The sequence below is a fragment of the Phascolarctos cinereus genome, unplaced genomic scaffold (assembly GCF_003287225.1).
Source record: "Phascolarctos cinereus isolate Bilbo 61053 unplaced genomic scaffold, phaCin_HiC Scaffold_4;HRSCAF=312, whole genome shotgun sequence".
NCBI lineage: Eukaryota > Metazoa > Chordata > Mammalia > Diprotodontia > Phascolarctidae > Phascolarctos > Phascolarctos cinereus.
The window spans coordinates 470071758-471104372 of NW_027555847.1; the positions used below are offsets into that span (position 1 = coordinate 470071758).

Genomic DNA, 1032615 nt, shown 5'->3' on the forward strand with positions numbered 1-1032615 from the left:
TAGGAAAAGACTGGGCAACAACTAGCATCAGTATAGCTAGACAGTCAAATGAAGGGAAGTAACATGAAAACTAGAACAGGCTGATGCTTTTAATAGTCTGAGAAGTAGTAAAGATAGATATTATTCATTCGAAATTAGTTCAATTCAACAAACATCACTATGGTGCCTACTAAATGCAAGGGACTATATAAGTATCTGATAATATTTTCCATTTGTACAGATGAGGAAAGCTTTGGCAAGAAAATCAAGCTTTGTCAAAACAAAATAATAATTTTTATTAATATTAATGAAAATAAGACTGATGTCTAAAATAAATATTGCATTCTCTAAATTAATTACACTTAATTAACAAACAACTTGGAAAATATCCTTATGGAACTCTTAAAAAAGGTATATGTTAGCTGAGACTGGTGGATCGCTTGAGTTTGGAAGTTCTGAGTTACAATGGGGGTAAGCTGTTTGGGTGTTCATTTTAAGCAATCATCAATATGGTGAGCCCCTAGGAGCAAGAAAGCAAGACATGAGGAGAGGAAAGGAGTGAAGAAAAAAAGAGGAAAACAGAAGGGAGGGAAGGACCAAAAATAAAGATACATCTTAGAAAACAAAGGTAATGAGGAAGAGATGTATACTTATTTATTACATATGCTCATAGATACATATCTTAAAGAGACCACAGAGTCTAGCAAGCCCAGTTTCTTTCTTTTACAGATGAGGAATGTGAGACCCAGAAAAGTTAAATGACTTGAGGCTTAGATGTTAGTGTAGTTGGCAGTTAACATCCTGTGATCCTTTAACTGTGGACTAAGCTATAATTATTAGTATAAGTGCTAAGAATAAAGAGTTATTTCATAAGATCATAGATTTAGATCTAGAAGGGCTCTCAGAAGTCATGAGAAAATGAGGTTCATATACCTGAAGTGATTCACCCAAGGTTAGACAGGAAGTGAGTGGAAAAGTGTACAGCTAGCTGGTGCAGTGGATAGAACACTGAGCTTGGAAACAGGAAGACTGAAGTATGCAGCATAGCACTTGGCACATAGTACTATGGGTGATAAACAAATAATTAATTGATTGAACCATCACCATTATAACCTACAGTAATATAGTGCCGTTCTTATAATATGTCATCAATTAAAATCTTAAATAATGAAAGATGAATGGAAGAGGAAATTTAAATTTTTCCTTTGCTCATAATACATTTGTGTCCTTTTATTATGGCACTAAAGTAAGTTCTTTTTATAGCTCCTTACAAGAAAATTATCAAATCAAAAGATCAAATGAGGTAATTATAAACCACTTAGTACAGTGCCTGGCACAAAGTAAGTGCTATATAAATGTTAGCTGTGCTATTATTATTAAACTCTGTGAATATCTTTACCAGTGCTGTCACTAGTGGATGCTTGTTGGGACAATGATGCCTTGATTCAGACTAATTGATCCTGAACAAGGCCACAGAAGTCATATCATTCACACATCTATAGCAACTTTACTATTGATTGGATTGAGTTCTGGTATTTATTTTCTGGGCTCTTCCAGTATTCTGCATGGGAGGTAAATAAAAAGGTATTGACATATCAATAAGAGAGATAATACCGTTTTCCCAATTCAAGCATCACTTGACCTTGGACCCTCTGAAAGTTATAGAGGAAAGGACATACTTTAGAAAAAGAGCAAAATCACTTCTCTTAGTTTTAAGCCAGCTCAGAGACAGAATGTATAATTCCTTAAAGAGGATAGCCTGAATTTTTTCCACTTGAAATAAACAAGAAGCAGGTAAAAAAGGAAAAACAAATCTCTTTACATATGTGCCTGAGATATTCCATGAGATTAAATGTTGAAAAATTTTGGAATGGAACCATTTCAATGCAAAACACACACACACACAACACACACATTAGTATAGATCTATGCCCCAAAATGAAGCACCAAGTAGCTAATTCGTTTTCTGATGACTGTACCTTACTTTTCCGGCTTTTCTACACAAATTTTTGAGAAAACTGTGAAAAGAAAATGTCTTTGTGAACATCTTCTTGAAGATATTCAGTGCACTTAGGGTTTGAATCTATGCAGCTTAGTATATATGTTAGGGATTCTGTATTAAATTGGATGGAATATTGAGACTGGCAAGTCTGAAATCACAAAAGAATGGTCTGAGCAGGAGAAGATGACCTGTGAGGGCCAAGTAGAATTCCATCCCTCCTTCCATTTTAAGGACAGCATTTATGGCTCCTCCTTCTAGGCCACTGGCAGCAAGATGCTGTGAAGGATAGGAAAAAATGTAGTCCCAGTTTTCAGGAACCTTACAATGTATCTATATAGCTAGGTATAACACATGAGAAAGAAGTATAGAATAGCATAAAAAAGAATATCATTGAGTGCTAGATTGTGGAGTCAAGCCTTTAAGAGTTCCTCGAACATGGAGTAAGCAAGAAAAAATGTCACAGTAGAGCTTGAGCCAGACTTTGAACATTTAACAGGATTAGAGTAGTTTGCCAGAGTGAAGAGAAAGACCAAAAAGGGCAATATGAGCATGCGGTAATCCTGGGAAAGTGAAGAGATTGCTCCAACTAGAATATTCACCACTAATGTGAATGTGAAACAACATTGGATGTGGTCAGCAGGACCATATGATAGAGAGCTTTGAAAGCCACACAGAGTTTGTATTTGATATATAGGAAATAGTTCACTAAAGTATTTGAGCAAAAAAGTAATGTGATGAAATGTATTCAGATTCAGAATGGATTGAAAGGAAGTTAGAATTGAATAAAAAAATGTTAGAAGATCATTACCATAATATATACAAGAAGGTAAGGAGACATTGACTAGGGCAATGGCAATGGAGAGAGGGTAGATACCAGAACCATTTTGAAGGAAGATGTGATAGGATTTGGAGACTGACCAAGGAGCAGAGGAATAAATCAAATATGATGCCACAATTTTTAATAAACAATTTGAAAAATATCCTTATAGAACTCTTCAAGAAAGCTCCATCTTAGCTGAAACTGATGGATCACAGCTCTGATCCACAGAACTGATGCTCTAAGTTACAGTGAAGTTAAGCTGATTGAGTGACCACATTAAGTCTAACACATGGTGAGCCCCTGTAAGTAAGAGTTATTGGGAAAGAAAATGAGGGAAGATGAAAGAAGAAAAATAGAAGGGAAGGAATATATAATTATAAATGAGAGAATGGTGGTATCATTGAGAAAGGCAGGGGAACTGGGAAGTAAAGCTGACAAAGAGTTTGATTAGATGAATTGAGTTTTTGATATCCCACTGGAAACATTTACTTAACAGCTGGAGTTCAGGTGAAAAGTAAGGATGAGACATAAATGTGTAGGAGTTACAGAGGTTGTAGCTGATTGAAGCTTATTGGGTTATAGTTTAGAGATTGCAGGCTGCAAAGAATGGAAGGTCAAATACTAAGCCATGGGAATCACCCAACAGGATGAAGGGGATAGAATGAAGGAAAGAGAGAATGAAGGATAAGAGAGGTAGGAAGAGATCAAGTCAAATGTATTAAAATGGAAAGGAAGGGAGGAAAACTAAACATTACCAATTCAATTCATCAAATATTTGTAACGTGGCTCCTATGTTTACAGCGCTATGCTAGCGTAACTCAAGTCCTAAAACCCGTTGGTATGGGACTCTCTCCTCATTTGTGGAGATGAATGGCCTGCATCTTCATGTGGGGTTAGTGAGAATAGAAGAGAAAAGAGTTTCTTCAATCTTCTTCGAACGTTCTTTGAGTCTGCTTACAGTCTCTTCAGGCTCTACAATCTCTTTGGGAACTTTTGGCTTCCAGCTTCAAGAAGGAAGATAGAAAATGCCAACCCTATTTTAGGTTGCTGAAGGAAAAGAATCTGAGAAGAAGCATACACGAGAGGAGCTGGCAATCTATCATGTCCCCATCTTCAGTTTGCTACACTAGAAATTTTGAGGAACTTCTCATTGGGTGAGATCTAAAATTATCTCTCTTCAGGGTTCAGCTGAGTTACTTCACTCCCAATGAGAGAACATTTTCACATTATATTGTCTTACATCCTTTTTCTGACTTCTTTTTTTGCTGTTAATCTTAATAAATAGATTTCTTGGATAAGTATTATGTGTGTTCATTGCAGAACTGGTATTTTGTGGGAAAGGAATAAAGCCTTAGTTATAAAGCTTGAAGTCCTGACTCATCCTTTATTGAAACAATGATTAACTAGATTAATATTATTCAAGGGAACAGATAGACATAATCCTAGCCTGCTTTCTCTCTCTCTCTCTCTCTCTCTCTCTCTCTCTCTCTCTCTCTCTCTCCCTCTTTCTCTCCCATCAGTGGTCTAAGCTTTTGTACCAAGCACTTGCTTCCCCTTCTAACAGGATTTAAAGTTTCCTGTGGAGAAGCGTAGGATAGAAAAGAATAGTGATGTCTATTCTGCCTCCCTTTGAGTCACACAATGATATACATGTGGGGGACAGGCCTTTGCAACATTATAAAGAATGAGAGAAAAGCACAGAGGGAGAAGGTGTGGGAGAGGGAAATTTTTACAGGTTTATGATTTCATTGCTGGAAAGAGTTCCCAGTGAGAAACTTTCTCTACCAATATGAAGCATACCTTCATTGCATCTTAGAGTTTTAGAGAGCTGTCTGTGCACTAAGAGGACCAGTGACTTGTCCAGGGTCAAACAACAAGTTTGTATTGGAGGCAAGACTTTAATCTAGATGGTTCTCATTCCAAGGGTAGTATTCTATTATCTATGTCATGCTGTTCATGAAAGATAAAAGGACACAGAGATACATGAAGCTGTTGTGAAACATATATTCTGGTGGGGTAGTTCGTATAGCTCCAAAGATAACTGAAATACAGAAAATAATTGTACATATGAGAGATGACATTTGAGTCAGACTTTGAAGGCTGAATATGATTACAATACACAGAAAGGAGGTAGAGGGTTATAGTGAAGGCATTCCAGGCACAGGAGAATGGCAAAAACAAGGTTGCAAAGGAGAGAGAAGGACTCAAATTATCAATGATGACTGAGAAAGAAAATAAATATGGTAATATTAGACATACACAAGAAAGTAGTAGAATACTAGGAACATACATTGTGTGATAATAAAGACAGAGTAGATTTAATTCCATTAAAATTATTAGTCAGTTACTTTGTGCTGAAAAAGGAAACAATCTCTGTAGTGAACAAGGAACTTACTCCTTGACTATAATCAGATATAGAACTAGATCAAAATCATTGATTATTAGTTAAGTCAGTTTTCATAAGCATCATGCTGGCATTTTTAGTTAACGTTTTTGTTGTTTGTTTGCTTATTTTTGAAATTGCTTAATGCAACAAAATATGATGACATTATGACACCAGGCTCAAGACCTCATATCAGTTATTATTTCTAATTTTACTTCCTCAAAGCTTCCAAAGTTCTGAAATATAACACAAAAGGGACCTGTTTCCACTCACATTTCAATCCCTCTGCACATTTTTGTAGATGATATTCACGATAAGTTTCTAGTGATAAATTTCTCACAACATTTATAGTCTACTCCTCAGAAAGCAGATGCAGTCCATAACTGATCCGGTAAAAAATTCAATTCAGATCAGATCACTAATCAATTCTTGAGATCCTTCTCTTTGACCGGTACTATGCTAAAAAATTGTGGGGGTGATGGTCAAAGGATATGAACAGACAGTTCTTAGATGAAGAAATTAGAGCCACCTATAGTCATATGAAAAAATGCTCTAAATCGTTGTTGATTAGAGAAATGCAAATCAAAACAACTCTGAGGTACCACATCACACCTATCAGATTGGCCAACATGACAAAACAGGAAAATGATAAATATTGGAGAAGATGTAGGAAAATTGGAACACTAAAACATTGTTGGTGGAGTTGTGAAGTGATCCAACCATTTTGGAGAACAATTTGGAACTATGCCCAAAGGGCTACAAAAATGTGCATACCCTTTGATCCAGCAATAACACTTCTAGGGCTATATCCCAAAGAGATCAAACAAATGGGAAAAGGACCCACATGTACAAAAATATTCATAGCAGCTTTTTTTTGTGGTGGCAAAGAATTGGAAATTGAGAGGATGCCCATCAATTGGGGAATGGCTGAGGAAACTGTGGTATATGAATGTAATGGAATACTATTGTGCTATAAGAAATGATGAACAGGCTGACTTCAGAAAAACCTGGGGAAGACTTATATGGTCTGATGCTGAGTGAAGTGAGCAGAACCAAGAGGACTTTGTACACAATAATAGCCATGTTATGCAATGACTAATATTGTTAAACTGAACCTTTCTCAGCATTACAAGGATCTAAGACATCTCCAGAGGCCTCAGGATGGAAAATGCTGTCCACATCCAAAGAAAGAACTATGGAAGTCGAATCGCTATCACATATTTTTACCTTCTGTTGAGTTTTGTTTCATTTTTCTGATGGTTCCTCCTATTGGTTTTAATTTTTACTTACACCTTCACTGATGTGAAAATATGTTTAATGGGTATGTAAACGTAAAGCCTATATCAGATTGTGCACCGTCTTGGGGAGGGTGGGGGGGAGGAAGGGGCAGAAAAATTGTCAACTCAAGAGCATATGGAAGTGATTGTTGATAAATCAAAATAAATTAATAAAATTTTAAAAAAAGAAATTGTGGGGGTGGAGGTTATAAAGAAAACAAAAGCATCCCCACCCTCAAGGAGCTTCTGTTCCAATGGGGAGAAAACATGTGGACAGAGTATTTAAAAACGTATCCAGAATAAACACAAAGTAATTTTGGTGGGGAAACTTCAGGAAAGGCCCCATGGAGGAGGAGATGGAATTGTACTTTAAAGGAAACTAGCAGATAGAGCATCAGGTCTGAAGTTAGGAAGATTCATCTTCCTGAGTTCAAATCCAGCCTCAGACAAATATTTACTAGCTGTGTGACCCGGGCAAATCAATTAACCCTGTTTGTCTCAGTTTCCTCATCTGTAAAATGAGCTGGAGGAGGAAATGACAAACAAGTCTAGTATCTTTGCTAGAAAATACCAAGTGGAGTCACAAAGAGTCAGACATGATTGAAACAACTGAACAATGGAAAGATAGGGGTTTGGGAATAACCTGTGCAAAGTCGCAGAGGTAGGGCATGGAATTGTGTGTGCAGAGAACAAGAAAGAAGCCAGTTTGACTATAATTCAGGGTATAAGGGGGTGGGCTAGTAATATGTGATCAGTCTAAAAAGGGAGTTAGGGATCAGATTATGCAAGGTTTTAAATACAAGAAAGAAAAGTGTGTAGTTTGTCCTAAAAGCAATGGTGAGCCAAAGATGCTTCTTGAGCAGGGGAGCAATGTGATAACATCTTTGCTTTCAGAATATAAATTTGGTAGCTATGTGGAAGATGAATTGGAGAGGGAAAGAAAACCAGAAGTGGAAGCCCAGAAGCCAATTAGAAAGCTATTATAGTTTGTCTGGTGAGAAGTCCTAAATAGGATGATGAATATATAAATTTAAAAAAAGATTAAAATATTATAGATGTAGAACTGACAAGAATTATCAATTTATTGTATATGAATGAGGGGATGGAGGTAAGGGACAATTGATGATGATTGAGGCTATGAACTTGGATGACAGGAAAGATGATGGTGCCCTTGACAGATATAAGGAAACCAGGAAAAAGGGTGTGTCTCTGGTGGAAGAAAATGAGATCTATTTTAGACATGTTGAATTTGAAATACCTCCCGGATATCCAGATGAAGGTCTCCAACAGGACATTAATGATGAATAATTGGAGTTTAGGACAGAGATGAGGGCTGGATATGTAAATCTATCCATTACTTACACGAAAAGATAATTGAATCCATGAAAAAGATTACTTAAAAAAATATTCCACTTGTAGAGCCTTTGAGAACTCATGGGCTCATACCAAGCAAGATAAGACCCCTAGCAGAAAGTTATTTGAGTCTGAAAGTTTCACGTGTCTTCAATCCAAGATGATTTTTGTATACTTTATTCTAAAAAAAAAAAGCAGACCATGAAATTCCTACTCTGATGCTCTTTTTGACAATCCTTAAAAGCAAGGCAAATCCTTACGATTCACTATAATTAAGATTAGATAAGTCTGGTTTAAGGAAACACCAGAAATATGGAACACTTTTAAGTGAATCCAGTTGTATTACTTTAAACTACCTACAGTGATCTTGCTGATAGGGAAAGAGGGGGAAGAATCCGGCAAAGATATCTTGGGTAATCCTTTAAGTGCTTTAATAACCAGCTAATCATGAATAATTAGTGCCTTCATTGTTTTTGTAAGGCAAGAGTCTTTCTTTTTTAATCTATTTATTTATTCATTCATTCATTCATTCATTCATTTATTCATTCATTCATTCATTTATTTATTCATTCATTCATTCATTCATTTATTTATTTTTGGAGGCAATTAGGGTTAAGTGACTTGCCCAGAGTCACACAGCTAGTGAGTGTTATGTATCTGAGGGCAGATTTGAACTCTGGTCCTCCTGACTCCAGAGCTGGTGCTCCACCCACTGTGATGAAAGTGATTAAAAATGATTAAAACTATTAATAGATTCTAATATTATCAGTTTCCTCAACTGTAAAATTGGATAAGATGATGCCAATGGTCCCTTCTATACTATGATTTTATCTCTAGATGAATATCCTGACTATATCTACTGGGGAGTAACAATGATAGAAGCTAGCCATGAGCCAGGTGAGTCATTTTGTCTCTCTCAGTCTTCATTTCCTCATCTGTAAAATGAGGTTAATAATAGCAACTATCTCATAGAGTAGGCTTTTCTCAAGACCAGATAACCTGAGAAAGCTGCTGGCCAGAATCCAGCAATGGCCCACCCATAGACAAAACCAGGAAGAATAACATCCTCTGTAAAGACCTCCTGTCACTAGAGGAGGTCTCTCCCTTCAGCATTATCTGTCCTTCCCTCAATGTCAGATGCTTTTTTGGTGATGTTTTCTCTAATGGCCTCACCCTTGAGCCCTAGGAACATCCTTGAAAAAGCCTTCTTTGAAGCAGAGAATAAAAAGTACCCTCTGTCCTTTCTCCCCTCGCACTCCACATATGCCTTTCTTATATAATACTTCTTCATGGACTTGTCTTTCCTCCTTGACTGTAAATTCCTTGGTCATCATTGAACAGAACATCACAGACTTTATAACTGTAGCTTAGATTTAGAACTAGGAAGATCTTAGATATCATCTAGCCCAATCTTCTCATTTTATAGATATGTAAACTGGGACTAAAAAAGATGAGGGTTCTTGGTGAGGGTCAGCCAGGAAATAAGGGGCAGAATGCAAATTTGAACTTGGGTTCTCTGACTCCAAACCCAGTGTTCACAGTGCCAACATGCTGAATAAGTGCGTGTCTTAATGAAATTTTTTAAAAAATCTGTAATATAATACTATTCATGTTACACTGAAGAAAAAACTCAGAGGTCATTGATAGAAAGGTAGTATATACACAAAGTATTCATAGCAGTTTGACAATAATTAGTTTATGAAATAGGGCAGGCATGCCCAGTTCTTTGGGTACTTGCCAGGAAAGACCATGACTGGCAGTGAAAATGGGCTGGCAATCACACTTTAATAACCACAAAGGGTTTGAGGGCAAATCACACAGAAAATAGAGACAAGCAGTGAAAAGTGGGTTACAGAGGTAGATAGTGGTGTGGGCACAAGGGATGGATGGGGTGATGAAGGCAGGAAGCATGGGGTAAAGATGGTGAAGGAGACAGAGAGGCAAAGGGTTTCATCCAAGTAACCATGGATTAGAGTTAGGAGCACTGACAGCATGGACCCAATCGAGATAGAAAAGAGCTTGGGATGCAGTTGTTTGAGGTATCACTTTATAAGTTTTTTTTTTTAAACAGATCACCCTATGTGTGCCACCTTGGGATTTGTTCATTAACATTTCCAAATCATCTCAAAGTTATCCATAAGACTGAAAAGTTAACATATCAACATCTGTTATCAGCACCTTTTGATGTTCTACTGGTGTGGAACTGGTGGTCTGGAATTTGTCTGGGATTTATATATCATAGGAACAAAATCCTTGATAGCATCACCTAAATAGGTTCCCTTGATTCAGCACATATCACCCGGATGTGAATTTTGATTAACATATAAGATAATCTGTAAATTATGTTCCTTTAATTTTTGAAATGGTTTGTACATGATTTCCAGTTTATCCTTTGCAATCATATTGCCTGTGATTGCTCCTTTACATTGGCTATTTAGAAACTTACTATATAGACTAGAAGGGGGAGACATTCAGGGGGACCAGAACAAGATACAATTTTAATACATAGTATAATTTTTCTGGTAGAAAAATATGAGAAACCAAATAGATACCCATTACTTGCAGAATTGCTCAATAAATTATGGCATTTAACCATTATGGAAACTATCATGTCTTATGCAGTGACCAAAAAAAAGAGAGAAATTCAGTGAAACCTGGAAGAGTTTCATGAACTAAGGCAATATAAAGGAAGTAGGACCAAGAGAATAAAATGCATTATGATTAAATAACATAAATGCAAAGCCTGACAGGAAGTTGGACTCAATCTAATTCAAATAAACAATTCCCCTCACACCCCAGAAAATAGAGGATAAAATACATTTCTCTCTTCTTAGCATCAGTGTGAACTGGTAGCATTAAGACTGTCAGATGTGGTTGTTTCACTGCTTTCTTTGTTATAAGGGAACTTCTAATTAGGTAAGGCAAATCAAGAAATGGTTGTTTTTAAAAACAATAATAACACAAAAGGTATGGGTTTTTAAAAGTTTTTTAAATTGGGGTCATAGCCAAGTTTCTCAGTGATACAATTCCAATATTAAATGAATTACAAAGTGATACCTAAAGAAACCATAGATCGACTACGAAGAAAATCTTCATCATATTTTCACCTTCAAAGAATCATTACAAACAGGCAAATTACACCACTCCTCTCTTAGCACCTCCCCTCCAAATCCCACAAGATTCATAAAGCATTTTGCTTTCAGAGAAGGTTACATAAAAGATTTTCAAAAAAAATAATCATCCTCTCTCTCTGCTAGGAAAGGAGTGAAGAGCAGGCTATTATAAAGTGGGTTGAAGTGCTTTACATATATTTTTTTGTGACAGATAATCACATTCCCCCAGTGCTTGTTCTTATTGTTTGGTTGTTTTCCAGTTCGGTCTGACTCTTGGTGATCCCATTTTGGATTTTCTTGGCAAAGATATTGGAGTGACTCTCCATTTCCTTCTCCATCTCATTTTAGAGATGAGGAACTGAGGCAAACAGGGTTAAGTGACTTGCCTAGAGTTCCACAGTTAGTGTCTAAAGCCAGATTTGAACTCGTGAAGATGAGTCTTCCTGATTCTAAGCCCAGTGCTCTATCCACTATGCCACTTAGCTGCATCCTCAGACACTTTGTGTCAGGGGCTTGATTTAATCCAGACCTCTCCTAAGTTCACATTAGATGACATCACTCTCTTAAAAACATTTTCTGGCTCACAATTCTAAATGGATTGAACAATCTTTCTCAAACAAAAGTGGCCTATTACAGTTATTCTTGTGCTGTAGGAAACAAATTTTGTTTGGAATGGATTTTCTATTTTTCATTTACATTCCTCTAAGGTGCATGACAATCATTCATTCTAAGATTGTTCTCTATTAGAAAGAAGAACCAGATCAGAAATTAAGTAAAATTAAAACTGAAATTAATTCTGGAATTAATTTTGCAACTTTGTAATTACTTTGGAAAAATTCCAAGTTTTTGGCTTCTGATAATAGTGAACATTAGGGTTTGTGAAAGATGAGGCTTTTCCTGTGCAACTCTATGAATCTTATGGGGTGATTACACCATCTTCTCATTGGAAAAACAGCAATGATAAATGACCAAGGTATGAAGATAATAATCAATCTGTCAATATTTAAGAATCTCCTTTGGTTCCGAAGTATGGACCATACATTTTCTTTCTCTTTCCATAAATTATCATCTTTCACATACTAAAAGTTTCCAACATAAGGTAATTACATATTGATTGTAGTTTAATTGGATGGGTATCATTGTTAGGACAAGTTAATTAATTATTTTTTATTAACCACTGTTTCGATTCTTCTTAGTACATCTCAAAAAGATAATTAAGTATTCTCTAAGGTACTTTTATAGTCCTTGTTTCTATCAATTACTAACAATATTTATCAGAAAATAAATCACTTTTTTCAGGTTACCTGAATACATTTTTTAAAGTCCTTCATTATTGTAGAGCAAAAGGAAATTGATTACTATAGTAATAATGCTCTTTTGATATAATGGTGCCCAAGGTGAGAACAAGCATAGTTATGTCATTCATTTCCTTTTATGACATTTGAATCTGCCTGTCAAGAGGATCTGCACCTGGAATTAAGATAGTTCCCTGACATTCACTTCTCTGAATTCATAATTTCAAGTATAATGCTATCTTTTTTGCTGGTCATGTATCTCAGTCAATTTAACACAAATCAGTTCAGCTAAAGCCTCAGGCAGCTAGAAGAGTATGGATATTATAGAAGAAACAAGGTTATTAAAATGTTTTCTTGAAAGTCAGGCAAGCTACCTTTTATTGCAAAATAGAGATGTAAGTATAAGAACCAACAGATGTAGCTGAATTTTTTTGTTAAACAAATTAATAGATCTCATTTTCCAGATTTCCAAATTGTCTCAATCTGGGGATGCTATTATTATAGAACAAGTCCTATTCATTGTTGCAATCAAAGAATTCTGATTCTCCTTGACTCATGCTGAGTCTTGGATAGATTCTGAAAATTGACTTAGCATGAAGTACTGTGGATACAGTGGCATTCAAAAAATTATAAAAAAACAGATTTCTGACTCCATTCTGTGATTTAATTATTACTTATAAAACAAATGTTATCTTGCAGAATTTCTAGCTGTTCATTGTTCCTAAAAGTCTTTATAATTCCTTCTTTATAATTATTCTTTAACTGAAATGACTTCCAGGAAATTCTTATCTAAATTCTACTTATTGTACTAGGCCAGGAAAAGTCCCACTTTCTCAATCAATCAGTCCATAATCATTTATCTCTGTATGCCATTGGTGATTCATAAACAAAAAAAGAGACAGTTCCTAACCTCAAGGTTTTATTGTTCAGCAGTTTTTTTTTTTCAGTTCTTTCCAACTCTTCATGACCTTATTTGGTATTTTCTTGGCAAAGATACTGGGGTGGTTTGCTTTTTCCTTCTCCAACTCATTTTATAGATAAGGAAACTGAGGCAAAGTTAAGCTGTCTGGGGTCACATAGCTAAGAAGTGTCTGAGGCCAGATTGAACTCAGGAAGATGAATATTCTTGACTCCAGGACCAGAACTTGACCACCACTATGCCACCTACCTGACCTAACCTCAAAGAGCTTATATCAAAAATGAGTTTTTAAAAAAGAAAGAATTAATACACAATAGATTCAAAATTATTTCATGATGAAACACTAGCTGGGGGAATTAAGAAAGGACTTTTCAAGGAAGTAACATTTGAGCTGTCTTCCAAGAAATATAAATACGGAGGAATAACATTCTAGGCATGAAAGACAATCTATGCAAAAATGGCAGGGAGCAAGTAGGTCAGTTTCAGTTGTAAGGGGAATAATGTGCAATCATCCTGGAAAGTTAGGTAAAGACAAAATTGTTAAGCCCTTTAAAAACCAAATGGAAAAGTATTTTTTTATCGTAAAGGCAAAAATCAGTCACAGGAGAGGCAGAAGGGTGACATGGTTAGTCTGTTGCTTTAAGAACATCCTTTTAAGAGCTGTGTAGAATATGGGTTGACAAGTGTGTGAATGAAGAGGGAAGGAAACTAACTGGGAATATTGCAATAGCCCAGGCCAGAGATGAATGAAATGAAATGAAAGATGGAGTCAAGATAGCAGAGTAAAGACAAGGACTCACCCAACCTCTCCCAAGTTCCCCTCCAAACAACTTTAAAATAATGCCTCAAAACAAATTATGGAGTAGCAAAAACAACCAAGGATGGGATGAAACAATATTCCAGCCCGAAACAAATTAGAAGGTCAGCAGGAAAGGTCAGTCTCACTAGGGTAAGAGGGGAATGCAGTCCAATTCACACCATTCCAGGCAAGCCAATAGCAAGGCTCTGAGTCCCAGCACAAGCCAGCATCAGACCTTGCGGCAACTGACTTTGCAGCAGCATTGACTTCCAGAACTCTCAGCCCACAGAAAGGAAGAGGGTCTGACAACCAGCCAAAAGGAGATTACAGGCATTGAGTGTAGGACTCTGTTGTACTGCCCATACCTGGTTCAGGGTTATAATCCCAGGGCAAGGAGGAGAACAAGCACACTGGAACTCCCAGCCACATGGGTGTAGGGACCTTAGTCACAGTTCCAGGATGGTCTTGTGGTTGCTCACAGACTAAAGTATAGGCCAGGACAGCAGATACCACATCTTTCCTCAGATCATATCACCTCAGAAGAACTGAAAACTTACAGACACCCAGAACTAGCTCTGAAAACAACCAAACAAAAAAAAAAGTGAAGCTTTGGACAGTGCCACCTCCACCCTGGGAGCAGAATCTAACTTTAATATAAAGTTAAAAGTCAAAAAATAGTCTTGAAAAATGAATGAATGAAAAAAAAAAAGAACCGGACCATAGGAAGTTACTATGGTGACAGGGAAGATCAAAACACAAAATCAGAAGAGGATAATAATGTCAAAATTGATATATGCAAAGCCTCTAAAAAAATATGAAGTGGTCTCAGGACCAAAAATAACTCATAGAAGAACTCAAAAATGATTTTAAAGATCAAATAAGAGAGGCAAAGGAAAATTGGGGAAAGAAATGACTAAGGTATAAGAAGAAAATAACACCTTAAAAACAGAATAGCCCAAATTGCAAAAGAGGCACAAGAATCTACTAAAGTGAAGAAGTCTTTGAAAAAGCAGAATTGGCCAAATGAAAAAAATATATGTAAAAATTCTCTGAAAAAAAATACTTCCTTACAAAGTAGAATTGACCAAATGGAAAAGGAGGTACAAAAGCTCACTGAAGAAAATAATTCCTTAACAATTAGAATTGGGCAAGTGTAAGCTAATGACTCCATGAGACATCAAGAAACAATAAGAACAAAATTTAAAAAAAGAAAAAAAAACTGAAGAAAATGTGAAATATCTCATTGGAAAAACAATTTACCTGGAAAATAGATTGAGGAGAGGTCATTGGACTACCTGAAAACCACAATCAAAAAAAGAGCCTATACATCAAATTTCAAGAAATTATTAAGAAAAACTTCCCTGATATCCTAGAACCAAAAGGTAAAACTAAAAAAAAAAAAAAGAAAGCATCTCTTGCTCACCTCCTGAAGAGATCTCAAAATTAAAACTCCCAGAAATATTACAGCTAAATTCCAGAACTCCTTGGTCAAGAAGAAAATACTGCAAGCAGCCAGAAAGAAACAATTCAAATACTGTGGAGCCACAGTCAGTATTACACAAGATTTAGGAGCTTCTACATTAGATTATGATATTCTGGAGGGCAAAGGAGGTAGGATTACAACCAAGAATCACCTACCCAGTGAAACCAAGTATAATCATCCAGGGGAAGAAAATGAATTTTTAATGAAATAGAGGACTTTCAAACATTCCTGATGAAAAGATGAGAGCTGAGTAGAAAATCTGATTTTCAAGTTCAAGACTCAAGAGAAGCTTGAAAAGGTAAACAGGAAAGAGAACATAAGGGATTCAATAAGGTTAAAATGTTTATGTTTCTACAAGGAAATTTGATATGTGTAACTTCTAAGAACCTTATCAGTTGGAATAGTCAGAAAAGACTCCACCATCTGTGGCCTGTGGGCCACTTGTGGCATACCAAATAATTTCAGGTGTCTCACAAAAAATGTAGAGGAAAACATGTTCATCCTAGAGGAAAGCATTCTCTACATTTTTTGTGGGTCAGTTGAAATCCTTTGGTTTGCTACAAGCAGTCCATGGGCCACAGGTTGTGCAGGCCTAAGTTAGAAGGGCATTTAGAAGGAGTATACATAGACAGAGAGTATGTTGACTATGATGGAATGATATTAAAAAATTGAGGGGTAAGAAAGAAGAATGCACTGGAAGAAAGGGAAAAGGAGAGGTATAATTGGGTAAATTATCTCACATAAAAGAAGTACAAAAGAGCTTTTCCAATGGGGAGGTGACTGAAGGGATGGCAGGCAACTTGAGCCCAACTCTTATTGGAATTGGCTGAAAGAGGGAATAACAAACACACTCAGTTGGGTATAGAAATCTATGATAACCCACCCAGAAGTTAGAAGGGGAGGGGATAAGAGAAGCAAGGAGGGTGAATAGAACGTAGGGTGGATAGGGAGAGGCAGTGGTCAGAAGTAAAATACTTTTGAGGATGGACAGAGTAAAAGAGAGAGAGAAGGATAAACAGGGCATACTTTAAAAAAACTTTATTTTTCTAAATGTTTCATTTTGTCTGTGTTTTCTTTCATGACATAACTAATATGGAAATATGTTTTCATGACTGCACCTGTATAATCTTTATCGAATTACTTGCCTTCTCAATGAAGGGTGAAGGGAGGGAGGGTGAGAGAGAATTTGGAACTCAAAATTGTAAAAAAAAAAAACCAAAGGTTAAAATTGTTTTTACGTGTAATTTGGAAAAATAAAATATTAAAATTAAAAAGAAATTATTGCAAACACTAAAAAAAAATAAGAAATTGCTTCCAATCTTCTATCATTTCTAGTACTAGTTGTTACTGTTGTGGTGGCACTTACTGATGTGTCACAGAAAGCTATTCCCCACTAAAGCTACTTGATCAGGGCTATATGCAGGAGTTGTGTCCTAATAGGTGCCAGAAATAATTAAAGGACTTAAAAACATTTAAGTAAGCATGACTTAAAAGCTTAAATACACAGCTGAGACTCAGATAGTGGCCAAAAGGCAAAGTCTCAATGGTCCTTACAAGGTTATAAGCCTAAAATTGTTTATTTGTTTTCATTAAGAAAATATGCTCCCATTGATACCTAGGATTGTACTGTGCATTAAGGAGTTGTTTTTTTTTTAAATCAGCTTAAATATTCTCTTCCCTCAAGCAAAATTGTTAAAATGTTTTGGAATTTCTAAAATGAAAGCTTCTTCCTAATGAATAATGAGAAACAGTTTGCAGTCATCTTTTCATCTTTAAATCCCAAATAATATAATTCATAACAGAAATTCTGGTAGTGAATGATGACAGTAGCAGCAGCAGCAGCAATGTAGTTAACAAGAGTATAAAAATAATTCATCTAATCACAACTAATGATGGATTAAATATCATGTCATTTATTCTTAAAGTGTTCATTCTACTTTTATTTCTTTTTGGACAAACCCATTTAATACAACAAATTTTTATCTAATTTAATGTTAATGATAACATAAAACTTGAAGAGAAACATAATCCTGTTGGTTCACATGCAGTTAATTAGTGCAAGGTATACACATGATAAGAAGAAACCTCCAGAATGGTTGGCACTGATGAGATTTCCTAAAAACCTTTCTTAAAAAATGCTATTACTCAATTACTAGAGAAGGAAAGGCACCCCTTGTTGCTCTATAAATCTCCCAAATAAAATTGGACTTTTCACAGTTTTATGAAGAAAGTTATAACATAATATTTAATGGCTTCTTACATCAATATGTGAACAAATATATACTGATTGGAGGGTAACAGTTTAAATTGAAAACTCAATATGTTGTTTAAAACAAAAAGTAACCAAAGAAACACATTCTTCTTAACCTTCAGTACAAAGCTTTCATATCTCTGTCCTGACAAAATTACAATGGCCTTTCTCTGTTTTGAAAAACAAAAGTCCCATGATTTCAGATAAGTGTAATATATTTCCTAGATTTAAAAAGTTGTTTTTCTTTTCTTTTCAAGAACTCGGATATAGGTTATATGCTAAAATTAAATGTAATTTCTAGTAAGATAGATCTGTCTCTTTCCCCTTAAATAGGCTATTCTTTCTGATTTTACTATTTTTGCCTGTGACATAATTCCTCACACTGTCCTTCCATGTTTATATCTTTGGATTTATAAAGTGGCTCCCCTCACTGCTCATATCAAATAAGTTGTGAAAAGTCCTAATGATTCTACTTTTCCAGTATCTTTTATGCCCATCCAGGCACAAGTCACATCCTATCAGTTCTCAGTGATTGCTCCAAGGTTGAATAAACTTCCTTGGTTTGGGATTTCTGGTACACTTTTATTCCCCCTACTTGGTACATTGTTTGTGTAGAGAGCTGAGGCTATGGGTTTAATAATCAATAGAAGCCAGCATGGGTTTGCTAACAATAAGTCTTGTCAGATGAATCTCATTTCCTTTATTGACAGGCTGGTTGCCTGGTAGATCAGGGGAATGCTGTAGACTCATTCTGTATGGATTTAAAATAGACTTGTTAAAACTTTAAAGACAAAAATGGAGAGATGTGGAATTACAGCAGTTATGTGATATGTAGTTTATTGAACCAAAGAAACCTAACAGTGTTGATTAATGGATGAATAAGAATCTAGAGAGAAGTCTCTAGTAGCATACCAAAGGGCTCTGCCGTCCCTCCTAGGTTCACATTTTTATCAATGATTTTGATGAAGACATATGCATACATACATACATATATGTATATATGTAATGTTTATAAAATTTACTGATGATGGGAAGCTAAAGAGTATGACTAGTATGTTAAATGACAGAATCAGGATCCAGAAAGATTTCAACGCGCTGGAACAATCAAATAAATCTAACAAGATCAAATATATTAATGATAAATATAAAATATAGAGTCCTGTGAATTGACAAAAAAAAAAAACTACAGCAGTATGGCATGGAAAAAATGTTGCAGGATAGAAATTTATGACAAAGAAAAAAGTTGAAGTTTTTAATGGCAAGCAAATTCTAAAGGGGAATTGGATGTGGCCTCCAAAAAAAAAAAACCTCTCTGCATTAATATTACTGTAGTTTCCCAAATCAGGGAAGTGATAATCCTACTTTACCTGAACTTGGACTAAATCTGAAACACTGTCTTTTGGGCATGATATTCTGTAATAATATTGATAGATCTTTACATAGAAGGATAATAAAAATAATCAGGGCCTCAAAATTATGTCATATAAAGTTTTTTTTTCCTGGACAGGGCACTTAAGACAATATCTTCAATTACTTAAAGATTTATTATAAAATGTGAATTGTACTTACAGAATCTTAGGTTTAGAGCTAAAAGTGACTTTAGAGGTCATTGAGGCACTCTCCTACATTTTATAGATGAAAAAACTGAGACTGGGAGAGATTAAGTGACTTCCCACAGTCACAGCTAGTAAATGTTTGAGGAAGGATTTGAACACTCATCTTACTGACTCCAAACTCAGTATTATATCCACTTTCCACTTAGCTACCTTATTCTATTTGTTGCAAGTGAGCAGAACTATGATCATAGAATCACAGAGTAGTGAGAAACTCAGAAGCCATCTAGTTCATTCAGTACATACCTGAATGCAAGAGCTTCCTCTGCAACATATTTCATGAGTCAGAAAACATTAGCTCTATTATTCTAATAGAGAGAAAGTAAAAATATCAAATTCATATTTCATTTCTGTTTTTCTTCCAAAGGAACAGGATAAGTAAAGGAAGGTGCGGGGAACCACAATAATATCATAGATTAAGAAGATATGTTCATGTGAGGAAATTCAGAAATCAGAGGAAAGAAGAGAATGCAATAAAATTTTTGGGTGAAGATAAATAGAAGCAACAATGGAAGCTATGTTTCTATGAGAATATAGAAGAGGTCACTCAGACAGAAAGAGAATAAAGATGAGTAGCTAGGTAAATACCACAAACGTGGCTTGGAGAGATTTCAAATATTTGAACATTCAGCCATAAATGACTGATAAGTAGCAACCAGAAATGTAGGTGAAGGGCAGAGCCAAGATGGCAGAGAAGAACCAAAGTTGCCTGATATTTCCCCAGTTTCCCTTAGAAACATTATTAAATCAAGCCTCTAAATGGATTCTGGAGTGATGGAATCCACAAAAAGATGGAGCAAAACAATTTTCCAGGCCAAGGTAACTTAGAAGGACTTTAGTAAAGGTCTGTCTCACTTGGTTAAAAGTGGAGCACAGCCTAGCACAGGTGGTGCACAGACAATCCAGATGCAACCTCTTACCTACAGAACAGACCAACAACTGAGGCCCCAAGATTGTGGCTCAGGAGGCCAGTGGCACAGCAGGCCAGCTGGGAGGACTCTAGTCTCAGCACAGCAGGTAAACTGCCATCCCTGGAACCCAGGGCACAACAGGCATGACCGGCCAAATGACTCTAAAGCAGTGGGCAAGCCACCAGCCCCAAACCCCAACACAGAAAGACAGTGACTAAGCTCCTGCCCCCCAGTGCAAGAAGCTTGGTACAGTACCCCCTGTGCAGCAGGTGCAGAGCTCAGCTTTTAAAAAAGAGTGAAAAACACAAAAGAGCCCTGACCAGAGAAAGCTACTATAGCAACAGAGAAGAATTAAATGCAAACTCAGAAGCCTCAAAGGGGGAAAAGTCTTTTTGGAAGAGCTCAAAAAGGATTTTAAAAATCAAGTAAGAGAGGTAGAAGAAAAATTGGGGAAAAAATGAGATTTATGCAAGACAACTATGAAAAAGATTCAAAAGCTTGGAAAAGGAAGCACAAAAACTGACTGAAGAAAAGAACTCCTTGAAAAATATAATTGCCTCAGTGGGAAAAGTCTGTTTCTGCAGAGAGAGAGGCCAGGTCTCGGCCTCAGTTCCTGAGTGAGCATGGCCCTGGAGTGATGGCTGCCTCCTGAGCTTCCAGCCCACAGACTGAGAAGGAATTGGGTGGCTGATCAGAGGGGGATTGTAGGGATCTCTTTGCCAGTGCTGAGGCAGGAATCTCTTGCTTTGCCCATGCTTGGATCTGGGTTACAGTTCTGAGGGGCGGTCCTGGGGCAAGGAGCTGTGGTGTGGTGGAGCTTGTAGTGGCTGTGAAGAGCAAATCTTCCTCACAGTTCCAAGACAGAAAAGAATGCTTGTGGTTACTCATAGACCAGAGCACAGTCCAGGAAAGGAGTAAACACCTTGCCCCTTATCATACCATCTTGGAAGAACTGAAAACTTATGGGTACCTAAAAGTATCTCTGAAAACAGCTGTACAAACCCCCAAAGCTTTATTATTTATTATATTTTTATTATATTTATTATTTATTATATTCATGCCTTGTGGTCCTTTACCGTAGAAGCTGCTAAATCTTGTGTTATCTTCATTGTTTCTGCAGTACTTGAATTGTTTCTTTCTGGCAGCTTGTAGTATTTTCTCCTTGACCTGGGAACTCTGGAATTTGGCTACAATATTCCTAGGAGTTTTCCTTTGGGGATCTCTTTCAGAGATTCTCCACATTGGAAGCAGACCTCTACCTTAATAAAGAGTTTATAATTCAAGTAATTGGCTGGGATCATGAGCAAACCTAGCAAGAAGCACCAGACCATAGAATCTTTCTTTGCTAATGAAGAAGATCAAAACATACAACCAGAAGAAGACAACAAAGTCAAAGCTCCTACATCCAAAGCCTCCAAGGAAAATGTTAATCAGTCCCAGGCCTTGGAGCTCAAAAAGGATTTTGAGAAGCAAGTAAGAGAAGTAGAGGAAAAACTGGGAAGAGAAATGAGAGTGATGCAAGAAAATCATGAAAAAACAAGTCAATAGCTTGCTAAAGGAGACCCAAAAAAATACTGAGGAAAATAACACCTTAAAAAATAGCCTAACCCAAATGGCAAAAGAGGTCCAAAAAGACAAGGAAGACAAGAATGCCCTAAAAAGCAAAATTGGCCAAATGGAAAAAAGTCCAAAAGCTTACTGAAGAAAATACTTCCTTAAAAATTAGAATAGAGCAATTGGAAGCTGGTGACTTTATGAGAAATCAAGACATTGTAAAACAAATCCAAAAGAATGAAAAATTAGAAAACAATGTGAAATATCTCATTGGAAAAACAACTGACCTGGAAAATAGATCCAGGAGAGAGAATTTTAAAATGTTTGGACTATCTGAAAGCCATGATCAAAAAAAGAGCCTAGACATCATCTTTCAAGAAATTATCAAGGAAAGCTGCCCTCATATTTTAGAACCAGAGGGCAAAATAGAAATTGAAAGAATCCAAGAATCTCCTCCTGAAAGAGATCCCCAAAGGCAAACTCCTAGGAATATTGTAGCCAAATTCCAGAGTTCCCAGGTCAAGGAGAAAATATTACAAGCTGCCAGAAAGAAACAATTCAAGTACTGTGGAAACACAATGAAGATAACACAAGATTTAGCAGCTTCTACATTAAAGGACCACAGGGCATGGAATATAATATTCCAGAGGGCAAAGGACATAGGATTACAACCAAGAATCAACTACCCAGCAAAACTGAGTACAATCCTTCAGGGGAAAAACTGGTCATTCAGTGAAATAGAGGACTTTCAAGCATTCTTGATGAAAAGACCAGAGCTGAATAGAAAATTTAACTTTCAAATACAAGACTCAAGTGAACATGAAGAGGTACAGGAAAGAGAAATCATAAGAGACTTATTAAGGTTGAACTGTTTACATTCCTGCATGGAAAGATGATGTTTATACCTCATGAGACCTTTATCAATATTAAGGTAGTTGGAGGGATAAATATATGTATGTAGATAGATAGATAGATAGATAGATAGATAGATAGAGGGCACAGGGTGAGTTGAAGATGAAGGGGTCATGTCTGGAGTACTAAATTAAGGGGTAAGAAAGGATTATACTGGGAGAAGGAGAAAGGGAGAGGTAGATGGGGTAAATTATCTCACAAAAAAAACAGAAAAGGCTCTTACAGTGGAGAGGAAACAGGGGGAGGTTAGAGGGAATGAATGAATCTTATACTCATAGGATTTGACTTAAGGAAGGAATACTATATACACTCAATTGGGTATGGAAATCTGTCTTACCCTACAGGAAAATAGGGGGAGAAGGGGACAAGAGAGTAAGTGAATGATAGAGAAGAGGTCAGATTGGGAAAGGGGGTAATCAGAAGCAAACATTTCTGAGAAGGGACAGGGTCAAAAGAAAGAATAGAATAAATGAGAAGTCAGGATAGGATTAAGGGAAATAGAGTTAGTTTTTCACAACATGTCTACTATGGAAGTGTTTTGCATAACTGCACATGTATAACCTATATTGAGTTGCTTGCTTTTTCAAAGCAGGTGGTGGGGAGGGAGGAAGAGAAAAGATTTGAAACCTAAAGTTTTAAAAACATATGTTTAAAAAAATGTTTTCACATGCTACTGGGAAATAAGAAATACAGGAAATGGGGTATAGAAGTCTGTCCTGCCCTACAGGAAAATAGAAGGGAAAGGGGATAAGAGAAGGGGGAAGAGATAGAAGAGAGGACAGACTAGGGGAAGAAATATTCAGAATGCATGCCATCTTGGGGTGGGGGAGGGGTGAGATGGGGTGAAAATTTGGAACTCAAAATCTTGTGGAAGTAAATATTGAAAACTGAAGATAAATCAATTTATATCAATAAAAGAAAAGAGAAGAAAAAAGCCAGCTCCACTAGATAAAGAGTACCTGTCCAAGAGGGGTAAAAAAAAAAGTTGTGATAATGGAGTGGAGTCATACTACTATTGGGGGCATTGAAAACTAGAAAGAAGAGCTTAATTTTATGTAGGAAGAAACAGAAAACTATTATAAGTTTTTGGATATAGGAGTGAGGGAATAAAAAGAGTTTTAAAGAAGCATTTTTCCAGTAAAGGAGTACAGGATGAATTAGAATAGAGAGGGTCTCGAGTTGGAAGCCAACTAAGACATAATTACTGCAGTCCAGACTTGAGAAAATGAAAGAAATTGCCTAGTGTGGTGTCAATATAAGTGAAGAGAAAAGATTAGCATCTACTGAAAGAAAAATACACAGAACTTGATGACTAGACATGGAAGATATATGGCTGTGTCAGAGACGCCTGCAAAGTTTTGTGGGTAACAGTATGTTACAATGGAAGGAATGCTGAGACTGAGGTCAAAGGACCTAAGTTTAAATCCTTACTCTTCTGCTAATTCTGTAACATTGGGCAAATTCTTACCCCTCTTTGGATCTGTTCAAATGTAAATGGGGAGAATGGAATAAATCTGTTCATCTAAAAAAAAAAGAATCACTCAAACAAAATCAAAAGAATGAAAAAATAGAAGAAAATGTAAAATATCTCATTGGAACAACTGACCTAGAATTGAGAAGAGATAATTTAAGAATTATTGGATTACCTGAAAGCCATGATCAAAAAAAAAAAAAAACCCAGACAGCATCTTGAAAGAAAGAAATTATCAAGGAAAACTTCCCTGATCTCCTTGAACTAGAGGGTAAAATACTCACTGAAATCATCTGTCACCTCCTGAAGCAGATCTCTAAATGAAAACTCTAAGGAATATTGTAGCCAAATTCCAGAACTATTAGGTCAAGGAGGAAATACTGCAAGCAGTCAGAAAAAACAATTCAAATATCAAGGAGCCACAATCAGGATTACACAGGACTTAAAAACTTCTTCATTGAAGGACTGAAGAGTTTGGAATATGATATTATGGAAGGCAAACAAGCTTGTAATTACAGCAAGAATCTACTCAGCAAAATTGAGCATAATATTTCAGGGGAAAAGATGGCATTTAATGAAATAGGGGACTTAAAACTTTCCTGTTGAAAAGAAACAGAAGAACAGAAATTTGATCTTCAAATACAAGACTCAAGAGAAGCATAAAAAGGTAAACAGGAAAGAAAAAAAGTACGATATTTAATAAAGTTAAACTATTTACATTCCTGTATGGGAAGATGATACTTCTACTCTTAGGAACTGTATCTTTTAGGGCAGTTAGAAGGAGTATACTTAGACAGAAGGTATGGGTATAAGTTGACATACATTACCAACAAGGCTCAGCAAGAAGAGATAGAAAGAAAAATTCCATTTAAAATAACTGTAGACAATTTAAAATATTTGGGAATCTACTTTCCAAGACAAACCCAAGAACTATATGAATACAATTACAAAATACTTTTTACACAAATAAAGTCAGATCTAAATTAGAAAAATATCAGTTGCTCATGTGCAGGCTGAGCTAATATAATAAAAATGATAATTTTACCTAAATTAATTTACCTATTCGGTGCCATACCAATCAAACAACCAAAAAATTATTTTATAGAGATAGAAAAAAATAATAAAATTCATCTGGAAAAACAAAAGATCATGAATATCAAGGGAATCGATGAAAAAAAATGCAATGGAAGGTGGCCTAACTCTACCAGACATAAAACTATATTATAAAGTATCAATCATGAAAACTATTTAGTACTGGCTAAGAAATAGAGTGGCAGATGAATGAAATAGATTAGGTAAACAAGACACAGTAGTAAATGATTATAGTAATCTACTGCTTGGTAAACCCAAAGACACTAGCTTTTGGAATAAGAACTCATTATTTGACAAAAACTGCTGGGAAAACTGGAAAACAGTATGGCAGAAATTAGGCATAGACCAACATCTCACACTATATATCAATATAAGGTCAAAATGGGTACATGATTTAGACATAAAGGGTGACACCATGAGCAAATTAGGAGAACAAGGAATAGTTTACCTGTTGGATTTATTGAGAAGGGAAGAATTTATAACCAAACAAGAGACAGAGAACATTATGAAATGCAAAATGGATAATTTTGATTACATTAAATTAAAAAGTTTTTTTCACAAAGAAAACCAATGCAACAAGATTAGAAGGAAAGCAGAAAGATGGGAAACATTTTTTTACAAGAGTTTCTGAGAAAGACTTCATTTCTAAAATACAGAGAGGATTGAGTTAAATTTATAAAAATATAAATAAATATAAGAATATCAATTGAGAAATGGTCAAAGGGTATGAACAGGCAGTTTTCAGATAAAGAAAACTAAGTTGTCTATAGCCATATAAAAATGCTCCAAATCACTGTTGATTAGAGAAATGCAAATTAAAACAACTCTGAAGTACCACCCATACCTATCAAAATGGCTAATATGACAGGAAAGGAAAATGATAAATGTTGGAGAAGATGTGGGAAAATTGGGACACTAATGCACTGTTGGTAGAGTTGTGAACTGATCCAACCATTCTGGAGAGCAATTTGGAACTATGCCCAAAGGACAATTAAACTGTGCATACCCTTTGGTCTAGCAATACCATTACTAGGTCTGTATCCCAAAGAGATTATAAAAATGGGGAAAAGACCTACATGTACAAAAATATTTGTAGCAGCTCTTTTTGTGGTGGCAAACAATTGGAAATTGAGGGAATGTTCATCAATTGGGGAATGCGTGAACAAGTTATGGTATATGAATGTAATGGAATGCTATTGTGGTATGAGAAGTGATGAGCAGGGGATTTCAGAAAACCTGGAAAGACTTACATGAATTGAGGCCAAGTGAAGTGAATAAAACCAGAACACTGTACACAGTAAAAGCAGCACTGTATGATGATCAACTATGCTTGACTTAGCTCTTCTCAGCAATTCAATGATCCAAGACAATTCCAAAAGACTCATGATTGAAAATGCTATCCATATCCAGAGAAAGAACTATGGAGTCTGAATGTAGATCAAAGCATACTATTTTTACCTTATTTTGTTTTCTGTGACTTTTACCTTTTGTTTTGTTTCTTCTTTCACAATACTAATGTGGAAATACATTTACATGGTTGCACACATATAACCTATATCAGATTGCTTACCATCTTGAGGAGTCATGGCAGACAGGGAGGGAGGGAGAAAAAATTTGAAACTCAAAATCTTATAAAAATGTATGTTGAAAACTTTCTTTACATGTAATTAGAAAAAAATAAAATACCATTTACCAAAATATATTGTTTTAGACCATTTAAAATATTTAGACACTATAAAATACCTGTGAGTATACCTGCCAAAGCAGACACAGGAACTATATAAATATAAACATAAAACTCTTTTTATACAAATAAAGTCAGATCTAAAGAACTGAAGTAATGTTTATTATTTAGAGTTGGCAAAGTCAATATAAAAATGACAGTTTTATCTAACTCATCTATTTATTTAATGCCATCCCAATTAAATTACCAAAAAAAATCTTACTGTGTTATAAAAAATAATAACAAAATTCATTTGGAAAAACAAAAGATCAGTAATTTCAAAGAAACCAGGTGAAAAGAGATGTAAAGGAAGCAAATTCAGAAGTATCAGACCTTAAATGATATTATAAGGTGAGAGTATTTTTGAAGTGTAAAACAGATAGTTTTGATTACTTTAAATAAAAATTTTCTTGTATAAATAAAATCAGTGTAGCCAAGAATAGAAGAAATGCAGAAAATTGGGGAAAATTTTTCATAGACAATCTCTCAGATAGGATATAATTGGGTTAGAATATTGCTGTGGTATGGGAAATTATGAGCTAGTTGATTTAGAAAAACATAGAAAGACTTGGACTTATGAAGGAAGATGCTATCCACCTTCAGAGAAACAGATGGCAAGTGGAAATAAGCACAGTATGGTCTTACATATATGTCTGAGTATATTTGTGTATATATGCATATGTTTATAGATATCTGTGTACATATGTCATGCTTAATTATAGCCTTCTTTAGGAGGGCTGGAGAAAATAAAGCGAAAAGCACATAACAACAAACAAAAGAAAACCTACAAAGAAGCAAAGAGAAGCTGGGCAGCTTTGAAAACAGTGTGTACTAGTTATTACATAGGCTTTCTTGAAATGGAGATTTATTGTCACATATTGAATCCTCTCATGTTTTGCTATGTACATAGCAATGTTTTTCTTTTCTTTTCTCATTTTCTTTTTCTTTAAAATAAAAAATTACCCAAAAAATGTAAGTGAAGAACTAGGAGTGAACAGTATTATTACAACAAACATAGGAGAGAGAATACAAGATAAGTAAGGTAAACTGTATCAATTGTTACAAAGGCATCAAGAAGGACTACAACTGAGAAAAAGACCTTTGATTTGGCAGTTCAAAGACCCTCAAAGACAGTAGTTTAAGTTGCCTGTTGAGGTCAGAAGCCAGACTGCAAAAGGTTTCCAGGAGACTAAAAGGACAAGAAGTGGAGACCCAAAGTATAAATGACTTTTTCAAGGATTTGAGATGAGAAAACGAAGAGAACTGTAAGACAATATTTAGAGGGGATGGTAGCAGCTAGTGAGAATTTTTGAAGTATGGAACAGATGTGGGCATATTTATAAGCAACAGAGAAGGAACTTAACATGGAGAAATCAAAGGTCTAGAGGGAGGGATGACAGTGTAAACAATCTGCTGGACAAGATGGAAAGAGATGAGACCAAAGGCATAGAGCACATATAGAGGAGTTGGCCATGGCAAGAAGTAGGGCCCTCTTTTTATCAGAAACTGTAATAAAGGAAGAAATTGTCTGGGATGTCAAGAGGTTGTCAGAGAAAGAGCAGTGAGGAGGAGAGAGCTCACAGAAAACATCTTCAACTATGAGGCCAAGTCCTCAGCAGAGAGGGTGAGAGGTGTGATAAGGTAAAAAGTTTAAGGAGATAAGAGACTGGTTATTGTATAAGGGGTTTATTCATCAAGCCAGGGATTAGTCTACATAATATTGGATTCAACAATACCTAAGATTTCTTTGTTTTTGTTTTGTTTTCTGTAATATTCTGGTTTTTTAAATAAAATTTATTTTGTCATTTTCAAAAAAAAATAACTTATAACAAATATGTATAGTCAAACAAAATAAATTCCTATATCATCTCTGTCCAAAAATGTTTATCTTATTTTGCATTTTGAATTTCTGTCATGAGGTTAACACCATAGTTCTCAACTGGCCCTCTGGAATCATGGTTGAGTATTGCATTGATCAGAGTTCTTAAGCTGTTTTTTTTGAAGTAGTTTGTCTTTTCAGTGTTGTTATTATGTATGTTCTGGTTCTTCTGCTTTCAACAATTCATACAAGTATTCTCAGGTTTCTCTGAAACCATCCCATTTCCTGTGGTGCAATAGAATTATATTATATTCAATAGACCATAATTTGTTCAGCTTTCCTCTGGTTGATTAGAACTTCTTTAGTTTTTGGTTCATTACCACTACAAAAAGACCTGTTGTAAATATTTTTGCACATAAGAGCTTTTTTCCTCCTTTATTCTCTTTAAAAATGGTAAAGCTATTTCTAAGTCAAAGGGTGATACCTAGGATTATCCCAACTCTAGGATTCAATAATAGCTAATGAGTAGCAAGGCAGAGGTAAGGTAGTGATAATGGCCATTTCCTATGACAAAAAAAAGTATGGGAACTAACCTTACCATAACTTTGTATTAACGACTAGTGTTTGGATTACCACAATAGCACACAAAACCACCAAGTCTGGTAGGATTCAATGGCCATACTTATGTTAGTCATTTTGATCTGAATCAATATTAAAGGAATTTTAATTACAACTCTTTAGGTCACAGGAATTAAATGTTTTTGTCTTTTGGGGATGCTGTTCTGCATTACAAAATGAATAATTTAAAAAATGTTCACCTGGTAAAGGTTATACTGTAGATGAATTCTTAATGGAGAAATTCTCAAAACCTGAAGGAAAATTTCTATACAAGTATATGCCCCACTGTGGGAAAGCCAATATTTTTTTCTATGAGGAAGGCATCTCCAAAAGAAAATAAATGAAAAAAAATATTTTTTCTACATATGTTCACTTCGTAACCAATTTCTGGTAAACATATCAAGCCCAAAAAGTAAGATGTATGTGAACTATTATCAGAAACAGTTTTATGTGATAGCTTTGTCCATGGAGTTCTTAAAGCATATATTAATTAGCATTTTCTGTAACTGTTCAGGGGCAGCCAGATGGTGTAGTGGATAGAACACTGGACTTGGAGTCAGGAAAATCTAAGTTCAAATCCAGCCTCAGACACTTCCCCGATACGTGACCTTTGGCAAGTCACTTAACCACTATCTCCCTCAGTTCCTCAGATGTAAATTGGGGACACATTAAATAAGAAAATGGCAAACCACTTTAGTATCTTTGCCAAGAAAATCCCATGGGCATTGCCCCTGGTACGTGTAGAGTTGGATACAACTGAATGATTCAACAACAACAACATAAAAGTTCAGAGAGGTAGTCTGAGTAGTAATGGAAAAAATATTATAGTTTGTAAAGATACATATAGATATAAAATTTCATTTGAAATGCACAGCAATATGCAATATGTACTACAGGTATCATTTCTCCCATTTTATAGGAAACCTGATGCCTAAACACATGTAACTTCCCCTTAGTCATGCAGTTAGTAAGTATAAGAGACAGCACTCAACTCCAGGCCTTCCTGGCTTCAATTCTAGCTCTCTGTCCAGCATGGAATGCTCTCCTTCACCAAGGGGATGGGGGGCAGCATGTTAGGCTTTCTTACTTTTTTTGAACAAATTGTCTCATGTGTTTCATATTTATGTGTTTCTCCAACTTTGTGATACTGTTAATGACAATGGCAAAATTGGTGTTTTGATAGATGCAATGGATTATTCTATTGTAAGGATAGGGGTGGACTGAGTCAATCAATTGTCACCAGTCCACTTAAAGCAAATGACAAATGAAAGCCCACTACCAAACTTCACAGAACAAAGATTCAGGGCCACATTTGAGGACGTAGAGGGACATACACGGCCTCGAGGGCGCAGGCTCCCCATTCCTGGCCTAGACCCTATTGAATCAATGGAACTTAGCTTTAGACAAACTAGGAAAGATCCTTGATCAATTTAGATTACTTCAAGAGCATGGGATGAATTGGAATGATTTTGCACAGGAAATACCTATCTCTGAAAGATAATTGTCTGGCTGAATGATTTACACCAACAGATATTGCAGGGAAGGGAACAAGCGTTCCAGTAGGGACTTGCTGTGGGTTGTAGCATTAGAAAAACAACAGCTGAAGGCCTCAGGGCTATATTTGGACTAGAAGGGCATAAGTAACAATTGTTGTCTCTGGACTCAGCTAGCCTATGTGAGTGGGGATTGGAAGAACAGCTGCAGAACATGTGCTACATTAGTAAACTACATGATAGTCAAGTCAATACGTTTTTTTAAATCTCTGTCAACAACTCCAAAAAATATTATTGATGAAAAGATTTTAAAAATGCGGGACCATATTAAAAGCCATTCTTAAACGCTAGTTAGCTACCTTTTTTCTCAAAAAATTATCATCTATAATTTGCCTTGATAATGGACCCTCATGACTCGTCATTCTTAAAGAAAAGCACGCTTAACAGCTAAATTTTCTTTTGAAAATTTTTACACCTTATCTTTTAATTATGTGTAGAAACAATATTTAACATTCATATTTTAAAATTTTGAGTTCCAAATTCTCTCCCTCCCCAATATCCTCTTTGATAAGGCAAACAATTTCATATAGATTATACATGTGCAGTCATGCAGAACATATTTCCATATTAGCTATGTTGCAAAATAAAACAGAGAAAAATGAAACAAAACAAGAAAAATAAAGAAAGTTTTGATCTGCATTCAGACTCCATCAGTTCTTTCTCCAGAGGTAGATAGTGTTTTCAACATAAATCGTTTGAAATTGTCTTGGATTATTGAGAATAGCTACATCATTGACAGTTGATCATCGTGCATTATTGCTATTAGTATGTACAATGTTCTCCTGGTTCTGCTCACTTCAATTTGCATCAGTTTATGTAAGTCTTTGCAGGCCTTTCTGAAAGAATCAAGCTCATAATTTCTTATAGCCTAATGGTATTCCATCACAATCATATACTACAACTTATTCAACCATTCCCCAATTGATGGGCATCACCTCAATTTCCAATTGATGCTATACATATTTTTGTACACATAGGTCCTTTCCTTTTTATTAAATCTCTTTGGGATACAGACCTAGTAGTGATATTGCTGAGTCAAAAGAGATGTATAATTTTGTAGTCCTTTGGGCATAGTTCCAAATTGTTCTCCAGAATAGCTGGATCAGTTCACAAACCCACCAATAACAGTGCATTAGTGTTCCTATTTTTCCACATCCCCTCCAACATCTGTTATTTTCCTTTTGTGTCATATTAGCCAATCTAACAGGTGTGAGGGGGTACCTCAGAGTTGTTTTACTTCACATTTCTCTATTCAGTAAGGATTTAGAGCATTTTTATATGACTATAGATAGCTTTGATTTCTTCTGAAAATTGCTCATATCCTTTGACCAGTTATCACTTCAGGAATGACTCCTGCTCTCACAAATTTGACTCAGTTCTCTACTTGAGAAGTGAGATCTTTGTCAGAGAAACTTGCTACAAAATCCCTCGTCCCAGAGTTTTGCTTTCTTTCTAATCTTTGATTCATCAGTTTTGTTTGTGCAAAAAACCTTTTACTTTCATGTAATCAAAACTAACACCTAAAGTTAAATTTGTCAGTTTCCTTTTCCAAAACATCCATAATAGAAACATAAAGACTCCCTATTTACCAAATACTTCAGAGCCAGATATACTACAAGCTTCTTAAAGATACAATATATTCTCTTTTGTTTTCCTTGTAGATCTCCACAGGACCCAATGCAGCATTTTGCAAACTTTATGTATTTAATAGACAATGTGAATTAAGTGTGGGCATTTGTAATGGATAATGTACCCTTGCTGAATATATCCCTTTCTATCCTCTCTAAGTCCCGTTCCTGATTCTCTGGATTTTACCATACCCCAGCAGCCTCCTCATCCTGGAAGTTCACTTCACCCCATGCCTTTCTACACTGAAGTACAATCCACCTTTGCCATATCTTCTGCTGATTATCCAGTTCCCTCCAGAATTTCCACGTTAAGGAAGGCTAGCTAGTCTTCCATTCCTCTCTAAGATCTACAGCTGACACTCCTGACTTTCTTTGCTCGTGCCCTTGCATGAATACTTTCTCTCTCTTACATCCTTTCACATTCCTTTATGTGCTGTCTTTCTATAATGCATGCTCCTTGAGGGGAAGGATTGTCTTTCTTTTTGCTTGCATTTGTACTCCCAGGGTTTAACACAGTGCCTGATATATAGTAAAATCTTAATAAAGATTTGTTAACTTTAATTTTATGATGTCACTTAACAGATGACATTAAGACAGTTTGTGAAACAAAATGAAACTTTAAAAGTAGAAATCTCTACTATGTCAAGACATATATATGGTCCTGATGGATCACTACTCCAAATCTGTTATACTCACCCATTCTATTTGGTGATAATGTCTAATGTTTCATATTTCAGTAACTTTATTACTAAGTAGAATCATCAGAACCCTTTCTATAATGGCCAAAGTGAATAGGAGAAGCAACTGAAATAAGTTGTCTATAGGTTGTGACTACACTGCTTTGTTGGTGCAGATAGCTCAACAACACTTTGGTTGGGTGCTGTGGGTTAGTACTTAACCCATTAACTCACACAGCCTATAAATCTGTGTATATAACATGTATGATGAACAAGTGTCCAACTGGTTACACTTCAGCAACAGACTTTCTGAAGTAATCTGCACATTTCTTAGACCCTAACAGGTTAATGACACTGAATTTTTTTGTAACTTCAAAAACATGCTTAGGCTTCTCTTTTATCTTGGAACTTCTTTCAGCACCTAGTTCCTGGAAGTGCACTTGAGGCTCGGACTTTCAACACTAATGAATTAGGAGGCAAGGCAAGAGAGGAGTGGGAGATCACTTTTCTCCCTGGGTTGCCCTTGCTTTCCTGTTTAAACTTTAAGATCTAAACCCTGGGGCCCTGGACACACACACACACACACACACACACACACACACACACACACACACACACCCCTACACACACATGCATGTGTGTGCATGCACATATGCACATGTACACACATGCATTCACACACATACCTATGTACACACAAACACATGATACATCCATACACCCTCTCTTTGCCCTTCTCAGTATATAATTGTGATTTCAGGAGCTTCAGCACCTCTCTCAAGCCCCTAAGAATAATAAAGGTAGTCAGGAAAATTAATTAGATTAGGGAAAGTGTACCATGGAGGAGCATTTAATTTTTTTTTAAAATATGCAATAAACTCAGCATCCGCAGAATGTTTTTGCCTGTTTTCTACGAAATGGAAGGGGGTTAAGGTTGAAACATGGGTAAATCTCAAGTGTAAAGTGGGAATTGTATCCACTGACCTTCATTTTCTTCAATTTTTATTGTCTTATACAGTGTCTGATATCACCCCCTAGATTAAAATTCAGAAGCTGGTCAATGCCCATTTACACTATAGGGATAGGAGAGGGAACCATTGGAGAGTTTGCAGACTAACAGCCATCTAGTAGCCTGTGGGGGGGGGGGGGTCCTGGAGCCTTTTGGAAGGATCTTCCATGCAGTTGTTAAAGCAACTCAGATGGGACCAGTTGGTTGGTGTCATGAGAAGAGTGCTGCCTGGTGGCCAAACTATCTACTGCCTTTCCTCACTGGATTTTACTAAAATGATATCTTGACTTCCTTTAGGTGTAAAGACAGCAGCACACCAGTCAACATAAACTGCTACTGCTACTAGACCACTTCAGGTGTCACATAAAACCTGCATCTGTCACAGTTCTTTTCAAGCTCTTAACAGCCCTTAATTGAACAGAGGTTACTTATCTCTCTATTATGAAAAGCCTGCTTAAATTTTCATGCAAAACAATATTGACCCATAAGCACCGAATTTAAAATAAGATTGACTATAAGGGCTAGGAGATGTTAAAATGCAGTAAAAAAAAAAAAAGGTCTCCTACCATGGCCCTAGTGCTAGGCTATTAATATTCAATGTAATTATATGATGACATGGATAAGTACATGAAGACAGTGAAAATTTGAGAGCCAGTATAACATTTAAATTAATATACTATATCTACATTTTCTAATATAAATACAATATAACTGTAGAGATTTGTCTTCAGCATCAGGAAAACCTGGGTTCACTTCCCACATCTAACATATACTGTCTACATAACACTGGACAAGTCAATTAACCTCTCACTGACTCCAGCAACTCTGCAAGGCTATAAGTCACAGAAAACTTGTCATTCTGCATTTGTAGAAGGTGTTTCCTCACTGTGAATTCCATACACCAAGGAAATCACAGGTTCAGATCAACAACAACAAAAATAAATTTCTTAAACAATATCTCTCATTTCCCCCTTTTGTTAGATTCTGATAGTCAAACTGAATGATCAATTACTAAACATATGTAGGTACCAAATTTGGGACAGCCTGCTTCACCTCTCCCCTCTCCAATCTATCCTCCACACAGCTGCCAAAGTGATTTTTCCTGAAGTGTAGACCTAACCAACTCCCAACACTCTCTCTCTCTCTCTCTCTCTCTCTCTCTCTCTCTCTCTCTCTCTCTCTCTCTCTCTCTCTCTCTCTCTCTCTCTCCATCTCTCTCTTTGTCTCTCTGTCTCTGTCTGTCTCTGTCTTGCGCACACACACACACACACACACACACCTCCTTACCCAGTAAGCTTCAGTGGTTCCCTATTACATCTAGGAAGAAACATGAACTCTGCTTGCTATTTAAAATTCTTTGCAGTCTGACTCCTTCTTGTCTTCCCAGTCTTCTTATGTAATTATCTTTCTCCACTTACTCTATATTCCAGCCATATTGAGCTACTTGATGTTTTTCACCTACGGCAAAAGAGATTGCTGTCCACCATGCCTGCAATCCTTTCCCTCTTCACCTCTGCCTGTTGGAAGACCCAGTTTGCTTCAAGTCTCAACTTAAACCCTGCCATCTCCAAAAGGCCTTTCCAGGTTCCCCCTATAGCTGGTAGAAGATAATGGATTTAAAGCACTTTTCAAACCTGAAAACACTATGTAAATGCCAGTTATCATCATCATCATTAGCAGCAGCAGCAGCTGCAGCCTGAAGTCAGCTGGTCTCCAATCTGATGGCAACTTCATTCTCTGAGCCTTCTACTATACACCAGCTGAGCTCAAGCAGTATTTATAAAGCAATACAGGGAAGGGTTATGGCTGGTAAATGGTTTTCTAGCAGTGTCTCCAGAGGGAAAAATATTATGCATAGGCACTTTTAAGGTTAATTTGCATTATTAACACTTTCTTATGTCTAGACAATAAACATAGCAATGAAATGTGCCCTGATTTATAGCCACTGCCAATTTCTGTTGTGGAAATTCTTTTTTTGTTTAACTTTTTTTTAAATTATGGAGTAAAACAAATATTCCCAGAATATAGTACCATAAAAAAGATATTGCACATGAAACTGCAAATCCACTATTTACAACTTGCTATTCCTTTTAAATATACAACAAAGTTATCATGTAAATTTCTTTTTTTTCCCATTTTATTCTTCCCTTCCCCTGCACCAGATATGGCTACCGTTAGACATAAATATGTGTATATGCATATGTATATATGTATATGTGTATATTTGTATATATGTATACATACATAAAATTATTCTACACATACTTCTATTTATCTATTCTTACTCTGGATACAGAGAAAGTCTTCCTCCATATGCCCTTAATAGTTAATTTGGGTATTTATAATAGTCAGAATGACTTATTTGTTCAAAGTCATTCTTAAAACAATATTACTATTACTGTATACGATGTTCTACTGATTCTTCTCATTTTGCTTTTCATTACTCCATACAAGTCTTTCCATGTTTTTGTAAGATCATTGAGTCCATCATTTCTCACAGTAAAAATTTTGCCATCTGCTCTTGAAAGTAATCAAAGCTGTTATGTACCTTGCATGTCCCTACATCCTGTCTCCTCCATTAGTAAGTAAGCACTTTAAGGGCAGGGATTATCTTTGTTTTTCTTCATATTCCCAGCACTTTCTACAGTGCCTGATATGTAATACATGCTTTAAAAAGTTTGTGGATTGATTGACTTATATAATCACAGAACAGGAAAACAGGCAGAGATCTTCAAAGTTAGCTAGCCCCAAACATATTTAAAGAACTATTATACAATTTTATACAAATATTATACAATTTTTCCATCAAGTAAGTAAGTGGTTATCAAGAGTCAATTCCATTCAAGTTCATTTTTAACTGCTTCCTGACAAATACTACTGGGTTTCATTCAATCCAACTAACTCAAATATTCCCACTATCTTCATCTTGCATAATAGGTTTTAGATGGTTTCAGTCTTCATATGCCTTTTACCTAATTGTGGGAACAGGGATTTCATTCACAAAAGTCTTAGGAAAAAAATGTTTAAAAGATGACTATTTGTACTGAGGTTTAAACTTTTAATCCTGCCTCTCACAACAATTATAATACATAATAGGTTTAGAAATATTAACTCTATTATTCATACCATTATCCTGATGAAAAGAATGATATGAAGACATAATAACATGAAGAAAGGAGTATGGTAGACCAAAGGAACTCTTCTCCCTTTAAAACACTGTCTTTCTCATCTTTCCATAATAATAGAATCCCCTAGATCAAGAGGATTCAATAGGTTTCTATTCTGCCTCTAGCAACAGGGTTCTCTATAGATAACAAAAATAAAAGTTCATATTTCTAAGCACTTAATTTTTTCAAAACATTTCACCAGCAGGTCCAGTCATGTCACCTAAATAGACTCTAGTGGCTAAGACTTAAACTCATACTTTCTGATTTCAAGTACAATTTTCTTTTTACTGCAGCTAGGTGGTACAGGCACTGGTAGGTGGTAGGGCACTGGTCTTGAAATCAGGAAGACATCTTCATGAGTTGAAATTTGGCCTCAGACACTTACTAGCTGTGTGATCCTGGGCTTAACTCCATTCTTCTCAGTTTCTCATCTGTAAAATGAGCTGGAGAAGGAAATGGCAAGCCACTCGAGCATCTTTGCCAAGAAAACCCCAAATGTGTTTTTTTTAATTTTTATTATGTTGCCTCTAAGATTTGAAAATATTAGTTTCTCTTATACAGCTTAGCTCTGACATATGAAAAGATATATAAAAAAGATAAAAGAGGTTTTTCACCTCAATCATACTGTTCATTTACATTTACCAGGACTTGCATGAATTCATTTTAATGGATCCATTTATATAGCTCTTGAATTTCTACAAAGCATTCTCCTCACAACAATCCGGTGAAGTAGGAAGGAAGCTCAAGTATTATTATCCCAATTTTACAGATGAGGAGATTGAAGTTATGAGAGGTTAAGTGACCTGTCTGTGATTACACAGCTAGTGTTTGGGACATGATGAATTTAAGCCTAGGTCAAATGTTCTACCCATGATTCTACTTTGAGCTTTTCTCTCTACACAATGTTCATTTTTTTCTAATTGTTCTAGCAGGCTTTCTAGGAATATTTGAAAATTTCTGCATGACAGCTATTCTATGCTTAGGTCAAACTTTCATAAACTGAAACAAAAAATTTCCAAGGACAGACAATAGCATGTAATAAAACTGAACGTGACGAGGTCTGAAATTTCTAGTAAGTTATAACCTAGAAAACTGTGGACGAATATAATTCCAAAGAGCAGTGCCAGCCTTAGGCAAAGTTTTGAATCAGGTGAAATTTGAAGTCAGCATCCTCATCCTCCCATTTTCTTTTGCTCTTCTCCCTATGTCCCAAACCTTCAGTTCTCAAACTTTTTGGTCTCAGTGCCCATTCGCATTCTTAAAAATTATCAAGGACCCTAAAGAACTTTTGTAGGTTAACCAATTTATAAAGATTATAACTATCACTATTTATCATGTTAGAAAATTTAAAATCTCAGTTATGAGAGATTCTTACTGCCAATGATTCAATGTTTTATTTTAGAAAACTTTCCATTTTCTCATCTATAAAACTGGGGTGTTAATCTTAATGATATCAAAGAGTTTTAATGAGTTCTCAGCTCTTTCAATTGTTACAGACAATACTCTGATGATGTGCAAAACACAAAGTAACATGGAGATCTTGAGCAATAGAAACATCTAGTTCAGGTAAGCTGTGCCTCAAAGGAGTTAGTGGTGGTGGTAATGATGGTGTAGGTGCTTATGTTTACTGTTGCTGCTGGAGGAGTGAGGGCATGTAGTTTGACATATTCAGGGTAGGCTTATTCATTTTTTTAAGGCATTTGAGATTAAGTGACTTGCCCAGGGCCACACAGCTAGAAAGTGTCAAGTGTTTGGTATGAGGCCAGATTTGAACTCAGGACTTCCTGACTACAGGGCTGGTGCTCTATCCACTGCACCACCTAGCTTCCCCCATGGTAGGCTATTCATAAACTATGAGATTACCCAGGACATCTAAATGTAGGTGGCAAGGATAGGTGAATGCAAAATGCATGTTGCCCAAACTATGACATGCATTAGATAGCCCATTGAGTTTGTCCTGAGAATAGGTACAAATGGACAATATACCTCAAACAGGTGAAGATGGACACCAAACTGAGCTCATACTTGAATAAAAAGAAGTCGGATTGAATCACCTTGGAGAAATTGCATAGCATTTTCAATGTTCTGAAGCTTTTTGTTACTGCAAAAACCTCTTTTTATGTGCTCTGAGTCTGCTGCAATTGCTGTGAAGTAGTGAGTTAAAGAACACTAGTGTCTCAAAAGAATAAAACTGTGGATGGCTGAAAGGGGAATGGAAACTACATGAAGTCTCTAAGTAGGATGTGACATTATTCAACAATGATTTGTGATCCAGAAATGATGATGTCATCAACCATAAAGGACACAAATCACTAGAAGATGACTGTCATGTGATGAGAGAAGAGAATAAAGAATAGACAGCATGAATGCTGTACCAGTATACAAAAAAGGCTAAGGGAATTAAAAGATGGTTTTAGCACCTTGGGTAGTTCCACTAGGGAGAATTTTTAAAAATACAAGCAGAAGAACTGCCCAAGATAAGAAGGCATGGGTTTGGGGAATTCGAGCTTGCAACCTGTACCAGTGAAATAAATCTATTGATAAAATATACAAAATATTTTGTATTGTTATTGTATAGCTTCAACCCAAACACACTAAAACTGAAGTTATTTTTGTGGGCAAGCGGAGTCAATGATTTTGATTTCATAAATTATGGGGAGATCCCAGTGTGGAGACTCCTTGTATCATTACAGATGAAATTTTCCATGACATATACTTAGAGAATTACCTGGGGCACTAATAAGTTAAGTGTATTTCCAAAGGATATAGTCTGTGTCAGAGGCAGGACTTGAACCCAGATCTCCTGACTCCAACCTTTTTTTTAACTGTGCCCATCACACTAAACAAAAAATACTTATTTAAACATATTCAGTGTTATTTTTTTTCAGATTAGAACAAATTCTCAAAGAAAAGAGTATGATTAGTCTGTTAGACTTGAAAACTGCCATATAGCTACTCATCTATAACATTTATAATGAAAATTGTTTCTACATTTCACTTTTAAACATTGATGAATGTCTTTATATAAGTTAATGACATTCAATAATTAACACATTCAGCTTTATTACAATTTCTTCCTGGAAAAAAAGATCGCATTCACTTATTCTTGTCTCACCTAAGCATTCCTCAAGGTACAGCTTTTGAAAAAACATTAATGTACCTACTTGAATACAAATAATTTATTCACATCTTGTTCCACCCACCAATTTATTGACATTGATATGTGGTATAGTCTCAGGCACTCAATATTAATATTAAAGAATGTAAAACTAGGACAAAAGTCTGTTTTACATTCACAAAGTACTTATCAATGTAAAATATTTTCCCATTGTCAAAATTAGCAATGCAGATATGCAAATATGGTTCTCTAAGGAAATGCAAATATGAGAACACTGGAATTAGAGTGTTACTATGAGTACTGTGAAACTTTGTATGGGAAATACTGACCTAGCAAAAAAAAAAAACAACTTTGAAGTAAGCAATCTATTTCTCCTCGGTTAGGCAGATGTGAAAACTAATCATATTGGACAGAAAATTTACTGATACCATAACATTAAAACAACAGAATATTTTATAATCTTTTTTCTGCTTCATTCCAAAAACCCTTTTGTTTTAAGTAATCTATTATATTTAGAAGGCATTAGATGGTAGCAAAATGACCTAGACAAGGAGATTCTATAGCTAAAACTACTAAGAAACATAGCTGAGTTTCCCAAATTAGGTTAAACCTACAGTGTGACAAGAAAACCCACAGTTTTCTCAACACCTACAATGCAAGAAAGAGAGAGAGAGAGAGAGAGAGAGAGAGAGAGAGAGAGAGAGAGAGAGAGAGAATTCAAGTTTAAAAAACATCAGAGTACACAAAAGAACCCAAATAGCCAAAGACATCACATTAAATAATAATTACTCGTCAATGACAAAACTCACAAGTTTATTTTATATATGACTATTTTATATAAATTGCTGACATGGTGAGGATATTCTTGCTTTTTTAATTTTGACAAAATAAATTCATTCATAGAAAGGAAGTGCAGTAGGACAAAAGAGTTATATGTAAATCTATAAGGTTAAAGCAGAATAAAGAATTTTTTGTCATTTATCTAAGGTGTTAAGTGGGAAAATGTGTGGAAATTGAGATTTCTTAATGATCTGAATAATTATGTGGACCACAGGTTCTCGATCTTTTTTGCTTTATGTACTCCTTGGCAGACTGGTAAAGTCTAAAGACCCCCTTTTCAGAATACTGTTTATAAATGCATAAAACAAAAGACATAGAAATACAAAGGAAACAATTTATGTTGAAATGAAGAAATAATTTTTCAAATATAGTATCATATATCTCTGTGACATCTATTGGGTATTGATATATCCCAAGTTTAGAAACTATGACCTAGTCATAGGAAGGGAAGAGGGAAGGAAGGAGAATAGAAACAGCAAGTCTTGACTTTAAGAATGATAACAATAATAACTAGCATGTATATAGCTTTAAAGTTGAGAAAGTACTTTACAAACATTTTCTTATTTTATTTGTAAGCTGTTGTCTAGAACAAGATAATCTCACGAAGTTACTAACCATAAATGTACTACAATCTAGCTGTGTGTTTAATTTGTTTCATCTAAGAGGAAATATATGTTCTCTAACCCATCTCTGGTAGAAAGAGGATTTCTTTTTTGCCATAACTTTTTTTTGCTTGTTTTTGTTTTGAGTGTGTGTGTGTGTGTGTGTGTGTGTGTGTGTGTATGCCCTTGAACAGCAGATTATTTGTAGTACTGCTGGCTTTGTGGCAAAATAGAATCAAGGGACTCTCTTTGGGAGAGTGGAGAAGGATTAAAGATGGATAAATAAATATTCTTGTTTTGAATCACAGGCAAGGAAAAAATAATACCCTCAAAAGAAACAAACAAAACAGTAACATAACAGTCTTGATTATATTTGCTCTCATCAAAGTTTATCACTACACACATTGGGAGCCACTGAAGGGGAAAAAGTCAATCTGCTGTCTTCAAAATATGACCAAAGTCCCCTTTCAGAAATCACACTATTCATTTATATAGTTCCTGCAGTGTTTACCAGACTCACCCTTGCCTTTATGTTACAATAAACACTTGTCTAAATAGCTCTCTAAAAAAATATGAATGCATTTTGTGCCATGAGGTTACTTTGCTCTGTGAAAAAGGTCATCTTACTGTCTTTCTCTAGGCAACTCTACTACCAAGTAAAGTCAAGTACAACTCTTCTATCTGAATTGTGAATGATACTTTCTGAATTAAATAGGATAACATACTTTCCTCAAGTAGGCATCTTACACAATTATTCCAGGGCATCAAAATCAAAATAATTAGGATAAAAATAAGACAGTAATTTTCTATCACAACTTTTTTTGAGGTTATAGGCAAAAATGCTCTCTTTATTCCATTGGAGGAGGGAAACTAGATGCATGAGCCTTTTAAAAAAGTTTCCTAACTCCCAAGGCTTTCTACTTCTCTGCAACATCTCCTGTTACATTGTCATGTCACAACATTAGGCATTTCTCTTTGAAATCCAAAGAGCTTGGGATAATCTGCTTATTAAACAAAGTGATTTGTTATTTTAAATGGTCATGTTGATCTACATATTACAAATGGATAGGGGCATTTCAGCTGACCATGTTATGAACCCTTAACATTGTTAGTTTTTGTTCTAAAAATTCACATGGAACAGATCTTTGTATTTTTGGGAAATATAGTACAATGATGAAATAATTATTGCCTACTATTAGGGTTGTACTGAAAATGTACTTAACAAACTTACACAAGATGAACTTGCATTTTAACAATTAACTACAAAAAGCAGTTATTTTATGTACTAATGGAATAGCATGGAAAATGTCCACAGAATATTATATGTAAAAGAACATTAGAGTAGTGACTTGTTCCAGGACTGTTTACGTCTGAACCTGTAAAAAAGATTAGAAGAATACAATAATAACAACTATAATTAATATATGCATAGGGCTTCAAAATGTAGAAAGCACTTTATGTCTATTATCTCATTTGAGCCTTACCATAACCCTTTGAGATAGATATATTGGTTTTATCATTTCCTTTTTACCTATGAGAGAGAATAGTGTGGAAACCAAGATATCTGGACAATTCTCAGTGCTGAAACTTAACTATTATGTCACCTTGAAAAGGTAACTTTGCTTCTCTGACCTTGAGTTTCTTTTTCTATATGAAAGAGATGGTAATATTTTACCTATCTCAGTGGGTTATTGTGAAGATTAATGAGGTAATGTATATTGTTGTTGTTCAATCATTTTTCAGTTGTGCCCAACTCTTCATGACCCCATGTGGGGTTTTCTTGGCAAAGATACTGGAGTAATTTGCCATTTCCTTCTTCAGTTCATTTTAGAGATGAGGAAACTGAGGCAAATAAGGTTAAGTGATTTGCTTGAGATCACAAGATAGTAAGTATATGAGGTCAGATTTAAACTCAGGTCTTCCTGACTCCAGGCCCAACACTATCTGATGGGGTATAGGCCCAAACTGAGACCTTAGCCCCTTGCTTCAAAAGAATTTGGGTCCCATTTGTTTGACATGGGAATGATGGGGTACAAGCTCTGGAAACATCCCCCCCAACTTTCCTTCAATTTCCCCACTTGATCAAGTCTCTGGCATTTGCCTGAGGCTATAATCCTCTCAAATGGCCTTTGTTATGGCCTATGCCCAATCTCCCAATTCTCTTAACCTAGCCCAGCCCTTCATTGTCTTCTCTACTTCTCACCCTTGATCCTATCTAGACCCCATTCTCTTGGTTCAGGTCTCTGGAATTCAATCTCCCAGTTACTCAAGCCTACTGGCCACTCCCATCAAGATTCTCCCTAGACCACTTCTCCTAGTCATCCCAGATTTTTTGGCCACTCTGAGATCCCTCCCACAGTCTTTCTGTATGTAAGATCCATCTTGCCTCCATTAAGGTACTCAGATTCTTAAAATCTAACCAATGGCTCAGATTCAATCTGGCCCACTTGCATTAGTGATACAAATGCTTAGATTCTTTAAGAGTCTGCCCAATATGGTAGATTTTTAATTAACTTTGTCTTTGGCTGAAAGAAGGGTTGGATCAAATTCGTTCAAGCAGGACTCATGTGTCACTATTTTGGGGACACTTGTTAACCTCAACATATCTGCTGCACAACTTATCTGCCCTCACTGGACATATGTAATGTATATACAGTGTATATAAATCTCAGAATACTAAATAAGTGCTCACTGTCTTCACTGCAGTGGGTTTGGAGGCTAGACCACAATATTCCTTCTCTCCTTGGGAATTTAGACTTCACCATCTGAATCTTTTCAGTAAAGCTTTCATCACCTACCATGTACAAGACACTGTGCTAAGTGTTCTGGAATGAAGAGATCAGTAAGATAGGGTGTCCTTGCTCTCAGAGAACATACAATATAGTAGGAGAGATAAGATGTGCAAAGAAATAATAGATTAGAATGTGATAACCATATAGCAGAAGTACTAAGGTCTATGAAATGCTATGAAAGATTGAAGAAAAAGATACAACTTCTCTACAATCATATGAGAAATAAAAGTATGTAATGCCATTCTCAGTTGATTCTCACACATTCACTCCCATAGGCAGCGTTTATAGCCGTGAATCTAAACTGTTTTTCTGCCGCTTCTCAAACTGGATTTTCCTACCTCGATCTATCTCCCCATAAGAATCCCTTTTCCTTTGTCCCTACCCCCTGCTTTTTTCCTATTAATGAGGAAAACTGGTTGGAGAGTGCTAGATTTGACTTAGTTTCTATGGTGGAAATCTTAGAATCACAGGCTATAAGGTTTGAGAAGGAGCCTTAGAAATCATCTTCTGCCTCTGTGCTTTTCTGCATGCTTACCTTCCTCATTTCCACTTCTTCAAATCCTTAGCATCTGGATTCAAGACTAATCTCCTGCATTACCTCCAGGATCAACTCTTTTTTCTAATTCCTCCAAACTGCACCCCCACTCCTTTTTAGTTCTCTCTTCATCCTCAAATTACTTCACATTTACTTTTCTGGAAACCTGTTGTAAAGTGTGGTTTCTTGAGAGTATTATAGCTCTCCCTTTTTCTCTTTATCTCCAGCACCCAGCACAATGACTTCTTCTTCTGCTATAAACTATACTTATTTCACTGTCATTCACATGGTAAGTGCTTAATAAATCCTTATTGAGTTGGACTGAAAGAGTTGAATCATTTAGGCTGTGGAAGCCTGAATCACATGGATCAATCTTGTTAACCTTGTAGCATTCTGTACACAGATCATTGAGAATTCACTCCAAATGAAACTGATCATTCATTTTCTAGGTAATGAATGGTAGTCAGTGTGACCTGACAGATAAAGTCTCACCAGGAGTCCAGAGAACCAGTTTCCATCCTGAATTTTATTATAATCTGTGCTCTATACTTTGAGCATCTCACTATACTACTTTACTACCATTGTCCCATGTGGAAATTGGTCATGTTATTTAATCACCCACAACTCTCATTTGTATTGGAAGATCTAAATGTGTTATCACCCACAGAGTAGATAATGATCCTGAAAATGAAGTATGAACTCTCTATATATGTAGAATTAAACATACTAATATAATTCAAATAGATATAAGAAAACAAGAATGTAGTTATTATAAAACTGGTGTATTCTTTTCTGGAAGGGGTGAACCTGAGTTATTACATTGGGGCAAGGAAGAGAAAGATCAATTTGTTTTCATATTCACAGGTAGAAGAAATTGACTGTAATGGCTAACTCCATTGCCTGAATATAAGAAAACCTGAAAGCTAGGTTACTTTGAAAAGTAGAATGTGAGCTCCTTGGAAGCAAAGAATTATTTTGGTTTTGGTTTTGTATATTTAACATTTAGCCCAGTACCTGGACTATTGTTGGCTCTTAATAAAGATTTGTTGAATCAAATTAAATATGGAAATATAGAACAATAGTCAACAAATGTATTTTAAGTAGGCAAAATATAGCCTTATATAAATACAAATCCTTCACAGATCCATAAACAGTTGTGAAAGATATATGAGTAGAGCTCAACATCAGCAACAAACAGTTACAAAATAGTGACCAACAATCTCTTTTCCACTATGCTTATCTACAGGTGATAAAAGATAACCATATTCAATTTTTAAAGCAAAATAAAAGCCAACCACACCTTTAAAACCACTTTTATTGTGCATCCATAGGACAAAGATTAATATATAATGAATATCAGTTTTGAATTGTCCATTTTTTTAAACTATGAAATTCTATGGCTGGGAGAATGGCCCCCAGTTACCATCTTTGTAGGGTAAACCATGTTTAATGAAACTTATTACATGGATTTCTATAGAGTATATTTCCTCTAAGTGACAGAATACAAAAGTATTTTTATCTAAGCTAATTTTCTTTGGATTAAGTATCTTACCAAAAATAAATTTGAATACTTCATATTGGCAGTGTAAGTGGTTTTCCATAAAGATTCCCAAATTTTACAAGTTGGGAAAATATTGGTTCCTTATTAGTAGGTATTGAAATTTGAATGTGTGGTAGGCTGTATTCTCTGCCTATATATATATATATATATATATATATATATATATATATATATATATATATATATATATATATATATATATGTGTGTGTGTGTGTGTGTGTGTGTGTGTCTATATCTATAGATACACACACATATATGTATATCAATATCTATATCTATATGTGTGTGTATCTATATAGATACACACACATATATGTATATCAATATCTATATCTATATCTATATATACATATATAGATATGTATATACTTCCTATTCATCAGATAAAATTATATCTGAGCTATGTCACATCTAGCAAATCAGTCCAATATGTTTCTTAATGTGAACCTTCTACTTATTCATGGTTAGCATTATTTTTAGGGCTCATTTTCTCAACTTGCTTAAGTACTCTTGGCTTAAGTCCCCAAAGGGACTAGAACATGAAGATTACCCTTCATGTTCTAGGGGTAATCCTATGAGTCGCTACACCTACTGTGGTCACACATCCCTACCGGTGCATTTCCCATTAAATATCAGGTAGTAGACTTAATTTATTATGGTACCAAAGACAGTTACTAAAATAGTACAACTAGAACAAAAACATTTTACTCATAAAACCTGGAATGCACAATACACACAGTGTCTAATGGTAGTGAGGCACACATTTAGAAGACATCTGTGGCAAAAGAAATAACTCCCAACTACTGATACCACAATAGAAGTCAATTTTCCCTTCATGGAGTCCTGAAGCTCTCTATTGAATTTTGAGGATTTCTTTCTTTCTCTATTCCATAACCAGTACTTCTTTATAACATGAAGAGCCATTTTCACTGAAACTTCCTTTCTCCAGACTCCACATTAGTGTTTCTCTTAGAATTCTCAACTCCAAAACTTGGAGCCCTCTGTTATTGTAGTATCTCATACAATAGTACAATATTGTACAATCGCACACTACAATAATACAATATTTAAATATTGTAATGAATTATAATACCATTCAATTAACTGTTGTCAGAATTCTCAACTCCAAAACTTGGAGTCCTCTGTTATTGTAGTATCTCAGACAATAGTATAATATTGTACAATTGTACACTACAATAATACAATATTCAAATATTGTAATGAAATATAATACCATTCAATTAACTGTTGTTTTCATATATAGGCTTGGGAGATTTTCTGATTCTTTCAGCAAATCACAAGATCACAAGATGCTTCTTTATGGTATCATTTGTCTTTATCCATTAGGAGTGGGAAAACTACAAGTTTCTCTGAGTAAATAATTATTCACACAGTCTTAGGAAAATTACTGAACATCTATTTATATCTAATGATGAATATAGTTTTATATTCATTGAAAGATGGATTCAGAACTTATAAAGGTATTGGGATGTAAGGTATTTCTGGTTTACACATTAAAACTTAATTATGATCATTTGTGGGTTGATTGCCTGATTTAATTGCAGTATTTAATGATTCTATATAATTACATTAATTGTGGTGAGGGTATAAAACCCTACTTACACATGTAAGTATGACTTGGGATGTTTATCTATTCTTTAATAGACTGTATATATATATTTCTAATAATCCTCAATGTCCTAAAGTATTTGCAAATTCACACACAAAAAAGTATTTTTGATGGAAATCCAAATCCACACTAATCCCAACTCTGGGGAAGCTTATTCTTTTTAAACAAGCTATTGAATTTTTTTCCTAAAATGATGGAAATTGAGCTCTAAACCATTCCTCTAGTGTTTTAGGAATTTTAATCATTTTTTGTTGGGGATTTTATTTTCATTCAGCACTGTATTCCTATTAACCTCACAACACACACATTATGCATATGCAAAATCAATTTTCAAAAATTCACAATTAGCCAGGAGTCTAACATTTTTTGTAGGTATTCAATGTCCATCAGAGTGCTTAATAAAAATTTGTTAAATTAAATTAAATCTTTCATTTTTATCCCAAAGTATATTCATAAATTACTAAGAGTGCAGGTTCAAATATACAAAATCAAGGAAATTCTAAGTCATTTAATTTAGTCAAGTTTGACAAATATCATCTTCAGCAAAACCTAAGGGACATAGCTGATGTTTTCATCATTGCTGTTGATTGAAGACAAGAGCTTCAAGGAGAATGGCAGACTTAAGAAGTGAACAGCTGGCTCAGAATATGAGCAAATGGGTCAGAAATCTGTATTTCTGAATCATGACACAAAACATATGTATAATGAGTACTTGGCCAAAGATGGAGTTTGCCTTCTAAGAGCTTGTAAAAATGAGTTTGACTTGAAACTTAACAATCTAATCAAATGTTCTTCATTTTTAAAAACCTAATTTTATTTTTCCCAATTGCATGTGAAAACAATTTTTGACATTTACTTTTTAAATTTCTGAGTTTCAAATTCTCTAACTGTTCTTTAAACTTAAAAGGAGAAGGGGAAAAGATAAATAATTACACATATCTATAAAGCTACAAACTGTAAAGAGAAAGATAGTAGAGAAAAAATAGTAGTGGAATGTCCAAAAACTAGCAAGAGACACATCCAAGAAAGGTGCCAATAATAAATTACCTGATCTCAAAAGTCTGTGCTCAAGTCCACCAAGTCTGATAACATTGAAAGTGAAATAAATATCTTAATTAAAGGAAGTATATTGAAACTTATACTGTAGTTATCCATAAGACTTGGTAAAATAGGAATAATGACTAAAATATGCATTTATAAGGGCATCCTTCTTCAAGAGGAAAAGGATAAGGCAAGGGTACATTGGGTAAAGGGAAAAAATAATGCTATATATTAAGAAGATATGGTCACATAAGAAAATTCATGGAGCAGAGAGGGAAAGTATGGCAGAGGGCACTTGTGTAGATATCAAAAACAGTACAGAGAGGAACAATATTATTAGTCAAATAGACCATTTGGATAGAAATACACAATAGTTGAGGAGTTAGAATAGAGAATCACAAGCCTGGAATGGAGACATGGTAGAATAATAAAAGCAGACTTATCTGGACAGATAAGCTGTCCTCTGTGCTGATAAGCTCTCAATTTCTTTCCAAAAAGTAAGGCTGAAACAAACACTTTGTCTTGCCTCAATGATATATCATGCTTTCAAAGGTAGAGGGCCAAAAAGGAGAACTATGATTCCAGATCTGCTTCTTACCAACAAGTGTAGAGGGCTTGTACTGATGGGTCTGAGGATTTAGGCCAGGCCGGGTTTTACTTATTGCATGTCCTTTGTCTAAGGGCTGCCTAAGTGAGAAGGTAGGCTCTCCAACCCCCACCTTTGATCTGTCTTTCCCTTGAGAACAGAAGGACCTTGAAAGATAACCAGGAAGCGAGGAGACGTTTCAGGGGGGACGATCCCCAATTACTCTTCCCATGAGAAAAATAATTGTTGATATTTGTGCCTTTGCTACTCTGCATTCTGTTCCCATGAATGGGGTATAAAAGCGCTAACCCTCTGATCAATAAACGGAACTGGTTCTGGACCTGTTACCCACCTGGTTCACATATCTCTTTATCTCTCTCATACTCGCCAGAAAATAAACATTGTCAGGGACACAGGTGCCCGCAACAAACAAGGAAGAATCAGTTACTTAAATACAAATTTTTAAAATCTTGGGGGTGATTGTTTCCATCTTTGAATTTGTTTCAGAGAAGGGAAGGAAAGACTAACATAGTTTAAATTTCATTCTAGATGTTGGAGAGTCAGTTTTGGAGAAAGGTATAGAATTCTATTGATAAAAATTCTGCAAGGGGTGTCAATCTAGGAGGGATAGAAAAAAATCTTAGGAATGATATTATGAAGATACAAACAGAAATAGTTCTGATGAAGAGGAAAAGGAGAATAACTTTAAAAGACTGATATGGAATCATATTGCCCACTTTGGATTTTAAAAAGTCAAACAAGGGTAATGTGACCTGGTCCACTAAGAACAGCCTCATACATATTAAAGCTAAGAATTAACTGAGCTTGGAAAGACATACTAAGGAAAGTGGAAAGGCCTTTTTTTTGTTTTGTTTTGCTACTTTGGGGAAAAGGGGAGGATCAGAAAAGAGACCTAATCATTTCTCAAGGGGATGAGACAATGATACGTGATGGAGACATGAGAAAATGGCTCAACTCTTATTTTGCTTCTGTGTGTATTTTTCTTCTAAGAAGAATGATTTTAGTGATAGGAAAAATTAGGAAACAGCAAAAGGGATAGAGAGGTAACCTCAGAGTAAGACCTAGGTCAAAGTCTTAGATCTTCCACATAGTGGGAGGCAGGTTGATCTTGGGTAAGTCCATCAGGGCCCCCAGAAAATTCACTAAGACTAAAAATTGTGGCAAGGAAGTTGGTGATTTGATGGAATAAAGAAAATTCCTCACTGTGTGTTCCCTACATAGACAAATCATGTTTTCTTCCTTCCCCCTCAAATTCCCATGCCCTATTCAGTTGTTATTGTTGAGATATCAAGATCAGGAAGAACAAGAGAGCTCCCTGTTCCATAGTATTGGATAAGGGCAAAGATTACCCCACAGGACAAAAGAATCTATAAATGATAGACCAGTGGTAGTTTTTGTTACCTTATAAAGATCTAGAATTCATTATTAAAAGAATAGTGATCATCTTTAAAAATGGTGAAGAGAAAGCATATCTTCAACAAATCAACTATCATTTATTAAGTATCTACTATGTGCCAGGTACTACTTTAAGTGCTGGGGATAAAAAGAAAGGCCAAAACAAAACAAAACAAAAAGCAGTCCCTGCTCTCAAGATATTCACAGTCTAAGTGGAGAGCCAACATTCAAACTATGTACAAACAAATTATATAAAGAACTAATTAGGAGCAGTCTTAGGGGAAAAGCTCTAAGAATAAGGCAGACTGGGAAAGGCTCCTTAAAAAGAAAATGAGACATCAGTTGGTTTTTGAGGAAATCCAGGGAAATGGGAGGTGAAAATGAAGAGGCAGTGAGTTCTAGGCTTAGGGCCCAGGATAGTGAAAATGCTCAGAGTCTGGAGATGGAGTATTGTGGGGGTGGAACAGCAAAATGGGAAGTGTCACCAGATGGCAGAAAGTTAGGTATAAGAGTACAGTAAAGGCAAGAAAGAGCCAGGTCACGAAAGACTTTAAAAGCTAAAGAGAATTTTATATTTGGTACTTCATTTGCTACATGAAGAGCCAGTGGAGGTTATTGAATAAGAGTGTAACATGGTTAGACTTCAGCTTTAGAGAGGTCAGTTTGACAGCTAAATGAAGGATGAATTGGAGTGGAAAAAAGAACTGAGGCAAGACCAACCAACAGGTTATAACAGTTGTCCAGCTGCAAGGTGAGATGAGGCATACACCAGGCTGACTATAGTATCAGAGGAGAGGAGGGAACTAACAGGACAGATACTTTTATTGTTCAGTCATGTAAGTCATGTCCAACTCTCCGTGAACCCATATGGGGCTTTCTTGGCAGAGATACTGAAGTGGTTTGCCATTTCATTCTCCAGATTATTTTACAAATGAGGAAACTGTGGCAAACAGGGTTAATGACTTTACCAGGGTCACACAGCTAATAAGCATCTGAGGCCAGATTTGGATTTGGATCTTCCTGACGCCAGGTCTAGCACTCTATCCACTGTACCACCTAGTTGCCCAGAAACAATAGAACTTGTCTACTGATGGAATGTTAAAGATCAGGTCATTATAGACTAATCTCATTTTCTTTCTTTATAGATTATATTTCTACATTATAGGAGTGCTGAAGACATAGTTTACCTAGATTTTATCAAAGAATCTAATAAAATCTCTCGTGCTAATTTTGTAGATAAAATAGAGAGCCATGGGCTAGATGAAAACAGAGTTACATAAATTTAGAACTGGTTGAGTGTCAGATCCCAAAGTAGATAGTAATAATTTGATGTCAAATAGAAAGGCAGTCTCTAATAGGGCATCCCCAGACTTCTGTGTTTGGCTCTGTGCTCTTTAGCATTTAATATCTACGAGTATTTGAATTGCTTAACTTTTTATCCCTTTCATTAGTAAATGAAAGGGATAAAAAGTTAAACAATTATAACATGAAAATTAACTTGGAGGGTTTTTTTGTAACTTTTGTTTGCTTAGATTTATAGCCTTAATTTTGTAGTCATGCTTTTAATTCATTTGTATGCATGAATATATTACACACTTGAGAATAAATTTAACAGATGACAATTTTATAGATAGAACTGTACAACATGCATATATGTGAATACATACAGAATATGCATATTTATAAACTTTAAAATGAGTATCCATTCAATAAGTTATAGTGTCAAAAGCTTTGAAGCCTAAGCTTATTCTAGTAACATCTATCTATCAGAATCCTTATGGCTAGGGCCCATGTCTCAGAAGAAGACAATTTTAACAAAGATGTAACCCAGGGATCAGTCACTCCACTCAGTCTATCAAATTAAGCTCTCAAACATTCCAGGGCTTATCTCAAAAATAAACCCACAATATATATTTATGATGCTCCCCAAGTACATAGGTCACCCAGACTTTTGCCAAAGGTCATAAACTGGGCATAAGGAAGTCCTCCTTTAAGACTAGAAAAGCAAACAAGGCAGGGAAAAGATTATGTGGGGCTGGAGTGCTATAGCAGAAAAAGCATCAGAACCCCTCAGTAATCTATAGTTAACTGTTTCCAAGTACCTGTTTTTATTTCTTCTGGAAACCTTGTTATTTTAATGCTACCATAATTCCTATTTTTGTTCTGATGGTTCTCTCACTACTCATAATCATCTTAGACTTCATATGATACTTCTCTACTCTTATCCCAATATTTGATTATAGTATATAATAATGCTGAAATAACCTAAACTATCTGATATCACAATTGCCTAAGTGCTACTAGACACAGCTATTCATGACTGGCTCCTTCAATTTTGAGATTATGGGATCCCTGGCCATCAGTCTTGATTGGTTAGCTTAAAAGAGAATTATCTAGATTGCTTCTGGGAGAGCCTTTGTCACTGAAAAAGAAACTGAGTCATAAAAATAGTGTCAGAACCTCAACAGTTCAGAATAAGTTACAGATAATATAATAAATAAATCCTAAAGAAGACAAAAGGGAATTTTTAAAGCTATTCTCTGATCAAAGGAAGATCAAAGAAATGAAATGGCCACTGTTCTAGTTGAAGGGAATGATAACAGGTAGTATAGAGAAGGTAGAACTACTCAGTTTGATGTTAATTTTCTTTTCTGTGCCAAGGAGAAAGATATTTGCCTCAACCTGATTTCACTGAGGTCAAATTATCAGTCCCAGATCGACTGTGTCACAGGTTCTGAAAGAACTGGAAAATCATAGAGAAGAGGAAAGATGCAAAAGCAATGACAAAATTAACTGATTTGTTGCTTGACTTTTGTTTCTGGTAAAATTGTAGTGTTCTTAACATTTCTTTCCTGTCATGGACCTCTTTGGTCATCAATGAATCCTATGAATACCTTGTCAGAATAATGTTGTGTTGTTGTTTTTAGTGTAAATATCAGTTAGAGATGAGAGGAAATAAAGAAGTATTTTATTTTCTCATCCCAGTTCACAAACTGCCTGAAATCTATCCATGCATTCCTTGGAAATCTATGGACTCGAGGCTAAGAACCCTTTTTCTAAAACATAAACATGATGATCACTAAAGAAAAGCATGATTTTTAAAATGTCATGTCAAATTATCTTAATTCTCTCTTTTTTATTGATGTTCAATTTTTCCTTCACCTAGATTTCTCCAGGTTCCTTCCTTCTCCTGTTCCCTTTTAATGAAATACCTCTTATAATAAAGTTTCTTTGTAAATCAAAATAATAAAAAGATGCAGATAAAAATTCAGCAAAAACAATCAATATCTCATAAAATCTGACATTGTATGCAGTGTTGTACACCCTTGGGTGCCCTGCCTCTTCAGAGGAGTGGGAGAAGAATCCTCCGATATCTCTTCTTTGTTTTGTTTTGTTTGTGGTTTTGTTTGTTTGTTTGTTTTTTAAGTAATTGGGGTTAAGTGACTTGTCCAGGGTCACACAGCTAGTAAGTGTCAAGTGTTTGGTCTGAGGTCAGATTTGAATTCAAGTCCTCCTGACTTTAGGGCTGGTGCTCTATCCATGGCGCCACCTAGCTGCCCCTGATATCTCTTCTTTGGAACGAAAGTTATTCTTTACAATTTCACAACATTCATTTTAAATGTCTTGTTTATTGTTCATCTCATTTACATTGCTATAGTCATTGGGAATATTGTTTTCTTGAATTGCTCGCTTCACTTTGTTCATATAAGCCTTTCCATGTTTCTCTATATTCATCTATTCATCATTTCTTACAGCACAGTAATATTCCATTATATTCAAATTCAATCCAAAATTTGCTTAACCATTCTCCAACATATAGATATCTGTTTTGTTTCTAGTTCTTTTTTATAAACAACATACATGTAATACACAGGATTTTTTCTAATTGTCAATGACCTGTCTGAGGTATATGCCAACCAATGGAATCTGTAAGTTAAAGAAAATAGACATGTTTATAATTGTATTTCCCAATTGCATTTAACTAATTCAGAGTTTCTTTAATAATGCATTAGTGTGATTCCAGCACAGTAGATAGAGCACCAGGCCTGGAGTCAAGAAGATCTAAATTCAAATCCAGATTCAGATACTTACTAGCTATGTGAGCCTGGGCGGAATATTTAACCCTTTCTGCCTCAGTTCCTCAGCTGGAAAAGGAAATGACAAATCACTCCAGTTTCCCTGCAAAGAAAATCCCAAATAGGGTCATGAGGAGTTGGGTATGACCAAACAACAACTGATTAGAAAACTGGAAAGTAGTCTAGTAGAAATTAGGTATAGACTAACATTTCATACTATTTATCAAGATAAGTTCCAAATGGATACTTTACTTAGAAATAAAGGGTGAGATAATAAACAAATTGGAAGAGCAAAGAAGAAATTACCTTTCAGATCTATGGATAGGGAAAGAGTTTATGATCAAGTGAAAAATAAAGAAGGTCACAGAAGATAAAATGGAACATTTTGATTACATAAAATTAAAAGAGTTTTTGCATGAACAAAACAATGCTAAAATTAGAAAGGAAACATAAGTGTGAAAAACTTTTGCAGGAAATTTATCTGATAAAATTCTCCTTTCTAAGCTATATAAGGAATCAATTTAAATTCCTCAGTAGATAAATAAAAATCAAAGGAAGCCAGAGGAGGTGACCAAGAAATTTCAAAAGAAGATATCCAAATTATCAATAGTCACCAGAAAAAACTCTCCAAAACACTAAAAAGCAAAGAAATACAAATTAAAGCAATTCTGAGGTTCCACTTCACAGTTTGTCTCAACCAGCTCTCCAGATTGCTCTATGTCTTCAGCAGCTTTGCCTAGCACAGGATAATTTGCCCTGGGACCTACATTCCTGCCTAATGAGTCTCTTCATGGAATGACCATTTCCTGTGGGATGCCAGCCATGCTTACTTCACTCCCCACTAGACTCAGTTTCTAAACTGTTCTACTTCCTCAGAAGCCTTACATCCTCTTCCCCACCTTTCTAGTTCCCCTTTAAAGTTTGTCTTGCCCTACTAAAATTTAATCTCTCTGACAGTAGGCACCATATTATTTTCTTGAATTTGTATTCCCAGTGTTTAACACAGTGCCTGGCACAGAGTAAGCACATAATAAATGTTCTGCCTCTAACACATATAATTCATTTAGTTGGCAAAAAATAAAGAAAAGTAACCAATTTGAGAAGGCTGTAGGGAGACAGACACATTAATGAACTGTTGTGTAATTGTGAATTAGTCCACCTATTCTGCAAAACTATGCATCCAAAAGTTACTAAACCTTGCATACACTTTGAGAAAGCAATGTCTACACCCCTAAAGAAATCAAAGAAAGAATAAAAGGACTATATGTACAAAATATTTATTGTAGTTTGCTTATAGAGGAAAAGAAATGAAAACTAAAGTGTACCCATCAATAGGGGAATGGCTGAACAACAGTACATGAATATAATGAAATACTATTATGCTATAAAATGAAGAGATGATTACAGAAAATCCTCAGAAGAGATATCAACTGAACAAGAAGAGTGAGCAGAACCAGGGAAACAACTTATATAACAATGATATTGTAAAGACAAACAACTTTGGGAGACTTAAGAAATCTGACCAATGCAAAGACCAACCACATTTCCAGAGAATGATGACAAAACCTGCTACCCATCTCCTGAGGTGATGGACTCTTTTTAGAAAGAGATATATTTAGACATGGTCAATGAAGGAATTTGGTTTGTTTGGCTATACAGATTCTTTATAAGCCTTTTTTTAACCAGAGGTGAAGAGGTAGGAGGTAGAGAAAATAAAGTGAAATAATCACTTAAAGCAATGCTTTTCCTCCTTTATAATAAATATATGTAAATTAAAAGAACATTGGGGTATAAATTCATGCTCATTACTATTGAGAAGACTAATAAAATGCAATAAAAACTAAAAATAAAAAGAACACTCAATGAACAACCTTTGCGCCTTCCCAGAATATCATTAATGAGTTGAGGTTACTTAGCAAAGTGTCTCAAAGTTTATTCCTTGTTCCTATGCCATATAACATTTGTAACAGTGACATAGATTGAGATATGACAGTGTACTTATGAAGTTTGCAGATGATACAGAACTAAAAGGAGAGCTAGCACATTGGATGGTAACAGCAGGACTCAAAAACATCTCAACAGGCTAGAACAATGGGATGAATCTAATGAAATGAAATTTAGCAGGCATAGATGTAAAGTTTATGCTTAGATTTCATAAAAGTTAACTTCAGGCTGAGGGAGATGACAGCGGTTGACAGTTTATGTGATATGGATATGTTTTGTGTTGTTCTTATTTTTTAATGAGGGTGAGCTGCAAAGTTGATATCAGTCAAGAGTATGGCATAACAATGACAAAAGCAAATATGATTGTAGGTGATTTAAGAGAAGGCAGGTCAGAATAAGGAAAGTGATAATCCTGCTCTACATTGCCCTCACCAAGCTATACTTGTGTAATTATGGCCAGTTATAAGTGTCACATTTTAGGAAAGATGTTGATAACTTAGAGTACTTCTAGAGGAGAATGACCAGTATTTTAAGGGAACTTGAAACTATTACATCAATTGGATATGTATAGATTAAAAAAGAAGAGATTTAAGGGAAACATGATAGATATTCTGCAAATATTTGAAGGTTTCTCATGCAGAAGAGGGATTAAATTTGTTCTGATTGGCTCTTGAGAATAGAATTAGGAATAATAGGTTGAAATTGCAGAAAAGCAGGTTTAGGAAATATAAGGAACTACATACTAACAACTGGAGAGATATCCAAATAGAATGGGCTCACTTTGGATGTAATGAGTTCCACTTCACTAGCATTCTTCAACAAAAGACTGTATGACCTCTTGTTATGGAGTCAGTAATGGGGATTCCTATTCAGGTCTGTGTCAGACCACATGGCCTTTATAATCCTTTCCTACTCTAATGTTCTGTGACTATATAAATATTCCTTTAGATATGAAGAAAAAATAGAAAATTATCATAAATGGAGTTTTTATTTCATTTTGTTTATAACAAAACTACTGGGGAGCAGGACTGAATATCATTTTCTATTACAACATTTCTAAACTTCCAAAGACAATTCTCAGTCACCCTTTGGAAACTGCTACAAAATGCCATTTTGTTTCAATGACAGCATCAGTCAAAAGAGACAAAGAACTCTAAATTGTGGAAGGAATATAGACAATACAACAAGCTTTCATAACTTAATACTTAGACTATTTTGTTTAAGTTTAGACAGTCTTTGAGATAATAATCACTTACTAAAGACTGCTTATCACATTGAATACTCATTTAAAAGAAGCAATCTTTATTAGTACTTGGAATAGTAAAATAGTAATTCTACTCACAGGAGATTTAATTTTTGCAAACATTTCTTATCTTCCTTAATTGTAAGCCAGCATTAGTACAGAAGACACTGGGTGGAAAGATTGGTAATTAAAACTGAATGAGTAGATAGAAGTGATAATTAGATGCTGGTACTTTAAGCTCTCAGTTGCTAATCAATATAAATTTAAGTGCAACATTATTCTTCTGATGTAATGGACAAGAGAGCACTTTATTAACTAGAATCCTAGCTCTATTCCCCATATTCGATTTGGTATTGACAAACTGAATAATTCATTAAGACATTGTTTTTCTTTCTGTTCCTTTGTAACTTTATTGTCAGGAGATTCCACATCTGTTAGTGAGGCCATGGAGAAATACTCTGGAGAATGTCTGTCATTTCCCCAGAGAGTTACCACTTACCCACACTTCCTTGTCATTCATATCAATGCTCACTAGCTTCTGGCATAGACCATTTATGTTTATGATTTTTAGCTAGCATTTGATATATTTTGAAATATGGGGTAAAGTACTTTTTCTACATTCATCATTAAAAACATAGGGTACTTGAAAACTTGTAGAAATTTCCCAAAGTACCAATTCTATCTAGCTTAATATTTTAACACATTTTTTTTTTGCAACTTGGAAATGTATTCACTTCAAAATCAGAATATTGTTATTGCTTTGTGAAAAGTTTAGAAATTCTATTTTTTTGATATAATTATTAGGTTACAGAGGCAGTATTACTTGGTCTGTGCACATGTGATGAGGAATGAAATACTGTAGTGGTTCCATTGAAATTCAAATAAGTTATTTCTGAGTGCAATCTATACATTAATAAATTTAGTTGAGATAAATATGCTCCTGACAGGCTTTGTTCTGAAGGAAATCATACTTCATATATTTGATATGTGTATTCATATATACATAAAGGGATTATATTTTTTAAAACCTTTCAGTAAACATTTAAGCATTTAGCGTGTGTGTGCACACACACACACACACACAATCTAGATATACAAACATTTTCCACCAAAGTTGAACTCTAATGCTTCTTTTTTATTGTAACCATGACCCTGAGTTCTCAAATATGATGCCAATGAGGTGTAAGCTTTCACAGATCCCACGAAGTTGGAAAGACTTTGAGTATGATCTTAGCCGTAAGTCAAGTCAACAGGTGTTTATTAAGTACTAAGATCTGAAAACTAGACAGTGAGATAAGTTGAGAAAGGCTCATCATCAAGAAATTGGTCACCAAGAGACTTTTATGACCATAATTTAGAAAGACCTTCTGTTTAGTTTTAGTGTGGTTAAAATCTACACTGATGGGAGCAATATTGATGAAATTGTGAATCATATATATAAATTCAAGGAGAAGATGAATGCGAAGATACAGAATGAAAAAAAAAGATTCTAAGGAAAATATGAATTTTTGACTACTTAGGAAATTTACACATACTTTCTTTTCATTTAAACTGTCCTGTAAATCATTCATGTTCTTTTCAGGGACCTCTGTTGTCAGGTAAAATTAAATTGGGTATCCTTCACATAACTATTTCCTATAATAGATCATTTATAAGAGGAACTACATCAGGACTAGTGTAGCTCCTGAAGGAAACAGTCATTTTTTAGAAAGTTAACTACATATCTCAAGTGCTTGGTGCTACTAGAATGATAAATGATACACATTTACTTTATGAATTCTTTGTAGTTGGTAACTGTTCCAGAGAAAAATACAGTATACTGCTAATTATCAATGAAAAAAAAACTTTCAGGGCAGCTAGGTGGCACAGTGGATAGAGTACCGGCCCTGAAGTCAGGAGGACCTGAGTTCAAATCTGGCCTCAGACCAAACACTTGACACTTACTAGCTGTGTGGCCTTGGGCAAGTCACTTAACCCCAATTGCCTAAAAAAGGAAAAAGAAAGAAAAAGAAAGAAAAAAAGCTTTCAAATCACAGACTGGCTGAGGTCAGTTCTCTGTCACTGCTTCCGTACAAGGGAAATGGTTCCAATTATTTGACCCTATAGTAGTTTTCTGTATCCTTTCCACTAGACAGCATGCAAAACCAAAAAAAGTAAGAACTACTTGTGACCAAATAATAAAGCACTATCCTGATCTTTCTTTAAAAATTGGACCTCACATAGATCCAAAAAATGACTCCTCACCCAGAATGTCCATTGATGGAAGTTCAGACACGCCCAAATAACAAGAAATACACTGAGGTGAGAAGCGTACTGAAAAAAAAAAGCAAACTTATAGATTTAAAATTAGGTATTTGTGGCAGTAGAGAACCTTGCCATTCCAAAGGATCCATGGTATCATTGGTTTTTGGAATACCCAGGAAGAATAAAAGGAATTAGAAAACCATGAAGGGTTTCTGCCTTGCTATCAGTAAATCCATATTATCATTATGAAGTCAGAGAAAGGAACTTCACTTCTTCCATAACTCACCAGTATGGGAGACAAGGAGAAAACACATACAAGTAGACAACTGCCATCACTGCTGCATCAACACTACAAATAGAGTTCACTTGTTTCAGCAGTCACTCAAGAGGAAAGGAAATGTTCTCTGGTCCATGCCAACCTTCATCTCTAGTCTGCAAGCCATTTGCATTCCATTACTGTATGTATTAGGAACTGTATGATTAGGAACTCAGCTATTATTGTAAAAATGAGCATTGACTCTACTGTCAAAGGAATCACCTTTAGACATTTACTGCCTGTGTGGCCATGAGCAAGTTATTTAGCCTCTTTGGGTCTCAGTGTGTTTTAATTCAAGGAAGGTTGGTGTAAATGTCTTCTCTGGTACCTTCCAACTCTGTATCTATTCTCTTATGAGTGTCCAATTTGAAGTCAGAACACTTGGTTTCAAACCCTACTTCTGTCTACCTACCTACCCTGTGTGACTTTGGGAACATCATAATCTCACTGGACCATACTTTTTCATTCATAATGTGAAAAAGTAGGGTATAGAAGTGACTTCACAACTTCTAAGGTCCCTTCCACCTATAAATCTGGGACTCTAAGAGAAATAGTTGGTAGTTTGTTCAACAACAAGTTATCTGTTTATATCATGTACATATTCCCAATTCTATTTTAATCTGTTTCTCTTGGATGCTGCTTCAATCTATACACATATAAGACATCAAGCCACATGTCCAAAAATAATTCAGGAGCCAAATAGATGCAAATGATTCAAATCCAAGTAAGGTAATTAGGAAAACTCATTGTCAATGATTCAACATACAGCTAGTTAATAATGGTTGTGGTTTGCAAGGAAAGACCATAGCAATAAATATCTCAGATAAAAGCTTAATCATTATTGTGACTTGAAACATAATTTATACCCCCTTCAAGTGGTTTCCAAAAAATATACACATAAGGGAGAGAAGACGTGATTTCTTTATTTTGCCTGAAAAAAAAACTATTCTAAGACTGTCAATTAAGTTATTTTCCAGTTCTGTCTTTATTAAAATTTGGGTTTAGAAATGGACAGAAGGAAGAGAGAGTAATAAATGATCTTTGGGAACCTGTGTAGTACCTTTAATGTCCCCAAAGTTCTTCCTGAAACAAAGTTCCACATAGTTAACACCATTATTCTTCCAGTGATATTATATTGAAAGTCTCCAAAGAGTAAAGCTGAGAATCACCCAAAAGGCAATGGAGAGGTCCGTGGTAGGTGTGAGGGAATTACAAAAGATTAGAGAATTATTACAAAATGGTGCAAAATAGGTCAATGGAGAAAGCAAAAGGAAAGAGAAAGGGAATAAGCATTTATTTAGCACCTACTATGTGTCAGGCACAGTACTGTTTTATAAATATCTCATATAATTTTCATAACAACCCTGTGAAGTAAGTACCCTAATTATACCTATTTTACAAGAAACTGAGGCATAAAGAGATTAAGCGACTTGCTCAGGGTCACAGAGAAACTACTTAAGATCAGATGTAAACTCAGATCTTTCTGAGATATTGCAGACAATATTCAGAGAACTAGTGGAAAGCCACCTGCAGATTAGATGGATTCCCCATAGTAAATTCACAGGAGGTTATGAACCAGAGTAAGGATATATAAGCAAGAAGGTTCTCCATTATTTATAGGAATCAATATTGACTAGATTGCAGATCCCTAGAACTACCCTATTTCTAGCTTGAGGCAACATGGTATAGAAGAAAGAAGACTAAACTCATAGTTAAAAGATTTGGGCTTAACTCTCATCTTTGCTACTTCATAGCAATGTGACATTGGACAAGTTACATCAAGTCAATAATCATTTATTAAATGCTTACTATGTGCCAAGCACTCTGCTAAGTCTGGGGAATTCACAGACAGATAAAAATTCAATCTCTGTCCTCAAATGGCTTACATTCTAATAGAGGAGTTTACTTATATAAATAAATATGTATATACAAGACATATTCAGGGTAAATTTAAGGTAATCTCAGGGAAGTAATAACATGGGGGTAGGTGGGAGAAAGGCTGAGAAAAGACTCTTATAGAGGTGGAATTTGAGATGAGTCTTGAAAGCCAGGAGCAAAGAACAAATTAGGAGGATGAGCATTCCAGGCCCAGATAAGAGTCAATTAAAATTCAAAAGATGGTGTGTGAAAGACAATAAGAAAACCAACGTTTCTGAATTTACAATATATAGAGGGGTATAAGTATAAGAAGACTGGAAAGGTAGGAATAGGCCCAGTAATAGAACTTTAAAAACCAAACAGAGAATTTTGTGTTTGGTCCTGGGAGTAATAGAGAACCACTGGAATTTATTGAGTAGGATAGGGACATGGTCAGACCTATACTTTGGGGTATCCCAAGGGTGCTGTCCTGGGTCCTCTTTGTTTCTCCCTATATACTATTTCACTTAGTGATTTCATCAGCTCCTATGGATTCAATTATTTCTATCCTGATGAATCTCAGATCTGCTTATCCAATCCTAACCTCTCTGCTGACCTCATGACTCACAGCTGCAACTGTCTATTAGACATCTCTAACTCGATGTCCTGCAAACAGCTGAAACTCAACATGTGCAAAACTGAACTCATTATCTTTCCCCTTCAAAAGCTACCTTCTTCCTAACATCCCTATTACTGCTGAAGGCTCTACTATACTCCCAGTCCCCTGGTTGCACAATGTCGGTGTCATTCTTAACTCCTAGCTATCTCTCAACCCTCCACATCCAGTCTCCTAGCAAGACCTTTCAATTCATGTTTGCAACATCTTTTGAATACATCCCCTTCTCTCCTCTAATGCTACCACCATCCTAGTATAGGCCCTCATCTCCTTACTTCTGGACTACTACAATAGCCTCTTGCTTAGTCTGCCTATTACACATCTCTCCCCATTCAAGTCCATCCTCTGTTCAGAAATAATGCAATTTTTTTCAAACATGTCACCTCTTCCCACCCCCACCTCCCCCACACACAAACACTCAATAAATTCTGGAGCCTTGAGGGAACTCCAGGGTTATCAACATGAAGCAAATGAAGACCCAGCAAAAGAGACAGGCAGGAAGGAGAACTAGGAGAGAGTAGTGTCATGAAAACCTACAGAGAAGAAAGTATGAAAGAGAAGGCTAATCAACAGAATCAAAAAGATGAGGATTGAGAAAAGGCTGCTCAATTTGTCAATTAAGAGAGCATTGTAACGTTGGAGAGAGAAGTTTCAGTTGAATGATTAGGGCAGAAGCCAAACTGCAGAGCATTTACAACAGAGTGAAAGGAAAAGAAGTGGAAGTTTGAATTTTAGATGGATTTCTCAAGAAGTTTAGTATTGAAAGGAAGGAGAGATAGAAGATAAAACCTATCTAGATGGTTTGATGAAGCAAAGATTTTGTTTTTATTTTTGAGAATGGGTGATATGTTGGGTATATTTGTAGGCAGCAGAGAATTCAGTAGATAAGAAGAGACTGAAGATTAATGAGATTAGAGATTATAAAAGAGGCAATCTACTGTCAAAAATGAAACAGGAAAGGATCAAAGTTTCATATAGAAGTCATTGCATTGACAAGAAGGACTGCCTTGTTACATAAGACAGGGGAGGAGAAGATAATCATTTATCTCTTTGACTCTTATTTTCCTCATCTGTAATATGAGGATAATGGTACTTAGCCAACTTAACCTCACAAAGTAGTTGTGAAGAAATGATCTAGTTAACTGAATGCACAATATGAGCTAAATAGTTATTTTGAAATTTCTAGTACTATACGCCTCCTGTTGGATGTAGATTTTTGAGTTTTTATCTCACAGATTAAGTTACAGCACTTACAAATTCAGCCTCCCAGTAAGCAGCATCGCTTACTTCCAAATTCACTAATTGTTCATCTCTAAATAATTTTTATGTGTTGCAATGAAGGCAACAAAATATTAAGGTTATTTTGCACTTTGTTAAAACTGTTAGACATATTTGTTATATATTTGTATATTCATATTACTTGACACAAATTTTCTTTCTAGTCTCAAAATGTGTGAACTCTACTTGTTCACATAATTAATTAGCACAGCCAGCTTTAACTATATTCAATTCAATTTTCAGTTGTCCAAAAGACCAATATTAATATATGAGACACAAATTTGACTTTCTTGGATTGTTCTCCAAGACTAAGTAATGAGACCATATCAAGGATAGTATTGGAACAGCTGAAAAGTGGAATTTCTGGTAGCTAGATGAAAACACTTTTTTTCTAAGAGAGTCATAATGATGCATTATGACATTCCTTATACATGTTAGTCCTAAAGGAAATTTTTGCCATAACAGAAGCAAATTCTATCATGTTCGGCCAGGTGACTCTCTCTGTATGTCTGCAAAAGTAACCGTCTTATTTGGAAAATGAAAGTGAAATATGCACAGTATCATAAAGAAATTAACCAAATGTATATTGCCTCTGTGCATAGCATTAGAAACTTTCAGAGCTGGCCCTCAGTTACTATTTTTCTATTAGGATTAAGAAAATCCTGGAAATAAGGACTTGCTCATTCACACAGAACAAGAAGCAAAATATGACATGAGAGTAGAAAAGACTGATGACTTCATTTATTTTTAGAATATTTTATCAGGGAATTTCTAGTACTTATAATGGAGATTTAAAATATGTGGAGTTATTTTTAGAAGCATATATTTACTTGAGCTCCTCCCGCTCTCCTCATTTTTACAGGTCCAAATCAGCTTTTTCATGGAAAATCAAACTATACTGCACTGGAACCCTTTAATTTCATTTTATAGAGATCATTTGTGGTGCCCTTCATATATAATATTGAGGTGTATTTTTTTTTCAATTTTTCCAATAGGTTACATTGAAATATTCTCACTCTCTTAATGGTTCTCATGACAAATAAAAATATATTTAGAGATATATAGATAGTCTATGGTCATGAAAGAGGTATCCATTGTGCAAACAACTTGATTACAAAAGGTTTAAACCCCAAAATTACACAAATGTATTGCACATGCTAAAATCAGTCGGGAAAACAAGACACGATCTTGGGGCTCCAGCACTGAAAAAGTCTACCCTTGAAATAAGAATCTTGAAGTAAGTAATATTACAACTAAAGACCTTTTTATCCTTCTAGCAAAAAGTGATGCACATGATTTTGATGCAATACAATCTGATATTGCTCTGTTTCCACTTTTAAAGAACATGGAATCAACTAAAACAGTATTTAGAATGCTATTTGTTGATAATATTTATTTTTGTTCTCTGAGTCTGCTTGATTTTTAAGGCCAATAAAACAACATATCTGCACAGGCTATTAAGATGAAGATCTGTGACTTATCTCACCCACTCCGTAGTTCTTGAGGAAACCAATAGCACTGAATATGAAATCAATTTTGCACACCTTTAGATCATATAATTTATTTCTAGAGTTGTTGCCAAGGATGGGTATAACATTTTCATTTCATTCTAATCTGCAACTTTTAAAGATGACAAGCACACATGAATTACAATGGAGCAAAATGGAAAGACTATTACCAAAAAGTGTGGCTCCCCCATTCATCTTGACACACAGATGTAACACTTCAACAGCTAATCACCTTGGGATTTTTCTTCTATATCTATCTTGTTATGAGCTGACCTATTAATTTTAATGGCTTGCTGGACTCACATTGAATGGTTCCATGAAGATAATGAACAGTAATGCACTTTTCTTTTCATAATTAACAGCTTTGTAAGCAAAACAAGTATTTAAACTTAATATATATTAAAATGTAAGAAAATGATGTAAATATTTCCATTTTGTTATTAAAATTTTATCAAACTTCTAGAAAAGCTTTGAATATAGCCTTAAAATATGCCAAATCATAGATTTATAAAGGGAATGTATCATCATTACTAAATACATTTTGTCAATTTAAAAATATCCATTTCTCTTTATGATCCATGTTTAATTTTTTACTTGAGAATTACACTGAAGTTAGGCAAAAAGTTTAAGGCCTCTGAATCACAAATATACTTTAAGCTTTAGTAGGTTAAAGTTACACTAGATCTTTTTGGACACCTTTAATTACAATGTGGAAATATACAGGAGAGATTGGAGGGAGAGACATAAGAGAGAGAGATCGAGAAAAAGAGACAGAGACATGTAAACAAAGACCAATACAGAGAAACAGAGACAAGAAGACAAAGAATACAGACAGACAGACTGATAGTTGCAGGAAGTCAGGGAAACAGACAGAAATGGAGGAGCAGAAAAAAGAAAGAGCAACTGAAGTAGAGAGATTCTCTATAAAATTTTTCAGTTTAAAGCAACATCTTGGTAGTTTGTCAAGAGCAACTGACATTAATAAGTGACCACTGAATTACATACCACATGGTATCTATCCATGGAACCTAAAGGATGGAAGTGGTGAGACCTTCTGCTATAGCCCCACCTTTGTGGTTGTTATTCAGCCATTTCAGTAACGTCCAACTCTTTGTGACCTCATTTTAAGTACTGTTTTGGTTTTGTTTTGTTTTGTTTTTGGCAAAAATACTGGAATGGTTTACCACTTTCTTCTTCAGCTCATTTTTGCAGATGAGGAAACTGAGGCAAAAAGGGATTAAATGACTTACCCGGGGTCACATAGACAGTAAGTATCTGAAGCCAGACTTGAACTCAGTAAGACAAGTCTTCCTGACTCCAGGCCCAGTACTTTCATCCACTGAATTACCTAGCTACTTCTTGGTCCCACATTTACCTAAAAATCCCTTTATATCATACTCAATAAGCAGATATCCAGCATTTGTCTGAAAACCTATAGAGAAGAGTTTAGAACCCAAATGTTGCAAGCCAGCTCATTCTACTCTTGCATTGTGCTGATTGTTAAGAACTCCCCCATCTTCAGCGCTAAGTGTAAAATTTCCTCTTTGCAACTTTGAATCATTGTTCCTCATTCTGCATTCTTGAGTCAAGCAGACAGATTCAATACCTCTTTCCTATGAAGCCCTTCAGCTACTTGATGACAGCTAACATGCCTCCATAAGTCTTCTTTTTACCATGGTAAACATCTTCAGTTCCTTCAAACAATCCTTTGATCCAGGATGCTCAGGGCTGACCAGAAAGTCAGTTGCTAAATCTCTCTACTGGTCATTCCTTTATGGTTATCATAGTTACTGCCGTGTTATTGCTATGACTATCATTTGGTCAATTATCATAGGTGTTACCTCTTTATGGACAATTCCTCCATTGAAACCTTTTAGTTGCACTTGATCAATATGTTTTAAAAACTGATTTTTCAAAATATATATTTGAAGAGTAACATGATTTCAAAGACTTCTATCATCCTGGTTGCTCCCTTCCCCACTATTGTCTTCTGGTTTGTCAAATGTCATTCCTAAAATGTAACACCAAGAACTATTCACAATACCCCACATTTGATATGGCCAAGGCAAACAATTGTGTAATTAAAGTATCCTTCATTCTGACTGGACACTACACCTTTTTTAATATTGCCTTTTTGGTAGCTGTATCACACAGATGACTCATACTGAGATTGCAGTTCATTAAAAATCAGAGATCTTTTTCAGATGAACTGCCATCAATCAATTCATCAAAATATGTTCATTAAGTGGCAGACTCTATGTTAATGATGTGAGATTCAGAGATAAAAATGAAATAATCCCTGCCCTAAATGAACTTACATACTATTTGTCTATCTATATAGTCGAGACTGTCCCATCTTGTACTTGTGAAATTGATTTTTAAAATAAAAATGAGGCTTTACATTTGTCCCTTTTAAATTTCAACATATCAAATTCTATGTTCAGGTATAGGTAAACCCTAACTAATGGTTATTTCTTCATAAAACATATAACAATGCAAATCTGAGGGCTATAGTGGGAGACAGTGTGGTACAATGGAAATAGTATTGGATCTGTGACATAGGACTTCATTTTGATTCCTAGATGTAACACTCGCCTAGGTGAGGTTGGGAAAACAATGACCTTTCTGGACCTCAGTGTTCTAATTTTTTTTTAAATAAGAAGGATGGGGTTGGTAACCTTTGAAGACTCTTCCAACAGAAAAGCTGTAACTCTATACAAGACAACACTATTGGTATTAGTGTATTAGTTGGTTCCATTACCCCAGTATTTTAAATGAAAGCTATATCTTTGGATGGCAGAAATTAATAATAATAATAATAATAATAATATATATACATATACATATATATGTGTGTGTGTATATATACATATATATGTATATATATTTAAATTCTTCTATCAATCAATAAGCACTTGTTAAGTGCTAGGTGGTAGAGTGGATGAAGCACCAGGCATGGAGTCAGGAAGACCTGAGTTCAAATTCAGTCTCAGACACCTACTATCTGTGTAACCCTGGGCAAGTGCTTAACCTTATTTGCCTTAGTTGCTTCATCTATAAAATGAACTGAAGAAGGAAATGGCAAAACATTTTAGTATCTTTGCCAAGAAAACTCCAAACAGGGTCACAAAGAGTTGTACCCAACTGAACAATAACAGTAAATGCCTACTACATGAAAGGCAACACTTTACACACTAGGAGTACAAAGATAAAGTTGAAATTACCTCTGTCCTCAAGCAGCTTACATTGTGTCAGGAGAAAAAATATTTTTACACATACAGAATATATGCAAAATAATTACAATGTAGTTTGGGGAAGGAAGCGACTTCCCCAACTACAGGTAGGAAAGGGAAAGCCTTCCTGGAGAAGATAGTAATTGAGTTGAGTCTTCAACCTGAAGTCTAGAATTACAAAATTCCAATGGGTGAGGAAGGAGGGAATTGTAGACATGAGAAACAGTGCAACAGCAACAGCAATGAAAACCACAGAGATGAAAGATGGGGGTGTTGTATGGGAGGAATAGTAAAAAGACTACTTTGGCTGAAGGGTAGAGTGCAGGAAAGGGAGTAATATATTAACCAGGATGGAAATTTGGTCAGAGGGTAAGATCATGAAGAACTCTAAATTCAAAAGAAAGGAATATAGTAGAGATCTTTGATTATATACTCTGATTTGAATAAATATTAAATAGAAGCAATATAATAAATATTCCATTTGAAATAAATAAAGGCTTTTTAAAGCTCTTCATTGTAAGTATAACTGAAATAGGGTAGGTACTCAACAAGCTGCCTATGTCTACATTGCACTGCAATTCTCTTCTTAGCGACTTTGTCCCACACTATTTTCTTGGCTCTCACTGAAGTTCCCCTACTAGCTGTTGTTGAAGTGCTATTCTTTGTTCTCAATTCTCTTTTCTCTACCTAGCCTACACATTTAGATACAATATAGTTCTTGAGAGAATCAATTCACTACTTGAATGAGCTAACAACAAAGGAAAAATGTTACTTTCATTCTCATCTCAATGTCATGGAAAGTTTACCACAATTTTATTTGGGAATTTGGGCTGAAGTAGGAGATGAATAATTGTGGGATTTTCTAAAAGAACTATGTGATAAAAATTTCAAAAGCATTGCTAAAGACACAGATTCCTGACATCCCAATGTGTGCTGGGAAAATCTAAGTTGTAGGGCACCATTTAACAGCGTAGTAGAAAGAGTACTGAATTTGGAGTTCTATCAGTATCTGAACACTCACTCTAAGGAGAACGCACATGATGTCATGACATTCAGTTGACTTTGCAGAAGTGGCAAATCAGTATTTCTCCCTGGCTACCGCTCATAAACTGTAGTTACCAATGGTGCAGCATGATGCCAGGCAGATGGCCTATTGCCTCCTGGGATCACCTGACCCTAAAGGCACCAAAAAGATAATAAAACAGCTTTTATCCCACCGTAGTGACTATACTTTAGAATCAAACAAATAAGAAAAGGGAAAATATTCACTCTTTAAGATACTGCTTTGTTGCTGAAATATACTAAATGACACCCAAGGGGCTTGGAAAGTTAATTGCATTCTACTAAACAACTAAATTGTAACCTGAGAGTTACTTTTTCTATTAGGTAGACAGAATAATAAAAATTGGGATTCATATAGATCTCTAAAGCTTGAAAAATACTTTATATGTGTGTGTGTGTGTATGTGTGTGATTTCATTTGAACCTCCATATAAATTATACACAAGTATGATTATCCCCCTTTTACAGTTGAGTAAACTGAGGCTTGCTTAGCTTAAACAAATTCTCAATGATCACTCAGCCAGTTAGTCCCAAAGACAGGACATTAATCCCAAGTCTAGCATTTGACACATGATGTCATAATACCATGCTGATGCATCATGTCTCTGTGTCGTACAGCTGTATGTATTAATTTCATAGAATCCTGAAGTTGGGAAGGATCTTGCAGGCTATCCAATCCAATATCCCATTCAAGTAAAAAAACATATATATAACATCTACACAACCGACAGATGATCCTGACCATTTAGCCTCCGCTCAAATACTTTGAGTGATGAGGTTTTCATTATTTAACAAAATAACCTGGGGCAGCTAGGTGGTGCAGTGGATAGAGCACCGGCCCTGAAGTCAGGAGGACCTGAGTTCAAACGTGGCCTCAGACAAAAAACTTGACACTTACTAGCTGTGTGACCCTGGGCAAGTCACTTAACCCCAATTGCCTAAAAACAAAATAAAATAACCTGTTCCGGTTTTTTTTTTGTACTGCTAATTTTCAAGACATTTATTATCTTGAGTCAAAGCAGGTCTTTACATAATTTCTACTTACTGTTCCATCCTTCAAAGTGACACAGAATGTCTAATTTTTCTTAGGTACTACAGTACTTCACTTAGCACAATATAATAGAAAATACACTGAACTGACAGTAAGGAGACCTGAGTCCTAATGTCCTGTCTGCTACTAACTAGATTTTGTTATTGTTGTTGTTTTACTCTTGGATCAATCATTTAAATTCTCAGCACTTCAGTTACCTTATCTATAAAGTAATAATATCACAATATTAGATCGAATCTCTAAAGTCCCTCTTTTCAAAAAGTTCATAATATTGTTTCAGCTGATGCTTTATTAACTTTTAGTTATTTGGACTAGAGAGGGGTGATGGAAGTTTAAACATTTATTAAGCACCTACTATGTGCAAGGAGCTGTGCTATTTTATTATTGTTCAGTCATTTCAGTTGCGTCCTACTCTTCATGACCCCATTTGAGGATTTCTTGACAAAGATACTGTAGTGGTTTGCCATTTCTTCTCCAGCTCATTTTACAGATGAGTAAACTGAGATAAACAGGGTTAAGTGACTTGCCCAAGGTCATACAGCTAGGAAGTGTCTGAAGCTGGATTTGAACTCAGGAAGATGAGTCTTCCTGACTCCAGGCTTGGCACTCTATCCACTGCTACCTAGCTGCCATAGGCACTGCTAAACACTTTATAAATATTATCTCATTTGATGCTCACAACAACCTTGGAAGGCAGATGCTATTGTTCATAGTTGAGGAAACTGAGGAAGACAAAAGTTGGGATTTGCCCAGGATCACACAGCTAGCTACTCAGTGTCAGAGGCTGGATTAAAATAATTATCTTCCTAACTCCAGGCTTAGTGATCTATCCAATGCACTACCTATATACCCCTACAGCTGTTAACTTTCTTGAGGGGAAAGTGTCAAACTGGGAAGTTAATATTTCATCTTAGAAATAATACTGAGTCATTGGAATTTATTGAGTATTGGGGTGACATTGAAATGTCACTCTCTCTCTGTCTCTATTCATATATATATATATATATATATATATATATATATATGGAAAATCACATTGGCAGCTGAGTGGAGATGGATTGGAAAGGAGAGTCTTGAGAGAGGGATTAAAAACAGTAAGTTATTGCAATCCTCCAGGTAAGAGGTAATGAGAACCTGAATTAGGGTGGTGGCTGTGAAAGCAGAAAGATGTATCTAAAGGATTTCATAGTGAAAGAAATAGCAAGATTTGACAACTGATTAGATATGTGTGGTAAGAATGAGGAGTTAAAGATAACATCAAGCTTGCGGAACTGTGCGACTGAAATGATAGTAGTTCCCAGATAGGGAGGTTTGGAAGTGGGACTGAATTTTGGGGTGGGGAGGAAGTGAAAAGTTCATGAGTTGTGTCTTAGAGTTGTGTCAAGTTGCCTATAGATATCCAGTTCAAAGTGTCCAATAGTATAATAGTCCTCATCAACTGAAAACCATAAAAATACAAAAGAAAGATTTGGTCTGAATACATAGTTCTAGGAGTCATCTATATGGAAATGATAATTTAACCATAGGAGCTGATGAGCTGGATCACCAAGTGAGACAGTCTATAGAAGAAGAAAAAATGAGGGCCCAGGAAAGAGACTTAAGTTAAAGCCCTTGGGGGACCAAGGGAGTGATCAAAGTGGGTAGGAGGAAAATAAAGTTAGATCAATGTCATAAATCCTCAGAAAGGAGATAGTATACAGGGAGGCCAGTCACTAGTGTTAAATGTCACAGAGATATCAAGAAGAATGACAATTGAGAGGTTCTCATTAGATTTGAGGGCAGCTAGGTGTCCAAGTGGATAGAGTGCTAGGCCTGGAGTCAGGAAAAGTCATGTTCCTGAGTTTATATCTGGCCTCAGACATTTACTAGCTGTGTGACCCTGGGCAGATCATTTAATTCTGTTTGCCTCAGTTTCCTCATCTGTAAAATGAGCTGGAGAAGGAAATGGTAAGCCACTCTAGTATCTTTGCCAAGAAAACCCAAAATAGGGTGATGAAGAGTTGGACACAACACAACAACAATATTAGATTTGGCAATAATGAGATCATTGGGAATTATGAAGATAGGTTGCTTTGACTGGATTTCCCAATATTTTTAAACATCTTCACTTGACTGCTAAAGCACAACTTTTTCTTCATCCTTTGGAAATTAGTCATAGTCAGGAACTTTGTTAAAATAGCTAGAATAATAGGTTTGAGCAAGGTGTTTCTAATGACTATCGTGCATACTCCCACAGAATTTCCGATGTGGACAATTTTGGAGGGGAGAATATCCCCATGAATTCATCACTATAGCTAACTTTTGTTATGGAAACTCCCTCCACTGATACAGACTAGTAACAGAGTTGACATAAATTAAAAGGTAAAATATATATCACAAACTGAAAAACCTCATAGGTCCATGAATCAACCTTTTAAAATAAATCAGAAAACAAAATCCACTGAACACCTAATTTTAGCCTGTCTTTTAAAAATCATATTAAGACCTCTATACCTTTGTAAAAAGATAAAGGAATATGTACAACTTTTGTGTATTCTGTAATACTTTTGAAAGGAAATCAGACCACTAAGGAAAATCCTAAATTAAAAAAATAAAACTTAAAAAATTAACAAACAATTACCTCTATTGCTCAGTAAAAACGCATATTGACTGTTGGGTGGCCTCCTATTCAGATTTTTCATCTATAAAAATAAAAATTTAAAATGAATACATGTTTTTATAAGCCTTAATTTCTAATACACATTTATCATCATACATTCTTCAACATAACCTTGGAAGGTAACAGCACAACTCTGTTCCATTTCAATGTCTGACTTTTTTTCTCTGATTCAGTGTTATTCTAGTGATGACCATGATCACCATGACCACTACCATGATGAATATCACCATCACCATCTCTAAGGCTCCTTCAGAGGTCATGTGCCAGAGTGAAAAAAGCCCTCACTCTGGAGGAGCTGGATTCAAATCTTTGCATTATCACTTATTACTTACACTCTCTTGAGTTATTCACATAACCTTTTGAATTTGTTTTTGTTGTTTTTCAGTCATTTTCAATTGTGTCTGACTCTTTGTGACCCAATTTGGGATTTTCTTGGTGGAGATACTGTAATGGTTTGCAATTTTCTTTTCCAGCTCACTTTACAGATGAGGAAACTAAGGCAAATATGATTAAGTGACTTCCCCAGGGTCACACAGCTAGTAAGTATCTGAGGGTGGATTTGAGCTCAGGAAGATGAGTCTTCCTGACTCTAGCACTGGTACTCGCTCTATCCCCTGCACCACCTAGCTGCTGATTATTTTTCTTCATTTACGAAAGAGGAGTTTAATAGGATAACTCTAAAGACCCATCTACCTCTAACTCTATGAACCTATGCCATCATTAAATAACTTTAAAATTCTAAAGTTCATTCACATATATTCTTATTTGATTTTCTCAACAATACTACATGGTATTATCATTATTATTATCACTAGTGTGATTGTCCTCATTTGATAGTCAAGGAAAGCAAAGCTTAAAGAAGTGACTCATGCGAACAAATTTTAGACGGGGCAGGGGCAGGAGCACAGATTCCAGAATTTAATTGACCAGGAAAGAATATTCCAGAGTGGCCTATCTTGGAGAAGGGAATAGAATCCAATTAGTTCAAAATACCACCAACAAGAAAAAAAAAAGAATAGAACAGAACAAAATAAAAGCCCAAACATTGTAATCCTTAGAGAAAGTATTGTGGGTAGTGCTTTATACAGGAACAGTTAGAAGGTACAGTGAATAGAGTTCTAGACTTCAAGTGAAGCCCTCAGTTCAAATCCAGCCTCAAACACTTACTATCCATATGACCTTGGGCAAGTCACTTAACCTCATATGCATGATAAGAATAATAATAGCGCCTCCCTCCTGAAGTTGTTATGAACATCAAATGAGAGTATATATAAAACACTTTGTAAATCTTGAAGCCTTTATATAAGTGCTAGCTATAATTATTTCCTAGTCTTCATGGCTAGATCTTCCTCTGCAAATAAAAAATAAATTATGAAATTAAATAGAATTTGAAAATAGCTGCAATCTTTCTTTGAATCTAGTTAAGTTCCTACATTGGAGAATGAATTGTTGCTTTAAATGAAAACAACCACATAATAGGAAGATAACATAAATTAAGACAGAACATAAGCCATTTTAATGAGAAATGAGCTCTTTAACATTGTTTACTTAGCAATAATAACTGTCCAACCCAAAAGATGTATTTTTAAATGCTCTGCTTTAAATGGAACAAACTATAAATAGATAAGTAGAAAATACTTTTCACATTTGGATTTTGTTTTTGTAAATGAGTTCATTTAGTAAATGATTTAATTCTTCTAAGATGTTCATTGTTTAAGCTTATATAACTATACAGTTATTATAGATTTGATAGGTAATTTAAGATAAACATTAAACTTTTTATGTCTTAACTCTTTTTACATGTAAAATCACTTTTTTAAAGATAGAGATATAAAAAATACATTTCTGTTTATTTACACACTCTCATTACTTCACAGTTAGGATCTTAATCCATCTTGCCCCTCTTTAGTGCCCTTGTAGAACATTGAAGTCCATTTTCCTCACATTCCTCAGTCAATAAACGTTTATTGAGTGCTTACAACGTATCAAAAGGAACTGGGCATCAAATGCTTCTTAATTATTTCAGCAAATGTTTATTAATGACCTACTATGTTTCATTTAAGAAGCAGCACTCTTTCAAAGATAGAATTTAGGCTTCAGAGTCAAGAAATCTTTGATTTTCCTGTATACGAGCTTGGTGATCCCAGGCAAATCACCTAACCTCAGTGCCTCAGACAACTCTCAAAATGAGTTTCTGATCTTCCAGGAATACAAATATCAATCCACAGGTCCAGACAGAAAAAAAAATGTGTTCCATGCGCTATCCTACTTAACTTGACTTAACCTATAAATTCTCTAGGTTGGTCAGTTCTTTCCTGGTCTTGGCATTTTCTACTGGGCCAATTGATTCACATCAAGACATCTTATTTAGAGTCTTTAGAGAGAGAAACTGAGCTAGAGATAGGTGGATATAGATAGATAGATATACACGTATACATGCACAATTATTCTATATATAATTCTATTTATCAATTCTTTCTCTGGATATAGATAGCATGTCTCTTGATATGTCCTTTTTAGATAATTTAGATATTTATAATAGTCAAAATAACTTATTCACTCAAAGTTGTTTTTAAAACAATAATGTTGTTACTGTATACAATGTTCTCTTGGTTCTGCTCATTTCATCTTCATTATTTCATGTAAGTCTTTCCATGTTTTTTTTTCTAAAATCATTAAGCTCATCATTTCCTACAGAGCAGTAGTATTCCATTACAATCATATATTACAACTTTTTCAGTCATTCCCCAATTGATAGGCATCCCTGCAATATCCAGTTCTTTGCCACCACAAAGAGAGCTGCTATAAACATTTTAGAACATATAGGTTCTTTTCCTTTTTTTCCTAATTATCTTTGGAAATAGACCAAGTAGTGGAATTGGTGGACCAAAGAGTATAGGTAGTTTAAAAATTCTTTAAGCATAATTCCAGATTGTTCTCCAAAATTGTTGGATCAGTTCACAATTCCAGGAACAATGAATTAGTGTCCCAATTTTTCTATATCCCCTCCAATATTTGTTACTTTCCACTTCCATCATTTTAGCCAATCTAGTAGGTGCAAAATGATATCTTAAAGTTGTTTTAGTGTGCATTTCTCTAATAAATAATGATTCAGAACATCTTTTTCAAATGACTATGAATTTTTTTGATTTCTTCATCAGAAAATTGCCTGTTCATATCCTGTGGTAGTTTATCAATTGGAGAATGACTCATATTCTTATATGTTTGACAAAGCTCTTTGTATATTTTAAATATGAGACTTTTTTCTGACAGACTGTATTCTTTAAGTAATGGAGGTTAATATATTCTTTAAGTAATGGAGGGATTGGTGAACAAGGGCCTAGTCCTTAGTGAATGCATAACATTCTCTATCTGCTGCTGATCTATGTGGAAACTTGGAGAGCTGTTTTCTGGGTGTGTGTGATAGATGGGCCTTTCCCCTTTTCACTTCAACAGGTATTTTCTGTTTCCTGCAGGTTTATGATGTGTTAAAAAAAATTTCAATTGACTTCTGAGCCAGAATTGTGTGAGTATACAAGATTTCCTAATAGACAAAACTTCTTTCTCTTCTAGCAGCAAGTGAAGCAAGAGCGTTTGTATGCCCATATACAAAAAGGGAAGGGTGTAGGTGGGGAGGAGAAGCAGCAGAAGCTGCAGGAGTGGAAGCAGCAGCTGTTACCTTATACCCACCTCTTCCCCTCAATATGTCTATGGCCATGGACATTAACATAGAGCCACAGTACCTCTTATCTCTTTCTGTTTACTCTTTCTTGAACTCAGATAAATTATTATTAGAGATTGAACAGACAAGATTATGAACTTTTGAGGTCAAATACCAAAAAAATCATCAGAAGTTCAACAACTGGAGTAAGTTGCAGAGTCTGATTTTAGTAGTAGTAGCTGAACTGGGTAAAGAGCTAGTCCAGAAGAGTGACCTGCTTCATCAGTCCAAAAGTATGTCAAAATGTTATCTGAGATAACATGTCCTGAAAGAAAGGGAGTGACTAATATAGAGTATGCACAGTTTTATAGTCCTTTGGGCACAGTCCCAAATTGTTCTCCCGAATGGTTGGACCAATTCACAACTCAACCAACAGTGCATTAGTATACCTATTTCTCACATCACTTCCAGCATTTGTTATTTTCTTATTCTGTCATGTGAGCCAATCTGATGTGTATGAGATGGTATCTTTTCATTTTTCTAATTGAGTGATTTAGAGCATTTTTTTTTCACGTGATTATTGATAGCTTTGTTTTCTTCCTCTGGAAACTGATTGTTCCTATCTTTTGACCAGTTATCAATTGGGGGAATGGATCTTACTGTTATAAACCTTAAGCCAGTTTTTTGTGTGTGTGTGTGTGTGTGTGTGTGTGTGTGTGTGTGTGTATTTGAGAAATGAGGATAATTTTTAAGGAGTCATTTTCCATAGCATATTTTGTTCTTAAAAAAAACCTCAATTCTCTTTTCATAATTTTCTTCCATTGTTTTCATTTTTCCTCATTTTCTCCCTTTACTCCTCTTAATTGATATTTTAAATCATCTTTTGCTCTTTCCCCCCCATCTCTTTCTTTAACTCTTCCAGGAATTCATTTTGGGCTTGTGTCTAAACTGCATTTTTCTTTGAAGTAGAGTCTTTGAAGTAAAGACTTCTAGATTCTTTTCCCCACCATTTTCTTCTGAGTTTGTGTCTTGAGCTTCCCTGTCACCACATTTTTTTATGGTCAAGTTGTTGGGTTGTTTTTTTTTTTGCTCTTTTTCTCCATCCTATTTCTTGACTTTGAAATTTATGAATTGGGGAAATACTTGTATTGTTATAAATTTGACTCACTTGTCTATGTATTTGAAAAATGAAGCCTTTATCAGAGAAATTTGATGTGATTTTTTTCTGTTTGCTGTTTTCCTTCTAATTTTGGCTATATTGGTTTTGTTTGTGCAAACCCTTTTAATTTTGATGTAATTAAAATTATCCATTTTACAACCTGTAATGCTCTGTTTCTCTTGTTTGGTCATAAATTCTTCCCTTATCCATAAATTTGACAAGTAGAATATCCCTTGCTTCTCTAATTTGCTTATGGTATCATCCTTTATATCTAAATCATGTACCCAGTTCGACCTTATCTCAGTGAGTAGTGTGAGAAGTTGGTCTATACCTAGTTTTTGCAAAACTGCTTTCCAATTTTCCCGAGAATTTTTGTCAAATAGTGATTTCTTGTCCAAAATCTTGAATCTTTGGGTTTGTCAAACACCAAATTACTATGGTCATTTACTATGTATTGTGTAACTAACCTACTCCACTGATCCAATGCCAGGTTGTTTTGACAATTACTACTTTGCAATACAGTTTGAGATCTGGTACTGCTAAGCCAAATTGCTTAACATTTTTTTCCATTGATTTTCCCAATATTCTTGGCCTTCTGTTGTTCCAGATGAATTTTATTATTATTTTTTTCTACCTATATAAAATATTTTTGGTAATATGACTGTTTTTGGCACTGAATAAACAAATTAATTTAGGTAGAATTGTCATTTTTATTGTATTGGCCAGACCTACCTATGAACGTTTAATATTTCTCCAATTGTTTAGATCTGACTTTGTTTGTTTAAAAATGTTTTTTAATAATGTTTATATAGTTCCTGGGTTAGTCTTGGCAGGTAGACTCCCAAGTATTTTACATTGTATATAGTTATTTTAAATGGAATATCTTTTTCAATTTCTTGCTACTGTTACATAGAAATGCTGATAATTTATGGGAATTTATTTTATATCTTACAACTTTGATGAAGTTGTTAATTATTTCAACTAGTTTTTTAGTTGATTTTCTAAGATTCTCTTAGTATAACATCACATCATCTACAAAAAGTGATAGTTTTGTTTATTCATTGCATTCAATTACTTTTTCTTCTCTTGTTGCTATAGCTAACATTTCTAGAACAACAGTCAATCCTTGCTTCACCCTTGATCTTAACGGGAAGACTTCTAGTTAATCTCCAGTATACATAATATTTACTGATGGTTTTAGATCAGCACTACTTATCATTTTAAGGAAAGTTCTGCTTATTCTTATGCTTTCTAGAGTTTTTAATAGGAACAAGTTTGCCTTTTATCAAAAGCTTTTTATGCATTTATTGAGATAATTGTGATTTTTGTTGTTTTTGTTACTGATATTTTTAACAATACTGATAATTTTCCTAATATTGAACCAAATTCTGTATTCCTGGCATAAATCTCACTTGTTCATGATGTATTTTCTTTGTGATTTATTACTGTAATCTCCTTGTTAGTATTTTATTTAAATTTTTCATTAATATTTATTAGAGAAAGTGATCTGTAGTTTTCTTTCTCTGTTTTTGCTTTTCCTGGTTTAGGTGTCAGCATCATATTTGTATTGTAAAAAGAATTTGGTGGTACACCTTCTTTGCCTATTTTTCCATATAATTTATGTAGTATTGGAATACATTGTTCTGTAAATGTTTGCTAGACTTCATTTCTAAATTCATCTGGTCTTGGAGATTTTTTTTCTTTGGGAGCTCATTGTTGGTTTATTCAATTTATTTTTCCAAGATATGATTATTAAGCATTCTATTTCCTCTTCTGTTAATCTGGGCAATTTATATTTTTGTAAATATTCATCCATTTCACTTAAATTGTCAGATTTATTGGCATATGATTAGGTAAAATAGCCCTTATAATTGCTTTAATTTCATCTTCGTTGGTGGTAAATTCAACCTTTTCTTTTTTGATAGTGCAATTTGGTTTTCTTATTTCTTTTTTAAATTAAATTAACCAATGGCTTATCTATATTGTGGGGTCTTTTCATAAAACTAGCGTCAAGATTTACTTATTAGTTCAATGGTTTTCTTTCAATTTTATTAATGTCTCCTTTGATTTTCAGGATTTCCATTTTGGTATTTAGTTGGGGATTTAAAATTTGTTCTTTTGCTAGTTTTTTTCTTTGTTAAATGCTCAATTCATTGTTTTGCTCTTTCTTTTATTCATGTAAGCATTTCGATATGTAAATTTCCCCCCCCCCCATTTCTGTTTTGGCTGCAATTCACACCTTTCAATATGTTGTCTCATTTTTGTCATCCCCTTCAATGAAATTATTGACTGTTTCTATGATGTGTTCTTTGAACCACACATTCTTTAGGATTAGATGATTTTGTTTCCAATTAATTTTTAATCTATGTTTTCATATTGAACATTGTAGTCTGAAAATGATTCTGCTTTTCTGCAATCTTTTTTTTTTTTACCAAGTATCTAATGCCCATATAATTTTGGGGGCAGTGACAGCTTTTGCTATTGCACTACCATCATTACTACCTCAAAGGCCTACAGCTAGTGTTACTGTTGCATTGTGCTACTATACAGCCCAAACCCCATATCATAGACCTCTTTTTCCAAACTCCTAAATTGTCTCATCCCAATCTTTTGCTGGTTATGCAGCTCAAGAAATTGATTTAATGAGTTATTTTAGAGTTGTTTGGAGGAAGATGTTTGGAGAGTTCAAGCATTCTAATGCTTCTTCCACTCCACCATCTTGACTCCAACTACAACTTATCTCTTTCAAGAGGACATTTGAAGCTTCAAAATCCATATAATAGACACTGATGATATTAAAGATTATCTTGTCTCTCTTCTAGCCTTAGGACTGATGAAACCTTCCAAAAACTCATGAAAATTCTATCCTATTTTAAATAGTTCCAAAGAAATAGATGCAAGTGCTCCACAATAACCTATTTTGATATTTAACAATTCTTTCTTACTGATAAGAAAGTCTTCCTTATGTAACCTAAAATCTGCATGCTATAGCTCAAGGCCATTTCTTTTTATTTGGTTCTTAGTGGATAATAGGTTCATATACTTGACAACTATCATTAACCATATGGAAGTTTCAACTTTTGATTTTTCTTTTCCTGGATAAGAAATCCAAGTTTTTTTTAACAGTATTTTGCTCCTCACAAAGGGCTGTTGCATGGGTATATATGTGTGTATACACACAAATGTGTATTATGTGTATGTATGCCAACATATACCAGATTTCAAAAAGTATTCTTATGGCTGAAATGCTTAGAAATAGAGTAAAACAATGTTTTTTGTAAAAAAAAAAAAAGGAGGAACAACTATCATAGATAAGGTAATTCTGAGGGGAAAAAAGAAAAGAAGTTCTAAAGAAGGAAAAAGAACATTTTTAAAAGAAAGCTTGGAAAGCAGGAGTCACAAGTTTTGGTACGAGGGGAAATAGAAAATTATTAGTATATAAACTATATTTCTCTGAAAACATTTTCTCATGTTGCAGAATAAAAATTCAATTCTAATTAAATGTTAATTAGATGGTAAAATGGGATTTTATTCTATTGTCAATTTTCCATTACATTAACCTTCTCATCAGAACATTGTTTTGTTTTCTCAATTTTCTAATGAAAAAACTTCATAAAACATTCTGGTATACTTAAAAAATGTAGATGTTTCTACAGTGTCCTGTCTTTGAATTTCTCAGAGGAAAAGCCAACTAAAAACAAAAATCATTAGCTACAGAAATTATTATTTTAACCTTGGTATTATCTCACAGAAAAGAGTCATTTCCAGTTGAAAGAATATAAAATGTATAGTTATGTTGAACAATAAATCAAGTTGAACTCTAAACTTGCTCATTCCTAAAGAGGAAAGATGTTTTCTATACTCCTCAAGCCATATGAAATCATTTCGTCTTTTAGGGAAAGTTTGAGTATGGCATGAAGATAGGATAATTGTTTATTTTATCTAATTTCTTTGCATAATTCTCATATTTAAATAAACTTAACTAGCATGGTCAAGAATTATGGTATTCTGGTTCATTAAGCATTCTGATTAATCAGAGAGTGAGTCAATAGATCCATCTCTTCAAAAACTTCAATGACTCTCCATTACCTATAGAATAGATTCCCCTGCCTTAAATTTCTCCCCAGTCTAATCAGTCCTCTATTCAGCTGTAAAATTGATCTTCCAAAAGTGCAAGTCTGATTTTTCACCTCTCTTCAATAAATCCCTATGGCTCCCTATGACTTCCAGTATCCTATATATTTTTTGTTTGCACTTAGTTACTTTGCAACCTCCTTGAGGGCAGGGACTGCCTTTTGTTTCTATTTGTATCCCTAGCACTTGACCCCAGTGCCTGGCACGTAATAGTTGTGTGATAAATGTTTATTGATTGACACCATTGTTTGCATGTTGACTTTTACCTCCTTTTGAGGAGGGCCTACTTTTCTTTTCTTTTTTTTTCTCTTCTTAATATAAATTTATTTATTTTTAGTTTTCAACATTCACTTCCACAAGTTTTTGAGTTCCATATTTTCACCCCATCTCCCCCCTTCCCCCACCCCAAGATGTCATGCATTCTGACTATCCCTTCCCCTACTCTGTCCTCTCTTCTATGTCTCTCCCCTTCTCTTATCCCCTTCCCCTTCTATTTTCCTGTAGGGCAGGATAGACTTCTGCACCCCATTTCCTATATTATTTCCCAGTAGCATGTGAAAACATTTTTTTAAACATATGTTTTTAAAACTTTAGGTTTCAAATTTTCTCTCTTCCTCCCTCCCCACACACCCTCATTGAAATGGCAGGCAACTCAATATAAGTTGTATGTGTGCAGTTATGCAAAACACGTCCATAAAAGACATGTTGTGAAAAACTAACTCTATTTCCCTTAATCCTATCCTGCCCTCCCATTTATTCTATTCTTTCTTTTGACCCTGTCCCTCCTCAGAAATATTTAATTCTGATTAACCCCTTTCCCAATCTGCCCTCCTTTCTATCATCCCCCTGCTCTCTTGTCCCCTTCCCCCCCATTTTCCTGTAGGGTAAGACAGATTTCCATACCCAATTGAATGTGTATGTTATTCCCTCCTTAAGCCAAATCCTATGAGAATAAGATTCACTTATTTCCTCTCACCTACCCCCGATTCCCCTTCCACTGTAAGAGGCTTTTCTTTTCTGTTTTTTTTTGTGAGATAAATTACCCCATTCTACCTCTCCCTTTCTTCTTCTCCTAGTATAATCCTCTCTCATCCCTTAATTTTATTCTCCAGATATGACCCCTTAATCTGCAACTCATCCTGTGCCCTCTATCTATCTATCTATCTATCTAATCTATCTATCTATCTATACATACATAGAATTTCTTTCCTCCAACTACCCTAATACTGACAAAGGTCTCATGAGTTATAAATATCATCTTTCCATGAAGGAATATAAACAGTTCAACCTTAATAAGTCTCTTATGATTTCTCTTTCCTGTTTACTTCTTCATGTTCCACTTGAGTCCTGTATTTGAAAGTCAAATTTTCTATTCAGCTCTGGTCTTTTCATCAAGAATGCTTGAAAGTCCTCTATTTCACTGAATGACCATTTTTTCCCCTGAAGGATTATACTCAGTTTTGCTGGGTAGGTGATTCTTGGTTGTAATCCTATCTCCTTTGCTGAGGAGGGCCTACTTTTCACCTTTCCTTATATCCCCAGCATTTAGTAGAGTACCATATATTAAGAATATAGTAGTCATTTAATATATTTTTGTTAATGGTGTTTGTTGACAGATTGATAGAATGAGTTCTAACTCTTTAGTCTGACACACAAGGCCCTCCATATTTGACTCAAAACCATTTTATCTCCTGCTGTCTCCTCCTTTGCTTGCTATATTCCAACACAAAACCTCTGCTCTAGCCAGACTAGGTTTGGGGCATTGCCCATCTCTTTAGGAAATAAGAGTCCCACTATGTTTGCTTTCTTATGACCATCAAGGTTAAGTGTAGACTTTTAAATATATAACAATATAACTTTTTAACACTTTATTATACATTTAAGCACTAAAAACACATTTCAATATACAAAATGTATAATAATTGTATAAGAAACTATGAACTTCTATTATGTAGAGTTTGGGGCAATACACACACACTTATACATACATACATATATACATATATACATATATATATGTGTGTGTATATGTGTGTGTGTATATATATATATACATATATATATAAATATACATATATATATATAATTTAAGAAAGAAGTAACAAAATTTCTTTGTGTCCCTTCATTTAACTTTTTGTTTTCTTCTTTATCTTTTTAAATATTTTATTAATTCTCCTTTTTCCCATTTCTCTCATAACCCATTAAGTTACTCATACATACATACCCTCCATAATAACAAACATGCATAGTTAAGTAAACAAATCAACACATTAACCCTGTCTGAAATTGTAAATCTCGTTCTTTGCTCTAGTCTACCATTTCTCTGCCAAGAGGAATGACATTTGTACATACTTAACCTTCTAGCTCAGGAAAGTCTTCCATTGGCTCTTATCCTTTAAAAGTGGTCAACCACAAAGATTTTGAAATAGTATTCAAAAATAGCAGTTCCTTCTTACTTTGTTTTACTGAGGCAGATATTACTAGGACTGCAATTACTCAAAGGTGCTGCCCTAGAGAGGAAGAGTCAAAGGGCCTCTGACATATTTCTCTAAGGGTTGGTTGTTCTGGCAAGGGCTGAAACTTGTAGGACACAAATTCCAATCCAACCTAGGCATAGAAAGTGTTCTGGCTTCTCAGTGCTGCATCTCCATTCATCAATTAACACTCATCAATTCTCACCCCAACCAAGACCAGTTGTAAATTTGTAAAAAGCCTTTCCTTAACACTCCCATGACTCTCATAGAGAGAGGAGACCCTTCTTTTGGGGAGGCCAAGTGAAGAAAAGGAAACAGTGCTTCTGTCCCTGCTGGAGGACCATGTATTCCTGGGGACACCCTTCCCCAGGGAACTTGTCTTTTCAAGGAAATTATGCCTTCCCCTGATTCTATCTTCACCAAGCTCCTAAAATTAACAGATCAAACGATCATATATTTAGAGACAGAAAAAAAAATTGGAAATCATCTACTCTATCCCATTTTACAGATGGTGAAGGAGAGACTCAGAGTCATTAAGTAGCTTGACCAAAGTTACACAGTTATTAAAGAAGCAAGCAAGGATAGGAACTCAGGACCCCTGACTTAAAATTCAGCCCACTTTCTACTGTACCACTCTACACTCCATTCAAAAGAGAAAAAAAGAGTTGAGAAAAGATATGTTGAAAGTGTGTTACACTCTCCTGTTAAGGAAGGGGAGGGTATAGGTACCTGTAGGGGCTAGGTTACCCCAAAGAGGCAAAAATGCTTCTTTAGGATTTGGGGCTCTCCTCTGCCTCTCAGCACAGTTTTCCCAGGGTCAAAGATGGGAGGTTGGGAAGGAGACCCTTAGGCAGGGCAGGAGAGAGGGATCCAACCATTGATGAAAAACCTTTCTGAGGATGCCTCTGCCTCCTCCATGCACAACTTAACTTCATCTCAAAGGTTTGTTTTTCCAAACTTCTTAAACTTTCCAAGTATATGGAGAGTGGGGGAATGATGAGCATAGATGCCAGACAGAAGAACCAAAGGGCCCACTCACCTCCCACTTGGCTAATTATACCAAATCCTAAGACCACAAAGACCTTCTCACCAGAGCTAGAACTTGTGACCTGATAGAAGATAAATTTTAAAATCTGACTGAAAGGGTCTTCCTAGTGCATGAGGTAGGAAAATTGGGTTCTGATTCCTAAACCAATATTGACTGCAGATCTTTTTTCTGCCCTGCAAAATTAGTAGGTTATACAAGGCAGTCTGTAATATCATTCAGTCAATAAGCATTTGTTAAGTGATTACCCTGGGCCAGGTATTGTGCTAAGTACTGGGAATACAAAGAAAGGAAGCCACAAGTGGCTTATAATTTAATGGGTAAACACCAGGTACATATATAGGTACATACAAGATACATGTAGAGTAAACAGAAGGCAGTCTTAGAAGTGAAACACTAGCAGCTAGAATTAATTCCTTCAGAAGGTAGTGTTTGACCTAAGACCTAAAGGAAGCCAGTGATTACAAGCAGTGGATATAAGGAGGGAAAGTATTCCAGGAATGTCTTGATCAGCTCTAATGGTCTGTGAATCTTTGAGATATGGTCTGTATTTGACTCTGTCTCTACCATCACTTTTGGAAAGAGGTGAATGAGTCTTCCATTGTTTTCTTGGACTAGTAACTTTCCTCCCAGTGACCTGAATTTCCTTCTCTGAAAAAATCAAAGCATTGTACTTGATTCCTGAGTTTCTGGTTAGCTCTCAAATGATACATTGAAAGTTCAGTGGGGGGATGTTGGTTTCAAGCCCTTTTTTAGACCCATCTCCAAAAGCATTTCTCTGTTTGCTGTAAAAGTTACTTATTTTATCTCCACTCCACAGAATGTTATATGTAAAGAGACAATTAGCCTCAGTGTCTAGTTATGAAGAATCATTTGTTTGAATAGGAAGCTACCAAATGAGCTGCTGAGGGGTAGAAATGGGGAATGGAGACAGAAAGGTGGGCAGCTTCCTCATTAGTTGCCTCATGGTATCCTTCTGGGATCTTGGTCTATTCCCATTGGTAATGTCCATTTACCACTTCAAACTAAGATTGTCTTTCATGTGACTTGTTTTGTGGGTCTGACCTCAAATATAGCTAGGCCATACTCAGGGCTTTGACTGGGGAATATCAAAATATTAAATCTTATTTTGGTCTTATTAGATATTACTACTTTGAAAACCAATTCGCCTCAGGCAAAGTTACTGTTCAAGCAGTAAGATGTTTTCTTCAAAATACTTTACCATGTCTATGTTATTTATTTGTACAGAGAGATTAAAAAAGAGAATTCAATAGCTAGTCTGTCAGAAAGGTAAATAGTGTCCTGTAGTATGATGAACACTTCACTCATTTCTCAAAGCTGTATCTGCCTAGTGACTCAAATGTACTTTCCCTCAGGTTTAGATTGTACTCTTCACTCCTAAAGGTTCCAATACAGAAAGACTTAAATTCTATGACTTGCTCCTCTATTCTGTACATAATTCTACATTTAAAATATTTTAAATCACATTTTAATTCTATACAAAGAAATAATTTTAATATGAAATCTTTATTCTGTAATTTTATATTTTGATACAATGTGAATGCTATATTCCCTCCACCTATGCAGATGATTAACCTACCCATGCCCCCTCGTACACTTTGCCCCAAAAACTCTCAAAAAGGAACTAATGTACTAGAGGCTTTCTAGCATGCCTTCAAATATTATTGGGGTCACAGGGGAGGATCCATATAGTCAACTGTATTTGATAGTAATACCTTCAAGTGGAGGCTTTAATAAACCCCTTAACAGGGAAGTGGTTCACATGTACTAGGTTTCATGGTATGCCAAACAGCTGTGTCAAAAATCACTTTACAAAACTATCTCTTATTTTTAATAGAATGTGTCAAATTTGAATAAAATACTTTAGAACTTTATTTCAATTCTAATTCAAAATTATGTTTTTAGTATAAAGATTATGTGAATTTGGAGAGTATTATCATCAAAATAGTACATATATTAATACACCCCAAAAATACATATATGTGTTGAGAAGACATAAGTCATGCAAATGCTATCACATTACAAGATTATATTTTGCTATCATGGGTGTATTTTGTTTTCACCTTTTACACTCAATACTTCCTGATAAAAGTATCTCATTCATTCCAAATGTCAAAATCTGGGTAGATAAAATATTATAATGAAGCAGGTAGAACTTGAGATTGCCACAAATAGAATTGTTACTTGTCTGATCTCATAACTTCCTCATGCTACAAAACTTTTTATTCTTCTATGCACATAGCATATTCCATCTTTCAATATTTCAGTGGATCTCTTTGATGTGGGTACTTTTACCAGTAGTGCAGATCCCAACCTGTCCATGCCTTGTTTTGTGTGATTCATAACAATGCATTCCCTTAAGCCCTTCATAAGGATCCATCCTATGCATCCTTTTCTAGCATAGGAATCCTGAATGGCATATTTAACAATTCTTCTTGAGACCAGCAAACAAGATATTCTTGTCACTGATGGCATAGGGATAGAAAGTCTCACTGAGTTAGAATATAAACTCATTTAAAAAATCTTAAGGGGAAAGATAATGAAAGAGAGGCATTATGGAGCAGAGCACTTAGAATTTAGAGGAAGACCTGAATTTGAATAATCTCAACAAACATCCTGGAGGACTCTGGACAAATTACAATCTCTCTAACCCCATTTTCTTCTTCTGTAAAATAGGGCATAGTTTAGAGCAGGACTTCACATGTGAGGTACATACCTCACATGAATACAAAAACTATTTATATATGTATATGTATATGTATATGTACATATGTATGCATTTACATATATATACATATATATTTACATAGAGTATGTGGGTATTTCTGTATAAATACTGACTGAACTTTAAAGTAAGGTATAAATGTTCACTATTATTATTTATAAGCAGTATTGCTGCAAAATGGCATAATGAATAGAAGCAACATTTAGCATCAGAGTAATCTGGTTTCCAGTCTTGATTCAAACCTATATGACCTGGGTAGATCATTTAAGCTCTCAACACTCTAGAAAAGTCACTAACCTTTAAGTCACTGAGTCACTAAGACTAAGAATCTAATCTTATAGAAATTCCCTACAGAAATAAAATCACAGGTCTAGACATGTATCTGCCTAAATTTATGCAGGTAGTTGTGTATGTGTAGCCACATAAAACAGTACATAACATGGAAGAAAAATGTTCTGAAAAAAGTTTGATATGAAATTCAATCAAGCCAAATCATTCCAGGTAAATTTAAAGTAAGCTTGAGTAAAATACAAGCAGATTCCCAAGAAAAAAAATGACATACCTGTCAACATTTCTATAACATCCCATCAAGGAGAGTGAAACAATTAACATCTAGAGTCTAACATTTCAGACTCAATATGGCGTAGGAAAAAGAAGAAATGACATTTAAAAAAATAGGATTAATACAGAGACAAGACAAGACAAAGGATATATGGAAATAATCCATGCTACAGGTGGAACAATCCTGAATGCTTTAAAATTTCATGTTCTAATTTTTATTATGTTTTTGTCTCTAATATTTGTCTCTCCCTGAGACTTTAAGCTCAGAGGCAAGTATCATGTTTTCTCACTGTATCTCCCATGCACTTAATACAGGGCTTTGCATACAATGTGTTTTATAAAGTTTTGCTGACTATTTATATATTGAATACATTTAAATAGATATGCCTTCTTAAGACACGACTGACCTAAAATTCATTGTCACCTCTGCAATGAACCACCTCAATAAGTTCTTTGTCTTCTTCCAAAACTTAAAATGTTGGACAGTATTTTATTTTATTTTTAAATTTTATTTAATATTTTATTTTCCCCAATTACATGTAAAAACAATTTTAACATTTTTTCTTCAAATTTTGAGTTCCAAATTCTTTCCCTCTGTCTCTTTTCCCCCTTATTGAGAGGTAAGCAATTTGATGTAGATTTTTCATATGTAGCCAAACACATGCCAAACATATTTCCATGTAAGTCATTCTGTGAAAGAAAACACAGACAAAAAAACCCAAGAAAAATAAAGAAAGTAAAGAAAAAGTATATTTGATCTATATTCAGACTCTACCAGTTCTTTCTCTGGAGATGGACAACACCTTTCATCATAAATCTTAGAGAACTGTCCTGGGTCATTGAATTGCTGAGAATAGCTAAGTTATTTATAATAGATCATCATATAATATTGCTGTTACTGTGTACAGTATTCTCCTGGTTCTTTTAATTTCAGTTTGTGTCAGTTCATGTAAGTCTTTCCATGTTTTTCTAAGAGCATCCTGCTCACCATTTCTTAAAGTACAATAGTATTCTATCACAATCATATACAACTTGTCCATCCATTACCCAATTGATGGATATCCCCTCAATTTCCAATTCCTTGCCATCACTAAAAGAGCTGCTATAAATACTTTTGTGCACAAAAGTCCTTTTCCTTTTTTTTTTTTATCACTTTGGGATACAGACCTAGTAGTGCTATTGCTTGGTCAAAAGGTAGTCATGGTTTTATAGCGTTTTGGGCATAGTTCCCAACTGTTCTCTAGAATGGTTGAATCAGTATACAACTTCATTAGGGTTTTAATTTTCCCATACCCCTTCCAACATTTGTCATTTTCCCTTTCTGTCATATTAGCCCATCTGACAGGTGTAAGGTAGTAGCTCAAAGTTGTTTTAATTTGCATTTCTCTCATCATTAGTTATTTAGAGCATTTTTTACCTGACTTTAGATAGCTTTGATTATGTTATCTGAAAACTGTCTCTTCATATCCTTTGACCATTTATCAATTGAGGAATGGCTCTTATTTCTCTAAATTTGCCTCAGTTTTCTATGTTTGAGAAATTAAGCCTTTATCAGAGAAACTCACTGTAAATTTTTTTTCACAGTATGGATTAACAGTTATATATTCTCTCCATCCTATTTCTCCTATTTTTCCTACTCTCTCCCCATTTACCCTGTCTATTCTCAAAAGTATTTTTCTTCTGACTTTTACTTCCCCCAAACTATCCTCCTTCCTATCAGCTCCCCCATTTCTCTTATTCCCTTCCCTTCCTATTTCCCTGTATGGTAGGATAGAGTTCTATATCCAACTGAGTGTATATATTGTTACCTCTTTGAGCCAATTCTGATGAGAGTAAGGTTCATGTTCTCCTCTACCTGCTTCCCCAATTTTTCCCTCCACATTAAAATCTCTTTCAGGTTTCTTTTGTGTTAGATAATTTATCGCAATCTACCTCTCCCTTTCACCTTCTTCCAGTGCATTCCTCTTTCTCATCCCTGGGTTTTCTTTTTTATATAACCATACCATCACATTGAAATCACACCTCTACTTGCTGTCTATGTATACTCCTTCTAACTGCCCTAATAATGAGAAGTTTTTAGGAGTTGTAAATATAATTTTCCCATGTGGGAATATAAATAGTTTAACCTTATTGAATCCCTTATGATTTCTCTTTCCTGTTTACTCTTTTATGCTTCTTTTGCATCTTGTATTTGAAAATCAAATTTTCTATTCATATCTCTGGTCTTTTCATCAGGGATGCTTGAAAGTATTCTATTTTACTGAATACCCATCTTTCCCTCAGAAGGATTATACTCAGTTTTACTGGGTAGGTGATCCTTGGTTATAATCCTAGCTCTTTTTCCTCTGGAATCTCATATTCCAAGTCCTTTGATCCTTTAAAGTAGAAGTTGCTAAATCTTGTGTTATCCTGACTGTGGCTCCACAATATTTGAATTCTTTCTTTTTGGTTCCTTCCAGTATTTTCCCCTTGATCTGGAAACTCTGGAATTTGGCTATCATATTCCTGGCAGTTTTCATTTTTGGATCTCTTTCAGGAGGTGATCAGTGGATTCTTTCAATTTCTACTTTACCCTCTGGTTCTAGAATACCAGGGCAGTTTTCCTTGACAATTTCTTGAAAGATGATGTCTAAGATCTTTTTTTGTTTGTTTTGTTTTGTGAGGCAATCAGGGTTAAGTGACTCACTCAGAGTCACACCGCTTATGAGTATCATGTGTCTGAGGTGTGATCTGAACTCAGGTTCTCCTGACTCCAGGTGTGGTGCTCTATCCACTGCACCACCTAGCTGCCCTGCCTCTTTTTTTTTAATCATGATTTTCAGGTAGTACAATAATTCTTAAATTATCTCTTCTGGATCTATTTTTCGTGTCAGTTGTTTTTTCCAATTAGATATTTCACATTTTCTTCTTTTTTTTTTCATTCTTTTAATTTTGTTTGATTTTTTTCTTGATATCTCCTCCAGTCATAGGCTTCCACTTGCCCAATTCTAACTTTTAAGTATTGTTTTCCTCAATTGGCTTTTGTACTTTCTTTTCCATTTGGCCAATTCTGCTTTTCAAGGCATTCTTCTCTACATTGTATTTTTGTGCCTCTTATTGTTTGGCCTATTCTGTTTTTTAAGGTGTTATTTTCTTCAGTATTGTTTTTTGTGCCTCCTTTACCATGCTGTTGACTCTTTTTTCATCATTTTCTTACATCATTCATTTCTCTTCCCAATTTTTCCTCTACTTCTCTTACTTTATTTTTAAAATCCTTTTTGAGCTTTCCTATGGCCTGAGACCAATTCATATTTTTCTTTAAGGCTTTGGATTCAGGCATTTTGACTTTTTTGTCTTCTGAATGTGTGTTTTGATCTTCCTTGTTACCATAGTAACTTTCTATGGTCAGAATTTTTTCTGTTGTTTGCTCATTTTCCAGTCTATTTCTTAACTTCTAACTATGATAAAGTGGGGCTCTGCTTCCTAAATGGAAGAGGTACTGTCTTAATCTTCAAGTTTTGGGGGTTTTTTTGTGCAGCTGTTTTCACAGTTAATTCCGAGGACCTGTAAGTTTTTGGCTCTTCCAAGGTAGTATGATCTAGGGAGAGCTGTGTTTACTGCTCTCCTATACTGTGCGCTGGTTTGTGATCAACCACAAGCCCTGGAACTGGGACCAGTATCTCTGCTTCTCTGTGGCAGTGAGGTCTGCTATGCTAGTGCTCCTCTTTGCACTGAGACTAAGACCAATGGCTATGACCCAAATCAAAGTATAGGCAATGCAACAAGTCCTACCTCTGGTGCCAGCAAAGGGACCCCTGTAAATATCCTTCTGACCCATTGTCTGATCCCCTTACTGTTTGTGGGCTGAGAGGTCTGGAAACTGCCACTGCTGCAACTGATTCAGTTGCCCTGAGGCTTGCTCCTAATTTGTTGGGGCCTGCACTGGACTGCACCCTAGTGCAACAGACCTTTCCTGCCAACTTTCTAAGTTGTCTTGGGTTTGGAAAATTGTTTCACTCTTTTTGTGGGCTCTGCTACTCTATAATTTGTTTAAAATCATTATTTAAAGGTATTTGGAGGAATTTGGGGGAGAGCTGACCTGAGTTCCTGCTTTTACTCAGACATCTCAGCTCTGCCTCCTTGGCTATATTTTATAACTGATACAAGCATGTGTATTAATGTGTAATTTAATTATCGGATAGCCTTCTTTTTACACATCACACTCACAGTTATAAGAAAAAAAAAGACAAAAAGTCATTAACATTTCAACCCTTGTGCCAACCCATCCACCTCTGTGCAAAGTCACCAGCCTTACTTTCTCCTCCAGAGCCATCTGGGTCCAGTGGCTAGATATTGATCAGGACAACTTAAGAAGGCCCAGGATGCAGTCCACAATACACAGTAGTAAATTATCATAGTAATCTAGTGTTTGATAAACCCCCAAATCTAATCTATTGGGGCAAGATCTCACAACTTGACAAAAATTGCTGGGAAAACTAGAAAGCAGTTTGGCAGAAACTAGACAAAGACCAGCATCTTACACTGTATACCAAAATAAGGTCAAATGTGTAAATTACTTAGATATAAAGGGTAATATCATAAGCAAATTAGGGGAGCATGGGAAAATGTACCTGTCAGATCTATGCATAAGGGAAGAGTTTATGATCAAACAGGAAATTAGAGAGGATCAAGGGAAGTAAAATGTGTAATTTTGATTGCATGAAATTAAAAAGATTTTGTACAAACAAAAACAATGCAGCCAAAATTAAAACATGGGAAATTGAGGGAAATTTTTTCAACAACTTTCTCTGAGAAAGTTCTTATTTCTCAAATATATAAAGAACTGATTCAAATTTATTAAAATAAGAGCCATGTCTTAATTGATAAGTAAAACAACTAAACAATCTTTTTTAAAAAGAATCTGAGTTTGAAATTTTCTCCCTCCATCCTACTCCAACTTCCTTGAAAAGGTAAGCAATTTGATATTGATTTTACATGTGAAGTCATGCAACATGCATTTCCATAGTAGCCATTGCAATAGAAACTTTATTTTCTTATACAAAGCATAGAGTATCCTTGTGTCACTTTACAATTTAAAGGGTGTTCAAATAACTGGTCTACACTTTATTGTAGAAAAAGAGAATTAGAAGGTGACCACAAAATGATTGTTGCAGTTTCTATGAGATTATCACACTTCACAGAAGGAATAAAATTCTTGTCCAGCCTTGGATCCCAATATAAGCCCTAGAGATTTCTCCTTTTGTTTTCACCTTTCATTCACAAATATTATCCAACTGCATACAAAAATATTTCCAAACTAATATCTTTATAAAACATTCAAAGTAAATAGCAGAAAGGTTTCCTATCAAGACTAAGAGTAGTTCTAGGGGTTTGGAAGTTTCTGGTGCTTCCAAAGTGGTGTGATCTGGAGAGAGGTGTGGTCACTGCTCCCTTGTAATTGGAACTGATACTGCTCCTCAGGGACCTGCTGTCTTGTGACTGAAAGTTTTCTTTTCATCCTAGAATTGTGACCCAGAAAATGGTATAGGCAATGGAGTTGCCTGGCCTATATCCTATACTAGTACAGGGGTCCCTTATAGTCTCTTTCTGGTCAGTTGCCTGATCTCCTTGCTGTCTTTGGTTTGAGAGCTCCAGAAGCTGCTGCTGCTGCTGCCGCTGCTGCTGCTGTTGGCACCTCCAAGGTCCACAGCTAGCATTGCTGCTCTCCATGGTCAGAGCCAGCACCCACCCCAATGTTACAGGCTTTTCTTTCTACCTCCTAAGTTGGCGTGGGCTGGAAAAATATCACACCTTAAACTTTTCTTGGCCCTATTGTTCTAGAATTTGATTTGAGGCATTATTTTAAAAGGGCTCAGCTATAGTGCTTTGTCATACAGGCTCTGTCTCTGTAAGCCCCCTCTGAAATAATTTTAAACTCTGAGGCCCTAAGCTGCCTGAGTCCTATTGTGTACAAGACACTTCTCTAGGCATTCAGACAAATATGTGTGTGTGTGTGTGTACACATATACATGTACATATACATATATGTGTGTGTATGTATATATATACATATATATATACACATATATACACACACACACATATATATACACACATACACATATATACATACACACACACACACATATATGACAATCCCTTAGGTCAATGAATTTATATTCCTACAGGGAGGATACTGCACATACACAGATAATTAGATACTATGTTTTGGATTTTTGTTTTTGTTTGACAAAGGAGAGTGCACTAACATCTGTGAGAACATGAAAGGATATGGTGCCTTCCTTAGTGAAGGAAGATAAATATTCACAGAAAGGGAGAGAATATTTCATATCTGGTAAATGACTTCTATGAAACAGACATACAAGACAATCCAGTAAACTGTTAATAATCAAATATGTTTGGGATTTGAAGAGTATTAAGACAACCAATGTAACTTAAAAGGTCAGTTATTTATTTTATATATTGTTCTTCAGTCATTTCAGTTACATCCAACTCTTTGTGATCCCATTTAGGGTTTTCTTGGCAAAGATATTGGAGCAGTTTGCCATTTCCTTCTTCAGCTCATTTTACAGATGAAAAATAGATGAGGCAAACAGGATTAGGTGACTTGTCCAGGGACACACAGCTAGTAAGTATCTAAGGCTGTATTTGAACTCAGGTTTTCCTGACTCAAAGGCAGCCATCTATCCACTGCATCACCTAACTCTTACTTTGCATATATTTTATATTTATCTGTGTACATGTTTTGTTTCACTTGGAAAACATTAGCTTCTTGAGTGTTTTCTTTTTTATTATATATCTCCTAAGAAGTCATTTGTGGTTCTGCTTTTGGTACAGAGAAGTTTGAACAGATAGCTAGATAATTTAAGTTTACCTTCAATACTGTATCATTCTTCAAATTCAGGTTTATGATCTATTTCCCAGATCTGTAGTATACTTCATTTGAGGCTTGATATCAGTAAAACCTTCCTAACAATTAGGGCTGACCAAGAAGAGAATGGACTGCCTCATGAGGTGGCAGACTCCTCCTAGCTGAAGGTCTTAAGTGGGGGGTAGAGAACTACTTATAAGGCATATATACAGGATTTTTCAAAAGTCCTAGTGATTTTGTAAAGTCTAATCTATGTTCTGTGCAATAGTACTTTAAATACATGAGGACATCTGTTTTGTTCCACCAGTCTTCTCTTCTTTAGACTAATCATCCCCATATTTTAGAGTGGGAAGGGACTTTATTCATCATCTATTCCAACTTAAATACAAAAAAAAATTTCCACACGCTACTTTATGTGACTGTTTGAAGTCCTTCACTAAAGGGCAATTTACTACCTCCTGAAGCAGCTCATTCTACTTTTAGACTGCTCAAATTGTAAAGAAGTTATTTCCCCATAGAAAACAAGGCTAACATGACTTTTTGCAATTTCCATTTATCATGCTGGTTGCCCTCCTCTGTACTCTCTCCAGCTTATCAATTAATTTCTTAAACTGTAGAACTCAAAACTGAACAAAAGAATCCAGATTTAGTCTAACCAAGGTAGAGGGCAGAATGAGCATCACCATGTAATTGTCAGAAACTATTCTTAATGAAGTTCAGGATTGCATGTTCTGCCTGCCACAGAGTAAAGACCTAGAAGTAATAGTAATATCAAAGATGCAAATTTAGACTTGATTTAAGTGCAATGTGTGTATTACTCATTGAAAAGTATATCTTTGGGGTGTCAAAACCTGTAGACAAAAGGCCTGAGGTGAAGCATGAATAGATATTTCTGGAATCTTGTCCAGCCTTTCCAAATGAGACTGTGATTCCTATCTTGAGTGGAGCCATAGATGGCTGGCTAACCTTTTTTTTTTCTATGAGACATATGAGGATTAATGAACTAGATTATTGAATCCCCTCTAAATATTACTGTTTTAGGGATATGACTTTTTTAGGTTCGAAAGGCTCCTTTCTTGGTCACTTTCTTTTAAAGAGGAAGAGAATTTCAAATTTATACCTACCAGCATGGTCTCTTCTCATTAGCTGCTAGTTACAGAAAAGATCATCACAAATAGTTAATAGTAAGTAAACTGCATGCAAACAAATATGGAAGAAAAATCAGATTTCTACATAATAGATTACATAAGAAAATACATGAAAGTTAATTGGCTCTTTATTTTTTAAATTAAAATGTAGCTATTTGATGAACAAAAATCTATTTTCTCTGCTCCATACATCATTCCTCATAAGGGGAAAAAAACAACAACTCCTGTTACAAATATGTTCAGTCAAGAAAATTAATTCTCCATTTGACCATGTTATGTAGATAGATATAGATTATAGAGATAGATTTCTCAATCTACATCTTGAATCTATCTCTCCCTGTAAGATGGTATACATTGTCACAAACAGTAGAATAGTAGATCAACCACTGAAATAGTGGCTGACAATTCCATTGATCAAAGTTCTAAAGTTTTTAGAAATTGTCTTTACAGCATGGTTGTAACTGGAACAACAACAACAATAAATAATAGTTATCATTCATGTAACACTTTAAGGTTTGCAAACTGCTTTACAAATATCATCTAATTTTATCCTTACAGCAACTCTTGGAGATAGTTGGATATAGATGAGGAGCTGAGACAGGCAGTGGTTAAGTGATACTCAGGATAACATAGCTAATAAGTTTCTGAGACCAGATCTGAAACCAATTCTTCCTGACTCTAGGTCCAGCACTCTACCCACTGTATCAGCTAGCTGCCTTATTTTCTATGAATTATCCTCTTGATATTGCTTATTTCCCTCTGTATAAGTTTATGCAAGTCTCAGGGTTCTCTGAAAATATATACATCATTCTTTAGAATACTGTAGTATTCTATTATATACATATACCACAATTTGTTTAGTCATTCTTCAACTGGTGGGCACTTAGTTTCAATTCTTTGCAACTACAAAAAGAGTTGCTGCAAACATTTTTTGTTTATGTGGGTCCTTTACCTCTTTCTTTGTTCTCTTTGGGGGTTAGATTTAGTAGTGTTATAACTGGATATACAAAGAATATACATAGTTTAGGAACTTTGGGTCCCAGTTTCAAATGCTTTGGTTGAACAATTTACAGCTGTACAACAGTTCATTAATATGTCTTCTTCTCCCAAGGGTCCTGCCAGCGTTTGTCATTTTCCTTTTTTTTGTCAGTTATTCAAACACAGGTTGGACCATATGGCCCCTAATGTCCTTTGTAACTGGATTCTGTAATACTGTGTTGTCCAGTATATGTGTAGAAGAAAATTCCCCTAAGATAGGGGGTTTTGATATTTTATATGTCAGACCCTTTTGACAATCTGGTGAAGACAGGAATTTGGGAAACCCAGGGAAAATATATGGAATTGGAAAATGAAGTGTCTTGTGCAAGGAAGAGAAAGAAATCTAGTGGCATTGGATTCAGAGAACCTGGGAAATATAGTAAGGTATAAGAAGATTGGAAAGTTATGAAGGGGACAGGTTATGAAGAGCCTTGAATGATAAACAAAAGATTCTATATTTTGTCCTAGAGGTTACAAGAAACCATTGAAGTTTATTGAATGGAGGGTGAGGGTGAAATGGTCAGAGGAGGAAGATTAATTTGAGAGCTGAATGAAATACGGACTGAAATAGGGAGAGAGAGTTGTGACAGAGAGACCAATTAGCAGACTATTGCAAAAATGCAGCAGTGAGGTGAGAGGAGGCCTGCGCCAGGGTGATCACAGTGTCTAGAAGGCACCAATCACACACTAGGATTGTATTTTTCAATGCATTGCTTTCCATCACTTTACTTGAGTAGAAATACCCAAAGACTATTCTCTAGAAAACAAATTCCATAAAGGTTTATATTCACTGCCACTGTTGTTTCACTTTAGACTGAAAAATAGAAATTTCCTCCTAGGAAATCCTCTGTGTAAAACACTATACTCTCACTGCCATCAATAAAGGGAGTGGGAGCAGAGCCTGATGGAAGACACAAAGTACCTTGGACTTAGCCAATCTTCAGACGTCATCCTTTTCTGGTTCCTACACCTCATTGATGTATCCAGAAGTCTACAAATCAGTAAATTATCTCCTAGCTGATAGTATGCACAGACAAACTTCAAGCTTCACTGATTCCTTTTGAAGGGCAGTTTGAAGCTGGTGCCCTTCCAGATAAATGATTTGGACAAGTGGATCAATGGAAAAAAGTAAAAGGGGGGAAATACAATGTTCTGTATGATAGTTTAAGACCCATTGTTAAAGAAAACCTTCCAACATAATAAACCTGCTTCGAAGTTACAGCCTGATGAAAGAGAAAGAGTGGCAATCTGGGAAATTTGAGGGTAAAGGAGGAAATTTTTCAAAGAAAAATGTATTTTTTTTTGCCTTAGGGAAGAAGGAATTGTGATGCAATTATACTTTCTTTGAGCCCCTTGATAATTTCTGCCTTTTCTTCTTGGCTCAGAACCTAGATGTGATCCTAGAGTCCTTTTATTAAGGACATTTGTTCTGTGAAGTTTGGATTCAGTCAAAGTGCTGCACTTGAGGACCTAGAGGGCTACATGTAGGCTCTAGGCCACAGGTTCCCCACCCACCTAGTATCATCTCTCTCTCTCTCTCTCTCTCTCTCTCTCTCATACACACACACACACACACACACACACACACACACACACACACACACCCCATATCTGATTAGTTTCCAAATCCATGCTTTCTTCTTTCATATTTGCCTTCTTCTCTCTTCTGATACTGCCATCACACTGCCCTCATCAAATCACATCTGGACTGTTGTAAGGACTACAATCCATCTCCCACTCAGCTAACAAACTAACTTTCCTAAAGCATAGATCTGACCATGGCACACCTCTATTAAGTAAATTCCGGTGGCTTCCTATAACCTTCATGATCAAATATAAAATACTCTGTTTAGATTTTAGAGTTCTTCACAACTTGGTTTCTTTGTACATTTCTAGTCTTCTTACATTTTACTCTCCTCCATATACTCTGTTGTCTAGTGATAATTGCCTCCTTGCTCTTCCTCACATGAGATACAACATATCTTTTTTAAAGTTTATTTTATTTTTAATTTATGAAATAAAACAGGCAATCCCATAACATAGTATAGTAAAAAAGATGATTGCACATGAAACTGCAAATTTATTATGTACAACTTGCTATTGTTTTAAAATATATAATAAAGTTATCATGCAAATTTCTTTTTTCTTTTTTTCTTCACCTCCCCCAGAGATAGCTTTCATTAGATACAAATAATTATGCCTGTGTGTATACACACACATATGTATATATGTATGTACACACATATACATATACACATAAGCATATATAATATGTAAAATTATTCCATATATTCTGTTTTTTCTCTGGATGCAGATAGCATCTTTCTTTATATGTCCTTTATAGTTAATTAGGGCATTTATGATAGTCAGAATGACTTATTCACTTATATCTTAATTCCAAGCATTTTCACTGACTGTCCCTCATGCCTAAACTCTCCCTCACCATCTTTGAGTTATTTCTTTCTGCTTTTTTTATTTGATTTTTATTTATTTATGTATTTATTTTTAGTTTTCAACACTCACTTCCACAAGTTTTTAAGTTCCAAATTTTCCCCACATCTCACCCCTCTCCCCACCCCAAGATGGTATGCATTCTGAATATCCCTTCCCCTAATCTGTCATCTCTTCTATCTCTGCCCCCTTCTTTTATCCCCTTCCCTTTCTATTTTCCTGTAGGGCAGGATAGACTTCTGTACCCCATTTCCTGTATTTCTTATTTCCCAGTAGCATGTGAAAACATTTTTTTAAACATATGTTTTTAAAACTTTAGGTTTCAAATTTTTTCTCTTCCTCCCTCCCCACACACCCTCATTGAAAAGAAAAGCAACTCAATATAGGTTATACGTGTGCAGTTACGCAAAACACTTCCACAGTAGACATGTTGTGAAAAACTAACTCTATTTCCTTAATCCTATCCTACTCTCTCATTTATTCTGTTCTTTCTTTTGACCCTGTCCCTCCTCAGAAGTATTTACTTCTGATTACCCCTTTCCCAATCTGCCCTCTCTATCATCCCCCTGCTCTCTTGTCCCCTTCTCCCCTATTTTCCTGTAGGGTAAGACAGATTTCCATACCCAATTGAATGTGTATGTTATTCCTCCTTAAGCCAAATCCTATGAGAATAAGATTCACTCATTCCCTCTCACCTTCCCCTTTCCCCTCCACTGTAAGAGACTTTTCTTTTCTGTTTTTTTTTGTGAGATAATTTACCCCATTCTACCTCTCCCTTTCTTCTTCTCCTAGTATAATCCTCTCTCATCCCTTAATTTTATTCTCCAGATATGACCCTTAATCTTCAACTCACCCTGTGCCCTCTATCTATCTATCTACATATACATACATATAATTTTTTTCCTCCAACTACCCTAATACTGACAAAGGTCTCATGAGTTATAAATATCATCTTTCCATGCAGGAATGTAAACAGTTCAATCTTAATAAGTCTCTTATGATTTCTCTTTCCTGTTTACCTCTTCATGTTCCACTTGAGTCCTGTATTTGAAAGTCAAATTTTCTATTCAGCTCTGGTCTTTTCATCAAGAATGCTTGAAAGTCCTCTATTTCACTGAATGACCATTTTTTCCCCTGAAGGATTATACTCAGTTTTGCTGGGTAGGTGATTCTTGGTTGTAATCCTATCTCCTTTGCCCTCTGGAATATTATATTCCATGCCCTGTGGTCCTTTAATGTAGAAGCTGCTAAATCTTGTGTTATCCTGATTGTGTTTCCACAGTACTTGAATTGTTTCCTTCTGGCAGCTTGTAATATTTTCTCCTTGACCTGGGAACTCTGGAATTTGGCTATAATATTCCTAGGAGTTTTCCTTTGGGGATCTCTTTCAGGAGGAGATCTGTGGATTCTTTCAATTTCTATTTTGCCCTCTGGTTCTACTATATCAGGGCAGTTTTCCTTGATAATTTCTTGAAAGATGATGTCTAGGCTCTTTTTTTGATCATGGCTTTCAGATAGTCCAATAATTTTTAAATTCTCTCTCCTGGATCTATTTTCCAGGTCAGTTGTTTTTCCAATGAGATATTTCACATTGTTTTCTAATTTTTCATTCTTTTGGATTTTTCTACTGTGTCTGATTTCTCATAAAGTCACTATCTTCCAATTGCTCTATTCTAATTTTTAAGGAAGTATTTTCTTCAGTAAGCTTTTGGACTTCCTTTTCCATCTGGCCAATTTTTCTTTTTAGGGCACTTTTCTCCTCATTGGCTTTTTGGACCTCTTTTGCCATTTGGGTTAGGCTATTTTTTAAGGTGTTATTTTCTTCAGTATTTTTTTGGGTCTCCTTTAGCAAGCTGTTGACTTGTTTTTCATGATTTTCTTGCATCACTCTCATTTCTCTTCCCAGTTTTTCCTCTACTTCCTACTTGCTTCTCAAAATCCCTTTTGAGCTCTTCCAAGGCCTGGGACTGATTCATATTTTTCTTGGAGGCTTTGGATGTAGGAGCTTTGACTTTGTTGTCTTATTCTGGTGGTATATTTTGATCTTTTTCACCAAAGTAAGATAATATAGTCTCTTTTTGCGCTGCTTGCTTATGATCCTGGTCAATTACTTGAGTTTTAAACTCTTTGTTAAGGTACGAATCTGCTTCCAATGTGGAGAATGTACTGTCCCAAGCTTTGGGGGTTTGTACAGCTGTTTTCAGAGATACTTGTAGGGACCTGTAAATTTTCAGTTCTTCCAAGGTGGTATGATAAGGGGAGGTGTTTACTCCTTTCCTCCTGGCCTGGCTGTGACCACAAGTACTCCTTTCTGTCCTGAAACTGTGAGGAAGGTTTTCTGTCCACAGCCACTACAAGCTTCACCACGCCAGCGCTCCTCCTCACCCCAGCGCTGCCGCCCAGAACTGTGACCCAGACCCACACACGGGCAAAGCAAGAGATTCCTGCCTCAGCACTGGCAAAGAGATCCCTGCAATCCCTCTCTGATCAGCCACTGGATTTCCCCTCAGTCTGTGGGCTGGAAGCTCGGGAAGCAGCTGCCCCCACACAGGGCCAAGCTCTTGGGGAATGGAGCTGAGACCCCACCTTCCTCTGTGAGCACCACAGAAACAGACTTTTCCCACTGACCTTCTAATTTGTCTTTGGCATTTGTGGATTGAGAAGTCTGGAAACCTCCACAGCTACCCAAGATTCAGTCCTGTGAGGCCTGTTCCAGGTTCACTGCAACCTGCATGCCCATGCCACGCTGAGCTGCGCTTTTAGCCAGGCATGATATACTTTTCTGATCAACCATCCAGGTTGTCTTGGGCTGAAAATTTGTTTCCTTCTGTCTTCTTGTGGGTTCTGCTGCTTCAGAATTTGTTTAGAGCCATTTTATGGGTATTTGGAGGGGTTTGGGAGAGAGCTCAAGCAAATCACTGCTTTCACTCAGCTATCTTGGCTCTGCCACCGAGTTTTGACTTTCTTGACTTCCTTCAAGTTTCAATTAAAAGTCCCACTTTCTACAAGAAGCCTTTCCTAGTCTTTAATTTTAGGCTTTTTTTACCTTCTGAGATTATCATATATGCATATGTATACAAACACACACACACACACACACACACACACACACATCTTCAGTTCTTCTGATAAACTGTATATAACTAATACTCTAAAACCTGAGCAAAAACTATATCATTTTGGGAAATACTGGTGACTTTGATATTAGCCAATCCAAGAACTGGGATTTGGATGTAAATCATGCTTCTGTCTTTAACCTAATGGGATAAAGGAATGTGATACTTAAGTATATTATACTCCTTAAGAGTCCATGGAGCACAAATACATAAAATAACATGATCTCTCAGTACTTAAGTCACCAAAATCAATAATTTGATGTTTTGTGAAGTTATTTAAAGAGAATTTTTCATTATTTCAGAGATCTGGATTTGTTTCCTACTTGCAATCAACAATTTTGTGAGGGAACTACTCTTTAGACTGTAAAGTGCACATTTGGCTCAAAATTTAAATATGGGGGCTCTCTTCAGTGGCATATTGCTTTTATAAGAAACTCTTCAGTGACATCTCTTGATTGAACCAAATTTGGCACACATCATGTTTCATGTGTAAGGTCACTAGTGTATGAGACTACATCATTGTATGCCATAGAAATTTTAAAAATCAGTTTCTAATATCAGTGTTGTCTATAACATACAAGCAGACACATCTTTTCAAAAGTGTAAGTAGAACATGGACAATGTATGTCACAATATTTGCAAATTTATTCAAACATAATAACACCTACCCAGGCTATAAAGGATAACACTAATGTCTTGCTTGCAGATGAAATGACATTGAGTGGAGTCTCTAGGGGTAATCTATTATTGTTTTCCATAAAAAAAGGTGACTAGGACTTGGTGCTGCCTCAGGCATGGAGAAGTAGTGATTTGACAAAGGCAAGTGTGTGTGTCAGAGGTGAGACTTGAACCCATATCTTCCTAGTTTTAAAGCCAATCTCTCCACTATATCACAAAGCCAATTGGACATTCTATAAATGTGTAAAATAGAAAAGGAATATATAGCACCAATATCAAGAGCTTGTAGTCAATCAAATCCTTGCTATGCTCAATCTTATCAACAACTAGTCATAAATTGCATTACTGAAGAAAACCTAATAGTCAACAGTCATCAGTGTCTATCATGAGTTAAATACCTTAAGAATGTCTGTAGTCCCTGGAATTACTCAGTGTTTGTTGGACATCTTGCTTGGGTTCTAGATTTGTTCCGTATCTCACTGACATCCTGATTATTGATCATGAGCATAGGGAAAGACTTCAAGAAGTCTTTGTTGTTCTGAAACTATATATACTCAAGTGAAAAAAAAGAAAGAGGAAATCCAAACTTCATTCTGTGACTGCCATATCAGCAATGTTAAGGTTTGCTCACCCTAAAATAAGGCACATTATAGCCATAATACATTTATTTTAAAAGCAAGGCAATATATGCCTTCCTGGAGTCCCTCAATAACTACCCTACTTTTATTTATTCACACAAGATAATCACCGCTGAATTAATCACCTTCTATACAATGGCATTCTATGGCATTTGACTTGTTAGGATTAGTATACATCCATGTATGTAAGTTAATAATAGCTAATGAGGTAAGTTAATAATAGCTAACATATTTGTAGCACTTTTAGGTTTGTAAAATGCTTTATAAATACTAGCTCTTTTCATCCTCACAACAGCCCTGGGAGGTAAGTGCCATTTTTATCCCAATTTTACAGATGAGAGAACTGAGGCAGAAAGCAATTAAGAGCCTTAACTATAGTCACATAAAGTCAGAGGTAGTTAGGAGTGCTAAATCTGGAATCAGAAAAAAAAATTGAGTTCAGATTCAACTCCAGATACTTATTAGCTGTTTGCTTTATTTTCCTCATCTGTCAAATGAAGGTAAAAATAGTACCTACCTCCCAGGGTTGCTATGAGGATCAAAAGAAATTAATAGAGACTTTAAAGCAAACTTTAAAGTGGTAAACAAATAAACAAACAAATAAATGGATAAATATTATTATTATTATTACAGATAATAATTGTTTGAGGCTGCTTTTGAACTTAAGTCTTCCTGACTCCAGGTCCAAGGCTCTAGCCACAGCACCATGTAGCTCCTTATTAATTAGCTATTGACTTCTGAGTCTGTGCTAGATAAACTTATGAGTTTTACATTGATGCTTTCCTTACCTTATACTGCTAGCCACAAAACACCAGATGTCCCTGAAGCATCAGTGGCTTGCCACTACAAGAACAGTCTCTCAAAAAAAGACATCTACATACACTTGCTGTTGTCATGGGATATGCAAAGCTAGAGTCTTTTGCTCATTGTTTATGACTACATACATTTAGAAGAATGGAAGAAGAATAGCAGATACTTTGCCCCAACCTAAAAATCACAATAGATCTAAATTCTGTTGTATCCCAGGCACTAGAAACTTTGATGGTGGAAGTCTCCAGGACTTGCATCTATAGACTCATCATATAGGTCACTCAGTACAATTCTTCAAAAGCATCTATTTTTCCATGGAAAGTGTCCAAAAACTCTTAAATCAACAATCTGGATTTATTTTGCAGGATTATTTCTGGGGAAGATATTCTTTATAGAGGTAGACCTCTCAAAATAGTTCAAAGAGCTCCTAATTCTATGAAAAACCTCTGCTGTAACAATTACAGAACTATACCTGTCAAATAAGTCAGGCAGACTTACCTGAAATATTGTTTCGGGGAAAGGGAAGGTAGGTAGGAGTTTACTCATCAAATAGATCATAAGGGGAATTCTTTTCAGATATAAATTAGATGGCCATTGATATCCTTTCCCACTCTAACATTGTACTTTTACACCACTATAATTCAAGAAACCTGTGAACAAAACAAACTTACAAAACTTATCTATCAGTATATATTGAACAACCAGTTCAAAGGGATAAGAAACAAGCTCATAATTCAAAGGGTAAAGAATAATTGCCTTCAAGAAATGTACGGTTCCTTTAATGATCCAAAATTTCTCCCTGAAACAAAGGTACATGATTTTCATACTAATCATCTATCACTGTTTTTCTATGACTATGGGTCATAGAACATTATTGTCTCTGAACAATTTAAAATGGCTAATCACTGGCTGGGTCATGAAGAAGCATATGGTAAGTGTAAGTAAACTACAATATACTACAAAGAACTTCAAAAAAGAACCAAAGTGATTTCATCAGGGGACATGTGATTGAAAAAAAATATGGGCTGTTCACATGATGAGAGCAAGAGATAACCAGCAGACAATCGTGTGCTCTATCAGTATCCTCAACATATCAGGAGAAAGTGAGTATGGCAACAGCACGTTGGGCGGACGCTCTCTGACAAACTTATGGGAGGACGTGGACAAGAGATCATGTGTCTATTTGAGTAATTGAATTTATTTGGAGAAGAACCTTATTTTTAACCTTGTCTCATCACTAGACTATTGCTGCAGTCTTATAACCTCCAGTCATTTCCTCTAAGTAGTTTCTCAGTACCTACTAAATATACTGCAATATAGGTCAGGAAAAAAAAAAAGCTAAGAAGACAAGATAGGTTGGGGAACTCTCTCTTCCTAAGCAGATCAGTCACAGCTCTTCATATGACAGTGTTAAGTGTTGCCAGGGAAACTGGGTCTAATGTGCTCATAATGATGCCTTAAAGCAGATCCAAGAACAATGCTTACTAGATTTTTGGTTAAAATGTAATCTATGATTTAAAAAAAATAGTATTGCCTAATTATCCATTGTATGCTTTCCAGACTTTACCTTGGTCATTTCCATTTTCACTTATCTAAAGATTGAATGACAAAATATTTTGGATGATATTCTTTCTGTGTCAAAGCTTTACTGATTTTACAACCAATTTACATGCCAACAAGTTTTTACAAAGTGTCTACTATGTGCTAGGTATAGTGTTAGGTGCTGGGGGTAAGAAAACAAAAGTGAAACAATTTCTAACCTTAAGAACTTATATTCCATTCATGTATATGAATAAATACAAAGTAATAAGGAGGGAGCACTGGCATAACAGGGAAGGAAATCAAGAAAAATCTCATGTAGGAGTGGTCTTTTAAGCTGCAATTTTACCTAAATCATTCCCTGACTATATAATTAAGGGCATTAAGTCAGACTTTGTATAAAGTCTAGAGTGCCAGAATTGTGGCTTTAATATTCTGAAAAACCACAAAGGTTTTCTTCCCTAAATGACTCAACAATAGAACCTTCTCAATGCCTCTGGTGTTGACTTCTCAGAAATACTTTTTGAGAATTCAGGGTGAAACATAAATATAATGAAACAATCATTCTTTCTCTCTTGTACAACTGTTGAAGTGAGTCCTATCGTATCTCAACACCCACTGGCATGATTCAGAAAAAAAAAACACAAAAAGTATCATTTTTCTAGTTGAAAGATTATATTGTTTAAAGGGAAGGGCTCATTAATGTGTTCCAAGTCAAGTCTATAGAGCAGTGTAGTGACTATAGGCCCTTTAATTTTTGGACCTTTTGAGGTAGTGTAATTCATGGTCGTGGCTGACTACAATGGTAACACTTTAATTAATCTATTCCTTAGTGATCTAACATCATTGGAAAGTGTCCAACTTAGTTTCTACTGTCTCCAGGAGGCCTTGGCACAAAAGAAATTCTGGTTTCTCTATGTGAAATGCAATGCAGCCCAATAATGATTTATTAAGCACCTACAGTAGCTGTGTCATCTTGGGCAAATCGCTTGACAAACCAGGCTCCCAGTTTTCTTAGCTATAAAATAAAGGGATTGGATTAGATGTTCTCTAAGATCTCAAATAAATAGTTCAAACATTTTAAGTTTCTATGAAATCCCCTCTGTGTAGAGCTGATTCTTTTGAGTTTATTATTCTGTTCTTAGATTACATTAAGTATTTATATCAAGTAAGAATTTACCACCTACAAAGCACTGTACTAAATGGCAGAAGCAAAAATTAAGCTTTCAAGGAGTTTGCATCTAAAAGGAAAAACCAACACATGATAGGACCTGGAAAGCAGGAGGAAAGAAAAGGAAGAAGGTAGAAAAATAGTCTAGCTGATTAGAAATGAGCATGGCTTGTTAGGGTACTTCTAAAATGAATTTCAGAGATGAGGAAGAGAAACTCACCAATTGAAAGAAGAGAAATTGGGAGTGGAAGTGGGGAAGCTGAGCCAAGTACTTGATTCAATGATAAGATTAGATTACTTTTGCCAAGCATCTTCCTTTTTCTTTATCTCTTGGAGATAGCACAAAACGAATTGAGCAAGTTTCTGTTGTGATAAACCACTAAACTGAGTTTCTAGTCTATCATTAGATGAGTCTTGTGGGAAACGGGGTTCAGTCACTCCTTGGTAAGGTTAGGGGGTTAGTCCAAGCATGCTGCCACAGCTTACTATTCCCCTGGTAGCATACGATGCAGAGTTCTGCTCTCCCTTAAGAAATAAAACTTAACTGAAGTGAGTGAAAGAAGTGGGTGCATAGTACCCTGTAGAGACACACACATATCCAGAAGCCAGAACAACCCTTTTATGCAGTTAGTTCCTCTTGTCACTCCCTTCAGAGCTAGAATTAGTCTCAGCTTTTTCGGGTTACAATCTTCCTGACACTCCCACTATATATCTCTTTCATATGCTTCCTCTCCCCTTAACATATGGATTGTGCCTAATTTTGTGCTATTGCTCCCCCTGAGCGGAAAAGTTAAAGTTCATGAAGTTAGTTAAGCATGGTCAGTAGTTAGGACTCGATGTCAGGGACATGAACTCTCGCGTTCAAGCTGTGTTGCACGTTTCATTCTTTCTAACTTCCTCGAGTTAGGAGGCCCTAACTACCATTCTTGCAAGACGGGATGTGCTTATCTGCTAACGTTGCATTCCTTAGCAAATTCCTAATATGGCATTATCTGTGGAAGCAGGACTCCATATGGCACTAGCTTCTTTATCTCACAGTCCTTCTATTCTAGTGTCTACCACAGTGCTGGGCACACAGTAGATGATTAATAAATATTTACTGGTTAGTTGATTGATTGATCTATGATTCTTTTCCCACCAGGAAAAGTTCAAAACTTAAAGGTCACTTCCACAGGCCACCGAGAAAAAATGTTGATTTGCCCTGCAGCCATGGCTAACCTTTTAATATAATGCTACTTTTTCTTAGAAAATGCTGCAGTCTTAAAATACTTTCTGTAGTCATAAAGGCCAGCTTTGTTGAAACCTTTCTCATCTTGTGTCTGTTGCTGATATCAACAGGAGGTAGAAACACTGAAGTACAGTCTTAGGAGCTAGGGATGATGCTACTTGAATTTATAGCATGCTCCCCACCCCATAATAGTGTCACTCTACACTTTTCTCTGGTTCAATCAATCAATTAATAAGCATTAAGTAAACACTGTATACCAAGAAAAGTGCTATGAAAAACATGATGGAAGTGCACTAGGTCAGTGTAAAAAAATTAAAATGAAATTGAAATCAGTTATTCAAAGGAATAAAAGGAATAGGAAGAGGCTATTCATTTTACTAAAGATTTTAATTGCAATGATTTTAAAATTGCTATATAAGCTATAGACTGAAATTTAAATTAAAAAATATGCTTGCAAAAAAAACTTTATAATTTCACCTTTGAGGCATTACTACAAATTTTATCTTCTTAATGGACTTTTGTATGCTAATAGGCTTATGCCACATTAAGTAATGCATTAATGTGTTTTAATGTTTCCATCCAATGAAATACAACATAGTATATCCAGAAAACCATCCATTTACTCATTAACATGGCTGATGAATATTCGCTTGTGTCCTTATACTCTTATGGGATGAAAGAGGGCTATGTGAAATATCTAATATACACATACAGCACTTTTACATATATGTATATATGTTGCATATATATGTTTATGTTTGTTATATATTTTTTTCCTATGGAGAAGAAAATAAATGAAAAAAATGCCCTAGGGTTTGCATTATCATATACACACCGTTCTTTGTTCAATGGCACTGCAAAGTAGCTAGAGCTAGTTAATCACCTTGCTGATTTCTACTAGGCATTATAGAAAAGCCATTCATTTCTACATACAGTTCTTTTCAGAGGTTAGACAAGTGAGCAGACTAATTTAATATTTCTGAAGGAAAGACAAGGCAGCAAATATTTATTAAGCTAAAAAAACTTACTACGTGCCAGGCACTGTGCTAAGCTAAGAATACAAATACAAATGCAACCGAAGCCTCGAAATCTATTTGCTTAAAACTCTCCTTATTGGCAGAGATTGAGCCATGTCTTTATGATGAATGGAGTTGGTGAGATCTTCTTGAGAGAAAAGACATTTTAATTTTCTGACTTTCAGCTTCAAAGGAAAAGACACTAGGTTCTAAAATCTCTCCAGATCCCTGAAGGGGAAACAAGACTCTCCCCCTTAAAAGAAGTCAAAATATAGAGAAGCCAGCACTGATTATGTCCTTATCCCAGCTTACTGAATAGAAACTTTAAGGAATTTCCCTTTTGATGAGAGCTGAGAATCTTTCTTGGTTTAGTTGAGTTATTTCATTTCTAGTGGGAGAACTCATTCATACCGTGTTGTCGGATAAATTCTCATATGTATAGCCTCTATGATTTCCATTTTGTTATCGACATGGATAAATGGATTTATTTACTATTTTCTATGTATTCGTTGTGGAATTGGCATTTGGTAGGAAGTCAAGCCTTGGACATATAGCTTGAGACATTACTTTCCCTGCCCTTACCCTTCCTGGGTCACTACCTTGTTGTGGTGGAAGGGCTTTCGTAACTCAGTGAAACTATGAGCTATGCCATGGAAGGTTACCCAAAGATGTACAGATCATAATGGAGAGTTCAGATGAAACACGATGCAATAGAGAAGGAAATGATAAACCATTCCAGTATTTTTTCCATAAGAAAACCCTATGGATAGTATTAAATGATTAAAAGATATGACATTGGAAGATAAGTCCCTCAGGTCAGAAGCAGTCAACACATTGCAAAGGACAATTATAATTAGCCCCAGAAAGAATGAAGCAGCTGAGCAAAAGCTGAAAAGACGCTCAGCTGTGAATGTGTCTGGTGACTTAAAAAAAGTCCAATGATGCAAAGATGTCATAGGAACATGGAATGTAAGATCTATGAACCAAGGTGAACTGGATGTGGCCAAACAGGAGATGGAAAGTTTAAATATCAATATCTTGGGTATTCATGAACTTAAATGGATTGGAATGTATAAATTTTATTCAGGTGATCATTAAATATACTACTGTGTGCAAGAATCCCCTAGAAGAAGTGGAGTAGCCCTCATAGACAATAAAAGGGTAAGAAGAGCTGTACTGGAATATTATCTCAAAAATGACAGAATGATATGTGTTTGAATCCAAGACAAACCATTCAACATCACAATAATACAAGTCTATGCTCCATCCACTTATGTCAAAGAGGTCAAAGTTGATCAGTTCTATGAACACTTGCAACTTCTAGCAACAACACCTAAAAAAGATGTCACATTCATCATAGGGAATTGGAATGTTAAAGTAATTGGAATAATGTACAAAGAATATAAAATGAAGCAGAGCAGAGAGTAATAAAGCTTTGTCAAAATAATTCACTGGTCATAACAAAGACTCTTTTTCAACAACCCAGAAGGTAACTCTACAGATATACATCACCAAATGGTCAATATCAAAATCAAATTGACTATATACTTTGCAACTAAAGGTGGTGACACTCTATACAGTCAATTAAAACAAGACTTGGAGCTGATTGTGACTCAGATCATGAGATTCTTACTGCACAAGGAAAACCATCAGATCATATATGTATGACCTAAAAATAACACCCCTTATGAATGTGAAGTGGAGGTGGTGAATTGCTTTAAGGGACTGGATCAGGTGGATAGAGTGCCTAAAGAACCATGGACAGAGGTTCATAATATTGTATAGAAAACAGAAAAAAAAATGCCAAAGAAATAGAAGAGTGAGAAAGCAAAATCGCTATCTGAAGAGGAAAGAAGGGGGAAAAAAGTAAACAAGAAAGAGAAATACACCTAAATGAATGCAGAATTCCAGAGAGAGCAAGGAGAGATTAGAAGGTTTTCTTAAATGAGCAGAGCAAAGGAATAAAATTATAAAATAAGAAAGACAAGATCTCTTTAAGAAAATTAGAGCTATCACGGGAATGTTTCATACAAAAATGGGCATGATAAAAGATAAAAATGTAGGGATTTAGCAGAAGCAGAAGAGATTAAGAAAATTTGGCAATAACATACAGAAGAACTATACAAGAAAGATCTTAACATGATTGATAACCAGAAAACCACAATAGTCTGATTACTGACCTAGAGTCATACATCCTAGAGAACGAAGTGAAGAGGGCCTTGGGAAGCATTGCTAACATTAAGGCTAATGGAGGTAACAGCACCACAGCTAGAGCTATGTAAAATCCTAAAAGTTAATGCTGTCAAAATATGGCACTCAACATGTCAGCAAATTTGGAAAATTCGACAGTTGCCACTGGATTGGAAAAGATTGTTCACATCTCAATCCTAAAGAATTTCAAAGAATGTACAAATTACCAAATAATGGCTCTCATTTCACATGCTAGCAAGGTTATGCTTAAGATACTGCAAGCTAGGTTTCAGCAATATCTTAACTGAGAATTACTAGAAGTGCAGGCTGGTTTTTGAAGAGGCAGAAATACTAGCGACCAAATTACCAACATTGACTGGATTATGGAGAAAGCAAGGGAGTTTCAAGGAAAAAAAAAATATATATATATATATATATATGTATGTATGTATGTATATGTATGTATGTGTATATATATATTATATATGTGTATATATTATATATGCATATATGTGTGTATATATATACATATAAATATATATATATATATATATATATATACTGTATATGTATGTGTATGTGTATATATGTGCTTCATTGACTATACTAGCCTTTGACTATGTGGATCACAACAAAATGTGGCAAGTCCTTAAAGAAATGTCTCCTGAGGAACCTGTATGTGGATCAAGAAGCAACAGTTAGAACTGAACATGGAATAATTGATTTGTTTAAAATTGGGAAAGGATTATGACAAAGTTGTATATCATCACCTTCTTTATTTACTTTATATGCAGAGTACATCATGTGAAATTTACACTGGACAAATTGAAAGCTGGAATTAAGGTTCCTAGGAGAAAGAGCAACAATCTCAGATATGTAGATGATACCACTCTCATGGCAGAAAGTGAAGAAAGAATTAAGAAGCCTCTTGGTAAGGGTGAAAGGGAAGAGTCTAAAAGCTTGCTTGAAGCTTAACATTAGGAAAAAATAAGATCATGGCAACTGGCCCCATCAATTTCTGGCAAATAGAGGAAGAAGAAATGGAAGCAACATCAGATTTTATATTCTCAGAATCAAAGATCACTGTAGGTGGAGACTGCAGGCATGAAATTAAAAGACGCTTGTCCCTTGGAAGAAAAGTTACAGAAAATCTCGACAGCATGCTAAAAAGTAGAGACATCATCTTGCCAACAAAGGTCCATATAGTCAAAGCTATGGTTTTTCCAGTAGTAACGTATGGCTGTGAGAGTTGAATTGTAAGGAAAGCTGAACACCACACAATCAAGGCTTTCAAACTGTGGCGCTGGAGAAAACTTTTGAGAGTACCTTGGAGAACAATGTGATCAAATCATTCAATATTTAAAAAAATTAATTTGGACTGCTCATTGGAAGGAAAAATACTAAAGCTGAAGTTTAAATACTTTGACCACATAGTAAGAAGACAGGACTCATTGGAAAAGACCTTGATGTTTGGAAAGATTAAAGGCAAAAGGAGAAGGGAATGGCAGTAAATGAGATGGCTATATAGTGTCATGGAAACATGAGTTTGGACAGACTTTGGGAGCTACAGAAGGATAGAAGGGCCTGGCATGCTATGGCCTTTGGGGTCATGAAGAGTTGGACATGATTGAACAACTGAAAACAAAAACACAACTTCCCCATTAAAGGATAGCTTTCAAGAGTCAGCTGGAACCTCAAAATTATATCTCCCAGACTAAGAATATTTAAGGGAGCAGGTACATATAATTGTAGCCTGGTACCATTTCTCTGAGGAGAGCAAAGTGGCCCCAACTGCCTGATTGCCCTCCTAGCAAAGAAAAAATCTCCTTTGGAGAAGAGTGGGGGAAAGAATTCTAGAGCTATCTATTCTTGCTTCTCCATCTACACAGACCTATGTGAATACATATAACTTATATAAGCAAAACACACACAATACACACAAAAAAGCACACAAGCAAAAAAAAATAGCCTCTTGCCTTAAAAAATTCATATTCTAATAACTGAAGACAACACACAAAAGATGAGGTGATGGGGAAGGCATATCCAGGAGATAAGAAGCAGGGACAATAGAGGACTGAAGGGGTTAGCCATACTGGGGCTCTTCCTAAGAGGGAGGCGGGGGGAGGAACTCACCAATGGCAGAAGGGTGCTGGCATGACAGACATATTTTCCAAGGTGAGAAGACCACAAGAGCAGATGGATTTTCCAGGGTGAGGAGACCCAAGACACTCACAGAAATTCCAGGATGAGACAGCAGCTGGGGCACATCGATAAAACCCAGAAAGTCAGAAGTAGAATAAGAAGGGAAAAGTCCTCAGCCCAAGAAGGTATTATCTCATCCTTCCCTGAACTCCTCTAGTATTTGGTTATACCACTCTTGTGGCACTTGGTACATATTACTTTGCAACATAATTATTCATGTATATTTTAATCTCCCATACTGGATTATTAGGTCTTGAGAAACTATCTTATACATCTTTTTATTCCCTTATAGTACCTTGCACATAATAGGTCTTCAATAAATATTCATTGAATGAATAAGTGAAAATCAAAGATCTCTCTTAATCAAAATCAAGTCTAGTCAAGGTCAATATTTATTGAGTGTCTGGTACATGTAAAGCACTGAGCTAACTACTATAATTAGTGATATAATAAGACTGGAGAAAACGGATATAAAAAGTTACATAAATACAAGGAATTATTAGATTTTTTTCTATATTGATGTTTTAATCAAGTAAAATGAAATTACTACATTGAGAATACAGGACTCATTTAATAAATTATTCAATGAAATCGTCAAGCTGAAAAAGATTCTAAGAAGTTACCAGATTCAGTGCTCTGTGGGCAAGAGTATATTCAGTGATCTAATGATACCGATGTCGTCACTGTTCTTCACATAAAACACTCCATCGAGAACTTGTCACTTTCATTGCCTATAGTCTATGCCCAGAATATTCCTCCTTATCTTAGCTTCATGGCTTCTGTTATCTATATCAATATCACGAATTCCATGAAGCCATTGTTGAATCAGGAAGAAGCTTTATTAACGACCTGGGAAGGCCGGGTGTCCTTCATGTGTAAGAGCATGCACTTGGGAGTACGTGTAGCGACAAATGCATACCTTTTTGGTCCCTATTCTCCATTTGAATTTCCTTCCTCTGTTTCCCCATTTGCTGGGTACTATAGAGGTTACAACCTATCCAAAGCACCCAATTTCCCCACTTGAGTCTCTGCTCCTAATTACATCTCCTACTCCTTACAATTTTGCAACCCCTTACTTGGGAATTCCACTTTTTATGTTAACCTCAGAACTGATTTTCCCCAGGTTAGTCTATTCACCATCGAGAGTGTTTTCTTATTCTAATATGACTCCCTTTTGTTCAACTGTCACCTAGCCCTCAGACAGCATTCCTTAAGGTTTCCAACTCAGCTTTTTGTGGAAATAATAATAATAATAAAAAAGCTGTTTCTCTGACTCCAACATCGGATGCAGAAGCAACATCCATATATTCCATATCTTCCCTTGGTTCCTTCAAGTCATAGTTAAGAATTTCCTGATCCTCCCTGATTCTGGCACCTTTCCATTATTGATTGTTACCAATTTATCCTGTATATAGCTTGTTCATACATAGTAGTTCGTTTATTGTCTCCCTTGTTAGATTGTAAACACTTTGAGAGTAGGATCTGACTTTTTTATTTCTTTGTATCCTCAGGGCTTGGCAGATAGTAAAGAGCTTAATAAATGTTTATCAGCTGACTGATTGATGGTATCTATTGATAAGAATTTGTTCTATTTTTTAAAATATCCCACTACAGATATATTGGCTAATCCTAGTATATCAGACAGTCTAGTAGTTTCTTCGTTGTTGTTTTGCTTTAAATCTGAAGGCAAAAGAAGAAGCTTTTCCATGTCCTCCTTATTCTTAGTACTTTACATCTCAGATTCGTTCTAATTTGTCTATACCTCGTTTGTACATAGTTGTTTCCATATTCTTTTCTCATTAGGTTATGCGCTCTTGAAAGCATGGATTGTCTTTTGCCTTTCTTTATATCTATGGCACTTAGCTCAGTTTCTGCTTACCTAGTAAACATTTATTAAATGCTTGCTAACTTGACTTGAAAATAAACAATAGATGTGAAGAAACACCTGGCTGAAAATAGTGACCTATATTAAATAATGGATTTGACTGTTGCATTGCTCACAAGATATCTACCTCTTACAATTTAATGTAATGAAAAGGACTACTTTTTCCATATTGTATACCAAATATCAGCAATTTTAAGGAACTTAATTACCAGAATATGTTCAATATGTTCAGAAATAGTCTGTGGTGTATTTAAAGCCAGTAGGTACAATACTTCATTGTTAAGAGCCATTGGTGACATAAACACAAGACTCATAAAGCATCTTTCAAGCACTAACCAATGCTTCCCAGCCTTAGACATAGCCAAACTACTGAAAGACTTCATACTGCATCTACATACTCCTAGCCGACACTTTTCCTGGGATTTCAGAGAATCCCAATAGGATTCAAGGGTCCCAAGGCAAGTCATTTAAAAATCTTAATCAGTAATCTGTTCCTCTGGCCAAAAAGTGTGGAAAGACAATCTGCAACATTCAGGTGGCAGAAACCTGTCTCCACAGTGTGTGATTCATTAACTAGGACTACTTAATCAAGACAGATATCTTCAGCTCTCTTTCTGGCAGCATTTCTCCTAGACTGTTACATATTGTGCAAATTGGAAAGGGCCCTCTGTCAAGTCCATTTCGAGCAGAAGTTGTATCATGCTTGGCTGATTCTTCTCATGTGCGGGAGTTCCTGAGAAACATTATAGGTGAGAAGCAGATTCAGGGGCTGGCAATTTCAGAGGGTTTGAGCTGTTTGACTTGGAAACTCTCCCCTTTCTGCTATTTATGTCATGATAGCCCTGGGGATCTGGATCTATCTCTTTAACAAGGAACTGTTTTCAGTATAGGTCAGCATCAGATTCCATTTCCCTTTGAAAGCACAATAAAAACAGTTTAAAAGCAAGATTAGGTTTCCTATTCTTTCCTTATGATTGCTTGTGGCATTCTGTATTGTCCTCAGAGCAACACACATTAAATGCTCACCCCTTGCATGACCTTCCAGGACTTTTAAAAAGTAGAGATACAGAAATGGGCAATAACTTTGCCTTCTCTTTTCCTAAAAAATAAGTCAAGGCAATTTTACTAATACTAGGGTAGTATGACACTATGAGAAAAGCATTCATTTAGACTACTGACATTTTTTAAAGCAGTCCTTGATCTTAAGAAGCTTACATTCTACATACTAATGCTGACCCAGAGAGTGAATAGACCTTGGGTTAAATTACAAGCTCTGTCACCTCAGGCAAACCATTTCCCCTTTCTGAGCCTCAATTTCCTCACTTACAAAATGAGCAGATTGGACAATATGGTCTCTAAGGGCCCATCTATCTCCAAAATTCTGTTGCTATTTATTTCTTACTGAAAAATAATGTGGGATTTAATTTTTTCTTCTCTGAAGCAGCTGAGGATGGTAAATGACAAAATCCATACCCAAGATGCTGTTTATGCAAATTGCTTCCTACCTTCATAAAGCTGAAACTTGCAACCTGATATAAATACAAGTACTAATGTATGCAAAAGGGATTTTTGTATTACTCAGGTCAAATGTAAGCTCAAGGAAGGAATCATCACAGAAGTTACTGAGTTCATAACTTGAACAATGACTCCTTAGGTAAAGCAAGTGCTAAAATCACCCTTTTCCCCCCCTTTGTTTTACTATAAAAGTACAGTGTGTCAATTTATCTCAGAATCCTAAGGTGAAGTGTTAAGAGACGCTGGCATCAGCAATGATTATGTCATTGGCAATTACATATTCTGCTGTCATGGGAGAACAAGTTTCTGTTCTCTGAGCTGAAGCATAAAAAATGCAAATGTGAGCCTATTTTTGTCTACATTTAACATATAATGGAATAAAATGTCTACTTTGGGCTTACGTGGCACTTTGCACCTTATCAGCCACCATTAAAATGCATTAAATGGCTTTAATAATGACGCACAATTGACCTGCACCAGGCTTCAGCATTCCTAATCATCTCTAATTTCTGTCTAAAGATGAAGAACTGCCTAATTACCCAACTACTAACTTCAGGTCCTTTGAGTATTAAAAAAAAAAAACCCTAAAAGCACATTAATTAGTTTCTTCTCTCTATAATGAACTTATGCATTTCTTGATGAAACTATCATTGAAACAAATCCATATTTTCCCATATGTGGGACTGGGACATTGAAAATTATTCATTCTGATAGGTCAGTTATATCATATGCTGATCTTCACATGGATCCCCTTATAGTATAAGATGATAATTCCAAGGAAAGCCAATAAACAAAGTGAATTTTCATTTTTCACAGAACTTTATATAACATTTTTTGATGCTCATACCTTCATTAATACATCAGAATAGCTAGTACCTGTAGTTTCTGTGACAGGAAATTGGCAATATTTTTGTTCACATTTCTAAAATACAATACTTTGAAAATATAGCTAGGTTTTGATTAGTGTGAATAATGAATCAGCCTGAAGTGGTAGTGTTATTCAACTGCATATTTCCATTGGACTGGGACTAATTACCACGTTTTGTAAAATTACGTCTTTGAATAGTGCAAATTCAAATGCACAAAACTACTTAAGGGAATTTATTATTTGCACTAATCAAGGTATAGCTGTATGCTTAGATTAATTTATTGGCTACATTTCCTATATTAATCCTAAAAACAGCAAAGGAGATAATTGAATTGAACTTATGTTCTCAAGTAACACAGATTAAAACCGCTCTAAGCCTGAAAAAATGGACTTCAGCTGGTGGTTAACCATCCAGTGTTGATTCTCTGTGAACACATCTAGTCTGGACTTCAGATAGAACATAATTTGTCACCAGGCCAATATACTTGAAATTTTTATTGTTGGGGAAGACCTACCAGAGATGTACTCCATTCTACCTGGGTGGCATAGTGGATAGAGCGCTGGGCTTGCAATCAGGATGACTCATCTTAATGAATTCAAATCCAGCCTCAGAAACTTACTAGCTGTATGACCCTAGGCAAGTCACTCAGTTCTGTTTGCCTCAGTTTCCTCATCTGTAAAATGAGCTGAGGAAGGAAATGGCAAATCACTCCAGTATCTTTGCCAAGAAAACCCCAAATGGTGTCACAAAGAGTTGGATACAACTAAAACAGCAAGAACAACAAAGCCTAAAAAAACACATGACAATCTCTATGCCATAAAGAAGCATCAGAGAAGGATGTTAGAAGCTTTTTGCTGTTTTATGATATGTTATTAAAACCAAGGTCCAAATCCCACTAGCATCTGGTTTAGCCAAAGAACACTTACCAAATTATAATCTTTAATGTATGATTTTAACTTTTAAAATGACTGAAGAACAAAAATTATTGGAATTGAAGAAGGAAGAGAGATAATAAAGAGAAAAAAGGATTTAGAGTCAGAAGGAACTTGATTTCCCACCATGGAATCTCACTATGATACTTCCTCAAACTGTGACCAGGTCTTTGCTATCTCTGACCCTCAATTTGTTCATCTGCAAAATGGGTGTAATAATTCCCAAAGCATCTACTTAACAAGGTCATTGTGAGGTAAGAGATATGGATGTTCAAAAAGCACTTTTCAATTTTTGTTTTGTATGAAATGAATTGAATAGGACAGTAAGCTATAACGTAGTGGAGAAATTGTGCAGCACTTTATGTATTTCCATGCTGCTCACTAGCCTTAAACCCTAGGAGGCAACTAAATGGTCCAGTGGGTAGAGTGCTGGACTTGAAGTCCTGCATTTTAATCCAGCCTCAGACACTTATTTGCTGTGTGACCTTGAGCAAGTCATTTAACTTCTCTGCATCACAGTCTCCTCATCTGTAAAATGAGGAAGTTGGGCTCTGTAGCCTTTAAGGTCCCTTCCAAGTCTAAATCTATAATTCTCAGATTTTCTCTCTCTTTTTTTTTTTTAATCATCAGTACCAGCCAGTGTGTGTCCATTAACAGCATACACCTTCCTGGTAGGCACAATGCTAAGTGTTCTCCCAGTGTTGCTGTCTAGTTTATGAATCCTCCAATGTCACTATCTCTGAAATATGAACATTACAGACGACTCAAAGGGAAAGGGATAGACACATTTCAACCATTTGCTATCTGCAGTAAGTGCCGTGAGAAGTCATGAAAGAAAAATCTGACAAGAAAAGGAAGTGGGTAACAAGAGAAATGGACAACAAATGCATATCCTGAATGGTGTGTTGAAAAAAATTGTTAAAGTATCTAGGAAATATAAGCCCCCTATTCAAAGAACCGTAGTGGCTCCTTTTTATCTATAGAATGAAATATGAAATTCTCTGTTTGACATTCAAAGCCCTTTATAGCCTGACTCCTTCCTACTGTTCTGATTTTCTTACACCTTACTCCACTCCAAGTAATCTGAGTTTCAATGACAGTAGGCCCTTTGCTTTTCCATCTTCCAAATATTCTTTATAGTTTAACTTATTTAATTTGGTAATGTATTCTTTTATCAAGAAATGATTCAAAATGGACAACCAACAGATTGTGTCAGTATGATGGAGTTGTTTAGTATGACATTCATCAATGAAGTGATGGTGATAGTAGTAATGATGATGATGGTGATGAAGATGATGATAACAATGATAATAAAGAGAGAGCAGAGATTTTGTTACTCTTGAGAATGCTTAAAAAGACAGTGGTATAGAATAAGACAGGTTACCAGGTCCATTTGGTCTTTTTTCCATCTTGGCCTTAAATGTATAGATATAAATATATAGAGAGATAGATAAATAGAGACATAGTAACTAGAGGCATGATGGTGTCTAAAGGAATCTTTCAGCAAAGCTCCAGTTAGCCCCTTTGGTATTCTGCTAACTACACAGAGTATTTAAAGGTACCCAAGGCTAGTGACCTAAGGATATAAGTTAAAACGAATTTTGGATAACAGAAGTTTAGCCTGAGGTACCTGGAGCCATAGAAGGACAACATGGTTTTTAAAAGATTAACTTAAAAATGTTCATGAACTTCTATAGCTGGATAAAGGTTGCTAGCTGAGGAGATACCATAAAATAAATAAAAGTGGAAACTGAGGCTACCAAACTACCAAGCTAAACAGAGGTCAGGCCACTCCCCAGGACACACAGACCACCAGACTGTATCAGAGAGCATCAGCGACAGACACCCAATGGAGGTCCACTGTAACAGTAGAGGTGTCCAACAGAGGATGGACAAGACACAGCAGAGCAGCCACGGACTCCAGTTCAGCTGAGAAAGCAACTTGTCTGAAGACAGCACCTGAGGATATAAGTGGTTCTGTAGAGCCAGAGGTTTCTGAGAATGTTAGATGTGCCAGGAAAGTATATGCTCTGGCCTTACAACTAGAAAAAAAATCACCATATTGATCAGAAACAGAATTCAGATTTCTAGTGTTAATTATGATGACAATACCATTCAAGATCAGATCTTAGAGACCATTTCACCCCTTTTATTGATGATGAAATAGGTACCCAAAGGTATCAAGTCAAAGACTCATAGCGAGTTAATGGCACAGGGAGTACTGGGATATAAAGATGTTCTCTCTGTGTACAGAAGCATTTTTGTAATTCTCTGAGTAAAGAACTACAGGTATTATTTTCCACATTTTATAGACGGGAAAACTGAGTCTGAGAAGTGATTTGTCCATGATCATACAAGTAATAATGGTCAGAAGTAACCCAAGTCATTAATGACTCCATGTCTAGTGGCCTTTCCATTCCACTGCAGAGCCATGACATCTGATCCTTTCCCTAAAGGAGTATAATTTGCATACTAACAACCCAGAAGATAGTCACAGCCAAAAGAGCAATGATTGAGTCACAAGGCCCGGATTTAAATTTTGGTGACATTATTTATTTTGATTCTATTACGGCACTCGATGGTGGCCCATACAGAGAGCATGAGGTGGTCAGGAAGGACTACTAGCACCTCTGATGTGAGGGCTTGCTGAGCCCTTTTCAAGGATGCTTATCTACTTTTAGTGTCCACCTTCACCCAACTCTCACTTGTGGCTCCAAGTGGGTGTAGCGTGCGCAGCAGCCGCACCCCAGGACACCAACTTGGCATATGGGCTAAACCGGGTTGACGGTAGCCAAGAGACTTCCAACCTGTTGGTGAGTTAGGGGAATGTCTACCCCAAGCATGTGAAGACTTTCCCAGATGGAATGGGTAGATGAGAACAATTTGTTCCAATGGGTATGAAAGTATCTGAAGCAGGTGCTGTGGCATACTTAGAGCTTGGGCAGGCATCAAAGATGCCAAGGTCACCCACTGCATCCTGGGCCATTGCCAATTGTCTTGACTTTTGTCTTGCCACTGGACTTCAATGACTCAGTAAGAGGGAATGAGACTGACAACTTTGTGCAACTCTGCCTCATTTAAATACCATTCATGGGTGAGTCAAAACACACGTGTGATGACATTATCTTCCTCAAAAATGGAGGATGAGCAACAGAAAGACTTGGGGAAAATCTCTGTATCAATTCTGAAATCTTTAAAATGAATAGAATGGAGTAGGATCAGGGCTTCTTAAACTTTCTCCACTCTCTACCTCTTCAGCACTTCTGAAACTGTGAGCCCCGACCTGATAAGGGGTCGTGACCCACAGTTTAAGAAGCATTGGAAGTGGCAGCTAGGTGGCAGTGGATGGAGTACTGGCCTTGGATTCAGGAGGACCTGAGTTCAAATGTGACTTCAGACACATGACACTTACTAGCTGTGTGACCCTGTGCAAGTCACTTAACCCCATTGCCTAGCCAAAAAAAAAAAAGAAGCATTGGACTAGATGACCTCTGAGGTCCTTTCCAACTCTATATCCATAACCATATACATTTCTTAAAAGCCTGTCTGCTTATTAAGAAAACACCCTTGTGAAAAAAAATAAATGTTTAATTAGTATAAATTAATCCCGATGAGTCTAAGTATGATACATTTTCCTGCCCTCTCTCCCTTTCATTTGTCTATTGGCAATGAACAAAGTGCCTGTACCCTTGGAAGCTTAAGAGATTGTGTGAGCTCTGATGATTTCTACCCTTTGCTGGTGGAGGTTGCGGTGAGAAAATTAGGAAAGGGATTACAGGATCTGTGCACCACTTCCCAATTTAATTTCCCCCTAGTTTTCCTTCTGGACAACATCTGGAGCAGTTTGCTTACGTGTAAATGGTCATTTTTTTCTCTCTCTCAGTCTATCTCTAGCTCTCTCAGTCTGTTTCTAGCTGTTTCTATTTCTCTCATATTCTCTTAACCTCTACTTTTTCTTCTTTATAATTTCACAAAATTACTTTGCGAATGACTTGTGGTGGTTGTTGTTTCCCTTTACATTGTTTCAGACATTATATATGGTTTTCTTGGTGCTATTTACTTTACTTTGCATCAATTAATGTGGCATTTCCCTGCTTCTTTATATTAAATATAGTCATTATTTCTTACAGCATAGTAATATGCCATTACATTCATGTACCACAATTTATCTAACTATCCCCTAATTCATAGTCATCTACTTTGTTTCCAAATCTTTCCTACAACAAAACATAACTACTTTTATTCATATGAGACCTTTCTTTATATAAGTGATTTCCTTCAGGGATATGCCTAGTAGTAGAGTCTCCTGATCAAAGAGTATGAATATTTTAGTCACTTTATTTAAATAATTCTAAATTATTTTCCAAAATGATTGAATTAATTCACAGCTCCACCAACAACACATTAGTGTACCTATCTTTCCAACAGCCAATCAGTGTTCTGTTCGGTCATGTAATCATCTCTAACTCTTTGTGACCCCATTTGGAATTTTCTTGGCAAAGATACTGAAGTGGTTTGCCCTTAATTTTACAGATGAGAAAACTGAGGCAAATAGAGTTAGGTGACTTGCCCAGGGTCACACAGCTACTAAGAGTCTGAGACAGATTTGAACTCAGGTCTTTCTTATTCCAGGCCCAATGCTTCATCCACTATACCACCTAGCTGCCTCAGCCAATGAGTAACATTTCAATTTAAAAAAAGGAATACAGGGGCAGCTAGGTGGCTCAGTGATAGAGCACTGGCCCTGAAGTCAGGAGGACCTGAGTTCAAATCCAGCCTCAGACCAAACACTTGACACTTACTAGCTGTGTGACCCTGGGCAAGTCACTTAACCCCAATTGCCTAAAAGCAAAAAAGAAAAAAAACCCAAACCAACAAACAAAAAAGGAATACTGGGTTAGAGATACAAGTATGAGCAAAGGTATAGATGTAGAAAAGAGAAAAATGTTCTGAAAGGCTTTAAAACATCAAGATACAACTAATTACCTAACAGGGAATAGCATAGGTCCTGATTTAAAAAAAAAATGCCGATTAATCGTAAAAAAATGTAACTATAAATTTCTACTTCAAATTTTTGTCTGTATTGAAAATATCTGTATTTTTAGCAAAACCACTTGTATAGTGTATGTTTTAATTTTAAAATTCAGAATCTATTTTTCCAAAATAAATCTATTTAAAGCTTAGAAAAACGTATGGATAAGAAAACATCTCTTTCTTTTCTTCTTTCTCAAGAAAGCAAAGATTGCCCATACATTTTTCCTTTGCTTTGTGAAAATGTGGTCTGCTCCAGGCATTCCAAGCTACATCTCTAATATAACCACCTATTCTTCTTTCAAATCTGTATTGTATGCCCACTTCCTCTAAGAAGCCATTCAATTATAGGTTCTATATTGAAGGCTTCCCCCTAAACCAGAAAATGCCCGTTAACCTCACACCTGTGAGACCTTAAACCACAAAGTCTGTTTTACGCCTGAATTTTATGTCTTTGATATTGTATGAGTTCTAGTGAGATTATCCATTAGTAATATTCCATTTTAGGATAGAAATATTTTATTTCATATTTTATATCATGTCAGCCATTTAATTTCAATGAGGAAATCCCTTCCTGGCAACTTAACGGCTATGTCAAACTTTCTGCCTCTAATAATTTAGCAAAATTTTATCTCACTATTCATTCACTAAAGTATTTGGCAAACTTTATTAATGCTTCTAATGAAATAAAATTTCTTTGAAAGAAGTTAAAACCTAGATAGTAATTGAAAAAAAAACATTCCTTTGCTAACGTTGCGTATTAGGTATGCACTGAGCAGATACTAAAGCAGAATTATTTCAATAGAATATGAAAGGAAACATGCATTTGCTAAACATCTACTATGTGACAGACTGTGTGTTCAGTACTTTACAAATATCCCATTTGAGCCTCACAGCAACCCTAGGAGGTAAATATTATCATTATAGCACCATTTTAGAGTGGAGAAAAATGAGGCAGGAAGCAGTTAAGTGACTTGCCCAGAATCACAGAGCTAATAAGTGTCTGAGGTCACATTTAAACTCAAGTCTTTCTGACTCTAGGCCCAGCACTTATCCACTGAACCACCTAGCTTAAACACCTTTAAGACAATAATCATTTCATTTCTGTCTTTGTCCCAACCATACCTAGCACAGTGTTTGACATATACAGCATGATAGATAACTCATAAATATTTATGGAATTGAATTTGTTACACTGAATCCTACATTGACATTATTCAATAAATTTTAAAGCTGTGATACATTCAACCTGAGGACTAAGACTGCAGGGAGGATTTGCAAAACACGGTTGCAAAATTTTTCACTACTACATCTTGCTGCCTCAGGCCATTTTTACACTAGGCTTTATTTTGTGAGTTTATAGTTCTGGTCTTGCAGATAGCAGACTAGTATATTTTGTGACCTAGGATGTCTATACACTTCAATTGTTTATGTAGTGGAGAAGAGGTGGAAGAGACCTCTGCTCTTTTGGTTCAACCACACCACATAATGTTATAAATCTAGCTGATTCTCAAAAGGATAAGAAAACAGATTCCCTTAGACTGGAATAAAGTTAACATAAGGGAGAACATTGTACACAGTAACAGCAATACTGAATGATCAACTTTGAATGGTTTGGCTATTCTCAGCAATAGAGATCCAAGACAATTCTAATAGACTTGTGACAAAAAATGCTATCTGCCTCCAGACAGAGAACTGGCAGAGTCTGAATGCAGATCAAAGCATACTTTTTAAATTTTCTTCATTTTTCTTGGGGGTTGTTTTCTTTCTTTTTTTTTTTTTTTTGGTCTGGGATTTGGGTTGTTTTGATTTTGGCACTATGGCTAATATGGAAATATGTTTTACATGACTTTCACATGTAGTATCTATATTGAATTGTTTGCCTTCACAAGAAGAGGGTAGGGTGAGAGGGAGAGAATTTGGAACTCAAAATTAAAAAAAAAAGTTTAAAAAAATTACACGTAATTGAGAAAAATTGTTTTTTCTAAAAAAAGGAAGCAGTAAAAAAATTAAACTTACTATAAAGTAAGTGTTTGTTGTTGATTGGGTCATTAATAATGTTTTCAAAATCAGGTGGAAGTGCTTACTTTTTATTTCTTGAGGACATAAATGTTCCTTTTTTCCTGCCATATCTCTAAAAATAAACCAATTAAAATGGAATAATATCATTTTTTCAAGGAATCATTGAATCTTAGAGTGGGAATATATCTTACTACTAGTCCTCTAATGATCTACTCACGCAATATACCAAGTCCTCCTCCTCCTCTTCTTCTTCTTTACCTCTTCAACTGCTGCTGCCTCTCTCCTTCATCTTGAGGTATCACGGTAAAGTGGACTCTTGCCCTTGGAGTTAGGAATAACTGGCTAAAAGTCCCACCTCTGAAAATTGCTAGGTATTTGACAATGGACCTCTATAAGCTTCAGTTTGCTAATCTGCAAAATGGAGACATTAATACCACTAATGCCCACACAGTAAAGTTTTATGAGTTTCAAACGAGCTTATATATATATATATATATATACACACACACACACACATATGAAGTGCTTTAAAAATTGTAAAGTGATGTATAAATGCCAATAATAACAACAATGGCACTTTATGTTTATCAGTATCCCTGACAGAAGAGCACACACGTCTGGTTTGATAATGCCAATGACTCACTACCAAACAAAGCTGTCTATATTTTTTTTTCAAGATTCTCTTTTTCACTTGGTAGATTAAAATCTCCACCTCCTCCACCACTCCCTACACACACACACTCAATCCCAACTGCAGTTTGATTAGGGATAATAATAATAATAATGGAAGAAGAAGAAGATGAGGAAGAACAAGAACAAGGACAGGAACAAGGAGAAGGAGAAAAGAAGAAGAGGAGGAAGAAGAGGAAGTTGAGGAGGAACAGGAGGAGGAGACAAACAGGTAGAGGAGGAGGAGGAAGGTGGTAGTGAAGTAGGAGGAGAAGGTGGCAGGATGAAGTTAAAGCTTACAAAGTCCTGATCATGCATTCTCTTTTTTGAGAGGGGGTTAAAATAACCCTATTAAATAGGTATTACAACATTTTCTCCTCCTTTTAAAGACAAAGAAACTGAAGGTCAGAGAGGTTAAGTGGTTGGTTTACAGTCACACACAGTTAGAGACAGGACTGAAGCCCAGATTTCCTAGCTCTAAGTCTAGTGCTGTTTCCACTATACTATGCTGTCCTCAGGAGGGAAGACCAAGACCCCCAAAGTATGTCCAAAAGACTAGAACCCTCTCAATGAGACCCATATTTATTGAATTGCTATGTTATCTCACACAGACATAAGCACAGAAGGGTCTTGGGTGAATGAAGGAATAACGTCTACTATTCAGGATGTGAAACAGTATTAATTCTCCCTATTTTTTAAGACCAAAAAGAGTAGTAGTATCATAGGACTAGACATGAAATAGACCATAGAAGCCATCTAGTCCAGTTCCACTTTTTGCAGATGACGAAACTGAGGCTGAGAGAGGTTAAGTCCAAAGTTACACAAGCAGTTAAAGGCAAAAGGGAGTATACCTGGGAGTATACTCAGTTAAATAATCCTCATTCTTCGACAGAGCAATTCCTTCAGAGCTATTCATAGAGATTTCCTCAGACCCCCATACTTCATCCCACCTGGCTAGATAAGCCCTCCCTGCTTCTTGATCCTGCCTCAGGCTTGGCTTGCAATTCAAACCTATTGTCCTTGTTGCTACCCTGACCTGTTTTAACATAATTGCCTTAGCATTGCCTGTATTTGAATTCAGTTCTGACCTCCATGTGTCCAGCAACATCCTTAACTAAGTTCTTCCTTCACCACAATCTCAGCTTGAAAAGCTTGCCTTGTTTGCTCTTCTGACCCTGAAATTTCCCCAATCATAATCACTCAATCTGCTTTGTCTAATATCTGTCTAGTTCTTTACTCTGACTGTCCAATTACATCTTTTCCTTAATATTGTATTCAGTACTACTCCACCTAGAACCTGTTCTACCTGACCTCTTGGCTTAGATATCCTGTAGCCCCACTGGCTACCTTTATCAGAACAGTTGGATTTGACTCATCATAAAAGAATAGAGACTGTTACAGCTATACTCAAGACTCTACCAGAAGAAGAATATGGCTCAGTGAGTCTGGGTCCCCTCACTAAATAAGGAGAATAATTCCTTACTACCCCATGGATACAACTTGAGCTTGTCCAATCAGGCCTCTCTTCTTTGCCACAAAATAAGCATGTGATCAGTACCCAGGAGAGCTACTTACCAGGTTTTCTTGCTCCTGTTTTTATCTGTCTGACTGTTGTCCCTCTGATCCCTACCTATGGTGACTATGTCTGTTGCTTTAGTACGGCTGGTACTAATACACACCTTATTTGCATATATCTGTGTATTTGGCATTGTGGACACATACATAGCATGATACAAGGTAAAGAACTCTAGCCCTAGAGTCAGAACATCTGGGTTCAGATCCCACTCTGATGTTTGGTACCTATGTGAGCTTAGACAAGTAATTTCACCTCCATAAGATTTAATCTGCTACAGGCTCCTTTTTGCTAATCTGCAAAATATCACAGTTGGAATAGATGAACCTTTCAGGTGCCTTACTGCTGTAGATGAATGATCCAACAAGGCTATGAAATTGTGGCCAGCAAATTTCTCTACTGTATAATTGGTGGCTGCCCCATTCAAATTGAGCTACATGTTCAAACTAATCCCTTTCTTGAATACTTATGGAACTTCACTGCTGAACTTTGAGGACCTCCAAAAGAAGAAGGCCACTTTTAGATGAAGCAATTTCTTCAAAATCACAAGATTATCCTAGACTATACCTAACTATTCCTTCGTATATACAGAACTTTGTTTGTAATAGAGTTGCTCTCTAGTTGGCCAGTTACATAAGCACCTCCATAATTTCATAAAAAATAAACTAACCAGAAGCCTTGCTATAAGCTCATCAAAGTCCATTTAAATATATATATTGATGCCATTTGGCCTTTGTAATTCATTATCTATTTTATCCATTAACTCATTAATGCCTCATTAAGGTCTAGGCAATATTTTGTAGAAAGAACCACACATCCTTTAACCATCTTTGCAGCAACTAGAATGTCAGAATCAACAAAGTAAAGGCAAGCTCAATCAAGGGGATTTACTACTCCTTCTTTGCTCTATTTGATATCTTATGGAACCTATAGAACTGTCACATAATAATATATTTGAATGGTATCCCTTATCTACCCTCAAGTGGACTCTAAGAGAAGTGATTTTACATAGATAAAAGATTTTATCTTTTTAAATGACTTTATAAGATAGAGAAGAGTGAGTCTGACTTTATTCAGATGAAGTTCTTGGGTCACCCTGCAGTTCATCCACATTAAATGAAATAGTTCATGTAGCCCTAGAGTGAAAATCTTCAGGTTTTATACTATCCAACACATCCCAAGGTTTGGCTGGTGTCACTGACAACTCATTTCAAAATTTTGCACATTCACTACCCTGGCAGAGGTCAAAAGCTTCTGTTGTGGTTGTCAATAATGGGAGAGGGGGATGTATTACTAAAAGTAAATAAAGAACAGGGCTTGCAGCCCAGGCTTGGAGTGGGTAGGAGAGGGGTTTCATCACTAATGTTTTCCCAGGTGATACTACTGTTCTAACCACACCCATAATGCCAGGCATTATTTTTACTTCCAGAACCCACTCTCCCAAGGAAACACAGACATTAGATAAACTTCCTTTCTGAGCCAACTGAAGCCCCAAGAGAATCACAGACTCATCATGCATGAAGATGGAAATTCAAGACTCCCTATATCACCGTAGCAGCATAGACAGATTGAGTATAATCTTGCACACAGACTACCCAACTCAGTACCGTGTCTCTGAGGAGCGGTGCTGAGTTAATTTCAACCAAGACCTATTTTCTGCTCTGACCCATGTTAAGCACATTGTAATCCCTCATTGTTTAAAATGTCCACTTGTGTTCCACTTGCCCCCTTTGACCACAGAATCATAGAATCTTAGGATATCTAATTTAATGAATTTTTATTAAGCATCTAATGAGTGTTCAGCAATGGAGGATATAATAAGGAAAAAAGGAAATAAAGTTTACATTCTACCATTCTACCATGACTGTTTAATGCCTATCTGAATCACAGATCCCATCCACAATACCCTTGAAAATATATCCAGTCCCTACTCAAAGATGTCCAGTGATAGAGAGATCATTCTACTGATGAAGAAATCTGTTCTAGTTCTAATTCAATACATTGAATACAGACAGAAGGATGACTAATTCTAAAAAGCAGCATTGCTTTAGATGTCTTTGACTTAAAACATATTAGTTCATAACAGTTTTCTAGTCATATGTCCCATTGCAGATCATAACAACAAATTTACCTCCCTGTGTTATAATTTCAAGTTCATTTTATTTCCTACATATCATACCAGTATACATATGTAAATAATACATGCAAATTGGGCTCTAGCCTTTGAAACAATGGACCTGAGTACAATTTTTTTTTTAGACTGGGTATCTCTCATATGCAACTTTCTTACTTCATGCCTTCACCAAGGGAAACCCTGGGAGTATAAATATCTAGCTTATTTTCCTTTCCCTGAAAAAGATCCTTCACTTCTCTTTATAAATACTCAGTGAAAGAAGGCATTAGATACAGTACAAATATTAATTAATCTAAAAGAAAATAAAAAATGAGCTCATCAGGAAAACTCTCCTCTTTTCAAAGAGTCAAGTATACCCCTGTCTGGGCATATCTACCTCTGTGTGTCTGTCTGTCTCTGTCAGTCTCTGCAGCTATCTCTATCTCTGTTTCTGTCTGCTTTTCCTTCCTTCCTTCCTTCCTTCCTTCCTTCCTTCCTTCCTTCCTTCCTTCCTTCCTTCCTTCCTTCCTTCCTTCCTTCCTTCCTTCCTTCCTTCCTTCCTTCCTTCCTTCCTCTTCCTTCCTTCCTTCCTTCCTCTTTCTTTTTCTATCTTCTCTCTCTTGCATGCACATATACACATTCTCTCTCTCTGTCTCTTTCTCTCTCTCTCTGTCACACACACACACACACACACACACACACACACACACACACGTACGCATTCCTCTCTTCTGCTCTCCTCTCCAAATTCTTTGTCTCTTTCTCACATCAAGTCTCTCTTTAATTATGTCTCCAACTGTTTCCAGTTGTTCAGTGAAGAAACCACAAAGATACACACAGCTTCTCTCTAGGTCTTCATAGAATATAGTGTCTTCATGTCTTATACCTGAAGTCCACATTTTCCTCCTTATATCTGGAAGAATTCCCCTATGGACAAGGAGGAAAGGTACCTGAATAATCAATACGAATACACATTATCCATGGCCTTCTTCCTTGTTATTTTGTCCTGATAATTACTAGGTTATTTTTTCTATTTTATTAATTTCTAGGTCACACTTTTATAGTATCTGGTTTTAGTTTTATTTGGACTTTTTTTCCCTATCTCTCCCTCAAATTGCCAATGAGTTTACAAAATTGATAAATCCTGTTGGATGCTAAGGAAGTGGGAGTGACTGGAGAGAAGAAGATATCACTGGGTTCCAATTTTCAATATTATCCTGGCAGAAATTATCTAGCCACTTCATCCAATTCAATAAACCACTGCTGTGACAAAGCATTTGGGCATACAGGGTAGGGTTGAAAAATTTTGTTCCTTCTACGTTATTATCCATTGGAGCTTTGGGCATTTACTATATCAAATATAACATGACTTGTGTGAAAATATTTATATAGCATGAAGAGTAGATTTGTTTTAATGTAAAGTTATTCAGTTATAAAATGCCACACTTAAAAGTGTCCCTGGTTGCTTCTCCTTTGTATTGTACCAATTGTACGTGGTTGCTTATCTTTCCCATCCTTAGTCCCGTCTCTGCAGTAAACAGTACGTTATAATAAAGTCACAGTATGTAACACAAGGATCTCCATGGGATTATCATGGGGCTCAGATTCTTTTTCTAAAATTCTTCAGTTCAATTGTTCAAGATCAAGTCAAAGAAGCATTAATATGCTTCTATTCTGTTAAAGGTACTCTGTTGGTTGCTGAAATACAAATACAAAACAAAACAAAAAATAGCCCCTGTCATCAAGAAAGTTGCATCATATAGTAAACATTCAGAAGTTTTGCAAGAACTGTTATCAGTATCCATTTGGCCTATATCAACATTTTTCCTAGTCCAGATATCAATGGCCAATATATTATTTCATCCCAATGTCAGTACCACCAGCAGCTGTTCTTTCTAATAAAAAAAAAAGTCAAATGAAAAAAGCAATAGGTCATATTCAAACTCAACTTTGATTTCATATTCTCTAAAAGCTGCCTCCTGGAAGAAGGCATACTATGGCCAAAGGGGAAACTCTTGTTGACTAATACCTTTGACTCAAGTAATGACTTTTCTCCAATAAATAAGAAAATACATTTTATTCTTCTCTCTGCTACTTGCTGAGGTTGTTTCTTAACATAAGTAAAATTTAATTTGAAAATATAAGCAATAACAAAAATGGCTTTAAATTTATTTTTTTTTCTCCATAGGACATTTGGTTTGAGTAGGTAAGCAAAAGATTTCTCAAAGACTTCAGTAAATCTACCATTCATCCCCATGGCTCCTGAATTGGCTGCACACTGTACAGTTGATTCCTGAACTGCTGTGTCCTCTGACTTACCAGTATTTCCTGCCAAGATCTGATTAGTTCTAAGTTAAGTGGCTGCTTCCACAAAGCTGGGTTCAAAGTGACCTTTATGGCTTCTCATAAAGTCTAATAGCAACCATAGACAGCTAAAAATAAATGAGGCACACGACTTGGGAAGTGGCCATGTTGTGTCATTTTCCCCAGTTTCAAAACATGTCTTTAGACCTTTGAAAGTGTCAGAGCTGTCCACCCATACCATCCACATAAGCCCTGATTGCTTAATTCACCTGCCTACACAGAATTTTAAAGCACCCGAGTGATTTATTCTTTCTAAAACCATTCTTGTACCAAGATCTACAATTCTGTTATAAACAATAGTTACAATGAAGCTTGAACTTTCATAAAGTGTCTTAACATAGATGCCTAAAATTTAATAGTGTACCCCCAATTGTCTCAATCATGACAATAAGCCACAATGTGTTTGGTAATATATTACAAATACTGATTTCCACTAGGACCACATAGCCACAAAGGCTGCAGGGCAGAACACACAGGTATTGAGTCTAGAAACCGATAATTAAGCTACATAGTCCACCCTTCACCCCTGCTGGCTTAAAAGGAACTGCAGTGGGAGAGAGGAGAAGCAAAATATTTGGGAGCTTTGGCAATTCACTATGAAATGACTAATGAACATAATTGCTGAACTTTCTGTTCCTGTTTTATAGGTAGAGCTGTAATGTTCTTACTTACTAAGGCTTTTTAATGGTAGCATATCTCTGTGTTGAACATCGAAATACTACAAAATTTGAGCATTACTGTGGTGATAATTATCCACATTTTGGATCTTTAGAAATGAACATTGTGTCATTTAGGTAACTGTAACATTAAGTCCTTGAGATCAGTGGCAGCAAATTGCATACTAGAATACAGAAAAGCTTGGGGCCAAATATACAACTTGAAAATGTAGTCACATTCTTCATTATCAGATAAAAAGGATTGATTCATAAAAGTCAAAACCAAAACACTCTAACCTCAGACTAAATGCTTATTCTTATTCTTTTTTCTTAATTTGAGGAAAATTGAATTTGAAAAAAATAAGCAATAATGAAATATGCTATATAACAGAAGTTAGCATACTGTAGTAGAAAGAGACTTGGATGCTGAAGACCTAAATTTATACCTTTTTGCTTATTAGCTGAGTGACCTTAGGAAAGTCAGTCTGTCAATAAGCATTTATTAAGCACTGGAGTAATTTATTGTCAGGCACTGGGCTAAATACAGGGGATACAAAGAAAGGTAAATGACGGTCTCTGCTTAAAGGAGGTCAAAGTATAATGGGGAAGACAACATGCAAACAAACCAGATATATGCAGAATAAATTGGAGTTAATCAACAGAGGAAAAGCATCAGCATTTAGCTGGGATTTGAAGAAAGACAGAGAAGTGAGGAGGGAGAACACCTGAGGCATTGAAGCCAACCAGTAAAAGTACAGGTAGCAAGGAAATGGAGTGTCTTGTTCAAAGAACAGCAAGAACAGGGTCACTAAATCAGAGCTTATGTAGGGGTGAGTAACAGGGAAGAATATTGGAAAGGTAGGAGGTGAGCAGATTATGATAGACTTTGAATGTCAAACAGAGGATTTAATATTTCATCCTAGAGGTAATAGGGAACCACTGGAGTATATTGAGTAGGGGGGAGAAGGGCAACATGATTATACTTGCAATTTAAGAAACTCAACTTTACAGTTGAGTGGAGGATGGTCTGGACTAGGGAGATGAGGCAGAGAGCCTGACGAGGTAGTTATTTCAATAGTCCAGGTAAGAGGTGATGAGGGCTTGCCCCAGGATGGCAGCAGCGTAAGAGGAGAAAAGGGGAGGATGTGAGAAGTGTAGTGAAAGTAAAATTGGTAGGACTTGATATTATATTGGATATAGAGTGGGGAGTGAGGAGGTGAGGCTGACACTTTGGTTGGAAGTGTGGGTGATGGCACAATATTGGTACCCCTAATAGTAATGAAAAATTCAGAAGAGGGGATGGTGTGAAAGGAGAGAAAATGAGTTTAGTTGTGGACATATTGAGTTTAAAATGTCTATAAGACATTCAATTTGAGATGTTCAATAAACAGATGTAAGGCTGGAAGCTAAGAGAGAGGTTAGTAGATAAGTAAATCTCAGAATCATGAGCATAGATAATTGAATCCAAGGGGGCTGATGAGATGACCAATCATAATAATATAGAGGGAGAAAAGAAGAGGGCTTAGGAGTAATACTTAGTGGGACTATTCTATATGACAATCTAGCAAAGGAAACTGAGGAGTGGTCAGAAGTAAGACGAGAATCAGGAAAGAGAAATGTGATAGAGAGAGAAGAGAGTATCAAGCAGAAGAGGGTGATTAACAGTGTAAAAGGAAAAGGAGAGGAGGTATTAATCATGGAATTCTTTCTTAAGGAGTTTATCCATAATAGAAAGAAAATATGGGGTGATATTTAATAGGGATGGATAGATCAAGAGAGTTTTTTTGATAGGATAGACATGGGAATATTTGTAGGCAGTAGGGAAGCAGCCAATAGATAGGGAGAAATTGAAGATTACTGAGAATAGGGATGACAGAGGTGTCAATTTGCAGGAGAAATTAGGATGGAGTGGGATCGCATGTGCATAGAGAACAGTTTTCTCTGGCAAGGAGAAGGACCAACTCTTCATGTGAGAGAGGGATGAAAGGAGGGATAGTGGCATACAGTATTTGAATGAGGTGAGATGAGGAGGGAAGAAGAGGGGACTATTGGCAAGTAGCCTCAATTTTTTTCAATGACATGAGGTGAGGTTTTTAAGTCACCTACTATTTTTGAGTCTATTTTCTCATTTGTAAAACACTAGTAACCATTCATTCAGTAAATACATATACATATATATATATGTGTGTGTGTGTGTGTGTGTGTGTGTGTATATATACATATGTATACATATATATACGTATATACATATGTATACATATATACATGTATACATATGTATACATATGTATATATACATATATATACATATACATATGTATACGTGTGTGTGTGTGTGTGTGTATATATATATATATATATATGATTACCTATCTCCCTCACCATATTGCTGTAAGGATAAAGTGAGATGATGGCAGTATTAAGCATTATAAGTTACAAAGTGTTATAATATTATGATCATATTTTATCATGCCCTTTTATAAAGAGATCTACTTCATAGCAACCCTTAAAAAAGAAAAAACAAAAAATGGCCCTCAGTTGTATGCAATCCCTGTTCACATCTGCAGTGACAATGGTTGAATGGGGGAAAGGAAACAAAGGACGATAAAGATATGCTTACTAGTAGTAAATTTAGGGTATTTATTCTGAATTAACTGTTAGCCCTCTAAATGTGAAATCTTTGTCCAATAAATGATTGTAGATGTAATACTGCAGGACCTATCTTGACTTTCTCACTATAAATGTATATAAAGATGGATCATAGGTTCTCCTTGGAGAGGCAAAGAAAGGAGTTGGTGGAATCAGTTTTATCATGAGCCTCGTAACAACAAGAAACATTATTTCATGGAATCAGGTCATCTTGTACTGCAATAATAATGATAAATAATTTCAACGTGACTACTATGAAAATATTTGCAGTTTGTGCACCCACATTAGTTGCAGAGGATGAAAAAGTAGAGAAATTCTATAGAAAAATTCAACAAGACTCTAAATTATATTTATATATATTCTTTGATACTTGGTGACTTCAATGTAGAAGAAGGAATAGAGGAGGATGGCCAAAATTATTGGAAAATATGAATTGGAAATAAATGAGAGAGGACAAGGAATTGTATGTTACATGTATGTTATGTGCCTACATACAATAAATATTTTCTTGTGGAAAAATAATAAGGCTCAAGATACAGTAAGCATCAAATATTATCACTCAAAAAATAAAATTGATTATATTTTAATGGACAGGAACTCACTCATTACTAAGGTGAGTCATTTCTGAATCAGCTATCTGTGCACTGTCTGAACACCAATTAATAAGATCATAATATCATAGACTTGTTAGAGTAAGTGGACAAAGTAGTTCAAAGCTAAAATGAAGAATAAAAATGAGAAAAAGGAATAGCATGCAATTAAAACAACTCCATCCTGAACTATTTAATTACATATTAAAACAATTGCATCTTGACCAATTAATCATAAAAACTGTGATATTATGAAAAGCCAGAGATATTTACTACATAGTTTAGCTGATGTAACTCAATTGCCATAATAAGACCAAAACTTATTCGATGAGTGTAAAGCTCTGACAGCATCATTTTAGAATATGAACTAATTTGTAAAATATTAAGGAGAAAAATTTTATATTAATAATAATAACTAGCATTTAAATAGTGCTTCAAGTTTGGCAAAGTGCTTATCTCACCCAATCAGGACACTAGATGATTCTGGGCAAAGTTAACTCAGAAAATAGAAAAATGGAATAGTAAGACCAATTTAAAGAAAATGGTGAAAATTCCAACTAAGCAAAGTCTTCAAAGATGTTTAAGGATGAACAGAGGAGGACAACAACTGGAAAACAAATAGGAAAGATATGCAAATATGTTTTTTTTAATTCCACCATCAAGAACAGAGGAGTCATCACAATTTCATTCTAACATCTGAGTCCTAGATTATAGAGGAGATTGGAATGGAAACAATGAGAACAAAGATGGGAAATGCACCTGAATCATACCAAGTAGAGAGAATATCATTGCTTAAGGCAATACAATTTTGAGGGCATTGAGAATTTGATGTATTCATATTATATATTTTTTAACTATATGAAGGAAGGGGAAATAACAAAGGATTAGGACATATATTGGGCCTTAATAATACCCAAAGAGATAACTGAGAGAACACCAAGAATTGACCTGCATGCCAACTTTCCCATGGGTATCAATTTTTTGTTTGAATGGAATACACATGCATAATTGTCAGTTTTATGACATCATTAGAAAGGGATAGGATTTTTGCAAGGGATATTCCACTGTTAAAAGAATCTTCATCATTAGAAAATTGGAAATAATTAGAAAATAGAAGTGACTAGAAAATCATTTGTTAGAAAAATCTTAGATGCAAAGAAAACTATATTCCACTCTATACTTATTGTTGATTTATGGGAAGAGACCTCTTTTCCATACACCTAGTTAATTTAAGGTTCCATGACAGATGAAATAGATTACAACACAAATGATCTTGTTCAGTGTCCCTGTGATCATTTAAAGCAGGTGAAGCAGAAAGCAGGAAGACATATGTTTGCCAACAGTGATCACCACTACCACAAAGAAAATCTATCATAGGATTCAAGTTGAAGAGAGAAATTCCCTTAAGATAATGAGGTCTTGCAGATCCTTTTGTTTGTGGTTGACATCTTGCTTGTTGAATCAAGCCCAAAAGCAGTGCGGAGTCCACTGTAAAAGCTTCATAATCAATCAAAGGGCTTTGTCCTGACTATTCACAGGGATTAAGCATGTATATTGTTCAGATTATTACATGCACTTAGCTTCACAACACACGGAGCCCATGCATCAGTATGTGTGTCTATACAATCAAAATATGTGCATAAATATCTATGTATGTGTGTGTGTATATATATGTGTATGTGTGTGTGTGTGTGTGTGTGTGTATGTGTATGTATGTGTATATGTCATCCAGTTGTTTTGGTAATATCTAACTCTTCATGACCCCATTTGGGGTTTTATTGGCAAAGATATTGGAATGCTTTACAATTTCCTTTTCCAACTAATTTTATAGATGAGGAAACTGAAGCTAAATGTTGTTAAATGACTTAACCAGGATCACATAGCAAATAAGTGTCTGAAGTAAGATTTGAACTCAGGAAGGTGAGCCTTCCTGATTTCAGGCCAGGCTATCTATCTATCTATCTATCTATCTATCTATCTATCTATCTATCTATCTATCCATCTATCTATCTATAATGGACAACTTGGTCCAGAATTTAATATTATACAGGAAGAAGAGGAAAACAAGCTGGATTATTTTGGGGAAATTTTACAACGTATTTAATGACTCTAAACTTCTCCCAGAAACAAAAGTCTATTTTTAAATTCCAGCATTCTACCAGTGTGATCTGGCCATGAGTCATGGAATATTATCATATCTGAAATATAAGAAGTGCATGAGAGTGAGCAGACTGCAATGCAAAACAAAAATAGGGAACTGTGAAGAAGAATTGAAATAAAGGATATAATTACAGAAGTGTATGATGGAAAGAAAGATGGGCTGGTAACCAGAATAACCATTGAACAGCCCAGGTTCTTCATTAGTATCTTCTCAATGTCAGAAAAAATGAGGAAGATATGAGCACAATGAGTGTACTGCCTGTGGCAGATTTATTAGAGGACTTGGACAGTAGTAACACAGGATGGCCAAGCAACTAGTGGCTGTCGCATAGCAGGTACTTCATAAATGCTTCTTGACTTTATTTGATTTGCCTTGACATGGCTGGATTATAATCTGTATGATTGGAAGGGACATCCATTTATCCACATCGATGGGATTACTGAGTATTTGATTATATAAAAAGAAGTGAAAAATATTTCCAATGGCAATTTTTGATTTATATTGAAAATATAAAACATTGAACAGGACATCTTTGAATAGGGAAATTAAAGGGCTTGTGTTCTGGTAGTTTAATGAATGCATGTGATAAGAAAGAATGTACTTCAATAAGAAATTATGTTATATAAAATAAGTGAAAAAAGAATGTCTTGAAATAATTAAAAACTTGAATAACAATCTATGTTTATGCTTTCAATGCTTATATTCCTTTTCACTGAGAATATAAATCTAATTTTCCCAAAATTCATCCCTCCTCCAAAAAAAATCCATTTAATCAGAATGATCAATGGCTAAATTTTTTGAATACCTAGTTACATCTTTCTAATGCCTCCTATAACTCCCCTGGTCACATATCTTCCAAGTACCCATTCCAGAAAAGCTAATCTTAACTTCACAAGTCAGATTGTTTCTGTGACTGACAACCCATCTCAACTTTTGACTTCAGTAATATATTCCTTTCAGGGAATATGACAAAGAATGTGGGCAGGCTATGCCACACTGGCTGTGGCTGTTTTGATAACCTCTCTCCCATTCAGAGCATCAATAAAAGGAGCCTTGTAATTCAGTGCCACTAGATCAGAAATATCAAGAGCTCTGAGAGTTCCTTTGTCCAGAAGTCTCAGGGTTCCTGCACTGGTGAGCCAACCCTGGGTCTAACCATATGTGACAGAGAGATATTCAAACAGCTTTAATGAATTCAGGAAGCAAGAGACTAGCACTTTTGTTACAGTGAAAAATCTTGATTAGAATTGTTTCCTTTGCATTGGTCTTCATGGATACCTTGCATTCAGAAGGTTTCCCAAAGCTTTCCTGTAAAAATATGCAATCCCTCAAGTGCTATATAACATTCTAAATTCCTCAGAGTATGAATTTTAAAGCAAATTTTAAAGTAAAAATACCCTCTCTGCTTACTAAGATTTTGTCTTCGTGAGTGTTGGGGGAATGGGGAACAGAAGGATATCTGGTAGTTGTTCTTTCAAAATTTAAAATAGCAAAAAGCTCACTTATTAGTTACTGGTAAATTTGAGCCAACAGTACAAAATCTTGAATCACACGTGGTGCCACTGATTCCTTAATTAAATGTTAATTTAATGTTTCATATTGTATTGTACATTAATTAACAATTGGTAGTGTCATAACTTTAGAGCTGGAAGTCATCTTAGGGATAATCTAGTTTAGCTCCTTCATAAAAAAATAAAGAAATTGAAACCCAGAGTGATTAACTGATATATAGATTAAATGATGTTTAATACATAACAAAATGAGAATTTGTACCCTGATCCACTAATTCCTAATACAGTCCTTACTGTTCAGCAGATATTGCAAATAGTACAAGATGTAGAATATATATTTAATCATTCATTTAGCAAAGAATTTAGTACCTCCTGTGTCAGAAACAATGTACAAATGGAAGGTACTCTCTCAAAGTGAAGGTACTAGCAATGATAGGAATGAGGAATGAGGGGGGAAGAGACCAGAACAGGCCTCCCGCAGAAAGTAGGAACTGAGCTGAGACTCAGGCAGAGGTGAGGAAGAAAATCATTTCAGGCATGCAATGCCATCTCTGTGTATAGGTGAAGTAGAAGGAAGGAATAAATCATGGGCACTGAGTAAATTAATATTTATGGTGAAGTTCTCTAGTATGAGGGCAGGAGGTACATTGGAGAGAATGGCTATAGACAGGCACTGAACTTATTGAGGAAGAAAGAAAAATATCCTGGGGGTTGATAGATAACCATTACCAGGATCTAGATGAGGTGATACATTTGAATAATGTGGACCTCAAAGGATTACTACACATGTTGAAGTATTTATTTCTATTACAAGCAGTTTAAGAATTTTTCCCCTCTCCATAGAAAGCTACAACCTTCCATTTTTCTCTATTGCCATACTATGACTTTTTTATATTTAGATCATTGATCCATTTGGAATTTATTGTAGAGTACTGCAGTATATGTTTGTCTGATCCCATTTTCTATTCAAATACAATCCAATTTCCTGAGTATATTTTGTTGAATAATGAATTCTTTCCCCAGTAATTTGATTTTTTTTGTTCAGTCATTTCAGATGTGTCTGATTCTTCGTGACCCCACTTGGGGTTTTCTTGGCAAAGTTACTGGAGTGATTTACCATCTCCTCCTCTAGTTCATTTTATAGATGAGGAAACTGAGGCAAAAGGGTCAGGTGACTTGCCCAGGGTCACACAGCTATAAGTATCTGAAGCTGGATTTGAACTCAGATCTTCCTGACTCTAGGCCAGGCACTCTATGTCCTGCACCATCTACCTGACAAATTTGTATTTCAGGATTTATCCAACATTAGGCTGCTGTATTCATCTATTTCAAATGTTCAATACTAATCCAATGATCTACTTTCCTAAAATTTTGTGGCACCACATAGCTTAAAAAATTACTATTTTATATCTAGTATAACTTGAGATTCTGTGGTGCCATCTCTTTTTCCTTCCTACTTTTTTCCATGATTTTCCGTAATATCCCTTACATTTTGTTCTTTCCTGTGAATTTTATTGAGTTTTCTAGAGCAGAGGTGTTAAACAGTGGCCCATGCACAGTATCCTCTGGGTCAAACTATATTAAAATGTACTTGGGAAATTTATGAAAATAAATTAAAATACAATTGAACATAGATAATGTTGATCTGTGGGTTTTTAAGTGTTATAGTAATAAAAGACAAGATAGGTCATTTTGATTATATAAAAATAAAAAAGGCTTAAACAAAATTAACGTCACTAGAACAAGAAGACAAGATACACAGGGGAAAAATCCTCAACTTAAATCTCTATGATAAAAGACTGCTATTGAAAATCTAAATGAAATTAAACTTTTTTTTAAAGATTAAGAACCATTCTCTAGTAGATAAGTGGTCAAACATTATGGACAGGTGGTTTTCTAAAAAAAAAAAAGAGAAAGAAAGAAACCCAAACTATCAACAGCCACTTGAAAAAATGTTAAACTGCACTAATAATAAGGGGAAAAATGCGAATTCAAATATATCTATGGGGAAACTTTTTGTTTATCAAAATGACACTGAAGATAAAGGATGACAAAAGACGATCCTAGTGGGATTGGCTCTGAGAATAATCAAAAAATAATAAATTATGTGCCCAATGATTGAAAATGGTTAAATAAATTGGAGTATATTAATGTAATAGAATATTATTGCTCTTTAAGGAATAACTAATAGGAACACAAAGCAACATGGGAAGCCTTATCTGAAGTGATGCAGAGTGGAAAAAGAACCAAAGTTTTACATTCTAAATTCAACCATATGAATTCACAGCAAATAAAATGGACAATGTTAATGCTACTTTGTTAAAGTTAATGAACATAGTCTTCATTTCATAGTCAAAAATAGAATCATTGACCACCATTCTTAATGTTGTTTTGCTTGACAACTTTTGCAGCCAGAGATTGCTGACTCTTTCATTTATCCCATGATTGGTGGTGTTGGGGAAATATTTTTAATACCATAAAATGAGAAGGATGGAATACACAATCTCTAAGGTCACTTCTTATGATCTGATTTTCCTATGATAAATCACAGATGTGAGTACTTTCTAAATCATGGTGTAATAAGAAGAGCACTGGATATGCAATAGGGAGACTTGGATTCTAGTCCTTGTTTTTGCCACTAAATAGCCCTATGGTCTTAAGCATGTCACTTAGAGTCTCTGAGATTCAATTTATTCATATATATTGAGGGCTTTAGACTAGAAGATCTTTAAGATACTTTCTAGCTTTAATATTCCATGATTTCCATAGTAAATTATATTTAGACTGATTTACTTTTTCAATAGATAGTGTGCTTTCAAACTTAGTAACACATTTTTCCATCTTTCTTCTCTAATGAGGTAAGATTCTAAAGTATGTAAATGGAACAAACCAGTATGCCTTTGATTCCAATTTACAATAAACATTGATACACAGCATCATTAATACATGCTGTTAACACATGCTTGCCTGGATTACTTATGAAGGAATTGCATTCGAGCATTTCATGCCAATCAATTAACAAGTATTTATTATATGCCTCATATGTGCCAGACAGGATTTTTGGTGAGGGTGAGAGGAGGTGAGGGAAGCTTGAATTTGTAATTTTGTTAGTAGAGAGATCTATGGGTAAGGAGATTTCCTCTGCTCCTACAGATGAAGACCCATTATACAGCTTAATAATATTAAATGTCCTGGGCACCGAGAGGTGTCATAGACTAGACCAGAATCCAAATCATTCTGACTGCCTTCTATCTATCATAATCCAATTGCCCCTCAAGCACTTGGTTTACATCTATGAAAGTAAGACTGTCATTTTTTTTCATGAAAATCAGAGAATAAAACGAAGATTCCACACTAATACTTACCAGAGTAAAATAAAATATTATCCCAGTCGATGAATCACCAGGTTGTTGTTTTGTTTTGTTTTGCTTTTGCAACTTCTCTAGTAACTTATCTAAAAAAGACTTAGGTGAGTAGATAACAAGTCTGTTGCCTATATGAGTCCTGAGAGCACTAATTTAAGCAGCTACCACTGACTGCCTTTTTAAGAGTAATCTAATAATAAAATGAGGTAAATGACATTTCTGGACAAATAGAAATGCATACAAATTAAGAGGAAAATTTATACATAATTAGCAAATAATCACAATGTTGTAAAGTGAAAGATTCTCAAATCTTTTATTTTTTTTTATTTTTGGCTAGGCAACAGGGTTAAGTGACTTGCCCAGGGTCACACAGCTAGTAAGTGTTATATGTCTGAGGCTGGATTTGAACTCAGGTCCTCCTGAATTCAGGGCCAGTGCTCTATCCAGTGCTCCACCTAGCTGCCCCTCAAATCTTTTAAAGAATGGGATCTCCAAGCTTTCAGTCTAAAAGAAATCCTATTTAAGCGTTTTTCTTACAGAAAGCCTATGTCCATTCATCACTTCGAATTTAGGAGAACAACAAACATATAGAGGATGCTCTCTGACATAACTCTAGGATTGAATTCCATTTATACAAAGAAAATTTAAAAATTTGAAACAATTCAAATTGATGAAAAAAAAATCCAGATATCAAATTTTGCAATTTGAGTAATAATGGGAGAAACATTTTAGTGTTAAATGGAAAGTAGACAACTGATCTTTAGGATTTACCCTTTCAAATGTATTTCATTATGGTGTCAACATTTCCATATCTCTACGCCATAAGGACAGAAGTTGGGGGTAGACACTATAAAATATTCAGTATACCACTATTGAGAATGTATGCTTGAGTTTAAAGATTTTATTTATTATTGTGTAGCACAGTGGATATAGTCCTGGAATTTGAGTAAAGAAAATCTAGGTTTCAATCTCACCTTTGATTCTTACTACCTGTATGATTCTGGGAAAGCCCTTTATCTGCTCTCTGCCTCAGTTTCCTCATCTGTAAAATGGGGGGTAGTGGTAATACTTGCTAAATAAAGAGTGGTTCTGGAGTAAAAGAACTTGGATTTAAAATCCCACCTCTGATGCTTTCTAGCTGCCTGGCCTTGGGCAAGTCAACTAACTTCCCTAGGTCTCAGTTGTCTCAACTATAAAATCAAGAGACTGGATTAGATGGCATCTGAAGTCCTTTCCAGATCTCTGTAACTGTGTGTGATACTATGATCCAAGATAATACAAAACATGCATCTTGCACACCTTAAAGCACTCTGTAAGTATAAAATTATTCCAAAATTGCTTTTCTTCAATTGCATTTTTTCCCATGTCATGTGCCTCAAATGGCAAGCCCTTTTAACACAATGTTAAAAGCAAAGTGAATATGCTCAATTTGTGCAATTGCCTCTTTTGAATTCTCTTGACAGTGACTTTGGTTTGGTTGAACCAGGAAGTTGCTTAATACTGGTATCTTATAAGAACATTAATGAATTCTTATCTACCCTTTTCACAAATGGAAATCAACATTGTCAAGAAAGAGCACAAATTGAGTGTATCCACTTTACCTCAAAAGCCGCATGGTTTGAAAATGTTTTAAGCTAGAAACTCCACTGCTTCCATCTCACAGTTCTGATCTTATGTCATGTATCTGACCAATGCCTGTTTTCTGAGAAGATTCTATTGGTTGGGCACTGAAAGAAGTAGGTAATATAGATACTGGCACAACATTATTAAAACTCTGATGCTGATCAAACACTGCTCCAAGGAGACAGTCTAAACCTGGACATGGGAAAAAGGGATCAATAAATGTGACTATAACTAGCGTTGGGGTGAGCCTATAACACTTCTTAATGAACCATTACATATCAGATAACAAGCCCCTTTTACAGTATGCTTCACTAGATACACATATTTTTGCCTGTACTATTACCATAATTTACTGTAATACCAGATTGGAATGTATTAGACCAAGTGAACACATACTTATATAATAAGGTAGCATCAGATTCATCTGAGCTATAAAAATAAATAATAACAATCATGATGATCTTTTGAAATCACGCCAAGAAACATCTAATTTCTGGAAGCATAAAAAGGTGAAATAAACCACAAAATAAAGAGAATTGATGAAAATTTGAGAGAAATAACCTTCAGTACAGGCTACTCTTGTACCAAACTACAAGAAAAACCAAAATGCAAATAATGGGAAAAGGGATGAAAATAAAACTTCACCTTTCTGCCTCCACTTTTGTATAAGTTCCAAAAATATTTTTAAAGGTGCTAAATCATACTCTTTTCTAATATGCTTAATAAATATAGCAGGCGGCAGTTTCAGTTGCACCAGAGAAATCTCCAAATCTCAACAATTTGATCAGGACTAGAACCCAAGCTTTTTTTATTCCCAAATCAAAATCTGCCTCAAGTACATTGTACAAAGTATGCCTCCACTGAATACATGTGGATACTTAGTCTTTCCAAGGTAAAATGTTTATTTTTATGTCCACAAATATGAGTATCAAATGGATCATTTATTAAGAATCAATACAAAAAAAGGAATTCATATACAAACAAATCTATAATTGAGAAGGTAAAGTTAATGTCCTTTGATAATGATCCTACCTTCCTCCAATATGATATAGGAGTTTAGACCAACTGGACAGAGTTAGAATTTAATGATTATAGCAACGTTAGTCCTATTTCTGAAGTATATATAGTGGTATATGTTTCTTTTCATATTCCTTTACTAGTTGTGATATAAAGCTACACTGAAGTTTCAGCTAGAATACAGGCAGTTTCCACTGCATTAAAATGAAAGGGTTTAGTATTGGAATCCAAATGGGAATATGCTCTAATTACTTCCTTTGAAATTTATATGATTTTCAGTCAGGGCGTGTTCCTCATCTTGATGAATGCTCTTGCAATATTGATCCAACTGAGGACTCCCACTGATCTTAACAGAAACTCCCTATGGTTTGTTCCTCAACTGAATCATCTCTAAAGAATGTGGAATAAAGTAAGTCAGTCAACAAACATATACTAAATTATTGTTATGGGATAGTCAAAGTGCTAAGCTATAGGGATACAAAGAAAGACAAAACAAAAATGGTCCCCACTCTAAAGAACCTCATATTCTAAAAGAGCAGACAACATGTAAACAACCATGTATGTCCAAGATATATACTGAGCAAATTGAAGGTAATTACAGAAGGAAGGCATGAGTGTGAAGGGGACCAGGAAAGACTTTTAGAAGAAAGTAAAATTTTATCTGAGGTTTGAAGGAAGTCAGGGAGGGTAGGAGGTAGATATGAGGAGGAAGGGTATTTCAGGCATAGGGGAAAGCAGATAAAAAGGCATGGAGTTTAGAGCTGGAGAATGTTGTGTGAGGAACAGTAAGGAAGCCAGTGTCTCTGCATTGCAGGGGAAACTTTACAGAGTGTAGAGGGGAGTAAAAGACAAGAAAGGGGCAGGATACAGAAGGGTTTTTAAAGCCAAAGAGAAAACTTGAGAGCCACTAGAGTTTATTGAATATGAGAATGACATAGTTTGACCTGTACTTTAGGAAGATGATTTTGGCAGTTTAGTTGAGAATGGACTGGAATAGGGAGAGACTTCAGGAAAGGAGACCAAGCAGAAAGCTGTTGTAATAGTCCAGGCATGAGGTGGTGAGGTTCTGAACCAGGGAGAAGGCTATATCAGAAGGGAGAAAGGGGAACATATACAAGAACTATTGTGGAGGTAAAATTGATAGGATCTGATAACAGATTTAATATGGTGGGTGAGAGTGAAGAGTTGAAGATGACTGCTAGGTTGCAAGCCTGAGTGACTGAGAAGATGGGTTTGAGTGGAAAGATAATGAGTTCTGTTTTGAACATGTTGAATTTGAGAAGCCTGAGGGACATCCAACTTGAGAATTCTAACAGAAAGTTAGAGCTGTGAAATTGGCAGTCTGTATGAAGGTTAGGCTGGATAAGTATATATGAGCATCATCTGCAGAGGAATGATAGTTAAATCCATGGAAACTGATGAGATCACCAAGTGAAAGAGTATGGATGGAGAAGAGGACCCAGAACAGAGACTTGGGAGCCACCCACACTTAGCAGGTGAGACCTGGATGAAGATTCGGCAAAGGAAAAAAGAGAAATAGACAAGAAGAAGAAGGACCATGAGACATAAATGACACTAGAACCTAGAAAGGAGACTGTGCAGAAGAGGGTGATAATGTCAAAGGCTTAAGAGAAAACAAGAAGGATGAGGATTGAGGAAAGGCTATTAGATGTGGCAATTAAGAGATCACTGGTAACTTTGGAGAAAGCAGTCTTAGTTGACTGATGAGATCAGAAACCAGAATGCAGAGAGTTAAGAAAAGAGTGAGAGGAAAGAAGGGGAAGCATGTACTTTTTGTATGTAACTTTCTCAAGGAGTTTAGCCAAACAAAAGGAGGAGATATATGGGATCTCAGAGAGCAGGAATGGGTAGATAAAGTACAAGGTTTTTTGTTTTGTTTTGTTTGCCTGTTTGTTTGTTTTAAGAATGGGGAGGTATTAGTATGCTTATAGGCAGCAGGGAAGCAGTTAGTAGACAGGGAGAGACTAAGAGTAATTCAAGAGTAAATATGATAGAGGGAGTAATCTGCTGGAGATAATGTGGTGGAATGGAATCATATATGTAGAGGGGTTTGCTTTGGAAAGGAGAAGATGAGAGAGGGATCAAGGAGATAGTGGGGAGAAAGGTAGGAAGTTACATATGAAAGTGTTCAAAAATTAATTTTAATCATGCTTGCTAAAATCACTACAGCTTTACAACCAATGACTTTGGTCTCCAGATTCCTGCTCAAAAGGAAAAGAACATATGTCTGCCTCCTGTCCAGTTCTAGGCTTCTCATTTAATCAGTGGAATGATGTCAATGATAGGAGTGAACTCTTCAAAACTACTCAATTACAGACAGAAAAACATTCATACAATCATTTTATTCCTTGTTTTGTTTCATTCTGGAAAATGAGTTAGTGATGGTGTTGGGGGACAAGAAGGGAAATGAGGAAGAAAAAGAAATATCAGATCTTTGGAATGGGGAGATCTATGTTCCAAGATTCCAAGACCTACTCAGTCTCTTTCATAGGACTTGAGGTATAGGAAGGAACTACACTGAGGAGCACAGCAAAGGCTGTGCAGAACCAATAAGAGAATGGTATTTTGGATTGGGATCCGCTGGATCTTGGGGGAGGAGGAAAAGTAGAGTGGATAATAATTCCTGATACTCCTCCCCTCATAATACTTCATTTATTGTAAGATTGGCCTATTGATTGGTTGATGAGTATTTTAAAACATTTAAACTGAGTAGAAATAAAGAAAATTATGTACGAAATAGCAAGTCCTTAAGCAAGAAAATCAGGACCATATACAATGCAAAAATATATTAATCTATCTTACCTATCATTGGGCTAGTGAATACTATAGCAGATAATGCTGAGTTTAGGGAGATGTGATTCAGAAACTCCATTAGTATAATAATAGGTTTGTCTACTGGCACTGTTTCCCAGCTACACTGCATTAAATGTCATTTAACTGTTCCAATAAATTTAGGCTCATGGGCGCAATTGATAAGCATTTCTCTCTGCATAAGAACGAAATGAGCTAGCACAATAGATGGATCAATACACAAAGCAAGGGTATAATGAGTCATTAATGTGTTGAGGACAGAACCAATATGAGAAATCATTATTAAGTTAATTGCTTTGAAATTATAACATTTAGAAAATTATGCCTAGAATTAATAGTTAATTTATGATGGTGATACATGAAATCTCCAATTAAAATGGAAAAAAAGAAAACCAAAACAATAGAAAAATTACATTTATAAAGAACTGTCTTGACAGATATAAGCATGCAAATATCATTGCTGCATTGTATTTGAAAGGCTAAATTCAGTACTCTCAATATTTGAGCTAGGCTATAGCAAAGACTGAGAATTAGCAATAGGGCTCACTACAGAATAGTAATAGGCTCAATACAGAATGATTTGGTATGAGGGGAATTGAACCAGAATCTTAACAAAGCATTTGTGCATCCTGGGCAAGGTTTGAAAATCACAACCCCCTACATCTGCTCCTCTGTATTTTACAATCCACTGGGGACCTTGGGCTTTCAATGTAACACATGAGGCTTGACATCACAAAATACACCCATGTGCTTTGGAGAGTGGGATTTCCTGGCATTCAAAATATGTGAATTTATAGCAAATAACATTAAATATGGTCCATTATTGCACCCACACTAAGTGCTTCATCCTAGGCAGCTCCTACCTGGCCTATCTCTTTTCCTGGCTTTGCTTTCAACTATTTCCAAGTGAAGTCACAGCAAAAATGTACATTAAACTGTATATATTTAATAAGCTTGATTTATACAAAGAAACTGCCACAAAGAGATGCTAGTATCTTGAATTTTACTCCTAGATCAGGAAAGGACACAAAGTCCCAAAGCTTCCAGCAAATAACCAACTGAGAGAATAATCAACTTGCTGCTTTAGACTATCAACAAAAAAATAGAATTTTGCATTTCATTCTTTCTGGTAGGATATTGCCATTTGCCAAATTGTTAATCTTCAAAGTTCCTATTGATGATTAGTGAACAGACACTTCAGAATGGTTTAAAATATGCCTTGTTTCTCTGTTGACTCTGTTAGGGATTAGTCCTTCCTTCCAAGTATCCTGAATGGAAACAGAGTTGTCTGTAGACCTTGTTAAAAACAAGTTAAAAGGACCTGAGTGCTATGTTTAGCAAAGTCATTTAAATTAAGTAAATGTTGTTGATGCTAGCATTGTATTTTGAGTAATAAAATAGCACCATACTCCTTCCTTCCTTCCATATTCCATGCTTTGAATTCAACCTAGAATAAAAAGGTAATGACATTTTGGCATAATGGTACTTGTTCTTGTCATTATCCTTCCTTCCTTCCTTCTTTCCTTCCCTGCTTCCTTCTTCCTTCCCCCCCTTGCTTCCTCCTCCTCATCTTTCTTCTTCTTCTTTTGATATTATTGTTGTTACTGAAATTGCCACCAAACAGTAATAATGCCACCACACATTTACATAGCACATTGTTATTTACAAAGCAATTTCATCTCCATTATTTCACTTAAGCATTATAACAACCCTGTCAATATTATCCTCTTTTTATTCATGAGGAAACTGAGAATCAAAGCAGATAAGTCAAGAAACACACACACACACACACACACACACTGTGTGTGTGTGTGTGTGTATGTGTGTGTGTGTGTGTGTATACAATTTCTAGGACACTCTCCTGACTGTTATTTTCCTTTAATGTGGAAGGAGTCAAAATCTGTAGAGGGCACCCCAGAAGGTTTAGTGCATCTTTAAGATTTAGTAATTTAATGATGCCTGCAAAGCATAAGGTCAGGCATATTCTACTACATTGGAAAGGCTTCAGGTATGGTCTTGGTCCTATTACTGGTATATTGTCAAGGCACCAGCTTTGAGAAATAAGGTGAAACTCATCATCTGTAGGTGGGACATCAAGAATATGTTGGCTACAGAGTCTTTTAAGCTAGCATTCTCACAAAGTTTCTTGAAGGTGAAGCTCTATTAGATCTGTCACGATGGAGAAATAAAATCTGTATATAATCAGCAGCAAAAGCTGCTTATGGGGAAATGATCCTATTCTGTTCTACTTTGTATTCCACCACTATTGCCACTCTAATCTCTGGCACAGTGCCTTGTACCCAACGAACAAATTATTTAAAATTATTTTGATGATGTTAGTTAATAGCTAAAATCAATTAAAGTAGGGTTTTCTTTTTTTAATTCAAGATGAACATGTACAATATGGTCTTGTTTACACTGTTAATTTACTTATCAGACTCTTTCATCATAGTACAGAGGAAACTTTAGCCTAGCCCTAGTTAAATTAACAAAATCTGGAACAAATAATTCTGACATACTGAACAACTGAACATCCTTAGAGTAATATTTACTGATAGTCTCCTCCAATCTCCTCTAACCCAAAGCAAGAATGAAAACAAAACAAAAAACACAACCCACATGTCATCTTTTACATAAAGACTTTTCTGACCTTCTCTCCTTCTAGTTACCAGAATTTTTTCCTTCTTGAAAGTATTTTTTTTATTATTTTGAATTTACATTGGCTTCACTTATTTGTGTAAATGTTCTATCTCCCCTAAAGAATATAAACTCCTTGAGGTCAGTGAATTTTACTCATTTTGTAAAATTGAAATTCCATTTTAATAGAAATTTATTTTTCCTCCCTCCCACTCCAATCCACTGGAAAAGGAAAAAAAAACACATTTCTTATAATTAATATGCATAGTTAAACAAAACAAATTCCCTCATTAGTTGTGTACAAACAATGTGTTTAATTCCATACCCTGAATCCATCATCTCTCTTTCAGGATGTCCATAGGATTCTTCATCACTAGTCCTCTGGAATAATTGGTGGTTATTGCATTGATTATAGTTCTTACAGCTTTAAATTTTGTTTCCCTTTAAAGTGTTTTGTTATTGGATAAATTGCTTTCCTGGTTCTACTCATTTCATTTTCACCACTATAAAAGACTTCAAAATCTTCCATTTTATGATGTTAATGTTATAGTATAAATTCTCCTTCCAATCATACTTACTTCACTTTGTATCAGTTCATGCAAGTCTTTCCATGGATCTTTGAAACCATCTACTTCCTCATGTCTTATATCTTAATATCCCATCACATTATACTTGGCAAAGTATTTGAAATACTGGCCATAGCAATAATACAAGAAAAAGAAATTGAAAGACTTTTGTTTTTTTACATCATTATACACACACACACACACACACACCACACACACACATCATTATAAAACAATTAGATACCTTGATTTTTCAAAATTCAGGCATTCAGAAAGAATCGTGCATCTCCTGGGTGATAGGATGGGGGCCCCTAATTTTATAATTGTTGGTCTCCTTTGCAAAATGAACCTTCATAGCCTATCAGTAAGAATCATTCCAAACCTATCTTATTCCCTGCTACTCCTCCCACTTTTATAGCCTGCTTTTCTTAACCATTGGCTAGCATTCTTTTCAGTTGATCTTCTCTTTCACTACCCTGATCCACTGTCATCTCACTGAATATATTAGATCCTGAATCACAGAATTATAGATTTATGGTTATAGGGGAACTTAAAGGTAAGTTAGTTAAATGCTTTCATTTTTATATATGAATATGATATCATATTACATAGGTAGTAGTAAATAGAACCAGAACTCAAATTTCATCTGATTTCAAATCTATCATTATTTCTACTGTAGGAAACTATTATTATTATTATTAGTTATTGTTATTATTATTATTATTATTACTAACAATGGCTAACATTTATATAGTGCTTTAAGGTTTGCAAAGCTCTTTGCATGTATTATCTCATTTGACTAGCCATTAAAGATTAGCCAGCCCAATCACACTCAGGCCCAAAGAAGATAAATAGCTATCCAAAGTCACACAGCTAATTAGTGACAGAGACAGGTTTCCTGATTCCCAGTTCTCTACTGCTTTCATTCTGCTATGTTGCATCTCATTAAGCCAGAGGCAGGAATGAATGAATGAATTAAAAAAATTATTAAGTACTCATTATATGCCAAGCATTGTGTGAAGCCTAAGAATAAAAATATAAAAAGAAAAAAATGAGGTGGTCCCTGCTCACACTCTAATTAATTGAGGAACGCAATGAGTAAAAGACAGTTCAACTGAGACAAGATGGAAAAGCTCTGAAGACATAAAAGTTAAGTTGCAGGGCAGATGAAAAGGCCCAGGGAACCTTAGATTACATTGGTAGGTCATATGACAAGGTCATGGTTCTGGAAGATGTTGAAGCTCAGCAGATGGGATAGTAAGGCTCAAAGGACCTTGGAAGGCAGTGGCATGGCATATAGTAAAGCCCCTATTCCCTGGAAAAAGTGTTGTTGATGACTCCCATCTCATCTAAGCCATATTAGCAATCAAGCATACTGAATGAGTTTGGGACTATTGGCAGATACTAGGAGAAGGATCAAGTTGGAGAGGAAGGAAGAACACTATGCTGTCCTTAGAAAATAATTGTCTAGAAATATTTTCTCTATTGTATCAGTTCCAGTAAAATGAAAGCAGGAAGTTTGGGGGTCCGCAGACAAATTATAAGGATTCCCAATGAAATTCTGTGGTCCAAATGATGAAGTAGCTCTGGATCCACTCAGATGATTTAGGTAAGGGTATAAACCCAAGAAGCAAGCTGGGAAGATTCTCTTGGTCCCTTGGAAGTTCTTGAAATGAAGTATATCCATAGGGTAAGAAAGTAGAATAATACCATTAACAGCATTATGTTTAAATAATAAGAAAAGTGTAAGTGACCTCTACAAGCTTATTCTATAGCTTTCATTAAGCTCCATTTCAGGCAATATTTTCCAGACTAGTTAAACAATTCTTTAAGACAACTGTGAAAAATAGCTATGCAGCAGCTGTTATCTAAATATCCCTATCTAAATCATAGTTTTGGCCAAACCACATTTTTCAGTCAATGATCCTCCATCTCCTTTAGGCATTTGTTAAACTCCTGTTGAAAAATTTAACTGAACTAAATAGGACCCTGTATTTCAAATGCAATCATATAACCAGTACAAATAATTCTTTGGTGTTCAACACAGACAAAAAAACACCATTCTTAAAGGAAAATTGCCATTTTGATGACCCAGGATTTTTAGTTTTTAACCTTCCGATAAACCACAGTGCCTTAAACTCAAAGGAGAATCATAATCTCAGTGGCATAGATACCGTCTGCTGAAGCAAATCACAACAGTTAAATGCCTTCTTTATATCTATCTGTAAATTTCCTCAATAGGAAACTTACCCAATATGCTAAAGTGCTTCATTTGACTTTTTCCTTGGGGTATCTATCAATTATCTCTTACTTTCACAACATGAATGCCTCATCTCCCCTTCAGTCAATATGCCCTGAAATTTATGCTACTCACATTCAAGTTATTATTGAAAATGCACTTCATTCTACACATATCTGACATGCATTCTCCATTGCTCTTTAGTTCAGTTACCATTTTAATTCTGCTGAGATGATGTCCTGTGATTGGCGGTGAGAGACCAGCAGAAGTATGCCAGTCCTAAAAAGCTGAAGTTTGGAAGAAACAAGAAGCTTGGCATCACTAAAAAGACTGGAATTCCTAAAAACACTTCAGTTTCCCAAATGATATCCATCCAAATCTCCCATAATATTGTCCATCTACAGCTACGATAGATACATATATGTGTGTATGTAGCTGTATGTATATGTGTCATCTATATATGTATATGTAATATACACACATATACATATATTCATATTATACACAATATATGTATGTGTATTTATATTATGTACATACAAAAGTATCCATGTATACAAATGCATATGTGTGTATGCATACATGTACATATTATATATGTGTATATGGCATGTTATATATAATGTGTGCGTGTATATATAAACACACATATGCATCCACTCATACATATACACATATATATTAGCTCAATGAGCTGCCTATCCAATTGCATGGTGCATGTGAATGGGGAGAGGATGTTTCCTAATAAAACTGACAGACAAATCAATAATATCAGGCAAGCCTTCTTCCCCAATCATAGATTGGTACAGTGGAAGGAACACCTGAGTCTGGAGCCAAAAGTCAGAAAACCTGGGTTCAAATTCTACTTCTGACATTTACTATATGTGTAACATTGGCCAATCCCCTTAACCTCCTCAGGCCTGAGTGTCTTCATTTATAAAATATAGGGGCTGGACTAGATGACCTTTAAGGTTGCTTCTAGCTCTTGGTCTATGATCCTATGTGCCTTGCCATATTTCATTCTAAATAAAAAAGTAGATGTATGCTAACATTTTATAAATGTGAGAGAACTATGTATTTTCACAAACAACCTTCAATAATGGGCCACTATATTTATCTATAAATCTATCCCATTGGAAGTTGTAAGCCATCACAAGTGTTTCTACAAGTCACTATAGACTTAAAGGATTCCTAAAGGATGCACTAATGTTCTAAATGAATGACCTGTCTTAGAAAGAGAGAGATCTGGATTGTGATGAAAAAGCCTCTACCTTGAAATACTTTGGAAGAAAATCCAGGGATATGTTGATCTTGCAACTCTTGTCTCTCATAACATAGAGCTTGTGCTGGGACTCTGTGATGGAGTTGGGACAGGACAATAATTCTTGACTAAATTATGCTAGTGTTGTACATTGTCACACATAGACTAGACCTTACACTCCCAGGGATCCCACTGCCATACCATGGAGATGAGAGTCAGGTGTCCTGACCATGGGGCTGTTATAACAGGAGCTGCCTGGTAAATATCAACTCAGTTCAAAATAGAAGAGATGTAAGTAGGCTATCTTCCTTATAAATTAGTTTCTTGGCTCAAAAAACATATCTGAGTTGCTCTTAACCAACACTAAAGCAAGTCCCTGGTGACTTAGGATTACAGCTACAGCTCACATTCTTCTTTATTCACACATGTTTGGAACCATATGGTTTCAAGACAGATGGATGTTTTCATCTGGAATCCTCTTAAGTAACTGAAAAACTCATGTGTGGCTAGAATTTTGTACTTTTCCCCATCATTTCCACTTTATGTTTCAAATCCATTTTGTCCCAATCAATTAATATTATCTTGCTCAAAAACTGGCTATATAGTTCCATACTAATTATTAGGGAAAGAGCTTCATAGATGCTTATGACTCACAAATTCTTTTATCTTCTAAATCTTGAGAAGTCAGACATAATAGTCAGACAATAGGTTAACAGATTACGTAGACCAGAAAACTATGCATATACACATTAGAACTGGAAGAAAAGTGGACTTTAATGCTTTGAGTCCAGATGCATAAATGAACAATGCCTTTCATGGAAGCACATGAAATTCTCACATCTTAGGTGCAAAAAAATTGAACTTTCAGTGTCACTCAATTTATGAGTGAAATGTGGAGAAAATTCCTGAAAACAGAACAAACTTTTTTTTTGTTGAATACAACCCCATGTGTCAAATATTCCCATTAGTAATATATACTAATTTCCTACTGAGCTCCTTATAATTCATAGTAATTTTCAAAAATTTGCTGACATCTATGCCCCTGAGAACTCCCTTTTCTAAGGAGAAACTGACTTACATCATGATATAGTATATGCGCCAGTTAAATTCCAAAACTTAAAAGAACTGTAGTAAGAATCAGATACTTTCTAGAACTGAGTCAATTAGAATTTTATAGATAAAACACTAATAATATGCTACATCAGTTATTGGGGAAAACACTGGAGAGGCAGTCAGATCACCTTTGTTGGAAACCTCATTTTCCTCTTCAGACCCTGTGTAACTTTGGGCAAATTACTCAATTTCAAGACTCAGTTTCTTCATCCATGAGTCTAGGTGGAACAGTGGATAGAGTGCCAGGCAAGATTCAATTTCCTGAGTTCAAAGCTGACCTCAGACACTTATTAGCTGTGTGGATCTAAGCAAGTCACTCAACCCTGTTTGCCTCAGTTTCCTCTAAATTCCGGTCAAATGAGCTAGAGAAGGAAATGGCAAACCACTCCAGTATCTTCATCTATAAATTGAGGGGGCTTTGATTTAGATGCTGTCTAGGGTAATTTCCAGCACCTATGATTCAGTGTGAACCCTGAAATAAAAGTTGTAGGAAAATCCATCACTTCTTTGTTTTAAGTTTAGAGTTCAGATAGATCTGTGTACTCTATAATTTTTTTTAAACCAGACCAAAAGGAACAGCATTTTACAGAACGAAACTTGAAGATTTGTACCTTTTGATATTTACTAAAGAATGATTTTGTCGAGGATAAAAATTTTAAGTTAAAAAGTTCTTCAGTATTCCACAGTCCAGAAATGCTAATTTCCCACATATCTGAATGACACCAACTCTCAGGATAATCTTGGAGCAAACAACAGCACCCTTTTAAATGTCGACATATGGCAAATAGATCACTCACATCTCCTAAGAAGGAAATAAAATGATACGCTTTATTATGGTAATAAACAAAATTTCTTCATAATTAGCTAAAATCCTATACTATAGTAGTCCTTTAGCTCTATAATGCACCCTATACAAGCAAGATATGGAATTATCTTGTTAAGTATGATTTTTTTAAGGGCAGCTAGGTGGCTCAGTTGTTAGCATTCTTGGCCTGGAGTCAGGAAGACCTGAGTTCAAATCCAGTCTCACATAGTTATTAGATGTGTGACCTTGGACAAGTCAGTTAACTCTGTTTACTTCAGTTTCCTCATCTATAAAATGAGCTGTAGAAGGAAATGGCAAACTATCACAGTAGTTTTGCCAAGAAAAACCCAAATGGGGTCACAAGGAGTTGGGCACAACTGAAATGACTCAACAACAACAAAAAGAACAAAGTCTATAGTTTTAAAGATATTATCAGGAAAAGAAGGAAGAAACAAAGTAAAAATTATTAATAGATCCAACTTAAAATGAATTTATGTGATAAGAGGAACATATAGATATTGGTAAGAAGTATATACATTTATTTATGTATATAGGTACACATATATATGAACATGCTATATATATGTGTGTGTCTGTGTGTATGTATTTTCATGTATACATAGAATGTTTTTTCTCACTATTAGGGAACTAGATACTAAATATATAAATATAGGAAACTTGATACTAAATAAATATATAAATAAATCAAAGTAGTATTCCACCTTGCAACCAATTGTTCTCAGCTCATTTGTAGTATCTTCTACTGTTGAAATCTGCTTACTCTGTATGAGAGTATATGAATGAATAAATGTATGAATAAGTGGAGCATTTCTTAAGTGTTTAATAAGTGAAAAGCACTGGAAGTGCAAACAGAAAAATAGGACATTACCTGCTCTCAAGGAGCTCATATTCTAATGGGAAGACAATACATATGGTAGGTTTCAGACGCAAGTCAGATGGAAAAGTCCAGTATTATTCGGGGGCAAACAAAACATGGTAATACCTATTCTTTAATCATTTCCACTTATAAAATCATAATCCATTTCAGAAGTTGAATCATTTGACAGGGCCAAGGACTTTTATGTTAAGTATTGTCTTGGGGATGTGGGAGGGTCTTAAAAATGGGTCTATAGCACCTGCAGGAGCAGTTGCTAAGTTGCATGTCTATAGGCACTGCTACTCAGAATGTTGGTTACACACTCACCTAAAAGCATGGTGATTCCTTTTTTTTTTTTTAGGCAATTGGGGTTAAGTGACTTGCCCAGGGTCACACAGTTACTGAGTGTCAAGTGTTTGATCTGAAGCCAGATTTGAACTCAGTCCTCCTGACTTTAGGGCTGGTACTCTATCCATTGTGCCACCTAGCTGCCCCAGCATGGTGATTCCTAAAGCTCTATGGTTCACAGTCTTGGGCTTTTTCCATCATGATCTGTGAAGAAACAGTGCTCTGGCTGATGATAGTGGTTTGACTTACTTGGCACGTGCTTCCTTCTATCAGTCCTTCAGGATATATATGACAGAGATGAGGTAGTTCAATTTTGATATAAAAATTCAGTCACAGCCTATAGAAAAATTGAGAGGAGGACAAGCAAAATAGCTTCTAAAGTGCCAAAGTTACAATGCAGAAGACTAATATCATATATTAGATAAGGTACAAAGGATTTCACCTTAATAAACAAAAGTTTCTAAATTACCATTGGTTGCTTTCAGAAAAGCCTGTAAAGACTTATGAGAACTGACGCAAAGTGAAATGAGTAGAACTAGGGGAATAATGTACACAGTTAATAGTAATATTGCATGATGATCAACTGTGAATGACTTTACTATTCTCAACAACACAATGATCCAAGACAACTTGAAGGACTTATGATGAAAAATGCTGCTCACATGCACAGAAAGAACTGATGGAGTCTGAATACAGATTGAAGCATACTTTTTAAACTTTCTTTGCTTTTTTTTGGTCTGTCTTCTTTCACAACATGAATAATATGGAAATATGTTTTGCATGACTACACAGGTATAACCTATATCAAATTGCTCGCCTTCTCAATGAGGGGGGTGGAGAAGGAGGAGAGAATTTGGAACTCAAAATTTTAAAAACAAATGTTGAAAATTTTTTATGTGTAATTGTGGAAAAAGAAAATACTAAATTTTTTTAAAATTACAGTTGGTCCCAGAGAAAAAAGGCAAAATATGTCTTCTGAATTCCAGATTACCAGTTTAGGTCTTTTCAGCTCTGTCTTTCTGTCTGTCTCTGTCTCTTTGTCTCTCTGTGTCTCTGTGTCTATCTTTGTCTTTCTCTGTCTCTCTCTCTGTCTCTGTCTCTCTCTCTATCTCTGTCTCTGTCCATCTCTCTGTCTCTCTGTCTCTCTGTCTCTCTCTCTCTCTCTCTCTCTCTCTCTCATCCCCAATGTCCTCATGCTCTCTCACTATCAAAGTCCTGAAGCTATTCCCATTCCCCTTTCATTCTAGTATCTTCCTTCTGTTGGTTATTTCCAACCTGTCTCTATAGCTTGTCTGCACATAGTTATTTATGTGTTTTCTCCACCCATTAGCCTATAAGTGCTTTTCTTTATATCCTCAGAATTTAGCATGGTGCCTGGCACATAGTAAGTGTTTAATAAATGTTTATTGACTAGGACTGACTATGTATTGACTAATTGACTGGAGAAAGAATATGAAATCCTTTCACACTAAAGTGTAAGTGGTTGATTAATCAAAATGTTACGCTACTGAGGGGACTTGCATTTTAGGCATTAAGTGACTAAGGTAAAGGAATTGAGAGCCTATTTTAGAATTTCAGTGTTGGACAAACAGGTAAGGAAGGAAAGATTTGGAGTGAATAAAATGCTCTTCCTAAAACCCTGGTATCATATTACCAAAGAAACTCTCTCCCGAGAAGGATGTCTCTGAAGAATCATGTCAATATCACTGCAGCCAAAATGAAAGATGACACACTGAGTTGATAAACTTAAATAAACACACATACCTTCCAAATAGAACATCACCCTCTCCCTGTTGTCTTTTGGCTTTCACCCTACCTAATTTCCAAGTATGATTCTAAAAAACACAATTCTTCAATCCTCAAGTGGACCTCAAATCTCACTGGTGTGGATGCTACCTCTAAAACTGCAACTTGCAGTGCATGCATGCCTTCTTTTCCTGTACTATTCTTGTCCACATCCCTCTATGAAAAGTATCCACAAAGGGGCAGCAGTGCAGAGTAAATAAGGGGCTGGATTTAGAATCAGGAAGACCTGGGTTCACATCCTATTTTTGCCATTTATTAGCTCTGTGACCACAGGTTAAGTCACTTACCCTCCCTGGCCCTCAGTTTCCTTATCTGTAAAATAGGGATAATAAGGATAAAGGAAAAGAATAAGCATTTATATAGAACCTATGTGCTAAGCACTTTTCAAATATTATCTCATTTGAGATAATAACTGTAGTAATTGTTGTGAGGATCAACTGAAATAGTATAGTACATCAAACATTTTAAGTATTACAATATTGTTATTGGGCAGCAAGGTGGTGCAGTAGATAGAGTGCCAGGACTGGAGTCTGGAAGACTCACCTTCCTGAGTTCGAATTTGGCCTCAGACACTTACTAGTGGTGTGAACCTGGATGAGTCATTCAACCATGTTTGACTCAGTTTCCTCATCTGTAAAATGAGTTGGCAAAGGAAGTGGCAAACCACTCCAGTATTTCTGCCAAGAAAATCCCAAATGGAATCAGATTCAGACACAACTGAAATGACACAAAAACAACAATAACAATAATAATTTACAATATTGTTATAATAGAAGTGCTTAATAATGCACTAGAAACCATGAGGTTGTAGGCTGCTAAATCTCACAGAATTTTATTTTCATACTTACTGCTATCTAGATGCATCTCTACTATCTGGCACCTTTGCAGCTGATTTTTTAAGATAAATACAGGACTTTCTATTTATTCTTATTAATACTTTTATTCTATTTTATTAGCATGATGAGCATATAACTCTGGGTCCTATGAGTCTGTGCCCCTAGGCTGTGAGCCATGGGATATTTTATCAAGTTAGAAAAGTTTCAACTGTGAGCCCAAGACTGTGCCTGCCATCCAAAGGGCAACCTAGCTCATCACCTATGGGTTGGCTCCTATATGGTGAATTACGTGACATGACGAGCCATCAACAAAAGGGAAAAGTGACTCAGTTCTGTATGGCAACTCTCCAATTCTAGATGATGGAGAATGGCAGAAGAGGGGTCCAAAAGTGTTAAGTGTTCAAAACTATCAATAAACACTAGTATTGGAATTTCAAGATCTTTGCCAAAAACCAGTGACTATACAGACAAATAGAACTGAATCACAAGCATCTTAATACCTTATAGTAAACAAAAGCAGAAGACAAAAGGAGACAAAGTGGAAGGACCGTTCATAGGTTCACCTGGGATGGCTAAAGGAGTTGACAACATTAGTTTTATTGAGCACCCAAAGACAGTAAGAATCCTCATTTCATGGCTCACTTGTTAATTTGGTCCTGCAATGATACAATACACATCATAAAAGTAACTTCCACTTATGTTGCATCATCACTTCCCCAGAACGGAGAGGTAAAGGAATTCTATGAGCAGCCTGATAAAATAATCCTCCAAACTAAGTTGACATACATCTTGATACTTGGTGACTTTCACATAAAGGTGGACACAAGGTAGAACAGTGAAGAATATACTGAAAAATATGGTTCAGTGAAAGATGCCAAAGGTTTGTCAACTATTCAGAAGACTTTCCCTTGGATATCACAAATATTTTCTGCCAGAAGTGAGTCAGAATGTGCTGGGTATGGTTAATTAGTAAATAACTCCACCAAAAAAAAAAAAAAAGGAATTGGGCCATTTCTCAGCCATGTTTCCTGTACTCTGGTCATCCTCTTTATCCCCCCTCACAATAGAATATGTACTTTGCCCCAAGACTCAAGGGTATGATAAGCAAAATATCACACACTTCTATTCATTTCCAAGCCATGCTTCCACATATGGATCCCATATTCTCTGCTTTTCAGTTCCCCTGTATACCTATTTTCTTCCATTAGAAGAATGTAATATACTGCTGTGTGACCCTGGGCAAGTCACTTAACCCCAATTGCCTTAAAAAAAAGAATGTAATATACCATGGATTTGAGGGCAGGGACTAACATGCTTGCTTGTCTTTATATATCCACTGTATAATACAGTGCCTGGTACACAAAAAAAATGCTTAATAAAAGCTTTTTCTTTCATTTTTCCATTAACAGATAGGAATGACTTGTTGCTGATGTGGGAATCATTTCTAAATCATGTCTCCTGTGTATGATCATATCATTGACCAGTTAGTGCAAATGAAAAAAAATCAACTTTAAATTAAAAGAAAGGATAAAAATGAAATATGAATAATTGCAAATTGCTCCAATCTGACATTCAAATAAGCTGTTGACATTGAAAAATGGGAAATAGATAAAGGAAAAAAACACTGATTCAGATTTTCTCCAATTCTTATAGTATATCAATCAACTTAAAAGAGTTGCCATATGGAGGAGTTCATAAGAGGTCAGAATGCACCTTAGCCATCAAACACTTGTTCTTCCTGCCCTGCAGATAGATATGGCATCCAAGTATACCACCAGTTTATAATATGAAGTAATTAATAAAACAAAACAGAGGCAGGAGATTAAAAGTGGCATCAAGTCACACATATAAAAAAGCAGGAGAAGAAAAATCAAGCCTGAAAAAGCACATACTAAGCCTTAAGTTAGCCAAATGATCTGTAGGAAGGAAAAACAAGGAGTATAGGAAAATGGGGAGATTGACCATCTGTTTTTGTAGCAAGCTCCTTGAAAGCAAGGATCATTTCTCTTTTGTCTTTGTATTCCTAATCCCTTGTATATAACAATAGCTAACATATATATTGCACTTTTAGATTTCCAAACATTATCTTATTTTATCCTTACAACAACTCAGGGAGGTAAGTGGTATTATTTTCCCCACTTTACAGATGAGAACACTAAGGCAGACAATGACTTGTTAAAGTGACACAACTAGTAAATATCTGGGGCTGTGTTTGCACTCCTGTCCTCCTAATTCCAAATCCAGTGCTCATACACTTTACCACATTGTTGCCAAGTACTTAATAACAGATCTTTGAATTGAATTGAATTTCATCGATTTCACAGTGAAGTGGATGCGTTCAAAGAATGAAGTATGAGAAAGACAACAGTCGGATAGAAAGGCTTTTCGAACTGCCAAAGGCTTTTTAAAAATATTGTTCATATTTAGTCTTCTGCAGTTAACTTCCATTCTCATCAATGTAAAAATTCATTCACAATTCTTAGGAACCGTTGGCTTTCATTACAACATCGTAAGGTCTTAGTAGGTGGCAATCACCAGTTCAGTTCTTTGTGGTGCTGATATTTTAAGTGTTTTTACACTTATTCAATTACCACCAATTGATCCTCCATTGAAGTCCTGTTTTGATGCTTTTCGTGGTAAGAAGGCAGCCCTGAGCTCCTCAAGTCCTAGCATGCCAGCTATACATAAGCTTTGGCAGGTCATACTAAACTGGAAAGGCTTCAACAAAGGCTTCAGGGATGGATTCTGTTGTCTAAAGACTCACTCAGCTAAATTAAAGAGGCTCATTAAAAGAAGTTTAGCCAGTTGGTTATGATTGTTTGCCCACGGTACATCGTGAAGAAAATCTGCTAGAGCAGAGAGGCATTAGATTCTACATAGATGAAGACAGACGACATGCCATGAAGATGATAGAAGCCTGAATTGTGGAATAAATGTTCCAAAAAGTCTACTGATGAATTTTAGGTCATTTTAAGTGCTGATAACTACAGGTAGTTTAGGGGATTTTTTTTTTTTTGTAGTTTTAAATGATGCATTTTACTACTTGAGGAAAGAATAAATTCTCATTTTTTCTCATGGTGTTATTGAAAGAAGCATTAAATAGTCAACAAACCAATGGATAAGGCTTGGTTCTTATTTCCACTCCCTCTCTTGTAGCTATATCATATGTTTTTGTAATAGATTTATGTTGTTGAAATTCCAGAGATGTTTGGAGAATGATTACAAAGTAAAATAGCAGAAATGTGAACCGATTGATTACATTGAGGGTGGAGGGATGAGGGAGCCATAAGAATCAAAGGTGACAGGCTTTGAGCCTAAGTGAAAGGGAAGATGGTGGCAAAGGCATTGAAATAGAGGATTGGGGGAAGAGTCATGTTTTTAGGGTGAGATGACAGTCAAAATTAGAAGCATCTAGCTGATACCATTGCAGAGAGAGCTTTGGGCAGATTTATAGAGCCCCGGATAGGCTACAGTCCATTTTAAGAAAATCTTGTATTGTAGAGAAGGCCTTGAATATTCTACACAAAAGAAACTAAAAGTTGCTTTAAAAAAAAAAAAGATTGGCCCCCAGGGGTTGAGTCTGCATCAATGAGCAAAATAATCTATGAGGAACTATAGCATCATTTATTAAAATTTACAAACACATTTTACCCAAGCTAAAAACCATGTCCCTGTATGAAAATTGCTTCTTACAATTATTGAGAATTTGTAATGACAATTAGCTAACTTTTTTCTGTATTATTATGGAATTCCCAAGAGAAAATACTTTCTCCTCCTATCCTTCAAAACTCAGATAAATTCCACCAAAGTGTCTGTAGTCACTGAAGTTTTGAGGATAAATTTAATAGACTTGTCTGTTTTCAAATAGCCACCAACAATTATAACAACTATAAAAATGAACATGTTCCTAAATGAGTTGAATATGAAGGAAATATTTCTTTGTTTATAACTATAAAAGAATAGTAGCAATACTGGAATTATCTTGTTAAGTATTTTTTTTTAGGGGCAGTTAGGAGGCACAGTGGAAAAAGTGCCTGGCTAAGAGTCAGGAAGACCTGAGTTCAAATCCAGCCTCTGAAAATTACTTGCTGTGTGACCCTGGGCAAGCCACTTAATCTCTTTGCCTTGGTTTCCTCATCTGTAAAATGAGCTGGAGAAGGAAATGGCAGACCACCCCAATATCTTTGCCAAGAAAACCCCAAGAAGAAGAGTTGGCCATGACTAAAATGACTCAACAATAGCAAAGGTCATTTTAAAAAATGCATTCCATAAGAACAAAGTACATAGTTTTTAAAAAAAAACACTATCAGAAAAAGAAGGAAGAAGCAAAGTGAAGATCAATGTTATAATTCAGCCCAAAAATGCTATTGCCCAAATTTCCTTTCTTACTTACCATTCGATCATCATGTCACTGGCCTCTGAAAACCTTGTAACTGATTCTCCTTTTCTTCTACATATGGCTCATTTTTGGCTTCAAAAGGTTGTCTCTACTGTTCTATTTCTCATCACATTTCCTTTGTCTCTTATTAAGCATCCATCCACTTGCTTTGACCCAGTACAACTAACTTCCTCTTGACTTCCTTTGGCTTTTTTGTCTGGCTTTAACTTGTCTTCCAGACAAATTCTATTTTATACCAAGAACAATCTTTCAACATGTATCTGACAAAATATGTTCTTCTCTTAAATTTGACACTTCTAAGACATTTATTCCAATTAATAAGTAATACTCACCCAGGCTACAATCCTGGGTAAAGTAAAATCCAAAGTATTCAAAATGCATTTATTTAAGCCAGTGATAATCACAGTCATCAAATCACCCAAGAATATGATGCTGAAAAGGACAGGAAGATGGAGATAGTGGGAATTTTGCCAAGTGATAGAATTTGAGAAAACCACCAGGTTTGAATAAATCACATTACAAATGAATCACTAAAGTGGAGCAAGTACTTGCCACAGTGAACATCAATGAAATGACAACCACAACTCAGAGACTAAACTACCCAGTACCTTCAAAATAACTTACAGGTAGAAAGTGTTCTATGGTAATGAAGCACTTGACATATATGCTCGCATATGGCTATCATGGCAACTCTTTGAATTAATACAAATTTCATTATTTCATTTTATGGGGCAGAAAACTAAGTCTCAGAGAAGTTAAGTGATTTATCCAGGTCATATCTTTTAATTTCCAGAGCTCAGATCTCACTCCAGGGTCAGTGCTATTCCCAATGTACCATATGCTTTTTTAAAACTCCTTTTATGTGAAACATCCAAATAAATATAAACATTTAAATTATTTTTCTCTAATTAGATCTAGTATAGAAATTTGGTCAGTAGGTTTACATAAAATGGACTCTCACAAGGATTTTTGTTTTTGTTTAAGAGAAAAAAAACAATCTACTGTGGACATAAGGAATATTCTCTTTGGATTATTTAAAATGAGGTCTTAGGAATTCTGTATATAATGAGAAAATTATTTTTCATGTAACTTGTCATTCCCACCTGTACACTTCAATTTCCTTCCCCACGCCATGGTAGTGGCTCTTTGTGTGTGTGTGTGTGTGTGTGTGTGTGTGTGTGTGTGTGTGTTGAAGCAATTGGGGTTAAGTGACTTGCCCAGAGTCTGTTATGTGTCTGAGTCCAGATTTGAACTCATGTCTTCCTGACTCCAGGGCCCAGGCTCTATCCATTGCACCACCTAGCTATGCCTCCCCATGACGTGGTAAGGAAGAGAATCAGTCAAAAATGTGGGCTATTTTTCTTCTTTAGTGGACTCCTTGTATGCCTCACATTTATATCAACCAGACATTTGATGCTTGTTTGCTGTCCCCTGGCTGTGCACACCCCAGGGCATTGCCCTTCTGGAAAGGAACTCTTATCCTAGATCTCCCATACTTCCCATCAATATTTATCTTGCCTGGATCCCCTTCCCTTCTGGCGCCTGTTTACTAATGCCTAAGGTGAACTAATTAATCTATACTAATATTCTAATGAAAAGACTGCTCTTTCTCTTCTATTCCTTTCCCCCTAACTTCCAACACATGTCCAGAGTTGTTCTTTTCTCTTGGGTAATCTTTTTAAACCATACTTCTGATTTCATTCATACAGGTAACTCCAGTTAGGAACCTTCCTCTCCTAATACAAGTCAGAACCTCAGACACAGCTTGGTGGAACAATGGATAAAGCACTAAATGTAGAGTCAAGAATAGGTCCAAGTTCAAATCTAGCTATTTACACAGATGCTAGGAAAGTCATTTACCTTCTCTTTGCCTCAATTTCTTCTTCCATGAAAAAAGGAGATAATAATAGCACCTACCACCCAGGGTTGTAATTTGAAGATAAAGTAAGATAATATTTTAAGGTATTTTGCAAACCTTAAAGTACAATATAAATGCTAGCTATTATCATAACAGGCACTGAGATGTTAAGTGACTTGCCCAATGTAACCTATGTCAGAGGCAGAAACCCAGTTAGATCTGATTCTGAAGCTAGTTCTCTATGCACTGTGCCACATTGTATTGCAAGTGGTGTATTTACATTTTGAAGATGACTTTCTAGAGTCAATAATCTTGACTTTGTTATATAACACAAGGAATGATTTTAATGGTGAAAAATTCAGGCCAAGTAGAAGAGTAAAATGGCTTCATGGTGGACTGGTAAGAGATATGCTTTTGGAAATACAAAGCTTCCCTCATAGCACCTCTTAAAATGCCCTGTTTAAACAGCTCCCTGAACCACCTGTGCAGAAATTAGGGTAACCATAATGAGAAATGACAGAAAAAAATTCTGCCTAGTTATTTTTGCATTGGGCAATGCAATCTGATTGAGTTATACATGCTTTTCTATCAACAAATGACTTCCTCCACATAACTATCTGTTCAGTGAGAAGAGCATGACATTTTCCACTTTCTGTAAGCATCTGAACAGTTTCTAGAAACACTTTGGAATGCCAAAATCTATGTGAAACTGCTTTTCTTTCTTATCTTGCTAAAAAAACAGATTTCATTGCTTAAACTGATAATGTTGCCAGACACAATTGACTGTGATGTGTTGAAAAGAATTGAATAATTTGTATAATAGAAAAAAAATGGAAGAACCAGAAGGAGGAAATCCTAGAATCATAATTTTAATTCTTGGAAGAGTCTTAGAAATAATTTATATTCACTGTTGTATTTGACATTACTGACCACCTTCTTCTGTTTTATTCTCTCCTCTCTGGGCTTTTGTGACATTACTATCTCCTTGCTCTCCTCCTGTCTAACAGCTCCTTCTCAGCCTCTTTTCCATATGCGAATAATTCCCCCTAACAGTGAATGTTCCCCAGGGCTCTGTCTTTTGCCCCCATCCTTCTCACTCTCCTCTGTCCCTGTTTAGTGACCTTTTCAGCTCCCATGGGTCCAGTTATCATATCTATGTAGATGACTCCCAGATCTATATTTCCAGACTCAGTCCCTTTAATCTCATCACAAATTGCCTATTGAGTATTTCAGAATGGATTCCCAAGAGAGATCTCAAACTTAACATGTCTAAAACATCTTTTCCCCAAAACCCACTCCTCTTCCAAACTTCATGTCAAAAGCATCCCATTCCTTTCTCCATTTTAATTTATTATTCTGAATTTAACAAACACTACATAAAATAAGCATTTTAATATAAATAGTTTCCTAGGTTCATAAATGCAGTACTGTCCTTTATTCTGCATCATCTATTACTCTAAGTAACTAACTGGTTGTCAGATATTGGGATTTTTAACTCTTTACATCAATAGGATTTGATTCATTCTCTCTACTCCCCTAGCTACCAGATCCTCATCACTTCTTACCTAGATCATTTCAACAACCCCTGATTGGTCTCCCTGCCTCAAATGTGTCCCCACTAAATCAATCCTCCACAGAGATGCCAAAATGATTTTCCTTAAGCCCTGATCTGACCACGTCAGTCCCAAATCAATAACTTCCAGTGGGTTCCAATTGTCTCTGACATAAAATATAAAGTCAGCTTTTTAGCTTGTAAAGCCATTTATATCCTTGTCCTAACCTATCTTTCCAGCCTCATTGTACGTTAATTCTCCTTCTACATTATCGTATCAGGCCAAACTTGCCTGGTCTCTGTTCCTCATGCATGATGACCTCCCAAGTCTCATCTCTACTCCTTGTAATAGCTGTCTCCCCATGCCTTGAATATCTTTCCTTTTTATCTCTGCTTTAAAGAATCCCTCTCTTCCTTCAAGAAGTTATAACACAATTGTCTAGATGAAGATAAAGCTATAGCACAACTGTCTAGATTATGTCTTTCCCTCCCCCTTTTACTATTAATGCTTTTCCTCTCAAACTGCCTAATATTTAACTATTTTGCATTTCTTTATATTTATTCTCCTAATATTTGTTCTTTATAAATGTAAATATGTACTTGCTGTTTACACACACACACACACACACACACACACACACACACACCACACTTAGAAGAATGTAAACTTCTTAAAAATAGGGAGAGATTGACTATCAAAAGCAACAAAAAGGTCAAGGAGATAAAGACTGACACAAAGATAATCTTTATTAGGAGGCACAAAACCATACACATGGAATCCTTTGAAGTTTGATATGAGTATATCAACTAAAAGTATCATTAGTTATATCTATTCATTGAATACATAAAGGAGCAGTGTGACATAGCTGATAGAAAGGTGATCTTGGGGTCACGAAAACCTGGGTTCAAATTCTACCTCTGACACATTGGCTGTGTGACCATGGGCAGTGCTCTAGGTATCTGTCTATGGCCATAAATATTACAGACTATGCTAACCTATTGGTAGAAGATATTACTTACCAGGGGTTCCCTATACCAATGAAATCATAGGTTTAGTCCTCATCCCTAATTGGAGGTCATTCATGGCCTCTGAGAAAGCAATTTCAGTTGACAGAGACAGAAGAAAGATTATAAGGGTTCAAGGAATGAATGGGAGATGAGATATTAAAGGTAGGAAATACAGACTTATTTTCAGAAGCTTGGCATTGAAAAGAAGAAATAAGTTAGGAGCTAGGTAGATCAGAAAGACCAAGGGAATACGTTTTTTTTTAGGATTGGGGAGATTTGTGCTTTCTACTCAGATGGAAAATTTTAGAGGGAGAGTTTAAAGAAGACAGACAATGATTCAATGACTGGTAGAGCAGTCCAGTAGGATTTAGAAATAATGTGGAAATAAAGGACAAAAGTAACAAGGTTATCCATAAAATAGAAAACAAATACATCCTCTGAAACCAAAAAAGAGAGAGAGAGAGAGAGACAAGATGATGGACAAAAATACATAGAAGTTTTCAGGTAGATAGGAAAAAGTTATGGGAGCTCATGACCTGGATCATCTCAACAAAACAGAGGCATCATAGTCTACAGACAGAGATGAGTCTAGTTTTGAAGAGAAAAAAAGATACAGAACAGCCACTATGTGGATGGCTGTATGGAATCAGATTTATATATTTGTGTGTCTGTATGTGTATATGTATATATATATATATATATATATATATATATATATATATATATATATATATATACATATACATATATATATATGTAGGTATGTGTATATGTATATGTGTGTGGATATGTAACCATGTGTGTAATACATATATATATTTACACATGCATGCGTACATACATATGCACATACATATCTACACATATGTGTGTATACACACATATATAGATATAGACACAGAAGATTGTGATCACTTCTGAGAAGCTGCTAAAGTTAGAAGGGATAAATTTATAGTGGAGGTGGTTGACCTCTCTAAGTTCCCCAGCAATGCTCAGTAGCCCATCAGTGTCACAGGAGAATACAGACAGTTGGAGTCAAAAGGCATTTACCACAAAAGGACAAACAGATAGGAAGTTCCACTGAAGTACTAAGTTTCATCATTGAAACAGCTAAACAGGATGGATCAGTAGACTGGTGAAGTTAGACATATGTTAACAGACTAGAAGACTAGATGGTGTTAGGTGAAGATGAGGGCAAAGAGTAAAAACTTTAATTAATGAATTTCTCCAAAATAATCTTTCTAATCATGTTTTAAAAATCCAGAAAGACCAAAATTAGTATTAAACATATTGTGAAAAGTTTAATTTTTGCCGCACAAACCTGTGGTAATATCATAATGTTTAAGGTTAGAATTCTTCAGTTTATATTTTGTGAATTTTATATCCTATAAGGCTGAAAAGTAGAAACTCAATGTGCAGTTATTAAAACTTCAGACAATGAGATGGAAAGTCTAAGTCAGTTCATTGCACAGTTTAAGAGGCTCAAGGCAGCAAGAATATGCCAGCCTGAGTAACTCTAATCTAAACTGAAGAGATTCATCAGCCACCACAGAGCTAGATGGTCTTGTTCTTCTCTGACCGACTATATTTTCCTTCTGCTATTAAATAATGAATTGAAACTCTCACCACATTAACCTACAAATTCCAAAAAGAGTCACAAATTTAAGGCAATTTAATCTACAATTAAATAGCATGATTTCAACTTGGAATGGTCCACTTGGGTATCATGAAATATAGTTAGGGATGAGGAGACACCTTGTGAGGGGTTGGATCATATTAAAAATGCATGAAGTAGGTAGGGGATGGGAAGGCTGGAAATTAAGTCTTCAGTCATAAGCTGTATTTCAAGAGTTGTGTGAGAACTTTAGCAAATTAGAATGAAAAGATCTCACAATATGAAGCATATTCAAGTTCATTATACATACCAAGGGATAATCAAGGATTTTCACACATTTCACTTTTAATTGTCACAGAACTAGTCTTCAAAGCCCACAGGTGCTTGCAAAGGAATCACTTAATCAACCCCTGGAGAGCATATTTTCACAACTTCTACCTTGTCCTAATTCTAAGTTTCTTCTTTTCAACAGACCAAAAGTTCCCTCTTCCCCCTCCAAACACATGTAATCATTTGGCTAAAGCTTTCTGTACTCTCATTTCCTTAGCTGGTATTTACTTCATGCTTAGCTTTCAGGGGCAGTTTCAGCAATTTTCAAAATTGGCAAAAATGTATGCTTTCTTAAGAATATTGCATAGCCAAGAGAGGGGAAAACCTCAATTAACAGGTATAATTATCTCTATCACAAACATTAAAAAAAAAAAACCTTACTATCATCAAGCAAATGAGTAGCAGGAAATCTTGGGAATTTAAGACCAAAGAGCATTATTTTATGGTCAGATTAACCTTCCCCATAATGTTTTTCTTAATCAACATGCACACCAAGAATAGAATGAACTCAATCCCAGACACAGAGAACAGGTAATAAAAATGCCTAGAGTCTAGAGATCAGGTGTCTTGTTCAAGAAACAGCAAAAGGATTTCTTAGTACATCTCAGAGCACAGGAATCCAGATACAGCCATTGGCTTCGGCTTATCTATCACTATTGAAAAGTAGGATCAAGTAAAATTTAAAGTGTTAAGGAAAATAATTGTTTATTCCTGGAAAAATACAGTATAAGAATTAGAATTAGGAAAAAGGGTATTCAAATCCATCTTCTGGTATTTATTAGCTGTGTGACCTTAACCAAGTAACTTAATTGCTCTGAGCATCAATTTCCTTATCTGTAAAATGGAATTAATTGAACTCACAGAGTTTTTCTGAGAATCAAATGAGACAGAGTATGAAAAGAACTTTGTAAATGTTAAAAAAGAAAAATGCCAGGTATTGCCACATTTCAAAACAACCTGTTCTGCCTAGTTATTGGTAATAAGTCTATAAAAATAAAATATTGAAAAGAGGAAAACTATATATTCAGTATTTCTTACAGAAAACAAACATCCACTTTTTAAATACTAGCTCATTGGTTAGTCCATCAAAAGTATCAGTTAAGCACTTATTATATGCCAGATATTATACTAAGTTCTGTAGATACAAAAATGGCAAAAAACAGTCCCTGCCCTCAAGAAGTTCACAATATAATCTCACAACAAGAAAATATGTACAAAGAAGCTACATACAGGAAAAAAAATTTTAAAAAATAATTAACATTAAAATGGCACTAGAATGAGTAGGGATGGGGACAGAATTTATTTAGAAGGAAGGATTTTAGTGAGAACTTAAGGAAGCCAGGGAAGCCTAAATCTCCTAGGAAATGGTGTGTCACACCTAAAACTACCATCGGAGGAAAAATACAACCAAATTTCTTAATAATCATTTCTTAAACATATTAGCCATTTCTCAGCACAGAGGATGGAGCTCTGGGACTGGAGTAAGGAAGACTCATCCTCTTGATTTCCAATATAGCCTCAGGTACTTACCATGTGACCCTGTGCAAGTTGCTTAACCCTGTTTGCCTCAGTTTCCTCATCTGTAAAATGAACTGCAGAAAGAAATGGCAAACCATTCCAGTATCTTTACCAAGAAAATCCCATATGGGGTGACAAAGAGTTGGACACAACTAAACAACAAGGCCTGTCCTATCATACCCTTCTTTTTTGCTCTAGAGCTGTGATTTCACCCATGTAGGAAACATCCATGTAGAGTTAAAAACCATGTATTAAGTGCTTGCTATGTGCAAAGCATGGACAATATATAGAGAAAAATAGCTAGGGAGAGATTAGGCATTGGTAAGATAGTTGGAAAAGAAGAGCCCCTAATTCTATTTGTCAAGAGAACTGCAAAAAAATCTTCTAGTCAAATGGTTATCAATGAACCAGGAAATAGTCCATATGTAGTTCACCTCTTATTTATTCTTGCCCTCTCTCTGAAAACTTCATTAAAGAGAGAAGAAGAAAAAAAGCAGTTGTTGCTTCCTTTTTGGCCAAATGCCATTAAGAAGAGAAGAGGAATAGGGAGGTAGGAAGGACTAATGACTGTGTTGTGTTTTGTTTTCTGATAAATAGTTGGCCCAAATCAGATGCACTTCATTGTCTCACATGATCACTTGGACAGCCTAAAGAGAAAATACTGTCAAATTTTCCTTAAATAAATGGCCTTTCTATGAGAATTTTGAACATATTTGTTCAAATTGTCATTTAAATTTGAATGATTTGGTGGGCTGTAAGGAAAGAGGCAATCCAACCAAGCATGGGAAATGATTTAGTTGTATACAGGCCAACAGATTGCTATGGCATCTGGTAAATCTGCCACTTTTCATAGCTATAGTGTGAAGACAGGAACTTTTTAAGATGCAATCCAGAAAACTCCCAGTAAGATCAAAGATGGAGATTCAACTAATACCTTCGAATGAATCCTCATTAGAATCCAGCTTTAGAATCCTCAGCCATTTGTGACCAAATGAAAGGCTACATCAACATCATATGCAGGTAGTGCTCTCTAATTCAGTTTTGTGAAGGGATTCAGAGTAGAAAGACAAAGGGCGAATATCTTGCTCAATTAGTACTAGTGACAATTATAACTTTTGTTTTGTATTCCTGAACCCAGGAAATCATGCTTCAGTGAAATAGGCCACATGTGAGAAAGCTACAGCTAAAAATCTGAGGTTTTGTCTTATTAAGCTAGTCATTATTCAATTCAACTTTTCTCAACCCTTTTCTGTGTTTCTGCCCCCGCCCCCAACCATTCTTCCATTTCCTTTGGGTCCATGTTGCTGAGTGTTCCCAACTTGAATTCATGAGCACATAAGTGATTCTCTATGCATCTCTCCTTTCTCATCCTTTCCTTCCTTACTGCCAGCCCTACTTCACCACCCCATATGCCATCCCCAAACTGCCTGCCTCTATAATCTTCTCTGTGCCATTTGCCTCTACGTACTCCATGCCTTATTAAAGTGTGATTACAGCCCTACTTCCCACTGCCATCGTGGTCTTTCCCAGCAAGTACCTAAAGAACCGGGCATTCCTGTCCCAATTCATACTTCCAAAAATTAATTAGCAATTCATCATTCAAAATAATAAATCAATAGGGCAGCATTAATGTCAATAGAAATAGTCTGGAGAAATCACAAAGAAGATTGCAATACTTTGCCCTCAACTGATGGCATCTGCAGGCTTTTAACTGGGGTAGAGGTTGACCAATCTCTGGGATTTCTGTGATCAGTCATTGAAGTGAGGGAGGCAAGCTTGTTTCCATACTTTCTAGAATGAGAAGTAGCTGTGTTAGAGACTGAAAAAATATGCCTATATCCTTTCTAAACACTAATCCTAGGCTTTTGAAGAGTATCTCCCCTTTAGGACAGCTTCCTGAAATATTAGCTGCTTGTTCATTCTCCTTCTGAATTGACTACAGGGAACCAGCTGTGTCTTTTCCTTCTACAAAAACAGGGTCCTGTCAAAGAGATCAGTATCTGAAATATCCAGAGTGACCTTGCTGCCCTTCTTAATGAGTCATTTAACAATAAAAACAAGGACTACAAAATTATCACAGAATTCTTTCTGCTGTCCACTCTTCTCTTGGATATATTACTGCGCATTTCTCCAATGTCACTATTTTCCTTGGGGGTGTTTCTATCAAGCCATAAACCCACTGAACAAAGATCATGCTAATTTTATGTTCTGCACAGAATCTAGTGAATTACAGGTGCTTAATAAGGATTATTACTATTGATATCTTTTTGATAAGGCACATGAGCTTCACAGTCAATTAAAGTTAAGTCTTCCAGGTATTTACTTACTGAAAGGAATCATACAAGTGTTCTGCTTCTACCAAATATATTTCAGGCAATAAAAAACCATTTCCTCTGCAATTTTACACACTCCCAATCTACAGTCCCCATGTCATCCATTCTACACCACTCTCCAGTGGAAAATTGGCGAAAAGGATAAAGTTGAAGGACTCTAAAGAAGAAATAAAGAGCCATGTGACTTTTTTTATTGGTTGGGGTTTTGAAAGAGTGATAACGAATTTAACAAAAAGCATAAATCTTTATTGTAGTCAGATAAAGAAAATGCCTAGATCAACCTCCAGGGTCCTAATGTGTGACAATATAAACAGTAAAGAAGTCGGCTCTTGAAGAAGCTGCAATTCCTAATTATTCCTCAAGTGCACTACTGAGCATTTTATATGGGTTTTGTCATCTGAAATGAACAATAGGCTGCTTGATTTCACATTCTTCAAGTCTCAAAAGCCTAATTAAAATGGAATATCCCAGCCTTTGTCCAACTGACTATCCATTTCAGTTCCTTAAAGTAATATCCCATTGAGATCTTACATACTCATGCTTTTCAGCTTAAAAACTGTACCTACTTTGGATAATCTCTCAGGGGATAAAGATAGTCTGGTAAAGAATCTCAAACTACCATTGTCTTTCCTATCTGACTAATAAAATGTTTGATGCCCTATGTTGCAAAATGGTAGATGGGGACAATATTTTTTAAAACACATGCCGTTCCTTCTCTTACAGAAGGCTCATTAAGAGAGAATGAGAGTAAGGCTATATGGTGATTGACAACTATAAAGGGCTGTTTGCCTCTATGTGTACATATATGAGCAGGTGTGATTATGTACGTGCATTTAGTCAGACCTTATGTTCAATTATAAGGATGTTTAATGTAAACTGAATGATAAAAATGGGAAAAAAATGTATATTCTCAACCACGACAAAGCTATGCATCACTAAAAATATCAAATCATTTTCACTAATAATATGCATCATTTTCGCACTTTAATATGTAACCATAACACATATTCATTTTTTAATGAAGATTCATTTTAACCCCCTTCTCATAGCCAAGTACCAATATTAATCTCTTTAGCTAACTTAATTCATTGTTGCCATTTCTCCATCTATCATTCTCTTCTATCTTTAGCATTGTTACATGTCTCAGGTGACATGATGAATGATAAGAAGATGGTGGTAGGGATCATAGTGTGATTTGATTTAGAGATAAAAGGGATGTCAATTAACTACCTGAAGCCCAATGACTTCACTTTGTAAATAAGGTAACTGAAACCCAAATATGATAAGGATGGCCATAAGTTCCAGAATAGGGCATAAAGGACACAGACTCAGCTGAATTAAGTGGCTGAGTGGGTAGGTTTCATAGAATAGCCTGAAGGAATGAATCCACATGGCGTAAGTTGGCTTTATGCAGAATGTAATTTTAAAATATTGTTCATTGTCATTTAACAATCATTTACTTAATGTTTACTATGTGTCAGGCACTGTGTTAATGGTTAAAAACACGAAGAACGGCAAAAAAAAAGTCCTCACCTTCAGGAAGCATACATTCTAACTGAGGAGACAAAATAGATGTAATAATGAAATTGAAGTGATGTTACATATATAATCTGCACTTTAAAGCCAATTTGTGGGGGCAGCTAAGTGGTGAAGTGGATAGAGCACTCACCCTGAAGTCAGGAGGACCTGAGTTCAAATCCAGACTCAGACCAAACACTTGACACTTACTAGCTGTGTGACCCTGGGCAAGTCACTTAACTCCAATTGCCTAAAAAAACCAGCCCATTTGCTTTCCTTATTAGTGGAGATTGACTGTTCAAGTCTTTATGCATGTGAGGGGTGGAGTTTGAGAGCTTGAGAACTGGCTTGTAACTTCAAGAGAGGTCAATCATTCCAGATGTTTAGTCTCTGAAGGGAGAAAAAGATTCTGGGAAGAAACTGACATGGAGACAATCCTGAAGCCTCTAATGTGTACCTATCCCTAGAGTACTTCATTACAGACTTTAAGAATTTTCCCTTCAGTGAGATCTGGGATTTGGTTGAACTCTTAATTGAGCTGAGTTATGTCATTCCCTAAAAGAGAATTCATTCTCTCTATGTATTGTCTGGTGTTATCTTCTCCTATGTATAGTTTCTCTAATTTCTGTTTTGGTATCAACTTGCAGAAATGGATTTCTTTGCTATCCGCTATATGTATTCATTGCAGCACTGGCATTTGGTAGGAAGAAAGTGAAGCCTTGGAGATTATATATATATATATATATATATATATATATATATATATATATATATATATATATACATACATATATATGTGTATATATATATGTATATATATATGTATATATATAGTATATATGTATATATGTGTATATATGTGTATATATGTGTGTGTATATATATGTATATATGTATATATATGTATATATATGTGTGTGTGTATATATATATATGTATATATATATACATATATATATATATGTATATATATATATATATATATATATATATATATATATAGTTTGGGTTACTCTATTTCCATTAACAGATAGCAATAAAGAGCGCAACTTACACCCAAAAATATTTTCCTTATACTAAAAATATCTAAGAGAGCAGATTGATATAGATAGTAGATAGTATATCAATAGTATAGGTAGTATGTGAGAAGAGTAGAGTGACCAGTCTCTGGTCTCAAACTCCTATTTCCCCTCCTGGCAAGAATCAAAGTCTTACTTTGAGACTCTAGAAAATATCTATTCTTGCCTTCCAGTGAGCCACATCTAGAGAAGACTGATGTAGACACATATAACTTACATGGTCAAAACACAGCACACCCACACATAGTTTACATATAAAATTATGCATATAGTTATTAAATTTTACATTAAATGTTGAGAGATGATTAATTATTATCAAATTATCATTTGATAATGAATAGTTACTAAGCACCAAGTGTGTGCTTAGCACTAAGCTAGATAACATGGGTGATAAAACACAGCACTACGCCAAGAGATGACATGTGGTTTGAAAAGATAACTAATTGCATAAGGCAATTTTCAATAAGTGTCAAATGAATGGTAAGGACCAGAAGAGCACGGGAATTATGCAACAACAACAAAAATGTTGTTTTTGATAACTGTTCTGGGTTGAACCTGACTTAAGCCAGTCCTCTGGTAGTTCAGGTTCAATGCTGTAACAAAATGAGACACACTCAGGTGCCATTTAACACTTAACAAAAGGAAATTTGCTTGGCCAAAGTAGAAGGATCTTCAGGAAGGATAAGCATTTAGGAAATCTCAAGTTGATTCAGGTAAGCAAGCCCCTTTGCCTGAGCTGCCAATAATGATCCACCAGCTGAATATCACGGAGCTCCTGGATCTCTGTCCCACTTGCTATTTAGATGAGACTATAGCCCCCTGAGTCAATTAAGTCTCCAGGATGGTCTCAATACCTTTTAAGGAAAAACTAAGCTAACTTGTCTAGGGAGGCTGGGGTTTAGGGATAACAACTACTTTTCTCAGATTTTCATTACTTTCAGGACAGTCCAAACTTCAAAAAGTCTTTCTCCTCCATCCATGTTGCCAGTGCCTTCCCTTTAAGATTATCATTTACACTGTATATATCTTGCATGTAAATAGTCATTTGCAGATTGTCTCTTGAGGGTCGGGGCTATTTTTCCCCCTTTCTTTGTATCCTTAGAGCATATCATAGCACCTGGTTTAACAGGAAGTACTTAATAAATACTTTTTGATTAACTGAGTCTCTAACTAGACTTCTAGGTGCCAAACAATACACTTTTAACATTCAATCTAAAAAAAGTAAGGACCAGTATTGTGCAATTATGGCAGGTAGGTGGCACAGTGGATAGAATGTCAGTCCTGCAGTCAGGAAGACATCTTCCTGTGTGACCCTGGGGAAGTCACTTAATACTGTTTGCTTCAGTTTCCCCATATATAAAATGAACTGGAGAAGGAAATGGCAAACTACTCCAGTATCTTTGTCAAGAAGACCCCAAATGAAAAAAAGAGAAAAAAAGACCTCAAATGGGGTCACAAAGAGTCAGACATGACTGACACGACTGAGTAACAACAAAAGTATTGTGAAAGTTCAAGACAGCATAACTGGGAAAGAAAATCCTCCAATTAACTGTCTCATCAGCTTAAATCCTTTAATATTATTTTCACTTGGTGTAATGTATTGATTTTAGAATGATAATGGTGACGTAACAATCAAAATTACAGCTGTATTTTTAAATTTACTTAAAACTCAACAGAAAATTTATTCCTTACTCCTCCCATGGAATGAACAATCTTAGCTTCATACCAAAGTTCAACTTTCCTCCTGTGAGGTGCCCAAGTAACATGTTGGATTATTTGTAAATGTTGCATCACTTTTTAATTTCCTCTATATATATCTTCAAAAAGGATTCATGTGTATTTTGACTTAAAATAAGAACTGTGACTAGCTTTCAAGGTTGGTCTCCTCCCACCTCCATTCTTCTTTTCTGAACTTTGTTTAGTAAGCCTTATCCCTTTCTTCTCTAATTCTCTCACCACAGTTCTGGGGTTTAAGTTCATTCAAGGATGTAGAAACTCATTTAGAACAAAGATTTTGACCAAACTTGAGTTCAAGGAGCACAGTTTTGTTTTGTTTTAAAGACAAGATTTGTAAAGTAGAGGCAACATGAACATTAAAAAAACACAATATTTGTATAGACATAATATAGGGAAACTTGTTGACAATCTAATGATCAATTTGATTGTACCTTTCCTCTCAAGTTCTATAACCACACACAGAGAAAGTAATTACTTTCCGATTTGTAACAGGGTGCAAAACAATATATTGGGAAGCTGTGTTTGGTGTCCCCATGAACCAATCTGCCCCCACACTGGGATAATGATTAAACTATTGTGAGTATCAAACAAGATTGAAGCACCTGCTACAACACTTTGAAAAAGAGTTAGCCTGTTCAAATCCTGTCAGTCACTAATCAAAGAAGGTTGCTGAGTTTCCTAATGCAAAATGCTCAAATTAGAATTCCCAGGGCAGTACCTAACAGCCAAGTAGCCTGCCCAAAGACCTGATAATTTCAAATGTAAAGATGGATGTTCCATGCCTTCTCAACCCCAATTAATGTAACCAACAAGATGCTCTATAACCTTAATATCTTTATCAGGTGAAACCTCCTCCTTGATTGATTCAGCAGAAGTGACTGGGAATTGTTCACACTTGTCTTAAGGCTGTAATTGGTTCTAGTAGCTCAATCAAAAAGTTATTTGAGTATCATATTAGTTACATTAATTGGAGCCAGAGTATTAAATTCCTCTATTGAGAAAGTAAAATGTAACAAGACACTTAGAGCAGTATCAAGAGGGAAAATAAACAATAAAAATTTCTGTACATTTCTTTACATTCCTGAACAATATTATTGTAAACAGCACCCTACAGTACTACAGTGCTCATTTAAATGCATCACTGTGGCTTATACGTTATAAATAGAAGGAAGAAATATGACAAATAATTAGACCTGACTTTTCTCTTTTGACTGACCCCACCCAAAGCAAATTCATCCAAATGCCAGCACCTCTAAAATTAACATGAATACAGATCATGTCTGCATGTGGAAAGAAGTGATGGTTTAAAAAAAAATCTATTTGTGCTGAAGCCTCCAGTGGAGGAAAGTATCATCTAAGGAACTGCACTTTCAATTCTGAATTCGTGATTTGAGAAGCATTTAGATATGCAAAGATAATATAAGAACCAGTCTCCCTGGGACCCAAAACTGTTTGAAGAGTTGTGGTGCATTTCAGTTGGTGTCATATGGGGCTCTCTTTCCCTGGTGCGGAACACTGAACTAATCCATCATGAATCCATTTACTGTAAAACGGGTCTATGACAGCTCCTTAGTCTGAGCGGCCCCATCACACTAAAACCTCTACTTGACAGAAATATTGAGTCAATTAAAGCAGAAACTTGTGAGAAGGGAGGGAGAGTTTTCTCTCCCTTACAAAGAGTACTCAGGCTTAATCTAAAAAGAGAATTTCAAAGTGCTATAGCTGAGAAGTAGAGGAAAGATGGACGGGACCAGCTCCTGACGGATTCTGAACAAGCTGATGATGAACAGTTTCATGATAGTACAATAACAGCAAAGAGGGTGCTGGTCAGGGGAGGAAATAATCAAGTTTAAACAAGATAACTGACCATGTCATTTCAATTGCCAATTCACCTTTAGAAAGCATTTACAAGGTATAGTCTAAGACTGAAAAGCATTGTAATCTTGCTCCTGAACATAAGCATTAAAAACATTTACTAGGCAGTAAGATTTGCATGATACAGATAAGCAACCCTTGAAGAACATTTTAATTAGGAAACTAAATTCTAAACACTGATTAAGTACAATCTATTATGTGACTAAACATGACAATTCTTGAGATAGACCAAATAGCACTGTGGAAATAATATTCAACTAGAGGGGAAAGTATCTGGGTTCTGGTCCCTGCTCTGTCACTCTGACCTTGGATGTGTCACTTCAAGTCTTAGCTTCCTCATCTTTAAAATGAAGAGGTCAGAGTAGCTGATTTCCTCTCTGCCTCCAACATTCTATGATTTTTTTTTCAAAACATGGTCTAATTGCTACTTTTCTTAGGTGCATGATGAGAAAGAAAAACACATTCACAAAGAAATTAAATGAGGATTAGAGAGCGCATGCTAACTAGAAGTTCATGTGGGATCAGCGTGGGCAGAGTCTCATATCATTTGTCATATTTGCAAATCACTTTGAATACCTGCCCCCCGCAAAAGGACATTCCAAGAATCTGGGCCATGAGTGTCTGAAAAAAGTTGACTGAAATCACATCTCCATGCCAATTTGGAAAAGGTGTTAAAAACAAAAGGGATCTAATTTATCAGGAATGGCTACAATGCAATAGACATAGATATAAAGCAAGCACAGAAAGTACTAACATACTAGAGAACTGTATGACACTCTTTCTCATAAATATAGTATTAAATAGGACCCTAAGGACTGATACTTGAGCTTATGTTTGAGGGATAATTGAAGAGGGTACAAAGGAATATTACCAAATCAGGAAATCAGGAGCATTACAACCAAAAGGAAAAAACAGGCTCATATAGACTTAAGAATCATATATTTAGAGCTGGAAGGGTCTTAAGGATCATTTTGACTAACCTCTTCATTTTACAGTTAAGAAAACTGATGTCTAAAGGAATGAAATTAAGTCAAATCAACAAGCATTTATAAAGTGATTAGTACATGCCAGACACTATGCTAAACTCTAGGGATATAAAGAAAAGCAAAAAAAAAAAAAAATTAATCCCTACCCTCAAGAATCTCACAAGTCAAATGGAGGAGACAAGATGCAAACAGCTATCCACAGACAAGCTATGTACAGGAAAAATTGGAAATAATCTTAGAGGTTACCAAGTAGTCTTTTATGGTCCTTGAGAGTGCCTTTAATGAATTACTTGAAAAGCAAGTTTGGTCAATCAAATAACCAACACATATTTAACACCCACTATATGTAAGTCACTGTGCTAGTTACTATGGAAACTGCAAAGTGTATGGTTTCTGAATTTGGAGCAGTTATACTTTAGCAGGGGAAACAAGATCTAAAGACATGAAAAATAAAGTAATAAATTTAATGTTGAGTAATGGTTTAAGACAAAATAAAAGATGCATACAAAGCAGGAAGTACATAATCAATTACCAGCTAAGTTGTATGGATCATAAAGTCTTTGTTTCTAAGGTTATCTTCCATCCACTCTATATAGACCTTCTTTTTACCAATTTATGTATGTGGTGGCTCCTCCATTAGAATGTACAGTTCTTTGTATTCCAGAACTTAGCACAGTGCCTGGCACCTAGTAAGTGTTTCTTACATTCTTATTATTTGATTGATAAAAGTTGTTCTAGAAACGCAAGGAATAAAACATCATTTTTAGATGAGATCAGGAGAGACTTTATAGGCATATAATTTTTGTTTATACTATTATCTAAAGTACATTATCACCAGGGTTGGGACTTAGAATGAAGTAAATAATTCTTTCTTCATAAACCATTAATTATGTTTTCTTAGCCACTAAAAATTATGGAGTTTCCAAAATGAAATCTAGCCTGATGTCTTATTCAGTTCTAGGTCCCATTCATTGTCTATCTGCAGTGTTTATCCAAGATATAGATAAATATTGATGGATCAACCCCATGGATTGTCAACCCAACTGCATTTCATAGTATGGACAATAGGCAGTCTTTGTCCATTTGCTATTTTTCTATATGGATAGCTAAACTGTACATTTAAAAATTATTATAGAAACACTTCTAGATCTCAATTTGGAATTATATAATAAAAAAGGAAGGAAGGAAGGAAGGAAGGAAGGAAGGAAGGAAGGAAGGAAGGAAGGAAGGAAGGAAGGAAGGAAGGAAGGAAGGAGGGAGGAGAGGGAAGGAAGGAAGGAGAAGAGGGAAGGAAGGAAAGAGGGAAGGAGGGAAGGAGTAAAGGAGGGAAGGAAAGAAGAAAAAAGAAAGGAAGGAAAGAGGGAAAGAAGAAAGGAGGGAGAGGAAAGAAGGAAAGGAGAAAGAAGAGGGAAAGAAGGAGGAGAGGAAGGAATGAGGGAGGGAAGCAACAAGGGACAGAAGGAATGAAGGAAATATTTATTAAGCACATGAAATGTGCCGGGCCCTGTGTTAGACACTATGAATATTACCTCATTTGATCATCACAACAGCCCTGGGGGGTAGGTGCTATTATTGTTTCCATTTTCAGTTTAGAAAACTGAGTCAAACAGAGGTTAAGTGACTTGACCAGGGTCACACTTTAACTCAAGTCTTCCTAATTCTCAGCCCAGGGATTTATCCACTGTGCCACCTAGCTGACAAGTACCTAAATTGAACATTTACCCTTCGACCAAGCAATCTCACCATTGGGCACCTATTCCAAGAAGTCAAAGACAGAAACAAAAACCTAATTGGATACCAAAAGATTTATAGCAACACTCTAGTAAAGAGCTGGAAACGAAGAAGGTGTCAATCAATTGGACAATGACTGAAAAACATGCAGCATGTGAAAAGAGTAGAATATTACTTTGCAACGAGAAATGATAAATATGAAGAATTCAGAGAAACATGAGAAAAATGTGTATGAATTGATGCCATGCAAAATGAACAGAGACAGGAGAACAATATAGGCAATGATTACAAAAATGTAAAGTGAAAAAAATCACTACAGGGAAGCTGGACTCTTTGAGTCACTAAAAAAAACAAAAAGCAAAAATTCTGGAGAACAGAAAGTGAAAGTACCTCTCTCTTCATAACAGAGAGTAAGGAACTACTGTTAGGACAGCATACTTCATATATTATTATATATGATCTCTGTGTTGGATGTTTTTCCTTAATTGTTGTTATTTGCCTCAAGGTAAGATTCAATTGAGTGGGGGGAGAGGGAATTGAAATAATTGTGATATAAAGACAAAAGCCATCAGTAAAATACATATTTAAATATTACTATCATTGTTGAGCTATGACTCGATTCAGACAATACAGTGCCATCCATAAAGAAGAGTGTCTGGAGGACTTTACCATGTGTAGGTAACCTTGCTTTCTTCATGTCTTATTAGATATTAATAATCAGAAATATCAAAATATCCAGTAAGGCTAAATATCCAGAAACAGTAGTTGCAACCAGAAAACATATTAAAAACCACAACTCCACCTTAGTGTACTATCATCCAAGAAATATTTCCCTAATCTTTTGTAAAGATATCATATGAAATTTTTTCAAATGCCTTGCTGTCATCCAGATGTACCATAATTTGACAGCCCACTTATCTACCACTTCAGTAACTTTATTAAGGGAAAGCAAATGTGTTAGTTGGGCATGGGGTGTTCTAGTGAACCCTTGATGCCTCCTAGTGATCAAATGTTTCTCTTTCAAGGTTTTGATGAAACCTCTGTTTAGTAATTGATTCTGATGTTTTCCTGAGGCCTGTGGTTGAGCTCACAAGTATTTACTTTCTGTAATTCACCTGTTTCCTGTTCTGAAAGCCAGAATATTTTCCCGTCTGCTCTGCTCCACAGGACTCTATCCCAATCCTCCTCTTTTCTCTCTGTAAATATACTATTTCACTTGGCAATCTCACCAGCTCCCATGGATTCAATTATCATCTTTATATGGATGATTCTCAAATCTATTCATCCAATTGCAGTTTTTTTTGCTAACCTAAATTCTAAGTGAATTTCCTACAGACATCTTAAACTAAATATGTCCAACACTGAACTAATTTCCCCCTCCAACCCCTTTCTTCCTAATATCCTGTTATTCTTAAGAACACCACCAACCTCCCAATAATCCAAACCCCAACCTAGGTGTCATCCTTGAGTCTTTACTTCCTCTCTCCTCCCCCTCCCCTATGAATCAATCTGTTACCAAAGACTGTCTATTTAATCTTCGTAATGCCTTGTCTCCTCTGACATTGCCACCCCTCTAATACAGGTCATCATCACTTAATGCTTGGATTATCACTAAAGCCCATTGGTTGGTCTTCCTGACACAAGTTGCTCCCCACTTCAGTCCATCCCATGTCACTCCCCTGCTCAATAAATTTCAGTGGCTCCCTATGACCTCCGAGATCAAATACAAAATCTCCTTTTATCATTCAAAGCCTTTCATAGCCTGCCCCCCCACTTCTCCCATCTTCTTATGTTACATGCTCACACACACACACACACACACACACACACACACACCCCACCCCCACCAACTCTGTGATTTTTGGCCTCATTGCTGTTCCTCAAACAAGAAGCTCTATCTTGTGGCTCCATGCATTGTCACTGACCTGGTATTCTCTCCCTCCTTGTCTCTGCTTCCTGACTTCCCCACCCTCCTTCAAATCCCAACTAATATGTCATCATCTACAAGAAGCCTTTCCTTTTTCTCTACTGATTCCAGTATATCCTGTATATAGCTTGTTTGTACATAGTTGTTTTCACGCCATCTCCCCATTAGACTATGAGCTCCTTGAGAGCATGGAATCCTTTTTTTTTTTTTGCCTTTTTTTGTGTCCCCAGAGTTTAGTATAGTGACTAGCACATAATAGATGCTTAATAAATATTTATGAACAAAGAATCTCTACTTTTTTTGTCATCTCTGTTATCCTCCATAGTTTGTTAATTGATAAAGTATTTCAATGATCACATCTTTATGTCTTGCCAATATTCTGTGATGTCGTGTGTCTGAAACATGGGACAAATTCATGTAATATAGCTATATGCTTATATACTATATCTATACTAATTGGGGCTTCAATTTCATCTATCATAAGTTTATTCTGCATTTTCCAGTTTGAAGATTATTTGCCTTGATAGAGAAGACAGAAACAAAACAGAGACAAGTAGTTTTGTCACTTCAATATTCAACAATGCCAGTTTAACCCTGTAATAACAAAAGGCATTCATTTTTGTAATTTAACTAATGTAGTGATGAATATAATTTTAAAACTTTGAATTAAAATATTTTACCTTCTACTTCTGATTTATGCTAAAAATAACATTTTCAACGGAAAAGATGCAATCTTTGTCCTTTTGAAAATTGTAGTGCTTTCAATATTAGTTTTCAAATCCCTAGCTATTTGAGTTAGAAAAAAAAACATTTCACTATGAACTACTAATTCTCTCCACTTAGTTTGAAATCTGACAGGCATCACTTAAAATAAGGTATCAACTAGCAGATATTGTTTTCAGGGTGAAAATGCTTGGTAGATTTTTTTAATTTGTTGGAGAATCTGAATTTATTAATATTTTCAAAGATTTGAGGAAGCAGAAAATGGACATAAACATATCTCTGTGACTAATTTGTACTGTTTCATAATCTAATGAATTCATATTTTTCCACAACACATGTCATTTTTGTGGGAAAGAAATAAAGCTCTGCCCCAGTTCTTTCTAACCTGATAGTCTAGGCACAATGGGTTATGGCCATAATAGCCAGACCCACAAGAATGCATTTCATATGAATTTGTCCCCAAGAAACCAAAAGGCTGGCACAATGAAAAACTGATATTGATAGTATGAGTTTCTTGTGTCTTGTAGTCATAAGACCTGAGTTTGAGTCCTGCCACAGAAATGTACTAGCTACATCATGAACCTAATAAGCCTCAGGTTCTCCATCTATAAACAGACACTAATTCTATGTCGACTACCTATGGGGCTGTCAGGAATGTGCTTTGCAAATGTTAAAGTAAATTAAGATGTCAGTTACCATTCCTATTATCATCATTTTCTGGATCCATAAAATAAAAGATGGCCTAGGAACAGTATTGAATCCTAGAACTAAAGTATTTGAAGCCATCTTTATCATTATGAGGAACTCTAAAGTGCTTCCAAGCATTTAATGAATGTTTCCTGATTGATTCATACCCCCTTTTTAAAGTTTTTCATAGTTAGAATTGTTATATCACATATTTAAGCCACCAAAAGCTGATAATTAGATATATTTTTGTATACGTGTGTGAGTGTGTGTGTTAATTTGGGTACATTTAAAGTTTATTACTAGCCAGGAAAAGATTAGTATAAGAATATATATTTAATATATCAGCATATTATATATAAGGATATATGAATATATTTCTATATGCATATACATATGTGCATATGTATGTTAAACCGTAGGATGCTAATTATTTTTTCTTTGAACTCTTTGAATAAGTTATTTTACTGTTACATATGATATATGTTATATATGATATTATATATGGTAAGTTCTGTATAATGACATTTATGTATGTATATGTAGTTTACATGTATATGTAGTTTGTTCAAAAGGAATGGGAAGCATGTATAATAAGGCTTTCAAGAGCATTATTCTGATGTTGTTGCTCAGTCATTCAGTCATGTCCATCTCTTTGTGACCCCATGAACCATAGCATGCCAAGCTTTTTTATTCTCCACTATCTCTCAAAGTCTGTCCGAGTTCACATGTTGCTTCCATAAAACTATTTATCCGTCTCATCCTCTGTCATCTCTTTCTCATTTTACCTTCAATCTTTCCCAACATGAGAGTCTTTTCTAATGAGTCCTGTCTTCTCATTATGTGGTCAAAGTATTTAGGCTTCAGCATTTTTCCTTCCAAATAATAATATGAATTAATTTCTTTAAGGATTGATTGATTTGATCTCCTTGCTGTCCAAGGGACTCTCAAAAATCTTCTCCAGCACCACAATTCAAAAGCATTGATTCTGCAATGTTCAGCTTTCCTTATATTCTAAATCTTACAGTCATACATTAATACTAGAAAAAATGAAAGCTTTAATTATATGGACCTTTGTCAGCAAGGTGATGTCTCTGCTTTTTAGTATGCTATCCAGAATTGCCACAGCTTTTCTTCCAAGGAGGAAGTGTCTTTTAATTTCATGGCTGCAATCAGTGTCTGCAGTGATCTTAGAGCCCAAGAACATAAAATCTGACATTGCTTCCATTTCTTCTCTCTATTTTCCAGAAAATGGACCAGTTGCCAAGATCTTAATTGCTTTTTCTTATATTAAAATTCAAGCCAGCTTTTACATTCTCCTCTTTCAGACTCATCCAGTGGCTTCTTAATTCTCCTTCACTTTCTGCCATCAGAGTGGTATCATCTGCATATCTGAGATTGTTGATATTTCTCCCAGCAACCTTAATTCTGGCTTTTGATTCATTCAGCCTGGCATTTTGCATGACGTACTCTGTAGATAACTTAAATAAAGAAGATGACAATATACAGCCTTATTGTACTCCTTTCCCAATTTTAAACCAATCAATTGTTCTATGTTTGGTTCTGTTTCTTCTTGACCATCATATAGGTTTCTCTGGAAAAAAAAAAAGATCACCTGGTAATCACATCTCTTTGAGGATTTGCCACATTTTGTTCTGATCCACACGGTCAAAGGCTTTAGTGTAGTCAATGAAGCAGAAGTAGATGTGTTTTTTTTTTCTCGAACTCTCTTGCTTCCTCCATAATCCAGCAAATGTCAACAATTTGGTCTCCAGTTTCTCCATTTCTTCAAAAATTAGCCTGCACTTCTGGTAATTCTCAGTTGACATAACGCTAAAACCTAGCTGGCAGAATCTTAAACATAACCTTGCTGGCATGTAAAATGAGTGCAATTGGTTGGTAATTTGAACATTCTTTGGTATTGCCCTTCTTTAAGATTGAGACATAAACTGATCTTTTCCAATCCAGTGTTGAGTTTTCTAAAATTGTTGATATCTTGAGTACAGCACTTTAACAGTGTCATCTTTCAGGATTTTAAATAGTTCAGCAGGAATCCTGTCACCTCCACTAACCTTATTTTAGCAACGCTTTCTAAGGCCCCCTTGACTTCATTCTTCAGGATATCTGGCTCCAGATCAATAACCATACCATCATGGTTATCAGTGACGTTAAGGTTGTTTTATATTTCTTCCATATATTCTTGCCACCTTTTCTTAATCTCTTCTATTTCTGTTAAGTCCCTATCATTTTTTGGTTTTTATCTTGCCCATTTTTGTATGAAATGTTCCCTTGATATTCCTTATTTTCTTGAAGATATCTCATCTATTTCATTCTATTGGGTTTTTTTTAAATTTCTTTGTATTGCTCATTTAAGAAAACCTTATTATCTCTTCTTGCTATTTTCTGGAATTTTGTATTCAGCTGGGTATATCTTTTTCTTTCTCTTTTACCTTTCACATTCTTTCTTTCCTCAGTTATTTGTACAGCTTCAACAGTCATTTTGTTTTCTTGCTCTTGTTTTTCTTTCGGATTTTGTTGTTGTTGTTGTTGTTGTTGTTGCTGCCTCCTGTACATCATTGCGATCTATTCATAGTTCTTCAGACACTCTATCAGATCCAGTCCCTTAAATCTATTTGTGACTTCCATTTCATATGCATAAGGGATGTTATTTAGGTAATACCTATATGATCTGATGGTTTTTCCTACTTTCTTCAGTTTAAGTCTGAGTTTTATAATAAGAATTGCATGATCTGAGCCACATTCGGCTCCAGGTCTTATTTTAACTGACTATATAGAGCCTCTCTACCTTTGGCTGTAAGTACATAATCAAGCTGATTTTAATATTGAACATCTAGTGATGTACATCTGTAGAGTAGCCTTTTGGGTTACTGAAAAAAAAATAGTGTTTGCTATGACCAGTGAGTTATCTTGATAAAACCCTATTAGTCTCTGCCTTGCTTTATTTTGTATTCCGAAGCCAAAGTTGCCTGTTATTCCAATTATCTTTTGATTTCCTACTTTAGCATTAAAATCCCCTATGATGATTGTAACATATCTTTTTTATGTTATTTCTAGGAAATAAGCAAGTCTTCATAGAACTGATCAACTTTGACCTCTTTGGAATCAGTGGTTGGAGAATAGACTTGCATCACTGTGATGTGGAACAGTTTGCCTTGGATTTGAACAGATATCGTTCTATCATTTTTGAGATTATACCCCAGTAAACACAAATGGTTCTTCTTAGGAATGAAATGAATGGTCTAAAAAATTGTGTGGACCAACCGGCTTGAGAAGACATATTCAGAAGAAAGAAGCAACGGCACATGACTAAAGAAAAACAGAAAAGATCGACAAAATCCTAGAAAGGTACATCCAGGCTGAGTAAGCTCAAAATTAGTTTTAGATGGTAAGGGCATGCAGGGTAGCAAGGGGGCTTGAAATCCTGCTGTAGGTCTTAGATATCAGAATTGGACCAAAGAAATCACAATACTTAAAGCTAATGGATCACTGTTAATTTATGTAATTGGGATGTGTCTATACTGTCTAAAATAGTATCACCCAGAAAATAGACACTAAGGGCCTTACTGACAAGAGACAGAAACACATTAGATGTTTTGTATTAGCCTATCATTTTGCAGGGAGTAAACTTTTCCCATTGGCTATGTAGCCAAAAGCTGGCTCAAGCATAACCCTGCTATGGGCCATGTGGTCCTGAGAACTAAACTGGGACTCGGCATTTTTTTTTCATTTGCTCTTTTCGTTTTTAAGTGCTGGGAATGAAGATTCAAATCTGGGGCTGAGCTGCATGAATCCAGCAGTCCAGGAATCCAGGCCAGATGTTGTAGCCCAGCGGGAGGAGGAGTCAAGGGATACTCACTCAGTGGGGATTTGGATTTGAATTTGATGGACCTGATGGACAGTGTAGAAACTGAATTAAGTTGCGATCCTAATCCTTTTCCCTCCCCAGTTACTACAGTAGTATAGAGGGATTATGCTCCCCACACTTTGGGGAAAATGTTTACATGTTTATTCTTGCTTTATCTTTAGATTAAATATTCTTTTGTAATAGCTAATCTAATATTAAATTGTCAAATGGAACTGGAGTACTAGTCAGAGGGTCATTAAAACTGTGGGAACTTTCCAAACCCCTCAGCATAGTGAGGAACCCTGTGGGAAGCAGGAGGATGTAACAGGCATGGTCTTCAGATAGCGGGATCTTAGTAAACTATGTTACATGTCAGGCCTTCCCCTTTTACCATATGATGCCACCTGCTGTGAGTGAGTTCTTCACCCTCTGACATGAATTCAGGAAAAAATTCATTCAAATCATGCTTAGGCAATTTTAAAGACATGAAGAATTCTTAAAGGCTGCTCCCAGACATGTACTAAGACAATACAGAATGTCCCCAATTAATTGCGTGCCAGCTTTCCTGTCTCCTGAAAACAGGTCCCTTAGCATCTTCCACATGAGTGATGCTCTTTTAGATGGTTTGGGAATGCACCAAATTTCCATTACATTTAGATAAAGGAGTTATGTCTGTTACATTTCTCTAGTTAGTATATTTAATAAGCATTTTTTTAGCACCTTCCATGACCCAGAGCCCAAAAGGAAATAAGCTCTTCCCTTAGGAAGCCTATATTCTCCTGTGAGATACATACACAGATAGGTAAAAGCAAAATAATTTGAGAAGTGAGAAAGCACTACACAGGAAAGCCCACATGCAAACTGAGTTACACTTTAGAAGAAGGTAAGCATTTTGAGAGTCAGAGGTGAGGGAACAATATTTTTCAGGCATTCAGGTAAGCGTGAGTGAAGACAGGCAAACAGCAATGCAAGAAAAGCTAGCAAGTTCATTTGACTGGAAATGAGAGAAAGAGTATATTAAGGGAATAATATGAAGAAACACATGTGACTTTTGCAGCAATCATGGGTCTGCACAAATAAGTCAATGAGTTTGTTGTATCAGGAAACTGCCCCAAATAGGCATCAAGCATTCTACAGTGACCAATCATGATAGGAAATCTCTATGTGATATAACACTGGAGATAGGCAAGCACGTCAGATACAAGGAGAGGGAAGGCCCACAGAGAAGTCAAAGCTATGAACCAATCACAAATCGTTTTGTCCGCTATGACCCAGGCCACAGGAGTGGGGGAATCTGCTGCCTCAAGGCCACATGTGACCCTCTAGATCCTCAAATGCAGTCTTTTGACTGAGTCCAAGTTTTACAGAACAAATCCTTTTATTAAGGGGATTTGTTCTGTGCAGTTTGGATTCAGCGGGCCACCCCCTGGCCCAGGAGATGAGGCACATGTGTATAGTGGGAGGAGGGTTGTGGGGAGCTATCCTTTATCAATACATATATCATATAAGGATATGATATGATATTATATCATATCATATAAGGATCAGCTGAATAGAACGAGAATGTTTAACCTGGAGAAGAGAAAATTTAGAAGATTTCTAGGACTTAAACCTGAAGGGACCTTAGTGGTCACCTAGTATACCACTCACCTCACATTTTGTAGATGAAGAAGCTGAGGCCCAAAGTGTGTTAAGTGATTTTCTTGCTCCCAGTCACTCAGGTAACAGAGCTAGAATTCAAACCCAGGTGCTCTGATTTTAAATAAATAAATAAAGTGTTCTTTTCATTATACAGTTCTGCAAGTAATGGCAATGAAATAATGCTAACTTGCAGTTACTCAAAGGTCTGTCATGTGGAAAAGGGATTAGATTTGTTTTGTATGACCCCAGAAGGCAGAATTAAGGACAGCTAGGTGGCTAAATGGATAGAGCACTGTGCCTGGAGTCAGGAAGATTCCTCTCTGAGTTCAAATCCCACCTCAGATACTTACTAGCTGTGTAACTCTGGGCAAGTCATTTGACCCTGTTTGCTTCAGTTTTCTCATCTGTAAAATGGCCTGGAGAAGGAAATGGCAAAGCACTCCAGCATCTTTACCAAGAAAACCCCCAATGGGATCACAGAGTCAGACACAACTGAAAAATGACTAAACAACAACAGAATTACACACAGAGAGGCAAGGCTTTGGTTCATTGTGATAGAAAACTTTCTAATCTTTGGAGCTTACTAAAAGTGGAATAAGCTCCCTCATGAAGCAATAAGTTCAACATCACTAGAGATTTTCAGTCACAGGCAAATGAGGATTCCTTTAGGTAGGTACTGGTTCAATTAAATAACCTATAAGGTCATGTCTAACTCTGAGACCCTGTGAAAGTCAGAACTTTTACCAGATTGTCATTAGTGGACAATTCACACAGACAAATAAGTCAAGATTTATGGTAGTTTGTTTTTTGAAATATTTCAGAGTTAGAGAAAATCAAATGAGAGGGAGTATGGCATAGACTGCTGGCCTCTAAACAGAAAGACTTGAGTTTGAATCTTGCCTGTGGCTGTGTGACCTTGGAGAAGTCAATTTCTCACTGTTTTAAATGACTCTACAAGGCTGTAGTTTGTAGAGAAGTTGTTGACTGGAATTACTGGAGAGAGTTTCCTCACATGAGAGTTCCCTATTATTCATGAAATTACAGGTCCAATTCTTGTCTCTATCATGGAAAATGAAATAATTTGAGAGGTATTCAATTTCCTTTCATTTAAAGGCAATTCAGAGGCAGAATGTGTTCTATAACAGAAATATAAATGGGTCACATTCTTTTTTCTTCTTCTCAATTTTATTGAGTACCTTGTATTCTCATTTCCCATACTCAAAAGTATGAGGTAAAAGAAGAAACCCAAGAGAGATTTTAGATTTGCTAGATTTACAAATCCAGCAGAGATTTCTACAATTGTTAGCCTTGAAAATTCAAACCTTTGATCAATGAAGCAAGTCATGTCCTCACTTCCATTTCTGAACACATATTTACAATAGCAAAATATTCTATTGATTTTTTTTTCCTCCTCAATATGTTCTAGCACATTTCCTTCACGATAAGGTAAAACATTCAAGATTAAGCCAAAAGCACTTGAATTTCTTTGCATTGTTTATTGGACTAGGAACTTTCAAAATCCAAATTAAGGCAAACTATCCTAGAAAGAAAAGCATGTTTCTCAAGATGCAGAGAGGCATTGTGGTAGAGTGGATAGAGGGCCAGTTTGGAATACAGAAAATTGGGGATTAAAGCCCTACCTCTGGTTCAGCCCGACTGTGTGACCCTGGACAACTCACTTAACCTTTCACTGCCTCAATGAACTAAGATTATAAATTGTAGGCGAGCTGCACCCATCTGTATCAGTGATGTAGAGGGAATTTCCATACCAGGAGTTTACCCTAATGAAAGCATAGCTTCAAACAAATAAACAAATCAAAACCCCTCAAAAATAGGGACTAAAGAGTGACATAGGTAGAAATATTATACTTGGATACTTAATTTAAGTAATGGAGTTGCTTTCCAGCAGCCCTATAAACCCTATTCACATTACTGCCTTACTCAAATTCAGATCATTCTTCTATTTTCCACCTATATCCCAGGAACTGCTTTATAAGCTGCCGCAATTTTCCCATGAACTAGCCCACCTGAACCCTTTTATCTTTCTGATAAGACTTCACATCATTGGTATGGAGAGATTTCTTATCCTCAAAAGGGATTAAACAGCTCAGAGCAAATACTGATTTGAGATAATTCTTTTCATAGCAGAACTGAAATCTTTGTTGAAAAAGACTCCAATATTACTACTTCTAATACTTTTCAAGGCAAAGAGAATTTGTCCTGGTGCAAGCTAATAATGATTTTGCAATACTTTTCCTACAATTGTGGCAGAATTTAAAACAAAGTTGTATCCAAAAAATATAGTACTGCACATGCCTGTCCATCTACATAGACCCTGGTACCCACATACATCTATTTAATGTTGTTTCACAATTACTTTTAAGATTTTAAAAAGGTATATACATAAGTATACACATACATACAGGGCTAATGATAGCACTCACATCACAGGTTTCTTATGAGGATTAGACGAAAAAGAAATGTGTCTGTAATACATATTAAATATATACTTGTTTATGTATAATAACAATATATAATTATATAATCTACATATAATATATAATTTCATGTGCATATCTCTATGTATGTAAGTAATATAACATTTCATCTGATTCTCACAATAACCCTGTGAAATAGGTGCTATCATTACTTCTAATTTTTAAAGATGAAGAAACAGATTCAGACAGGCTATGCCTTGCCCAGGATCACACAGTTAGTAAGTGTCCAAGGTAGGATTCAAACTCATGTTTTTCTGAATCCAAATTCAGAAATCTATACACTGTAGAATAATGAAAAGTGGATTAAAATAAAGACAGCATTAAAGACAGCTAATTTTGCTTTTTACCTATTGTAGATATAAGAAACTAAACAGGACACTAGAGAAACAAGAGGCATCTGAGAGAGTTGTATGTAGCAGCTATAATCTACTCACTAAGGATCACCACATAACATTTGTCACTCACCAGGAAACACCCAGAATCTATGTGAACACCTCTGTATTATTAATCTTGCTCTGTGAAGACACCAGGTAAGACTCAATTACAAAGATGATAAATTTTGGCTTCTAATTTTGCCTCATTATGGACAATATCTTCTTTAATATAGCCTATGATGATATTCACTTTTTTGTCTGTCTTATCAAACCATTGTGCTTGTAGCCCAATAAAAACCTCAAATCTTTTTTTTTGCTAGAACTATTACTTACTATGCCTTCCCCATCATATACTCGTGCTGTTGATTTTTTGTGAGTGTGCTCAAATATAGGATTACAAATTTATATCCCTATTAAATAGAATCTCCTAAGACTTGGACTATCACTCAGTTTCAAGTTCCAGATTCATTGATGTTCTATCCATTTCAGAATCTTACCTAAATAATGGTTTTTGTGGCATCAGTGGTTTGACTGTAAGAATGTATAACCTTTAAGAAGATTCATTACCATAATGCAATAAAAATTATATTCAATAAAGTGCAATAGAAACATAGATTAAAAATTAATTGGAAGCTAAATAAATAATCTAATCCTAAAGAATGAGTGAAAAAAAATCATAGAAATAATCCATAATTTCATTAAAAATGACAACAATGAGATAACATACTAAAATTTATGAGGTATAGCCAAAGCAGTACTTAACGGGAAAATTTATACCTCTAAATGCTTACATCAGTATATTAAAGGAAGAGAATATCAATTAATTAGGTATGCAACCAAAAAAAAGGAATCAATTAAAAATCCCCAATTAAACACCAAATTGAAAATACTGAAAATCAAAGGAGAGATTAATAAATTTCAAAGTAAGAAAAACATTGAAGTAATAAATAAAACTAGGACCTGGTTTATGAAAAAAGACAATAAGATGGGCAAATAATTGGTTAATTTGATTTTAAAAATTATTAATATTAAAAATGAAAAGGACGAACTCACCACCAAAGAAGATGAAATTTTAGGAGCTATTTTGTTTAATTATATGCCAATAAATCTCACAATCTAAGTGAAATTGATGAATATTTTAAAAATATAAATTTCTCACATTAACAAAAAAGGAAATAGAATACTTAAGCAACTCTATCTTAGAAAAAGATATTGAATAAGCCATAAGTTAGCTTCCTAAGGAAAAATCCCCAGACAGATGGATTCACAAGTGAATTCTATCAAACTTTTAAAGAACAATTAATTCCAATACAATATAAACTATTTGGAAAAATAGTCAAAGAAGGAGTCCTACCTACCAATGTCTTTTTATGACACAAATATCATGTGGGTACCCAAAGCAGGAAGAGCAAAAATAGAGAAAGAATACTACAGGCCAATTTCTCTAATGCAAAAAAATAATAGAATACAATACAATACTAGCAAGGGTGGCAGGTGAAAGAGGAAAGCAAAGGTTTGATCTTCTAAATAAATACATTAAGCAATGCATGTCAATTGCCTAACAAATCTTGACCAGACTGATTCCTCAGCTTATAGCCGAACCCTTGAATGCAGGGGGATTTCTATACATTAAAAACAATTAATCAAATAAAACCAATTAATTAAAAGGAAACAATACAGCATTAGGTCATCTGATTTCTAGTTGTATGAAAGGCTAGGGACTTTCCAAGTTGGGAGGGGATAGCAAACAGGTACAATTCCTTGAATTCAGGAAAACAGGTGTCCCATTTCCCCCAAATGTCTATAAGCAAAGGAGCATGGAAACAGTAAGTGATTGATCACTATGGGACCAGTTTTCAGATAAGAGATATGGGTTGCTTGAGTTATATTATTGTGAGAAAACTCCTTGCATCAGTCTCTGAATCTGAATTTCTGGTCAGCATAACCTATGTACTTGGTTAAGGGTCTTCAAATACCAGGGAGAAATGGCACCATTTTCCAGTAGCAGAGCTAGGTTCAAATGATGTAATAAGATTTTCTCCCAATTCCCATAATTGAATAAAGTTTTCTCACAAGACCAAAGTTGGACTAGACCCACAGAAAGGGAGATGACATAAACAAATTTTCTGAAAAGAGAACGTAAAAGAATTTCTGGATTTGGTTTTAGATTCAGTTATACGAAGTCATGGGGCAAAAAGAAATTCAGCAACTTCCTCTCCCATAAAAAAAAATTGCCTCTGAAAATAAAAATATATCATTTCTTTCTTAGTAGAAAAAAAATAAATGTGACTAAATGTATGTATTGCCTCTTACTGAAGTCCTTCCACCTCTCTGAGAATACATGTTAAGTTCTGAAAATTTCCACCCCCAAGATGACAACTGTGCTTTTTTTTTGCTTTTTTTTTTAACATTTGGTATCTAATATATATGGTTTTCTCTTTAACTAACACAATAATATCTGTATTATAGGCACTTGTTAGAGGATCCAAATGTAGATTTAGTACATTTTACAACCTGCCAAGAGCTAGCTTAAAGCACCTTATGTTTGAAACAGTCTAATGGCCATGCTAACTATACCTACATTGAATTTCCCTAGATTCTATTACCATTAGACACCATGAGGAAAATCCTTAGACCCAGCCACTTGCCGAAATGTCTTCATCGAGTTATGATTTATTGCAATGTCCTCTGCTTTTATGGAGTGCTGTCATGAGAATTATCCATTGGAACAGCATTTATGTATCTTTTGTAAAACTTTAGTCGAAGATATTGACTATTACATTTCTCAACATCCTTTATAGAAGGACCCATGTGAAAAATTCCTACTTGAGTTTCAGGGAAAACATTTTCGTCTGTAGATAAATTTGTGTTCTTTCTCATACCTGAAAACTCAAACTATCAACTCATTGCCATTTTGCCTTGACTGCTAGAAAGGCAACACTCAGAGAAAAAAGTTTAATTATATTTTTCAGGAATCCTTGAGACAATTATTAAAAAGCAATTTATTATCACAAAGAAAGGGTATAATGGAAATGCAAAGTTCTTGAAATCACATTATTTGTCCAGTTTTAATAACCTGTTCATTTCAGGTATGTGGTAACATCTTCTCCTCCTTTCTTCTGCTGGTTTCTGCTTTGCTTTGTCCTTCAGTTTTTAATTTTCCCTCTATTTGAACTTGTAATCTACTCCTCAAAGTAGGGTATAAATCACAGATCACAGGATCTCCAATTTGGAAGAGACCTGAGAGAACATGGACCCAATGGAGAATGCCCAAGAAAACACAACTACCAACTAGTCATCTAGAGTCTGCCCCATCACTGCCCCTGAAAAATATGCCAGGCCCCTTGCCTGGGGGCTTAATACATATAGCCATGAAGCATGCAGAGATCACATACTCAAAAGATTTTAATAGATTAAGTCTCTGAAGACTTAGAGCGTTGAATGACAGGACGAGAAGAGACCTAAAGATCATCTAGTGCAACCTGTCTCATTATGGAGCAGGATCTGATAATGAGAGAGAAAGAGAGAGAGAGAGAGAGAGAGAGAGAGAGAGAGAGAGAGAGAGAGAGAGAGAGAGAGAGCTGACAAAGGAAACAACTGCATAATTTGAAAGGCAGAATCATTTTGTTAGAGTATTTACATAGAAAAAATTTCCAAATATGAACAGCAAAAAGCATTTTATCAATTTAATAAATAAGTAAAAACCTGAATTGTGTGGAATCAAAGAAATTGAGTCTAATTTAATTTCTCAGTTTTTACACATATACATGTATGTGCATACATAGACACAAGCACAAATGAAAGCACACACACATATACATATGCATATTCATATGGACACAAACACAAAGCAAATTGAATTGTCATTTTATTGATTCTAATGGAGAAAGCACTGTTTTCCTTGGAAATATAGTTTTAACAAAACCTAAACACAATGTAGTCCTGCCCAAAATGAGAAACACAAAAATAGTGAAGATGAAAGGAATAATAACAAAAATGGATAATGTTTATCTAATTTGAAAAAAAATTAACTTTCCCAGTAAATATGTTCTGATATTGTATTTTTTAAAATTTTACAGTGTATATCTTTATGATTTTGTTTTTACTTTCAACAAGATCACATTTTAGGCATATGGCTTACATTTAGGGGTACTCTATGTTTGGACAAATGTATGGAAAGCCACAAGTGAAAGGAACTTACAAGTACCTTTGGGAAGGTTTGTGCCAAATATATATACACACACATATATACATGTATATATAACATATGTTTCATGTACTGCACATATGTGTGCATATTTATAGGTTATAAATTTATATGACAAATAAATGTTATATATGAACATCAAATATTTTAAATCAATTTTTAGAATAAGGTGCAATAAAGCCAGAATTTTAAAGGAGAAATAGGCATTGTCATTTAGTAGTAGCTATCAATGTTTTCACATTTTTATATTTCAGTTTCATCTTTTTATAAGGCACATAACTTTCTACAAATGAATTTTGGATTATATGTTTATAATTACATCTTCATGAACACAATTCCTAAGATGTGAGTTTTCAGTTTTTCATTTTAACAATACATTTTTCTCCAATACAGAATTATAACACCTTTTTGAACCTGGATACTTTTTAAGGCCTGAGGAGTTTTAAAGTGTGTGTATGTCCGTGCATACATATAAATACACACATATATGTACGCACATACATATATATGCACACATATATAGATATAGACAGATCTGCATGCAGATATCTGTACATATATATACGCATATGTACATATACATATATATGACATATAGTGCTTACTATGTGCTAAGTGCTTTGCAATCATAATTTCATTTGATCCTTACAATAACCCTGGAGGGTAGGTTCTATTATTATCCTCATTTTATAGAAGAGGAAACTGAAGTAAACAGAGGTTAAGTGATATGTCCAGGCTACACAGCTAGTGTCTGAGGCCAGATACGAACTTAGGTCTTCTCAACTCCAGGCAAAGTACTTTATTCACTGTGCAGTGCACGCACGTGCATGTGTTTGTGTGTGTGTGTGTGTGTGTGTGTGTGTGTGTGCGTGTGTGTGTGAGTGCATGTGTATATGCATGTGTGTATGTTTGTATGCATGTATGTGTGTGTATTTGTGTGCGTGTAGTAAAGTATGTGAGTCTTATTCAAGACTGATTTAAGAGTATTGAAAAGTTCTAATATTTTTAAGAAATAAAAGAATTTTTAAAAATACAAAGCATTCTGTATTATGCATATAGTTATATAGCCACACTAATTTATGCTCAGAAATGTCCTTTGTATCTTCTCACTAAAGAAATGCAGAAATAATATTTCTCTTTGTTTTTACTGCATCTATAACTTTAATAGAGAATTCCTGTTTAAGACACTCCTTCTGTTAATGCAGATGGGCATCTAGTCCACCACTTTTAGTTTCCAGAGTTTCCTGGGACACTGAGTGGCTCCGTGACTTGCTGAGTCTCATACAAACAGTATATATAAGAAGCAAGACTTGAACATATATCTCCCTGGGTCTCTAGCCACTATACCATGTTGCCTCTCAGATTTTTGTTAGCTAACATTTATGTTGTGCTTTATTTTTTACAAAGGCTTTCCTATACTTTCCATCTTATGAATAAACTCACAATAAAGCATTAAGTGTTCACCGTGTATCAGGCTCTAAGGATATAAATATGAGAAAATGAGACACCCTCTTACATTAAGGAGCTTCCATTCTAATAGGTGAAAGCACCACGTGAAGAAGAAAGAGATGATACCAGTAGTATGTACATGGCAGTATAGTTTGGAAATGGATGAGAAGTGATGTGGAGGTCTCTGTTCCATACAAGATAAGTCAAAAGTTGACCTCTCAGAGGATGGTCTCAGAAACAAAGAATTCAAATGCATAAAGGAATTTAAAGATCATCTTACTCAACTCCTCATTTTGCAGAGGAGGAAACTGAGGTCAGGAGTGTCTCGCTTAAGGTCACATAGTATTTGGCAGAGCCAGGGAGTGAGCTCGGTTAGAATTGTGACTATTCCCCATCAGCCTGTTGTTTTTGTTCAGTCATTTCCAGTCATGTCCAACTCTTCATGACCCCATTTGGGGTTTTCTTGGTAATGCTACTGGAGTGGTTTGCCATTTCCTTCTCCAGCTCATTTTACAGATGAGGAAACTGAGGGAAATAGAGTTAAGTGACTTGCCCAGGGTCACAAAACTAGTAAGTGTCTGTAGCCAGATTTGAACTCAGGAATTTGAGTCTTCCTGACTCTAAGCCCAACATTCTATCCACTGTACGTCCTACCTGCCCTATCCACCCATTTACCTATAATTAAATATAAAATTCTAAATGCATGCTTACACAACAAATCAACACCTAATCTAATCAGCACCCCTGCATACCTTAGAATGCTAGTAATATGATTCAGAATTTTCTAAGTATGATATTTTCTATTTTCAATATTTCATTTCATTCATGATTAATTTTTATACTAGAAAGATACAGCTTAGGAATAAATACTGACCAGCCTATGACTTTTTAGCACTTTTTACACAAATACACAGTTCTTATTTGTATATGGAGAAGCCATGAGGAAAAAACATTTTTCTCCTTGTAAATATTTCATGATGGGATATAAAGAAATTTGGAGTATTGAAGGACTGTGTTCCATATTAATTTAAATTATTGTGGCTAACAGCACTTATAGTACATTTTCCAGAAATGGTTAAAGCATTTTGTAGGCTCTCTGAAATAGTAGATACTGTTGTACCCACACCTACTTGGTGAATTAGTGAGTGTTTTTCAAAAGGTATTTTAAGGTTTAAAAGGTGATTACCTAACTTTCTTTGAGCTAATTGCAAGACTTCAGTACACATACAGAAATAGAGAAAAGCTAGCACTTGAAAGTAAGATCATTTATTGACCTTCTTTCAGGAGTACATGAAAAATGTATTAACAATGCAGTAGAACAAGAAAAAAAAGGACGATGGTATATACATAAGTTGGAAGCAAATGGTTTTTTATATTCCTTTCAATGAAAGGACCAAATGAAGGCTTGACCTAAGACTAATAGAAAAATAACATCAATAGTTTTCCCAAGAGGGTCTAAGAAAGCCTAGCTAGTACAAAAGGAGATATTTTTTATTGAATGAAAGAAATGCTGTCCAGCAAAGTCTTTTTCTGTTGCCACATTCTACTATAAAAGTTAGTCTGTCTTCTTCAAGGTTATTCCAGAGGAACTCAAACTTTAGGAGCTCACACAGAGAATGTAGCAAAGTCTCAGTTAGTGAGAATGGTAAGTTCTCTGAAGTAGTCCCATTATTCAAATTTGCACAATATATTTCCATTGGGCTAGAACTAATTACCATTCATATAAATATAACTTCAAATAGTGCATCCACCTTGCAGAATTCATGATTTGCACTAGTTAGGACCTAGGTGTATCTCCAACAAGCTGTCAGAGAGACAAGTTTTAACTTGATTTCAGTAACTTCAAGGTCACATTTAAACCAACCTTGGCTTGTTTTTCCTGTTTTTTGTTGTTGTTGTCGTTCATGCCAGGGATATTTATTTTAAAAATGCTCCTCTTCCTTTTGCTTTCCCAGTGGCAAACTAGCCACATGTCAATGAATACTGTGTGACAGGTCCTTTAATTACTAACATGCACACTGAGTGATGACATATTTAGATAAACACTGAAGCCACTTCACATAAAGCAATCTGATTCATCCTCCTCCAAAGTTAATTGCAAAAGGGTTTACTATGAGCTACTATTAAAAATAAGAGTCTGTAGAGAGGGTTATTCAGGCAATCCTGAAGAATGTGTGATTAACATGAGCAATCACTAAGAAAACATTTTCATTAGACACCTACTTCACTATCACTAACCTCAATACAGAGGAAAGTTAAATTTAGGAGAAAGGTAAGAACAGATGCCTCCTCTAAATTTCTTCCCCACTCTTTCACATTGGTGCTCGGTTGATTGTTGGTTCTCCAAGTCTAGGCCAATAAAGCACAAAATATAACAGGCCTAATTAAGCTAATCTAATGGTAATACATCCCTCTGTACAAATGACCCCTTCCGTTTGAACCCAGATACAGTTTGGGAGAGACCAAACCCAAGAAGGTATTGCTAATCTGATCTAGTCTTCAAGATCCAAGGTATTCTTCCAAACAGACACCCTGTTGGTCAGAGGGGTATCCTAGGAAGAGAATAGTTTTCATTTTACTAGCTTTATAGCTTCTGTATATAAAGAGGTGGCATGGGTAGGCAATATGGGAACCATACAATTAATGTCCCTTCTGCCAACATAAAGGAACATCTTTGGTGGCCAGAAGGTAAGTCTGTACCTGTTAGACTCCATCTTGCTGATCTTCATTTCCTTTTGCTTAAACCTCCTTAGAATACCCACATAAAACTAGGACTATAAAACCCTGACTTCAAAATTTTGCTTTATTACTCACTGGAGAAGAGTCCACTTGATTTATGGATTCAGATTCATTATCTGATCTAATCAAGTCCTCAGTACTAGCTTTTCATCAGGTAGAGAGACACTTTAGAAAAACTGGTTTTAATCTGCCTTTCTAGGGTGAGTGGCCAATAGCCACTGGATTACTATCTCCAGGAGAATATGACCTACAATACACTTACGATTACAAACATCTCCACAAGTCAAGGCAGAACACTCAATCCATATCAATAAGCAACAGAATGCTTCCATAAAAGTAGCTGCATAAACTATTCAAAATTTGTTAATAAATCTTGATTTGAATCCAAGAAAAAATTGCCATTCTGAGTAACTGAATAACTTAAAACCTATTTTCTCAAAGTGTTCATTTGTTTAGTCAGTTCAACTCTATCTGATTCTTAATAAACTCAATTTTGGATCACCTTGTCAGAGATACTGGAGTGGTTTGCCATTTCCTTCTCCAGCTCATTTTACACATGATGTGACTGAGACTGGCAGGGTTAAATGACTTGCCCAGGGTTACTTAGCTAGTGTCAAAGTCCAAATTTGAGCTCATGAAAATGACTCCTCCTGACTCCAGGACCAGCACTCTATCTACTGTGACACCTGGTTGGCCCATTTTCTCAATTCCAGAATATAATAAGATTTTAATTATGTAAGAGATTTTTGTTCTCAGTGTTCTTCACAATCCATGCTGATGAATGCAAAGACACATACATTTAAATTTTAAACTAATAATGTGGAAAGCAGCTAAGATTTCTTGTTTGACAATAGGGATAGGGATGAGGCTATGATTTAATTTAATAGGGAATTCTCAGATCTAGAAGCCTCCTCTATCAATACACATTTGTACATTCTCTGCAACTTGTTAATTTAGAGAGTTGCCTAGAGCAAGAACTGAAGAGAGTGCAGAATCATACACCCAGGATGTGTTGAAAGCAGGGCCTGAATGAAGATCTTCTTAACTCCAAAGCTAGCTCTCTATACACTATGCCATGCTAGTGGCATAATAGCCTCTCATAATTTTTGACATTTAATGATAGCTCATCTTCATAAGCTTTTTTAAGGTTTACAAAACACTTCCCTTACAACTATCCTGTGAGACAGACGGCAAGTTTTATTGCCTCCATTTTACAGAGAAGAAAATTAGAGTTCAGAGAGTTTAACTGACGTGTTCATGGTTACAAAACCAATCTGCTTCATAACAGGACTTAAACTGTGTGTTTTTGCAATCCAGGTGAGGTATTCTTTCCATTGCATTTTCCAAAGAGTGAAGAGTTTTCTGAAAGGTTATTAAAACTTTGCCACATTTCTATACCTCAAGATTTTTTTTGTTTTGTCTTTGAGGAGTCGTGCGAAAGAGAGAAAAATGCTTGTTGAATACACAATAGGCTCACAATAAGAGAAGCAATGCTACAGCCATGGCTCTGAAATGTGGCAGAGCTATTAATTAATAAATAAAGATGAAAGTCAAAGTTAAAGAAGGTCAAAGAATAAAATGAGAGCATTTCTGCTAAAGGCACAATAAGGAAAATGGACTAGCATAAAAAGATAGCAAATCCAAATGAATTTCATTCAATTAGTAAAAATTACTATTGATGAGAAAAGTGCATTTTTTCAATTCAATCTAAAGGAAAACTAAATAATTTGAATTGCTCAGTTCAAAATTAGTAAAAATGTAATATTTACCATAAAAAAATTGAAGGGGATTCTCTTCTAATGTATTTTAACATGATTGCTGGTAATGGTAAATGACTGGCTATTTAATTTTAACACTTCTTTGAACTTTATGGAATATGTCTTACCTTTAACTTATTATAACAAATGATGAATTAATTAACTAAGTAATTTGCCAACCTAGTACAAAAAGGTAATTTTTAACATGTACAATGTTATATGCAGGTGAATTAGGAATTAATATGAAACATGTAAATATTTTATAGCATTTTGCCTTTCACTTTCATATTCAGTCATTAGACTAGACTTGGGGTCATTAGAAATACAGCAATTACTGCATTTCTTGATTATTTTTATTATACTACATGAAGTTCCTCTTAACACCCTGAGATGTCATTTGTCTAGGACTGGAGATTTGAACTCAGAAGTGGCTAGTTGCTTTCCTACTATTTAACTTACTTTTGGCTTCAATCCTTGTCACCCCACTTTTTTTTCTTCCTCTTTTCATTTTCAAGATTATTTTCTTTGATAAAGATGTAAAAAGACAGAAGCTGAGCAGTTCTTTTCTCTATTTTTTAAATATTATGCATACCATTTTTCTCATAGTAGGACTACTCTTTCCTCATTCTCTCTTTAATTCTTTCCCACGTTTGTTCTATCACTTCCAATTTGAAGATCTTTGGTAGGGAGCAAGTTCCCTTGTATTTTCTTTTTCATGTTGGAGTATCGAATCAAAAAAAATTTTCATGATTTCCTTGTGGACAAAAGAAATGTGAACCAAAGTTAAATTCAGAACTAATTTAGCAGCCAGAGACAAAGTATTGATTAATATTTTGGTGTCAACTTGGAGAGAAGTTTCTAATGTAGAGTTCAGCTTTTTCCTATTTGAGATGTTTATCACTGACTTAGATGAAGACAGATGGCATACTTATGAAATTTACAGATGACAGCTATCAGGGAGGGATGACTGTTATGTTGGCTGGCATAGTCTGGGTCAAAAAAGATCCCAACAAGCTGAAACAAATTTGATAAGATGAGATGTAATTAGGATAAACATAAAGTTCTACGGTTAGGTTTAAAAGAATCAGCTTCTTAGGTTTAGTATTAAGGTAATCATGATGGCTAGAAAACATTATATGTGGTAGGGTGGGGGAAGCACTAGACATTTGAGTGGACTGTTAGCTCAATAGTAGTCAAATGTATAACATGGCAGCCAAAAAAGAAATTATGTAAGCATAGTGTCTAGAAGAAGGGGAATATACACTGATAATATTATACAAGGCAAGACCACATCTGGAATGATCTGTTGTTCCAAGTGCCACATTTTAGCAGATTCACTGACAAGTTCTTATGGTCCAGATAAATGTCAAAATGAGAAGACTTTTTAAATCAAATCACATTAAAATCAGTTAAAGGAATTGAGAATTATTAGCCTGAAAAAGAGAAAACTGTGGCTGGGGAGGATGATCACTAATTTCGACTATTTAAATTTCAAGTGTAAGAGAAATTAGGTGCATTGTAGATGGTCTCAGAGGGTCATGGCTAAGATCAGGGCTGTAAATTACAGAAAGGTAGATTTTACATTAAAGGAGAAAGGACTTCTAATAATTAGAACTATCTAGAAAATTTACCAACTTGACACAAGGACTAGTTCTCTAAGATCAAAGTTCTTCATAGAAGTTATAGAGGGGATTAAAGCTTCTCATAGGTGTAAACTAGATGAAGATTGAATTATTCTAGTATTCCAGATCACAGAAAGCAAAAGCCTCAGGGACCTCTGCATAGGTCAGAATATATCTGGAGTACTGTTTTCAGTTTTTGGTAAAACATTTTAAAAGAGATACCAACAAAATGCCATGTGTCTAAAGGAAAACAGCCAGGCCAAGGTGAAGGGTCTGGGTATTATATTATCTGAGGAATGACTGAGGGACCTGAGTAACCTTGGCATGAAAATTTTAACCTGGGTATTAAATTTATCTTAAAGTGTTTTGAAATTTTTTTCATGTGGAAGAGAAAGAGACTTTGTGGTACAGGGGGTGGAGGGGGGAAGGAAATGGAATCAAAGAAAGGGGATTCTAATTCTTCCTCTGTCACTTACTACACATGGGCAAGTTCCTTAGCCTCTATGAAATGCAATTCTCCAGTCTTTAAAATAAGAAAATTCAACTATTTCTAAAAGCAGCATGGTATAGTGAATAGAGTTCTGCACTTGGCATCAGGGAGAGGCTCTTTCAAATCTGATGTTAGACACTTACTAGCTGTGTGACCCTGGGCAAGACACAACCACTCTGGGCTTCAATTTCCTCATCTGTAAAATTAAAGAGATTTGATGACCTTTAGAGCCCCTTCCAGCTCTAAACCTATGTTCTTTTGTTCAAACTCACTCCACAGTGTTCAAGAGAATTGATCCAGATATAGTCAACAAAAGGAGTGGCAAACTTCAACTTAACATAAAAGAAAAACTTTCTGAAAAGTAGTAGTATCCAACAATAGCATCTGGTAAAAAAAAAAAAAAAGGATACTGTAAAAATCATAAAACACCATCACTAAAGATGCTAAAGAAGATACTAAGTAAATCAAGGATGTTGTAGAGAGAATGCCTGGATTGGAACAGAGGTTGAACCAGATAACCCCTTAGGTAAGTTCTTTCTAACTCTATTACCTAGGATTCTCTAATTATGACAATATCTGGCTAAAGTGAATAAATATGAGGCTTTCCTCATAGTCCATATTTCAGTTACTAGATGGCAGTCATCTCACTGTGCTCCAATAACTCATTCTCTACCAGCCACTCTACCATCTTATTCTCTCTTCTGCAGAGTTGACATAAGCATTAGGTGTGACATTTCCAGTAACAAATCCACATAAATGCAGAGCCAATCTATCTGATGCAAGGTCCTAACCATTCTTGTATCCTGTTTCCCTCAGTATTCCAGGAAGAAAAGAAATGAAGAGCTTTTGAAGATAACTAGCTTACTATTTCAAAGTAAAAGAAAAAATTCAAAACGCTCATTTGTCAAATGACCTTAAGCAAGTCATGCAATATCTCTAGACTTAACACTAAAGCCAAAAGAACAGAATAAAAAATATCTAGATACTTAACTAGCTGAATGACTAGACAACTCATGTAATCTCTCAGGCTTTTGATTTACTCTCTTAAAAAGCAGATATTGGCCTACATTCAATTGAATTAAACAGATATTAAGGACCTACTATGCACAAGACAATGTGTTCACTGGTTGAGACATAAAATAGGAAAACAGTCATTTTCATTTTCATTTTATGATTCCATATCATACTCTTAATATTCTGAAAGAACTAAACACTGAATTCCTTGATAAAGGCATATTTGATCCTAGTAAGTAACTTAGATGAAAGAATTAAGTGAATGAGTTAAAATTGTCTTTGTCAAAATAAAATCTGGCAAAAAATCCTGATCAACACATTACAAACCTTGAAGTAATAACACCTTAAGTCTTCTTGGTTTATTCATACCCCTGTTCTTATTAGAACATGAGAGCTACTCAATAAAGAAATTAGTCATTATTGACCCTGAATATAGTTTCCTCAGCATCAGTCTCATTTAAACATTTCTTTCAAATTTCCCCTTTTTATGTAACTGGCAAAATCTCACACTAAATTTCAAGAACAAGAACATAGGTCCAAAGGTTTACTGCAAGAAAGAAACCATTTGTTTTTACATTTAGCTGTTATGAACTAGTTTATGGAATGTTTGAATCACAGTAACTCATTCTCACACAATGTAACCTACTGGGAAAAGAGATCCACTTAAACGATTGGGATAACTTGAGAGTCTGGCACTGAATTATTTTTAACTGAAACTAGACTGTAATTATTGTTTAAAAATGAAATTGCAAGGGAAAAAGCTATGAATATTCTTAATGTTAGGTCTTCAGAAAGTTGACAAGCTAGAGATTGTTCTGTTTTCTGACACCTAAAAATATCCTTTAGGATTCACTGGTATCTCTTTGTTATTCATGTCAAGGTCTCCAAATTCATAGCCTTTATGAGATTTGGGCAACTGTGACTGATGTGACAAAACAATAATGAAATCTGGATGATTAATACACTAATCTTTCTTGAATATTTCTCTTTTTGGAAGCAGGTGTATGAAATTATTCTATCACTGTTGAAATGTTTTAACGTACTTGAAGATCTTAAAATGATAAAAAAAAAGTTTTTCCGTTCCAGATTTGATTTAGAATGCCTTCTTATACAATAATATATTTATATATCGCAAAATACATGCTTGTATCCATTCTATATTTCTTTCTCTCACTGTCTCAAACCAATTTATGTTAGAGAGTAAGTTTGGAGGGATATTTTAGTTTCTCACAGGAACTATCTCACCAAGAACTGTATCAATAACATCAACAAATATTGGAGGGGTCTCAGTACAATGCATGGCTTCTAATGCAATGGAAGTCATAGAAGAGAGATGAGTACAGTTCCTAGCTTGGAGGACCTCACTACCTAGTATAACTGACAAACTGTAAGAATAATAAGAAAATCCACACTAGTCAATGAGTCTAATAAAAGCTGCATTCTGCTGTAATATAATTAAAACCATAGTCTGACATTAAGGACTTGGAAATCCTAAAACATTTTTTACAGCAACATGAAGCTTAACATGCTGAATAAATAAGATAGAGCAGAATCTCACATGGGAAAGGAAACACAATCAGAAACTATTAGGATGGAATAGCAAACTCAGAAGAGCAGAAAACTCAAAAGGTTGGTAACCACAGAGGTTGTCTCGGATATCCTGGTATGACTATGCTAGAATTTTTATAAATGAAATTCATAGCAGTCACTGATTCTAAAGGTGATATAAAAACTAAACAGAAAGTCATGAACTTTTTGACAGGTTATTCTACTTCTATTGTTTGGAACAGAGTTTATTTTCTTCATAAATATCATAACAAATGGTGGTTAAATTCTCAGGCTACCCTGAAAAAGTTTAACCCACATTATACTTGAAGCATACTTGTAATTGTCTTATTTTGAATATAGCTATCATTTATAACATTGTCTCCATAAAAACTAATTCTAGGGTCAAACTTGGAATACCCACAAACTCAAATATTCCCCGTGAGAATTGCTCTTTTTTTTTCTTTTTTTAATTTTATTAATTTATTTTGATTTATCAACAGTTACTTCTATATGCTTTTGAGTTTGAAAATTTTTCTCCCCCTTCCTCCTCCTCACCCTCCCCAAGACAGCGCACAATCTGATACAGGCTTTACATTTATATACCCATTAAACATATTTCCACATTAGTGAAGTTGTAAGTAAAAATTAAAACCAATAGGAGGAACCATCAGAAAAATGACACAACTCAGCAGACGTTAAAATAAGTGATAGCAATTTGACTTCCATAGTTCTTTCTTTGGATGTGGACAGCATTTTCCATCCTGAGTCCTCTGGAGTTGTCTTAGATCCTTGTAAAGCTGAGAAGGGTTCAGTTTAACAATATTAGTCATTGCATAACATGGCTGTTATTGTGTACAAAGTCTTCTTGGTTCTGCTTACTTCACTCAGCATCAGACCATATAAGTCTTCCCAGGTTTTTCTGAAGTCAGCCTGTTCATCATTTCTTATAGAACAATAGTATTCCATTACATTCATATACCACAACTTGATCAGCCATTCCCCAATTGATGGGCATCCTCTCAATTTCCAATTTTTTGCCACCACAAAAAGAGCTGCTATGAATATTTTTGTACATGTGGGTCCTTTTCCCATTTGTTTGATCTCTTTGGGATATAGCCCTAGAAGTGCTATTGCTGGATCAAAGGGTATGCACATCTTTGCAGCCCTTTGGGAATAGTTCCAAATTGTTCTCCAAAATTGTTGGATCATTTCACAACTCCACCAACAGTGTTTTAGTGTTCCAATTTTCCCACATCTTCTCCAACATTTATCATTTTCCTGTTTTGTCATGTTGGCCAATCTGATAGGTGTGATGTGGTACCTCAGAGTTGTTTTGATTTGCATTTCTCTAATCAATAAGGATTTAGAGCATTTTTTCATATGACTATAGATGGCTTTAATTTCTTCATCTGAGAACTGTCTGTTCATATCCTTTGACCATTTATCAATTGGGGAATGGCTTGTGTTCTTATAAATTTGTCTTAATTCTCTATATATTTTAGAAATGAGGCCTTTATCAGAGAGACTGGTTGTAAAAATTCTTTCCCAATTTTCTACCTTCCTTCTAATCTTAGTTGCATTGGCTTTGTTTGTGCAAAAACTTTTCAATTTAATGTAATCAAAATTATCCATTTTGCTTTTCATAATGTTCTCTATCTCCTGTTTGGTCATGAATTCTTCTGTTCTCTGTAGATCTGATAGGTAAACTATTTCTTGTTCTCCCATTTTACTTATGCTATCAGCCTTTATATCTAAGTCATGAACCCATTTTGACTTTATTTTGGTATATGGTGTGAGATTTGGGTCTATGCCTAGTTTCTCCTCTCTTTTCCCAGCATTTTTTCAAAGAGTGGGTTCTTATCCCAGAAGCTGGGGTCTTTGGGTTTATCAAATACAAGATTCCTATACTCATTGACTACTTTGTCTTGCGTATTTAATCTATCCCACTGATCCACCTCCTTATTGCTTAGACAGTACCAAGCAGTTTTGATGATTGCTGCTTTATAATACAATTTAAGATCTGGAATTGCTAGGCCACCTTCCCCTGCATTTCTTTTCATTAGTTCCTTTGATATTCTGGACCTTTTGTTTTTCCAAATGAATCTTGTTATTATTTTTTCTAACTCTATAAAATAATTTTTGGTAGTTTGATTGGTATGGCACTGAATAAGTAAATTAGCTTAGGTAGGATTGTCATTTTTATTATATTAGCTCGGCCTACCCATGAGCAACTGATGTTTTTCCAATTATTTAGATCTGATTTTATTTGTGTGAAAAGTGTTTTGTAATTGTGTTCATAGAGTTCCTGGGGGGTTTTTTCGGGAGGTAGACTCCTAAATATTTTATAGTGTCTACAGTAAGTTTAAATGGGATTTCTCTTTCTATCTCTTGCTGTTGGGCTTTGTTGGTAATATATAGAAATGCTGATGATTTATGTGGGTTTATTTTATAGCCTGCAACTTTGCTAAAGTTGTTTATTATTTCAAGTAGTTTTTTACTTGATTCTCTAGGATTCTCTAAGTATATCATCATGTCATCTGCAAAGAGTGATAGCTTTGTTTCTTCTTTGCCTATTCTAATGCCTTCAATTTCTTTTTCTTCTCTTATTGCTAAAGCTAAGTTTCCAGTACAATATTGAATAACAGTGGTGATAATGGACATCCTTGTTTCACCCCCGATCTTATTGGAAATGCTTCTAGCCTGTCCCCATTACATATAATGCTTGCTGAAGGTTTTAGATAGATGCTATTTATTATTTTAAGGAAGACTCCATTTATACCTATGCTTTCTAGTGTTTTTAATAGGAATGGGTGTTGTATTTTATCAAAAGCTTTTTCTGCATCTATTGAGATGATCATGTGGTTTCTGTTGGTTTTGTGTTGATATGCTCAATGATGCTGATAGTTTTCCTAATATTGAACCAACCCTGCATTCCTGGTATAAATCCTACCTGGTCATAGTGTATTATTCTTGTGATAAGTTGCTGCAATCTATTTGCTAGTATTTTGTTTAAAATTTTTGCATCTATATTCATTAGAGAAATTGGTCTATAATTTTCTTTCTCTATTTTGACTCTTCCTGGTTTAGGTATCAACACCATATTTGTATCATAAAAAGAATTTGGTAAGACTCCTTCTTCACCTATTTTCCCAAATAGTCTATATAGTATTGGAATTAATTGTTCTTTAAATGTTTGATAGAATTCGCATGTAAATCCATCTGGCCCTGGAGATTTTTTCCTAGGGAGTTCATCAATGGCTTGTTCAATTTCTTTTTCTGAGATGGGGTTATTTAAGTATTTTACTTCCTCTTGTTAATCTGGGCAATTTATATTTTTGTAAATATGTATCCATTTCACTAAGATTGTCAAATTTGTTGGCATATAGTTGGGCAAAATAATTCCTAATTATTGTTTTAATTTCCTCTTCCTTGGTGGTAGCTTCGCCCTTTTCATTCTTGATACTAGTAATTTGGTTTTCTTCTTTCTTTTTTTAATTAAATTAACCAAAGGCTTATCTATTTTATTGTTTTTTCATAAAACCAGCTCTTAGTTTTATTTATTAGTTCAATAGTTTTCTTAATTTCAATTTTCTTAATTTTTCCTTTGGTTTTCAATATTTCTAATTTGGTGTTTAGTTGAGGATTTTTAATTTGTTCTTTTTCTATTTTTTAGTTGTATGCCCAATTCATTAATCTCCTCTTTTTCTATTTTATTTATGTAAGCATTTAGAGATATAAAACTTCCCCTAAGAACTGCTTTCGCTGCATCCCATAGGTTTTGGTATGTTGTCTCATTATTGTCATTCTCTTGAATGAAATTATTGATTGTTTCTATGATTTGTTGTTTGACCCAATCATTTTTTAGGATTAGATTATTTAGTTTCCAATTATTTTTTAGTCTATCTTTCCATGGCCCTTTATTACATATAATTTTTATTGCATCATGATCTGAAAAGGATGCATTTAATATTTCTGCCTTTCTGCATTGGATTGTGAGGTTTTTATGCCCTAGTACATGGTCACTTTTTGTGTATGTGCCATGTACTGCTGAGAAAAAAGTATATTCCTTTCTATCCCCATTCAGTTTTCTCCAGAGGTCTATCATACCTAACTTTTCTAATGTTCTATTCACCTCCTTAACTTCTTTCTTGTTTATTTTGTGGTTAGACTTATCTAGTGCGAAGGGGGAGGTTCAGGTCCCCCACTAGTATAGTTTTGCTGTCTATTTCTTCCTGTAACTCCCTGAACTTCTCCTGTAAGAATTTGGATGCTATACCATTTGGTGCATATATGTTTAGTAATGATATTACTTCATTGTCTATGGTGCCTTTTAGCAGGATGTAGTTTCCTTCCTTATCTCTTTTGATTAGATCTATTTTTGCTTTTGCTTTGTCTGAGATCAGGATTGCTACCCCTGCTTTTTTACTTCAGCTGAGCATAATATATTCTGCTCCAGCCTTTTACCTTTACCCTGTATGTGTCACTCTTTTTCAAATGTGTTTCCTGTAAACAACATATTGTAGGATTATGGTTTTTAATCCATTCTGCAATCCTTTCCGTTTTATGGGAGAGTTCATCCCATTCACATTCACAGTTATGATTACTATCTGTGTCTTTTTCTCCATCCTTTTCCCCCATTTATGCTTTTCTTTCTCCTTTTTCCTTTCCCCCTTCACTAGTGTTTTGCTTTTGACCACCCTCCTTCAGTCCCTCCCCCTTTTATTATCCCTTTCCCTTTTCTTCCCCTTTACTCTTACTGCTTCTTCCTCCCTTCTTTCCCCCTCCCTTTTCTTCCCCTCCCTTTTCTTTCCCCTTTTCCCTCCTACTGCCTATAGGGCAAGTTAGATTTCTATACCTAACTGATTATTATGCCCTTCTTGAGCCAAATCTGATGAGAGTAAGGTTCAAACAATGCTCCCCCCCCTTCTTTCCCTCTGCTGTAATAGGATTTTGTGTCTTTTCCTGTAATGTAATTTACCCTTGTCTGCCTCCTCCTTTCTCAGTACATTTTCTAAGATCAGATTGATCCACTTATTTGGATCCATTTAACCCACTTGATTAGATTTTTTTTTATCATTACATCAAAGTCAACTAATATCCACCCTCTTTATGTATACTCCTTTAACAGGTGTAATAACAATACAGTTCTCAAGGGTTGCAAGTCTCATATTCCCTTGTAGGGGTTTAAACACCCCCCCTTATTAACAACATATTGTATCTTTCTGTCCCATTTACCTTTTTAAGTCCTTCTTGAGTCCTTTACTTGAAGATCAAATTTTTTGTTGAGCTCTGGTCTTTTTATCAGGAAAGTTTGGAAGTCTCCTATGAATATCCTCCTCCCTTGAAAAATGATGCTCATTTTTGCTGGGTAATTGATCCTTGGCTGCATTCCAAGCTCCTTTGCCTTGGAATATCATGTTCCATGCCCTGTGGTCTTTTAATGTAGAAGCTGCAAGGTCCTGTGTAATCCTGACTGTGGTTCCATGATATTTAAATTGTTTCTTTCTGGCTGCTTGCAGCACCTTCTCTTTCATCTGGTAATTTTGGAATTTTGCTATTATATTCCTTGGTGTTGTCAATTTGGGATCTCTTTCAGGTGGTGATTGGTGGATTCTTTCTATGGTTATTTTCCCTTCTGGTTCTAGGACTTCCAGGCACTTTTCCTGATTTTCAGGTAGTCCAATAATTTTTAAATTGTCTCTCCTGAGTTGATTTTCCAGGTTGGTTGTTTTACTGATGAGGTATTTTATATTTGCATCTATTTTTTCATTTTTTTGTTTCTGTTTGACTGATTCTTGCTCTCTTATAGAGACATTAGTTTCCATTTGTCAATTCTAGTTTTTAACAGATTGTTTTCTTCTGTTATTTTTGTACTTCCTTCTTCAATTGCCAATTGTGTTTTTAGGGACTTGTTTTTCAGTGTACTCTTCTGTTAGTTTTTGTACTTCCTTCTTCAATTGACCAATTGTGTTTTTTAGGGACTTGTTTTCTTCAGTCTATTTTTTTTTTCAATTGGCCAATTGTATTTTTGAAGGACTCTTCTACCTTTCTCATTTGACTATTAAAATCCTTCTTGAGCTCTTCTAAGAAGGCTTTTTGGGCTTCAGGCCAGTTCATATTCCTTTTTGTTGTTGCAGATGTGGGTTTGTTGACAATGTTGTCCTCTTCAGAATTTCTGTCTTGATCTTCACTCTTCTCATAATATGAATCTATGGTAAGTTTCTTTTTATTTGTGGTGTTTCTTTATTCCCTGGCCTTTAAAGAGATTGAGCTCTCCTGCTGGGGGCGGAGGGTACTGACCCAAGCTTCTTGTGTTGGGAGCCCAGGTCTTGGTCACTGGCTTTGCGTGCTGGGGGCCTCTTATGCTGGCAATTGGAGGCTGTAGGTTTCTGGCAGCTTACCTCATGTTGGGCTGGACTCAGCAAGGCTGGAACTTTCAGGCAATTCTAGGTTGCCTGCTTTTCCTTTCTTTTAGCTTTCTTCATCTTCTTTTAGATGGGTGCTGGAGGGTGTTTATCTGCCTGGGTCCCCCAGCAGTGTCGTCTCCCTCGCTTCTGCTAATGCACTGGGAGATTCCTTTGCGGTAGAGTGCCAAAGCACCTGGTCGTTTTCTGAGCTGGTTTCCACCAGTTCCCCCTGCCCTCACTGAGGCACTTGGAGGTCCAGCTGTTGGTGTTTGCCCGTTGTACCACCTGGGCTTCAGGATTTCTTCACAATTGGAGGCTGCAGGGCTCCGACAGCTCACCTGGTGTTGGGTTGGAATCAGCAAGGCCAGGGCTTTAGGAACCCTTTAGGTTGTTTTCTTCACCTCCTTTCAGATGAATGCCTCAGCCTGCCTGGGGCCCCTTGTAGTTCTGCCTACTTTATTTTTGCTGAGGCACTGGGAGACACATTTGCTGGGCTGCTGCACTGCTGCTCCCCATCTTTCTTCTAGTTCAGGTGTTCCAGGGTATTTTTTTTTCTGGGGTGATATTTTCTGGGTTTTTCAGAGGTTGATAGGAGAGAGCTACTACCTTTTCACTCCTCCATCTTGGCTCCTGGATGCAGAACTCTGAGAATTGCTTTCTAAAAGTACTTTCTAATACCTAGTTTTCTACAAAGCTATTTACATCTTTTGCAAAACAGTAACAGAAATAAAATCTGCACTTCCCTTGTAGAAAATCCAGGGTGGGTGGTGCGGTGGAGCTAAGATGGTAGAGTAAAGGCAGGGAACCACCTGAGCTCTCCCTTAAGCCCCTCCAAATACCTTTAAAAATGACTCTAAACAAATTCTGGAGTAGCAGAATGCACAAAAAGATAAAGTGAAACACATTTTGAGTCAAAGCAACCTAGAAAGTCAACAAGAAAGGTCTACTGCACCAAGCTAAGAGAGGAATGCAGCCCAGCACAGGCCATACCAGTGCACACTGGGCCCCGGCAAACCTGAAGTAGGCCTCAGGGAACAGAATCACTGACAGCAGTAGTGATTTCCAGACTTCTCAGCCCATAGACACCAGACAACTGAAAAGGTCAGAAGGAAATGTCTATCAGACCTGGGTGAGAGAGGAGCACAGTCCAGTGCAGGATGCACCAGCCCAGCCCCAGACCCAGCAAACCAGGAGCAGGCATTGGGAGTGACTGAATGAGTGGTGGCAGTGGCAGCAGCAGCAGCAATGGCAGTGGCTGCTTCTGGAGCTCTCAGCCACAAACAGTAAGGGGACCAAACAAGTGGTCAGAAGGAAATTACAGGGGTCTCTTTGCAGCACTGAGGCAAGACTCTGTTGCTTTGGCCATACTTGGATCTGGGTTATAAACCTCAGCAGCAGTCCTGGGGCAAGGAGGAGCACTATCACAGCAGAGCTCACAGCAGCAATGCAAAGGGAACCCTCCTCCCAGTTCCAGGGCAGAAAAAAGTGCTTGTGGTCACTCACAGACTAGAACACAGTCCAGAAGAGGAGTAAACACCTCTCCTTAGATCATACCACTTTGGAAGAAATGAAAACTTACAGGTCACTAGAAGTATCTCTGAAAACAGATGCACAGAACCCTTGAAGCTTGGGACAGTACACCGTCCACACTGCAAGCAGAGCCCTACTCTAACAAAGAGTTAAAAAGTCAAATAATTGGCTGGGAAAATAACCAAACAATGGAAAACAACTCTGACTATAGAAACTTACTTTGGTGACAAGGAAGATCCAAATACACACTCTGAAGAATACAACAAAGTTAAAGCTCTCACATCCAAAGCTTCCAAGAAAAAATATTAATTGGCCTCAAGCCACAGAAGAGCTCAAAAAGGATTTTGAAAATCAAGTAAGAGAAGTAGAGGAAAAATTGGGAAGAGAAATGAGAGAATTGTAAGAAAATCTTGAAAAATGAGTTAATAGCTTGGTAAAGGAAGCCCAAAAAATACTGAAGAAAATAACACCTTAAAAATAGACTAACCCAAATAGCAAAAGAGGTCCAAAAATCCAGTGAGGAGAAGAATGCCTTAAAAAGCAGAATTGGTCAAATGGAAAAAGAGGTCCAAAAGTCACTGAAAAAAATAATGCCTTAAAAATTAGAATGGAGCAAATGAAAGCTAATGACTTCATGAGAAATCAAGAAATCATAAAACGAAACCAAAAGAATGAAAAAAAAGAAGATGATGTGAAATATCTCATTGGAAAAACAACTGACGTGGAAAATAGATCCAAGAGAATTTAAAAATTATTGGACTACCTGAAAGTCATGATTAAAAAAAAAAAGAGCCTGAACATCATTCAAAAAAATATCAAGGAAAACTGCCTAGATATTCTAGAATCAGAGGGAAAAAGGAATTTGAAAGAATCCACAAATTACCTCTTGAATAAGATCCCAAAATGAAAACTGCCAGGAATATTATAGCCAAATTCCAGAGTTCCCAGGTCAAGGAGAACATATTGCAAGCAGCCAGAAAGAAACAATCCTAGTATCATGGAGCCACAATCAGGATAACACAAGATGTAGTAGCTTCTACATGAAAGGATTGGAGGGCTTGGAATATGATATTCTGGAGGGCAAAGGAGCTAAGATTACAATCAAGAATAACCTACCCAGCAAAAATAAGTATAATCTATGAAAGGAAAAAAATGGATATTCAATGAGATATAGGAATATCATTCATTCTTGAGAAAAGACCAGAGCTGAATAGGAAATTTGACTTTCAAATACAAGACTCAAGAGAAGCATGAATAAAGTTAAACTGTTTTAATTCCTACATGGGAAGATGATATTTGTAACTCATAAGACCTTTCTCATTGTTAGAGTAGTTAAAAGGAGTATATACAGACAGAGGACACAGGTGTGAGTTAAATATGAAGGGATGATATCTAAAAATAAAATTAAGGGGTGAAACAGGGGTACACTGGGAGAAAGAGAAAGGTAGAGGTAGACTGGAGTAAATTATCTCACATAAAAGAGTCAAGAAAAAGCTTTTAGAGTGGAGGGGAAGAGGAGGGAAGGTGAGAGGGAGTGAGTGAATCTTACTGTCATCAGAATTGGCTCAAAGAGGGAATAACATGCACACTCAATTGGGTATAGAAACCTATCTTACCCTACAGGAAAGTAGGGGAAAGTATATAAGAAAAGAGGGAGAGGTGATAGAAGGGAGGGCAGATTGGGGGAAGGGGTAGTCAGAAGCAAAATACTTTTGAGAAGGGACAAGACAAAAGGAGAGAGAGTAGAATAAATGAGGTGGGATAGGATGCAGGGAAATACAGTTAGTCTTTCACAACATGAATATTATGGAAGTGTCTTGCTTGACTATATGTGTATAACCTATTTTGAATTGTTTGCCTTCTCAATGGGGGAAGCATAGGAAAGAAGAGAGAGAATTTAGAAATCAAAGTTTTAAAAATGAATGTTAAAATTGTTTTTACATGGAACTGAGGAAAAATAAAATATTAAACAAAAATAAAAATAGAAAATCCGTGTTCTTTTCTTATACTCAAAAGGAAAAAAATGTACCAAAAAAAAAAAAGCATTATGCATGGTCTTATAGGCAAAAAATTTTAAATTTATGGAAGCACAAAATAAATTCATAACTCTAAAGTTAGTGTGTATGTTGTTATACATAAAAATATATCAATATTTTTTCATACTTATCTTTATATAACCTCATTATCTTTATTAAATGATCATGTATTATGCATAGGAAAAGAAAATGAGTCTTGCTTTCTAAGGAATGACAAAGAATTTGTATATTTAAATGAGTTTGGTCTCCTTCAAAGAAGTTACCTGGTGAGCAGGGAATGGTGTGCTATCAACTATTGCTCAAAATATTTTAGACATCATGCAGAATTGTCTTCAAATCCAGTCTATGAATAAAAAAGAAAATTGTCATAACTGATTTTTAACCAAAAGTACTTTTGTCTAGCTTTATCAACCACATTATTTTGGCTAATTCCAAAAAGTGAATCAACCTTCAAAAAGAAGATTTTCTCACTACTGAGCATATTTAAATGATATAATTTAGGTTGTAAACAATTATTCACAAACAATAGCTCAAAACATGTTTTGAGCCATGGCACCATTTTTAAAATAAGTATATGGTCTTCTAAAGGGGCTAGTATGGACAGGACAGCAATCAGCTAGATGTATAAGTTCTGATGTGTTTGTTTACAGATATTAATTACTTCATAAACATGTATATAAAGCTATAGCAATAAATATCACCTGTTGCATAAACTGAGATTAAAAAGAAAATTTCCTGTCAAGAACCAGTTCATGCTGACTTAAGCTATATTCTATAGCAAAGTATATCCAATACTGGAGTAGAATATGATCTCATCAACATGGGTGTTCCTTCCCAAAGTGGAGATCATAACCTATTCATTTTGGTCCATTCAGTATGCCTCTTATCACATAGTCCCATGAACTCACAACAGGGGGCACCCCAGGCAATGTATTTCAGGCTGTCCTCACTTTGTCTTGCCATCCACAAGGGTAATAATGGAGCACATGAGATGAACATTGGTTATCCCTTGTTCATACTATGTGACCTGCTCATTTTTTTGTGCTCAGACATTTCCTTGACAAAAACCATTTAAGCCACTTCCATGGTGATTCTGTCTGTAATGTGTTGAAGCTTACTTATGCCACCAGGTACTTGATCATTTATCTTCCCTAAATTATCTTATAAAGTAGTCCTGAGAGAATTTCTTTAATGTAATTTTCAACTACTACTAATAAAAATTGTTCAATTATTAATTGTGTGGTTTCAAATATACTTAACTATTGTGTATTACCAAAGACAGAAGAAAACTATTGAATGCTATGAAGTCTGCCAGATCTGAATCCTGACTTACATAAGTACTCTGCTGGCAATCAATAGTGTACTCTACCCCCACAGCAACACTGTTCTTTGGCTCTAAATCCCTTATGAACAATGACATATTGCATCAGGTTGCAGTTTTAATGTGGCACAGCTGTTAAGAACTGGAAAATGAAAGCATCAGACAGATGCATTTGGATCCAGCAAAGATAGTCCTATAAAAAGGCCTCGTGGTGATTTTAGCTCTTGTTCACATGAAACTGCCCTACTAGGGTTGCCCAAATACTGGCCAACTCAGGAAGGGGTTTACAGGAGCTACTCAGAAACAGAATTATATAGACATGCTATACACAAAGGATCAAAGGTCTTTAAAATCACATTGGCAACCACTGATAGAAACATCATTATTGTGACCATCTTCAAAGTTAAAGGTATAATGGATTTGCATCTATGCTGGCAGGTTCTCTGTAACTGTAACTGAATATAGTATAGAAATTCTCTGGATACAATAGTGTTAAGGAAAGATCCTAAACAAATGTGTGGATTTCCCCTCATATTTGGGAATATATGCTTGTGTAGGAAAGGAGGGTGATTCAGGAAGTTAGCCTGGGGTAACAGGATTTTTAACCTCATCCACTGGATAATAGAATGGAATGGAATTTCCTGATTATACACAAAAATGGACACATTTTTCATAGTTTCACTTTCAAAGTAAATATATTGTCAGAAAGGGTTAAAGTACCAAAAAATTGTGCCCACATATCATTTCATGATGGCTATAATTCATTTTTACCACTTAAGTAGACTGAAACCTAGGACTTTTTGATTCCTAACATAAAGAGAATGTAAGATTTTATGATGCAAGCTTTTCTATACAAACTATGTGTTTACTACTTGTTGGGAAATGTTGACAATGCCTGTGGAGCTATAAGGAAGATTATTGTTATTATTTAGCATTTGTGTTGTATTTCCTATTTTAAATGCTTTATTGTCATTACATAAGAGACTTGTGAATTAAATGGAAGATCTCATATATAACCTAAAACAGAGGTGGGGAACCTTCATGACTTTAAAGATAGAAAATTCCTAGAGAGTGTGACCCAAGTATCTTTACAGTTTAACTTACATGTAGCAAACAGTGTTCATATTCTCACACTTCCAAAATGTTTTTTTAAATGTGGATAAATCAATAAATCAACATCTTATTCCATTCTTTAATTATTCCCGTTAAATAAGCTGAGCTAGGTACTGTAATTTCTCAAAAATCTGTATTTCTTCTCCATATCTGAGTTGTTTTTTATCTTTCAAACATGTGTTCCATGTAATTTGATTACTTCTCTCTACTTTCTTAAAAGTGAACACACACACATTCAAAGATACACTTATACACACATTACTAACTAATATTATGAAATTACTTTCTTCCAAAACAAGAAGTCAGAAGTGTTACCAGGGGGAGATAAGCACTTAATATGAATTATGTGAGTGTATCATAGCCAAATAACTGGATACTACAGACACTAGCCAGCTAAATGTGAAGCTCTCAAGTTTTCCCAGTGCTGAGCATGACATATCTTATTAAATGGGGCTTATTGTAACCAGTTAAATTAAGGCAATAAGTATAATTAATCTTGAATTTTATACCAAATTGGCACCACTTCACAGCTACCTGGGTTACTTTGTGTGTATCTGGCTCTATAAATGTGCCCAAATGGTGGTTTTGGGGTGGTGGGAGTAGGGAAGGTGCTTATTACTGAATAAGTAGCATATCAAATAGAAAGATTAATGTGAATAAGATACAAAGCAGTCTTGTTTTAAAAGTACAAACATTAAGCAATTCTAAGAGATCCTCCAAATCAATAATGACTCACTCCCTTGTATAAATATAGTATTTTCTGTTACTAGGCATGTTAATACCTTCCTCACTCTAGTCTGTCACAAAGAGCTAAACAAAGCAAGAAGCTTCCTTTGAAATCAATGGAAATTGTTCATATCAATTTTGCAGGGCCTGGAATAACCTGAGAATGAGTTTCCTCAGGCATTGTTTATGTGTGTTGGACAAATGTGGCAATTGTATCTTTGAATTCACTCTCTTTTATCTATTTATAATCTGAAAGATAGTTGAACTGTTTCTATATAATATTTTAAGCTTGAAATTGTTTTTAATTTCCTCATGTTCAAAACAGAGAAAAATAAAATATATGTAATTTCACTATATTTCTGAAAGAATTGAAACATTTATGACAAAAACATTTATGAAAAAATATCTGTTGCAACATGAGACTCTAGACACATAATACCTTTAGGTTCCAATTTAGAATGATACAATTAGCAATATCAGAATTTTGAATGATCTTAAATGTCCCCAAAATATATTTTTTTACAAGTGGCAGGTAGATAACACCTGGAAAAATAACATCTGCTTCTGCCAAAAGTGGAATAAACCATTTCAGGTAGGTGTTTATTACATCACTGAAAACTTTCCTGATAATTCCCAAACTGTCCACCATGCATTGTGAACTCACTTTGATTCAGAAGAACTTCCCCTAATTTTATCTTTTATTTTATTTTCTAGCAGACACAATTAAGGGGAAATAATTTTTTCAAAGATTAGAAGAAAGTGACACACTACCCATGAGGAATGAGCCAAACCTTAGGACTGAGTCAATGAGTGGAAGAGATTCCAAAAAAGATTGAAAAAGAGTTCATACATACTGTTTGAGGTTTTGCTGAAAAAACTCAGGATGTTAGTTTGGGGAAGAGGAGATTCAGAGGGAACCTGAAGTATTCAAGTATTGAAGAGCTGTCATTTAGGAAGGGAATTAGAATTTATTTCTTGGCTCCAGAAGGCAGATCTAGAAATAAAGGGTAAAACTCCAAAGAGATGAATTTACACTTCATGCAACAAAAAAAAGCTTCTCACAACTAGGGCTGTCCAAAAGCATAGGTAGTAAGTCCTTCCTCACTGGAAGTCTTCAAGAGGAGGCCAGATGATCATTTTGGCTTTGTTTTAAAGGAGATTTATGATCAAGTAGAAGCCTACACTAAATAACCTGTGAGGTCTGTTGAATTTGAGATACTATGATTCTGTTGGTTCTGAAAAAATTGGATACAATAGATAGTAGATCTTTTAACTTTCTCTTTCCATCCTCAGTGTCTCACACACTGTAGACATTCAATAGATACTTATTGGATTGAACTGGAGGTGATTAAAGCAGCATACATCTTCTTATCAAGTTACAAAACATCAAATGTCCCCTGACTGTAACTGTACTCTGAATTGTGGAAGACAATGCATCTTTGTCCATATCTATACGCTCGCCAAAAAAATCATTTTGGAACAGAATAAATAGGTGTAAATGAGTTAGGGCCAGTGCACTAATAAATTAAGCAATTTTTAGCAATAAAACATTTTATATTTTAAAGACCTCTAATTGATATATTATGCCATCAGGGGACTGGGAATAAAAGAAGGTCCCTAACAAAACATTTCTCTTCTGAAAAGAAGACAAACAAAACAATCCTCTCTTGGCTAGCTATGTGGGTAGAGGTAGATTACACAAAGATGTTACGGGTGGCATCTTCTGAAGGCTATAAGACTTGGAGCTCTGAGAAGGCAGAGATTGCTTTATAGCTTTTCAAGCTCTACTGCAGTGGTCTTTATATGGTAGGTATCAAGGTTTTGATGAATGAATAAATGGCTCTTAGGACAATATCACAGTTACAGTTACCACCAAAGGAAAGGATGGAATTGCAAGAAATAGCAGGTTGGTCACTCTAAATAACAGCAGCTAAATGCCAAATTATATCTTATCTAGTGTTAGAATCTTGCTGTGTCAATGTGTCTTGTCCAGTAGGGTGCAGTGAAAGTATTGAGACTTTAGCAAATCCTGTTTCAACCTGAGATCATTCTGGAGAAGGAAGGAATAGCCAGGAGACACCTTTTAAATTACCCTGGCCTATAGGTATCCCATTGTATTATTTAGCCTTAAAATATGCCTTGCCCTATTTTCTTGTCCAGTTATGCTGATAAGTTTTAGGAGAAGTAAAGAAAGAAAACTCAGGACAAGTATTTTGGAATGTTAGAAAATGTCTATCTTTTGTAGGGACAGCCTCAGAGGTGGTAGTCCTCTCAGTAACTCATTCTAATTCCTGATAATACTTGCAAGCCACCATGTTTTCCCTGATACCTAATCAAAGTCTGTCTACTATAATTTAAATCTGTTTCCTCTTGTTTTCATTTATTTAGGGCTAAATCAAAAACATTCCCCTTATATCCTTTCTTTTTTATTTGAAGAGTGTTAGACTTCTAGTTCATCCTCTGAGATAAAAATTCTCTATCCTTTTTTTTAAAAAAATATGTAATTCTCTCCTCTGAACATGTCCTAAATTCTCTTTCAGTTCAGTTCTGTGATCAGTGGTAATCACTTTTGAGAAGAGTAACTTTCTACTTATTCCATTCTTGTTTATACATCCCATCCTAATGCTCATTTTCAAATAACAATATTGCTGATCATGTTTTGCTCATTGTGACTCAGATCTTTATTTCCTATACTTTGAAATGGCTAGTATACCGGAGGCATTTGTAAATAAAGATTTAGACTAATTCTACACTTTGTTACTTTCCTAATGGTCTTTGATGAATGTAGCAGAAAAGAATAAAGTGCATCCAGTTTTCTATCATTATTATGGACACTTAGATCACCTTTTCTCCAATGCTCAGGGATTTTGTCTATAAAGATTATTACAATTTAAGGCACTGTCCCTCCATTTTGCTTTATCCTGGACCAACCAGTCTCTAACTTTATCAGTCTCTCCATTATTGTCATTCTATCACTTTAGGTTGTCTATTTACAGAGCTTCTCCTGCCAATTGAGGCATGGCTACTCTTCATTAGTTCTCCATACAAGGACTAGTCTAGCATTTGGAAATAAATGATCACTACATTGTAGTTAAAATACCATGAGAATAATTTTGATGCCTGTGAGATATTTGCCCTCCATGCTTTATCTTGCCACTTAAGCCAAGAGGAGTACATAGGTATTACAAATAAGTCTTATTTCAAATCTAAATCTAATATTAATCATCATAACTCACTACAGAAGAAAATTTTAAATTTCAAAAATTAAGGGTATTTTTGATGTATGAAATTTAAAATAGGCTTTTCTCCCTGAATTTTCTCACAGTTGCTAAACAACCAAAATTGTATCAAATGTAAAAAGAGAAAACAATTTTATGTTGAATACAAATAAATGTTCAGAGTTTAGATCTCAAAAATCTTTGAAATGTTAGTACCGTCTCATTCTTTGTCTAGTCCTGGTCATATGAAAGTATTGTATCTATTTTCTAAATATTACTATCCAGAAAAATGTGTCTTCCCTTAGAATCCATGCAGAACTTTCGCAACTCTAAAACCAGTCTGTCATCCTTAAAGGAAAGTGTTCTACAAAAATCAATATTCTGTTCTTTGGGTTGTCCTGGAGGAAAATAGAGTTATTGAATCATGAAATGACTTTTCCCTCCAACCAAAGCCAAACAATCCTCTCCACTCTAATGGAAATGCTATTAGTAATAAAAGGGTTAACAGAAATATGGATAAATACACTTTTAGTTTAGTAAAAAAAAAAAGTATTAATAATAGACTGCCAATTCTATTTGGTATGATATAGGCATCTGAAATGTTATAAAACTTTGTCTTATACTAGCGAAATGCTTTAACAGAGCCCAAATGTGTGAAAGGACTCATCCCTAAAGGATCACTCCATGTGTATATTTTCAACCACAGTTCTTTTTTAGATCAAAAGACTGTTCCAATTTTTGTAAGCTTCCTAATGGTTCAGTGACTGAATCTAATGGTCCCCCTCTAACTGGGCCTGCATTTGTCAATGGCAGAATTGCTCCATTTAGACCTTTGACAGTCATGCACTTCAAGGACCAGGGAAGGATCCTTTCACAAATGTTAAAAACCATTCACGACATAAATTCTAAGGGAGAAAAAAATTTTGTTGTTGTTGTTGTTAATGTAGTAGCCTACAAAGTTATTAGTCCATATTTAGAGAATGGAAAATTCTTGTCAGATATAGTTTGCCAGTTTATGAAAACAGAGCATGACAAAAAAAAGTCATGAAGCATTCTGCCTGCTAAAGATTGATATTTCATTTTTTTCTCCAAGATTATTTGGGGTATTTCCTGGGAGATTCCAAAAATAAAGTTCAGCTCTGCCAAATACTCTCAAATACCACTAAAAGGATACAAAACCACATTCTCACAATAAACATACAAAGATTTTTGTCTCTTAGTGCTGTAACCTTCTAGATTATACAATGAAATGTTCATATAGCTTAATGTATGAAATAGAGCTAGAAGGGTTTACAATCATTATCCTTTATAGTGAGGTTGGACCTATACATACACAGAATAGGCACTGCCTTTGAAGCATTCATTCAGTTCAGTAGGTATCATAAGGTATTTCACATCCTAAAAGATTGATCATCCATACTTCTGCTTCTTTAAAATATCAAATCTCTATCTGTCCTTCTCTAGAAAGATTGTGTGCTGTCTTGGGGAGGGTGGGGGGGGAGGAAAAGGGAGAAAACTTTTCAACTCAAAAGCATATAGGAAAAAAAAATTTTAATTATTAAGAAAATAAATATTTTTCCACATTAAAAAAAAGAATATTTTAATAATGAAACTTTTAAATCTTCATTCAAAAGAAAATAAAATATCCTTTTAGTGTTATGTGGACCATTAAATCAAAACACAATATTGTGCCAGTAGTGAAGGTTGATCTTGAATCAAAAATTTGTATATTTTAAAGACTAAAATAGAATAAGATATGATCACTGCTTGGCTTTGTTGCTTAAAGGGTCAAAAGTCTCCTTTTTCTAAACTATAGAATGTGAATGTTACCTAGAAACTGTCTTTTAAAGTGTGTCCTCTGATCAAACATTAACATGACTCAATACCTAAAAATAAATAACATAGAGAATAAAGTCCTTACTCTTTTCTCCAGAAAGAATAATTAAATATATTCCATAAATGATAAATTACAAGTTTTTTTTTTAAGTCATCAACCTAGGGCCCAGAAGAATCAGTATAAAGAGGCAGTTTAATCTTTATGATCATTGATTACTTGACATCCATGTAGAAGAGCTAATTAGGTCCAATCATGAAGGTCATCTCGTGATCTGAACATCAGAGTCTGATCCCCAGTTCATTCATAGGAACCAATCAACAACAAGCAGATAGTAATGACTTTATGACATACTTGATTGCACTAGATTCAAACCAGTGACCTAGAGGTGAAATTTGTGAACCATTAACAATTCTTAACTATTTAGTCCCATATCAGCAATCAGTTTCAAAATACATGGACATTATAATGTCATTTTGTTTTCTGTAGAAATAATATTTCACTTGTCTTGAAAAATAACAATTTCATTATTTTAACTATACTTTTACAAGAACACTCATATCTTGATTCTGTGAATTTTCACTAATGGTATGAGCATACTTGCAAATCAGAATTACAAAGAAAAACAAGAATCACTGACTTCATAGAATACCAGTCATTTGGTGGGAAGTATGATGGTAGGGTAAGGGGAAAGATTAGAGTGTTGTTTTCTTTTATTGTTCTCCCTTTAAAAGGACATGTTCCTAGGATACATTAATAAGTGAATGAAATGTGAGTTAGTAATCTTTCCATACTCTACATTAGATAACAAGGCAAGCGTAGTATTAATAAATTGGCTTCCTTATGCCCACACCTGTCCCGGAGTCCTGAAAGGCAGTGGATAAAGCATTCAGTCTAATTTGGTTACCAGGGTTTGAATTCTATCCTCCATTCTTATTAGCTATATGACATTGGGCAATCTCTCACCTACTTAGCTTCCTCATCGGTAAAATGGAGATAGTAGAAATTTACTACTTACATAAAATAAAGACAAAACAGGAAATCTTAAAAATTAGAGAAGTAAATAAATTGGAAAATAAAAAGACTATAGAACCAATGAACCAAAATTATAAGCTATTTCTTTGAAATGACTAAGTGATAAATCTTTAACCAACCTGATTAAAAAGAAAAGGGAGGATAACAAAATTAAAAATGAAAGGTGAAATAATTATACTTCCTTCCTGGCAGGGTTTTATAAAGAAATCACTTTATAAAATTTAAAGCATTGTATAATTACGGGTTATTAACATAGCATCATCCACAGAAAAGAAGATTAGACCCACTAATATGAAGATGTACACTTGCTAGCCTCCATCCCGGTGAAAGATAAAAGATGAACAAGGAAGAACTTTCTGATAGCATATGGGAACAATAGTTAGAGCAAACTACTACTTCTAGGTATTATGAAATCTCCTTCCCAGAAATATTTAAGAATCATATAGACTGTCATCTGCTTAGATGAGGCAGCTAAGTGTCACAGTGGTAGAGGGTTCAATGGAGTGAGGAACAACTACATTCAAACCCTCATCTGGCATTTCCTAGATGTGTGACTCTGGGCAACATCTTTTAGCCTGTTTCTCATCTGTTAAAGGAGGGAAAATAATACCCTCTGCCAAATGGGACTGTTGTGAGAATGAAATGAGAAAAACATACAGGCAGGCAAAGAAACAAGCATTTATTAAGCACTATCTATGTGCCTGGCATTGTGCTAAGTGCTAGAGATACAAATGCAAGCAAAGAGAAAGACAGCCCTGCCTTCAAGAGCTATAGAAATGTTAGCTATCATTATTATTAGATGAGTTAGATACAGTCCTGTCTGGAGATAGAGGGATGTCTATATAGTCCCTTCAATTATTTGAACAGTGTCACTAAGAATTTATTTATAACTACAAATTATAAAAATGATCTTATATTCCATCATATGTTAAATATGATCAATTAAATTCTGCTTTCAAAATATAAAAGCATCATTTTACCTATCCTCTTGGTGCTAGGTAATTTCCTAATTTTACTCTGGAAATCTCTATAAAATCAACCATCTAGCACTCTAAATATTGATCTACTACATTTCGGTCATTAATATAGCACAGACATCTCCCTAATTCCTAGTGGTAATTAGAACATGGTGTCATCAGAAATGTTATGATTCATCACCCACTTTAATGACTTTATTCTCACTTCTCCCCAAATTAAGAATATGATAGTTCAACCCTGTTTCATTGCCTCATATTAACCAAAGGTTTATGTGTCTATAGAAAACATTCATAATAATTTGAACACCAAAAGAAGGAGATGGGAAGAGAGAAGACATACTTTCATTAAGATGAGCAAGTTTCAAGTATTTGATTCAGGTGTGAAATCAGTCAAGAATGCTATTTTTTTAAACAGGCCCCACATACAGAAAAACTCTCTGACGCTGACCCAGCATTGCCATTCTTATCTTGCACCTGCTTCTGTGAACAACAGTTCATCCAAATCTTGCAATCAATGCATTTGTCAGTGCCATTAACCATGGCCTTTCATACCCCTTTCCCCTCATCTTCCTTTACTAATGGACAGATGCTTCATCTCCAAATCAATGAACTGGTGATTCTTTCACCAACATCAAATGGTGCAGCAATTTATCAGTTCAAGGATTTTACTTTCTCTAATTTATCAAATCTAGCGAGCCTCAGTGCCATTAGCTAAACATTTATTATTATATCCCTATAACATATGCATTCAGCAACAATGGCTTAAGATCAAAATGTCTCATAAAGGGTAATTAGTAACTAGCTATAATTGCATTTTACTATACTGTGTAAAATCTGGGAGATGAAAAATTCAAATTAAATATTGTGCACTATATGTCATTTGTTTTCAACACCATTTAATTGGCATATTGATTGCTAATCAATTTTGAAATGTTATTTTTTAGTCTAATGACCATATTCTTTTCTTAATGCCTGAAGATTTATATATATTACACTAATTAGTGTTAATGGGGATTATAAACATAAATTTTTAGCACATCAAAAGAATAATTAATCTCTTAACATTACCAAAACATTCATCAGTCTCTTAATTTATAATATGAAAAAATATCCTATTTTGTTATCATCTAGCTCCTCTCCAAATTTACACAAATTACTTTAACAACTTTATATAGCAAATTAAGTCAGAGTTAAACAGTAAAATCAAGTTTTAACAGAGTTAAACTGTAAAAGTATAGAAACATGTATTGTTTTCTTTCTTGCCTTCCCATTTGAGTTATAAACTTCATCTCAAACCTAATGAAATTGTTAATTAATTTCACTTTCAAAACAGAAATTGAAATTTTCAAATGATTGTGACAGTTTATAGTTCTGCCAGTAAAATTGATATGAAATAGATGGAATTTGTACATCTTACAGTATGCATGTTTTTACATAAAGTCATGTCATTATTTCAAATGTTTAGCTTTTTAAAAAATTCATCTTCTCTCTGGACACTTCTGAACGGACATTGTTACACAACATTCCGCTTTATGTAACAAACTTAAGAGAATATGATTTTTGTAGAAAGACAAAGAGACTAATATGCCATTGGCAAAGCTTTGAATTGTTCCAATTATTCTGGAAAGTAAATTGCAATTACCCTTTAAAAAGATGGTGGTGACGGACCGAAACACCAATACCCTTTGCCCCAACAACACAGCTACTAAGCATTTACCTCTTTTGGAGTACCTACATATTAAAAGAAATTATTCACATGTAAAAAATATTTATAGCTACACTTTTGACAGCAAATAATTGTAAATAAAGTAGATATTCACCTATTAGGAATGGCTGAACAAATTATATGAATGTAACAGAATATGATTTCCCTTTAACAACAATAAAAGAGAGGATAACCTAAATAGAACTGTATGAACTGACAAAGAGTTGAAGTGACCACAACCAAAATAAAACATGGGAGATGAAAAATTGAAATTAAGACATTGTACACTGTGTCATTTGTTTTCAATACCATTTAATTGGCATGTGCAGTTCTAATCAATTTTGAAATGTTATTTTTAATCTAATAGCCACATTCTTTTCTCAATGCCTAAAGATTTACATATAATGACTATCATAACATAAAGGAAAATATCTATGAAAAACAATTACTCTGTTCAATGCAGTAAATAATTATAACTCCAAAAGACTAGTGATGAATCATGTCTCCCAATTTTTAGTGGAGAAATGATGGACAAAAGGAGGACAAAATGTATATTTTCAGACAAGCCCAAAGTGTGAATTTGTTTTGCTTGACTGAATATGTTTATTTGTTAAAGGAGAGGGCTACAATTTGGGGGGGGGGAGCAAAGGGGAGTGATGGAAGAGTAAAATGAAAAAAAGAGAATCAATGAAGCTTTATAAAACACAAATGAAAGAAACAAATTCAGGAGACAGAATCAAGCAGGGCAATGTTGGCACTATTGTGTAAAATTTAACATGTACTTTACCAAAAAATAAGATACGCATAACAGAAATTCATGGATTTATCTAAAATTCTCCTTTTCTTTTTGCATATTATTGATGTTTAAGTTAATCATATATATATATATATGTGTGTGTGTGTATATGTGTATATATATATATATATATATATATATATATATATGCATATGTGTGTGAATGAATGGATAAATGAATGAATGGATGGATAGCAACCTTTCCTAACCCAACCCTCCCTACCCCCAAAAAAGAACACTAAAGATGACTAGTTTGAGAATCAGAGGAGCTAGATACAAATACTGCCTGGCTAACATTTCTATAGCATTTTAAGGTTTGTGAAGCATTTCACATTAAAGTTATGTCATTTAATCTCCTAACCACCTTGGGAGGTAGGTGCTATTAGTATCCCTATTTTACAAATAAAGAAGCTTGTGAAGTGTAAGTGTCTGAGGCAAGATTTGAACTCAAGTCTTTCTTTAGGCTGACTTAGAGAAGATGAGGTCAGTTTCAGACATGTTGAGTGCTGATGGAACATACAAATGGTGGAAACCAATCAGAAGTTTGAAATCTTAGGATTTAGAGATTAAAGGACATTAGAGATGATGTACTCTAATCCACTCTATAGACATGGAAATTAGCACAGATATGACATGATTTGCCTAAGGTGACATAGGAAGTAACAAAGCTTGTATTCCAATACACATTCTATGACTCCAAATCTGGTATTTTTAAAACCACAATACAGAACTCTTGATCTTCCTTCTCCCCCCAAATTCTCTTCTCTTCTTAGCTTTCCTATCACTACCTAGGGCACCACTATCCTCCCAGCCCCTCAGCATCACACCCTCATTATCATACTGAACCCTTCACTCACACTCACCTCATATACCCTTGTGTTGACAAATCTTGTCATGTCTACTTCACACCACCTCTCTTCTCTTCCCTCACCAGCTGCCACATTGGTGCTGCCCCTCCTCACCACATCTGAATTACTGCAGTAACCTCCTGGTTGGTCTCCTGCCTCAGATCTCTCCCCACGCCAATCTATCTCCCAATTGTTGTTGGTGGTGTTCAGTTATGTTCCATCTTGGTGACCCTATTTGGGGTTTTCTTGGCAAAGATACTGGAGTGGTTTGCCATTTATTTGTCTAGTTCATTTTACAGATGAGAAATTGAGGCAAATCAGGGTTAAGCAACTTGCCCAGGGTCATATAGCTACCAAGTGTCTAAGGCCAGATCTGAATTCGGGTTTCATGACTTCAGGCCATGCTCTATCTACTTCACCACCTAGCTGCTCACTCAAAAGCTAAAGTGATTTTCTTAAAACATGGGTCTGGCCATGTTACCCACAACCCTCAATAAAATCCAATGCTTCCTATTACCCTCAGGATCAAATGTAAAATATTTTGTCATCTAAGCTCTTCAACCCATCCTCTTCCTATGTTCCCAGTCTTCTCACATTTTTTTGACTCCCATCCACATACTTTATGATCCAGTGACACTGGCCTACCTATTTTTTTTACATATGACACTCTAGCTCTCTACTCTTTATCTTTGAATTGGCCGAACCCCATTTCCAGAATGCTCTCTCTCTTCACTTCTGCCTCCTGGCTTTCTCAGCTTCCTTCAAGATTCAGATCAAATCTGAAACTACCTTCTGTAGAAGGTTTTCCTGGCTCTTCCCTCCTCCCTCATTGCTTCCACCTCATTGCTTTCCCTCTAAAATTACCTTCCATTTGCCCTGAACACATTTTGTACATACTTAATTTTCTGTGTGTTGTCTCCCTCATTACAATGTCAGCTCCCTCAAAGCAGAGATCCATGTTTTGCATTTCTTTTTATCCCCAGTGCTTAGCATAGTGCTTGGAAATTAGTAAGCCCTTAATAAAAGCTTAAATATAGATGAAAGGATTGGACAGAAGGCATAAATTATTGCTATTATTATTTCAAATAATAATAGCTAATGCTTATACAGTGCTTTTAAAGGCACATTACACATAATATATTTTTATTTATTAGTCTATTCTTTAGCTATAAGCAACAGTAGATATGAGCATTATGCCTGGAATCAGGAAGACCAGAATTTAAATCCATCCTCAGACATTTACTACCTGTGTGACTCTGGGCAAGTCACTTTACCTCTGACAACCTCAGTTTCCTCATTTGTAAAATGAAAATAATAATAGCACCTACCTCCAAAGTTGTTGCAAGAATCAAATTAAATAATAATTGTAAAGTACTTAGAGCAGTACCTAGAACATAGTAAGTGCTATGTAAATATTAGCTATTATTATTATTGTTATCATCATCATCATCATCATCATTATTATTATTATTATTATTATTATTATTATTTTGCTTATCAGAGTTCCTGGAATATAACAGATGTTAATAAATGCTTGTTCTCTCCTCAAACCTATAGATATTTGGAGTTGGAAAGGACCTCAAAAGTCATCTGGTACAAGCTACCATCTAATGTACACCCATTTCACGTAGTTATTCTACTCCTCCTTGGAGCAGCCGATTCTATTTTTGAATGGCTCGATCATAACTTTTTATATTGAATCAAAACTTCTCTTCTTGTAATTGTTCCTAGTTCTGCTCTCTCAAGCAAAAATCTCTGTCCCTTCTTCTTTTTGATCGATTTTAAAATATTTAATATCACTGATTATGCCCCTCCCTACCCAAGTTGTCTTTTTTTTCATAGTATACATTCTTACCAGGATACAGTAGCAAGAATGCTCAATTTGAAGCCAGGGGACTTATGTGTTCAGATTCTAACTGTGCCATACATTACCTGTGTGACCTTTGCCAAGTTACCTATCCTTTCTGAGCTGTCTCTTCATCTATAAAATGAGGAGAGGGGCCTAGGCTGATTGCTAAAGTCCCTTCCAGCTCTACATCTATGATCCTATGGCACAATTTCTAAATCTGTTATTACCATGATTATTGTCCTTTACAATGAGGTTCATTTGTTCCAACTATACTCAGAGCCCAGAACTTAAAAAGATAGGTGTACTTTTGACAAAAAAAAAATGAAGTATATAATAATAGCTAACATTTAGGTAGAACTTTCAGGATTGCAAAGTACATGTGAAGTAGATTGTGTAATCAATCAAGAATCATTTATTATATACCTACTAAGTGCTGCACTAGGACAACCAAAGTCATCAAAGTTTAGATTCTATTGGGAGAACACAAAATGTCTACATATAAGAACATACAAAAACACATGTATATGCAAAAAGTGTTCAGTTTTACCTGTTTTACAGATGAGGAAATGAGGCTCTGTGAGATTAAATGTCTCACCATTGTCACACAGTGCAAGAAGCTCATAATGACAAACAAATTTCTCTTCCAAAGTCCTGAGAAAGGTCACTGCTGTCATCTATAGACACCAGCCAAATCTATAGGATTCTAGCTTGCCTGGATAAGCCTTATTTCTCCACCTGGATATCTAATCTCCCCACCACTCTGGGGATGTCAGTCCATGGCCCAGTTTTTTCAACCATTACCACTGAAATATTTCTGAAGAGTATTAGGTTGCTTTTCCACTCTAACCCAATTTTCATGAGTATAGTTTCTTTCTGTTTGGGGTTTTTGATCCAAAACTAGAATTTCATCAATGTGGATAGCATCTGGTAAAGAAACTCCCACCAATGCATATCAGTGACTATTCCATAACTTATAGTTTTAAAAATTTGCATAGGTCATGAAGAAATTAAAATACCTACCTTATACAGCCAGTATGCGTCAGAAATGAATCTTTAACTAACTTCTTTGTAACCCTGAGACCAACCTTCTATCCACTACCCCAAGCAGGCACTCTCCCTAAGAAGGAGTTAGTTGTTCAGTCATATTTGACTCTTTGTGACCCTATTTGGGGTGGGGGTCACAAATACACTAGCAAAGCTACTGGAGTGGCTTTCTTTCTCCACCTCATTTTATAGATGAAGAACTGAGATAAATAGGGTTAAGTGACTTGTCCAGGGTCTTAGGCCAGATTTGAACTCAGAAGATAAGTCTTCCTGACTCCAGGCTGGCACTCTTTTCACTGTACCACCTAGCTGCTCCTAAGTAGGAATACAATCAAGAGAATTCAACCTTTTTTTGCCATTTCATAGTTCTGTACTGCTTTCAATGTTATTAATATTTTTTCTACTTTATGGCACTTTAAGGTCTAATGATCACTTTTCTCAAGAGAAACCAATAAAATACATAGTACAGATGCTATTTATCCCCATTTTAGAGAAAAAGAAAATTGGGTTGAGAGAGAGAGATTCATGTCATGATCACAAAGCTGGTAAGTATAGAGGAGCCAAGACTTGAAGTCAACTCTGCTGAATCCAGCTTCCAGGCCACTCTACCAGACCACTTCTTTAGGACTTTCCTCATAAAGCCTGTTGACATACTATCATTTTTAAAGGTTTCGGAGTTTTATTTGAATGTGTGTTGACACCAGAATATTCTAGAAGTTGTGTTTTTCTCTCTAAAAATACCTGGTTTCAAATTATTTCCTATCATTTTCTTTTTGCCTGTAAAGGTCACTTACAGAATAAGATTCTAATTAATTGAAGTTTCAATTTAGTTAGATTCAGGTTTATCAATTTTATGTTAAATTAATTTAAATGATTGCTTATCACTTCATGAAATGATTAATAAATGTGTTTATTAATTAATACATTCCTAGAAAAGCTTTCCTTTCAGCTATGTGGCACAGTGGATAGATTGCTAGAATGAAGACCAGAGTTCAGACACTTGCTCTGTGACTCCAGACAAATCCTTCAGCCTCTCTTTGCCTCAGTTTCTTCATCTATGACATGTAGATAATAACAACACCTACTTCTCAGGGTTGTTATGAGGATAAAAATGACATAATATTTGTAAAGCACTTTGTGAACCTTAAAGCATTATATTAATGCTATTATTATTATTATTACCATCAAAATTATTATTATATACAGAAAGCATATCCCATGGCACTTCAGATGGTTCAGAACTTTTGATGGTTCAGAACCATCAGAACAGATGGTTCAGAATATAAAGACTCATCAAGTTATCTATTTAAATGATAATATTGATTTCAACATTACAGGACAAATCTTTTACAATATAATCACAAATGGAAGTTCTTAAGGATTATTTTGTTATTAGTAGTAGTTATAACATTTTTCTAAAGTAATATTCATTCAATCAATAAAATATTTATTGAGCTATGTGAAAGGAAGGCCCTTTAGTAAGGATTGAGATACAAAGATGTGTAAGATATAGTCCCTGTTCTGGGAACTTACCATCTAGTGGAGGAGACAAATAGGTGTATAAATCAGTATCATGAAAGACAGACTGTAAGCACCATGGGACAAACAAAATTCCATCAGAATTCAATATTCTATAAGCAAAGTCCATATTTAATACATCAAGAAAGATGCAAAGCTGAGTTTAGCATATCTGGAAACATGGCATATCTAGAGAGCCTAGAATAAGATTTTGATATCAAGTACACATGGAAGCATTATACTTTATCATGCTTATAATTTCCAGAGCCATAAACTTGTTTATTGTCTTTAAAATAATTCCTAGGGTTTGCATATAGAAGAGTAAATGAATTAAAAACATAACATGTATATGGCATCTTAAGGTCTGCAAAATCTTTATATACATTATCTCAATGGAATCCTCACAACAGCCCTATGGCATAGGTACTATTATAATCCCCATTTTATAGGTGCAGAAAGTAAGGCTCACAGGAGTGAAATGACGTCTAGAAGTCACAAAGCTGGAACATTCGTAAGGAACATAGATTTAGAGCTAGAAGAGACTTAAAGCAACATCTAAGTCCAATCCCCTGATTTACACTTGAGGAAACTGAGGCCCATGGAGGTTAAGTGGCTTATCACACTGCGGGAACATAGGGATCACAGAGATCAGAAATCTAGAGCTAGAAGATACCTCAGAAGCCACATAGTCTATAACCTCCTCATTTAACAGTTGAGGAAACTGAGGCTCAGGAAGTTTAAGAGACCATCCAAAGTCACACAGGTTCTGTCAGAGGTAGATTTTAAACCCAGGCCCTCTGACTTTAGAGTTAATACTCTTTTTACTGTCCTCTGTGACCTCCAGTTCCTGGGATTCAAAGCCAGGCCTTCCTGACTCTTACGTTTAATACTCTATCAGGTGTGCCAGGTTACTATCACACAAAAGAGGAGAAACAAGATCCATTGGAAACACAAATGCTTTTAAATGAAAAATATCAGCAACTCTACATAGAAAAAAAAATGTTCCCTTTGAAGCACAGAGCTTTCTTGTTGCTTCATGAGCTGCCAAACATCCAGGGAGAGGTGAGCACTATATTCCATAGGGCTCAGGCAAAAAAACTGCTATTGCAGTAAAGGTTATCCAGACCTCTCCATGCACATCCTTATCATGTTATTCCAATATTGTGGAAGAGGAAAGGTTGCTTGAGAATTGTTCCATGTGTGGCATGAAAAGCAAGGAAAAATGGATGGTTTCCTTTGTGCATAGAGAGTGGGTTGGGGGAGCATCACTTTCCCTTTTTGATTGGAGGAGTTTGTTTTTATTTGTTAAATAAAAGAGTATCATCTCTTTATTTGTATAAGGGCATTTGATGTACCTGAATTATTTTTGTCACTCCAAATTGATTTTCTTAAAATATTTTGTGTTTCCACCTTTTAACTTAAATATTGCCTATCCTCAGTAATATGTTCACCTCTCAAAAAAATGCATTCAAAGTTCAATAAATCTTCCTTAGTGATAACAATGTCTAAGCACCAAGTTCTGCCTGACATGTTTTATAACTGTGACCTCTTCCATGTTAGACAAAGACCTCATACCCCCGCTGTGGTGACAACTCATGTGACCATAAATTCAACAACACTGCCACCAAGACCCCTCAGAACACCTGGCTCTGCTTACTGGATTTTACTTAAAACATGTGTGATATGGGTAACGTTTTTTTTTTTCATTGCATAAAATATCATCCAACAAGAATCTATTAAGCACCAGCTTTGTGCCAAACACTGTACTCTAAGTATACTTCTGTATCTAGAAAACAAATTTCTAGATTAGCTATATTTGACAGTAAACTAATGACATTATAAAATGTGCCCCAAAAGAAGATGTATATATCAAAGGAATTATATGTTTAGAAGTTGTTAAATGGTTTGATCTAAAAAGACTAAAAGTTGTGAAATGGTTGGTGGCAGTTTTCAATAGAGTAGGTGAAATGAGAATAATTGGATTTATTCACAATTTTTCTTCATTGCTTCAAAGTAATCATTCCCATAAAGTTAACCACGTAGGTATGTCTTCATACTCATAAGATATCCAAAGAAATGTAACCTTTTGACAATTATACATAGGTTGAGATCTGGAGTGAATGAGACCATGGCTACCTAGTCTGATCCAATGGGCTCCCAAGTATTGTTGGTATGGGTTGAGTAGCATTTGAGGTAATTATGCTGTTTTGCTTTTTCTTTAACTTTTAGAACTTGCTCCTCTTCTGTCTTTCTAAGGGTCATTGGAGTTAGCTCCATAGTCAGCAGGCAAATTCTCCTCAGCAAATTTTTCATTATAGGCTGATTATCTTCTACCACTATTCAACACTTGTACACAACTACCCCATCCCTTCCAGTGGTATGTACTCACAGAGTTCAAACTGATGCTTATATAAATCTTTTTTTAGAGGATATTTAGGAAGATAAATCTGATGCATTAGAAAACTAAACTACACTGCATCCCAGAGTCAGCAGTTCAAAAGAAGCACAGTAATGCAAAACTAAAAGAACCTCATAGTCAAGATATCTGAGTTCTTTTTCCCTAGACCTGGTTATATCACTTGCTAGTTAAATGACCAGCAGCTAGGTGGTGCAGTGGATAGAACTTCAGGCCTGCAGTCATGAAGACCTGGGTTCAAATTTGGCCTGAGATATTTTCTGACCTGGGCAAGTAAGGTAAACCTCCATTTCCTAATCTGTAAAATGAGCTGGAAAAGGAAATGGCAAACCACTCTAGTGTCTTTGCCAAGAAAACCCTAAATGGGGTCAGGAAGAACGGGACATCATTGAACAACAACAACCAAAAAAAAAGTTATATGACCTTGATCAAGTAATTTGATCTCTGATTTCAGTGTCTTCATCTGTAAGATGAAAAGTTAGGACCTGACGATCTCTAAAATCCCCTCTTTCCAGTTATAAATTTCTATTCTACTAAAAATCACTTTCCTATTCTATGCTGCTATGGATTTTCCACATCATTGCTCTTCTCTACTAAGACATATAATCAAGAGTTGACTGCATTATCTGCCTTCCAAGTAAGCACCCTCCTCGTACTGAGAAAAGTAAATTTTGTCTTTCTTATATCCTTTTCCCTGTTAAAATAGAAATAATCATGTTTGAGTGAAACATTTTCTCACAGTGAAATAATTACACACAATAGGTCTGATTTAAAATTTGTCAGGCAACAGAAGGTACTTTGTCAAAGATTAAGAAATATGAACCACGCTATCAAATTTCTGAACATCCTTGCACTGTTTATACATAGTAAAGAGCACATCAAAAAGTAAGACTACAGTCTCCAAAAAAAAGGGGAGAGGGAGAAAAGAAAGCACTCTGAAGCAGTAGAAAAGTGAAAACCTTTTAAAACACTCATGGGACTGAGGACTGTTAAAAAAAACAGTATTATTTTTATCCCTTAGTTAATGAGCCATACAAGGGGTTGCTTTTGCTCAGTAAAGTTCATCTTGACATCTTTTTCCTTGGGAAAAAATATGCAAACTTTAGCAAAAGAAATTATTAAATCACAACCTAAATTATGTTAGTTACATATCTATTGAGTTGGGTTTTTTGGTTTGTTTTTTTACACACAGTAAAACACTGAAGAAAAGCTGTAGACCATGCTGTGTGTCTGCTCATGCATCACCACAAGAAGTGTGTAGTTAATGCCTGGCAAAGAGGGTCACTAACCTTGACCTCAGAAAAGTGACTAAGAAAAAAAAAACGGCAAAAAGAGTGTAGGTCCCGGTATACTGTGTGCTAAACGGAGTATTTAGAGATAGACAGATAATTTTACTCTATGCCGTAAGAAAATTGCAGTTCTTTTTTTCCCCCAGATCTTTCAACTATCCATTAGCCTTGCTTTCTCAAAGAAGCCATATCCAAAAGCTTGCCCTGCCTACTTTGTTCTCTCTTTAAAGACAACTGTAAATCCGTCTGTGTAAAATAGTAACATTTGAACTAAAACAAAACAAAAGGGAAGAGAAGGATTCTGTAACGCAGTCACGCAAAAAAAATCCTCCTTCAGCGGTCTGAAAGACTTTCTAACTATCTTTTAACCCAAGTCTGATAAGAATCATCTCACCCTTTCAATAGTTACATAATGGATGTTTCCTCTCTCTCTCTCTCTCTCTCTCTCTCTCTCTCTCTCTCTCTCTCTCTCTCTCTCTCTCTCTCTCTCAGAATCTGGAGCAATAGTACCTCACTTTACAGTCCCCATTACTCAACCCATGCAAAACTGTTACTTTTCAAAAGAAAAGCCCGCAACACGACACTAAACTTTCATATTACTATAGAGGATGTGGAAGTCTTCAGGCTCTAAGCGAGGGGTGGGTTCAAGCACTCACCAGCCACAGCTTGCAGCATCCCCGGAACAACTGGGGGAGCTCAGTGGCTGAGTGGCCGCCCAGGAGGGAGAGAGTGCTAGTTCCCAAGTGCATTGGGGGGGGGGAGACTGATGTGGGGTGGAGATTCAGGTTGTGCCCTGGCTTACAGGCTGTAGCAGAGGGTGACGGGCGGCGAGTCCCGGGCTTCCCGGCAGTTCAGCCACCGGTGGGGGAGCCGGTGGGGGTGGGGAGCCCGCAGAAAGAGCAATCACTCAATCCACACACTAGCTCGCAAGCTCGCTCTCAACGTCCTGAGTTACAGCGCAAAGAGGAGAGCTGTTGGGGGACTGGGAGCTGCAGCCCAAGAGGGGCTCTAGGGACTAAAGGATGGAAGGGTCGAGGCGCCTCTGTGTCGCCAGGCAAACTGATAGTGCCCAAAGGAGATCCTAGGAAGAGACTAGAAGTAGGTGACTTAGTCGGTCGGTGCTCACTCACCAGCTGCAGAGTACAGAGGAAGATGAGAGTGCAGCGCCCGGTGCAGCATCCCATGGTGACTGGCGGCGTCCGAGCCCGAAAGAAAGCTCCGAAGCTCCGGCGGGCGTCCTTCCTTCCTTGCCTTCTCCAATGAAAGCCCCCCAAGCCTGTCCCGGCTCCTGCTGCTGCCCTGGCCCCCACGCAGGGGCGAAGGCTCACTACCTCCAGGCAGACCCCACCACCTCTGCAGCCTCCAAGCTCTGTTTCTTTTTCCTCTTTCTGTTTCTGGGTTTGGGGGCAGTGGTTTCTTGGCTAAGGTGGGGGGGGGGGTGTCTCTCTTCTCCTTTGTTGTAGTTTCTTGGGACTAAGCGAGCTGAGGTCAGTGCAGCCCAGAGGACTGGAGCATCTGGCTGGGGTCCCTTCCTCCCCACTGTGCAGGTCTACTTCTTGAGGAGGGGGAGCAGAGGGTGGGAGGAGGTGGGGGAGAAGGGAGGCTACAGATGGTGAGTGGGTGAATGTCTGTTTAGGGGAGGGCTATATAGTAGGTGGGTGTCTGGTAAGTGGAGTGGGTTGACGGGGCTCTGTGTGTGTGTGTGTGTGTGTGTGTGTGTGTGTGTGTGTGTGTGTGTTAAGGTGGGAAGGAATGAATGAAAGACTGTAATCAGAGAGGACTAGCTAGTCTTGTTCAGAATATCAGAAGTGTGTGTGTGTGTGTGTGTGTGTGTGTGTGTGTGTGTGTGTGTGTGGTGTTAACGGATAGTGGTAGGTAGTGGTGGTAGTGAATGAATATTAGTGTAATTGAAGAGATGAAGTAGATAGATCTGCCTGGCTCTGGGATTCTGTCCATACATATATGCCTTGTGAGGGAGATGGATGTGCCTGTAAAGTGATGGGAGTATGTGTAGGGAATCGGTTAGGCGGCTGCCCATTGGGGTAGAGAGAAGGCAGTGGTGACTCTGGAGAGTTATAAATTGAGGGAGGTCGGTCAGGGGAAACGGGTCAAGGTAGGTATTTTTCTACGGGAAGAAGAGAGGACAGCAGCAAAAGATGGTAGTTTGGGTAACTGCCTTATTGGGAAAAGAGTCATGTCGGGAAGTGGGAGATTGCTGACAGAAAGGTGGATTGGATCAGAGCCTGAAAGGGGGAGCAAGCGAATGGCTGTGGACCAGAAGATACGGAGAAGGTGGAGGGTGCTACTATGGGTACTGTCATTTCAGCAGTTGACGGCCTGGAGGGCGCTGATGATATAGGTTCACGGGGAAAGTTGAATGGAGTTAGCTAGGAGACTAAGAGGACCTTAGGGAGCATGAGAAGGCTAGGGAGAAAAACAGATTGAATATTAAGAAGAGGAGAACAGATCGGAAGATTTGAAAGAGATTAGGGAGAGCCTGCCTTTACTGACCTAGAGCCCCTCGATGTCATTACCGTGAGAGGGAGGAATGAAGGTGTTTAAGCAGCATGAGGAGTGAGGCAGAGATTAGGCTGAAGAAAATAGGAGTCCACATTCTGGAAGCTACTTTATGGAAAACATTTGGACCGAGACTATCTCTGAAGCAGGACTGGATAACTGATGGGCAGAACCCGAAGTAACTACACACATACCCTGCAAAGACATCTCTAGCTGTTTCTCTTTTATGAAACAGAGTAGGAGAATAATGCAGATGAGTGGCTCTCACTAATATTTCATTTCTGATTTCACTGGCTTTTAGTGCCATGGATGGAATTAGGGACAGGTAGCTTTTCTTTTTGAATGCATCTGAAACACACCTTCAATGCAATCACACACAAGCCAGATTCCTTAGTACTTTGCAGAGGACAGAGGCTTTCAGACAGAGCTCGACTTAGACCTCGAACACACCCCTCCCTGTTCCTGCAGTTTGATACTGATTTGCATTAGAGGATACAGAAAGAGGATTTTAAGGCTCAGAACATGAAATCTTAATTATAACTACTACCCTAGCAGTTCATTCATTTATGAGGGTTTTGTTTGTTGTTTTTTGGGAGATGCTGAAAATCTATGGTGATTACTGTGCTGTAGATCTATTTCTTTCCCAATTAACTGAGTAAAAGGGCCCTTTTTGAGTCCACAATTTAAACTTAAAAGATAGTGATTAGCTCCCAAGGAAAATCACTACAATTTCCTTTCCATCCTGTAGGGGCTCATAAATAACTGCATGATTAAGAACTGTGAAGGGGTAGAGGATGCTTACTTTCTGATTTCCTTTTCTGTCCAGTAAAAGAAAGGGGTAGAGAAGGGAGGGAGCCAGTGGAGTGGAATCAGTAGTCCTTTATGGTGTTTATGGCATCACAGTCAGAATGATGAGATCACTGGTTCTCCTAAGCTAAGGGAACAAGCCCAGCTCCTTTGGGGAATGAACCCATAAGGAAGGAAAATGGACACAGGTCAATGAATAATTTAACATAGGAAGGAGATCTGGGAGAACTGCTGCTGCCAGAAAGTGTCCAACCATTCCTTGCTACGAAAGCTACAAAAGGTGGGGGACTGAGGCATGAAAGGACCCTAAAAGAGAAGGCTTCTGTCTGTAGGTGCAGAAACCTGTTCTTCGTGTTTCAAATGTAGGGTCTATGAGAAACTGTCAAGATGAAATAATCATTTTTGTGTACTCATCACTGAATCTTTTATTTTATTTTATTAAATGGTTTGCATTAGAAAATACTGCCTAGAGAACCATAATCTCTACTGCATACAGTTTTACAAACAACCTGTTTGTAGGCATAGTTCAGGGGCCCAAAAGGTCACCCTTTCAAAATAGTCCCCACCTGGGAACTGATGTCTCTCTGATCAGAACTTCATCCTTTTGATTAAAAAGGGGTTGTAATGGAAAGAAGTCTGGACTAGGAGTTAAGAAACAGGTTCAAACAGTAGTTCTAATATTTATTGACTGTGTCACCCTGGACAAATCACCTCACCTCTCTGAGTATTTCTTCACCTGCAAAATATTGTCTGTAAAGAGAGTTGTTTGAAAAACTTGAAGAACTATAGAAATATGAGTTGTTGTTATTATTCCTGCTGAAATACAATTAACTTTGGGAGGGAATAACCCTTAGTTATTTGATATTTACATGGGGTTACAGGGAGATGTTTATAGAAAAAAAGACATTAAATACCTATCTATACCATATTCTGATCCTAATTTTACATATTTGGGTTATAAAATATGTTTTGAGACTTTTTATTGACCTCTAAGCTCTATTTTCTAAAACCACTTTTGAGTAAATAATAAATTTTGACAGTAATTGGTGATTTGGGTTCTCTCTGAGGTTGCTACAATAATGCTGCTGCTATTAGAGTCTGTCTGGTTCACCAAAGCAAGGTGTGCTTTGTGCTTTCCTGATACATTGCACTCTATAGATGTAAAGTGTTGTTGCTGTTAATATTAATATATGCCTAGTGGTCAAGAAGAGTCTTTCTCTCTAAACATGTTCTTTACTACCAAGCAGCCAGTGACAGCCACTGCTAATTTTAGCGCTATCAGAATTTTCATAAACGTGTCACACAGATCCTGCTTTGTGGCATTAAGGAGCTCTTCAACCATCTTCTGTCACTTGTATGAGATTTCAGAAAGCCTGAGCACGGCAGCATGCCCTCACAATTTGGAGTAATTTGCAGTAGCACCCAAGTGGTGGTAGCTAATGTTGCTGAAAGGAAGTGAGTGGCACCAATGTAACTTCTTGATAGATCTTGAAGTCACACAGTAAGAAAAGGAAAGGCATCTTACAGCATCCAATTCATTATAACAAAATTAAGGAGAGGGGTCTGGCTTAAGTCAGGTATAGCAAAGTAAAGAAAAGATGGGTTTGGGGAAGATTGCCAACATGGCATTGCAATACCACAGGTATTGCACAAAATATCTTTATCTGGTGGCAAACCTTCCAAATAAGTTTCTTCACAGCTATATAAAATGAAATTAGCATCCACAGACAGGTGACATTGGACTAGTCCAAAAGAAGATACCATCTGTTCCTGTCCACTAGAAACTTCAAATTCAAGGACACTGACTCATACACACGATGAGATATATTTTTTCCAAAAACAAAGGACAAAATTTCTGATATTCTCACTTGTTCATGGAGTTTTACAATGTTTAGTAGCCAAAAAAAAGTTATCTAAAACTCCATAGATATCACCTGAACATTGTATATAATTTTGTACTTAGTCAATGGCTGCTTAGTTTTGCCGAACTGTTTTTCTACCTTATTTTTATTCTTTGTTTTAAGAAATGACTTTTTCAGAGCAGCTAGGTGGCACAGTGGATAGAGCTCTGGCCTTGGAGTCAGGAGGCCCTGAGTTCAAATCCAGCCTCAGACACTTAACACTTACTAACTGTGTGACCCTGGGCAAGTCACTTAACCCCAACTGCCTTACCAAAAAAAAAAAAAACCCAAAATGACTTTCTAGGAGGTTAGGAAGAAGCAGTGAAGGACAAATTGGTGAATGAAGGTGACAAAGAAAGTTTAAATACCATTTTAAATTAAAAATAAAATAGAATTATGACCTCAAATTTGCTGCATGAAAATCCAGTCGCACAATTAACATGGCATTGTTTTATATTTACTGGTACAAATTTATTCTTCAAAAGTGAGCTTGTATTTCTTTTTGTTATAATAAAACCTAAATACTCTTTTTTAAAATATGTATTAAAAACTGCATAATTACCTAAGTTTAATACCACATCCACAAAAGGGGAAAATGAATACTTGAGACTGATTTAAAAAAAAAAAGGTTAAAGTAATCTCTCATGTGAGACACTACAATTTTATAGTGCCTCTTTGAAATTTAGTAGAACTGACATTGAGTGCTAAGTCCTATTGTTTTTCCTTAAATTTTCTAAGTCCCAAATGTATCCTCACTGAACCTGCATACTTTAAATAAACAAATTGAAAATAAAAGCACAAATGCAGGAGCTTATTGGAACAAAGTGTAGTTTACAATATGAGACTATACTTTAGTGGACTTTGAATCTTATCATAGGATATCTTGTATACTATATTGTACATGGAGATAAAGAACTCACATAAGTGTTTCAGGTTGGGGGGTAGGGAGTGTTGGAGAGGAGGGCAAATATTGGTACCTGAGATTTAATTAATATTGGGAACACCTGGTGTGAAAATGTGCTCCACTGATTATAATTCGCAACTCATCTATAATTTACAGTCTTAGATATTTAGAAATACTTAAATATGACTTAGAAAACAATTGTTATCTCAGATACTAAGAGGTTAATTGATCTGCACATAATCACAGAGCTAGTATGGATCAGAGGCAGGACTTAAACCTCATCATGAATACAGTATATATTTATAATTTCTATGTGTTGTTATGAACACATAATCATTCACAATTGTCTAACACTTCAAGGTCTGCAAAGCACTTTACATGCATGATCTCTTTGGATCCTCACAACAACTCTGTAAGGTAGGTGTAATTACTGACAGAAATTAAGTGACTTGCCCAGGTTCACACAGTTAATACAAGTTGAGGCAGAATCTGACCTCAAGTCTTCTTGATTCGAAGTCCAGAATCCTATCCACTGCACCATCTATAACAAATGAACAAAGGACACTGTTCTAGGTACTGAGGTTATAAGTACAAAAGTGATTTAGTTCCTACCTTCAGGAAGCTTATATTCAATTGGAGGAGGAGGAGCTAGGTGGCACAGAGGATAGAATGCCAGGCCTGGAGTCAGGAAGAGTCATCTTCCTGAGTTCAAATCTGGCCTCAGACCTTACTAGCTGTGTGACCCTAGGCAAGTCACTCAACTCTGTTTGCCTCAGTTCCTCATCTGTAAAAAATGAGCTGGAGAAGGAAATGGCAAAACACTCCAGTATCTTTGCCAAGAAAACCCCAAAAAGTGTCAACCAAGAGTCAGAAACGACTGGAACACTGAACAATTGCCAGGGAAGAGACTTTTGGTCAGGATAGTCAAAACATTGAAGGTGACTGAAGTATCAAATGACAATTGATTTCCATACCTTTCCCAGAAGCAATGGGAGTACTGATTTGATTATTGTTGGCAGAGCAAGAGGTAGAAAATATGCAAGAAGGACGGCAAAAAAGTGGGAAGATTATGGAAGTGGGAAGATACCAAGATATGCGGAGAGGTTGACTGTATGAAGTACCATTACACACAGGCTGGATATAGTGAGTAAGATTACTCACCAAGAAGGACAGCTGAACTCCAGGATGAAGTTCTGAAGCTCCAAATATCAATGAACAAAAGGTAAGAAAAGAAAGGCACAAAAAGGTTATATATTGGCACTAAACATACCTATAAACTACAATGGGTTGATTTTTTAACAAGTTATATCTATTACTTAATGGGTCCCTTTTTTCCCCTTTTTGGGGGATAAGCAGGTAATCAGGCAGATCCTGTCTACCCCCTCCTTGAATGCTTGCCTCTAATGAAGTTTATGTCTAGTTTTCATAGAAAACTGCTTGTAGTCTTTGGCCTTGGTGAGTAGTGGGCCACCTTAAAAACAGCGAGAGAGAACTGCCAGAGGGAAAACGGAGAACCCAGAGCCATCCAGCTGCTTCCTTTCCCGTGCCCATTTTGTGAGCTCCATGCCTTGTTTTGTTCTTGGCTAGGTGACTATACATAGTGGACGTTTGGGTGTGAATAATTCCCAGACAAAGCAATTGCATTGCTTCATATTTTTCAAACTACTTTCATATTTATTCTCATTTGAGCTTCAAAGTAATAATATAAGATACATCAGGCATAATACCCATTGCTTGGATACTTCAATGGCTCTCTAATATGTGGGAAGCTTAGTTGTTGTTTGGTCATTTTTCAGTCATGTCTGATTCTCCATGACTCCCTTTGGGGTTTTCTTGACAAAGACACTGGAATGGTTTGTCATTTCCTTCTCCAGCTCATTTTACAGATGAGGAAAATTCAGCAAATGGGGTGAAGTCCAGGGTCACACAGGTACTAAGTAGGAAGGCCAGATTAGAACTCACAAAGATGAGTCTTCCTGACTCCAGGCCCAGCGCTTTATCCATTGCAGCACCTAAGTTGCCCTTAATACATTGGAAGAAGCATAGGACATGAAGTCACAGAATCTGGACTCAAATCCTATTTCTACAACTTACTGTCTTTGTGACTGTGGGTAATTCACTCATCCTCTTTGTGCCTTTTTTGCCTTTCTAGAGCAAGGGGAAGGGAGAGAGAGGGGAGAGTATGTGGCAACAACCGTATCAAGATTTCTGGATAGGATGGAAATATGAATGAGGCCTAGATAACCTTAAGATCCCTTCCAGTTCTAATCTTTTTGTGATCTCTGTGTGATTTGTGATTTTATGGGGGTGGAGATACCCTCCACAGAAGAATATCAAAATTCCTTTGTTCCTTCTCCTCAAATGTACTTCCCATCTTTCCATTATTCTTTTGATGAAGCGCTACTCAACAAAAAGAAGACCTTGCTCACATTCTTTTAGTCTGTGGACAGTACCAATGAATCATCCCGGTTGTTTATCAGTTGCCTCCCATTCTTGATATATGCCAACCCACCTCTTTTTCCAATGCCATGGAAATTTCCATTATGTTTTTTAATGACACATCTTCAGCAAGTCCTTGTTTGAAACATTCTGCAGCCTACTTGCATCCACCTTGCATCTCTCCACTGCCCTCTGAGTTATCTGTAATTTTGATTTTCCCACGTAGTGTTGTTAGAGCATCACTGAGAGGATCTGCGTCCAGAGAAAGAATTGGTAAATAGAAGTATGTATAGAATGATTTTATATACATATATGTGTATATATATGCATATTTGTGTCTAATAGCAGCTATCCCTAGGGAAAGGGGTAAGGGAAGGAAAAAAAGAAGAAAAAAAAGAAATTTACTTGATAACTTTGTTATATATTTTAAAAGAATAGCAAGTTGTACATAATAGATTTGCAGTTTCATATATAATTATCTTTTTATTATACTATGTTATGGAAATGCTTGTTTTATTCAATAATTTTGAAAAAATTAGTGAACAATTGTGATCACTAAAACCATTGTATAGCTTCTGAAATGTGAGGAAGATGGCTCTCCTCCTATGCAATTCTGGGCCCAGTTCACAGTCCATCTGTAGCACAAAGAACAGTCCTTATTATGTCTATTTCACAAATGATGTAGCAGGTTCAAATAGTTTAAGTGAATTGTCCATACAGCTTTGTTAGTCAAAGAGCCATTAGGGCAGCCCAGGTCTATTGTATCTCTATCCAATGATCCAGTGCATATTCTACTCTTTCCCTCCAACATCCTGTGGAAAGGCTAGTAGTCTTCGAAAGGAAATTTGTTCTTAATTAAGATTGTCACTCATGTCCTAGAAGCACACAGCATGGAATATGACTTTGATTAGAAATCACATTTTTTCCACCTGTAACTCAAAGTACTACTAAATGTAGTAGGAAAGTTGGAAAAAAGAGACAAAACAATGAGTTTTTCCCTTTCAACTTGGGTGTGTATAGGTATTGATAATTCCTTTTCATCTCAAAAGAGAAAAAGTCAAAATTGGATTTTTCTTTTTAGAATTTATGTTGGTGTATTTTTTTCAATTTTCTTTCTTTACTGTAATCTAAATAAGGTCTTTCATAACAGCCTTAGAATGGGCTAGATTTCTGAGTACTATATACCTAGCTTATTCATCCTAATTTTTAAGAAATGGTGATCACCATTCCCATTTAAAAGCAAAATTGTATTCTTCATATAGCCGACAGCACTAATACACATTAACTGTGAAAGGCATCATTACCATTTTTGTATGTCTGCAAAGGATTTTTTTATCCATATCTGATGGGATGCTATTGTTTTTCTAATTTCTCAAATATTCAGGGGAAAATACAAGACAAATCCTTTTTTTCTTCTTATATATCTTTACCACCAAAATACACACTATTTTTTCCAGGACATATAATCCCTGTTCACGAATAACAACTGAAGATTTACAATAAATCCCAAAGTGTCTGGCTTTAAAGGGATATATTTATTTTTATTACAGTAAAATAAGTGATATGAAGGGATTGACCTTTGCATTTTTCAAAGTAGGATGGAGGGTGGAAAAATGAATGAATGTTATTTTCTGCCTTTTGTGAAGGAAGATGGCCATCAGAGTGTTGAGCAGTTTTCAGCCACTGTTCAGGAATGGTATCGGACATGAAAGATTAGAGTCTTTTTTCCCCTTTCATATGGCAGTAAGCTTCATTTCAGTTATAACACAATAAGAAAAACATGTTATAGCAGGATTCTCCATAATTTCTTTAAAGTTTAACCAATTAACAATATACTAAAAAATATTAATAATTTTTATTAAGCAAAAATGTTGAGATTGTTGCTCCTAATTCCTGTGGAAGTATCTAAATAAAATCTATGAGATCAGTTCCTTAAATGATCCCCAGAATATATTGATCTAGTGTTTGTGTTAGCTAGGGCTCTTTATAATGCCTCAAATCACATCACTATCTCTGAATCTCAGTTTCTTTATCTCTAAAATATTGTTTAGATAACTCTTCACCTCCATCCAGGCTGCACCACCCTATCCATGAGAACAAAGCCTGGTATTTTTTCTGCTGCAGTTTTTTTGTATGGAAACTACTGAATATTTCATATCACTTATGTTTTTAGCAAATCCTATTTTCAACATATTCTTCCAAAGACAGACATATAAATGATGTAATTTTAAAGTCTTATACATCTATCTCCCGCTAGGAAATAGCATTCTTCACTGAAAATGAAACAGTTTATATAGAATTTATGAGTTAACTAGTCTTAGGTATAATCTTTGTAAGCAAATTGAGACTGGTAGTTTTATTAAAATGCCCTGGATGAGGAGAGCACTAGGAAACCAAGAATTTTGTGCTGCATGGCAAGACCTACATATGAACCAGGCAAAGCTTGTGTAAACTTACTCCACTTTTTTGAAAGTAGAAGATTCTTAGGATTTGGCAACAAAAATTAAGTCTGAACTTCCCTCTTCTGAATATACTCTGAGGTACAGCAATATGAGGTACCCTTTGCCCTGGGATAGGAGGACAAACAGCAATAAAAACTCTCTGACACATCATTAATCAGGAAAATCCAAATGAACCAGACCTACAATGTACAATTCTCACCTTAGCCTTAGAAGAATAAATGTTCAACAAATCTCACCTCAAACACTTAGCATTATGACCCTGGGCAAGTCTTGTAACTTCTCTAAGCCTCAGTTTCTTCATCTTTTAAAATGAGTTGGACTCAATTACATCTAAGATCACTTCCAGTTCTAAATCTATGATTCTCTATTCCCTCTGCACAGGTCCAAATTTCCAACATTGTTCTAACATTGAATATCAATGTATCTCTGCAGGGCAAGTACCCTGTTAAATGGTTCCCTGTAGTTTGAACCTTAGAAATTAGTCTAGTTCTAAACAAAGAAGGCAGAGGCACAGAGTACAAGAGCTGGGAGGACCCTGAAGATCACTGACTCCAGTTCCCTCAGTTTACAATGAAGTAAACTAAAGCCAAGTGCTAAAGAGGCTTACCTAAGGTCACACAGCTAGTTATGGCAGTGGTGTTCTAACCAGAAGTCCCACATTTTTATTCTTTTCTTGTTCAAAGTTCTTCATCATTCTCCATCTGAGAAGTCAGGGCCACCAATGCAAGAGTCTAAATCTGGATGTGGTTACCATCTGCTAACCATTCTAGGTTTCCCTCCTAAGTTGTAACAGAATCTTCTGATACTGGGACCTAACCTTTATGATATCCAAAGTGCTCAACAATCTGACCCCAATCTGCTAATCAGCCTCAGCAATGCAACTAGTCTATATTATCCCAGAGACTTTTGGGAACCTTGGGACATAAGTAACAGCAGGGAACTGAACAGGGCTTCAATGACCTGAGTCTTAGCACTGCCATTATGCAGCAACTTTAGGAAAATCATTTAATTGCTCTAAAGCCCCAAAATGATAGAGAATATTATAATGTGCAGTCAGTTGTCATTTCTTCCGTGGAGGACAATTCATTCACAAATAGGTTAGACTGCACTGATGAATGCAGGATTCATGGGGCACCTCAAGGTATCTCTCAAATGCCACATAAGCAGATGGAAGCAGAGAGGAAACTTCTGACTCAACGCCTCATCTTCCTCGGGTAAGATCAATGACATGCATCAGTCTAGAGCAGAACTGCACAACTTGTAAACTTCTTTGGGGAGCAGATAGGTTAGACTAGAGACATACTGATGATGGTTGGTTGCCATGGGTCATGTAACAAACAGGAGAGAGTGTGCAGTGGCAACCCTACATTTTTCGCAGGCCACCTGAAATCCTTTGGCATGCTGCAAGTGGCCCCATGGGTTGTATGTTGTGCAGGACTGGTCTAGTGTATACCTCTGTCCCTGTAGTTATGAGACAAAAATCTATTGAGATTGCCCAATGGGAAGCAACACTTTCATCTGTTAAAATTTTTCCAAATGTAAGCAGCTAGAGAGAAATAGATAGTCCAGTTCATATGCGATCCCCATGGAACTCTCCTCTTTCTCCAGATTCTTGCTCCAGTTACCTATTCCCACATTGGTCTGCATAGGCATACTCCAATGCTGAGTATACTCATCACTTGGCTATATAGCAACATACACCCTACACTATTATTAAACACTGTCTTACTTGTATTTTTGGTTAACAACACTAAAAAAATAGTTTGAATTGCTGAATTGTAATTTGAATTACCAAATAATTAAATTTAAAAACACTAACAATCTCCCCCTAACAAGAGATCAGGAAGACATTTTGCTAACCTCTGAAAAAAGAACTTAAAATAAATTACGATTCCTGAAATTATTTCTAAATGGATCTATGAGCTCATCAATGTGGGTACTTCTTACAATCCAGATCATAACACACCTGAGCCTCCCCGTCCTGTGGAATTCTTGATTGGCAATCAGTTTCATCTCACACACCAGTGGCTTTCCTTGAATTTTCAGGGTATCCCAAAGATACTAGTAGAGCATATAGACTGGCCTTCAATCATCTCTCACTCATATTTCCAAATAGCAGAGAAAGTTGTAACCTGGAGATAAGGAGAGAGAGAGAGAGAGAGAGAGAGAGAGAGAGAGAGAGAGAGAGAGAGAGAGAGAGAGAGAGAGAGAGAGAGAGAGAGAGAGAGAGAGAGAGAGAGAGAGAGAGAGAGAGATTCTAATAGAAAACTCTCTAGGATGTCTTTCCAACTTCATGTTATCTTAGATATCTATTTCTCACTCTTTCCATCTTCTAGTGCTTACAGTAACCTATATTCCTACCAATGACATGCAGACATCCCTAGCCACCTTTTTCATAACAGATAACCCCACATCTATCTCATGCCCTCTGAAAGTTATTCCCTTGAGATATTAGTGTAATATCAATGGCAAAAACGATATAAGGTTAGTCTGGCATAGCTTGTTTGTAATGAACCTTTACCCTTCTTAATGTGCCTCTTAGCACAATGCCTGGTACATAGTAAATGGTTAATACATGTTTCTTGGCTTGACTCCTCCCTTCCTCAATGCTGACAGATAATCTAGAATTTTACCAAGAATAAATACTAAACTGACATTCAATTTTATTTTTTAAATAAATTTTTGACATCTTTTTTTAATATCACTATAATTTCCCCCAGAATCCCTCCCCCTTCAGGTACAGTCCCATATAACACAGTATTTGTAACATAAGAAGAAAAAAAAAGAGGAAAGAATTTGCATAATTGATTAATACATCAAAATGTATGACAATATAAGTGACATGCAATATTTATTGACTTCTCACCTCAGCGAAAGGGTGGAGTGGGAGTATCTTCTCATATCTTTTCTTTCTTTTTTTTAGATTTTTAAAAATATTTTTATTTGACACTTCTATTTTTTTTATAATATTTTATTTTCCCTGGTTACATGTAAAGACACTTTTTAACATTTCTTTTTTTTTTTGTAATTTTGACTTCCAAATTATCCCACTCCCTCCCTCACCTCCCACCTCCTTCAGATGGTAAGCAATTTGACATAGGTTATATGTGTTCCATCATGCAAAACATATTGCCATATTAGTCATGCTGTGAAGGAAGACACAGATCCAAAGGGAAAACACACACACACACACACACACACACACACACACACACACACACACACACAAATTCAGAAAGTGAAAAATAGTATGCTTTGATCTGCATTCAGACTCTATCAGATCTTTCTCTGGAGATGGATAGTTTTTTTCATCATAAGTTCTTTAGAATTGACATATAGTTTTAAGCATCCACCCCCTTTCCTATTTTGAAAATCAGATGTATGTCCATCTCCAATCCAGCAGAGACTGCCATTGTCAGGGTAATTCCATGTTCTCTTAACATCTCCTCATTTTTCTTGGGTTCCAATTCCCCTCAATCATTATTTTTAATTTTATGCTTTCCAGTGTGAAGTTCATTCTATATGGTTGAATTTACAGATGAGAAAATTAAGACCCTTAAATCAAGGCCTCTAAGGTCACATAACTCTGTAGGGGCAGAAGAGGAAATAGAACCCAGGTTTATTGACTCCTAATAATCTTATCTCCACTCACTACGTCATTTCCTTCTCCTGAGTAATAGTAATCAATCAATAAATATTTGTTGAATAATAAATGAAATGAGTACTTCTTTTCTGGAATCTGATGTTAAAGTTTTATAAGTGATTGGCACAATATTTAAAAACACTTCCTCTCGATTGATTCTAATTGCTAATATGTAGATTCAATTTAAGATAATCCTTTTATCTTGGTTTTTATTTTTATGCTGTTAATCTTTTCATTCCCTTGAGAGAGTTCAGGCTACATAAAGTAAATTAGTAAAAATAATTAGGCAAGTCTCAATTTTCTTTAAATTGAATTTAACTCAAAGATCTTTACAAATCACAATTTCTTTTTTATACTCAATTTATATGTGTGCATGCATACATGTATATCTGACAATTTTAAAATTATTTTTCTTAGTTCTTAAGTGTTTATCTAATTATACTCTATAATCCTTGAAAATGAGATTTGCATAAAGTAATTTAAGCCAGACAAAGCAAAGTAGAAGTACATAATTATGTGTTATTTTGAAATAAATACATTTTCAGTTTTCAGTTCTCATAACTGGATTCATTGAAGCCTGATTTCGTCAATGTATCTGAATTAATGTGGATTTTTTTGTGCACACCCTTATTTGAATCAGATCATTATAGGCAGCATTCCTTTTGACCCCTTACTACAATACCTTGAATACACTACAGCAATACAGTAAATGAAAAGCATAGTATATTGCAATTGAATTTACTTGTTAATAGACATTTTCAAGGAACTAGTAAGTAAATATTTTTGAAGCCTCAAGTTCTAATTTTCAATTCATGGTGCTTAGGAAAATTCTTGTGTTTCACTGTCCTGAAAATCATACTAACTCAACACTAACGGAGCAATCATGATTCCATCCAATAAACATGAAAAATTTTCCCTTCTCCCTCCCATTAAAATGAAATCAGTCTAATTGGATTACATAAGGATTCCCCTGCATTCAAGGACTTCAAGGAACAAAGTTCATGGAGAAAAGATAATGCAGAGCTATTAGGGGAAAATAAACTCAGAAAATATTATATTTAATCCCAACTCTACTGCAGCTGAAATATCTAAACAACTTACAGTTGATCGTGCATTTAATGAGGCTCTATATAAATGTCACTAAAGTGAATGAGGTAATGCTAAATAATTCTACTATAAAGAATAGTCTTTCTATATGACTTGTAAGATACATCTGATTTGGGTGACTAAAGGGTCTTAATATGATTTCTCCAATACTATGCTGCTTGCTAGCATTATGAATTTGGAGGCCCCCAACTCCTACATACTATTCCTCCAATTAGAATACTGTTGCTCTATCAACACTCTTGCTTTCCTTATGGCCTCATGGTTTTATTTATATTATATTTATATTATTTATTTATTCAGCACTTACGATATACAAGGCACCATAATAGATGCCAGAGATTAAAAAACGAAAAAGATGAAAACTAGCAGTCCTTGTCTTCAAGGAGCTTATGAGAATGGGAGGATAGAACATGCATATTGATAAATAAAGGAGGGAGGGAAAACTAAAAACCAAGAGGACTAGAAAAACAAAAGTTTAGCAGAGATGGTAGCATCTGAGCTGATTCATAAAGGAAATTAAGTACTCAAAAGGGAAAAACTGATGATACCCTACGATAAACATTTATATGCCTGCTATATGAACAAGATGGTATTAAATGCTGGGGATACAAATCAAAAAAAAAAAATCACCCGGTTCCTGCCCTCAAGGAGCTTACAATCTAATGAAGGAGAAAATACACAAAATGTAACTGAAAAGGGAGAAGGGCTGCGTAATGCAGAGGCATGATGATGTTGTTGCAATTGAAACCAAGTATAGCAGCTGGAAGCAATAAAGAGATGACAAGGGAGGGCACTCTAAGCCTGGGGGCCAGATTGTACAAAGTCATACAGGTGAGAAATGGAATGTTGAGTTTAGATAAGTGAGTAGACCAATGTGAATGGAACTTAGTGTGTGTAAAGAGAAGCAATATGAAATATTTAGAAGGTAGGTAAGAGATATATTGTTCAGGGGTACAGATGTTAGACTGATAGTCTGTATTTTCTACCAGAGGCAATAGGGAGGCACTTAAAGATTTGATCAGTGTGATATACTCCTAGACTGAATCACTCTTTTTTTTTTTTAGGCGATTGGGGTTGTGACTTGCCCAGGGTGACACAGCTAGTAAGTGTCAAGTGTTTGGTCTGAGGCCAGATCTGAAGTCAGGTTCTCCTGACTTCAGGGCCAGTGCTGTATCCACTGTGCCACCTAGCTGCCCCCTGAATCACTCTTCTCACTTCTCATCTACTTCTTTGTCAACAGCCTTACCACCCTGGGAAATCCTGTATTCTGAAGCCTCCATTTTCCTGATTTGTGAATATCTAGCTCATAGTTCCATTTAAGGAGGGGCCTCGGCCGTGCCCACTTCATTCCCAGCTTGACTACCACTCTCTGTGACCTGGTCCAGCTATTCTGGAAAGCAATTTTGAACTCTGGTTCCCCAAAAGCTATTAAACTGTGCATACTCTTTGACTCAGCAATATCATTACTGGGTCTACATATCAAAGAGATTAAAGAAAGAGGAAAAGGACCCATATGCACAAAACTATCAATGGCAGCTCTTTTCATGATGGCAAAGAATTGGAAATTGACAGAGTGCCCATGAATTGGAGAATGGCTGAATGTTATGATATAGGCATGTGATACAATGCTAATGTGCTATAAAAATGATGAAGGGGATAGTTTTAGAGAAGCCTAAGGAGATTTGTATGTACTGATACAAATTGAAGTGAGCAGAATCAGAAAAAGAATTTATGTACTAATAATACTGTAAAGACAAACAACTGAAAGATTTAAGAGCTTTAAACACCACAATGGAACCAACCACAGTCCCAGACAACTAATGATGAACAAGCTATCTACTTCCGGATAGAGAGGTGATGGACTCCGAATAAGATTCTAGGAGTGCCAGGAACCTTGTGGTATGGGAAAATATGGACCCAGGGAAGAGATTTTGAAACAAATCCAAGACAGGATACAGATCAGTGGTGGGCTGTAAAATCAGGAAAGTGATGGAGGGGCCCTGCCACATGGCAGTGTCCTCTCTGACACTTGTAAGAATTGTGAGACACTATGGAAAAGAGAATCCATGGGGCAACTTCTATAAGGCAGAAATTGCCTAGTGGGAAGATCCTAGAGTGGATACCTTGGAGGTTTTGATTGCATGAGGAATACAGATTATGGAAAGAGACTAGATAATTATAGAGGTCACAAATCAGGGAATGAGGAAGTAGAGAAGATAGAAAGAGAGGATGGATAACGAAGAGAGTTAAGAGAAATTCTCTCTGTGAAGGGAAGCAAAAGAAATGAAATTTAAAAACTAATGAGCAGGACTAGCTGAAAATCAGAAGAAGAAGGGAGAATCAGCTTGACTAACTAAGAAGGAAAAAAAAAGACGAAGAATTATATAACCAGATAAAAGCAGGAGATAAAAATGAAATAATAAGCAAAACCCTCCAAAGGAAAGGGATAACAAACAGGATCAATGGTGAGAAGAGAGCCAGTAGGAACAGGGCCACTTCTGAAAAAAAAAGATTAAATATAAGTAACTCAAGGAACATAGTTCTGTGTTTAAAGCAGAACATGGGGGTAAAAATCAATTTAAAAAAAAGAAACCATCTTAGAGAAAATGGAGGAAAATATAAACCTAACTTGTAACTTTAAATATGAATCAATTAAACAATACAATAAAACAACAAAAAAAAAGAGTAGCATTGGATAGGAAAATAGAGTTCCACAATCTGTTGCTTACAAGGAACACATATTTAAGAAAAAAAAAAGATATACACAAAATAAAACTGAAGAGATTGGAAAAATTACTATGTATCAAAAAGCAGGAATTACAATCATGCAGTCTGACAAAGCAAAACCAAATGTTAAAAATTTAAAAGTAATAAACTGGAAAACTATATTAGGCTGAAAGGAAGCTTAGACCAAAAAAAATATCTGTATTATATGGTCTGATTGCCTTATATGCTCTGATTGCTTTATCATCCAAATTTATAAAGGAAACGTTTGAGCTACAAGAAGACAGATAGAAGTACAATAGTGACAGGAGTCTTCAATATCTCTCTCTCTCTCTCAGTTTTGGATAACTCTAACAGAAATGTAAACAAAAGGGAAAAAAATATGGAACGGACCAAATTACTGGAGAAACTAGAGTTAAAAGACATATTGTATCTTCTGAATGAGAAGGCAAAAGAACATACATATTTCTCAAAACCATATAGAATTTTTACAAAAATTGACACTATTCTAGGAAACAGAGAATTTGCAAACAAATGTAAAAAGGTAGAAATAATTAATACTTCCTTTACATACTATACTATAACAAAAATAGTGACTGGTTCAGAGACCACAAACAAAAGATACAAACCCAAATGGAGACAAAAATTTAATCCTAAATACTGAGTTGTTCAAAGAACAAATCAGAGAAACAATTAGTAACTGTGGAAAAGAAAATGATAACGCAAAAACAAAACACCAACATTTCTGAGCTATAACTAAAACAGTCCTCAAGGGAAAAATATATCCATAAAAAGAAACATTAATAAAAGAGAAAAGGAGAGAATTAATGAATTGAATATAGATTTTAAAAATTAGAAAGCCAATTAATAAACAAACCTAACATGAGCATGAAAGAGGACAAATTAAAAAACATGGAAATTATAAATAAAGCTAAACCTGGTCCATTGAAAAGACTAATAAAAGTGATAAACCCATAGCTAAAGTGGTTAAAAAGAAGGGACCAGCATATCAAACAAAAAAGAGAAAATGAGCAAAATGAAATCACAATAAAACCAGAAGAAATAAAAAGAATAATCAGAACATACTATTCAGTTATATACTTACAAATTTGAAAAAGTAAAAGAAGTAAAAAGAATGCTTTGAAAAATATAGAATATCCAAACTGTCAGAAGACCAGATAAAGGTCTTAAATAACCCAACCTCAAAAAAGGAAATAGATCTAGCTGGAAGGAAATAATCAAGTTAATAAAAAAAAAACTCCTGGTCTTAAAGGACTCACAAAATAAATCTATCAAATTAAAAGAAAAAAATTATCAGTACCCATAATCCACAAATCATCCTCAAAAATTTAGAAAGAAAGCACTTCAGGAATCAAATATAGTAGTGATATCTAAGCCAGGGAAAGAAAAAATATAGGGAAAACTATAGAACAATTTCATTAATGAATATTGACTCAATTTTAAAAAAATCAGATTACAGCAATTTATCCAAGAAATCAGTCATTATGGTCAAATGGATTTATACCAAAGATGCAAGGATGGTTTAATATTAGGGAAACAATCAACATAATAATATTAAAAATCAAATCATCAAAGTTACATCATTATCTCAATAGATACCTCAAAAAAGTCTTTGACAAAGTACATTTTTATGCTAAAAAAAAAACACAAAACCTTCAGTGTACAGGCATAAAGGGACTTTTAAAAAATATCACAAAAAGCATTTATCTTAAATCAAAAGCAAGCATCATTTTCAATGCAGATACTCCAAAATTTTTGCAATAAATGCAGGAATGAAGCAAGAATGCCCACATTCCACACTATTATTTAATGTAGTTCTGGAAATGCCAACAACATTAATAAACTGAAAGATAGATAACAAAGACATAAGTATAGGTAAAGAGGAGACAAAACTATCCCTATCTGCTGATGATATGATGGTATACTTACAAAATCAGTATGGTTGTTTGTTGTTCAGTTATCTCAATAATGTCTGATTCTTTGTGACCTAATTTGGGATTTTCTTGGCAAAGTGAATGTTCATCAATTGGGGAATGACTGAAGAAATTATGTAATGTAATATTGCTATGCCATAATAAATATTGCGTGTAATGAATACAGAGAAGCATGGAAAAATCTATATGAATTTATGCAGAGTGAAATAAGCAGAGCCAAGAAAGCAATAAATACAATAATTACAACAATGTAATTGGAAAAAATAAACACTAAAACATCAAAGTGAATGTAACAAAATTAGTAAGATCAATTATTTAAATGAAGATATATGAGAGGACATTCTCAACCCATCCATATGTTGAGATGGGAAGTCTATAGATTTTATACATTGCACAGGTTTGGGTGCTTTTTCAATATATAGATCAATTGTACTGATTTTTTCTCTCTAAAATATATTTGTTATACGGGATAGCTCTCTGGGAGGAAGAGAGGGCAATACTTGGGATAACTATGATGACATAAGAAATAAAAGTCATCAAAATTTTATTTTTAAAAGGAAGAAAAGAAAATATAAGACATTAGAGAAGAAGCTATAGAAAAACATAGAAGATGAAGCAGGAGAGTAAGGTGAATGTAAGAGGAAGCTTAGGAAATCAGAGATATCAGACATAGATTTCCAACTGAGATAGCTGACTCATCATATGCTTTTATGAGACCATGCTGATTGGAAAAGAAAGATTGCTTTGCTTATTTATGCAAGAAAGGTTAGAGTAACACTGGAAACTCATTAAAAAAAAAAAGCTCAATCTTACTGTTATATGAAGACCCGTCTGGGCTTATTGCTCTATAGTGCCATCTACAGCCTGAGATGGGGAAAACCTCATGGAGTGCCCGCCTTACACTCTACTGACTTTTCTTATTTATGAAACAGAGGGGAAAATATGCTTTCAGTGAAAGGGGAATTGGAGCTGATTGTACAAAGGATTATTTGGGAAACTTGTAAGCTATTTGGTTAAAGGGAGCTGCTTTCACAGGAAAGCGTAAACTTTTTTTTCCTTCAATATCCTGTTAAAGGTAGCTATGATCTTAAAGAGATCCTAATTGCTCAAGAGCTGAAGAAGAAAGTGGCTTTGCCCAGAAGCAAAGTGGATGTAAAATAGAATGGTATCAGCGGGCAGAGAAGCACATTCATATGGTACAGATTATTGTTGTTGTTTTTCCTATTTGTATCTACAGTTTTGTTCTTTTAAATTGTATTTATTCAGTCATATATTATCTTCCTGAGTTCAAATCTGGCCTCAGACACTAACTATGTGATCCTGGCCAAGTCACTTAATCCCATTTACCTAAGTTTCCTCATCTGTAAAATAAGATAGAAAAGTACATGGCAAACCACTCCAGTGCCTCTGCCAAGGAAACCCCAAATAGAGTCATGAAGAGTCAGACATAACTGAAAAATGACTAAACAACAAAATAAGCAGAATGGATGGGTTAGATTCCAGGGTGTTATGAAGATATATTCAATAGAATTTTGGCAATTGCCTGGCTAGGGAGTTAGTGGGTACTAGAGAGAAAGGTCAATAATGACTCTGAGGTTGGGAACTTGGGTGATTGGGAAAATGGAGATAAATGACACAAATAGGAAAGTTTAAAAAGGGAGTGGGTTGGAGTGGGGTGAAGATAATGAAGATAATCCCATTTTAGACATGAGATCATTTGTTTAGAACTGGAAGGGACCTTATAGGTCATCTAATCCAACCTTTTCATTTTATAAATAAGGAACCTGAGGTCCAGAGCACTGAAGTGACTTGTTCAAGATTATGCATGTAATAGGTGGTAAAACTGTAACTTAAATGCAGGTACTCTGACTTCAAATCCAGGGCTTTTACCCACTGTACCACATTGACCTCCAATGTTCAATTTGAGATGTCTATGGGATATCCAAGCAGAGATCCAACAATCATTTGGTAATGTGGGAGTGGAGTTCAGACAAGAGATTAGTATTAAATAAATAGATTTTTGAGTCATCTGTGTAAAGATGATAACTAAATGATGTGATAACTAAACCTATGGGTGTTGATAAGATCCCTAAGACACCAAGAATTTATGTAAAGACGGAAGAGAAGGAAGTAAAATTCTGAGTGGATACCTATGGATAATGATACATCAGAGAAGACTGAAAAGAAGCAGTCAGGCAGATAGGAGAAGAATTAGGAAAGGACATTGTCACCAAAGTCAGGGGAGAAGAGAATATCCACGTATGAGTAGTTAACACTACTAAAAGCTGTAGAAAGCCAAGGAAGCAAAAACTGAGAGAAGACTGTTGGATGTAACAGTTAAAAGATCTTTGGCAACCTTCACTATAGCCATTTCATTGGAGTGGTGGCATAAAAAACAAGATGGCAAAAGGTAAGAAGTTGGGGGATGAGAAAACAGAGACGATGAGCATAGACAAGTATTTCCTAGCATTTTACCACCTAGACTTCCTATAAAAGTAGTAAATATAAAATTTTTCTGATTTATTTTCATCTGTTTTTAAAACTTGGGATTCCCCCCCTACCATGTGATTCAATAATTATTTTTATCCCAATGGCTGGAACCCTTTCCCTTTTTGCCTACCACCAAAGTAATAAACAAAGCAAGGGACTATGTTAAGAGTTAAAAAGTAATCATTTCAATTCTTTTTCCTGGTATCCGAAGTCCTCCACATTCCTACCTTTCCAGCCTTATCTCCTATGAGTCCCTTCTATACATGCACTCTGCTCCAGCCAAAATTACCATATGTTGAACAAACATACACTACACTCTTTCACCTTCATACCTTTGCTCAGACCATTTCCCACTTTTGGAATGCCTTCACTGCCACTCTTTTCATCTACTAAATTCCTATTCTTTAAAACCCAATTCAAATATTACCTCCTTCATAGCTGCTTCCCTGTTCCATTCTGAGGCTACATTTCTTTGGAAACCTCTCACAATGCTTTATTTTATAATGTGCTGTAATACCTTTACCCTGGAATATTGTGTATTATGTCTATATGTCTTGTTGTCTTATCCCTCTACTAGGATGTAAGCTCCTTGTGGGCAGGGAACATGACATATCTAAATGCTGCATCTCTCCCAGAACCTAGCATAGTGCTTTGTATACAGTAAGCATTTAATAAATATTTGTTGTTGTAATGTTTTCCATTTTCATTGCTTTGTGAGAAATGCTATAATTTCAGAAAAGGAAAAAAGGGGCTTGGTTTCAACTCTGTAATAAGGTAACAGCCAACTTTGAAAGCCAAATCTGATCCGCTCCCTAGAAAACTTCCTTCTGTGCTGTGAACGTGAAATCAAAAGAGAGTAGGAATGCAATGGAAATGTTTAGTCTAATCTAAAGACACCTTTTATAATCTATGTATAACATCCTTTTAAAACATTTTAGTGCTATCTCAGGTGCAGCAACCCTGATTTGCAGGTCCTATTTCTATATGGGTATATAGCTTTGACACTGAGCCTACTCACCAAAGTCCATATGACCCTTGTCTAGCATATTCTGGATAAACATGTGTTATATAATATTTATCTTTGATGAATCCCAAATCATCACCAACACAAAGCATTTGTTGTGTGCTTCATCGCCCAGGTACCATGCTAGGTGCTAGACAAAAAGAAATACTATTCCAGTTTCCCATCTGAGAGACAACACTGAATAGAAATACATGTACCAGAAATACAGATAGGCAAGAAAATGAAAATATTAAACTCAAATACAACTGGACAGCAAAGTGTCTACTAGCAAGGGGCAAGTACATTTGGAGGTGGCTGGTGAAGCAAGGCTAAATACATAATTCACTTGCATCTTAGAAGAGCAAGAAGTTATCAACTCTTTTCTAATCAAAGCATGTTATACAAATTTATTAGATTTAGAGAGAATCATAGAATATCAGGGTTGGAAAAGATCTTACTTACCTATATCTCTTGGAACTCCTAGCTCTCTTCATTGCTCTCCTCAAGTGTTTCAGTACTATTTTCCTGATTTTCCCGTTCTTTACTGCCAACCTCCAGAAGAAGACATTGTTTGTGTGTATACATACAATTTTAGGCATTTGTGAACATGTTATACTTATTACCCCTGTCCAGTAGAATATAAGCCCCCTGCAGGCAGGAATTGTTTGTCTTTATTTCCTTAGCACCTAGCGCAGTGTCTGGCATAGCATGCCAGATTGATTCGTGTAGACCAACACATACAATTTATCCATAAAGGTCATCTTATCACAGGTCAAAAAATACTTTATCCCATACTTCCCAGTCATGTACATATTCATCCCTCAAGTTGACTGATGCAGAAAACAATAATAACAACTATACAATAAGAGAGAACTATAGGTCAAAGACACACTTAACATGTAGAGGTACCATTTTGATGGTACCTCCATAATCATGGAGGAAATGTTCATTTAGACCAGGGCTAATAAAAACAGGTAGACTTTTATAGGAAGGAAATATACTTTATGACCAGAGCAAGCCATTCTCATGTATTCTTTAGGTGAACTCATTTACCTCTTTAGGAGGAGTTTAACACTCCTGTCTGGGCTTCTTTTCTTAACAGTTTTTTGTCTAGTCAGTTTCCACTAGAATTTTTTTATAGGAGAAAAAGTAATGCAGTAATGCTTTATGCCCAAAGGGCTTTTCTCAGTCCAGTGGCTATATACACTAAGGCGTTTGCTTTTATAAAAGGAGATGTAGCAGAAAAGTCTCTGGTTTTAAAAGAGCAGTGGCAGATCCCTAACCTCCTGTGAAACCTCTAAAGTTGAAACTAGAACGTGGAAGCCCCAAATTATCATACCCAGTGAATCTGTGCCTATTAACAACCAGCAGTAACCCATAGGTCCAGTAGGAAGCAGGCCCAGCAGGGACATGGTGATGACATCAATATGCTACATTAGTGGCCCTGCAGTATAGGAGTCCTGAGCTGTCCTCCGTCTGTGTATATGTGTGTGTGTGTGACATGTACTCTCTATGTATGAGTTCTTCCATGATATATATTACATATATCAACTCTTCCCACTGATGGCTTTCATATTTATTGGAGAATGGTCCTAAAGTTTATGGAGAAAATATTGTATTAATAATGTTCTATGTAATTTCATTAAATATCTTTACTTTGAAGTAACTGTATGCTCTGACTAATAAACCTAACATCTCTCCCCTAAGTGCATCAGACATTTTTGTTGGCTTACAAAAACCAGATTTTGTTGGCAACACACAGCCATTTGAATGAATCACATGGATACCACCATAAAATGCCTGTCTGTTTTACTTGCAGTGATACGCTCACCATAAGGCTGATGCTAGCAAGAATAAAATGATCAATTTGCTTATGACCAAATCATGTGGTTTATTAACCAAACACAAAACATTATTTGAACCAGCTTATCCATGTAAGAAAATTAGGTACTCTAAAGGATGCGGGTTTTTCACTTTTCTTTCTTCTTGTAGTACCCAGCACAGTGCATTGCTTACCACAATACCACCCTCCTCCTCACCACACACTCATGTAGGAGCACCTCTCTTAGTCCCAAAGAAAAGTAGATGAACAGGGAGAATCTGATTCAATGAAAGAAACTATGCCTTTAAACATGTTAATTGCTTGACCTTTTTGAAATCTCCATTAAATTTTCTCCTAGCTTTCTGTACATAGAAGACTATTCAATATAAAAACAAAAAGAAAAAGTATACCTTTGAAATGTGTATGACCTTAGAAAGCCCCATCTCCTCCTTCTATAAGGATAATGTTGAATGTAGTGTGGGGATGGGGTGTGGGAATCTGTGAGTGATTCCCAAGAATATCTTGCCTGTCTTCATCTATCCGGTTTTCTTTAGAGCAACATCTGGAAGCAAGAAGAGAAGGGTCAGGACCCTGGTTCTCTCTAGTATCAGACTCTTCTTATTATATAATTCCCTTTGAGATTAAAAAGCAATTTATCCTGCATAGATCTTGTATGTCTAACCTAGCATTCAAGCCTATTTGCACAAGACTCTCCTCATTGGTAGGAAATGATTACTTGATGCTTCATGACTACTGTGCTGGGATAGATGTTCCCCTGCTTTGCTTCTATGGTCCACACTCAATAAATGACTTCTGAGGCTGAGCCCTTCCTTCTATATTGACCCCCGAAATTTTAGGAGTATGCATCTTGCCTCAGATATTCCTGTGTCTAAATAGCTGTGATAAAATTAGATTCATGAGGCTCATATATCAAGCCATGGCTCAGTCTTCATAATATAATTTGACCTGTATCTCAGGATTCACAACCAAAACCTGTATTAGTTTTTGCACACATCAGTACACCTTGAAGAATAGGCTATTCTCCTTTGTGCTGTACAGTGTGAGAAAATAAATTAGCATAGGCTTTTTCTGACCTACCCCTCTGATACAGCTCAGCTAAAGTTTGTATATATTCATGCCAGGTGACATCTGACTGTGTATCAATGAGATTATTTACTCCCTTTGCAGCTTCTCCCCTTAAGCTCTTGGTCAGTTTTATCACTTTGGCTTGGGGGATTTCCATTGTCTGAGGCCTACTCTTGCCTATTCAACTCAAGTCTTCCAGTGTTGTTCTCATGGGGGACATGGGTTCAGAGAAAGCTAAGAAGGAGCTGATGTTTCTCTCAATGGTTTATGGTCTCATCCTTACTCATAGATGAAGTCATAGATGATAATCTCATCCTTACTCATACATGACATCTCTCAATTCTTAGATGATGGTCTCATCCCTACTCATAGATGAAAGGGAATTTTGAGAAGTAGAATTGTGGCATTGTTTCTCTATAGGAATGCCTCTTTTGATTAGAAGGGCTCCTACCACTTGAAGCAATCTTCATCCTCAGAAGATAGACTAGTATGAAATTCTCAGGAACAACTCCATGATGTCAAATCCTCAGTTATTTCTCTATCATCAAAAATCTTAGGTAGAATTGAAAAAACTTCCTGAGTTGTTTCACCTGCCTTGACATTAGTGGCCTTAATTGTACACTTTTCCATTTATTTCACTTTTCGTCCCACTATCTTTAAAATGTCTACATTTTTAAGGTCTAGGACACATCTGCTCCTTATATTTGGAAACCTCCATGTCAAGTACAAAAACAAGACAGTATCACTTAACTGCCTTAGTTCCCATATTTTCTAGAGATTGTTCTGCATGTGCCTACATTAATACACAAATAGTAATACAGGTAACAAAATTTCAGTCTGACAGCAACAATGAACTCCAAGATTAATGCAGTATGCTTCAGTAATACAACAGACATGAACACAGCAACAGAATGCCTTATCAATGACTTTTTTATGTGCCTACACATGTCAATTATACACATAGTAGCATATAGACTTCTAGGAGCTATATTCTATCAATAAATTCATCACTTTCATGACAATATTTTCAAGCCAATGTTGTTAGGACAAAGCAAAACTAGTTTGGGTAAACTCATTATACTTCCAAAAAATAAAATGAAACAAAATAAAAATTATACCTTAAACATTCTAGGATATACCTAGGAAGAAACAAAATTGTGTCTCTAAATAAAATCTGCTTCCTATGAAGAGCAAAAAGAAAAGGATCACAAAAATGTGTTTTCAAGAATGGAAGGACAAAATCTCCTTCTGAGACAAAATTGACAAAAGCAAAACTGTCAGAAACTCTAAGTCAAAGAACTATCCTGACACTCAGATTGCTAGCCTGAGGCAATACCCAGTGCAAAATGCTACATAAGAAATGGAGGTAAAGTTCCCATCACAGGAGGAAAAATGTCCAAAAAAATCCTTCCTTCAAAGTTAGTCTCAAAAAATGGTGAAATAGTAAGTCCTACACCCTTTAGAAAAAAAATAATTCCAACTTAAACTCATTAAAGGCTAACAAAAGTCTAAACAAGTCTGAAACAATATACCCCTTAAATTTGAATGCTGGGGCTTTGGGGACATTCCATACAGATAGTCTGTCTGTGCCTGATTCATTCACGTTGAAGACATTACCTATAGCCATTCAGAAATCAAGGGCCATTCTTGAGGTAAAATATTACAGACCCTCAAAAGGACAGCATAAAAAAGTTATTCAAGGCATTAAAATGTTGTGGGTTTTTTTTTTTCACAAAAATAAGTGATCAAGAATTTGTTGCTCTCCTGGAAATTATTTGAACATATAGGCTTGTGTGTTTCCTGTATAGGTTGTGTTTGTCCACATAGATTTGTCTAGATGTGGTTTACAGGATATTGTAAATAGATAGCTCTAGATTCTCCTCCATCCATTCTTCTCTAAGGGAGATTTTGATTCCTATCAGGATGGACAAAGGACATTGGAACCATGGCTGGCCACTCTGCTCTCCTCAGAGAAAGGGCAACAGGCTAGAATTATGTCAATCTAACCTTCTTATTGTCAGTCTAGAGGAAATAATTTCAGGTTTTAGCCACTCTTGATTGCTTTCACTTAAGGAAGAAGGAGTGCCCCAAGGGACAATTCCACAAGTTTGAATCTCTTCCCACCAAATACCAGTTCCACAAAGATCATCACATATAGTGAATAGTAAATAAACCCATTTCTCCAAACCTAAAGCCAAAAAGAAAAAAAATCTGAGATTATGCAGATTAGAATATGCCATACAATACACAGAATGAATGAACTATCCCATTGAGAGTACAATCTCAGTTCAACCATAAGAGTCAGAGATCTCACCCAAGGGAAACTTCCTTGAAGTATTTAGCATGATTGAAGTCCTGACTCTTCTACATGTTGGCTTCTCTGGAGCCTTTCTCTTCTTCTAAGAATCTTTCCCTTAAAAGAATCTGAAGTTATGTCTCCTGACTCAAAATTGAAAGCCAGAAGACACAGATCTCTCCTACCCTTGCTCTCTCACCTCTCTTTGCCAATTGCCCATAAAGCATACAGTAACAAAGCTCAATCAATAAGTAGAGACTGTTCTAAATTGGCAGGTTACATGTTATGTAGATGTTTGCCTATTGTCTCCCCCACTAGAATGTGAGCTCCTTGAGAGCTGAGAAAATGTTCACTTCTCTTTGTATCACTAGAATTTACCACAGTACCTGGCATATAGGCACTTAATAAATGCTTATTGATTTGTCAAACGGAAAATATACAACAAACTATAGGAAAATATTAAAGAATGAAGTTCTTCTGAGGGCAAAAAGATAGAATAACAAAATACTTTTTTTAACAAAATACTTTTAAACTGTAAAGGTTGTTCTATATTTTCCCAAATAGGAATACTTCAAGTAAAATAAAAATAGGTTTTGATGTGGGAGAAACAATCTTATTAAAAAAATTCTTTTTCCCCTTCAAATAAAATATATGTCAGTTACATAGCCCATGATATACCAAGTTAGATACACAGGGTAGAGACTGTGATTAAATAGCTTTTCACTTGGTACATTGTTTATAGATTCAGTCTTAATGATAATGCACTTGGACAACATCAATCACTGTTTTTAATTCCCTTTATTATATTACACACAGATGAAAAAGAAAGTGAATTTAAAAGAAAAGAAATTGTTTAGTGAGAGACTACCATTCTTCTACAGATTCAGAAATTTATTTATGTTGAAAGATAATATGGGATTTAGCAGCAGTGCACATTAGACTAGGAACTTCTAAGGGTCTTTTTCCCAAAATGTGAACGTACAAAATCTTACCAAGTTACACCATGGTGTAGTGGAAATAGTGCTGTTTATAGTGTAGGAGGATCTGGGTTTCCAAATGTGCCTCTGTTACTTAATTTGTGTATAGTTGAAAAAGCCATTTTATTTCCCTGGACTTCAAAATCTTCCTCTGTATAATGAGAGTGTTGGACTAAGTCATTCTAATGACTGTTCCCGATCCAGATACTATAATTTTTTTAAGTGTGATTACATAATGAGAAAGTTGATTTCTACATGAAGCACATGAAAATAGGTATCATTGCTTTATAGAACATTTTGTGCGTGGAGAACACAATGCATAAAATAAATTCTTTCACAATCCAAAGAACAAAATGAGCAGTAAAGTATTTGCTAAAAGATTCAATTTATGGTCAGTTTCTGATGGCTTCTCTTTATACTTTCAGTCAATGACTATATTTTTTTAACTTCAAGTAAATATTGAATTCCTTCATCTCCTATTCTCCACCACTCAAAATCTGTTTTCACCCATTTTCTCCTTCTTTGATTCAGTCTCAAATAATGAAGTGGCCCTTCCCTGTCTGCTTGCACCATTTCTATCCCTTCCAATCTCTTTTAGGAGCTTGCTCTTTTGTTTCTCAAAGATCCCTATCAGTGATCACATCTGTTAGTTCTTTCTGTACCATGGAAAGTAGTTTGAACCCAGCGACCTCAACTCATCAAAGGTATGTGTTTTCTTACTACTTCCCTATCTATCTTGTTTCATGTCTTTATTAAACAATTTAGTCAAAAGAAGTCAATTCTTTCAAATGACATAGCACTTAGCACAGTGCTTGGCACATAGAATGCCTTTGATAAATGTGTATTATTTTCCCTTTATTCCCCCTTCCTTGACAGAGTAAGCAGTTGTATTATCCTTTATAATCATTTCTTAAACCTAAAGGTCATATTGCTTCTTTTACTTTCCTCTTCCTCAATAAAGCTAAAAAAAATAAAAAAATAAAAAATAAACACAAAAAAACCCTTCCCTCAGACAGAACACAACTTCTATTTAGCTTTTTTCACCAGCCTAGTTCATTTTGTGTTTTACACTTATGTATAATTCACATGTTCCTTCAGAGTTCTTGCCTTTTGCTTATCTTCTGCCAAATTATCTTCCAATTCTACATTTTTGAATTCCAAATCTGTCATTCCCTTTTCCAGTCTCTAGTACTTTTGAGAAATTGTTCATTATATGTTCTAAGCTATATACTCTATTGGTCGTCTGCTTTGAGAACTTTGATTTCTGGCCTAATTTCTCCTTTAATATCTTCTTTTAAAAGTTTCATTTCACATTTGACCTACTATTAAATGACTTGGTTGTCTTTGGATTTTGCAGAATTCTCTTCTACACTAGAGATTTGGAATTCATTTCCTTCATAGCATAACACTAGTTCAATGTGTTATAGCTTTAATTTTTGTCCTCATTTTTCCTTCAGGCTTTTAAAAATTTTTTAATTCATTTTTCCTTCAGGTTTTAGCTTAGACCTAGTTTTTCTTTCTTGAATTGTTTTATCTTTCAATCACTTTCTTGAATTCCCAATATTTTGTTTCTAGCTTCCTTCTCACTCTTATCCCTTCTCGTTTCTATTGTTTTCTATGATATAGACCCTGAGAATGGGTATTTGAATCTGCTCAGATTGTGGAGTATGGAAGTTTTGCTGATTATCTGATCAGAGTAAACTCCCTAAGGAGAGTACTAACCTCAACTATGTCTCTAGTTTTCTTTTCCTCAAGCATGAAAATGCCAACACCTCTCCCTCATCTTTTTCCTTTGTATAGCTAGATAAAATCAATAGTTTCTACTTCTTGTGAAGTGTGTGTGTATATGTGTGTATGCATGTGTGTATATATACACATATGTACATATGTGTATGTGTGTATATATCTATACAAATATATGTATATGGATGCATATATATCTATATTTGTATATCTATCCATATATACATATGTATATCCACATATATTCATATGTATATATACATATAGATAGATAGATAGATAGATAGATAGATAGATAGATAGATAGATAGATAGATAGATAGATAGATAGATGGAGGAGGGGTCAGAATGAGTTGTTGTTGTAGGAGAACTAGCCAAAAGTCCCCACACCTGGACCTTGAAACATAAACCTGGAAAGTTGCTTTCACAGTCTGCACAAGGAATATGAGGTTTAGATAAGCAACTTAACCATGGAAACTCATCTAGTAAATGTCACAAGTGAGATTCAATGATAAGAAGACTGGAACAGCAGGAAGGGGTCAGATTGTGAAGGGCTTTAAAAGCCAAATAGAGGATTTTATATTTCCTTCTAGAATTAATAGAAAGCCACTATAGTTTATTGAGTAAGATGGTGCTGTGAAATGATTACTTTAAGACAATGGTTCAAAATGTTGACTTTCATAAAAAAAAAATTCAGACTTCCTTCTTGTAGTTACCCACATGACAAAAGAGCAACTTAAAAAGTGAGGTATCATTTAACCTTTAGGTAGCACTTTAAGATTTACAAAGCATTTTTCTCACAACAAATTAGACAGCATAAGTATTATTAACAGTATTTTATAAATGAGGAAAACAAGACTCAGAGAGGTTAAATCACCTGCCCGTGGTCATAAAGCTAATAAACTGGGCAAAACTGAAACTCTAACCCAGATCACTAGACTCCAAGTCCAGTGACTTTTTCCCCCATCATGTCATGATATGAAAATTGGGGTCATTCATCCAGTTGTTTGTTCTTATTTTTTTTCAGGGGGAAAGAGCGATTATGATTTCAAATGACTGTTTTAGCTCATTTTTAAAAGTCACCAGCTAGCTCTATGAATGTGAACTGAAAAGTAAACTACCCAATTTAAGTAATAATAATAACATCAAAAATTCCAAGCTACTTTTGTTGTGTCTTTATATAGCTAGATATCTCAATCAGATTTACAACAGTTCATAAAAGTGATACCTCAACAACATGAGGATAAAAGACATAAATGGAAAATGATGGTTCACTGTGACCTTCAGAAGTACTACCACCTCCCAAAAGCACCTCCTGCCACACGTCCCTCAGTATTGCTAATCACTTGCTCCCTAGGCCAAGATAAAACTTCAGATGGGGATGAATATATTCGCCTGCTATTTTTTTGCAGTTAAGGTAGTGTGAAAAAGACTGAGTGGGGTTGTGCAGTGGCTATGCTATGGAGGAGGGAGGTTGTTGGAAGGTCCATGGATAACAGGTGGAGTGGGAGATAAATAAAAAGTAGAATAATAGGGAACAAAGATGGCATATGGATCCCTAATCATGTTACTCCTTTCACCTCTCCTTTTCCTGAAGTTCTCAAAGAGGGACAGGAAAATTCTGTGCTTTTTGAACAGATTTAATTCCAAAATATCTAGAAACCTGGTCTGCAGAATGATAAAGGCAGTCCATTTTTGATGATGACTATTGTATATTGCAGAACCCAGTACCCAGTCTAGTGCTCCTTCCAGCATATCCCATTATCTCTTATCCCATAGAAAAGAACAACGTGGTAGGAAAAATGTTTTCAAAAATGTATTGTTTTTTCAAAAGAAAAAAAAAATTGAAGAAAATACTTGGGAAAGTTCCCTTTAAAAATTTCACATCAAAGCCATATAATCAAGACAAATGGTAAGTCCAGACTACAGCTTGCCCTCCTCCACCAAGAAATCTCAGTCATAGAACTTAAATGGAACTAGAGCCTATTACAAGAGCAGGTAGATAGTGCAACAGATAGAGCATTGGGCTTGGAATCAGGAAGGCTCACATTTATGTGTTCAAATCTGATCTCAGACACTTACTACCTGTGTGATCCTGGGCAAGTCATTTAACTCTGTTTGCCTCAGTTTCTTATTTGTAAAATGAGCTGGAGAAGACAATAGCAAACCACTGCAGTACTTTTGCCAAGAAAACCCCAAATGGGGTAGTGAAGAGTCAGACATGATTGAAACAACTGAACAACAAAGAACATATTACAGTCAATAAGCATTATGACCAAAAATAGTGTGCCTTCATCATTCTGTTGACATAGTTTTTAGATAATTTGGCTTAGAATTGAATACAAAAGTTTTCTGAAGATTTCAAAGCTTTTGCTTTTTCAGATTGTTGTCAGTCATTTCAAATTTCAAGCTTCAAGGTCAAAGAAGTGGGCAAGAAAGGAAATGTAAATCTCTCTACCCTGCCCTGAAATGTGGCTTTATGCCAACTGGTGACACAAGTGAAAAACAGCAAGCAATAGCATAGAATAACAGACATTACAAATAACTTTCTGCAGAAATGTAGCAAAGAGGATGAAAAGAGTAAAAGAAAATTTCCCCCCAAAAAACCAACCGGTCCTTTTGTCATAAATGTGAAAAATAATAATAAAATAGGTAGCAGAAGGGGGAAACAATAAGGTAGTTCTTAAAATTCTTTGGAATTAATCTCCTGGATTTTCATTTTCTATTCCTTTGTGAGGCATTAAATAGGAGATAGGAGGTCTAACTAAACAAGTGCTGCCATTTTGACTAAGTTGACTAATTAAATCAAATGCCTGACACATGTCTGTGAGAAACAGAACTTCCCAGTTAGCCATGGGTGTGAAAACTAGCCGACTACATCAACTGAATTGGAAAGTGAGTGGCCTGTTTAGCTCCATGAATTAAGGAACACTGTTGTACAATGCATTGGCCTGAATTATCCAGATAATTGTGCAATATTCCTTTCCATTTTGGCTGTATAAACCAGACATTAGCTGGCTAATTAAATAAGGTCCCTGTAAGAGAGAAAAGCTGGCAGAACACTTTTCATTAGAATGCCCCAAAGGCAGAAAATAAAGAGGCCACCAATGATTCTTTTAAGTCACTATCTCAGGACTCTGGAGCCAAAGCCTTCATGCTGCTATTTATTTACTTCAGCAGAATGACTTGAGAGCTAATTAACTTATGTTTGTCAAGTACTTAGATCTTTGGATGACAATTGGAATGTAAGAGTTAAGGATGACTTCCATGGAAAGCATTGAAGACGGATGTGAACAGAGGACAATCACTTTATCCAGTGACCTCGACGAGGATTTTACTAGTTGTGCTGTGCTGATATTCTGATGAGTGAATAAGAACTTCTGGGAATGAATTACCCATGACCAACGTATGTCGTCATATGCTGGGGTTGATTGCTTCATCAGAACACCCCATCACAGATACAGCAGACTATAGTTAGCGTGGGAGATAGACTGATGGAAATCAGGTAAATATGGGTTCAAACTCTTATGCTGATTTCTATAGTCCACAAAGACATGAAAAGTCATTTTACTTCATTTTTCTTTAATGTATCAACCTATAAAATGGGGCAGGGAATGAGATTTGGAGTTATAAATGTTTTGGATCAAATTCTGTCTCTGTCATTTACCAGCTTTGTAACCTTGGGGAACATTCATCTTGCCTGGGCCCATGTTTGCTCAACTATACAATGAAAGGATTATTATAGATGACCTCTAAGATTTCATCCAGTTCTAAAGATATGATCCTGTGAGCCCTAGATGGGATATGTAAAAAGTCCTGTAATACCCACTGTGCAGCACGACTAGGAGACTTAAATGAGATAATATGTATAAGGGGATTTGCAAACGTTAAAATACAACATAAATGTCAGTGGTTATTATGAACTCTGTCCTTCAGCTGAAAGTTGAATGCTAGAATACATCCCTGGAAGAGACTCAGGGTGTTTATTTTGCCAAGGTACTAACATTTACTGATGAAATGTTTTAAGTGGCTCTATTATAGTGACAGTAAAGTGAAACTGACTAAGCATTCTTCAACATGGCAGGTATCAGAAGTCTTGAGTAGGCTGTGCTGTTTTCCCTTTCCTGCAATTCACCTGCTGCTAAATTAAAAAAGACACCAGATAACATTGAACCTGACAGGACAGACACAGTGCTATCCCAGACGCTACTTAGAGTGGAAGGAAGGCTTAACTCTGAATCCCAAGTCCAGACTGATGAGAATGCTATAGAGAAAGACTGCCTACCTTTAAAAAAGGAAGAAAGAAAATGTGGCACAGTCAGAATTTTATCAACCAGGCATAAGAGGAACTCGGCAAACTCATTAGATTGGCAACGACAGATTGTAGGATAAACTGCATGACAGGAAAAGCTCTTTGTTCAAATAGGAGTCTGAACAACTCTAAATGCCCCACCAAACTGACCTGATTGCTACCTTCAAGATATCTGAAGGGCTGTCATGTAAAAAAGGGAATCATCTTGTTCTGCCTATAGCACACAAATAGGAGGAATGGGTAGAAGTTTCAGTGAAGCAAATTTAGGCATGATAAAAGGGAAAATGTTCTAAAAATGACAGGCAGCAAAGACATAGTGGAAAGAGCAATGGATTTGAGGTCAGGGGACCCAGTCTCAAATTTCACCTCTGTCACTTAACTACTTGTGTGACCTTGGCAAATCATTTAGATTCTTGAGGTCCCAGTTTCCATATCTGTAAAATGAAGGGGTGTACTAGATGGCCCCCAATTTTCCTTCTGGCTTTAAATCTCCAATTTTAGAGGGGTCTCAAAGGGTAATGGACAGTCTCAAGTGATCATGGGATAATAAATTTAGAGTGAGAAGGGAAATCCAGTCCAACCTTCTTCTTTTGCAGATAAAGAAACTGGGACCCAGAAAAGCAAAATGACTCATCTAAGGATAGTGACAGAGCTGCAATAGTAGTTTCCCCCTCACTTCAGGTTCCCCCCAAAAGATGGATGGCAACTTCTTTGGGATGTGTAGAGGAAATTCTTGTTCGCTCACACATTTTTTGTTCAGGTTTAGGTAAGACTAGATGGGAGGACTGAGATCTCCTCTAACTGACATTCTAAGATTCTGCAACACTTCCCCTCTCCAAGGAAGGGAGGACAAAAGCAGAATCAGAAGTAGTCAGAACAGGATCTAATTTCCAACTTCTAGGATGAAATCTGACAAGAAAAGAAGACTTCCGTGTAAACACCAGCCTCTAAATACTCTGCCTTTTAGCTCTCTTACCAAACACACTGGCATATTCAGCCTGACACTTTCTCTCACCAAAGCCATTATCATCCCTGCCAGAGGCACAGCTTTAATGCCAGCACTCTCTCAGTTCATGTTTGATATTGAGATGAAATGCAGCACTCATAAGTATCGAACATTTAATACAAGAAAGTTTGTTTTGCCCCAACACAACAAGGATATGCAACAAGAATATGATGGAACTTAGCTTTTCTGTTTACAGCTTCCCTCTGATCCACATGGAAATAAATATAGCTACCAGGACAGGATGAGGTGCCTCTTGTAGGGTTTCAGAATCTACTCAGTTCAAGGGGCCTGGATTCCATGTGGATGGGACTTCTATGCCCTTAGATGATGAGCAGGAGACTGGATCAGGGAAGCCAGGGTCAATCAGGTCCCAAGGGCAGCTTTGTCCTGGGCCTAACTCACATTGGCCAAAAAACACAGGCCAATCAGTTCCCAGGTCTTTTAGGTTTACCAATAATTACTATGACCCTTGATGCCTTAAAGCTAAGTCTGGTATATTTCACCCCCTCACCCAATATTCTCCAGTAACCTTAAGGAGGTTGGGGCATCCCTTGTCTCTGTCATTGGCTCAAGACCCCACCAATTGTGTTCTCCAGTTTAAGGAATCCCCTGGATCCTAGCCCCATTTAACTGTCTTGTGATTAGTCTGGTTTTTACTAAGGAATATTTACCTCAGAAGAATAACAAGAGCAAACATACAAACATTCCTCCCAATATCTAGGGAGGAGCACAATCCCCACCTCATTCTTCCTCAGTATCTGGGGAGAATAGTGGATTCTGGCTTCACTGGCTTCACTCAGTCTAATACAGCACAGTTCTAAATCCAAAGCCTTCCCTGGGCTTGCATTCTGGCACCCTAGTGTTTTGGGGCTTCCTTGATGAACTAGCAGCAACATCCAGCCTGGGATCCTGACTTTAATGTCTCTATGGGTCAATCTCCTAGGTCTGAGACTCCACTGAATAAGCCTATGCCAAGGATTGAAAAGGATACATAAAAAAGAACCAGACCCCAAGCTTTATTCTTAGAACTACAGAGCCTAAACAGAAGGTAGACCTTCCCCCAACACCCAGCTTAGTGTATGGTGTCCATGCTCTGGGTGAACAGACCTTCACTCCATGGATAACACTGAGAAGGGAGAGAGCAAGACTGCCCCAATATGACAGTTTCAAAGGTGTGGTCTGTACACAATCAGTGAAAAGAGGCTGCTCCTTCTGTGGGGCAGAAAATACAAAATGTCTTTTCCTATAAGCAGGTCTTAGCTGTCTCCCATATAGGTACCCCTATCTCAGATCATCTGAGTTGAACAAAGCCCCATTATATAAGGTAAAGCCTTCTCAGGTTGTGGGTAGAAGGACAGAAGCTGCGTTAGAGAAACACAGCTCCTATCACAATCTCTCTCAAGACATTTTTCTCTAAGTAGCACTTGTCCAAAACAGAGCTTCATGTTAATCTAATTCAATGCAAGGAACATTTATTGAATACTATGTGCAAAACGCACAGGTGCGTAAAGCAAGACAAGATCCCTGCCTACCATGAACTAACCTGCAATTGAGTCAGCAAGCCAGACTATTAATACAAAGAACCATTGTATGAAGTAGAATGGTATAAATGACTAAGAGAAGTACAAACAGGCTAATGTGATTCAGGGAAAGAATTATTGAAAATTCTCTAGGAAGGATATTTCAGAGTTAATGGACCATAAGAGAGAGCTATTTTAGAGACAGGCATTGTCTCTGTCCGGGTCTTCTTTCCTGCTGAGTATTACTCTTGTTTATCTTTAAAAAAAAAAAAAAAGTCAGGGCTTCCTGTTGATAATCATCAACAGACAAATAATCAAATAAACATGCAAAATAAGAAGTAATATCCTGAATCAATTTCCCAGTATTAAGAAAAATATAGGAATAAAAAAATAGGCTTGTGATTTAACACCTTTTACCTATTACAGGTAAGTACTTCCTCTGAAACCTGGAGTCTTGGTTGCCAAAAACAGTGAGGTTAAGTGGCCTGCCCAGGTTCACACAGCCAGTATGTATCAGAAGTAGGACTTGAACCTTGGTCTTCCTGACTCTGAGGTTGTCTCTTTGTCCACTGTGTTACACTGCCTCTTAAATAAAACATAGCTAACTGAATAACCCAATATCTATCCAACTAGAAATGTGGGGAGTAGGGTTGTGTCCTTGGTATCCTTCATTATTTTTCAACATTGTTCTCACTTTATATTTGATGAACTTCAGATAGAAATCTAGAACAAGCCTCTTTCCCACAATTGTTATCCCATGTTTAATGGTAGCAGCCAACAATTGCATAGATAAATAAGATTATTATCTTTTATAATTATATAAAAGTATTAGGATGTATATTTGAAATCATTATTCAGAATCCCTTTTGAGATACTGTGGATATGCATAAATGCCTACATCATGGGGTAGTCTTTCTGAAGAAGGATGAATACAATCGTTTAAAGGTTGGGGCAGAAGGAAAAAGGAGGAAATGGCCCTCTTCTAGTTCCATAACCAATTTGTTGATCTTTTCTTTCTTTTATTGATGAAACTGTTTAGAGACATAAATTTTCCTCAAAGTAATGCTTTGGCTATATCCAAAAAAAAAGTTGGTACGTTGTCCCATTGTTATCATTATATTTAATTACATTGTTGATTGTCACTATGATTTGTTTTTTGATCCACCCATTCTTTAGGATTAAGTAATTTAGTTTCTAATTAATTTCTAATCTTTGCTTCAAAGGTCATTTATTTAATATAACTTTATTGCATTATGATTAGTAAAAGATACATTTAATGTTTCTGCTTTTCTACATTTGTGTGTGAGGTTTCTATGCCCTAATACATGGTCAACTTTTGTAAAAGCATTCTACATAGCTTAGACTAAGTGTACTCCTTTCTATTTTCATTTAATATTCTCCAGAAGTTTCTCATGTCTAACTTTTCTCAGGTCCTTCATTTCTTATGTTTGTTTTTTGCTTGATTTCTAGGTCTTAAAGGAGTAAATTGAGGTGTCCTCCTATATAAAGATGGATAGATAGATAGATAGATAGATAGATAGATAGATATAGATATATAAATAATGGGACACACACATGCACATATACATACATATAAATACATATATATATGTATATATATAAAACTTTTCCTTTAAGTACTTAAATGCTATGTCATTTGGTGCATATATGTATAGTAATGATATCAATTCATTGTCTGTGGTACCTTCCAGCAAAATATAGTTTTTTGTATCTATTTTAGTTGGGTCTATTTTTGATGTTGCTTTGGCTGAGATCATAATTATTACCTCTGCCTTCTTTTTTGAAACATAATAGATTCTGTTTCATACCCTTATTTTGACTCTGTGTCTGTTTCAAGTGTAGTTTTTTTTTTGTAAAAGACTATTTTGTAAAACAAAAAAAAGATTGTTTTGTAAAAAAATTTTGAATTCTGATCTCCAATCTATTCTGCTATCTTCTTTCATTTTATGAGTGAGTTCATCCCATTCATATTCACAGTTATAGCTGCTAATTGGATATTTCCCTCCATTCCTAACCTCCTGTACTTTTCCTTTTCTTTCTTTCCCTCACCTCATAAGAAACAGTTTTGTTTCTTACTAACCCCTCTCCTTACTTCCTCTTATTCCTTCCTCCCTTTCATTAATTGCTTTCCTTCCTGTTTCCCTCGTTGATGAAATATATTTCTATACTCAACTGTGCATAACTGTATTCTTCCCTCCTTTGACAAGTTCAGACAAGAGAGTTTCAAATGTTTTCCTTTCCTCCTCCAGCTCCCTCTTCCTTGTTGCATAAACTTCTAATTTTGTGCCACATTTACATGAGATAATTTTCCTCATTGTTCCTTACTCTTCTCCCCTCTTCTAGTGTATTCCTCTTTCCCTCCTTTTCCATTCTCCTTTTAGGATCATCAAAACATAACAAAATCTCTCCTAGGCCCTCGGTCTAATTAGATTCTCACTATGTTCCTTGATCACAACGGAGTTCTGAGGGGATACATGTATCCTCTCTCCATATAAGAATGCAAACAGTTTAACCTTGTTTAATCCCTTGTGATTGCCGATTTAGCCTTTTATGCTTTTCTTGATTTCTGTGTTTGTGTGTCAAATATTCTACTCAGCTTTTATTATCAGGAATGCTTGCCAGTGCTTGATTTCATTAAAGATCCATGTTTTTCTTCTGTAAGACTATATTGAACTTTGCTGGATAGGTTTTTCTTGGTTGTAAGCCCATATCTTTTGCTTTCTGGACCGACATATTCCAAAATCTCTCCTTCTTAAGAATGGTCACTGCTAAATTTTGCGTGATGGGAACTGGTACATGAATTCTTTCTTTCTGGCTACTTCTGTTATTTTTTTTCTTTGATGGGAGATAACTCTCAATTTTGCCTATGATACTCCTGGTAATTTTCATTTGGTTGTTTCTTTCAAGAAAGTGACTGGAAGATTCATTCAGTTTCTTCTCTGCATTCTGGCTCTAAGAGGTGGGAAGTTTTATGATTTCTTGAAATATTACTTCTAGGCTCTTTGTGGCCATAGCTTTCAGGTAATCCAGGTTATTTTGCTATATGATACCACATTTTCTTCTATTTTTTTCAATCTTTTGACTTAGTTTTAAATTTCTTTATGTTTTCAAGAGTCTTTAGCTTCTATTTAGTTAATTCTAATTTTCAGGGAGCTATTTTTTTGATAATGCTTTGCACCTCTTGCTTCAAGCTATTAATCTCTTTGGGATACAGACCTAGTAGTGGTACTGCTGGGTCAAAGTGGTACTGCACAGTTTTCTAGTCCTTTGGCCATAGTTCTAAATTGCTTTGCAGAATGGTTGGATCAACAGGGCATTAATGTCCCAATTTTTCCTCATCCCATACCATAAGCTCTACCATAAGCTTTAAATGTATATTTGACCTGAATATGGAAGGCCACTCAAGATATTTAAAATACTCAGACTGATCTATTGGTATTGAAAATATGAGAAGTCTTTCTTTCCAGGGGAAGCCCAGTGTCATTAAAGGTGCTTTGAAATTTCCAGAAGTTTCCAAGTTTTCATTTTCAACTATAGCTTAATAAAGGAATTTTGTCAAAAGGTCAAAATTAAAAGCCCATGGCAAAAGTGATTAAAGTCCCATATCACTGATGTCTCAGAGTAGTCAGGAACAGGCCCAGTAGCCTCCAAGGCTATGCTATACAAGTACAGACTCTGATAGCTGGAAAGACTTCAAGATGAAAGCAAATGTGAGTAACAGAGGAAAAATAGAGAAGTGTTCCTGGGGCAACATCAGGAGGGCTAAGCTCAAAATGTGCTGAGGTTAAAGAAGAAAGTGAAGGATAACAACAAAAGTGGCTTTTTTAAGAGGAGGTTCAACAAAGAGTAGATGTGATGGGAACAATGTAAAGTTGAAAATGCAAGGTGGCAAATTAGGCTTGCTATCAGAAAGAAAAACTTCTAACAATTATTTTGGTTGGTGAGTCATTTTTCAGCCACTAACAATTTTTCATGACCATATTTGGGGTTTTCTTGGCAAAGACACTGGAGTAGTTTGCCATTTCCTTCTCCAGCTCATTTTGCCAATGAAATAACTGAGGCAAACTGGGTTAAGTGACTTGCCCAGTGTCATACAGCTAGTAAGTATCTGAGGCCAAATTTGAACTCTGGAAGATGACTGAGTCTTCCTGAGTCCAGGCCCATAGCTTTATCTATTGTTCCACTTAGCAGCAGCAGCAGCAGTAGTCTGTGTGTAATGTGTGTTGTAATCAGCTTGGGAAGGCACAAGGCCCTCTGTCATTGCATGTCTTCATGCTAAGACTGGTTAAACAACTGTTGGGTAGATTGTGGAGGAATTTTTTAGTCCTGACTACTCACTTTCCCCCCAAAACAGGCTTTTCTTTAGCCCGCTCTTCAGTAATCTTTTCTTTTCACATTTTCCCTTCAGTTTTATGGCCTTCTTTTCATAAGGCTGCTTGTCATCTACAGCAGGGTTAGTGGATATTTCTCCCAATTCTTACTTATTTTTTTAGCCATATCTCCACACACAAAAAAAAAGGTTAGGATTCTCCCTTTTGATTTTTATACAAAGCTCAGAATAGACTGAGGGAAATAAAAAGCCAGAAGAGACTTCTTTGGGAACACTGAGTTCCTTGAACTTTTTTTTTTTCATTTCTCCTTTAGATAGTACATAGGTTTAGTCTCCAAGGTCCCTTCTAATGATGAGATTCTGTGTTTCTGGGAAGTGTATACCTGAGATATACTGTCTACCTGTGGTCTGAAGGGCATCTTGCTCACCAATCAACTGTTTCTGATTCTTGCTTATGCAATCTGTTTCACTGATAAACTTTTTCTTTAACCACATCCAAATAATTTTGGAGATTACCAAGCAGCAAGCATTTATTAAGCACTTAGTGTATACTAAGTACAAGGCAAGGTATTAGTGATAAGATACAATCACCAAGAAAGAAACAATCCCTAATTACAAAGAGCTTACATTCTAATGGAGGAGATTTATATATAAATATATACTGAATATATACATAAATACATATATGTGTGTATTAGTTAAATAGAAGATAGTTTGAGAGGGAATGCACTAGCATTTGGGGGGGGCAGGGAAGAGAGAATCAGGAAAGATTTCATTTGGAAGATGATGCTTAAAGAAAAGAGGGTCTCTCTGAGGCTGAGGTAAGGTTTCCACCTTACCTCATTCCAGGTATGCAAGAGGGGTGGAAGATGGAGTTCTATGTGTAAGGAACAGAAAAAAGGTCAATTTGGTTGGATTGAAGAGAATTGTAGTGGGAGTAATGTCCAGTGAGGATGCAAAGATGGGCTTAGGTATTAAAAGCTAAACAGAAAATAGAAGCAACAGGGAGCCATTGGAGCAGGTTGAATAGAGAAGTCACATGGTCAGATCTGCACATAAAGACAATTACTTTGGCAACACTGTGTAGGATAGAGTAGTGAGAGACCTAAGGCATGGAGACAAAAAACTGTTAAAATACTCTAAGCAAGAAATGATGCAGTTGATCAGTCATATGTAACTGTGTGACCCCATTTGGAGTTTTCTTAACAAAGATACTGGAGGGTTTGCCATTTGCTTCTTCAGATCATTTTACAGCTGTGGAAACTGAGGCAAAGAGGATTAAGTAATTTGCCTAGGGTCACACAACTAGTGTCTGAGGCTGGGTTTGAACTCAGTTGTTCCTAACTCTAGGACTACTGCTTTATGCACTGAGCCACCCAACTGCCCAAGAAGGAATGAGGGTCTGAAATAAGAGGCCACTGTGTGAATGGAAAGGAGTTAGATGCAAAAGATATTGCAAACAAATAAACAATTATTTGCATGCATGGAGCGAGAGAGATTAAAGAGTCAAGAATAATAAGAGTAAAACACGTGAGAATGGAGAGACTGTCCTTGACAGAAATAGGAAAGTTTGGAAGAGAAGATTGGGGGGGGGGGAATAATGAGTTCAAGTTGAGTTGAAGATGTTTCTATAAGATCCATTTAGTTATCTTCACTGCACAGTGAACCTGAAGTTCAAATCCAACCTCAGAAAGCCTAACTAGCTATGAGATCCTGGGCAAATCACTTAATAACCTCTGTCTAAGTTTTCTCATTTGTAAAATGGGGATAATAATAGCACCTATCTCCCAAGGTTAATGTGAGAATAAAATAAGATAACATTTGTAAAGCATCTTGCAAACCTAAAAGTGCTATATCGATGTTGGCTATTATTATCCAGTTTGAAATGGTTTTTTTGGTACTTTGTGATGAGGGACTGAATTTGAGAGGAGAGATTGGGACTTTATAATATAGTTTGATGTCTGAAGGTCCTACTCTTCTTAGCCCAATGTGTTGGGAGCATAAAGTAGAAGTAGGCAAGACTAACAGCAGTCTTGAATGACTATGAGAAAAGATTTTTGAACAATGGAAAACCCCTGTTCAATTTGCTCTAACAGTATCCTATCAATACATTACATGTTCCAACGTAACTGAGTGGCTGTGCCCCACTGGCCCAAATCTATACTCCCCTCATTTGCTTTTTTTATTTTCCCAGTCCTAAGTAAGAGACTAGAAATGATCTGATGTGCTGATTGTGATGTGCTAAGAGAAGAACTTTTCTCCATCACAGAGACTCCGTCCTTGTGAAGGTTTCTTTCCTGAATCTGCTTATAAGAAAAACAGACTCAACTAAACCCAAATCTCCAAAGAGTAAACTGTATTTCTTTCAGTCACTGTCAATCATTTAATCGACTAGCATTTGTTAACCCTATATTATACTAGGTACTGGGGATTCAAAATAAAAGGTGTTGGGGGGATAGTTCCCACTTTCAAGTAATGGAGAATACAATTTGGAAACAATTAGGTACATATAAGGTATATGTATATAGGTCATATATCTATATCTATATATCTATCTATATGTGTGTGTATATATATATATATATATATACACACACACACACATATATGTGTGTATATACATACATATATATATATGTATATATATATACACACACATACATATGGTATAATCTGGATTCCTATGAGGTAGATTTATACCACTGGGTCTGAATTCATAGTAATTGTGCACCCAGAAGTGTAATTATGAAATGACATAAATTTAGCCCCTATTTAGATAGCAAAACTCTAAAAATGGGTTGGGGTAGAGCTCCCAGACCTGCCCTAGGGAAGTCAGTCTCTCTGTCTCTCTCTCTCTCTGTGTCTCTGTGTCTCTATCTCTGTCTGTCTCTGTCTCTGTCTATCTCTGTCTCTCTGTCTCTGTCTGTCTGTCTCTCTCTCTCCTTCCCTCCCTTTCTCCCTCTCTCTTTTGTGTGGCTCCCATTGGGAAAGAATAAGTATTTATTAAGCATTTAATATGTGCCTGTCATACCCTCTGACACTAATATAAGGACAGGGGTGATTATAGATGTTTAGGAGAAATAGTATGTGAAATCCATCAAATGGATTATCTGACGGAGTAAATTTAAGAACACAGAAATGGAAGTCAGGCTTTGGCAGCACGTAGGGCTCTTCTCTTGATGACTCTTGGCTCCTGGCCCTGGATAAGCTATAAAGCACTCAGTCACATGCACCTCACAGCTCATCCATACAGATGGAGGTCATCTCTCATGGTCTTATAGAAGAAAACTGCCAATTCGGCTATACCAGCTGCTGTCCTGCCTCCTGCTGCTGGCTGCCCTGGGACAAGGGCTGCCTCTCTTTTCTTCCATCCTTGTTCTTCTAGAGAGTCTACCTGTCATTGCCATGCATGGAAAACTTCCACCAACACCACCCTTGTCTAAGGGCTGATCTCACATTACTTTTTTCTCTTCCCAAAGTAGGAAGAACTATGAATCCCAGTAGGGTTTGTAGCCCCAGCCCTTTGCCAGGGGTTTCTTATAGAAGGTGGACTTTGAGCTGAATCTTGGAGGAAGTCAGAGAAACCAAGAGGAAAAGAGAGGAGAAGAGCAGTCCATGCATGATGGACAGTTGCTTATAAAGGCCCAGACACAAGAGATGGAATTTCATCTTTAAGGAACTACAATTAGGTCAGTGAAGTGAGATTCTAGAGTATGTGGAGGGAATGAAGGTATAAGAAAACTGGAAAGTTAGGCAGAACCTAGGCATTGAAGAACTCTACATGTCGAGCAGGAGACTGTGTATTTGATCCTGCAGGTAATAGGAAAACAACTAGATTTTTATTGAATAGGAGTACAGGGGGGTGGCAGCTAGATGGTGCAGTGAAAAAATACTGGCTTGGAATCAGGAAGAATCATCTTCCTGAGTTCAAATCTGGCCCCAGACACTTACTAGCTGACCCTGGGCAAGTCACTTCACTCTGTTTGCCTCAATTCCTCATCTGTAAAATGAACTGGAGAAGTAAATGGCAAATCACTCCAGTAGCTTTGCCAAGAAAACCCTCCCTAAAAGGGGTTCAGGAAGAGTCAGTCATGACTGAAATGACTAAACAATTACAACAAAGGTGGGGAGGTGGTGTGGTGCTATAGGGGGACTTGACATGATCATATATATATGCTTTAGGAAAACCACCTTGGTAGCTAATAGGGGATGGATTAAAATGGGGAGGAATCTGAGGCAGGCAAACCAATTAAATGGCTATTGCAGAGGTCCAGGTGATAAGGGGTGAATGAACAAATGAAAGAGAAACTGAAGGACTGAAAAGGATGGCAAAAAATATAGGGCCTTTTGGAGGGAATCAGCTTTCCTTGAAGCAGCTGAAAAGCACATAAGAGGAAGAATTACAGGCTGAAAAGGACAAAGTACAAGCTGAAGAGAACACAATGAAACAGGAACTAAGGAGGGGCATGTTTGAGCTGATTTTGTGCTGCTTGGACATAAAGGTTAGAATTTAGAGCAATGGGTGGAAGAGAGTGACAGATGTAGGTTTGATATAATGTAAAAAAATATCTATATCGTCAAGAGGTATCAAAAAGAGAAATGAGTTGATCGTGAGTTCCCTGTGATTAGAGGTGTTCAAGCATGGATAATCACTGTTTGGGATGCTATAAAGGATATTTCTGTTCACCTATAAGTTCAAGTTAGATGGCCTCTAAGGTCCTTTCTGAGTCTGAGATTTTGTAATTCAGAAGGCAGTAGACTTTTTGTCTTGATATGAAGAGAATCTCCCTGATAATTCATTTTCGCAAACTACAACAACTGCCTCTAGAGATAGTAAATTCCCCATCCATAGAGATTTTCATTTCTTTGGGATATTGTAGAGGGAATTCCTTTTCAGGGAATGAGTTAGACTAGATGATGTGTCCCTCAACCCTGCAATTCTGTTTAGGTGCATGTGTGTATTTGGTTGTATATAATATTATTCTATTGATATTCTTTGTTTTTAAATCACTTTCATTTCTAAATGTATTTATGCCTTCCCTACTCAGGATAACATACTCTCTAACAACATTTTCAAAGAAAGAAGATGATTACACAAAATCAATGCAGCTAAGTTTGACAATGCATGCAATATTACATATTTGTGGTCCCTTGATCCTGCATAGGGAAGGAAGGGGTACCTTTTTAAAAAATTATTCTCTGGGACAAACTGTATTATTATAGTTTTGATTAGATTTAGAATCTATCTTCACGATATTCTAACATAGATGAACATACTCAGGGAATAGTTTCCTTACCTGTCTAGTGGTGATTGCCTGAATCAAAGTGAGGGAAAGAAGTCTTCCAGACAAAATGTGGTTGGGTAGAATGACCTCCTTGAACCTTAGAAAAAAAATAATCATAGCTGGTATTTATATACTGTTTTAAGGTTTGCAGAGTGTTTTATAATGGCTTCTTCCTGTTGTTCAGTCTTTTCAGTTGTGTTTCACTCTTTGTGATTCCATTTGGGTTTTTCTCCTCAGAAATATTGGAGTGGTTTCCCATGTCCTTCTCCAGCTTATTTTACAAATGAGGAAACTGAGGCAAACAGGGTTAAATGATTTGCTCAGCATCACACAGCTAGTAAGTGTCTGAGGCCATATTTGAACTCAAATCTTCCTGACTCCAGGCCCAGCACTCTATCCACTGTGCTGCCTACCTGCCCAATTATAATAGCTTAAACCTGCACTAAGACTTTTGGGACACTGTATACATTTACTTATTTCATAATTGCAGCAACCCAGTTGCTATTCATATCCCCACATATAGATAGAGAAACTGAGGTTGAAAGTAGTTAGGTGACTTGCCCAGGACCACATAGCAAAAATGTCTGAGGTACAAAAGTCTTAATTGCCTCCTGGTTTTTCCTTCTATTTCTTTGCCATTATCATTCATTGAGACTAAAAAGTCTCTAATAAGATACTAGGTCTTTTCTTTTGGTTTTGTGTTGTACCCAGGATAGCACCACAAACGTGTGTCTGTTCTAAAGATACAACTGGTGAATGCTATAAATTTTCTCCCTTCAAAAATTGAGAACCATAAAGAAAATACCCCCTTCTAAAAAAAAAAAAACAGTATGACCACAGGATCTATCTTGGCTACTGTAAGGGCCTCCAAATTTGGTGTCTCCATATTGGACATCATGAGAAAATTCAGTCAACGGTGTAGAAAGATTTCCCTGAAAGAAAGCTTTCTCACTTAAATTCAGCTGAGACAGACATGCTGAGAATAGTAGAGAAGTTTTTTTTTTCCTACTGATAATTTCAAGCATCACTTAACTAAGCATGTTCTATACCTGCAGCTATGGTCCACTAATGCCGACAGGCTTAGCATGCTTTTGCTGCCAGACCCTTTAGATCAATTGGTCCGTTTATGGTTTTTTTGTTTCATTGCCCTTTAAATTCCCCATCAATGTTCTTTCTTTAGAGCATCTTTCTAAACTTAGACAGGAAGGGTACATCTATGTCTAAGGAGAATAGCTATTCTTCCTGACTAGAGGTCAAACAACAGAAAGGAAGTGGTGCCGGAAAGGGAACTACTCTCCTGCCTTGACAATGTCACTGTTGGAAGAGGGGAGATCCTATTTTTTGTCTTCTTTTTGGCAGAAAATCTATTTCCCATCTCCCAGTTGTTTGGTCTAATAGGATGCCCCCCCAAAAAAAATCATGTTTGCCAAGAGGACATTTCTTGACTCTCTCTTCCTTGTGTTCACAAAAAAATAGTTAGGATTCATGAAAAGATACTTTTTCCTCTACTCTCATTCTTAAGAATTCAATTGACCTTGGGGCAGCTAGGTGGCGCATTGGATAGAGCACTGGCACTGAAATCAGGAGGACCTGAGTTCAAATCCAGCCTCAGACCAAACAGTTGACACTTATTAGCTGTGTGACTCTGGGCAAGTCACTTAACCCCAATTGCCTAAAAATAAAAAAAAATTTAAAAAAAAAAGAATTCAATTGACCTGTTGATTCTCTTCTGATACCTGAGTGTTTCTATTTTCTTCTCAAAGCTTCCTAGATTCCAAGACAGTCTTTAACCAATGTGACACTGAAGTGAAGAACTGAGTCAAATTCCTGGAAACTGTCTGGAGTATGATTTAGATGTGAATGGTCCCACGTGTTGGGGTTACTGTGGCACAATGCCATTGCTGTCTTCCTTTTGAATTCCTTTAGTCATTTGATATCCAGTGATGTAAGGGAGGTATTTTCTCAGAGTAGCTTTGCATCCAAGCTTCACAGTTATGTTGAGGGACCATGCACTTTGTTTTGCTACAAGCAAATTTTATTGACACCTAACATAACATGTTTTCTGTCAATAAGGGACATGGGAGGATTCTGCTAAAGACTGACAACTACAGGGAGTATTGTGCCTTTCTTAAGTGAAATTAATCAAGAAGAACTTATTGGAAACCTACTATGTCTCAGGCATCAGGCTGGATGTGGAATACAACCTCTTCCCTGGATCTTGGAGATACAGACTTTGTGCTTAAAATAGCTAGTTTTAGGCATACATATTAAAGAAACTGAGATCAGTGTATTCCTATGATGTATATTCTAAAAGACTGCATTTCTATCTTGAAACAAACAAAACTGAGGGACCTGAAGAGAAGTATGCACCTCACGGTATATGGAACTCAAGTATATGCTGTGATCTAATTCCAGCTTTACTGAGACCTGATGTATTCACAGGATTATTTAAAGTTCAGTTTTCCCCAACATCATCAGTCATTGTTCAAAGATTAAAATATCAAAATGGAAAAAAAAACCTAATGCCTATATTGGACCTTAGTTTATGATATTTGTAAAGTCTTATCATAACTGTTATTATTTTGCTCCATTACCCTCAAGAAAATAGACTGAAAAGATGGTGCAGATTGCTAAAGAGATATTTAGAGGAGATTGGCCAGTAAGCACTGCAGTTTTTCATATCTTTCCATAATAGGAGTCATTCCTGCTGAGTTACTAATAGGAACATGTCTTAAGACTTGCTTTAACTATCTCCATCTAAATGTAATGAAGACTTACAAGGCAAACATGAATGTATTATAGATGCTACCTTGTTTGTAATTATTCGCCAGGTATCTCTGGAGATGGTATCAGGTAATGAAGGAGACAGAAAATGTCACACCTCAGAGACTTTCCAGGGAGCTTTGAGTGAGCCCTGATCCAGACCTATAACCTCTGTCTTTACTCCATGACCTGCTCCAGTTCTGAGACATTTCTTAGTTCAGACTCGTCCCAAATTGCTGCCTTCTACCACCTGTCCAGACTCCCTAAAGCTGTCCCTTCTCCTGCTTATTAAAAATTCAGCTTCCTGGGGCTCGCAGAACTCAATGTCACCACCTGCTAACTAGGTTGGACCTGAAGAGAGGTCTTAGAATGGTCTAATCACCTGCCTTCCTCCACAGATCTCTCTTTAGCCACTGACACTCTGCCTGGACTTCTCAATAGGAAATTCACACACTGTCATACTCTCCTAATCCCAGTGATTCTGAACTTTCCCCACTTCCTGTCATTTTACAAATCTCATTTCCCATTCCCCACTACCCAGTCCTTTACTCCTATCATCTTCAACCTTATACTCGCCTACAATGTCCCTGTCCCTGTGCCACTGTGCTTTTTGGAATGTTTGTTTCATTGTTAACATACTTATTGTTGTAATTCAGTCATTTCAGTTGTGTCCAGCTCTTTAAGATATCATTTAAAGTTTACTTGACGGGGCAGCTAGGTGGCACAGCGGATGGAGCACCAGCACTGAAGTCAGGACCTGAGTTCAAATCAGGCCTCAACCAAACACTTGACAGTTACTAGCTGTGTGACTCTGGGCAAGTCACTTAACCCCAATTGCCTTAAAAAATAGGAAGTTTGCTTGACAAAGATACTGGAGTGGTTTGCCATGTGGGGATTAAAATTGTTCAACCTACAATAAAAGAAACTAAGGAAGAGTTTTGCGCCAATGGAACTTTATTAAAAGGTCCATGGTCCCCTCTAATGAAGTGGACCTCAGATCTTCCTCACAATCTGAGATTGCCCCTTCTTCTGGGGCCCTATTTTTTATAAGTTTTGATACTACATTTGATACCTGAGCATTCTGGAGGGGTTATACAAAGTACAGAATCCCATTGCTTGATAGACCTTGCTTTATAAACCAAAAATTACATATCAGCAGGGGGATCACATGTTTGGTGAAGCATGGGGCATCTTCACTGACTAAGTGATCATAAGATGGTCACCTGCTCATGTTGGACAAAAGAGAGTGGTCCAGAGGTACAAAAATAAGTTGGGGGACTTCCCATGTAATTAAGTCACCTTTTTCACACTGGGTTAGTCACCATAACAAGGAAAAACAAGGATGGAGGGCCACTAGTTAGCTAGTGAACTTAACAATCTGTAGTTCCCAGCTCTGGGGCCTAATAGACAAAATTTATAATCACTACCCTTATGGAATCATGTCAAACAGAATAATATTGATTGGAATAGAGTAGGAGTCCAAATGAATTATTTCTCATAGTCATTTCCTTTTCCAGTTCATTTTGCCAATGAGGAAACTGGGGCAATTAGGAGTAAGTGACTTGCCCAGGGTCACACAGCTAGTAAGTGTTTGAGTCTGGATTTGAATTCATTTCCTCCTGACTCCCGGCCAGGTACTATGGCACCTAGCTTCCCCTTATTGGCATACTTGTTTTCATCTTCTTTTTTTTTCTTTTCTCATTCCTCTCATCCTCCAGCAGTAACTGAGATCTGGATCCCTTCCATTGACACTATATCTCTGCCCACCTATTCCAATTCTGGTTGCACTTTCACTTATACCCCCAACTCAATGGTCGTGATGAAGGAGTTGGAATACTCTTTCCTCCCCAATGCTACTTCCAGAATCTCCCTCTCCTGCCACCACTCAGTGACTGTTCATCCTTTGGTGTCCATTCATACCAAAATTATAACCAAATTAGAATTTATAACCCCAAAATTTTGGTAGCTACTCTTTATTGAATCCCAGGATACTAACCTTCCTTCCTCAACGAGCTGAGGCCCTGTCCTGGGTTCTCTTCTCTTTTTCTCTCATACTGTTTCACTTGGTGATCTCATTAATTCCTATGTGTTCCGTTATCATATCTATGCAGATTATTCACCACTCTTTCTATCAAGTCTAAGCTCTCTCCTAACTTCCAGTCTCACATCATCAACTCTGTATTGATATCTAAAATTGGTTGTCCTGTAGGCATCTTAAAATCATCATGTCCAAAACAGAACTTACCTTCAAAGTAGACCTCGCATATAGATCTTTGCATGTGTCTCCTCCACATGATTAGCTCCTGCAGAGAAGGAACTTTTTGGGGCCTTTGAATCCTCAGCACTTCACATAGCACTTAGCATATAGTAGGTGCTTAATAAATGCTTTTTGCCTAACTCAAAGGAATATTTACTTCAAAGGTATATAATAAGAGAGAAGGTAGAAACATTTCCTCTTAATTCCTCAGGGCCATAATCCTCCATCACCGCCTCGGGTTTTGAGGAAGGATGAGGGATTAGGTTGACAGTTTAACTCAGTTCCTAAAATAGTCCCAGCAAGGGACTCTGCATTTTGAGAGTTTCCCTGCTAGGTTCACTGCAACCTCCAACGTGGAATACTGGGCTCCAAAATCCCCTTAGCTCAAGCTCCCAGAGATTCTTGAATAAACAAGATATATTCCATATATTTTCCATATATATGTATGTATGTGTATATATATATATATATACACATACATACATATATATACATATATATATACACACATACATATATATGTATATATATGTGCACATCAAGCCTAGAGGCAAGAAGACTCATACTCCTGAGTTCAAATCTGGCCTCAGACACTTATTAGTTGCTTGAACCTGGGCAAGTCACTTAATCCTGTTTGCTTCAATTTCCTCATCTGTAAAATAAGTTGGAGAAGGAAATGGCAAACCACTCCAGCATCTTTGCCAAGAAAACCTTAAATGGGGTCACAAAGAGTTGGAAATGACTGAAAAACAATTGAACAACAACAACAAAAATATACATACATACATGACACATCCATATATATACATAAATGTGTGTTGTGCACTCAGTCATACACATACATACACAAAAATGCATCCTTCCATATATATGTGTGTATATAATAAATATACTCACATAACTATATGTACATATTGTTTGCATATTGTTTCGCCATTAGACTGTGAGCTACTTGGAACAGGTACTGTCTGATTTTTGCCTTTCTGTGTATTGCCAGCACTTGGCGCAATTCCTGGTCCTTAACAATTGCTTATTGACTGGCTGACCTCCCTGCACATAAAACTGTAAAGGACAAACAAGACAGATCAAAACTCCAAACCTGTGTGTTAGGGGCAACGTGGCCCTCAGGCCCTTCACCTCAGTTTTCTGTGTCACCTGCTGTAAGTAAATGAATCCTTCTCCTCAGTCAGAACTACAGGAAAAAGAGGGACTGTGCTTCTTAGATAGTTTTAGAGATGCAGACGGTTCCAGCTACACAGCCAATGGAAAAAGGTTACCCCCAAATGTGTGGTGGTCCAGCATAGAATGTTCTCAAATGTGAATCAGTTCTCCTGTCCCTTATGAACAGATCACCAGCACCCCCCACATGGGTGTCTCCATCTCATTAACCTAGGCATTTGCTAGATCCCCATTACATGTGTCCCCAGTGCTTAGCACAGTGCCTGGCACAAAGTAAGTGCTTAATAAATATGTATTGACTATAAAGCTCCCCATATGACCTAAGGACACCCTTCCTTTCCAAGACAAAGTGGATGCTTAAGGGTTCAAGGCATTAATGTGAAGCCTTATAAGAGTAATACATTCACAGCAAAGTAGGATTGCCTGCCACTGCATTAAAACTCCAGAGATAGGTTTGGAGGCATAAAAATCTGAGTTCAAATCCTGCCTCAAAGACTCTAGGAAAATCACAACCACCCCCAGACTGTTTCATGAACTGTAAAATTAGGAAAATAATAACACCTCACAGGATTATGGTGAAAATCTAATTAAATGACATATGTGTGTATATATGTATGTATGTATGTATGTATGTATGTATGTATGTGTATATGGTTTGCAAAGGTAGATAGATATATAACCATATAAATTATAAATAATAAATAATAAATGTAAATATGTATCTAGATATATAAGTGTCTATGTCTATGTATATATATGTGTATATATATATATATATATATATATATATATATATATTATATATTTGCAAACCACAAAGTGTTATATAAATATGAGTTATTACCCTACACTACTCAGAAATATTCTATTGGGAAAAAATCCAGGATCTACTTTTTGGACCTGTGCTTCTAACACTGGTATACCCTCCCTCAGTTACTTTCAACCTTCTGATAGGTTGCACTTGGACCTTACCCTTAACTGCTCCTTTGAACATGATTAGAAACAGTAGCATTTTTAGAAAGATCTCCTTGAGCACCCCCTGTTGTGAAAGTTTCAGCAGTACCTAGAGAGGGCTCAGCAAGGCCACTGAGTGAAGAAAGCAGACTTTTTTTATGGTCACCTTAACTGCTGAAGGACAGGCACCTGGCATTGCTACATACACAAATATGATCACAAGGCTCCTCACTAACCCTTACCTCCTATATATAATCAGTTATCATGGTTTTTGGGAGATTTTTCTGGTCACTTTCTGTCTTATTGCTATGTTTTGTTTTAACATTACAAACATTTACAGATTACACCCACATTGTGAGAAGACTCTTATAAGAAAGTAAAACAGTTAAGTAAAATTAATGATGCACTAGCTTCATCTGAAAGCGTATACAACATTACACTTCTGTAGCAAAACACCAACACCCCCAACTTCTCTATTTTTAAAAAATTAATGGAGATCTACTTTCTCTTCCTCTAACCCCCCACCCCACTGGAAAAAAAAAAGAAACTTAACAAATATGTATAGTCAAGCAAAACAAATCGCTCTAATTTATCCTGTATATATTCCTCTTTATCCTATATATAGCTCGTTTCATACATACTTTTTTGCATGTTGTCTCCCCCGTTACACTGTAAGCTCCTTGAAGGCAAGGACTTCTTATGCATCTCTTTGTATTCTCAGTGCTTAGCACAGTGGTTGGCACATAGTAGGCAATTAATAAGTGTTCATTGATTGACTAATGGTTGGATGACTCTACTACATATTTAAAAGAAATAGCAAGTTGTACATAACAGATTTGCCGTTTCGTGTGCAATTATCTTTTTTTCTATTCTACTATGTTATGGAAATGCTTGTTTTATTAACTAAGTTCAGAATAAAAAAAAAAACCTGATACCTTTCAAGAAAATATGTACTTATACGTATGTTTACATGAGCACATATATATGCATACATACATGCCATACATATTTATATATACATGCACAATTTTGTACCCTAAATAAATACATCTCTGTCATGGGTAGCACATTTCATCATTGGTCCTCTGGAACCATGAATGGTCATCTTATTGACCATAGTTCTTCACATTTTTCAAAGTTTTAAAACTGTTATTGTTATCTAAATAGTTTTCCTGATTCATCTTATTTCATTCTTCATTAGCTTATAGAAGTCCTCAAAATTGTTTATTTTTAATTTTTATATTATAGTACAAATTGTTCACTCCATACTGTTTATTTCATTCTGTATCAGTTTATAAAAGTTCTTTTATATCTTTTTGAAATCATCTATTTCTTTATTTCTTTTTATACAATAGTACTCCATCACATTGATATAACACATTTTATTCAGCCATTCCTTAATTGTTGGACATGCTCTAAGTTTCTAACTACTTACCACCACATACACAAAAAAAAAATGCTGCTATAAATATTTTTGTATATAAAGAACCTTTTTCTTCTTTCTTTGATCTCTTTTGGGTATAGGCCTAGAATGGGTACAACCATGATACTCAAAAAATTACTAAATAGTACATATGCTCTGATAAAGTTTTGTTCATTCTGCATTCACATTTCTCAAATCTTTCTCTCCATTCCTGTAGTCACAACCTTAGTTTAAGTCCTTATCACTTCTAGCCTGAACCTTGTGATAGACTTCTATATAAGTTATCTCCCTGTCTGAGTTCACTCCCCTCTCTAACCCATCTTTAACATAGCTGCCAAATGGAAGTTCCTAAAATATAGATCTGGCCATAAAGATAAGATCCTTTTGAGTAGGAATTTTTTCACTTATTATACATATATTCCTAGTATATATTTAACAAATACTTATTGATTATAGTATCATTCACCTGCTCAATACACTCCGATAGTTATCTATTATCTTAAAGCTCAAATGAAAACTATTTGGCATTTAAAGAAAACTTTTCACAAGTTAGCTTTAATCTACCTTTCCAGCTATATCATCTATCATTCTCTTTCACCTAATCTCAGGCCCAGTTTAACTTGCCACTTTGCCCTTCCTCACACATGACATTCTTCCACCTTCATGCTGCTGCATAGGTTGTCTTACATGACTGAAATGAATTCCTTCCTCACATTCACTGGTGGGTTATGGGACCTGGACTCTGAAAGGAAAAGACCATGTCTTTGAAAGCAACCCAGTCCCTGAATTTTCCCATAGATTTCAGCAGCCCAGATCGCTGGCATCTCCCCCAAGGCATCTGGCCCACCCTAGCCCAGTTAGATATTTGACAGTCCTTTCACAGTGTTCTTGGCCCACCCCAGACTATTTAGTACTCCTTTCACTATTGCATCTGGCCTACCTCAGACTACTTTATTCCTTTCACTATTGCACCTGGCCCACCCTAGGCTATTTGCCACTTCTTAATCTCACTACTATTAGTGTTAAAATAAACCTTGCCACTTTGACTGGAAAAAGGTTTGAGTGTATGAATTCTTTCCAGGTAGACACCACCCTGTACCTTGACATTTCAGAGTTCCCACTAACCCCAAACTGCATCATCCACCTCTTAGAATTGCCAGTTTCTATAAGGAATCATTTTATTATATTGTTTGGAAACATTTATTAATGTTGTTTGAGCCTAGTTTTATGTGGCTAACAGTTGTCTAACCCAAAAGTTTACTTAAAGGTGATGCTTACCCCCAGAGATGCTCCCAGGGAAGCTGAATAGCTCAAGGGAATGCTGGGATCCCACCTAGATCTTGGGTCCACCCAAAGTTTATATTTTGAGTTCCCTTAATTTGAATGTTTATGCTTACTGATATACATCTCAATGGACCTTGACTGAGACCTGGCTTCTCTACTAAATAGCTTAACTACTGATACTCTTCTGTGAAATCCTGTATAATATAAACCTGGAAGAAACTGATAAGAAAGCCTTCTTCCAGCTTTTCTCTGCCATAGACCAAACAAATTTCTTTCTAAAACCAATTCAGATTTTAGGGTCTATTCTCACAACTAATATTTCCTTCAAAGTTTAGCTCAAATGCCACCTTCTGCATGAGATCTCTCCATCTTTCTTGGGAAGTCAGGGAAGAGGAAAAAAGGGAATAAGTATTTATATAACATCCATGTGCCAGGCTCTGAGCTGTGTTTTTACAAATGTTATCTCATTGATCTTCAGAACAACCCTGTGAGGTAGATGCTGTTATTATCTTTATTGTATAGTTGAGGAAACTGAGGAAAACAGAGGTTCTGATAACTTGCCCACAGTCACACAGAAAGTATATGAATCCAAATTTGAATGCAGGCCTTCCTGACTCTAGGCCTACTGCTCTACCAGCTGCCTTTAGTCAGTGCTAAGGTAGCACATTCCATCTAATGTACAAGTTGTGAATAGGGAAGGATTAATTGAAATTTCAATGACTTGTTTTGATTTTAAATTACAAACATTTCCAGATTACCCCACTCTAAGAGCTTTCTTGTAACAAAGTAAAACAATTAAGCAAAACTAACCATACAATGACTTCACCATTTTTTAAAATTACATTTATGGGGATTAATTGAAATGAAAATATCTTGTAGGCATATACAGCTTGAGAAGCAGAGTTTTATGTAGCAGAAGCTTATTCCAGGTGAAGAAGCCTGTTTAGGATTGTTCAGGGAGAATAGCAAAGGGCCAAATAGAGAACCCCTATATATTCATTCACGGCCCCCTTTTACACATGATTCCTAGAAAGCTGCCCAGGTTCAAGGCATATTGTGGGTATGGGTACTATCCACTGAAACCATAGACAGAGCTCTAATAGATGTGTTTCTTTTATCAGTCAACCTGAAGAAACATTAGTTTAAAGAAAAAGACATTTAAGTCAATAGTATAGCAAACTGAGTTACAAGGAGTACCTTTCTGCTTGCAGGGGTACACTGTCCCCCAAGTTATTGTACCACTAGTGGGAGAGGGGGCATACACAAGGAACATGTCTAGTGCTGCTACTTGCTTTCTCACAGAGCTCTTGCAGTACTTTAGTTATGTTATTTAGTTTGATATCTGGCTTCCAATTTTTCTCTCCTCCTCAACTCCTGCCCTCATATTAGGGGACTTCAATATGCATGTTGATTCTCCCTCAAATTTCCTAATCACTCAGTTCCTCAACCTACTCATCTCCCATGAACTATTCCATCCCACCTCAGTCACACACAAAGATGGTCATATCCTTGATCTTACCATCACTCACAAATGTCCCACCTCCACAAGAATTCTGAAATCCCTTTAACCAGCCATAATCTATTAGCTTTTCACCTCTCTCTCTGCCTTCCTTTACAAAACACTACCCTTCATCCACACTGTGGCCTCCAATCCTTTAACTACTTAATTCTCTCCCAGGCCAACCCCCCTGCACTAGTCACTGTCTCTTCTTTTCCCCATCTTGACTCCTTGGTAAGCCAATTCAACTCTCTACTGTCCTGTTTTCTTGAATCCTTAGCCCTCTTCTCATATCATTGATTATGCCCACCAAGGCTTCAGCTTTGGATCACTCCCACTATTCATCACCTTCCTCCTACTACTCTTAGAGTGGGGTTAATCTGGAAATGTTTGTAATGTAAAATCAAAACAAGTCAGTGGAATTTCTATTAATCCTTCCCTATTCACAACTTTTCATTAGAGTGGAATGTAAAGGCAGCTGGTGGAGAAGTGGGGTTGGAGTCAGGAAGACCTGAATTCAAATCTGGACTCTGTGTGACCCTGGGCAAATCATCTAACCTCTGTTTGCCTCAGTTTCCTCAACTGTAAAATAAAGATAATAACAGCACCTACCTTATAGGGTTGTTCTAAGGATCAAATGAGATAACATTTGTAAAAGCACTTAGCTCAGTGCCTGGCACATGGTAGGTGTTATATAAGTACTTATTCCCTATTCCTGCTACTGAATAAAGCTGGAGAAAATCACTACAAATGTGTGTTATGGAACCTCAATTAGATCCTCACAGCTGCCAGGAAATCCAAGTATACCTCCCTTATCAACTCACTAGTCCACACTCACTATCCAAAACAGAACTCATTCTCTTTCTTCCTAACTGCCCCCCACCTTCCCTGTTAATGTAAAGGGAAACACCATCCTTCCATCCATCAAGTTCACAATGTGGGAGTCATTCTGGATTCCTCTCCATCTCTCACTTCACATATTCAAGTTGTCGCCAAAACCTATGGATTTCACCTTTGCAACATCTTTTGAATATGCCCCCTTCTCTCCTCTGACACTGCCCCTACTCTAGTGCAGGCCCTTATCACCTCACACCTGATTTATTGTAATAGCCTGCTGGTAGGTCTGCCTACCTCAAGTTTCTCCCCATTCAATTCACTCTTCATTCAGCTACTAAAGTGATTTTCCTAAAACACAGATCTAATCATGGCATCCCCCTATTCAATAAACACTTCCTATTGCCTCCAGGAGCAAATATGAAATCCTCTGCTTGGCACCCAAAGCCCTTCATAACCTAGTTCTATCCTGCCTTTCCAGCCTTCTCACATCTTACTTCCCAACACATACTCTTTGATCCAGTAACACTGGCCTCCTGGCTGTTCCATGAACAGAACACTCTTTCTCTCTGCTCCAGGCATTCTCTCTGACTGTCCCTGATGCCCAGAATGCTCTCACTCCTCTGCTCCAACTATTGACTTCACCGGCTTCCTTTAAATCCCAATTAAAATCTCACTTTCTACCAGAAAGCCTTCCCTAACCCCACATAATTCTGGTGCCTTCCCTCTGTTATTTCCTATTTATTTTGCATAGAGCTTCTTTCCATATATTTGTTTGCATGTTGTCTCCCCCATTAGATTGTAAGCTTCTTGAGGGCAGCTCCTTTTGTAATTCCAGTATTTAACAAAGTGCATGGCACATAGTAGGCACTTAATAAATGTTTATTGATTGATGGATTGATGTCACTGTCTGAGCTGTTCTCTCCAGTAAGTTAGTGTCCTCTGCTCCTCTGACTTCGCTGCCACGATTTACCATGTTGCTCTCTGCCATGTGCTTCTGCTGACATTCTTAGATGCCATCTGCTTCCCCTCCCCCCACTTCGCAGGAAAAAAGGCTCAGATCTTTCAGCCATAAAATCTCTGTTGGCTGTCAACCTAAGGCCAGCAGAAGCCTTCAGGCTTAGGTTAAATCTTTTTTTTTTAACTCCTTTTTTTTCACCTGCTGCCCCCAAAAATTTCTGCTTAGAAACTTTTATTTCAATTAAAATGAGATCATTCCTTTACCTCCTTTCTATTCCTGGGCTCATCCTGGGGAATTTAATAATAATAATAATAATAAATAGCTGTAAAGAAAGCTGAGCACCAGAAATACCTTTTAAATTGTGGTACTGTAGAAGACTTTTGAGAGTCACTTAAATAATAAGGCGATCAAATCAGTTAATACTTAAAGAAAATAATTCAGACTGTTCACTGGAAGGTCAAATACTGAAGCTGAAGCATAAATACTTTGGCCACATAATGAGAAGACAGGAATCATTAGAAATGAACCCTGATGTTGAGAAAGATTAAAGGCAAAAAGAGAAGTGGACAGACAGCAAAGGATGAGACGGACAGATAGTGTCATGGAAGGACAAACATGAGTTTGGACAGACTTTGGGAGATAGTGGAGGATAGAAGGGCCTGGTGTACTATGGTCCATGAGGTCATGAAGAGTTGGACATGACTGAATGACTGAATAACAATACAGTGCTTACTATGTGCAGGTAAAAATGTACAAAAGCTCTAGAATTGTAAAGAGGGGATTCCTTTGAACCCAAACATATCCCTTGTTGCCATGCAAATCCATTTGGGAGCAAGACCAACAAGGACCAGGTGGCCTTGGTGGAGCTGACAACTTCCTAGCAACAGTCAAAATTGCTGTAATCCTTATATACTCTTTCAAATAAAGAATTTGCAGCACAAGTAAATCATATCTGGTGAAAAGGTAGAGTTCATAAGCACATATAAATAATCATTACTCAGCATATAATACAGATATAGGTACTCATCTTTTAGGATGTATAGGATAGAAAATGAATCATTCATATTAAAACCAAATTCAGAGAGCATAAGGAACTGTAGAAGCAAAATACTCAGCACATAGAGCTAGTATATGTGTGTGTGTGTGTGTGTGTGTGTGTATACACATACATAAATAATCAAATTTCACCTTGTAGATCAAAGATAAAGGACTCACAGACCTTGTATTTAAAAGTCTAGTTTCAGGCATACATATTGAAGAATTTATATAGAATATGATATACAGCATCACTCATCTGAATTGCATATAGTAACCAAATATAGAAGTCATAGACAATGCATAATATATAGCACCATATCTGTTTTGCATACATAATCAAATATAAAGGTCATATACAAAAGCATAATATTTTAGGCCAAACATATAGTTCATACACAAAAGATACTAGCATATGTTGCAATTATAAAATTAACATTACATACACACCATAAATAAAATTTCCCTGGCAATAAATACGTATTACCTCTTTTCTCATTTCTCCTGAAGCATCCTAAGTCAATTCAGACACTCACCAAATGGTCCTGGAACTTTTACAATGATGTGTTATCACCTTCATACCCATGGTATTTCTAGATACGGTGGCTTAGGAAGTAGTCGCCCTGCCTACTCCACTCTCCGCCCATCATAGCATGGTAGCAGAAATCTTGGGAGAACTGACTTCTCAGAGAAATAGCATCAGCAGCACAGGTAGCCTGGCTTCTCAGTGCATCCATAACAGAAGCCCTAGGCAGTGTTGAGAGTGTTGTTTCTTGTCATCATCATCATCTAGATAGGACGTAGGAGCTCAAGGTAAAACTGCCGTTTTCTTGTTCTCTCTCATTTCTCCCTTTTGTAGTTCTGGTTCAAACCTTCCTATTCCTTGGCTCCCAAAAGACCTTGCACCTTCTGTACTGCCAATGTTCCCATCCCACCAGTCTATGCCAGACGTATCTGTTGCACTTTACACATAGTCTTCTGAAGAAGGACCACTCCACCACCTCTGAGCTGGAATAGCTTTTGAAAACAGAAACCCATTTGTGCAAAAGTATAGATTATAGTAAAAATAATTCTTAGCTACTTGGGAGTGTTCAGAATTAAGTGAAAGGTTCATTAGGAAGAGCTAGGACAGGAGAAGGTAGGTGGCACAGTGGATAATGTGCTGGGCCTAAAGTCAAGAAGATTCATCTTAGCTTTGTGAGTTCAAATCTGGCCTCAGATAGTTACTAGCTGTGTAGCCTTCAGCAAGTCACTTAACCCTATTTGCCTCATTTCCTCATCTGGAAAAGGAAACAGCAAATCGCATCCAGTATCTTTGTAAGAAAACCCCAAATGGGGTCATGGAGAGTCTGAAACAACTGGACAACACAAAACAAAATATATTCTGAAAGATGTGGATTAAGTTACACATATATTCTTTTATCTCTCTTGCCATTTTGTGGGATAAATGTCTTTTCATAAGTATGAAATTATATATATATATATATATATATATATATATATATATGTATGTATATGTATATATGTATATATGTGTATGTATGTGTATATGTATATGTATGTGTATGTGTATATGTATGTATGTGTATGTGTATGTGTATGTGTATGTGTATGTGTATGTGTATGTGTATGTGTATGTGTATGTGTATGTGTATGTGTATGTGTATGTGTATGTGTATGTGTATGTGTATGTGTATATGTATATGTATTGTAGGGCATACTAACCTGGAGCTGGATGATAAAATGACCACTTCCATCAGCAGGGAATACAAGCAGTGGTTTAAATCACATACGTAAATTCAAAGAAAGACCATGACACATTCCTAACATTGCTTTAACGTGAATGGAGAAGTAATGAAGGTCAGGTAGGCTGAAATACTGTTTACACTCTCTTCTCATGGGGTCTGTTTGACACAAGATAAACACTGTCTACTATTCATCTAATTTTAAAAGAAACAATGCCCACCCCCACCTTCACATTAAACAGAATCCTCAGAAGTGACTAAAATGGACATTATTAAAACATTAAGAAGAAAAGGGGGAGATGGGGTAGAACAGAAAAGTCTTATTTTCTATTAAGATGAGGTCTTTCATTACAAGACCCTGATAAAACAACAACAACAACAACATCAACAACAACATACTGACTCAAAACACTATATCACTGTTTTTCACTGGTCTTTAAAGTCAGGAACCGTAACAATTTCATATTTGTATTTGTCGCAGTGTCTAGAACTGGAACATAGAGTAGTAGGGACTTAAGAAATGTTTGAAGAAAGAAATAAAAGAAGGAAGAAAGGAAGGAAGGAAGAAATAAAGGAAGGAAGAAAGGAAGGAAGGAAGGAAGGAAGGAAGGAAGGAAGGAAGGAAGGAAGGAAGGAAGGAAGGAAGGAAGGAAGGAAGGAAGGAAGGAGGGATAGAAGGAGGGAAGGAGGGAGGGAGGGGAAGGAAGGAGGGAGGGAGGGAAGGAGGGAGGAAAGAAGGAAGGAAGGAAGGAGGGAGGGAGGGAAGGAAGGAAGGAAGGAAGGAAGGAAGGAAGGAAGGAAGGAAGGAAGGAAGGAAGGAAGGAAGGAGGGAGGGAGGGAAGGAAGGAGGGAGGGAGGGAAGGAAAGAAGGAAGGAGGGAGGGAAGGAAGGAGGGAGGGAAGGAAGGAGGGAGGGAAGGAAGGAAGGAGGGAGGGAGGGAAGGAAGGAAGGAAATAAGGAAGGAAGGAGGGAGGGAGGGAGGGAAGGAGGGAGGGAGGGAGGGAAGGAGGGAGGGAGGGAAGGAAGGAAGGAAGGAAGGAAGGAAGGAAGGAAGGAAGGAAGGAAGGAAGGAAGGAAGGAAGGAGGGAAGGAAGGAAGGAAGGAGGGAAGGAAGGAGGGAAAGGTGGGGTTAAAAAAAGAGAAAAATATGAAAGTAGCTTCATTCACCTCTTTTGTCTTGGTGTATATAGTTTGCCTATCCTCCTTAGCTATATACTTTTGGCGTAAAGACTGTGAATTTGAGAAGGAACAAAGATTAAATATCAGGAAATTATCATTTGTAGTATAACAACAAAACATAAAAAGAGTAATAAAATATTTATTTGAAAATTCCCTAGAATGTAAACAGCAATCTTTGTAGGTTGGAGGTGGGGAATTTGTTTTCTATTGAAAAACAAAAGAAAAAGAATCTGATGATCATAGGATCACAGTATTAAAGCTGAAATGGACCATGAAGTCACTGAGTCTCTTAATTTTGCAGACGAAGAAAATGAGGCATGGAGCAGTTAAGCGATTTGTTCATGATCACAAAGTTAAGTATCTGAGACAGGAGTTGAATCTAGAGCTTGCTCATTCCAAGTCTTAATAGTTTATATACTATATCCTGTTGCCTCTAACTGGGCTAGAAGCAATACTTTTTTTTAAGAGAATAAACTACAAAATGGCCCTCTCATTCAGTCTGAAAATTAAGATTAGGGAACATTAAAATATATTTAATAAATGATAAATAAGTATTTAATTTGTATATTATAGCCAGTAAAACCAGGCAGACAGAGTAATAAGGGACAGGCAAATGGGAGAAATTAAGAGGAAGACTGATAAAGGAAGGGAGAGAAAAATTCATGTAGATGGACAAAGACAGAGAAATTACAGACAGTCAGAAAGATATATGTATATGTACACACACATGTGTATAAACATTTATACACAGAGACACAGAAAAAGAAATGATACATGGACACACACATACACCCTCTTGAAAAATGAGGAGGGAGAAAATTCCTTGGGCATGGATATTTAAAAATTTTATGCCTGTAGTAGACAACCAGAGTCAGAGATAGAGAATCACACACAGAAACACAGAGATCAATTTGATGAAACAGCATGCCTATCCTGTGGTTTTTTATGACATTTAAAATTGGTTTACCCTTTGAAACATAAAATATCCCACCCTTTGGTATTAAATCATATGCTAGATAAAAATATATGCTGGATAAAAATATATGTTGAGAGTCAGATCCAGTTGGCAGGCCAGAAGTTTAGCACCCCTGATAAAGGCCTAAGCAGAATGTGTAAAAATAATGTACATTTACTATAAGAAATTATGCAGCTCAGTTATGACCCTTAAGAAACTCTTGAATATGAATCACTTCAGTAGAATAACCTAGTTTCTTTCCATTGCATACCCACAAGCCTGGCTGATGGATGTCTAGGACTTCTTAGGTGTGGGGAGCAGGGGTCATGCTGATGCTTTCTTGGATTTTGCAGCCATATGGACTCCTTAAACCATTTTCTCCTGAGGCTCTTCAGCACGTAATTGTACTAGTGGAAAATCAACAGGAGATAAGAAATATATTTTCAAACTAGTCATATATGAACATTTCTACCTAACTGACTAAGCAAATCCTCATTCTTTCAGGCAGAACTTCAACAAATCCTGACTCCAATTTACCTCTGTGGCTTAGGAAAGCTGAGCAGCATAGAATCGATGCTTTCGAATTGTAGTGCTAGAGAAGACTTTTGAGAGTCCCTTGGACAGCAAAGAGGTCAAATAAGTCAATATTTAAAGGAATTAATTCAGGCTATTTACTGGAAGGTCAAATACTGAAGTTGAAGCTTAAATACTTTGGCCACATAATGAGAAGACAGGACTTACTGGAAAAGACTGTGATATTGTGAAAGATTGAAGACAAAAGGAAAAGAGGATGGCAGAGGATGAGATAGAGAGTGTCATGGAAACAATGAATATGAGTTTGGACAGACTTCAAGAGGTAGTGGAAGATAGAAGGTCTTGGCATGCTTTGTATGGTCCATGGGGTCAAAAAAGAGTCAGACACGACTGAACAACAGCAATGGTTTCATCTCGCACCATTTTCCCTCATATAATCTGTATTTCAACCAGACAACCACTTATCCTACGTTCCTCCATCTCTGTGCCTTTGCTTACATTGTCGCCTCTTTCTGGAATGGAATTTCTCTTCCTCTCCCTTCTCACTGTAGTCATCTGAAATTAATTTCCCTCAGGATCTGAATCTGGAGCCACCTTGCTACAAGAAGACTTCCCCAATTTCCTCCCCCCATTTCCAAAGGGGAAGTGACTTCTTCCTTATTTTTGTACCCTTGGCTGCTTTTGTAGCTTCCTGGAATTATGCTTTATGTTAAAAAGTAGAATGAAGTAATGAACAAATCACTTAATCTCAATAGCTTCAGTTTTCTGTCAATTTCCAACCCAGCCTTGGGCTGTCCCATAATCCATCCAACTCTCCCTGACAGAAGTAAAACTATATTATTGTTCATTGCTGTTTTTCCTTCATCTTTGAAGAAGACCAATACGTCCTCGAAGAAGACCGTGACATCAGCAAGGTGATGTCATGACTGGCAAGTGAATTGGATTTAAGTGAAGCAGAGTTGTGCAAAGACACCAGACTCACTGTCTCCTTGGGAGCCATCTGAATCCAGTGGCCAGATATGGATCAGGACTACTGGAGATGGCCCTGGATGCAGTGGGGGACATTGGCCTTTTTAAGCTTAGGTCTTTCCCAGTTCTCAATTTGACTGAGGCAACACCTATTCAATGATTAAGGCTAGGTAAGAAATGAGTGAAGGAGGAGTTACCACATAGAAACTCCCCATCAGCCTTGCCCCTTCATCTCGTTTTCTTGACTGCTTACAAGGCTTGAATGAGATGAGAGTCACTCCATTCCTTCTGAGGGAATTGGGGGGTTGGAGGGAAGGTAGACCTAACCATCTGCCCTACTTTCTAATGCCCTTCATTCCCTAGCACTGTCATCTGATCTGCATGTGTAACCTAAGACCTTTGGGCTTTGATATCTGCACTGCATCTTTTCTCCCAACTCTGTTCCTAGCTCTCCAATCTCTTCCACCTTCATACCAATAGTAGTCTCACTCTTAAGATGTCTCCACCTATGTGGACCCTCCTATAATTGGTGAGTTCCTACTTAAGATAATTTTCTTGTAAAGATTAAGTCATCCATGCTTACTTCTCTTCTGACTTCACCCTGGCTCTCTGGACTTTTTCACTTTGTCCTCTACATGGGTACACACTCCCTCCCTCTCCTCCTACCTTCCATTTCTGGTTGGCTTATTTTTATGTGTTATCTTCCCCCATTTGAATATAAGCTCTTTGGGGTTGGCAGTCTCTCTCTCTCTCCCCTTAATTTGTGTTCCTATTGTGTAGCATAGAGTCTAGCACATAATAATCACTTAACAAATGTTATATCTATCCATTCAAAGCTCAACTTTGTTCTATGTGATGTCTTCCCAATTACAATGTGAACAGAAACTTCATCTATTTCTGTCCCCAGCACTTAGCATGGGCCTTGTCACATAGTACTTAATAAAAAAAAAAAATTTCATTCATCATCGATATAGAGCTGGAAGAGAACTCAAAGGTCTTCTGGTCCAACTCAATCTTTTTATAGTTGAGAAAATTCTGTCTCAGAGATGCTAAAATTCTCCTAGAGTCACAAAAGTGTCAGAGGTGTGATTTAAATGTAGTCCCTCTGACTCTAGAGTTAACATTCTCTCCACTGTACCACATTGCTTCTCCTGAAGGTACATATTGAGAATCAAGTGGCATCATGTATGTAAAACACTTTGTAAACCATAAAGTGGTATGTAAATATCATTTACAATTATTTGGTAGGCACCTGATCAGTTAAGTTGGATCATCTGCTGGGTCCTATTCTGATTACTGTTACTTAGGCCTTCAATGAGCACTTATATGCTCCATCCCTGAAATTTGAACTTGGTTTAAATCTTTGAAAATTGTAACTGGCATGTCTCACCTGTCCTTCCCTTACATGGGCCATTTCTCCATTTTAGATGCAAAAGATCCATTTAGAGGCAAAATTAGACTCATTTCCCAATGTAACTATCCCTCAACTAAATATTTCTTGGCCTTGCTCCTATATTCCAACAGGTGGTTTTCAATTAACCTTTAATTCCTTCCCTGGACTTTATTGCAAAAGCAAGGATAATATGGGGAAGAAAATACTGATCTGACACCCAATGAGCAAACTAAATTTCTCTAGACCAATTCAAGTCAAATCAACTAACATTTATTGAGCACCTACTCTGTGCCAGGACTGTGCTAAACACTAGGGATGAAAAGGAAGGAAGGACCAAAAAAATCCCTGCTCATAAGGAGCTCACAGTCTAACTGGAGAACCTAACATCCAAAAAACTATATATAAATTTACATACATATGCATATATATACATGTATGTATACACACATACAAATACATATGTATATATAAGTATATATATTTATATTTATATACATATATATATATATATATATATATATATATATATATATATATATATGTGATAAATTGCAGGAGAATAGTCTCAGAAAGAAGGCACTAAGATTAAGAAGAACCAGAGAAAGCCTCTTACACATGAGTCTTTAGTTGAGACTTAAAGGAAGTTAGGGAAGCCAAAAGGCAAAGATGAGGGAGAGAATTCCAGACCTGGGGGACCGTCATTGAGAATACCTAGAACCAGAAGATAGGGTGTCTTATGTGTGAAGAACACAGGTCAGTGTCAATTGATCACAGACTTCATGGTGGGGAGTAAAGTGTAAGAAGACTAGAAATGGTAGGAAGAGACCCAGTTATGAAGGGCATTAAAATCAAAAAAGGAGAATTTTATAATTTGATCCTGGAGGCAATAGGGGGCCAATGGACTTTGTTGAGTAGTAAAGTGACATGGTCAGACCTGCACTGTAGGAAGATCACTTTGATAGCTAAGTGGATTGGAGTAGGGAGAGACTTGAGGCAGGGAGACCAATTAGCAATCTATCACAATAGTCCAAGAGTCAGGTGATGAGAGCCTGCACCAGGATGGTGGCAATGTCAGAGGAAGGAAGATATGAGAAAGTATATAAAGGCAGAAATGACAGGCCTTGGCAATAGATTGACTATAGGGAGTGAGAAAGAATGAGGAATTTTGGATGACCCCTAATTTGCAAGCCTGATTGATTGGGAAGGTGGTGGTATCCTCAATAGCTATGAAGAAGTTAGAAAGTGGCGAAGCCTTGGAGGTAAAGATAGTGAATTTAGTTTTAAATGTTAAGTTTAAGATGTCTATGGGACATCCAGTTCTAGCTGTCTAAAAGGTAACTAAAGATGTGAGATTGTAGTTCAGGAGAGAGGTTAGGGCTGGACAAGTAGATACGAAAGTCATCTGCATAGAGGCTATAATTGAATTCATAGAAGTTGATGAGATCACCAAATAAAATAGATAGAAGGAGAAGACAGGGGGACCCAGAACAGAACCTAGTGAGTGGATATGATATGCATGAAGATCCAACAAAGGAGACAGAGAAAGAGGAGAATCAGGGAAGAATTAGTGTTGTGAAAATCTAAACAGAAGAAAATAGCAAAAAGAAGAGAGTAATCAGCATTGTCAAAGGCTGCAGAAAAGTCAAATAGGATGGGGATTGAGAAAAGGCTATTAGTTTTGGTAATTAATAAATCATCAATAATTCTGGAAAGAGCACTTTCAGTTGAATGTTGAGGTCAAGAAGCAGGGCCATGAAAAGTTAAGAAGAGAGTGAGAGGGAAAAAGTGGAAGTATCTGTTGTAGATGGCCTACTCAAGGAGTTTAGCCACAGAAAGGAGCAACATAGGATGATAGTCAGCAGGGATAGATGAGTCAAATGAGGGTCTGAGAGGATAGGGGAGACATGGGAAGATTTGTAGATAGTAGAGAAGCAGGAGCAATTAAAATTTTGTGAGAGAATAGGTATTATATAGGGGGCAAGATGAGATGGAATGGGATCCTTTTGCAACTAGAGATTTGCCTTGGCAAGGAGAAAGGTCACCCCTTCATGTGAAATAAGGGCAAAGAAGACAATAGCAGATACCATTTAAACAATGGGAAATGAGGAACAGGGGGAAAGAAGGAGCACTCTTCAAATATACATTTTTTTAAAATAAAATATTGTCTTTGTGGGTGGACAGAAGGGGAGCCATGGGAGTTTTGAAAAGGGATGAAATAGTTTTGAAATACTGCTGTGTTGAATGAGACAGTAAATTGATTTGGCATGTACAAAAGGATTGCTTGACCAAAGTGAGGTCCCAATTCAGGTTTTACAACTAATTTGTAACTAATCCCTAGTCAGCAAGGTTTCATGATTTTCCCCAGTAAGATTTTCCTAGTAGGTTTTCCCAGCATTACCTGAATAGAACAGAAGGCAGCAAATGGTAGGAGTAACCCATGGTTGGGGTTTGGCACAGCAAGATCTTTGATGGGATAAAGGGATGAGAGACTAGAGATAAGAGGATGTTGTAGAGTTTAACTGGTTCACTAATGGGTTAAAATGGGAAGGGGGGAAATGTGTAGCTAGTGCAGGGATGACAACCTGAGAAAGAACTAAGAAGTTGTGGTGAAAATGATGAACAGAGATTGGAGTTGAAAAACAGAGGAAGAGGTGGAATGTTGGAGTCTATATAACAATGACTTGGAATACTTGTGGGTGATGGCAAGATTAAGGATATGATCATTCAAGTGCAAGAGATGGAGAGGAGAAAAAGACTGTGAGTCAGGCAGGCACCAGATTCACTGAGAAATGAAGGAGAGGGTCCTGGAAGTCTTTAAGCAACTTCAGAAGAGGAGTATTGTTGAGTAATAGGCATAGAAGGAGATCCTGGAAGTGGTAGTGGAGAACCAGGAGTAATCCAACTCTGCCTCCATGATCAGTGAGTCAGGGGTTTAAGTCAAAGTGCAGCTAATGATGAAAAGGGTAAGTAGGGAAGCTATGTCATCAGGAGGGAGCCCCGATCTCAGTGAGTGCAAGAAAATAAAGGGCATAAGAAAGGAAAAAGGCTTAAATTGAAAGCTAGTTTGTTACCTATGGAACAGGCATATCAAAGAACACAGCAAAAGTGTTGGGTAGCTTTAGAGTGGCAGGCTGGGAAGGAGGGACGTGTATTGAAGGGGGTGAAAATAAGAGAATAGTTAGTGGGAGAATGGGATTTGAACTATGGCAACTTCAGATTCAGGATCAATGGGATGAGGTGGATGTGATAGGGTGGAATTATGTTAAACGTTGAGGAATGAGTTCAGGTAGGTTTTCTTTATACACAGGACTTCTGCCTCTGGTGGAATTGTCCCAGTACCAGGAACTGTGACTGGCTGGAAAAGGGGTAGGATTTGTGTCAGAGGGTGCTGGAAGCAAGCCTTATGGAGCTGTAGGTGACCAGAGAGGGCTCCTGGAGCAAGATGGAATAGCAAAGCAAGCCCTGAGGGACTGCAAATGACCAAAGAGGGTACCTGGTAAGTCTAACCCTCATATAAAGCACTCCATGAATTACAAACACCCAACTGTCTCCTGTATAAAAACCTTACCTTCTTTTATCCCTCACCTCAAGACCACTCTGCCATCTTGACCTCCTTTTTCCCCCTCAGGGGAGCCATACAAATGCTGTGCTGTTTTCTCTCCATCTTTCACTGCACAGAACTCAGTTAATTCCACCTCAGGCAACCTCTCATCCATAAACCCAGATCTTATTTAACCCAGTTCCTTTGTTTTCCATTCTCTCAACTTTCCCTGTCAGCTCTGACCAATCTTCTTTTTTCTAGTTTTCTCTCCTCTAACCCATTTGAGACTGAAATGCTTTTCTTCTACCTTCACTACCACTGTGACTGAGAACAAGAAGTGTCAGGGAAACACCTATGTTATGGAAAAGTCAAGGCTTCCATTATAATAAATTGAATCAGAGAAATTCTGGTATAGGATACAGTGTGCTGAACTTGGAGTCACAGTCCTGAGTTTAAATCTCAGTTCTGCCACTTTTTACTTGTATAACCTTTGGCAAGTCATTTACCCATTTGAGTCTCAGCTTCCTCATCATTAAAATGAAGTCTTAGACTAGATGACCTCTAAGGTTCTCCTCAGCTCTGGATTTATGATCCTATGAATTAATAGAATCAGGAGTTATCAATCTTGAAAGACAATGGAAATGCTTAGAAATTCCTAATTAGGGTCTCTGCCAATCACCACATACCTCCTTTGTATCAGCATTTAAGATAAACAAAAACTGGTTTCATTTTCATTTTTATTGTCTTTGTCTATTTACTAGTCTGGAAATGGACTTTAGTCTACTTTTTCATCAAAAACTTCAGCTACATTATATATTTCATAGGATTTTGTGGATTGGTTTAAAAATAGAAGTCACCATGTGTCACATTGCTCTTCTGAGAAAATTCATTCCAAGTTCCAAGGAATTGCCTTGCAAGTAGACTTTGGAACACAATTCATTTACAAGTTGAGAACTACCAACAATATTAAGCTTTGGTAAGAAAGGAAAGAAAGAAAGAAAGGAAGAAAGAAAGAAAGAAAGAAAGAAAGAAAGAAAGAAAGAAAGAAAGAAAGAAAGAAAGAAAGAAAGAAAGAAAGGAAGGAAGGAAGGAAGGAAGGAAGGAAGGAAGGAAGGAAGGAAGGAAGGAAGGAAGGAAGGAAGGAAGGAAGGAAGGAAGGAAGGAAGGAAGGAAGGAAGGAAGAAGGAAGGAAAGAAGAAATAAAAAGAAAGAAAAGGAAAAGGAAGGAAGGAAGAGAGGGAGGGAGGGAGGGACAGAAGGAGGGACAGAAGGAGAAAGAAAGAAAGAAAACTATACATTAAAATAAGATATTTATATACCATTTTCATGTTTGAATGTTTCTATATAGTGACTCTAAAGCCACCCACTTTATCATTATGTTTTTCAACCAATTGTCTTCATCAAATCTTTTTTATAGTAAAATTTTAGACTTGAGTGATTTTTCTCTAAGATTTTCTTTGTGTGTGTGTGTGTGTTTCTCTGTGTTGACTGCCTGTCTGTCTCTGTCTCTCTGTCCCTGTGTGTGTGTGTGTGTGTGTGTGTGTGTGTGTGTGTACCTTTCTGTCTTTGCTGCAGCAGTTTAAAGAGTCTTAGGGTTGCACGTCCTCAGAATCCTAGCATGGCTTTGAAATCAATGGAAGTAGGTAAATATCTCTACAAAGGCAGCACCATTGGTTTAGCATACTGTAAATGCTCATCATTGCCACTAGAACATTGTATGTTTGTTCTCTTTGCATTCTGATAAGGTACAATTTTGCTTAACTCCCATCTATTGATTTTGGAATACCAGTCATAGCAATTTAGGACTAGAAAGGGCTTTGATAGGTCATCGATTCCATCCCCCTGAATTCAAGTGGGATCATGCTTTAACCCATGCTGGAAAGCATTCATCAAGCCTATTTTTAAAGACTACTCAAAAGATAGGGATCCTATGGCTTCCTTTAGGAAGCTATTTCCTTGTTTAGTCACTCCTACTCTTAGGAAATCCTTCCCTGTATCTAATCCAAATTACCAAATGGTACATGGATTTAGAGCTTAGATCCTAAGTAACTAGTATAAATTTCCTTTCCTATTGAAATAAATTCCTATACTGAATCTGAAAAAGTGTTGTATGTATAGAGTAAACTGAAAATATCACCTCCCAGTACTTGACTTAGCTATTTTCCATCAATTACACCCAACTTCCTAAGTTACATTTATTCCACATGAAGTTGGATATCTCCATTAAGATGCTCTTTCCACTGCTTTAAAACAACATGGAGGTGATCTTGAGTTTTAAAGATAATACCAGAGAAGCAAAAACTTGGATAGATTCTGCCAAACTAATAATAAACTATATGTTAGAGGGGATCACTACTGAAGGTTTATTACAGTTGCTAATGTTTTAGGATGCAGAAACTCATAAGGACAGTAATAATGGACATTAATTAAATACATATTATATGCAAGATAATCTGCTAAATGCAGGAGATACAGTAACAAAAGGGAGTGGTCCCAGCCCTCTAGAGGCTTGCATTCTGCTGGGGGAAAGAGCCTAAGGCATAGAAGGGTTGTGATCTACATTGGTGAGCACAATTATGGTAACATGGAGTAGTGGAAAGTACACTGTTGCTAGTGTGATAGATGATTAATTGGACCCAATTATTCCAATTGGTATTAATCAGTTTGATATGATTCCATAGGGGTGGTGATTATAAGTACTGATATTAGGCCCTAAAGCTGTAAGTTCACTTGTTTAATTATAGGAAGCTAACTAGAGGATCTCCACCTTTGTTTTTCCTTGTTATGATGAACAACAACAGCACGGCAGGGGTGACTCAATTACACGGAAAGTCCCCCAGCTGTCATTATTGGCCCTTTGTCTGTGGTCATTCTTCTATTCCCCAACATGGGGAGATGATCATGAGCATATAGCCAATAAGTGACCCTAGTTGCCGATCTGCTTCTTGCCCTTCTACCAACCCATCAGCCTATGTGGATATTTTGACATGTACTTATCAGCCCAACCCCATGAGCCTGCTCATTGACTTTAAAAGAATCTCCTGGAAAGTCAAGATAGCTCTGTTAAGGTGTGCTCACTAGCCCATTTGTCCATCAATGAGATTCTGTATTTTGTGTAGACCCTCCTGGAGGGTCAAGGGCCAGGTCTACCCACCAATCAGACTCTTTATTTTTGTCCTGCTATAAAACTAAAGCCCTGGAGGAAGCGGGCATCTCAGATCATGAGAAAGGTCTGAGGTCCACTTCATTAGAGGGAGCTATGGACCTTTAATAAAGTACCATTGACTCAGAGCTCTGCCTCAATAGTTTTTCTTAGAGTTTGGACAATTCTGAAAATGCCCATACTAGAGTTAGAAAATGAGTTCAAATCTTCCCTCTGCCAATTTACTAACTTTGTGACTTTAACTTCCATAGGTTTTGATCTTCCCATCAATAAAATAAGGTGGTTAGATGAAGGCGGTCTCTGAATTTACTGCCTAATCTGTGAAGTTTTGAAGATAGAATGATTGCTATTGACCAGATCTTGGGTCAGCCCTCCTTGAATCTCCTAAAGCAGTATTAGCACCAGGACCTTTACTGCCAGAAAAATGGAAACTTTTAGAATGGGATGTATCAGTGACTACTATGGCCTCCACTGGCTGAAAGCCAGGAATGTTACTTTCATTCCTCCTCCAGAGCTCACCAAATACCCTTAAAGGGGTCTAGGGTATCTAAACTCTGCCGTTAGCTCTAGTCCCCACCGATGGTTTTCCACCAATGTAAAGGTGGGATTCCACAATTCTCTTTGGTCATAGTCAATTTTTACAAAGGAATATTTACTTCAAAATTATAATAACAAATATACGCACACACTCCTCCAACATGCAGGGCATAAGTTTCCTACCCTGTACCATCTCAGTCTCTAGGGAGAGGAAAGGAAACACATTATAACTTAGCTCAGTTCCTCTATAGCATGGTCTGAGTTGCAAGTCCAAAACTAGCTTGGGCTTGTGGATTTGTGTCATCCAAACATGAAACTATCCTCCCCAGAAGAGAAGTAAAATTGTTTCTTGTAATGTTCTATCAGATATTTCCCCACTGAGGCATTTAAGGGACTAATTTTTCCTTTCTTCCTGCTGATTTTCCTGGTGCTGGCTGGTCTGGTGGTTCAACCCTGGAGAACTAAGTTCCATTGATGAGTCTTAGTTACGGATGTCTAAGTACATTTATTTATATAGCAAGGGAAAGAGTTTGTCCTGGGATTAAATAGTTAGTAAATATGTGCATAGAAACCAAAAGGAAGACTGGGATTTTAGAGTCAGTTTTTCTTCTTCATAACAATCCTTCACCCATTTATTTTCTAAAATTCCAATAACTAGTCAGCCTTATTATCATATTCCTAGCACCCATATGAGTGACTTCTTTTGGTTAGTCTATTTTCCTACCTAAGAGGGAAATGGCATTGTGTCTTACTTGATTTTAATATCTCTACAAATGAGTCATTGAATAAATTTTCAGGTGTTGCAGCCAGAAAGGAAAATGCAATTGAAAAAAATGTGTGATGAGATTTCCTTTGTAATAGAAGGCTGGCTTCATTCTTTCTCAGAAGAAAATAAATAAGTGCAATTGATTGTGTTGTTTTCTTATAAAACATATTTTGCTCAGATGAAATATAGTACCCTACTACAGTGCTGGTTTAATACATGGCCTATGTGTACAGACATGGCCAGCACAGTGGAAGCAATGTCTAATTATGCAAAGTTGTACTGAGAACACAAAACATTCCATTTTATCGTACAGTATTAGTTCATGAATGTCATATTCATTCAAAAGGGTTTTTTTTGTTGTTAATTAAGTCCCAGGTTTTTGTATAGCACTATGAACTGCAAAGCATAGGTCACACATCTAACATCTGGTTGCAGGGCATCAATGGCAATTTGAGTCCTAAACCATTTTGACATCCTCCTTTATACCTATGCAGAAATCCATGTCCATTCTCTTACAGGATACTCTGAAATGAAATTCTGACCTAGCATTTTACCGTCTCATTCTGGAGATCCTTGAAAGAAAGCTCCTAGGCATTTGTTTTGTGCTTTTGAATAGACTGGTAGAAATCATGAGATTTGCTGATAAGGTAAATTGGGAATGACCTGGCCTTGTTATAATAGACATAATAGGATATAAATATAATATTGAATAGCCAGTTTTTCAGTAGGAATGTGAAATAGATCATTTTCTTTTTAAAAACTATTATTTCATTAAATATTTTCAAAATATATTTTCAAAAAACTTATATTAATCTTTTTTTTTTAATTTTGAGTTTCAAATTCTTTCCCTCCTTCTTGCTCAACCCCAGTACTCGAGAAGGCAAGTACTTTGGTTTCAATTACACATGTGAGGTTATGCCAAACATATTTCTATATTAGCTATGTTGCAAAAGAAAACACAAATAAAACAATTAAAATAAGGTTTAAAAAAGTATGCTTCCATCTACATTCAGAGTTTATCAATTCTCTCTCTCTAAAGGTGGATAGCATATTTCATCATAGGTCCTTTGGAATGGTCTTGGATCATTGTCTTGATCGGTGTAACTGTCTTTCAAAGTTGATCATCCTTACAATATTGCTATTACTGTGTACTACTGATTTCACTTTGCACAAACTCATAAATGTCTTCACAGGTTTTTCTGAAACCATCCTGATTATCATTTTCTATAGCACAATAGTATTCCATCAAAATCATATGCCATAACCTGTTCAACCATTCCCCAATTGGTAGGCATCCTCTCAATTTCCAATTCCTAGCCACCATAAAAAGAGCTACTATAAATATTTTTTTACAAATTGGTCCTTTTCTCTTTTTCATATTTTGGTATGCAAAGCAAGTAGTGGTATTGCTGGGGCAAAGGGTATGCACAGTTTTATAGCCCTTTGGGAGTAGATCCAAATTGTTCTCCAGAATGGACTAATTCACAACTCTACTAATAGTGCCTTAGTGTCCCAATTTATCCACATCCCCTCCAGCATTTATCATTTTCCTTTCCTGTCATGTTAGTCCATCTGAAAGGTATGAGATGGTATCTCAGAGTCGCTTTAATTTGCATTTCTCTAATCAGTAGTAATTTAAAGCATTTTTCATGTAACTATTGATAGCTTTAATTTCTTTTTCTGAAAACTGCCTATTAATATCCTTTGACATTTATCAGCTGAGGAATGGCTCTTACTTTTATAAATTTGGCTCAGTTTCCTATATGTTTGAAAAATGAGGCCTCTATCAGAGAAGCTTGTAAAAAAAAATCCCCAGTTTCCTAATTTCCTTTTAATTTTGGCTGCATGAGTTTTGTTTGTGCAAAAACTTTTGAATTTCATGTAATCAAAATTACCTATTTTACTTCCCAGAATCTCTATTACCTCTTGTTTGTATATAAACTCTTCCTTTATCCATAGATTGGACAATTACATTTTTAAGTGTTTTTTTTTTTGGCTAGGCAATGGGGTAAAGTGACTTGCCCAGGGTCACACAGCTAGTAAGTGTGATGTGTCTGAGGCCAGATTTGAACTCAGGTCCTCCTGAATCCAGGGCCAATGCTCTATCCACTGTGCCACCTAGCTTCCCCTCACAAGTACATTTTTGCATGCTCCCCTAAGTTACTTATGATATCACCCTTTATGTCTAAATCATTCATCCATTTTGACCTTATCTTAGTATATGGTGTGAGATATTGGTCTATGCCTAGTTTCTGCCAAACCACTTTCCAGTTCTCCCAGTAATTTTTGTCAAAGGTTGAGTTCTTATCCCCAAAAGTTTGGATCTTTGGGCTTATCAAATCCTAGGTTATTATTGTCATTTACTACAGCCTACTGTGTACCTCATCTATTTCACTGATCCACACTATTTCTTAGTCAGTACCAGATTGTTTTGGTGATTACTGCTTTGAAATGTAGTCTGAAATCTGAAACTGCTAGGCCACCTTCCTTCACATTTTTTTCCATTGATTCCTTTCACGTTCTTGACCTTTGTTTCTTCCTGATGAATTTCTATCTCTATGATAGAATTTTGATATTTTCTATCTCTATTTTTTGGTAGTTTGACTGGTATCACACTAAATAAGTAAGCCAATTTAGGTAGAATTATAATTTTATTATATTGGCTTGGCCTACCCATAAGCAATTAATATTTCTCCAAATATTTATATCTGTCTTTATTTGTGTGAAAAAAAGTCTACAATTCTTTTAAATGCAATTTCCCTTTCTATCTCTTCTTGTTGGGTTTTGTTGGAGGTGTATAGAAATGCTGATGACTTAAGTGGGTTTATTTTATATCGTTCAACTCTGATAAAGTTGTTCATTATTTTGACTAGATCTTTAATTTAATTCTCTAGGCTTCTCTAAGTCTACCATCACATCATCTCCTGTATCACCCAGCTATACCACTACTAGGTTTGCATATCAAAGGAATTAAAAAAAAAGAAAAAAGGATGAATTTGTACAAAAATATTTATAGTAGCTCTTTTTGTGGTCACTAGGAATTGGAAATTGAGGGGATGCCAATCAACTGGAGAATAGTTGAACAAATGGTTGAATTGATAGTTTTGTTTCTCTCGTTCCTTATTTTTATTCCTTCAATTTTTCTTTCTTGTCTTATTTCTATAGTTAGCATTTTTAGTACAATATTGAATAATAATAGTGATAATGAACATCCTTGCTTCACTCCTGATCTGACTGAGAAGGTTTCAAGTTTATCCCCATTATAGATAAAGTTTGCTCTTAGTTTTAGATAGATATTACTAATCATTTTAAGGAAGGCTCCAATGGCTCAGTGGAAAGAACACCAGCCCACAATTCAGGAGGACCTGAGTTCAAATCTGACCTCAGACACATAATGCTTACTAGCTGTGTGACCCTGGGCAAGTCACTTAACCCTATTGCCTAGTGAAAAAATAGAAAAAAAGAAAAAAGAAAGGCTCCAATGATTCCTATCTTCATCCCAACATAATCGACTCACCCTTCTTTCTGTGTAGAATCCTTCTAACTGCCTAATAATGATGAAGTTCTTAGAAGATACATATATATAACAATTTTCCCACTACTACAGTGAAATTTGGAGAATTGATGGTGTGTGGTCTGTCATAAAAGATGCCCAAAGTCACTGACCTTGTCAATGCACTTACTATATATTTTCATCAATCTAATTGGGTTAGGAGTAAAGCGAGGCCAGCATAAATGCCTTATTAAATCTTTATGTCTCCTAGTATCCAACACAAAACTCTACAATCAGTCAATCAACAGACATTTATTTAGTGCCTACTATATAACTGCTGAGTTCTGCATTAAGTACTGGAGATATAAAGACAAAACTGAAATCATCCTTTCCTTCAAGAAGTCTATATTTTTTCTTAGACACTATGTGCATGTCTAGTAAAAATAATTACAAGGTAATTGTGAGGGAAGGGTACTAGTGCCTGGGAGGATCAAGAAAGGCCTCATTTATAAGGTGGTGCTTGAAATGAGCTTTGAAGGAGACTGAGGTGAAGTGAAGGTAAGAATAAAGTATATTTCAGGCATGAGGGAAAGTCTGTGCAGATGCAGAAAAATGGGGAGTGTGATGCCCTGCATGAGAACAGCAAGAAGGTCTCCTTAACTAGATTTTAGAGTGTGCAAATGCAAATGATAAATGACAGAGAGGTTGGAAAGATAGGCTGGAGCCTGGTTAAAAGGGGGCTTAAATGCCAAACAGAGGAGTACATGGTTGTTCTTAGAGGTAATATGGAGACAGTGAAGTTTATTAATCAGGAAAATGACATGTTCAGACCTGTGCTTTATCAATATCAATTTGGCAGGATGGATTGGAGAGGGAAGAGACTCAGGGTGGGGAGATCAGTTAGGAGGCTATCCCAGTAGCCCAGAGGAGGCATGATGAGAGCATAGGGTGGTGGTTGTGTGAGTGGAAAGAAGACAGATGTGAGGGATATTATGCAGGTAGAACTGACAAGATGTGGGCAGTGATTGGATATGCAGGATGAGGAAGGTGAGGAGCTAAGGATGACATTACAAACCTAGATAACTACACATGGTAAGTATTCAATAAGATAAACATTAGCAAACTTTTAACAGGTGCAACTTTCTTGATGTGGATTAACACAGTTTAGGAATCACAGAATCTCTGATTTAGAAGGGCCCTTCAGAATTACCTATCTGAATATGAAACCCCTCTACTTAGGGACATATAACATCTTGTATGAAAGACAATAAATTGGCTTTTTTGCCTGGAGGGATCACTGAGCATAAAAGGGGAAGTTTTGTACGGTTAGCCTGGAAAGACAGATTGCAATCAGACTGGAAAGAACCTTAAATGCTCAAATGAGGAGTCTTGGAGGTAATGGGAAGCCACTGAAGGTTCTGGGGTTGGGGAGGTGAAATGGTTAGACCTGCACTTAGAATTACCAATCTTTCCATACCTTTTTGGTGTCCTGCAATTGTGATTCTTCAGATTGCTTCATGTTCCATGATGTACGGCTACATGGCTTCACTTGGGGTAGGTGGGTTAGGGTAGAGAAGGACATTAAGTGTGTACAATGAGGCTGATGATTATTCATCGATATTCAAATAACAATTCCATTATTTTTTTTTAAATGGCCCCCTTTCCAAAGCTAAAATATTATTCAAATCACTGAAATAACATGCAATAAATATGAGGCTATTAAAAATAACAGAAAGAGGTATCTCTGAGCTCTCCAAGCAGTCTCTAAACCTAATTTTGCCATTAACATTTTGGTAAGATAAAATAGATGGCCCACCTAGCAAACTTACTTAAGCGCATCCATGAAGGGAGTCAATCAGTTTCAGGTTTAATCTGAATAGCAATAAAAACTGGGCAACAAAGCCTTGAAAATTGCTTTTAAAATGAGGCTTGCAAAAAAACCCTATTTGACACGCAAAATTTGCATTGGTCATTCACTCATGCATGTGTCAGTGAACTTCATTCTGCTCTCTCCATCCCTGCCTCTTTCCAAACTTCCCATATTTCTGGGCTAAGAAAATGCGATCATCTTCCTAAAGATTAAAAATCAAAATTTCTCAGATATTTGTAAAAAAAGAACAAGAAAAGAATAAAAGGGAGTCAGAGAACATTGTGTTTCCTGTTCACAGTCCCCATCTGCAGTCTCATTAAAGATTATGCTGATGTTTTTCTTTCAAGTATTTTATTATTCCCCAATTACATGTAAAAACAATTTTAACATTCTTTTTTTTTTCAAATTTTGAGCTCCAAATTCTTTCCCCTCCTCCTTATCTTTTCCTCCCCAATTGAGAAGGCAAGCAATCTGACATAAGTTACACAAGTGTAGTCACTATACTGATGTTTTGAAGGTGCTGGTACAGTAAATAGAGTCCTGGGCTTGGAGTTTAGAAAAAGCAGGGTTCAGATCCTACCCAAAGCATTAACTAATTGTGTGATCCTGAGCAAGTCTCAACTTTCAGGCTTTGTAGGTACATTCCTAGGATTTGTGTGGGAAAGGGGAACCTGCAGCTTTGAGGTCATATGTGGCCTTCTAGGTCCTTGGGAGAGGCCTTTTGACTGAGTCGAAGTGTTACAGAACAAATTCATTTGTAAGGGGATTTGTTCTGTGAAGTTTGGATTCAGTCAAAGGGCCACACTTGAGAACCTAGAAGGCCACATGTGGCCTCGAGTCTACAGGTTCCCCACTCCTAACCAATTGCTCTGCAATCTGAGCTTTGATATACCCTGATCTGTGCCTGGAGTGGCTCTTCTGGAAGGAAGTCTAGATAAAGGGATCTTAACCTGGAGTCCATGGATACCTGATACATCCATGGATAGATTTCAGAAGGGTCCATGAGGATGGGAAAAAAGTTAGATCTGGATTTTTACTCACCTTTGGTGTCCTTTGTAACCCTACTCATCTTATTTTACCTATTTCAAGACATTATTCTGATAAGAGGTCCTTAGGCTTCATCAGATGGCCCAAACACACACACACACACACACAAAAGGTTAAGAAGCCCTGGTCTTGAGCCTTCATTTTCTTGGATGGCAGAACAACCTTTCAAATTTAATCCCTTACCTCTCCCAACACAGCCCTTCTGCTCTAGTGATGATGCAAATCAATGGGTAGGGTCCTCAAGTGGCAATACTTAGACTTGATTTGTGAATCCTGCATGAGGAACCTGTGACATACAGTCGTCCTTGCACAATTGTCATAATCTGGTGTGTTTTATTGTGGCTGTTCTGCTGAGTTTATGGGAGTTAGAGTAAAAGAAAAATGTATAGACCTACCCTTTGTGGGCTCTGCACTATACCAGTGCTGATATTTCTCTTTTAATCTAAGCATCATTATTCTTTGTGACAAGCTTGAGGTCTAGTGGAAGTTCTACACTGAAGAGGCAACTCTGAAATTATAGGAGACCCCTTTATACACATTTTAGACAAAATATTCCCTCTGCCTGTACTAGGCCTCATCCATTGATGGAATGGAAGGGAATGCTTTGAGTCATGTGCGGACATCTAAAGCTATTGATATACATAAAACAAAGTGATTCAGCCTTAAGAAATCTGGGAAAGCCCTCCCCCTCCAAGATATTTTTCTCCCTCAAAAGCCCCAAGGTAAGAGCACAATTCAATACATCTCAACAAGAAATCCTTAAATAATCACCTAGACTGCTTTGAAAATGAAACACCTCCTTAGTGAAATTCTATCACCTCTATGCAAAGGATTTTATTAGATCTTTTTCAACTTCACCATTTTACTTTTTATCAGGACTTGGTAGATATAGTCTTCATTTTTAAAATAATAATTCACATTTATAGTGGCATTTAAGGTTGTGGCTCAGTAATTGTAACGCCGGCAGGGACTTTAGAGACTCATATCTATCATAGATAATGACATAGTTTCAGGAAGAAGAGACTCACTTAAATAATAACAGAGCTAGAATTCCAACTCAGGTCTCTCACTTTCTGGTTCAGTGCTCTTCTCCTGTCCTGTGTTGCTTTTAGAAAGCACTTTCTACCCAACAAACCAGTACAGTAAAGGAAGCTCAGATAGTATTTGTTCATAGACATGTGAGCATGTAGCTTGTAAGGATCAAAAGAAGAATCTGAAAGTGATTCTCTCACCTCCAAGTCTAATGCTTTATGCTACTTTTGTTGTTTGGTTGTGTTTAATTCTTCTTAACCTCATTTGGGGTTTTCTTGGCAAAGATACTGGAGTGGTTTGCCATTTTCTTCTCCAGCTTATTTTACAGATGAGGAAACTGAGGCAAACAAGGTTAAGAGACTTGCCCAAGGTCACACAGCTAGGAAGTGTCAAATGTCTGAGGTCACATTTGAACTCAGGTCTTCCTGAATTCAGGTTGGTGCTCTATCCACTGTACCATCTAGCTGCCCCCACAAACTATTTCAATAGCTGTCTAAATAGTCCTTTTCCCCTAATTTCTCCCTACTCCAGTCTATCCCACACACAACCACCAAAATGTTTTTTTTCTCAGATGTATCTCTGACTGTGTCACTTTTCTACTTAATAAATTATAGGGATTCTCTACTGCCTCCATGATAAAATATTAGCCATCACAAACTGGCACCCAACCTATATTTTCTCCTTCCTGAACTTTGAAATCCAGTCTTCTGTTTTCCATCCCCTGTCTCTATGCCCTTTTACTGGCCATCATCCATGCCTAGAATGAATACCCTCTTCATTTCTGCTAATATAATCCTTCTCTTCCTTCAAGATGCCACCTTATATATGTGGCTACTGTTTTTTGCCCAGAAGCTATCTGATATGTAACTAATTTACATTCATTTGTAGGGCAGATAGGTGGTGCAGTAGTAGATAGAGTGCTGGGCCTAGTTAGGAAGACCTGAGTTCTAATATGACCTCAGACACTTACTAGCTGTGCCACCCTAGAAAAGTCACTTAACCCTGTTTGCCTCAGTTTCCTCATCTATAAAATGACCTGGAGAAGGAAATGGCAAACCACTCTGGTATCTTTGCCAAGAAAACTCCAAATAGGATCATGAAGAGCTGGACACAACTGAAAACAACTGAGCAACAAAAATTTATTTGTATTTGTTCCCTTCATATTTATTCCATGTATACTTTTATGTGTACTTGCTGTCTCACTGGTTGGAATATAGGCCACTTGAAAGTAGAGATTGCTTCATTCTTTATATTTGTATCCAATTTTAAGAACTTGCCTTAAATCAGTTAATCATATAGAATAGAGGCACTTTAGTGGCTCTCTATTTCCTCCACTATCGAATACAAAATCCTCTGCTTGAGATTCAAAGCCCTTCCTAACGTGGCCCCATCCTACCTTTCCAATTTTCTTATATCTTACTCCCCTCCTCACACTCTTCAATCCTATTTACATTGGCCTCCTGGCTGGTCCACAAACAAGACATTCTATCCTTTGGCTCTGGGCATTTTCTCTGGCTTTCTCACACACCTGGAATGCTTTCCCCCTTCATCTCTACCTCCTGGCATCCCTGGCTTCCTTTGAGTCCCAACTAAAATCCTGTCTTCTAAAGGAAAGCAAGTCTTTCCCAAACCCTCTTAATTCTAATGCTTTCCCTCTATAAATTATTTCCTATTCATCCCTTGTTTAGCTTGTTTCTTTATATTGGTTTTCTTTTTATTGTCTGTCCCATTAGATTGTGAGCCCCTTGAGGTCAAGGACTATCTTTTTGCTCTTTTTGTATCCCCAGCACTTAGCACACTGCCTGGCACAACCTAAGTGTCTGATAAACATTTATTGATTGATATTAAGCCCCTATTTCTAAACATCAATGTGTTAGCACAGGAAGAAGAATGACAGTATAATGAAAGAACCCTGGACTTTTAGTGAAAAAAAAAAAACCACAACCCTATCAGCAGAGAGTATCATAGATGTAGACCTAGAAACTACTTTAAAGATAGCTACTCCAACCTTTTCATTTTTCAAATAAGGATACTGAGGCCCAGAGTGGTTAAGTGATTTGCCCAAGGTCAGTATAGGTAGTGATTGGCAGTGCCAGGATTTTAATTCAGGTCTTCTGACTCCAAATCTGGAGCTCTTACTGCTATTCCATGCTACTCTCGGTTTGAGTACTGGATGTGACCTTTTCTGGTTATGTGACGTTGGGCAAGTCCCTTAACTTTACTAAGCCTCACTTTCTTCATGTGTATAATGGGTATATAAAAAAAATGCTTGCTGAATATAGGCCTGGTCTCTCTATCATTTTAGGATCAGATAAATTCAGATAAGCCCATCACTATAAGATTGGCTACATTATATACATTTTTTCAGCTATAGCAATTCATTAAATAGAATCTGCTAAGACACAGAAGAGTTGTAATTTACATCAGTGGAAGGTGTACCCATACCCAATCATAAATAATGGAGGGAACCTTGTGTAACTTATCTCACAGAATTACTATGAGAATTCATTAAGATATATGTGCAAGACTGCTTTGTAACTCCTAAATTCTTTATGAGGTAAGTAAGCTATTATGATTTGACATCCCACAGAGTTAAATGTACAGTCTCTGCTCTAAAAAAGCTTGTAATTAAAGAAAAAGCATCAATGCATATAAACATATGCTATGTAATAGTAGCTAACATTTAAATAGTGCTTTAAAGTTTGCAAAGCACTTTAGACTTATGATCTCATTTGATCATATATGTATTATCATATATCCTGATAACAAGACAGGTCTTAAACAAATACAAAAGTAGCACATTAAGCTTACATAAAACATAGTAATAAATTTCTATTGCAGAAAGGTAGTTGGAGGAAATCTAAGCTATTGTGATTTTGAGCAAGTCACTTAATCTCTCTGACCCTGTTTCCTCATGTATAAAATGATGAGATCAGATTAAATTATCTTTAAGTTCATTTCAAGTCCAAAACCCCAAGAATGAGATTCTAAGTTATAGAAAGTCTATTTTTATTTTGCAAAGATTTAAGATGATTTTCCTTCATTTTTAATTATTAGTGAAGATTTCATGAAGAAAGAAAGGTTTGAGGAGCTACTTTTTATTAACCTATAATATCATCTCAATTTCAAAAAATGGGAGAAACTTACATTTAAGGGAGAAATGGACCTATGATCTCATCAATGTACACAGTCCTCCAAAAATGCAGGTCAAAGTCCATATATGTCTGTCCATCCTATGAAACTTTTGCTCATGTGCTACCATAAGTTCACATCAGTGAATTTATCCAGTAGGATAAAGACTTTTCTTGTGTTCTGATATCAGGAAGATAACAATGAAGCACATGAGCTGTCCTTTGGTTATTTCCCACTCTAAGTTTATCATGACATCATAATCACTTATGTTTTACAGTCTCATCACTTCCACCACGGACCTCTTTACTGCCATATGGGTAGTAATCATTTTTTAAATTCTTCAGAGATACTAATATTTTAAGATTCACAGCCATACCAAAAAAAAGTAGAATATTCCCTTGTGGGTGGTTAATTCAAATTCTTTGATCTTTCTTAGGAAATTCATAAATATTCAAGGGCTAGAGGCAACCAACACCACTTTATCTGCAAAGAGAAATATGTAGAAGATTTCACCATCCATAAGGAAGCCCTTCTCAACCAGGACTTTCAATTGGATCTCTTCCATGACACTGATAAACCTTTGTTGAATATATGTCTCTGCTTTGTATCATGTCAGATATTAATCAGAGTCATCAAACAAGGTTATCTCTATTATAATTTCAAGGAATTTTAAATAAATTTTACATATGAATGGGAGACATGTTATTGGAAGAGAATATTTAAAACAGTAATATTCTAATCAACTGGCATTATGGTATCTTTTTTTCTCCACATTTTTCATTCATATAAGCTAAAAGAAGTGATCTACTATAGATCTTACTTGTTAAAATTTGCCTTTATCCTATTAGAGTCACTTTTGAGGATGCTCTCAATGTATTTTTAGATTATTCCCGTAAATATATATATATATGTGTGTGTGTGTGTGTGTGTGTATAATATATATATATATGTGTGTATATATACATATATACACACATATATATATACATATATATATACATATATATATACATATATATATATATACATATATATATATATATATATATGAAGGATTATTTTACAGTAGTTATTGATGCCTCTAAGTTTTCTTTGTGGGTTTTTTTTTTTTTGGCATTAGGAGGTCTTTGGTATCATCCTCTCTTTCATATTTCTTGTGAATTGCTCCCTTAATGTTCCAGCAACTACTTCACTTCCAACTTGGATTTCCTCTATGGATTATTGGTTTAATCCAGTTATTATTTTTTTCTTTCTTTATACTTTCTTTGTTTCCTTAGCGCCATTTCTACTTCTTCTATAAGAAGAATTGGGGCTGTGTGGTAACTTTACTATCCTTGGGGTAAATATGTTTATCATAAAAATCTATGCAGATCTTTTCCAATTCTTTTTATTTCCATTTTCATTTCTAAATGCCTTCAAGATGACTTTGCATAGTTCGTTCTTTCTTCTCATTATGACAATTGATATATGTTGATTAAATTTCTGCATGAAATTATTATACTCTCTATGTATGTCCTTTTTTTCTATTCCTCTTACCTTCCTTTCACATCTCCCTGACCACCCCCAGACTATCCCATTCCCGTGAGGAAGCTGGGTGGAAAGAACTGCTGGTGGTGCACCCTTTCTCTTTGTCTTCCCTTTTCCTCTAATTTACCCCCAATTTATGACCTTCCTATTTTATCAAGGTAGTCATGGTGTAAGATCAGAATGGTTTTTCACATCACTTAGATATGGTAGGAGTCAAAAACTATGGCATTACAATGAAATAGAAAGCCATTAGGCTTTAAAATTTGCCTTGCCACTGCGTGAGAAAGTCCTCCAGTCCTTATCACCTGCTGTGTCTGCCCTTGTATCCTCTAGACCATGGGAATCATTATCCGATGTGCTAATATGCCCTAAAGATCTCCATGCCTTGCCATCTCTCCTGCCTCAGTACTCATAAAAATTCCAGTCCTTTTTATTCCTCCTACAGCTGGATTCTTTTGTATGTGTTGTATCCCACCATTCGAGTATGAGCTCCTAAGAGCAGGACTATTTGATTTTTTTTCTTTTTGTGTATCTATTACTTAGTATAATAGGGTGTATGGGGTGTTCCAGGAGGACTAGCACCTCTGTTGTGAGGGCTTGCCAAGTCCCTCTCAGGGCTGTTCAGCCACCTTTGATGTCCACCCGGCACCCAAATCTCACCAGTGGCTCCAAGAAGCATGTGCAGTGACCACACCAAGGTAAACCATCTTAACAGATGGGCTAAACCAGGTTGAGGGTAACCAACAGGTTTCAAACCAGTCAGTGAGTTAAGGAGATGTCTACCCCAAGTATATGAAGACTTTCCTCAGGTGAATGAGTGGATGAGAACAATTTGTTCCAATGGTCATGAAGGCAGCTGAAGCAGGGTAGAGTGCTTAGAGCTTGGCCAGACTTCAAAGAAGCCAAGGTCATCCACTACATCCCTGGTCATTGCCAGTTGTCTTGACTTTTGTCCTGCCACTGGATTTTAATGACTTGGAAGACAAAATAAGGCTGATAACTTTGTGCAACTCTGCCTCACTTAAATGCAATTCACCCATGAGTCAAGATATCACCTGTGATATCATTGGTCCTCTTTGAAAATGAAGGATAAACAACAGCTTCATTCATACACTCATTTATTTCATGAGTGATGTAATTAGGTCAAGGTGGAATTATTTTAATTGTATGTCATATCTTTTCTCGTTTTATTTTTTTCTTTTATCTTTGTATTAACTTTGAGCTCTGTTCTAATAAGTTAGTGGTCTGACTATGATTCAGGAGCAAATCCCTAAATCAACACAAAAGTATACAGAAAGAAAAGAAAACCTGCCAATGGTAGGTATAAATTCATAGGAGCCATTCAGGAATGACTGTTACCCTTTTTTAGGTACAATAAGCTCTTCCTGCCATGAACACAGAATACAGAGAGTACAGGATATATTAAAAAAAAAAAAAGTTGCCCTGGAATCTCAACTACAAACTCTGATAGGGAAAAGAGAAAAGAGATAGGGTGTTCAGATCAGTTAACTATATTTTTAAGGTTTGTAAAAATAATGCCTATAGCTATCATTTGTATAGCACTTTGAAGTTTGTGAATTACTTGAGCTCCACAACAACCCTATAAAAGAGAGATTATAGATAGCAATGTTCCCCTCTTACAGAATAGAAAAGTAAATAAAGTAAATAGCCCAGGGTCACAGAAATAGTAAGAGTCAGAGATAGGCTTTAAATCTAATCCACATTCTATTCTCTCTACTACACCAAAAAATTAAGGCTACTTAACCTGGTGTAGTAGAAAAAGCATTGAATTTGAAATCAGAAAAACTGAATTCAAATCCCTGCTCCGACCCCCCACTGTTTGTGTAACCTTGGCCAAGTCATTTCCCTTCTCTCAGATTCAGTTTCCACATCTATAAAATGATAGGATTGGTCTGGATGACTTCTATGGTTCCCTCTTAGCCAAAAATCTTAAATTATGCCTATAAAACAATTAAGGTGCACTTTTAATTAGAACGAAGAAATCAGCTCTTATTTGAATAAAGTATATACACACAAGATAAATGTCATTGTCATCAGAAAAAAAATTAATACAATTAACATGTTCACCTTGTGACGAACCATAATAACTTGCACAAGATACTGTATCATACATTTAGTATATTATAGTCAAACTATAGTACCACTCACTGTCCTTTCTCATTCCATGCTTCCTGGTCTTGATGCATTTTCTCAAGGTGTTTACTGTGCCCGGAATGATAATTATTTCCTTCTTTCTCACTCATCTTTACCTCCATTTGCATAAAGGCCCTATTCGGATGCCTCCCTTCCATGAAGCATTCCTTGATTCTTCTTAGCAGAATGCATTTTTTTTAAATTTCTTATAACACATCTGTACTTTTCCTGTGAACTTAATGTGTTTTAATTTGATTTCTGGCTTTTTGTATCCTTGTCTGATGCCCTCTATTAGGCTAACAAGTTCCTTGAGGGTAAGGTCAGAATGTCTCTGTCTACTGGTTCATATTCTCCATTTTATTTTTGGTCCAGTCTGATGACGTCATCACTATAAGGAACTCCTAGGGAGGAAATTCCCATTACTAATGCAGATTAGAAAGTATTTTGCAACTTAATAGTCTTAGGATGCCTTTGCACTGGATGTTGTCCATGTCTGGAATGAACTCCCTTCTGTCCTCCATTTATTGGAATTCCTAGCTGTCTTCAAAACTCAGCTCAGGCACCTCTTTCTACATAAAGCCTTTCTTGATTCCCCCAGCTGCTGATACCTCTCACCATTCTTCCTTCTGGTATTTATTCTATTTATACTTACATAAGTGCATGTTGTCTTTCCTGATTAAATCTTTCCTTCTTAAAGGCAAATTCTATTTCATTTTTGCCTTGGAATCTCCAGTGTCTAGCATGGTGCCTGGCACATAGCAGGAACTTAATTAGTGTTGATTCTTTAGTGAGTTAACTAGTGCAGTGATTAAGTAATTTGCCCCGGGACACATAGCCAGTATGTATCAGTGATAGAATTTGAACCCAGGACTTTCTGACTCCCAGGCCAGCCCTCTATCCATTACTGCCTACCACCCCATCTCCAACTATACTACACTTGATTTGTTTTTAAGTCAGGGAACTTTCCCATCTGCTTAGGCTTCTCAGTTATGGTTTTCTTCAACCATAATAATCTCTTTTACTGTGGGAATTGCTTTGAAAGTCATAGTACTTCTATAATAATTCCATAACAGTTTCAATCTCTGTTTCCTTTCCTCCTCTGTCACTGCTTACTGAGCCATGCAAATTCCTGTGTCATGACTTCAGTTACTCTTGTTCAGAGAGACACTCGATTTTCACCCTTGAAGCCTTAGGGTTTCCATTTCATGCTGTCTGGAGTATGGCAGATTTTCCATCTCTTTAGCTGCATTGTAGAGGTCGGTATCATGCAGTTCTACCAAATTTTTTCAATCAGCAATATTCAACTGAGGAGCCAAGATTCCTTTTGACCTGACTTGGAGTTAATTTCTATTGAACAGCTACTTATTACACACCTACTATGTATTAGAATGTCTAAAGTTCAGTAAGGGATACAAATGAAACCAAAGATGTGAGCTTTTGCCCTTTTTCCAGCCTTGTTCAAGTTAGTTGTGTCTAACTCTCTGTGATCCCATATGGGGTTTTCTTGGCAAATATATTGGGGTGATTTGCCTTGTCCTCCTCCAACTCATTTTATAGAGAAGGAAAATGAGGCAAACAGTGTTAAGTGACTTGCCCAGGGTCACATAGCTAGTAAGTGTCTGAGGCCAGACTTGAACTCAGGAAGATGATACCTGATACCAGCCCTAAAGGATAACACTTTATCCAATGATCTACCTAGCGCAGGTTCACTAAACACAAGTTGTAATGGGAAAATACCTGGAATGAGAATTCTGAATAGCCAAAAAGTGCTGCCAAGGAGACAGTGTGAAGTCATGGAAAGAGTGTGTGAAAGTGGAGTCAGGAAGGAACTGGATTTGATTCAGGGCTCTGACACTTTCATTTCTCTGTGCCAGAGTTTCCTCACTATCTCACAGGGTGGCTATGTTTTGTAGAATGTAAAGTGATTATAGGAACGTGGTTTATCATTCTGTTGTTGTCTGCCCTTCATTTTCAAATGGAACCAATGATGTCATAGGGTGATGTTTTGACCTGTGCATTGATTTAACTGATGCAGAGTTGCAGTCTTAAGCCTCACTGTCTGTTCCAGTCATCAAAGTCCAGTGGTAAGACAAAAATCAGGATGACTGGCAATGGCCTGGGTTATAGTGGATGACCTTGGCCTCTCTGATGTCTGACCAAGCACTAAGCTCTCCACAGCCCTGAAAAGGGCTCAGCAAGCCCTCACACCAGAGATGCTAGCCCTCCTGGAACATCCCCATACACCCCATGGTTCTAGAGAATAGAAGGAAGAGATCATGGTGGGCTTGTGTGGTTAGGAAAGACTTATTTGAATAAAAAGTTCACTAGAGCTGATGACATCTATGTTTCCAGAGTCTCATCCAATAGTCCTAGATTCCTAGCTCCTGGACATAGGCTTCGATGTCCTATCACCTGCAATTCAATATGTCCAAAATGAAATTCATAACTTTTCTGCTCTAATCACAGCTCAACTCCTACCTCTCTTTTCTTTTTACAGTATCGCTATATTCCTGATTGCTCTGGTTCAAAACTTTGAATCAAAGAATGTTAGCAGTGAATGGAGTCTTAGAGCTCATCCATTCCTACCCCCTCATTTACAAGTGAGGAAGCTGAGTCCCAGAGTCAAAAAGTGATAAGAGAATTACAGAATGACTGAGCTGGAAGGGATTGAGTCCATCTAGCCCAACATATCCAAAAAGTGGTTGCCTAGTCTTTGCTTAAGCACCCACATCAAAAGGAGGAAATAGGAAAGAACTCACTACCTTCCTAAGCATCCCTTCCCAATTTTAGCTCCTTCTAATTATTGAGTTTTTTTCCTTACTCAATGTCTAAATCTGCCTCTCTGCAAATTCCATCAATTACTCCTACTTCTGCCTTCTTTTGCCAAGCAGATTAAGTCTAATCACTCTTCCACATGACAGCCTGTCAAATACTTGACCATATTTCCCCAAATTTTTTCTCTTCTTCAAGCTAAACATCCTCAGGGGACAGAGTATTGACACTGGAATCAGGAAGACCTGATTTCAAATCTGGTCATTGGTGCTTTCTAGTTGTATGATCCTAGACAAGTCACTTGAACTTAGTTTGTCTCAGTTTTCTCAATCATAAAATGGTAATAATAACAGCCTAAGAAAGGTTGTTGTGAGGATAAAATGAGGTAATATTTGCAAAGCACTTAGCACAGTGCCTGGCACATAGCATGCACTATATAAATGCTTGTTCCTTTCTTTTCCCCTTTCAAATAATCCTTCTCCTATGGCATGATCTGAAAGAACTTAACTATCATAGCTACTCCCTTGGTATACTTTTGAATTTATATAACTTAGAGGATATGTGTAGACACAGACATCTCTTCTCACCCCATCTTTTCAGTTTCAAACCATTTTGATTAGATTTGTAAAACTAGAGGAAAGCATGATTTTTACCAATGTTAATTAGGGCCATTTCACACCAGGTTAGGTGGCTTTTATTTTCCTATTTCAAATCATAGTCAAGAAATCCACATTCTCCTATCAGGCACCATCTTCTTAACTAGCTATTCATTTCTCAAATCCATCTTTCTCTTCCAAATACCTTGCCTTAGAAGAGAAGGAGCTGCGAAACATTACTTCTTCCCTTAAGATCTTCACTATCTTGCTATAGACTTCAGAATCCTTTGAAATTCTTTCTAAATTTCTTCCATCAGTATTATTTGTGGATTGACAAATCTTAGGAAGTTTTCTGTCATATTTAGATTGTTGTTGTTCATCCTTTGTTCTTGAAAAGGACCAATGACATCAGGAGGGTAATGATTTGCAAGTGAATTGGATTTGAGTCAGGCAGAGCAGCACAAAGTCACCAGCCTGACTGTCCCCTCCAGTCACTGGAGCCCAATGGCAAGACACAGGTCAGGATGACTGGTGATGGCCCTGAATTCAGTGCAGTCCACGGCCTTTTAAAGCTAGGTCTCCAGGAAGACAACAAACTTCTCTATTGTTTCAAAGAGTACTGAAGGGGAAAAAAACCATACCTTAGTATTACTTTGCAGGGAGCCATCAACAATTACTTATCTTTTCTTTATCTGACCCTTATTGGATAAGCTCTTACCTGACAGCATCTGTAGCTCCATAACTCCTTGGAGAACTAGCAGTTATTTCTTCCTCAGAGGACCAATCTCCCTCTTCCTCAGAAATAACCTTTTATCTCTCACTTAACTCCAAGACTTCAATGATCCATCTTCTTCCACCTTTCCTCCTTCTGACAAGATCAGTATTCCCCTCTGCCTCTTCGTATTCTCACACTGAAGATTTTCTTCCATTTTTCAAAAACTTTAGATAACTATAGTGTCCAAGTGTAGGAGCAGGATTGATTTGTACACTGAGCAGATATAAGTCAATTAACAGTGACAAAAATGCAATTATATTCTGAAGGTGGCTGCAAAATTCACCGCCCCTCAAACTCACAGGAACTGAAATCTCCAGTCATCTGTCCTTCTTGCTTGTAGCTTAAGTGGCAAATTTAGACTTGATATAATAAAAATAAGCTAACAACTAGTCTGAGCCCAAGTGGAATGGGCTGCTTTGGAAGTGAGTTCCCAGTCAAAGGAAATCTTTAGATAAAGACTGTATAATTACATATTGAATGTGCTGTAGAGAAATTCTTGTTCAGTTGGTATCAGATTATATGGCTTCTGTGGAACTTTCAGACAGAAAGATGTTGTAATTTTGTGAATATGTCCTCTTAGGCACCCAAGAGTCCATGAATAAATTACGTATCACCCCCCCCCATTCAATAAATTCCACTTACTCTCTATCATAGGATCAAATAGTTACTCCTCTGGCATTTAAAGCTCTTCACAGCCTCTTCTTGTCTTGTTTTGTTTTGGTTTGGTTTGGTTTTTTGCATTATTCTTATACATTACTACCCACCATGGCTAGTCATACTGGCCATCTTACTGTTTATTTAAGTCTTCTCTCTATGAATTTACACTGGCTGTCCCTGTGCCTAGAATGCAGATGTTCTACACACTTCAGCCTCTTGGGATCCCTAGTTCACTTCAACATTCCACTCAAGCACCACCTTTTGTATAAAGCATTTCTGGTACCCACAACTACTACTGCCTTCCCCTAAGAAGCTACCTCATATCTGTTTTGCACACACACACAAACACACACACATACGCATATATGTTATATTGTGCATATATATGTATATATATAAACATATATGCATTGTCTTCCTTTTAGAATATAAAAATAAAATACATCTATAGCATTCCTCTAAATTACTAATCTAGTAAGCACATGAATAAAAGAAATTAGGTTAGTCTTGAATAACTATTTCTTTTTCTTTTCTTTCTTTATTTACTTTGAACATCTTTTTTAAAAAATTTTGTTCCAAATGCTCTCCCTCCCCCAAGTCCCTTTCCCACCCATTCAGAAGGCAAGCAATATGATATCAATTATACATGTGAGATCATGCAAAACATATTTCTATATTAATGATATTTTTATAATTTTTAAAATTTTATTTATGTCTTCTAGGACTTAAGAAATAAAACAAGCATTTCCATAACATAGTAGAATATTACCAAAAAATTATTTTACTTAATTAGAAAAATAATAGCAAAATTCATCTGGAAGAACGAAAAGTCAAGGATATCAATGAAACTAATAAAAAAAAAGAGATGTAAAGGAAAGAGGTTTAGTAGCACCAGATCTCAAACTATATTATAAGACTGTGATTATCAAAACCATATTAACCATTTGCAAAAAAAAAAAGCATGTAAAATAAAGCAAAAAATTATACTTCAATTTGTACTCACAACAGTTCGACAGTTTTCTCTCTGGAGGTAGATAACATTTTCCATCATGAGTCCTTTGGAATTAGCATGACTATTTCTTCATGAAGATGCTGTCTTTTTGTGATAATCATTTCCTTTTAAAAGTACTCACCATGAATTCCTTTGATAATATGATCTGGAATTTCCCCAGGATATGAGGGGGAGTTCACTGGCCTTCGATTTGTTTACTCCACTTTCTTTTTTTTAAATTCAGGACATCTATCCTTTCCCAGATCTAGATTTTAAAAGCTCTCACATTCCATGATCTTTCACAGATTACTGACAATGGGTCAGTGCTCACATCTGTCAGCCTTTTCAGTATCATGAATTATGGGTCATCTGGTTCAAGTTACTTGAGCTCATCAAAGATATCTAATTTCTTTCCTACTGTCTCTCTACTCATCTTGTGCATCAGTTCCCACTTACCTCTTTTTTGTTTCACTCTTTCCAGGTAAAATACTCTTCTGCTCGGCAGTACATATAAGCAAAATAGAAATACAACAGTTCTACCTTTTCTCTGTATCTGTTACCATTGTACCATGCCATGCAACCTAAATGGAGCCCCTATGCCTTCTTTGATTCTCCTCTTTTCTATAATATAGTTGGATGTAACAGGGTGCTGCAGATGAATGCCTGATAGCTGTGTTGAAGTCTCCCAGAATCCCCCTTCCTCGATTACCCAGGTGGTTTTGCCCTCGCCTAAGGGCTAGTGGACCAAGCTTTCATTGACAAGTTAGTACCACCCACTTTATGGTATTGTGTGGAGAGGAAGAACGGAAGCTGCCAAAAATCCCCTTTTGGCTACAGACAAAGCCAAGTGATTTTAATTTGTTTTCCCTTACCCTTCCAAGGAGGTAAATCCGGACATTTGAGCCTGGTGCCTTCTCTCCACTCTCACCCCCTACCACTGGAAGGCTTAAACTATTTCTTTTTTTTTTTTTAGGCAATTGGGGTTAAGTGACTTGCCTAGGGTCACACAGCTAGTAAGTGTCAAGTGTTTGGTCTGAGGCTGGGATCTGAACTCAGGTCCTCCTGACTTCAGGGCCGGTGCTCTATCCACTGTGCCACCTAGCTGCCCCTAAACTGTTTCTTAAAAGTTTATCTTTCTGTGCTTAAACATTCCCATTGTCTCTTAAACTAGAAATCATTACAAATGCTGTTAACTACCGGCATTGTTAATTTGGAGGCAACTGGGAGAGAGTTTCCTAGAAAAGGAGAGAGAGAAATTTAAAGCTGTGATTTTGCCAAAATTTAATCTCTGTCTGGGGACTCAGAGAGAGTTTCGTAATTAATTTTTGCAGCTTCACAAGATAGAAAGAATACTTACGCTGGAGTCCACCAGGCTTGAGTTAGCAGTGTGGTGTCGGCATGGTATTGGGGTGGACTAGCCACCATTTTCTTTATCCTTATCTCAGTTTGAAAGGAAAAACTCTCCTCCAGAAAAGAAGGGTCTGAAGGAGTGACTGGGGAGGAGTAGCTCAACTCACAAAAGTGTAAGAGCAAGTGAGGCCTCCCTGTCTTCTCCAGTGGAGCAAAGCACCACAGCACTGCATTGTTCTTAGGTTAAAAACAACCACCAAAAACAAACAAACAAACAAACAAATAAATAAGTGACTGAATAAATGAATAAATAAATACATAAATAAACAAATGGAGTCTCTTCTCTTCAGCTTTCCTCATTCGTGATTCTATCTTCAATATATTTCTTTTTTAAAATTCAAGTTGATTGATGCACTGTGGTGAATTCATCCCTTCTTAGCAGTTTTATAGTATTTTATAGAATTGTGTTATGGTTCCTTTTCCTGATAACCACTTTCAAATTGAACATTGTTCATTTCAATAGAGGTGCCAAGAGATTCTCTATAGTTACCATTTTCATATCCACAAATATGTGAGTTTCCTTTTTTTGGCAATGTCAGTCCATTCACCTCCATTCTGCACCCCTCTCCTTTTGCTTATTGGCATTGAGATCTAAGGATAAAGAAATATTTTCTCACAGTGGGTAAACTCTAATCAATCCTGAGTTTCATATTATCTCTTTAGCCTTCTGAGTGCAAGTCAAAGCTTTTCTCATTCCCAGGAGCAAGAAGACTGCACTTCACATTTAAAGAACTCATTAGTTTTGTTTGGTACTAGTACATAGCAAGGAGTAGAGCACAGAAAAAAAGAAAATAATAATAACCTCTTACTTCTGGTATAGGCTCAGTTTGAACCCTCCAAGCTTAAGAAAGAGCTGAGAATGATATGCCTAAACTCAAGAGCTTTGGAATTCTAATTCTGTCTTTTGTCTACAATATTTTTAAACAAGTCACTTAAGCTCTCTTTCTCTGCCACAAAAAGTGAGATCAGTGCCGCACATTCCCCAAATTCATCTGTGGAATATAAGTAATGTTGGTAAAGAATGTAGGGATGGAAAGAAAGTCTCAAGCACAAAGTGGTATTTTCAATGTTGTGCCTCTGAGACCATCAGTCAGTTGTTCTCTCGGCTGGATTTGGGATTTGGGAGTCCTGTGAAGGCCAACTATCACATTTAGTTTCTTCACAAGTCATTGATCTAAGGAGCTTTTAGACACCGCTTAGAAATATTCAATCTTCCTTCTTCTTGGACGGAGGCTCCAGTGCTTGTAACAGACCACTCACCAGGGACAATTTGAAATGCTCCAACGTGGTGTTAATAATAATTTGAAATAGAGATGTAGGGGATTCCGAGAGGTAAAAATCATAGGCCAGTAAGGCAACCCTTCCAATTTTTCTTAATGGTAGATTATCTCTAAAAATATATTTTTCATAATTGCTGATAAAAAAAATCCAGTAGTAATTACAGTTGCCTGGAGTTATGGGTTATGAGTTATTCATCACTGCCTCCCAGTTTTACTGAAGTATCCTACAAAGCAATGGGAGTAGAGCACTTAACACTGCACCTTCTTGAACAAAAGATATTGCCTGAATAATCAATGTTACTTAGCTAACATTAAGTCCCATTCCCTATATGTGGGGGCCACATCAATTATAAGCCTCAGAAGGCTCTCAGTGTCTTTATATACATTACATGGCAGAGAGGAAGCCTCCTCTTGATCTCTACCTAGTTCTCCCATGTTCAGCACTGGCCCTCTAGCACCCCTTTATATAAACATTATCCCAACATTGTGTTTGGAGTAAGGAGAGAGACCTGGATTTGAATTCAGCCTCTAATTGCTCTATGATGATTGGGTAAGTCATCTAACCTCTCTGATCCTCCTTGAGCTTCTCACCTCTAAAATAGAAACAATAGTATCTGAGTAGCTGCCTAACAAAGGGTTCCTATGAGGCTCAAATGAGTAGGTGAAGAGTTTTATGAACCTTACTGTGCTATGTAAATTCCAGCTATAATTATCATTTCTTGGGCTTGCTAAGGAGCTTTCCGATAGAAGAACCAGAGAACATTTTTTTATGATCTTTTTCTCCTTTATATCTGCAACCCACCCCAAGGACCCCTATGGTAGCCTCAGAAAACGCTTTATGGAAGGTCATTTTTTCACCTTAAATAGTGTGCTTGTTAATAGGGCTTCATGTGTATGGTGAGAGCTGACTGATTGCCTAGTTTCTAAGGCTTCTACATTTATAATGTACAAAGGACTTTCCTTATAACAACCCTATGAGGTAGGGAGTAAATTTTTTTCCCATTTTACAAATGAAGAAACTGAGGCTTAGGTAAATCATTTAACTTAGTTGAGGTCATTTAGCTAAAAAATGACAGAACTAAGGCTTGAACCCAGGTCTTCCAAGTTTTAGGGCAGGACTCTTTCCACTACAACGTACTGCTTCTAAAACTGTAAATAAAGTCCATAGAAGTTTGGACAATAGGAGTGCTTCAATGGTATGTGCTTCTGGCATGCATATGCCTTTTTAATAATAACAACTAACATTTATATAGCATTTACTATGTACCAATTACTGTGCTAAGTGCTTTGTAATTATTATATCATTCTATCTTCACAACAACCCTGAGAGGTAGGTGCTATTATCCCCATTTTATAGACAAGAAAACTGAGGCAAACAGAGGTTAACTTGTCCAAGGTCACACAGGTAGTGTCTGAGGCTGGATTTCAACTCAGGTCTTCCTGACTCCAGGCCCAGCACTCTATGCACTTCACCACCTGTCTCTGTATTCTTGTCCATAAAGGTGACCAGTGAGGCCAAAATTTGATGAATCCAAAGCCATAGAGTGTAAATTTCTACTAAATGTATGCCAGGGCATATACTTAGGGGTATAATTAAACCTATTTTCCTATCTGAGTGGTGAGTATAAAAAAATTGGTAAACAACTTTGTCCATTCAAGGAACTTTAACAGAATTTTTCAAGCAAGAAAAGTCTGCCCTATATTGATGTTATTTTCCTGCCACAGCAAAAGCAGAACTTAGGAATTTCTGACTGTATCACCATGGGAAGAAGAGCAGAGACAGTCTCTAGATGTCTCTAATATGCCTCTCCATAACATACCTAACCATAACCAACATTTATAGAATGCCTTCAAGTGTGCAAAGCATTTTGCCTCCATTGGTTCATTTGACCCTTACAACAACCTTGGTAAGTAGGTACTGCAGGTATTATCCTCACTTTACAGATGAGGAAAATGAGGGTCAGAAAGGTTAACTGATTGGCCTACAGCACAATCTGACTTTTTAAATATTATATATATAATACATATATATAAAAACATTCTTTTTAAAAAATTTTCAGTTCCAAATTCTATCCCTCCCTCCAGACCCTTCCCCACCCATTAAGAAGACAAGCAATGTGATATCAATTATACATGTTCAATCATACAAAATATATTTCCATATTAGCCATGTCACAAAAATCAAAGAAAAATAAATCTACTTCAATTTATACAAATAAATAAATATAGAAATATATTAAGAAAGAAAGAAAGATACTCCAGTTTATACAAATATACTTCAATTTGTACTGAGAATTCATCAGTTCTCTTTCCGGAGGTAGACAGCATTTTTTTTCAACATGAGGCCTTCGATTGTCTTGGATCATTGTTATTGATCAGAGTAGCTCAGTCTTTCACAGTTGATCATCCTTACAATATTGCTTTTATTATGTACAATGACCTCCTGATTCTGCTCACTTTACTCTGCATCAATTCACGTCTTCCCAGATTTTTCTGAAAGCATCCTGCTCATCACTTCTTATACTACAATAGTATTCCATCACAGTCATATACCACAATTTGTTCATCTATTCTCTAATTGATGACCATCCCCCCAATTTCCAATTCTTTGCTATCACAAAAATAGCTGCTATGAATATTTTTGTGTATATGGATCCTTTTCATTTTTCATTTATCTATTTGGGATACAGACCTAGTAATGGTGTTGCTGGGTCAAAGAGTATACAGTTTTATAGTCCTTTGGGCATAGATCCAAATTGTTTTCCAAAATTGTTGGACCATTTCACAACTCTACCCACAGTGCATTGACACATCTGTCTTAAGCGTCAGAAGCTTGATCAGAAAAAAGAATCTCTTTACCCCTAGTTCACTATTCTATACACTAAACCACATTGCCTCTCTAAGGGAAGTCTTATTTCAAGGAAATGAAGCAAAACAACCTTTTATTTTTTTTTCTGGAAATTCAGCAGCTTAACGAGTCTGTCTTCAGGCTTTTATATGGAAAACTTGAAGCTTATGCATCTTTTTTGTTTCTTTCTGAGTATCTCTTCATTTACTCAGGAAGGAAAATAAGCAGAGCTGGAAACTCAATAGTCTAATATAGGGTAGACACTGAGTTATTAACAAAAGACATAACATATAGACCACGTAAATATGCCAAAATAAAACCAGTTTTGTTTATGACCACCTAAATACTGAGTTTTATTAACATATGATTTTTTCAGTGTAATTTCACCTTAAAATAGCTATTCAGTTATTTTTCAATAACTATTACTATACTTTAGCTGTATTTTTAATGATGAATTATATGTCAAAAATTTTTGGAATGCCAGTTGTGGCACAGTGGAGAGATTGCTGGTCTTGGCATCAGGAAGACCTGTGTTCACATACTGCCTCAGATGCTTTGTGACCCAGGTTAAGCTACTTAACCTCTCTCAGCAACAGTTTTCCTATCTGTAAAATGAAGGTTTTAATAATAGCACCTACCTCACAGGTTTACTATGAGGATCATATGAAGATAACATACAGGAAGCATAGTTATCAACCTTAAACTGCTATAGAAATGTAGCCATTATTGCTTTTATTAAAGTATGCTCAAATACCTTAAGGAAATAGAAAAGCACTTAAAGATGTCAGGCTTCCCCCAGAATTAAAGGTTTATATTTTTAATACCAACATATCATTCACTTTATTTTCAATATTGGAGTGGTCTTTTACATCAGGTCAAATATACTTAGGAGCTTATGGTGGTATACGTTGTAAGAAACTGGTCCAAATCTAATTTCTGCCAAGTTGCTTTCTATTTTTCGCAAGCTTTCTTGCCAAACAGGAAGCTATTCCCAAATAATTTATGTATTAAAGTTTATGAAACTTTGGTTGTTGAATTTGTTTCTGATTCTTTCTCATTAAATTTGTTCCACTGATGGCACTTTCCCATTTCTTTTTAACATGTAACAAAGAGTTTTGAGTATCATTGCTTTGTAATACAGTTTAAGTTCTGAAAGAGCCTCCTCCATTTAGTCATTATATCGGGAGTTCAGAAGAGAAGAGAGATCTAATACCAGAGCATATGGCCAAAAATGTAATATCTGCCAATAGGAGCCATATTTCTGTAAAGAAGATAGAAAGCACATATGAGGAAGACATATAGGTAAAGGGGAATTTGTTAAGTTACAATAGGTATTCTAAAAAGCACAACAGAACAGGAAACCATAGGAAAATAGGGATCTGAGTGAGCTGAATTGGAAAGACAAAGTAAGGAGTGGCAGAATGGAAAGGAGTTTTTGCCTCACTATGAATTATATTTATATATCATAGTATTTGCCTATCAGAAGATCTGAGCACTTAAAACATTACAAATCCAGTCCAATCCACTTCAGTTTAATACAAAAGTGCCTACTCTGTGCAGGTCACTGAACTGGTCCTGTATATGAGAGAATATTCATAGTACTCAAAGTAGAAGTAACCCTACAGATCTGTGACCCCCTAATCAGTCAGTGAATAATTATTTATTAAATGCTTACTATGTGCCAGATACTGTGCTAAATGCTGATGACACAAAGAAAGAAAAAAGACAGTCCCTGCTCTCAAGAAACTCACAGTCTAATGGGGGAGACAACATGAAACCAACTATGTTCAAATAGGATGTAGACAAGACTGATTTGGGGGTAGTCTTGGAGAGAATTGGACTAGGCCATGTGTCCAGTCCCCTCCAGCTCTAGAATTCTGTGATAGCTCATTGTACAAGTGCCCCCTGGAAGAGTATAATTGGGCTTAAGGTTTTCTGACTTCTATAATTTTTTTGCTATTTCTTAATCATCCTTCTTTACTCCCAAACTGAGTAGCATGCTTATTTGTAATTTAGGTATCTAAGCTTTCTTATTGTCTTTCCCTTTAGTGTGTGTGTATGCGTGTGTGTGCGTGTGTGTGTGTGTGTGTGTGTGTGTGTGTGTGTGTGTGTGTGTGTGTGTCTCCTGGGAGGAGGGAAGTTGGAGTAGCTTTTTCTTATACCTGGAATACCACCAAGGTTGAGGGAACTTGCAGCTATGCCCACCTCCCTATGAGAGGGTTTCCTTTCTTTCAGGGCTTCAGTTGGTATTTTGTGCCACCGTACAGAGAAAGGAGGAAAGCCAGATGAATTGTTTCCTTAAAGTCTGTCCACCTTTGCTGCACTTCTTTGATTCTCATATTCTTCTGTAACCTGGGCAGTTATTTCCCTGAACCTACTGGAATCCATTTACCTGAAATTGAGTTTCTTCCTCTTCCTTGGATCTGGAGCTGTTGGTTTGTCATTGCTTTTCCTAAGGTGGTCAACACGGTAGATTGGATAGAGCCCTGACCTTGGGTTCAAATAGCAACTCTGTCACTTACTAGTCTGTGATCTCTTAAGCAAATCAAACATCTTGTGCCTCAGTTTTCTCATCTGTAAAATGTACAGGCTAAACTAATTGACTTTTAAGGTCCATCCCAGTTATGATTATCTAAAAACCTCTCTTAAACTGACCTCTCTTTCCAAATAATGAATTAATAACCTATGTACCTTAGTTAATTACTCCTTTTTGCACAAGAAATTGTTAGCAATGGACCCTATTGACAGGATATTTGCTGCTATATTAACTCTCTTGAAGATGTATCTAAGTAGCTAATGCCCCTTTCACTGAGCTGTTTTGTGACTTGGTAGCACTGGAGGAATTATTACTAGTGGTCACTGTGACTGGGGCAAAAAATCAATTAATTAGAGGGAGGGAAACTGAGAGACTGTGACATAAAGGACAGTCTGACTCTAGAGGCAGTCATGCCAAGAGAGGATATGGCCCACTTGGGGGAAGATAGGAGGAATAGAACATTGAGTGGGTCCTAAAAGAGCTGGGTGCCACAGCACCAAAATCCTGAAGATGGTGTCTCAGGATGAGTTGGGTCACTTACCACTGTGGGACTGTGAAGCAAGGTACAGTGATGGCATGTCCTGTCCCCTGGATGTCAGTACCCTGGGAAAAAAGCCCTAAATATAGAGCTATCTTACTTCCCACTAATTATATTTATGAGAAATGAGGTTCATCAAAAAGACTATGTTTATAGATGCTAAAACATGGGAAATTCCACTTGCATAATTCTGTGTCTTGTGACTCTTCTTCATTTTACCTTTATTTGCTTCTCCATCTACTGACATTGGGAGATAGATATATATATGTATGTATAGGTGTGTGTGTGTATACCATATATATATATACATATATATACACAGACACATACATAATCCCTTTTAAGCATAAGATAATGGGCAGAAGTGATTTTTAAGGAAATTCTTCAAAGACATTTGGGGAAAACAATTGATTGAGACATACTGTTTGTGTACTCAAAAGTTTGGGAGTGTTTACAGGATCTGTTTGGATGAAAGGAAAGTGTAATCATCATTAAATAGATGCCTTGTCTGCAAGGCTTTGATACCTCAATAATCACCTAGGAGGTTAGATCATTTTTGAACTAAAATAGTCTGAAAATGACATTTGCAGCAGGAAAAGTTCACTATCTTCAACATATGATCTATTTATTAAATCATACAGATCCTTAGCTTCTCCTCCCTCTTTCTGCAGGCTTTGAGGGTATTGGGAAAACTCTTATTAGGGACTGAATAAAGAAACGGAAAGACAAGGCAATGGAGATAAATCTTTTAACAATATCCTTACTTCTTTGACACGTTTTTTGAGGGAAGGGGTTAAAAATCCTGGTTAAGTTGGAGTTTCTGGATTCCCTGCTTGTGGATGTCACAGACATTTGAGATATTTTTGTCTGACCCTATAAATAATTGGTGCCCAATCTGACCACTGCCCTCGTTTCTTGCTAGTAGTCAGATGCTGCGGACATGGGAATCATGGCTCCTCAGAATGAAATAATCATCATAATAGCAATTCATGTTTATATAACATCTTAGTTTTACCAAGTACTCTCTTTATAACAGAGAGTTGCAAAGATATAAGAATATCAACAGAGAGCTGAGAAAAGATATGACAATATCATTATCTTATTTTAAGGAGACTGAAGCCCAGAGTAACTTAAATAATAAGGCCATGGTCTCACAACAAGTGAGAAGAAGTGGAACTGAGTTTCAGGTCTGTAAAATAGGTGCCATCATCACCCCACTTTACAATGAGGACATTAAGACTGAGAGAAGATAAGAGACAGTCTCAATGTCATGTAGCTACTTCTGAGGCAGGATTCAAACTCAAACGGAGGTAGATGTCCTGGAAACATTCTAAGAACAAGAAACATATTAACTGGAAATCATTACGGCAAGCAGAGCAGGGATTTTTTCCAGTATTCTGCCTAGAGGTATCAAAGTTTTTTACAAGAAAGATAATTTCCCCTAGTCCTTTAGAGTTGCTATTAATCTGACCCACCTAATTTTACTCTATCCTCCAAATACAGGAGTCTAGGAAGAAGAGTAGGAACTTTCAGACCTCAAAATATATTACTAAAATCCAATCTCTCCCTGGATATCCAAGTCCACATCACCAAGCACTGAAAGGACATTTCAAACTGGAAAATAGGAAAACCAAAATGGCATCATAATGTTGGGGTCAGGGTTGTGTCTGGCTGCGGCTGATCATATGAACCTTAGCTCAGAAGGCTTTACCACAGGTCAGGAACAAAGAGTCCATATGAACATTTGAAGTAGAGATATCTCTTAATTTGTGCATCTCAGTTTTCTTTTGAGCAGCCCCAATTTTGCTTTGCTCATAGAGCAGTGCCTTCTTTGATTTGGGCAGTCCCGTGCCAGTGTCACTGCATGTCTCACAATCAATACCAAAGTTATTCAGAGAGACTTTCAAAGTATCCTTACGTTGTTTCTTCTGACCTCTGTGTGAGCACTTACCTTGTGTGAGTTCTCCATTATTTAGTCTTTTAGGCAAACATACATTTGGCATTTGAACAATCAGGCCAGCCTTTCAAAGATGAGCTCTCTGCAGTAGAGTTTGAAAACCAGGCAGTTCAGCTCTAGAAAGCTCCTCAGTAGACTTTCAGTTTAGTAGATAACTTAATAGCTCTTCTCTCCCACAATTTTGGAGCCTCCCAAATGTTGAGCTAGATAATAAGAACAGATAAATAATATCTAACATTTGCATAGTGCCCTAAGTTTTGCAAGGTGCATTATAAATATTGTCTCACTTTACCCTCACAAAAAAACCTGAGAGGCAGGTGCTAATTTTAATCCCATTTTACAGATGAGGAAACTGAGATAGACTGGTTAAGTGACTTATTCAGGGCCATACAGCAAATAAGTGCCTGGTGCTGAATTTGAACTCCATCCAATTCTAACCACTATGCAACCTGGCTACCTAGGTGGAAGTCCTGTTAACATCTTAAACTCAACTTGAATTCTTTATTTTCCCCCTAAATATTCCCCCCTTCCTAAACTTCCCTATTTCTGTCAAATGCAGTCTCTCTACTCTCCTCTTCTCATAAGCTTCCTATAACCCTTAACTTCTCCCTCTCCTTCTTACCTCACATATCCGATAATTGCCAAAACTTACTGTTTCTTTCTCTAAAACATCTTTTCTTTTCACTCACACAACTACCAACTTAATTAAGACACTCATCATCTCTCACATAGATTATTGTAATCTAGCCTCCGAATTGCTCTCCCTGTCTTCAGTCTTTCACTGCTCCAGTCTATCATACACACTGTTGCCAAAATGGTTTTCCTTAAGTGTAATTCTGACTATATAACTCCCCTATTCAACCTAAGCTATCCTTAATTACTATTATAATTAATGTATAATATTGTATAAAATTTTATTTTATTATTTGTTTAATATACATTGTGTCTATATTATAACATTTCATATAAATAATTAAAATGTCATATATTATTATTAAGCTAAAGTTATCCTTTCATCTTCATTGGACATTATTCTCTCTCCCATACTTTTCAATCCAGTCAAATTGGCCTTTATATGTCCCTGACACGTAACATTTCTATCTTCCATGTCTTTGAACTAGCCCTTGCCCATGCCTGGGAATCACACCCTGCTTACCCCTGTGTCATAGAGGTCCTCTCTTCCTTTAAGCACCATTTTCTGTATCACCCCTATCCTAATGCCACCAACTAGTGCTTTTCCTTCCAAACTGCCTTGTATTTAATTGTTGTTGTTCAGTCATTTCAGTTTTGTCTGATGCTTTGTGACTCCATTTGGGTTTTTCTTTGCAAAGATGCTAGAGTGATTTGCCATTTCCTTCTCTAACTCATTTTACAGATGAGGAAACTGAGGCAAACAGGGTTGTGACTTCCACAGGTTCATGCAACTAGTAAGTGTCTGAGGCTGGAATTGAACTCAGAGAGATGAGTCTTCCTAATTCCAGAGCTGGCACTCTATCCGCAGTACCACCTAGCTGCCTTTTGTACTTTTTATATATTTGTATACATTTGATATGGATATATAGAACATATATGTATACATATGTATGTGTGTACATATATAGTGTAAATATAATATCTAGAACATATATATAAACATGAATGTATACATATTGAACAAATGCAAATATATACACACATATTTCTTTATTTTCCTTGTTCTACTTTCTTTGTGGTTAGGGATTGCCTCTATCTTGGTGATCATATCACCAGCACCTAGGATAGTGCCTGGCTCATAGCAGGTGATAAAGAAATGCTTGTTGGTTGACTGATAAAAATCAGAATTGTTGAGTTGGGGTTAAAAAATTAAAAAAAAACTAAAAAGTTGATCGGGGAATAAACCATATAAGTAAGAATCGGAAACAATTGATCAATTAGATGGGATGCTCCTCACACCACAGGCAGACAGTCCATCTCAGGCCTACACTTCACAGAAGCATAGAAACTCACCATTAAAAGGACTCAGGGGTTAAACCTACGTACCATCTAAAGGAGAAATAAAAAAGAAGTTCAAGGATTTAAGTTTCCACAAAGAGGATTCTTTTGGCTTTTTTCTTAGTCTATTCTGAACATTATACAAAAATCAAAAAGGAGAATCCTGACCTTTCTTGTGGAGATGTCACCTTCCCCCCCCAAAAAAATGGGAGAAGTGTCAGTGAACCCTGCTGCAGATGACAAGCAGTCTTATGAAAAGAAGGTCATAAAACTGAAGGCAGAATATGAAAATGAGATTGCTCCATAGCAGGCTAAAGGAGTCTGTGTGAGAAAGGGGAGTTGCCAGGGTTGAGAATTGCCACCGTGACCTACTCAACAGATCTTCACACAATCTTTGCATGAGGACATGCAATGAGGGAGAGCTCAGTACCTTCTAAAGCAGCCCGTTCCACTTTGGGATGGCATTAATTGTTAGGAAGCTTTCTTTCTCATATCCAGTCTAATTTGCCACTTTGCACTTTTAGCTTTGCATTGCATCATCCTCTTTATTTGAATCCCCTCTACAACTAGCTGGTGCAGTGGATAGAATGCAGTGACTTGAGTCAGAAACATCTGGATTCAAATCCAGTCTCAGACAGTTATTAGCTGGATGACCTTGGGCAAATCACTTAAGCTCTGCTTGCTTCAGCTTCCTCATCTATAAAAGGGGGATAATAATAGTATCTACCTCTGAATTTTTGTGAAGATCAAACGAGATATAGTTTTAATGTGCTTAGCATAGTACCTGGCCTGTAGTAAGCTCTATATAAATGTTAGCTATTATTATTTCTTCTCAGCACATTTTGAGCTTAGCATTCCTAAAACCAGGAGGCTCCATCCACACTTTTGTTTTTTCCCTTGTTACCTACATAAACTTGTATCTTGAAGCCTTTCCAGTTGCCAGAGTCTGTACTCTATCGGTATGGCCTTGGAGAAGCCAAGGCCTGCTCTTCACTATTCTGAGGCATCAGTGATGTAGGCTTTAGTGAAGAAACTATTTCACCACTTCCATTTAATTTTGACCTTTTAGCAAAATTCCTTTATTAAATTATAATTGAAAACATAAATTTGGGAATACTGAATAAAATAAAAACTAGGCAAATGTCATTGGACATATTTAATGTGAAAGGACATATTTTTTCAAAATAAGGCTAGATAGAAAACCAGGCAGTGACTATATGTGAATATGTGTACATATATATGTCTGTGTGAATGTATATTCACATATGTTCACATACATATTCACATATAACCACTGCCCAGTTATAAGATATTTATGTATGACCATATGTATGTATATCTACACAATATAGCCACTGCCTGGTTGTAAAATAGTGTATGTGTGTATGTATGGGACATAGGTATTCCTTAAAATCAGAAAGGGAGAGAGAGATGGTGAGAGAGAGAGAGAAAGGAAAAGAGAAAGAGACAGACAGAGAGGGAGTGTGTAAGCTCTGGGATAAAATTTCTTAGTGTGATACCTTGTGTTAGCAAGAAATATTTTTAAAGGGGTATCTGAAAAAGTTCAAGAAAAGTACTTAATTAGATTGTTCATTAATTTTAAGGACTATACAATATAAGAGGGAATTGTGCTTTAAGGACAAGATAAATCATCCCAATTAACTGCTATGGTTATCACAGAATTATTAGAGCTAGGCATAACTTAGCTTAACATTCTCATTTTATTGGTAAAAACACTCAGGACAAGACAGCTGAAGTGATTTGCCCAATTCCCTACAAAGCCAGTAGCAGAATTGGGCCTAAAAGCCCATTCTCCTTATTCCCAAGCCAGCACTCTTTCTTTAAAAAAAAAAAAAACAGATTTGTATTTACTTAAAAGCATTGCAATTGTCAACAACACAGCTGCAACTCCTTAACAGAGACAGGAGTAGAAATTATAGAGTGGTTTAACAGGACAACAATTATTTTGTATGCTGCATCAAAGACAACTGAAGGTAAAACGAAATATGTGAATGAGGCCCTTACTAAGTGCTTACCATGTACTAAGCACAGTACTAAGCACTGGGGATAAAAATAGAAAGGAAAGACAGCCTCTGTTCTCAGGGAGTTCCCATTCTAATGAGGGAGACGACACATATGGAAGGTTTCAGCTTCAAGTCAGATGGAATGGGCCTTATCAACAATGTCGCTGCCACTGATAAAATATCAGTTTTTGATGTTGAACCATTTGACAATGCCATGTGTCTCTCATATAATTGCAAACTGATAACCAGAATGACTGAATCAATGCACAGACCCACCAAAACCACATTATTAATACAATCTGTTTTCCCATAGTCTCTCCAATGTTGACTATGCCTGCTTTCTGTCATCTTTTCCAATTTTCAAAGTATGAGCTAAAAGAGTTGTTTTCATTGACATTTTTCCTCCATCATGATTTGGCCTATGTTTTCATGAGGTCATCCATAGTTTGCAAATCTTTTGAAGCTGTTTGTAAATATGCTTTGAGCACTTATCTATTGGGGAATAGTTTTATTTGTACAAGCTCTTTGTCTTCTAAAAAAAGAGCAATTCAGCTCTTTTCTACACCTTTAGGAAGAAAATAGGTCATCATCATCATCATTCAGGTCTTTTTTTCCACCACGGAGCTGCTAAGGTAAAATTACAGTCTCTTGTCTTATCATCATCATTAGTAGTAGTAGTAGTATAATAGTCAGCATTTATGTAGTACTTTAAGGTTTGCAAAGTACTTGTCATACATTTTCTCACAAAATCCTGTACATTATGTCCTATTATTGTCTCCATTTTACAGGGAGTCTGAGCACAGTTAGGTGAACAGGGTCATATAGCTAGGAAGCATCTGAAACATAGCTAGGAAACATTGAAACAGGTTTTGAACTTAGCCTTCTTAACTCTCAAATCTGACACTCTAACTGCTATGCCATCTGATGGCTTAGGTGTACAATCAAAGCTCTTAAACTCCACTAAGGAAAAAAATGCTAGGAGGGGCTTGAGAGAAACAGGGCAGGAACAAAGGTTGCAGTTGAGGTTTGAAGTACATTATCAGAGCTAAGTACCAAATTGTTAATGGCATTTAGAAGATCTCCATGTAGATAGAGACCCTAGTGGCAAATTAGTGCATCCTGTACCTGAACAACAATGCCCTTCCCGGTGCCCATCCAAGGTCCTTTTAAACATCTTCAGTAAAGGGGAACTCACCCCTTCCTGAAGCAATTAATTCAAACTTTAGTCACCTCCTTATTTTAAGAATTGTATCCTTAAAAGAGAGAGAAAAGCATAAATGGGGGGGGAAGAATGGAGAAAAAGACACAGATAGTAATCATAACTGTGAATGTGAATGGGATGAACTCTCCCATAAAACGGAAACGGATTACAGAATGGATTAAAAACCATAATCCTACAATATGTTGTTTACAGGAAACACATTTGACAAAGAGTGACACATACAGGGTAAAAGGTAAAAGGCAGGAGCAGAATATATTATGCGTCAGCTGAAGTAAAAAAAGCAGGGGTAGCAATCCTGATCTCTGATAAAGCAAAAGCAAAAATAGATCTAATCAAAAGAGATAAGGAAGGAAACCACATCCTGCTAAAAGGCACCATAGACAATGAAGTAATATTACATTAAATTGAAAAGTTTTTGCACAAACAAAGCCAATGCAACTAAGATTAGAAGGAAGGTAGAAAATTGGGAAAGAATTTTTACAACCAGTCTTTCTGATAAAGGCCTCATTTCTAAAATATATAGAGAATTAAGACAAATTTATAAGAATACAAGCCATTCCCCAATTGATAAATGGTCAAAGGATATGAACAGACAGTTCTCAGATGAAGAAATTAGAGCCATCTATAGTCATATGAAAAAATGCTCTAAATCGTTATTGATTAGAGAAATGAAAATCAAAACAACTCTGAGGTACCACATCACACCTATCAGATTGGCCAACATGACAAAATAGGAAAATGATAAATGTTGGAGAGGATGTGGGAAAATTGGAACGCTAATACATTGTTGGTGGAGTTATGAAATGATCCAACCATTTTGGAGAACAATTTGGAACTATGCCCAAAGGGCTACAAAAATGTGCATACCCTTGGATCCAGCAATAGCACTTCTAGGGCTATATCCCAAAGAGATCAGACAAATGGGAAAAGGATCCACATGTACAAAAATATACATAGCAGTTCTTTTTGTGGTGGCAAAGAATTGGAAATTGAGAGGATGCCCATCAATTGGGGAATGACTGAGCAAGTTGTGGCATATGAATGTAAGGGAATACTATTGTGCTATAAGAAATGATGAACAGGCTGACTTCAGAAAAACCTGGGAAGACTTATATGGTGGGATGCTGAGTGAAGTGAGCAGAACCAAGAGGACTTTGTACACAATAGCAGCCACTTTATGCAATGACTAAGAATGTTAAACTGAACCCTTCTCAGCATTACAAGGATCTAAGACATCTCCAGAGGCCTCAGGATGGAAAATGCTGTCCACATCCAAAGAAAGAACTATGGAAGTTGAATCACTCTCACTTATTTTTACCTTCTGTTGAGTTTTGTTTCATCTTTCTGATGGTTCCTCCTATTGGTTTTAATTTTTACTTACAACTTCACTAATGTGAAAACATGTTTAATGGGTATGTAAATGTAAAGCCTATGTCAGATTGTGTACCGTCTTGGTGGGGGGGAGAAAAAGGGAGGAACATTTTCAACTTAAAAGCATATGGAAAAAATAATTAAAAAATAAAAATTATATATAAAAAAAGAATTATATCCTTATACTGATCCAAAAGCTGCATCCTTTTAATTAATTCTCCCTTGAGGTCCGAAACAAGGCTAGTTCATATAATATTATTCTGCATTTGCTACAAGCAAATACCATTTGCTCATGTCATGTTATGGTGACTAGATATTCGAATCTGTTATACTAGCAGACATTTAACTTTGACTTCAGTATTACTCACTAATTCTATCTTTGGATGGGCATTAAAACCTTCCCATACCCAATGCCTAGCACCAGAAACCTTTCCCTAGGCACTGGGAAATATAGTTTTAAAAAAATCCTGGACTTGGAGAGACCAGGGCTCAATTTCTGCTTGTGATATTAACTGCCAAACTTTTGACAAGTCACTTACCCTCTACAAGTCTCAGTTTCCTCATCTGCAAAATGGGTATGTAAATGTAAACTGCTTGTAATGAGAAGCAGCAGAGTATACTGTATGGAGAACCGATAAGGAAAACTTGTGTTCAAGTTTCACCTGTCTGATATAGTGACTGACTCGGGGCAAATCACTTACCCTCTCAATGACTCAATAACCCTAAGACTAAAAATTGAAGTAACAAGAAAAACTGGTATTCTAATTTGGTTATAACAATATAACATTAATATAATGACTCACATTTATAAAACCCATCAAGATTTACAAAATCCTCTTCGTACTTATTTGATCTTCACAACAATCCCGTAAGGAAGCTGCTGTTATTATCCTTATTTTATTGGCAAAGAACTCAAGAGAGGGTAAGCAATATGCACAGCATACCACAGTAAGACTCTGATGAGGGATTCAAACCAATGTTTTCCTGTGTCCAAGGCCAGCATTCTTTCCACTATGCAAGGATATCTCTATGTAGACAAAAAAAGAATAGTGGGAAATAGAATTGGAAAAGAAAATCAGAGTTATATTATTACATTTTATTTCCAGGTAAAGGAATATATATATTTCATTAAATTTTTTCCTATAGGCAGCATTTAACCACTTTTTTAACAGAGGAATAATATGCCTAGATTCATACATTATAATGATTAATCTGATAGATAAATGAAGGAGAAGTTAAAGAGAGAAAAGACTATCAGAAAAGATAGAAATTAGAATATCATTAAAATAATACAGGTGAGAGGTAATGGAGGCTAAAACTGTGGTGGTAACAATATGAGTAAAGACGTGGAGGCAGATGTAAAAGATATTCTGGAGGTAAATTTTTAAATTAAATATCTTTTTTTGCAATTAGTCATTTGTTTTTCTCTTCCCCCACTGAAAAGCAAAGGAAAGCCACATCTTTGTGACAAATGTGCATAGACAAGCAAAATTAATTCCCATATTGGCTATGTCATACACACACACACACACACACACACACACACACACACACACATACACACACACACACACACAGAGTTGGGTACAGAAATTCATTTTACCCAGCAGGGAAGTAGGAGGAGAACAGGCTAAGAGAAAGGGAGGGGTGATGATTAAGGAAGTCAGTGGATAGAAAATCAAGTGACTTGTGCAGGGTCACATAGCCAGTATGTGTCAGAGGTAGCACTTACATCAAGTGCTTGCTGACTTTGAGATTGACCCTCACTTTACTACAGCCTCATTATACTAATGTTAAAGGTTTATAAAAAGACTTCAAAGAAGTCCTCTGGTATGTTGGGTAGAGCTCCCTTACATGGAAGATACAAGAAAAGACATTAGCAAATATCACATAGGAAAAAAAAAGCATGAGTGAGTCATACAGTTCATGGATGGAGGAAGTGTTCATGTTTATGAGGTTATGGAGCCATTAAAGAATGAAACTATTACCTCTGGGAGTTGCTACTGGCTAAAAACACAAACAGATTCCAGGATTACTATAAACAAATTCACAGGTAGTTATAGCTTGCACAGTGCACTACATAGAACAAAGACAGGAAAAGGTACTTGATTTGTGATTTCTTTGGTGTAGAGAATTCCTAGATAAAGAAATTCCCTCTACCTGTTCATTTCAGCTCCTCTCTGCAACTTTATATAGCCTTATAGTTTCCAGGGGGGGACTGAGAAGTGATTTGACCAGGATTTCATTGCCAGTAGGTGTCAGAATCCAAACTTAAATCTCTCCCAGACTCTAAATCCAGCTATCAATTATTTCATAGGGGGTGTATGAGGTGATCAGGAAGGACTAGCACCTCTGGTGTGAGGGCTTGCCACCTCTTTTCAGGGCTGCTCATCCACTTTTGGTGTCCACCTGGCACCCAACTCTCACCTGTGGCTCCAAGAATCTGTAGGATTGCATTGGCCTAACTCCAGTAAAACTGTCTTGGCAGATGGGCAAAACAATGTTGAGCAACTTCAAACCTGTTGGTGAGTTAGGGGGATGTCTACCCCAAACATGTGAAGACTTCTTAAGGTACAATGGGCAGATAAGAATAATTTGTTCCAGTGGCCATGAAGGTGGCTGAAGCAGGTGCTATGAAGTGCTTAGAACATGGTCAGACATGGAGTAGGCCAAGTTCATCCACTGCAACCCAGGCCATTGCCAGTCTTCCTGAGTTTTGTCTTGCCACTGGACTTAGATGACTCTGGAAGAGAGAGAGTGACGATTTTGTGCAATTCACATGCAAGTCAAGACATCACTCCGTGATGTCATCGGTCCTCTTAGAAAACACAGGATGAACCACAACAACCACCTGACCTCTCTCAAATCACAAATTTGCTACAGACTTTACTGGAAATCCTAGAGGAAACAAAACAAGTTTTTAAGTAATCACATAAATGAAATGAGAGCTCTAGAGGAAAGAATAGGAAAGGATATGGTGGTTCTAGATAAAACAATTGGAAGGAATGGAACCAGAAAGGGAATAAGCATTTATATAGTGCCTACTATGTTCCAGGCACTTTGCCAAGTGCCATATAAATATTATACCATTGATCCTCACAGCAATCATGTGAGGTAGGTAATGTTATTACCATCATTTTACTGTTGAGGAAACTTGAGGCAGGAGTTAAGTGACTTTCCTAGAGTCATGCAGCTCATAAGTGAAGTTGGATTTGAATTCAAGTCTTCCTGACTCCAGGCCCAGCACTCTGTCCACTGTGCCACCTAGCTATCTCTAAGGCAAGTTCTTCTGGAAGGAAAATAAACATCTTATTACTAGAGGTTCAAAACCTTACTCAGGTAGGAGACTTTCAAAATCAGATTGGAAAAGGCAAAGATCAAGGATTTGATGAAATAATACTAATAAAAGAAAATCAAAAAAATTTAAAAAGAAAAAGAAAAAGAAAATCTAACATTAGTTCTCTACCTACTTCCTATTTTTCCAGCTTTCCCTCATTATACTCTAGGGAAAAAAACAATAATAACAACTCTTTCCTTCTCATTCATTTTTCCTTATCTTACATGTGAACTAAATGCATGGCTTGCCTATATCAAAAAAGGAAAATCATGGAGTTTAAAATACAATGAACTATAACCTCTTTAACCTTTAAGAATGCCTAAGTGTTAGGGCAGCTAGGTGGTGCAGTGGATAGGGTATCGGCCCTGGAGTCAGGAGGACCTGAGTTCAAATCTGGCCTCAGACACATAACACTTACTAGCTGTGTGACCCTGGGCAAGTCACTTAACCCCATTGCCTAGCCCCCCCCAAAAGAATGCCTAAGTGTCCTCAGTTGTCTCCACCAAAAGGATTGCATATTATTTTTAACCATTTCTATTAAATCTGCTTTCCCTTATGAACTCATATACATTTTTTTAAATTTTTCTACATTGTTTAACTGCTACAGTTGGAAAAGATCTATCCCCTGGGTCAGCCTGAACAAATCTACTCCCTCTTCTTCATGACAACTCTTCACATACTTAAGGGCAGTTGCATCTTCCCCAAACCTTCTTTTGTCCATACTTAACATCCAAAATCCTTCTATTTGTCTTCTGATGTAGTCTCTTACCACCTTGGTTTCTCCCTTGATGCTTTCCAGCTTGCTAAAAAATCCTTCCTAAAATGTAACTGTGTTCCAATATTATTATTTTCTTTTATTTTTATTGCAAATATGAAGAATTTCCATTATTTTTAAGATATCCCTTAGTAGACTACCCCAAGGACCATATGTGTGAGAAAATACAGTCTGAAATACAAAAAAGCTGATTTACAAATGGACCTTTGGAGCATAAGCCAATCAAAAGTAGGTACATGAACAGCAGACTGTGTGATGTACTTTCTAACCTTTGGAGCACAAGCCATTTAAGGACTTCCTAAGTAGAATTACCATTTTAGAATGACAAGATCATAGAATTCATGGCTAGAGGGGGCATCAGAGGTTATCTAATCCAACCCCTTTATTCTACAGATTATTAAATGTAGACACCACACACCCCCTCCAAGTGGCTAAGTTATCTGAACAAGGTCACACAGGTAGTAAGTGCCAGAGCTAAGATTCAAACTCAAGGTGATTGACTTCTAAACCAGTGCTCATTCTTCTTCAACAAGCTGTCTCCCAAACAAGTTAAGATTTATTAAGAGCACACTATGCATCAGATACCTTGCTAAGTCCTGGGAATACAAAAGAAAGGCAAAAAAACAGTTTCTGCTTTCAAGGAGTTCACATTTTAGTAGGGGAAGACAAGTAGGATTGAGGAGTGTCGTTGGAAGAAAGAAAGTAGTGGGACAAGGGAGAAAAAGTAATCAGCTATGTCAAGAACCAAACTCTATGGTCAGAAGATAACCCTCTGTTCACTTCTTAATTTTTCATCAAAATCATTTTGAAGTTATTACATGAAACTTTTTACTGTTTTAGTAACATTATCTGAATGCTTGATATAAATTATCGTTTTTGTAAGCAATGTTTTTCTCTCCATAAGTTTTCATGATTTTGATGGGTGATATATAGAAATGATTTTGTCTGATTATCTGTTACCTTGCTAACCTAATTTATTATTGTAGATTTTTTAATTGTTGTTAAGTAGCTTGGGTTTTCTGGATCTACAATTGTGCTTTTTGAAAATAGGTATATTTTAGCTCTTTCATTAACAATGCTGTTTTCTGTGATTTCTTTGTATGCCATATTATTTCTTAGAAATGCATCAGATATAAGTGGATAGCTCTGCTTTTAATATTAATAGCTTTCATGTTCCTCCATTGGATATAATTCTAGCTCTTATTTTTAAATAATTTTCTTATATTAAGGAGTGTTCGTTCTAATATTGTATTTAAATTTTTTTAACACAAATAAGTGTTGCATTTTTTGAAGATCTTTTCTACAGCTAATGTTATATCTTTTTTTTTTTGGCTAGGCAATGGGGTTAAGTGACTTGCTGAGGGTCACACAGCTAGTAAGTGTTATGTGTCTGAAGCCGGATTTGAACTCAGGTCCTCCTGAATCCAGGGCCAGTGCTCTATCCACTGTGCCACCTAGCTGCCCCCAGCTAATGTTATATCAATTTACAGTTTTTCTTTACAGTCACAATGCTTCTTTTCTTATTATTAATTGATCTCTGTATTTCAAGTATTAATTTACTTGACTATAATGAGTAACTTTTAAATGTAGTGCTACACACTATTTGCCTGCATTTTAATATCTCACATTGATTTTAATAAATGGTCATGACCAACTTTTTCCACCATATCTTGGTTAGATATGTATAGCATCAAGTCTTTATATTTAGGAATAATCTATGTAATATAAAGATATTTTATTCTTTGATGGATTACAGGAATTCAGATGTGAATCCATTCATTTCCAGTACCTTTCTATGGGGAAAATCATTAAAAGTCTGACCAATTTCTTCTGATGAGATTGGTCAATTTACATTATACATATGTACTTCCTATTTTATCAGTTTAGATATTCACCCATTTCATTTACATTTTCATCTTTATTACCTCTGTATAGCAGTCTGTCCATTTCACTTTCATAATTTTGGTAATATGCTTCTTCTCTACCCTCTTAAAAATAATTGATCTTATTACACTTTAGCCTTTGGAGATATTTTCAAAACAACTTATGAAATAAACATTTACTAAGTGCTTAATGTGCTAGGCACTGGGGATCCAAACACAAGAGTGAAAGAGTCCCTACCCTCAAGGACCTTACCTTCTATTGAGAGAGAAAACATATATGTGCATGCATACATACATACATACATACATACATACATGCACACATGTAAGTGTGTATGATATTTTGTGTACTCATACACACATATAGATATATACTACTTACACTAAATATACAGGGTAATTAGGAGGGAGAACTAGGAAATGGAGGGCTTAGAATAGACTTTATATAGTGTTTGAGTTGAGTCTTAAAGGAAATGATTCTAAGAGTCTGAGGTGACAAGAGAATGTATGCCAGGCATGGGGATTCATCATTCCAATGTTGGTACACATTCCTTTAAGCTTCCAATCCTCGACAAATTTAACAGATATGCCTTTGGCACTTTTATCCAAGTCATTAATAAAGATGTGCAACAGAATAGGGCGAGAATAAAGCCAAGTACCACTTGAGCAGAGACCACCTTAGGTTAACATAAACCTATTAATCATTACTCTTTTAGTCCAGTCATCCAACCAGTTACAAATCCATATAAATATACTATCAAACTATCCACATTTATCCATCTTGTCCACAAAAATATCATGACACTTTGCAAATGTTTTGTTGAATTTCACTTAAGCTATCTATGACATTACCTTGATCTAACTTACATATTCTTGATGGAACAACTCTAATCCAGCTCACCTCTTGGTACTCCATCCTATTTTTTGATCTGTAACCCAGAGGCCTTCTCACACTGGAGACACATTCACTACTGTGACTTCTTCCTCAGATTGCCAAGTTCCTTTTCTGAACCTCCATTTAAAAAAACTGCCCATGTCAATCATGCCCAACTCTAACCCAGCTCAGGTTCTTACTCAGCAGATTACTTTTCCACATTCTTCCAATACTTGCTTTCCCCCAACTGCACCCCCCATCCCACTTTTCAGCTCCCTTTTATGTATTGTCTGACCACACTAAAATATAAGCTTCCTTAGAGCAGAAACTGGTCTTTTTTGGTTTTTATTTGTTTGTTTCTTTTTGCCTTTGTATCAGTAGGACTTAGCAAGGTACCTGATGCATAATGGCCTCTTAACAAATGCTTATTGATTTGGCTTGACTTGAAATTTGGCAAGCAAAAGAAGTTGAAATTTATTTAGCAGATAATAGGAAACATTTTTATTTCAGAATAGGAAGTTTTGGGGTTTGGTTTTTGTAATTTTTTTTAGCAGAAGTATGATTCGACCAGATTTATATATGAGAAAGAGAGGTTATTCCAAAAGCAATACAAAGACTAGTTTGTAGAGGGGAGAGAATAGTGGCAGAGAGGTCTGTTAGGATATTGTTGCTATAGTTTGCATAGGCAACAATGAGAATTTGCACTAGGGGGGCAATGGGAATGGAAAGAACTGAGATCCAAGAGCTGTAGAGACTTAATCAGCAGAACCAGGTAACTGGTTGGATATGAAAGTAAAGGAGAGCTAGGTGTCAGAAATAATCCTAAGATTTTGAACATGAGGAGTCAGGCATAAATGGTGATTGACAGGCAGACAGAGTAAACTCAGAAGGAATAGCAGGTGTAGGGGAAAGATAGTAAATTTGTTTCACATGCTTTTGAGCCATCCAGGTAGAAATGTTTTATAATTAGTTGGAGATATAGCTTTAGATCTCAGAGGAGAGATCAGTGCTGAAGACAGAGACATGTAAATCATCTATGTACAGCTTAGTAGTGGAAGCCAAAGTTGTTAATATGATGGCTGAGTGAAAGAGTATGTAGAGAGAAGACAACCAAAGAGAAACATTTGGGGAATTCCCAAATTAATGTGTTGTGAAGAGGATGAGAAGACTTTGAAGGAGAAAAGGAGAGATTAGTTACAGAGGCAGGAGGAAACCATGAGAATATGGTATTTCTGAGACCAAAGGGCTGAAAATAAAGACCTATGCATTTGGTTATTGGAATGCCACTGATGACCTTAGGGAAAACAGTTTTACCAGAGTTATGAGAGTGGAAACAAAATGGCAAACAGTGGAAGAGAAAGTGGGGCACTCAGAAATTGTTGTCATTGGGAGTAGACAACTTTTTCAAGTTTAGTATAGGCATGAGGGTGAGAAATTAGACATTGACTAGACAAGAAAGCTCAAGAACAGTCTTTTTGGTGCTTGGGAGACCAAATTATGCTTTGGAACAGATGAGACTGAGTCAGTGGAATGGGGAGAACTGAAAATTTGTGAAAGAGGTAATGACAGCTGAAGCAAGGTACTGGAGGAGATGGAAGGAAATGGAATCAGCAGTGTAAAAAAAGAGATTAAATTTGCTGAAGAGTAAGAATCTTCCTATTCTCTAAGAGAAAGAAAGGAGAGGGTCAGAGATGATACAAAGTTATACAGAATCAAAGATAACTAAAGGAGTCAATGCTAAATGATCTTAATATTCTCAATAAAGTAGGAATCATCTGCTACTTTGCTACTATGAAAAGCTAAGATGCAGTTAGGTGGAGGGGGACAGGAAAAAGAAGATGCAAAGGAGAGAAGAAAAGGATGGAAAATGTGCCTCTAGGAAATGGGATAGGCGGTCACTATGGTTAGACTAGAAGGACTGTCACACTGCTGTAGATGGTCAGATTATATATCATGAGTTTATGTCAGATGAAATCAGCTCTATTCTGTAACTTGGGCACTGGAGCAACAGGGGTAGATAAATTGAATGGCAGTTGTTATCCAGGAGTGAGAATTTGTAGGTTAGAAACACAGGAAAGTCAGTGATACAAGTGAAATTTTAAAGTGTCTTTGACTTTGTTTAGAGAAGGCTGACCCTGCTGGTAAACTAATTTCAGTCTGCATGAGACATTGCAGTATGAGACAAGGGAAAAGGTATTTTGCTGAATCCAAGGGTGTTCTGGAGCCAGCTGGTACTAGCTCAGAAGAGCTGATTGTTAAATTTTTCAGTGAAAGTATTTAAACCCTCAGCAACTGGCAAACATGGCAAGTCAGGGTTATGTTAATAGTCTAGGCATAAGAAAGTGAAGAAAAAAATGTCAATAATACAAATTAAAATTTAAAGTTTATCCTGTATACATTTTTTTTCAGAGAGCTACTTATTAAACATTGCTCAGCCTACCCTAGGCTACATCTCTTTAAAGGACCATTCACAAGTACTTTGAATCTATTCTATAAAGAGGAGTGGGATTCAATTAATAGCAGATCTTAGGAAAAATCAGTAAGTACAGATGCAGTCTTTCTACTCAGTGTATATTTATAAAAGTATGCAGGAACTGGTTCCAGAATTGAATATGATACAGAGGGCAGGATGAATTGCTTCTAAGAAATTACTTAGTGCTTTTAAAGACTCCCCGAAACAAATGCCTATCTTTTTAATATCAATATTATTCTGATGATGTTGTTTGGTTGTGAGTCATAAAATACCATTTTCTCAAGAATTAATGTTGAAGGTCACCCAAAGAGAGATGAGAGGCATATGGTGGGCTTGAGTAGGCAGATTCACATTACCAATGAATAATGACAGAAAAGACCATGTATAAAAAATGCTATCATAGAGAGATGTAAAACCAAAAAAGGCTTCACGTCATGTGGTGAGAGCAAGAAATCACTAACTGATTGGCACTCTACATTCTACATAAATAGTTACTCAGTGCCAAGAAATCTAGAGAAAGATTCCTTGAAACGCTGGGTAGACCCATCTGAAGAACATCTAGGGGAGTGGCGATTATAGTTACTTAGGTTGAGAAAGCATGGATGGCTCACAATCTCCATCAATGGAGGCAGTATTCATGTTGGTGAGATCATAGATCCATTGAAGTGTGAATTAATAAAGCACTTATTTCATGTTACAATGCTCCATTTTTCAAAACCTATTATTCCCATTACACTTCTTCCTTTTATTCTTTTTATGGAAAATACTACTCTTTTCAGTAAGTACACATAGAGGACCATTGTGACACACCTTCAAAGCTTTAAAGCTAGGAAAAATCTTAAAGGCTATTGAGTCCAAACACCTCATGTTATAGATGGAGAAGCCAAGACAAAGTTAAGTGATTTTCCCAGAATCACACAACTAGTAAGTATCTAAAGCAGGATTTGAACCTAGGTCTTCCAGACTCCAAATCCTGCACTTACACCACCATGCCTCTCTACATGGCACCATTCACTTAAACAGCTATAACTTCTTTCTCAAATGCCCTTAAGCATCTTTACAATCCAAATCTTAATAAGGAATTGGAGTTGGTATCATTGGAGCGTTCTTGGAAGTACTGAACACTGATGTGTTCTACTGAATTGCCACATGTTCACTCTTACTACAGCCTTCACAGTCATATGCTTTTATATTTGTGACTTCAAAGATCCATGATTTCATTCCTGTGGATAATCACTCCTTTGATACAAATGTGACTTCTCTATGCTTTATTAGATGTTTTAATAGTTGTTGTGGGGAGAAAAAAAAATAAGAATGTTATCTCACCTGGTGGCCAACCTTCTGATGAGAAATCTCTCTAAACTCAGCTGGATTAGCTTTTAGGCAACAAACATGTCAGTTTCCAGTTCTATATCTGAAACCTTTTCAGATGGGTAGGACCAGCCAGAACTTGAGCTCTCCTGGTGCAACCTTCAAGACCTCAGGATCACTTCCACAGTAAGACTGTGAAGAGAGTGGGAATCTAGTTGAGAGGGGAGAGCAGAGAAGGAAGTTAGGGAGAAGAGTCACACACGCATACAAAATGAATACAGGAATTCATGAGGGAAACTCTTTATCTTTAATCTTAGTCAGTAGTTCAGTCAATAGAGCACTGATCCTGGAGTCAGAAAAACCTGAGTTCAAATCTGGACAAAGATACTAGCTGTGTGAGCTTCAGCAAATCACTTAACCTCTATTTGCCTTAGTTTCCTCAGCTATAAAATGGGGATAATAATAGCATCTACCTCTCACAGTTGTTATGAAGATCAAATGAGATATTTTTAAAGAACTCAGCACAGTGTCTGAAATATAATAGGTGCTACATAAATGCTAGTTATCTTCATCATTATTATTATTAGTCAATCAGAAAACATTTATGGAATGCCTACCATTTGCAAGGCACTGTGTGCTAAGCTCAGGGAATACAAAGAAAAGCAAAAGACTGTACTTACCCTCAAGGAACTCACAATATAGATAACAGAAAAAGAGAAGATGATGTATGCAATTGTTATTCTATTGAAAAGATGGCTGCAGATATAACAGTAGATAAGGAAAATGCTATTCATCCCTAACAAGCTTGCCATTTGTTAACCCCTTCAAAAGTTCTTTCACGTTTTTGTTACAAACTTGTGTAACTTCACTTGAAAGGTTTTGAGGAGAAATTAATTTTCCAAAATTACTAGAGACATAGGTTATCAATAATATATTTGCTTGTTGCTGGTAACACATTTGATGTTCATTGTGTGGACAGCATGGAATGTACCTGCTCTATAATTACAATAGAGATAGATTTATTCTGCCGCCTCATTGAGTAATCAGTCAGCTGTTGCCTTCTTGCATTTGAACAAGTTTTATTGCCAATAATGAAATCATGAAGCAGAAGATGAAGTCTGTAGAAGAGCTTGGTGTGTGTTTCATCTGCAGCATTGTTGAGGATGAGATGAGAGAGAAATTGCTTTCATACTTGCAGTTCTTGAGGCAGGATTGCAAGTACATTAGAATTATTTATATTTTGGATTTCTTAACAAAGTTGACTTAAAATTTAATAAAAATCTCCCTTACATCAAAATCTCAAGATCAATGATCCTTGGAAAGACAGTGTAACAAGGCAGATTCAAAAAAGACTAACATTTCCTTTATATAAGAGCTTCTGATTTCAAATACGTATCATTGATGGGCATAAATGTGCAAAGACAACTTATTTCTAGTTCGACAAAAAAGAAAATTTCCTGAGTCTCTTTCATTCAACTTTCTTCCCACTCCAATATATCTTCCACTTAGCTGCCTAGGTGATTTTTCTAAATCATAGGTCACTCTTCCTATTCAATGATTTCCAGTCGCTCCCTATTACCTCCAAGATCAAATATAAACTCTTTTTTTTTTTGTCATTTAACTCTCTTTACAAGCTTCAGATAACTATGTCTATATCCTAAACTCAAAACAATAGTAAATTACAGTCCTAGGAATTTTTACCCTTCCTACTTTTATAGACTTTTGTACTGTAAGACCCTCTCCCTGTTAACCTCCCTCATCCCAGATCAGATTCCCAAATAAAGGTTTAAAAAATGCTAGAAAATTTCTGGGAAACTTGAATTACATTCCAGTTATAGAAATGTATTATCTGTGTAGTCTTAGACAAGTCGTCTCCGTTTGCCCCAGTTTCCTAATTTGTAAAGAGAAAAAATAATCATGGTACCCATCTCCCAGGGTTGTGTAAGGATCAAAATGTTATAATGATTATAAAGTGCTTAACACAGTGACTGGCATGTGCTAAGCACCACATTATTATTACTTCTTTAATTGAATGTAATTATTCCACACCTGATAACTCTAAAGTGGTTTTAAAATGCCAAAGGTAATAAGATTAATGATTTTTACTTGTGATAATTTGGAAATGCAATTAATTTCATCTGAGGTTTTGTTTCATGTTTTAAATACATGATATTGTTTGTGTCGTATTTCTAAATTCTCTCATGTTGGGAAATTTAAAAGACATTGTAACAGAAATTCTATTAGGCAAAACAACTTTTTAATCTAGATGCTGTTACATATGAATTGGGCTTTTAAAAGGGTGTGATAAAAATAGGTATTTGAAAATTGTTAAATATTTAATGAGGTATATCTTGTTACAAAGCAGATAATAAGTTTACTATAATACTGAATTTTCATTTGAAATTCTTGGCTATTGTAAAAGTGTATAGGGTAGTTTAAAGACATAGCTTTGACATATTAATGATGAATCAACTATCAGGTATTTGCTGTATGTCTACAGCCACAGAATATGGGTAGTTTTCATGTATAAGTAAAGGATAAACAAAATGTTAACTGTTAGGGATACACCAGGAAAGATGTTCAAGCCCTAAGCTGTGGTTAGTGAAATTTTGCTATTTAAGGTAGAAATTCCTGGGACTGTAATTCACTATTGTTTTGAGTTTTGAATGCAGGGGTAGTTATCTGAATTATCATGAAGCCAAGAGTAGAAAATGGCATGTGCCGTAGTCTGGGAACTGCTAATGGTGAATATCTATACCTGAGAAAAATTTTGGGGACAACCATGGCACAGCCTAGGTAGGATCCTCCTGACTGTATTTCCCCATTGTGCTATTTCCTTGCTGAAAAGGAAATTGCTCCACCTGGTTAATCCTGAGCCTTGCCCTATGACTACATGATTGGCTATCAGATGTGACTCAAACAGATGATACATGACATTGTTATAACTATATCCATCTTTTTCCTTTTATAGCAAATTTCTGTAATGAAGAAGTATTGTAAGTACAATACTAAATCCATTAAATAATAGGTCTATACTGGAATATCTCTGATACAATAGGATGCAAGTATGAATATCTTATAATTTTAACCTATATTTGTGGTCAAATTATAATATGAGATGATATCCTCCTAAGGGGAAAATAATAAAAGAAAGTAATAAGACAAAGATGTAATATGAAAGTTTTCTAATTAAATAGAATGATACATTTTGAGAAAAGCAACAGGATTAGATTGTTTTCTCTAAGAACTATATACAGATATATATATATCATTGGCTTCCAAAATTTATGTATCATGAAATTCAGGCTTTGAGCGTGTTTTGATCCTAAGTTCTCAAAATTGTATTTTACACATAAATTGTATTAATAATGGTAAAGAAAGTGAAATTACTTTCCCATTATTAAAGTATCTTTCTGATAACCTTAAAGGGCAGAAGAGTTCATTCACAGTTGGGCACTCATAAATTTTTAAAAGATTCTTACATCAGGCACAGGATTTATGTAAGGTTAGAAATAGCATATGGCATATAAACTGAAATTCTCTGAAGTTTCAGAATTATCTAGGAACCTCTAGATTTGGAACCAGAGAAACAGAACCCCGTTTAGAGTTGTCCTAAGAATAAAGCTTATTGTTCAAGAAAAGATATCTAGGGACCAGATGACTACATGAGATATCTGGGAGGGCTGGTTAAATGTATGTTGAGAATGGGTCACTAGAATACAAGGAGATTTGATTTTAGTTATGTTTAAGTTTTCTTGGTTACATTGGTGACATATAAATCTCTCTTCTCAGAACTAGTCAACCTCTATGTGAGTGCTTGCCTTGTGTAAGTTCTCTGTAAAATGGTCTTTTTGGCAAACTTAATTTGGCATTCAAACAATGTGGCCATCCCATAGGAGTTGTGCTTTCTGCAGTAGAGTAGAATCCTTAGCTTGAGAAAGGACTTCAGTGTTTGGTATCTTACCTTGCCAGGTGATATTCAGATTCTCCCTAAGACCATTCAAATGGAAGCAATTCAGTTTCCTGGCAATGGTTCACTGTCCAGATTTCACAGGCATACATCGATAAGGTCAGCATAACAGCTCCATAAACCTTCAGTTTGGTAGGCAAACTAATATCTCTTCTCTCCCACACTTTCCTTCAGAGCCTCCCAAATGCTGAGCTAGCTGCAGCAATGTATGCATCAACCTCATCATCTATGTGTACATCCCTGGAAAATATATTGCCAAGATAAGTGATCTTATCCACAGCATTCAAAATTTGCCCATTTGCTATAACTGATGGTTTCACATATGGATGGTGTGGTGTTGGCTGGTGGAGAACCTCTGTTTTCTTGGTGTTAATTGTTAGGCCAAAATTAGCACAAGTGGCAGAGAATTCATCCATACTTTGTGTGTGTGTGTGTGTGGTGTGTGTGTGTGTGTGTGTGTGTGTGTATACAGGAGCAGAGGGCTTTGAATACGATATATTGGGAAGCAAAGGATCTAGAATTATAACCAAGAATAACCTACCTAGAAAAACTGAGTACACACACACACACACACACACACACACACAAACAAAGAAAGAGAGAGAGAGAAAACTGGATGTAGAATTCTATCTTACCCAACAAGGAAATAGGAAGGAAAGAAAATAAGGGAAAGGAAGTGGATTGATAAAAGGCAGAGAGGATTAAGGTAGGCAATGGTCAGAAGCAAAACAAACTTTTGAGAAGGGACAGAGTAAAAAGATGAAGAGAAGGATAAACAAAGAAAATAGGATGGAGGAAAATAACAGTTAATAATCATAGTCATTAATGTGAATGGGATGAATTCACCCTTAAAATAGAAACGAATATCAGAAAGGATTAGAAACCAGAATCCAACAATATGTTGGTTGCAAGGAACACTCTTGAAACAGAAATACACAGGGGCTAGAGGAGAATCTATTGTGCTTTAGCTCAGATGAAAAAGGCAGGGGTACCAATCATGATCTCAGACAAAGCACAAGCAAAAATAGATCTAATTAGAAGATATAATCAAATAAACTATATTTTTCTAAAAGGTATAGGCAATGAAATAATATCAAAATTTTTACAGCAAGTTCCTCATATAAAGGAATTGAGTCAAATTTATAAAAAATAATAGGCATTCCTCAGTTGACAAATGGTAAAAGAATATGAACAGGCAATTTTCAAAAAAAATCAAAGCTAACTATAATCATATTGAAAAAATGTTCTAAATCACTATTGATTAGAGAAATACAAATTAAAACAACTCTGAGGTACCACCTCACATCTATCAGATTGGCTAACATGGAATAAAAGGAAAATGGCAAATGCTGGAGGGGATGTAGGAAGGGGGGAAAATGAGACACTAATACTCTATTGGTGGAGTTATGAAGTGGTCCAACCATTTTGGAGAGCAATTTGGTATTATGCCCAAAGGGTTATAAAACTGTGCATACCCTTTGACTCAGCAATACCACTACTAGGTCTGCATCCCAAAGAACTGGATATTGAGGAGATGCCCATCAATTGGGGAATAGCTAAATAAATTGTAGTATATGATTGTGATAGAATACTAATGTGCTATAAGAAATGATGAGTAAGATGATTTGAGAAAAACCTGAGAATTGATGCAGGGTGAAGTGAGCAGAACCAGGAGATAATTGTAAACACTTAAAAGAAGTATTATAACAGTGATCAACTACAAAAGACTTATCTACTCTGATCAAGACTGCTCTGACTCAATACACTTCTGAAGAATTCATAATGAAAAATGTTATCTACCTCCAGAGCGAGGGAACTGATGACCTCTGAGGGCAAATTGAAGCACAATTTTTCCACTTTATTTTTCTTATTTTTTTATGATGTGGCTAACATGAAAATATATTTTGCATGATTTCATATGTATAATTGATATCATATTGCTTGCCCTCTCAATGCGTGGGGAGAGGCTGGAGGGAATTTAGAACTCAAAAAATTTTCAAAGAAAGCTAAAAATAAATGAATAATAAATTATAGACAGCAAAAAAACTTTCTAGAATATAAAATTAACCTGTTTTGTTGTTGCCATTGCTGTTATTCAGTTGTGTCCAACCCTTTGTGACCATATTTGGAATTTTCTTGGTGAAGGTAATGCAGTTTGCCATTTCCTTCTCCAACTTATTTTACAGATGAGAAAACTGAGGCAAACAAGGTTAAGTGATTTGCCCAGGGTCACATAGCTACTAAGTGTCTGAGGCTAGATTTGAACTCAGAAAGATGAGTCTTCCTGACTCCAGGTCTGACACTCTACCCACTGCACCACTAAGATGCCCTTTTTGTTGTTATCTTTAAAAAAAAAAAAGTCAAACGATTCCAGCACACGTATATATCAACTAGGAAAGTTAAAGCCTAAAGAGAAGCAGAAGGGAGGGAAGATGGTATGTAGAGGGGGATGAGAGTACAAGACCAGGACCTAGCTAAAGATTTCTGGACCCAGCCACTGTGTTTCTCTAACTCTGATTGAAGGACCAGAAGATTTTAACAGTCAAATCAAAGCATAGAAGTGGTTATGGCATACTTTAGATTGCTCCAGTATAACTCTACCCCGACTCCCACCCCACACACACTGCCTTGGAGCACAGTGCCTGGCCAGCCACTCTAAAATATTCAAAAACACAGCATTTATGACATATATTTCATTTAATACTGAGAAGCAGCAAAACAAGGCCCAAAATATCTTTCAGAAATGTACAGCTGGCCCTGACAAAGACTTCTATGTCCATTCATGTTATGGACCCCTTCTCAGGATGATGTTTTTTTTTAATACATAAAATGAAATACATAGGATTATAAAGGAAATCAATTATATTGAAATATAGTTTTGAAAGTATTGTTTTAAAAAAAGTTCACAGATGAGACTTCTAACATGGTGGAGTAAAAAGGTAGTTGCCCTCACCCTCCCCTATCAGCCTCTGAAAACCCAGAAAATATCATCCCATAAAAAAAAAAAACCCTGGAACAGCTGAACTAGAAGAAAGATGGGGGAACAGCAGTGTAGCAGCCCAGCAAATGGGTCTCCCAGTGCCTCAGCAAAAATAAGGGAATCAGCACTACAAAAGGCCCCAGGCAGATAAGCACCCCGCAGCATTCATCTGAAAGGAGCTGAAGAAAGCAACCTAGAGTCTTCCAAAAGTCCCAGTCTTGCTGATTCCAACCCAACACCAGGTAAGCTGTCAGAACCCTACAGCCTCCAACTGTCAACCAGGAGGAGATTCTGAAGCCCAGGTGGTAGGGCAGGCAAACATCAACACCTGGACCTCTGAGTGCCTCACTGAGGGTGGAGGAACCAGTGGAAACCAGCTCAGAAAACCACCAGGTGCCCCTGGCATTCTACCACAAAGGAATCTCCCAGTGCATTAGCAGAAACAAGGGAGGCAGCCTTGCAAGGTGCCCCAGGCAGATAAACACCCTGCAGCATCCATCTAAAAGGAGCTGAAGAAAGTTAAAGGAAAGGAAAAACAGGCAACCTAGAATTGCCTGAAAGTTCCAGCCTTGCTGATTCCAGCCCAACATGAGGTAAGCTGCCAAAACCCTACAGCCTCCAATTGCCAATGTAAGAGGCCCCAGCACACAAAGCCAGTGACCAAGACCTAGGCTCCCAACACAAGAAGCTCGGGTCAATGCCCTCTGTTCCCCAGCAGGAAAGCTCAATGTCTTTAAAGGCCAGGGAATAAAGAAACCATGAGCAAAAAGAAACATACCATAGATTCATATTATAAGAAGAGTGAAGATCAAGATAGAAATTCTGAAGAGGACAACATTGTCAACAAACCCACATCTGCAACATCAAAAGGGAATATGAACTTTTCTGAAGCCCAAAAACCCTTCTTAGAAGAGATCAAGAAGGATTTTAATAGTCAAATGAGAGAGGCAGAAAACTCCTTAAAAAATATAATTGGCCAATTGGAAAAAAAAAAGTACATTGAAGAAAACAAATCCCTGAAAAATACAATTGGCCAATTGAAGAAGGAAGTTCAAAAACTAAGAGAAGAAAACAATCTGTTAAAAACTAGAATTGGACAAATGGAAACTAATGACTCTATGAGAGAGCAAGAATCAGTCAAACAGAAAAAAAAGAATGAAAAAATAGATGAAAACATAAAATACCTCATTGGTAAAACAACTGACCTGGAAAATCGATCCAGGAGAGACAATTTAAAAATCATTGGACTACCTGAAAATCATGATGAAAAAAAGAGCCTGGACAGTATCTTTCAGGAAATCATAAAAGAAAATTGCCCTGAAGTCCTAGAACCAGAAGGTAAAATAACCATAGAAAGAATACACTGATCACCACCTGAAAGAGATCCCAAATTGACAATGCCAAGGAATATAATAGCAAAATTCCAAAATTACCAGATGAAAGAGAAGGTGCTGCAAGCAGCCAGAAGGGAAACAATTTGAATATCATGGAACCACAGTCAGGATTACATAGGACCTTGCAGCTTCTACATTAAAAGACCCCAGGGCATGGAACATGATATTGTGTAAGGCAAAGGAACTTTGATTTCAGCCAAGGATCAACTTCCCTGCAAAAATGAGCATGATTTTTCAAGGGAGGAGATGGATATTCAACAAAACAGAGGACTTCCAAACCTTCCTCATAAAAAGGCCAGAGCTCAACAAAAAATTGGATCTTCAAGTACAAGATTCAAGAAAGACATAAAAAGGTAAATAGGACAGAAAGATACAAAGTGTTGTCAATAAGGGTGGACTGTTTACATCCCTACAAAGGAAGATGACACTTGCAACTCTTGAGAACTGTATTGTTATTACACCATGTTGAAGGAGTATACATAAAGGGGGTGGATGTTAGTTGACTTTGATGTAATGATAAAAAAAAAAAAATCTAATCCAGTGGGTTAAATGGATCCAAGTAAGTGGGTTAGTCTGATCTTAGAAAATGTACTGAGAAAAGAGGAGATACTAACTTGCCCTATAGGCAGTAGAAGGGAAAAGAGGAAAGAAAAGGGAGGGGGGATAGAAGGGAGGGAAGAAGCAGTAAGGGCAAAGGGGAAGAAAAGGGAAAGGGATAATAGGAGGGAGGAGCTACTAAAGGAGGCAGTGGTCAAAAGCAAAACACTAGCGGGGGGAAGGAGAAAGGAGAAAGAAAAGCATAAATGGGGAAAGAGGGATGGAGAAAAAGACACAGATAGTAATCATAACTGTGAAAGTTGAATCACTATCTTTTTTTTCTTCTGTTGAGTTTTGTTTCCTCTTTCTGATGGTTCCTCCTATTGGTTTTAATTTTTACTTACAACCTCACTAATGTGAAAATATGCTTAATAGGAATGTAAATGTATAGCCTATATCAGATTGTGTGCCATCTTGGGGAGGGTTGTGAGGAGGAAGGGGGAGAAAAATTTTAAACTCAAAAGCATATGGAAGTGATTGTTGACAAATCAAAATAAATTAATAAAATTTTTTAAAAAGTTCACAGACCCTAGGATAAGGACCCCTGTGCTTAGGCATGTGATAGCTCCTACAGGGCTCCTTATAGAATCCTGAAGCTTCCTTTCCTCAGTATGTCTGGTTTTTCCTAAGTTTTCATATTTGTCATTAGTCATTGCTGTTTAATGGACACTACTGGGACACTAAGAAGAAGTCTACATCTTCAGGTCCTTTCAAGGTTCAAAAGGTTTCCCACTAGTCATAGGGGATAGTAGGGGAGGAAGCCAAAGCTCTTCTCCTCCCCATCATCAAATGATTCTCTCAAGGGCTTTGCCGGAACTGATCTCTCTTGGCTCACTAATGAAATGCTCAAAGTGTAAATATCTAAAACCTATAGGGTTTGAGTCCCTTCACTCAGTCTTAATACACTCCGTTTATTTCATCCAATGGCTTGAAGCTCTCTACTCTTTCTTCATTTGATTAACAAGGTTGCTCAAATTTAGTTTGATTGATTGATTGGACAAAGAAAGGTCTTATTCACACCTTCTTCCTACCTGTAATTGTTTGATTCATTCAAGAATTCTGGGTCTTCTGCAATTATTGAGGTAAGAATATGCAACATTCCAGATACATAAGTAATCTCCTTTGAAAAAACAACTGTCATGGAAAAAAACATATAGCAGAAATAATGTAAGAATTATCAGACTACCTGAAATCCATGACCAAAAAAAAAAAAACCCTAGATACCATGCTTCAAGAAATCATGAATAAAAAACTGCCCAGATCTCTAAGAACCAGAGGGCAAAGTAAAAATAGAAAAAAAAAATCTATTTGTCACTACCTGAAACCCCAAAATGAAAACTCCTAGGAATATCATAACTTCTAGGTCAAAGAAAATAAATAGTGCCAAATGAGACATATATTTTTAGACATGGCAAATGAGTGGATTTGTTTTGCTTGACACGCTTATTTGTTATAAAGATTGTGTTGTTTTTTATTTGGGAGGAAAAGAGGATCTTGCTATAATGAAGAAAGGGAGGGAAGGAAGGAAGGAAGGAAGGAAGGAAGGAAGGAAGGAAGGAAGGAAGGAAGGAAGGAAGGAAGAGGGAAAGAAGGAGAAAAGGAAGGAGGAAAGGAGGCAGGGAAGGAGAAAAAGAAGGAAGGAAGGAAGCAGGGAGGGAAGAAAGAAGAAGTGAGGGAGGGAGGGGGGAGGAGGAAAGGAGGATGGAAGGAAGGAAAGAAGGAGAAAGAAGGAAAGAATGAAGGAAGGAGGGAAGAAAGGAGGGAGAGGAAGGAGGGAAGGAAGGAAGGAAAGGAGGGACGGAGAGAAAGAGGGAGGGAGGAAAGAAGGAGGGAGGGAGGGAAGGATAAAAGAAAGGAAGGAAGAAGGCAGGGAGGAAAGAAAGAAGGAGGGAGGGAAGAAGGAAAGAACAAAGGAGGGAGGGAAGGAGGGAAGGAAGGAAGGAAGGAATGGAGAGAGAGAGGGAGAGAGGGAGGGAAGAAGTTTATTGAAGCATTTTTTATAATACACAAAAGAGAACAGATGTTCAGCAGGAAGTAGTTACAAGCAGGGCAGCTTTGAAAATGACATGTTGAATTCCCCTCATATAAAGTAAGTGCATGTAGTACAGATTTGCAATTCCATATATACTCTTTTCTGTTCTATTTTGTATATGTTTTTCTGATGTTCATTAAATTCAGAATTTCAAAAACATAAATGTATTTTGAATGATAAAATATACTTCAGGGCCATTTTTTTCCTTTTTTGACAAAAAAAAATCCATTTACTGGGTAAAAATTTCCATTCCAACCTGAAGGAAGGAAAAATGTCCTTTTGGCAAAATAGAAAGTGATGTTCCAGCTATATCAAACTGAAAGAGAGAAGGAAACATGCTTAAAATGTACTTTAGAAAACAATATCATTTGTGACCGTGGTCAGCTTTATGATTTTCTATTCACCAAGCACCAAAATTTGGCAAATGTTGGACAGTAAAGAATAGGGAGAGGGCAGAGGGAAGGCAATGAACAGATTACATATACTTTATAGTTGTGAGCAGCATAGTAACTTTTCCTTATCTTTGGTGAGCTAAGTTGTTTCTATCAATTTTCTGATATGCATATTTACTGCTTATAAAACCCAAACAACTGTTCTTTCTGTTGAGCAAGAAAGAAACTGCTACAAGCGTGTGCAACACATAGATCAAAGATTAAAGTACAAATGTTGCTTTCTGAGACGTCTCATTAGACCCTGCATTGGCTTAGATCAACTGGACAACTTACTCGGATGCTTGGATGGATCTGTCATCACATTCTTCTACTATTTTCTTAGCCTGTGCAATTCATGCCCATGCCTTTCCATAAATTTTCTATATTCTCTGGAAGTTTTCCCCCATTTCTTCAAATATTTTTAAGGAGCAGATATATTATTTGGCCAATTCATATATTTTATTCTTACTTCCTAGATGTCCCAGCTTCTTTTCCAACCATACATAGAATTGAATGTTTTATGCTGAGAATACTTTAAGAGAACATTTTGTCCAAACCCCTCATTTTACAGATAAGGAAACATCATGTCCCTAGTGATGTGTTTTATAACACTAGTTATACATAAACTAATGTTTATCATGCAGACACACACTTCCACCTACCACAAATTCTTCCTAGCCCTGCCACATGATACAATGGAAAGGGCACTGGCTCTGGAGTCAGGAGCTGGATTTAAATCCTATATTTGATGCTGTATCTGTCGCCTTGAGCAATTCACTTAAAATCCCTGGACCTAAGTTTTCTCATCTGTCAAACAAAGTGGTTGAACTAGATGGTTTCTGAGGTTCCCTCCAGCTGTCATTGCAATGATTCTGTACCTTTTCCTTAAAATCCAAACTTACCTGTTTCTGTTGCGCGCTACCATCCAACCCCAGGGTTCACAGTCTCAGTTATCATCCTCAATTCCTCCCTCTTTCTCACTCCCCATATCCAGTTGATTATCAGGTCCTATCCATTCTACACCACCCCACTTCCCCGAACATTTATCCCATGTACCTTCTTTACTCCATTCACCCCATTTCAGGCTCTCATTGTCTTTTCCCTAGACTGTTGTAATAACCTCTGATTGGCCTCCCTGCTTAACTATCTATAGTTATCTATATCCTTTTTAATCTATCCTACCAAAAATTATCTTCTTAAAGCAATTATTTAACCACATCATAAACACCTCCTCCAACTCCCCCACCCCCAACAAAAATCTTTAGTGATTCCCTATTGCCTTTCAGTTAAAATAAAGCTCCTTAATCTGATACAAGACCCTGCACACTCAAGCTTTCACATCTTTCCAGTATTGTTTGATGTAGCCCCCTTTTATAAACTCTGTGTTCCAGTGAAGCTGAAATGAAAGCCATTCCCCAAACTTTAGATTCCAACTCCTTCCTTCATGAACTTGCACAAAGTATTCCCCATACTTGCAATAAACTCTCTCATCAGTAGCACCACTCAAAAGTCATGTTTTCCATCAAAACCCAACTTATGTGTTACATTCTTCATGAAGTTTTTCCACATTTCTCCCTTTCCCTTACCCTACCATGGTTGTTATTGCTCTCTCCCCCCTCCATTTTCTTGTTATATACTTAGATGCATACATGTTGTCTCCCAGTGGTAGAATGTCAATTCCTTGAAGGCAAGAACTTTTTGTTTTGCTTTTAATTATCAGTACCTTCTATATAGTAGGCATTTAATAAATGTTTGTTTGAATTTCATTGAATTGAATTGAATTCCATTGTCTCTTGAATGGCTTTTTGATTCTTCTAAATTTGTAATAATTCATGATTCTAAGCTATCACCATAGGAATGTTAGTATCAAAGAAATAGGCTTTTGCAACAGCATACATCTTAGGATAAGAAGGATAAAGCCTGAAAACATTTTTCCTTAGATTCACTAAATATCTATGGACCCTTGTCAGTTTCCTAACACTCTTCACCTTTCTAACCAAGACCATAATCACACTGAGACATTTATAAGGACTGACCTGAACAGAGTTGTCCAGGTCCTATTGGCAACTGTAAAATTCCCCACACAGTCACAATTACTTGAATTATCATGTGCATCATAACTATTTGGGGATCTCCATTAGTATAAAATTCCTTCCCAACATCCTAACTCTAACACTCAAATTTTTATAGAATTTTAGTCCATGGAGCCCTTTTTTTCTATGTTTTAACCCATTGAAATGTGCCCTTTTCCTGATCTCATCTTACCCTCTCCCCCATCAACATATTTCCACATGCCATGCCTCATGCCTGAACAAATTCCCTCCTCATTTTCACCATGAAGCTTTCCCTGGCTATTCTTCTCTCCCCAAAGTGAAAAATAATTTCTCTCTCTTCAAGTTTTCCTAAATCAGCATCCATGGTACAAATTTAATCTACATTGCACTATACTTTTTTACATACAAACTATACACCTTTTAGGAGATTATAAATTCCTTGAGGCTGAGGGGTAGTTCATTTTTTATCCTTGTATCCCTGGCAGCCAGCACAATGCCTTGCACATAGTAAATATGAATGTTTGGGTTATACGTACATGCACACAAATACATATATCTACACAGACACTATTTTATATATACACACACACATGTATGCATATGTGTGTGTGTGTGTATATATATATATATATATATATGTACACATATGTCACACACACATATATAGCACTTTTTTTTGCTGCAATGCCCCACAGGTAGGATGTGGTAAGCCAAACAAGCACTAATTGACAGCCACACCAACCTTTCCCATTCTTTAACTCCTATTGATTCACTTATTAATTTTCTATCCAGATTCTAAGGCAATAGGGGCAAGTTCTGATATATCCTAATAAATTAATACACAAAATGTACAATCTCATTATTTATATGCCCCTACCCCAGTTTATAAATGAACCAGATAAATGCTATAAAATTTCACTCACATAGCTCTTAGCATCAAATGCCAATCTCATAAGTTTAGACAAATATCAGTGTTACTGGCTCTTCAATTTATTGAGATGGTAAAAAAAAATGCAGAAACATATTTAAATATTTCATCAAGATATTAACTATGAGAAGGATCATAGCCAGAGTAACTACTATCAGTTGCAACTTCTGACTTCTCCACAGGTATTGTAAATATGATCCCACTATTCAGGTCTCTCAGGATGGCAGTCCATTTCTCTCAGGAATTTTCTGCTGAATATCTTCTCCACAACACATTTTCTTTATTCTATAAAATTTAAAATCAATTCTTTCAAAATGCCTCTTTATTCTCTCTCAAAGGTGAACAATGACAGTTAACTCAGTCTCTCAGGATTATTCTGTTAGACCTTTCTGTCTGTGCCTTACAGTCTTTCATTGCCATTGACAATTGGCTCAGTCCAGACAAAGTCAGATTATATGTCACTAAGAGTCTATTTCTTCTTAAAAATATGGTAACAGTATCCTGTTGCTATAGCCTGTGTTGGAGGGGCTGTTAGAGCTGAGGTTATATTCATTTTATCTATCTACCATAAATTTGGTTTTATTGCCATTCTAAGAAATCTAAGCTGATGAGCTAGGCCAATTTCCAAGAACCCCAGAAGAATGCTTTGCATATACCAGTTTTCCAACACATATTGCTTTCTATGTTTTCATTCTTATTCTTTCTGTTTTCTAGGCAAGTCACTCAATGAACCTGAAGAACAAGAAATATGGTAGTAGCTTCCTAGATGAGAAATAAATATAAATGGAGCAAATAAATCCTTAGTGGCTCATCACAATCCTAGACCTTTGTTTCTGCTAGTGCCTAGCTGAACAAAAATGGTTACTCATAAAAGAAGAAAAAGGAAATTGATACTCTTTATTAGTTGATTTAAGCTAATGGTGCAATCATTAGTATGACTAATGGTAATGGCCCCTTTTGATTAATTATTTGGTGAAAGCATTCCAGATGCTTCTACTCTGCAAAAGAATTAGCAGACAAGTGAAAGGTACTTTCCTGAACACTTAAATTTCATTTCAAACACATCATTAAAGAATAAGAAAAATAAATGAATATTGTTCTAGTAATAACTATCATAGAACAGAAATCACTCTAAAAGTTTCTCGGCATCTTTGCTTTTCTATTTTCATACTGACCAAGAAAAACTTCCCAAGAGAGTATCACTCAATAAGGGTGGTGAGAAATACCATGAAGCAAGTCTCTGCTGTGCTTGCTATTCCAATCTAGCAGGCCAGCCAGCCATTTGTTTTGGGGCCCAGACATTGAGTACTTTCCTCACAGGGCTTTTACCAAGCAACTCATTCTAATCTGACTATGGCTTTGCAGTGCTGGAGTAATTAACTTCAGAGTGAAAAAACTCAGTTAATCAACGAATTGCTTTGCTTTCATATTGCCAAAAATCCAGTTTGGTTCATTGTTTCACTGAGTTGCTGCTTAGGTGTTGACTGACTGTTGAGGCCTGACAATAGGGAACTGAAATTCAAATCCCTCATTGGATATACAGTCCTCACTTTAGCATTGTCCTACATTTCCAACTGAGGCAGGTGAAAAGCTTTTGGTAGTAGACTTGTTCTACTGAGGATACACTCTTACAGGGAGTGCAAAGTCACTGCTTTGAAATGAGAGCAATGTAGTAACAATAGCTCACATTTTGGTATTTCTTTGTAAGATAGAGAGCAAGAGAAAATGTAGCCCTTTCTACCTCAATATTCTCATAGAAAATCCTGGTTCACTTTCCAGCCTATCTGAAACTTGGATATTTTCCAAAAACACTATAACTATTTTTTTTATTTGCTAAAGAATATAAAGACAGAAGTCTGTTTTGTGTGATTGTCTTACTAAAAAGGAATTGAGCAACTCTACAGTTGACCTAAATGGAATTTGGGGCTCCCTTCTAAATACTATATTTTCCATATGTGCTTGTGTATATAATGTAGATATATAGATATAGATATATATAGATATATATATTACACACACACAGTGTGTGTGTGTGTGTGTGTGTGTGTGTAAAACAAGGGCTATCAAAAACTATCAACCTAGATGGTGGAGTGAAAGCAGTGACTTGCTTGAGCTCTCCCCCAAACCCCTCCAAATACCCGTAAAAAAAATGACTCTAAACAAATTCTAAAGCAACAAAACCCACAAAAAGACAGAGTGAAGCAAATTTCCAGCCCAAGACAACCTGGATGGTTGATCAGAAAGGTATATCATGCCAGACTGGAAGAGGAATGCAGTGTGGCGTGGGCACACAGGCCCCAGCGAACCTGAAGCAGGCCTCAGAGGACTGAATTGCAGGCAGCTGTGGTGATTTCCAGACTTCTCAACCCACAAATGCCAAAGACAACTTAGAAGGTCAGTGGGGAAAGTCTGTTTCTGCGGTGAGAGTGGAGCTAGCTCTCAGCCTCAGTTTCCTAGCAAACTGGGCCTTGGGGCAGTGGCTGCCTCCTGAGCTTCTGGCCCACAGACTGAGGGGGGAATCAGGTGGCTGATCAGAGGGGGATTGCAGGGACTTCTGCTGGTGCTGAGGCAGGAATCTCTTCCTTTGCTCATGCTTACATCTGGGTCACAGTTCTGGGTGGCAGTCCTAGGACAAAGAGGAGCACTGGCATGGTGGAGCTTGTAGTGGCTGTGGAGAAGAAATTCTCCTCACAGTTCCAAGACAGAAAAGACTGCTTGTGGTCACTAATAGACCAGAGCACAGGCCAGGAAAGGAGTAAACACCTCGCCCCTTATCATACCACCTTGGAAGAACTGAAAACTTTACAGGTCCCTAGAAGTATCTCTGAAAACAGCTGTACAAACCCTGAAGCTTGGGACAGTACATTCTCCACATTGGAAGCAGACTCTCACCTTAACAAAGAGTTAAAACTCAAGTAATTATCTGGGATCATGAGCAAACCTCGCAAAAAGAGTCAGACTATCTTATCTTACTTTGGTGACAAAGAAGATCAAAACATACATCCAAAGCCTCCCAGAAAAATGTGAATCAGTCCCAGGCCATGGAAGAGTTCAAAAGGGATTTTGAGAAGCGAGTAAGAGAAGTGGAGGAAAAACTGGGAAGAGAAATGAGAGTGATGCAAGAAAATCATGAAAAACAAGTCAACAGCTTGCTAAAGGAGACCCAAAAAAATACTGAAGAAAATAACCCCTTAAAAACAGCCTAACCCAAATGGCAAAAGAGGTCCAAAAAGCCAATGAGGAGAAGAATGCCCTAAAAAGCAAAATTGGCCAAATGGAAAAGGAAGTCCAAGAGATTAATGAAGAAAATACTTCCTTAAAAATTAGAATAGGGTAATTGGAAGCTAGTGACTTTATGAGAAATCAAGATACTGTAAAACAAATCCAAAAGAATGAAAAATTAGAAAACAATGTGAAATATCTCATTGGAAAAACAAGGACTATTCCCCACATATAGCATGGGAATGTTATCTAACTCAAAGGAAGGTAGAATAGACAATTCTAGCCTCCTCCTCCCACTCTTCTCCAAGGGTGACTTTAATTCCTTACCAAAAGGAAAGTAGGAGGTTAGGGCCAGATACATGGCCATTCTGCTCCCCTCAAAGATACAGACAGTACCAGGTTAAAATTATATCCATCTGCTGCCTTAAATATTGTTGGTCTATGAGATGTGGGTTTTAGCTTCAATCAAACTTCTGATTAAGGTTCCATTAATGGGGGAAAAGGAGGACCCCAGGCTTTATATCAAAGGCTTGACTCCTACCAAATATTAGTCCCACAATGAACACACATAGTAGGTAGCATAAAGACCCATTTATCCCAGCTGAACATCAAAAACTGGAAATCAGAGAAAGTATACACATGTGAATATAGACCAGACAATACAGAGTGGAGGAGCTCTCCCATTAGGAGCAAGGTTACTCAGCTCAACCAATAAATAGAGTCCTAGATCTTACTCAAGAGGGAAGTTCCCCAAAGTCTGTAATGTAGCACCTCCCGATAGGGACATGACAGAGACTGCCAGCTCCTCTTATGTCAGCTTTCCAGAGTTTTTTCATTCATCAGCCTGAAATGGGGTTGGCATCTTTAATTTTTTATCCTCAATCTAGAAACCAGAAGTGCCCTGAGTTCAAAGAGACTTAAAGAAAATCGAAAGAGACTCAGTGACCCAAAGAAAACTGAAACTCTCCTCTCTGCCACTTTTGTCAACTCCACCCCACCCTTCATGCTGGTACAAAACATTCTTCTCCACCAATGAGGGAAAATCCCATATTAATGGACTTTGGAACTTAGATATACATATATATATACATATATATATGTATATATATGTATATATATATATATATATATATATATATAAATATACAAGCACCTATAGTCTCACAGATACATCAAAGGGATGTCATAGTGCCAATCTTGATCACGTCATCCATTCTTCATCACCACTGCCATGTAAGCTAATAAGAGTAATTATTTCATACAAATGAGGTACAAGATGAAGAACAGACACAGAATAATTAGATAAGGGAGGACAGCTGGTAGTTATGGAAACCTACTTTCTTTGGGAATGGGTTTAAGAGGGAACAATACATACATATCTAGAAGAGTATAAAAGTCTTCCAAATTGAGAAAGAAATTAAATGCTAAAGGGATAGGGAGGGGGGAGAGGGTAAGGGAAGGTTCTTTAGAGGGGGAAAGTGAGGGAAATAGGTTAAAGGAGGGCATAGAAGGTGTTTAGATTAAAAGGAATGGGAAGATAAGGGAGGGATCCTTGGAAGGAGGGTAGGTTAAGTAATAGCAAGGTAGTGGGTAGAAGTAAAGTAGAGGAGTCAGGAGGGATAGGAAATAAGAGAAACACACAAACATAAAATAAATATAAGGAGTAGAATTTGTTAGGGGAAAAGGAGCAGGGGTGGTAATGATGATCTCAGACAAAGTTAAGGTTAAAATAGATTTGATGAAAAGAGAAAAATAAGGAAACTACACTATGTGTCAGCATATTTATCAATGTTGCTTTGGACTATTTAAAACAACTAGACAGTATAATGTGGGAATATTGCTGTGATGTACGAAATGATGAGTTGGTAGACTCAGAAAAATATGGAAAGACTTGGACTTATGAAGGAAGAGCTTATCCACCCTCAGAGAAACAGACAATAAATAAATATAGTATGGTCTTACATAGATGCATATGAATTGATATATCTATATATGACTATGATTATCAATATCTAAGTATATGAGTAAGTGTATGTATGTATGGGGGTATGTGTGTTATATATATGTATATGTATATGTATATCTTTGTGTGTATGTACCTGTATGTGTAGATATATGTAGGTAGGTAGGTATATATATGTGCATATGTGCATGCATGTATGTGTGTGTGTAACCATGCTTAATTGTAGCTTTCTGAGTGAGGTGCAAGAGGAAGGGTAAGAAAAGAACAAAGTAAAAAGTGCAAAGCAGAGAACAAAAGAAAATTTAGAAGGAAGCAAAGAAAAGATGGACAGCTTTCAACACAACCCATAGTATTTATTAGATAGACTTCCCTGAAATGGAAATTTATTGTATTATGCTGTATATTTTGAATCCTCTTTCACATTCTGCTGTACACATGACAATGCTTTTTTTCTCTTTTTTTATTTTGTATTATTTTAGTTTGAGTATTTAAGTTGGTTTCATTTTTCTTTTCTTATTTCATATTTAAGTTTAAAATTAAAAAAAATCTACACACACACAAAAAAAGAATTCCTGAAAGACCTGAAGAAAGCAATGAGTGGTTAAGGGTGGGGGGGGAGGAAATGGGAAAAGAAATAAAGAAATGAGAGTGATGTAAGAATTATGAAAAGATAATTAATAACTTGGTAAAAGAAGCACATAAAAAAACCTAAAGAAAATAACTCCTCAAAAAACAGAATTTGCCAAACTATAAAAGATACACAAAAATTCACTGAAGAAAAGAACTCCTTAAAATGCAAAATTGGCCAAATGGAAAAAAAGAGGTACAAAAGCTCATTGAAGAAAATAATTCCTTAAAAAGTAGAATTGGACAAAGAGATGGTAATGACTCTATGACACACCAAGAAGCAATAAAAACAAAGTTAAAGAATGGAAAAATAGAAGAAAATTGAAATATCTCATCAGAAAAACAACTGAAGGGGCAGCCAGGTGGCACAGTGGATAGAGTACTGGCCCTGAAGTCAGGAGGAGCTGAGTTCAAATCCAGCCTCAGACCAAATACTTGACACTTATTATCTGTGTGATCCTGGGCGAGTCACTTAACCCCAATTTCCTAAAACAAAAAAAAAAACTGACAGGAAAAATAGACTGAGGAGTAATAATTTAAGAATTATTAGACTACTGGAAACCAATAGTCAAAACATCATATTTCAAGAAATTAAAAAGGGAGATGGCCCAGATAACTTAGAACCAGAGAACAGAATAGAAATTGAAAGAATCTCCTGTTAATCTCCTGAAAGAGATACCTAAATGAAAACTTCCAGGATTATTATAGCCAAATTTCAGAACTCTCAGGTCAAGGAGAAAACATCACAAGTAGTCAGCAAGAAAGAATTTAAAAATCAAAGAGGCATAGTCAGGATCATGCGAAATTTAGGAGATTCTACATTAAAGTAGTTGAGGGCTTGTGATATGATATTGCAAGAGGCAAAGGAGCTAGGATTACAACCAAGAAGTAGCTACCCAGAAAAACTGAGTATAATTCTCCAGGAGAAAAAAAGATGAATATTTAATGAACTAGAAGATTTCCAAGAATTCTTGATGAGGGGCAGCTAGGTGGTGCAGTGGATAGAGCACCAGCCCTGAAATCAGGAGGTGCTGAGCTCAAATCCAGCCTCAGACCACACTTGACACTTACTAGCTGTGTGACCCTGGGCAAGTCACTTAACCCCAATTGCCTAAAAAAAAGAAAAAGAAAAAGAATTATTGATGAAAAGACCAGAGCTGAATAGAAAATTTGACATTTAAACGTAAGACTGAAGAGAGTATAAACGGCAAATATGAAAGAGAAATCATAAGGAACTTAATAAGATTAAACTGTTTACATTCCAATATGGGATGATGATACATGTAATACCTAAGAACTTTATCATTATTAGGTCATTTAAAAAGAGTTTACATAGACTCAGTTACATATAGATTTCTATATCAATCAAATCAATCAATATAGAAATCTATATCCAAAAGAGAAGTAGGAGAGTAAAAAGATGAAAGTGGGGGAGGGTTTAATAAAAGGAAGGGAAGATTAAGGAAAACATTAGTCAGAAGCAAAACAGACTTTTTGAGGAAACACAGGGTAAAAAGAGAGACAGAAAAATAAATAGAATAGAATAGAGGGAAATGCTCATTTAGTAATCATAATTGTGAATGTGAATAGGATGAACTCACCCATAAAACGGAAGCATATAGCAGAATGGATCAGAAACCAGAATCCAACAATATGTTCTTTACAAGAAACACACTTAAAACAGAAACACAAAATAAGAGAACAGAGCAAAATCTATTAAGCTGTAACTGAAATAAAAAAGACAGCAGTAGCGATCATGATGTCAGACAAAGCAAAAGCAAATATAGACCTAATTAAAAGAAATAATCTGGGAAACCATATTTTATGAAAAGGGACCATAGACAATGAGTTAATATTTGTATTAAGCATATATGCACCAAATGGCATAGCATTCAAATTCTTAAAGGAAGTGAAATGAGTTGCTGGAAGAAGTACAGTATAAAACTATACTAGTGGGAGAACTCAACTTTCCCCTCTCAGAACTAGATAAATCTAACCACAAAATAAATAACAAAGAAGTTGAGATGAATAGAATTTTAGAAAAGTCAGATATAGGCATCTGGAGAAAATTGAAGGGGAATAAAAAGAAGTATACCTTTTTTCTGCTATACATGGCACCTTCAAAAAAGAAACAACCATGGATTAAGGTATAAAAACATCACAAACAAATGCAGAAAAGCAGAAACGTTAAAAATATCCTTTTCAGATCATAATTCAATGAAACTTACATTCAATAAAAGGCTGTGGAAACATAGAGTAAAAATTAATTGGAAACTAAATAATTAATCCTAAAGAATAAGTGGGTCAAAGAACAAATCTTAAAAACAATCAATAATTTTATAAAAGATAATAACAAGACAACATACCAAAATTTGTGGGATGTATCCAAAGCAGTATTTAGGGGAAAATTTATATTTCTAAACATGTACATCAATTTAAAAAGAAAGAGAGAAAAAGCAGATTAATGAATTGGGCATGCAACTAAAAAACCTAGAAAAAGAACAAATGGAAAATCCCCAATCATATACCAAAACAAAAATCCTGGAAATCAAAGCAGAGATTGGTAAAATTGAAGGCAAAAAAATATCATTGAACTAATAAATAAAACTAGAAGTTATGGGAAAAAACAACAAAGTAGATAAACCATTAGTTTATTTGATTTAAAAAAAAAAGAAAGAAGAAAATAAAATTACCATTATCAAAAATTAAAAAGGTGAATGCACTGTCAATAAAGATGAAATTAAAGCAATTAGTAGAAGTTGTTTTGTTCAATTATAAGCCAATAAAACTGATAATCTAAGTAAAATGGATAAATGTTTACCAAAAAAAAAAATTGCTCAGATTAACAGAAGTATCTATCTTAGAAAAATAAATTGAACCAGCCATAAATGAACTCTCTAAGAAAATATCCCCAGGACCAGATGGATTCTGTGAATTCTATCAAAAGTGAATTCTATCAAACATTTAAAGAACAATTAATCCCTATCTACATGAACTATTTTTAAAAAAATAGGTAAAGGAGTCCTACCAAATTACTTCTGTGACACAAATATGTCCCTGATACCTAAACCAGAGAGAACAAAAACAGAGAAAACAACCTAACAATTAAGAGTTTTCTGAGAGAGACCAACCAAGATAATGTAATACGAGGAAATAGTACAGCCCAGCTTCTTTCCCCCATCCCCAACTAATCCTGCAAAAACCTAAAAACAAACCAGATTTCAGATCAAGTAATACAAAGAAACATTACAAGTCATTTTTTCTAGCTCAGATCAGCATAAAGAGGCAGAAGTATATAGACACTGGGGACAGAGTCTATTTAAAAGGGAACCGTGCAGAGCCTTCCAGTAAATGGACAGTAAATAGGAGATTGGTGCTATACACTAGGATAAGAAGAGGTCAATCACAGAGTGGTCTAACATAGGGCAGGTGGCAGAAACCTATGCAAGTGTGTAGTTCTGTTTCTCATACCCTAGATCTGGGTCACAGATCCAGTGCATCCTGAAGAGGGGACCTGCACCTACCTGTGGGAGATCAGGGCAAGGAGTAGTCATAGACATGATGGGCAAAGAGCAGGAAGAGAAATGAGCAGCCACGTTAAGACTTTGACCCAGTAGTGGGGTCTTAGATTCACATCCCAATTCTGAAGCCTGCAGAGGAAAATCAGGGCAGCAAACTCAGACCAAAGAAAGATGTAGTTCTGTCATTCTGAACTTGTAGACATTTTCAGTTATTTGATGATAATCAAGGTGAGGAATACTCTACCGGAACTCTAATGAAGGGAAAGTCCACAGCCCAGACACAAGTCTAGGTCAGGAGCTTGAAAAGTTTGTATCAGGAGTATAACAATTTGACTTTGCCCTGGATCAAAAAGCTTTGGACCCACAGACAGCTTTCAGGTTAGATTGGCAAAGGTGACAAAAAATAAATATGACAGGTGTTGGAGAGACTATGGGAAAACAGATACATTAATGTGCTATTGGTGGAGCTATGAATTGGTCTGGCCATTTAGAAAAGTAATTTGGAACTATGCCCAAAATATTACTAAATTGTGCATACTCTTTGACCTAGCAATACCACTATTAGGTCTATATTCCCACAAATATTTAATAAAGATAAAAATGCAGAAAAAATATTTATAGGAAATGGTGGGGAAAAAACTGGAAACTTAGGGAATTGGGAATAGCTGAACAAATCATAATGTAGGAATATAATGGAATACTATTTCACTCTATAAATGAGGAAAGGGATAGTTTCACAGAAAGTTGAAGGGACTTGTCTGAACTGATGTAGAAAGAAGTGAACAGAACAATTTATAAAATAACAACATTGTAAGGACAAACAACTTTGACAGAGTTAGAATTCTGATTAAGAGTGACCACTGAGAATTCTAAGGGACCCATGATGAAATATGCTACCCACATCCTAACAGAGAGGTGATAGACCCAGAGTATATATTGAGACATATATTTTTTTGGACATGGTCAATGAAGGAATTAACTTTGCTTGACTATGAATATTTGTTAAATGGTTTAGGTTTTTTTTTATTTTTTCAATAAAAAGTGGAAGGTAGGAGGTAAACAGATTCTGTTCATTAAAAATTTTAAATTAAAAAGTACAGCTGTCTAAAAATCCAGTGGGCAGCCTTGAGAGCTCTTCAAGCAGAGGCTAGATGACAATTTGTCAGAGATGTTATGGTAAGTATACTTTTGAGGTGTGGGTTGGACTAAATGGCCACCAAGAACCCTTCAGACTCTGGAATTGTGATCCTTGACACTGGAAATGGATTATTTATCAAAAACACTACGTGTCACTGAAACATAGATGTGTTTCACTTTCCAAAACATCAACAATGTTGTGCCAGGAACTACTGCTAGGTTGTATACTTTATCTTCCTACACAAGTTGCTGCTATTTGAATCACAGCAGAATAGAGGGTACAAATTTCAAAACATTTGCACCTGAGGGCATGACAAGTATAGATGACAAGGGAATCGGATGAGTGTGCAAAGCAAGGGAAGCTTCTATTTCTGGTACATCATACAGGTGACAGATCCTTCCCCAACATTATCTTCATCCAGCTGTGACAATTGTCAAATCCCATTTGATCAACCTGGCTCCTCAGAACTGACCAGGGAAATAATTTTTTTTCTATATGTCATGCTGCACTATCTCCAGAAAGCAAGGATACTAAAAGAGATGAGAATGAATGAGGGAAATTTGCTTTGAAATGTCAGAAGAGGTTCAAGATGTCAGATACACTAAAGTATATCTTAACTTAGGTGAATCCTTGTGAAAATTATAGAAAGGCTGTCTTTCACTTGTTCTATTCATGAAAGGCTAAAAATAGCCTGGAATTCCTCAAAGAATCAAGAATTTATTATATATATTTTTCTTCTATAAACCCCTCAAGAACAGGAATTGTTTCATTGTTGTCTTTGTCTTTCCAAAGCTAGATGCTGAATAAGTAGTTATTGAATTGATTCCTTTTATTTTTTTTTTAATTATCATATTAAATCACATATTCTCATCCTTTTCTCTCTTTATAAGACATGGGAAAGGCAGAAATGGGTTTCTGCTCCATTACTCTTCTGTCCAGCCTTGCTGTCCACATTTTATACTTGCACTATTCATTTTTTTTAAACTCAAGCCCAAGACTTTACATTTATATGCATGGGGAATAGCAAATAGGCCAGTTTGGCAGGAAGTCTGAGGGAGGGAGGGAGAGTAATGGGAAATTAGTCTGGAAAAATAAGTTAGAGTAAATTTGTGAAAGGCTTTACATTCCAAACAAGGAAGCTTCTGTTTTAACTAGAGCAAGGAGCTACTGAAACATCTTAAGTAGAGGCATGAAATGTCCAGGCCTATACTTTAGTATTATCAACTTCACTTCTTTGTGGAGGATGGATTGGAGAGGAGAGAAATTTAAGGCAGGGAAACCAAATATGAGGATCTTGAAATAGTCCAAGAAAAAGAAGTAATGATGTGATAATGAGATTAAAAGGCAATGGATTGCTAAGATAACTTTGTGAGCAGGAGCACGAAAAGGAGAGGAAGGTTAAAGATATAGCTTCATGCAGTAAGCTTTTTTAAAGCAGCTATTATGTGCCAGGCACTAGACCTTAGGCATACAAATGCCAAAAAAAAAAAAAAAGAATCAATATCTACTATTGAGGAGCTAACATTCTTTTGGAGGAGAAGACATTAAATATATAGAATATATGACAAGAATAAATACAACATAGCTAGAGAGTGAGGGCAGTTAAGGGGATCAAGAACAGCTTAATGTAATTCAAGCTTCATACTTGAGCTGAGTTTTGAAGAAAGTAAGGGATTCAGTGTGATACAGGTGAAAGAGCATTCTAGGCATAGAGAAGACATATCATCTAAGTGTGTAAAGAACAGAGAGAAGACCAGTTTGGCTAGTAGGGCCATTCAAAGAAAACATATTTCTTGAATTTCTTCTCAGAATGTGTATGATGGAGGCAATAAAGAGGAAAATATACAAGTAAATATGGTAGGTGGAATGTTGCTATGTCTGTTGGTAATTTAATCAATCTGGTTACCATTATTTTGACCTTCTAATAGCCTCTAAAATGTCCATTTGGAGGGAATATTTGTAAATGTTTCATCTGTGAATATTTATGACAATAGTTCCAAGTCCCACAAAAACCAATATTTCCAATGTGCAGAAAATATTCTTGACTATTTTTACATTAAAACTACAGAAAATCCTACATTACCCGTTTGAAATTTAAGGACTAATATCACTGAGTTTTGGCAGGTTATTCCATGAGAAAAAGATGAAATAACTGATATGAAAGTTACAGAGAAAAATGATCACTCCATAGGAACACTTAGCATTTGGGGATGAGGCAGAGTAAACTACAATAGGACTTGCAGAAGTCACTTTTCTGGAATTCTTTGATGACAAGAAAGAAAACCATCTGTATGGAATGGTTTAGGTACTTATTCCTTGTCTTGTCAAAGATAGCCTAGATACCTTCTGGAAGTCCTTAAAATGAAAATAATTCTGTGCTTCTCTGATAAAATGATTCTCCAAAATAGATTACACACATCTTTCAAGGAGGAAAATAGGGACCCAGATGACAGTGATTTCCATTTGATAAGCTCAGTTTGGCAGAGCTGATTAGGGAATTTTTTTTCAATATTCTGCTCCCTATCTTTTAAAAATAAAATTATAAAATGAAGGACTACCAACAAAAAATAATCAAACATACAGAAAATAAAGGAAAAAATTCACATAAAATCTTTAGCATTTAACAAGTTATAACCAAGTGAATTGATGAAGAAATGCAAAGCAAATGCTTTTGTCCTGCATACTCTCCCAGGTCTGTTTGAAGTTTTGCTATCTCTGGCTTTGTTTCTTTATTTGGTTGCTCACTCACCTCTTAGAACCATAAATTTAGAGCTGGAAAAGACCTTAGAGATCATTTCATCCAGCCCTGTCATTTTACATGTGAGAAATCTGAGGCCCCAAATGTGTGGAGTTGCCCAAGGTCAAGGAAATATATTTTTTTTAAATTACAGGAGGGATTCAAATCTGTCATTTGACTGGAAATCAAGTTCTCTTTCCTTTAAAGTTCTAATTATTCTGCCAACTCAGTTGTGTCCTTTCTGGTTCCAGAGAATAGAGAATGAATGAATAATTACCTCCCTTCTCCCTCTCTTGTTCTGAGATGAGGGACTATGGGAACAAAATATTTCATACTTTGTCAGAAGAGGTTTGCTTTGTTGGTTGACTTTGCTTAATTGTTTGTGTTGAGGAATGATATAGGGAAATTATCATAATATAAAAAGACAAAATATATCACCTTTTTTAAAATGTAAAAATTGAAAATAAGGAAACTTATTATGAGAGCTTCATCAACTCCTGTCTCTAAAGAGACAAAATGGTGTAAAAAAAATCCCTGAGAAGATCAATATAAGATGTACAACTCAAAAGAGAAAAAAGCTTTCCATATGGTATTAACATATACATGAGCCCAGAAGCCTACAGCAGTTTCTCCTCAACATAGCTCTTCCACTTGCAGGGGGTTCCCAATGTGAGCCAGCCACCCACAAATCCCCTCTTCCTTTCTGCCAAATCTCAGGAACAGCCTACTGAGGACAAGGTGGGAGCAATGAGATGACAGGAGAAGAGTGGGTAGACAAGAAAATAAAGAAAATAGAACAGAACAAGACAGCTTCTACGTGTTACTGGCAAAAGGAGAGAATAGAGTCAGGAGAGTATCAAGGGGGTACCCCGAGCTAGAGCACAAAAATATGAAGCTTTGAAAGGAAGGACAGAGTTGCTAAGAAAAAAGATATAGTATTTGAAAGTCTTGATAGAAGAGATCTAGAAAGGACAAGAGAAGTGCATAGTGAGTTGTGTAGTCAAATTAGACAGAGAGAGAGAGAGAGAGAGAGAGAGAGAGAGAGAGAGAGAGAGAGAGAGAGAGAAATATAGATATAGACACATGCGTGTCTTCTACTTTAAGTTATGCGTTGCATAGTGAATTATTTTGTATTTTAAAAAAATATGATAAGAAAATGTCATTCCCCCCTTTTCTTTTTTTTTTTTTTGTGAGGCAATTAAGGTTAAGTGACTTGCCCAGAGTCACACAGTTAATGAGTGTTATGTATCTGAGGCCAGATTTGAGCTCAGGTCCTCCTGATTCCAGAACTGCTGCTCTATTCATTGTGCCACCTAGCTGTCCCTTAAAAAATCCATTTTATGTGGTGGATTTGAAATGAAAAAAGGAAGTGAATAATACCCCCAATTTATGATTCAGATTGTTTCTTGAAACAATGCATGAATATGAATCAACCAACAATAATTTATGAAGGTCCTGCTATGTGTTGGACACTGTGATATAAATATATATTCTATGTTGGGACTGAAGATACCTATAATTTTCTAAAAGCATGGGTTTGATTAGATCAATTTCCTATTCAGTAAGCTCCAGTGGATTGCCATTAGGATCAAATATAATGTCCTTTGTATAGCATTTTAAGATCTTCAGAATGTAGACTCAACTTATCTTTCTGGTCTTTTTATACATTAGTCCCTTTCAGAGACGCTATTTTGATGTTCCTTACACATTGGCTTACCAAATCCCATCTTTGTATCTCTGCATTGGCTATCCTCCATTCTTGGAAGGTGTTCCCTCATCACTTCTGTCTCTTAGAATCACTTGTTTCCTTCTGTTATGGTAGAAATTAAGATATACTAAGAGACAAAGTTCTAAACACAATTGATTTATTAGTAAGTTACCGATAAGCAGTTAGCTATAAATGGGGTCAGTGGCTTCTCTTGATGACCAAAGACTTTGAGTCTTTCCTTTTATAAAAATTATCAAGATGACAAAGCAAAATCTTGAGCAACATAGATGTGTCTTCTTCCAAATGGTTATTGGTGACATAGCCAGAATTGAAATTACATAGTTTGGACCTCCCCTTCTGAAATTCCTTTAACCACATGAGATTTAAGTCACAAGACGAAGGTTCCCAGGTGATGGAATTAGTCTGTAGGCAATGGGATTGATCTGCTGCTTGTGGGAGTTGCTTGTAATTATTGTTCAGTCCTTCAGTAACATCTGACTCTTCCTGATCCCAGGAACTATAACACATCAGGCCCTTCTATCCTCCATTATCTCCCAAAGTCTGTCCAACCTCATGTTTGTTGCTTCCATGACACTATCTGTCCATCTTATCCTCTGCTGTCTCCTTCTCCATTTGCCTTCAATCTTTCCTGACATCAGGGTCTTTTCCAATAAGTCCTGTCTTCTCATTATGTGGCCAAAGTATTTAAGCTTCAGCTTCAATATTTGACCTTTCAAAGAACAGTCTGAATTCATTTCTTTAAGTATTGACAGATTTGGTCTCCTTGCTGTCCAAGGGACTCTCAAAAGTCTTCTCTAGCACTACATGAAAAGCATCAGTTCTGTAGTGCTCAGCTTTCCTTGTAGTCCCAACTCTCACAGCCATACATTGCTACTAGAAAAACTATTGCTTTGATTATATGGACCTTTGTTGGCAAGGTGATATATCTGCTTTTTAGTAGGCTGTTCAGGTTTTCTATAGCTTTATTTCCAAGGAGCACATGTCTTAATTTCATGGCTTCAATCACCATCTGCAATGATCTTTGAGCCCAAGAATATAAAATCTGACACTGCTTCCACTTCTTCTACCTCTATTTGCCAGGAAGTGATGAAATCAGATGCTGCAATCTTTATTGTTTTACTGCTAAGCTTTAACAAACTTTAACATTAAGCTTTTACTCTCTCCTCTTTCACCCACATCAAGTGGCTTCTTAAGTCTTCTTCACTTTCTGTCATCAGAATAGTATCATCTGCATGTCTGAAATTGTTGCTATTTCTCTCAGCAAACCTAATTCCTGCTTTTAATTCATCCAGCCTGGCATTCCACATGTGGAAAGAACTTTGCATATAAGTTAAATAAATAAGGTGACAATATAAAGCCTTGCCATACTCCCTTTCCAGTATTAAACCAAATAGTTGTTCCATGTTCAGTTCTGTTACTTCTTGGACCACATACAGGTTCCTCAAGAGGCAAGAAAGATGATCTGGTACTCTCATCTTTTTCAGGATTTGCCACATTGTGTTGTGATCCATGTGGTCAAAGGTTTTAGTAAATGAAGTAGAAGTAGATTTTTTTTTTCCTGGAACTCCCTTACTATCTCCATTATCCAGTGAATGTTGGTAATTTGGTCTCTAGTTCCTCTGATTCTTCAAAATCCAGCCTGCTCTTTGGTAATCCTTGGTTCACATATTGCTGAAGCCTAGCTTGCAGAATCTTAAACATAACCTTACTGGCATGTGAAATGAGTACAATTCTTCAGTAGTCTGAACATTCTTTGGCATTACCCTTCTTTAGGACTAGAACACCAACTGTTGAGTTTTCCAAATTTACTAGCATATTGACTGCAACACTTTAACAAAATCATCTGTTAGGATCTTAAATAGCTCAGTTGGAATTCCATCACCTCTACTAGCCTTATTGTTAGAAATGCTTCTTAAGGCCCACTTGACTTCATTCTCCAAGATGTCTAATTAGATCAGTAACCACTCCATTGAAATTATCAGTGATATTAAGATCTTTCTTGTATAGTTCTTTTGTATATTCTTAATCTCTTCTACTTCTGTTAAGCCCTTACATTTTTGTCTTTTATCATGCCCCTCTTTTCATGAAAAGTTCTCTTGACATCTCTAATTTTCTTGAAGAGATTTCTTGTATTTCCCATTTTTATTGTTTTCTTCTATTTCTTCACATTGCTCATTTAAGAAAACCTTATGTCTCATTGCTATTCTGAGTTAAATTGGATATATCTTTCCCTTTTCTTCTTTCCTCAGGTATTTGTAATGCCTCATCAGACAACCATTTTGCTTTCTTCTTCTTTAGAAAATTTTTTCTTGCTGCCTCCTGGACAGTATTGTGAACCTCTATCCATAATTCGTCAGTTCTTCAGTCTACCAGATCTAATGCCTTAAATCTATTTATCACTTCCACTAGTACATATTCACAAGGGATGTTATTTAGGTCATACCCACATATCTGATGGTTTTCCTTACTTTCTTCCATTTAAGTCTGAATTTTGTGATAAGAAGCTCATAATCTCAGCCCAGTCAGCTCCAGGTCTTGTTTTAACTGACTGTATACAGCTTCTCCACCTTTGATTGCAAAGGATATAATCAATTTCATCTTGATATTGACCATCTGGTGATGTCCATGTGTAGAGTCACCTTTTGTGTTGTTGCAAAAAAGAGTGTGTGCTATGACCAGCAAGTTATCTTGACAAAGCTCTATTAGTCTCTGCCCTGCTTCATTTTGAACTACAAGGCCAAACTTGCCTGTTATTCCAATTATCTTTTGACTTCCTACTTTAGCATTACAATCCCCTAAGACTAATGCGACATCTTCTTTGGTGTTATTTGAAAATGTTGTATGTCTTCATAGAACTGACCAACTTTGGCTTCTTCAGCATCAGCTGTTGGACTTATATTATTGTGCTGTTGAATGGTTTGACTTGAACTCGAACAGATATTTTTCTGCCATTTTAGAGATTATGTCCCAGCACTGCTTTTCTCACCCCTTTATTGACTATGAGGGCTACTCTATTTCTTCTAAGGGATTCTTGCCCATAGTAGTATATATAATGATCATGGGAGTTGCTACAAGAGTTTAAATTGATTAGATTTGACCTTTTACATTAATCAAGTTTCTCTGGAAACTGGGTGATGAATGGGGTTACAAAGGTGGAGGTAATTACAAGACAAAAGCTTCACCTGTAGGCAAGTTTCTCTAGGATGTAGGTGAAGTTTGCTAAGGGAAGGAACTGGGAAAGGGAATATTAAATCTAGCTTAATTAAGTCTTAGCAAAATAGCATTAAATTCAATTTTCAGTTTTATATTTCAGAACTCAGCTCAGGCACCACCTTCTACATAAGAACTTTCCTGATCAACTCAGTTTCCAGTATCTCCCCCAATTACTTTGCATCTACTTAAGTCTATTTTGTATACACTCACACATACATAGAAGAGGTGCATGCGTGTGTGTATTTATGTGTATATGTGTATATGTATATGTATATATTTATACATAATATGAACATTATGTGTTTATGTATATGTATATAGTCTATCCTCCTTGATAAACTATAAGCTCTTTGAGGGCAAGGACCATTTAATTTTTATCTTTGTCTTCCTAGCATTTAGCACAGTATACACACACACACACACACACACACACACACACACACACACACACACACATACAGTATAGAATGAGACCACTCTCGTACCATCAGTCTTCCTTTAAAGTACCCTTCCTTTGAAACTATGATGGTGGGGAGGGGCAGAAAATAATCAACCATAATGATTTCTACAGAATGTGCTTGATACTTTTGAAGAACCTCTATCTATTTTAAGACCATTTTGGACACTTTATTGTGTTTTCTTCATGGGGCCCTATGGCAAAAGGAAATGGGGAAATAGCCAAATCCTGAAGTAATAGGATCTTCTGCAGGACCATTCATACCACAGTTTCTAACACTTAGGGCTAAGCCACAGAAGCCCAAGTATATCTACCTCTAGTTCTGGATCTCCCCAGCATGTTCCAACTTCATGCTGTACTAGACTCTGGAACCTCCAATAACTTTAGCCCACATGAAATATGTCTTGACTAATCTAATGATTGAGAACCATGTACTTGCTTGAAGCCAGTCACATGAAAGCTCTGTCAGCAGCAGGTCCACATAGGAATTCACAAAACCATAATTCCTGATAGTTCACAAAAATTAGTGGGCTAATCTTGTATGATCAACATCTCTGAACATGAATGCAGTAATAATTATATTCCATTCATTATCTCTGTCTGTCACAGACCAACTTGCTGCTACTGCTACTACTTAATATGTGTTGGAAGGTGGTTGGAGGGGGGCCAGAGTAGGAAGTGTGTCTCAAGTCTGAGGCATAGTCTACTCATATGTTTCCATGATAGGAAAATCGGTAGGGCTAGTTCAGGCCCTTCTCACCCTGCAGCAACTTTGGTCTATGGAGTTCATCATTTCCTAACACTCTTACCTGGTCAATACATTACCCTTAGTGGGTACTTAAGTACTTAAGAAATCTATGATTTCATTGGTATGTGAGCTCCTTCCACCAACACTGATCACAACCCCTCTATGTCTTTATCGGTTATTGTGACCAACCTAGTAAGTATAAAACTCTCTCACCATAGTTAGAATGGTTTTCAGATGATAGACACAAATATAAAAATAAATATGTTGATTGCCTAATACCATCCATACCTCCAGGGATGTTTGATGCACATTTATTTCAAACTCTAAAAGTCAGAAATGGGTATTTTTTAAAATATTGTTCCCATGGAAACCCCAACATCACCCTCTACAATCAGCATTTGTGTACTGTGAAAGCATCATCCAGTATCACCATGAAAACATCATCTGTGGACCAAACTTTACCACAGGGAAGAATGTTGGAAAGAGCTCTGCCACTGGAAACAGAAGGCCTGAACTGAGTATGAGGCCCAGATGTTCATTAGCTCTGTAACCATGAACACAATTTCCAAACAGTTTCCTCATCTATAAAATGGGGCGATCCTACTTGCACCATCTAGTTCACAGGGGTCTTGTGAGGAAAAAGCTTTATTAACCTTAAAAGCCTACCACATATGTGAATATGGATGAGATGTTCTGTGAGGGCCCAGGCTCATACTAATGTGCCAACATTAGGGCAGCTAGACGGTTACATTAAATAGAGTACTGGATTTGGAGTTAGGAAGACTCATCTTCCTTCCCTCCTACTCCTTTTAGGCTTTAATTTTCCTAGTTGATATATACTTGTGCTGGAATCATTTGACTTTTTTTTTTTGTAAAGGTAACAACAAAAAGGGCATCTAAGTGGTGCAGTGAGTAGAGTGCCAGACCTGGAGTCATGAAGACATCTTCCTGAGTTCAAATCTAGCCTCAGACACTTATTAGCTCTTTGACCCTGAGCAAGTCACTTAACCCTGTTTGCCTCAGTTTCCTCATCTGTAAAATGAGCTGGAGAAGGAAATGATGAACCACTGCAGTATCTTTGCCAAGAAAACCCCAAATGGGGTCATGAAGAGTCAGGCACAACTGAAAAACAACTAAACTCTGGGGACTCCCATTTCTAGTGTTTGCCACCACTGCAATTCTCACTTCCTCCCTCCGTTTCCCACTCCCTTCTTCTCTGCTATTTCTAGGAAGCTGTTGTGCTAAGAGGAAGAAGGAGTGTGTTTTTGAGTGACTTTGATGGTGTGGGTCCTCTCTCTGTGGCACTTCTCAAAATTGTTTCTGGAGTGCTGCCTCATTTGTTCTATGATACTTCTGCTTCGTGGAGCCCAGTTCCTGTCAGGAGCTAATAGACTGTCTGCCTTCTTTCTTCCTGCTCCCAAGAGGCATCACAGCCATGTCAGGAAAAGGCAACTAGAATCTTCTTATTCTTTGACTCCCCTGACCACTTTGTTTTGCCTAGCTCAAGCTTATCCCCTAGTATGTGGTACTGGGGCTGGGATTGGTTTGGGCAAAGAAGGCAAAAAACAGGGGGGGGGATTTTAAAATTTGAAGGATAAACTTCTTATAATCCCTTTTAGGGTCTTCATGGGAAACTGTGGAGCTAAAGAAACAGAGTCCAGGTGAAAGGATTTTTTTCTTTTTGGCCATCTGTTATTCTATATCTTAAGAAAAGAAGTATTTGATTGAAAGGAACCCTTCACAAAGTACAAAGTTTGTATTTTTTAAGAAAACTTGAGCTGTTAATCTAAAAAAATTAGTTGTTTTAATTTGTTTGATGAATTAATGAATGTCCTTTATGACTGAGTATTCAATAGATGTTCACCTTTTTTTAATTAAAAATAAAGTTGCCTGAGAGCACAACCTTATGAAAAATACTATGCATATCTATGAATGCTATAGAGAAATGTGAATTACTTTATGATAATAGTGAGTAAATACATCATCTCCTTTGTCAACATTAAAAAATAAATTCTATCTGCTTTATCAGAAAGAGTTCGAGTTTGTATAATGGAATTTTTGTAAAATTTCTAAATGTACTTAGGTTTTTGCCAGCCAGCATCAATCTTGGCAATGCATAAGGAGGCTTGACTTTGATATAGGATCTGCAAAGGCCTGCTTTATTCACCTCAGGACTCTCCCAGACACCATAAGCTTCATTTTGTTTACTAGATCTTCCATTATTGATATTCTCCCTGTTCTACAGCTAGCAAATTCCTGTTACTCTGATCCCTGTGATTCAGTACCATTATCTACCTAGGCAGAAATGTTTTCTTTCCTTTGTCTCATCAATCAATCAATCAATCAAAAAGTATTTATTACATTTCTACCATATGGCAGATTCTGTGCAAGGACCCCAGGGATACAAATACAAAAACCAAAACAATCCCTACTCACCAGGAGCTCACATACTACTATCATACATTCCCCATGCCAAGAAGAAGAAGAAGAAGAAGAGAAGAAGAAGAAGAAGAAGAAGAAGAAGAGAAGAAGAAGAAGAAGAAGAAGAAGAAGGAGGAGGAGGAGGAGGAGGAGGAGGAGGAGGAGAAGGAGGAGGAGAAGGAGAAGGAGAAGGAGAAGGAGAAGGAGAAGGAGAAGAAGAAGAAGAGAAGAAGAAGAAGAAGAGAAGAAGAAGAAGAAGAAGAAGAAGAAGAAGAAGGAGAAGAAGAAGGAGAAGAAGAAGGAGAAGAAGAAGGAGAAGGAGAAGAAGAGGAAGAAGAAGAAGAAGAAGATGATGATGATGAATAGATGAGGAGGAGGAAGAAGAAAAAGAAGAGAAAAAAGAGAAAGAGGAGCTTAGAAATACTAAATTCAGATATAATTGCAGCATATCCATACTCAGCCTCCCTTCTATCTCTCAGAAGTTAAACACCCTGAGGGAAGGGAGTAAAAGAGTGAATACCCAAATCCTAAGTGATGAGATGACCTGGGATGACGTTCTAGGTATGATAGGAGGTTAGAGGATATTAAGATTCTGGGAAGAAAGAGAGTTGAAGGTCAAGAGGGAGGAATGAATGTCAATGAGTTTTGGCATTCAGTCCTGAAAGATATTGTAGGTATTCAACTAATCTCATTTCACTGATGACTGATGCAGCTAGGTTGTCCAGTGGATAGAATGCAGAACTTGGAATCAGGAAGACCTGAGTTTAAATCATGCCTCATTTATTCCCTTGTTGGATGACCCTGACCAAGCCACTTAACCTCTGTGTCTCAGTTTCTTAATCTGTAAAACAAGGGTAATAATATCATTCACTGAATTGTTGTAAGAATCAATGGAGATAATAGTTGTAAAAAGCTTTGCAAACTTTTAAAAACACTATATAAATGCTAGCTATTATTATTAGGAGGAGGAGGAAGGGGATAGTTTAGAATTACTTTTCATAAATAACTTGCATGGTACTGACTTAATTATTATTTTCTAGTTTATCTTAATTTTATTAAGACTTAATTTTATTAGGACTGAACACAAGTCATTGTCAACTGCAGAAGGGTTAATTTATTATAAGAACACTATGTGTTAATTACAGGCTTAGAGTTAAATTATGTCCTATTTTCATGCAGCAGCAATGTAATCAGAAGATGATCACGTGCCTACATTAAACATTTACATTAGAAGTGCCTAATTACACTAGGATTTGTTTCGATAGCATTGGCAGATGTTCTGAAGAGCCCTGAAAAATGGCATTTGCTGTTTCATAGGAGATAGGGCAAGATGAATATTATTAGCCTGTCATTAATTCAGGACAGATGTAGGTAGAGATAAGACAGGAGATTTATTTGGTATTTGGTTGATTCTTCAATATAATTAATCATGTGTGCTTCTGGTCAGGACAGTGTTTCCTGTCTGTCTCCCCATAATAGTACAAGACAAATCCAGGAAACATCGATCTTCTCATATTGAATGTTACAAAAACGTGGATTGTTTAATCTGTGGGTTAGAGTGTCAGTGTTTAAAAAGAAGAGAGTTCACAATTACAGTTGAGAACACCTTTCCCAGAACCTTTTGCTCACCATAAAAAGGCACCAACTGAAACTATTCCTTCCTTCACAGACAGGGCACGTTGCCGAGTTCTCTTATATTCTATAAGACCTTGCTCCCTCGTTCCCTTTAAGCCCTATAAGAAGGTTATTAGTTAGAAGAGGTAGAGAGAACTGCACTCTGTCAATTATTTCCCCTCATCAAAGGAACTTTCAATTATTCCAACAGGTCTATGATCTTATGGATGTGAGTATTACCTCCATTGATGTATATCACAACCCATCTTTGCCTGTCCACTCTGTGCAAATTTTATCCAAGTCCTCCTGTAAATCTGTCACAGGCAGTTCACCAAAGCCTGAGGGCTTTTTTCATGTTCTCTTGACATTATATGTATAAGAGTGTAACACACAATTGAGCCATCCATCAGCTATCCTGTTATCTATCAGTCACTTCATAAGTAGAGGGGAGGGAGGGAAGAGATTATATATTTCTTTTGTGACTTCATTTTTACTACTTTTCCTGTGTGATTCCTCATTAGTAATGTGTTAACACCCGTGGACATGTACCATATACTTCTCCAATGCTTGTTGGACTATTCTTTGTATAATTTTTTCCCCCATCCAACCATGCTTGAGAACACAACCATCTTTTCCCTCCCTCTACCTTGACTAAAACAGACAAGAGAATTATGGAAGTATTTGAGACTCAGTTTTCTACCAACTTTTTTTTGGTAACCATCATTAATCATTGAGGTGTTCACCTTAATTTCATACAAAATAGAAACAATATTGTCGTAAGGGAACTCAGCAAGCATCCCTTTACTAACAGTCTGGTCCCAAACTAAGAGGAAAATTGGACAGAAAGAGCCCAAAGGACTCAGGGGAATCCATGCCCAACTTAACTCCTAATGAAGCCATCATATCCACCTTTAGAAAAGTTTTGCTTCCCAAGACAGATTTAGAGAATCCATGAACTGAAGAAGACAAAACTACTTTACCTGTGGGACTAGAGCCCCTTGGTGAACCAGCCCTTTGTAGAATCACAGAAACTCAGAACTGAATGGGACCCACAAGGAAGGCTTTCTAGCCCAACTCATACCTGAACATAAATTCATCTACAACATCTCTAATGAGGATCACTCTGTCTTTGCCTGAGAACCTCCAGTGAATAGCAATCCTCTGCCTCCCAAGCATGTTACTCTTTTGGATTGCTTGTCAGGAAGTTTTTACTTCATTCAAGCTGAAATCTGCCACTGCAGACTTGAAATTAAGTCAGACAACGTGCCAAACTGCCCTGGAAGTCCTAGGCTGCATTGTTTAAAAAAAAAAGGCTCAATATCAAACTGCCCCCACACCATTGTTGTTGTTGAGCCATGTGCCCCACTTTTAGTGACCCCATTTGGGGTTTTCTTGGCAAAGATACTAGAGTGATTTGCCATTTCTTTTTCCAGCTCACCTTATAGATCAGGAAACCGAGGCAAACAGGGTTAAGTGACTTGTCCAGATCACACAGCTAGTAAGTGTCTGAGGCTGGACTGGAACTCAGGTCTTCCTCACTCCAGGCCAGGTGGTCTATCCACTGTGCAACCTAGCTGCCCTCTCCACAACCACCACCATTAGCAATACAATAGTTAGCATTTTATAGTATTTTTTGTATGTAAACTCAAATGATCCTCAAACATTAGAGAACTAAGAAGTTCTCTTATTATCCTCTTTTGCAGATGAGAAAACTGAGACCCTGAAAGGTTGAATGAGGTTGAATTTCACCAGTGCCACAGAACTAATAAATATCTAAGGCAGCATTTAAACTCAGATCTTCCTGACTCCAGGCACGGAGCTCTGTCCACTGCACAATCTGATTGCCAGCACAACTAATTACTGTTGAAGCAATCCTAGCTATGGTCCCTGTGCTCAGCTCAACTACTATCTTACCTATACCTTCTTCTTTTCCAGAACCAACCTTGGCCTAATAGCCATATATATTTGTCTCTTCCACTACTGGCCCCATTCTGGTTCTCACTCATGATTTTCCCCCTCTGGCCTGCCTGCTTTGTAAAGAAGTGTCTGTGCAAGTTCTCTACTACATTCTTGTCCTGACATCCACCAGATCTTCCTTCTTCAAAGGCTTAAGTCAGATTTCTAGGTTTCAATCTCAGAACCAACTAATCAGGGTTTTACACAGTTTTCTACTCTAATTAGTCAGCCTTATCTCCTACCCAAGTGTTAATTCTGAATATTCATTTGTAATTCTTACTTGTCTACCTTCTTCCAGTCTTTAGAGAGATCTTAGCCCTTTCTTAGGATACATTTCTGGGTTAACCATGGTCAAAGGTGGCACATGCTCTTAAGTACTTCTACGTTACAGCCTTATACTTTCTTTGGCTTCTAGTTTAACCACCAGAGAGGTTCTGCTATCTGGCTCTGAGCTGAGGAGGGAAAGCATTCCAGGCATGAGAGATAGCCAGACAAAATGCCTAGATGAAGATGTCTTGGTGAGAGATAAAGAGGCTTGTTCTGGAACAGCAAGGAGGCCAGCGTCACTGGATCTAAGAGTATGTAGCAGGGAATAGCAGTAATGATGATGATGATGATGATGAGATGATGATGATGATGATGATGATGATGATAGCAGCTAACATTCATATAGCTCAGAGCTTACAGTTATCTCATTTGATTGTCACAACAACCCTGCAAAGCAGGGTCTATTATTATCCTCATTTTACAGATGAGAAAACTGAGGCAAATAGAGATGAAGCAACTTGACTAGGGTCACACAGATAGCTAGTAAGGATCTGAGGCCAGATTTGAACCCAGGTCTTCATGACTCAGAACTTGCGCTCTCATATAAGAAGATGGATGGTAGGAAGGAACTAGGTTATAAAGGCTTTGAGCACCAGATGATTTTGTATTTGATCCTGTAGGTGACAGGGAACCACTGGAGTTGATTAAATCAAAGGCCTGACATGGTCAGACCTATCTACAATACTCAAAAAATGAAACACCTGTTTGTTGCTTGCTTTTCTTCAATCCTACAAAGAAATATTGGGACTCTTTCCCACGACATACATGGCCCTGGGCTAATGCTGGCCATACAAGTCTGCCAATGTGGTGCTTACATCAATTGGAATATAGATTTCCTAATGCCTTATTTTTTCTTTGCTTCAGTAAAGTGCTATTTATGGTGAAAACAAGATTTAGTGAGGAATTACATTGGAAATTACCCTGTCAAGATGTCAGTTTTCACTTTATGAGAGACAGAAACAAACAAAAAAAATGAGCAGGGAGGAAAGCAGGCAGGTGTTCCTGTTGTAGTACTTACGTCATCATCGTCAACAATAAGCATTTATTAAGCACCTGCTAAATGCCAGACACTATGTTAAGTGCTGTTGTTCGTCCTTTGTTTTGAAGAAACCAATGATATCATAGGGGATGTCTTGATTATTTTTTGAACTGGATTTAAATACAGATAGAATTGAACAAAGAATTACTCTTTTTCCAGAGTCATCAAAATCCAGTGGCAGAACAAAAGTCAAGATGATTGGCAATGGCCCCAGATGCAACCTTGGCATCTTTGATGTCTGACCAAGCTCTAAGTGCTCCACAATGCTACTTCAGTGCCTTCATGGCCATTGGAACAAACTGTTCTCATGTGTCCGTTCTGCTGGGGAAAGTCTTCACATGCTTGGGGTAGATGCCTCAGAAATTACAGGTCCAAAGTACATCAGTTACCCTCAATCTGGTTTAGTCCATCTGCCAAGATGGTTTGCCAAGGCATGGCCACTGTTCATGCTGCAACTTCTTGGAGCCACAGGTGAAAGTTGAGTGTCAGGTAGACACCAAAGGTGGGTGAGCAAGCCCTGACATCAATGGCGCCAGTCCTCCTTGAACACCCTAGCTAAGTGCTAGGGATACAAAGACAAGCAAAAACACCTTCCCTGCTCTCAAGGAGCTCACACTCTAATGAGAGAGAAAACATGCAAATCTGAGGCCAGATTTGTGCAGCTGTGTACATACTGGATATATGCAGTGTAAATGATGTAGTCAATCCTCAATACTTAAGTGTTTAACTTTCTGACTTCAAGCATTCCTACAATTTTGTTACCTCACTTTCACCAAACATTCCCAGCTATATGTAGTAGAGAAAAAAAAATGAGAGGTACAATGCATGCAAGTTTGTGAAGTGGCTGTCATCCTATTACGTGCTTCACTGGTCTTGTTTTCCCTACTGTTGAAGAGTAAAGAGCTCCCCACGCATTCATTGCATATTTTCATTATTTGCCTTTAAAACTCAAGTTTTGCATTGCAATTATACCCCTAAATGCAAGGCTTTAGGGCTCTAAGTCCAAGTGCACAAAGTCAATGATGTGGTTTACTGAGAAAATAAATACGTTACATAAACTTTGTGCCTAAATGTCTGCATTCACAGTAGGTGGGGAGTTTGGTGTTAACAGATCAATGATTCGTTACATCCGCAAAAAGGAGGAAAATATTCATAAAAGTGTTTGTGAATCTCCTCCAGAAAAATGCTAACATAACCTTTCAAGTGTGCAATGAGGTAATTGATAAAATGGAAAAGTGGCTAAGCTTTTGAGTTTTGATATTAATTTTATTAATATTAATGTGTTGATGTTAATAATGAATGCACTAATATTTTGTTATAAAGAATTGTACGCAAAATGTGCATTTTCAGAAATCTCTAGCAAAAGATTAGCGTTTTGGGTGGTCATGGGAACCTAACTCCTGATTTCCCATAGGTTCAACATATCAACATTTGAGTTTTTTACTTGCATGACATTTTCTAGGAATGTTCCCCTTGCAAGTTGAGGATTAACTGTACGAATAAGTGGGAAGAGAGGGGACAGTAAAGGCCTCCATAACTCAGATTTAGGCTGAGTCTGATTTCCATGGAAGCCAAGCAAGAAGAGAGAGCATTCCAGGCATGGCAGACAGTCTTGGAGGAGGCTCAAAGTTATTAAATCAACAATTCTGCGTTGTAGGCCTGGCTCTGTCACTAGTCTTTCTGAACCTGTTATTTTCCATGTAATATTTGCATCTAAGACGTCCTTCCATTTTCAGTTTTCTTTGGACCTTTGGCCCAGACAAAAACGCAGGGCAGCTCATTACAGTTAAGCCTTCTAGTAGCTCCCCTGAGGAAAAGTCAAATAATAATAACAGTGGATGTTTATGTAGTACTTTACCATCTGCAAGGTAGGATCCTATGATGGGAACTGGACACACCTGTGGAGATGCACATATTATTGAGAAGCTGTGCTCACTGCTCAACTCAGATAAGTGCAACCACTGGGTTTCACCACAGATGTCCACCCCTAGTCATATGGGTCAGTGTAACATTGTTCACATCCTCTACAATCATTGCTTCTTTGGGCGCAGCTAGGTGGCACAGTGGATAGAGCACTGTCCCTGGATTCAGGAGGACCTGAGTTCAAATCCGACCTCAGACATATAACACTTACTAGCTGTGGGACCTAGGCAAGTCACTTAACCCCATTACCTAGCCAAAAATAAATAAATAAATAAATCGTTGCTTCTTTGATTAACAAGCTCTGGAAAAGTCTCTCCAGCCATAACACAAACTAACCAGCCTCCTGGCTGAGGGTTATCAAGAATGTAGAAATATAGTTCTAAAGCTGGAAGTCACCTCAGAGCCCACCCTAACTCCTTCATTTTACAGATGAGGAAACTGAGGTCCAAGAAGGTTAAATGACTTGCCCAGGATTATGCAGGTAGTAAATGGCCAAGGCAAGATGTGAACCAGGTCCTCTGACTATGAAAAGCCAGTGTTCTTTCCATTGTGTTACATTGTCTTCTATGTAAGATAATAATGAGAGCTGACATTTATATTTTAAAGTTTGCAAATCTACATATATTATATCACATTTGAGCTTCAAAACAACTCTTCTGAGGTAAGTACTACAATTATTTTTATAATTCACATTTCACAGACAGGGAAAGCAAGGTATAGTGAGGTTAAGTGACTTACCCAGGGTAATTCCACTAGTGTTAAAGGAAGAATCAGAACCCAGGTCTTGCCTGACTCTGAGTCCAACATGCTTTTTGTTACACTATGCTGCTCCTGAGTTCAGACTTTGGCAAACGAATTTGCTGTAGCACTCACTTCTGCCTGGCTCAGTTCCCAGTACTCTAACAGGCATGCCAACTATTCGGGCTCCTGCTTTGGACACTGTCCCTGGGTCTTCACTGGTAACTTATTTATTCCTGGCTTTTATTTCAGATGTTTTGAAATATTGAATCATGAATGTTTCCCAAGGCTACCTACCCTATTTCTGCTTCTCCAAATGAATGAACAAATGAAAAGGCATTTATTAAGTAACTACTCAGTGCCAGACATTAAGATAGGCATTTGGAATGCAAATACAAAAGAGAGACTTGATCCCTTTCCCTTTTAGGTTATAACCTGTACCTTCTGAGAATTAGAGCCTATCCCTGACACTTCCACTGACCCTAGCAAATCCTCCCAGGCACATTCCATCCTGACAGTGGGTTCCCTAAACAGAGCCAGCCCTTTATCCACCAGTCCTTGGCACATAGCTGCCACCCAGTGGCAGTTTGCAGCATTACACCATCTGAGTCACAGCCTGGCCCTGTGTCCTGGGAGCAGCGGAAGGAATGGAGGGTAATATTCTCACTACAGAACTGGCTGCACTTTGGAACCTCAAGCCTGCTCACTGACAGATATTCCAGTTCCCTGCCAGAGAGACTTGGCACTGGCAGCTGTATGGCCAAAGCTAGGTTGTGGGAGAGAAATGAGGGGGAAAAGGTGGGAGGGGCAGGAAGAAGGGTTTGGAGTCCAACTCTGTCACTTAGTAGGATCCTAGATAAATCAGTTCCCTTCTCTGGGCCTCAGTTTCTTCATCTGTCAAATGAGGGATTTGGAGAGGCTAATCTTTAAGGTCCCTTCCAGCTCTAAATTCCATGATCCTAAATGGATATAGTCATGGAGAATTAACTCATTCTCCTAACCCTTAATCCCAGCCAATGGCACATGGCCAGATGCTCCTCTAATTTGCCCCTTTGTCTACCCTGGCACAGACAAAGCACTTTCTACTGATTGATGTTCTTAAAGTCCCAAAGAAGTCCCTGCTGGCAACTCTCATTGCTTTTTCAAAGCAAACACACACACACACACACACACACACACACACACACACACACACATATACAATGGGCAGAAGAGGGGCAGCAACTATGTGAGGATATTTTCCTTTATTTTCTCCTAGGAGGAACGAAATATGTGAGAGAAGGGGAAGCAGCAGTTAAGTTTATATGGTTCTTAAGGAAGAATGCAATCCCTCCTTATAGGCATTTGTGTTTTTTTAGCACTTCAGATAATAGATCTGGGAGTCTAAGAAACAGGGACAGAGCACTCTTCTTGGAGTCTCTCATCATGAGTCCTTGAGACAGTTCTCCAGAACTACTTCACTGAGTTCCCAAAATACCTGTGTACTCTGCAGGTGTACACAGATAACTTCGCTAGTAAAGGACCCCTGAAAGTAAGCCTACAACACATACGTTTAAGAGGAAGGGGTGGGGTGAGGAGAGAAGGAATGTGCAGTCTTTGTCCCATCAGTTGAGTGGTTAAGTGACATAAATAGAGGTTAAACATGAGAGTTAAAGAATCTAAGATTGTTGGAACTGGCTAGGACCTTAAAGAAAATCTAATCTGACCCAATTAACAGACAAGGAAACTGAAGACCTGAGAAGTTCATCCACTTAATCAAGGTCACACAGCTAAGGATGAAGCTAGGACTCAGATTCAGACTTAGATCCATTAAGCTGGGGGCTTCTGATTCTAAGTTCAGTGTTTTTCCAATTAAAGCTCACTTCCAGACACCTGACAGGCATGATATTTACCATAATCATTATTACAAACTCATAGAACCCCAGAGAAGATGCCTTGCCACATACATATTCACGCGCACAAGCACACACACACACACACACACACACACACACACACACACATGCACGTGCACTTATGTAAACACTTCTTGTGTAGTTTCAGATCAGAGCAGGTCTGAAAGACCTGTCTTGGTCCAGATCAATAAGGGGAGATCCACTCAGAGCTTGTGAAACCCTGGGCAATGCCCAAACAGCATTGGTTAATTCTAGGACTTTTCTGGGGATTCTGGTTCCCTGAGAGATATGTAACAGGATAAAAACTAAACTCCTGGGGGGAGAGGGGGACAGGGAGAGAGAGAATTTGGAACTCAAGTTTTTTAAGAAAACAAATGTTAAAAATTGCTTTTATATGTAGCTGGGGAAAAATAAAATACTAAATAAAAGCTTTTTAAAAAAAAGACTAAACCCCCTTGCTAGAGCTAGAAGCTCTTAGTATTGTTTTATCTTTTCTTGGAAGTCAGAGATTTCTAGAAAAATTAAAGAAGTCCCAGCCTATAAGGAAGACTAAAACCTTTCTTTAAAGGTATTTTATGCTTTGATACTTAAGATAATAAAGAGATGGTGTTGTGAGTATAACCAGATATTCAGACTTTCCCTGAAAAGGTTCTGGGAAATAGCAGCATGGAATTCTGGGAGCCATAGTTATGATGGGCATCATGAGCTCCCCCTAAGAGGAAACTCATGCTGTCTGTTGGGGCTATGATTTCCAGCAGTCTAACTACCAGCAGCAAAGGTATTCTACTTTCTGATCAGCATTATGACTGCTTTCACTATGCTCTTTTATTGTTTCTTCCAGCCTCTTCCCTGTCTTTCTTCTTTCCTCCTAACTAATTTCTCATATGTTGCTTTTCTTTTCATGGAGCTAGGAAAGGATGGATCCAAGCAGTAGTGTTCTGGTTAATGTCCAACAACCATCTCTCCAGAGGAAAAATGTACCCATAACACAATGTAAGTTTAATCTGCATTACTAATAAATTACTGTACATAATTTTTTTAAGTCTGGAAATCAACAAAATAATAAAATAAGGCCTAATTTGTAGCACTGGGTAAATGTTCACAATACTCATTTATTTAACCAGCTCCACCACACACCCGACTTCAAAGGTATAAAAGAATCCAGAAGTGAGTAGAGGTGGCCAAGTGTTCCTACTTGATAAACAATTATGGAGGTCCATACAGTTAAGGGGGGATACAACTAGCTCATATGCTGTCACCATTGGGTTTCTATATTTTAGAGAAAGCAACGGCTTTCCTCACATAGAAATACAAAATTTAGAGAAGATATCTGTCTTTGTGGAGCTTATATTCCAAATCATTAAAAAGCCATTGTCCAGGACAAACTACAGTTGATTATAGTCAACTGACAGTAAATGCTTCTTTGTTTTCCAGACCCTATAACTACTGAAGCCCATTTGTCACTCCATGACTCTATTTTGACTGTTAGGCTAGACACTGGAAGAGCTTCACAGATCCCTAACACCACTCTATAGAGGATCAAGTGGCACTTGTATAAGTCCAAGTGATACGTTCTAGATTGTAGATAGTGTAGGAGTTTTGTCTGGGCTTAGGATAGAACCAAAGGCTTTGAGAACCCTAAGAGGCTGAGGAAAATTTCAGGGTCCCCCCAGAGTTTCAAATTCATTTCTGGTACCAGTAGTTAGCCAAAATGTACATGAAGTCACTTTGAAAAGCTTAAACTGCTTTATAAGGATAAGACAGCATTAGTAGTAACATAATCACAGCATTTCCGAGTTGAAAGGTACCTCAGAAATCTTCTGGTCCAAACCATAGGTGAGCAAGAACTCCCCTCTCTTAAATTGTTACCATCTTGACTCAGTGATTGAAGACCTCCACTGAGGTGGAAATCAGTCAAAGGGACCTCACTACCTCTTGGCTAGGTCTAATTGTTAGAATCATTATTGTCATTGTTCATCCTTCTTTCTCAAAGAGGACCAATGACATCACGAGGGTTATGTATTGACTTGCTCGTGAATGGATTTAAGTGAGACAAAGTTGATCAAAGTCATCAGCCTTATTTTCTCCTCCAGAGTCATCAAAGTCCAGTGGCAAGATGAAAGTCAAAGATGACGGCAATGGCCCCAGATGCAGTGGACAACCTGGGCCTTTCCAAATTAAGATAAATGCTTTATTTCTCTATCTTGAGTTACTTAAGCTACAAGGTTGTCCATGTTAATGCTCCCTCTACAAGTAACTTTCTTTTTTTTTCCTTTTTTCTAATTTTTTTAAATTTTATTAATTTATTTTGATTTGTCAACAATCACTTCCATATGCTTTTGAGTTGAAAATTTTTCTCCCTCTTCCTCTCCCCCACCCTCCCCAAGACGGCACACAATCTCATATAGGCTTTACATTTACATTCTTATCAAGCATATTTTCACATTAGTGAAGTTGTAAGTAAAAATTAAAACCAATAGGGGGAACCATCAGAAAGATGAAACAAAACTCAACAGAAGGTAAAAATAACCGATGGCGATTCGACTTCCATAGTTCTTTCTTTGGACGTGGACAGCATTTTCCATCCCAAGGCTTCTGGAATGTCTTAGATCCTTGTATTGCTGAGAAGGGTTAAGTTTAACAATATTAGTCATCGCATAACATGGCTGTTATTGTGTACAAAGTCCTCTTGTACATGTAACTTTCAACAATACTTACTTTTTTTTCCCCATTTAAGGTCTCATGACCCAAGTGTCCCCAGGAAAGATATACACGAAAACTCTCAGAAGTGATTGTCTTTTATATTTTTTTGCAAGGCAATGGGATGAAGTAACTTGCCCAGGGTCACACAGCTAGTAAGTGTCAAGTATCTGAGGCCAGATTTGAACTTAGGTCTTCCTGAATCCAGAGCTGGTACTCTATCCACTGCACCATCAAGCTGGCCTCTGAGGTGATTGTCAAGGATGCAAACTGTTACTGATATGATAACACAAAGTCATTGCTACTTAGCCCTTTGGTGCAATTAAAGACAAAGACCTCAAGCAGAATGTAGGACAACCCAATGCATTTCCCAAGGAAATACAGCGTAGGGTAGAATAAGTTCAGCTATATGGGAGAAAGGCTCAGGTAACCAGACTCCCAAGAATCACACTTCTCCACCACAGAGAGTTCACTCCTAGCCAGCAGTGTGATGGTAAATGTTTGATAACAGTCTCTTCAAAAGAAGAAGAAAAAATTTATACAAGGTATACTTTAAGGTTTAATCTGCATTATTAATATATTTTCATCACTTTCTCAAGTCTACACAATCACCAAACAATAATTTAAGCCCTGATTTATAGCTTAAATGTTCACCCTGAAAATTTAATAATCAGCTCCCCAGAGGTGGTTTGAGCTAGTTCCAACATACCCCCTACTTCTGGCTTTCTTGCTTTCTTTCCTGTCAACACATTCAGGTCCAAAGCCACAGTATCAGTGCCAACTTAAGAAGCAGAATCCAAGAGCCCTGGGCTGTCTCCTCTCCCATAAACTGGGTATAGGTGGCCTCAAAAATGGGCCAGAGGTTGACGCCTCATTAGGGCTATCAGATTGGAAGCAGTTACTGCCTTCCTGATCTTGTGTTCCCACTGCCACGGATCCCTAGTTGTAGTGACAATCTCTCCTTGTTTTTATGTGACTTTTCCCTCACTTCCATATCCCTTGCTCTTTATTTGAAGTGTTTTTCTTTTCAGTCTTTTCTCCTTTTCAACTTTAGTCTTTTAGATGTTTGACTTAGGAAAATAAGACTGTTTTCTTTGAAATCCAAATTTACCATGTCAGCCCTTTGAGAACTGGTAGTTTACGGATAGCATCTATACCCAGTGCATTCAAGAACTGTGCTTCTCTTAACACGCCAAGTGGATTTAGTATCCCTTCTTTGATGAAAGAAAAAAGAGACCCTTCTTTACCTTCTGTTGATTAGGTCCTTTCAGTGATTACTTTCCAAAGTTGTTGTACTGGCCCTCATAATTCTCTGAACTATAAAGCTGCTTATTCTCCATCTTAGTGGCCCGAAGTGACAGTGCCAGATGAACTGAAGCAAGTTTTAATGGGTTTTGTGCATATTTAACTTCTTTATATGTGTGAAATTTCTCCCCTTTAATCCAGCTAATTAAGGTAGCTCAGGTTACTCAGAGTTAGAAGATATAGAACATAGCTGGGAGAAATTAACTAACAAGTTCACAATTCGTCCCAGATTAAATTTCTCAAACACTGATGATCCTGGTAATAGTGAAATGGAGCATGAGCACCTACTATGTTCAGCATTGATGGGATTTGAAAGAAGTTGAAAGGGTGCATGTACATCCATACAGTAGTCAAGTTTTAAAAACCATTACTTTTAAAAATCAGATTAGTGCATTTCTCATTTAGACTATGCCAGTAAAACATTACAGGATTATTTTTAAACTTTTGAGTAATGCCTCTTGGGAAATGACAGAGCTGACTTCAAAATCTTTTTCATGGACCTTGGCTAGGAGCAATTCCAAACTGTTCTGCCCCTGTTTCTCTATAAACCAACCAGGATCTATGAGCCGCCATATTTGACAAGCTACTTGGAGTGAAACTGTTGGGGACTATGACTAACTCATATGCTGATTTTTAAAGTGATTGAATTATTAATGAGAAACATGACTTTGCAGAGGAAAGTAGCAGGCCTATCTTTTCTAGTAGTCAGTTTTGAATGTAGTAACATTTCTTTTCCAGTAAATGTGTATGTATGAATATGTACACATACATATATTTATTATTTATTTAGATGTGATAATAGTCATTTTCCCTTTTGGGGGAACCAAGAGGGAAACCTCTTCAAGGGGGAACCAATTTATTTCAACCATAAATTGCTATTTAAAATATAATTTAAATATAAGTTGGTTCTGCTTTTAAAAATCTTTTTATAAAAATCAAAACACAAAATAGGTAATTTAGAGAATTCTTTACATAAAAATTTTATCATTAAGATTTTTTTTGAAGTAATGCTCCTCTGGCATTTGAAATACAGGAAGGAGCCCTGAATTTGGAATGAGTAGATCTGGGCTCAGACCCCAGTTCTGCCACTTTTAACCACATGAATTAAGGCAAATTATTTAATCTCCTGAGTCTTAATTTCCTCATTTGTAAAATAAAGGGTTTGGACTAAATGACCTGGAAAATCCCTTGCAGATCTAAATCTAAGGGTTAATTTTACAAGGGTCCGATGGATACACAAATTTTTGGGAATATATTTTTCATTAGACTTATTATTATTATCACCTAAATGGCACAGTGGATAGAGAGCTAGGACTGTAGCCAAGAAGAACCGAGTTCAAATACAGCCTCAGACATTTACTGCATAAGTCATTTAATCTTATTTGCCTCAGTTTCCTAGAGAAGGGAATGGCAAAAGACTCCAGTATCTTTGCTATGATAACTGCAAATAGGGTCTCGAAGAGTCTGAAACAACTGAACAACAACCTACTTACTGTGTAAAATGAAATATAGCAACTACTTAATTTTACAGACAATGTGTGAAACTGAGAAGACTTGTAGAATTAATGCAGAGTGAAGTGAGTAGAACCATAATAATTTATAAAATAACAACATTGTAAAGAGAAGCAACTTTGAAAGATATAAGAATTCTGATCAATGCAAGGATCACTCATGATTCCAGAGGACAAATAACAATGCATGCTGCCAGTCTCCTGAAAGAAAATGGATGGATTCAAGATGTAGAAGGCAATATACATTTTTGGACAGGGCCAGGGTGAGATTTGGTTTTGCTTGACCATGCATATTTATTACAAAGACTTTCTTTTTCCTTTTTTTTGGGGGGGAGGGGTGGTGCTAAAACCAGAAGAAATAAATGCTCATGAATTGAAAAAAATAAAATTAAGAAGAAAAAAAACAGACCATATATTATTAAAACTGTAAATTACTTTGTTAAAGTTGTTGAACTAGACTAGCCTCAGATTAATTTTTATGCTTCCATCCCTCTTTTTTTCTATCTGCCATGTTTCACGACTGACCTCTACTGAGCATTAAGTAGACTGAAAACAAAAACACTTTTTAGTTCTTAAGTTAATGCTGTCCTCTGTACTAGCATTATCTCCTTTCAAATATATATAGAGGCTGATTAAAAGCTATTGTGATTTAAAGGAACAGATCTGCATTATTAGCCTGGATGACAAGCTGCCAAGAATGATAAGGAAGCCTGTGGTGTCAGGATAACCAAATTCTAAATTTAGGTCTCCTGTGATGCTTGCAAATGAGTAGATTATGTTAATATATGCAGAAGCTTGCCCATTTATCTAGATAGGGTCTGCTGAAGCTTTGGGGCTTAAAAAACAATTAAATTTTATTTGTAAAAGCACATTACATATTATTAAAAAACAGAGTTCCAATGAAATTAAGTTAATAAAATAGTCTCAAGTTAATAAAATACTCAATACAAGTGTTTTTTTTTATTAATTTCATCCTTAATACCACTAGAAATAAAAAAGTTTATTAGTATCCAAGAAAATGAAAGTAATAATAAGAAATAACATTTTAAAAATACTGAATCACACTTCTTTGTACTGAATGGAGTCTACCAATGTACATATGAATGGACCTTTTTTTCCACTTGTGTGGCTTCTTTATGTGGGCCTTCTTATATGTAGCATATGTATAAATTTAGATCCTTGATCTAGCATATCAGGATATCTCTTGTTATAAAGAGTATCCCAAGTCTTAGTTCAATTTTTAAGTTTTAATAGCTCAAAGCTGTGCTGAGACTTTTGGAACACCCTGCATATACCATTGACTAGACATGTATCATTCCAATGAAGTATCAAAAAAGCTCCTAATTTTGAAAATCTGAGTTTAAAGATCATTTTTTCAAAAGATTGGCCAACAGGGGCAATTTTTCAAAGAATTTTCTTTTCCATGGATACAGCATTCATTCATAAAGCACTTAGCATAATGCCTGGCACAAAGTAGACACTAAATAAATGTTTATTCCCCTTCCTTCCCTTAGCTAGCATGACAATGGCAAGTCAGTTAGTCACACATGTAGATTTTGCTTCCTTGCTCCTATCAATGTCCAAATAAATGGAGCCCTGTGAAAATTTGGCACCTTATCAGAAAGTTCAAGTTTTAGCTGTATTCGATGAGGACCTAAACTTTTATAGAAATGTGGAAACACACCACACTAACGGGGGGGAAAAACACTATATAATTCTCCATTAGCATACATTCTCTCCAGTGGAACAGTAGATTTCTGGATGGCTAATAAGTGCATCTGATTTTGTTCATCTTCTAGATGAGGAAGAGAGGTCTAGAAAAAGTCTCTGGCAAACAATATACTGGTCTTCATTAGTCACCAAGCCTCCAAGGGAAACTTCTTTGCTATGTAATGTATACTTAGCATTTATTTTTTCCGTACAACTAATATCCTACATTCCTATAGTATCTCCTAATTTAATCCTAATGACAATTCTATGAAATACTTAGGACAGATATCGTCATATTTATAGATGAACACATTGAGGCTGTACAACTAGCCAAAAGTCACAGCCTCTAACTCTGAGTCCAGAGCTCCTTCCAATATACTTTGTTGCTTCTCTATTCTTAAGAATCTATCCATAAGGAGGCAGCATCTACCAACAGTATGGAGCAGAAGAATTTATTCCACTCACTCCCCCCAAATGATATGCTATCCTATAGATAATTTTCAACAGATGGATGGTACAAAGATTGATTCTAGGAGTTTTATGGCTTTCATTAATTCTACCACTAACTATGCATATAGACATACATATATTTGTGTCTATGTGTGTGTGGGTGTGGGTGTGGGTGTGTATGAAAGCAGGTGCACGTAAAAAATAAGATTAGCAATTAATGCTTATCCTTCACAGGAACTTGCCAAACGAGGAAATGAAGTCAGCATTAAAAAAAAATTAGATAAAAATAAAAATAAACCAAGTAGGTGAAAAGTGCAGGCTTGTAACTATGATCATGATACAGAAAGACTTCTGTAGTTGGCAGTTGTCCAGAAAGACACAGGCTAGAAATTAGGGGTTTCTTAGGGTTTCTAAGAATGGGGACTTGGAGTGGGGATGGTAGAGACAGCAAGAGTATTTACTTCACCACAGCTGCTGATAGGCAAGTTTTTCTATACCTATCACATTTAGACGTTACATGAAATATTGACATCACTGCCATTTTGATCTGGATGCAGACATAGAGAAGCGGAGGGTTTTATGGGGAAGCATAAGGGCAGTGATACTCTTACTTTGGTGCAGTAAAATCAGGTTGTGATGGGATACTACTGTGCTGCAAGAAATGATGAGCATAAAGATCTTAGAAAGGCATGGAAAGACTTACACAAAATGATGAAGAGCCAAGTAAGCAGAACCAAAAGAACATTGTATATAGTAACAGCAATATTGCTTTAAGAACGACTTTGAGCAACTAAGTCATTTTGACTATTATAAATATACAAATTAAAAATAAAGGACAAATGAAGAAAGGCACTATCTGCATCCAGAGAAAGAACTGATGAATAGATGTATAGAATAATTTTACATACATACATATACACATATATAGATATATACATATACACATACCCACATACATACATATATATTTTTGTGTCTAGCGGTAGTCATCTCCAGGACAGGGGGGAAGAAAAAAAGGGAAAAATAAATTTACATGATAATTTTGTTGAATATTTGGAGGGAATAGCAAGTTGTACATGGTAAATTTCCAGTTTCATGTGCAATCTTCTGTTTTATTGTACTGTGTTATAGAAATTCTTGTTCTGTTCCATGAATTGAAAATAAAATAAATTTTAAAAAGAATATAATCAGTCCTGAGACTCTATAGCTCTCTATAATTTCCTCTGCCTGATAACTTGTAACCAGTCAAGTTACTACCTCATTAATAGTCAATTAAAAACCCTTATATTTAGAGTAATAGGAGGAGGACTAAACTTAAGAGTGAGAGAATCTGGGTCCTAATGCCATTTCTGCCTCTTACTACCTATGTGGCCTTGGGCAAGTCATTTAACCTCTGAACCTCAGTGTCCTTACCTTTAAAATGAGGGGGTTGCACTAGATGACCTTTAAAGTCTCATTCAGCTCTAGATTTATGAGACCATGATCCAACAGAAATGTAATACTGCTTCAGAAATAAAATGAAATGCCCACTTTTCTGACAGAGTTTTTACCAAAGGAATTTTTGCAATCATTTTTTCTTCAAGGAGCATTCATATTTATGGGGAAAAGAATATGTAGGAGCAACTGAAGAAATACAGGACAAAAGTCATCATTTCTACTCTATCCCTTGTAGTCTTTTTTTTTTTTTTGGCAAAGCAATCAGGGTTAAATGAAGGTCTTAATAAATGAAGCCCAAGAGGAATTTGTATGTCCCTAGCTTTGATGTTGAAGACCATGGTGACTGTTGAGAGAAGTTTGCTCACACCAACTTAAAGAACAAGACAAACCAAATTAGATGATGCTAATGGGAGCAAAAGGAGTTCAATAAAACAACTTTGAACTGAGGGACTTTTACTATACTTGACGACAACAGGTATGAATATGACTCACAAAAGAGCTGAAATAGTTCTGAGTTTGGTTATTATACTTACAAAAGTTCTATAAGATCTCCTCCGTGGGAAAAAGCTACTTAGAAAGCGCATTAAGTGGAAAAACAGCAGCCGAGGTTAGCAGCTAGGGAGAGTGAAACACAGTAGAGAAAACAGCCAAACAGGAGTCAGGAGAACAGCAAATGACATCAGCAGCTCTGTAGGGAAGAAGCAAGCAGGAATCTCAGAGGCAGAGAGCTACTGACCTGGGACAAATGCTAGGACTGTGAAATTTTCAACGCATTCACTTTACTCTCCCACCAGGAAATTTCTGTTTGTGGCAGGGTGGATTTTTTGTTGCTGTTGTTGAACTGTTACATACCTAACTATTCTATTTCATTAAATGTCTTTGATTGGACCTAATCCATCACTGGGCTATTCTGACTAAAGGAAAACTTGCGTGAGGTATCATAAGTTGTGATTTAAATAAACAACAACCCAAGGCATGTTTAGAAACCAGGTTTTGTTTTCAAGGTTCCACATTTGAAGAAGGCCTAGACTACATATGGGAGTATTTTAAGCAAATGCAAAATATCTGCATATCTTCTAGTACTCTCAAAAATGTTTATTTAAGGTTGATGACATACTGACATGTGCTTGTGGTAAGCATATTTTAATATGTTTTAATAATGATTGGAAATTAGCTGATGATTTATTAAAATTTAATTTGACCCTATGCAAAACTATCCTCAAAGACAAAAAAAAAGTCAGGTTATGCATACATAAGGTATGGTCATTATTTTTTTTTTCAGCCAAAGACAAAGTGTATCTAAACATTTGTGATGCTGACATTGACAAGTGGGCTTGAGCGAGTCCCAGCCATCAGCTAGCCTCTTAAAGAATCTGAACATTTGTGAGCTATTGCAAGCAGGCCAGATTTTAAGAATCTGAGCCAGGTATGGTCAATATTTATAACAAATTAAAATTCTCAATCAAAGAGACTAAAATGAAAACCAAAATAAAACTGTCTAAGGAAAAAGAAGAAAAAATGGATTCATATAATTAGATATGGTCAAAAATTCATTCTATGGCAGTTATCCTGTGACAAATTCACTTGTCTAAAAATCCGCATCTATTTTTGACTCTAATAAAGAAACTATGATCTCATCAATGTGAATATTCCCCTCAATGGCTCAGATAGCAGGCTATCTATGTCTTCTTGTCTTGTGCAGTTTTTGTCTATGTCCTCCCACAAATTCAGCCCATAAAATGCATCTATTTTAATGCCTTACCTAAATTGAAAATCCTACCCTGATGACTCTTTATAGCATGGAGGTGATCCTGTGTCCTTGAAGTATATGCCAGTCGAGCAAGTTATGGCAGGTCCTTAAAAAAGTGCAAAGGTTTTTAGTATGAGGCCAGAAACACGCTGTACGCTTGTCATCTAAAGATAAGTCTAAATCTGGAGACTCTCCTTGCTAAAAATTTGGCCAGTGAGTGATGATTTGGCAGTGTGGGGGGTGGGAGGAGGGGAGATTTCATTATTTCTAAACTCACCACCATGCTGCTAATTCAAGCCTTGATTAACTCCATTCCTTTTCTCTTTTTTTGAAGGGCTAAAGAGTAGAATATCAAACTTCCCCCAATGCTTTCTTCCCAAGAGGGCAGAAAATAGACTCTCAGATCACTCCAATCTGCATCTGTTGCCCTGCCTGGTTTCAATTCCACAGAACAAGGTGCCACTGTGCTGGGTACCCCCCTGGCGCCCTGTTCCCTGAGTCATTTTGTGTTTTGTCTCCCCCTTTAGATTGTAAGCTCATGGAGGAAAAGGACTTATTTTCTTATCATTTTCTTATATTATTTTCTTATTACTAACAATAAATAAACAAAAATAAATAATGTTTTCTTATTAATTGTATCTCCAGGGTTTAGCTCAGTGTCTGACATATCAGTGGCACTTAATATATGTTTCTTGGATTGGACTGGATTGGGTTAAGGCATGTGGAACAGAAACCTATCAGTCTTTCTACTAGCACACAAAGGCATTACAATCTGCAGAGGGGGTACCCACAACAATAATATCAATTTTTTAAACATTGAAAAGTCTAAACAAAAATAAAATTGAAAAGAAGCACCTGATAGAAATATGGACTGTTAGATCTAAAAAAGATCTCAGAGATCACCAACTATAACCCATATCCGAATAGACATGCCCCTGCAGCATAGCCTGAGTGGTCATCCAGCCTTTGCATGACGATTTTCAGTGAGGGAAAATTGCTCTCTCCTAGAGGAGCCAATGATACTTTTTGATAATTCTAAAAATGACCAAGCTTTTTTACCCCTTTTTTCAAGCCTAAACTTTCTCTTTGCAATTTTTGACCACTGTTCCTAGTTCTGCCTTCTAAGGTCAAAGAGAACAAGTCTAATTCCTCTTTGAGATGGCAGCTTTTCATATACTTGAAGAAAGCTATCACATCACTCCTAAATCTTCTCCAGTCTAAATAGTCCCAATCCTTTCAATTAATCCTTATGTGGCATCCCGGTTGCCCTTCTTTGAATCTCCTTCAGCTTATTAATGTCCTTCCCAAAATGTGGCATCCAAAACTGAATATATCCAGCCTCCATTTAAAAAAGTCAAGTGTAAGAGAAGCAACCACCAAGAGGCAGCTCACTCAATGATTGTTAGGATATCATTACCTTGGAATGAAAAGAGAATCACTGTAAGATTCCCCCTTATTTGGCTTTTCAATAAACATCTTGCTGTATGGTTATGTAAGAATCTTATATTTCTATTTCTATTAGTGTTATAAATGTTATCAGAAATTAAACTTTATGCAATGCAAAACAAGAATGCATTTTTGTTTCAATAAAAGCTAAAGCTTAAATTTGGTAGCCACATAAAAAGTTTGAATTTACAGTTTATTGCCTCTTCTGGAGTCAGTTTTCCAACCTATATTGTACTTTATGGATTAGGTCCCCAAAGGAATGACTGCTACTCTCAAAACTCCAGGGGTAATCCTAAGGAGCTCAATTTCTAGTAGTGGGAATCATTAGCCCTCACCTGTATGCTTCCCATTAACTACCAGCCAGCAGAAAATTTAGCAAAGGCATTTATTAAGGTAGTATAGTAAGAACACTTGGTAAAAATATTTCTTTCCCTCTCCCCAAAAAGAAGCCTAGGGAATGCTATAACACAAATCACACAAATACACACAGGCCCAGGGAATAATAGGGGCTCAAATTTAACAGTATAATGGAAGTGAAGTAAACTGCAAGATACACATGAAGCAAAGGAATAACTGACATTTGGTTCTTTTTGGCCTGAATGTCATTCTTTAAGTCCATAGCTAGCACTCTTCTCTAGTACAAGGGGTCATGTCCCTTGGGTGTCTATACCAATTTGTCTAAATGTGTTGTCTCCTACTGGTCTGGTCTTTCTGATCCCAGCTGTATACATTGTCTCCGATTGATACATGGTCAACTGATGCATGAGAGAGTAAAGAAGAGAGAGGCAGTGAGACAGAGAGAGACAAAGAGACAGAGAGTCAGAGACAAGCAGGGAGACAGAGGCAGAGACAGGGAAAGGGAGAAAAGAGAAAGAGAAAGATGAAGGGGAGGGAAAGAGAGGAACAGAGAGATAGAAGAAGACAGAGAGACAGAGACAGAAACAGACATAGAGATAGAGAGAGACTTCTCCTCCCAAGAGTGATTCCCTCTCAGGGCCTTGCTCTAGCTTTGGAACTAGAATCCTCAACTCCCAAAGCAGAAGTTCTTCCCCCTCCACCACTTGACTAACTACTGCTTGTGTACATAGGCCCAGAGATGTATCTGATTCTTAACAGCAAATCACAAGATTTTTTTTTCCTATATAGTATCATCATCCTTCATAATCCTGGCAAATTAATTAAGGGCTTATTCACACATTTTGCCAGGGTTGGTTGTAGAAAAATTTCTTAATATCCAGTTTACTCTGTTGATTGAATCTAGTTGTCTGGACCATCTGTTATATCAATTGAAGTTTAAATAAAACCCTACTCCCTTGCATAAATACATTACAAGCTAAATGGGTTGCTTTTAGTGTAGCAGTATTGTCTGGGGTAGGGGGGGAGTTTGAAATATTGACTCAAACTCAATATCTCAAATTTTCTTCTGATTATAACATGCTGAATATTGGCAGGATCTAATGCAAAAATGAATATAAATTTAATTTAATAAATTTTAGTTGTGTCTCAATTCCCTCCATCACAGACATATAAACATAGCACTCTTATGTTCCTTTGTCCAATATTACTAGTTTGTTTGTGTGTGTGTGTGTGTGTTGTATATCTTAGCTAACATGAACTAATTACTTGAAGAGCTTTGCTTAATTGCTCTTTATTTCCCAGTCTCAGTTGTGATGCCAAATGGACCATATTCCTACATAGCCCTAGACCCAACAAAAGGTATAGTCCTGGACAAGATAGAGAATGGTAAAGAGGAGTTAACTTATAATTTTCTAACAATTCTCTTCTTTCTCTAAAACTAGGGGCCTGATTTCCCTAGAAATGGACCCATCTAGGGCTCTCTTACACATGTAAGGTATGTGTCACCCTGCTCACTCTGGTAGCAGCTCACTCATTCTCCAGCTAATGTTAAGACCTATTGCAATGGAAGGCTGAGAAGATAATGCAATAGATGTTCATGCCCAGGTAGGCATGTTGCTAGTGTCTGCCCAGATACAAAGAGCAAAAAAAAGGGGAGGGACATCTAGAATAATCTTTAAGATTCCTATGTATCCCCAACCTCTTATAAAGCACAAAGTGACTGTCAAAATAACTTTTGTTTTTGCTTTTTTTTTTTTTGGTGAGGCAATCAGGGCAAAAGAACTTTTTATCACAAACTTTCATTATGTTTATATTTCATCTTTCTTCTTACATGAGGAAAGGCAACTTGCAAATTTATAATTTCCAAAGGAACATTTAAGTGAAAAATAATTACAACTGCAGGGTGAGAAAGATTTTTATGACACATTCCCTTCCCTAAAAAGCCATCTTCCAAAAGCACTAAAAAGAAACACCCAAAAATGTGCTATTATTCTCCCACAGCAAGCTTTAGCCACTCCTTCTTATTCTGTGTTGCAAATGAATTCTGGATGTTTTCTCCTTTCTATGCTATAATCTACTTCTCCCCTCTTTCAGGGAAGAGAATATCAAAGAAGAACTCTTAGCAAATGTTTTGAATTTACTCTGGTTCATTTTGTAATGAAAAATATCCTAGACTCTATAAATTAGTAATAATGAAGATGAGATGGCTGGGATAGAAGTGTTGATCAGTAGCACATGTTACATTTGGAACGAATTAAAATGTCATGCTTTTGTAGATAAAAAGAGAATTGTTACTACCAAAATGTGGTGAGTAGGGCACACACATATACATATATGCATATATGTCCCCACATATAAGCATGCACGTATATACAGAGGGAAATTCATTATCATTTTATTCAATGTAAGAAATAAGGATTATCACTTAGAAGCAGAAAGTGTTATTTCATTTCAAAAGCTCCTTATATTACACAAAATAATTATTTCCAAGTAGAAGAAATCATGAAGCAGACCATCTGTTGGCAAAATTTATGAATTAGTAGAATGCAAATAAGCCTCTCTCTCTAAGGATACTGAAACTATTTATTTAAACTTAAATAAATCTTCAAAATATCCTCTACTCCAAATGCAAATGTGAGTATAAATAAGAAGCATACCTTTTAGAAAAAAAACTTTTTTGACTATAATTAATGCAAGATCAATCCTAAATTACCCTGTGGTTTTTCTTTACAATAATTTTATTTTTTCTTCAATAAATAGTATTTTATTTTATTTTTCCCAATTATATGTGTGTGGGACAGTGACCACCAAAATCAAGAGTTTGGAGTCTGAATCAGAGATCAGAAAAGGTCATTATTCTTTCTCATGAGAAAGGGCACAGCCCTTGTGGCTGCTCAAGCAACGGCAGCCAGGAGCGCATCTGGCTGTGAGAAGCAAAGTTTTATAGCCCCAACGCATGCCCCCTCCCACTCTCTTACCTCTTTCCCCCATTGGCTGGGTACTCAAAGTATACAATCTAAATGCAGCAATTAGTACCCAGTAGAAGCAAACATAGCCATATTTGGGAACTAGATGTATGCCTGTACCAGGAAGCGGGAGCAACCAGGAACTAACTGCCTGTGCTGACATGGATTTTTGAGAAAGGTGAAACTCAACTGAGGGCTTAGGCTGAGGAAACTGCACTTTAGGCCATCTCTCACATATGTAAAGGTAGTTTTCAACATTCATTTTTATAAGATTTTGAGTTCAAATTTTTCTTCCTCCCTTTCCAACCCCTTCCCCAAGAGAGCAAGCAATCTGATATAGGTGATACATGTGCAATCATGTTAAATATATTTCCACATTAGTCATGTAATGGAAGAAGAAACAGAACAAAAGTAAAAACCATGAGAAAAAGCAAAGCCAAAGTGAAAATAGTGTGCTTCAATCTGCATTTAGACTCCATAGCTTTTTTTTCTCTGGATAGGGACAGGATTTTTCAGCATATACCTTTTGGAATTTGTCTTGGTTCATTGTATTGCTGAGAAGAGCTAAGTCTATTATAGTTGATCATCATAAAATGTTGCTGTTACTGTCTTTACAAGAATTCTAAAGAAAACCTTATCCAAAAAAAACTTTTGACAAATGCAAATGCTCCCCCCCAAAATGAGGAAAAGAATATTTGTTATCTTTCCTTGAGACAGAGATTTCATCCTAAAACCCACAAATTCACTAGGATTCTTTTAGTGAAAATAAGGAATTCCTAAGCTCATAATCGTAATCATGGATATGTGGAAGGGACCTTACTCTGATACTCTGGAGTTCTGTAAAAGGCACAAAATATGCAAGACTAAAAGTCCTTTTGAAGCTTGCTTTTTTGCTTTTAAAATTAATACAATTCTCTCAATTTCTTTTTCTTGACTTATTCCTACATAATGAAACCAGGAATAGAACTCTGAGGAGATAAAATGGATATTTTGATTATAAAAAAATTAAAGTCTTTGCACAAAGGAATCTAATAAAGCTAAGATTAAAAGGGAAATAACTAACTTGTGGAAGGGAAATTTGTGCAGCAAGTTTACCTGATAAAGATCTTATGTCCAAGATACATATATAAGGAACTGAATTAAAATTTATAAGAAAAAGAGCCATTCCACAATTGATAAATGGTCTGAAGATATAGACAGTTCTCAAAGGAAGAAATCATACTGACTACAGCCATGAGAAAAAAAAATGCCCCAAATCGCTACTAATTAGAGATATTCAAATTAAAGCAATTCAGGGATTCTATTTCCATCCATTAGCAAGGCAAAGATGGCAAAAAATAAAAAATAAATTAAAAAAAGGAAAATGATACATTTTCTTATCCTAAATAAAATAAAATTTTCTTCCCTAAAACTAAGAGGCTGTGGAAAGATAGAGACATTCATGCACTCCTAGAGGATCTGTGTACAACCATTTTGGAAAACAATTTGGGATAATATAAAAAAGTTACTAAATATTGCACACCCTTTAACCCAGCTGTACCATTGCTAGATCTGTACCCAAAAGAGATGAAAGAAAAAGGTAAAGGTTTTTTATGTACAAAAATATTTAAAGCAGTCTTCTCGTAGTAGTAAAAATTACTTAAAGCTAAAGGGATCTCCTTCAGTTCAGGAATGGCTGAATAAACTGTGGTGTATGGATTCAATGGAAAACTAGTGTGCCACAAGAAATGAAGAAGCAAATGATTTCAAATTATATGAACTGAGGCAGAACAAAGTAAGCAGAACAATTAATTCTATAGCATCAATATTATTTAAAAAATGAATAATTTTGAGAACATTTATAAACTGATGAATGTGAGAAGTAAGAAACTATTATATTTCCATATAAGGAAATTGAAGGAAAGTAACTCTGGGTCAGGAGCTTCAAGAACCAGCTAAAATTGGATGAAACTGGTTGATTAAAGAGGCTGGAAATTAGACAAAGGTTAAGTTTTACTTAGGGTGCTCATGCTTAATAGACTCATGAATACTAGCTTCTCCATCTCCAGACAGGGTTAGATACCATTTTCTGTATGAAGAATGAGGGGAAAACATACCAAAGGGAATATGTGATGGGCGTTTTGGGAAGTCTGTGACCTGTACTGATTTCTACCAATGAAAGTCAGATAAGAGGGACTTGTGGCAGAGAATAGGGATATAAGGATTGCTCTCGCTTCTGTAGTGTGTGTGTGCTCCTCTTGAGTTCCACACCCACTTCCTGAAGGAAGCGTATTAAAGCTTTCACTGCTTCACTCATCCTGAGTCTGTCTAACTTACCGTGTCTATTTGGGCACCAGAGGTTATTTCCAACATGAAGAACCAGGAGAATTTTTTTTTATAATAAAAACCCTGTAAAAACAACTTTGAAGGTTTTAAGAACTATGATAAATACAATGGCCACTCATTATACCAGAGGACCGATCATGAAGGGATGAATTTACAGTACAAAATGAGACATATATTCTTGTATGTAACCATTGAAGGAATATGTTTTTCTTGACTATGCATATTTGTCATTTTTTTTTCTTTTCTCTTTTTCTTAACAGGGCTGGAAGTGGGAGGGAGAAAAAAATAAATGACTACAAAGCAAAAAAGAGAGAGAGGTGGGAGGGAGAATGCTGCAGGTATGAAATGCTACAGATTCACTTTCAGATGCGGTCGCTATTGTTTTATTTAACTGTTTTACTTTGTTACAAAAGACCTCTCACAAAATGGAAGCAATCTCTACATTGCAAATATTTGTAATGTAAAAACAAAACACATGGATAAAACTTTTAAAAAATCAGTAAGATTCTTTGCAATTGCCCAGATAAGGTTAATCCTTGCGAATTTATTGTCATTATACTTTGGATCACACATGGATCCGGGAAAAGCTATCCTTTCAAATTACAGAATGCCCAATCGTTCACATTCCCATTAATGTTATTTGTTTTATACTTGGTCTATATGTACATTCTCCTTCCTAATAATGCCTCTGGGTAAACTTTTTAAAAATTACCTAATCTTTAAGGAACGAGAAAAACCTGCCTCCTGACTGCATTAATCAGAAATCATAGAACAATTTAGAGTCTCCACCCAATTCTTTACCCCGGGACAGTCTGTGATTCAATCCTACCACAAATGCCTGAGGAGGTCGCCTGGGTTTATATTAATGATCAGGGTAATTCTAGGCCTGTGGCATTAAAAATTAGGTGAGTTTCAGAGTTCCTGATGTTCATTGTTTCCCTGCTTTAGGTCAGACCTCCAGAAGTCAGATAGTACGACAATGTCATCAGAAATTCCTTGCTTCACCTTAATGGCCAAATTCTATTCAGAGAGAGAAGCTGTCTCTTGAGTAAGGGACCCTAACCTACAAGACATTTGGTACAGAATGACCTATTTACAGGACAACCCAGTTTTAAATTGTTGCCATGTTGCATTTCTCAGGGGCTGATCTAATTGGGTTATCTTGTAGATTAACTACTATCTTGAATTGCATCTGGAAAAAAATGCAAGTAAAGAGTCATTGAAGTGTCCTGAACAAAAACATTACATGTTCCTAGCAGTTTACTTTACACGAAACAAACAGAGGAGATGGGTTCTAGTCTTGCCTTAGCTACCATATGACCTTTGTGTAGTCACTGAAACTTGCAGGGTCTCAGTTTCATCAATTATAAAATGAAGAAGTCAGAATAGATAGCTATAATCTCTTTTAGCTACAACTTTCTTTCTAATTAATTATCTATGTACCCTTTGGCAATCACTTACCTCTGTGAGGCTCAATGTATCAATCTATAAAATGCAGATAATAATACTTACACTACCTTCTTTACAGTTTCTGTAATTAAAATATTTTATAAATTTTTAAAGCATTATATAGCTGTGACAAATTATTGTTGTGATTATTACAATGTCTACGGTAACATGAGTGTTTTATTGCATAACATAGCTCCATTGGGAGTGAAACTGAGAAATTTAAGCCCAACCCAGGTCATGAAGAGGAAAGTTTTATTAAAATGAATTATCTAAATAATCATCTTGAAGTTCTGCCTTATTTTATTTTGCCTCATTTTATTTTTGAAAACAAGCATATTAAGAAAAAAGTATACATTTAGCTTTACTGCATGTGAAGTTGTTTATTATTCTATTATTACTTTGCAATTATTATTCTAGTATTCACAGTTCCCCATAGCAATTATATTTAAGGTCACCTAGGAAAAAGAAACCTAATTAGACAATGTTTGAATGCTTTCCAAGTTGATCACATACTGTATGGTAAACTTGGCCCAGTTTGAAGTCTATTGTTACTCAGAGGGTTTCTTTAAATATTTTACCAAAACTTTTGAGCATTGCTTTCTAAAGTTCCTTCCAGATCTAAAATTCTGAGTCTATGCACTTTGGTTAAGATTAGTAAAAATCTTTCCTTTTCTCATTTATTTGATGTAAATAACATTTCCTTATGAAGCATTTTATTTTGAAGAGAGGAAGACAGAAGCAGAGAGTCAGACAGAGACAGAGACAGAGAAATAAAGAGTCAGAGATAAGAAGAGAGACAGACAGGGACATATACATGCAATACCAAACACAGCTTAAATCAAATGAAATATTACAGTCAAGACCCACACAATATACAGAAACATAGTATTGTGGATTTAGATTTGGAAGAGACCTTAAAGGTCATTCTGTCTAATCCCCTTATTTTACAGATAAAGAAACTGAGGCCAAAGAAGTGAAATGATTTAATCAAGGCTATACAAGCAGGAGGAAAAAAAATCTAGGACCTAAACTCAGCTCCTCTGCCTCAAAATCTAGAATCCTTCCTGGTGCACCCAGGAAAGTATACATTTATGAGTAATTACTCTACAGCCCTGCCTTGACCTGAAATTTCTTTCCTATCTCCTTGCCACGATACTTCTCCCTTCCTACTTGGCCTGAAACTCCCACCGTTAGCATCACTCCCCCGGGTTAGCTAATTAAAGCAAAGGTATTAAGCTGTTATTCAACATGAGAGGTGGCATGGCATGGTGTAGTGGATAGAGATAGGTGATAGGAAGCCCTGGCCTCAAATCTGGCCTCTCAAACCTGCTGGCTGTGCAACCCTGGGCAAGTCAAAAGGCTTCTCCTTGACTCGGAGGTCAGAGACTTCAGAAAAGTCTAACATCTGGAGAAGATGCCAACCTTCATTAGCAAAGAGAGTTTCTGCATTAGAATTCCCTTTGTCAATGAAATCAGTCAATCAGTGAGCTTTTATTAAGCACTTACTAAGGACCAGGATCTGTGCTAAGAGCGAAGAAAGGCAAAAAATAATCTCTGCTCCCAAGGACTTCACAGTCTAATATGACAGACATTTACAAATGGCTATGCGCAAACAAGATAAACACAGGATAAATTGGAGTATGGGAGTTAATCAACAGAGTGAGAGAGATTGAGAAAGGTTTTTCACAGAAGGTGGGATTTTAACTGGGACTTGAAGGAAGCTGGGAGACAGAGATAAGAAATAAGAGCATTCCAGGCATGGAGGAGAGCCAGGGAAGGTGCCTGGAGTCTGGAGGTGAGTGTCCTGTGAAAGTAACAACAAGGCCAGTGTCACTGGATGGAATAATATGTGGAGAGGAGTAAAGCATGAAAGACTGTATATCCCTATACTATTTTTAAAAAAATATTTTGTTTCTGAGTTATAGAGTAAAACAAGCATTTCCATAACATAGTATAACTTAAAAAAGGATGATTGCATATGAAACTGCAAATCTATTGCATACAACTTGTTGTTCCTTTTTAAATATATGATAGTTTTCATGTAAATTTCTTTTTTTTCCATTTTTTTCTTCTCTCCCCCCTCCACCCTACAGATGGTTACCATTAGACACAAATAGGAATGTATACATATATATGTAAAATTATTTTATACATACTTCTATTTATCAGTTTTTCTCTGGAATGTAGATAATAATGTCTTTCTTTGCTTGGCTTTTATTGTTAATTTGGGTATTTATAATAGCAAAATGACTTATTTGCTCAGTCATTCTTAAAACAATATTGCTGTTACTATTCACAATGTTCTCTTGGTTCTGTTCATTTTGCTCTTCATTATTACATGCAAGTCTTTCCATGATCCTATCCCTATACTATTAAAACATAAATATTACCTGACAATATAAAACAACCTTAGAGAAATAGACTGTTAAGTTAGAAAGGACCTTAAAGACCATGTAGTCCAATTCTTTGTTTTACAGATAAGAAAACTGAGCATCATGGAGGGAAAATGATTTGCCAACGATCATACAACTAATTAGTGGCAGAGCCCAGGTCTTATTACTACCAACCACCATATTCTCCATCAAATCATGCTGCTCCAAGGTCCAATATTGGGAAAGCATGTAACGATCTGATTGGGCCCCCACTTCTACTTCTAAAAATTTATACACATTGGCTCCAAAGGTTCACAATGCTTAAGCTCTTCAAAATAATAATAGTAACAGCAACAATAATAATAGCTAACATTGACATGGTGCTTTAAGGCTTGCAAAGTACTTTATAAGTATTATTTCATTTGATTCTCACAATTCTGGAAGGTAAGTACTATTATTAACCTCTTTTTACAGTGGAGGAAACTGTGGCAACAGAAGTTAAATGACATGCCCAGGGTCACACAGTGTCTAAGGACAAATTTGAACTCAGGCCTTATTGATTCCAGGTCCAATGCTCTATCTATTGTTGCCACCTAGCTGCCTCTAGATATCTTTAAATGAGTAGTATTCATTGGCAACACTTTCCTTTGAATGTACCCAGTATAGGTCTCACATTTTTTATATAGCTACCATCCACTACTGTGTTGGGCCAGTAGAACCTATTCTATACCAACACTGTGTTTTCTCTTTGACCAAGTGTCCAAAAGCATGAGATGCTTTCATAAGCAGATGATCAATAAGCTTTCAGTGGCCCCCACTGCTTTCACACACCTCCTTTTGTATCAACTATGGTTCAGTACAGAGCTCCATTGCATAAATCCAACTTCTGCCATTCTTTTGATAGCATGAGGGAGAGACTCTCTGTGGAGTGATGCTTGATTCCTCAAGAGACACACTCCATTTTCTTGGCCTAGATCACTTCTTACAGAACATCATCCTGCAGTTACTCTCATTGTCAATCATGTGATGACAAACGGGGCATTACAGCATTGTTCAATACTTCAGTATTTACGTCTATCAACAGCTTATTCCTAGGGAAAATCTTAGATACTCAGCTGAGTTTTTTTTTTTGCATTAATGATGCATGTCATAATTCATCTTCACTCTTTCACTTTCAACTCCTTTAACCATTTTTGCTATAGCCTTCCAAGGCCAAAGATCATCCATTATCTTTGAGAGAATATCAGAAACAGAAAGTTTTGAGTTATTCTGTCTTCTTACCATCATCCATCCACCTTCATTAGCCTATCTGCCTCAAGTAGTTCTATCCATTCTTTAACCCTCTTCTTGTCCACAAGATAGCCTTAAAAAGAAACCAAAAACTTTTGTTTATCTTGTCATGCATTGCCAGCTAAGACTCATTCTGAGCTCTAGTGTTTCTGAAATTGTTGTTATAGGATGGTGCCACTCTTTTGGATTGATCTTCTGTAACCTGTCACTGAGAAGCAGCACTGGGGAATTAGATAGAGAGATGGTTCAAAGATGGGAAGAGTTGTTTAAATCCTTCTAGACCACATTTACTTGACTCCAGGCAAGTCATTTACCCTCTATAAAACTATTAATTGAAGAAAAAAAATCATAGAATTGCTTTGGTAGGAGAAATTTATTCATCAAGAATTCCTTATACCAATGAGTTCACAGGTAAAAACAACTCTGGCCTTGCTTCTATTCTCTGCAATGTATTTTTTTTTTCAATATGAGTCGATCAATTTAATTTTTAAACAGTTTCCCCTTTTTCTAATCAGAATCATATCAGAATTATTTTTGCTTGTATGTTCAGAATTTTATGTTGTTTATTTGTCATAAATTTACATATAAGCATATAGACACATGGACCTATGCTTATTCTCTGCCTTTCTGGTTGTTTTCTCTTGCAAATCTCTAGAAACTTTCACTACTATTCTTGTTCCTATCATACCTATGTTCCTCTCAGTGTCTGGCTTGGCAGTTGTATCTGGGCTATAGTCTCCCTTCTTTTCAATTTTCAGTTTAAAGCTTTTTCAGATTAGATCAGCAAGTCTCTAGTCAAATATATTCTTTCCAGTCCTCTCTAGACACCATCTGCCTTTTTACAAAAGCTCATCATTCCTGTATGTTAATCCATATTCCAGAAAACTAGATCCTGACCTCCAAACATAATTTTCTTAGTGAACCATTCATTTCCTGTATCCTTTCTTTTTTTTTCCCATGTCCTCACTTCTAATCAGGAGCAGTAATGAAAATACCATCCATGTCTTCAAATCCATGTATATATGTAGATATATAGATGTGTATGCATCTACATATATGTATATATATGCATATATGTTCTTTGCAGCTTTATACAAAAACAATTGGTGCTTCCTGTTCTTAATATTAAAAGCAGAGTCAAAAAAGTTTTTTTTTCTTTCCATCCAGTAATATCATAATCCTTACTACCTTATCTCCAAGTAAATTAGATTGCTTTTTTGGCAGATGAGTTTTTGATTGATTCTCCTCCACCCCCAGTGGATAAGAGGGGAGATTTTCCATCCCTATTTTAAGTATTTATGGCAAAAACAGCTTTACTCTCCTTCTATACTAAATTAAAATTATACTATAATAATGCAATTTAAAGATCAATTCAGCTTATAACAGTATTTACAGCAGCTATCTTTGATTCTGTTTCCAAACCCCACAGTAAGTACCATATGTCCAATCATGAACAGATCCAAGATAACCAGCTAAATGTTAAACATTTAGGCTTTCATACCAAAATTAAATGATAGACCATATCAGGCATGCATTAAAGTTTCCTGAGCAAATAAAGATTTTTTTGTCTGGATCATAGGTTTTAACAATATGAAAATATTATAAGAAAAATCACAAAAACTTTGAGTTCATTAAAATATTTCTCCTCTATACATATTGCAAAAAGCACTTAATTTGGGCATTTGTGTCTGCCCACATTCTTGAGTCTATCAGGGGTGGGGAACCTGCAGCCTTGAGGCTAAGTGTGGCCTCACACACTTGAGGACCTAGAGGGCCACATGTGGTCGCAAGGCACAGGTTCCCCATCCCTGAATTCCACATTTGGAAGTCCTTTCCAAATTGATTGATGCTTTACACCTAGTGAGTTGGTATGTCCCTGAGTTGAACCAATGCTTCTCAGCCCTATTGTTTTGCCTGACTATGAAGAGATCAAAACAATTTTTTTCCCTCTCTGAAGTTTAATAAAATCTGACAGGCCATGCTCTAGTTAGCAAACTAGGAATTTGTACATCCTGTGTGAGGTCCAAGAACACTCCTGTCTTTCTATGCTGTCATCTGACCTTTTGCTTTTATATTCAACCTCGGTTTCCAAAACCAAAACATTAGCTAAAGTATCCTCCCAACTATCCAAGACTCACCAGCTAATAATGCCCACACTGTCACACATGCAGCATTATTTAATGAATATTTGGTCTAAGCAAAGCACTATATCATTGTAAAAAAAAAAAAAGAAAAGAAAAAGATGCAAATCTCATAAAGAAGCATGATCTCTGACTTCAGAGAATTGGAGGATGGGCATGAGCTCAGTGAAGCTAAACAGAGAACAGTTTTGGTAGGAATTAAAGGGAGAAAATGGATGATTCAACTGCAGCCATTGCATCCATCTAGTTAGAGTACTAGTTTCTATAGTACTGCTCAAGAAGACAAGAAACCTGGCATATTTTCCTAATTCAACATTTAATTGTTTCTGCACTCTTGGAAGTCACTGAACTTCTGAGTCTTGGGTTTTTCATATATAAACTGAGGACTGTCTCTACTATCTGGGGCTCTCAAAAAACAGGGAAAAATAGGAGGAAGTTTCAAGTTGCTGCCACAATCACTCAATTAACAAGCATTTATTAATGCCTTTTGCATGCCTGGAATCATGCTAAATGCTAGAGATACAAAGATAAAAACAAACAATCCTCACTACCTCCAGACTTTCGATTCCATGACCTTTCTTCCCAGTTACTGATCTTGGCTTATTGCCATGTTGATTCTACCCCTCCCTATGCAAGAACTGTGTACTCTTTATTCTTCTTTTGATGGCAGGACAGCAATCCAACCTGCTCAGCAGGTCCATGTTGGGCCCTAATTCTAGCCTTGCCAGTGGTAGGGTCCAGGTGGTGCCAGGTCCATATCTACAACAGGAGAAGTGTTCCAATGGTGGTGGACACATGCCAGAGATTTAGGGTTCTAATTAACAGTGATTAATGGTACAGAGCCACAGTAAGAGGAAATGTATTAAGGGAGCAGAGGGCATGATTAAAACCATGATCCAAGAAGGCAAGGGTATGCTAGTAAGTGTTTAATTACTAGCCCTCTGGGGGAACAAAATTCTCATGACATACTTATAAGTTTAATTTGTATCATTAACAAGTTCTTCATCACTTTCTTAAGTTCAGACAATCAACAAAACAATCAATCAAGCCTTGCTATGTAGTATTTGCTGATTTCTGAAGTACAAATGCTCTCACTAAAAATTTAACAATATGAAAGTTAACAAGCCCATGTGGAACTGGCTCCAGCACACCCCTGCAGCCAAGTGGAAAGGGAAAAATCCAGGACTGAAAAAAAGGGATCGATAAGATCACAGAATACAAAATGGTCATTTTTGATTATATGAAAAAGAAAAGGTTTGTTTTTCTTTGCAGCAGACAGCAGAACTAGACTCAATAGGAGGGAATTACAGAGAAGCAGATTTCGATTTGACTAAGAAGAAAAAATAGTTATTTAAATGTAGGAACAGAGATCTGGGAGGGATAATCTACCAATCAATAAACACTTATTAAGTATCTACTATGTGCTAGGTACTGAGCTAGGTGCTGGGGATGCTCTAATAGAATTATGATCTCATCATTTTGGATGTTCTGTCTACTGATATAGGTCATAACTCAACCATGCTTATCCTATGTGATTCTTATCCATATCCTCCTATAAGTTCATCACAGGGATGCCACTGAGCATCTTTATTTTCTCCTGACATTTCTAATATGCCAATGGGGCACTCAGGTGTCCACCTGTTATCCCTCCCCCTCACCACCACTTGACCAGTCCATTTTATTATCAAACTTTTCCCTGACAACATCTCTTACTCTTGTTCTTCATTGATTATTTATGTCAGCCTGTTCATACCCACCATGTGCTTCTCTATTGCTCTTTATGTAATATTCATTTTCAGTTGTTTAGAGACTGTTGTGTTCTATATTTCAAAGCCATAACAATAATACCAGTAGAACATTGGCATTAAAAAGATGGGTGTTTGTTTCTGTGAGAAGCTTGGGATCATAAAAAGTAGCTTAGCAATTTCCTCAAAGCAATCCTTTTTTCTTTCCCCCTCCTTTTTAATTCTGGACTCAACTAGTCTATTTACAGTATCTGATCCAGTTGTACATTCTGATGGATGAGCGCTGGTACACGTATGTCATAATTTAAACAGTAAACATTATTTATCAGATTGTTCTTTCTTCTTATAGCCAGGCCAAACTTTTTGAGTGACTGCCAATCTCTTCCAAAAGGTTCTGCAATGTTCTAGAGTTTGAAACTAGAACAATGCCATCTACAAAGAAGGGCATCTGGAGGACCTTATCATCCTCAAGTAACTGTTCTTCAACTTGGATTCTATGTTGTATCTCCATTATCACAGTGTCCAACATCCCTGGGAGTCTGTTTTCTGTCTCCCCTGATGCTTATGGTCTGAGGACCATTGAGCTGTTTCTATTATTATGTTTCAAAGAATTTCTAACGCTTTTTGTATGAACAAGAGACATCCCATTGGAAGGAAGTCTTAGGAGTGTTGCATGTTAGGGTGGGTTTTTTTCACACTACTTAATCAAATACCCTTGCATGATGAAAAAAAAAAACCCAATACATACAGAGTAGCAGCTTAGTTTAGTAGATACAGAACTGGTTTCTGAATCAGAAAGGCCTAGGTTCATGTTCTTACCTCTAATACATACCAGGTGAGTGATCCAGTGCTGGTTTCTTAATGTCTCAGTGATTTTTGTTTACTTTTCAAATTTCCACATATAGCTTTTTCAGCACATCACTTAATCAGCCAGCATTTTTTCTTTTGAAAAATGCTGAATGGGCAGGCGAGAATAATCTGTTCCAACAGCCATGCTGAAGCAGGCACTGTGGAGCATGTAGAGCTTGGTCAAACATTGAAGACACCAAGGTTATCTACTGCATCCCTGGATGTGGCCAGTCATCTTGACTTTTGTCTTGTCACAATGACTCTGGAAGAGAGAGTGAGGCCGATGACTTTGTCCAACTCTCCCTCACTTAAATCCAATTCAAGTGCAAGTCAAGACATCGCCCCATGATGTCATTGGTCCTCTTCAAAATGAAGGGCGAGCAACAATAATCTCTCAGTGCTACACTTCTACCCTTTAAGACCATACATTACAAATAAAGAGTCGATTTACATTAGCAGAGGAGGTTACTCATTAGCAACTCACAGGCAACAAAATGACATATTCTGTCCAAATTTTTTTTTCTTCTGGCATTTTACCAATTCTGATCTTAAACAAATTGGTGATCTGACTATACAACAGATGTTTCAGGGGAGACTGAAGGTGCTTACGCTCTGTTGAGTAAAGGGAAGATAGTTGGCTCCCCTTGTCAAAGAAAAACATTTAATACTAATATTGTAAAACTATTTTAAGCTCATCTTCTAGAAATAACTATATATGTATGATCTAGCATTATTCTAAAAACAAGCATTTTAGCTTAGAGAGGGATGTCCAAACCGGCATAGTCCCCCATAGAAACAGCTAGGTGGCTCAATGCATAGAGCTTTGGGCCTGGAAATAGGAAGACCTGAGTTCAAATAATGTCTTAGATAGCTACTAGCTGTGTGACAAGTCTCTTGACTTTTGTTTCCTTCTTCTCTGTAAAATGGGGATAATAACTGTACCTACCTCCCTAGGTTGTGATGAGTATAAAATGAGATAATAATTATAAAGTGCTTAGCATAGTGCTTGGCACAGAGTAGGTGGTATCTATACTTATTCCCTTCCCTCCAGCCCTTATAGGAATTGTGGACAAGGAAAAGATTATAATATTTTAAAATATAGTTTCAGGTTAACATCCCAGAATTGTAAAGTAATGAAGTCACCATCCTATTTCTCCCTAGAACATTATACTAGAGGAATTAATGAGACTCCTAGGAGTAAAAAAAAAAAAAATTACCTTCTCCCTTCTAAAGATATCTTAATCATGAAGGGTGAGTCTGATTGCCAATCAGCCAATCATGAATAGCCAAAGAAACTACCCTAAGAAGGGTTAATAAGCCATCACTTCTTTGTGGGCGGGAAAAGCAAGGATGTAAACCAGACAAGCTTTAGTCTGTGTTCATGATTTTATTCCCACCTTCAACCCAGTTCCTTAAGAAAGGCCTTAGCTTTTGTTCTACCCACTTTCCAAGGAGAAAGTCTGAAAAGTCTCTCAGGGTACAGAAAATATTATTCCCTGGTATTTCCAAAAAAAAAACTAAAAAGGAGTTGTTGTTATTGTTGTTGTTGTTGTTTTAATATGCTTTCACAGCCCTCACTAGAAGTCTTTAAACAAAGGCAGGATAATCATTGTTGGACGATGTTATAGAAGACAATCTTGATCAGGTTCACTTTAGACTAGTTGACCTCTGAGGTCTCTTCTGATTTGGGAATCTATAATTCTAAAGTCGAAGTCAGAGACCCACATAAGTAACCAGTTCAAAGAGCTAGGCAGGAAATTGTTGCCTGGGTCCACAGAAAAAGTTCAAAGCTGGGGAAAGCTGGGGGGTGGGTGCCCTGAGGCGTGGGAGGAGGTCTGCTTGAAGCAAAAGTCCTGAAAGAGTTATAAAGCAGTGTATAGCAGCTTACACAGCTGCTTCACACAAGGAAAGATTTGAGACAGCTTGCTACTTTTTGTGGTTGTGATGTGGAGTGCACACACACACCCCCCTCCTTCTCAGGCAGCCACAGTCTCTGGCCTAGGCAGGTAGAATGGTACAAACTCTGGTCGGAACTAGCTCAGAACCCAGCCACCCAATGTTCAACAGGAAAGGAAGAGAGCCTCCCCACACCACCCTCCCCTAGCCTCCTCAGTTCAAACAGCTGTAGAGAGAGAGGTGCAATGTGAAATCTCCCAAGACACCAGACCCCCTCTGTTTCTTTCTGGATGCTCAATAATATTGCCTCACCTAGAATTAATTTTTCACTTGTATCTCTATCTCTGCCTTTTGGTGGGGTAGGGAGGGTAGACAGGTGGCAGAGCAGATAGAGTGCCAGTTCTAAAGTCAGTAAGACCTGAGTTCAAATCCAGGCTCAGATATTTACTAGTTTTGTGATCCTGGACAAGTCACTTAATCCCGCTTGCCTCAGTTTCCTCACGTGTAAAATGAGCTGGAGAAGGAAATAACGAATCACTCCAGTACCAAGAAAACCCCAAATGGGGTCACAAAGAGTCAGGCATGACTGAATAATAAAAATCTTTTTTGTGGATTTGTCCCTAACTAGTTTTAACTTACCACAGTTTCCTTCCCCCACAGGCAGATCATGAAGCACAGCACTCAGACTATTTGTATCCTTATCTAAAGCATTGACTTCTGACCCCCTCATTTCAGGAGCTGAAATCAGTAAATTTCTTCTTTCCTCATTCCGTTCCCCCTTCTTCCCTCCAGGTAATCTACCTGGCCTTGGGATGAAGATACCGGCTTCAGGCCTTGAAGGTCACTCATTCATAGCCAACTACAGCAACTCCCCCCCTTCCCCAAACACACACACCCTGCTTTATGACTATCTCCTCCCTCTTTCCTCAAGGAAAGTCAGGGTAGCCTGATCACAGTAGTTGCGGCAGTTAATGTCAGCTGGGATAGTTGGGAGAGGGAGGGATAGATTTTTGACTGTCCCAGTATCACATTTTAGGAATTCCATGGATACACTGGAAAACATCTAGAGTTTCTAGAAGAGGGTGAAGGAATTAGACATTAGGCCAGTTGAAAGGACTAGAGATGTTTAGCCTACAGAAGAGAAGATTCAGCGTGTACAGAGGAAAGAAGGGAAGAGAAAGAGGAACAAGATGTCTTCAAGTATTTGAAGGTTTATCACGTGAAAAAGTTATTATATGCTTGACCTAAGAGGGTAGAACTAAAAAAAATGGGTAGAAATTGAACAGGCAAGTTTAGGCTTGATGAAAAAAAATTTTTTTTAATAGAGCTAACAATTAGAATCACTCAAAAGTAAAATGGACTGCCTCAGGAGGTATTATGAGTTTCCTTTCCCTAGATGTCTTCAGGGGCAGCTAGGTGGCACAGTGGATGGAGTGCCAGGCCTAGAGTCAGAGAGATTCATCTTCCTGAGTTCAAATCCAGCGTCAGAAACTTATAGTGTATGACTCTGGGCAAGTCACTTACCCCTGTTTGCCTTAGTTTCTTCATCTGTAAAATGAGCTGGAGAAGGAAATGGCAAACCACTCCAGTATCTTTGCCCCCAAATGGGCTCACAAAGACTTGGGCACCACTGAACAACAGATATCTTCAAGTGAAGACTAGATAACTAGTGGGCATGTTATGGAAGGGATTCCTCTTCAGATACAGATTAGACCAGATATCTTCAGAGACCTTTCTAAATGTTGAGATTCTGTGATTCTAATTAAGTGAGACCTCTGGGGCTGAATTCTCATTTATGCTCAAATGTGACAATATTGTGCTACAATACGCCATGGGAGATATTTCTAGATTGGAGTGGGATAAATTCACGTGGCGTTCTGTGTGAATCTGCCCCACTCCCAACCTCCCTGCAGTATTTGGTCTTCAAAGGCAGCTCCTATGCCAATAATTCTTCCCCATGTATCTTTTTTTTTTTAGGTAGCACTAGAGATGTAGACAATATATGCATGAAATTATTGTCAAATTGTCTTCGATCCAAGCATAGCCAAAGGTAATAGCATAAGGAGATAGACAGCCCAAAGACAGCAAAGTGGCTAGGGCTTATTGTGATAATAATTGAGAACTGAGAGTATTTTTAAGGAAGGAATGGAGGAGGTTGAACATACGGTGATTGGAGTGGTTGGTTCTGACAGCAGAAACAACATGAGAGAAGATTTCAAATAAGGAGCAGATGAATAAGAAAAAAAAATGGTGAAAGCTGGTATGCTGTGGGTATGCAGTAAGAAGAGACTTTATTCATAATTGTTTGGTCATGTCTGACTGTTCATAACGCCATTTGGAGTTTTCTTGGCAAAGATACTGGAGTGGTTTGCCATTTCCTTCTCCATCTCATTTTGTAGATAAAGGAAAAAAGGGTTGTGGCTTGCTTAGGGTCACACAGTTAGCAAGTGTCTGAGGTCAGACTTGAACTCAGAAAAATGAGTCTTCCTGACTCCAGGCCCAGCGCTCTATTTACTGTACCATCTACCTGCCTTTATTCACAATGCCACAGCATTTACCTTCTTGTATAAAGGGTTTAAAAAGAAAGGCAAAGGACCAGCAGATCTTCTTCATAGTCTTTCAGTGCTACAAAACTGTCCTGGGACAACCTCACCCCCAAAATCGCTGTAAGAGGTGACTGCAGGAATGCTTAAAGAACAACATCACAGAACTTGTGAATTAAAAGAAATCTCAGAGGCTATCCCATCCAACCCACACACAAAATGGATCTCCAGTCTAACATGCCATGCCTGAGAAGAGGTCATCCAGCTTGTCAGGGGAATTCAGCTGTTTCTCTGACCTATCCTCAAGCAAGGTCATGGATGAGATAGAAAATGGCCATGGCTGAGAACATGCCAAGATGCAAGCCTGATGGTGACCAAGAAGTTTTTAGCAGTAAAGTCTCAGGTTATGAGCCACAAGAAGTAATGGAGGGTGAGTGAGAGCAGAGAATGGTAAAAAAAAAAGAGTATTGGATTTGGACTCTTAATTCCAGGTTCAGATCTTAGCTCTGATGTATATGACCCGTATGATTTCATCTGTCCCAAACAGATCTAACAATTAGAATCACCCAAAAATAAAATGGACTGCCTCAAGAAGTATTATGAGTTTCCTTTCCCTAGAAGTCTTCGGGGCAGCTGGGTGGTACAATGGATAGAGTGCCAGTGCTGGAGTCAGAGAGATTCATCTCCTCTGTGTGACTCTGGGCAAGTCACTTATCCCTGCTTGCCTCAGTTTCCTCATTTGTAAAATGAGCTGGAGAAGGAAATGGCAAACCACTCCAGTATCTTGGCCAAGAAAACTCCAAATGGGCTCCTGAAGAGTTGGGCCTCAGTTTCCTCATCTGCAACATGAAGGAACTGGATTAGATGATTTCTAAAACAGCTTCAAATCTGATGATCCCATGAAGGCTTAATTACTAGGTGTCAATATAGTCTACAATAGAGTGGGGACACTGTCATGCTCAACACAATAAGCATACCAGCATCCTTTTAAAGCTAGGATGTGATATTAAGCTACTCTCTTTGTTTCTCTGAATGAGCCATGACCAGTGTTTCCACAGGAATAACAGCTGTATAGGGACAATTTGTTCCAAGGGAAAATCCATGATTCAAGTGACATCATTCAAAGTGTAGACAAGAAACTAAACAAGCAACAACCCAGTGAATGTGCCCAAGCATATTTATCTTCGTGACTTCTGGCAAGTCATTCAATCTCTCTAGGCTTCAGTTCCTCAATAGCCAGCATTTGGGGCAGAGATTCTTCAGGAAGAGACTGGTGTTGATTCCCAAGCCAGAAGGAAGGGATGAAGGAAATGAGCATATATTAAGCACTTATTATGTCTATACTAAGCACTTAAAAAAAAACCTCTCTTACTTGGTCCTCACAACAATCCTGAGAGGTAGGTGCTATTATTATTATTATTTCCATTTGGTGAAACTGAGGCAGAGGTTAAATGAGTTTACTCAGAGTCATACAGCTAACACTTACCTGAGGCCACAGTTTAACTCAGTTCTTCCTGACTTCAGGCCCAGAGCTCTATTCACTTCAACACCTAGCTGTGCAGCTTGTATTTGGAGTGAAGATTCTCCAGGAAGGGACTGACATGGACTCCCAAGCCAGAAAAAGGAAGTCAGGAATCAAGCAAGCAGGAAGAAAAGATGGCTAGCATGGGATCAAGCAGCACGCTGGAAGATCAACCATGAGAAAGCCTGAGCTGCCAGGCCACAGGAATTGGGGAAGCAGCAGAAGCAGAGATCCCCAGCTTCAGGGTGGTGAGAGCTAGAGCTGGCCCAGGGGCCAAGTCAATCCAGGAATGTCTTCTATTTCCTGGCATAGTTGCTTCTCCCTCTGCCAGTTATCCAGGCATGCTAGCCGTTGTTCTATAACTATTGCTCTCCATTAGATAACATTTAGCTACTACGAGACCCTGTTGACCAATAGAAATTTCAGCTGGATAACAGGAAGAGGGGAACGCAGCTACGCTAGGAAATTCATCACAGGGAAGGTCTGCACCCCTGGTGATGCTTTAGCATTCCCTGTACTGCAACTCAGGGTCAGTCAGATCTTCTGATAGGCTCTCTCATAGCTTATCTTCCAGCATATGGCTTGCTCCCATGTTGGCTATTGATCCTTTCCCCAAATTGCTTACCTCTTGAGTCACCTCTTCTGGATTGGTGGCCAAGGTCAGTAGTTTTTCCAAGTCTCTTTGCCCCAAAGGAGGGCTGTATCTGTAAAATAGACAACTTAATCTAGGTGATCTCCAAAAGTCTCTTCTAGATGAAGTCTAAAATCCTCGGTAACCAAGAGATAGACCAAAGATAGGTGCTAAAATTCAAACAAATGGTTCCAAAGATAGGTAAAGTTGAGACAGCTCTAATAAGCGGCAGATGTTAAAGTGATAATTTGACTGACAACTTCCCCAAAACAGCATTCATTGCTGTGGAGGAGATGCATTGGCCACGTCTTTACTTCCTCTTTGCTGCTATGCAGCTGCAGGTGAGTTATACATTTCTGTAATCTCAACCGGTGGCAACTAAGTGATTTTGCATGAATGTAAAGAGGTCTGGCTGGTAGGCTATGGGACTTACCTGAAACTACTCCAACTTCCAATTTCCTTTAAATTCAGTCAGAGTGTTGTTTCCACATGCTCCACTCAGAAAGTTTTCCAGGGCCTGGTTACTGTCAGCCATTCATTTCTAGATATTGTTGGCTATTTCTATCATGGTTTCTAAGTTGAACACTTCCAACTCCTCAAATGTAGGAATGATTATATAAGTCAAGGTTTAACTGGCCAGGCCTGGCTCAGGCCAGTCTGGTACCTTAGGTTTGAGATTAGAATGGATTGAGACATTCACAGTCTATTTAGTCATAGCAAAAAAAAAAAAAAACCATTCAGAACAGAGGAAGATATTCATCAAAGATACAGCTGTGACTTAACTTGAGCACAGCATCTTCATGTTGATCATGCTGTTATCTGCTGATCCAAAATTTCAGAGAATAAATAAACACATAAATGAGTGAATACAAATATTTCTTAAGCACTTACAATATGACAAATGCTGTCCTATGTGCTAAGAATACAAATACAAGCAATTTATGGATATGTCTTTATCGAGAACGTTAGTGTTGATTTGATTAATGTTCTTAGAGGTACCACTGAAAATTAGGGGATTTAGGGGTGGTAGAAATACACATTTCAGTTTTACATGGAGATGGCCTAGAACTGGCACGGAAAACATGAGATCATAAGAGGAAATGCTCACCATTGGGAGCTCAGGTTCACAAGGGTGAGACTTTCAGATCTCAATGAAAACAGAAGCTGGAATGCAGACAGTATGGCATGGATATGGAGGGAGGTGAGATGGGGATAGAGTGGGTTTGATTCTTCATGCCCTGTTTTTTCTAGTCATTGATCAGGAAGCTATGTCAATAACCTGAGACTTAGTTGCCTGAGCCAATCAAGTCTCTAAGATAGATATAATGCTATTGAAAGAAAAACTGCTAAGCCCCAGTAGTGTGGGACTCTGGTACATGTTATTCCTTCCCAAACAGTGAATGGAAAGGGAAAAAAAAACCCTGAAAATAAAAATTGTAATTTGCAGGGAATTATGTGTTCCAGGTCAAAGTGTTCTCAGTGGAAGAATTCAGCAGTAGGAAGGGAGCAGAACCAATTATCTTGGTAGTAGAATAAAAAATGTCTGAAGTATTGTTTCAATGTATCATGGGTATACTGAGCCTGATTATTAGACCAAATGTGATACATGATGCAAAAGTGGATTTTAACTTGGAGGGTAAAAAAGTGTTTTATCCAAATGTATGACAATGTAAAAACCAGTTGGAGATAAGCTAGTTGAACAAACCAGGAAGCTGAGACATCTTTAAGGTATAGATGAGTTGCCTATTATACAATCTTTGAATCAGAGATCTCAGAGTTTAAAACAACTTCAGAGGCCATCTAGAACATGAATCCTGTTTACAGTGTCTTCAACAACTGATATTTGCCCTCTTCTAGACACCCCTATTAACAGAAGACTCATTAACTTCCAAAGCAGCATATTCGATTTTTGGATAGCCCAAATTGCTAGAAGCAGTTCCCTATATCAAACTTAATCTGCTTTCCTGCATTTTCCATATATTGGTGCAAGCTCTACCATCCGGGATCAAGTAAATAAGCCTTGTCCCTCTTCCACATGACAGCTCCTCAATATTTGAAGACCCCTCTCATATGTCCCCCTTAAATTTTATTTGTTCCAAATGAATCTGCTCATTTCCTTCAATCATTTCTCATATGGCATGAGTGTCAATCCTCTCATCATCCTACCCACCTTCTAGCTATGCCACTACTTGTTAATATCCTTTAAAGGTGACACACAGAACTGAACATAATTCTGCAACTGTAAACCAACCCGCACATAGTCACTTACATCCTAGGACAATCTCTTATGATAGAATTAATATCAACCAGTATTTTTTTTACAACATGGGTAGCTCCAGGCGCCTCTTCTTTCCTTCTTTGAACAGGGATTAGCTTTCCCTAAAAGGAGACAAAGCTACCCCTGGGACCTGATTATCTCGTTTCCTTGAAGCAGTTCCTTGGTCACCTGAGGCCGTAAAAAGTCCCAGCCAATCTGGGTCTCTTGGATTTAGTAGATTTCTGAGAACCATGTAAATTGCCATGTCCTGACCTAATGACCAGATACTAATGATATGCTGGTAAATGGTTGACAATTGACTCTCCATGGGGAAAAAATGTACAGGGATACTTAAATTTAATCTGAATTAACAGTTTACAGCACTGTAAGTCTAAAGACAATCAACAAAACAATAAATTGAGCATTTGTTGATTTCTGAGGTATAAATGGTCATGTTGAAAATTTAAGAATCATTTCTCTCTGCTGTTAGACCTGGGTCTAGCACACCAGTGGCAGGCACATTTCACTATGGAGATGAGGGAAGCCACATCCAGAGAAAGTAATTGCTATTGTACCCTTATTGCATTTCTTTGTTGTGTTAGGGAAAAGTAAACCTCTTTTTGTTAATGAGCAAAAAGCTAGCAACTTGTATGGAGTGATAGGATTAGGAGTATAGGCTCACATTTGTAAAAGAAAGGGTCCCACAAGAGGTTTGGGATTAGCACATACCTGAAAGGCACAGCTATAGATATAGCTGCAGAACTTCTTCACTCCCTCAGTAATTGTGGGAGCTTGTTAATTTATTAAATGTTAGAAATCATATTTAAGTCTCATTTATATTGCTTTGTGTTTTAGATCTCAAGTATGTAAAAATTTAAATGTTTTAAAGAATGTAAAAAATTGAATCATCCTTTTTAAAATTAATTTTATTCTGACCTTGTTTAATAATTTTATATAATTTCTGCATAATTCTGTTATGTAAAGAGCATCTTTATGAGTAGTAAGCATCTGACACCTTTGTGCCATCTAATATAGATTTTCTGACATAAAAAATTCAGATTTTGTTAGTATTTTGCTGTATTCCTTTTGAGTATAATTTTAGAGTTGAAATGGTAGTTTTAAAGCAAAAGAGGATAGCTTCCTGAAAAGATGGTTTGTACTTTGCACAAAACACTTTTTTGTGGCAAAAATCCATCACATCAACAAGCATTTTTTTTAGTGTTTACTATGTGACAGACATTGTGCTAGGTACTGTTATCTGTAGCACAAATTCCCATTTGTTGAATCAGGTAGAAGCATTATTAACGACCTGGGAAGGCTAGGCGTCCCACATGTGTGAGAGCATGCATGTCAGAGGACATATGTCGATAGATGCACACCTTTTTATTCCCTATTCCCCACCCTAATTTCCTTCCTCTGTTTCCTCATTGGCTGGGTACTATAGAGGTTACAACCTATCCGAAGCGCCTAATTTCCCTACATGAGTCTCCGCCCCTAATCACAATTCCCACTCCCCACAGTTCTGTGACCTGGCCTTTATGTGGGAACACCCAGTTTGATGTTAATCTATCCCTAACCTCAGAACTGGTTTTTCACAGGTTAGTCTGTTCACCACCAATAGTGTTTTATAATATGGCTTCTTTTGTTCAATTTCCACCTAGCCCTTTAGATTGCATTCCTTAGGTTTCATGTGACTTTTATGGAAATTAAAAAAACCAGAAAAGCTAGCTAAACTGACTCCAGTGCCATCAAGTAGGGTTCAACCCCTGAATGAGTGACATGCACAAGCAACATCCCCAACCATATTTTTCACAGGCACTATGTACAAAAGTGAAATGGTACTTGCCCTTTTCTCAAAGGAGAAAAAACATGTGCATACAAAATACATATATATATACAAGAGATGATTTTGATGGGCATAATAACGAGGGCAATAAAAGCTGACAGGGTTAGTCAAGGCTTGTGTGTGTGGTGTTTGAGCTGATTGTTGATAGAATGAGACAGTTAAAGGTGAGCAGCTCAAAACAGTGCACTCCATTGTAACAGGCAAGTAAGCAATTGAATATTGTATTCATCTAGGGTTATCAAAAAAATAGCTTTTTTAAAGGTCATACCATGACACATTGACCAGTACACTTTAGTTTCTATGATAAAATATGCCCAAATTTATCAAATATTGGCCACTTGGCAGCCCTACCTCCATTCTGCAATTCAGCCATATTGTTGTTGCTGTTGTTTCATGCATCTGCTTTCAGATATGATAAAGTTTGAGGTCACAGAATCTCAGAGTTAAAAGGCACCCTAGAAACCATGTAGTTCAACTCATGTCTAAACAAGGTTCCCCTCTACAAAATATTCTTAGAAGTAGTTTCAGCTTTTGATTAAAGACTTCTACTGATAGGGAACTTCCTACCTCCTGAGACATTCTATTCTACTATTAGGTAGTCATCCTCTCCTTTATAATTCCTATGGTAAGAGACTGGTCTTTTTATTTTGAACCAAACAAACAAACAAAAAGAATTCTGTTTCTGATAGCTCATGGGTCTTAAAAAAAAAAAAGAGAAAAAAAACACCTGTCATTAGTATCATCCCTGCTTTAGGTAAAACTAATGCATGAGATAGGGGCAGCTGGATGGTCCAGTAGATAGAGCATTGGGCTTGGAATTAAGATTTATTTTCATGAGTTCAAATCCAGCCTCAGATACTTACTAGCTATATATAGCTAGTATATATAGGCAAGTCACTTAACCTTGTATGCCTCCATTCCTCATCTGTAATGTGAAAGGAAATGGCAAACCATTCCAGTATCTTTGCCAAGAAAACCCCAAAATGGAATCACTTTCAGTAGGATACAATTGAACAACAACAAATCCACTTGATAAACTTGTGTGACTATTGAAAGTATACTTTTCACCCTCACATTGGTCATTGTTTAGAGGTTTACATTGAATAGACGGAATAAGCAGCCTAGTGAGTAAATTGCTATTTATATCATGGAGCTGCACAACATATAGCAGCACTACAATTGAAAAGATTGCAGCATGCTAAGTTGGAGCCAGGGCCACACAATTGGTTGTACCCAGAGCAATGCTAGTCCTTACTCATGACAAATGCAGCTAGGGCTTTGAGAGAGGATAGTTATGATACACCAGCTCAGCTCACCTTCAAGGGAAATAGAATTGAGGAAGTATTCTACAAGGGCAGACCATTAAAGACCAAGTTCAAGTCAGCATTGTTAACAGCAAAGGCAAATAGATCAAAAGAAGTATTCAAAGGGGCAAACAAAAACAAAATTAGAAAGTACTGAAGCAAAGCACACTGGAGCTGGGAGAGAATGAAAGAGGAACAGCTTTGACTGGGCGGCTGTGGGCCCTGAAGCTACTGACAATATACTGATCTTATTTAAGAGAGTTAGGAAAGTCTTACGACTGGTACTGCTCCCATAACTTGGGCGAATAGCCTAGACTGATGATTGTAGACCTAAGAGCTTGAGTTTATTGCAATGCAGACAGAGAACTAATAGTGCGGTATAAGTACATTTAGTACTTAGAGAATGTACCTCCATTAGGGAGTTCAGAGTCCAATGTGAGGGTGATTTCAGTGGTAATATACAGAGAAAATGAGTGGAACAGCCACAACTGCACAATGAGATTTGATAAGCTTGGGGCATTCATTCACAATCTAGAGTAATTTTCAGTGGAACATGATACAAATTTTCATACAACTAGGGAAAGGAAAGGCGAGGAGGCAAGTAGAACTTACCCTAACTCTTCATAGAAGTAGGGAATCCCAATTACTAGTTTATGGAGCTGAAGAGAGGAGATTGAGAAGAGCCCTTCTAAATGATAAAAGCATGACTAGACTATATGGAACATCAATATTGCATATAGATAAACCGCATCAGGTCTCTGATGTGTCAGAGCATGACCAATATTTTACAGTGATCTGTGGCTTACAACTATGTGATCTCTTACTCATTTAAGGTTTATGAGTACAGTTGCATGACAAAAATGGTTCAGTCGCCCAATTCAACTTGGCTTAGAGACAGGAAGACCTGATTTCAAATTCTGCCTCAGACACTTGCTAGCTGAGTGACATTGAGAAAGTCTCTTAATTTCTCTCAGTATTAGTTTCCTCATTTGTAAAATGGGGGTATAATAATAGCACTTACCTCACAGACCTTCTGTGAAAATCAATAAAATGACATGTGAAAACATTTGCAAATCCTAAAGCACTAAATAAATGCTAACTACTACTACAATTAGTAATAGTGGCAGTAATAGTAGTAGCAGTAGTTAACACTTACCCTTATTGTTGTTGTTGTTAGCAGCAGCAATAATAGTAGTAGTAATTGTTGTTGTTGTTGTTTGTCCTTCATTCTTGAAGAGGACCATGACATCAGGAAGGTAATGTCATGACTTGCAAGTGAATTGGATTTAAGTGAAGGAAGGCTGTACAAAGCCACCAGCCTCACTCTCTCCTCTGGAGCCATCTGGGTCCAATGGTAAGATATAGATCATGACCTTGGCCTTTTTAAGCTAAGGTCTTCCCCAGGTCACAGTTTGTCTGAGGCAATACCCATTCAGTGGTTAAGGTTAGGTAAGAAATGAGGACAAAGAATGGCCTCTTTTACCAGATGAAAAGAAAAAAAAAATCAATCTGGGAGAGGAAGACTGACCAAAACAGATTTTGGCCAAAACAGAGTGCTGTGTACACTCACTCTGAGGCTTGGGCTGGGACCTACTGGCCAATAAGTGAGAGCCAGGGTGATTTGGGTTTAAGGCATGGTCCTTAAAAAAGAAATCTAGCTGGTAAACCCCAAGATAGCTTGTGAGGTTTCAATCAAAATTTATATTCTTTTGGGCAGAGCCCTGATAGGTAAGGATATGATTCCCTATGTGGATAGAGGGAGAGAAGGGAGGGAAGGAAGGAGGGAGGGAAAGAATGAATGAAGGAAGGAAGGAAGGAAAGAAGGAAGGAAGGAAGGAAGGAAGGAAGGAAGGAAGGAAGGAAGGAAGGAAGGAAGGAAGGAAGGAAGGAAGGAAGGAAGGAAGGAAGGAAGGAAGGAAGGAAGGAAGGAAAAAAAGAAGGAAGGAGCAGTGTTGTCTGGAACTAGTTAGCTGGGTCCCGAGTGGGGCAGCTACTATTATTCACAGATTATTGTTTGTCCTTCATTCTCAAAGAGGACCATGACATCAGGAAGGTGATGTCATGAGGAAGAGGAGGAGGAGAAGAGAAGAAGGAGGAAGAAGAGTATGGAATGACAAGAGCCTGGGTCCATCTGCATCCCATTGGAGATTCAGGATATGATGATGAGTAGAGTGGCCTCACAAAGAAGTGTGGAAAAAAGATATAAAGAGTTTACCAAGTCAGAGCTATGACAGGAAGGGACACAGGTGATCGATAGTCAGTTTACAAGCATCTTAGTTATTAATAATTATTAAATAGTATTAAGTAGTAATTAAGTAGTATGTAGTTACTCTGTGATAAGCTCTAAGTATACAAAGAAAGACAAGACAGTCCCTGCTCTCAAAAAGCTCACCATCTGATGGGAGCTGCCGCGTAAGGAAGAGCCAGAGCTATAATTGACTAAGCAAATATTAGGTCCAGGAACACAGAAAGATAGTGAATCTCAGATGGTATTTGTTGAGATTAACTGTAGCTTGAATGATATTTTGATTACTCACAAAGAAACACATGCATTCAGTTTTTCAAGATTGCTCTGACTACATTGCATTTGTTGACTAATGAGTTTCAAATGGATGTTGACACTAATATTGAATCGTGTTCAAATGATCAATGGTCAGGAGTTTCACAGTATTTGTAGCACTCCTAATGAATGGTCATCAATGCAAGGTCCAAGTTAAAGCTAGCAATCACACTATATCAATAGCTGGCAAAGATTCTTTTCCACAATTTTTTGGTCCTTTGTCAAAGTTATTAAGGCTACCATGCAGTCTTCATGATTAAAACAGTCACTTAGTTGACAGCAACTGTGCTGTCTGTGTGCAATAGAGCTCCTTAACAGAGAAGTTTCCACTGATGACCACAAGGGACAAGTTAAAAGACTTCTTTGGAAAAAAACTGGTTCTTACCACTGAGAATGAATACTTGGAGACAAGAACAACGAATGGATGTCATCATTAGATTCCCCAGGTAGTTCTTCTAAAAACTGAGACCTCACTGGGTCATTCCATCTGGTTCTAGCTATTGCACTAGTTTTCTCAAAACGTAGAAACAGACCTTTTGTTCCAGATGAAAAAAATTAAAGAGCATTGAAATATACCAAACAAAATGTTTCCAGCTAGTTACACACATACACATACACACACGTGCATACACACACACACACACACACACACACACACACACACACATATAAAACAGGTTTTCACCAAGTGTTTCATTGTCATTGTTATTCAATCATGTCCCACTCTCTGGGGACGGATTTGAACTCAAGAAGGTGAGTCTTCCTGACTCCAGGTCTGGCACTCTATTCACTGCACCAACCATTTGCCACTTCACCAAATGCACTAGCACCAAAGTCTAATGTTAAGGTAAAATTCTATGAAAATTTCAAGTGTACTATGAACAGTTTATTTAAGCAATGCCCACATCAAGTGTATGCAAGTCATTCAGTGTCATTGGCACTTCTGGAGAAAGGTTTATAGGTCTTGCTTAAACACATCTATAACAAATTATCAGCAATAGTACCATAAATATCCAAAGACTCAACATGAACTGAGAAGACATTCTGAGCAAAACACCTTCATTGCAGAATTTATTTTGCCACAGGAATTTTCTGCTTAATAGGAACCCTACTTCGTATTATATGTGTGGTACTTAGAATTAATGATATTCTGATCTGGGCAACAGTGGATATACTCAGGAAAAGACCACAGGAAGTCCTTAATTTAATTTGAGAAATATTTATTATACACCTATTTGAGTAAGGTACTGTGGTAGGCACTAAGGATGAAAAGGTGAAAAATGACAAATCCTTGGCCTCAAGGAGCTTTTCATCTAATAAGCTGTATAAGCAAGTCCATGGGGAAGACTAGGAAATTGAACTCAGGTTTTCTGACACCCACTTGAGAACTCTTTCCATTGTTCCTTAATCCATTATGCATAATCTAGTGTCTCAGGAATGATTGCCTTTTATTTAAGAAAATTGTAGTGCTGACATAACCTTAGTTGCTTCTGCCATTAATTGTCAGCTTAGGTACTACTAAGGCAATTTTTTGCCTTAGTTCCAATTCGATATGCTGCAATCCTTTCAAATGTGGTGCTTCTATAGGTGGTGCAACTTTGTGTATAAATAGCAATTTTCTCACTTGGTTATTTACTCCATTTGTTCCATATAAACCTCTAAACAGTGACCAACAGTGAAAGTGAAAAGTACACTCTCAATAGCCACACAAGTTCATCAAATAGATTAGTTTTACCTGAAGCAGGGACAATACTTTTGGCAGATTTTTTGAGCCCCTTGAATTATGGAAGTAGAATTCTCATTTTCATTCGGTCCAAGATAAAAGGGCAGTCACTTAATGAAAGAATCACAAAAAGGAGATTGTCTAGAAGTGGCATTCTCTTTCACTAGAAATCTTTAAGCAAAAACTGAATATTTTGTAGAGGTGAATCTTGTTTAGAAATGGATTGGATTAGATGGTTTCTAAAGTGCCTTTCAATTCTGAGATTCTGTGCCCACAAATTTTATGATACAGGAATATAAAGCAGGCATATAAAACATAATATCAGATTTAGACAATAGTTTAGGCATTATTTTATCACAAAAACTGGAGGTGTTCTGATCACTGTGTCATGATATGATTTTTAAAAAAGCTACTATGACTTCAGTAATGCTTTTACTTAATTTTCATTTTAATTTAATTAATTTTCATTTTTTCAACCATAATAGCATCCACATACATCTCATTTCCAGTCTTCAGCTAACATATTTTGTTTCTTCACATGGATTTTAGGACCCATTTTTGTAACCTTGTGGCCCATCACATCGAGGGCTGCAATTTGGAAACAATTGACCTAGATGACCTCTAAGGTTCCTTCCAGGTCTAAGTTCTATGTATTTATAGCAAGCAAACTTTATATTTGTTTTAGTGTTTCTTTTTATCTATTCATTGTCCACCCACAAGCACACATTCCTATATTCAGATTTTTTTTTTATGTATTATGGTGAGTTCAATTAATTCAGGTTAAGGAGGATTGCAAATTTGAATTGCCAATTTATTATGTCTGTGCTCATTCAGCTATCATAATTATGGTGGAAAAAATGGAATTGAAGTTTGGAACAGAAGAACAATTTCTTAGCAAAAAATCAATTTACTCTAATGCTTTTAAAAAGAATTGTGTAGCCAAAATGTGAGTTTTTAAAATCTACTTTCATCATTTAAATGACGAATTTAATAAATGTATGCCATTTTAGAGCATTTGGGGGGGTTTAAAAAACAGTCTGAGAAATTCATCGGACACATTGTTCTTTTTTTTTTTTAAATATGGCTCATTATCTTTTCCATTCCCAAAACACCATTTTATTTTCATTTTACCTTTGGTTCTATAGTTCTAAATATGCAATTTTTCTAGTACAAATATAGGAAGATCTACGGAGTATTTTTTTGCTGGCAGCTTTGCACAATAAATGCAAGACTGTGGTCTGGGGGGTGAAGTAGGTATAGAGGACAGTTTTCTTCATCTAGCTTTTGCTTAATTTCCTCACTTCTTCACATGCCCATCAAAGAGGGTCTTGGCAATAAGACTCATTCCAGTGTCCCACTCTTCATATAATTTCTATTCATTTGGGGGAAAGCAGTGCCCTCAAAAATGGATTTTGGAGGCACAGGCTCACAATCAGAGATTTAATGGGAGTCATAAGGAATTTTCTAACATTATTAGATAATATCTGGGACCATGGACCTAGAATCAGCATCAAACTTAATCAAAAGACTAAGTCTTCAGCTGGTACATGTTGAAAGATTTTGTTATTTCCCTAGCTAGGTATGATACCTCCAGACTTTGCATATGTACTTAAAAAGCAGTAGCCAACCTTGTCACAGTGACGCTTTCTAGCCCCTACCCCTTAGCATATAAGACCAGGGAGCAACTGATAGCCCTGAAGAGCTAGAAACCAGAAAACATTGAGACAGAACAACTTGGCAACCATTAAATCAATGAAGTACCTGGCAGAGATGAAATAACAGACAGTGAATATGTTAAATATCCTTGTCTGCACATGCCCTTACATATATGCCCTCTACAATATGCCTTGATCATCTGGTTTCCTAATATTTGTGCCTTTCTTTTATAAAACTGACCTCACAGGTCCCTGACATGTGTGCCTGGACTATATGGGTCTGTCTGAGGCTAGATTTGAACTCAGGTCTTCCTGACTCCAAGTCCAGCACTCTATATATACACCACCTACCTAGTCCACCTCATTTTTGCACGTACACTCTCTCTCTTTAAAATATTTTTAATTAAATTTATTTTCAATATGCAAAAATCTACCTTCTCTCCCTTCCCTCCTCTCCATTGAGAATGAAAAAAAACCCCTTGTTACAAATATGTGTAGTCAAGCAAAACAATTTCCATGCTGGACATATCTCTCACCCCCCCCACTCCCACAAAAGAAAAAACTGAGTGATAGGCAAATAGGAAGCAACTTCTCAGTTCCAGGGACAGAAGAGCTGATGAAGAAATTGCACACAGGACCCAGCTTGTCTCACCAATCTGTCTGTGACCTCAGACTGGGTTTTTCAGCCAAGGTCCCACAGTAAAAATTATCTACGTTCTAAATTATCTAAATCTAAGTTCTAGAGGAGTTTTATTCTGACAGCAGTGAAATGTTAGCTTATGGAAGTTAGAGCACTGAATTAATTGAAAACCTAGTGGAGTTTTAGTCTGTGTTTTCCAGGTTGTACCCATTTTAAAAAATTGGTTTGGGTAATGAGTGGAGTACAGAGGTCTTAGCCTACCATTTTGGGTCCTTCTCAAATTTATTATTTCCAGAAACTAATCTATAATTTTCAACCACTTTAGCTGATTGAAACAAGTTAACTGATTCAAAAATCAAGGGAAAAAAATCGCAGGTGAACAGAAAGAAATCAAATGTTTAAATGTTAAGATGTATTCCTCATGTCAGGCACAGATCTTCCCTAGAGTTATTACCATTAAGACTTTATGGGAGGGGCAGCTAGGTGGCACAGTAGATAGATTACTGGCCCTGGAGTCAGGAGGACCTAAGTTCAATCTGGCCTCAGACACATGATATTTAACTGAGTGACCCTAGTCAATTCACTTAACCCTAATTACTTAACAAAAAAAAGACTTTTGGGGGCAAAAAAAAAAGTCTTCCGATGGATGGACAGATCTCCAAGTTGAAAGACTCCATGGAGCAAGGGCAACCATGTCAGGTTGATGGCATTTAGGATGGAATGCCATCTGGCACTCCCATTCTGGATCACCTGAGCATGGAGCAAAATAGAAGGATGGCCTTCAGCCATTGCATTGCTTGCCTGTCAGCAATGAGCAGAGAACAGTGGGCCTGGTCATATTGGGATGTGGGGGGAGATGCTAACCAGATGCAAGAAAGAGGCAGATAAGCTGGGCCTAGTCAGGTGAACAGAGGACTGATTAAGCTGTGGTCACAGACAGTGTGTGCTATTTCCTGCATGTGGCTTCTCACTACTTCCTTTGTCCCTGGATCTGGAAAGCTGCTTTCTACTTACCTGTCCATCACTCACATCTCATTTCCTCTGTTGATCCAATGTGGGAAGATGGGGAGAAAGTAAAGAAAAGCATTTGCCTCCTTGACTAAGAGCAAAAACAGCCTGCCTTTGGAAACATTTTTTTAATCTCTTACTTCTGTGTCTACGCTGTTGAATCTGGTAAAAACAAACAAACGAATGAATAAATGAAGGAATGAACCCTACACAGTCATCTACCAGGAGGTTTTGTGAGGGGTATTCTCTGTTTCTCTCATTCTCTTTCCCTCTCTCTTCCCCCACCCCTCTCTGACTATGAACAGAATAGAATTGAGAAAGGAAAACTTAACCCTAAAAGGGAAGAGAGATTTGATTTTATTTTACTTTTCTAGCACAAGCTGGATGGAAGTAGAGACAAAGAGGGAAAGCATATTTGCTATTTTTAAAATTCAATTTTATTTTCTTTTATTTTCAGTTCCAAATTCTCTTTCTCCTTCCCCACTCCCAATTGAGAAGACAAGAAAAATAAAACCTATTACAAATATGTATAGCCATTACAAAACACATTTCTGCATTAGCCATCTTAAAAAAAAAGCCAGAAAAAGAAAGGGCAAAAAAATACACTTCAATCTGTACTCTGTCCATCAGTTCTCCATCTGGGAGCAGATAACATGTTTCATCATGAGTCCTTTTGAAATGTGGTTGGCCATTGCATTGATCAGAATTACCAAGTCTTTCAAAGTTGTTTATCTTTACAATTTTGCTGTTACTGTATAAATTGTCCAAAAATTACTGTTTATTGATAATTTTTGTTAGTAATTTGCTATCAGTAATTTTACAGAGTGCATATTTATAAATATATGTTCTGATCATGTCCCTGGACCTTTTTCCTATTGAACCTGAAGAAATACTGTTAAGAAGAAGGAGCTAAAAGATATGAAATTGAAGGAGAGAGGAGTTAGGAGGGTGTTGGTGGCATTTTTGCCTAAGCACTCCTGGGCACTGAAGTTGCTGAGATTTGCTGCTGCTGCCAGGCTTACTGGGAATTGAACACTTTCACACATATATACACACACATAAACACATACACATACACACATAAACACACACACATACACACACACACACACACACACACAATTCTTCATGGGCCTAGCCTAATCAACACATGAAAGATATTTAGAAAGATAATCATAAGATCATAGTTTTAGAACTGGAAGGCACCTTGAAAATCATCTAGCCCAATGTCCTCATTTTATAGAAAAGGAACTAAGGAAACTTAAGTGATTTGACCAAAGTCAAATATTACGTGGCAGATTTGAACACAGAAAAAAGGATTCCAAATGAATCAATCAGCATTTAGTAAGCATGCATTATGCTCCAAGGAGCAGCTAGGTGGCACAGTGGATAGAGTGCTGGTCCTGAAGTCAGGAAAACCAATCTTCGCAAGTTCAAAGCTGGCCTCAGACACTTACTCTAGCTGTGTGACCCTGGGCAAGTCACTTGACCCTGGTTGCCTCAGTTTCCTCATTTGTAAAATGAGCTGGAGAAGGAAATGGCAAATTATTCTGTTATCTTTGCCAAGAAAACTCCAAATGGGGGCTTGAAGAGTTGGATGTGAACAAAATGACTAAACAAAGTACAACAACAATTACGTTCCAGGTATTGGGCAAACAAAGCCAAAGTACATAGTTCTTGCCCTCAAGGATCTTACCTTGTAATGAGGGAGGAGAGGGGGATACATACAAGGGAGTGTTGGCCAGAGAAGAGAGTTTTGGTGCAGAGAGTCAAAGGGATTGTGATTGGAGCTATAAAATAATGCATAATAATTCCTTTGCCAGTGGCAGAGGTAGTGTTGATTTTATTTTTTTTCCCAGGGCAGAAGCAAGAGATGGAAAGTGTGTGTATGGGGGGTGGGGGTGAGGGTTTGCCTGAGGTATGGATGTTGCAGATGGAAAGTTTCCTGTGTACATTAGGCTCTGGTATCCTGGTAGATAGCTGGATGGAGTGTGAATTAGTCAGGGCCCTTTAGATATAGTGGGTGTGGGGGTGAGCTTTTACTCATTTACTCAGGTCATCCATCTATTATCTGGGATATAGGATGAATTCAGAGAGTGTGTGATTCTTTATGGGCTCAGTGAGCATATGTCATATGCAAAGTCACTCTGGGCTTGGCTGAGTTTAGTGACATGGTGAATTAAATATTTGCTCACAAACTCAAAGAAAGAGTAAATTACTGTACAAAGTCCGGGTTCAGGAGGTAGGATGTACTAACAAGAAAGAAAAGAAAAGAAAGAAAGAAAGGAAGAAAGAAAGAAAGAAAGAAAGAAAGAAAGAAAGAAAGAAAGAAAGAAAGAAAGAAAGAAAGAAAGAAAGAAAGAGAGAAAGAGAGAAAAAGAGAAAGAGAGGGGAGAAGGAAGAAAGAGAGAAAAAGAGAAAGAGAGGGGAGAAGGAAGGAAGAAAGGAAGGAAGGAGGGAAGGAAGGAAGGAAGGAAGGAAGGAAGGAAGGAAGGAAGGAAGGAAGGAAGGAAGGAAGGAAGGAAGGAAGGATGTTGGTTCTTGGATGGATTGGTGCTGGGAGTATGGAGGGGAGATAAGCAAAAAAGATTTGACTTTTAAAAAAAGTTGGTGACCCTGATGATGACTTTTGCAGTATAGAAACAAGTCTGGGCTTGATTTTAATGATGTCAAATGGTCAGTATTGACTATCCAATGTGTGCAGAAAACTATACCAGAATCTATTTGCAACAAAGTTTTTCTGTTATAGAAATTTACATATTCAATCCACACAGCAAATATGGTTATATCCTTCACCAAAGTCCTACTCTGATATGTTATCATGGTGCAATGGTGATCCTTTCTTCTTAAGGGCTATAACAGTAAAATACACATTCTGTTTGAAAGGTTGTACCAAACTAGAAATGCTTCAAGTATGCCTCCAGCGATAGACTGACTCCATCTCCTCTACCTAGAATGCCCTTCCCCCACCATCTTCACCTGTTGTTGCCCTGACTGCCCCTCAATGCCCAGTTCAGGAACCATCTCCCCAGGTCCCCATAGCTGGAAGATAACTCTCTCTTCTGTAATTCCATGGTATTTTTTGGCTCCATCTTATGGGATTTATTGTATTTCTGGTATTCGCCATTTGTGAACATATCTTAACTTACCTATGAGATAATAAACTCCTAGAGGTCAAAAGACTGTGTGTATGTTTTTATCTCTCATCATGCCTTGCTTATAGTAAGGACTAAATAAATGTTTCATGAAGAAATGAATGAATGAACAAATAAATGAAAGAATGTTAATGCCACTAACAAACAAGGAGGCCAAGAGCAAAAGCTGATTTGGTGTGAGGAGAACACCAGGTCTGGTCTTACATGTGCTAAATGTGATGGAAATAACTAAGTAGAATTGGAAGAAAATATATGTGAAAGGATAATTAAATCTAGCACCTTTGGTGTCTTTACTTCAGGACCTTTTGGGAAAGGAGCTAGGATATGTCCCCCTGGTTGTATTATTTTATCTATCATTGCTAGCATCTTTTCTCTTCTTCTTTCTTGTTAGGCTGATGCAGAAAACAAATGGAAAATGGTAGGATATGGATGTAAAGATAGGGAGAGGTTCTGTTATACATAGATAGGAATGGTGCTTCAATTTTGCTCCTTTGATGATATATGTCTTATTTCTCTAAAAATGAAACAAGGGAGGGAACAAGTAGGGAGTGTCACCCCACAGGAGAGGTGGCTAAATGTGGCACTAAAGATAATGCTGCCAAAAATAAAAATAAAAAAGTCACTTGATGTGAAATCAGTGCTCCTGTATGATTTCCCTCTTCCACCTGTCTCTGCTTTTTAGACTCATGGAGAAAATTCTACATATAAAATTTCCCCAGTACCTTGGAACCACTTCTCAAGTTAGTTTATAATGTTTCTGATATTCCATGAAGATAAAAAATTAATGAAGAAAAAATTGAGGGAAATGTATATTACATAAATAATAGTCTCAATAATTAGGTTAGTATGGTTCATATGTTTTTTTAAAAAGTATTACATTGTTCTTTTGTTTTTTTACTCTTTGTTACAAGGAATGGCCCACTGAGTAGAGATACACTTGGAAATGAAGGTGATCAAAGACAAAAGATATCAGTAAAAAATTAAAAAAAAAACAGTGCTGTGATGCCCTGAATTTTTATGAGTATGAAGAAAATGACAAAACTGGTTAAAACCCAGGCTCTTGTTCAGTTGTGTCTGACTCTTCATGACTCTTTTTGGGGTCTTCTTGTCAAAGATGCTGGAGTAGTTTGCCATTTCCTTCTCCAGCTCATTTTACAGATGGGGAACTGAGGCAAACAGGGTTAAATGATTTGCCCACAGTCACATAGCTAGTAAATGTCTGAGGCCAGATTTGAACACATGAAGATGAATCTTCCTGACTCTAGTGCTCTGTCCACTGCACCACCTAGCTGCCCTTAAGAACTAGGATTTATCTAAAAACAAAATATGCTGGAGTCAGGGAACATTTAGTTCATATATACAGCCTATATTACTGTTCAGTAAATATCTTTTTTAAAAAAATATCAACACCAAAAAAATGTAAAAAAAAATCAATACCTTCTGTTTTCATATCACCTTCAAACCAGTTTATCCCTGAGTGAGTTATCCTTTGTAACAAAGATTTTTTTTTTTAAAAAAGTGAAAGAAAAGCAAATCATCAAAACTAACCAAAACATAACAGAGTCTGACGGTATAAGAAATGTTCTTCACCGATAATCCCCTAACTCAGCAAAGAAAGCAGACATTTTCTCATCTCTTCTCCAGGGATACACATAATCATCATAATTACATATCTGCACATACATTGTTATTTTTGTATAATCTTTGGTGACACTCGCAATAGGACCAGAAAGCATTTATTAAGAACTTTGTATGTGTAATCACTGTGAAAAGCACTAGGGATAGGGGGCAGCTGGGTGGTGCAGTGGAAAGAACTGTAGCCTTGAAGTCAGGAGGACCTGAGTTCAAATTTGGCTTCAGACACATAACACTTACTAGGTCTGTGACCCTGGGCAAGTCACTTAACCCTGATTGCCTAACCAAAAAGCCAAAAAAAAAAAAGCACTGGGGATACAAAAACATCCCTGCCCTCAATGAGCTCACATTTTATCGGGGGAGACAACATGTCAATAACTGCATACTTACAAGATATATACAGAGTAGATGATGGTGATCTGAAAGGAAAAGGCAAGAAATCTTGACATCAAAAAGAAATTCACCCATGGACACTCCACTAAACCTTTTAAAACAAAAGAAGTGGTCTAATGTATCCTAAGAAAAAAATCAATCCCCAGAGTCAAAAACAAAAAAGAATTTTTTTGGTTAGCCCACAGGCCAAAAATGTAATTAATTAGAATGCACAATTTCCCCAGCATTCTAGTTAATCAAGGTTAGATTAGCCTTCAAAATATGGTTTACTTATGAAGAACATTGCTCTTTCTGATTATAAAATTATTTTGCAGTATATTGAAGTAATATCCTGAGCTATTGTACATATTATAGTGTGTTAGTTTAGATTAAATACTGCAAACAGTTGTTTAAATGAGTCATTCTCTTTCCTGTTCATCTTAAAAGGCAAGATAGCAATCATGTTTGACTGCTCAGGCTAATAAATATTTACTCTTTAGTTAAGTTCCTTCGGTTGATAATTTTGACTTAAATAAACACCTTACCACTGATCCACTGCAAGGACTTCCTTCCTTCTCCAGAACTGGGAGCATTTTTATGAAAACAGGGGAAAAAATCCCAAAAAGTTTATGACCCAATCATATGATCAGATCCAGGAAGAAAGCCAAGGGTAGAAGCAATTGCAAAAATACATGATGGATTAGGGAGTCAGCTGAGTTTAGCAGAAAGAACATTAGCCTTAGAGTCAGGAGACCTCATATTGACTCAGAATTTTGCCACTAACTACTTGTGTGAATGTGAGCAGGTTATTCAACCTTCTGCATCTCAGTTTGCACAATGTAAAAATGAAGGGTGACACAAAATGATCTCTGAGGTGCCTTCAGCTGGAACAATCTATGAACAAAAGAAGAAAGGAAAATTATTACCCTGTGAACGTATGATATTGCCATAAATTAAAAGAGGATAATTTAACATTGGAATGAAGTGATTTTTTTTTCTTTTGAGGTAACTAGCTGTCTGAATCTAGGCAAGTCATAGGGCAGCTAGGTGGTGCAATGGACAGAGCACCGGCCCTGGATTCAGGAGGACCTGAGTTGAAATCTGGCCTCAGACACATAACACTTCCTAGCTGTGTGACTCTGGGCAAGTCCCTTAACCCCAATTGCCTCACTTAAAAAAAAATCTAGGCAAGTTACTTAACCACTATCTGCCTCAGTTTCCTCATCTGTACAAGTGGGATAACAATAGTATCTACCTCCTAGGGTTGTTGTGAGGATCAAATGAGATAATATTTCTAAAGCACACAGCACAATGCCTAGCACAGAGTAGGCACTTAATGAATGCTTGCTTCCTTCTTTGCCTCCCTCCTTTCTTTTTTCTTTCCTTTCTCCTTTCCTTCCTTCCCTTTTCTTTTGTAAGAAAATATCAATTGAAGGTTCTAGTTTGACTTAATTTTCTAGAAATATGTTTGTAAGGGAGCATAGAATGTCTGAAGTACTTACATTTCATTGTTCTTTCCTTCAATGGTTGTAGTCAGACTTACAGCTAGAACATATTGTTTGATTACTTAATCTAAAAAGTTCAGAAAAAATTGCTATAAGTGTGGCATTAGTGACATAAGAAAGTAAGTAGCTGAGTGCACAAAAGGGTAGAACATGTTTCTTGTCTATATGTTACAATTATTTACAAGTGAACATTAAGGTTGCATCTCAACTAGTTGTTTCTATCCTAGGAATAAGTCACAAAAAAACTGGGCACATTTAGATGCTCAAACTAGTTGAATCAATGAGCAGTCTGTCACTCAACTTCCTTGTCTTTTGAATGTCAACAGTACCAGCCAGAGCAGATGTTCAAAAACTTTTGATAGAACAACCAATGAATGGATTCATATACTTACTTAATTGCTTATATCCTTTTGGACATTAACATCCAAGCATTCCTGACCAATCAGGCATTCCCAACTCCTGCCAAACTGTTCAGGAGCAGTGTCTGCTTTCACTGCTCCTCCTTGCACATACCTCTGGAGGCTTACAAAAGTAAATCAACCAATAAAGATGAGATAAGCACTCTTAGGCTGCTTCAAAAATGATTTTAAGAAAATGATCCTCTTTTGGAATTTTTAAGAGAACAGTTTCAGCAGAAAAACTATCACTGTAGCTGCCTATATGTGTGGAATATATTCTCTGGTTTTACTTTCTCAAAGCCAGATCAGCTATATCCTCCTTTGGTGTAGGAAGTCTTTCTCTAATGCTATTGGCTCAAGCATGCATTCTGGTGTGTTACCCACTCCCACCCCCTTTAGTCACCAGTGACCTCTTTTTAAAGGCACCTAGGTGGTGAAGCAGAAAGAGCACAAGGCTTGTAGTCAGGAAGACCTGAGTTCAAATCCAGCCTCAGACACTAGCTGTTAAGCTGGCAAGTCACTTAACCCTGTTTGCCTCAGTGTCTTCCTCTGGAGAAGGAAATGGCAAACACTCCAGAATCTTTGCCAAGAAAATCCCATTTGGGGTCAAGAAGAGTCAGACTCCACTGAAACAACAAGCACCCTTTTACAAAGGGATATTTATTTCAAAGATATAATAAGAACAGAAGTACAAATAGACAAATAGTCCCCAACTCCCAACATGTTGGAGGCATCCTCTATACCACTTTGCTCACTGGAAACAATGAGCTCCAACTTGTCAGTTTCTACATAGCATTGGCTCTACTAAACTTACATCAAATACCTACTGATGCTAAATGAGTTCCTTTCTCAGCTATTAATAGCCTGAGTCCTGAAATTGTCCATTGCTCCTCTGGGTCTTAAAACTATGGTTGCAAACCCCAACATTGACACCATTCCTAGACCTCCTAGTGGCTTGCTTTCCTGATCTTTCAAAGCATACAAGGTTGTAGCCTCCAATCTCCTTCACCTAAAATGAAAAAAACAAACATTGAGGTCAAGAACAAAGGCCCATGTTCTTAAGCCACAAGTTGGCTTCACATAGGGAGGCGCCAAGGGCTCTCCTCTTATAGCTTTGTCTCTTAAAGAGTGCAGGAAGGAACTAGGCAAAAGATGGGGGTTTAGTGGCCTTTTGAATAGATCCCAGGTCCATCTATACAGCCAATTAATCAAGTTCCTCTTCAATATCTGGTTAGTAGACTAGTTACAGAATGTTTACACATATTCTAGGTTCTTCCACAAACCATTATAATAACTCTCAGAAAGCAGGATCCCCAGCCTTTTCTACATGGTGAATTGTATCACCCAAGTACAATGATGGCTACTTGTCATCTTTTCATTATATAAGGAACTTACATGAAATCTCTGTGAATCCTGTTGACAGAATGAGTTCTTGACAAATAATATGCATCAGAACAAGATCAAAACTGATTGAATCAAGGAAGTAGAGTCAAGCAACGAGGGTCCCCAATCATCCTCAGCTCCCAATGAAGTCATCTCCACCAACAATCTGCTTCTACCCATTTTTCTGCTCCACACTGGAAATCTCCATTCTGACCTTCCATCAGTTCCACATCATGACTTCCCTGAAACTGCCCTGTTGCCTCTCCTGTTCTGTTGCCTCACATGGACTCTCTGTCCTTTAAAAGTTGCTCAAGTCCAAAGTCAAAACCACAGGAACTTGGGGGGAGACACTGGGGAGTCTGCCTTACTGTGAACAATCACTTCCTATACCCCAAGTCTCCATGGTGACAACACTTGTTAGCATGGCAAGGACAGGCTACACACACACACACACACACAACACACACACACACACACATGCACGCACGCACACACACACACACACACAATCATCAAAGAGATCACTTGATCAAAAAGCACCATTTTAAGCAGAGGTAGAAATCAAAATGTTAAGATAATCTATAGTTAATTAACTTGGCTCTGTGTGTATATGTGAATATGTGTAAGTGTCTCTGATAATTAGTTTAGCACCATAGTGATATCACAGCTAGATAAAACGATTTTTATAGTGAATAAAATAATTAGAACATAAAATAATCATCTGTAGACCCATTTAAAAATCTTTGATAAAATTCCAGAGGCAGAAAGGATGATGAAGATAGCATGTTCCTCATCTTGTTTCCTCATAATTTTTCTTCTGCTAAGTCCCTATTTTGAAATCTTCTTTTTTTGAGAAAAACTATTCAAGTCCCCCATTCCCACTTCTTTTTTAGCCCTCTGTGTGATCTTATCCTGAATAATTTTCTAAAAGCAGCCAGAGCCAAAGCTGAAATTTTTAAAAAGAAGTTCAGAAAGTCTAGTAAACTGTTTTTAAGTTATACTAAGTAGGGCATATTCCTTATATTTTGAAGGTTATACATCTGGTATGGCAACACCTATTTAGAATGTTGTTCTTACATTTTGGTGGGCCATGGTATGCCTGGGTAAAGATAGGAAACAGTTTTGTTCATACTAACCCTCTGATTCCAGTAGAGTTTATTCATTAAATTCTCAGCTAAAAAAAATAACACTTTAGAAATGAGAATTTGAAAATAAATGTACAAATTAACAGAATACTATTTCAATTAACAAAATGTATTAAATATCCATTAGAATGATGTAGAAATGAGGCATTCATTAAGTTGAAGATGAGAAGAATTAAGATAAAAAAAGGAATCCTCATATTTACCTAGGGCTTCAGGATATATAAAGTACTTTGATTGCTTTGTGGTAATAACTAGCTCTTCTCTATTTTGGGGAACAAACATAGCAGCCTGTTTCTGATCTTGATATGCCTAAAACCATATCTTTGTGCTTTCTGGAAATTTCCATGTCCCAACTAGAACATCTGAATCCTTGCCAGTCAAAACCCAACATCTCTGTGCCTATGACATCAGAGATGGGAAACCATGTAGATATACCTGAACATGAACCTTCTCCGTGCCCCCTTTCTTATAAAACCGTGTATGATTTGAATGGCCCTGGCATGAAAGACACAAAGAGGCAGAAAATCATTCCACAAACTGACTAGGAAGAGAGGCCAAGAGCTGGTGAAGCCTAAATGTGCCAAATGTGAAGACAAGCCTTTCCAAAGGACCATCACTGACCACCACCACCTCCCCCATCCATCCTTCTGCAACAGCCTAGGCTCCTCCACTTCCCCAGTAACTGAGATGCCCTGCTATGTCTTTCTTTCTCCAGTCACCGAGACCCAGTTTTTACCATTCTCCAGTTGGAGGTTGAGATCTGGGAATATCTTTTGTTCTGTGTACCTTTTCCCTTATCTTTCTTTCTCCATGTCCTTACCCCAGGGTGTCTTATTTTAAACCTTAGGCCTACCTTAATGTGAGTCAAAATACACCACTATAAATACCTGTTGTTTTACAAGCAATAGATCTCCTTATCTCTTTAGTGAAAATTTCCTCTAGGTGCCCAAATCCCTCTAATGGATAATAATAAATTATTTCATTTGAGCATCAATGAATTTCCTACAATGTATTATTATCTTCAATTTGCTGATGAGGAAATTTAGGTCTAGAGAGGTTAAGTGACAGACCCATGGTCACACAGTTATGAGATATGAGAGGAATTTTAAACTAGATCTTCCAGATTTTATCTAAGAGGGCATTCAGCAAGCATTTACTACTATTACTACTACTACTACTACTACTACTACTACTACTACTACTACTACTACTGTTACTACTAACTAACAAGCTAGCTAGCTAGAATTTATTATCTTATGCTCCCAACATTGGAATATAGGTGCTATTCTTATTCCAGTTTTACAAATGAGGTAACCAAGGCAGACAAAGGTTAATAACTTGCCCAAGGTCACACTGCTATTAAATATATAAAGCTGCATTTGTACTCATCTTCATGACTCCAGGCCCAGCACATTGTGTCACTAGTTGCCTATTAAGTACTTCATATGTAACAGGCACTGTGTTAAACACTGGAAATACCAAGGGGAGAAAAGGGCAAAACACACACACAAACTCATACACACACACCCCATTTCCTATTCTTAAGGAAAATTCCAAATGATAAAATAGACAAATTTGTTCTACAGTCAAGTGGGGTGTATTAATTTTCCCACCCATTTAAAAGAAATTACCTTTATCAGGTAAAAAACATTTCTGTATTAAATTCATCAATCGGAAATGAGTCCTCAACAAGGCACTCATCTCCCAATTGCATTTTCAATGGATGTCCTTGAAATTCTGTCCCTTCTCATCTCTACCTCTGGACTTTCCTTGGCTTCCTTTCATTCTCAGCCAAAATCCTACATTCCACAAGAAACCTCTTCCAGGTCTCTTTAATGTACTAGTGCCTTCCCTTTGAGACTAGTTCCATTTTAATCTGTGCATATCCTGTTTGTCCATGGTTATCTGTGTATTGTCTTCCTCTATTAGATTATAAACTCCTTGAGAAAAGGGGGCTATCTTTTGCCTTTCTGTGTTGACTTGGTGAGGGTTTTAATCCAGAGCAAAGTCCCAACTCCACATAGCTTGTCTTTTCTGAAAAATTGAAAAGATTGAAATACAAGTTTCTTACAAAATTAATAAAGCTCCGAGCCCCCAGGTGATTATTTTGATCACTAAACTGGCTAGGATATTTCCCACTTCATTGAATTTAATATAATCCATTATTCACAGTTGCCCTCTCTTATCTGACTCCCTATAGAAATCACCAACTCAGGATACAATTAAAATTATCTTATCTTTATCTAGGAAACATTGTTTAAAATACAAATAAGGATTAAGAAAGATTTAAAATGGCAGAGAAACTCTTACTAATGAGCATACCTCTGGTATGTGACAATAAAACAGCAGAGAGAAACAGTTAAGTAAATTCACCATTTATCCAGTGGTTTTTTTTTTCTAAGTAGGCATGTCAGTCACCCCTTGCTAGATTCTCTTAACAAACTGAGCAGCAAGGCAGGAATAGGAAAAGGTTGCAGTTATTATAAGACTTAGAGTCTTTTGAAAAGTGTGTTTCATATGCTGGTGCTGCCATTCAATCAATCCATTTAATAAATATGTATTATTATTATCATTATCAGTTATTATTTTTATGGTGCCTACTATGTACCAGGCACTGTGCTAAGCACTGTGGATATAAAAAGAGGCAAAAGATAGTTCCTGTCCTCAAGGAGCTTACAATTAAATAGGCTCTTTCTAAGGAGATTTTTTAAAAAATACATATTTATTTTATAGAATAAAACAAGCATTTCCTTAACATAGTATAACTTTAAAAAAGATGATTACACATGAAACTGCAAATCTATTATGTTCAACTTGCTATTCATTTTAAATATGTAATATAGTTATCATGTAATTTTTTTTCCTTTTTTTCTTCCCTTCCCCCCCTCATCCTAGAAATGGCTACCATTAGACACAAGTGTGTGTGTGTGTGTGTGTGTGTGTGTGTGTGTGTGTGTAATATGATTCTATTCATCAGTTCTTTCTCTGCATGCAGAGAAGTATTCAAACAGATTAGGAGAGCTTAAAAGAGCTACTTCCTTCACATGTCCTTTGTAGTTAATTTGGATCTTTATAATAGTCAAAATGACTTATTCACTCAAAGTTGTTCTTAAAACAATACTGCTTTACTGCCTACAATGTTCTCTTGGTTCTGCTTATTTCTCTCTTCATTATTTAGTATAAGTCTATTCATGTTTTTCTAACATCATCAAGCTCACCATTTCTTATAGCACAGTAGTATTCCATCACAATCACATACCACAACTTGTTCAGCCATTCCCCAATCAATGGGTGTCCCCATCTAGGGAGATTTTAAAACTCCCTCTAAGCGAAAACTCTGTCCTTCCATTCCAATCTTACAATAGCTTCATCTCTTCCTAAACTGGGAAGAAATACTATTCTTAGGGTCTATAACAATGTTGGACCCCTTACGAGGCAGACAGTCTAAACCTTGACAGAATGACTGTTACACTCAAACCAAAATAGCCTCTGACTTCAGGGAACTTATATACTGTTAAGGGAAGCAATACGTACGGGAAAATAAATACAAACTATAGAAAAAGTCAATAGAGTAATTTCTAGCAACTGAGGGGTTCTGGATAGGCTTACAGATATATATACTCATATATACTTAAGCCATACCTAGAAGGAAGGAATTCTGAAAAATGAAGGTGAGGAGGGAATACATTCCAGGTATTGTAGTACATACAGCCTTTCTGAAGGCACAAAAGGCAGGAAATGGAATGTTTTTATAGGTAACAGCCAGTAGGCCAGTTTACCTGGAGCATAGGGTACATAAAGGATGCAATAAAACCATGATGACAGGCTTGTGCTAGGATGTGAAGGGTTTTAAATGCTAAACAGGAATAATTAATACTTTTGTTACCTAACACATTATTGAGGTTGTGTTCAGGCAAATGATTTACAAAACTCAGTGTATGATGTAACTATTTTATGTTATCCTTACTTTTCTGTGTACATGTTCAGTGGGTAGCAGTAGAGCACTCTGGCTGTACACTCACTTATCATCCCTCACCATGTGACCATGTGACTTAAACAATGTTTCTAGATTATCTTTTTATTATTATTATTATACATTTCTTTGATGACTCCTGTTCTGACTCCCATTCTTCCACAAAGTTTCTTATGAGTTAGATGTTGAGCTGTACTCACATCACAGACCTACCATTGTCTTTCCACAGACCTCTTTCTGATGTTCATTTTTAATTCTTCAGAGACTCTCATAATGCTTCAGAGACTTTTTGAATGACTCTGGTTAAAAGACCCAAAGGATAGAGTCGTCCCAGATATTGACTAGGAAGAGAGGCCAAGTGCTGGTGAATTCTGAACTGCCAAGCCTCTCCAAGGGGCCATCACTGACCACCACTCCACCCCCATCTTCTTGCCGTAACCTGAAGAATCTCTCACCTGTTCTCTAACCTCAGGGAGCTTGCATTGCATTAAAGGAAGCAACGTGTATGCAGAAAAATAAATACAAAATACAGAGAAATTAGATACAAAATAATTTCTAATGTAGAACACTAGCAATGGAGGGGATCTGGATAAGCTTCCTATAAGAGATGGCACTTGAACTATATACTTATAAGGATGGATATTCTATGAGATAAAGGGGAAGAGGGAGTATATTCTGGGCATATAGTCTCACTGACCTACAGCAATGCCAAGTGATACCTGGCAGGGGATGAGCAGGCATGAGTGGATTGCTATCTGCATTGTTGGAAAGAACTTCAAATTTGATGAGATCAAAGATCCGTTTGAATATTTCAATATTTGGAAACTAGAAAACATCCATTTTATATTTTGTGATTACTTTTATTCCTTATTGGTTAAGAAATTTTCCCCTAGCCATAAATGTAACAGAATTTTTAATGATCTGGATATTGATTGTGGGTGCCTTGTTATTTCATCTCCAATCTACTATTTTGGTAATGGTGAAGGGAGTGGTCTAAAAATACTGTTGTTTTCTAACTTCTGGAGAATGCAATCCACGCATTTCTATCTTATATCACAGTCTGGAGTCCCACCAATCCTACCAAGATTCAGTGATATCTGTGAAGTTAAATTTGTTTCCTTCAATTAAGGTCTTAATTTGCCTTCTTTGTTACTTATTCTCTATGCATCTGTTTTCCATTTGAGGTTCTTTGTTTTATTGCTGACTTACTTCTTGGCTGTTTTCTCCTTAAGTTACTGGTCCTTTCTACACCTCTTCTTTCTGTACCATGCCTGTTTCTCTCTGTTCTCTAGCTTGGCATATAACTGTGAGGGATTTTTTTCCTTCCTCTCCAATTTCAGTTTTAAGCTCTCCTAATCAGATTTTCACAACTCCATTTTTACCAGTCTGTTGTGTCCACTCCACCCCTGGCCAAGAGCCTATCATGCCTTTATTTTAAACCTTGGTTCAGAAATCCAAATCCTATTCTGAGATACTATCTTTTTAGCCAGCTATTCACATCTCAAATTTGCCTTTCTCTCCCAAAGCCTAAATTTACCATCTGTTGGCAATTGTGAGGTAAACACCACTTGTGCCCGTAAGATTTTCAGGACTTTTTTCTTCCAGTTTTTCACAATACTTAACAATGTTTCTATGATCCTTATAACAGTTTAATTTGTTCCCACGTGAATTATGAGGATTCTGTATCACTTGTAAGTTTTGCCATACCTTGGGAAGTTCATGATCACATCCCAGAAACATGTCCCAGAAATACAGGAGACCTTTCTAGTTTACATATCAGGTCAAACAGACATTTTTGTACCTCTCAGCAGAAAGTCACCAACCATCACTATATGTCTCTTCTGACAATTACTGGATGAATCATCTTTTAAAGCTATATGTAGATTCACATCATCATCCCTTAGTACACAAGAAGCTCCTACCTCCAGGGTGCTCTCTCTCTCTCTATATATGAGAACAATTTCATAAAAACCAATGACAACTCCACCATGGTGAAGTATAGGTAAAGAACATCAGACTTGGAGTCCATTGGAGTGAGGAGAGACCTGGCTTGGAATTCTGCCTTTGACAGTTATTAGCTGTAATTCACTTAACCTCTCTGGGTCTCAGTTTCCTCCTGGGGATAATAATATCTATAATACCTCCCTCACAGTATTATCTCAAGTGTGAAGCAAAATAATGTAAATAAACTTATATTATCAGCTATTAAGCTATTATTATTTCCTTCATTCTTGGTATAACATTTTATCCCACCTCACTTACCCCTCATCCTCCAGCCACCTGATACTGATTAGCAGTTCCTTCTGCCTCTTCATATCTTTTTTTTTCTCCTTTGCTTTTATCCATTTTTTTTTTGCATGAGGTTCATACAAATTTTTGCATGAATCTAGACCACTCCTCACAGCTGTGAGTCCCCTCCTTCCCATGAAAATGACTGATCCTGACTGGGAGTGGACAAGATTAAAGTCTGAAGGAGAATATAATATTTGTTTCACTTAACTGAATCTTAATTGGCTCATTCATTACCCACCAGATGGGACCTATCCAAATGTGTAGAAAATTTCAAGGAATGTATACATATGAACTAAAATTTCATTTATCAAAAGAGTTACCAACTCATAGCTAATATTAATCCTAGGTCATTAATAATTAATTTGGCAAGCTATTCAATAAATTTTAGTCATTAATAAATAAAATATGTTAATTAAGAAAATATGTATTATAATGTTGATACCTAAAATTTTAAGTATAGTATAATTTAATATACTTTAATTGAGTTTACTAAAAAGTCATACAAAGTTAACCAAATATCTCACTATTTTTTTCCACCTAGTAATACTGAAATTTAATTTTCCTCATTAAAAAAAAACTCCTGAGTTTTTCTGTGCATGAACAGTTACAATATGTCATATTATAGCTAGAGCACTCAGATAGTATGGAGGTTATAGATTCTTGCTATACTTATATAACAATAAAATTAACTGACATTTGTGAAGTACTTTAAAATGAGCAAAGCATTTTACAGACATTATTTCATTTAAGCCTCATTATAACCCTGTTAAGTAGGAACTGCAGGTATTTTAATTTTCATCTTATAGAAGAGGAACTTAAGATTCAGTGACTTGTACAAGGTTACACAGCTAGTAAGTGTCATAAGCAGCATTTGAACACAGGTCTGTCCTAACTTCATATTTAACTTACTAATTAACTATCCCACATTATACTTTGAGGGAAGGGTATTTATTACTGCTATAGAAAGTACTTAGTCTTTTTTCTTTTTAAAATTACTAATTATTAAATTTAATTATTATTATTATTATTAAAGGTTAGAATGATTTTAAAGACAAATACAGGGTGTTCCCAAAGTCTTAGTGCTTAAAACCACACTAAAACTATATATTACATATATACACACACATAAATATGAATGTGTATATATTGAAATGGAATTTGTATATACATAGCCTAACAACTGCATCTTTAAAGGGAAGGAATTACCTGTAAGTAATAAGACATCTACAAATACACTGTAACTAGAAAAACTAACAGGAAATGCCATACCAAGAAAAGGATTAGAAAAACTTTGTGAGTTTGCTCTTTAGGTGGGGTATATTTATACATACACACACACACACACACACACACACACACAAAACACACACAGTCCAACATTTCAGAGTATAACATAAAATTTTTAAAAAAAACCCACATAAAATGATATGCCCAGGTCACATAGCAGCAAATATCATATCAGAATGCACAGAACTAAATTCTCATTTATCTTGTCTTCAATGAAAACCACAAAATATCTGCTAGCCTTTACATTCATTGGCTGTTACTTCAGCTCTACAGATATTTATCAAGAGCAATGGTGCAAATGCTAAACAGCCCCTGCTTTCAACGAGCTTACATCATACTGGGGGAAGCAAAGCTTACACAGATAAGCAAAAATAAATACAAAGTAATTGGGAAGGAAAAGAGGAGAGAACACTAAAAACCAGGGAAATCAGGAAAGCCAGTCCTCCTTTTTAAGGAGTTACTGAGCTTTGAAGGCAGATAAGAATTCTCAGTGATGTGGGGAAAGAGCATGCCAGTCTTCAGGGGTAGCTTGTACAGGAGATGGATTATTTTTGCACAGGTAGGGAATTTCAAGTCGGCCAGTTTGGCTGGAAAATAGACTTCATTGTGGAGAACAACATGAAATCAGTCTGGAAAGAGGTTGGGGTCAGATTGTAAATGGCTTAAAATGCCCAAAAGAGGAATACTTATTTTATTCTAGGGAGTAATAGAAAACCAATGAAGGCTCTTGAGCAGGGAAGTAAGACCTGTGCTATAGAAATATCAACTTGGCAGTTCATGCACTTCAAGTATCTCCTGCATATATCCTCTTCTCTCAGCCAGATATATTACTTTTAACCTACTTTAAAAAAAACTTTAATCTATTTAATTACAGATTTCTGATCCTCTTCATTGGTCTGACTCTAAAGAAAATTCCTACCTGCTCTCTCCTGCTCTGTGAAAATGTCCAATATGTCATCCCAAGGGCATAATCATTTATACTTCCCTGCACCTCCAACTCTTACAGGAGAGGGGCATAAAGTGCAGAGAATCTGTCTACTGAGATACAGTGTTTTCAGAGACTGCCAACACTGGGCCACTTTCCAGTTGGTGTTGGGGCCAGCCCAGCCCAGATAGTTTGGATGATCGATGTGACGTGACTCAGGTGTGACACATGGAGCTTGAAGGAGAAAGCCACAGAGACAAGGTCAATAAGAACTAGAGGGAGTTGTAGTAAGGGAGGTTTTGCCTTCTATGTGGTAAGACAGGTTTTGATAATTGATGTAGACACCTGGCTATGCCCATGCCTGGGGACAGACTTAACACAGAGTGCTCTTTCTTTTTCATATGTGGCATCAAGGTGGTACAGTGGATAGAGCTCTAGGCCTGGAGTCAGGAAGAACTGAGTTCAAATCTAGACTAGTTTTGTGACCTTGAGTTAGTCATTTAACCTGTTTGGCTCAGTTTCCTCACCTGTAAAATGGGGGTAATGATAACATCTACCTCCCAGGGTTGTCATGATGATCAAATAGAGATTATTTGTAAAGTACTTAACACAGGGCCTGGCATATAATAAATGCTACAGAAATGCTGCTATTATTATTGTTAATTTTCATCTCGAGAATGACATTTGTCTGTGGCCATAGCAGCTGATTCTTGATCTTCTGCACCAGTGTAAATAATAATGACCCCAGTGGAGAATGCTATCACCACCTGCCAAAGTGATTGTGATCACCCCCTATATGTTAGGTCATCCAGATTTAATAGCAAAAGCTCATGGAAGGCCTAGTGAGAAATAGAACAGTGAGCACAACTATAGCCCCACTATGGCCTCTTCATAAGGCAGCATTGCATAGCAGAGTACTGAACTTGAACCAAGGAAAGCTTGGGTTCAAATCTCATCTCAGACACTATGAAGTGAGCTGGTAAGTCAGTTTACCTCTCTAGGCCTGTTTCCTATACGTAAAACATACGTGATAATGATGTTAGAGATGTTAGAGCTAACTAGGATGGGGTGACCAAGGTTTTGCCCCAGCCTGGGGATCTGCCCAATGGCAGAATACTTAAAGGATCTTTAACAGTTATTCCTTCTACATTATGGGGGTTAGGAATCTGATGCCCCAATGATCTGGAAAATCCACATAAAATCCATAGGAGTAGACCCTTCACCTTCATTTTCCTTAAGACTTAGCCTTTTCTCATACGATGCCAGAAGTTACTAGGATGCCCCAACCCCCTTAATAACAATCCTGCGTTTCTGAATTTCTAAACTTTTTCTGTGTCACCTGCTGGTTTTTGCATTTTGTCTATGGCTTCTGCAAAACTCCCCCAAGATTCCCATTTAATTTCCTATGCCAACCCAGCGATATACTGAAACTGCGACAGGGAAAGTCACTATGTGGAAGGGATAACAGTACGTTCTTCTAAGGAAACAGCTTGCTCATTGCTAACATTGGTAGTCCTTTAGGAATTGCCTTGGAACTTAACTCATCACTCACAAGGGGTGGTATAGCTACTGGACAGCTCAGGAAATTGTGGATTGGGAGGGGGGAACCCTGGCCATGATCAACCCTTGGTGGGTGGTGCCTGAAATTGTGCAAGGTGGGGGAAGAGAGAGAGAGTACCATAGTTTCTAATGGAGGGACATGTTTTCTAGGAGATATTTCTTTCTCTCTGGTCCTAGACCTCTTCTTTCTCTGGAAGCTTTAAGTTTCTCAGCTTCACAGACTTTCCTGGAGTTTATGTGTGGGAGGAAGATCGAAGACATTGAAAGTGTGGAAAGCTGTCCTATGTATTGAGAGCAGGGCACTTCAGAGCCCCATGTCCTTTGGAGCCCTTTGGTGGGGCTGTGGCTAGAGAGGAGGGGAAATGCTTCCCTAGATCCAAGGGCTCTCACATAAACGTGTCCTAGAAGGGGGGGGCAGGGCAATATGTACACTTCAGGTAGAATAAGATAGGGAAGGGAGACAGCTCTTACTGGAGTCATATCTGTCCTCCTCTCTTGATCTTTACCTTCTGGAAATTTTATTTTTATGGACTCTTGAGACTTTACTGCAGAGTAGAGCCCAAGACAAGGTGTGAACCTGGAACTGGCTACTTTTCCTGTGTCATGAGTTCCGGGGGTCACTCTTTTGGAAGGATTCCTGCCTAGAAGATATGCCAAATTTTAACAACATAACTGAAAGTGATGGACTGGAAGTTAGGAGATCTGCTTTCTAATACCTGCTCTAACAACTTGGGGTCTCTGTTCTCTGCTGTGTAAAATGAGATTAGATCAGATACATCCTAAGATCCTTTCCAGCTCTAACAGTGTGTGATTTTCCCAGATTTGGTTTCCATCCTACTCCAATTCAGCTCAGTCTCAATTTCAGTAATCATTGAATTAACCTTTTTGTGATCTTGGACAAGTGATTTTTCTATGGGCCCTCAGTTTCCATCTCTGTAAAATATAGGAGTTGACCTAGATGATACCCAACCTCCCTTTTATTTCTAACATGACACTTTGAGAGTCTTTTGGAGGGTGAGGAAGAATACTACAAGCTTTCTTTCAGTCCCCTCTCCAAAAGCTTTCTGGGTGGAGGCAGGGCAGGGAATAGCCTTCCCATAATCCATCTTTTGGTATCCTATGTCTTGGGGTCTGTTTCTTCACAGTGTCCTCTTCTTTCACAATTGAGGATACCTTTTGTGCTGATTGCCCCAGCTACTGTTGTGGTGCTTGACCTGGGAACAAACAGTCTAGTTATTGTAGTTCCTGTAGCACCCTTTGCATAGGATTGTTATGCAGTTCAAATGACATAATGCTTATAAAGTACTTCAACAACTTTAATGCACTACATAAATGGAAGATATTATTATTACAGAACAGCATTATTGGAATGCAGTGTGAAAAAGAGAGCTATTTTTTATTACAGATGTAGACTAGGCAGATATTTGCATGCAGCATACCCTTGGAAGGCTAATGGAGACTTGGTTTAGCAAACACTGATATCCATCTGACAAACATTCAGAAATGGGGTTGGGGTTGGGGAAAGGGGCTGCCAGAGACCATGAAAGACTTAAGTCTTGATCCACCACCAACCTTTCCTGGATTCTTTCCACCCAGACTCAGAGCATTCTATAGCAATGACAGAAAGGACTAAGAAGACAGAATGTCTTTTTACGCTAGACAGTGTATCCCCAGCACCATTTGTATTCCATCTGTTTTATGAAAGTGCAATATACTATCCCTTTCAGGTATTGCTCTTTCATACAGAGCAGCTTATTAGTGAGCAATATTTGTACCTGTGTATCTAGGTTAGCATATTTTGGGGTCCTTTGGCTTCAAATATGTGTATGTACATTCCTATGCTGTTAGCATCAGCCTCTGGAAATCATCTGAATGATTTAGTACTGCATACAATTAAAGTCTACAAAATTAAGTGAGCTATACAAATGCTCTCAATCACTAATAATTAGAAAACTGTAAATAATTCTGAGGTACCACCTCATATCCATCAGATTGACTAAGTTGACAAAAAAGGAAAATGACATGCTGGAGGGTCTGTGGCAAAACAGGTGCTTTAATGCACTGTTGGAGCTGTGAATTGGTCCAACCATTTTGGAAAGCAATTTGGAATTATGCCCCAAAAGCTATCAAATTACCGATACCCTTTGATCTAGCCATACCACTGGTAAGTGCATATGCCAAAGAGATCAAAGAAAGCGGAAAAGGGCCCATATGTAAAAAAATATTTAGAGCAACTTTTTGTAGTGGTAAAGAATTAGAAATTGAGGGGATATTCAGCAATAGGGAAATGGCTAAATATTTTATGATAATGAATGTGGTAGAATAATATTGTGTTATAAGAAATTATGAAGTAGATGGGATGGTATCAGAAAAACCTGGGAAGACTTAAATGAAGTGATTCAAAGTGAAGTGAGCAGAACCAAGAGAACAATTTATACAACAACAATGTTCTAAAGATAATCAAATTTGAAAGACTTAGGAACTCTGAACATCACAATGACCAATCACATTTCCAAACAGCTCATAATGAAACATGCCATTCACTTCCAGATAGAGAACTGATAGAGATTCAGAGTGCAGGCTGAAGTATATTTTCTTCTATTTCTTTTTCTTTTTTTGGAGATGGCTAATGTGGAAATTAATTTTGCATGACTTTACGTATTTGTAATGGGTTTTATTTTTCTTGCCTTTTCAATGAGTTGAGGAGGGGGAAAAGAGAAGAGAATTCAGAACTGAAAATAAAATTGAATGACTTTGAGTGATGAAATCATTTTACTATTATACACAAATTAAAAATAAAGGACATATGAAGAGAGATGTTATCTGTATCCAGAGAAAGAACTGATAGATATATACAATAATTTTATGTATATATGTATATATAAATATATACCTATTTGTGTCTAATAATAGCCATCTCAAGGCCAATGGGAGGAGGAGGAAGAGAAAATAAAAGGGAAAAAAAGAAATTTTCATGATAACTTTGTTGTATATTTGGAGGGAACAACAAGTTGTACATGGCAGATTTGCAGTTTAATGAGCAATCATCATTTTTTATTGTACTATATTATGGAAATGCTTTTGTTCCCTGAATTGAAAATAAAGTAAATTTAAAAGTAAGTGAAGCATTTTCATCAGGTTAAAATTCTTTATTTTATCATATAGAACTGATCAAGTTAATAAGATCATGGATTGACTCACATGTTGAGTTTCCTTTTTGAAGTATTATTATCTAAAAATGAAGAAATTGGGAACAAATCCAGAACTTACTGCTACCTAAATTTTTACTTATGAAGAACATCAATAAAGATGCTAATCAAATTTTATCATAATCACATAAGATGAAAAAATTAAAAAAAAAATTCTCTAAAATGCAACCGTGAAGACGAATGACATATGGTGAGAGAAATTTTGGGTGGTTAGAGTACATTTGGGAGAAATCAGTTCTTTGCTGACTTCTATTTTGGGGAATTTAACCTGAATTGCTTGAATATTACTTTAATCCTCATATCCTCATTTGTAGCAAATATAGAGCTATGGGCTATGCCTGAGCAATTTAGTCAAACAACTGGTTGGACTTTTCCCCCCGCATAAGTTTGAGTAGGTACTCAACCAAATTAATTATTGGTGGGTTCTGAAGGTCATTATGTGGACATAGCCATATTTGGCAAACAGAAGTTAGGAGCTCTGGAATAGTGCTAATCTTAAGCAGAATTGTTAGATAAGTAAATTTGGCTTTTGTGCCTCCAGCTTCCAATTTCTATCTAATTCTTTTCCTTAATGGGACTGGTTCCTTCACTATTCAAAGACTCAGTGTTCTACCATATCAAGGCTCCTACTAAAGTAACTAACTCATTAACATTTAAGTGCAAATGCCTGCTATCTTAAAATGTTACCTCTCCTACAGGGATTTGTATTTTAACCAGAATCAAAAACAAACTAAAGAAAATTAATATGCTGCTGTGGCATTTGAGACTTCTCAGAACAGATGGAAGAGATTATTTGAGAGTCTGGGGCCCATCTTGTACCCCAGATATACCATCATCATGATTCTCAACAGTTGGGGAGAGTAATTAGTCAGCATAAAGAATTCTCTCTTCTTCTAAGAACAGATTCTTCTCAGCATAAACAGAAGAGAAGATAGGCTAGAATTATTGGGACATGGCAGTTAACTAACTCCACAAAGCAGGCTGGGCAAATTGTCAGGCTGGTTTATTTATAATCATAATCACAGTAAAGCAAAAATGTCCCAAATTCCCAAGTAAAGAAGAAAGTGCAGATTTCTTATCTGGGTAGTATAACCTTAGTAAACGTATGGCAAGGTAATGCAGTAGAGGAAAGGGAATATCAGCATTAAAAAAAAAAACGAAACAGAAAGAAGCATCTCTTGCTTTTTAATGAGGAGATACTTTTCATTTCCTCAAAGTTTGAGATCATCTGAGGCAGGATAAGGGAAAAAGTGGGTAAGGCCAAGGGATGCTGCTGAGTGTGGAGGGTAGGATATGTGAGGACAGGGATAATACCAAACAGTAGTCATTGACAGGTTGATGTCATCTTGGAAATACATCTCTATTGGAACACCCTATTTATATGCCCTGTTCTGTTTTACATTTTAAAATGACTAACTTGGATGAAAACTTAGATGGCATGACTATCTGATTTGCAAATGACATAGAACTGGGAGGGATAGCTAACCTATTAGGTAACAATCAGAAGTCAAAACCTTCTTGAGAATCTACAACAATGACATTTAAAAAGATGAAACTGAATAGGAAGAAACATAGAGTCCTATATTTGAGCTATAATTGGACAAATGGTTAGCGTGAAAAAAAAATCTAGGGGTTTTAGTGGGCTGCCAAATTAATAGCTATCATTACCTTCATTGTTTCCATGTCAGTAGTGTGACATGGAAGCCAGAAAAGTAAATGCAATCATGTTATGTTATGAGAGGTATGGTGTTAAGAATAAGGGAAAGATAGTTCCACTATACTCTCTCCTATTCAGACCATACTTGAAATACTGTATTCAGCTCTTGAGGCCATATTTTATGAAGGATATTGTTAAGCTGTAGCATATCCAGAGAAGGGCAACCAGGATGTGAAGAACCTGGGTAGTATACAATGACACAATGTTTCTCCTGGAAAAAAGAGACTTAGGGAGACTATGGTAATTGTAAGTATTTATGTGCAAGAGGGATTAGACTTTTTCTTGTTGGCCTCAGATGACTGAATAAAGCTTAAAAGGTAGAAATGACAAGGGCAGATTTCAACTCAACCTAAACAAATAAAGTTGTCAAAAAATGGAATAAGATGCCCTAAGAAAGAAGAGCTCTTCATTTATGTTTTTCAGAGACTACAGGGGACTCCTGTTAATTTAAGACTTTGACTAAATAACCACAAAGGTCCCTTCTAATGATGAGGTTCTGCAAATAGAGCACGTCAAGGAGCTTTGCTGCTGGAAATGCTGTCCTCCCCAGGAATTTTGGCAAATTTCAAAGAGGAGGTCTGAAAAAACCCTCACTTGATATTTCTCTCCCTGATAACTAATTTATCATCCTTCATCTCTTTTGCCTTTTGTAGCTAAACTCTTCAAAAAGGCAATCTCTAATAGGTGCTTCTACACTTTCTCTCATCTTACTGTGACAGATAAAAAAACCCAAGAGACAGAGTTTTGGGGTAATTAATCATCAATGTATTAATCAGGCTAGCTAATAATCTTTAAATTGACAGTCAGTAGTTTCTCTTAGTAACCAAAGACAAAACCTTGGAGACACTGAATGCTTTAAGTACCTTTGTAAAAGGGGATGCTTCTGACAGGCGAAATCAACCCTGATTGGTGGACATTTAATGAGGAGGTGGGCTAGAAGTCTTCAGCTCCTGCTGAGAACATGGCTTGAGCATGAGACTCAGATGCCTCCAGCAATCTAGGCAGGAGGATTAGAAATTAAATCAACTCTGCTGATCTGTCCCCCAGAGACACTGTTGACACATGGTGGATTTTTGGTCCACTAAAACTCCCAGGACTCTTTTAAATTGTTGTTAAATCATCCCTCCATCATCCTGTACTTGTGAGGTTGATTTTTTGAGCCCAAGGGTAAGATTTTACATATATCTCTATTAAATTTCATCTTATTAAATTTAGTCTGGTGCTATAGCTTGTCAAGATCTCTTTGGATTCTGCTTCTATAAACCAGTGTTCTCTCCTATCAACTAATGTTATCTGTAAAATTGATGTAAAACTATGATAGACAAAGGTCATCTATACTTTTGTCTAAATAAATGACAAAATGTTAAATAGTATAGGAACAACTATGTATCCCTAGGACAGTCTAGTGGAATAACTTCTGACACATTATCACCTAACCATTAATATTGACTAGTCTCTTGTCACTGGGCCCCACAAATCTGATTGATGAGTCCCTCACATAGCTTACTATTTCAGATTAGTTTCACTGATTCAGTTTTCTTCCCAGTCATCTTCTCTCCAGTTGTCTTGCTATACCATAGGTGCCTTCTCTCTCCTCTCCACCACCACTTTCTTATTCTGAACACAATCAAATCAATATTACTATTGCCATTCAAAAGGTTATGTCAATGAATTCCCCTATGGCTCCATTTATCATCCCTGTAACTTTCCAAATGAAACCCTGGCCATGTGCTGTTTCTTCCCACAAAAAAGTAAGTTCCTGAAGGCAATAACTGTCCTAATTTTTATATTTGTATTTTCAAACATAGTGATTGGCAGATAATAAATGCTTTCCGGATCTTTTTTCCATATCTCTTCATCTTTTATCCAAGAATTTTATTTTGAGATATTTTATTACAAGCTTTGATGAAATCTAGGTACATTATATCTATAGCATTTTCATGATCTACCAGTTTAAAACCAGTCAAAAAGAAGGAAATGAGGTTAGTCTGTCATGGTCTATGCTTGATGAAGTAATGTGGTTCTTTGTAACCACGATTTTCCTTGCTAAAAGGTAATTAATCATCTGTTTAATAATCTCTTCTAGAATCATCAAAATCAAGTTCACTGATTATATTATAATTTGCAGATTCTGTTCATTTCCTTTTTTTTGAACATTGAGATAATATTTGCCTCTTTTCCAGTCTTGTGATGCCTTTCCTGTTTTTCATGATTTTTCAAATATCATTGATAATGGTTTGGCAATCACAGCTGCCAGTCCTTTAAATACCCAAATATGAAGCTCATGTAGGCCCAATGACTTGAATGCATCAAAGGTAATTTAGTGCTCTCTTATTATCACCTTATTCATCTTGTGTATCAACTTTCCTTCTTGGTCATTTTTATCCTGTCATTTCTGGAAACAAAAGCTTCCTGTAGAGAAAAAATAAGATTTGAGCACCTCTGCCTTTTCTCCACTTTTTTAGAATTAATGGAGGCTGGTAAAGGACACTAAGATCAACAAAAGCTTTAGCACTCTATGCTATTTTTATAGGACCATGCCACACTCAATCATCCTCTGTTATCTAGCCTTGAATTCATTTCTGGTACATATTTCCAAAAAATTGAAATTGGTTGATCTAAATTCCATTTATTTCTTCTTTTCCAAATTGTTTTCCATTATGTCTTCATAATTTCATTCTTGAGAGCTCCTGATTCCTTCTGAGCTGACTTTCGTCACTGGGTCGGTCCTTTCCTATATTTGTTCTGGGCATATTAGACTATGCATGGTTTTCTTCTCTTCCATCAAAATTCCAGGAGTTGCTTCCCTTGAAGGTTCTCATCATTTCTATCATAGTAACTTTATTTACTCTTAGTGAGAATTAAATACAGAACTGAATTTACCCTTTTGCTTCCTCCAACCTTTGAATGGTGAAATCAGCATTATGGCAAGCAAAGAAATTATGTTACTGTCCTTTTGGCAAAGAGCGAATTCTTTGTTCACTGGATAGCTGAAATCTCCTATCACTACTATATTATATCTATGTACCACATTTCTTTTTGGTTTCCCAAATTTTTATCTCTTTCTGTTCAGGTGTTTCATAAAATACTCTGATGACAAAATTATGTCTGTTTCTTACTCTGCTGATCATCACCCAAATGCTCTTTACCATGTTTTCCCACTCTGTTCCCAAATTTTCTTACATGAGTATATTTTCTTAATATACAATGCTATTTCACCTCTTCATCTATGTATCTTGTTCCTTTACATAAGGTAGACTCATTTAAAGCTCCATCCCAGGCATGGGTCTTATCTCACTGAGTCTCAGTGATACCTATGGTGTCAAATTTGCCCCCTTGCATTAAAATCCCTAGTTTTTTCTTTTTGTTACTCAAGCCTCAGATATTTTATTTAGATATTTGAGGCCATTAGCTTCAGTCCATAGGCTCATTTCTTAGACTTTTGTCTCCTGTAAATGTCTGGTGTCTCAACTGTTATTCTTCCTCCTACATTTTTGCTTTCCTCTGTGTTACCTGGTTGGGTAAATATACATACATAGTTTTCTCCTTTCTCCCACCCTACTTTTAAGCCCTTTCCATTAGATCTGCAAGAATCCAGGCAAACATGATGGAATACTACTGTGCTATAGGAAATGACGAGCAGGTTGATCTTAGAAAAACATGGAAAGACTTGCAGGAAATAATGAAAAGTAAAATAAGCAGAACCAAGAGAACACTGTATACAGTAAGAACAATGTTGATCAAAGACTAACTGTGAATGACTAAGTTATTCTGAGTACTATAAATGCTAAAATCAATTACAAAGTACTTATGAAGGAAGATGCTATGTATAGTATGGTTTTTTACACACACATACACACACACACACACACACACACACACACACCCCCATACAAATGGTGGCCTTCTCTGGTGGGGCATGGGGAAAGAGAGAGGGAGACAATTCAGAACTTAAAACATAAAAACAACAAAAAAAGAATCCAGGCAAACACATTCTTGCCATATTTTATTAGATGTACTCCATCCTTGGCCAGGTGTCTGTTTTCATTCCATTTTAAGACGTTTCAGAAATACAAGTTCCATTGTCAGAGATCACCTTCTTAATCCTACTAAATCAGTTTATTTACTAAATCAGTTTTTATTTTCTGAATGCCTTGTCTTCAATGGGAAAAATGAGGAAAACACAACTTATGTCCCCAGAGTCTTCAATATTTTTCAACCACCCAAGGCTTGATAATCTTAGATTCTATTTCTTAAGCTTTCCTGACAATATTATTTGTTTCTATGTGAACCACCAGAAGTAGGTAATAGTCATAGAATAAGAAGTTAAGGCACAAAGAGGATCATAGGTTCATAAATTTAAAGCTAGAAAGGATATCAAAGGCCATGTAGTCCACCCTCTCATTTTACAGATCAGGAAGTGGAGACTCTGGGAGGTTGTGAGTTTCCTAAGGTCACACAGGTACTAAGTGTGAGAGGCAGGACTTAAAGTGGTAAGCCACAAAGCTGAGATGCACAATCAGTTTTTCTGACAGAAAATTGGCATGGACCATTTCATAATGCCATTTCATTTTGCAGAAGGGCAAAAACCAAGGGCAAATAACAATTACATGTCTCCTTCCTCATCTTCCCAATTTCTTTAAACTGAGGAAATCAGGTTCATAGGAATATTAAGGGAAGCCTAGAAAGGGGGAAAAAGTTAAAGAAGAATGGCCTGAGGGGTGCATTTTGGAATGCCAATGAACAGTCCCAAACACTAAGTGCCTAAGTGGCTAGGAATTTATGGACTGTTTGTGTGTATATGTGTCTTAAGTCATTTTTAGCTCTAGTTGTAGAATTTCCTCTTTTTGCATCACTAAATATTTCCTGCTTCTTTGACACACTGATCCAGCATCAAGGTAATCCTCCTGGATTGACAACACAAGGCATAGTATAGCAGAAAGCATACTACAGCTTTTTTAAAAAATAAATTAGGCCATTTCCACATAAGCTCAAGTAAGCTATCTCTTGGTAAGTGCTGAGTATTTTGGATCTCGACTTAATAGGTATCATTTATATGGTACTTTAAGATTTGCAAAGTGCTATACATGTAATCTCATTTAATCCTAACAGATGAGGAAACTGAGGCTTGGACAGGTTATATTACTTGTCGAGGGTCACACAGCTAGTGTCTGAGGTAAGATTTGTATTCAGGTCTTCCTGATTCCAAGTTTAGCTCACATGCTTCAAAACAACCTGCTTGAGGTATTTCTAAAGTTTCACATACCCATATGAATAGTGCATCTGAATTTAGGTTTACAAATACTCCTCTACACCCTATTTTTACCTTGGTTTTATTAAGTATGCTTATTTATTGCAAGATTACTGTGCTATGAGAGCAGAGTCATAGGAAACACAAATTTCTGCCAATCAGGCCAAGTCTGCCATGTTTCTATGTCCTTTGCATATACCTTTGCATTATAATAAATCTGTGAAACAGTAAGTGTGATATAAATACCTTCAAAGTATAAGAAAATAGAATCCTGTGAAATTTTAATGCTGCAACCACTTATGGACAATTGCTGCTTTGTTTTGTTAGACGAAAATATTTCCTAGTATTGGTAGGTTGCAGGTTGCTGCAATGAATATATAATCAATCCATGCTGTATATGAATACCTGATTATAGCTCAGTGGGATCTGCCAGCACATAAATAGGCTGATCTTCTGATGAAGTCAGCACTGTGGGCAGATCCAAGAAGAGTTGTAAAACACTTAGAACATACAGAATAACTGCAGAGATGAGATTCTATATGAATATGTGATAGTTTATAGGTATTGCCTCCACACTTGTCAATAACCCTTCTCACAGATGGAGCACTGAGAAGTGTGAGAAGAAGATGGTGCCTCTGATTCTAGTCACTTAACCTGGGTGAAGTTCATCCTTTCCCCAGGATTTATTGGATATTTCAAAGATAGGGTCAGCCATTGTTAGGTCTTAGGCCAATTAGATTTTACCGTCCTTAGTATTGTAGCACCTCCCTGCTTTCCCTGTTAGTTAAGGTTATTAGTAGAATCTCTCAAGTCTTCTAAAGGTTGGCTATGTTCAGTAGGTTTAGGTAGAAATGATGACAATATTAAAGGGAATAGGTCATGGCTAATGGAAAATGAGTCAAGCAGTATTTATCAACAATTAAGGGTAATTAAAAGCTATCTAATTGTTTCAATGTTGTTAATTTGATAATGTACCTACCAGATTTTGGTGGAAGGTTAATTCAATCCATTTTTGCATTGCTGTACTAGAGGAACTAGGAGAAGCCTACAAACTAGTATCAGAATACTATTATAATTAGGAAAGTGTTGTTGTCTAAACAGTGTTTGCTTCTACTAAAGATCTGGGAATAATTGCTTTGGGGCTAAATACATTGAGAGGCAGCCTGATAAATGCAAGCTAGGTGTAGAATTAGGAACACCAGGTCTCAAATCTGACCTCCCATTCCAGCTGTGTGGCCTGGGGCAAATCACTTAACCTGGGTGATGTTCATGTTACTCCCCAGGATTTATCATAGATACTTGTGATTTGGAGATTTGGTGTCTTTGAAGGAAATAGACAATATAATTGCCTATTTTTTAAATTTCACAAATTAACCTAAAACTTCTCTACATTTTTATTTATTTCCTAATTACTTCCCCTTACTTATACTGTTATTTCAATTTTAATTGACCTAGGCTTGGTATGCCTATTTTCATATCACTTCTTGAATATTTCCAACCAATGTTTCCTCACAAAAGTATTCCTTGGTATTAGGTAAGATATTAAGAGACACTGTTCATTATTTTAGTTCACATGGCTAGAAATTAGTAGAGATTCTCAAACCCAGATCTCTTCACTTAAGTCCATTCCTATTACCTTCATACCAACAACATTTATACTACCTATCTCACATGCTCATGGTGAATAAAGCAGTTTGAAACATATGTGTGCATTTGTATGTGTATTGCATATATGGAGGATTAAATGAGCTGACATATGTAAAACACTTTGCAAACCTGAAATCATCATATAAATGCTAGCTTTTAAATTTGTGTGTATGTGTGTGTGTACACACACACACACACACACACACACACACACACACACATATTTATATATATTTCAAAATGCTTTATCATAATCCTATGATTAGTGGGTAGCACAAATTCTGAATTTAAAGATGAAGAGATTGAAACTCAGAAAGTACATTTGTTCAATCCCACATGGCTAGTAATTGGTAGATCATGTTTCTCAAACCCAGATCTCCTCACTCAAGTGCACTCCCCTTTCCTCCATGTTGTCTTCATAGCTGATCACTCTCAATGGTATCATAAGGCTTTCAAAGAGTTAATATCCTTCCCTAAATCCCAAATTTATTATTAGAAAGTCTTAGGCACTGAGAATTATGGAATCTGATAAATATGAAGTTGACTTCCCCTTGAATTAACTACTGGGGGGAAAAACCCCAACTTTCTCAGTATATTCTCAGACGGTTTTTGTTATTTACATAAACATACTCCTAATTCCAGTTTGCTCTTATACTATATTTAAAATTACTGCTGCTCAACAGTGAAGTGTGTTTACACCTTAACTCCAAGATATAAATTTGTTTTGTTTATTTATAATACAGTCCCCAACTTTTTTCCAATCATATAATAAGCTGTTTTAGTAAGAATGACAACTCATTCTCGTTCTTTGCTATACCTTCTTTGGGTACTATGGTTTTGTGAGAGAGAGAGAGAGAGAGAGAGAGAGAGAGAGAGAGAGAGAGAGAGAGAGAGAGAGAGAGAGAGAGAGAGAGGGAGAGAGAGAAAGGAGAGAGAGAGGAAGCAGAAGAGCTCTTATACTTCAATGCATGAAATTCCAAGCTCACCTTTTATAGCTCTGGTCCATTATCATAAAATCTATTGTATAATGAAAAATATGAAAACTCTGGATGCAGCTATATTCCACTTTGCATGTAATATTTTGCTATGGCAAAAAGAAAGGAATACTCTCTTTAATTTTGACCACAGAATTTCATATATGAATAAAATTTACCTTTTCACTATTTCTGAGGAAGGTCAAGAGTACAAATGAAAAGAATCATTTTCTTTGGAAGATAGGGTGCAAATTAAAATATTATCCTCACTTGGAAACAAAGAAGATATTTGGAGAGCAGTGGGGGGGGATAAGAGGAAACTATTAATGTGACAAATTATGCCTAAGGTACCCAAAAGCATTCATTTTTTGCAAATCTCAGTGAGTCACTTGTAGATGAGTGGAAATATCTGAGAGGTACATTTGGCCTACTTCAAAAAAAACCTGCCCAATTATAGTGAGTACTGTAATGGTATGCCCCAGATACTTCTGGTTCATGCTTCTTTTCAGTAGTGTTTTATCTGTTGTTGAGCTCAAACTTACTCAGGTTTTCTGGAAAAAGAGACCACAGAAATGGAGATATACTGGATACTTGGCTTCCTTGGCAAATCTGAAGACTGGGGGATGTTCTTCCTCAACTCCCACCTATATCCCCATGATGAGGTAGGATATGTTTTTCACATGACAGACCATGTCAATGTAATATTTAATACTTAGAGCTGTGTTTCCTTCCACCCCAATACATCTTTCATATTACACTAAAATCCAATTATCTTAGGCATAGAGCCATGTTATACTTTAGGTCAAAAATCTTCAGTGACTCCCTATTGCTTCTATGGTTTGGAATTACATTACTTTTTCAACCTTAGCTAATTTTGATACGTGTTACACATGTTATGCTGTACTCACTGCTGTACTAGTATACAATGTCCACTGAATATGTCTTTGTGCTTTTGTTTATGCTTATACTTCCTTTAATTATAACATCTGTTTTCCCCCTCTTTGCTTGTTGGATTCCTATTCATCTTTTAAAATCCAATTCAAACACTGTCTCCTCCATGAAACCTTCCTTGGCCACCTGTCAATACCATTTTTCCTTCTCACAAGAGATTTTGTTTTGCAACTTTCTGACTTAGCACATATTGTATTTTATTATTATCTGTGTCAAATGTCATAAAATCCTACCCTGATGTTTTAATGTAGGATGGAAAGAACTCTGGGCTCTTAAGTCTATGCCACTGGACCACAAGCTCTAATAAGTTTTATCAAGGTAGAAAAAATTGGAATACAGGCCCACAGAGGCCTGTATATCTATTGTTCAAGCTCAGCTGAGTTGTACAGTGAAGTGAGGTTAGGCATAGGGCTAATGGAATTTTCGGCTTCAATAACTCTCAAAGACCATCAAGTCATAGAGGGTTTGTGATATGCCTTTGCTAAGGGAATATTCACACTGAAAATAATCACAGGTCTTTGAAGTATTGAAGAACTGAAGCTTTTCCCCCAAACCCAACCCTCTGTTGAACCTCCCTGTTTTTGTCAAGGGTACTGCCATTCTTTCAATCATTCAGTTTTGCAACTTGAGTTACTTTATCTATTTTGTATGTGCTTTGTACATATATTTGTACATAAGTACAAATATTCATGCTGCTGGCTCTGTCAGAATGTAACCTCCTTGAGCACAGGGACTTATTTTCAGTTTTGTATTTGTATTCCCAGTACCTAGCCCAGTACCTAGTTGAACCTTAAGTCCTCACTCTGTCATTCAACATAGCAAATCAATTGCCAAATCTTGTCAATTTTACCTCTGAACAATTCTCACCTGCTGCATACATATGCCCCCTTGTCTCTTGAGCTGAGATGGGTAGAAAATAGAGACAACCACCCTAATGCAGGCCTTCATCTCCTCTCACCTGGGCTATTCCAACAATATACAACAGGTTTTCTTGCCTCAAGTCTCTCTCCTTTCCAATCCATCACACAGTTGCCAGTAAATGCCAAGGTGATATTCCCAAAGAAGGAATCTGACCGTATTACCTCCTTGATAAATAAACTCCAGTGATCCTATCTTTAGGATCAAGTGCAAACTCCTTTGATTGCTTTACAATCTGGCTCTAACCTACCTTTCCAGGTTTATTATACATAAATTAATTCTTTTCTTTTCCTTCCTCTCATCCCCCTCCCCCATGTACTCTACAATTCAGCCAAACTAGTCTTCTTGCTGTTCCTCACACAAAATATTTCAATTTTATAGCACACGCAGGATGATTTTTAGAATGTACTCCCTTCTCACTTCTGCCTCTTAGAATCCCTATTTTCTTCCCAGCTCAGCTCAAGAGCTATTTCCTTAAAGAGGTTCCCATCACCTCAGGCTGCTAGTACCTTCCTCCAAAAATTACCTTGAATTTATTTTGCATATTTTCAGGGATGTGTATACAGCATATTGTTGCTCCTAATTGAATGGAAGCTTCTGGAGGTCAGGGACTGTTTCATTTTTGTTTTTGTAGCCCTACTATCTAGCACAGTTATACACAGATAGATAAAACATTTATTAAGCATTTACTATATACCAGGCATTGTGCTAAAAGTAGGGAAGGTAGTCCCTGAAGCCAAAGAGCTTACATTTTAATGGGGGAAGTCAACCCATAAACAGGAAGGCAGTGGTGGTGATGGCAGAAGGAAGTTCAACTGATTGGTGTTAATAGGAAGTGGTGTGAAGTCCTGGTTGTACACAAGACAAAATAAAGGATCATTTATGGGGGAGAGGGTAACCAGAGGGAGAGTTCAAGATTGGGGGTTGGAGGAAGGATGAGGATGGTGGTTAAAGCAGAGGCAGCATGGTGAGTAAATGACTAGAAAGTGGTCTTTGTATCTCTAGTGCCCAGCAGTGTCTGGAACACAGTAGGTGCTTAATAAATAGTGGTCAGTTTATTATCTTATCTTCCTACTGGATTTTTATAAAAAGTTTCATAGAGGTAAGGGCTATCATATCTAAACTTTGTATCTCCCTCACCATCTACATGAGGCTTTGCACATCAAACTAATCAAACTTTTGAATGGGTAATTTTGTTTCTTCAAAGTGAGACACTCAAAATTATACAGTTGGGAATGAAAATATGAAAGGCTGAACACACATCAACACATAACTGTGGTTCTAATAAGAAAAGTAGATCTCAAATCCTAGAACTAAGGCAAGGTTTTCAACAGTTATCAGGTGTAGGGAAAGGACCTTGGAATGTATTTACATTTAAAAGCTGAGGCCAAGTATTGTATCTTATCATCACTGTGCTGGAAAGCTATGCATCATAGAAAGCTCTCAGAAATTTAGGGCTATTTAGAAATTCTGGGTAGAACAAAACAATTATGGGCTTCCTTCAGTTCCAGTCTTAAAATGCAATGGTTCCCCAGGGGAAATCTCACAAACTCAGGCTTATTTAAACATTGCAATGCCTCCGACTATAACCCAGACCACATTCTCTCATTAGGGGAAAAAAAAAAAAAAGCAAACACTGCAGAGTCCCTCCTCCTCCCCTCCCCCCGCCCCTCATCGACCCCTCCATATATCCATCAATTCATCCATCCCCGCTGGCAAGAAGCAGAACTATGCTTTTTTAATCATGTGAGTGAAAGAGGCTGAAATAGTGCTTCCAGCACCAATCCCTGTCCGGAGCAGATTGAGGGGCTGCACAAACATCACCTCCGAGGTCAGGCACGTGTCTCCTCCTCTTCCCTCCTTCAGCTCTCCCCTTCCCTTCCAAGCGCTCCGCCTTCCACCCTCACCCCCCCCATTCCTACAGACCCGGCCCTTCAAACGCTCGCGAGAGCCCCATTTGCCACGTTCCAAAAAGCTGGCGAAAAACTGCAGAAGCGCGTGGCAGCAGCACAGCTAGAATTCGGGAGAAGAAAGTCGGTTATGCCCTTCGTGGAGAACTTCCCTTTTGATTGGTTGGAAAGTGCCGTCACTCACCTCCTCTATGTGGGCAGGACCAGGGGCGGGGAATGTGAGGGGGCGGGACAGCTGGGTTCCTGCACGCCGGCGCGCGCACTCCCTGGGACTGAGCCCGAATTTCTCCACGCGAGCGGGTGGGCGCGCGCGCAGTCAGGACGCGGGGAGGGAAGGAAACCCTGTCTGTGGTCGCGGGCGGGGCCAGGTAGCCAAGCAGCCGCAGCACCCGCAGCAGCCGCAGCAGCCGCAGCCCCTTCCCATTCTCTGCCACCTGCCTGCTCCCTGCTCCTTACCTGGTCTGCGCCCAGTAGCTCCTGAAGTTCTACCCCCTGCAACCTCGGGCAGCGCGCGCCATGGCCCCGCGGAAGAACGCGAAAGGCGGCGGCGGCGGCGGCGGCGGCGGCGGCCACAGCAGCAGCAGCCCGGGCAGCAGCAGCAGCGCGGGCGGTGGCAGCGGTAGCAGCAGCAGCAGCAGCAGCCCAGGATCCCGCAGAGGTCAGTGCTTCCCCCGGGAGGGGGCGGGGAGAGCTGCGGGAGGCGGCCTGGATGGGGCTCGCCTCTGGTCCCCCGGCCCCGCCCCTGTCTGCCCGTGCTGGAGGAGGAGCGGGAGGGAGAGGGGGAGGAGGTAGTTCCCACCCCCACCCCTCCAGGTGCGGGCTGCGGCCTCTGATGGCCAAGGGCGCAGGAGTAGCCTTTGGTCTCTTTCTCCTCTTCCTCCTCCTACTTGTCCTCCCCCCTATTACCTTCCCCCCTTTATTCCTGGGACTCCGCTAGACAGTCAGTGATGGCAAACTGGAGACCTAGTGAGAGGGGGAAGGGAGGAACTCTTTTGGGCCAGTGGTGATTCTGCGAGCTTTGCCTCTTGGGTGCGGTGGGGGGGGGAGACCCAAATAATGGAGGGCTGCGGGCGGGTCGCTTCACCTGGGCCTCGGAGTGGGGGCCGCAGGTGCGATGCAGTGTGTCCAGAGTTCCTAGCCAGGATTATAGGAGGTCTAGTTTGTAAGTAGTTGTTTGCTTGTCTGTCTGTCTGTCTGTCTGTCTGTCTGTCTCTCTCTCTCTCTCTCTCCTTCTCTCCCTCTCCCTCCCTCTCTCTCTCTCTCTCTCTCTCTCTCTCTCTCTCTCTCTCTCTCTCTCTCTCTCTCTCTCTCTCACTCTCTCTCACCACCCCCCATTAGATTGTGAACTTCTTAAGGGCAGGGGCTGTTCTTTGCCTTTCTTTGTATCCCGGGCGCTTTAGTTGGAGCTTAATACTTACTGACGTGACTGTACTGGAAGGCGCCATAGAGGCCATCTGATCACCCTCATTTTTCAGATATGGAACCTAGTTATGGATTAGGTTGAGCTGCTAACCAACTTTCTGATCCTATTGCTGCGGCACAGGTGTATCCAAAAATAGGCAGAATTTGGTGACCCAACTTTTCTGGTAAAAGACGGAGGGGGGGGGAATAGATTAAGCCCCTGTCCATCTCTTGCCTCATTTACAGGAAAAGGCTGGGAATTTTGAGAAACTTTGAGGGGTGAGACTGGTATTGATTGAATGAATTAGGAGCTTTTATTGTCTTTTTGTGTTGAAGAAAAGGTAATGTATTAACAGTTTTAGTGATAGTTGAAAATGGACTGAAAGCAGAGGGATTTAGTAAAATTCCTCTTTAAACACCAGTTTTGATGAAAAGCAATCCTTAGAATAAAACAAAAGAACAACGAAATTGTTAATGAGGTATACATTTTTGAAAAAAAAGTGTCTTTAGTTTAACTTAGCTCTCCAAAAACATGTGTTGTATTTTTATTTTAAATATTGCTGAAATGCATTTGGTTTTTTTCTTGGGATTATGAAATGATTTGCAGAAAATGGCATAAAGTAAGGGTCAGCTTTCCACTTTGCCCTCTTTCCTTTTCCCTTTCTGGCTTCCTTTTTCCCTCCCCCCACTTTAGTACACTCCTCTAGTGGAAAGAACAGATGTTTTTAATCTGTTTCTTCTATTTAAGTGGTTCTCAATTTTTTATACTTCCTTTGGATCTTAGGAAGAAAACTGAATGAAAGGAATGACTGAACTAAATGCCTATTGGATGTGTTCCAGCAAATTAAAGTGAACAGTTAACTTTTCTTGACTGATTTATTTTGGGGGGTAGGGGATATTTATGGATTGAACAGTGTAACAATCACTTTTATTGATAAGTATGAATAAATGAGATAAACATGGTGCAACAAAATCCTTGAAGAATTTTAGATACTAAGATTTAGTATTCATCTTAGGAAAGAGATAAATATCAGACTGATTCAGTTAAGATAGGGATAGAATTCCGAATTTGAAGTGAGGATTACCAGGATTTGAGTCCTGCCTCTGACCTTTACTAGCTGTATGTCTATAGGCAAGTAAGTCACTTTTCTAATTCAGTTTCTTCATTTGTTAAATGTAGATAACATTTATCATGCCACCTAACAGTATTGAGATTTAAATGACAATTATGTGAAGTGCTTTGAAAACTACATATTGTCATATTAGACAAAATAGTAAAAAAAAGTTTTGCCTGGTTTAAAAAAAATGTATAAATCACTATCCAGTTAATTGGGTACCTATTTTGGGAGATTGGAATCTGTTGTTACATTAGACATCAGATGGACAAATATAAGGATGAAGTTTTTTTACCTTATATATTTAGCAATTGTTAGCATTCAGCATTCTAGGTGTCCAGTTTAGCAGTAAGCTTCAATAGGGAAGAAAATGTTTCTACACACAATGTTTAGTGGCTTTTGCAAATATGATGAAGCTAAAAATTTTAGTAGACCCAACAGGATTTCAAGGGATATTAAAACCTTAAATGAATGTATTCTTTACATTTTTCTGGCATTTTGGAATGTCACTTAGTCTTTATTAATATTTGATTACATATACTATTAAAGACATTTTATGAACCAGAAGATAGAGTTCCATTGTAACAGAATCATGGGGATATTTTTAAAGGAAGTATAATCATGGCAGCTAGGTGGCACAGTGGATAGAGTGTAGGACCTGAAGTCAGGAAGACTCCTTGAATTCAAATTTGGCCTCAGACATTTACTAGCTGTGTGATACTTGGCAAGTCACTTAACCTCTTTTACCTCAGTTTCCTCATCTATAAAATGAGCTGGAGATGGAAATGACAAATTGCTCCAGTATCTTTGCCAAGCAGACCCTAAATGGGGTCATGAAGAGTCAGACTTGACTGAACAACAAAAAATCATGACCAGAACTTGTATGTTGCTATAGATATACCTCACTTTACACAAAAGATGTGTTCATCATAGAAGTGTCATGGTGCATTGTACGAAGCACTGGATTTGCAATTAAAAGACCTCGGTTGAAATTCTAGCTCCGCCACTTATTCCAAATGTGACTTTTGGCAAATCATTTAATTGCTTTGGGCCTCAGTTTTATCATCTTAAAATGAGACATTGTGGACTTCAAGGCATCGAAAGTCTTGTAGTTCAAGATCTATGATTTATATGTGGCACTGGCCTCCTTGCTGTTCTTTGTACAAGACACTCCATCTCTTGACTGCATTTTATTAGCTGTCTGCAACGCCTGAAATTTCTCCCACCTCTTTTCTGCCTCCTGGCTTCCTTCAAATCTCAGCTAAAACCCTACCTTTTATATTAGAACCTTTCCTGGTTTCTTTTAATTCTAGAAGATTGTTTGTACATAGTTATTTAAATGTTGTCTCTCCCATTGGAATATGAGTTCTTTGAAGACAGGTTGTTTTTGCCTTTCTTTGTATTTCCAGTGCTTACCATAGTTAGTGCTTAAAAAATACTTGTTGACCTGACTCAAGGTCATGATTAAGTGCTGAAAGGTATCTTCTATCACCTAATCTTAAGCTCCTTATTTTAAAGATGAAGAATCTGAGGCCCAGAGAACTTGTGGTTGTCGAATCATGACACAAGTTATTGGTAATTGAGCTGGGATTTTAACATGAGTCTTCTGATGCCAAATCTATTGCTTTTTCTACTATGCTATATTGTATGTTTAGTTTTTGAAACTGCATTACATTCTTCCATTTGTATAATTCTCCAGTTTCTTTAATTTCAAGCCTCACAGGCATTTGTTTCATAACATTGCTTTGTTTTGCCATGTTTCCCAATATTGTTAATATAACATTAACCAATTCTGCCATAACATTCAAAACCTCTATATTGTCATTTTGGCCAACATTCATTTTTTAATGTCTTTACCATGGGAATGAGTCTCCCCTCTCCCTATAATATTATTTTGCCTAATAGATCATGTTTTAAGGAACTAATTTAAAATGTTCTGTGCGATCTAAGACCTAACTCTCTCCCACCCCTTTCTCCATTTCTACCTAAGGGAAGAGAGAAGAAGCATTTATTGAGTGCCCACTATGTGCCAGGCATAGTGTTCAATACTTTACAGATATATCGTCTCATTTGATTCTCATAATAACTTGAGAAAACTAGAGGCAAATTGCAATTAAGTGACTTGCTGAGGCTCACACAGCTAATAAATGATGAGATCAGATTTGAACTTAGATCTTTCTGACTCCAGGCCCTGCTTTCTATCCATTGTGTCGCAAACTGCTTCTTGTGGCCTAGGGCTGATTGATCTTGAGAAACCTGATCCCAAAGGGTCAGTTTCTCTCTTTGACTTGTTTACTCTCACTTGGACTTAATCCAGGAAAATCACCAAAATAAAGCTTAGGTATAGTTTATGTCTGTTTTCTACGTGTGGTAACAGAATCTCTAACTCCTACACAGGCTTTCTGAAAACTGTGGGTTTTAAGAATGAAACAACTTTTGGTCCCTGTTCCCCCCACCCCGAAAATGCATAGGAACACACATAAAACACTTGGTTGGACCCTTCTGCTTCTTTTAGAAGGGAGCTGAACTTGAGGTTGCTTTAAAAGCAAAACCCCATGAATTCTGATTAATATCTTTCCCACTGTGCCCTCCTATACAGTCTTCTCAAGACTGTTGCCATGCAGTTGTTTAGACTCCTAGAGGATAAACTTATTTTGGGCATTATTGAGCAAACAGATCCCTTCCTTCCTTGTTGAAGTAACTCACTGGTTTTGCTCTCCATGTGTGACATTGTGCAGAAATTATAGATAGATTGATTGATTTTCCTTTCTCCGAGGAGAACAAGATGCTGTAAAATCCCCAGGGAGTTATGGTTCAGCAACATTGCCCATGATCTCCTGTCTCAGGTCTTGTGCAAGGATTCATCTATTACAGCCCGTATTTTGCTATACCTGCTAAGGCTGGTTGCACTCCTAAAGGAGGTGCCAGGTGAAAGGTGGAAAAGCCTGAGCTGGGTCTCACAGCCTAGATGGCTGGTCCTCAGCCAATCAGCAGGAAGCAGCTCTAGGCTCTGAAATCCTTTATGATGTTATGAGTGTGCATGCTAATGTTCCATGAATAGATTCTCTTCAGTTGCCTCTGACCAAATGTTCTTACCTAATAATCTTAGCAGTTTGATTAGGGGAACTTTTTTTTAATTCAATTTTATTCCAATTTTAGTTCCAATCCCCCCCCCAAGAAAAACAAAGCCCATTACAAATATGTATAGTCATGCAAAATAAATTTTATTAGGATAACTTCTTAAATTGGTGAGTCTTTTGATTATTCCATGGTACATTTGACAACTGAAGATGAGCTATGTAGAATACCTGCTGTGTGTGGGACTAGGCCACTAGGAGAGTAAATACAAAAGAAACTGATATTTCTTAACTGTCAAAGAGTTCACCTAATTATTGTTAGTAAATTAGTCATTAGGTATTTAGAATTTCTGTAAATGAGTTTTATTTATTTATGTTTCATAATGAGTTGTCTTTTTTTTTTAAAGGATATATCTGCATAGATATATAAAGAGAAGTAGTTTGATATAGTGGAAAGACCATTGGACATATGGAAGGCCTAGGTACTAGTCTTAGTTCTACTACTTACTAGCTGTATGATCTTGGGCAAGTCACTTAATTTCTTTAGGCCTCAGTTTATTTATTAAAAATAAACATGGGAATAGCCTTGTTTTGTACCCACCTCACATGACTGAATGAAAACTAAGTGTCTCTTGTGTGTTACATAATAGGGATACAAACTAGAGACACTGCACTTAAAAAGCTTACATTTTAGTGGGGAGATACAATATATACAGCAAGGTGCTAAGTGCTTTACAAATATGTCATTTGAGTCTCACATTAACCCTGGGAGGTAGGCATTATTATTATCCCTATTTTGTAGTTGAGGAAACTTAGGCACGCAGAGCTTAAGTGCTTTGCTTAGGATCCCACAGCTAGTAAATGTCCCAGATTGGATTTTGAACTCAGATCTGCCTGATGCCAGATCCATCAAACTACCTACTGTGCCACCTATCTAGGAAATGTTGCTGATGTGTGATAGGAGGGCAGATGTGGAAGGCCTGGTTTTCCGATGGATAGATGAATGACATATGAAGCATGTCTGGGGTAGCTAGATAGAGTTTGTTGAGTTTGCAATCATCCTCCAATCAGGACAAGTCAGCTCCAAGACAGTTCCTAAACTGAGTGGATTAACTTGGTTTTGGGAATGGGAGAAAAGGGAATTCTGGTCTGAAAGTTTGCTACATAGCATTGCTCTTCAGGTGCAGGGAAGAGTACAGCCGTAGGTCAGAAGGCAAGGTGCCTAGCTAGGCTCTGGTTTCCTGGAGGATGGCTGGATGGAATGTGAAGATCAAATGATTCAGAAATCATAAAGCACAATTTGTGTGTACCTTATAAAATATTGTTTTCCATTAACTGCTGTTTTTAGCTGATAGTTGGAATAAGATTATTGATCGTAGATGGGGTTGTTTAGGACCTTTACTTTTTAAGGTTCTCTCCTGTGTATCATTTAATACATAAGACATTTACTCAAAACTTTAGAAACCCACACTGCTGTTCCTGGTGCTTGTGTGATTTTTAGAATTCAGGACTGAGGGCTAATGAATAACTACGTGTCAAAATTAGATACTCAAGTAATAGACTTTCTAGGAGTGTTTATTTGGAAGACTAAACTAACAGGTGGGGCAGCTAGGTAGCACAATGTATAGAGTGCTGGGCTTAGAGTCAGGAAGATTAATCTTCCCGAGTTCAAATCCAGCCTCAGACACTTTCTAGCTGTGTGACCCTGGGCAAGTCACTTAACCCTGTTTGCCTCAGTTTCCTCATCTGTAAAATAAACTGGAGAAGGAAATGGCAAACCACCACTAACTTTGTCAAGAAAACCCCAAATGTGGTCATGAAGAGTTGGACACAACACAACTAAATGACTAAACAACAGAGGCAGTGTGGTAAAGTAGAGAAGCCCTAGATTTGTTATCAGAGCATTTGGATTCAAGTACCAGCTCTTTCACTCCCTTATATCTGTGGCCTTGGGCAAGTTTCTTAACCTTTCTCTACCTCCGCTTAGTCATCTATAAAATGAGGAAATTGAACTTAAATGACTTTCAAGCTATAAATCTATAATCTGTAATTTAAACAAATAACATTCTTATGTTTTCATCAAAATTAATGACAAGTTTCTTTCCATTTCTTTAGTTCTGCCCTCATCTAATTTAACTTTATATTTATAGATGATTTTCTGTATTTCTGGCTAGTCCTTTTCAAAACTCTTCATCAAATGAATGGACTAAAAGAAGCTCACAAATTTTTCTGCTACAAGGAATTGGACTGTCATGTCGCATTTAGCACAGGTGAAAGTAGGTCTAACTAACTCTGGTGGTGCTTAGTAACGTCAGGATTGTGGAATAATCTAATCCAAAAAATACAGAGTTACAGATTTAGAGCTGGATGAGAAATTGGAGGCTATTGGGTCTCATTCTTTATTTTACAGATTTGGAAACTGAAGGACAGAGAAGTTAAATCATTGCCCAGAGTCACACAACTAGCAAATGTCTTAAAGATTCAAACTCATATCTTCCTGATGCCAAGTCTGGGACTAAATCCACTATTCCATTAAACTACTTAATAGATGGCAAATAGAAGTATTCTGACACTCAGGGTATACTTGATCCTATCTTAAGATGACTAAGCATCCTATGTTGGTCTGGAGAAGCAGATCTAAGATGCTGTTCTATTATTCTTCCTGTGTGGTTTCAACTTCTTTCTGAAAGTTCTGGTTGTTAGAAAATGAATGTAATTTTCAGATAGATTATTTTGTTTCTTTTTGAACTGAGTTACCTAGTAAAGCAATTAAGGTAGTGGCAAAGATGAATTAGCTATTTTTTAAAGCTGATATCATAGGGTTAGTCCCAGCTACCTGGTTTTTTATATCATAAATGTATCTTTTTATTCCAATCTCAGTCCAGTTTTGTAGGCCTCAATTTTGTGCTGCCTACTGATTTGCACATTTGTTTCTTTGATGTCTGGAATTTGTTTGGTATTTGGAACATTATATTGTTTTATAGCAGCATACTTCTTAAAGTCTTTTCAGGTTTTTGCAATATAGGGGGGTTGTGATGGAAAGAGAGAAGGTACCGATGACTACACGTGAAAATGTACAGTGGAGAATAAAGTAGTACTTAGGTTTAGGCTTTTTTTGGGGGGGAGAGAAAATATAAAGAGAAGGAATTGTTTAGATAAAAATAGTGGATTTTTAAGTTCCTAGAGGACAGGACCATTCATTTTTATACCCACTCCACACCTCACTATGTTTAGCAGTATATTGTGTACAGATTGATTCATTTAATATGAATCAATAAGACAAGGGGCTGTGGAAATATAGCATGATTCCTTTGAAATTGGGTCCAAATGGCTGGTGGGAAAGCTTCACTCTTACTCCTGAGGTGATCTAGAAAACCTGAGCTAACTCTCCTGCTATGAGTAAGTAGTTCTTAGAGACTTAATAAGAGTCCCTGGGTTGCTATGAAAATCTATTTAATGGACGGAATCCATGGAAAAGGAGATAGATGTTGTAGTTCTAACCCAAGCATTTAATCAAGTCTATGATGTTTTTCTGGTGAAAGTGATGAAGAGATACTTTGATGATTTAATGACTCCTTGAATGATTGGATCCAAATTCAGTTTGATGTCAGCTTTGAGAGAGATCTTTAAAAGAGCTTCCCAGAGATTTGTGCTTTGGACTTTAGTTATTTATCATTTTTATCAGTTGAATATGAGCTTAGGTGACATGCTTTTCAAGTTTTGCAGATGATGCAAAAGTGGGAAGCTATTTTCTTCTATCTCTTTTACTGTTAACAGCCAAACTGCATGAAAAAGCTATATACATTTATTGCCTGAAATTCCTCTTCTCACTTCTTAACTCTTTGCAGTTTGGTTCCTGACTTCATCACTCAACTGAAACTATTCTCTCCAAAGTTAAGAAACACTCCCTTTCCCCATGAAATGCTCTCTTAATTGCCATATTCAGTCCTCATCTTTCTTGATCTTTCTCTGCAGCATTTGGTACTATTAACCATTCTTTCCTCCTGAGTACTCTTTTCTCTGGGTTTTTTGTGACATTGTACTTTCCTGGTTCTCTTCCTATCAGTCTTGCTGCTCCTTCTTAGTGCTCTTTGTAAGCTACTCATCTGTGTTCCATCCCCTTGTGTATCAGGGCTCTCTTTTGGGCCTTCTTTTCCCTCTGTGCCACCTTCTACTGTCATGGATTCAGATATCCTCTCTCTGCGAGTGGTTTTCAGATTGATTGATTTATGTATCCTTAATCTTAATTTTGGGTTGCATTAGGAGGGTCATTCATACCTTCTAGGAAAAGGGAAGTGACAATTCCTTTGGTCACACTTCACTTATTGTATATTGTGTTTGGTTGTGGATCCTACAATTTAAGAACACAGAGTGTCCTGAGGAGGGAAACAAGTGTGGTGAAGGGATTTGAATTCATGACATTTGAGAATAGGTTGAAGGAACTGGGTATATTTAACCTGGAGAAAAGATAACTAGAAGGTAGGGTAAGAAATGATAGCTGAGTTCAAGGATGGGAAAGGCTTCCATATGGAGAAGAAATTGCACTTATTCTTTTTAGCCCAACAAGTCAGAACCTGAAGCAATAGGTAGAAGTTGTGAGATGCCATTTTAAGGTTTAAGGTTCTTCCCAGCAGGACTGTCCAAAAGTTTAATGACCTGCCTTCAGAAGTGGTGGAATCCCTCTGGGGAAGTCTTCAGGAAGAAGCTGGACAACCATTCCTTTCTGGTGGTGGTTGGACTATATGGGTACTACAGGCCCTGCCAACTCCAAAGTACTGTGTTTCTGTGCCTAGATGGGTAATTTGCAGTTTGTGTGGGCTTCCCATACTTATTGCAAAGGATCCCTGCAAATCCTTAAACAAAAAAATGTGCCTTCTATATTTTGGGACCAAAGTAAGAGGGTCCTGAACAACCTTTCCCATCAGACCACACATGAATATGGCAAGTATAATAAGTAAATATTTATATGTGGGGAAAGCATCCTCTACAAATTCTTATAGTTAGGGATATACAATCCTAAAAGTTTGGAGACCACTGACTTAGAGGATAGAATACAAACTTCTTAGTCTGGCGTTAAAACCTTCCATGACTTGGCATGTAACTGCCTTTCCTGTCTTCTTTCACAAACCCTGCATTCTGCAAAGTGAACTACTAGCTTTTCCCTGAAAATGCCTGGAATGTGTTCCTTCAGCATTTCCACATTTCACAATCCTTGCCTGAAATCAGGGCTTATCAAGTCAGGTGCCAGTGAAACTTTCTCTGATACCCTCCTCAGTTGTCTTTATATTCTACTTATTTGTGTACTTTTTATTTTTGCTTGTGAGGGACTGTTTCATTTGCATCTCTGTATCCCAATGTCTAACACAATACTTTGCACATAGTGGGGCTTGATAAATATTTGTTGAAGTATATTGTAAACTTCTTAAGGACAAGGATAACGCTGCCGTGGCATTCATTTGTTCATCACTACGATTGTACTCCTTTAAAACAACGACATAAAAACTCTTCCTTGGCTTCTATGATACATTTTCTTGATTCTTCTCCTACTTCTTTAATTGTTCTTCTATTCTCATATGTAAATTCAAGGCAACAAGATGGAGAGAATGTTGGATTTGACATCTGAAGATCTGAGTTTTCATTCTGGCTCTGCCACTTATATATCCTGTAACCTTGGGCATTTCACTCAACTTCAGTTTTCTCAGCTGTAAAAGGAGATTATATTAGATGACCATTAAGGTTCCTTTGACCTCCCAATATGTAACCTTGTGGGCCTTCGCCTCACCTGCGGGCATTCCTATAAAAACTTAGTAACATCCCCAGCACTGCTCAAAGATCTCTAAGGAAGGGAAGCTCCTCATCTCTAGAAGCTGGAGTGGAAAGCTAAGTTTTTCCTAATATCAAGCTTGAATTGGCCTTTTTGAAGCTTTCGCCTATTGCTCCTAGTTCTGCCTTCTGTGGCTAAACAGAACAAGTCTAATCCCTTTTCCACTTGGCAATCCTTCAAATCCTTTAAAAACAATGATCGTGTCTCTCCCTCTTCTCCTTCCGTCTTGAATCATCTTTTCTCTAAGCGTATCCATTTTGTTTAGCTAGCCTTCATGTGCCATGAACTCTAGTCCTTTCACCATATTAGTTCCTTTCTTTTATTTGATTTCTGAGTCCTTCTTAAATTAAGTTATGCAACCTGGAACTGAGCCCAGCACTCCAGGTGAGATCTGACAAAGGTTATTGACAAACAGGATTATCACTAAATTCTTGTGCATTAGTTGCCACATCACATTGCTAACTCATATTGAACTTGAAATCCATTAAAACCCCCAGATTTGCTGTCCCTTACCCTCACCTTTACTCATGTTTACCCTTACTTGTATTTGTAGAGCTGTTTTTTTTTTGTACCCAGATATATTTATTCCTGTTTAATTTCATTCCCCCATTAAATTCAGACCAATGTTTCAGTCTCTCGAGATCCTGACTCTGTCATCCATTCTCTTAGCGAACTATTCCAGCTTTGTGTCATCAGCAAATTTGTTGACCATCTATGCTTTTATGCAAGTCAGTGATAAAAATGTGCAAAAGCCCAGGGCCAAGTACAAATCTGGAATATTCCACTGGAAAACTGCCATTTTAGCATAATGATTAACAACTACTTTTTGAATCTGACCATCCATTTATTTCTGAATCCATATTGTCTAATCTGTATCTCTTTATTATTTCCATGAGAATTGAACAAAAAAAGAAATGAAAAAAGGAATAAGCTAAAATTGAAATATTCTGCAAATAATATGGTATATTTTTTAGTGAATGTGATTTAATTTTTCATTATTTTCATTGTTTTTTAAAATCTTAGTTTAACATGTGCTACAAGAATTTGAATCTAGTTCTAAGTTCAGTTTATTTAGAACTTTAATTTTTAATAATTGTCGTCCCTGAAAAAAGATACATAAATCCAGATAGAAGAAATGTATTGTTGACTGCACTTTCTAAGTCATGATACTTATTTTTTTTTCAGTCCTGTTCACTAATTCTGTAAAGATTTTTGTTGAAATTTGGCTTGTAAACTTCTTCCTCGATGTCAGTTGTTTCTGAAAACTAACCAGAATGTGTACCTTTTTAATATTTTTAACATATGGGTTAAAAATGTACTGAAACTCTTTAAAATATTTTTAGAAAAATCTGTTCCTAAATTTGAGTGCCGATATGAGAACTTTTATAGATTACACAAATAGATTATTTTCAGCAAAAGAGAAATGAGAGAAGTTCCCAGGAGTAGAGAGAGTGATCAACAGTGTCAAATGTTGCAGAGATGTCAAGAAGGATAAAGATTGAAAAAAGGCCAAGGCATATTAGAGTTCCTGAAAAGTACAAAAGCAGTGTCACTGGTGGAAAATGGGAATAAGACTGTACTGAGTCTTCTCTTTCAGTAGAGGACCTGGTGCCCAAGATCCTGACTTCCAGGCATAGGATCCAATCAGAGGGCAGAGAGTACTGATGAGATGTGAGCATCAGGCAGATTCATGTGTCAGTAGTCAAGCCACTATCTGGCTCACAAGCCCTCTATTGCTGGGGCTGCCAGTGCCATAACCTTGAGGACTCTTGTTTGCTTAAATAGTGCTTTGCACTAAATCAACCATCTAGCCAACCCACTTACCCACTGGCTGAGACAGTAGAAAACATGAAGCTGAAACTCTCTTCCCTCTCATAGTGCAAAGAAGACATTGTGCACTGGACCTGTCCCACTAAATGAGATGCTGGGAATCTTACCTGGATTATTTTTGAGCCCATATTCTTTTGCTATGAAAAGCAACCTACTTGTACTACAGAAATGTGAAATAATGCATGTAATATGCATAAGACAAAATAATGAAACAAGTTTTGCTAAACCAAACTTAGAACAAGTTTTTAGGTATTTAATATTGACTATTGCAAATAATCTAGTTGGAAATGTTTTTTCCCTGTAGCTAAAGAATTTGGCAAAGTTTACAAATAGAAAATGAAAAGTTTTTTTTTTAATGGAAATGCAGCAATTTCCATTCTGCTTTAGTTATTGCGTATATTATGGAAACATTTGGAGGAAAGTAAAGGCAGACATTTGTCCAAGGTACATGTTTAAGAAATAAGGTTCTCTGTTAATCCTGTAGCTGGATTTGATTATCTTCATGAATATAGAGACATTTAGCCAGAGAAATTAACAAACAGATGATGTCACTATTGCAGTTGGAAAGATCATTATCTGGTCAGGTTGAAAGGCCTGCAGCTTGAAACAAACAAATGAAGAGGAAGAAAAATTTGGAAATGTGCAAGTGACAGTTTTACAGAATGGATGATGGTACCTTTAACATTAGACTTCCAATTACTGTATGTGATAGGGAAAATATATTAATAATGCAAAATGATAAAAGCAAACAAGTAGTTTCTTTTCAATTACAGCTTGCTGGGCAACATTTTAAAACGATGATGGACTTCTTAAATACATAGCACTGATTGTTTTATTTTTTAGCATTTATAAAAAGTCATTATAAACCAAAATTTTTGGACTTTCAAAGAAAAACTATTGTAATAATGTTCTTTTATTTTTGAAATTGTTTGCCAGGACCCTCTTCTCTCCTCTGATATTGCTAACCCCCTGGTGCAAGCCCTTGTCTCCTCACACCCAAGCTATTGCAGTAGCCTACTGGTAGGTCTACCTGCCACAACTCCCTTCTCATTCCATTACATCCTCATTTAGCTGCTTAAGTGATTTTTACTGAAGTACAGGTCTGACAACGTAAACTCCCCTGCTCAGTAAACTCCATTGGTTCCCTGTCACTTTAATTATCAAATATAAAATCCTCTGGCATTCAAAGCCTTGAGCAACCCCCCTTATTCCCCAGTCTTCAGTACTCTCCTCTACCCTCCCCCCCATGTACCCTTCAATCCAGTAATACTGACATCTTGCTGTTCCATGAAGACCCTCCATCTCTAGGCTCTGGGCATTTTCATTGGCCTGGAATGCCCTTCCTTCTCATTTCTGTCTTCTGTTTTTTTTTTTTCAAGTTCCTGTTGAAGTTGCATCTTCTTTGAGAAATCTTTCCCAGTCTTTGGAATTCAAGGGCCTTCCTTCTGTTGATTATTTACAATTCTTATATATGGCTTGTACATAGTCTTTTGCATGTTGTTCCTCCCTCCCCCATTAGATTGAAAGCAAAGATTGTTTGAAAATAAATACATGTGGTCAGAAGTTCACAATTAGACAGTTTATCACTTAAAAGCATGCAAGCATGCAGCTTCCTTGTCCTATAGTTTATGGGAGCATGACGATGCTTCAGCTGAACAGATCATTATATACTTAGATCTACAGCCCAGTTCTCTGGGTTTCTGCCCCTGTGTCTAATTGATGTTGTTGGGCAAATTCCCAGGGACTGAATGGGAGGGAGACCTCAGGGACAATTAGTCAGCCAGTGGTCTGGATTATGACCTTCCCTTATGGACCATTAGAGCATTGTGATTAAGGAAGTTTGTTAACCTTGCATACCTGGATTAGATGAAGTTTACTAAACTGATAGCTTTGTATTCCTTGCCTAAATGAAGTTGACTAAATCCATATTGGGTGTATATGAATTCCCTGATTTACTGGTCAAACATGGAGTTACTTCTGTCAGCTAGGGCATAGCAATAGACCAGTTCTTTATTACTAAATGAAGAAAAAGGAAAAAATGTGTTAAAAAACTTTTTTTTAAAGAGAAAAGGCCATCAGATTTGGCAATTAAGGTGTCATTGTTACCTTTCTAGAGACTAATTTCAGTTGACCAAGCAGTCAAGAATAATGAAGAACTTGAAAACCTTAGAGAATTGAAAGATAGTAATATCTGTGACAGAAATAAGAAAGTTAATAATAGGGGTCAGGTTGAAGGAAACATAATATAATGAGGTTTGTGATTCGGATCTCTACTTGCCCATACCTGCTTCACCCTGTGCTACTCATACAAAAGGCTGGGTGGGACTTATATTCAGGGGCATACTGGGAGCACAGAGCTGGTCTACTGAGAGGCTCTAACTTCAGTCATGAGTTTTTTTTTTTTGTGGGGGGAGAATGGAGTGCGTTGTGGAATTCAACCTCTGCAGGTGCCATGGGTGAAGTTGGGTAGTAGTTAGGTTATTACTAGGGCCAGTGCCAAGTTGAGAAGAGGAAAGTTTAAAAGCTCCTACAGCTGGGAAAGAAAGGGGGATTTGGAATGGAGGAATGTCCAGTGACAGTGGGTAAAAGGGATGTTGTTAGCTGTTTGTAACACTGTTGAATGTTGCTTTGGAATGTACAATTAGTTGGCAAATATGTGATCTTGCTTGGATAGGGCAAAGTTGAATTCTTCCTAGTCCATTCCTGTCCTCTCCCAGGGGAGTGGTTTGGGAAAGTGGTTCTCAAACTTTTTGGTCTCAGGATCTCTTTACACTCTTAAAAATAATTTTAAGACCCTGCCCCCTAGTTGCTTTTCTTATTTAAGTTATACATTATAGCTATCAATATAAACTAGTTTTGACCTTGTGAATCCTCTGAGTCTCAAGGACCTCCGTGGGTCCCAAGATCACACTTTGAGAACCACTGGTGTAGTTATGATCTTTTTTTAAACACTGTCTTCTCCTCCCTATCTTTCTTCTTTTTGTACATTTAATTAGCCAAACTGGTATAAAACTTAGTTCATATTTCAGCCTGTGGGCAATATGTGGGCTCCTAAGTCTTTGTGATCTTCTTTGCATGTATCAAATGGAAAATTAGTAGTACAGTCACAGTAGCTCTGAAACCCTAGGCAAGAAAATTTATGCTATTGAGGCTCTTCTTCCTAATTTAAGTTTTATATTTATTTCTAGCTAACTCCTAGTCTCTTTACATTTGGGAAACAATGAGATTGTGGGAAATGTTTAGATGAAAGAAGCAAGCAGAATATATTACTGGAGAGTGTCTAGAGAGGAAGGGAAAAGCAGACCATTTTTTGATGCTTACTTTAATCCTTGAATATTTGGGTAGCTTCCACTAAGAGATTATTCTTAGTCTTCTGCTCTGAAATGCCTGCAAATGCTTGATGATCCTCTGTGATCTAGCCTTTCTTTGCTGCAACCCAGCCCTCCTTTCATTTTTTTTCCTTTTCAGCCCCCCTTCAGTTGCTCTTTCACATGTTGCCTCTGTGTTGCCAAGCCTGGTTTATTACTGGGAGGATGGTGATGTCCTCAACAGAAATAGAAGAATTTAGAGGAGAAGCGGGCCTGTGTGGGAGGAAGTCATGATCATAATTAACACTGATAATAGTGTTTTATTTTTAATGGTAGTACTTTATGCAGTGCATTGTATTGTGCTGATTAAAGTCAGTTATGGGAACCAGAAGAGTTGGAGTTCAGGGCTTCAGTTAAGGAAAGGGATTGATCTATGTAGATGAAGTAGTAATGAAGGGTGAGGGACCTGCTGGAATTAGTATTACTCAAAGAGAGGAATTTCACTCAGCAGAAATTTCATATTTCTCTTCTTGCTGCTCCTTATACTATTTTTTTTAAACAGTTACCAAAGTTGTCTGGAAGGAATTTAATGTCACCCATACACATCAAAATTCACTTAAGTTCAGGAAACCTTTATTAATAGTCTACTGTGTATCCTCTGCACATAGCACAGTGTCTTGAATGAAAAGAAAAGTTAATTCTTAGAAGGAACTTAAATTCTGTCAGAGATAGTAGAATAACAACAATTTCATCTCCTGTTTTATTTGGAAAAGTTAATTAGGAATACTTAAATAGAGGTTCACTTTGCATTGTGTCATACATATGTTCCCACAGAATTTTAAGTAAATTATATTTTGAGAAATTTAATTATTTCCTCAATTTACATTTCAAAGATTATAGGATCATAGATTTATAGATGAGGAAACTAGGGCTCAGAAGGTGTTATTCTTATATTCTTATATGGGTAGTTAGTAGAAGAGCATGGTTTACACCCCGGACCTCTGAATTCAGAGTCAAAATTCTTTTCATTGTACCATTCTACCTCCTGCAGATGAATTTTTTTTTAAAAAATTAAGAACACAAATACAGGATGGGGAAGGAATGGTTGTATAATACTTGAAGTGAAAAAGACATGATAATTTAAAGAAACTGTAAACTCATTATGAATCACTGGTGTAACATGGCAGTTAAAAGCATTAATGCAGTCTGTTTTGGATATGTCGTGTTTGAGATGTCTACACTACATCCTGTTATAAATGTCCAGTAGGCAATTGGTGATATGAGACTGGAATTCAGGATTGAGACTAGGGCTGGATAAATAGATGTGGAATTTTTTTTTTTGTATAGACATAATTGAAACCATGGGAGCTGAGGTCATCAAAGGAGAGAGAGAAGAGAAGATGACAGAGCCTTGGGATATAGCCACAGTCATTTGGTGAGACATGGATAAAGATCTAGCAAATGAGACTGAGAAGTAGCAGTTAGGTTGGAGGAAAACCAAAAGGGAGCAAGAGTCTAGCAAATCTGGGGAGGAGAGAATATCCAGGAAGGGAAGGAGGTCAACTAGGTCAAATGCTGAAGAGAGGTCAAGAAAAGGATGAGGATTGAGAAAAAGCCGTTAGATCTGGCAGTTAAAAAATCCCTGGTAATTTTAGAATGAGCAGCTCCAGTTTTTAAAGTGTTCTTCCAAATGCACATGTCTGAGTATTAACCTGTTCAATAAACTCTAGTTTTCTAGTCTTCTCAGTTAAAATATATCCTCTGCAAGTTCCTGATTTCTCTTTGATGTTATTGCCTCCCCTCCTCTTTATACTTTTTATATCTTGTATGTAATGGCTGTTTGTATACTGTCTCCCCCATTAAACTGTGACCTTTTTGAAGGAACTGGGGTGTAGGAGAGGTATGTATGTAGATTTGGAAAATAGCAGTGTAGAGGACTTCTAGGATCTGATGAGATCAGCAAGAGAGGTTTTAAAGAATGGAGTGGGCTTAGGAGTTAAAACTGACACCCACACTTAGGGAGCAGGAGAGAGATGATGATCCAGTCAAGGATATTGAGAAAAAAGAATGGTCAGGGCAGGAGAACTGGGAGAGAGCATTGTCAGACGTCCTAAAGGAAGAGGAAATATTCAGGAGGAGGCAGTTGTCTGCATTGTTAAAAGCAGAAGAGGGATCAAAAACGATGAGGGCTGAGAAAAAGCATTGAAATTTGTAATCAACAAATTTTTGTTCAGGTATTGGGTTGGGAAGCTAGACTGTAAGATGAGGCTGAATGGAAGTTGAAGAAGTAGAGGCAGGGGCAGCTAGGTGGATCAGTGGATAGAGCACCACCCCTGGAGTCTGAGTTCAAATCCGGCCTCAGATACATAACACTCACTAGCTATGTGACTGGGCAAGTCACTTAACCCCAATTGCCTCACCAAAAACAACAAAAAAAAAGAGACAGTCTAAGTACAGGAGTCAATGGTTAGTGAGAGATTGAAGATGGGAAGAGTGCTATGATGCAGAAGGACAATTTCTCAGAGAAAATTTCCTTCTGACTCAGCATTTTTCACTGGATTTCCCGCATAGCTGGAACTCTCTCCTCATCTTAGCCTCCTAGCTTCCCTAGTTTCCTTCAAGTTTCACCTTAAGTCTCACTGTCTAAAAGAAAGCGTTTCCCAGTCCTTCTTAATCTTAGTGCCTTCTCACAGAGATTATCTCCAGTTATCCCTGTATATATAGATGTTTGTATGTATCCCCTCCCGATCCAGCACACTTCCCATCCAATTCCTTGAAAACAGGGACTGCCTTTTGCCTTTCTTTTTATCCTCAGCACTTAGCACAGTGTCTGGCATATAGCAGGCTCTTATTAAATGCTATTTGATGATCTGGAACTTAGAATGGGATTGATTTGAGAACTAATCTGATATATTTACTGTGATTTTTCTCAAATGTTTCTTTTAATTTAAGAGGGATTGCTTTTTTGTTGTATAAAACTCTTTCATCATTGTATAATTGTATCTGTCTAATATTTCTACAGTTTCTTCCATTTGTTTGATAAAACTTCTTTCTCATAGTTGTCAAAATTATTACTCCTTTTTTTGGGGGGGGTGATTTTAAATACTGTACTTATTTTGGTAATTCACTTGCATATGGTATGAGATGGGGATTCATATTTAATATTTCCAAAGTAATTAAAATATGACAGCCTAAGCATTAAAGTTTTAAAAGATTAATTTAAAGTTTTGCCAATCCAAACCATACCTTTTATCTATTTAAATTTAATATATACCCCCAATTACATGTAAAAACAATTTTTAACATTCATTTTTAAGATTTTTTGAATTCCAAATTCTGTTCCTTCCTTCCTTCCCTCCCCTGTCATTGACATGGCAAGCAATTTGATACTTTTAGTGCTTCTAAATCATCATTATGAACATCATTATGCATATCAATTCTTTTTACTGTGTCTTGTATAGCAGTGCTAGTTAAGCATTCTTATAAATACAGGAAGGATATAACAATATACTTACTGCCTAATTTACTGTATAATTTTCCCCCTTTTTGAATATATGGGAAAGAGGAATACAAGTGTAAATTGTTCAGGAAGTATTTAAATAATTTTCTGAAACATGAAACTCATAAGTCTGTAATATTATGATTTAAAGCAGACAGCTTTGAAAAAGAAAAGGACAAAAGCAAATTTGTTTTGCAATCTCCAGTATAATTTTACAAATCAGGTTCTTGCTCTTTTTTTCCTCTCCCTCTCCTTTTCAAAAAGTCTTTTCATTGTGGTCGATGATACTCTTATTTTCTTATTGGTCTTTTTTAAATAGGCTTTTAAAATGTTTATAGGGAATATAATAGGTAATTGAAGAGTTATAGGTGAATATTCATTGAAAAATAGAACTTAGACTTATTTTTTTTTAAATATCCCTTTACTCTTTTTTTTTCTTTTGGGCTAGGCAATGGGGTTCAGTGACTTGCCCAGGGTCACACAGCTAGTAAGTGTCAAGTGTCTGAGGCAGGATTTGAACTCAGGTGCTCCTGATTCCAGGGCTGGTTCTCTATCCACTGCACCACCCAGCTGCCCTAACTTAATATTTTTCAATTGTAACATTTACCCCTTTCTTAAAGTAGCTTTCTATGAACATTTAGGAAAAGCAAAACAAAACCTTTACATCTATTGAATTTTTCTTTGTAGATAAATTATGCTGTGAAATTCATACTTTGCCTCATTGGTTACATCCTGATGAAGATCTCAAACTGGTACCTTGTGTGACATGAATATTTGGTCTTTTGCATGTAGTCTGCTTATTGATTTTTGTGTGTGATAAAAGTTTTGAAAAAAAAATTACCATCTGGAATTAAAATTTTGGGACAGATATTAGAGGGTGAACTAATTTGATTACATATGCAGAACTTTGATAAGTAACTCTTGATTATCTTTTCTAATGGTGAAGATTATTGGGTTAGATTATGAATACTCAATTATTTGTATTTGGCTTCCGAATGTGAATTATCTTCTTTAGTACCCATCCAGGAGCAGGCATTTGCTAAGCACCTTTTATGACCAGTTACTGTGCTAGGTGCTAGTACAGACATATTTTAATATGAATGTCTAGCTGGACATTAATGGGACAAATTCATATTGTGAGGTCCTTACTCAGGAGCAACTGGAAATTAGTTCAGCATCTTCATTTTATCCACTTGCTCTTTATTTCTGGAGTTAGTGTCACCTCACATAAATACAAAATATCCCCTTTGGGTTTAAAAATGTACTTCATGGGAAGTGCTCTGATTTAGAGGGGGTAAATTAAATGAGAGAGTTTAAAAAAAAGACTTTATACCTTGCTTAATTGTGTCAATAAGAACTTTAAAAACAAGTTTCGTAATGGGATAATCAAGATTTGATTTCATAATCAGACTAACTTTACTAACTATTCTAGATAGATTTATGTTCTCTTTGGCATGAATGTACCCTCTGCAAGTTTATACTTTAACCTTCCATGGCTTATTTTTTTGTTCTTGTCTGCCTTTCCACAAATTTTCAACAAAGACATTTGGAAGCTGGCCTCTCATTCTTTTAATATGTTGAGTATTTTGGCATTACACTATTCATGTCTTGTTTCTTATTCTCAGTTCTTGCTTTGGCTTACTTCCTTTTCAGTTGGGTTATTTCCTTTTCTTTTACACAATTCTGAGCATGAGTCCCTTTTGGTAATGATGTTATGTTTGATGAATGCTTATGATTTTCTTTCAAGTGCCTCTTGAGTTGCTTGTAATTTTGGTTATAATCATTAATAACAGAGACATAAGGTATTTATTTTAGGTTATATATTTATATGCTTATAACTTTTGTCAGACATAGGGCAACTGTGTAATCCCCTTGGCAACACTTTATCTGAAACTATTGGTATGACAACTGGAAAGTGGAGCAAATCTTGAACATGTTAAAATTAATAGCTGTGTGTTACTGTTACATTTAGTACTTTAGAATATGATTCCTCCCTCCTCCCCAAGAAAAGAAAAAAACCTGGAAATTTTTCATATCTTCCTTTCTTTTACACTCAGTTATAAAGTAGACTTTTTCTATCCTAACAGTCCTCAGAGGAAAAGCCAAATGGATGAAGAATGCCCATTAACCTCACTAGCATGCAGTTAGATGGACACTCTATAGAGTTTGACTATCATTATAAGTATCTTGAACAGACACTGCCAATGCACTGAGATGGGCCAAGAATTTAGCAGGAGGAAATGGCCTAGATTGTCCTTGGGAAATTACCTAATTCTTTTAATGATCCCAAGCTCGTCCTAGAAACAAAACGCATATTTTTAATGCCAATCATTTTCTGGTTATGGTTTATGGCTGAGAGTCATGATATACTACAGTCCCTCATTAACTAAGGTTGAATGTCACTCAAAGAAAGAGGAAAGGTTCATGGAGGACACGAGTAGGCTATAACAAATCATGTAGCTGTTAACTACCAACTTCCAGGACACTTTCATTCCTATCTCAATAAATTTAGGAACTGGCTCAGTCTTTCCCCTTCCCAACTCCTGCCTTTGTATTAGGGCACTTATGTTAATATACAAACACTCTAATTTTCCAGTTCCTCAGTTTACTCATTCTGTATGATCTACCTCATCTCAGCCACAGAGGTGATCATGCCTTTGATGGTTATCACCCACAAGTGTTCCATTCCTATCTTCATGAATGCTGACATTTTCTTATCTGGTCAGTCTTTTGTCATTCCACCTGTCTTTCTTCCTAAGTCTGTTTTTTGTCCTCATAAGGACCTCCAATCCCTTCCCCATCTTAACCCTTTGGTGAACCAGTTGAACTCAACACTGAATTCTTCTGTTGAGTACCTTTCCTCCTTATCCTCTTAAAGCTCTTGCCTTGCCAAGCCTCATCCTCAGATTACCCACATCATCTACTGCCTTCACACCTATTCATGTGATACTGGATGAAGCTGGAGAAAAATCACAAAACCATGCTGATTGGGGTTACTACCAATTTTATGTTATGTAATCTGAGCTGGGCCGCTATAACAACATGATCATGTCTTAATTGGTTCACTAACCTAGTCATCACACTACCTTTCCATCTCTCCTCAAATCTGTCATAGTTCTGCCTTCTCTGCTAAAAACTTTGCTTCATATTTCATTCAATTTCAAAAATTGAGGCCATTTGCTAAAAGGTCCCACTTTTCTTCAGTTTCATGTCACTTAGACACCTTCCCCCACTCTCTCCTTTTCCTTGCCATAGTAAATTCCTCTATGTACACAATCCGGCAGATTTCCTCTTCTTTCATCCTCATTCTTTCACTAATATTCTCTCCCTGTTTACCTCCTGCCTACAAATACACCCATATCTCCCCCATCCTCAAAACCCCCTCACTTTCTTCATCCATCCCTACTAGCAATCATCCTTTTGTATTTCTTGTGGCTGAACTCCTTGAAAAGGGTGTTTATAATAGGTTACTCTTCTTGTTCTTATTCTCCTCCTCTTCCCCCTCCTCTTCCTCCTCCTCCACTCCCCCTCCTCTTCCCCCTCTCCCTTCCCCTTCCTCTCCTCTTCCTATTCCTCCTCCCTGGCTACATGGCACAGTGGATAGAATTCTGGGCCTGGTGTCAGGAAGACCTGAGTCAGAGGCGAGTTACACTCTGAGGCCATATTTGAATTCACATTGTATATGTGTGTGTATAAAATATATATACACATATATTATATATAAAATGTTGGTGATTTTATTCATTCCAATAAATTCAGTTACCACTTCTAAATAGATGATTCTCAAATCTATTTGTCCTATCCTAACCTGTCTCCTTACTGCCAGTCACGTACTTCTCCAGGTTTCATCCTCATCTCACATTCCCCATATTCAGTCTTTTTCAGAGACTTGTCCATTCCATCTTTGGAACATCTTTCAGGAGCTGTAGTGCTTTCCCAGTCACCAGTGGAGTGAAACAAGGCTGTGTTCTCGTTCCCTTGCTTTTTAGCCTGATGTTTTCAGCCATGTTGTCAAATGGTTTCAGTGAGGAGGAACACAGCATCAAGGTCTGCTACCACACTGATGGCAAATTCTTCAACTTGAAAAGGCTGCAAGCCAAGACTAAAGTGGAGGGAGTGTTGGTGCATGATTTTCTGTTTGCAGATGATTGTGCACTCAATGCAGCCTCTGACGCTGAGATGAAACAAAGTATGGCTCCATTCTCTGCTATCTGTGCTAACTTTTGCCTAATAATTAACACCAAGAAAACACAGGTGCTCCATCATCAGCCACCACACCATCCATACGTGGACCCATCAGTTACAGCAAATGGAAGAGTTTTGAATGTTGTGGAGAAGTTCACTTACCTTGGGATGTATACATTGATAATGAGGTTGACACATACATTGCCAGAGCTAGCTCAGTGTTTGGGAGGCTTCGAAGGAAAGTATGGGAGAGAAGAGGTATTAGACTTACTAGCACACTGACCTCATTATTGTATGCCTGTGAAAACTGAACGGTATACCAGCACCATGCCAGAAAACTGAATCACTTCTATTTGAATTGTCTTAGGAAGATTCTGAAGATCACCTGGCAAGATAAAGATAACCAGACACTGAGGTCCTTTCTCAAACTAAACTGCCAAGCATTCAAACTCTGCTTCAGAGAGCGCAGCTCCGATGGGCTGGCCATGTTGTTCAAATGCAAAACGTAAGCTTGCCAAAAAGACTATTTTATGGAGAACTCACACAGGGCAAGCACTCACATAGTGGTCAGAAGAAGCAATACAAGGACATCCTCGAGGTCTCTCTTAAGAACTTTGGAATTGATTGTGTGACATGGGAGACACTGACAGAAGACCACTCAGTGTGGCGTGCCCACGTCACAAAAAGTGCTGTGCTGTATGAGCAAAGCAGAACTGAAATAGCTCAAGAGAAACACAAGAAAATCAAACTTAAGAAAATCCACCCCAAAGGTTCACAAGGACTATGTGCCTGACCTGTGGTAGAACATTCCAAACTCATATTGGTCTGATCAGCCACAGTCAGACACACTAAAACTTGACTCTAGCATAGTGATGTCATTTGGATCCTCTTTGAAAATGAAGGACGAGAACAACATATATACCCACTTCTCTCCCCTGACGTTACCACCAGCCTCGTGTAGGCCCTTATAACCTGTTGCTTGGACTATTGCAACAGCTTTTTGGTTGATTTCCCTTCCTCAGGTCTCTCCCCACTCAAATTTGTCCTTCACTTAGCTATCAAAATATTCTTTCTAAAACAGATTTGACCACATCATCTTCTTGATGATTAAACTTTAATGGTTCCTTGTTACCTACACAATCAAATATAAAATCCAATTGGGCTCTTAGGGCCTTTCATAATTTGACCTACCACCTACCCTTTTTATACAGTTGTTTCCACCAACTCTACTTTTTAATGACACTTACTTGCTGTTGCTTCATAAGACACTTTGTTTCCTGATTCCATGTATTTTCATTGGCTACCTTGAATACTTGGAATTCTGTCCTTCTCCATCTCTCCCTCCTCCTTTTCCTGGCTTCCTTCAAGTTCCAGCTAACATTTTACCTTCTACAAGAAGTCTTAAAGACTTCTTAATGCTAGTGCTTTTCTATCTGAGATTGTTTCCAGTTTATCTTGTATATAGCTTGTTTGTATATAGTTCTTAGCATGTGGTCTCCTCCACTGGACTGTGAACTTCTTCCCAACAGAGATTGTCTTTTCTTTTCTTTTTCTTTTCTTTTCTTTTCTTTTCTTTTCTTTTCTTTTCTTTTCTTTTCTTTTCTTTTCTTTTCTTTTCTTTTCTTTTCTTTTCTCTGTCTTTGTATCCCTGGCACTTACCACCTGCTTTAGCTAGCACATAGTTGGCACTTATTAAATGCCTTTTCTTGATTGCAGGATTGGTTCAATATAAAGAAGACTCACTCTCACTCTCTCTCTCTCTCTCTTTCTCTCTCTCTCTCTATATATATACATATATACACACGTATATACATACACACATGCGCACACACACACACACACACACACACACACACACATATATATATATCACAAGATAATTAAAATCAGATACTGAAAAGACTTTTGACAAAATCCAGCATCTATTTTTGTTAACACTAGAAAGCATAGAAATACTTTTTCTTAATATAATAACTAATAATATAGTAGCAGTAGTGGTATTTGTATATTGTTTTCAGGTACAGTAGGTACTATTATGCACATTTTATAGAATACTTAAGTGACTTGATCATGGTTACACAGGGAGTGTCATAAGCAGGATTCAAACTCAGAATTTCCTGACTGCAAGTATGACTATTATACCATCTAGCTATCTAAAACTTTCCTGTCTAAAACCAAGAGCCAAGCATATGTTAGGAAGAAAAGTTAGAGGCATTTCCAGTAGGATCAGGGGTAAAACAAGGATGCTTTTTATTACCATTACTATTTACTGTAGTCATAGAAATCCTAACTGTGATAGTAGTAAGACAAGAAAGAAAGAAAAAAAATTAGGGAATAAACATAGGCATGGAGTAAACTAAGGATATTATAGAGCTGGTATGATGATTTATTTAGAAAATCCCCAGAGTCAACCAAATATTAATTGAAGGGATTACATAATAGAAAAAAAGATACACACACACACACGCACACGCACACGCACACACACACGATATAGTCATCATAAAAGATACAAGACAGGAGCTAGGTACAGATATGAGAACTGACAAGAAAGAGAAGGCAGAGCTGATGAACTTATTTCTTTTCTGTTTCCCTCTGCTAATGATTGCTAGATTGGAAAGACCCGATATGGCTGATGTTAATAAGGCTAAATCTTGATAATTGATAATGTAAATAAAATGTCAATTTTCTTTTCTGTGATCTTAGTCATGTACTCTCTCCTTAGATCTGAAAGGTGATTTTTTTTTCCTTGTTCCTCTAATCTACCTATATCACCTATGTAAGTTACATATCCATCTGGTGTTTATCTCAGTATGCAGTGTGAAGTGCTATTCTATATTCAATTTTTACCTACTTAACAATTTTCCCAGCACTTTTTGTCAGTGAGTCCTTACCACAGAAGCTGGGGTTTTTCATTTTATATATTTTTCATGATCATGGAAAATTGACAATTGCACAAACAAGTCCAATGATGTTAAAATTAGAAGGGAAATAGGTAGCCAAGAAAAAAAATCTTTTCAGTAAATTTCCCTGATAAAGGTCTTTTGTCTCAAGATATATGAGGTATTTATTCAGATTTATAATATTAAGATCTATTCTCTAAATGGTCAGAGCATATGGCAGGTACTTTTCAAAGGAAGAAATCCAGTCTATGAAAAGAAATTTAACCATATTAAAAAATATACTGAATGACTTAATAGAGCAATGCAAATAGAAACAATTCAGGTTCCATTTCACACCCATCAGGTTGTAAGAGATGACAAAAAAAGATAATGGCAAGTGTTAGAGGGTCTTTGGAAAAACAACCACACAAAGGCAGCTGTGAATTGGTCTAGCCATTCTGAAAGACAATTTGAAATATGCCCATAAAATTACTAAAGTGCACTTACCTTTTAACCCAACTCTACTAGTAGGTTCTTACCCGAAAGAGATAAAAAGAAAGAGGAAAAGAAACCTTAAGTACAAAAATATTTATAGCCCTTCTTTTCATAATATTATCAGACTGGAAGCTGAGAGGGTGCTTACCTTTTGGGGAATAGCTGAACACATTGTGGTATATGCATGTATTGGAATATTATTGTTCCATAAGATGTAATATAACGCATAGTTTAGAGAAACAGAAGACCTCTATGCTATAATGTGGAGTGAAGAGAGTAGAATTAGGAGAACTATTTGTACAATGCTAACTATATCATAGAGAAAAGCAGCTTTGAGATTTTTAGTATAACTATAAAACTTGAGTACAGAAGACTAATGATAAATCATACCACCCTCTTCCTGCCAGAGAGATGATGGCTTTCAAATCCAGAATGAGACATGCATTTTTGGACATGGCCAGTGTGGGTGGACTGTTTTCTGTTGTTAGTGTTTTTATATGTTATTGTTTTGTTTTCATATTCCATTGGGGGATTGAGACAGTGGGAGAAAGTGATAATAAAATATTTGTAAAAGTAAATGAGTAAACATTTAAAAATGAAATTAAGTTAGTCTGGCATGACCCGTCCTTCATGTCATCCTTGATGATGATAGTCAGCCATGGTAACTTTATATTCACAGTTTTCTTTTATGGATGTTCATTAAGTATGCATTTAGTATGTTACAAAATGTTGCCCTGTAGGGGCAGCTAGGTGGTGCAGTGGTTAGAGCTCTGGCCTTGGAGTCTGGAGGACCTGAGTTCAAATGTGACCTCAGACACTTAACACTTAACCAGCTGTGTCACCCTGGACAAGTCACTTAACCCCAATCCAAAACACACACACATATCTATCTCTATCTCTCTATCTCTCTGTATCTATATTTATATTATATATACACACACACACAAATATATATTGCCAGAGTTCAGACAGAGTCACTGGCCTATAATTTTGTAAACTCCATTTTTTCCTTGTTTTTGAAAATTGGGACGATATTTTTCTTCCTCCAGTTCAGTACCTCTTCCATCCCTCGTGTTTTCAGAGATAAAATAGATCAATCACTATGTAACTCCTTATTTTGACTATCAAGAACTAGCCTTATTAACATTAGCCATATTTGGTCTTTCCTTTCCAATTTAGCAATCATTAGCAGAGGGAAACAGAAGGGAAATAAGTTCATTTCACATCTGTACCTAGCTCCTGTCTTATTTGTTTTATGATGACTATATCGTGTGTGTGTGTGTGTATGTCTTTTTTTCTTTCTTTAAAATAATGGATTTCTTAGTTTTTCTGGCCAACCTTCCCTCATATTTATTTGACATTTTTTTGATGTTTTTATTTTTAGTCAGTTGGGGTTAAGTGACTTGCCCAGGGTCACACAGCTAGTAAGTGTCAAGTGTTTGGTCTGAAGTCAGATTTGAACTCAGATCCTCCTGACTCCAGGGCCAATGCTCTATCCACTGTGCCACCTAGCTGCCCCTGTGATTTGACATTATTTTTTCAGAACAGTGACAGCCCCCATGATCCAGTTTCTCCTTTATGGAATACTTTTTTTTTAAATAAAATTTTATTGATAATTTTTTTTCTACATCACCAGAATTTCTCCCAGTATTCCTCCCACTCTGCCTCCTAGAGAGCCATTCTATATAATAAGTAATATTTTTTTAAGAAAAAAGAGGAAGATTTTAAAAATGAGCCAAACCTAATCAGTATATTTAAAAAAAATCTGAAAATATACTGTGCTCCACTAGTCTGCTTCCCACCGCTGTAAAATAAGTGCCTTTCCCACCTTTTAACAGTTAGGCCTGTTTGCTTCTTGTTGCAGCACTCCCCCCCCCCCCGGGACTATTAGAGTGGGGCTTACCATGAAATCCCTGTTTTAATTTTTGTAAGCATTCTATCCTTTTCCTATTTGTTTAACTTATATTTCTTTGGTTCACTCTGTATTTTGAGGATACTGCCCAACTGTTTTTCTTTAAAATATTTGCAAGTGAAAATTCGTGTTAAAATTCTGTTTCTTCCCTCACAGCACACATTTGCAAGATAAATTATTCTTTATCATAAGCCATTTTCCTTAGTGTTTCAGTCTGTCATATTTCACTTTTTCCTTTATTTGCCCTCATTGATGATACAGTTCTCTTTTGTAATTCTGACTGGAGTTTCTTGGTGCATGATCTGTCTCATGCCTGCTTGTCTCTTGCTGACTGCTTGTCTTTTTATTTTTGAGCTTGGCAAAAACAATTTTAGGTGTAGTGATAATGCTTTATGTTTTCTCTGGTGGCTTCCTATAGATTCTGTTGAGCTGTGCATTACACATTGCTTCCAGTATTTGCCAGCAAATCTCTTTATGATTTTCCAAAATATGATATTTAAGCTTTTTGCTTCATTCTGTTATTCTGAGAAGCACAAGATCCCTACATTTTCACTCTTAGCCCTCCTTCTGGTTAATTATTTTTGTACAGATTTTGTTTTCCAATTTAGGTGTTCTTTGATTTTGCTCTTTTTGTATCACTGAGTTTTTGAGCTATTTCCATTCTGTTTTTGAGGGTATCTAGTACTTTGCTAAATTTTTTCAGCTTTATTCTAAACTCTGTTCTCCTTTCAGATTTTTCATTGCTTTCTAATTTCATTCTTGATCTTTTCTTTTTAATTATTTTATTAGACCTTCCATCCCCTTTCAGGCTTCTTTTGGTGATTCAGTTCTCTTAGAGGGTGTTATACGAGGTGTCTAAAATCTTTAGTGCAGTTTTAAGCTTTGGTAGCCTAACAGTTGACTAAAACTTTTGAAATGTCGTGTGTGTGTGTGTATGTAAAATATGATATTATATTCTCTTACAAATAGGATGTGTGTATTTATATATATATATATATATATATATATATATATTTACACACGTATCATAACTATATGTAGTGATGATATATGTGTATATGTATAATACTGAATTATTCTCTTGAGATTTCTCCTGACACTCTTTAAATCCATAGTGTTTCTTCATATGTTAGAAGCTTTTCTTTGTTCATTCTCTCAGTCTGTTTTTTTTTCTGTAGAGAGTTCCTTGTGATGATTTCTTTGTGTTTTTCTTCTTTTATTTGTAACATTCTTCATCTTTATCTCTGTTCTTATTCTTTAAATTTCCTCCTATTTTCTTTTTTCTCTTGTTCCACTTTCTACATGATGCTTTTCTTTATTTCCCTTCCACTCTCTAGTGTTTTGCCTTCCTAAACAATATTATATTTATTTCTGTAAGCAAATCAAACTCAGCATGCCCACAGTTGAACATGATACTTTCCAACTAAAATCCAGCTATCTTCCTTATTTCTCTTAAGGCACCATCATCTTTCCAGTCGCTTTGGTGACCACTCTTTTTGTTATCCTTTACTTCTCACTCTCAGTGCTATAACCGTAACATATAAAACATGAAAGATGACATAAATATGGACTATCAGCATAATTATTATTTTATTAACGATCAGTAAATGCAGCCTCATCTTACCTTGAGTCATTAGAGAAGGTAAAACTTTGAAGTTTCATCACAGCCTTAGATTGTTGACCATAATTGGTATCCTTTTGATTCATAATTTCATTCATGTCTTATCATCCAGTTTGATTTTTGTTCATATATTCCCAGAATCTTTATCCATTTAAGGATTTTTTTAAAGTTATCATGATAGTTGTGTTTGAAAAAAAAGTTTGAGCCCATAACTGTTCACAAAATTGTCCACAACTCTGTTCTGAGTAGAACATTTCTTGATAGTGTACAGTTCAGATTGGAAAAAAATTAAGAGAAGTTAACTTTTTAAAAACAAGCAATTAAATAAAAGGGTCAACGAGGTGGCACATTGGATAGTGCCCAGGTCTGGGAACGAAGAAGATTTATCTTTCTGAGTTCAAATCTGGCCTCAGACACTTACTAGTCGAGCGACTTTGGGCAAGTCACTTAACCCTGTTTACCTCAGTTCCTCATTTATAAATTGAGTTGGAGAAGGAAATAGCAAGCCACTCCAGTTTCTTTGCCAAGAAAACCCCAGATGGGGTCATGGAGAATTAGACACAACTGAAACGACTGAATAACAACAATTAAATAACATGATAATGATGATAATACCCAGTATTTATATGGTACTTTAGGATTTGAGAAATGCTTTACAAGTATTATCTCATTTGATCCTCACAGTAATCATAAGGATAGGTGGTATTTTTATCTTTATTTTACAGATGAGTAAACTGAGGTAAACAGGTTAAGTGACTTGCTTAGGGTAACAAAATAAATGTCTGAGGCCAGGTTTGAACTAGAGTCTTTCTGATTCCAGGTCCAGTACTCCATCTGCTGTGATACTTCTCTATCTGTAATAATAGAATATGTGCTCATTTAATTTTTAATGTTAATACACATTTCTGAGTTTTATAATTTTAGAGAAAATTATTTGCCTCCTAAATAGATGTAGGGCATATGTTAAAAAAATTAAGCATTTTTAAAGTTCTCATCAATGAGTAGATTTTATTGTTAAGAAGGAAGGAATCAGTCAACTTTAAGAACTAGTGTGAAGCATAGTAGCAGCATAGCGTATAGCATAAAAAGCTAAATTTTGTATCATATTTCAGTTCATATTCTGGCTCTGTGTCTGTTACCTATATGACCTTGGGCATATTATTAGTAACTCTGGGTTTCAGATTTTTTAACCTAAAAAATGAGGGGGTTAGACTAAATTCTCTGACATCCTTCCTGCTCAGAATCTAGTCTTAGTCTGAATTCTAGGTTGGTCTCGGATTCAAAAAAGATCTCATGTCTAGAAAAAGGAACAAGAGTAAAGTTTACCAAAGTGGCTCAAGCCAAAAACTGAAAAAAAAGGAAAAGAAGTTCTGCTAATCATTCACCAGTTCTAGTGCCAACAAAAAAGAAGTTTAGTTTAGGAAATACTTGAGTCACGCTTAAAAATAAATTTAAAACCACAGTAATCTTGCAAGGTCAGTTAGTTCTAATTTTACTAAATATAAATCCACGTAAAATACGTTCGGTCCCTAACTCCCTGGTGTAAGCAGAGAAAGATCATTTCTCTGAAAGTGACTCTCAGAAACAAAGTAATACATGGTGGTTAGATTTTTAGTCCATAGAAACCTAGTCACCATTTCAAAGCAACATGTTCAATTCTACATTTATTAAATGCCTAAGGTATACAGACCGCTGGGCTGGATAAGAGGACAAATTCTTAAAAATAATTTTCAGTATTACAAGATATAGTTAATCCAGTAGTGCCTGGCCATTTAGTGATCATTCTTTTTTAGCCCAGTTAAGATGATCCTTGTATGTCCATAACACATTATTCACTTTGTATTTGATTCTTTTCTGCTTTGGTAGGACATCTAATTTTTTGTTCCTTTAGTAGAAAATTAGGTCACTAACCTGCCACAGTGAGGCATGAGATAGGTCTAGAGTAGAGGACTACCTTTGAGTAATAATGGATTTTTAAGATGAGTAAGACTTGGTCCTTACTTACATAAGATTTGCGTTCCTTTCCAGTACCTTTCCTGCCACTTGTCTCACGTTATAGACTGCCTGTTGGAACATTTTAAATCAGCTATTCTGTAGACATCTCAAACTCTCTGTCCCTGTCTCTGAATCTCTCTTTCTGTGTGTGTGTGTGTATACATATACATATAGATGTATGTATATCTATCTATCTATCTATCTATCTATCTATCTATCTATCTATCTGTCTATCTATCTCTGTTGCTATCTCTCTCTCTTACTCTCTCTCTCTCTCTTTGTGTGTTTGTCTCTGTTGCTCCCTCTCTGTCTCTCTTTCTGTCCCTCCTACTCCTCTACTAAGCCTCCTCATTTCTGTTGTAGGTACCACAATACTTTCACAACTTTGGAATCATCTTCCACTTTTCACTCCCTTACCTCCCACATATCCAATTAATTGTCAGATCTTTCCTCATTCCACAACATATCTTGCCCACTTCTCATGAATTGAACAGCAACCACCTTAATTATTGTTCAGTTGTGTTTCAGTGACGTCTAGGCTGACCCCATTTGGAGTTTTCTTCGCAGAGGTCCTGGAGTGGTTTTCCATTTCCTCTCCATTTCATTTAACAGATGGGAAACCTGAGGCAAACAAAGTGACTTGTCCAGGGTCATACAGCCTGGTAGCCTAGAAAGTGTCTGAGGCCAGATTTGAAATCATGAAGATGCATCTTCCCAGCAGTCTAACCATTGTGCCACCAAGGTGCCCCAATTAATTACCTCTTGCCCATATTTTTTCCACTGGCCTCATCTGTAAAAATGACCTGGAGAAGGAAATGGCAAACCATTCCAGTGTCTTTGCCAAGAAAACCCCAAATGGGGTCATGAAGAATGAGACATGACTGAAGTGACTGAAAACACTAACAACAACCTAATTGGTTTCTGAGGTAAGCCAGGCCTGACAGGCTGATTTGGTACTTCAGGTTCAAGATTGGAACAAAATGACAAAGAACTTTTATTAAGCTGTGACATGGAAAAGCCAGTCAACAAGGCTACAGTGACACAACATTAGTTTGGATAGCAACTATCTTCCTCATCTCTGATCGGCAGAGTATAGTGACTTGCAGCTTGTTGGGTTGGTCTCTTTTATGCTCTCAAGTGGCTGGAAACCATATACCATCTGGACCCTTTACTTGGACCAATCAAGTCTCAGAGATGGCTTTCTTTCCTAAAAGAAAAAAAAATAGATTAGCCTGTGTGGCAAGGACCCTGGTAAATATTCTATCGGTCTCCCTGCTTCAATTCTAAAGGTATTTTCTTAAGTGCAGTTCTGACCCTGCTATCACCTGCTTAGTAAACTCCAGTGGCTCTTTATTGACTCTAAGGTAAATATAAATTCTTTTTGATTTTTAATATGCTTCTCAACCTTACCTCAACTTGGCCTTCTGTAAGTTTGATATGTGTATTATTTGTGTAATTGTTGTGATAGTTCAAAGTATACCTTATATCCTTCTTTCTTTTTCTACAATTAACACAGGGCATTACATTGTGTTAACTGATCACAAATGTTATGTGAATTAAAAACATTTCCATTTTACTTATTGATGAAATATTAAGCATAACAGATCCATATATGGACCCCTGATATGCTTCACTCTACATTCCCTTCAACAAACATTAAGCACTTAGGATATAGAAAGTATTATGCTAGCATTGCAGATACAGGGGCAAATGAGAGAGCTTTTCTATCAAGGAACATAAATTCTATTAAGGAAATGTAAGATATATTCAGATAAGTATAATTTAGGAATTGGCTGGGGTGGGGAGAGGCAAGACTAAAGCTTCTGGAAATGGTTGAGGGGAAGAGGGTGGTAAAGTGTTTAGGGTGTGAAGATTAGGGTCTGGATTCAGGAAAGTGGTAGCAGGAACACAAACTTAGCTTTAATGGAAGATAGAAATTCATGAATGTAGACAAGAGGGAGTGCATTCAGCTATGGAGGATGCATTCATTGAGCCAAAAGACTTTTTAGCTTTGGAAGGGACCTCAATAGCTCTCTAGTCCAACTAGTGCCTGAAAAGGCATCGCTTCTAACTACATACCTTACAAGGGATCACCCATCCTCTGATTGTAGTCTTCCAATGTAGGTAATCCATTATGTTTTGAACTAATCTGTTTCATTCTTGCACAGTTTCAATTGTAAGTATGATTAATACAGGAAAAATTTCCCTAATCAAGCCTAAATTTGCATCTCTTCAACTTCTATCTATTATTCCTTTGGGACCCAACAGTCCAAGTTTGTACTTTCAGGTACTTGAAGACAACCATCCTGTTCCCTTTTGCGTTTTTTTCTTCTCCTGGCCTAATGTCCTCAGGTCCTTTAGCTGATGTTCATATGTCATAGATTCTGGCCTTTCACTCTGTTTGATTCCCTCCTCTTCCAGTTTTCCAATGTGCTTCTCAAACTGTAGGACCTGGAATTGGACTCAGCACCCTAGCTGTAGCTTGGCAAAGGCAGTAGAGATACTCATCATTATTCCTGAAAGCCACAATTGTCTTAATGCAGATCATGTCGTCATTATCATCATCAACATCATTAGCTGCTATGTCAGACTATTGAATGATAATATTATTCTTGAAGCCCACTAAAATGAAATTCTTTTCCTTTTCTTTAGGTATTTTTTTTGAGACAAACATATCTAATCATACTTCCTTCATTCGGTACTTATAAAGTTTTTTAACTCAAGTATAATTCTTTATATTTAAGCCCCATTGAATTTCATCATATGTTTGAGGCTGTTAAAAATTTTTTTGTATCCTATTAGGCATTTTAGCTGTTCATACCAAGTTTGTGTGATATGTAAATTTGGTGAGTATATTATATTTGCATTTACCTAGGTCAGTTATTAAAAGGATAAATAGCAAAGGGTCAAATGCAGATTCCTGAAGCACTTTACTGGAGACCTGCCAAATTGTCTGGACAGTTCACCTCTTTCATCTTCTCTGCAAGAATGTTGCTTTATCAAATGCTTTGATGAAATTTAGTCCAACTATACTTGTAACATTCCTTTCAAATACCATTAACATTATGAAAAAAAAATGAAATAAATTAGTCTGATATGACCTGTTCTTTATCATTTTTGTAACTGTGATTTTAACAATTATTGACAAACATTTTAATATGCAAAGAACAAGAAGAGGCTTGTATAAGTTATTGTAAACTTTGGGTACATTCAGTTTGTTTTTTAAAGTTTATATATATTAATTTTTTAACAAGGTGGAACAAAACTGTTATTTATCCTCTTTTGCTCTTTTTTTCCACCTTCTGTGCATTTAAAAATGTTTTGATTTTTTTGTTATATTTATCATTACCTATTAACTTCCCTATTAACTCTCCTGCTCCCAGTAGATAGATGCCTTTCTTTTTAACAAACACGTTTAGTTTCCCCATTTTCTTCCAAACAGATCAACAAGTTGGTCAAGCCAACAGATGTGACTGGTTCTTTGGAAGCACTCCTTCCCTTTCTAGTTAGTTTGTCAGCCATCTCTTTAAGTATTTATTGTAGAATTTTCTCAGAAATCAAAGTCAAGCTTAGTGGCCTATTGTTTGCAGACTTTTCTTCCCTCTCTTCAGAAAACTCTCATTTTTTTCCTCCCCATTGAAATTTCTTTCCCTTCAGAATTTCATTCTTAAAACTTTCCCATTCTTTTACTGACTTCTGTAGAATTTTCGTTCATACTGTCTCTTCTCTGTCCCATTTGAAGTTTGCCTTTCCAAAACTTGTAAGATGTGAGTCAGACTGTGGCTTTCCCCTGCTCTATCAGAAATAATTTCTGTTACTTAAACACGTCAGCTAACAGTCCTTCCCTTATATTGAAGATCCAGAACAGGATTTGCCTTTGTTTACTCCATCTTTTCATAGTGTGTCGAGTGAGGCTAAGTAACTACTTAGTTTTTGTGTCACCAGCTCCTAGCCCTCCTTTTGACAGAGAACTTCCGCATGTCTTGATAATTGAAGTCTCTTATCACAGCTATATCAAGTCTCTGTGCCAAACTAGTGAGCTATTTCTTGAACTCCTGTTTTCTTTTTCTAAGGAGGTTGTCTTTAATATACTCAGATAATGAATCACTTCTGTTTTTCTCTGTTGATATTCACTCAAAATATATTGAGTCTTCTAGTCCCTCTTGCTTTTCTTCTGGACTTCTGCAATTTGTGTATAGAGGTTTTTTTGGCTATCATTTTTACTACTAGTTCATTGCTTGAATTTTTTTCTGCTGTGAGCTGGGTGTTTCAACTACAATTTCCCCTGCTTTATTAGCTATTTTCTGTGAGATTGAGATTAATATACACAGACATGTATTTATAATATATCATATGCATATATATACACACACACACACACACACACACACACACACACACACACACACACACACATACATAGAAACATATATATGAAGTTTTTTCTTCTTCCATCCTTTGTGTTTTTTAAACCTTTTTGATTAGATTTGCCAGATGTTAGGCAAATACATTTTTACTAGTGTTTGGTAGCTATATCATCCCTGTATTTTACGCCATGTTTTTAGAAATCCAAATCCATTTCTCTGAGACCATATTCTTAAGTAGCTCTTTACTACTCAAATTATTCTTTTTTCTCATTTATTCCTTCCAAGTATCACCAGTGAGGAAGATACTATTATGTGCTCCTCTAATCTTTAGCTTCTTTCCCAAGATTTTCTCACTTTTGGCAATAATTTGTAGGTTTCTTTTAAAATTACTGAAGAAGTGGCTACTGCAGATGAGGACTTCGTAGCTATACATGATATTTTGAAGAAATAATTGAAGAAGGTGGAAGCACTGATAAGTAGTTTTTTTTATGTTGATGAAAGAAACTTATTTTGATAAGTGATGCCTTCTAGAACTTACATTTTTAAGAAAGAAAAAAAAACTCAACCTGGATTTAAACTACCTAAGGATAGCCTAACACTCTCATTGGAAGATGTGGAAGAGAATTTAAAATTAAAACCAATGTTTATCTCTTTGAAAATCCTTATGTCCCAAGAGGTAACCACTATAAATCACTTCAAGTTTTTTGGTGGTCAGATAAGAAAACATGGCTGACTGGAGCAATTTTTGAAGATTGGTTTTCAATTTATTTTAGCCCAGCTATTGAAAAAAATATTGCCAGGACAACAATTTCACATTTAAAGCATTGCTTTTTTGTTTGTTTGTTTGGTTTTTGATTTTTAATAATGGCTCACCTCATCCAACTACATTTGGTTTACTGTGTGACAATTTCAGCTTGCAGTTTCACAGAGATGTGGATAAAAGCTCTTTGTATTTATGTATATATGAAGATTTAAAGAGATGTTTTTGTAACCACTTTATTACTTCCCAATAACTTTGAATCAAACATGTTTTTCTTATCCTTTGTTATATTATGCTAATAAACAGATAAAAATTAGTTAAAATTTTATTGCATATTTCCATTGGGCTGTAACCAGTAGCTGTATTTTACTTACTATATTTTTACTTGTTACTTTACATGTAATTTGGTTAATGTGACCACTTCACAGAATTTATTGCTCTAATCAGACCAAGCTGTTAAATTAGTAATTTTTTAAAAATACTAACAAAATAGACAAGGTTTTAGCTAATTTGATGAAAAAGAGGAAAACTGAAAAATTAAGAAGGACAAATCACCACAGATGAAGAAGAAATTAAAAAAAAGAACTATTTTGCTCAGCTATAGCCAAAAGACTGATAAGTTAAAAAGAAAATATTAATTACTTACGCAAATATAAAATAGCATTATTAACAGAAAAAGTAATTTCTGTTAGAAATTTATTTTATGATGCCTGAGCCGGAGAGAGATAATCAGAAGAAGAAAAAAGACCTAGATCAGTATCTCTAATGAATACTAATGCAAAAATGTTGGATAAGGTAGAAAGAGGCTATATCTACATATTTAAAAACTTGGCTTTTTTGTTCAAGTCAGATTTATAATGTGTAAGAAGAAAGGAATAAGCATTTATCAGATGTTTGCTATGTTACAGGCACTATGCTAAGCACTTTGCTAAAATTGTCTCATTTGATCCTTACAACAGCTCTGAAACATAGTTGCTATTATTGTCACCCCCATTTTACACTTGAGGAAACTGAGGTAGGTAGTGGTGAAGTGACTTGCCAAGGGTCACATAGTATGTGTTTGAGCTGGATCTGGATCCAGCTCTTCCTGATTCTAGGGCCAGTACTGTATTTACTGTGCCACCTGGCTGCTTAATGAATACAGTCATGTTTCTTGAGTATAGTAATGGCTCAATATTAGGAAAACTATATGACAAATTATATTAATAATGATAAATTATGTAATTAAATACAGGCATTTTAAAATAGTGTTATTGAATAATACTATAATGCTAGAAATTACATTATTGTATAAATATCTTGGAAAGAGAAATTGGAGCCATGTTGTAAAAGATATTAAATGCCAATAAAGCAATTTGTGTTTGTTCCTAGAGGTAATAGAAAGCTACAGGAGTTCTGCTGTATGAAGGAATACATTAGAGAGAAGAGATTTGAGATAGGGAGGTCAATTAGGAGGCTATTGTAGTAGACCAGGGAAAAGATCATTAAGGCCTGAATTAGGGTATTGAGTTTGTGAGTAAGAGAATGAGATGAATGTAAGAAATGTTGTGGAGTTGGAACTGGCAATACTTGGCAACTGATTGAATATGTTGGATGAGAGTTGGGAGTCAAGGAATACTTAAAGGTTCAAACCTGGGTGACTGAAATAAAGGTGGTGTTCTTGACAGAAATAGGGTATTCCAGAAGAAGTGGGTTTTTTTTCTTCAAATGGGGTTCAATTTTATAAATACATTGTTTGAAGTGCTTCTAGGGCATCTAGTTTTAAATGTCCATTAGGCATTTGCTTATGTAGGGTTATATTAGAGTGTTAAAGAAAAGAGACAGATATTTAGTTCAGATCTCCAGTCATCTCCAGCTGCCTAATAGACATTTCAAACTAAATGCCCGAGAAGCATCTCAAAATTCTACATTTCTGTTCCAGGTACCACCATCCTTTCAGGCTATCATGTTTGTACCCTTGGCTTTATCCTCAATTCCTCATTTCCCCTTCACCGCTTGTTTCTACCTTTAAAATATTTTTCATGTCTGATACCTTCTTTCATCAACTTCCCAGTTTGTCTATTTTCCTTTTTCCACTCCAGTTCATCCTTAATGCTGATGTCAAATTGTTTTCCTTAATTGCAGATTTGACCATGTCACTAACTACCCCTTCCTTCCCCACAAGAATAAACTGCAGACTACCTCTTGCCCCAGGATAAAATAAAAGTTTTTCTTCTTAGCTTTTAAAAAACTTCACAGCCTGTCCTATTGTACCTTTCCAGCCTCATTATACATTGCTCTATAGTCTATGATCCAGCCAAACTGGTTTTATCTCTGTTCCTCACACGTGGCAGTCTATCTCCTATATTCATGCCTTTGTACTGGTTATCTATCCTTTATGCCTGAAATGCAGATTTTCCTTACTTTTGTCCCCCTTTGAAGTCACAGGTCAAACACCATCTTTTACATGCAAACTTTCTTTGCTTCCCTAACTGCCAGTGTCCTCCCTCACTTGTACTTGTATTTATTCTGTATATTCTCAGTTTTGTACATTTTATCTCTTGAGAATAGACGTTTCGATATTTGCATCCGTAGCACCTAGCATACTACCCTGTTAGACACCTAACAGGTGTGTAATAAATGCTTGCTGATTAATTTGTGGAATAATCAAGCAAAGATTAGTTGAATGAGATTTATACCAGAAGCTATTATCAACATATACTTTAGGTAGTAATATTTTAGTTGGAATTTTCAGATTTAGGGAAAGGAGTATGTTAGGAGGACTGGTAAGTAAAGGTGGGAGATTATCAAGGAACTTCTTCACTATTTTGAGTTTGCATTTGATTTGCTTAAAATTCATCTTGATGCCCACAAAAGACTTATTTCTCAAATTTAAGGCTCTGTGACTGAAAATCAGTTCTAGCCTACATGAATCTATTATACATATGTGAAACAATAAATGACTTTTAATGAAGACTTGGTTGACCGTTGCTTTAGATGGTTGTAAGTAAGGTTTGTGACTTTATTGGTCTGGTTGCTTTCTTCACTAGTACAGATTACTACCCTACTCCACTTTAATAAATGGCTTCACAAGATGCTGTTACCAAAAATATTCATCAGCTGGTGGCCAACTTTTTGATGATGTGCCTCTCTAAAGTTAGCTAGGCTGGTTCTCATACAGCAATCTTTCATCAGGCTCATTCTGGATTATTAATTATATATACACATATATTTGGAGCAAGAGAGCCTGTGGAAGTTCTCCTTCCCTTTTACTTTACCACCTATGGTTAATGCATTCTAGAACAGTATTCTGTAACTCTTAACTCAGTTCTCCCTACAACTGTACAACTGTAGCCATCAGCAAGTCTAATAATGATCTTCTAAATTAGATACTAAAATAGTTTTTGGAGGGCCAACCCTCAGAGTTTCCTGGCTAAGAGCCAAGTTTCACAGCAATACTTTGTCCTGGTCTATGTTGGTTAACAATGACTTAGTGTTTAGAATCAGGGCATTGAAGAGTGTTTCTGAAAAAGAAAGAGATTGCAGGACAATTTGTTCTGTTTTATTTTCTTTGGAATGCTTGATGCTTAGGAACTAAGTTGGAAGGAAAGACCAATCAAGAAGGATATCCTATTAGGAGGAGGAGGGCTGTCTGATTGTTGGTACTGGATTTCAGAGTGAGTGATTAGTAGCATTTGGCTTATGAAGAAGAGTGACTAAAAATAACGCATGAGGAGAGTTTGTAGTCAGGTCCAATTTCGTGTTCTAGCTGAGCTAGCTGTAAGTTTGGCCACTCCTATAAAGCTGGAACGATCGAAAATCCATGATAAGTATTTTCTGAAGACATAAGCAGCATGAATGAGGATAAAGGTATATAACTAGTTGCTTAATGGAAAAGATAAAATTATGTATTTTGGTTTTGGCTGATATGTTTACTTCATTTTTTCAATTTTAATTTGTGAAAGCAAATTGAGTGCTATGTAAGGAGGGTGAATGTTTAGCATTTTCTGTTTTAAACTTACAGAGACGTTAATTTCTAAGAGTGGTTGAAATAATGAAAAGATAGATCTCTTTGTCTTGGTTATATATTTATTTGTAGGGACATAGTTCATTAGATTTTGTTTGAATATGTTACATAAATCATTATGAGGTAAAAATTAGGAAGTTGGAATCAACAAAATATACACAGCTTTTCTTTGTCAGATTTGTACATTTAAAAGGTTGATTTCTAAAGTTCCTTCCAGCTGGGTGCATGATTCTGTATGGTAGTTGACCTACTTTTTGAGGCAGGCAATATATGCAAAGAAGGGACTTAGATCATTTGATTTTAACTCAAGATTGAACACCTGCCAGTATATCTTATTAATGTTTTATCTTTTAGGACTGAATTGTTTTGTTCATCTTCCTTTACAATAATGGTTGCTTTCCAGTTAAAAAAAATGAAGTGCCTTTTCTTCAGGATATGAATATATTTTTTCTTTTTGAAGAATATGGTATTTATTTGCTTAATAGAGTAAAAAGTTATTTTCCCATGATTGCCCAAGGGAGTTGTATTCATTCTAGATCTGACCTAAAAGTTACATTATGTACCTCATTGTATAGCTTTTAAACTTCTGAAAAATGGGTCTTTTGGTTGATTGGGACACACACACACACACACACACACACACACACACACACACGTTAGTTTATTTTAGCAGAGATTCTGATACACAGACTTCATTCCTTAAGCCAATATTTTAATTCCTTTCAGAAATGGTGAAAGTGTATTAATGTATATCTAATAAAGACTACTCTACAGGAAGGAAGCTTTTTTGTGTCATGGGCCCCTTTGGCAGTCTGGTGAAGGCTAGGGACCCCTTCTCAGAATGTTTTTAAATGCATGAAATAAATTACATAGTATTGCAGAGGCAACCACTTATATTGAAATGTAGTCATCAAAAATATTAAAAACCAAATGTATGAGATAGTGATATATACTTGTTTGTTAGCACTAAATAATAAAAATGTACTTAATATAGGCAAGTTAAAGTTATATTTTATTTTAAAAAGATGATATATATATATATAAAATTATGAAGGCTGTTGTCATCTATATTCATAACTGAAGAAAATATTAAATTTCAGTCAGAGGTTAGTGAAAATCATGGTGTAAATTTTTTTCTCCCATCCTCGGGGATCCTTGGACTCTTAAGTTAAGAATCTCTGTTCCTGAAATGTGCCCTCTTGTAACATTTTACTTGTCTGGTAACCAGTGGGAGTGAAGAATTCTATTTAAGTGAATTTTCTAGATAATGGAAAATTACCATTTTAATAACTCAGAATTTTTAAAAGTATTTTGAATGGAACTCTTTCTAAAATGTATTTCGTATCTCTCATTCCTATTACTGAAAATAATTTAGTTTTTTCTTGATGTCAGTTGTACTGTGATATAATACTTTAGGCTACTTCTTCCTATATGGTAGATAGCCTTGCCTTTATTTTGCTTTTTAAGTTTGTGTCTATTTTTTTTTTACAGTTTTTTTTTCTCCCTCAGTGCCAGTGGCCATTTCTTCTTGCGCCGCTAGCAGCCTTCTTTTCTTTCCACTCCCAGCCCAATCTCCCACTTTTTAATTTGTTTCTCATGATTGGGTAGAACAGATCACAGTACCTTTGGCAAGTTAGTTAACTTCTCTAGATCCCTCGTCCGTAAAATGAGGGTTTGATCTAGATGGCCTTTGAAGTCCCTTCTAGGTCTAAATTTATGATCCTATGTTCTCTATGATTTCTTCGAACTTTACAGTCCCCTAAGACTATGTTATAGTAGGTTCTAGACTAAGAAACTAGATAGAGTCATTAGAATTGTGTCTGAAGTAAGTAACAGTTTTGAGTGAAGGCCTGAAGGGCTCAAAGGAGGAAACTTAGGGTTCTCTGTTATATCTGATTTAGCTTTGAAAAAGTCTTTCTCTTCCTGGTACTTAGTTATCTAGATAGTTAAAGTAAGTTACCATAGAACTTGTGAAATTCAGTTGTATTATTTTAGATTAACATGTTGCCATTTTTCTGACAAGTTCAAGTAACCAACCATATTTTATTTGGTATTATAAGAAGAAACTATAAAAATAAATAAAATTATTTCAAATGATAATTGATACATTGCATCACAAAAATAATTTATTGCAAGATTACCTTAAGCATCAGTCCTCTTGGTGTATTTAAAAGTTTTGTTTATAGATTTAGAAATTGATTATGGCATGAAATAGTATGGTATTCTTATAGTTAGCCAGGGGCAGTTGAGACCAGAACTAAAGTTTTACTATGCCATTATAAGCAAATTTTAGCATTTCTTTAAGCAGCAGATAACAGTATGTTCTTGAATAATTTATTGTACTTGAATATTTTATCCCAGAAAATTATTATTATACAGAGTGGAATGGGGTGGGAGGAGGCATATAAATAGATTTGTATTCATACTGTAACGTAAAATGAAACTACATCATGTTATCTTTATTCTCAGTATCTATAAAAGTGTTAAGCTCTTATTTTATTTATCTAGTATTATATTTAGTATTGATTAAACTCTGTCTAATCAGACTAGCTCTTTAAAGATATTGAGGTTCAAAGGAAACATGTATCATCTCCCCATATTTGAATGGAAGCAGGCTATCCTTGTTTAGTCATGTAAGATTGTTCATTCAATGTTTACCATTTATATATATGTGGTTTTTTTTTCCTGCTGTGTTTGCACTTCACAATTTCTTCATAGCTCTGGTCTTTTCATCCCTCATACTTGGAAATCCTTTATTTTGTTAAAGTTTAGCTTTTTCCCCCCTTAGGATTATACTCAGTTTTCCTGGTAAAGTTATTCATGGTTATAAGCCCATATCCTTTGCCTTCTGGAATACTGTATTCTAAGCTTGCTGTTCCTTTTTAGTAGTGGTTGCTAAATAATGGGTGTTCCTTACTGTGGCTCCTAAGTACTTGAAATTTTTTTTTTCTGGTAGTTTGCAATATTTTCTCTTTGACCTGGAAGCTCTGATTTCAGCATAATCTTCGGTCCATCCGTCCTTCCTTCCTTCCTTCTTACCTACCTACCTACCTACCTACCTACTTAAGCTTTCTATTTCCACTTTGTCCTCTGGCTTTAGGACTTCTGGGAAGTTTTCTTTTATTATTTCTTAAAATATGATGTGTAGGCTCTCCTTTTTTGGTTATGGTTTTCAAGTAGCACAATGAGCTTTACATTTTTGTCTCCTTGGTCTGTTTCCCAGGTCAATTATCTTTGCCTGGATACCTTAAATTTTCTTTTTTTTTTTCAGCCTTTTGATTTTATTATTTCTTGCCTCATGAATTCATTAGCTTTTATTTGGTCCACTTTGATTTACTTTGGTTTTTTTTGGGGGAGGGGTTTAGTGAGGCAGTCGGGGTTAAGTGACTTGCCCAAGGTCACACAGCTAGTACATGTCAAGTGTTTGGTCTGAGGCTGGATTTGCACTTGGGTCCTCCTGACTTCAGGGCCGGTGCTCTTATCCACTGCGCCACCTAGCTGCCCCCTATCCACTTTGATTTACAAAACAAACAAACAAAAACTCTGGCTTTATCACCTCCAGAAATTCTAGTTGAATTTGTGCGTGAGCTGCATTTTCTTTGAGGCCTTAATTATAGATATTTTGGAACCATTCTCTTCTGGGTTTGTGTTTTGAGCATCCTTGTCACTGTAATAGTTTTTTGTGGTGGGATTCTTTTTTTTTTCCTTCTCATTCTTCCAATCTACTTAATGGTTTTGGACTTTTTATTAGGGCCAGGCTTTTGTGCTCCCCTGGAGGAAATGTTTGTACTGTTTGGGATGCTGCTTTCTTGAAATATTGAACATTTTGTTTTTCCAGGATCTCAGCAACAGCTCAGGCTGAGGACTTGCAGACTTTCAGTGTTCCTATAATGCCCCACTGGGGTGCTCAGATTCTCTCTGCAGTCCACCCTGGATTTATGACCAGGAACTGGGTAGTAAATGAAAAGTGCCATTTGGCTTCTGCACAAGGTCTTGGTGTCACTGTATGGGTCTTGCTTGGTGCATAACCGTTGGTCCTTTTTCAGTCCCTGGTCACTAAAATGCTTCACAGGCTCTTGGCATATCCTATCTCCTGGCTCCATAGACCTCTCTACCTCCCTATGCCAACTTTGGTTGGAAAAATAACTCACTATGACTTTTTATTGGATTTCTCCAATTAGGGTTTGGTTTGGTGCATTTTCTAGATTTACTTGGAGGAGTTTCATTAGGGTTTGGAGGAACCTTATTACACTTCTTCCTGCTCTACTGTCTTGGCTCCCCACTTCAGCCTAGTTCTTTTTCTGTAGAATTTTGTTTTTAATAAGATTTTTTCTTCCTAGTGCTCCTTTCCCCAATGAGTAAAAAGAAACAGGGGAGAGAGAGAGAGAGAGAGAGAGAGAAGAGAGAATATTGTAACAATGATTGCATAGTCCTCTACATAGTTTCCTTGTCTAAAAATGTATATTTTTGCGCGCGTCCATTGCTGTTAGGAGATCATGTCACATTCATACAGGTGTCCCTAGATTTGGTTGGTCATTATATCAGAGTTCCTAAGCCTTTCAAAGTTATTTTTCTTTGTGTTATTGTCCTTGTGTAGATTGTTTTCTGAGATCTGCCCATTTCATTCACATCAGTTCACACTACACATGATTCTCTGAAATTCTCTTTTGTTATTTCTTATTGCACAGTGATATTCTGTTACATTTATGTACCATAGTTTGTTTAGCCATTCTCCAGTTGTCTCAGAGACAATCTAAGAGTCAAGATTTTATTTCTTTTTCTTTTCCTCCACTTCCCTCCCCTTCCCCCTTTCAAGACCCAGAAGTTTGTTTTGCTTGCAACTATTCCCTCTTTTGTACTGTCCTCTTTCTTTAACTTTGTCACCACTTTACTTTCCCTCCTTATTTTCCTGTTGGGTTCCATTCACTAAACTCTTCTTTGTCCATTTCGCTCTTGAGTGAAGTTCTTTTGATGCCCACTTACCCCACCCTTTCCTTTATACTTGTGTATTCTTCTCTCTCAGTCCAGTTATGAATAATCATAACTTCTTCCAGTTCAAATACCTTCTTAGTTTTCTCTGGATTTTTCTATATGTAATTTAAAGTACCTTCTCAGTTTGGGTCTTTACATGAAAAAATCTTTGAAGGTCATTTATTCCAATAGAGGTTCTCCCCCCTGCCCCGGCTTTTTTTTTTTCCCTCTAGGGTTATACTCTGCTTCACAGGGGAAATTACTCCTGGTTATAAGCCTGTTTCTTTTCCTTTTTGGAGTATTGTATTTCAAGATGTCCTGGGTTTTAGTAGATGCTCTGAGGTCTCGTATGACCTTGACTGTAGTTCCTTGGTGCTTCAGTTGCTTCTTTGGGTGCCTGTGGTATTTTTTTCTTTGATGTGGAAACTCTGAATTTTGGCTGTGACATTGCTGGGACTTTTCCCTTTTGGGTTTCTTTCAGGAACTGATCAAAGGATTTTTTCCCTATTTACTTTGCCTTCTGGTTCTTATCTATCTTAGCAGTTTTCATTTAGTGCTTCTTGATGCACTGTGTCCAACTTTTTTTTTTTTTATTAAATCATGTTTTTCAGAGAATCCAGTGATTCTTAAATTAACTCTCCATGACTTATTTTCCAGATCAGTTGTCTTTCATATCAGATATCTTAAGTTTTCTTTTATTTTTTTCAATCTAATAATTGGCCCTAGTATCTCTTGCTATTCTTGGAAGAAATATGAAAGGAATTTCTTTGGGTCACTTGTATTCTTGGAATATTTTATATTCAAAGCTTATCTTCAAACAACCAATTGCTAGGGAACGTAATGTACTTCAGAAATGAAAAGCTGTAGGAAAGCTTTATTTTTTCATCTAATGATGTTTCCAACTTTTTGTCTTTCAACAGAGGCAAAGCATGGAGGACATAAAAATGGAAAGAAAGAAGGACTTTCTGGAAGTTCATTTTTCACATGGTTTATGGTAATTGCATTGCTGGGTGTCTGGACTTCTGTAGCTGTTGTTTGGTTTGACCTTGTTGATTATGAAGAAGTTCTAGGTAAGAGCTGTATTATAGTTTTCCATAATTTAAAAAAAAATACAAATATGTGTTTCTGTTCTGACAACATAACTTAAATATTTAATGCTGTCTTGGGAGTATGCAATTATAAGCAAAATTTGAGTTCTAGTTTTTTGACAGGATATTTTACTTCTTGAATAGTAGTCATGCTTCTTAGAAAAGCAAATAATATTGTAGCTTCCTTGCATATAACTTGAATAAAAGTCTTACATTTTAATGACTTTTAGAAAAATGACCCCTCACATAGACAAGTTGACATCTGGTTGCCAAAGACTGCCAGATTGGAGAGAAATTTGCAGAAAAAAAGATTTTAGTTCTTTTTATGAGTCCATAGTGAATTATTAATAGAGAAAGGAACATGTAAATCAAGTGGTAAAATAAAGGAACAAAGTTAAAATAATTTGTGTTTTTTAATGCAAGTAACAGTTCTCATATTTTTATATGCATGCAGCCAAAGCAAAGGACTTCCGTTATAACTTGTCAGAGGTACTTCAAGGTAGGCTATTCAAGACGTATTTTAAATAAGCTCATATTTTCTGTCTCTGAAATTTTACTTTACCTTATTTTATTTGTCACTTAAGTATAATTCATAACATATGAGCAGTATGGCCAATTTCCTGTAAGATATATAGTTTTAATGGTTGGCTTATTTTAGTTTAGCTCATTATTAAATTTAACCTGGGTCTTCAGGTCTATAATTTTCATTTTAAATTTTGTTTAAAAAAATAGGAGTTTTATAATCTTATCATTTCTCCATTTCTTTGTGGAATTTTTTTCTTAGAAAATTTGTATTCATTTTAGGAAGTGTTAATGATAGATTACATCAGTCACTTGTCTGAGTGGAAAACCGCTCTGCATAACTTCCGTCTTTTGGAAAAAATAAGAAGACATAATAGAAACTTGAGTGGGTCATGGCTACACCACTCTGCCACTGTTGCTAGTTCCTAAAAAGTTGCAATATACCTTTTGAAGGTATTTTGGTAAATGATATAATTGACTTCAGGGCTGTTTTTGGGGAATATTTTTCAGTAATATTAAATATAGAGCATCCTGCTGAAAAGTGAATCTTTAAAGTATTTTCTTCAAATTAGAATGCTTTCTTTCCTTGAAAAGGAAAGATAAAGTCTGTGCTCATATTGCCCCGTTTCTCTTGGCTGAGTCCAAATCTTTTTATTTTTATTTATTTTTAAGTGTTAACTTAGACTTCTATTGCTTAATTGGATTTCTAAATGGTATAGATAAAGTGGTTCATTTATAGTATCAGATTCATTTCTAGGTCTTGCTTAGTAAGAAAGTGATGGTGGCTTTTTTTGGGGGGAGGGTGATCGGTTGTGCTATAAATGCTAATTTTTAAATAGAAAAATAACCATTTCTTTATGTTAGATATTTGCTTTAATAAACACTTAAGTTTGTTTGCTTGAAAATTAGTTATTTAGGATTTGACATTCCTTTTTATTTTCTGCCTAGTAAGAATTGATTGTAAAATTGAGGGTTGAAGAAATTAACAAAAATTTTTAGATTTCAAAACATAGCTTCCTTAACTATTAACAATATACTTTTAATATTGTACAGTTGGATAAGGTGCTTAAAGTTTTCAATGTTGATACAAAAATCTTCTGCTACAATTTAAAACATTTATTTTATAACCTCAAACTTTAAAAGAAATTATTACAGAATAAAGTTTATTTATTCATTTATGGTTTTCACTTTTTTGAATTAATTTGATAAATGAAAATCTGAATTTCAAAGTGAATTCCACATGATTTTTAGAGAAAAGTACATTATGACTTTTCTTGCAAAGAGAAAAATATTTAGGGCTAGAAGTACACCGGGTTATATTACAGCAGTATCTATGAATGTTGTGCAGAATTTCAATAAATGGAAATGTCCAACTATCTTCTTTTCTTTTATTCCCACACTCCTCCACCCCCACCGTGTTTTTTTTATTATAGGGAAGCTGGGAATCTATGATGCTGATGATGACGGTGATTTTGATGTTGATGATGCCAAAGTTTTACTAGGCAAGTATACCTTAATTTTAGGGTGGCACTGGAATATGCCAAAAATGACATTATGTATGGAACCTTGTTTGTGAGAAAATTTCTTTAGGATTTTCTCAGTAGACTTAGACATAGCTTATAAGTTTTTAAGAAGCCAGATAACTTGGTAAATTGGGTATAACTTTTATGTGTACTGTCTTCATCTTGAAAATACTTTTTATTCTGAACTTTTAATAAATTTCTGCTGCTTGGCTTTCAAATTAACTACATAATTGTTTTTTCTTTTTTTGGCTTTTAAAATATCTTTTATATAAGCTTAAATTTTAAATTAAAGTTTTAAAATTTTTTGTGTAAGTCTACTATAAAATAATATAGTAAATAGTAAAAACGTTACAGCATATAGGCTGTTGCATATCTTGAAGGTAAACACTTTAAATATACTATATTTGATCCCATTAAAAGCTTCAGATGACTAAACCTTTTTGTTATTCTCCCCACTTTATTCTTGCAACAGTGGTGGTGCTTTAATAGAGGGCTCTTTAATAGAGAGAGGGAAGAGCCCATTGATTATTCTTGATTTCTAGGAAATTTTGTTGATTTTTAAGTTCTTCTCTGAAAATCGTGTCAAATTTCTTAATACATTTTTTTGTCTGATGTGTGTGTGTGTGTGTGTGTGTGTGTGTGTGTGTATACACACATATCTGCTTATGGAACACTCTCATATCCTCCAGTTATATTAGTATGAAATATCTTCACTCACATCACACTCTTAATGTCTCATCATGGTATGGATGTGACTATTCACCCTCAAAACTTGTGTGGGTGGAACCTAAGCTCTGAAAGTTTTATTAAGCAGGAAAGGATGAATTGCCACACCAATGGATTATGTATATCTATTGCCCCCAAGCCAGCCTAGTTAAGACTGGAGTGGCTCATCACCACTTAGGGATAATTTTTTTTTGGAAAATGTTTTATTTAAGTTAGGCTATTATTTTATGCCTATGAAAAACTTCAAATACTACAAAATAAAATATTTTTAGTTGTAACCTAAATTGTTGTAAGTTCTGTGAATGTTTTCTTATTGATATGCAGGAAGAATCAACATTTGCTTTTTTGTGCATGTCTGTTTTTTTCATAGGAAATTCATCACCCTTTTGAAGTTTTTTAAAATATGATTTTGATAGTAGATATTTGAATTGGGGTTTTAAAAAGATATATTCTCTTGTTTGAAATATATTCGTATCCCATGTGTTAATTAGAATGATACTTGTTTATGGTCATCAAAATGTTTTATTACTCTTTAACTTAGATGAAAGTTTTAAATGCCCAAACTAAATATGTAGAATTTATAATTGTACTGTCTACTTAGTAATAAAAATATTTTCCCTTAAACAACTCTTTATTTAGTATGATGAAAAGTTAGCTTGCTATTTTAAAAGTGTTTTCAAAACTTTCATTATACACTGATTTGTTATTTTTAGAAAGAAGTTATCAAAGTACTTGTAAAATGTGTCTACAAACTCTGTTTAAAAGTTTCTTTTTTGTTGAGTAATGTTAAGAATTGTCAAACAGCAATTATTAACAAGATATTATTTCTGCTTTGTCCACATCTGTGGTAGGATTACATTTGGATTTCAAGTATCAAATTTCAGATTTGGAAATTGATTATGTAGACTTTTAAATGAAGCAATTAACAAGAACATATTTGGCCTAGCTATCAATCTCTCCTTTGTTAACTTTTTAATTTTTGCATAGACACATTCGTAAAAAACATGCAAACTACAACTTGCATTTTATGTAAGAATTTTCGTATTTAGAAAGTGATAACTAAATTGGGTGATTAAATCTCTGATTTTTTTTGAGAATGTGACTCTGAGTCACATTTCTTCACATAACTTCTTCATCACATTGCTCAAGTCTATGATGTAGTACCTCTAGAGCGTCATACAATTGGTTTTGGCCTGATTGAAGTTGAGGAAGCTAAAGATGAACCCCAGCTGCCAGACTCAACTCTACCATTTCCAGCGTTTGAAAATAGTGACATAAGATACAATTTGGGTCTGGAGACAATAAAATGCTGTTTGCTCACTTCTGACCTTATGTTACTTCACTAGGAATATCAGAAAAGGAATGATATTGAGCATGTTTACTGAAACTTTTACTGAAGTCATGGCAAAGAAAATCAAAAGTGAATGGGTCAGTAATCAGGTCAATTGCAAAGGGTAGGGCAAAAGCTGACATTTGTTTGCTGTGATAACTTTTATGTTATTGTACTAAGTATATATGTATATTTTTAAGTGAATAATTCGTAGGCTATTACAAGACCTTAATTTGATCTGCATCAGTCTTACCAGTTTTATGTAAAAGAAATAACATGCTAATTTAAATATTTTTTATACTTATTCAAAGAGTTAATGAATCATATACAGAGATAGTATGAAATAATTTCTATGGAATTCACAATTAACAGACACCCACCACGGTATTTATATGGCACCTTTATAGTTATGTAAGTGCCTGCATACATTGTCATTTGATCTTCACAACAACCTGAGGTAGGAGGTGCAAGCATTACTATTCCTCCATTACAAATGAGAACATTGAGCATTACAGAAGTTAAATGACTTGTTGAACATCACATAGCTAAATTGATGGTGTCGGGTCTTAAGCTCAGTCTTTAGACTTCTAATTTCTCTTTTCACTAATTGCTCTTTTTTTTCTACCATGTCACCCTGAAAGTCTTTTAAGGTTTATCATTCACCTGCCTAAAAGCCTGCTTCATAATTACTTGTTAGAACATCTGTCTATCCTGAATGTTATCATTCACCTGCCTAAAAGCCTGCTTCATAATTACTTGTTAGAACATCTGTCTATCCTGAATGATGAATTGCTTTAAAATATTTTATTTCCGTTTAAATTGTTGACAACTAAAATCACTTGAAATGAAAAAATTCTCTCCTAAAACATGTTACTTTGGAGACATGATAAATTCTTGAGTAAATTAATAGGAAGATATCTCAACACCAGAATAGCCAGAAGTAACGTAGGATTATGAATAACAATCCTGTTTCCCTGTGTCAAGCAACTTACAGCAATTTGCTAGTTGCTACAGTGAGTAAAGTATAAGGGAAAAGGAGATAAGCTACAAAGCTTGGGATCACTAGTTATAAAGTTCTGCCTCATATTCTTTTTTCTACCCGCTGGAAATGGGATCATAAGCATCCCAAAAATAGCACCAGGTAGTGTATGTATGGGGGTCAAGTACTAAGGTTTGTACAGTTCTAGAAGTCCTCTGGTCTAATTCTTTTCCATTGTTTCTTTCATGAGTAGCTTCTTCCCTATGTGGGTAGGAGGTGAGGAACCACTCAATATGAAAAAGGTTCCCTCTTTTTTCCTAAGCCACGCATTTCTTTGGGCTCTGGTGTAAAGAATTACAAGGAAGCTGAGCTGATGATGAAGTAGATATAGGAAGAAACTGTGTAGAGTTATCTTGTATAATAGTGTTCAGCTGGCAGATTTTGTTTATTATATCTTTTATTAGTAGAGTTTGTCATGTTAATATTAAAGGTAGTAAAGTCAGATTCTGTTTTCAAGATTTTATAGAGGCCTTTATGATTTTGCTAGTTTAGTTTTTTTAAAACAATATTTGTCAAGAAAAAAACCCCTTTTTTGCTTGTTGTTTTTGTTGGGATTAGAAATAGGGCATTGTCTAGGATGATCTACTAAACAGAGAAGGAAAATTAAAATTTTAAAACTCTTTATAAGAAACCAATTACAGGATCATAGATTTTTAGTTGGAAGCCACCTCAATGGCCATTGAATCCAACCCACCTCATTTTACAGACCAGGTAAATTGACTTCCAGAAAGGTCTAATGACCTGCCTAGGGTTACACAGATAGTAAATATTTATTTAGTAGTTACCTCTAATTGACCAGAAATACCTTGGGTTCTTTCTGATCCATTCATACATGAGTGTGGTTTGGAGAAATCTCTAGTTTTTTTTAACGTCCACATCAATAACTTCTTTATTATAGGTAATTCCTATTGTGGAAATTCTCTCCAGTGAAGTAGATCAGCATTTGGTTTTTAAATTGGAGTCTTAGGTGCCTAGGACATTGAGATGTTAACTAACCTGCTCGTGGTTATACAGATAGTACATGTCATAGACAAGACCTGAACTCAGGTCTTCTTGACTCTAAAGCCGTCCTCCATTAGCTATACCATGCTGCCACAAAAAGCCCCAAATTAATATTATGTACATTTTAAAATTTCTTTTTGCTAAAAAATGGGTTCAAGTTGAAAGCTAACTTGTTGATTGCACATAGAGATTCAGTTCAACTTGGTTCAACATATATTATGTGCCTAGATAGGCAGAGTACTGCAATATACACTTACAGAAGTAAATATGTAGCTAAGATACATAGCCCAGCTCTCAGTTTATAATCTAATGGTGAAGTTGCAAGTTCCTCATAGAGTTTGACTTCTGGCTTTTGTGGGAAGTGCTTGTAAGAGAAGGCATTGAAGAAGTGAGAAGACTTGTGAGCCCAGTAAGGAAAAGTATTTGAGGATTGGTCACTTCCATATTGGAGAAAGAGAAAAAATATACTAGAAGAAATAACATTTGAGCTAGGTCTTTTGATAAGAAGCCTGGCAAAAGACTGAGATTTAGCTGAGTGTCTAGGGAAATAGGATATTGGTAGGGTAGTGGATAGAGTACCAGCTCTGGAGCCTGGAGGACCTGAGTTAAAATTTTGGCCTCGGACACTTACTAGTTGCATGACCCTGGGGAAGTCACTTAATACTGATTGCCTCAAAAAATAAAAAAAATAAAAATAAGGATGTTTCAGATTCTAGGTGCAGAGAATGGTATAAGCTAAAACATAGAAGTGCTGACTGTGTTTGTGGAACATAGTTAAGTTCGATTGGGAGATAGAGTATTTTAAAAGGGAGTAATGTATGACTTAAGCTGATAGATATTATGGCTCATTTTAAATTCCAGGCGAAGAACTTTGATTTTGATTTAGTATACAGTGGAGGAGCTATTCAAGATTTTTAGGCATCTTAGTTGACATTATCAGATTAGTATATTAGTTAGGAAAACTAACTGTACTGGTATAATTGAAACAATGGGAAAATTGGCAGCTCCATTGAAACAGTTAAAAGTCAGTTGTGAGAGCCCAGGTAAAAAGAAATAGGAATCTAGAATGGGGGGCGGGGGTGGTAGGATAGGAAAGGAGGGGATGGATTCTACTGAATCATTAAGTAGAATCATTAAGACTTGGCAGTTAATTCAAGATAACTGAAATTTCTAGCTTGAATGACTGACAGAATGATTATCATGCACTCACCATTGATAGAAGTAGGGAAGTCAGGAAGATAAGCAGACTTTAGGGTAAAATAATATGCTCAGTTTGGGATATGTTGTTGACAAGATTTCTAAGAAGAGACTTATACCAGATTTAGCACCCAGGAAAAACATGGGTTACAAAGTACTTCTTTGACAGAAAAAAAGTGGAATATATTGTGTATAATCTTCATCAAGTCACTTATCTAACACTTATATACCTATATTTCTCTCATATTAATTTTAGATGTTAATAATGTGTAGAGAAATCATGTTCAGTAAAACCTGTAGTGCCCAGTTTGGATTAGTGAGATGGGAAAAATCCTGAGATCCAGGATTGTGACAGCTTGACAATATTTATAGGTTAATGATCATTCTTTGCTAGTATGGCTCATTTCCTCAGACATTCCATCTTGACTTAATTCTGTGTTTAGTAATGTCTATTGATAACTGTTTTTGCTAACCCTATTTAAAACCTGAACTGATTGTATTCTCATCACTGGGACATGTTTTGTGTCCAAGATTTAGAAATTGCCAGAAAATTGCCTGGTATAAGATGCTGTCATGACCTGAAGGGTAAATTTTTTGTTTAGTAGAGACTCTTTAAAATTGAAAATGGTAAGTCAAAGCCTGAAACTTTGTTTCTTTTGGTTGGTTGAAAATGATTACTTTATTAATAGTCTAAATATTAATTTTTTTCATTGGTTTAATTTAATTTTTTTATTTTAATGTGCCAGGGTAGCAGTAATTGGTGGAAAATACAGGGAAGAAGTTTAGAGAATGAATTGATTTTAATTACAGTTCTGCCTCTGATTTTTAATGTTGGGATGATTATTTAGGATTTTTCAAATTATTAATGATGCTGAAGATCATAATAGGAGAGTGAATTGTGGAGGCTAGTTTGTTGAAATACATTTATGCCTGCTTTTAAACAAAAGTGAAAAATGGGTCTGGTCAACTAGGTAAAAAGCCTTAAATAGCCTAAGGGGAAAAATTTGAGGAAATAAATTTTATAGTTATCGATGAATTATCATGGACAGGCCTAAAGTACTTGTGCACCCACCACTTGATTATTTAACTGCAAGTGATGAACTTTGTGGATTATCTTTGACATTTTTAATGTCATTTTTTGCTGATTCACAAACTAAGCATTAGTTGAAGGAATATATCATTAGAAAGACTAGTTTTGGGTTTTTTTTTGTTTTTTTACAAAAAATAAGATTGAGGAAGTAAGTTGATGCATTCAGAATCTGGTAGGAATAACTTTTTAGTTATTTGTAGTTTTGTATTGCTTATAGCACTCATCTGCTTACTGTATGGAATTGAGAGTTAATTGTATAGTGTTTTTTCTGTCCAAAATGCAGGGTTTAATCTGATGCTTTCTGTTGCAATCATTACTTTACTTTCCTAAATGGCTTTTCTGTAAACATCTGTGACCATGTACAAGATTCCTTTCTTAAATCACATTTCCTAAATTTCTTTTTTTCCACCTAACTGCTCTCCTTTATTTTCTCTCTCTCTCTCTCTCTCTCTCTCTCTCTCTCTCTCTCTCTCTCTCTCTCTCTTTCTTTCTCTCTCCCTTTATTCTTGTGTAGGCTTGACCAAAGATGGCAGTAATGAAAATATTGATTCTCTTGAGGAAGTCCTTAATATTTTAGCAGAGGAAAGCTCTGATTGGTTTTATGGCTTCCTCTCATTTCTCTATGATGTAATGACTCCTTTTGAAATACTAGAAGAAGAAGAAAGCGAAACTGCAGGTGATGTTGATGGTACGTCACAGAATGAAGGGGTTCAGGGAAAAAAGACTTGTATTATTTTGGATTTACAGAACCAGTAGCATTGACCAAAGTCTAAAATTACTGGCTTGTGCTAAACTTGAAGCAGATGCCTTTCTTGCTTTATCAGGATTGAATTTCAGGGGGGGACTTGAGTCTAATGTTTGATTTTACTAAGAATAAAGTCAACCATGTGACCTTCCTTCATTAATTGATGGGCCTTTCATTAATTTCCTATTTTGTATTAGGGGAAGTGCACTGCACAGTTGTTTTAACAATCTACAAAATAAACTTTAAAAAAAAATCCTTAGTGGTATAGTTGGTTTCTGTATGATTTTGCTTCAGTTTGTGCATTCTCCGCACTAAACATGAAACATTAACTGTGGTATTATTTTATTGTTAACATTTAATGCTTGTCTTTCTAACAGAATATTGATGATAATGGTCTTGATGATAAAATATTCTGGCATGATTGATTAGTTATACAAATGATATGCTTCTATATTGATCTTTAATATAACTATTATAATATAAATTATAACATAAAGCAATTGATACTAATTTTTATTTGTTATAATTTGTTTTAGATTAAATAATTTTTACATTAGGTTAAGATGGATTTTAATTTAAAGCTCTACATTGGTGCTTTTGAAGTATTTTTCAAAGAAAAAAATAGCCTTATAATTTTGGCATAGGTTAGTTAAAACAAATTGTCTTATGTTTTATGGCATGCCAGTATATTTCTGTCTATGAAAGCAAACTTTCATTCTTAATTTAAGATGGCAAATTCAGACCTATTAGGTGTGGATGTGATGACTTTTTTCAAATTTTATGCAAGTGGGAAAATGTGAATTTGTATCTTATATAAATGTTAAACATATTAAAATTATTCACCCACCATAATATCCAATGTCTTCCTGTATTTAATATTCATCTAGAAATATTGATATAGATATTCAAAGGCTTTTAAGTTATATATTAAAATAAGGGTCTAAAATACTTTTAGGGCTAAGTAAAATTTATTGTAGTGTTGTGAATCTTTGTTAAGGGGGAAATTAAAAACAGTTCTCCACTAGACTTTCAGTGACTTTCTTGAAATCTTTCTTAAACCTATTACTCTTAAGTTAATCTACTTTCATAATGACAGATGCACTATAGTGAAGCTAGTACATTTGTTATTTTTAAGCATTTTAGTAAGTATCATAAATCTTTTATTTCATAGATTTTTAAATAAAACCATTATAATTTGAGCATCCACTGGGGAGAAGTTTTAGAGTTTTTGAATTTGTTTTATTCTAGAATAGGTCTCCTTAGGCTTCTAAAGTATGCACCAGTGAAATGGTATTTCACTATTTTATTTTTGAAATTTTGAAAATTGTAGGATATTTAAAGTTAAAATAAAACCATACTTCAATTTTCAAATATTTAGCCAAATTATGCCATTGGGTCCATTACAATGTCTTGAATTTGTTAGTGATTATCAAATTGACATAGGTGTTCCAAAGGGAATTATTATACTAAAATCTGAAATTGTATTGGTACCCCTTGTCTTTCTCAATGGAAAAAGCATCTTAATTTGACCCCAAAATGTCCATAATTTATGAAAGAGGAAAGAGGAGAAAGGGCAATCTCAAATTAAAACCTTATATATCTGTTTGTTCCCTAGTGATCATTTCCATATTGTCTGTTCTTTGTGTAACATATTTAACTATTATATTAAATTAGCAATCTTCCCTGAATTTTATCTTGAAGTTTGTTAGTTACTAGTTAATAAAATGGCACTTAAAAATTCCTACCAAAAAAACTAACCATAATAGTAAACTGGTTGAAGTATTATTTTCCATTTTTTGTCAGCTAATTAATGTTTATCATCTGAAAGTTTGTGATAATGAAGGAGGAGGTATGAAACCTAACAGAATTAAGGTTCCATCAGTACATATTTAGGTGTTTCAAGTTCTGCAGTGATGCAGATTTTTTTTTTTAGGTTTTTTTTTTTAAATTTCATTTGTAGACTGCTTTAGGCCTTCACCATTTATTGTAGCTTTTAAAATTTAATTATGATAAGATCTTAGTCCTGAAATGTGCCCCTTGATTTCAAACTTAAACATCTAATAGTCATAAAACAGTGAGTTTAATTTTTGAACTTAATTTTAAATAACACTATTAGACCTAAGATAAAACTGACTTTTAAAATATATACGGCTTGATAAGCTTATGTATGGCAAATTATTTAATTTGTGTAATAGTAAACTTACAAATGCCTGTTAGAACCATTAATTGATTAGTGTTGCTTGCCTTGCATTGATACTAATATAAATTACATGTGCAGAAAATGATTATGTCTCATTTCTCTCCATGATAAATATAATGGCAAAAATTACATGAGAAGAAAAGTAATTTATCTGAACCCTGAATTTCTGTGACTTCCTTCAACAGTGGGCATATATAGTTTTTGATTTTGTTTTTTTGACCAGAGATGGGGGTGGGATGAGAAGAAAAGATCATTTTAAATTTGAAAGCTTTGATGCTACGTATTTTGAAATTAATAAAAATTCTGTGTTTTTACATCCAATGGTTATACATGTAATAAGTAGTTGAGACTTCTCTTCAAATTCTTTAAATCATTCTAAAAAGTAGCATATTTTGAAATTGATATCTCAGTTTTATAACTTCATATGCAGGAGTCAGTTATATATATAAAGAATTTTAGACTTTGAGTGTAATAAACAAAGGGTCCATACTTTATATAAGAAATGAAAACATTCAGAATTTTGAGTTTTGCTAAATTAATTCTCTGCTTTATTTTGTTAGATTAGAATTCTTTGTGTAGAGTTTATGGTCTGTACAATATATAATGATGTGATTCCCAGATTAGCATCCTCTTTACTCTATAAACTTAATGCTGGTTGCCTGGTGTCAATGGTGATTGAGCAGGTAGAGTTGCTACAGTGAGTAGAATGTCTGTACTCTCTGAGGCCAGAGTCTCTTCCTTCACTTTGCCCTCTAGGCCTGTCAGCCCTGTTATGTAATTGTCCTGGTTGTTCATAGGTTTTTGGAAGAGGCTATTTGGGGGAGCAGATTCTCTGTCCTGGACAAAGTTTTTCTTGGATTCATTTTGGATCTGAGTTTCCTATGCACTAACGTGAACACCAGGTATGGTCGTGTGTTAGGGGAATCTTATTTTTCTCTCATTGATGCCAAGGGAGCTTGGTGGCACAGTGTGTAGAGGGCCAGGTCTGGAGTCAGGAGAACCTGAGTTCAAATCTAGCCACAGGCACTTAATTGTGTGACCTTGGGCAAATCATTTAATCTCTTTGCCCTAGTTCTGGAGGTAATAATAGCACCTATCTTTCAGGGTTGTTGTAAGGATCAAATGATACGTTGGTTGTAAAGTGATTTGTACAGTGCCTGGTACATAGTAAATGGTATATAAATGTTAGCTATCATTATTATTACTATGTTCTAAAATTAGAACTGTCTGTAGGCAGTAGTGAACCTGTATAGCAAAGAATACTGTGTAGTAAAACCCTGTTGAGATGAGGAACAGGAGGATTGGAGAAGACGTATTCCATCTGAGCTCACATCAACACAACTTTTCTTTTAGTTACATTGGGAGAAAAAAGTGGACCAAGAAAAGCTGAGAATCTTCCTGGGGGGGTGGAGGGGCAGTGACAGTGATACCTGACCAACTGAGCAAAGATAGAGCTGCCCAACTTATTTTCTGTTTTTGTTTTTGTTTTTGTTTTTTAATTTTTTTTTGACAAAGAGAATGAGCTTCATCCTGGAAATATCAGAACAAAAATGACCTAGAGGAAACTGATATTCAAGATAACTAAGGAGATTGTAAGAAGGCACCTAGCTGCCATTAATGAATTCCAGGTACCCGACACAAGCTACAATCTAGGTCCTGAAAGAACTAGCAGATGTGATGGCTGAACCATTGTCAGTGAAAGATAGTTGAAAGATCATGAAAAATGGGAGATGTACTGCAAAAAAGTTGGAGAAGGGCAAATATTTTGATTTTCTAAAGAGAGAAGAGAACGGTGTGCTTACTGTTGGCCAGAGAGCTTCATTTTGATTCCTAAATCAATTTTAGTTTGCTTCCTTAAAAAAAAAAAAGATGGTAAGCATCTAGAGTGATTACAAATAGCTGGGGTGTTCATCAAGAATAGGTCATGCCAAAGTAGCCTTACTGCCTTTTTGAACAGGATTACCAAATTAATAACTAAAAGGGCATGTTCTATAGTTTACCTGGATTTTAGTGAAGTTCTAAATAAAATATATCATACTTTTCTTGTGGAGAAAAAGGAGAGAATGGGATTAGGTGATAATAAAATCATGTAAATTCAAAACTAGTTAAATGGCTGGACTCAAAAGAGTAAGTTAAGTTGTTCATGGTTCGTTGCCAGCATAACAGGCTGTATCTCCATTAGAGTGTCCCAGGGATCCATCCTTAACTCTTTGTTGATTAACATTTTTATCAGTGATTTGAATGGGGTGGGACATCAGTAATAAGAGTATATTGTTGTGCTCATCAGATAAAAGATAGATGACACCAAGTAGGGAGGCTTAGCTGAGATAAGGGATGTGAAAGTCAGAATCTGAAGGGATGTTGACCAACCAGAGCAGTAGGCTGAGTAATAGAATTAAATTCAGTAAGAATAAATGTAAATTGTACTTGGTGCAGAAAATCTACTTCCCAGGCAGACAGTAGATGAGGCATGATTAAATAGCAATTGTTGTGAGAAAGATCTGGGAGTTTTAGGAACTACAAGCTCGATATAATTCAGCATTGTCATGACAAAATCAAAGAAGATATTGTAATCTTGGATTGCATTAAGAAGGAAAAAGGCTGCTATGAATACAAAGGTGATAATACCATGTACAGTGTTCTTATCAGACCTCATCTGGAGTATTATGTTTATTTCTGGACACTTTAGTTTAGGAGGAGAATATCTAGATTTGGGGTTTGGCAAGGCATGAATAGTCATAGGATCCAGGATAAGGGATTAGAGTATAGAGGACAGTGTAATGTTGATCTGATAAACTGTGAGGATAAGATTAGAGAGAAAGAAAATGAAGCCAGAGATTGAGAGAGCTGAAGGATGGTAGAGAGAGTGGGAGTCTTGGTGAGAGGATGAGGATAAATAATAAGGTTAGGAAGAACAAGTGAGACAGAGAAAAATGAAATGACAGAAGGTTATGAATGGATAATGGTAGTTCAGAATTCTTGGTCATGTAAATATAATTATGGGTGATAGTGAGAACAAAGGTATGACTGTAAGTGACTGTGGTGAAGTATAGAGGTTGAGGAGATGTAGTAATTCAAAGGTTAATCTATTAGAAGGAAGATTAACACGTTTGTTAAATTCCTTTAGTATAAGAGTAGGAGTTTGGATGGAGAAAGGGGCTGCCACTAGGGTTGGTTCATATATTTAGGCAGGGCAAGTCTCAAGGAAGAGGTTGCTAGATAATGGTAGCAGAGGCAGAATCTGGAAGTGGCACTGGGAAGTGAGTAGTATTCTGATCCCCACCCTGGGCAGGCTTTTTGAAAGAGTATGAGAGAAGGCACAATCTGTATTAGATATTCTGTGTGCTGGGATTTAGCTATAGTAGTCTTTGGACATAAGGCTTTTCTAGCAATCTAGCCAACTAACAGAAGCTATGCTCTGCTGACATTGGAGAAGCGTTGTAGAGGAGGTTTTATATTGTGTATACTTTAGGAAATCTGCCATGCTTTGCCTATAAAACAAAACAAAACAAAAAATTCTATCAGATATTTTTAATGGCTGTCCTAGATTTTCCCAAGTTTTTTGGGTCACTTTTAGAGTTTTAGCAATGTTGGTAGGGAGGGCAGATTGTATGAATAACATGAAAATCACCAGGGCTATAACTAGATACTGACAGGATGATTTTCTATACATTGATATGTCAAGAACTTGTGATTTTTGGAAGTATGAGAACTGTTTCTGTCCATTTAGTTTGCAAGCTATCTATAAATTAGTTTTAGAGAATCACCTGAGATACACAGATATTAAGTGACTTGCCCATTGCTAAATAGGTAGTTTTAGATGTCTTTCTCCTAAATCTGGGTCTAGCATGTTGTCATGTGGAACTGTCTCTCTTGATTTTCCAAAAAAAAATGATTTTAATTTTATGAGTTGTTATTTTGAGAGATTGGGAAAAGAGCAATAATTTTGGAGCTGTAGATATTCTAAAAACAACACTTCTTCAAGGGAGCTACTAGTAAGAAGTACAAAGACTGAAGTTCTCACTTTTGGCAAGTATGGAGACCAGGAAGACTTTTGTAGTGACCTGTATGGAATGTACAATGTTTGTCTTTTTGCCAGGGCCAAGTACCTATATCTATGTTTGAAGTGTGGGCTGGTTTCCCTCCCAGAAGACAGTAATAAAAGAGGTGAGATATGCCTCTCCCCTTACTTTGTTATCAGGGAAAATGAAATTCTCATTAAAAAACTGGAAAAGGGCTTTGATATGAAAACAAAGAAGGAAAGAGTTCAGTAAGGACCAAGAACCCTAGTAGATACATGGTCAAGAGATAGAAACCAACAATTTTCAAAAGAACAAATGCAAATTATCAGTGACTGTATGAAGAAAAAAATGCCTCAAATAACCAAAAAATAAAGTAAATGGAATCAAATGCAAATCAAAACAAGTTTAAGATGTTACTTTATAATTGGCCCAAAGCTTCACACAGCAGGCATTTATAAATACTTGTTGACCTAGTAAATTGGCCAGGATGACAAAAAAAAACCATTTAAATCGTTAATGTTAGTCAATATGTAGGAAGATAGGGATGTGGATGTATTATTAGTAGAGCAGTAAAATAGTCCAACTATTTTGGAAATTAGTTTAGAACTGTGTTAGAAAAGTGATTAAACTATTCATACTCCTTGACGTTGAGGTCTTATTACTGGACATATACCCCAGGTTGGTAAATGATAAAGGGAAAGTTGCCTACTATACCAGTTATTTTATAGCAGAAGATTTTCTGGTAGTAAAACCAAACTAACCCAAAACAAAAAAAGCAGGAAACATGGGTGCCAATCGATTGGGAATTGACAGAACAAACTGTGATATATAAATTTAATGAGGTGTTATTGTTCTGTAAGAAGCAATGAATATGCATTTAAAGAAACTTGCGAAACTTGTATGAATTGATGCATAATGAAGTAGATAGAACCAAGAGAACAACATATGCAGTAACCACAATAATTTAAAGGAAAATAGTACTAAAAGATGCATCAATGACAGTGACCAATTTTGAATTGAGGAGTATGATGATAAAACATCCCTGCATCCTTTTGGTAGGGAGGTGGTATACTACAAGTATAGAATGAGGCATATAATACCACACATTAATAGTGTGTTTTATTTAACTATACTTCCATGTTACAAAAAAGAGTTTCATTGGTGAGATGTATTGTGATGAAGTTTTAGAAGACTTGTAGGAATGGGTGATTACTACTTCTAGTAATTCTTTTGGGCACAAATGATACTGCCAGAAGGTACCTAGAAAACATTTCTAAAAATTACAAAGTTTTTGAGGAGAAACTGGTGACCTTATGGACACGGAAAGTGTTTTTGTCATTGTGGCCAATAGGTAATGGTTTCAGAAGACTTATGGGTTTGGGAATGGAGTTTCTGGTTCCAAAGATGATTAGGGAACAAAGGAAAGAACTTATATATTCTAAAATATTTATAACAGGTCTCTTTGTGAGGCAAAGAACTGGAAATTGTGGGGATGCCCATCAATTGTGGAATGGCTGAACATGTTGTGGTATATAATTGTGACAGAATATTACTCTGCTGTAAGAAATGATGAGCTCGGTGATCTTAGACAAACACGGATAGAATTGCATGAAATAATAAAGAATGAAATGAGCAGAACCAAGAGAACATTATATATGGTAACAACAGTGTTGTTTTAAGAACAACTTTGAGTGACTAAGTCATTTTGGCTATTATAAATACCCAAATTAACTACAAAAGACCTATGAAGAAAGATGCTTTTTGCATCCAGAGAAAGAACTGGTAACTAGAAGTATGTATAGAATAATTTTACATACACACACATATTTTATCTGATGGTAGTCTTCTCTAGCAGCACAGAGGTGAGAGAGAGAGAGAGAGAGAAGAAAAAGAAGGAAAAAAAAGAAATTTACATGAACTGGGAATGGTTAGCATTGGAGAAGAGAACATTTGAAGGATGGGGGAATATTGCAGCTGTCTTGTAAGCATTTGAAAGACTCTTATGTGGTGAAGGCAGAACTAGGAAGACTAAACTTAATTTTTCTTTCTTTCCTTCATTCTGGGAGGCAAATGCATTTCCTATCTGGAAGAGATCTTATTAGGTAGCGATAGATAAAGCCTGGATTTTGGGTCCTAATACTTGCTTTTAATTGATGTTAGGTCACTAGTGGAAAAAATTTCAAGTTATTGTTGTTTTTAGCCCCATGGAAAGTAATATTCCTTTAAAAACCCATACCATAATTGAAGCAACAATTTCAAACATGGGTTGCGCCACCTACCCCACCTTATTTTCCCACTTAATTTTGCTCCTCTGTTCATGTCCTTCATTTGAACTTTCCAGTGAGGTAGCTCTTTCATCTGTCTGTTTCTCAAAAGAATTAATCTTGGCCTCATTTTTCTAATTTGTAAAATAACAGTTTAGATTATTTTTTAAAGGTCTTTTCCAGGCCTGAAATTCTAGAATTACTGGTATAGTACCATATGAGAAATGTAACTCAAGGTTTCCCTCTCTTGGCATAAAGTAGAATGGCAAGCATTCTAATTTCTATAGGTCTTTACATTTCTATAGTATTATAGGAGAAAACAATCTACTTTTCATAATTCTATTATTAAGCATAGTTTCCAGAGATGCATTTTGGTGAAAGGTAGAGGCTCTAAAGAATACATTTAGAAACTTAATCGAATGGAACATTTTAGTTTTATGATTGTTAATGTCTTTTGTGTTCACATGGAGACTCTGGACTATTTTAAAGTTTATTCTGTAAGGAAAAAATATTTTTATTTTGGAATAATATGTATAATATCAGAAGAGAGAAGATAATAAATGTTAATGTTGTAAAATGTTATAGCATTATTAATAGAGTTAAGAGAAAAGACTACTTTTTCCTTCCCAGCTCTGAGTAATTTTTGTCCTGCTGTAAAATTTGCTGAGAGACTTTTATATACAGAGCACTGTTCTTGGGGCTGGGATGGTTTGCAGAAGTAAACATTGCCTCGGACCTAAAAAATGTTTAAGGTGATATAGAAGAAAGAAATGCAAATAAATGAAAATCACAAAAATATATTGAGCCTGGATTTGAAAAACTTTTTGGAGAAGGAGAATAGTAAAATTTTGAAGTAAGGTATTTAGAAGAGAGGAGTAAGAAGTTTCTTTTATTATAAATATGTCTAATAGCTTAATATCAGTTCAATATTTGTGATGCATATTTTGCAGGTAGGAGGATAGAGAGGGAAGAGTCTGTTTAGGGGCTTTTGTTTATAAACCCCATTGTTCAGGTTGGTGAGAATTAGAGTGCCAGGCAATGGATATTGAAGGAAATTTTAGTGATAAAATTGATACTACTTAATAACTTTACATTTGAGAAATGAAGGAGACTAAAAGGAAAAAAGAACCTGGCAGTTATAGTGTCCTTGGTGATTTTTAAAAGAGCAGTTTCAATAGAACATTAGATGTGGGAGCCAGATTGCAAAGAGTTGAGGAGAGATGAGCAAGTAGCCTGCCTTGGCTGGGAGTTTAACCATGAAGGGATGTAGAAGAATAGAATTTAGTGGTCGCTGGGTGAAGTAGAAGAGTCACGAGGATGCATTTTTAGAGGGTTCAGGAGACTGTAGTATATATACAAATTGAAAGGAACCAATGGTGTTTGGAGATCATTTAATCACCTAGTGGAAATTAATCACCATTTGATAGAGATTTAAAAAGTAGAAGAAAAAGGAGATGATTCCTGTAGGAGGGAGTTGGATTAAATTTATTGACAGGTGTTTTAGCAAGGAGTTCAATTAATCTTCTAATATTGAAATAATGAGAGAACAGATGATGCTACTGTATTGAAGAGTAGGAGGAGTTAATTTATTATCACTGTTAATTTTCTTTGTTGTACCCCTTTTCCATTATATAGTACAAAAGTAAACCAATCCTACCCTTTTACAAATTACCACAAATTCCTAATTAGTGGAGTCCAGATCACTGATTTCATAATGAACCCTATAATGAAGTTTAGTATACTGGGAAATGCATTTAATGTCACTGGCAGATTACTGTATGGCAGATAGTATATGGGAGTCAGTGCTGATAAAACTCCTTTCTTACGGCTAGTAGTCTTGACCTCTTTCCCTTTTTCAGAAGTCTGCCAATGGGGCCCTGCTTTAACTAGCTGGGTTGTAGTCATCAAAATCTTTTCCTTTAGTGCCTGAAGAACAGTATTTGGCAGCATGGTACCTCATTTTAGGTAATGTCAAATGTTTGTTATAGTACATACTGTGAAAGTAGACAGTGATGTGGTGGAGCGAAAAAGAATATTGGAATCAAAGTGTTGGCCTTGCCTTTTACTTGAGCCTCAGTTTCTTTTGTAAAGGAACAGATTCCCTACTGGGAATCTCACTGGGTTCTTGTAGGGACTGTGTAAAGCCATTTTATAAACTATAAAACTGTAACTTTGTAAGCCATTGTATTATTATTGACATCAAGTGAGAGGGATGGACCTAGTAGGAGTGGAGTGACATGGAATCAGCATTTCACTGTTGAAAAGGACTTTCAGAGATGATCTACTTCAGCCCTGAGGGGCATGCATATCAATCTAGTGCCCCAAGCGGTGAAGGCATTTAGCAGGATGGCATCTTAATGCCATTATCAGGTCACTTGTGAATAGTGAACTGGTCTGGACACAGGTTTCAAGCTTCACCTCTGATGCATACTGTTTGAAAGACCCTGGGCAAGTCACGTCTCAGTACTGTAGGCAACTCTTAGGCTCTTAAGTTGCAGAAAAGGTGCTGACCTGATTGATAGAGGAAGTTTCCTTACCTAGAGGTTCCTATACCAATGAAATCACAGATTCAGTCCTGTCCCCTTTACTTGTCTGTTAACATGATAGGAGAAGAAATCTGAAGACTTTGCACAGTTATTAGGGAATTACAGAGCCAGAGAAGTATTAACCATTAATAAATCTTAGGAGAAGGATGAGATGGGGGCAGCATGGTATGGTGAACAGTAGTCTGGCTTGAAAGCAAGAAATACCTGGGTTCAAATTCTGCCTCTGATTCATTCTGCCTGTATGACAGGCAAATTACTTAATCCTTCAGTTCTCCAGGCATCTCTCTTGATTACCATCTAGAGACAGGTTGCCAGTTGCAGCAGTGGGTGGGAGTTTATATACCTGGAGGTTATCAGCACCAGTGAAATGACAGGTCTGGCGATTTTTGGTGACATAATTGAAGCAGTAAAGAAAAATTTTGTCAAAGCATTTTTCCAATGTTTTCTAGAAATCTGTCAGTTGTGGCAAAGTGGGGAGCTGTTATTCTACAATTTCCTTTTTATCCACCAAGCCTTTTCGGTGGAAAGAAGTTTAGACCTTCTTCTGACATGCACTCTTTCAAAACATAATCATAAAAAGTCATTGTTGGTGATTCCCAGCCCAGTGGTTACTTGAAGACTTGTGTCCTTCCAGGTCTTTACTTAGTCAAGTAATAGAGCTTCTCTCCTTGTCTTTTCTTGTTAATGACAGTAAAATAAAAATTTCTTAAATATTTTAGAAATGGTAAGTACTTATAAGATTTTAAAGTGAGACACACAAAATGGTGAATTTTACATTAGAGACTAAATGCAGGAGTAATCTTAGCAACCCTGTAAGTTTTTGGTGTTCATTAATTTCCATAAAAATGTATTCCCATAATCTCTCTCCATCTTGTGAATACCAACAGAGGAACCAGGTGGGGTAGCCAAGAGAAAAGCTAAGGCCAAAGGTATTTTGTTTTTTGATTTAGCTTTGTGCATATGATGATAGATTATATGCTTTAAATGCATGAGTTTTGCAAGATGGATTTTGTAAATGCAGCTACTAATGTTAAATGGCTTTTAAAAATTGATTTAAAAGATGTAGGAAATATTTAAATTGTGTAACTAGCTTTGTGAGAATTTCAATAATTGGTTTAGTGACACAAACTTAAGAATTGTCATGTTGTCAAAGGTTTACAAATGTCACTTAACCATGAAATATATATGTATACCTGAATATTTTTGTCTAAATCTACTTTCTGCAGAAAACACATTCCTCAGTGATTTGATTTCCTAAATAATCAAGTTATTCTCTTTTCTTCCTCTACTTTACATCAGAACTGCTTCAGTTGGCATTTTTTAATCATAAATTTATTTGAAAAATACATTATTTTCTATATGATGTTCATCATCTGTAACATTGTGTGACCTTTAAGTGTCTTAATTATGGAAATTCAGTGTTATGTCTATAATGTACATACTGATTCTTTGAAAATTAGAAGCCAAAATAGCCCAGTTTCCTGGCTGCATTGTATTGAATTATACTTTACTTGTGGAATTTCTTACACATATCTAAAACTTTATAATCTTTTATGCTTTTGCATGTGTTTTATGTTCATCATGGTAACATGTCATTGTATGTTAAATATAATCATTATATTAATATAATATTTGCATACTTAATATAATACTTGACATAGTTTGAAGAGCCTGAAGATTTTAAATACTGTGTGAGACCACTGTGTGATTTTGGAGAGGGGGTAATTATGAATTATATATCTGCATTTGGGGGTGTTTAAATTTATTCACTTCTTTATCTCATATGGAAAATTAGAAAAATGTCTTATTTCTCACTGTCCAGTGTGAAAAATAAGCAACATACTAAAATGTATTAAATAGAATTATTGACTAGAATTATTGTGCTCTTTTATCCAAGGTATAATAGCATATATGTGTGTGTGTTTATACACACACATATACACTTTAAGGTTTACAAAACTCCTTAAATACGTCATCTCATTTGATATTCACAACAAACCTGTCTGGTAGTGAAATTATTATTCTTATTTTATAGATGAAGGAACTGAAACTAAGGCTTAGATAAGTTAATTGACTTGTTTAGGCTCACATAGCCACTAGGTGTCTGTGGCTAGAGTTGAATCTAAATCTCCCTCATTTCTTTTTTTAACCTTGAGATGCAAATGATTCGAAAAGAAAAAAAAAAGAAAGCTAGTTTCAGAGTTAATTAAAGAGGAGCTTCTTGAGCATGTTCTGACTTCTGGCACCCATTGAGCTCAATCTTTTGGTAGTTTCTATTACCATTGATATTCCAAGTCAGTTGATAATCTTGAATTGTCAGATATAGAATGATCAAATTATTTTGACTCTGTTTACTAGGTCAGGAAAGTGAACTTAGATTTGAATATGATTTTCAATACCAAGTATCATTCTTATTAATTTTGAGGGAATTCAGTCAATCAGAATGGCCCATTCTCCAAGCCTTCTAATAATTCATGAATTTTACAAGAATAACTTGAAAGAATACTTTTCATATTGTGTTCCACGAAAACAGTCTTCATTCTAAAAGAATGACTTCTACTTGAGGTTTTTGTGATTTTGAGAAAATAGTACCTCCCACAATTTATGGAATTGACAGAGTTTTCCAGTTATTTTATGTATTGTCTGAATGCTATCTCCTACTAAAAAATCTTGATTTTATTCTTAAGAGGATAAAACATATCCATAGTCATTCTCCTGTGAAACTCTGCTAACTTCTCATTCACCGACCCTTTAAAGGTCTAGCAAGATATGCAATAGCCATAACAGATTATCTTTTTATTTCCTTTATTTCTCTTTCTAGTATGGATAATAAAGTGTTGACTTGACACATACTTAAGGTAACTCTGTTGCCACAGTTTTGTTTTTTTTTTAATTTCTTTTTGCTATCTCAAATACCAGAGACTATTAAAAGAAATTTTCAAAAAAAATTTTCGGTACTTAATTTTTCCATTTACTTGCCTGAGAGAATCAAATTTCTGTTCTTTTCATTGTTATGAAAAAATCCTATGTCTGGCTATAATACTTGACATGTATATACTGCTTTAGTGTGAATTGTCTTATGGGATTCTACAGCGTGTAATAAAATACTTTGGAGTTCCATAGAAGAAGGGAACTATTAAATAAAAATAATTCAGTTCAGTCAACACTAAGCACTAAGAAACTGTTCTAAGTGCAGGGGAAATAAAGTCAAATTAATAAAAGTTGACGTTTACACAATGCCTTATGATTACAAAGTTCTTTGCATACATTATCTACAGTAACCTTGTGAGGTGTATAGTGCAGCTGGTATCCCCATTTCATAATTGTGGAAATAAAGACTCAGAGGTGAAGGGATTTGCCTAATTTTATCCATCTAGTAAGTGGCAGAGCTGGAATTTGGGCTCATCTCTTCTGGGTGCAAATCTGCTGCTCTTCTAACTATAACATGGGGAAATATTAATTGGGAGAGAAGACCAGGTGGTTAAAAAATTATCCCTCAGTTTATAAAATAGATGCTTTAAAGACAAGATAACGTTTATCTCATTGATGGTATTTCTTTAATTATACAAGTACCTGGGGCAGCTCCATGGTACCATGGATAGAGTGCTGGTTCTGGATTCAGGAAGACTCATCTTCTTGAGTTCAAATGTGATCTCAGACACTTACTAGTTCTGTGACCCTGAGCATGTCACTTAACAGTTTGCCTCAGTTTCCTCATTTGTAAAATGAGCTGGAGAAGGAAATGGCAAATCTTTCCAGAATCTTTTCCAAGAAAACCGGAAGTGGAGTCACAAAAAGTCAGACAAGGCTGAAATGACTGAATAACAACAACCCCCCCCCAAATACTAGTACCTATATGAAACTTCAAGTCTTCATTAATATTCATTTAAGAATGTGCATATGGATGGACTAATTTATTAATTTTGCATGCTGATTCTTTTTAAAGCATTTATATCATGTTTTTGTCTTGCAAATCAAAAATATATATTTAAATTAAAGCAACTTAAAGCATTTGTTTTGCAGAAACTGTACACAACTAATTTTAATTGTTTTAAAAGAAAAAAGGGAAGGATATATACCTACATGATCAAGTAAAATCAACTTTTTGTTGAGTTTTTCACATGGGGGAAGTGTTTTGTTCAGTGCTCCTATCCTACAAATTAAGTGATGTGAATAATTTTTTTCCCTTTGATTGAAAAACCTGAAAAGTAAAAGAAGTAATTAAAGAAGAGCTTAAGAAGGGAAAGGAGAAACCAGAGTCAAAGAAGGAAAATAAGAATGAAGATAAAAAGAAGGGGAAGAAAGAAAAAGATGACTGGAAGGATAAATTTGCTGCTGATTCAGATAAATCCAAAAAGGAGTTTTCTAAGGGTAAAAAAGATAGAGAAAAGGAGAAAATAGGACTTGAAAAAAGTGCCAAAAACAAAGAGATTATGAAAAGATCAGTAAGTGGCAAGGATGCTTCTACTAAAATGGCATCCAGACATAAAGAAGAGAAAAAAGGAGATAAAAGTACTTCTAAGCTTGGAAACTTAGCAAAGGGTCAAGACAGGAAAAAGAAGAACTAAATTTTTAGTAATTCCATCAACATGGAATGTTAAATGCTGTGCCAATACTTATTATTTGTTAAATTATTAAATAATATTGTAAATTTATAATTTCTGAAACTCATTTTCCTGATCTTGTTAAACTGAGATTATGGATAATTTTTGTAATAACTGCTTAAAAACTTACTTTATTTATAGTTGTATTTACTTGTAAATGAAAACTACTGATTCCACAACGAATTTATTTATTTAAGAAATTTGTTTGCAGTATTGAAAACTTGATTTAATAACATGTCATTAATTTAATTTGCTTTCTATGTATTGAAGTATATTTTCAAGGTATATTTAGCTGCATAATATTTAGGTTATTTTCAAAATGGAAATTTTTATTATCCTTTAATCATCACATTTTAAAATGTAAAATAGCATTTTCTTTATTATGTATACAGAATGTCTATGACTTTTACACTGTAATATCTGGCATACTTATCAGTTTGTGTCATATCCCTGTGATATTCTATAAGCTCCATTGGGTGTAATTTATCATCTTTGAAAATACATTGCCTAGCATGTAGAAGGTGCTTGAATTGAATTGGAAGGTAAGTACTTAGGTATCTATGTTGGAGTAATACATATGTGAATATATTTGTAAGGTTGGTTTTTCATGAATTTCTTGCTACCAGTAGAATGTAAGCTCCTTGAGGGCAAGGAGTGTTTCCTTTTTGTCTCTTTGAATTATCTGCTCCTAATGCAGTGATTTGCATGTAGTAGATAAATAATAAAAGCTTACTGGATTTGTTGAATTCCAAAGCAGTTTAATTACGGAAGAAACAAACAGGCTGGGTTATAATAAGGCACTTCTACAGAGTAGAGATTTTTATAAAAGCTCTATTAAGCTTAAAATGATAATTTTGTATCATTTTTCACTATGTGTGCAGAATGGCATCATGTTTTGAAATGTATTGTAGTGTCATGTAATTATTGAACATTATAAAATAACTTTATTTTAACCTGTACATGAGACTTTTTAGTTCAGCAGAAAATAATTCATTTAGCTGAAGACTTTTTTTTTAAAAGAAAAACATCCTCCAAACACTGCATTGATTTCTTTTGTACATAGAGCTTCAAGTCTCTAATTATGACATATTGTAGAATCTAGTTCCTTGATGTTTGAAGGGCAGTCTTCTTAAATTTGTTTGAACAAGGAAAACTATAGTGCTCCCACCCAGAGTTCAACTTTATTTTTTGCTATATTGTAACTTTTGTTCTGAAAAGCTTAATTATATTGAATTTTTGCCATACTTAGTGGTAATTTCTAAACACACTATGATTTCTAGTTTTGTGTGTTTATGTCTGATATACAAGTATATTTCAGTGCTAAAATGCAAGCACCTAGAAATTCAGTTTATGCAAATTCTGTCTCATACATCTGGAACAGTGTGTAACTTCCATCAATTCTTAAGCACAGTTCTTCTAAAATGGGTGCTTCATAACTAATTTATAGATTAATGGAATTTTTTAAGGATTTATATATTCTGATATCAGATGGTGACTTGTTTGCTGTGTTGACAAAATATATAGATTAAGGGAAATTCAAAAGAAAGATGTATAAGTGGTAATTCATCCACCAATATTGTGATTTTTAATCTAGTCTCATCAGAAGTTGGGGAATTTTGTGTTTGTACTGAAGAATAATATTGTAATAATTTTTAGGTATTACGTAGGTGATAGATAATAGCTACTTGACAAGACATCCTAATATAGAAAATTATAGATTTTAAATAAATGAATTAAAGTATAACCTTTGCATAATAACTCATGAATATTCATCAGAGCACCACATATTAATATATTTTCAGCTTAATCATTGTTTTTCTCAAGTATCTGATGAGTACTGATATCGGTATATTCAAACAAATGCAAATATATTCTGAGATTGATTATCAAGTATAGGGCTTGATATTTTAGTTCATTTGGCTTAGTAAAATTTAAATCTGATCTTTATCAAAAGGGGTAACACATTTTATAATACTGTATTGTATTTTAACATTGCAACTCATTTGCTACCAACATGCATGGTCAGTTAAACATTTTGTTTCAGTTAATTTGCTGAGGTTATCCCTGAGGTGCACTTTTAAATCTCTCTCCTCTTTTAAAATTATTTTTATTTATGAATATATTTCTGAGTAAAATAGGTGTCTTTAAAATATTAATTTTTTATTATTAAGTATGGTGAGCTAAAAGTAATTTAATTTAAAACTGGGCTTGTTGCTTCCTGTTTATCTTTACAACCATTGTTTGGCATTTCTGCATTAGTAGAGCTTCAAAATTCTTATGTGATTATGTTAATACGCCAGTTTAAAATCATATTAAATCTGGTAATTATTTCTGGCTCAGTTTCTCCATCTCTTATTCCTTCCTTATACTTGGTAACATCTACTTTTCTTTTGACCTCAACAATAAAGCTGAGTTATAGTCTGTGAGTTATAATAATGAATATAACTCTCAAAATAGAAATGTCAATATAAAGATAATCCTCAGTGTATATTTTAGTTGTAGAATTTTGTGATTTTTTTCAATTTTGTTTGAAACTTGAAATGTACTTTTAAATAAGATTTTTATAAAGGATGCTTAGGTATGTAAGTGACCTTAGAGAAGAAACTTGCTTAATTCAGTGTGCCTCCAGAGAGAGAACTGATGAACTCTGAGTGAAGACTGAAGCAAACTTATTTTTTATATATATCAGATGGTGACTTGTTTGCTGTGTTGACAAAATATATAGATTAAGGGAAATTCAAAACAAAGATGTATAAGTGGTGCTTGCATTTTAGCACTGAAATATACTTGTATATCAGACATAAACACACAAAACTAGAAATCATAGTGTGTTTAGAAATTATATCTATAGCACCTGACTGCCATTTGTAACATTTTGTCTAGAGAAGTATACTTAAGAGCTCTACTTGGAGGTGCCAGGAGCACATCTCTTTTCCTCCCAACCTTATCCAGTCTACCTGCCACATAGTGATTGGTTAAAAGTGAAAGTAATGCAGAATAAGAGCTGGCATAAATTGTGATGGGCTATTTTCTTTCTTTTTCATATTTTTTTAAGAGTACAGAAGTATCCTCTTATTTTCCCAATTAAATTTAAAATTTTATTTTTAACATTCATTTATAAAAATGTTGAGTTCCAAATTCTCTCCCTTAGTCCACCCCCCCTCGCCCCCAAATCCATCAAGAGGGCAAGGAATATATCAGTTATAAATGTGAAGTCATGAAAATCATGTTTCTATATTAGCTATATTGAAAACAACAAAAAAAAACCCCAACAAGAAAAAGAAAGTAAAAAATAAGCTTGCTTCAGTCTTCACTCAGAGTTCATCAATTCTCTCTCTGGAGGTAGATAGCTTTTTTTTTTTTATCATGGATCTTTTAGAATTGTCTTGGATCATTGTATTGATCAGAGTAGCTATCTCTTTCATAGTTGATCATTGTTACCACTTTGTTCATTTCATTTAAGTCTTCCAGGTTTTTCCTGAAACTATCTTGCTCATTATTTCTAATGAGCACAATAGTATTCTATGATGGGCTATTTCTAATTCAGTTTTCCATCATCCCCCATTTTTTTTTTGGGGGGGGGGTTCCAGGGATTAGCATACTCGATTCCATTGTTGCTTAGAGCCAGAGTTTCTCTACTTCACACTTTCACCTTATACACATTCAATTTCTCCTGCTCTGCTGGCCTTGAATTTTTCACATGCCACCTTTGAGGTTTTCTAAGAGTTTATATAAACAGCATTTTTATTTGTTTCACAGGTCACTATGGCCAAAATATTCATTGCCTAGTGGCCAACCTAACAGCAGTGAGCCTCTATATTTAGCTGGTCTTCAGACAGTAGAAACTTGGTCTCTCCAATACTATACTTGAACCCTTTCTAGCTTGAAAGAGTCTTGAACTTTGCAATCATAACATTTTAACACCCATGATCATTTGTGTCATGATAAGCATAGTTTTCTGGAGAGCAGAGATCCATAGTGTGTTTTGGTTACAATACTGAAGAAACAAATCGAGTTTAAAAGGGTGCCCCTTTTGTGCCCCCATGCTTCCTCTATTCTTTTTTGTCAGTTAAGCTGTATAGAAAAGGCAAAGGCTAGGTAGGTGGTGGTTGTTGGTATTTTGGTTTAAAGAATACTGAAGAAATTTTATTCTGTAATTCAGAGTGAAACTTTAGCACCCTATGTCCTGGGGCTCTAACATGAGAAACAGGATTAAGCTGGGCATGTATTTGTGTGTGGAATGAGTATCAGGGAATACACAGAATGGGGACAGGGCATGCTGACTTACTGTTTTGGTGCTGGGGAAATGTCAGTATTGGAGGAGAATTGTGGAAATAGATGTTTGTCTTTCTTCCTCTTAACTACTGACACCTGTTAACTTTTATATTAGTATTGGGGTAAGATGAGAGACTGAAGTTTGTAGCAGCAAGCAGAGTAGTTTGATAGAGACCTTTTGCAACTGACATTGAGTATGACCCTTCAACCGGTTCTGAATCCATCTCTATATGGATACTATACTATCTTGTTTATTATTGAGTTGTTTTGGTCATGTCCAACTCTTCATGACCCCATTTGTGGTTTTCTTGGCAAAGATACTGGAATGGTTTGCAATTTCCTTCTCCAGCTCATTTTGCAGATGAGGAAACTGAGGCAGACAAGGTTAAGTGACTTGCCCAGGGTTATACAATTGGTAATAGTCTGAGGCCAGATTTGAACTCAGATTTTCCTGATTCCAGGTCCACTGCTCTATCCACTGTGCCACCTAGATTCTTTAGCACACAATTCTCATGGAATGTTATTAAAGAAGTTTTGTGAATATGTTGATGAAATATTCACTTTGTCCACAGCATTCACCTGTTCAGTGACAGGGAAATTGGAAAAAAAATTATGTTAGCAAAAGTTATGTCCACTTTTTGCTCCTTAGACAAATGTCTTTAGTTTGAATTTAAGCTCAGTAGCCTTTACTCAGTCCTACTCCAGTGGTCCATTTTGCTGTGGAGAGGACCCTATGTTCTTAGAGCCTGTGCTAGTGCAGATTCTAACAGAATGGACACTTCATATACAGGCCTGATGAATGGTTGCATATCTGTTACCTGGGAACCAACCTAAATTTAGGAAGGCTTATCAATAGACTGACTACAGATAGATACATTTTTTAGTCACAACTTTCAAAAAGCATTGGTTAACCTGCAGAGAGCTTTTCAGCTGGGTAGGTGGAAGGAGTGGTCACACACACACACACACACACACACACACACACACACACACAATCAGAAATCCTTCAACTCTTGGAGTAAGCATTGTAAGTATAGTGAAATCCTATTCTTTTCTTCTTCTGTAGTAATGTTTGAAAAGGTCTGTCTCCTTTCCCAGCTGGGAAGGTGGCTTATTAGGCTGCTTTTTATTCCAATAAATATTTAAGTGCCTACTGTGTGCTAGACACAGTGCTAAGTCCTGAGGAGGCACATAACAGAAAGACCTGCCCTCAGGGAGCTTACAATCTTGAGGGAGAGACTGCACACAAAACAAGGCAGGAAAGGGAGAGTGGGAAGGATGCAAGAGAATGTTGTTCTGTGGAATTGAAACCAGGCCCAGCAGCAGATGCAAAGTGGAGTGAGCTTAAGTCTACTTTTTATCCTCTATAAAAGGAAGGCATTGGGAGGAGTTTGGTGCTCCACTCTGGAGTCCTCCAGTACAAGACAAGAGGAGGCTGAGGGGAGGTAGAGTCAATCATGGCTTGAGTTAGCTTTGTGGTGAGTTTTGGAGTGTTGAGCTAGGTTGTCCTGGAAGGGAGCTGAAATCTTGGAGTTGAAACCAGGAAAGGCAGCATGTACTTCATACCTATTGAACTCTTTAAGTTGCATGGTTAAAAAAAAAATCAAGTCAACTTTCTATTATAGTCTTAAAGCGAAGGTAAAGTTTTACTCCTTTTAAGTGAATTTTAGCTACCTTTTAGTGCATTGGCCTTTCCAGGCTATTATTCCCATAGCTTTTAGGTACAGTCCTGCAGTTCCTGACTCTTAACTCCCTGGACATATCATCATCATCATCACTATTATTTAGTGTACTGCTGCTTATGGTGCAAAAAAAAAGCATATGATGTACTATGTGGTTTAATTCCTGTGAAATATGTAATTCTTGATTAAAAAAAAACACTAAAAAAGGAATGCAAAGAAATGTTTTGCCAAGATAATCATGTTGTACTAAATTTCAAATGATTAATATATCATGTCTTGTGTGCTTTACCAGTTCCTTCCATTTATAATAAAAATGCAACAAAAATATAAAGAATCTGAGAATACTAAATAAAAATATGAAGACTTGTAAACTAGATATGCAAATAAATTATTTTAGAAAATGAGTGAAGGCATTTTATTTTAAATTATTTTATAAAACAAATTGAAGACATTTTAAGGAATTTCATATTTATTGGGTCATTAGAAAAGACCTTATAGGCCTGAGCTAGTCTGACCCTCTCAATTTTTACATAAGGAAATTGAAATCTCAGGGAATAAAACTGACTTTGCCAGGGACACATGGTTAATAATCTTGCATTTGAACCTATGTCCTCTGACTGTAGAGCCAGACTGCTTTTTATTAGAGCCACATGCTTCCTCTGAAGAGGCACTAGGTGGCACAGTGGATAGAATGCTGGGCATGGAGCCGGGAGGACCTGAGTTTAAATCCGGAAGATGTTTACTGTGTGTGACCACCCAATTTCCTCATCTGTACAATGAGCTGGAGAAGGAAATGGCAAACCACTCCAGTATCTTTGCAAGAAAACCCCAAAATGGCGTTACAAAAAGTCTGACATGATTAATTGGCTAAACAACAACAAAACTTTCTCTGAAAATTTATCTGAAAGCCTAAAAATTTTAGCCTGGTGAAAATGAGGGATGAACATTGTTTAATTTTTTTTTTTTATTCTGAACTCATATACACATTAAAGAGAAAATCCAAATGAACATTTCTGTGTACACAGCATAATACAAAAAGAGAATTGTATGTGAAATTATGAAGCACTGTTCCATGTTGTGTACTTTTTTTAAAAAAAAAGTATATAATAAATTCAACATGTTACTTTTAAAAACTCATGCTTGTCTGTGCTTCATTCTGAATTTTCTTCTCAGTTATGTATTTAATAAAATGTTTAGGGGCAACTAGGTAGCACAGTGGATAGAGCACCATCCCTGAAGTCGGGAGGACCTGAGTTCAAATCCAGCCTTAGACCAAACACTTGACACTTACTAGCTGTGTGACCCTGGACAAGTCATTTAACCCCAATTGCCTAAAAAATCTTTTAAAAAATTTTAAAAATATTTTTTAAATGTTTCACTGGCTCTTATTTTTGTTCTCTCCCTCCCCCTTGATGTAACTGTCAGTGTATCCTGTAAACTCCAATTTACTCAGTTCAAAACAAAAAAAGAAATTCTGTGTAACAAGCCTAGTTACATCTACACAGTGACGATATCCAAAAGTGTATGTCTCTTTCAATTTCTTGAGTTCTTCACTACTCTCTCAGGATGTGGGTGACATATTCTATCATGGGTTCTTGGGAGCTGTGGTTGATCATAGCTCTGATGAGAGTTAATCTTTTTAAGTTTTGTTTTTCTCTTGTCATACATATTCTTATTCTGCTTAATTCATTCTGCATCAATTTGTATTTCTTAGTATTCCTTGAAATTGCCTCTTTTGTCATTTCTTGCAATGCAGTAACATTTCATTACATCCACATACCCCAATTGATCTATTCTCCAATTGATGAAAATCCCCTTAATTTCTAGCACTTTACTTTTTTCCTTTTAAAGTATCCCCTTCATAATCAGAAAGTTTGTCTTACTTGAGGCTGTTCTTTCTCAGGTATTATTCTCCCTCTTAGCAACCCTCTCTCTTTATCCCTACCTGTTTCACAGTGAAATTTGATATATTCCTACACCAAGTTTTGTGTATGTGTGTGAAAATGTGTGTTCCACTATCCTTTGCCTCTTTCAAATAAGGGTGAGGTTCATCTAATGCTCCCTTTCTCTGTGTTTGTATACTCTTCTCACATATTCCAGTTGTGAAAACACGTATTGTTACATTCCTTTTTTCCGACTTCCTGCTTTCTACAGTAATGTATTCCCTTTACTATCCCTTTTCTTTCTCCTATTCAAATCCTCAGAAAAGAACTAATCCATTACTAGGTCTCCTGTTTTTTTTTTCTTAACTTCCTCGATATCTTTTGAAGATGCTGCAATTCTGAAGGGACATGTTTCTTCCATTATTGTAGTGTTATAACTTCATCATTCTATAATCCTTCTCATTCCAATAAATTTATCTTTCAAAGTTTTGATTTTTGTAGTTGTATTTCCAAAGTTCCCAGTCAGCTCTCATCTTTTTATCAGGAATGCTTCAAAGTCCTCTATTGCATTAAAAGTTTATTTCCCTCTACCCACCCCAATCCTGATCAGGTCATACTTAGCTTTATTGAGTATGTTATTCTTAGTTGTAAGCCTATATCTTTTACTTTCTGAAGTATTGAATTCCAAGATCTCATTTATAGTAGATGTTGCCAAGTCTTGTATGTTTCTGACTGTGGTTCCTTACTAACTTAACTGTTTTCTTTCTCTGCGCAGAATAATTTTTCCTTTGATGTGGATTTTGATTATGAAATTGTTGGGACTTTTCCTTTTGATTTTTCTTTCAAGAGGGATTTTTTTGTATCTTCACTTTGATCTCTGATTCTAATTGATCTTGGCAGTTTTCATTCATGATCTCTTGATAAAGTGTTAGGACTTTAAAAAAAAATCATGGCTTTTAGGCAGTCTAATGTTTCTTAAGTTATTTCTCGTTGATCTGTTTTCTGGGTCAGTGATTTTGTTATGCCAGAGTTGTATTTTCTTCTAATTTTTCCAGTCCTTTGATTCTGTAGTAATATTTCTTGTCTCGTGAAGTCATTTATTTCTTTTTTAGTCTATTGTAATTTTCAGAAAGGTAAATCATATCTTTTCTAAGCTATTTATTCTCCTTGCAATTCTTTCCTTAACTTCATTTTTCATTCCTTTTTTTCTGGGTATTCATATAATCCTTAGGTAGATTAACTTTTTCTTTTGAGTCTCTGCTTTTGTAGTTTTTATAGAATTACTCTCTCCTTGGTTGAATTTTTGGATGTCTCTGGATCTATAAGAATTATGATCTCTAGTCATTTTCTTGTGTTTTATTCCTTTCCTGGCCCTGTTTCTAGCTCTAGGACTTCCAAACCATGCTGTCTCATCCTGGAACTTCCTTCAGTGTGTTGGGCCTACTCACCCTGGAATACCCAGACTCACCTTGCAACCTTTCCAATATGTACATTCTTTCTGTAAGGCCTGGCCCCTTTACCAGTTGTTGACTTCCTCCTAGAGTTTCCATTTTGTGGAGTGAACCCATTTGCCTCATGTCTACCTTCATCCTTCCTTTGTCTCTCCTCCATTTGACACGTAGAAGAACCTCCCCTCCCTTCTTTCTGTCTTTTCCTCTCTCTCTCTTCTTTTCCTCTCTTCCTCTCTGAATTGAGCTTTGTACTGGGACTAGGGTCCAGCTCCTGATATGCTTTTGGGTAGAGTAGTCAGCTCTGCTTGGTCCCATGCCTGTTAACCATGGTTCTCTTCTGAGATATGATGCTTGTCTTGCCACAGCTGCTTGCAGCCACACCCATTTTCTTTCAAGGCCTATTCTTGGGTTTTCAACCATGCTGGAACTTTCTTAGGGGAGCCTTTATGTTGCTGCCTCCGAATGGAACTTTGTAGACTATAGTTATCACTGCCCCTTTTCTAACATGCCTCCTTTCCTATTGCCTTTCCTGGGCAGAACTGACTTTCTATGTAGTTCTGGGGTGGATCAAACCACTTATCATAGTTTTTCAGTGGATTTCTTGATCATTATTTGGTCTTGTGTGCTATTTGTGTGCTATTTTTATTTTTATTTTTTTCTACAATAGGTATATGGGAGCTAGACTGCTTGCCTTCATTCAGGTGACCATCTTGTCTGGAAAACTCAAGGATAAACATTTTTAGAGACTATTCAATGCTGTGTAACTCTCTGACCTACATGGTTACTAGTAGTAATTAATAATAATCAAGCATTAAAAATTTCACCTCTGTGAGTTAATCTTAAAGGTTTTTAATTCATTTTATGGAACTTTTACTTTAATTTTTATTGGCTCTCAACTATGAATGAAAACTTTTAACCCAGTAACATAGGTTAAAATACATTTCTGGAATCTCAATTCAAATTACTTCCATATGTTCCAGGTTTATAGGTAACTTGGGAGGCAGAAAAATATTCTTGAATGGGATATCCCAGTGATCCCCTGCTATTTTGAATACTGAGCTATTGTTTAATTTTGTTATGTCCTATCCTTTTTTTCTGCCTGTGTTATATGCTATTTTTAAAATTTAAATGAAAAATTTTTAGACTTTCTTAATCCTATCACCTGTTTTCAGAGTTATCATAAATCTTCAGAAATTCCAATGTATTCAGAAAAACTGGCAAAAGATATAATAGAGAAAACAATAAAGAAAAAAAAAGAAAAATCTGAGGGCTTTTTAATGGTTATAAGTGAAGAAATAAAAGAGAAAATTTACTCATTGGAGCTATAGTGCTATTTTTAGTAGCTATTGCTCAGTTATCTTGTTTTTAAAAAATCTAAAATCTTCATGAAGTTCATTTCTGTAAAGGACATGCTGGTAAGTATTTACCAGCATGACACACTTATGAGTTTAACCTGCATTATTATCATTTTGTCCATCACTTCCTTAAGCTTAGACCGGGGCTTAGCAAACTATGTGCAGGAACTAAGAATGGCTTTTACTTTATAAAATAGTTACATTTTATAAAGTAAAAGCCATTCTTAGCTGTCGGGCCTTTACAAAAACAGGCCAACGGCAGGATTTGGCCTTTAGGTGTAGCTTGCTGATTCCTGGTTGTAGGCAATCAGCAAAACAATAAATGAAGTCCTGATTTGTAGGGTAATGGTTTCTGAGGTGAAATCCTGAATTTAACAGTTGTCATTTGTGGACTGGTATAGTAGGTACAACTAGGTGGTGCAGTGGATACAGCGTTGGGATTGGAATCAAAGAAGACTATGAGTTCAAATCCGGACTCAGACACTTAATAACTGTATCATCCTGGACAAGTCATTTAACCTTGTTTGCCTTAGTTTCCTTGTCTGTAAAATGAGCTGGAGTAGGAAATGGCAAATCACTGCAATATCTTTACCAAGAAAACCCCAAGTGGAGTCGTGAAGAGCCAGACACGACTGGAAAAACAACAACATTGTAGGTACAACTTGCTCTGGCACAACATTGCCTCCAGTAAATGTAGAAACTACTGATTAAGGAACATTCAACATGTCTTCCAAATCCAAAATCTTTCTTCATCCTAAGGTGCCTTAGTAAAAGGGTTTGGGTGGTGCCTTAGCAATTGATATGAAGGTAGAATTCTGAAACTGTTATTCACTGTGTACTCGCAGGAAGTCTTACCCAACCCTGCCTCCACCATGATAGTTTAGAGAGCACTGAAAAATCCTTTGCCTCACATAGCTTCTGGTTTGTGTTGGCTTCCTCTGTTGTGGTTTTTAGCATATTACCCCGTTCTACTTTCTTCACCTCATTGAAAAGGGTTGGCATTAGTGTTCTCATTCTCATCCTGTTACCTGCATAGAGGTAGGATTATTGGCTATCCATTAACAGCATAGAGCAAGAAGCATGGACTATTGAAAGGGGAGGGGAATTGGATCCACTGGGGAAGCTTCTATATCCTTATACACTAAAGGAATATGGGATTTGTTGCCGCTTGCTATGTCCTGTTGGAATATATTTTTTAATTAGAAAAATCCATAGAAGTAGAGGAAGACTCCATGACCAGAAAATAATGGTGACTTAGGTTTGGTTTTGGTTAGGGGTAAAGTAGTTATGTTGAAATAGGAATTCCTTCTTTGATAAAGGCCTTCCATGCCTTTGTCAAACTCTTCATAGCTTTTCAAGGTATGTGGTATGGTGAAGTAAGAAGGGAAGTATGAATATATAGTTATGTATATTATTCTGTGAGGATAGACACAGAGGAAGGAACAATAAAGAAAAAAAATGAATGAAACAAAACAAAAATTCTAGAGAATAAAGAAAACCAGAAATTAATAGAAACTTTTTGTCTAAATTTTTTGTTTTAGAGTTGCTGGTGAAGCCTTCGTGAATACTGTATGATACTCTATTAATAATAAATGCTGAAAGGAAGTGTGTGAGTGTGTGTGTATGTGTGTAAAACATGTATTCATCTTTCCTTTTTCCCCAAACTGAGAAGGGCCTGGGATTCCATGGGGAAATACTATAATTAACTAGAATGTAGAATGGACCATCCTAACTAGGGAGATTAAGCAACGCAGTAATAGGGAACTTGAAGTTTTTTATGCCCTTCCACAGCAACCATCAGATGTTGGGCCACTTGTAACTCTGTTTTTCCTTCTTTCTTTTTCCATATTCTTTTAAAAAAAATCTGCACTAAAGAAAAACCACCAGATAAGTCGAACATTTCCCCATAAATTGTAGAACAGAAGTGCAGAATTTGTATGTAAAATTGTGAAGCAATTATGTAGGGAAAAAAAATATATTTTTTTTCTTTTTGATGAGGCAATTGGGGTTAAGTGACTTGTCCCAGGGCCACACAGCTAGTAAGTGTCGTGTATCTGAGACTGGATTTGAGCTCCTGTCTTCCTGACTTCAAGGCCAGAGCTCTATCCACTGCACCATCTAGCTGCCCCTGTGAAGCAATTATGTAGAGTTTTATATTTTCAATATACAATCAGTCCAACATGTAACTTTCACAATTGTACCGTTTGTGATTTCTTGTGTCCTTCCTTCCTATTTTAGGAAGTCAAGGGGGCTGGGACTATATCTCTTCCTCATCCTCCTTCTTGACCTCTCCTCTCATACAAAAACCAACACAACCTTTGTAGTAAATATACATAGTAAAGCAAGGCAAAGTGGTGGTACTTATGAATTAGTATTTGTACCACTGAAATTTTCTTTACTGATTAAAAAAAATATATTGTTGCACTATTAGGTTAAAATAGTTTTTTTCAAACTTGATGCTGATAATCTTGTTTATAAATATATTTATCAGACTTAAAATTGGTGGTTTAAGAGCAATAAGTATTCTATGCATGATATATTTTTGTTTTTAAAACATTTACAGGTTTTCTATGATTTGTTGTTTTCATTGGTATTTAAGTTGGATTATTCTCCATATTTAATTACTACACCTATGATTTTCTGTAATTGCAAAGGGGAGTTGAAAATCAAATTGCTGGTTTTTTTAGATATCAGATACACATTAATACTTAATGTTACTGTAGTGGCATGCTTTGTAGGTAGTTTAAGGAATGAGAGAACATTATGATTTTATTTTGCACTTGAGTTTTCAGTGTATGACAACATAAAAACTGAAAAAAATTCACGATGTAAAATTTGAATGGGTAAGTTGAACATATGTCCCCATTTAAAAGTGCTTAGAAATTAATATTTTAAAATTTACTTATGCAGGAAATACTGCACAGTGTTGATAGTAGCTAGATAAAATTGTTATTTTGAATAGAATTTTATTTTGGACAGACTAAATGTAATTCTAATTAGTGAAAAGGTACACATTTAGGAATTTTTTTTTCCTGCTAGAGTTTTAATTTAAAACTATACATTTTTTAGGTGGAAATAATAACTCTTAGAAACTTTTCCAGATAGTCTCTAAGCAATGTATGGGAAATGTTTGTGACTTTGATCTTTTTCCTGGTCTAATATGTATTTGAATAAAGTTTTCCATTTTCACAAAAAGCCAAAGTTAACTTTATGAATGAAAAATGCAGGACTTAAGGAAAAATCTGCCTCAGCAAAGTCAATCTTACCTGGACAACCAGAGGACCACATACAACCAGAAGATCAGGCTACGAGAAAATCAGGTAAGATTGTCCTATAATAAGATCTCCCATTCCTAACCCTTACTGCATTTTGCAGTTAGGAAATTAAAGCCCAGAGGTGTGAAAATTTATTCAAGGTCACAGAGCTAGTAGAGGTAAAGTTGGGGCTGGAAGAATATCCTGATTCTTATCCCAATGGAAATTTCACTGTATTTTGCCACCATAAGTGCTTAAAATTCAAAGTGAGTTTCCTGCTTTAGTTTTGTTACCAAAATTATTTTTAATAGTATTTTATTTTTTTCCAATTACATGTAAAGATAATTTTCAAAATTATTTTGAATATACATAAATAATTTATATTTTTCTGAGAAAGCAAAATGATAAAAAGACGGAGAGTTCATCTGTGAGTGAGGAAGACCTAGTTTTGTGTCTTGCCTTTAACATAACTGACCATGTGACCCTTGGGCAAGCCTCTTAATCTTTCAGTATCCTAAAACTATAAATTGGATAACAGATGCTTATTTGCATTGGTATAGAACAGGGGTTCCTAGACCAGCATCTCTGAACTTGGGTTTTTTTTTTTAATTTTTTATTTTGTCTAGGCAGTGGGTTTAAGTGACTTGCCCAGGGTCACACAGCTAATAAGTGTCAAGTGTCTGAGGTCAGATTTGAACTCAGGTCCTCCTGACTCCAGGATGGGTACTCTATCCATTGTGCCACCTAGCTGCCCCTGAACTTTAAAAAAAAAATTTAAGTTTTAAAAGTTTTTAAGTTTCAAGTTTTTCAAGTTTTAAGTTTAAAAAATTTTAAAGTTTCTTAAAATTTTTTTTTGATAATCATTTTAATATGATTGTTTTTCTTAATAATGCTATGTATTTTATCCTTTGTGTTTAAGAACATTTTTCTTGGGTCAGCTAGGTGGTGCAGTGGATAGAGCAACGACTCTGAAGTCAGGAGGACCTGCGTTCAAATCTGGCCTCAGACCAAACACTTAACACTTACTAGCTGTGTGACCCTGGGCAAGTCACTTAACCCCAATTGCCTAAAAAAAAAAAATAAAAACATTTTTCTGAGAAAAGGTGCATAGACTTCAGTGCCTTTCCAAAGGGGTTTATGACACTACAATTAAAAGCCCCTATAAAGAGAATTTGCCAGTAGGGCACACAAATGCTCTTCCTCCTGCCTGTCCCTGCCATTTAGATTTTGTAAGATACCCAGAACCTTTATCAAAGACAGCTGCCAGTGGGCAGGGGTACTTGACTTCTTTCCTCACACTCCCCCCTGGCTCCCCATACCTCACTGGGAAATTGTCTCTCTCAACTTTACTGCCAATGCCTAATCCCTTCCTGCCCATTTATAAAATTTGTAATGTCAGTGCTTCACATGTAGGAGGCACTTAAACATGCTTTTTTTATTCGTTACTTACTGAGGTGAAATTGCAGGCCTGGACAAAAAGAAGCAAGTTATACTCTCATGGGCCTGCAGACTGAGAAGTGGCTAATATGTTTAAGAAGTGATTATTAAGAAATTTGGTTGTATCTCTCCCATTGGCAGTTTTACCACAGCACATTATTTACTGAGAGATTTAGGTTTGATGCCACAACAAATCTTCCAACGATTTGAGTGGTTAGAGTGGAAGGGGTTATTTCAGGATGTAGTAACTTTCTTTTAATAGAAGAGCATGTTGTAGAAGAGATTCTTATTCTTTTGATATTCTTTCCAACTCTGATATTTTTTGATCATGCTGTTTGGGGGGAAACTATTTCTAGCTTGGGATTAGAATGGGATTCAAGAAGAAGGTTCTAGATGAATTGGGCGTTAAAAGATAAGAATAATTTCCCTAGTTGGAGTTGTGGAGGGAGGTTTTCTAGATATAGAGAATGGTATAACAAATGAATCCCAGAATTCTGAGGTTTTAGTGAAAGAACCTGCTGAGGCAGACCTTTTGCTTTTGGATCACTAAATTTTCCATGCCTGATGCCTTAGTCTACCTTTCGGCCAAGCAGATTCCTTCTTCGAGTCAAGCAAATTCCATCTTCGAGCCAAGCAAAACAAATCGAACTCACCAGTCTGGAATTTGAGTCTGGTTACTTTAAACTCGTTGAGGCCAGCTAGCTAATCTCATTCCATAAGGAGATGAATAAATACTAGCTGTTCATCTGTCTAGTTCAGTATGTTAATGAGGCCTATTAATTTCACCTTTGTTAATGTCTTTTGCATATACCCCCTTCTCTTCTCTGACATTGCCACTACTTTGGTGCAAGCCCTGGTTGCCTCACACCTGCACTATTACAATAGCCTGCTGTTTGTTTTGCTTGCCACAAATCCCTCCCCGCTTGAGTCTACCCTCTACTCAGTTGTTAGTAATCTTCCTAAAGCATAGTACATTCCTCCCTAACCCCACCACCACTTCTCAGTAAAGTCCAGTGGTTCCCTGTCACCTCTAGGATCAAATATAAAATCCTCTGGCATTGAAACCCCTTTTCCTCAATCTGGTGATACTATTTGGAAAATAAGATTATCATTAAGACATTTTCAGAATTTATTGGCTGCTTTGCATTTAGAGACAGAGCTCCAACAGATGTTAAAAAGTTGGGAATGTATGCAACACTTCTAAGGCATAGCAAGTAATTTAGCTTGACCAGAGAATAAATTACCTGGAGTAGTGGGAGAAACTGAGAACAGTAGTAGATAGATAACGGTCGCAGATAGAAGGACATGAAAACTAGATCCGAGTTGGGAATTGATTCAGGAAGCAACGGTGTGCTCTGGATGTTACAACAGAGAGTAATGTGGTTAGATTTAATCTTAAGGATGGTGAATTCAGTAACATTGTGAATGGAAGAAATGACTAGAGGCTAGAAGATGAATTAGGCTATTCCTACAGTTTGAGTAGTAATGAGATTCCATTTCAAGTTAAGTGGCAGTGGGAAAACAGGATGTAGAAGATGGATATTATAAAAGATGTTAGAGATGTGGAATTGCCAAGACTAGTCTGCTTGATTAGGCAGCTAGATGGCTTGGTGTATGGAGTGCTAGGCTTGGAGTCAGTGACCTGAGTTCAAATCCTGTCTCAGATGCTTTAGACAAGTAACTTAACCTATCTGCCTCAGTTTCCTCATCTGTAAAATGGGGAAATAGCACCTACCTCCTATGGTCATTGTGAGGGTAAAATGAGATAATATTTGTTAAGTGCTTTGCAAACCTTTAGGCATTATATATTGATATTAATGCTGACATCATTAGTATATTGGCATTGCTGTAGAAGCAGATGGCAAATCAAGGCTTTTAACACAGGTTGCTAGGTAAATTATGGTACTTTTGGGAGAAATAAATATAAGATTATTAACCTTAGATAATCTTACATTGATAACCTCAGTAATTGATAATGATAGGGTGCTTGGGGTCCCAGCCCTAAGATATGTCTCTGGAAGCTTCCCAATTTCTCAGTAGGCCTCAGTCCTGTGAGAAAATTTTCTCTTGTTGCAGAACACATTCTCTTATCAGAATAGATATACAGGTGCATGGCCCAAGGATTTTTATCCCTGGCTGGCCCAAGGACTCTCCCTCATGCCAGATCCCCAAGGTCCATACCTCTGACACCTCCATCAGTGTCTGGTATCAACAAAGTTATCTCCACAGATCCCCTGCATTTTCTGGTCCATACATCATAGGTGCTTGCTCCCAAAAGACACTTGGACCCCTAGATTATCTAATTAGAATCCTTGGCATCCTTTCCTTTGTCCTTTTCCCATACAAGCCCCAGCACCATCCTCATCATCTTGGAGATTCTCTAAGGACTCTCACCCACTTTGGTTAAAGCATTACAATAAACTTTTTGCTACTTGACTAAGAGAAGGCTTGAGTGTGTGAATTCATTCTAGGCAACTCTGCCTTGGCATTCTTGGGGTCCCAGCATCCCCAGAGCTCTTCAATAAGGCAAACCTTTATTGCTTTTTTTTGGCTTCTTATTGGCCATTTATAGCTGTTCCACATACTTCAGAAAGAACCATTTGGAGAGCTTCCCCTCTGCTGTGGTTCCCAAGTGACTCTAGGGCCTAGTTAATTCTTCCTTCTAAAAGATAACCTTGTTTTGTATACGGCAGTTTGTATGTTATTACTTTCTTTTCATCTTTTTCCACTCCTCTCCTATTCCAAGGAGAACCTGGAATTTGTTCTTTTGCTAAATACTTATATCCTATAAGGTAGTTGCTCATCTTATTAATATTCTGTTGGAAATTAACTTTTTTAATAAGTAGATTATTTTTGTTATATTTGAAGTCTAATTCAAACATGCTAATATAAAATCTGATAATTGAGTACTCATTAACAGGAATTTGAAAAATATTTTGTTTAGACATTATGAATCTGTCTATAGTCTTTACTAGCTAATAAAATTACAGGGTAGAATTTTGGGTTATAATTAAATGTTAAATGTATTTCATTGAGTAAGACTGTGCCCCAAATTAAAAATGGAATAGGCAGGAATAAAGGAAGCTTTAATTCATTTTTAGAAGTCATATAGAAGTCTTGAAAATTTGTTTCTTCTGATAGCATTTTACCAGTTTCATGAAGTTAGCAGATCTGTTTCTCACTCTGAATATCTATTTTGTCTGTTTCTGCCTGCCTGCCAATTTGTCTGTCTGTCTGTCTACCTATTTTTGTCTAAATTTGTGACTTCACTGATACAAACAACTCCAGTGAGGAAACATTTTCTCTCAGTGTGGATGCTGTTCTGTAACTAGGACACTGAGAGGTTCAGTCACTTGCATAGACTCACATGTGTCAGAAGTGGGCCTTGAACACTAAGAACTTTTTTACTTTGAGGCTGGGTCTGTTATCTATCCCACAATGCCCCTCAGAGAAAAAAATACGCGCTAAACTAATAAGAACAAATTAATATTCTTCATTGCCTGAATATTTACAATTAAGTTTATATAAATTGACTTCATGATGAATGTGCAAAGGTTTGAGATATTTATATTTTTGTTCGTTGTTTTTTTTTACTTTTAAAAAAATAACTTTTAGAACACCAGAATGTTGAAAATGAAGTGGAAGAAGACATTCAGTTTGTCCTTAAAGAAGCGCTGCAGACACAACATGGTATGAATTAAAATTTATTGTTTTATGATTATCATATAAAGAGTATATTGAACCAAATCCCAGTTGGGACTCCTGAATTTGATCTTATTTTTTGTGATTATGTATTGTTAGGTGCAATATTTCTTAAACTAATTAGACAACCTGGAGATTGCAATGTTCTGTGAGAACCTTAGTCTGGAGATATGGAATACCTCATGATAAAAAGGGGTTGGAGACATAATGCATTTTTGCTTTACAGAATAACAGTATATAGAACTAACCACATGGACAGATTTACATTGACATCTTGGTTGTGAAACATAGAAAGCTGTTTGATTTCCTTGTTAGATGGATAAAAAACCAAGTGTTTTTCTAGTCTACACTAAAGTTGGTTCCTCAACTATCTACTAATACGTACAAACACACACATACACACACACACACACACACACACATATATATTATAAACTGTAATATTTATTTAGAGGTTAGACTTCTGGTAACCTCAACCATTTGGAACTGTTTTAAATCTTGAAGTGTTTAAAAAAAAGAAAGGGAGCCTCAGAGCAGTGACCATTTACAAAATGACTCAAGACTCAGATTGGTGTAGGGAAAAGACCACTGGTTTGGGATTAGTAGATCTCATTTCAGATCCTGGCCCTGTTAACTATCCATGAGACCATGAAAAATTCATTCAACACACTAGTTACTTAAACACCTGTGACTTCGGTATCCTCATCAATAAAATGAAAAGTTTGAACTAGATTACCTCTTCAAGCTCTAATTTTGTTATCCTGTGGCTCAAAAATTAGACAAGATAGAATGTAATTGGTGTGTTTGAAAAACTAAAGGAATGCATAGGTTCTAAAATCCTAGCCTTAGTGGTATGAAAGCCAAAGAAGCACAGGGTAAGCAACAGTGAAAGGGATGGAGAAACGAAATAAGAGAAATGAAAAAAAGTCATAGAAACTGTAATGAGGGTCAGTGATTAGTTCTGAGAGAGTCAAAAAGGGATAGGGTAAAAGAAAGATGGCTGCTCTCCACTTAGAAGGAAATGAACAAAGGTAAGAATAGCTTTTTAGTGTAAGAGACAAATAACCTTAAACTACTTAGGAGCCTTGGAGCAATTGCTGTCCTGTAACAAAGGCACCCCATCTATGCTTTGCCATTTGTGGGGGACTTTCCTTGAAAGGGCAAGTTATTGTAAGTCTTGCTCATTTCACTAGCCTTAGAGGGCATCCATGTAACAATGTAATGTCATGATGAAAATGCCCAACCATTATGAAATAGCATTGTATAGGCTTAAAATATAGTTGCAAGTTCAGCTGCAATAGATAGAGTGCCATAATCTATCATCCTTGAGCCTTAGTTTGCCATCTGTAAAATAGGGATGATGATGACCTCACAGAATTGTTAGGTTTAAATTGATTAGTGTCTATAGAGTGCTTTTCAAACTTTAATGGATTATGTAGCTATCAGCTATTCTTAGTATATTGTAGATACAAGTCAAAGACGGTGATAGATAAGCTTGCAAAGAGGTTTATGTAATCATGTCATTCTAAACGTAAACAACCACTCTCTGAGTGAAATACTATAGCTGTTAGAAGATGAGAACTGAGACCTGAGTGAGATTAAGTGGCTCCTGTTCCTAAAGCTAGGAAGGGTTACAGACAGAACTTGATTCCAGATCTCTCCTGATGTCAAGTCAAGCATTTTTATCATTACCCTGTGCTTTCTCTCAAGCATGAGAAAGTCATGTTAAGCTTAAAACCAAAGAAAGAGTTGTATATAACCTAATTAAATAGAGCAGATAAGGGACAATTTTCATCTTTTAGTATATTTGCTTCTGATATTTAATCACTCAAATACTTGAGAAGTAACCTTCATATATATATATATATACATATATATATATGTATATATATGTATATATATATGTATATATATGTATATATATATGTATATATATATATATATATGTATCTATCTATCTATCTATCTATCTATCTATCTATCTATCTATATATGTATATGTATATATATATGTATATACGAAATGTGTTGTGACACCAGAAAGCATAGCTGGGCAAATTCTTTGCAAATTCTAAAGGGAATCCCACTGGGTACCAGCATATCATGTATCTAGCTAAATTGAGATGACATGATCATGTTCTATGTGAGTGCCTCTTAGTGAAAAGTGGGAAGTGACCATTCCAATAGGAATTAATGATAATTTGATGGGGGTAAAATATTTTTTTGAGAAAATTCAGGGGATTGAGCTCTGCATTTTTAGTTTTGGTGGGTGGCTTTGGCATTTCAAAGGCAGCTGTGGTAGTAGAAGGCTCTCTCCACACAAATATATGTGTCTGTGTGTCTGTGTGTATGTATATATATATATATATATATATATATATATATATATATACATATATATATATATATATGTATATATACATATATATATGCACATATACATATACATATACATATATATGTATGTGTATATACATATATATATGTATATACATATATACACATATACGTGTAAGCCATAGATGAAGACTCACATGACCTGACGGAGGGGAGTTATTGGAATGAGGGCGCATTGGAATTCTGAGGATTTCAAGTGGCAGTATGGAATTGCAAACCTGGAATATTGGGGTGAGGACCAGGACATTTATGATATAGAAGAGACAGGTGCTGGCCTAATGAGAAGCCATTGTGGCACAGAGCTCCTCTTCCCATTTTCTCTTATTCAGATTGTTGCAAGAAAGGTTGAAGCAGAGAGCATTTGGGGAGTTGTGGTGATAATTATTGTAACAGGTTTCTCTGGGTAGCAAAACAGATTTTAATTTTTTCTTTCTCCTTGGTTCTTGTCCTTTTACTTACCTTTCCCTTTGCCTGTATCCTGTCATGCCACACTCTTATCTTTATTGGTTTTGTAGTAAATGGAGGAGGAGAGATTAGGGACAACTGTTTCCGTGTAGTAATGGGCTCTGAAACATTGGGGGATAGTGGGGAGAGAAAAGAAATGATGGGAAAAATGCCAGCAGAGGGGCAGCAGTAATTGAAGGGGAGTTCTTACGGCTGACTAATATAGGTTGATATACACAGTAAGTAGATACATGAGAGAATACCCATAGTGTCTGGTCATCAGTTTTAGACTGTCAACCTTTTACTTTATTTAAAATAGAAAATGACAAGGAAGAAGAGGCAGTTGAAGCAGTAGAAGAACAGCAAATAGAAAATGAAGAAGAAGATATTCCTATGAGAAATGAGTTAGAAGATAAACTTGAAGACTTGGTAACAGAAACACTTCATGAAGGTATAATAGTATTTCTGGTGCAGTCACTAAAATGCAGAATACAGTTTTAAAATATGATTGTATGATTTATTTTTAATCCAATTTGACATAAAAAGTACATTTTAACTGAAGATATCTTTACTTACCCCAGATTTTTGCAAATTTTGTGTTTTGCTTTGTGGAATTTCGATTTTGGTATCTTGCAATTCAGAGTCCTCATCTCTGAAAATACCACCTTCCTCTCTTATGTAATACAAAATTCCCATTTTAACCCTGCTATTCAGTCCTATAGCTATATAGTCCTTCTTATCTTTGTCTTTCCTTTCTATTATGCTCTCTGGAACCTTCCTCTTCTCCCCATCATTAAAAACCAAAACAAAGCAAAACAAACTCCCCATTATCCTAGCTTTTTTTCTTTTCATAGTCTATCTTCTCAGATTCATGGTGGGGAGGGGGGGAGAACCTTATTCTTTCATAAAGTCCCAGCATTTCTGGCTACTCCTTCTAGTGCTAGCTGCTCCTTCCATCATGTTCTTCCACATTGAGTCAGAGGAATTGTCACATCTTGTCACTTTCATATTTTACCAAACCAGAGACTTCATGTAGGAAGCCTTCAAATAAAAAAAAAACTTTAAAAAGCATATGTACCTAAGTACATATATGTATAATGCACATATATAATATATAATATGTATTATGTATATATGTTAATTATAGCCATCAATGGTCATGAAATCAGGGGCAGGAAATGTATGGCAGTGGCAAGCGCAGGTATATTTTCTATAAATTCTATTCAACTATTCAAGTGCTGAGTATAAGTTCATTATGGTGGATACTTCAGGGCCTATGACATCCTGGTTTGGCCACCAACTTAGGCTTTGATCATGTTCAAGGCATTGAACTTTGCTGCCCTTTGTTTTCCTCGTCAGTAAAGGAGGAGGGTGGGCTAGATAAAATATAAGACTCCTTTCAGGTATAAAAATTCCATTGTTCTTCTATTTCTGAGTTTATGTTTGATTCCTTAACTTACTAAGCTTATCTAGAAAGATGAGGTAGAACAAGCTCAATATTTATAATAGGGAGCAGAATTTTATGAGTGCCATCAGAAAAGTATGAACTGAGAAGTAAGGTATTTCAGAAGAAATACTCCTCAACCTCAGGCTCACAGCTTCAGCTGCATAGAGGAATCTCTACTTGGATGTCTCACTGGTGCCTCATTATATCATGCCCATAATAAACATACCCCTAAACGTTATCTTCTTCTGACATAATGATTTTTGTTAGCACCACTGTTCATCTTCCCTTGTCCTTACTTGCTGTATCTGAGTAGCTAAACAATGTTGATTCTGTTTCATTCATCTGCTTCTCTTTTTTTGTCGACCACCACTACCCCAGTATAAACAAGCGTTCCTTACATGCCTTCTAGATCATCTATGTGGATACATTTCAGTGGGGTCTGTGAGCTTAGATGGGGGGAAATTACATTTATTTTTACTTTATTTTTTATTGTAAATAAATATGTGTCCTTATTAATTAGATACTACATTTTTACTTTCACTAATCTAGGACCAAAATTTTACATTTCTTTCAATTCTGAATGTGGACAACAAACCACAGTGGTATTAAGCTCCAATAAACTGCCACAGGAGTCCATGATGCAATATAATAAGATCCTTTGTTCTAGACTATTATAGTCTTCTAATAAATCTTCCTATCTGCACCCTCCCTATTAAAACCCATCTGCTATACTGCTTTCCTTATGCATAGTCCTGGTCTTATCACTGCTCAGAAATTTTCAGTGGTTCCTTGCTGTTTATTAAGTAAAATTGAGATATTTACTTAATATTTGAGAACATCCACCAATTGGCACTGTGCTATCTTTCCAGCCTCAATCTCATTTTATGCAAAGGAGAGATCACATCTAGATGGGAAATCAGGAAAGGCTTATGAAGAAAGTCATATTTAAGCTGAGACTTGATATATTAGTAGGAACCACTAAGAAACTATAGGGTTGGATAGAATGCATGTGGAGCATTGTGAGATAATATTATAGAGTCCAAATAATAGGAAATACTACATTAGTTATTTGTCCATTTTTGCTTACTAATCATTCTTATTCCTCTTCTCGTGATTAAACATTTTTCAGTTTTTAACATTTGATCTGAGATTGGTACGGTGCAAGCAGGAGATGGTGTGGGATAGTAGAAAGGGAAAAGTAAAATAGGACTTTGAGGAGATTTATGTTCTGTTCTTGATTGTGTTATTAACCATATAATTTTCAAATTTTTTTTCTTATCACAAAAGGAAGGCAATAATTCCTGCATTACCTAGGTCATAGTATTATTAAGGAGAATCAACTGAGTATATTTTCAAATATAAAGAATAATAGAAATACAAAATTTTACCATTTGTTTTGTATTATTGTTTAACAGGCAAAGGTATTTAATATTAATATACTTTTGTAGATTTAGGTTCAAGTTACATAGCAGTTAATAAATTCATTAAAAAGCATACATCTTATTTTTCAGAAACTGAAGATAGATATTATCAGACAGAAGGTCCTGAGTCAGGTGAGATTTTATAAAGTACTTTTTTTCCCCCTGATTAATGCTAAGAAGAAAGTATTTTGCTATGAAAGTATTATGATATAAATGGAATCCATTTTTTTCGATGATTTTTTTCCTTTTAAAATTGTTAGACATTATCTATGGTCTTAGGTTAGCTTAGAGATTATGAATCACTTTTAATGATAATTTTTAAAATGTCATTTCTTAATTTTCAGATTCAAATGAATATAATAAAGATGTGGAAGAGATTGTATACAAACAGGAAAATCCAGGTTTGTGACCATCAGGTATATTAAATCATGAAAATGAACTTTCAGTATGTGCATACACATGCAGTTTAATTTTCATCCAGGCTCATGACTGAAAGATTGGGGAAGGACTCTTTTGGCCTTGAGTACTTGGGGAAGAATCTTCCACCATTACTGGTCAAGAGAATAGGTGATAGCAGGTTCTGCTCTTAGGGAACGTTTTTTTCAGTTGGAGAATTTATTGAGTTTTTCAGTGTAATGGAGACTTATTAGAATGGTTATTTGGAAAAGTACAACATATTTTAACTGTTCCTTTGGTTTGCCCTATAACATGTGAAATATATATATGTGTGTGTGTGTATGTGTGTGTGTGTGTATGCCACTGGATTAGATATGAATTGATCTTTTTAGTTTTATTGTTGAGACAACATATTCAGTCTGATTTATCTTAATTATTTCCTGTCTGTATGAAAACATTAACTTGCTATAATTCTATGATTTTGGTAGATTATTTATTATAAGACAATGGAATGATAGAGGTGAATGTTTTTCACATATTATTAGGTTCTTGACTTTATTCCAAACATTTTAAATATCAACACTAAATAATATATGCAACTTATCTTGAAGATTTTAAAAAGTTACATTTAATTTTCCTTTATAGATTACCAGGAGATTATAGAACCAGGAGTCAAAGATACGATACCGGAGTATGATACAGGTATGATAAACTACAGAATTTGTCTTGAAATTTTGAAAAGGAATCAAATTACAATTTTTAAATGATAATGTAGGGCTCTTGAAATATGCTGCTTATGTGATTTTTTTTTCAAAGCTTCTCTCAGAGTAGTTCTGGGGGTGCCTTCATTATGATGTTTTGGATTTCCAATAACATCAAAACTTCATGGTAGTTAATTTACAGTTTAACTCTAATTGAAGAAAAGGCACTTCATAACATCTCATTTCTACTTTGTATCATAAACAGCTTATTTGAGAGGTGTTGGTTATCATCTAGTTATACTAGAAATTCTTTAGCACTGCACCATATCTGTAGATTATAATGATTAAATGTATATAATTGTAAATGTGAGTTTTCTGTCTTAGTTGCTTTTAAATTACTTAATTTTCTAAATATTTATTTTAATTTTTTTTACAGAAGACACACCATACCAACACTATGATGAACAAGGTTTGAAAATTATTGTTTATATTTTACATAATAATCATGGGCTAAGATTTTTTTAAACCACTACCAGAAGCTATCAATGAAAAATGAGTGTTTCTCTGAAAAGTCATATTATTTCAACTTTTTTGTGTCCCAATACATTGTTTTGGAAATTTTGTTTGGGATTTCACTGAAGAGTCAATTTACTCCATAAGAAAAGTGATGGAACTTTAGAACTTGAAATAAGGGACCTTAAAGATTACATAGTCCAAATACTTCATTTTCATTATATTGAATTATTGATTTAAAAATTTAAAAATTGATATTTAAAAATACCAACTTTCTCACTTATTTACCAGACCTATGTATAACTTTTAGAACGTGAAAATACAGAAGATAAAAAGAAAGAACAAATAGGGACTCTGCCTGTGATTTTACTGATAATAATGAACATTCAGGTGAAGAAGATTAGTACTTTCTGCAGCTTTGAGTCAGCAAGTTGTCTAGGGCAAAGGTGTCAAACATGCAGCCCATAATATTCCCAATGTAGTCTGAACAAGATTAAAATGTAATTGTGGAATATTTAACAAAATAAACATAGGTAACATTACATTTTAAAACTAAATGCAGTTTACTGTTTAAATTTCAGTTTGATACCACTGGTCTACAGCACTGAGAGATTAAGTGATGTGACACAAACAGATTGTGAAGCCAGATCTTCCTGGCTTCGAGGATGACTTTTTATTTACTCTGCCATACTGCCTCTCAGTAGCCTAGTATACCTTCAGAATTTTTGTTACTTAATATTTAATGTTTAGAGGTGAAATATTTCTATCCCTCACACCTAGCACACTGCCTTCCCATAGTAGGTACTTAATAAATGCTTGTTGAAAGGAAATTGAATCTGCTTTTCTTTGTGGTCTTACTATTCATATTGAGCAGAGCATAATTTGGAAAACACTTATCTGTTTTGGGAATTGTTTTAACTTAATCTGTTACACAGTACTGACTAACACAGGAAGTTATATTAATGTCTCTTTGTTGTGATACAGAGAAATAGTGTGTGACTTAATTATTCATAGGTATATACTTTTTATTCTAAAATTGGTTTTGTAGTTATATATTACTTGAGCATTAGAATTCTGTCAACTTCAACTATCTGGAATTGGGAAAAACCCAGGCATATAAAAAGAAAAAGTGAAGCTCTGAGTAATGACCAATATCAAAAGGGCCAAAGATTTAGCTTAGTGTAATGGAAAGAGCAGATCTGGAGTCAAACCACATTTTCAGTCCTTTGTTACTAGTATCTGACCGTGAGTATAATTAATTTCAGCTGAACATGCCAGTCACTTAACCTCCCTGAACCTCAATTCTCTCATCAGTAAAATGAAGGAGTTGGGAAAAAAATATTTTTAAGGAGCCTTCCAGCTCCAAATCTCTGCTTTTAATTACTTAGCTATTTAGAAAATCAAAGCCACACTCAGAGGACAAAGACATACCACCATTGAGCATATTCAAAAGACTAGAACACAAACACTGAGAAAATTTTGAAAGAGGAGTCTAAAAATGTTTGGTAGTATAGTTGATGTAAGCATAGATTTTTAAGTTGACTAATTTGGGACATAGTAATGACTTATATTAATAAGTTTTGATATAAGTTTTAAATAATCAGTTAATTGCTTTATGATTATTATTCATGTAATTAAATTAATTCATGCCCTATTTTGAGATTTTATGTAAGAGTTATTCATCAGTGGTTTAGGAATTAACTCTGCTTCATGAGTTCCTGCTTGCTGAACCATGGAGGAAAACAGCTACATTTGATTAGGATTCATTGTTTGAAGATTATATGAATTATCTGGTACCATCTTGAATTTCTTTTCCCTTTCTGAAATTTTTTTCCTAACCTGGTTTGACTAGAGAATGAGTGATGGGCAGCTCCTCTCTTATTAAGTAATACTTTCATATTTTAAAGCTTTCTAGCATATATTATCTGTAAGATAATAGGATCATAGCATTTGGAACTAGAAGGGGCCTTAGAGATCATCTAGTTCTAATTTTTTTTTTCTTATAAGTGAGGAAACAGTCTTAGAGATTTGATATGACTTGCCCAGCATAGCAAAAAGCATTTGTGACATATTAATTTCTTAGGCATATTCTAGCTTGAGATAAATAAGCTTTTTCTTTTTTTTTTACATTTCTACTTTCATGGGATTCTTATTTTATTGATTCATGAAATTTTATGCATTAACATGAAAAAGATTGGAAACCATTGATATGCCTCAGCTTTTCAATAACTGTTATCCAAAAAAAAAGAAAATCTATTTACATTAAAGGACCATGAGAGATGATCATTAATAACCAAAAAAGTCTGTTATATATTGATTATATCTATGAATCAATAAAGGAGACTGAGAAGAAACAGTCACACGAGTAGAAAGATAATGCAATGTTAAAGCCAGGGAAGAAGAGACTGTCCAGAAAGGAGGGTCCAAAGTGTCTTAAGCTACAGAGAAGTCAAGAAAGATGAAGACTGAGAAGAAACCATCAAATTTAACAAGTGAAGATACTGATGGCACCTTGCAAGAGAAGAGTTTTAATTGATGGTCTCAGAAAACTCAGATTCTAAGAGACTGTCAAGTTGGAGGTGAGCCAGAGGCATTGAGTACAGACAGCTTTTTTTTTTTTTTAGAATTTTGGCTGTGAAAGAGAAGAGAGACAGAGGATAATATGTCGTAGATGTAGGGTAAAGTGAAGGTCTTTTAAGGATTGGAGTGACTTGGATATGCTTAGAGTTAGCTGGAGAAAGGGACCAGTGGGTAGAGATTAAAGAAGCATTATTGAAATGGCAAATAAGGTGAAGGGAGGAGGGTTGGGATCAAAGGATCTGGAAAAGACATTAGTCTTGTCCAGGAGTAGAGCTATTTGTCTAGAGGTTAGCATATTAGTGAGAAGAATAAAGGATGATGTAGAGAGGCTTTGGAAGTGAAGAATAGGGGAGAAGGAGGTAAAACACTATAGAATGCCTCTGTTTTATAGGTGATTTAAGAGACAAAGTCCTCTGCCAAGAGGGAGGTTGAAGATATTATTTAGAAGAGAAGGTTTGGTATAGCCTTTATGGGGCATGGGATAGAAAACCAAATATCTAAGAATAAAACCAAATTTGTAGGGATCCTACATGGTTTAGTGTCTTCTTCCTTTTGTAACTCATCCGTAGATGTGGAGGTTGTAGTTGTTTGCAAGTCACCTAGTTTTGATGTTTCATAAATGATCAGTGGCAATAGTACAAAAAAAGTGATACAAAGGTAAAGGATGGTATTGTTCAACTGCTAATTTTAGGGTAAAGTTTACAAAGGGGAGAAAGTAGGCCAGAGCAAATATGATGAACTGGAAAAGAAGGGAAGGATAAAATGACCAGAAGTAATGGTGAGAATGAAGTGACTAGGTGGCTGAGGGAAAGATGAAAAGATAAGATAATGTGATCTTAAAAAGAATTTCAAAGTTCTGGTTTGTGGAGGTGAAAGAGAGATCAGGGAAGGGCATTAACATTCTTATGTGAAGGTGAGGAGTGCACTGATAGTGTAAAGATTATCAGAGTTGTAGGAGGTAAAAGCACCTGAGAAGTCAGAATGTTTGAGGACCCATCAATATGTATAATGAGGTTTCCAAGGATAAGAGCAAGAGTTGGGGTGTAGAAAGAATGCCGTGAGATAGTTATTGAACTCCTCAAGAAAAGAAGCATAATGGCAGTGGCAGAGACTGTGACAAAAATTCTGAAGTGGTAATACAGATGGACTAAGTGAACCTCTTAAGAGAAGAAAGATTGCCTGGTAATAACCGCCAAACTAAAGTGAAGTTTGCCTACTTTGCTTCCTGGCCCAGTGGGTCTGCCTGAGAGGAGGCACACCCAGAATTAGAGAAGGTGACCTGACTACACTGCTTCCGAGGGGAACCAAGAGAGCTATGATGCATACAGAGGAGGCTTGTTAACCATGAAGTACAGTTTGCAGATAGCATAATGAAATGGGAGAGCAGCAGAGAAAATGGAATTTGAATATATAGGACTGAGAGCAAAGAGTATTAGGAGGGAGAAAGGATTTTTGCTTTTGCAGATAGCGACTAAACCAGGATAAAGATCGTGAGGAGGTCGAAGTTTTGCTTGCCACAGCATAGGGGAAGAATTAATTGATAGGAAACCCCAAATCTGAGATCCACTGATGAGTTAGCACAAAATCATTGCAGAGGCAAGACCATCAACTTTGTCACTCCACATACTAGGGAGCCAGGGTGATAGTTGCAAGGAGCAGAAGCTCTATCCAGGCATTTAGTTCAGTAAGTACTTGTTTGTCTCTTGGTATGGACTGAATTCACACCGCCCTGCTGTTCTATGCTAGGCCTGAGTCAGGCAAGTCCCCTGGTAGTTTGCATTTAACATTAGAATAAAATGAAGCACTGTAGTTAACAAAAAAAATATTTACCTAGCCTTAGTAAGAGAAGAGAATATCATGGGTCCCCAGAGGTGTTGAAATGATAATGCATTCTGATTAAAGAACCCATTTGAATTTTTTTTTCAAATTTTAGGTTTATCCATATAGCCTAGATAAACAGCCCACATCTTAGGTTAACAAATTTCTATTCCATCTTCAGTGTGATGATAGTAATAAAATTCCTCTGTACTTGGAAATGGTACCAGTTTACTTCTTTATCATCTATTTTTAAGCTAAAGAGACCTAATATCTTTAATCTGTCTTCTGTGTGATTATTTTATCATTAAATTAAGCATACTTTTGGTTTGAAAGTAACAAAATCATAGGAACATAGATTTAGATCTGGAAGAGGCTTAAGAGGTCAACAAGTATAACCCTCTTGTTTTATAGATTAAGAAACAGGCTTATCAAAAGTTAAATGCTTTACCAAAGTCACACAGCTAGTTTCAGAGGCTGGATTTCAACGTATATATTCCTGACTGTTTCTCTGATTTACCATCTACCTGTTGGCCTTATCATTCTCTAGAGTATGAACAGTAACTGTAGACAGTTGTTCATTAAGCTGAAATATGTACTCTGTGAAGTATCACATTATAGTTTACAGTTTTATAATGAAAACTGTAGGGATGATATGTGAATTTTTTTCTCCTTTTTTATAGTCTATGAGCCTCCAGAAAATGAGAGAACCGAAGCTGTTTCAGGTAAACTCTTTCTTACCCATAGTCAATGTATTGTTTGTAGTTAGTACAGTTTTGTCCAATAGTCCTTTATTAAGCACCATGTGCCAGGCACTATGCTAAGTGATAAGGATACAATTAATACAAGAAAGCTAGTCCCTGCCCTCAAGGAGTTTATAATCTAATGGGGGAGACACTGTATAAAAGCAGACAGGAACTGGGGGGAGGTTACAGGACACCATGGGCATCTTGTATCATGGAGTTAAAACCATGCAGAACAGCTGGTGCAAAGTGTAGTGAGCTGAGAGTCCAGTTTTTGCCCTTTACAGAGAAAGACTTTGGGAGAAGACCTCAGATGGCTGGGGAGAGGAGGCTGAGGGAGGTGGTATCAGTGAGGGTGTGATTTAGCAGCATGGTAATGATAATGCATTCTGATACAAGTGATGAACTTATCCTGGGAGGGGTATCTTGTATGGAGATGAAACCAGGCAGGGCAGCAATGTGTGGTCTGAAATAACTTTTTTAGAACTCGGTTCTAAGAATAGTTGGAGTGGGGAGTCAATTTTGAAACAAACAGTTCTTGGACTATTAATAAATTGTATATATGTTTCTGTCTGAATATTTATACTTAAACTTTTAAAAAAATATAGTCTTTGTGATCTTTTGCTTGTGTTCACTTAGGCTTATTCCCTCTGCCAAGTATGCTTTTCCTCCTTATCATCTGTCTAGGTCTATGTCTCATGTTATTTTCTCATTTCAGTTCAACTCAGAAAACATTTATTAAATTCCTACTATTTTAAGTCCTTATGCTCAGCACTGGAAATGCAAAGGAAACAGCTCCTTCTTTTAAGGAGCCGAGATTTTACTGGGTGGATGTGAGAGGTACATAGGTGAGTGTATAGGTTCATAGTGAAGATCATACTAATCTAGGAATATTTGAAGAGTAAGAGGACATTAATAGCTACAGGAATCAGAAAAGGCTTCAAATAGATGATACTAGAGTTCACTCTCGAAAGGTGAATGGAAAATGTAGAGAGCAAGAGCATACTGTCCCTTTCCTCCAACCTAAAAGTAACTTGTCAAAAAGATCTTGACAAGATAGATCATTGGGTCAAATCAAGGAAAACGGAAATCAGGGATAAATATAAAGTCTTATATTTGGATGTGTGACATCAGCTTCACAAGTATAAAATGAGGGAGGCATGGTTAGACAGCAGCAGTTCTGAAAAACTGAGAATTTTAGTGGACTGCAAGCTCAGTGTGAGTTAGCAGAGGGATGCAAACCCCCCCCAAAAAAAAAAATTCCAGTTCAATCTTTGGCTGCATTAAGAGAAGCAAAGCTTCCAGGAATAGGGAGGTGGTAGTATCCCATAATTGGCCCTTGCGAGGCGTCCTCTGGAATATTGGGCACCATGGTTTAAGAATATTAAGGGGTTAGCATACAGAGGAGGACAATGGGGGTGGTAAAGGGCCTTGAGTGCGTGCTGTATGAATGTTTGAAGAATCGGGCATGTGCAGTCTGGATATAATAGCTGCCTGCAAGCATTTGAAAGGTTGTATGGAGAAAGGATGAGGCTTGTTTTCTTTGGCCTCAAAGGACAGAACCCAGAGCAATGGTTAGACAAATGTAGGTTGGGTGGATGATGTAGTAACCACTAGAACTGTCCCAAAGTGGAGTGGCTTGCTTCAGGAGGTGGTAGGTTCCCTTTCATTAGAGGTCTTTAAATAGAGGTTTGTTGACCACTTGTTTGATATGTTATAGTGGGAACTTTGTTCATGTTTGGATTAGAGTAGATACTACTGAGGTCCCTTCCAACTCTCTAGTTCTGTGATTCAAAAGTAGTGCTTAGTCTGTGTGCTTCTTTCTTCACAAGAGTCCTGTGAGAGAGGTGTTATTATCTTTTTTTAAAATTAATTTATTTTGAATTATCAACAATCACTTCATAAGCTTTTGAGTTTTAAATTTTTCTTGTCCTCCCTCCCCATCTCCTTCCTCAAGACGACACGCAATCTGATATGGACTATACATATACATTCCTAGTAAACATATTTTCACATTAGTGATGTTGTAAGTAAGAATTAGAATATTATCTCTTTTTAATAGATGTAAGAAGTAGAGACTTGGAGCAGTTCAGTGACTGAGTTAATCACGTAGTATTAAGTCGTAAAGCCAGAATTCCAGTCCTGGTGTGCTGATACTAAGCTCTTTGCACCATACCATACATCTTTGCATCTCAAGAAAAGGGAAGTGGGAATAGGTGCTCACAGGCACCTCAGAGGATTAATTTCTACTGTTGGACACTAAATTTGACTCTAATTTTCATAACCTAAAACAAAATGGGAGACACATCCTACCACGTAGTTTTGCATAGCCGTCCCACTGATGGTCATTGCTTTGGTAGTCATAAGGCTCCTGTAGGCATAATAAAATGATGGCAATTTTTTTTTTGTTACTCTTGGTTATACTATATGTATGTGTGTATATATTTACACACAAACACACACACACACACACACACACTGTACTCTTGGGCTAAGAAGCAGGTTTTTGTCCTCTCTATAAACATTTATGCTTTTTTAAAGTAAAATGTTTAGAAGGGCAAAAGAAAGATGAATGAAAGTACTTACTAGGTTCCCTATTGGTATGTAGACTTTAAGGTAATGGATAGAAGAGAGCGTTTTTAGGAGGTTTCTCTAGCTCTTCAGGAGATCAGATGATAAATATATATGTATTTTTTATTTTTAGACATTGCTGTGGAAGATTTAAATGTGGGTGTAGAGGGTAAGTTAATATCCAGAGTTGTTTTTTCTTTCCATAATGAAAATCAAGTCCTTTATATTGATGATTCAGTTCTTACTGTGTTGAAAATATTTGAAAATTAAAGTAAATGCTATTAAAGCATTTTTATGAAGCGTAAAGCAAAAAAAAAGCTTTTAAAGAGAAACAGAACTACACACACACACACACACACACACACACACACACACACACAGCAGAAGAGAGAGACAGACACAGAGTAAGAATCAGAGAGACAGATGTGTAATAGATCTGACCAGTGAGTAGAATACCAATTATTAATATTTAGGTCAGATGTGATACCTATATTCAAAGAACACTATTAGAATAAACAGTTTGATTTTCATAGTAATTTGAAATAAGAATTCAGTTTAATATTTTGAGAAGTAATTTTATAAAGAAAATCATCAGATCAGTATTAAGCACTTGATTGATTTGTACCTAAATTCAGTTCTGAATTTCGAAGCAACCTCTGTAAAAATAGACTAAGTTATGGTCATATATGTTCTAGAAAATACTTTTGAGCATCATTTTTCAAAAGTAAAAATGTAAATAGTACATATGTTATTTTTCAGAATTGTATTTAAAGTTAACTGGACAGCTCTTTTGGTTGTGTTAATTACTATTTTAAAAATTATTTAAATTAATTAATATTAATAGTGACTACATAGCGCACTTGGCATGTTTCATTCATCCTAAATGTAATGCCACGAGATAGTTATTCTCACGTTACAAATGGGAAACAAGTTGATGAAACAAATAACCCTTCGACATATAATTAGTGAGAAATAGAATTTGGGTTAAATCAAAGATCTTCTGACTTGTGCCATTGTTTTTTTTTTCATTAGATGGAAGATTTGAAATTAGTGAAATAGTTAAAATTTACTACCTGCTTAATGCAGAGCATTATAACATTGAGAGATTAAAAATGTCTTAATATTTAATCAAGTCAGTGATTTATTTTCTGAAGACTACCGTAAAATATTTTCTGATAACTGTGGTTTAATTTTTTTTGAAGTCACTTTTATAATATGTGGTATTAAAAATCAAATTCATCATGTGTAAATTAAGCATTTGTAATTAATGGGGTTTTTTTTAATTTTAGAAGGAAATATATCCCCAGTAGAAGAACAGCATGAAATACCATCAGGTATGACATGTCATTATTATGTAGTTTATTTTCTTTCTGTTTATATTTTTTTAAAAAAGTCTCATTTAGAAATTTGTTTAGGAGAAGGAAAGCTAAATCATCCTTGTAAAGTAAATTGATGAAGAATAGCAATTCTTATGGTGCCCTAGCTTTGTTGGGTTTTTTGTTTGTTTGTTTGTTTTGGGAAGGCAATTGAAGTTGAGTGACTTGCCCAGAGTCACACAGCCAGTAAGTGCTGCACATCTACTTGCCCCAGTGCCCTAGCTTTAAAAAAAAAAAAAAGCAAAACACCTTTTTTTGTATTAACTAAGTGGAAGTAATATAAATCTCTGTCCGTAATTTACTACTTTAAATATATTCTATTAGTCTTTCTAAGTAAGAGCCATAGGATAATGCTCATGTACTTTAATTGTCAAAAAGTGTTGGAGTAGGATGTTATTCTTTGTGATCTCTCCAAATCCCAAAATATTTGATATTAAGTGATGTCAGAGCTGGCCCCATGCAAGGTGGATGAAGTGAAGTTTCTCCTAGGCTTGTTGGTTTTTAGTTTTGTGATTAAGTTTTTTTTGTGGAAACCTATATCATTTTCTTCCTTTTTCTCTTTCATCTTTTTTATTAAAATCATTATTTTATCTTTATTTCTCTGTGTACATTCTGTTTTTTTCTGTAAAAAGTAAGTTGATCTAGGAAAATGGCAGTATTTTTGCATTATGAAGGCAGAAAAGAAACCACATCTTTTACACACACACACACACACACACACACACACACACACACACACACACACACACGTACGTGTTCTGTGCAGACCCTGCATGGCCATTAATTGTTTGGATAAATGAAATAGTGCTTTAACTAAGTTTGTTTTCAAATGCATTCTTTTTTTTTTTCCTTTCCTTTCCTTTCCAAATTTTTTTTTTGAGATGATTTCTTCTATTACCTGCAAGTTGACATTGGAGTATGATGCTTTCTGTCCTTACCTAATGTTAGAAAAAGAATTTTTTTTTTGTTTAGTAATTGTCATTCACAGCCTTCTCTACATTTTTCTTGCTTTCTGTCATAAGATATGTTTTGGTTTCCTTTCATGTCACATGTTCAGCTTACTTTTCGGATGTTCTTTTCAGATAGTATAATTATTGGTTCAATGATTATTCCTTTCACTGGGCTCTGATATCATATTATCCTTTTTAAGAAAAAAAATCTGAATTTGGATAGAATTTTTATTTAATTCAACCTAGGAATCTTCAACAAAAAGTGACACTTCAAAAATTAATTGATAACTTTTTATATTATATTCATTTCCAAATATACCATTTTCAATTTAAAAAGAAAAAGGAAAACTAAAGTTCAGAGAATCAACTATATCTGATAGTTATATTATCATTTAGTGTGAATTTTAGAGAAGTAGTTTGTATAGTCCTTATCTATGCATTATTTTTGAAGTTCTGAAAATAAGATGTGCTTACCACAATCTACTATATGTGGACTTTTGAGGAAAAAAAGCAGACATATAACCTTCATTATCTATGAGATTATTTTTTATAATATATTACAACCGATGTTTCAAGCATTAACTTCATATAGAACATTAACTATGTTTGCCATATCTGGAAATTTAGCCAGACAGTAAAGTGAAGAACTAGTAGCTGAAGTAATCAAGAAGCATTTCATGCAGGGGATAGTGCCTGAACTGGGGTTTAAGGAAATTAGGGATTCCTAAAGATGGAGTTGAAGAGGCCTGGAGCCAAGAGGTGGAATGTCACGTGTGAGGAATAACTAGAACAATTGGTCTGGACCGTAGAGGATTGGAAGAGGAATGGGATATAAGGCTAGAAAGGTGGATCGGAGCCAGGTTGTGAAGGCCAAAAAGATGTTTGTTTTTCATTCTAGAAGCAGAAGGAGGCCAACTGGATCTTATTCATCAGGGAAGTGATGTGGTTAGACCTGTGTTTTAAGAGCATCACTTTGACATTTGCATAAGATGGTTTGGAGAAGGAAGAGAAATGAGGCAGGGAAGCTGATTTAGGCTATTTCAGGATTCTGGGGGGAGTGAGTGAGGGCCTGACGTAGGCTTTTAATCAGGTGAATGGGGAAAAGGAGACAGATGTGAGAGATGTTTCAGAGACTATCTAAGTTTTGTGCTTGGGCTGTCTTTTCTTCCCTGATATGGCTGCAAGTTTACCTCAGTCACTCATTTAATGAGCATTTGCTGCTAAAAAGCAGGAGAAAATGGGAAGGAGAGACTGTTAACTTTATGTTGTATATATTTTTATATGTAATGATTTTCATCTTTATGAGAAGGGATTATTTCATCCTTTGTACTTGTATCCCTAGTACCTAGCACAGTCCTGGCATGTAGTAGGAACTTAATAAATACTTGCTAATTGATTGGTTAATTAATTTATTAATTGATTTTCATTTGAAGAACAAACGTCATCTTCTGAACTCCTTTGATCTCTCTACCCCTTCTCAGTACATAACATCCTTTTCCTTCAGACCTCCATGATGCTTTCATGATTCTGTGATTTACTTTTTATGTGATACTATAATTAATAGTTTAAAGTATAGTTATACGTGTTTCTGTCTTTCCCTGCCACCCCTCTACCACCCCGCCCAAAACTAGTTACATGTATCGTCCTCAGTGCCTAGGACAAGGGTGGGGAACCTGCAGCCTTGAGGCCATGTGTGGCCTTCTAGGTCCTTCGGTGTAGCCTTTTTACTTTACAGAACAAATCTTTTTATTAAGAGGATTTGTTCTATGAAGTTTAGATTCTGTCAAAGGGCCACACTTGAGGACCTAGAGAAGAGGACCTTGAGGCTGCAGGTTCCCCACCCCTGGCCTAGGACAATATTCTGCAAATAAGAGGAACTATTTTTTTTATCGAAGCAATTAAATGAATCACATTTAAAATTCTACACTTTAAAAATTACTTCACCTATCTTGTTCAAAATAACTGAAAATAGGCTGTCCCAAATAAAATTCTGTTGCTTACCTGTTGAACAACTTTTGAACAAGGGCGGGAGAGGGGGAAGAAAAAAAAAACTAGTTTTGTCTCAACAGCTTGGTTCATGGCATCTTGGCCTGAGTCAAGATAATCTCACTCAAACACAAAGGAAAGCATTTATGTTTGTAATCATCATTACCTAAAGACTTTCCTTCACTTATTTCCCTTGGAGTCCCCAAGTGCCCTTCTTAGTTATCACTTTTTCTTTAATTTACAATAATATATGAAATATTCTTATGTGAAAAAGGAAGTTATCAGGGGGCTCATAAAGACTGAAGAATTCTTAATTTATAACATATGAGGTTCTTTCCAACAATCACTTTTGTTGTTGTAGTTCAGTTATTTCAGTAGTGTTTAACTCTTTGTGACCCCACTTGAGATTTTCTTGGCAAAGATACTGGAGTGATTTGCCATCTCCTTCTCCAACTCATTTTACAGAGGTGGAAACTGAGGCAAAAAAAAGGTAAGTGACTTGCCCAGGGTCACATAGCTAGTGAGTGTCAAAGGCCAAATTTGAAATCAGGAAGATGACTCTTCCTGACTCCAGGCCTGGCACTCTATCTACTTTGCCACCTAGCTGCCCTTATCATCTCTTTTACAGCTCTCTAAAATCTCACTTTGCAAAGGAGTTAGGCATGTGGAACTCTGAGCAGCTTTTGCCTACAACTAGCACTAATAATACCTTTATATGGTGTTTTAGGGTTTTTAAAGCTCTTTCCTCACTAAAGCATAGTGAGCTAGTTGGTTTTGGTAAATATCTTAGGGTGTATTTCATTTCTGAATTTTCCCTCATTCTTTTGAGTTGTATTGTTCTTATCCCTCAGTTAACACTGCCTCTTACATTATAGTTTATTATTACCCAGTAATTGCCTTTTGTGAATGGATACTAGTGTAACTGTATGTAGAGTTATAACTTTTCCATTGAAATATACTGGTTAATGCTATCATTGAAAACTTTGTTGTTCATTTTTAATTCAAAGCTGATTTTCTATCCCTTTTCTCTCTCTTTTTTTCTTGAGGCAATGGGGATAAGTGACTTGCCCAGGGTCACACAGCTAGTAAGTGTTATGTGTCTGAGGCCAGATTTGAACTCAGGTCTTCCTGAATCCAGGGCCGGTGCTCTATCCACTGTGCCACCTAGCTGCCCTCTATTCTATCCCTTTTCTCGAAAACATCTGTCTTTATTTTTTGGTGCAGGGAGCTCCAGCTGTATATCATACCTTCAGGTCAATAGCTAAATGGCCAGTTAAGGTTCCTTCAACATTGTTTTGTACCAATAACATCTTGTTAAATTCATTGTTATTATTCAATCTCGGGTAGAGTTTAAGAATTATCTAATAATAGGAATTATCATTTGGAATGACTTTTAGTGGTACTTAAAGTGATTATTCAGTCTTGCTAAGGGCCCTTGGCAAAGTAAAGTACATGAAGTATTTTTTTAGTGTTTGAGTACCCTTTTTATGCATTTTTTTTTGCTGTTCCCAGTCCACTTTGAGCCCTGACTACTTTTAACCCTTTTTGTGTAGTTTTACTATACCTATAGTTGATTACCCCTCAGTTTTTCCATCCCCAGATTATTATGTTATATCATTAGATTGTGAGCTCCTTGAGGACAAAAAACTGTCTTTTGCCTCAGTGTTTAGTGTCTTGTACACATTAGTGGCTTAATAAATGCTTATTGACTGACTGACCCTCCACGAAGTTCTACTGTGATGTCTCATTATTGCATGAACGTGGCCTTGGGAGCTAGAAGGCTTTGGACCCCAAGCTCTGATAGATTGTACCAAGCTTTGAGTATAGTCCTGGCCAGACTGTCTGGTCTCTTAGGACTGGACTAGCTAGGTAGGTGTACAGACTCATCATCGCTAGTGGTTCATTATTCAGCCATGCTAATCTGTGAGACTAAGCAAAATACGAAATAGCTCTCAGTCCTACACAGACCCCTTTTTCCTTTGGCTGTGTTGGTAACAGTGACAGAAGGTGGTAACGTAGTATAGTTTTAGGCTATCTGTAAGCATTATTTTATCTGTGGGCTCTGCAAATGTGAGGTCTTAGTTCAGGAACCAGTTGAGTGGACATATTATTAGAGGAACTGAATCATATAAACTTTAACATTCTCAATATAAATGAAATCATTCTTAATTGAAAATGAAAGCAAGTTGCAGCAAAATGGAGGGATGGCCCACAGTTTTCTTTGAAGAGGCAAAGGAATAGAGTAGGATGCATTATGTATCTAAAAGCAAGAAACATTGTTTTGTGAGATATCTGGTGTTTTCATATTGCAGTATTCATGATAAGTATTGGGGTGGGGAGAGGGTATTATGAAAATGGTTGCAGCTTATGTGTCAGCATCTGTTGCATAGAGACATTCCACAAAAGAACTTCTTTAGAACTTCCACATTACTTAGTGACTTCAATGTAAAAGTGATCATTGGTAAAGATAATGACAAATATATTGGAAAATATGGTTCAAGAATTTAGGAATGCTAGAATCCAAAGATTTCTTTAGACTACACAGAAGTCTCATGCCTGTATGTTATGCATATTTTCTTCAACAGTTGAATCAGAACATTTAGGACATGACAAACATAGAATAACATCACAAAAAATGAAGTTGATTATTTTTGACATGAAGCGTAATTATTAATGGTGGGAAGCATTCTTCAATCTGCCATTTTTTTATAATCAGGCTATTGATTCCTTAAAGTAAAAATCAAAATACAGAGCTAGCAGAAAGAATAAAGTTTAGAAATGCAGCATGCATTAAAACACTTCCATCCTGACCTATTTAAACAGATAGTTGATAAAGCAGTTGCCCTAATGAGACCAGAAGATCCTAAAAAGTGTTAGATATAACCAAGGACAACAAGTGGTTTAGAACATAAGCTCATTTGTAAGTCATATGAATAAGGATGGTGAAAAATTAGGAGCAAGATTACCTCATAAGATAGTGAGAAACATGAGGTATGTGTGTGTGGGGGGGGTAATAATTCATAGAAATCCTGGGAAAAGCTCCAACTAAGCCAAGTCATTCCAAGAGCATTTAATTATCAAACTGGAATGACAATAAGTAAATGAAAGATATATTTCCCAACCTTTTTTCCCACCATCAAAGACAGAGTCTACCTAGATGTGTTCATAGGGGGAGTGGAAATGACACTTTAAAAGGGTAATAATGAGAAAAACCACTGGAGTGGACCCAAATATTTGTAGAGAAAATCTGCCTGAATTGACCCAGGCTTGAGGAAATTGAAGTCAGTTGTCAAGGTATCTGGAGGGGAAGCTACCAAAGGCATAGAAAAAAAAAATCTCAATATCTTATCCTTACTCCAACACCGATGATTGTGAGGAACCTGAAAACTGCTGACCAATATACCTACCTTCTTATCTACATAAAATATTTATAAAAAATAATGTATATATACACAAGGGCTGCATTGATGAATTAGAAGGGAACTAATGGATTTTCATAAGCAGTATTCCATAGGAGAATGCGTCTTTATCATCACACAGTTTCTTGAAAGATGCACAGAATATCAGATGCCAGTGTACTTCTTGTTTATTAAAAACAACAAACATTTGATTTGGTCTCTTTTAAGGTTGTCCTCCAAAAATGCCTCTCATGCCTGTGACATCAAAGAATCAAAAGCTTCTGTGAAATCAAAAACCACAAAGGGAACCTCATTTAAAGACGCTCTGATCAGTAGTACCATATGAAGCATAAAATAGGGAGATTTGTGCTTACCAAAGATGTTCGCACTATTATTGAGACAGTATAACTAAGTTGAAGATGGATTCACTCTAGGTGCTGAGATGCTTAAGATGTTTGTTTGTGGATGATATTGGGCAGATAACATCAATGCCCAGAACACTTCAGAATCTAATAAACAATATCCAGATATCACTCAGAAGAATCTGACCACCTGTCCACATTGGAGAAACCAAGTGCATAATGAATATATTCTAGACTGTCATATGGAATAGGATAGATATCCTAGAGTTAATTCATCAGTTTATGTGGACAGACAATACAGGTGGACAATGAATTGGGCCCTGAATTGAACAGAAGGGTGAAGAAAGTGCAAGCTGGATTGTCTTTGGAGATTGTAAAGATATTTTAATGATCCCAAATATCTCCCTGAAAACAGACCCAATTTTTAATACCAGAATTCTTCTGGTGATGGTGTATAGCTATGGAGTCACAGAACACAACATTATCCAAACATTTAAAGTTGAAAATCATCCAGAAATAATAGAGAGATGTATTGTCAACTTCAGGGAGCTGCACCATTTTGCTAATAAGGAATTACACCCCAGGAGGATACTTTTTAGACCTAGACAAAAAGATAACTAAATTAATTTGGATAAACAAAGGGTTTAACATCTTGTGGGAAATATTGGGAAAAAGTATGAATTAATGTTACCAGATTTCAAACTATATTATAAATAATAGTCATCAACCTTCTATGATACTGGTTTAAAAAAAAAGGTTCATCAGTGGAACAGACTTGATTGGCAACAAACCAAAGTAAATAGTCAAAAAAGTAGTCCTGGGGCAGCTAGGTGGCACAGTGGATAAAATACCAGCCCTGAAATCAGGAGGATCTGAGTTCAAATCTGACCTCAGACACATGATATTCACTAGCTGTGTGACCCTAGGCAAGTCACTTAACCCTGATTGCCTCACCAAAACAGACAGTAGTCCTGTATTTGATAAACCCAAGTACACACATTATTGGAGTAAAACTCCCCTTTTGACAAGAACTGAGAAAAATGCAAAGCAGTTTGGTAGAAATTAGGCTCAGACCAACATCTTGTATTGTGTACCACAATAAGGTCAACATGGATGGCTTGAATATAAAAAGTGTCAATTGAAATTCTCTAATTTCAGCCATCCTTAACTTTGGATTGGCAACATGACATACTAAATAGAAGTTCAGCCTTGGAGTAAGAAGGATCTGGGTTCAAGTGTCATTTCTGACTCATACTAGTTTTATGATTATAAGTCATTTGTCCTCTCAGTGCCTTAGGAAATTTTGTAAGACTTTAATTTACAGTTGAATTGTTCATCTGTGCTAGTTGAGGGAACTTCCGCAAAGGTAGCTACCTACACTGATTAGGCATAGGAAGGACAAAACTAAAAAACAGAACCTTTGATTTTAGTTGAAAATTAAGGAATTCAAAATTCAGAGGCTATAGACTGATTAATATAATCTCACAACCTGTACTCTTACCTAGTTTAGCTGATATCCTCCCATAACAGATAGTTATTTGCAAGTAACTATTTTATTACAAAGTTTTCCTCTGTAAAAAGCATTTACAATTTGATATTTTTTAGTGTTTTAAGTAAATATTTAAATGGAGTGATATTACATTCTGTGTCTGGTTGGTCCTTTAATTTAGATCTCCCCTTATTTTCACAGATACTTAAAGCTTCAAAAAGACTGTCCCTACTACAGGAGGACCAGCCATAACCTCAAGGGGAACAAATGGTTATTGATAGCTCTTGTGAAGTGATTGCTAAGGAGTTCAGTATCTTTGGGAAGGAACACTAAGATATCTTAAAGGAGTGATAGCCAACTGTCATATTAGAACACCACCAACGCACACACACACACAAACATTTTAGAAGTAATTTATATCTACCTTTCTGTATTCATTTTTTTGGGGGAGGGGTGTCATTCAATGCATTCATTGGTTTTGTTCTTGTCTCTTTTTTTCTTGTAAGACTTATCTGTATTTATGTGTGATCTTCAAGTAGTTCTTTATCTTCTATTAATAATGGAGCAGCTATAGACTTTTGAAAATTTTTTAATGTATATTTTGTTGTGTATACTTAGCAAAATTTGAGAATAATTTGAGTGAACTGTTTTAAGTGTAGAATGCTTTAAAAATCATTTTATTACTGCTAAGGACTATTTTGGGAGCACCCTTAATTAGTAACACTAACAAGTATGTAAGCTGTGAAATTTCAAATTGCACTGATTTTTATCAACATGAATTTCAAGCATTCTGCTAAAAGTGCAAAAATGAAGCTTTTGTAAAATACTGTTTAACTGGCTATTTAGAAAATGGCTAAAAATATTAAATATGAAGGTTGCAGTTTCTTATACATAAGAGAAACTTATTTTTCAGTGTGTTGAAGAAAATGACGTTTTAAATATGTAGGCAAAATGTAGGCTAATTTATGAAACACATTGTTTTCCAACAGACTGATAGGATCTTAGCTGTATTTTAAATCTGCTGTTGAAATTTTAGCGCTAGAAGCTGTTGGTGTGTAATTTAATGCTTGGTTGCCTTTGGCAAGTTTGCTTAAGCTAAAAGACTTAGCTGTTGAATATACAGTGATATTACTTAGCTGTTGAATATGCAGTGATATTAAGAATAAAACTGTGAAAGTCAGTTATATCTACCTATTTTGATTAACATTTTTCTAAATTGATATGTAGTCTGTTGCATGTTGCTATTTCATACCATGTAAGCTCTTTTTTTTTCACATCATTTTGTGTTTATTTTGGCTCAAAAGCTGTTGCTTGTGGTTGAAAAACACAATAGATTGTTTTGTCTGTTAAAAGGAGGTGGAGAAAACTTCACTTGTAGAGAAACATTAGTGAAATAAGTCATAAACATGGTTGCCTTTTAATTGACCGGCACATATCTCAAGTATGTTAAATACTGTCTCTGAGAGAGACCTTTATTTTCTGCTGGAAAAAAAGAACTAAAATCTATTTTGTGTTTTTGACATGCAGTGTGCAGAGTATTATTTTAATAAGTTCTGAATGCTAACTACATATGAAATATATTCCAAAACAATAAACTATAAACTGGTAAGGAAAGCAATAATCCTCTAAAGCTGTGACATGGGTGATACAGAATTGATATGTATAATCAAAAAAATTCTCAATTCATACTGTGAATTGTAGAATATTTTTATAAAGCCATATTTTTTAAGGAAACTTGGAAGTAACATAAGATTGATGAATGGGAAACATAAATCTTTTGTATATGATAATCTATTTATGGAATACTAGAAATTGAGAATACATTACATTATGGTCAGATTTTAGTTCCTTTGTAATTCTTGATAACTGATTTTATGAACTTCATGTTTACAAGTGTGTGCCAAGCTGGGAAAGATCAATGGATTAAAAAAATAAAAATAAAATGTATATTTCTTCTGTTTAATGTCATTTGACTACAATAAAATACAGAAGAATACTTGTGCCTTTTCAGTGTCTTTATTTTAAAAAGCTCTACTTTAGGTGTATGATAAAAATTTATTAATATATATATTTCTACTTAATCTACAGAATATTATTTTAGAGAATTAATATATTTGATTACTTAAAAAGTACGCAAACTTTAGTAGTTAACAGACTTCCCGTGTGCCTTACTAATACACATTTTTACGCACTGCACTTTTAGCAGCCATTTAAAAAGTTCTGACTAGAAGTGTTTGGAATTCCCAACTTCATTACTTGAGGAAGGGAGGTGGGTGGGGAAGGAACCATAGAGCTCACAAAGTACAATGGATTCCAAATATAGCATGTTTATAATGTTTATAAGATCAATGGTGTCAAACTCAAAAAGAAATGGGACATTAAATGGTAGGGGCTGCATATTGACTTAGAAAACCATGTTTAACACTGTGTTCTATCATATATTTATTTTGTCAACTATTTTCCAGTTACATTTAATCTAGTTCCTGTGGTACTGGGGAAATGTATGTCTACACCTCTGGTGTAGATGGCAGAAGCCTAGGGAAAATTGCCCGGGTGGAACTGGGGGAGAGAAAAGTTTGGCAATGGTACACAATATTTTATTTTCATACATTTCCTTAACCATGTTATAGGGGCTAAATGGAAAGAAGCCAAGATCATAGACTGGGCTCTGCTTATATCAAATTTCCATATAAAATCAAATTCAGTTTTTCTGCACTTTAGGGGTGGAGAGAGGGATAAGGAAGGTCTAAGGTATTTGTTTATAAAGGCATATCTCAAATACTATACTGATGATAATGTGTGGGAAGGATAGAAGAATAAGGTATCCACATATAGATATAGATATAGATATAGATATAGATATAGATATCTTTATTTTACTTTTTTCTCCACCATCAATGTCCCCCAAAAGGAAAGGGCAAGATTTAGATTGGGAGTTACTGGGCTGAAATAGACCAAAATGGACTATGAAGAATTGAGGGGAGGTATAATTTTGAAGCCTTCCAAATTAGGCCTTTAATTTTACTTTTTATTGACTTATTTTACTTTTTCCTTACTCGAGCCTCAGAGAATTGCCTATACACCAAAGGCAACAGGGTTGTTATTTTTATTGGCACATGAATGCCCCATGGGTCCTAGGCAAAATTATAAAATATGCAATGTCTTTTCCCGAGTATCTCACTTCCTGAATTATTCTTACATTTCCTGTTGCTTTTTCCCCCTGCTTTTCCAGATGGTTGGTTTCATTATGCTGTCTTCTGGCTATCTACAATTACTTATCACAGTCCAGTCATTTGCCCCTAGTAAAAATGTCCTGACTGATATCAATTTTGATTAGGTGTTAATCTGATTAAAGTAATTCACACTAACATGATTAGGGTATATATCTCCCATAGGACATATTTTCTTTTTGGAGGTGTTTATTGCCAGTGAAGCTGTAATTATTGGAACCTTTTCAGAACACACTGATATTTATTTTGCAAAAATATTTGCCACGTATTCATGGCTTATCTTCATGTTAGTTGTAAGAAAATGTTAATTTGGGGAATAGATCATGAGTTAACTGTAAAACTTAGAAACTTTGAAAAAATGTATTTTTGAATTTAAGAGATTCTTGGCCATGGCTCTTGGTTTAAAAAAAAAGATTCAGCAAATTCATGAATCCTCTATCAAGTCTTCCTTGACCCTCCCATCTATAAGTGTGATACTCCTCCTTAAATTACCTTATATTTACTTATCTGTACATTTTGTATCTGTTCCTCTCCCCATCTAGGAGAATATAAAATTCTTTGAGGTCAGGAAATGCTAAGTTTTTTCTCTTTTATCCCCAGAACTGAGCACAATGCTTTGTACATAGTAGATGCTTAATAAATATAATAGGACTTGTTCTAGACTAGTTTAGCAGTACAAAGGCAAATTCAAAGCTTTTTCTGACCTTAAGAAACTTCCTAGGAGGATATAATACATACAATGATCAAATAGTGCAAAATAATTTCAGGAGGGAGAGATTGTCCATAATGGTAAGGATCAGAAGGCTTGTATAGAAGGTAGTGCCTAAGCTGTGTCTTGAGGGAAGCTAGAACTCCACAAGTTAGAGTTCAGGAGAGATACACACACACCCCCTTTTGTGTCTAAAGGAGGAAGTTGTACATAGTGAATTTGTGGTTTCATGTGTATTCATCTTTATTGTGTTATGTTATAGAAATGCTTATTTTATTTCATAAATAAGAATAAATTTAAATTTAGAAAAAGAATTAAAAAAACCTAAATAAAACCCAAAAAACTAGAGTTGAGGAATGCTTGCATTCCAGGCATGGGGGACAACTTGTGCAAAAGTACAAAGCTGGGAAAGGGAATAGGAGGGAGGCTAATTTGATTGGAATAGAGAATGTATGAAGGGAAGTAGTATGAACTAAGACATAGGTTTGAGTTAGATTGTGGATGGTCTGAAATGCCAGGCTGACAATCTCGTATATTACTAGGGATAAGGGTATGTGCATGTGTGGCTACTTTTTGTGTGTACATGTGAAATGTGTGTGTATGTGAGAGAGAGATTGACACAGACAGACATGGTTCAGATCTGTGTTTTAAGAAAATCACTTTAGGAGCTGGAGAACTATGAGACTTATAGTTCAAGTGAGAAATGATAAGCACATTTTAAAATAGATGTCCTATAGGCATCTCAAATTCAACCTGTACAAAGAACATATCTTTTCCTTCCAAACTCACCCCACTTCCAAATTTTCCTGTTTCTAGTTAGTGCAACACCATCCTGTTAGTCATCCAGGTTGGTCGACTTCAGAGTCATCGTTGACCCTTACCAGACCTCACTTCATACATCCAAACAGCTGCCAAGGCTCACTAATTCTACCACAACAATGTCTTGGATTTATCTCTTCTTTATTCCATGGCCAGTAGCCTAGTTATTCCAGCAGCCTCCTAATCTGGTCTCCTTTGCTTCTACTCTCTCTTCAGTCCATCCTCCCCATAGTTACCAAAGTGGTTTTACTAAAGCACAGATCTGGCTGTGTCTCCTTCTTAGTAAATTCCAGTGGCACCCTATTGCTTCTAGGAAATAAAAATGCCATTGTTTGACATTTAAAACCTTCACAATATGGTTTTAATCTACCTTTCCAGTCGAATTTTACAGTACTTTGTTTTATACTCTTTACTATTCATGCAAACTAGCCTTATTGATCTTCACACAAGACATTTCATCTCCCATTTCTTTGCGTTTGCGCTGTATATCCTCCAAATTTAGAATGAACCCCCTCTTCACTTCAACCACCTAGAATCCTTAGTTTCCTTCAAAGCTCAGCTTATGCACCACCTTCTACATGAAGTCTTTTCTGATCCATTTACTATATGAAGTACATGTTTTCTCCCTTGGATAGAATGTAAGTTTCTTGAGGGCAGGGAAAGTATCATTTTTGTATGTGTCTTCCCAGTACACCTTACATCGTGCTTGACATTTATGAATGCTTGTCAATTGAAGCAATAAATGACAGAGGTGTGGTGGAGGTTGGATCATTGAGACTTGTCAACTGATTGAATATGGAAGTTGAAGTGGAGTTAAGAGGCCAGGATAATTCTGATGTTATAGAAATGGGGAATTTTGAAGGGAAATAAAAGTTCCATTAGGCTAGAACTTTATAAAAGGTATAGATTTCTTTTTTTTTCTTTTTTTAAATTTTATTAATTTATTTTGATTTATCAACAATCACTTCCATATGCTTTTGAATTGAAAATTTTTCTCCCCCTTCCTCTCCTCCACCCTCCCCAAGACAGCACACAATCTCATATAGGCTTTACATTTACATTCCCGTTAAATATTTTCACATTAGTGAAGTTGTAAGTAAAAATTAAAACCATTAGGAGGAACCATCAGAAAGATTAAACAAAATTCAACAGAAGGTAAAAATAAGTGATAGCGATTCGATTTCCATAGTTCTTTCTTTGGATGTGGACAGCATTTTCCATCCCGAGGCATCTGGAGATGTCTTAGATCCTTGTAGTGCTGAGAAGGGTTCATTTTAATAATATTAGTCATTGCATAACGTGGCTGTTATTGTGTACAAAGTCCTCTTGGTTCTGCTCACTAGAAGGTATAGATTTCAAAAAATTAAAATATTGTTGTGAAATTGATACATATTGTCATGTCGATGGACAGTAATGTCTTCTGTGAAAGCTAAGTTACAACTTGTTGATTTCTTCCTTATCTTTTTTTTTAATTTTTGATGAACTCTCATTGTTCTTTTAAACCATTGTTGAGTTTATTGGAGTTTTTCCATCATCATTTCTGGAGACTTTGCAGAATTGGTTGCTTTTTTATTCAGATCCTAGGCCTGGTTCCACATCTAGTGGATTCCTTAGACATCAGAGTTCAAATAAACTATTCCTTTAATAAAAAGATATCCAACAACTGCCCCCTCCTCCAGGAAAGCAGTCTCCAAGGTGGTAAAAAGTAGTCCAGGAAGGTAAGGGTAGGCAAAAATCAAAAACAAGGATATTAAAGGATAACAGCAAAAGCAGCAACAAGCCATTGCATAGTACTTTAATGTTTGTAAAACATTAAACAGAAACTCTGGGAGATAGGTGATATGATTCCCATTTTACAGAGCAGGAAACCAAGGAAGACAGAACTTAGTCAGCAAGGAAGTTCTGTGGGGTCTCAGGAACTTCTCACAAAAGTTCTAAAACTTTTTGTGTCTTTATTGCCCAAATGATATTCTGTGACATTACATACACAAACACACACACACACACACACACACACACACCACACACACACACGTATATATGTAATGCTGGTGAGCCATAGTCAAGAAAAGCGATTTTTTTGGAGTGTTCCAGTATTAACTGATAGATTTGCATGGACCCATTCCCAAACTGTTGTATGGTCTGCCTTATACCCTATTTGTGAGATGCATAGCCAAGCTTGTGATGAGGAAGAGTTATTGCAATCTGTTTCCATGCATGAAACAACATGAGCCTACTATATTGATCCACAGCTTGACCGTTGTTTAGCATCACGTTCCTTACCTATTAAAAAAGAAAAAACCCAGCTCAGAGTGATACAGAGCAAAAAGTCCTGGACTTGGTGTCAGAAGACCTAGATGACTGCCACCCACATTTTGTGCGGCCTCTCAAATTTCATTTTAGCTTCCTGAGCTTCAGCATCCTCTGAAAATGAGTGGATTAGAGCAGACATTTTTCTGAGATCCTTAACAAATTTAACAGTCTGTTTCAGTGAAGTGGTGGCTGCAAGCACAAATTTATGTATACTAAACTCATAGAGAAATCACTTTCTCTGTATATAGATTTATTAAGCTTTAAGATTATACAGTAAAAGACTTAAATAAAAAGAGACCTGAGATGTGATGTAGTCTTAACTCCCTTGTTTTACAGATGTGAGAATTGGGTTCCAGAGAGTTTCTCCTGTAGAGCTAGTAACAGTGTAGGGCAGGCCTGCACAACCTGCAGCAAACCAAAGGATTTTGGGCGGCCTGGGAAAAATGTAGAGGAAAATATTCTTTGGAAGTAGAGGAAATCCTTTGACCTGCTGCAAGTGGCCCCTGGGTCACAAATTGTATATGCCTGGCTTAGGGATTCAAAACTGGGTTTCTAGTTTTCCATTGCAAAGGCTCCCTAGTTCAGTTTGCTTATTCCATAGCAACACAGTAGGTACTTAACTTCTGATACAACAACTTCTAATACGGTATATCTATAAATCCTGATCTGGAAGTCGGGATGCTTAGGTCTTCCTGGGTTCTGGATCCATGCTGTTAAATAATAGAGGAGGTTTAGAAACATGAATTCAGCACTTGGAAAGATGTAAGCATTGCAACAGGTGATGCTCTGAAAATTATTCCAATACTTAAATGAAGTTTTTGCTAAAAACTAAAGGTAAGGGCTAGCCCAAAAAGGATCAGCCTTTAAGAGACAACTAACTGCCTTCTTTTAAGAGGAGCATTCAGATTTTAATGAGAAACTGGAAGTATTTGAAGGCTTCTAACAAATTCCTCTAAGACCATTCAAGCTGTCTATGTTTGGAACTAAGCACATGAATTAAGGTGACACCTACTTTCCTATAAATCTTTTGTTAATATGACTGGACTAAAAGATTCTTATTTTCTGTCAAGCTGTTTTTGAATGGCAGTAGTAACTGAGGAGAAATGTCCTGGTGGAAAAGGACACTCAGATGAGCTGTTGACCATCCTGGGTACAGGTGTGTGTTGGGCTGGGGAGAAAGAACGATGTTCTTTACAAGGTTTCGATATTCAACAGTGCAGTAACAAGTACACGTGAGAACAGTTTCTTTAAGTGACTCTTTCAAGCTCATACAGGTAGTAATGAGCAGAGGCAGAATTCAGACCCTGGTCCTGACTCCAAACCCTGTATTCCTTTCCTTGTTTCCTGCTGCCCTTAAGTATAATATGACTGCAATTTGTGCATAGCTTAGACCTGTAGAGACCTATCATGCTATAGTCATGCCACCTGTACTAAAATTCACTTATGGGAATATTATGAAAATGTTCTTATGACTATGAAAAGAAATTAAACCTTGGTCAGTTGTATGTTTTCCTTTGTCTTTACGGCTTCACTCAAATTGCACGCTTATAGTAAGGGCATAGTGTTATTATTTAGTCATTTCAGTTGTGTCTGACTGTGACTGCATTTGGGGTTTTCTTGGCAAAGATACTGGAGTGGTTTGCCATTTCCTTCTCCAGCTTATTTTACAGATGAGTAAACTGAGGCAAACAGAGTTAAATGACTTGCCCAGGATCACACAGCTAATAAGTGTCTGAGGCCATATTTAAACTCAGAGAGACGAGTCTTCCTGATTCCAGGCCCAGAGCTTTATCCATTGCACCACCTAGCTGCCTCTGAGGGCATAGTATCATTGCACTTGAGTAAATTTCCTGCTTAAAAAGTTCAGAATCAAGAGAATATTTATTTACTTAAGATTCATTTTTCATGAAATTCAGTCAAGTATTTATTAATTAAGCTTCTACTATTTGCAAAGTACCTTTCTAGGTGCTAGGGGGTTGAATGAAGTCATCACTATTCACAAAGAGATTAAAAAACTATTTTTACTCATTGAGATGTTGAATGCTGAATTTCATAATGTTTCTTGTTTTTTTCTATAATCTTTCAGAAACAATTGTGAAAACAAATGATCCAGAACAAAAAGAAAAAGGTGAGATCATTTTATTTCACTTTTCAGCTACAACATATGTATTGATGTCACTATGCAGTTAGTAATACAACCTTGTGTTCATATTTTGTATTTCTAAAAAAAATTGCTTATGTTTTAATTTGGACTTGTTCTTATATTAAGTAGATACTACTTTAGAGTCACTATAGTCTCATACCGAATAATGTGATTTGGTTCAACGTTTAGCTAAATAATTATTGAATTAATATAAATATTAGCATTAACTTTTATTGATAATATTATTAATGCTAATAGCTAACAGTTATATAGCACTTACTATGTGCCAAGCCCTGTGTGCTAAGTGCTTTACAATTACGCTCTCATTTGTTTCTCATAACAACCCTAGAAGGTAGGTGCTGTTATTGTCTTCATTTTACAGATGAAGAAATTGAGGCAGATAGAGGTTAAGTGACTTTCCTGTGGTCAGACAAGCTAGTAAGTGTTTGAGGCTGGTTTTAACCTCATTTTCCTGATTCCAGGCCCAGCACCTTATTCATTGTTCTATCCTGCTGCCTAAACAAAGGATGTGTTGTTAACTATTACTACCTGTTAAAATATATGAAGAAAAATAAGAGCAAAAAAGTTAAAAACTAGGTTTATCGTATCATCACAATGCCTTTCATCTAGTAGGTACCTAACACATTCTTGTAGATTGATTACTGCATATGCCAGAAAAGGCATGCTTTGGAGACACTGATAATTTGATATTCTGATATTCATCTGTAATGTTCTACTTCTGATTTGATCACTTAACCATTTAACCACTTTACTATTGGCTCTACTGGACTCCTTGATAGTGAAAAGAATGTTGGAAAAGATCTTTCACCTGTTTAATAGAAAAAAAAAGTACTTTTTTTTTTTGCAAATATACTCTGTCATTGAAGTCCTGAACAAGTTACTTCCCCTTTCTTCAAAATGGAAATTTAATCAAACCAGATGTGAATTGCCCTCAGGCATCAATCACATTAACATTGGAATTCACTGTTGATGCCAGGCTACCATTCCATTTGTCCCATTGGGGAAATTGGGAAATGTGTACTAGATTCCTCTATGAGTTGTCATATTTGAAAATTAGCTAAAAGTGAATACTTTTTGAATGATTACAATTGAATTCTTTAATGGATTTGTTATTTCACTAATGTGTATACTCCCTCTAATGGTGCAGGTCCCAGCCCATCCTCACTTTTTGATCCTGTGTAACTCCTGTTCATGCTGTCCTTTAAATTCTTCACTGGAGGGCTACCTGATGTGCTAGATATTTTCCCCTAGGTCTCACCATACGCAAGAGTATCTTGGAATACCCATGTAGTACAAGTGCTGTTATTCCTTGTTCTTCTTTCCTGATATATACTTCTACCTCCTTTTCTAGATGTCTTCAGTATTTTTTGTGGCTTGTACTATGTCCCTGGTAATACACTCCAGTCTATTTCTCCTACCATGTCTCCTCCCTTCATCTGTGAGCAACCCACAATTATGATTTTTTTAAAGACTTTTTATAGATTATGGCATTGTATGATCAATCCTCAGAAGGATATTGGTGGTGTTTTGTTTCAGAGTGGCTTGGGGTCACTGAAAGCACTGCGTGATTTCCCAAGTATAGTTCATCCCAGTTGGTCATTCATCTGTTCACAAAGTGATTCATTGTTCTTTGGCAGATTCTCAGCAGTTTGGAGTTCCAGACTGATTTCTCAGGAAACTGTACTGAGAGAAAAGCGCTCTTCATTCAGCCTACTCTTTCAGCCAAATTTCTTTGCTGTAGGGAATATGCCTCACCTCTCAATATCAAACTGGAAGGTTCAACCCAGAGAGGAGGGGCTTTTAATTTGCAGTCCATGGAACCCTCCTTCCCCATGCAAGAAGTCCAAAGATAAATTTCATAAATAGTGTGTAACTTTGATGGAGAAAAAAATATGTCTCTTAATTTTACTAACTTCTAAATTTAGCATTTCTTTAAATTATGAATTTTTTAAAAAGTATTCTGAGAAGGGGTCTGTAGACTTCGCCAAACTGCCAAAGTGGTCGATGTCACACACACACACACACACACACACACACACACACACACACACACACACATACGTATGTGCGCGTGCACATGCATAAAGAATCTCTGCAATAGTGCATGGAGATGCAGATAACATCTTTCTTCATATATCCTTTATAGTCAGTTGGGTATTTATAATAGTCAAAATAACTTATTTGTTGAAAGTCAGTCTTAAAACAATATTGCTGTTACTGTATACAGTGTTATTTTGGTTCTGCTCATTTTGCTCTTCATTATTTTGTGCAAGTCTTTCCATGTTTTTCTAAGATCACTGAGCTCATCATTTCTTACAGCATAGTATTCCATCACAATCATATACCACAACTTGTTTAGCCATTCCCCAATTGATGGGCATCCCTGCAATTTCTGGTTCTTTGCTACCACAAAGAGAGCTGCTATAAACATTTTAGAATGTATAAGGTTCTTTTCCTTTTTTTCTAATCATCTTTGGAAATAAGTCTAGTAGTGGTATTGCTAGGTCAAATCCAGGGGTGGGGAACTTGTGGCCTCTAAGAAGTCCTCAAGTGCAGTCTTTTGACTGATCCAAACTTCCCAGAACAAATCCGCTTAATAAAAGAATTTGTTCTGTAAAAATTGGACTCAGTCAAAGGGTCGCACCCAAAGACCTAGAAGGCCACATATGGCCTCGAGGCCACATGTTCTCCACCCATGTAGGCAGTTTAATAACTCTTTGGCATAATTCCAGATTGCTCTCCAAAATGGTTGGATCAGTTCACAATTCTACCAACAATGAATTAGTGTCTCAGTTTTTCTACATTCCCTCCAACATTTTTCACTTTCCCCTTCAGTCATTTTAGCCAATCTGGTAGTTGTAAAATAATATCTCAGAGTTGTTTTGATTTACATTTCTCTAATCAGTAATGATTTAGAGCATTTTTCATGTGACTATAAATTGTTTTGATTTCTTCACTGGAAAACTGCCTCTTCATATCTTTTGACCAGTTAGCGATTGAGGAATGACTTGTACTCTTATAGATTTGACAAGGTTCTTTACATATTTTAAATATGAGACCTTTATCTGAGAAACTGTTTATAAAATTTTCCCACAATTTTCTGCTCTCCCTCTGATATTGGTTACATTTATTTTATTTGTACAAAAACTTTGTAACTTAATGTAATTGAAATTATCCATTTTACACTTAACTTTGCTTTTTATCTCTTGTTTTTTTACAAACTGTTTGTCCGTAAATCTGATATGTAATGTGTTCCATGTTCTTCTAACTTTTGTGTAATATCTCTCTTTATATCTAGGTCGTGTATCCATTTTGACCTTATCTTGATAAATGGTGTTAAGATGTTGGTCTATGCCCAGTTTCTGTCATACTGCTCTCCAGTTTTCCCAACAATTTTTACCAAATAATGAATTCTTAACTCAAAATCTTAAGTCTTTATACTTGTCAAATATAAGGTTATTATGTTTATTTACTGCTGTAAATTGTATGTCTACTGTATTCCATTGATCCGCCTTTCTGTTTCTTGGCAAGTACCAGATAGTTTTGATAATTACTGCCTTATAATGTAGTTTAAGATAGGGTACTGCTAAATGTATATCTTTTCAAAAAAGCCAAACTCAGTGATTTGATTAATACAGGGAAACTGCTCAGTTAAGAAACTTCCTCTACCTAGGGCAGCACTTATATTTCCTGGGGGACTGGACTTGCCCAGGATCATGCAGCTAATATGTGTCAAAGATGGTATTTGAAGTCAAGTCTTCCTGATTCAGAGGCTAGTTCTATTATCTACTATGCTAGTCTTACTCTTAGGCTGCCTTAAGAAAATTGTGTACAGGACTAAGGAGGTGATAGTTCAGCTGTAGTCTGCCCTATCAGACCACATCTGGAGTATTGTGTTCACTTCTAGGCACCCCTGTTTTGGAAGGAAATGGATTGTCTAGAGAGTGCCCAGAGTTAAGATCTCCAGGATGATGAAGGGCTACCTCATTAAGGATTAGTTGAAGGAGTTGAGGCTTTTTAACATGGTAGAGATTTAGGAGCATGGTAGCTGCCTTCAAGTATTTGAAGGGCTGTTATTTGAGAGATTAAGTTTCGCAGAACTAAAAATAATCACTGAAAGTTGCACCTAGGCAGATTTTGGCTTAATGTAAGGAAAAACTTTCTAATCATTAGAAGTATTCAAGAGATGAGTGAGAGTCAGCTTTGGATAGGTAAAGGTCTGACTTTGGAATGAGGAAGACTATGCTATTTCTACTACTATTTAGTAAGTATTGCTATTTCTACTACTATTTAGTAAGGATTTGTTGATTGACTATTGATTGTTTGATCTATGTCCTTGTAGGGAGATTCCACCATGGGTGTTCCCTGTACTATTTAGGTCACTGTTCTGCCCCTGGGCTAGTGACTGAACCTCTCAGTGCTCCCCCTCCACCAAACCCCTGCATTGCTCTAAGACTAAAGGTTGCGGATGAGTTTGAAATTCCAGCGTCTACTGGAAGCCTTCTGGAAGCCTTTCATTCTAGTGCCTTCCCTTGGTTAATTATTTCCTATTTATCCTGTACATAACTTGCTTTGTATATATTTGTTTGCATTTTGCCTCTCCATTAGATTGTAAACTCCTTGAAGGTAGGGGTTGTTTTTTGCCCCTTTTTGTATCCCCAGTGTTTAGCACAGTGACTGACACATAGGAAGTACTCAATGAATGTTTATTCATGGACTATTGATTGTTTGATCTAGGTCGGTGTAAGGATATTTCACACTGGGTATTGTTTAAGTCAGTTCTGCATCCTCCTCTAGATTTTCTTAGAATGTTGTGGTTTTTTCCCTCAGAGAATATTTTAAAGCAAAGGTTGAATGACTGACTGCTTTTCAGACACATTGTAGCGAAAAATCTTGTTCAGATATGGGTGGGTTATGCTTAAAGTTTCTGAAGTTCCTTCCAAATCTTAAGACTCTTTGATTACTATTCAAAGGCATATCTTGGCTTTGTGTCCAAAAACTGAGTACTTTTTGGTCATATACATATATATATATATATATATATAAATGCAGTGGTTGCTAAAGCAACTTGGCCATGGGATTGAAATATACTGATGGAACCCTTGTATTGTTTACCTGAGGATACAGAGGGCTTCTTAAAACTTGGAATGAAATGGAACCTATTGTACTCTAAAATTGCTGCACATGAGCATTTTTGCTATGTCATGATTAATGTTTTACAAAGAAAATATTTCTAGCATTGAATTTTCTTGTAGCATTAAATTTCACATTGGACAATGACTTAGTGAAACATTGACTTGATGGCATTTTTAACTTAATATGAGTTTAACACTATAGCACTTGCCATACAGACATCTCTATGCTGTGATATAGAAAGTCAATATGATTTAATTGCTGGAATATGGATATATGTGTTTTTTATTGTAAACCTGATTTCTCAAATATTACATTAATGCTAATTTGGAGGTTAAATTGTGCTAAACCAGAATGTAAAGAAATGGGGAAAAAAAATGAGCCTCTGACTTGGGTTCAAGTGCTAACTCTTTCACTTACTACTTGTGAGAATTTAGGCAAATCAATTCACCTCGTGGGTAATCAGTCTCCTTGTGAAGAAGCTGGACCAAGAGATTTCCACGGTTCTTTCTAGTTCACTCTTATTTATTGTAGAAATTAATTCACCGTGATATTTGAGACCTCTCAATTTGCTCATTTGTAAAATGGGAACAATAAAACCTTCCCTACCCAGCTCACAGTATTGTTTATAATGCTAAACCACAGAACTTTATCGAAATATGAGCTGGGTAGGGAAGAGTTTATCATTCCCATTTTACAGATGAGCATACTGAAGCAAACTGAATTTTCCATAGTCAAAAATAAGATAAACCTCAGTAATGGAATTTTACCTTGGTGCTCCAGCACTTTTCCCAGCATCATACTCAGTTAAAAAAAATTATTAAGGTATCTAAAAAAGAGAAAGGAAAAAAGAGAGTGAGCTGTAACATTTTTAATTTAAATATGGAGGTATTACTTAATAAAAATACAAAAAAGCATATCCAGTGAATCTTAGGCTTGCCAGTACAAGAACAATATGGGTGTATCACCTTGATCACCAGACTTTCTGGTATTTGAAAGCCAAGAATTAGATTTACAAAACAAACTCTTAGAAGAACTTGGCTGGTATTTCTTTGCCTGATTGAGCACAGGAGGAACAGCAAATTTGTAGGTGGTGTCCAAATGAATACTTAGGATGACTGTGTGGGCATCTACTGCAGAGTGGAATTTAGTATATAAACATCTTTCTATCTCTCTCCCTCATTCCTTTATCTCTCTTTCTCTCTTTCTCTCCATCATTCATTTGTCTGGGTACTGGAGTAGTTTACCATTTCCTTCTCCAGCTCATTATATAAATGAAAAAACTGACGCAAGCAGGGTTAAGTGACTTGCCTTAGGGTCACCCAGCTGGTAAATATCTGAGGCCAAATTTGAATTGAGGAAGATAAGTATTCCTGATTTCAGGCCCAGCACTCCATCCACTGAGCCACTTAGCTTTCCCATGCCTATCATATTCACTCCTAATCTGACTCAGCTCCCAATTTCACAGGACTACTTTTTTACTTCTTCCCCGGTATCTTTCACATTATATACACCTCCACCTCTCTGGCTTCTTTGTCTGATTGATGAGTTCCTCTTTCTAATCTCCATTTGAGGAAATAACCAACTACACTTACTTGTAATCCTTGTGAGTTACCTTCTTCCCCCAGTTTTTTGCCCTCTTTCATGTGTTGTCTTCCTCCATTGGAATGTAAGCCTCTTATGGGTAGAGACTGTCATTCTTTGTGCTTATATTTGTATTTCCAGTGTTGAGCACAGTACCTGGCACATGACATTCAATTATTAAAAGCTTTATTTAATATAATGTTCCTTTTAGAAAATAGAGTATCCTAAGTGATTCTATAAAATATTAGGCTTAAATTTAACATGAAGGAAAACTGAGGTTTGTAGTTAAAATTTTCTCCAATTTGATCAAGGTGACATACCTGAGGATAAAATTTTCTTTTTTTTAACATCTCTATTTTTGATAGTATTTTAGGACTTAATAGCAGTTGGATTGACTTACCAGTTTCCCCTGCCCCCCCCTTTTTGGTAAAGTTTGGTAAAAATCTCTAAGAACTAGAGATATAATGAAACTAGATCATTCTTAATACTTATGGTTTTAGAGTAAGTGCTCTAGGATCAAAGATGTAGAGCTGGAGGGGACCTCATAAGTTAGCTAATCCAAGTCCTTCATTGTACAGTTGAAGAAACCGAGGTCTAGAGAAGTTAAGCCACTTGCCCAGAAGAATCAGAGAATTAGAATTAATTTGACTTCAAAGTGGGGCCAAATTCTAAATATATGGCTTTAACAAATATTCTTAATTCCATACTTGAGATATGCTCATTGCTAAAGATGAAAGATGTCCCATTCATTTTAACTATTGTAATGTCAGTTCTTCTCCACTGGATGTCATGTTTTTACACATAGTGGTCAATAGTTTTATTATACACAAAAGAAAAAATGGATATAAGATACTAATCAGGATAATTGAAGGCTAAACTCTTAATGTTTCTAGTCACAAAAGTTATACTCCTAAAATTTGTTCAACACCAATCTGATAATTTAATTATTTGATTTCCTTTTTATTATGTGTATTATTGGAACTGAGAAGTAGAAAACTTAAGTTCCAGGAGTGAGGTGAGTGAGGGGTGTTCTGTGTTTTACAGATATAGTATTTTTGATCAAGCATTTTTTTTATACTTTAACACAGAAGCCTCATATTTGAAGAAATCTTATTAGGGAATCTAAGATAGCTTTACTTTTAGGCAGTTCTGTGTATACATTTACACATGCTACATTTCAGTATTAGACTTAGATTAAGCATATTACTTATAGTGATAGTTCTTTCTCTTTTAAATTATTCATTTATTGTCTTTAATAATGTAATTGGATATCATGTACGTTCAAAAAGGAGTTAAAAGGAATTCCTAGTTTCCATCAAAGAAGAATCACTTTTTGAAGAATCTATGCCCTAACTGTGCACTAGAGGGCAGAAGGAAACAAGTCAGATTTGGTGCTTGCATTAACAGAAGGGATACAGCAGAAATTGAAACCAATGTATTATTGGCTCAAATGAACAGTTTCATTCTGATAGTATATTATAAAGGCAATTCCAAATCTTCAACTTCTCTTTGAAACTTTCTCACAACTTTATTATTTCTGCTAATAATTCCACCATCCTCCTGGCTTTGAAACATAAGTTATCTTGAACTCCTTTTTCTTCTTCCTTGCTTACACACAGGAGTGAGAGAGCTCCTGGCATTTCTATGTCTAGTCTCTCTCACATCCGTCTTATCTTTCTTGTTCCCACTGCCATTAACCTAATTCAGAGTAGGTTATTGCAGGTGCCATGCAACCAGTCTTTTCTCTTTTTTTAAAAAAAAATTAACTTATGAAATAATACAAGCATTTATAGAACATAATATAATAAAAAAGATGATTGTAATGAAACTAAATCTATTATGTACAATTTGCTATTCATTTTAAATATATAGTTAAGTTATCATGTAATTTTTTTTCTTCTATTTTTCCTCCTCCCCCCCATGGCTACCATTAGACACACACACACACACACACACACACACACATATACAAGTTAATATACATGTATGTGTATGTATATATGTAAAATCATTCTGCACATACGTCATCAGTTTTTTTTTTCTGGATGCAGATAGTATCTTCCTTCATAGGTCCTTTGTAGTTAATTTGCAAATTTATAGTGGTCAAAATGTCTCAGTCACTCAAAGTTGCTCTTAAAACAATATTGCTGTTACTATATACAACATTTTCTTGGTTCTGCTTATTTCACGCTTCATTATTTTGTGCAAGTTTATCCATGTTTTTCTAAGATCATTGAGCTACTCATTTCTTATAGCACAGCAGTATTTCATCACAATCATACACCACAGTTTTTGCAGCAGTTTTTTCTCTTGCAGTCATTCTAATCATTGCTATCAGGGTTTAGTCCTATGGCAGGAGTCTCATCGGAATCCATGCAAGGTGGCTTCTCTTTGGCTATAAAATGAAGGGCCAGCAGCAAAGCCTGTCATCTGATTAGATGATTAGACATGCCTTCCAGCTCTTAAATTTCTGTGAGACAGGGAAAGGTAGAGTCGTAGAAGGTAACTTAGAGATTATCTAGCTAAATGGGCATTGTGGGGCGTGCCTAGAATCCTTGCTACTGGGGGAGGTTGAAGTTATGGATCTCTAGAGCTTGGGAGATCTGAACTGTAGTTGGATTTAAACTGATCAAGTGTCCCAACAAGTCCAGGACCAATATGGTTTGCTCCCAGGAGTTAAACTGGCCCAGTTCAGAAATAGAGCAGGTTAAAGCTTCCATGCTGAGCGTCAGTCTGATCATCAGTGCACTTCCAGCCTGGGTGAGATAGAGAGACCCAGCCTCAGAAAGGAAAAGAAAAAAAAAAGATCATCAGGCTAACCACCTCATTGTAAAGACAAGGAAACCCAGAAGAGTTAAAAGCGACTTGAGCAAAGTAATATAACTAGTTAATGTGTTCCCTAATCCAGTATTCTTACTATGATGTGACAATGATGTTATAGGATTCCCCATATCTGTAATATACACATCTTTATTCTGACCTTTGGAACAGAACATAGGTAAAACCATATCAAGTGATCACAGTTGAGCTATCACTTTTCTCATTTTGGATATGATGTTTCTGTAATGTAGCCTAGGACAGTTATCAATAGCATTTTTGGCTACCTTGTCATATTGTTGACTCATGTTGATCTCTCAATCCACTAAAATCCCTGAATCTTTTATGTAGAAACTATTTCCGTGTCTATACTTCCCCATTCTGTATTTGTGGAATTGATAGTTTTTAAGCCAACTGTAAAACTTAACAGTTAAAATTACATACCCTGAAAACCTGAGCCTAATTAATGATAGAAGAGAAATCAGTGACAAGCCATTTGCCACCAATGTGGCAAGCCATTTGTGGCATAACTCCTTTGTTAACAAACAAAACAAAACAAAAAACCTCAGTAGAATATTCAGCTTGGAACAACAGAAGCACTTTTCTACTCTTCAATCTCTCCATATCTATTGGTTCCTTCCCTGCCACCTGTAGACATTCCTATGCCTACCTTATCCTTAAAAACACTCTTATTTGATCCAACCATCATTCCTAACTATTGCCCTATATTTTATCCCACTCTACTTTCTCCCTTTTCTCAGGTAAGTTCCTTGAGAAAACCATCTATACAGTCAGTGACTCCACTTCATTTCTTCTTATGCCTTTAAGCCCTCTGAAGGCTAAGCTTCCCGTGTCATCATTCCACTAAATTGCCAGATCAAATGGCCTTTTCCCAGCTCTGATTCTCTTTGGCTTCTCTGCAGAATTTGATATTGGACCACCTTCCAAATACTCTTTCCTCTAGATTTTAATGAAACTGTTATATCCTAGCTCTTCCCATCTGTCTGACTAATACTTCTCAGTTTCCTTTTCTGATTCTTTATCAACATCATGCTGACAGTGGGTGTTCCTCAGGGCTTTATCCTGGACCCTCTTCTTTTCACTCTCTACTTTGTCACTTGATGACCTCGTGAACTTCCATGGGTTCAGTTATTATTTCTAAGTGGATGTTTCCCAGATATATATATCCATCTTTGTTCTTTCTGATGAATTATAGCATCTCCTATTGCCTCTGCTTTTTTGGTATTCCTGCCACTTAACACAGAGCCTGACACATATTAAGCACATAATAAATGCTTACTAACTGACTTGTAAATACCCCCACCAAGAACAGAAATGTTAGAAAAGGTAAACAAATACAGTGTCTATGGAAAAAATAATGAATTAAATTATCTGATGCCTTGAAAATATTTAAACAGAATGGGAGACAAAGACCTACTGAATGGTTGGACCAACAGGTTAAAAAAAAAAAAGAGGGATCATCAAGAAATGAAAAAAGTTCACCCCAGGACAAAGATAGAGACAGAGTTTAAAGAAATAAAAGTGAAATCAAAGGAGCAGAATTAATGCATCCTGGACTAAGTCTTTCAACTCCCCTGTAGGTTAATCGCTGTATTAATGGATTAAAATTGAGGAGTAGCAGGATACATAAATGAGTTGAAGGGGTGTGGGAAGATAGAGGAAATTGTGAGCTGTCTCCTCATCTAGCATTTTGAATGGTATCATCTCAGCATTACTTTTATGAAAATACACCGTGTAATAGGGCAGAGAGAAATTACAAATAAATGTAAAAAAGCACAAATGTAAAACCAGTCCTTCCTAGAGCTTTATGTAATGAAAATATTAAGCAATTCAGAGAGGACAAGCAAAATACACAGGCTTAAATAAAGACTACATAATGAAATCCCAAATAACATTTGGGTCAAAAAGCAAATAACAACAACAACAAATTAATAATTCTGTGGAAAACAATAATAATTAAGAAACAATATGCCAAAATTTGGGGGCTGTAAAAGCTAAAACTGTACTCATTAGAAAAATTATTTCTGTAAAAACAGGTCACCAAAATCTTAAAACAATATTGAGATGCATATGCATTTATCAAAATTAGAAAGCCAACAGATAAACACAAAATAAGCACTGAAAGAGAAGTCTTCAAAATTAAAAGAGAAAGAGATAAATTAGAAACTAAAAATACTATAGATATCAAAACAAAAAAGCTGGTTCTTTGAAAAGATGATAAATTAATAAACCTTTAGCCATTCTGATAAAAAGAAAAAAGTGGAAAATCGAAGTAACAAAATAAAAAATAATCAAGGTAAAGTCATAAACCCAGAAGAATTAAAAAAAAATTATCAGAACCTATTGTATACCATTATATGCAAAAAACCCCTGAGAATTCAAAAGAAGTATTATCCACAATAACATAAAATGCCCAAATTAAGAGAATACCAAATAAAGATCTTAAATAATCTAATCCCAAAAAAGGAAATTGAACTAGGTATAAAGTGCAGTGGATAGAGTGCCAGGCCTGGAGTCAGGAAGACCTGAGTTCAAATTTGGCCTAGCAGTGTGACCCTGGGCAGGTCACTTAACCCTGTTTGCCTTAGTTTCTTCATCTATAAAATGAGCTGGAGAAAGAAATGGCAAATCATTCCAGTCTCTTTGCCAAGGAAACCCCAAATGGCGTCACAAAGAGTGGCTGAAAACGACTGAACAACAAGAAAAAGGGAACAGTGAGGGTACTCTTGGTCAGGTTGATTTACAGATGACTTCTATATACTTTTGAGGCAAAAATAATCCTAAAACTGGGAAAGGATAAAGCTAAGAAAGAGACAGAGAGCAATATCATTAATGTCTATCAATTAAAAATTTGTAAGTAAAATCCTACAAAAAACTACAGCAATTTATCCCCCCTCCTTCCCCCCCCAAAAAAAAATCATTATGATCAAATTGGATTTATACAAGGGAAGCAAGAATGGTTCAACATTAGAAAAATAATTAGTTCTATTAATTATATTCAAAATACATTTAAAAAACCCCACATGATGAACTCAATAAATGCAAAGAAAATCTGTGAGAACGCTTTCATTTGTTAGTTTATTTGTTTTAATATTTGTTTGTTTAGGCTAAAAACTCTAGAAAGTTCAGAGGTAGAGGGAGGCTTTCTTATTAAGACAAGAAGTATCTACCCAAAAATCAAAGTGAGTGGTGTATGAAAGGGGGAAATAACTAGAATCTTTCCCAGTAAATATGGAAGTAAAGCAATGATTCTAGAAAGGCTAGCAATTGCCAGTAAGAGGAAGAAAGTAAATTAAAGGCATAAAGATAGGCAAAGACAGAAATATCATTATTCACTAACACCTTGATGATTTACTTAGAAAAATGTAAGAAATCAGTAAAGAAACTAATAGAGAAAATTAGTGGATTATAAGCTGTAAATTTTTTCATTTTTAAAAACTTCATTTGTAGTTTATTTTAAACTTTTTTTATATATTAAACTTTATGGTTTGGTTTGGTTCAGACCAAATACCAAACACCAAATAAGATGAGCATTATATAAAATGGAACAGAAAAGGAGGATTGTACACAAAGGTACTGCTATGTTGTAAAGAGCTTTCTTTTCTTTTTAAGTATGTCATAAATTCAACATGTTATCTTCTAAGCTGCCTTGCTTATCTCTTGCCTGCTGACATTTGTTTTATTTTATGTGCTTTAAAAAAATACTTCAATGACTTCTTTCTCTTACTTTTTCTTTTTCCTTTTGGTAACACCATTGCTAGCTTCCATCTCCTTTCCCAACTATCCACCACAACCCCTTCCAATAATTGAAAAAGAGCAAAATAAAGCCCTTGTGTGATATGGATAGTCAAGCAAAACAAATCCTCAAATTGGCCATCTCTGAAAATGTCTCATTCTTCACTTTGAATTCATTACCTCTCTGTCAGGAGGTGGGTAGCATGTTTCACCATTGTTGTTTTCTGAATTTTGTTCATGTTGTTCTGCCTCAGTTCATACAAATCTTTCCAGGTCTGTCTGAAACTATCCTTTTAATTTTTCTTGTGTTTTCTTATAACATTCCTTTATATTCATACATCATAATTTTTTCAGACATCCCCAAGTATTGGGCAGCCTTTTAATTTTGAGTTCTTTGCTATAGCAAAAAGAATGACTGTAAATAATTTTGCATCTATTTTTACTCCTTGCTCTCTTTGGGGTATAAACCTAGTAGTGGTATTTCTGGGTCAATATGAACTGGGTATTACAAAATTTAGGGGATTTTTTTGTATATAGTTCCAAATTACTTTCTTTTTCTTTTTTTTTTTTTTTTGGCTAGCAGTGGGGTTAAGTGACTTGCCCAGGGTCAACACAGCTATAAGTGTCATGTGTCTGAGCCCGGATTTGTACTCAGGTCCTCCTGACTCCAGGGCCGGTACTTTATCCACTGCACCATCTAGCTGCCCCTCCAAATTACTTCCAGAGTGGCTGAACCAATTCCTAGCTCACCAACAGTATGGTAATGTGTGCAGGTTCAAAATTAACCCACAAAAGTAAGTAGCATTTCTGAACAGTAAAGAAAAAAAAAGTCCAGGAGGCAGTAATTGAAACAGAAGTCCCATTCAAAATAACTACAAAATATATAAAATATTGAAGAGTCCAAAGAGTATTCAGTGCCTATACAGACACAATTACAAAATGCTCCTTAAAGAAATAAAGAATAACTTAAAAAACTAGAAGACTATTCAATTCTCATGTGTGTACCATGATGATATGATAAAAAATACTACCAAATTTACAGTAACAATTGTCATTCAGTAGTTTTCAGTCCTGTCCAATTCTTTATGACCCCATTTGGGGTACCTCCTTTTCCATTTGGCCAATTCTACTTTTTAAGGAGTTTTTTCTTCAGTAATTTTTGTGCCTGTTTTTCCATTTGGCTAATTCTGCTTTTCAAGACATTCTTCTCCTTATTAGATTTTTGTACCTCTTTTACCATTTGGCCTATTTTTTTAAGGTGTTATTTTCTTCATTATTTATTTGTGTCTTCTTTACTAAGCTGTTGACTCTTTTTCATTATTTTCTTGCATCACTTTCATTTTTCTTTCCAATTTTTCTTTTCAAAATCCTTTTTGAGCTCTTCCATGGCCTGAGACCAATTCATATTTTTCTTGGAGGATTTGGATGTAGTAGCTTTGACTTTGTTATGTACTTCTGAGTGTATGTTTTGATCTTCCTTGTCACCATAGTAACTTTCTACAGTCAGAATTTTTTCCTATTATTTGCTTATTTTTTCCAGTCTATTTTATGATTTTTAACTCTTAATTAAAATGGGGATCTGCCTCTGTCCTCCACTGTCCTAAGCCTCAGGGTTTTTGTGCAGCTGTTTTGAAAGATGCTTCTAGAGATTTGTAAGTTTTCATTTCTTCCAAGGTGGCATGATCTAAGGAGAGGTATGTTTATTATTTTCCTGGACTGTGCTTTGATCTGTGAGTGACCAAAAGCATTCTTTTTTTTTTTTTTCGGTGAGGCAATCAGGGTTAAGTGACTTGCCTATGGTCACACAGCTAGTGTCAAGTGCCTAAGGGCAGATTTGAACTCAGGTCCTCCTGACTCCAAGGCCAGAGTTCTGTCCACTGCACTACCTAACTTCCCCAAAAGCACTCTTTTCTGCCCTGGCACTGTGACAAGGGTCTCTGATCCACTGTGGCCACAAGCACTGGTGTGTTTGTGCTCCTCATTGCCCTGGGACTGCCACCCAGGACTGAGACCCAAATCTGAATATGAAAAGCAATGTAGTCAATAGGGTTGAATTCTTAATTAAAATATTCTATGAAATTGCAAAGGATAAAATAATTTTATTACGTGAAATTGAAATGCTTTTGCATCAGAAAAATTAATGGAAATAGGAAAGATGCAATTGACTGGGGGGAGATCTTTTTTTATCAAATGTTTCTGATAAGGGTCTGATATCCAAAATATATAGAAAAATACCAGAAATATATCAAAAGCTATTTCTAAGTGGTCAAATGATATGAACAAACATTTCTTAAAATTAAAATTGCAAAGTTGTTAGCAACTTTATGAAAGAATGCTCAAAATAATGAGAAAAATTAAAACACTTAGGTTTTACTTCATTTCCAGCAAATTGACCAAGATGACAGACAATGAGATTAGTCATTGTTGGAATAATTGATGAAAGATGGCACACTAATATGCTTTGGAGCTATGAATTATTAAGACTGTTCTTGTAAGCAGTTTGGAATTCTTCAAAGAAAGTGACTAAAATGTCCATAACATTTGACCCAGGGAATTTACTGGTAGGCATAGATTTCACAGCAGTTAATGACACAAAAGAAAGTTCCATAGATACCAAAAAATGTATTGTTTTTGTTCAGTCATTTCAGTCATGTCCAACTCTTCATGACCCCTTTTGGGGGTTTTCTGAACAGAGATACCGGATTTCCCATTTCCTCCTCCTCCTCATTTTACAGATGAGGAAAGTGAGGCAAACAGGGTTAAGTGACTTGCCTAGGGTCACACAGCTAATAAGTATCTGGGGTCAGATTTGAACTCAGGTCTTCCTGACTCCAGGTCTAGCACTCTATCCACTGTACCACCTAGCTGTCCCAAAATATTTATAGCAACATGAAAAAAAAACCACCTAGAATTAAAGTAGATGTGCATTCATTGAGAAATAGCTGCATAAATCATGGTATGGCACATTAATGTAATGAAATCTTACTGTGCTGCAAGAATTGATGAACATGATGAATAGACAGAAGCATGGACAGACTTAAATGAACTCATGCAAAGTGAAGCAAGCAGACCAGGGAAGCAGTGGATGTATTGACTATAATGATGTTAATGGGGAAAAAAAGTACTACAACAACAAAACCATCGAAACTGAATGATGTATAATTCTAGTGACCAAGCTTGGCCCCAAGGAATAGATGTGAGATGACATCTCCCCCTACACTTCGCAGAACTGGGGGTTCGTCCAATGGATGTCGGCTGCTGTGTATGACATCGGCCTTTTTGATACCTTCAGTTCTATGGAACTCTTTTTTTCTTTCTTCCTTTCTTCAAGCAATTAAAAGAGATGGCTTTTTGAGAGGATGTGGAGGGAAGAATACAGTGGAAAATACTGATAATATGAAAGCAAAAGATAAGATGGTGGTTATTATGTGAATTGTTTTCCTAGCTTTGCTAACTTTTGCTAACTTCCTACTAGTCTTCCCAAGTTTCTCTGAACTCTTTGTGTTCTTCATTTCTTACAGTGCAATAATGTTCCATTACATTAATATAAACAATTTGTTCAGCTCTTTCCCCATCATTGTGCTTCTACTTTCCTTCCAACTCTTTGCTACAAAAAAAGTACTGCCCTACATGTTTTTGTACATTTGAGACTTTTTCCTCTGTCTTTGATCTGGTTGGCAATATTACTGGGTCAAAAGGCCAAAATACAATGACTTTTTTTGTAGTTTCAAATTGTTTTCTGGACCAAAGGGCCAATTCACAGTTTTACCAATAGTGGTTGTTAGTTATGTCATTAGATAAGTTACTATATTATTAGGTATATTGGCAGGCTTATTTTCCCACAGACAATTCAATATGTATTATTTTCAACTTTTATCACCTTTGCCAATTTGAGTGTGAGCTATTAGGGAATGTCTCTTGTTCTTATATACTACTGGTTCGCTATATAACTTGTCAACTATCAGAGATTTGTTGGAAAGATATTTTAACAGTAAAATTTAATGGAGAATTACCTGTTTTTATTCAGAGAAATGGCTAACGCTTTTGGCATTACAAGATATGGGTTCTGTTAGGAAAACCCCCAGTTCCACCCCACCCCCAACCTTCCATATTATGTTTAGGATGTTGTTAGACGCTGAAATTGGGAGCTTCAAATTGTCCCTGAGACCAGCACCATATCCAGTATTCTCCTCAATGGTTTTCTCTTGGTTGTTGTTATGTGCTGTTATATTTTTTTTTTACAGAAATTTGGCATTTGCCTCAGTGACATTCACTGATCCCTTATAATGTCCTTAAGCAGGTAATAGTCATAATAATAATAGCTAGCATTTATGTAACACTTTACATTTGCAAAGTGCTTTACAAGTATTATCTCATTTGATCTTAACAACATCCCTGCAATATAGGTTCTATTATTATCCCCATTTTATATCACAATTTTACAGTTTAGGAAACTGAGCCAAACAGAGGTTAAAAAACTTGCCCAGAGTCACACAGCTAGTAAATATCTGAGGATGAATTTGAATTCAGTCCTCTTGATTCCCAAGTCCAATCCTCCTACCCATTTAACTACAACATCACCTTCCCCATTTTCTTCACAGAGTCAGAACCTGATTTGGAAGGAGTCTCTGAGGCTACCTAAAACCCCATCTTGACTGATAATCCATTCTATAATATCTCCAGTGAGTGATTATCCAAGCCTATACCTCCAGGGAAGAGAAACCTACCACCTCCTGAAGCAGACAGTTCAACTTTGGACTCCCTCTCATTGTTAGGAAGGTTTTCATTGTCTCAAACCACACAAATTTGCCTCTTTACAACTTTTACCCATGAATTCTAGTTCTGCCCTCTATCATACTGTCAAAAGTTAATTTGAATTATTGAAGAAATGATAAAAATTTGAATACCAAAAATAAATAATAATTGAAGAAATGATACAAAATGATAAATGATTAAAAAGCCATATGAGAGCAGAAGCAGTAAGGAGGAAGGATTGTAGTCCCTAAAGTAGTCAAGACTGGCCTCTGATGACTGGGATACCTGTTCTAAAGCTACAGTGGCTGACTACCCACAAACAACACATCTATGAATGTTCTTTCTATTCCAACAACTCTCTGAGAATCCAGGTGTACAGGGTGCTTTAAGGAGACCTTGGCAGGTGGCTGTCACCTGGAATATGGGCAGTTAAAGCAACTATAGGAAATGACAATACCTATAACCATGACACTTGTATTATTCAGGTGCACTGAACCATAGGAAATTCTGCATTTCAACCCCTTTTAAATAAAGGTCTTTCAGGTGCTTCTTGTTGCTAGTGTAATATACCGTAACTAGAAGCCCTGGTGTTGCTTAGAAGTGAAGGCAGAAGGGGGCAAGGAGAGTGAGGAGAAGGAGAAATTTAATAAGCATTTATATAGCTCCTACTGTGTCCCAGGCTTTGTGCTAAGTGCTTTACAAATATTATCTCATTTGATCCTCAAACAGCCCTGCAAGGTAGATGCTGTTATTATTCCCACTTTACAGTTAAGGAAATTGTAAACAGTCTCCTGTTAAAACAGCAAATAGTTGAGTAAATTGAGACTAACAGGTTCAGTGACTTTACCAGGGTCCCATATCTAGTAAGTGTCTGAGGCTGTATCTGTACTCAAGACTTCTTGAGTTGGCCCAGTGCTCTATCTGCTGGTCACCGAATGGTCAGTAAGTTTTCCTCATTATGGCATTTGGAGACCAATATAAACTCATTGTAACCAACCCAGGAAAATGATCTTGGAATAATTTTTAAGACATGCTTTTTTTTTCCTTTGTAGCTGTGAAAATAGATTACGAGATAACTGCTGTTAAAGATTTATTACAGTCATTACATTCAACAGCTACAATAACTTTATTAGTTCTTAAAATATGCCAGTAGTTATTATTCAGTTGTTTCTGCAGATAAGTTAATTATTGGAGAATTCTGACTGTCATGGAAATCTGATTTGGAGAGAATTTTAGTGAATTTAAATAAGGTCAGCATATGTTATTTCAGAAAAATAGGTAAGTTTTTTCTGTGTTAAATTATATATTTATATTTTTTATTTCCTATTTGTAATGGTTTTAACCATGCTTTGGACAAGCTGGTTATTTTTTAGACCACCTATTTCCACCATAGTGAATCCTTATTCAAACTTAACACAAGACACTAATAGTAAATTCTTCATTGTCATCAAATTCATATTCTTGTGCTACTCATTGAAAAGAACACTATGAATGATTAAGTTATTCTGAGTATTATAAATACTGAAATCAACTATAAAAGACCCATGCAGGAAGATGTTCTCCACCTCCAAAGAACTGATAAATGGAAGTACACATAGTATGGTTTTATGTGTCTGTGTGTGAGAGAGAAATGGTGGTTTTCTCTAGTGTGGGATAGGAGGGGTGGGAGATAGGAACTTAAAATGTAATAAAAAAAATTTAATGAATTAAAAAAATTTCCAAAGATAATTTGTGCTACTGTTATTATAAGGATGAAAAAAGCAGCATGTTTCTTAATTATAAAACTAAGGGGCAGCTAGGTGGCACAGTAGATAGAGCACTTACCTGAAGTCAGGAGGACCTGAGTTCAATCCGTCCTCAGACCCATGATACTCATTAACTGTGTGACCCTGGGCAAGTCACTTAACCCCGATTGCCTTACCCCCCCCAAAAAAAAATTATAAATCTAAGGCATAGCAGAACATTAAAGCTTTGCAAACTCTTCTTTTCCCCAAGTTTTGCCAGTTTTGTCAAAATCTCAGTCTGGGTTTCCTTGCTGATTGAACTTTCCTTTTAAAAGTATCACATCTACATTTTTTTTCCCCTTAGAATGATTTTAAATTTGAATTCATTACAACATATTTTGAAGAGTTAAAATGTAATCTATTCACAAGCTTTTTTTAGTTGCTGTTGCTATTCATGTCAAAACCTTAAACTTTAAGCCACTTAGCCCCCCTGAGCCTCAGTTTCCTTATTTGTCAAATGGGGTTGATAATACCTTCTCTACCCATTTAATTGAGGCTCTGAAGATCAAATGAGTCAATCAGTTAATAAATATTTATTAAGCACTTGTTATGTTCAAGGTACTGTACTGAGCACTGGGGATACAATAGTCAAAATAAAGGTCCTGCTGTCAAGGAGTTCCCAGGCAAATGGGGGAGACAGTATGCAAACAAGTATGTGCAAACAAGCCAAATGCATAATAAATTGGCAATAATTAATGGAGGCAAGACAAAATAGAATTAAGAGGGATCAGGAAAGGCTTTTTGTAAAATAGGATATTTTGGCTGGGACTTAAAAGAAGCCAGGGAAGCTGGGAGAGAGAGATGCAGAAGGAAAGCTTGTCTCTCTCTCTCTCGCTCTCTCTCTCTCTCTCTCTCTCTCTCTCTCTCTCTCTCTCAATATATGTGAATATATAATATATATGTATACACACACACATATATATGTACTTATATATAATCGATATAATATATATATAGTGTGTGTATATGTAAATAGGTTGCAAGCCAAGGTGACTGGGAAGTTGGTGTTACCCTCTACAATAATAGGGAAGTTTGGAACAAGGGAAATTTTGGAGGGAGAGATAATGAGTTTAGTTTTAGACATGTTGAATTTGAGGTGTCTAGTGGACATAAAGTTTTCAATGCCAAGTAGGCATTAGAGTTGGAGATGGCTAGAGGTCAATAGAAAGGTAAAGGCTGAATAAGTAGATTTGAGAATCACATATAAAAACGATAAGTAAATCCATGAGCACATAGAGGGAGAAGAGAAGAAGGCACAGGCCAGCCCTGTGGGGCACTCATTGTTAGATGAAGATCCAGTAAAGGAGGTAGAGAAGGAACAGTTAGACAGGTAAGAGGAAAACCTGTAAAGAATAATGACACAAAAACCTAGAGAGAAGAGAATATCCAAGAGCAAAGGATGATCAATAGTGTCAGAGGCTTCAGAGAGGTCAAGAAAGATGGGGCTTGAGAAAAACCATTTGATTTGGCAAGTAACTTTGGAGAGAGCAACTTTGGTTGAACTTGAAAGCCAGGCTGTAGAGAATTAAGAAGAGCATGAGAGAAAAAAAGGACGCAGAGACATCTATTGTAGACATTCTCAAGGCGTTTAGCAATAAAAGGGAGAAGAGGTAGGGGATGAAGTAAGCAGGGATGAATGGATCAAGTGAGGGGTTTTTTGAGGTTAGGGGAGACATGAGTATGTTTGAAGACAGTAGGGAAACAACAGCCAGTAGACAGAGAGAGATTGAAGATAAGTGAGAGTGTGGGGATGATAGAGGGGACAAATTACTGGAGAAGATAGAATGGAATAGGATCATTTGTACATTTAGAGGGATCTTCCTTGGCAAGAAGAATGGCCACTTCTTCATGTGAGACAGGTGAAGGAGGAGAGCTGAGTGATGTGAGATAAAGAGGAGGGAAGAAGGAGGAACTTTCAGTGAATGTCTTGAATTTTTTTAGTAAAATATGAGGGAAGGTTCTCAGCTGAAAGGTGGAAGCTTTTTAAAAAATACAGTGTTACTCAAATTTAGGTGGCAGTTTAGAATGATCGTGTTAGAGTAGCTGATTTCTGAGGTCGACTCTAGCTTTAACTCCTACAGTTTCAGAATTATATCATTATCCCCATGTGGGTCAGTTCATTTATGCCTCTGTTTTTTGGTTGTTTACTTCACCTTTGCCTCCAACCCACAGACACAAAAGGGCTGGTTGTTAGTCACAAGGCAAAATGGGCAAAGGAACGACAAAAAAAAAAATCCTTGGCAGTGGGTTTATTTCATGTGGTGGTTTCTTTCCCCTTAAATTATCTACTGCTTTTAACAATAAATGCTTATTATTGAAGCAGAACATATAAGCTATTCATGTTGTGAACTCTGAAGATCATTTTGACATTTGCTTTAATATTAGGTGTGTATTGCTGAAACAGCCACAGGAAAACCATGTACACTGCAACCTTTTGTTAGGGATTTTCTTTAGAAAAGGAAATAATTCTCTCATATCTTCCAATACCTTTTAGTTGCTTGGTAGTCTTTTTTTTCTAATGGGGAGAGGGGGGTCAGGGAAGGGGAAGAGAAAGGTAAAGACTTTTCTGTAAAGCCTAGTGCTATAACCATTCACTTGTATACAAAGATCTGGTCACTACATTAATCAGTTACTGTATTGTGATTGACACGGTCACTTCTGTGCAGAACTTGACTGTCCCCCATGGAGACTATAAGTTGGTCCCTTGTGCAAAACAAAACAAAGCAAAAAAACCACTTAGTGACACCTAAGCAGGGGGAAATTCACATTTCTAAAGAGCTATCTTATCCATTTTGGGTATTAGCTGAATCAACTGTTTTTAATACTAAGGATATGTTGATGGGAGAAGTATAACTATATGTTCCAGATATGTGTTAGATGCTTCCTCTATAAATTACATTAAGTGGAGATGGACCCTGCCCAGTGAAGGTATGATTCTCCCAGTTATCACTCCTCAAAAGTTGTTTCATTGTTTTTTTGTGTTTTTCGTTCAGATGAAAGTGGCCATACTGTGATTTTAAACATTGGACTTTTTGTGTGTGTGTGTGTGTGTGTATGTATCATAAGGCCAGCCAATGAGACTGTCCACTCTTTGTTGTTTTTGTTTTTCTGTTCTGTGTGATAAATATCATTAGTGATTAGACATTTTTCTTAGCCTGCCAATCTTTTTTTTTTGGGGGGGGAGGTAAGGAATTTTGAGTGCCAGTCCCCTACCATGGTTATGTTGCTTGAAGGTTTTGCTGTAGTCCTGTAAAACAGACTGTAAACAGTGTTTGAAATAAGGGCATACCATCTGTGCAGCACAGGACCTTTAATTGATATTCTTTGCATACAAGACAAAGTTGTGGTTTGATAGAGATATATTTCAGGTAATAACCTTGATTTTCATGCTCCATTGAAACTTGGCTCCTTTGCCCTGAAGGATCACTGGCTTCTTTTTGAGCTCAAACCACAATATTAGTGATGTTATTACTAATGTCATTCAGCCAGTCATGGGGTGGAAATGACATTAATTGCAAATTATAGCTTCAGCATAAACCCAGTGAACTTTGGTGAGCTTATTATTTCTGGGCCTTGTCATTCTGATTCATATGGCATCTCACTTTTTCTTTCTTTCTTTCTTTTTTTTTTTTTAGCCACTGTCGTGAATACCATGTGCATTGCATGGCAGGCTTTTTTTTTTCCCCTTTTCCCTCCACATGGCACTTTCTAACAGCCACAGGAATTGAGCAGTATTGAACACAGCAGGGTGGATGTTGTTGTGCCATTAATTGCATACCTCTGGTGGGTTGTGAAGAAGGGGGCCAAAGCCAATTGTCTTTTACCCCCTGAGAAGTATGATAATAGCTCAGCAGTGTACTTCCTGGAGCACATTCCTATGATGCAGAACCAAAAGTGAAGTGAGTCATTAGATAGGAGAGAAGAAAGAGGAATATTTTTAATTGATCTTAAGTCTAAATTATGTCACTCAGATCTGTAATATACCAATGCTACTGGTATCAGAGGTATCCTTCCCTACCTTGGAATCAGAGAGATCCAGGTTCCACACTCAATACCTCAAGGCCTTTGGGACTATAGATGTTGCTTTAAAATAAAGTGCCCAGGATACTGAATTTTACTTTCAAATTGATTCTCTAGCTTCTTAGCACTCCGTCCCTGCCGTGTGGACCATCCAGCAAAGTATTTAAAGGACTGATGTCATCTGCTGTTAGCTTTGAAAGCATTCTTCATCTTTTCTAGACATACTTATTCTAAAGAAATGCTTTCAGGTCATTAATGTCAACCACTCAAATAAACAAATGGTAGGAAAAGCATTGGAGTAGGAGTCAAAAGCCCTGTTTTCTAGTCTTGATATGGCTCCTTACTAGTGCATTTGTAAAATACAGTGTATTTATAAAACTTTCTCCCCATAGTGGGGAAAAAAGTAGCAGCTTTGAACAGAGGATCTAACTCTGTACTTTTGCTCTGTTGTGTGACCATGGGAAAATTATATAGTCTCTAGACCTCAGTTTTGTCATCTGCTGAATGGTGGCAAGCTTTTATTAAGTGCCTCTTATTGTCAGGGCCAGGCACTCATACTCGGAACTGAGAATACCAATAAAAAAAGCAAGATCATCCCTGTCCTCAAAGAAAGCTACATTCTCGCTATAAATCTCATAGCTTTATTACTACAGTTAAAATATTGAGCCCAAATTCACTTTCAGACATGGCCAATGTATTGAGAAAGGGGAAAGGTAGCAGTAATGTTAAAACAAACAAAAAACAAAATGACATGCCATATATTTTTATATTTCATATGCTACCATATATTTTATATGCCAGCTTTAAGAACAATATCTCATTGATCCTCGTGGTTTCCCAATAACCTAGGTAGGCAAGGTCTCTGAGGACAAGAAGGCATTATCTTTCTTAGCACATTTGTGTGTGATGGAGAACTATTTAAGAAAAATTAGCAGGAATGTTTCATCAAACAGCCAGCTGGGCATCCTTCCCTGCCTTGGGTGGTAAAGCTTTATTAACACTGAGTTTGAAAACAGTCAACAAGAAAGCCAAATGCTTATGGGATTTATCATAAAACTCTAAAGTCCCATTAATTTACATGTATGCCTTAAATTGCAGTGGCAAAATAATGTATTCAGCGAAGAAGGAAGTTACTTCTTTCTCCCAGGAGCCAGCTTTATTGTACTACTGGTATCTCATCCTTTAATTAAACTTGTCCAAAGATAAGATCAGCTAAAGTGTTTACTTATAAATAATTCTCAATCCCAGTGTGCAAGTTTTAAACTCTGTTAAAAAGAATTTGCCATCTGTTAAGACCCAAAACATAAGGTATATCTTTGCGTAAAAACAAGTTGTATGTTATTCATAAAAGTCATCACAACATGTATTATCAGTTTTGAGGAGATATTAATCAGAAATATTTTTGAATGCTACCACTTTTCTTCATATAACAGGTTGCTTACAGTAATTGTTTCAAGGTCAGTATTTTTGAGGGGGATGAGGAGTTAGGGAAAGAAGTATATCCAGACCTGATGCTTCATCTGTGTAGGGAACTCCCAGTGTGTAAACTCCTTCCACTAAAAAGAGCAGCAACCTAAGAGTCTTTGAAAGTAGTTTACAATCTTAGAGAGAGAGCTGTGTGGGACACTGAATTTAAGGGATTTATCTATGGTCCTACAGCTAATCTGTATCAGAGTCAGGACTTGAACTTGGGTCTTGCTGACTCCAAGGAAATCTATCTGTTATACCAAATCTCTCTGTCAATGCACTTTGCTTGGAAAAGTTATTATTTGAAACCATAAAATTAAATTATTGTTATTAAAATTAAAATATACGCATTGAAATTAAGTTTTACAGTGGGAAGTTAATGAATTCTTTTCTGTTTGTGTTTTTTTTCCATGGTAGTTTTGTTTTTAAGCCTCCCCTCCTCCACTATTTTATCCAGGGCCAGTGATTTGAACACTCAAAGCAGTTCTTAGCCATTAGTCTGAAAAGTTTAAAAATATCTTGTTCTGGAGGCTCTAGAGTAGCCAGATATAATTCAATGAAGAGACCAAGAATATAGGAATGTTAAGTTGAAAGTTACATATAAGAACCATTGGAGAGTAGATGTCCCAAATTTTTCTTTCCTCAATTTCATCTAATACTCTTGGATGCTACTTCTTTGGTTTATCCTTTTCAACTATTATCATTTAAAAATTTTCCTGATAGTCAATTCTGTCATTTTTATAATTTCCCTTCCTTCCTTCCTTTATTCCTTTTTTCCTTCCTTCTTCCCTTCCTCCCTTCCTTCCTTCCTTTTCTCTCCTTCTTTCTCTCTCTCTGCAGTCAAAGTTAAGTGACTTGTCCAGGATCACACAGCTGTTAAGTGTCTGAGGCCAAATTTGAGCTCCTGGCTCCAGGGCTGATGCTCTTTTGTTCATTCTCATATGGAAGTACTTAGAACTATAGCTCAGAATCTGAGCATCACTATTTGGATGGACCATCATGAGGCGAATCTGTTCTATCATTTTTGTCTGTGTGTAGCTAAGGAGATAATGGTTGTTTTCCCACTGAATTGAATTATAGGTTGATGCCTCATTTATTTACCCATTATCACACTTTGGTCTATAATGGAATTACTATTTTCCAAACATATTTTTCTATTTTTAAAATATTAGAAATGGTTTATGTGTCATTTTGTTGTATCATCATTGCCTAAGGACATTTGTACACAATTTTATGTTCCCAGGAAACCCAGATGTTGACTCTTAACTTATTGATTGTAAAAACTGAGAGCTTGGTCATTTTATTATGTTTACCACCACCCCTATAACCAAGAGTAGTAAACCTTTTAACATCAATTTTTTCTCTCTTAAGAGAGAAAGGCTATTCAAAGACACCCTTAGAGTTTTTCTCATCACCATCAGCAAATGGTATTTATAGGCTTACTTGTGACCATGTTGCTTTTTTAGAGACTGCTTAAAAAAAAAAAAGATAAACAGATGTGGTCTTTGCCATCTAAGAAGCAATAATCAATAATGACCAACATTAGTGCAGAGTAAATACATTTCTCACATTAGCATCCACATGACAAGCCAAAAGATAATGTAACATCAAGGGCTAAACCTAACCCTTTGAATCTCAGTTTCCTCATCATAGAAATGGGAGCATAGTGCTAAATGAACTCCTTCCCCTGCCCAGTTTTCTTCCAGTTCTAAATCTGTGAGTCTTTGTGTTATAGTAAAAGCTCACATTTATATAGCCCTTTACAGTTTACAAAGCACTTTCCTCAATATAACCTTTTGATTTAGGGAGTAGATGTATCCCCATTTTAGCAGATGAGGAAACCAAGGAAGACACAGCATGGTTAAATGACTTGCTGGCAGTTACATAGCTAATAATAACAGCTAGCATGTCTGAAGGTTTGCAAAACTCTTTATCTACATTATCTGGCTCTCACAAGAATCCTGTGAGATAAATAAGTAAGTGCCGTTATTATCCCCATTCTACAGGTGAACGGGCTGAGCAATTGAGTGGCCTGTCCAGGGTCACACAGCTAGTGTCTGAGGTGCTGTTCAAATCCAGACCTTCCTGACTTCCACAAAACCAGACTGCCATTCTTAGGAAATATTGGATTCAGGACTCAAACCCGGGTCTTCTAGCTCCAAATTCATAACAGATCTTTCAAGCGAATGGTTCTCTTTTATCTAACATTGATAATCAGATGTTTCACTTAAGTTTCTTGATATGCTGACCCTTTTTTAAGCCTTAAAAATTTAACCATGTTTTAAAGAAATCCTTTTTTTAAATAAAAAAAAACCAGTTCCCTACATTCTAACATTGAATATTTGGAGAGAATTTTCGGTTTTTTTTTCCAATTATCATTGACATAAAGTTATCATTATTTGTATCATTTGTTATGTTACGTGTGATATACTAGTATCCTTGGGACTAGTGAGTTATATAGGGCTGTTGCTCCTTACTAAGAGACCCAGATTGCTATGAATTTCAAGTTGATTATCTGTTTTACATAGCTTTTTAATGAATGGATTTTAAAAAAAACATTTACTGTGTTATAAGCACTATGTTAAGCTCTGGAGAAACAAATTCAAGTAAGGAAGGCAGTCCCTTACCCTCAAGAAGCTTACATTTTAATAGCAGAGGACAATCCGTAGAGGGGAACAATAGCTAGGGAGGAAGGTGTTGGACAGGAAGGTTAGAGGAAATAGTTCTTGGAGCCATAAAGTAATTAATTGACAGGTTTTCTAGGAATGGTAGTGATATGATTTCTCAAGTTAGCAAGTAAAAGATAGTGCTACAATGGCTAACGGGACAAAACAGGAAAATGATAAATGTTGGCAAAGATGTGGGAAAATTGGAACATTAATGCATTATTGGTAGAATTGTGAACTGATCCAGCCATTTTGGAGAGCAATTTGGAACTATGGCCAAAGGGCTATTAAAAATGCCATACCCTTTGACCCAGCAATAGCACTTCTTAAAAATGGGAAAAGGACCCATATCTACAAAAATATTTATAGCAGCTCTTTCTGTGGTAGCAAAGAATTGGAAATTGAGGGGATGTCCATCAACTGGGGAATGTCTAAACAAGTTGTGGTATATGAATGTAATGAAATACTATTGTGCTATAAGAAATGATGAGCAAGTACACTTCAGAAAAACCTGGAAAGACTTGTATGGACTGACACTGAGTGAAGTGAGCAGAACCAGGAGAATGTTGTACACAGTAATAGCCACGTTGTATGATGACTAACTTTGATAGACTTATCTCTTCTCAGCAATGCAATGATCTCCAAAAGTCTCATACTGGAAAATGCTATCCATATCCGGAGAAAGAACTATGGAGTTTGAATGCAGACTGCAACGTACTATTTGCTCTTTTTTTTTCCTTCTGTTTTGTTTCTTCTTTCTCATGGTTCCTCCTATTGGTTCTAATTCTTCTTTACAACATGACTAATGTGAAAATATATTTAATAGGAATGTATATGCAGAGCCTATATCAGATTGCACGCAGTCTTGGGGAGGGAGGTGGGAAGGGAGGAGGAGAAAATTCAAAACTCAAAAGCTTATGGAAGTGATTGTTGAAAACTAAAAATAAATAAAAAACAAAGATGGTGATAGAGATTGGGTTCTAGTTGCCCTCTCCCTTTTCCATCTTTTTTTTTTTTGCATCTAATCTAAAGGCTATGAAACTAAGATAACCAATCTTGATAAAATTGCATGATAAATAAAGGTAAAATAAAAATAAGCAGCCTTTATCTGAGGGCCCAAGGAGTTCTCATATGAGAACTGAAAAATGGACTTCTTGACATTGATTTTGAATGCCTACAGTCCTTTGTATGTACTTAATAGCAGGTTCTGAGGTACTTAACCACAAGTGGTGATAAATGCAGTGTTTCTGTATAGGATTTAGTATTTCTAGTTATTTAGCTATGAGATGGCCATGGTTAAGGATCTTTGAGGGTCCCCTCCCTTATTGCTTCTGGGGAAAAAAAAAACAACTTTTCACTTGGGTGTTTTTTTCTGTTTGTTTTTGGTTTTTGGTGAGGCAGTTGGAGTTAAGTGATTTGCCCAGGGTCACACAGCTAGTATATGTCAAGTGTCTGGTCTGAGATTGGATTTAACTCAGGTCTTCCTGACTGCAGGACCAGTGCTCTATCCTCTGTACCACCTAGCTGCCCCTTGCTTGGGTATTTAAAGGCCTTCCCACTTTGGATCCAACCTAAATCTCCAGATTTATTTTCCACTGCTCCTTCACATGTTAACATTTAAGCCAATCTGGCCTATTTACTCTTCCTCAAACTTGGCATCTCATTCCCTGCCTTAATGCTTTGCACAGGCCCTTATCCCCTATATTTGGAGGGTATTCCCTTCTCATTGCTGTCTCGGTTTCTTTCATGGTTCAAATCAAGTGCTTCTCTCATAGGGAAAGCCTTTCCTCAACCCCCTAGTTCAAGGATACTTAACATTTGTTTTTATTCTGGACTGCTTTGCCTACTGGTGAGCCCTATAGACCCCTTCTCAGAAAAATGCTTTTAAATATAATAAAATAAAATGTATAAGATTACAAAGGATGTTAATTATATTGAAATACAGCCATCTAATTATTAAAAGCTAATAAAACCTAGGTTAAGAGATTCCACTAAGTATTAGTTCACCCTCTGAAATTCAACAAGTATTTATTAAGCACCCACTGTGTACCAGACTCTATCCTTAGGTGCTGGAGATAAAAATAAAAATGAATCATCCTTTACCTCAGGGAATTTATCTGTATAAATATTGTGTCTCTTTCCTCCCCAGGTAATCTTCTTAAGGTAGGGGATGATTGTTCTTGTTTTAGAGGGTTTCATCTTTGTCTTACTATCTCTAGTGCCCAGCATGGTATCTTACATGAGCTAGGTGTTTCATAAATGCTTGTTAAATTGAATTTAGTTGAAGTGGACTAAAGGGAAAGAATGATCACTTCAGTTCTGGTGAGCCAGGGAAAATTTCATGAGGAAAGTATGATTTTAGAGTGGTCATTGAAAGACTGCAAGTAGAAATTAAGTAGTATGTCAGAGGGGATGATAGGACTATGGATCTCCTTGGACACATGTTAGCATGGAAGGGGTTTCTATTTTGTTCAGAAAGCAGATCACTTAGCCACTCTGTAATTTCCAATTTAACATATGGGGTCACATCTGTTAAAGGATTATTACACTAAAAGGAGAGTGATGTATAATTTATTAAAATAACCCTATGGGGAGACAACCGACTACATTTAATAAACTAGAATACTTGCTGGCTGCATTGAAAGCTCCCAGCTGAATCCCACATCATTTCAATAGAAGGGGCAGAGAAAAATAATTGCCCTTTATATAATGTTTACTGTATTGTATTAGTTAGTGTCTCTGAGCTGAAAAATATTTACGTTAACTGTTCCATTTAAGCTTTGAATATTGAACTCCTGCTGGTATGTGGTTGATATTTAATTCTGAGAAGAACAAAAGTCCATTATTCCCTAGCAGGAGGCGGTAGGGAAGGGTATTCTACTTTTTTTTTTTTATAAAGCTTATAAAGCTTTTTATAAAGCTTACCAAACCCCTGGTTAAGCAATGTACTAGGAGATAAGAACCTCTCACCAGAGTTGTCCAATTTTGCATTTTGTTCTTCATTCTGATTTCTATGAAGAATACCACTGACACTCTTTTCTGGGGTTAGTTAAAAATTGTTTTCAAGTAATCTCAAAACGGTATATGTTTGTATTATTTTTCATTCTTTCCCCCTCAAATCCTGAAAGGACAAACAAGTCCTGCCAGAAAGACTTATGGCTATTGATTGTATTTCCCACTACCAAATAACATGGATCTTTTCTGATAGATTCATTTCAGACCTCAGTGTGAAGGCAAACGGTAGGAGAAGTCTTGCACAATTCACACTTATAAATGAGAAAGGAAACAACTGGAGATTCTCGCCAGTGTCCCATGCTGAAAAATCTTGTGGAAACACTTGTAGATAGAGATTTTCTTTCTGTGTCCTTTATAGGTTGGATTTGCTGAACATTTAGCACACCTGCTCTTTTTCTTAAGGTACCAGATTCTGGAATCCATTGCCATTTTATATTTTACTCCACTACTTTTTTCTCTACCATTTTTTTCTAAAATATAGCTTTGCCTTGCTACCTGACAAGTTTATAGTGCACCGTTTGCCATTTTATTAGCATCTGGCTAATAAAATGATAAAAAATGATAAAATGATAAGAATCAAATAGAATGCAGCATTTCTAATTCTGAAATGGAAGATAAAAAAAAATTTGACACATGCCATAGTGTCTTTGTTGGCAGGTGTGACTAACACAATAATAAAGTTAGGTTATGCGTCTCTTACATTTTCTGAGTTTAAATATGAATCTTAAATTCAGGACTTTTTTTTCCCTTTCCTTTTGTTTACTTTGGGGAAGCAGTATAATGTAGTAGAATACTGGACTTGGTATCAGGAAGACCTGGGTTCAAATCCTGACTCTGGTGTTTGCTAGCTATGTGACCATAAGCAAACACTTAACCTTACTTAACTTCAGTTTCCTCATCTTCAAAATGAGAATAATAATAGATAATAATACCTCTCTACATCTGGGCAGCTAAGTGGCTTAGTGGATAGAGTGCCAGCCCTGGAGTCAGGAAGTCCTGAGTTCAAATCTGGTCTCAGATGCTTACTAGCTGTGTGTCCCTGGGCAAGTCACATAACCCTGTTTGCCTCAGTTTCTTCATGGCAAATCATTCCAATGTCTGTGCCAGGAAAACCCTAAATGGGGTTGCGTGAGTTCACGACTGAAACAACTGAACAACAATAACCTACCTATCTGACTCAAATGAAATAGTCTGTGTTAAATACTGTAAAGACTCAATATAAATGTTGATTATTATTATCATTATTTTCCACCCACCTTTCCACCTTTTAAATTATTTTTATTTCAATCATAAGCCTATCCATAGAATTTCTTTTTGGGTAGATTCAAGGGGAAGGGGGCTAGAAAACTTTGTTTAGTCATACCTGAAGACACCTTGTGGAGAACATAAGAATAAAAATAACTCACATGTGTATGGTACATTAGGGAGGCAGTACAGTGGATAGAACTCCAGGTCTGGAGTCAGGAAGACTCATCTTCCTGAGTTCAAATCTGGCTGTAGACACTTATTAGCTGTGTGACCCTGGGCAAGTCACTTAACCCTGTTTGCCTCAGTTTCCTCATCTGTAAAATGAGTTGAAGAAGGAAATGGCAAACCACTCAGGTGGTTTGCCAAAAAAAAAAAACAAAACCCAAATGGGGTCATTAAGAGTCAGATACTACTGAACACCACCACCAATATGGTGCTTTAAGGATTACAAAGTGCTTTTTCTATGCAAATCATTCCCAGATCAATATATCAATACCAAGTCTCTTCCCTGAGTTCTGCAAGAGCTTATTGGACATTGCAAACTGTATGGAGTTTCTTAAACTCTATGTCCAAAACAGACCTAATTTTTTCCCCCTGAAAACCATTCTATTTTAAAAACTCCCTCAATTCCATCATCTTTCCAATAACCTAGGCTCATAACTTCTATGTTATCCCTGTCTCAAGCCTTGTCCTATTTCATTACATCTTAATCAACTAATCAATAAACATTTATTAAGCCCTTAATACGTGCCAGGCCCTGTGCTAAGTGCTGGGAATACAAAAACAGCAAAAGACAGTCCTTGCACTCAAAGAACTTATGCTCATTAATGGAGGAGACAACAAGCAAAACTCTGTGTGTGTATGTATGTGTGTGTGTGTGTGTGTGTGTTTGTGTGTGTAAACATACACACACAAGCTATAAACAGGATAAGTAAGAAATAATTAACAGAGAGAAGATACTAGATTTAAGAGGAGTTGGGGAAGGCGTCCAATAAAACATGGGATTTTAGTAGGGACTTGAAGGAAGCCCAGAAGTCAGTAGTCAGAGAAGAGGAGAAAGAACATTACATGAATGTTGTTCAGGCATTGAGTCATATTTGACTCCTTGTGACCATATGGACCACAGCACGCTAAGCCTTTCTATCCTCCACTATCTCCTGAAGTCTTTCCAAGTTCATGTTCATTGCTTCCATGTCACTATCTGTCCATCTCATCCTCTGCCATCATCTTCTCCATTTGTCTTCATTCTTTCCCAACATCAGGGTCTTTTCTAATGAGTTCTGACTTCTCATTATGTGGCCAAAGTATATAAGCTTTAGCTTCAGTATTTCACTTTCTAATGAATAGTCTGAATTAATTTCTTTAGGTATTGACTGATTTGATTATTGTCCAAGGGACTTTTAAAAGTCTTCTTCAGCACCACAGTTTGAAAGCTGTGGCACTCAGCTTTCCTTCTAGTCCAACTCTTACAACCATAGCTTAGCCTTAGCTTTCTATCCAAGGAGCAAGCATCTTTTAATTTTATGGCTGCAGTTACCATCTGCAATTATCTTGCAGCCCAAGAATATAAAATCTGACACTGCTTCCGTTTCTTATTCTTCCGTTTGCCAGGAACTGATGGAACCAGTTGTCATGATTTTTTTTTTAATGTTAAGCTTCAAAGCCAGCTTTTACACTTAACTTTTTCACCCTCATCAAGAAGCTTCTTAATTCTTCTTCTTTACTTTCTGCCATCAGAGTGGTATGGTCTAAGTATCTGGAATTGTTGACATTTCTCACGGCAACCTTAATTCCAGCTTTTAATTCATCCAGCCTGGCATTTCACATAATGTACTCTGTATATAAGTTAAATAAATAAGGTGACAATATATAGCCTTGTCATACTCCATTTCCAGTCTTAAACCAATCACCTGTTCCATGTTCAGTTCTGTTATTTCTTGGACCACATACAGGTTCCTCAAGAGGCAAGTATGATGATCTGGTACTCTCATTTTTTTGAGGACTTGCCACATTTGTTGTGATCCACAAAGTCAAAAGCTTTAGTGTAGTCAATGAAGAAGAAGTAGATGTTTTTTGTTTGGTTGTTTGTTTTTCTGGAACTCCCTTGCTTTCTCCATAATTCATGAATGTTGGCAATTTGGTCTTTAGTTCTTCTGCCTCTTCAAAAAAGCAAAAACAAAAAACCCTTCACTTCTGATAAATCTTGATTCACATATTACTCAAGCCTAGCTCATAGAATCTTAAGCATAACTATGTGACATGAGTGCAATTGTTTGGTAATTTGAACATTCTTTGGCATTGCCCTTCTTTAAGATTGGGAGGTGAGCCTACCTTTTCCAATCCACTGACTGCTGTTAGGTTTTCCAAATTTGCTGACGTATTAAGTATAACTCTTTAACAGTATCACCTTTTAGGATTTTAAATAGCTGAAATAGAATTCCATTATCTCTGCTAGCCTTACTGTTAGCAGTGCTTCCTAAGGCCCACTTGACTCCAGAATGTATAGCTCTAGATTAGTAATTACACCATCCTGGTTATCAGCAATATTAAGATCTTTCTTATATAGTTCTTCTATATATTCTTGCCATCTCTTCTTAGTCTCTTCTACTTCTATTAAGCCCCTACCATTTTTGTCTTTTATCATGCCCATTTTTGCATGGAATGTTTCTTGATATCTCTAATATTCTTGAAAAGATCGTTTGTCTTTCCCATTCTATTGTTTTCTTTTATTTCTTTGCATTACTCATTTAAGAAAACCTTTTTAACTTTCCTTGCTATTCTCTGGAATTCTGTGTTTAGTTGGATACATCTTCCCCTTTCTTCTTTATCCTTCCTTTCCTTCTTTCCTCAGCTATTTGTAAAGCCTCATCAGACAGATGTTTTGTTTTCTTGCTCTTCTTTTTTTTGTTGTTGTTGCTGCCTCCCATCCAATAATATGAACCTCTGTTTATAGCTTTTCAGGCATTCTATCTACCAGACCTAATCCCTTAAATCTATTCATAATCTCTACTTTATATTCATAAGGGATGTTATTTAAGTCATACCTGTATGATCTGATGGTTTTCTCTACTTTCTTCCATTTAAGTCTGAGTTGTGCAATAAGAAACTCATAATCTGAGCTCCAAAAAACAAAACCATTTTAACTGACTGTATAGAGTTTCTCCACCTTTGGTTGCAAAGTAATCAATCTGACTCTGATATTGACCATCTGGTGATGTCCATGTGTAAAGCCACCTTTTAGTATGTTGAAAAAGAGTATTGCCTGTGACCAGAAAGTTATCTTAACAAAACTCTATTAGTTTCTGCTCACCTTCATTTCATACTCCAAGGCCAAACTTGCCTGTTATTCCAATTATATTTTGATTTCCTACTTTAGCATTCTAATCCTCTATGATGGATGTGACATCTTTTTCTTGGTGTTGTTTTTAGAATATGCTATAGGTCTTCATAGAATTGAGCAACCTTGACCTCTTTAGCATCAGTGGTTGGAGCATAGACTTGTATTACTGTAATGATATAGTGTTTGCCTTGGATTTGAATAGATATCATTCAGTCATTTTTGAGATTATACCCCAGTACTGCTTTTCTCACCTTTTATTGACTATGAGGGCTACTCCATTTCTTCTAGTGGGGATTCTTGCTCACAGTAGTGTATGTAATGATCACCTGATTTAAATTCACCCATTCCTGTCCATTTAAATTGCAGTCATGGGGGACAGTCAGAAAAAATGCCTAGAGCTGAGAGATAGAGTGCCTTGTTTATGGAACAGTCAGGAGGCTAATATTATTGGATCGAAGAATGCATGTTGGGAGTAAGGTGTAAGAAGACTGGAAAGGTGGGATAGGGCTAGTTCGTAAAGGACCTTGAATGCCAAATATAAAATTTTGTATTTGATCCTGGAGGCAATAGGGAGTATGGGGGATGACACAATAAGGACCTGCACTTTAGGAAAAAATTTAATGGCTGAATGGAAAATGACCAGCAGGAAGTTTGAGGCATGTACACCCACTAGCAGGCTATTATAATAGTCCAGGCATGAGGTGATGAGGGCTTGCTCTAAAGTGGTGGAGTGTCGGAGAAGAGAAGGGGGCATAAAGAGATTTGCAAAGGTGGAATCTACAGGCCTTGGCAATAGCTTGGATATGGAAGCTGAGAGATGGTGAAGAGTCCAGTATGACTACTAGGTTGTGAACCTGAAGGATTGAGAGGATTGTGTTGCCTTCTACAGGGAGTGTAGGGGTCAGGGGGAGGTTGTAGGGGGAAAGACAATGAGTTCTGTTTTAGATATATTGAGTTTTAGATGCCTATTGCATATCCTGTTCAAGATGACTGAAAGACAGTCGGAGATACAAGATTGGAGGTCAACTGAGAGTTTGGAGCAGTATAGGTAGATTTGAGAATCATCTGCAGAAGGACAGCCATGGAAGCTGATAAGATCGCCAAGTGAAGTAATATAGAGGGAGAAGAGAAGAGGGCCCAGAACAGAACCCTGAGGAATACATATGATTAGAGGACATGATCTGGAATAGAATCCAGCAAAAGAGATGGAGAGGTGGTCAGATATGGTAAGAGGACAACCAGTAGAGAGTCCCAAAAACCTAGAGAGAAGAGGATATCAAGGATAATAGGGCAATCTGTTGGAGAAGACAGGATGGAATGGGATCACTTGAACAAGTAAGGGTTAACATTGATAAGAAGTAAGGCTTCATCATGTGAGATAGGGGTGAAACAAGAGATAGTGACAGAAAGTATATGAGTGATAGGAGTTGAGGGGGAGAAGAGGAGGGGAAGTTCATGGCAAAAGGCCTCTTTTTTTCTGTGAAATATGAGACAGTTCTTATCTGGGGTAAGGGGAGCCATGTGAGTTTGAGGAGGGATGAAAAGGTTTGGAAGAGCCCACTGTGAAGAATGGGATAGTGAGTTGATAAAGGAGGTATAATAGGATTGCTTAGCAGTAGTGAGAGCCAAGTTGAGGTGGTATAACATAAATTTGTAGTGAACCCAGTCCATTTGGGATAGTTGTGTGATTTACTCCACCTTCATTTAACAGTATATTTGTGGAAGTGAAGGCATTGAATGGTGGAAGTGATTTAGGGCTGAGGCTTGGTTGGGAGTAATCAGATAAGAGGGCTAGAGATTCAAGAGAGAAGAACAGTGTAGAGTTGAATTGGCTTACTAAGGGGTCAAGATGGAGAGAAGAAGAGAGATTGTCTAGTGCAAGGGAGATAGCCTGGGAGAGAACTCCAAGGGATTGGAGGACATGGTGAAGACAAAGCTTAGGGTTTTATAAGAGAAGATAGAGGAAGAGGTGAAAAGCCAAAAGGGGATTTTGGAATTCTTGAACATAGAAATAGTTCAATTTTGGGTGATGGCAAGATTAAGGGTATGACCATTACTGTGTGTGGCTGAGGTGGGGTAGAAGAGTAGCTCATGGGAAGTGAATAGGTTAAGGAACTGAGTGGTTAGGGTATTAGAGGGAGAGATAATATATAAGTTAAAGTCCCATTGTATTAGGGCAGGAGTTGGGGAGGAGAGAAAACTTGTGAGCCAAGTACTGAACTCATTGAAGAAGGAAGAGGAGTCAGCTGGGGTGGGTGTGGGTCTGTAAATAACAATCTACCAGGAATTTTTTTGGGAAGTAGAGATTAATAGCATGAACTTCAGAGGAAGAGAGGTTACTGAGTGATGCAGGAAAGAGAAGAAACTGGAAGTGTCACTGGGGAACAAGAAGTATTCTAACTCCTCTGCCTCAACCAGTGAACAGAGAAGGATGAGAGAAGGGGCATGCAAGGAGACTGTGTTGCTAAGGGAAGCCAGGTTTCAATAAGAGCCAGTAGATAGAAGAAGTGAGAAATTAAAAGATATAAAATGAAAGGAAAGTTGTTGCCTGTGAACAGGCATTTCAGAGAGCACAGTGGAAGGATTTGGTGGAGTTAGGTTGAAACTTTGGGGTGTAAGGACTGAGGGGGATGTGAATAAAGAATTGGTTGGTAGGGGATGAGAAATGGGATTCAGATGATGATCTACAGGAGTTCAGTCAATGAGATGTGAAGGGTATAGCTAAGTGTGAGAATGTTCATCATTTAGAGGAGGGCACCATTCTGCTATCCAACAGTTAGGAGATTAGGCTGGAGGCAAGTGCAATATGAGAAGGAAGGTACATGATGGTCAGCCAGATGGGAGGCCCCGCTCCTTCATCCAAAGGCTGGAGATTAAGCAGGAAAAGAATATGGCAAAAGATAAAAGTTGAACTTGGCACAGCAGGAGAAAGAAGTAGCATTCCCTACCAACTTCCCTCTTCCTCTGCCCTCAGAGGACAAGTGCAGCAAGAGCTGAGAGGCCTGAAGTCCATCTTCTATATTGCTCCCAATGTGATTTTTTAAAAAAAACAAGCCTGACCATATAACCCCTCCCATTCCCCCCTCAGTATCCCCACTCCAGTGGCTCCCTCTTTCCTTCAGAAGCCAAAGTAAAATCATCTGTTTGGCATGTAAAGAACTTGACATTTTAGCCTATTCTTGCCTTTCCAGTCTTCTGACACTTTACTTCCCTCTTCGTAATCTTCATTCCAACCACACTAGCCTATTCAAATATTCCACACACACTACTCCTCTCCATTTCCCTTCTATGCTTTGCACTGCGTGTCCCTTGGGTGAAGAAATCCACTTCCTGGGCACCTCCTCCTCTTGGAGTCACTGGTTTCCTTCAGCATTCAGCTCAAGCACCACTTCATTCATGAAGCATTTTGTGGTCTCTCTAGCATCTGGGACTCCTCCCCAAATGTGTATATTGTTACATATATTACATATATATATATATTAATATATATATATATATGTATGTACATATATATTATATATATTAATATATATTATTGTATCTATCCTATATATATATTCTATACTTAGTCATGTACATATAGTCTTCTGTGATGAATGAAAACCCCAAAAGACTGAGTTTCTGGGTAATTAATAATCAATTTATTGATTAGGCTGGCCTGGAAATCAGTAAATTGATGGTCAGTGGTTTCTCTTGGTAACCAGAGATGCCAAGGGAGACCTGAAACACCTTAAATCCCTTCTTCCCTGACAAGTGAAAAATCAGTCCTGATTGGTGGACATTTAACCAGGGGGTGGGCTAAAAGTCTTTTTTGTGAGGCTTGATCATGAGACTCAGCAGCCTCAAAACATCTGGGCAGGAGAAGCCATTTCCATTCGGACCTCTCTGGCTAGTTTTCTCCTTTGTGATCTGGGTGCCCCTAAACTTTGATGGAGGGGATCAAGGAAAGGCAATTCTTTCCCCAGGCAAAGGCTTACCCAGACTGGATTCTTTTTATGCTCTAGACAGAAATTAGGTCTCCCACTTGGGTGGGGTCCAGCCCTGGGAGCATGTATGTATCTTGAGGAACCAGGAGCAAATCTCATCATTCAGCTATGCCCTCCAGAGGCTAACTGCCTTTGGGTTTTAATAGAAGTGAAAGGAAAAAGGTAGATCACAAATTAATAATTACTTATTAATATAATCCTCATTATAATATTAAATTTTCTCATCTCTCTCCTATCAGAATGTAAGCTCTGTGTGGGATGCGACTCAAATTAAAAAACACACTTAGAGGTTTTTCAAGGAGAAACAGAAAGTTAATTTTTATTTGCTATTCTCGAGAATGGGGTGTCCCTCCACCAGTAAGCTCTGATGAGGGGAGACAGATTACAGAAGCAAAGAACCAGATTAAATAACCCTAACAGGTAAAGCCCCCTCCCACCAACTGGCCAATGTTTGGCTCATAATCTATAGAAGAGAAAACAAAACAAAAGAAACTATATACATATCTGTATTTAGCCCCTTAGTTTACTGAAGTGTTGCCAAAGAAACAATTAAAAAGGTGCATTCAAGGTAGACACTGTGCTGTTGTGGCAAGGTCACCATGACCGAAATATAGCAATAGATATAACCACATGATACAAAGGAGGGGTTTCAGGAGTTTCAGACTCGGTAAACTTTGAATACTGAGATAACAATGGAATAAAAGGGGTAGGTACTTGGGGCTGGATTCCTGTAACTCAGTATTTCCATTAAATTGAAACTTAGGCCTATCGGGCTGCTACACCTGCCTTGAGTCTAATACAGTTTCTATTTATTCTTCTAAGACGTCTTCATGGGACCCCTCATCCCACTCAGCCTTACCCCAAACCTTAATTACACTGAGGAGTCTTCACTGGGACATCCCATTCAGCTCCATGAGGGCATTGACTGTTTCACCTTTGTCTTTGCCTACCACTATTGCTTGGCACATAGTAAACCCCATTTTTTTTAAACTGGTTTCCTCACAACAAATTTGGAGAGCTAGTGCAAATATTGATAATCTCATTTCACAGATGAGGAAACTGAGGTTCATGCTAAGGATAACAGCCAGTAGGTGTTAAGAGTCAAGTCTCAATCCTGTGTTTTCTGAATCTAACTGTGCTTTCTATTGCACCATACTGCTTAAACCCCCCATTCCCACCTCCTCATCCCCAACTTAAAGCCTGATAATTCTAAGTTGGAGGGGAGGGGCTTTTAGACAAGCCTAATAGATGATTAACATTTGCCTTGCTACCTTTCAACCACCCGTAGCCAGCGTCAGAACAATATGCTTGTTACTGGTAGATGGCAGAGAAAATTTTAACACCCCCCCCCAAATGTTCCCCAGTGAATTCTTGACTGTGTCTCACACAGTGCTCTGGCCTTGGCTCTTTTCTCTTCAACATACTGTCAGTGGTTTAGATAAATGCATCAATGACTTCCTTACTGAATTTACAGGTGACCAGGAAAGGGAGAACTAATAGTTGGAGGACAGAATTTGGATCCAGAGAGGCTCCAATAATGTAGCTGAATCTAGTAAGATGAAATGTAACAGGGATAAATGTAAGGTCCTCCATCCTGTAAGTTATAAAAAATAAAACATGGAAAAGACATGGTTAGGCAGTAGTTCCTGTGAAAAAGATGTCATGTTTTGGTGGTTTCCAGGCTCCTTGTGAATCGGCCAGTTGACATAGCAACCAAAAGGGTGAATGTGGTCTTAGTCTGCCTTGCAAGGCCTGATGCCCAAAGAGGGGGGTGACTGTTCTGCTGTGCTCAACTGGAGTGACCCCACCCGTGGAAGATTGTACCTGGTTCTGGGCCAGTATTTTAAGGAGGACATTAGCAAGCTGACATGTGTCCAGGAAAAGGTGGCCAGGTTGGTGAGGTGAGGGGACCAGAAATCATGCTGTATGAGAATCAGTTGAAATAACTTTGGATTTTTAGCTTGGGAAAGATAAAGTTTAAGAAAGATGTGAGCTGGGTGGCACAGTGGATAGAGTACCAGTCCTGGAGTCAGGAGGTTCTGAGTTCAAATCCAGTCTCAGGCACTTAGTATCTGTTTGACCCTGGGCAAGTCACTTAACCTGTTTGCCTCGGTTTCTTCATCAGTAAAAATGGGGTGAATAGGGGCAGCTAGGTGGCACAGTGGATAGAGCACCGGCCCTGAAGTCAGGAGGACCTGAGTTCAAATCTGGCCTCAGACACTTGACACTTACTAGCTGTGTGACCCTGGGCAAGTCACTTAAACCCAATTGCCTAAAAAAATAAAATAAAATGGGGTGAATAACAGCACCTTCCTTACGTGATTGCTGTTAGGCTCGAATGAGATAATGTATTTAATAGATTTTGCAAACCTTACAGCTATATATAAAGTTAGTCAGTCCACAAATATTTATTTAATGGCAGCTAGGTGGTAAAGTAAAGACAGCACTGGACCTGGAGCCCAGGAGGTCTGAGTTCAAGTACTGCCTCAGACACTTAAGATATGTACTGTCCATATGACCAGTAAGACAAGTCACTTAATTTAGCTGCCTCAGTTTCCTCAACTGTTAATGGAGATAATACCACCTACTTCCCAAGGTTGTTATGAAGGTCAATGAGATAATATTTATAAAGCACTTAGTACAGGGCTTGGCATATAATGCTTTTCCCTTTCCTTTTATCTACAGTGTTGAGCACAGAGCCTGGGTATAGTAAGCACTTGAAAGAGTGAAGGAAGGAAAAAGCATTTATCAAGCAGCTATTCTAATAGTTAACTATTAATAACATTAGCCAATTAACAAACTAATAAAATTAGAATGGGAGCTCCTTGATAGCTGAACCCATTTTTTCCCCTCACTACTAATAATGATAGTAAAGATTGTAAAGACTGTGCTAAGTGCTGGCGACATAAAGAAAGGAAAAAAGACAACCCCTGTTCTCAAGGAGCTCAATCTAGTGGAGGAGACAACATGCAAACAGCTAAGTACAAGCAATCTACGGGATAAATTGGAAATATTCGACAGAAGGAAGGCACTAGAATTAAGAGGGTTCAAAAAAGGCTTCCTATAGTTGGTGGGATTTTAGTTTGGAAGTCAGGGAAGCCAGGAGGCAGAGATGAGAAAGGAAAGCATTTGACTCATGGGGAACAGCCAGGTGAAATGCCTGCAATCTGGATATGAAGTATCCTGTTAGAGGAACAGAAAGAAGGCCAGTGTCACTAGGGAAGATGTTGTGAATAAGCTGCAATCTCTACTTGTAATTGTAATAGCTTATTAGCTCTCACTTAGCGAGGCTTTAAGGTTTGTAAAGGCCTTTTACAAGTATTATTTCAAATGGAAAGGTATTTTCAAGTCTCTCATGCTTTCCTATTATTTTTTGGATGATTAACCAGTTAGATTCAGATGAATAGTAGGATGGTAAAAATCAACCTAGCCATCATTAAAATGGCTTCCATGAATTGGACTAGCAATAAATTTAGTTAGATATTTTCTTTTCCTTCCACCAATCCAAATACAGTATTAATGTTGCTCCTGATTGTCTGTTATGTACAGTATGCCCAAAAATAAATGAATGAATGAATGAATAAATAAAAAAGCCCACCTGAATCTTATATTCAGAATACCATGGCCTCATCAACTTTCTGTCAGCTAATTCTGCTTTTTTAGCTCTTCCCACTTACTATGCTGAGTCCACAAAATTTTTCAATTAAGTTTGCTATTTTAGTACCTGTCGTGTAGGGATTTCTCTTTGCCACCACCATGCCTCTGTCCAAGTGTCCCTCACTTCTTTTCTGTTCCTCCTTTCCGTGAAATCTGGATTACCTCCAGAAGATGTTTTTAGTTCTTCCATCTCTGATTGACAGCCACTTTGCGTCAGTGCACTCTGCTAATTATTGTATTTATCTGAGCTTATTTTTCTTGACCATGTTTGTCTTCTTAATTCAGTTGTATTTCATTAAGGTTAAGATCATTTCCAGTCTTTATCTAGTACTCTCCCAAACACTAAAAATACTAAATAAGTGTGGTTATGGATCTTAACCAAAAGTCTGGGGAGTGTAAGAAAAGAATCTTAGAGATCATTCCAGCCCTTTTATATTCACATGTAAGGAAATAAATGCCCCAATAGGAAAAATGGCTCACACAGGGAGTTAAATGGCATACCCTTTATCCTGCGTTAATACTAAACTTCCCATAGTTTAATTTCTTTCATTAATCCTTGTACTCCCTCCATCTTGTCAGTTTCCAATTTAAAAACAACAACAACAACACCAACAACAGCAGGAGATTTTAAAGCCTTCCTTCTATTGAATATTTCCAATTTATCCCATAGATTGCTTGTACTTAGCTGTTTGCATGTTGTCTCCCCCATTAGATTGTGCTCCTTGAGAAAGGGGCTTTTTCCTTTCTTTATATTGTCAACACCTAGCACAGTGCCTGACATGGAGTGAGTGCTTAATAAATGTTTATTGAATATCTGACTGATTTTCTTTGTACTTCCATAAATCTTCCAGAAAAAGGTATGCCCGAAGTGCTGGAATTCTTTCCCTAAGTCTTTTAATGTCATGTGATTGCCAGTTCTGTACGTGAGCTGTCCTTAAGCTTATCATCTCCTTCAATCTTAACACATGACTGGTCTACCTTCTTTTACAATCATATATACTCTGTGCATCTTTTATGCCACTTCTTCTATTACACTCATCGTTGATAATAGGCTATTTAGCCTTTTCACATATATATATCTCACCATTGCACATCACCATGTTGATTCTTTGGAAATGTTAGTGTTCCATGATCATAGCCATGAAGTATCACAAGAAGATTAGTGTTGTAATTTTGTTTAGAGTATGTCATGGCAACATTAAAATTGCTGCACATATTCTCCAAAAGAAATCCAGCCTTTCTTTTCATTCTGTTCAGCTCTTGAACTAGCTCAGTGATTCCCCTGCATATCACTGTCTGGATGATAACATTCTTTAACCATTTTTCCCCCCTCAGGAAAATGAATTATTATGCGATGGAAGAGCTTGTGAGAGGAGTGAGAGGAGTATGCCATGTGCTGTCCTTGACCTCCAAATTTACCAACCACCCCAGCTCAAAGCCCCAGTGGCCTTGCTGTAGTTACAGCTCCCTGACACAATGGTTCTAAATGGTTGTTGAATTTTAATTTTAATCCTCAGTTGGAATTTTTTCAATACTTTACATTAAGGGGAAGAGATGGATAACAGCAAAACACATTAAGATCTTTTTTTTACAGAAAAAAAAGCAGATACCTTCTGAGATGTGTCTGGGGGTCATCATATTATGTCTATACTTCCCATACTCACACACCTCTACCGTACTGTATGATTATAATCAGCATTTAACATAATGGCCCCAAAGCACTTAAGACCTTCAAGTTATTAATAATTCATTCATATTCATTCTATTGTACTTATCAAGGCAGAAAAATGGATAAATATGTTTTAGGAAGGTTTTCAAAAAGAACTAAAATGATAGGTATTCTTGCTGTGTTTTCCTGATTTAGTTATTTTGGTATTCTTTTAATATTTTTTCCAAAAGTATAATATAAAAATTTGCTTGTTGCAGGTAGAGGTTTAGAATAGTAAATCATAACAGTTTTCAACTGCTTCTTTGTTCTTTTATGTGTTAGCAAATATCCTGAAGATTTGGAGAATGAATTGACTTGACACTTCACCCGAGATACACAGATTTGCAGTTGTGGGATTTAATGTCTGTCATCTCAGCAATGAGTTGAATCTCCCATTTGATCATTTTGCTTATGCTGAAGTGTCTGTCAGCCTAAATGTCAACAGAGGGAACTGCAAGTCAAGCTTGGTGTATATCTGAGTGAAAGCTGTCAGGCATAAGATCCAAAGTTTCTGACAAAACACTTCCCATATTAAAAGTTGCAACTAATATAAGTTTGTTTATAGAGAAAAATAATCCTGTATTTTTGCTCCTTTAGGATCAAACTTTAAAGGCATTTAATGTCTCTCTGTCTGTCTCTCCCTAAAGCCTCCTTTCTTTCTTTCTCTCCTTCTCTCTCTTTCTCTCTCTCTCTGCCTCCCTCTCTTTGTACACACATTTATATCTCTGCAAACTAAATGACTTAAACTTTTTTAAAAATAAACTGACATCACAGTGTTTTTGTGAGGAAAGCATTTCCAAGCTGTGAGGTGCTATAAAAATGAGTTGTCATGATCAAATCACCATAATAAACTTCAGTATTTTGGGTATAGTGGAAAGAATATTGGTCAGAATACCTCAATTTGAATAACAGCTCCAACACAAACTAGTTCTGTTACACTAGGCAGGCCAGTACATTTCTTTGAGTCAATCTCTGTAAAATAGGAATATTTGTACTTGTACTACCTCCATCACAAGGTTGTTACGGGGAAAGGCAGGCAGGCAACAAACATTTCTTAAATGCTTACTATGTTCCAGGCACTGTGCTAAGACCCAGGAGATACAAATATAAGCAAAAAGGAAAGACAGGCCCTGCCCTTAGAGAGCTTACATCCTAAAAGGGAAGACATCTCCTAAAGAGGATGCTGAAAAACAGATGTGTGTTGGCAAAGTCCAGAGTCAGAAGCAGATCAGGGAGAGGAATTAAGGATGATTGGCCTGGACCATTCCCCAAAATGATGTCCCAAGGAGGAACTCACCAGTGGGAGAAGGGGAAAGACTTTTATCTCTAACCTTATAAACTTGACATGGAGGAAAGAGCATTGGACCTGGAGTCAGGAAGACCTGGGTTCAGATACCACTTCAGACACTAGCTGTGTGACACTGAGCAAGTCCCTTAATCTTTCCCAGCCTCTGCTCCCTCATTTTTAAAATGGGGATGATAATAGCACTTACTTCACAAAATTCAGTCAATAAACTTTTTATGAAGTATCTATTATGTATCAGGCATTGATTGTGCTAAGTGATGGGGACACAAAAAGAGGCAAAGGACAGTCCCTGCCATCAAGGAGCTTGCACTCTAATTGGGGAAACAATATGCAAAAAATATATACAAAGCAAACTATATACAGAATAAATAGGAATTAATTAACAGAGAGAAGGCTCTAGAAGTAAAAGGGGTTATAACGAACAAGAAGGCTTCCAACAGAAGGTGATATTTTAGTTTGGGATGTAAAAGAAGCCAAGGAATTCAGGAGGCAGAGATGTGGAAGGAAAGTGTTCCAGGAATGGAGAATAGGCAGAGGGAATACCTTGTTTGTAGAGTGGGCCAGGAGGCCAGGCTCTCTGGATCAAACAACATGTGTCAGTGAGTAAGGCATAACACTGAAAACGTAGGCTAGGGCTTTGAAAACCAAATGGAAGATTTTGTGTTTAATTCTGAAGGCAATAGAGATCCAGTGGAATTTATTGAGTAGGGAGGTGACATGGTTGGATCTATGCTTTAGGAAAATTACTTTAGTGGCTGGGGGAAGAATTATAGTGGGGAGAGACCTAAGACAGGCACACCCTCCCACCACTAGTGCAGTAGTCCAGGCTTGAGGTTATGAGGACCTGCCTTAGAATGGTGGCAATGTCAGAGGAGAGAGAAAGGAACTTATTTGGGAGATGTTGGAAAGGTATAGTTGCAGAAATGTTACAGAGGTGTTGATAGGCCTTGGCAACAGCTTGGAGATGGGGCAGTGAGAGATAGTGAGAAATGCAGGATGACTCCTAGGTTGTGAGCCTGAGAGACTGGGAGGATAGTATTGCCCTCTATAGTAACAGGAAAGGTAGGATTGGGGGAATATTTTGGGGAAAGATAATGATACCATGTGTGAAGAGGTAGGATGGTATAATGGATTGAATTCTGTACTTGGAGTCAGGAAAGGCCTGTCTTTGATTCCCACCTTGGTCACTTAACTAGCTGTGTGACCTTGGACAAATCAATCACTTCATCTCTCCTAGTCTCAGTTTCCTTTATCAATAAAATGAAGATAATAACTGTAGTACCTCAGAAGGCTGTTCAGAGGCTTAGCTGAAATCATGTAAAGTACTTTGCAAACTTATGTGTCATTTTATAGATATTTTTCATTAGCAGTATCTCTTTTCTCTGATCCATTAGTGAAGATCTTATTGATGATGTGAGAGGGCAGACTCTCTGTGTGTCAAATGTAAAACTAGGGAATTGGATTCGATGGTCTGGAAGGATCTTCTAGCACTAAATTTTATGATCCTAAAAATCAGTAGTTATTCTGAGCAGCTTCATCTGTTTCATGTTGTCCTTTAAGAAGTAACCCACTTTCATCATCTGACCCTCAGGACCTAACTAAGAAAATCATAGTGTGAGCTTAGAAACTTTACTTTCCCCTTTCTTAGCACAAACTAGGGTTGCTGAACATGATTGTTTGCCGTTGTGTACAATTTCTGAAACAAATATATCCATTTGGCTCCATTAGGACACATTTCAGCATCTGAATGAAGTTGTCCTAGTTAGTAAAATAACTGGCTATCAATTTGAGCTATTAGAAAGGAGAATAAATAGGCTACCTCTCTTCAGTCCAGGTCCTCAAGCAAAGGCTGGCTGGCCAACCCAACTGTTGGGTTATATTGTAAGGCGATTCTTATTCCAGGACCTCTTGGGCTAGATTTGGCTTCTGAGGCTCTGCTCAACTCTAAGGTTATGTAATTGTTTGTGATTGTTAAGTCAAACTCTGAAAGAATAACCCGTGATAGTTCTTGATAGTTCATGAGTTCTTCCTGACTCACTAGAGCTGTTATTCCTAATAATTTCCTGATTTACATGCAGAGTTCCCCAGTCTAGTGGAAAACACTTCCCTTTATTGGCTGGTGAGGACATTTTAGAAGGTGAACTAGGAGTGAGCTTGTTTTTTTAAGTGCAGTGTCTAAGTGTTGGGTTCTTAATATTCTGGGGGCCACTGACTCTTTTGACAGTCTGATGAAGCCTGTGGACCCTTTCTCAGAATAATATTTTTAAATGCATAAAATAAAATTCATGAGATTACAAAATAAACCAGTTATATTGGAATGCAGTGATCCAAATGGAACACACACACACACACACACACACACACACACACACACACACACACACACACAGACACACACACTCTCATGAAATATGTTGAGAATCAGTATCATAGGCCAACTCTTAAAATTTTGTCTGTGATTTCTCTCCTCAGTAACTACTACTGGCCTTTCAAATTAGAAACGTGTTTTTTTTATCTCCTTTCAGCTAAGAAAAAGAAACCTAAACTTTTAAATAAGTTTGACAAGACTATTAAATCTGAACTTGATGCTGCAGAGAAACTACGCAAAAAGGTAGGTTTGCATTCTTGTTTAGCTCAGAAATGTATTTTTTGTTTTTCTTGTTGTTGATGATGATGATGATGTTATATATGAATTTCTGTGGTATAGTAGAAGTAACCCTGGATTGAGGGTTGTGAGACCTGAGTAGGAGCCTCAATTTTTTTTATCCAACTAACTATAAGATTGCATAGACCTCTTATTTCCTCTCTAGGCATGAAATTGCTATGAGAAAAGATAGTGTAGTGGGAAAAATTCTGAACTTGGAGGCAGGAGAAATGGGTTCAAAACCTGTTTTTAATTATTGCTAATTAACTCTAATACCATAGGCAAATCAATTTATACCTGTAACTCTTTTTTCATCTGTAAAATAATGAAGAAAAGAAGCGTTTATTAAATGCTTACTGTATGCCAGGAACTATGCTAAGTGCTTTACAGATATCTTATTTTAGAGATACTTCCCTACCTGGGAGATAGGTATTATTATTATCTACATTTTACAGTTGGGAATCTGAGGCAGTGACTTTTCCTCTAGGAAGAATTAGTGCAGTTATACATCTTGTCTCAGAAAAACACTAATCTTAGATTATGGGCAGTTTAATTAAATTTTTTTAGCGATGTTAATAAAGATAGCATTTTCTATTCAGATTCAGATTCACAATTTCAAACATAGGCACAAGTGGTATTTATTCACATAAGCTATAATTTAGTTAATCAGTGAAATAAAGCTCATACCCAATTAAGGTTCAAATAAAGTACTGGGGAAAAATATGTTGCTGCTTGTTCCCAGGCTTCTGAAGTCAGATTATATTTCTATGATTTGGGATTTAGCTGTTCATTGATGGTTCATCAGGATATTTCAGTAAGGTGGCATTTTGTTAAAAAAAAAACTCATTTGGTCATGTTTATTATGTACAATGTTAATCCTGTTGTTTGAATATGGTTAGAGAAGGCATAGTTGAATTTGTCATAAGAGGTTTTTAAGAATATTATTTTTACGGTTAAGTGGAGCAGTGGATAGAGCACCAGCCCTGGAGTCAGGAGGACCTGAGTTCAAAGCCGGTCTCAGACCAAACACTTGACTTACTAGCTGTGTGACCCTGGGGAAGTTACTTAACCCCAATTGCCTTGCCAAAAAAAAAATATATTATTTTTAATAAATAGACTTTTGTCATTACATGGAATGGATTCCCACACATCTTATATAAGAAATGAAGTGGTGGTCCAAAAAAAGTTAACTTTCACAAAAGATATGGATATTTAAATAACTATTTAGTTGGGGTTTTTTTGTAAAAATAAGTGAAAATCTGAGAGGACAATAGGTCCTTCAGTTAGCTTCTCCCAAAGTCTACTTACTACTCTCATTTGCCCTATAATCCCAAACAGCCAAGTGACTGTATTCTACTTGCTTTAAATTATCCCAGTGTTACTGGTTAATTTTAAACTTGGAAGAATATGAAAGGGAAGAGAAAGGGGAAAGATTAATAGCTAAATGAAATATTTCAAGAAGTCTTAGAATTGAGTATTTTGTCTGGCCGCAGTGTTTTTACTTTACTTTTTTTTTTAAAGTAATAGCTACCATTATGTAATTATGGTGCCCCTTTACTAATATCATCAGTGACAGTAGTTTGGATTTAATGTAGGTAAAGAAAGTCTCCATTCCAAATCCCAGACAATCCTTCTTTTGGGACAGTAGATAAAGTGCCAAGCCTGAAGTCAGGAAGACTCATCTTCCTGAGTTCAAATATGGCCTGAGACACTTACTAGTTGTGTGACCCTGGGTAAGTCACTTAACCCTGTTTGCCTCAATTTCCTAATCTGTAAAATGATCTAGAGAAGGAAATAGCAAACCACTTCAGTATCTTTTCTATGAAAACCTTTATGTGGGGTCATGAAGAGTCAGACATGACTGAAAATGACTGAAAAACTGTAACAAAGACAAATTCTATGAATAAAAAGAGAGAAAGGATATAAGCATTTGTACAGAACCTACTACATGCCAGATACTGTACTAAGCACTTTCCAGGTATCACCTCATTTTAATCCTCACAATTACCTTGGGAGGTAGGTGCTATTATTATCCCCATTTTCCAGATGAGGAAACTGAGGCATAGGTTAAATGACTTACTCGGGGTCACACAGCTTGAGATATCTCAGTGTCTGAGATAGGATTTTAACTCACGTCTTCCTAACTCCAGATCCAGTGCTCTATCCACTGTGTCATCTAGCTAACATGACTTTGAATGTATTTATGACTTCAATCACATTAACTCCTAAAGTACTGGGAGGACTTGAGTTTGGAAAATCTGTATTTATATCCAGTTGACCTCAGTGTTATTTAACTGTTGCTGCCCATTGGTTATCTGTGGGGTGGCTTCTGAGGGCGTATTGTATTTGTAGGATGGTGGAGCATTGTAGTGTTGCCCACTATGAGTAAGCAATGAGTAGGTTCTCCACACTTTTAAAGGTGATTCTATGAAAATTCTTCTTATTTTTCAAAGATCTAAAACATTTTAACAGCAAACAGTATTTTCCCCTTTGGGCCCCAAAATATTTCCCATAGGAAAGTGTTTGAAACATTAAAGCAAATCACTGGGAGACTAGTTCACTAAATGAAAAAGATGGTTTTAAAGCAAGTTTTTAGGAATAAATCTCCCTCTTAAAAATGATACACTTGGAGTTAATTCTGTCTTTATTAATGTTCTTATGTCCAACTTTAAATTCTTAGATAAAACTCTTAGATATAATTATATTTATTTTTTTTAATTTTTATTTTTTGCTTTTAGGCAATTGGGGTTAAGTGACTTCCCCAGGGTCACACAGCTAGTTAAGTGTCAATTGTTTGGTCTGAGGTCGGATTTGAACTCAGGTCCTCTTGACTTCAGGGCTGGTGCTCTACCCACTGCGCCACCTAGCTGCCCCTGATATAATTATATTTAAAGTTCATAAAGCAGAAACCACATTTCCAGCAATATTAAAGGAATTTCTCACTTTCTAGTCTGTGAATACTTATAAAGTAGGATATAAATATTTTTCAACCAGAGATAGAACTGGTGATGGGTAAAAGCTAGAAAGAAAGAAATTTTCACTCTTTAAAAGAAAATTTCCCAATAATGGTAAGGCTGTGAATTCCACTGTCGCTAGTGGGCTTTTAGTGGAGGCAGATGACCACTTGTTGGGGATATTGAAGAAAGGATTCCTGTTCAAGCATGGATTGGACTCTGCTTCCAACTCTGATGTACTGGGACATGTGAATATTGTCTAAAGTACAGATTTTTTTTTTGCTTGTGTGTGTGTGTGTGTGTATGAGGCAATTGGGATTAAGTAACTTGCCTAGGGTCCACAGCTAGTAAGTATCAAGTGTCTGAGGCCGGATTTGAACTCAGGTCCTCCTGACTCCAAGGCCAGGGTTTTATCCACTGTGCCACCTAGCCGCCCCACCAGATTTTTTATTATATGCTTAATCAACCCAGCAAAATTCCTTGACATCAACAGGCAGACCAAGTGGTAAAGGAGAACATGAACGAAATCTATCAGTGATTATAAAATGTTATTTTCCGCATTTTAATATTTCGCTTTAGGTAACAGGAAACCTACATTATGGATTAGTGATATCCAGCATGGCTTATTTCCAGCCAGAATTTTGGTGTTCGTCAGATTTGACACTGGTTAGGACACAATAAGAGGAATGATGTCATTCATGTAAGCAGAGGATGTAGGGACACAAAGATGGGGCTAAAAAAGGCTTTCTTAGCCAAGGAAAATTCCCTTAAGTGTTCCAAAACGAAACCAGAACATGCTCATAGCATCACTTGGTTATGTGCCATACAGTATTATCATTACTTCCTGGTTTCTTCTAGACTATGAATTCTCTGTAGTTTAGTCACTAGTTTTCCATACATGGCCTCTGAGAAACATATTAAATAACAATAATAGACAACATGCAATAATGGGGCAGCTAGATGGTGCATTGGATAGAGTGCTAGGCCTGGAGTCAGGAAGACTCATCTTCCTGAGTTCAAATCTGGCTGCAGACACTTCCTAGGTATGTGACCCTGAACAAGTCACTTAACCCTGTTTGTCTCAGTTTCTTATCTGTAAAAAAAAAAAAAATGAACTGGAGAAGGAAATGGCAAATCATTCCAGTACCTTTGCCAAGAAAACCCCAAATAAGGTCATGAGGAGTCAGACATGACTGAAAAACGACTCAACAACAACAACAATTTTGAAAGCAACATGGACAGAGGGTTGGTCTTAGAGTCATAAAGACCTGGGTTCAAATCCTTCTTCCCACACTTAGTAGCCATTTTAACAGAACAATTCACTTAATTTCTTTGTAGCTTGAGGCATCTCTCTAATGAGTTGCCAATGTGCATCTATGAAGGGAATTTGGACCCTGGGATTTCCCTATATTGATGGAATCACAAGTATGCTCCTTCTTTCCAAAAAGGTGACATTTTACTGTATTGCATATGAAACTTAAAATAAATTCTTCTTCCCCATCAGGGAAAAATTGAGGATGCTATGAATGCCTTTGAAGAACTAGTGCACAAGTACCCACAGAGTCCACGAGCTCGATATGGGAAAGCTCAGGTAACAGTGGATTGTTCTGTCAGTAGGCCTCACTTGCTGACTTCCATATTTTTCATGTGTTCATATTCTCTAAATTCTGCCTTTCTTCTTTATTCCCATTTCTTTAAATAAGTCATCTCTAATTTGTGTCTAGTTTGTATAAACATAAATAGGAAATGCTGGGTTTGCATATGGCTTGTTATTATAACTGTGTTGCATATTGCTATATTTACTGAAATTTTCCCTTCTCACACATTCTTCAATCACCAAGAAATTTTTTTTTCTCAGATACTTTTCTACCACCTGCTTTGAATCAGTAATTTTCAGCAAAGAAAATCCATGGGGCTTTGTCTCTCTCTCTCTCTCTCTCTCTCTCTCTCTCTCTCTCTCTCTCTCTCTCTCTCTCTCTCTCTCTCTCTCTCTCTCTCTCTCTCTCTCCCTCCCTCCCTCCCTCCCTCCCTCCTCTGTCTCTCTCTCTCTTTCTGTCTTTCCTTATTATTTGTTGCATTATAGGTCTCTGGAGAAGGGAGAAATCCATTTAGTAACAAAGATAATACAAAACCCAAATATAAATAAAGAAATTTAAAATGTATCTTAACATTAAAAACAAGAACATCAGTCAACTAGAAGCAGGAGAGTATTTCCCATTTTTTATGTAAAATACAGTATTTTCATCTTCAAGGTGGGAGGTTCTGTATTCATTATTCCATTCTAGCCTGGGTATGTTTCTGTCTACTTCCTTTTCTGTTTCTATGTCCTCCATCTTTTCTGGCCTGTTGTGCTAAGTTTATTTACTGGTGAAACTGTTGGGTGGGTACTGTGGGGAAGTATTAAGACAGTGAACTTGGCTTTGGCACCTATCCAGTCTTTTCCTCTCAAGAACCCTAGCCTTGAATATGAAACTTGAAAGCAAATAAAATCCCCCAAATAAATATCGCTGTACTTTTTCTTGCTGACAGGTATTCTGGCTCTGGCATAATTAATAACACCTTTATGCATGGAACTTTAAAACTTACTTGCTCTGAGATGAATATGGCAGAGAGCCAGGACCCAGAAGTTAATGTAATTTCTCTCATCCAGTTTTAGAAAGAAAAAATATTAGGGGAGAATTATGACTTCATATGGTGCTCCTCAACCCTGATAGCCTTGGTTTATGATGATAACAGATTCACTGTTTCTGTAGCAGTGGAGAACAAATTTGAAGTCATCATCTACACATAATATCCATAAATTATTTAAGTTTGTTTGTTGTTGAGCAGCGTAAACCATGGACAAGAGAAAACAAATAGGGTTACCAAAGTAACAAATTAAATTTGGCCTCAGACATTTATTATATTTATTATATGACCCTGGGCAAGTCATTTCACCCTGTTTGCCTCAGTTTCCTCCTCTGTAAAATGAGCTGGAGAAGGAAATGGCAAACCACTCCAGTATCTTTGCCAAGAAAACCCCAAATAAGATCATGAAGAGTTGGATATAACTGAACTGACCCAATAGCAACAACATTGAACAATTGAACACTTGAGCAAATGGGGTCCAGAAATCACCCATTGTTTCTGCTCCTTTGTGTTATAAAATCCTAATGTTGTGATCCATATTTTTGGGAGGTGGAATTAAGAGTGGTTTGAACCTGTGATGTCATCAGTGTGGAAGCTCCCTCCACTGACCTATTTGGGATAACTTATTTGTAACAGTCTCAGAGAGTTGCTTGAAGGTGCTGAAGCAGTTAAATATTTTCCCCACGGCAACACAGCCATTTTTCAGAGTCTAAACCTAGCTTTCTATCAACCATGCCTCATTATCTCTGTGATGCAACTAAAATGTGACATAAAGCAGAAATGTTAACATATTCAAAATTGCATTTTAGTAGTGAGAAATTTAAAAAAAAACCCAAACTTTAAATTATTATTGTTGTTCAGTCGTGTCTTACTTACTCTTTGTGACTCCATTTGGGGTTTTCCTGGCAAAGGTAGTGGAGTGGTTTACCATTTCCTTCTCCAGCTCATTTTTTTTTTCAGATGAGGAAACTGAAGTAAGTAGAGTTAAGTTACTTACCCAGGGTCACACAGCTGGTAGATGTCTGAGGCCAGATTTGAATTCAGGAAGATGAGTCTATCTGACTCTGGGCCCAGCACTCTTGAGAAGAGAATCACATAAAGGAAAATCATCTATTAGTTGAGTTTTTCAGGAAAGAAATTTTCAGAATGGAATTAATATTCTGACCTCTTTATCATGGGCTCTTCTGTGATATTGTGTGTCATTTTTCAGGTACAAAATGATTTCCTAGTTATAGTATGTTTTGTTTCAGTGGGTTATAATATATGTTGGGATATCTTAGTACATTTTTTTTCCTTTCTCTTAATTATATAAAAGTCTCAGAAAAGGACCTGACAAAGGGCAACATGTGATCTCAAAGAGTACTGATACCTTTTTACTCTTTAGATGAATCTGAAAATTACCACAGCTTAATCCCTCGAACACTAGAGTCACAAATAAGAATTATATGAATGTGAATTATGTAATTAACTCATTTTATGGTCTAGTAGAAATAATTTTTGAGGTAGATAATGACATATCACACAGGGAGTTTGAATGAATGACCTAATTATAGACAATATCAGTTTTCATGTAAATGGTTAGTTTTAGATTATACCATCTATTCTGTTCAACTACTCTTATCAGTAGGCTTTAGACTGATAACATCAATCTAGCATTATTAAGCTTATTTTTCAAAGTGATTGTCTTATCAGTTTCATGCAGTAGATTTTGGAGAATTAAGAACTATTCATAAAGCTAGTCTGTTTTTCAAGGGCTTGAAAGTATATGAACATGATAGTTTATAAAATGATGGAAGTTGAAAGAAATAGGTATAATTCAAATTTTAAGGATTTAATCATTTTTTTATATTCAGACTGAACTAATTAAATGATAACTTATCTCAAGAAAGGCTAACTATATAACAGGTTTCTTTACACCAACATTGCTGTAGATAAAATGACAGAGCTGAGCAGGCGTTTTCAGAATCGATATTACTGAAATGTCTTTATTTTGAGTAGGTCCTCATGGTACCAGGGTTTTGTTCTCACTTTGTAGGGGTAGAAACTTTATCGTTTCTCCAAAGTTTTCAGGGATCTCTTCTCAGTCTTCATTGTTCCTGACCTCTTTGTAGTCTTTCATGGTGTGAATCACCTTCTCCTGTCTCAGACTTTTGTGACACAGATCCCTCTTGGTTCTGCATTTGTAAAATGCTTCGTACAGTGCCTGCACATAGTAGGTACTGTGTAATTACGTATTCTCTCCCCACTAACCCCTGCCTTTCTCCTATCTGTCTGACCCTCTTTTTCTCTGTCTCCTTTGTTACATGTACATCCATGTCAGATCTGCTGACTGCGGGGTACCCCTCAAAGCTCAGTCCTGAGACCTTTTATCTTTTCCTTATGATAGTCTCACACTTGCAGTATCTCATTGTTTCTACCTTCAAAACATCTTTCTACTTCTCTCACATTAATTCAGACACTTATTTCTTGCCTCATCTATTGCAATAGCTTCATATTTTGTTTTCCTGCCTCAAATTTCTCCTCATTATAACTCATTTTCTACTAACCTGCAAAAATAATTTTCCTAAATCGTAGCTCTGACCATGTCACTCTCCTCGCCCAGTAACTTCTGTTGGCTCCCTGTTACTTCCAAGATCAAATATAATGTCCTCTATTTGGCATTTAGGAGAGCTAGGTTGTGCAGTGAATATAGTGCCAGGCCTGGAATTCATCTTCCTGAGTTCAAATCTGACCTCCAATATGTACTAGCTGTGTGACCTTGGGCAAGTCATTTAACTCTCTTTGCCTCAGTTGTCTCATCTGCAAAATGAGCTAGAGAAGGAAATGGCAAACCATTCCAGTATCTTTGCCAAGAAAACCCCAAATGAGGTCATGAAGAGTCAGACATGACTGAAAAACAACTGAACTGCATATGGCATTTAAATTTCTTCACAATCAAATCCCTTCCTACCTTTCCAGTATTCTTACATGTTACTCTCCTTCACAGCTACACTGGCCTACTTGCTGAGCCTCAAACATGACCCTCCACTTCTGTCTCCATGGTTTTAGACATGTGTAGAATGTTCTTCCCTCTACCTCTTAACTTACCTGACTTCCTTCAAGACTCATCACAAACACATCCTTCTACAGGATGAATTTCTTGATCCTCCAGCTCCTAGACTGTTTTTCTCTAAAGTTACTTTCCATCTACTCTGTATGTATGTTGTTCATGCCTTTCATGTACATATTGCCTTGCCCATTAGAGTGTAAGCTCCTTGGGGGCAGGGACTGGCCTTTCCTTGTACCCCTTGTGCTTAGCGTAGTAACTGGCACATAAGCTTGTTGAAGATTGACTGATAGCTCACCCACAGCTGATCAGGTTCTGGGAACTGATTAAAGCTGACCAAATTAAAAAAAAAACTGCTTCATAAACCATGTGCTAATTTGTGAATTTATAATGAGAACTATACTTGATGGAATAAAGAGTGATGGTCATTTGCACAGGCCATTTCCTCCTACTGGCTTTATGTCTTGTTATCCAGGTAAGTGTATTCACCTAACTGACCAAATTATATACTAGACAGTTTTTTGGTGGAATGTAATTAGAACAGAAGGGTTCAAGTATTCTTGGGGTGATTTCCATTCAGCCATGATAATTAGATGTATTATCCTCCCCTTTAGGATTATTTCTTCTTAAAAACTCAGAGTAACTCTTTCCCCTGGACTTTGCTGAACACCAACTTGACACATTTTTACTTTCCAGCTTTCCATTTTTATATTCCTTATTAGTGACCCCCAACTTCTGTCAGAGCTCTTGCTCTCTGACCCACAATTTCCAAGACAAAAATTTATTTTTACATTAGTTACATTTCAGATGAATTTGTTAATTTTTACTCTTTTAGGAAGGCCTCCAAAAATCTCTGCTGAGATATAGGAGACACCCTTATATTCTTATCAGCAGGAAGGGGAAGGAGAAAAGGAAAGGAATCATCATTAATATAGCATCTACCATGTGCCAGGAACTTCTGCTAAGCACTTTACAAATATTATCTGATTGGATCCTCATAACAGCCCTACAAGGTTGGTGCTGATATGTCCCCATTTTACAGTTGAGGAAACTGAGGCAAACAGATTAAGTGACTTGCTCATGGTCATATAGTTAATAAGTTTCTGATGCCAGATTTGAACTCATGGCTTCCTGATTCCAGGCCTACTGCATCATCTGGCTGTCTCTAAGCAAGTCAGTTAGATTATCTCTTAGGAAGGATTTTTCCAGAGAAGATTTATTTACACACATAACTATCTCCTGGATGTATGCTAATGTTGGCTGGTTTCTATTTTAAAGTATCATTTTCTGAACTTGTCCCCAAATTTTGGGGTCACAACTTATAAATTAACTATAAAAACAAATATTGGCAAAGTAGCGTGGAGGCAGCAAAAAATAGACTAGACACAGGCAGGTGTGATAGTGGACAAGGTACTGGACTTAGATCTGAGTTCAAATCTTGCTTCACATACTTACTAGATAATAATAGCTAACATTTTATAGCAATTACTATGTGCCAGGTGCAGTGCTAAGCATCTTATAATTGTTATCTTAATTGATCCTTACAACAACTCTGGGAGGTAGGTGGTATTAACTTCATTTTATAGATGACGAAATTGAAGCTGACAGAAGTTAAGTGACTTGCCCAGGGTCACTCAGCTAGAATGTTTATGAGGCTGGTTTTGAACTCAGATCTTCCTGACTGCAGACTCAACACTCTACTGTGCTACCTAGCTGCCCCCTCAGGCAAATCACTTAACCTCTCTCAGCCTCAGTTCCCTCATATATAAAATAGAGATAATAGGAATGCCTATTGGATCAAATGATGCAAAGTATCCTATTGGATCAAACATATAAAGTGCTTGGTAAGATTTAAAATGCTATATAAATTGTTATTGTTATTAATTATTTTTATACAGTCTTGAAATTAGAAAGATGCAGGCTGTGAGACCGTGGTGTCAGTGTACCAGCCATCTCTCTAAGATTTTAAGTTACATAGGAGTTTTGATTCTGCATCAGTATATTTCACACCAGCAAGTTCCCCATCTCAGTGAAATCATAAGACCGGACCAAAGTAGGGAAAAAAAGTTTTTGCTGAAAAGCAGCTTATTTCTTGTGATATATTACTTTGTAGCCTCTAATTAGTATAGTTTTTCTTCAAAGAGATAAAACATATCCTTAAAAATATAGTTTGCTAGATCAATATAAAGTCAATCTAAGAGACAATATGCAAATTGAAAGTAAAAAGAAACTAAGAATTAGATTCCTACACACACACACACACACACACACACACACACACACAATACCTTTGCAAACCCTAGCCCATTAGTGCAAATTGTAGTATGTATTATCCCTAGTTTTATGAAGATTTCATTTCACTTCATATCTCTTTACCCTAAAAAATACTGGACGCTTGTATTTGTATCTTTCTTCTGTTTTTTTTTTCCTTCCCTTTCTAGTCTGTAATATGTTAAAAGTTTCTTTTAAAACATGACCCAAGGCGGGTGGTGCAGTGGATAGAGCTCCAGCCTTGGAGTCAGGAGGACCTGAGTTCAAATGTGGCCTCAGACACTTGATACTTATTAGCCATGTGACCCTGGGCAAGTCACTTAATCCCAATTGCCTCACAAAAAAAAAATAAAAACATGACCCAACGGGCAGCTAGGTGGTGTAGTAGATAGAGCACTAGCCCTGAAGTCAGGACTACCTGAGTTCAAATCAGGCCTCAGACACTTGACACTAGCTGTGTGACCCTGGGCAAGTCACTTAACCCCACTTGCCTAGCCAAAAAAAAAAAAAATTCAACCCTAAAACATGACCCAAAGTTAATGAGAATGGATAATAATCTTTCTTGTGAAGACTCTGCGATAATCACAGAGCTGATCCTGCAATGCTAACACACTTTTCGGGTTTCATTTAGTGTGAAGATGATTTGGCTGAGAAGAGGAGGAGCAATGAAGTGCTGAAGAGAGCCATTGAAACTTACCAGGAGGTAGCTGACCTGCCAAATGTCCCTGCCGACCTGGTCAAACTCAGCCTGAAGCGGCAGTCAGACAGACAGCAATTTTTAGGTAAACACTAAATAAGTTTGAAAAATGGAAATCAGGTCAGCATGAAATGCCTGGCTTTGGAAGCATCTGAAGGTCAAATAGAGATGAAGTCTTCAGTTTTATAACTGCGTCTGGGTAGATTAGCCAGCTAATTGGATGAAGGTCACCTATAAAACTGGAGTGTCAATCCTAGCCCTTATATGAAGAGTTCAAATAGTAAGTGGAAAGGTGATCAATAGATATTAAAAATTAGAAAATTATAAACCTATAGCATCTTTACAAAAAAAAAAAGAAGACAGTAACCCTACTATATGCAAACAATTAAAACAATCATGAAGTCAGTTTTTCATTGTGTTGAAGATACTATTACCAGTCTCTCTGACCTATCTAGACTCATACTCTGACAGTTGCAGGTAAGGGGAAGCAGAAAGTATACTCAAGCTTAATTTAAGCTAGGCCTTTGATTTAATTTTATGTGACATGTTTATACATAAACTAGGAAAATTAGTTGTAAGCCATATAGTAGTTAGATAGCTGCTTTTTTGGTTGAAGGATGATATACCTGGGAAAGTTATAATAATGTATCATTGTGATATGTCGTCAGTCATATGGTTCTTTAAGGTTTGCAAAATGCTTTGCTTACTTTAACTTATTTGAATTTTTCAACAACTCTAGGAAATAAGTACTACAGATACTGTTGTCCCCATTTTACAAATGAAGAAACTGAATCCCCTGAAGTTTCAGTAATGGGCCTAAATTTGCTTGGCTTGTAGTAGTAGTAGTAGTGATGATAATAATAATAATGCTAATAATAACAATGGGCATTTGTATAGCACTTTAAAGTTTACAAAGCAGTTTACAAATATCATTTTATCCTCATCAACTCTAGGAGGTAGGTGCTATTATTATCCTCATAGTACAGGTGAGGAAACTGAGGCAACAGTGATTACATGAATTGACCAAAGGTCTGAGACTGGATTTGAGCTCAGGTCTTCCTGATATAATCCCCCAAGTTCTATCCATGTGTCATCTACATAAGAAACTCCAAAATATTGAGAAAGTAAAGAGTTCTTGGATATTTTTGTTGTCATATAAGTTCAGGTATTCCCCCAAGGTTTTATCTTTGGCACTCTTCTCTTCTTATCCTCTTCTCTCTTGATGTCCTCTCCTAGAGTGGCAGTTATTACCTCTCTGCAGATGATTTCCATATCTGTATATCTAGCCCCAATGTCTTCTGAGTTTCATTTTCTCATTTCCAGTGTACTTTTAGACAGTTCTGTGCAAACTTCATCATTCCCCTAAGAACTTGTGGTCCCCTCAACTTCCTCCTGCTGATGCTCCATCATCTTGTCCTGCACCTGGATTCAAAACCATAGCCCATAGCCAAAACCCAAGCTCCATAGCCAAAGAGTTGCCAGGTCCCATCTATTGTTCTTCTGTCTCTCACAGATATAAGATCTCTTAGCTTATCTCTCCTAGTCATCCACTCACACTGCCACCTTCTCACCTAAATTATTGTATTACCCTCCTAATTGGTCGTCCTTTAATAAGCCTCCCCTTTCAGTTCAATACAACAGACACTTAGGTCCAAATCCCTAAATTAGGCACTGACATGGATGGGAGGGATATAAAAAGATAAATGTGACACAGGCCCTTTTCATATGGAGTTCTCTGGTCCATCCTTTGCTTAATTGCCAAAATATTTGTCCTAATGTACTCATCTGACCACAGCACACTTTTTGCCTATAGGATAAAATACAGTACAAATGCTTTCATTAGAATTTAAGGCCCCTGAGAGTCTGAGTCAGAACTACTTTTTGAACCTTATTTCACTTTGCCATCATGCATTCTATCTTCTATCCATATTGGACAACTGACTGCTCATTCTGTATTCTCCTGCCTCAAAGCATTCTCATAGATTATATCCAATGCCTGCAATGTTCACACACATCTCTGCTTTTTGAAATCCTCTTCTTCTGCTAAAACGTAGACAAGATGTCATCTCCTCATGGAGTCTTCCCTAATTATCACAGCTAAAGGGAAAGGATTGTTCTTTCCTTAAATATTCTCAGAGAATTTTTCTGGATCTTTCCTTTGCACTTTTCACTTTCTACCTTGAATCATACTTATTTATAGTTATGTTGTACCTCTCTACCTTCATCCCTCCAACCCAGTTAACCTGTAAGTTGCTTAAGGACAGGGGTACCTTGTTTTGTGCCCCTATACCTAGCACTATGCCCAATGTGAAGTAAGCAACTAAAGGTTGACTTGACTTGCTTTAGAAAATATCCATTATTGTACTCAACATTTCTGTATGTTATACTTTATCTTTAAAATAAAAATCATAGCAAACTAGACCCTTGGGCTGACAGATGCTTTTGCCATCTCTTCATGCTGGACGAACAAAATGTTAAGTGAGTGTTTGGTTTTGGGTGCCTTCACAGGGATATTTCTATTTTGCCAACATTAAGATATTTAAATATAAGAAGCTAATTACTAAGATAGAATTCACTATGTCTTCTAAAGGAAAAGGGAAAAACTATGGCCAGAGGATTAGATAGGGGGAAGAAGCTGTACAAATGAGAGGCCTAGGAAGTCATATCTGTCATTCTCACATTATGTGTGTGTGTGTGTGTATCATGTGTATATGTGTATGTTTGTGTGTGTATGTATATACATATACATATATATTAGGGTAGGATAACACTTAAGTGACCCATAAGATTTTAAATTCATCTTGTGTTTCTTGACTGTCCTTGGTACCTAAATATATCAGTGTTTTAAAACTCTTACTCTTTTGTGTGTGTGTGTGTGTGTGTGTGTGTGGCAATTGAGGTTAAGTGACTTGCCCAAGGACATGCAGCCAGTGAGTGTTATGTGTCTGAGGCTGGATTTGAACTCAGGTCCTCTTGACTCAAAGGCTGGAGCTCTATGCACTCTGCCACCTAGCTGCCCCAAAACTCTTACTCTTGAGAAAGACTTCTTGCACTGTGCCAATTTTTGTTCAGCTTTTGGTTCTTTCCTAAAACTTCATATTTTCCAAATCTTTCTTTGGGTGTGTCCAGTAATAGAGTTCCTGAATGTCCTTTTCCCATTTCTATATCTTAATTCTATTCTAGCCATAACTACCAACTCCATTTCTGATTCTTGGCCACATCATGTATTATTACTCCAAAGTCTTTCTTTTCTGTACTTAGAACATGACTGGTTCTTTCACATTTGTATTTTTTTTTTGCAAACTAACCAGGCTTATTGACCTATATTCCCTTTTATTGACCTCCATTCTATTTGCTTCTGACCATTTTTCCCCTTTAGCAATACATCATATATCCGTAAAAGAAGCAATCTATAAAAGAAGCAATTTAACAAAACAATTATTTTGTTAATAGAAAGCCTGCTTTGGAGTAACTAACACCCAGGTTCAAAACTGTCTACCAAATATCAATTGTGTGACTCTGGGAAAATCACTCAAACCTCTCAGTAGGGAGTTGCCATAGGCAACTCTATAAGACTATATAATTGTAAAACATTCCTATCAGTGTTGGTAAAGTGAATTTCTTCATTGAAAGTTGTCTATATTGATGATATAATCCCAGTCTATATAAATAAATAAATACACACACACACACACACACACACATACCTATATACACATATACATATATGTGTGTACAGATATGTATACATATATGTATATATATATATAATATACGTATATACACAATGCATACACATATCTCAGTATATATATGTGCATGAATGTATATATTTGCATATAATTAGTGAAGGTATATTTCCAAAGGTTTTTTTTTCTTCATCATGGAATATGACATTAATTAGGATCATAGAGTTAGAGAATCCCAGGGTTGAAAGGGACTTTTTTAGAACTCACTTTTAGCCTATATTACTCTATATAGGCCTTCCTAGGCCTCCCATCTATGTAGCTTCTTCCCCTGACCTAATCCTCCTGTCATATATTTCCCCATCTCTTTCAAAAGACATATTGTATTCTATCTGAGAGCTTAACTTCTTTTATTTAAATCTCTTAATGTTTCCAGAATAGAAATATCCTCAGAAATGCCCCCAAATGTACCCTGTATTAGATGTTTTCCAAATCCTGCACCATCTTGATGACTCTCCTCGGGTTGCATTCTGGTTTATCGATTTCATTCTTCATATATATACACAAAGCAAACTGCAGCCATCCAGGTGTGGTCTGACCAGAGCACAGTGGGATTATTGCCGCCCTTGTTATACTTTATCTTAATGTGGCTGAGGGCTGCATTAGCTTTTTTGGCAGCCACACCGTGTCCTTGGCTCATGTAAAGTCTACAGTCTATTAGCTTTTACTCAGACCTTTTTTATATTCTTGTACTGTTTTTTTCAATATAGAAACACCATTGCTACATTTTCACCTCATTACTTATCTTCCTAAGTGCCATGATGAATAACTGTGCTTGGAAAAAGATTCCTTGCATCCTAGCCACTTCTTAAAAGTCTACAAAGTACATAATCATAAGTAACTCCTCAAACCTCATAGAAAATAATTACTTTTGACATTAGCGAATCAAGGACACTTCTAAAATGCGTTGCCGTGAATGTTGACCTAGAAGATGTAGTACATGCTCTTGCCCACCAGAGGGTAATAGAATACTGGAAAATGTGGTGTACTGCCTAAGTGGGTGACTTCTTATCATCATGAAACTGGGGACACACCTGAAACTTCAGTTGAATGTAGACTTGTAGTAATGCTTTCTCAGACTCTGTAGTGACTTGTTCGTGGAGTAGGTAGACTGGACTTTTTCACTCCTTGAATATCTAATAAAAGGGGAAAATGTGCCATAAAAATGTTGGCATATTTTTGGCAACTTAAAGGAAAATGGCACAAAATAAACCCTGAAATATGAGTGGAAAAAAGTATCAGAGGTGGGCTTAAGAACTTCTATAACTGGTATTCTGTTTTTCCATGTCTCTAGAATAAGCATTGCCATTGCAACTACTTAAACTTAGCAATGTGGACTTCCTAATAGGGAGCTACACATTTTAGAGTGGTAATAGTGGTGGTGGTGGTGGTCATTGATAAACTGAAGAATTACATTAGGAAGACCTGAGTTTAATTCCATTCTCAGACATTTATTTAATGTGTGATGCTGGGCAAGTCACTTAACCACTGTCTGCCTCAGATTCCTCACTTGTAAAGTTGAGATAAGAATAACACCTACCTTTTAGAGCTATGAAGATAAAATGAGATATTTGTAAGGTGCTTTGCAAACTTCAAAGCACTATATAAATTCAAGCTGTTATTGTTGTTATTATCAATTTGACATATGACATTAGTTGAAGGAACTGAGCATGTTTAGGATGGGGAAAAGAAAACTCGGGCAACACAGAGCAATGGATCTGGAGTCAGGAAGACCTGAGTTCAAATCTAGTTGTGTGATCCTAAGCAAATCACTTAATTTCTGTCTGCCAATAAAATGGGGATCATAATAGTACCTATCTCCCTGGGTTGTTGTGAGGATCAAAAGAGACATTTGTAAAATGCTTAGGACAATGCCTGGTATGTAATAGGTACTTAATAAATCTTTCCTTCTTTACTTTTCCTCCATCTTCTCTCTGTCTCCCTCCCTTCTTCCTTCCTTTCTTCCTTCTTTCCCTCTTACCTTCCACTGGTGTAAGCTGCAAAGAGGCCGCTTTAGCCTTGATCTCCTTCTGAGATCTTGAAATGGAAGTTATTTGAGCACTTTTGGTGTATGTTATAAAAGGGATTCCTTCACAAATGGATGGGATTAGATGGCCACTGAAATCCCTTACAGTTCCAGTTCTGTGATTCTGTGGTATTTAGTCAAACATTTTATCCACCTTCAGGTTTTATTGAATGATCTCTTACGATTTATAAAAACTGAATATACCAAGGTGTACTTCTCTTCTGTTTTCATTCAAATCAGGTCACATGAGAGGCTCCCTGGTCACGCTTCAGAAATTGGTTAACTTGTTTCCCAATGATACTTCTTTCAAGAATGACCTTGGAGTGGGTTATCTCTTGATTGGTGACAATGACAATGCTAAGAAGGTTTATGAAGAGGTAAACAAATATTTTATATCTCAACAACAAAAAAATGACTTTGCATGAATATTAAGCCCATCAGTAAACAAGCATTTATTAAGCTCAATGTGCCAAGCACTGTGCTGCATGTTAGGAATACATATTTAAGCAAAAAGAAAGGCAGTTCCTGCCCTCTGGGAGCTTATAGACATAAAAGGAAGCTGGGAAAAAAAGGGGGAGGAGAGTTGGGGAGGATGGTAGACAATATCGGCCAGTGCAGCCTCCTTAAATGGATGCTCTGGGGAGCCATCCAATCAAAGAGGGGAACAGAAGAGGAAGAGGGTACTTCTGAGGTCTGAATTCCAGGGCTGGAGTGATCTTTCAGGAAGAAAGATTTCTGCCTGGGGGGAGGGAGAGGAGGGAGAGAGGTGCTCAGTACAGCCTGTTGAAGAAATGAAGTTCTTAGATTAATTCGGGATTGTGTTATAATGCTTCTAATACTAAATATAAAGAATAAGCTCTGTTCTTTATACTAAATTATGCTAATTGCCCATTTCCTCTTCTTTTATCCTACTTTACCCCCCTAAATTCTCCTTTCTGTTGATTTCCTGATTTTAGTTGCAGACTCTCAATTGCTATCCCATACGTTATGTCACAATATTGACTCTGTGGTGTTAAAATGTTAGAACATTTATTTACTGTTGCATAAGATGCATTTATTTTTTAAAAGTAAAAATGCAAACATCAAAGTGCCCATATCTTGATTAGAGGGATTCAATGGACTTTAAAAAGACAGCACAGCAGATGGAAGGGAAATATTCACACATGGTCTATGCACACACTTCAGTACCATTAGCTGTGCCACCAGTGTATCACATAGGCTTGAAAGGACTATAATTTATTCGTCCTTCCCAAGAAAAAAAGTATAATATTTAATATTCTCTCAATAATAATAATTAGTCAGTCATTTTTCAGTTGTGTCTGACTCTTCATGACCCCTTTGAGATTTTCTTGGCAAAGATACTGGAGTGGTTTGCCATTTCTTTCTCCAGTTCATTTTATAGATGAGGAAACTGAGGCAAACAGGGTTAAGTAATTTGTCCAGGGTCACACAGCAAGTAGTTGTCTGAGGCCAGATTTGATGAGTCTTCTTTTTTTTAAATACTATTTTTTTTTCAATTACACATAAAGACAGTTTTTAATATTCATTTTAAAAAATTTTGGCTTCCAAATTTTTCTTCCCTCTTCTTTCCCCTATACCGCGCCTAAAATGATAAGCAATTTTATATAGGTCATATATGTGCAGTCATGTAAATGTATTTACATGTTAGTCATGTTGTGAAAGAAGAAGCAATAAAAGAAAAAAATGAAGAAGATGAAAGTAAAAATAGTATACTTCAGTCTGCCTTCACAATCCATCAGTTCTTTCTCTGAATGTATATAGTATTTTCCATCATGAGTCTTTTGTAATTGTCTTGGATCATTGTATTGCTAAGAAGAGCTAAGTCATTCGTAATTGATCGTTGCACAGTGTTACTGTTTACAATGTTCTCCTGGTTCTGCTCACTTCATTTTGCATCAGTTCATGTAAGTCTTTCCAGGTTTTTCTGATATCTGCCTGCTTAACATTTCTTATAACACAATAGTATTCCATTACTTTCATATGCCACAACTTGTTCACCCATTGATGGACCTTCCCTCAATTTTCAATTTTTGCTACCCAAAAAGAGCTACTGTAAACATTTTTGTACATGTAAGTCATTTCCCCTTCTTTAAGATCTCTTTTGGATACAGACTTAATTGTGGTATTGCTGGATCAAAGGATGTAAACAGTTTTATAGCCCTTTGGACATAGTTCCAAATTGCTCTCCAGAATGGTTGGATCAGTTCACAACTCCACCAACAATACATTAATGACCCAATTTTCTCACATCCTCTCCAACATGTATCATTTTCCTTTCCTGTCATTTTAGATAGTCTGATAGGTGTGAGGTGGTACCTTAGAGTGGTTTTAACTTATATTTCTCTAATCAATAGTGACTTAGATCATTTTTTGATATGACTTACAGATAATTTTGATTTATTTATTTGAAAACTGCCTGTTCATATCCTTTGACCATTTAGAAGATGAGTCTTCTTGACTCCAGGCCCTGTACTCTATCCACTGCACCTTCTAGCTGCCATAATAATAATAATAATAATAGCAAGCATTTGTTAGCCTTTTAAAGTTTGCATAGCACTTTATAAATATTATCACATTTGCTCTCCATAATGACCTTGAGAGGTATCTGCTATTATTATATCCATTTTACAGAGGATAAGACTGAAACAGGCAGAGGTTAAGTAACTTGCCCAGGGTAATAGCTAGTAAGTCTCTGAGGCCAGATTTGAACACAGATCTTCTTAATTCTAGGTCTAGCACTCTATCTACTGAAGCACCTAGCTGTTGTCTTAAACTCCATCATGCTAGGAATGTGGAAGCAAACTGTTCATGTATTAATAGGGCATTGACTGCCCATGTCAGGAAAGTTGCCAAAGAGTCTTTGGCATATTATATAGGAAATTCATATAAATGAGTTCTGCAATCCCTTTCAACTCTGTGTCAGTGCTTTCATAATTCCTTCAGGCTATGAAGGTATTATTTAGGGCATAAAAAACATTTACTAAATAGATTTTAAAGACCTGAAAAAAAAGTTAATGCCACTCAGCTATCAGATATTAATCTCTCTGAGTCTCAGCTTCCTCATATGTAAAATGAGGGAGTCAGACTAGAGGGCATTTAAGATTCTCCTAGCGCTATATGTGTGGTTGCATGGGTTCTTCTTACTTGTCAGGACTGCATATTGCTGATGTGTGGTACAGTGGACAGGGAGCTAGTCTTGGAATTGGGAAAACATAACTTCAAGTCTGACCTGTGGAACATACTGTCTGTGTGTCTGTGGGCAAGATCAAGTGACATCATAACTGTGAAGTACTTAGAACAGTGCTTGGCCCATAGTAGGTGCTATATAGACCAGCTAGGTGGCACAGTGGATAGAGCACCTGGTCCAGAATCAAGAAGACCTAAATTCACTTCTTTTTGTGGGTTGGTGGGGAGCGAGGCGGCAGCACCATGCTTAATCATATTGTAGCAAAGTCCCGATTCTGGGACTCCATTTCCCAGCTGAAAAAGATGAAGTCTTCTAGAGAAATTGTATGCTGTGGACAGGTCTTTGAAAAGTCCCGTCTTAGAGTAAAAAACTTTGGCATATGGCCACACTACGATTCCAGGAGTGGAACCCACAACATGTACAGGGCGTACAGGGACCTGACCACTGCTGGTATTGTCGCTCAGTGCTACCGAGATATGGGAGCCCATCATCGTGCGTGGGCCCGCTCCATTCAGATCATGAAAGTGGTTGAAATTCCTGCCAGGGAGGGCAGTCAAGTGGTTTCACATCTCCAAAATCAAGTTCCCTCTGCCCCACAGAGTTCTGAGTCGCCAGCACAAACCACACTTTACTACCAAGAGGCCCAACACATTCTTCTACATGCAGAGACAAGGAGGCACCTGTTTTATTTGATCTGTTGAAATAAACTTCTCAGTTGGAAAAAAAAAAAGACCTAAGTTCAGATCCAGCCTCAGACACTAGCTATGTGACCCTGGGCAAGTTGCTTAACCTGTTTGCTTCAGTTTCCTCATCTGTAAAGTGAACTGGAGAAGGAAATGGCAAACCACTACAGTATCTTTGCCAAGAAAATCCCAGACGGGGTCACAAAGAGTCAGAAATGATTCTACAACCAACAACAACAGGTGCTATATAAATGTTATTATTATCATTATTATTGTTGTTATGCCACTTGACCTCAGTGCCCCATGCACTATTTTAAGACTATAAATTGAAGAACAGTTACTGAGCTACACCATTAGAAGCACTTTTCTCACTAAGAATTCTTTACACTGTTTGATTCATAACTATTAAAGAATTAAAAAAAACTTTTCATCATTTAAGGCTAACGCTTGACTAAATCTACTTTTAATTGTTTTTCAAATTTTGCCACATATCGTTATTGTGCCCTCAAACTAATAAGAAAAGCAAATTGTAATGGCATTTTGTCCTGTATTGGGCTGTTAAGGCCTCGTCCTCCTTAAATTCAACAAAGATACATATTAATTAAGCTCCTACACCTATGAGGGCTCATGGTTAAGGTCTCAAATGCAAGATCCAGAATCAGAAGGTGTGGGTTGGAATCTCAGCTCTGCGTCTTTCTTCTTCTGTGTCACTAGACAAGTCCCTCCCTTCACCTTGCTGAGTGTGTTTCTGTCTCTAAAATTAGGGACTAGGACCAGATGATTTTCTACTTCTCTTTGGTCTCTGCATCCTAGAATCTAATGTGTGCCTTCATCCCGATTAAGAAAAGACACACATTAACTCGCTACAGAATGAGCTAAAAATGAGACCTTGATTTTTTTTTAACATAGCATTTGTAATATCTACAAATCATTTGGAATTTCAAATATATTTGGAATGAAAAGTATTGAAACTAGTCTGTGTTTGTTATAAAATCTTTCATTTAAAATTTCATTTTTGCAACTTAAGTTGCTGATTTCTATAACAGAGTTGGGGACCGTATGATCTTAAAGCCTCAGGTTCCCCATGCCTGTCCTATAACAAGACAGCAAATGTTATCTTTGCAGAATTTTGGGATGGTGGGTTTTTTGTTGTTGTTTTCAGGCCTGCTCTGCATTTAATGATGGCTAGAGCTCTCACAGAGGCACCAAGGGAAGTGTTTGCAGAAGAGCCTGGTCATCCTTTTGATACAATTGTCAGGGATTAGGGAAATATACCAAACATTCTCTTAATAGCTCGTAATGAATCTGTCATCCATTAATTTATGTAAACCTTTATGGAATGTTTGTACTTGGTCTCCCCTACTAGAGGACTGAGTCTCAGAGATACAAAGCATTTTAGTTCATCTTCAGAATCATCTGTACAGAATTATATTTAATTATACTAAATATGGAAGTAATTATATGCAGCATGGCCTAATTGTCTCTAGCGATAACTTCTGTGAAGCATCAATAGAATATGATGTTTTCATGTCACATCCCAGAGCTGTGGTTTTCTTTGGAGTAGTTGTTTTCTTTCCTTTTTCACTTCCAAGCTGATGAGCCAAAACAGAGATTTTTCTTTTCTTATCTAAAGATATCCTGATAGAAAAATGTGTTTTGTTTGGTAATAATAATAATAAAAGCAACAACAGCTGACATTGGTATATTGCTTTAAAGTTTGCAAAGCACTTTATAAAATGTTATCTCCATGAGCTTTGCTTCACACAATTTTTTAAACCCCAAAATAATTTCATTTTGGTCATCCTGTATAAAATAGTATTTTCCATTGCTTGTTCCATTGTGTAATTACTCCGGCTTTTAATTCCAGAGATGAGGAGGTGTATCTAGAACTATATAAAATATGCCTGAATTCTTGCTCATCTGGCATTTAAGAAATGTATCTCTTTGCTACGTGGACACAGAGGACTTAGGTTAGTGTTTTAGGACTCATGCGAGTTTCCTTTTGTTTATATGGATTCATAAATACTTGCACTCAATGTTGACTTCGCTTGGGTTCACTGTACTCATGTAGTTCAAAGATCCTGCAGCCTGGGTGTGGTCCAAGATATAAAAGCTGGTCATGTCACTTCAGAAGCAGAAATATAAATGAATGACAGCAATGGGGTGAGTTTTAACATAATGCTTCATGCCTGTGGCTTATTCAGTTCCATTTAACCAGTAGTTACTGAGCATGGAATTGTACCAAGTACACACATGAAGGAATACGAAAGAAATGACACCATTTCTGCCTTCAGATATTACAGAAACATTTAGTTCTGGCAGTCAGTCCTTTTAGAGTCAATTGGAAGAGCAGTCTTCACATACCTTTGCTGCTTAAGTGTGAGGCTGTCCCAATGTCCTTTTGCTCATTTCTTTTATAGATTATTTTTTCTAATAACAGGGTTGTTTCCTGATTACTTTAATATTTAATTAGGAACATTCAGAATAATTTATTTCTAAACCTAATTAATGTTGTGTGTGTGTGATAATTCCTCCATATATAATATTACACACTACTTTGGATCACAGGTTGTGTACCAAAGTCTCTCCAGTAATTAATGAAGAAAAAATAAAATTTAAAGGCATCCTGTAACATTATGGAATGAGGTAGGTTGTAGTGAAGGGAAAGTGACAATAAAATACTATTTAGAATTTTCCTTGTTTATTCTTTATTCTTAAAAAATCTGAGTCATCAGTAACTGTCATTAGAGTAGTCATTGTTCCTAATCACTAGAAACAGAATTTAAATCATATTTGCACAAGTCACATGATATAGAAATTGGACCTAATTTCAGTAACTGCCTGTTCTTTTTGTTGTGTTCCTATCAGAATTATTGCCCAGAAATATTAATGTCCCATGTGTTGAATGAAATAATTGATCCAATATTAATAAATTCTTTGATGTGTGAGAAAATTCTTTTGTTTTTCACCTTAAACCTCAAGTCCTAATGTAGTTGCAAATGCATCAGGGGCAGCCCTTAAAGTGTCTGGAAATCATTTCCAAAATTTGGATTTAACTGTGATCCTTTATTTTATTCTCTTGAAAACAGGTTCTGAATGTGACTCCTAATGATGGCTTTGCCAAAGTGCATTATGGTTTTATCCTGAAGGCCCAGAACAAGATTGCTGAGAGCATCCCTTATTTGAAGGTAACTGTCACTGCCCTTATTTTTTCATCTTGAAGTTCCTTGGAGTCATTTGGATGCCCTTGATTATGCGTTATGGATTGCTTGTCACGTACTCTGCATTGATTGATATTTGCTGCTGGGTCTTTTCATGAAGATGTGTACCCTCTCACCATGACCACCATATGCACTGTATGAATTTACCCTACAGTTGAAAGTATATGTACAAAAATGCTTACTGTAGACATCAAAGGGAGTATGAAGAAAGTATCTTAAGGAAAAATTATGAAAATAAATCAGCAACATTATTGCTTTTAGAAATGACAGCAGGGGCAGCTGGGTGGTACAGTGGATAGAGCACCGGCCCTGAAGCCAGGAGTACCTGAGTTCAAATCTGGCCTCAGACCAAACACTTGACGCTTACTAGCTGTGTGACCCTGGGCAAGTCACTTAACCCCAATTGCCTTAAAAAAAAAAAAGAAATGACAGCAGAAGATAAAAAAGGAAAGGAATAATTATTTTAATGCCTTTTAAAAATTAGTTCAATCAATGCATTGTTTCCTATAAGAAAATCAACTATAAATTACTTCAGTGGTCATTGCCATGGGATGGAGGTAGTGATATAACTGCACATATAAAATGAGGTGAAGAATTGAGGCTGTCTAAATAAACCATGCTAATCTAAAACATTCAAGTTATGTTGGCAATGTGTTTGACATGGCCAAAATTATGTTTGGCCTTGGTGACTTTGGTTAGCTGGGAAATTACGTAATGATACCTTGAATTGTTATAGCTCTTTCAAAGAGCTTAAAGTACTCCATAAAGATGATATCACTTGGATGGAGCTCCAGCCTTGAAGTCAGGAGGACCTGAGTTCAAATCTGACCTCAGATACTTGACACTTACTAGCTGTGTGACCCTGGGCAAGTCATTTAACCCCAATTGCCTCAGCAAAAAAAAAAATGATATCACTCATCCTCCCTAGGATGTAAGGAAGCATGAAACCTTCTTGAGACACAGGACTCTGTCCTGGGCTCCCTTTCCTTCTCTCTCCTGGGTGCTCCTGTCCTGTATTATAAATCCTATTGGAATTTTTAACAGACTATCCAATAAACAACTCAATATACCAAGAAAGAACTCATTATTTTCCTTCTTCCAACCCCTCTTATTCTAAACTCCTCCATTTCTGTTGAGGGTACCCCTTTCTGCCTGGTCATCCAGATTCACAAACTTGATATTTATCCTTGACTCATCAGTCCCACTCTCCTGATATATTCATTCAGTGCCAAATCGTTATTTTTACCTCCAGGACATCTCTTATATCTTTCTCCTTTCCATTCACATGACTCCCTTTTGATCTGTCCCTCATCATCTTTTACCTGGTCTCTGTCCATTCCAGGCTATATTCTATAGTGTATTTCCTAAACTATAAATCTGACCATGTTGCTCCCGTACTTAATAAACTCTAATGGTTCCCTGTTACTTCTCTGGTTAAATACTATCTCTACTGTCTCATGTTTAAAACCACTCAAAACCTGCCTGCAGCCTACCTTTCTGGTTTTATCATGCATTACTCCTCTTCTTTGTATGGTCCAGGAAAACTGGCCTCTTCCATCTTCTGGCCTTTGTGTTGACACTTCCCCACGCCTCCATACACTTCTTTCTCAACACTATCTCTTCAGATTATTTGGTTTCCTCATTTATTAAGTGAAGGTAATACTTTGGCTCCCTTTGTTGTAGGAATAGTGCTTTGTAACACAAAGGGATAGGAATAAGGACTAGACCTGGGATTTTACTCAAAAAGGAACTTCCTGGATAAGGAAACTCCCTCTACCAATGCAGATATTTACTTGCTGTAAAACTTAGAGCTTTTGAGACTTGCCTGGAACACTGAGATGTTAAGTGACTTGCCCAGGATCACACAGCTAAGTATCAGAAGTGGAACACAATCCCATGGTTTCTTCTCTCCAAGACCTACTCTCTATCTGCTACTCTGGAGCTGCCTCTCATTTTGTAAAACAAAGCTCTGCATACATAGGGGTTACATATTTACAACATTTTGTCATAAATACAACAGGGATCATTGTTTAATGGCAGCAATAGGGATAGAGACTGGCTCTGAGAATTCATTGCTTTTAAGAATTCCTAGGTAAGGAAGTGCCTCCTACAAATGCAGGGACACCTTCTTTGAGTTGCCTAGAGCATTAAAATGTTAAGTGACTTACCCAAGTTAAATGATTTGGCCCAGGCAGTTTATGGAAGGGGTGGGACTTGAACCCCAGTCTTCCTAGCTTGGAGACCAGCTATGGGCTCCACTACATAAGCATCATGCTCTCTCCCTAGGAAAGAAGATAACAGAATTTTAAAAAGAAGTCATCTCCTAAAATACGGAGAATTCAATTTCTTGAAACTAATGTCCTTTTATTCTTTTCCACTTTCCAATTTTTCCTCCTCCTTTCTGCTTGCTTCTCATTTTCAGCCAAGAGAACATGAGGTCCTTCAAGTGAAGGCTTGTGTCATTTTTTGTCTTTGTATCTTTAGCACTTAACCATGGAGCATTGCACATAGCAGGAGTTTAATCATGATTGAATTGAAGGAGGGAAAATTGAACAGAATGGTAAACAGGAAAGACCATTGAATTTAGAGTCAGAAAAACTGGCTTCAAATCTTGTTTCTACGACTTAATATTGATGTGACCTTGGGCAAGTAAATTCATTCCACTGGATCTTAATTTCTTAATTTGTAAAAACTGAAAGTGTTGGGCTAGGAGATCTCCAAGGGATCTTCTAGTTTTAAATCTTTGGTTCTATTTTGAAATGGGGATTGATTAGAGAGAAACTATCTTTTCTAAAATCCAAATTTATTTCCATTTTGTTGCATTTTTCTGTAAGTGGTTTTATCAAAAGCTCAGCATGAATTTATTTCCAAAGAAAAGAAATATGTTTTTGGCTGTCTCCATATCACTTCACACATTCTAAGGGTAATTAAGTATTTTGGTTCAAGAATAATAGTTAAAGACTGGCTGATAGGGTAGGATTCAGGGGAGGAAAAAGGGATTTGGCAGAAATATGACCAGAGAGGTCCTTTCCTGCAGGGAGGAATCTTAAATCTCTCAGAAAGGACTACAGGCTTAACTACATAATCGCTCCCACAGAGAAGTGTCTTCTTTATTTTATGACCAGCCTCAGCCCTTGTTAGTGATTGCCTTATTGTTGAGATCTGGACTGTGATGTCTATTTTCTCTGGAGTTGTAAATTTTGATTTGTAAACTAACTGCAAAGTTGAAATGAGATCTTTTTTGTCTAGCTCTTAAATGTGTGGGTGTGATTAGCTTTTTCTTTTCTTAGTTTGCTGTTCCTTTCTTAGATGTAGCTTAATGGATAAAATAAATTTATTTATTGAATTCTCTTAATTCAATATTACTAAGATTTTTTTTTGTTACTTTTTCACCAGGAGGGACTGGAATCTGGTGACCCTGGCACTGATGATGGGCGTTTTTATTTCCACTTGGGTGATGCTTTGCAGAGAGTTGGGAACAAAGAGGTAGTGATCTCATTGTTTTCTCTTATAGAGGAAGTGGTAGAAAAAAAAAGTTGATTGTAGAAAAAGAAAAACAAAAAAAAAGATTTCCAATGAAAATACTCAAAAAATACTCAGGCAATTAGGTGGTAGAGTGAGTAGAGTCCTGGACCAGGACCCAACAAACCTGAGTTCAAATGCCACCTCAGACATTCCACAAAATGAAGTACTTAATATCATATGAGAAATCAAATACATTGAAATAGCTATCAAAAAAATATTTTTTTAAATGCTTCATGATCCTAGGCAAGTCACTTAACTTTTCTCTGCCTCAGTTCCCTCATTTGGCACTTACCTTCCAGAGTTGTATCAAATGAGGTAATATTTATAAAGCACTTTGCACTCATGTAAATGGTAAATTATTATCAAGTTTATCAAGTATTTATTAGGTATTTTATAGAATTTAATTTAAGCTGGGAGGCCTTTTCAGTGTAACCCCTGGTCTAAATTTTGAGAATCCAGTTTTCCCTGAGAATTTATATTCTCATGTTTGATATCACAGTGTGTTGCCAGGAAACTGACTAAGTAATCCCAAGGTCTCTCTCAAAGTGCCATGGGAAGGTACATATGGAAGGGAAACATTGTTTTGAAGTGAAAAGTGTGTGACAATTAGCAAAAGAGGCAAAGTATTATTAATAGGAGCCGACATGTATATTGCCCCTATGTGTGACAAAGCACTTTATATATGTTATTTTGTGGCAAAGAGACATCTGACAATTAACAAAAGAAACAAAGTAGATAAAACTTTAAAGAAAACACCTTAATAGGTTTGTTTTGAAATTTTGCTGTGATAACTTTGTTATGAAATTAGATGTAGATGTCTTTTAGGAAGGATCTTTTTTTTAAAATTTTTTTTTCCATGTGCTTTTGAGTTGAAAATTTTTTCTCCCTTTTTCTCCCCCCCCCCCCAAGACGGCACACAATCTGACATAGGCTTTACATTTACATACCCATTAAACATATTTTCACATTAGTGCAGTTGTAAGTAAAAATTAAAACCAATAGGAGGAACCATCAGAAAGATGAAACAAAATTCAACTTAAGGTAAAATTAAGTGAGAGCGATTCGACCTCTATAGTTCTTTCTTTGGATGTGGACAGCATTTTCCATCCTGAGGCCTCTGGAGATGTCTTAGATCCTCATAATGCTGAGAAGGGTTCAGTTTAACATTCTTAGTCATTGCACAACATGGCTGCTATTGTATACAAAGTCCTCTGGGTTCTGCTCACTTCACTCAGCATCAGACCATATAAGTCTTCCCAGGTTTTTCTGAAGTCAGCCTGTTCATCATTTCTTATAGAACAGTAGTATTCCATTACATTCATATACCACAACTTACTCAGCCATTCCCCAATTGATGGGCATCCTCTCAATTTCCAATTCTTTGCCACCACAAAAAGAGCTGCTATGAATATTTTTGTACATGTGGTTCCTTTTCCCATTTGTTTGATCTCTTTGGGATATAGCCCTAGAAGTGCTATTGCTGGATCAAAGGGTATGCACATTTTTGTAGCCCTTTGGGCATAGTTCCAAATTGTTCTCCAAAATGGTTGGATCATTTCACAACTCCACCAACAATGTATTAGCGAGGAAGGATCTTTATTTTAAACAATTCTATTTACACACTCACCATTACAATTAATGGCATAATTATGCTCTGAACTTCTTGGGACAAGTGTTAGGTGAACTCTCATACCTGTAATGTCTGAGAGTTATGGCCAAAGGGGGGGAAACAAAACTTATTGAATGTTTCCTTTGTCATAATTACTTTTTTCTCAGTATGATGTCATTTCTTTAATCATAAATTACATTATTAATAGTGACAACATATTCTAAAAGCTAAAAAGGCAATGAGGAGTACCAGAGATCAGACTAGGCTTAGAGTCAGAAAGACTGGGGTTCAAATTCTACTAGCTGTGTGATCCTAGACAAGTAATCTTCTGTAAAATGAGGGGGTTTTACTTAATGACCTCTAAGGTCCCATCTTGCTCTACTTTACAATTCCATGAAAAAACAACTTACACTAATTTCTAAGATGAATGTGTGGGGCTACCCAGGCATGGATCAATCACTTCTTGAAAAGCAGTGGATTAAGGATCCAAGGAGGAAGCTGCACCATTGTTTATAACAATTAAATTCTGTGTCCATGACACAGACATAGCTAATTGTAACATAGCTTTGCATTTCTAAAATTAACCAAAAGCATGGATCCAGTTGTGGATAATCGTGGATTCAAAAAATCAAGGGGGTCTGTGACAGGGAATTTATCGGCAAAAGACGTGAACTGATTTGGAGTAATAGAGGTTTAGATAATTGACACCATTTTCGGTTCATGTTTCTATTTTTCTGTATCTGTGCCTGCACAACCTGCCATTCTGACAGCTAGAATATTGTGTGGTGATAGGAGTGAATTGAAAGAAGAGAGTCAAAATTGCTGACTAATAAGTATTTTGGCTTCTTCACACCTTTTGAGATGGAAATGACCCTCAGTTCCTTCTAATGACAGACAGAGGCAAGATTTTGCTGACACTATCTGTCTAACATTGAATAAATGTCCATGCCTGATTGATATAAATGCATTTGTCACACACGACACATTTAATTTGTCTTTGAACATTACAGAAACCAGAGCCAATGACAGATACAGGAAATTTATGTTCTGTTTCACAGCTTGGTTAGAAAGAGCCTTTCATTGTCTCAGTAACAAAGAAAAATTAGTTCACTACAAAAGCGTTTGTTTAAAATTTAGGATTTAGATCTTTGGGACCAATATACAAACTCAATTAACATCAATATGGAAAGTAGAGAGGTTCATTGCAAAGAGATCATGGGGAACCAATATACTAGTACAAAAACAGGCCCTTCTCTTCCTTTTCTCTGAGAATCAACTCCATGCAGATAACTTCCAATTCTATTCAAAAAACATTTTTAAGCACTTTACTGTGTGTAAGGCACTGTCCTAGGCGTTGAAAAGTCAAGTCAACAAGTATTTTATTAAGTGCCTGGCACCATAGTAAATGTAGTAAAGACAGAGAAAAAGAAAAGCAAAAATATGGTCCTAGCCTTCATAGAGCCCATTATATTGGAGGAAACAACATGCAAAGAACTCTGTATGTACAAGAGAGGTAGAGTAAATTGAAGGCAATCTTAGAAGGAAGCCACTGGCATTGAGGGAGACTGGGAAAGGCCTCTTACAGGTGAGATATTTTTTCTGAGACTTGAAGAAGACAGTCAAGCCAAGAAGGGGAACATTACAAACAAGGGGGGATATATGAAAAAGCAGAATAAGAGGATGGAGTGTTACGTTCAAGGAATAGCAAGAAGACCAGTGTAGTTAGGTCATAGAGTTGGCAGAGGGGATTGACAGATGTATTAGAAGACTGGAAAAGTAGGAAGGGGGAAGGTTATGAAGGGCCTTAAAAGCCAAACAAGATTTTATATTTGATCCTGGAGGTCATGAAGACACAGTCCATACCCTTAAGGAATTTATAATTGTCAAGATCTTTATCACCAGCTTGGACCTCTATTCCAAACTCCATATATCTATCACCAACACCAATCCCCATTGAGATTGCCTTCAATTTACTCTATTTCTCTTGTATACACAGAGCAGGGTTAAAATCCCACCTCTTCCACAAACTACCCGGTGACCTTGGGAAAGTCATTGACTTCTGAGCCAAAGTTTCCTTATCTTTCAAATGAAGGGCCTGGGTTAGATGGTCTCTAATGGTGATCCTATTACCTTCTCCTTGATGTCTGACCAGCACTTCAAATACAGTCTATTTAAAATTGAGCTTATCTTTCTCCCAAATTCTGCTTTTTTTTTTTCTTGACTTCAGAGGATCTGTCAGTGTCACTTCCTTTCACTCAGCATTGTGGCCATTATCTAAAAATCTTTTCCCTTCCCCTCCTCTCCCACATAGCTACCTAGTCCTCCATGGCACTGTGTGCAGAGAACTGTACTAAGCCCTGTGGGATATACAGAGGCTAAAGAGGAACCATTCCAGTTAGACTAGACCAAGTACTCATGGTATTCATGAAGCATTTTTTTAAAAAATTCTTTGATAACTATTTCAGTGTATTTGATTTCTCATACGATCCTATGTACTTCATTTTGGGAATCAGAAACATTATTCTGAGAAGGAGTCCTTAAGATTCACCAGACTGCCAAAGGGGTCCATGACACAAAAAGTTTAAGAACCAAACCCCTAATATCATCTGCATTTTCCTGTTTCTGGACCTTTGCAAATCCATGGAAAGCCTATTTTAATGACCTCCAGGACATCCTGAGTTGTTGAAGGCTCAATGAGTAGCATGCAAGCTCTGTCAGATCCTATCAAGCTGGAAAGATGTTAACAGCCTGTATCCAAGAATAAAACCATGTCCATTTTCTGTGGACCAGCCTGGTTAATTAAGCTTGAAGAAATCAGCCACGGCCACATAAAATTTTTAACCATAGCAGTTCTCAAAAACTATCTATTAAGTTACGTTAAGGTTTCATTCATTGTCTTGGAAGGAGTATCCTTAAATATTTGAGGTATTGAAATAGATTTGCTCATATTATTTCAAAGGAATGCCCTTCAGTCCTCTCCCCATTCCTCCCTTCTATCTGTTGAAATTCTGTTTTTCCTTCAAATACTACTTCTTCCATGAAGCCTTTCTCTATCCTAATTAGTAATGATCTTTCCCCACTGACCTTATGTAGCATTTTTATGCTTCACTCATGTACTCAATGTGTATTAATTTTATAAACACATGCTGTGTCTTATTTTATATCATAATTATGTTTAAAAATGTTTAAAAAAGAATATAAGCTCCATGAGGGCAGAGGGATATGTATTATTCATCCTTGTATTCATTCTCCTGTCATACTGCTCTGCCCATGGTAAGCGTGGACTAAAATCTTACATATGGAGTGTTCCAAAAGCTATTAAAGCTTTAAAAGACACTAAGATTTAAGGGTGCACTCTATTAAGTTGAATGGAAGACCCCACAAAGCATGAAGTGCATTTTTACACGTGTATTAATTCATGAATGTGAAATATGCATTAAATGTTATTGTTGACATTGCATTGATAGAAAATCACATGACCTTCATGTCACCAGTTATGGAGGCTGTGACATTTACTGAATAGCCACTCTGTGCCAAATATTTTTCTAAATACCAACATGGGATGGCTTCAAAGAAAAGATATGGCACTTGCCCTCTGGAAGCTTGCAATCAAACGTTTGAGGAATTCAATCTAGCAATTTTGCATAGGATGGAATGGGCGGGGGGGGGGGGGGGGGGGGGGGGGAAACAGAAGGCAGGGAAACCAGCTATGGATTGTTTCAGTTAATTAGGTGTTAGGTATTAAATACCTAGCCTGGAATTTTAGCTATAGAAACAGAAAAGAGTTGTCCAGAGTTTTCACATGTAGCAAAACTTTAGTTCATACCAAAGTGATTTTTCATGCCAAGACACACAAACTCATTTGCATTGGTGGTCCAATGTCATTCATAGCAACAAAAGTGTGTGTGTGTGGGTGTGTGTATTTTTGAGAGGGATTGTGTCAGTGTGTCAGTGAGAGGAACTTAATAGAGTAAGATAGTAATATTAATAATAGCATTATTATAGCACTTTAAGATTTACAGAGCTCTTTACCTTTCTCATTGTATCCTTACAACCACTTTGTGAGTCAGGTGTTTCTCATTATCCCCATTTTACAGATGAGGAAACTGACACAGATTAAGTGAGTTGCCTGGGGCCACACAGCTAGTCAGCATCTGAAGCAAGATTTGAACTCACATCTTCTTGACTCCAAGTTCAGAATTTTTAACTATTGTGGCCCCTACTTGCCCTGGGATAAAAAGGAATTAAAAGGGGAGTATAGAGAAAAGGAAAAAGAAAACAGCTCAAAATAAGAAAGCAAAAGTAAAATGACAAGAAGTCAGAGAGATAATGGGAGAAGAGGAAGAATTTTAAAAAACCCAAAAACCCGGTGTGAAGAGAAGCAGAGGGAAGAGGTGGAATGTAGAGAAACTTTGTTTGCTGTCAGTTCATCTGGGCATGGCATTTGAGAAGGATGAACACTATCAGAGTCTTAAACCAGTTGCTCTATGATGAAGCCAGTCAAATCAAAGTAGACAGGAAAAAAAGCATTCTCAATTTAAGATATTTTGTACTAGCTGTTAACTGCTAGGGAATAATAATGAAACAGCAACATTTTCCTCTTAGAGTAGAACTGACATGTAGTTTCTAAGCTAGAGAGGCAGAACTACAAACAGTGGTGGACTTTGCAAACAGCTGCTGCCCAGAGCTCATGTGCCATTTATGTTCAGTGGGCAAAGGATGGAGGTCCTAACACTCTTGTCAGCCACTTTCATAAATACCAGCAAAAGCATCATCAACAGTGTAATCTTCTAATAAAACAATTAGGAATGGCTCAACCAATTAACTAAATTGAATGTGACACTGTGAACTAAGCCTTTGTATTTTCCTGGTAAACACACTTTTTTGAATGAATATAAGCCTGGATCCTCTGATACAATACAGGCAGTGAGTAATGTAGGCCTGATGCCCCTACTTCAGTTACTATCTCATATAGGAAGTAAGATCTTTGGCTTCTCCCTAGTGTGACCAATCCTTCCAGGATCCATGGAAGCCTATGAAATTATTCATACTAGTGACAAAGCATTCATAAATGTTTCATGCAAAAAGTACTCTGAATTAACATATAAAGATATCTTAGAAATAATTCAACAAACATTCGTTAATTGCCATTTACTATTACCATTTACAACTACGAAGGAAGATGGGAATATTGAAACAAAAACAAAATAATCTCTACCCTCAAGTGGCTTATGTTATATTAAGAGGGGAAGAAGGGAAAGAATACAACATACGTACACATAAATAAAACTAAGGCTGTTATGTTAAGGGGAAGGGGACAACTGTAAAGTAAAATAGAGGGCCCAGAATGACTTAGGACAACTAGGTGGTGCAGTAGATAGAGCACCAAGCCTGAAGTCAGGAAGACTCATCATCCTGAGTTCAAATCCAGCCTCAGACACTTACTAGCTATGTGACCCTGGGCAAGTCACTTAACCCTGTTCAGTTTCGTCATCTGTAAAATGAGCTGGAGAAGGAAATGGCAAAACACTCCAGTGTCTGCCAGGAAAATCCTGAAATGAAGTTACGAAGAGTGAGCCAGGACTGAAAGGACTGAACAAAAACAGCAAAATGACTTCCCGTAGAAAAAATTAATTCTGAGATGCAGAGGTGAGGAGGGAGTACATTTCAGGGATGGGGGATATCCCATGTAAAAGCGTGGAAACCAGAGGTTCAGCGTCAGCTCCACAAGCAGCTTAGTATTGCAGTGTGCATGATGTGGAGTCAGAAAGACTTGAATTCAGATTCAATATGTAACCTGGGTGTTAAAATCTCTAACACCTACTCATAGGGTTGTCGTGAAGATCAAATGAATGTGTATGTATGACTTAACAAACCTTAAAACGCTATGTAAATGCTAGCTATTGTTGTTATTTTTATTACTATTATTATTTCCAGGGAACAACTAGTTGGGCAGTTTGGGTGTAATCTGAGAGGGGAATCAGGCCAGAAATATAGGCATGAGTCAAATTATAATAATAATAATAATATCTAACATTTTATATAATGTTTACTGTGTTCCAGGCAATATGCTGAGGGCTTTACAATTCTTATCTCATTTGATCCTCACAGAATCCCTGGGAAGTGGACGCTGTAATTATCCCCCTTTTACAGATGAGGGAAATGGGACAAACAGAGGTTAGGTGACTTGCCTAGAATAACACCGTTACTAAGTGTCTGAGATCAAATTTGAGTTCAGGTCTTCCTGACTGCAGGCCCAGGGCTATATCCACTGGGCTACCTAACTATGAAAGGTTTTAAGTGGCAAACTGAGAAGTTTGTACTTTATTTCTGGACGTGGTACAGAGACTAAAGATTGTTACCCAGTGGCAGACTTTGTTTTAAGAATGAGAATGTTAATTTGGCAGCTGTGTGGATGATGGGTGGGAGATGGGAGAGACTGAGATCGGGAAGATTATGCTGCTTGAATTAAGAGAATGAGACAGATTTGAAAGTTGTTGATATAGAATTAAGATTTGGCAACTTAGTGAATATGTGGGGTGAGTGTGAGTTAACTTGAGGAAGACACTAAGCTTGCAGATTTGGGTGTCTGGAAAGATGGAGAGCTTGAAAAAAATAGGAAAGTCAGGAAGACAGTTTGAAAGGAAACAGTATTTTGGACATGCTGAATTTTAGAATTGGCAGTTGGAGGTTCGGGACTAGATGTCAGGAGAGACATCAGGGCTGGATATATACATCTAAGAGTCATCTACATAGAGATGGTAATTGGACTCAAGGAAGAGAGTGTGTGTGTGTGTGTGTGTGTGTGTGTGTGTGTGTGACAGTGACAGAGAGACAGACAGAAAGAGAGACAGAGAGGAGGGAAGAAAAGGAGGAATGAGAACTATGAAAGTTGAATTGCTATTTTTTTTTCTCTTCTGTTGAGTTCTGTTTCCTCTTTCTGATGGTTCCTCCTATTGGTTTTAATTTTTACTTACAATACCACTAATGTGAAAATATGTTTAATGGGAATGTAAATGTATAGCCCGTATCAGATTGTGTGCCATCTTGGGGAGGGTGATGGGGAGGAAGGGGGAGAAAAATTTTAAACTCAAAAGCATGTGGAAGTGATTATTGATAAATCAAAATAAATTAATAAAATTTTTTAAAAAGATGTTATTTTGTATCATCTCTAATATGAATTTGTCTTCTTAGTTACTTGTCTCCTAAAAGATAAGTACAGGGGGAAAATCATTTAGGGCTCCTGATTTAAAATCCTATTCTTCTTCTTTTGGTTTTAGGATATCCTTTTTCCTACTTTTTTCATAGTAAACATATCCTTTAAAAATAGATCCCTGGTGATTCAAATTTAATGTGCCGTCAGATTTTTTAATGTTATTTTATAGTCATTACTGATATTATTTAGTTGTATCTTGTAACTCATTTTTATTAGTTTGAACAATAGAAATAAGGGAAGCAAGTCTTAAATGTTAGACAAATACAGTTAGAATAGAAAACACTTTTTAATATTTATTAAATTTCAAAGATGGACTGAAATAAATTCCTTTTTCAGGTAAAATGTTATTAAAACTCTCACTAATAATTATCTTTGTATGTTTAAGAGTACTTTTAACTCAAATATGTGGGCAAGGACAGCATACAAGAGTGACTAAAATGAATTTCCCTAATCTCAAATATTTTGCTATTTTATTTCCTAGCATGTATCATGCATATACAAAGCATGATATTCCCTTTGAAGGTGAAACCACTATTTAAAAAATAAATAATGATTTTTTTTTATTTTAAGAAGTACATCTTTTAATTATTTTTTTTCTAACTGATCCATACACTTAAAGTTGGGATGTGATTTTTAAAGTATTAGAATATGAAGGTCAACATAGATGATAAGAATTCATATATTCAGGTGAAGCAGCCAATGTATTACAGATATTGTAAGAATGATATAATTGGATTTGTGATAACTGGAAGGATAAGGATTAAATGAGGAAGCAGACATGCTTTCTGATGTGGCCAAATCTATGGAAGGTGCACTGCATGAGAAACATATGGAAAGGGCTTCTTTGAGAGCATACGGAGATGACACTATTCAATAGGGGAGATATGGAGAACCATACTTTCCAGACAGCTGTCTCTGAGAAGACCAGTTGTCTCCAAAGCACATTGTATCATATTACAATTATCTTGAAGTCACAAAATGGTTCCCTTTATGTCAGAAGAAGGGGAAGGGAAGAGAAGAGAATAAGCATTTATATAGCATCTACTATGTGCCAGGCACTTCCTTTATTATCCCAGATGTATTAATGTTGTCTGTACAGCAGCTTTTCAGTTACAAGTTCTCTCTTCTTCTGTAGACAGTATTATGTTCCTTCCTTTACTTATTTTAACCTTTTATTAGTGTGTCCCTGTTCTCCCTGACTTTCTTACTCTCACCCTTGATGCCTTCTTCTTTGATATTTCCCCTTCATCTCCTCCCCTTCAGTCCTGTTCATTAGCTTTTAAATTCTATTTTTGAGCCCCTTTCCAAAAAGCATCTCTCACTTTCCTCATTATCCATTTTCTCTTTTCTAGACTTTCATTCTCAAGATTTATGACCCCTATAATTCACTGTCTCTTTTTTTTCCTCAGTATTCTTCATGCAACCAAAGCTTCCAAGGCATCTATTCTAGGATAACTTGGTCTTGGTCTTGGGAGCTAAGTTTTCCCTCTAGGCATTGTTTACGACTTCCTTATAGGACTTGCCCCATCTGTTTCCCTTTTGCAGTGTGCTTCCCTTCAGAACAATGCCAGTTATTGCAGGTGATAGAAGACATTGCCCTGTGGTAGGGCCCTCCCCCACTGAGATCATCCTTGATTATGCAGCTCACCACCAATCTATACCCTCTCTTGTTGACCCTTTTTTTCCCTACATTTGCATGGAAATTTCCTCCCTGTGTCATTTCTACCATTCCTCCAGGTGACATTTGTCCCCAGGGGGTTTATTTCCCACCTCTCAAGACAAGTAGAATTCTTAAGCACCAGATCTCCTAGGCTTAATTCTACACCTCCCTTAACTGACCATTTCTCATTATCCATAGGAACATTCATCAGTGAAACCCTTTCTCATTTCCAAAGTGAGACCTCTTTCCTTTCCTCACCTCTTCAATTCCCCACCCCCATGCCCCAGTCCACTCTGCTGTAGGCTCTAATCTTTCTGAGACCTCAGAAGTCACCTTCCAGTCATTGCTAGATTTGATCTTGGCATATCATTCACTCTTCTCTATCCACCCTGCTCCCCACCCCTTTACATACCCTCCCATGTAATGTAGCCCCCCAAAAGAAGCAGTCACCTTCAGTCAAGGTATCTCCCAAGTTCTGTCTGTAATGCCCTTTGTCTGCCTTTTCCTCCTGTAACCTCTACCTTCACTCTGTCACCTTTTCTACATTTAGAAAGAAGTCTCTTACCAGATTCTCTGATGTCACTATTGCTATCACTGTTCTTGCCTGCTACATTTATTCATTCCTCCTGCATTTCTGTTTGGGTATTTGAGAGCAAATAATCTCTTCAGTTCTTATCTTCTTTCTAATAATGTTTCAAACTCTTCTTTATTGTTCAGTATCCATCTTATGTCCTGTATGGTTAGGGTCAGATTTGCAGGATAGGTCATCCTGGGCTGTATCCTGAGCTCTATTGCTCTTCAAAACTCATCATTCTGTTCTCTTTTGTCTAGTGGGTAAGAATAGGTTTACTTTATTAGAATGTCTTTTCTTTTGTATTTGAAAGTCTTTCTCCTAATGTCTTGCAGAACTTGTTTCTGAATTGAATTGCTAAATTTAACCACCAGGTGTCTTGCAGTTTGCAGTTGGGTATTTTTTTGGAGGCAATCTGCAAATTCTTTCAATTATAATTATATTTTCTTTGTTTAGAAGTTCTGGGAAGTTCTTTTTTATTACCTCCTTCATTGTGGAGCTAAGGTTTTGTTTTTGTTTGTACATCCCATGTTAACTTTCAGTATATTTTTTTGTTTTTTTGTCTTTTTTTTGGTGCGGCAAATGGGGTTGTGACATGCCCAGGGTCACACAGCTAGTAAGTGTCATGTCTGAGGCCAGATTTGAACTCAAGTCCTCCTGACTCCAAGGCTGGAGTTCTATCCACTGCGCAACCTAGCTGCTCCTCGAGTTCAGTATGTTTTGTTTACATAGTGATAATTCTTTTAAATGTTACAGTTTTTTACTTTTCTTCTTTTAGGTTGTCCTTCATTTCTGTGTCTTTGTATTTCTAATTTATTGATCTGTCTTTTATTTCTTTGGTAAGGTTTGCCATTGAAAATTCAAATTTTTCTATTCTATTCGTTATTTTTGATGTGCAGGACATAAATGCTGTTCTTAAAATTCCCATTTCTCTTTTAAGCCACTCAGGAACAGTGTGCTGTTGTCCCATGTTCTCCTCTAACTCCATAGGCTCCTTGGTCTTGTCAAGTATTTCCTTCATTTTGTTGTGTTTGTTCATAGATGCCTGAACTAGTTTACTAGATCTGGAGGCCTTATTTCTTTCCATTGTTACTGTTTTTTCCTGTTGATTTATCTGTTGATGTTCAAGGTCTTTAAGTTTTCTTCTTTCTGAAATCTTTGAGACTTTCATTCTTTTTGGCTACTTATTTTCCTTATCACTCGCTTCCTGATAGCCTTCTGATTGTGGTTTCCTTAGGGGCTGGATCTCAAAGTGTCTCAGGCTTCTCCCAAACTGGACAATTCATGGTCACCAGCATGACTTTTGGGTCATTGGAACTGGACCCAGCTGGATTTTGTGATCTTCTTTCAGACTTTGAGGAGTCCCTCAAATGCAGTGTCCTGTCCCAGTGCCCTGTCCTACTTCCTCTGTGTCTCAGTTCTCTGTCGTAGCCCTGGCAGTTTAGAGTTTTACAGCCTTGGTGCTTTCAGGTTTCAACCCCTAAGAAGGCTTTTGTTCCTGAAAAGTTGTGGCCAAACTGACTGTCAAGACCCAAGCAAAGTTCCACAGCCTAAAGCCAGGGGTCTCCAGAGCAACAGAAAGAGAGAGAGTGAGGACCAGGGTATGGAGTGAGTTTTGATGAAAGGCTATGTCCTTGGGTCTGCTAATGCAGCTTTGGTGTTGGCAGTAAGGGACGCAGGAGAAGGGGGCTGAGTAAGTGAATGTCAGTTCTGAGATTTGGGGGGTCTTTTTGTACCTTCTTTTGTATTCTGGGTGTTCTAGAACATGGGGACAGCTGAATTTACCTTATCTTTATCTTTGGTACCGAATTTCTGTTTTGGAGAGGTTTGAGAGGTTGTGGGGAACAGAGAAAATGTCTAGTCCGCCCTCTTGTTTGACTTTAATTTTTTTTTAATAGCCATTTGACCAGATGTTTGAAAACATATCTTAGATTTTATTTTTCTGGTTTTTTCAGGCATATAAATGGTATGAACTTGGGCACAAGAGAGGTCATTTTGCATCTGTTTGGCAGCGTTCACTTTACAATGTAAATGGACTTAAAGCCCAGCCTTGGTGGACTGCAAAAGAAACTGGTTATACCGAGTTAGTGAAGGTAAGTGCCAGTGTCCACTTAGCCCCAGATCATCTGTGATCTCAAGAAAAGATGCTGTCAGCTATGTAACATGAGGATGGAAGAGGCAATGAAATTAGGACAGATCACCAACAGATACAGAATTCAGCTGTTTAAAGATGCCTCCACTGCGAACCATATCACACTGACTGTCACTTTCTCCCTCTTTAAAAAAAAAGACATATGCACATGTGGACATGACATTCCTGAAGAATCCATATTTGCCATTAATTAGGGGAGAGCATGTGCAAGACAGACATGCCCTTGGCATTTTGGAGTCAGAAGGGAAGCACTTTCAGTGGAGTATCTCTTGCAACAGCCTGTGCCAGGTGCTGGTGATACAAACAACAATGAAACAATCTCTACTCAGAAGGAGCATGCGTTCTGATAGGGGAAACAAGAGGTACATATATGAGTGTGTTCAAGATAAACGGAAAGAGAATAAATAAAGCTAAACACCAAATAGTTAAGTGCAAGGAGTTTGAGAGGGAGGTCATTAGCAGCTGCGGGGATTAGGAAAGGCTTCATGTAGAAAGTGTTGCTTGATCTTGAAGGAGAAGGAGGATTCCATGGGTGGGCTTTGCTTATTGGCTGAGCACCTAGTAATGCTTTGGTCCTTGGAGGCTGGCTGCTTTGTTCTCAGTGATTTTCTTTTTCTTTAGTCACTTTTATCTGCCCCTTGGATGATAACACACGTATATACATACAGACTCTTCTACCGAGGTTACTTACTATTTTCTATCAGATTAAAGTTAAAGTTCACAGCTTCCATATCATTCGAGACTATTTTTTCCTAGGGCAGCTAGGTGCCACATTGGATAGAGCACCAGACCCTGGAGTCAGGAGGATCTGCGTTCAAATTCACCCCAAAAGGGGTCCTGAAGAGTCAGACATGAATGAAAAATGACTAGACAACAACAAGGGGCAGTTAGCTAGAAAAATAGCCAAAGTGATTTATCCTTCTTAACTAGAATGGGCACATTATTCTCTTCCATTGAAGCTTGCTGTTTAAGGGATTCCTTTATGAAGAGCTTAAACTTCTAAAAAAAATGGCAAATCACTAATGTTAGTCACTTAAAACCCACTTTCCTGTTAAGCTTACTTGATTATGGAAGCTTTACTGTTTAGGGCAAAGAAATCTTCTCCTCAGCCTTGCCAATCAAGTGTCCATTTCCAAATCCCATTTTCCTAGGGTTTCCCAAAATGGTACTCAAGCTCAGCTTATGTGAGCTCCTGCCTGGTGTAAGTCCTGTATTACAATGGGGAAAAAAGAGTATAAATTAATAAGAGTGGCTACACCAATACCAAATTCCCTAACATTAAATTTGCTTTTGAAACTCAGTGCTGTGTGATTTGCTAAACTAGCTATGTATGTAAAGGTTGTATTTTTAAAATTGACTTGTGACTTTTAAAACTACATACATATATGTATATATATGCATCATGTATATATGTGTATGTGCACTATATATATATTATATATATATATTTTGCACATGTGTATTATATATAGTTATAATTACTTACATAACTATTTAAGTATACACACACATGTATATGCCATATGGACTTTTAAAATTGATCACTGACTTAGAATCACCATAATAGGAGACAATTTGCTGTCAGAAAAAATCCTGGTGTTCAGTAACCATTTATTTGACAACTAATGTTGTATTAGGATGTAAAACTAAGGCAAACCATTTATAACAATTATCTTGACATTGGCACTTGAGTGACTGCTAATCAGTCCCAGAGATGTGTTTTGTGAGGAGGCAAAAAGAAAGCAATGTTCTTTAGGGCGTGAAAATAAGTTAAATGTGTGATTCAGGACAAAGAACATTGATGCTGGCATCAGAAGACCTAAATTCAAACCCTGCCTCTAAGACTTACTACCTGTATGATCTTGGACAAACCATCCAACCTACCTGGGACTCAGTTTCCTCATCTGTTCAGTGACAGATTGGAGTAAAGACCCCTTTAGGCTCCCATCAAGTTATACATCTATGGTCCTATGAATCCAACATTATCTGGGGACTTTTTTCCTTACTAAATAATCATAATTTATGCTCATTTTGGTAGCTCTTTGCATAGGTTAGCCATCAGTGCAACTGGACACAATAATTTGCAGGAGAATTTCCAAGTTTTCTCTCTTAGCTTCATCTCATTAAAACTGTGAGGAATGCATCAAAGCGCCAAGTGCCTTGGGGATATTTAGCATAGAAATTGAAACTAAGATGGATTAAGGTTTTTGCAATGAAAGAATCCCTCTTCCAGCCAGAGAAAAGCCCCCATACCCTAAGAGTGCTTTTTTTCCCCTATTTAAAAAGATTGTTCATTCATCCACACAATGCTGCTGCTAATTTCGATGTAAAATGCACACTTCACAACCATTAGAGTAACACCAAAATCACTGCATTAGCCAGTAGAAACAGAAAGCTGGCTAAAAATTCTTCTTTTGTATTTGCTTATCCTGACTCTCTATAATCATCATGTAAAAAATGATGGTGAGAAAACAGCTCTTGAAGCTTTATTTGGATTTCTCAAGGCATGTGCTCTGATGCAAGCAAACAGCATCACAGATAATTTTGTTCTTTTCTCACATTGAAGTTTTATTGCTTTTGGAATGGATCCCAGGATTACTTTGCCAGTTGTTACGCAGTGAGGAAAAATGATTGATTAAAATAGCATTTGCACTGTCATTTTTCTTCCAGAACATGGTTTTTATTAATTGAGAAATTAATTGTATATGAGTACTTTCACCTGGAAAAAAGAAGACACTGCTAACCCAGCCCATTCAGCAGTGCATTAGTAGTTTTGAAGTTAGTTCCCAAGCAGCCAATTATCTGAGTGATTTTTTTTGCTCTTAAAATAAAATGGATTACAAGAACAAAAAAAAAATGAGATTTTATGGTAGAATTTAATTATAACGTAAGATTAGCAGCTTAATGTAAAATAAATGCCCACAAAATCAAGAATAGAGTAAATGGAGTTTCTTATGATTCATATAACATCTAAATCGAGCTCTGTTAAGTCAAGTTTTGAACTCTGATACACTGGAGAAAGAATCCTTACTAAGGATGAAAGCAAAATAATGTTAAGTCATTAGGTGATCTAGTGATGGACTAGTTTATTATTCTTATTTCAGTGTACATATAACAAGCATCTGCATTCTGTTGTAAGAATAAGAATAGCAAATACTTACATGGAATCACAATGCTACCTGGAGTATATGAATGTCAAATTCTTCATCTCTGAACATAATTGCAAACACTTTTAAAACTTTCTATAGAAAAAAGTGTGCCATTTCTATTTTGGCCGATTCTATACATGGCCACTAGTAGGTCTATCCTCAAGAATGACCTCCCACATGGACCATTTCTATAATTCCTTCTTTTTTGTTCTTTTTACTGTGCCCATTGGAAGTTCTTATGTATTATCCACAAGCTTCCTTTTATTCAGATCTTTTCTGTATTTTAGCATTAATTGAAACCTAACTTTTGCCAAGATGTTGATACTACCTCCTTTACCGCTGTCTATAGTGCTAGTTATTCCCTAGTTCACTGAGCCAGGAGGAAAAACTAGCACGTTCTTTGTTTTCTACTGATATCTCAAGACATATTAAAATCATCAATATTCTCCCATTTACCTAGATTCAAAATTGTAAGAGTCATACTTGACTCTTCCCTCTCCTGTTAGCAATCCTCACCAAAATCATAGTTTGGATCATTAAAGGAATGCTTTGTGAAAGGGGAGATTGTGATGAATATAGGGCAGCATGGGAAGAACAAGTCATACCAAAAAAATCCTCATTTTCTTTTTTGGTCAGTTAGGTATTAGCTGATAAGGGACCTGATCTAAGGATAGTGTGTATGGATTTTAGCCAGGCATTGGACAAGGTCTCATATGCCTTCCATGTGGACAATATAGTGGTTATACAATTGTGTGCTTTCAAAATAGGTTGACCAACTGGATCCAAAGAGTGTTAATTATTAGCTCAATATCCATGAAGAGTCCTAAAGGAGTGGTACAGGATTTGACCTTGCTCCTCTTCTGTTCAACTTCTTTATATCTGTGACTTGGATGATGGCATAAGTTGCATTCTTATCAAATCAATTGCAGAGGTCTGAGAACGATAGCTAATAGATTATAACAACAATAATAATAGCATACATTTCTGTACTAAGTTAAGGTTGACAAAGCCCTTTAACATATATTATTTTATTTTATATTCACAACAGCTCTGAGAAGTATGTGCTCTAATTATTTCCATTTTACAGATGAGGAAACTGAATTTGAGGTTCAGTCTGAGGGTAGGTGACCTGCTCAGGGTCATGTAGGTAGGTAGTGAGTATCTAAGAAAGAATTGGAATTCAAGTCTTCCTGACCATCAAGTCTATGCTAAAATATCTTAGCAGTCTCAAACAGCAGGCTGAAAAAGTAAGGTGATTTATATGTGGCTTCAATGTGATTTCAATGTGGATTCAATATGATTCAATATGGCTTCAGTTCAAGGAATAAGCCATAGAGCTCCAGACTTACATCAATAGCTTCCAACCTTTATTTGGTAATGCCCACATCCCTTTATTTAAAATTCTCATCCCCTCTGACTTTTCATCAAATAATCTACAGAGAGATTTTTCTTAGCTTTTATTTCATTCACATAAAATGAAGAATTTATTACAGTGTATAAACCAATCTTAAATATGTAATAAAATAATAGCCTATACCAATATGTATTTATCAATAACTCTTTTACATATTTGTAACTTTGTAAGTATATTAATGTTTTTGGTACAAAAATTCTCAAAATATGGTATCATTGATGTTTTGCTACATGTAATTCTTTCTGACACATAAATCAAGATTGAAATTCTGTTTTTTGAAAACAGCTGCAGCAGAAAATCTCATTTCACACAAATAAGATGTTATAAATAGTAGGATAATGTATATCACTTTGTTTAATAAACTCTTTATTTAACCATAGCCAAAACATAAAAAGACTTTCCAGGTTCAAGTGTGTATTTCAATATATTGTAATAAGAGGAGTCTATTAAGTGGAGTCAGATCAAATGAATCATTTGTTCCTGGCAAATGGGTTCCTTATCCATTCAGATTTAGAAATATCTAGATCTTTAAAACAAGATGAGAATTGCTTCTGTAGATTGGTCAAGGGATTAATAAGCAGGCATTTGTTTTCTTTTATTTCATTTGCCGAGAAGGCATTTTTAAAAATTGTGAAACATATGAAATACTGTTTTTTACATTTGCTGTCCATGTCTTTTACTTTTTTATAAATTCATTCATTTACTGTCTTGCTGGGTCCAAGTTTGAATTTGAGGACCTTGCCTTGATTTATTTAGAGAACTCAGCTTTTCAAAATATCCACCAAATTTTCAAGTTTCTAAAAGGATTTTTAAGTGAATTTGCTTCATCTTTATTATCATTAAAATATACTTTTTTTCTGTTAGGTTAATCACCCTCCTAAGTACATTAACACAAAAAAGCCAGCATGTTTCAAAATAATTTATATTCTGCCCTCAAATATACTCTGCTGAAAATCTAGCTAGCTACTCTTGTAAGAACTTAAAAAACTATATGTAACTGTTTGGTCATATATCTTGGTACAAGTGATTGTCTGTGAAGCATGCAATGTGTCCAAATTATACAAGAGATCACATTTTAAAATAGCATTTGTAGACCTGGGTTTTACAGAATATTCTATTCATAGCCGGAAGTCCTATAATCTTTGCTATTTAAGTGTACAAGGACCGTGGTTATGGGGCAGAGGGAGACAAAATGCAACAGATGAGGGTAAGGTCCTGAATGGGAGTGATGAGACCCACAGATTTCTCATTTCTAATTTCCCATAGTACAAGTTTCAGGTGAGATGAATTGCAACTGAATATGTAGACAAGACTGATTCCTTTTCTTTATGAAACACAATTAGTTAATGGGATTCACTTGTCAGTTTGTAGAAGCAAACCACCTAGAACTAGATATTTCTACATTTGAAAGCAGTGTCTCAAACTCTGTTGGCCACAGTTTTAACATGCTCATTTAATTCACATCCCTGCTCACAAATCTTTATCCTCAAAAAGCCTACGTACCCCTGGGAGGACATAACATGTACTGAGATAAGTCTATCAGTGATTAAGAAGGAAAGATAGCAAGTACTAACGACTAATATGTACAATCTAAGTAAGGTCTTTACAAGTAAAGGTTATTTCATTCTTTATTTTCGTATCCCAAGTCCCTTATATAGTGCCTGACACATAGTAGGTGCTTAATTAAATTTGTTGTTTGACTGTTGATTGAACTAACAGGATTGCAAAAAGCTTCCCACCAAAGAAGACAGATAACCTAAGCTTTGAAATAAAATAGGGATTCTAAGAGACAGAGGTAAGGGGTGGTGAATTTCAGGCATTAGGAATAGTTTACAAAAGTTTGAAGGCAGGAGATGAAGAGCCAAGTTCAGAGAATAGCAACTTGGCCAGTCTGACTGGAATGTAGAATGTGCAAAGGGAAGCAATGTTCAGTGATTTAGAAAAGGTGAATTTGAGCCAGATCATGAAGGCCTTTAAATATTAAGCAGAAGAATTTGTGTTTTATTCTAAAGGCACTAGAGAGCCATTGAAGTTTCCGCCGTCCGTAGTTGTCCTCCCTTTCACAGCCACAACCTAGAATAAGATATATGTTTGTTAACCTTCACTTTCTCACCTCTTATTTCTCATCCCTTTATTGTCTGTCTTCCAACTGCTTCACTAAAGTGAAACTGCTCTCTCCAATGTTAAAAATAATATATTAATTATCAAATCGGTTGGCCTTGCCTCAGCCCTCATCTGTTTCAGCCTCACTGCAGCATTTAATACTGTCAGCTACCACTGTCTTCTGGACCCTTTTTCATCATTTTTTTTTCTTTTTTCCTTGATAACTTTCCTTGATTCTGTTCTCTGTTCTACCTTTTGTGTTTCTCCTTTTCAGTCTCTTTTGCTAGATCATGTGTGTGTACACATATATGTATATTATATATATATATATATATATATATATATATATATATATATATATATATATATTAAAGGGTGGTAACAAAACTGTTTTATTTGTATGTCTTTTGGTTCTTTTTAGCTGTCTGTCCATTTTTTTAAAAAAGTTTGGCTGATACTCTTTTTTTTTCATATCTATCACTTCCCACTAACCTATCCCTTCCAACCTCTCTCCCAGAGTTGAAGACTTACTTACTTTATAACATATACAAATAGTCAAGAAAAACAAATGAAAGGCCACCTCTAAGAATACAAATCTCATTTTTTATCTTGAATCCAGTACCTCATTGTCAGGAAGTGGGAGCCATGTTTCATTCTCAGTCTATGTTCTCTTTTAGTCTTTTGGTGATCTCATCAAATCCTATTACTTCTATGCAAATAGATGCCAATTCTACATATCTAGCCCCTATTCTCCTTAACTCCATTCCATATCACCAATTACTTGTTAGATATCTAAGGGAGGGCACATAATGCAGTGAAATGACCATTGACTCTGGAGTAAGAGGACACGAGTTCAAATCTTACCTTTGACATTCACTGTCTATGTGATCTTATGTAAGCCATATAATTTCCCCAAGTCTTTAATTTCCTCATTTCTAAAATGAATGAATTAGATTAAATAGCTTCTGAGGATCCTACTAACTTGAAATCTATAAACCAATGATATTCAACTGTATTCGTAGATAGCTTGAATTCATATGTTAAAAAATAGCTAATTACTCCCAAAGTCCCCTCCTCTTTATAACTTCCCTGGTTTTGTTGATGACATCATTATACTTTGAGTCACCGTGATTCACAACCGCAGAGTTAATGCTTGACTCTTCATGCAGCCTTACCTTTCAGTTTGTATCAGATGCAAAGTCTTGTGCACTGTTTCTACAATGTATCTTTCATATATCCCTTTCTTTGGAGTTTCTCCCATAGCCACCCACCCTGTTTCAAGGCCTCATCTTGCCTGATATGCTTCCTAATTACCATCAATCTACCACTCTGAATGCATAGTCTTTTCTAGTGAGATACAGCCATTGTGATTTCCCATTACCTCTAAAAGTTACGAGTAGAAATTACAGAGGGAGTATGGTAGCCTGACTGCTGACATGATATTATACATATATACATATACACTCATAGAAACACACACACACATACACACGCACACATATATACATACACACAAATGAGATATACACACACATATATTTGGACCAAGTTCAAATAGCAATTTTTTTATTTCATATATTTTTATAAATTGCTATCAAAATCCATAGCAGATACATTGTATATAATTTTACAATTTTAGTATTTACCAAATTTTAATACAACTTTTTTAGTATATTCTGATGAACAGTGAAATTGTAAGCAATTCATCTTCTAAGTTTTTAGTGCCAAGATTGCTAGCCTGAGCTTGCTACAGTCTTGGTATGATAGGAGACAGGTAATCAATACCCTTAGCTAATGATATCAATACCAATAATACCAATTGCTTATAATATTTTTAAAAGGTCTACTAATAGCCATCAAGAAAAAACAAAATGAACTTAGAGGATTGTCCTCTGAAAAGGATAGAAATTATCAAAATTGTTATGATTATGAAAAAAACAGTATGACTTTTGTTTCTATGTCCTTAACAATGGGTATCAGAGAAAACTGAAATTAATGAAACCAGATAACTGTAAATTTCACTCAATATTTTATTATTGTTATTTTTTAAAAGTTTAATATCATTATTCAAGTGCTCAGTTTGGACACATTTGCAGTAAAAATAACTATGGCTTTCTTTTCAGACCTTAGAAAGAAACTGGAAATTAATTCGTGATGAAGGCCTTGTGGTGCTAGATAAAACCAAAGGTCTCTTCCTGCCTGAAGATGAGAATCTGAGAGAAAAGGGTGACTGGAGCCAGTTCACTCTATGGCAGCAAGGTAAATACCTCCATTAACAAAACATAAATAGCATAAAACTTACATAAACATTTTGTCAAATATGAATTCTTGGCAGTTAAATAAGATGGACAGTTTGTAAAGCCGTGATTTCTGGAATCTGTTCATTATTCAGTTTGTACCCTGTTTGCGTGTGTGTGTGTTTATATGTATGTGTGTGTGTGTGTGTGTATATATGTATGTATATGTATGTATACATATATGTATATATACATACACACATATTTTCTTATGTTATATGCTGATTATATTTTTATCGAACTCTATTTCTGATTATATTCTTCTAATCACAAATTGTAAATTGAAAGGGATTTCCAGGATCATTTAAGGCTTAAAAACCTCTTTAAAAAAAAAGGTAAACCCACTTAGTTTGTTTTTGTTGTTTACATTAAGGTAAGGCATACATTTATCAGCTACTGTCACTTTTAGCAGAGAGATAGAGCAGCAGCAGATGTCTAGATAGCTGAAGTACCAGTCTTAGCAGCCTGTAATATATACCTAGAACCATTTCACTTCTTTTTCTGCCTCCATTGAGCCTTCCCCAAAGGCTTTTTTTTTTGAGACTGGGGGTCTCCCTATCTTGCCTGTGTTGGAAGTATAGTGTCCACTCATCCCGTGAGTGATTGACATGGAAGTGTTTCTCCCAGGCTGTTTCCTCTTGTTAGGTATCTTGGTATGGCCCCTGCCCTCCCTGGGGGCTCACCATATTTGTGCCAGACTTAATGCAGCTTTAGCACCAAGTCTGGCTTTAGCATTGCTGCAGCTCAGAACTCCCATACTTAAGGGATCACCAGCCTCAGCCTCCCTGGATTACAGGTGTGCTCCGACAGGTCTGGTTTCTCAAAGTCTTTTTACCACAATTCTCTTCCAGAGGTCCTTCCAATATTGTATGCATGAAAACTACTACTCCTGTGTCCAGACATAGGAGTGACACACTGCAGATGTGCTTTGCAGAGCCTTCTGCACTTTGTGACCCTATGCCTCAGACCAACCCTCTCTGCTTGATGGAAAGACACTGAGCTCAGGTGCATTTCTTACCTAGAGTGAATAGCACTAACAATAGCAGCAGCAGCAGCAACAGCAAAAAACAACATTAGCTAGCATTTATATAGCGCTTTAAGGTTTGCAAAGCATTTTATAAATATTTGAAAAACAACCCTGGTAGGCAGGTATTATTATAATCCTCATTTTACTGATGAAGAAACTAAGGCAAACAGAGGTTAACTGACTTGCCCAAGATCATATAGCGAGTAAGTGTCAGAGACTGGATTTGAACTCACATCTTTCTGACTCCAAATCTGGTCCTCTTTCCACTGTTCCCCCTAACAGTAATTGTTTGTTTTTTCAAGATTCAAGTTTGCCAGCTTTCAAATCTACTGCAATAAATGTCCAGCATCCTGGAAAATGCCCTGGGAAGTAGAAATAACGATATCTAGCTGGATTCAGGCTCTGTTACTCAGTATGTGTCCTTAAGTGATTCACTTAACCCCTCGGAGCCCACATTTCCCTGTTTGTACAATGTAGATTAAAATGCATGCCTTGCCTACCAACAGAGTGATGATATGAATAAAAATAATGCTGACTGCTTAACAGTCGCTGCTGGGAAATGATTCAGTTTCTATTCCCTCAAATGAAATAATGTTTGCAAAGGGCTTTGAAGACTTGAAAGCACTAAACGTCAGTAATTATCCCTGTTGTTATGCACCACATAGAAACACCTTTCCCAGTATTCTGCATAGGAATACATGATTCTGGCTGCTCTGGCCCTGTTTCAGTTTGACCTGAAGTGGCCAAGAGCTGTAGAAACATATACTATCTATTAGAAATGAAATAATAAAGGACGTATTTAATGAAATATGTGACTGCTCTTATATTGAAATATATGACTGGAATCAAAAGACCCAGGTTTGGAGTTTGGCAATGATTTACTGGCTGTGACCTTGGACAAGTCACTTTAACCATCTGTATCTCAGTTTGTTCATATGTAAAATGGCTTTGGTCATCTCAGTTTTTTTCTGGCTCAAAATCTATGATCATTTTTATCTTGAGACAGCATGGCAAGATCACTGGACTTGGACTAGACAATCTCAGAGTAAAATCACGTTTCTTGGAGGAAAGATGATTTATAAGAGCAGATGAGATCTATTTTCAAGAATTAGATGATAATAATGGTAATAATAATTTGCATTTATATAACAACTTAAGGTTGCAAAGAGCTTGTCATACATTATGTCATTTGATGCTCACAATAGCTGTGTGAGGTAGATGCTATTAGTATGCCCATTTTACAGATGAGGAAACTGAGTCTCAGAAAGGTGATGTTATGGTCACACAGCTTAGTAAGTATCTGAGGAAGGATTCAAACCTAGATTTCCTGACTGAGTCCAGGGCTCTCTCTAGTACACTCTGCTACCTCTGAAGAGCTGCTTTGTGGAACTGTTATTTTACTTGGCCCCATGGACCAGGACTAGGAAAAGGCAATGGAAGTTGCAAAGGGGCAGATATCGGCTTAATATAGGGAAAAATTTCCTGTCCATGAATAAGAATGGAATGTGCTACATTCCCCAATCTTGACTCTTCCAATAGAAGCTGAATGTTGTAGAGAGGGTTCCTGTTCCTATTGGACTAAATGACTTCCATATTTCCCTTGGAACTCAGATTATGTGATTCTGGAATCTGTACTATAGTGACCTGTAGAATCGTAGACTCAAGTCACAATACTAAGAACCATAAAAAATACATGATAAACTTTACTGCTCTGATTTTATCACCTTTGACTCAGAATCCTTTAATGGTTTCCAATAGCTTAAAGACTGAAGTACAAAATGGCATTCAAATCCCTCCACGATTTGTCAATGTTTCTAGTCTTAACTTCTTACTATTTGTGTATGAAACACAAACCATTTTATCTTGCATCCAGGCAAGCAGACACAGTACTTTTTGGACAGTTTGGTACATCTGTGATTTTGAGATGTTAGAACTCCCTCCAGCAGAGCAAATTACAACCTTACGTGCCTTCTCAGCCTCTTGTCCATGTCAACCCATAAATCCTACTCCAGGGGTCCATTAAATCTGCTGTTTTATGCCTTACTTGACATTTATAATCAGAACATCACTGAACAACATGATCTCTGTTGTTATGTCTTTCAAGGAATCTCATATTCTCTTAAGTTCTGCATATACGTGGTTGGAATAGACCCCTTAAGGTGGCATTTTATAATTAAATGCAGGATTTGACATAATTGTTACTTCCAACTTTGGATTAACAGAGAACAGGGAGAATTATTTCAAAATATTCTATGTAGAGATAAGCTGGCCACTGAAAGAGGAAGAAGAAAGACCTTTCTTGGGAACCCTAGGGATAAAAAGGACAATATAGTGTGAATGGAGATAGATGGACAAGTTAAGAGCAAGACTTTTGTTTACCTTTCAATGTCATATTGAAATGAGTCAGTACTGTTGGCAGTCAGGAGTTTTTTGATGCTAATAATAACAATAACAAATCACATTCCTCACAACAGCTCTGTGAGGTAGGTAGTTCAGGTAGTGGTACTGAAATTTTACAGTTGGGGAAACTGAGAACTTAATGACATTCTACGGGTCACAGAGTCAGGACCTGACTCTGGGTTTTCTGATTGCAGTCCCAGAACTCCTTCCACTATACCACATTGCCTCTCAGTTTCTTTTCATTAAATATCCTTCTCCTAGAATAGTTCATTAAAATCTTAGATACCTCTCAAAATAATTTCTAAACAGAAAAGAAAAAAGGGAACAAATGTTTATTAATCTGCTAAGTGTCAGACACTCTCTTAAACACTTAACAAATATCTTGTTTTATCCTAGCAAGAACCCTAGGAGATGGGTGATATTATTAATCTCCATTTTACAGTTGGGAAAACCAAGGCAAGCAGAGGTTAAGTGACTTGCCCAGAGTCACACAGCTAGTGTTTTAAGTGTCTGAGGTTGGATTTGAACTCAAGTTTTCCTGACTCCAGGGCCATTGCACCACCTCATTGCCTCTGAACAATGCAGAATCTGCTGTCAAATGTGTTTAGTAAGGTACAGCATATGTACCAAGTCACTAGTGACTAAGGTGAGAAAAGAGAAAAGTAATTTGGAGTTAACAGTTTGGCTATCAGTTTATTGGCATGTTATCACAATACCTGACACACGTGGATTTCCTGATTATTTTGAGTTATAAATTTGCATATCAGTGCAGATTATATTTCTTTTTTTTTTTTTGCTAGGCAATGGGGTTAAGTGACTTGCCCAGGGTCACACAGCTAGTGTTATGTGTCTGAGGCTGGATTTGAACTCAGTTCCTCCTGAATCCAGGGCCAGTGCTCTATCACTGTGCCATGTAGCTGTCCCTCACTGCGCCACCTAGCTGCCCCCAGATCATATTTCTATATCTAAAATGTATTAAGATCTCTTCTTACAGACCTAGGAATTAATCAGTTCACTAATCTCTATTGGAGAACTGATTCCAGAAATAGTTTTCAGTATAGGAGCCATCCCATATATCTCCACACAGAAGAGAATAAAAATGAATTTAAATAAATTAAGTGAGTAAAAATCATCCCCACTCCCTTTTCTAATTGTAGATGTTAAATATGGAATTCAGAGAAACGCAATATAGATGCTTATAGTTTTGCTGCACCTTGAGGGTGATTATCAGGGGGTCTGTCCTAGGTCTAAACAGTAAATACCAGATAAGACCTGATTAAAAATGGCCACCTACAGTTCCTGTGTTTTCACCTTACCTGTAAACAACCACTGGAAGGTTTGATGGTCTGAAGTTGGACTTTTTCTACACATTCTTCACGGTAGATTTGTCCTCTAGGAGAAAAGTACTTGGAGTACAAGACTGAGCAACATATACATAAGGACATTAGTTTGTATATGACCTTCCATCCTCCCCAAGAGCTGTCAGAAAGTGTGGACCTAGAAAATGAGAACATCTTTTTTTGTTGTTAGTTTTTTTAATATAATTTGATTTATTTTATTTAATTTATTTTAAAAATTATTTTCATTAATTAAATTAATAATTACATAATAATATAATAAATTTAATTAATTTATTTTATTTTATTTTAGACAATTACTAAAGCTTAAATACACAATAGAGAAAAGACAAAGAAACATATTGTAAACTTAACTATTGAAACTTAAATTCAAAATAAGAAAAAAATGTGTACACCAGAACGTAAGAGAGGATTCAAAACATGTAGCAATAAATTTCCATTTCAACAAAGCCTACATAATAAATATTACTCATTGTGTTGAGAGCTCTCCATCTTTGCTTCCTTGTAAGTTTTCTTTTGTTCTCTGCTGTGTACTTTTTTTTACTTTGTTCTTTTTTCCCCCTTCATCCCCCCCAAGGCTACAATTACACACAGATATATTTATGTATAAATATAGATATATACACAAATATACCTATATACACATACATATATACATACATACATATGTAGACCTATACTTTCCCTAACAAATTCTACTTCTGATTTTTGTTATTATATTTTTGCATATCTTTTATTTCCTATCCCTCCTGACTCCTGTACTTTACTTCTACCCACTACCTTTCCCTCCTATTACTTAACCTACCCCTGCCTCCAAGGATCCCTCCCTTATCCTCCCATTCCCATAAATCTAAACATCCTTCTATACCCCCCCTTTAACATATTTCCTTACTCTCCCCTGTAAAGATCCCTCCCTTATCCTTCCCCCCTCCCTATCCACATAACATTTATTCTTTTAGAAAACTTTTATAGTCTTCTAAATATATCTATCTATCTATCTATATAGATAGATAGATAGATATTGTTCCTGCTTGAACCCATTCCCAGTGAAAGTAAGTTTCTAGAACTAACAGCCCTCCTCCCCAGTCTAATTCCTCTGTGTTGGTTCTTCCTCTTGCACCTCTTTTGTATAAGATATTACTCTTTTTAGCTGTTTCTAAACAATTTTACTTTTTAAAGTAATGTCATACCCATGTTTACCCCAATCTTTCTTACAAACTACCCAATTACTAATAACACTCTTAGACATATGTTTTGCATTTTACATACATAAAAGGTAAACAGCCTGTCCTTAGTGAGTGCCTTGTACTTAGACTTTGGTACATATCTTATATTTCTTTTAGCTCTTATATGTCAAATCTTCTATTAAGTTCAGGTTTTTTGTTTTGTTTTGTTTTTAACGTAGTCCTGAAAGTCTGGCAGTTCATTAAAAATCCACTTTTTTTTTCCATTCATGATTGTACTTAGCTTTGCTGGACATGATACTTTTGTCCAGAGCCCCAGTTCTTTTGCGCTTCAATATATAGTGTTCCAACTGCAGTCTTTTAGTGTCACTGCTGCTAGGTCTTGTGTGATTCTAATTGTGGTACTACCATATTTAATTTTTTTCTTGTTCGTAATGTTTTATCCTTGAGCTGGGGGGTTTGAAATTTGATTGTAATATTCCTGTGGCTTTTCCTCATAGGATCTCTTTCAGTTGGTGATCAATGGATTTTTTTCCATTTCTATTTTCCCCTCTTGTTCTGATGCTTCAGAACAATTTTCTTTAATTATTTCTTGTATTATTATGTCAACATTCTTTTTTTGATCATGGCTTTCAGGTTGTCCAATTATTCTTATGTTTTCTTGATCTGTTCTCCAGATTAGTTGTTTTTCTCGTAAGATGTTTCACTTTCTCTTCTATTTTTTCATTCTTTTTATTTTGTTTTATTATTTCTTGATCTCTTATAACTTTGCAGGCTTCCCCTTGCCCAATTCTAATTTTCAAGGGGTTGTTTTCTTCCTAAGATTCGGAATCTCCTTTTCTAATTGGTTGATTTTCTTTTCATAATCTTCTTGTTCTTATTTTATTTCATTTTTTTTTAGTTCTTCCTCAATTTGATTTCTAAAATCTTGTTTAAGTTCTTCTGTGAATTTTTTTTGGGTAGTCGACCATTTGACATTACTCTTTGGGGTAGAAGAAGGTTTCTTTGCTGAAGATGAAAGATGAAACCTGGTCTTCTCTATTCCTATAGTAACTCTCTGTGGTTGTATTCTTTCTCCGTTGCCTGTGCATTTTTTTGTGGTAGTAGCTTAATTTTTGTAATCACCTCTAGTCCTGGGGTATAAGGGATGGTGCCTCTGGCCTCAGATCTTCAGTTCTCCTCTCTGGCCTGGAACTGGAACCAAGACCTCCAGCCTCCTGTAAGTGCCCACAGCCAGTGGCATCCCAGCTGCAAAGCTTCTGCACTTACTGACTGTGTGCTGGTTCCTTCTCGCACCCAGCCACATCTCTGCAGCACAGCTGGGTCTGGTGTTCCTTGTCAACAGAGATTCCCCTGAGCTTCCCTGGCTCACATGCCCAACTCCCTCCACTATGCCAGGGATAAAAGTTCCTTTGGTTAGGGCTGAGGCAGCCTCCCAACCCAGCTAACCCCTGGGCTTGCCATTTATTGTTTAAGGGGATCTAGGATTAGGCTGAAGGTGTGTACTTTCACAGGGACCAAACCTCTTCCTGGGATTTTTCTTCAGACCCTTTCTTATTGTCCCAGGAGGACCCCTGTTGTGCCCCTACTCTTATTTGTTTTTACCTACTCTATGTTTGGCCTGAGGTGCTAATTTATCTCTTTTGTAGGGCAAAATCTTGAGAGCTTGGAATTTTCTGATCTACTCTGCCATCTTCCCAGAATCCTCTGAGACAACATCTTTTGACCTCTTGAGGAGGCAGAGGGAAAGGGAGAGAAAGAATAAAGTACTTTTTTATGAACTGAATTTTATCCTTTTCTCTGTCAAGTTCTCTGCAACCAACTACAACATCTCAAGTTGTACAATGATTAATGCTCTAGGCTAATTGTAACCCAGGAACAGAATGATGGCTGGGAGGGACATGTGTTAGAAGTAGTCTCAATCAGATGAAACTTAAAATTTCAGGAGAGAGCTCATCTACGTGAAATTTTTCAAAGCAACCCCCTTGACATGAACCTCTCCTTGACTTCAGTAAAATTTTCTGTTGTTAATGGAGCATATAAAATAACTTGAACAATAAATGTCATCTTGCACAAATATTCCTGTTTAAACCATCATGAACTTTCTTTAAGCACCGGCTTTCCATGCATTCCAAAGTCTGTCCATGTGGTAGAGCCTGAAGGTGATTTAGCAGAAGGACACTTTTCAGAGTTGTGGTGCTGTTCAGGCAAACTGTTAAGTGCAGCTTGAGTCCTGTGTTGAGCAGTCAGAGATGGTTGGTTGTCCCATGTGTATATGTTATGTAGTAAATTTTGAGCATTTTGCTGTTTAGAAAGCAGATGGAAATAGCCTTGAATAATTGCAAGAGTTCACCATATGAATCTTATTTAAGCTGATCATATCATTGGAATTTCCATTCAGGGAAATAAAATGAAGAGAAGCATAACTCAGAAAGAGTATGATGTCCAGTTGAGAATGGTCAGAATGGTAAAAAGTCTCATGCTATATAAGGAGCATGATAAGGAACTGAAGAATGTTTAGCCTGGAGAAGAAGAGACTTGGGTCAGGGAGAGGGACATTAAAGTGATTGAAGAAATGTCATATGGAAGACACATGTGCCTTACACATAGTAAGCACTTAATAATTGCATGTTGTCTATTGGCTAACTGACTGGAATAGAGATTAGACTTGTTCTTTTTGGTCCCAGAGGACAGAACTATATGAGCAATGAGTAGAAGTTCCAAAAAAAACAATTGAGGTTTGATATCAAGAGACATTTCCTGATAATTAGAACTATCCAAAAGTAGAAAGTATTGAGTTTCACCCTGTGTCCTACCCCCACTGGAAGTCTTCAAGCAAAGATCTTTTGGGTTAGATATGTTGTAGAGGTCATTCTTTGGGTAGGAGAAGTCTATGTTGGACCAGAAAGGTCCCTTCTAAATCTGAAATTTTGTAATTTATAAATTTTTGTAAATAAAAATTAAAATTAAAATTCATCGCCGTTCCAGAAAGTCACTCTTTGATTGCTTGTATTATAGCTACAAAATCTGCAAAACTGGTCATTCAGTTACCTATCAACTTTATTACCTGCTAAACTGAGGATCCCTCAGTTCAGTACAACTGTGATCGCCTTGCCAGTAATCCCAATTATACATTACTCCTGCCAACCTTTTCTGTGTCTAAATTTTGTTATGTGTCATATTCTCTACTGAAATGAATTTATCCTTCCTCTTTGTCAAATCAGAGCACATTTACCTGTAAAACTCTTACTTCATTACTCTCTCATATTTTCCTAGTTCTGATTCTATTTCCTTATACAACTGGAATTTAGTATGCGTGCTTGCCTGGGTTTTGTCATTTCCAGTGTAGAGTAGGTGACTCAATATCTTGGATCTTTCTGCTTTGGGAAACATGTTTATACTTCATGCATCTCTACTTGCATTGTATTTGTCTTGTACAATTCCCTACCCAGTTTTCTGTTAGTAAATACCTGTCTCTTCCTAAGACTCCTCTCTATCAGGAGCACCATCTTTCCAGTCATTCAGGTTCATAACCTTATACTCTAGTCTATCCTTAACTCCTCATTCTCTTTCACCCTTCATATTCAGTGATTTGCTAAGCCTTTACCAGTGCTTCCCCCATGACATCTGACATCTACCCTTCTCTCCACTCACATAACCACTGCCATTATTCAAGCTCCCATATATGCTTCCTCCTATTCTATTTCATTTACCTCCCAATGGTGTCTCTTTCAATCTGCTCTCTCTCATTTCTAAGCCATCCTCCATATTTCTGCCAAAGTGGTATTTCTGAAAGTACAGCTATGATGTAACATTCTCACTCCCCATACATACTCTTGAGAAGCATCAGTGGCTTCTTGTTGCCTCTAGAACAGGAATTCTTAACCTTAGAACAAAACCCGATGCATAATAAACAATTAATACCTGTTTCCTCCCTTTTTTGTATTGTGGATTGCTTTTGGTAGTCTGGTGAAGTCATTGGACCTCTTCTCAGAATACTATTCTTTTTTTTTTGTTTGTTTTAGGCAATGGGGTTAAGTGACTTGCCCAGGGTCACGCAGCTAGTAAGCATTATGTGTCTGAGGTCAGATTTGAACTCAGGTCCTCCTGAATCCAGGGCTGGTACTCTATCTACTGCACCACCTAGCTGCCCCTTCAGAATACTATTCTTAAATGCACCATTCATCTGTATGCAAAAACTTGGCAGTTTGGCTTCCCTCAGGTCTCAATTACCTGTTTTGGGATCTTTTCATTTTTTTTTCAGCCAAAGACAAGGTTTATTAAAGATCCGCCATATTAGCCAGACTCTTAAGGAATCTGAGCATCTATGAGCTATTGGCTAGATTGTAAAAATCTGAGCAGTGACTAGATTATAAGAATCAGAGCCTATTCCCTGTTTTGGAATTGATTTAAGTGATACTATCCTATTTTACAGAGGTCTAAAGTCTATTATGTGCTGAGTTCTTCTGTAAAGAAATAAAATTAAATTAAAACAAGTTTTTTTTTTTCCTTAAGAATACCCATTTTCAGCCTAGTTTCCCCTCTCTACTCAAGACACATCATCCCTTGACTCTGGGCACTTCACTGGCCTCCCTTCACGCTGTTCCTCATTGCTCTCCCTCCTCTTCTCTTCTCTGACTTCCCCACCTTCCTTCAAGGCTCAGCTAAAATCCTACTTTCTGTAAGAAGCCTTTCCCAATATCCTTTAATGTTATTGTTTTCCTCTCAAGTTAATCTTCTGTTTATCTGGTATATATCTTGCACATAATTGTTTGTGTGTTTTCTTTCCCATTATATAGTGAGCTTTTTGAGGGCATGGATGTTGTTTTTTTAACCTTTCTTTGTATCCCCAGCACTTCAAAGATACCTGGAACATACTAGGAAATTAATAAATGCTTATTGACTCTAGGAATGAGTTGGAGGACAGTAACTGATTTCTCTGTGAAATCAAATACAACCTGTTTGACTTTTCCTTATGCATCATTATTTCCAACCTTTTTTAGAGTTTAGAGTTTTCAGAGTTTAGCCCAGTCTTAGAAAGATGCACTTTTCAGCTAGTCATACACCATAAGCTATTTTTCTTTTCTTTTTTAAGCATTTAGCATATACATCATCAGTAAAACCGCCTAGGTATATGTGTATAGTCCAGACACTGTATACTGCATTCTATCCATTGATTCCGTCTGTCCATTGATATCCATTCTATTCATGGTGCTCATTCTCTCCATTTGTCTTCTGTTTGGGAAGGACATTGTTCCATCACAGGCTTCAGTTTTCTCATTGATTAAGCAAAGATGAGAATATAGATCTTCACTACATGCATTACAAAGTTTTTGCAGTTTGTCCCTAACAATGCATTTATAATTTATCTGTCTAGGAAGAAAAAATGAAAATGCTTGCAGAGGAGCTCCAAAAACCTGTGCTTTACTAGAAAAATTTCCAGAAACGACAGGGTGCAGAAGAGGGCAGGTATTTCTGACTTTTTTCAGTATTGCTCTAGACTGGAGCTAGCAAATAAATGATCTGTAATGTTTTCAAAGGAATGGTTAAATTTCTTTACTTCATTGAAAGCTGCTTGTTTTAATACTCATTTTAATGGGTCAGAATTTCACATAGTTGACATAAAAAATATAATGGAAAACATTGTATTTCTCTGACTTTTTAGAAAATATGAGTGATTACGTTTTAATCACCTCAGAAATAAAGCACAGATAGAAAACCCAGGTCTTCCCAAATTCTAATCCAAAATGACAAAAGTCTAGGTCTGTCACTTGAGATTGGCAATTCTTCAGCCACCTGACAAATCTTTGAGTGAAAGAGCCATGATGAAGAGTGTATCTTTTTTTTCTGCAGATCAAATATTCTGTCATGCACCCAGGCACTCATGTCTGGCCTCACACAGGTCCTACAAACTGTAGGCTGAGGATGCATTTGGGCCTGGTGATACCCAAGGAAGGCTGTAAGATCCGTTGTGCCCAAGAGACCAGGTAAGCCTTCTTCATTTGTCTTCACTCTCTATTGGGAGGTCTTGCTTTATTGCAGGAGTGGATTTTTATTTGATGATTTCATGGTTTAAAATAGTAACTCTTAATTGATCAAAGATTTAGAGTAGTAAGGAATCTTAGAGGTCGTTGAGTCCAACAACTTCCCTCCCCCTATTTTACTGATGAAGAAACGGAGGCCCAGGGAGGTTAAGTCATTTGTCCAGGGTTGCACAGCTAAATAACTGACATTTATGTAGTAATTTAAATCTGCAAAGTGCTTTACACAGACTTTCATTTGATCTTCCTAATTACTGGTGAAGTAGATACTTAAAGGTATCACCATACTCATTTTACATATGAGGAGACCTAGGGTGAGAGGAGTTAAGTAAGTTGCCTGCAGTCACACAGCTGAGTGTATACCAGAATCTTACTCCAGAGCAGTCAGTATCTACTGTGCCCTACTACTTTATATATTAACTAATCCCATTGGGTATAACTTAGTCTAAAATTTCTTAAGCAGTTTCCTTTCTGTTAAGCTTTCTGTGGTGTGGTACAAAGAATCCTGGGAAAAGAATTAATAGACCTGGGTTGTCCTCCAAGCTTTGGCAGCAGTTAACTTTGTGACATAGGGCAAGTTACATCATTTCTCCTGGCTGGTTCCTCCTTATCTGTAAAATTGCAATATGAAGGGATTGGATTTTAGGAATTCTTCACCTGAGTTCTGTCAACTTTTTTTTTTAATTCTTCAGTAACTGTATTTTGAAATAATTGGTTTACTTTTAAAACTTACCTGGGTTATTTTATTCATTTAGAATTTTGAGATAGGATATCTAGGTTGACACACTGTCCTAGGGGGTCTATAACACCAAAAAGATTATTTAAAAATACATATTATATACATATATGTATATACACAAATGCATACATACAAATAATATGCATAATAAATATATTATGCAAGGGCACTCTGATACGGTTGAGCATATGTATTAGGGAAGCCCCATTTCATCTATAGTTCTCAGCCTAAGAGTAGATACACTTCCATAACTGATTACAGAAAGTTTCTCTTTTTTAAACAAATGAGGGCTGTGATTTTATATGCCACACTCGTCAGCATGGTCTCCTGACTACCCCAAGTCCCCCGCTTTCAAACTTACCTCTTTGCCTTCATTCAAATTATTTCCCTCCCCTGGATTGACCTTCCCTCCAATTACTCCAATTAATACTCATCCTTGTCTGCTTAATTGAAATCTGCCCTCCTCTGTGAAGCCCACCTTAAGCACCTTCATTCAATGAAACAAGCAATTTTTAAGTAGCTGCTAGGAGCAGGGGACTGTGCTACATTCTGGAAATACAAAAGCAGCAATGTAAAACAGGCCTTGTCCTTAAAAAACGGCCTTCTACCAGAGGGTACCATAAATAAATAAATAATATTTACAGACAAATAAATAATTCGAGGGGGCTTTCTGTGGGACATGACATCTGAGCAGAGCCTTCGAGGAAGCTAGGAATTTGAATGGTGAAGATGAGTAGGGAAGGCATTTCAGATGCCTGGGACAAAGGCAGGAGACAGAATATCCGCTAAAGGAAATAACTAGCAAATTCATTTGATGGAATGTAGAGTGTGGGAAGTGGTAATGTGAAATCCCTCTGGAGAGGCCAAGATTGGCCTGGGAAGGCTTTTATCTAAGGAGCTAGCAGAGACATAGGGAACTAACCCTTCATGAATGAACCTGTGTCTGGGAAAATTAATTTGGCAACTGTATAGAGGATAGGTTGGAGAAGAGAAAGGCTGGAAGCTGGGAGACCAATTTGGGGGCAACTGCAAGTCTAGGCAAGAGGATCCAGGAGTGGGGAACCTGCAGCCTCGAGGCCGTGTATGGCCCTCTTGGTCCTCAAGAGTAGCCCTTTGACTGAATCCAAACTTCACAAAACAAATCCCCTTGATAAAAGGATTTATTCTGTAAAACTTGGGCCCAGTCAAAGGGCCGCACTTGAGGACCTAGAGGGCCACTTGTGGCCTTGAGGCCACAGATTCCCTATTCCTGATTTTCTATACAAAGGTAGTAGCTTTGTGAGGGGAGATAGATTGAAGATTTTGTGTTATATCCTAGAGGCAATTGGGAGTTAGTGACTTTTTTTTTTAATAGAGGATTAACAGAGTCAGATCTCTTTTAGGAATATAGATTTGGCAGTTATGTGAAGGATGGATTAGATAGGGAAGCAAGTATAGACAGGGATACCAATTTTAAGAAGCTATTTATAGTATCACCATTAACAGATACAGAAAATTTTGAAAATGAGCACATTTGGGGCGGGGAGTAATGAGTTTAATTGTGAACCCATTGAACTTGAGGCGCATTTGGGACATTTCTGTGTTGGTGTCTAGTAAGCATTTGGTGATAGAAGGCTGGAGCTCAGGGGAGAAATTAGGGCTTGAACTGCACTAGGCTTTTGGGACACACTGGATAGTATGAGAATTATCTGCTTAGTAATAATAGTTGAACCCCTGGTATGTGAGGACACCATCAAGATAGAACATAAAGACAGAAGAGAAGAGGGGCCAGCACAGATCCTTGAGGGACACTCATGAGTGAATTCTACTTTTTCTGAATTCTGATAATACTTATTCTGATCCTCTTTTTTTTTTTTTTTGGTTAGGCGGTGAGGTTAAATGACTTGCCCAGGTCACACAGCTAGTACGTTTCAGGTGTCTGAGGCCGGATTTGAACTCAGGTCCTCCTGAATCCAGGGCCGGTGCTCTATCCACTGTGCCACCTAGTTGTCCCCACTTATTCTTATCCTACCACACATTGTTTCATTTAATCATATACTGGCTTATATTATTTCCTTTTGATTCATATGTATTCATCTTGTCTCCCCTACTAGATTATAAATTCCTTCTCTTCCTCTTCTGTCCCACTTACAGCACCCACCCCATAGTAGGTAGTCAGTAAATACCTGTTGATTATATGGGAAGTGGAAATAACTGCTCCCCCAAACGCAGAGTTTGAAAAATAGTCAAATTGAATTCATATCCTTGCGAGAGATAAGGGTTGTAAGTTCCAGTCCTAACCCTGCCATTCACGCTGACTGTAACAAAAACAAGAAATTTGCCTTCTTTATTACTCGGTTCATACTTTTTGAAAATATGAATGGCATTGTTAACCTAGTTCACTAGCTTATGAGGATCTAGTGGTAAAAAAATAATTTGCAGAAGTTCCTCTTTGCAAATAATTACAAGCCATGTTAAAATCATTATTCTTACTACTCTTCTACGTATTTTGTCAGTGGGGTATTGTATATGAAGAAATGCTAAAGCACTCTCTTTGATAAGGCCAGCAATAGTCATTAGTAAGTATTAACACCCATCGTCATCATCATTCACTGTGAAGTAGTTAACACTGTAGCATCTCGCATTGTGTTGTTATGCTTATCATTAAGAATGATCCTGGCACACACTTTATGATGAGAAAAACATGCTTATATTGAGAGAATATTGTCCAAAAAAGAAATCAAGTTCAGTGTAATATTTACTGAGAGAGAACTGTAAGCTATCAGAAGGAGACAGTATATTTATCACTACCTAACATGGGAGAAAATGGTTTGAAATCCAGAAGTTTCTTGCTGGTTTTGTTAAAACGGTTTTGGTGTCAAAACATACAGAGGAATCAGTCTTCCTTATTCTGGGTAATAGGAAGCAATTTTTCAGAGCTCCTCCAAGGCCTAAACAGTGGGCAATTTGTAGCAATTTGTAGATTGTAGTTCTCAGGTAGTAATAATCTGATTGCTATTTCTTCAAAGGTGATAGGACTCCTGCAGGCTTATGTATCATTTAAATATTCTATCACGCAGTCCACACCACTGCAGATATTAAGTGCATATCCTTTATTGTCAGAGAAGCATACAAGTTTCCCAGTATTTTATTTCCATAAATAAAATAGTCATTTTGATTGTGTTTACCTATTGAAATTGGCGGAAGATTGGAAATGGCAGCTGAGAAGTCTTTTTTTTCTTAGCCAGGGAGTTGTATTCAAGTTCACGAGTTGTTGCCACCTGCTTGCCATATACTCTGGCTCATGTAAAATGACTTGGTGTTCTCCAGTTTGGTCCCAATGAAATTGAATCTGTTGCTCTCCATACCACTAATACAGCTGAACTTAATTGTCACCTTAATTGACTGTAGAAGCTGTGAAAGCTAGCCTTGAATATTTCCAGGAAGGAAATCATCATTCCATTGCTCCAAAAATATGATTGAAACATGCTAATAGAATGAGCTATGAGCTGACACCTCCCCTCTGTATTCAGTGTTTATTACCTGTAGAAATGGCATTCCAAAATATCAGGCCAAAGTGATATATGGCTAGGAAGCAAAGCGTTGCCATTACGTTAGTGACAAAGCCAGGGAAAATTAAGAGAAAATAAAATTAGTTTATATTGAAATGTACATTTTACAGATGTCTTTTGGCTTTACATCACAGAAATTTCAACCCTCCTTTACACACACACACACACACACACACACAAACAATATACACACACTCTCTCTCCAGATTAAATGTTCCCATGTGACAAATAAAAACAATTAAGTAAAATTATCCTACATAGTGATTGCAGTTGGCAGAATACACAGTATTGTGTCCAGATACTCCCCTCTCCATCTCTTTAATGATGAGGAGGGAGGTATGTTTCATTAGATTAAAAAACTCTGCTTCCTTCTGTTATTTTCATTAGCTTTTCAGATATTCAGTTTGACTTCTTTTTAGGGTGATCTTTTCATTACATTGTAGTCATGTGTATTTTTTTTGGTTCTGATTATTTCACTCTATATCAATTTTTATAAATCCTCAAATTAATAATTTCTTACTGTATACTGATATTCTGTTCACTCATATGTCATAGTTGTTGGGTTTTTTGTTTGTTTTTTTAGCTTTTCCCCAAACACAGAGTATTGCTCTAAATATATTGGTGTTTAGTTGATCTCTCTTTCTGTGTTTGACTTCCCTGGATTATATGTATTTTATAGTTGTTTTAAATGGATTTTTTTTTTGGATTATGTTAGTACTATGTAGAAATACTATTGACTTTTGTAAATCAAACTTGCCCAAATTCTTAATCACACCAATTAGTTTCTACATCATTGTCACCTGTAGATAGTGATAATTTTGTCCCCCTTTTGCCAATGTTTATATCTTTTCTTCTCTTATTACTATACCTTGCATTTCTAGAACTATTTCAGATGGATGAACAATTCTTTCAGCTCCATGTTTTCCTGCTAATTTATCTTCTTGTTGGATTTATTCAGTTCTGAGAGGTGTTTCATGCTATTATCGTATATGTGTCTTTTTGCATTTTTCCTACCTTTTCTTTTAAGAACTTAGCCAATAAGCCATTTGGTACATATATACTTAATGTTGTTATTCATTTCATTATCTATAATGCTTTAAGCATAATGTGATTGCACTATTTGTTTCTATTGACTTCATACATTTTTCTATTTATCTTATCTGAGATGAGTGCGTTTTTAGGCTCATTTGAAGCGTGATACATTTTGTTTCTTGCTATAATTTTTATTTTGTGTGTGTATGTGTATGTATACATATATATATATACATACACATACACATAGATAAATATGTTTTATATACTTTTGGAGCAATTTTTAAAGTTTGGTTTCTTATTCATTTTTCTATTCTCTTTCTTTTTATTGAAGAATTTAATCCCCTTTATATTTAGGGCTATAATTGCTAAGTTTATTTTCTTTTCCATTAGTTATGTCTTATTTTTCACTTCTCCTTTCAAATGAGTACTTGTTTTGTTTGCATAAATATAAACCTGGTCCCTTCCCCTTCTTTTCTGCCCAATCCCAAACTCCATTAGTTGGCCTTTATTTATTTGGGGTTTTTTGTTTTTTGTTTTGGTTTTTCCCTTTCCATCTGAAATAAGAGTGAAATAACTCATCTTTCCTGTTTTTCCTCTATCACACTTCTTTGAAATATATGTTCATTTACCTTTCTCATTTAAATTGTATCTATTCTTAATTTCTATTGCTTTTCTTCTGATGGCCCAGCATTATTATATACCTTTTTCTAGCCTTACTGCTAAGTTATTTCAGATTCCCAGGATTTTGATGAATTTTGTTCCTCTCCAAGATTGAGAGTGACCAATTGGAACTCTGCTGCAAGAAAACTCTGCTCTGTGGTCCTTCTTATGTCCCACTTTTACCAGTCCTGTTCTTGTAGGCTCCAGCATTCTTTCTACAGATTTTTCAGGCTGATCTCTGGGACCTGGTTAGCTAATGGTTAAAGAAGACTCTCCCAAGACACTCCTGACAGGGGTCTTCTGAAAAGGTTTTGCACTTGTGCCTCTTCTCCTTTATAGAAATTTCCTTCATTTGGAAACACTGAAAACCGGTCTTATTTATACAATATCCACAGAATATTTCTGTCAGTTACTTTTTTAAATTTTATACAGGGGGCCAAGAAGATAGAGTAAGTCTCATAATTTTGGAATCTTATTGTGCAAGCCATAAATAACTAAAACCATTTAGTATCTATATTTTCTTTTTTATTCTTCTTTTCATGGGAAGTTGTGAAAAATTGGCTATGTTCCATGAGAAATCCTAGCCCCTGCTATCATAATGACATGGCAGTCACCACAACTCTCATTGGAGCCCAGAGTGTGCCTGGAGATGGCTAGAGACCATAATGGTCATTGTTTTGTTTTGTTTTTTCTAGAGATTAGCTTCTTTGCAAAATTTGTGCATTGGTGTGTATATTTACTGATTAGTAATACTTTTCCTTTTTCTGACACCTTCAGAATTTGATGAAATAGAAACAATGGGGGCAGCAAGGTGGTACAGTGGATAGAGCACTGGCCCTGGAGTTAGGAGGACATGAGTTAAAATCCGACCTCAGACACATAACACTCACTAGCTGTGTGACTCTGGGCAAGTTACTTAACCACACTTACCTCACCAAAAAAATAATGATAATGAAATAGAAATAATGATAAAGTTTGTCGTATGCATATACAAGTAGAAAACCTCATCTAAAAATGGATTGAATAGATATAACCTTTTTTTTTCTTGAAGCACTTGATACAGTAAGGGGTAGTATAATAGCTAAATACAATAGAACTGATATTCATCATATGCAGTCTTCTATAATATTCAGCCCAAGTACTTTCCTTATATATGTCAGATTGAACTAAATCTTGGCTGCCCATTTTTCTTCTCAAATAGGCTTTGTCCAAAATTTGAGTGTAACCTTAAATTATAATCATGCTTCTGCTGGCTTTTGTATGCCTCTTCTAGCCTCATGGGGTAAATTGGCTGGGATCTAGTGTGGAATTTGTAGTCCTTTCCCACCAGCCACTTTTGGGGAGAGAATGTAGGGCAGGTTTCTCCTCCTTAATGCTGGTCTCTGCCTTAGCTAATGGTACCTGCTTTTCCACTGGGCAGCCAAATAGTTCTAGGCAACCAGTTACTACTTAACCGCATAGTCTTCTTTTCTCTCTCCCATTCTCAAATCTTTCCAACTTTAGAAATAAATCTGTGTCTAAAGCATTTCATATAGTTCTTTTTTTCTAGCAAAATAAGCCTATACATCAACCAACTCCAACATTATATATAATATTCAACACTGACAGTCCAACATCTCTGCAAAAAAAAAAAAGGAGGAAGGTACATTTTCATATCTACTTTTGGGGAGTGAGCTTGTTTATTATCATTTCAGAGCTTTCAGCTTTGATTTTATTGTTATTTTGAATTACTTAACTTATGATAGTTAATTTTTTTTATAATCATAGTGAAGCTTTCTTTCCTGGTTCTGTTTACTTTGTTTTGCATCAGGTTATATAGATCTTCCTATGCATCTCTATAGTCTTCATGTTAATATTTTTATAGCATGAGAATACTCCATTACTTTCATGTACAACAATTTGTTTGGCCATTCCCCCTTCCATAGACTTTATTTCTTTTTGTTTCCAGTTCTTTGCTATTACAAAAAGTAATAGCAGTTAGGGGATAGAGGGGTATTTCTTATAAATATCTTCTTGCATATAGCATCTTTCTATTTTCCATGATAAATATACTGAACATTGAGATCTTCAGGTTAATGGACATGAAGATTTTATTTGCTTTCTTAGCATACTTTTTTTTTCTAAATTTATTTATTTTTAGTTTTCAGCATTCACTTCCATAAGATTTTGAGTTCCAAATTTCCTTCCCATCTCACACCATCTTGGGGTTTTTCCCTCATGAGTCTTTTGGAGTTGTCCTAGATAATTGCATTGCTAAGAAGAGCTAAGTCTATCAAAGTTAGTCATCACACAATGTGGCTGTTACTGTGTACAATGTTCTCCTGGTTTTGCTCACTGCACTCAGCATCGGTTCATATAAGTCTTTCCAGGTGTTTTTAAAGTCTGCCTACTCATCATTTCTTATAGCACAACAGTAATCCATTACATTCATATACTACAACTTATTTAGTCATTCCCCAGCTGATGGGCATCCCTTCAATTTCTAATTCTTTGCCACCACAAAAAGAGCTTCTATAAATATTTTTGTACATGTAAATCCTTTTGCCATTTGTATGATCTCTTTGGGATACAGATATATGAGTGGTATTGTTGGGTCAAAGGGTATGCACATTTTTATAGCCCTTTGGGCATAGTTCCAAATTGCTTTCCAGAATGGTTGAAACAGTTCACAACTTCACCAACAATGCATTAGTGTTCGAATTTTCCCACATCTTCTCCAGCATTTATCATTTTCCTTTTTTGTTAGCACACCTTCTAATTGCTTTTCGGAATGGTTGGACCAATTCACACCTCTACTGACAGTTGTTATTATTCACTAATAATAGTGAGCCTGTCTATTTACAACCATTCCATATTGACTATCCCAACTTGTTTTTATTCTTTGCCTATTTGCAGCATGTGAGGTGAAACCTCAGAGCTGTTTTAATTTATATTTCTCATATTATTGAAGATTTTGGAGTAGTTTTTCCTTTGGTTTTTTAATAGTGTGCAATTCTTTTGAAAATTGTTTATGTTATGACCATTTGCCACTGAAGAATAACTTGTGGTCCACACTTAGGTTAGTTTCCTCTGTATCCTGGAAATCAAACCCTTAGGAAAGGTGGTGTGGGATAATGGTAGAGAGCTGGCTTCAGAGCTGTTAAGACTAAGGTTCAAGTTCTGCTTCTGACATAGACTGACAGTATGTCTTTTGGCAAGTCACTTAGCTATTCAGTATTCAAACTAAGACTATAAATGGCAGAGAAGTTGCCAAACTACTACGTTGGTAGAATAAGTTTCTCATCAGGATCTTCCTACACCAATGAAATTACAACCTCAGTTGTTATCCTATCAGACCTTTGTCAGAGATATTTGACACAAAGTTACCTTGTTTTTCATGGTGAGACCTTTAATATTGGAGCCATGTATCCATTTTTGGCTTTTTGTGGCATATGATGTGAGGTTTCTCTAAACTTAGTTTCTGCTGGCTTGCTTTTCATTTTCTCAAACAACTTATCAGATGGGAAGTTTTTGTTCCTCAAGTAATTTAAAGTCTCTGTTTTTTCAAATACTGAGTTATTTTGCTCAGTTGTTTATAAGTCTTTCTTATCTGTTTTTCCCCTGTTCTATTTTCTTTTCTTTTTTTAAAAACCAAACAGTTTTGATGATTACTATTATGTAGTATAACTTGAAGTCTGGAAGTACTACTATTCCCCCTTTATTCCTACTTTGTTTTCATTGTTTCCTTTGAGAATTTAGATCTTTGGTTCCTCCAATGATCTTTGTTATTACTTTGTTTAGGTCTATGAGGTAACCTCTTGGTATTTTGATTGGTATTACTCTAATTGTTTAAATTAATTTAGTTACTATCATCATTTTTATCATATTAGCAGAGCACAGCTATTAGCTGTTTATATGCCTCCACTTATTTAAGGTATTTTTCATTTTTAGGAGGTATTTTATCCTTGCTTTTATATAAATATTAAGTGTGCCTTGGTAGAACAACTCCCAAATATTTTATGTATTTTTTTTAAATAGGGCTTCTCTTTCTATTATTTCTTTCTGTATTTTGTTATTGCTTTTCTAGAGATGCTAGTGATGTTTCTGGTTTTATTTTAAGTCTGCTGTGTGAATCTTTAAGCCTCCCCACCCCCATTGAACATTTATTAAGTACATACCTTGAGACACACAAGGCTGCAAGAGTGATATGAACATAGATAAGATACAAGCCCAGCTCTCAAATCGTTTATCATCCAATGAGGAGATAAGACATTTAAAAAAACCAACAACAGCACACAACTCCAGGTCAAGTGATGTGATGGGCAGGGAGAAAACAATTGCAGAGGGAACGGAAAGCTTCAAGAGAATCAGAACTGAAAGCTTTAAGTTCCACTAACTAGTCCCAAAAGTCTGTTTTATCCAGTGTCAATAGTTCTCTGAAACTAAGGTTTCTATAAGAAGACCATATGATTCTGTGGGTGAATTTGTTCAGGCTTTTAATTTAGGATGCTACATTATTAGCTCATATGACTGGGGTGAGGACACGGACTCTGGATGATGAGTACCTAACCAAGGCAATCTGATAGGTTGACAGTCTGAGTTGGTAACTGACAGGGGTGATGCTGAACCCCCCACCAAAGTAGTGCTACTGAAACTTTGTCTATGGGTCGGGACTGTATATATGCAGTGTATATATACATATATATATATATATATATATATATATATATATATATGCACACATATACACATAGATACATTATATATACAGTATATACATATACCATATATATATATATATATATATATATATATATGGTATATGTATAATATAGGGGCTGCTGACTGTATGAGTGATTCAGAGAAAGAATTTTGGGTTTAAAGTGATGAAAACCTGCATCTAAACCTTATTTCTGCCACATATTAGCAGTTTGATCTTAAATAATTGTCTTTGCTTGTCTGGGCTGCAATTTACTCATATGTAAAATGAGAAGGTGAACAAGTTGTCTTATGGGTTCCCTTCTATGCTTACGATTCATACTGTTTGTAGTCCTGGGATCTGTTTCCAATTCCAACATTGGCTGACGCTGCATTTATAGACATCTCACACTTTTTGAGCCTTGTTTTTTTCTTTAACAAAATGAGTAGAGAATACCTGTTTGTTTTTAATCTACAACAAAACATTATTAAAAAGATTATTAACTTTTTTTTTGCAAATTCCTTGGGTGACAGGCTAAGCACCTGGTATCATTACTTAGTATTAATATCAGTGATAATTGCATGACAGAATTTTTATTAAGTAGGCATTTCAGAATTATTATTAATTATAATTATTGTAATTTGATAAACAGTAAGATTTTTAAATGTTACATAATCTTGGGAGCATATTTTCTACTATCATTTTACAAAACCAGAGTAGAGGATTTTTTTTCTTCAACACATGAAATTACAGAAATAAGCTTTGGAAAGGCCCAAGTCATCCCTGGTGGGGTCAGAATCCTGCTTGAGGCCTTGCATGAATTTGACTCTATGAAAGCTGCTGGGAAATGTTCCCAGGAAGCCTCCTTTCCAATGTGTTTCATGGGCTCTTTTATCCAAAGGGACTGTTTCCATGTCATAATTTGAATGTTAACTTAATCATATCTATGAAGCTTTTTTTCACAAACTAAGTGGTCTGAAAAATATTTATTTGCACTTCAATGATAGCCTTTGTATTTTAGGCCAGAAGGGGTATAATAGACCTTTGACGTCTTTATGATTCCTTTCATTGTGTAAAGCCCTCTTGCTTTCCCATGCTGGTGATAGATGGACCTCTGCTCTAACTTCTCCAAGCCACTCCAGTCAGGCATTTAGATGAATTTTATTGTCCTGTGCTTTTATCTTTTAGTCTAATAAATGCTGCACTTTGGGGTATTTGCAAATCAGGCTCCATCTGATAATTGATGAAGATTTATTTTTTTTTTCAATTTAAGCTTTTAAAAGGTATCCATGCCCAAAGCAAGGGAACTGAGTGCATGAGGCAATGTGAGAAGTTTACAAAGGGCAAATACAAGTCAAATGGGACACATGGAGTGATGCAATCTTCTTGGCCTTAGAAAAATCAACCCCAAAATCATGTTGAGGGTATATTTGAGTTGTCTTACTTTCCCTGGGAAAGGAACTATGTGTTCCGAAATTAATTCCCACGTCAATGTTTTTCTCCTCTCGATATTTATGTTTAGTTTTTAGTCTTCCATTTGTATTAATCCTTCTTGAAAGCTAGAAACTACTGGAGTCTCTGCAGAATAAATAAGTAAACAAATAAATTTGTAAAGAAAGAAAACTGTCCACCTTCTTGGGCTGTGTTTGGTCCTCTTCAGTATCCAATAAGCAGGAGTCAGGTGTCAGGACATCTGAAATAACTGGTGGTGGTTCTCTCACCACCATTTCTCACCACAATTACTTCATTTTTGTTTGGTTTTTTCCCTCCCTCTTTATTTTTCTGCTTTTGCTTTTTCCCATCTTTTTCCTATTTTCTGTTTCTCAGATTAGATTTAAAAAATCAATTGCACAAGTACAGAATAGTGATGAACTTAAAATGGAAAATGATAGCAACATTTTTGTATATGGCTAATGTAGGCATTTGTTTTACGTAACTATGCATATTTGTTATGAGAGTAATTTTTATGAATTGAAGTGAGTAGAAGGCAAAGAAAATGCTTGTTAATTTAAAATTTTTATTTAATTTTTAAAAAAAGTAAAGGATAGGAAAAACAATCTGAATAATTTAGAGATCCCCAAACAATATTAACAAACACAGTGACAGCTTCCAAAACAGCAAATTTAGTCTGAACCTATGGTAAGGTAGGCAGGGTGTCCAGAAAGTGAAAGGTAATATTCTCACTATTTTTCTCATTACTCCAACCACATCTTCAGTATTATGTTCAGTTTTGGATGCCATATTTCAGAAAGAATATTGCTAATTTGGGGCAGCTAGGTAGCATAGTGGACAGAAAGAGCAGGATCTACAGTCAGGAAGACCTGCGTTCAAATGCGGGCTGAGACAGTTATTAGCTCTGTGACCCTGAGCAAATTTGCTTCAGTTTCCTCAACTATAAAATTAGCTGGAGAAGGAAATGGCAAATCACTCTGGTATCTTTGCCAAGAAAACCCTAAAGGGTCACAAAGAGGCTGATGCAACTGAAATGACTGAACAACAACAATAACATTGCTAATTTGGAGACCAGAAAAGAGTGCCCTGAGAAGTAAAGGCCTTTAAGATGAAATCAGACCCTAGGACAATCAATTGAAGGACTATGGGATATTTAGCATAGAGAAGAGAATATTTGAAAGGGAGAAAAGTGGCTGCCTTTAAGTATTTGAATGGCAGTGGAAGGATTAGGGCATCATTAGGAACAATGGATAGAGACTGCAGAGAGGCAGTTTAGCCTTGATATGAAAAACTGGCTAACAAAGCTATATATATATATATGTTTAATGAATTATAAGTGGAGGAATGAATTCTCTTTTACTGCAATCCCTCAAGTGGAAGTTGGGTGAATATTTTGTGGGAAGGATTCTTGTTCAGGTCCTCATTGGACCACTGAGGACCCTTCCAACTCAGAGGTTCTCTGGCTCTAACTTTCTGGGGCAAAGCACTCTATTGTGTATCTCTTGAGAAGGGGGAGCAAAACAGATGGGAAGGTTAAAGAAGTAATTGTTAATAGTGGAAGAGCTAAAAGCCATAGCTTCTGTTTTGATTCTGACCTTCTTTAACAGTTTCTTTTATTTATTTTCTTTTTAAATTTTTTTATTCATTTTAAACTTAAATACAAAACAAGAAAAGAAAAAAAAAGAACATTGGTTTATTTTAAAACAAACAAAAAATTACCCCCACCCCAAAACTCCTTCAGGTCTGCACTTGACAATATCTACCTATCTACTGCTTATAAACAATGAACAGAGTAATTTTTATGGGCTAAGACTGAGGCCCTATGTTGTTTGGGGTTTTTTTTCTTTCGATGGGGAATATGAGACTGAGCTAGGAGACTGGATCAGAGTTTGTGGTCTAAAGGTATAAACAGTGAGGTTGGTAGAAACAGATAGCTTGCTAATTGTTCACTGTTCAGTAGCTGTACATACAGTCTTAGTTTCTGAATGAAATTTGAAAGGAAAATAAATTTAGAAAGCAAAAACAAGTCCATCCTTAACCAGATTTTACACACACACACACACACACACACATATACTGCCAAGCCAATCTGAAGAGTTGATCAACAGAAATAAGAGGAATTTCATCTAGGGATTCATTGTAATGTTGTAGAAGAACACTAGCCTGGGAGTAAGACTAGGTTCTGGTATTTTCTTTGTCGTTAATCATTATCATCACTGTATGTAATTTGTTCAGCTCTAAGCAAGTAACTTACTATCCCTGGCCTTAGTTACTCAGCTTTAAGATTAGAGCATTGGATTAGATAATACCGAAGGCCCTTCTCAACTCCAAATTCCTACAATTCTCCTCTCCCCCCCTTCCCTTCTTCTTTTATAGCCCTACTTTTATATATAAGGATCACCAGGGACTGCTTAGTCCACCAGGTGATATTGAAATAAGAAAAAAATGTTTCCTGGCTCTTTCAAGAATTACATGCCCTTTCACTTCTGTATGAATGGCCTTCTCTTCCTTTCTTCAGGGCAATCCAGTAAGCACTAATGACATATCTGCTGTAAGACAGTGGTGCTCAGCACAAAGACAAAACATGTCTCCATCTATCCCTGCCCTCAAGGAACTTAAATACAGTCACACTCTTGACTTTGGCTTTGTTTCCAAATGGTTTTTGGATTTCATATGTGAAAATTTGTTTGAGTGACTTGTGATAACCATATTCTTGTAGGTTAGCTTGCCACTCTATGGCCTGGTCCTTTTATCAAGGACATAAATTTTATTCTCTCTGAAACTGAAGATGTAAACCAACTCCTTATCCAACCTTTAGAGGCACTGTCAGTCAGTTAATAGCTATTGATTGATTGAGATCTTATTTTTGCTAAGCATTGTGTTAGACACCATAAGGAATATAGTGAGGGATACAGAAATAGTCTCTGCCCTCAAGGAGTGTACAAGATATTGAATGTATCAGTTACTTTGAAAAAATTATTTTCAAGTTCATTAAGCAGGCCATACCATTTAATTTTAGCACTTTGCTGTACATGTAAAAGGCTCAAGCCCTATTCTTATTCTTGTGCCATAAAACACTGATATCTTGTGATTGAATAACTTGAAACCCAGCCATCATTTTCCAACCAATACTTAATACTTTTAACAATGGGCTTTAAATTGAGTAGAACACGTACAGTATAATAAACTTATTTCATAATGAAATTTGACTTTAGAAAATCAAAGCATTTTTTTAAAATATGCAGTTTAACTAGAGGCCAATTTTGTGTTTTGTCTTTGTATCCTTACCACTAAGAACAGTTCCTTCCACCTATAATCAATCAACAAATGTTTATTGAATTCAGTTTAATCTGTCACTTAGAAAATACAAAATTCTGTTCTGTTTTGGGTTTGGATTCTATTATACAATGATGAGGAAATATGCTGTTGTGAAAAGAAAGAAAAGAATGCTGAATTTGCTGGATTAGACTCCTAGCTCTGCTATTTATTATCCACATCACCTTTGGCAAGCCAATTCACCTACATAGGCCTCAGTTTCCTCAACTGTAAAAGAAAAGGGATGGACTAGATGGCTTCTGAGGTCCAGCTCTAAATCTTTCATCTTTTCACTTCACAGTTGAAAAATTGTTTTTTCTACCACAACCTGAGGGGTGAGGTAGTATAAGTCAGGTCTGCACAACCTGTGGCCTGCCAAAGGATTTCGGGCAGCCTGCAAAAAATGTAGTGGATGCTCTACATTTTTTGTGGGCCACCCAAAATCCTTGCAGGTCACAGGTGGTGCAGGCCTGATATAAGTAGTATTATCTGTTTGGGGAAACTGAGACTTAGGAGGGTAAGCCCATAGTCACACAGCTAGTAAGGATCAGAGCCAGATCTCAATCCCAGGTCTCCTAACTCCAAATGCTATGTTCCTTCTTTCTGTATCAAGTTGATTGTTCCTTCTCTCCCCACCTCCATTTACTTCTTGATTATATTTTATTCAAGTTAACATTAAAATTGGTGTGTATCAGTTGCAGATGAGGAGACAACCTAATAATGAATGGCATTGATTTTTAAAATCTCCTATATGAATGATATTAGCACAAAGAACAAGAGTCTCGAAATACCCCTATGTTCTGAACACAGAACGATGGCTAGGAAACGCCTGGTCTTACTGTTGCTGTGTTTTGGTAAAGAATAATAATCTTTTTAATGCCTGTTTTTTTGAGTGTGTAGTTTACCCAAATGGAATAACATGATGTGGTTGTCCCTTGAAAAGGATAATCCTTTGCCTATGAAAAGCCAGGAAAGATGCCAGGGAGCTTTCACAAAAAGTAATCAGTTATGTGATTATTCGTAGGAAAATTATGCACTTTATGGAGGGCCAATGGCCAATTTTTAACCCTTTGCTGACTAAAATCTCTGGTAGAAGAAATTTATTTTTAAAAATGTTTCCAAGATATATCATAGTCTTAGTAGACCTTCAGCTCCATTTTCTGTACTTCATCTATAATATTGAACAATAACAATTAATGTTTAGAATGAAGAAACACTGAGTCCTGTAATGCAGTTTGGGTCATTGAAGACATTAAATCATGCTTTTGATGTCAACATTCATTTTCACAAATTCCTAAGAGCTTTGGTTAGCTAGCATTCATCTAGATAACCTGAACCTTAGAAAATGTCTTGTTTTTCTCTTACAGGATTTGGGAAGAAGGGAAAGTGCTCATCTTTGATGACTCCTTTGAACATGAGGTGTGGCAGGATGCAGCCTCCCTGCGCCTAATCTTCATTGTGGATGTGTGGCACCCGGAGCTGACCCCTCAGCAGAGGCGAAGTCTGCCTGCAATTTAACGCACATTGGAGTCTCAGAACACAAATGAGGGAGGCTCTTAACATCTGTTCTGTCTGTGTGGCTGTGTAGACAGAACCATAAATGTTGAAGCTCCTAATGCTTCTGCTTGAATTGCAGCCTCAAAAATGCTAGCCTGCTTGGGTTTAGAAGATGGTGAAGGAATGGTTTGTCTACTCCAGCTCATTTAGAAATTGTCCTTCTCTGTTCCATGCTGCTGTGATGCCTACACTAAAGTGAAAAACGTGAAACCTTCTTACCAGCCAAAGATTTTGCCCCTAGAATAGGTTTGTCAGTGTGCATTGATAGGAAATATAGATAATGTGAATGGATGGTTGTCGTTTTGTAATTTTTAAATGTAATGGTATTTTTCTATTAAGCCAGCCCTAGAACATTTATTTTTATGAACCACTACGTTCTTTCTTTCCTTTTTTTTTTATCACAAGTGTATAATGGCTTCACTTCCAGCTGTTTAGTATTGTTATCTTTGGGGTATTCTTTATCAAGATGAGTTTTCCTTTGCTTTTGTAATTCCTTTTAATATAAAGAAATTGGTATGAGAGAAAATGATATTTTCCAACTATGATGGACAGGAAAAGGTAGAAAACAATAGCTCTGTCTAAAAAAAAAACCATGAAAATAACCTCCCTTTTTATCAGTTTATTTTTTCTTTTACCTGGAGGCCTGGTTTCTGACTAGCACCCTCTTTGTGTTAATAGTACAGACAAACTAAGTAGATTGTTTGTTTCACTGAAGAAAAGTTTTGTTATTGAAAAACCATGTGTAGTAGTTTGATACTGATCCCTTTAAAGGCCACATATAGCTCTCATATATGACAAGAATTAGGCTTTGGGGTTTTTTTTGTTTTTCCAAGAAAAATTTTTTCATAGTAAAATTTTCTTGTCTTCTAAGATTAGGCATATGCTTGGTAGGGAAATGATCCAGGTCCTGTGGGTCTTGATACCATTAGCAGTCTGGGTCTAAGCCCTCTCTCATCTTTACACAGTATTAATCTGTATGGAGGATGAGTGAATGCTCCATTGATACTTCAGAGGATTCCTGATATATTTTTCACTGATCAATTTTTGGTAGTGTTATTCAGGATGACATAATGGAAAGGGTAATTGCTGCAAATGGGAAAATGATAGGATCTTTGTTGCATAGTGGGGTATCATAAGAAATCTTTTCTTCTTTAAATCATTTGGAAACACTCTTCCTGACTTCTTGCCTTAGAACAGAATTGCTACATAAAATGAAAAGGAATGCCTTAAAATAAGCATCAGGCTTGCATGAGTGAATTTTTAATAATGCACATTACAAAGAAACAACATTTTAAAAGAATGATCTCCATAGAGAGTCAAATCACTAGGTAAAGTTTCAATGAAATAAAACATTTTAATTTTTTCTAAAACCAAGTAAGAGTGAAATGCACCCTTTGAAAGGTGTGCAACATAATTTTTGTATTAAGAATGTGATGATGATCATGCACTGAATATCATTTCATGGGCCAAGATGAACAAAAATGTTTAGTAAATGCCATATTCATGGCATTTTTTTAAAAAATAAACTTGAGTGCCTGGAGTCCTGGTGGAAAGTTAGCTAGAATACACAGCCTTTTCATTCCAGGAACGATCGAGGCAACTTCTGGCTTGTCTACTTTATCTGTCTTCCAATATTGAAACTACTCGTATTTCTTTTAACTCAAGAGCACAGGTTCTACTGGAGGGGCATTGGGGAATTTTTATCCCTTTTCCTTGAAAGGAGCCTCAACTAGAATGCACAGGTTGACAATACTGTATGGGGAACTTATGTAGTGGTTCCTGTGTAGTTGCTTCCATTTCTAAACCAGGTATTTTGTGGCAGGTTTGTTTGTTTTTGTTTTTGTTTTTGTTTTGTTTTGTTTTTTTGGTGGAGGGGAGCTGGGGACAGCACATTACGGGTGTGGAATAGAAAATCAAGAGAAACAGTACCTCCAAAATAATGATCAATATCAAGGGGAAAAAACAGGAAGAAAAAGTCGTTTTTGTCCTTCAATATTTATTTAACAAGGGGAAGTGACTCAACAGAGAAGGACAGTACAATCCAATGCTCGTGTAATAGTAACTAACATTCATGTCAATTCTTGTTGAATTTGGTTCCTGTTTGTAAATCTATCGCATACATGTACAGAAAATTCAAATGAGAAAATGTACATGGGAACGTTCATCTTACATTCATGTCATGAGATTTGGAGAAAAACAGATTTACAAGCTAACTCATGTTAACTTAGGTCACTATGGTAGGTAGAGTGTTTTAAATCAGGTCACTAAATCAGGACACTGAGACTGCCAACTTAATAGGCAGGTGTCTTTTTACTATTTTAAAACATAGCACTAACTGGCTTCAATGACATTTTAAAAACTTGGATGCAACAATTGTCACATGTATAAACCCAAGCAATTAAAATGGCTCCCTGATTTGCTTTTATTTCTTTTTCATCTCTCTTATAATTATATAAAAAAAAGTCATTGGGTCACAGTACAGATGAAGATATTTCAGCACGTGGTTAGGAGTGGCTGCCCAAAAGTAACTGGTTTTATTTACACATCTCTGTGTTGGCAGAGTGGCTATATTTTCATTTCATATCCTACTTCATCATTTTTTTTTGCAAAAATAAAAATAGTAACCAACATTTATATAGTGCTTTATAAAGTTTCCAAAGCACTTCACATATATTATTTCATGTGAGCCTCACAACAACCCTGCAAGGTAGGTACTGCAGGTGTTAATGTCCCCATTTTACACATGAGGAAACTGAGGCTCAGAAAGGTAATTTGACTTGCCCAAGGTCACACAGCTATTAATTGTCAGAGGTGGTGGTATTTAAACCCAGTGTAGAGTTTTTTACAAGACTGGGCCAGAACACATAAACAATGTCTGTTTCTGTTTTATCCTGTACCAGTAGCCATAGCCGGTATGCTACAAATGCACACATTAATACTTTTTGATTTTTTTCCAGTGAAGAACAAAAATAGTAAATGCTAATTCCATTTGGAAATGGCCATGACCTATTGAATTATGTCTTCCCCATGATTTGCTCAGCTTAAAATGTTAGCCCTTCTAAATGTTTCCATTTAAAATACCACTGTACCACCCATCATTAGCTGAAATACCTTCTGTGTGACACATGATGCCAAGTAATGGTACAAATGAATAGATGAATGTCTTTATGGAGCAGGTGGCTGAAGAGAAAAAGATGCCTAAAATTGTAAAATTGATTTAGGGAAGCAAACATATGGCACAAAATCATTTCTTACAGGTTTTCTTTTATTTTATCTCCATGTCCATTTCAGTGAATGGGTAGGATTTATTTTTCAAAAACAAATAAAGCAGTGAGCTGATCTTTGGCATTTCAGTCCTGCATTTCTATTCTGCTCCTTTTGCTTAAAGTACATGCCCATTTAGTCATTCATTCATTTGAGGAAGTATTCCTCCTCAGTTGAATGTCTGCTTTTTCTAGCAACCACCAGAACCGCCCTCTGTCTGCAACCTTTAATTGATGGCAGGAGCGAAGGGGGTTAAATGGTTCCATAGCATTTTCCTAAGCTGTCATGATCTAAATGAAACAATCTGAATAGTTCCATTAATTACTAAAAAAATGTTTCCAATGAGATTCCCCTTTATACAGATACAGACCGAGCTAACAGACTCTAGAACTGCCTATGGAAAATCATGTCATAAAAAGGAAGAAAAATTGTTTCTCCAAATTGCGTATCTTCTGCCCTCATGATGTAAAATGGTTTTAGAGAAGATACAAAAGTTCAGAAAAGTGTTAGCCAAGTATCAAAATAATAAACTATAGCTAGCCAGAGTTATGAGAACGTGTTCTCAGGATGAACCATTCAATGCTGGTGGTGAGGTTAAAGAAAAAATAAATCAATGAGAATGAAAATTATTGCAGATGCTTTTGTTTCATGGCTTTGCACTATACTAAATCTGAAAATTGTATCTTTACAGTTTAATTTGGACATATGTTGTTTGGAAAAAACACTCCCTTTTTCCCAATATGATATATGAGGAGAAATGTCCACAATGTAGTATATATATGTGAGCAAAGAATTAATAAGTCCAACCCTTTTTGATCCTTTTAATACCATAAATGTAAAATAAAAATTGAAAAAAAAATTGTTCCTGGTTTAAATTGATGTCTTGCTTCATCCTTGTGTCCTTCACTGAAAAAGAAATCCTTCCAGTCTTTGTTTAACTTTGGCTGCTCAGACAGATGGCTGGTGACGATCGTTATTGTCAACAGAAGTGGAGGACCTTTTGTCAAGCAAGATGTGTGCCTGTGGGGATCAGTTAAGCATGTGCTTCATAGGTGACTGGTGCCACTGAAGGCTGGTAAGATGTATTTTGGTGACTTAGAATTCAGTCCAGAGCCAGGAGTGGTTGGGTGTTCTCATTCTCTCCCTTTTCCTCATGTTTCAGTGTCCCAGCTTCCACGACAGACTGAGACCTGTAAAGGTTTAGGGAAGGTTTGGGAGGAGGGAAAAAAGGAAAAAAAATTGCTTATTAATTGCTTACTAACAAAAATTGCTTACTACTGACAAGTGGGAACAATTATTCAGCTTTTCTGGGCAATCATTTGCTCTACGTAATATGGGGGGGGTTATTTGTTTTGGTCTGGACCTGTGATTTCATCAGTTTGGAGAATCTGCTGATGTGGAAACTCCTTTGATTAGCAACTGTCTATAATTTATAGTATGTGAGAGTTGCTTGAGGCACTGGAAGTGACTGACTTGCCATGGTTACAGAGTCAGTAGGTGTCAGAGACAAGTTGTGAACCCAGATTTTCCAGATCCCAGGACCAACCCGCTATCTGCCAAAGCAGGCTTTATCTCATAGAGTCTGTAGCCTATACAAATACACACTAATCATTTCAATGTCTAGCATGGCAATAACCTGAGATTCTCTTAAGACTGTCCAGTTTTTCGTGTAAGCCTGATGATGAGTTGTGTATCTGAGGCCTGAAACTTAAGTTCATACAGGATAATCACCCATTGACTAGCCACCAAGAAATTTTTTTTTATTATTATTAACATCACAACTAATGAAGTAGAGTTAGAAAATGTTGCAGTGGCAGCGTCAGGCGTGGAGTCTAGGCACTAGTTTGGACAGAGAACTCAATCTCTCCGACCCTCAGTATCCTTGCTTGAAAAACAAATGGTGGACTTGACAGTTGCTGAGGGTCCTTCTTAGACATCACTGTAACTGGCATTTATTAAGCATCTACTATGTGCTGCTCACTGTGCTAAGCATTTTACAAATCTGAGCTCATTTTATCCTTACAACAACCCTTTGAGATAGGTGTTATTATTATTCCCATTTTACAGTTGAGAATACTGATACAAATAGAGTTTAAGTGACTTACCAAGATCACACAGCTAATAAATTCTGAGTTCCATATTGAAATGGGTTTTTCCTAACTGCAGGTCCAGTGCTCTATCTACTGTTTCACTTAGCTGCATCTAAAATTCATTAACTCAGCATTTTGAGTAGCACAGATTTAAGCATTAAAATTTTTTTAAAAATATTTTCAATAGCTAGGCAGACCATTTCATTCTCCAGATAATAATTTCTAACTTCTGGTTTATCTTCTCTTGGAGTAATGCTCACTTCCTCCTCAGTGTTCCTAATAAAGATTTGAATTGAAATGATTTTTCAGCTTTACATCCTACATACCAAAATCTTGTCCACCATAAGCACTGAACAAGTGCTTACCAACTAAAAATAGTTCTTTCAAGTCTTCAAGGAAATGGTAGCTTTGGAATGACTCAAGTGGGCAAAATTCACAATTTAAAATTATGCACGTAAGTAGCCTTGGATTCTGCTGAAATGAAACCCCATTCCATTTCAAAGAGTCAGTGTGGACTCTCCCTAAAGCTACATACCAACCAAGATGGCACCACTGTAAGCTTTAAAAATAAAGTGAACTTATTAGTGAGTACAATAATAATAACCCATGTTCATATAGTCCTTTGAAGTTTACAAGGTACTTACAGCAAACCCTCTCCTCTCCAACACTTCTCTCCGATACACATTCACCAGAGGTGGACCAGTATTATTCCTATCTTACAGATGAGAAAACTAAGGTTTACAAAGAGACTAAGTGCCTTGCTCAAAGCATTATGGCTAGTGAATAGCAGCAGAACTCAAAACACAAGACCTCCACCACACTATATTATGCACCAGAGGGAGTCAGATATTTTTTTTTCTCATGGTCACATATAGATTTAGGATCATCAGATTTAGAGTTGGAAGAGTCCATCCAATCCAAGTTCATTCTGCAGATGAGGGGAAAACATGAGGTCCAGAGAGGACCTGAGTTCCTATCAGTCTTTGCTACTTACTCTCAGTGTGACTGACCTGTGTTTCCTCATCTACAAAATGGAAGTGTAGGATTAGATGACTTAGAAGGTCTCTTTCAGTTCTAAATCTATGCACCCTATGATCCTAAGAAAGTTTTCTCAAGTTTGTAGAGGTCAGACAATAAGTGACAGAATAAGGATTTGAACCCAGGTACTCTGACTTAAAATCCAGGAGTCTTCTGAAGTTAGTATGCTACCATGTGTATTTAATTATTTTTCCCAATTGGAGTAGGAAAGAGGGAGGCATGGAGGGAAGTAGATAAGGTAGAACAGAAAGATTAAAAACTGAAAATTATTTCCAACAAATAACGTTTGTTGACACTTCATGGCAAACCTCTATCAAATGAAACAAAATTAATAGTCTCCCTCCCTTGACATTTTTGAACAACCTGAATAACTAGATTAACTTACCATCACCCTTAGTTTCTACAACATAAATAATTACCAAAATAGAGGGATTCCACTACCCAATATTTCCAGAGAAATTAAAATGTACTTCCTGTTTTCATGGAGAATTTGCATCTGTTCATGACATGGCAAATGATGGAACACTGAAGAGATGCTTACATTATTCCCACAGCTTTCCCTGCTTTCATCTGGCAATCAATGCAGGAAATCTCTGAACTCTCAGATGGTGCGAGTCCAAGTAAAAAACAGACTGGCACTATTGGCAGACCAAATTGATTTACTGTGGAAGATTCTAAAGCAATAATCTGAAACAACCTAGCATTATGTACAAGGTATCCTAGTGATGAATAGACAGCATGTTTCTACAATGGCTTTACAAAAACCATCTCAAGATTACAACTAACCTTTATTAAGTGCCTACTATGTGCACAGCTGTTGTTAGCCCTTCCTTCTCAGAAGAGCACCATGACATCAGGGAGGTGATACCATGACATGCAAGTGAATTGAATTTAAAAGAAGGGCTGTGCAAAGTCACCAGCCTCATTTTCTCCTTTGGAGCCATCTGGGTCTAGTGGTGAGATATAGATGAGGATGACTGAAGGTTGTCCTGGATGCAGTGGGAGACCTTAGCCTTTTTAAGCTAAGGTCTTTAACAGGTCTCAGTCTGACTGAGGCAACACCCTTCCAGTGATTGAGGGTAAGTAAGAAATGAGGCAAAGAATGGCCTCTATGCCTCTTCAAGAAAAAAAGAGAAATAATTCTGGGAGGGGAAGACCTCAGGGTTTCTGGCCAAAGCAGAAACAATTGCTATTTACATTCACTCTGAGCCAATCAGGGCCCAAACAATGACCAAAGTGGGGCTTGGCCTGGGACCCATTGTTGGCCAGTCAATGACAGCCAGAATGATTTGGGTTTAGGGTGTGGTTCTTAAGGAAAAAAAATGTTTTAGAGATCAAAATTTATGTCCTTTGGGCAGAGCACCTTGAACCAAGGAAAGGAAAGGAAAAGAAAGGAAAGGAAAGGAGGGCCATCTGACTTCCATTAAGGTGCTCAGATTCTTAAGATCTGGGCTGCTTGCCTTAGCCATACAAATGCTTAGTTTCCTTAAGAACATCCAATCGATGTTCTAATAAACCTTGTCTTTGGCTGAAAGAAGGCTTGAGTTGAATTCATTTGGGCAGGACCCAGGTGTCATGATTTTTGGGGTACCAGCACCCCTAAACCTCTAAACCTCAACATAACCATGACATTCACTGTGTCACCAATAGAGAAAGGGAAATTGAAGCAAGGAGTAGTCTGTATAGTCTTTCTGCTGGTGCTGCATGTAACGAATCCAATAAAGGAAATCATTTACCTCCATGTAGCCAAATGAAAACTATCACACCTCTGAAGTAGATCAACATGCTGAGCCATAACTACTGTTGAATCACTGGAGCTTTGCTGTCCAACACTAACATCCAGGGGGCATGCTCCCCCCTATACCAGTCCAGATGCACCATCTTTATGTCTCAAATAAATTGATACTTCTGTGATTCAGTCATTGCATCTTTACTCTCTCTCCCCTATGTCCAACCCTAGGAACCTGTTGCCACAGCAAACTTCTTCCAGGGCCCAGGAAAATAAACTTTGAGAAGTGGACTGCCCCTCTAGCCATGGCTGGACTACCTCTTGCCCCCATGCATTGTCCCACCTTCCTCTGTACCACCTCTGTTCCTTGTACTGCATTGACAATGATGGTTAGGTAAAAAACCCAACAGCCCTTGGAATATCAGCTTTCCAAATTACTAGCCCTGCTTTGAGAGAAATGATTATTTTTCCCCTTGTATTAATAACCAATTATTAAATTAGGATCAAGGTTTTGCCTTCCTATTTCCTCATTCAGGAAACAGAAAACCTGTGTAGGTTTTTCAACCAGTCTGTGAAGGACACTGCTGATAGATGAGATTGCCCAAATTCTCTGGGTACATACTTCTCAATTTTGGGTGGGATTCCACCCAACTAGACCTTACACACAGAATCCAGTCTAGGCAAGTTCTTGGAAATAAAACCCTGTCCTTGGAACCTTCCATTAGATTTTATGGTCATCCAGCTTATGAAGGGGAAAACCAACCAGAGTGGTCTGTCTGGAGAAGGATTCTGGAGGCAGTTGAGTCTCATGATCTGCTCATGTTCTCAGCAGGAGGGGCTGAAGACTTTTTGCCCACCTCCTCATTAATATGTCTGCCCCCTTCACTGATTGTTAACCAATCAGAGTTGATTTCTACCCTCATGGACACCCCCTTTTCCAAAGACTTTTAAGTACTTAATGTTCTGGGGTGGAGGGGGATCTTTGGTTATGAGACTGACCTCAACTTATTGACTATTTCCTAGCCACAAATAATAAATTGATTATTAATTACTACTCCAGAAACTATATCTCTTGGATTTTTCATTCTCAGCTTTCAGCCCAGACCTGGCAGCCATCATGCTGGGAAACAGTCCTTGTGAAAGTATTAACTGGAGACTTTCTCTTTGGGTGCTACAGCCTTTGCCTTCTCTGTAGCCCTAACTACTAACAACCTGGAAAAGAAAGTTCTCACAAGCACAGTCCTTGGCACTGTCAAGTGGTACGTTATCAGAGACAGCTATGGAGGTAAACTTTGATATGCCATTGTTCTGACCTAGTGTTAAGGGGCTGATCTTACTTAAGCTCTTACCCACTGACTGAAATTGAAATTTGGTGGGAGAAATAAAGAGCTGTCTTTTATTTAATAAGTTTGAACTCTCTGTACATAGATGCTAGCCATGTCTTCTCTAACCCATACAAGTGATTGGGAAGGGTGGGGGGAGAGGTAGTAAAATTTTCATTTTGTCTCTTCAAGTTCTTCAGTTATTTAATTTCTTGCTAATGCTCTTCCTTATGTTACTATTAACCTGCCTCAGAGAAATCATAGGATCATAGATTTCAACTTAGATGGGATCTCAATGGCCACCAAGTCCCACCCTTCATATTAGAGATGAGAAAACTGAGGTATAGGCAGATTAAAAGACTTGTGCAGGATCATACAGCTACTAAGTGCCCAAAGCAGGATTTGAACCTATGTCTTATGGATGTAAAATCCAGTGCCCTGTCCACTGCATCTCAAAGAATCACAGAATTGCAAGTAAGAAAGGAGGATCAGGGCCCTCTTCCTCAAGTCTCATTCAAATCATGACTCTCTTCTGTAATACCCTCAAGTGGTCATTCAGCCCCTCCTTAAAGACTCCTAGAGCTAGGAACTCATTATTAACAGAAGCAGCTCATTCCATTTGGGGACAACTCTAATTTTTAGGAAATTTTTCATTATATCAAGTCCCATTCAGCACCATCTTAGCATTCTTTGCCACTACAATGCTCATTTTACACAACTGTGGACAAAAACAACCAAACTCATAGAAATGATTAATGAATGATTAATGATTAATCTCCTTTAATAAGCTAGCATGGTTTTTTCACATCAAAATGAACAAATTAAAAACCATCTTTCTCTATGTTAATGAAAAAATTAGTGGATGATGTTTTGAATAGAGTATAGAAAGAAACAATCCCAATGACTGGGCATTGAAAAGGAAAAAAGTTTACCATTTTGCAAAAAAAAAAAAAAACAACCTTCTGAGAAAGATCCCAGACATTCCCATCACTATACCTCTTCTTTTTCTGTAGCATCGTTCTAATTCATTCATTAATAGAAAGAAAACTGGTAGATCACAAGCTCCTTGAAAGCAGGATTTTGAAAGCACTAGCATTGTGCCTGGCACATAGTAGAAGCTTAATGATAGAAATCATGGTTTTGAGATCTGGCTCTGACACTACTGGGCAAGTCATGTAACTTCTCTTATCCCCAGTTTCCTCATCAATAAAATGGTGATAATATTTGCACTACTAATCATGATAGAATGTAGCTTTTTGAAGGGACTGTATAATTTTTGTGTTTTTATCCCTAGCACCTAGCACACATATATCATGCCCTTAATACTTACTTGTTTACTGGGAAGTTTATAGTAGACTGTGAGGAAAGCAGAGTGAAAAACTTTCAAGTACTGTATACACAGAACTATTAAAAATTCAGCAAACGTTAAGTAAGGGAATACTATACCCAAAGCACTGTGTGTGTGGTAGGGGGTATAAGGATGGAGAAGAAGGAGGGTGAAATAAAGTCTCAGTGCTGAAAGAGCTTACATTCTAATAGATTTAAGTATTAGACTATTATTATTATTAAATATTGATATTAAATTTATATAATTTAACATTTAGAACTTTTGCAATATCTTCAGTAGAAATGGTGTCATCCGTTATATTTATTGTATCTCTTAGAACATGGTCTATAGGATAAAATACAGATTCCTTATCTCAGCATTCCTCTCATGCCTTCTGTTTTTGACCAAAATGGTCTGCTAGCCATTCTATGACCCCATCCAGCCTTCTACTATTTCTGTGCATTTTGCTCTAGTCCTCCATGACTGAAATGGACTCTATGTCTCTACTGATAAAAAATCCTTCTCTTCTTTTAAGATCCATCTCAAATACTACCTTGTTCATTAAACAATCCCTCTTCCACTCTTCAGGAAGCTCCCTTCACTTCTCTAATCTTTCTTGTCTTTCCTATGCATTTGTCATAGTCTAACTTATATTGAACCTTTTGGGTACATTTCATCTCTACCTGCTCTTTGAGGGTAGGATCTTAATTAATTTTTCTCTTTTGTCTTCCCAGTATATTTCATAGTGCCCTTCATATAACAAGCACTTAATAACTGTTTGTTGAATTGAATGAAAGGGAAATAGAATGAAAGAGAATTGATGAAAAGCAAACACAGACTGTCCTTTCCTTTAGGAATGATTGTGTTACCGCTTGCATTTATCTTCATAGTCCTCATGATTACATAACCATAGAGCCCCATTTTCAATCACCATTAATACAAAAACCAAATGATTGCTTTTGTCCTGTAGATTTCAGTATAATAGAATATTCTAATGGAGAAATGAGTGATCTTAAAGTAGCATGTATGGAAAAAGCACTCTGGTTTCCAGAATAGTGGTCTGTCACCACTTGTGCTGGGAAGTTCAGAGAGCTAGGGAGACATCTCATAAATTTGGATTTTTCTAACTAGCTGTGTGACCCTGGGCAAGTCATTTAACCCTGATTGCCTTAGTTTCCTCACCTGTAAAATGAGCTAGAGAAGGAAATAGCAAACCACTCCAATATCTTTGCCAAGAAAGCCCCAAACAGGGTCATAAAAAGTTGGACATGACTGAAAATGACTGAACAGCAAAAACAACAATTTCGAATTTGGAATTACTCAGATGAGGGATTCAATTATATTTATAATGTTCAAAGATAAGAAGAACATAATTTCATGATATATTTGGTCACTTCATATTACAGTACTCATTGATGAGCATTTTTTTTTGTCATAAGTCGGCATTTATTATTTAAGTTGGAGAACAGGTTATGAAGGGAGTGGGAGGCACATTCAGAACATAGAGTCCAAGGTGAAGCCCTAGAGGAGAGGGAAGAAGGGAAGAGACAGGGAGATGAGAGCTTCTCATCTGTGTCTGTTCTAGAAGGGGCTGATCCTGATTTCTGAGCCTTGTTCCAGGGCACACAATGAAGCACAGGATAGGATGAGGTTCCAGGGGCCACAGGTTTAGGAAACATCAAGGGGTCGCCAAAGTTACACATCCAACCAGAGGTGGGGGCTGGGATTCTCCTTGGATGAGCAGCACTGCTTCCTTTTGGGAAGTGAAGCATGGTGATAAGCTCCATCCCACTTATTTCAGCTCTTATGAAACATTCTTGTAGTTAAAGTTTTTGTGCTAAAGAATTCTTTCATCATCTTTCTAACTTCTTGTACCTTGCTTCTAGTTTTTTTTTTTTTTGAATAGGCATCCAACTTGTAAGCTGCCTGCTCAAGAGCTGCTATTTGCTCTTCAGTTAAAGTGATCTGATCCAGATAAGGCTGAAGTGCTGCGTATTTCTGGTTTAAGTCCTTTAGGTTTCTACTTATGTTTACTGCATTATCTTTCATTGCTAGATACTTCAAGCTAGTCAGTTTGTCCATATTTTCCAGAAGTTTATCATTTTCACTTGTGGCTGTCAGCTTGACTGCAAGGTATGTGGCCATTTTGGAGAGCATGTCCTGGCACAGCTGTGATGTCTACCTTTTCAGGTTCTGTGGCCTCCTTGTCCAGTCTCTGCTATGGCATCATCTAGGCTGGTGAACGGAGGAAGGAGAAAGGATGGAGGGAATGATGGGGGAGTCATGCATGATGTAGGGATGTAACTTCCAATCTTTTGAGCTCTCTTATTTCCTTCTCTTGAACCATGCTTTCTAACACATTTTCATTGTCTTCCCACCTTCATCTTTGTACTTTGTACATCATGCATAACTTCTTTAAGAAAAAGCCAAGAGGCACCAGATACGATAAGCAACATATAATATCTTCAACATAAAATTGATTGCATTTGAACACCTCGGGAATAACTAGTTACTGGCATGAGTCATTTCTGAATGAGTTTCCTATGTATATTAAGATCATTGACTTATTTTTAAAAAGGTCAAATTAGATACCAAATTACAAAAATAAAAATTAGAAGAAAGGGTATATATTCGAGGCAATTCCAGCATGACTTATTTAAATAATATGTTGATGAGGAAATAAAAGACAATGACATGGATTATTACTCATTCCTAAGGAACTTTAACAGATGCAAATTGAAAACCACAAGAAGATACTTGGGAGCCTCAGTTCTGCCTTGGACAACAAGCATTTCTCTCATTTTCTCTTCAATTCCTATTTTGCTTTTGTCCTCTCAGCCAGGAAGAATGACTTTTGAGCTGGAGAAGACGGAATAAAAGTGACTAATAAGGACTTGATAGCCAAGATAAATCAGAAGATAAGTTAGATCTAGTTATCCTTGATAAATTCAAGCTACGGGACCCAGCTGAACTACATCTCAGACACTGAAGGAAATGGGAGATGTGATGGATGAGCCACTAGCAGTGATATTTTAAAGATTCTATAGAAAATATTCCACAGAGTAAGAGTGAAGGAAGTTAAATGTCCTGATTTGCAAAAAAAGTGAAGAGAAGGACATTTGCCAACTACAGCCCAATGAGCTTGTCTCCTGTTGAGGGCCACTCTTAAGAGTCCGATATAGGTTTAAGATCCAGGACAGAGTTTGACCTTTGCCTACGCTTTAACCCAAAGGGCTCAATAATTAAGAAGCAAGGCTTTCCAAATCTTTCCCTTCTAGGAGGCTTTTGAGACATTCCTTCTCACCCTTTGAACCTTAGATTTACATATTCACTCCTTTATACAGAGGCCAGGAAAAAGCCTTGGAATTTATAACCCCATCTAGGAACTCTGATAGGGAGGAAATGTATGTTATCACATCCTTAGCAGACATTTTGGGGAGTGTCTCACGGGGATGGATTTTCTCTATGTATCCTGTACCCTTAGATGAATAAACTGAGTCAGTCCTTACTGCTCTGCTTGGCCCACATCTCACGTTTATTTCTTGCCTTTCCGTTCGGTGTACTATCTGGTTGCGGGCAACAGTCTCCAATTTCTGGCAAAATTCTAGAACCTATTACTAAAGAGCTAGTTAGTGAACATTTAGAAAAGAAAATGATTATTGCAAAAGAAAACAAAAAAATAAGCAAGGTTTCATTAGAACAGGTCATACCAGATTAACTTTATTGCCTTCTTTGATAGTGACTTGAATTGGTGGATCTAAGGAATGTTTTTAGTAAAGCATGCCATGTTATTCTTGTGTAAAAAATGGAGAGACGTGGGCCAGATAGTATAGTACAATTAGATGCATTTAGAACAGATTGAGTGGCTGGATGCAAAGTGCAATAATTAGTGGTTTGGGGGCAGCTAGGTGGCGCAGTGGATACAGCACCGGCCCTGGATTCAGGAGGACCTGAGTTCAAATCCGGCCTCAGACACATAACACTTACTAGCTGTGTGACCCTGGGCAAGTCACTTAACCCCATTGCCTAGCCAAAAATTAAATAAATAAATAAGTAGTGGTTTGATTCCCCCTTTGCTAGGGGTATCAATAAAGTGCCCAGGGATCTGTGCTTGACTCTATAATTATTGTTTGTTAAAATTCATATAACACTTTACAGTTTGTAAAGCATTTTGTACATATTATTTCATTGGATCCTAATTAACATTTTAATTTATATATTTAACATTTCAGTATTTTATTGATAACAGATCAAGATGCAGATGGTGTCCTTTTTCAAATTTTCAGATGACAGAAAAATGGGAGTGATAGCTAACATGCTGTGTAACAAGTTAGAATCCAAAAGGCTTTTGATAGGTAGAACATTGGGCTGTGAAAATTACGAGAAATATTGAAGTGTTATCTCCCAGAGGAGACCATTCTGCTTTTGTATAGCTCTAATGGTTAGCAAATTTTTCCTGCCATGATATCTAAATGTACCTACTTGTAATTCCCCTGTGTTGCACCCTGTTCTGCTATCTGTGGACAAGCAGAATAAATGTAAATCTGTCTTCCATGATATCCTTTCAAGTATTTGAAGACAGTTGTTATATCTCTCTTTAGTCTTTTCTCCTTTTTCTTTTTTTCTCTTTAAAAATGTATTAACTTACTTTTACAGGTATTTATCATTTCTCCCTTTCATGACTCTCAATTGAGCAAAACACAAAATGAAACCCTTGTCACAAATATGTATAGTATAACAAAATAAATTTCCATTTTGGCCATATCAAAAAATATGTCTCTTTCACATTTTAATTACATCACCTCTCTGGTAGGAGGTAGGTGGCATGTTTCATCTTCATTCCTCAGAACTTATAGTTTATCATTGTATTGATCAGAATTTGAAAATCTAAACTTCTCTTTTTCAAGCTAAACATCCTCAGTTCCTTCAACCAACCTGCCCATACTGCAAGCCCTTTCATTCTGTTTTTTCTCTATGGATGTTCAGCTATATCAATGTCTTCCATAAAATAAGTTATTTTTTCAAAGTGAAGAAAATGTTATGAATGTGGTTTGACCAGGGCATTTAGCACAGTGAGACTATCATTTATTATTCCTGGAAACTACACCCCTGTTAATGCCACTCATTCTTGATTCATTTTGAGCTTGTCGACCATTAAAAATTCTAGAGATAACACTTCCCAAATAATATCAAACCAGACAAATTCCCACTGGTTAGGTATGTTGTAGTTGGAATCCTTTTTCTAGTATAGGTCAACCTTGGTGGTCACGGAGGTCCTTTCCAACTCTGACATTCAGAGATTTTTATAAAAAAAAAATCTGTGATTCTTTGTCAAGTGGAAAGACACAGAATTCAGGAGTGATTCTAGCTTGGCATAGAAACTTGTATGAAAACATTTTATGCAGTGTGGTGAAAATTACAAGAAATATTGGCTAATTAATCTATAAGAAGCAGGGAAGGAAAATCAAGTTTACAGAAAGAATGGTGAAAGATTTAACTAAGCCAAATCATCCTAAGGGCATTAAAGCAAAAAATTTGAAAAAAAAATAATAACTACAAAAGATGTATAAAGACTGATATCACAAACAAATCTTTCCTCCATCAATCACAGTAGAGCCACCACATTTGGACTCAAACATTATAACGCCAAGACATTCCATGAAGAAATAGAAAGGCAGAGAGAGAGAGAGAGAGAGAGAGAGAGAGAGAGAGAGAGAGAGAGAGAGAGAGAAATCAATCGATTGTTAGAATAAGCAATCAAACTGTACTCAGATACAGTGGTCGTCTATGCTAAAGGCAACACAATTTTGCTGAAATTGAAGGTTCTACTATCAAGATACTAGAAAGAAGAATAAACTAAATTTTTGGGAGAAAAACATATTAGACTTTATTATAATCAAAATAGGTATGTAGGAAAATATCAATAACTATTGACTCGTGTATCTGTTTTCCCATTGCTACAAAATCTTTAGGAAAAGAATCTACACAAGACTAAAGGGCATATTCAATGAAATTGGAGACAGAATAGGCAGATTTTTACAAGCAATATTCATCACTAGGCCATATTTTTATAGTCATGCAATTGACTGAAAGGTACTGGGAATATAATATCCCACTCGGTTTACTGTTTTAAGTATTAAAAAAAAAAGTATCTGATTCGGTAGAGGCTTCCCTTCAACAGGACATCTCTGTAATGTCAAAACCTACTATACTCTTTGGAAGATGTAAATAGAGATTAGTTTCTTTGATAGCCCTCTGATTGTTGATATTAAGTAAGCATAAACATGGCACTGGATTTGATATTTGACAGTTCATTGGCCAAAATTTTATTCATGGTTACATCTGTCATAGAATCTTATATGATCATGATATATGAGTAGGAAACTTCTCAGAAAAGAACCATTACAGTTTAAGTTTGCTCTGTCAAATCAAAAACTTATTCCCTGGCTGGTACTGTGATCAATATTCAGCAAACTATTTATAACCCTACTTCTTCAAAATAAACATAGTCGTATCTTCTCTTCTCATCTTTCTGCCAATTTTTATTACAAAGATGTGATCTGCTATAAAAAATGATCTTTGAAAGCATGCTCTATTAAGGAATACATACACACACAATTTTAGAGATGAAAAAGTGCATGTGAACTTACTTGGCATAATAGCTAGCATGCACTTGATATTTGCAACTACGTTACAAATATTATCTCATTTTATCCTTACAACAACCCTGGGAGGAAGGTTTTTTTTTTATATTACCTCTATTTCATATATAAAGAAACTGAGATAGACAGAAGTTATGTGACTTGCCCAGGGTCTGCAGACATGTAAGCTGTTGTTTATCATTATCATGTCCTATTTGTAGAGTGTCTATAATCTCAGTTCATTTTAATTCAACAGCTCTCACAAGGAAATTATGAAGACATTGTAAGAGATACTTTCATATGTATGTGTATTAAAACTGTCCACCCATGACAGTGAACAATCCTGGCTCTTTTCATCTTTCTCCATAGGTTTTATTCTCTAGGATTTATTTAGCTTTCTGGCTCTGCACTGAACATTCTCATTCTCTTTACCTTAATCCATTTAAAAATGATCATTCTCTTATTATTTATTCCTATCTTTCTGCTTCCATGTGGACATTCTCATGGCCATCACTCCACCCCCTGCCTCCCCCATCCTCACTGCTCTGTTGTTCCACAGATCCCATAATTAGAGGAAAATAGTTCTGCTATTATTAAACCAGAAACAGTATTTTTTTTAAAATACGCTCTTGGTAGCCAAATGGAAAGAAGGAAAGGAAAGACAAATTGACCTCTCTTCCCTCTTCCTTTGCCATCCTCTTGATTGAGAAGCAGCAGGAGAGAACAAAGCAAAGCTGAAAGCCATCCAGCCTCTCTTAGAGCTGCAACATACCTAACCATTTCCTGACTAGGGGCTTGGAGATATGGTCTTGTTTGTTTTCTTCAGAAAAAAACTGCATGCTGGAATTGGATGAATGGAGAAGATTTTTTTTTTAAATCAAGATTCTTAAATACCTGACAATGGATGGAAGGAAAGATATAATTTGAACTCTTACAGAGTTATCAGGGACTAGGTTCAATCTCTTTAAAACATCTTTGGCTTATACTTCCAACCAGCGCTTCCCTTGGGAACATCAGAATTTGGTTCATTTTGCCTTCACCCCAGAATTTCCTTAGGAACATAAGGATGTGTTATATGCTCTCTAAGATGTCTTAGAGAATATATACCATAGTTCCCACATAAGCATCTAAGCTAACAAAGCATCAAATATAGTATGGATTTTATTTAACTATATAGAAAATACAAAGATTCACACCTCAGACCACAAATCATCTAGGCATCTCACTGTCTCTCTTTGGAGGGCTTACGTTTTCTTCAGGGGCTGATTACATCCTATAAACTTATTACAGATGACCTCAAGACTGAGGCCTTTCCTTGCAGGAAAGAATTTATATTCCTATGTGGAAGATTCCATCTTCCCTTGGAAACTACACAGTCCATGTGGCTCACGCTGCCAGCAAAAGGGTAGATTACTCCTCCAAGTATAGCTCCATAGGATGTGCTGTGAGGCGGCTAGGTGTAGTTGGGTCCGCAGTCAAGCAGACAAGTTCAAATCCCACCACAGACACTTATTAGCTGTGACCCTGGGCAGGTCATTTAACCTTTGCTGGCCTCAGTTTCTCTAATTGTAAAATGGAAATAATAATAATAGATCAAATGAGATATTATTTATAAGAAAAATGTTTAATCCAGGTCCTGGAATATAGTAGGTATTATGTGTAAATGATTATTCCCTTCCCTCCTATCAAAGCTTCATATATATATCATATATATATCGTATATATATCATATATATAAAAGCTGCATATATGTATGTGTATATATATATAATATATACATTTATTTGTTTCTCCAGAGAAAATAGGCACATGTGCATACATAAATTTATGCCTATATGCCCATGTGTGTATATACACATGTATGTGTGCATATACACACATATACACAATACATACATGTGTACATGTGTGTTGTCTGTATATATACAGTCTGAGGTTCCCAAAGCTTTACCTTTAGTGTCTTAAAGACAAGGTCCTAAGGGACAGGAGCTTCTCTGTAAACTGATTCATGGTCCTATTTAGGATCCACTTCTCAGGGTAATGTTTATTAAGTGGGTATATCAGTTTCCAATTGTGAGCCCCCAGAATATGTTCTATTAGTCAAGAGAAACTATAGCAAGAGCATGCATGTGGGGCTCACCATAAATACAGATATATAAAACTATATCTTGATCCATATGTAGTCTCTCTTGAGCAGCAGAGCATGCTTCTAGGGTGCCCAGACAATTCAAAATACGGCTACCCATTTCAAACCTTACCTGAGAAGTAGATCGTAAATACAGCCATGAATCAGTTTACAGGGAAGTTCCCGAAGATCTTTAATATCCCCTCCTTGTAACCTTGCCCTTAAAGATAAAACTGTGGACACCTTAAACCCAATGGAATAATTGAATTTAAAGTGAGAACCATAAAAATCTGGAGAACTTGAAACTAGTTTCACCCACATTCCATTTTTTTTTGTGAGGATGATTTTCAGTGGGCCTTGTATTGTGTATACTGTTTAAGATTTCTTTGTACCTAGATCTAATTTTCAAGCAGTCCCATTACATTTAATCAAATTAATCCTATTAGAGACATTTGCTCCTTGCTAGATATCCCTGAGCAAGGCTCCTCACAAATGTATTACTCATACTTTGTATCCCTTGTGGTCTGTACCTGTGACTTCATTAGTAAATGGAAACTTCCAGTGAGAAGACTCCTTTTACCAAGCAGATCAACACTATCTCCGCAACTTACAATCTTGGAGTTAGTTTCCCGCAAAGCCTATGTGACTTGTTTCGGATCACAATAAGGCAATTTGTGTCAGAGGTAGGACTTGAACCCAGGTCTTTCTTGCCTCCAAGGCTGGCTCTTTATCTGCTACACCATATTTTCTTTTAATGGGCAAAATATACAGCCACACGCTCATACAGAAGGAAGGTTCCCAGCCAAGACCTCTTTCTTTTTTTTTTTTTGGTTAGGCAATGGGGTTAAGTGACTTGCCCAGGGTCACACAGCTAGTAAGTGTTATGTGTCTGAGGCTGCATTTGAACTCAGGTCCTCCTGAATCCAGGGCCAGTGCTCTATCCACTACGCCACCTAGATGCCTCCCAAGATTTCTTTCATTTGGAATAAATCTCTTTCCATATCATATAATTTCATTGGGATACACAGGTACTCTAGAACTCAGGTCAGCAAACAAAAGTCTTGATGAGCCTTCTTTCAGAAGAGAAAGGCATCAAGCTTTACAGGGTGCAATCTGGCTGATCAATCTATTTGCTTGTGAAACTAGACTCAGTTATAGTTCCCTGCCACACCCCCTCAAACCCCTCATCTGTTCTTACTGATCCTATTTTTTTTAACAGTTCAAGGCTATTCTTCTTCTAATTATATTCTATTATATATAATTATTATATCATTTTATTATATTTTATTATATAATGTATATTGTTATATATTATATTAGTATTTCTATTTATAGAAAAGTAAAGGAACCAGCCCTCCACCCCCACTTTTATTTTTAACTTGTCCTCCTTCATTTTCTTATTGAAAAATACACAATATAGATTTTCTTTCTCTCTGATGCTGCATAGCTCTTTAGACTATGTCTTGGAAGAGGTTGGCCTCCTCATTCCTGACACAGAAAAGAAAGCTATCCAGTAGCAGGAAATAAATCCATGTCTGATACACAAATGATGATCAAGCCACACCAGCCGTTGTTCAGCCAGGAGTTGACCAATGCTATTTTCCCTCGGTTTTTCAAAACATGAGCAAGCCCCAGGCAACAGACACAAAAGACTTCAGCAGCTAATAATCAACATAAAATACTCCACATTTACAGCCATTCCCAAGGGACCTTGTTTCCAGGTATCCTAATGTGTTTCTGGAAAAAGCAGATTGAGTGAGGGTGACACAGAGAAGCTGAGAGCTTCAACCCTATTCGAACTGGGAACCAGACACTGAAGAGCTTCGAATACAGTAAAGACTCTTGAGTTCTTTATGATGTGGGGTATTTATGAAGAGGGGCATTAAAAGATTTTTATTGAATGTAACATTAATGAGGAGCATCTGTTTCCCACTTGCACAGCAAAATGGGCCACTCAGTCTAGCAGCTTGGGAGACAAGGTCTCCACTGTTCCTGGATAGCCACCATCTCCCACATCTTCATATGGATTTTATTTTATGATGATGTATGACTTCTGCCGGATATAGGTAATTATCCCAAAATTGCATAAAATGCAGACTATAAAAAGAGAAAAACATGCTGAAAAATTACTAAGGTCAGGGCCAAACCTATTAGCAGCTGAAAGCAGTCAAATAACTGTCATGTGCCCCCCTAGTTGGGATGGGGGAACCAAGGTAGCTTGCTATTTCCTCCTGATTTGACGGGGCAAGGAATTACTTGCTCAGGAACCTGAATATCTCTATGGAAGAGAGTCAGTGTGAAAAGTCATTTCTGTCATGCAGCTGCCTCACATCTTCCACTTAGGATCTCTTAAGGATGGGTAAGGGACACACATGTGTGGTAGAAAGCTAGGTTGAGGTTAAATTATGATTTAAATATAAAAAAGATTACATGAATCTTTCTAACTATATGCAATCAAATGTGAGAATGTAGCTGAAGTTATGGGGTTATGTGGCATAGTGAAAACTCAAGAGCAATTGAAGCCCACCCAGTGCCTGGGCAGATAGTAGGCATTTAATAAATGTCTACTGACTGATTGACTCCGAAGCATATAATAGCACAATGATAAATCCAAAAATTCTAATCACTGGGGGAATTATTGGAGAAAAGCTGCTGAGGAAACTTGAGAGCAGATTAGAAGTTGGGTTTAGATCAATACCTCATATCAAATACTACAATAAGCTCCAAATGTATACACAACTGGAAAAAAAAGCAGGTATGAGCAAATGTTTCTAGCATTTTAAGGGTTAACTTATGGTAAAAGGTCCATAATGTTATACTTGACAAAGCTGAGGAGAAAGGAATAAGCCTTTATATTACACCTACTATGCGCATATTATCTAGTTCGAGCCTCACAATAGCCCTAGGAGGTAGGTGTTTTTATTATCCCCATTTTACTGACCTGGAATCTTAGACAAACAGAGGTTAAGTGACTTGCCCGGAGGCACACATCTAGTAAGTGTCCCAGGTGGAATTTGACCTCAGGTCTTCCTATGCTCACACTTAGTGGGTTTTGGACATAGTAAGAATAGTAATAACAAGAGGAGGAATGAGAAAGGGAACTTACTGTCAGCACCTACTTTAAGTTGGAAAGCCAAACACCTTGGTGATCCTTTCCCTCCCCCACACACACATACACTCTCAAGGCCCAAGAAATCATGTGAAGGCAGCCATACCTGAAATGCAAGGGCCTTCCTGGCAAAGAAGATTAGAGCTATCAGGAATGAGCAAAGAAAGGGATGAATTGTGCCTTTTCTCCTATTAATGCCCCTACTTTTATTCCTTTGAAATTTAGAAGGTCAGAAAGGACTAAGGACTAATGGAGTCCTGTTCCAAGTTTTCTAGAATGGGTGGAAAGTTGCCATTTTAATTATGTTACTTGTTGTTGTTATTATTCATCCTTCTTTCTGGAAGAGGACTGATAACATCAGAGGTGATGTCTTGACTTGCCCATGAATTGGATTTACGTGAGGCAGAGCTGCACAAATTTGTCAGTCTTACTCTATCCTCCAGATTCACACATGTTGGGGCATTCCCGATGTTGACTGGGAACCAGCACCTGAGAGATGGATGGCTTGAGGGCCACCCAGCCAACATGATGGACATTAGGAATGAAAATAAACATACAACTGGTCAGCACAAAGCAGTGCAGATATGTATGTTTTCATTCTGAACTCAGTGCCATCACAGCAGGCTCATGCAACTCAATTTATAGCTATTGTGAGACAGAAATTTTTCTTTGAGATGTCATCTGTCAACCTCCAGAGTGATTCTATTTATAGGTCTATTCCAGGAACAGTAGAAAAAGACCTCCTGGGCAATTGAGCCAACCTATATGGCCTCAGCTATCACTAGGAAAACTCAAACCACTGGTGAACAGCATTCCAAGCCAATGATAGGGACTAGCTTCCTGGTGGGTTGTTTTTCCATTCAGTCTATCTCAGAGGCCTGACAAATTTCATCTTGTTTGTGCAGTAAAGCCCTCTCTAGTAATCAGGGAAGTAATTAAGCTGCTGCTGAGATCCTGCTCCTTAGCTGCTGTCATACAAAGGCAATAATCACACTTGTGAATGAAGGGCCCTTCGCTTTCCCCTCTAGCAAAATTATCTGTTATTATCATTAGATTTTATTCCTTTTCTATCCACATCACGGTCATCAATGGCTTATCCCACAGTAGGACCCAATCACAATGCCCACTTTCTAGAAAGCACTGATAAGCATTCCTCACCTTTTCATCGGCTTGGGTGAGCACTCTTTCTCTAGGTTAGAGGACGTGTGTTTCACGTGCATTGCATTATAGGAAGTGTGAGTATAATCATTTTCATCACTGTAGTCAGGACCGAGTAATGTCCGAGCCCAAGTTCCCATGTCATAGGGAGGGAGAGTCCCTCCAAATTCAGAGGGCAGGAATTCAGGGTGTATTAGTTGGTGAAGGCTGTTCAAATTGTTGCCATGGAGAAAGATCTAGAGGGAAAAACATAATAATAGAAAAAACCCTGAAACCCACAGCTGAAAAACAATCAACATGCATATATTAAGAGTCTACAACGCATTTCACAAAATAAAATTAAGTTGCTTGAGGGGGGAAAAAAGTCTTTGTACTAGACACTGCATTAAACATAAGAATACAAAGACAAAAAATAATAATCCTACTCTCAGGCAGATTATGTTTAATAGGGGCGTAGCCAAGATACAGCACATACAAAGCAAAAGTAATATAAATTGAGTGGAGGGCAGGTGGCAATTGGGAGGGCAGACTAGGAAAGATGTCCTGCAGAAGGTGAGGCTTAAGCTGACTCACCAAGGAAACCACGGATTCTAAGAAGTAGAGGTGAGAAGAGAAAGCATTCATTCCAAAAATAGGGGCCAGCCCGTGGAGAGACATGGTGATACAGGGTGGAACATCATGATGTACAGAACAGAATTTCAATTACGAGGGACGGGAGAGGCTGCCTAGTCTGGGAACAAGAATCCCTCCTACAAAATACCTGAAAAGTAACCATCCAAACTTTGCTTTGACGACCTGGGAGGGAAAAACCCACTACCTTCTTACGCAACTCATTTTACTTTGGGGCAGCACTAAGTATTAGGATGGTGTCCACAGATTCCTTATATCAAAGCCGGAATATGTTTTCCTATCAGTATTACCCAGAGCTCTTCGTCCTTCCTTCTGGGACCGAGAAGAACAAGTATAATCTTCTCCTTCTGTATGATAGTCCTTCAGGCACTTGAATACACTTCTCAGGCTCCCCTGAGGACTCTCTTTTCCACTTTTAGTTTGTATAATCAATCGTCCTTGTGAACAGAAGTCGACTCCTATTCATTCCACCAACAGCTGCCTTCCAGGATATAGTTTGGGAATGACATTAGATACATGACTGATGTAAGTGTGTCTGAAGAAAAAAAGTGTTTGTATTTGTGTTTCAGAATAATAAAAATATGTATCTGTTGCTTAGGAAAGGGAATAGGGTACTAGTCCTAAAAAATGACAGATCTGGTATTATTGGATTTGAAACAGTTTTATATATGAACAATTGCTGATTATCTGAATCAGTGGGAGAATAGAGTGATGCAGATAAACTAGACCAACAGATAATCCAACAGTCCTGTATATACCACCTCTGCAGCTTCCTTTTGTCTCTCCCACAATGGTAATGCCCCTTCCCTACTTCTGTTCCCCCTCTCAATACCTAATTAACTTATTCCCATCCTATAAGACCTACCTCCATCTTTCTACTCTGAGTTTTTTCACTGGCTGTCCCCCATTGCAGGATTGCTCTCCCTCCTCTTCTCTATCTTCTAGCTTCTTTCAAGTCCTAGCTACAGGAAGCCTTTTCCAATCCCTCTTGATTCTAGTGCCTTCCCTTTGTTCATTATTTCCAGTTTGTCCTGTATATCTCTTGTTTGTTCATAATTTCTTGCACATTGTCTTCCCCATTAGACTGTGAACTCCCTGAGAACAGGAACTGGTTTTTTCCTTTCCGTGTATTCCCAACACTTAGCACAGTGTCTGGCACATGATAGTTGCTTAATAAATATTTATTGACTGACTGGAGGCTTTGTCACTCACTCCATCCCATAAAGATCATAGGATCACAGATTTAGAACTCTAAGGAATCTTTCAGATAATTTAGTCCAATCCTCCCATTTATCAACGGGAAACTGAATTCTAAAGAGGTTTAGCCATTTTGTGTAAGGCTAGCCTGGTAGTGACAGAAGTCAGATTTGCACTTCTTTCTTTCACTTGCACAATGCCCTTTCTCTGAATTCTAATAGTACTTAGAGCACATACCACAAAATTTAGCTATTCATTATATTCAATCTTTCATTATTTTCCAACTGAATGCCCTGTGTCCTCTGGGCAGTTAGGTGGCAAAGCTGTATAGAATGCTGAGCCTGGAGTCAGGAAGACTCATCCTCCTGAGTTCAAACCTAGCCTCAGACACTTACTGTGACCCTGAGCAAGTCACTAAACCCTGTTTACCTCAGTTTCCTCAACTGTAAAATGAGCTGGAGAAGGAAATGGCAAACTACTCCACTATCTTTCCCAAGAAAACCTCAAATGGGGCATGAAAAGTTGGACACTACTGAAAAACAACAGAACCGTCCTCTGTTGAAACTATAATCCTCTTGAAGACAGACATCTTGTCTTATCCTGCTTTCCTAGAACTAATAGTCTGGCATGGCACTTGGCATGCAGGTGGAATTCAACCAATAAATGCAGATTCAATTTAAATATTTAGTTTGGTAATTCCTGATTTTTTTTAATCAGGCTATTTATTTTCCTAATTATCTTTTGGGGGGCTAATACTAAAATTAGTTTATTTTTCCTGAGAACACATTGACTGATATTGTTAGAGCTGGGTGAAGGTGGAAGTCAGCCTGAGATTAAGAATCTTTGTGGATAGTCCACAGAATAGATAATCCACATGTATTTGTAGTTTAAAATTAGGAGACTCTCTAGGTATGTGGGAAAAAGAATTAGGCCTACTCACATCAGAACCTATATACTAACATAGATTCCTCTTCGCTCCTTTACCTCCTATTACCCAAATATACATGATATTCCTAACCTCTGCCACTTGGCTTTCCTGGCTTCCCTCAAGACTCAAAATCCTACTTTCTGCAAGAGACCTTTCCTGGTTCCCCTCATGTCTGGTGCTTCTGCACTAGCCTTCTAATTGATCTCTCTACCTCATCTGTCCCTATTCTAACCCATCTTCTACATAATCCAACCTTTATATAACTACCAAAGAGACTTCCCCAAAGTGTAAGTCTGACCCCCTGCGAACTCCAGTGGCTCCCTATTACCTCTAGGATCAACTCTAAACTCCTTTGGGATACAAAACTATTTTCAACCTGACCCCTGCATACTTTTCCAGCCTTCTTTCCCCCCAACCCTATAGATATACTCATCGTTCCTTGCCAAGGATTCTCTGTCTCTTGTCTCCATGCATTTGCACTGAGCTAACCCCCATGTTTAGCATGCTCCCCTTCCTCTCCTTTACCTTGTTGAATCCCTGATTTCCTTCAAGACTCAGCTCAAATGCAAACTTCTGTAGGAAACCTTTCCTGGTTCCCTCAGCGGTTAGTGCCTTCTTCCAAAGTATATTCCCTCTACTCTATTTATACTGGATATGTCTATTTGTATACATGTAAGCTCATTGATGGTGGGGACTAAGTCATTTTGTGTTGATGGTGGGAATGCTTCATTTTGCGTCTTGTATCTCAGGGCCTTATGCAGTGCCTGACACATAATATATTGGTCCTTAATAGATGCTTGTTGATTGCTAGAGCTCTGTCCTTAGAGTCAAGAGGACCTGGGTTCAAATCCTGCCTCTGATAAATACCAGTTGTGTGATCCTGGGCAATTTACTTGACCTCTTAGGAACCCAACAACTCTCTAATAGTACAAGTTACAGATGAGTCAGCCAATCCATTCACATCTGCATCCTCCGGAGGAAGTTTTCACATCAGAAGTTCCCCCCACCATTGAAATCATAGCTCTGGGCCAAAGAAATAAATAATTAACTTCCCCCCTGTAGAAAATGTGGTTGGGGATGTTGCTTCTGCATTAACTCATCAGGGTGTGGATGCTTATGTGACAGCACATTAAAGAGCATTAAAATCAGTTTAAACTGGGTTTGAGGTATGTGAGAAATAGCTAGTTTTCATTTCCACAAAAGTCACCGAAACCTAAAATGCAGTCTAAGGGTTAGCTGGAAGTTGAACAAAGGAAGCCATAAATCAGAATAAGAAAACTCTACTGGTAGGTGAATAGACTAACCAATTCTGAGGTTAGGTATAGATTAACATCAAAAGGAATGTTCCCAAATAAGAGTAAAAGTGGATGCAGGCCCGGGTCCTCAAATTGTGGGGAGATGTAATTAAGGCCAGAGACTCACATGGTGAAATTAGGCGCTTTGGATAGGTTGTAACCTTTAGGTTGTAACCCCAACCAATGGGGAAACAGGGGAGGGAAATCTGAATTGGAAACAGGGAATAAAAAGGTGTGTATCTGTCTGACACATGTGTTCTGACACGTGGGATGCCCGGCCTTCTCAGGCTGTTCATAAAGTTTTTTCCTGGGTTCAAACAATGGCTTTGTTGAATTCATGGTAAGACTTTTTGCTGCTACTACCCCCATAGAATTTGTATATGAATCAAACAGTGATGGACTTGAAACATATACTAGGAGAAGTAGAAACTAAGAGCACAGGAGGGAACCATTTGTAAACATCCCTTGGGGTGCTAGCAAATTTACAGGACAAAACGGGAACTCTTAAAATACTCCATGATTAGGAAACTGTTTGGCCCCATTCTCTCACAAGCCATTATAGGAAAATAAGCATCTGCTCCTCACAGGCCATCAACGTTTCCCCAGTTTGTGTCTGGGGCTCTGAAAACAACCCAGCTCTGCTGAATTATTGATTAAATCCAGGCCATTTGCAAACTCCAGCTGAGGCTCTAACACGCAGTGGCTACACAAAAATACCCATCCCACAGAGCAATAAAAAAACAGGGCTGGAGAGACCACAGCAAAGAGAAGACATTACAGAAGTCACTCCAAATTTCCTGCTTCTCTGAAGACATATATCTAAAGACATACACATTGACATGGTTCTTTAATTACCCGTTTCCTTGTCTTGTCTTTGAGGAATGGTTTTATTAGTGTGTACAGGGCATGAATGTACCAGGGCTGATTGACAAAATGGACTCCTCCAAAGCGAGCAGGAAAACTGTCCTGTAGTGAAGAAAGAAATGGAGACCAATTAACAAGCACACCAGGGTTGGCAGGGAGGCAGCAGGACTGCGGTCCAGAAAACAAGGCTGTTTCTTATCCACGACCACTTGCTAATGAATGTGAGAGGAGGAAAACACACACTTATTCCCTTGCTGTTAAGGTCTCCTGCCCACTTCCTCCCTTTTCCCTATCAACTCCAGCTCTTCTCACTTCTGCCTTTGGATGTTGGGAGCTTTAAAAAGACAATCAGTAGGTGGGTGGACTGCCTTTCCGTGGGTCTATAGCTGTGGCTATTTCTTACTCTGCACTGCAGAGTTTCTATTCAGTGTGAAGGGTTGGGAGGCGGGGTGTTGGGGCCTCCGAGTTGGGGAAGAACCTGAATTCTAATTTCTCTCTTTGTCCCGAAATCAAGGTTTTGTTTCCCATACACTTTTAACACACAATTTCTCTCTTCACCCCTACCTCCTTTCACACAGATCCAGCTGGCATTATCATAACAGTGGCTGAACTTTCCGGGTCAATGAACTCAGGAGTAAGGAACCCGAAAAAGAATTGAAAATGTTCATGGGTACTCAGAGAGAGGAGGGCACAATGGAAATGACCAAACACTGGTGATAGATTTTTCTTTTTTATTTGGGGCACAGAGGTTCATGAATTTAGGTTAAAATTGGGCCCTGGAACACTATTGACTAGGATGAAACTGATTGATAATGTAGATTTCAAAATTTGTTCTAGGTAGATACAGATAGGGAAGGGTCTTACGATTTTGGTAGAGAGAACACCCGGGTGAGGAGACTTTGTTAATGCATGTCCCATCCTCCCTACAACTTGGAAAGTCTCAGAGAGTTGCCTAGATTATTGAGAATTAAGTGATTTGACCAAGGTCACAAAGCCAATAAGTGAAAGAAGCTGTTCTTAAGCCCAGATCGTCCTGGTTTGGGGGGTGGCTACCTGTCCATTATTCCATGCTGCCTTTCCAACATAGAATAGTGCTTGTTTTCAGATCAAGTTGCGAGTGATATTGGCTGCCTTTAGTACTAATGAGACACACAACAGACGGGAAATGCCCAGGCCCAGACCAGAAATCCTTCTGAGAGAACTCTAAGACCAAGAAGGAGCTTTCTCCAACTTTGGAAGAAGAGGAAATTGGGGATGCTTGGAGAGGCTTCCATCAAGTGCAAGGGGGTGGGGATGGGGGACTTGATTTCTCCAAGGGAAATAAATTCAATGCAAAGAATACTGTACTATCCATAACCTCAATAGCCTGAAGTTCTGAAGGGCAGAATGAGCAGAATGTTGTGTGCAGTGACAGCAATATTGTTTGAAGAACAAATTTGGGTGACTATTATAAGTAACAAATAAATTATATAAATTTATAAATTATAAATAAACAAATAAATCACAAAAGTTATTCTGACTACTATAAATACCCAAGTTAGCTGTAGAGGACTTATGGGGAAGGACACTGCCTGGATCCAGAGAGTGAGCTGATAGAAATATGTACAGAATAATTTTACATATACCTATGCATATACATACACACATATGCATACACATTATACACACGTATACACACACACACACACACACACACACACATACGCCTATTTGTATCTCATGGTGGTCAGCTCTAGGGTGGGGTAGGAGTAGGGGAGAAAAAAAGGAATTCACATAATTTTGTTGTATATTTGAAAGGAATAACAAGTTGTGCATAGTAGATTTGCAGTTTCACGTATAATCATCTTTTTTTTTTGTATTATGCTATGGAAATGCTTGTTTTATTCCATAAATATGTATTAATGTAATTTTAAAAAGGTGTAGGGGAATTAGCCTGGAATTCCAGATCGGGGAAGGAGCCTGAGCAAAAGAAAAAGACCTCTGCAGTGATGAGGTAAAACATTTCTTGAGGTTTTACCTCCATGGTAATATGGGCCATATGGGATAAACTAACCTGGGTAAAGGTGTCCAGGGCCTCTGTCATTACTGGAAAGTGTCAGATGCCTGAACTGCTGGCCAAAGGCTTGATGGGAGTTATGACCTGAGCCCAGGGTTAAATCTTGCTTCTTAACTCTGGAAAAACTTAGATTTTGTAGAAGCCTTAAACCAATCATCATCGTCGTCGTCATCATCATCATCATCACCATTTATATAGTCTTAAGTTTTTTAAAGGATTTACATGTTGTCTCACTAGTCAGATGAATAAATACCCTGCCCACTATCTTGACACCTGCACTATTAATTTAATATCAACGCTATTCATCAGAGCCAGAGTCATCATCCTCCCTCCACTCCCAACAGAATAAACTGAAGAAAAAACGCCAACAATAACAACAGTCCAGTGAGTGTTCATCTGACTTTCCATTCGGCTTGCTGGAGCACTGGATCTTTCTGTCAATGTGAAAAGTAACATTAGGTCGTGATATGAATATCAAACACTGAATGTGACTGCATCGACAATCAATGGACTTTGCTACTAATATTTGTGCCCCATTGGACTGACCCCAAGTAGCCTTAATAGATATCAAACTGAACCTCCAAGGACCTAGGATAGACCTAGGTGGAAATGGATATCTGAGCTGAGGTCAGGCCACAGAGATATCCATACTGATGAGAGAACAGCTGTTCCATAACCAGAGAGGACCTACACACCAGAGTTCTTGGCATTTACCCTGCAAGACTGCCTCTTGACTCTTCCCTCCACAAGACCAGTTGGCCTTGCAGACTGTCCCTGGACCCGAGATCACAGTTCTTCCCTACTCCCATATGGGGGGTGAGAGTCTAACCATAAGCTGGGGCCTGGCTGGCTAGAGAAAGTGAGTAAATCAAGTGCCCTATAACCAGTATCCTTGGACCCCTTACTAACAGGCTTCCTAATAAGTCAGTCAGCCCAGGTCCAGAATTTCCATTCCTACCCTTTCCTCCAATGCAATCAAATCAACATTGCAGCTAGGGCCAGGGACATAGCTCCCCAGGCTGCTGAGAAAGAGGAAGAGCAATCCTTTGCTGGCAAATTCTCTTGAAAGTTGCCTATGATCCTCCACTGACTTTGTCCTCTACAAGTTTATGTTATCTAATTTCAAATGGGGCACAGTGGATAGAGCACTAAGCCTGGAGTTGGGAAGACCCGAATTCAAATCTAGCCTCAGACACTTACTAGATGTGTGACACTGAGCAAGTCTTTTAACTCTGTTTGCCTTAGTTCCTCATCTGTAAAAATGAGCTGGAGAAGTAAATGACAAACCACTCCAGTATCCTTGCTACAAACAAAAACAAAAACAAAACCCAAACCTAAATGGAGTCAGGAGGAGTCAGACACAACAAATGGGCCCTCATTACCGCGGCCAGTTCAATTCTTCCCTGCTTCATTCTAGATTGCTCTTTCACTAGCATCTAGTTGAAATTTTCTTTTCTCTCCCGAAACCAACTCATCCCAATTCTCTTTAATTATATATGCCAGGTACTCTATTATTCCCATTTTGCAGATGAAGTAACTAAAGCAAACAGAGGTTAAATGACTTGCCTTTGGTCACATGCCTAGTAAGTATCTGACGCTAGATTTGAACTCAGATCTTCCTGATGAACCACCTACTTGGAAATGGAAGGTAATTTCAGAGGGAAGGCACAAATAGCCAGGAATAACAGAAAAAACTTCATGCAGAAGGTGGGTTTTGGGAAAAGTATGGAAGGCAGAGGTGAAGAGGGAGAATGTTTCAGACATGTGGGATAGCCAACGAAAAAGAAGAGCTTTGGGAGATGAAATGTTCTGTTTGAGGACTAGGAAAAAGGCCTGTATCTCCTAGTCACAGAGTATGTGGAAGGGAGGAAAGAGTAGAAAAACTGAGCATGTCAGAAAGGTCCAGGTTGTGAAAATCTTTAGAAGCCAAACAAATGTTATTATTTCATTCTGGAAGCAATAGGGACACCCAGGAGTTTATTGAGAGGGATTGGAGTAGAGTGCTATTGTCAGACTTCATTATCAGATTCAAATAAGATAATATTTGTAAAGCACGCAGCACAATGCCTGGCTCATAATTGACACTATGTAAGTGCTAACTACTGTTGTTGTTACTATTAGACCTGTGCTTTAGGAAAAATTATTTTGATAGCTGACTAGAGGATGAATGGGAGTGCAAAACATATGTCCATATTATCCATGTTCCAAAAGAAAACACAAACAAAACAATATAAAGTAAGAAAAGAGTTTGCTTCAATTTGCATTCAGAGTTCATCAGTTGTCTCTCTCTCTCTCTCTCCCTCTCCCCTCTCTGTCTCTCTATCTCTGTCTCTCTATCTCTGTCTCTCTGTTTCTGTCTCTTTCTGTCTCTGTCTGTCTGTCTCTGTCTGTCTGTCTCTTTCTCTGTCTCTGTCTCTCTGTCTCTCTGTCTCTCTCTGTCTCTCTCTCTCTCTCTCTCTCTCTCTCTCTCTCTCTCTCTCTCTCTCTCTCTCTCTCTTTCTCTCTCTTACCCTTCTCTCTCTACTCTATCCCTTGGTGATCTCATTAACTCTTCTCTAGTGATCACTCTCAAATCTGTCTAGATCTCATCTTTCTTTTGTTTAGTTCTGTCTCACCAATTGCCTACCAGGATGTTCCAAAGGTATGTCAGACTCAGCATATCCAACATACAATTCATTATCTCCTTTCAAAACTAACCCTTCTTACTAACTTTGACATGTCTGTCAAGGGCACCACCATCTTTTTAGACAACAAGGCTCAGAAACGCAGAAACATTCTGAACTCTCAACTTTCCCTTACACCCCTGTCCCCAGTGTCCCAATCAGTTGCCACATTCTATAGATACCTCCTTCACAATATTTCTCCCATCCATCTCTTTTCCAACTACATTATTGCCAATTTAGTTCAGGCCTTTGACATTTCTTTCTGGGCTACTCTAATTACCTCCTAATTGATCTCCTTGCCTCCAGACTCTCTGCTTCTAATCCGCATGGCCATCAAATTGACATTTCCAAAGTCCAGGTCTGATCATATCACTCCTTTGCTCAAGAAGCTTCATAGTCTTTATATCACCTTCTGTATTAAATACAGGCTCTTCTGTTTAAGCCTTCCACAATCTAAATCCAATCTATCTTTAGGGACATCTTTCATGCTGCTCCCCCTTACAAACATACTCCACTTTCCAGTCAAACTGGCTTATCTTGCCTAACTGGCCTAGCCCAGACTTGATATTGCATCTCCTGACCACATGCTTTTGTACAAACTCTTTGAATCTAGAATGCTTTCCCTCTTCATCTCTACTTCTTGGAATCCCCAGTCCCCTTTAAGGACCAGTTCACACACAATCATGTCTTTCCTGATTGTCCTAGCTGTTAATGTTCCATCTCTCTGAAATTACTCTATATTTATGCTTCATATATGTTGTGTGCACTATTTACTTCCAGAAGAATGCACAGTTTTTAAAGGCAGAGGGTGCTGAATTACATTGAATTACATATCCTCTTATGAGGGCCTTTCGATTAAAGCCTGCTTTTTACATGCTCTACTTTTCCCATTGTTTTTTCCCAAATCTTTGAGCCTGTAGGATCCCTGGGTATTGACTTTATGGGGACCTGATTTGCCTGCTTCCTATTCCAAACCTACTTCAGTGACAACAAAGGCACAAATATCCTATATTTTGAATTGCCAGCTTGTTAACTACTGATAGAATTAACCATGCCCCAGCAGGAATCACCACCTGATGAATCCTTTTGGTTAAATGCACCAAGACCTCACCCCTCACTGCACACCTGCCCAGCCTGACTGGTTGGCCTGTGGACCAGGATCCATTAAGTCCAGGAGGAAATACACCAGGAACTTGACCACAGTCTCCAAACACTACCCAGGAGATAATAATAAGCAGATTTTACCAGTCAGCTGATTGTATTCATCTTGGCTGATAGAATTCAAAAGTAAGACCTGTCTTAATACTTACAGGGTTGCTAAGCTTGTTTTCAATCAGCTCTATTACATTAGAGAATGTGAGAAATCATTAGCAAGACAGTAGGAAAGCTCAAAGAAGTAAGAATGGGAGCAAAGAGTTTGTGCTGTGAGCTGTTCCTGCAGGTGCATAAAACAGCATGACTATATCTTTTTTTTTTGTTACAAGGAAAGGAGATTAGCAACTTTTGTCCTCTCAGAAACCTTTGAGCTTATAGGATCCCTGAACATCTTCTACCCAAGTAGACTTTAAATCGTAAGTTCACTGAACTGTGGTCCAAAATGTGTGTGTGTGAATGTGGGCACACTCATGTGTATATATACTATATATGGGAGATTCTTATATATAGATGATGTGTGACATATATATATATATATAATAAAAATCCCCTACATATAGCATATGTATATATGCATAGTATATTGTTATACATGTAGTATATATGCACAGTTTCCTGTATATACATATGTATATGCATATGATATACATAGATACACATATACACATAAATATGAAAACCCTGGATATATACACATACATATATACACAATACATAGATATCCTGAGTGTGTGTATGTATATATGTACATGTGTTTCTGTGTGCATATATATACATACACACACATGTATGATGTGTAAAAAGTTTGAGAGACATAGTTTCTGGGTAATTTATTATTTTATTAATCATGCTAGTCCACAATAAAAGGGGTCACTGGAACTTTCAAAAGCCAAAGATCCCTCATGGAACTCACTCAATGCTAATATACCCTTGGAAGACTGGGTATTCCTGAAGGTAGCAATCAACTCTGATTGGCTGACAATTAATGAGAAGAATTAATATTATAATAAGAGGTGAGCTTATTCTAAAGAGGGGCTAGGTGAAGTAACTCTGATCCCTCAATCTTGGACAAAGAGACTTATCTCTTATCCAGACTATCCTGACCTAGGGCAATCTAGACAAATTGGGCTGTACCCTCTACCAAGGCTGCTAGAGTGGAGCGCAATGTGCCACAATTTACTTTAGACAGAATTCTTTGTAAGGTTTTCTAGTTGGGTGGGGTCTCACACCCAGGACTGAAAAGCACCTGCTCTACAGTATTTGGGAGTTTTCCCCATGGAACTTCCCTATACAAATAAAGTCACAGGTCTAGACCAACGGCATTTAATATACAATTAAAAAAAAAACGTAAAATGAGCATCAAGACTGAAAGGAAGTCCTGTGTTTGGAGGCTGTGATCTCTGTACAGTCCTGCCCTGGCTTTCTGTCTTAGCAGAATTAGGATCCCTTTCACTGACATCCAGCTTTATGGTTCAAAATGAAGATTATTCTGTCTAATGAAGTTAATGTACAGTTGTTTCATATACCCCCGAGTGAATACTACAGCACAATCACTCTCACCAACGACCTGCCCGAAATGTTGAAGACAAAGCTAATTGATTACCAGCCATCATTCCTACCTGCTGCTCTTATTCTTGTCATACTGACTTTTGAGGGGCATTTGAGATGAATGACAGACAAAGCAAAAAGTGATCCTTGAAACAATATGTCACCATTTAGGTCCTAACACTTTCCCTGAGCATCATTGGTGGGATGAGGGGCTCTCACTTCTCTGGCATTATGGGACACTTGACACAGCACACCTTTTGGGGAACACAAGGAATAAATCTCTTCTGCTCCCATGTCCCCATACACATATTAACTATGCCTATTGGCTGAGGCCAAACAGTTGTCATCACCTGATGAGCTATGTGGTTGAATGCACCAATGAGCCTACCCCACTGGTAATCCATTCCTACCTGAATTGACTTCACTAAGTCTAGCTATAAATAGGACCACAGTCTCTAAGAACTACTCAGAAGGAGGAAAAAGAGTGGCTTATAAAATTTAGCAGGTTAATTTTGATTACTTTAAAAGGGAAAAACCTTAATAGTTTTAGGGGTGTCTTACATGGACTGAAATCCCTATTGAAGTGGAATCACATGAAAATCACCACATTCCCTGGAAGTTCTCAAATCTTTGTTTCATCATATAAATGATTTCCAGATGTCTTGTTTTATAAGCAGTGGACATAGGACATGTAAGAAAAGAAAAAGAAAAAAAAAAGGATGAGTTATGTCTTCACAACATCCCGCTGATATATCTCCTTCTTCACCCAGCCAGCCTCTACCCTAGGTCTAAGCCACAGAACTACCCAGCAGTCTTGGTTCTCATTTACTTTTCTCTATTAGCTCATTTTCTGCTGTGTATTAAATGCTATTGGACTGTAATTTTACTGGTATAGAGAACTTCATTGGAGGAAACCCCTTCTGCCACTGCAGATCTCCACCTATTCTGCACCTTTTAATCATCTCCATCACATTAAGGATCTTGGTAATCCATGATTATGTGTAAGCGCAAGGAACATTAGAATTGGAGTAGAGTTTGTACTGTGTATGAGCTGTCTCTTTGATAGAATTCTCTCTCATATATCTGTATCTACCTGTAGATATAGATAAATATATAGATAGAGATGATATCTATGTATCATACCTTATGATATACTACTCTCCTTCCCATACATGCTACACAGTCTTAGCAAACCTACCTCATTCTATTCCTCCCACATGGCTCTCCATCTCCTGTCTCTGTGAATTTATACTGACTGTCCTCCATGCCTGGAATCCACTCCACTTCACCTCCATCATCATCATCATCATGACCATGACCACCACCATGACCATCACCATGACCATCACCATTTAAGGTTTGTAAAGGATTTTATATATGTTATGTTATCTCATATTTATCTGTAATCTCATATATATGTTATCTCCTATTTTATATATGTTATCTCAGAACAACCCTGTCAGGTAGGTGTCATCATTATCCCCATCTTACAGTTGAGGAAACTGTGACTGATAGAGTTAAGTAACTTGCCCAGGAGTCACACAGCTAAATAATATCTGAGGTCAAATTTGAACTTAAAAACTTAAAAACTGACACTCCAAGGTATATATATATATATATATATATATATATATATATATATATATATATATATATATATATATATAAATTGGGAAAATTGGCTTCATGCTTTCCAACACTTTCCTCTGCTCATAAAGAGTTATGATAGGAAAAGCAGCATAAAATGGTGGAAAGAATAGTAGACTTGAACTAGAAGACCTTGATTCTCATCTCAATTACATCACTTACTTGTTCAATGATCATGAGCAAGTCATTTAGCATCTTTGAAATTTGGGGAGATATAACAGGCACTGAATTTTATACTAGGCTGTAGACTAAATGGATACCACTTTAAAATGCTTTGGTCTCAGTGTACTTAAAAGTAGGACTTTTTACCATGCTAGATCAATAATAAAGACAGCAATAAATATTTATTATATACCTCTTGTGTTCAGGTATTGTCCTAGACACTGAAAGTACAAAGACCAAAATCAAAGTCTCCACCCTCAGAGAGCTTATATTCTATTGGAGGAGTTAAACCCTTTCTTATGCTACAATTGCATGTGGCCCACCTCCCTGAAGAGTATTCTGGGTGTGCTGGTAAATGTTTAACAACTTACTGCCAAAACAGCAACAACAGCAACAACGGACTTTGAAGCTTATCATTGTCAGGATTTTTCTGCACCATTTTCTTAACTCTGCACAATCAACAAAAAAAATAATCAAGCCCTGATTGGTTGCATTTGCCAATCATTAAGGTATAAGTGCCCCTGCAGAAAAGTTAACAATAAGTTCTTAGGGAGCTGGTTGCAGCTGGCCCCAGCACACCCCTGTCATCATCGGTTTTTTCATCTTTACTGCTTTTTAGATTTCTCATTGTCCAGCTTCATTTTTTTTCTTCCTCTGTGCTGAGGGCAAGATTGTATTTATATTTTTGGGTTCAAAAAGACAAAACTCTCACACAGAGGCAAATTGGTGGCAGCAGAGCATTGAAACTACTTAGCAACATAATAGAATGTCGGGAGATGCCTCCTGGATCCTTGGCCCCTTGATTTTCCTTTGTCAGTGTATGTACTAAGATAAGAATAATAATTATTATTTTTCTTTTTTTTTTTGCTGAGGCAATTGGGGTTAAGTGACTTGCCCAGGGTCACACAGCTAGTAAGTGTCAACAAGTGTCTGGGGGTGGATTTGAACTCGGGTCCTCCTAACTCCAAGGCTGGAGCTCTATGCACTGCACCACCTAGCTGGCCCAATAAGAATAATTATTAAAAGATCATGATGCCCCAACAAAGGAAAGCATACCACATAGAAGAATTGTTTTTGTGATGGTGAACAGAGTACAGGATGTCCCAAAACCCTTAGTGCCATTGTAAGCCATTCAAGCTTAAGCTATTTAAGCCTACAATAGCACTAAGACTTTTGGGACACCTTGTATTAGTGTCTTTAAATTATTTCTCTGTCTTATGTAGATTGACAGATTTGTGGTTTCATTGGGGTTGGTTCTCTTTCCACAGGATAAGCTGAAATCCATCTGTGACTGTTGATTCTATGTAATTTTTGTTCATGTCTTCCTGCAAATCCTTCTATAGGAGTCACCAACATGCTAGAGATTTTCCTCTGGTTCTTTAAATATTTTAGATGTAACAGAGCAATACTTGTGCTGTCCACCTGTCATCTCTCACTCTCTCCATGTGACTTATCTATCCTTTTGCTGGGCTTTCATGTCCTTGACTATGTGTGTTTTGTGTCAGTTCTCGCACATGAATCTATATTGGCAGCCTGCTTAACATCCATTATGTGTCTACTTATTGCTCTTTGGGTCATCTGTTAGTTTTATGTTCCTGGGATCTTTTATTCTTTTCATGATTTGAAGATGAATTACTGATAATCCCCCTCACTTCTCTGCCCACTCCATTCCATGTTTCAAACTGCTTTTCATGGCTAATCTGGATTCCACCAGTGGGTCACTCACCTCCCCTGGATGAACTTGGGCCTCGACTTCCATGACACTTTCCAGACCACTCCATTGCCTTATAAGTACTCCCTTGTTCCTGCCCCTGTTTTCAAGCTCTGTTTTTTTTTTGTATGTGTTGTTTTCCCCCATCAGAATGTAAGCTTCTTGAGGGTAGGCACCATCTCACTTACTTGTATTTGTATCCCTAGCATTTAACAAAGCCTTTCTCTCTGTCACTGTCTGTCTGTCTATCTTTGTCTCTCTGTCTCTGTCTCTCCATCTTTCTTATATAGCAAAGAAGAAAGAAAAATCCCCAAAGAGCCCCATGGAGAACAATCTGGATGATGAACCCTATCAAAAGATTATATTACAGTAATACTACTTGAATTTTTCTCTGGAATCACAAGCAAGGTAAATGATGTGCACATACTAAACTTTCATATTTTATTTTTCTTACTTTGAAATAGGCTATGAGTCTAACAGTACACGCCAAGAATCACTGGGCCAGGCATCCACACATCTGATCTGAGTTTTAGAAGCTTTATTAGAGGAGCACGATCACTTTCTTTTCTTGCCTTTGAGATGCTGGTAAAAAAATGACCTTCAGGCTTCCACTATTTCTTCTTAATGAATCACACAATTGATATTATTTTCAAGCTTCTCTATGTCCACATACATATCATAGGTAAGCAATTTCTTCTTTAACTTCAAAAGATCTGTGATTTCCTCATTGCAGACCTTCCTCTCCACCAGCTCTCCTTAGCAGATTGAGGCATAAGTTGTCGTAGCAGTAGCTATCACTTGGTGACCAAACTCCTAATGAGGAGCTTTTTGGAGCTTAACCAGTTGGTTGGTTGTTGACTTTCGTTCTTGAAGGGGTCCAAAATGACATCACTATATTGGAGTCAAGGTACAGTGTGCCTGACTGTGGCCGATCAGACCAACAGCAGCTCAGAAGGTTCTACCACAGGTTGGACACAAATAGTCCACATGAACATTTGGAGTGGAGAAGTCTCTAATTTTGCTCATAGAGCACAGCACCTTCTTTGATGTGGACACACCATCATGAATGGTCCTTTGCCGGTGTCTCCCATGTCACACAACTGATTCCAAAGCTCTTCAGAGAGACCTTGAGAGTGTCTTTTGACCACAACATGAGTACTTGCCTTGTGTGAGTTTGCCATAAAATAATCTTTTAGGTTAGTTAGGCTAAGGTTGAGCTACCTAATCTCTAGGGTTCCTTTCAACTCTGAAAGTCCATGAGCCCATGGCATCTCTGATGATGATCCATCACCAGACAAAGATTTACAATAAGTTTTAAAGATTATTGGGAGTGGGGCAGTGGATAGAGCTCCGGCCTTAGAATCAGGAGAATGTGAGTTCAAATCCCTCCTTAGACACTTGATATTTACTAGCTGTGTGACCCTGGGCAAATCACTTAACCCCAATTACCTCACCAAAAAGAACAAAAAAAAAGGATTATTGGGTTCCTACATCTTAGTCAGAGTGGAAAGCCCATATTTGATTATATCCACATTTCCACATTTGCTACCCTTGCTTTATTTTATTCACATTCACTGCCTGGCTTTCATATTGATACATGAAGAGAATACAAACAACTTCTGTTAGCAAAAGTATTGTTTCCCAATACAGAGACATCTATTCAAATCAATGAACATTTATCAGGTAACTACTCTATGCCAGTCACCATGCGTGATAGGTTCTGAGAGTGCAAAGACAAAAACAAAGCAGTTCCTGCCATCAGAAGTTGATATTCTGTTGATCTCCTTCTCTTCCTGGAAAAAAGAAAACAAAACAAAACACCCCCAGAACAAACAAGAAAGCTTAAAAGAAAGGTAAGAAAAATTTAGAGGCTTCCCATATCAGCTATGTTTTATGTTTAATGTCTTCTTTCTTTTAGCCTCATTTGGATTTCTTTTTTGGGGGGGGGTGAGGCAATTGGGGTTAAGTGACTTGCCTAGGGTCACACAGCTAGTAAGTGTCAAGTGTCTTGTCTGAGACCAGATTTGAACTCAAGTCCTCCTGACTCCAGGGCCGGTGCTCTATCCACTGTGTCACCTCACTGTCCCTGGATTTCTCTTAAGCCAGGTAAAATGGACAGACATTCACATATATGGCTGATGTATATTTCTAGGGAAGTATAAACATGGGCACACATAAAATCGAATTCCTTCTACTATACAGGTTGTGATGAAAATGCCTTGTAAACTTTAAAGTGTTATATAAATGTAGGAGGTTATTATCATTATTATGACTATTTTTCCCGCTTTGGTTTGGACCTGGGGTTTCATTGTTGGATGGAATTTCTGTTAAGGAGACGAATCAATGCAGATCAGCAACTTTTCTGTAATTTACAGTGTTAAGGGAGTTGCCTAGGGGCACTGAGAGATCAAGTGACTTACCTGAGGTCACATAGCCAGTATGCGTTAGAGGCCACACTTAAACTGAAGTCTGCCTGACTGAAGTCAGCCCTCTATCCATTTTGTTATTCTGCTTCTCATTTTGACCATTGTTACTCAGTTAATGTATGATCAAGTAATGACAATCATTTCCCACATCAGGGAAGACAGAAAAAGTTTTCCCAACTGCTAAAGTGGGTATAATTGATACAAGGAAGGAGTGGTGGCTTATTTTAATTCCATATCTGATAGACATGTGTTTGTATTTTGTAAGTCAAGCAATAGTAATTACTGTTCTACAATCACATTTCTGCACATCAAGAGGAATTGGGGAGGTCTGTTGATAGCAGTCACAAACCAGATCAAAGTTTTCCTCCATTATATTGTATTCCTTTATTGTATCATATCATATTGTTTTGTTATATTATGCTTTAATGTTATGTTATGTCACATCATATGTCATGCTATATTTCATTATATTATATTGCTATATTATGGTGTTATTTTGTTATAAGCAAGAGAGAGAGTAAGAGAGAGAGAGGAGAAAAGGGAAAGATAGAGGGACAGAAGGAGAGGTTGATCAGGAAAGTGGAAAGAATGAGGGGAGGTCTTTGATAGAATCTCCATAAAATTCCTTATTTAAATTGGATTAAATTGTTAAAATTATCGACTGTTACCGACCCCCAAATTCCTAAGAAATTGTCGCTGATTTTGGATGGCTATTGAGGTCACCAATCCTCTCTTGATAGAACCTAGGATTATTATTTTTTTTTTTGATGATTTAGGTTATGGAATGTAAGAGGACTGAGGTTTGCTCCTCAAATCCACTGGGCCTTCTTCCCATCTCTTAGTGATACTCCTAAAGGAACTATGAAATCCTCAGATACACCAAAGATTGGTGCCAGTCTACTGGTGAAGATTTAAACCTGTTTTAGCTCCCAGTGGTAGCAGAGTCACTTTTCAATTTAAGCAAGATTTGTGGGACCATTCATTCTCTTGGACACTCTGACAACACCAGAAATCCATCTAGGCAATATGGACTCTACTAGGATTTCTTAGAGCAGAATTGTATTTTAAAAAAAAATATTCAGAGCCTACTCTGTTCAAGGCATCATGTTAGGATTGGGTATGTAAAGCTTACAAAAAGGAAATGGCCTAAGCCCTCAAGAATCTTTTATTCTATTGAACTCAAAACAGTTATACAAAATGAACATTGGACTTTGGAGTTGGAAGACCTGGATCTGAATATTGACTTTGCCACTTACTAGAAGAAAGAGTGACCTTGGTACCTGTGAGATTTTGGGAAAATGTCTCAAACTGCTTGAGTCTCAGTTTCTTCATCTGTGAAATGAAGAGATTGAATTGGAAGGCCTTTGAGGTCCCTTCTAATGTTAATGATTAATAGGCAGTTTATTGTCACCTGATGCCTGATAGAGACCTGGAGTGAGGAAGATCTGAGTTCAAATCCAGTTTCAGGTACTTCTTAGAAACTGTGTGACCCTGGGCAAGTCACTTGACCTCTGTTTGCTTTAGTTTCTCATTTGTAAAATTGGAATAATAACTACCTATTTTTCTAGGGTTGTTGTGAAGATAAAAGGAAATAGTATTTGTAAAGCACTATAAAATGCAAGCTATTAATATTACTATTAAGACCTTATTATGTGCCAAGCCTTGTGTTAAGGCCTGGGAATACAAAGAAAGTAAAAATTTCGCTTCCTCCAAGGAGTTAACATTCTAATGGGAAAGGCAATATGTACATAATTTGATACTAGATAGATACTGACAAATGGAAGATCACCTCAGTGGGGAGAGCTGATTTAACATTGGAGAGTTAAAACAGTTTGTGGTAATAAGACATCTGATTGATAAGGAATCATTTTCTAGTGAAGGAGTTCTTAACCTGCGGTCTGTGAGCTTTAAAAAAAACCCATTTTTAGTAACTATTTCAATATAATTGTTTTCCTGTATAATCCTATGTATTTTACTTTATGCATTTAAAAATATTATTCTAAGAAGGTATTCATATGCATCATCAGACTGCCAAAGGTTCCATGACACAGAAGAGGTCTAGTGGTCTAGAGAACAGGACACTCTCCTTGGAGTCGGGAAGCTTGAGGTTCAAAATCGTCTTCAAGCACTACCTATGAGACACTGTGAAAGTTCCAAAAATGAAGGCATTGGACTCCATGGTCATTAAATTCTCCAGCTTTAAATGTATGATCCTGTGGTTGGAAAGATTAGTTAACTCAGCACAATTTATTCCCATCCTCACCTTCGCTACCACCAGCAGCCTCCAGGTTGGTATTGTTTTATGGGAAAAGTCCTTAAAAAAAACAACTAAAAATGGTAGTTAAAAAACAACACTTCCCCTGCTGTACTTCTATCAAATGCCTGCTCATACAGCAGAGGATGAGTCTTCTGTGGAGTCCAAAATAATCTTAGTTGCAATTTCTCTTTCTATCTAACAGGAAAAGAACACTTCCTTGGACCGGGGCAACCCTCTGCTGAGCATTGGGATTCCAAGAATGAGATGACTGCAGGGAGGGTCGGGAAGAAGGTTTGTAGAGAATAATAACCCACTGAATCTAGTCACGTCTGAGTCTGCCAAACTGAGCTCAAGGGATAGTTTAGCTTGACACTACAAGACCACCCAATCCCTCCCAGCCTCTCTAAGAATAGCTATATTCTTGGGACAGGGGAAATTTCCATTGGGCAATGTTAGGGACTTAAAATCTCTTCCTGTCATTGAACAGTGAACACTCACAGGATTCCAGAGTGTTAGGTGCAGTATTAAAGATTGTCAATGAGATAAAAGTCGATTTCTGGTTGGGGTCCAGATAATTTGTAACTATATAAGAGGCAATGCAAATCTGCTCCCAGAAGTAAGGAACTGCATCAGGACAGCCAATTCTGCCCTTCTCCCCTCCATTTTTGGAGAGGACCTAGGGTCATTAAAATAATCCACTCTAGCCTCCCTGGAAGAAGAGGGAGAAGAAAGGAGAGTGGGGAATGCACAAGAATGCTCCCTAGACTTCAAGGCCTTAGCTGGGTGTGGACATGGGGAGGATATTTTGAGCAGGAGATGAGGCATTTGAGGTACCAAGGAAAGGAAGAGGAAAATAATAGCAATAGCTCATATTTATATGGCTTGCAAAGCCCTGTTACGCCATTTGATCCTTGCAAGTCTGTGAGATGTGGTATTGTTATAGGCGAGGAAATGGAGGTTCAGAGGGACACAAGAGTCACTCAGATTCATACAGCTATTATGTGTCTAAATGAGAATTCAAACCCAGGTTTTTCTTAACTTCAATTATAGTGCTACTGCCAATTGTGAATTGTACCAAATACCCCCTAATACTAGCTCCACATAAGCCAGGTGTAAGCTGGGGCCCTGGAAGAGTATGAATGTTATTTTCTGGAGAACTGAAATTTTGGGAACGGTAAAAAAGAGCAGAATGATAGCAAGAGGCCTTGGAGGGTCCACAGAGGAGAAAGATAGAATCAGCAACATCTGCTAGAAACGGAGAAGAGCCAAAGTTAAGTGGTAGAGGAAGGCAATAGGAATCCTCGATGGGAGTAACTACTGGAGAACTGCAGGAAGTAATTAAGCAATTATGCAGATGGAGGAGCCAAGGATAGAAGTTCTGATGCAGGGAAAACCACTCCTGATGAGCCTGACTGAAGCTCCACCCAGGGCAATACTGTAAGTCACAGAGATGCAGAGTGTTCTTATGGGACAGTGGCTTCCTGGGATTGGGGGTGGAGAGGTCTATTGACTTAGGCTCAAAGAGCAGTTATTTACTTCCACTAACTTTTAAATAAAATCATCCATGATTTGTATACTGTGAATCTTGGTGCTGGAAAACAAAGCTTGCCGATACCCTAAAAGAATGCCAGATATTGATGTTCTTAGATCACTGAACCAGGGAAATGAGAGTTCTCCCAAAAGTTACCTAGGCCCTTGCATCAAGAGGGACTCTGACATCAGGGATATATTCTCCTGCTTGCCAAGCTTCAGTGGCTCCCTACTGCTGTTTCAAGGATAGCATACAAACTTCTCACCTTCACTTAAAGCCCTTGTCAATTTTGCTCCACTATACCTTTCTGGATTCATTTCGTGCTCCTCGCATTCATATTCTCTCAGTTTATTTGTCATTCCCAGGACACAACATTCTATCTTCTGTCTCTGTTCTAATGTTACCTTTTTAAATCCTTATCCCTATTCTAATAAGTGCCATGCCTCCCCCAAGGAACAGAATCCCAGAATTTGGAAACACCTTCAGAAGCCTTCTACCCTAATTTAGACCTGAACAAGAATCTTTCCTACAACATCCCAAACAATCCTCTAGTCTCCACTTGATCTCTCAAGTAGGGTTAGGAGGATGGATAAATATGTTCTTTGCCTCCCACCTCCAACTACTTTTCTATTGTCATCTTCTTAATTACCTTTCCACTTCTTTTTCTTTTTTGCATGAGGCAGCTGGGGTTAAGTGACTTGCCCCCCAGTCACACAGCTAGTAAATGTCAAGTATCTGGTCTGAGGCCAGATTTGAACTCAGGTCCTCCTGATTACAGGCCTGGTGCTCTATCCACTGCGCCATTTAGCTGCCCCACCTTTCCACTTCTGAAGTCCATCCAATACACCCTCTACATTCTTGTCAATGTGGATTTTCACCTCAGGGCTCTCTTATAAGGTAATATTATATATTATAGTTACATATTTGAATCTTATTCCCCTAATAAAATGTGTGGTCCATGAAAGCAGGGACCACATCTCATCTACATTTTATGTCTTCCCCAGCATTTAGCATAGTGCTTTTTACTCTGTGGAGTCTTAATAAACATATTTTGAAAGAGTGAATGAATATAATAATGCATAATATTATAATTCATAAAATAAAAATAATATATAATGTATTGATATATAATAATTCCATAACCTGGAATATCTTCTCCAGTTTCCAAGATTCCTTAAATTCCCAGAATTGCAAGGAGTCCTTAAGGATTTAAAGAGATGTATAGCATAACTTCATTAATCAGCTAATAAATACATTAGCAAGAATTATTTTATTAACTAGATTGTAAATTTCCTGAAGATGTAGCTATGAGATTATAATAATAACTAACATTTACATAGCTTTTAAGACTTGAAAAATACAACATAGTATCTCCCTTCAGATCCTTACTAGCTGTGTCAACCCTAGTCAAGTCACTTAATCTCTTTGTTACCTCTCTTTACTCATCTGTAAAATGAAGGGTTGGACTTGATGGTTTTTGAAGTCCTTTTCAGTTCTAAATCTATGATCTTATGACACTATTTGATCTTCATGGGTACCTTCAGAGATATGTACTGCAAATGTTATTATCCCCATTGTATTAGTAAGGAAACTGAGGCTGAGATGTTAAGTGAGTTGTCTTAGGGCTATACAGTTAGTAAGTGTTTGAGTCAGGATTCAAATCACTGAGACAGGTCTTCCTGATTCTAGCTCAAATACTTTCTCTATTATATTATACCACATCCTATAAAAATTAAGTGTGTTTGTATCCACCCACCTCCTAACCCTAGTACCTGGCACATAATGAAACAGAATGCAACCTGAAGAACTGGGTTCAAATCCTGGCTCTGTCATCTTATCTGAATGACCCTGGGCAAGTTATTTAACCTATCTTGGCCTCAGTTTCTTCACCCGTAAAATGAGGCAATATGACTAAACCACCTGTCCAGTCCCATCTAGCTTTAAGTGTATAATCCCATGCCCCTATAATCAACTTCAGTATAATATTGTTGGAATCTAACCTATTAGGCAATGGGTCACCTAACCTTTTACCACTTGTTAGCAGCAGGTCGGCTTTTTTTTTTTCCGAGAATGAGTCACAGCAGGGTTCACTTTTGACTTTCTACACTTTACGTGACCTTGAGAAACTCACAACTTCTTTAAACCCCAGCTTCCTCATCTGTAAAATGTATCCTATAATTCTTGCACCATTCACCTCACAGAGTTGTTGTGACAAAACAACTTTGCAAATTTTAAATGCATATCTAATTTGAGTCTCATTCTTAGAGGTAGACACAATTATACATGCATCGTCCTGCAGAAAAGGTTGGGTTTAGTACAAGATCAATTAGAATAAATCAACAGGAAGATGAGGTTTTGAGAAAGGAGAAGAAAGTATGTATGAATGATAAAGAATTAACAATCAGCAAAACTCTGGATTACATGCAGAGGATTAACACAAATTTGGGAGAGGGGTCTGGCGCCAAGCATGGATATGAGAGACCAGAAGCCAGGTCAGAAAGCAATCTGGAGGAAGCATTTACTGCCTGACAGCTTTTGCTGCAGCATATGGGCTGACAGATGCTTCTTTTATGCCTAATTCTGGAGCACGGGCCACACACACTCCCACTAAAGAGGAGAGAATGTTAATTGACAGGGCCCAAATCAGTGTTTGTGGAGCAGGATACAGGATTTACTGGGGAGAAATGGGAGAAGGTTAGAGATCAGAAGCATGGGGCATTGTCCCCACTGGGGTGGGGGGGGAGCAATATGGATTGGAGAGATGGTTCAAAATGAAAGAAAAAGGTTCTAAAAGGACAGGTAGAAAGGTGTTAGAAACAAATCAAGGCCAACGTGGCAGAGTGAGGAAAGAAACCTCTGGGGCCCTTCCAAATTCTCCTCCAAACAACTAGAAAATGCCTCAAAAATGATCTAGGAGCAGGGAAGCAGCTCACCAGCTCAGCAGGAAAGGTCTGTCTCACTGGGGTGGGAGGAGAGTGAGGTCTAAGAGTAACAGCAGCAGCCAGCCTCACAGCAGGGGGCCTGAAGCAAGGCTCTGAGCCTGGGGCAATCCACCAGCAAAGCCCTGCCCTCTTGCAAACCAGCAACCCCCTAGGCAAGTAAGCAGTCTGTGCAGTGCAGCAAGGTCCCTCCACCAACAATCCCATTCCCAGCACAAGCTGCATAAAAAATTTGACTTCCAAATACAAGACTCAAGGGGAACATAAAAAGGTTAAAATAAAAAACAATAAAGAGAAAACATAAGAAATTCAATAAGGTTAAACTATATTTCTATATGGCAAGATAATATCTGTAACTCTTAAGAAAGATCATATGTAGACACACAGTATGGATATGAGATGATTTTAATGTGATGATACCTCCGAAAACAAAATAAAGGAGGGAGAAAGATTGAGTGGGGTAAATTATCCCGCATAAAAGAGGTACTAAAAACCTATTATAGTGGGTGAGAAGATGGGGAGTGAAGTTGCAGGCAAAGCTTAAACCTTATTCTCATCAAAATTGGCTCAAAGAAGGAATAACATACACACTCAGTTGGATATAGAAGTCTGTCTTACCCTATAAGGAAGTAAAAAGGGATGGGGATAATAGATGGGGAGGAGGGACTGATAAAAGGGAGGCTATATTGGGGAAGGGAGTGATCAGTAGTAAAACATTTGCAAGAAGGGAAAGGGTTGGGATAAAAGAAGTAGATAAACAAGCAAGAAATAGCATGGAGGGAAATATATAGTTATCATAACTATAAATGTGAATGGGATGAACTCACTCATAAAATAGAAGCAGATAGCTGAATGGATTAAAAGCCAGAATCCTACAATATGTTGTTTACAAGAAACACATCTGAAGCAGAGAGATACACATAGGGTAAAGGTAAGGGGCTGGAACAGAATCTATTATGCTTCAGCTGAAGCAAAGAAAGCAGGGGCAGCAACCATGACTCAGACAAAGCAAAAGTAAAAATAGATCTAATTAAAAGAGATAAAGAAGGAAACTATGTCTTGCTGAAAGGTACCATAGACAATGAAGTCATATCAATACTAAACATATATGTGCCAAATGGTATAGCATCTAAATTTTTGAAGTTGAATGAGTTCCATGGAGAAATAGATAATAATCTGGGGACCTCAACTTTCCCCTTTCAGAACTAGATAAATCTAACAAAAAAAATAAACAAGAAAAAAGTTAAGGAAGTGAATAAAATTCTGGAAAAGTTAGCTATGATAGATCTCTGGAGAAAGTTGAATGGGAATAGAAAGGAATACACCTTTTTCTCAGCACTATATGACACCTACACAAAAAGTGACCATATATTAGGACATAAAAGCCTCACAACCAAATGCAGAAAAGCAGACATAGTAAAGACATCCTTTTCAGATCATAATGCAATAAAAATTACATTCAGTTATGGACAATGAGAAAAGAGATTAAAAATCAACTGGAAATTAAATAATTTAATCCAAAAAAACAAGTGAGTCAAAGAACAAATCATAGAAACAATCAATAATTTCTTAAGGAAAATGACAACAATTAAACCAAAATTTATAGGATGCAGCAAAAGTGGTACTTTGGGGAAAATTTATATCTCTAATTTCTTGCATCAATAAAATAAAGAAAAAGAAGTCAATGAATTAGGCATATTAGTATAAAACTAAGAAAAGAACAAATTAAAGATCCCCAATTAAACACCATATTGGAAATCCTGAAAATCAAAGGAGATAGTAATAAAATTGAAAATAAAAAAACCATTGGACTAATAAATAAAACTAGAAGCTGGTTTTATGAAAAGAAAAACCATTAAAATAAACAAACCATTGGTTAATTTGATTTAAAAAAGGAAAAAAGAAAAACAAATTACTAGCATCAAAAATGAAAGGCCTGAACTCACCACCAATGAAGAGGAAATTAAGACAAGTGTTAAGAGCTATTTGGCCCAATTATACGCCAATAAATTTGATAATCTAAATGAAATGGATAAATATCTAAAAAAATATAAATTGCCCAGATTCACAAGAGAAGAAATAAAATACTTAACCTAATCTTAAAAAAAGAAATGGAACAAGCCATCAATGACTTTCTTAGAAGAAATCCCCGAGATCAGATGGATTCACAAGCAAATTCTACCAAACATCAAAAGAACAATTAATTCCAATACTATATAAATTATTTGGAAAAATAGGCGAAGAAGGAGTTGTACCAAATTCCTTTTACAGCGCAAACATGGTGCTGATACCCAAACCAAGAGGAGCCAAAACACAGAAAGAAAATTATAGACTAATTTCCCTAATGAATAGTGATGCAATAATTTTAAATAAAATACTACCAAAGAGATTACAGCAATATATCACAAGGATCATACACTATGACCAGGTGGGATTTATACCAGGAATGCAGGGCTGGTTTAATATTAGAAAAACTAGTAATATAACTGACCATATCAATAGGAAAAACCACCAGAAAACATATGATTATTTCAATAGATGCAGAAAAAGCCTTTAACAAAATACAGCAACCATTCCTATTAAAAACACTAGGGAGCATAGGAATAAATAGAGCTTACCTTAAAATGATAAGTAATATTTATCTAAAACTGCCAACAAGCATTATCTCTAATGGGGATAAGCTAGAAGCCTTCCCAATACAATCAGGGGTGAAGTGAAGATGCCCCTTATCACCTCTATTATTTAATATTATACTAGAAATGTTATAGCAATAAGAGAAGAAAAAAATAAAGGAATTAGAATAAGCAATGACGAAACAAAACTGTCATTCTTTGTAGATGATATGATGTTATACTTAGAAAATCCTAGAGAATCAACTAAAAAACTACATGAAATTATTAACAACTTTATCAAAGTTTCAGGATATGAAATAAACCCACATAAATCATCAGGATTTCTATATATTCCCAGCAAAGTCCAGCAGCAAGAGATAGAAAGACAAATTCCACTTAAAGTAACTGTATACAATATAAAATACTTGGGAATCTATCTGCCAAGACAAACTCAGGAACTATATAAACACAACTATAAAACACTTTTCACATACAAAAAGTCAGATCTAAACAATCAGAAAAATATTAATTGCATGGGTAGGCCAAGCCAATATAATAAAATGACAATTCTACCTAAATTAATCTATTTATTTAGTGCCATACCAATCAAACTATAAAAATTTTATTTTATAGAGCTAAAAAAAAAACAAACCAAAATTCATCTGGAAAACAAAAGCTCAAGGATATCAAGGGAATCAAAGAAAAAATGCAAAAGAAGTTGGTCTAGCCATACCAGATCTTAAACTGCATTATAAAGCATTATGAAGTAATTATCAAAACAATCTGGTACTGGCTAAGAAATAGGGTGGTGGATCAGTGGAATAGATTAGGTACAAGTTACATTATAGTAAATTATCATAGTAATCTAGCATATGATAAACCCAAAGATCCAAGCTTTTGAAACAAAAACTCATTATATGACAAAAACTGCTGGGAAAACTGGAAAACAGTATGGCAGAAACTAGGTATAGATCAAGATCTCACACTGTATAGCAAAATAAGGTCAAAATAGGTACATGATTTACACATAAAGGGTGATACCATAAGCAAATTTAGAGAGCATGGAATAGTTTATTTGTCAGATTTATGAATAAGGAAAGAATTCAGAGCCAAAGAAGATATAAAGAACATTGCAGAATGTAATACTGATAATTTTGATTATATAAAATTTAAAAAGTTTTACACAAATAAAACTAATGCAACCAAAATTATATGGAAAGCAGAAAACTGGGAAAATTTTGCAACAAATATCTCTGATAAAGGCCTCATTTATCAAATATGTAGAAAACTGAGTCAAATTTATAAAAATACAAATCATTCCCCAATTGATAAATGGTCAAAGGATATAAACAGGCAGGTTTTAGACAAAGAAATACAAGCTATACATATACATATACATAAATATATACATATACATATATATATATAGTCATATGAAAAAATGCTCTAAATCACTATTGATCAGAGAAATGCAAATTAAAATAACTCTGAGGTAACTCCTCACACCTATTAGAGTGGCTAATATGAGAAAAAAGGAAAATGAAAAATGTTGGAGATGTGGGAAAACTGGGACACTTCTGCACTGTTGGTGGAGTTGTGAATTGAACCAACCATTCTGGAGAACAATTTAGAACTATACTCAAAGGGCTAAAAAATTGTGCATACTCTTTGAGCCAGCAATACCTGTCCCAAAGACATCCAAAAAAGGGAAAAGGACTTTTTGCATATTTATAGCAGCTCTTTTTGTGGTAGCTAAGAATTGGAAATCAAAGGGATATCCATCAATCGAGGAATGGCTAAACAAGTTGTGGTATGTGATTGTAATGGAATATTATTGTGCTATAAGAAATGACAAGCAAGATGATTTCAGAAAACCTGGAAAGACTTACATGAACTGAGGCAAAGTGAAGTGAACAGAACCAGGAGAACATTGTATATGATAACAGCAATATTGCTAGAAGAAGAATTGTAAATGACTTAGCTATTCTCAGAAATACAATGATCCAAGACAATCCCAAAGGACTAATGATGAAGTTTACTCTATCCACCTCCAGAGAAAGAACTGATATTGATTGAATACAGACTAAAGTTTGTTATTTTTCATTTTCTTTTTTTTTCTTTTTGAGTCTTCTTTATATAAAATGAGTAATATGGAAATGTTCTACATAATTGCACAACAGTCTTCAATTCAAAGACCTTCAAAGGCTTCCTAAAATAAAAATAACTCACAGTTTACATTGTTCTTTATTATCTACAAAGTGTTTTCAACTCAACAACACTGCGAGGTAGGTAGTGCATATATTACTTATCTCTATTCTTCAGAGGAGAAAATTGAGGCCCATAGGGGTTAAGTAACTTGGTCAGGATCTCAGTACTAGTGTGTAAGTTAGTCTAAGTTTTGGAATCAGGACTCAGATCCAAGCCTTTTGGTTTCACAACCAGTGCATCGACCACTATATCATGCTTCAACCATTTTCTTCAGTATAAAATTAAAACTCCTTATCCTGGCATTTGAGGACTCATATGATTTGATTCCAACCTTCCTTTCCAACATTATTTTGCACTACTCCCTTCAATACATTTTATAGTCCAGCCAAACAGAAATATTAGCTTTTCTCTAATCTCATCATGTTCTCTCCTTTCAACAAGTATTAAGCAAGCTATCCACACTCATTCCAGACCTCTACCTTTTTAAAACATACTCTTCCTTCAACATTTAGCTCAGACATTTTCCAATCCTTCTTTCTCTCTCCAGCTGAAAGTGATCTCTCTTTTAATGTTTCTCATTGCACTTTTCCCAGTCTCTCCCTTACACTTGTCACACATCCCCTTGCACTCCTCACATTTATTTATGTCTACATATTGTTCCCCTACTAGACAGTAAACTCCTTGAGAGAAAGTAGAAAGAGTACCAAATGTAGAATCTGAGGACTTGGGTTTGAATTCCAGTTCTGCTATTGATTATCTTCCTCATCTTAGACAAACTACTTGGTCTCCCTTGAGCCTCAGTTTTTTCATCTTTAAAATGAAATTGTTGGATTAGATGATCTCTAATGTCCCTTGCATCTCAAAATTCTGAAGACTTAAGTAGTTACTCAGCTTTGTATCACCAGTGCCTAGCAGGTCATCTATATGTTCTCCATTCCCCTTCTCTTTAAAAATCCTGTTCTTCTTTCAAAGGAATAGGTTATTGTTGTTCATTGGTTGGTTGATTTCATTGGTATATGGAAATTCTAAAGAAGAACCTCATCTGCCAATGAAAAGCAGCCTCTTCTCTGCAATTTGTAGGCTTAGAGAGTTGATTGGGTGGTTAAGTGACTTGATCAGAATCAAGCAGTCGATATGTGTCCAAAGCAGGACTTGGTTTTTGCTCTTCTATTCTGAGGCTACTCTCTAGCCCTTATGCCATGTGGCATCTCATTGCTTTATATATTGTGGCTGTTCAATAAATATCAAGTTGAATTTAACTGAGATCAAATACATCATACTGGGCATTTGGGGGCTTTTGTTGGCATCTAAATGATGATGATGATGATGATGATGATGATGATGATGATGGTGAGCAACTTTAAGACTATGTGTTGCAGAAAGAGGGCTGATTTTTGTTGGTAGACGGATCTTCCTCATCAGAATTTCCCTATACCAATGAAATCATACAATAACAATAAGAACCATAACAACACATTCCTTTGAAAGAAGGAATGATTTTTAACAAGCAGGGGTATGAAGAATGCAAAGTCCTTCACATATATTCTCTCATTTGGTTTACATTTTTATTTTCCACATTTTACAAATGAGGACACTGAGGTAGAAAGCAGTTGAGTTGCCCAGGGTCACATATCTAGTGAGTATCTGGGGCAGGATCTGAATCCAGGTCTTCTTAATTCAAGGGCTAGTACCCTGTCTCCTATATCTCTCCATTATTTGTCATGTTTCCTAATCTGAAAAATAAGATTGTTGGACTGGCTGAACTTTAAAATCTCTCCTATCTCTAGATCTGTGAATTACAAAATAGGAGACAGTGGCAACATTACTCATCTTTCTAGATGCTTTCTATTAGGTACCACCCCTGCCAGGCCTAGGCTTACAATGCTGTTTTTGAAATGTAAAAGCAGATGAAAGTACAATATCAATAAATATGTTGCCTTTCGACATCAGAATCTTGTCTTAGTTATTTCCAGTGGTCTCTGCTGGCCAGGCTTTGTCCTGATGAGTATGTAGTAGACACTTAATAAATGTTTATTTACTTGGCTAAATCTCAAGTAAAAGAAAGGCTTCATTGCTTTCTTTCCTGGACAGAAGAAGGAAATAGTGCTAGCAGGCCTTGTAAGGAACTGGTCCATTTTCCCCTTCTGATATTGGGGCCTATACTCTGGAGGAACAATTGCACTTGGGAAAAGGCAGGAGATGCAGTTGTCTCTTGTTTAAATGGAAATTACATGCAGTGCTGATTTCTTGTCATCTTGAAAGACTGGCGCTGACAGCAGAAAAGTCCATAAGATATAACCGGCAGGTTATAGTGATCTCTGGCCACTAGAGAATAGCCAACATTTGATGAAAAAGGCATCAGACAAAGCTCACCATCACATCCAAGAGTCACTTGACAGCTCTGGAAAATGTCAACTTCTTTTCTCCTGCATGTGAGGTTTCTGCTTCTCAACGAGAGTACAAAGAATTACACAATATCCAGCCTGCTTTGAGCACTCAGAATAACTGATGCCGGGAGCCCAACTTTTTTTAATATTAAGATCTTACATTTATACAGTGTAAGCTCTACTGTGTAAATGTACAGTTCATGTTTATATCCGATTATCATCACAACCACATATGAAGTAGGGAGGAGGCTACTATCTCCATCTTACAGATGAGTAAACTGAGGCCTTAAAGAGATTAAGTGACTTGCTCAAGGTCCCTCAACCAGTAAATTTTTTGAATCCATAACTCTAAAAGATTAAGATCCATTTATATTTTTGTTTTGATACACTGATGCATTCTATATCAATGAGTTATTCTTGCATCCTCATTAGATTTGAATCTCAGCTTCATCCTCACTACCTTAATGCATTTGAAATTTGATCTGGTTTCAATGCTCCCTTTTTGAAGTCTTTTTCTATCTTTATCAGACCAACATGCCTCAAGGCTGATCATTGGCTTCTTTGCTCAGGGAAATACAGCTGTAGTTTCATAGTCCAGAAAACTTCTCCCAGAAACTTTAATCATAGGCTAGATGAGTTCTACTAAGCTACTAGCAGTTCTACTAAGACTAGGAGAATCTCCAAGCATTTAAAAGTCAAATGAAAGTAAGATTATCATTGGCAAAACTATTAAGATAGTCACTGACAAAAATTATTGTATGCAAAACTATCATTTACCAATATATGATATCGATTTAGAGCCAGGAGATATAGGTTTAATTTTGCCTCCCAAACTTTGAAGCTGTGTGACCCTGGGCAAGTCACTTTATTTCCTATAAATCTGGGTTAAGGGTACTTGCACAACATAGCTCACAGGGTTTCTGTGAAGGTCATGTTAGATAATGCATATAAAACTCTTGATAAGCTCAAAGGCTATGTGATTTATCTTTGGGGAAAGGGAGAAAGATGGTGGAGTACAAATTTGAGATTTCATCAGAATAAAGAACTCAGAGTGTAGTACCCCTTTGGGGATTTGTGATGGAGGATTTGTTCCACACTTCACCCGCCACTTTGGAGCCGGCACAGATAGTCTCTTATTGTTTCATGTTGGCCATAAAGACACATTTAATAGGCTGCTGAGCCCAAACTCTCTAGCTGTACTAAAAGAGCATTCTCTGCCTCTCAGGCTTCTTCTTCCTTTTGGCATTGAACCTTCAGTGGAAGGAAGTAGTCTTGTTCCCTATTGGGCTCAGCAGAAAGCTGGGAGTTGGTGGTTTTATAGGCAAGCCTGTGATTAGGATTTTTTTTTTCACCTTTGGAGCTGAGCCCTATGAGATCTCAAAAGATATTTGGCATCTTCCCCTCCCTCTCTTCCAAGCAACCAAGAAATATTGGTTACCAGAGCAGTTGTGGCAGAAATAATGTCAGAGGCAAACAGAGAGAGAAAGAATCACTCAAAGAAATAGAGATCACCAAAGAAAGAGCCTATGTGTTGTTGATCAGTGTGTACTAAGTGGAGATGAAATTGTAATATGTAAAATGCCCTCACCAAGAAACTGTTAGCCTTTCAGTTGACTGTAACCATTCCATCATTCTTTATTGTTTAGCACTCCCTTTTCATGATGGAATAAACCTGCTTATACCCTACCTGATTCATGTTTGTAGCCTGAGTACCTTTTTATTTCCTCTTGTCTTCTTGCTGGGGAAGACCCCTTAGGCTAGTGCCCAAAATAGAACTATCCTTCAGTAGTCTGAGGGGTGTGTGTGTGTGTGCTTGGAGCACTGGGAAGCTTATTTCCCCTATTGAGGAGACAGGCAACCCTGGCATAAACCTTGAGGGCAAATAAAGAACAAAGATTGGTGAAGACAGCCAACACTTGTGGCTTTACTCTAATGGTACCTGGTTAGCCACTGTGCTTGATTAGTGTGAAAACTCCCCAACTAATGAAGACCAGAAACTTATCTCTAACTTACAGTCAAGAGTTGCCTGGAACACTGAGATTTAGTAATTTGCCCATGGTCACACAGTGTGTGTCAGAGGTAGGACTTGAACCCAGATCTTCCTGATTCAGTAAGCTTTCTAGGTACTGTGTCACTGCTACTTCTCAGATTATAATTATTATAAGAGAAATTTCCCAATTCCATGGTAACATGCTTTGGAGAAGAAAACCATATCTTTCATGTTTAGCTAAAAACACAAATTCTCATAAGTTCCATACATTTTGAAACAGCATAAAAAGGGTAATTTGTTTGTCATGAACTACACTGGATAGACCATTCTACTGTCTGATGCCAGCTGGCCAACTGAAGAATCAGATTTCTTTAAGCAACCACTTTTAGGTCTAATATTTCAGAACGGTTTTTCTCTGGAAGGTGATATGAAATTATTACACAAACTTTTCTTAATTAGCCACAAAGAAAAGCACAGGGCCTTCTGTGTCAGCAGAAATCCACAGCTGCTAACCCATCTCTATCTCCTAACTCTTCCTCCTCTACAAACTCTTACTCAGAGGTGATGAAAAATCTATCCTTGGAAAGAAAAAAAATCTATAAATAAGTTTGTAACATTTCAAGGAATTGTGTCTGCTGTCTGGGCTACAATGTATGTATGTGTGTATACACACATATATCATATGTATGTGTATATATATGTTTTTTCTTTTATATCATTTAAACACACTTACATTTTATCATTTAACTATAGTTCTGTGACGCTGCTGCTAAAACCACACGTACATCCATTAACTTTGAACTTTAAGATGTTTGGAAATGCTGGATTATGCGACAAATACAGAGGCTCCTCTCTGCAGACCAGCCCATTGCAGAATTCCAAGGCAGAGAAGCTGTGACAAGGCAGGTTACTGAATCTAGACAGGCAGGCAGCATGATACAGTGGAAAACAGGCTAGATTTTAAGTCAAGGAAACTGATTTCAAAACCTAGCTCTGGGGGGCAGCTAGGTGGTACAGTGGATGGAGAACCAGCCCTGAAATCAGGAAGACCTGAGTTCAAATCCAGCCTCAGACTCTTGACATTAGCTGTGTGACCATGGGCAAGTCACTTAACCCCATTGCTTAGCCAGAAAACAAAAACAAAAACAAAAAAAAACTAGCTCTGCCATTTACTACATGTATGACCTTGGGGAAGTCATTTAATCTATCTGGACCTCAGTTTCCTCACCTGAAAAATTAGTAGGTTGGACTAGATGACTGATAAATAATAAATGGCTGGGACATCCCCCAAGAATAAGCCAGTGAGAAATGTACCCCTTAACCAAGTGAACTGTCACCTTGTAATGCAAAGAAAACCAAGAATAATAGACAGAGAATGGGATTTAAAGCCTAGGATTGTAGGCTATAATCACAGCTCATATCATGAGTAATAAATGGTGTGACCTTGAGCAAATCACTTCACCTTGTTAGGCCTTAGTTTCCTCCTTTGTACAATGAGAAAATTGTACTGGTTGAAGTCTAAGTTCTAGATCAGCTTTGAAGTCTATGACTTTCCTTTCCTGGCTCTCAGGCCAACAGAGTCCACATAATTTCCTGCTGTTCTCCAAATACAGAGATATAACAAGCATTATTCTTGTGGCTCCACACATCTAAGCATGACCAGCTCTAGACATAGACACCCTGGAGGGGAGGAAAGTCTTCCCTGAAAATTTCAGTCTGATCTTTTCCTTGTCCTTTTATATTTATTCTCTGTACCACAATAAGGGATGGGGGTGGAGAATAAGCATTTATAAAGCCCCTATTATGTACCAGGCACTATCCTAAGTGTTTTTACAAATATTATCTCATTTGTCCTCATGACACTGAAAGGTGGGTACTATTATTATCCCCATTTTATATTTAAAGAAACTGAGGCAAATAGGTACTAAGTGAATTGTCCAGTGTCATATAGCTATTGTGTCTAAGGCTGTATTTGAACTCAGTTCTTCCTGACTCTAGGCCCAGAGCTCTATTAACTGTTCCATCATCTGCTTCTATCCAACACCAACTTTCTCCTCAATAAGAAGGGCAAAAGTACATCATGGAAATTATATTAGATTTGGCATCAGAAGATTTGGGTTGGGGTCAAGCTCTGATACTTCACTCTGGAACTGTTTCCTCATCTATAAAATGGAGACAAATAATAGTTGCACTAAATACCTCGAAGAATCAAGGTGAAGATCAAATAAAATGATGTGTGAAAGTGCTTTGAAAACTATAAAATGATATACAAAATTATATGGTTTTTGTTTGTTTTATAGTGGGTAGATCATAGGATTCAGGATTCAAAGGAACATTGGAGATCTAGTCTTTATATATGATGAAACTAAGACTCAGAGAGATAAAAGGACGTAACCAAGATAACATGGGTAATAAATGGTAGACCTATCAAACAGGATTTGAACCCAGGTCCTCTGACCACAATTCAAGAGTTTTTCTGCTGCACCATGACTAATGCTTTCCAACACATGTTTCTCTTTCCCCCTTCAATACCTACACAGAAAGACAAGATACACTAGACATACTTGGCACTAATTAAAGAGACTGCTGACATGGCCCAGAAGCAATAGTGCTGGCTGCCAAAGACTAAATTTTCCAAAGGCTTTCATTTTTAAATGGAATGCAGTTTTCAGCCAATTGAATCCTATTTTATAGCCAAATCCAATCAGTCAACCAATAATCATTTTTGCATACATGAGATACAACTTTGTTATATTTACTTTTGAAATTTTAGCATGTGGATGTTCTTTCCATTCACGCTGTTGTACTTACTGTGTATGCTATTTTCTTGGCTCTGCTTAGCTCACTCCATCATCAGTTCATACAGATATTCCCATGTTTCTTTGTATTCATCATGTACATAATTTCTTATAGCATAGTAATATCCCATTATATTCATGTAACACAATTTCTTTAGCCATTCCCCAACTGGTGAGCATCTAATTTGTTTCCAATTCTCAGCTATTACAAAAGTGCTGCTATTAATATTTTGAATATATGGGGACTTTTTTCTTATTGATGTCTTCCTTAGTGTATAAGTCCAGCAAAGGAGTCTCTAGTTCAAAAGGTGTGGATGTTTTTTTCACCTTATTTACATAATTAAAAATTGTTCTCAAAAATGGCTATACTATTTTATTGATTAACCAACAATCTATTAGGGTGACTATCTTGCCACAATCTCTCCAACCATGTCCATCACAATTGTAATTTTTGTCAATTTGTACGTTGTGTCGTAAAACCTCAGGGTTGTTTTGATTTGCTTTTCTCTTATTATCCGTGATCTTGAGCATTTTTTTCATTATGAAATACTTTGGGAAGACCAATCAGTCTTTTACATGATATAAATATATGATATGTCAATGAACTATATCAAACACTGACAATTTAGGGAATATAAATTCTATAGGGGTCACCTAAAATGCGTTATTTCCTTTGACTGCAGATACCTGTTCATATGTCCTTGTACTATTGATGATGAAGTGGATACTAGAATCCATCCATTCGCAATGAAATGCAAAGTGACTATATAGATTGGTGTTATTTCTGAGCTTTTTTTTTTCTTTCAGTGGTGGTGATGGAATTGTGCTAATCATTCACATATTCATGCTAATCCCTTTTGTGACAAAAAAATATACCTTAAAATGAGATGGTCTGAGTAGAAGGCACAGTGAAACATATAACAGGTCAACTTATTGGCCTTTATGGACATTCTGTTTTTGTTCAGTTGTTTCAGTCATGTCTAACTCTCCATGACCTCATTTGGGGTTTTCTTGGCAAAGATAGTGGAGTGGTTTGCCATTTCCTTCTTCAGCTCATTTTACAGATAAAGAAACTGAAGCAAGAAGGTTAAGTGACTTGCTCAGGGTCACACAGTTAGTAAGTGTCTGAGGCCAAATTTGAACTAATGAAGATGAATTTTCCTGACCCCAGGCTCAGCACTCTATCCACTCTACTACCTAGCTGCCCTTTTCAGGCATTGAACCCATTATTTCAGACCAATTATAGCCAGATTTTAACTAAATGAACTAGTTAGTGGCTTAGAGGTATAATACTCCCAAAATGCACTTACATTCACAGATCCAAAATAGCAGAAATCTAAATGCCAATGATTATGTTCAAAGAATTTGAAAATCTTCCCTTAATGGAAAAAGAAAAATGTTAGACATTTTTCTCTATTACATTAGTGAAAGGCAAACATATATCCTTGTCAGAATCTTAGAATTGGAAGATATTTCAGAATTCATCTAATTCAATCCATACCTGATCAAGAATCCCTTCTACAACATTCCCAACATTCATCATTCAGCCTTTTCTTAGAGATCTCTAGGAAGGTCTAGAAGCTCCTATAACTCACCCCACTTTCATGCCTCCTTCTATGTGTGTCTCCCCTATTAGATTATAAGCTCCTTAAGGTCAGGGACTGTCTTTCTTTTTATTGACTGAATCCTTAGCACTATGTGCCTGGCACATAGTTGTTGCTTTTGTTGCTCAGTCATGTCTGACTCTTCCTCACCCTAATATTGTCCACCAGGTTTTCTTGTCAAAGATACTGGAGTGGTTTACTTTCTTTCTCCAGTAGATTAAGGCAAACAAAGGTTAAGTGATCTCTGGATCACACAGCTAGTAAGTGTCTGAGTTTAGATTTGAACTCAGGTCTTCCTGACTCCAGGTTCATTGTTCTATCTACTGAGCCACCTACCTACCTCTTGCTGGCACGTAGTAGACATTTAATAAATGTTTATTGGATTGAAATGGGGAACCTACTACCTCTATTCTGCAGTACTGTCTAAGGCCATTACCCCTGCTCTATGGTTACCCACTTCTCATGCTATTATTTTCCCCCTTTTCCAATCCTGATCTTATATTTAACCAAATCAACATTACATTGCTCAGTACTTTTGAATTCCTTTCCCCCTTAATGTTATGATTCCAACCATATGACTCTGCTTTTCTGCATAGTCTGTTAAATAAAGCTAGAGGAGAGAAGTCACATAATCATGCTGATTGGGCCCTTACTGTATCAAGGCAACCATTTAATTCTTCCCTGATAGAATCCCTTTCTCATTCCCCTAAAAAGCTTTTCTAAACTTCTTCTTTCCTCAAGCCTTCCACATTTCCTTTTTCTCAGATAAGGACTTTGCTTATTACTTTATTGAGAAAAAATGATATGATCTCCTTCTATTTTCTTTCTCTTGGTCCCAAAACTCTTTGATATCATCACCATCATCTCTCCTCTTTTCCCTCTAGCTCTTTTTCTTTTCAAGGCTAACACCTCTACATTTATCTTTGACATTATCCCTTCCTTTTTTCTCTCTACATTCTCTTTCATAGTGATCTCATTAACTCCCACATTTAAGTATCTTCTGCATGTCTAGATTTCCTTATCTATATACCTATTCCCACTTTCTAACCTGAGCTTCAATCCCATATGACTTGCTGAATATTGAACATTTCAAACTGGATATCCTGGAGACATCTTAAATTCAACATGTCCAAAGCTATACTCATTATTTTTTCTCCAAAACCAATCTCTCTTTTAAACTTCAAGAACACTACCATTGTTCCAGTCTTTCAGGTACACAGCATTGGTGTTATTCTTGTTCCTCACTGCCTCTCGCCCAGTGGTCAATCAGGTGACAAATCTTACTATTTCTACCTCTCATATCTCTTTTACATCCCACTTATTTTCTCTATTCACACAGCTACCACCTTAGTTCAAGGACTCATCATCTCTTGCCTAGGTTATTGCTAAAACCTCTGAATTGTTTTTCTTGTCTCAAGTATCTTCCCTGTTTTAGTCCATCCACCACACTATTTCTGATGGGATTTCCTCAAATCCTCATCTGATCATGTTACTACTTTGTCCAAAAAACCCAGTGACTTCCTGTTACCTGCAGAGTCAAATGTAAACTCCTTTGTTTATCTGTTTAATCCTTTCCCAAACTTGTCCCAAACTGTTCGTCCAGACTTATTTGACATTACTTCCTCTCCTGAACTCCATGATACAGCCAAACTGACTTTCTCTCTGCTCCTTACACAGGACACTACATCTCCCATCTCCATGTCTTTGTACTGGTCATCTCATTGAATCTATTTCTTCCTTCAAGATGCACCTCAAATGCAATCTTCTATATGCAGCCTTTCCTGATCTCCTCAATTGCTAGTATTCTCCCTCTCAAATCACAATGTATTTAACTACTATATCTATTGCTTTTTAGCCTCTCTCTAACTAAACACACACACACACACACACACACACACAGAGAGAGAGAGAGAGAGAGAGAGAGAGAGAGAGAGAGTTTTCTTCCTCTTGAGAATATAACTCTATCTTTCTACTCTGAGTTTTTTCACTATTCCCCCTGTCCTGTATGCCTGGAATGCTCTCCCTCCCTCTCCTTCCTCATCTCTATCTTCTAGCTTCCTTTGCTTCCTTCGGCTCCCAGCAAAAATCCCACTTTATACAAGAAGTTTTTCCCACTTCCCCTTGATTCCAGTGCCTTCCCTCTATGTGATTATTTCCAGTTTATCCTGGGTATAGCTTGTGTGTACATAGTTGTTCAAATGTTATCTCCCCCATTAGACTGAGCTTCTTGAGGGCTCCTTGAGGACAGCTTTTTACCATTCTTTGTATCCTCAGTGCATAGTATAGTTCCTATCACATAACAGACAATTAATAAATGTTTAGTGACTGACTAAAATGCCCTTTTTAGGCATTCATCCTTTTTGACTTCTCAGCAGTTTATTGATCACACTTTTCTGTTTACCCCCTATTCATCAGTTTACCCCCTGATTTCTCTTCTGGACCATGTCTTCCTTTCTCTGTACACTTTTTTTCTTGGTGATCTCATCTATTCCCATGGATTCATCTTATGGAGATGACTCTCCAGTAGACATGCCTATTCCTCTTCTCTCTTTTAAGCTTCAGTTTGGTATCAGCAACTGCCTGTTTGACATCTTCACCTAGATGTCTCATAGACATCTCAAACTAATCATACCCAAAACATTTCTTTTGCTAATGTTCCCATTATTTCAGATGCATAGGTTTGTAAGCTAGGAACAATCTCCAATTCTTCAATCTTACCCTACATAGTCAATCATTTACCAAATTTTACAGATTCTACCTCCTCATCATATCTCAAATCCATTCTCTTTTTTACTCACCTTATGCCTACCTTAGTCTAATTCCTAATCTTGACTAGACTACTCTAATAACCTCCTAGCTGATCTTCCAACATCCAGTCTCTCCTCTCTCCAGTCCATCCTCCATATAGCCACTAAATTCATATTCCTAAAGTACAGGTTAGTCTTCTTCTCAAAAAGCTTCACTGGCTCCCATTGGTTAAAATACAAATTCCCACTAGGTTAAAATACAAACTCTTGTTTGGCATTTTAAATCCTTCACAATCTAGTCAATCACTTCCTAGACTGATTATATATGATTACCTTTCATATATTTGATTCTTCAGCCAAACTGGCCTCTTTGCTGTTCCCTATCTATGGCATTCCATCTCTCATATCTTTGCCTTTGCACAAGAAGTCTCCCATGGCTAAGGTATTCTCCCTTTTCATTTTTTATGTGAGAGCCCCTACTCCCTTTCAATGACCAGTTCAAGCACTATCTCCTTCAAGATGCTATTTGTGTTTAAACGGGTATGGGTCAATTTTTGTTTCAGGGAGAATACAGGCCTTTGAATTAGTGATTAACTTAAAATAATTAAAACTGGATAAAATTTCAAATGAATTAATGTGGTAAAGATGTAGCTAAGATTCCAATCTAATGAGCATGGCAAGAATATCTCATTGATATAGACTGTATCAATGTATCAATGCAGGAAAATAAATGGATCTGAATCTTATGGAGGGAAGGGGTTGGTCAAATTTTAAAATGAAGAGCAACCTTGGAGCCATTAGAATATGAATGAGAATTTCCCCTAGGATGACTGGTGGGAATATTGAAAAGTTAGTGCTGGTTCCAATTAGCTGAATGTTTCTATGGAGCACTGCTTCTAATCGTGGATGGAGAGAAAGAAGAGAAAACAAACTCATCACCAGTTAGAAATAGAAATAGACCTATGAGTTATTATCTGAGGGGCAGAGGAAGTCACATTCTTCTCTTCCCTACAGGTAAGAGGTAGAATAGAAAGCAGAGCCAACTGTTCAGTCAATAAGCGTTTTTAAGCCCTTACTATTTGTTAGGACACTGTGCTAAGTGCTAGATAGAACTAGGTTCCAGTCCCATCTTTCCCATTTACTGACTGAGCAACCTTGGGCAAGTCACTTAACCTCTCTGAGACTCAGTTTATTCATCTGTAGGAGAGGTATAATAGCATGCTATCTGCTTCATATGAGAACTGAATCAGATTGAAAGGTTTTAAACTGGATTGAAATAGTTTGAATCAGGTCAAACTATTTTGAACTGGATTGAACTAATGGCTTAACTTGTATTGAACCAGTTTAAACTGTATTAAACTGGTTTGAACCAAATTAAACTGATTTAAACTCTACTAAACCCAAGAAATCACTCAATGTGATCAAGTGAGATTTATATCAGGAATGCAAGGATGATTCAACATCAGGAAAGCAATCAACATGATTATACAAAAAAACAAAAAAAATACAAACCATCCAACACCACACAATCATCTGAATAGATGTAGAAAAAGCCTTTGACAAAGTACAGCATTCTTATGCTAAAAACCTTACACAGCATGGCATAGAGGGACCTGTTTTTAATATCACAAAAAGCATCTAACAAAAATCAAAAGCAATCATATTTAACGGGGATATACTAGAACTTTTTCCAATAAATGTAAGAGTGAATCAAAGATGTCCACTTTCCCCACTATCATTGAATATTAATGTAAAAATGCTAGCAATAGCATTTAGACAAGAGAAAGAATTTAAATGAGTAAATAAAGGTAAAAAGGAGATAAAACTAGCTCTGTTTGCTGATGATGCAATGCTTTACTTGGAAAATCCCAGGGAATAAGCAAAGGTACTAATTGAGACAATTAGTAGCTTAAGCATAATTGTAGGCTACAAAATAAATTCTAAAAATCAACAGTTTTACATAATAACAAAACAGAAGAGGAATAATAGAAAGGAAAATCCCATTCCAAAGAACTACAAACTACATAAAATGTCAAGGGACCAGAGTCCCAAAGCACACCAAAGACTTGTATAGATTGAATTACAAAGTGCTCCTTGAAGAAATAAAGAATAGCTGGAAGAATATTCAGTGCTCATAGATAGGCCATACCAATATAAAAAAATGACAATACTACTAAGATTAATGTACATTTTTAATGCTATAGCAATCAAATTATACATTACAGATTATAAATCATACTATATAGGGAATACTTTACAGAGTTTGACAAAATAATAAAAAAAATTCATTTAGAAAAACAAAAAAAATCTAGAATATCAAGAAAATGATGAAAACAAGTAAAGATGAAAAGGAAATGGCACTTCCAGGCTTAAAACTATATTATAAAGCAGAAGTCTTCAAAATCTGCCACATATAGTGATAACAATAGCTATCAGTTAAAGAATAGAGAGATAGATTAATTGAAAAGACTAGACAAGGGAGATTCAGAAGTAATAGAACTCAATAACCCATGTTTGACATAGTAGAAACCATAAATTACCTAGGCAAAAAATCTCCATATTTGATAAAAAACCACTGGAGAAACTGGAAAATGGTCTAGCAGAAATTAGGCTTAGACCAGCACCTTATACCACATTCCATAATGCATTCTAAATGGATACATGACCTTAATATTAAATATCAGACTACAAAAATTAGAAAAATCCATATCATATAGCTTATTCTTATTCTTAAACAAAGAATAGATAGATATAAATACAAAAGATAAAATAGATACTGTTGATCACATGAAATTGAAACACTTTTGCATAGACATTAATGCATCTATGATAAGAAGGGAAATAGTCAAATGGGAAAAATCTTAGTATTAAGTTTCTCTGATAAGGTATATAAATAACAAATATATACACTAAAGTGTGAAGACTATAAGAAATGAAATCAAAAGAACTGAAAAACTTTAGCATATGTGCTTGGTACCCTTGTTTTCCAAAAATGTTTGACCTTGGAGCTCACATAATTCAGAGAAATCTTTGAGAATTAGTTTTAAGAAGTTCAATCCAAGATGTCCAACAAAGATGATGACTAAAAAGTTTCTAACCAAGCCCACCTCCCTCTAGAACCATCTCAGAAGCAAAGGGAAAGCATTGCTAGCCAGATAAAGCAGAGGAGTATAAAACAAAAACAGTTCAAAAGGAATACCAGTGAAGTAATCCATAATAATACCAACAACAACAAAATTAAAAAACACTCATATACACAGTAAAGGACCACAGCATAAGCTCCAGATCTCATTCCTTACTCAAGCCTCAATTTATCCACCCTATCCAGAACTGTGGAAGACAGAAAGACACAGAGAATAGGATTCTTGCCTTGGCGTCTCAGTCCCTCAGATCCTCTAATCCACTCCACCTGTGCAGAGAGTGGGCTCTGGTCAAACATAGTATCATACCAGGGAACAAGATGTGATCAGTAGACTAGAGTGAGGGCAGTGACTGGTCTAACACAGCAGCCCAGACTGGAACTGAGTTGGGTACCTGAGCCTGGATAGGAACCAGAGCCAACTCAGCTATACAAGCTGGGATTGCAGAAAGTGGTAGTACACAGAATTTGAGAACCCAAGTTCACCCATTATTTCCAGGACCACAATCTCCAACTTAGTGCCTCAAACCAAGACTACTGGAGAAGACAGGACTAAGAAGCTATTATTTACCTGACTTTCTGGCTGTCCTATTTCAAGCCAAATCCTGAGATATCCCTGTAGTTCCATGTATGCCTCCACTTCTCTTTTAGGTCCTCCATAAAGGCACCAAAGTGAAAGAAATGTCAACAGTTGTATAAATAAGAAAAGTTTGAAAGAAAAAGCGAGGAGAGAGATTTTTGTCAGTCATGCTTAGAAGAAAGGCTGAAAATATGAGCAAATTTAACAACAGCAAAAAAATCAGTTATTAAGCACTATGTTCCAGGCACTGTGCTAAGCCCTTCACAAATATTTTCTCACTTGATCCTCATAATAAGCCTGGGAGATAGGTGATATTATTACCTCCATTTGACAGTTGAGGAAACTGGGGCAAACAAGTTAAGTAATTTGCCCAGGGTCACACAGCTAGTAAGTGCTTGAGGCTGGATTTGAACTCCTCTTTTTCACTCCAGGACCAATACTTTATACAGTGTACCACCTAGCTGCCAAATAGATGAAAGGCCTTAATAAAATGAAGAAATATTATGGGTTAAAGCAACTCAAAATAAAATTCTGGAAAGGAAGATAATTTCACAAAAACTATGACTAGAACCCCAGAAAAATAGGTTTTTTCCTTAAAGATTCAAAGAAGATTGGAAAAGATAAGGGAAGAACTAAGTCAAGAGAAAAAGAATGAAATTTGAATACTTAGACAATATATAACTTAGAACAGAAGATGGAAAACCTTAAACAGTAGATATCCTGGAAAAAAAAAAGAATGGAGTCAAACAACTCAACAATTCAATGACGCAAAAAAAAAATTAGAAAAAATCAAAAGGCTGGAAAAGTAGAATACATGGAATTTTCTATCAAAAACAACTGACCTAGTTAGCAGGATGATTTAAGAATTATTGGTATCACTGAGAGCCAGGGGAAAATAGATATCATATTTTGAAAAATAATTAAAAAAACTTCTAGAATAACCGGCAACAGAGAGCAAAGTAAACATAGCCAAATTCACAAGAAATCACCTGAAACAATCTCTTAATCTAACACATCCATTTTAAGTTTTTGCTAACCTTAAAGTGCTATTTATGTGCTTGCTATTATGGAGAAGAATTACTAGCTAAACAAAGCATATACGTAATAATGGAAGAAAACACGGATAATTTCAATTACACAAATTAAAAAGCTTTTGCATGGACAAAATCAGTGCAACTAGAAATAGAAAGGAAACAATTAACTGAAAAAAGTATTTATAGCAAACATCTCTGATAGAGGTCATATATATATATATATATATATATATATATATATATATAAGGATATATAGGGAATTGGTACAAACATATGAGAGTTAAGAAGTGTTTTCCATTAGATAAGTAGTCAAAGGATATGAACAGAAAAATTTCAAAATAGTAAATGCAAACTATTAACAACCATATGAAAGGATGTTCTGAATTGTTAATGATTGAAATGAAAACTAAAAGCTAAGCTAACATGTATCAGACAGACAAAGATGATAAAACAATGAGCAAAGTTATTGGGGCTGTGGGATGGTAAACACACTAATTCACTGTTAGTGAGGTTGTGAAATAGTCCAACCATTCTGGGAAACAATTTCGAATTATACTGGAGTCATCACGTTATTCATGCTTGTTTACTCAGGAATATCATTATTAGGCATATGCCTGAAGGATACCAAAATCAGAGGGAAAAATCCCATACATACAAAATATTTATAGTAGTACTTTTTATAATGTCAAAGATTTGGAAAGAAAAATGGTACCTATCAATTGAGGAACGGCTGAAGAAATTGTATATATAAATATAGTGAAATGTTATTTTACATAAGAAATAATGAGAGAGAGCACTATTTTATAAATTGAACACTAATTCTGGAGTCAGAGGACTTGGGTTCAAATCTTTCTGACTTGGGACAGAAGTTGAACTAGATGGCCTTTTACATTTAAATGGTCTTATGATCCCATGAACATAAAAATTTCAGAGAAACTTGGAAAGACTTGAACGAACAAAGAATAATGAAATCAGCAGAATCAGAACCAGTTGTACTTTAATCACAATGAAGTAAAAGAAAAGAACACTAAACATTTCAAAACTGATCAAGGCAGTGATTTGTGACTTCAGAGGACATGACAGAGAATCAAGCTCCCATCCATGAGTAGAGAGGTTAGGGTTAGAGTGAAGCCTGTGCTTTCAGTCATGTCTGATATATTGCTTTGTTTTATTTGATTGTACTTATTAAAACGGAGGGGTCTTGAAGGGGTGGTGGTTGGTTGACAGGTGGAAACATTGAGAAGTGAAAGAGATGTTTAAAAATTGGGGGAGCAAAAGTCTCATGATGAAAAATACTATCCACATCCAAAGAAAGAACTATGGAGTTTGAATGCAGATCGAAGCATACTATTTGCTGTTTGTTTTTCTTCTCTTTTGTTTTGCTTCCTCTTTCTGATGGCTTCTCCTATTGGTTCTTCCTTACAACATTACTAATGTGAAAATATGTTTAATAGGAATGTATATGTATAGCCTATAACGGATTGACAGCCATTTTGGGGTGGGAGGGAGGGAGGGAGAAAAATGATTGTTTATAAATTAAAATAAATTAATTTTTTAAAAAATTGGGGGAGCAACATAACTTTAAAAAAAGAAGTTTATTCCAAAACTCTAGCACTCTTTATATTTAACTCCAACATGTTCAATTTTAATGATACGTGATAACATGGGAAGGAGGAGGAATTCTGTTTGGGAAATGAATCCTAGTCAGTCTCAGCGAGATTTTATTGAGTGGCAAAAAAAAGTTGACTCTTACACTAGAAGCCAATTACATTGGTAATTGTAGGAGCTATTGTATTTACAGGAACAATCAGCTCCTCCAGAGGAGCTCTGCCCACCTCTTATGTTGGGTTCAAAAAATGCCAGCACCCTGCTAGCTAAATTTAAAAAGTGATTGTCACAGCTGTGTCCTTAAAAGACATATGGGTAAAGAATTTATTCAAGGGAAAAATAGATAATCATATTTAAAATGTATGCTATGTAGTCCCAAGATAGACAGAGAGGCATAGTGAATCTCCTTCCTTGGAGTCCCCTAGGAAACTGTCTTAACATTGTTCAGTTGCAGAGAAGAGGCTGACCAGCATCAGTTAAGGATTCTTCTTCATCTGGGTATTCCCTGGGGATTATGTGGAGATTATCAAAGAAATTCCAGGACCCTTTCTTATCCTTTATTTCAGGAGTTAATAGTTTGGGGTTCATGGATAGATTTTAGGGAGTCCATGAACTTGGATGGGAAAAATTACAACTTTATTTTATTAAATTATTTTCCTTTATAATTCTACATGTTTTATTTTATGCATCTAAAACATTATTTTGAGAAGGGTTCTACAAGCATTACCACACTGCCAAAGGTAATAAGAACTGTGCACCATCCTAATACATTGTCTCAGATTCTGCAGAACTCTAACAAAGAAGACCTTTGATACTCAAATTTCTAATCCAGTGGATAACATTTATGAAGCAACCTCTATGTGTATTATCTCAAATGAAATAACATAGGTTTGTGGCTGTACAAACTGAAACTTCTATCTATTTATTATTAAAATAATAGAATTATTATTTTATCTTATGTGATTATTGTATTGTGAATATTGTTAGTTATTTTAAACACAATGATTATGCCACATTTACTAATGCTTTAAAATTTAAGGAGCACTCACAGATTGTGGTCTTAGCTCATTTAAACCCAGCTGAGTAGTGGCAGAAATATAAGACCTGGCAGGAGTGACTATAACTTTATTGTAAAGTGGAAATCACTGGGGAAATGGAATTCAAGCTATGGATTTTTTTTTTTATTAAATTCAGCTAATGTCAACAAACAAATTGGTTTTAGAGTCATAAACATAAATCCCTTAGCTATTTGGAGTGCAAAAAAGAATCAGTGATATGGAAGGGGCCTTAGAAATAATTTAGTTAAACTTCCTCATTTTTTCAAATGAGGCATCTCAGGCTCAGGCTTAAATGCCCAATGTCACAAAGCAAGAAAATTGAAAATCCAGGTCTTGAACCATTTTCGTGAATATGGCCTAGTACACATTCAGCAGTTGTCCATGGTCCTAATTAATAAACTTGTTAATAGCTCATCTTCATTGACAGAAATTGTTCTTTTTATATGGAAATGTAGATGTGTGGTTATTCTTTGTTGTGAATATAGAAAAAAAAAGTTTTAAAATTCAGAAATTTGACCTTCAGTTACACTTTTCTTGTGGAGGAGTCATTTTAAAAGTAAAACCCTATGTCTCCAACACAACTATTAGAACAAAAAATATTGACTGAGTCTCCAATGTGAAATTCAGGCAGGTCATTATTCACTAGTAGATGCTAATAACTAAAAATAGGGGCAGATCACTTCAGTAAGATAAATAAATGATTCCGGTTGCCAACAGAAATTAAAGTTAAGACATTTATGCATTTACTAATTAGTTTTCTATGATGTTAAAGTAGTTAAAATTTACGTGCCTGCCACAGCTTATAGCTAATATTAAATAATGGGAGAATGTACAACATAGACTTTGAGTAAAATTTCAAGAGTTCATGTAAGCAAACACACCCTAAAAATAGTGACCTTTTAGATTAAACTTTTCAGTGGCAAGAATGGTAGTGAATACTTAATACTACATAGCTCTAGCCCTTGGGATAATAGATAAACTGAAGATAAAGAGTGTTTTGTGTTTTTGTGTGTCCACATGCGTGTGGATGCTCAGGAGTGAATAGAGTTTGGGTTCCTGGAAATCTAGAGGATATTCTTGTAACATTCCCCTGTGTAATCATAGTACTATCAGTTTGATAACCACTACATATGCAGAGCCAGAACTAGGGCAAACAGATTGGGCTCTTGCCCCAGGGCCTTAAATTTAGAAGGCACTAAAAGCATTTGGTGTATTTCTGCAACATATGAATAACAGAGTTTAGATTGCATCTCTCCTCCCCCAACGCATGGCTGAACCACTGCTGAATTTTTCCCAAGCCAGTTTTGCCACATTCTTTATTCCACTGGGTCCTCCACTCCTGGTTTCATAGAAGAGAGAGACAAGAGTCAAGGAAATGCCATATGCATGTGTTGATGTACTTGACTTGATTTCATATCTGGTGCAATGGATCACTCAGAACCTGAAGATTCAGATAAATAAATTCTTTAATAAAAACATATTCAGAAACTTCCAAGTAAAAGCAGTACCTGAGGCAGTAAAAAAAGCAGTTCACAGGGAAGCAAAAGCAGCTAAAAACTGTTAAGGAGATCCAAAGCAGACTACAAGGAGGTTTCCTGAGGTCTCAGGAGTTCCCTGCCCAAATTTCTAAAACTGATTTTATATTCCTCTTACCTGAAGGACCCACAACTGGGACCCAAGTCAATCTTTCCAGAGGCAAAGTTAACTCATACTGCCCAGTTCTGCTCCACTGGTTCTGGGCTCATAATAGTTCCGTTCAATCATGAAAAAGTGTCAGGTCTAATTCATGTCCCTCCAAGTTCCACTAATGCCCACAACAATGTTGCTGAATCTACATTCATCTAATGTCTGACACTTATCTCTTCTTCTTTGTGCTAATTGTTGTTGTTCATCCTTCTTTTGTGAGGCAATTGGGGTTTAGTGACTTGCCCAGGGTCACAAAGCTAGTAAGTGTCAAAAGTCTGAGGCCGTATTTGAACTCAGGTTCTCCTGACTCCAGTGCCAGTGCTCTATCCACTGAACCACGTAGCTTCCCCTATCTTTCATTTTTGAATGACATCAGGAGAGTGATGTCTTAACTTGCAAGTGAATTGGACTGAGTGAGGGAAGGCTGTACAAAGTTACCAACTTCACTTTCTTCTCCAGAGCCATCAGGGTCCTGTGGCAAGACATAGGTAAGGATGACTGGCAATGGCCCCAGGGGCAGTGCGGAGACCTTGGCCTCTTAAGCTAAGTTCTATCCCAAGTTCCAGTTTGTCTGAGGCAACACCCATTCAGCAGTTAAAGACCAGGTAAGAATTGAGGCTAAAAATGGTCTAGTTTGCCCTCACAAAAGAATCAGTATGGGAAGGGAAGACCCTCAGAGTTTCTGGCCAGAACACAAACAATGGCTATGTACACTCCTGTGCTGATGGTAGGTGAGGCTCATCCCCAGGCAAAGGGTAATAAAGGCATAGGATCTTCTAATATAGCTTGAAGGTGTTGAGATCGGGTGCTGGTCCAGGCCAAGCAGGTGCCCTTCCCACTGACACTGATGGTATATACACACACACACACACACACACACACACACACACACACAGAAGGTGGGATGAAACTCTGATCCTACATGTACTAGACCCCACTCTGTGCATGGAAGGGAATGTTGGAAAGGGATGGTATCTTCTCCCTCAGGTCAGTAGTGTCACTTTAAGTGATAGACATTTCTACTCTTTTAAAAAAAAAGTTTTGAGGGCACATATTGGTGGCTTTTCTAGGTTTGGGTTTTGCTGCCACTTCAGATGCAAATATTGCTAGTAGGGCTCTGCTCTGAGGGAAGTAATTCATTCTTTTTCTTGCAAAATTTTACTATAAGTAAATATAGTAATAGCAAATTATTGCAAGACAGTCTCTAGCTTTCATCACTGGGAACTAGCCATTCCCTTCATTCATGATTACTTTTCTCTTTGTTTCCCCATTACCTAGTAGAGTGCATGGCCCATACAAGACACTCAATAATGCTTACTGAATTGAATTGAACTGAATTTAGACACCCATTTTAGTGTGTTTCCAACCTCATTCATTTAACCATTTCCCCTCAGCTTTAAGGTCACTAGAATGATTGTGATATATATGTAATGTTAACAATTCACATTTATATAGTATTGTAATATTTACAAAGTGCCTCTCTCACAACTCTGTGAATAGGTAGATCAGGTATAATTGGCAACTAGGGAACAGCCAAGGAATATGTCACTGTTTCTTCAGCATTGTCAACCAATCTTCTAGTTCCAAAATGGACCACCAACAATAGCGACTCATACTCTGTTAATTATCTCCAGTTTATCCTGCATACAGCTTGTATGTACACTGTTGTTTGTATGGTGTCTCTGCTTTTAGACTATGAGCTCCTTGAGGGTAGGGACTGTCTTTTCCTTTTCTTTGTGTCCCCAGTACTTAACACAGTGCTTGGTACAAAGAAATTTTTAATAAATGTTTAGTTACTGATCTACTGATTTCCTTCTAAGCAGAATAAAATAGCTATATAAGGACGAAAAGATTTACTGTGCAATGTCCTTTTCCTGGAATTCTGCTGGACACTAATAACCCAAGATGAGCCTGCCTGCTTCTTAGAGATGGTTGAGGCTCAGAATGTACAGGCTGAGAAAGGCCAAGATCTTTTGTTAGGTTATAATTTAGTGAAATGGCCACTAAATTTCTGAGTTCTTTTTTGGGCTGTGGGGTGGAAGAGAACTAAACCTGTAAGTTCAATGATATAGGGAATTCCAGGTAAGGAAACTCCTTCTGCCAATGCAGATAGCACCTTTTCTGCAATTTATAATCTTAGAGAATTTCCTCAAGAACTAAGAGGCTAAGTGACTTGCTGAGGGTCACAGATATATATATATATACACACACACACACACACACATATACATATATGTATATATGTATATATGTATATATATATGTATGTGTGTGTGTGTGTGTGTGTGTGTGTGTATTTGCATCAAGGTCTTTCTGGCTCCAAAGCCTGGTTCTCCATTCACTACCTGAAGATGACTTTCTGTATTATTATTATTATTAAAATTATTGGTAAAAATAAAAGAATGCTTGGCACATTGTAAACATTTAAATACTTTTTCATCCATTTAACAATAATAGCATCTCACCTTTATTTAAGGCTTTAAGATCTACAAAGCACATTATCCCCATTTCACAGATGGGGAAACAGAAGATCAGAGAAATTAAGGGACTTATCTGTCTACAGTCACACAGCTGGTAAGCATCAGGGCCAAGATTCAAAGGTAAGCATTCTTACTGAAGCCCACCATGCTACCCACTGCTGCACCCTTCCTCTTTTATTTATGCTGATTCTGTTCAAGAAGGATAAGGATTTAGCTTCATCTTCTTTAGACAAGTTGTCTGTCATCCTACTTCTCTGAATGTAAATTCTTCTCCCAGAAACGCAAAGCAAAAACTAGTCTCCTGTTTCTGAATAGATCTTCATTACAAAAATGTAGGCACCCCCTTATAAAACCTCTCTTTCAGACATAGAAATATGATTTAATAATAATGGTTGGCATTTATATAGAGTTTCATCATTTAGAAACCTTTTTTACATATACTGTTTCTTTCAATGCTCCCCATATTCCTGTAAGATAAGTAGTATAAACATTATTATCCTTATTTTACAGATAAGGAAATTGAGGTTCATAAAAGTATAGTTACTTGCCCAGGGTCATAGAGCTCTCAAGGGACATGACTAGTGTAAGAACCCAGGACCTGGGATGGGAAACACTGTTTCTTCTACACCACTAGTCTGGCTGCCTGAGGAAAGACAATATCAACTCAGTGGCTAAGTGATGCAGTGGATATAGAGTGTTAGACTTGGAGGCAAGAAGACTTTCTTTGTAATACTGCCTCAGACACTGACTAGCTGTGTGACCCTGGACAAGTCACTTGACCTCTGTCATTCTTGGTTTCTTCATCTATAAAATGGGGATAATAATAGCACTTACTTCCCAGCATTGTTGTGAGGATTAAATGAGATCATATATATACATATATATATATATATATACATATATATATACATATATATATATGTATATACATATATATACACACATATATATATGTATATACATATATATATACATATATATGCACACACACACACACACACATATATATATATATATAGTTATTATATAAATGCTAGCTATTATTACTTACTCTTAACTGATTCAACTAATTTTTACTGTAACTCTCACATAGGAGGGGTTTGGGCTACTAAAAGCTAACCAGGAAACCTCTTGGAGTTAGTCTGTAATTGTATGTAGGAACAGGAGGAGGAGGATTATGAAAGCATTTTCTAATTATCATGGGCAGAGAATCACTCACATTATGTATACCTAAAGCCAAACTGCAGGAAGAAAAAGGAAAAATTCAGGTTAAAACCTTGATAATGACAAATATCAAGAAGGCATTTTAGGAAAACAACCAGATAATCAACCAATGTTTTTTAAGTTTTCACCTGGATAATTTGTCTAAAGGTGAATCTTCCCTGATTTTTGGGGGGTCCTCCTTTATAAAGCCAGGCACTCATATAATTAACATAAGCATGTACAGGGAAACTAGGCTTTCCAGGCAAACTGAAAAATCCTCTAAATAGATGTTTCCCAGAATAGATGCTCCGCTTACTGTCTCCATACGTTTGCATAGAGAGAGAAAAGGATATAGAGGTTGGAGAGTAGTATCAGTCAGAAAGACCTGGGTTCAAGTTCTGTCTCTGACACATACTAGATGCATGATCCTGGACAAGGCACTTAAATTCTCAGTGCCCCAGGGAATGCTCAAAGGCTATGAGTTACAAAACAGTTACTGAGCTGCATTAGAAAAGGGAGTTCCCTACAAAAATAAAATCACAGGCCAAATATTGTTGTTTTGTTACCTTATGGCTCCTATCCACTACCCCAAAAGTATAGGCAATTTCAGCTTAAATTCTTTATGGTGATCAATCCATAACCATTTAAGCACCTACTATGTGCCAGGCCACATATGATACTCAAATTGTCAAAAAGAGTACATTTACTAAACCAGATGCATTCCAGAGGATTTTCCATCATCCTAATTCTTGCTTGCCTGCCCAATATTGATATGAAACAAGCAGATTGGGGCAAGTGTGCTCAGGGTAAAAGAGAACCATTGTCACTGTCTAAATCATATGGATTTTAAATGAACTTTCCCCCATTTTTCTCTTGTACTACAATACACAAGATGAAATATGCAATGAAATGCATAGGACCCATGTCTGGAATTCACTCCTTCTTCATTATTGCTTCTCAAAATCCTTACCTTCTTTTATAGTAAAGATCAGCTGCTACCTTAGTTCAGAACCTCATCATCTCTTGCCTAAACTATTGCTACAGAATTCATTGATCTCCTTGCCTCGTTTTTGCCCTTCTTAATCCATCCTTTGCATGGGTGCCAAACTGATTTTCCTAAAGCACAAATATAACCATGCCATTTACCTAGTCAGTACTACAAAATGGCTCCTTATCACCTCCAGGAGCAAATATAAATTCTATTAGCCATTTAAAGCTTTTCACAAACTAGCCAGGCAGAGTATATACTGCTCTCCTTCATGCACATTAAGGTCCAGCCAATCTGGCCTTTTGGCTGTTCCTCAGGCATGACAATCCATCTCCTGCTTTAAGATGTGTCTGACTCTATGGACCCTACTGCCCATGGGGTTTTCTTGGCAAAGACTGGAGTGATTTGACATTTCCTTCTCCAGTGGATTAAGGCAAACAGAGGTTAAATGACTTGCCCAGGGTCACACAGCTAGCACAAGTCCGTCTGTCATCTGGCAGTATATTCACTTTATATCTATTTTGTGAATACCTACATATGCACGTGAAATCTTTCCTAGCAAGACTCTAAACTTGTTGAAGAGAGGGGCTGCTTTTGCTTTTTTTTTTCCTTTTTATCCTTAACATCCAGTGAAGTGTCTGACACCTGGTGGCTGTTTAATAAGTGCTTGTTGATTGATAGATAGAGTTGTCAATGCTCCCTCTCCAGTTTTCCTTGCCCTGTGCTTATTATGTATATATAGCATTCTAGAGTCAAGAGCTCCTGACCTTTCTTGTGTTATGGACCCCTTGGGTAGTCTGGTGGGCCAATGGCCACCTTCTTAGAATAATGCATTTATTTACATAAAATATATAAGAATGAAAAGGTAACCAATTATTTTGAAATATGGCTATCAAAGTATTTTTTTCTACAAAATAAGATTTCTGATGTACTTCACAGGCTCCCTAACATCTATTCACAGACCCCTTCAAGGTCTACTGACTAACCATGGGTTAGAATTCCTGTTCTAAGTAGAATGTGCACTCCTTGAAGGCAGAGACTACTTTCTTTTAACTTTTCTGTTTTCACAGTAGTTATTTTTTTAGATTAAGCAATAAGTTTTATTCATTTTAAACTTGATATCAGTAACAGCTAGCACAGTGCCGTGCATAGGCGTTTAATAAAATGTCTGTTGAACTGTATTGAATTAGAAATTAGCACAAGAATTATGAGACTGTTATTCAAAGGTAGAGGGCTATCCTAAGAAGTACTAATGCTCACAGTTTGGCAAATTGTATGGTTAATTATTCCTTTCAAAGTCTTTGCTTTGTAATGTGTGTATAATCTTGGAAATTATTCTGCTTTAAAGTAAAAGAAAACTCTTTTCTCTGTGCTAAGCAAATAGAGACCTTGCAGGTGACATATCCTAAGTGCATTACCCAGGAGATAATATTAAGCTGTTTTTTGTAAGATTTAGAGCTAGAAATTACCTCAGAGGTCATCTAGTGCCACCCTCTCACTTTAAAGATGAGGAAACTGAGGGACAGAAACAGAAGGGCAGTGATAAGATCACACAGGTAGTAATTGGCTGAGCTTGGATTAGAACCCAAGACCATGATATTTAACCTAGTGCTCTTGCCACCATATCACACTCTGCCACCTCTCCTGCCTAAAAGACTCAAAAACCGCATATTTCACCAGTGCATTGCAGTGCAAGAGAAAAATGGGGAAAAGTCAGTTAAAAATCCATGTAATTCAGACAGCAACAATGGTACTCTCTTACTCTTATCACACTTGGCATAATCTGCTTGTTTCATATCAATAATAGGCAGGTAAGAAGAATTAGGACTCTGGAAAATCCTCTGATTTAGCATGTAGCCTGGCACATAGTAGGCACTTAAATGTTGATTGACTGATCCATCACCATGCAGAATTTAAGCTGAAATTGCTCACACTTCTGGGGCAGTGGATAGGAACCAGAAGGCAACAAAATAAGCTATTACACTGGCATACGCTGGCTAGAGAAATCTTTTGAAAGAAATCACGAATGACTCAAGCATCTGGGGCTTAGAGTCAACTGCCTACACACAAGATTCTTCCTGGGATAAGAAAATATGAAGGCACCATTATGTTGTTTTTTAAAAAGTTTAGCTGTTATATTTATGTTTGTTTTGTTTTATTTTTAATTTGGTTCATTAATGTATTTGATAAAAAGAAAATCAAGTGTAAAAATGAAATGAAAATGCAATCAAATCAAATATGAATGACAAAATAAAAATACATTTCATTAATGTCTTTGGTGTTTAAATTGGTCATTTCATACTCTTTATCCCAAATTAAATCCTCCCTTGGGACAAAGAAAATTATTAAGTAAAAATATCTAATATAGGGACTGGACTTGATTGTCTACAACGTTCTGTCTTTGTAGTCTCCTGCTCAGATATTTTATCATCTGAGGCACTCAGGTGGTCTATGGATCAAGTGTTGGCCTTTTAGTCAAGAGGACCTGAACTGACATTCTGTCTCAGATACTTGCTGGCAATGTGCCCTGGGCAAGTCTTTTAACTTCTTTCAGTCCCAGCCTCCTTGTCTGTAAAATGGACATAATCATAGTACCTCTCTTATTAAAGAGTTGTTATGAGGATGCAATGAGATGATGTGTAAAGTGCCTTGTGAACCACAGAGCATATTATAAATGCCATCTATTAGAGTTCTCTTTTCTCCAGGACCTACCCTGCATATTCAGGTACTTAGAGTTCAACCTCTTCTTAGTGATGTTTTCATTTACTTTGGTATATTACATATATTTTTCTCTTGCTTCTGCTTATTTTACTCTGTATCAGCTTCTACAAACTTTCCTGTATTTCTCTGAATTTCCAAACCATGCTTTAAGATAAGGAACTCCAGTAACACTATTCCCATTTTATACATGAAGAAGCTAAAGGTCATCTAGGTGAAGTCACTCACCCCAGGCGCAAAGCTAGTAAGTGGCATAGCCAGGACTGAGACTCAGAGTATTGGGGCTCTTTGAATTACACAATGCTGTCTTTAGTGGGTTTCTGTTTTGGCTATTTTACTGAAATTAAATCAGTTAGTTTTTCTCTGTATATAAAAAATATAGTGACCATTGCTCATTCTCCTTAATTTCTTGACATCATTTGAACACCTCCTTCTTTAAATTCCTACCTTGGTTTTCATGACACATGCTAGCTTTCTCCTCATTTTCCGATTACTCCTCTCTTTTTATAACTTTATCTTCAGTTCACATGCTATTCCCTTCCATAATGGGGATTTTCTAATGCCCTATGTTCTTTGGACCTGTGTTTTTTCTCTATGCTATCTCTGGTTCAGCTATAGACTCTCTGATGCCAACTGTGAAATCAGCCCAAACCTCTAGCCTGAGCTGTATCTAGTCTCTTAACTCCAAATGCTACAGAATAGCTTGACCTGAATGTTCTTTTGTCACTTTAAATTTAGCAGGTCAGAAATTTCTACCAAATTAGTTCCCTCTCACAACTCCCCTTTTTAAATCACTACTACCCCACTTCTTGGTAATCCACTCTCAACACCTCAGAACCTTTCACTTTCTTTCTCTCTTGTTTCCAGTCAGCCAAGGAACTCTTGAATCTTCCTTCAAGAGGTCTGTTATCATTCCTTCCTTTCTGGTCTCACTCTATACCCCACTTCAGTCTTTCTTGATTATCACAATGGAATTCATGATTTATGTCTGAACTGGCTAGAATAGCATAGTAACATATGTAAAATGCATTGCAAACCTTACCACACTGTGTAAAATGTTGTTCAGTTATGTCCAACTCTTTGTGATCCCATTTGGAGTTTTCTTGGCAAAGATACTGAAGTGGTTTGCCATTTCCTTCTCCAGTTCATTGTACAGATGACAAAACTTAGACAAACAGGGTTACACTGACTTGCCCAGAATCACACAGCTAATAGTGTCTGAGGCTGGATTAGAACTTGGGAAGATGAGTCTTCCTGGCTCCAAACCTGGCACTCTATCCACTGTGCCACTTAGCTGTCCTATCTTCTGTAGCTCTGTTAAGTGTTATTAAGAAATAAATTGAGTTCCAGAGAGGGGAAATAACTTTATCTGCACAATGATGTTCTAGCGAATGTTTAATAACTGAATCTATTCCTTCTTTCTTCCACCAAAATGTATGCACAACATATTTTAAATTTAACCTCCATTATTAATGTTTTCTTTATCACTGTCATGTCTAGAAGAGGTTCCCAAACTTATTTGGCCTACTGCACTCTTTTTAAAAAAATTTTTAAAAATTACCTGGAAATCTACTCTTTAAACTCCTTAACTTTTTAAAATTTGCCTATTTCAAAAAATATAAAATATATATTTTTTAAATGACACATCTTAAATTTAATAATTTATTGTAAATTTGTGTTTTTTCCAGCACTGAAATTTTTATGGCACAACATTGTGTCATAATACCATATAGCATCATATTGTAAACGAGTCATTAAACACATATTCTTGCCAATGCATGTTTCACTTCCTAATGATGTTCTACATGCTCACCTGCCAACACTTGCTTGTTAAGACCTGTCAGTGGATTTGATCACTGCTGGGTTATAATGTGCATTTTGTATGTTTATTCGGAAAATTATGTAATCACTATAACTTTAACTCTGTTACACAACAGGTGAAACATGTATGAATGGTTTTTCAAATTTTTCCTTATGCTTCCCTCATCCCCTTATTTTTATTCGATGCCCCTAATTGTACCCAAGGCTACTACCGCCCCCTTGTGACATTATGGTGTCCCCCTTAGGAGTTGGTATCACCCACTTTGGGAACCTCTGGTTCTAGATGATCAATAGAACAATCTATCAAGATCTGATTGTAGCTTTTGCTACAAGGTGTAAATCATCACACTTAAAATTTAACAATTAGCTCTCTTGAGCAGTTGCAGCTCCATCCTACATACCATAAAGAAACCCATCTTTCTAAAATAATCCACTTCATTGTATCACTTCTTCTCTCACAAACTTCCAGTTTCCCTTTTCCCTACACAACAATATCCTTATTCCTCCCCCCTCCCACACTTGTTTTCCAATGCTTTTCACAAGCCTTCATTAGGTCTACTCACCAACCATGATCCTATGACATAAAACCTTCACTTCAGTCAGGCCAGTCTCCTCATTATCCCAGGAACATTCCATGCTCATTCCCAACTCCAAGATTTTGCCTATGCTGTTCCTCCTGCCTGAAACATCCTTTTTCCCCTTTTCACTGCCCATCCAAATCTTAACCACCTTTCAGGATGTACTCAAATCCCACTTCTTCCATTAGGCCTTTCTTAGCCATGACTGCCTGTGATCTTTTCCATCTCTGAATCACTATAGCACTTACTGTCTGTATCACTTGATCTCTCACAGTCTGACACTATGATTTGAATTTGGAATTAGGTCACAGCTCTGCCCTTCATGACCTGGCTGCAGTCCCTTACCCTGTCTGGGCCTCAGTTCCTTATCTGTAAAATAAGAGAATTGGACTAAAAGACCTTGAAATTCTCCTTTAGCTCTAAATTTATGATCCCATGATCCTTGGGAGCAGAAACCATATCTTTTACCTCTTTATTATTTTATGATACCTAGTACAGTATTAAGCTCCTAACAGAGCCTCAGTAATGGAAAATGGATCTAGGGAATGGCATAACAGTAAGGAAGGTGACAGATACACAATAAAATATGTGGGATAGCTTGTTGCCTTCTGTATTTAGCAAAGCTAACGATAGTGACGCAAACTTCCACCTGCCACTCTATTTTTGCATTTGGCTTTTAAATATTTTATTCACAGCTACAAAGTGAATTTACATAACTCTGATGATTATGGGGGAAAAAAAACACACGGATGTTATAAAATGTCAGGAATCTCTGAGTGCTGCTCTAGGTAGGATAAAAGAAAAATAGTCAGATTAAGAGACAGACAGAGAAGGCAAAAGTTTGAATCAGAGCAAATCCCTTGTCTTTCGTGGGCCTGAAATTTCCTCATCTGTAAAGTAAAGGGGTTGGATTAGATGATCTCCAGATCTCAGTCTATCAGCTTTATTCCCTTTTGTGAATTTCCGGAAAGATAGGGGTTACTTTGACAGCAGCTTCTTTCCTTTTTTGGCCAAGAAATTTCAAGTAGGAAGGAGAATGAAGAAAAGAGGATATGGGATTGAACCTGGACTTTCCATTGCAATAAATAGTGGAAAATACCTAGAGAAAAATACCCTCACATAACTATGGAGCTATAAAATCTCTCCCCCAGATAGCTATAGTAGTGGAATGAAACATACTGACATGACTCAGCTAAAGATTGTTCCAAGGTAGGAAACATAAAATAATAGATTTGAGACTGGAAAGGACATCAGAGTTTATATAGTTCAAAACCCTCACTTTTCAGACTAGAAAACTGAAGTCCATAAGAGTTAAATGATTTGTCTAAGCTTGCAGCAAGTAGAAGAGCTGAAACTCTAATTCAGTCCCACTGACTCCAAATCTAGCATTAACAGGTTTAACCATAAACCAGGTTTCCTGGTTTTTAGTTTGTAAACTCCCATGATCAAGTTATTTTTAAATTTGTCAGATACTAAAAGTATCTGAGGTTTTCTTTTCTCATTTGAGTTAATTCTCTATGTTACCCCAGCTCTAAAAAATATTTTGCATAAATCTTTCCTTTAGTTAAAGAAGTTGTTTCTTAATGCAATGCTATGTTGCAGAATAGATTTTATGTCCAGAAATATATACATACACACATGCATACATACATACATTATATATATATGTGTGTGTGTGTACACACACACACACACACACACACACACACACACACACACACATGTATATTTGAGAGGCAGCATCACAGTGGATAGAAGACTGGCCTTGGAAGTAGGATAACCTGAGTTCAAGTATCTTCTGAATTATCTTCTTTCTCATTTTATAACTGAGGCAACTAGCCACTGAGAAGTTGTCACTTGACTAGGGTCATCCAGGTAGAATACAAGATGTTCATAGATACAAAAGGAGTACAAACTGATTGGGGACACTAATTACTGAGGGAATCAAGAAGGAATTGGCATTTGAGCTGAACTTTGCAGGGACCTAGGAATTCCACAAAGTGGAAGTGTGAAGGCTAAGGTTAGGGAGCATTCCAGCCACAGGAAATTCCAACCAATGCAAAGAAATGGAGGTGGGAGATGCAGTGTGGGAAATAGTCAGTGGACTCACTTGGCAGGAGCTCAGAATTCATGAGGGAGAGTCATGTGTAATCAACCTGGAAAGTTAAGCTAAAGTCATATCATGAAGGGCTTTAAATGCCAAAGAGAAAACACAAATGATGTGTGCATGTATGTATGTGTACATGTGTACATGCGTGTGTTGGATTGGATCTGTTTCTACTGTAAGAGTTCCTCATGAAACTCCCTCTACCAATGCAAATCTTCAACTATTCTGTAATTTATAGTCTTAGAGATTTAACTGGAGCATAGTAGGAAAATATGGCCAATTTAGAGTCAAGAAGATATGTGAATCCCCAGTACCTTACACAGATCTTGGCAAAAAGTAAATGTTTAATAAGTGCTTACTGAATCATTGTTACAAGATAACAGAAGTAGAGAGGGAGTGAGATCCTGGACTATATGGTTAGATTATTTGGATGTGAATAAACCAAGACAAAAAGCTAGTGATTTTTTTCTCCCTATTGATCCTAGACTTCTCTTTTTTTGTGTTCAATGAAGACATCATGGTCTGGAAAGGACCCAAGAGGACCAATTCAAGAAACACTGCCAAGATATAAAGGAACTACAGAACTGGACAATGATCATAGCTGCAAATAAATTTATGACCTTCAAATTTGGTATCCTGCTTTCTGAGACTGAACTTTTAGTCTCAGATAGTAGCCAAGGTAAATGGAATGTAATTTCCTGGATTTTATGACACAAGGAAGCACCTTTCTTTAGTGAGATGTGCCTGACTCAAACACATGAACCAGAAAGATAGGGTTTAGCTTTCTGCATTCATTATGACACTGTCTTTCTCATCTCATATCACTATGATATTTTTCTTGAAGTTCCTCCCAGTACCTGCTAATCCACTCTAGCAACACAATAGTAATCTGAATAATTCAGGCATCCAAAGGCACACTCAAGAGTCACTTATTCAGTAGTTAACAAGCATTTATTAAAGGCCTAAGTGCCAGATACTCTGCTAGGTGCTGGGGATACAAAAAAAAAAAAAAAACAATCCCTATCCCCCAAGCATATATATTCTTTTGGGTGGGGTGGGGATTACTTGTAGAAAGATAAATAAATATAATGTAATTAGATGAAGGGATGTATACTACCTACTGGTTGTGGTCTACCCTCACATTTTCCTCTTTCTTTTCTTCATGCCTCCATTTTCCGTCATTGATCAAATTATTTTCCTAGTTTCATCTATTTTGCAAAAAGAATCTCAGATGCTTTGCTTTTCATGATAACTCAAGATGAGTTTCAGAAGTGATATCTATTTAATAAACTTTTTAGGAGTAGACCATAATTTTGTATGCACTGGTATGTGTGTGTTATTTCCCCTATAGAATTTTGAGCTCCTTGAAAAGAACTATTTTTTTTTATTCCCAGTGACTAGCACAGTGCTCAACACACCCTTTTTTGTTGTTGTTACTGTTGTTGTTGTTCAGTAGTTTTAGTAATATTTCATGACCCCATGAAGACTGGCCTTGGAAGTAGGATAACCTGAGTTCAAGTGTCTTCTGAAGTCATCTTCTTAGCAAAGATACTGGAGTAGTGTGCCTTTCCTTCTTCAGCTCATTTCACAGATGAGAAAACTGAGGCAAACAGGGTTAAGTAACTTGACCAGGATCACACAGCTAGTAAATGTTTGAGGCCAGATTTGAACTCAGTTCGATGAGTCTTTCTGACTCCAGGCCCAGCACTATATCCACTGTACCACCTCACTGCCCCTGACACATTGTAGGCACTAGATAAATACTTGGTGATGGATTGGAAATAGAAATTTGCAATGGAAAAATCACTGGCTTTGAAGTCAGAGGGGCTAGGTTCAGATCTTGTCCCTCAAATACTACTTATGTGAACATGGGCCTCAATTCTTCAACTTCAAAATAAAGGTTAGACCAGATGACTACTGATGACTCTTTTAGCTCTAGATCTAAGTTCCTACGATTAATTTTGACATCTTCTAAAGGAGCAGTTCCTAACCTATGGGCTAAAGACCTCTGACAAAGAAGCATGTAGAGAAATTGCCAAAGATCCAAAATAATTAAAAGTACTTTGAGTAGGCAGCACCTTCTTGGAGATGCAGAGTCATGCTCAGCATTCTCCTAGCCAATGGGAAACCACTTCTCCCTTTGCATACAGACCACTCAGGTCACAGGACTGTCATTTAGGGCATTACTCAAGGAAATGTTACACTTCCGTAAGTTGAATATTATGTTTTTTCACATATATTACTATTTTCAAATATATGCATTTGTTGTTGGGATTAATAAAATACAAATACATTTAAAAGCACTTTTGAATCCATAGTAACTTCTTCTCAATCAATGTATACTCAAAGTACAACTACTAGCATGTGGGAGTTCAGAAAACTTTTTGATATTAAAAGACATCCTCAGAAAGATTGGGAATTACTGTTCTGAAGTGAAACAACATAATACAATGGAAGAAATTCTTTTTCTGGAGCCCAAGGACTTGGGTTCAAATACTGTCTCTGACACTACCCATGTCCTGGCCAAAGCACTTATATATGAAGACCTCAGTTTCCTTATATGTAAAATGATGAGTTTATATTAGATGACCCCTGAGGTTTTGAACTTCTAAAGCTGTGATCATATGATTTTCCAGTGTGAGAGTTGAAAGATTGTTTCTCTGAGACTTGAGAAGATACTACTTGGAGACTAGAGAATAGAAAATATTTATTCATTAGAAATGATTTCAGCTCCCTTATGAAGAGAAAAGGAGACTTCTCTGGAGCTATTAAGAATGCCTCTGTCAAGGAAAGCACATCATGTAGTGATGTTGATAGGATGATAGATGTAGACCTACAAGGATCTTAGAAGTCTGCTTCTACTCCTTCTGCCACTGTTTCATAAACCCAGAAGAGTTCCACAATTGTATTAGTAACTGTCCAGCTGTTTATAAAAAAAAATAGGATGGAGAAATGGATTTAATTGATAAATAATATTTATGATTTTAAGGAAACACTTTTTAGTCATTAGAAGGAAACTGAACTTCATTTGCAGGACACTTGTGACAGTCTAGAAACTATTTCATAGGTTGCTAGAGGATAGATTTGCAGCTAGAAGGGACCATAGACATCATCTGACAAATGAAGAAACTAAACTCTCCAGAACAGAAGTACCTGACCCAAGGTCAAAAATAGCAGTGCCCAGGAGTTGTACTTACATAATAACAGATTAACTTAATTTCCATTTTAGACGGGGTTATTGAACTGGGAGTGTATGGGGTGTTCAGGAAAGACTAGTATCTCTGGTGTGAGGGCTTGCTGAGCCCTTTTCAGGGCTGCTCATCCACCTTTGGTGTCCAACTGGTCACCCAGCTCTCCTCTATGGCTCCCAGAAGCTTTAGCATATGAAGCAGCCATACCTTGGTAAAACTGTCTCAGCAGACAGGCTAAACCAGATTGAGGGTAACTGATAGGTCTCAAACCTGTTGGTGATGTTGGGGAGATGTCTACCCCAACCAGAAGACTTTCCCCAGTGGAATGGGCAGATGAGAACAATTTGTTCCAACAGCCATGAAAACAGCTGAAACAGATACTTTGGAGTGCTTAGACATCAGAGGTTAGATATCAGAGGCACCAAGATCGTCCTTGGCATCCTGGGCCATCACCAGTCATTCTGACTTTTGTCTTGCCATTGGACTTCAATGACTTGGGAAGAGAATGAAGATGATGATTGTGCAACTCTGCCTCACTTAAATCCAATTCATGTGCAAATCAAGACAGCACTCTTTGATGTCATTAGTCCTCTTTGAAAATGAAGCACAGAGGGGGCAGCTAGGTGGCAGCTAGGTGGCGCAGTGGATAGAGCACCAGCCCTGGATTCAGGAGGACCTGAGTTCAAATCCGGCCTCAGACACATAACACTTACTAGCTGTGTGACTCTGGGCAAGTCACTTAACCCCATTGCCTAGCCAAAAAAACAAACAAACAAAAAAAAGAAAATGAAGGACAGGCTTAGATTCTTATAATCTAGCCACTGCTCAGATTCCTAAAATCTAGCCACTGCTTAGATTCTTAAAATCTAGCCACTGGTCAGATTCTTATAATCTAGCTGATAGCTTACTAACGTTCAGACTCCTTAAGATCCTGTCCAATATGATGGATGTTCCAATAAACTTGTCTTTGGCTGAAGGAGGGGTTAGGTCAAATTCTTTCAGGCAGAACCCATGTATTGTGATTTTGGGGTCCCAGGATCCCTGAATCCCTAAACTACATTGTTTTGGTAGCCCATACAGGGAAACTACCTAACCCCAAGTTCTTCTCCAGCCAAGACTGGAAGGTATGTAAGCCCCCCCCTTCTTACTTTGCAGTTGGGGTCACTCTCCAAGCACCAAGGCTTGGAAATGCTTTTCAGGCAGACAGTTATGAGGCTGTCTCTCACTCAGCCTGATGTTCTCAGGCTCTTGGTCCACTGGGTCCGTTGAAGACCATGGACCTGAGTACAACTTCTGCAGCATAGAGGACAAGGATAGAAGCACTATCAGGAAGTGTATGCTCAATTCTGTTAATTCCCTCGGTGCCAGGGAATTGGGGAAAACTGCAGTTGCTTTTTGGTTCCCTGAGGCTTACTTACTCCCTTCCCTCTGCACCTCTGAATCCTCCTTCATGGAGGTTACAGGGAAAGTTAGAACAGCTAAAAATATCTTGGCATATTCCGGAGGTTTTGTGATTGATCATTAGGGAGTTTTGAAACACCTTTGATTTCACCATCCCCCACTTGGGAAAGGAAGGAGGGGAGAGGGGCAGCAGCTACAGTGTGGGCTCCCCTGGCAATGGCCAAGGATCTTAGGGCAACCTTTGCCTGGAAGCATTAGCCAGGTTCAACACATCCTGCTCAAGGCAATGAAGCCAACCTCCAAACTTGGGTAAGCATGCTGTTTTAACTGTAAATGATGAGATGTTGATTCTCTGTGTAAAGTAATTTGGAAGTCATTTAACAAAACTGAAGTCACCTGATTAGTAATGGGTTTGTTTCAAGTTTCAAATCGGTGAACTTTCTGTATCAGTTATGTCAAGCAACTTTTCATTATTTGGTTACTACTAAAATAATTTAGCTATTGTTAGCTATTGTTTTAATGTGTAAACTAGCCAAAAAGCTTGTTTGGGTTATGTATGGCTTGCTGAGAATTTGCAAGTGTATGGAAATCTCTAATGATGGGCTTTTTACACCAGGACAAATTTAAGTTTGACATCTAAATCCTGGAAAAGTTTTTCTAAGCTGTGATTAGTGAAACTTGTTGTCTATCATCTGAGATAAATGCCACAAGCTACTCAGAGAGAATGTGATACTGGTGGGAAGTCAGCATTGGGAAAATCTGAGAGGACAATTTTAGCCTCAGTCTAAGATGGGATCCTCCTGGCTCAGTTTCCTCGTTATGTTCCTTTGAAAGGAAATGTTACCCACCTGGCTATTCCTGAGTCTGGCTATGAGGTGGATTTGATACTGGTTGGAAAACTGATTTATCTGAATCCAAACAGAGCTAAGGATGTTTTATCCTCTCAAAGTTGGGCCCTAAATCTAGTCCCTGCTTTATATCTGGGCCCGCAGTTTTTTTCTGTCAAATTTGTGTCTTCCAGACTAAGGGCCATTCACCTACAGTTGGTAGCAAACAGCAAGTACCAGCCAATGTCCTCAATTGTTCCCCAGATGCAGCCTGTGCTTAGTACCAGTCAACCTCCTCTTTGGGACCCCCTCAAGGCAGGGACAGCTCTACACCCCTTGCAAGCAAGAAGTTTCAGAAGCCCAGACCTGTGCGCCTTACCCCAAAGGAATTTGGATTCCATTTGTTTGAGGCAGGGAATGAACAAGATGGAATCTGGGCCCCAGAAAGAAAAAACCCTGGGCTTTCCCACATGGCCTGAGGATATAATCCCATCAACTGGACTTTCATTATGGCTGCACCCAATCTCCCTTCCATATCTTGCCTCCCTATGCCCCAGGCCACTTCACACCCTTGGTAATTCTATTACCTCAGGGACTATTTGGCCACTCCTAGATCCTTCCCACAGTCTTTCTGTATATAAGGTCCATCTTGCCTCCATTAAGATGCTTAGATTCTTAAAATCTAGCCCCTGGTGAGATTCTTATAATCTAGCTAATAGCTTACTAATGTTCAGACTCCTTAAGAGTCTGCCCAATATGATGGATGTTCTTGTCTTTGGCTGAAAAAAAAAATGAAGGACAAACAACATAACAAAATGGAGAAATATGGACTAGGTTACAGAAAGTAATGCCATCTGGAGGGATCCAATGAGGTCCTGAAGATGGAGGGAACTAGAGAAGAAGAAGAGCAAAATGAAAGAAAATTTGTCGGTTTTGGGTAAGGAGTCCCAGAAGACATAGTAGAAGGGAAAGACAGATATAGAATGGGACATTATGGGGGTAGAGATGAGGTTGATGGCAATGAAGAAGTAGACAGATGGGGCTGGAGAGGGTGGCATTTTCTCCAAAAACTGCGAATTCAGTATCCCTAAGATAGGAAGAATAAGAGGGTTGGAAGTATGCCAACCATTTTGGAATGAGTCTAGACAAAGTATCTGTGGATAGGAGGTGCACAGTTCATGCTAGAAGGTGAGTAGAAAGTTCAAAGTCTCCCAAACATCCTGGTCCTTGAGATCCTGGCACTTCACCTAATGACCAACTGTAGGACCCTTAATGATGTTGAGTCTGCAAGAAGGTTGGAAGCCTGGCCTCCCATCAGGCAGCATACAGTAGGCAGCATTGCTGTTCTCAGGGTTTCTGGGAAGTCCAACCTCATGGCAGGCTTGTATAGGGCCTGGCTGTTGTGTCACAAAGCTGAGACAGAGAGAGACAGAGACAGAGAGAGACAAAGAGAGAGAGAGAGAGAGAGAGAGAGAGAGAGAGAGAGAGAGAGAGAGAGAGAATTATCTAACATTCTAGATGACAGAATTAGGATCCTAAAAGATCTAGAATGTTGGGCCAAATTGAGCAGGATTAAATTTTATAAGGACAGACATAAAGTCTTATCTCAAAGTTAAAAAAAATCAACTTCACAAGTACAAGATGAGGAGGTGTAGCTAGACAGTATTTTACGTGTAGAAGGTCTTAGGGTTTTATCAAACTGTAAGCTCAGCCATATTTTATGTCTGCCAAAGAAGCTGCTGTGATTTTTGGCTGGTTTAAAGGAAGCATAATGTCTGGAATGAGGGAGATAATAGTCTCAGTGTATTCTGCCTTGATCAGACCACATCTAGAATATTCCCTACACAGTTGGACATAACATTTTAAGAACAGTGGTGTAAAAGAGAATGATCAGCATGAAAGCCTTCAAGATTTTATACACACACACACACGTATATGTGTAATATGTGTGTGTGTGTGTGTGTGTGTGTGTGCGTGTGTGTAGGTGTGTGAAGTGGTTGCAGGAATTGGAGCTATTTAGTCTAGAACAGAGAATCTTTTTGAAGTACGTAATTGTTTTCAAATACTTCAAGGCAGTGCCAGCCTGGAATCAAGAAGACTCATCTTCCTGAGTTCAAATCCAGCCTCAGACACTTACTAGTTGTATGACCCTGGGCAAGTCACTTAACCCTATTTGCCTCCGTTCCCTCATCTGTAAAATGAGCTGGAGAAGGAAGTGGCAAACCATTTCAGTATCTTTGCAAAGAAAACAACGAGGTCAAGAAGAGCTAGGCACAACTGAAACAACTGAACAGCAACATCTCCAAGGGCTGCCACTGGGAAGAGAAGTTAGGCCTTTGCTTCTGGGCCCTGGAAAGTAGAACTAAGAGTAATAAGTAGAAGTTTCAGATTGGTGGATTGAGATTCAATGTGAGGAAACATGTTCTAACAATGAGAGCCATCCACAAGAAAAGTGCATGCTTTGCTTTCCTTTTTTCCAGAAATCTTTAAGCAAACATCGAAATGACCATTTGTTGGGTGTGATATCAGTGGTATTTTTAAGGGTTGATAGGACTAGATGGTTCTTGGGGTCCCTTCCAACTCTGAGATGTTGTGACTGTGATGTGATTTATCTCAAACCATTGGTTTCTTTTGTACACTATGCTACCTATCCAAAATCATCTTTTGTAAGCTGCTAACTTCAATCCAAATTTAGGTATATGTACATATGTATGTCTGTTTATATATAGGCATATATATATAGGCATATACAAATGTGTACGTATGCATATGGTGATATACGCACATACATGTGTGTATATATGTGGTGTATATGGTTTTACACACATGCACATACACATACCGATATGATGTAGTAGATTGCCAGCCTCTGAGTTAGAAATGCCTGGGTTCAAATCTCCCCTTTGATACATACTAGCTGTGACTCTGGTCAAGTCACTTGACCTCTTAGGTGACCCAAGCAACTTTCTTATCAATCACTTGATAGTATTTATTAAGTGCCTACTATGTGCCAGTTATTGTATTTTAAGACTATAGGTTGAAAAGCAAGTGTCCACTTGCATGGGTAAAGGGAGTTTTCTCACTGAGAATGCCCTATGACAATGATACTACAGTTCAGCCCACATATATATAAACTGTGAATAAATAATTTAACTTGTCGGTGTCCTAGACACCTTTCTAAGATTAGATGTTTCAGAAAAAGTTTTGATATACATTGGTAGAATAAATCCCTCACTATGAATTGGTCCTCTATAGCTGTGAAATCACAGGTCTGTCAAAACAAAACAAGAGCTATCTTTGTATTTGTATGTGTATGTATACACATGTAAGTGAGTGTGTCTGTATCTATGTATGTGTGTAAGTATGGGTGTATATAAATATATGTGTGTATACACACATACACATACGCTTACCAACCTTGCTTCCAAAATTGCTTTTTAAATTTATATACACCTGTGTTTCTCCTTTTTCATTTTGATTTAAAATTCCTATACACAGGATAGCATCACAGCACAAAAGGTTATGGAGTCTGGAACCAAGCGATGAAATGCTATGAACTCCAAATGTTACAGCAATCTTGTGTATACCATATTGATTTCTGGCTAGATGCCACATTTCATGACTGCAACTTGCTTCTGCTTTTAGGGGCAACTTACAGTAATCACACTATCTAGCAACCATCAGAACACTGATGCATAATAAAGCACACAGAGCAGAAAAAAAAGACCTAATAATTCATTGAGAGTGACAAGGCCTGAGATTTAGGGGAAGAAGGAAAGGAAAGGAAAGGGGCAGAAGAGATTAAAAAAAGAGAGAGAGAGAAGTGAGCCTGGAGAAAAAGTTGGAAGAATCAAAGAACTAGAACATGTGAGCTTTCCTAAGAATAGATTTTACTATTTTATTTTTTCAATTATTAGGAATTTGATTATTCCCAGTTTCTAATGTATAAAAGGTTCCTAAATACATTTGATTATTCTCAATTTTTTAAAATTTATGGAATAAATAAGCATTTCCATAACATAGTACAATAAAAAAGATGATTGCACATGAAACTGCAAATCAGAGAACTTGCTATTCTTTTTAAATATATAATAAAGTTACTACATGTTTTTTTCTTCCCTCCTCCTTAACCCTCCCCACTCCCCAGCCCTACAGATGGCTACCATTATACACAAATCATTTGCTAACACAGGAAACTAGATGGTGCAGTAGATGGTGCTTGGCCTGGAGTCAAATTGATTCATCTTCCTAAGTTCAAATCTGACTTCAGACTCAGTAGCTGTGTGACCCTGAGCAAGTCACTTAACCTTACTTGCTTCAGCTTCATCTGTAAAATGAGCTGGAGAAGGAAATGGCAAACCGCTCCAGTATCTTTGCCAAGAAAACCCCAAATGAGGTCACAAAGAACCAGACAAGACTGAACAAGAAGAACACATTTCTAAGACACAAATGGCTCCTAACTACTCCAGCTTGAAATTGAAAGAATGAGTAAAAATCTTACAGATGTACTAATACATTAATTATTATACAGGTCAGTATGTCTTTTTAAAGAAAATGTGAACTTGAAAATCCTGAAGGGTGAATATTTACATGCATAAAGAAGGCTAGAAAGTGGGAATTGTGCATGAATTGATATAACTATTATATACAACTTGTTGGTTATATTAATTATAACATGATAATAACAGCATTGCTCTGCTTGTCCATATCTCCCTTTGAACTATCTCTACTCTTGACCTTAGGTCTCCTCTGCATATTTAAATATGTGTGTATGTGTATACACATACATACATATATACCCATATTATAGATCTGCCAATCATCAAATAAAATGGGCAATTCCATATACATAGTAGAACAAAAAAAAAAGAGAAGAAAGTACATGAACCTGCATATCCCTTATTATATGAAGCTTATTTTTTAGAAAGATATAATAAATTTAACACGGAAATTTCTGAATTGTATAGATCTTGTGCAAGGAGACCCAAAAGCCTGAATGTGCCTGGATATGGTTGTTACTTTTTCCAGAGTCCTGTGAGAAATGTTGTTATAGGAATACATAAGTGATAAGTGATTTTTCTGTGAGGGAAGAGAATTGTTCATTTTAATTGTCAGTCCATTTGACTTTTCTGTCTCCTGTTTCCTTCTTTACTTCTTCCTCCCACTCATTCCTGAGCTCTCAATTCATTATAGCAGAATGCTAATTAATAAGTCAAGGTTGAAGAGTTTTGATTCTCAGGTGGGCCAATTAGTTTTACCTTGATCCAACCACAAATTTAATCCTTAATTCTGACTGTCTCACATGTGTACCAATGAACTAAGGAAAAGAACACTTCAAGATCAGAGGTCTCATCTGTGTACATGAAAGGTAGCACTTTTAACTATATATAATGAGGACTAGTGGCCAAATAGTTTACTCACAAGACACAATAAACTCTGTAAAGAGACCCAGTAATGATTTCAATGAACTGATTGAATAGAATTAGAAGCATAGGTTGATTCACTGTTCTTATTTTCAGGTGTTCACTTGGGACACCATAGAATTGATTCTGTAACTTAAAGAGATCTTGAAACTTTAATGACAAAAATATGGACATTAAATGTTTTTCTTCTTTGACCAAGTCTGGAGGGACTGCCCACATACAATTTTATGGAAATGTTGTATCTAACACAAAGTTGAGATTTTAAAAGTCCATTTGAAAAGAAATAAATACATTGAAGGTCTGTAGGACAAAGTAGATTTTTTTTATACTCTAGTTTCAGCTCAGATCAACTCTTTAGAGCCAGCTGCTTTTTTTCCCCTTCAGACTAGCAAACACAGAGACTGAATCTATTTTCAGTAGAAAGAAGATGCTGGCCTAGGGAAGGAAGATATCTTTTCAGAAAATTTGAGCACTTTTTAAATGCAAAGACCATTGCCCCCCCCCCACACACACACAGTGGACATTATACATGTGGGTTCTAATGTAGAATACCAAGATATACATGTGTGCAGATGAATAACAGGCATTCTACTTATACTATAGGATTGTAGATTTAGAGCTAGACATCACCTTAGAGGTCATCTAATCTAATTTCTTCACTTTTAGATACGAGGAAATTGAGGTTGGGAGAGGTGAAATACCATGTCTAAAGTCACCCAAGCTCATATTTAAGCCAGATTTTCACTGCCTTCAGTGCTGATGTATAATGGTCAGACTGCCCCAGCCCTTGTTCAAGTTATAATGTAGTGTATGAATGAGAGAAGTGGAAAGGATCTGGAAGGGGTCTGAAAAGAAACTTGCCTTTGGTGGACTACAGTTTTTCCCACTTGTTTTGTATTGCTATGTGTGACCCTAGCTATTGTACCTCTGGTGGTGGTGGTTTGGGGGAAAGGTTGGTAAGGAGTGGGAAGGGGTTGTATAATATATCTGTATTTCCCTAGAGGTCTTGTATGGGTCATGTTTGGGCCTTGTACTGCTTATAACCCAGGACAGTGAATATATCAAAAAAAAATATGATCTGAGAGGTGATTTTATGCCTTGCAGATTTGACTTCGGGGTTGAAGTATGATCCTTCATACCTGGACTTATCTCTCCATCACTAAAAAGATTTGCCCTTCAGTGCCCATGACAGACCATGAACTTCTGACATAAAGTAGGTGAGTGCTGAAGAAGATTGTGAAGGAGGAAAATAGTTCAAGAGGGTGTGTATCTATATGTCAGAAAGATTATCTGAAAGGTAGAAAATGGAGGGGAAAACAAGACAGGGGCACAAGTACTGTGTCCTTGAAGGAGAAAAAAGGAGGTGGTGGGAAAGAGATCTTGAATCAGATAGTTCCTTATGTTGGTATTGTAGCATAGTTATCTGTGTGAGTCTCAGCTGAAACTGGAATATTGCAGCTAATTTGTTCCCTGTAAACATTTCTTTTACACATGGGTTTTTCATATCTCAGTTTTGAGTTAGGTGCAACTTGCCACTGCTAAAATATTATACGGGAGTAGTTACTGAGCACTTGGTCAAAAAGGAAAAAAAATATCTTCTAATGTACATTTATTTGTCATTCAAGTTTCTGTCCCATAGCAGGTGAGAAAGAGGAGAGTAGTGGTAACAGTTTACATATAAACTGTTCCTAACTGAATATTTGTAAATAGGAGAGTGCTGGTACTCAATAATTTGGTAGATAAATAGTTTAGAAAAATGCGTCTAGTATTAGGCACCTAAACAGTAGCATCTGACAATCATTTGAAATATTTATGCAAATTGAAATAATGAACACTGTCTTTTGCTTGTCTTCAAGCAAATGGTTTAAAATAACATTGTGTATCTCATTCAAGAGTGTATTCCTGTTTCTGCTGTTTGTTGTAAACAAGGTGAGTAAATTACTGGTGAAGATCTTTGTTTTCTGGGCCCTGTGGGAGGTGAGAAATCAGACCTGCTCTTGCTTTTTTTCTCCTTTGATTACATATATGAACATACAAAACAGATTACTCACAGGACTTCAGAGTTCCAAGAGATCTGAGAGATCATGCGGGTCAATTCTTTCATTTTACAGAAGAGAACACTGAGACTCAAAGAGGAATTGACTTACTTTGGTTCACACAGCTGCTAAAAGACCAGAGCTGACCATGAAGGTCTACTCTTCTCATAGCAAAATGGCACAGGGGATCAAGTACTGAGCCTGCAGTCAAGAAGACCTGAGTTCAAATCCAGCCTCAGATACTTACCAGCTGAGTGATTCTGGGCAGTCACTCAGCCTCTGTCTGCCTCACTTCCCTCAGCTGTAAAATGTGGATGATAGCACCTACATCCCAGGGTTGTTGTGAAGATCAAATGAGATTATATTGTAAAGTGCCTGGCACATGATAGGTGCTTAACAAATGCTTGTTTCCTTCCTTTCTTCCTTCTAACTTCAAATACAGTACTATTTCCAATATACCTTGATGCCTCCCTCTCATGGGACATAGCAGTGCCTTGCACTAGAACTGTCCCTTTCTCCAAGGAGTTCTATGTGCTTACCTGTCATTGATTTGAATGGCAGCTTGGGGAACTGAGTGGAGACTGCTTTATGGAGTTGAATGGGAAGCCCTTTGCCATAGTACATGCGAATTGCTTAAAATCACATAGCTAGCTGTGGTTCTGGGAGAGAAACCTCCCCTTTCGGCCTTCTGATTTATACCTTTGGGCTCTAGCTCTATTTGGATAAAGGCATGATAAATAGGAGCTTAGGAATTAGAGTTGAAGGGGGCCTTAGAAATAATTTAGTTTTATCATTCTATCAAGTTCTGAGCTTGCAGTCAGGAAGACCTGAGTTCAAATTCAGCCTCAGAAACTTACTAGCTATATGACCTTGCAAATGTCACTTAATTTTTTGGAACCTCAGTATCCTCATCTGTAAAATGAGGAGTTGGGCTCAAAGACCTCTTATGAAATCCTTTATTTTAAGGATAAAGAATTGAGACTCAAAGGGTATATAGGTATCAGAGTCAGTATTCAAACCCAAATCTTCTAACTCTAGAGCCCATGTTCTTCTCACTAGACCATTATGTAAGGTTAAAAGCTACACAAGTCAAGGAGGATGAAAACCAAAAAAAGACCACTGCAGTTGTTATTAAGGAGGTCATGCTTACCTTAGAAACAGCACTTTCTCTAGAATGATGAGGGCAGAAACACAGGTGTAAGGATTTGAGAAGAGAGTGGATAATAAGGGAGCAGAGACATCAAGCATCCACAAGTTTTTTTGAAGTTTAGCAGTGAAGGGAATGAGAAAGATGGGCTAGTAGGGGCAACTGCATGCAAGCAGGAGTGGCTGATGGGATCAATACCCTGTAGAATGTGGGAAGGAATAGGATCAAGGTAGAGAGATTATCCATAGGGATAAGTAAGGATATGGCTCTTTCTGCGACCAGAGGGGAAAAAATGGGACTACATCTAGGTCTTAATTAGAGATAGTAATGAATTGCCTGAAGTGGTCACATGTATTGGAATTTGCACTATTCTAAGTCACAATATATATAATGTATATATTATAATCTGCCATAATATATAAAACATGGCATTTGATTTCAGCCCAATGTAGGCATACAGTGTGGTACTTCAGGGGGATTCCCTATTACTATTCCTTGGTATTAATTGGGAACTAATTATAGGTGATGTTGCAAAGAAACTTTTGAGGAATGGAGAAAAGTTGAGGGAAATCACATCAAATGGCTTTATTTTCTAAATTACGTATGAGATTGTTATAAATACGGAGTTGCTCCTAGGTATTGGTGTGATGGGAAAGGAGAAGAGATCTGGAATAGAGGCTAAGAAAAATGAGTGAGGAGATTTAAAAATGTGAGATCAAAATTACAGAATGGCAAAGGTAAGCTTTCCTCTGCACTACCTACCACCAACTTCTCATATTAGGACCTCACTTCATACTTTACTAAAACAACTGAAGGCATTCACAGTGAGCTCCCTCTTCTCTCTTCTTCTTCATTTTACTTTTCTCAGGCATCCTACTCTTTTATCCCTGGTTGTGATGGAGAGATGACCCTTCTCCTTGCCAAGGACAATTTCTTTTTTCTTCTTTTTTTCCCCTTGATATATTTTCTTTTTTTACTAATTTAAATTTTGTTTTATTTAAACTTCTGTGTTACGAATTCTCTACCTCCCTTCCTCGGCTCCCCCCCCCCCGATGGTAAGTAATCAGATATAGGTTATACATGTACAGTGATATAAAACATTTCTATATTGGGCCAAGGACAATTTCTCTACAAGTATTTTTGATCCCATTCCCTCCTGTTTTCTCTAGCACATTGTCCCCATAGTCACCCCTATTCTCTCTCTTATTTCCAATCAGTGCTAATCTACTGGCTCCTTCCCTCCTTGAAGGCTACAAACACACCCACGTCTTCCCAGCCTCAAAAACAGACCAACCAATTCTCAACTGATCCTACTCCCATTAGCTTTCATCATTTATCTCCTTTCCCTTTCATGGATAAGCTCCTTGAGAAAGCATCTACACTCAACTTCTCCTCTCTTTCAAACCCTGTGCAACCTGGCCTCTGGCCTCATCATCCATCTGAGACTGTTTTTTTCCAAAGTTACCAATGATCTCTTAATAGCCAAATCTAATGACCTTATCTTTCTTGACCTCTGTTTAACCTTTGACATTGTCATTCGCTTCTTCCTCCTGGACACTCTTCTCCTCTTTGTGTTTTCGTGATTTACTGCTCTCTCTTAAGCTCCTATCTGTCTGATCACTCTATCTCAGTCTGCTTTGCTGGTTCTTCATCCATGTTATGAGAACTGACTATTGCAGGTCCCAAAGATGTTATGCTGGGATCTTTTCTTTTTTTACTCTACTGTTTCCCCAGCTCTGATGGATTCAATTATCATCTCTATAAGATGACTCCCAGATCAATCTATCTATCTATCTATCTATCTATCTATCTATCTATCTATCTATCTACCTACCTACCTACCTACCACTTCTTTTCTAAACTCTAGACCCACATTATCAGCTGCCTTTTGAACATCTGGAACTAGATATCCCATAGGCATCTCGAACTCAACACATCCAAAAGAGAATTTATTATCTTCCCCAAAAAACTTTCCCTTCTTCTGAACCTCTCTGTTCCTGTTGAGGACACCATCATCTTTTCAGTCACAATTGGAGAAATATTAATTGTTCATGGGTAGGCAGGGCCAATATAATAAAAAAAAAAAGTCTGGACTATTATAATGGCCTTCTAATTAGTCTCCCTGCTTCAAAGCTTTACCCATTACTATCTAATCTCCACTCAGCTGTCCAAAGAATTTTTTTCTAAATCATAAGTCCAAACATTTCACCCCCCCCCAAAAAAAACCCCTCTACTACCTCTAAGAACAAATATATAATCCTTGGTCAATCATTTACTTCTTTAACAATCTGATTCTTTCTATATTTCTGGTCTTTTTCTACTTAACTCTCTTCCACATGCTTTAGGATCCAACCTCACTGACCTACTTGATATTCCTTCCATATGATACTCCAGTTTCCATCTCCATATGTATATGATACTTCATTTCCCACCTCTCTATCTTTGCATTGGATGTCCTTCTCACTCCACCTTTAAGCCTTCTCAACTTCATTGAACACTTAGTCCAAATCTACCTCCTTGGGAGGGCCTTTCTTTACTCTCCCACCTGCTAATGCCTTCCCCTTAAGCTTACTTTCCATTTACAGTATAAAAATCTCACATGTACTAGTTATTTACAAGTTGTTTTCACCATTTGAATGTAATCTCCTTGGGGGCAGGGACTATTTTTTTGCTTTTCTTTGTATCCCTAATGCTTAAGACAGTCTGCCATATGATGGGCACTAACTAAATGTTTATTGACTGACAAAATATTTATTGGCTCAATTGAGGTTCTGAAATGAAGTGTTAGTAGATTAAGACAGTGTAGATAAGAGATTTCCTTCAATAATATTAAATAGCTATGAATTAAACAGGCCAGAGAAATTGTATGGTAGGAGTTCCTTAACACAAGTTGGGAATGGTGGAGAATCAGGGAGATAATGCGTGTAGTGAACCATTTAATTGGTTAACTATAGGCTTAAGGACAGATATGGAGGCAACGGAAACCATGGAGAGGGAGAGTAGGGGTAGAACAAGGAAATGGAAGGTCATGATAAGGCTGAAGAGAAGGTTTGGTGTGAACAGTAAGTGGAAAGGTAGAGATTGTTGACTCAGCTTTCCAATTATCTATCTTGAAGGTGGTAAAACTCTGAGAAATGGTGACATCTAATGTGCTAACCCAGGAAATGAAACCAAGTTGTTATACACACATTAATTCTTTGGAATGTTTAACATTGGGAGTTTGGAACAGGGGAAGTGAGAAACACTTTGCTTTGGCTATCCTATAAAAATCACAAACCTGTTTTTAATGCTCTCCCAATGGCTGTTTCTAATCACACCGGGTCTACTTTAATGGTGAATGACTTTTAAAAGGACATGAAAGCCAACCATAAATTCTTCATGTTTACAAGCTATTGAAATATATCTGCTTTAGAATGCCTATGTTCAAAGAATATCGCTTAAAATCCTCTTTTAAGAGAAATGACCTTTTGTAAATTGACCTGTCTTCCCACCCCTAATCCTACTACTGTTTTTCATCCTTACATATTTCTTCCCTTGACTTGGGGGAAGCAGGCGAATAATATTACTAATGAGCCGCCTGAGGGTGCCAACAATGAGGCTATCATTCTCTTTCCAATAATATCCACTATCTGTCTTTCTGAAATGCCTGCCTTTCTTACTCCACTGAGTATCACACTCCACAGATCATTGCCCTCAGAGTGCTAAAAACACTCAAAGAGATCAACAGCTGTCATGTTTCATCCTAGGGGTGACAAAAAGTAAAGGTAATTTGGCTTTGTGAGATGAATAACCCTCAGGTTCCAGGAATGTTAGCCCAGGCCTGTTCTTGAATTCAACATGGAAATTTTCTCTCTTGATATATCTCTTACCTTCATCTCTAAAAAGAAACTAAAATATTCTTATGGACCAGATTCCCCTCCCTCTTTCACCATTTCATTTATAAGCACAGGAAATTGAAATGATTTCTATTGAAATAAAAAGTCAATTCCAATCACATGAGATGAAATGAAAGTGGTGTGTATATATATGAGTTGAATTCAAATCCAGGAATCAAGTTTTGTTCATACAGAATTCTAGGTGGTGAGAATCTGAGGTTAATGGTGACATGGATGTTGGACAATGTTCTGATTTTTAAGTGATTCCATATGTTTTTCTGCCACTGTCATTGATTTTTCTTTCTTTTTTAAACTCTCGTTTTTATTCATGTCCTTGGAGACAGCACAATATGGAAAGAGAGCAGAGAGAACACCTTGGAGCCAGGAAGATCTGGTTTCAAGTCCTGTTTCTGACACATACTATCCTAGCTATGTCTCTTTAGACAAGATGCTTAACCCATCAGTGTTCTGGAAAACTCACTAAGACTTACAAGTTTCCAAGAAGATGTTGACTTACATTTGTAGAGGGAGTTATCTCATCTGAGAGTTCCCTTCAGCAATGAAATCATAGGTCTAATTCTCTGTCCTTTGTTGTTGTTGTTATTTTTTTAAATCACCCTTATTTTCTAATAAATCCCTCTTCCCTCACTTGCTCGAAGAACAATCCCTTGTAACAAGGTGACTGAGTTCACCTTGGAATCCTCTCTTAGTAATAATCTCACTGGATCATGCTGCCCCTAAGTCTGAATTTGTGATATACACAACAGCAGGTTCACTAGACCAGAGGCTTAAGTTTGAGTCCATGCTACAATAGATAGTAGAGTTATGAATGAGAGAGTCGCTTAATCATTCTGTTTCCTATTTTTCTCACCTATAAAGTGAGGATAATAATATATCAGAATATTCCTTTTTTTCCCTAAAGATCATCAGCTCCCCTGTAAGCATTAAGGCTAACAAGATATCAGATATAGAACAACTTTGTTTTTGTCCATCAAAACTTCAGAATTGGTTTATATTTGGACCCTTCTAGAGTAAGGAAAATCCTCTCACCTTCTTTCTAAAGAGCATTAAGCAACACTTGTCTCTGTTTTATATACTCTCCCTCTCTACTTATTTGGTCCATGTCACTATACTAGCTAAGGGACAAGTCAGAGATATCCCCTGTTATGTCCTTTTCCCACTTTGGACCTTGCATATAGTGTACTGTATAGGTCTTTGACCAAGGCTGAGTGAAGCTGGGCCACCTTGCCTCTTCTCCCAATTTCTTTCAATGAAAGTTTGAATCTTGTTCTTCTCACTCCCACAAAGGCTGTCTTTTTTTCCTTCTGTGTCTCCATCTGGAGAAATCCCTTAAATACACAAGGTTCCCTATAAATGCAGCATGATGTACAGACCTCCCTCAGGTCTTTGTGCAGCCTGGCATCTGCATTTGTGTCTTTTTCTTTCTTTCTTTCTTTTTTTTTTTTAGTGAGGCAGTTGGGGTTAAGTGAGTTGCCCAGAGTCACACAGCTAGTGAGTGTTATATGTCTGAGGCTGGATTTGAACTTAGGTCCTCCTGACTCCAGGGCTAGTGCCCTATCCATTGTGCCACCTAGCTGTCCCTGTGTATTTGTGTCTTTTGCTGTATATGTCTCTATCTGTGTCTTCCTTTGGGGGATGTATGTGTGTGTGTGTGTGTGTGTGTGTGTGTGTATGTGTCTGTGTGCATGTGCATGTGTGTGTGGTATCTACTCAAGATCTCCACTGTTGCTCCCCAAATGAACACCACAGAGAATTCATGTCTGAGCATGCCTACTGATTGAATGGTATGCCTTAGAGTCCCCTCAATATTCCGGAAGCCTGTATTTGAACTCATTTCAGTTTTTCCATGTTTTTCTTAAGATGCAGCATCCAAATCCAAAGACAACTATCCAGATGTGGTTGGATTGGTACAGAGGATAGCAGGGCTCCTGCCTCTTGTGTTCTAGAGGCTTTTTATGGTTGCTATGAAAGCAGCCTAAGATCACATTCACTTTTAAGCCAATAAGCTTGCAGTACATGGAAATTAACTCCTCTTGGGACATGAACTACTGTTTAGACATACTGCTCCAGATTATATGTGTTTTGGGGCTTCTTTTTTTTTTTAAACAAAAATGAAGGACTTTAGATTCATGTGTGTTAAATTCCATCTTTTTAAAAATGCATCCTACCACTGTTTTTACCATTTTTATTGTCCAACTTTATTTTTTTTCTCTATGTCTTTATAGAAGTCTTTGATTAAAATTACTGCTTGATGGCAGAGTCAAAAAATACTCTAACCTTTCACTTATCTCCTTTTACCTCATGTAGAGAGAGCATAAAATTAGATACTTTCATTATAAAGAGTGACTATCAGAGGAGCAGAACCAGAAAAGCATTCTGTGTAACCTGGTTTCTATTGTAGGTTGGTCAAAAAAGCAGAGCTGATGTAAAATATGCAAAAACTTCATTGCAACAATGTTTGCAGTTTGGTGATTTTGGCTTTCTCATTTGGTTAACATGGGGAGCTGGGTGGTAAAGTGGATAGAGCGCTGGGTCTGCAGTCAGGAAGACTCATCTTCCACTTACTAGCTGTATGACCTTGGGTAAGTTACTTAACCCTGTTTGTCTCAGTTTCCTCATCTGTAAAATGAACTGGAGAAGGAAATGGCAAACCACTTCAGTATCTTTGCTAAGAAAACCTCAAAGGATTTTCAAGGATGCAGACATGACTGAAACAACAGAATAACAACAACAAATAATAAAGAGTTTGGGTTAACATGTTACTTATCCGAACTTTTTTTCCTGAGTCAGAACATGAGAGGCAACATGGTAAAATGGAAAGAGTCTTGACTCTGGAGTCAAATAATCTGGGTATATATAAATCCCATCTCTGACATTTAGTCTCTGGACCTCAGTTTCTTTATCTGTAAAATGAGGGGCTGGACTTGATGGTCTTCTATGTCTAGGTCCATAATCCTGTGTTTATAGGCAGCAAAGTGATGTATTGGGTAGAATGCTGGGCCTGTAATGAGGAAGACCTGAATATGAATACAGTTTCAGACACTTAATGCCTCCACTTTTTCAACTGTAATGTGAATATAATAATAGCACTTACCTCCTCAGGTTGTTGTAAGCTTCAGATGAGATAATATTTGTGAAGTGCTTGTGCTAGTCACTGTGTAGGTACTCAGTAGGTACTTAATAAATGCTTGTTTCCTTCCTTCCAATGTTAAAATTACTCCCTTTTCAAGTAGCCCAAATTGTTTCATTCCTTGCTTAATGAAGGGAAAATCAGAAATTTAGTAATCATTTGATTTTAGAACCTAATGGGTGTGTGGTAGGGGAAGGATTGAATTTCTACTTACTTTGGGAAGAGGAACAATGAGAGAGTAAAGTCTGGCAAGTCGAGGTACATGGATAGTCATAGAAATTTATACATAATCATCCATATAGATGATCACAAACTCATTCCATTTGTTTTGGGGGATGTGCTCCTATATAGGGTGTTGATATAATCTGTCCTGTTTCTCTAACCAGCACAGACCAGTTATTTATGGAACTATATTAAAAATAGCTTCTAACAATGTTGTTGTATGACTTTAAACACTGAACACAAAAGTCCGAAGAACTGAAAATGAGTATTACATAGAAGACAATGAAGAAGTGCAGGCTTGGACATGTAGCCAATGAGGACCTTGAAGGAAGAATAAGAATAAAAGATGTAAACAGGGAATTGTATGTGGAGTAGGAAAAATAGCCATGAAAGTCTCTATGTAGTGGGCAAGGCTAGTTCTTTTTCTTGAAAAGTATTGAAACCATTCTCAAAACTCAATTGGCTCTAGGGACTAAAGGCTCTGGATTTCCTTCTTTGTTTTCCCAGCACTTAGCACAATGCTTGATATACAGTAGGTTTTTAATAAATGCTTATTGACTGATTGGCTGTTGACAACACCTTCCTGGTCATGAGGGAAAAAAAATCCACAAGGAACTCCAGCCCCCTGTCTGATGCTTGACTGGTAGACTGCCATGGACAACTCAAAGGAAGGGAAGAACTAAATCACCTCACTGTGTCTTTACTGCAAATCCTTGTTGAATATCCTTCCTCTGTCATGGGCAAGTGAATCTTTTGTTAACTGTTGGGTGACCCATAAATATTTCATTCCATTTCAATATGAGACCTAAACTACCAAGATGCTGAGTTAGGCCCAACATCCAATAGCATGACAGGAAAAAAATGGGATGGTCATGTAGCAAGGGTGAGGGATCAGGTAGATAGGCTCCACCAATACCCTCATAATGTCAGAATAAAGAATAAGGCATTTAGTCTGTTGGGTGGGTCTCTTGTGGTAAAGTTATGGGAGGGGACAGACAAGAGTCACATAGGATGATCAGGTATGGATCTATATCATTGGAGGGAACCTCCAAATCAATGAGATCAAAGATCTATCTGAGCCTTAATTATAGCTTATACTTATGTGTGGTTTACAATTATACAGCACTTTAGCACGCATTATGAAAATAGAGACTTGGAAGGGACCTGAAATGTCATCTTAATCATTTCACTACATGGTGTAAGATCTCATTTTCTCCCTATAACACTTCATAATGCTGCTTATTAGGCAGTGTGAACAGCATGATGGACTTGGGGTAAGAGAGGACTGATTTCAAATACACTGATACTAGTTGCAAACAAGCCAAAAAACCTCTTTGAGACTCAATTTTCTTATCTGTAAAGTTGGAATAATAATGCTGTAGCATCCATCTCACAGGGTTGTTTTGAGATTCAAATGAGATAGTATCTCTAAAGTGCTACCCAAAAGTCATTTGTTATTTTTATCACCTTAACAAGCTTTATCAATAGAGGAACCTTTTCAGTGTATTAATCCTTTTAACAGTTGGATGGACATAGCCAAGGTCTCTAAACTCGAAATTATTAACCTCTGAATTTTGACCTCATATCTTCCAGTTCCCACCTTTTTGCATTGTTTTCCATTAAACATATATTGACTGGTTACATGAGAAGGTAGAGAAGTTAGGTGTAACCTTACTAATCTGTCCCTCCATACCCATTTCTTTTCCCATTTAATTATCAAAAGCTATGCTTTTATTACCTTACAAAATAACTTGATGAACTTGCTCATACTTTATTATCAAGACTTGGGCAATGTGTGGTTTCAGCTCACGAAGAAGAAGAAACTGTGCAACACAATCCCTTAAAATCATATTAGCCTGCTGTATCCTATTCATATCAAGAACTCCCTCCTTATTCAGAAAGCTGAAATCTCTAAGAACTATCCAAGGGCCAAAATACAGGCTTCGTGTTCTATGTCATGTTATGGCACACATTCATCCAATTCATTTCAGTTCTGGTTATATCTTTTTTTTTTAAGGCAATTGGGGTTAAGTGACTTGCCCAGGGTCACACAGCTAGTAAGTGTCAATGTATGTTTAGAGGCCGGATTTAAACTCTGATCCCCCTGACTTCACTGGTTACATCTTAATTTTAACCTTTCCAACTTACGTTTCCATAAATACTATGGGATATGTTTTATTTTATGTGATACCTTTAGGCAAAGGTTGAAACCACTTAGGTGGTTTTATTGTTTTATTGTTTTATGTTTTATTGTTATATGAACCCAGGGGACTGGGCTCAGAGCTTGCTAAACTCTGGCAGTCAGCAACAGCCCCATATTTTCATCATGGAAAAATCTGGCCCTTTATTTTAGTGGAAAGATTGGAGTTGGTAACTCCTTGCTCTTCCAAGTGGCATAAACCTGCATATCCTCTTCACAGGGCAGGGGAGTTGGAGCTAAAGGTGTTTTTTTTTTTCACCCATTACCATTGGGAAGAGAGGACAGAGCTTAATCATACAAGTGGAAGGGAAGTCTTGGATTTCTCACACTGAGATAAAGAGATAGGGGCAGTAAAAATCCAGGAGGGGAGAAAGGAATGAGGAGATAAGAGGGAGTTTGGGGTCAAAGGGTATTCTCCAGCACTTGATCTGCCAGACCCCCTAGTACCTGGATGGGTTGTAAGTGGCCTGGAGAAGGAAGGAATTCTCTTGCTGGAAGGATGTTTTTGCCAGCATCTGGATGTTCTCTGTGCCCATAGTAAGCTATCTTGACTAAAATTCAGTAAACTTTCATCTTAAAAGCTGTTACAGAAGCAAATAACTTTGTTTAAATGTGCATTTTTACACATATAGAAATTCCATGTATTTCATCAAACAATTCCTACTTCACCAAGCCATGATCATAGAATTTACACTGAGAAAATAACCAAGTAATTATTTGGCTCAACTCCCTCATTTTGCAGGTAAGGACACTCAGGTTTGTTCATAGCACACAGATGATAAGTAGAAAACATGTGATTTGTCCATGTGTCCTTGAACTTCAAATCCAATGCTTCTTCCTCATAGCACCACACTACCTCTTTAACTGGAAGATCATTGACAACTCAGGTCATTTCACATTGCATGTAGTTCACAGTACCTAGAGATATAGTCATTGGTGGAAACCTCAGACTTGAAAGGATTCAGGGACAGACAATCTCTTTTAAAAACTTAATCTTGTTTTCCATTGCTAAAGCACAACTTAACACCCTTTCATTCTCTCTAATGCCAGCCACCTTTAAATAGAAAGAAAATTGACTCCCATTCCTGGAACCAGGCTTGATTTCTCCATCTAATTCCACTAAAGGCATGGTTTTTATGTTTATGGGCAGTGTGCTATTACCACAGGGCTTGGCTTCAAAGCACTCTATTGACATGCATAGGGTTGATAGAGCTTGCTAAGTTCTGAGCCCCAAATGGCAAACACCTCTCTTTCCTATGGTGCTGTTGGTGTTCTCTCTATCTCTCTTTTATCTTCTAATCAGAATCCCCATTAGGCACCCAACTGGTGTGGATGCTTCCTGGGAATGCAAGGTCCATTTATCTGTCTTTCTTTAATTTATAGCAAGCTGGTCGCTTATCTGTCTTCAAAGTTTCAAAAGCTTTCTTGCATGACATCTGGGGGATATCCTGTTCTCTGTCACATCACAAGAGTTGTTTGTAAAACAGTGTGAACTTTCTGTAACATTTCTCACTGACCCTATTCCCATTGTGGTCTAAATATTTGAATTAGGTTGAATTGAATTATTCATTAAATTATTCAACTAAAAATATACTATAAAAATAAAACTTTTTAGTTAAAAATGAACAGATATGTGTGTGTGTGTGTGTGTGTGTTTGTGTATAAATTTCTAGGTAGTATAGGGAATTAAAATATTTAGGAGTTTTGTTTGTTTATTTTAGTGTATACAACAAGGATGTTTTGCCTTATGAAACCAACTAGAAAAATCACAAGATGAATGTTACAGCTAGAAGAGAACTTGCAGGTCATCTAATCCAACCCCTTTGTCTTACAGATGAGGAAACTGAGGTCCAAAGAAGACAAACCTCCCTTTGAAACATCTACTATCTGGTGCAGGCCCGAATCATTTCAACAGACATTTTTGGAGTGCTGTCTCTGTGATGATAGACACTGCAGGAATGGGAAAGGATAAATCTTTAATGCTTTGCTTTTTTCACCTGCTCAGCTCTTTGGACAGTGTAGCATTAAATGACCTCTCAGTGTCATCAGTGATAGTCAAAGAGATATGAGTGGTGGCTATAGTTCAGATAGTGTTAAAATGAGTTTAATATATAACGTGTCATATAATGAGAATTAGTGTCCTGTGAAAAATCTATGCATACCCAGTGGGGTTCAATGGAAAGAGTTCCTGGAGTGAAGATTTTAGAAAGGTATGTGCATTGGTGCATGAATCAGGATGGGCAACCATCCCAAGGGCAAAGTGATCTAAAAGGAGTCGGTGGGAGGCAATTTATTTATTTATATTTTTTGGTGAGGCAATTGGGGTTAAGTGACTTGCCCAGGGTCACACAGCTAGTAAGGGTCAAGTGTCTGGTCAGAGGCCAGATTTGAACTCAGGTCCTCCTGACTCCGAGGCAGAAATCTATTCACTGCATCACCTAGCTGCCCCTAGGGCAATTTCTTAGTAGAGGTAGTTTCCTGTCTGAGGGATAGTGTCCCGTTTCCATATGTCTGTCCATGAATCACCACTGTTCTAACTAGATGAGCTTGAGGCAAAACACAGACTGGCATTAAATGAGACTCCTACTTACCTATCCAAACTTATGCCCCAACTACCTCTCAACATGAATAATACTCCTGAGAACCTCCCATCTCTTTTGTTGGCAAAGTTAATGAATTGAGGCTTATGATAAATACTGAAGAAGGGGGGTGGGTGGGAATGTATTTCTGGTGAATTAGCAGGGGAATGGAGACAACAGAAAGAAAAGTTCCACTATTTGGTGTGGACAGAAAGGTGAAAACAAACAATGGTGAAAAGGCAGAATTACTCAAATTCTATTCACATTTATTTCCTCTACTAAAGAGCAATGATCTTTAGATTGGGAAGGAAAAAAACAAAAATAGTTAACAGGAAATTGAGGGAGCTGGGGTGCATGGTGGATAGAGCACTGGATATAGAATCTGACTTGAGTCTGAATCCTGCTTTAGGTACTAGTATTTATGTTACTCTGGGAATTGATTTAATCACTCTGAGCCTCAGTTTCCTCATCTGTAAAATAATGGGGTTGGAATCAATGTCCCCTAAAGTCTCTGCCAGCTGTGAATCTATGATCCTATGATTTGTGAAATATTTATTTCATCAATTTATTATGACATTTCTTTAGGACAGCACTTAGCTATCCTAAACGAATATGACAGCGGATGACTACGCCCTGGACAAATATCAATTGGAAATGTGATTGTTGAACAGTAGTTCAATTAGGGCAAATATTTACATTAGTTGTAAAAGAGATTATGGCTGTGATCTCTGAGGAAGTGTGATGATTGTGAGAAATTCTAGGGCTGGGGGTGGATAAGGTCAAATGTAAAGATTTCAAAAGGGAAAAGAAGGTAGATCTTTAGATTCTGTAGTCCAGTGAACTAGATCTCTATTATTTGCAAATCCTAGAACATGTTTTTTAAAGGAATAGTTTATAAGCACAGAGTAAAGAGGAGGAGATCAATAACAGCCAGTCTAAGTAAATTTAAAATATTTATCAGATTATCTTCATTTCCTTTTCTGACAGTGTTACCAGATGAATATATCAGGAAAATGCCATAGAAAGAGTATATCTGGATCGTGATTGGGAATTTCTTATGCTATCCTTGTGTGAACTCAATGATTAGTTAGTGTAGTTAGGAGATTTGGAGCTGGTTGAATGATCAGACCCAAATAGAACTCCTTAGTAGACTAATGTCAACTTGGAAAAACGTCCCTAGTGGAATGCTCTGGGCTTTGTCCTTGACCCAGTTCTGTGGAATAGTATTAAAAATTATTTGGATGAAGGAATAAGTGATATGTTGATTACATTTTGAGAGAAAAGGAAACTTGGAGGGATCACAAATATGCTGGATGACAGAATTAGTGACCAAAAACCCTTTGATAGGATGGAAGGGTGGACAACATAAAATTTAATCAGGATAAATGGAAAATCATATAGTTGAGTTTAAATTTTTTTTGCTTATTCATTCAATAACCATGTAAGTATATACTCCATGCCAGGCACTATGCTAAGTACTCTATGAGGTTCAAACATACTAAAGACACAGCCCCTATTTTCAAGGTACTTACAATCTAGCTGGGAAAAATAGCAGGGAAACAATATCATTGAATACTCTGCAACAAAGAACTTCAGCAATGTGTGATAACCAGAGAAAGAAATTTAGCTGAGTATCACCAGAATCTAATTCCATCAAAAAGACACTTAAAAAAACCCAACCTGACTTTAGGTTCAATGATACCCAGTCACCAGAAACATGAGATGTGCAAATTTAGAGACATCTCCCTCCCATTTGCTTAATCTGTGGTAGAACCTTCCAAGCTGGTTGGTATCCATTGGTATGATCAGCCACAGCAAAACACATTATACATTGACCCTGACATCATGATGTCACATTGGTCTTCTTCAAGTACAAAAATAAACAAAAACCCAGTCACCATTTGAATACCACTAGCTAAGGTGATCCTAGTATCTCTAAAAGCATCCCATTCCACTTTGGGCCAGTTAATTGCTAAAAGACTTTTCTTTTCAATGAAACCAAATCTGCTTCCCACTCATTCCCCTTAGTTCTGTTCTCCAGGACCAAATAAAACAATTCTAAACCTTTGCCATTTGGATTTGAGTTTAAGTCACAGGAAGATAACTTTCACATATTCCTAACTATTCTCTTTTCCAGGCTACACTTCCAATTTTCCTTTCACCAATGTTCATATATCACCAGAAGTGTTCCTCATTATACTGGTTACTCTCTTCTTGACCCATTTCAACTTGTCCATATACTTCTTGAACTATAGTACCCAGAACTTAACACAATGTTCCAGATACAGACTGTTTGGGGTAGAGGACTGTGGGACTATGAACCCTTCTAGATTTTGAATGCTATGCCTCTATAAACATGTTTTCTCACCAGTTGGGTGGAGCAGTGGATAGTATGCTGGTTCTAGAGGCAAGAAGACTCATCTTCCTCAGTTCAAATCTGGCTTCAGACATTTACTAGCTATGTGACCCTCAGCAAGTCATTTAACTCTGTTTGCCTCATCTATAAAAAGAACTGGAAAAGGAAATGGCAAACCATTTCAGTATCTTTGCCAAGATAATCCCAAATGGGATCACAAAGAGGCAGATATGACTGAAACAACTGACCAACAACAAAAAATTGTTTGGCTGTTAAACCTGAAGTTTTCAAAAACCTGTGGGTCTTCTTCATATAAAGAGTCGTCTAACTATGAATTCCCTCTCTTATACTTCTGCCCATCTTGATCCCAATTCTGTTGTTCAGCATGCTGGTTCTTTCCCAAGCTTTGCTTTGTGGACAAATCAGAAAAGCATATTTTATTCAAGTCGTTGATAAAAATATTAAACGGCACAAGGCCAGATTCTTGAGAAACTCCACTAGAGACTGCCCTAGCAGTTGACGTTAATTATTATTCTTTCAGTCTTTTTCTCCCAGATAATTAAATTTTTTCATCAAGATTTTAAAATTTATTTTAAAATTTTGCATTCTGATCTTTTCCTCTAAAACAATTATAATTAAAACTTATTCAATGAATGGAAAATACTATTCATGATTTCTAAATCCTTAATGAACCCAGAGAATATGACCTTTGGGATTTCACTACTTAACTAAGAAAATTTCAACATGACGTTCATGAATTTCATTTTTCCTTTCTGCTATTCCTGTCTCACAACCTCATTTTCCCTTTTTCTCCTAAATTCAACAAATTCCATTAAATTCATCTATGAAATATAGCTAAATGGCATGATAAGTAGAATAGATTTAACTAAGACATAAAATTTTATTTTATGTAATCATATGTAATCAGGGTGTGCTGGCAAATGTTTAACAACCAGCTGTTAGGGTAATGAAGTATATACAACATATACACACACATACATATATGTGTATGAGGCAATTGGAGTTAAGTGACTTGCCCAGGGTGACACAGCTACTAAATGTCAAGTGTCCAGATTTAAACTCAGGTCCTTCTGACTCCGGGGCCAGTGCTCTATCTATTATGCCACTTAGCTGCCCCCTACACAACACATTTTTAAAAATTAATTTATTTTTGGTTTTCAACATTTGCTTCCATAAGCTTTTGAGCTTTAAATTTTCTCCCCTCCCTCCCCACCACACACCACCCTCACCAAGATGGCGTGCAATCTGATATAGGCTGTATATATACATTCCTATTAAACATTTTCACATTAGTCATGCACAACACATTTTTAAGCTTAATCTGCATTGTCAGTGTTTTCTTCATCAGTTTCTTCTATCTAAAAATCAATGAAACATTCATGGCATTGCCAATTTCCAAGTTATAAATGCTCACATTGAAAATTTAACAATTGTCTTGTTTGAACAATGAGCTTATTTGAGCTGGCTCCAGCAGACTGCTACAGTAGAAAAAGCAGTGAATTTGAAGTTAAAAGCCCTAGGTTAGAATCTTGACTCTACCACTAACTAGTTATACGATCTTGGGCAAGTTATTCAGCTTCTCAGGATCTTGATTTCCTCATCTGTTAAATGAGGGATTGGATCAAGTGACGTTTGAAATACCTTCCTCTCAAGATCTTTCTATATTATGCAATATTTAGAAAATGTCAGTTCTGCAGGTTATCAGCAAAGTAAACATATTCTCTTCCTTCAAAGATTTTCCCACCTAAAAAAGTCTTCCTTCAATGCACAAAGGTTTTAAAGATCAGTAAGAGATACCATATGTTTTAATGCTAAAAATAATTCTTCTTGATCGAAGGAAAATAACTTTTGCTTCCATTGATCATGGTTCTTTTTAGGTATAGGGAACAGATTTGTTTCTGCAGTGTTGAGAGATAATTAAACATTCCATGCTACCCAAATACTTAGAAAACATTGAAGTACTGTTACCTGGGCTAGTGAAATTAAATCAATCTTAGAATATTAAATAGTGTCAATGAGAAATGGGGAGCTACCCTGTTGAGTGAAAGCTAGTAAACTAGCTAATGAGATCCAATTTACAGAGAGGTCTGACTTTAGAGAACTGTGGGAATATATTGAAAATACAATACATTGACACTAGTATTTTAGATCCATATGAATTTGGGAGGTAGAATAAGTTACTTCTGCAAAGCATACATATAATAGTTATCTAATATATGTATAGAAATTAACATTCCTAAATATAAGTAATGTCTATACACACATATATTTCTGATATCTGCTTTTACCACAAAAGAACTATAACAGAAATGTTAGTATATGCCCTACTTTTCAAAGATTCGAATCCTAACTCAATTCACCTTCATCAATGAACCTCTAATGAGTAAAGGAGTGGAATTATATAACAAGTTATCTGGTAGGTATTGAAAAACTACTATTTCTACTGCTACTACAACCTACCTACCTATTTAACTAACTAGCATTTATAAGGTCTGCAAAATACTTCATACACACACATGTGTGTATATGTATATACTTATGTGTATAAATGATCCTCAGAACAATCCTATGAAAAAAGGCTTTGTATTACCCATTTAAAGAGGAAGAAATTGAGACTGAAAGAGGTTAAGTGACTTAGGTCCACTAAATTAATAAATATCTGAGACAAGATTTAAACTCAGGTATTCATGACTCCATGAAGGACATGAAAGAGAGGATATGTGAAAATATAAGGTGAAGGTAAGAGAAAGTGAGAGGGCAACTAACTCAGAACTTTGGAACACAAAGTCCTACCCTGATACGTCATCATGACATAGACATGACTAGTTTTTGAAGATTATACCAGAAAAGCCTAAGTTCTGGTAGATGGAAAAGTTTGTGTATAGTTCTAGCAATAGGATGAGTCTACTTTCCAAAGACCGATCTGGCTAAGTATGGAGTGAATTATCACCAGTGGAATGGTCCCTTGGTCATGAATTTGCAGACTATGGCAGCCTATGAAAAAAAGAAAAATACCAAACAGTCTTTAAGTCCTATACAGCTCCTATCTGCTTCTGCACTCACAGTGGAAGGAAAGGGGGAAAGATAATTTTTTTCAGATTATTCACATTAACAGTTTTTGGCACTCTACATATAATATTCTTGTCCAAGGATCAGATAATGGATGTATTACTGGAGGAACTAAATCCTGTCAATCTTGACCCTCTCTCCATCAACAAAACCAGAAGAAAAAATAATTCAGTGGAAGACTTTCTGGTTCACAGGTTCTCCTCAGAGGCAAAGAAAGGAGCTAGTGGAATTGGTTTTCTAATGCATTCAAAGGTAATAAGAAGCATAATTTCATGGAACATTTGGCTGTTACATGTTGTAGCACTGACGATACTTGCTAAAAGACCACAAAGAACATAGTCACGGATAATGTACCAACTATTTGTTGCAGAGAATCAAGTCACAAAGAAATTCTACAAGAACTCAAGAAGACCTTCCAGATTAAATTGACCTGTGCTTTTTTTTTCCTTTGTGAGGCAATTGGGGTTAAGTGACTTGCCCAGAGTCACACAGCTAGTAAGTGTTATATGTCTGAAGCAGGATTTGAACTCAAGACCTCTTGACTCCAGGGCTGGTACTCTAACCACTGTACCACCTAGCTTCCCAATACTGTGGCTTTTAAAAATGGAGCAACCTAGTGATGTAGCAAAACTATTTTTGCCATTTGCTGGGTTGGTACTCAGCCCCAAAGATGGACCAAATTGTTCTGGATAATATAAGGAGCACGATTGACTTTGAGCGAGATCAGTTTTTTGTTTGTTTCTGAACTTTACTAGTTATTCTGTTGAGGATTTGCTTATAATGACTGGATGTACTTATTTATACCTTCCAAGAAAGATAAACAACACAACGAAGAATTCCTTTCTAAAAAAAAAAAAACGTTGTCTTAGGAAGCACTCCAGTTGGGTTGTTAATCTTATCTAAATGAATTAAAGCTATATAATAAAAACAAAAATAAAATAAAAAGAATCCAAGGAAAAAGAGATTCTTTTTAGATGGTGAGGTCTGCCATTACTATTATTTGGAGATGACATTGTGCTGATTGCAGCATGCCTCCAAACACCTAAATGAAATCTATTATTAGCCTCAAGAATTTGGTGTAACTATTTTCACAGGAAAAGTCAAATACATGAAGAATGCCTATTTCCAGATTATGATACACAGTTGGATAGAAAAGCTAAATAGCTTGTCCATCAGTGTGCATGTCATAGACACTGAAAATTTACAGTCTGTTGGGCACAGAGTTGAACAGGAAGATGAGGAGAGTGAGCTGAATTTTCTTTCAGAAATCATGGAATTCTTGTAGTGATCCCAAACTTCTCCCCTAAAGTCTCCTGCTCTAATATAAGAACTGGTCTGGCTAAGTATGGAGTGGATTACCACCAGCAGAATGGTCTCTTGGTCATGAATTTGCTGGCTATGGCAGTCTATGAAACAAAGAAAAATACCCAACAGTCTTCAAGTCTCATGCAGCTCCTATCTCCACACAGCTGCCAAAGTGCTTTTTCTAAATTTTGTCTGATCATGTAACTTACCTATTCAATAACCCCAATGGTTCCTTAGTAACTCTAGGATCAAATATTACTTCTTTAAATCACTATTTCATGAAAGTTTTATGGTATATATACAAATATGAATGAATTAGCACTTGTATATTATTTATAAATAAGTAAATATTCACTTATTGGGAAGGGCTCAAAAATTTGCTGATGTGGTATGTGACCAGAAAAAAAAAAAGAAGCCATTTTATGGAGAAACCAATATATGCATTAAAGATAAAGAAAAAATCATTACCATGTCTATTAATAAACACTTCACAAATGCCAATATACTTAGAGGAATCAGATATTTTTAAATGGCCAGTAAGACGTGTAGCAATAGATCTTTTAAAGTAAGCCCATTTAAGTGTCCTGCTTGGTTGAACACTGATACATGTTATATATTGATAGCACTATTTGGGCTATGATATATCAATTTGGAGATATTATAGGCCTTGAGAGCCAGAATTCAGCCACTGTTTCATTTCACTAGAATTTCCCAATGGAACTGAAGACAGTGCAGTTTATATGTATAAAATATGGCTTAGATATTATTCTAAATTTGGTTACAATTAATTTGAGATATATGACATACAACAGTTCTCTTAGACAAAACTGAATGTATTTAAAAGCTAACCTCAAGATTTAAATAAAATATCTTTCAGGTATTTGCAAAATCCATATTTTAATGAAGATTCTTTGAAATGAAATTCCCAAAATATCTATGCAATTGGGACAATTTAATAGTCTAAAAACTGAAATGTCCCACAATGCATCTCACTAACAGATTAATGAATATAGTTATGATGAACTGACAGAACAAAACTTCAGATATTACTACCAGATACTTCCTTCAAAGAATAATTTTCTCTGTAATTATTGCTACAACTTATTTTGCAAAGAGTAATTCACATGCCATTTATTCTAGGACAACCATCATTAGTCTAATCATCATCAGTCTAATCATTTTTTGAAGGACAGAAACTAGGAGAACTAAATAGAAGTTTCTCTCTAAGGGTCATTAGCCCAGTTTCCACCCCCTGAACATTACTTGTTATCACCTCTGCTTTCAGGTTAGTAGGTCCTACATGTACACAAGAAATAATCAGTTTTGCAGAGGGAAGCTGAATGAGGAGATTCATGATAATTATTTTCTCTTTTCCTGGAGACTTTATGTGAAGGGATTCAGAACATTTAGCAGAGATATCTCATTTATCCTCAGTGGCTTTTCTGTGGGGAAAGCAGGTGGCAAACACAATCAATCATTCACACATTCCAATCCGGGATATTTAACCACAGGGAGGTTATTGCAGCTGCCTGAGATCACACAGCAAGTCAGAAATGAAGGAAACGCTTTAGATTTCTGTTTTCTCATGAATTCCATTCCTTATTCACTGCACCATGTACTTAGTGTGCATTGCTCTTGATATCCATTCAGAGCTTCTACAGATGCTAATAGGTTTTGAAGAATGGATTATAGACAGTACATGGCCTTTAATTTTCTAAGTAGGGCACACGGATTTAACTAGTCTTTGTGTCAGTAAGAGATGTACTATTAAATCCCTGTTTAAAAGAACTACACAGTTAAGAAACAGTATTTCTGAGAAATCTGTTCTTGATAATAAGAAAAATGTTAATGACATTACAATTACTGCAAAGACAGATATTATCATTAAAAAAAATGTATGCAGTCTTTCATGAACTAATTGTGAGTTAATCCAATTCCTTTTCAATGCGTCTTGAAAGCCTAAGAGCTAAGAATATTATGAAGGAAAGAATTCTGGTTAAGTTAATAAAAATATGAAGGAGGGTTAGGAGGGCCTGAAGTAGGGACTATGGGTAAATAGTGAGTATTAAGGAAGATAACATCTAAGGTTCAGTTAGTTAATCATAATAAGCAGCTCAGCCTAGAGAATGGATAACTGAAATTCACAGACAATCCAAACAAGCCATTTCAGCCTAGTTGAAATCCAGGTTCTCCTACTTATCACCTGTGCAACTTTGGGGCAAGTCACTTAACTCGGGCCTCAGTTTCCTCATATGCACAATGGATTCAACTATGTAATCTATATCTATATCTATCTATCAATAGACTAAATGATCTCTTATGGTCTATCCTTCATCTAAATCTGTGATCTCATGAACTGCTATGTTTAATATGGTAATATTAAATTGAAGTGGTTTAAGTTTTATGTTCTTTTCTTTTTCCAGGCATCAGTGATACCATATTGCATTTATATTCTGCTTTATAGGTTTTAAAGCACTTTCATCTACAGTGAATACAGACTCACAGAATCCTAGCATCAGAAGGGCACTAAGACACCATGAAGTCCAACCTCTATGCAAATGCTCACCCACACTCTGCTTGAAGACCTCAGGAATCCCCTACCAACCTAGGTAGCCCCTTCAACTCATGGACCATTCACATTGTTAGCAAGTTTTCCTTTTATCAAGAAATGACTTCTATAACTCTCATCTCTCCTATGTCCATCCACATTGTTTCCAGTTCTGTCTTCTGTGGACAAGCAGATTGTCTAATTTCTTTTCCAGTGACAGACTTTCAGTTACTTTAAGCTTATCACGTCCCCTAAGTCTTCTCTATTCCTAGCTTAACTTAGCAAGTTCTTCAACCAGTGCTTGGATGGAAGGGTCTCATATCTTATCTCTTGTGATTATCACAAGAAGCCTACTATGTGATACAGCAATTATTATCTCCATTTTATTGATGAGGAGACTGAGACCCAGAAAGATTAAGTGATTTTTATAATGTCAGACAATGAATAAGTGACAGTGCTGGTAGAGAACCAAGGTCCTGAGATTCAGTGTTACTTACTGCAAGTGAGAGAGGATGAAAAACAAAAAGCAATGAGGATAATAAAATATGGAAAGTATGAAGAGAGGAAGTAAAAAGCCCAGGTAATCTTAGTTAGTTGGTAGTTGGTTGTAGGGTAACCTCTCTGGACAATCTGAAATCGGCTTTTGTGTTCCTAGCATAGGACTATCCACGGGAGAAATTCTAACAAGAATATTTCATTGGTTCCTGAAATTTTATTTTCGACAAACCAGTGCAAACCCTTCCTCCTTAACACCATCACATAATCTTTCAGAGCATCTGTTGATTCCTAATTTAAGGCCTTAGCTAGTAAGAAAATAATATGACATCCATTTATGAAGGATTAAGGGCTGAGGCAAAACCACTAGGATTTAAAAGTCTGATACCAGAGATGTCAAGTATTTCAAACAGGGAGGTCAGGCCACTAGGATAGTAATTCACCCCTTAAGGCTTAATTTAAAACTGTCTTTGATGGTGGTTTTAAAGAAGGGTCAAGTTATCTGTTCAAAAATATAATCGAGGGAAGAGATTTGGGGGAGAAAAAGATTTGAAACCAAGAGAAAAAGACTAAGAAGAGAACACTCTTGAATATTTAGAGTTATATAGTAGGGAATCTACTTTTCTTCCTTTTTAAGGTAGGATTTTTAAAGATGAGGCCCAGCATGAACTTATTCTTTGGAAAGCACAAGTAGTAATAATTTTAAAAATCATTTGTTCCTTATTGATAATATCCCCATTTTTCCAACATTGAATTTTGAAAGTCAAGAAAAATTATGTACAGTAACTATTAATTTTTATTCACTCTTTACTAAATGCTTGGGGTAAGCAAGATATTTAACAGATCTCATAGAACCCTTTAGGGGCTAATATTATTAAGGGACATGGATTATTACTTGCCCTTTGGTATGCAGAGGTGTTTTTACACACACACACACACACACACACACACACACACACACACACACACACACACTCCAGAACCTCCCAGGGCCTCTGTAGCTCCTTCCTATTGAGGCCAGTACCACACATAGCCTAAAACTTGAGAACAGTTTGCATATAAGTGATGACCAAGAGGATGTTACTCTGAGAAAGGGAAATAATAATAAAGATAATAAATGGTAGTAGTAGCAGCAGCAGCTAGCATTTATATAAAACCTCTCACTTGCCAGGCATTGTGCTAAGCACTTTACATTATCATCTCATTTGATATTCACAACAACCGTGGGAGGTAGATGCTGTTATTATCTCCATTTTATAGATGAGGAAACTGAGGCAAATAGAGGTTAAGTGACTTGTCCAGGGTCATGCAACTAATTAAGGCTAGATGAACTTTGTACGTGTCAATTCAGATTTTTCCAATGCTTCAATTATCCCCAGGTGTCAGTGAGGAGACACTGACACCCAGAAGAAGCTGCATTCACTCATTTAGGCCGTGTTTGTGAAATGGACGCAAATGTCACAAGTAGAGCTTACATAACTAAAGAGATGGAGCTAGCGCAGGAGGACCTGGATACAATCCTAACTCTGCCACTTGCCACCTCTTGTGTTTTTGATCACATCACTCATTCTCTCTGGACCTCAGTCTTCTCACTAACAAACTGACCAGATGATGTCTGAGGGGACTTCTGGCTCAGCATCTACAATCCTACCAACCTGGAGGTGCTTTTAGCCCTTAGCAAAACTGGGCAGCCATGGAAGAAAAATATTTTAATTCTGAATATTTTAAAATATTTCTATAACTTTGTGATAGTTTGGTATTACAAAAATGACATTTGTGTATAGTGCTTTAAAATTTGTAAAGGACCTTACATATATTCATATGATTCTTGCATTAATCTTGTAAGGTAGGTGCTATTGTTATCCCCATTTTACAAATGAGGAAACTGAGGCTAGAAGAGGCTAAGTGACTTTGCCCAGGGCCACACAACTAGTAAGTGTCTGAAGCAAGATTTCAGGTCTTCTAAATTCCAAGCCCCAAATTCTCTCCACTATACCACTTCCTAATCCTCTTGGATATAAATTGCTGATGTTGAAATGATGGTGTTAGAAGGGACCTGAGAAAACATCTGGTCCAGTTATCCCCATCTCCCCGTTGCAGCTTTCTGTAGCAGCTAGGTATTGTTTTATCCATTTCCTTTAAATGAATACAAACCATCTCCTACACACTGAAACCACGAGCTATAAATCAATATTCATGCAAGATGCATTTCCCCACTGGAAATCTAGGGAAGCCCAAGTTCATGGGATGTAGGATCCCACAGAAAGCCTCTTTGAGTACACACAAGAAGGCAAGTGCTTTAAACCATAAAAAGGCAAGTACTTTAAATCATAAAAATAGCCCCTACTAATATCTGCTCTCTTCCTTTTGCTCTCCTCCTAAGTATATTCCACTCTCTCCTTCCCCTTCCCCCATACTTTCTGTCAGACAGAAGTGCATGTCTTTAATCTTTATGAATCTAAATGGATTAATTTAAGTGTAAATCTTTGATCATTATTTGTAATTGTTTTAGCAAGTATATATGATTGTAGCAAGAATAAAGTTTAAATAAAAACAAAAAACATAATAAAATACAAATATCTCAGACTTAGGCTGGATAAGAATTGGGGGTATGTACAGGTGAATTTTATCCCATTTTCATTCCTCTTAATGAGAAGTATTATTCAGATTATGATTAACACACACACGCGCACACATACACACACACACACACATGCTCGTGTGTACACACCCGCAATTATTAGGTATGCATTTGCACATTCAGATAGATGTGTACGCACATACCTGTAATCCTTCGATGGCCAGTTTGAGATTGAAGGTGTGAGTTTGGAGGCTTGTTTGAAGGAGAAATTGCTCCAGTCTATAATTAAAATGAATCCATTTATCTGAAGTTCTGGGTCCTCGATAAGAACTTCCAATGACAACAGAATAGCCCGGAGAATGTCAGTGAAGGAGTTCCTAAGGCCAGAGCAGAAATGAAGGGATGTTTGTAATTATTTCTAGAAGAAAGCAGATCATAATGACACAGAGTTTATATACAAAAATAAAGGGGGTGGCTCTGTATACCAAAGCGATTTTAAAAAAGGAAAAGGATCTATATGTGCAGAACTATTTACAGCATCTCCTTTTGTCATCACAGAGAGTTGGAAATTGAGAGGATGCTCAATTGGGGAGTGGCTGAACAAGTTGTGGCATATGATTGTGAGGGAATACTATTGTGGTATGAGAAATGATGGGCAGAGTGCTTTCATAAAAACCTGGAAAAACTAATATGAACTGATGCAAAGTGAAGTGAGCAGAACCAGGAAAACACTGTACATGGCAATGGCAATATTGTATGATGAACTATGAGTGACTTAGTTATTCTCAGCAATACAAAGATCCAAGACAGTTCTGAAGGACCTATGATGAAAAATGGTATCCTTCTAAAGAGAAAGACCTCAGGGAATCTGAATGCAGATTGAAGCATAATTTTTTTAAAAAACTTTATTTTTCATTGATTTTCTTATCTGTTTTCTTTCACAACATGACTAATATGGAAATATGTTTTGCATGACTGCACATGTATAACCTTTGTCAAACTGCTTTCCTTCTCAGTGGTGGGGGAGGCAGGTGGAAGAGAATTTGGGACTCAAAATTGTAAAATTGTAAAAAAAAAAAGTAAAATTGTTTTTACATGTAATTGGAAAAAAATATAATATATATTTTTTTTAATTAAGAAGGTGATATGCTTTCCCCCTTTCCAGAACCATAGACTTCAGAGTGATTTTAGTACCCTGGAAAGGATATTCTGAAGACAGATATGAAAATGGTGTCTTTGTCATAAAGTAATAGACTTTCAAAGCTGAAATGGACCATAAAAGTCATTTAAGTACAACCCCATTATTTTGTAGGTGGGAAACTGGGGTGCATTTTTTCTTATGGGGATAAAGAAAATTTGTGGCACAGCTGGGATCTCCTGGCTCTCAGTTTAAAGTATTTTTGGCATACCACAACAGCACTCCATTTCTAGCTATTCTGTGATGAATATTTAAGATTTCACTGAATCTGGAATCAAATCCCAACTCTAGATGTTCTTTGGCAACTTTTATTCATGGATGGAGAACACAGAGTAACAACACTCCCTTGATTTTTACTGAAGTGGCACAGTGTCTGTCTCAGGTAAGGAAACAACTTCGAATGAATCAGTAACCATGGCAACAAGCAAACCTGCATAAGTAACCAAACACTGTTGAAATGCTGCACATCTTTCTAGATTTCAAGTACTATCACTCCTTTCCATATACCAGTCTACTTCTGTTTTAATTCATTTTCAGATATGAATAAACAGAGAGCTAGACACCCTCTGGTAAATATTCACATATAAAATTCCCTCTGGGAGAAATCCAGGGGATTTTACAAGATCTCAAGTTCTGTGCTCTTGTTTGGAGGGCTCAAAAATGCACACTCCAGGCAGAGATAGGTGCAACCGTTCCTACTCATTAGAATAGGAGGGGCCAGTTCTTGGATCCCTAAGAATTCCATTTTGGGGGAATCAGAATTCACAATTTTCAGAACCGAAAGAACAAAAAATGCTAAATAACGAAAGATTGAGTGAACTATTTTGGATGAGAAATCATGAAATCTGTAATAGGATCAATCAACACACAAATATTTGAGCAGCAGCTGTGGTCAGCATTATGTATTAATTGCTGTAAGAGGCACAAAGAAATAGAAGACCTGGGGGTCCCTGCTGTCAAAGAATTTTCAGTCTGACTGGGAATGATAATAATAGTAATATTTATAATGTACATTAAGGTTACAAAGCACTTTACATATATTGCCTCATCAATCCTTGTAACAATCTTTTAAGGTAAGTGTTCTTATTATCCTGATTTTACAGATGAGAAAGTTGAGTCTGAGAGAGGTTGTGACTTACTCTGTGCCACACAGCTAAGAAGTGTCTGAGGCAAGATTCAAACTCAGATCTTAATCCCAAGCCCAGCACCATATTCCCTATACCATTTCTCAACTCTGGGAGAACAGGACTTGGTGACACAGCTTGGGGTGGAAAGGAGAGGACCATCAATCATGCCAGAGATGCCCTCTGATGATACCTAGGTTATGCCAGGCTCTTATCATCCCTACTCAGTTCATTATGGGTCACCCTGGCTCAGTTCCACATAAGAGGATAGGTTTATGATGTGAAAAAGGACAAGGCATTTTATAAGAGGGACTGAGGTCTCACTCCCATTTATTTGATTGATTTTCTGTCTCTGATGTCATAGGCAAGTAAGCACCAATTTATTTGGAAGCTGGGCATTTCTAGTTTGGAAGGCTCCAGGCATTGTTAGGGAGTAGAAGAATCTAGAAAAGGGGCAGGGCAAAATGAAGGGGCACCCGTTTTGAGGAGGCAGTGACTATAAATCTGAGAGAGTTTGCTGCAAGAATTACAAGGTATAGTCTCCCACATGATTCAATTCAAAAAGCACACCATTTGCTGTGAATTACATTAGGTGACGTATAAGGCAATTATGAGCAAGACTTTGTCTCACCCAGCCAGGAACTTACAATCCAGTAGAGAAGCTAAGGCCCTGACACAAATAACTACAAGACAGATCAGAATGTGTTAAATGTAGGAAGCAATATAATCCCCAGGTTAGAGAGTAGGAAGCCTGGAAATTGAGATGCTTTACTGTCCTTCTCTGATCTCTTCTACCGATTTCATTTATGCCTTCAGGTCAATCTCCTATGAAAAATGAATTCTCAGCTAGCAAGTAGGATGGTTGGGAGGAACTGCCTCTAAATTGAGAACAGAAGGTCTTGAAAACATAAGGTGCTCTGGGCCTGCCTGACTTGGCTCAGTAGGAACGAGCAACAACACCTTCTGAGCCTGCTACCCAAAACCTTAGCTTGAAAGTCAAATTACAGAATCTCTTATTTCCGTGATGAGGATCACTTGTAGAATGGAGACCTAGGCTTAAATGTGCTTCACTGTCATTTTATGAGCCCAGTATTGTCAGGAGAGCTAGACATACAAGTATCTTTTACCCTTGAATTCAGGTCAATTCTGCCAATGTTTATGTGTACACAACACTGTGCTAGGCACTAAGGAAGGTAAAAAGTTTAGATAAGACAGGATCCCTATGTTCATGGAACTTTGTGTCTAGTGGAGATTGGGAGTTGATATAGCTATCTAGATAATGTAATACCAGATACTAAGTTTATTACAGAGATGTTTACAAAACACTGTGTGAGGTCTGAGGGGAGACAACTCATTATCAGATTGAAGATGAAATGTTTCATGGAGGAGGTGTTACTTAAGTTGAGTTTTAAAGGATGGATAGGAATTCAACAGGAAGGGGATGATATTTTAAGCATAAAGAAGAGCATAAGCAAACACATAGAGGTGGTAAAGAACAGGGAAGATAGGGGAAAGGTGAGATATTACACACAGACGCACACATATAGTATGCTAGGCGATGCTTATTATGTTTATTTATTTTTAAAAATTAATTTGTTTTTAGTTTTCAACATTCATTTCCATAAGCTTTTGAGTTTTAGATTTTCTTCTCCTCCCTCCTTCCCTTCCCCCTCCCCAAGACAGCATGCAATCTGATATAGGCTCTACATACACATTCTTATTAAATATATTTTCATATTATTCATGTTGTAATGAAGAATTAGAATGAATGGGAGGAACCAAGAGAAAGAAGAAACAAAATAAAACAAAAAAGAGAGAGCAAATAGCATGCTTCCATCTGCATTCAGACTCCATAGTTCTTTCTCTGGTTGTGGACAGCATTTTCCATCATGAGTCTTTTGGAGTTGTCTTAGATACTTTTGTCACTGAGAAGAGCTAAGTCTATAAAATTAGTTATCATACAGTGTGGCTGTTACTGTGTACAACATTCTTCTGGTTCTACTCTTGGTTCACTTAGCATCAATTCATATAAGTCTTTCTAGGCTTTTCTGATGTCTGCCTGCTCATCATTTCTTACAGCACAAAAGTATTCCATTACATTCATATACTACAACTTATTCAGCCACTCCCCAATTGATGGACATCCCCTCATTTTCCAATTCTTTGCTACTACAAAAGAGCTGCTACAAAAATTTTTGTACATCAAAGCCCTTTTCCCATTTTTATGATCTCTTTGGGAAACAACCCTAGAAGTGGTACTGTTGGGTCAAAGGATTTTTATTTCTTAATATGATAAAATATATATGATATAGGCAGAAATTCAAGTTTTAATTCAGGCTTTTCAGGATACCTATCATATTTTACCACATACTCATCACACCTTGTTTTTTTTTTTTAGTCCAAAAATTGGTTTATAACCTTTCATCACACAATAGTCACATGTATAATTCTGTTCATCATGCAGCTTAAAATGTAAACAAAGCAGCAATGTATTCACGAGTGGCATATGGATCCAGATTTATCTCTTGCACATTGCAAGCCATGAGCCTAGAATTCTCAGCACGCATGCATTGTCAGTATATTTCTGAAAGCTGACTTTCATTGTTTGTTTAGAGCACTGCAGTACTAACTGTATTGTCATTCAATCCAATGAAGAGCTGTAGGCACAGGGGGAGCAGGCGGGCAGGCAAAGCTGTCAAAAGTAAGTCACGTGATACAGTAAGACTTGCATCTTCCCAATTTTAACACATATTTATGAGTACTCCATGTATCCTAGTCTTGCATCAAAGACAATTTAGTAATAAATGATATTGGCACAATTTTTTTAAAAAAAGCTTCACATAATGGTCACAACCTACTTTTTTGCAAAAAAACAAAACAAACAAAAAAAATGGCATAAAATGTGATAAAATATGGTACCTGAGGCTGGAAGAAAAGAAACTCAAAAAGGGATGATTTCAGACCATAAACATCTCTCTGCTAGTGCTGTGAGTTTGAACTGACTACATCTTTCCCCCACTGTGGCTAAAAGGCATAGAGATTAAAAGTAAATTTGGGTATAACCCGTGCTTAAGGCATAAGAGATGGTATTCATTTGGGAAATGTTTAGTTCTGGACTCTTCCTTGCTATGAATCTTCCTATTCTGCCTCAATTAAATGTTGTTTGTTTGAAGACTCATAGGCCTTTTGTTCGGTCTGTCATAGAAATGTTTTGGTGCGGGTTTGGGCTGTGGTTTTAAGTAGGGGATGCTACAAAATGGCATAATGAACCTTGGAAGTAGTGAGGGGTCCCACAGTCATGTGGAGGATCTGTGGGTGATCAGTGATATACCTGAATCCTCTTTCAATCGCAAATTTCCTATAGTGTGAGAAGACCTCATTTTTCAAAGCCTCAGTAGCAAATAAAATAAGGTAGAATATGTTCAGCACTAGCAATGCACCAGGCAAAACAGAAATCACAGAATTTGACATTGTTCCTGATAGTGAAATTTCCCAGAGGACAGTTCTAGAAAATCCTAGTTTTCAGTTCCTTGAAGTTTAAATCAGATGATGGATTTCAATTCAATTGCTTCATAGGTTGTAAAATCAACTTTCATTATGGTTGTCTTAGCAGGGAGGCTAAGAAAAGGCAATGGATTTAGGAAATATAGGACAACTGAGTATGGTGGTGCATGCCTGGAATCCTGGTTTCTAGAAATACTGACAGGGACAGCTAGGTTGCGCAGTGGATAGAGCACCAGCCCTGGATTCAGGAGGACCTGAGTTCGAATCAGGCCTCAGACACATAATACTTACTAGCTGCGTGACCCTGGGCAAGTCACTTAACCCCATTGCCTAACCAAGATAAAATAAAATAAAATAAAAATAAAAATTAGAAATACTGAGACTGGTGGATCACTGAAGCACAGGAGTTTTGAGCTGCAGTGGCTTAAGATGAATGCCCATTCACACTAAGTCTATTACCCGTATAATGAATTCCTTGGGTGCGGTGGGGAACCAGGCTGTTGAACAGGGCAAATTGGCCCAGGTTGGAAATAGTCAAAGCTCTTGAGCAGATCTGTCATGGGAATCAGGTTCATAAGTGGCTGGTACTGTATTTCCAGATTGGGTAAGATAGAAAGTCTCCAAAAAAAAATAATAAAATTTAATTAAAATTTTGAAAACCTCAAAATATAAGACAATCATTCTCAGTTACTCTACTACCTACTTCTTTGGAAGAAAAACATACAAAATAGACAGAAAGTTCATGTTTTTAGCTCAGGGCAAGAATTGAGAAAATGGTGATAAAAATGGAATCTAGATTTAGAAAAATTTAGGCATGCAGATTAGCTGTTGTGCTTCCTCATAAACATGTCTGCTTGTGGATTCAGATAGCCAGAATGTAATGTATTCATGGCCTTTGAAAACAACACTTGGATCTGAAACTCTCAAATTCCTAAGCTTGTAGTGTTGCTATACCACATTCCTATTATCTGTGGTTGATGGAAACACAAATTCCTTTTTTTCCCAAGCTAATGAGTCTTTATTTTGAGTTCTATTATTTTCTCCATATTTGACATATTTTAAAGAACTGATGAGCTCAATGATCTTAGAAAAGCATGGATGGATTTGCATGAAATAATGAAAAACAAAATAAAGAGAACCAAGAGCATGTTGTATACAGTAACAGCAATATTGTTTTAAAAACAATTTAAAGCAAATAAAATATTTTGTCTATTATAAATGCTCAAATTAACAACAAAGGACATATGAAGGAAGACACTATCTGCATCCAGAGAAAGAACTGATAAATAAAAGTATGTATAGAATTTTACATATATATGTGCACGTGCATAAATATGTGTGTGTGTGTGTGTGTGTGTGTGTGTGTGTGTGTGTGTATAAAACATCTCTAGGGAGGGGGAGGGAAGAAAAAATTAAAAAAAAGAAATTTATGTGATAAGTTTATTGTATATTTTAAAGGAATAGCTAGCTGTACAAAATAGATTTGCAGTTTCATGTACAATTTTTTTGTTTTATTATATTACGCTATGGAAATGTTTGTTTTATTTCATAAATTAAAAATAAAATAAATATTTTAAAGGCATATGTGCTCTTCTCTCCAATCCATCCTGCACTCAGTTTCCTTAATGATTTTCCTAAAGCATAGGTCTGACTATGTTTCTCTCCTCCTACTCAACGCATTCAGTGGCTCTGTGTCACTTCTATGATAATATATAAACTCTTCTCTTTGCCATTTCAAGCTGTTTACAACCTGGACCTTTCCTGCATTTTCAGTCTCCTGCTTTATTCCCCTCCATGAACTCTAAAACCAGTGACACTAGTTTTCTTGCTGTTCCTCACCCATGCCATGCCATCGACCTTCTTTGTGCTAACATAGGCTCTCCTCATGCCTAGAGTGCTTCTCTTCCTTACTTCTACCTCTATGTTTTCTTGGCATTTTTTCGTGACAGCTTCCATCCCATCTGTAGCAGGACACCTTTCCCAGTCCTTCCCCAAAAACCCCTTCATTCTCTCTGAGATTAATTCTCGTGTGTGTGTGTGTGTGTGTGTGTGTGTGTGTGTGTGTGTGTGTGTGTGTGGCTTCAGATGCTTATTAGTTGTGTGACCCTGGGCAAATCATTTCACCCTGTTTGCCTCATTTTCCTCATCTGCAAAATGAACTGGAAAAAGAAATGGCAGCCCATTCCAGTATCTTTGTCAAGAAAACCCCAAATGGGGTCACAAAGAGCAGGATGTGACTGAAAAAATGACAGAACAACATACGTACACATCTATCTATCCATCTATCTATCTGTCTATCTATCTATCTATCTGTCTATCTATCTATCTATCTATCTATCTATCTATCGTGTACATAGTGATTTTATCTTGTATTCCTCATTAGAATGTGAACCCCTTGAGGGCAGGGACCATGTTTTGAGCTTTCTTGACAACCCCAGCATTTAACACAATGCCTAGTACACATTAAGCACTTAATAGATGTTTGCTGTCTAACTGAGTGATTGACTCCATGCTCGCTTTTGCTGCTGATAAAAACTGATTTTAATTTTTGACTAAAAATACCCCCTGACTCTCACACAAAAGCCTCTTAAACATGGTCCAGAGGTCCTAACATAGTACTAACTGCTGACAAAACACTTTGTGATCTTGGGTAAGTTGTTTCATGATTGGGCTACATAATCTCTAAGGTCCTTTTCAAAACTCCATGACACTGTAACAACTTCTGACTTCAGACACATCAAAGTTTTGAGCCAGGCTCTACAATTCAACTCGGGAAAGGTTGGCAGAAATATAAAATAAGCAACGTGGGAAGTGGGAAGTTCCAGATTTGGAGTCAGAACATCAGGATTCAAATCCCAGTCCTACCACTTCTTATAGCTTGATGATCTTGGGTGAATCATATAATCATCCTGGTCCTCAGTTTTCTCATCTGTAAAATGAGTTGTTTGGACACAATGTTCTCTGAGGTCCTTGTAAGTTCTAAATCTATGGTCTTTCAAAATAGTAAAATGATAATAACTATAATAATATTTATGTAATGTCTGTGCTAAACACTTCACAAATATTATCTCATTTGATCCCTACAACAACCTTCAGAGGTTATTATCCTAATTTTACAGATGAGGAAACTGAGGCAAACAGAGGTTAAATTATTTTCCCAGTGTCATATTGCTATTCAGTGTCTGAGGCTGGATATAAACTCAGTTCTTCCTGACTCCAGAGCTAGCACTCTATTCATTGCACCACTGAGCTACCTTGGGTGTCTAATATTATAGACTCCTTCCTACTTTTGTAATATGGGAGAACTTTTAGAAGATCTAGAGTTCTTTCATCCTTTAGTCTTTCTTTCACTTGAATTCACAGATAATTCTGAATGATCTGGTGCTGGATCACATAGGGATCTTTTGCTAGCCCTGAAAATCCAGAGGGAAAAGGAATAAGCATTTATAGAGTACCTAATATGTTCCAGGCACTGTGCTGAGTGCTTTACAGTTATCTAATTTGAATCTCACTACCCTGTGATTTCTAAGGTGTTATCATCCCCATTGAGGAAACTGAGGCAAACAGAGGTTATGTGACTTGCCCAGTGTCATGTAACTATTAAATGTCTGGGGCCAAATTTGTCTAATTAACCATGACAGCAAGTGGCATGCATACATTTTCTTGTGTTCTTTTCCAGTTCCCATCTTCATTATGGATTAATTATGCCATGTCATGGAAAATAACAACAATAATAGTAATACTACCAATTAGCAAATCATTTTGTGTACATGATCCTACCAGAGTCCCAGAACAAGCCTTTGAGGTAGCTGTTGCAGATATTGTTATCTCCATTTTCACAAATTAGGAAACTGAGGCCCAAAGAGGTGAAGAGATTGGACCTTTTTCCTACAGCTAGTAAGTTTAGGAGGAAGAATTTGAACTCCAACCCACCTCTAGTACTTAATACACTATGCAATGCTGCCTGTAAAACATTAAAACTTCTTAAGAAAACATAATTTTCCAACCTCCAAATCTAGGTGGGGTCAATGATCTTGAAAGCAGGGCATGTATACATTCCAATCTGGTTAGAACAGAAGCAAAGATAAACTGTTAAGGAAAGAGCCAATTGTGAAAAAGCTATAAAGGATGCTGAAAGGATATCTTAGGGGGAAGGAGTACCATGTTCCTTTGGGTCCCTTGCTACACTGGAGTACTGCTCACAAGAATGACCTAAATAGTTTGGAAGCCTGCAACTAGGAAATTATTTTATTTAATCTGCCTTCAGGGCTGGGAATCCAGGTGGCAATTAATGGGAGCAATAGAAGAGGAATACTAAAACTCCCCCAATGTGAGTGAGCTGTGAGCTTTCTAGCTATTATTAAAATACTATGGAAATTTCATTTCATGCTTGTCTACTTTGGTTAATCCCCTGACCAAGCAGTTATAGAAAGGTACAAACTACAATGGAAATAATGCTAATATGCATTGGTACAGCTAAACAAGGATTTTTTCAGTCATTTCACCTATAATTTAATTCATGCCTAAGCACCTAAAAATGAAAAAAAAAAGAGTGGCAGAGTACCTAAACAAACTTGCTATATACATGCATCAAACTTGGGGCAGCTAGGTGGTGTAGTGGATAGAGTGCTGGGCCTGTAGTCAGTAAGACTCATCTTTCTGAGTTGAAATTTAGCATAAGACACTTACTAGCTGTGTGACCCTGGGCAAGTCACTTAACCCTCTTTGCATCAGTTCCTCATCTGTAAAATGAGCTGGAGAAGGACATGGCCAACCACTCCAGCATCTTTGCCAAGAAAACCCCAAGTAGAGTCATGAAGATTCAGATACAACTCAACAACAACAAAATCAAACTTCTTGTCTGATGAAAGACAATAGAATTAATTATATGATAAAATGCTTGGGGCTCAGGGCTCACTGTCTGGATTATTTTATAACCACTAAAGTAAAGAATGGACTTCAAAGAATAGACTTATTCCTAAACAAGCAAAGAAATAGAGAATTGGGCTATTACATTAAGAAAGCCATTGAACACTTCGGGGTTAATTAGAATGGTTTTTATTGCTGTTATTCAGTTGTGTCTGACTCTTTGTGAGGCCATTTGGGGTTTTCTTGGCAGAGATACAGGAGTGGTTTGCCATGTCCTCCTCCAGCTCATTTTACAGATGAGAAAACTGAGGCAAACAGGGTTAAGTGACTTGCCCAGGGTCAAACTGCTAGTAGTTGTCTGAGGCTATTTGGACTTAGGTCTTCCTGACTCAGGGCCTATCCATTATTCATTTCACCACTTAGCCGCTCAAGATAAGAACGGTTCTACAGCTCCAAATAGAGCTCTGATTTCAAACGTTGGGTGAATTACACCTCACTTAGGATTAAATGAGTATCCTAATATTGTTCTCATTCTGATGAATTAAACTAATAGCTATTGAACAGAAATAGGATTGCTGGTTGTAGTTTTCTGACTCTTGAAATTATGTCTTCTGTCTCTTTTTCATCCTGAAATTGTAGAGGGGACTCAATAGACAGTAAAACAGGGAGATAAATTGGAAGAGGATGTACCCCATAGCTTCCCATTGCTTTAAATAATAAGAGGTTCTTAAACTTTTTAGTCTCTGGTCTCCCAAATTCTTAAAAAGTATTGAGGACACACTGGCCCTGGAGTCAGGAGGACCTGAGTTCAAATATGGTCTCAGACCAAATACTTGACACTTAATAGATGTGTGACCCTGGGTTAGTCACTTAACCCCCAATTGCCTCACCAAACAAATGAAAAATTTAAAAAAAAAAGTATGGAGGACCATCTCAAAGAACTTTTGTTTGTATCTGTTGCTGTACAGTGATATTTACATACTATAAATTAAAACATGTTAAAATTATTATGAAATTAGTTTTGCTCTCTCAGGCTCCCTGAAAGGGTCTTAGGGACCCCTACTTCGAGAACTGCTGGTTTAGATGAACTCTTCCCCTCTTCTTGGTCTCCTTTCCCTAAGTGCTGTGCTGCAATCACCATCCAATCAAAGGGCAACAGTCTCAGAATTTCAAACTTCCGTAAGTTGTGTGTGTGGCGGCACAGTCAGTGCCGTAGTCTGTACATCTTTGGGTTGAGAATGAAAATAACATCATTATAATCAAGTCAGAAAATGTGTTCATTCTTCCCTCACCCCCAACCTCTACCTCCAAACAAACAAAAACAACAAACAAACAAACAAACAAACAAACAAAAAACCTTTTTAAAATGGCCCCTAGCAGGAACAAACAGGCTTGGTGCTACGTAAAGACTGGAGACTTTCTGTTTATTCTCCATTGCTTCCCTGTAACTAGGTAACAGGCACCTGAAGCTAGAACAATGCATGCAATTCACATCAGAAGCTTTGTTCGAAGGTTTCTAGCCCTTCCTTGGTGGATTGAGATCCCATAGAGCTGATAAATTGTGGTTTTGTTATTAAAGAAGTTGAATCCCTTTAATCACTGGGTGTGAAAATCAAGCAGTGGGATCCAATGGAAGTTTTGAAGGAAGAAGCCACCTGGAATCACTCTATAGTCCGTAGAAAGTCACATTTGGCAAACTATGTACTTGGGCTAGCTTCATGTTTGAGCCAGCCCTAAATATAACTGGATGACCAGACTTCCGAGAGGGCATTATTTCAACAGGATATTAAATCTCATAATACCAGGGTTTTCCTCAAAATCTCTCAGGGTTGATCTGCCACTGAAATATCTCAGAAAAGATAGTTTCCTGTCACCTGCTCTACAGCATTTGTACTCCTAAATGTTGATGCCTGTGGGGAGGGAGTGATTGTGGGGGACAGAATTCCACGGAGCATGTTCAGAGTTTCCCTTCCTGGTTCTTTTTGACCATGTGGGGGCTTTGGAGCCTGCTGAGAATGTGGTTGCTCAGCCTAGAAGGATTTGCAAGTTTTGGTTTGACAATGGCAAGCCCTGAGAACCTTCTCTGCCCTTCACCCTCACACCCCTATCTGTGGGCTGACATATGCACTTCAGACAAACGCTGTGGATTCTTAATCTTGCTCAATTCTGAGAACACAACTAGTGTTCCAACACATAATTAGTTAAGGCAATCAGCTTGAGCCTCCTTTTATTTCTAAGGTACCACACATTCCTGGGATATGCTTCAGACAGGAGTCAAGTCCAAAACGTTGTAAAATCTTCTCTGAACCAAGGGTTCTTAATCTGAGGTCAATGGACTATATAGGTTTCAAGAGGTCCATGAACTTGGATAGAAAAAAATGACATTTTTATGTTCTGTAATCTTTGGTTTTCTTTGTAATTGTATATATTTTATTTTATTCATTTAAAAACATTCCTCTGAAAAGAGCTCCATAGGTTTCTTCAGACTGCCAAGGGAGTCCCTGACATAAATGAAGGTTGAGAATCCCTTCTCTCATCTATATTTGGCTTCACTCCAGGAGTGCATTGAACTCTTCTAGCCTTTACAAGAATGCTGGAGCTTCCAGAGGAGCTTACCTCAGTGATAAACTCACCTTAGCAGAGCATTTCAAGGTGAGTAATGCAAATATTGCTTCCCTTCTCCTCTCCCAATTGCTGTGCCTTTTGGCCCTACGATGCCAAAATATGACCAACTGACCCTGCTCCTTAGCTTGGATCCTGCCTGCCACCACAAACACTATGTCAGTTCATACCTATGACCTGGAAATTTCACAGCTATTCCAAACTCAACAGGTCCAAAGGGGAACTCATTTTCTTTTCTCAAAAACTCTCTTGGGTTCCTAAGAGCTCCACCAAACTCCCAGGTGCCCAGGTTCACAACCCTGGAGTCATTCTTGGTTCTCCACTTTTCCTCACCCCCATAGCTGTCAACTCTCATCATTTCTACCTCTACAACATCTCTGCCCACCTGCCTCTCACGTCTGCCCCCTTTTCTCTACTCACACTACCACCACTGTAGTTGAGGGGCTCATCACCTCTTACCTGGAATATTGCAATAGTCTCCTGATTTGTCTTCCAATCTCTCCTTTCTTTGATCCATTTTCCACATAGCTGCAAAGCAAATATTCCTTGCCATGCCAATCTCTTTGCTTAAGACGCTTCATCATTTTCTAATTGCTTCTAGAATATAATACAAGCACCTCTTTTGGGGTATTTCATATCTTTTATAACTTTGCTCCAACTTTTTTTTCCCAGACTGATTTCACATCACTCCCTCTACTTACTCTAAGTTCCAGCCACACTGACCTCCTTCATGTTTCCACCATGCACCATTCCATCTCCTAACTTCATGGCATTACATGGGTTATCCCCTCCATCTGAAATACTCTCCTCTGTCACCTCTACCACCTGGAATTCCTGATGCCCTTCTAGACTCACTTCAGGTGTCATCTTTTCCTATTCCTTTCCTGATTTCATCAGTTATTAGTGATCTGCCACTAAAACTATTTTGAACTGACTTTATATACTTTTCATAATGACTCAGCAGTATATATTATTTTCCCCAGAAGGAGGCAACATACTTATAGGTAGGAACTATTTTTTTCTGTGTCTTCGAAGCATTGAACACCCAGCACAATGTCTAGCTCTTAATAGGAACTCTTTTATTCCTTTTTTTTTTTTTGGCTAGGCAGTGGGGTTAAATGACTTGCTCAGGGTCACACAGCTAGTAAGTGTTATGTGTCTGAGGCCAAATTTGAACTCAGGTCCTCCTGAATTCAGGGCCAGTGCTCTATCCACTGCGCCACCTAGCTGCCCCAAGGTATATTCAGGCCAAATCTTTTTTTTTCTTTTTTCTTTTTAGGCAATTTGAGTTAAGTGACTTGCCCAGGGTCACACAGCTAGTAAGTGTCAAGTGTTTGGTCTGAGGCTGGATTTGAACTCAGGTCCTCCTGACTTCAGGGCCAGTGTTCTATCCACTGTGCCACCTGGCTACCCTTCTTAATAGGAACTCTTAAAAAATAATTTATGGAATAAAGCAAGCATTTCTATTACATAGTACAATAAAAAAAAAGATGATTGTACATGAAACTGCAAATTTACTATGTACAACTTTGCTATTCCTTTCAAATATACAACAAAATTATGTAAATTTCTTTTTTTCTTGCCCCCCAGCTGCCCTAGAGATGGCTACCATTAGACATAAATAGATGCATATATATGTATGTAAAATTATTCTATACATGCTTCTATTTATCAGTTCTTTCTCTTGATGCAGATAGTGTCTTCATGTGTCCTTGTATGTCTTTTTATATTAATTTGGGTATTTATAATAGACAAAATAACTTATCCACTCAAAGTCATTCTTAAAACAATATTAATAGGAACTTAATGACCTTTCTTGAATTTAATTGAGTTGGCTCAGAAGTTATCTTGTGGAGATGGAGAAAGCAATTCTTCCCACCTTTCCTTCTCCTGCCTCCCTGGATTTCTATGTAAATCTGCTTTCTGATCAAAATGCCAGAGAATCAACATGTCACTTTGATACCTTTGTTCATGATACCTGCAGAAATCAGAAACAAAAGAAATGGACACAGATGTTTAGCTGAACATAATTTCATTTCTAACAAAGAGGAAGTTGGTTGTATTCTTTTTAGTGAAGATTCTCCAGATGCTTCTAGATGTAATTTTGTCCTGCAATGTAACTTTCCTCCACAGAGACAATAATATCTCTCTGGAGGACTGTTTTATGGAGGTGCTTAGAGGCAACATTGGTTTCAGCTACTTAATTATATTACAGATTATCACCTGGTAATTCTCTGAGCAATTAGAGTCAATGGTTATTATTTATTGCTGCTATTTAACATACTGGGGTTCCAACAGTGTGGTGGATAATATAACATTGACTAAGCCCTGCATTACTGCTCACTATGTGACCATAAAGTGCCAGATGCTGTCCAACAAAACAGAATCTCTCCCCAAAAAGATTTCCCATCAAGATTTCATCACCACATGGGCTTCTGGGTGATGAATCTTTCTGCCTCAGCCATTCTTAAAGATTATCTACTAGGTTACAGAGGGATTGTGATCAGCTGCCACACAGGGAGTAATCACTCCCATGAAATCACAGATGCTCAAAGTATTAAAGTGTCAAAAGAGAATTCATTTTATATGGGAGCAAGAAAGTCAGATATAGAATCCCCTTCCTGTTCCTCCTTTCCTTGGGTCAGTCTCAGAACTTTAGATTTGCTAAAAGATTGGTATTAGTGACTGTATTCACTTGTACCATCATTCCAAAGAGATGAGAAGCTTTCTAGGATTAGGATTAAAAAAATAAAGAAGCAGGTTTGTAAAATCCATGTTTGTATGGGAAAGTTAGACAATTTTGGAACATTGGTAGAAAGATGTAAATGGCAGAAAGAATAATCTCATAAAAATGAGAAATGTCTTTGTCCTCCCCTTAGAGGAAACAACTCAAAGAAAGGGAACATTTAGGGAAAGAGATGGAGGTAAATTAAAATTATTTTTAAATTAAAATAAGTAGAGTTTCTGTCATTTCTAACAAAGAGGCATGGGCCCAGGATCTGGAAAAATCTGGGCCAGATTTGCCCTCTTGCTTTGGTACTTACTCTCTATAGATGGCTGGGTATTTTTTTTTTCATCCTAATGTCCCAATTAACCAATATGCTGGGAGAATTTCCTCAGTCTTGCCTTACACAAACTAGGACCAATGTAGAAGGATGAATACTTTATTTTTTTTTATCATTAAAAGATATGTTTTAGAGCTGCAAGAGACCTTGGAGCTCATTATCTTTTCCTGTTAATTGCCCTTCATGAATGTTACCCCCTAATGTTACCCCCTACTCGTCAACTGTGAGGACAATGAGACCTGGATGAACTGATTTATCCAAAGCCTTGTGACCAGTTTGTGGTAGAGGCAGTATGAAAATCTGACACTCTTCTCCATGATATTAAAGAGTTACCGAGGACTGTTTAGTAAATAATCATGCTTCCTACCCATGGACTTTGCAACCTGGGCAGAAATATAGCATTTCAGAGCAAGAGGGCATTTTAAAAATTATCTAGCCTAGTGGTTCTCAAAGGGTATGTCAGGATAATGTACTGTGAGTCCTACTTGGTGTGTAGGGAATCAAAGAAAACCTATGTTTTCAATCATAGGCACATGAGCAAGTCTCTTGACTCAAACTTCCATGATGTACTGGGATGTGTCATGGTAAAAAATGATACCTAAAATATTAGCAAAAGAAAAGTTTGAAAATCACTGATTTATTACAAGACTCTCATTTTAAATGTCAGGAAACTGAAGCCTAGAAACTGGTGCAATGTCCAGCAGAAAATCACAATGTTAATAGAAGAGCAAAGTAGAATCAGGTCATGTGGTTCCTAGTCTGGTCTCTTTATATTTTACTATGTAGTCTCTCTAAAACTAACAACCAGTGATGTGCTGGAGGCAATTCAAATAGACACTGGAAAGCCAGTTCAAATTAGCTCCAGAGAACTGACTGTTAAATTTCCAGTGTGAACATTTACACCTTGGAAATCAGCAAATCAGAGCTCCATTTACTATTTTGTTCATTGTGTAGACTTAAGAAATAATGGAGAAAAGGTTAATTGCCCTTAAATGTGTCTCATGTGTACATTTCTCTCACCCCCTACCCTCCTGAAGAGCTCCTTGTTAAACATTTATCAGCACATTACTGTGTAACCAAATGTATCTAAGAGGAGATTGAGTTCTTATTTCCTTCTCAGTACAAGCAGGATTGTTGTTTAGTCAATTTTTCAGTTGTGTCTGGCTCTTTGTGACCCCTTTTGGAGTTTTCTTGGCAAAGATACTGCAGAGGCTTGCCATCTCCTTCTCCAGTTCATTTTACAGATGAGGAAACTGAGGCAAACAGCATTAAGTGACTTGCCTGGGATCATACAGCTAGTGTGTGAGGCCAGATTCGAATTCAGGAAGATGAATCTTCCTAACTCCAGGCCAGAACACTATCCATTGCACCAGCTAGCTGCCCTACAAGCAGGAGAAGTGTGTTTGTATGAGCAGTCTAGATAACTGTGGAGTACAACTTTAGACAAAAAACCAAAAAAAAAATCAAGGGGAAATACCATTTTGCTAGAAAATTACAACTTAGGATTGTTAAGAGAAAAAGTAAGAGAAAAATCCATTTTCAAATCCAAATCAAAGATTTTCAAATCATATTTTATGACGAGTTTGATGGCAGTATTATTGATGACAGAGTCAGTTGAAGATTTAACAGGCAATCTTTTTGTCTGTCAATGTCTCTCTCCACCCCCCAGCCCCCACCAAATTGTGTCAATTTGTGGATGAGTGAGGGTATGCCAGTGGGAGGCTCAGGCTTTCATGAGGGATAGAGAAGATCCTCTAGAATATTCAATTTATGGAGAAGGTAATTTTGTACTGTGGGACTATTTGATGAAATTATGGGGTAGGATAATACCATGTTGGGTAGCCCTTTTATTTCTCAGTTATTGTCTCTCAGGAACATGGCACTGGGGAAAGAAAATGGAGGCCTGGTACATTTATTCCTCCTGCATATTACTATGACATTTGTCATAATTGCAAGTCTGAAGAAATCTTTTTAAAGAAAATCAACTGTAGCATTCACTACTTGTTATTCAAACCAGAAGCCATGAATTCTTCAATATTTAGCTAAAGAGTTTGTCTATAATTCCATGCCAGAGAAACCAAGTACAAGTAACTTAAGAGAATGACATCCCATATAATCTTTGTTGTCATCTACCATAAGTTTGCCAAGAATGAAAATATATTAAGCTTTTTTTTTTTGCCTTCAGACTACTTCTGTAACTTAACAAAAGGATACCTTCCCTGCATTGTTCATTGATCCTGACTGTTAATTTACGTTTGATCAGTGATAGTGTGGCACAGTGTAAAGGACTGTTGTTGTTTAGTAGTTTCAGAGGTTAAGTGATTTATCTATAGTAAAGCAGCTAATAAATCTCTGAGGCTGGATTTGAACTTAGGTCTTCCTGACTCTAGGCGTAGAACTTTATGTGCTGTGCCACCTAGCTGTCTATAGTGTAGAGCTGTAAGGATTTCTCCATGGCCCTGTTCTGTTCAATATACATTTTTTAAATTAATGACTTAAGGCATAGCTAGATAACATATTAATCAAATCTGTGATAAGGATAAGGAGAAAGCCAGGAGTTAGCTAGCAAGTTGGATGACAAAAATGGGATCCAAAAAGACTTTGATAAGGAAATAATGAGCTATATTGAAGAAGATGAAATCTAATGGTGATCAACACAGAGTCCTACCCTTTTATAAAAATTGTCTGCACAGTATGAGATTGGGAAGACATGGCTGAGCAGTTCATGTGAAAAGGGTCTGGGGACTCTAGTGGACTGCAAAATTTGTAGTGAAACAGAATCTGAAGACGCTTATGTGATTTTCAGGTTGTCTTAACAGATGTATAGCATCCATAATATTGTAAGGATAATAATAGCACCTACCATCTATGGTTGTCATGAGGATCAAGTGAGATTGTATTTGCAAAGTGCTTAGCATAGTGCCTGACACATTAGCAGGTGCTTAATAATTGCCTGTTTCCTTCCTTCCTTCCATAATGAGAGAGGTTCTGGTCCCACCTGGAGCACCATTTTCTGTTATGGGCACATTGTTTTAGGAAGGATTTAATTGGTGAGTCAGACTATATTAAGAGGAGGGCAACTTGGATGGGGAGCACCTAGATATCATTCCAGAGGAGGATAGGTTAGAAAAGGAACTGGGAATGTTGGCAAAAAGAAGACTTCGGGAGAATGTGCTAGATGGATATTTGTATTTAAATATCTGAAGAGCTGTTATGGGAAAGAAAAGCAACACAGTACAGAGGAATAAGTACTAAGTTTGGACTTTCAGGACCTGGGTTCAAATTCTGACTCTTATTAAGCCATGTGACCTTGAGCAAGTCACTTAACCCTGGGGGCATCAGTTTCCTCATCTGAAAATGAGGAGATTGGATTAGATCAGTGGTGTCAAACTCAAATAGAAATGGGGGCCACTATTTTAATAATAGCTAACATAATAATATCTAACATTTACACAGCACTTACTGTGTGTCAGGAAATCCTAAGTGTTTTACATTATTATTATCACATTTTGTCTTCACAACCCTGAGTGGTAGGTGTTATTATTATCCTCATTTTATGGTTGAGGAAACTGAGGCAAATAGAGGTTAAGTGACTTGCCCAGCGTCACACTGGGTGTCAGAGTCTTGATTTGAACTCAGGTCTGCCTATCTTCAGGCCTAGAGTGCTATCCACATTGCCATCCCTGCAGGCAGCATTTGGATAGTTTTAAAATGTAATACTGATGATTTATTGTATTTTTATTTATAAATAATTTTGTTAAATATTTTCTAATTGAATTTTAATTTGATTTGGGCCCATGGGGTGCAGAGTTGGCCCTTCTGGATGTGATGACCTTCTTTCTCTAAATCTTTGTCCCATTTATTAAGCTTGTTTTGCTTAGAATTTGCCCAGAATAATATGCAGATATTACAGAAAAGGATATTTCTACTCCATGTAAGGAAAAACTTGTTAATAATTAAAGCTATCAGAATGTAATAATTAATTTGATGAGTGTTTTGAAAAGGAGTATCATTTTTAGGCTGTGTGTTCTCATTTTTGGTTTGGAAAATATGATCCCTGAAGACACAGAGCTCTAGACTTAGAGCTAGATGAGCCCTCAGAGGGCAATTAGCCCAGTCTCTCATTTTCCAGATGAAGAAACCAAGGCTCAGGAAGTTTAAATAACTTGCCCAAGTCACATAGGTAATAGGCATAGTAAGAAGAAAGATTTGAACCCAGGTCCACTGACTCAAGAGCCAGTGCTTGTTACACTGACCCACAGTCACTCATTCAGTCAACAAGCATTTATTAAAGTTTTACTATGTGCCAAGCGTAGGGTTAAACTCTGGAGATAAAAAGAAAGACGGAAACAGTCCCTGACTTCAAGACACTAGGATTTTAAAGGAGATGACATACAAACAATTATGCACAAACAAGATATATTCGGGATAAATTGGAGGTAATCTCAGAAGGAAAGTAAATGGGATTAGGACAGGCTTCTTGCAGAAGGTGGGATATTAACTGAGACTTGATGGAAGTCAGGGAACTCAGACGGTGAAGAGGAAGGAGCACATTCCAGGTATGGAAGCAACAGGAGGAAAGGTCTGAAATGGGGAGATACAGCAAGAAAGCAGCATATCTAGATCTCAGAGGACATGAAGGGGAGTAAAACGTAAGACAGGAAACAGGCAATAGGTTATGAAGGGCTTAAAAAACCAAAGGATTTTGTATTTGATCCTGGAGGTGATAGGGAGCCATTGGAATGTAATGTGTTGAGGGGTCAGGGTAGAGACATGATCATCTGTTTTGCATCTTGGTACCTGAGTGGACGATGGACTGGAGTAGGAAGAGACGAGATAGGGAGACCAACAAGAAAGGTATTGTAATGGTTAGGCAAACAATGGCCCGAGGACCAAATCTGGGCTTCTGCCTGATCTACTACAGCCCAAGAACTAAGAATACTCTTTATATATTTAAGTAGAATGAATTTCTATTTTAAAATGTAAAAATGCCATTCAAAAACAGGTGGCGGACATAATTTATCAACCTCTGACCTGGATGAAGATCCTGCAAAGGAGACTAAGTCAGACAGGTAGGGGGAGAACCAGAGAAAGCGTTCTCTCCCTCTCTCTCTCTCTCTCTCTCTCTCTCTCTCTCTCTCTCTCTCTCTCTCTCTCTCTCTCTCTCTCTCTCTCTGTCTCTCTGTCTCTGTCTCTCTCTGTCACACACATACACACACACACACACACACACACACACACACACACACACACACACACACCTTAAAGAGAAAGGAGTGTCAAAGAGGAGAGGGTAATTGATTATGTCAAAGGCTGCCCAGAAGTCAAGAATGATGAGGACAAAGAAAAGGCTATTAGAAAAGAGATCACTGGTAACTTTAAAGAGATCATTTACATTTTACAGATTAGCAAAGTGAGGCTTTAGAAGGTTAAATGTGCCCATGGTCATGCAACAAGTAACAGAGACCAGATAGCAACCAAGGTCTCACTTAACTGCCTTAACTCCCTTAACAGCCACATTATCTGTCCAATAATTATTCTGACTACAGCCCTGTGAGGTAGGCAGTACAAGTATTATCTTTCTGTTTTGCGTATCAGGAGCAATTAGCTAGCAAGAAGCCCTCAAACCCAGGTCTTCTGATTCTAGTTCCATCCACAGTACAAGTAGGCTATGATATCAGAAAAGATACTAGAAAATGATAAGGGAAGAAAAACTCACTACATAAATTAACATTGCTAGCAAAGTACCAAAATATGATGCCTGTCTTTTGTATGGTTGTCGCTGGGATAATAGTGGTATACTTTGAGAGTAGTAAAGGCCAAAAGGGTAGAAATTTTTCTGTCATAATTAACAGAAATAGGGATATAATATGGTAGACTAATAATTTTCCCCATAAAAAGTTATTCTTTATTAAGAAAACAGATCATTTAAATAATTACTTTCTATTTCTTCTAAAAAGCAAAATAATAGACCAATTAGAGATAGGGTTAGAAGTACAAATCTCCTAAATACAGATTAAGAACTATTTTCATTAATTACCTGTTATAATCTCAATATCTTTCTTTTCCTTTGTACCTTGAAGGAATAATACATTTCTCTCACCTACAGTCTATTTAGGGCCCTTTATTGGTAGGAATAGGTTTGATAAGTTTCATATAACAATAAAAAAGACTGAGTGGATAGAGCACTGGCCCTGGAGTTAGGAGGACCTGAGTTCAAAACCTGCCTCAGACACATAATACTTACTAGCTGTGTGACTCTGGGCAAGTCACTTAACCCCAACTGCCTCACCAAAAAAAAAAAACAACAAACAAACAAACAAACAAAAAAAAATAAAAAAGACTGTCACCTATTTGCATTTATTCTATTTCATTTCCCTGACTTACCAATTTGCCGGTGAGCTTTTTTTGGGGGGGGGGGTAAGGAGAGGGTTCAGATTTGTGGTTTCTAGGGTGTAAAGAACTTTTACAGATTAGCCATAGTTCTGAATCCTCACAATAACTCTGAGAACTAGGTAGGACAAGTATTATCATCTCCATTTAGTGGAAGGGAAAAAGATTTAAAGAGGTTAAGTTTCCCAAAGCCACGCAGCTAAAGCATAAGATAAAAGATGCTCAGGAATTTTCTTAGGTACCATACTATGCATACTTCTGTTTATCAGTCCTTTCTCTGGAGATAGATAGCATCTTCCTTCATAAGCCCTTTGTAGTTGATTTGAGTATTTGTAATACTCAGAATAACTTAGTCTTTACATGTTATTCTTCAAAAAATATTGCTGTTAGTATATATAATATCCTCTGACTTCTGTTCATTTCACTCTTCATTATTTTGTGCAAGTCTTTCCATGTTTTTTTCCCCTAAAATCAACCTGCTCATCATTTCTTACAGCACAATAGTATTCCATCACAATCATATACCACAACTTTTTTAGCCATTCGCCAAATGATGGACATCTCCTCAGTTTCCAGTTCTTTGCCACCACAATGAGAGATAATAAATATTTTAGGACATATAGGTACTTTTCCTTTTTCCCTGATCACCTTGGGAAATAGACTTAATATTGCTGGGTCGAAAGGCATACACAGTTTTATAACTCTTTGGGCATAAATCCAGATTTTTCTCCAAAATAGTTGAATCAGTTCACAGTTCTGCAAACAGTGTATTAGTGTCTCAATTTTTCTACATCCCCTCCAACATTTGTCATTTCCCCCTTCTATCATTTTAGCTAATAGGTATGAGATGAGATTTCAAAAGTGTTCTAATTTTCATTTCTCTGATCAGTAATGATTTATAGCATTTTTTTAAATGTCTACATGTCTTTGATTTCTTTATACAAAAACTGCCTGTTCATACCCTTTGAACATTTATCAATTGGGAAATGACTCATATTCTTACAAATTTGCCAAATTCTCTATATATTTGAGATACAACTCCTTTACCTGAGAAACTGTATACAAAATTTCCCCCAATTTTCTGCTTTCTTTCTAATCTTGGCTACATTGGTTTTATTTATACAAAAACTTTTAATGCAATCAAAATTATTCATTTTACATCTCACAATGCTCTCTGTCTCTTGTTTATTCATAAATCCCTCTCCTATCCATAAGTCTGATAGGTAATATGTTCTATGTTCTTCTAATTTACCTATCTCTCCTTTATGTCTAGGTCATGTATCAATTTTGAAAAAAAAATTACTTCCTAAATACATGTGGTTTCCCAACAAATCACGGCTTAAAGACTCCAAGTTTACTGTCTGAAGAAAACTGTGTGGGCCCTACTACCAGAATGCTCTCTGGCTTAGGAGTTTGCATAGCTGCTGAAAGAGTGACCTTGTGAATCCCACTCTGGACCAGATAAGTGCCTCATCAGGGACATCTTAAGTGACTAGGTAAATTCTGGTAGCACAGTGCCTGGCACATAGTAGGCACTTAATAAACGTTTATCTGTTGATCTATTCAGTCTCTTGGTCTGAACTGAACTAGAGATGGGAGCCTTCTAGACAGGGGCTCCTTTTATTTGTACTATCTGGATTGTTCCTGGAGCTGACTAGATTTCTTGGGAGGTGGCCAGGATGAGCAGAGGGAGCACTGGACCTATCTACAATCAGAATAGATTGTTTGAGCACTGCCTCTACCACTTGCTAGCTAGTATGATTTTGAGGAAGACACTTAACCACCCTATAAAATGGGCTCATAATACTGACCCTACCTACCTATAGGGTTGTTGTAAAATATCATAAGATCAAAGATTTAGGGCTGGATAGGATCCCAAATGCCATCTAGTCCAACTACTTTATTTTACAGATGAGGCTATGGAGGAACAGAGAGATTAAGTAACTTTCCCAAGGTCACAGAGGCAGAATCATTCTATAATACCATGGGGCCTCTTGGAAAGACTCACTTAGAAATGCTAGATAATAAACCCAGGGTCTCATTCAAGCATAGGTTCTGTCCCTAAGCTACATCTCTTATCAAATTAGATATGGATGCCAACTATTACAGGAATGTTAGCAATTATTATTGGAGGGAACCATCAAAGTCAATGGTAGAGAAATGTAAGTAATTGGGAATGGCAAAAGGAGGGGGCGGGGCAGGTCCTGAAAACGGCCTCCAAGGCAGTTGCAGTGTGAAGCAGAGCCCTGAACCCATCTGAGGCCCACACGACCCTCCTGCAGTAGTCCTACAGACTCCTAATGCTGCCCTGCACTCTGGAGGTGTGAGCCACCAATCTCCAGCAGCCTCTTTCTGACTACCAGGCATCCAGCCAAGCTAACCCTGGGGCTTACTATTTATCCAATTAGTTGTGTAGCTAGGGAGGGATCTGATACCCCTGGAGGTCTCTGTTATCTTCATTGTATTGCTGTCAATGGAAATCAGGTAATTGCCTGAAGAGGACTCAGGGTTATGCTTTATTTCCCCTATTCCATATATTGTTATTACTCCTCTTATTTTGTTTCAATATAGCTGCATGTGAATAAACCATAATTGATGGGGGAGGGGAGTAAAATACAAAACATTCGTGTGTTTTCTAAACTGATGCGGGTTTGGAAGAGTGTTTGAATGTGTATGTTTTACAAGCCACAGCACCGTCTTATCTTTCCGATAATAAAAACTGCACTTTCGAAAGCCAAAACTCTTCTAATGGTTTCTGGAAATTGTTCCCTTTTGCAGTTTCATATTGTGGTACTTTAAAGTACGAGAGAAAGCTTCCAAATGCAATAGCTGATAATGGTGATGATCTAGATGCTTAGCAACAAAAGAGCTTCTTTGGGGGTCAGCAGGAAGTTTAGTGAAAAAGAAAACATCTGATAGAAGCTCATCTGTGTAGAGCAGGGAGGAACCCCTGAGGCCCTCAACTTTGACACCCTCATTTTATGGATTAAAAAAATTGAAGCCCAGGAAAATATCGGCTCAACGACCCATTAATTTAGAGCTAGAAGGAACCTTAGAGTTCACTGAGTTTACCTCCCTCATTTTCCATGAGGAAACTGAATCTGAGAGAGGTTGACTGACTTGCCCAGGTCACACAGATAAGAAACATTAGATGCTGAATTTGAACGCAAGTCCTATGACTGCAGAGATTTCACTCTTTCCACTGCAAATTACCAACCTTACTTAATCTGATCTAACCAGTATTTATTAGGTTCCTACTAATGCAAGGCACTGTATAGAGCATTGGGAATTTAAGGCTAGACCATAAAAGTCTCTCTTCTCAAGGATTTTGTATTTCATTGAGGAGAACACAGCAGAGAAACAGGTAAGTAGACATGTGATTATCTGGGGAAGGGGATGAGAATATTGAAAATTAAAAGGATCAGGGAAGACTTTCTAGAGTGAGATAGCATATGAGTAGAGTCAAGAAGGAAGGTCAACCATCATCTTGGGCACCAGAGAAAAACAATGTCTCCCATGGAAGTGTGCCCCCACTTGGTGTGTCCTACACACCAGTCACAAACATCTTATTGCACAGGCTGTCAGGAAGAGAGGGACAACTAAAGACAAATCTTTAAGATTATACATATACCCACCGAAGCTCCACTTCAGCTTCATGGCAAAAGCTTTTATTCTAGGTCTTCAAATACTCAGGTAAAAATTTCAGGCAGAGTCTCTCATCCTTCCCTTAGCTGAAGAACAAAGATTGTTAATCAGATTTAACAATTCAAGGTTTAGGTGGACAGGGCTTAACCAAAGTAGGTATTACATGCAAGTGAAGGTTTTAGGAGCCTCAGAAGTGTCAGATCATTCTCTACAAAGTTAATGAGTTCATTTAGGAGGTACTTGGCTTGGTGATAATAGTCATGGCTTAGATCAGCTGGATGCATTGGGGTAGTTTCTCTTTCAGAGGTGCTAAGATTCTCACTGCCATCAAAGCCTGCCACTTTAAGACCAGTTCTTCCAGTGATGCTATATTGTTATGTGAAGAGACAAAATGGTAATGGTGCACATAAATGGTAAGTAAGCAGCAAATTACCAGTCAATCGATCAACAAATGTTTATTAAGCAATTACTATATTCTAGGCACCATTCAAAGACAGAATGATGACTTGTATATGAGAAGTAGAGAAAAAGGTGGAAAGACCTGGAATGAACGGAAAAGAAGGGGATAGTCTTGTAGGAAGATTGAAAGACAAATGATAGAGCCATAGTATGACATTGGTATCCTCCAAATATTTGAAGAAACAAAAAGGCCTCTGATGGAAAATAAGGATGGTGGCCAGAACTATAATTGTGTCAGTATTGTGAAAGCTCCATTGACCCATTAGGGTTGATTCTCTGCAAATTACAGCCTTTGAGAATTGCCTACAGCAGAGGTGTCAAATGCAAGAAGTGGGACTCTTGGGGCCCACAAAATTCCCCAAAGCTGCAGAACCAGATTAAAAATGTAATTTGGGGAATATTAACAAAGTAAATAAAAGTAAAATAAACTGCAGATAATACTAACATGTGGTGTTCTAAGTCAATATGTGGCTGCAGGGCTCTTTATGGACAGTTTAAGGGTTCATGTCTATGGGAGCCTACAGCACTGAGAGGTTGAGTGACAAGCCCAGGACCATACAGGTAGCCTGTATCAGAGGCAAGACTTGAAGCCAGGTTTTCCTGTCTCCTTTTCCATATACTAATCTGAACTACCTCTCCAATGCATAAAAACTTGGATAAAATTACACAGGCAGAGAACTCACTGAGGGCTTGTTTTCTTCACTGATATAAGAAAAATTCACACCAAGAAGTCTCAGCTTCTCAGACTGTTTAAGGATTGTTTACAATTATGGTAAGCACTTTAAGATTTTGCAAAGCACCTTACATGCATTATCACATTTAACATTCACAAAGACCTTATGGGGTAGACATTATTATTCCTATTGCACAAATGAGGAGAGGGAAAGTTCAAAGAAGTTAATTGATTTGGTTAAAGCCACCCAGCTATTGAAAGGAACAGGTAGTACTCAATTCTGCATTGAAGTTTTCCACAAAAAGCTACCAGCTCCAAAGGTCTGATGACTTCACTTCCAGCAAGTACAAAAATAAGACAAATACAAGGAAGTTTTGAAGAGACAGATTTGGGCTCCATTAGAAGAAAAACTTCCTAATACTTAGAGCTATCTAAAAGTAGACATGGTTGCCTTAGGAAGTGGTGGCTTCCTCCTCAGTAGAGGTCTTCAAGAAAAGACTGGATAGCAACTTTTCAGGAGCACTGTCTTGTTTCGATAATCTGACTCGGGGGTTCTTAACCTGGAGTCCAAATGGGGTCACAATGAGTCAGACACAACTGAAAATGGCTGAACAACAATTAGTGACATAAGCTTAAATGACCGGCTCTTTTATCTGTGAAATAGATTTCCTGACCTCCTAAAATAGACATTGGGATGGGGGATTAGGTTAGGGGAAAGCAAAGAAGGGAGAGCAGGACTCTCCTTTCCCTACAGGAAACTCTGTTAGGAAACTCCCTTTACTAATTCAGGTCAGCACTTGCTCACCAACTCAGAGGATTAGAGAATTGCTTAGAGCACTGAGGGGTTAGGGACAGAGCTTGTTAGAGATAGAACTTGAACCCAGCTCTTCTTGCCTCTGAGGCTAATTCTATTTCTTCCTTCCTTCCTTCCTTCCTTCCTTCCTTCCTTCCTTCCTTCCTTCCTTCCTTCCTTCCTTCCTTCCTTCCTTCCTTCCTTCCTTCCTTCCTTCCTTCCTTTCTTCCTTCCTTTTTTTCTTTCTTGTGTCTTTTTTCCCAATTCTAATTGATCTTGAAGCTTTAACCACCTCAATCTTCTGACAACCTGGTGGCTGGTTGAACTCCTGAGGGTTCAACATTTTAGCGACAGTCTCATACCTGATAGACCATAACCCCACTGCCACTCAAAACCCCTGAACTCAAATGATTCACCAGCCTAACCCAGTAGGAGAGATTACAGATATGTGCCACCATGCCATGCTTTTTCGTACTTTCTTAATCAAGAATATACCTTTCAAAGATCTGTTTCTCTCCAATCCACCTCTCAATAGTCCATAGCCTGGAGAAAATGTAAACACACAAACAGACATCTGGAAGCCTGATAGAATGACAAAGGCTGGCAAATTCTATCAATTCTGCCAAGGGATATTGAAAAGTTAATCTATCCACCACCCAAACTTTAATTGTTCTATAAGCATCTACTAAGCACTTACTATGTGGTAGACACAGCACCAGAGATGGTTCCTTCCATCCCTCTAGGAGCTGAACGACCTAATAGAGGAGATAAGACATGTACACAGATAACGATCATCCACATTTTTAAATTCTAAGGGTTGGTTAGTACATAGTCAATGAGTTCAGATAAGGGAGTTCAGGGAAAGCAAGAGACAGAAGGCAGCATTTGAGATAAGCCTTGAAGAATAGCTAAGATTTAAATAAAGAGAGGTTGGGAGAGGGAAAGGAAAGATTACACCAGGCAAAAGAAATGGCCTGAGCTAAAGCCCAGAGATAGATCAACATATATATATGAGAGAATGTATTGCACATTGGTTGTTATGTTTATAGGAGCAGCAGTGATTATGTTGCCAAAACTATTTATTAGAGAATTGCCCTCAAATGTAGGATGAAAAAATGAATTAAGACCGTGTTTTAAAGGTCAACCTTAGAATATTTTACATAATAGCCACTGCAAGATGAATAGGATGGACTGTTGAACTGAACGCATCCTAGCTAATACAGCAGATATCCTATCTTCTGGTAAAAGTAGAACCTACAGTAGAATATATAGATGTAGCTGTCCCACTTAACAGAAAAATCACACACATACAAAAAAAAAAACCCTGCCCAAACAAAACAAAACAAAATCCATCCAACAGACAAGTAGCAAATGTGAGAGGTAAAGTAAAGCCAATTACCTCAACAATTGGAGAAGTAGTTGAGTGTCTTAATCTATCAGGCTCTAATGTTCATTCAACAATTGCTTCTAGACATTTGTATGATCAGCCACAGATCCGTACACTAACAATAGATCACTGTAATTGTTCCCTTTTGATTTAAAAAAAATATTCTTGTGCTCTAATAAAAGGGGCAAGTCAATCTATTCCTTTAAGCCTTAGTTTCCCTACTTATAAAATGAGGGAATAATGCTTGACCTGTTACTTTGATAGGATTGTTCTGAAGAGTAAATAAAATACAGTTATCCCTTCCACATTTTGACTTTTCCCATTGCAGTTTTGATATATTGTGGGTCAGCATAAGAAATTAAATGGGAATTTTTTGAGAGTTTTGTGGAAGCCACAGACAATACCACTTGAAAGCCAGCAGATGACACAGAAAAAGTTTAGAAACTCAAAAATGCATAAAATATATGTATGGTATTGTGTAATATCAACATATCTTGTTTTTTCAATAACAGAATAATTCAGACTTCTCTGGTATGAAGGGAAGGTAAAAAAAATTATTTTACATGGATTTTCCAGACCCTACCTGTCATGATATAGAAGGGATAACTGTAACTTAGGTGAAAGGGCTTTGTAAATTGTAAAGCAGAATAACCCTGAGCTTTCATTATGTGTGAAATGAGGGAGTCAGACTAATTCAATTCAGTTCAATTCAGCATTTATTAAGCACTGACCTAAGGGACTTAGAGTAAGTATCTTAGGTAGGCACTGGGACATATATTAAAAAACAACAACAGTTCCTGCCCTCATAAAGTTTATATTCTCTTGGGAGATACAACATGTAAAAATAGTTAAGTAAATACAAGATAATTTGAAGGCGGAGAGAACACTAGCAATTAAAGGGATCAGGAAAGGAGGTCTTAACCTCATCTAAACCTAGAGGGAAGCTAAGGATTCTAAGAGGTGAAGGTCAAGTTAAGGCAGATCAACAAGCATTTATTAAGCATCTACAATCCATAGGTTCCCATAGTGGGCAATGCCACCCCCTGTGGGGGCACTGGAATGATGAGGGGGGTGGTAGTATCCTCGAGTGCAATTGGGGGAGTTGAATAAAAATAAGGGGGTGGAAAGAAGAAAAGATATGATAATTTTGAAAAGCCATTCATACATGTTTCATCTGTTGTGTAACACAGTTAAAGTCATAGTGATTACATTATTTTCCAAAAAAACACACAAAATGCACATCATAACCCAGCAGTGGTTAAGTCCACTGACAGGTCTTAACAAACAAGCATGAGCATGTGAATGTGTCGCATATTGTCCAGAAGTCCAGCATGCATTGGCAGGAATATGTGCATGTAATGACTTGTTTCCAATATAATACTATGCGGTTACATGACTCAATTGCATCATCAAAATTTTAATGCAGAAAAAACCCCCACAAACTTACAATAAATCATTAAATTTAAGATGCATCATTTTTAAAAAAATGTATTTTACATTTTTTGAAATGATGAAGATTTTTAAAAAAACGTTAAAGGGTTAAAGAAAGTATATCCAGGGTGGCACGGAATAATTTTTTAAAAAGGGGATGGTAGGCCAAATAAGTTTGGGAACCTCTGAGTATGGGCCAGGAATTGTTCTAGGTGTCTATTGTTCTGGATTAGAGAGACAAGAAAATAGTACCTACCCTCAAGGAGATTACTTTGCATCAAGGGAGAAACATGTAAACATAGAAAGAAATTTTAAAAATATATAGATATATATACACACACAGTTTTGGGACATTCTATATTTAGAGACGAGGGGCTAGCAGTTTAGGAGAGGTAAAGAAAGACTCGATGAAGAAAATGGAACGTGATGTGAGCTTTGCAGAGAGAGAGAGGTGAAGGTGAGGAGCAGAATATATTCAAAGCTAGCCTGTGCACTAACATTTGAAATGGAATGTTGTATATAGAGAATAGCAGTGAGACCTGTTTCACTGTAAGAGAGAGTGCATGAAAGGTAATGGAGAACAAGTCTATAAAAGCAGACAGGAAACAGATTGTGGAGAACTTTGAATGCCAAACAGAGGAGTTTGTATTTGATCCAAGAGGGAACCTCTATCGATTTATGAATAGGATCAGATCTGCTCTTTAGAAAACACATTTTTTTTGTTTTAAGAAACATTTCTTTACTAAAATTAATCTTAATTGCTCTAAGCATGTCCAAAGCACAGCTGAAATGCCTTCTAATCCTTTAGCTTAACTTTCATATTTCTAGATATGGTTTTCTCAGCCTTACTCTTTGCTCTATAGAATTGCCTCTTTCCACATCACTCAGACATGCTTGAGAGGGCCTTAGAGCACCATTGAAGAGTAGCTAATGGTTATTTTGTTCATCACTGGTAAGTAGCCAGTTCTTTAACAGAACATGCAACTGTTGAACAGAACAGGATAGGGCCGCCTCTGTCTTCCTCTAAAATAGAAACCAAGAAATTGACTCAGGGATTAAAACTGGAAACGTGATGGAAACTTTAAACATCAATAGATTTTTACATAATCTCCAATCCTATTTCTTCTTCTACTCTTTATTCTTCATTCTTCTGATCACTTACATACCAACCATACTCTCTTCAGAAAATTATTTGTTGACTAGTGAAGAAAGGGGGTAGGGACGATAGCCATTTTCCAAAGTGTTCATTAGGTTATATTGTTCAATTGAAAACTCATTTCTGAAATTTGATTCCAGTCAAGGATCATAGATTCTCAAAGTAAGGATACATTTCAAACTAAGTGTAGATTGAGAAAAGCAATTGCTATTTTAAAGATAATAATAAAAGCTTGTCTTGGGCAAGTTATGTAACTCTGTTTGCCTCAGTTTCCTTATCTATAAGATGACCTGCAGAAGGAAATGCTAACCATTTCAGTGTCTTCGCCAAGAAAACCCCCAATGGTGTCACAGAGTCAGACATGACTAAAAATGACTGAACAACAGCAAACTCCTAGCATTTCATCAAGATTTGCTCCTAAGGGCTACAGGGCCTGTGATTTGTGGCCTTGGTGAGACAGTGCCCACTTCCAATGAAATCACAAATCTCTAAAGCAGTGAAGTCACCATTATCAGGATGTAGAATCTGTATAGTAGGTACAAGTGAAAATTACACTTCCAATTAATTTAATAAGACTATTTACCTTACAATATTTTTTAAAAAGCTAAGTGCTAAAAGATCAATGAATTGAAGAAATTATGGGAATTGAGTGAACCACACTGACTCCATCTTGTGACTCAATTCTACATCTTTCTCAGTTCCCTTTCTATTCAACGATGGGTCTAGTCCAATTTCTGTCTTATGAGAAAATTTTATTCAATTATAAGAATTGTGAGAAAAAATCATTTTATTTTTTGAAACCTAGCCCTCTGTATCTGGGAAGCTGGACCATTTCTAGCTGTTACTCAGATACCCTTAACTAAGGACCTAGGTTATGCTGACCAGAACACTGGTCAGATCCAAGAAGTTTTCCCACAAGTATAAATCTTGAGGAATTCACCTGTCTTTTCTGAAAACTGGACCCATATTCTTCTTCCTTTTGATTGAATACAGACACCTGGGGGATGGGAGGGAGTAGAATATCCTTTTCTGATTTCAGGGAATTTCACCTGTTTGCTCTCCCCCTCCCAACTTGGACAGTACTTAATCTTTCCTCCAATTAGAAATCAGATTACTTAATCTTGTGGGCAGCTAGGTGTCACAGTGGATAGAGTGCTAGGCCTGGAGTTAGGAAGACTCATCTTCCTAAATTCAAATCTAGCCTCAGTGGCTTACTAGCTGTGTGACCCTGGGCAAGTCACTTAACCCTATTTACCTTGGTTTCCTCATCTATAAAATTAGTTGCAGAAGGAAATGGCAAAACCCTCTGGTGTCTTTGCCAAGAAAACTCCAAATCAGGTCACAAAGGGTCAGACACAACTGTAAAATGACTGAACAACAACAACAATCTCGTATCCTGGTTTATATCCTGCTAATCATTTTCTTTTAATGCATAAAAATCTGTCTCTCCCTGTATTCTGGGTCCAGTGCCAAGCTGAGGAGGCCTGGTCCTGATTTCTTATGCAATTGGGATACATTGCTTAATAAATCAACATCCTTGGAAGCCCCAACCTTTGTTTCTCTAGTCATTTCATATTTCACCCATTACAGAATTGAGGGTCAATTATAAGATAAGTAGCCAAGAACTGTTTTTATAATAGAACTTTGTATTTAAGGTATCTCAGAGTATTCTTAAAGGCAGTCAGACACTGGGATTGCACATAATGCAATCATTATTTTTTTCATCCAGCTTTAAAAAATTTTTGGAATATTGCCAGGACATCTCTGGCTTGTATCTTGTTTGTGTGGTACGTAGTCTCAGCCCCAAGAGCATTTATCTGTTGAAAGCCCAGTGGGAAACATTTTTTTTCCCTTGGCCTTGTTTCAAAGAAACCCATAGTGACTGGCATCCACGTTAGCCTGCTGTGTTTGCAGAGGACAGCCCAAAAGAATGACTATCACAGATGGTGAGTTCAGAATTTATTTGTATTGCTTTCCATAAATGTTGGAGGGAGAGCGTGAATGTGAATCCATGTCTGCCCTGGTACTGTGTATTTGTATATGCACATTCACTAGGGCCCTGAAATAGGAATAGACTTCCAACTATGAATATACCTGATGTGTGGAAAAGACACTGCTGCCTGGTAATATGGAGGTGCTAGAAAGCCAAAGAAAGCCATTTACTTGTGGGCTTTAACTAGTCCCTCTAACCCTAAATTACCCTGATGCGATTTTCAGCCATTCTCACCTCTAACCAGAATCACAGACTTTGCAACATGTGGAATGGAATTTAAATGGTTGTGATGGGTAGAAATGACAAACATTAAAATGATGAAGAGGCTACAAAAATAGAGATGTTTTCCATTGTTTTATCTAGCAGAAATTGTTTATTCCTTTTAATGCATTTGTTAAAAAGTGTATTTTAGGAAAATTCTATTATAGAAGGTGTAAAGGCATTCTATCATCTGCATAAATATGAACTGAGTGTGATGCTTTACAGAGAGATAACAGAATGGTTGTGTTTTCCAGGAAATAGTTCTGCCTAAGGAAAAATTTTTTTCTATTAAAAAGGCTTTATTCTAATAACTTTTTAGGGCCATGGTTCAAAAATTTGTTATCTAGTTCCAGAAAAAGAGTATACAGAAATGAGAACTCAGGTTACCTTAAAAAAAAAAGCAGAATTAACAACAAACAAACAAAAATCACCTCTAGATGCACCCAGCACTATCAGCCAATGAGCTAAAGTAGGCATTTCTTTTATTTGCTTTATTATGTAATATATTAACTTATTTTTTTAATCTTACTTTTCTCTATATTCCACCCCCCCCCCCCATAAGGACAGGTCAGATAATCTGTATTCCATTTTGCTTTAACAGTATCAGTCAACTCTCAATTATCCATTCACAGGTAAGGCATCACAGGAAACCACAGGTAACTTGAAAGCTATGAATAATAAGCTCAGTTGATGCTTGCTCTTTGCCTCCTCCATATGAGAATCCAAGAGTAAAACCATAAATCTGAATTCATTCTGAACTGAAGGAAAAGGACATCCTGCTTAGTATTACTACTTGGGGAGGGGATTCAGAGGAAAGGGATTGGTCTATAATATAGTCCTATGAATTAGGAGCTTTTCTCTGTAGTCCCTCCTGTCTAAGTAAGGAAAATGGGCCTGAATAGAGTCTAGGAGACTTGGCCCATAGTTGGGTTGGCCAAAGATTATCCACAATGCCACTTATTTCTCTCTGTTTTTGTTCAAGTCACTTGACTTCTGGGCTTCAGTATCTCCATCTATAAAATGGAACCAATAATACTTGCATTATCTACATCACAGGTCTGTTGCACATTGACAATTAGAATTGTAAAATCTCAGATTTCGATTTGGATGAAACATTAAAGGTCACCCAGTCCAATCCTATCATTTTTAGTGTAAGGAAAGTGAGGCCCGGAGAGGTTAAGTGTACTAGCTGTGTATAAGGTCACATTGCTAGTAAATGACAAAGCTGAAACCAAACTCTAGGTCCCCTGTTTCCAGACTCAGTAATATAGGGATTGGGACTGGACTTGTGATTTCATTAGTAGTTGGAGCTCCCAGTGAGAAACTTCTCTACCAATGCAAGTAAGCACCTTTTCTGCAATTAATGGTTGTAAAGCAGTGCCTAGAGACCTGAGAAGTTAAGTGACTTACCCCAAATCACACAACCAGCATGTGTTGGGCAGTGGGACTCAACACAAGTACTCCTGGACAGCTTTCCCTCTATTACACCACACTACCTCTCCCATGTATTACCTATTATTATTAGAATGAGGTTATAAGTTAGGCTACATATTGTAAGAAATTCCTAACTCGTTATGGGGACTTTAATTTCAACTACTCAAATGGATTTGTGATCTATTTGATGGGAATATTCCTTTGAACAATACAGAAAGTAATCTATTTATTCCCATATGCTCCTTCTATGTAACTCTTTTCCATATACTCCCCTAAGTTAGCCACAGAGAGTTCCCCCAACATGCTAGGGCTCTTCCTTGGTTTCTTTTGACATCACACTGTTGGAACATGCAGGATTGTCTGTTGAATGTTCTTCCTTCTGTCCACCTCTGGTTACCTAATGATATCATCTTTTTTTTTTTTGCTCATTCATTTCTTCAGTGATATCTTTTATGCTGATTTCACTATATAATGCCTTATTTGTAATATTTTTGGAACCAATCACACTCATCATGCACCCTCCTTTGCATGATAATAATTTTCAGTTCTTTGGAGATAGTGATATTCTACGTTTTGAAGCCATGTAACAGCTATGCCAGGAAAATTCAATTTTCCTTAAAATAAGGTCTGTTTTTACCTAAATCGCCCCCAACAGTGTGGCAGTATATTCACTATATAATGCAAATTTGGAGAATCTGTTGAAAAGATAAGCATCTACCTTCCGCTAAATATGCTACACACACACACACACACACACACACACACACACACACACACACACATGATCTCTCCCTAAGTCTTTCAAGAATGAACACCTGCCATTGCATCCTTGTTCTCAGGACCCAGTTTAATATCAAACTCCAGCCCAAAAGAAAATGAAGGGCTGTCAACCTGGCATACCACTTTTGAATGACCATTGTCTTCTAAGGTAGAGACAATGAGACAGATAGAGTATATAAAAAATGCTAGATGGGGGGGCAGAGCCAAGACGGTGGAGTGAAAGCAGTGACTTGCTTGAGCTTTCCCCCAAACCCTTCCAAATACTCATAAAAAATGGCTTTAAACAAATTCTGAAGCAGCAGAACCCACAAAAAGACAGAGTGAAACGAATTTCCAGTCCAAGACAACCTGGATGATTGATCAGAAAGGTATATGCGGCGTGGGAACGCAGGCCGCAGAGAACCTGGAGCAGGCCTCAGAGGACTGAATCTCAGGCAGCTGTTGAGGTTTCCAGACTCCTCAATCCACCAATGCCAAAGACAACTTAGAAGGTCAGTGGGAAAAGTCTGTTTCTGTGGTGCTCAGAGAGGAAGGTGGGGTTTCAGTTCCATTCCCCAAGAGGGGTGAGACAGCTGCTTCCCGAGCTTTTGGCCCACAGACTGAGGGGGAATCCAGTGGCTGATCAGAGAGAGATTGCAGGGATCTCTTTGCCAGTGCTGAAACAGGAATCTCTTGCTTTGCCCATGTTTGGATCTGGGTCATAGTTCTGGGCAGTGGTGCTGGGGTGAGGAGGAACACTGGCGTGGTGAAGCTTGTAGTGGCTGTGGAGAGAAACCCCTCCTCACAGGTACAGGACAGAAAGGAGTACTTGTGGTCACAGGCCAGGAAAGGAGTAAACACCTCACCCCTTATCATACCACCTTGGAAGAACTGAAAATTTACAGGTCCCTACAAGTATCTCTGAAAACAGCTATACAAACCCCTGAAGCTTGGGACAGTACACTCTCCACATTGGAAGCAGACTCTTAACTTAACAAAGAGTTTAAAACTCAAGTAATTAGCCGGGATCATGAGCAAGCAGCACAAAAAGAGTCAGACTATATTATCTTACTTTGGTGAAAAAGAAGATCAAAATATACAACCAGAAGAAAACAACAAAGTCAAAGCTCCTGCATCCAAAGCCTCCAAGAAAAATATGAATCAGTCCCAGGCCTTGGAAGACCTCAAAAGGGAAAAAAAAAATGCTAGATCTTGGATCTGTTTCTTCCTCTGCTACTAACTACCTTTCCAACCTCAAGATTTCTTACCATCTTTGGGACCCAAATTTCTCATCTTTAAAATGAGAAAAATCAAGCTAGAAGACTTTTCCCTTCAAGCTCTAAATGCTATGACTCTATGAATGTGGCTATTTTAGACAATTAAGGGAGAAAATCCACTGTAGGTGACATAAACAGCTAGATAACTAGAAGCAGCGAGGTGGTATAGTAGATAGAGTGCTGAACTTGGAGTCAGGGAGCTCTGAGTTCAAATCCCATTCAGACACTTACTGGCTATGTGACCTTGAGCAAATCACTTAACTTCTGTTTGCTTCAGTTTCTTCATCTTTAAAATGGACGTAATAACAGCATCTACCTCTCAGGGTATTTGTAAGGCACAAATGAGATAAATATTCATAAGCACCTAGCATAGTGCCTAGCACATAGTAAGTGCTATATAAATGTTAACTATTATTACTATTATAAATAAAGAAAAGGAGCCATGGATAAACACAAGAAACTTAAAAGGAAAAATAATTGGCAGTAAAATAAAGGGATCCAGGATGAAAGTGTACTAGCTAAAAGGAAAATGATTCACACCTTGTATCCCAGAATGGTGCATGTGCAAGGGAAATATTTGCAAAAAGAAAAGGGAAGGAAGGGAGGGAGGAAAAGAGGAAGGGAGATGAAGAAAGGGAGAAGGAAGAAAGAGAAAGATCCTTGAGGAGCAAAAAGTGAGAAAATGGGCATACAGAGGAGGGATATGTTTCAACAAGGAAGTTTTTTACATGGAAATAAGACACCCAAGGCAGTGGGGTGGCATGAAAAAGGTTGGAGAAGGAGGTCAAAGCTTCTGGGAGGTGGCAAGGTGTAATTGAAGATAGTGTCAAATCTTGCTACTTTCAGTATTCTCCATAATTCAGTTATGGACTATCAGTCCATAAAAACCAGCCCTTAGTAAATCTTTACATGTTTGCAAAAATCTTTACTGCATAAGTTCTCACTTGTTAAAGCCCATACTTTTAAAAATGGACTCCTTCTCTCCGTGTCTTACTCCTTTTCTGATCTGGCTTTCTCCTTTTCCCCTGAACCTTGTCCCTGACCCTAAACCCCCAAGATGCATAGAGGAGGCTTCTTCAATACATAGTTTAGTTTTCTATCTCAATAATCTCCAAAATGGAGAGTCTAACTTCTGGGAGAGGGAGCATAGAATGATGCCAAAGAGAATGTGATCAACCAGAAGGTGAAAATATGGGTACATTCTACCCTTCTCTTAGTAGCCAAAGACATGGCTTGTGTCTAACCCAATCACACCTAACTTTCACCCATTATCCCTTAGCAGCCCCTACTCTCTCCACTGTGCTATGTAAACTCCCAGTCTCCTCAGTTCCCCTCAGGCAGTCTTCAACCCCTCAAGGCATTTAGGCACCAACTGAGACCTGGGTACTTCCAGCAGCAACTACATAAGTGCTATTTGGAAAAACCTTGCCCCTTAGCATGTCCACACCTTAAGCCACATATCATCTTGTGGGTACCTCAATGACCTCCTAATTGGTTCCTCTATTTCCAGTCTTTACCCCTCAAATCTATACTTCACATAACTGACAGCCATTTTCTGAAAGCCAGTCTTATCATGTAACCGTGGCTCCTTGTATTCAATTTTTGTTGTTTTTCACAGTTTGTGATTTGAGGTTTTCCTGGCAAAGATGCCAGAGTGGCTTGCATTGCCTTCTCCAGCTCATTTTGCAGATGAGGAAACTGAGGTAAATAGGGTTAAGTGACTTTCCCCAGGTCACACAACTAATATCTAAAGTCAGATTTGAACTCAGGAAGATAAATCTTCCTGACTCCAGGTCAGGCACTCTATTCACTGTGCCACCTAGCTGCCTACACAGTCAATAAGCTCCAGTAACTCCAGAATTGAATATAAACTCTATTTGGCACTTAAATTCCTTCATAACCTAGACCCTCTGGTCTACAACTAACTTTTCTAGTTTTGTATATATCTTTCCTTCTTGAACCCCACAGTTTAGCTTAATAAGCTTCCTTGTTATTCATCAGGCTCATAAAAACACAATTCATATATCTAAATATGAGTAGGAATTTAAGGTAAGGTAACCATCAGAACTTTGTAAGATTTTCTGATAAGCTGAAATTAGATACAATTCATTTTGCTCATTGTTTTCACATTGCATATGGTGAACATCTACACCCAAGGAAACATTATATATATTGTAAATCTTCTGATTAAAAAAAAAATTCACATGCATGGCTAGCTACATTGTTCAAATTAACTTAATAACTAGTCAGTTGCAATTATTAATATGTCTACCCTAACCACCATAAAACAGAGATTTTTAAAAATAATAATGAATATTCAATCACATTTTTATTAAAAATATTACTTATATTTTAGTGAAAGCAAAAAGAGTTTTGTGTATCTAATAAATAAAATATTTTAAATATTTTTCATCTTTGCCATCCTTTTTAATGTCTGTTCTCTACATTTTGTAATGTACATAATGGTATAATAGCATATATTTATAATTTATAAATATACATATATGGAGGATGCTCAAAAATGTCTTATTAATAAGAGTATGCAATCAACAAAATTTAGAGAACTGGTATACCTGATCAATCAGCAATACCATTCTGGTTAGAAGACACTATTAGCTGATCTTTAAGGTCTTTTGAACGCTTGCATTTTATGATCAAAAGGAAAATGCCTATCTTTCAAGTTACTGACTTTAGGGGAACAGTTTGAGGAAAATGTTAGGAAGTTAGAAACAGGGGACAAAGATGGAAGGGAGTATTTGTTTAGAAAAAAATATCCCTGTGGCAAGTCTTCCATTCACTCTTCTTCTGAAATAATGTACTAAATGCACTTGGAGACACATTCTGCATTTGATGAATACTTTGGGATCTAATCAGCTGAAATACTTAATCCTCTTTTGAATGCTAAATGCTCTTTGTTAGAGCAGCAGGTTCCATTTTTATGCTAGAAAGCAAACCCCCATCATCAGCCTTAGCTCTCATCCTGGCCCAAGAAACAAAATGTCTCCTAGTCTCAGCCCATCACAACTACCACCCATGGCAGACATCGAGCTGCAACAGCAGGACCCTCTTCCCTGGGGCCACTTCTTAAAGTGTAGTGCTAACATTAGTCATTCAAGAAATATTTCTGCTCAAATTTTGGTAATAGATATTGTTTGAGGAAGAAGAGAAAGGCTAGCAATATGCTGTTTGGTACTGAGAGAAGCCTGGAATCACTTTAGCAATCCTATCCTGCTCTCCCAAGCACCTCTATGCTATCCCTGCCTCCCTACCGAAGCTATTAAAGGGTATTATACTATCACCGATTTTCAAGAAATCTATTCTTAAAGTTGGACCCTATATATCAGATTTACTATGGACTATATGCCCACTGGCCTTTAACACCCAACATATAAAATGGACCCCAATTTACTTTCTAACAATGTTAGCCTACAACTTTTAAAATAATTAATGAGAGAAAATAACTCAAAAATTTAACCTGTTCCCAATGATACCACTCCTAGGCTTATATTGCAAAGAAATAAAAAGATGAATGAAAGGGACTGGTAGGTGCAAAAATATTTGTTAACAGCACTTTTTTTCTTGCAACAACAAACAACAAACATTTGAAGAATGTCTGAACAAATTATGGTATACGAATGTAATGGTATATTATTGTACTGTATGCAATGGAAAAAGAGATGGTTTCATAGAAAACTAGGAAGATTTGCATGAGATGGTGAATCCTATCTACTTGCTGAGGACTAAGGGAATGATTTATACAGTGACTATAATATTGTGAAGAAAAACAACTGTGGAAGGCCAAAGAACTATGATCAACACAAAAATCAATTACTGCTTCCAAAGAGTGATGATGAATCAGGAGTCAATTAAAGTGTTTTTGTGGAACTGAATTGAATTGATCTAGGGTAAATTAAACAGGAAATGAGGTCAGGAACCTAGGGAATCGGTCAGATTGACATTCCTGTTCCAAAATCTTACAAGGTTATAAGCACAGGAAGTCAGAGTTAAGTAACCCCGTCAGGAAAAATAGAGAACAGAATGAGATGGGATAAGAGAGACAGCATAAGTCAGATCTCTGATTTGGAATGATAGGTCTCTAGAGACACATATTACCAGAATAAAAGGGTCTTAAATACAGGGCTGCACCTGGTGTTAGCTCTTTTTCCATCTGATCGCCCCTGGAGGGCTGGCCCCTCTGTGCTCAACCCACTTATTTCCTTGAAAGGTTTTGATCAAGATGGCAAAAGTAAAAAGTTTCAAAATGGCAAATAAATGTCAAAATATAAATATGCTACCTTATGCAGAAATATATTAATGCATTCAACAAATATTTATTGAGCACCTATTAAATATGAAAAGCTTCTGTGATTTGCTCAGTTTCAAATATTACATTACTGTGAGAAACAGGAATTAAGCCAGCTTTGGGCCTTCTCAACTGCTATGTCTCCTAGGCCATATTTCTTCAGTATTAAATGATATAGAGTTTTTTATTACAGGTAGGTCACCTTCATTTTTAACCCTCGTTCTGACACTTGTTCTTAGCAATCTCAGCCTTTGTCTCATTTTATGGATTTTGATTTTTGTGGGCTTTGATTCCTTCTCCTGTGAGACCTTCTACATCTCCCCCCCACCTCTGAATTGATTTCCAATGTTCTTCCTTCCTCATTCTCATTTCTCTTTGTGCATTGATTTTCATTCCTCTTCAATCTCCCTCCACCTTTTCTGCTGTGCTTTATCTTTTTCCATTCCTTTCCGTGTCCCTTTTTTTCCCTTTACATGTTTTCTTCCCCACAGAGGACATGTAACCCTCCACAGCAGGAAGTTTACTCAGGACCCAGCAACTGTGAGAGAGCAATTCTCACTTTTCACCAGTCATTTCAAGAAGGTGGGAGAAATGATTCTCTGCTGGAGCAGGCACCACTAATACAGGAAAGGGAATTTTGCCAAGCTAAACAACTGAATTCTGAAAGGCTGGAATTTGCCTATAAATTTGCTACCACTTATGATCAAAATTGGCAAAAAACAGTTTTCTCTGTTTACAAAGAAATTTGAGAAGTATCAGTGAAATAATAAAATTTGCTTTCTGTCTCTCTACACACACACACACACACACACACACACACACACACACATGTATGTGGAGATATATATTTCTGTCTCTACATCTGTCTCTAACAATTGGTCTATCTATCATCCATCTTCCCCTGAAATACAACGGTACTTTGGAATAAGGGGGAAAATGTGTATGTCTTTTAATTTTTTTTTTTTAGATTTTGGCAATTTTCAAAGTTGTTAGTCCTAGGAATGTTAGATTTTTCACTATAATATTAGCTAACATTTATGAATATAGCCTAGCTCTCCAACTAAGCCTCAAGTGTTTTGTATACTGCATAAATGGAAGAAGATTGACTCAGAAATTGTGGGGAAAATGCTAAGTGCCAGATAATCCTGACAATGTGTGTAAGGGGTAGAGTTGATACCAAAACTTCTTAGAGGAGAGAGACCTGTGATTCTACACACTCTTCAAGAGAGATGTATAAAAAGACTTTGGAAGCTTTAGGCATGTATGGGAAGCTAGCTCTTTAATACGTCCCTGATTTTCAACTTGTCTGCCCAGAAATTTCAAAGATTTCCCTTTGGGTGAAGCCAGGGCCTTTCTCTCTCGGTGTGAGTTGATATCTTATTTTGCTCCCAGCTAAGAGCTCATTCATTCTTGTGTGTTTTCTGCTACAATCTAATTTGTAGAACTTCTCTAAATTCTGTTTGCTGTTTTGCATGGATAAATAGATTTCCTCACTGACTGCTATTAGTTATAGTCTTTTGGATAATTTATATTTGGTGGAAATCTGGCAAATGTAAGGTGAAGGGCTACCCTCTTCCTCAAGAACTACAAGGGAAGTGTCTTTTGTTTGGAACCCCTACAAATTATATTCCTAGATCAGTAATATTTAAGGGGAAAGATAAATATAATTTAGTCCAACACCCCTCTCAGAGATAGAAGAAAGAAGGAGCAAGCCCTCACTCACAATCCTTCTCTTGCTCCCCTCAAGGAAAACTGAAGTCCCCCTTGGAGAAAGATGGGCCAGATTCTAGGTCTTCCAAGTTCAACATTTTATCTATTACATAAATCTGTTTCTCAAGGATGCCAGAGTAGTGTCAGCTCTGTGTGTGGGGACAGTCAAGGAGGAATGTAGATTTTGACATGTCCAACTTTCCCCTATCCCCAAGATGACTAGGAAGGTATGGGTCCAGATAAGGGTCCAGCAATAAAGAAGCTGAAGGAAATCATCTTCCTGCAGTTTTCCTCTATCAGCCTTGGCTCCTTGAGTGGCCACCTTATTCCATTAAACCAGTGATTCTCAAACTTTTTGATCTCAGGATCTCTTTTACACTCTTAAAAATTTGTGGTGGACTGCCCTTTCCCCCGCCCAAGAGCTTTTATGTAGGTTGTATCTATCAGTATTTACTATATTGAAGGTTTAGCTGCTTTTTCTCAGGTTCCCTCAAATTTATCCCCCATTAGACTATGAGCTCTTTGAAACCTTTTGCCTTTCTTTGTATCCCCAGTGCTTAGCACATAGTAGGGGCTTAATAAATGCTAGTTGACTACATTTCTTCTCAAGTCAACAAACAACAAGCATTTATTAAACAAAAGAAATAAAAACAAAATAAAGTACCTACTTTGTGTCTTTTATCTGGAGTTGCTTTTCTCTCATGTCCTCTCAAAACTGTCTGAATTTGTCTTCTAGCTTCTTTTCCTCTGTATTTCTCACACAACTATCCTATTATTGATATTTTCATTTAAAAATGTCAACATAAGAGAATGCATCCTACAGATTTATTGAGGGAACACTAGAGTTTTCTTCAAGTATTTGAAGGGTTCTTAAGGTAGACACAGATTTTGGCTTCCTGTAAAGAAAAAAATTCCAAACAGAGCAATTCAGAAGTAGAATGGACCTCAAGAGGTAGTGGGCTTCCCAACTATGAACCACTAGGCATCTTCAAGGAAAGCAGCTGACCATTTGCTAGGTGGATGCGGTAGACACTCTTTAAGAGATTGGACTAGATTTTCTTTGAGAGTTCTTTTAATTCTGAGATTTTTCTGGTTCTATATGTGAGAAAGATTATTCTATTGACAGAATGAAGGAAATACTGGAGGGGGAGGAGAATGAAGGCTGGAAGACCTGTTAGAAAGCCATTGTTATTACCCAGAAGAGAGTAGTAATGAGTAACTGTCCTAGGGTAATAGTGATAGAAATAGAGAGGAGAATGCTTTGTAGCACAAAGAGAGAAACCATCTAAAAGGAAAGTAACTAGGCTGGTGAGAGGACAGGTGACCCTGCCATTCAGGGAACTAAATATATTCAGCCTGAAGGAGAGAAAACTCAGGTGTCTCATGATAACTGTCTTCATACAGTTGAAACGCTGTCATGTAAAAGAAAGATTCGACTTGTTCTTCTTGGCCGCAAGTGCAGTCCTTTGACTGAATCCAAACTTCACAGAACAAATCCCCTTAATAAAAGGATTTGTTCTATAAAACTTGGGCTCAGTCTAAAGGCCGCACCCAAACACCTACAGGGCCACATGTGGCCTTGAGGCCATAGGTTCCCCACCCCTCATCCAGGGAATAGTGTGGAGGCAGATTTGGGCTCAATATAAGGACAAATTTCCTAATACCTACAGCTATCGAAAAATGGATTGGCCTGCTTTGGAGAACATCCACCTGGTGGTATCCTCTCTTCCACCTGGTCCTGCCTGGAAGGTTAATCCTCATATGCACAGGCTTTCTATTTTCCAGGAGGATCCCTGGTATCACTGGCAGACAAAGGCCTAAATGGACAGGTGCTTATAACCATGCTGCTCCAGGGCCCCACCTGTCTCTAATCTGCTCCAGACCTTTGGTTAGCCCTTATGTTTAAATGTTAAATCCTGTGCTGGTTTCTCAAAAAAAAAAAGCCTTCTCATTGATCTTTTTTTTATTAAAGGGAAATTATTTTTATGAATTTAAAATATGAAAATTCCTGAATGATATCTGTTTGAAATTCTGTTTTCTGGAAGAAAACAAAATAACTTTAGATTTTACAGAGCACAGTTTGAGAAGAGGAGCAAAACTGAGTGTCATTTTAAAAGATGGCATTTCTTGCTTGTGAACAACAAAAGACTTAAAGACATGACAGCATATGACATATTGTTAAAACTATAATCTTGATGGTAGAGAGCATTTCATAATGAATACTAGTGCTATATATGATTACTCATAAAATCCAACCATAAAGAAAGGTATGGATATAACTCATTTCTAAAAAAAAACAAATCAGGTAAATTTTCATCAATCCATCACTCCATCACACAGTACCATTTAGAAATGAAAAGCTCCTCAATTGACTTTATGCTCTAAAGCCACATTATATTAAAGAAGTACATGTTAGTGGGTATATACAAATGGATCCAGAGTGAACATAGGATCATAACAGTATGGTTAGAAAGGATTTTAGTGGTAATCTAATGTAATGCCCTCAATCTACTAATGAATAAACTGAGGTCCAAGAAGAATAAGTGACATGCTCAAAGTCAACAGGTGGTAAGTCAGAAGGAGAATGTTTTAAGCTCCTCTGACTCCAGAACCAGGTCTTTCCACTATACCTAGGTTTCCTACCTCTCTGTCAAGTGTTTCTTAACGTCTTTGCTCCAGTCTTTGAGAGGTGGTCCTTTTCTCCTTGTCAAAGCAGCTCTCTACCTATATCCTTGATTCCATCCCTTTCTGTCTCCTCTAGGAGCTTTCCCCCTCAATAATCATTCTTTCTCTCTTTCTCTCTCTCTCTCTCTCCCTCTGTGTCTCTCTCGCTCTGTCTGTCTCTGTCTCTTTCTCTCTGTCTCTCTCTGTCTCTGTCTCTGTCTCTGTCTCTCTCTCTCTCTCTCTCTCTCTCTCTCTCTCTCTCTCTCTCTCTCTCTCTCTCTCTCTCTCTCTCTCGCTCTCTCTCCTCACCCTCTTCCCCTCTCCCTGTCCCCTTCCTTTCTCTCACTCCCTCTATCTGTTTCTTTCAACATTTTCTCCTACAAATATGCCCAGGTCACCCCCATCCTTAAAGAATTTTCATTTCCTTTTACAGGATATTTTGTTATTCAATGCACTCTATCACTCATTCACCCTTTACCTTCTCTTCCCCTCAAGCTATTGTACTATATCACTTTTTTTTTCCTTTCACAACCAAACCCCTAAAAAGAGTAGTCTATGTTCATTGTCTTTGATTGCTCATGTCTCGATTGTTTGCAATTTATCTTCCTCTTGTTCCTACTACTTAACTGAAACTTCTTTCTTGACTTGTCATATATCTGTTAAATATTAAACCCAATATCCTTTTCTCAGTCTTTATTCTATTTTATCTCTTTGAAGCTTTCAATATTGTCAACCATTCCCTCTTCCTAGACATTCCAACCTGCCTGGGTTTCTGAGACATTTTTCTCTCTTGATTCCTCTCCTACGTATATGACTATTCCTTTTCTGCCTCTTTTGCTACCTCTATCTTCCCTAAGGTTTTGTCCTGGGTCCTCTTTCTTTTTGTTGACACTTTCTCTTGATAATCTTATCAGTTTATAATTGGTTCAGATATCATCTATATATAGCCAGCTACCAAATTCATATATCTAGCTTCTGTTTCTCTCATAAAAGCCAGTTCTACATCACCAACCTTCAGTTGCCCAATTCCTGCTGGATATCCTCTCTTCTCTTTCCTCTATCCCTCCTTCTTTCCCTCCTTCCTCCTTTCTTTCCTTTCTTCATTTTCTTCTCTCTCTCTATCTCTCTGCCTCCTCTCTTTCACACACACATACATATTTAAAATACTTACTAAATCATTTGGAAATCGACTAGAGGGCAGTATAGAAAATTAAGTTTCTAGCATTCTGCCTTATGGTTTCCATTTTGTCATCTTTGAAGATTTTGATTTTTTTAATTGCTCCCGAGATGATTTCCAATTGATTTTTTTCTCACAGCAACTAGTTATTCATGTACTGATCAGTATTCTTCATTTCGATTAACTTTGAGGGAAGCTGGCATATGTCAGTATTAGATGATTGGATTGGGATAAAGGGCCTTTCTGATTATAATTGTTCTGTGTGAAAATGTTACCCTATTTTTCACAGGATTTGTAGAGACCTTATTACACTTTCAAATTTCACATTTCAGATATGTATGATGTATATAACAAAAGATATTTTGTTCTTCAGTGTACTCTCTCACCCATCCTTGAAATACCTAACAGAAATTACCTCCTTGGTAAATTCACACCATGACAACAGCCCCAATGTAATTTTATAACATAAAGGACTAGTTCTGGTTATTTTTAATATGGTTAAAAAAAAGCTAATGAGTTTTTTTAGTCATGAAAAATGACAAAGAAAATAAGAGCAAAATCTAAAAAATCCTAGAGCTCAGAGACATCCAATATCATTATAATTATAGCTAATGGAAACATAATTCTATCTCCAACATCATACCTTTCATCAAAGCCTGAGAACATTGTGTAGAGAACATCCTAATTTGACATTTCATTACATTAATTATCCTCATCATATCTTTCTGAATTAGTCAGTCAGTCAATAACATTTATCAAATGTCTTATGTGAATAGAATATACTTATAGGAACTGTGGGGGGTTAGCAAGGGGTTGGAGGCATAGTCTGCTACCAGGAATTTTACAACTTCCTGGAAAAAGAGATATTAAACATTAAAACATAAATAACAAAAACATGTAAACATACAAGACTCCATCATCATCATCATCATCAAGGATAGTTTTATGTAGCGCTAAGGTTGGTAAAACATTTCACAAATATTATCTAATTTTATACTCATAAACGCCCTAGGAGGTAGATGCCATTATTATTGCTATTTTTCAAATGAGGAAGCAGAGGCAGTCAGAGATTAAGTGACTTGCTGAGCATAACACAGAAAGTAAGAGTCTGGGGCTAGATTTGAATGCAGATCCTCTGAACTCTAGGTTCTGTGCTCTATCTAATGTGCCAATTAGCTGTCTTATGGCATAAAGGAAAGGTGTGGTTAGAAAAGGCCTATTATATGGCTATTATAAACACACAAATTAAAAATAAAAGACATAAGAAGAAAGATGCTATCTGCGTTCAGAGAAAGGACCAACAAATATAAATATGTATAGAATGATTTTACATATATATGCCTATTTGTGTAGTGGTAGCCATCTCTAGGGTGGGGGGAAGAGAAAAAAAAGGAAAGAAAAGAAATTTGCATGATAATTTTATCATATATTTAAAAGGAATAGCAAGTTGCACAATCTGCAATCAGATTTTTATTTGCTATGTTATGGAAATGCTTGTTTTATTCATAAATTAAAAATAAAATATTTTTTTAAAAAGAAAAGAGTTGTCATGTAATGAAGATAAGGGTACCCTGGCACCCATGAAATATTAAAAGACCCCGAGAAGAGTGACCCTTGCACTTGGAAACTTCTCTGTGGAGAATTTATAGAAGGACTTGAACCAGAATCCCATAAGATGAGAAGGCATATAGGCTTCAAGCTGCACCAGTGGAGGGGAGGGGGGCCCGCCTACATCTGCAAGACAATGGGTACATTGATATATGAAACTCCATATGATCAGTGAAAGTTATTTACACTTGCAAGGGGAATTCTGGGTGATTGCATGACTAGAGCCAAGTAAGATGAATCAGAGAAGAGTTCAAGGGCATTTTAAAGGTTGAAAATGAAAGGGACCTAGACAGGAGAAATGATTCATGTAGTAGTTCATAAACACTAGCCAGAATGTTATATGGAAGAATAGAAAAGAGTTTTGCCATAGCTACTGCACTGTGAAATTAAAATAGAGAAGTGACATATAGATAGTGAAAGGCTGATCTCTTTAAGGGCCCTTACACATGCAATTCTTTTCCCTCTTTAATGCCTTTGCTCGTCTTTCCATTGGGAGAAGAGGTGATCATCCGAGGAGGCAGGGCTCAGGAGAGAGTTTTTGTGGTAATGGAACTCTGGAGAGGTGGATGTGCTATATGTTACTGAAAGTCTCTGAAGTAAGATGCAATGATTGTGATTGCTGTATGGAAGAAGCAAGCCCTCTACGTGTCTACACCTTGGGAAAAGGCCATTGGCACCATGCTAGTTATGATGCTGCTTCTTTGTGCTGTTCTTTGTTTCATATATGAAAAGCTCATCTTCCTCACTGGATTATAAACTCCTTGAGGCCAGGTATTATGCTTTACCCTTCTTCTGTATCCTCTTCAGTACCTTACACCTTTAAGGGCACATAGTACGTCTCACTAAAATGCTTGTTGATTTAATACCTAAGTGAAGTAAGCATGGTAGGCCTTGAAAGAAACACGATGATCTTAGTCTTCAATTTGAACAATAGTTCTGAGCTTATTACTTGTGTGACCTTAAGCAAGCCTCTTCAGTTTAATTTGAGTTTAATTTTGTCATCTAAAAAATGGAAATAACACTTGTTCTACCTACCTCTCAGAGTTGTGAGAAAATCCACTTTGTAAACCTTAAAACCAAGAGTGTGCTGGTAAATGTTTAACACTCTTCCCAACACCCCTCAAAATATTCTTGACATACTTTTAAGTACAATCTGAATTATTCACATTTCCCCCATCACTTTCTGAAGTCTTGACAATCAGCAAAACAAGAAATCGAGCTTTGATTTGTAGCCTTTTCCTATTTCCTGTGTGAACATGCTCACACTGGCAAGATCCGAGCTGGCTCTAACACATTTCAGCTTAAAATTTCTTTAAAAATCTAAGTCTTTGTTATTAATATAAGCAAGTAGAGAGTTGGGACAAGTCTTATTTTTGTAAGTAATGTTGAGTACTGACTAGGGGCTAGAATTTGGGGAAAGTCCTGATGGAAGTACAAGGCTCTCTAGGCATAGGTGGCAGAAGCTATACCATCTAAAATGTACCAACAAGCAGAATTGCTCCCAATTACTTAAGGTCATCGTAAATGAAATTGGGAATAGAAGCCAGCTGACTTTTTGTTCATTGTCCTGCCCAGCTAGGTGGTGCAGTGAATAAAGCACCAGGCCTGGAGTCAAAAAGACTTGAATTCAAATCTGGCCTCAGATGCTTATTTACCTGTGTGACCCTGGTCAAGTCACTTAACTCTGCCTCAGTTCCTCATCTGTAAAATGAACTGAAGAAGGAAGTGGCAAACCACTCCAGAATCTTTGCCAAGAATACCTGAAAAGGGGTCATGAAGAGCAGACATGATTGAAAAATGACTAAACAAGAACTTGCCTACTACTGAACTGCTTGGAGTTAGAACTACCGAGCCTAAGTGCTGAGATAATGCTCCATGACAATAGCAATTAGAATACTGATTGTACCAAAAATCTAAAATAAACATACATATGCTCAACACACTTAATGTTTTTATCTTGATCTTGAAATATCAGGATTTCAAATAAGTCTGTGTATTTTGAGATGAAATTTTATGTAATAAACAGAAGTTCTCCTTTTTTGAACATAGGGGAAAAATTAAAAAAAAACCCTTAGAGACTCTGTCACATTATAGCTGTCTTCTATTTTTTTCCTGTTTTGTACATTTTATTAAAATTTTACATATACAGACAAATATATATGTATATAATCACATAAAATCAGGTACCCTCATGTTGGAAGAGACCTTGCTCACCATCTAATTCAACTCTCACCTGCCTGAAAATTTCCTCTCCAGCATACCCTACAAGAGGTGATCCAATTTTTGTGTGATAACCTTGAATGAATGGGAACCTGCTAAGGCATTCCATTCCACTTTTGGACAGTTCTAATCCAGAATGTTCTGTTTATATGATCATAGATCACAGATTTAGAGCTAAAGGAGACCTTAGAGGTCTTCTACTCAAAATCCCTCACTTTATGGACAGGAAACTGAGGCTGAAAGAGGTTAAATGACTTATCCAAGGTCAAACAGAGATTAAGTAACAGAAACTAGATTTGAACTCACACCCTCTAATTCAAAATCCAGGGCTCTTTCCTCTTATTAACTAGACTCTTATATAAGGCTAAGATTTATCCTTTTGCAGTGTTCACTGACTGGTTCTGACTGTTAAGTACTGGACCGAGACTAATCAATTCTTTTTTTCACATGTTGTTGTTGAGTTGTTTCATGCATGCCTGACTCTTCAAGATCCCATTTGGGGTTTTCTTGGCAAAGATACTGGAGTGGTTTGCCATTTGCTTCTCCAGCACATTTTACAGATAAGGAAACTGAGGCAAACAGGTTTAAGTGACTTGCCCAGGGTCACACAGCTAGTAAGTGTCTGAGGCTGGATTTGAACTCAGGTCCTCCTGACTCCAACTTCATCCACTTCATCACCTAGATGCTCCTCTTTCATATGACAACTCTGCAAATGGAAAACAGTGATTATTACCTCTCTCACCCCAACCCAGCTCTAGTCTTCTCTTCTTCAGACAAGGCAGCCCATTTCTTTTCCTATCATTATGTGCTTTATTTCTGACTCATCTATTTTTAAAATATCTTTAGAGACAGACTAAATGTTGTGTTTAGAAAATCAGATAGAAAGAAGGGCCTTAAACTAAACAAAACTTTTTTCTTCATCTATGAAATGAAGAGCTTGATCTAGATGGCTTCTTACATCTTTTCTAGCCTTAGTGGTTTTTTTTCTAAATACAACTGGAGTTCACTTTGCTTATGAAGTACAAGAAGGATACTAAATGGGAATCAATGACCACTGAGTCTATAAAGAAAATGCTTGAACTGGGTTCTCCTAGAAACCTGGGTACTGTGTCACTTTTCTGCTCCTCACTCCAATCTTGAAAAATTTGCTGTAAAGACTATATAGTCAAAGGGAAAGACTAATCTGCCAATGAGACTGACATTTTCAGTGTTTGTGTGTTGCCGTGTTTTGCTTGAGTAGACTTTTTTTTTTTTAACAAGGGATAGCTTCTGGTTGGAGACAATAGGTGTATACATGTGTGTGGGAGTGTAGGAGAGTTGTTAGTGGGAAGTGATAAAGATAAATGAAGGAAGGAAGGAAGGAAGGAAGGAAGGAAGGAAGGAAGGAAGGAAGGAAGGAAGGAAGGAAGGAAGGAAGGAAAAGAAAGAAAGAAAGAAAGAAAGAAAGAAAGAAAGAAAGAAAGAAAGAAAGAAAGAAAGAAAGAAAGAAAGAAAGAAAGAAAGAAAGGAAGGAAGGAAGAAAGGAAGGAAGGAAGGAAGGAAGAAAGAAAAGAGGGAGGAAGAAAGGAAAGGAGGGAGGAAGAAAGGAAGGACAGAAGGAAGAAAGAAAGGAAGGAAGGAAAAGAGGGAGGAAGAAAGGAAAGGAGGCAGGAAGAAAGGAAGGAAGGAAGGAAAGATAGAGAAGAGAGAAGAGAGAGAGAGAGTGAGGAAGGCAGGGAGAGAGGTTTCATATATAATTCTTATTTGGTTCTTTCCATATTGAAATGTTTGTGTTTGTGCATCGTTGATGGAGTTGTGAAATGATCCAAACATTTTGGAGAACAATTTAGAACCATGCCCAAAGGGCTATAAAAATGTTCATATCCCTTGACCCAGCAATAGCACTTCTAGGGCTATATCCCAAAGGCTTCATAAAAATGGAAAAAGGACTCACGTGTACAAAAATATTTGTAGCAGCTTTTTCTGTGGTGGCCAAGAATTGGAAATTGAAAGGATGCCCATCAATTGGGGAATGGCTGAGCAAGTTGTGGTATATGAATGTAATGGAATACTATCGTGTTATAAGAAATGATGAGCAGGTGAACTTCAGAAAAACTGGGAAAGACTCGTATGGGCTTATGCTCAGTGAAGTGAGCAGAACCAGAAGAACATTGCACACAGTAACAGCCACATTGTGTAATGACTAACATGGATAGACAGCTCTTCTCAGCAATGCAAGGATCTAAGACATCTCCAAAGGTCTCATGATGGAAAATGCTATCCACATCCAAAGAAAGAACTATGGAGTGTGAATGCAGATTGCAGCATATTATTTGCTATTTTTTTCTTCCGTTTTGTTTTCTCTTTCTTGTGGTTCCTCCTATTGGTTCTAATTCTTCTTTACAACATCTAATGTAAAAATATGTTTGATAGGAACGTGTATGTATAGCCTATATCAGATTGCATGCCATCTTGGGTGGGGGGGGAAGGGAGGGGGGAAAATTTAAAACTAAAAAGCTTATGGAAGTTACTGTTGATAAATCAAAATAAATTAATAAAAAATGAAATAAAAAAGAACAATTCTGTCAGAGAGCAGCTAGGTGACACAGTAGGTAGAACACTGGGCCTGGACTCAGGAAGATGAGTTCAAATATGGCCTCAGATACTTACTAGGTGTGTGACCCTGGGCAAATCACTTCACCTTGTGTGCCTCTGTTTCCTCATCTGTAAACTGAGCTAGAGAAGGAAATGGGAAACCATTCCACTATCTTTGCCAAGAAAACCCCAAATGGAGTCACAAAGATTCCAATATGACTGAAATGGATTACTAAAATTGTAATCAGTAGAAAGTACCCCCCAGGGGTAAATTTATTTGGGAGAGGAGAGAGAAGACTGTGCAGAGGACAGGGTAGGGGATTGGTATCACAACACAAGATAGTTCCATTGATAGGATGAGGTGGCCTGTCCCCTCAGAAAGTCCCATGAAGAGCTATTTCCCAACATCTCCTGAAAACTGTGAGGTAAGGTGCACAGACTATGTTCACATCTTAGAGAAAGCATAGATGTTTACTTTCCTGGGGAAAAAGATTCTTCCTCCTTCCTCAAATCCTAGCACGTTAGGGCCTGGAGCTAATCCCCACTTGACAAGTACTAGTTAAATTTCTTTGGATTTCCTAATGAAACAGTAATATCACATTGGTCTGGCAATGTCAACCATCCAGAAAGATGATGGCATACAGATAGACTGGGGTCAGGGTGGGACGACCTAAACCAGAACAGAAGTAGAAAGGGCATCTGAGCAATGTTCCCACTGGAGTTTTTAGAAGTTGTGAGCAAATGATTCCATAGCATTACCTGACATTCATGCTTCATGAGCAACAAATCATAAAGACAAGATGTATATGGATCTCAGGTTTGCTGCTGCAGTCAAAATTTAAAAGGAAGTTAAGCTGACATACAGCCAATGATAGAAATAATCATTATTGTGCCACATGGTAATCAGGCGTAAATAGTATGTGATTCACATAAATGACTATACTGTAATTAGTAATACTTTTATGCAGTCAAACCAAATCTTAGTTTTCTCCTCTCACTTTTTAGTGTTTGAACATCTATAATCACTGTCAATGTGGACAAGGCTCCTTGACACCAAGTACACTTTAATCATCATCATTACTAAATACATGAACACACACTGGCATTCACACATGTTCAGAGACAAAGGTCCTGGGTCTCACTCCCCAACATCTGGGGTTCCCTGGCCCCTGATCCACCCACACCCATGTCACAGGACTGTTGGTTCCTGTGTTCTATACATATTCTCATAGCAGGACTCTCCTAAGTCTCCCCTAGCTTCCGGCCCCACTGCATCTGAAGCAAAATCTCCTTCCTTACTGCTCTTTGGCTCTTGGGCCTAAAGCAAGAGGTAATCTGGATCATGAGAATCAAATTTGCTTTGCAAATTTAAAAACGGGGCAGGGGGAAAAACTTGATTTATCGTTCTGTGACTGATAAAAAGGGAGAAACAGACCCAGGGACATGGACAAAGAGGACTGGAGATGACACATTAAGACTGGCTTTGAACTCAATGTATCTGGGAACCTTGGAAAAGAAGAATGAGAGGAGAAAATTTTGTTGTTCAGTTGTTTTTCAGTCATGTCCAACTCTTTGTGACCCCATTTTGGGGTTTTCTTGGCAAAGATACCGGAATGGTTTGCCATTTCCTTCTCCAGCTCATTTTACAGATGAGAAAACTGAGGCAAACAGGGTTAAGTGACTTTCCTAGGATCACACAGCTACTAAGTGTCTGAGGCCAGATTTGAACTCAGGAAGGTGAGTCTTCTTCACTCCAGGCACAGTTTTCTATCCACTGTACCACCTAGCTGGCCTGAAGAAAAAAAAAGGTAATATTTGGTTTAAAGGATAGAGAAGCGAGATGGCTGAGACAACCTTAAGTGACTTTGAATAAAATAGCATATTTACTTCTAAACTCAGCCTTATTATAGTATGATTTTGAGGAGTCAGAAAATGTTCCTAAGGCCCCTTTTCCCTAACTCCTTACCCCAATTTTACCACACATTACTATTGCCTTTAATTCAATAATATGTAAGAAATAGAATATTTCAGATAGTGTTGAATTGAATTCTACAAATAGAGATTTAAAAAAATTAAAAAGCAAATAACTGGGGAAATGGTACATCAGTGAGTTTGGGTTAAAGTGCAAACTTGATCCTTTGCTATTTTGTGAACAAAACGGGATTAGAAAGAAAGCAAGCCTTGGACAATTGAAGAGGGTAGAGATGCCACTGAGGGGAACAGAGCATGAAGGGAGGCTGGAAACACAAAAGACAAATTTTAACAACTTTACAATTTCATGGTTGGTTGCACTACATGATCTCTGAGCTCCCTTCCATTCCTAATCATCTTAAGATTTTTTAAATCTCATTGCTGGCTTGGCCCTGCTTACTTACACGTGGACTATTATAGATGATATGCCAAAGTTCTGAGTAACCTCTTTCACCTTAGCAGGAGCTGCAGTTTTGAGCTGTCAAATTACCTAGAATCATCATGATGTCCAAGACTAAAGGCTATTTGAATTACTTACGGCAAGTAGAATTTACATTTGATTTATCTTGATTCTTATTTTCAGATGCAATTCTAACAAGCTGGGGAGAACTTACAGAAGCTGGCTTACCAATAATAGCAAGAAGTGGTAGCTTGACAGCTGGTAACCTTACAAAAAGTTTTAAAATGAGCACAAAACCTTAAAAAAAACCCAGTGGTTTGGGTCCATTTGCTACAGGGACAAATAGCCCTTACTCACCTGATTCCCATTGATGTTCACAATAATGAATGTATCATCACAAAATTGAGAATATGTTTAAGAAAGAAGAGAAACATGCCAGACATGTTTGGACAAATTGATCATCACTTTATAGATTTAGAGTTGGAAGGAACCTCAGAGGTGATCAAGTCCATCCTCTCATTTTACAAAAGAAGAAACTGAGGCCCAGAAAGGCTAAGTAACTTCCCCAGGGTCACACAGATAGTAAATAACTGTTGAAACAGGATTTGAACCCTGATCTTCCTGAATCTGAGACCAGAGCTTTTTCCACTGTGACACTACTCTGCCTCAGCTATTATGTTTTAGCAAGATTTCTTTTGTCTTTTTTTTTCTTTTTGCTTTTTAGGCAATTGGGGTTAAGTGACTTGCCTAGGGTCACACAGCTAGTACATGTCAAGTGTTTGGTCTGAGGCTGGATTTAAACTCATGTCCTCCTGACTTCAGGGCCAGTGCTCTATCCTCTGTGCCATCTAGCTGCCCCACAAGATTTCTATCCAACAGAGTTAAAACCAACAACAACATCAACAACAACAGCAACAACTCCTGCACTTTAGCTGTAGTTATAAGGAAAATGCAAATATTGAGAATATTTCGTGCCCCAACAATGCTAAATAAATGAGATATGAGGGTTTTTAAAGCAATTCCACTGATCAAATGTCAATCTGAAATAGTCTACATTTGATTATGTGATGTAAAATACAATATTCAGTGCCTCAACTCATATAATAGACTAATTAGTCAACATTGACCAGTCACTCATCCTTGAAGCTGTACACATCTGATGGGTTACAGGTATTAAAGTACAAGTCAGAAGCCAGAGAGGGAAGATATAGACATCCTGGGATCAAACTTTGATTTGTTGGGGATCCCACACATCCTAGCAACACTGAACAAAGGAAAGCGAAGATTCTTCATAGTAAATCTCACCTTCCTCCTCCGCAGTGCCCAGAGTCATAGACTCTCTGAGATAGAAAGTACCTAGGGGTCACCTAGTCCAACTGGTATCTGAATAGGAAATATCCCAGAGAAGTATCCATCCAGTTTCTCCATTAATACCTCCAGTGAAAAGGAACAGTCAACTCTGTTAAGAAGGTCTTCCTTAAAATATGTTTAATATGTTTGTACATGGATAGCCTGTATCAGATTACATGCCATCTTGGGGAGAGGGAAAACTTTAGAACTCAAAATCTTATAAAAGTGAATGTTGAAAACAAAAAATAAAAAATAAATTGGTGTTTAAAAAATAAAGTATTCTCTTTACATAAAAAATTAGTTCTTCCTTATAATAAGCAGAAATTTACTTTTCTCAGTAAGAATTTATTAAATATAGAATGAGGCTGTGGTCCAGGAAAATACAACCGGTTTCTAAAAACTGAAAATTAAAGGCCATAGGCTTTGCGGACTCTTTTAGTTTCTCTTATTGCTTCTGGTGGACATATGGAGAAGTCAGTGTTTGGGGTAAACCTGAATGGGCCAGTATCTCTCCCAGATGCTGACTGCTGGTCCCTTACCATAGTACTTCTCATGTAGGATTCCAAAGAAATATGACATGGCATCTGCCCTCCTTGGATTTACTACCTTATAATATTAACTACATAAAACAGAGAATAAAAGAAAACTGAGTTATGGGGTACACTTCTATTTATCAGTTCTTACTCTGGATTCAGAAAACGTCTTTCCCTTATGTCCTTTATTTTTAATTTCTTTGTTTATCATACTCAAATGACTTAGGCACTCAAAGTCATTCTTAAAACAACACTGCTGTCACTGTATACAAGGTTCTCTTTTTCTGCTCACTTAGCTCTTCATCATTTTTGTGCAAGTCTTTCCATGTCTTTCTAATATCATTGAGCTCATTACTTATTATAGCACACTAGTATTCCATCACAACCATACACCACAATTTGTTCAGTTACTCCCCAATTGATGGGGATCCCCGCAATTTCCAATTTTTTGCCATCACAAAGAGGGAATAATTTTACATACATATGCATATGTGCATATATGTATGTGTTTATATATATGTGCATATATACATAGGCATATATATGTATGCATGCATGTATACATATATGTGTGTATCTAATGATAGCCATCTCTAGGGCAGGGGGTGGGGCAAGAAGGAGGGGAGAAAAAGAGGGAGAATATTAACATGATAACTTTGTTGTATATTTGGAGGGAATAGCAAGATGTACATGGTAGATTCGTAATTTCACGTACAATCATCTTTTTTTTGTGCTATGTTATAGAAATGCTTATTTTGTTCTGTGAATAGAAAATAAAATAAATTAAATTTTAAATAAAATCTGTAAATCTTACAGAGCTTAGAGTAAAGAAACATTAGGGTGAACTAGTATATTTGGAAAAGGATTCCTGGTGGGGATTGAGTTGAGCCTTGAAGGATGGTATACAGTCTGAAAAGGCAGAGAAGAAAGAAGAGGACATTCTGGGAGGCAGTATAGTGTTGTGGAAACCACATTGGTCCTGGAAGTAAAGAGAAATCTAAATTGGAATCCTGGCTTTGCCACTGACTTGAGCAAATCATGCACCTCTTTGAGCTTTAGTTTTCTGATCTGTAAATTGTTCAGAGAAGGATTAAATAATCTCTAGGGTCTGTTTTAGCTCTATGGAGGAAAGGAAATGATAATATAAGCAAAGGCTAAAGGATTTAAGCAAATATTTATTAAGTACCTATGGTGTGTAAAAAGCTAAAGGAAAAAATACGTGAGGAATGAAGGGTATAATTAGGAGACTGGGCAGACTGAGCATTCCAGGTGGGTAAGTAGAATGGGATTCAAATATGAGGGCCTCTAATGATTGGATGATGAGTTTGAACCTGGTTCAAATAAGAGACAATGTATACAATGCATACAAATTACAACACATATCATGCATCCACAGAGCAGGCTGTACCTACCCCAATGGAATATTTGAACAGCAATCCAAATAAGAGTGAAAGTCAGACAAAACTTAAGAGAGACAAAACTGCAATGGGAAAATTGGGAGGCGGAAGGTGCAATAGGGTTTGAGAAAAATATTGTGGGGCTACAAATGTGTGGTGATGAAGGAGGAGCAATGTGAGAAACTGAGGGAGAAAGTATGGGAAAGAAACAACACATCACTTTAAAACCTTTACAACTGAATTTACTGGCTTTTTATTTTCCTGTCTGATGTTGCTTTTGGTGGAGTCATAGCAATAATTTCTACTACTTTCAAGTATACTCAAATAAATGGTTTCCGAGCATGATTTACAGCCTTAGCCAAGTGGTGGCATTTAATCACTCTCAGCAGCTGTTTAAAGTTCCATATATCATTGAACAAGAAAGATTATCTCCAAAACATATTTAAAGGCAAGGAAAGCTGTTGAGTGGTTACAGAACAGAAGGGCATGGGACTGGAGTTCACATTGGAATCAGGCCATTTGTTGGATCTGTGATTTGCTCCTCTAAGGTGATTGGTCTCTGATTAAAATGGGTCAAATACAAAGCTTGCCCCCCTCATTGCTGACAGAATGAATGTCCCAGAAGCACTTTAAAATCTTCACAGTAAAAAGGCCTCCAGACATGCCATGTGTTCTTTATTCGCTATGTAAGCTATGCCTAATATAGGCATAAGTTGAACATGACTTACAGGCAATTGCATCATTAAGAAGGGCTGTTCTATTTGTACATGTTTTACAGTCACTGGCTTCCTAACTAGACACAAATCCTGTTCTTAGATTATGGCAGAACCCTGACGAATTTAAAGCCAAGTTAACTGAGAGCCTGGTGTAGCTTTCACTACTATATTTAGTACTCTTGTCCTGAGAGAAAGTTATTCTTGATGCCATGACTCTCTGTTAATCAAAGAAGATGTCCTTATCTCCCAAGATAATGAATACTATGTATTTAAAACTCTTAGGATTATAAGTGTGAGTTATGAGTGGTAGCTGGCATGAAAACTGATATGATAAACAAAGGCATACCTTCTTCTCCTCTGCCTTTTCCATGATGTTTGTAGCTGTCATAAGACATCTGACTTCTTCCTGAGCTATAGCCAAAAAGACAGCAGTTAGGCTGGAATCCACCACTGACATTTTTCAGAGGATCTCCCGAGTCTCCTAAGACCTTCACAGCTTTCTCTTACTATTCAAACTCAAGGGGAGTTAGCTTGCCAAAGGGAAGCTTTTAAAGGTCTGAGCTCAACTTAAAGAAATTGTTGACAGTGGAGAGGGAACAGCTTAGGAATAAGGGGATTCCAAGTATGAGCAGTAAAGTGTTTCTGAGAAGAGAGTTTGGAAGGAAAAATGCCTGAAACTTTTCGGCTGACCCATGTGGAAAGGATGACTTCCATTTAGTAAGTCTGGGATGCAGGGAGATAGGCACATTGAAAAGCATTCTAAATTTGTCCCTTCATCAATACACATTGCTTGTTTTGAATGAATATATAATAGAACTCAAAGTTATTTAGAAAATCTTCATAGTGTAGGGTTCTTGATCCTACACTAAATAACTTCCGAAATAACTTTCAATATAACAGTTTTCTTCATATTTTATTTCATGTATTTAAAAACATTCTGAGGAGGTGTTCATAGAAAATAAATCATTCTTTTGAATTTCAGACTAAGTAGAAGGTAAAGAATAACTTGTTGTTCCTCTTTTACAACAACAGCATCCCATCTCTCACTTCTTTGTCTTTGTACGGGCTCTACCCCATGTCTGGAAAACACTCTCTCCTGTCTTGCCTCTTAAAATCCCTCGCTTCCTTCAAAGTTCAACCCAAGTGCCACAAGCTGTATAAGATCTTTCTTGATCTTCAGCTACTAGAGATTTTCTCTGATGGAATTACTTTCTGTTTACTTCAAAAATATTTCATATTTTCCTATGTACATATTGTCTTCCCCCAAATAGAATGTAAGCTCCTTGAGAGGAGAGGCTATTTTTTGTCTTTGGAACATGAGAGCCTAGCATGGGGCCTGGAACAATGAAACTTAATAAGTGCTGTTTAAGTGAATGAGGATGAGAATATCAAAATAACATCATTGTGTTTAAAATGAAGACGGAAGGGTAGCAAACCTAACATTGGACTAGATAATCTTTGACATCCTTTCCAACTCTAGGATTCTATGATTCTATGTCCCAGTAGGTTATGTTTTTAAAATCTCTGTGAAAACAATGATCATACTCATTTATTCAAATATTATTACTATGCAAGTAGACAAATTCTGACACTGCCATAGGATTTAATTAATCAAATATTTCTGGAAATTATTAAGACATATAGCCTGGGTGTGATTTGACAATCTTTGACTATGAATGGATTTTGAATATAGTGATATTTGCGATAATGGGATTGGACCTATGGGTCCATACCATTTTCTAAGGTCCCAGGATTGTCAACATAGGTCAGGCAACAAGTTAAGAACTTGCTCTGTGCCAGGCACTGTACTAAGTACTAGAAGTAAAAGGAAAAGCAAAAACAGTCCCTGCCCTCTTGGAACTTACATTCTAATAGGGGATATAACGTGCAGACAAATAGGTACACATATGGTACATGCAGAATTGATGAAAGGTAACCTTAGGCTCTGAAAGATGTCAGTGGTGAATTCCGGCCTCACTGCTATCTTTTTGGCTATAGCTCAGGAAGAAGTCAGATGCTATATGACAGCTACAAACATCATAGAAAAGGCAGAGGAGAAAGGTAACCTTAGAGAGGAAGGACAGCAGTATAGGAGACCAATACAGAATGGATTATTAATGCCTGTCTCAGAGACCAATCCACGAACACATAATACCTCAATAGTATAAAAATCCTATTCTCTGATATGCTCTAATACAGCCTGCCTAACTGTTATAGTTCCTGACAAACTGTAACAAGCAACTATGAGGTACCAACTGTGTGTCTCACTTTAGGGGAACAGAAATTAGCAAAAAGTAATTCTCTGAACCTTTCCCTACAACCCTAATATGAGTAACCATTCCATGTGTGGGGTTTCTCTGTCCCTACTTCCTACCTGAACAAAGCTCACCTGCTTTCCACCCTGCATCCTACATTGATTCATCAGAAATTTGTCCACTTTTATATCATGGAGTAGTATTCAGAAAATAGCAGAATCCAAAATGAAGCCTAGATCCATTTGCAGTCAACAAAGCTTCTGCTGATTGTCTATGCTTTTCTAAAAGTCAACAAAATAGGTGCAGCCAGGTGGCACAGTGGATAGAGCTCGGGCCTTGGAGTCAGGAGGGCTTGAGTTCAAATACGCCCACGGACACTTGACACTTACTAGCTGTGTGACCCTGGGCAAGTAATTTAACCCTGATTGCCCCACCAAAATGAATAAATAAATAAAAGCCAATAAAACAAAATGAAACAAAAACAAAAAACCCTCTCTAAATCTTAGCAAATTAAAACTTAGCAAACACATGAAAGCTAAATGCTATTGAGGCAGATCTCCTCCACCATAAAGTCTTAAGCAGAAGAAATCATCTTTTACTCAACAAATTATCCTTCAGTATTATTGATACTATTGTAATGGTACCTTTGCAAAGGGAGCTAGAGATCAGTAGCTGGAATGGGAATTTGAGAACAGAGCTATCTCTAATCAGTCGATTACCATATAACACAGTGTGAGTAGAACCATTTGAAGGCTTCACAAAATGTTCCCTCCTGGTTGGGTGGATAATTCACTTATTCCAAAGGAGTAAAAATACTCATCTGACTTAAGGTTGTCTTCTATTTAAAAAAAAAAATTAATGTGACAATGTTTACAACGATAGCAGTAATTTACAATGATAACTATAATTTGCAGTTGTGTAGAGCTTTGACTGAAAGGAACTTGAATCCCTTATTCAAATGTCCATCTCTCCATTCCATTTTGAAGGCCACAGGGGAATAAAGTGGGATGTCATTTCTCATTTTTCCTGCAGCAGAGATCGAAATTACCTCACCACATTTTGGCAGACTTTTCTGACAGGCTTCTCACTATTGATGAACCCTCCTGCTTTCTTATTCCTCCCACTGAAATGATCTGACACTTTCTCCTTCCTTTTCCTCTCTCTTTTAAAGAAACTGGATAAGCCCACAGGTTTGCCTGAGCCGTCCTCCAGGGAGCATCTTGATTCTTGATGCTCTCTTCAGGGCAGTCTGAATCACATTAAAAAGGCAACGAGGAGCTGATGTATGCCTCACAATTACGCAGCAACACAGAGATGAGATCTAGAAATGCTAGGGTTCTAGAACTTGGATAGGAGAACATTCTGGAATTTCCAAGGACCAAGGACCAATCACTGCAGTTGTGTGGGTCGGGTCTAAGATAAATTTGGGAAGTTCTTAGATGGGCTTCTCTGAGACCAGAATACCTCTGTTGTGTAGAGAGTATATTAGAACAATATTTCTTAGCCTGTGGTCTAGGAACATATTTTAAAACATATTTCAGTAACCATGTTTCCATATATTTGGATTCCTTTTAAATCATGTGTATTTTATTTTATTTATTTAAAAGCGTTATTTCTAAAAGGAGTCTATAGACTTCACCAGACTTCCAAAGGGGTCTGTGACACACAAAAAGATTAAGAAACTCATTTCTATTAAATCCTCAGCGGTTTGTAACAGCTTCACTAGGGCTCCTAGGGATACTAGTTCATGAGGACTGCCTAAGAGATCCTAACAGAAACCACATAGACATATGAAACTGACTCATTTCTGAAGGAACCCTGAACCTGCAGGAGCAGATCAATCGCACCAAAGACACCTTGAAGAAGACTTGGATTAGAATAGACCTTAAATCACATGATTAGTGGTTATTCTACCTCTGCAATTATCTCTTGGCTGATCACTAGATCTCAGAATTGGAATAGTCTTCAGATGCCATCAAGTCCAATCTACTTGTCCCAGAATCTCCTTTATCAATTAACTGGCAAGTGATCATCCACACTTTAAGACTTCCAGTGAAGAGAAACATGTTTCATTAGCCCTTGAGGCAGTCCACATGTTGTTGTAGTTAAATACTTGTTAGATTGGATTGGAATGATAGCATTTTAGAGCTGAGAGGGAGCGTAGAGACCGTCTATTCTTAAAGTGTGTAGTTTTTCTTTTCTCTGAAATAAAAAAAATCTTTCTAAAAATTTTAGCAAAAATTTGTCATATTGTACCATGTTACATAGCTTATTCCTATTCCAATGTTTTGCTGTATTGCTACCTAGTATTTTACTAAAGTAACATAATAGAAGAGAACAAATGACATGAAATAGTGATTTGGTAATTAAAATTGTTTTCACTATTCTCTAGGTCCTGAAAATTGACAGTTCATATTTAAGTGTGCCTTTGAGGTTAGTAAATCATTGCTAGTTTTATTGCTATGCAAAATAATAAGACTGTTGCAGAATATTCTTGTTGGGTACACAGAGGTAATTCAACTGTTTAAAATGCTAAATGAAAGAACTAAGATTTAGTATCATAGAATTATAGACATGGAATGTGTGAAATCTTTAAGGTCCTTATATTGAACTAACTCAATTTAGAGCTAGAAAGGGCCTCAGAATTCATCTAATACAGCCTCCTCATTTTCTAAACGGGGAAACTGAAGCCCAGAGAGGTTAAGAGACTTGCTGGTTCATGGCAAAGCCTACTCAGAGCTTTTCCTGCTTCTACTTCCTTCCATGCTACTGGTTCAGAGAGCAGAACTTGGAACAATGGGGTAGAAGTTGCAAAGAGATGAATTTAAACTTGTTGTCAGCAAATACTTCCTGACAATTAGAACTTTCCATGAGTGGAATGAGCTTCTTGGGGAGATGGTGGGCTCTCTTTCAGTGGAGCTCTCTAAGCAAAGGCTAGATGACCACTTGTCAGGCATATTTCAGTCAGGCTTTGGGAAGGTATAGGTTGGAGCATATGGCCGCTGAGGTCCCTTTTAGCTCTAAAATTCTGTGACTCTGATAACAGAATGGGGTCATAATTTGTAGATACCAGCACTACTGAGGTTTCATACTTCGTGGTTCTTGATTGGCTTGAGGTCATGGCTCAGAATGTTATGCCAATTGAGTTTAGGTATCAATTTAAAGCTATCTCTTCCAGATCTATCTTCTTTGGAGATAGAGAACACTGGATCAGTTCCCTTCTTATAATAACTCTTTACATACTTGAAGGTGGTAATTAAGTTGTTCATTAGCCTTCTTTTTTCAAACTGAATTACCCTTACTCTCTTTTCTTTCCTTTAAAGACCTATTTTATTTAAAGATCTTATTTTCCAACCCGTTCATTATTTTCATTGCTTTTCTCTGGTTCTTCTCCAATTTTTCCACATCCCTTTTCAAATAGGAGTGTAGAATTGTTCACAATACTGTCATGGAGACCTGGTCATTGAAAAGTTGAAAGCTATATATTGTGACTACCATTTTTCAAAAGATTCATTTCAAACATCAAGGGACACTGACATAATATGTGGTTATTAGACGTGCAGTACATGTTGATACTTCATTTTCCACAGTTTCTTGCATCCGGGTACCTCACAGAACTTTTTTTAATCTTTCCATAGTAACCCAATTCTATTGTGGTTTACAAGTAAAGAAACTAAGATTAGTTGATTTACCATGGTCTCCTAATCAGGGTTGGGCTAACCCAGAGTCTAATTGTATATTTTTCAGATCATCTGTAGGATAGCCTGAATTTTTTCCCATTTTTTCTAGGTAATTTGGGGGGTATTGACAAGAATATGTTGCCTCTAGAAACTATACTCCTTGATAAGCATAAGTGGAATCCTTCCATACTGATATATATAGTTTGATTCTGCCATGGTCCATCACTGACCACACCAGAAATAATAGATTCATGATTCCATATTTATTGTTCCACTAAAAGACCTCGGGGCCCTGGAGATAAAGCAATAACAAACATGATTTTTGAAGAATGCAATGATATCAGCTCCAAAGGTGAGCTCATAAACGAACAGTAACCAATGTGTTTTTGCAAGGATGTTAGAAAGATGAAAAGGGCTGATAGTAAAGTTTTATCATTGTCAAAGTGTTTTTTCACTTCTGGCTTCACCTGATCAGGATCAAAGGACTCACCAGGCATCCTATTCTTTATTAAATACTAGAGCTAAACTCTTCCATTTCAAAAATTGCCATTTTCATTTTATGAGTAACTCTCTGAAAGTCATTAGCTAAACTGAAATCATTTTGATGAAACAGTAATCTGACTTTGGTAATTCTGACATGGCCAGTGCAAGGAACAAGTATATAGGAAGATGTCTGTTTTCTGGAGAAGTCTAGTTTCTTCTTCAGTCACAATGCAAAGACTATTTGTTTCTCCAATTCCAAAACTGTTGCAATATTCACAAATCTATAGAACAAGTCAAAGTGGCAGGGAACCCTCCCTGCGAGGCTAAGTGATCCCATCACTCATCCTACACTTTCCCTTTGAGACATCTAGGCCTACGTGAACAAGATTTACATAGCTTAATACATATTAATAACTATTTTAATACCCAATAAACCTTTCCTATAATACTTTCCTATCACTTCATGGTCTTTAGCCCAGTGAGAACAAAATGAAATCACCACTTGGCAGGCCTTTGGAATCACACAGAGGCTCTGGGTTTTTAGCAATAAACAAGAGTTTTGGCAGAGAACAAAAAAGATATGTATAATTGGAAATAACAATATAGGGAACTAGATTTTATTCTTTATTTCATCTTTATTAGCACCTTTGTTTTGATAGCTTTCCGAAACGTGTTCCATATCTGACCTAAGCACTGACAGGTTTTTTTTTAACAAGTTAGGTTCCCTTTATGCTCTTTCTCTTCTTCCCTCCCTCCCTTCCTTGTTTATTCCCTCCCTCCCTCCTTTTGTCTGTCTCTGTCTCCTTTCTCTGTCTGACTCTCTTTCTGTGTGAGTATATCCTGGCTCTTTCTCTATCTCTATCTTTCTCTGTCTCTGTCTCTCCCTTCCCACCTTTTCCACCCAATCTCTCTCTCTCTCTCTCTCTCTCTCTCTCTCTCTCTCTCTCTCTCTCTCTCTCTCTCTCTCTCTCTCTCCCCATGAAGCAGCCTGTGTCTCACTCTCTTAGGGAAAGGGGAAAGAAGGTTGTGGCCAAAGAGTACATTTCAATTTGGAAGAACTTGCTTTATATTGGCGTAGACTCCCTGTCTAGAAAATGGAAAGTACAAGAGCCTAGTGACCAAAGAGTGAAAGAGACCACTTTTTAGGTGTGGGTCTCAGATTTTTTTAGGACCATCTTTTATTATTTCCCCTGACATTTGTTCATTCTTATATCCATCAATTGGCTTTCAAAATATTCAATACTAGAAATTAAACATAGAGCCTATCACAACTAGACACAGTACCACCTTCTGAACTTATTATAAGTAAATCACCACTTAATGATGTTAAACTCATCATCTGCCTCAAATAATGGAATACTTTTATAGAATAGACTTGAATGGAATCAGCATGATAAGTCTTTTCATAAGCTTCCACATTTCCTTGCTTTTCATAATTCCAAATATGAAATTCCACACTCATACTTTCACAGCACAGAGAATGGCAAATTCTTCCAATTCAACTGGAACATCAAAGGCTTCCTTAGTTGGGTCTGGATAATTTCCTCTTATTACTAATTTATAATATAGAAAAAGTGGAAAGAACAATATATAGCCTAATCATATCTACATTCCTGACCAACCTTGGAACAAATGAGTTTTTTACCAATAAAATGTTTTCTCAGAGTAAAATTATGCCTGAAGGTCAAGTATACATTTTCCATTGGTTTCCAGGGTGGGCGAGAGTAAGTACCAGCCATTGCCTGCCCTTAACACTGACAGCTGGTTTAATATTACAAAACTTGCTTGGCCTATTTTGTTGAGTTTAATGCAGTCCCTTTACAAAGCCTAGTCTTATTTCCAAAAATAGTGTTGTATGAAAGCTAAAACCACAGGAAATATCTTATAGATATTTGGAGATGGGACACTGAAATCATCAGAGAGAAAGGAAAGCATTAAGGGCAATTGTTTTGTTTGCAGACACTTGATTTTTAAAAGTGACTTACTGAGCCAACTTTTTTTCACAGAAGAGAACCACTGTGTCTCTTACTTCTAGAAGGATAATCAAATGTCATTAAAATAAATGGTCTACTTTGCTTAGAATGCTGCAGTAAATTGAGGAAGGGATACTAATGACAATGAAGTCTTTTGGACAATGGAGGATTAAATTTCAAGACATGCTTTGGCTCCACATATGAATGTAGTCCATGGAATGCTCATTATATGAGGACAAAATATCCCAAGTGGGAATAATTCTGTGTATATGTATTTTCAAAAAAAGAAAAAAAAATAAAGACACTATCTACATTTACCTACTCTGATCCCAATTGGCTGCAAAGAGCAAAAGGATCTTCCTGCCATAGTGATCTCTCTTTTCCAGTACTCCAGGAAATCCATCAATCAGAGCCCGCTTGATTCCTGGGTCATCAGCCTTGAAGTTTTTGAACATGTCCAGGTTTAGCTGGCGGTACTGGAAGTACTGAGCCAGTAGTCTAAAGGCATCTGTTTGGTGAAACTTCCTAGCTCGAAGAAATCTCAAGATGAAGGCATCATCTGTACGTAAAAATCCAATGTCAGGTCTGGTGATGATCATGTCCCGGACTTGCTGAATATCCTGATGCAATATATCTGGATTTTCGTTCAGTTCCAGACGAGCTTTCTCTATAGTCTCTGGACTGAGTCCAGCTTGTAAGTGGGTCATCTTTGCTAAATCTCCTTTCCCAGGGCTCAATTTCTGATATTTTAAAAGGAAAGGGACTGATCCCATTCAAGTGATAGTTTTCTGGAACTTAACCCATTCAAGAGCTGCTTCACTGCCAAGCTGCTGCACAGAAAGACAGCTAGAGGGTCTTTTTCTTATTCCTGGAAAGCTGTAGGACATTCAGGCCATGTATGGTGGTCTCCATCCAAAAGGGAGCAGAATTTATGCCATCGTTCTCTACAAAACAAATCCATAAAAATTTATGACATTAATCACACTACAGAGAAGATATAAAGAAAGTCTGTATGAGTGAATTTCTGAGCTCAGTTCTGAAAACTTATTCCATTATACTGTGCTTCTGATTAAGTATTCAAAGAATAAGTGCGAAATTATCTTAAAATGAGAGTATTTAGCATAATTTTGTCATTGGCATCTTGAATCTATAATACGCAAGTATTTGAAATATATTCGATGAATTTATAATTACATGGAACAGTTAGCAATAGAGATGTAAGATCAGATTAGCATTAGATTGTCCTTTTATTAATTGGCCTAAGAAAAAATAAGAGAGAAGAACAACTAATTTACCATATCCGGGGCTGTTCTTAGTCAAAGATATCACGGGAGAAATGGCAGGAACCTTAAAATACTCCTATAATATAATACACCTGTAATACATTTTTACCAAACAGAAATACCTCCTAGATTTATACTTCTCAAAAAGTAACAATAAAAAACTTTACAATACAAGAGAATTCAGTCTAATGGAACAAACAATTTGGGGGTAAGAGGACTTGAGGGTGAATCCTTGCTTTATTTTTTAGGATTTGTTAAAGTCTTATGGGAAGGGGCTTGCCTCGCTAATTAATAGATTGCTTTCTTCACAGACAATTCACTTTTCTTCGGAAGAGGAGTCCAAATTATAGGGTTAATGTTACAAGTCTTGCAGCTAAACTGACACTGAGGTTAAGATGGGCTTCACCAGAGAGGGAGGATAATTATATTGATTGTTTATGGTCTATTGTGAGTCATTTGTGTGCTTTCTACTTTTTTTTTTGGAGGGGGGATGAAACAAATGTTGTCTATACCCAATATGATTGCAATCAAGTTCTTGCATGAGAGCAGTGTGTTCTTTTACCCATATCTGTGGAGATCCAGACATGAGCTTTATTATGAGATTTCTCAAAGGAAACTGTGGGTGGGGATAAATTAAACCAAAATGATATGATTCTTTGAAGGCCCCCCCCCGGATTAAATCTGTTCTGTACAAGCTCAGAGCTCAAGTTGCAAGGTCATGAGTTACATAAGAATAAATATTTATTCTCTCCCAGGCATACATCCTGGAAGTTCTGAAGAACAGAAGAAATATTCAGGGTGAACAAACTGGGAAATGTAATTATGTTTCCTAATTAAAGCTTTTCTGGCTTAGTGGCATCTGCAGCAAGAGGAAGATTTTCCGCTCCCAGCCTATTTGTGATTGGTATTTTCCAACCCTCCCAAATCTCAAGAGAGGAAATTCCTCCTTCTCAGCTTGGGGCCAACTGTGATTTATCTAAAGGTAGGATGTCTACTCCACTATGTCCATGTTATTTTATAGTTAAGCTGAGGGGGTCTAGGGTACAATGAAAGTAACTAACTTGGGTTTGCTCTTCTAACTAAAATAATGGGAAAAACATCTTTATTTGGACTTGATAATGAAGAATGTACATAGTGATGTTACATATCATGTGCAAACTAATCACTGAATAAAATCTGAGGTCTTAAAAATTTGAAAAATATATAAGTTCAGATATTGAGAATAATGTGGGGTTAGAGTTGCTATAAACTAGAATGCGGTGGCAATATGTGTGTGTGCAGGTAAATGACATTTTCCCCCACCCCTATGCTACCCCCATACTCTTGAACCGACATGTCAGTCATACATGGAATAATTCAGACAGGACATTACTTTCTTTTTTTTTCTTGTTTTTAAATTTTTTAGGCAATTGGGGTTAAGTGACTTGCCCAGGGTCATACAGCTACTAAGTGTCAAGTGTTTGGTCTGAGACCAGATTTGAACTCAGGTCCTCCTGACTTCAGGGCCGGTACTCTATCCCCTTTGCCACCTAGCACCCCCTGGACATTACTTTCTTATCTTACTTGGGTGATAAATGCCTTTTCTGGTAACAGGATCTTTACCTTTCTGCCTCTAGAAGGCCAAAATAACTTTTTTATTCCCCCCATATGATTCACTTTTGTCTCTTCTCACTTAAATATGGTCAAACCACCATGAGTCGATTTCTATTCATTTTAAAACACTCTTATATTCATTTTTATTTTATTTAGTGATTGGAGAGGTTAGCATCCAGAGAAGAGGAGAAAAGGACCTTACAATATGCCCTGATAATATGCCCTCCAGATACCCAGGGATTGCTACTTTTCCTGCCAAGATGACTTATATAATAGTCCTTATAATCTGTGCTTATAGCTGCACCCTTAGGACTACTGTATCTTAAAGCCTCCTATATGTGCTATCTCCCCCATTTAAAATATGATTTCTTTAAAATCAAGGACTACCTTGATTTTTCATTTGTACCCCCATCACTTAGCACAGTCTTTGGAACATAGTCAACGTTTAATAAATGGTTTTTCATGAATATGATTCATTTCATAGCATTTATTGAATATCTTTATTCATTCAATGATGAAAAATATTCATTCAATAGTGTTGTCTCTTGAGTATTTTCTAATAGTCCTTGAAAATCTTTGAGAACAGAGTAGCATAGATAATGAAAAGAGTGCTTAGATGGGGAGAAAACAGCTTTCTCACTCCATTGTTTAGAAAACATAAGATTTTAGAGTTGGAAAGGATATTAGAGATAGTCTAGTTAAGTCTTCAAATTTTACAGATCGAGAAGTTAAGGACCAGAGAAGTTAAGTGTTTTCCAATGTCACACAGAAAGTTAGTAGCAGAGCTGGGATTTGCATCTGTGGCTTCTGTCCTCAAAATCAAGCCTTATTCCACTACCTCACACATTTACCAGCTATGTGACATTGGACACATAATTTCACCTTTCAGAGTTTTGAGTGCCTCATCTTAAAAATGGAAAGAATACCTCATCTTCCTGAACAGAGGAGCTGAATCACATAATCGCTTGAAGTCTCTTCCATCTTTAAGAATGATTATTTCTGCTTTTCAATCACTCCTTAAGTGAGCCTGTTTCATTGCATGGTGGCTTTTAGATTACGGTTTAACTTCACTCTGGGTTTTCCTTTCTTGGTTTTGAGTTTGATCCAAGTTTACCTCCTCATATACTCCACCACAACCTGCCTAAAAATGCTACAAGTATAGCCTGATTTCTCTTTCTTTATACAGGATTGGAAGGAGAAAATAGAGGTGAATCTGCAGCATTGTTGTTTTTGTTATTCATCCTTCATTCTCAGAGAGGACCTATGAAATCACAAGCATATCTATTGGATTTAAGCGAGGCCAAAGTCGTCAGCCTGAAGGCAGGGGAAAGGCACAGACAAAGGCACAACTAGAAACAATGTATGTGCCATCACCAAGTGAGCTTTCCCTCAAGCAAGGTGCCATAAAACACTATCCTTGGCTTAGAATGATGGCTGTAAGCTGAAAGAAGCCTGTATGATTGATGTATGAAAAAACCACTTAATGCTTAGAGCTATCCAAGAGCAGAACAAGCTGCCCTGGGTTGTATTTAGGTTCCCCCTCTCACTAAAACGCTTTAAACAACAGCTAACTGGCCACTTTGTTGCATATTGAGGGGATTCTTACTCAGGTGCTGGTTGGACTTGATGGCCTCTGAGATCCAATCTACCTTTAGGTTTGTGATAGCAGAAAGGCTTGGGATTAAAAGTCTTGCATTTAAATACTTATTAGCTATGTGACCTTGAACAAGCAACCTAACTTTTTGGAGCCTCACTTTAATAATCTGTAAAAAGGGTATAATAGTCCTTGTAGCACATACCTCACGGCATTATAAGAACCCAGTGACATAATATCGGTATAATTTCTTCGTAGTCATTTCATGTACCATATAAATGTGTTTCATTATTGTTATTTTGTCCCCTGACCTCTTGAGCTACTGGGATTTCAAGCTGATCCACGTTGCTATGGCAAGGGTAGAATATGGCCTTTGACGTTAAGATTAGCAACAGATGCAGCAGTTCATGAGACTGGACAGATGCGAGAAATTGGAGTTATAGCAAGTGTAAAATCCTAATTTACTGAAAATCAGATTCCTAATTAGACTCCATTACTCACTGTGGGAATAATTGTGAGTTACTAATGTGTATTTTCTGCTTGGACTTTCCTGATCAGGCATGCAGAACTCTTTCACATGGACATGGTAAACTGCTGTCAGTCCAGCTTGGCACAGACTTCAATGTAACACACCTGCTCCTCACAAGCTCTCAGCTTTTTAGAACCTTGGAACGAAGCCTAATTAATAGCTACGTTTTTTATCTTTTTTTGTTTATGAATCCTAGTATCAATAGCTCAATCGTTAAACATTTATTAAGTACCTACTATGTGCCAACCACTTTGCCAGGTGCTAGAGACAAAGATTAAAAATGAAATAGTCCTTGTCCTACAGGAACTTATATTCTATCAAGGGAGATAGCATGTATATAAATAAGCACATAAAACAGTAATAATAATAATAATTCCATTTATATAGCACTTAAAGTTTTGCAAAGTGTTTTACAAATTTTATTTTTTCTCACAATAACCCTGGGAAGTCTTATTATTATTATTATTATTATTACTATTATCATCGTCACCTCCATTTTATAGATGGAGAAACTGATGCAGTGGTTATGTGATTTGCCAAGGGTCACAATCTAGTAAGTGCCATTGACTAGATTTGAACTCAGATCTTCTTGACTCTAGATTCAGCACTCTATCCACTGTACCACCTAGCTTCCTCTAAACTATACACAAAATAAAAATAAGGAAAATTTTTGGACAGGAGGGCATTAGCTTCTGCAGTATCAGGAAATGTTTCATGCCAAAGGTATTGTTTAAGCAGAATGTCAATGAAACCAAAGTAATCTAAGAGGTAAAGGTGAGGTGAACATGCATTCCAGGTATAGGGCCAATCAGGAAAGAAGTGCAAAGATGGAATGACATCATATGAGGAATAATAAGGCCAATTTGAATAGGAGAGTGTGAGAAAGGAATTTGATTGATGTAATATATTAGAAAGAGAACTGGACAAAAGCAGATTTGCAGTCAGAGGACTTGGGATTGAATCTTGGCTTTGCTGAATTTGGAGTCAGCTAAAGTGGGTTTGAGTTCTGGTTCTACTACTGCCTACTTGTGTAGACAAGATTTTGTAGGCAATCTTTTAACCTCTCTAACCCTCTGTTTTCTCAACTGTGAAGTGAAGCAACTAAAATAGACCATCTCTAATGTCCCTTACAGCTCTCAATGCTATGTCCCTATTGACTGTGAATCAGAAGATTTGGGCCCCAGAATTGTTTGGAAGAAATATTGAAGACCATCAATCAAATCTGTACCTGACCAACAATCCTCTATGCAACACCAGAAAGAGTCATCTTGCCCTTGGTTCCTCTGAAGGCAGTCCATTCCACCTTTGAATAGATCTAATTGTTAAGAAACTTACCCATATATCAGGCCAGAATCTGCCTTTCTGAAATGTTTACCCATAGTATAGTTCTGCCCTTTGGGACCAAACCAAACCAAATCTAGTTCCTTGTAGACTTTTATATAACATCACTTTAAACACTTCATAACAGCTGTCATTTGTCTTCTAAGTTTTCTTTTTTCCAGAATAAAAATCCCAAGTTGGTTCAACTAGTTTTCAAGGTCATTCTAGTTGCCCTCCTCTGAATGTTTTCTAGTCTATCAATGTCCTTTCTAAAATGTGGTATCCAGAACTGAATATACTATTCCAGATGCATCTGACAAAGGCAAAGTATTGCTTCTCTTGTCCTGAAAACTATGGATTTTAATGGTTTGACTGCCATATCACACTGTTATTTCATTATGAGCTTGTGATCCACTAAAATCCTCAGATCTTTTAAAGACAATTTATAGTCTATCAACACTTTCCCCAATGTGTACTTAATGAAGTTGATTTTTTAAATTCAAGTGTGAAATTTACATTTTCCCTCTTGAATTTTGTCTTCTTATACGTGATCAAATGTTTTACCCTCTCTATGTGGTTCCTGTCATCCAGTGTGTGGCCAATATTTCTAACTCTGTGTTACCTGAATATTTGATATGCATGCCATTTATGACTTCAAGTTTTTTATTGAAAAAATTAAGCAATGCAGGGCAGATGATAGATCCCTGACACACTCCATTAGAAATCTTCCTCCCAACTGACACTGAATGACTGGATTACTCTTTTGGTTTAGTCATTCAACCAGTCCTGGATTCATCAAAGTTTACTATCTTCTAATACTCATCTTTCTTCCCTAAGAATAGAATGAAAAAAATTCGCTAAATATTTTGCTGCAATCTAGGTAAAATGTATCTGCAATATTCTTCTGTTATATGTCTAGTAACTGTCAAAATGTCATGAATGTGGCATGACTTGATATTGATGAAGCTATACTGTCTCTTTGTGATCATTATTTCCTTTTCTAGGTATTTACTAATGATTCTTTGACTATTACATTCTAGAATTTTGCTAGGAAATCAACTCAAACTTACTGCTCTTTAAATGAAAGATTCTACCCTCTATCCTTTTTATTTTGAAAACTAGGACATTTATGCTTCTCCAAGTCCTATGGAGTAAATTTCAGTCTCCACAAACTTTCAGTGGCACTAACATCTCATCTGCCAGCCCTTCCAAATCAAGTCAACTATATTTATTAAGTGCCTACTATGTTACAGGCACTGTGCAGTGGTTAAAAAAAACCCTCTCATGGATCTCGTTTTAATGGAAGACACAATTTGCAAACAAGCAACTATATATAAACAAGATATATAGAGAATATATTTTAGATGACCTCAGAGGGAAGTTATTAGCATTGAAACAGAACGGGAACCAGGGAATTCATGAGGCAGAAATGAAGAGGAAGAGAATTCTAGGGATAGGAGATAGACAGTGAAAATGCGCAGAATCAGGGGATGGAGTGTCATAAAAATGAAGGAAGGAAGAAAAAGGAAGGAAGGAAGGAAGGAAGGAAGGAAGGAAGGAAGGAAAGGGGGAAGGAAAGGAGATAATAAGCATTCATGAAGTGCCTACTATTTCCAGGCTCTTTGCTAGGCACCTTACAAATATTATCTCCTTTGATCCTCATAACAACCTGTGTGTTATCATTATCCCCATTTTAGAGTTGAGGAAATTGAGATAGACAGAGATTAAGTGATTTGCTCAAGGTCATATATTTAGTAAATTTCTGAGGTTGGATTAGAATTCAGGTCTTTCTGACTCCAGGTTCAGCATTTTATTCACTGTGCCACCTAGATGCCTTTAGAACAGCAAGGAGAGAAATGTCATTGGACTTTACAGCATGTGAGAGTAAGGTATTAGAAGACTGGAAATGTAAGAAGGGACAAGATTATGAATAGATACGAATACCAAACAAAATGTTTTGTATTTGACCCTGGAGGTAATAGGGAGTTAGTGGACTTTTTTTGAATGGGGAGTGTCTGATATGTTCACACCTCTGCTTGAGGAAGACTAATTTGACAGCTGAGTGGAGGAAGGACTGGAGAGAGGAGAATCTTGAGATAAGGAGACCAGCTAGAAGACTATTGCAATGATATAGGCATGAGGTAATGAATGTTTGCTACCAGTGTGTTGGCTGTCAGAGGACAGAAGGGAGTATATACAAGAGATGTTATGAAGATAAAAATAACAGAACTTGGCAATAGATTGGATATGGAAGGTGTGAGATAGAATAAGTCAAGGATGACAGCTAGGTTTCAATCCTAGTTAAGTGGGAAGAAAGTGGCATCCTTAAAAATAATAGAGAAGTTAGGAATAGAAAAGGATTGGAGGGGAAGATAATGAATTTAGTTTTGGACATGTCATTTGAAAAGTTTATGTGATATTTGATTCAAGGTATCTAATAGGTAGTTGGAGATGTGAAATTAGAAGTTAGGAGAGAGGTTCGAGCTAGATAAATTGAGATGAGAATTATCTGCATGTAGATGATAATCAAATACATGAAAGCCGATGAGGGTCACCAATTGAAATAGTATAGATGAAGACAAAAGGGCCCAGTACAGAACCCTGTGGGATACCCATAGTTAGTGAATTCAGTCTGTATGAAGACCTAATAAAGGAGTCTAAGAAGGAGTGGTCAGACAGGTAGGAGGAGAACCAGGAGAGAGGTGCCACAGAAACTTAGAGAGGAGAAAGTATCCAGGAGAAGAGGGTAACTGACTGCATCAAAGGCTACAGAGAGATCAAGAAAGATGAGGATTGTAAAAAGGTCATCAGATTTAGAGATTAAGGTGTCAGTGGTAACTTTGGAGAGAGTTGTCTAAGCTGAATGATGAGGTCATAATGAAGAACAGAAAGGAAGCAGAGGCATTGATTATAGAAGGCCTTCTCAAGGAGATTAGTTACAAAAAGAAGGAAAGATTAAAGTCAAGAACTAACAAGGATAGATGAGGTATTAAGTGAGGTTTTTTTGAGGATTGGGGGAAAATGGATGTTTCTGTAGGCAGCAGAGAAGCAACCAGTAGACAGAGAAAGGTTGAAAATTAATGAGAAACTAGGGTCTATAAGAGGAGCAATCTGTTGGAGAAGATAGGAGGGAATGGGATTACTTGTACAAATAGAGAGGTGAACTTTCAGTACACTGGGATGTCGTTATCCAGGCTTTGTACCCTGATTATAGAAGAGATCATCCCAACTTTTCAAAAACTAGCTATGTAACCTTTAGAAATTCAATGAACCTTCCTGGCCTTAGATGTCTCTTCTACAATTTAAGGAAAGGTGGATAAGTATAAGAATTCTACTGTGATTTCATTGGTAAAAACAATTCTCTCATGAGGGAATTTTCTCTACCAATACCACTTGATACCTTTCCCAAAATTTAGAATCATCTAGAGCACTGATTCGTCATGTATTTTGCCTTGGTTCACATATCCTATATGGATCAGAAAAAGGACTTGAACATTTTTTCTAACCCCAAGGGCAGCTTTCTAGCCATTACACCACACTGCTTCTAATAAAGAAGTTCAATAATAATACCTTACATTATAGATACAGCATAATACAGTGAAATGAGGCCAGGATTTAGATCAAAAAGATCTGGTCTCTGATCCTCTATTAGCTCCTACTTACCTAATCATGTGACTATGGAGAAGTCCCTTAATCTGGGTTTTGATTTAGTCATTTCTAAAGTAGGGGTAGGGGAGAGGACTGGATTAGGTGACTAATGAGGTCCTAACCAGCTTGAAATCTCTCAGCCTAGACATAACAATGGTATGATATATTACAGTTTACAAGGCATGGCAATAGGCTTTTCAGCTAAAGGGAATCAGTGCAAATCCTCTTTTTTTTTTTTAAACATGAGTAATCTGGGGACAGAGAAATTAAGTGAATTGCTCAAAGTCACACAGTTACTAAGGAGATGAGCCAGGACTTTGGATTAGGGTTAGGAGCCAAACTCCAATGCTCCCATTTTTAGGCTAGTGGTCTTTCACCTAGGGGCTGCTAGGTGATGCAGTGGAGTCAGAAAGAATTGAGTTCAAATTTGGCTTCAGACACTTACTAACTTGGTGATCCTGGGCAAGACACTTAACTCTGTTTGCCTTAGTTTCCCCATATGCAAAATGAGCAGGAGAAGGAAATGGCAAACCAGTTCAGTAACTTTGCCAAGAAAACTCCAAATGTGGTCACAGAAAGGTGGTCAGACTGAAATAACCAGTATCTTTGCCAAGAAAACCCCAGAATGGGGTCACGAAGAATTCAATACGACTGAACAGCAACTTGCCCCAAACTATCTCTCTTCTTTGAGTTTCACAATAATCCCCTGAGGTAGGCAGAGGAAGTAGTGGGAGGGAAATAATTTTCTTCTAGATCATTCTTTCATTGCAATGCACTTTGTATTGCCTCATTTGATCTTTGTGACAACTCTGCAAGGTTGGTACTGAAGGTATTATTATCCCCATCTCATAGATAAGGAAACTGAAGCACAGATCACGTTAGGTGATTTGCCCAGTATAACATAGATAAAATGGTTTCTGTGTTCTTTCAATATCTAACACTTTTTCATCCTTTGACAACATTTCCACAATTCCAATAATCCTTTAACTTCTTACTGAAATTTAAGAGATATACTCATCTGTTCACTGAGGAAATTGATATATCTCAGAGGAGGTTTCCTGCCATATCAAACAGGTACACTGTTGCTACTTTCCTGATACCCTTATTTATGCAGTAAAGAAAGTTACCAGCTTTAAAGCTGGCTGCCTTATTCCTAGGTCTTCTTTGACTATTTTTGCTCAACCTTAATGTGTTGATTTCCCAGGTAAAGCAGAAAGTCAGAGTCCTTGGTCTTCTTTTTTCAAGGACTGCTACTCTGTTCCATCTGGCACCACACCAAGCACACAGCAGGTGACTGAGATCTACTTGTGGACCTAATGAGATATTTTAGGCAGATTCCTATGATCCTAAAGATCTGAATCTTGTGTTGCTGCCAAACAACACAGCAACTGATCACTGGGGCTGAGGGCACGAGGGGAGAGTGAGTCAGGATCATAAAATCAGAGACTTAGAACTAGAAACAACCTTAGAGGTTATGTAGTCCCACTTCCTCATCATACAGATGAGGAAACTGAGCTCTAGAGTTATAACTGACTAGTCCATGTCCAAGAAGCCAAGAAGTGCCGGAGACAAAATTCCCTTCTAGATCTTCCTGCCTCTAAACCCAGCACTCTATTCTGTCTACGCCACACTACAACTCATAGTAGATGTAGACTACTATTTATGATAAGTCCTAGACTCACATGATGGAATTACAAGGTAGGTACAGTATAGAAGAAGGAGGAGGAGGAAGAATAGAAGGATGAGGAGAGAAGCACAAGGAGGTGAAGAGGAGAGGTAGGAGGAGCAAGTGATGAAGATAATGATGTTGTATGTGTTAAAACCTGCCATTTTAGAGGTACTAAATTTATGCTACATTCCAATTTCCATTTTCCCAACCTATAACCAGTAAATTCAGTTTGATCCTACAAGAATCATTAAGTGCCTGTCATGTGTATAGTATCTACTAAGTGCCTGGAGGAAAACATAAGACAGGGTCACTTCATTCATGATGCTTAAAGTAGAGTAAGAGGGTAGAACATAAAAATAGCTAGCTGTAATACCTCAGAGTACCTAATAAATACATAAAAAAGGTACAAAAAGTGATATGAAATCCAAAGGGGAATGGTGATTACTGATGGGAGGAGCCAAAGAAGGCTTCATGGAAGAAACGGAATTTGAGTAGTGCTTTAAAATATGGGCAAGAATTCACGAGGCAAAGAATAAGAGACAGGATGTTTCAGACATAAGAAACACTGTGGGGAAAAACTGTAAAGGTTGGGAAATTGGGGTATTAGCAAGTAAGTACAGGTGCACAGGTAGTACTTAAATAGATATCAGTTATTATTAAGCTAGAAAAGTAGGGTGTCAACGGATTTTGGATGTCCTCAAATGCCATGCTAAGAGTCTGAACTTTAGGCAAACAAGAACTAGTGAAGGGTATTGAAGAGAAGTGATATGACCAGATGAATGCATGAGAACAGTTATGGCAGTAGTATGATGTGTGGTTTGGGAGTGAGAGAGAATAGACTCAGGAAGATTTGTTAGGAGGCTACTGTAACAATCCAGGTGAGGAGATTCTATACTAGGGTAGTGGCAGTGAGAATATGGAACAGGTGGCAGATATGGACTGCAAGAGACACAGAATTTGAAAGTCAGAGGTTACCCCAATCACCACCTAGGCCAACCTATATCCCAAATCAATTCCCAATTACAAACAAGAGGTCATTCAGTCTCTGCTTAAATATCTCCAAGAAGGGGAAACCTACCACCATTCAAAGCAGCCCATTCCACATCTCCAATTGTTGGAATTCTTGCCTGATATTAAGCCTAAATTTTCTTCTTTGCAACTTCCCTTCTATTGCTCCTAATTCTATCAAATCCCTCCTTTACCAGTCCTTCAAATACTTGAATAGAGCTATCGGTATTCATATGGCATGTACTCCTTTACTATGCAGGTTGCTCTCTTCTGGTTGCTGCCCAAGTTACCAATGCCCCTCTTAAGTCATGGTACACATAAACGAACACAATTCTTTAAGTGAGATCTAAAAACAACGGGGTAGAGAGGAACTACCATTTCCCTATTTCTGAAAGGGCCATGCCTCTCAGCATATCCCAATATTGCACTGGCTATTTTTTTTTTGGCTGCCACATTACATTGTGGATTCATGTTGAACTTGCAGTACACTAAAACTTTCATCTAATACATATCTCCCTTGTCTTGTACTGGTGAAGTTTTTTTTGTTTGTTTGTTTTTGCCCAAATATGCTTACTTTGATGCTTACTGAAATTTATCTTATTAGATTCAACCCACTATTCTAGCCTGTCAAGATTTTTTCAGATCTTGACTCTATCATCCAATGTGTTAGCTTCTCTTTCCAGCTTTGTGTTATCTGCAAATTTAATGAGCACAGCAGCTATGCCTTTATCCAATACATTAGTAAAAACATTAAATAGCACAGATCCCTAAGGTGTTCTACTGAAGACCTGTTATTATTTTAACATTAACTTATTAACAACTACTCTTTGAGTCTGGTCACCCAACCAGTTATGAATTCATGTAATTGTAGCCCACGTACACCCTTCTTCTCCACAAGAATAATATCAGATACTTCATAAAGGGGAGGGGAAGGAATAAGCATTTATAAGCACCTACTACAAGCTGGTGCATTTTGTGCTAAATGCACTATAAATATTATCTCATTTGGTTCTCACAACAACCCTGGGAGGCAGATATGATTATTATCCCCATTTCACAGCTTAAAAAAAACTGAGACAGGGCAGCTAGGTGGCTCAATGGATAGAACACTGGCTCTGGATTCAGGAGGACTTCAGTTCAAGTCTGGCCTCAGACATTCGACACTTACTAGATGTGTGACACTGGGCAAGTCACTTAACCCCAATTGCCTTTAAAAAAAGGCAAAAAAAAATGTAAAAAAAGTGAGACAAACAGAAATTGAGAGACTTGTCCAGGACCACATAGCTAGTTAATATCTAAAGCTAGATTTGAACTTGTCTTCCTTGTTCCAGGCCCAGTGTTCTACTCATTGTTTCACTCAGCTGCCTTATATTTTTTTAAAAAAAACTTTTAAAAATAGCTTTGCAAAATCTAGGTTAACTGTTTACACAGCAATCAAAAGTATTTACTAGGTCAGTAAACTGAACAAAAAGGAAATGAAGTTAGTCTGGCATGACCCATTCTTGATAAAGCCATGCTTACTCTTTTCATTCATCATTTCCATTTCTAAATATTTGCCAACCATCTCTTTAGTGATCTCAAATTCCACCAGGAATTGAACCTGTAGTTTGCAGATTCTGCTTTCTACTTACCAAAATCAGGACAATATTTCTCCTTCTCCAGTCCTGTGGTAAATTTCTAATTTTCCATAATCTTTGAAATATCACTTTCAGGTGCTCAGCAGTCAGAGCTACAAGTTCTTTCAGCCTCAAGCATGTAGTTTAATCTGGGCCAGGTAACTTGAATTCATCCTCTAATGGGCATTTATCTAATGGTCTTTTCTCAGTTCTCATTCTTCATGAGGTCTTTGCAGCCTTTGACTCTATCAATCACCCTTTTTCCTTGATTCTCTCTTCTCTCTAGGTTTTTATAACATGCGTCTCTTGGTTCTCCCCTTACCCATTAGACTGCTCCTTCTCAGTCTCCTTTGTTGGATCTTCACCCAGGTCATATCTGCTAATTGTGAGCGTCCCACAAGGCTCTGTCCTGGACCCTTTTCTCTTCTCCCTCAATATTATTTCACTTGGTAATCTCATCAGCTCCCGCAATCCAATTGTCATCTCTATGTTGATGATTCTCAGGTCTACTTATCTAGCTCTAACCTTTCCACTGACCTCCAGTGTTGTACTTCCTACTTCCCATTAGACATCAAACTGAATGTACAGTACATATCTAAAACTCATCATGTCTAACCCAACCCCACCTTCCAAACTTCCCTACTACTACCAGGGGCACCATCATTCTCCCTTTCCAGCTCGAACCTCGGTATCACCCTTGACTCCTCATTCTCCTTCACCCATCTGTTGCCAACACCTATCGATTTTGTGTAACATCTCTCAAATATGGTTCCTTTCCCTCCTTTAACACTGCCACCACCCCGGTGCAGGTCCCTTCTACCACCACAACCCCCATTCAATAAACTCTCTTGGCTTCCTACTGATTCTAGGACTAAATGCTCTCTATTTGTTTTTCAAAGCCCTTTAAAACCTGCACTTTAATTGCCTCTGACACTAACTGTGCAAGTAAGTTAATTTTTCTGGACTCAGTTTCCTTATATGTAAAACTGTGATAATAATACCTCTAGTAACTACCCTTCAGAGTTATTTTTAGGGATGAGTGAATTGATGCCCATAAAGCATTTTGGAAAAATTTAAAGCACTATGTAAATGTTAGTTATTATTAGCATGAGTATTCTTACCTTCACATCTTTGCTAATATCACTCCTTATGCCTAGAATGTCCTTCTTTCCCATTGTAATCTATTAAAGTCTTCCCTGTTATTCAAAGAAAACCTAAAAAGCCATCTCCCTGATCCTTCAAATCAGAAGTGATTTCTCTTTCTTGTTAACTCAGTCAATAAAAATCTAATTTTTCTTCTCTCTGATATGTTCCATAGGTTATTATTCTTTCCATTATCTGTTTATATCTTATCAACACTAATAGATGGCCTTGCTTACCTTTGAATCTCCCCCAGTTCTCAACACATATAGCATTATTTCTATAGTAGACGTTTATAATATTTATTGAACAAATAAATAAATGTAAGAAGCAATCAGTATGACAATTTAGTAAACACTTATTGGGAGGCAGCTAGGTGGTGCAATGTATAGAGAGTGCCAGGCCTAGAGTCAGGAAGACTCATCTTCTTGTGTTAAAATTTGGCTTCAACACTTACTAACTGTGTGATCCTGGACAAGTCATTTCACCCTGTTTGTCTCAGTTTCCTCATCTGTAAAGTGAGCTGCATAAGGAAATGGCAAACCACTCCAAACCACTAAGAAAACCCCAAATGGAGCCACAAAGAGTTGGACATGACTGAAAAACAACTGAACAGCAAAAACATTTATTAAATGCCTCATTATGTGAAACAATGAGTTAGGTACTAGGCATAAAAAGATGGAAAAAGGAAATAGTCCCTACCACAAGGGAGATTATATCCTCTTATAGCTATAGACCCTCATATTTATATAGTCATTTCTATTTCAATATATGCTCATATAAATTATCCTATTCTATTGCCACTATAATTCTGAGAGATAGGTCATTTCAAGCTCCACTTCCAAATCAACAAACTAAGCTTCCTGAATTCTGACCATCATTAAATGTCTCTCCCACCCTCCAATGGAACCTTAGCCTCTGCCTCTGAAACCATCCTGGGCTCTGTTAAATGAACTTTTGCTTTATCTTGCCTGGTTCCCAGGCAAGTTGTCACTTCCTAGCATAATTTCCAAGCTTTGCTATCACTGCTATAACTTTTCCCTCTCCCTATCTAACTTCCCTTGATAGACTGTTTTCCCTCATTACAATGGCAGCTCTTTGAGGGCAGGAACCATCTTGCCTTTTTGTATTTCTATTTCTGACACTTATCACATTGCCTGTCCTTGACCCTCTTTTCTTCTCTCTCTATACTGTTTCGCTTGGTATTCTCATCAGTTCCCATGGGCTCAATATCTTTATACTTACGATTCTCAGATCTACTTATCCAGCTGTATCTACCCTCTCTCCTAACCTAAACTTGTATCTCCAACTGTCTGTTGGACATCTGGAATTGGATGTTTTTAGAAATCTTAAGCACAACATAACCAAAACTGAACCCATTTGTTTACCCTCACCCCATGCACACATACAAGCCCTCTGCCTTCAAAACGTCTTTATTATTGTCCATGATACCACCATCCTTCCAGTCACCCAAACTTGAAACCTAGATGTCATCCTTGACTTCTCAATGTCTCTCATCTCCCATATTCATTCTGTTGGCCTATCAATTTTATCTTTGTAATCTATCTCATAAGGCCTTTCTCTCCACTCACATTGCCACTGTTTGTGCGAGCTCTCATCACCTCCTGCCTAGACTATTACAAAATATTGGTGGCTGGTTTGTCTGCCTCAAGTCTCTTTCCACTCTAGTCCATTCTCCACTCAGCTGCTATCAAAGTTATCTTCCTAAAGCAGAGGTCTGACCATGTCACCCCCTTCCTACTCAATAAATTCCAGTGACTCCTTATTATTTCAAGGACCAAATACAAAATCCTTTGTTTAGCATTCAAATCTCTTAATAACCTTCTGTTTTACCTTTATAGTTCTCTTACACCTTATACTTCCCCCAAGTACTCTATGATCCAATGACACTGGTTTCCTTCCTATTCTTTATACAAGACACTCCAGCTCTGGACATCAGGAATTGTCAATTGCTGTCCCCCATGCCTGGAAATCTCTTCTTTCTCATGTTAACTTCCAGGATTCCTTAGCTTCCTTCAAGTTTCAGCTAAAATCCTACTTTTTGCAGGAAACCTTTCATGACCCCTCTTAATCCTAGTGCATTCCTTCTGATAGTTATTTCCAATTTATCCTGAATACAGCTTGTTTGCTCATAGTTTTTCCCATGTTATATCTGGTATTAGACTGTGAACTCTTGGAGAGCTGGGACTGTCTTTTATCTTTCTTTGTATTCCTTAGCACAGTGCCTGGAACATAGTAGACTCTTAATAAATGTTTACTGACTGACTGACTAAATGCTCTATCATATACCATACTACAAATCCATCTATCTATCTATCTATCTATCTATCTATCTATCTATCTATCTATCTGTCTGTCTGTCTGTCTGTCTGTCTGTCTGTCCTGTCTATCTTCTATTTATGTATGAAAAGTTAATTCCTAATGAGATTATATATGGGAAAACTCTTGGTTCCTAAATCATTAAATCTAAATACAAAGTGACATTCATGTAGTCATTATTATCAATTATCGTCATCTTTTATATAAATGGGACCTGATAAATGATTCACTCAAAGTCACAAGGAAAATTAATGGTATATCTGAAAAGAAACAGCAAAGTATAAAAGGGGAACTTTGTATGTAGAGTCTTGGGTCCACTACTTATTAACTTGTACCACTGGGCAATTTACATTTTCTCTGAACCTCACTTTCCTAACCTATAAAATGAGGATGTCAATATTCATACTTTTAGGATTGTTGTGAGAAAAGTGCTTTGTAAATTGCATAATACAATGTATATAAGTGCTAGCTCCACGATCTTTGTAAGGACTTAATAAATGCTTTTCCATTCCATTCCAATGCTTTTTCCATAAGAACTCCTTTCCCCTCAAAAGACAATAAAAGGAAAGTTGCATGAAAATGGAAACTTTCCATAAAGGGTAATGATATTGACAGAATCAAAAAGGGAAAAGCTATGAAATCTGAAATTTGCTCTAGAAATATGAAAATCAAAACCTTGATAAATGAGCCATATATTTGAAGGGCATTCTAGTGTTCCTAGACATGTAAGTGAAATTTGAAAATAAATGCAAGGAACTATACTCTTTGACCCAAAATTTCTACTGTTAAGACCATATCTGAGAGTCTTACAAAAAAAATAAGTACTTGCTATTAACAAAGAGATACATGGCAGCATTATTTGTAATTTAACAAAATAACCTGTAACATAAATATCCAACAGAATAGTTAAATTATAATATACTCATGTATTAAAATATTATAGTGCCAATGTGATTGACAAGTATGAGGACTATAAAGTACTATGGAAAGACCTTCATGAAATGATAAAAAATCAAAATCAGAAATTACAAATCAACTACAACCATATAAAAGACAAACTGGGGTGGAATAAACAAAGAGTCCTGATAGAGACTTATTGGGAGGGACTGAAAGGTTGTTGTTTGACTGCACCTGTGTTTTCCTCAGTATACAGAGCTCTAGAGGAAGAACTTTCTCTCCCATTGAAGGGAAGCACCTCCTCAGCAATCTAATCCTAGAGAAGCGACTGTGCTGATGAGAAGTAACTATAGCCCAAGCTCACAGAGTCAGTACTTCTCAGAAGTGGGAAAAGCTCTTCTAGCATTTTAAAACATTGAAATTTATTTTGAAAAAATTTTTTGAATACTTAAAAAGCAAGTTAATGTGTTGCATGGATTATAGATGTGAAGTTTTTAATACATTAATAAAGAGGAAATTATATATGAAATTGATTATCAACATAGAACCATGAGATTAATCATATACACTCATAATGGAATTAAATGATCCAAATGTCCTACAAGCAAATAAAGCTGACTACCTGGTCTTTCCATAGTGGTGGAATTTGCTTCTCCTAGTCTTATATTTACAATGAATTTGTAAATATGAAATTTGTAAAAATGAATTTCTCAAAACTCACATCTTGTTTGGAGAATCTGTGTGACAGAGTGAGTAGATAAAGCATTAGAGTCAGCAAGACCAGAGTTCAAATGATACTCCAGATACTTAATAGCTGTGTGACCCTAGTCACATCACTTCACTTCTTTCAGCCTCAGTTTCTTCATCCACAAAATTGGGATAATAATAGGACATACCTCACAGAGTTGTTATGAGGACCAAATGAGATAGGATATGTAAGGCGCTTTAAAAGTGCTATACAAATGTTATCAAGAAAGAAAGCTATTTCCTTAGGATTAAAAACTGGTAGCTTTCTTCTAAAGGAAGTCAAAATGGACTGTCATCTCTAGAGTAAAACTGGGGGGGGGTCACATGGGGAAACCCCAATCATCTTGTTTAAACACAGATTTACCTAAATTCCTGTCTGAAGGATATTGTGCTTTATTATTCCTCTCTGAGGACATCTCATTCAGAGATTCTTTGGACCTGCTCAGAAAAGAATCATTTTCCAATGAAGTCATTGTCAAGTATTTCATTTGTGTCAGTAGTGGAAGCTCTCCCTGTCAGTCATGGAGTGGCTCCTGATTCTTGGTTCATTCTCTTTATGATGGGTGAAAGAGCTAATGCTATCAGTCTTGCAGATAAGCTTTATCTCTGCTTTGGTGGGAGCACCTTCCATTAAAGTGGTCAGAATTCATCCACTGCGTCACTGGCACATACCTCTGCCACTCTTGTCACAGACCAGTTCACCACTCACCCTTCCAACATAAGTACTAATGGATATAGGCTCCCTGTACACCATAGCCATGCTCTTATTTAGTAACTGAGCACAGAGTCATCTGCTTCTACTTGTTCTTACATTTGCTAAAAGGTAACTGTGAGACAGGCATGAGTTCCAACACAGGTAGAAGCACAGAGATATCTTATTTTTAAAAATGATAAAGCTGAATAGTAATAGGTAGGAAGAGCTAATTAATGTGAGTGTGCACAGGAGAAAAAGTGTCAGGTAAAGCTGTGCCCAGAGCTTTCTGCATGATCAACATAGAAACCATGCATCAAAATGTCTTCTTCTTTCAACGAAAAAATTAAACCAAGTCTAATTACCCAGTTCTAATGTGTTGATTATTAGGAAGGACTATGGTGAGTAGTGACTCCTGACTATAATGTTAGAGTTTTCTTCTTTGCTAAGGCAGGAATTTATTATTTAGAATAGAATTCATCTTATACTTCACTGCATGTGGAATTCAGTAGCTTGCTTCAATGTAATGCAATATATGTTTAAGTGGTGATAATAATGACATATAGCATGTTTGCAATGTATTTTATGTATTTTGTATCACTTGAATTTCACAGCATCTCTCGATGTCCATGAGACTCTGCTAGCCCAGCAGGAGACATTAACATTAATCAGTAGTCTAGCCTGGAATCGGGAAAATGAGTTCAAATCCCTTTTCTGACACATGCTGGCTGTTCAACCTTGGGCAGGTCACTTAATATAGTACCAATCACAATGCCCTAACAGAAAGTATGCACTTAATAAAGTCACGTTGACTAATCAATAACCTCTCAGCGCCCCACCCCAGACACTTCTCTAATACGATAAGATGCAGTATAGTTGCATATTTGGTATGGTTAGAGGAAGTTCTCTCACTGGAAGTTCTCTACACTGATTAAATCAAAGACCCAAACAAAACAAAGGTGGAAAAGATATGATCAGGTCCTTGCATTCCTGGAGCTTAAAACTAGTAATATACTAAGATAAATCCACAAATAATTATGATAGAAAATAAATCACAAAAAGTAAAACAAACTGGGATTACTGGTAGTAAATGTTGTAGAAAAATAAGCCAATAACTTTTTAAGTATCCCTAAACAATCTCTGAAACAAGGGTGGACAATGAGCAACCATGCCTTAAATATGTCATCTGTAATTCTTAGAGATTCCAAACTTATTATCATAGAATAACCATTTTTTTTTCTGGTATATGTGGTAAAGCTAGTTTGTTCATCACTGGAGAGAATGAATTTTACATTGGCCCCCTTGCCACATATCAGTATGATAGCTGACATTCTCTTTATATAGCAGAGTCATGCAGATTCATAGGGAACATGGAATCATCCCTAAATACACACATAAAAACGCACACACATAGATACATACACACTCACTCATGTCCCTATATTACTTCTCGAAAGAAAGAAAGAAAGAAAGAAAGAAAGAAAGAAAGAAAGAAAGAAAGAAAGAAAGAAAGAAAGAAAAATTCCCAATGGAAGGAGACAACCTAAAAGATGAGGTGATGGCCTATTCATATAGCCTGAAGTTTGCATCATCTTCTTCCCCTCCCTTCTTCAAACTGAGCAGCTTTTTAGAGTCATGCAGCTCCAATTTGCTGATCCCCCTCCTGCTTCCTCCATGATCTCAGTTAATGGGTACCAAGGACAGTGCATTCTTGTATACAGATGAGTAAGGAACATATGAAATGCAGAGATGCCAGAAATGTGAATTAGATCTGAACTATTAAATCTTTAAGCTGGATTATGATTTAACAGAAAGGTCTTATGAACTTGATGTTGCTTTTTCAGGTCCATCTAAGGAAGAGGTTTATCTATGATTCCTCCTTCTTCTTCTCCTACCCCACCAAAGTGGTAGAAAAGTGAAAACCTAGAGCCCATACAGAGCCATAGAAAGAAGGGAGTAGCAAGCAGTTCCTATTACCCTCAAGAAAGGAGAAAACTTATAGGAGATTTCATCCTCTGCCACCATTATGTCTGACCTGACATACCAAATCATTCTCTGTCCTGCAAGGAAAGAATTCAATAACAAGGATAACTTGTTTATAAACCTGTGAGGCATGACCTGATTGCTGATGAGGTGTTTAAAGGGATTTTATCAGGAAATTGTTGACCATCTATCCTCCATATTCAAGATGGATGAAACAAAAAAAAATGGACCTGAACTAAATAAAATTTGGCTGTTTATAAGCCTGATGATCTCAGGGAAAGGGAGGCATGGGATTAGCATCATCCTTGGGATGTTACAATGTGGGTTCAACCCTTCCCTTGCTTTCTAGTCCCAGAATTTTTATCTAAGTGAAATCAGGTAGAACTGATCATTTTCAATTGCTTTCAAGGAGGAAGGAAGGTGCAAAATGGGCAGAAAATAATTATTTGGGCAATAGGTAGGATTATTAAAGGTGGTAGGACTTTGCCTCAGTGAAGATGGAAATCTAACTGCATTGTGAAGAGTCACAAATCCTTTCAGACCTTGCTAGTTAAACCATTCCTTTATCCATACCAAGGCTGTCTCTCTGCTGATTACATGCAGTGTAGTCCCCACAAAGTGTTAGGCCCAGGCTATTCAATTTGTTTTGACACGTCCTAGGAATGGCTCTGAAAACAAGGGAAAATTTCCTAATTCAAGGTGCTAAAGAACTGGAAGGCATTACTCATGGAAATCAGGGAATCTTCCTTTTGACATCTTTAAAAAAAGAATATATAGTATGGGATAGATTACATATTCATATTTCTCAAGGGAGGAAGCTAGACTAAATTGCCTTTCTAGGACATTCTAGCTTCATGATTCTGTGATGACAGAAAATGTGTGTGTATACATACATACATACATATATATATATATATATACATATATATATGTATATATATATATATGTATATATATGGAGAGAGAGAATTTTATAATTCATATAGTGTTTTCTTCCCAGTCACCTTTCAAAGCAGATAGGTAAAGTATTATTATCTTCTTTTGATAGGGGAAGGGAATAAGCACTTATATAGTGCCTGTTATGTGTCAGGTACTATGTATTATCTCATTTTATTCTCACAATAATCCTGAGAAATATTGCTGTTATTAGCCTCAATTTACAGTTGAGGACACTGGGCAAACAGAAGTTAAGTGACTTTCCCAAGGCCACATAGATAGTAAGTATCTGAATTCAGATTTGAACTCATGTCTTCTTGACTCCAGGCCCAGTGCTCTATCCATTGCTCCATCAGTTACCTCCATAGTAGGGAAACTGAGGCAGAGAAATGAAGTAACATAACCTTTATCAGACCCAGGATTTGAAGCCAGATTCTCTTATTATTTCTTTACACCACACCTTTATTTAATAATTTTAAAATGACTAAATGGTGGTGTGTGCTATAAAAAGGGAAGGGAGACCATGATGGCAATTTACGCAGTAGATTCCTTCTATTCCTGGAAAATGACATTTTCCATTTACTTTCAAAACTTTATTCAGTTAAAGTTCTATTGTTGCAGATGTGGGAAATGGATCATTTCTAGGACAATGAATTAAAAAAAGGTGGAGAGATACATTACATAAAAATTAATAAGCTCAGAGCTTTTATTTCTAGCCAAGGGAAGGATTGCCTTGTAATATGACCCTGCAAATCTCGCTAAAGCAGCATTATTCTGAAATTTCTTCAATGTCAGGAAATATTATTAAATACAGAAAACAAGAGCACTTGAGGCATTAGTCTCCTGATCTGCGTATCTTCCTGGAAACAGATAGATTGTTCTGTATGAGCAGGTTTAAAATATTGGCAGGGCCGAATCATCCTTTGAAAGCAAATAAATTGAGTTCTCTGCATTGTATTGCACAGGGGCTTTAAATATGGAGGTATTATCTGCTCTTCATTGACACTACAGATCCAAGGACACTTTGGGGAAGATGGAATGATTTCTCTCATGTCCTTTTCTGAAAATTTCTTTCTTCTACTGCCCCCAAATAACTAATGTGATGAGCACTCTGTTTTAGTTCTCTTAGCTGTCTTCTTCCACCCCAGAAGTGACTGCATTTCAGGGGCCAATGAAATGATTCGTGTGTGTGTGTGTGTGTGTGTGTGTGTGTGTGTGTGTGTGTGTATAATTGGTAACATTAAATTTTAAAAGATGACTTTCAATTTGATATTCTTGTTCATCCCAAAAGAATTGGATATCCTTAAAAGTCCTGTTTATTTGGGAATAATACATCTTTTTGTTTTCTACACATTTCTAGGACCACAGGGATTAGAACTGGAAGAGACCTCAGAGATCATTTAATTCAATCTCTAATACTGAAGTAATAGTTTTATATTAAACTTGTTTTAGACTCAGCAAAACAAATTATGCTATGATTTTAACTGACCTTTATTATGCTTTGTTTTAAATTAAGTAGTAATAGCCAAATGGTACCTGACATTGTTCATTTTTGAAAAAGCAACCACAATTCTAATTTTTAAATAAGGTGCTAATTATATAGAAAAGAAATACACTTAATTGGCAAAAGAGGTCTTTGTCTTCATTGAAAAAGAAGAAAAAAGTGAAAAATGTACAAAATGCAAATTATACTACCCCAGAAGGTCTTACGAGTTACAATCTCTAATTGCTTTTATTTGTTCATATTATTCAGCATGTCAGATTTACTCAAAGGTTTCTGGAATTGAAGTGACTGGTAGAATCCTTGAGTTAATGTTGGTAAATACTTTTAAGAAAGATGACCCTGGCTAAAGCAAATGTGCCCTGTGAACTTGTATTTGAACCCTAAACTACAAATCAGTAAGATGATGATCGAACTTACTTTAAGCAAGACAAAAAGAAAAAGAAAACATAGTCTCACAGGATATAGTTACATAAAATGCCTTTTCCATTTTTGCAGTCTATTACCCTTTACTATTATAGAAAAATAGTGTTATTGGCTGATTCCTGAGAAAGCACACAGAGTCTTTTACTCCCAATTCTGAGCCAGGCACTGACTAGTGGGAAACAAAGCCTGGCCATCTGCTTCTGAATATCATATCATTACTACTTGGACTATTTGAGCAAATATTTAAGAATCTCTGATTCAAACAAAGGTTTAAAATTCTAACGTCTGAAATGAAGCTCAAGTAACAATAAGGAAACCTTTTAACAGAGGCCACTTCCCAGGGAAAACAGCCTCCACTTAACTGTCACCATCACCGTTATTTTTTATTTGGGTTTGAGAGTTAGCATTTAATGTCTCCATCTTAAAAAAAATCAGCAAAACTTAATTCCCGAGTTTCTGCAGTAAATGCTCAGGAAGGAAAACAGGGGAGTGTGGGTGAAAATGACTCATCAGCCACCCCCACCCTTCTCCCTGATGAATCTTCATTGGAAAACCAGGGTAGAGCTTTTGTGTGTGTGCCCTAACATACATACATACATACATACATACATACATACATACATACATAATCATAACACCACTATGCTCCAGGCCAGTGTTAATCCCCTGAACTTAAACAGTCCGTAATGTGCTGAAAGGCATCTGGCTAACTGCTGGTCTTTGGCAAGTGCCCCATCTGTCTTTGCCTAGCTGGACGGTTTTCTCTCTTGCCTTCACTTTCCCTTTCTCCCAATCAGGCTTCTCTCTTTGTTTTAGGAAGAGTAATTCATCTGAACTTTCCTTCCATCCCTAAAAACTTGTGCTTCTTTTCCTCTGCATGCCGTGATCCGGGGCTTTGTCTGAATGACATGACATAGTTGAGGCGATTGTTGTTTCGGGGATGATGGTGATGGTGATGGTGATGGTGATGGTGATGGTGATGGTGATGGTGATGGTGATGGTGATGGTGATGGTGATCATCCGTGGGAGCACAGGCTGAGCAAGTGCCAAGAGAAGATAGATGAACAGCTGAGGCAGAGAGGGAACTGAAAGAATGAAGTGCAGAGGGATTGCAGATGAGAGCTGTCCACGAACAGAAGTGCTGAAACGCCGCAGCCATGGTTTTGCAACGGGGTGGAGGGAAAGGGACTGGGAGACGCTGCAAATACAGAAAAGAAAACGAAATACCTTCACACGGCTGCACAACCTTGCTTTGGGGTATGTTTATCTGCAGGTGTCCTCGCTGTTGAGCTGGGTGGGTGAGATCCCCTTTGCTGGCAGGTTCAGGCTCAGATCTCTCTAGAAAGCTGTGAATGAAAGCCCCAGCTCCACGGGGCTGTGATTTTGGTAGGAGGCGTGTGCGCTCGAGTCTCTGTCCTTCTACAGGAAAGCTTGCTTTCCCCTGGGTCCTAAAAACCTCCTAATCATTTTTTAGTACGTCCTGTTGGTAGACTGTATCTGTAATGTCTGGGACAGAGAGTACCCAGACTTCTCCCAAACGCTTTTAAAAAGCACTCGATAATACTCACCATTGGGGTCATTTAAGGATCTAGGATTCTGCCAACGTGTAATCAAAGTAAGCAATCACTGGGAGTTAGCTTGAATATCCTGGGGGCAGACAGAGAGGGACTCCTGTCATCCCTTAATAATATTCCAGTCTAAATCATGATTTAGTTAGTTGTATATACTAAGGTTGAAAAACAGTGTCAATACATGCAAAAAATTTTAGGGAAGAATAGGGAAACACGTGAACGTTGGGCACATGAAGATTTAATTAAGTAGCGTTTTATAAACATTTTATTCAAACATTATTTTAAAGTGACATATATTTCATTTAAATAACTTTAATGCCAACTTAACTACTTTTTCTACTGTCTGACTTATTACTCCTTTTTCTTTCATTCATCCACCCAATAAACATTTGTTAGGTGCTTCCCATGAGCAAAGCCATGCCAAGAGATAAAGAAAGATGCCAAAATAAATAGGACATAGTCCCTGCTCTCAGAGAGCTTGCAATTACGAGGATTATTCATGTTTGGGGTTTTTCGGGGGATGTTTATGATGCCTTTTCTACTTCTCTGCCATTCCATTTGTCACTAACATCAGGGATATCAAGAAAAAAATTTTTTAAAAGAAGAAATCCATTACTGTCAAAAATTTCACTTGAAATTTAAAGTGAATTTAAATAGCTTTGGTTGGTAGTTTTTACTTTCAGTAATTTTTTTTTTATTGTCTGTAGTGCTAAAAGGCATCTGTAACATCCCAGTTTGTGTAAAGTTTATGTGTGTATACTACATATGTATATATGTATATGTATATATAAAGTTTAAAGTGAATTTAAATAGCTTTGGTTAGTAGTTTTTACTTTCAGTAATTTTTTTTACTGTCTGGACACACACACAATGTGTGTGTGTGTAAAGTTTATGTGTGTACACTATGGATGTATATATGTGTGTATACATACACATATGTGTACATATACATATATACACATGTGTGTACATGTATATCCAAGCTGAGAGAGACAAGTAAAGTAGAGAGGTGTATCACAGTGCCTTTCAATTAGTGTTCTTAAATCACTTTGTCAACTACTCTCATTGTGGAGAGATACTTAGGAAGTACAACAGTGACTGTTTACTTATATGAAATTGAATTAAAATTTTAATGTACTTTGTTTCATGTAAAAAAAAATATAAACTTAAGCAGCAAAACCAATACAACTATAAACCAATCCTCACTGGTTTGCCTGAAATTTCCATTTTAATCATTCTTTTGAGTTATTGCTGTACTCATTAGTCTCATGTTGCTATTACAGCAATCCCTTAAAGAATTTTAAAAACTTGATCAGCAAAAGGGCATTATTATTTATATTACAAATCACTTATTAATCAATTTGCTTAATTTATTTTAAAAAGCATGATTATGTTGCAAGTAAAATGTTATCAATATTAATATTTAATATGACTGTAGGTCCTACATTAGCTCCTGTATTATCTGTGAGTATGATTGAAAGGCTTATTTAAGAATAACAGTGCTTTAAACAAAGTCGTCCCTCAATAAATATATGTAAAATTAAATTCAAGGTTTTTTTCTTTGAGTACACTTGCAAGATCTTCTTACAGGCTTGTCTTTTAAGCTTAAGGCAGTGGACAGTGACTTTCTTTGAATACAAATGTGTCACTTTACTACTGCACTTCAAATTGGTCTCTCTAGTATCCACTAGTTATGTCACACTGTATGAATTAGTGTTTCTCTTCCATTCCTTTCTTATTCTACACTTCAACTTGTCAGAGAATGGCTTTGCAGGTACCTGTATTCCAGGGTTATTGCAAATATCTATGTCAACCCCACTGGCCTGCCTGGAATTTTCACCTTAATCATTTTTTGTGCGTGTAGTTAAAACGCAAGCTGTTATCTGAGCAATGTAACACATTAAGCTATTATCACCCATTAACAAGCTAGACAGGATAGCAGAGTACCTGGAAGAAGTACAGCACCTCCCCCTACCTACCCACCCCTCACACTCCTCTAAACAGATCTAGAAAATGCACCAGATAATCCTGATGGGGAAATTCGTTCATTCAATAAACATTTGTTAAGTGTCTACTATGTGCCAGGCACTGTGCTAAGCACTGGGGACACAAAAAAGAGGTAAAAGATAGTCCCTACCCTCAAGGAGCTTACAATCTAATGGGGGATACAGATATTGACAAGCAACGTATACACAGGACAAATAGGAAATCGCTAGAAGGAAGACAGGATGTATGTTTGTAGGTGATGGCAAGATCAAAGGTATGACCATCTTTGTGTGTGGCTGAAGTGGGTTGGAGTAGCTCATGGGAGAAGAGTAGTTTGAGGAAATGTATGGTTAGGGTATTTGAAGGAGAACCAATATGTATGTTGAAATTACCTATATAAGGGCAAGAGTTGGGGAGGGAGAGAAAAATGGAAGGCAGTTATTGAATTCATTGAGAAAGGAAGGGGAGTGACCTGGGGATCTATAGACACAAACTACCAGAATTTTGATTAGGTAGTAGACATGAATAGTATGAACCTCAAAGAAAGACAAATTATTGAGTAAAGGAAGAAGAGAAAGAACCTAGCAGTGGCAATGAGGAACAAAGAATATTCCAACTCTTCTGCCTTGAACAGTAAGCTGAAAAGAATGAATGAAGATATATATATTAGTGGAAAGAATGAGCAGATAGGTTGTGTCATCAGGGGAAAGAGGTAATAGATGGTAGGAATGGGAGAAGAATAGGTTTAAGATGAAGGGAAGCTTGTTTCCTAGGACAGACATTCCAGAGGCCACAAGGGAAAGGGTGGATGGATTATGGATGAAATTTTGTAATGAGAGGGTTGAGAAGGATGGGAATGAAGAATCAGGTAGTAAGAGGTGTTGAGAGCTATTTCAAGGATGACCTGTGGGAGTTCAGAGCCCCTGGAATGTGAAGCATATGACCAAGTATAAGAATGTTCATCATTGAGTGGAAGGCACCACTCCTCTACCCTCAAAGGACAGGTGCAACAAGAGTTTGGACATTTGAAATAAAAGGAAGGTTTGCTCTTCTTTGCACTGCAGGTTCTCCAAATACTGTTCAGGAGATTGGGCTGGTACCAGGAGATAGAAGATGCCTTGTGCTGGTACAGATGGAAGTGGTTGCTTTGGGGTGGATGGAAAATCACTGCACAGGCTCCTAGAAGCTTTCCTCAGGGGACATGTAGCCACAGCAGGAGATGGAAGGCTCAGGGTGCTAGTGCATCTAAGATCTGAGGTCTTCTCACCTGAGAAGGCTGGCTATGAGGCAGCAGCTAGAAGTGGTAGATTCCCTGCACAAATGGAACTGCCTGCCCATGCCCCTAGCAGTCTTTCCTCAGGAGACATGCTGCCCCAGCAGATGATGGAAAGGTCAAAGTGCTAATGCACTCATCATCTGAGAAAATCCAACAAAAAGCATGGTGAGTCATATTTCCAGCTGAGGCTATTATAAAGAGTCATACAGAGAGGTCTATGGACCCAGAGTATAGGGTCTGGTCAGAAGCAAAGTGCCAGAACACTCTAGCACAGGTAGGGATTATGGTCCCTAAGAAGAGATCCTAAATAACTTATTTAGGATGTAGGAACAGGTGAGAAGATCCAGTCCCATGTCACAGACCAAGAGCAGACTAAGGAGGGGATCTATACTCAGGGATCAGGAGCAGTCCAAGCCCTAGGCAGCTAACCTAGTAAGAAGGATGTTCAAAAGTAAGAGAAGTCATGTGCCTTGGACTCCAGAATCAAGATATGACCTCAGTTCCAGCTTCCTGCCCAGTCTGAAGCCTGCAGATGAACAACCAGGGCAGGAATCTTGGACCAATGCAAAGCTTGCAGTTCTATCACTCTGAACTAGCACAACTTCCAAGCTGGCTGAAAGAAGCTAAGTAGCAGTTTACTCTTGCTCAAATCCAAATCCAGGTCAAAACTCACAGAGTTCAGACCAAGGGGGCACTAATCATACTTCTGCCCCAGATCAGACCACTTTGGGAGCACTGAAAGCTTTCAGATCCCTAGCCTGAACTTTCCTTGACATCTTCTAATAACACAAATGTTCTTATCCTCCCATTCCATCAGGGGAAGTCTTTATAATTAACAGCTTGATATAAAAGTTACAAAACCTTGCCCAAGCAAAAAAAAAAACTCCCCTAAAATTAGAAAGGACTAAATCAAAGCCAATGACTCTACATGACAACAGGAAATATTAAAACAAATTCAAAAGACTTTAAAAAAAATAATATATAAGGCATACCATAGCAAAAAAAACTGGTATGTAAAATAGATTGAGGGTAAGAAAGAATCGTTAAACTCTCTGAAAGCCATGATAGAAGAAGAAGAAGAGGAAGAAGAAGAGGAAGAGGAAGAAGAAGTCTTAACATCATATTTCAATAAATTTTAAAAGAAAACTGCCCAGATTTCTTGGAACCAGAAGGTAGAATGGCAATATAAAGAACCCATAGATTATTTCTTGAAAGAAATGCCAAAATAAAAACTCCAAGGGACATTATAGTCAAAATCCAGAAATTCTAGAACAATTAAAGAATACTTCAAGAAATCATAAAAGAAGGAACATAAGTATCAAAGAGCCACAGTCAGGATCACACATGGTTTAGCAGCCACCACTATATAGGATGAGACAGTTTGGAATATATTATTCCAGAAGACAAAGAATATAGGCTTATATCCAGGAACAACTTATCCAGCAACACTAATTGTGATCACACAGATGGGGAAAAGCAGGCTGCTAATGAAATGGGGGGACTTCCAAGCAGTCCTGATGAGAAGTCTAGATTTATATAGAAACTTTGAACTTCAAATGCAGGAGTTAAGAGAAACAGAAAAAAAAATAAGCACAAACAAACAATGACGAAGAACTAAACAAAGACAAACTACCTACATTTTAATATGAGAGAATGATACCACTGTCCTCCTATGAACCTTTTCATTATAAGGGGTCAGATGAGACAGAAAGACTGAGAGTGGTTCTGCTGTGCCTTAATGATTTTAAAAGAAGAAAGGGAAGGGAAGGAAAGAAGAGTACACTGGGGAAGAAGGAGGAAGGAAAGTTAGGAGAAATTATTTCATATAATGGAAGGGAGAATACAAGTAGAAGTCTACACTAATGTGTAGGTAGGGGTGGGTAGGGCAGCTGACCCTTGAACCTCACTCTAATTTGACCTGGTCAAAGGAAGGAAGAACATGTATTAAGGTGGGTTCAGAACTACATTTCACTCAGTAAGGAAATAGGTGGGAAAGGAGGGAAAGGATACTGGGCCATTATAGGGAGTTTGTGTTAGGGGAGGGATTAGCCCTAACAAAACAAACTTTAACTGAGGAGGTACAAAAATATTTGTAGCCCTTTTGTAGGTATCAAAAAAAAATTAGAATCTGATGGGAGTGGCCCATCAGTTGGAGAATGGCTAAACAGGTTTTGGTATATGAAATACAATATAAGGTACATAGTATATGAAGTGCTGTTATGATGTAATGAAGGGGATGGTTTCAGAGAAACCTGGGGAGGAGACTTTATGAACTGATGCAAAGTGAAGTGAACAGAACCAAGAGAACAATTTATATGTAATAACAATTTTGCAGAGACAAGCAACTTAGAAAGATTTAGTAACTCTGATAAGCATAATGACCAACCATGATTCTAGAGGCCTGAATATGAAACATGCTGCCCACATTGAGTGTTTTGCTTTTCTTTTATCCTCAATTGGGTAGGAGGTGAAATGGGAGGGAAAGAGGGAAAATTTTTGCTGATTGAGAAAAAAAAAATTAAACGCTTTAGTAAGAATTAGTTTTTCAAATTAGATTGTAAATTACCTGCCAACAATTCAATTTAATTCAATATTTCTAATGTGATTATTAGGTGTAAGTTCTCGTGTGAACCACTGCAAGCACAAAGTTGAAATATTACATGATTATATAGACCTTTCTTTCAGCATGTTCCAATAGGGAAGAGAACATTAAGTCATGTACATGAATAAGTATGATTATATTGAAAAATGTGGCTAAGTTATCCAAAGTGTTATGAGAAATTTGAGGATGGAGTCATTAGTTATGTTGTGGTGATCAAATAAGGCTTCCTGGGGTAAATACCCTAGTTGGCCTTGGAAGGGTTTTAATGGTTCCGTATTGATGTCCATTTTAGGCATAATAATCAACAGCACAGTGAATCCATCAACAAACAATTATTAAGCATATACTACATGCCAGGTATTGTGCTATGTTGGAGATATAAAGAAAAGCAAAAGATTGTTCTTGCTCTCAAGGAATTCACAGTCTAATGCAGAACCAACATGCAAATAACTATGTATAAATAAGTTTTATACAGGATAAGTTAGAGCTAATCAACAAAAAGAAGGCATTAACATTAAGAGGAATTACAAAAGCTTCTTGTAGAAGGTAAAATTTTATTTTTTGGAGGCAATTAGGGTTAAGTGACTTGCCAAGGGTCACACAACTAGTGAGTGTCTGAGGGCAGATTTGAACTCAGGTCCTCCTGACTCTAGAGCCAGTGCTCTATTCACTGTACCCACATGGCTTCCCCAAAAGGTAAAGTTTTAGCTGGGATTTTAAGGAAGCCAAAAAATCCAGGAGGTAGAGATGAGAAGGAAGAGAATTCTAGGTCTGAGGAACAGCCACTGAAAATGCCTATACTCAGGAGAAGGAGTGTCTTCTGTGAGAAACAGCAAGGCCAGTGTCACTAGTACACAGAGTACATGTGGGATAATTAAGGTGTAAGAAGACTGGAAAGGTTGGGAGGGACAAGAAAATAAAGGGTTTTGAATGCCAAACAACATTTTATGTTTGATCCTAAAGGTAATAAGGAACCAATGGAGTTTATTGAATGTAGCAGGTGTGACATGGTTCCATCTCTACTTTAGGAAGTTCAATTTAATAGCTGAACGGAGGGTAGATTAGAAGAGGAAGAAACTTTAAGGAATGGAAAGCTATTAAAATGTAACCACAATAATCTAGGAGTGAGGTGTTGAGGGTTTAGGGTGGGAATAGGCAAGATCTAGAAAATAGAAAAAAAGAAAATAGCATAAGGATTTGAGGTGTTAGGATTAAAATAGAAGATGAGAATTAGTATAGTCTAGCTAGAAAAGAGTGCCTGAGACAATGGTGGAAAGGGAGATTGGAGTCAGATTGCAGCAGACCTTCAATGTCAAGATAAGAAGTTTATATTTTATCCAATTTAAAAAATACAGCAATATTGAACGATTTGGGGTAGAGTAATTACATTCTTAGAATGGTTTATTGGGAGCATTACTTTTAAAATATTGTGAAAGATGGATTGGTACAGAGAAGAGTGGAGGCAGAAGGACCATTTAGGAGGCTATTAAAATATTACAAATTTTGAAATTAATGAGGGCCTAAATTAGTGTAGTTGCAATGGGATTAGAAAGGAATGGACAAATGTAAATGATAGAGGGAGATTTAGTAGCACTTGGCAAGAGATCTAGTGTGGAGAATGAGGTTGAAAAAAGAGTCAAAAAATGACTTTTAAGATTCAAGCCTGGGTGACTGGAGCGATGGTTGTGACATCAATAGTAATAGAGGCATTAGAGAGAAGACGCAAAGGAATGGAATGGGTATAAGAAGTTAAATAATAGCCCTGGAGTCAAGGAGACATAAGTCCAAATCCTGCCTCTGAAACTTGCTAGCTTTGTGACCCTGGATAAATTACTTAACTTTTCTCAGTGCCAGTTTCCATATTTTTAAAAGTGAAAAATTACAGCACCCATCTTGCAACGTTATTGTGAGGATCAAATGGCATAATAAATGTGTGGTAGTGTTGGGTTGGAGCAAAATTCCTTTAGTCCTGGAGAGGAAGGACTGTGATTATTACTGATTATTTGAAATGGCTCAGAAGCGATATGTTTTGCAGTCATAGAACCTTGCTTTGAACCCCTGCTCTGCTTCTAGCTCACTGACTTGGCTCACTTGGCCAAATCACTTCCCTTCCCCTGTCCTTCGGTTTCCTTATCTGTAAAATGATGGTGTTGAATCAAATCATTTTTAGTTTCCCTACAGCTCTAAATCCCAATTAAGCTACATTTATGGCCACATTTCTACAAAACATCTATGAATCTATATAAGTTGGGTATATATGTCTCTCCCATATTCTGGAGCTGGATTCCACTTTGAAAATGTTGGTCATTTTCTTAGTGAAATTTCCCTGCAATTTCATAAATGTGTCTGTCTGTGAGTATGTGCACTATGGGAAATTAATGGCAACTTACAAGAAATAAAATATTTGTATGTACTTGGTGAAAGATTTTCCAAAGATGGAAGTATGGAGAAGTATCTTGGCAAATACATTTTTGCCTATGATACAGAAAAATATCTGTGGAGAATTCAAAACTCCTTTCTGCAAAATGCTCCCAGAAATGTTAATGTAAATATGGTCTTTTTTTTGGTAATCTGACTATTTTTGTTGGTTTTCATTCTCTGCTCTGAAATAAAATTTTATTTCAATATCAAACCAATATAATAATAACTCTTCCTCCCTAAATTTCTACAGTAAGCTAATAAGTTAATTCAATGGAAGATGGAAACCATTTTTAGTGAAGAAAAGAAATTTCTCTTCTGACACCATAGATAAGCTCCTGAAAATTGTTTTTAATTATCGTTCTTTTTATTTAACATAACTATTCATATAATTTAAAAATTAATTCCATTTGTCCCTCAACATTGAATAGCCTAATTAATAATGTGTACAGAGAAGATTTTTGTATGATTTAAAATATCTAAAATTCACTCTTGTCTTTTCCCAGAATAATTTAGGATATAAATGACAAATAATACAACACTAGAAGAAGCCTCATATCTTTTCATGAAAATTCATAAGCCTCAATATCACAATTAAGACATTGAAATTTAACATTAATGCTTTCAAAATTACTGAATAACCTAAAATTACCCTAATTTTGAAAGTTAAAAAAAGAACTTGGAGATTGAGGAAATATCCATTTAAGAAACCACTTCAGCCAGCAGGCACCTGATCTCCTTTCTAAGCAAAAATATAATATTTGTAGACCATTATCAAGGAGGAGGGTTGCAACAACAGAAATGACTCTGTTCAATGACCCTCTGATGACAAACATGAGAAGAGGAATAAAACAGGAAATAACTCTCACAGAAGCCATATGCCACTCTAATTGAAGTCCATAATAAATTCCAGGTCAAAAATGAATTCCCTGTGGATGGTGATGTTCTCCAGATTACTTCTGTTTGTGGATGACAGTGTTCTGTTTGTAGTAAGCCCAGAACATGACAAAGCCTCTTGGAAGAAACACATAAGTCACTCAAAGGAGTTTAACCTCTCTATCTGTACAGGAAAGACCAAGTAAGTGAAGAATGCCTATTGCCTAGATTTCTTTATGCATTTGAATGGACTCTCTATAGGGTTTGTTCAGGCAGATAGTCCAGATGGACAGTAACCTGAACCCAAAGTGCAATTGATGTAGAGGGAAAGGGAAAAGAGGTAGGTAACAAGCATTTATTATGTGCCTAATATGTACCGAGCACTGTGTTAAGTGCTTTACAAATATTATCTTATTTTATCCTCATAACAACTACATGAGGTAGGTGCTATCACTACTCCCACTTTACAGTTTAGGAAACTGAGGTAGACAGAGATTAAGTGGCTTACCCACACACAGAAAATAAATATGTGAGGCCAGGTTTGAACAAAAGTCACCCTGATTCCAGGTCTAGTGATAAATCCACTGTGCCACCTACATGCTTCCCTTCAGTAAGAGAAAGAAAAGAGGCTTGATGACTTTGTAGAAATAGCAGAACTACTAGACTGACCTTAAGCTTCTTATGAAAGCAAAAGTCTATCTTTTTAATGTTAATATTTTAACAGTGTGCTATCCGATAGAAAGATGTGAAACAATACCACCTGCAAACAATTACAGATGAGCATCTAAAAGATAAAAATGAAAAAGTGAGTGGTGGATGTGAGTAGGCTTCAAGATGTTACCAGTAAGGAAACCTGAAGGACAGAAGTAAAGGATGTCACCAAGGAATTCTATGAGAGGAAGAGAAGATAGAGTCATTATATGGAAAGAGCAATGAATGACAGATGGGTGGCCAGAGTCTTCCACTAAGACCTTTGTAATACTCAAGAAAATGAGTAAGATCTCCATCACATCAGGTGGGCCCCTAGTGGTGAACTTTGGGGAGAACATGAAAATTTCAAGAGTCTTAAAAGATGCGTAGGTATGGATGGTTATTTATTAGCATTGTAAAAGACAACTTCTGAATTGATAATATCAGAGATCCATTAGTGTATATGAGAATGAGGGAGCACAATGGAAGAGTAGGAGCAAGAAAACCCCCTAGAAGAACAAAAATTGAGACAACTATGAGCTTACAGAGATGTTTGCCTATGATCCAGTAAATCATCATATTTGGAGAATAATTGAAGATGAAACTAGAAGGACAACTTAACAGATATTCTTGCATTTTTATAGTGATCTATCCTCATCAGGACCTATTGTAGAACCAACATACTTAGCTTCTATCATCTCAATATCCAATGTTTTATTTGAGGAGGTAGCAGTAATGCAGAAGATAAAATACACACAGCTGTACTCAACTAAAGAAACAGGTGTTAGAGGCAACAGAATTTTAAAGGTATTCAGGGATCAACTTTCAAAACATCTCAAATAATGGAATATTCCAAAAGAATGAAGATCACAGTTCATATTTGGTAATTTACAAAAAAAAAAAACCAAGAAGGCATTAGCAACTACCATACCTATACCTATTTTATCATTTATATAAAATTGGTACAATGATGTTTTATACATATATGGAAGGAATTCTTCAACAAAAAAATGTGAGAAGGGAATAGGCAGGCTTTTGCTTATAACTTTTTAGAGCAGATCAAATTTTTATATACACACAAATGACTCATTAATATAGACAATATAGGAACCCATAGTGTCTGTTGTTTACTGATGTTTAAAAAAAAAGTTTTCCCTGGTAGCACAAAATTCTCTCAAGTTTCTATAACATATGTGACTACAAAGTAGTCACAAGTGGGTTCAATGATCTTGTGAATACCAACATTAAGCAAGGTATGAGACAGGATAAGATACTCACCTACGTCATGAAAGAGATAGCCTGTGTGTGTGTGTGCCTGTGTCATGAAAGAATTTGAACACTTCAAAGTTCAAAAGGAAAGATTCCTTATTAGGAGGCTTTCCAAATCCTTGTATTATAAATTAATTTGTACCCATTGTATTAAACCCTGAGCCACAACAAAATTTTCTCAAAGAAGTTTACTGACGTTTGAAAGAAATCTGCCTAGTCTTGATCATGGGTTTGGCTTTGGAGTCAGGGGATGTGCTCAAATTCCTTCTCTACCACTTTCCAACTATGTGACCTTAGGCAAATTACTTAACTTCCCTGGGCCTCAGATTCATCTGTAATGATGATGATGGTGATGATGATGATGACGATGACTAGCATTGATACAGGGCTTTAGGTTTTATTTACCCATTTATTTATTTATTTATTTGTTTGTTTGTTTGCTTGTTTGTTTATGTGACATTTTAAGTTTTGAACCATCTCCTATCTCCCCGTCTTCCTCCCTACCCCATACTAGAGAAGGCAGTCCTCCGATTTTACAAAGCATCTTACATATATTATGGCATTTGATCCTTACAACAAGTCTATGAGATTGGCATCATTATTGTCCCCATTTTACAAATAAGAAGGCTGAATCTGAGAGAGGATGACTTTCCCAAGGTCACAGAAATAACAAGTGTCTGAGACAGGATTCAAACTAAGATCTTTCTGACTCCAAGTCTAGAGCTCTATCTACTACGCAATGCTGCCCTTCTGTAAAATTAGTGGGGTTGGCCTAACAACTTTGAGGTTCCTCCTAGCTTTAAATCTATGATACTGTGAGCCTATGATACTGTAACCCACTCTAGAAAAATTAAATAAATGATAAGGATATACTGCTCAGAATATAACATGAAATTTTATATGCAACTGGCTGAGTTAGCTTACCAGTGCGTGTGTGAACATGTAACCATACATACAGCATGTATATGGTGGTTTCCTGGAATGGACATTTCCCTAATTTTAAAGTTAGTTTACAACATATATGCACATGTACACTTGTAGAGAGAAACACATGTCTGAATATACAAACTTCTATTTATATATAGGTATAGACAAAGCAGCTAGTCTATGAGCTGGTCACACAATGGAAAGAAATTTGTCTGAGTTGCTTTTTGGAAATTTCAGGGCACTACCAATGGTTCCAGGCAGTTCTGATAATCAAATCTCAATTTTTAACAGCAACGTTCTCTCTGTGATGCTATATAGTTGTGAATTTTGTAATGCCACAATCTTACGGGATCTCTGAGTTGAAAGAGGCCCCAGAGGCCATCTACTCCATCCTACACTTGAACAAAAATCTCCTCTACAACACACCTGACAAGTCATCATTCAGTCTTTCCTTTAAGACTTCCAGTAAGGGTGAAACTACTGCCCCATGGGTCAGTCCTTTCTACTTAATTATTTTTGTAGTGCCACAGTTCAAATTTAACAAAATGGTGAACTGAGGCAAAACTCCAAAACAGATAACATTTATTAGCAGGGGCATGATGACTCAATAGGGTCAAAGGTTTTCTTCCATTAATGCCAAAGACCCTGAGCATAAGGACAATTCTTTTTTATGGGTTTTGGGGAGTACAGAACAAAGAACAGAACAGGGTAGATAATATCATAGGCTTGAGGGTAACACAGATTTGTCACAGAGCTGAGGTTCAGAGAACAACATGATTGGTTGAAAGTTTGGTAATAGGGGCCAGCAACAACCCCCTTCTTCTCTCATGAGACTAAGAAGTTCTCATTATTTGAATGCAAGCACAAGATAGTAGCCCAGACTTTGAACACATCAGACACCCTTGAAGGATAACTTGATAGTGTAAAAACATCAGGCCCATCTTCCTCATGTTCACATTCATTCTCCAAGGTCAGTTAAATTCCTTGGGGCAAGAACATATCAGTGATTAGCAGAACAGCAGAATTTCTGGACCTAACTAATAACAGATCAGCTGATTCTGAACTAAGTTCAAAGATAGAGAGCCATAAGCTAGGTAGTTAACAGGTTAAAAGCAATTAATTATAAATAGGATCAATAAATGATACAAGACCAATCTTAATCTTCTCAGCAGGTATTGCCAAGAGCAATATTATAGAGGTTAGGTTGGATTAATATATTACCAGTGGTATAAAAAGACAATGTCAAGGGCATACATATATAACCAAAGAAGAAGGTGAGCCTGTTATATAACAGGATTAAGATATGATAAACAGACGACTTGAGTGCTGTGTAAGTATACCTGAAATATTATTAAAAGAACTATAGGAAGGCCTCCAGCACACTGAGGGGATCCTATAGGCAGGATTTGTAATCATATAGAATGAAAAGGCTCAGTGGGGCTAATATATGCATTAGCGGAGGAATGGAAACACCAGCCAGGTCTTGGCTCCACTCATTTATCAAAAGATCTATTTTGTAAACAAAGAGTATATCAGGGTATCTTCTTAGGATGTTATTTTGTATTTTTTTTCTTTTTTCAGGCTTAATGACCATTCAATTCACTCATAAGCAATTTTCAGTCTATATCTTAATAGCAATCAACGAAATTATAAAAATCTATATACATCAAATTCTTTACTCTATGTGGTTCTTGTCAATGACCAATGAGGAGACATAATGTTGCAGGACATGAATCATAGTAACCCTAACATTCTCAATATAAGTGAAACAAACAAAGAAAGGAAATTGGAACTAAATGGGAGGATGACTTATAGATTCTCTTTAGAGAGGAAAATAGATTTGGCAGAGTTGGTTTTATGTATGTAAAGGCAGCAAAAAAACATCATTTTGTCAGACATTTGGTCATTCTATATTGCTGTATTTCTGATAAGCATTTGAAATGAACAACCATGAAGATACATTTGAAGCTTATTGTGCAATCTCTGTTTCAGATGATGACAGAGAAATCTGATGAAAAAAATTGATAACTCCTTACAAATTAGATCAACATACATTTTAGTACTTAATGATTACAGTGCACAAGGTGTGCTTAGAGAAAGGTATATGTTGGAAACATTCAAGAATAATCAGTGAGAGAGGCTAAAGTATCATAGATTTTAAAAATTCTCACACCTATATGTCATGAGTACGTTTCAAAAGAAGTTAGAAGGTGCTGTACGTGATGAGCACCAAAACACATCACAAATAATGAAATTGATTGTATTTTAATGCACAGAAAAAGACTGGTACTAACATGCAAGCCATTTCTGAATCAGTGATCCATAACACTATCAACTTCTTGGAACAAAAATCAAAATCAATATCAAATTAGAAGAAAGAATAAAAATGCAAAGATATGGCACTCAATTAAGTCAACTCAAAACTGACCTATTTAAACAATTTGTTAATGTCTCCCAACAAAAAAATGAATAAATGGATATAAAAAGTATTAATCATTTTCTCAATAAGATTAACCTGTATAAATTGATCACTACAATGAAGAGACAAACGGAGCCTAGAAGCAGCCTTAGCGAGCAAACACTTGATTTCCTTTCAAACAGAGAGTCAAGGCAGCCAAGGGTAATATATTTTTAGAACAAACTTATTCATTAAATCTTATTGGAAATTATGGTGGGTGATTGGGGGTAATATTGCCTCATTAAGTAGGAAAAAGCAACAAAAAAAAAACCTAGTTTACATTAAGTATGGTGAAGGTCCAAACCAAATTAGATCATCCTGAGAGCATTTACTGATGAACCTGGAAGAAGGACAATGAACAGATGAAAAATGGAAAAGATCTATAATGATGTAGATAACAAATTGTTTTCTGCATCAATGAAAGTTTAGCCATTGTATTTGGACTCTAACATCAGAGTCCTTAATGTAGCACTTGAGAAAATAGAAATGACACTAAAAAAACAAAATAGGAAAAGCAGTTGGACTAGAATAATTACATACAGAAAAAGTCCATGACAGAGGTGCCACAATTTTGAAGATATTGAGGGATCTATTGCCAAGACATCCGAAAGAGAGGAGTATAACAAATGTTTAAGAAACACAGGTACCTTATTCAGCCATTCCCTAATAGAAGGGTATTCTCAAAATTTTTAGTTCTTTATCATCACAAAGAAGTTGTGGTACGTGATCGTGATGGAATGCTATTGTGCTGTAACAATGGAGCTCATCACTGGTTGGTGGGTTGGTTTGTTGTCCTTCATTCTTAAAGAGGATCAAAATGACATCACTATGAGAGAGTCAGATTGCAGTGTGTCCAACTGGGTCTGAGCAGACCAATATGAGTTTGGAATGTTCTACCACAAGCCAGGCACAAACAGCCCATGTGAATATTTGGGGTGGATTCTCTAAATTTGTGCATTCCACATTTCTTTTGAGCTACTTCAATTCTGCTTTGCTCATAGAGCACAGAACCTTCTCTGTAAGGGCATGCTATGCTGAGACAGTCCTGCGCCAGTGTCTGCCATGTCACATGATCAATTCCAAAGTTCTTTAGAAAGATCTTGAGTGTCCTTGTATTTCTTCTTCTGATCACCATGTGAGCACTTGCCATGTGTGAGTTCTCTATAAAATAGTCTTTTAGACAAGTGTATGTTTGGCATTCAAAACATATGCCCGACCCATTGGGGTTGCACTCTCTGAAGTAGAGTTTGAATGCTTGGCAGTTTAGTTCAAGAAAGGACCTCAGTGTCTGGTATCTTATCCTGCCAGGTGATCTTCAGAATCTTCCTAAGACGATTCAAATGGAAGTGATTCATGAAATAATGAGATATAAAATGAACAGAACCAAGAGAACATCGTATACAGTAAGAGCAATATTGCTTTAAGAACAACTTTAAGTGACAAAGTCATTTTGACTATTATAAATACCCAAACCAACTACAAAGAACACATGAAGGAACTGATAAATGGAAGTATGTATAGAATAATTTTGCATGTATACAGTTATCTAACAGTAGCCATCTCTAGGGTGTGGGAGGGAAGAAAAAAAAGAAATTTACATGACAAATTTCTTAGACATTTAAAAAGAATAGCAAATTTTACACAGCAGTTTTGCAGTTTCATGTGCAATCATCTTTTTATCATTCTATGTTATGGATATATTTGTTTTATTTTATAAATTAAAAATACAATAAATGAAATTTTAAAAAAGAAAATGCATTACCTTATTATAAAAATAATAATTGCAGAAATACCAATAATTATTGACCTATATTTCTATTCAATTTCTACAAAATCTTTTTGAGAATAATCTACAATATTTATCAGGGCATCCTTGATGAAGACTTGGGAAGGGAAGTGGCAGGCTTTCACAACTGATATTCTACAGCAGACAACATCATTAAATTGATATGTGTATAGAGAATACAAATTCCTGATGAGATACTATTTGTTGATTACAAAAGAAAAAAATATGTTTATGCTAGAGACCAAACATAGCTTCAAAAAAATTTTCCTTTAAGGACTTTGTGTCTCATAACATGTAGAGATCACTCAAAATGCTCCTAAATGCAACCACAGGACTTACTAGCTTTGTGACCCTGAGCTAGTCACTTAACCCCAATTGCCTCACCAAAAAAAAATGCAACCATAGGGTTAACTATTCAACAACCTTTCAATTATTAACATCAAGCAAGAAAAAGGCAAGTAGGGTCTCTAAGAGTGTTTTGAAGGTTTTATTGCACAAGGTCCAAATGGAAGAAGGATTACCTGTATATAATAAGTTTCTTCAGCTACTCCTTTTTGCAGATAATACTGTATTGATTGCATCAATATCATCAGACAGGCAGTGTGGTATAATGGATAGAGAGCTGGAGTCAGCCAGGAAGAAATGAATTTGAATCCCACTTCTGTTAACTCTGTAACCCTAGGCAAGTTATTTAATCTTTCCCAGGTATAGTTAACACATCTGTAAAATGACATTAATATCTGTAGCACTTGCCTCATGAGGTTGTAGGAGATCAAATGAGGTAATATATGTAAAACATTTTGTAAACATTAAAGAGATATATAGACAAGTTATTATTACTTATTGTACTTCATAAAATTACAAAGTTTCAACTGAGGCTCCCTTCTTATGAGGCAGCTAATGGCACAGTGGATATATTACTTGGCTTGGAGTCAAGAAGACCTGAGTTTGAGTCTAACCTCAAACAATTTCTAGCTGTGTGACCTTGGGCAAGTCATTTAACCTCTGTCTACCTCAGTTTCCTTAACTGTAAAATGAGGATAGAAATAGCATTTACCTCGCAAGGTTGTTGTGAGGATTTTTAAGCACTTAGCACAGTATCTGGTACAAATGTGCTATGTAAATATTTATTTCTTTCTATTTATTCCTTCCTCACTGAGATTTATGATTATTCAAAAAAGATGAGGTTAACAATGAATACAGGAAAAACTTAATTGATGACCAATGTTTATTGTCCAGCATATAACATATTGAAAGACCAATACATTAAATTAGCACATTAGCATATGAATCAGGTATAGGAATTTCAAATGGACAATATAATGAGTCCAAACCTGAACTGGAAGAAGTGAGCAAGCTGGATTACATTTGGGAAGTTACAGTGATTTAAAAAACAAAAAACAATCTCCAGATGTTCCATACAAAGATGTATCTTTTCGTTACCAACATTCTCCCTTCCTGATGTTATATGATTGTAAATCTGGGGAAAAAATAAAATCTCTGAGGAATCTAAGTTATAGGTGATTTTTTAGTGCTTGGTGGGTACAAGTTAGTTATATGTCCAATGATGATATAGGTTCAAGAAGTGGCAAGAGAAGTACATTTGAGGAAATAGCTGGTTGGAAATATCTGGTTGGAGAAGAGAGGAGAGAGGATCATGTGGCCAGAAGGAAATATTATAGATGGTTACCCTGAGTGCTATATCACTGCTGACCATGTAATGTAAAAAGACCTACAGGGAGGAATAGATCCTTTGTAAGGGATCTATGGGAAAGCATGGACAAGAATCACACAGGATGAAAAGGCATGGATGAGTCAAATGTTCCATTAATGAAGGTAATCCTTACTTTGATGAGATCATAGTCTCACTAAAGTTCTGAAGTAGGAAATTTGACTAGACTGTGGCATGCAATCTGCACAGGCAATCTGTTCAATTAACTCTTCAATAGGAAACCAAAGTGCTCCTCTAGTGCCTTTGCATGGGGTGGAGGTGACCCTGGATTCTCTAAGGCTGATATAAGAGTTCAAGCAGTTTGTACTCTCTGGGTGTATGTGTATATGTGCATACACACACATATAATCTTGAACACATGCTTCATGTGGATACTAAACTGGGCCCAAATTTGAATAATAAGAGTTTGAGCTGAATTAAACTTGAAAAAGCGTAGTGCTTTCGAATTCTAAACAGTTCATTGCCACAAAATCTCATCTCTTTAACACCAATCATCCCACAGTGGTGATATGTGGCCATGAATTATGGAAAACCTTAATCTCAAAAGAATAAAGTTTACAAGTAATGCAAAGGACAATTGAAAGATGCACAGCTGGTGTAAGTAGGTTACTGTAGCAGTTTACCAATTACCTTTTGTACATAATTAAGGAGGCAAGGTGGTGCAGTGGAAAGACCACTAACAGAGGACCCGGATTCAAATTATTTATTGCCTGATCTTCATAAAGTTCCTTAACATCCTAATGCATCTGTTTCCTCATCTATAAAAATTGAGGCAGTTGGACTAGATGACCTCTAATGTTTCTTCTAGCTCTAAGTCCATAATCTAGTAAATGGTGAAAATACATTATTGGGAACAAGTGTGATCAGAGAAGGGGGTAAGATAGATAGGGAGCATGAATTCTAATTCATGACCACAGATGGCCAGCCTGAGTAGTATAGTTGTAGACTCGTGATTTTAAAAGACCAAAAAGAAGACATCTATGGAAATATGCTATGGAAAATTTATGGAAAGACATGGACAAAAATCGTTGTTGTTGTTCGTTCTTTGTTTTTAAAGAGGACCAATAACATCACAGGGTGATGTCTTGACTTGCACATGAATCAGATTTAAGTGAGGCAGAGCTGTGCCAAGTCCTCAGCCTCACTCTCTTCCAGTCATCAAAGTCCAATGGCAAGACAAAAGTCCGTATGACTGGAAATAACCCAGGATGCACTGGATGATCTGGGTGTTTTCAGTGTCTTAACAAGCTCTAAGCACTCTATAGCACCTGTTTAAGCTGTCTTCATGGACGTTGGAACAAATTGTTCTCATCTGCCCATTATGCCAAGGGAAGTCTTCAAGAATCATGTAGCATGAGAAGGCATGGAGAAGCTGCTATCCATGCCAGCTGAGGGAATGAACATAAGAGTGAGATCATAGATCTGTCAAAGAATAAATGCGTATGTATGTTACATATGTGAATGTTGGGAACAGTCTAACAGGGGCGGGGAACCTGCAGCCTCGAGGCCACATGTGGCCCTGTAAGTCCTCAAGCATGGCCCTTTGACTGAATCCAAACTTCACAGAACAAATCCTTTAAGGGGCATGCTTGAGGACCTAGAGGGCCACATGTGGCCTCGAGGCTGCAGATTTCTCACTCCTGGCAGTTCCAATCACTTGATGTCTAGCGCTACTTCCTTCCAAATTTATTACCATAGCTCAAGCTAATACCCACCTGGTATTGATAGCTTACCTATGAGACGAGACTTGTTTGACAATACTTTCTATTCATGTTCCCTCTCAGGACCAAGATTCCTTTGGGAAGCTTGTACGTAATCTCTCAGGTACCTACCTGCAGTGAATGAAGTTCATGCTCCCTATGTCCTCTTCACAGACATAATTGCTACTTTTTAAAGTATACAATTGAGTCTCATGTCCCAAAACAGTCCTAAACGCTCATGACGTATGAAACATTGATTATGAAAAGATTTCACAAAAGCAGCTCAAGAACAACAGCAAGAAGATTGATGGCCCTATGCTTACTTTAGACGACTTCTTTCTGCTTTAGCTGCATAGCCCCCAGATTTATTTTTTATCACCTCAGATTAAATTATCTTGCAAAGGGCGTGTAAAACATTTGTCATTTAGTCATGTCTGACTTTATGTGACCCCATGGACCACTAGAGCAGTTTGTCATTTCCTTCTCCAGTGTGTTCTCATTATACAGATGGGGAGCTGAGGTAAATAGAGGTTAAGTGACCTGCCCAGGGTCACATAGCTAGCAAATGTTTGAGGCCAGATTTGAACTCAGCTCTTTCTGACTCCAAGCCCAGTGCTCTATCTACCACACTATCTAACTGCCCTATAAAATGTTGAAGAAAAGCAAATTATCAGTGTGATGATTATTATTATCTGCTGAGTGTTCCTGACAACTCTTTCTAGTACAATGTGAAAATAGTATTTTCTATGAAGACCTCTTGACTCCAAAATTAGCTTCTTTTCCTGGTTTAACAATTTCAGTACTTCAAAAAAATCCAGTCCTTGGCATGCTGGGCATTCTTTAGTAGATGAGTTTCATGAGTTTCTGTAGCCAAAAAAAATCACCTCATAAGTAATCTTATGGTGATGAGCCACTCTTCATTTAGTTAAGGCCAACAGTCTGACCTGGAACACTGCTAGAGCTTTCATTCTGTGAGCATGGACTATGAAAAAGCAGAAAGGCATCAAAGAAAGAAGTTAGTTCTACTCCAGAAATGACTTACGTATTTACTGAGGAGGATATAAAAGAAGTAGAAGACAGAGTCCTTAGTCTCAAGCAGCTTACACTTTTTCTGCCGAAAGAAAATGGTCACATAAGAAATGACTGGTGAAAATAAATCAGATGATAATCAAGTGTTAGATTGTGTCTATGTGTTATGTATCTAGAACAGCTAGATGGCATGGTGGATAGAGTGCCAGACTGGGAGTCAGGAAGACCTGAGTTCAAATGTGGCCTCAGACTCTAATTATATGACCCTGGGCAAGTCACTTAACCCTTTTTGCCTCAGTTTCCCACCTGTAAAATGAGCTGGAGAAGGAGATGACAAACCACTGAAGTGTCTTTGACAAGAAAACCCCAAAAGGGGTCACAAAGAGTCAGACATGACTGAAAAATGATGGAACAACAACGTTTGTTATATGTCTATGTGTTAGATTGTGGCTATAAAAAATTCAGAGAAGAACAGGATCATGATAGCCTGTGAATGAAAGGGGATTTCTTAGAGATCTGACATGAAGTTGTTTTTTTAAAAAATAGGTAAGATATGGATATGTAGAGAAGAAGAGGGAACACGTTGGAAGTAAGAGAAGAAAAGGAGAGAAGAAAAAAATTACACAAGTAATCCTCCTCCACTTTTTATTTTGACTTCTCTATGCAAAATGTGCTTTGGTTCCATTTTATATAGAATCAGGGTAGAGGTATACTAACGGTTCAAGTCTCTGATCCCCAAGTCAGCAATAAAAAAATGAGTCCAGTGCACATAGGAAGTCCAGGCACATCTACTACAAATCAGGCAGCTGTGCCAAGCAACATATTCTTTTCAGTTTTTCTCTATGTCCCTTTTTTGTTTTACATGTGAGATTGGGTTTTTATGCAGCCATCATTATTGTCTGAGGTTGGCTTATCATTTACTACTGGTGTCAAACTCAAATAGAATCCGAGGCCATTAACCCATATATAAGGATTTCTGTATTCCTGTATCCACATATTGAGGGTGGGTAGGTGGTGCAGTGGATAGAATGCCAGGCCTGGAGTCAGGAAGATCTGAGTTCAAATCCAGCTTCATACATTCACTAGCTGTGTAACCCTGGCCAAGTCACTTAACCCTGTTTGCCTCCCTTATCCTCATCTGTAAAATGAGGGGGAGAATGAAATGGCAAATCACTACAGTATCTTTGCCAAGAAAAACCCAAATGGGGTCACAAAGAGTTGGACACAACTGAAACAACTCAACAACAAAAGCCACCTGTTGAATTAGTTTTTAGATGTAATGTTGTCTATGTTTCATTGCATTTTCATTTATTTGTTAAATATTTCTCAATTATATTTTAATCTGGCTGAGGCTGGTTCAGTGGGCCACATGTTTGATAACTCTAGTGTTGACCCTTGCCCTCCAAAACACATTTGAAATATTATGACTAAACTCAATTTTCCATCCATTATCCACTGTTTCTTTAAATGGTTCCTTCTGGAAGCCATTCAGGTCTTGCATCAGTAGACCTTTCTAGTGTTTTTTGTAGGTATAATTTTAAAGAGAGAGACAGAAACAGAGAAAAAAAAAGAGACACAGAGAGAGAGACAGAAAAAAGAGAAAGAGCGAGATGATGATGATGCTTCTGCTTCCCATCATTTAGGTTTTGAAAAGCATCTTTCCAGCTAAAGAAAAACCCCAAAACAAATCCTAGAAATTTCTAGAAACACAACTTCTTGGCTCCTGGCTTTATGCAAGGCTATCTTGAGCAAGCTACAAACCACATAGATCTCTTGCAATGCAGTTTGGTGTCATTATTTGGAAAGGGAAAAGGGAATTAACAAAAGGAAGAGAAAACTATTTAAAATCTTTCTTTCCCACAGTTGCTAAAGCAAAGTGGAATAAATGTGAGTGGATTGCACTACAGCTCATTTGGACTGGGGATCCTGAAGTATTCTCCCCCTCGGATTTGGCTCCAGCTCTGTCACTCATTCTTCTGTCCTACAGATGCTGACAGCATCCCTACTGTTTGTTAATGACTTATGCCAGGTGTCTTGGAAAACAACCCTAAGTGTTTTTCTCCTGATGGATGTTTTGCTCAGAGGCAGAAGAGGCATGGAATCTAGAATTTCTACATAGGGAAATATGGTGGCTAAAGGATGACCAATTAAGTGCCATGTCCAATTAAAAAATACCAGATGCCTTTTTATGCCTTATCAAATGAGTCAGGAAAAATTAATGGAATTGCCTTGGTTAAAGAAATTACCACATAAATGGCACTGTGGCTAGCAAAATCATATCTGTATTTCCAGAGATTGTGTAGTAGAGAGTGGGTAGTTTGCAAGACCCAAAACATTTCAGAGCCACCATCTTCTACTAGATTCTACACAATGTGCTACTTACAAGATAAAAGTAGGAGATGCCTCAGAGCTTTCCTTTCAGACAGGAAGCAAACGAGTCAGGTTTGGAGAAACCATCATCAATGGAAACTTCTAGCCCAGCTGTTAATACCTCCCCGTTCCACCTTACCAAAGGCTTATATTTATTGTATAGATATTTTCTATGTAACAAAGATGGCATAGCAGAGTAGATAGAGAACTAGCCTTGGGGAGACCTGGGTTCAAGTCTGACACCTACTGACTAGATAACACAGGAGGAGTAACTTCATTTCATTTTATTTCTCCCCCACCCTCACCCTCCACCTTCCCTGTTACTGTAGAGGACAACACTAGCCTCCCATTCTCCCAAGCTCACAACCTACATGTCATCCTTGACTCCTCACTGTCTTTCACCCCCTTATCTGATATGTTGCCAAGACCTGCCAATTTTACCTTTGCAACACCTTTTGAATATGCCCCCTTCTCTCCTCTGTTCCTGTCACTACTTTGGTGCAGGGCCTCATCACTTCAGGGCTTGACAATTGTAATAGCCTGATGATGGTTCTCCTCAATCCAATACATCCTCCAATCACCAAATTAATCTCCCTAAAGTGGAAGTCTAACCATGTTACACACACCCACACTCAATAAACTCCAGTGGCTTCTTATTGCCTCCAGGAACAATTACAAAATGCTCTATTTGGCATTCAAAACTCTTCTTAACCTAACACTCTCCTACTTCATTTTCCTCTATCCTACTTCCCACCATGGATTCTTTGACCCAGTCACACTGGCCTCCTGGCTTTTTCATGAAAAGATACTCCATCTCTTAGCTCCAGTCAATTTCTGCTGCTGTTCCCCATGCCTGGAATACTCTCCCTCCTCATCTATGTCTACTGCTTTCACTGGCTTCCTTTAAATCCCAACTAAAACCCATCTTCTACAGGAAGCCTTTCCCAACCTCTCTTAATTCTAATGCTTTCAATTATTTCTCTCAATTACTTCCTATTCGTCCTGTATACAGCTTGTTTTTCAAAATATGTTTGCTTCTTTTCTCCTTCATTAGATTATAAGCTCCTTGAGGTCAGGGACTGTCTTTTGTTTTGTTTTTGTTTTGTTTTTTGTACCCATAGCACTTAGCACAGTGCCTGACATATAGTAGGCACTTAAATGTTTGTTGACTGACTGATTTTTGAATGTCCTTGGGTAATCCTTTAATATTAAGACTATACGTTGTAGAATAGTTACCTTACAATCTTACTTAAATTTTTTTTGTCTTTTAAGATGGACTCACTACCTCTGCTTTCATGTATTCCCCATTAGTAGAATGAATCTGCTATATAGTTATAAGTATTTTGCATGTTTCCCCTAATACACTGTAATGTCCTTGAGAAAAGGGACATTTTTTATCTCATTTATTTCATTTTTATCTTTCATTCCCAAAGGCCTGGAGCACTGTTGTTTAGTTATTCAGTCCTGTCTGACTCTTTGTGACCCCATGAACCATAGCACACCAGGTCCTTCTGTCTTCCACTATCTCTCAAAGTTTTCCCAAGTTCAGGTTCTTTGTTTCCACAATACTGTCTAGCCACCTCATACTTTGCCATCCCTTTTACCTTTTGTCTTCAATCTTTCCCAACATCGGTCTTTTCCAAAGAGTCCCACTTTCTCACTATGTGGCCAAAGTATTTAAGCTTCAGCTTCTATATTTGATGGCACTTAACATGCCTGTTGATTCACTGGTCCCCTTCTTTAATGGTTCAATTAGGAATTCAAAGGGGAGAAACACTGCTCATGTTCAATGAACTTGTCTGACTATGATTTATTTATATCAACACAAAGGCTACAGCAGAGATATGTACACTTCTGCTATAAAGTCACTCTCTGGCCCTGTCTTTTTTCCTGATACTGGGATGTCCCCAGCACACATGGAATCTAACCTGCTATTTGCCAGGATGCTCAGGACTTTGGGCTGGGGTGCAAGTTGACTGATGCTTTCTAGGGTCATATTCTTTTATTTATTTTCTGGAGTGAACAAGCTACTGAGGAATGCTTTACAAATACAACAGGGTCTGTGTGGGGTGTTCAAGGAGGACTAGCATTTCTGGTGTGAAGGTCTGATGAGCCCTTTTCAGGGCGGCTCATCTACCTTTGGTGTGTAACTGGCACTCATTTCTCACCCGTGTCTCCAAAAAGCTGTAGCACTGCAGTGGCCATGCTCCTGCAAAAATCCTTTCAACAGATGGGCTAAAGCAGGCTGAGGGTAACCTACAGGCCTCAAACATGCTAGTAAGTTAGGGAGGTGTTTACCCCAAAGCATGAGAAAACTTCATCCAATAGAATGGGTAGATGAGAATAATTTGTTCTAACAACTGAGGTAGGCACTGTGGAGAGCTTAGGGCTTGGTCAGGCATTGAAGACACCAAGTTCATACACTGCATCCCAGGGCATTCCAGTAGTCTTGACTTTTGTCTTACCACTGCACTTCAATGACTCTGGAAGAGAGAGTGAGACTGATGACTTTGTGCAACTAAGACTCACTTAAATCCTGTTCACCCATGAGTCCAGGCATCATCCCATGATTTCATTGGTCCTCTTCAAAAAGGAAGGACAAACAATGACAAATACAAAAACACTGGGTAAGATAGATAAGAAGGCACATCCAGATTGGTACAATTTCTGTGGTGGTTATACTTTATGGATTAACTAGCCTGTATCAATCTCCTAAGCTGACTGACTGAAGCCTTCTCCTACCACTCTTGTGTGAAATATCAGAAATGATATTGGCTTTGGACTGGACACTTACACTTCATATGACCAAGTTATTTAGCTTCTATGAATCTTAATTTTCTCAGTAGTAAAATGGAGAATATAACACAGGACATTTGTCAGGAAAGCAATTTGTAAATATTAGAATTTTATATAAATGTGAAACATTTCTATTGGGGGGGAGATGGTAAAGTTTTTTTTCTTTAATAGAATCACAAAATTTCAGAATTGCAATGGAACTCAGTGACCATCTAGTCCAGTGCTTACCCCAAAAGAATCCTTATGCTGATAATAAGAGCTAGCATTTGTATAGCACTTTGTTTTGCAAATGGCTTTCCAAATTTCATCTCATTTTATGCTCACACAACCCTAGGAGGTAGGTGGTATTATTGTCATCTCATATTACCATTTTAAACTTCTTAAGTCAATTTTTTTAAACCTAAATGTGAGACTACCTTTATCTCCAACAAATTTCTTCTTTTCAGATTTTGAACTCACTGCTCTAGTATGCCAAGCACTTTTTTTTTGTATTCTGACCTCTCCATCCAGTGTTTTAACTATCTCTGTTGACTTTACATCATCTACAAATTTGATAAGGAGACTATCTATACCTTTATCCAAGTCACTGATAAAAAATATGAAAAAGAACGGGGCAATGCAGAGATCCTTAAGTCATTCCACTGGATATCTATTGCCACTTTGACATGAAACCATTAAAATCTACTCTTTGATTCTACTGTCCATTTTGTCTATAAGGAGAAACTATATCAAATGCTTTGCTAATTTTTTAAATAGATTATATCTATAATATTCCCCTGAAATGCTGGTTTAATAAATGTCTCAAGAAAAAAAGTAAGGTTATATTGGCATGACATGTTCTTGATCAATCTGTGATGGTTCTTTTTGATCACTAATTCTTTTTTCTAGATGTTCACCATTTCCTTAATGACAAATTCTAGAATTTTCCAGAAATTGAGATCAGGTTCACTGTTCTAATATTTGCAGATTCCATTCTTTTCCTCCCTTTTAACTTGAACTCTTCAAGTGCAACAAGTTGGTCCCTTACTATCTCTTTACTTATATTTGACTCAAACTCCTTATTAGACATCTTTATTCTGTCCTTTCAAGGCCAAAGAGCATGTTCCTCAACTGTTCATTCTTAGCTTCAGTCTTTCATTGATGGTGTCTGGTGAAAGGCAATGATGAAAGAAGAGACTTTGTGCCTGCTGAAGCTGACATGTGTCCTCATGAAAACAGGCCTCAGTCCTTTGGCCTTATTTATTCGTTTTCTCTTTCAGTAAAGGCATCTAGTGGAGAGCATGCTGAGCCTGGAATCAGGAAGACTCATGTTTAGGAGTTCCAATCTAGCCTTAGATATTTACTAGCTGTGTGAACCTGGGCAAGTCACTTAACCCCATTTGCCTCAGTTTCTCATTTGTAAAATGATCTGGAGAAGGAAATGACAAACCATTTCAGTATCTTTGCCAAGAAAACCTCAAACAGGGATGGGAATGACTGAAAATTACTGAACAACAATGCATCACCAGAAATGCCTAATGGTCATTGGTTTCAGGAAATCTTAAGAGGATCTCTATCATGTCTTGGATAAAAGCTCCAGGAAAACAATAGAGAGCTCTTTTTGTTGTATTCAATCAGCAAACAGTTGCTTCAGCTACCCTATCCAGAAAGTTACCCAAAATCGGTTCTCTTCTGGTTTTCCTCTAATCTTTACCTATTGATCTAAAATATAGGATGACAAATATGTGCTTCTTTCTCAAAACATTTAGCATCCCCCCTTTTCAGAATGATTCTCTTTTCCAAGGTCAAAATATATCTTTGGTGGTTAGCACAGTGCCTGGCATAGAGTTAAGACCTAATTAATGCTGGTTGGCTATTGACTGGTTGACACAGCCAGGAAGCAAAAGAAGCAGATTTGGAATCTTGGTCCTCTGAATTTACATCCAGTGTTCTTCTGCAGCGCTTCATTGATGAGAGTAATGAGGCAGGAGTAACCTGATATCCAAAGTACTATGAAATACAAGAAACTAGCCAAGTATAGGTAAGAGTAGGGAATTCAACATCTAATTTTGGATCCAACTTAACTTGAGGCAAATCTTGCCTGACCTCTCAGAACCTGCTTCCTCTTAGTTAATATAAATTTCTGTCCCATCACATAATGCTTTAGTGGGTTTGTGAAAATGGGAAATGTTATGTGAATTACCTGTAAACAGAAAGTGAATATTGCCAACTGTTTCTAAATTGAACTTTGAAAATGTTCACAAAGGAATAAAAAATCAAAGTCTCCTAGAGGCAACATGGTACAGTAGGAAACATCAAATTTGGAACTGAAAACCTGGGTTTGAATTCCACCCTGCTATTTATTAGGCATATGAATTTGGACGAAATCCTGACTTTCTTGAGGTATCTTGGTCCTCAACTATAAAATTAAAGGAATGGACTATACAGGTCCTCTAAAATGCATTCCTGTTCTAAAATTCTATGAACCTGATGACTTATCTATCTCCTGTTTTTAAGTTTGGTAACTTTTAAAAATATGTTAAGTTTTGGGGGGCAGTGAGGTGGAGCAGTAGATAGCACACCAGCCCTGGATTCAGGAGGCCCTGGGCAAGTAACTTAACCGCACTGCCTAATCCCCCCCCAAAAAAATACATTGTTTTCTATCATTGCTAGGGGACCATTTGATAAGCTCTTTCTTTTGTAGTACTATCAAATAATTTCATGGGTAAAAGTTGCAAAAAAACTCAAAATCAGCCTGCTTAGATCAGGCTCTTTCACCCAGAGGAGATGGTGAGACATATAGAATTGAGAGAAATTGTTATTAATAACCAATGATTTGGGTGGGGGGAAGGGATTCAGAGTTCCCCTTTTTTCTATAGTCTCCATTTCAAAGTTCAGTTTCTTGAAGGACATTACTGATAATGAGATTAAATTAACTCTCCTCAATCTTGGTCAGATCCCACCCAGCCTTCTACTCATGTTTGGAAGAGGTTAGATTCTTTGAATAGATTGACCAAGGCTGGGTAATTTAGAAGTAAGTGACATACTCAAAGTTCATTAGAATAGATCCAGCCCCTTGTTCTAATATTCATCCTCTCATTAATTGTTAACCAATCAGAGTTGATTGCTACCCTCAGGAACACCTCTCTTCCAAGGGCATATAAGACATGAGCCTGACACCATGATTGTGGCATTCAAGAGTGCCACTGACCTATTTTACTAAAATGCTAGCATAATTTAAAAAATGACTAGTTACCCAGACATTATGTCTCTCAAACCTTTTAAATGCCATAGAGTGAAATGGAAAATGTGAACTATTAATTCAATTGCTGATTCCAAAGGGATTCTACCAACCTCTGCACTTAGCTTATCAGGCCTCTTCAAGATTAAGGCATTTCAGGAGGCTATAACTGTCTTTGTCTATTTCATTACCAAACTATAAATTCTCCAATATCTGCAGGCCATCTTTTAATTGGGCTTTGTCTGTATAGAGCTGATTTCCTCATGGGTACATCTACATATTGCTGAACCAAACAAGGATAGAAACCCATTGAGTAGCAAAGAAATGGAATGTACATGTCTTTTTGCACCCTTCTAATCATAGTATGTCCATGCAATTTGTATATTATTCAATAAACCCTGTAACATGATGTGGTGAAAAAAAAGCACTAGATTTGGAGTAAAACAATGTGGGTTCATGATTCTATAATTAAAATTTGTATAAACCTAAGAAAATCATTACCACATCTGGGCCTCAGTTTTTCCATCTTTAAAATGAGAAAGTTAACCTAGATGATTTACTGCTAAATTCCCTTCAGCTCTAAAGCTATGATCCAGTAGAATACAAGCTTTTTTGAGGGTAAGGTATGTTATCAATTTTGTTTTTGTATCCCCAACACCTAGCCCAGGGCCTGGCACATAGTAGGTGTCTAAAATGTTTACCAAAGGCCATTGAAATGAATCCTATGGTCCTATAATGCTATAACCCTAAGCTTTGATTTCATAAAGTCTTGAACCTTATTAGCACTAGATACCAAGGAATAGTTTTAGGAATGAACCAAATGTAAATCATTGTTAATTATAAAAACTTATGAGAATAAAAATTATCAACTAAGGAAAAGAACAAAATTTCAGGCAAGTTCTCCTGGATAAAGAGGACATGTGAAGATCAGATTGGCAAAAAACTTCAAAAGTTATAAGTAGCTAATAAATACAATTTGTCAGTAAAATGGAATTTATCCTCATAGTTCAAATACAAATATGTACTCTTCAGAACAATCTTCATGCTTTGATCAAAACATTTTAAATGTGACATTCACTAAAAGATACCTTGACACTAGCTGATGATAATCTAATGAATAAGAATTTCATGAAGACATAGAACATTTTTAAAGTTATTAATGCAGCAACATGAGAAAAGTATAAATAAATTAAACATGTCCATCTTAGATAAATGACAGAGTAGGAAGAAGAAGTGACATTATAATTATTGCAGAAATTTAAGCTCAAGGAGAGAGAACTAATTTAAACTGGTATAAATAGGTACATTTAGGAATAATACAATGAAAATGAAGGATGAGAACATTTACCCCAAATATAAGGCCAAAATTTCTTAGATTCTAAAACAGATTCTTTGAGACAAGTATACCCAAATTCAAATTGATTTGAGATTTCTTAAACTTGGGAGTTCTACCCAATGACATAGAACACAGCCATGGCATAATTTACTTAGAGTTATTTAAAATAATGTAATTCTAAAAGTTAAAAGGACACTCCCCTTTGGCTCTAATGATCACGATCTTTAGTAACAATAGATCAGAAAAGCATCCCAAGCAAGCAATGAAAATGAGGCTCAAACCACTGGAGGCTAAGTCTTTTGTGCTTCAGGCAGCAAGGAAACCAAATAGCCTCCTACCCTACTTCAAGGACCCAAACTAGTGGATATAAAATAGTTGATACTTTTACCATAATTGGTTTATTACTCTTTCAGTATCTATCAAAGATTGTCCAATAATTTTGATATATGGAATAAACAGAACTTTCTTGGAAAAAAATCTGTAAGGCAGCATTTTATTGAACAGAATCAGGTGGAGGTAGATATACATATATATATACCTACATATATTTGTACATATGTATATAATTAACAAACAATAAGCACTATATATATATATACATATGTATATACACACATATATATACATATACATATATACACATATATATACATATACATATATATAATATATAGCCTCTACATCTTTCAGTTAATAGAGAAATGGTAAAGATGTAGTCTATTGCCAAATATTATAACTTATAAAAGCCTTCTTTTTCTCTCCTAATACTTTTATCAGGGATACCCTTAATTTGCAAAAAGATGACCTTCATAAAGATTTTTTTTTAATAGGTGAGAGAGTAGCCAAATAGATCAGTAATTGTGAATGTTCTGTCGGTCACCTTTTCTTAACATGAATAAGGTCCAAGATATTTTCCTTTGTTATTTCCCTCTTCTTTAAGATAATGATCATTCAATACACTCACTTTTTTCATTTCTAGCGCTAATATTTTCAATATACACTTGGTAGAATTCATCTGCTTTCACCATATGTGTACTCTGTGGTAAAGCCTTTTTTATAAACACATCCAAGTACAGTGAAGGTTACAGTGTGGTAGTTCCACTGTCCTAGATGGACAAAAGGGTTTCTTAGAATGATTTCTGAATGTTTTTCCCATTTTCCTTCCATTTGTAGTTCTCCCATCTCCATTATCAAATGCTTTGGAGTGATTTTGCTTAGTGGTCTACCTTCACAATGGTTTTACTCATCATTGCTTTTCTCTGTATTGTAAGAAAATATTTCTATAGTCACCCATCATCTTTCTTTATATGACCTTACAGATGATTTTATATTCTAACCTTGTATTGCCAATGGCAGCAATCCCTCACTATTTGGCAACTAACTCAAATCTTCACTGATGAAGGCATATTCTGGGCTCTTTTGGTCTCCTTGTTGTGGTAATTCAGTTACATAGCTTAAACCTCTGAACAAAATTATCTACCTGAATCAAAGTCATTTCTGTTGTTCATTTCCCTTTTTAATTTCTCAATTCATTTTTTAATAACTCAGACTTAATTTGTTGCAATTATGCACCTTGTATTTTTCTCATTATTTTTCCTTTGAAAAAAATTATTCTGATCTTAGCTCTAATAAATCAGTGGTCTTAATTTATGCAGATAGGATGCATTAGGGTAACACTCACATCAATAACAAGTCTCTTCTTGTCTGTTAAAAATTAATCTGATCCTTCTTTATTGTATTATTTGATGCTTGCCAAATACAGTGCCTATTAATTCCCCTTTTTTTCCCCAAGAAAATAGGCCTAGGGATTCTGTGTAAATCAACAAGTCTTTGGGACTCACCCATTTCTTCTTCCTGAACAATACTTTCCCACGTATTTCTTGCTATCCTCATTTTTTTCACCTTTGCATGTACACCAAGTAGCAAAGTATATTAAAGTAGCAAATAAGACTTGATTTGACTTATCTGCCACAGTGGATAGTCAAGTTAAATCAAGTCAAGAAGTATTTATCAAGTACCTGCTGTGTACCAAGCAATGTGATTAAATGCAGGGAATAAAAAAAAAAACAAAGCCAAGGCAATATCTGGTTTTCAGGAACTCTGTGTAAACATATGTAAACAGCTATGTACACACAAGATAAATACAAATTAAATTGAAGATGATCAGCAGAGGAAAGGCACAAGAATTAATGAAGATTTGGAAAAAGGCTTTTGGTAGAAAGTAGAATGTTGAAACTTGAAGAAAATCAAGGAAGTCAAAAGGCAGAAATGAGATGGGAGAGAATTCTAGGTATGGAGGACAGTAAAAAAAAAAATCCCAGTATCAGATGTGAGGAACAGCAAAGAAGCTAATGTCACTGGTTTGTAGATCCTGTGGGAGAGAGTAATATGTAAGAAGACTAGAAAGGGAGGGAAAAACTAGGTTATAAAGGGCTTTGAATGCCAAATAGAGGATTTTATATTTGATCCTGGAAGTAATAGGGAACCATTGGAATCTACTCAATAGGTGTGTGGAAGTGACATGGTCAGACCTGTACTGTAAGAAGATTAATTTGGCAGCTGAGTGGAGAGAATAGTGTAGTGGTAGGAGAGTTGAAGCAGGAAAAAAAATCAACAGTCTATTGCAATAATCTAGACATAAAGTGATGAGGGCAGGCACCAAAGGATAACAGTGTCAGAGATGTAAGGTATATATGAGAGATCAAATGAAGTTAAAATATGCAGGAATTGGCAAAAGATTAGCTATGGCAGCAAGACAGAGTAAAGAGCTGAGCATAACACCTAGGTTACAAGTCTGGGTGATTAGGATGATGTCAATACTCACTATAGCAATAAGAAGTCAGAAAGTCAGAAGTCAGAGAAAGAGAAGGGTTTGGGGTAAAAAGAAATAATGTGTTGTTAGGGACGTATTGAGTCAACATATCTGTGGACATGCAGTTCAAAATGTCTAATAGACAGTTGGAGGTGTGAATCTGGAAGTTAGGGGAGAGATTAGGCCTGGATAAGTAGATCTGAGAATTATCAGTAGATCTGAGATGATAATTGAATCGATAGGAAATGAAATCACTGAGTTGAATAACAAAGGGAAAAGATAAGAGGGCACAGGACAGATTTTTATGGGACACCCATAGTAAGCAGGCAGCAAAGGAGACCTAAAAGAAAGAGTTAGCTGGGTAGAAGGAAAGACAATGGAATCATGAGAGACCTAGGTTTGAACCCCGCCTCAAATACACATTAGCTATATGATCCTGGACAATCCCAGCCCCTTTTGGTCTTAGTTTCTTCTGTTGTATAATGGGGAAAATAATACCACTTACTTCACAAGGTTGTTATGAGGATCAAATGAGATAATACATGCAAAACACTTTGCTAAGCTTCAAGTACTGTGTAAAAGCCAACTATCATCTTGAGGTAATATAGGTGGAGCGTTGAGTAGAACATTAGCTTGAAATCAGAATGATGGAATTCAAACCTGGTCTCAGATATTTACTTGCTGTGTGATCCTGGACAAGTCACTTAACATCATTGCCTCAGTTTCTTCATCTGTAAAATGGGAATGGTAATAGCTAAAATGAAATCCTCTGAAACCCCTGTAGCACTATATAAATGCTATAAATTGTATCTTAATTTACTTTTGAGATTCTCTGTCACCAAGTTCTGGGTAGAATTTTTCTATCACTTCATTCTCAGCACTAATGCTGATAAATAAGTTGCAATTATTTTCATGATGGTCTCTTTTGCAAATATTTCTCATTAGTACTACAAAAAGAGTGAACAAATAGTCCATGAAATAGAGTTTCATGTTTTCCTTGGTCATACAATAAAACCCCCTCTGCCGTTTCCTTTCTTTGCTCCCTCAAGGAGCACCTATAAGCTTTTCATCCATTTAGTTATAAATGCTTTCTTTTCCCCCACTTCATTTATAACAAAAATGTCAGAATTAATATGATTTAGCTCCTCCAACACTGTCTATTGGTTCAAAATTGGATGAAGATCTCATGTTTATAGTACTAGTAGTCAAATTAAAATTAAATTATCTAAAATCTATGTGACTTAGTACACTCTGTCCTATTTCCCACCACTCTGCCACTGTTGCTGTAGAAATGGAAAGGGGCCTCACGGAACTGGGGGATGGACAACATTTGGTTTTTCTTTTGTCAAATATAGATGCAGTCTGTCTACATAAGTTGCATAGCTAGATATGATATGAGCCCTGGCCCACCTTTACAGAGTAGGAAAGCCATGTTTATACTGCCTGTAACCTAGCTGGCAGGTGGGGTAGGTGAGATTCAGCACTGCCAAGGCTGAGCAATCTCTCCTCTAGTTTCCAAGATATTGAACTATAACTTTCTGTCACCCCTCAAATATCTCTAGTCTAAGGTTATGGATCTGGGTTCAGAAAGAAAGCTGTTTTTATATTTTTAAGGGGGAAGATAACGTTTAGTTCACATTCACCAACTTAGCCTTTTCCCACTAAACTCTGGTTACACAAAAGACCATCATGAATAGTTAATGGACCTTTTTAATCAAGTGAAGTGGAAAAGAAAAACCAGATAAAGTATACAGATTAGAATATGCCGAAGAATACACAAGACAAGACTAACGGAAATTTTCATCTGAGAGTGAAATAAAATTTCAGTTTACTAAAGAGCTCACCAAGAAGTGTCTGATCTCTATGACTACAGAAGCTGAAAGTTAAGGGACAGGGAAGGATGAGGAGAGATAGCTCTCGTTTACATATCTGTGGCTCAAAGCTATAGTTAGTTTCACTTTTCTCTTGACCTGTTCCTCTCCAGTTCCTTTCCGGAAGTGTATTCTGAACAAATCAAGTCCCTTATCCCTACAGGATTGCAAATCAGTATTATCTCAGCCAGTTAAGAGTCACATCCCCTTAAATGTGCACAGTACAGGTCACAGGGCTTTGGAAAGTCACCCCAGGCTTGGGCAGAAACAGGGTTATACTTTGTTTCATGGGCTGCCATGACCCTTTCTCCCCCAAAAAATATTAATCACCAGAAGGCAAGCCTATCTGGTGATGTAGTTCTCCACAGTTAGCTAGGTTGGCACTAAGAAAATATGCTTTTTCTATTGCTAGACTACATCCAAAGCCTTTCCAGCACAACAGAACCTGGCCAAGCCTATGCTCTATTGTCATAGCTTTCAAGAACCCTGGATCACCTCCTTATCACAATAAGCCTTTGGAGAAGTACTTTATAGAGGAAGATGAGTAAAAGACCAGTTATTATACCTTTCTATCCTCTGTAGTGCCTAACACAAATATGGCCCACAACAGATATTAAATGAAGACGTTGTGTTGATGCCAGTGTTTAGAGTATTTAAATGATCCTGGATATACTTTTTACAATGATTTTGGACTTGGACAGGAAAAATACTTAAAATCATCTTCCATCTCCAGATATTTTTTTAAAAATTCCAATTCTACTTGGAAGACAGTTGTCAGGTCCTGTGATGCCTTCCTGAAGAGAGCGAAACAGTGATTCCCTACTTCCAGGATATGTTCATATATGACTGTAGGTACTTCTTCCATCAACCCAAATTATAACCCCTTTATGCTTGGGTAGTTGGCCTATGAGACCTGCTACAGACAAAAATGTAATCAGCTTCCAGCTATTGAAGAGCGTCTCCTCATTTCGCAAGGCGGATCTTTGGATGATAGACACAATTTATTGCTTGGCCTATACTTGACTCCCTTCAAGCTTAGCAAAATATGTTCAAACTTATGTTCCATCAGTGTTATCTTTAAGAACCCAGAGTCGCCTCCATGGCACAGGTATCAGAGGACTTTTGTAGAGGAGAACAACTAGTAGGGAACATTGATAAATTACTTTAATTAACAGTGACTCATAGTCCAGAGATGAAGTTTATGGTTCAGTCTTAGGGACTTCTCATAAATCACTTTCCTTGGCTTGTGCTCCCATACAGGATTTCCTGTTGTGACATATGAATGTGGCTAATGTTTAGTCAGGGGAGTTGTCAGGATCAAATGAGAAAGTGGATGTGAAGCACTCTGCAAACAGTAAAGCTCTAAATGCCAGGTGTTATCATTATTAATGTTATTATATTACTATTTAGCCTACAGTCACCAGGCCTTTAGTCTGGTGATAGCTTAATTCGCTCAGCCTTTTATTACACTCTGGTTGAACTCAAGAAATTTTTATAGACAAATATAGGGTATACTGGTAGATATTTAATAACCAGCCTCTCAGGGGGAACTATATGTGTATATATGTGTATGTATGTGTATGTATATGTATATGCACATATACATATGCATATTTATACAAATATATACACATATAATTTTAACTTAATCTGTATTATTAATATTTTAAGTCTGGACAATTAACAAAACAATAAAGCAAACCTTGATTTGTAGAGATTGCTAATTTCTGAGGTGTAAATGCTTACACTGAAAAGTTTAACAATTTGCTGTGGGCGATCTGGTTAGGGCTAGCTTCATAACCATCTGTCTAGGTCACTAGAAAAAGTAAGAGATGTTAAGTTCCCATTCAAGCATTCAGGCTAACAATACATCAAATGTAAGACAGTTTTTATTTCATCTGACAGAAAATGTGAAACAAAGAGAACTCATGTCTGAGTCCATAAGCAATTAATGCAACTGTCCTTTTCTTTCCAGTTTCTCCTTTTCTCTATCCCGAAACTAAAATGTCCTCCAGAAGAATGAGAACCAATGGGAGGAAACATGGAGAAAGAAGAAACAAAAGAGAGAGAGAAAGAGAGAGAGAGAGAGAGAGAGAGAGAGAGAGAGAGAGAGAGAGCACAAATAGTATGCTTCAATCTGCATTCACACGCCATAGTTCTTTTTCTGGGTGTGAATAGCATTTCCCATCATGAGTCTTTTGGAGTTGTCTTAGATCCTTGCATTTCAAGCTCACTTTTTAAATGCCAAGGCTATGGCATATCTCTGCTTATGACTAACCATGAGTAAGTCAATCATCTTCAAATGAGATGTTAATGGTACCTTTATACAGTGTTTATGGAAACATTTTCAGTGCCAGGTAAAGGCCTCATTAATGTTTCTTCATCACTGGTGATAAGAAAGCAGAATAGTGCCTGTGTTCATACACCCAACATCACTAATCAACAAATATTTATTGGGGGCCTACCACATTCATATTATGTTTCATAATAATGATCCAAACTCTGAAAAAATCATCTCAAAATGACTATAGATTAAATGAAGATGGAACATTTTGTGGAACTTGAAACAATAATTACCCTTACTTAAAAAAAAGAGCCTTCTATTTTGTTACACATGCAAAGAAGAAATAAACACAATCCAGCTATCTATCTCAATCATGAATGTCACATAGTATTTTTACATACTGTGGGTTAGTCATAGGAACAGGAGATGCTGAAATAATATGGAAAGTTCTGTATGTTTTTTAACTTCATAGCAATTTTAGAAATAATGGTGCAGAACATGAAAATCATGATGGTTCTATTTTTCATTCCTTACGAGTTAAAAAAGATTTTTATACAAAACTTGAGTCAGTTAATATTCTAGAAAGAGCATAGATGTATGGTTAATTCAAAACATTAGGTTGAACAAATATATAATTTCTTACTGTGTAATATAGCCATATTAATATTTAGGTTATGTTGACATGATGCGAAGCATCTGAAAGTAAATTTTAAAATCCAGTTTCATTTGGATAAAAGTCATTGGCATATTCAGTCTTGTGTAGACACAGATATTCTCTCTGTCTCTGCCTCTGTCTGTCTCTCTGTCTCTCTCCTTTCACACATACATACATACACACACACACACACACACACACACACACACACACACACACACACACTCCTCATCTGTATCTAAAGTCCCTCTGTTTCCAAAGCAGAAACCAATTCCCATGGTCAGGTAGCAATTGACCCAATGCATATAATCGACTGACAGAGAACTGAGGGCAGACTGCAGGCTTTGTGCATGCCAATGAGAATGACTGAAGATACCTGCTATGGCTAGTCCTATAATCTATCTTTGTCACCTGAAAAGTCTGCACTGTAATAGCTACAGCTGTTGTGTATATGGCCCATCCTTTCTGGTGACCATACGGTCTGCACTATATGGAACCATCTCTGATTACTTCAAACAGACACAATCAAGCAGCTGCTGCTACTGCTGTTTCTCAGCAGACGGCGTCAGGATCATATTGCTGCCCATTAGTGCCTCAAAGTTGTTGCATTTTTTTAAGTATCCTGTTTGCTAGGCACACCATTTGCATCTTTCAGATGATTATACTGCTACAGCTTTTACCTCCTGGAAGATTGAACCGTGAATCAGGGAAACTCAGGCCATTTTGACTTTTCTGATGACTTTGGTGGCCTTCTCCTCCACTTAACGTTTTACATGACCTTTGAGTTTGCAATAGTCTGCTGTTTGGTCTCCCTACTTCAAGTCTCTCCCTGATCTAATCCATCCTCTACTCTGCTATCAAAATTCCTAAAAGACAGGTCTAACCATGTCACACATACCACTCCATTTTACTCTAAATTCCAAGTGGCTGCCTATTACCTCCACGATCAAATATACAATTCTCTCTGTGGCTCTCAAAGTCCTTCATCACCTGGCTTCTTCCTACCGTTCTCATCTTCTTACACCTAACTCCCCTCAGTGTATGCTGCCATCCAGTGACTGTCCTCCTTGCTATTCCCTATGCAATACACTCTATCTCCCAACTCCAATCACTGTCCTCCCTATGCCTGGAATTCTCTCCCTCCTTTTTCCCTCCTTAGCTTCCCTGGCTTCCTTCAAGGCCCAGCTAAAATCTCCCCTTCTACAGGCAGCCCTTCCCAATCCTCCTTAATGCTAATGCCTTTCTTCTGTTTATTATCTCCAATTTATCCTATATACATCTTATTTGGACACAGTATTCTCCCACACTAGACTGTGAGAGCCAGAACTGTTTTTTTTTTAAACACTTTTTTGGCATTCTCAGCATTTAGTGCCATGTCTAGTACATAGTAGGTGCTTACTAAATGCCAGTTGAGTGACTGTGACCTTAACTAAAGCTTTCTGATTTTCCCTTTCTTCAAAATAATACTTATGGGGACAAGTAGGTGGTATAATGGATAGAGCACCGGCTCTGGAGTCAGGAGGACCTGAGTTCAAATTCGGCCTCAGACACTTGACACTTACTAGCTGTGTGACCCTGGGCAAGTCACTTAACCCCATTGCCTAGTCAAAAAGCAAAACAAAACAATAGTTATGATAAGCAGAGTTGTTAGAACCGAATGAGAACATATAAAGCACTTTTTCTATGCTACAGCCCCACCCCCCCGAAATGTAAGTTGTCATTATTATTATTATTATTATTATTATTATTATTAATTTGGGTTTCCTCTAATAACAAAAAGGGGGCAAATGCTCTAATAACTTTCGTATCTCATAGTTATAACTGGAAAAGATATTTGAATTGGCAAGGAAATACAGTTCACTCTCAATTATCTGCAGCTGTATCCCTGGCAAATGTTGCTTTTAAGCCCACTGACAGTTACCACCTCCTCTTCTTAAATATTTGCTTTGTTGATATCTGGGATACTCACTATTCATAGCTCCAAAACAACTTAATTATAGCTCTCCAGCAACTCTTATTTGCTTTGCATGAGAAACCATTTGAAATGCAAATGCACCTTCCCAGCTCTAGGGCCTGTTAAAGAAAAGACAAATTTCATCTAAGAAATGATAGCTAAAAACATAGCCAACAGTAGGGTGTAACTACATTATAGATGCAAGCCCTTCCTTTAGCCGAGTTGAAGTCATGACCTATCTATACCTTGCTCTTCACCTTAAGAGAGTGGGGCACTTTCCCTCCCTCACTGGACAATTTATCTCCAGGCTGTCTTTGTTTCAGACCCTGGTCTGACCTATTCAAACCTAAGTTGGTTTTCCTGACTGATAAATTTTGGCTTTTCTATCAGCTTTATTCTGGACTACAACCCTTGGAGTGCATTTGCTCACCTCGTTTCATAACTGTAACCTGTGACCCAGAATTGAAGATTTTGACTTTACACAGACCTGGTTTAATCTTGGGAGAATATCTCAAAATCTCTCTTTGGCTTATACTCCAACTCTGCATTTGCCCTGGGAATAGTGTGTTCATTTCTTAGTCTCTACAAAAGGGTAAAGAGAGGACTGTTAGTTTTGTTATGGAAGAAATACTTTCTTTCTGAATTCATGTTGTCGGTAACTACTGCCAAAATATATTTGTTAAAATACAGAAATTATAGAGGCAGAAACCTCAGTTTTATGATTATGTCCAAGTATAGGTTCAGGCCTTAGAGAAAACCAGGACCCCTGTTAGGATTCTCAAAAGTCCTCTTATCGGCAAAGTTATATCAGTGACAGAGAAATAATTCTTTTGCATATTAACATCTTTTACATTCTTCTTAGGCCATGAAAGTTAAAGAAAAGACAGATGCATACTCCCATGTTTCTTTCAACATCATAAAATTTGAACAAATTTAGTTAAACTGAGTTGTAATCTCATATGTTCCTTAAGTAAAGAAACCCTGCTAAATAAACTCTATAGGTAAACTGAGTCAGATTTCAGGTTAAACTACATTTAGAGGGTTCACAAATAGGCTAATTGATGAGGAAGCTTTACATGTGGCTGAAGAATCGGGGAAGGTAGAGATTCTTCGTCTGGCATCTTAGCTAAGTAATGTTTAAGGCCAAAGTAACATTTAAGTAAATTTTCACACCCCAAGGGACAGGTTTTGGTCAATTTGATAGGAAAAATGGTCCTGATCTTTCCTTAACATTATTCTATAAGTCAGATTTTGGTCAGGTGAGGTTAATAAGTCAAAAATAAAGAATTCCCAAAAGTCCCCATGCTCAAGTTTAGACACAGAAGAGAGACAGGCTTTATTTCACATACCAAAAAAATACAAAATGACCCATGCTGGAACCCATAAACAATAAAACCATCCTCCTGCTCTCTCTGGTGAATCTCCAACTATGTGAGACACTTATATATTTCTCCAGACTTATACTTCCTTAAGTTTGAGGCTCTCCCTTTCCCCCCACAAAAGGAAAGCAGTTGAAGTTGTAAGATTGTCGAATACCCCATCCTTCCAGGGAATGTCACTTTCTCAGACTTCTACACAGTTTTGCAGAATTACAATAATAGTCTTCTCGAGACCTCTCCCAAAGTGACAAGTGACCAGGATTTCTCAAGAGTTAATCTACCTTCTCTAGACATGCACAGCCTACATAACTCACAAACCCACTAAATAACAAAGTCAGATTTATATTTCCATAACCTGACTCTGTCCTTTTCCCTTGCTATTCTCCTGCTTGGTATGGGAACTTGGTGTTGTTTAAATATTCCTTCTGTGCATCTGGGAGGATTATTCCTAGAATTCCTTTCCTTCTTTAGGAAGTCCTTGACAATGGCATTGCCACTTCGCTGCTTCTACCGTACCTGTCAGCTCCCAGCTTGGTACAGGAATTGCTTAATGCCATCCCACTGCCATTGCTTCCTCTGCTGGGGCCATGCAACCATACGTCAGAACCTCAGGCTTTCCTCTAGTGTCCTTGTTTCGCTCTTTTGATGTAGTCTTTCTCTTCTTTCTGTCCATAAGCTCTGACTATCTCCATTTGTCTTCTGTCTCTTCTTTCTATTATAAAGGCCAAGTTCAATGGAATCCTATAAGACTAGCCATGATTCGATAATGCTCAAATACTGTATCAATGGAGATGTTTACTTCTTGTATAAGAAGATGACTTTAATACCAGAACAAAACCCTTGTCGGAAGGTGTCAGTGAAGACAGTTTAATGCCTGCACTGTGCACGCTGACACAATGTTAGTTATGCCCTTGGATCAATCAGTTACTTTGTAATGGCATTTAGTTTTGCATTTTTGATCAACCTCTTTGTCCTTAAGCCTTAGAGCTAAATTTCACATTTAGAGGAATAGAAGGAAGCAGACCCCTTGTTAATCCAATCCACTTTAGACCAAATGGCAAAGCCACACCATAAAGATGGCATTCCTGAATAGCTGGAGAACTATTCAGTTCCTATTCCTAGCCATCTGCTCTACTTCCTGCTGTTCTATTATACCTAGTCTTGGAAAGGGGTGATTCCAAAGATGAGGTATGAGGAGGAGGAAAGTTCTCAGGCTGAAATTTGACTCTAAGATTTAAGGACAAATGAAGTTGATTAAAACCGCAAAACTATGTGCCGTATCCTTTACCTGGCTGGCAGAATGCCATTTGTTTTCGCAGTCAAATCTGGTGGTTGAATTCAATGGAACACTAATCTGGCTCTGTGAATAAAATTCCAGACCACAAACTGAGTAAAGGCTCTCTGCCTCATAAAAAAAAAAAAGATTACCTGAGTTTTGCCTTTTTGATAAACTTTTTATCCTTAAAGCTGAGAGCCAAAATTTAACCTAAGATCTTTCCTCCTTGACACTACCCCTATTCAAGGCTAGGTAAAACAGAACAACAGGAAATAGAGTAGAGGGGTAGGAGTGGACCTGAAAGTTCTCTAATCTTCTGGAGCTTCATCTTTATGATATGGCTTCGTTGTTTGGTCTAAAGTGGATTGGATTAGCCAAGGGTTTGCTTCTCTCCATTCCTTTAAAATCTGAATTATCTGTGGTTCAAAGAAAAAACATTCTGAAAGCACAAAGTTTCAATATTTAAAACCAAACCTTGCTGATAAACTTATAAATTTAGGTGGTACTCTTCTGAAAATCCAGAGCAATGTGAGGATGCTTTTAAAACCCTGCCCCTAGCCATGAACTTGCTATCTTAACTGAATATCATCTTTCACCTGCTAAGCATATTACTGCTCCTATGTAGCATCTTACAGATTCTCCTTTCATTTTAAATGCAACCTGATTCAATCACTAAAAATGGACATTAATTTTTCTGCCTTAAGATAATGCTGGGCTGTAAATTTAACTAAATTGCCGATAAAGTCACCTTGGATCATAGGAAAACCCATTATTTCCAGCACATTCCCAGATTACATCAGGAACAGTCATATGAAAGATCTCAGAGCAATAAGCTGTTTGCCTCTGGAAGCCTGAGATCTTACTAGAGACCTTGTCCTCAGAAAAGGACAATTAAATGCTAAAGAAATAATAGAGGTGAAAGTACCTCCATTCCATTTTCATTGTATTCCATTCAATTTAACAAACATTATTAAGTCACTGTTGTGTAACAGGTTGTGTAGGTACAAAGTATTCAAAGACAAAAATGAAACCAATCTGCCCTCAAGGAACTTATATTGTTAACAGAGGAAACAAAAATGCACAGATATCAGTAAATGCAACCTGGATGTAAAATAAATAGAATGTGGTTTCAGGAGAAGAAGCGTTAAGGACTTAGAAAGCTCAACCCTTATGCCATTCTGACACTTCAGGCTTCTTTTCCTTTCAGTCTGTCTGTGGCATGTGAAACTATGTATTCAAGAAAATGCTTACCACAAGTCAAGATGGCCTCTCAGCATTAAGGAGACTCAAGCTCTAAAGCAGATGCCAAGTTTGACTGACTTTTTTTTATTGAATTGTTGCCACTCAATGACCTTTGGACAACTGAAATATATCTTTTTGAATTCAGAACAAAAATCCAGTTTGTTTTAACAGAATGCAAAAATGAGGCTATATTCATGGATGTGCTAGAGTCCAGGTAAACTGACTAGCAAGAGCCTATCTTTAAATTTTTGGTGTGATCCTTTACTACTTGGAAATTGTCAATTTCTACAATCAAGGCTTGATTTATTGTTTTGTTCATTTTCTAGATTTAAGATAGTGATAGAGTAAAAGTTAATAAGGCAGATTAAATTTTAAAATGTATCCTGCACTCTTTTTTTTTAGGAGAGACAGTTGAAACATTTACCAACAAAACTCTGACAATGGCTATAGGTTTATTTTCATGGATAAAGAGGTGAGGTGAAAAACCTCTACTGAAGTACTCCTCCAAGGCCTCATTGTACCATGAAGGTGACCCTGGCTTCTTGAAGGCTATACCACTGGCTTGAAAGCAAAGGCCACCCTCCATCTCTCCAACTCTTTCCACATATTCATTTTCAAACTTGTGATCAACTTTATTATTCAGGGTTTAATGAGTCTGTTTGTTCATCCATAGCAATGATACTCATGCCCTGGGCTTTTGAGCCATATGTGACTCTTTCAAGAGCACCTTGGACCAATAATCACTTCTTCAAGGAAAGATTAGACATATTCTGCTTGGTCCCAGAAGGCAGAACTATTTACCATAAGAGAAAAGATTTCATTTCAAGATAGGGCCAAGTTTCCTAAATAGATGTGTCAAAAAGTGTCATGGGCCTCCTCATGGGGTAAATGAATTACTTATTACTGTTGCTGCTCAGGAGGAACCCACCTGACCAGATGTTTGTAGACAGGCTTCAAGCTTTAGATAGAAGTTGGGTTAGGTGACAATAAGTCTATGATTTCATGACATTTTCCTTTAGAATCCCTGTTTTCCAACTCTGAGGTACCACCTCACACCTATCAGATTGTCTAATATGACAAAAAAAGGAAAATCAAAAATGTTGGAGGGGATGTGGGAAAACTGGGACACTAATGCACTGTTGGTGGAGTTGTGAATTGATCCAACCATTAAGGAGAACAATCAGGAACTTACCATCTCAGGAAGGGGGGATGGGAAGGAGGTATAGAATTTGGAACTTGAAACTTTAAAAAAAACTAATTTTAAAAATTGTTTTAACATGTAATTGAGGGGTGGTGGGAAATATTATTTTAAAAAAAGAATCCCTGTTTTCCTTCAAAACAAATTTCAAGCACTACTTCCTATGGGAAGCCTTTCCTGATCCCCCCAACCCTAGTGCCTCCTCCTCCAATTCCTTTATGCTTATTGTGTATATATGTTAATGTGTAGATATTGTCTCCCTCAATAGCAAGTAAGCTTCCTGGGGGCAGGGACTGTTTTATTTTGGCCTTTGTATCCCCAGCACCCAGCACAATATCTGGCACATAGTAGACACAATAAATGGTTATAAATTGATTGATGAATTGTAATGAGATATTTAATTATACAGGGTCAGCAGATAGAGTTGCAATATATCTGTTTTGATTAATGAGGATAATAAGCATGGCTCAAGAGTCCATGGGTATCACTAGAACTTTAGATACTCTACCATATCCTCTCTTTTGCTCTCTGTCTTGGACAAATTTCACAATTCATTGACACCACTGCTGGAGGTTGGTCAAGGAAGGGAAAACCCAAATCAGTTGTTCTTCTGCTTATTAGCAATGCATGTAAAGGTTTGTTAGAGGAAGAAAATGCAAATCAATGACTAACGGTGAGGTTTGGGAATTGTCTATGGATTTTGTTTATCCAACCTCATCTCTATCCTTCTAGAATTGCACTCCAGGGGTTAGGGCAGCAGATCTTGTATCCAAGAGGCATGCTTTTGACAGTGTTTCTCTTAATGAGCAGCTAAAGAGGTACTAGATACCCATAATATCTCTTCCATCTTCAAACCTATGTTTCTAAGAGGAATGTGTAAGTGAAAAGGGAATAAAGCCCAAAAATCACAAGGAGAATTGGGAAGCTCAGCAGGGATCCTAAGCCTGAATGTGCAGTTAATTTGATGGTTTTATTAACAAAGGGTCATAAATTTGTAAAATGTAAAAGAGATTTTAAGGTTCCTCTACTGCATGGTTCCCAAGATTTTTTTGTTCCGTGAACCCCTTTCAACAACAATACATATGTTGTGAACCCCTGAGTAATTTAATATACTTCTCATAATATTATTTTAATTTATTCATTAAGTGTATGTAACAGCTAAAATGATAACTTTTGCCCCCCAAAGCTCCTAATTAAAATTTTTGTTATATAATTATTATTATTAAATAAATAAATAAATAGAATAGAATTTTATTTTACCTATAATTATGGAAACTCTAAATATAAAATTATAAGACTGATTATAAACTGATTATGGATGTTTTATGTGGATATTCTCTAATAATTAAAAAAAACACAAACCTATAATAATTCAAACATGCATATGCTTGTCACAGAGAAAAACATACTTATAACATAAATGAGCAATTATTTCACATGCTTCAGGCACCATTAAATAATTTTTAGCATGAAACCCTTGGACCATTGTCACAAACAACAGCCACTAAATGGGAGGAGTCCCCTGCCTAGTGCAATCCCTTCGTGGTACTGGTAATGAAACTAATAGGTAAAGTGATTTGGTCAAGATCACATAGCTACTTGGTTCTTAAAACTAGAACCTGGTTTCTTGACTCCATTATACTACATTTGGTCTCCCATGAACCTTATACAGTAGTTATTCTCTCTCAGGCCTTCATTTTAGAAGCATTGGAACACTCATATTACCTGCATTACTAAAGATATGGACAGAATAAAGCTATAGTTACTAAAGCTCTTTCCTTTTTGGAACAATGAAAATCAAACTATCTCCCATCAACTGTCCATCTTTCAATGTCTATTCATTCCCAAAGGCTAAAGCAATGATGAATTGAAGAATCAAAGGATCTCTGGTTCTCAAGAGACCTCAGAAATCATCTAGTATAGTCAGTATCTGAGTAGGGATCCCTTCAACAATGTCCTTGACAAGTGCTTTTGAACTGCCATATCTCCCTTCCTGAAATTCTCTTCCTCTCTATCTCCACCTCTTAGAATCCTCACTTTCCTTTAAGACTCCAATCAAGTATCATCTTCTGTATATGGCTTTTCTTTTTTTGCTAGTTCCTTGCCCCACCCCCAGGGGTACCTTGCAACTACTTCTTATGTATATACCTAAATATGAACATGTCATCTCCCCCTTTAGACTGTAAACTCCCTGGCAGCAGAGGCTGCTTCACTTTAGATGTTTTATGCCAGTAACCAGCATAGTGTCTGGTATATCTAATTAATGTTTGATGATTGCTTGACTGAGCATCCAAATTCGCATGAAAACCTCCATGAGGAGCAACCCACAGCCACTTGAAGTAGCCCACTTGGATAGTTCTAATGAGTAGCTATTGATATTGAACCAAATTTGGTAGGATTTCTAGTAGAATAGAAGAAAGGAGGCATGGTCTGGGAAAACAAATCTGTTGGGTGCAGAAATGTCTATCTCATCCTTTCTTCTAGCACTTTATCATGAATGAATCAAGAATTTGGTTGTGTGTGAATGGAACTATAGTTACCAACAATTTAGGAGATAAATGTTTGTTTTCCCATGCTATAGATACACTTCAAAATAAGGTCAGCTTATGCATCCAAGGTCACCCTGAAAGTCATTAAATTTGTCATACTGAAAAGTTTATTTCTAGTCCTCTGTTTTGGTTCTTCACCCTGTATTCACTGAACTATTGAATCACCTTAATTTTTCACTTTGTTGCTGTTGTTTTCATTGTGTATTAGGGTTATTAATTGGGAGAATGAGTTGAGATAAGACGTAGGCTTACAATTTTGGCTCTATTGAAGCATTTTTCCTCTTATATGTTCTTTAGTAGCTAGATTCAAAGACCATTACAAAAGAGATTGCTTTGATTATGGTGAGTTCACAATAGTGCTGACCTGTAGCCTCAGCTCCTTTCTGATATTACTGATATTCAATAGAGAATATCACTCACAGACATAAATGACCAACCTGTCAAGTAACTATGTAGCTGCTTTTATGAAGTGATTTGAGGAATCACCAGAATAGGTCCCCATCCCAAAATATAAATTTTACCATTCTACTGCTATCAAAGCAGTTTTCCCTTGGGTCTTTGAAGCTTTTCAGTCATCTGAGTTCTTTATTAATTTGAAAAGGGGAGATGATATTTGTTCTTGGTGTCTCACAAAGACTGTTTGTTTCTCTAAACTAATTATTCTTTTTTTTATCCCATCTCTTCTCTCTACCAACTTTACCTAGGCTGGAGTCTTCCTCTCTTTCATTTCCTAAGCTTACAGGTAAATACAGATGAATACCTGGCTAGGGTACAATATTCATTAGATTTTCAACTTTGCACCATAGTGGCATAGATAATTTTATGGGAAAGTAGAAACAGTTCTTAAGCTCATTTATTCAGAATGTAGTGAACTTAAATTATCTGAAAGCAACTACCCAGACTCCTATACATAGAGTCTAGATAACTGTATTTCAAATTGTGGTTCTGGCATGGGGTTATAAAAAAACTCTTTAATTTTATAAAACCCTAAAACTTAAGATTCTAAATATGTAGTTTCATTGAATGTACATCAAATAATCAAGCTAAGCAGTTTTCAGGTCCTTGATTTCATAAGTGACTAAACAATTAAACAGCTTTATCAATTTCCATTAGCTGAAAAGGAAAAATCAGTCTACTCGGTTAACAAGAAGATAGGAAGTAAATGGTGCTAATAATGCACTTATTGGAACGATGCTACAATAAGGTTTTGGTTCAAATCAAATGTTGCAGTTGTAATCACTTTTATTCCATTTTACATTTCATGTGAATGGACTAATAAAAACCATTTTTTTTCTGTGAATAAAAGGATGAAATGCTTTTGAAAATCAATAAATCTATTTTATTTTATCCAAAACACAAGAAAATCATGAGACATAAAACCCTCCAAACTTATACATTTGAATTTTCAATTGAAAAATCAATAGCAATAATATTCAGTGGTAACTGTTCTTGGTCCTGAAATATATGATATGCTCCTATGAGACAAAAGACTTGCAATATTTTTGACTTGAAGTTTTCTAAAGTTGTATTACTAGTCTAAAAAAAATTGGAACAAATAACCTTGAAAAAGCTAGTAAGCAGTTATGACATAATTGAAATTTCTTTATGATATTAGTTAGCATTTGCTTCCCTTTAAAAGTGGATCAATTTCAAAGATAATGTTGCTCCTACTTTAACTCACAGCCTTACAACTCTCATTTACAGGAATGGGGAGGTTAGCTAATTTTCTCAAGATTATAAAATATCTTCATGGTTGATCTAGGAATAAGACTAACATTGTCAGATATGTGAATTATGTCTATCCAGTAAATGATATTGTTTTCTACAGTAGGTCAGCACTCAATTAACATCAGAATCTTATTGGATATCTCATTGGTAAAGACAGCTTTGGAAACTAGCAACTAATTCATCTATACTGCTGACATCTCTACTTCTCTATTTGCTTTGCATTCTGGGAAACATTTGAAAGCTATAATACCTAGTCATCATTAGGAGACAGTTAAAAGATGACAACAGTAAATGTTAAAAGGAAACAGACTACTAACAACACAAAGTTGGAAGGACAAAGAACATTAGCTAACAAAGTCAGAATATTAAAAAAAATAAGCTAGGACACTGATATAAATGCCACAAGATTCAATTTGTTAAGGATAGAAATAAAGGCATACTTAAGTTTTTAAAAATCAACTTCACAAGTACAGAAATGAGAGGCATGACTGGGAAGCAGTTCATCTGAAAAAGACCTGAAGGTTTTAGTGAACTTCAAGTTCAATATGATACATCAGTCAAGAAAGGGAATACAACCTCTGACTATCTCAAGAGAAGCTTAGTGTCCAAGACTAGAGAGATGATTGTCCCATTATTCTCTGTCCTTGTCAGACTACATCTGGAGTAACTTGGGCAATTCAGTCCTGGACACTACATTTTAGGAAAGATATAGATAAGCTCGAGAGTGTCCATAAGAAAGCAAATAGGATGGTTAAAGGTCCTAAGTCAATGTTATATTAGAGTCATTTGAGGGAACTGGGCATGTTTAGCCTGGGAAAGGGAAGGCTTATGTGAGACATCATGATAGCTATCTTAAAGTGTGTGAATTGTTATCATATGGAAAAGAAAGTAGAGTTATTGTGATGGCTCCAGAAGGCAGAACTCAGAGATATGGGTGAAAGTTGCAAAGAGGCATATCTAGACTTGAAATAGGAAATATTTCTTAACAATTAGAGCCATCTGGATCTTCCTGTTAAGATAACAATGTGAAAGGCCATAATCCAACACTCCCAATGAATACTACAGCAAAGATTCAAAATGGCACCACATGTGGTAATGGTAAAGAAGACTAAAGAGAAATACCAGTAAGTTCCTCCTTCCAGTTCAGGAGTGCATAAGGTGGGTGGAAGGGGTGACATGCTGATAAATTGGGTCTGAAGACAATGGGATCTTTGCCCTGGCCTACTAGAGCTGAAGCAGGGAAAGGAGCTAGCCCAAGGTGGGTCATTGCTCAGGAAGAGTACGAGAGGCAATGCTGGTAAGCCTAAGGCCTTTCCAGGAGATCTAAAACCAACTCCTTTTAGAGCCACAACAGGAGACAGCACAGTGTACGGAGGACTGAATATAACATGATCCCTGCCACATATCAGGTACCTAATCAGGGGCTTTGGGGGTCACATGGGGGAAGGAGCTACTCCTACTTAGGGAATATGAAAGGAGAAGGAGTCAGTATCAGTATGATAGAAATGGAGATGGAAGTCAGGGTTTGTGTCAGAGGATGGAACCTATTCCAGCTAACTCATCCCAATATTCAATTGCAATAGTTTCTAGATTATTGGGGACAGGACTAAATAGGATACGTGAGAAAGGGGATAACCTGGTCCTGAAATAATCCAGAAACTGAAACTGGAGATATGTGGGGGTGGGGGAAGTGCTCTGAAAAGAATGAATAATCATTATGGGTGAAGAGAAGCCCAACAGATTCACACAGAAGAGAGTAACTCTGTGTTAAGTACTAGTAGAGCTTCAGAGAAATAAACGACTTGGCTACAAGGATTCTAAGATTGCCATGAAGAAAGAACATCAAATTGAAAGAATATGTTACAATAAAAGCAAATCACCCAGAAAACAGGTTGAGGAGAGGTAGTATAACAATCAACGTACTCTCTGAATACTACAAACAAAGGAAAAGCTATATATTGTATTTAAGAAATAATACAAAAAATACCTTCCCAGATATGTTAGGACCAATGCACAATGTCAAAACCTCCTGATAGAACTTTCAAAATGAAAGCACCTAAGAATGTCATAGCCTAAGTCCAGAGCTTCCAGGTCAAACAAAATACACTGCAAGTAGCCAGAGAGTTCAAGTTCCAAAGAACCACAGTCACAAACACATACGAGTATAAAATAAAAAGGCTAATAAACTTTGTAACACTAAGTATAATCCTACAGGGAATAAATGCGTAGACTATAGATGTATAGAATGTACATGGGTATTACATTTTATAATGTGTGGAATATGAATGTAGAGAATATACATGTGTAAAATAATAGAATTAACTTTCAGGCATTCCTGATGAAAAATGTCAGCACTCAGAAATGCAAACAGTAGAAACCTAGATGCTAAAGACATTTGAAAGTACAAGTGATTAAATGATGGTAAGGTGCTTGCATTCTAATACGGAGGGAGACAAGTGTCACTTCACGCTCTTTAAGAGTCACAGAGGGAGTAAAGAAAAAGTGTAAAGTAGTTATGTTCTTCTTGATGTTGATTTTAAGAGGAAAGAAAAGGGGAGGGGACTTTACTAGAGTAGAAATGAGGAAGCAGGAGTAAAAAGGAACTCACTATTTCTTATAATTGTGGTATACTAGAAGAAGAAAATCTAAATTCTAAACATAGAGAATAGGGTGGGAGGAGGAGGTGCCTCATGATTCTGATTGTTATCTTAACCAGATAACAGAGGGTTGAATAATCACATCTTTTCATATAGAAATTTGGCATGGAAATACATTGAATTCTGTAGGGAAACAAATAGAAGCAGAAAAAAGAGAGCAAGGTTTAAGAGGAAGGATAAGGAAGTAAATAGTCACACTGATTTTTCAGAGTGTCTGTTTTTGTGTTTAGTTATTTTTTTATTTGTTGGTTATTAAGTTGTTGTATGTCCAATTCATCAATTTGTTCTTTCTCTCTTTTAGTAGTGAAAATACAGCTTTTGGTGATTCAGACTGCTTTGGCTGCATAAATTTTTATATACTGTCTTATTGATGTCATTTTCTTTGATAAAATTTACCTAATCTTTAGGATTTTGTTATTTAGTCTCCATTTTAGCTTGAGCCTTTTATTTAAATGCCCTTTTTGATTATTATTATTTTTATTGCATCATGATCTATAAAGAATGTGTTTACATTTTTCTTCTTTTCTTTATGAAGTTTTAATACCTTAGTATATGGCCAATTTTTTGCAAAGGTACCATGTAGAGCTAAGCAATATGTATGCTCTCTTATATTTCTATTCAGCAGTTTCCAGAGATCTAGCATATGTAATTTTTCTAAAACTCTATTCAAGTCCTTAGCCTTTCTCTTGTTTATCTTTTTGTTTAATTTGTATACATCTAAGGGACACATGATGTCCCAATTATTACAGTTTAGCTATTTCTCCTTTAAAAACTTAGCTGTTACGCCATTCAGTGCATATATATTGAAGGTTGATATATTTTATTATTTATGATGCCTTTAAGTATAATATCATTTTCCTGCTTATTTATTTTAATCATACTTATTTTTATTGTTGCTGTGAGTGAGATTTTTATTGCCATCCCCACTTTTTTACTTCATCTGAGGCATAATAAATCCTGCTACAACCCATCATTTTAACTCTCTATGAATCTTTACATTTCATATGTTTTTCTTGGAAACAACATATTGCTGTATTCTATTTTTTAATGCATTCTGCTACCCTACTCTCTTTGTGGGTGAGTATATCCCTTTAATATTCATTATGATTGTTAATTATGCTTTTTCATCCATTTCATATTCTTTGAATTTTTCCTTTCCTATCTCTTTTCAAGGAAGATGTCAAGGGGAAAAAAAAGGGAATGTGATCACCACCAGTAATCTATAATTGAAGTGGTATAATCCCTCTGCTCTGACCTTTCTCTCTTCACTCAGCCCAGATAAACTTACTGGTTGTACTTTCTCTACTTTTAATACCTCCTTTATGATTCATCCTCTGCAGATGAAATTTGCTTTGATTATGACTATTCCCTTGCCAACTCTAATGTTCCGTATTCTCTCTCTCTCTCTCTCTCTCTCTCTCTCTCTCTCTCTCTCTCCTCTCTCTCCTCTCTCTCTCTCTCTCTCTCTCTCCTTTTCCTGTTCCTGTTTGTTTCCCTTCTGAATTGAATATATTTAAATGCCAAATTTCTATACCAAAACATGTAAGTGTTCAATCCTCCTAGTTATCTGGTTAATGTAACAATCAGAATCATGAGTCACCTGCTCTCCCACCCCATCCTCTATGTTCAGATACTCTTCTTCTGAAATAGTAAGTTCCTTCTTACTCCTGCTTCTTCATTCCTACTCTAGTAGAGTCCCCTCCCCTTTTCTTTACTCTCTTAAAACCAACATCAAAAAGAACATAACCACTCTACACCTTATGTTTGTCTTTCTTTATTCCCTTTATGACTCTTAAAGAGAATGAAGGAACATCTCTCTCTTTCTCTCTGTCTCTCTCTCTGTCTCTCTCTGTCTCTCTCCATCTCTCTCTTTCTCTCACTAGAATGCAAGCACCTTATCATCATTTTGAAGTTTCAAATATATTTACCATCTAGGTTTCTACTGTTTGTATTTCCAAGGTTCTGTCCAACTCTGACATTTTTTATCAGAAATGCTTGAAAGTTAATTCAATTATTTTACACATGTATATTCTCTACATCTACATTATAAAATGTAATATCCATGTGTATTCTGTATGTATATATTCTATTATTTATTCCCCTGTAGAATTAATGTTAGTTTTGCAAAGTTTATTAGCCTTTTTTCTTTTATAATCTCATGTGACTGTAACTGTGGCTCCTTGGAACTTGAACTCTTTCTGGCTATTTGAAATGTATTTTGTTGGAACTGCAAGCTCTGGACTTAGGCTATTACATTCTTAGGTGCTTTCATTTTGAGGGTTCTATCAAGAGGTAACTGGTGGATTGATCCTTTCGGTTTTGACTTTGTCCTTTGGTTCTAACAGATCTGGCAAATTTTTGTTTGTATGATTTATTAAATACAGCATTCACATTTTTATTTGTTTGTAATATTCAGGGAGCATTGATTATTAAATTATCTCTCCTCAACTTGTTTTCCAGATAATTAGATTTTATTGTAACATATTCTTCTAATTTTATATTCTTTCTTCCAGGCAATTTTAGAATTCTTGTAGCCAAGGTTTTCTTTTCACTGAAACTCTACTTGTGCTTAACATAGAGTTACTCTCTTCCGTGTTTATCTCTTGGGCTTCTCTTTATCCACAATAAATATTCTTTGCAGAGGGTCTTTTTTAAAATATTTCAATTTTTATATTGTCTACTGTGATGGAAGCTATGGGTATTTGCTAAAGAGAGAGTGTTGGAAGAAGAGGTTGAGATCATCAAATAATTCAATTAATACATCACTGGGCCTATGATTTAATTGTGACTAATACTCTTCAATATGTAATGAAATTCCCCCCCCCAAAAAAAGCAACCACAAAACTTCACCTACTTGAAATAGCATAATATACTGGCAAGATCACCAATTTGACAATCAGTATACCTGTGGTCCAGGCATGGTCCTGCCACTAATCAACTATTTGATCCCAGGCAAGCCACTTTTTCTCTCTTGGTCTCAGTTTCCTCATCTTTAAAATGTAAGTGTTGAACTAGATAACATGGAACTAGATAACATGGAAGGTCCCTGGAAGAGGTGAACAATATACATTTTCATTATTTTACAATTCAGCAGTTTGTCTAAGATTGGTTCAATTTACCCCCACCTCCTGCATAATACCCTATGTCGTAACCTCTCTCTTTTTTTCCTGCTGTAGGTGGAATTCAGTGTTGTCAATTCTATTACAGAGTTGCTGTTCCTTCAGGAAGACAGGAGAAATGTCATCTCCCAAGGAGAAGAGCTTCCAATGAGACACAGGGATAGCAACATAATCAAGAGGTGGGGATATTCTTAGCAATGCCAAAACTTTGTTCTAGATCAGAATTGTGTGTCCAAAAGTTGACTTTGCTTTGGTATTGTTCTTTTATTGTCTATAAGCATTCAGGTCTATCCGATGGCCTTACATAATGCATGATTGTACACCATGCCTCATGCATACATAGTCTTTCTATAGTTTTTCTTCTTGGACTTTTGCTACTGGAAACAGCCTTCTTCCCTTTGTCTGGAAAGCTTACATGTATGCAAACAGAAAGCATCCATCCCTTATTGCTTCCTGCCACTATATCTGTTATTTCCATCCACTGTGGAAACAACAATCTTCCACACTTTCTGGTTTTAATTTATTCTTCACTAAGTCTTGGAAGCATTGCACATATCCCATACCATTGGCCTACATATGCTTCCCTTCCTGGCAATGACTTGAGCAGCCCTGTGACCCTACATTTTCAGCCTAGCCAATATCAAACCAAGCGAACACAGCTCAGATGTCTACTGAGCCATAGTGCATCCAACTCATTAGTGAGAGACTTTGCCCTGCCACTAGATATGGAACACTAGCCAGGAATGTCACAAAGAAATGTGACATTGAAAGCAGGTCTCAACAGATTGGACCATAGCTTCAGACTTAATTGTTCTGAAATTTTATTCCACCACAGAGCCAGACCCTGCCTGACCATCTGCCAAATAATACATTGCTTTTGTTGACGGGGCTTCTGACTTTGAGCTGCTGCCTATTAATGAGGGAGCACAATCTCCAAAGGTCTCTGCACTGCTATTCTCCATTCTCTGTTCCACACACAATAGCACCTTCTTTCCATTTTAATTGCAGAGCACAGAAAGTGGCAGGGGAACAAAGCATTCACATATTAGTGTTCAGTTCAGAGTACCTAATACATGCAAATGCTTTAGGCATTTTTAAAGGATAGTTTACCTTCTTGGCACATCTGGTCAATATTATCTCAGGGAAAAAAAAGCAGCTTAGAGTCTAATACTATCCCCTTTCTCCCCACCCTCTCTATTTTCAGAAACATCATCCTTTGAATCTATAAGTGTGTTTTTAAAAAACAAAAAGCCAGTGAACTGAAAGGAATGATGTTCAGAAGCTGGAATGTAATGAGAGAGGTTAATGTGCAGAAATTGACTCCAAAGAAAGGCTTTTTCCTCCCAGGATACATTTATCTTTCATTTTGAGTGAACTTTTGTGAGAGTAGTGAATATGTACAGGTGCACCAAATACATCTCTGATTTGTACCAGCTGCCCCTCATACCATGCAAGACTGAATTACAGGGCTGCCAAGACAATCTCTGATACAACTGTCCTCCCATTTTTCCAAGTGAAAAATACCACATAGATTCTCTGACCCCTTTTCTAGTGATATCTATGCCTCAGTCAATTGTAGCGTGTTGGGTATCTTTTCTTGCATTTAGATTCTGACCTTTGAAGACATTAGATCTTAGAGATCTTAGATCTTAGAGATCTTAGAGAATCAGAATCACTGAGAAGTAAGAGACCTCAATGGCCATCTAGTCCAACCCCTACACAAGTGGGATATCTACTACATCTCACCCTATGAGTGGTCATCTATTCTAAGTGTAAAAACCTCCAAGGATGGGGAACCTCTCACCTTTCTAGAAAGCCCATTCCATTTTTGGACAGCTCTAATTGTTGGAAAGTTTTGCAGACAGCAAATCTAAATTGCTTTCTTTACAACTTCAGCAACCCCATTGCTCTGGCTCTACCCTCTGAGGTCAAACAGAACAAACCTCATCTATAGCTATACACACTATAGCTCTTGAATATTTTAGCATATTTATTGGGTTCCCACTGAGTCCTTTCTTCTCCAGGCTAATCATGCCCAATTCCTCAACTGATAACTTGCATGGCATATACTCAAGGCTTTCATCTCCTGGTTACCTTCTTCCGAACCCTCTCCAGCTTTCAATGTCTACTTCAACTTTGGTGTCTTGTATGGTCATGCCTCTTCTATCTTACACTTATGGAATTGATGTTTTTGTACTCAGTTCTAAAACTTTTCATTTATCCCTATTGAATTTCACCTTATCAAATTCATCCCAGTACTCTCACCTGTCAAGATATTTTTGGATCCTGACTGTGTCAGTTATTCCTCCCAAATCTGTGTCACTGCAAATTGATGAGCATACTACCTATGCCTTTACCAAGTCATCCATAACAATGTTATACAGCTCACAGCCAAGCAAAGGTCTTCCCTGGAGACCTCCCTTCCGTGTTGACAATGGAATATTAACAACTACTGTTTGAGACTGGTCATCTAGCCAGTTTTGGATCCATCTGATTGAATTATCATCTAATCCGTATCTCTTCATTTCCATAAGAACAACATGAGATGTCTTATCAAAAGCTTTGCTAAATTCAAGATTAACAATATCCACAGGACTCTTTTCATCTATTAGTTTAGTAATCC

At 36.8% G+C, this 1032615-nt stretch overlaps 3 protein-coding genes, 3 long non-coding RNA genes and 1 pseudogene across 14 annotated transcripts; 2 read left to right on the forward strand and 5 right to left on the reverse strand.

The window, feature by feature from the left end:
• Positions 1–418091: 418091 nt before the first annotated feature.
• On the reverse strand, positions 418092–428092 carry LOC110219028 (uncharacterized). The gene is made up of 3 exons (XR_002327490.2): positions 427875–428092; positions 426646–426800; positions 418092–419620 (listed from the first exon to the last, which is right to left on the reverse strand). It is a non-coding gene; the product is annotated as an uncharacterized LOC110219028 (long non-coding RNA).
• Positions 428093–464808: 36716 nt separating this feature from the next.
• On the reverse strand, positions 464809–471131 carry LOC144456971 (uncharacterized). Its single transcript, XR_013486218.1, has 2 exons — positions 471052–471131; positions 464809–470443 (listed from the first exon to the last, which is right to left on the reverse strand). It is a non-coding gene; the product is annotated as an uncharacterized LOC144456971 (long non-coding RNA).
• A 951-nt stretch (positions 471132–472082) lies between these two features.
• Positions 472083–501131, reverse strand: LOC110219029 (uncharacterized). The gene is made up of 2 exons (XR_002327491.2): positions 501051–501131; positions 472083–472461 (listed from the first exon to the last, which is right to left on the reverse strand). It is a non-coding gene; the product is annotated as an uncharacterized LOC110219029 (long non-coding RNA).
• Positions 500827–758805, forward strand: ASPH (aspartate beta-hydroxylase). 9 transcript variants are annotated; one of them, XM_078153392.1, is made up of 26 exons: positions 500833–501252; positions 548763–548912; positions 549385–549429; positions 550886–550954; positions 587614–587706; positions 592693–592767; positions 595940–596071; positions 598579–598620; positions 598833–598889; positions 599530–599586; positions 600022–600054; positions 605177–605218; positions 607941–607976; positions 609097–609141; positions 626526–626567; positions 675371–675456; positions 679948–680034; positions 687020–687170; positions 693098–693234; positions 699838–699936; positions 703366–703455; positions 716506–716643; positions 725492–725627; positions 737012–737103; positions 737488–737621; positions 754473–758805. In XM_078153392.1, exons 1-26 carry the CDS (start codon positions 501111–501113, stop codon positions 754621–754623), a joined length of 2361 nt encoding a protein of 786 aa, XP_078009518.1. In that variant the 5' UTR covers positions 500833–501110; the 3' UTR covers positions 754624–758805. The 9 variants fall into 9 exon arrangements, with proteins under 9 accessions (XP_020857772.1, XP_078009518.1, XP_078009519.1 ...); XM_078153394.1 differs by lacking the exon at positions 500833–501252 and adding an exon at positions 521377–521400; XM_021002104.2 differs by lacking the exon at positions 500833–501252 and adding an exon at positions 542528–542714.
• On the forward strand, positions 501651–514511 carry LOC110219030 (serine/threonine/tyrosine-interacting protein pseudogene; annotated as a pseudogene).
• On the reverse strand, positions 758611–974628 carry CLVS1 (clavesin 1). Its single transcript, XM_021002153.2, is given in 7 exon segments — positions 758611–759116; positions 778466–778701; positions 783371–783481; positions 879452–879480; positions 879483–879625; positions 948624–949249; positions 974454–974628. Coding segments are annotated over 6 exon segments (1062 nt in total). The 5' UTR covers positions 949079–949249; positions 974454–974628; the 3' UTR covers positions 758611–759028.
• LOC144457192 (uncharacterized) lies at positions 764816–767577 on the reverse strand. Its single transcript, XM_078154525.1, is given in 3 exon segments — positions 764816–764823; positions 766982–767240; positions 767242–767577. Coding segments are annotated over 3 exon segments (603 nt in total).
• Positions 974629–1032615: the final 57987 nt, after the last annotated feature.

Bases quoted from the DNA above. Each gene is read 5' to 3' on its own strand.
- ASPH (XM_078153392.1), top strand. From the start codon at position 501,111: ATGGCCCCGCGGAAGAACGCGAAAGGCGGCGGCGGCGGCGGCGGCGGC. The intron at 548,913-549,384 runs GTAAGAGCTGTA...ATATGCATGCAG, and splicing joins TGATTATGAAGAAGTTCTAG to CCAAAGCAAAGGACTTCCGT. The intron at 592,768-595,939 runs GTATGAATTAAA...TATTTAAAATAG, and splicing joins AGCGCTGCAGACACAACATG to AAAATGACAAGGAAGAAGAG.